At 47.2% G+C, this 1,153,433-nt stretch overlaps 8 protein-coding genes, 2 long non-coding RNA genes and 1 other non-coding gene across 16 annotated transcripts in view; 5 read left to right on the forward strand and 6 right to left on the reverse strand.

Annotated features, from left to right (window-relative positions):
• Positions 1-2,858: 2,858 nt before the first annotated feature.
• FNDC1 (fibronectin type III domain containing 1) lies at positions 2,859-81,160 on the reverse strand. The gene is made up of 20 exons (XM_064158260.1): positions 81,077-81,160; positions 70,018-70,227; positions 66,075-66,173; positions 64,273-64,387; positions 59,575-59,765; positions 58,884-58,991; positions 55,524-55,712; positions 51,858-54,209; positions 49,901-50,022; positions 46,797-46,908; positions 45,510-45,896; positions 36,630-36,695; positions 32,827-32,988; positions 30,717-30,947; positions 28,778-28,886; positions 15,969-16,048; positions 11,086-11,115; positions 7,140-7,301; positions 5,201-5,323; positions 2,859-3,761 (listed from the first exon to the last, which is right to left on the reverse strand). The coding sequence occupies exons 2-20, from the start codon at positions 70,217-70,219 to the stop codon at positions 3,646-3,648; spliced, it is 4,956 nt and encodes a 1,651-aa protein (XP_064014330.1). The 5' UTR covers positions 70,220-70,227; positions 81,077-81,160; the 3' UTR covers positions 2,859-3,645.
• Positions 81,161-121,754: 40,594 nt separating this feature from the next.
• Positions 121,755-122,557, reverse strand: SF3B5 (splicing factor 3b subunit 5). The gene has a single exon (XM_064158198.1). It carries the CDS (start codon positions 122,377-122,379, stop codon positions 122,119-122,121), a length of 261 nt encoding a protein of 86 aa, XP_064014268.1. The 5' UTR covers positions 122,380-122,557; the 3' UTR covers positions 121,755-122,118.
• Positions 122,558-156,189: 33,632 nt separating this feature from the next.
• On the forward strand, positions 156,190-157,617 carry STX11 (syntaxin 11). Its single transcript, XM_064158199.1, has one exon. It carries the CDS (start codon positions 156,190-156,192, stop codon positions 157,054-157,056), a length of 867 nt encoding a protein of 288 aa, XP_064014269.1. The 3' UTR covers positions 157,057-157,617.
• Positions 157,618-164,449: 6,832 nt separating this feature from the next.
• Positions 164,450-164,532, forward strand: TRNAL-UAA (transfer RNA leucine (anticodon UAA)). The gene has a single exon. It is a non-coding gene; the product is annotated as a tRNA-Leu (tRNA).
• A 9,061-nt stretch (positions 164,533-173,593) lies between these two features.
• LOC135183284 (uncharacterized) lies at positions 173,594-178,176 on the forward strand. 2 transcript variants are annotated; one of them, XR_010305480.1, is made up of 3 exons: positions 173,594-174,820; positions 176,098-176,185; positions 178,096-178,176. It is a non-coding gene; the product is annotated as an uncharacterized LOC135183284 (long non-coding RNA). The 2 variants fall into 2 exon arrangements; XR_010305479.1 differs by lacking the exon at positions 178,096-178,176 and having other exon boundaries at positions 176,098-176,646.
• A 25,987-nt stretch (positions 178,177-204,163) lies between these two features.
• Positions 204,164-686,065, forward strand: UTRN (utrophin). The gene is made up of 76 exons (XM_064158262.1): positions 204,164-204,405; positions 205,307-205,471; positions 288,038-288,099; positions 312,187-312,279; positions 314,659-314,736; positions 319,424-319,516; positions 320,256-320,428; positions 323,679-323,794; positions 330,170-330,333; positions 331,510-331,713; positions 333,306-333,487; positions 334,463-334,616; positions 337,141-337,260; positions 338,215-338,316; positions 345,452-345,559; positions 347,445-347,624; positions 349,982-350,148; positions 351,761-351,884; positions 353,252-353,339; positions 356,078-356,313; positions 356,566-356,746; positions 362,474-362,619; positions 364,937-365,149; positions 372,130-372,243; positions 374,391-374,546; positions 375,939-376,109; positions 380,909-381,088; positions 384,705-384,839; positions 386,258-386,407; positions 389,713-389,874; positions 390,674-390,802; positions 391,768-391,941; positions 393,571-393,726; positions 395,664-395,834; positions 398,645-398,824; positions 402,019-402,147; positions 402,307-402,477; positions 406,004-406,153; positions 408,133-408,270; positions 409,918-410,070; positions 416,529-416,717; positions 418,377-418,549; positions 430,646-430,796; positions 432,537-432,712; positions 435,428-435,563; positions 435,647-435,793; positions 438,979-439,063; positions 442,624-442,823; positions 445,408-445,525; positions 448,764-448,969; positions 451,051-451,205; positions 459,317-459,506; positions 550,036-550,208; positions 562,553-562,709; positions 582,343-582,472; positions 591,015-591,283; positions 595,454-595,600; positions 599,585-599,663; positions 605,007-605,067; positions 613,210-613,271; positions 616,300-616,374; positions 625,973-626,174; positions 630,690-630,775; positions 634,645-634,802; positions 639,767-639,933; positions 647,057-647,168; positions 652,155-652,291; positions 654,525-654,563; positions 655,377-655,442; positions 658,276-658,341; positions 665,829-665,987; positions 666,776-667,019; positions 672,953-673,061; positions 676,623-676,709; positions 679,003-679,025; positions 683,482-686,065. The coding sequence occupies exons 2-76, from the start codon at positions 205,393-205,395 to the stop codon at positions 683,488-683,490; spliced, it is 10,425 nt and encodes a 3,474-aa protein (XP_064014332.1). The 5' UTR covers positions 204,164-204,405; positions 205,307-205,392; the 3' UTR covers positions 683,491-686,065.
• A 77,051-nt stretch (positions 686,066-763,116) lies between these two features.
• LOC135183285 (uncharacterized) lies at positions 763,117-816,993 on the reverse strand. The gene is made up of 3 exons (XR_010305481.1): positions 816,886-816,993; positions 766,981-767,054; positions 763,117-763,149 (listed from the first exon to the last, which is right to left on the reverse strand). It is a non-coding gene; the product is annotated as an uncharacterized LOC135183285 (long non-coding RNA).
• A 64,973-nt stretch (positions 816,994-881,966) lies between these two features.
• EPM2A (EPM2A glucan phosphatase, laforin) lies at positions 881,967-925,141 on the reverse strand. The gene is made up of 4 exons (XM_064158200.1): positions 924,674-925,141; positions 905,550-905,724; positions 883,660-883,901; positions 881,967-882,366 (listed from the first exon to the last, which is right to left on the reverse strand). The coding sequence occupies exons 1-4, from the start codon at positions 924,933-924,935 to the stop codon at positions 882,086-882,088; spliced, it is 960 nt and encodes a 319-aa protein (XP_064014270.1). The 5' UTR covers positions 924,936-925,141; the 3' UTR covers positions 881,967-882,085.
• A 12,634-nt stretch (positions 925,142-937,775) lies between these two features.
• On the reverse strand, positions 937,776-961,306 carry FBXO30 (F-box protein 30). Its single transcript, XM_064158263.1, has 4 exons — positions 961,163-961,306; positions 955,131-955,226; positions 941,072-943,145; positions 937,776-938,480 (listed from the first exon to the last, which is right to left on the reverse strand). Exons 3-4 carry the CDS (start codon positions 943,127-943,129, stop codon positions 938,277-938,279), a joined length of 2,262 nt encoding a protein of 753 aa, XP_064014333.1. The 5' UTR covers positions 943,130-943,145; positions 955,131-955,226; positions 961,163-961,306; the 3' UTR covers positions 937,776-938,276.
• Positions 961,307-974,839: 13,533 nt separating this feature from the next.
• On the reverse strand, positions 974,840-1,048,826 carry SHPRH (SNF2 histone linker PHD RING helicase). Of its 2 annotated transcripts, none has more exons than XM_064158264.1 (30): positions 1,048,693-1,048,826; positions 1,043,812-1,044,481; positions 1,043,276-1,043,405; positions 1,035,141-1,035,359; positions 1,034,077-1,034,155; positions 1,030,645-1,030,795; positions 1,027,670-1,027,775; positions 1,026,335-1,026,591; positions 1,025,324-1,025,995; positions 1,024,183-1,024,434; positions 1,022,638-1,022,716; positions 1,019,364-1,019,527; positions 1,019,018-1,019,274; positions 1,016,703-1,016,824; positions 1,011,937-1,012,025; positions 1,008,842-1,008,934; positions 1,006,776-1,006,883; positions 1,005,115-1,005,257; positions 1,001,689-1,001,862; positions 1,001,325-1,001,387; positions 1,000,181-1,000,406; positions 997,248-997,391; positions 995,165-995,266; positions 993,681-993,752; positions 990,541-990,729; positions 983,849-983,941; positions 982,065-982,151; positions 980,626-980,804; positions 978,516-978,596; positions 974,840-975,599 (listed from the first exon to the last, which is right to left on the reverse strand). In XM_064158264.1, exons 2-30 carry the CDS (start codon positions 1,044,448-1,044,450, stop codon positions 975,503-975,505), a joined length of 5,067 nt encoding a protein of 1,688 aa, XP_064014334.1. In that variant the 5' UTR covers positions 1,044,451-1,044,481; positions 1,048,693-1,048,826; the 3' UTR covers positions 974,840-975,502. The 2 variants fall into 2 exon arrangements, with proteins under 2 accessions (XP_064014334.1, XP_064014335.1); XM_064158265.1 differs by lacking the exon at positions 1,048,693-1,048,826 and adding an exon at positions 1,045,096-1,045,125.
• A 26,691-nt stretch (positions 1,048,827-1,075,517) lies between these two features.
• GRM1 (glutamate metabotropic receptor 1) overlaps positions 1,075,518-1,153,433 on the forward strand; it is a 175,015-nt gene continuing 97,099 nt past the window's right edge. For all 4 annotated transcript variants that reach the window (XM_064158266.1, XM_064158267.1, XM_064158269.1 and 1 more), the window contains exons 1-3: positions 1,075,518-1,075,639; positions 1,077,020-1,077,917; positions 1,112,775-1,113,024. In XM_064158266.1, coding sequence (XP_064014336.1) covers positions 1,077,155-1,077,917; positions 1,112,775-1,113,024 — 1,013 coding nt within the window. In that variant the 5' untranslated portion in view covers positions 1,075,518-1,075,639; positions 1,077,020-1,077,154. The remainder of the gene's footprint in view (positions 1,075,640-1,077,019; positions 1,077,918-1,112,774; positions 1,113,025-1,153,433) is intronic.

Below are 1,153,433 nucleotides of genomic sequence, written 5' to 3' on the forward strand. Positions count from 1 at the left end.
GCTTTCTTCTCCTTCTCTTTTCCTGCTCTGCACAGTTCCCCACAGGGCAGGGCCCTAATGTCCCTCCATCCTCAAGAGACTTCGATCAGAGGCACAGTTGTGAAGTAGGCACAAGCGGTGTGGATTTTCTTTGTGGGGATCCTCCCTCTCCTCCATCATCCTCCCTCTCCTCCATCATGCTCCCTCGAGGATTGCTCAGACAAGAAGACAGGCTTGGTGCAACACCCCTCAGAGCCCCTGAAGAGACACAGCATTCTCCAAGCTGGTGCCAAGGACTCAAAGACCAGATGCAGATGTGGCTTTGCTAGCAAGAGGGGCACAGGAAGAGAGCTGACAGAGGGATGGACCCACCTCTCTCCCATTAGCACCATCCGGAGCCATACGATGCCCCCTGGTACGCAGCGCAGTTACAGAGCTGTGTGGCTCACCTGATGGAGAAGGGAGCTAGCTCCAAGCAGGCATGCAGATGTTCCTGTGGTGGCACAGCAGGACCAGTGTGTCATGGGGGCAGCAGAAAAGCTGGAGAGGAAAGCTGAGAGTAGCCCATTGGTCAGGGAACTGCCAAGGCCTTGGAGGGAGGACTTGGATGGGAAGTGGCTTTTCTGACCCGGGTGGCTTTAACTGCCTCTGTAAATATCACCACCTCTTAGATAAACAAAGAGCCAAAACATTATCCTCTACTCAGGACACTACTTACTGTCACAGCAATCTCTTACTTCGTGCATGGGGCAAAGGGTGCAAATGTGCCAATCAGATCATCTCATCCAGCACTGAGGACTTACCCAGATCACAGTGACCAGACTGCACAGTTGCATTTCGTGCATGTCCCTGCTGCGTTCCACTGCTGCCTCTGCCCTGGATACTGCAGCTTCAGAGAAGATTTACACTGGAGGGGAACAACATGCAGTGCCATCCCACACCTGGGCCTTCCACCTCCCTGGTTGAGGTTCCTGACAGCTCATAAAAGTCCCTCCATTTCCCCAGACTGTAGCAAACTCTCTGATGAGCAGTTCTGCCCTCCAGCACACCAGCCTCTCCCCACTCCCAGTTCAGTACCAGCCGCAAGCTTGCCGATGGTGCGCTCCATCCAGGCCCTCCTCTCCACCATCCAGGCCATGAGACAGTACTGCCCTCACTACCAGACCCTGGCAGTGGCACTTGCAAACAGCTCTCATTCAGACTTTGGGCTGCTTTTGATCACAATCCTTTGAGTCCCATGCTGCAGCCAGTTTTGGGTCCACCTTAAAGCACAACTATGCAAGTCATATCCCACCATCCTGGCTACAAGTACACAATAGCAGACCATGTCAATCACCTTACAAAAAACAAGGCAAACAACATGCTCTTTCCCCCTCTTCATTCACCTCAACAAAGAATATGATCAGGCAGATCAGGTATGATTCGCCCTTGAACCAGTAAGACCACGGAAGTTATAGAGAAAACCATGAATATTAGGTTGCCCAAAAGGACAAGTAAATGCCATGCTACAGCAAGCATCCAAATACCTACCAAATATGAAATTGTTATTATACCTTTCACCCATGTCAGCTTTTGTTTGCTGGGCTGGATGGAAGAGGAACCCAGGAAGTGTATCCCAATTTGTCCCCAGGATGGATCAAAGTCATTGCTGTCTACAATTACCTGAAGGGAGGCTGTATCCAGGTGGGGTTGGTCTCTTCTGCCAGGCACCCAGCAACAGAAGAAGGGGACACAGTCTCAAGTTGTGCCAGGGGAGGTCTAGGCTGGATGTTAGGAGGAAGTTGTTGGCAGAGAGAGTGATTGGCATTGGAATGGGCTGCCCAGGGAGGTGGTGGAGTCGCTGTCCCTGGAGGTGTTGAAGCAAAGCCTGGCTGAGGCACTTAGTGCCATGGTCTGGTTGATTGGCTAGGGCTGGGCTGGATGATCTTGGTTGGATAGGTTGGACTGGATGATCTTGGAGGTTTCTTCCAACCTGGTTGATTCTATGATTCTATGATACTAAGATTCTATGTTTCCTGCTAATTGATCCTTTTTATGGTGGCTTGGGCTTCTTTTTGGAAGGCAAGTAAGTTGAAAGCAATTTCCCATTGTGCTAGTTTGAGCCTAGCTGGGATATTTTAGTGAGAAGAATTAGATGATAGGCTGTGAAAAGGAAACAGTGGTGATGTCTGCTGCACTCATAGGCTTGCTGAGATGGATAAACACAAGAACACAAACACAGATAACACAGTTGCAGTGGCTCTCTGTTGCAGCTGGTGTCTGTACTTTTCTCCCTGGCCTGCTTTCTGTGTAACTAATCCATCTGCTTCCTAACCCCCCTGGCCGATCCTCCAAACTCACCTTGAATGTAAGGCAAAGCCTGGGGTAAGGTAGAGGGGTGGAAAGGAGGTGGAAGGGTGGTTGGGAGCCCCTCCTGGGGACTCTGGTTTCTGGGAGGGCTGCTGTGTTTCTGTATTGCTTTTAACTTGTCTATTTCTGTCTATAGCTGTATAGGTTGTAAATACCTGCTTGGATATTGTGCTAAGCTGTAAATATAAAGCTTCATTCCTTCATTTCCAGCTGGGCTGAGTCTAGTCTGTGTGACTCCATAAGAGTTGGGGGGGTGGGTAACACCCAAACCACCACACTAATTTTATTCACCCCACTTCCACTCTGCACAGTGGAAAAAAAAGGATACTGACAAAGAATAAACAACATCATGTATAAGGTGAGAAAGAACTGAAGAAAAGTTGCACTGAAACTGTTAAATAATAAAGGATAGAATGTTTAATTGGTGCTGGCAAAGTGCTGGATATGTGGTTTTGCTCGACTGTAGTGCCCCTCTAAAGATGGAAAGGGGCAGATGCCCACTGAAAATTCAGTACAGATGCTGCCAAGGGAGAAGGACACAGGACTTTAATTGATAACTCAAATGCTAACTCAACAGTACTCACAGGAAGAATACAGCTCTTTCCTTGGCTAATACACTGTGCATAGCAATACCTCAAAGAATTAACAGCACCTTTTACACAGAAAGTCCAAACATTTACCTAGTGAACAGGAAAATCTCAGCATCTCTAAGCAGTACTTTCAGCAGATGTACAGTACTGTATTTATATAGATATAGATATACACACATCTCAAAGTGAATTTACACTGTGACCTAGTGATTAGTCCAGCTGTGGGGGAACTCACAGGGTAAGTCTTCAGGAGAATATACTGCCTTTGGTGCGTGGCCAGTTGCATGACACAACTGCAGAGCAGAGCCCCAGCCAGCAGCAAAGGACAGTTTAGCATCCCATTGAGCAAGCACAGCATGCTTAGGTCGTTCCTGCAAGACACAAGAGAATTCCACATTTTCAAGGCTAATACAGTTTTAGTTTTGACAGGTTGCGCACACTGCAACCACCTCTCTGCGCCCTGAAGACCCAGAGGAGGAAGGCAGGATGCCAGACTTGATTCCTTTCCCTGCTTCCAAGCAGAAATCAAGCAGCACCACAGACGCAGGCTGGCCAAGGGGGGGCCCATATTTAGCTTCATGAGGATCTCTTGAGCGGCTGCTCTTCACTGCTTTGCCTCACTTCTCCCCTTTGCCTTTTTTCTGGTCTTTTCTAAATCTGTTGCTGAGAGTCCATTGGTAGAAGTCATTTCAAAAGCATGGTCTGCCTAAACCAGGAAAGCTGGCTGCTACCATTTCCCTGGGATGGGCACGCCACACTCGTACCAGCCCACGTAGTAGTAGGGTGTGGTGTGTCCAATACGGCCAAACGACACAGGCTCCTGGCGGTACTGGCGGTAATACCCTGTTGGGAGAGAAACAAAGGCACAGCAATTTAACACAAGCAACAGATGCAGTGAGAGTCGATCCCACAACTCAAATGAAAACTCAGAAGCTATCTGGAAGGGAGTTTTGTCAAAGGAGTGTTTGCTAGCCCTGCTATTTTGCCTAGCTCTGTCTGGGTCCTTCATACTTACAGTTTCACTTGGGTTTACTCTGCATAATCTCTTGAACTATTGTGTAATGCTGTGGTCTGCCAAAGAGCTGCTGCATTTGACTCCAAAAGGTGGCTCTATTTCAGTTGTTTATGAAGGTTCTAAGTCAGTTTACATATACAAAGGACTCTGGGGCAAAAATATCATTGGATTGTATTATCTCACAGGGCTCGAGAGACCATTAGCAACCAGCAGCATTTCACAGAACAAAAAGGTATCATTTCATGCAGTAAATATGGAGTTAAGCTCCTCTTCTTCATCTGCAGAAAGAATGTGACTGCTTAAAGCATTAGGAAAGGTGCAGCATTCTTCTCCACAGAGCTTGTGCACTGGAACATCTGAAACACTCGTATCTCGTGTCAGTAATATAACTTCTGTGTACTCTCCAGCTCTGTCTCCTACACCTAGCAACACACATCTGGATTAATCATCCCTCTTTTTCACTGAGAACTGCAGTGCTTCCCAGTGATATATATAGCTATCAGTGACTGGTTCAGTTTCTTCCTGGTTATGCCACCCTGAGAAGATTATCAACAAACAATTAACATGGAAACCCTGACAGTCGAGGGACTAATTTAAATAACAGACTGACTGAAAAGATTGGCTGACTTCCATGGCTGGGATCATCTGGTGCAGCAAGCCATCACACTCCTAGCTGTGTAAACTGAGCAGTTTACTCAGAGGAACTGCTCCCAACATGAGAAATTTCCCTCAGAGGGAGGCATCTGTCAGACCAGAATAAAGGTTCTGCAGTCCAGTCTCAAGTCACCAGACACACTGCTGTGTGAGTGTGAATGAACTGGTCAGAAACTCTTTGCAAAAGCCATATTTGCAGAGAGGTAGCTGGTCCTTTGTGGCACTCAATGAGGCAGGTCTTAGAGTTCAGAGAGTTTTCATAGACATATACAAGACTTTTCTTTCTGGCATTACATTTTATTTGCATGACAGGCCCCTCTCTTTCTGTCTCTTTCTCTCTCTCAGCACCTGCAAGTCACAGAATCACAGAATCAACCAGGTTGGAAGAGACAGTCACAGTATCGAGTCCTTCCAGTCACAGTATCACAGTATCAAGTCCTTCCAGTTTTGATCACCTTTTAAGTACAATGCCACCTCACTGCATACTGTACCAGCTGGACTACTCAGCTGGCAGCAGCCACAGGCAAAGACTGTGTGTTGTGCTCTCTACCCCTTTTCCCTATAGCTGGGATGACAGGCACTCAGCCAGCACCCCACTCACCCCTTGCCGTACCTTGGATGGTGGGCAGGGCTTCAACGTATGACTGAGGTCCCGTTCTTCCGTCTAAGTGTGAGTCCACAAACTGGCAGTGGTCCTCGCCCCTTCCCCAGCTATCCCCAATGCTGTAGAAGGTGTCTGAAGGGTAATACAGACAGGTTATTTGACTCAGCATTACTTTCATTTGGGATGCCCTTTGTCACCAGGAAAACAGACTGGGGAGGAAGCAGAAGTATTGCAGTGACAAATACAGTATCAGCAATGTACAAACAGAGGCTGGGAAGAGGGAGAATATTACCTCCACTGTATGAAAAGAGAAATAATGGAAAGGAGAAATGGGTTACAGCTCAGTAAGGAACACTCTCAGTTTTGCAAGTTCATGGATGCTGCACCGCAGGTGACAGGTAGAGAGAATTTCAATAGATCATGAGCAAGCAAAAAATGCTTTACAGGTTGATACCTTTACTTTGATTACAGTCTCAAATGAAAACTGAACACCAGGGAGCTCTGCTTCTCTAACAGGTGGGGGGCCCCTGTATCTTACTGCATATTCAAATACAGTCTTCAAACTACACAAATAGATTGCAATAACAGTGACACGTTAGCATAACCTCAAATGCCACTGGGATAATCCCAGAGGCCCAGATCAGTAACACCTGGGAAGTTTTCTTTGTTATCTCTCAGCAATTACACCTGTATAAGAGCTGCTGTTAGCTCGGGAATACTGCTCACCCAGTCACTGCAATACCAGCTTTTTCTGCACCATTTCTCACTTTGATTTGCCTTGGGGATCTCTGGGGTGTGCTGCTCTCTTACAGCATGCAGCTGGGACTTGCTCACCCACGAAGCAAGAGTCTTCCTCAGAGCTGTGCAGGGAGCAGCACTTCATAGAATCAATGATGTTGGAAGAGATCTCCAAGATCATCCAGTCCAACCTAGCACCCAACCACAAACAATCAACCAGACCATGGCACTAAGTGCCTCAGCCAAGCTCTTCTTGAGCACCTCCAGGGACGGTGACTCCACCACCTCCCTGGGCAGCCCATTCCAATGCCAATCACTCTCTCTGTCAACAACTTCCTAACAACATCCAGCCTAGACCTCCCCCACCACAAATTGAGACTGTGTCCCCTTGTTCTGTTGCTGCTTGTCTGGCAGAAGACACCAACCCCACCTGGCTACAGCCTCCCTGCAAGGAGTTGTAGACAGCAATGAGCTCTGCCCTGAGCCTCCTGTTCTGCAGGCTGCACACCCCCAGCTCCCTCAGCCTCTCCTCACAGGGCTGTGCTCCAGGACTCTCACCAGATTTGTTGCCCTCTCAACATCTCTCTTGAATTGAGGAGCCCAGAACTGGATGCAGCACTCAAGCTGTGGCCTGACCAGTGCTAAGTACAGGGGCACTACTGGCCACACTGTTCCTGAGCCAGGCCAGGATGCCATTGTCTCTCCTGGCCACCTGGGCACACTGTTGGCTCTTGTTCAGCTACTATTTAACAGCATCCCCAGGTCCCTTTCTTCCTGGCTGCTCTCAGCCACTCTGTCCCCAGCCTGTAGTGCTGCTTGGGGTTGTTGTGACCAAAGTGTAGAACCCTGCACTGGGCCTTGTGAAATCTCATCCCACTTCATTTTCACAATACCAAAGACATTGCTTTCTCAGGTGCAAACACACACAGACTTTTCAAGGGAAACCTCTGAAGAGGTCTGTTTGAAGCCCTAATGCCCAGGGCAGGTCAGCTACCACAATCAGACCTTAGTAAAACAGCCTGAATGCATTCCTGTGTGGCTTGCCCTAGGTGATCCTGTTTTGGCAGAGAGGTTGGACTAGATGATCTCCAGAGGTCCCATTCAACCCCTACCACGCTATGATTCTCGAGAGAAAGACATCCAGATTAAGAAAGTGAGGAGACAGAAATGACAAGTGATCAAATATCAGGAAATCAATCCTGGTGCCTACCTTTCAGGTCATCACTGAGGTAAATCTTGTACCTTAAGGAGTTGCAAAGAACCACTCCTACAAACTTGCGGTACCAAGTGCGCTTCACGTACTGCTTGCCACTGCAGTCTGAGTAAGTGGAGTCGTACTTAAACGTGAACGGGATCCAGATAGGCTCACCACCTTGGTGACAGAGAAAAGAAACCAACATTAAGGACTAACATTAGCATTTCAGCCTGAGTTTTGCTGAGGTTAACATCTGACACATCTGTTTTACAAGAGCTACTGCAGGAGTTTAATGTATGACCTCTCTATATACAGAAATCACAGTATCACAGTCTCACAGTATCATCAGGGTTGGAAGAGACCTCACAGATCATCAAGTCCAACCCTTTACCACAGAGCTCAAGGCCAGACCATGGCACCAAGTGCCACGTCCAATCCTGCCTTGAACAGCTCCAGGGACGGCGACTCCACCACCTCCCCGGGCAGCCCATTCCAGTGTCCAATGACTCTCTCAGGGAAGAACTTTCTCCTCACCTCCAGCCTAAATCTCCCCTGGTGCAGCCTGAGGCTGTGTCCTCTTGTTCTGGTGCTGGCCACCTGAGAGAAGAGAGCAACCTCCTCCTGGCCACAACCACCCCTCAGGTAGTTGCAGACAGCAATGAGGTCTCCCCTGAGCCTCCTCTTCTCCAGGCTAACCAATCCCAGCTCCCTCAGCCTCTCCTCGTAGGGCTGTGCTCAAGGCCTCTCCCCAGCCTCGTTGCCCTTCTCTGGACATGCTCAAGCATCTCAAAGTCCCTCCTAAACTGGGGGGCCCAGAACTGAACACAGCACTCAAGGTGTGGTCTAACCAGTGCAGAGTACAGGGGCAGAATGACCTCCCTGCTCCTGCTGACCACACCATTCCTGATGCAGGCCAGGATGCCACTGGCTCTCTTGGCCATCTGGGCACCTCAAGAACAAATACTTCACAAATTAAAATGCAAGGGACTTGATTAAATCCCTTTGAGGCAGTAGATAACCATTGATGATGATGATGATGATGATTATTTTATGTACTGAATCACAGTTCTAGCTAAACAGTCTCACTGCTTTTAGCAAAGCATCTCTCTCTAGTGATAGTTTCCTTTCTCAGGAGAGTGTGATCTTAAGCCTGACAGTCACCCTGCCTAAATACAGTAAAAACAGGTCTGACAGTGAACCCTGTCTAAAAACAGCAAAACCAGAAAGTACAAAACTTAACCCAAATGGTACGAATTCTGCAGTCAGTTAACAGCCTGTGACCTGAAGTCTACTTTTGCTACTTGTTTAAATAGATCAAATCAGAAAGGTACTCCTCTGTTTCAGTTTCCCACATTGCATCCATACATTGAGTTCCCAATAACAGCACAGACCCTGTGTGGGTAACTGTTCAGAGGGCTGCTTAACTGTGTATCAAAAGACTAAACATTCCTACTAGTGTACCTAAAGGTTTGCTTTAAACTAACCAAGACAATATAATTTCTTTTGCAACTGCTGTTGTAGTAATGCATGTAGAGTTACACAAAAAGCTTCCAGTGTGTTAAGTGTTATTTTAGTCCCAGCTATAGTGCAAAGACCTGATTTCACTGTGCTTTTTTGAGATGGTTTACAAGTGAGATTGAAAGTTTGTTCTGTTAAGTTGTTCTTGCTTCCCCTCACTAGGCACATAGACCAAATCCTGCAGATGCTTGCATCTGAGAACAGGACTCCTCAAAACTCCAGTGGTATGGAAAGTTTGCTCTGTTAAGTTGTTCTTGCTTCCCCTCACTAGGCACATAGACCAAATCCCGTAGATGCTTGCATGTGAGAACAGGACTCCTCAAAACTCCAGTGGTATGGAAAGTTTGCTCTGTTAAGTTGTTCTTGCTTCCCCTCACTAGGCACATAGACCAAATCCTGCAGATGCTTGCATATGAGAACAGGACTCCTCAAAACTCCAGTTGCATGGAAAGTTTGTTCTGTTAAGTTGTTCTTGCTTCCCCTCACTAGGCACATAGACCAAATCCTGCAGATGCTTGCATCTGAGAACAGGACTCCTCAAAACTCCAGTGGCATGGAAAGTTTGTTCTGTTAAGTTGTTCTTGCTTCCCCTCACTAGGCACATAGACTAAATGCTGCAGATGCTTGCATGTGAGAACAGGACTCCTCAAAACTCCAGTGGTATGGACACAAACATGACTGGATTGAATTTATGCAATAAGTCACCCAGTGAAAGGATTACAGGATTTTTGGCATAGATTTCTATCTGGGATAAGACAATAAACTATTTCTTGAATGGGGTCTTTGTGCTGTCAATAGCCTGCTTTTATCCATTACTTTTGCCAACCTCCCAGAATCCTGAAGGATAAACTTAATACACTCTGTAAGAGCTGCATTGGATGTTCACAAGCTCATTATTTCTGCAGGTTCCCAGAGCTCTGCCCCATCTTTTTGGTCCATCTTATGTCTACCTACTGAAACCACAGAGAAATATTTTCCCTTTGTTCAGCTGAACCAGAAACTGTAAGTGCAAAGCCATCACATTTGTGCTAACTGGAATATTTTAGTGAGAAAAAATAGATTATAGGCTGTGAAAAAGGAAACAATGGTGATGTCTGCTTCACTCATAGGCTTGCTGAGATGGACAAAACCAAGAACACAAAACATAGATAAGACAGAGTGGGAGAGTCAGTATGTGTGGGTCTCTGTCACAGTTGGTGCCCTGGGCTGCTTCTGTGTAACTAATCCTTCTGCTTTCTAACCCCCTTTGCCCATCCTCCAACCTCACCTTTCACATAAGGCAAACCGTGAGATAAGGTAGAGGAGTGGAAAGGAGGTGGAAGGGTGGTTGGGAGCCCCTCCTGGGGACTCTGGTTTCTGGGAGGGCTGCTGTGTTTCTGTGTTACCTTTTTAACTTGTCTATTTCTGTCTCTAGCTGTATAGATTGTAAATACCTGCTTGTGTATTGTGCTAAGCTGTGAATATAAAGCTTCATTCTTTGATTTCCAGCTTGGCTGACTCTAGTCTGGGTGATTTTCTTAAGCGTGGAGGGGCAGGTGACACCCAAACCATCACAATTACACTGAACAAATGACCCTGCATTCTGATGGAGGACTTTTCATCTAACTGCTAATCTTATTTAACTTTCTGTATATATAAAACCTGTCTTCCACAAACAGACCCACAAAATAACTGGCAGCAAAACACCTGAAGGTGACAGAGGACACGGTAAGCTCTCAGAGGCCTCTCACACTGACTGCCAGAGACACAGGGTGTTCCACAACATCATCAAAAAACTCTGAGAGGGCATGGGAAAACACAGACTAACAAGCCTAATAAAACACAGAAGGGATGGAGAGACTGGACATTGTTTTCATGAACAATGCAGTCAAAAAAACACAAACAGCCAACCCAAAACCAAAACCAAGAACCCCCCAGAAAGCCCAGAACCACCATTTCAGCTACTAAAGAAAGCTGACAGAGCACCGTAACTGTGAGGTCTTTCCTTTTGCATCTAGCACCAGGAGATCATCTCTTCTGGTGAGCAGCTGGACACTGGAATGGGCTGCCCGGGGAGGTGGTGGAGTCGCTGTCCCTGGAGCTGTTCAAGGCAGGACTGGACGTGGCACTTGGTGCCATGGTCTGGCCTTGAGCTCTGTGGTAAAGGGTTGGACTTGATGATCTGTGAGGTCTCTTCCAACCCTGATGATACTGTGATACTGTGAAATTTGGAAATAAAAGCAAGCCTGTAAAGTATAGACAGAGGACAGATCTCCACAAGATTTCTTTTCAAAGACTTAGAATCAGAGGTTCTAAGACAGAAAGTGTTGTGTGAATTAGTGCAGTGACTTAGCATCTGCTCCTGCTTAAAACTCTAACTTCAATGGCATTTTAAGATGCTTCTAACACCTGCATGGCACAGGGTTTATGCACTCCGTGTAAGAAAGAGCAGAGTAAGACTTACCAGGTGGTCTGACAACCAGGAGAGGATTATCTAGATGAAAGAAAAAGAATTATTAGTATTTAGTTCCAAACCTTGTTTTATAACATGAACCATACCATGTCACTCCAGAGTACATCAGTTACAGAGCAGCTGCTTTTAGCTGCATTGTTATGGTGGGATTTGCATGTCTCATCAGTTTCCAGAGCTAATAAGCCTGTGCTATTCCACTGCTTTTCTCAGATGGTGAGATTTATGACAGGACTGTAAAAAAAGCTACTGAGATTAGAAGCAAAGTTCAAAGCCAGCTTTGAAAGAGATATTTTTTTCTCCTCAGAAAGTCCTGATAGCAGGAGAGTTTCATCATGCTGCTGAATACACAGTGCAAGTGTCCTGGTCTGAGCTACAACAGAACTCAGTCTGTTCAGTGATTTTACTTTTCAGCTCAGCCTCATCTAAGTAACAGCACTTTCTGAAGTGAATGACTTATTTTGCAGACACTGCCTGCTTCTGGCAGTGATAATGCTTCATTTCCTGGTTAGCACCAGGGATTGGTATGCAGACCAAGGCCATTGCTGAACCTTGTGTACCATGACGAGGATGCCAAAAGTAAAAAAGAAGCCACATCTGCAGGGAGGAGCAGATAGAGCAGGTGATCCTAAACTGACCAGCAAGGGATTCCTTTACATATCTCATATTCAGTAGGAAGCTGAGGGATCATGAGAGTCAAGCTCTCTTCTTCAATGACTGGCATCTGAGGAGAACTCTGTCCATCCTTCTGCCTCCCATCCCAATCCATACGGTCCTGAATCCAGTTCCTATCTGCTGCTGGGACTTGCCCAGTGCATGCTACAGCATCAGTGGTGACTAGTTGACTGGATAGGGCTGGGTGATAGGTTGGACTGGATGATCTTGGAGGTCTCTTCCAACCTGGTTAATTCTATGATTCTATGATTCTATAATTGCCACCAAAGTGTTGGGTTCCTTATTGGGTTTGTATATGTTTGTATTTATTGTTTCACTGCACTGTTGTTATTAAAGCTGGTTTAATTTTCTTTTCCAATTCTTTTCTTTCTTTCTTTTAGAATCATAGAATCAATCAGGTTGGAAGAGACCTCCAAGATCATCCAGTCCAACCTAGCACCCAGCCCTGTCCAGTCAACTAGACCTGTGTCTCTCACCCTTATTCCTTTTCTCTTCCCCTTCTGGGTTGGAAGAGGGGTTAACAGAGAGTGTCTGTCAATTGTCTTGTGGCTGACCCAGCCCTAACCCTGGGCAGTAAGTTACATGTAAAAGTCTACCTTCCAAAGGGAAATGTAACCTACCTCTGTTATGCAAACCTCAGTCATCCATCACAATTATCACAGTTTCTAATGCTATTCATACACACATGGAATGTATCATTTTTCACTCTGTCACTAAGAGCCAAATCCATACAAATCCATACATCCTTTAAATACCTCCAGGGATGGTGACTCCATCACTTCCCTGGGCAGCCTATTCCAATGCTTGACATGCTTTCAGTGAAGAAATTTTTTTTCCCATGATCAGTCTAAAGCTTCCCTAGCACAACTTGTGGCCATTTTCTCTTGTGCTATCACTTGTTACCTGGGAGAAGAGACAGACATCCACCTTTGTAAAACCTCCTTTCAGGTAGTTGTAGAGAATGGCAAGATCATAGAATCATAGAATCAGCCAGGTTGGAAGAGACCTCCAAGCTCATCCAGTCCAACCTAGCACCCAGCCCTATCCAATCAACCAGACCATGGCACTAAGTGCCTCAGCCAGGCTTTGCTTGAACACCCCCAGGGACGGTGCCTCCACCACCTCCCTGGGCAGCCCATTCCAATGGGAAATCACTCTCTCTGTGAAGAACTTCTTCCTAACATCCAGCCTATACCTACCCTGGCACAACTTGAGACTGTGTCCCCTTGTTCTATTGCTGGTTACCTGGGAGAAGAGGCCACCCCCCACCTGGCTACAATGCCCCTTCAGGTAGTTGTAGACAGTAATAAGATCACCCCTGAGCCTCCTCTTCTCCAGGCTAAACAGGCCCAGCTCCCTCAGCCTCTCCTCATAGGATTTGTGCTCCAGGCCCCTCACCAGCTTCGTTGTCCTTCTCTGGACATGTTCCAGCACCTCAAATCTCTCTTGAATTGAGGAGCCCAGAACTGGACACAGCACTCAAGGTGTGGCCTGAGCAGTGCTGAGTACAGGGGCAGAATAACCTCCCTTGTCCTACAGGCCACACTGTTCCTCATGCAGGCCAGGGTGCCATTGGCTCTCTTGGCCACCTGGGCACACTGCTGGCTCATCTTCAGCTTACTGTCTAATAAGATGTGCCCTCAGTCTTCTTGTCTCCAGACTAAACAGTCACAGTTCCCCCAGCTGCTCCTTAGAGGACTTGTGCTCAAGAGCTATCACCAGTTCATAGCTCCTCTCTAGACACTCTCCAGCATCTCATTGCTTTTCTTGTAGTAAAGGGCTCAAAACTAAACACAGTATTCAAAGTGTGCCCTCACCAATGCCAAGTACAGGAGATAATCACTTCCCAAGTCCTGCTGGCCACACTTTTTGTGATACAGGCCAGGTTTCTACAGGCCTTCTTGGTCACCTGGGCACACTGTTATATTGTTCAATCTTAAATATTATGCTTGGATTTATAGTTGAGATTCTTATTCCTTAAAAAAAAGCCTAGTTTGCAGATGACACTAAGCTGGGGGCAGATGTGATTGAGCTGGAGGGCAGAAGGGCTCTGCAGCAGGACCTTGACTGCCTGCACAGATGGGCAGAGTCCAAGGGGATGGCTTCAATAGCTCCAAGTGCGGGGTGCTGCACTTTGGCCACAGCAACCCCATGCAGAGATACAGGCTGGGGTCAGAGTGGCTGGAGAGCAGCCAGACAGAGAGGGATCTGGGGGTGCTGATTGATACCCACCTGAACATGAGCCAGCAGTGTGCCCAGGTGGCCAAGAGAGCCAGTGGCATCCTGGCCTGCATCAGGAATGGTGTGGCCAGCAGGAGCAGGGAGGTCATTCTGCCCCTGTACTCTGCACTGCTTAGACCACACCTTGAGTGCTGTGTTCAGTTCTGGGCCCCCCAGTTTAGGAGGGACATTGAGATGCTTGAGCGTGTCCAGAGAAGGGCGACGAGGCTGGGGAGAGGCCTTGAGCACAGCCCTACGAGGAGAGGCTGAGGGAGCTGGGATTGGTTAGCCTGGAGAAGAGGAGGCTCAGGGGTGACCTTATTGCTGTCTACAACTACCTGAGGGGAGGTTGTGGCCAGGAGGAGGTTGCTCTCTTCTCTCAGGTGGCCAGCACCAGAACGAGAGGACACAGCCTCAGGCTGTGCCAGGGGAGATTTAGGCTGGAGGTGAGGAGAAAGTTCTTCCCTGAGAGAGTCATTGGACACTGGAATGGGCTGCCCGGGGAGGTGGTGGAGTCGCCGTCCCTGGAGCTGTTCAAGGCAGGACTGGACGTGGCACTTGGTGCCATGGTCTGGCCTTGAGCTCTGTGGTAAAGGGTTGGACTTGATGATCTGTGAGGTCTCTTCCAACCTTGGTGATACTGTGATACTGTGATACTGTGATACTTCTCTCACATTTTTGTCTGTCTTCTGTGCAGACTTATTTCCATGGCTCTGAATTGACTGCTACAGGGTGAAGTCAATGAGCTAATCCTGTACCATCAAATAAACCTTTCACTCAAGTAAAGAATGAAAAAAAAAGCCCTTTATTATTCAGTGGAGTCATTTGCCTCTGGCTCAGTGGAAAAAGAAATGGGCAAATATAGCTAATTTGAGTCTATTTTAGAAGGGGGTGTTGATCTTGAATGCACTATTAGCCCTGTGAAAAAGCAGCATGCCTTGTCAAAGAAAGAACAGAGAACTCTGCCAGTCTGATGGAACATTTTCTTCCAAAGGCAACCACTTGCAGCTGTTCACAATTAGAAAGCTAATTTCCAAATGTTTGGCGAATCTATCAAAGGCATTAAACGTCCCATGGCTTCTGTACTGGTGAACATTAGCAGTCTTTTCTGGTTTAAAGTCAAATTCCTGCTCCTGTGGAGCTCACCTTAATGTCACTTACATTTTCATGGTGGCATTAAAAATTGTGCCCAGGTGGCCAAGGAGGGCAACAGCATCCTGGCCTGTATCAGAAATGGTGTGGCCAGCAGGAGTAGGGAGGTGATCATGCCTCTGTACTCAGCATTCATGAGACCACACCTTGAGTACTGTGTCCAGTGTTGGTCACCACAGTACAGGAAGGACACTGAGGTGCTGGAGTGGGTGCACAGAAGGGCAACGAGGCTGAGGAGAGGTCTGGCAAACATGGCCTGTGAGGAGCAGCTGAGGGAACTGGGTTTTGTTTAGTCTGGAGAAGGGGAGGCTGAGAGGGGACCTTATTGCCCTCTACAGCTACCTAAAAGGAGGTTGTCTGTTCTCCCCAGTGACGAATGATAGGACACAAAACAGGGAGGTGGTGGAGTCACCATCCCTGGAGGTGTTTAAAAGGAGAGTGGATGTGGTGCTTGAGGCTATGGTCTGGTGATGAAGGATGTTGGGATGAAGGTTGGAGTGGATGACCCTGTTGGTCCTTTCCAGCCATAGTGATTCCCAGTGATTAGATGTTGTGCTGAGGGGTTTGGTTTGGTCAAGGACTTGTCAGTGTAAAACTATTGATTGGACTCAATGAGCTTGAAGGGCTTCTCCAATCTAAGAGATTCTGTGAAAAATGCAGATTGTTGTTCTAGCTTTACTGAAAACAAATCATTAACCTGACAAAAAGTAATGATCTCAAATAGGTAACTTCAGGATAACCAGCGTTATTACTGTGCTGGTTTGTCCCTGTCCAGCCACATCTGTTATTAGGAATTCAGCTTTGAGAGAAAACACAAAAGCAATACATACCAGATTCTGTGATAAATGAGACTGATGAGCTAACAGGTCCATAACCAAAGGGATTCTTCGCTTGGACTTTAAAATAATACCTGAAACAAAAAGGGAGGGGAAATTGAGATTCCACTGCAATGGCTAAGTTATAAATTCCTTTAAAGCAAACGGGCTCAAACCAGCAGAATTCCACTAGGTTCAGGTGTCTTTTGCATCCAATGGAGTTTGAGATGGAACCAGGGTACGAGCTGACTCTCACAGACAAAATTCTCCCTTTTTTCAGTTGCTCTTATGCGTGTCCCAGAATAATTTATTTACATCAAAATCCTTTCAAGAACCACATTCAACTACATCCACCTCTTTTGGTGCAACTTACACACAGTGCTCCTTGCTCCCTGGGATAGGACAAGGAGCAATGGGTGTAGGTTGCAGCAAAAGAGGTTCTGCCTCAACACAATGGGGAACTTCTTTACTGTGAGGGTCACAGAATCATAGGATCATAGAATCATAGAATCAACCAGGTTGGAAGAGACCTCCAAGATCATCCAGTCCAACCCAGCACCCAGCCCTAGACAATCAACCAGACCATGGCACTAAGTGCCTCATCCAGTCTTTTCCTGAAGACCCCCAGGGACGGTGCCTTCACCACCTCCCTGGGCAGCCCATTCCAATGCCAATCACTCTCTCTGGGAAGAACTTCTTCCTAATATCCAGCCTATACCTACCCTGGCACAACTTGAGAACATTGGAACAGGCTGCCCAGAGAGGCTGTCGAGTCTCCTTCCCTGGAGACTTTCAGGGCCTGTCTGGATGTGTTCCTCTGATCTGTATTAGATAGCATTGTCCTGCTCTGGCAGGAGGATTGGACTCGATCATCTCCTTGGGTCCCTCACAACCCCTAACATCCTGTGATCCTTTATACGAAACAACCAACAGCAACAGCATAGAAGTTGCAAGGAAATGAAACTCTGACCTCAGGAACAGCTTTAAACCAGATTAACTCCTACAGAAGCAGTGGTGTAAACTGCAAAGTAAGGCTGGGTCAGATTTCTATGAGATCAGAAGCTAAGCTTTTGACCTTTCTGTAGAAACCCCAGCATCGTTAAGATCACAATACTTAAGTAACATGACAAAGCTTCACATGCTGCCTTACTGATTCTCCCAAAGTATTTCCATCACACATCACAGGCTTAATTAATTCAAAGCACACGACTTACCACTAGAACTCCATTTTTACTCAACAGAAGCAAAATTATCCTCACCCTTAGAGGAGAATATGTGTAAGAGTACTTCAAATTCATTCCCAAATACAATGATTTTCAGTTGATAAATACCCTGACATTTTTTCCCCCTCAGATTGATGTTTTTCTTCTTTCCCTTTTATCTTTGTATCCAGTCCACCAGAAACCAATTAAAATGGAATATAGTTGTAAAAATTTCCAGCACAACATTTTCACATAGCAGCATCCTGCAAAGTGAGTTGAGTTTTCCTCTCTTGCCTGCCTGCTCAATTTTCTTCCTGCAACAGCCACACAGCGTTTAGATCCTGATTTAGCCTCTCATCCAAAAGCAGGCATTTCTAAAGCTCCACAGAGGACCTACATGAGAGGGCAAGCGATGACTCATGAGGATAGCTGTCTGGATTACCTCCCATGCCAATGTCCTATCAAAGTGGCAGTCCTGATGCCTCTCCACTGGTAAAAGTGAGCCTGCCCCATTAAAAACCAGGCTGCTCTTGCTCTCAAAGCTCTCCCTATCCTGCATGAAAACTTGCCCTTGCATGGCCAAAGCTGGGCTGAGACAGCATGTTTCACAGCAAAGGTGTTCCCTGGAAGCTATTGCCACCTGGGTCATGCACCAAGTGCAGATACCACCCACATTAAAAACTTCAACCCCCTCTCTTTGCTTTTGCCAATGAGCGGGGACAGAAGCTGTCGAAACACAAGAGTGTAATGGGATTTAATGCCACCTAAGATGCTGATGCTTTACAGCCTACCAGACAGCAGGAACACTTAACACAACCCCACTGCAGGACATTTGCTGCTAAGATGCTGATGCTTTGCAGCCTACCAGACAGCAGGAACACTTAACACAACCCCACTGCAGGACATTTGCTGCTAAGATGCTGATGCTTTACAGCCTACCAGACAGCAGGAACACTTAACACAACCCCACTGCAGGACATTTGCTGCTAAGATGCTGATGCTTTACAGCCTACCAGACAGCAGGAACACTTAACACAATCCCACTGCAGGACATTTGCTGCTAAGATGCTGATGCTTTACAGCCTACCAGACAGCAGGAACACTTAACACAATCCCACTGCAGGACATTTGCTGCTTTCAGTCTGCCACTGAACGTTCATCACGTGCACTTTCCTGTACCTGCTCCTGCCGGACTGCATCGCGGAGCAGGAGCTGGAGGCTGCCCCTGAAAGGACCTGCTCTGGCCCAAGTGCCAGCTAAGCGTGCACAAAGCAGTCACAAGATCATGAAACAGACCTTTGGCAAAGCTTAGCATCTGCTGCCAAAGTGAACTGCTTTGCCTCAAACTCAAACCAATAGCAATGAAAAGGCTGAGATGTGCAAATAACACCCAGTTCTTCAACAGTGAGCGTCACCACGAAGCAAGCCAGTTACCTCTAGGGTGTCTGCCAGGGCATAGCCCTGCTCTGTAGAACTCAGGGGTGGGAGCCTCTAGGTGAGATCAATGTGCAAGGTGCAGGAATTGAAATATTCTGGGCTTCATCTGTGGCATGACCTTTACCCTGTGGTTGTGCCAGATCTGGAGTATGTGCATGATCAGACGCTCTGTGGTAAGTGAAGAGGAGGCTCCCAGGTGACCTTCTTGTGGCCTTTCAGTATCTGAAGGGGGCCTACAAGAAAGCTGGGGAGGGACTTTTAAGGCTGTCAGGGAGTGACAGGACTGGGGGGAATGGAGCAAAGCTGGAGGTGGGGAGAGTGAGGCTGGAGGTGAGGAGGAAGTTGTTGAGCATGAGAGTGGTGAGAGGCTGGAATGGGTTGCCCAGGGAGGTGGTTGAGGCCCCATGGCTGGAGGTGTTTAAGGCCAGGCTGGCTGAGGCTGTGGCCAGCCTGATCTAGGGTAGAGTGTCCCTGCCCATGGCAGGGGGGTTAAAACTAGATGATCCTTGTGATCCCTTCCAACCCTGATTCTATGGTTCTATGACTCTACATGTGCCCACCCCTGCACAGAGTACATGCCCTAGGTCCCTGCTAGGTCCTGCAGCTCACATCAGAAACTGGCTCAGCTTCTGCTTTCTGCAGCTAGTTCTGCCTATAATTAATGTCTATGTGGTGCTCACAAATGACTTACAGCTTTCTTTTAAAAGCCACACACACTGCAGCAAAAACAAACCACACAAACCAGTCAAATTTAGCAAGGCTGTGATTTTTGCTTACGCTTAGCACAATCCTTTTGCTAGAAGACATATTTGCCCGTGGCTGTAACCACTGACCTTGATTTCTTGGACACAGCAACTGAGTGTTTAGCATGGCTGGAGAAAGACGAGGAGGGAGGCAAGAAGCCTTCTCTGGGCTCCTCTAACTCTGACCACCTGGGCAGAGCACTGAGTTAACCTCCTAAGGTGCAAATGCTCTGAGGAGACAGCTGCATCCATCCACATCCCTTTCACCTCCTCATACCTTCTTGACCCAGACTGGGGCAGGGACTGGCAGATTCATGTTGACCACAGGGATACATGGGACATAATTCCTTATGTTGGCTCCCAAAACAGACAGAACAAGGCACCAAGCAGGATTGGTTTAGCCCAGCACTTGGTGTAACTACTTCAGAAGAGCATAAGAAAAATGTTTTTCAGCTCACATCTTTTCTGTCATGTTTCAGAGCACAGCAAAAATATCTGTAGGGGTGCTTGATTTACCACTGCTTCCATATAGGTATAATTAGACACTACCTTTACAACACAGTGGCGCCTTCTGAGCAATGCACTTTGGATAACTTTAATGTTTTAACAAGCCAACCTCATGAGGTTCAACAAGACCAAGTGCAAGATCCTGCAGATATCTAGGTCGAGGCAATGCCAAGCAGAAATCCAGGCTGGGCAGTGAGTGGCTGGAGAGCAGCCCTGAGGAGAGGGACTTGGGGGTGCTGCTGGATGAGAAGCTCAACAGGAGCCAGCAGTGTGCACTTGCAGCCCAGAAAGCCAAGCAGAGCCTGGGCTGCAGCAGCAGAAGTGTGGCCAGCAGGGCCAGGGAGGTGATTCTCCCCCTCTATCTCTGCTCTGCTGAGACCTGGAGTTCTGCAGCCAGTTCTGGAGCCCCTGTTCACTGAGAGAGTCATTGGACACTGGAATGGGCTGCCCGGGGAGGTGGTGGAGTCGCCGTCCCTGGAGCTGTTCAAGGCAGCATTGGACGTGGCACTTGGTGCCATGGTCTGGCCTTGAGCTCTGTGGTAAAGGGTTGGACTTGATGATCTGTGAGGTCTCTTCCAACCCTGATGATACTGTGAAGAGGGAGGTGGAGATGCTGGAGTGTGTCCAGAGCAGGGCCAGGAGGATGCTCAGAGGGCTGCAGCAGCTCTGCTGTGAGCACAGACTGAAAGAGTTGGGGCTGTGCAGGCTGGAGAAGAGGAGGCTCCCAGGTGACCTTCTTGTGGCCTTCCAGGATCTGAAAGGGGCCTGCAAAAAAGCTGGGGAGGGACTTTTTAGGCTGTCAGGGAGTGACAGGACTGGGGGGAAAGGAGCAAAGTTGGAAGTGGGTACGTTCAGACAGGATGTGAGGAGGAAGTTGTTGAGCATGAGAGTGGTGAGAGGCTGGACTGGGTTTCCCAGGGAGGTGGTTGAGGCCCCATGGCTGGAGGTGTTTGAGGCCAGGCTGGCTGAGGCTGTGTGCAGCCTGTTCCAGGGTAGGGTGTCCCTGCCCATGGCAGCGGGGTGGAACTGGCTGATCCTTGTGGTCCCTTCCAACCCTGACTGATTCTGTGATCCGATGTGTGTAGGAATGCTGGTTACAAAATGTTATATGAGGTGATCCACATATGAAATAGAAGAGAGCAGCCTGAGAACCTCATGTACTTAAGTGGGGAAAACCATGCAATTTTCAGCCCAAGAGCATGCACCTATTTAAGTGGAGAAAAACATGCAGTTTTCTAACACATACATAATGCCAGAACTAATTATCTATGCAATCAGTGCAACCATGCATACATCAAAGCCTGTCTGGGACACATGTTCAAGTTGCTTGTCTGTTTGGAAAACACAGGGATGAAGTCATGAGTACATTTCCCTTTGCTAAATTGGAAAATGACTTCCTAAGCCTTTATATACACAAGAAGCCTGTAGTCATGCCAGAGAGAGAGCCAGGTCTCATGACTTACTGACCTGTGATTTAAACATAGACGATGCCATGATTGCTGTATTAAAAATGTCAATAAAATAATGTGGTCAGGATTTTATTTCTTTCCCAGACATGACAAATACAGAAATTGCCAAAGCCTTTCTAGTCCCAGGCATTTCATGTTTTCATTAGCTTGAATTCTTAAATCGATGAATTTGCCAGGAAAGCTCAAATCAGTATAATCTGACAGTTCTTCAGCACACAAATGTATGAAAAATAGTTGCAAACTCTAAGTTGATTGTGCTTTGCTTAGATTTTGTTTCTGCAGAGTTGCAATGAATTGTTAGCAACAGGCACGAAAGAACCACATAGAATCACACACTCAACCAGGTGGGAAGAGAACTCCAAGATCAGCCAGTCCAACCTAGCACCCAGCCCTAGACAATCAACCAGACCATGGCACTAAGTGCCTCAGCCAGGCTTTGCTTCAACACCTCCAGCAACAGCAACTCCACCACCTCCCTGGGCAGCCCATTCCAATGCCAATCACTCTCTCTGCCAACAACTTTCTCCTAACATCCAGCCTAGACCTCCCCCAGCACAACTTGAGACTGTGTCCCCTTATTCTGTTGCTGCTTGCCTGGCAGAAGAGACCAACCCCACCTGGCTACAGCCTCCCTCCAGGGAGTTGTAGACAGCAATGAGGTCAGCCCTGAGCCTCCTCTTCTGCAGGCTGCACACCCCCAGCTCCCTCAGCCTCTCCTCACAGGGCTGTGCTCCAGGCCCCTCACCAACTTAATGGTAACAAAGGCAATACTATTTGCTGTTCATTTTTAGATCAGATAGGAAAGAATCTTTTCCGTCTAAGACTAAACCTCCTTTGAGATTTTGTATCTCACTTCTATCAACATGTCAAGAAAGGACATATTAAACTGCAATGGGGCAATGGATATGTAAAGCTTTTATTCACTTTGAGTATATGACTAAACCTATCACCATACCTGTCACTCAGAGCAAAATGATTTTATGACTTAATTCAAGGTGTTTCCCTTCAGCTAGAAATAAACAGCTGGTATTCACAGCCACAAAGTGAGATAGTCACTCAGCATGCCAATTAGGAAAACAGCTGATTAAAAAAAGAAATAATTACTTCTAAAATCCTTTTTCCAGTCTCTCCAAAGGCATGGCTGCATGGAACCCCAGCCCAGCACCCCATCCAGGAGCAGGCTGAGATGGTGGCATGCCAGCGAGCCATAGGATGCACAGTGATTGTCCATAACTGCTACAGCCTCCCTTCAGGGAGTTGTAGACAGCAACGAGGTCACCTCTGAGCCTCCTCTTCTGCAGGCTGCACACCCCCAGCTCCCTCAGCCTCTCCTCACAGGGCTGTGCTCCAGGCCCCTCAGCAGCTTTGCTGCCCTTCTCTGGACACCTTCCAGCACCTCAACATCTCTCTTGAATTGAGGAGCCCAGAACTGGACACAGCACTCAAGGTGTGGCCTGAGCAGTGCTGAGCACAGGGGCAGAATAACCTCCCTTGTCCTGCTGGCCACACTGTTCCTGAGCCAGCCCAGGATGCCATTGGCTCTCTTGGCCACCTGGGCACACTGCTGGCTCATCCTCAGCTACTACCTACCAGCACCCCCAGGTCCCTCTCTGCCTGGCTGCTCTCAGCCACTCTGTCCCCAGCCTGCAGCACTGCTTGGGGTTGTTGTGACTGAAGTGTAGAACCCTGCACTTGGCCTCGTTCAGCCTCATCCCATTGGCCTCCGTGGTAAGGAATGGTGTTTTAAATCACGAACCTACCTAGCCACTCCCATCAGGCACTGACACAGGCAGAAAGGAAGGAAAAAAAAGTCTAACCATGCTCAAAGAGGAGACTGAAATGTTTGTGATGAGGAGTATAACGTTTGTGACTGAAGGAGACTGGATTTAGTGGTTGAGGGGATGCTGCCCAGCCCTTCACATTAGTCTTCTGTGATGGCTAAGAATTCAAGTCAGGGAAGGGATGCTGTCAAGGAAGGGATGCTGTCAGGGAAGGGATGCTTAAAACCAAGACTGCTGGTTTTAAGATTTACTAAGTTTCAAAATAAATTTAGCATTTATATCCACATCAGAAAGGAACATCTCCTGCACCCACTGAAGCTGACCAGAGTTTTGCCAATGGAAAAACTTTCACTTCTCAAATGGAGCTTAGGCCAAGCCTCGGAAGAAAATTGATGACATGTGTTAAACATAGACTTCCGTTTCATTTGTTAAACCTAAACACCAGGCAGATGTTTTCCAGAGTCTGTTGAGAGCTTCAAACCTTCCCTGCTGCTGCCAAGATGCCAACCTGTTTCCGATACGCTCGCAGGTGCTGCAAGACTGCAGCACTGCCAGCTGTCGTGGAGGGCCTGCAGGCCTGAAAAGAGGCTTGTTTATGCCTATGCCCTGCCTGGACATGTTTTTTCTGCCAGGACCCCTGGTTGTAAACAGTTTGTGTAAGCCCCACACACCCAGCTCGTGTCTCCCTGGTGTAAACCCATGTGATCCCCATATTTGGGAAATTCCAGGCAAGTGGCATTTGCCTATTATGGTAAGGTTTGGCTGACTGCCAACCTGATTGGTCATTCTAGTGGCCAAAGGAGTCATCAATCTCAGCCCACATTCAGTAAATAGGGGTGCACAGGTAAACAACGTGCTCAGACCCCATTGCAGCAGCTCAGATCCTCAGGCTCAGACCCTGCACAGCTCAGACCCCTGCTCGGACGCCATTGCTCACACTCGGAGCCCCACTTGCAGCTCAGACCCTGCATGGCTCAGACCCCCATGCTTGGACTCCATTGCATAGCTCTGATGCTCAGAGGCTCAGACCCTCATGCTCTGACCCACTTGCAGCGCACAGCTCCCTGCCTGCATACCTTAGTGGCAGAGCTCATTTAAGCCTGGCGATATATGTGCACACTTGCACACCACTGTGTTATCAGGACCAGATCCTGCATTGCCTTTACCTACGGAGCTCAGACTCCCAGCAGCCGCGCACACCCTGCATGCCTGCTGCCTCTCACTGCCTGGTAAGCGCCACTGCCGCTGAGATAACCAGGAAGCAGACTCTGCATTGTCTGCACACACATGCTATCGGCCTGCTAGCTGCATGAGAATCGTGCTGAGACTGCACAACATCCAACTCCTGCACCAGAGACCCTGCTAGAATTCCTGGCCAGAGCATCCAGAAGAAGCCAGCAGCACCAAGGCAGAGATTGCATCCTTCACCAGGAGAACCAGGTCAGAGACCAGTCATTTCCCAACAAGCTGGGAAGATTCATCCTTTCCCCTGAAGCCAGGAGGATTCCAGCCTCAAAGTCCATGGGCAGAGATCCCCTGAAGTTTGGACACTAGATACAGGCTGTGACATAGCCCCAGAGGGTGACTGATAATTAATAAGAGTTGTGAGCAAAAGCTTTAATGCCTCTGTAATATAAGTTGCCTCTGCCATAGAGCAGAATCAGTTCCCAGCTTGCTCTGCTGTGCAAATAGCATATAGACCCCAAACAGTATTTGCCATGGGGGAAAACTCCTCTCTCTGTTTATAGTTTGACTGTTTGCTAGTTAATTAATAAGTCACTGTACACATTTTATCCTAGAATGTTTTCATAACCGTGTAGGACATATTAATATTAATATACAGTGGGTGGGGGTGGTGAGAGTCCAGAATATTGAGTTTAATAAATATATATTTTTATAGAACATTATCTCACCCCAATTAATTTCTCCCCTCCGCCACGAATCGGTGTAGGCTGGCAGAATACCCCTCTGCCACACCAGCCCCTCACGGGATACTCAGCAGTCAACAGCATCTGCATGCAGTAAATCCAACTTAATCACAGGTTTCTCTCAACATGCACCAAGAATGCAAACTCCAAATAAATTTTTACTGTCATTTCAGATTTCACACCATATTTTCTTAGCCCTTTCTCAGTGGTTAGGCAGTTATTTTTAAGACAAAACCTATGCAACCAATTCAGACTGTGGGTTTGGAGAATGTAAATGAGATTGGCCAATATACACCACTTCTCTGTGGTAAAGAATCCTCCTTCTCCACCACAGACCCCACACGAAGCTATTATTGCCACCACAGAGCGTACAACAGACGCCAGTGGATTCTACCATTCTTTAGTAAGATGCTGAGGATCTAAGCCTAAGCCAAAGAGTACTGGCTCAAGCATCCTTATCTTGATTCTACCATTCTTTAGTAAGATGCTGAGGATCTAAGCCTAAGCCAAAGAGTACTGGCTCGAGCATCCTTATTCTACCATTCTTTAGTAAGATGCTGAGGATCTAAGCCTAAGCCAAAGAGTACTGGCTTGAGCATCCTTATTCTACCATTCTTTAGTAAGATGCTGAGGATCTAAGCCTAAGCCAAAGAGTACTGGCTTGAGCATCCTTATTCTACCATTCTTTAGTAAGATGCTGAGGATCTAAGCCTAAGCCAAAGAGTACTGGCTTGAGCATCCTTATTCTACCATTCTTTAGTAAGATGCTGAGGATCTAAGCCTAAGCCAAAGAGTACTGGCTTGAGCCTCCTGATTTTGATATAGTATTTTAATATTCAATATAAGAATTACCTAAGTTCATGATGATGTATGAACCTGTAACTTTGATCTTCCTACAAAACTCCACTCAAAAAAAGCCAAATTGTGACCTTCTGAAGCCTGGAGCTAATGTACATTGCAGTAGATCTCAGCTTCACAGGTTGGCAGCTCAGTTCCCACCAGGTCCTCTGCACTCAGTGTGGCCAGAACAGCAGCCACAGCATTCCTGGGTGCCTTTGCTGCAACTGCTTTTCTGATGACTTACAGTCCTTGAGGTGATGGGCATGAGAACAGAGAGCTATCACAGTCTTTCAACACTATCTTAGGAGCAGCAGAAAAGACAGTGAAGAGGTGAGGAGCTGCAGCTGGAAGTTGGAAGTGACAGAGGAGCAAGAGGCAGAGAAGCCCAGCCAGGGGAAGCCAGGGCATTCAAGCAATGCCGCCCTGGCCCACTGTGGGGTAGGGCCATGTGAGGAGCGGAGAAGGGAAAACTGCTGAAAAAGAAAAGGGCAAGGGATGTACTGGAATCCGGGATGCTAAAGCAGGAACTGTGACTAGCAGCAGAAAGAGAGAGGTTTAAGGAAAGACCATTGACAAGCCACAAGGACATGGACATACACAGGCAGAAGGTCTACACCCATTTTCCTCGCTATCAGGGGACCTCAGATCTCACAGTATCACAGTATCACCAGGGTTGGAAGAGACCTCACAGATCATCAAGTCCAACCCTTTACCACAGAGCTCAAGGCTAGACCATGGCACCAAGTGCCACGTCCAGTCCTGCCTTGAACAGCTCCAGGGACGGCGACTCCACCACCTCCCCGGGCAGCCCATTCCAGTGTCCAATGACTCTCTCAGGGAAGAACTTTCTCCTCACCTCCAGCCTAAATCTCCCCTGGCACAGCCTGAGGCTGTGTCCTCTCGTTCTGGTGCTGGCCACCTGAGAGAAGAGAGCAACCTCCTCCTGGCCACAACCTCCCCTCAGGTAGTTGTAGACAGCAATAAGGTCTCCCCTGAGCCTCCTCTTCTCCAGGCTAACCAATCCCAGCTCCCTCAGCCTCTCCTCGTAGGGCTGTGCTCAAGGCCTCTCCCCAGCCTCGTCGCCCTTCTCTGGGCACGCTCAAGCATCTCAATGTCCCTCCTAAACTGGGGGGCCCAGAACTGAACACAGCACTCAAGGTGTGGTCTAACCAGTGCAGAGTACAGGGGCAGAATGACCTCCCTGCTCCTGCTGGCCACACCATTCCTGATGCAGGCCAGGATGCCACTGGCTCTCTTGGCCACCTGGGCACACTGCTGGCTCATATTCCCTTAATCCTCTGCTCAGCCTGATTGCTAGTGGGGTAAAGCTGTGTTTATAACTCATCCTTTTCCATTTCCTGACTTCCTAAGTAGCTAAATTTATCTATAATATCCTTTTGGAAGAAATTCCCCAGCAAACTGAATCTGCTAATAAACTAAACTAAAACTGGATATAGTTTTGGAGGCAAGGTTCCAGGAAAATAAAATCATTCTATTTTTTATAGCTCCTGACTTGGCCACATTACTTTCCTGCCTCCACAACACCCACCACCCCTCAGATATAAAATCTTGGCCACAAAAGTACATGGGAACAGGTCCACCCCATCACAGCAAGGATAAATGCACACTTCTCAATATTTGATTTCATCAGGCATAAGACTAAAATCCACAGTTTTAAAGCAAGACTTTCTCTGCTACCAAAATTTGTTTTCATATGCATAATCATATATGCATGGGCAGACAGTCATCTGCTCCATGATTAGAATCATAGGATCAGCCAGGGTTGGAAGGGACCACAAGGATCATCTAGTTCCAAACCCCCAGCCATGGGCAGGCACACCCTACCTAGAGCAGGCTGCCCACAGCCTCAGCCAGCCTGGCCTCAACCACCTGCAGGTGTTAAAAGCCTCAACCACCTCCCTGGGCAACCCAGTCCAGCCTCTCACCACTCTCATGATGAAGAAATTCCTCCTCACGTCCAGTCTGACTCTCCCCACCTCCAGCTTTGCTCCATTCCCCCCCAGTCCTGTCACTCCCTGACAGCCTAAAAAGTCCCTCCCCAGCTTTTTTGGAGCCCACTTCAGATGCTGGAAGGCCACAAGAAGGTCACCTCGCAGTCTCCTCCAGACTGAACAGCCCCAACTCTTTCAGTCTGTGCTCACAGCAGAGCTGCTGCAGCCCTCTGAGCATCACAATGGCCCTTCTCTGGACACACTCCAGCATCTCCACAGCCCTCTTGTAATGGGGGCTCCAGGTGGGGTCTCAGCAGAGCAAAGAGGAGAGGGAGAATCACCTCCCTCCACCTGCTGGCCACACTTCTGCTGCTGCAGCCCAGGCTCTGCTTGGCTTTCTGGGCTGCAAGTGCACACTGCTGGCCTCTGTTGAGCTTCTCGTCCACCAGCACTCCTAAGTCCCTCTCCTCAGGGCTGCTCTCCAGTCACTCACTGCCCAGCCTGGATTTCTGCTTGCCATTGCCTCGACCTAGATGCAGGACCTTGCACTTGGTCTTGTTGAACCTCATGAGCTTGGCTTGTGCCCACCTCTCCAGCCTGTCCAGGTCTCTCTGGATGGATTCCTGCCCTCCAGCCTGTCTGCTGCACCACACAGCTTGGTGTGGTCAGCAAACCTGCTGAGGCTGCACTCAGTGCCACTGTTCATGTCACCCACAAAGATGTTGAGCAGGACTGGTGCCAGGACTAATCCCTGAGGGACTCCACTTGTCACTGGCCTCCAATTGGATGTGGTAAAGATATGGTGTAAGTAGTTGTGCAGTTTGTAAAACAGTTTACTGTCAAACAGAATGAGTATAATCAAGAAGAGATGTAAATATTCATACAAAGGGAGAGAAAAATGATTGGCAAATCTCAAACGTTTTACTACTCTAAGAGAGCTGAAAAAGAGTGGATGAAATCCTCACCTTGTGTTTGGTTTCAGGTTCTCAACTGGCAGATGAGTAGTCCCTGCAGTTCTGGTTGACCACTTGTTCTTTAAGAAGTCATCATAGGATGCACTGTAAACAAGATAGCCTGCACACAGGAAAGACACAGAGTTGTGACTGCTCTAAACATGTGTCAGATAAATGCTATCCCTAAATGCTGTGGTACATTTTATGGTTTAAAAACAGTGAAAGTATTTCTGAATGTGAAAGTGATTGAATGCCTAACTCTCCTGGAAAACTGGCTGAGAGAAGTTCCTGTCCTTAGCTAATAATGGTAGAGCATTATGTCAAAGGATGGTACCCAGGTATGAAGAGTGAAGGCCAAATGATGACAGAGGCAACCCATTCACTGCTTTAACTGTGGCTTTAGCTCCCACCCCTCTGCAAGGGTCACCTTCTCCTTTCCCAACCACCACTGCTGCTTTAGCTCCCACCCCTCTGCAAGGGTCACCTTCTCCTTTCCCAACCACCACTGCTGCTTTAGCTCCCACCCCTCTGCAAGGGTCACCTTCTCCCTTCCTGACCACTACTGCAGCTTTAGCTCCCACCCCTCTGCAAGGGTCACCTGCTCCTTTCCCAACCACTACTGCTGCTTTAGCTCCCACCCCTCTGCAAGGGTCACCTGCTCCTTTCCCAACCACTACTGCTGCTTTAGCTCCCACCCCTCTGCAAGGGTCACCTTCTCCCTTCCTGACCACTACTGTGGCTTTAGCTCCCACCCCTCTGCAAGGGTCATCTTCTCCTTTCCCAACCACTACTGCTGCTTTAGCTCCCACCCCTCTGCAAGGGTCATCTTCTCCCTTCCTGACCACTACTGCTGCTTTAGCTCCCACCCCTCTGCAAGGGTCACCTTCTCCCTTCCTGACCACTACTGCTGCTTTAGCTCCCACCCCTCTGCAAGGGTCACCTTCTCCCTTCCCAAACACTACTGTGGCTTTAGCTCCCACCCCTCTGCAAGGGTCACCTTCATCTTTCCCAACCACTACTGCTGCTTTAGCTCCCACCCCTCTGCAAGGGTCACCTTCTCCCTTCCCAACCACCACTGCTGCTTTACCTCCCACCCCTCTGCAAGGGTCACCTTCTCCTTTCTCAACCACCACTGCTGCTTTAGCTCCCACCCCTCTGCAATGGCTGTTGCTCACAGAGCTGGGTGAGGCAGGAGGTTAGCACCAAAGCAGAGGCCTTTTCCAGAGCTGACTTCAGATCTTTGAGGCTAACAAAAAGGGGTTGATTAACTCCTGAAATATTTTGGTTATTTACTGCAGTGTTTTGCCAATAACTTTTGAGATTCATTCTTGAAGTGAGTTGGGCTTCCCTCTGGTTCTTGGAAAGTCTAAAGGTGTTAAAGGATGTTAACATGTTTGTTTAACATATTCCCCACTTCTGAACCTCACTTGTCAGACTGATATTTGAGCAAAATTTCAGTTCAAGGAGGCAAACATAGCCTGGGCCACAGACTCCGCAGACTGCCAAACCAGAAGCCTCTCTACAGGCAGAGATTGCTCCACATTGACAACCAGGCAGGACTCAGAGTGGACTAAAGCACTGTGAAATTCTCCAGGGGTAGGTTTGGGAAGAGCCAGGAATGGAGTTGAGGGCACTACCTGGGGATAGAAGTGCTCAGCTAAGCAAAGTGCTATCCTAGCTACCATCCAGGCAAGAAGCCATGCCTTCAGAACCACTGGCATCAAGTCAGTGCCAAAAGCATATGACATCTGGACCAATATGGGCAGGTTTGTCTGGCACGGAGGGACAACAGAACAATCTTTTTCACTCCTCAGAAAGTAGCTCACCTCCCTCAGAAAACTGCAGTGAGAACTTCATGAGCTGCTGGCTCAGTTTAAAATAATAATGGCCATTTAAGAGAACCTTCCTGCTCCCCACTACCCGACCAGAACAGCAGCTCCCAGGAGGGTACCTGTTACCATGTCTCCTTGAGCAGGTTTGGCCCAGTCCACAATGACAAAGGAGTGACAGCCTTCAACTGCCACAACAGTGATGTTGTGGGGAGCTTTCAGTGGACGCATCTCTTTTTCTCTGAGGTCATTGGGAATGATTTCATCAAGGCTCTCCACTTGGAAGTGCTCCAGGGCCTCTGTCAAGGAGCAGGGGGCTGCTGGATCTTTATTGAGATAGGTCACGTAAGGAGCTGGAAGAGACAGGGGAGGAGGAATATTTAGTTAGCAGTTTTGTAGGTGCAGCAGGCGCAGGAGTTTGTAGGTAGCACACAGGCTGGAGACTTCTGGAGAGGAAGTTTTGTGAAGCATTTCAAAATTCCTCCCCTTCTAGCCCAGAGACAGTTCACTGCTGCCAACAAAGTGTGGCTCACGCTCAACTCGACTGATGAGCCAGAGGAATGAGATCCCATCTATGCAAAGGCAGAATGATCATCGTTGCTGCGGGAGGCAAGAGAGAGTGGTCTGACTGCAGGACCTCCAGCTGCTCTGGAAGGTGGAGTGAAAAAGTCACCCAAGCTTTCTGCCTTTCCACACATGGGAACAGATATCTGCCAGGGCCTTAGGTCATCCAAGACTTTACAAGTCAAAGTGCTTGGTTCTTAAATAAACATCCTGAAGCTGAATTGAAACAGAGGGAACAAGAAGAGTAATTCCAAGGTGAAGTCTGACCAGGTTAAACGAAAGCATTGTTGCTGTGATCCCCAGAGAACTAAGGGACCAGAAGTCATAAGACCTTACCTTCCAGGCATGAGTTCCCAACCTGTAACCTCTGTTTTCAAAAGCTTTACACTGACTGGAATTGCACTTCACTTCAGGAAAAGATTAAACCATCTTTTTATTGCCTTAAAAGTCACTGTAACATTCAAAGGCAGGACTATAAAACTTGCTTTGGAAATGTTTATTCAGTTGCAATAATACAATTCATTGAAATGGTAATATTACTTCCCTAGTGCCTTCAAATGTTCATAAACCAACAGTTCTTGGTTTATCTTATTGGATTTCATGCCCTAAAGGGATTTTTTCCAGATCTTGCAATGAAGTTAATTTTAGCCTCTCCAGCTAAATGAATCAGGAAGCACTGTCAGTGAGAGAGCTGAATAGAAACCTCATGGAATTCCTTGGACAGGGAAACTGAAGATGAACTGGAAAAAGTCTCAGTATATATAAAAACAAATCTTATATTCCAGCAGCAAAGCTCCAGTATAAGCCATGTGAAGCTTGGGGATATTTGAAGAGCAGGTAAAACATGAGTAAAAGCTGAGTGTCCATCCCCTGAGCTCCCATCTGAAGTGCTGGGTGAGCCAGCTTCATCACCCTTCTCTGGACACCTTCCAGCACCTCAACATCTCTCTTGAATTGAGGAGCCCAGAACTGGACACAGCACTCAAGGTGTGGCCTGACCAGTGCTGAGTACAGGGGCAGAATAACCTCCCTTGTCCTGCTGGCCACACTGCTCCTGATCCAGGCCAGGATGCCATTGGCTCTCCTGGCCACCTGGGCACACTGCTGGCTCATGTTCAGCTGCTATCTACCAGCACCCTCAGGTCCCTCTCTGCCTGGCTGCTCTCAGCCACTCTATCCCCAGCCTGTAGTACTGCTTGGGGTTGTTGTAACCAAAGTGTAGAACCCTGCATTTGACCTTGTTCAATCTCATCCCACTGGCCTCTGCCCACCCATCCAGCCTGGCAAGGTCCTTCTGCAGGACTCTCCTATCCTCCAACAGATGGACACCTGATGTTGCAGCTGAGCTAAGCTGAGTACCAGAACAGGCACTCTTGCTCTTGACTTCAGCTAAACAGAAAGCAGTGCAGAGTACCAAGCAGAGCACTTACTCTGAAAGAACACAAAGAGGTTTGCACTGCTTCAGCAAAATCAGTGTAGCTCTAACATGTATACATAGAAGCATCAAAGCTATGAGCAAAGCTCTAATGTTTGGGTTTCTCAAATGGCAGTTCTTACAAGGGCCACACAGTATTTGCACAATGGTCCCAGATTAAGGGCTGACCTTGCTAGAAGAAGAATTCCTCACAGTACAAGCAGTGAGCTACACAAACCAAAGCACATCCTTACCAGTGAATCGTTTCTTGCCAGCAATATCATACTCTGACACAGGACCTGTGCCAACAACACTGGTCTCTGGATAGACAACTTCAGATTCTGTCATTGCAGAAGCAGTGGTGGTGGTGACAGTGGTGGTGGTTGGTGGCAAAGTGCTCTCAAAGAACTCATAGTCTTCAGAGGAAACACAAAAGAAAAACGTTAGCTTTCTTCATGTTATTTGGGTTTAACTATGAGATGTGAAACATTTCTGTTACCAGCCACAGCCCTAAAAGAGCACCATGCACCCTGCACTAACTGCCACATGTTCCTTACAAGCTTTTAAGTCAGGATTGGGCACATCTCAGCCTTGCAAGCGTTTCTATCAAGCACATGAATAGCAAACACAAAGTCTTTGCCTAAGAATACTAATGTCACGCTGATTTAGACTCCACTCACACAGGTAACAGGATGACTATAACCTAATGTGTTCATACAGCAATATCCTGAATGTGCTTAGTCTTCCAACTCCTCTCACAATCCCCAAGAGAAGATGGAATAGCAATTGAATTCTTGATCAGAGCCCTCAGATGCCAAAGGGAGAGGAGATAAAGGAATGGGGGGAAAAAGGGTTTAAGAAAACTGTGTGATCTGGTATAGGTATCCTGCTGTGGTAGGGAGGTTGGCTCATTCAGGGTCCCTTCCAACCCCTAACATTTTGTGATTCTGTGATTACCCTAAAATACTAGAGCTGGTTCACACTGCTCTTAAAAACTTTCCTACAACTTAAGAGGTGTAGGGTCTTGTACTTGCCATTTGTGGTCCCATTATGGTCCTGAGGAAAAGGAAACTGGCCCACACGAATCTGCTGATATTCAGCCCTCCCTGATACTCACTCCTGTTAAAACCAGAGCTCTTTGCAGTGCAGATGATCTGCACCTAAGGGGAGGCCTGGGAGAAGATCTGTAATTTAATGGTATTACATTTTCACAGGGGTGTAAAGAACATGGGAGGTAGGACTTGTACAAGTTTTAGTCCATCCTGTCCTCTGTACACTCATAGAATCACAGAATCAACCAGGTTGGAAGAGACCTCCAAGATCATCCAGTCCAACCTAGCACTCAGCCCTGTCCAATCAACCAGACCATGGCACTAAGTGCCTCAGCCAGGCTTTGCTTCAACACCTCCAGGGATGGTGACTCCACCACCTCCCTGGGCAGCCCATTCCAATGCCAATCACTCTCTCTGACAACAACTTCCTAACAACATCCAGCCTAGACCTATCCTGGCACAACTTGAGACTGTGTCCCCTTGTTCTATTGCTGGTTGCCTGGGAGAAGAGGCCACCCCCCACCTGGCTACAGTGTCCCTTCAGGTAGTTGTAGACAGTTATAAGATCACCCCTGAGCCTCCTCTGCTGCAGGCTGCACACCCCCAGCTCCCTCAGCCTCTCCTCACAGGGCTGTGCTCCAGGCCCCTCACCAGCTTTGTTGCCCTTCTCTGGACACCTTCCAGCACCTCAACATCTCTCTGGAATTGAGGGGCCCAGAACTGGACACAATACTCAAGGTGTGGCCTGAGCAGTGCTGAGTCCAGGGGAAGAATAACCTCCCTTGTCCTGCTGGCCACACTGCTCCTGATCCAGGCCAGGACGCCATTGGCTCTCTTGGCCACCTGGGCACACTGCTGCCTCATCTTCAGCTTACTGTCTATCAGTACTCCCAGGTCCCTTTCGTCCTGGCTGCTCTCAGCCACTCAGTCCCCAGCCTATAGTGCTGCTTGGGGTTGTTGTGGCCAAAGTGCAGAACCCTGCACTTGGCCTTGTTCAATCTCATCCCATTGGCCTCTGCCCACCCATCCAGCCTGGCCAGGTCCCTCTGCAGGGCTCTCCTACCTTCCAACAGATCCACAGCTGCTCCCAGCTTGGTGTCATCTGCAAACTTACTGATGCTGGACTCAATCCCCTCGTCCAGGTCATCAATAAAGATATTGAACAGGACTGGGCCCAGCACTGATCCCTGGGGCACACCACTAGTGACAGCTGCCAGCTGGATGTGGCACCATTCACCACCACTCTCTGGGCTCTGCCATCCAGCCAGTTCTTGACCCAGCACAGAGTGAATCTGTCCAAACCATGAGCTGCCAGCTTGGCTAGGAGCTTCTTGTGGCAGACACTGTGAATGTCTGCATCAGTATGAAGTGATAGAAATAAAAACCACAAAAGTCTGTGACATAGAATCATAGAACCAAACAGCTTGGAAGAGACCTCCAAGATCATCCAGTCCAACCTAGCACCCAGCCCTAGCCAGTCAACCAGACCATGGCACTAAGTGCCTCAGCCAGGCTTTGCTTCAACACCTCCAGGGACAGCGACTCCACCACCTCCCTGGGCAGCCCATTCCAATGCCAATCACTCTCTCTGCCAACAACTTCCTCCTGACATTCGGCCTAGACCTCCTCTGGCACAACTTGAGACATCTTCCTCTCAGGCCTGCACTCTTTCTAAAACCCTTTTCTGCCTTTGCTGTTGGTGCTTTGATTTTAGATGCCAGTGCTACATTTACAAAGGAAAAAACTTTTATTGTTCTGGAGCCATAAATTCTACCAAAAAAAGGGCTCTGAGTGTGCTTATCTATTGTAATATGCAAGAGAAGCAGCAAGAGCCTGAGGAATAAAAGGAGTAGAACACCAGAAGTGAATGCTAGTTCCAGTTACTGAGAATTTGCATTCCCTGTGCAACCTTATAACTAAGTGCTGGGAGCTGAGGCTTCCTCTTCAGCTACACTTTGTGTCCTGGATTACAATACCAAAACTGCATGAAAATCTTTCCTTTGCCTCCTTTTATCTGATTTCAAATCTCTGTGATTTCAATTCCACATGAATTTATCAGGATAATTATTTTCTCTGTAGATGATCTCATTCAGCACGAGTATGTTTTATAGTCTAAATGCTCAGGACACGTTTTGAAAGTATATATTCACAGTGCTGCAGAGTGCTAAGGTAGTTCAAGTTTCCAAGGTTCAGATGTTATTTGTATTTTTCTGGTTTAAAAGAGTTCACTGACTTTGGACTGAAGTCAGAAGTTGTACTGGAGAAAGTAAATCTAGGATTGAAGCAGTGCCTGTATGACCCAGCTCTGAATGCAATGTATTCCTGCAATGTGCTCCTGTTATGTGTAAGACTGACACAAAAGGACTTACACATAGAATCACAGAATCAGTCAGGGTGGGAAGGGACCACAGGGATCATCTATTCCAACGTCCCTGCCATGCCCAGGGACACCCTACCCTAGAGCAGGCTGCCCACAGCCTCAGCCAGCCTGGCCTTAAACACCTCCAGCCATGGGGCCTCAACCACCTCCCTGGGCAACCCAGTCCAGCCTCTCACCACTCTCATGCTCAACAACTTCCTCCTCACATCCACTCTGACTCTCCCCACCTCCAGCTTTGCTCCATTCCCCCCAGTCCTGTCACTCCCTGACAGCCCAAAAAGTCCCTCCCCAGCTTTTTTGTAGCCCCCTTCAGATCCTGGCAGGCCACAAGAAGGTCACCTGGGAGCCTCCTCTTCTCCAGCCTGCACAGCCCCAACTCTTTCAGTCTGTGCTCACAGCAGAGCTGATGCAGCCCTCTGAGCATCCTCCTGGCCCTTCTCTGGACACACTCCAGCATCTAGAAAGTGCCTTTGCACTATTGCTCTTTGCATGTGATGCAGGACTCTGGAAAGCCTTTCCAGCTCACCACTATTTGCTTAAGCTGTCATTCACCACCCTGCCCCCTTAAGCCCCAGACCAGCTCCAAACATGCCACTTGCACCAGACTTTCACAGCTAACCATTACCATCATCATATATCACGTATGCCTCCGGAGTTGTTGTCACATCTGCATCCAGTCCTGAGAAGGTGTCTATTGAAAAAGAAAAGAAAAGAAAACATTGTAAGAAGTCAATGGTCTCATTCCTACTCTCCTAATAAAATAATTCTGAAGTACAGTTTAAAATAAAAATGTTTAGCCAGTTGATTTGTATAGAAATAAGATAACTGCCTGGTCTCCAGGTAAGAGTCAGAGGCAGTTCGTGCTGCATACCTGCACTGACAGATGACAGCTAACTAACAGTGGCCAGAAGTTTTACTGGGGGGAAATGGACTCAGGGCTGCTACTCAAAACTGAGGGTAATCACCTTCCAGGAGCATTGCCCCAGAGCCAAGCAGCTCTGGTGCAAAAGCTACCTGTCAGCAACTGGGTAATGCTCAGGTCAGGTTTTGACATTTCATAGTCTTGGGATCAAGAAATGTGAGACATTTATATGCAAAAAATCAACCAAGCAATCATAGAATCATAGAATCAGCCAGGTTGGAAGAGACCTCCAAGATCAGCCAGTCCAACCTAGCACCCAGCCCTAGACAGTCAACCAGACCATGGCACTAAGTGCCTCAGCCAGGCTTGGCTTCAACACCTCCAGGGACGGTGCCTCCACCACCTCCCTGGGCAGCCCATTCCAATGCCAATCACTCTCTCTGTGAAGAACTTCTTCCTAATATCCAGCCTATACCTACCCTGGCACAACTTGAGACTGTGTCCCCTTGTTCTATTGCTGGTTGCCTGGGATAAGAGGCCACCCCCCACCTGGCTACAATGCCCCTTCAGGTAGTTGTAGACAGTAATAAGATCACCCCTGAGCCTCCTCTTCTCCAGGCTGCACACCCCCAGCTCCCTCAATCTCTCCTCATAGGATTTGTGCTCCAGGCCCCTCACCAGCTTTGTTGCCCTTCTCTGGACATGTTCCAGCACCTCAACATCTCTCTTGAATTGAGGGGCCCAGGACTGGACACAGCCCTCAAGGTGTGGCCTGAGCAGTGCTGAGCACAGGGGCAGAATAACCTCCCTTGTCCTACTGGCCACACTGCTCCTGATGCAGGCCAGGATGCCATTGGCTCTCTTGCCCACCTGGGCACACTGCTGGCTCATCTTCAGCTACTATCTATCAGTACTCCCAGGTCCCTTTCTTCCTGGCTGCTCTCAGCCACTCAGTCCCCAGCCTGTAGTGCTGCTTGGGGTTGTTGTGGCCAAAGTGCAGAACCCTGCACTTGGCCTTGTTAAATCTCATCCCATTTGCCTCTGCCCACCCATCCAGCCTGGCCAGGTCCCTCTGCAGAGCTCTCCTACCTTCCAACAGCTCCACACCTGCTCCTAGCTTGGTGTCATCTGCAAACTTACTGATGCTGGACTCAATGCCCTCGCCCAGGTCATCAGTAAAAATATTGAACAGGACTGGGCCCAGCACTGATCCTTGGGGATCCCAATAAACTGAAAGTTTCTGTTTAACTACTACTGTAGAGGAATAACAATCAATCAACCCACAGAGCCATGGCACTTACAGACTGTGTCTGTGCTAGCAAGCCCAAAGGGAAAGGATTTGTAGAACGAAGTAACTGGCGCTGGAGCTCCTGGGGTTTTTCTTTGCATTAGCTCTAGTCTGACCCTGTGGACTGAATGCCTGTTACAGGCTGGGGCACACGTGTGTCACCCTGAAGCACTGCTTCTGCTTCAGTTGCACCCAACAGGACCTCAGCTTGTGCACACTAAGATTGCTCCACAATGTAAGTGAAAGCATAGCAAGAAGAGATGCTTGTGAGGTGCACATAAAAAGCAGCCTCCCGACCCACCCCAACTGTCAGTTGAAATACAGTCACAAACCTCTCAGATGCCAACCCCTGCCTATTCTCTCAATACCTCTGCACCAACCACATCAACCATCAAGGTGCCAACCCCCACCTATTCTCTCAATACCTCTGCACCAACCACATCAACCATCAAGGTGCCAACCCCTACCTATTCTCTCAATACCTCTGCACCAACCACATCAACCATCAAGGTGCCAACCCCTACCTATTCTCTCAATACCTCTGCACCAACCACATCAACCATCAAGGTGCCAACCCCTACCTATTCTCTCAATACCTCTGCACCAACCACATCAACCATCAAGGTGCCAACCCCTACCTATTCTCTCAATACCTCTGCACCAACCACATCAACCATCAAGGTGCCAACCCCTACCTATTCTCTCAATACCTCTGCACCAACCACATCAACCATCAAGGTGCCAACCCCTACCTATTCTCTCAATACCTCTGCACCAACCACATCAACCATCAAGGTGCCAACCCCTACCTATTCTCTCAATACCTCTGCACCAACCACATCAACCATCAAGGTGCCAACCTCTACCTATTCTCTCAATACCTCTGCACCAACCACATCAACCATCAAGGTGAATCCAGGAGGCTTCCCTGCAGGCTGTAGGAAATTCCTATCTCCATGTCACACAGAGAATCCACAGAGCACACAAAGATCATATTGGCCATGATAAGCAATGCAAACAATGCAATAGCACTATGCTGGAACTAACTTCAGGTGCAACCAGAAAACTTCAGTGAAGTGCTAGGGCTGAGGAGAGGCCAGTGCATGGACAAAGACAAGAGAGAGACAGCTCTGACCTCTGGATACTACACAGAAACCCACACTGCTCCTGCAACACTTTATATAAAAGCAACAATGCTATTATTAGAGACAGAAATAGAAGCAAAGCAAAATCTCCTCTGCTAATATCAAACAGTTCACAAACACTCATTCTGCATGTGTTTTGCTCTTAGAACCAATAGTGACTGTACAAGACCTGTGCTTTTTTCTAATACAGGAACTTTCCCTCAAATTTGCAGTAGTGGTGTTAATGCCAACAGAAGCTTTGGGAGCACAGGAAATAGATTATTTCTTCTCACATCTCCATACAATAAAACCTGACATCTCCTCATGGGAGATTTCTGCAGCCACTCCTCAGGAGATGATCCACTGGAAAGTCACTTGACTTCTCTAAGGGTATTCAGTGACAAGCAGATAGTTTGCTGAATCCTGCAGATCCTCTCATCACAACCAACAGCTATAATGTTGACTACACTGAATTAAACAAAAGGGTCAGATATGCAGAAATTTGAAGTCCTCCATGAACACATTCCAACTCATTCACATCTCTTAGCTAGTTAGCCTTTGGCCTGTGTACAACCCAGGAAAACATCATTTCTTTTCTATTTTTGTACTTGTTCTGTCACTTCTACATCGTTGTCTGTGCTTCTTTACCGTTAACTGTGGCATAGAATCATAGAATCAACCAGGCTGGAAGAGCCTTCCAAGCTCAGCCAGTCCAATCTAGCACCCAGCCCTAAACAATCAACCAGACCATGGCACTAAGTGCCTCAGCCAGGCTTTGCTTCAACACCTCCAGGGACAGCAACTCCACCACCTCCCTGGGCAGCCCATTCCAATGCCAATCACTCTCTCTGACAACAACTTCCTAACAACATCCAGCCTAGACCTCCCCTGGCACAACTTGAGACTGTGTCCCCTTCTGTTGCTGCTTGCCTGGCAGAAGAGCCCAACCCCACCTGGCTACAGCCTCCCTTCAGGGAGTTGTAGACAGCAATGAGGTCTGCCCTGAGCCTCCTCTTCTGCAGACTGCACACCCCCAGCTCCCTCAGCCTCTCCTCACAGGGCTGTGCTCCAGGCCCCTCACCAGCTTCATTGCCCTCTCAACATCTCTCTTGAATGGAGGAGCCCAGAACTGGACACAGCACTCAAGGTGTGGCCAGACCAGTGCTGAGTACAGGGGCAGAATAACCTCCCTTGTCCTGCTGGCCACACTGCTCCTGATACTGGCTAGGATGCCATTGGCTCTGCTGGCCACACTACTGGCTCATGTTCAGCTACTCTCTACCAGTACCCCCAGGTCCCTCTCTGCCTGGCTGCTCTCCAGCCACTCTGTCCCCAGCCTGTAGTGCTGCTTGGGGATGTTGTGTTTTAAGTGTAGAACCTTGCACTTGGCCTTGTTAAATCTCATGGTCATGATAGGGATAAAATATCTCTCATTTTATAATATTCTCTACATGCACCAATTTTTTCTCCAGCAGTTCTCCAGCTTGCTTCATCAGCCCTGCCTGCACCAAAGAAGACTAAATCATGCTATGCCCACTTGCCAGTCATGACCCTTTTGCAGTATTCTGGCACCTGTAAGGACAGCAGACCAAACAGCTATCACTTGATTTTATCACACGTGTTTATGACTTCAGCCTTTATTTCTCTGCCAGCTCATGAAAAAAGTTTAACTGATTTCACTGACAAATCAGGTGTGTGTGGCCAAACTCCTTCTTGAAAGATAAACACTGCTGAGCCCAGTGAAATGCTGACAATAAATTCTGATAGAGCAAGCAAAAATCTGGCAGAAAGGAAGTGAATTTGCCAAAGCTTAAATAGAACATTTGGCACTGGGTTTTGGCACTTGCAGCCCCCAGCTGTTTGTTAGTAAAGGACTTAGTAACAAATACCAAGCTTTGGCAGAAGTAGTATTTCATTACAGGGCTGAGAGTAATTTCCAGACTTAGAAGAAAGGGAAAGGCAGCATAAAAAATACAATTTGGAAATGATCAAGGAAAAACTGTATTAAATGTTTTGATAGTGTAAGTAGTAGTTGCTTATCCCTCCTGAAATAGACACTAGTTTAACAAAGAAAGCCATCAGTAAACAAATATCACAAAGATGCTGTCTTCTCAGGCAAGTCCCTCCGTGGAACAGGTAGGTCATTTTGCTCTATTTACCCAATGCTGCAGCAAGTTAACAGGATGAAAAGAAAAAGAAGAATCACAGAATCACAGAATCAACCAGGTTGGAAGAGACCTCCAAGATCAGCCAGTCCAGCCTAGCACCCAGCCCAAGACAACTAACCAGACCATGGCACTAAGTGCCTCAGCCAGGCTTTGCTTCAACACCTCCAGGGACAGCAACTCCACCACCTCCCTGGGCAGCCCATTCCAATGCCAATCACTCTCTCTGACAACAACTTCCTCCTAACATCCAGCCTAGACCTCCCTGGCACAACTTGAGACTGTGCCCCCTTGTTCTGTTGCTGCTTGCCTGGCAGAAGAGCCCAACCCCACCTGGCTACAGCCTCCCTTCAGGGAGCTGTAGACAGCAATGAGGTCTGCCCTGAGCCTCCTCTTCTGCAGGCTGCACACCCCCAGCTCCCTCAGCCTCTCCTCACAGGGCTGTGCTCCAGGCCCCTCACCAGCTTTGTTGCCCTTCTCTGGACACCTTCCAGCACCTCAACATCTCTCTTGAATCAAGGAGCCCAGAACTGGACACAGCACTCAAGGTGTGGCCTGACCAGTGCTGAGCACAGGGGCAGAATAACCTCCCTTGTCCTGCTGGCCACACTCTTCCTGATCCAGGCCAGGATGCCATTGGCTCTCTTGGCCACCTGGGCACACTGCTGGCTCATCTTCAGCTACTATCTATCAGGACCCCCAGGTCCCTTTCTTCCTGGCTGCTCTCAGCCACTCTGTCCCCAGCCTGTAGTGCTGCTTGGGGTTGTTGTGGCCAAAGTGCAGAACCCTGCACTTGGCCTTGTTCAATGTCATAAAGAGGACATTAAGAAAATATTAATTACTCTTCAAATAACTTTCCTAACTGCTGGGTAGGGACTAATATAGCTCAAGCTATACAATAGCTAGGAAGTAGAAATTCAGCACTATCTTGTCCTTTCAGTCTTCCACTCGGATGCACTTAGATACCACTGGGATGCATTTAGATACCACCAAAATGCCAGACAGCTCAGGAGTGGCTTCAGGGCAATTCTCATTCAAGACAGCCTGCATAAAACACCAGTTTGCATTCATGCCTCTAACCAAGTTCAAGTTTGCTGAAACTTGCAGAAGGCAAAAAAAAAAAAATCAAGCTGAAGGTTTTTAAGCAGTTGTAAAATCACATGAAAATTCCCCAGCCACAACTCAGCTAAAAATAATACTGCAAAGCTTTTCATTGTTCAGCTTCTGGAGCTTATGGGCAGGATAACTCCAGCCATACTTAACTCTAACTGTTCTTACGTATTCTCAGAAGAGGTCATAGTATCATAGAACCAACCAGGTGGGAAGAGACCTCCAAGATCATCCAGTCCAACCTATCACACAGCCCTGTCCAATCAAGTAGACCATGGTACTAAGTGCCTCAGCCAGGCTTTGCTTGAACCCTGACTGATTCTATAATTCTATAAGTGAAACCCTCCTCATCTTTCCCTCATACATTTGTATCTCTGAAGCCAAAGTAGATTTTCAAGTACATTGTGTAACCACAGCCTAGGAAGCTTTGAGGAGTGTAGATATATGCAAAGATGTGGCTTCAGCAACTTGCAGTGAATCTAAGGACCAAGCTAGGAGCAGCTGTGGATCTGCTGGAGGGTAGCAGAGCCCTGCTTCCTTGACAGGCTGGATGGGTGGACAGAGGGCAATGGGATGAGATTGAACAAAGCCAAGTGCAGTGTTCTACATTTTGGCCACAACAACCCCAAGCAGCACTACAGGCTGGGGACAGAGTGGCTGAGAGCAGCCAGGCAGAGAGGGATCTTGGGGTACTGGTAGATAATAGCTGAAGATGAGCCAGCAGTGTGCCCAGGTGGCCAGGAGAGCCAATGGCATCCTGGCCAGTATCAGGAAGAGTGTGGCCAGCAGGACAAGGGAGGTTATTCTGCCCCTGTGCTCAGCACTGGTCAGGCCACACCTTGAGTGCTGTGTCCAGTTCTGGGCTCCTCCAGTCAAGAGAGATGTTGAGGTGCTGGAAGGTGTCCAGAGAAGGGTGACAAAGCTGTTGAGGGGCCTGGAGCACAGCCCTGTGAGGAGAGGCTGAGGGAGCTGGGGGTGTGCAGCCTGCAGAAGAGAAGGCTCAGGGCAGACCTCATTGCTGTCTGCAGCTACCTGAAGGGAGGCTGTAGCCAGGTGGGGTTGGTCTCTTCTGCCAGGCAAGCAGCAACAGAAGAAGGGAACACAGTTTCATGTTATACCAGGGGAGGTCTAGGCTGGATTTTAGGAGGAAGTTGTTGGCAGAGAGAGTGATTGGCATTGGAATGGGCTGCCCAGGGAGGTGGTGGAGTTGCCATCCCTGGAGGTGTTGAAGCAAAGCCTGGCTGAGGCACTTAGTGCCATGGTCTGGTTGATTGTTTAGGGCTGGGTGCTAGGTTGGACTGGATGATCTTGGAGGTCTCTTCCAACCTGGTTGAGTCTATGATTCTACAACATGCACTGTTTCATGGCTTCAAATGAGAAGGAATTAGTGTATAACCCTCTGCCTCATTTGTGCAGAGGCAGTGTTGTCTTTCCTCAGCTTCACCTGTGTTGTGCTACACTCCTGCTAGACAATCTCTATATCCAACAGTTCACAAGGGAACACAAATCTCACTTTGCAAAAGACAATTCCACCACAGCTCAAGGCAGACTTTACAGAATTTATCATGAAAAATGAGCATGAAACAAAATGTTTAGTGCATTCAGATGCTTCCATGGCTGTAACCTGATTGAGAACTTCCCTTACATGTGAGTGCTCATATGCATGAGCTTACACAATAGGACTGGATCCAAAAGAAGGCAAAACTTCTGCTGAAATCAACATATCTCTATGAAAAACTTCACCTTTGGAGAAAATCAACATTTCTCAATGAAAAAAACTTCTAACACCCACACCCTTGCTCAGATGCTCTAAACTCATGGCGGTGAATGGTGCCACATCCAGCTGGCAGCTGTCACTAGTGGTGTTCCCCAAGGATCAGTGCTGGGACCAGCCCTGTTCAATATCTTTATTGATGATCTGGACGAGGGGATTGAGTCCAGCATCAGTAAGTTTGCAGATGACACCAAGCTAGGAGCAGGTGTTGATCTGTTGGAAGGTAGGAGAGCCCTGCAGAGGGACCTGGCCAGGCTGGATGGGTGGGCAGAGGCCAATGGGATGAGATTTAACAAGGCCAAGTGCAGGGTTCTGCACTTTGGCCACAACAACCCCAAGCAGCACTACAGGCTGGGGACTGAGTGGCTGGAGAGCAGTCAGGAGGAAAGGGACCTGGGGGTACTGATAGACAGTAAGCTGAAGATGAGCCAGCAGTGTGCCCAGGTGGGCAGGAGAGCCAATGGCATCCTGGCCTGCATCAGGAACAGTGTGGCCAGTAGGACAAGGGAGGTTATTCTGCCCCTGTGCTCAGCACTGGTCAGACCACACCTTGAGTGCTGTGTCCAGTTCTGGGCCCCTCAATTCAAGAGAGATGTTGAGGTGCTGGAACATGTCCAGAGAAGGGCAACGAAGCTGGTGAGGGGCCTGGAGCACAAATCCTATGAGGAGAGGCTGAGGGAGCTGGGGGTGTGCAGCCTGCAGAAGAGGAGGCTCAGGGGTGATCTTATTACTGTCTACAACTACCTGAAGGGGCATTGTAGCCAGGTGGGGGGTGGCCTCTTCTCCCAGGCAACCAGCAATAGAACAAGGGGACACAGTCTCAAGTTGTGCCAGGGTAGGTATAGGCTGGATTTTAGGAAGAAGTTCTTCACAGAGAGAGTGATTGGCATTGGAATGGGCTGCCCAGGGAGGTGGTGGAGTTGCCGTGCCTGGAGGTGTTGAAGCAAAGCCTGGCTGAGGCACTTAGTGCCATGGTCTGGTTGCTTTGGAAGGGCTGGGTGCTAGGTTGGACTGGATGATCTTGGAGGTCTCTTCCAACCAGGTTGATTCTATGATTCTATGATCTCCCCATCACATGGACCAAAGTCTTCAGAGGCAGGTTCTTTCCCACTTCACATTTGTGTAACTGCAGTGTGCAAACAGCACAACTAAAGAAGCTCAAAAAGCACAAAAGGAAGTTACCTTCTGCGTTGCACTCTGGTAGGCCATTGAACCCCATCAGCAAGTTGCCCTCATCATCATACTGCCCATAGGTGCCCGGAGGACAAGTTGGGGGTGGTTTCTCAGTCAGCAGTTCAGTGGTGGTTGGTTCAGGAGTGGTGGTGGTAGTTGTAGCAACAGTTGTAGTGGTTGTAGTTGTTGTGGTTGTAGTTGTTGTGGTAGTTGTTGGAGGTACTGTAGTAGTAGTTGTGGGAGTGGTTGTTTTCTTAATCATTTCAAGACCAATCAGAGGTTTCCCTCCAAGGCTTATTATTGGTTTATCTTGAGCACTCGCTACAGGTTTACTAAACCTGCTATGTCCAAACAGAGGTAATCCATCAGGACTCACTACTGGGGCACCCTTTTCATCTATAAGAGAAGGGGGGAAAGAAAGACCATCATTAATCTGCTTCAGGCTTAAAGCTGTGTTGTCATTACAGCTTCCTGTAACTAAGCTGACAGAGAAGGTTGTTATCTAGGGAAGAGCCATGGCTAAGGATGCTGCAAAAGGGTGCAAAAGAACATCAGATAAACCATAGCAGTTTGCACTTTTATCAGCTATTTGATAAACATTTTCTGGGAAAACCAGGGAGGTTTCATTGCAGAATTTCAATGTGAAGACACTGCCTGCATGTAGTCTAAGTCAGTCTTGAGATTGTTGATGAAAATTAAGATGAATCCATATTCTGTTTCCTAAAGTCAAGTATTGGCAATAGGTGCTCAGATGCTGTCACTGGGGACAAAAGGTTAAGCCAAATTCAGGATACAGCAAATATTCATGATAACAAGTTCATCAGCAGGCACTGAATTTACATTCAAAAGGTGGACCAATATACAAACAGCAGTGTTGTGCAGGTCACACAGAAGGTTTGTTACTATTTGTGGTCAGGTTTAGAACAAAAAGTAAAATCATCTCATAAATACGGCTGGTAGAGTGCTAGTGGTGGGGAATAATCATCTCTACGTATCTAAAGATATAAACAAGCACAATCCTTATCCTGGCTCAGTTCTGCAATCCTTTCTAATGCTGACATTCTTAATGCCTTGTACTCCAGAGCCCCACAGGATACCCTAATGTCTCGCCAGATCCTGCAGTGTGCTGACTGCTTGCTGGAGACCTGAGGTACAAGCACCTCTGAATAGCTTGCGTAGGACCTGAGGCACTCAACATATCAAAGGGACCTCAAGCACTCAGCATATCAAAGACTTGTACCACACGCACAAAAACTGTAACTTCCTCTCTTTTGCCAGGAGGAAGCTGTCACTTACCAACAATTGTGCGTCCATCCCCTCCTAATTTAACTCGGAGAGGTTTCCCTTGGGAATCTTGGAGGTATTTTCCTTCAACATTTAACACCAGCCCTCGGTCAAGATCTACAACCTAAAAGCAACAGATGGACTCAAGTTCAGCTCACACAAGATAAAGTCAAATTAAATTTCACAAGGGGAATCATAGAATCATAGAATCAGCCAGGTTGGAAGAGACCTCCAAGGTCATCCAGTCCAACCTAGCACCCAGCCCTATCCAGTCAACCAGACCATGGCACTAAGTGCCTCAGCCAGGCTTGGCTTCAACACCTCCAGGGACAGCAACTCCACCACCTCCCTGGGCAGCCCATTCCAATGCCAATCACTCTCTCTGGCAACAACCTTCTCCTAACATCCAGCCTAGACCTACCCTGGCACAGCTTGAGACTGTGTCCCCTTGTTCTGTTGCTGCTTGCCTGGCAGAAGAGACCAACCCCACCTGGCTACAGCCTCCCTGCAGGGAGTTGCAGACAGCAATGAGCTCTGCCCTGAGCCTCCTCTTCTGCAGGCTGCACACCCCCAGCTCCCTCAGCCTCTCCTCACAGGGCTGTGCTCCAGGCCCCTCACCAGCTTTGTTGCCCTTCTCTGGACACCTTCCAGCACCTCAACATCTCTCTTGAATTGAGGGGCCAAGAACTGGACACAGCACTCAAGGTGTAGCCTGACCAGTGCTGAGCAGAGGGGCAGAATAACCTCCCTCGTCCTACTGTCCACACTGCTCCTGATCCAGGCCAGGATGCCATTGGCATTGTGGAGAAATTTAGATGCCAAGTCTAATTATTGCAGAACAGCTACAAGATCCAGAGACCTTTAAAAGTGACTCACTAATTACACAGTAATCACTAAAAAATCATTGCTGGAGAAAGCAAATCTCTGGGAGCTGGGCTCCAGAGCTGCACAACCATACTCATATCACCCACTCTAGCTCCCACGTACGAAGTAGCAAGTCCTTTGATTTTCTTGGGCTGCAGAACTCCCAAGAAAGATTCCTGTAATATTGATTTGAGTATGAGCCTGAGTTCTCTAGAAGATGGGATTTTAAAGTATGTCTCCTGATCATAGAAAAAGGAGAAACTGACCTAGTTAAGTCAGATTGAAATGGCAGTGAAAACAAAGTAGCTAAGATTTTAATTGGGGTAGGAGACTGAAGAAAAGCCTCTGTCTCATAAAATAAATCTGTCTGAGAGCTTGGGTTGAATTAAAGAGATAATTTCAGATAAAATCCAGTCCACACTGCTGTTTCAACCCAAAATAGCTAAATGACATGCTTGTTTAACCTAGGTAACAGACACTGAGCCACAGCACACAAAAATGCAAAAGGTGGTGAAGGGAGGAAACTGGTAAAAGCATCTGAGTAGCAGTTCTGAGTCAGCAAAGCACACTTACATTTGGTGCTGTGGAAAATACACCAGCAGAAGAGACTGGGGATCACAAGATCTGTCCCTGAAGTTCTGCTTCCAGCAATGCCTACCTCTCGTAAGCTACAGAAGGACAGCTCATCCTCTGCCAAGGACCTTTCACAAGCCTTTGCCAGGTGATGGATGGGCACAAGGTGCTGGGGCTGTTCTGCCTGCAGAAGAGAAGGCTCCAGGGAGAACTTAGAGCAGCCTTCCAGGACCTAAAGGGGCTCCAGGAAAGCTGAGGAGGGACTTTTGACAAGTGTCTGTGATGACAGGACAAGGGGCAGTGGTTTTAAACTAGAGCAAAGCAGACTTAGATTGGACATCACTATCACACTTTCTAGTGCTTTTGGCATGTTTTTCAAAGTCCTCCCCTGAATGATGTACCTGATGCACCTTTTCATGTTCCTCTAATGCAAACTGTAGGACTGAAGTGTCCATAAAACAAATGCCTTTATTTGTCCTGTAGTGTGCAGCAGCACTAATGCCAGGGAGGCTGGTCACAGTTTCCTCCTGCTCAGCATTTGGGCAAATACAAAGGAAACACCAATTCCTTCCCTTTGGAAACTCAGCAGAAAGGCTCTTAGAAGACAAGGTCTGGGCATGTAGGCAGCCAGTGAGGCTTTCCTGCCAATCACACCTGAGCTCTTTTGAAAATAGGATTAGAGACATTCATCTCTACAAATGGCAAAATGCTTGAAGATCACAGAATCATAGAATCAGTCAGGGTTGGAAGGGACCACAAGGAGCAGCCAGTTCCAACCCCTCTGCCATGGGCAGGGACACCCTACCCTAGAGCAGGCTGCACACAGCCTCATCCAGCCTGGCCTCAAACACCTCCAGCCATGGGGCCTCAACCACCTCCCTGGGCAACCCAGTCCAGCCTCTCACCACTCTCATGATGAACAACTTCCTCCTCATGTCCAGTCTGAACCTACCCATCTCCAGCTTTGCTCCATTCCCCCCAGTCCTGTCACTCCCTGAGAGACTAAAAAGTCCCTCCACAGCTTTTTTGTAGCCCACTTCAGATCCTGGAAGGCCACAAGAAGGTCACCTGGGAGCCTCCTCTGCTCCAGAATGCACAGCCTCAACTCTTTCAGTCTGTGCTCACAGCAGAGCTGCTGCAGCCCTCTGAGCATCCCAGTGGCCCTTCTCTGGACATGCTCCAGCATCTCCACATCCCTCTTGTAGTGGAGGATCCAAGATGCCTATGCTTGTATATTTAAAGCACTGTTAACACTTAGAGAGTAACTTTACATTTTAATAGTCTTGCTCATGAGCTTCTCCCTGGAGTCTGCATTTGCAAGAAGCATTGCTAAACACATCCTTCAAAGCAGATGTCCTGGGCAGTCCCCACTCACATTGCATGGGAGACAAGCCCTGTGTCACTGGGGACTGTAAGTCTCACTGACTGAGAGGGTAAAAAAAGTCTCATTAAATTAATGCAGTAATGCTGTAGTTAAAAATTCAGGCCACCAGGCCTTAAAGCAAACATTTTAAATGCTGAAATAACAAAATGCAGGATTTGTCATTAGATTTCAATGGAACAGGTTATAACCATAACCTCACTTTACAGCTTCACAGACTGAAGGCACTGTTCTCTTTTCCTTTGGAAAATGTAAGTACATAAAAGATGAAAGCATCTTGAAGAGAAAGTCACCCTACCCACTTTGTTCCTTGAGGACCATTGATTACTCTCTGCCCACTTGGTTTTCCGTTATTACCAGGGATTATTTTTCCATTTCCATTGTCATTTTTTGTTGTAAGATTCGGTCTGCCACTGTAACCTGAAACAGAGAAGAAAACATGCTATTCTGAAGAAAGTTGTGCAATCTACATTTTAGAGTTTGCAGCAATGTATTTTCTGACTGACCTGGACACAAACATGGGCAGAAAAAGCCCTCACCATACTCAGCAAAACAGGCTCGTTTCTGCTTGGAGCATCTGCTGTGTCCAGGTGGGCAGCAGAGCCAATGGCATCCTGGCCTGCATCAGGAGCAGTGTGGCCAGCAGGACAAGGGAGGTTATTCTGTCCCTGTACTCAGCACTGGTCAGGCCACACCTTGAGTGCTGTGTCCAGTTCTGGGCTCCTCAATTCAAGAGAGATGTTGAGATACTGGAGGGTGTCCAGAGGAGGGCAATGAAGCTGGTGAGGGGCCTGGAGCACAGCCCTGTGAGGAGAGGCTGAGGGAGCTGGGGGTGTGCAGCCTGCAGAAGAGGAGGCTCAGGGCAGAGCTCATTGCTGTCTGCAACTACCTGAAGGGAGGCTGTAGCCAGGTGGGGTTGGTCTCTTCTGACAGGCAACCAGCAACAGAACAAGGGGATACAGTCTCAAGGTGTGCTGGGGAGGCTGGATGTTGTTAGGAAGTTGTTGGCAGAGAGAGTGATTGGCATTGGAATGGGCTGCCCAGGGAGGTGGTGGAGTCGCTGTCCCTGGAGGTGTTGAAGCAAAGCCTGGCTGAGGCACTTAGTGCCATGGTCTGGTTGACTGTCTAGGGCTGGGTGCTAGGTTGGACTGGGTGAGCTTGGAGGTCTCTTCCAACCTGGCTGATTCTATGACTCTCTGAAACACCTTACTACCTAGGCAGGGCAAGGCAGCACTATGTAAATGACAAAAGCCTTTCAGTAATTGAAACAATGAAGAGCAACTGATATACCTGGGAGTTTGCCCTATTCTGAGTACCAATGTGCTTTCTGTGAGCACCCAGTGAAGTCACTGCTCAATAAGCAACACAGCCCTTTTGTCCAATTTAGTACCTAACTCCACCATCTCCTCTGGGCATCATGGGATCCTGTGCTGATCAGAGCACAGAACCGAAGGTCTAGGGCACCACATCACACCAATCAGGCAATGTCCTCAAGAACTGGGCTACTTGAGAACCACACAAATAAAAAGTAATACATGATTGTGCTAGTTTGAGCCTAGCTGGGATATTTTAGTGAGAGGAATTAGATGATAGGCTGTGAAAAGGAAACAGTGGTGGTGTCTGCTGCACTCATAGGCTTGCTGAGATGGATAAAAACAAGAACATGAATATAGATAATGTTTACTCTCTGTCTTTGGGCTGCACTTCTCTCCTGGTCTAGTTGACTGGCTAGGGCTGAGTGATAGGTTGGACTGGCTGATCTTGAAGGTCTCTTCAAACCTGTTTGAGTCTATGATTCTAACCTACTGTCTGCCTGACTAATCCTTCCTCTTCCTAATCCTCCTGGCCAATCCTCCAAACTCACCTTGCATGGAAAGCGAAGTCTGGGGTAAGGTAGAGGGGTGGAAAGGAGGTGGAAGGGTGGTTGGGAGCCAATCCTGGGGACTCTGGTTTCTGGGAGGGCTGCTGTGTTTCTGTATTACCTTTTTAACTTGTCTATTTCTGTCTCTAGCTGTATAGATTGCAAATACCTGCTTGGACATTGTGCTAAGCTGTAAGTATAAAGCTTCATTCTTTAATTTCCAGCTTGGCAGACTCTGGTCTGGGTGATTTTCTTAAGGGGGGGGGGGGGGGGGGGCAGGTAACACCCAAACCATCACAATTATACTGAACAAATGACCCTGCATTGTGATGGAGAGCTGCTAATCTTGGGACCAGCACAGTTCAGTAAGATTGCTACAAGAGAGACAAAATACCTTGTCGATAGGCAGGCCTAGTGAACTGCCGCTGGGAAGAGCTCCGTAGCCTGGAGTTCAACAGCCGCTGGCGAGGGGACAAGGTGGAAGAAGAAACTGCTGGAGCAGCAGTGTGTGTGGTGGTAGAAGAACGTGGCCAGACAAAGCTCGGTTTAGATGGGATGTGTTTGTTAGAGGACTGAGTAATCCGTGATGCTATGGCAGAGCTTCCTGGTGACTCAGGAGAGTGCGTTTTTAATGGAGCTTTTTCTTCCTCCTCTTCTCCTTCAGAGGTTACTTTGTGAGGTAGAGGAGTGTCAAAGGATTTCCTTTTAGTGTTAGTACTGTCATCATATAAGTTTTTGTTACCTCTAGAAACAGAAGGGGACCATTTTGCTGCCAAAGATGTAGGTTTCTCTTCCAGTTCTTTCTGATCATATTCACTGTAATAATCATCCTCATCATTAGAAACTGACTGATGAGGTTTAGATGAAGAGGAGGAAGGCACATTTTGAGGAAGTTCAGCTTTGGACGTTTTGGAGGGCAACAGGCTGTATTTTTTCTCTGTTTGGGACACTGTTCTTGTAGCAGCCCTTGTGTGAGTAGGTAACGAAGGACGAGATTGCCTTGAAGAAGTAGATGACAACCTTGGGTTGTTCTGATTGTTTTTTGCTGTGTCACTGGCAGAACTGGAGTCTGGCTGAGGAAGCTTTGGGTTGTAGGAAGGCACCTGAGAACCTGGCTGCTTTGATAGAGGTGAACTTGAGCTTCCCTGAGAGAAAGATGCAGGTAATCCCCTAGAAGGGGACACGTCTTTTGGTAAGACAGTGTGGCTGCTTGCCCTGTCATTGCTTTCTGTTACATCTTCATCATCACCTTCCTGCAGTTCTTCATTACTCTGGGATGAGACAGGAGATGGAAGGCGGCGGCCCCTTGAATGCAGTAAGGACAGACTGGTTTGTGCCTTCTGTGGAGGCTCTGAGTGGGAGGTCTTCTCCAATGGAAGATGAGAGTGGAACATCTTTTTAGGCAAAGATAAACTTGGTTTTGATCGAGCAGGTGTTTCTTTCACCTCTTGTCTGTCCTGTTCTTCAGCCTTATGTTTGGAAAGAGAAGACTGCAAAAGAGAATTCTTTTCTGGAGCAGCTGCTTGGCTCTGCTGTTCTTCTGAGGCAGACTGGGGTGACTTTTCACTGGGTGTCTCTCTGAGATGAGAATCAGTATCTACCTGAGGATTCCTTCTCTTGGAGTAGATTGCTGAAGAAGACTGTCTGGAAGAGTGTAGAGAAGGAAATATGCTACCTGCATCTTGTGAGTTGTCCATATAACTCTTATTAACATCCTTTCCATCAGATTTGGCACTGGTGGAAGAGCGAGAGTGAGGTAAAACATGACTAGGAACAGCAGACCTCGATGACGCTGCCACCGCAGCCAGTTTTGAATCCTTCCATGCGCGAGAACTGGAGCCTGAAGGCAGCCTTGATTGCTGTGATCTAGAACTGGGATGTCCTGCTCTGTCCTCTGTTTCTTCACTGTCAAACTCATTATGAGAGTGGGAATCTGCTGGTTTGGAAGGGTGCTGATGTGAATGACTTAGAGAGCCAGACCTACTGGGATGGCTTGGGACAGCATCACGAGAGACAGCAGACTGTCGGTTTGATGGCAAAGCCAGGTGGCCAGGCTCTGAAGTTTTAGAAGACACTTTCACCAGTAAGGGGTCTGCCTTTCCTTCCACGTTACCTGCAAGACCCTTTTTTTTGGCAGGCAGACCATGGGAAGCAGTTTTAGAAGGTACATTAGTATTGCTTTGCCTCGGCTGCTTTGTTTCATTATCTGTGTACTTAGGAAGAGATGAGGCAGAAGAGTGCTGTGTTGATGACGGTAACAGTGCTGGTGGCTCACGTTTCTCTGTGTTTGCCTGCTGTGACCCCTCTGATGTGTGCGTTTGAACAGAGGTCCTCCCTGAGGCAAGGACAGGATGGACTGGCTGACTAGGTGACAAGGGTCTAACATTTCTCCTCTGATCCTGGGCTTTTGGTGGTGGCGTTGGAGCTTCTTGGGAGGAATCACCACCATCTGTCACCTCAGTGGACTGGAGACCAGATTCCAGTTCTCCCATTTTCCTAGAAGGTAACTGAGATTTACTTGGGACTCCTCCAGTCAAGATTTTATTCTTGTACTCAGAAAGAGGATTCTTTTTGTCACTAACGCCAGGTGAACGAACAGCAGGCTGCTTAGAGGAAAGTGATGGCTGGACTTTTGAAGCACCTGAAGAAGTCTGAGAAGAAGATGAGCCAGCATGCCCATTTTTTTTTGCCCCTGAATTATCTCGAGTATTTGTTTGCTGCTGAGCAGCTGAATCCTCAGGAGTGGCTGGGGAAAAAAAATTAAAAGGGAAAAAAAGAGAAGTATTTATTTATAACAACAGAAGAAACATAAAAACCTGACCAAGACTAAAAACCAGCCAGGCAGCAAGAATAAAACCACTTCTGGCAATAGGAGGCAATATTAATTCCCACATTAATTAGCCTGTGGAGTTGGGCTGAGTAAGTTTTGGGTTGTAGGAAGGTAATAACGTGGAATTATTTTAGCTTAGGTAAAACTGAAGAGGAATTAAAATGCAATTACAATTAAGTATCTAAAAGCAGCGACAAAAACATCAGTGGAGCCAAATCTTCAGCACAGCTTAGTCATATTAATTGTATGGTGCTGCATTATCCCATCTCACCCTGTGGTCCACAGTCTCAGTTAACTGAGAATATCTTTTGCCCCCACCATAGCACCTTCTTGTCAAGAAGCAAGCATGAGTAGTATCTGAGTAAGCCACTAAATGGACCTCAAGTGCAGGAGTTGTCAGGAATAGTACAATCAAAGACCCAAGGTATAGTAGGTATAGTATTCTTTGGATAACAGAAGCACATAGTGTTTTCAGTCAGGAAACAGTATTCAAGATATTGAAATGCCCTTCTGTGTGCTGCAGAGTGACAAATGTTTATCTATAAGCAGCCCCTCACAAATTGGAGAAGACCTTCAAGCTCATTGAGTCCAATCACTAGTTTCACACTGACAAGTCCTTGACTAAACCAAACCCCTTAGCATAATATCTAATCACTAAGAATTGCTATGGTTGCAAAGGACCACCAGGGTCATCCAGTCCAACCTTCATCCCAGCATCCTTCATCACCAGACCATAGCCTCAAGCACCACATCCACTCTCCTTTTAAACACCTCCAGGGATGGTGACTCCACCACCTCCCTGGGCAGCCTGTTCCAGTGCCTGACCACCTGCCCAGGAAAGAACTTCCTCCCAACAGTCAATCTAAACCTCCCCTGATGCAACTTGAGGCCTTTTCCTCTTCTCCTATCATTAGTAATTTGGGAGAAGAGACCAGCTCCAGCCTCACTACAACCTCCTTTTAGGCAGTTGTAGAGGGCAATAAGGTCCCCTCTCAGCCTCCTCTTCTCCAGACTAAACACCCCCAACTCCCTCAACCTCTCCTCATGGGTCATGTTTGCCAGATCTCAGGTAACAGAACGATGAAAAAAGCAACCAGAAACAGCATTAAGGAAGTAAAACCCCACAGGCTAAACGGAGTGCAGAGGAAGCTAAGTCAGCAAGAATTAACATAACCAGCATCAGGACAAGAATGGGCAGACCACATAATTGGTGCACAGCTTAGTGCTCACCTGCTGGGATGGCAACACTGAAGGCTTTTGACTGAGGGCCTGGTCCCCTCCTGTTTGCTGCCCGGATTTTGAAAACGTAGCGCTCCCCAGCCTGCAGACCATCTACGATGGCTGACGTTGTAGCTCCAGAGTAGCTGATGGACTTGGCTCCAAAGGGCTGCAGAGCCGGGGCGTATGAGAGAATGTATTCTGAAATGATTTGGCAGACGGTTGGAAGGAGGAAACTGAAAACAGTCCTGTTTCCAGCGGACAGACTGTATGGGTAGGATGAATTAGAACGTGCATTACTACGATTAATACACGAGCAATGCACACCGAGTCAACGGCTGGAGCGCAACGACACGGCAGAGGCAGAGAGAGACTCCCACAGGCAGGTCGGGTTGAACATGGTCATCTTAAACAAAACTAAACTGCATCCGTGAGCCAATGACAGAATTTGGTATCTGTATCCTTGTGAAAATACATAAGCAACAATGCCCATCAGTGAGAAGAACTTCATCAAGTGAGAAGATCTTCATCAAGTGAGAAGATCTTCATCAAGTGAGAAGAACTTCATCAAGTGAGAAGAACTTCATCAAGTGAGAACTTCATCAAGTGAGAACTTCATCAAGTGAGAACTTCATCCAGTGAGAAGCTCTTCATCAAGTGAGAACATCAAGTGAGAAGCTCTTCATCAAGTGAGAAGCTCTTCATCAAGTGAGAAGCTCTTCATCAAGTGAGAAGAACTTCATCAAGTGAGAAGAACTTCATCCAGTGAGAAAAACTTCATCCAGTGAGAAGCTCTTCATCACGTGAGAAGCTCTTCATCACGTGAGAAGCTCTTCATCACGTGAGAAGAACTTCATCACGTGAGAAGAACTTCATCCAGTGAGAAGCTCTTCATCAAGAAGAGCTGGACAACAGCCATGCACACATCCAGAGAAGGTGTGGGGAACATGAGAAAGTTACAACACTAATTACTTCATGGAAGCTACAGCACTTAATACTTGAGGAAAAAAATTATATATTTGTTGCCTCACTACCATGAGAAAGCAGTAATTACTGCATGGAAGCTACAGCACTTAATACTTGAGAAGAAAAATGATGTATTTGTTGTCTCACTAACAGGAGAAAGCAGTAAGTATCTCATGGAAGCTACAGCACTTAATATTTCAGAGAAACAAGGTGGTCTCTTCTCCCAGGCAACCAGCAATAGAACAAGGAGACACAGTCTCAAGTTGTGCCAGGGTAGGTATATGCTGGATGTTAGGAGAAAGTTCTTCACAGAGAGAGTGATTGGCATTGGAATGGGCTGCCCAGGGAGGTGGTGGAGGCACCGTCCCTGGAGGTGTTCAAGAAAAGACTGGATGAGGCACTTAGTGCCATGGTCTGCTTGACTGGCTAGGGCTGGGTGCTAGGTTGGAGTGGATGATCTTGGAGGTCTCTTCCAACCTGGTTGATTCTATGATTCTATGATATATTTGCTGTCTCACTAACATGAGACAACATTTGTTGTCTCACTACCATGAGAAAGCAGTAATTGCCACATGGAAGCTACAGCACTTAATACTTGAGAAGAAAAATGATGTATTTGTTGTCTCACTAACATGAGAAAGCAGTAATTACCTCATGGAAGCTACAGCACTTAATACTTGAGAAGAACAGTGATATATTTGACATATATAAGTGTTCAGCTCTTGATACCGTGTATCTTTAAAATCGCTAACTTGGATCATTATCTAAAGATCAGCAGATAAAAATGGACAAAAGGCTGCAGACTACTCAAAAGTTTGAAGATTTGAAATTTTGCCTCATGTCCCTGCATGAGTCTAAGAAACAATTTTTGGACACAATTGCAGCTCTGCTGAATCAGAGAATTATAGAATCAACCAGGTTGGAAGAGACCTCCAAGATCAGCCAGGCCAACCTAGCACCCAGCTCTAGACAATCAACTACCAATGCCATCCAGTCTTTTCTTGAACACCTCCAGGGACAACGACTCCACCACCTCCCTGGGCAGCCCATTCCAATGCCAATCACTCTCTCTGACAACAACTTCCTCCTAACATCCAGCCTAGACCTCCCCCAGCACAACTTGAGACTGTGTCCCCTTGTTCTGTTGCTGCTTGCCTGGCAGAAGACACCAACCCCACCTGGCTACAGCCTCCCTTCAGGGAGTTGTAGACAGCAATGAGCTCTGCCCTGAGCCTCCTCTTCTGCAGGCTGCACACCCCCAGCTCCCTCAGCCTCTCCTCACAGGGCTGTGCTCCAGGCCCCTCATCAGCTTTGTTGCCCTTCTCTGGACACCTTCCAGTATCTCAACATCTCTCTTGAATTGAGGAGCCCAGAACTGGACACAGCACTCAAGGTGTGGCCTGACCAGTGCTGAGTACAGGGGCAGAATAACCTCCCTTGTCCTGCTGGCCACACTGCTCCTGATGCAGGCCAGGATGCCATTGGCTCTGCTGCCCACCTGGGCACACTGCTGGCTCACATTCAGCTACTCTCTCTAGCATACTCAGGTCCCTTTCTTCCTGGCTGCCCTCCAGCTACTCTGTCCCCAGCCTGTAGTGCTGCTCAGGGCTGTTGTGGCCAAAGTGTAGAATCCTGCACTAGGCCTTGTTAAATCTCATCCCAAGGCTGTTACTGACTCCAAAGAGGAAGAAATCCCACTGCTGCCCTGAAGCACACATAAAGCTGACCTTGTATGCACACAGTATATTTCCTTCCAGGCAAAAGGGATTTTTTTTAAATCCTGAGGTACCACAGTGCTGACAAAGCACCTCCAGAAACTGGAGAACAGAAGTGGTCAACAAATCAGCCTTTCATTTTTAAGGAAAAGGTGGGGGAGGAACCCAGCAAAGCTTTATAAGTTTTATGCAAGCAAACAGCCACTGAGAAATGAGCTTTATGACCACACACAGTATAGAAGGTTTCTGTGTGAGATCTGTTAAAATCACTATTTGCACTTGTGTTTTAAGCTGAAGCTTTCCTTCCATGGTGAAGTAGAAATAGAGAGCAACACAAACCCACTCGCTTTCTTGGCAGATATCGAAACTTTCTTCTTTACCTAACTGTTACAAATCCTTTGGGAAACTTCCTTCCTGAGTTTCATTTCAACCTGCTTATCAAAAGAAGAGGTAGGCATGCATGTGTGACATCCCAGGAAGCTCTGACATCCCAGGCACATGGTGACGATGGCATCCCAGTGGCAGTGCAGAGACACTGGACTGGAAACAAGAAAATCTTGCTCAGATATAAGCTATTAGTAAGTGAAAAAAATCCTAGCACAGAGAGCAGTTCCAGCTTGCTGCAGAGTGGCAGCCTGGCTTTAGGAAAATCAGTTCCTTGAGGAGGATAAAACCAACAGTGATGCCTTACCTTTGACTTTTCCTTCACTTTCTGGGAGAACATCCCAGGATGCTGCTACAGAGGTTGGTTTCCCCTTTAGTGGCCAAACATCCAAGTTTTCAGGTGCACTGGAAGGAGCTGTGAAACAACCATATACAGAAGACACAAGTAAGAAAAGTTGTCCTGCCTGGAGAGGAGAAATGTTGCCTTATGAAAAAATGGAGACTTAAAAGTTTTATTCCCTTTCCTAGAGCAATAAAACAACAGGAGCAGCCCAACACCCTTGCCAGAGCACTGCTGCAGGGATGCAGGCAGCACCACCAAGGCTCTACCCATGTTGCCAAGCCTGTGCTGTTGCAGGCCATCACTTGTTCTGGCTTTCCCTCAAGTCAGTCCTATTCCACAGCTCAAATCTTAGCTCAAAGCAAGCAATAAGTGACAGAACAAGGGTACACAGTCTCAGGCTGTGACAGGGTAGGTTTAGGCTGGATGTTAGGAAGAAGTTCTTCATGGAAAGAGAGACTGGCATTGGAATGGGCTGCTCAGGAAGGTGGTGGAGTCATCACCCCTGGAGATGTGTAAAAGGAGATTGGATGAGGCACTTAGTGCCATGGGTTAGTTAATGTGAAGGTGTTAGGTGACAGGTTGGACTCGATGATCTCGAAGGTCTTTTCCAACCTGGTTAATTCTGTGATCAGCCCAAGGTGCTCTGAACACATACCTGCTTCTGGGGTCCGCTGGTAAACAGATGCACTCCATTTGCCCTCCTTATATCCCTCCAAGATTTGGACAGCAAACTCATACATGGTGTCTGGCAGCAGATTCTCCACCAGTGCCCGCCGGTTGGAGACCTGCTTGTAGTCCCACCTTGCCGACTCCCCCTTCTCCCGATAGCGAACGCTGTACTGCCTGCTGCCAGAAACACAGCAAGGTAAGCCTTCACATCTCTGCTACTTTGAAGCAGGGTAGAATGTTTTGGGGAGAAAAAAAGTAGATCACAGGCTGTGAAAGGAAAACAATGGTGATGTCTGCTTCCCTCAGAGTCTCGCTGAAGGAGAAATGAAAACATTAGATAACACTCTGGCCATTTTGTGTCACTCTCTGGCTGGGCTTTGACTGAGCTGCATCTCCCTAACCTCACCTGCCACTCACCTTTGCTTCTTAACCTCTTGGCTGAACCTCTGTTCCTCTTTAGGACTGGGGTAAGGTTGAGAGGGGCAGGGGCAAGGTGCAGGGGTGGTTGAGAGCCCCTCCTGGGGACTCAGGTTTCTGGGAGGGGAGTTGTGTTTCTGTATTACTTTTACCTTGTATATTTCTATATATATAACTGTATATACTGTAACTATCTGCTTGTATATTGTGCCAGCTGTAAATCAATGGCTTCATTTATATTCCCAGAGCTGGCTGAGACTAGGCTGGGTACCGTCTAAAGTGTGGGGGGGCAGGGAACACCCAAACCATCACATCTCACAACCTGCCATTGGCTACAGCCAGAGAGGGGCAGGGCTGCTTTCCCTCAGCTGGCCTCAGGGGGCTAACCAGAACGCAAACAATGCTCCAGTGGCGTCTGACTGCTTTCGCGATAAGGGGTGGGCTGCTCTTTCCTCTTACTCAAAACACCCTTTGTCCCGGAGGGAAGTGACCCCAGACCAAGCCAGGCATCCCAGAGGGCTCCACACCACCGTCTTGGTGCTCCATGACCAGATGAGTGGGACTTCCCTGCTCCCAGAACAGTGCCCAGATAACCAGAGATGCTCAGAGGGCTGCAGCAGCTCTGCTGTGAGCACAGACTGAAAGAGTTGGGGCTGTGCAGGCTGCAGAAGTGGAGGCTCCCAGGGGACCTTCTTGTGGCCTTCCAGGATCTGAAGGGGGCTACAAAAAATCTGGGGAGGGACTTTTTAGGCTGTCAGGGAGTGACAGGACTGGGGGGAATGGAGCAAAGATGCAGGTGGGGAGATTCAGACTGGAGGTGAGGAGGAAGTTGTTGAGCATGAGAGTGGTGAGAGGCTGGACTGGGTTGCCCAGGGAGGTGGTTGAGGCCCCATGGCTGGAGGTGTTTAAGGCCAGGCTGGCTGAGGCTGTGGGCAGCCTGCTCTAGGGTAGGGTGTCCCTGGGCATGGCAGGGGGTTGGAAGTGGATGATCTTCATGGTCCCTTCCAACCCTGACTGATTCTATGACAACAGTCTACTCAGATGCAGTAGTTTGAGGGATCCTAGGTCCCCCTGAAACAAAACCATAGGGATGGAGGCACATGCCAGGGGGATGGTCTGGCTCGTCCCAGGGTGCTGTAATATTGTCATTCTATTCCTCTGCCAGTATCACAGCTTGACCTCTCCCCCTTCTCTTCCTGCCTTTCTTGCTTCCACTTCTCCAAGCAGTGCACTCAAGCAGTTGTCAGGCAGGGAGCTGAGCCACACAGGCCTTGTAAGCCCAGCTCTGGAGAGCAGGTTTCAGCCTACCTTTAGAGCGACTGAGAGTGGGAGAGGTGGAGGGTTCTAGAAGGCCAGTTTGGGCTTACTGGATTTTGTATTTCTTCTGCCTGATTGCCTTCTGTGAATTTTCTCTTGTAAACAGCATTTCTCTTCAAAACTGCCCATCATAGAATCAACCAGGTTGGAAGAGACCTCCAAGATCATCCAGGCCAACCTAGCACCCAGCCCTGTCCAGTCAACCAGACCATGGCACTAAGTGCCTCAGCCAGGCTTGGATTGAACATGCCCAGGGATGGCAACTCCACCACCTCTCTGGGCAGCCCATTCCAATGCCAATCACTCTCTCTGACAACAACTTCCTCCTAACATCCAGCCTAGACCTCCCCTGGTATAACATGAAACTGTGTCCCCTTGTTCTGTTGCTGCCTGCCTGGCAGCAGAGCCCAACCCCACCTGGCTACAGCCTCCCTTCAGGGAGTTGCAGACAGCAATGAGGTCAGCCCTGAGCCTCCTCTTCTGCAGGCTGCACACCCCCAGCTCCCTCAGCCTCTCCTCACAGGGCTGTGCTCCAGGCCCCTCAACAGCTTCGTTGCCCTTCTCTGGACACCTTCCAGCATCTCAACATCTCTCTTGAATTGGGGGGCCCAGAACTGGACACATCAGTGTGCAGTATCCTCATTTGCACTCCTGAGAAGGGGTAAAAGTTGATTCTGCCCCCCAGAAGCGGGCAGGCTCATGGCCCACCCCAGGACACCAGATAAGCACTGCCACCAGGGAAAGGAGCCTATCTAAAATTGCAACTCCTCCTGCTGTGTCACTCAGAGTGATTCAGTTTGAGGCTTGCTGGAACATTTTAGTGAGAGAAATTCTAGGCTGTGAAAAGGAAACAGTGGTGATGTCTGCTGCACTCATAGGCTTGCTGAGATGGATAAAAATAAGAACACAAACACAGATAACAGAGTTGCTGTGTGTCTCTGGCTGCCTGCATTTTTCTCCCTAACCTGCTGCCTGTGTAGCTAACTCTTCTGCTTCCTAACCCCCCTGGCCGATCCTCCAAACACACCTTGAACATAAGGCAAAGTCTGGGGTAAGGTAGAGGGGTGGAAACGAGGTGGAAGGGTGGTTGGGAGCCCCTCCTGGGGGTCTAGTGATGAAACACGCTGGGATGAAGGTTGGAGTGGATGATGCTGGTGGTCCTTTCCAACCACAGTGATTCATAGGGATTAGATGCTGTGCTGAGAGATTTAAGTCAAGGAAATGTCAGTGTGAAACTAATGATTGGACTCAATGAGCTTGAAGGGCTTTCCAAGCTACAAAATCCTGTGATTCTGTGACTCTGGTTTCTGGGAGGGCTGCTGTGTTTCTGTATTACCTTCACCTTGTCTATTTCTGTCTGTACCTGTATAGATTGTAAATACCTGCTTGGATATTGTGCTGAGCTGTAAATATAAAGCTTCATTCTTAATTTCCTGCTCCGCTGAGTCTGGTCTGGGTGACTTTATAAGGGGGGGAGGGGGGGGGGCAGGTAACACCCAAACTGTCACAGTTGCACAGCCCTTTGGTGTTCCCAGGCTGAGAAACACAATCCAGCATTTCCAGGCCTCTGGCCATTTCCAGCCCATTTCTCTGTTAATTTTGGTCTCCAACTGCTGCAGCATGCCGCTGCAAGCCAAGCTGGCCTGCTCACAGGAGCCTCTGACCTGCTCAGCCTCAGCTGCACACAGTTTCTGGATTGGTGGGTGCAGGGAGCACTGCCAGGCATCTTTCCCATTGCAGCCATACTTGCTTCACCTGCTCTATGGCTGCAGCCTGTTTTGACTGTGCCAACTTAATCCCTCACCTCTGTGGCCTGCACCTTTCTTTCCCCATGCATGCATGAGGATTTGCTGACTGTGGTGCTCCACGTTGGCCACAACAACCCCAAGCAGAGATACAGGCTGGGGTCGGAGTGGCTGAGAGCAGCCAAACAGAGAGGGATCTGGGGGTGCTGATTGATACTCACCTGAACATGAGCCAGCAGTGTGCCCAGGTGGCCAAGAGAGCCAGTGGCATCCTGGCCTGCATCAGGAATGGTGTGGCCAGCAGGAGCAGGGAGGTCATTCTGCCCCTGTACTCTGCACTGGTTAGACCACACCTTGAGTGCTGTGTTCAGTTCTGGGCCCCCCAGTTTAGGAGGGACATTGAGATGCTTGAGCATGCCCAGAGAAGGGCAACGAGGCTGGGGAGAGGCCTTGAGCACAGCCCTACGAGGAGAGGCTGAGGGAGCTGGGATTGGTTAGCCTGGAGAAGAGGAGGCTCAGGGGAGACCTTATTGCTGTCTACAACTACCTGAGGGGTGGTTGTGGCCAGGAGGAGGTTGCTCTCTTCTCTCAGGTGGCCAGCACCAGAACAAGAGGACACAGCCTCAGGCTGCACCAGGGGAGATTTAGGCTGGAGGTGAGGAGAAAGTTCTTCCCTGAGAGAGTCATTGGGCACTGGAATGGGCTGCCCGGGGAGGTGGTGGAGTCGCCGTCCCTGGAGCTGTTCAAGGCAGGATTGGACGTGGCACTTGGTGCCATGGTCTGGCCTTGAGCTCTGTGGCAAAGGGCTGGACTTGATGATCTGTGAGGTCTCTTCCAACCCTGATGATACTGTGATATACCAACATTGGAATCCCAAAGCGTCACTATTTGGTGCTGATGACATTTCAGAAGAGTAACAACTACTCCTGCAGCACAGAATTTACACTAACCTCTAAATAAAAGGCACCAGGACACAGGCAAGGAAGCTGTAACACCCCATATGCACTCATTGGGCTTGTGACAGCTCCTCTGAAGTGTCACCTACCAGCCACTGCCATAATTAGGGATATGCAAATTCTTATGTCTTAAAATAAATTATTCTTATCACCAATTTGTAACTGAATAAGTGCAAAAGCAACCAGCAGTGCATGGGCAGCTGCTTGCCTTTCATATGCATGCAGAAAAGACAACACAGGGCTAACTACCTGTTTGCTCCAGGTTTCTGTTTTTCATACAGAGGGTCTGTCCAGGCAACAAGTACAGAGTGAGAGGACATCACTCGAACAGTTATATCTTTTGCCACCTCCACCTCTTCCTCCTCTGAAAGAGCAAAACAAAACAGCATATCAATAGTGACACTGAAGTACCCATAAAACACAGTGACTGTCTTCAGCTGACTGTAATACATGCACAGCACAGATGAGTAACAGACACAGTGGTGGTGGAAAAGCAACTGAATTGATTACTATTGGCACCCCATGGAAACACAATTTCTTCTGTGCCTTCTCTGCTCACATGACCAGTCTTGCATACTCTCCAGCACTTCAATGTTCTATCAGTCTTCAAACTGTTACTTGCAGCAAAGCTGGAGGTGGGGAGACTCAGGCTACACATGAGGAAGTTGTTGAGCATGAGAGTGGTGAGAGGCTGGAATGGGTTGCCCAGGGTGGTGGTTGAGGCCCCGTCCCTGGAGGTGTTTAAGGCCAGGCTGGCTGAGGCTGTGGGCAGCCTGCTCTAGGGTAGGGTGTCCCTGGGCATGGCAGGAGGGTTGGAACTCGATGATCCTTGTGGTCCCTTCCAACCCTGACTGATTCTGTGACAGAGCACTGGAACAGGATGCTCAGAGAGGTTGTGGAGTCTCCTTCCTGTGCAGCCTGCCCTAGGTGAGCCTGCTTTGGCAGGGAGATTAGACTTGGTGATCTCCAGAGGTTTTTTCCAACCCCTACCATTCTGCAATTGGGGAAAAAAAAAGATGTCACAGGAAGGAAAACAGGCCAGTAAACTCTAGAGTAGAAAGCCATTCTCTAGGGACCTTACTCATGTATGAATGAAATCCAGAGTAAGATTGCCCTTCTCTTCACTAGGTGACATGTTACTCTGGAACCCAGCACTACGCACACAGAAGGCAGGCAGCAGGGAAGCACATTTGACTTCTCCCAGTCAAGGTTCTAATGCAGAGAGTTCTCAAACAATTGCACATTTTCCAAGCCAAAAGGGTAATGCACAGAAGTGGTCAGGGAGAGCCTGCCTACAAGTCACAAGTGGCTTCAGGGGATCTATTCACAACGTCTTCCAACGGGGAGCACATGAAGAGAGAAAGTCAGTGTAAGTAGATGGCATCACCTCCCCAGAAAAGGTGTGAGGTAGGATTTCAGTACACTGTGGGTCTCAACTCTGACAAAGGTGTTCTCCATTACCATCAAAACACTGAAACACTCTGCCAAGCCTACAGCATTCTCATTGCATTGCAAGGGTGCAGCTCAGTATCTTGCTCTGCCTTTTTAACACTGGTAGAGCTATGTAATTAATGTCTTCTTTCCAAAACACAGTGAAAACTTTGGCTGAGCAGCTTTGGGCATCTGGAAATCAACCTTTCAGAACAGGAGGCAGCAATCTGATGAGACCCATTGTATGGATTGTATGTATGATGAGTGCATCACTAACAAATGTTCTGGCTTTGATTTAATTTAGTCTTCTCAGAAGACCATTGCAGTGCATAACATTTGTCAACAGCTAGAGAGATGATTTCAAATAAACCACACAAACGACAACAAAACCAACAAAAGTCAAACAACAGAAACCAAACCAATCATGCTGCAAAGCTCTATCATTTTATTAATCCTGCTGGATCTAGAGAAGCATTTGGAGACATCCATTAAGCTCTTTAACGCACAGAGGAACACTCAGCAGCTCCAGCACCAAAAGACTTGCAGTCTAAACATCACAAGACTATCTCACTGCTTTCAAACACCTCTGTGAACTGACAGTAGACGTGAAACAAACCTACCTGTCACTTTTCTTTTAGTTAAAGATGATCTATAGACAGGTTGGCTTCGTCTTTGAGAGCTCCGTGATGGCAGTGAAACCACATGAACTGACTCAGAGGCTGCAGGGGAAAAACAGAAGCATTCATAGAATCAACGAACCATAGAATCTACTGGGTTGGAAGAGACCTCCAAGCTCATCCAGGCCAACCTAGCACCCAGCCCTAGACAGTCAACCAGACCATGGCACTAAGTGCCTCAGCCAGGCTTGTATTGAACACGCCCAGGGATGGCAACTCAACCACCTCCTGGGCAGCCCATTCCAGTGCCAATCATTCTCTCTGCCAACAACTTCCTCCTAACATCCAGCCTAGACTTTCCCTGGCACAACTTGAGACTGTGTCCCCTTCTTCTGTTGCTGCTTGCCTGGCAGAAGACACCAACCCCACCTGGCTACAGCCTCCTTGCAGGTAGTTGTAGACAGCAATGAGGTCTGCCCTGAGCCTCCTCTTCTGCAGGCTGCACACCCCCAGCTCCCTCAGCCTCTCCTCACAGGGCTGTGCTCCAGGCCCCTCACCAGCTTCATCGCCCTTCTCTGGACACCTTCCAGCACCTCAACATCTCTCTTGAATTGAGGAGCCCAGAACTGGACACAGCACTCAAGGTGTGGCCTGACCAGTGCTGAGTACAGGGGCAGAATAACCTCCCTTGTCCTGCTGGCCACACTGCTCCTGATGCAGGCCAGGATGCCATTGGCTCTCTTGGCCACCTGGGCACACTGCTGGCTCATCTTCAGCTACTATCTATCAGTACCCCCAGGTCCATTTCCTTCTGGCTGCTCTCAGCCACTCAGTCCCCAGCCTGTAGCACTGCTTGGGGTTGTTGTGGCCGAAGTGTAGAACCCTGCACTTGGCGTTGTTCAGTCTCATCCCATTGGCCTCTGTCCACCCATCCAGCCTGTCCAGGTCCCTCTGCAGGGCTCTCCTACCTTCCAACAGATCCACAGCTGCTCCTAGCTTGGTGTCATCTGCAAACTTACTGATACTGGACTCAATCCCCCTCCAGGTCATCAATAAAGACATTGAACAGGACTGGGCCCAGCACTGATCCTTGGGGAACACCACTAGTGACAGCTGCCAACTGGATGTGGCACCATTCACCACCACTCTCTGGGCTCTGCCATCCAGCCAGTTCTTGACCCAGCACAGAGTGAATCTGTCCAAGCCAGGAGCTGCCAGCTTGGCCAGGAGCCTCCTGTGGCAGACAGTGTCAAAGGCTTTGCTGCAGTCCAGGTAGACTCCATCTACAGCCTGCCCCACATTCACCAGGCAGGAACCTGATCATAAAAGGAGATCAGGTTGGCGAGACAGGACCTGCCCTTCTTAAACCCATGCTGGCTGGGCCTGATCCCTTGGCCATCCTGTAGGTGCTTTCCTGTAACCTTTTTCACTAAAAAAAACCACTGTAGTCTTTTTCAGGCAGAACTCTGTTATACTCTTTAATGACATAAAAGAGAAGTTTACTGAAAGTTACTTCATTCAGAATCACAGCATTTATGCTGGAGGTTTCAAAACACATACATTAAGAACAGTAAAGTTGGTAATTTAGAAGCAGGGGGGAAAAAAGCAAATTATTAAGATGAAAATATCAATACAAGAGTCCTGTCTCCTAGGATTGTGTTCTTCTCTGTTTTTAAAACAGCATCGTATAAAAGCAATGAAACGAGAAGTAAAATCACAGAATCAGTCAGGGTTGGAAGGGACCAAAAGGATCAGCCAGTTCCAACTCACCTGCCATGGGCAGGGACACCCTACCCTAGGGCAGCCTGGCCAGAGCCCTATCCAGCCTGGCATTAAACACCTCCAGCCATGGGGCCTCAGCCACCTCCCTGGGCAACCCAGTCCAGCCTCTCACCACTCTCATGCTCAACAACTTCCTCCTCACGTCCACTCTGAATCTCCCCACCTCCAGCTTTGCTCCATACCCCCTAGTCCTGGCACTCCCTGACAGCCTAAAAAGTCCCTCCCCAGCTTTTTTGCAGGCCCCCTTCAGATCCTGGAAGGCCACAAGATGGTCACTTTGCAGCCTCCTCTTCTGCAGACTGCACAGCCCCAACTCTTTCAGGCTGTGCTCACAGCAGAGCTGCTGCAGCCCTCTGAGCATCCTCCTGGCCCTGCTCTGGACACACTCCAGCATCTCCACAGCCGTCTTGTAACAGGGGCTCCAGAACTGGCTGCAGTACTCCAGGTGGGGTCTCAGCAAAGCAGAGCAGAGAGGGAGAATCACCTCCCTCCACCTGCTGGCCACACTGCTCCTGCTGTAGCCCAGGCTCTGCTTGGCTTTCTGGGCTGCAAGTGCACACTGCTGGCTCCTGTTGAGCTTCTCACCCAGCAGCAGCCCCAAATCCCTCTGCTCAGGGCTGCTCTCCAGCCACTCACTGCCCAGCCTGGATTTGTGCTTGGCATTGCCTCGACCCAGCTTGGTGTCACTTGTGAATTTATTGAGGGTGCACTCAATCCCCTACATATTAGAGGTGAGAAATAAGTATGAAATTCCTGCTAGACAAAGAGGGAATAACTGATAAAAGCGACTGAGGAGTTCCTTCTCTTTGTAGAAATGGAGATGAAGATGTACAATTACAATACAAACCCCACAAAGCAGGAGCTAAAATAGACATTTACTCTGCTAAATCAGGAATTCTGGCAACCAGGTGTGATGATCCATTTCGTAACCTAAGACCAGACTATCTGTGGGATGGGATTCCTACAGAGAAAGAAGCCAGGCTTGAACAAACACCTGAACAGGGCAGGAGCAAAGTAAGACTTGTGAGTACAGACTTACTGCCTGCTCTAGGGAGAGGAACTCACACAGCAGGACAGAGAGAGGTCAGCCACAAGGCTGTCAAGTCTCACAAATACCACAAAGGGATATGCAAATCCCATTGATAACATTAGATGGGAAAGTCTTTACATTAAGAACAGGTGATCTAGGGCACAAATGTAAACCACCACACATCAGAGAGCACAGAAGAGGCCAACCTGACTGTCTCAGGAGCCCTTAGGGACCAGGACTTATGACAGAACTGCAGAGAACATAGACCCAGGAGTGTAACTCTAGTACAGAGTCTATGAAATAGTTTTAATATTAAGAGTAGAAACATTTAATTAAAGCATTCATTAAATGCTTTAATGGTGAGGGGCCTGGAGCACAGCCCTGTGAGGAGAGGCTGAGGGAGCTGGGGGTGTGCAGCCTGCAGAAGAGGAGGCTCAGGGCTGACCTCTTTGCTGTCTACAACTACCTGAAGGGAGGCTGTAGCCAGGTGGGGTTGGTCTCTTCTGCCAGGCAAGCAGCAACAGAAGAAGGGGACACAGTCTCAAGCTGTGCCAGGAGAGGTCTAGGCTGGATGTTGTTAGGAAGTTGTTGTCAGAGAGAGTGATTGGCATTGGAATGGGCTGCCCAGGGAGGTGGTGGAGTTGCTGTCCCTGGAGGTGTTGAAGCAAAGCCTGGATGAGACACTTAGTGCCATGGTCTGGTTGACTGGATAGACCTGGGTGCTAGGTTGGACTGGATGATCTTGGAGGTCTCTTTCAACCTGGTAGATTCTATGATTTTTTTCTCTCTACTTGTGTGAAATTTTATCAGGACACAAAGTGTAAGAAGAGGACAAGTAACAACAGATTTAATAGTGGTCCCACCACATTGAAGGAGACTCTGAGCTACAGCTCTTCTCCCCAGCCCTTCCCTCTGCTATTAACAGCAATAACTCAGAGACAGTGTCTCTTTAACACAGCCTCAAGTTCTGCTACACCTTCTACCCTGGTCTTTATCCTTTTCTGCTAAGAGTATGCTAGAGAACACAAACACAGTGAGCGTTTTCATTGAAGGAAGAAGTTATTTTGGTGGCTACAGCAACACATGAGCTGTGAGCACAGCTCAGCTGGATGCTGTCAGTGGCAGCAGACTTACCCAGCTTCCTGGCTTCCTGGTGTTGTCGCTCCTGCGGCAGCGGAGCATAACTCAGCCTTCGGCTGCTCTCTCCATACCCGCGGAGGGAACCTTGCGATCTGCTGCGGGGACCTCTGAAGCCTGCTCCATAAGGTGGCTTCCAACGAAAGGGTAACTTGCCTTCTGGAGACTGGCCACGCACTCGCAGAGGTCTGCTTGGCATGTCCTTCTCTTCAAAAGCAAGCACACACACACACAGTTCATCACTTATTACGAAGCATGTGACATATATAGGAGCTCACTTCTATGGTGTGATGGTTTGGGCTCTTACCCGCCCCCCCACACTTTTGACTTTGCCCCAGCTAACTCAGACGGCCTCTGGGAATATAAATGAAGCTATTTATTTTACAGCAGCAAATATACAAGCAGCTATTTACAGTATATACAGTTATAGACAGAAATATACAAAGGATAAACAATACAGAAGCACAACTCCCCTCCCAGAAACCTGAGTCCTCAGGAGGGGCTCTCAAACCACCCCAACATCTTCCCCGGCCCCTCTCAACTTTACCCCAATTCCTGAGAAAGAAGAGAGGTGCAGCCAAGAGGTTAGGGAGCAAGGTTAGTGGGAGCAAGGTTAATGAGATGTGACCAGGTCTGAAGGCAAAGGCAGGATGAAAGACAAAATGGAGAATGTTTTACTTCTTCCCAGAGCTCTCAGCATGACTGTGAGTGAAGAGACACAACCATGTTTACCTTTTCACTGCCCATTATCTAGTTCTTTTACCAAACATTCTAGCTTGCTTCAAACTAGCACATATGGCAAGCACATCTATTAATGTGATGGTTTGGGTGTTCCCCGCCCACCCCACACTTTAGAAGGTACCCAGCCTAGTCTCAGCCAGCTCTGGGAATATAAATGAAGCCATTGATTTACAGCTGGCACAATATACAAGCAGATAGTTACAGTACATACAGTTATAGATAGAAATAGACAAGGTAAAAGTAATACAGAAACACAACTCCCCTCCCAGAAACCTGAGTCCCCAGGAGGGGCTCTCAACCACCCCTGCACCTTGCCCCTGCCCCTCTCAACCTTACCCCAGTCCTAAAGAAGAACAGAGGTTCAGCCAAGAGGTTAATCAGCAAAGGTGGGTTAGTCCAAATGGAAGGTGAGGTTAAGGAGATGCAGCTCAGTCAAAGCCCAGCCAGAGAGTGACACAAAATGGCCAGAGTGCTATCTAATGTTTTTCATTTCTCCTTCAGCAAGACTCTGAGGGAAGCAGACATCACCATTGTTTTCCTTTCACAGCCTATGATCTACTTTTTTTCTCACCAAAACATTCTACCCTGCCTCAAACTAGCACAATTACATAATGTCAGAGCAAAAGGCATCATTTTACAGGTGTTAAATTCTGCTATCAAATCCAACTGCAGCTGTGGCAGTTTGGCTGTTGCCTGCCCCCCAGCTCTTATGAAATCACCCAGACTAGACCCAGCCATGCTGGAAATTAAGGAATGAAGCTTTATATTTACAGCTTAGCACCATATCCAAGCAGGTATTTACAATCTATACAGCTACAGACAGAAACAGACAAGTTAAAAAGGTAACACAGAAACACAGCAGCCCTCCCAGAAACCAGAGTCCCCAAGAGGGGCTCCCAGACACCCTTCCCCCTCCTTTCCACCCCTCTACCTTATCCTAGACTCTGCCTTACATTCAAGGTGAGTCTGGAGGATTGGCCAGTGGGGTTAGGAAGCAGAGGGACTAGTTACACAGATGGCAGGTTAGAGAGAGAGAAGTGCAGGCAGTCAGAGTCTGAGAGAGCAACTCTGTTATCTATATTCATGTTCTTGTTTTCATCCATCTCATCAAGCCCATGAGTGAAGCAGACATCACCACCACTGTTTCCTTTTTATAGTGCAGCCTATAATCTAATTCTCACCAAAATACTCTAGCTAGCTTCAAACTAGCACAGCAGTAACAAGAAGTTTCCCAAGCAGGATGCCCAATACTCAGCAATGACTCTTCTCAGCCTCTGCAGACAGACTGGTGCAGAACATCAGAAATGAAAACATATCATCATACAAGGACTCCACCAGAAACTGGGGATGTCTTGGAGCTTTATTTAATCCCCTTTCCCTAGTTCAGGCATAGCCAGTTAAAGGTCAGAAAATGTACAGAATCATTTGGCTACTGTTAAACTTTCTTTTAGGAAGCAATCTGCATTAAAAGCAGGTTCTCTTCTCCTACACCCATCAATAATGCATCTACCCTCTGAGTGCCTCATACTTAACAGGTCTGCTGCAGCAGCCTCTCCTTGTAGTCCACGTGTGGTAGGTAGCCACAACCACCTAGACCTCCACAACTCTTGAGCAGCCCAACCCTAGCCTACAACCAGCCATGCTTTCCCAGACCCCTATGGCTTGCCTAGCTGTGGTGCAAGCACACCATTCAGTTTTCCTCTTGGTGGTCTCTTATGCCACAAAGCACCAAGAGCACATTGGCCTAGCTGGGCTGGGAGGAATGCTGCAGCCCATCAGCTTTGCTCCCCTAGTCAAAGCCACATCTTCCAGCTAGAATTAAAATAGAGGGTTGCAAGGGACAAAGGATACAAAAAGAACTAACCCAGCCAGAGAGCCATATGGAAAGTATTCAATTTAGAACAGATGTGGCTTTGGGCAAAGAGAAGTTTATGAAGCCTAATACTGAATGAAAGGGATCAGCTGAGATTTTGAAATCAGGGTTAAGACTTAGATTTCTTTCCCTACAGTAGCATCCCACTTTACTGCCCACCATTCCATGTCACTAGCTAGCTCCAGTTTCTATTTCTCCTTCTTTGTTACAGCCCAACTAGCAGAAACTTGAAGGCATCCAGGATATAGCTATTAGAGAATGATTAAAATGATTCAGCTGCTGATCCATCAAATCCAGTAATTTTGTGTGAGGTCAGTGCCAGGCTTGAAAGGGATTTCCCACTGAAAACAAAAAGCAGCAGAAGGAAATTCCCCACCTCACTGCTGCCCACATCCTGTGAGCCATCAGCCTGGTCTGAGGTAAAGCTGAAGGCCCTGACCTCAGCCACACAAAGGAAGAAAATTAAGTTGGGCTCACACAAGCACCTGCAGGGCTACTGTCCCACCAAGCTCATCTGCACTGCAGAGTCATTGTTCACAGTCAGGAAATTTTCCATTCCTTTAGTCTCCCATAGGACAAGTCACTTCCTCCTGCTCTCACAGCCTTTGCACCTGAGCACTCTCCTTGCCCTGCTCTACTCCTCTAGTCTTGGGTCGAGGAAACATCCTATATTTCCACAGGGAGGATAACCCTGGGAGTATGGAGGCTGAGCAATAAGAAAAGCTCACTGTACCCTAAGAGTTTGGTCTTGCTGTCCAGGATCATTCATCACAAAAAAAGTGCAAAATATATATTTTTTAAAAAGAACAAAAAATGTTGTTCTAAACAAGCTACACTCAGCAGGGAAGAGGCTGGAGGAAGGACTAAATCTCATACATCATTTAAGTCATTTGATTCCCAAAGTAGCCCCTGGACTCCGAACAGAGTGCTCTCAGCCACTCTGTCCCCAGCCTGTAGCACTGCTTGGACCAAATGAAAACAGAAGCCACAGTATCCTGCTCACTACCAGGCAGAACATAACCCAGGCACCCAGCAACAGAACAAGGGGACACAGACTCAAGCTGTGCCAGGGTAGGTCTAGACTGGATGTTAAGAGGAAGTTGTTGTCAGAGAGAGCATTGGAATGGGCTGCCCAGGGAGGTGGTGGAGGTACCGTCCCTGGAGGTGTTCAAAAAAGGTCTAGTTGATTGGATAGGGCTGGGTGCTAGGTTGGGCTGGATGATCTTGGAGGTCTCTTCCAACCTGGTTGATTCTATGACTCTATGATCACACAGTGGGAACACTGCACTGCTGCTCGTTCAATACCACAGCTCCATCCAGGCCAGCCGAGTTCGTTCTGGGATAATGGTCACCCAGAAAAGGTCAAAGCCACCAGTTACTTTTAGAGGGAATGTTTCCATCGCCTCTCTGGGCTTCAGTCTGGTCCTCCTGAACCTGGGCAGGCTGCCTGAACCCTCAGCAGATGGCCTAACAAGTCTGAAGACATGACTTTGGATCAGCATGAAGGCTTCACAGCTGCCAGCTATTACAGTGCCTGTGACTTTTCCTACCACAGGCAGTGGATGTGACCTTTATGGAGGCCCATGGGATTGCAGATATATATGTCCATCATCTAACACATACTGTGGCCACTGGAGATAGACTTCTAGCTCAGACATAGTGGAGAGGTGAACATTCTAGAGATAGGCCATACAATAGCCCATGTGTGCTGGCAGAGTCTGATCCAGCACATCTACTGATACTGAGGCTGAGGGAGCTGGGATTGGTTAGCCTGGAGAAAAGGAGGCTCAGGGGAGACCTTATTGCTGTCTACAACTACCTGAGGGGAGGTTGTGGCCAGGAGGAGGTTGCTCTCTTCTCTCAGGTGGCCAGCACCAGAACAAGAGGACACAGCCTCAGGCTGCGCCAGGGGAGATTTAGGCTGGAGGTGAGGAGAAAGTTCTTCCCTGAGAGAGTCATTGGACACTGGAATGGGCTGCCCGGGGAGGTGGTGGAGTCGCCGTCCCTGGAGCTGTTCAAGGCAGGACTGGACGTGGCACTTGGTGCCATGGTCTGGCCTTGAGCTCTGTGGTAAAGGGTTGGACTTGATGATCTGTGAGGTCTCTTCCAACCTTGGTGATACTGTGATAGCAACAATGGCTAAGTTAATATTTCATTGGAGCATCAAGAGCTTTGTGTCTAGAAGCACAGCTTGGACCTTCCCCTTGCTGCTTCTGCTGTGCCCATTGCTGTTTTGGCTGCTGCTGCTTCGCTGCCACTTGACCCCTTCCCCATCTTCACTGAGGCTTTTGTATTTCTCTAGTAGTTTATTTCCCCTTCTATTGTTATATTTAAACTATAAGAAATACAACTTCATTTCTCCCTGACTTTCCAAAAAGATTCCACGTTGTGGTGAGTTTATCCTACTGGGGGAAGGATCCACCCTAACCTGGGACACACACCAAGAACTCAGATGGACTTCAGTAAACTCTGAAGGATGTCCTAAGTCTGTAGCCATTGAAAAGCTAAGCCTTCAGATGCAGTCACTCCCAACCTTTATTTTTTCCCTTTTTCTAACCAATTTTGGGAACTGCTACCAAGTTCTTGATTGAACTGAAAGCTGATTCTCCACCCTCTCCCCTTTATTTCCCCCTCTAAATAACACTAAGGATTTTTTCACTTTTGATTCCACAACTGACTTAATTCTCTGAATCTCTGCTTTGGCCAAACTAAGCCAACAAGCAAACATTTTCAGACCTCATTTAAAGAGCTACCTACATTTAAAATAAAATCAAAACATTTTCTGTGCTCTGGAAAGTGAAAAAGAGCCACTCCCTTGCACTCCCTTCAGTGTAGACATACACATTACATACAGCTGAAGGAATTTGCTTATAGCATCTTGGCCCAGAAATACAGGGCTGATTAAAGGTTCAGTATTGACTTTTCACAGTTGACACATCCATCAGCATTGCCAAAGTTTCTGTGCATGTCAGGACTGTGAAGAGAACATTTTATACATTATCTAAGTCCAGACCATGATGTCTCAGCTGAGGGTAAAACATCCTCTAAACAACTGCACAAGGAGGCAGCTTGCCCTTGCCAAATCACACATTCTTCAGAGTCTCATCAGTCACCTAGCAAAGGAAAATACAAGACAGCTCAAGAAAAAAAGGGAAATGGGGGGAAAAAAAGAAGAAAAAATGGTAAGAGAGCCCTGCAGAGGGACCTGGCCAGGCTGGATGGGTGGGCAGAGGCCAATGGGATGAGATTGAACAAGGCCAAGTGCAGGGCTCTGCACTTTGGCCACAATAACCCCAAGCAGCACTACAGGCTGGGGACAGAGTGGCTGAGAGCAGCCAGGCAGAGAGGGAGCTGGGGATGCTGGTAGAGAGTAGCTGAAGATGAGCCAGCAGTGTGCCCAGGTGGCCAAGAGAGCCAATGGCATCCTGGCCTGGATCAGGAGCAGTGTGGCCAGCAGGACAAGGGAGGTTATTCTGCCCCTGTGCTCAGCACTGCTCAGGCCACACCTTGAGTGCTGTGTCCAGTTCTGGGCTCCTCAATTCAAGAGAGATGTTGAGGTGCTGGAAGGTGTCCAGAGAAGGGCAACAAAGCTGGTGAGGGGCCTGGAGCACAGCCCTGTGAGGAGAGGCTGAGGGAGCTGGGGGTGTGCAGCCTGCAGAAGAGGAGGCTCAGGGCAGACCTCATTGCTGCCTACAACTCCCTGAAGGGAGGCTGTAGCCAGCTGGAGTTGGTCTCTTCTCCCAGGCAAGCAGCAACAGAACAAGGGGACACAGTCTCAAGTTGTGGTGGGGGAGGTCTAGGCTGGATGTTAGGAGGAAGTTGTTGGCAGAGAGAGTGATTGGCATTGGAATGGGCTGCCCAGGGAGGTGGTGGAGTCACCGTCCCTGGAGGTGTTCACAAAGAGACTGGATGAGGCATTTAGTGCCATGGTCTGGTTGGCTGGATGGGGCTGGGGGATAGGTTGGACTGGATGAGCTTGGAGGTTTCTTCCAACCTGGTTGATTCTATGATTCTCATGCATTCTTGTAAGTGACACATGCATTCTCATAAGTGTCAAAGCCTTACTACCTTGAGAATACAGAATCAACCAGGTTGAAAGTAACCTCAAAGATCATCCAGTCCAGCCTATCAACTGTACTTGCAGCAAAACAGGACAGTGAGAAAAGTAACAGGTAAAGAAAAAGGGGCACTACATTTTGATTCTTTAGCCAGCAACCATAAAATGAATTCCATTTGTGAGGTAACACCCTCTAAAATATCACACTCCTGAAAGCTATTGTATTCCATCAATCTCTCCTAAATGCATTGCTTAAGCAGTGATGCTCAAGTGGTACACTCAAGTGCGTGGTGGAGTGGTGATGCTCCAGTACATGCTCAAGTGGGGATGTTCAAGTTTACACTTGAGCATCCCAGTGTACATCTGTATTTGCTCTTGTTTGGCAACTTGCAAAACCAAGACAAGCATCTGTCCAGGAGACACAGAAAGACTGAGGGATGCCAGCCCTGCAGGGCAGACCAGGCAAGCCAGGACAGGGTGGAAAACCCTGCACTCAGGTGGCTATACCCTTTGTCAGGAAAAGGACTTTATAGTTTTAAAAGAGGCTTCACAACATGATCACTCATCCCTTCCTCATGCCCACAACAGGCATTGTTTTCCATAGGTACTTGCCCATTTTTAAGCAGGTAAATCACTTTGTGCACTGGCTTTAAGAGTTAGGACAATTCCAAGATACCATTTCATTTTTTCACCTCATTTGAAATAGATATAAACTGGAGTGTACTTTATGAAGGCAAAAGCACAGCTTTAATAGCAGAGGCAGGTGTCTGTCCTTTGTACAACACAAGGCTTTCTCATTTCAGCTGTGAAATGGGCATTTTACCATAACTGAGAGGTACAAAGAGGACATCTCACCTTTCTCAGCCAGCAATCCACACAGGTGCAGCTGCTTTGCTCCTCTCACCTTCACATACTCTCACTGCCATTTAACTCCACACAGATGTTCCAAAGCCACATCAGCAGAAAAGTAAAGGAGGTGGAGGACAGACAAAACAACACAAGAAGGTACCTGTTTTCCACCCAAAAAATGAAGGCACCATGTCACTTTGGCAAAGTAGTACTGGATTGTTTTTCTAGAACTGACAGCTTGATCCAAGTGCTGTTGAGAAAACCTTCAGTAAGGGCTGGACCAAGGCCATCCCAAGAAGAGTGCACTTTGCAAAGATATTTCCTGCAGTTGGTGAGCCAGCTCAAACAGTGCTGATGTGGCCCTCTGAAGGGAGATGTGCTGACTGCTCTCACTGTAGAACACTTTGGGCTCAGTGGTTTACTTCAGATCAGCTACAGCACAGAGCACAGCACTAGGGCTAGAGGGCATCCTCATAGCATTGCAGCAGTTAACACATGTAAAAGCTGACTGCTCTCCTGAGACCCCACCTTGAATACTGGGTGCAGCTCTGGAGCCCCCAGCACAAGAAGGACGTGGAGCTGTTGGAGCCAGTCCAGAGAGGGGGGTCACGAAGCTGCTCAGAGGGCTGCAGCAGCTCTGCTATGAGGGCAGGCTATGAGAGTTTGGGCTCTGCAGCCTGGAGAAGAGGTGGTTTAGAGGAGACCCTGTAGTAGCCTTCCACTATCTGAAGGGGGCCTACAGGAAGGCTAGGGAGGGACTATTGACAAGGTCTTGCAATGCCAGGACAAAGGGTAATGGGTTTAGACTGGAAGAGGGGAAATTTAGACTAGGTGTTAGAAGTTCTTTCCAGTGAGGGTGGTGAGACACTGGCACAGGTTGCCCAGGGAGGTTGTGGCTGCTCCCTCCCTGGAGCTGTTCAAGGCCAGGTTGGATGAGGCCTTGAGCAACCTGTTCCAATGGGAGGTGTCCCTGCCTATGGCAGGGGGTTGGAACTGGATGATCTTTGAGGTCCCTTCCAACCTAAACCATTCTATGATTCTATTCTATAAATACCTTCACTCTAAGACTCTGTGTTTAACAGAGAGAGTGACTGGCATTGGAATGGGCTACCCAAGGTGGTGGTGGAGTCGCTGTCCCTATGAGGTGCTCATGAAAAGGCTGGATGAGACACTTAGTGCCACAGATGGTCCTTGAGGTCCCTTCCAACCTAAACCAGTCTGTGATTCTATGATAATTCTAAACATAACATTAGAGAAGGTAGGACTGAAATGGGAGAAGGAACACATCCTCAGCCCATGGGTTGGTAGATCTAGCATTTTAAAGCACAATGTCAAACTTGCCCCTGTAGGGGCCAACCAACTTTTTAAATGCCATTAATTTATATGCTCAGCATCAGATCTCCTCCTGGAAATAAGTCAGAGAGGTAGAGGCAAACAACACAGAAATCCTTTGTTTCTCATAGACAAAAAAAATAATCACTCAGCACATTTCCACACACTTCTGACTGGCACAGAAAGCAAGGACTGGAACACTTAAGTTACTGTAAAGCACAACGGAAAGTGTGCCATAATTCACTGGGATACAGCCAGGAGTTTCAGGCAGAGAACCAGTAGACCATCGGATACTTCCAGTGGTAATGTCTGTTCTAAGCAAAGCAATTCATTACACATCTGTAAAGGAGTTACCTGGCATCTGGAGGACATTCCTTAAATTGACAGCAGCACAGAAGTTTCCAGGGCTGCCTTTGTAGAGCGCTCTGAATGCTAACAACAGTAGGAGCTGTGCATTCTCCAAACTCAACAGCCTATGCCAACATGATTAGTATGTATTGTCACTTAAGAACAACAGTGAGTTACTGAAGGCTTCACCTCCTCAGGCTGACATCCACACACAGGTGTCCTGCATCAGCACCCTCTGAAGAGAGCCCACCAATCCTGGGCTACTCTCCTCTCTCACACCCTCTGCCTTTGAATGCCACCTGTCCAGGTTTCCCCAGCCACCAAAGCACTGTGGTGTTAAAAAAGCCCAGCAACACTGAGGAGCACTCTGAAGCCACTGCCACGGTCTGCAAGCATCCACCCAGGGCACTGACCAACACTTGCCCCTTCACTGCATAAGAGGAATGGGTTGCCCAGGGAGGTGGTTGAGGCCCCATGCCTGAAGGTGTTTAAAGCCAGGCTGGAGGAGGCTGTGGGCAGCCTGCTCTAGGGTAGGGTGTCCCTGCCTATGGCAGGAGGGGTGGAACTGGCTGATCCTTGTGGTTCCTTCCAACCCTGATTGATTCTAGCAAAGATGGTACTGGAGCAACATCACTTTTGGGGACCTCTTTCAGGGACAGAGCAGATGAAAACTGGCAAAGGAGCAGGGATGCCCTGACCATGGCCAAACTGGGCAATTGAGAAGCACTTCAGCTAGAGGAGCAAGAGTGAAAAAGGGTCACAACCTACTGACCTCCAGTGAAAGCTTACTGCTGGAAGAGCTGTCCCCTGCAGGCAGTCACCATGTTTTAAGAAAGATATAGACCCACTAAGTCCAGAGCAGAGTTATAAACAGAGTAAGAGATGTAGAAAATATGATAGGAGAAACATGACAACACCCATGGACCCAGGGCTGTGGACTGCCTCTGAAAGCATGTCAAACAGGTGCCAGAATTTCCAGGAGGAGCACTGGCCAAACCTTTGCAAAGAGTACTTGCTGCTGACTTCACATACTTTCTGGGGACTTACCAGCAGTCTTCTACTCTATACAATGCACTGCCCTCCCTACACCTCCTAGGCAATGCAATCAATTCAGAAAGTTACAACACTAGCTTTGTTTTTCAGCTGCTGGTGGTTTGAGTCCATATTATTTACCAGCAGTAAGTTCCACAGATACCTTACATGCTGCAAAAAACCCTAACTCTTCTCATGGGTTGCAAAATAAATCCATTTTTCACTTCAAAGACTTGGTCCTCTCCATTGTATTGCACAGGAGTATTGGTGATTTTAGCCTCTTCATTTCTTTCCTTGGTGATTTTGGGGGACATTTATGCTTTTTCTTCTAGAAAATCTCTGCTTAAAGACTATAACTATCCGAGCTTGCCCAGATGAACATGTTTATCTCATGATTAACAATTAGTGCCTGTCTGAGCTAGCAGCTAGATTCCAAAGGACAAGCAGAGAAAGTGACAGATTGCTTTCCTATACTCTTCCCTACAAGGACCTGGAACTCATATGTGGTGACAGAGATGTTACTCTTTTCCATTGACTTATCATAAGTCTTGGTTCTAGTTTGAACTTCCCAGAGACTCAAATATAGTTAATAGAACAAATAGCAACTTTATGGGATGCTTTTCCCTCTTCCCCCTTCTTTCCCAAAGAAAAAGAATTAGATACAGAGAGAGGAAAGGTAAAGTACATCCCCAAAAATAATCTCACTTTGATTTGGAAGTTAAAAGAAGAAAGTTTTTAGCAATAAATAAAAAGTATTTTAGGTAGGGAAGTTACACAAGGTACAGGGATGGGAAAGCAAGATACAAAATAGATATAAACACAACCAGGCTGATGGCAATGGATTGTCTGCCTCGTGGGTTACGGCCATGTAGTAAAACAAAATGCAGCAGGAAACAGGAAGGTGATGGCTGTCAGGCAGGGAGGCAAGGCAAGAGAGAGCAAACCAGTACCTTCCTCTAGTTTTATATGGGGGGCTAGACAGGAAGTGGGGGGTAGGCTAACCACCACACCTGGCAGTGTTCAGACCCACCCTTGGGGAGGGGTCAGTACCACCTGGGGTCAGGATCAAGACCACTCCCCCAGGAGGGTTAACCTTTTACATCATAGAATTATAGAATCATAGAATCATAGAATCAACCAGGTTGGAAGAGACCTCCAAGATCATCCAGTCCAACCTAGCACCCAGCCCTAGCCAGTCAACCAGACCATGGCACTAAGTGCCTCAGCCAGGCTTGGCTTGAACACCTCCAGGGATGGCAACTCCACCACCTCCCTGGGCAGCCCATTCCAATGCCAATCACTCTCTCTGCCAACAACTTCCTCCTAACATCCAGCATAGACCTGCCCTGGCACAGCTTGAGACTGTGTCCCCTTCTTCTGTTGCTGCTAGCCTGGGAGAAGAGACCAACCCCACCTGGCTACAGTCTCCCTTTGGGTAGTTGTAGACAGCAATGAGGTCTGCCCTGAGCCTCCTCTTCTGCAGGCTGCACACCCCCAGCTCCCTCAGCCTCTCCTCACAGGGCTGTGCTCCAGGCCCCTCACCAGCTCCGTTGCCCTTCTCTGGACACCTTCCAGTACCTCAACATCTCTCTTGAATGGAGGAGCCCAGAACTGGACACAGCACTCAAGGTGTGGCCTGACCAGTGCTGAGTCCAGGGCCAGGATAACCTCCCTTGTCCTACTGGCCACACTGTTCCTGATCCAGGCCAGGATGCTATTGGCTCTGCTGGCCACTTGGGCACACTGCTGGCACAGGTTCAGCTGCCATCCATCAGTACCCCCAGGTCCTTCTCTGCCGGGTTGCTCTCAGCCACTCTGTTCCCAGCCTGTAGTGCTGCTTGGGGTTGTTGTGGCCAAAGTGCAGAACCATTAGGTGGCACCATTAGTTTTACAGGTATTGAGTTTTTGATAACAAATAGATGTTTCATCTATAATATTGGAGTAAGTTTCAGCTGTATATGCAGGTATTGTTTTAATCTTTGTTTACTAAATATAAGTCTGACCTTTTTGGGTCTTAAAATGGAAGGCCATAAGGAGGTATTAGACTTCTGTGGCACTCCAAGTTGAACCAAATCTCGCTGACTTCAGGACCTGGAGAAAAGGAGGAGGCTCAAGGGAGACCCTATCATTCTCTACAACTAGGAGTGGAGATTGTAGTGATGTGGGTGTAGTTATCTTCGCTCAAAGAACAACTGAACAAGAGGAAAATGTCTCATATTGTGACAGGGTAGGTTTATATTGGGTATTAGGAAAAAAATTCCTCACTGAAAGGGTCATCAAGCTCTAGAACAGGGCTTAGGGACCTGATCTAGTGGTGAACTTGACAGTGTTGTGTTAATAACTGGACTTCAGAATCTTAAAGGTTTTTTCCAGTCTAAAAAATTCTGTGATTCTAAGAAAGTTTTGGTCATTGTTTCCATCTCAGAACTGCAAGCACCATAAAAATGTCTTCACTGTAAAGGTCACAGAGCACTGGAACAGGCTCACCAGAGAGGTTGTGGAGTCTCCCTCTCTGGAGACTTTTAAGGCCTGTCTGGATGTGTTCCTCTGTGAGCTGTGCTAGATTATGGTCCTGCTCCATCAGGGGGGTTGGACTCGATGGTCTCCTTGGGTCCATTCCAACCCCTAACATCCTGTGAGCCTGTGATCCCTGTGACTTTTATCATACCTGCCACTGAAAATCTGTTTCAGAAGAATGGGGAGCTAATAATCAGCAAAGCTAATTTATTTCTACTGTACTTTCAATGCCCCAAACAACAGCATGAGCTGTCTGTCAATCAGACTGATAAAGCCACTGATTCCAACCAATTCCTTCATGCACATCCCTTCAGTCACTTGTCCTTGGGTAGAAGGGAATATTAATGCTTCTCCCTCAAAAAGCACCTGAGGTTTCCCAGTGCTGACACTGCAGCACCCCAGAGGACTGCTGGCTGCCCCAGAGGGTGCCTCACACGATACTCCAATCCTCCCTTGTGGGCAAAAGCCTCACATTCCTTGGCTTCACTTGATGTTCAATTGCACAAATAGCACAAATATCAACTTACAACATCTTGAGCTCTGTTTTTGTGATAATCCAGTGCCTAAGGGTGCTCCAAGGGGTGCAATACAAATTTAAACTGACTGCAATCACAAAAATGACAAAAACCCAGGACAAGGTTAACTGAGCTTCTTTTCCTCTAGAAAATCCTTCTATAGGCTGTTCCCTAGCCCCAGTCAGAAGCTGAGTGACAAGAAGGGAGCCTCCACGAGAATATCAGAATGTGAATCAACACCAAGCAACCCATGCCAGGGCAGGGCATTGTCTAGAATGAAATCACAGGATCATAAAACCACAGAATGTATTGAGTTGGAAGAGACTTTAAAGGTCATCTAGCCCAAACCCACTGCAGTAAGCAGCAACATCCCCGACTCGATCAGGTTGCTCATAGCCTTATCAAGCCTGACACTGAACGTCTTCAGGGATGGGATTTCCATCATCTCCCTAGACAATCTGTTCCAGTGTTCCACCACCCTCATAGCAAAGAACTTCTTCCTAATGTCTAGTCTAAGCCTACCCTTCTCTAGTTTACAAGCATTGCCCCTTGTCCTATCACCATGGGCCCCCATAAATAGTCCCTTCTCCAGCTTTTCTGTAGAACCCTTTGAATACTGGAAGGCTGCTGTAAGGTGTGCCCAGAGGCTTTTCTTCTCCAGGCTGGCCAATGCCAGCTGTCTCAGCCTATCTTCATAGGAGAGGTGCTCCAGCCCTCTGTTTATTTTTGTGGCCCTATGCACCCCTTTGGAGCTTCTGTCTTTCAACACTCTGTTCCCAACTGCAGTCTCCACATTATTTTCACCTACAATTTGTTCTTGTTTTGACATTCCTTATTTACATAAGCTGAAGATGAAGCAGCCACTTCTACACTGCTGTCTAAAACTACCTGAAGGGAGAATGTAGTCAGGTGGGGGGTGGCCTCTTCTCCCAGGCAAGCAGCAATAGAACAAGGGGACACAGTCTCAAGTTGTGTGTGGGAAGTATAGGCTGGATGTTAGGAGGAAGTTCTTCCCAGAGAGAGTGATTGGCATTGGAATGGGCTGCCCAGGGAGGTGGTGGAGTCACCGTCCCTGGAGGTCTTCAAGAAAAGCCTGGATGAGGCACTTAGTGCCATGGTCTGGTTGACTGGCTAGGGCTGGGTGCTAGGTTGGCCTGGATGAGCTTGGAGGTCTCTTCCAACCTGGTTGATTCTATGATTCTATTCTATAATGCTCATACAGATATAGCTGAATGGGAAGGGTGAACCAGTTGCACAGAATCACAAACCCACAGATGCCCTTCTTCTCAGCACTGACACCACATGGAAAGAGAGACGCATCTCTGCCCAGGCTGGACATGGGACCTGGGTCTGGAAATCACAGCACCACATTCTACTCACATTTATTCTCACCTTCATATGGGTAGCTTGCAGATGAACCAAGTCTATTCCCCTCTAGGTAGGCCTCAAAGAATGCCCACAGGTGAGGTAGTTAAAAAAGAGGGAGAATTGTTTCTAGGCTGTCATGCGTCCCCTCCACCCCTGCTCCCCCTTCTGCATCCCTGAGGTCTGAGCCAGCTTTGAAGTGGGTTGGCAGGGGACACAAGTCAGAGCCAGAGCATGAGCTCCTGTGAGCCAACCTCTGTACTGCTTCCTCCAGGTATGGTCATATATCTCCAGGGAGGAAAACACACCTACTAAAACTGAGCTACTCATTAGGAAACTAACTAAACCGTGACAGCATCTTTATACTGTGCACCTGGTTTACTTCTTATGAACCTAAATCTTCAATGCTCTGCTTCCACGGTACTGCAATGTCATTAAAATTGGTGGCATGTTACAGAGGTAGTCAGGTGAGGAACTGAGGCCTTTCTCATTAAGGACTGAAGAAAATGCTGTGCATTAAGTATCCTGATGTGAGACACTGTCTAGGCTTATGGAAAGTCACTGCAGGCAGAACAGTTCTCCTCCTGCACCAGCTTTCACTTCAACCTCATCAACTACTGGTTACCCACATCCTTAAAGCACAAAGCTTTACATGCTTAGGTGATACTATTCACTATATATGTGAATTGTATTTTCAGTTAAATACTCCTGTTCAAACATCTCATTTTGTTTTAAACCTCACTCAGCTCCTGGCTGCTGGGATATTTTATGGCAGATCCCCAATGTTAACCCTCCCTATATTGGTTTGGGTTGTGGGGGCAGAAGTGACAGTTCTCAGCTACCTGCACCACTACTCTAAAGAGTCCCTGAAAAAACTTGGACACTTTTAACACCCAGCAAATGGATTATATCAGTCATTTGTGGAAACCAACAAGCATTAACCAAGGCACAGCTAGCCAAAAACCCATAGTTGCAATTGTTCTTTAACTATCTGTGATTCTGAAAAGCCAAGAAAACTGTGATTTTTCACACACATAAAGGAAAAAAGGGGGGGAAAGGAATCTGTGAGACATTTCTGAAGCAAAGATTAGCCTTGAATCCCAAGTGCTGGCAATCTGTATAGTGTGTGGTGGCATCCTGCTTTTGGCTCATTCCTTTATGCATATCACAGACTTCACCAAATCATCCTCCCTAAGTGCTCTGGGTTACTTGCTTGTGTGGGGAGGTTGGTTTACACCTCCCTCCAAAACCTCTGCAATGTATCTAAATCTGATCCCTTACCCTTTAAAGTAGCACAGATTTTTTAATCTGGTGGATATTCAAATGTTTGTGTAAAGTCTTTCCATTCCATCTCTAGTTGAAGTGCACGTTCAACTTTCCACTAGGAACTGCCAAAAATGCCTCAGACTCTCAGAGAGGAGGAATTCAAGCCTTACCAGTCACTGAAAGGGGGGAAAAAAATAGGGGGGGGGGAGAAGTAAATACTCTCTATTTCTTATTTCACATTGCAAACCTTTCACAAATAAGAAAACTTTGAGAGTTTCCCAAGGTAAAGGTTTGCTAAGAACAAAACACAGGCTCAGTGTTAGTCTTTGCTCTTTCATTAGTGGCTCTCAGAGACTGGAAAAATCATACCCTAAAATAATACAGTCTTTTCTTCTTCCTCTTCATGAAAAATGCAAACGAAAAACCTCCAAAAACCCAACCACTAAGACTGTAATATCAAACTGCTCACAATTCCTGCCTTCAAATAACACCATCCCTGATTCTGCTCAATGACTCCAGTCCACATTAATTATTGTTAAAGGATGCTTCAAAAAGCACATCTGTAGCTTTGTACCCTGGAAAGGGAAGCTGGCAGCACACTTCCCAAGTCTCCCAAAGTGCAAAACTCACATACCACATAATATGCAGGCCAAAGAAATGGCCAGAGCAGTACTGTCACTGTTCTTAGGAGCTCTGCACAAGGTTGGGGTCAGATAAGAAGTAGACAGGCACATTACTAACATTCATTACTCATTTATTACTACATTACAATTCGTTACTAATAAATTCTCTTCTCGTTTCATTGCACTCTCAAGAGCAAACATCTGCAGCCAAATTCAAAGCAATGTCTTCATGCAAAGCCCTGTGCTGTATATTACACACAACACACACACAACCACAAAGTGCTAGGGGTTGGAAGGGACCTCAAAAGATCATCTAAGTCCAACCCCTCCTGCCAGAGCAGGATCATCTCAAGTAGGTCAAAGACCATCTAGTTCTAACCCTAGGGAATCAGGGACACCTTCCACCAGCCCAGGCTGCTCAAGGCTTCATCCAGCCTGAGGTTGAACACCTCCAGAGAGGAGTCATTAGATGAGAATCTTGCTGACTCTAATCTCTGACTCCTGCGGTGCCCCTGTTCAGGCTTCACACCTGGGCTGCGTTCACTGTCTAGATTCAGTCTGAAATAAAAGAGCATCCTCACAGCTTCTTACTGCAGGTTTTGCGACCCAAGTCCCTGCCAGAGCAGCTACAGAACACAGCTGGCTCAGGCTGAACTAGTCACATGCTTCCATTTGTTCAGTGGAACACGAGAGAAGACATTCAGCTGCTCAAGAGCACTGGCTGTAGAAAGAAGGCGGACAGAAAAGCTCTCCATTCAGCTACTGCAGTTCTCCTCCTCAGAACAAAAACCACTGCTCTGCATTCCAGATGTGATCTCAGTCATTACTGTTTACACTTCAATTAAAGATCACTGAATGGTTTGGGTTGGAAGGAGCCTCAGAGATCATCTACTCCAAATCTACACATTATAACTAATCCTTCCACATGACTGAGGCAAATGGTGGCAGCCACTTGCAGTCACCACATGAATTTATGCCATCATAGTCTGTTAGCTACTAGCTGGAATGATCAGCAAAGATTTTACCCAGTACACTGGAAAGACAGCTAAACATATCAAAAAAAAACACTCACAGTTCCACAGGTTTGTAAAAGAGGACAGGCTGGATGGGTGGGCAGAGGCCAATGGGATGAGATTGAACAAGGCCAAGTGCAGGGCTCTGCACTTTGGCCACAACAACCCCAAGCAGTGCTACAGGCTGGGGACAGAGTGACTGAAAAGCAGCCAGGCAGAAAGGGACCTGGGGGTGCTGGCAGATAGCAGCTGAAGATGAGCCAGCAGTGTGCCCAGGTGGCCAGGAGAGCCAATGGCATCCTGGCCTGCATCAGGAGCAGTGTGGCCAGCAGGACAAGGGAGGTTATTCTGCCTCTGTACTCAGCACTGCTCAGGCCACACCTTGAGTGCTGTGTCCAGTTCTGGGCTCCTCAATTCAAGAGAGATGTTGAGGTGCTGGAAGGTGTCCAGAGAAGGGCAACAAAGCTGGTGAGGGGCCTGGAGCACAGCCCTGTGAGGAGAGGCTGAGGGAGCTGGGGGTGTGCAGCCTGCAGAAGAGGAGGCTCAGGGCAGACCTCATTGCTGTCTGCAGCTCCCTGAAGGGAGGCTGTAGCCAGGTGGGGTTGGGCTCTTCTGCCAGGCAAGCAGCAACGGAAGAAGGGGACACAGCCTCAAGTTGTGCCAGGGGATGTCTAGGCTGGATGTTAGGAGGAAGTTGTTGTCAGAGGGAGTGATTGGCATTGGAATGGGCTGCCCAGGGAGGTGGTGGAGTCGCCGTCCCTGGAGGTGTTGAAGCCAAGCCTGGCTGAGGCACTTAGTGCCATGGTCTGGTTGACTGGCTAGGGCTGGGTGCTAGGTTGGCCTGGCTGATCTTGGAGGTCTCTTCCAACCTGGTTGATTCTATTCTATCCTATTCTATTCTATCAAAATAAATGCCATTTGATATTCCTCCTGCCAATTCCCAGTGTGTGAACAGTGATGTCTGGACATGACACACGACAATAAGATAAGGAGCAATGGCTACAAACTGGAACACAGAAGGTTTCACCTCAACATGAGGAGAAATTTCTTCACAGTGAGTGTGACAGAGCACTGGAGCAGGCTGCCCAGAGAGGTTGTGGAGTCTCCTTCTCTGGAGACTTTCAAAACCCACCTGGATGCATTCCTGTGTGAATTACCCTAGGAGATCCTGCCTTGGCAGAGAGGTTGGACTCGATGATCTCTGGAGGTCACTTCCAACCCCTAAGATTCTGTGATTCTATGACAGTAATGCCTACTGTCACAGGGCTTTGGCTAAACCTGCATGGCATGCAAAGACATGCTACTCAAAGGAAGTTATAGACAGCCTGGATTTGGGTGTTCTGCATGCCCAGCGCTGGGGAAGCAGCTTTGCAGTGACAGCACAAAGTCCCAGCTTTGATCCTTCAAGCCAAGGTTGGTTGGTACTAGCAGGGCAGAGACATTTGCACCACTTTACAGCTAGCTTAAGCCACTCGCTTCTGTCTTCTGGGTTGACCATCTGCTACTGTTCAGTAGAACAAACATTTTGTTGAAGTAATAAAGCTTCCTGAAACACAGTGATTTCCTTCCATACAAAGGGGCCCCAGATTGTCCAAAAACTCTTAAAGACACTTCAAAGTTTCACTCTTTGCTGTCTCAGTTTTTACAGGGACTGCTTGTAACCATAACAAAAGGGTTACTTTTAAAGTAGGTGTTTATGCAGCACAAGCAGCTTCACCTACAGATTTGCAAGAGGTCCCTCTTGCTGAAAAAGCCATTGCCAGAAGTCATGCAAAGTCTGCAGCTGATTCTACAGAAGCTCTTACGCTTGGATTCATCAAGTCTGTTTCTCTCACCCTTAATGCAGTTATTTGTAGCTTGTTCTGAAAGGCTTTGATCTTAAGAAAAAAATTGCTCCTCCCCAAGGAAAGCAAGGAGCAGAATGGTGGGAACACACAAAAACTGATCTCCTCTCTCTTCAGGCACACTACCTTCTTTCAGAAACATCCATCCTATCTTGTGAGCTACTCTGACACTAACCCAAATCAGCTGCTGAGGTCATAGAATCAGAGAATCAGTCAGGGTTGGAAGGGACCACAAAGATCATCCAGTTCCAACCCCCCTGCCATGCCCAGGGACACCCTACCCTAAAGCAGGCTGCCCACAGCCTCAGCCAGCCTGGCCTTAAACACCTCCAGCCATGGGGCCTCAACCACCTCCCTGGGCAACCCAGTCCAGCCTCTCACCACTCTCATGCTGAACTTCTTCCTCGTGTCCAGCCTGAACCTACTCGTCTCCAGCTTTACTCCACTCCCCTTAGTCCTGTCACTCCCTGACAGCCTAAAAAGTCCCTCCCCAGCTTTTTTGGAGGCCCCCTTCAGATCCTGGAAGGCCACAAGAAGGTCACCTGGGAGCCTCCTCCTCTCCAGACTGCACAGCCCCAACTCTTTCAGTCTGTGCTCACAGCAGAGCTGCTGCAGCCCTCTGAGCATCCCTGTGGCCCTGCTCTACACACACTCTGTCATTTATGTGAGCTCACCTCAGCTCCCTGCACTGGGCTGACAACCTTGCCCTCTCCCTGCTGGTGCTAGAAAAAAACCCTTTTGTTCATCTTGCATTTATTTCCTTTGTATTCTCCCTCTCCTCCACCATGGACAGTCCCTCCCCTCCGTTCCCAACAGCAAGTATGGAAACCAATCCTCTGCCAGACATGTTCCCACCGTACCCTTGTGCCAGCACAGCTGTGCCCGTGTCAGCCTCCTTGTGCAGCTACAGCTGCCCTGAGCACAAAGTGAGGCAGCTGGCCTGTCACCACCACAAAGAAAGACTTGATACAATACAAAGCCATTCATTAAAGTGGTGCTCTGAAATCCATTTCCACTCCTCCAAGGTTTCACATTCATTTCAATGTCACATTATCAGCTACAGGTTTCCAGCTTGCCCTGAACGATGTAGAACCAAATGCAACCATAGATGCTTGAGCGTGTCCAGAGAAGGGCGACGAGGCTGGGGAGAGGCCTTGAGCACAGCCCTACGAGGAGAGGCTGAGGGAGCTGGGATTGGTTAGCCTGGAGAAGAGGAGGCTCAGGGCAGACCTTATTGCTGTCTACAACTACCTGAGGGGAGGTTGTGGCCAGGAGGAGGTTGCTCTCTTCTCTCAGGTGGCCAGCACCAGAACAAGAGGACACAGCCTCAGGCTGCGCCAGGGGAAATTTAGGCTGGAGGTGAGGAGAAAGTTCTTCCCTGAGAGAGTCATTGGACACTGGAATGGGCTGCCCGGGGAGGTGGTGGAGTCGCCGTCCCTGGAGCTGTTCAAGGCAGGACTGGACGTGGCACTTGGTGCCATGGTCTGGCCTTGAGCTCTGTGGTAAAGGGTTGGACTTGATGATCTGTGAGGTCTCCTCCAGCCCTGATGATACTGTGATACTGTGACACTGTGATAACCCTGCGATGCCTCATACCGCTCATCAGCCCTCCCTGAGGGTCATCCAAACAGCTGCTGCAGTACAGGAAAGGCAATGTAACTGCGGAGGTGTCAGAGCATCAGCGGTCACTGCTGGCACATCCTACAGCAGGCAGTGGGGTGCTGGGTGGGCAGCTGAGGAGTACTCACAGTCTGAGACGCCTGGTGGCAATAAACAGCTGCCACCTTGTGCTCAGCTACCAGAACCCAGCAGGTCTGACCCTGAGTGGGGAGGGCTCTCATGAAGACTGCACACAGTGCCCACCGAGAAACTGGGCTGCTGACAGAACGTTTTAGCCTGCAGTCACATTTTCACAGGGCCAGCCTGACTTCAGGAGCCATTGAGGGAATCACAGAAGCACAGAATCTGACACAATCAGTCAGGGTTGGAAGGGACCACAAAGATCATCCAGTTCCAACCCCCCTGCCATGCCCAGGGACACCCTACTCTAGAGCAGGCTGCCCACAGCCTCAGCCAGCCTGGCCTTAAACACCTCCAGCCATGGGGCCTCAACCACCTCCCTGGGCAACCCAGTCCAGCCTCTCACCACTCTCATGCTCAACAACTTCCTCCTCACATCCACTCTGAACCTCCCCACCTCCAGCTTTGCTCCATTCCCCCCAGTCCTGTCACTCCCTGATATCCTAAAAAGTCCCTCCCCAGCTTTTTTGTAGCCCCCTTCAGATCCTGGAAGGCCACGAGAAGGTCACCTGGGAGCCTCCTCTGCTCCAGCCTGCACAGCCCCAACTCTATCAGTCTGTGCTCACAGCAGAGCTGCTGCAGCCCTCTGAGCATCCTCCTGGCCCTGCTCTGGACACACTCCAGCATCTCCATCTCCCTCTTGTAATGGGGGCTCCAGAACTGGATGCAGTGCTCCTGGTGGGGTCTCAGCAGAGCAGAGCAGAGAGGGAGAATCACCTTCCTGGCCCTGCTGGCCACACTTCTGCTGCTGCAGCCCAGGCTCTGCTTGGCTTTCTGGGCTGCAAGTGCACACTGCTGGCTCCTGTTGAGCTTCTCACCCAACAGCACCCCCAAGTCCCTCTCCTCAGAGCTGCTCTCCAGCCACTCACTGCCCAGCCTGGATTCGTGCTTGGCATTGCCCTGACCCAGCTGCAGGACCTTGCAGTTGGTCTTGTTGAACCTCCTGAGCTTGGCTTGTGCCCACCTCTGCAGCATGTCCAGGTGCCTCTGAATGGATCCCTGCCCTCCAGCCTGTCTGCTGCACCACACAGCTTGGTGTGGTCAGCAAACTTGCTGAGGCTGCACTCACTGCCTCTGCCCATGGCAGCCACAAAGATGTTGAACAAGACTGGTCCCAGGACTAATCCCTGAGGGACTCTGCTTGTCACTGGCCTCCACTTGGACATGGAGCCACTGACAGCCACTCTTTGGGTGCAGCCATCAAGCCAGTTCTTTATCCATCTCGTGGTCCACCCATCAAACCCATGTGTCACCAGCTTGGAGACCAGCATGTGGAGCAGGACAGAAGAGTGAAGAACAGAGCTCATCACCCTGGCACAGCAATCACCACACTGAAAACAAAAAGTGCATTATTACAGACATCTAACAAGAATTTTTGCTGCTTACGGTTTACTCTTTCCAGGTTTTCATTACTGTTGCTGAACCATCACAGAGCTTATTTTTCTGTCTAATTTCATTTTCTGTTGGCTTTGTTCCTTCAGGAAGAGAGCAATTTCTTCCATTTCATCAACTACTAGGTACTTCCAGGGATGGATGGATGTTATTCAGGACATTCTTAGTGAAATCATCGTTCATGTCTTCACAGTCACAGACTTGGAGTGCAACACTTCTCCTCTCCTCTGCTTACATACAGCTTTGACCAGGTGTAGGGCTCCAGCATCACCGAAGCTGCCCTAAGGTCCTACAACATAGCAAATATCTAGAGTGCTAGTCATCATCTGAATCCCAAAACAAACGAGTTAAGGAGTACAGAAGTCAGTAAAAAGCAGGGATTAAAAATCCATTTCAGTCCCAAGTAGACTTACAAATGAGATATACTACATTTTCAGAGCCCAAGCCTGATTTTACAGTCTCTTCCAACAGAGAAATGTAATCCAATCATCAAACTGAATTTATCCTCAAGCATCTCTCTGTGGTGCAGCTGGATTATAGAATCATAGAAGCATAGAATCAACCAGGTTGGAAGAGACCTGCAAGCTCATCCAGTCCAACCTAGCACCCAGCCCTGTCCAATCAACCAGACCATGGCACCGAGTGCCCCATCCAGGCTTTGCTTGAAGACTTCAAGGGATGGTGCCTCCACCACCTCCCTGGGCAGCCCATAATTGCCCCAGGTTGGCAACTATAGGGTTAAAAATCGTCTAGGGACTAGAAGGTTGTTATTCAATCCCATAATTCTGCTATCTCTTTATAAACTCAATGCAAGGCTTGCTCATTCTCCCTTCCTCCTCCTCCAGCCCTGTGTCAGGCAGGAGCTGCTTTATCAGGACATGTTCTGTTTTGGGGCTTCCAAGCCTTGTGTTTAGGCCTAAGGATGGCAGAGGTGTTGAGGAGAGGAGGATTGGAGCACTGGGGACTGTATAGAATCACAGAATCATAGAATCAACCAGGTTGGAAGAGACCTCCAAGCTCTCCAGTCCAACCTATCACCCTGCCCTATCCAATCAACCAGACCATGGCACTAAGTGCCTCAGCCAGGCTTTGCTTGAAGACCCCCAGTGACGGTGCCTCCACCACCTCCCTGGGCAGCCCATTCCAATGGGAGATTTAGTTTGGGGCTGGGGGAACATTCAAGGGGGTCAGCAGGGATGTTGGATCTGCTTTGTAATTTCTTTCTGTATCTCTCTTTCCAAATAGAATTCTGTTTTGTCTCCAATTCAAAAGCTTCATTCTGTCAGCTCTTTAGAAACCACGACAGAATGATTGGTGTCAGGACTGGGATGGTTGCTGGGGGTTTGCAGAGTTTGAATTGGAGAAAATACAAAATTGAAGCTTAGGGGAAAAAATTGTTGCCTTTCTTGTCCAGTTCTGGGCTCCTGAATTCAAGAGAGATGTTGAGGTGCTGGAAGGTGTCCAGAGAAGGGCAACAAAGCTGGTGAGGGGCCTGGAGCACAGCCCTGTGAGGAGAGGCTGAGGGAGCTGGGGGTGTGCAGCCTGCAGAAGAGGAGGCTCACACTAGATCGGGTTGCACAAAGCCCCATCCAGTCTTGCCTTTAAAACCTCCAGAAACGAGGCCTCCACCTGGGCAACCTGTTCCAGTGTCTCACCACCCTCAGGGTGAAGAGCTTTTTCCTAACATGCAATCTGAATCTACCCACTCCTGGTTTTGCTCCATTCCCCTTAGCCCTATCACCACCCAACATCTTAAAAGTCACAGTATCACAGTATCACAGTATCACCAAGGTTGGAAGAGACCTCACAGATCATCAAGTCCAACCCTTTACCACAGAGCTCAAGGCCAGACCATGGCACCAAGTGCCACGTCCAGTCCTGCCTTGAACAGCTCCAGGGACGGCGACTCCACCACCTCCCCGGGCAGCCCATTCCAGTGTCCAATGACTCTCTCAGGGAAGAACTTTCTCCTCACCTCCAGCCTAAATCTCCCCTGGCACAGCCTGAGGCTGTGTCCTCTTGTTCTGGTGCTGGCCACCTGAGAGAAGAGAGCAACCTCCTCCTGGCCACAACCTCCCCTCAGGTAGTTGTAGACAGCAATAAGGTCTCCCCTGAGCCTCCTCTTCTCCAGGCTAACCAATCCCAGCTCCCTCAGCCTCTCCTCGTAGGGCTGTGCTCAAGGCCTCTCCCCAGCCTTGTCGCCCTTCTCTGGACACACTCAAGCATCTCAATGTCCCTCCTAAACTGGGGGGCCCAGAACTGAACACAGCACTCGAGGTGTGGTCTAACCAGTGCAGAGTACAGGGGCAGAATGACCTCCCTGCTCCTGCTGGCCACACCATTCCTGATGCAGGCCAGGATGCCACTGGCTCTCTTGGCCACCTGGGCACACTGCTGGCTCATGTTCAGTCCCCCACCAGCTTTCCTGTAAGCCCCCTTACGATACCAGAAGGCCACAATAAGGTCACCTTAGAGATAGACTGAATAACCCCCAAATCTCTCAGTCTGCACAGCAGAGGTACTCCAGTCCTCAAGCACTGATTTAGAGATGATTTGATGACGACATCCCTGGAGATGTTTAAGTCCAGGCCACACACAGAGACAGACTTCAGAGGCACTGAAGTAACGTCAGCTCTTCAGGATAGGGATGTCACAGGGCCAGGGTATGCACCCCAACGTGGCACACAGGAACAGCCACCTGTGTCCCATGGCACAGATGGAATTTATGAGGAGGTTATGAGTTTGATGAGAGTGAGGGGCAGTGGCCGTTGCTCAGGAGATACAACCCACACAGGCTTTAACTCCCCTGAAAAAGCTGTGAATGGTCAAAACATGTAGCTTGAACATACATCTGCAAAAACCTGAGGGGCAGAGGGGCAGAGAAGACCTTACATTACATCCCAGAAAGCAGTCTCAGGGAACCAAGGAGGGGGAACTCATATCTGCAAAGCTACATGTATCAGAAACCCAGAAGCCATTTGCCTTAGGAGGACAGGACACAGGGTGAGAGAGGTGGATACTGAGATCTCCTTCAGGACAAAGGAGTCAGAGGAAGCTCAGCAGCCTGTGCAGAGCTTGCTGGGGACCAGAGGTATATCAGCTGTCAGCACAACCTCCCACCTCCCCAGGCAAGACACAACCGTGTGATGAACAAGCCACCGTGTAAATGCTGTTTGATGTTGCTTTTGTTAACTCTGTTGCCAGTATAGCAGTTAAGCACTCAACCATGTGGCCCACTGTAGGAAAAGCTCCTTTTCATTACAAGCTTGTCTAAAGTTTAAAGAGGAACCAGGGAAACCTGACACTTTCCAGGTGCTTGCTTTCCCCAGAGGAAATGAATACAACTAAGGAGGTGCTACAGGCAAGTGCTGCTGGTGCCTGCAAGAGTAAATGTGAGAGCTGGGACCAGAGTATCATCAGCCCATCTAACCAGGTACAGAGTCACTGCAAAATCACCTTGCTGGTATAAATGCCTCTTTGATAAGAGGCAGGCAGTGGAGACGCAGACTAAAGCATACCACCTCTCTAAATCTAGTGTGGCCAGCAGGGCCAGGGAGGTGACTCTCCCCCTCTACTCTGCTCTGCTGAGACCCCACCTGGAGTACTGCAGCCAGTTCTAGAGCCCCTATGACAAGAGGGATGTGAAGATGCTGGAGTGTGCCCAGAGCAGGGTCATGAGGATGCTCAGAGGGCTGCAGCAGCTCTGCTACGAAGACAGACTGAAAGAGTTGGGGCTGCTCAGTCTGGAGGAGGCTCCCAGGTGACGTTCTTGTGGCCTTCCAAAATCTTAAGGGGGCCTCCAAAAAAGCTGGGGACTTTTTAGGCTCTCAGGGGGACTGGGGGCATGGAGCAAAGCTGGAGGTGGGAAGATTCAGACTGGATGTGAGGAGGAAGTGGTGAGAGGCTGGACTGGGTTGCCCAGGGAGGTGGTTGAGGCCCCATCCCTGGAGATGTGTAAGGCCAGGCTGGAAGAGGCTCTGGCCAGGCTGCTCTAGGGTAGGGTGTCTCTGCCCACGGCAGGGGGGTTGGAACTGGCTGATCCTTGTGGTCCCTTCCAACCCTGACTGATTCCATGATTCTAATCCCTAGACACCCAGGGTGTGAAGGAAAACTTAGAAACCTGTGTCCCGAGGTTCAGAAAACACACAGCAATGCAAAAGACTTCAGCAGTTCTTGTTACTTAAATTTTGTGCTTTTTAAGCCACTGTCTTGATCTTGGCAGTGCTTATTTTGGCACTGCAGCTTGTGAACTTTCAACATGGGCTGTAGGCTTTGCAGCCAACAGCTGAATGGAATAAGCAGCAGTACAGCAAAGACATGTAAGAAAATGTAAACGTGACTTCAAAGGCTCGATGCTAGGTCACACGTAGCGAAGGCTCCTCCAGATGACCTCTCATTTGTCCAAGAGACTCACCACTCCTTTACTGCCCTGAAAATGTAAGCTATGCTCAGAGCCTACAGCATCAGTGCAAACATAGCCAAAATACAAGTTCCTAGCCCACATGGAAGCAAAACATTCAGGCTCCTTGTGAGGCAGAGGGAAAGAACTTCCCCAGCTTCAGGATCTGCTGCTTCCCTCTGGATTTTACTATCTCAGAACCTGTCAGTTTATCCCTCTCTCCTGTGCTGGGCAGGGGCAAGAGCTGCAGAGGTGAAGCTATCTCTTATCTCAGTTCAAGAGAGATGTTGAGATACTGGAATGTGCCCAGAGAAGGGCAACAAAGCTGGTGAGGGGCCTGGAGCACAGCCCTGTGAGGAGAGGCTGAGGGAGCTGGGGGTGTGCAGCCTGCAGAAGAGGAGGCTCAGGACAGAGCTCATTGCTGTCTACAATTACCTGAAGGGAGGCTGTAGCCAGGTGGGGTTGGGCTCTGCTGCCAGGCAAGCAGCAACAGAACAAGGGGACACAGTTTCATGTTATACCAGGGGAGGTCTAGGCTGGATGTTAGGAGGAAGTTGTTGTCAGAGAGAGTCATTGGACACTGGAATGGGCTGCCCGGGGAGGTGGTGGAGTCGCCGTCCCTGGAGCTGTTCAAGGCAGGACTGGACGTGGCACTTGGTGCCATGGTCTAGCCTTGAGCTCTGTGGTAAAGGGTTGGACTTGATGATCTGTGAGGTCTCTTCCAACCCTGATGATACTGTGAGACTGTGAATTCCAGTTTATGAAGACAAGTAACTCAACTCAACAAGGTTAAGTGAATCTTGACATTTCAAAACTAGAAAGAAGTGGGAGGGGGGAGAACAGGAGGGGGGAAGTGGTGGTTTGGCTTCAAGTTTTTGACTATTTGGGATCACACTCAGACTACTAAACACAGGCTCACTTCAGAGTAGCTTAGTTAGGAAAAGGTTCCAGTACCAGTTCTGAGTTGGAGCAGGGTAAATTTTAGAGATAAGACGCCTGATGCCAGCACATCCCAATGCCACCCCAGCCACCCTCCTGAATCCCTCGTGCAAAACTGTGTGATACAGCTAACAGCTGGAGAAACCATGGAACCTAGACATGTGCCAGAAATTGAATCTGCTGAAAATACTGTTCTGCTTTACTGATCTGAAGCCAACAGACCACCTGCAGACTGCCACACACGACTTGGAGTAGACATAAAGACCAGTCTCAGTTACCTTGAGACTCAGAAGCCACATTTCAGTGTCCTGTATGACAGATATCAATGTCAATTGAGCACTGAATGTGTCTGAGGAGGGAGTGACATGATTACTCAATGCACTGGATCACAGACAAGATCCCATTCCCTCTACAAGCATGCTTTGTCTTTGTTTTGCTGCACGTCCTACTCAGTCCTCCTCCTCTACTTTCTTTCTGTATACTTCAGCTTCTGAAAGCATCTTCTTAGCCACATGTCCAGCCAACTTTAGTTCATGTGCAGTCTGAAGAGCTGGAATTACAGTCTTGGACAGCATAAGGACTTTCATACCTCTGACACAGACAGAGGCTGGTACAAAGCTATACAGTTCAGACCATTACAGCATTGTCCTAAATAACTGAGAAGATACATTCCTTAGAACTAAATGAAGTGGAAAATTCCCTTGGACACCCTTCTGCTTTCTCAGTTTATGTCACACAGTCTAGACAAGGAGGGAAAATCAGAGTTAGTGCTGCTGTCAGAAAGCCTCTCACTCTCTGCAGCCTTTTCTTAATGTCCCTCCAAGTTTCTTGCACTAGCCACAGGTGGTACTTGAATATTGTTTGTGTGAAAGCAACTGAGAAGGGTTTATACTGAAGGACTGCCTGTCACCACTAGTATCCAACCTTGCACAGAAGGAGTCTGGCAGCAAGCAACAGAAGTCTCTCTTGGCAGTACACAAATGGGATCTGCCCCCTAAGCTGGCTCCAGCACAATGCCTTCCTCTTATGCTTCCTTTGCCTGAGAGCCTGCCCACAGCAATCCCAAGCACAGGCTCCATGTTGACGTTCCATTTTGAGAGACGAAAGCATAGTCAATGACAGCACCAGCCTCAACCAGACCCTCACTGAGGAAAAACCTCTTCTTTCTTTCCACAGACCAAATGAAGGGCTCTTTCATTTCCTTTGTCACAGTCCCTCCGCTGAGACAAGGCAGCATCCCTGCTTGCCAGACACAGCACTTGAGCAAAGGCTCCAAAGAGCAGAGTTTGTGACAGTTCACCTAAACAGAGCACATGCTGGAAAGGCAAAGAAAGGAGGACAAGAGGGACAGTTTCAAACATGTCTAGAAGATGAGAAAGCAGGGCCAAGGGCAGCAAAGGCTCTCAGCAATAGTTTCTATCCAAGGAAAGAACCCCAGCCACCCACCAGTCCTCCTGCCTGAGATTGCACTTATCCAGTGCATGGTCTTGGTTTGGTGGCTTATAGACAGGAGAAGGAAAGTGGTGTCCACTCAACATGGCCAGTATGCCATGGGGTCAAGGAGCACACGTGCAAGCCACATGAAGTCCTGCAGAGCTGCTCTGGGGTTAGCAGCACAGTGCTCCCACTCCAGCAGGTTCTGATGTGCTTCAGAGGTCCATAGCTGGGAAGCATGCAGAGCTCTGTGCAGTGCTACGCCAAGACATTTGGGTTTGTTCAGAAATTGGCTTGGGTTTATAACACATTGGTCTAGGACTGCAAACAAAGACTGTATGGATGTTACTTCCAAAATTTTCAGTGAAGTTTCACAGTCCCCTAAAATCACTTCAGACATTACACTGTCAGAGAAGCAAAAGCCTGCTTGTACTCAACAGTTAACACTTTCCCTCAGAGCTATGACATTTCCCATGGATTTGCTATCAGCACACAATCCCCCCTGCTCCCTTCCTTCCTCTCTTGCACCAGAAGGCAGTCCCAGGGACACGACATTCAGCTCTCTCTCCGATTCCCACTGCCATTGAGCAGTGATTCTACAAATCCACTTCCAGGAGAGTGATTCTAGGCTTCACTTGGATGGGCACAGCAAGTCTTGGAAAGAGAGACTGCAGTAGATAAACAGCACCTGACAGCAAAGCTGCTCTGTGCTCAGCCTCCTGCAAACGCACTCTGCCACACCCTGAGAGCCGCACACCTTCACCAGCCCATGATGCACAGGCTCTGTGAACCGGACTCAAAGGCCTTTCCCTCGTTTCAGGTAAAGCACATCTTTCCAGTCGGTTTAGTTGTACACCAAAACCCACCAGGAGCTATGGGTAACATTGGCTCCCAAGCTCTCCCTCCCAGCCTAGAGCTGCTGGATGATCAGATGCTTTAGTCTTTGGCAGCTCCCTCTGCAACAACAGCAGGGCTGGAGATGAGACGGTCACCACATCCAGAGCCAGGGAGCAGGTGTCTCCCTGTCGCCCTAACTGTTGTCGCCCCAGAAGTCAAAAAATGGTGCTGAAACGTCTTCCTCTCTGTCCCGCCCGCAGCCTGTGCCCTGGTGCAAAGACCTCGCGGGCACAAGTCGAGGCAGACACTTGGCTCAGCATCGCCTGCGGTGCAAACAGTGCCTCGGGGCAGCGGCTGATGCGGGAAAGGACGGGGGACATCTGCCACCGCACCCCACCTCCAGAGCAGTTTAAACCGGAGAGACCGGAGAGTCCCTGAGAGCAGGGAATGAAAAAAGAGGGGTCTCGCCTAAGCAGCCAGAGAGCTGTTCAGCGCGGGGCTCCGGCTGTCAGCGCCGGGAACCGGCGAACGGAGCTCCTCCGCAGGGGCCGAGGGGACGAAGCACCCGATGCCCCGGCAATAAGGCATCCACAGACTGAAGGCAAGAGGCAAGGGGACCTTCGTTGCTCTCAGCTCAGGTTTAGCCCGGTGCGTCCCTGCGGGCTGCAGGCGCTGCAGCCACCGGACCTCCAGCCCCGGTACCAGCGGAGGCACCAACAGAAACACTGGGAGCGGCAGGTGCCCCTGTCGCGGCGCCGGGGCATGAGAGGTGTCCCGGCTCAGCTCGGCCCGGCCGAGCTCGGCATGGGTGCCCCGCGATGCCGCCGTGCCGTCCGTGCCAGGTCGGGAGAGGGCAGGGAGCGGCGCTACTCCGCGCCACGGCGCCCCAGAGCACCCGGACTGTCACCGTAGCGCCACGAAAACGTCCCCTCCACGCAGCCCACGGAGGCAAGCCAGGCACGCCGGGCGAAGAGGCCAACAGACGCTCACCGCGGAGAGCGGAGCCACCCCCGGGCGGACGCCGGGGCGGCTGCCTACCTGGTGCAGCGGCGGGCAAGAGGACGGCGAGGAGCAGCAGGGCGGCCCAGGGCCGCGGCGGGGCTCGCGGGGTGGCCGGCCCCGCCATGGGGCCGGAGGTGACGGGGCGCGAACGGCGGGGCGCGGAGCTGCCGCCCGCCCGCCCTCCCGCCCGGCGTCCGTCTCCGCGGGGTACCCCGCTGCTGCTGCCCGCCCCGCCGTCTCCTCCTCCCGGGCTGCCGGGACACTGCAGCGGGGCGGCCTCGCCGAGGCGTGAGCCGGCCCTCCGCCCCCCGCGGCGCCTCGCCACCCCGACCCTGGCCCCCACTGTCCGCCTCGGCCCTCCCTTGTCCCGGCACAGCCGCTCCGCTCCGCCCCGCTGCGGCCCGGCCGTCGGTCCTAACGGCAGCCCCTGCCCCGTGTGCGCTCACCTGGCTCCGTCCGAAAAGCTTCTCTCTGGGCAGGTGGTGAGCGCTGAGCTTCTCCCTCGGCACCCAGAGGAGTTTCAGCAGGCTCCCCACCTGCCTCTTCCCAGACACCTGTCCTGGCATGCTGCTGCGCTGCCCCATGGCTGAGCACATCGGGAGGCCGGCACAGAGCTGGGTCCGGAATCTCAGGCTACACCTCTGCTGCTGAACACACTCCTTCTCAGGACTATGGTCCCGTCTACTCCTCAGCCCTCCTGGCCAGGCCGATCAGACGCACCCGTCCGCAGGAGCACACCGGTGGTGTCTCTAACAGCAGGCACATTGGGCGTTAGACGTCTGTGCTTTGGTCAGTTTACAACGGCCAAAATGAGGTAAAGACACTGCTAAGTGGTTAGCTGAGTAGTGCTTCCACAGCAAAGTGCTGTGTGCTGCACACCCTGGTGATGTTCCGGCGGGGATGATGTTGGAGAGCTCTGTAAGGCATGGTGAATTGTCCATACTAGGCATGGGGTGGCCCACTGCAGAACTGCACCTGAGCTTCTTTTCAGAGCAAGGTGATCACTGCACCACAGCCAGGAGCCTGGGAGCAGGCTGAGATTTAAGCAGCCGTGAACAAGGTGTGGACCACAGCTCAGAACTGAAGCAAAGTGCCAAACAGGGATGGCATAAGCACATTGGGTGATAGGTTGGAGTGGATGATCTTGGAGGTGTCTTCCAACCTGGTTGATTGATTTTATGATTCTATGATTCATGACAGGTCATGGGAAATGGTCCCAGCCCTTAGCTGTGAGGGTCTCCAGAAAACTGTCTTTCAATACCCCTGAAGCAATGCCTCCTAGAACCTGACAGCTACAGCCTGGGAGAGACTTTTCCAAACACAGCAGGATATTAAAAAGAAGGACTCTCAAGATGACAGGGTTTCAGAAAGGTCAAGATGAGGCACACATACAATACCACACAGTCAATATAGTGCTGCCTGATGCAGCCTGCCAGCTCTGCACTGAAATGCACAAAACTGATCCATTTTCACTGTTCCTTCATCACTCTGAATGCTGCTTCTGCATCACTGCATTGTTACCCTCCTTAAGCTTCGATTCTCCTCTTCCTGAGCAGGCTGGGGGATGTCAGCAGTGCAGTAGCAGCAGACATGCAGTGAGGTGCTGCACTTAACAGTCTCTGTACACTGAGCAGCATTTGCACCCTCAGAGAAAATTTGAAAAGCCTTCTCTGGATTACAACTCAAGGACTGACTTCAACACTCAGGAGGCTCAGGGGTGACCTTATTGCTGTCTATAACTACCTGAGGGGAGGTTGTGGCCAGGGGGAGGTTGCTGTCTTCTCTCAGGTGGCCAGCACCAGAACAAGAGGACACAGCCTCAGGCTACACCAGGGGAGATTTAGGCTGGAGGTGAGGAGAAAGTTCTTCCCTGAGAGAGTCATTGGACACTGGAATGGGCTGCCCGGGGAGGTGGTGGAGTCGCCGTCCCTGGAGCTGTTCAAGGCAGGACTGGACGTGGCACTTGGTGCCATGGTCTGGCCTTGAGCTCTGTGGTAAAGGGTTGGACTTGATGATAGGTGAGGTCTCTTCCAACCTTGATGATACTGTGATATTGTAACATGGCACAGCAGGCTCAGGGCTGTTTAAATAATAGCCCTGGAAAGGGAAAATCTATACGGTGACACTGTGCAGCCTTGAAGGAATTTCCTTTAGAAGGCACAATATTAATAACTCAGGAATCAGCCAAGACACCATGTTTTAATGACTATGCACCTGTCCCCAGAGTAAGGTGGAATTTGTATGCTTGCAGTAGTTAGCCTAGCTGACATTAGTATGGCAGCCAAGATAAAATTACAGCCCAAATCAAGGGAAGAGCTATTTGGCATCGCTGATACTTTCTCTCTATGCAGATGTCTCTCTTTTGAGTTCCATTAGGCCAGACAATCGCTGTATGCTAAGAGAATCCCACAGCAGAAAAGACACAGCACAGCAAAAACTTGCTTCCTGGATTTCTAGAGAATTCAGCGGAGCAGGTTCTCAGTTGGCACAACCTAGCAGAGCTTCTTGCCTCATCTCATTCATTCTCTTTTGAGCTCTGCTAGTTAGAATCATAGAATCATAGAATCAATCAGGTGGGAAGAGACCTCCAAGATCATCCAGTCCAACCTAGCACCCAGCCCTAGCCAGTCAACCAGACCATGGCACTAAGTGCCTCAGCCAGGCTTTGCTTGAAGACCCCCAGGGACGGTGCCTCCACCACCTCCCTGGGCAGCCCATTCCAATGCCAATCACTCTCTCTGTGAAGAACTTCTTCCTAACATCCAGCCTAGACCTACCCTGGCACAACTTGAGACTGTGTCCCCTTGTTCTATTGCTGGTTACCTGGGAGAAGAGGCCACCCCCCACCTGGCTACAATGCCCCTTCAGGTAGTTGTAGACAGTAATAAGATCACCCCTGAGCCTCCTCTTCTCCAGGCTGCACACCCCCAGCTCCCTCAGCCTCTCCTCATAGGATTTGTGCTCCAGGCCCCTCACCAGCTTTGTTGCCCTTCTCTGGACACCTTCCAGCACCTCAACATCCTTCTTGAATTGAGGTGCCCAGAACTGGACACAGCACTCAAGGTGTGGCCTGACCAGTGCTGAGTACAGGGGCAGAATAACCTCCCTTGTCCTACTGGCCACACTGTTCCTGATCCAGGCCAGGATGCCATTGGCTCTCTTGGCCACCTGGGCACACTGCTGCCTCATCTTCAGCTTACTATCTATCAGTACCCCCAGGTCCCTTTCCTTCTGGCTGCTCTCAGCCACTCTGTCCCCAGCCTGTAGCATTGCTTGGGGTTGTTGTGGCCAAAGTGCAGAACCCTGCACTTGGCCTTGGTCAATCTCATCCCATTGGCCTCTGCCCACCCATCCAGCCTGGCCAGGTCCCTCTGCAGGGCTCTCCTACCCTCCAACAGATCAACACCTGCTCCTAGCTTGGTGTCATCTGCAAACTTACTGATGCTGGACTCGATCCCCTCGTCCAGGTCATCAAATAGCTTTTTGTGTTTGGGAAACAAACTTATTTGCTCTTAACTTACAGAATGTTTTTAGAGGCAGGTTTATAAATAGTAGAGACAGATAGAGGCATGTAAGCCAAATTGCCAAGGTATTTATAGGCAACCTCTGTACAAAGAGTTTCTCTCTGCCATCTGGAGCCCTGTCTGCAGCTCACTTGGTCATAAGCAAGCAGGGTTTGGACTGGGCTTTAATATAGGTGTGGATGCAGCAGCATGGACTACAGCATGGTTCAGCATGGAGGTCTCTTCCAACCTGGTTGATTCTATGATTCTATGGAGTCACAAAATCTGAGCCAAACTTTGGGCTGACAACCCAGTGAAAAGCAAGGTAGGTAAATGAATCTAGCCCTCAACTCTGTCCAACCTGGATGCTGTTGACTGCCTGAGGCACTGTCCCCAGAGGTATGTGACCTTTGCCAGTGTCATGTCCAGACATCACACTTCACACACTGGGAATTGGCAGAAGAAATACCAAATGGCATTTATTTTGATAGAATAGAATAGGACAGAATAGAATCAACCAGGTTGGAAGAGACCTCCAAGCTCTCCAGTCCAACCTATCACCCAGTCCTGTCCAATCAACTAGACCATGGCACTAAGTGCCTCAGCCAGGCTTTGCTTCAACACCTCCAGGCACGGTGACTCCACCACCTCCCTGGGCAGCCCATTCCTATGCAAATCACTCTTTCTGGGAAGAACTTCCTCCTAACATCCAGCCTATACCTCCCCTGGCACAACTTGATGATGGGCATCATGAGAGAAGCAACACTGTCTGACCTGGTTCAATAGCATTTCAACTGCTGAAGCTCACAGTCAGCACAAAGAAATATTACTGAGTCCTGAAAGCTCTGTCTTGGCAAGCAGCAGTCTAGCAAAAGATGTGTCAGCTTGGCCAGTCTTACAATGGATTCTTCCAAATAAAACACAACTGAGGCTGCTGCTGCTAGAACAGGGAAGAAAAGGGGGAAAAAACCCTGCACTTACACCACCACCACCACCCCCAGTGGAAGATCACTGAACTGGAAAGGTATATAAAGTTCCAGAGCTGCAGTTCCTTCGTGGCTATTGTGTCCACAGGGCAGCTGATGGTAATGCCAAGATATGGCACCAGAAAAACCATCAAGCAGAAGTAGAGGTTGGGACTCTACACAAAACTGTGATCTATGCCACTTTGCCAGAAGAGATGGATTTTCATCACAGCTCCAAGGGGTAGGAGGCATCTCAATTGCATGTACAGGCCCTGTGGCACAGTCTGACTATTTAGGAGTCATTTTAGGACTTCTGGATTGCTATCTTCACCCTCCTCCACTTAACTTACAGTATCACAATATCACCAAGTCCAACCCTTTACCACAGAGCTCAAGGCCAGACCATGGCACCAAGTGCCACGTCCAATGCTGCCTTGAACAGCCCCAGGGACGGCGACTCCACCACCTCCCCAGGCAGCCCATTCCAGTGTCCAATGACTCTCTCAGGGAAGAACTTTCTCCTCACCTCAAGCCTAAACCTCCCCTGGCACAGGCTGAGGCCGTGTCCAGCAGAAACTACAATGTGGCCAGAAATGTGGGGAATTGACAAGAAAGGATGGGCTGTCCCTACTCACCACTCCTCTTCACCTGGTGACACCATAGCCACCAGCTCAGGGCAGCAATTGCAGGGAAGCTCCTGTGCTGCTTGGCCACACACAGTGGCCACACAGACCAGAATGGGAACAGCTACAAGGATGGAGGTAAGGAGCTCTGTGAGGAAAAGACTTTTGCCAGGCTCAGCACTTTGCAGGGATTGTGAAAGGATCAGGCATGCTTTGTGAAAATGAGAGCCTCAGGAGACTCATCTCCCAAATCTAATACATGTCTTCTGGACCCACACAAACTCTCCCTCACCAGAGACTAAGTGACAGCCTGTTCCAGAAAGGCACCTCCAAGGAACTCAGGTTCCTGTCAACTCAAGAGTGAGAAGACAACTCTGATATTCAGAGCAACAGAGCATATTCATTCTCTAAGGTCCTTTGGTTTACAGACCAAGCTATTGTTATGTCTCTGTTTGGCAAGAAAAAAAGCTAGGCTTGATCAATGGCTTGGGATTACATTTTCCTTAATGACTGTCCCTAGCCTGTGCAGCTGCTGTGCTTTCACAGTGTTTTTAGGGATATTGTTTACTCCAGCTTCAGCTCTGCTGAGAACACTTGGAATTGAAATAAAAGGCATGGCAGGCATCCAGTGCAATGAATTTCAGAGCAGTGTTTGATTTTGGCATCTATAAGGTTGAAAGGCATCTCACTAGTCAAGACTAATTGTTCCAGATACTACACAGCATGACCCCATCAATCTGCTGCCAGTCACTGTGATAAGGTCATGTTATCCCTCAGTAACAGTACCCCAAATGCATGGTAAAGCACAGACAGTGATCTACAGTTAGAAGACTTTGAACCTATGGTATTTAATACCTGGAATTAATTCTGAGTTTATCTACTGATAGTTGGAGGAAATATATTTGGATATACTGATGCTTGGAGGAAAGGTTTTCATTGCTTAGAGGGATTCTCAAAGACTTAAACTCTTTGGAGTTTGATGTGGTTGAACATCACAAACAGGTAATTGAAAAAGTGCTGACCTGACATGACTTTTTATTGTTTAGACAAGAACAAATGGACTTTTCTGAAGTCAAAAGAGCTGCCCAGAAATAGAATTACTACCCCACCCTCCAAAACACAAAAATCATAGAATCAGACAGGGTTGGAAGAGACCACAAGGATCATTGAGTTCCAACTCCCCTGCCATGGGCAAGGACACCCTACCCTAGAGCAGGCTGCCCACAGCCTCAGCCAGCCTGGCCTTAAACACCTCCAGGGATGGGGCCTCAGCCACCTCCCTGGGCAACCCAGTCCAGCCTCTCACCACTCTCATGCTCAACAACTTCTTCAAAACATGCAGACTGAATCTACCTATTTCTAGTTTTGTTCTATTCCTCCCAGTCCTGTCACTGCCTGACAGCCTCAAAAGTCCCTCCCCAGCTTTCTTGTAGCCATCTTAAGATACTGGAAGGCCACAAGAAGGTCATCTCAGAGCCTTCTCTCCAGCCTGCACAGCCCCAACTCTTTCAGTCTGTGCTCACAGCAGAGGTGCTGCAGCCTCTGAGCATCCTCCTGGCCCTGCTCTGGACACTCTCCAGCATCTCCACAGCCCTCTTGTAATGGGGGCTCCAGAACTGGATGCAGTACTCCAGGTGAGGTCTCAGCAGGGTGGAGTAGAGGGGGAGAATCACCTCCCTGGCCCTGCTGGCCACACTTCTGCTGCAGCCCAGGCTCTGGTTGGCTTTCTGGGCTGCAAGTGCACACTGCTGGCTCCTGTTGAGCTTCTTGTCCACCAGCACCCCCAAGTCCCTCTCCTCAGGGCTGCTCTCCTGCCTGTCACCGCCCAGCCTATGTTTGTCTCCATCCACATGCAGGACCTTGTTCTTCACTTGATCTTGTTGTATCTCATGAGGTTGGCTTGGGCCTGGCTCTGCAGCCTGTCTGGGTCTCATATATATGTTATATATATCTCCCAGTCAAGGTTTCCCAAAGAGCTTTAGAACATGCTAGGTGATTTGTTAAACACTCTGAGCCATACACAGTGCAGACTATTCATCACTAGCTTGAAATGAGGATCCTGGTCTCCTGCCTCCCATTAATTTTGCATACACAAACTAGCTAGAGCCCCTGTGGTTCCTCACACACTTTAAGCAAGTATCCTGCAGTCCTGAGATATTGGCCCTTTCTCTTCAGGAAGATCCCCCCTGCCAAGCAGATTGATTGCCCAAATCTTCATGTCATCCTGGAGACTGGGAACAATATTGCTGTTGCACAAACCAAGCCTTAAAACACTGAAGGCTTGTGCCTAATTTTTCCATGGATGGTCTTCCTGTCACCAGAGCCATAAGAAAGGTCACCCCAAGCCCTGGCTGTCACCCTACCAGGGCTGAGTAATTTTTTGCTACCGTAGACACTGCTGATACTTGGCTTTTTCAACTGGTCACCTGAATAAAGCTTCACTGAACATGAAGTGACCATGTCCATGAGACCCAGAGGCTCAGATGGCCACAGAGTAGCACAATGTTACCTGGCTGATTTCACAGTGGGCAGCTTGGAGGGCAGTGTGCAGCTCATAGAATCATAGAATCAAACAGGTTGGACGAGACCTCCAAGATCATCCAGGCCAACCTAGCACCCATCCTCAGCTACACCATGGCACTAAGTGCCTCAGCGAGACTTTGCTTCAACACCTCCAGGCATGGTGACTCCACCACCTCCCTGGGCAGCCCATTCCAATGCCAATCACTCTCTCTGCCAGGAACTTCCTCCTAACATCCAGCCTAGACCTCCCCTGGCACAACTTGAGACTGTGTCCCCTTGTTCTGTTGCTGCTTGCCTGGCAGAAGAGACCAACCCCACCTGGCTACAGCCTCCCTTCAGGTAGCTGTAGACAGCAGTGAGGTCACCCCTGAGCCTCTTCTTCTGCAGGCTGCACACTTTGTCACTTGAATTGTGTTTTCTGGAGTAGAATCATAGAATCAACCAGGTTGGAAGAGACCTCCAAGATCATCCAGGCCAACCTAGCACCCAGCCCTAGACAATCAACCAGACCATGGCACTAAGTGCCTCAGCCAGGCTTTGCTTCAACACCTCCAGGGATGATGACTCCACCACCTCCCTGGGCAGCCCATTCCAATGCCAATCACTCTCTCTGACAGGAACTTCCTCCTAACATCCAGCCTAGACCTCCCCTGGCACAACTTGAGACTGTGTCCCCTTGTTCTGTTGCTGCTTGCCTGCAAGAAGAGACCAACCCCACCTGGCCACAGCCTCCCTTCAGGTAGTTGTCCTACCCTTCCTTCCTCAATCTCCAGCTTGGAAAATGAAGTTGTACTATGGCCTGTCCATATTGAGACACTCAGAAATATTCACTGGAATTCATGGTAACTGTGAATTAGAACTGCTTTAGTGAAATCAACAAGTCACCTTCACTTTGGACAAGAGCACACAGATAGATGGAGATGAGATGTAACTAATTCTCTGCACGTTTATACTTCCAAGTAGATTACCTTCTGCAGGCACCCATCTTTGAAATCCTGTCACCACTCTGTGGCCATTTCTCAGCAGCCTCCTATGCCTAGCTGGTTTACAGCTTTCCTTTTTCTGCTTGTAGGCACTTCTTGGCAAGGTTCATTTCTTTTCCCTTGCTGTGTAACAGTCAGAAGAACAAGGCTTCAGCCTTCAATAGATTCTGGGGGGCCCAGAAATCATAGAATCATAAAATCAACCAGGTTGGAAGAGACCTCCAAGATCATCCAGTCCAACCTAGCACCCAGCCCTCTCCAGTCAACTAGACCATGGCACTAAGTGCCTCATCCAGGCTTTGCTTGAACACCTCCTGCTGTGCCTCAGAGTCAGGGCTGTGCTGGGTGGCAATGCCCCCATTCAATCTGTACTGTTAAGAACTGGCATCAATTTTCTGGCAGGAGGAGAGGCTGCCAGAAGGGAAACCACTGCTGCAAGTAGGATGCAGAACTCAGTATTTCCTCATAATTGGCATATTTGGCAGAGAGGTTATGAAAATAAAGGACAATCAACTCTTTTCTGTGGAAGTGGGTACAAAGATAATTGTGATGTAAATTCTTTTCAGCAACAAATTTTCCCCATGAGAATTCTGGCATTTAAATGTATTTTAAGAGCTCAGAAAAATGCTTAGCTTGTTCTGTGCTGCCAGACAGGAACACTGCATTTCAGATTTGTCTCAAGAACTTCCTGAGTGAGTGTGTTTGCCATGTTAACATCACTCTCAGTTGTGGTTAACTTCTGCTGAGTGCCAATATTACTTTGAGTCTATTGATTGCTTTTCAGGGTGCAAAAGAGAAGAGTGTTTGGAATAGGCAGTGGGACTTACAGTCACTGCTAATAAACCACACAGCAATTGAAATGGAGTTAATATTGTTGTTAAAAGAAATAAAAGGCAGAAAAGCATTGCTGGTTTTTTTTTGATGAGAGGACACTGAGCTACTCGTTATGATTCAGTAGGTTAATTGCTTTTGAGCACCTGTTTTGGGTTTGGTTGTCTTGAGCAAGGGGCTGATGAAGGGTGTAAAACTGAAAGAAATGGATGCTCACTAATCAGTGCTGCCAGAAACTAGATGGCTAACAAGAGGAATCTGCTCTGTTCAACGTCAAAGTGATTACCAACAACAACACTGCATTTGTTTGTGTTGGCCACAACAACCCCAAGCTGCACTACAGGCTAGGGACAGAGTGGCTGGAGAGCAGCCAGGCAGAAAGGGACCTGGGGGTACTGGTAGAGAGTAGCTGAGGATGAGCCAGCAGTGTGCCCAGGTGGCCAAGAGAGCCAATGGCATCCTGGCCTGGATCAGGAGCAGTGTGGCCAGCAGGACAAGGGAGGTTATTCTGCCCCTGTACTCAGCACTGGTCAGGCCACACCTTGAGTGCTGTGTCCAGTTCTGGGCCCCTCCATTCAAGAGAGATGTTGAGGTACTGGAAGGTGTCCAGAGAAGGGTGACAAAGCTGGTGAGGGGCCTGGAGCACAGCCTTATGAGGAGAGGCTGAGGGAGCTGGGGGTGTGCAGCCTGCAGAAGAGGAGGCTCAGGTATGACCTCATTGCTGTCTACAACTCCCTGAAGGGAGGCTGTAGCCAGGTGGGGTTGGGCTCTTCTGCCAGGCAAGCAGCAATAGAACAAGGGGACACAGTCTCAAGTTGTGCTGGGGGAGGTCTAGGCTGGACGTGAGGAGGAAGTTGTTGGCAGAGAGAGTGATTGGCATTGGAATGGGCTGCCCAGGGAGGTGGTGGAGTTGCTGCCTCTGGAGGTGTTGAAGCAAAGCCTGGCTGAGGCACTTAGTGCCATGGTCTGGTTGATTGGCTAGGGCTGGGTGCTAGGTTGGCCTGGATGATCTTGGAGGTCTCTTCCAACCTGGTTGATTCTGTGATTCTTCATGACCCACCACACAGGAATCAAACTGTCTGGCTTCTGGCCTGAAAGCATGCAGGGACTGCACTTGATGCCTGCTGGGACTGAGGCAGAAACACGAGGTAAGTACTCCTCTCTTTCCTATCCATCTGTTTCCCATAAACCTGAAGAAACTGAGTAGCACCTTCAGGGAAACAATTACTCTCACTCTTGGTACAAGGATTCTGGACTTTGATGTGTCTTAGGCTTCATTAGGTTATGCTGAGATCCAAGAAGGTGGGACCATGCAGAGTGTGAAGGTGTGGGGGCTGGGAAGCTGTCACGCTGATCCAGTAGGATCTCCCTGGCAGAAGAGGGAGGAGGGAAGACACATTTCAAGCCCTGGAATTCGAGGGACTGCCTGAAAGCCTGCCAAGTGCCTATGTATTTGCCGGACTCTTAGCTCCACCTTGTGGCCAAAGGCTAAACTGCAGGAAGAAGCAGCACTGCGCCAAGTGCAAACGTTTTTATTCGAGACAGTAATATTCAAACAGACTTTTTTTTTGCCTTAACCACACTTGAAATATTACAGAAGGCACCGATCTTCATAGACTCATAGAATCAACCAGCATGGAAGAGACCTCCAAGATCATCCAGTCCAACCTAGCACCCAGCCCTACACAATCAACCAGACCATGGCACTAAGTGCCTCAGCCAGGCTTTGCTTCAACACCTCCAGGGACAGCAACTCCACCACCTCCCTGGGCAGCCCATTCCAATGCCAATCACTCTCTGTCTGTGAAGAACTTCGTCCTAATATCCAGCCCACACCCTCCTCTTAAAAACTCTTTATACAACCTACCAAACACTTCCAGAACCAACCAGCAGAAAATGAGACATATAAAAAAGGAACTATTATTTTGTGATTGAGTGACCCTGGGTCCCTTAAACACTCTTCTCACCTGCCCACCAGGGAGAAATGGGAGTTGCCTGTAAGCAAGGACTGCCCTGCTGTCTTGACTGCCATCCCCTATGTCTTTAGGACCCAGTCACAGGCTTTGGTAACTTCTCTGCAGCCCTTTGTTTCTCCATCTGCCAAGGCACTCACACTCTTCAGCAGAATTACTGCTCTTGGTTTCCTAAATAGCTCACACCAAAGAAAGGAATCACAGCAAGGGAAACAGGGATATCAGGATTTGAACTTGCAGTACACTGCAGTTAACTACTTTGTGGTAGTTTCCTGAGGGAGGGTTTCTGCCTTTTGTTTTTTCTTGTAGAGCCCCGGTGATGAAAGGAAAGCACCTCCAAGGAAAGAGGCAGAAGATCTTGCATTTGACTCTAAAGTAAGGACATGCAACAGACAATAGCTACTGAGCAGCTGATGTGTCCTCACAGTTAATTTATCACAAGCAACTTGGTCCTGAGTCCTTATCTTCAGTTTAAGATATGCTTATTGCAGAAAAATAGCATCTCCACAGAGTGGTAGCCAGGAACAGGCATTTTACTTTGCATTCATATCTTTCCTTGTTCCCTTTGTGTAGATAAGGCCTAAAGTTCTGTGCTTGGATTTGCCAAGAAAAATGTTCTGTTCCTAGTTCATGACATCATCTTCTCTTAGAGAAGTCTAGTGGTGGGGAGGGAGAGTGGAGATAAGCTTTCACCAAAAGCCTCATAGCTAACTGCTGTAAGGCAGAATGAGAGATGAAATCTCTTTCTCTAAGAATGATTAAGCCCTGAAATCCCTCAAACCCAGTGCCTCTCACCTTCTCATTTCCTAGCAAACATAGATAATGCCCAGAAGATAGTCCCTTAGCACAGTGCTCATACACTGCTAACTCTAATCCACTTTCTCTTTGCCAGTGCTGGCAGCCTCACTGGTGAGAGTGATCCTTCAATTCATTTTCAGCGTTTAAAGACTGATTTTTTCATTGTCTCACCTGCACCAGGCTTCTTGTCTGATAAGGAAACAGCAGCTCAGAATGATATCCTTGGCAGGATGAGGGCCATGTTCTGGAGCTCCCAGCCACAAGACTTTTGCATGAAATTCACAGAAAGAGACATCCCTGTCAGCTTTCCTAGGGGATCCTCTTCCTCCCTGAGTTGCACACATACATTTCTTCTGAATTGATGTAGGCCCTATTGGGGCTTCTCTCCTGCTTGCAAAGCACCTAGCAGGTGCTCAGCAGCACAGATGAGAAGTCAGCTAAAGGCCTGATCTAGAGAAATGCTGAGTACTTGAAGCTATTTCTGTGATCCAATGGGAATATCTAGGTCTGTGTGACTAACAAAGTCAATATCTAAGTGCTCTGCTTGGGCTGGTAAATCTCAGCCTGCATGTGAGCAAACTTTTGCAGAGCTAGCCTGCATCCCTGCACTGCACCAAGCCTTGACCTTTCACCAGCACATGGTGCTTTCTACCAAGACATGATGCTGATGCTGCTGCTGAGATCTTACAGGTCCAGCTGCTTTCTGTGGCTTGCTTGGTGAGCATATGGATCATTAAAGCCTCATCATAAACAAGCAGTTAAAACACTGGGAATAATATCACAACACAGAGCATTGCAGGAGCTATCTGCCAAAACACTTGCTCACTCCAGCTTCCCAGGGTCATCCCAGGACAGCTGCTGTTAGCTTCACAGTGCAACAAGCTAAACTGCTCACACATTTTTTCTGCCAATAGCTGCTTCAGAACTGATCTCTTAGAAGGAAAGTGTTTTAACAAACACAGACAAGCAGCACAACAACACTGGTGTGAAGCCCCTTTTGCAGCTTCTTATTGAAGTCCCAAAGCTCTGGCATGGGAGCAAACCACTTCCCCACACTGTTAGATAGGTCTGTCACTCTCTCAGGACAGACCATGGAGGTGCTGCTCAACCAAGTCTGACCCAATGACAGCTTGCAGAGTGGTGGTGAATGATGCCACATCCACCTGGCAGCTGTCACTAGTGGTGTGCCCCAAGGATCAGTGCTGAGCCCAGTCCTGTTCAGTGTCTTTATTGATGATCTGGCCCAGGGGATTGAATCCAGCATCAATAAGTTTGCAGATGACACCAAGCTAGGAGCAGTTGTGGAGCTGTTGGAGGGTAGGAGAGCCCTGCAGAGAGGCCTGGACAGGCTGCATGGGTGGGCAGAGGCCAAGGGGATGAGATTGAACAAGTTTGTGAAAGCTAATGTTTAACATTTAAGCAGCAGTTTGTGCTGCAAGACTCTCCAGTTGTTGAACTGCTCTAAAACCTTTCCTAACTCATATAAGTTTAATCTGACTGTACAGATACATGCTGCAAAATCAGTTTTAGCAACCACATCACAGAGTCTGTGTTCACTGTAAGTTTGGGGGATATCTCTTTATATATTTAATAAACTATTTGGTAACTTTCATGTCAGCCTCATTACAATTCGTTTCTAACCCAGATTCAACCCCCTCCCTAACGACACAAAATACAGGTAACTGAGAAATGTAGGTGATCTTAAACACAAGACAAAATGGACCCCATGGTAAGTTACAGGCTTAGGGGTGTGTGCCTGGAAAGCTGCAACTTGGAGAGGTCCCTGGGGGTACTGGTTGATCAGCCAACTGAATATGAGTCAGCAGTGTGCCCAGGCAGTCAAGAGAGCCAGTAGCATCCTGACTTGTGCCAGAAACGCTGTGATCAGCAGGAACAGGAAGGAAATGAGCACTGGTGAGGGCACAGTTCTAGGTCCCTCACTACTGAAGACATCAACGTACTGGAGCATGTTCAGTGAAGGGAAAAGATGCTCAGGAATGGCCTGGAGCATGTGATCTACAAGGAAGCTGGGGTTGTTCAGGCTAGAGAAGAGGAAGGTCAGGGGAGATCTTACTGCTCTCTACAACTACCTGAGAGGAGGTTGGAGTCGGGAGGAGGCCAGCAACAGGACCAGAGGAAATGGTGTTGAGCTGTGCCGGGGGAGGTTTAGGCTGGATATGAGGAAATATTTCTTCACTGAAGAGGTTCTCAAACATTGGAATGGTCTGCCCAGGGCAGTGACAGAGTCTCCATCCCTGGAGCTGTTGAAGCAGCGTGTGGGTCTGGCACTTACAGACACGGTTTAGCGTTGACCTTTCAGTACTGGGTCAAACACTGGACTGGATGATCTTCAAGGTCTCCTCCAAAGAGACATATTCTGTGAAATTACCTATTCCAGTTCTGGGCCCCTTAATTCAGGAAAGATGCTGAGGTGCTGGAACATGTCCAGAGAAGGGCAACAAAGCTGGTGAGGGGCCTGGAGCACAAATCCTATGAGGAGAGGTTGAGGGAGCTGGGCCTGTTTAGCCTGGAGAAGAGGAGGCTCAGGGGTGATCTTATTGCTGTCTACAACTACCTGAAGGGGCATTGTAGCCAGGTGGGGGGTGGCCTCTTCTCCCAGGTAACCAGCAATAGAACAAGGGGACACAGTCTCAAGTTGTGCCAGGGGAGGTATAGGCTGGATGTTAGGAAGAAGTTCTTCACAGAGAGAGTGATTGGCATTGGAATGGGCTGCCCAGGGAGGTGGTGGAGGCACCGTCCCTGGGGGTCTTCAAGCAAAGCCTGGCTGAGGTACTTAGTGCCATGGTCTGGTTGATTGGTTAGGGCTGGGTGCTAGGTTGGACTGGATGATCTTGGAGGTCTCTTCCAACCTGGCTGATTCTATGATTCTATGATTCTATGATTCTATATTTGTGCTTATTTAAAAGTGTATCTTGAAGGCAGTGTGGCTGATGCTTATTTGCTGGCAGCCTTAATCGCAATCAAGAGTCAGGGTTTAAATGGGTTATCTCCTCTATTGCACATAAACAGTTCACACATCCACAGGCTACTGGAGAGAAAGCTGAGAACAGCCATAGAAATAGCAGTATTTTCCAGAGAGAAATGCACTCTTGATGCACTCTTCTAAATGCAGGTCAAGAACAGATGATGCAAAAGACTCAAAATGTATGAACAGTGTCGCTTTCACTTAAAAACTTGAAGTGGGACCTGCACAGGCTGGATGGGTGGGCAGATGCCAATGGGATGAGATTTAACAAGGCCAAGTGCAGGATTCTGCACTTTGGCCACAACAACCCCAAGCAGCGCTACAGGCTGAGGACAAAGAGGCTGGAAAGCAGCCAGGAGGAAAGGGACCTGGGGGTACTGCTAGAGAGTAGGTTAAAGATGAGGCAGCAGTGTGCCCAGGTGGCCAAGAGAGCCAATGGCATCCTGGCCTGCATCAGGAGCAGTGTGGCCAGCAGGACAAGGGAGGTTATTCTGCCCCTGTGCTCAGCACTGCTCAGGCCACACCTTGAGTACTGTGTCCAGTTCTGGGCTCCTCAATTCAAGAGAGATGTTGAGGTGCTGGAAGGTGTCCAGAGGAGGGCAACAAAGCTGGTGAGGGGCCTGGAACATAAACCCTATGAGGAGAGGCTGAGGGAGCTGGGGGTGTGCAGCCTGCAGAAGAGGAGGCTCAGGGCAGAGCTCATTGCTGTCTACAACTACCTGCAGGGAGGCTGTAGCCAGGTGGGGATGGCCTCTTCTCCCAGGCAAGCAGCAACAGAAGAAGGGGACACAGTCTCAAGTTGTGCCAGGGGAGGTCTAGGCTGGATGTTAGGAGGAAGTTGTTGCCAGAGAGAGTGATTGGCATTGGAATGGGCTGCCCAGGGAGGTGGTGGAGTCACCGTCCCTGGAGGTGTTGAAGCAAAGCCTGGCTGAGGCACTTAGTGCCATGGTCTGGTTGATTGGCTAGGGCTGGGTGCTAGGTTGGACTGGATGATCTTGGAGGTCTCTTCCAACCTGGCTGATTCTGTGACTCTGTGATTCATAAAATACTACAGTAAATGACACAGCAAACAGTGCTAAGTTTACAGTTAGGAGTAGTTTGTAATTGCTTAGAAATCACTTTCCCATTAACTCAACAAATTGGGCAGCCTTTTAGGTAAGCACAGTAGGATGTTTAATACCAATGCACTACATCAGGAACAGGTAACATTAATTAAGGGCAAATAATCATCCTGGAAACCACCATGATGGAATGGGCTGCCCAGGGAGGTGGTGGAGGCACCGACCCTTGAGGTCTTCAAGAAAAGGCTGGATGAGGCACTTAGTGCCATGGTCTAGCTAGGGCTGGGTGCTAGGTTGGACTGGATGAGCTTGGAGGTCTCTTCCAACCTGGCTGGTTCTGTGATTCTATGATGATTTTGAAGGTTTCACAGATCGCATTGGGTTGGAAGGGACCCTCAAAGGTCATCTTGTCCAACCTCCCTTGCAGTCAACAGGCACACATCCAACTAAACTAGACCAGGCTGCCCAGGACCACATCAAGTTTGATCATGAATGTTTCTAGGCATGAGGTCTCAACCATATCCCTAAGAAGTCTGCTCCAGTATTTTACCACTGTCATTGTAAAAAACAACTTCTTGGTGTGCAACCTAACACTACCCTGCTCCAGTTTCAAACCATTGTCCCTTGTCCTACCTTTACAGGCCCTTCTAACCAATCCTTCCCCCAGCCTTCCTGTAGGTCTGTTTCAGATATTGAAATGCAGCTCTGAGGTCTCCCCAGAGCCTTCACTTCTCCAAGCTGAACATTCCCAATTCTTTCATCCAGTCTTCATAGGAGAGATGCTTCATCCCTCTGATCATCTCAGTGGTTTTATTACTGAGGGACATTGTGAGGTGACTGCCATGAGGCTAAACCAGTAATGTATTCTTGAATGAGAGGAAAAGCATTTCCATACTACCTCTGGCACAGAAGCTGCCGTCCTGTTCCCACCCCTTCAGAACCAGCCCAGGCAAAAGGCCACTGCGATGAATGCTTTTCAAAGGTCACTGTGTTGATCAGAGGATACAATCTGTGTTTCTGTGGTTTGCATCAGTGCTTTAGCTGTCAAGTGTATCAGAAACTTTGTATTTAAAGAAAACGCAGCTCTCCTGAAAGCAGGCAACCATTTAGTGACAACAGAACATTGCAAGGGTCTCTCTAGAGCAGTAGGATCATAGAATCAACCAGGTTGGAAAAGACCTCCAAGCTCAGCCAGTCCAACCTAGCACCCAGCCCTATCCAGTCAACCAGACCATGGCACTAAGTGCCTCATCCAGGCTTTGCTTCAACACCTCCAGGGACAGTGACTCCACCACCTCCCTGGGCAGCCCATTCCAATGCCAATCACTCTCTCTGACAACAACTTCCTCCTAACATCCAGCCTAGACCTCCCCTGGCACAACTTGAGTCTGTGTCCCCTTGTTCTGTTGCTGGTTGCCTGGCAGAAGAGACCAACCCCACCTGGCTACAGCCTCCCTTCAGGGACTTGCAGACAGCAATGAGCTCTGCCCTGAGCCTCCTCTTCTGCAGGCTGCACACCCCCAGCTCCCTCAGCCTCTCCTCACAGGGCTGTGCTCCAGGCCCCTCACCAGCTTTGTCACCCTTCTCTGGACACCTTCCAGCACCTCAACATCTCTCTTGAATTAAGGAGCCCAGAACTGGACACAGCACTCAAGGTGTAGCCTGACCAGTGCTGAGTACAGGGGCAGAATAACCTCCCTTGTCCTGCTGGCCACACTGTTCCTGATCCAGGCCAGGATGCCATTGGCTCTCTTGGCCACCTGGGCACACTGCTGGCTCATGTTCAGCTATGCTCTATCAGTACTCCCAGAGCCCTTTCTGCCTGGCTGCTCTCAGCCACTCTGTCCCCATCCTGTAGTGCTGCTTGGGGCTGCTGTGGCCAAAGTGTAGAACCCTGCACTTGGCCTTGGTAAATGTTGTCCCATTGGCCTCTGCCCACCTGTGCAGGTCCCTCTGCAGGGCTCTCCTACCCTCCAACAGATCAACTCCTGCTCCTAGCTTGGTGTCATCTGCAAACTTTTTGATGCTGGATTCAATCCCCTGGGCCAGATCATCAATAAAGACATTGAACAGGACTGGGCTCAGCACTGATCGTTGGGGCACACCACTAGTGACAGCTGCCAGCTGGATGTGGCACCTTTCACCACCACTCTCTGGGCTCTGCCATCCAGCTCAGATCCCATGGTTGGATGAGATCCATGTAAGGTTGTTTGAAGACCACCTAAACCAGAACTTGCAGGCAATCCAAGAGCAGTACAGAAGCTCTAATTGTAAAGGAAAAGTTAGAATAACCCAGAGGCTGATTTCAGGAGAAATGTTTTACTCTCTTTTGTCAGAAACTGGGTTTTACCTCTTCTGAAATATCAGTGTTTACAGAGATCATACCCAGGTGAAGTAGTTCAGTATTGTAGGGCTAAGACAGCAACAGCAACAACATGAAGTCCTCCAGAGTTCCTAGATGCCACAATGGTAACAGAGGTGTGCTAGTTTGAGCCTAGTTGGGATATTTTGGTGAGAGGAATTAAGATTATAGGCTCTGAAAAGGAAACAGTGGTGATGTCTGCTGCACTCATAGGCTTGCTGAGATGGATAAGAACAAGAACATAAACACAGGTAACACAGAATCTCCCTCTGGCTTTTGGGCTGCACTTTTCTCTCCAACCTAACCTGCTGTCTAACTAATCCTTCTGCTTCCTAACCCCCCTAGCTGACCCTCCAAATTTACTCTGAACATAAGGCAAAGTCTGGGGTAAGGTAGAAGGGTGGAAAGGAGGTGGAAGGGTGGTTGGGAGCCCCTCCTGGGGACTCAGGTTTCGGGAGGGCTGTTGTGTTTCTGTATTGCTTTTAAACTTGTCTATTTCTGTCTATAGCTGTATAGATTGTAAATATCTGCTTGTACATTGTGCTGAGCAGCTGTAAATATAAAGCTTCATTCTTCCAATTTCCAGATCAACTGAGTCTAGTCTGGGTGATTTTCTTAAGTGTGGGGGAGCAGATAACACCCAAACCATCACAGGAGGCTACAGAATTCCTCATAGCAGCCAAGTTTGCTTTCACTTCTCACAAAATTCAGATTTTATGTAGAAGCAGTAATGAAGAAACCTGCCCCATTACCACCTTACCCACACTGCTCTTAGCATTAATTACCTTCATCACTGCAACCTTGTTCCAGATTGCATTTGCCTCCATTCAGAACGTGAGAAGTCAATCACTCAAAAGTTTTGAGAACATCAGTGTAAGAAAAGCTTAAGCTTGCATATAGTCTTAATAGGATCAGAAAACACTGAACTTTTCCTCTCTATGGTGAAAACAAATCCCAAACAGAAACAATCCTCCAATCCTCCCCTCCACCAGGGAAAGGATTCAACACCCAAATAAGCCTTAAGGACAGCTACAATGCTCCATATCAGAAACAAAAGCATCAGATTTCTCCAAGCAGCGTATCTCTTAGTCTGAGGTCTTCTCTTTCATTAAAAGTGTTTATTTTTACAACGACAAATGATGAAGAAAGCCTATTTTAAGTGACAAATAAGCACCAGAAGCGGGTTTCAGCCTAAGACTGAAGTAAAATGTCTTGAGGTGACAAAAAGTAGTACTAACACTTGTGTTCTTACTTCACACCAACAATGTCTTACTCCACATTAATATGTGTAGGAAAAAAATCACTAGATGACTATAAGGTCTTAGTGAAAGTACTGCTGGATCAGAGACAGTCAAGATGTTGCTATTGGAATGGGCTGCCCAGGGAGGTGGAGTCGTCACCATCCCTGGAGGTGCTCAAGCAAAGCCTGGATTAGGCACTTAGTGCCATGGTCTGGTTGATTGGCCAGGGCTGGGTGCTAGGTTGGCCTGGATGATCTTGGAGGTCTCTTCCAACCTGGTGGATTCTACGTGGAAGACTCAAAGAAAAAAAAAAACACTAAATGACTACAAAGCGTTAGTGAAAAGCAGCAGCTGTTAGATCAAAATCAAAGTGTGAACGATTCAAAGTACATGGAATACAGGATGACGTTAAAAAATTGCGGGGTTTGAAACACTAAAGCAACTGACTTGGTGCTGGTACCACCCATCACCCCCAGGTAATGAACGGCAATAACAAACCCAAACCACTGTGGGTCAGCAAGCTTCCTCCCTCCCCCCTCAAAGTAGTTTTGCTAACTGTACCCATCGGCAGCCCAGACAGGAAGATGTTATCTGTAAGGTATCCAAGGCTCGCCCATCAGATGGCTGCACGGCAAAGCTCGAACACTGAGCCATCAGCACTCCCTCTGGGACAAAGAGCTCTTACAGGCAGACTAACAGACAAAGCGTTGTAAATGCCCAGAAGGATTTATTATTTGTCATTAAAAAAAACCACGAACGATTGTAGAGTTACATGAGACGAAGCCGTTCAGAAGGAAGCATTTTATACGGCTAAGAAGTCCTAGAAAGAGTCTTTACGCGGGAGCACCACACTGCAGCAGAAGGGTCCCCCGGGCGGGCGGCCGCGGATACCAACGTTGGCCGTGCTGGGGCAGCTCCCCGGACTTGCCTGCGAGCGCCGGGGCGGTCCGGCGGTGCCAGGCTCGGCTTCGGCTGGCAGGCAGGCCCCCTCCGCGGAGCTCCAGCCAGCCCGGCCCTGCGGCACACCGCCCCTGCGGCACGCCGCCCCGGGAGCAGGAGCCGGGCGGGGGGCTAGGACTCGTCGGGCTTGTCGGCGGGCGGCCCGCAGGGCTGCAGCATCTTCTCCATCAGGTTGAAGCGGACGCGCGCCTTGCTCTCGTTCTCGGCGATGGCGAAGTAGTTGAGCAGGTCGAAGTGGCCCATGTAGGAGCAGTAGGAGTCGCGGTGCTGGTTCACCAGCCACTCCCACTTGGTGGTGTCGGCGTGGCCCGTGCCGATGTACTTGGACTGCAGGTGCTCCAGCTGGCTGTGGATGGTGTACCGGTCCGTCATGGCGGCGGCGAGCGGGCGGCACGGCGGCGGCGGAGGACAGGCGCGAAATGGCGAGCGGAAGTGACGCAACCCCGCGCCGGAGACCCTTTCCGACCGGGGCACAGCAGCTACTGGCTGCAGCCGCTCGAACGAAACCCCGGCCCCTGCTCCGTGCGGCGGCGCGCAACCGCGGGGGCTGGCGGGACGGGGACGGCGCGGGCACCGGCGCCCGCACGGACCCGGGAAGGGCGGGGCGGGGCGGGACGTGCAGCCCGCCCCCGGGCGCTGGAGCGCGGCGCGGAGGGGTCCGCCGCTGCGGGTCCGCTCAGAGGGCTGGAGCGCGGCGCTGAGGGATCCGCCGCTGCGGGTCCGCCCAGGGGGCTGGAGCGCGGCGCGGAGGGGTCCGCCGCTGCGGGTCCGCCCAGGGGGCTGGAGCGCGGCGCGGAGGGGTCCGCCGCTGCGGGTCCGCCCAGGGGGCTGGAGAACGGCGCGGAGGGGTCCGCCGCTGGGTGTCCGCCTCTGTGGGTGCCGTGGGTGCAGTCCTTGCCCGGGGGCGATGAGGGTGTGGGGCTGGGGCTGGCGTGTTTAACTGTCGTGGAGCAAAGCTGGAGGTGGGGAGATTCAGCCTGGGCATGAGGAAGGTGTTCATCACGAGTGGTGAGAGGCTGGAGTGCGCTACCCTGGGAGGTGGTTGAGGCCCCATGGCTGGAGGTGTTTAAGGCCAGGCTGGCTGAGGCTGTGGGCAGCCTGCTCTAGGGTAGGGTGTCCCTGGGCATGGCAGAGGGGTTTGAAGCAGATGATCCTTGTGGTCCCTTCCAACCCTGACTGATTCTGTGATTAATACGATCTGTAATAAAGTAGTTTACGACTGGTTTAATTACTTCAGTTGACTAATGCAGTAGTGAGCAGTCACAACTCCAGGCCAGCACACGTAAAGTGCCATTATTTCAAAGCACGTACTCAGGATTTAGCAGCAAGTTCAGGATCTCATATTCTCAGAACAAGTATGAGGCTAAGCCTCAAGTCTGGTGTTTAAGCCTCCAGCCTTGAGTTAATTTATAAAGCAAAGATAGAGCTTTGATAATTGTGGCTTCTGCTTAATTCACCTGAGAACCAATGGAGCATGCACTGTAGGATCTGGCTACATAAACGATGGCTCAAGGGGAGCAATACCAGAAAATTCCACTTTGCCAGGAGACTTCAGGAAACACAAAAGCAATGCCTTGAGGCTCATGGTTCTGGGTACAGCTTATCCGAGCTCTTGACACTGCCTTTGTATAACCTGTGTCTCAGTTTTGCTTCCTGAAGAAGCTGCAAAGGAAGCATAGAATCATAGAATCAACCAGGTTGGAAGAGACCTCCAAGCTCATCCAGTCCAACCTAGCACCCAGCCCTATCCAATCAACCAGACCATGGAACTAAGTGCCTCAGCCAGGCTTTTCTTGAAGACCCCCAGGGACGGTGCCTCCACCACCTCCCTGGGCAGCCCATTCCAGTGCCAATCACTCTCTCTGTGAAGAACTTCTTCCTAACATCCAGCCTAGACCTACCCTGGCACAACTTGAGACTGTGTCCCATTGTTCTGTTGCTGGCTGCCTGGGAGAAGAGGCCAACCCCACCTGGCTACAATGCCCCTTCAGGTAGTTGTAGACAGTAATAAGATCACCCCTGAGCCTCCTCCAGGCTAAACAGCCCCAGCTCCCTCAACCTCTCCTCATAGGATTTGTGCTCCAGGCCCCTCACCAGCTTTGTTGCCCTTCTCTGGACATGTTCCAGCACCTCAACATCTTTCTTGAATTGAGGGGCCCAGAACTGGACACAGTACTCAAGGTGTGGTCTGACCAGTGCTGAGTACAGGGGCAGAATAACCTCCCTTGTCCTACTGGCCACACTGTTCCTGATGCAGGCCAGGATGCCATTGGCTCTCTTGGCCACCTGGGCACACTGCTGGCTCATCTTCAGCTTACTGTCTATCAGTACCCCCAGGTCCCTTTCCTCCTGGCTGCTCTGAAGGAAGACAGAGGTGCCACAAAACTAGCTAGGAGGTGCTAAGAGTAATCCACTGCTCCCTTGCCATTAGTGCTTTGCTTGGTTTCTGGGCTGCACGGCACTTGCAAGTCTTCTCAAATTGCATTGTCTACCTTCTTTGGTCAAAGTGGAGCTTGGAATAAATTTTATCATTCAGCAGATAGGTAGGGATGCCTCTCAACTAGCTCAAGGTCACATCCAACCTAGCCTTAAGCACCCCCAGGGATAAGGCATCTACAGCCACCCTGGGGAACTATTCCAGAGTCTCATACTGAAGAACTGCTTCTTAAGATCCAGTCTAAACCTCTCCCTCACCTTAAGGGTGACCCTCAGCTAGACAACCTTATGAAAAGTTCCCTTCTAACCTTTCTATAGGACCCCTTCAGGTATTGGAAGGCAGCTGTAAGATCTTCCTGGAGTCTTTTCTGCTCTGATCCACAACGCCCTCAGCCTATCCTTACAGCAGAGGTGTTCCAGCCCTTGTATCATCCTTGCGGCTCTCCTCTGGACTCAGTCCAACATCACATCTCCGTGTCCTTCTTATGATGGGGACATCAGAACTGGATGCAGTGTTCAAAGTGTGGTCCCACACCACTCTAAACCTACTGGCCACACTCCTCTTCATGCAGCCTAGGGTACAATTTGCCTTCTGGCCTGCATGAGCACAGTGCCAGCTCATGTTGAGCATCTCATCAATCAACACCTCCAAGTCTCTTTCTTCAGACCTGCTCTCAGTCTGTTCTGCACCCAGCCTGTGTTTGTGCCTGGGATGCATTAAATGCATGAAACAACTCCCATTTTCATATGATAGTAGTTTGAATTACTTGTTTTGAAATACAAAAGGCACTTCAACAGAAATTTTCCAACAGGATGCTGAACTATTTCTTCCTCTCCATGTAAATGTCCTGTAGTCAAAATCCACAGAACCATTCTGTCAAAACCTGCATGATTCTAAGCCCTGTGTTTAAAAGACAGCATCTTAGAAAATGAAGGCTACAGAAAGCAATATCAAAACAATGTCCTGAAATGTCCTTACCCTTTAGTGCAAAGAAGTAAACTAAGACTATGATTTTTTTTTCTCCCCAATTGTTTTTTTTTTACAAGGATCTGTTAAGTCACTGATTTTGAGGCTGACTTAGTAAGAAGCAGTTTATGCAGCTGGATATAGTAGTGGTGTTATACTGGAATATGATTGTATATACTGGAATGTGTCCAGAGAAGGGCAGTGAAGCTGGTGAGGGGCCTGGAGCACAGCCCTGTGAGGAGAGGCTGAGGGAGCTGGGGGTGTGCAGCCTGCAGAAGAGGAGGCTCAGGGCAGAGCTCACTGCTGTCTACAACTACCTGAAGGGAGGCTGTAGCCAGGTGGGGTTGGTCTCTTCTCCCAGGCAACCAGCAACAGAACAAGGAGACACAGTCTCAAGTTGTGGCAGGGGAGATCTAGGCTGGATGTTAGGAGGAAGTTCCTGGCAGAGAGAGTGATTGGCATTGGAATGGGCTGCCCAGGGAGGTGGTGGAGTCACCATCCCTGGAGGTGTTGAAGCAAAGCCTGGCTGTGGCACTTAGTGCCATGGTCTGGTTGACTGGCTAGGGCTGGGTGCTAGGTTGGCCTGGATGATCTTGGAGGTCTCTTCCCACCTGGCTGGTTCTGTGATTCCGTCACATCAATTTGATATCTGCCACTGGGAGCATGCCATGAACCACACTGGCCACTGGGTGCCAGGGTTGGACCTGCATAAGTTACTCTTGCGTAACCTTGGAGTCGTCAGACTGCAGAGGAAGAACAGAGACTGAAGAGTAGGTCGTGAGACAGCAAACCCAGAGTGGCATTGGCCGTGTACAAGATATAACTGAGTTTTTCAATTTCCTACCGACTCTTTGGGTGGAAGAGTGAAGACATAAATCACAGAATCACAGGATCATCAATTCCAACCTATCACCTGAGCCTTCTAATTAACTCATGGCACTAAGCGCCTCATGCAGCCTCCTCTTAAATACCTCCACGGATGGTGACTCCACCACCTGCCCGGGCATCTCATTCCAATGCAAAGCACTCCTGCTGTGAAGAGCTTCTTCCTAACATCCAGTCTGGACCTGCCCTGGCACAGCTTGAGACAGTCCCCTTGTTCTGTTGCTGGTTGCCTGGCAGAGGAGCCCAACCCTACCTGGCTACAGCCTCCCTTCAGGTAGTTGTAGACAGCAATGAGCTCTGCCCTGAGCCTCCTCTTCTGCAGGCTGCACACCCCCAACTCAGTCTCTCCTCACAGGGCTGTGCTCCAGTCCCCCAAAAAGAAATGGACTCTATGATTACAAATTCTCCTCTGCCAGTTTAAACCCATTCCTCCTCGTCCTGTCACTACAAGACCTTGTCCATAGTTCCTCCCCAGCCCTCCTGTAGGCCCCCTTCAGATACTGGAAGGGCACTACAAGGTCTCCTCTAAGCCTTCTCTTCTCCAGGCTGGAGAATCCCAACTCTTGCAGCCTGTGCTCATAGCAGAGCTGCTGCTCTGAGTATCTTCGTGGCACTCCTCTGGGCTGGCTCCAACAGTTCATGTCCCTTCCTGTGTTGGGGGCTCCAGAGCTGCACACAGTAGTCCATGTGGGGTCTGAGGAGAGCAGAGCCAAGGGGCAGAATCCCCTCCCTTGCCCTGCTGCCCACACTGCTCTTGCTGCAGCCCAGCACAGGGTTGTGTCTGGGCTGCACTCACACTGCAGGCTCCTGCTGAGCTTTTCATCAGCCCAGACCCCCAGGGCCTGTTCCTCAGGGCTGCTCTCAGCCATTCCCCACCCAGCCTGGAGCTGTGCTTGGGATTGTGCTGACCCAGGTGCAGGACCTTACTCTTGGCCTTGTTGAATGTCATGAGATCAGCCTGGGCCCACCTCTCCAGCCTGTTCAGGTCCCCCTGGATGGATCCCTGCCCTCTAGCAAGTCGACTGTGCCACACAGCCTGGTGCCACCTGCAAACTTGCTGCGGGTGCACTGATCCCTCTGTCCATAAGATGTGGTCTGGTAGCTTCATGCTCTGTTACCTGCTTGTGAGTATCATCAGGATGCACAACACCTTCTTTTGTATACATCTGAATAATAGCTCTGTGTCTTAGGTGTGCACCACAGCTTAATCAGCTCGGTTTAGCTGACACCGAGAGTGTCCTACTGAGATGCAGGGGCACCCTAAAAGGAGAGCCACACTAGGGGTCACTAGCACAGTGCTCACAGAGGAGACTGAAATAATGCAGTGATGGCAGAAAGTGGTGCTGAGAGGGAAGATGGAGCAGCTCTACCAAGAGGACACCGGAGGCCTGGGAGAGGCCAGTTCTCACTTGCTGTTCAGAGGGAAGTTCCCCATTGCAGAGCCACCTCTTTGAAAATAAAAGCCCTCCCATTAATGTGATTAGTTACTGCTTCAGGCTAAAAATAGAGCTAACAGTAGCCTGCCAGGTGAATTGAAATTGCTTGTGCCCCTATACATCTTTGTAATGGGAAAGCTTTGTTCTTGTCATGCATTTTGAAAACAAGATGAAGTGATAATAGTAAATGCTACAGCCACAGCCATTCTGCACACACCTCTCTTTGCATGTCTTTCCTTCCTTCACCCCAGACAAACTGTTGCAGCTAATACATCTATTAATTGAGTTCAGTAAGGTATGTGAAAGTAGCAGTGATGAAATATACATCTTTGAATGGGCCTGAGAGAGCATAGGAGAAATGTACATAGCCTTAAAATAGAAGGAGTTGATTTCTCCATTGAGGAGCTCTGTGTGTCACATTCTGTCTTCTTCCTTTGTGCAACAAAGAGTAAGGACTGAAGAGGGGCTGGGTGGTAGGTTGGACTGGATGATCTTGGCACTCTCTTCCAACCTGATTAATTCTATGAGTTCATGATTCTAGATGACTTACTTTATTAAGTATGTCTCTTGAAACTGCTTAATGCAGCTTCTTTTTGGTTTGTGGTTTGGTGTTGGGTTTTCTTTAGGAGGCAGTGATCTTGTTTTCATAATACTGATTCCAGGAACTTAAAAACAATCCAGACCATGGCACTAAGTGCCTCAGCCAGGCTTTTCCTGAATACTCCCAGGGACAGGGGCTCCACCACCTCCCTGGGCAGCCCATTCCAATGCCAATCACTCTCTCTGCCAACAACTTCCTCCTAACATCCAGCCTAGACCTGCCCTGGCACAACTTGACACTGTATCCCCTTGTTCTGTTGCTGCTTGCCTGGCAGCAGAGACCAACCCCACCTGGCTACAGCCTCCCTTCAGGGAGTTGCAGACAGCAATGAGCTCTGCCCTGAGCCTCCTCTTCTGCAGGCTGCACACCCCCAGCTCCCTCAGCCTCTCCTCACAGAGCTGTGCTCCAGGCCCCTCACCAGCTTTGTTACCCTTCTCTGGACATGTTCCAGCACCTCAACATCTCTCTTGAGGAGCCCAGAACTGGACACAGCACTCAGTGCTGAGTGTGGGGGCAGAATAGCCTCCCTTGTCCTGCTGGCCACACTGTTCCTATCTGTAGCTTCCTAAGGAAGCCTATCTGTAACCAGACTTCCAGCCTACAAACATCTGCACAAGTATCTGTCATTTCACCTCCCACACTGCAGTAAGCATGGAGGACACTGGTGCCATCATACCTACCTCAACAAGAATCCACTCTGCACAAAGGTAAAATTCACCTGTCAGTGCACAGCAAGCCACATCATAGAAGTGGCAAACAATAGCATGGTGTTGTCAGCTCATCTGCTTGTTGTGCCTTGCATTAATTCATGTTATGAAATTTCAGGCTGTGGATTGCTCATAGGCAGACAGCAGAGCAGAGGGGGGCAGGAATGGATATTTAGGCTATTAGCATCATTTGAGAAGGAAGAATCTAACTGTTCCTTCTGTTCATCTCCAGAAAAAGGCAAACCAGTAACTGCCAGTTAACTGCTTGTTTCTCAACTTGGGATGGTGACTTCCTCATCTGAAATAACACACTCTGTAAGTAACCTGCATTTACTGTAAAAGTAAAGATTCAACTGATAAGGATATACAATGTTTCTCACTCTCAGCTTTATCAAAGTATTGGGGTTTTACCCTTAAAACAGATAGAACTTTTTTTTTTTTTCACAACTACTATACAGAAATTTCTATGTTCAAAGCATAGTTCTTGATAAATGTCTTCTTGCTTGCTGGTTTCATTCTTGGAGTGAGCAACTGATGTCATTTACCTGGACCTGAGCAAGGCCTTTGACACTGTCCTGCACCACGTCCTGGTCTCCAAGCTGGTGACACATGGGTTTGATGGGTGGAGCACAAGATGGATAAAGAGCTGGCTTGAAGGCTGCACACAAAGAGTGGCTGTCAATGGCTCCATGTCCAATTGGAGGCCAGTGACAACCAGAGTCCCTCAGGGATTAGTCCTGGGACCACTCTTGTTCAAAATCTTTGTGGGTGCCATGGACAGAAACACTGAGTGCAGCCTCAGCAAGTTTGCTGACCACACCAAGCTGTGTGGTGCAGCAGACAGGCTGGAGGGCAGGGATCCATCCAGAGGGACCTGGACAGGCTGCAGAGGTGGGCACAAGCCAAGCTCAGGAGGTTCAACAAGACCAAGTGCAAGATCCTGCATCTGACTGGAGACAATGCCAAGCAGAAATCCAGGCTGGGCAGTGAGTGGCTGGAGAGCAGCCCTGAGGAGAGGGACTTGGGGGTGCTGCTGGAGGAGAAGCTCAACAGGAGCCAGCAGTGTGCACTTGCAGCCCAGAAAGCCAAGCAGAGCCTGGGCTGCAGCAGAAGTGTGGCCAGCAGGTGGAGGGAGGTGATTCTCCCTCTCTACTCTGCTCTGCCGAGGATGCTCAGAGGGCTGGAGCAGCTCTGCTGTGAGGACAGACTGAAAGAGTTGGGGCTGTGCAGTCTGTTCAGGCTCCCAGGTGACCTTCTTGTGGACTTTCCATTTTTTACAACATTCGTAGCACAGGACTATCACTGCACCTCCACAGCATGCAGAATCAGAGAATCAGTCAGGGTTGGAAGGGACCACAAGGATCATCCAGTGTCAACCCCTCTGCCATGCCCAGGGACACCCTACCCTAGAGCAGGCTGCCCACAGCCTCAGCCAGCCTGGCCTTAAGCACCTCCAGGCATGGGGCCTCAACCACCTCCCTGGGTAACCCATTCCAGCCTCTCACCACTCTCATGCTCAACAACTTCCTCCTCACATCCACTCTGGATCTCTCCACGTCCAGCTTTGCTCCATTCCCCCTAGTCCTGTCACTCCCTGACAGCCTCAAAAGTCCCTCCACAGCTTTTTTTGGAGGCCCCCTTCAGATCCTGGAAGGCCACAAGAAGGTCACCTGGGAGCCTCCTCCATCCTGCACAGCCCCAACTCTTTCAGTCTGTGCTCACAGCAGAGCTGCTGCAGCCCTCTGAGCATCCTCCTGGCTCTGCTCTGGACACACTCCAGCATCTCCACATCCCTCTTGTAACAGGGGCTCCAGAACTGGATGTGGTATTCCAGGTGGGGTCTCAGCAGGGTGGAGTAAAGGGGGAGAATCACCTCCCTGGTCCTGCTGGCCACACTTCTCCTGATGCAGCCCAGGCTCTGGTTGGTTTTCTGGGCTGCAAGTGCACACTGCTGGTTATGTATTTCAAGTGCTAAGACTATTGACAACAGTGACTCGTACCTATCACCTCAAAAAGATCAAGCCTGAAGGCTAAGGTAGGATTATTGTTTGGTCCTGGGTGTGCTAGCAATACAAAAATGTAGTAATTGACATTCCAGGAATAGGATGGGACAGAGATCCCTATGCCAGCATGGCCATGAGTCTGTGACTGCCTGTAACTAGCATGACACCTCCACCTTTGTCACACTCCCAATTGCATGAAATCATTCACAACTCTTGAAAGAAGAGTCAAAGACAATTAAAGAAATTCATTCTGAGCTGCCACTGCAGTTCCAGCGACTCACCAGGTGGTTTTTTTATAGGCAAGGGATGAACACACAGCAGTAGGAGCAGAAAACAATGAGATTTGAAAATCTAATCTCTTTTAAAGGGCCATGAACACAGATGGGTGTAATCCCATGACAGCTTTTCTCTCTCCTATTTAATTAGTTCCCTGTGTAAAAGTGAGGTGAAGATTATTCTCCTCTGAAAAGCATTTACTCTATCTCACATATGGAACTGCACACAGAATAAAGGCTTCACAGTCTTTCCCATACCATGGCTGCCTGCTGAATTTATCACTGTGAAAAGGGCTGCTCTGACTGACTCAGATGCAGAACTGATTGTTCTTGTCAGTGGAGAACAGATGTGGAGATGTTGAGTCACAAACTTACTTGCGTAACTGGAAGGGTAAAACAAGCTCGTTGAGTGACTTGATGTGAGATCTGATGCTCATTCCCAAATGCACATACACTTGTATTTTGGAATAGGAGGAGAATGGTTACTTACAATTTGGATCATTCAGTGGTACCCATGGAATATCTCCTTCTGACACACTCAGCTGTTCTGTTCTCTGTCCCATAACACCTGAGATCTGGCCAAATGTTTCTTCTTTCAATAGAAGGAAAAAAAAAAACCCAAGCAATCTATGTTTTCCTTCACTACTAAACCCAGTCACTGTTATAGAATCATAGAATCAGTTAGGGACCACAAGGATCATCTAGTTTCAACCCCCTTGCCATGGGCAAGGACACGCAACCCTAGATCAGGCTGGCCAGAGCCCCATCCAAATATCAGGATATTACTAATCTAAACAGATCCTCACATGGAGTTTAAGTCAAAAAGCCAACATCACTGCTTCTCACCTTTTTAAGGGCCTTTACATTTAAAGGACTTATCAATAAATTGTTTTAAATGGTGCAGTAGGGCTAGGAAAAAAGGTGGATCCTTTGTGTATGTGTAGAATTCATATATTCATATACTGTGTGGGTAGAATTCAGTCTCAAGTTGTGCCAGGGCAGGTCTAGGCTGGATGTTAGGAGGAAGTTGTTGGCAGAGAGAGTGATTGGCATTGGAATGGGCTGCCCAGGGAGGTGGTGGAGTCACCATCCCTGGAGGTGTTGAAGCAAAGCCTGGCTGAGGCACTTAGTGCCATGGTCTGGTTGACTGGACAGGGCTGGGTGCTAGGTTGGACTGGATGAGCTTGGAGGTCTCTTCCAACCTTGTCGATTCTATGATTCTCTAGTTAAGATCTCTCCTGTCTGATAACAGAAGTTAGAATACACATCTTCATAAAGTGCAGGAATAGAGTTAGGTAATACTTCTGTTTTGGCCAGCTGATGGGACCTTGTCATATTATACATATGGGCTACACTCCTGCATCCAAAAGCGGTGACAGCAGCAGAGAAATCCAGGGCCTTGCTTACTAACTGACCAAGCTTCCAGCTCCCAGAAATGAGTATTGTTCCAGTTAACTATGCTTGTTTCCATCTGTTATAAGAAAGTATTCTTCACTTGTTCATTTTTGGTTACTAGCTTAATAAAACATGCTGGCACCTGCCATCATCTCCTGAATCAACGCAACTCCCAGGGCTCTTTCCCATCCATCCAATCCGGCATTTAATACAACTATAACTAGATTTGCAGCTCTTTAAGGACTGGGTAATGAACCTTCAAAGGCATGTATGGATGCCAAACTGTGGTTCACAGTGAATCAAGGGCATTACACCGAGGGCTGGCTTTGCATGCCTTTCAGGCATAATTAGAGAAGAATGTTAAATCCTTTCCTAAACAACCAAGAGAGAGGGCTTTAGAGCAGAGCATCCTCTGACTACAGCAATTACATCTTAGCAGCACTCAGCACTCCATCCTTTCCCAACAGCCTTCTTCCTAAAGGAGGAATGAAAGAGGAAAAACATCTGCAGGGCTCAATATGTAGAGCACTGTGTTACTCTTCATAAATCAAATTAACTCTTCAGAAAAGAATTAGCTAGCTGTGGAGAGACTTGGCTTCTGAATGACTTTCTGCAGCCTGTTTCCCACACAACCAACATGGACAGAAACACTGAGTGCAGCCTCAGCAAGTTTGCTGACCACACCAAGCTGTGTGGTGCAGCAGACAGGCTGGAGGGCAGGGATCCATCCAGAGGGAACTGGACAGGCTGGAGTGGTGGGCACAGGCCAAGCTCAGGAGGTTCAACAAGACCAAGTGCAAGGTCCTGCATCTGGATCAGGGCAATGCCAAGCAGAAATCCAGGCTGGGCAGTGAGTAGCTGGAGAGCAGCCCTGAGGAGAGGGACTTGGGGGTACTGGTGGGTGAGAAGCTCAAGAGGAGCCAGCAGTGTGCACTTGCAGCCCAGAAAGCCAAGCAGAGCCTGGGCTGCAGCAGGAGAAGTGTGGCCAGCAGGGCCAGGGAGATGATTCTCCCCTTCTATTCCCCTCTGCTGAGACGCCATCTGGAGTACTGCATCCAGTTTTGGAGCCCCCATTACAAGAGGGCTGTGGAGATGCTGGAGCATTTCCAGAGAAGGGCCAGGAGGATGCTCAGAGGGCTGCAGCAGCTCTGCTGTGAGCACAGACTGAAAGAGTTGGGGCTGTGCAGGCTGGAGCAGAGGAGGCTCCCAGGTGACCTTCTTGTGGCCTTCCAGGATCTGAAGGTGGCTACAAAAAAGCTGTGGAGGGACTTTTGAGGCTGTCAGGGAGTGACAGGACTAGGGGGAATGGAGCAAAGCTGGAGGTGGGGAGATTCAGAGTGGCCATGAGGAGGAAGTTGTTGAGCATGAGAGTGGTGAGAGGCTGGACTGGGTTGTCCAGGGAGGTGGTTGAGTCCCCATGGCTGGAGGTGTTTGAGGCCAGGCTGGCTGAGGCTGTGGGCAGCCTGCTCTAGGGTAGGGTGTCCCTTCCAGTCCTGACTGATTCTGTGATTCTATATCAGCAATATTTTTGAAGAAGCTGTTTTCTAATGTCAGTAGCTTTTGACAGAGGGTACCAAACCAAAACCCTATGTCTTTTCTTTGTATGTGAGGCTGCTTTAGGACTCAAGGGGAGGATGAAAATGACAAGACTGAAAATTCTAAACTTCTTTTATGGGCAAAACACTTTGTCTAATCACTTTCATTATCAGTCTACCCTGGTTGTGTTACTTCAGAAGTGACTGAAATGAGCATAATAACCCCAAACAAGTGTCTTTGGCATATGTGATGACACAACAATCTGTTTATATGATTCACTGCTTTTGTTTCTCCCAAGGCTGTGCAAATGGGCCCTTTGTGGGATCTAGCAACATGGTATGCTCAAGCACTTCAGGGTCCTTGTTTGGCAGTGATGAATTTGTGTTTTGCTACCTCTTCACGTAGCTTCATTAGCTAGCTGTCTCTGAAAGCTTTCCACCTGCTTTCATCTCCTTTAATACAAATAATAATAGTTATAGAAACGTAGTGTTCTTGCTCTCCATGGCCTTTCTTAGGTGGTTAATAATTTGACAATATTGCTACCTTGCCACTACTCAGGTACTGAAAATGTAACTTTCCTCCCAAAGCAGAGGAGAGTTTCTGCTCTCTGTTTGATCTTCCATATTGTTCCAGAGTACTCCAAATTCCTCTCTTCTTCCCCCCTCTGCTGTGGGTTTGAATGGGGAGAAGAAGGTGTGAAACTGCTTTCCCCCACACACCCTGCAGGCCTGAAGGGAGAACAGCAGGAGGCCTTTTTGCACGTGTCCTGGAGCCGGGCTGGGGCTTGGCTGGGTTTTCACACCCAGTATAAAATGGCAAATGGACACTGCCTGGAAAAGCATCAATAGAGCAAGGGAGAAGGGAAGGGGTTCCCATCTCGAGAGTTCCCATCTTGAAAGATTCCCACCTTGAAAGAGTTCCTGCCTTGACAGAGTGCCAAATCACACAGTATCACCAAGGATGGAAGAGACCTCACAGATCATCAAGTCCAACCCTTTACCACACAGCTCAAGGCCAGACCATGGCACCAAGTGCCACGTCCAATCCTGCCTTGAACAGCTCCAGGGACGGCGACTCCACCACCTCCCCGGGCAGCCCATTCCAGTGTCCAATGACTCTCTCAGGGAAGAACTTTCTCCTCACCTCCAGCCTAAATCTCCCCTGGTGCAGCCTGAGGCTGTGTCCTCTCGTTCTGGTGCTGGCCACCTGAGAGATGAGAGCAACCTCCTCCTGGCCACAACCTCCCCTCAGGTAGTTGTAGACAGCAATAAGGTCTCCCCTGAGCCTCCTCTTCTCCAGGCTAACCAATCCCAGCTCCCTCAGCCTCTCCTCGTAGGGCTGTGCTCAAGGCCTCTCCCCAGCCTCGTTGCCCTTCTCTGGACACGCTCAAGCATCTCAGTGTCCCTCCTAAACTGGGGGGCCCAGATGCACAGGATCCTGCTGTGACAGAATTCCTGTTTTAGACCATCCTTGCTTTTGGACAGCTCCTACCTTTTTCACAGCTCTCACTTTTACACCATCCCTGGTTTTGGGTGTTTCTCCCCACTTTTGCGCCATTCTGTGCAAACTTGCAGGCTTGGCAAGCCCTGGGGTCCTTTGAGAGAGCTGCCAGCGGCACCCAGACTGGCTACACTCAGACCATAGGAGCAGTCAATTTCCTGGCTGCCTCCGGAGCTGGGAAGACACTAACAGTTTGTCTCTCTCCTGCCACTGTTGAGGCAGCATCGTTCCACTACCATCCCACTTGTGGAAAAAGTGCTCGAGACACTTCCAAGTTTGATGACTCTGCCACTCGCCTTGGGATTCTGCCAGGTGGACATACACTCCTGGATATTGCCTGCAGCATCAGAAGGCTGCTCCTGCAGGGGAATCCAGCAAAGCATCACTGTTGAATGCCTGTCTCACCTCTGTGAGTAAGACCTGCTGTTTCCTTAGTTCTCTGCTCAGCCTGATAGACAGTGGGGTAAAGCTGTGTTTGTAGCTTAGCCTTTTACATTTCCTGACTTCCTACATCTCCAGATTTGTCCTTAACATCATTTTGAAGAAATTCCTGATCGAACTGAATCTATAAATAAACCTAAACTGGTTTTGTATATAGTCTGGGGGCTGCTCAGGCCACACCTTGAGTGCTGTGTCCAGTTCTGGGCTTCTCACTTCAAGAGAGATGTTGAGATATTGGAAGGTGTCCAGAGAAGGGCAACAAAGCTGGTGAGGGGCCTGGAGCAGAGCCCTGTGAGGAGAGGCTGAGGGAGCTGGGGGTGTGCAGCCTGCAGAAGAGGAGGCTCAGGGCAGACCTCGTTGCTGTCTACAGCTCCCTGAAGGGAGGCTGTAGGCAGGTGGGGTTGGTCTCTTCTGCCAGGCAAGCAGCAACAGAAGAAGGGGACGCAGTCTGAAGCTGTGCCAGGGGAGGTCTAGGCTGGATGTGAGGAGGAAGTTGTTGGCAGAGAGAGTGATTGGCATTGGAATGGGCTGCCCAGGGAGGTGGTGGAGTCGCCATCCCGGGAGGTGTTGAAGCAAAGCCTGGCTGAGGCACTTAGTGCCATCGTCTGGTTGATTGGCTAGGGCTGGGTGCTAGGTTGGACTGGGACAATCTTGGAGGTCTCTTCCAAACTGGTTGATCCTATGATTCTATGATAAAGAAAATCATTCTATTTTTATAACTCCTGCCTTGGCCACATTAATTCCCTGCCTCCACACCACATATCTTCCTCACAAATTATAGAGAAGGCTTCAGATGTTTCTAGATTAGCATTTTGCTCCTGAGTCACAGACACATCCATCAATGCACCCATAGTTTTCCTTGTGCTGCAAAACTGGCAGGTTCATTGGTAGTTGTTGTCCATGCCACACAAAGGGAAACATACCTCTAATTACCTGTGAAGCCAGACTAACATACAGTCTCATCTTCAGCTCTGCTTTATTAGCCACACTAGAGGTCTGTTTGCTTTCTGCAGGCTAATGGTCAAGAAAAGCCACCTGCCCTCGTGGTGGGGATGCTGCAGATGGCCTCACAAATGAGCAGCCTGGAAAAAAGATAAAACCCACTCATAATTCAACCCCTTTGGGGAGTTTTAGAGGACTGATGGGACTAAATTCAGCTCCAGCATCAGAGTTTAGCAGAAAAATTCCAGCAAGCACACCACATGGAAGAAACCTGCAGTAGAGTTTTAGCTCTTTCAAGGAAAAAGAGATCTGTCAGATACATAACTTATTGTTAACCACAAACCCTAAGTATTGTAACCAAATACCCTAAGTATTTACTTGCTGGTGGAGGGATTTCTCCTGACACAACAGCGAAGGGAGGACGAAGCTCCCTGTGTTTCTGCAACTGTCTCCATCGCGGCAGAAGTTTCTCTTGGCATGCACAGGATAGGATTGATCCAACGTGGGATAAATTCTGGAGCCTTGTTCTAAATGACAGCAGCTCAGGAAAGCACAGTTGCTCTTTCAGCTAGTACCTGGCTGAAGGAGTAAATGTTATCTTTTAAAATATGTAGTTTCAAATGATCTCAATTTTCTTTTGGTAGTGAAAGGGAGAAAAAACTACACCCAAACAAATGTTGAAGTTGTTCAAGAAAAGCAAAACCTTCATATCTCAGGAAGCTGTGAAAAACCTATGTAGCTACTAGTGTGGGTAATTTGTGTGTATTGTTATTGTGTATTTAAAAACTGCATGTGCTTTTTTAAAGTTAGCATGACGGGGAAGGTGTTGCTTTGCCAGGAGTGGTCAAGGTTATCGAAGTCACCACCCAAAAATGGGCTAAATTTGACCTTTAGCCTGAAGCACCACGCCAAGAGCACACTGTCTCTCGCCCAAGCTAAGCACCCTAAGCTGTTAGAATTACGTTGCCAGAAGCTCCTTTCACGTCCTGTATCATCAAGCCAAGGGGACGGGAGGGACGCTGCTGTATGAAACAGCGAGAAGAGGGGCAGGGAGGGAGGGGAGGGGGTGGTGTTTGGACCAGGACGACACTAGGGGATGTGCCGGGGACGTGCCCCTCCCTGCAGCGCTCCCGGCGGCGTTTGGCCCTCGCTCTCACATCAAGCTCCCGTACGCCCCTTCGGTTTTAGCTGCCTGTCCGTCCTAGGCCTCACCGCAGCCCCAAATCGCCCCTCACGCCGTTTCCAGCCAGGCGGCCGGGTGTCGGGGAGACTCCAGTAACTACGGACCGGCTGAGACGGCCCCGGGCACGGCGGCACATCGGCGGCACATCGGCCCGCGCCGCCTCCCGCGCCGCCTCCCGCCCCTCCTCCGGGCGCGCCCCGCGCGGGAAGGTGCTGCGGGCCGGAGGCGGGGATATGCAAACCAAGCCCCTCTCGCAGCCAATGGGCGGGTGAGCTGCTCGGCGGGGAGGGGCCATGCAAATCAAGCCCCTCTCGCAGCCAGTGGGCGGGTGAGCTGCTCGGCGGGGTGGGGCCATGCAAATCAAGCCCCTCTCGCAGCCAATGGGCGGGTGAGCTGCGCGGCGGGCTGGGGCGCTGCACGGCGTTCTCCCCGACGGCGCGGGCGCTGCGGCGGCAGCTCGGGAGCTGTGCGGGGTCGGGGAGCCGCCAACCGCCAGCAGCAGGGACCGGCCGAGCCAGGCTGCGCTGCCGGGGGTGAGTACCAGACAGGGCGAAATATTGGGACGTCAGGAGCTTGGCCCGACTGCGCTTCTCGCTGCCGGCTCCCGGGACGCAGGAAGCGCTGCCGTATCCCCTGGCCCCCGCTTAGAATCAGCCGCAGTGTCCAGGCTGCTTCGGGACAGATCTCATCCGGGCCGAGGTCTGGGCTCCGGTGGTGGCGGTCAGGCCCCCACTTCGCCCGCTGTTGAGGGGAGTCCCGGTGCGTCTCCGGTGCTCGACAGCCAACACATCCGGCAAGTCGGGAAGAGCCGGGGGCTTTCGGAGTGCTTTGCACATCGCCTTTTCCGTAAGAGTAAACGAAACTGACCCGTTCGAGTCGAGAGGGGAAGTCCGAAGCCCAGAACATAAGGGCTGACAGGGGATGGAGGCTGAGCTTTTGGCTACGAAGGAACCTTAGCTGCCTTTGTGTAGGGTCTAGTCCTTCAAAAAGGGGAAAAAGACGTGGCTGGGTTTTCCGTATGACGAGGGAAAAACAGAGGGACTTTCAAATGTGAGTCTCTTCGCCCAGCCCAAACGGGTGCCTGCACTTCTAGCTGCCTTGTTCGTCTGGCCTAACAAGTATTAACATTTCATTCATAGTGCTCATACATGGCTATGAATATGCTCATGGGTGGTTATGAATAGCTCCAGAGCAGCTTTTGTAGGAAATGTGAGATTATGTTCAAAATATAACAGCTTTTATGCTTTTTGTTGGGGGGAGGTGGTCATCATCATGGCCAGATCTGGGAGTGTGTGCAAAAGTGTTCTTTGATTGCTTCCTATAAATTGATACTCATTTCCTTCCCTACCAAGAAGAATTAGTACTCATGTACGTCTGTGATAACCGAACCCAACTGTGTGATACCGCAAAAGGAAATGACTAGAAGAATGCCAGGGGCCTAAAACGGACATTCACACTTCTTGTTCCTGTCCTTTCTTTGGTATTTTAAAGCTGTCAGGGATCAAAATGGCATTCTCTGCCTCTTTCAGATGCTAATACAATTTGAAGGGTTATTTGCTATTTAAGTAGTTTTGTGTGGGAGTGGTGAGCATATACGAGGTGAGCCTAACTTCTTTTTATATTCAAAACACACCAAAGATGAACAGATGATCATTCTTAAGAAAGGATGGTTTAGATGCCCAACACCACTGATGATCTTTTTCTCACCTCTTTTTTTCATTCTCACCTCTTTTCCCCCTCCCCACCTCCACTGACTGCCCTGTATGCCACTGCTCTAAAACTGAAATTGCAGTTAAGTTACATGGCAAATGTATCTGGTGTTTGACTGAGACTAAACCTGCATGTTGTCAATAGAGATCTTCATGAAGAAATGGGATGGTTTGGGACTTACCCATCCACCACAGACTTAAGAAAATCACCCAGACTAGACTCAGCCAGCTGGAAGTTAAAGAATGAAGCTATGTTTACAGCTTAGCACAATATATGAGCAGGTATGCACAAGTATATACAGTTATATACAAGTTATAAGTAATACAGAAACTACAGTAACACAACAGCCCTCCCAGAAACAGAGTCCCCAGGAGGACTCCAGACCCAATCCCCTCCTTCCCCCTCCCTCTTTCTCTCCCTTCAGAAATAACCAGATCAACCCACGTATATCTCACCTGATTAATCTGGAGATCTGAGGTGAGATGGCAAAAAAAAGACATCAAGGAAGTTAGAGGAAAAAGGGTTAGACTGGATTAGAGTTAAGGCAGAGGCAGCCACAGATAGCAGATTGCCAGAAAGAAGGCACAGCCCCACGTGAGAGCTGAGCAGTGCATGAGGAGTGTCTTATCTCTGTTTTGACCTGTTCTGTTTCTCAGCAGAAGAATGGGTGATAATAGGGTACATGCTGTTTTCCTCTTCTCACAGCTAAGGATTTCATTTCTCTCAGTAAAAATATTCCAATTAGGTTCAACCCAGCACAAGAAACTAAGCCTAGTACATATGGATAATGTCATAGCAGTATCTTCTGGGCACTGCAGATAATCATGGTGCTGCTATGGAACACAAGTCCAGAATTATAGCATAATCTGAGATATTTTGGGTGCTGTGAGGTTAGACAGAGTGGCTGGAGAGTAGCCAGGCAGAAAGGGACCTGGGGATACTGACAGATAGTAGCTGAACATGAGGCAGCAGTGTGCCCAGGTGGCCAAGGAACCAATGGCATCCTGGCCTGCATCAGGAGCAGTGTGGCCAGTAGGACAAGGGAGGTTATTCTGCCCCTGTGCTCAGTACTGGTCAGGCCACACCTTGAGTGCTGTGTCCAGTTCTGGGCTTCTCAATTCAAGAGAGATGTTGAGGTGCTGGAAGGTGTCCAGAGAAGGGTGACAAAGCTGCTGAGGGGCCTGGAGCAAAGCCCTGTGAGGAGAGGCTGAGGGAGCTGGGGGTGTGCAGCCTGCAGAAGAGGAGGCTCAGGGCAGAGCTCATTGCTGTCTACAACTACCTGAAGGGAGGCTGTAGCCAGGTGGGGTTGGGCTCTTCTGCCAGGCAAGCAGCAACAGAAGAAGGGGACGCAGTCTCAAGTTGTGGTGGGGAAAGTCTAGGCTGGATGTTAGGAGGAAGTTGTTGGCAGAGAGTGATTGGCATTGGAATGGGCTGCCCAGGGAGGTGGTGGAGTTGCCATCCCTGGAGGTGTTGAAGCAAAGCCTGGCTGAGGCACTTAGTGCCATGGTCTGGTTGACTGGATAGGGCTGGGTGCTAGGTTGGACTGGATGATCTTGGAGGTGTCTTCCAACCTGCTTGATTCTGTGATCTTCTTAGCAAGGCCTGTTGAGATTGGACAAGGGACAATGTTTTGAACTAAAAGAGGGTAGATTTAGACTAGAGAGATGGAAGATTTTTTTTCCCATGAAGGTGGTGAAACACAGGAACATGGCTGCTCAGAGGTGGTAGAAGCTCCATCACTTGAAATGTTTAAGGGCAGGCTGGATAGGTCTCTAAGCAGCCTCCCTTGCAGGGAGGTAGGAATAGATGACCTTTAAAGGTCTCTTCCAGCCTAAAGCACTCTGTATGTACTCTTTACTTTGAAAAATCCCTTTAAGGTTAAATACACAACGTTTTGATGGTATTTGTTCATGTGGGCCAGCACATATGGGGCTGAGTTCTGGATCCTATTGCAAAACCTGCACAACTGTAAGCCACTGGGTCTCCTGGTCACCTGGGCACACTGCTGGCTCATGTTCAGCTACTCTCTACCAGCACCCCCAGGTCCCTTTCTGCCTGGCTGCTCTCAGCCACTCTGTCCTCAGCCTGCAGTGCTGCTTGGGGTTGTTGTGGCCAAAGTGCAGAACTCTGGACTTGGCCTTGTTAAATCTCATCCCATTGGCCTCTGCCCACCCATCCAGCCTGTCAGGGTCCCTCTGCAGGGCTCTCCTACCCTCCAACAGATCCACAGCTGCTCCTAGCTTGGTGTCATCTTCAAACTTACTGATGCTGGACTCAATCCCCTCGTCCAGATCATCAATAAAGATATTGAACAGGGCTGGAACCAGCACTGAAGTTATGAAGTTATAGTCAGCCCAGCAAACATGCAGTGGACACAGTAAACAGGAAAGCAGTCCTCAAGAGCAGGACCTGAGCCTAAGCAAGAGGACATCCTATCTTCATATAACTTTGCCTTTTATACTGATCCTTGGGGCACACCACTAGTGCCAGCTGCCAACTGGATGTGGCACCATTCACCACCACTCTCTGGGCCCAGCCCCCCCAGCCAGTTCTTGACCCATATCAGAGTGAACCTGTCTCCATCTTTCTTACAGGCGCCCTTTAAATGCTGAAAGGCTGCAATAGGAACTTGATCTCAGACTGTAACATTCTATTAGAAGCCTTAAATGTATGTGTATTTTAAAAAGTAATGCTATTATGCCAGTTCAAAGCTGTCTCTGGGACATGTTGCTTCTGACTGATGATCACATGCAACCTCATATTTCTACCTGGATGCCAGCATAATGTCTACATCACTTATAAATACCAGTGTGTGGTAACAACAGGAGTTATATAAATGTGGCATGTACATAGCTACTTTGCTGAGCCAGCAAAGGGGAAGCTGAGGTGATTAATTAGCTAATGTATATAGTCATGGCTCTGTAGCAACAGCACTGCCTGTGCGTCCAGCTGCCTTGCACAGTGACTCATAGCAGCACAGGGCTGCAGTAATTGCCAAGAAATGCATGGATGGCTGAGTGTTTATGCCAGTGGTGTGCTTCTGTCTTGGCCATTTGCCAGCCCCATGGAGCTACAGTTCACACTCCTCCTGTCTCCATCCAGGCCAACCTCACCTGAAGACCTTAGAATCATAGAATCATAGAATCACAGAATCATAGAATCACAGAATCAATCAGGTTGGAAGAGACCTCCAAGCTCATCCAGTCCAACCTAGCACCCAGCCCTAGACAATCAACCAGACCATGGCACTAAGTGCCTCAGCCAGGCTTTTCTTGAACACCTCCTCCAGGGATGGCAACTCCACCACCTCCCTGGGCAGCCCATTCCAATGCCAATCACTCCTAACATCCAGCCTATGCTTTCCCTGGCACAACTTGAGACTGTGTCCCCTTGTTCTATTGCTGGTTGCCTGGCAGAAGAGACCAACCCCACCTGGCTACAATGTCCCTCCAGGTAGTTGTAGACAGCAATGAAGTCATCCCTGAGCCTCCTCTTCTGCAGGCTGCACACCCCCAGCTCCCTCAGCCTCTCCTTACAGGGTTTGTGCTCCAGGCCCCCTACCAGCTTTGTCTCCCTTCTCTGGACACATTCCAGGATCTCAACATCTCTCTTGAACTGAGGAGCCCAGAACTGGACACAGCACTCAAGGTATGGCCTGAGCAGTGCTGAGCACAGGGGCAGAATAACCTCCCTTGTCCTGCTGGCCACACTGCTCCTGATCCTGGCCAGGATGCCATTGGCTCTCTTGGACACCTGGGCACACTGCTGCCTCATCTTCAGCCCACTGTCCACCAGTACCCCCAGGTCCCTTTCCTCCAGGCTGCTTTCCAGCCACTCAGTCCCCAGTCTGTAGTGCTGCTTGGGGTTGTTGTGGTCAAAATGCAGAACCTTGCACTTGGCCTTGTTCAGTCTCATCCCCTTGGCCTCTGCCCACCCATCCAGCCTGGCCAGGTCCCTCTGCATTGCTCTCCTACCCTCCAACAGATCCACACTTGCTCCTAGCTTGGTGTCATCTGCAAACTTCCTGATGCTGGACTCAATCCCCTCGTCCAGATCATGAATAAAGATCATCAATAAAGATGAAGCACCTTAGTGGTGCTTCTGGCGGGAAGAACGGGTGTGCTGCAGTAGTCAGCCTGCGGTGTGCTGTGTGTACAGAAGGCACTGAACGGAGAGCAATGGGGGGATTTTATTCTCCCCTTTGGTAAAATACAATCATGTGCAAGTCATAGAATCATAGAATCAACCAGGGTATCTACTCTTTGCATTAGTGTTCTGTTTTCAGCAAGCTGTGTGTGGTACAAATGATGGGAGTCAGCTTGTGAGTCTCGAGGATGTAGCAGGTTTTCAGTGCCTGCAGTTGCTAATGATGAATTCTGTTTCTAGCATCCTTAGGAAAAGGAGGTGGCTAGCTTTGGGGTCTACATGAGCCTTAGAATCATAGAATCAGTCAGGGCTGGAAGGGACCACAAGGGTCAGCCAGTTCCAACCCCCCTGCCATGCCCAGGGAGACCCTACCCTGGATCAGGCTGCCCACAGCCACATCCAGCCTGGCCTTAAACACCTCCAGCCATGGGGCTTCAACCACCTCCCTGGGTATTTTAAGGGATTTGGCATGTCTAGATAAAAACATTTTGCATTCCATGCATGTTCAGTCTTCAAAGATAAGTAGGGAGGAATATGATAAAACCTGGATCCCAGGCTCACAGGATGTTAGGGGTTGGAAGGCACCCAAGGACATCGTTGAGTCCAATCCCCCTGCCAGAGTAGGACCACACAATCTAGCACAGATCACAGAGGAACACATCCAGACAGGCCTGGAAAGGCTCCATAGAAGGAGACTCCACAACCTCTCTGGGAAGCCTGTGCCAGTGCTCTGTGACCCTTACAGTAAAGAAGTTCCCCCTTGTGTTGAGGCAGAACCTCCTGTGCTGCAACTTACACCCATTGCTCCTTGTCCTATCTCAGGGAGCAGTGAGCAGAGCCTGTTCCCCTGCTCCTGACCCCCAGCCCTCAGATGTTTATAAATATTTATTAAATCATAAAATGACAGAATCAGTCAGGGTTGGAAGGCACCACAAGGATTATCCAGTTCCAAGGCCCCTGCCAAGCCCAGGGACTCCCTACCCTAGAGCAGGCTGCCCACAGCCTCATCCAGCCTGGCCTTAAACACCTTCAGGCATGAGGCCTGAACCACCTCCCTGGGCAGCCCATTCCAGCCTCTCACCACTCCCATGATGAACAACTTCCTCCTCATGTCCAGTCTGAATCTCCCCACCTCCAGCTTTGCTCCATTCCCCCCAGTCCTGTCACTCCCTGACAGCCTAAAAATTCCCTCCCCAGCTTTTCTGTAGCCCCCTTCAGATCCTGGCAGCCCACAAGAAGGTCACTTGGGAGCCTCCTCTTCTCCAGCCTGCACAGCCCCAACTCTTTCAGTCTGTGCTCCCAGCAGAGCTGCTGCAGCCCTCTGATGAACCCAGTGGCCTTTCTCTGGACACACTCCAGCACATCCAGCCTTTCCTGTCCGTAATTTCCATTTATATACAGAAGCATGACAGTTGCTGGAGAGAATTCCTAAGCGTGGGAGGGGGTTTAAGATATGCACATGAAGACTTAATGCTTTTCAATGGGCCATGTGGTAAAGATAGAGACACTTCTTTTCTTCTACAGCCTCCTCTTGGCCAAAGAACCAAATTCAGTTACAATTGCTCATTAGTATGACCTGTGAGAAAAATGTCAAGGGGAGATACTGAGAAATTTGTCAGTGGTGAGCCACAACCCTGGTGAAAATTTAGGCAACCCAGTAAGTAGCAGTATGTACAACAGGCTGTCCTCTCCAATGCAAGAATAGTTACTGTGTAGAAACAAGTTAAAGCTTCAGGTTGTTTGGTCATTCTAATCATAACGATGTGAAAAATTCATGTGTGCATTTAATGCATGACAGGGAATAAGAGACAGAGACTGGGAAAGAAAATGAAAGCTATTTTAATGAAAATAATGACAACAAAATGAAATATGTTCAAACACAATATCCAATCCCACCCCCTGACGGTAATTATGTCATGGTCACCACTGATGCTGTGGCAGAAATGCCAGACTGGACTCAGCAGCAAATAGGAATCAGATTCAGGAGCTGGATTCTGGAACTGGAGTCAGGAACACATGGATAGGGATTGAAGGCCGAATTGACAGAGTCTTCCTGAGGTGCCAGTCATTGAAGAAGAGAGCCTGACTCTTGTGATCCCTCAGCTTAGAATCATAGAATCAACCAGGTTGGAAGAGGCCTCCAAGATCATCCAGGCCAACCTAGCTCCCAGCCCTAGACGATCAACCAGACCATGGCACTAAGTGCCTCAGCCAGGCTTTGCTTCAACACCTCCAGGGATGGCAACACCACCACCTCCCTGGGCAGCCCATTCCAATGCCAATCACTCTCTCTGACAACAACTTCCTCCTAACATCCAGCCTAGACATCCCCTGGCACAACTTGAGACTCTGTCCCCTTCTTCTGTTGCTGGTTGCCTGGCAGAAGAGACCAACCCCACCTGGCTACAGCCTCCCTTCAGGTAGTTGCAGACAGCAATGAGCTCTGCCCTGAGCCTCCTCTTCTGCAGGCTGCACACCCCCAGCTCCCTCAGCCTCTCCCTCAGCTTTATACTGGGTATGATGGTCAGTTTAGGCTCACCTGAAGTGTCTGTTTGTCCCTGCAGGTGCAGCCTTTTATTCTGCACACAAGATTTAGCTGTGACCTTAGTCTGTTTACCAATCCTTGGCACTCATTAGAAGCACAGAGCAGTATCACTATGAGAGGCAGGCAGTGTCTGCAAAGCCATGCTGCTAACTTCAGAACGTGCCACTACTTAGATAAGACTGAGTGAAATGTAAAAACACTGAACAGAATGAGTTCAGTTCCAAATCAGACCAGGACAATTCATTATGAGTTAAAGGCAACAAACTCTTTGGTGGTTAGTTTGGGTTTTTTTTTTCCTTCTTTGGGCCTTTCTTAGCTTGTATAGTAGAAAAGGAACCAATGGAGACTGAGATTCCAGCAACTGCAGACACAGACTGCAAAGAATGGAACCATCTCTACTTCTCTGCATATATTGACTTGGAATATATAACTTATTTGGTAGAAAGGGAGAAGTTGCCACTTCATGCAAGCTTTGAGGGAATAAATGGCTTAAGATTTGTATTTTCAGTCATTTAGGTGACTGGAAATATAAAGGAGGTATTCTGCTGTACACAGGCTTTGACTACAAAGGGAAGTGGGCAGTGTCTAATGTGGCTGTCAATGGCTCCATGTCCAAGTGGGGGCCAGTGACTAGCAGAGTTCCTCAGGGATCAGCCCTGGGACCAGCCTTGTTCAGCATCTTTGTGGCTGCCATGGACAGAGGCATTTAGTGCAGCCTCAACAAGTTTGCTGACCACACCAAGCTGTGTGGTGCAGCAGACAGGCTGGAGGGCAGGGATCCATCAAGAGGGACCTGGACAGGCTGCAGAGGTGGGCACAAGCCAAGCTCAGGAGGTTCAACAAGACCAAGTGCAAGGTCCTGCAGCTGGGTCAAGGCAATGCCAAGCACAAATCCAGGCTGGGCAGTGAGTGGCTGGAGAGCAGCCCTGAGGAGAGGGACTTGGGGGTGCTGCTGGGTGAGAAGCTCAAGAGGAGCCAGCAGTGTGCACTTGCAGCCCAGAAAGCCAAGCAGAGCCTGGGCTGCAGCAGCAGAAGTGTGGCCAGCAGGGCCAGGGAGGTGATTCTCCCCCTCTGCTCTGCTGTGGTGAGACCCCACCTGGAGTACTGCATCCATTTCTGGAGCCCCTGTGACAAGAAGGAGGTGAAGATGCTGGAGAGTGTCCAGAGCAGGGCCAGAAGGATGCTCAGAGGCTGCAGCAGCTCTGCTGTGAGCACAGACTGAAAGAGTTGGGGCTGTGCAGGCTGCAGAAGAGGAGGCTCCCAGGTGACCTTCTTGTGGCCTTCCAGGATCTGAAGGGGGCTACAAAAAGCTGGGGAGGGACTTTTTAGGCTGTCAGGGAGTGACAGGACTGGGGGGAATGGAGCAAAGCTGGAGGTGGGGAGATTCAGAGTGGATGTGAGGAGGAAGTTGTTCATCATGGGAGTGGTGAGAGCCTGGAGGTGGTGGAGTCCCCATGGCTGGAGGTGTTTAAGGCCAGGCTGGCTGAGGCTGTGGGCAGCCTGCTCTAGGGTAGGGTGTCCCTGGGCATGGCAGGGGGGTTGGAACTGGCTGATCCTTGTGGTCCCTTCCAACCCTGACTCTTTCTGTGATTCTAATCATCTTCTGATACATTTGTGGCTTTTTGCTGGATTTCTGTGGCTCTGTAACTGGCATTCTGTGTTTCCTGATGCATTTTTGATATAAAATCTACTTTTTCTATATATCCACAAATTCCAGGAAACTCCAGAGAAAGTCACTTCCATTCAGAGAGGCCACAAAAAATTTTGAATTGCTGTCTCATAGTTGTTAATACTGGAGTTAATACACAGATATGATCTTAAAACAGCTCCAGAAAGCAAACTGTCCTAATTATTAGTTTATGATTTTTGGTCTTTTCTAGAGCCCCTCTAGATGAGAAACAAGAAAAAAAGAGAATTTTAAGCTTGATGTTCCATCAGTAACAGGCTTGTTTGGGGAGACTGTATTTGGTCTGAAAAGATGTCCAGCACTCTGCTATGCCACAGCACCCCCAAGCAGTGCTACAGGCTGGAGACAGAGTGGCTGAGAGCAGCCAGGCAGAGAGCGACCCGGGGGTAGTGGTAGAGAGTAGCTGAAGATGAGCCAGCAGTGTGCCCAGGTGGCCAGGAGAGCCAATGGCATCCTGGGCTGGATCAGGAGCAGTGTGGCCAGTAGGACAAGGGAGGTTATTCTACTTCTGTGCACAGCACTGGTCAGGCCACACCTTGAGTGCTGTGTCCAGTTCTGGGCTCCTCAGTTCAAGAGAGATGTTGAGGTGCTGGAAGGTGGCCAGAGAAGGGCAACAAAGCTGGTGAGGGGCCTGGAGCACAGCCCTGTGAGGAGAGGCTGAGGGAGCTGGGGGTGTGCAGCCTGCAGAAGAGGAGGCTCAGGGCAGAGCTCATTGCTGTCTACAACTACCTGAAGGGAGGCTGTAGCCAGGTGGGGTTGGTCTCTTCTGTCAGGCAAGCAGCAACAGAACAAGGGGACACAGTCTCAAGTTGTGCCAGGGGAGGTCTAGGCTGGATGTTAGGAGGAAGTTGTTGTCAGAGAGAGTGATTGGCATTGGAATGGGCTGCCCAGGGAGGTGGTGGAGTTGCCATGCCTGGAGGTGTTGAAGCAAAGCCTGGCTGAGGCACTTAGTGCCATGGTCTGGTTGATTGTCTAGGGCTGGGTGCTAGGTTGGACTGGATGATCTTGGAGGTCTCTTCCAACCTGATTGATTCTGTGATTCCATAAGTCAATTAGGAGCTGCTCCAGAAAAAGGAAAAGCTATTGTAAACTATTCTCTGTTTCCCAAGTTAGAATTACTACTGATAAATCTATTATTGGACAGCTGATACCAGGCAAAATGATCAAATCTGATCTAAGGCAGTCAAGTCCAACCCAGATATACTACAAAATCATGATTAAATCTGAGACTCCAACACTTAAATGACAGGCTTCAGCTACATTTAACATTTCTTTCACCTATACATGGCTTGCATTTTTGTGCAACCAGAGGACACTTTGCCTCATAATGGAGTGTGCTCCACTTAGCAAGTCCATCTGAGTGGATTTCCTTCAATGTTGCAATGTCTGGGAGGTTGCTGGAATGCAGACACTTCACCATGAAGTAATTCTGGCTAGAAGCACATTATTTCCTAATTGCTCAGCACCTGTTTCTTGGGTCACATCTCTGGTGTGTCAGGCACCCCCAAGCACATGGCAGTCAGAGGCAGGATGAACCACGTGTGTTTGTAGTGGAGCACAGACAGACCTGTGCCTTTTAAGAGAACAAAGAGATGCTGACAGAAATCATTTTAAGTGACTTCTTTTGAAACACCTGTTGTTCCTCAAGCAGGCCACTTCAGCTCAACTAAAAGCTTCATCATGTAAAGCCCTACTCAAGGCTGAGAAGATTACTGGCTCGCCTTTCAGTCGTTCAAAAGCTGGCATTAACTAACAGCTGCCTATTGTGAAGGCTGCAAAAAGATGTGGACTGGCTTCCTTTTCAGCAGCTGGTGATGAAATACGGATGCTGTGCTGAAACTGCTTTATTTCACCACTTGTCCTCACACTCACTGATGTGGGTATACAAATGTTAAAGCTGAACTGTGCACCTTGAGTGCTGTGTCCAGTTCTGGGCTCCTCAAGTCAAGAGAGATGTTGAGGTGCTGGAAGGTGTCCAGAGAAGGGTGACAAAGCTGGTGAGGGGCCTGGAGCACAGCCCTGTGAGGAGAGGCTGAGGCAGCTGGGGGTGTGCAGCCTGCAGAAGAGGAGGCTCAGGGCAGACCTCATTGATGTCTGCAGCTGCCTGCAGGGAGGTTGTAGCCAGGTGGGGGTGGTCTCTTCTGTCAGGCAAGCAGCAACAGAACAAGGGGACACAGTCTCAAGTTGTGCCAGGGGAGGTCTAGGCTGGATGTTGTTAGGAAGTTCCTGGCAGAGAGAGTGATTGGCATTGGAATGGGCTGCCCAGGGAGGTGGTGGAGTCGCTGTCCCTGGAGGTATTGAAGCAAAGCCTGGCTGAGGCACTTAGTGCCATGGTCTGGTTGATTGTCTAGGGCTGGGTGCTAGGTTGGCCTGGATGATCCTAGAGGTCTCCTCTGACCTGGCTGATTCTATGATTCTCTGAACTGACTTAATTCTATAGAAATAACTTTTCATCCTTAAGTCACTTCTATGCAGATAACAGCCTGCAGAACATTAGCCCAGCAATGTAAGTATGTTGTGCAGGACTCCTCTTTGTGAACATATGAGGCTAAAAGAAAATGGGTTCATGTGTATTTCATTTTTGGAATGGATTTGCATTCCTGTCTGCAATCTTATGTCATGTTGAGTTAATGTGGGGCTGCAGTCTTACTGCAGCAGGACTTGTGGCTTTCTCATGCACCATGGGAAAGGCAGTCATTGTGGTGATTAATACCAAGACATGGCATGCTAACATCCAGAGATGAGTACTGAACGTGCCCTCAGCTGACTACCTGGTGGGTGTCTGACTTCAAAGCTGAACCCTCTGCAGTCATTAGCTGGTCTGTATTTCCTGTGTGTGTGAGTTGATGCACTGCAGAAGAATTTGATTTTTACAGGGACACATTTGACTAGCCCAAAAATGTGAACATGGAAGCACATCTTTCAGTTTGAATATGCACAGTGTTTTAAAAGGAAACTGCACAGCTAATCATAGAGTCATAGAATCAACCAGCTCATCCAGGCCAACCTAGCACCCAGCCCGAGCCAATCAACCAGACCATGGCACCAAGTGCCTCATCCAGACTTGCTTCAACACCTCCAGGGACAGCAACTCCACCACCTCCCTGGGCAGCCCATTCCAATACCAATCACTCTCTCTGTTAAATACACAGTCTTAGAGTTAAGGTATTTATAGAATAGAATCATAGAATGGTTTACATTGGAAAGGGCCTCAAGGATCATCCAGTTCCAACCCCCTGCCAGGGACACCTCCCACTGGAACAGGTTGCTTGAGGCTTTATCCAGCCTGGCCTTGAACAGCTCCAGGGAGGGAGCAGCCACAACCTCCCGGGGCAACCTCTGCCAGTGTCTCACTGTAAAGAACCTGTTCTTAACATCTAGTTTGAATCTCCTCTCTTCTAGTTTAAAATCATTACCCCTCATCCTGTCATTACAAGACCTTGTCAATAGTCCCTCCTCAGCCTTCCTGTAGGTCCCCTTCAGATACTGGAAGGCCACATAAGGTTTCCTCAAAGCCTTCTCTTCTCCAGGCTGCAGAGCCCCAACTCTTGTAGCCAGTCCTCATAGCAGAGCTGCTGCAGCCCTTTGATTATCTTCATGGTCCTCCTCTGGACCCACTCCAGCAGTTCCATGTCCTTCTTGTGTTGGGGCCCCAGAACTGCACACAGGACTCCATGTAGGGTCTGACTCTGGAGTACAGAGCAGCTGGTGTCTTGATATTCTAAGTGTGTTAGATGTGCCTTAAATAAACCCGTGTGAGTAGTTTAATATATGTATCACTCCTGTTCAGAACAGCAAACTCGTGACCTAAGGCTGAGTGCTAGAACAATTTAGATTGGTCCTTTGAAGATCACCTAAGGCAGACTCACTGAAAACACACAGAGGTAGTTCAGGTTGCTAAGGGTCATGCCCAAGTCAGGTTTTGCTGTCTTCAAGCATGCAGATTGAGAACTACTCTGGGCACACTGCAGTGTTTCTGTTAGATGGAGGTTTCCCTTCCCCACCCCCCACTACTATCTGGCTGGCTTTTCCTGTGCTTCCACTTGAATCTGTTGCCTCTTGTGCTGTCGCTGTACATCTCCTGAGCTTCCTGTTCTCCAGGCCAATCATTCCCAGCTCTCTCTGCTGAGCACCTCGGCGGCCTCCTCTTAATGGGCAGATTCCAAGGGGATGGTGTTCAATAGCTCCAAGTGCTGGTGCTGCACTTTGGCCACAGCAAGCCCATGCGGAGATACAGGCTGGGGTCGGAGTGGCTGGAGCCAGACAGAGAGGGATCTGGGGGTGCTGATTGATACCTGCCTGAACATGAGCCAGCAGTGTGCCCAGGTGGCCAAGAGAGCCAGTGGCATCCTGGCCTGCATCAGGAATGGTGTGGCCAGCAGGAGCAGGGAGGTCATTCTGCCCCTGTACTCTGCACTGGTTAGACCACACCTTGAGTACTGTGTCCAGTTCTGGGCCCCCCAGTTTAGGAGGGACATTGAGATGCTTGAGCGTGTCCAGAGAAGGGCGACGAGGCTGGGGAGAGGCCTTGAGCACAGCCCTACGAGGAGAGGCTGAGGGAGCTGGGATTGGTTAGCCTGGAGAAGAGGAGGCTCAGGGGAGACCTTATTGCTGTCTACAACTACCTGAGGGGAGGTTGTGGCCAGGGGGAGGTTGCTTTCTTCTCTCAGGTGGCCAGCACCAGAACAAGAGGACACAGCCTCAGGCTGCGCCAGGGGAAATTTAGGCTGGAGGTGAGGAGAAAGTTCTTCCCTGAGAGAGTCATTGGACACTGGAATGGGCTGCCTGGGGAGGTGGTGGAGTCGCCGTCCCTGGAGCTGTTCAAGGCAGGATTGGATGTGGCACTTGGTGCCATGGTCTGGCCTTGAGCTGTGTGGTAAAGGGTTGGACTTGATGATCTGTGAGGTCTCTTCCAACCCTGATGATACTGTGACACTGTGATACTGTGATTCATCTCCGTGTGCTCGTGTCTCTAGTGCTGGGGAGTGCTACGGCGCTCCAGATGAGGAGGCTCAGGGGTCGGATGGAAGGGATCACTTCCCTCGACCGCTGCTGCTGTGCCAGCCCAGGCTGCCGTTGGGCTCCTGTGCCACAAGGGCGCGTTGCTAACTCACCTTCAGCTAAACGTCCACCAGCTCAGGGAGGTCCTTTTCTGCACAGCTGCTTTCCAGCTAGAGAGCTCAACGCCTACTGCTGCAGCAGGCTCTGTACTGAGGGGAAGAGTGCTGCTCATCATAAAGAATGAGTGCTGCGGCGATCCCCAACAGCTGCTGCTGTACTACATGTTGATGTCTTGCAGTTTTAATTACAAGCAATGCTAGCCATGTGTAAGTAGATGCAGAGTCACCAGTGGTGTCCCCCGGGGATCAGTGCTGGGACCAGCCCTGTTCAGTATCTTTACTGATGATCTGGACCAGGGGGTAGAGTCCAGCATCAGTCAGTTTGCAGATGACACCAAGCTAGGAGCAGGTGTTGATCTGTTGGAGGGTAGGAGAGCCTGCAGAGGGACCTGGACAGGCTGGACGGGTGGGCAGAGGCCAATGGGATGAGATTGAACAAGGGCAAGTGCAGGCTTCTGCACTTTGGCTGCTACAACCCCAAGCAGCGCTACAGGCTGGGGACAGAGTGGCTGAGAGCAGCCATGAAGAAAGGGACCTGGGGGTGCTGGTAGATAGCAGCTGAAGATGAGCCAGCAGTGTGCCCAGGTGGCCAAGAGAGCCAATGGCATCCTGGGCTGGATCAGGAGCAGTGTGGTCAGCAGGACAAGGGAGGTTATTCTGCCCCTGGACTCAGCACTGCTTAGGCCACAGCTTGAGTGCTGTGTCCAGTTCAAGAGAGATGTTGAGATACTGGAAGGTGTCCAGAGAAGGGCAGCAAAGCTGGTGAGGGGCCTGGGGCACAGCCCTGTGAGGAGAGGCTGAGGGAGCTGGGGGTGTGCAGCCTGGAGTTTCTATGAACCTTCCCTGAGCAACAATCATATCTGATAAAGGAGGTCAACTTTTCTAAATATTGATCTGTTAAGCAAAAACTTTTCAAGTGCTGTTCCCCCTGCTCTCCCATGCTTGTTTGGTCATTTGTTTTAGCTCTTTGGTGTCACTTCTGTCCCTGACACTCTCAAGGGAATTGGTGGGTGTTCCTGTCCTCTCTTGGGAAGGTTTGGTTCCCCTTTGTTTGAAATGTGAATTTGAAATGGGGAGAGACTTTGTGGTGGTGTTGTATTTGAGCCTTTTGGGGTTTTAGGTTAAAAAAAAAAGTGATTTTTTTTAAATGAAAAGAACCTTGAATCTAGTTGATTGGATAGGGCTAGGGGATAGGTTGGACTGGATGATCTTGGAGGTCTCTTCCAACCTGGTCGATTCTATGATCCTATGATTCTATGATTCAAATGAAAAGCACCTTGAATATGTGAAGATGCAGTGGGAAGCAGGTTAAGTAATTCACATTAGCAACAGAAAGAAAAAAAGCAGAACTCAGGGAGAATGAAAGAAGATGTCAAAAAGTCCCTGATCTTTAAGGACTCCAGTCAAGCTTGAAGAGATGCATCCATTTGTTAGGGCAGGAGCTGTGATCACTTTAGCTGTGGAGTCATTATCCTGACTGGTACAGGTCCTCAGAGCAGAGTTGAAAGATCCTGGTGTTACCTTCCTTGAATGTAAGTTTTGGTAGTTTCAAATAATGGAGTCTTTTCTAGCTAAGCACTTGGAGACTGGGAAACCCCAGGCTGCAGATTGTCAGTGCAACTGTAATTTGATCTTTCTCTGCACATTTAGAACTGGATTCTACTGGATATACTGGATCACAGAGATCGTGGGTGACGCTGTACATATCATTGGAGATGAGCTTCTCACAAGTGGCCTTGATCCACGTGTTCATTCACTGATGTCCATCTCGTTACTTTGTGAGCTTACTCAGCAAAGTACCTGAGGCTTGCAGCAGTTACTGAAGTCAGGAGGAATTGACTTCTGGATGTACCAGGTACAAAGAACCATGCTTCAGGTGTCTTACACTGGCATCATAACTCATCAAGAGTGATAATGTTGTCCTTAATCACTCCAGGCTGAAACCTCTGTCTGTCGATGGGGCTGCTAGATCTTCCCTTTCCCAAAAGACTGTTAACATAGAATAGAATCATAGAATCAACCAGGTTGGAAGAGATCTCTAAGATCATCCAGTCCAACCTAGCACCCAGCCCTGTCCAATCACATGGACATGATAGAACATGTCCAGAGAAGTGCAATGAAGCTGGTGATGGGCCTGGAGCACAGCCCTGTGAGGAAAGGCTGGGGGAGCTGGGGGTGTGCAGCCTGCAGAAGAGGAGGCTCAGGGCAGAGCTCATTGCTGTCTACAACTCCCTGAAGGGAGGCTGTAGCCAGGTGGGGTTGGTCTCTTCTGCCAGGCAAGCAGCAGCAGAAGAAGGGGACACAGTCTCAAGTTGTGCCAGGGGAGGTCTAGGCTGGATGTGAGGAGGAAGTTGTTGGCAGAGAGAGTGATTGGCATTGGAATGGGCTGCCTAGGGAGGTGGTGGAGTCACCGTCCCTGGAGGTGTTCAAGAGAAGACTGAATGAGGCACTTAGTGCCATGGTCTGGTTGACTGTCTAGGGCTGGGTGCTAGGTTGACCTGGATGCTCTTGGATATCTCTTCCAACCTGGTTGATTCTATGATTCTATGATCTTTGATGTAGTTATCTCTAGGATGTAGTTCCTAATTGTGAATGTTCAATCCTTGCAAACCATTCCTTTATTCCCTTTAAACACCTTCCCTGCCGTTCCTCTGTTTTACAGGCAGGATGAAAGACCGGCTAAGCGAGCTGCGTGAGTCTGCCAGGTTACACAACCAGCAGATTTCCGATGGCGAGGATGAGGAAAACTCACCCCGGGACATTCTCCTTTATGAGACTGATTATGCCCTGGAAATTCTTCATAAAGACATCCAGAACATCCGGACAGAAAATGACCACTTAAAGGAGGATGTCAAGCGGCTCAGAAAGCAGAACACCCGCTTCCTTACTTCCATGCGCCGCCTCAGCAGCATCAAACGAGACGCTAATTGTATCGCCAGAGACATCAAGGCCAGGGGAGAAAGCATCCACAGGAAACTCCAGATAATGAGAGACTTCTGTGAAGATGCAGTAACAAAATACGGGGCTATGTCTGTCATTGCTAGGGTGGCAAAGAACCACTATGTTGATCTCATGCATGCCTTTCAGGGAGCTATGTTTGAGTACAACGAAACAGAGATGAAGCAACGGGAGAACTGCAAGATTCGAATTCAGCGGCAGCTAGAGATCATGGGCAAGGATGTTTCTGGCAACCAGATTGAGGAGATGATTGAGCAAGGCAAGTGGGATGTTTTCTCTGAGAATCTCTTGTCGGATGTTAAGGGGGCTCGCTCAGCCTTGAACGAGTTGGAGACACGCCATAAGGAGCTGGTGAAGTTAGAAGGTCGCATTAAGGAAATTCATGAGCTTTTCCTGCAGGTGGCCCTGCTAGTGGAAGAACAGGCAGATACCTTTGATGTCATCGAGATAAATATGCAAAATGTTGAGGACTATGTAGGAGAAGCTAAAGAACAAGTGAAAAAAGCTTTGGAGTACAGAAGAAAACACCCCCTCAGAACAATCCTCTGCTGCTGCTTATCCTGTTGCAAAAGGTGATCCCCACTGAAGCTATCGCAGGTCAATTCTAACGTGTTAAAAATCAGGCATTCTTCCCAGTGACTGTTCTGTAATGACAACCCTTAGAAATGGAGAGCTGTTCTGCACTTGGTTTTTTTATCATTGCCATTTCCTAAACGTGCTGAGAGCTGTCCTGTTTGAGAGCTCCTAGACATGTTGATCAAATTATTTTGTTGTTGAAATGTACTCTGTGGCTGTAACTAGAGGTGAAAGATCTCTCTAGTGATACTGGTTTCAGATGGGCAAGAAAGAGAAATGAATGGGGGGGCTGATAGCCTAGAGAAGATTAGAAATTTCAAGAAGTAACTTTTTTGTCAAAGTGAGTCTGTAGGTGGTGCAGCCTTACCGCCTGGGGTGACACAATACCCCACTGAATCAGGCGCTTTCCCTTTGAATTAGTTTGGAGCCTGCTTGTGCAAATACTTGAACAGACTTCTGTGGTGCTGGTTTGACAAAATACTAAGTCTCTTAGCTGCCTCAGGACACAGAACTAGTTTCTGTTTCAACTTGATTCCCACCTGTCAGGAATCCTAACGAGCGTCACTGCCCCTTCAATAACAATATGCAGCTTTTACTCCAGTTGTGTGCAAATGATTGCTTTTCTCCATTTTGAGGACCCACAACGTTGTCAAGGTGGCTAGAAGCACTTCAGCAGCGAGGCAGTGCGACTGCTAGAAGCACTGCAACTCTGCCTTTCCACTTCAGCTGTTACCTGTACTCTCAGTTTCAAAACTGCCACGTTTTTTATGCTTCTAAAACCTTGTTCTGCCAATGAATGCTTCAGCCAAAAGGGATGCATGCAGTGGCCTTCTGCAGAACCCCCCCTGGAATGACAGCAGTTGGGTGGGGAAAGCATTTCAGTCTCCTGTGCTGGCACATACACACAAGCGGTTTTAGAGGAGGAATTATCTTGTCAAGAGACTTTTTTTAGTAAGCATTGACTGAGGATGGATTATTTTTACCTAATATCTATTTTAAATAACATGAAGGATTAAATTTATTAACATGCTGTTTTATTGCTGAACAAAACCTACAACTTTTCATCCATTATTAGGAAATCTGGGGGGGGGGGGAGAGGGGAAAAAGAGGACATTTCTTCAGAAAGAAAACATTTTTATGTCATTTCAGTGCTCTTCTCAAACTTAAAAGTAATCCTTTCTTTTGTGTACACTGAATCTGCTCACAGCAGGTTTGGAACGTGAGGAGGGAATAGAACATTTGCAGCCCTGGAAACCACTGAGTTCTTAATGAAACCTATTAATAATGTTTGGTGAGTGATTGTAACTCCTGCGTCTGGAGGTTTGCCAGCTGTAGTGTTTGTAGGTGGCTTCCTGATACACTGTGATCTGTTGCTATCCTTTGAATGAATGCAGGCCATTTTTTCAGAAGTTAGTGACTTTGTTTTTGAAGCACTGATCCTATTTGTACCTGTTTTAACAAGCATATTTAAACATTTCAAATACTTTGGGTAGTTTTCCTTTGGCAGATGTGCATAAGCCATCCTTCTTGCACTAGAATCACAGCAGAGGTTTTTTTTTTTCCCCTTCTGATCTTTGCACACTAATTTTGTATGTGAAAATAATCCCCAAACATTTCTTACTATTTATATTGATATAATAAAATGGGGGTGGGGGGGGAAGAGGTGCAAATGAAAACCAAACAAAAAAAAAACCAACCCACAAACGAAACCCCACCAACTTCCAAAAACAAAACCCACCAACTTCCAAGCTTTCATGTCCTACTGGGAAATGCTTCTTATCCAGACAGGCTTTTTTTATACAAGTAGAAGCTAAATGGATAACTCTCTCAGCAACTGAAAGTCTCTTCTTCTAAAGCACCTGGAAGAGTGGGAAACACCAATCTTCTAAAGTAGAAGATGTTTTGATACTTAGTGATGTACTGATGATATCAGTATTATGCTTGCCTGAGGACCTCACCAACAACCCAGCATTCAAACTTGAGGTGAGAGAAAGGAGGGTGTGGAGTGGGCACCACTACCAGCGGCTTTGGTGCCGCTGAGGAAGATGATGTGGTTAACTCCATAGGCACTGCCACTCAAGCAAAGGGGACTGTATGTTTGTAGAGAAATACCTTAAACCTCTGAAAGACAGCATGTGTGCATAAATCAATGAAAAAGAAAAGAGGTATTTCATTTTGTTTGCATATTCTTGGCACTTGCCAATGCTTTTGATACAGTGAGAGGGTTTTTTTGGTTTCTTTTTTGTACATCTGTATGTCTACAAATGGAATAAAAGGTTTCATAAGGAAAACTGAAACCATAGAGTGTTGTACATTGAATCAGCAGCTCTGGGTAGTTTCTTGCAGTTTAAAAGACACTGAACTGAGTTGGTGAAAGGAGATTAAGTAATGCCCTTAAAAAAGCCCTCCTAATATTGGTTGCCACAATAAATCAAATGTGTGGCATATTGATAGAGAATTCATAACTTTTCCTACACAAAAAAACCATGAGAAATGAGTTTGATACATTCTAGGAGGGTTCTTTACTGCAAGAAAAATCATAAATTTAGTCTGACAGTTCTGATGATTTCATTAGCATGAATCTTGATGATTTCATTAGCAGAGATGCAAAGCTTATGGTCAAGTCTTTCATCTGAATTGAGGCATGGGGAAAGAGCAAAAACACAAAGAGCAAAAATATGGGGAAGAGCAAAAACGTTCAAGTCTTTCATCTGAATTGAGGCATGGGGAAAGCAAAAACACAAAGAGCAAAAATATGGGGAAGAGCAAAAACATTCAAGTCTTTCATCTGAATTGAGGCATGAGGAAAGAGAAAAAAATCATGAAGAAAAAGGTTATTAGAAACCTTGTCTCTTGACCTAAGGCTGTTGCTGAAGCATGGAAGCTGAGAATCATTGAAACAACAGTTTACAATCATAGAATCACAGAATCAGTCAGGGTTAGAAGGGACCACAAGGATCATCTCGTTCCAACCCCCCTGCTGTGGGCAGGGACACCCTACCCTAGAGCAGGCTGCCCACAGCCTCAGCCAGCCTGGCCTTAAACACCTCCAGCCATGGGGCCTCAACCACCTCCCTGGGCAACCCAGTCCAGCCTCTCACCACTCTCATGCTCAACAACTTCCTCCTCACATCCAGTCTGACTCTCCCCACTTCCAGCTTTGCTCCATTCCCCCCAGTCCTGTCACTCCCTGACAGCCTTAAAAAGTCCCTCCCCAGCTTTTTTGGAGCCTCCTTCAGATCCTGGAAGGCCACAAGAAGGTCCCCTGGGAGCCTCCTCTGCTCCAGCCTGCACAGCCCCAACTCTTTCAGTCTGTGCTCACAGCAGAGCTGCTGCAGCCCTCTGAGCATCCTCGTGGCCCTTCTCTGGCCACACTCCAGCATCTCCACATCCCTCTAGTACCTTTAGTACCCTTTAAACCTGTAAGTTGCATTGTGACAAAGAGGCACTTTAAAAGTAACATCCAGTAACTGAAAAAAACCTTTTTTTTTTTGTTAGGTGTGAGTTTGTTGCTTAATACCATTTCTATTTCTGTCCTTCAGTTGTTAAGGAACTCAAATTGTGCCAGGCTGTGAACTTGCCTAGTCACAGTTAAACTGACTTTAGAAAACAACTCCTGGAGCTATGGTTGCAAAGACTCATGCCACACAGGATGCGTGGAAAAAGATGATAAAAGCAATTTGAGGGTATGTTAGCATAGTAGTAACACAAGGCACAGAATGGACACCTCATGCCTGTTAAGTTGCCTTTTGATTCTGAAAGTCAAGAGGACTCCTATGTGATATACAGGCATAATATATGCTATGGGTTGAGCGGGTCTTCAAGATGTGGCAAACTCTGTAGCTGGGTATGAAGAGGAGGTAGTTAAAATGTGAGAGGGGCTCCTTTAGCTTCCATTTGTTGATACTTTGGTTTTGTTTGCTACTTAAAGCATCAGAAACTTCACCCAAAAGAAAAAAACCCCACCCCTATGAATCAAAGCCCTTGCTGAGGAGCAGAAACGGCAACCAGGCACAACTTGCTGCTTCTTACAATGTGAAGGGGGAAAAAAAAAGCATAAATGTAAAAGGGGAAACCCCTCCTGCTACAAAACACTTCCAGTGTGGAATGCTGGGCATCCAGAATGTGTGTATGAGTCTCCAGTTATGCTGGGATTTGTTCTTTAAACAATATTTATGTCCCTTCCAAGCTAAACCATTCTATGATTTTAGAGAAATGACAGCTGAACCTCTGCTGTCTCAATGAGAAAGTCTCAGGCTATAGACACAACTAAGCAGACATGTGTCTTGGCAGGAACTTCTAGAAAATACAACTCTCTATTAGGTTAATGTCCATACATATACATACATAAATATACATACACATATATGTAGGTGCAGATATATGTCTTTTTAGAAGATAAATACTGAGGATAGACTGAGCAGCTAAGCTAAATTGCTGGTTTTCTAATCTGAGGACCACTTGCTTTAAGGATGTCCGGAACATGTCCAGAGAAGGGTGTGAAGCTGGTGAGGGGCCTGGAACACAGCCCTGTGAGGAGAGGCTGAGGGAGCTGGAGGTGTGCAGCCTGCAGAAGAGGAGGCTCAGGGCAGACTTCATTGCTGCCTACAACTCCCTGAAGGGAGGCTGTAGCCATGTGGGGTTGGTCTCTTCTGCCAGGCAACCAGCAATAGAACAAGGGGACACAGTTTCATGTTATACCAGGGGAGGTCTAGGCTGGATGTTGTTAGGAAGTTGTTGGCAGGGAGAGTGATTGGCATTGGAATGGGCTGCCCAGGGAGGTGGTGGAGTCGCCGTCCCTGGAGGTGTTCAAAAAGAGACTGGATGAGGCACTTAGTGCCATGGTCTGGTTGAGTGGAAAGGGCTGGGCACTAGGTTGGCCTGGATGAGCTTGGAGGTCTCTTCCATTCCAGCACCTCAACATCTCTCTTGAATTGAGGAGCCCAGAACTGGACACAGCACTCAAGGTGTGGCCTAAGCAGTGCTGAGTACAGGGGCAGAAGAACCTCCCTTGTCCTGCTGGCCACACTGCTCTTGATCCAGGCCAGGATGCCACTGGCTCTCCTGCCCACCTGGGCACACTGCTGCCTCATCTTCAGCCTACTATCCACCAGTACCCCCAGGTCCCTCTCCTCCTGGCTGCTTTCCAGCCACTCAGTCCCCAGCCTGTAGTGCTGCTTGGGCTTGTTGTGGCCAAAGTGCAGAACCCTGCACTTTGCCTTGTTCAATCTCATCCCACTGGCCTCTGCCCACCCATCCAGCCTGTCCAGGTCCCTCTGCAGGGCTCTCCTACCCTCCAACAGATCCAAAGCTGTTCCTAGCTTGGTGTCATCTGCAAACCTCCTGATGCTGGAGTCAATCCCCTCATCCAGATCACCAATAAAGATATTGGACAGGACTGGGCCGAGCACTGAAGTTATAAAGTTATAGTCAGCCCAGCAAACATGCAGTGGACACAATAAACAGGAAAGCAGTCCTCAAGAGCAGGACCTGAGCCTAAGCAAGAGGACATCCTATCTTCATATAACTTTGCCTTTTATACTGAGTGTGTCTTTTATGGTATGGGGTACTCCTACAAGAGAGTTTGGGTCAGTTTTGCTGGATGACTGGAAACTGCACATGGTCTCATGGCTGGCCTACGACTGTCCCAGCAAAACCAGGACATTTTCAGGTCTGATCCTCATATTTGTAAAGTGTTAGGAGTTGACTTTCAGTGTATGTGAGAAATATGTTTTCCTCCAGGAGCATAGCTGGTGTGCCAGCAATCTCTGAGCACTAACAGCTGAAGAGCTTAGGCACCGCCTGTAGCTTGCCAAGTTAAGGTCCCAACCTTAAGGCCATCTACAACCAGGGAGTCTTTAACAACCAAACAGGCTTTGTTCTGCTTATGGGGAAGCAGGTGGCCTCTGTGTGCCTCCTCCAGTTTGCTGTAATAGAATCATAGAATCATAGAATCAAGCAGGTTGGAAGAGACCTCCAAGATCATCCAGTCCAACCTAGCACCCAGCCCTAGCCAATCAACCAGACCATGGCACTAAGTGCCTCAGCCAGGCTTTGCTTGAAGACCCCCAGGGACGGTGCCTCCACCACCTCCCTGGGCAGCCCATTCCAATGCCAATCACTCTCTCTGGGAAGAACTTCTTCCTAATATCCAGTCTAGACCTACCCTGGCACAACTTGAGACTGTGTCCCCTTGTTCTATTGCTGGTTGCCTGGCAGAAGAGGCCACCCCCCACCTGGCTACAATGCCCCTTCAGGTAGTTGTAGACAGTAATAAGATCACTCCTGAGCCTCCTCTTCTCCAGGCTAAACAGGCCCAGCTCCCTCAGCCTCTCCTCATAGGATTTGTGCTCCAGGCCCCTCACCAGCCTCTGCTGTACAGAGCATCTGCCTCTCACCCCTTGGGAACAGGCTCAGTGGTGGCACAGCTTGACGGGCTAGAGGAGGTCCACCTTCTCCTCTGGAAAATGGGCAGCAAAGGTGGCGGAATGGGAGGCAGTGGGGGCAGGGCCAGCAACGGGGCCGTTCCCTTCTGCTTTCTGGTGCGACAGCAGAAGATCCCAGCGCAGAAGCTGTGTACAGTACTCACAAATACACGGCATGCACTGGTGGATGTCAAGAAATCTTTCCTCTGCAGTATGTTTCTGCTAGTAAAGCCTAACTGATCACGGTGTACTTTCTTCAGTTTATTTATTAGCAACGGAAGATAGGTTTCAGGTAACGACTGCAAGAAGTAAAACGGCAGTGCGCAGCAGTTCGTTCCAAGAGCGCCTGTCAATCGATATGTCACCAGGCAGCATCGCTGGAGGTGTGTGGGAGGGTATTAAACCAAACAGTTGCGCTGCTTTTACATGGTTTGAGCCTCATCACCACTTCTCCGCAGTTCTCTCAGCACCCTCGATGAACCGCGGCGGCGTTGCAGCCCTCTCCGGCAGTGCTGTTCGCTTCCAAACCCGCACCTGCTTGACCGCGGAGCAGCTTCCCGCCGCCCGCAACCCCTAACACCACTGTGCACGGTGCCCTCAGGGGCGGGCCCGCTCCGGGCCCGCACGCCCGCCCCCCCCGCCGCCACGGTGCCTTCCGCTCCGACGCTGGCGCCCACCAGAGGCAGGTCGTCGCGGTTGTGCCGCGTCCCGGTGCCTCAGGGCAGGGTTTCCTGCCGGGCCTGGCCGGCCTGCCCGCCCGCCCGCCTCTCGCTACTGCCGAGAGGGGCCGCTCTGGCGTGACACTCTAGGCGCTCTGTGTCCGCTTGCGCTGGAAATAAAGCCGAAATTCGCGGCGTGGCGGAGGGGGGGAGGTGTCCCGCACCGGCCCGAAGGTCGCGGGAGGGCGAGAGGCGGACAGGAGTGTAGCTTCGTATGTAGGAGCGGCTGAGAGGCATCCATGTATCTGCACCAGGATGGCCGAGTGGTTAAGGCGTTGGACTTAAGATCCAATGGACGCATGTCCGCGTGGGTTCGAACCCCACTCCTGGTAAGCGCTTGTTTTTTTTCCAGGGTCTTGTTACATTGCCGGGGAGGGTGCGGTGCCCGCGCAGGGTGCGGTGCCCGGGCAGAGTCGACCGCACGGAGCCGGGAGGAAACAGCGAGGGGCGGGGATCGGCGCAGGGGCGGTGGCCGGCGCCGGGCAGCCCCGTGGGTCTCGCGGGGTTTGGCGGCTTGTCGGTGGCGGCCGGCGGGAGCCGATTGCAGCTGGGGTGGGTTTGGTCACCCGTGCCTGGTCGACTGTGCTGGGCCGGCCGGCGCTACTCCGCACCGTAACTTCAGCTCCAAGTTGGTGTCACCAGTTTCAAGGGGTGTAAAACTAGTTTAATTGTGTTCCGTGCTTTTGGCGGGCTGCTCGGGCCTGGGCCCCGGCGGTCACTGCGGCTGTCAGGGCCGCCGCAGCGTGTGCTGTCATCGGCCGTGCGGCGGAGCCGAGGGCAGGGGCACGCTGGCGTCCGCGGGCACAGGACGCTTGGACCTTCCTGGGCCTGCTGCACAGTGTAGGCCCCCGGGCGCTTGGCCGGAGCCAACGGTGCCGACGCCCGGCAGTCGGTGGGTGCCGCCGGTGGGTGCCGCCGGTGTCGTGGCTTCTCTCGGCAGGACAAAGTGCAGCCCATCGGGTCTCGTTTCTGTAACTCACACTAGTTCTGCACAGAAGTGCCCGCCCAGGAAACGGCACTTGGGTAACGATACCTAACAGCCACATCACAGCCTTCCGAAGGTGTGCCCGCCCCGCTGGGTAGGACCGTGGCCATGGCTGCAGGCTTGCCCTCCCCTCGGCCGCCCCACGTGGTGACATCCTCGCTACTTAGTTTAAGTAACTTCTATGTAGATTCCCCCTCCACTTCCAAGAACTTTGAATACTTTGAAGGCTGCCTGACAACTGTCGCAGTGCTCTTATGACATCAAAGTGAGGGTAAGTACCTCGTGGGCTGGGGGTTTGGTCCCTAGTGCTGGCTGTGCCCTAAACTCTGCTAAAGGTTCAGCTAAAAGTTAAGTGGGCTGAGGGGGTAAGATTTTCAGACTCGCCTCTTGGCATCATTTTACTTATTGGAACAGGTGTAGCAGTTGCTGCACATCACAGTATCACAGTATCACCGAGGTTGAAAGAGAGCTCACAGATCATCAAGTCCAACCCTTTACCACAGAGCTCAAGGCCAGACCATGGCACCAAGTGCCACGTCCAATCCTGCCTTGAACAGCTCCAGGGACGGCGACTCCACCACCTCCCCGGGCAGCCCATTCCAGTGTCCAATGACTCTCTCAGGGAAGAACTTTCTCCTCACCTCCAGCCTAAATCTCCCCTGGCGCAGCCTGAGGCTGTGTCCTCTTGTTCTGGTGCTGGCCACCTGAGAGAAGAGAGCAACCTCCTCCTGGCCACAACCACCCCTCAGGTAGTTGTAGACAGCAATAAGGTCACCCCTGAGCCTCCTCTTCTCCAGGCTAACCAATCCCAGCTCCCTCAGCCTCTCCTCGTAGGGCTGTGCTCAAGGCCTCTCCCCAGCCTCGTCGCCCTTCTCTGGACACGCTCAAGCATTTCAATGTCCCTCCTAAACTGGGGGGCCCAGAACTGAACACAGCACTCAAGGTGAGGTCTAACCAGTGCAGAGTACAGGGGCAGAATGACCTCCCTGCTCCTTCTGGCCACACCATTCCTGATGCAGGCCAGGATGCCACTGGCTCTCTTGGCCACCTGGGCACACTGCTGGCTCATGTTCAGGTGGGTATCAATCAGCACCCCCAGATCCCTCTCTGTCTGGCTGCTCTCCAGCCACTCTGACCCCAGCCTGTATCTCTGCATGGGCTTGCTGTGGCCAAAGTGCAGCACCCTGCACTTGGAGCTGTTGAACGCCAGGGAGGCTGTTTTATTATGTGCTGCATAAAATGTTCAGGCACGTGGCATAAGCACAGAAATATGATAGTCAAGAGGGAATTAGGTAGAGAAGTGTGGTCTCGTGGTGCATTTCTCAGAAATGCAAGTACATACACTGGCTTTTTTGATTCGTTACCACAATTAAATTGTAAATGCAAAGCACAACATGCTTTCTAGAAGTGCTCATTACAAAGCAGTCCTGTCAGGTTCAAATGTTCTATTAAGTAAAAATTTCCTCCTATTCTTTATTAACCTATGAATGAGTAAAAATGCGTACGTCTTTGAACGTACATTTTACCTCTGATGTAATGGAGCAGTGCTGTCCTGGGAAACCCCTATCTTTGCATGCAGATTGCATCATTCTGCTTCTGTGCTTGTTTGCACATACATTGCATTACAGTAAGTGCCAGTGTAGTTTTCATGGACACTATGCTCATCTTTATGAAAACTTAGGCTCAGTTCTGTCAGTTACGGAATGAATTAGTGGCAGCTGTTCAGCGTTGTGAGAATCACCTCAGTGCATTACCTCTGTGTCAGATCTTAAGTGGAACAGAAGATCTTTGATCCTTTCTTGCTGTCAAGAAATAGCCATAAAATCTACTAGTAACAGGTATGTCCCAATCCCTACATTTTTCCGTAAGGAGAATCATAGAATCAGCCAGATGGGAAGAGACAATCAACCAGACCATGGCACTAAGTGCCTCAGCCAGGCTTTGCTTCAACACCTCCGGGCATGGCGACTCCACCCTCTCCCTGGGCAGCCCATTCCAATGCCAATCACTCTCTCTGCCAACAACTTCCTCCTCACATCCAGCCTAGACCTCCCCTGCCACAACTTGAGACTGTGTCCCCTTGTTCTGTTGCTGCTTGCCTGGCAGAAGAGCCCAACCCCACCTGGTTACAGCCTCCCTTTAGGTAATTGTAGACAGCAATGAGCTCTGCCCTGAGCCTCCTCTTCTGCAGGCTGCACACCCCCAGCTCCCTCAGCCTCTCCTCACAGGGCTGTGCTCCAGGCCCCTCACCAGCTTTGTTGCCATTCTCTGAACACTTTCCAGTACCTCAACATCTCTCTTGAGTTGAGGAGCCCAGACTGGACACAGTAGTCAAGGTGTGGCCTGAGCAGTGCTGAGTACAGGGGCAGAAGAACCTCCCTTGTCCTACTGGCCACACTGTTCTTAATACAGGCCAGGATGCCTTTGGCTCTCCTGCCCACCTGGGCACACTGCTGCCTCATGTTCAGCTACTATCTACCAGCACCCCCAGGCCCCTCTCTGCCTGGCTGCTCTCAGCCACTCTGTCCCCAGCCTGTAGCGCTGCTTGGGGTTGTTGTGGCCAAAGTGCAGAATTCTGCACTTGGCCTTGTTCAGTCTCATCCCATTGGCCTCTGCCCACCCATCCAGCCTGGCAAAGTCCCTCTGCAGGGCACTCCTACCCTCCAACAGATCAACACCCGCTCCTAGCTGCTCCTAGCTTGGTGTCATTAGGATAATTACCTGGTGTTACCAGTTCCTATTTTAAGTGAAGTGGCAGGGTGGTGGTGTGTGTTTCAGCTCTGGAGCTGACTTTGATTTTGGTTTAAGATTTTTATTTGATTAAGGAAGTTTGTTGTTTGTTTGTTTGTTTTTAATAGCTTTCTGCTTAAACCCTCATAAATTATTTGTGGTTGCCTTTGCAATTCATCTTTCTTACATGCACTCATACTCTGGCATTTAGTTCAAACAATACTACTTTCCTTTGGAATCCATTCTGTAGATCCGTTGCTCTTCTAAAAGAGTCATTATCTGTAGCATCCTTACCTCATTTTTGGAAGAAATTGGAAGAAGTATAGTAAAAATTGCTAGAATTAAAAAATAAAAAGCTTTGTATGCAGACAGTTGAATGCTGCCCCAGATGAACCAGAGATCTTGCTTTTGTAGCTGCATGGGTTTTATCTGATAAGGATCCAATTGGTTGAATTAGATTTTTTTCATAAGGAAAAGGAATCCTTTTAGCATTCTTTAGTTGTGTTATCTATCCTGAGAGCTTCAGTCTCATTTCCAGAAATGCAGAGGTTCTGCAAGCACAGGTGAAGTCAGTGTATCACCTGTATTTTAAGCAGAGTCTGGAAAAATATACCAAATCCATATTAAATGTCTCTGAGCAGTCAACTGGTAGAGATTTTTGATGTTAGTATTTCCATACTCTCATTTCCCATTGTTTAAAACAGAGGTGTCCTGGTAGGGCATAAATCCTGCCAGGCAGGATTTATCCTGGCTCTCGTCCTCCTGTTAAAGCAGAGTCCAGGAGTGAGTAGATGAGCAAACCGTAAGGTTTTGGCCCCAGCAAAGCCTTGAGGGCTAGGGGGGCTTAGCACCTCATGTCAGGTGTCTTGTGCTGCCCTCACCGTGCCTGCATGGTCAGAGGAGGCACCAAGCTTTGAATTCATTGGCCAGAACAATGGTGCTAGTGCCCACTGGCCAGTTTGATTTTCAAAGGACTGGTTGATCTTGGAGGTCTCTTCCAACCTGGTTGATTCTATGATTTCTGTGTTCTAGTTGATTGAACAGGGCTGGGTGCTAGGTTGGACTGGCTGATCTTGGAGGTCTCTTCCAACCTGGTTGATTCTGTGATTCTATATGAAGGGGGATGACTTAGAAACCGCAACTTTCTACATCCTGCCTTTCTACCGCTGTGCCTGCCTTTTTCTGCAAGGAGCCCTCTGCCTCTCCTCATTTGCAGCTCGTTAAAAGCAGCCACGTGTTGCAGCTAACACTTGTGGCTTAGCAGCATCTTCTTCCTTCTCCGTGAAGGACTTGTGTTTTACCCTGGGATCATTGTGAGTTTGAAAGCATCTTTCATACAGGAGACTTACTCAGGGACCAAAAGTGTCCCTTTGTGAGTCCATCTGCTGAAGTGAATGCCAAGACTCCATAAGCACAGTTAGAATTTCTCCTGGTTTTGTGTTGCTATTTGCCAAGTTCTGGTTGTTTAAACTTTTAAATTCTGTGCAATTGCTTCCTGTCGACTGAAAATCCAAAGAAAATATCAGGGAATATTCCCAATTTTTTAATAATAAAACTTAATATTCATACAAAAAGTTATAGTCATAATTAATAACGATTATTAATTTCGAGTACAAGAGGTAATAGAAATACATCACCTGCAAAATGGGTTGCAATGAATTAAACTCATTCTTGTTCATGAAGAATTCAGACAGACACTTGTGTAATCTGTCTGTTTTGACAAGCCTGTGAGTAGAATATCAATGCATTTGGAAAACAACATGAAATAAAAAAGGTACAGAGCTACCCTTTGAGCTCTGAAGACCTTGCAAAATCTTGAACAAGAGGTTAGCCAACAAACACTGCATGATCTGTGCTGAGCGAGGTGAGAGTCTTGTAGGAAAACAGTGAGCCATAGTTAAGCTCTAAATTATGCCTCACTTCATGAACAGGAGATAAAATCAAGAAAGCAACCTATTGGGGAGTAATTATTAAGGTGATAGGGTGGTTTAATACTTTTAAAAAACATTGAGCAGCTCTTTTTAGTTACATTTTAGTGTGTAGTAATTTGTGACTTCAGTTAAAGAAATTTTACATTGCTCCCAGTGACTAATATCACAGAATCAACCAGGTTGGAAGAGGCCTCCAAGATCATCCAGTCCAACCTAGCACCCAGCCCTACCCAGTCAACCAGACCATGGCACTAAGTGCCTCAGCCAGGCTTTGCTTGAACACCTCCAGGAACAGCAACTCCACCACCTCCCTGGGCAGCCATTCCAATGGCTCTCTCTATCAAGAACTTGCTCCTATATCTCATATTGAAGAAAAAGGCTGTGAATTTCTTGATTAGTTCTGTAATTATTAGTTCTATATTAGTTCTATGTTAGTTCTGTGTTCACAGAATTAACCAGATTGGAAGAGACTTCCAAGGTCATAGAATCATATAATCAACCAGGTTGGAAGAGACCTCCAAGACCATACAGTCCAACCTATCAGCCAGCCCTGTCCAGTCAACCAGACCATGGCACTAAATGCCTCATCCAGGCTTTTCTTGAGCACCTCCAGGGATGGTGACTCCACCACCTCCCTGGGCAGCCTATTCCAATGGCAAATCACTCTCTATGTTAGTTCTATGTTAGTTCAGTGTTCTATATTAGTTCTATAATACTGTATGTAGGATAATAATTAAACCCTCTGATTCTTAGAGCAGACTAATTTTCAAGTCTGTAGAATAGAACAGTCTGCTGTGTCAGCAGGAGTAACTGCATGTAAAGTGCCTGGTCATTCTTGAATTGCTCTCATTTTGGGGTCTGTGTTGTAAAAATGAGGGGTAGAATGTTTTCTGGATTTTTGTCATTCTTGGGACACTTGTCCCCAGGTGACTGCTATAGACAGTTTTGTATCAGTGTTTACACATGTCTTTGTATAGGTTAATTTTCACCTGCTGACTCTGTCTGATCTTAACTGCAGTTTCTTACAGTCATTTATGTTGGACTGCATAGCCACAGCAAGTAAGTGTCATTGGTAGCGTTGGCTAATTCTGCCCCCTTCTCTAGGGCATTACAACACATACTTCCAAACAGATCCTTGCAACATTTTACTGCTTAACTTTTTTTTTTTAAGTAAAACTATTTTTGCTAGATTGCTTTATTCCAAGCAGTAAGATAGGGGGAATTGCACTTTGGAAGAACAGGGAGCTTGTCTGTTTTAACCATTGAAAGAACAGAACAAGAGCCTGCACATCCTTTATTGTGCAAAGCCCTGCAACTTAGTTGAAGTGCTGATGGAGGCTGTAGAACTGACAGATGAGCCCTGCAAGTCTTGTCGTGGTCACTTCAGCATTACCTGGAGTGGTATATCCCAGAATGACACAACATGACCATCAGAAGAGGCCAGCTTCAGCTGTTCCAGTTAGCATTTTAGCTCAAAGCCACTTTTACTGGTAGAGCAAAGGGCAGTAGCTTTGCACTGGAATAAAGGGCTCTGGGCACTTGTTCCCCTTTGCCAGCTCTCATCAAGAGGAATATATGCAGGTGGTAACACTTCACATCAGCACAACATTGTTGCTGAAGGCTATTTTGGGAAGTGTTAAAAGACTGGGCTGTGCACTAGATCACCTCCAGTTTGGGAACATTTTCCCTTGTGTTGGCACTGCTGTGGTGGCAGTTAGGCTCTGGAAGGAGGACAGAGCAGACAAATCACTATTTACAGTATAGCAGCAAGGTTCACCTAAGCACCTTCTAGGTGAGGGGTTCCGAATGCCCTAAACTGAAGGCAGCATAATGCAGAATGCTGCAGCTAGGATTTCTGGGATCTTAGGGCATGAGCCTAACATGTTTTTTCCTGGGATTGTTTTGATTGTGTTAAACTTACATCAGTGAATTAATTTTGATTCTTTCTTCCTGCCAGGGAAGAACTTTAGTCTGAAGACCACAGAAAGCCTGCATACTCTTCTGGAGATGGTCCTCTTAAATATCACAGTATCACCAAGTTTGGAAGAGGCCTCACAGATCAAGTCCAACCCTTTACCACAGAGCTCAAGGCCAGACCATGGCACCAAGTGCCACGTCCAATCCTGCCTTGAACAGCTCCAGGGACGGCAACTCCACCACCTCCCCGGGCAGCCCATTCCAGTGTCCAATGACTCTCTCAGGGAAGAACTTTCTCCTCACCTCAAGCCTAAATTTCCCCTGGCGTAGCTTGAGGCTGTGTCCTCTTGTTCTGGTGCTGGCCACCTGAGAGAAGAGAGCAACCTCCTCCTGGCCACAACCTCCCCTCAGGTAGCTGTAGACAGCAATAAGGTCACCCCTGAGCCTCCTCTTCTCCAGGCTAACCAATCCCAGCTCCCTCAGCCTCTCCTCGTAGGGCTGTGCTCAAGGCCTCTCCCCAGCCTCGTTGCCCTTCCCTGGACACGCTCAAGCATCTCAATGTCCCTCCTAAACTGGGGGGCCCAGAACTGAACACAGTACTCAAGGTGCCCTCTTTCTGCTAATGCATTTAGGAGAAGAATGCACTTTCCAGATTCCTTCATTTTGCTTGATTGTTGCTTCTCCTTCACCCTCTGTCCAGCTGTGACCCTCTTTCTAGCTCAGAAGTGCCACAGGGTCTTTCTTTCTGACCTTATCTGCCTCTTTTTTATGTGGCTGAAATGGTATATGCAGTTCTTGGCAAGAGATCATTCCCTGAACGTGTGACTTGGTGCATTTGTGACCCCTGTCTCTTGCTATTCCATCATGTGTTGCAAAGTTTTTCATGTGAGAGGGGAATCACTGGTGGGAAGTACATACTGAATGAATGAGTTCTGTTTCACAGCAAGTCTGTATTTGGCTGACATGCATCTATATGTTTCAGCTTCACTTGTCCTATCTTGCATCTCTGTTGCTATTTTCTGTCACAGTCTCACCTTCTGATTTTTATGTGTGTACCAAGAAATGGATCCAACAGATCTCACAGTTAGCTGCTGCTAAAAGACTCAAAAGCACTGTCCTTTCTCTACCCTGGCTGTACTGTATGTTCCTACTGCTTTCTTCTGGCATCCCTCAGCCTTTGATTGTCAAGCAATATTTAACAAACAAACCAATTAATTTTGTTACTTAGATCTAGAGGTTATAGCATTATATTTTTTTTTCTGTGCAGAAATGAGGAATTGGAAACAATTTCTTATGTGTTCTTTGGCTCCTTAACATAGACAGTACAGATCCACCAACTGGTTTTATTAGTCACAGAATGTCTGAGGATGGAAGAGTCCTCTGGAGATTGCCTAGTCCACCTCCCAGCTCAGAGGAGGGTGAGCAAGAGCAGCTGAGTTTTGAATGTCTTCAAGGATGAAGACTCTGTAACCTCTCTGGGCAATTCGTACCAGTGTTTGACCACTCTTGGAGTAAAAAAGCTTTCTTTAATGACTTAAATGTAGGTGTTTTCATAGAATCAACCAGGTTGGGAGAGACCTGCAAGATCATCCAGTCCAACTTAGCACCCTGTCCTAGCCAATCAACTAGACCATGGCACTAAGTGCCTCAGCCAGGCTTTGCTTCAACACCTCCAGGGACAGCGACTCCACCACCTCCCTGGGCCGCCCATTCCAATGCCAATCACTCTCTCTGCCAACAACTTCCTCCTAACATCCAGCCTAGACCTCCCCCACCACAACATGAGACTGTGTCCCCTTGTTCTGTTGCTGCTTGCCTGGCAGAAGAGAACAACCCCACCTGGCTACAACCTCCCTTCAGGTAATTGTAGAGAGCAATGAGGTCAGCCCTGAGCCTCCTCTTCTGCAGGCTGCACACCCCCAGCTCCCTCAGCCTCTCCTCACAGGGCTGTGCTCCAGGCCCCTCACCAGCTTCGTCGCTCTTCTCTGGACACATTCCAGTATCTCAACATCTCTCTTGACTTGAGGAGCCCAGAACTGGACACAGCACTCAAGGTGTGACCTGACCAGTGTTGAGTACGGTGGAAGAATAACCTCCCTTGTCCTTGTGGCCACACTGTTCCTGATCCACGCCACGGTGCCACTGGCTCTCTTAGCCACCTGGGCACACTCCTGGCTCATGTTCACCTGCTGCCAACCAGCACCCCCAGGTCCCTCTCTGCCTGGCTGCTCTCAGTCACTTTGTTCCCAGCCTGTAGTGCTCCTTGGGGTTGGTTATGGCCAAAGTGTAGAACCTTGCACTTAGCCTTTATAACTCTCATCCCATTGGCCTCTGCCCATCCATCCAGCCTGTCAAGGTCCCTCTGCAGGGCTCTTTTTTATTATTTTTAAAGTGTTTTCTTTGTTTAAGCTTATCTCAAATATATAGATCAGTCTGCTTGTAAATCTTAAGTTATTTTCTTTTCCCTGTGCTCATTTTTTTGTTTCTAAACCTCCCAAAATAAAACGAAGGAGCTACAAATGCCACAACACCTGAGGACACCCACTGTATACACAGGTTTGCTGCCATGCACATTTCACTGGAGGTTCTATTGCAAGAGAAACAAACCCTCTGCAAAGATCAAAGCAGATGCTTGGTTTTAAACACTGATATATTTTTAATGCTTTTTTTGTCCAAATAAATATGATGTAGTGCAATATTTTGTTTGTAACAGGTACATTTAGTTTCCTATTGAAGACCTGTTGAACACCTGTATCTGTCCTTAGCTGATTGAAAGCCAGAGTCCTGTTAGAGCATTACTCATTGGAAGACTGGACAGGGCTGGGTGATAGACTGGACTGGATGATCTTGGAGGTCTCTTCCAGCCTGGTTGATTCTGTGATTCTATATATCACGATTAAAGCTCATGATCTGCAGGTTAATATTACTGTAATTTGATTCCAGTTTTCCTTTAAAATGGTCTAGGAGCTACAGCATTAACAAATGACATTGGTCTATTGAGTTGAGAGAAGCACTCACCTTCACCCAGTGCTTTTTCTGGCAGCCCAGTAACTACAGGTAAAAATTCTTACTCCTGTGTTTAGATAGGTGTTATCAGTCTTATTCCTCAGAAACCCTTGCTTACTTGTTGTGGCTAATTATTCCTTGTCCTAAAGAGGCTGCCTCTGAATAAGGAATTGGAAAGAGTCAACATAGTTCAGAAATACCTTTTATGGAATGCTTTCTAAATGAATTTGTTACTCTATTCAAGCCAGAGATAGTTTATTTCTGTAATTACAATGATTTTTAGCTTTTGTCATAGTAGTTTGGGATGCCTTCTTTACTGTTTTACAGAATGCTTTGCTGTCAGAATAAGTGATTCCTTGGGCAAGTGTAGTTTTCATTTTTATGTACCTAGCTTAGTAGCCATGGTTTCTACAATCTGTGGTTTGATAGCACTGTGACAGTGCAGGCAATATCTGTGCTAGTTAAGAAATCACTTAGTGCTCTCTGACTGAAAACAGAGTGAGACATGCCCAACCTGTTGTACTGCATTCATTTGGATGACTTGCCCCAAAACTGATTTGACACATCAGTAAAGAAGAAATATTGAAGAAACTGGATCTAGTTTTTGTGATGCCTCTGCCTGCCCAGCCCTGCTGAACAAAATGTTTCCATACAAAAATGATTTACTGGATAGGTTAATAATTGTGTGGTATGAATGCAAGAGTTAAATTTCATTAAGAGGAGAAAGCAGGTGATGCCATCCAATAGACAATATAGAGAGCTGTTGTGGATGAGGTAAGATTTCTTCTCTGTATGAAATATGAACTACTTTGAGAGTGTTAAGAAATAGGAGATAAGAGTGGAGAGGGATTGAGCATCTTGAAACCATCATTAAAATGCTCTACAGCCAGAAGTTGTGTTTGGAGATTCTTTTCCTATGCCTGTTCCTATTGCTTTTCTTGGTAATTGTCTCAAAGAAAGGATTTAGGTAGAGTTTCAGAGTGTTTCTGTTTTATATTGAACACTACAGAGAGTGTGTAAGGAGATACTAAGGTGCATGGTGGTACTCAGCCCTCAAAAGGAGTCTCTGGGTCCTTCAGGGCCAGGATTCGAAACAAAGCCTCATATTCACCTGGAAGGCATTAACAGATCTGTCCCTATACCCAGGAGTGAGTCTAGATGTACTGTTGCCTCTCTCAAAATGTTGTATATTTTTAACAATAATGTTAGCTCATCTTAACTGTACACTTTGCATTGTGCATTGTTTCCTTTCATTGATGCTCTTGGTGTGACTGCTTTCTGGCCAGTAAGTGGATGCCATCATTAAAGCAGTTATACTTCCTTTGCAGGCAAAACCTCAGAGAAATCTCTGCAAGGAGATGTTGGAACTGACCCAGAAGTTGCCTACTATTACATAACTGTTAGCCAGTACATCAGGTACCATCTTTCTGAATTGCCATCCCATACCACCTCTGAATTAATGTTTGCAGTGGCCTGTTCTGGTCAGCTTTGGCAGTTGTAACAATTTGAGTGATACCAAATGATTGTATTTTATTAATCTTATTTTTTCACTCTCTATAGGTGTTTATCTATAAGAAAAGAAGGGTCAGAGAAAGTAATTTTGACTTGTTTCATGTATGTGAAAATTCATGTAAAATCATATAACTTATGTAATCCTTAACAAGGTCTCTGACTTGGCAAGGTGTCCATAGGGGATGCTGTTCTGAGGGTATACCTAATTAGCTCTGCTGCAGCAGCAGCAAATGTTTATGGATATGAATTTATGGATCCTGTTGCTGCCACTGTATAAGCAGGTTGTGTATTACTCACTGAAGTTTTGGTCAAGCACAGAAGGCTGCTTGCATAATTAAAGTTGCAGCGTCTGCACAGTACTCGCACATCTAATATTGTGCCTGAGTATCTCTGTTGAGCTTCAAACCACCACAGAATGAAATTGAAAATACAAAGCAGTTCAAGCAAAAATTCCATTAAGGTCTGTGAAGAACACAGGATACTCTGAGGTTTCTGCTGCAAGGACATGATGACAGTGTTTTTCCTACTTAACATGAAAGTTGTAAGAGGCATGTTACAGTTGGGTGATGGAAAGGCACATAAATCTATATGGATAAAATATGAATAAGCAGTTAGCTTCTGCAGAAGAAAGGATGTAGGCTGTAAACTCCTTGGAAAGCTGTTCTCCCATGCCACCAAATTGTTTAGATCATGGAGTATTCTTTATGGGGTATAAGAGCTGGAAAAGCTAGCCCAGCCATATATTCATGTAAGGGAATAATTAAATTATAGAATCAGCCAGGTTGGAAGAGACCTCCAAGATCATCCAGTCCAACCTAGCACCCAGCCCTAGACAATCAACCAGGCCATGGCACTAAGTGCCTTATCCTCAAGCTACACCAGGGGAAATTTAGGCTTGAGGTGAGGAGAAAGTTCTTCCCTGAGAGAGTCATTGGACACTGGAATGGGCTGCCCGGGGAGGTGGTGGAGTTGCCGTCCCTGGAGCTGTTCAAGGCAGGATTGGACGTGGCACTTGGTGCCATGGTCTAGCCTTGAGCTCTGTGGTAAAGGGTTGGACTTGATGATCTGTGAGGTCTCTTCCAACCTTGGTGATACTGTGATACTGTGTGATACTGTGATCCAGGCTTTGCTTGAACACCTGCACAGACAGCGACTCCACCACCTCCCTGGGCAGCCCATTCCAATGCCAATCACTCTCTCTGACAACAACTTCCTCCTAGCATCCAGCCTAGACCTCCCCCAGCACAACTTGAGACTGTGTCCCCTTCTTCTGTTGCTGCTTGCCTGGCAGAAGAGCCCAACCCCACCTAGCTACAGCCTCCCTTCAGGGAGATGTAAACAGCAACGAGGTCTGCCCTGAGCCTCCTCTTCTGCAGGCTGCACACCCCCAGCTCCCTCAGCCTCTCCTTACAGGGCTGTGCTCCAGGCTCCTCACCAGCTTCATCACTCTTCTCTGGACACATTTCCGTATCTCAACATCTCTCTTGAATTGAGGAGTCCAGAACTGGGCACAGTACTGAAGGTGAGGCCTGACCAGTGCTGAGTAGAGTGGCAGAGTACCCTCTCTAGTCCTATGAACTCTTGGCTTTTTGGAAAATAAAGGCCTGGTTTGCATTAAGATGGTTCAGCTGCATAATTTCTTCCCCAAAAAAACCCTTTGGATCAATTTTTCTGCATCTTACAGGAAAAACAAAGTGTAATATTTCTGGTTGCTGATGCATTCTATATTTGAGTCTTTATTGGAGGGAAAAAAATAAGGTGGGGGAGATGACATTCTAGTACAAATATTTAGGGAATGCCTTGTTTATTTGCAGGACAAATATTATTAAACAGATTTGAAAGAGAACCATCCAAAGATGAATTTAGCAGTGACAGAAGAAGTTTCTGCAAAGGAGCCCCTCTCAGCAAGAAAAATCATACTGCCTAAACAGATGCTGTTCAGTGAGATGACTGATCTTGAATCTAGTAAGATCATATTCCTCAGTTATTTAGACTGTAGATTTAATTAGACTTATTTTAGTCAAGAGAAACTTGAGTACTGCAGTAGTCTTCTGTGCTGGATCCTTCTTGTGTGCTTTGTGCAAATGGCAGTGCTGGTTTACGAGTGGCTGTTGCAAATCTGTACCCAGCCTCCCACTTGGGGCTGTCTGTGGCAACACTGCATTGTCCCAGGGAAAAACTTTGTGTGGGTGAAAGCTGTGTGGCAGCAGTGAAACACCATGGCTGATAGGGGGAGAATCCAGGGCCACTTCTTGGAGCAAGAAGTCCTGAGGTGGCCCCCTAGGCTGTGAGGTCTAGGGGGTACCTACGCAAGCCACAGAGCCTAGAAAGAGTCCCCAGCCCCCTCCCCTAGAGTCTAGGGGACTCTTTCTAGTCCCCCAGAAAGAGTCATGGTGCTACTCTGATAGCACCATGGCAATTTTCATCGACCGCTTCTGCACAGCAGGGAGTTTAGTTCTGTGAACCCAATACAGGAGGAAGAAAATTCAGAGACTGGGGACAATCAGGATGGTGGTATCATGATACACAGGGGTCTCTGCTGCAGCAGACCCCAGCCCACTTTGAAAGTAGAAGGTGGGTGAGCAAGCGATACTTTAGGGTCCCACCAAGGGCAAGGTTCACTACTACTCTCTGGGCCTGAACGGAGCTCAGTGCAGGTGTACCAGTGATGGGAGAGGTCAAGCTCTGAGTGGGCTGTGAAGAGGGTAGCACTACAGAAGCAATTCCTGTACAAGAAGAAGGGTAGAACTGAGCAAGGATGGGCAGGCTGGATGATGTAACTGCATGCTTTAGGAGCTACACACCTCTATATGGTTCAATTACTCAATCATACCACTGTTTGTCTGGTAGGTAACAGAAATACATTGGTCAGGGATTTTCATCAGGAAACAAATACCATGGTTTAGCTGCCCTGTCTGTGGAAAGCTTTCCAGGCAGGCTTGAGAAAGGTAAGATTAAAACCCTAGTGTGCTTTCTGTCTGTTCCTCATTTCTTTCACCATAAGCAGTGCAAGAATTCACCCGTTTAAATGATGCTTTCATTGGCGTGGCTTGCATTCATTTGTGTTATGTTCTTTTGCCCTTCTCTGCTGAGAGGCCACCTAGCTGTTGGTTGTTGGACATCCTTAGGTGCAGGAAACAAACAGCACAGAAGTTTAAAGGAGCTTCTGACAGTCCATGTTGAGCAGTTTCATGGTCAGTCTGGGTGGCCCCAGAAAGCTGGGAAAGAAGGGCAGGCAGGGTCTGGTCATAAGCAGAAAACACTGTCAAGCTTCTAGGCTTGCTGAACAGTTTTACAGTTGGTTGGCTTGTTTGTTTGCTTGTTTGGGGGTTTATTGAGTTTGTTTGGGCTTTGGTTTTGGTTTGTTGGTTTGTTTTGTGGTGGTGTTTGGTTGTTTTAGTTACTTCACAGAATAAAGGGGCAGCGTGTGGGAAGGTGGGAAGATGATACTGGCAACATCACCTATAATTCAGGGTTGCATGGCCACACGACAGGGGGTCTGAAAGCTGCTTGGATGAAGACTGTTGGCACAAAGTCTGGGAATCGTGCAGAGCTTCAGGCATGTCTCATCTTATGCAGAGCCAGAGAGCAGCCTGAGGGCTACAGCAAACCAGTCAGACTCAACTAAATGTGAAACTATTTATGGGAGGTTGTTTTCTCTTGTGACTTGTGGATGTTGTCTCTTGTTCACCCTATCAGTTTGCACTTAAATATAGCTTTCCAAAGCTTTCAAATCTGCTGTGTTCCCAGAGGAATGTCTGTTCCTGGCATGTCCTCCTGCTCTTTTATCATACTGAAAATCATCTCGCCCATCGAGTGTTAGTAGTTTCTGGTAGATGACCTGCAGTTGATTGATAAATACCAGACCCCTCCTCTCTGCCTTCAGATTCAGGGCACTGTGGTTCATTTGATCCTGCCTTTTAAAATGCCTTGTGCCTCCAGAGCACTTACCATGATCTTGAAATGCATTGCAAGGTAGAGGATGTAGGACGTTTGCCTTTCTTGCAGCTTGAGGCAGGTGGTACTGGAATCACAGGAGCAAGTGCATGCAGAAGTGGTGGCATTGCAGCATGTGACACCTACATGTATCTAGTTCTCATGTGCCTACTTGTCATGGACAGTGCCTAAGAGAATGCACCAAAGCTGTCAAGATCAAATGCTGGTTTTGCATTTACTCTCCAACTTAGCCAAATACTGTACTTGCAGGGAAACTTTCTCAAGAGAATCTAAATAATTAGGCTAAATAGTGTCCCTAAGCAACATTTTAAATAGAGATGCACAACTCTTTGACTTCATAATTACTAACTGATCCAGGTACAATAAACAACAACTTTCTTGCCTTTTAAGTAGAAATTTGCCATCTTTAAAGAAACTTGATTCTGTATGATTTTGCTCTGTAACCAAGCCTCTCACCTGCATGATTCTTTTAATCATTCAGAACAGCAATACATTTATACGTTTGTTACTGCAAATGTGCCATGGCTAATAGCTAAGACTAATGGAGCTGTTATCTCTTAAGTTCTGTTACTGTCACTTCAGGTCAGAGAAGTCAAAGGTCTGGTATTTTAAGGGATTTGGCATGTCTAGATAAAAACATTTTGCATTCCATGCATGTTCAGTCTTCAAAGATAACTAGGGAGGAATATGATAAAACCCGGATCACAGGCTCACAGGATGTTAGGGGTTGGAAGGGACCCAAGGAGATCATCAAGTCCAACCCCCCTGCCAGAGCAGGACCACACAATCTAGCACAGATCACAGAGGAACACATCCAGACAGGCCTTGAAAGTCTCCAGGGAAGGAGACTCCAGAACCTCTCTGGGGAGCCTGTTCCAGTGCTCTGTGACCCTTACAGTAAAGAAGTTCCCCCTTGTGTTGAGCTGGAACCTTCTGTGCTGCAATTTCACAGTATCACAGTATCACCAAGGTTGGAAGAGACCTCACAGATCATCAAGTCCAACCCTTTACCACAGAGCTCAAGGCCAGACCATGGCACCAAGTGCCACGTCCAATCCTGCCTTGAACAGCTCCAGGGACGGCGACTCCACCACCTCCCCGGGCAGCCCATTCCAGTGTCCAATGACTCTCTCAGGGAAGAACTTTCTCCTCACCTCCAGCCTAAATCTCCCCTGGCACAGCCTGAGGCTGTGTCCTCTTGTTCTGGTGCTGGCCACCTGAGAGAAGAGAGCAACCTCCTCCTGGCCACAACCTCCCCTCAGGTAGTTGTAGACAGCAATAAGGTCTCCCCTGAGCCTCCTCTTCTCCAGGCTAACCAATCCCAGCTCCCTCAGCCTCTCCTCGTAGGGCTGTGCTCAAGGCCTCTCCCCAGCCTCGTCGCCCTTCTCTGGACACGCTCAAGCATCTCAATGTCCTTCCTAAACTGGGGGGCCCAGAACTGGACACAGTACTCAAGGTGTGGTCTAACCAGTGCAGAGTACAGGGGCAGAATGACCTCCCTGCTCCTGCTGGCCACACCATTCCTGATGCAGGCCAGGATGCCACTGGCTCTCTTGGCCACCTGGGCACACTGCTGGCTCATGTTCAGGTGGGTATCAATCAGCACCCCCAGATCCCTCTCTGTCTGGCTGCTCTCCAGCCACTCTGACCCCAGCCTGTATCTCTGCATGGGGTTGCTGTGGCCAAAGTGCAGCACCCTGCACTTGGAGCTATTGAACACCATCCCCTTGGACTCTGCCCATCTGTCCAGGGGGTCAAGGTCCTGCTGCAGAGCCCTTCTGCCCTCCAACCCAGCCACATCTGCCCCCAGCTTGGTGTCATCTGCACACTTGCTGATGACTGACTCGATGCTCTTTGCTCCTGTCCTATCCCAGGGAGCAAGTGAGCAGAGCCTGTCCCCGCTCTACTGCCCCCCAGCCCTCAGATGTTTATAAACATTTACTAAATCATAAAATCACAGAATCAGTCAGGGTTGGAAGGCACCACAAGGATCTTCTAGTTCCAACCCCCCTGCCATGCCTAGGGACACCCTACCCTAGAGCAGGCTGCACACAGCCTCAGCCAGCCTGGCCTTAAACACCTCCAGCCATGGGGCCTCAACCACCTCCCTGGGCAACCCAGTCCAGCCTCTCACCACTTTTATAGTGAAGAACTTCCTCCTCACATTCAGGCTGAATCTCCCCACCTCCATCTTTGCTCCATTCCCCCCAGTCCTCTCACTCCCTGACAGCCTAAAAAGTCTCTCCCCAGCTTTTTTGTAGGCCCCCTTCAGATCCTGGAAGGCCACAAGAAGTTGACCTCACAGCTCCTTCCTCTCCAGACTGAACATCCCCAACTCTTTCAGTCTGTCCTCATAGGAGAGGTGCTCCAGCAGATCCCTGTCCCTCTTAAACTGATACCTCTTTGGAAAAGAATGTAATTTGTGTCATTACTTTGCATGGCAGCTTACCTTTATTTTTGTTTTCTACTTGTTCTAAAGCCTTTTTCAATTACTGATCACAGAAACATTTGATAGCAGCAAATCATTGTTTTTCATTGATACAATTGCTTCCTGAGCACTGCAGTTTCTCAGGCAGAATTCTGTCAGTGATTTAAGTTTTGGGGGTTTAAAACTCAAGTTACTTTAACATACAGTAATGCTACTTGATAGTTTTCCTCTGGGAATCCCACCCACTGTGTTAGCTGCAAACAGCACATGAAGAATGCTGTTCTCATAGCTCCAACACTCGTAATGCTGTTCCACCCAAACTAACCTCAACGTGACAATAACTTCTAATCCACCAGTGGGGTAAGTAATGAAATGATGTTTCTGTGCCTCTGATTTTAAAGTGTTTCTTCCACATTTATCTTTATTTTACTCAGAACAGAAATAGTCATACAGAGATAAAAAAGACAGGTGTTCAGTCTGCAAAATGACTTCACTGCTGATTGGCTCTGAATGGGTGGTGTAAAATTCTGTTAGTGCTGTCAAGTGGAATGCAGAGTGCGAAGGGATCCATCCTCCTAAGCAAAGGAGAAAACTGGATGACATTAGGTTAAACATTAATGACAATGTCACTAAAATGAAATCTTTTTAGTGCTGCATGTCTTCTTAGGTGCATTGTAATTTTAAGCCAGAAACCATCCTAGAAATTCACCCTAGTGTGACAGCAGGATTGTTTTTAGACACTATCAATTTATTCATGCCTGTGCATGGATAGCAAAATTCTGCAAGTGTCCCAAGTGCTGGGCCCCATCCTCTTTAACATCTTCATAGATGATCTGGATGAGGGCATGGAGTCAGTCACCAGCAAGTTTGCAGATGACACCAAGCTGGGGGCAGATGTGGCTGGGTTGGAGGGCAGAAGGGCTCTGCAGCAGGACCTTGACCACCTGGACAGATGGGCAGAGTCCAAGGGGATGGTGTTCAATAGCTCCAAGTGCAAGGTGCTGCACTTTGGCCACAGCAACCCCATGCAGAGATACAGGCTGGGGTCAGAGTGGCTGGAGAGCAGCCAGACAGAGAGGGATCTGGGGGTGCTGATTGATACCTGCCTGAACATGAGCCAGCAGTGTGCCCAGGTGGCCAAGAGAGCCAGTGGCATCCTGGCCTGCATCAGGAATGGTGTGGCCAGCAGGAGCAGGGAGGTCATTCTGCCCCTGTACTCTGCACTGGTTAGACCACACCTTGAGTGCTGTGTTCAGTTCTGGGCCCCCCAGTTTAGGAGGGACATTGAGATGCTTGAGCATGTCCAGAGAAGGGCGATGAGGCTGGGGAGAGGCCTTGAGCACAGCCCTACGAGGAGAGGCTGAGGGAGCTGGGATTGGTTAGCCTGGAGAAGAGGAAGCTCAGGGGTGACCTTATTGCTGTCTACAACTACCTGAGGGGAGGTTGTGGCCAGGAGGAGGTTGCTCTCTTCTCTCAGGTGGCCAGCACCAGAACGAGAGGACGCAGCCTCAAGCTACACCAGGGGAGATTTAGGCTGGAGGTGAGGAGAAAGTTCTTCACTGGGAGAGTCATTGGACACTGGAATGGGCTGCCTGGGGAGGTGGTGGAGTCGCCGTCCCTGGAGCTGTTCAAGGCAGGATTGGACGTGGCACTTGGTGCCATGGTCTGGCCTTGAGCTCTGTGGTAAAGGGTTGGACTTGATGATCTGTGAGGTCTCTTCCAACCTTGGTGATACTGTGATACTGTGAAGTTGTGCCATCATGATACAGCAGGATTTTTTAATGTGCTGGGAATCTTTGGATAATTTCTTCCCTAATGTTCTTCTCTCTCATTTTCATACTGCAGCTGCTACTGTTTTGTACCAGCTGCTCAGATGTATACCAGGTTTATCAACTGCTTCCTGGGTTTTCTTTGTGCCTGAAAAGTTGCCTATCTTTCCTATGTGCATTTATTGGTCCAGTACAGTCCAATTTATGTTGCTTCAAATCCTTTTCTGTCATTCCACCAACATTACTATTATGGGTATCTTTATAAGCCCTGTGTTCCAAATACTTCATTATTCTTTGTCCTTATGTGTGCCAGGTGTAGTTAATTGAAATGTGTGGCATGGATTCAGTGTTGTCTCATTAATTTGGTATCTCCATGAATTGGTAGCCTGACTGCATTTATATTCCTGTGGAAACTCAAAAGGTAGGGTCAGGTATTACTGCTTCATGTAGCTGGCCCCATTGCCTACACATAGGTGAGTGGAGAGAGAAGTCCTGTCCCAGCATCAGCTGTTCCTCTCCTCCCGTAATAGGATGGAGGCAGAGACTCTTCCCCTGTTTGCAAGGGAAGTTTGCTCTATCCTGGGAAGTCCAGGTGTTTGACAGCTCTGGGTTGGTATCTACTGCTTCAGGTGGGATACAGCTGCCTGAACGTAGCCTTGTGGTGCCTCCTGAGAGTCATTGGGTGCCCACAGGTATCTCATCAGCTCCATATGTCACCTCTTCTTGGGTGCCTGGGTAGGAACAGCAATGTCAAAGAAACAGACCACGCAGGAACATACAAAGTGTCTGTTCATCTGCAGCTACCCTCTGCCTCAGCCCTGTCACAACCCTACCTGGTTAGATACTTGCATGACCCTGTGACTTCTCTTGTCTTTGGCTCTTGTGGTGGTCCAGCCCTGGCTGGACCAAAGCCACTCTATCACTGCCCTTCTTAGATGAAGAGGGACAATACAAGAAGCCCATGGATCAAGCTAAGAGCAGTAAAGTGAAAGCAAAGGGTGCACAGAAATGAGAGCAAACAAAGATATTACTCTCTACTCTTCATCAGTAGACAATATCCGTCAGTAACTCTGGGAAGCAGAGTTTCAATATGCTTAGCAAGGGCTCTGGAGGCCAGATGCCATCAGCTAATGCCCACACACACTTCCTTCTTTCACTTAGCTTTTGTGTCTGAGCTGATGTCATATGGCACAGAATACCCCTTTGGTCAGTTTGGGTCAGTTGGCCAGGCCCTGTTCCCTCCCAAGATCTTGTCCACCCCTCAGCCTGCTGTTGGCGGGGAGGGTGTTGAAAAAGTGCAGCCTCAGTTCTGTGTGAGCAGTGCTCAGCAGCAGCCAAAGCACTGGTGTGTTATCAACAGCCTTCCAGCTACTGCCAAACACAGCATTACAAAAGATGCTACGGGGAGAGCTAAGTCCATCTCCACCGAGCCCAGTGCAGCTCTATAAATCCAAAGTAATTGAGCTGTTCAAGAACAAAGTGGATCACAAAGGCTGTTAAAGGCAAATATTGTCTGAAGGTAAATCACTCATGGTCAGAGGAGCTGGGGCTGTGAAGTTTATTTTCCAGGGAAGATTTAATGACTCAGAAAGACCTTCTTGAGGATGCATTACAACAGAGGTTCTTTGACAAAATTCTCCTACAGCCTCCTGGCAATCTGCAACCTTCCTCGTACTAAACCAAGAGGATAAAGAAAGGACAGGCTGTAAATAAAGAAGGGACAGGCTCTTGAGGCAATCTGGACCTCTCTGAAAAGTCTCTTCACACAGGTTTCTGAGGGCTGGAAACTTCTTGGGCAGGAAAACCCCAACTGGTTTGGCTCTCTGCTGGCAGACTGGCTGGCTCTGCTGGTCTCTCTGAGACCCCATACCCAGCAGCTGAGGGGGACTGGCAAGTTACTGGGGCATTCGACAAGTGTAAGGCCTTACATAACATCTGGGGCTTGCACTCCCTAACTGCTTTCTGCCTTTCCTGGTGCAGGAAGATGGATGGCTTCCAGCTCAAGCAGCTGCTGGAAAATTCTTGCTAAGAAAGAAGAAGTAGAGACTTAAGTCTGATACAAACTCTAGTGATGGGCTGGAGCCAAATCACAGAATCAGTCAGGGTTGGAAGGGACCACAAGGATCATCTAGGTCCAACCCCCCTGCCATGCCCAGGGACACCCTACCCTAGAGCAGGCTGCCCACAGCCTCAGCCGGCCTGGCCTGGCCTTAAACACCTCCAGCCATGGGGCCTCAACCACCTCCCTGGGCAACCTCTCACCACTTTTATAGTGAAGAACTTCCTCCTCACATCCAGTGTGAATCTCCCCACCTCCAGCTTTGCTCCATTTCCCCTAGTCCTGTCACTCCTTGATAGCCTAAAAAGTCCCTCCCCAGCTTTTTTGTAGGCCCACTTCAGTCCTGGAAGGCCACTTCTAGAATCTAGAAAGGCCACTGTGCCTGTTGTCTGTGATGGATGCAGAGATGCTCCTGCTATTGCCAGGCCAGTGAGTGGTGATTCAGGAATCCTCAATGCTTTCCTTGATTGTTCCCTCTTCACTGTTCCCAGCAAAGCTCAGGGTAAAATCAGAGCTCAGCACCAAAGCCAAGTGAGCATGGTTAGTGTTAGGAGAGGAGGCCCTGTAAAGAGAATGGAGATAGCAGGTGCATCACTGCACCACCCATGGAAATACTCTTAATAAACTTGTTTAGGTATAAATTTCATGCTGGACTGGTGTAGTTTTGACTAAGAAGAACACACCCCACAATTAGTATTAGGTTGATTATTAGTGACAGCCTAGGTTGAATTTGAAAATGTATCCTAAAGGTGAAAAGCAGCCCTTGGATTATCAGCCTTTTCTGGATCAGCTCTAGGAGCTGTAGGCTTCTTCAAGCACTGTTCTGGGCTCCTCGATTCAAGAGAGGTGTTGAGATACTGGAGTGTGTCCAGAGAAGGGCAATGAAGCTGGTGAGGGGCCTGGAGCACAGCCCTGTGAGGAGAGGCTGAGGGAGCTGGGGGTGTGCAGCCTGCAGCAGAGGAGGCTCAGGGCAGACCTCATTGCTGTCTACAACTCCCTGAAGGGAGGCTGTAGCCAGGTGGGGTTGGTCTCTTCTGCCAGGCAAGCAGCAATAGAACAAGGGGACACAGTCTCAAGTTGTGCCAGGGCAGGTCTAGGCTGGATGTTAGGAGGAAGTTGTTGGCAGAGAGAGTGATTGGCATTGGAATGGGCTGCCCAGGGAGGTGGTGGAGTCGCCGTCCCTGGAGGTGTTGAAGCCAAGCCTGGCTGAGGCACTTAGTGCTGGGTGCTACTTTGGACTGGATGATCTTGGAGGTCTCTTCCCACCTGGTTGATTCTATGACTCTATGATTGTTGAAAAGGTTTTGTTTTCCTTCATTTCTCGTATTTGAATTTGGTAACTCCCCCATCACCACACACACCCCTTTGCTAGTGTTCCTATGTCTCTCTTTATTCGTTGCTATTCCTAAGGCTTAGATTTTCATGGGAAAAAGACTTGGAATGGGGAAACAGAAGAAGGCCCTTGGGAGGATTTGTGGTGTTTGATAATGTTACACCAGCTACTTTAAAAAGCTCTTCAAGTGGTTTATTTCTGGCAGAAATTGAGGAGTCGGAAGAAACCTTTACCCACTAAGGCTCGAGATGTTCTGCCTGGTCTGTTTCTCTCTCCACTGCATACTTTATCTTCTGCTGGTGTCAGTGGAAGGCTTCATCATGCACAGCTTATTTCACTCTCTCATTCTGAGATCTGGGTGTCACTTTGCATCTTTATAAATAAACCATCAGTTTTCACAAATGAATCATCTGTTGTTGGAGGTAGTCAGATTGTTTAAATGGCATCTCAGTTAAAAACTGCAATCTTTAAACTTCCATTTGTATTTTGGACCTGCTGTAGCTACAGTTTATGTCTAAGGAGGTGTTTTGGAGGTCTCTTCCAAGCTGGTTGATAGTCTGATTCTATGAAAAGAAGAAACAGGACCAAAAGCCTAACTGACCAGAAGTTCTAGCAGAGACACACATATTCTCATTGTTACTATTTGTGAGTCTTTGTGTAACTGCAGGGTGGAGGAGTCACATTTTTTGGCTGCTGGGATCTGGGCCCTGCTGAAACACAGAATTCAAGCAACCTAAACCTCCAGAGCCAACTGGTGAAGTGCAGGGAAACAGCAGAATGGTAGGCTATGAATTGCTGCTTGTGTGCCCACAACTCACCTGGTTTTCTGGCTGCACTGGTCATCTCAGAACTACTCTTGCTCTCTGCAGACCTTGCTATGAACCCTACTGAAGTCTGTCTCATTTCTGCCTATCTTGATATTTGTCAGTGTGGTAGGCTGTGGACATCTGATGACATACATCTCAGGGTCTGCTTTCAGAGCCATGCATCTCAGAGCCTACTTTTGCCTGTGATATTTTAATAGTTCTCCTTGTTGTATTAAGAGCACATAATAGAGGCTTTGCTGATCCTCTTTGGCAAAGGACACTCCTTTGGGCTCAGTACTGTGCTGGGAGACATCCAAGGTTTTGCTTCAGTCTCTTTCTTGGAGAGAGCCCTCCAGGAGCAGTCACACACCTCATTCCACACTCAAAATAGCAAAGTTCTTCCTGTGGAAAAGTAAACTCTCCCAGTTCCCAAGGAAAGAAATGCTACTGAATAGTAGCGTGTGGGCTTCAGTATCATGCCTATGACAGAGGAGGCAGACTTCAAAATACAAACCAAAGGATTTAAATATTGCTTAAGAAAAAGTTAACAAATGTGATAGGTTAAACAAGAGTAAAAGCATCTCCTGACCAGCACCACCAGTTTGGCTGAGGGTGGGTTAAGAGGCAGGATGGGCTGCTTTGAGAGAGCAGAAACGCAAGAGAGGCATAGACCATAGGGGTGCCTGGGGTTGCAGGGTGCCTGGCTCAAATGTGATGTCTTATGTCCTGTTGAATCCCACCCAGAGAGTCCATGGAATGTGTCTCAGAGAGTTTAATACAAAGGCTTTAAACAAACTCAGTGATAAAGAGAGAAGGGTAGAAGGTGCAGGGATCTTTACTGGAGACTGCACTCTTGCATTTAGTACCTCCAGCAAGACTTTGCTGTGAGCATTTGCTTCCCCAGTGTGCTGCATACTCGCTGAAACCAGTTTTCTACTGCACTCCCTTTCTTCACATCCCTTGTCAGAGCTGTTTCTGGACTGAGGCTGGCAAAATGCTACTAACTGGTGATTGCTACTTAAAGACAAGGACAGATGATTTGATATTTCATAACAAACATTTCAGAGGATTTGCTAAAATGAAGCTTCGCTCCCAGCCAGCTTTCCCAGTCACGCAGTTCAGTTTGCTCTTGCCTTTGCTTTCATGCTGACAGCATTGTATGACAGCCTAGGTTTAAACTCTGAATTTGCCAGAGCTTGGCTGCATTTCTATTTGAAATATCACAGTATCATCAGGGTTGGAAGAGACCTCACAGATCATCAAGTCCAACCCTTTACCACACAGCACAAGGCCAGACCATGGCACCAAGTGCCACGTCCAGTCCTGCCTTGAACAGCTCCAGGGACGGCGACTCCACCACCTCCCCGGGCAGCCCATTCCAGTGTCCAATGACTCTCTCAGGGAAGAACTTTCTCCTCACCTCCAGCCTAAATCTCCCCTGGCATAGCTTGAGGCTGTGTCCTCTTGTTCTGGTGCTGGCCACCTGAGAGAAGAGAGCAACCTCCTCCTGGCCACAACCTCCCCTCAGGTAGTTGTAGACAGCAATAAGGTCTCCCCTGAGCCTCCTCTTCTCCAGGCTAACCAATCCCAGCTCCCTCAGCCTCTCCTCGTAGGGCTGTGCTCAAGGCCTCTCCCCAGCCTCGTTGCCCTTCTCTGGACACACTCAAGCATCTCAATGTCCCTCCTAAACTGGGGGGCCCAGAACTGAACACAGCACTCAAGGCGTGGTCTAACCAGTGCAGAGTACAGGGGCAGAATGACCTCCCTGCTCCTGCTGGCCACACCATTCCTGATGCAGGCCAGGATGCCACTGGCTCTCTTGGCCACCTGGGCACACTGCTGGCTCATGTTCAGGCGGGTATCAATCAGCACCCCCAGATCCCTCTCTGTCTGGCTGCTCTCCAGCCACTCTGACCCCAGCCTGTATCTCTGCATGGGGTTGTTGTGGCCAAAATAGACATTGGTCCTTTTACCAGTAGTTACTGTACTTGTCAGGTTTTATTCAGAGTTTTAAAACATACCTTCTGCCCTGGGCCAGACACAGGCTGTATGGTTGAAGGGCTGTTGCTCTCTGTTTACATACTCTCAAGCTCAGTGGCACCAGATCCTGACAAAGCCAACCCTTTGGTACTTCTGTGCTATAACTAATGCTGCTGTCCTGTACATGGTAGCTGGTTTTAAGATGAATCTGAAAGACCTTGAAGCTAATTACTCAGCTATTATGTGGCATTTATGTTATCATGGCACAGTGCTCACGTGGTTGGAAATTTCTCTGGAAGTGCTAGCAAGGCTTTGTTTTCCAAAGTGCAAAGTCCACCTATGAGTTCTTTCCTGGTAGGGACAAGCTCCAGCACTGCTCTCTTTTCAAGTGCTTGGTGGTTGCAAGTCACCTCTAGTTAGATACATCAGTGATGTATTAAAGGGTTTTATTGCTCCCTCATTTTCTTCTGACAGTAACTCCATAAAAGGCTTTTTCAGAGTAGTAAAATGGTTCCAATCATCCTTTCATTCAGTTTTGCGGTCTCTTTCTTCATTTCAGTGATTAAGGACTTGGCAGGGCTAGACTACTTCTTTGATTTGGAAGACAGCTTGGTTTGGAACATCCCAAAATAAATTATGTCCAGAAGTCTCCTCTTTGTCTGTTGCGATTTCCAAGCAATTTTCATGGCTCAGTTCAGGACTGCCTAATAGAAGAAAATGGAGCAATAATGACTGCCCACAGAGCTTCTATCACAGCAGTTATTTAACCAGCTGCAAAATCATTTAAGCAACAGGCAAACTTTTCAGCAAATTCTGGGCACTTTGAGCCAGACACTCACCTTGAACTGAGCACTTCAGGCCTGCGGCAGTCAGGCAGCTGCCACGGCTTTCTCATGGGAGAAGCAAGGACATTGTTTGCAGCCCTACCTGTCTGAGGTGTGAAGCTTACCCCTGTCGGTGCTGCTTAGTGTGCTGGGTGTCATGGCTTCCCATCACTTCTGGGAATCTTAGCTGTGTGCTCCTTCCAGGGACTGAAAAAAGGAGATGACAGTACACATTCCTCTGAGAAACCCACTTCAGACCTCAGTCTTGGCCCTGGCTGTGCAAAGCAGGCTGATAGCTGCCCTGACAAAGCAACTGAGTGTGGTGGTTTGGCTGTAACCTGCCCCCCCACACTTTTGGCATTGCCCCAGCTAACTCAGACGGGCTCCAGGAATATAAATGAAGCTATTTATTTACAGCAGCACAATATACAAGCAGCTATTTACAATATATACAGTTATAGACAGAAATATACAAAGGATAAACAATACAGAAGCACAACTCCCCTCCCAGAAACCTGAGTCCCCAGGAGGGGTTCTCAACCACCCCTGCACCTCCCCCTGCCCCTCTCAACCTTACCCCAAATCCTGAGAAAGAATAGAGGTGCAGCCAAGAGGTTAAGAAGGAAGGTTAGTGGCAGTGAGGTTAAGGAGATGTGGCTTGGTCTGAAGGCAAAAGCAAAGTGAGAACAAAAATGGAGAATGTTATCTAATGTTTACTTCTTGTTCCCATACTTGTCAGCAGGACTGTGAGAGAAGAGACACAACCATGTTTTCCTTACATAGCCAATTATCTAGTTCTTTTCACCAAAACATTCTAGCCTGCTTCAAACTAGCACACTGAGATTTCCTACTCATGCAGGGGAAAGTTCGACAGAGGCACCCCAGCACATCTCCAGCCAGCTGCCAGCTGCCAGCACAGGGAGCGGGGTGGCTGGAAGAAGCAGCTGATCTCTGCCCTTCGCCTGGCTGGTGCAGCCCTGCTGGTGCCTGCTGCGGGAGGAACTTGGGAGGGGGCTGAGAGGCTTCCATCAAGATGATTTAAAACCATAGCTGAAATAGCTTTGACTCTGTATTGTGACAAGTGTCCTCCTTCAGTCTGAAGTTTTGTAAAACAGGAAAATGTGAGGCAGGGCAGAGTGAGATCTCCTTCTGTGATCAGGTGACTGCTTGGTGGATGTGGGGAGCCTGTGGATGTGGTCTATCTGGACTTCAGCAAGGCCTTTGACACTGTCCCCCACAGCAAACTGCTGGCTAAGCTGTCAGCCCGTGGCTTGGATGGCAACACTCTGTGCTGGGTTAGGAACTGGCTGGAGGGCCGGACCCAGAGAGTGGTGGTGAATGGTGCCACATCCAGCTGGCGGCTGTCACTAGTGGTGTCCCTCAGGGATCAGTGCTGGGCCCCATCCTCTTTAACATCTTCATAGATGATCTGGATGAGGGCATGGAGTCAGTCATCAGCAAGTGTGCAGATGACACCAAGCTGGGGGCAGATGTGACTGGGTTGGAGGGCAGAAGGGCTCTGCAGTGGGACCTTGACCCCCTGGACAGAAGGGCAGAGTCCAAGGGGATGGCATTCAATAGCTCCAAGTGCAGGGTGCTGCACTTTGGCCACAACAACCCCATGCAGAGATACAGGCTGGGGTCGGAGTGGCTGGAGAGCAGCCAAACAGAGAGGGATCTGGGGGTGCTGATTGATACCCACCTGAACATGAGCCAGCAGTGTGCCCAGGTGGCCAAGAGAGCCAGTGGCATCCTGGCCTGCATCAGGAATGGTGTGGTCAGCAGGAGCAGGGAGGTCATTCTGCCCCTGTACTCTGCACTGGTTAGACCACACCTTGAGTCCTGTGTTTAGTTCTGGGCCCCCCAGTTTAGGAGGGACATTGAGATGCTTGAGCGTGTCCAGAGAAGGGCAACGAGGCTGGGGAGAGGCCTTGAGCACAGCCCTACGAGGAGAGGCTGAGGGAGCTGGGATTGGTTAGCCTGGAGAAGAGGAGGCTCAGGGGAGACGTTATTGCTGTCTACAACTACCTGAGAGGAGGTTGTGGCCAGGAGGAGGTTGCTCTCTTCTCTCAGGTGGCCAGCACCAGAACAAGAGGACACAGCCTCAGGCTGCACCAGGGGAGATTTAGGCTGGAGGTGAGGAGAAAGTTCTTCCCTGAGAGAGTCATTGGACACTGGAATGGGCTGCCCGGGGAGGTGGTGGAGTCGCCGTCCCTGGAGCTGTTCAAGGCAGGATTGGACGTGGCACTTGGTGCCATGGTCTGGCCTTGAGCTGAGTGGTAAAGGGTTGGACTTGATGATCTGTGAGGTCTCTTCCAACCTTGGTGATACTGTGAGATTACCTAGGCAGAGTGGAGAGCTACAAATAGGGCATGTCAGACGCCACAGCCTGCAGAGCATCTCCTTCTGTTTTACAAGTATAGCCAGAGAAAACCAGATATTGCAAAACAAACTCATAACTACACTCTTTAGAGGGTGTAAAACTTTGAACAGTTTATTCTGTTGACTAAAAAAAGGCTATTGATTTGCTCAGAATTAAAAATGTATTATGTCTAGGTCTGATGTTATCACCATTTTAGTTAAAGTCTTTGTCATCTCAAGGCAAGACAAACTCACTTAGTGGTAGTTATTGAAAGTTACTTAGGCTTTCAGCAGATTGGCAAAACTCTGCATGGTTTGGAAATAGGAGGCTAATGGTAGTCTTGTAAGGCCAAATAGAGTTAGTTAAGAGTGGGACTTTGTGGAGAATGTGAGTGCACACTTGCCTGAAAAATATGCCCAAACCCAGTCAAGCCTTCTGGCCATAGGCTGCCCACGTTTGGAAGACAAAAGTGTAAAGGTTTGCTCAGGCTGTGCAGACTCTGAACTGCAGATGTCTTGCATGTGGAGGGGTCAATGCTGAAGCATTTCAAGCCTGGCTTCTGTCTTAGTCCTTGTAACCACCTATGTGGTTGTGTGATTTAGGAAGGCAAAAGTCACAGGCTGCCAAGTCTAGTCTATGGGAGAGTCTGAATAGTTGGGTAGTGTTTAGTAGCCAGGAAAGTGAAACACACCATCTATGGCACAGGGTTTTTTTTCTGGTACTTTTGTTGTCCTAGGAGGTGCCATTATGCCAGTAAAGATGGTAAAACATTAATGGTGTTTGCCAGAATAAAGAGGTTTTGTGCAGTCTTGTAGATAGAAACTTAAATTCTTCTTCTAATTAGAGAGCTTTGTAGAAGACAGGCTGAGGGAGCTGGGGTTGTTCAGCTAGGAAAAGAGGAGGCTCCAAGGAGAGTGAGTAGCAACTTCCAGTACCTGAAGGAGCCTACAAGAAGGATGGGGAGAGGCTGTTTACAAAGGCCTGTGGTGATAGGACAAGGGGCAATGGCTTCAAACTAGAGAAGAGTAGATTTAGATGGGATGTTAGGAACAGTGTCTTTACCATGAGGGTAGTGGAACACTGAAACGGGTTGCCCAGGGAAGTGGTTGGGACCCCATTCCTGGAGATACTCAAGGTGAGGCTCAGCAGGGCTCTGGGCAACCTGATCTAGTTGAGGATGCCCTGCTTACTGCAGAGGGGGTTGGACTAAATGACCTTTGGAGGTCCTTTCCAACCCAGACCATTCTGTGATTCCTGCATTGACATGTGTAGCCAATAAACAAACCCTATGCTGTTAGACAGCATAGGCCATTCAGTGAGAATGGAACAGCACTGGAAAAGTAGCCAGGAGTGAAAGAAACAGAAAGAGTGGATTAAAAAAAAGAAATCAACTTGTGTTAGGAGTAACTTTGCCTGACAACTCACGCCTGCCCTTGCAGAGGATTGCCTCACAACGTTGGCCAAAAGTTCCTGTCTTGCTCAAGCAATTCTGTGGTTTCTGGTTTTCTTTTTTTTTCCCTCCCAATCCCCTGATGCAGTTAAAAGAGTTATCTTGGGAGGCTAAAGTGATTAGTATAATTGTTTATTAATGCACTCTTATTTTAATGTACTTTTAGAGGTTATATGCTTCAGAATGATGATCAATTACAGTAGCTTCAATTAATGTCACTACAGCTAAAGGGATGTCAGCATTTCTATTAATACAGGGCAGTTTTCTGGGCTTTATAATTGAAACTGTAAAATAAGATGCTGAAGCTTAGAAGACAAGGGTCCAATCTATTTTCTGCAGTCAATATTCCCTTTACTCTGATCAAATTGATAGATATATTGAATGTAATGAGAGGAAAAGAAGAGAATCGTCTGAAGATACAGGTCCCAACTCACAGAAATGGAAGTATGCTAAGGTTAAGCAGAAAAAGAGGTACAGAGAACAGTGATGCAGAGACAGTCAGATGGACCTGACAGTAGTGCAGGCTATGGATAGCTTGCTAACTGGGCTCATACATTTATCATGTACAAGCAGGGCCTGCTGCTGTCTGTTTCAGCCCATCCCCCTTGTTTTCTGATGGCCTATGGCATATGGTTAACTGTGTATCAAAACAATCTTGATTTTCTTAAGACATCAGAGAATCACAGAATCAACCAGGTTGGAAGAGACCTCCAAGATCATCCAGTCCAACCTAGCACCCAGCCCTAGACAGTCAACCAGACCATGGCACTAAGTGACCAATCCAGGCTTTGCTTCAACACCTCCAGGGACAGCAACTCCACCACCTCCCTGGGCAGCCCATTCCAATGCCAATCACTCTCTCTGACAACAACTTCCTCCTAACATCCAGCCTAGACCTCCCCTGGCACAACTTGAGACTGTGTCCCCTTGTTCTGTTGCTGGTTGCACAGCAGAAGAGACCAACCCCACCTGGCTACAGCCTCCCTGCAGGTAGCTGCAGACAGCAATGAGGTCAGCCCTGAGCCTTCTCTTCTGCAGGCTGCACACCCCCAGCTCCCTCAGCCTCTCCTCACAAGGCTGTGCTCCAGGCTCCTCACCAGCTTCGTTGCCCTTCTCTGGACACCTTCCAGCACCTCAACATCTCTCTTGAATTGAGGAGCCCAGAACTGGACACAGCACTCAAGGTGTGGCCTGAGCAGTGCTGAGTACAGGGGCAGAATAACCTCCCTTGTCCTTGTGGCCACACTGTTCCTGATGCAGGCCAGGATGCCATTGGCTCTCTTGGCCACCTGGGCACACTGCTGACTCATATTCAGGTACTCTCTACCAGCACTCCCAGGTCCCTTTCTTCCTGGCTGCTCTCAGCCATTCTGTCCCCAGCCTGTAGTGTTGCTTGGGGTTGATGTGGCCAGAGTGCAGAAACCTGCACTTGGCCTTGTTCAACCTCATCCCATGTTACAGTGCCTACCACAACAGGGCTTTAATTCTTGGAGATGCTCAGAAGGTGCTTACACACAAAGGCAGATGAGCTTGTAATACAAATAAGCAATCTTAATATTAAAAATCAGATTCCCTACCTAAGGAGTTGAGGGTAGAAAATGCTGCCCCACTTTTAAAACCAGTGCTATGGCTGAATTTGAATCTTCGTGTCAGATAATTAGTTGAACATAATTCTGAAGCACTTAGGTAACAGCAAAAGAAAGGGAACAAGCTAACTATGCCTGCCTGGCATGCTGAAGTGTTTCAAAGGTACTGCCAAAGGACTTCTAGATGAAACCAGCCCAAGCTTTTAGAAAAACTTAGTAATTTCCCTCACAGGAGAAATATGCAGAGAGAATGATTATTTAATGTGTCTTCTTACCTATTTTTTTTCTCCTGAGCTTAGAAGTAATGAAAATAGTAACAGTTGGGGCTGTTCAGTCTGGAGAAGAGGATGCTCCCAGGTGACCTTCTTGTGGCCTTCCAGCATCTGAAGGGGGCCTACACAAAAGCTGGGGAGGGATTTTTTAGGCTTTCAGGGAGTGACAGGACTGGGGGGGATGGAGCAAAGCTGGAGATGGAGAGAGTCAGCCTGGACATGAGGAGGAAGTTGTTGAGCATGAGAGTGGTGAGAGGCTGGACTGGGTTGCCCAGGGAGGTGGTTGGGGCCCCATGGCTGGAGGTGTTTAAGGCCAGGCTGGTTGAGGCTGTGGGCAGCCTGCTCTAGGGTAGGGTGTCCCTGGGCATGGCAGGGGGCTTGGAACTGGCTGATCCTTGTGGTCCCTTCCAACCCTGATTGATTCTATGATTCTATGACTTGTACTAAGCGGTCAGTGAAATACATGGTCAGCAGTGAAGCATGAAGGGGCCCTTACTTCAAATCAGATGCAAGTTGGTCAGGAAAAACAAAGTCTGCTGAGTAACAGTCTGCCTGCTCTGTTAACTGAGAGTGGCAACATGATGGGCTATTCAGAAAGGGACAATCAAGATCCTCTACTTTCAAAGCAATCCATTGGGTGTCTCCTGTCTTGCTGAATATGGCATGGTGTTCTGAAATAATGACAAACCTTGATGAATGGGCACATGCATTATCATAGCAGTCAGTCTCACAGGAATGAGATGCATTAAATTCTTAGTTACATTGTAAGCCTATCTGCTGGTGCATTCTAAACATGGAAATCCTAGGAACAAAGAGAGGACAAGGACACAAGGTAAGAGGAGCTCAGGATCTCACAACAGCATTGTTTTTATGAAGTAAGGAATTAAGTATTTAACTGCTTTGGTCCAAAGTTCAAGGGTTTCATATCTCAACTTATTTCTTCCCTGTTTCTTTTTCTGTGTTCCCTTTGTCTTGCCTTCCTTAATGTTGTCTGAGGGCTTCATGGACTTTTTGCTCTTCCTTTTGCAATTTATTCTCCATCACATGGGAAGGTAGGCTGTGCCACATGGTATTAATAGTCTGAAGCAACCAAGATCATTGTAGATGAACGTAGGTTGTAAAAATACAGCCAGGTGGAGGCTTTGTTGTTTACCTTTAAAACTAATCAGCCAATCACAGCAATGCAAGATTAGAGAGACTTAAACCATACACACATACAGAATACTAAATATTCCCCCACAGCAAACTGCTGGCTAAGCTGTCAGCCCATGGCTTGGATGGCAACACTCTGTGCTGGGTTAGGAACTGGCTGGAGGGCTGAGCCCAGAGACTGGTGGTGAATGGTGCCACATCCAGCTGGCGGCTGTCACTAGTGGTGTCCCTCAGGGATCAGTGCTGGGCCCCATCCTCTTTAACATCTTCATAGATGATCTGGATGAGGGCATGGAGTCAGTCATCAGCAAGTGTGCAGATGACACCAAGCTGGGGGCAGATGTGACTAGGTTGGAGGGCAGAAGGGCTCTGCAGCGGGACCTTGACCACCTGGACAGATGGGCAGAGTCCAATGGGATGGGGTTCAATAGCTCCAAGTGCAGGGTGCTGCACTTTGGCCACAGCAACCCCATGCAGAGATACAGGCTGGGGTCGGAGTGGCTGGAGAGCAGCCAGACAGAGAGGGATCTGGGGGTGCTGATTGATACCCGCCTGAACATGAGCCAGCAGTGTGCCCAGGTGGCCAAGAGAGCCAGTGGCATCCTGGCCTGCATCAGGAATGGTGTGGCCAGCAGGAGCAGGGAGGTCATTCTGCCCCTGTACTCTGCACTGGTTAGACCACACCTTGAGTGCTGTGTTCAGTTCTGGGCCCCCCAGTTTAGGAGGGACATTGAGATGCTTGAGCGTGCCCAGAGAAGGGCGATGAGGCTGGGGAGAGGCCTTGAGCACAGCCCTACGAGGAGAGGCTGAGGGAGCTGGGATTGGTCAGCCTGGAGAAGAGGAGGCTCAGGGGAGACCTTATTGCTGTCTACAACTACCTGAGGGGTGGTTGTGGCCAGGAGGAGGTTGCTCTCTTCTCTCAGGTGGCCAGCACCAGAACAAGAGGACACAGCCTCAGGCTGTGCCAGGGGAGATTTAGGCTGGAGGTGAGGAGAAAGTTCTTCCCTGAGAGAGTCATTGGACACTGGAATGGGCTGCCCGGGGAGGTGGTGGAGTCGCCGTCCCTGGAGCTGTTCAAGGCAGGACTGGACGTGGCACTTGGTGCCATGGTCTGGCCTTGAGCTCTGTGGTAAAGGGTTGGACTTGATGATCTGTGAGGTCTCTTCCAACCCTGATGATACTGTGATACTGTGATATTAGTTTTTTTTGGGGGGCTTTTTTTTCCTGATGGACTTGTGTCTAAAGATGCAGATAGAAAAATTGTAGCCCTTGCATTGAGAAGCCTACTGCATAAATAACTAGCTTGGAAAATCCAGGCTTTGATCAGCAGCTGAGTGAAGATGGCACTGGAGAGAGGTATGTTTGAAGCACACCTCAGCTTCCCTGAGGTAGTGTGCAGTCTTGTTATTTTATTACTCTTCTGGTGGTGCTCTGCAGTTCAAAGAAGATAATGATGCTACTTCTGTCTAAACCAGGAAAAAAGAAAAAGGAAAAAAAGAGAGAAAAGGAAATGCTATTGAGTTAAACTGAAATATGTTTCTTCTTAAGCAGTAATTTGTAGGGGCTTTCAGAACAAGATTATAAAAGTCAGGATCCTGAGTTTACACGTGGAGAGTGGAGATGGGATATAAACCAGTTTTGTGCTTCCCCTTAGCAAGCTTGGCTGTAGCTTTTTGCAACCAAAGTTATTGCTGCCAGGTAATGGCCTTGGGTAGCCTCTGTGAAATGACTAATCCCCTTAGTGCAGCCTAAGAAAGAAAGACCTTTCATAAAATCATAGAATCAACCAGGTGGGAAGGGACCTCCAAGCTCAGCCAGTCCAACCTAGCACCCAGCCCTAGACAATCAACCAGACCATGGCACTAAGTGCCTCATCCAGGCTTTGCTTGAACAGCTCCAGGGACAGTGACTCCACCACCTCCCTGGGCAGCCCATTCCAATGCCAATCACTCTCTCTGGCAACAACTTCCTCCTAACATCCAGCCTAGACCTCCCCTGGCACAGCTTGAGACTGTGTCCCCTTCTTCTGTTGCTTCTTCCACTTAGTATTTCCTTGCATTAGGCAAGACAATGCAGTGCTTTGGAATCCTCATGCCCTGAGCTATTGCTAGATACTCAGCAATGAGAAATCTCAGTTTTCACTGCCTGTGCTGACTCTTGAGTGTGCACTAGCTTATACGGATCGGTGTATCTCCTTGTCCTGTGTGTGTAGCCCTCATCTGTGTCTCTAGAGTTGGAGCTTTCTTTATATTTTTTTAAAATCCAGCAGACAGTGAATGGGGCAGAGAAGTCACCTGTTTGGTCAAGAGCAGCAAGGCAGAAGGCGTGAAACAGTTGTCATTCATCTGCAAATGTTATGTGGGTTGTACAACGTGACGGTTTAGGTGTTACCTGCCCCCCCCTCCACTCTTATGAAATCACCCAGACTAGACTCAGTGTAGTGGTTTGGGTGTTACCCACCCCCCCACACTTAAAAAAATCATCCAGACTAGACTCATCCCAGCTGGAAATTTAAGTATGAAGCTTCATATTTACAGCTTAGCACAATATCCAAGCAGGTATTTACAATGTATACAGCTATAGACAGAAATAGACAAGTTAAAAAGTAATACAGAAACACAACAGCCCTCCCAGAAATCACAGTCCCCAGGAGGGGCTCCCAACCACCCTTCCACCTCCTTTCCATCCCTCTACCGTATCCCAGATTTTGCCTTACATTCAAGTTGAGTTTGGAGAATTGGCCCGGAAGCAGAAGGATTAGTTACACAGACAGCAGATTAGAGAGAGAAGTGCAAGCAGCCAGAGCCAGAGGGCAACTCTGTTACCTGTGTTTGTGTTCCTGTTTTTATCCATCTCAGCAAGCCTATGAGTGCAGCAGACATCACCACTGTTTCCTTTTCACAGCCTAGCATCTAATTCTTCTCAGCAAAATATTCCAGCTAGCTTCAAACTAGCACACTCAGCCAGCTGGAAATTCAGAAATGAAGTTTTATATTTACAGTTTAGCACAATATACAAGCAGATATTTACAATGTATACAGCCATATACAGGTTAAAAGTAATACAGAAACACAGTAACCCTCTCAGAAACAATCAGAGTCTCCAGGAGGACTCCTGACCAAATCCCCCCCTTCCCACTCCCTCTTTCCCTCCCTTCAGAAATAACCAGATCAACCCACGTGTATCTCACATACTAAATCTGGAGATCTGAGGTGAGATGTCAAAAAGATCATCATAGAATCATAGAATCATAGAATCAACCAGGTTGGAAGAGACCTCCAAGATCATCCAGTCCAACCTAGCACCCAGCCCTAACCAATCAACCAGACCATGGCACTAAGTGCCTCAGCCAGGCTTTTCTTGAAGACCCCCAGGGACGGTGCCTCCACCACCTCCCTGGGCAGCCCATTCCAATGCCAATCACTCTCTCTGCCAACAACTTCCTCCTAACATCCAGCCTAGACCTCCCCTGGCACAACTTGAGACTGTGTCCCCTTGTTCTGTTGCTGGTTGCACAGCAAAAGAGACCAACCCCACCTGGCTGCAGCCTCCCTTCAGGTAGTTGTAGAGAGCAATGTACTGTACAGATCAAAGACTGAAGGAAAAATGTTACATTCTGTTAGAATTATGATAATAGTGATCAAGTAACTTCCTTGTTTATATATTTTTTTCTTTCCTTTGAGAGAACTTATAGACTATGGGAAAGTATCACAGACCTTAGGCTAAAATACACATAGTCACCATGTGTTATTGTTACTGTAGTACACTCCTGAGCTGTATGCTGGTAAGAAAAAAAGACTTTGGAAAACAGAGCTTCCTCGTGTCATTGCTATCAATTCCTGTTCACCTGCAGATATTGAGTGGCCTGGTGCCAAACCTGTGCTCCCTCCTTTCTCCTAACTGACAAACACCACACCTCCTTTCAGGCAGGCTGCTGGCTGGTACTGGATTTTGTTACAAAGGCATCTGGGGAGGAATAATAAACTGCACCAGCACAGGCTGAGAGGTGATCTGCTGGAGAGCAGCCCTGTGAAGAGGACCTGGGAGTGCTGGTGGATAACAAGTTAGCCATGGCACAGCAATGTGCCCTTGTGGCCAAGAAGGCCAATGGGGTCCTGGGGTGTATTAGGAAGAGTGTGTCCAGCAGATCAAGGGAGGTTCTCCTCCCCCTCTACTCTGCCCTGGTGAGACCTCATCTTGAATAATGCCTTAGTTTTGGGCTCCCCAGTTGAAGAGGGAAAGGGATCTGCTGGAGAGGGTCCAGCCTGGAGAAGACTTAGAGAGGATTCGATAAATGTTTATAAGTATCTGAGGGCTGGGCAGGAGTGGGGGGACAGGCTCTGCTCACTGCTCCCTGGGATAGGTCAAGGAGCAACGGGTGTAAGTTGCAGCATAGGAGGTTCCACCTCAACACAAGGGGGAACTTCTTTACTGTGAGGGTCCCAGAGCACTGGAACAGGCTGCCCAGAGAGGCTGTGGAGTCTGCTTCCTTGGAGACTTTCCAGGCCTGTCTGGATGTGTTCCTCTGTGATGTGTGCTAGATTGTGTGGTCCTGCTCCGGCAGGGGGTTTGGACTTGATGATCTCCTTGGGTCCCTTCTAACCCTTAACATCCTGTGAGCCTGTGAGATACTCAGTAGTAGGAACGCATCTAACCTTGAAAACATTTGGGGCTGGGTGGCTGAGGCCTCGTAGGTGGCACTGAGGAACTACTCATCTACAGTGTCTTTCTGATATCCTGGAAACCACACTGAACACTTACCAAGATAAATAAAGGCCATGTGTTAGCAGCCCTACAGTACAGGTGAGTAAAGATCGTTTGCGTGGTCAAATAGGAGTATGTTCATTCCCGGATTGCAAATGTGGCAATAAACTAATTAGCATCAGCTAAATATACATACATAAAAAGCGACATCAGCACAGCACACTTTTACCCATTCTTTATTTCGTGCCTTTCTTGCCTAGCCAAAAACCACCCGGGACTTCCAGCTGCCAGGTGACTCCCTGGCTCGGAGACCGAGCCAAACCAGGAGACTTTCGGGACAGCTATTTCCTGCGCTTAAGTGTGGACATGTCCTAAACGCCCCTTCAATTTCGCCATGCTCGCCTGCCCTGTGGTTTTGGTGCTAACGGGGAGCGACGGAGAGAACGAGCAGCGCTGCCCGCCCTGCCCTGCCCGCTCCGCCCTGCTGTGTTCTCCCGGCCGGGCGCTTGGGTTCCGAAGCGCTGAGTGCCGCACGTAGTTGCGGGGGAAAGGGAAAAGAAAGACGAGGTGGGAAGGCACAGGTAAGGCCGGCACCGCCCCGAAGGGAGCACCCCGACAGCGTCACCGCCGTAGCCGCGGGGCTCCCGGGGTGCGTGGCCGGGCCGGCAGCCTCTCCGCCGGGGCCGCGGGGCTCTCGGGGTGCGTGGCCGGGCCGGCAGCCTCTCCGCCGGGGCCGCGGGGCTCTCGGGGTGCGTGGCCGGGCCGGCAGCCTCTCCGCCGGGGCCGCGGGGCTCTCGGGGTGCGTGGCCGGGCCGGCAGCCTCTACGCCGGAGCCGCGGGCTCCCGGGGTGCGTGGCCGGGCCGGCAGCCTCTCCGCCGGGGCCGCGGGGCTCTCGGGGTGCGTGGCCGGGCCGGCAGCCTCTCCGCCGGGGCCGCGGGGCTCTCGGGGTGCGTGGCCGGGCCGGCAGCCGCCCGCCGGCGAGGCGCGGGGCTCTCGCGGTGCGTGGCCGGGCCGGCAGCCTCTCCGCCGGGGCCGCGGGGCTCTCCGCCGGGGCCGCGGGGCTCTCGGGGTGCGTGGCCGGGCCGGCAGCCTCTCCGCCGGCGGGGCGCGGGGCGGGGCGGGGCTGCTCCTCGCTCCGCCCCGTCCCGCGGGGCCCGCGGCGCGCGCTGCCCCGCCCCTCCCGCCCCCTCGGCGAAGGGGCCGCGCGGCCGGGGCGGCTCTCCCGCAGCCGCGGCGCTGGGGCGGCTAACAAAGGAGGCGCCGGGGCCGAGGGTGGGGCCGCCTCGGGGTAGGAGTGGAGGAGGCGGCCGGGGACGACTCGCCAGAAAGTTGTGGCTCTGCCAGCGCAGCGGCACTCGCCGCCACCGCGGGACGGGGCGCGGGGAGGAGCCGGGCCTGGCCCTGGGGAAGCGGGACCGCCTCCCGCTGCCGTGGCCGAAGGGTGAGTGGCGGCGGCGGGTTGTTGTCGGTGGGCGCAGCTCTGGGAGCGGAGCTGCCCCTCGGGGAGGCGGTGCGTGCCGCGGTGCGTGCCGCGGCTCCGGGGTGCGCAGGGGGAGGAAAGTTTTCTTCCGCGACTCCGAGCCGGTAAAGAGAAGCGGGGGCGCGAGGGCGCAACAGCTGCGGCAGAGGGCACCTGCGGGCGGGACGGGACGGGACACCTACGGAGACTGAGGCGAGGGGCGGCCCCGCCGCGGGGGAGCTCGAGGGCCGACGGCCCGCTGCGCCGCATGCCCCGCGGGCAGGAATTGCCGGCACGCCTGGGCGCCCGGCGGCTGGAAGTCTCCGCCGGGAGAGCGGGGAAGGCGGTGGCTCGACAGGGCGGGGAGCTGCCCGGGGCCGTGTGAGAGACCCGTCCCGCGGAACTGCGCTCCCCCTGCCCGGGAGAGTGGCTTCGTGGCTTCTCCCACACGTGGCTCTCACGACCTCTGGTCGAGCGGAGGAGCACGCCTGCCCTTAGTTGGCAGCTGGAGCGGGGTTCCCTGGCTCTGTCACCTCCCCTTCAAGCTGGGGTGCCCCTTTTGGTGCCAGCTGGGTGACGGGTGGTGACCGTACCGCTACGAGGGCTGTGCCCTGCCCCTCCGGGGTGCGCGTGTGGGCGTGAGGCACCTTCTCGCCCCGGGACGGCTGAAGCCAATTGAAGTGTCCAGCAGCACCCTTCCGTGCTACCTCACGTGTTAGATCCCCTCAGGCGTCCCTCGGCAGGGTCCCACTGAGTGGCTGGTCGGCCGCCCTGTCACGCGTGGGTACGGCTGGCAAGACTGCCCCGGCCTGCGTTTTCCGTGTGAAGCCTTGTGCAGCTCGTGGAGTTCCTGTGCCTCCCTGATCGTGGTCCTGTGCTGTAGGTGCTGGTGCTGCCTTGGGGCTCTCCATGGGAACCCTCTCCGGACAGATTTAGGCTGCCTCCGCGGTGTACCCGCAGCCCGTGAGCATGGCCTGGGTCTCTGACCAGGAGGAAGGCCCTGGAGGAGGACACAATGAGTTCAGTGACATCATTAAGTCCAGATCAGGTAAGCTGTTGAGACTGTGTTTGCCTGTTTTGTTTGGGTTTTTTTTTCCTCTTTATGCGTGGCTTCTGACCTCAGCTTGGATTTTAAAGAAACATGTTTTCCCAGCTTTTTTGGGGGCAGTATCTTGATAGTACAGTGAGTAGCTGAGACTACTCTTGTAGCTGTCCTACAAGTAAGTAATAGTAAGCATAGATCTCTGTTTGGGTCTTTTTTTGTGTGTTAGGCAAGTCTGTTTGTTTGGGGTCCACCTTCTGCATTATAATTACCTCTGCTTTTGTAAATAACTGTGTGCTTATAGTGCTCTTATGCAACCTCGTGTTGGCAGCTTTTCTGTTTGTTCTCAGGTGCTTAAAATGGCAACTGTGGCTGCAATACTGTGCCTCCTAAAAGTGCGTCCCTGGTAGTACTCGTGCAGTAAATTTATGTGCTTCCTCCATAATGTAAACTGCCTGTCTAAGGCCACTTGCTCAGGCATTTCCTCTGGTGAAACATCCACATAGCAGATCTGAGTATTATTGGAAAAATATGTGGGCTGCTTTAGTTTATTTTATGTTTGAGTTTTCCGAGGTGCTGATGGATGCTGGGATGGGTAAGCAGGTACCCTGATTTTAGCAGAGGGAGAATGGAGGCTTTGTAGGTGCAGGAGTGAGTTATTTAAACCCTGAGAGGTTTTTGAGGAGAGGTTGAGGGAGCTGGGCCTGTTTAGCCTGGAGAAGAGGAGGCTCAGGGGTGATCTTATTACTGTCTTAACTACCTGAAGGGGCATTGTAGCCAGGTGGGGGTGGCCTCTTCTCCCAGGCAACCAGCAATAGAACAAGGGGACACAGTCTCAAGTTGTGCCAGGGTAGGTATAGGCTGGATATTAGGAAGAAGTTCTTCACAGAGAGAGTGATTGGCATTGGAGTGGGCTGCCCAGGGAGGTGGTGGAGGCACCGTCCCTGGGGGTCTTCAAGAAAAGCCTGGATGAGGCACTTAGTGCCATGGTCTGGTTGATTGGCTAGGGCTGGGTGCTAGGTTGGACTGGATGATCTTGGAGGTCTCTTCCAACCTGGTTGATTCTATGATTCTGAGAGCAATTTCTGATACTCAGAGACTGGGTGCTTGCTTCCCTAACCTCCAAGCCTCTCTTTTTCTCTCCTAAATTCAAAATGCTTTTATTGTCAAAAGGTTTCCTTCGCTATCCGAACCCTAAATGTGTTTTTAAAGTGTTCCATACAATTAAAACTGTAGCTCTTTGGTTGGCAGTGACTTGATATGTCAGGCTATGCAGGATGCTGGTTTGAATCTGGATCCTGTTGGTGTTTGACTAATTAGTCTCTCAGATTTCTTCTTCCTGAGGAATGACACCTTTGCTGGAGGCCAGTCTTCCTCTTGACTTCTGATAGTGTGGTTGATGAAACAGAAGTGCTTGTGGTTTTTTATCTCAGATTCTGGAGTGCTGGTTTACATTTTCTGCTGTTGCTTTGAGTCCTGTGGACATAACTTTATTTGATTACATGTGTAGTCAGTAGGTGTAAGGGCTCTGAGTTCAGGGATGGCTTGCAGACATGCTGGAGAAGGGCCACAAGGATGCTCAGAGGACTGCAGCAGCTCTCCTATGAGGACAGACTGAAAGAATTGAGGCTGTTCAGTCTGGAGAGGAGGAGACTGCGAGGTGGCCTTCCAGGATCTGAAGGGGGCCTCCCAAAAAGCTGGGGAGAGACTTTTTAGGCTGTTAGGGAGTGACAGGACTGGAGGGAATGGAGCAAAGCTGGAAGTGGGGAGAGTCAGAGTGGCTGTGAGGAGGAAGTTGTTGAGCATGAGAGTGGTGAGAGGCTGGACTGGGTTGCCCAGGGAGGTGGTTGAGGCCCCATGGCTGGAGGTGTTTAAGGCCAGGCTGTGGGCAGGCTGCTCTAGGGTAGGGTGTCCCTGCCCGCAGCAGGGTGGCTGGAACTAGATGATCCTTATGGTCCCTTCCAACCCTGACTGATTCTATGATCTTTATGCAAGCACTGCAGTTTTATAGGGTATCTGAGGAAGCACAAGTGTATTTCAGATTTTCCTTGGATAAGCAAACTGTACAGTGAGTTCTGTTAGGACTGACAATTGCAAATCTCCTTTTACAGCTGCTTTTAACTGTTGTCTTCTCTTATAACAAGAAAGTGATGTCTATTCTAATACAAGGCTGAAAGTCTTGTGCATTGAATTAAAATTAGTGACTGAAGATAGATATGAAATCATTATCTTCTCTAAATAATACTCTGGTTTGGATCTGGATATGCAGTTTCAAGTTAATTGCTCTATAGCTCAGCTCTGAACCATTCCCTACCAAGTAAACCTGTGGGAGGGACTTCCTAATGAAAGGGCTGAAGTTTGCTGAAGTATGTATGGCAGCAAATGAAGGGGTAGTTGTGAAGGCCGGGGAAAAATATTGCAAGCTGTAATTCCTTTTTTCCCAGCTATCTGGGAAAGCAAAGGTTAATTTTGATACTTAGTCAACAGAGTTGTTTTCTCCTGTGGAGAGTTCTCCAAGGTGGGATGTTCTTCACAGTGCAAGTGAAGTATACTCTAAGTGTTACCTTATAACTTAACTAATATTTGGGCTGCTTGAGGGTTTTGAGGCTACAGAGAGCAGAACCAGACAAGGTTAAGTATCTCCACTTTGTTATAAGAATGGGTTTTTTTGGTGCTCACCTGCTCATCACCTGTGTTATGGGAAGCATCTAACACTTGGATGACAGCATGCAAATTTCCATATAAAGTTTTATTCTTAAAAATGAAACTACAAGCCCTACTTTGAGTGGGTGAAAAATCTCCAAGTGACATGGCATAATATTTTTAGCACATATTAATCCTATCTATTTTTAAATAGGAAGAATGAAAACAGTTGACTTTATAAATCAGACTCTGTATAAGGATCGTTTTCTCTCTGTGGTGTCATGGCCAATTGTCTCTCTTCTTCTTGGGAACAGATCACCAAGCTCTCAGAATGTTGTGGCTTTTTGTGCTAGGTTGAGCCTAGCTGGGGTATTTTAGTGTGAGGAATTAGATGATAACCTGGGAAAAGGAAACAGTGGTGATGTCTGCTGCACTCGTAGGCTTGCTGAGATGGATAAAGATGTATAAAGACAAGAACACAAACATAGATAACAGAGTTGCTCTCTGGGTCTGGCTGTCTCCCTTCTCTCTCTAACCTGCTGTCTCTGTAACTAATCCTTCTGCTTCCTTAAACCCCCTGGCCAATTCGCCAAACTCAACTTGAACATAAGGCAAAGTCTGTGATAAGATAGAAGGGAGGTGGAAGGGTGGTTGGGAGCCCCTCCTGGGGACTCTGGTTTCTGAGAGAGATGTTGTGTTTCTGTGTTACCTTTTTACCTTGTCTATTTCTGTCTATAGCTGTTTAGATTGTAAATATCTGCTTGTATCTTGTGCTAAGCTGTAAATATAAAGTTTCAATCCTTAGTTTCCAGCTCAGCTGAGTCTAGTCTGGGTGATTTTCCTAAGTGTGTGGGGGGGCAGGTAACACCCAAACCATCACACTGTTTAAAACCAGTTAAGATACGTGGCTAAACCTTCTGCCTAGTAATAACGTGGAAGAAACTGATCATTTGGCATGCTAGAATATGTAAGAAGTCAGGCCTATACAAAGAGTGGCACTAGTAAAAGTGTTTCTAACTATATGAGCACAAATAGTCCAGAGAAGGGCCACGAGGATGCTCAGAGGGCTGGAGCTGTGACGACAGACTGAAAGAATTGAGGCTGTTCAGCCTGGAGAGGAGGAGACTGCGAGGTGACCTTCTTATGGCCTTCCAGGATCTGAAGGGGGCCTACAAAAAAGCTGGGGAGGGACTTTTCAGGATGTCAGGGAGTGACAGGACTGGGGGGAATGGAGCAAAGCTGGAGGTGGGGAGAGTCAGACTGGACATGAGAAGAAAGTTGTTCAGCATGAGAGTGGTGGACTGGGTTGCCCAGGGAGGTGGTTGAGGCCCCATGGCTGGAGGTGTTTAAGGCCAGGCTGGCTGAGGCTGTGGGCAGACTGATCTAGGGTAGGGTGTTCCTGCCCACAACAGGAGAGTTGGAACTAGATGATCCTTGTGGTCCCTTCCAGCCCTGCCTGATTATATGATCCTTGTGATCCAGCCCTGCCTGATTCTATGATCCTTGTGGTCCCTTCCAGCCCTGACTGATTTTATGATTCTATGACACAGATCTACTTGTAGCTAGAAGTTATTTTTGAAGACACATCTTCTGCACTTAGAATAGAGTATGATGGTGACCAAAACTGCCTTTAAAATAACTTTTGGCTGTGGTAATTATAAAGGAGGCTCCCTTGCATGTGTGGAAGAGCCAGGTGTCTTTTTGCTTCTGCTCCTCTTGCACTGGTGGTAGATGCTAGCAGCTCTGTCTGACACTTGAAGGATAGGATACTTGTTGCTGGATGGTTGTGTTTGTTTTGTGTATTTATAAACAGCATTTGCTTAGCCTGAGCAGCCTGTGCTGTGCCTCTGTGATTACTTGCTATGGAAAAGCAGTTTTCTCTTTTTTTACTTCGCTGTAGTACAAAGTAATGGAGCTGATTTATATCTTTGAAAGGCATCTTGTGCAGATAGGTGAGCTGTCCTCCTTGCAATAGCTCTGAGGAAGGAATGCTGTGGGATGATTGCCTTGCAGTGGTGAAAACAGCGCTGTCATCACCAGGCTTGGAGAACAGATGAGTCTTGGCTAGGATTAATTATGGGGAAAAAGACAAACTCACTTAAAATCTGTCATGATCACTTGGAGTGGTAATATATAATTAAACAGTAAGACATGACAGGAAAAACATTTCTGGGAGATTACTCTCTGCCTCTGGTGCATTTTAAGATATGAGTTCCTATCCAAATTGAGGGGAACTTAATTCTCCTCATCTACCTTTCTCTTTTAATTGCATTAGATCTATGTAACTAAAAGACTGCTATGAGAAACAGTAACATTTTTGGAGTTCCTGGACAAGTCTGAGAATGGCTGCTGTTTGTCTATGCCTATGAAGCAACACTTTCTTGGCTGGCAGCCCCTTTGCTCCAGGATCTCTGCCCTGCAGTGCCACATGTTGCCTTTGGAACCGGTTCCTTTGGTCGTGCCTCTCAGCACCAGATTGCTATGGGCCCAACATGCTGCTTCTCATTGTCATTTTGGCTCTGGTGGTGTGAAATGGCCAGGAGTTCTTAGAGTTGCAGGTGGACCCTTGGGATTCTGTCAAGTGGGTGCGTAGCTGACATAGCTGTTTCATATTGTGTGAACTCTTTAGGGACATTGGTGCAGAATGTCTGTGGATAAAGTGTTAAAGACAAGCAACACATTTGCTGCTTCGTATTTCTAGCCACTAAAATGACTATGTTTTAAAACTAGACCTTTAGTCTGTTGTAGCCTGGCTCCTTTCTGTCGTTTGTGTCGCTTTCTTTTCTTGCTCTGTCTACTAGGGACAGATTGGATGCTGAAAATGAAGACAGTTCTAGGGTATTGCCTAGCAGATATGTAAGTACCAGGCTGGTTTCTTCTACTCTGTTGATTGGTAGGTGAAGAAAGACCATATGTTGCTCTGTGTTTGAAGCACGATTTTGCCTTGGAATAGAAATTGAGGCTCTTTGGGTAGGGGGGTGGGGGAAAGGCAACCCAACAGAAAAACCTAAAGCATAAAAGCAGCCCAATGATGTGTGTGTGCTCTGCCAGGAAAGGAAGCTGTAACCCTGGGCAAGAGCTGCTATATGAGGCACTGTGTGTTAAGAGTTTCTAAAGAGGTCTAAAAGTCAGGGTGGAGAAAAGCAGCTGCTGGTGGTGTAATACACCCCACCCATGAGGATCCTGTGGAGAAAGTGCACAGGGAAAGGGCAGAACAGAAGCAATGTTAAGTTCCTGTCTCACCCCTAACAGCACTGTGAAGCTCTGACCACTCTTCTCCCATCATATCTAAGGGGAAAAACAAAGACTCTCATACAATATCTGGAAAATATTTTTATGTGCAGAGAAATTCTCCAAGTTCACAGCATTGGGCACCTTAGAAAAAGCTACCTGTGCTGTGTGAGTGCATTGCACAGGATGGTAGGGGTTGGAAGGGGCCCAAGGAGATCACTGAGTCCAAGCCCCCTGCCAGAGCAGGACCACACAATCTAGCACACAGGAACACATCCAGAGAGGCCTTGAAAGACTCCAGAGAAGGAGACTGCACAGCCTCTCTGGGGAGCCTGTTCCAGTGCTCTGTGACCCTTACAGTAAAGAAGTTCCCCCTTGTGTTGAGGTGGAACCCCCAGTGCTGCAACTTACACCCATTGCTCCTTGTCCTGTCCCAGGGAGCAAGTGAGCAGAGCCTGTCCCCCTCTCCTCACCCTCAGCCCTCAGATGTTTATAAACATTGATTAAATCCCCTCTCCGTCTTCTCCTCTCCAGACCAACCCCAGGTCCCTCAGCATCTTCTCGTAAGCCATGCCCTCCAGTCCCCTCATCATCCTTGTAGCCCTCTGCTGCACCCTCTCCAGCAGATCCCTGTCCCTCTTCAACTGGGGAGCCCAAAACTGAAGGCAGTACACAAGATGAGGTCTCAGCAGGGCAGAGTAGAGGGGGAGGAGAACCTCCCTTCATCTGCTGGACACACTCCTCCTAATACACCCCAGGATCCCATTGGCCTTCTTGTCCTCAAGGGCACATTGCTGTGCCATGGGTAACTTGTTCCCCACCAGCACTCCCAGGTCCCTCTCCACAGGGCTGCTCTCCAGCAGATCACCTCCCAGCCTGTAATGTCAGTAGCTGTACCTGGTTTTCTTCCTCGTCTCGAGTAGCTAGCAGGATCACTTGTCCATGGTGTGCATGTGGGGGCTGATTTGTGAGCCAGGAGGAGTAGAGCAGCATTGTGATGAATGTCTTTTGGATGCAAGTATGTGAGGAGAGGGACTGGAATATCAATGTGGGTGTGGAAGAGCATGGGGGCTCGAGCTGAAGGGGCTTCAGGACAGTATAACTGCTCTGCAGCATGGATTGCTGTGCTTGGAGCCTGCACAATCTGCTTTTCATGTGTTGTATGCTATCCCTCTTTCAAAGGAGAAGGCACACTTAGAACAATGTTAGCAGCTGTTTTCACCCATCCTGGGAGCTGAGATGCTCCTAGCATGAAGTTGGGGAGAACTCCATTTATTTGGCTGCCTTAATAATAGTCTGAGGAATGTATAACAGGGTTTAAACATTGTGAGGTGGAAGGGAGGAGCTGCATTTTCTGACTTTTTATTGTCTTGATGAAAGAATAAGTTCTAGCACTCTGTACTTTGCCAGAAGTCTATTTTATGTTTTCCTTCCCTCAGTGTGTTTCTGGAGTGAAATGGGGAAGCAAGCTGAGCTGTAATTTCAGCAAGTGACAGTGTATTCTCAGAAGGAAGCTGGGAGTTTTAAAGGTAGCAACACAAATAACAGGCTAAGGAAACAGAAGAGCCCTTTGGCACCTGTGAGCTTGACAGAAGACAATGATTTGGCTCTGTTGTAAGCCATAGTTTTGGGAATGAGGGAAGAAAATACTGGCTTGTAAATACACACAGCTGCAAAGTCAGCAAAACGTCTGCCACAAAGGCGGAGGAGGAGGCAGAAACTGCCCTTTATTTATTTATAAGGGTATGACATCTTTAAGACTTTCTTCTGAAAGGACATCCATACTACCTGCCTTTGGAGAAAGGAAAAAAGAAAAGATAACTTGGATTATTTGACATGGGTTGGACTCAGCCACAAGTAGAGCCCCCAAAACAGAACCAAGCTACAAACACTTGCAGTTATGCTTTGTAGCCTTTTTATCTGTTGGACCAGTCCTTTGCAGCTGGTACAGAGTCACTGGTCATGAATGGTGACTGCTGGGGCTGTGCTGGACTCAGTTTGTCAGTGGAGAGGCTGTTTGAAGATGGTTAACTGGAGCAGGTAGGGTGCAGGAGGGAAGGGTTGAGTCTGTCTGGGTATGTTATGGGGTTATGTCTTCCCTGTTACTGACCAACCATCTCTGAATGTGAATCACAGCTAAGCAGGAGAGGCTGGTTGTCAGCAGAGACTCATCTAGAATCATAGAATCAACCAGGCTGAAAGAGACCTCCAAGATCATCCAGGCCAACCTAGCACCCAGCCCTAGCCAATCAACCAGACCATGGCACTAAGTGCCTCAGCCAGGCTTTGCTTCAACACCTCCAGGGACGGCGACTCCACCACCTCCCTGGGCAGCCCATTCCAATGCCAATCACTCTCTCTGCCAACAACTTCGTCCTAACATCCAGCCTAGGCCTCCCCTGGCACAACTTGAGACTTTGTCTCTTTGTTCTGTTGCTGGTTGCCTGAGAGAACTGTGGCAGTGACCTTCTTGTGAATCACAGAATGTATCTGGCTGGAATATACCTCGAAGATCATCCAGTCCAACATTCAACCCCGTACTGAAGGGTCAACACTAAGCCATGTCCTTAAGTGCCAGGTCCACACACTGCTTGAGCACCTGCAGGGACGGTGACTCCATCACTGCCTTGGGCAGACCATTCCAATGTTTGATAACCCTTTCAGTGAAGAAGTATTTTCTCATACCCAGCCTAAACCTGCCCTGGCACAGCTTGCATCCATTTCCTCTAGTCCTGTCACTTGTCATGAAGGAGAAGTGGCTGTCCTCCTCCTTGCTCCAACCTCCCTTCAGGTAGTTGTAGAGAGCAGTGAGGTCTCTTCTCTAGACTGATGAAGGACAGCACTCTCAGATACTCCTTGCAGGACATGAGCTTTGTTGCCCTTCTCTGGACATGCTCCAATATCTCAATGACCTTCCTGTAGTGAGTGACCTGGAACTGAACACAATGCTTGAGTTGTGGCCTCACCAGTGCTGAGTGCAGGGGGAGGCGATGTGTTCACTCTTAACCTTCTCAATTATCACCATGAGAGTGGTGAGAGCCTGGAATGGGTTGCCCAGAGAGGTGGTTGAGGCTAGGCTGGATGAGGCTGTGGGCAGGCTGCTCTAGGGTAGGGTGTCCCTGCCCATGGCAGGGTGGTTGGAACTAGATGATCCTTGTGGTCCCTTCCAACCCTGATTCTATGAAATGAGTATCTAAAAATGCAGATGAATAATCTTTTGAGTGCATGGGACAGATACAATATCAACATGTTTAATGGCTAGCTTCATTGGTAGTTTCTCATGGAATGAGACAGCTCCTATGCCAGGGAAGCATTCTCAAGCAGCCCAGTCCCTTTGATGTGGGGATCTCCTGCTGCATGTGGAAGAAGTGGTGAAGGGCTGCCAAGTCTTTAGTCAGTGAGAGATAGGATACCAGTGTGTTTTAGCAAAATACCAAGTTCTGTATCAAAAAGCAATGGATATATGCTGGTAGGAGAGGGTCTGGCTACATGACAGAGATTGGCTAAGTGTTCTTAAGGTTATCGTAATGATCTACATAGGGAATGTGCATCAACACTTCTCATAAATTTAATGGTAATGAAAGTCCTTTCTGGTCTTCAATGTCTTTTTCCCTTGTGGAAATTTAGGAACACCCTCTGTGCTAGTTTGAGCCTAGCTGGGATATTTTAGTGAGAGGAATTAGATGATAGGCTGTGAAAAGGAAACAGTGGTGATGTCTGCTGCACTCATAGGCTTGCTGAGATGGATAAGAACAAGAACACAAACACAGATAACAGAGTTGCTGTGTGTCTCTGGCTGTCTCCCTTCTCTCCCTAACCTGTCTAACTAATCCTTCTGCTTCCTAACCTCCTTGGCTGATTATCCAAATTGACCTTGCAAGTAAGGCAAAGCTTGGGATAAGGTAGAGGGGTGGAAAGGAGGTGGAAGGGTGGTTGGGAGCCCCTCCTGGGGACTCTGGTTTCTGGGAGGGCTGTTGCATTTCTATATTTCTTTTAACTTGTCTATTTCTGTCTCTAGCTGTATAGATTGTAAATACCTGCTTGGATATTGTGCTAAGCTGTAAATATAAAGCTTCAATCCTCAATTTCCAACTGCTGAACCTAGCCTGGGTGATTTTCCTAAGTGTGAGGGGGCTGGTAACACCCAAACAATCACACCCACCATCCAAAAACTCATGAAAGATTTTGTAGAGGTATTAGAGAAACACACAAGGACAGTCACTGGTTTAGGCATTCAGCTGTGGAGAAGCATGCACTTAAGCCATGAAAGAACATACTTTGATGGGTCTGTTTAATTCATTTAATAAATAACTTGAGTTCCTTTGTACTCTGCTCTTATTGCCTGCCATCAAATGTGGTTTTTGCTCCCCTCCTAGTTTAAGTCATGGCAGAGGACCAAAGGTGGAATATGCTCCTAAAATGTTCTGATACAAATTACTGATCAGAGAAAAATGGTTCTGATAGCTAAGTTCTGAAGTGTTTTGCCAGCTTCTTTGTTGTTATTCATTTACCATGCTGTCCCAGATGAACAAGGAAGAGTAGTCTGTGCATGAGGAACCAATGAAAGAGATCTCTTGGAACATTCTGTAGCACCATGTAGGACCTCCCGAAGGGAGGCTGTAGCCAGGTGGGGTTGGTCTCTTCTGCCAGGCAAGCAGCAACAGAAGAAGGGGACTGTCGTGGAGCGCAGGTTTACGGGAGATTTATGGGGAAAACACGCGAGGCTGACTTGTAAAGATCAAGTGATTTATTGCTGAGTGCGGAGATCCCCCTCCCGAAACTGAATTACCCACGTCAATTCTTTGTGAGGTTAGAATCATAGAGTCAACCAGGTTGGAAGAGACCTCCAAGATCATCCAGTCCAACCTAGCACCCAGCCCTAGCCAGTCAACCAGACCATGGCACTAAGTGCCTCAGCCAGGCTTTTCTTGAAGACCCCCAGGGACAGTGACTCCACTACCTCCCTGGGCAGCCCATTCCAATGCCAATCACTCTCTCTGTGAAGAACTTCTTCCTAACATCCAGCCTATACCTCCCCTGGCACAACTTGAGACTGTGTCCCCTTGTTCTATTGCTGGTTGCCTGGCAGAAGAGACCACCCCCCACCTGGCTACAATGCCCCTTCAGGTAGTTGTAGACAGTAATAAGATCAGCCCTGAGCCTCCTCTTCTCCAGGCTAAACAGGCCCAGCTCCCTCAACCTCTCCTCATAGGATTTGTGCTCCAGGCCCCTCACCAGCTTTGTTGCCCTTCTCTGGACATGTTCCAGCACCTCAACATCCTTCTTGAATTGAGGGGCCCAGAACTGGACACAGCACTCAAGGTGTGGCCTGACCAGTGCTGAGTACAGGGGCAGAATAACCTCCCTTGTCCTACTGGCCACACTGCTCCTGATGCAGGCCAGGATGCCATTGGCTCTCTTGGCCACCTGGGCACACTGCTGGCTCATGTTCAGCTACTATCTATCAGTACCCCCAGGTCCCTTTCCTTCTGGCTGCTCTCAGCCACTCAGTCCCCAGCCTGTAGTGCTGCTTGGGGTTGTTGAGGCCAAAGTGCAGAACCCTGCACTTGGCCTTGTTCAATCTCATCCCATTGTCCTCTGCCCGCCTGTCCAGGTCCCTCTGCAGGGCTCTCCTACCTTTCCAACAGATCCACACCTGCTCCTAGCTTGGTGTCATCTGCAAACTTACTGATGCTGGACTCAATGCCCTCGTCCAGGTCATCAATAAAGACATTGAACAGGTTGCAGAATAACATTTCAGAAAATGGCAAATAAAAGAGTGTCTGTGATTTTAAGAGTTCTTTGAGTCTTGCCAAGTCGTTCAGTTTCTAGGTAAAAGAGGTTGTTGGTTACTCACTGTTAAGCAGCAGTTCAACAGAGTTTCGAAGTGTTTATGAAGTTCAGGGCATTGTCTGAACCTCTCCGCAGGATCGGGCCCAGGCAAGCCCTGGCTTAGAGGATGGGGCACCCACTGCTCTCGTGGCAAGCAGGGCGCAGCGTGAGAGATCGCAGCATCACAGTATCACAGTATCATCACAGATCATCAAGTCCAACCCTTTACCACAGAGCTCAAGGCCAGACCATGGCACCAAGTGCCACGTCCAGTCCTGCCTTGAACAGCTCCAGGGATGGCGACTCCACCACCTCCCCAGGCAGCCCATTCCAGTGTCCAATGACTCTCTCAGGGAAGAACTTTCTCCTCAGGCTGGAGCTGGAGCTGAAGCAAGCTCCCGATCAAGGCAGACACACCATTCTATAATGTTCTAAAGAGGTGTGCCCCACCAGTTCAGGCTAATTTTACATTATTCTTACAGATTGGTATAAAATTACAATGAACCTGCACAAATGGACAATCCTTACCATAACAACCTGTAAGACCCACTGACAGGTGGTCAGCGTAGATAGAACCAAGGTCCCCTCTCACCAAAACAGAGCCATTGTGTACCTTTTATCCTCACTAGGGAGGAATTTCTCATGGGTACCGGGAGATTGTTTTGAGTTCTGCGATGCTTTGGCCTTGCAATGTGAGACACTGCAATATGCACAGCAAAGGCCTGCTAGAAGGGGCTTTGCTACCCCCCATGACAGGGACACAGTCTCAAGTTGTGCCAGGGGAGGTCTAGGCTGGATGTTAGGAGGAAGTTGTTGGCGGAGAGTGATTGGCATTGGAATGGGCTGCCCAGGGAGGTGGTGGAGTCGTTGTCCCTGGAGGTGTTGAAGCAAAGCCTGGCTGAGGCACTTAGTGCCATGGTCTGGTTGACTGGCTAGGGCTGGGTGCTAGGTTGGACTGGATGATCTTGGAGGTCTCTTCCAACCTGCTTGATTCTATGAATAGAGTAAATCCTTTGGGCTATTTTAATTTTATTGTGTTATTTTAATACTTAAGTACTTTTAATATTTATAAAATATAATCATATTAAAAGAAGAGAGTAAAGTAATATTTAAGTGACAGCAATACTTTTCTATTCTCTCTTTCTAACCTTTCACTTCTGTTGCAGATTAACAATGATCAACAGCTACAGTCAGTATAAATCATTTCCAGAGAGGGTTCATTACTCTTTTTTTCTGGCTTCTATGTGTACATCTTGTTCTTGGATGAGGCTTCTCATGGAAATTGACAGGAAAATATTGTGTTAGTTCCATACCTCTTTCTTGAGAAAAGACTTTGTGGAAGCTGGAAGTTTTGTAGTGTCCCTCCAAAGAGAGTTTTGTTTTCTCTGGGACAGTGATGCATAATCTTTCTGTTCTGAATGCTTTTCCTCTGTACTCAGGAATTTTTCTCTTGGGCCTGAGTGTAGTGCCCAACTGCTGGCTTGATTTATTGAACTTAATAATTGAAATAACTTTTAAAGCTAATTTAACACATATTTATTTTTATTCCAAGTCCATTTAGATGCTTTATGGTCTGTACAGAGGCATAGTCTGGTTTGGCAGGGTGTCAGACTCATGCAGTGCCCCGGTGCTTGCAGAGGAGGATGCTGTTTCTCCCTGGCACATTAAGGATATGAACAAATACTTTATGCTGCTGCAGGTTTGTAGCTGTTTGTAGTCCATGAACTTTGTTACATCCTTGGGACTCTGTGCTCTTACCTCTTGACTGTTGCCTGGGTGCCTCAGGCAACTTCCATTCCTCCCTGCAACGCCCTCTCAAATCGAGCGTTTTTGTTTGAACATTGAGATGATAATTCAGGACAAAAAGACCTGACCAAAGGTGGCGTTGGCCTCTTCTGCCAGGCAAGCAGCAACAGAAGAAGGGGACACAGTCTCAAGTTGTGGCAGGGTGTTATTAGGAAGTTGTTGGTAGAGAGAGTGATTGGCATTGGAATGGGCTGCCCAGGGAGGTGGTGGAGTCGCTGTGCCTGGAGGTGTTGAAGCAAAGCCTGGCTGAGGCACTTAGTGCCATGGTCTGGTTGACTGGCTAGGGCTGGGTGCTAGGTTGGCCTGGCTGATCTTGGAGGTCTCTTCCAACCTGCTTGATTCTATGACTATACCAGTAGTGGGAAAGCTTTTTCTTTTGTTTATGGGTATTGGCAATCTGATGGCATCAGCTTGCAACATGTTTGCACATAGACATGTGCTTGATCCTTTCTGGTCTGAAGGTGACTATATCAGTCAAGACTTCCAGAACTATTGAGATACAGAAGTGTTTGCCACATGAGCTGTGATGGTATCTGTTATTTCTCAGTCCTCGAGCAGAGCCTGTCTATAAATGCCTTTTTATGCCAGAAGGACTGGTGTGCTGTTTGCATCTTTCTTACACAACCATGTCTGCGTGACAGAGGGCGGCATAAGAACCTGACACGAGGTCTCAGGACTGACTTCTTGGGGTCTTTATGTAAACTCTTTGAGGAAGTGAGGCATAGACCTGGGAAGAGCCAAGTTTGTGTTTGGTTTTTTTTTAATCTGAAGCAGCTGTGTAGAAATGTTCTCATTTAGCCTGTAATGAAATGGTTGCTAAAACTTGGGAAACATGAAATGAACAGATTCCATCTGAATTGTGTTTTGTTGCTCAGCTCTTTTTTAGGAGGGGAGGTAGTTTCTGTTCTAGCTGCTGAAGAGTAGTTGTCTTTGCAAAACTTTCTCAGCTAAGAATTTCCTGAGCTCTTTGAGGCCATCTCCTCTACCTGTAGTCTGCCAGAGTGGGTTTTCTGTCTCTGTGTGGTAAATAAACTTCTCTTCTCAGCAACCAGTGTTAAATATTTCATCATTGTTTAAGGATAGTAGTTACTTTGCACACGTAATGGATAACAGTGTTGGGTGTGCTCATCTCCAGGAAGAAATTGCAAGGACAGTGGGTCAAGACCTGGCTGCAGGGCTGAGCCCAGAGGGTGGTGGTGAATGGTGCCACATCTGTTTGGCAGCTGTCACTAGTGGTATGCCCCAAAGATCAGTGCTGGGCCCAGCCCTCTTCAATATCTTTATTGATGATCAGGACCAGGGGATTGAGTCCAGCATCAGTAAGTATGCAGATGAAACCAAGCTAGGAGCAGCTGTGGATCTGCTGGAGGGTAGGAGAGCCCTGCAGAGGGACCTTGACAGGCTGGATGGGTGGGCAAAGGCCAGTGGGATGAGATCAAATAAGGCCAAGTGCAGGGTTCTACACTTTGGCCACAACAACCCCAAGCAGCACTACAGGCTGGGGACAGAGTGGCTGAGAGCAGCCAGGTAGAGAGAGACCTGGGGCTACTGCTAGATAGCAGCTGAACATGAGCCAGCAGTGTGCCCAGGAGAGCCAGAGGTGTCCTGTCCTGGATCAGGAGCAGTGTGGCCAGTAGGACGAGGGAAATTATTCTGCCCCTGTACGCAGCACTGGGCAGGCCACACCTTGAGTGCTGTGTCCAGTTCTGGGCTCCTCAATTCAAGAGAGATGTTGAGGTGCTGGAAGGTGTCCAGAGAAGGGCAACAAAGCTGGTGAGGGGCCTGGAGCAGAGCCCTGTGAGGAGAGGCTGAGGGAGCTGGGGGTGTGCAGCCTGCAGAAGAGGAGGCTCAGGGCAGAGCTCATTGCTGTCTACAGCTACCTGGAGGGAGGCTGTAGCCAGGTGGGGTTGGTCTCTTCTGCCAGGCAAGCAGCAACAGAACAAGGGGACACAGTCTCAAGTTGTGTCAGGGGAGGTCTAGGCTGGATGTTAGGAGGAAGTTGTCGTCAGAGAGTGATTGGCATTGGAATGGGCTGCCCAAGGAAGTGGTGGAGTCACTGCCCTGCTGCTGCTTGATTCTATGATAAACTAAGCAGCCCTTCAAGCAGAGGGACCAAACTGAAAAACCAGATGCTGGACAGAAGCAAACTCTCTGCTCATTCATCTCCTCTTAACACTAATGCTGGTCTGCTCTCCCAGTTGTGAGACTGGAATATTTATGCTAATCAATTTGAGCCTCCACACCATAAACACAAACTATCTGACTCTCTACCTGAGTGTATATAAACTTTTCTCGCTGTACACAGCTGGTTGGAATGGCAAAATCTGGGATTGAAAGAACATGCTTTGATGTCACTGGAGTTACAAGGTGTGATCTTGAGTCCAATGAGATGCAGTCTGACAGAGGAGAGGTGTTGCGGCACCTATAAACCACAGCTCCATGTAAAACACAATGACAATATGAAATGGCTAACCAGGGTGATTTACAACTGGGCCAACTTTGTGGCATTGATTGTGATTAGAATTTGTCTTGTCTCTGGGGATAAGTTGTGAGTGAATTAATAATGCTTAAAAATAGATGTCCTGTTCAGTTCTCAGTAGAGTAATTTCTAAACATGTTATGCAGTTACTACCGAAAATAAACTAAGAGACTCTAAACTTTGCTCCTTGAAAAACATGTTTCTGTTTTTCCCAGCAGTTGCTCTCTTTACTGTTTTTCCCCTCCTGTTTTTGGTATGTGCACACACTGTGCTTCATCTGTCTTGTTCAGATTCATGCCTTTTACTTCAGTTGGAGGGAGACTGCTGGAGAGAGTCCAGCGGGGGGCTACCAGGATGAAGGGACTGCAGGGCTGCCTTATGAAGAGAGGCTGAGGGACTTGGGATTTTTAGTCTGGAAAAGAGAAGACTTAGAGGGGATTTCATAAATGTTTATAAACATCTGAGGGGTGGTCAGGAGCAGGGGGACAGGCTCTGCTCACTGCTCCCTGGGGATAGGACAAGGAGCAATGGGTGTAAGTTGCAGCATAGGAGGTTCCAGCTCAACACAAGGGGGAACTTCTTTACTGTAAGGGTCACAGAGCACTGGCACAGGCTGCCCAGAGAGGTTGTGGAGCCTCCTTCTCTGGAGACTTTCAAGGCCTGTCTGGATGTGTTCCTCTGTGATCTGTGCTAGATTGTGTGGCCCTGCTCTGGCAGGGGTTTGGACTCAATGATCTCCTTGGGTCCCTTTCAACCCCTACCATCCTGTGAGCCTGTGACTGCAGTGACTGCCTCGGTGTGCTGCACACCGTGTTGGGGGAAGAGCAAAAGAGCTGGAGAGGAATTTTTTCTTTCCTGCCATTATCCTGGTGTGAGGGAAGGGTGGGATGATGAATGTGGCAGTTTTGGCTTGTGTGTCCCAGCATGTGCTGGGGCGGTTTGCTGGCAACTGGGAACCCCCACACTGTTTTTCAGGCAGCATCTCTTCACGCTGTGAACAGAAGGCAGTTTGAGACAGTCTAGGAACCTCGTGAAAATGTTGGAAAATGTCACAATACTTTTTCCCTGATGAACTTTCCTTGTGGTCCCTTCTAGCCCTGACTGATTCTGGGAACCTTTTTGCCTCCCTCGTTTCATCTCCTTGGCCTGGAAGGGATATAAAGGAGAGGGAGGGAAAAGTGTTCCTCAAGGATTTAGCTGCTGCTGTAGGTCATCTTCACAGAAGCTAACTGGTTAAGACAAGGTTGTCTACAGGGATACCTGTATGAATATTTGTACAGAGAAGACTTAGTGGAAAATTAGCTGAGGACAGCAACAACTGATGAGAAATTCAAGAGCCTAATGCTATCAGAGCAGCTGAGCAGGGGAAGAATCATAGAATCAACCAGGTTGGAAAAGACCTCCAAAGATTATCCAGTCCAACCTAGCACCCAGCCGTAGCCAGGCAACCAGACCATGGCACTAAGTGCCTCAGCCAGGCTTTGCCTGAACTCCTCCAGGGACATCGACTCCACCACCTCCCTGGGCAGCCCATTCCAATGCCAATCACTCTCTCTGCCAACAACTTCCTCCTAACATCCAGCCTAGACCTCCCCCGGCACAACTTGAGGCTGTAGTAGCTATTTACAGAGAGCCTTGACGTTTTAAGGCATCTTTCTCAAAACTTAATTGAACAGCTACAATTTGCCACTGTAGCTGCTGAGCAGTTTGGAGGGATGCTACTAGAGAAATACTGTGTGTTTGGAGGGAACTGCTGGTCCTCTCTGCCAGCTGGAGTCTGTGCAGCACTGTTCCCCTGCCATGCCAGGTCCTCATCCACAGTCAACAACGTGCACAAGTCACTTCTTCCAAAAGACAGCTGTAATTGGAGAGGGTTTTGGGGGGGTGCCCATCTTTCCTGTAGTTGCTTCCTAATTGGTGCCAACTTGTCACTCTTTAAATGCTATTTCAGATTTTCAGAGGATTCAAGTCACTGAGCCATTACTCTAAGCACCAAGCTGTAGCATAGGGCAAGATGCAGCCCATTCTTGACACATCACACAGAGAAAACATGTGCCAGGAAGAGTGTGAAAGGCCAGAGAGCACTGAGGGCATTTTCAGTAGTAAATCAGTGAAACTCCAACACATGCTGGGGGAGAGAGCACTTGAATGCATTTCTGTGCTAGAGATGTCATGCTTGATGATTGTGTCTGTGCCTGGAGGCCAAGAAACAGGAGTTAAGAAGCTTCTTCATCTGCTGAAGCTGACACTGAGGCGTGAGTACCAAGACTTGGAGCTGAGAGATGCTTCTCTAGCAGACTTACTGTTGTTGTTTAACTGAGATGAGAGAATGATCCTCAATTTTGTTGTTGTCAGAGTCCATGTAATTGAGATGGTTAAAAAGAAGAGGAGCTTCGAGGGGAATATAGAGGGGAATTACATCACCAAATAGATAAGGCATTATGCTTTTGACAAGAAACTGGATGAAACACGGCAGATATCACATAGAATAATAGAATCAACCAGGTTGGAAGAGACCTCCAAGATCATCCAGTCCAACCTAGCACCCAGCCCTAGCCAATCAACCAGACCATGGCACTAAGTGCCTCAGCCAGGCTTTTCTTGAAGACCCCCAGGGATGGTGCCTCCACCACCTCCCTGGGCAGCCCATTCCAATGCCAATCACTCTCTCTGTGAAGAACTTCTTCCTAACATCCAGCCTAGACCTACCCTGGCACAACTTGAGACTGTGTCCCCTTGTTCTATTGCTGGTTGCCTGGGAGAAGAGGCCACCCCCCACCTGGCTACAATGTCCCTTCAGGTAGTTGTAGACAGTAATAAGATCACCCCTGAGCCTCCTCTTCTCCAGGCTAAACAGGCCCAGCTCCCTCAGCCTCTCCTCATAGGATTTGTGCTCCAGGCCCCTCACCAGCTTTGTTGCCCTTCTCTGGACACCTTCCAGCACCTCAACATCTCTCTTGAATTGAGGAGCCCAGAACTGGACACAGCACTCAAGGTGTGGCCTGAGCAGTGCTGAGTACAGGGGCAGAATAACCTCCCTTGTCCTACTGGCCACACTGTTCCTGATGCAGGCCAGGATGCCATTGGCTCTCTTGGCCACCTGGGCACACTGCTGGCTCATCTTCAGCTACTATCTATCAGTACCCCCAGGTCCCTTTCCTCCTGGCTGCTCTCAGCCACTCAGTCTCCAGCCTGTAGTGCTGCTTGGGGTTGTTGTGGCCAAAGTGCAGAACCCTGCACTTGGCCTTGTTCAATCTCATCCCATTGGCCTCTGCCCACCCATCCAGCCTGGCCAGGTCCCTCTGCAGGGCTCTCCTACCTTCCAACCTTCCAATATATTTGGAGAGCTGTTCCTTAGTTTGTCTGGTGCTGTCAGTGTGTGCTCAGTTCTGATGCAGGGCATGCACACTCCCTCCAGAGTGTGTTAGCTGGTGTGTGCTGGTGTTCTGGCACCGAGGTAACAGGTGTGCTTCTTAGTGGCATTGTGCAGGATTATCCTGCTCAAATGCCTCCTAGTTTTATGAGCTCTGCTTTGCATTCAAGTGACTGACTCCACCATATAAATGAATGTGAGGTATGCTGTGGTTGCTGTGGCTGAGGTCTGACTCTTGGTGGCTTCCTGAGTGAGGCTGCTGTAATTTGGGACTCCTGACTTCCCTAGGAATCAGGTGTGTTGTGTCAGTGAGTGCAGCTGAGAAAGGTACCTACCCGGCAGAGGAATGTAGGCGTGGTGAAGGGCACTTTCACATTGTAGTAGCTCCTTTAATGTTGCTCTTGAAGCTGTCACTGGTTCACTTGATACTACACTTAGGTTATGGGTTACTGGGTTAGGTCAGGGATACTCTAGCATGTCATGCCCACTCCTGAGGCAGAATAAATTTTCTTCAGCAGCAACTGGGGCAGAAGAGGAGGAGGACTATGTAATACCTGCTAGATCCCCTAGCTTATGGCTTTATAAACAGAGAACATAATTCAGTGCATAAGTATTTGTGGGTAAGATGTCAGGTGATGTAGAGGTTTCTTTGTGTATTAACTGGACAGGGTGATTTCAGCACTGAGAAGACTGGCATCAAAGCACTGAAGGGTCCCACAAACTGACCTGGTGTAGGCACTTAAAATTTGCTTTTACTTTTGTCTCCTTCCAATATAGAATCACAGAATCAACCAGGCTGGAAGAGACCTCCAAGCTCATCCAGTCCAACCTAGCAGCCAGCCCTAGCCAGTCAACCAGACCATGGCACTAAGTGCCTCAGCCAGGCTTTTATTAAACATCTCTAGAGATGGTGACTCCACCACCTCCCTGGGCAGCCCATTCCAATGCCAATCACTCTCTCTGCCAACAACTTCCTCCTAACATTCAGCCTAGACCTCCCCCTCCACAACTTGAGACTGTGTCCCCTTGTTCTGTTGCTGCTTGCCTGGCAGAAGAGCCCAACCTCACCTGGGTACAGCCTCCCTTCAGATGTCTAGGAAAGAATAATTCATGTTGGGTGATGTAATTGCATGCTTGCATGGAGGGTTTGGTTCTCCTGTGATTTGAGCAGTGGAAAAAAAAAACAAGATTTGAATTTGCTGTCATTTGTTGCCTTGGAAGTACTGATATGTACTTTTCTCTACAGCACTGCCCTGCTGCTGCTGGGCAGGGGGAGCTGGGATAGAGCAGAAACCATTAGCCAGATGGTGAAAATGGACTGTGCCTATATAATATTCAGTTAAATTGTCTGAGAGAAATGAAGACTGCTTAGAAATGTTCTGCTGATTAGTTGTCCATGCTACTTTTCACCATCATCTGTTACAGTCTCTAGCTTATACTGGGATTTATACTTGGAATCATACAATCAGTCAGGGTTGGAAGGCACCACAAGGATCAGCTAGGTCCAACCCCTCTGCCATGGGCAGGGACACCCTACCCTAGAGCAGGCTGCCCACAGCCTCAGCCAGCCTGGCCTTAAACACCTCCAGCCATGGGGCCTCAACCACCTCCCTGGGCAACCCAGTCCAGCCTCTCACCACTCTCATGCTCAAGAAATTATTCCTCACAGCCAGTCTGAACCTCCCCACCTGCAGCTTTGCTCCATTCCCCCTAGCCCGTCACTCACTGACAGCCTTAAAAAGTCCCTCCCCAGCTTTTGTGTAGGCCCCCTTCAGATCCTGGAATGCCACAAGAAGGTCACCTGGGAGCCTCCTCTTCTGCAGCCTGCACAGCCCCAACTCTTTCAGTCTGTGCTCACAGCAGAGCTGCTGCAGCCCTCTGAGCATCCTCGTGGCCCTTCTCTGGAAATGCTCCAGCATCTCCACCTCCCATCCTGTATTTGTGCTTGGCCTTGTCTCGACCCAGATGCAGGACCTTGCAGTTGGTCTTGTTGAACCTCATGAGGTTGGCTTGTGCTGGCTCAGGTTGAACTTTTTGTGTTCCTACATACTAAAAATACATGAGATGTGCAGCTGAGTTCCATTTTGTTGCCTGAGGGAAGAATGGAAAGGTTGAAGACCGTGAGTACTGTTGATGTCCTGCCCCACTGAAGGCTAATATGCCACAGTGGTCATCTGAAAGTAATTTACATGGCCTAGGACTGGTGCAACCTAATTATGAAAGCATTCTGTGTAATTTGTGTGGGCATGGGAAGGAAGAGAGAAATTATGGAATGAACTGTGACTCTTTATACTTGTTTCTTAGCGTCTGAAAAAGGTATCTCACACATTTGGGTTCTTATGTGCACTAAACTGATGCTGCTTTCATTTACAACAAAATTCTCACCATTGTTTTTTTTGGGAGGGAAGAAGGCAGAAAAAGGAGTCTTGTTCTTTCTCAGCTAGAATGTCTGCCTGGTATTCTCACTTGCAATAAGGCTCCTTTCAGACTCTTCTAGCACTCAAAAAGGGCCTTAACTTGCTCTCCTAGTAAGAACCTCTTGTGCTGCCAGAAAAAAATGTGAAGAGGCTGTAGACATTTGGGGCTCAACTCTCATCTACAGTACAATGAAGAAAAGGAAGTAATAAATTCTTGGCTCTAATGACTTTAATAGAGCCAGAAGGTTATCAGCTGACAGAGTAGATGAGTTGTAATTATGATAACTAATGTTTCTGGAAGTCTTTTGCAAAACAATTGAGTTACTTGTTTGATCTTGGTGAGAGGCTGTGGTGGCTGGGGTGAATTTTGATCTGGATCTATGAGCTGGGTTGCAGTGTGGTGTAAGTCAGGGGAAAAAATATGTATTTGAATTGTGTGGACCTTGCCTTTTTATCTGCTACCTATCTGTTTTGTGACCTACTTAGCAGACTAGATGTTAGGAAGAGGTTCTTTCCAGTGAGGGTGGTGAGACACTGGCACAGATTACCCAGGGAGGTTGTGGCTGCTCCCTCCCTGGAGGTGTTCAAGGCCAGGTTGGATGAGGCCTTGAGCAACCTGTTCTAGTGGGAGGTGTCCCTGCCTATGGCAGAGGGCTGGAACTGGATGGGCTTTGAGGTCCCTTCCAACCTAAACCATGCTATGATTCTATTCTATAAGTACCTTAACTCTAAGACTCTGGACACGCTCAAGCATCTCAGCGTCCCTTTTAAACTGGGGAGCCCAGAATTTCACTATGAAGAACAAGATTTGACAAATGAAGAAGAGTAATTGAGATCATAAAAGTCAGAACAACAGAGGCTGGCTGTTAGAAATGACTTAATTTACAGTAGCTGTGGTGTTACCAGATTAGAATATCATAGAATGAGCCAGGTTGGGAGGGACCTCCAAGATCATCCAGCCCAACCCAGCACCCAGACCGAGGCACTAAGTGCCTCATCCAGGCTTTGCTTCAACACCTCCAGGGATGGCAACTCCACCACCTCCCTGGGCAGCCCATTCCAATGCCAATCACTCTCTCTGCCAACAACTTCCTCCTAACAGCCAGCCTATACTTCCCCTGGCACAACTTGAGACAGTATTGGTGACTCTACCACCTCAAGATAGAGTTCTTGACTTGTGTAAGGGCAGAATAATTTCAGCTGAGCACTCACCTTGGCTCCTCTGTGTGTGTGTCACAGCTGACCCACTGCTCTACATCTGCCACTGCAGCATGCATAGCAAGTAACTCGCAGACCTCTCAGTGGGCTCAGTAAAACATCAGCTGTGCTAGGTATGGTTGAGGGAGAAATTAACTGTGCACATCTATTCAAGTGGGAAGGTAGGGCTAAGCTTAACCATCTGTAGGCAGTTAAAATTCATGACAAAGGGTCAGGATATTGTACCCTCCATCAGTCATTTCTTCATTAACCAGACCTATGCAAATGTAACCTGGTCTGTTAAAATTTAACCCCAAGAGATGACTTTGTGGCAGGCTTTCTAGCCCACGAGGGTCATTGTTGATGCATAGAAATGGGGAGTGGGTGGAAATGCTTGAAATGCCTTAGAAGCCTCTCTCAACTTAGTATAGAAACACAATGGCTGAGAAAAAATCAGGCAGCATAAGAAGTGTTCAGTAAGCAATTGTCTAGCAGTGTTTAGGGTGACAGAACAGGCTGACACAAACTGTGTGCCAGTAGTGTGAATGAATTTGCATCCACTTTGTTACTTAGGAATCACCTTGAATTGCTTTGTAGTTAAATCTAGGTACTGAACTTTAGTATGGCTATTTTTTTCTCTTGAATGTACTGTTCTTCCATCCTTCTACTTTCATAGAATCACAGAATCAGTCAGGGTTACAAGGTTGAATCTATGATTATATGATTCTGTGATCCCCCAGCATGGTGACTATAGAAGCCCAAAGGACTTTATTATAGAATCACAGAATGAGTCAAGCTTGGAGGGGACCACAAGGATCAGCCAGGTCCAACCCTTCTGCCAGTGGCAGGGACACCCTACCCCAGATCAGGCTGTGCCCACAGCCTCATCCAGCCTGGCCTTAAACACCTCCAGGGATGGGGCCTCAACCACTTCTCGAAGTGCAGGGTGCTGCACTTTGGCCACAACAACCCCATGCAGAGATACAGGCTGGGGTCGGAGTGGCTGGAGAGCAGCCAGAGAGAGAGGGATCTGGGGGTGCTGATTGATACCCACCTGAACATGAGCCAGCAGTGTGCCCAGGTGGCCAAGAGAGCCAGTGGCATCCTGGCCTGCATCAGGAATGGTGTGGCCAGCAGGAGCAGGGAGGTCATTCTGCCCCTGTACTCTGCACTGGTTAGACCACACCTTGAGTGCTGTGTTCAGTTCTGGGCCCCCCAGTTTAGGAGGGACATTGAGATGCTTGAGCGTGTCCAGAGAAGGGCAACGAGGCTGGGGAGAGGCCTTGAGCACAGCCCTACGAGGAGAGGCTGAGGGAGCTGGGATTGGTTAGCCTGGAGAAGAGGAGGCTCAGGGGTGACCTTATTGCTGTCTGCAACTACCTGAGGGGAGGTTGTGGCCAGGAGGAGGTTGCTCTCTTCTCTCAGGTGGCCAGCACCAGAACAAGAGGACACAGCCTCAGGCTGCACCAGGGGAAATTTAGGCTGGAGGTGAGGAGAAAGTTCTTCCCTGAGAGAGTCATTGGACACTGGAATGGGCTGCCCGGGGAGGTGGTGGAGTCGCCGTCCCTGGAGCTGTTCAAGGCAGGATTGGACGTGGCACTTGGTGCCATGGTCTGGCCTTGAGCTCTGTGGTAAAGGGTTGGACTTGATGATCTGTGAGGTCTCTTCCAACCCTGATAATACTGTGATACTTCCCTGGGCAACCTGTTCCAGGGTCTCACCACCCTTACGGTGAAGAACTTCTTCCTAACATCCAGCCTGAACCTACCCATCTTCAGCTTTGCACCATTCCCCCCAGTCCTGTCACTCCCTGACATCCTAAAAAGTCCCTCTCCAGCTTTCTTAAAACCCCCTTCAGATACTGGAAGGCCACAAGAAAGTCACTTCAGAGCCTTCTTCTCTCCATACTGAGCAGCTCCAACTCCCTCAGTCTCTCCTCATAGCAAAGGTGCTGCAGACCTCTGATGATCCTTGTGGCCCCTCTCTGGACACCTCCCAGCACATCCACATCCCTCCTGTATTGGATGCAGTACTTCATGTGGGGTCTCACCAGTGTGGAGCAGAGAGGGAGAATCACCTGCCTCACCGTGCTGGCCACACTTCTGATGCAGCTCAGTATCTGGTTGGCTTTCTGGGCTGCAACTGCACACTGATGGCTCATGTTGAGCTTCTTATCCATAGATTCATAGAATGGTTTGGGTTGGAAGGGACCTTAAAGATCATCAAGTTCCAGCCCTTTGCCATGGGCAGGGACACCTCCCACTAGACTTAAGGCGTCATCCAACCTAGCATTGAACACCCAGGGGAAGGGGACATCCACAGCATCCCCAGGCAACCCATTTCAGTGCCTCACCACCCTCACTTGACTCAAATTACAGCAAGGAATGCCCAGGAAACATTAAAATTACTTGAAGATATAATTTCAAAAAGCTGGAAAAGATCACCTCAAGCATGACCATCACCTCAAGCATCCACCAGCACCCCCAGGTGCCTCTCCTCAGAGCTGCTCTCAAGCCAGTCACTGTCCAGCCTGTATTGGTGCTTGGGATTGCCTCTTTGTTGTCTACCTCATCACCCTGTTGTGATTTCTTCAGTTATTTCTGCTGAGAGATGAAGAAGCAACTGTAACTTTCCATGTGTTTAGTTTTCCTGAATTTGGTTCCAGCTGATGGAATTTCTGAGGCCACTGAATCACTTCCAGAAGATCCTTATTTCACTTGGGTGCAGTCTGTTGGCAAAGCTTGCAGTAGTTCAGCTCTCCTGTTACTAGTCCTGTGTCTTGGCTTCCTTCAGTGACTGACTCTGTGTATTTCAAAGGTTTGATATTGGTTTTTATTGCATAGAATCAACCAGGTTGAAAGAGACCTCCAAGATAATCCAGTCCAACCTAGCACCTAGCCCTAGCCAATCAACCAGACCATGGCACTAAGTGCCTCAGCCAGGCTTTGCTTCAACACCTCCAGGGATGGCAACTCCACCACCTCCCTGGACAGCCCATTCCAATGCCAATCACTCTCTCTGCCAACAGCTTCCTCCTAACATCCAGCCTAGACCTCCCCCACCACAACTTGAGACTGGGTCCCTTTGTTCTGTTGCTGCTTGCCTGGCAGAAGAGACCAACCCCACCTGGCTACAGCCTCCCTTCAGGGAGCTGTTGACAACAATGACATCACCCCTGAGCCTCTTGGTAAGGTTTGCCTTTCCTGACATCTGTCAGTTTCTCTGTTATGTATGCAATGCCTGGACATTGGCATCTGTGTCCAGTTCTGGGCCCCTCAATTCAAGAGAGATTTTGAGATACTGGAACATGTCCAGAGAAGGGCAACGAAGCTGGTGAGGGGCCTGGAGCACAGCCCTGTGAGGAGAGGCTGAGGGAGCTGGGGGTGTGCAGCCTGCAGAAGAGGAGGCTCAGGGCAGAGCTCATTGCTGTCTACAACTCCCTGAAGGGAGGCTGTAGCCAGGTGGGGTTGGTCTCTTCTCCCAGGTAAGCAGCTACAGAAGAAAGGGGGACACAGTCTCAAGTTGTGGCAGGGGAGGTCTAGGCTGGATGTTGTTAGGAAGTTGTTGTCAGAGAGAGTGATTTGCATTGGAATGGGCTGCCCAAGGAGGTGGTGGAGTCGCCGTCCCTGGAGGTGTTGAAGCAAAGCCTGGCTGAGGCACTTAGTGCCATGGTCTGGTTGATTGGCCAGGGCTGGGTGCTAGGTTGGCCTGGCTGATCTTCGAGGTCTCTTCCAACCTGCTTGATTCAATGATTCTATGATCTGGACTCTGGAGGTGTGTGTGGATTCATTGCTTCCTTCCAACTCTGCTAGAGAAGAGGGTAACAGTTCACCTGTGTGGTCCAGATGCACTGTTCCTTCTGATGGCCACATCTGAACGTAGAAATACCTACTGTATTTTACTGCTCTTCTATAAGTTGGTCTCCTCCTTTGTGTACTTTCTTTCTTGTGTGTGTGAATATGAAAGGCATCTGAAGTGCTCAGCTGAGTGAGTATGGACAGTGGTGATTTCATGCAGTTGCTGGAAAATCTTAGTTTCACTCTCAGCAAGAGTTCCCCACCCAGCTGAGGAGCCTTCTGCAGTTCTGTGCTGGGCTTGCTCCTCTGAGCATGGCCTTGTGAAACCAAAGCTTCGAATGCCTTCTAAGCATCATGTCTATGACTTCCTTCTGGTTTCTGTTTGGCCTCTCTTTGCCATTTTCCCAGTTTTTATAATGGTTTTAGGATTTTTTCTTCTTCCATTTCCTGCATGGTTTGTTATAAGTCCTAGTCAGGTCTTGCAACAGCACTGGTTTCCTAATCTGCCTAGCTTCCACCTTGGTAATGGATTGTGTGTATAGACACAAAGGTTGTGTCTGTGTGATGAACCTTCCCTTTCCTTTCTTCCTTGTCTATCACTTGCTCCTGTTTGTGAAGTTAGTTCTTTCCAGTGCCAGAAAGGGAGGAGAGACAGAGAATTCTCTGCAGGGCTTATTGGAAGGTGCTTTGATGTTACAGTGATGCTGTCTAGAAAGTGTTTTGATGAAGGGGATCTTGGCAGTACATGTTTTCTGATTTGGGTTATGTTAAAATACTTGGCTTATTGCAAAAGAACTTTGGAGAAGTGCTCAGGTTGACAGTGCTGCACTTCTCTGAAGCTGTTGTGCATGAGAATGCTGTTTTGTACTTGCAATGTTTACCAAGCCTGTCTAACATGGTCCTAATGTATGTATTAAGGGCTTTTTGTTTTCTTTTTCATGTTTTTCTTTATTCTTTTTAGGATGATAGAGCAGTCCATAGAGTGGAATGAAATATCAGAGAATCAGTCAGGGTTGGAAGGGACCACAAGGCTCAGACAGTTACAACCCCCCTGCCATGGGCAGGGACCCTCTACCCTAGAGCAGGCTGCCCACAGCCTCAGCCAGCCTGGCCTTAAACATCTCCAGGGACAGGGCCTCAACCACCTCCCTGGGCAACCCAGTCCAGCCTCTCACCACTCTGATGGTGAAGAATTTCCTCCTCACATCCAGCCTGAACCTACCCATCCATAAGCATTGAATGTTTTGCGGATAGTGAAGAGAGCCTATTGTACCTGGCTGTGCTTACAGAATATTGCCAGCATGCTGGAATGGGAACTTCTGCAGCAGAATTGGTGAAGGAAATAAAACTAAAGCTTCCTTATTTTTATAGTAGTTGTGCTAGTTTGAGCCTAGCTGGGATATTTTGGTGAGAGGAATTAGATGACAGGCTGTGAAAAGGAAACAGTGGTGATGTCTGCTGCACTCAGGCTTGCTGAGATGAATAAGAACATAAATAGAGATAACAGAGTCTCTCTTTGGGCTTCTTCGGCTACATTTATCTCTCTAACCTGCTGTCTTGGGTTCAAATGCAAGTTCCCAGAGACTCTTATAAATTTGGTAGACCCAATGACAATTTATAGAATTTATAGAGTTTATAGAGTGCCCTCCCCTCCTCCCCCTCCTTTCCCCAAAAGACAGGGAGAGAGATAAGAGGTAGGGACACCCCAATAAATCAATCTCACTCGATTTGGAAGTTAAAAAGGAAAAGTTTAACAATAACTTAGAAAAAGGGATTGGAGGTAGGGGAGTTTACAAAGGATAAGGAAGGGAAAACAGCAAAATACAAAACAGGGATGGATACAACCCGAGTAGTGTGATGGTGTCTCTGCCTCGTGGCTGGTATGCAGTATCAGTGTGTGTGTGTGTTCGTGAACGCAGGTAGGGAGAAAGAGGGCGAAAAGAGGAAGAGACAGGAGAACTCCTGTCTTTTATACCACAGGAAGTGGGGGGAGTGGGCTAACCATCACCTGGAGTGTGGCCCACCCCTGAGGAGGGGCCAAAACCCCTAGGGTCAGGTTCAGGGTCACTCCCCCAGGAGTGTTAACCCTATACATTCCACCCCTTGGTTAGACCACTTCCACCTTCCTAAGAACAGTCTTCTTCTCCAAAGATGGGAAAAGTGTCCATGGGTTAAGAGTTCGTGAAGTCCTTCTTGGTCCCCGGCTGTATCCCAAGGCGATGTGTTCCTCTGGTCCGGTGCAGGTTGCTGAGATGTGAGCAGGGCAGGAACGGAAGAAAAGTCAGTGAATCAGGAACAGTTCTTGTTGGTACTCAGGAAAGTCTTTTTCCTCTGTGAAGAAAAACATCAGGAACAGTCTCTCTTGGTGTCTGGCATCAGGGGAACAGGTGTGGATGAGATGGCTGTAGACATCCTCTGGAGGGAAAATCAGGAACAGTCTCTCACTGCAGGGCATCAGTGACGAATCAGATGCAGGGTTCTGGTTGGACGCCGTGGTGTGATGCGATGCTGTAGGACTCTGGATAGCTGCTGCTGTGATGTAGGTTCTGTTGGACGCCATGTAGTGGTGAGAGTATAACTACAAAAACAACTTGTAACCCCTTATGAACTATAATACAAGTATTGCACAACTATGATACAAGTATTGCACAACTATGATACAACTATTATACAACTATAATACAAGATAACCTGAAAGTATCTGGAACACATGGAATCAACTCTGAGATTTCAAAACCTTTTCAGCTAAAGAGAGATTTCTCTGAGGGACACACTCGATAACACCAGTTTCCATCATCACCCAGTATGTGTGACCAGGACCCTCTGCAGATACCACCCCTTTGATAGGTTTTCCCCCACCAGAGGCAGGAGCAACCCACACAGTCTTTCCCAGTAGATTCCTTTCACAGACTACAGGAACTCAATCTCCCTCAACTGTGGGCAGTAGGGCAGACTGAGCAGGACCAGCTCTGTTAACTGATCCCCTGCTATTCACCAGCCAAGTGGCTTCTGCAAGGTGCTTCTCCCAGTTTCTGAGAGTTCCACCTCCCATAGCCTTCAGGGTGGTCTTCAGCAGACCATTGTGTCGCTCAATCTTTCCTGCAGCCTGTGGGTAGTATGGGATGTGATAAACCCATTCTATCCCATGCTCTTTTGCCCAGTTGCTTACAAGGTGGTTCTTGAAATGGGTCCCATTGTCTGACTCAATCCTCTCTGGGGTACCGTGTCTCCACAGGATGTGGCTCTGCAGGCCCAGAATGGTGTTACGGGCAGTAGCATGAGGTACTGGGTAGGTTTCCAGCCACCCCGTGCTTCCCTCCACCATGGTTAACACATACTGCTTGCCACTGCGAGACCGAGGCAGAGTGATGTAATCAATCTGCCAGGCCTCCCCATACCTGTACTTTGACCACCTTCCCCCGTACCACAAAGGCTTCATGCGCTTGGCTTGCTTTATGGTGGCACAGATGTCACATTCATGGATAACCTGAGTTATGGCCTCCATGGATATGTCCACGGATCTGTCTCGGGCCCATTGGTATGTGGCATCTCTTCCTTGGTGACCAGAAGAGTCATGTGCCCACCGAGCTAAGAACAGTTCACCTTTGTGCTTCCAGTCCAGGTCAATCTGGCAGATGTGGGCAGCCTGGTCAGCTTGGTGGTTATGCTGCTGTTCTTCAGTGGCTCTACTCTTTGGGATGTGAGCACTGATGTGTCGGATTTTAACTGGCAGTTTGTCCAGGCGTGCAGAAATGTCTTGCCAGAGATCAGCAGCCCAAATAGGCTTCCCTTTTCTCTGCCAATCATTTCTCTTCCACTCCTTCAGCCACCCCCATAAGGCATTTGCTACCATCCATGAGTCGGTGTAGATGTATAGCATTGGCCACTGCTCTCGTTCTGCAATGTCCAGGGCCAGCTGGATGGCTTTCACCTCAGCATACTGGCTGGATTCACCTTCTCCATCTCTTGCCTCTGCAACCCTGCGTGTGGGGTTCCAGACGGCAGCCTTCCATCTTCGCTTGCTGCCTACCAGGCGGCAGGATCCATCTGTGAAGAGAGCATATGCCTTTTCCTCCTCAGGAAGGTCACTGTATGGGGGGGCTTCCTCGGCACGGGTCACTGTCTTCTCTTCTGCTGGCTTTCCAAAGTCAGTGCCCTCTGGCCAGTTGGTGATGACCTCTACAATGCCTGGACGCTCGAGAGTCCCCATCCTAGCCCTCTGAGTTATCAGAGCCATCCACTTACTCCAAGTGGCATCTGTGGCATGGTGCGGAGTCGAACCCTTCCCTTTAAACATCCAAGTCAGGACTGGAAGCCTTGGAGCTAAAAGGAGTGGTGACTCCGTCCCAATCACCTCAGAGGCAGCTCTGACTCCCTCATAGGCAGCTAGGATTTCTTTCTCTGTGGGGGTATACTTGGTCTCTGAGCCTTTGTACGCCTTGCTCCAGAACCCGAGTGGGCGGCCTCTTGTCTCATCAGGAGCTTTCTGCCATAGGCTCCAGCTAGGACCATTCTCACCGGCTGCTGTATAGAGAATGTTCTTAATCTCTGGGCCGGTTCGAACTGGTCCCAAGGCCATGGCATGGACCACCTCTCGTTTGATCTGGTCAAATGCCACCTGCTGCTCAGGTCCCCACCCAAAGTTATTCCTCTTTCTTGTAACGTCAAAAAGGGGTTTCACAATTTGACTGTACCCGGGAATGTGCATCTTCCAAAAGCCCACAAACCCCAGGAAGGATTGTGTCTCCTTCCGGTTAGTGGGTTCCACCATAGTGGCCACTTTATTCACCACATCCATAGGGATGTGGCGTCGGCCATCCTGCCATCGAACTCCCAGGAACTGGATCTCTCTGGCAGGCCCTTTCACTTTGCTTCTCTTAATGGCAAAACCAGCATCCAACAGGATATTAATGATCTTCTCACCCTTCTGGAAGACCTCCTCTGCTGTCTCACCCCATACAATGATGTCATCGATGTACTGTAGATGTTCCGGAGCGCCACCCTTCTCCAGTGCAGTCTGGATGATGCTGTGGCAGATTGTAGGGCTGTGCTTCCACCCTTGAGGCAGTCTGTTCCAGTGGTACTGGACTCCTCTCCAGGTGAAGGCAAACTGCGGCCTACATTCTTCTGCAATGGGGATGGAGAAGAAAGCATTAGCAATGTCAATTGTGGCATACCATTTGGCCTCCTTTGTTTCCAGTTCATACTGCAGCTCCAACATATCAGGCACGGCTGCGCTGATTGGAGGAGTCACTTCGTTCAGGCCTCGGAAATCCACCGTGAGTCTCCACTCCCCTGTCTCCTTTCGCACTGGCCATATCGGGCTGTTGAAGGGCGAGTGGCTCTTGCTGATGACAAGCTGCTGCTCCAGGCGGCGAATCAGCTGCTGTATGGGTAGCAGGGAGTCTCTGTTGGTGCGGTATTGCCTGCGATGAACTACACGAGAAGCAATAGGTAACTTGACATCTTCCACCTTGTGGGTACCAACCACGGAAGGGTCATCTGACAAGCCAGGCATGATAGACAGCTGCTCTTTGTCTGCAGTCTCTACAGCTGCTATGCCAAAAGCCCACTTGTTCCCCTTCGGATCTTTAAAGTACCCTTCCCGGAGAAAGTCGATCCCCAGGATGCAAGGTGCATCAGGGCCAGTTACTATGGAGTGCTTCTCCCACACATTCCCGGTGAGGCTTATCTCAGCCTGCAGCACAGTCAACTCCTGAGACCCCCCTGTGACTCCTGCAATTGTAACAGTTTCTGTCCCCCTGTGGCTGGAGGGGATCAGAGTGCATTGGGCACCGGTGTCTACCAACGCTCTGTACTTCTCGGCTTCAGAAGTGCCAGGCCATTTCACAAACACGTCCCAATATACTCTGTTATCCCTGGCCTCCGCCTGGCTGGAGACAGGGCACCTCTAATTCTGAGCAATGTGACTGCATGAGGCACATGGACCTGAGTTACTGGCTTCACCACCCCTTGAGCGAGAGCGCTGCCTGCGGGACACTGGGGCAACCCCTCTTCTGGAGGAGTTATTCCCTGTGTTTGTCCCCTGCAGTTCCCTTACCCTGGCCCATAGAGCTGAGGTGGGCTGGCCATGCCATCTATCCATGTTTTCCCCATGGTCACACAGTGTTCTCCAGAGTGACCCCCTGTGTGTACCCTGTCTGCTCTGGGCTGGTCTCCTGCGGGGAGGAGGAGGAGCACGGCGGCGTGTGTTCCTTATAGCTGAGACTTGCACCCATTCTGAAGGTGAAGAGCAGTTATCCTCTGCCTTCTGCATTTCAGAGAAAGAGGCTTTTAGCTCGTTCATTTCTTGGGTGAGGGTCTCTACAGTGGCAATTAAGGTTTTCCTCGACAAACTGTCTTCAAACTGTCTTAGGTCATTCACAAACTCCCTGATTGTGGGAAGGTTGTTGGGGTCTCTGCCCAGCAGCAGTGCTCCCAATGTGGGGGCATATGTGGAAGGGGCACACTGAGTCAGTTTCTTTAAGAGGGCTGGCTTCATGCGGACATCATCAGGGTCCGAGGGCCTCTGGTCGGCTCCATAAATTATCTCTTGAACCGCCATTTGCCTCAGGTATGAGATCCCCTGTTCCATATCTGTCCATCTAAGGGGATGGAAAATCATGTCATCCTTAGTCGGGTACCTGTACCTCACAGCTATCAGAAGCCTGGCCCAAAGTGAGTGGGTACCATCGAGCCTTCCCAGCTCCTTATCCACACCTCCATCCCTCGACAAGGATCCCAGCTGCTTTGCCTCCCTGTGATCTAGGTTCACGGTTTCTGCTCCTGCATCCCAGCATTTCAAAAGCCAGGCTAAAAGGGACTGTCCGTTTGCCCTTGCATACTCCTGCCTTATGTGCCTGATTTCCTTTCTGGGCGTGGAGCTGATAAGGATCACTCCATTATCAGGTCCATTTCCAGCTGGTTGCTGTTGCTGGGGGGTGCTGGTTCCCGAAGAGGTCCCTTGCCCCGGATCGGTATCTGCGGGAGGATTTGGGTTTGATCTGGCTGGCCGCGTGGTGATGGGGGCAAGATGGATGGGGCTGGGCTGAGGGGGCAGGGTCCGGGGGGCTGCCCTGGGCGGGACCGGAGGCGGAGTTCGGGGCGGAGCCGCGCTAGGGGCGGTCTGCCCTGTCGCCCATCCCCCGCAGCTGCAGCTGGGGCAGTGAGGGCCACCCCTCCCCCTAAGCACCCTAATGGCGGCGCCCACTCGATATTTCCACGTGTCCCAGTTCACCGCTATCTTATTAATTCCCAAACCCAAATTTACACACAGTGAAATAACAGCTATCCAGTACCATTTCTCCCCCAAAATATCTGGAGCTTCTGTGCTCCAATGCATATACTCAGACTGATTCCATGTTCCAGAAACATTTCTAAACACAGTGATATTACTAACAGAATTCAGGAAATAGGCATAGACTCGGGCAGGCAAATGCTTAGAATATTCCCAGAGCATATCAATGACAATCCAGAAGACATGGTAACTTATAAACTTTAACAGCCAGCCCCACAACAGCCATGCAAAAGCGTTAATGATTAAGACTTTCAGAATATCCATTTTTTAACTTCCAAATCTTCTCTGAAAGAATTCTTTCTACCTAGCCCCACGTTGGGCGCCAAATAAATTGTCTTGGGTTCAAATGCAAGTTCCCAGAGACTCTTATAAATTTGGTAGACCCAATGACAATTTATAGAATTTATAGAGTTTATAGAGTGCCCTCCCCTCCTCCCCCTCCTTTCCCCAAAAGACAGGGAGAGAGATAAGAGGTAGGGACACCCCAATAAATCAATCTCACTCGATTTGGAAGTTAAAAAGGAAAAGTTTAACAATAACTTAGAAAAAGGGTATTGGAGGTAGGGGAGTTTACAAAGGATAAGGAAGGGAAAACAGCAAAATACAAAACAGGGATGGATACAACCCGAGTAGTGTGATGGTGTCTCTGCCTCGTGGCTGGTATGCAGTATCAGTGTGTGTGTGTGTTCGTGAACGCAGGTAGGGAGAAAGAGGGCGAAAAGAGGAAGAGACAGGAGAACTCCTGTCTTTTATACCACAGGAAGTGGGGGGAGTGGGCTAACCATCACCTGGAGTGTGGCCCACCCCTGAGGAGGGGCCAAGACCCCTAGGGTCAGGTTCAGGGTCACTCCCCCAGGAGTGTTAACCCTATACACCTGCCTGACTAATACATCTCCTTCCTAACCCTCTTGGCCGACCCTCCAAACTACCTTGAGCGTAAGGCAATGGAAGGGTGGTTGGGAGCCCCTCCTGGGGACTCAGGTTTCTGGGAGCGCTGCTGTGTTTCTGTATTACCTTTTACCTTGTCTATTTCTGTCTCTAGCTGTATAGATTGTGAATACCTGCTTGGATATTGTGCTAAGCTGCAAATATAAAGCTTCATTCTTTAATTTCCAGCTCAGCTGAGTCTAGTCTGGGTGATTTTTCTTAAGTGTGGGGGGCCAGGTAACACCCAAACCATCAGAGTAGTAGTAGCCATGAAGCCTAAGTATTAAATTGGACTTTTTTTTTCCCTAAAGGGAAAAAAGGCTGTGAAGCTTCTGATTCCCACAGGAGCCATGTAAAATCCCTGTAAGCACTGAACTGGTTTGGGAGTGCTCAGCTTTTCCTCCATTTGCACCTCCAAGCCCATCATCCTTGTTCAGATCTTCTTCATCCCCAGCAGCACCAAAGCTTCACCATGCCTTGTATCCTGCCTTGTATCCTCCTCATAAGTCTCTTGGCTGTTCTGTACAGAAGGTGAGATTTAGGAGAGGGGCAGAGGTACAAATAAGCTCTGTGATCTGCTCGCTTCCTGGTTGGAGCAGTGGTTTTAGTTTGGAACTAGGCTGTTTTCTGAAACAGTTGCAATCCAACCACATTATTAGAGTAGCCTTGATGTTTTTGGCTGGAATTGAGCATTGAGGGTGTGGGGAGTTGAATGAATGATCATGACAGTAACTGAGAAGAGCACTGGCCCTTCCTGTAGTAGTCACAGTTCTTGCCACCTGCATTTGGACCGATATTCTTGTGCTGTCCTACTCCTCCTCTATCAAATACAGAAATGCAGTCTGAAGTGCAGTGAAGCAATTCCATCCAGTGCTTAGGAGAGGCAGTGAGGGCTGTGGCTGGGCCTGGGCTTGTTTGTCAGATGGAGTTGGCAAAGCTGTGTGTGGCCGAGCTGGACTTAGCCAGAAACCTTGTGTCAGGGGTGACTATGAGTCATAGTCTGGCTGGCTGCTGAAATGCCATTGTAGGGTCATGTACAAGCTAGGTCTGTTGTGACTATGCTGCTCTCCCTCATGTTTGCCCATACCTGCTTTTGTGTGCCGGTGAAAGGAAGCCACACATGGTGCTGACCCTGGGCATGTCCTGTTCTCTACTGTTTCTCCATCCCAGGTGCCTGATTTCACATGCAAGGCACATACTGGGGGGACACACAGTATTTATTTGTGGTGTCAGTGGCAATTTATGCTCACTTCACTGAGATTGTGCTGGGATGCAATGAACTGCTCTGCCTCAGTGTGGTTTTTTCTGATCCTACCGAGGGAGGGTCAGAAATCTGATTACTGCTGTATATATCATGGTTAGAACAAGGCAAGGCAGATGAAGTTAATTATGGTGGAATAGGAGAAAGAGGATTGTTAGTGTGATAGCACCTGATGATCATGGGGGAGGGAGAAGATTGGATAAACTGTCTTGTGACTTGACTTTGAGAACCGACTGTTCTTTTCCTTTCTTTCCTTTGCAATAGTCAAGTTGTTCACAGGAGTCATCAATGCATGGAGGCAAGTGGGGAGAAAGATAGGTGGTAGAAAGCAGCAGAGCTGAGGGCAGTTAGCTGAATGTGAAGTATTTAGGGTCAAAGTAGATTTCTAAAATCTGATGAGTAATGCAGCTTCTTGACTGCTTATGAGGAGAGGCTGAGGGAGCTGGGGGTGTGCAGCCTGCAGAAGAGGAGGCTCAGGGCAGAGCTCATTGCTGTCTGCAGCTACCTGAAGGGAGGCTGTATCCAGGTGGGGTTGGTCTCTTCTGCCAGGCAAGCAGCAACAGAACAAGGGGACACAGTCTCAAGGTGTGCTGGAGGAGGTCTAGGGTGGATGTTAGGAGCAAGTTGTTGGCAGAGAGAGTGATTGGCATTGGAATGGGCTGCCCAGGGAGGTGGTGGAGTTGTTGTCCCTGGAGGTGTTGAAGCAAAGCCTGGCTGAGGCACTTGGTGCCATGGTCAGGTTGACTGTCTAGGGCTGGGTGCTAGGTTGGCCTGGCTGATCTTGGAGGTCTCTTCCAACCTGGCTGATCCTATGACTCTGTGTTATTTGACTGCATCTCCACTGGAGTTACTTTTCAATGACCCAGGGCACTGCATGCACTCAGTAGCACAAGTTTTACCAGTGGTAAAACAATGTTACTGGGTTTTATGTTAAGTAACATCACAAATAGTTGCATCTGCATAAAGTTCTGTTTCTCAATTTTGCCACTCTCCTCCTAAGCTGCCTTGCTCATTTTGCAGTCCAAGCTGTAAAAGTCTTTGTCATGAGTTTCTCCTTTTTTCTTCTAACACAATTATGAAGGCAATATGTAGTGGGAGTTTGCCCTTTTTTTGTGCCTGATCTGAAGTATGTTTGTGTTGGTGATTTTTGGTTTTGAGGCAGATGTTGTTTTGGGAAGTGGAATGTGTAATAGCTCAGTGGTCTTAGTCAAATGCAAACGCTTCTAAGCAGACTAAATAAACGAGAAGGATGACTTGTAACCTGGTTAGCATGTAACCCAATAGAAGGTAAAAAAAAACCCAAACAACCAACCCCCCAAACCAAAAAAAAAAGCAGCAGTGAGTTACATATGACTTCATTGATAGAAACATTTACCTAGCAGTCTGACTGTGGGAATATTACAGCCAGATGATAAATTGTTGGTAATGAACACAATCTGATGTCTGTTGGAGTACAGATGTTACAGAGAGCTGTTGAAATCTAGGGCAAGCTGAGGGCAGAGTGACAAAGAGCCTGCAGGCATCCTCGCCTGTATTTGAGTGAATTACAGTTGCCGTACAACTTGCTGCAGTGTTTTGCTGCTGTTCTACATTGTTCCTGTTGGCACACAGGAACACAGCCAGGCCTTGAAAGTCTCCAGAGAAGGAGACTGCACAGCCTCTCTGGGGAGCCTGTGCCAGTGCTCTGTGACCCTTACAGTAAAGAAGTTCCCCCTTGTGTTGAGGTGGAACCTTTTGTTGGTGTCATTTGCCTCTCTTGCTGCTAGAGTCAATGCAAAGGAAGTGTGAGATTGCTGAGGAGGGAAGCAAGGATGAAACCATCCCTTTGTGACCAGTGTGATCTTGTGGCCACTTGTGCCTTTTGTTATACTGCACTGTGCTTACTTTGGAAGGATGATATAGCCTGCTATTCTGACTCCTTGGCTTACAGCTTAGGCCACCAAATAGGAAGCTAGATTCATGCCAGCATGCAGATATGTCTTGGAACAGTGTGACTTCACTGGAGATGAGCAAAATGTATTTTGAGGCTTCTTTTGTTGAGTTTTTTCCTCTTCTTTCTATTTTTTCTTTTTATTTCTGTTGCTTTTGGTTTTTTTTTTAACTGAGAGAATGGCTAAAAAGATGACAACTGGGAATCACTTACTCTGTTTATAAGCCTATAGCAAATCCAAATTATCTCACTGAACCCTTCAAGATCATGAGTACAAGAAAAGCCTGGATGAAGCACTTAGTGCCATGGTCTGGTTGACTGGACAGGGCTGGGTGCTAGGTTGGACAGGATGATCTTGGAGGTCTCTCCCAACCTGGTTGATTCTATGATTCTATTCAAGCCTGCTCAATTCTATACCTCTAAACAAGCTTAATATAACTTGCCACAGTATCAGCTTTGTGAGTTAAAGTGGCCTTTGGCTGTATATGTTGGCAGGCTTGCAGAGAAAAATGATTCTCAGTAGCACCACATTGCTGCTCAAGAGCAAAGTTAGGCTACTGTGAAAATAACCTCATGAGAAGATTTTTGTCACTGCTTGATAGCAGGAGCAACAGCAAGCAGAGTAGTAGGAATGATGAAACAAAGTAAGAAACAGACCTGCAGATGTGCAGTGGGGAATGCCTCTTTAACATCTTCATAGATGATCTGGATGAGGGCATGGAGTCAGTCACCAGCAAGTTTGCAGATGACACCAAGCTGGGGGCAGATGTGGCTGGGTTGGAGGGCAGAAGGGCTCTGCAGCAGGACCTTGACCGCCTGGACAGATGGGCAGAGGCCAATGGGATGGGGTTCAATCACTCCAAGTGCAGGGTGCTGCACTTTGGCCACAGCAACCCCATGCAGAGATACAGGCTGGGGTCAGAGTGGCTGGAGAGCAGCCAGAGAGAGAGGGATCTGGGGGTGCTGATTGATACCCACCTGAACATGAGCCAGCAGTGTGCCCAGGTGGCCAAGAGAGCCAGTGGCATCCTGGCCTGCATCAGGAATGGTGTGGCCAGCAGGAGCAGGGAGGTCATTCTGCCCCTGTACTCTGCACTGCTTAGACCACACCTTGAGTGCTGTGTTCAGTTCTGGGCCCCCCAGTTTAGGAGGGACACTGAGATGCTTGAGCGTGTCCAGAGAAGGGCGACGAGGCTGGGGAGAGGCCTTGAGCACAGCCCTACGAGGAGAGGCTGAGGGAGCTGGGATTGGTTAGCCTGGAGAAGAGGAGGCTCAGGGGAGACCTTATTGCTGTCTACAACTACCTGAGGGGAGGTTGTGGCCAGGAGGAGGTTGCTCTCTTCTCTCAGGTGGCCAGCACCAGAACAAGAGGACACAGCCTCAGGCTGCACCAGGGGAGATTTAGGCTGGAGGTGAGGAGAAAGTTCTTCCCTGAGAGAGTCATTGGACACTGGAATGGGCTGCCCGGGGAGGTGGTGGAGTCGCCGTCCCTGGAGCTGTTCAAGGCAGGACTGGACGTGGCACTTGGTGCCATGGTCTGGCCTTGAGCTCTGTGGTAAAGGGTTGGACTTGATGACCTGTGAGGTCTCTTCCAACCCTGATAATACTGTGATACTGTGAAAGTCCCTCTGCTGAATGAGGCTAAGGCCCTAGACACACAGGATGTATCATGGTGTTCCAGGCTGGATGTTAGGAGGAAGTTGTTGGCAGAGAGAGTGATTGGCATTGGAATGGGCTGCCCAGGGAGGTGGTGGAGTTGCCGTCCCTGGAGATGTTCAAGCCTGGATGAGGCACTTAGTGTCATGGTCTAGCTGATTGGCGAGGGCTGGGTGCTAGGTTGGCCTGGATGATCTTGGAGGTCTCTTCTCACCTGGTTGATTCTATGATGTAAATACTTCAAAGAAAAGTTTCACTATCTACACATGTACTCACTGGATGCAGATTTTTTAAATACAATGAAAACAGTATTTTTTTTAGTCAACCAGGGGAGGGATAAGATGCTTAAACATTTGGGTTTTTTGCCCTTGAATTTAAAACCTTTTAAAATGGTTTTGTAGAAATAATGGATGTTAGGAGGAAGTTGTTGGCAGAGAGAGTGATTGGCATTGGAATGGGCTGCCCAGGGAGGTGGTGGAGGCACCGTCCCTGGAGGTGTTGAAGCAAAGCCTGGCTGAGGCACTTAGGGCCATGGTCTGGTTGATTGTCTAGGGCTGGGTGCTAGGTTGGACTGGATGATCTTGGAGGTCTCTTCCAACCTGGTTGATTCTATGATTCTAATGTGAAATTTGAGCCTGATGTTAATGGTAAATATCAGATGGCTTGATAACTTATAATACAAAACCAGAATGAATGAACTGCAGGTAAGCTGCTGTTCAGACTGGATGAGACTGGCTCCCACTTCAAGTTTAAGATGTATTGCTTCAGTAAGGTAACTAACAATGTCGTTAGGATAGCATCTCTTTGTAACCCTCAGGTGGCTTTAAAATAATCTAGTAAGCATATCATAGAATCAGCCAGGTTGGAAGAGACCTCCAGGATCATCCAGTCCAACCTATCTCCCAGCCCTGGCCAATCATATGTTGTTGGCATGAAATCTTTACGTGGGAATGGTGTGCTGCATGTGTTACATGGCAGTTGTGAAGCAGGAATTGTGTTTTGAGGTTTCATTTTTCTGGCTTGGGAATGTGTGATTTGCCTGTCAGCCTTGCACAGGAAGAATCTCTGGAACTTCACATGGCCTATATCTCTACTGTCACATGATTTAAGCTTTAAATTCAGCTAACAGTCAGTGATGTTGGTAACAAAAGCCTTACTGGTGGTGGCAGCAGTGTCAGAGGTCATCAGTGTGCTTTAAGACATAGGGCCATGAGGATGCTCAGAGGGCTGCAGCACCTCTCCTATGAGGACAGACTGAAAGAGTTGGGGCTGTGCAGTCTGCAGAAGAGGAGGCTCCCAGGTGACCTTCTTGTGGCCTTCCAGTATCTGAAGGGGGCTACAAAAAAGCTGGGGAGGGACTTTTTAGGCTCTCAGGTAGTGAGAGGACTGGGGGGAATGGTGCAAAGCTGGAGGTGGGGAGACTCAAAATGGACATGAGGAGGAAGTTGTTGAGCATGAGAGTGGGTTGCCCAGGGAGAGCTGGACTGGGTTGCCCAGGGAGGTGGCTGAGGCCCCATGGCTGGAGGTGTTTGAGGCCAGGTTGGGTGAGGCTGTGTGCAGCCTGCTCTAGGGTAGGGTATCCCTGCCCATGGCAGGGGAGTTGGAACTGGCTGATCCTTGTGGTCCCTTCCAACCCTGACTGATTCTGTGATTCTACACGCAGGTGGAACTTTTGGGATGGATGCTGTGTGATCGTAGGCTAACTTCTGTACTGTGAATGCTGGCTTTGCTTAGAAGGTTTCTGAGAGTGTTATTATGATATCTTAGTGGGTGGTGGCATTTGAAGAACAAAAGAATGCAATCCTTCTGTCCAGTGGAGCTTTGGTAATTACTCCTCCGCGCGCTTGAGCTTAAATAACTGAGCCCAGTGTTTTCCATTTGACCTGACAGAAGCCTGCAAAGAGTATCTGCAGCAAGCTTGCTGACCATTGCTTGAAAACAAGTTAGGATGTAAACATGTAACCTTTCAGTGGCTTGCAAAATAGAAACAGCATCTCATGGTTGCTTGCTGCGTCCTACTCCTGTTCCTACCACGTTTCAACTGCTAGTACACTCTGTTGGCTTAGGTGAGCTTTGCTGAGCTAGCGTGGAGCTGAGCGAACCACCTGCTAACCCAGCTGATAACCTCTTCAGCTGATGTGTGGACTGGGCTGATCCCTAGCCTCTGCTGAGGAGATTGGGCAGGTGGCTTCAGACGGTGTGCTTGGTTTGAGAAAGCTTGTGTGCTTGTCTCTTTGCTGCTGTCAAATCTGACTGTGTGTGTGCAGGTACTCCTAGAGAGGCTTGGGTTTTCTGGTGTTCAGCTGTGTGGATCTCTTCCTCCTCCTCTGTGTAGCAGTTCAGTTGTGCTGTGTGCTTTGTCTCTTTTCCACCCTCTTCTTCCCCGGTAGTTTTGATGGACAGAAAGGCTGTGGTAAATTAAAGAGCCCTTCCTCTGAGATATTTAATTCTGTTACTGTGGCTCTAAGGAAGCAGGTTGCTACTGTTTGTTGTTTTCCTTTATGTTCTTATCTGGCTCCTATTGCTGGCTGGCAGTGCGGTGTGGAGGCTCTGTGTTGCTGAAGCTGCTCTTCCATGGTTCTCTGTAAACTGAGCTCCATCTCAAGCTAGTTTAGTAATCATTGATTTTGCAGATTCCAGTAGGTTCAGTATGTAGAGAAGGTCATGGTTTTACCTAATAGTTTCTACTGTAAGGGAGGAGAAAAGTCCATCAGTGCTACAGGCTGGAGAGCAGCCAGGCAGAAAGAGACCTGGGGGTGCTGGTAGACAGTAGCTGAACATGAGCCAGCAGTGTGCCCAGGTGGCCAGCAGAGCCAATGGCATCCTGGCCTGCATCAGGAGCAGTGTGGCCAGCAGGACAAGGGAGGTTATTCTGCCTCTGTACTCAGCACTGCTCAGGCCATACCTTGAGTGCTGTGTCAAGTTCTGGGCTCCTCCATTCAAGAGATACTGGAAGGTGTCCAGAGAAGGGCAACAAAGCTGGTGAGGGGCCTGGAGCAGAGCCCTGTGAGGAGAGGCTGAGGGAGCTGGGGGTGTGCAGCCTGCAGAAGAGGAGGCTCAGGGCTGACCTCATTGCTGCCTACAACTCCCTGAAGGGAGGCTGTAGCCAGGTGGGGTTGGTCTCTTCTGCCAGGCAAGCAGCAACAGAAGAAGGGGACACAGTCTCAAGTTGTGCCAGGGGAGGTCTAGGCTGGATGTTAGGAGGAAGTTGTTGTCAGAGTGATTGGCATTGGAATGGGCTGTCCAGGGAGGTGGTGGAGTTGCTGTCCCTGGAGGTGTTCAGTCAAAGCCTGGCTGAGGCACTTAGTGCCATGGTCTGGTTGATTGGCTAGGGCTGGGTGCTAGGTTGGCCTGGATGAGCTTGGAGTCTCTTGCAACCTGTCTTATTGTGTGGTTCTGCAGCTAGTTGGAGACATTAGAGTACTGAACGTTTTGATTTCTTTGGGCAGCTGGGTCTGTCACGGCAGCAAAAGCCCATACTGTGGCTGCAGAGTGGGTAATTGGAAGGTGAGTTTTCTGTGGATTCCAAAGCACCGAGACATGCCTCTGGCACCCTGCAGGAGGAGGAGTGGTGCAGTCCCTGCTCTCGTCAGTGCGGGCAGCGTGCGGCCCCCCGGGGGCTGTGGTGCTGCGGCAGGCCCCCGGGCTGGCTGCGCCATGCGGGCTGGGTGCTGCGTGGCAGCGCTGGTCCCTGCCTGCCCGAGCCGGGCTCTGCAGGCGTGTGCCCTGGTGTTGTTTGCAGTTGGCTACTTTTCCCCCTGGCTCCCAATGTTGTTTTGGAAAGCAGGGTGCTTGCTTTGGGTCCTTGGCAGGAGACAGTTGTATCCTTTGAGGAACAGTGTTTAACGGGAGATGCATTTGTGTCGCAGGTGTAACTCTGCCCTGCCCTTTCTCTGTAATTGCTGTATGTAGTCTGAGGAGCCCAACTCTTGTCAGCACAAATGAGTCCAGCTTCTCACCTGTGCTTGTCAAAATGTGCTGGTGGACAAGAAGCTGCTTGCAGGAAGGTGCTGCCCAGGCTGCCTCCAGCCAGCTACCTAAACGTAACCAACAGAAGTTCTGGTTTTGCTCACTTATGTATTTGCTTATTTACTCTTAGAAGGCCTCTGACAATTTCTTACTGACCTCTACCTTTCTGGGCAAGGAAAAGACTTTGTTTAGCTTAAGAAGCTCTCTACACTGTTCTTTCTGTTCAAAAAAGGAATGGGGGGGATTGCAAGCTTTCTGCTGATCCCTTTTTTTCCTGATGAGCAAATCTCCACCCAAGGAGGTGGTGGAGTCACCAAGAAAAGGCTGGATGAGGCACTTAGTGCCATGGTCTGGTTGATTGTCTAGGGCTGGGTGCTAGGTTGGCCTGGATGATCTTGGAGGTCTCTTCCAACCTGGTTGATTCTATGATTCCCCAGCATGGTGTCTATAGAAAGCCCAAAGGACTTCATTATAGGATCATAGAATCAGTCAGGCTTGGAAGGTACCACAAGGATCATCCAGTTTGAACCCCTCTGTCATGGGCAGGGACACCCTACCCTAGAGCAGGCTGCCCACAGCCTCAGCCAGCCTGGCCTTAAACATCTCCAGCCATGGGGCCTCAACCACCTCCCTGGGCAACCCATTCCAGCCTCTCACCATTCTCATGCTCAACAACTTCCTCCTCACCTCCAGGCTGAATCTCCCCACCTCCAGCTTTGCTCCATTCCCCCTTACTAGCAGCTCCTGTAGAAGGCAGTGATCTGCACAATGCTGCACCTCCCTTTGCCCTGTGTGCCTTTTTGTTTTGGAAGAGAATGAATAAGATACATGGTGAGGGAAGGAGACTATCTGGGTGGGAGAAATGTAATGCTGATTTAAAAAAATAGTGTTAATGAATATGCATACTTGTGCTGCTCAGTAAGGACACAAGGAGTGTGCTCCAATGGTAGAGCTGAGGAGTTAATATCTTGGAGGGTGCTGTTGGTCATCCCTGCATCGTTGCTGGCCATAGAAAAAGAAAGCAAACTTCTAGACACTTGAAGCTGCAGTTGTTGGCACTTTTCTGGCCACTAATGCTGACTGTGCTGCTGTTGATGTGCCTGTGATAAATTTAACCGTGATGATTTCCCCTCCTTCTCCAGGGGTAGGAGGTGAGGGGTTTAGCTTTCAGGATGAAGGTCATGGCTGCAGCCCCTAGGTGTGACACAGACATTCTCGGTGAGCACCTGAAGCTTTGTCGAGCAGACGGCTGTGGACTTGGTCTAGAGCTGCTCTCCAGGCTTCCTTGTGTGCTGTCCTTCCCTGCTGCCCAGCCTGAGGCCAACTGTTATGGCCCTGCTCGGTCTGCATGGGGAGAGATGGGAAAATTGGCTGCTTTAGTCAGCTTAGTAAGATCCGTGCTGTTCAGAGTGTGTATATTTAGCATGCATCTGCATCTGGGTGGAGGCAATGCCAAGCAGAAATCCAGGCTGGGCAGTGACTTGGCTGGAGAGCAGCCCTGAGGAGAGGGACGTGGGGGTGCTGGTGGAGGAGAAGCTCAACAGGAGCCAGCAGTGTGCACTTGCATCCCAGAAAGCCAAGCAGAGCCTGGGCTGCAGCAGGAGAAATGTGGCCAGCAGGGCCAGGGAGGTGATTCTCCTACTTGACTCTGCTAAGACCCCATCTAGAGTATTGTATCCAGTTCTGGAGCCCCTGTTATAAGAGGGATGTGGAGATGCTGGAGTGTGTCCAGAGCAGGGCCACGAGGATGCTCAGAGGGCTGCAGCAGCTCTGCTGTGAGCACAGACTGAAAGAGTTGGGGCTGTGCAGTCTGCAGAAGAGGAGGCTCCCAGGTGGCCTTATTGTGGCCTTCCAGGATCTGAAGGGGGCTACAAAAAAGCTGGGGAGGGACTTTTTAGGCTGTCAGGGAGTGACAGGACTGGGGGGGATGGACAAGGCTGGAGGTGGGGAGATTCAGAGTGGCTGTGAGGAGGAAGTTGTTGAGCATGAGAGTGGTGAGAGGCTGGACTGGGCTGCCCAGGGAGGTAGTTGAGGCCCCATGGCTGGAGGTGTTTAAGGCCAGGCTGGCTGAGGCTGTGTGCAGCCTGCTCTAGGGTAGGGTGTCCCTGCCCATTGCAGGGGGGTTGGAAGGAGATGATCCTTGTGGTCCCTTTTAGCCCTGACTGATTCAATGTGTATAGGTTTATAGAGAGTGGGTAGGAGGGTTGCATCTAGGTGCCATTTTGTGGTACCTAGAGTTAGGAAGTGGTTAGTACTTTGCTGCTGTAGTTGGTGGAGAGGAAGGAGGGAGAGAGTCCTTCTCTGCAGATGTCTCCTACAGGGCTCTGAATATTTTCTGTACTGACAGAGTCTTTGGAGTGCTCTGCATTATCCTGCTGTTGATAGGGCTGTACTTACTACTTATTAGCATCTACCTGGCCAGAGTTTGGTAGCAGAAGTACACTCACTGGCTACCATAGGCCAGAATGGGTACCTATGGAGCTGTGCTCACAACTAAACTGACCTACATAGATGTAGTTCAGAATGAAATCCTACAGGTTTCTCATTCCTCCCACTTACATCTACGGGTTTGAGAAGAATGTGTCAGAAGAGACTTTGTAAGGAAAGAAAAAGTCCCTGTGCAATTGGGAAGGAAGCTTTCAGATGGTTCTTTTCTTGGAGGCACACACTGAGCTTTATGAAATGAGTGATGGGAAAAGGCACAAGTAAATCGCTACACGTGTCCTTCCCGAGGCTTGGATTGAAGCCCAGTACATGGAGGGCAAGGGAGTGAGATGTGTGGTGAAGGCAGGGCTGCCTTGATTTACTTATTTTCAGCAGTTCCTGGTGCTGCAGAATGTGCTGTGAGGACGGTTTGCTGTCCTGGGTGGGGCTGCCTACTAGCAGCGATCAAGCCACTGTGCTGCTGGGCCAAGCCCAGGCTCCCCTCTCTGTCTCACTGCAGCAGGGCAATGACTGCTGCTAGGGCAAGTGATTTTGAGAACAGTAAACCATGAGGATGGCAGCCTGGGAGGGGTCAATGTGGCAGAAGAGATGCCCCTTTCTTGTGCTTGGGTTTGCATGCTGTTGCTTGAGGCTCAGAGCAGGGTTCCTGCTGGAAAGGCATAATACCTCAGCACAAGAAGCACACAAACATGCAGCCATCTATAGGTATGCATCTACCCCGGGTTGATTTGGCTTTGGTTTATAAATGTACCCATTCATGGGCACAAACCTTATTTCAGAAGGAGGTCTCAGTATCTTAAATGAGAAATAAAATGCAGAAGACTCCTATACAGCCAGGCAGAAAGGGACCTGAGGGTGCTGGTAGAGAGTAGCTGAAGATGAGGCAGCAGTGTGCCCAGGTGGCCAGGAGAGCCAATGGCATCCTGGCCTGGATCAGGAACAGTGTGACAGCAGGACAAGGGAGGTTATTCTGCCCCAGGACTCAGCACTGGTCAGGCCACACCTTGATTGCTGTGTGCAGTTCTGGGCTCCTCAATTCAAGAGAGATGTTGAGATACTGGGAAGTATCCAGAGAAGGGCAACGAAGCTGGTGAGGGGCCTGGAGCACAGCCCTGTGAGGAGAGGCTGAGGAAGCTGGGGGTGTGCAGCCTGCAGCAGAGGAGGCTCAGGGCAGAGCTCATTGCTGTCTACAACTCCCTGAAGGGAGACTGTAGCCAGGTGGGGTTGGTCTCTTCTGCCAGGCAAGCAGCAACAGAAGAAGGGGACACAGTCTCAAGCTGTGCCAGGGGAGGTCTGGGCTGGATGTTGTTAGGAAGTTGTTGTCAGAGTGATTGGCATTGGAATGGGCTGCCCAGGGAGGTGGTGGAGTTGCTGTCCCTGGAGGTGTTGAAGCAAAGCCTGGCTGAGGCACTTAGTGCCATGGTCTGGTTGATTGGCTAGGGTGATAGGTTGGCCTGGATGAGCTTGCAGGTCTCTTCCAAAGGGGTTGATTCTATGTATCTATACCTCCTGTGGATCTGCTGTCACTGTTCAGGCCTGCTGGAAAGAGGTGGCTTAGGGCATTACTTCTGAAAGGAGGCTGCTGGTTGTGTGATTTGGGATTCATAGGTACAAGCATAATGTAAGCAACACTTCTGGAAGAATAATATGCTCCAAACAATTTTCTTCTTACTTGGTGCTCCCCCTCCCCCAAAGAGGGACTTAGAAAAAGTGTAATTAAACTGTGGCTTCTCAAAAGATGCCCCAGTTTGTTCTCTGCAGTTGCTGCAGTTCTTTCTTTTGCAGCATGAGTCAGTTGGTCAGAGCAGCAGCAGATACGCTGTTTAGCAAGAATGATATGTGTCAAGCACAGCATGACTGCAGTGCTGTGTGCTGGGAGGGTTTGGAGTTGGAGCTGCCTGTATGAGTGCTGAGAGTATGTCTGGGTGTTATCTGTACTGCAGTGCTTCAACATCTGCCATACTCAAAACTGTGGTTTTCCTTCTGCAGTACCAGGCAGTTACTGTACTGCTAAGTCCCTTTTCAGGAGAAAGCTTTATGCTGATGGAGGCTTCAGTGGAAGTTCTGAAAACTAAAGCTGCTGTTCGTAGAACCAACCAGGTTGGAAGAGATCTCCAAGATCATCCAGTCCAACCAAGCACCCAGCTCTGTCCAGTCAACCAGACCATGGCTCTAAGTGCCTCAGCCAGGCTTTGCTTCAACACCTCCAGGAATGGTGCCTCCACCACCTCCCTGGGCAGCCCATTCCAATGCCAGTCACTCTCTCTGCCAACAACTTCCTCCTAACATCCAGCCTAGACCTCCCCCAGCAGAACTTGAGACTGTGTCCCCTTCTTCTGTTGCTGGGTGCCTGGGAGAAGAGACCAACCCCACCTGGCTACAGCCTCCCTTCAGGGAGTTGTAGACAGCAATGAGGTCTGCCCTGAACCTCCTCTTCTGCAGGCTGCACAACCCCAGCTCCCTCAGCCTCTCCTCACAGTGCTGTGCTCCAGGCCCCTCACCATGTTCATCACCCTCCTGTGGATACTTTCCAGTATCTCAACATCTCTCTTGAATGGAGGAGCCCAGAACTGGACACAGCACTCAAAGGTGTTCCTCTCCTGGAAGTAGTTTCCACCAAAATGTTACAGGCCCTTGGAATAGCACTTTCTGTTAATGTTGCTGCTGTTGCCTTTTCAGCATCCTTGTTCTTAGCAGTGCTCTTGAAGTGATTGCTTGCTCAAGCAAGTGTTGTGTGGTCTGCTGATTCAAAACATGTCTGTTAGGCCAGCTAAGAAGCAAAAAAGGTTCTTGGCATGTGCGTGTTGCAAAAAGAAAGTGGCAGAAGAGCTCTGTACCTCCTGTTTGGCTCCCATAAGAAATCCTCAGGGTTGTGTGTTTTGCTCCTCCATAAAGCAAGTCCTTCTCCACCTATTGCTTGGAAGACTGGAAGTTCAGAACAGGCTTAACTAGGGGCTACTTAAAACTGAGCTAGAAAGGGGGAGGCTGTGAAAAAGAAGCCAGTTTCCTTTTCTCAGAGTCCAAGCATTCAAGGGTCTTGGAAGGCTCCCAGAAGGCAAACAAGAAATGGAAACCAATCTCACTTTAGCCTACCTTGCATGCAGGCAATTTTTATAATGAGAGGATGTTGCCCTCCACTCCCATTGTTGTTGGTCTCTGTGAACTTGAGTTTTCCTTTAAACCCAGTGCTGACTTCATCCGTGCTGGGGCTGCGATAGAGGAGTGTTCCGAAGCGGTTATCAGCTCACCTTCGAATGAACGGATGTGGTTCTCTGCTTTTGGCTTGGTATTTCCCCCTGGCTTTTTGCCTTTTCCCTCACCTCTAGGCTGAATTTTTTTACCCTCCACTTTTCTGTTCCTTGCTGGGGGCTGAGTTCTTGGTGGGTAGTGTTTCATATATAAATATATTCATATGTATTTCATGTATAGCCAGGAATAAAGGGACCTGGGGGTGCTGGTAGAGAGTAGCTGAACATGAGGCAGCAGTGTGCCCAGGTGGCCAAGAGAGCCAATGGCATCCTGGCCTGCATCAGGAACACTGTAGCCAGCAGGACAAGGGAGGTTATTCTGCCCCTGTACTCAGCACTGGTCAGGCCACACCTTGAGTGCTGTGTCCAGTTCTGGGCTCCTCAATTCAAGAGAGATGTTGAGGTGCTGGAAGGTGTCCAGAGAAGGGCGATGAAGCTGGTGCGGGGCCTGGAGCAGAGCCCTGTGAGGAGAGGCTGAGGGAGCTGGGGGTGTGCAGCCTGGAGAAGAGGAGGCTCAGGGCAGAGCTCGTTGCTGTCTACAACTCCCTGGAGGGAGGCTGTAGCCAGGTGGGGTTGGTCTCTTCTGCCATACAACCAGCAACAGAAGAAAGCTGTGCCAGGGGAGGTCTAGGCTGGATGTTAGGAGGAAGTTGTTGTCAGAGAGAGTGATTGGCATTGGAATGGGCTGCCCAGGGAGATGGTGGAGTCACTGTCCCTGGAGGTGTTGAAGCAAAGCCTGGCTGAGGCACGTAGTGCCATGGTCTGGTTGATTGTCTAGGTCTGGGTGCTAGGCTGGATTGGATGATCCTGGAGGTCTCTTCCAACTTGGTTGATTCTATCAAGGGTGGCATTCAGACCTTCCCTTCTATAAGGACTGAGTTGTTATCTAACCTCCAGTCCTTCTGTTGATTTGTCATGCCTTGAGCCCAGCCTTGTTCTTTCCCATGCTTTGTTATACATGGACAAGCATAAAACTCCATCATTGCTACTTTACTAGACTTGTACTCAGGGTTTACTCCGCTTCAGTCTTCCCATTGTAGTTTGAGCTGCTCTGTTTGCCTGGTCTTTTTTATCTTACATGATGATAAGAAGACTAGGCAGGCAGCCAGCTGCTGTTGAGCTATAATAGGGGCAGTGGTATGTACAAAATTTGATTACTGTTGTCAACACCAGAGTGAATAAAGGAGAACACATACTCCAGTCAGCTGCTAAATACATGGCCTCTTGAATTCAGTAGTAGCAGGAACAGGAACATCATCTGCTAATGAATGAAGTGGCTCATGAGCAGAGTGCTGGTTTGTTGAATTTGTTTCAAAAAGAGAAAAAGTAAATCTTCTTTTGCCTTCTTCAGAGATGACTTTCCCCCAGAGCTTCTTTTATCTCACTTGCATATCAGCTCTTGTGGTTAATACATGCATTTCACACCCAACACCTCCCATTTTGGCAGAGGCTGTAACTTCACTTACACAAATAACTGCAATATTCTGACTTTCCTAAAGCTTCTTTGCAGAGAGATTCTGCCATGAAACTGATGTTTATAATTCTGTCTCCATTTAGACAAGAGATGTGCTGTGTTTAAATTAAAACCAAACAACCTCCTCCTTGAAGTTTAGTAAATATTCTCAGTGTATAATCTTAATGAAATGTTGGATTTTCTAAGTAAAACTTGCTGTCAGATGAAAGTGGTTTCACTCAGGTATGTGATGTAGTTGCTGATGGAGGGCAGAGCTCAAGTGCTGAAGTTCTCCAGAAGCTCCCTGGTGAATGAGTGATTTCCTTCAGTCTAGAGTCTTCATGTTGAAGCTGCAGAGATTGATGGGGGCTCGCAGAGACTGGTGTTTCTCTGACTGCTTTCCATGCCTACACATCCTTTCTTTATTGAGGACTTGGAAACCCAGAGGTGTTGCTATACACTAGATAACTCCTGAAATTTGTTGTGTTCTTCAGCCTTGGTAAGTGTCTTATGAATCAAGTCTAAATTCATTTGTGCACAGGCCTTATTTTGGAGTGGCAGAGACCAAGGTGAGGTATAAGATCAACTGGAAAGCTCTTAGAAATGCAGGGCAATCTTGTCAAGACATGAAAAAATGAAGTTCAGGTGCTGTTGATAAGACTTCTGCTCTCTGTGCATGGCTGCGGGGGTAGTTGTCGTAATATGCTTGAATCACAGAATCAACCAGGTTGGAAGAGACCTCCAAGATCATCCAGTCCAACCTAGCACCCAGCCCTAGACAATCAACCAGACCATGGCACTAAGTGCCTCAGCCAGGCTTTGCTTCAACACCTCCAGGGACGGCGACTCCACCACCTCCCTGGGCAGCCCATTCCAATGTCAATCACTCTCTCTGACAACAACTTCCTCCTAACATCCAGCCTAGACCTCCCCCAGCACAACTTGAGACTGTGTCCCCTTGTTCTGTTGCTGGTTGCCTGGCAGAAGAGCCCAACCCCACCTGGCTACAGCCTCCCTTCAGGGAGTTGTAGACAGCAATGAGGTCTGCCCTGAGCCTCCTCTTCTGCAGGCTGCACACCCCCAGCTCCCTCAGCCTCTCCTCACAGGGCTGTGCTCCAGGCCCCTCACCAGCTTCATCACCCTTCTCTGGCCATCTGGCTTTCTCTTCCTGAAACCAGTTCTGTTTCAGCTCCTTTCTGGTCTCAGTGCCTTTGCTTCTGTGTTGCAGTTTGCCTCCTCGTTCATGGCTTTACTGTGGCTGCTGAAGTTCTGCACAGTGTGCTCTTTTAAAGCGTGCAGTCTGCAATTGCATGTCTTCCCTAACTGCAGCACTCTGAGCCCTCCCAATTCAATTATGAAATTGGCAACAGGATGTGAAGGCTGAGGGGCTGAATTTACCTTCCGTGGCAGTGGTAAATACTGTTTAAAGGCCTGCTTGTAAAAGAGCTCTGATGCTATCAGAGCCTTGCATTATTAACCTTCTGCTTTTCCGGCTCTGGTTGCTCTTGTTTGGAATTACTGCAGAGTGCAAAATACATGGCTAATCAGTTAGTGATTTCTGCCATGCAGGTGTATTTACAGAATGCCCTTTTATGCTGTAATCTTGTGTTAGGGTTTTTATTGTGTGCTTTCTAGAAGCCATTAAAGGATGTGTGGCAACCTTGTAGTGGTCGGTAGGATGAGGGAGGTTATTCTGCCTCTGTACTCAGCACTGGTCAGGCCGCACCTTCAGTGCTGTGTCCAGTTCTGGGCTCCTCAATTCAAGAGAGATGTTGAGGTGCTGGAAGGTGTCTAGAGAAGGACGACAAAGCTGTTGAGGGGCCTGGAGCACAGCCCTTTGAGGAGAGGCTGAGGGAGCTGGGGGTGTGCAGCCTGCAGAAGAGGAGGCTCAGGGCAGACCTCATTGCTGTCTACAACTCCCTGAAGGGAGGCTGTAGCCAGGTAGGGTTGGTGTCTTCTGCCAGGCAAGCAGCAACAGAAGAAGGGGACACAGTCTCAAGTTGTGTCAGGGGAGGTCTAGGCTGGATGTTGTTAGGAAGTTGTTGTTAGGAAGTTGTTGTCAGAGAGAGTGATTGGCATTGGAATGGGCTGCCCAGGGAGGTGGTGGAGTTTCCTATCCCTGAAGGTGTTGAAGCAAAGCTTGGCTGAGACACTTATTGCCATGGTCAGGTTTACTGGCTAGGGCTGGGTGCTAGGTTGGACTGGATGATCTTGGAGTTCTCTTCCAACCTGGTTGATTCTGTGATTCTTGCAGAGTTGTTCTGATTTCATGTTCTATTGAAGGCATGGGAAAAAATTGCTGGGGCAATACTGTAAGTTTTTTTCTAAGTAAACAGTAAAAATATTTATGATTTTAAAAAGCACGGAATCAGTCAGGGCTGGAAGGGACCACAAGGGTCATCTAGTTCCATCCCCCTGCCATGGGCAGGGACACCCTACCCTAGGGCAGCCTCAGCCAGCCTGGCCTGAAACACCTCCAGCCATGGGGCCTCAACCACCTCCCTGGCCAACCCAGTCCAGCCTCTCACCACTCTCATGATCAACAACTTCTCCTCACCTCCAGTCTGAATCTCCTCACCTCCAGCTTTGCTCCATTCCCCCTACTCCTATCTCTCCCTGAGAGCCTAAAAAGTCCCTTCCCAGCTTTTTTGCAGGCCCCCTTCAGATCCTGGAAGGCCACAAGAAGGTCACCTGGGAGCCTCCTCTTCTGCAGCCTGCACAGCCCCAACTCTTTCAGTCTGTGCTCACAGCAGAGCTGCTGCAGCCCTCTGAGCATGCTCGTGGCCCTTCTCTTCAATGGGTGTGTTGTATGGGCAGAGAGGCTGATTTGGCCAGAACAGGCAAATTATCACGTTCCCCTGTTTGTTCTGTACGTAGATTTTTAGGTGTCTGCTGCCTCGAAAGCTGGAGTGTCCTGTTTTCATAGGGAGTCACAACCCAGTCTGTTCATCTGTGTTTTAGCAAACAAACCAGAAACCCCCAAACGACCCCCAGCTGAAGTAGCTTGAGAGCTGCACGTTGTACAAGGTTTGTTTCCTGCAGGGTTTTATCAGTCATCCTGTGGCTGAAGGCATGCTGAGGAAAAGCAGCGCTTCCCTCCCCCTTGAGTCCCGGCATGCAGTTCTCGCATGGGCACTTGCGTGTACTTCCTCTGCATCTTCACTTTCCTGTTTTTCAAAGAGTGAGCTTGGTCAGGAGCCTTCAAACAGCCAAAAAAGTCATGTGGAAAAAGTACAAGGTGGCTGTGTCTCGGGACACTGACAGGCAGACCTCTTCCCCTGCGCTGGGTGAGTGCATGCTTGGCTACGCTTTCGAGACCGGGGGATGGAAGGATTCAGCCATGTGTGTCTGGTTTTATCTTCTACACCTGATGCAAGCTGCTTTTCTTAACTTTGTTCATATCAACTAACTCCAACAGGAGCAGGTTGTGGAAAGCATGGCAGGAAACAGTCCAGGGAAAGGCTGTTTTCTGGGGCGCTGCTGCAGGGTCATCTTGGTAATGCTCGTGGTGGGGCTTGCTTCCCTTTCACCTTGGCTTCTTCATTCTTTTTTCGTGGTGCAAGCCTTGTTGCTGTTCTGTCTGAAAGCTTTAATGCCCCCAGTTTTCCTAAACTCTGCATTAAGTTCTGATGATAGCAGTATTTAGTTGTGTTTTGGTTCTCTGGTTCTGCTTACTGTCTGTTCTGGGTCTTGTGAATGTACATACTTATAGCAGTGCCTTCACCCCTCACGTTTTCTCCCTAGTTGCAACCTTGGTACTCTCTCCAGAAAGCAAGATGTCTTGTCATTTGGAAAGAAAATGTTTTGTGGAAGGGTGGTTTGCAGAAGAAATTGGGACTGTTTAATTTTCTTTCTGCCATGCTTTCCTCCCCATCTCAACTGAAATACCCTGAGTGTGCTAGTTTGAGCCTAGCTGGGATATCCTAGTGAGAAGAATTAGATGCTAGGCTGTGAAAAGGAAACAGTGGTGATGTCTGCTGCACTCATAGGCTTGCTGAGATGGATAAAACCAAGAACACAAACATAGGTAGTAGAGTTTGCTCTCTGGCTTTGGGGCTGCACTTCTCTCTCTAAACTGAACCTCCTGTCTGTGTGACTAATCTGTCTGCTTCCTAACCCCCTCGTCTGACCATCCAAACTCACCTTGAACGTAAGGCAAAGTCTGGGATAAGGTAGAGGGATAAGATAGAGGGATAAGGCAGAGGGGTAGATAAGGTGGAAGGGTGGCTGGGAGCCCCTCCTGGGGACTCTGGTTTCTGGGAGGGCTGCTGTGTTTCTGTATTACTTTTTACCTTGTCTATGTCTGTCTCTAGCTGTATAGATTGTAAATAGCTGCTTGTACATTGTGCTAAGCTGTCAGCACAAAGCTTCATTCCTTAATTTCCAGCTCAGCTGAGTCTAGTCTGGGTGATTTTCTTAAGTGTGTGTGTGTGGGGTGGGTAACACCCAAACCATCACAGTGGGTCAGCTAAGTCTTTTTTGTGACCAGGATCAAAGAGTGTAAATGGGCATGGAAAATGCTTTTTGAGGATTTGTAGTACTTGTGAATGTGCTGCTTAGGTACAATAACAGATAGGAGCTAATGGCACTGTGGGTTGGTGTCAGAATTTCATCAGTGTGGAACCTGCTAATCAATAGAGTCCATTTGAATTGACTTTAGGATTTTTTTGGAGGGGTATAAAGCTAGAGTCTGAATTTTGGAAAGACAAAACCTCTTAAGATGTAGCAGTGTAATGGCTAACTTTAGAATAAAAGGATGGGCTGGGACTCTGCTCTCACGTATGTTTGCTTCTAGAACAATGAGGTGGATTTGGATATGTGCCAACTGAGCAGAGAGTAGAAAGTTTTCCTTTCTGGCCCAGTTGAAACTCTGCTAAAAGTGACAGAAGTGTTAAGAAGACTCTGAGTTGCTTTTCACTAATTCTGGAGGGCTTACTGCATTACAAGTGAGAGTTCTTTAAAATGTACTTGTGTTCAACCTGCCAGTGAGGCACAGCCGCAGTGGATCACATCTGGCAAGTTAGTAGGAGAAAAGTAGCTTGCTTGGTTTTTAGCCTGGACCTTTGTTTAGGGTAAATGTTTGTTCTGCCTCTTTTTGTATTGTGGAAGCTTTTTACAGCTACTTCTTGGATATTTTTTTTTCTTTTCATCTTTTATCATTGAATTTTTAGGAGAGGCATAAAGTTGAGGCAAGTATTATAATCAGCCATACAATTAGAGTCATAAAATCAGTCAGGGTTGGAAGGGACCACAAGGATCATCTCATTCCAACCCCCCTGCCACGGGCAGGGACACCCTACCCTAGAGCAGGCTGCCTACAGCCTCAGCCAGCCTGGCCTGAAACACCTCCAGCCATGGGGCCTCAGCCACCTCCCTGGGCAACCCATTCCAGCCTCTCACCACTCCCATGCTCAACAACTTCCTCCTCATGTCCATTGTGAATCTCTCCACCTCCAGCTTTGCTCCATTCCCCCCAGTCCTCTCACTCCCTGACAGCCTAAAAAGTCCCTCCCCAGCTTTTTTGTAGCCCCCTTCAGATCCTGGAAGGCCACAAGAAGGTCACCTGGGAGCCTCCTCTTCTGCAGCCTGCACAGCCCCAACTCTTTCAGTCTGTCCTCATAGCAGAGCTGCTGCAGCCCTCTGAGCATCCTTGTAGCCCTTCTCCAGACACACTCCAGCATCTCCACATCCCTTTTGTCCCAGGGGCTCCAGAAGTGGATGCAGTACTCCAGGTGATGCAATTAACTGATGAACACTGCAGTTGAGGAACTTCTATCATATTAATGTAAGGGATAATGGGGTGCAAGGTTGAGGGGGAGAGGACAGTCTGACTTTTTTTTGTCTCAGTCCTTCTGGTATTTTTAATGTGCAAACATCAGTGTATGCACACTGACAATATTTGGTGGTGATGTGTGTCTGAGGACAGTTTCTCTGACTTGCCTGCCTTAACTGTGTTTAGGCTAAGGTGTAAATCTCTCAGTTGAGTAGCAGTTACTTTGTTGCTTGAACCACAGGGATCTGGGACAGGTGTTTAAATTAAAATAATATTCCTTTTCCAGTTAGCATGAAAATAGTTCTTAACTCCTTCCTCACCCTGATTTGGTAGTGAAAAGAACCAACAGCTCATCAGCAGAGAGATGCAGAACTTCCCTCACAAGGAATCATAAAATCATAGAATCAACCAGGTTGGAAGAGACCTCCAGGATCATCCAGTCCAACCTATCCCCACCCCTAGCCAGTCAACCAGACCATGGCACTAAGTGCCTCATCCAGGCTTTTCTTGAAGACCCCCAGGGACGGTGACTCCACCACCTCCCTGGGCAGCCCATTCCAATGCCAGTCACTCTCTCTGACAAGAACTTCCTCCTAACATCCAGCCTACACCTACCCTGGCACAACTTGAGCCTGTGTCCCCTTCTTCTATTGCTGGTTGCCTGAGAGAAGACACCACAAGGTCCCTCTTTCCCCACCCTTTCTCCACATTTTTCTATAGAGGCTGTGTCATACCCTCTACAAAAACCCTGCTGTTTGAAATTTAAATAGCAAAAAATATTTGTTGTTACCTGCCACAAGGTTCACAGAGAACTAAATCTGCCTCGAGTGGTGATGTGTAGTCTGTCTGTGCATTGATTTTTGGTGTGGAACAGAGGAGACAATTATCAAGCTGCTGCCTGCTCTGGGGTAGGGTGTCCCTGCCCATGGCAGGGAGGTTGGAACTAGATGGTCCTTGTGGTCCTTTCCAACCCTGACTGTTTCTTAAGTGTTCTTATTTAACTCCATATGAGCTGAGAGTCCTTTTTTCTTGAGAGCACGTGTGTCATGCTGCAATTCTATATTGCAGGATTTTCTCAGCAGATTCCTTGAATTCTAATGGTGCTGACGCTTCATGAAGTGTAGGACTGTAGATCTGCTTTCAGGAGAGTGACAGTCTGAAATTCACTGTCATCTGCTTGCTTTCTTTCTGTCTAAAACACAGAAAAGAGAGCAAAAATAATTCTGAGAAAGGGCAGAAGGTGAGAGACATGGAAGGGAAACAAGAGAGAAAAACTGGGGAGGTAGGAGAATTTAAATCTGGGGGGGTGAGGGAGGATGGAAGGAAGCCTTTATATGAAAGGGTAGGATTTTCAATAATACAATACTACAAATAGCCAAGTAGGAAAAAACTGGGTGAAAACATTGGGAGGGGTGTATGTATCTAGTCTCAAGTTGTGCTGGGGGAGGTCTATGCTGGATGTTAGGAGGAAGTTGTTGGCAGAGAGAGTGATTGGCACTGGAATGGGCTGCCCAGGGAGTGGTGGAGTCGCTGTCCCTGGAGATGTTCAATCCAAGCCTGGATGAACCTGGTCTGGTTGACTGTCTAGGGCTGGGTGCTAGGTTGGTCTGGATGATCTTGGAGGTCTCTTCCAAAAAGGTTTATTCTATGATTCTGTTTTCTTCTTTGGGTGCTTTGATTTTCATGTGAATCTAGAAGTGTAAAAAAATCCCACGTTTGGGACTGTTCAGGGAGGATCTTGTGTGCAGCTGTCTGGTTAGACAGTTTAGTGGTGATTCTCAGCCTCTAAAGGTTGCAGTGTTGGCAGAAGTGTGGCTTTGGCTAGTTGCTGCTTGTGAGACTTGGTGTAGGGTGGAGGAAGGGAGGTTGAATCTCATGTCTGACAAACTAGGTGGATGTGAATGATTTAGTTTAGGTGAAGCCAAAATGGCTAAGACTCTTCTGTCATCTGAATGCTAAACAACTTGAGCCTGTTGAAGTTAGAGATTGGTTTATGACTTGAATCATATGTAAGAATAATTTTAGCTCATCTAGTGGGATATCCTCGTTTAGAAATGTCTACTCTCTTAAATAACCTTTTAAGCTCTCAAGTCAGTGATGGGTGCTGGGAGCACGGTAGCACCAGCAGGCTGAGTGGTGCCAAGCTGGAACCAAAGCTGGCTCTTAATCTGGAAGGGAGGGGAAAAGAGAAGAGCTTTTATGGTTCACTTCTTCAAACAAATGGGTTTATTGCTGTTCCATGTCCTGTGCATAACTGTATTTTTCTGGGAAACTTTGTTATCAAACTCTTCCAGGTAAACATTATGGGCTATTTTGTGTGTGTTAGGTGTATATACACACATATGTATCATACATATACATCATAGAATCAACCAGGTTGGAAGAGACCTCCAGGCTCATCCAGTCCAACCTAGCACCCAGCCCAGTCCAATCAACCAGACCAGGGGTCCTCACACTGTTAAAGAGGGGGCAGGCTCACTGTCCCTCAGAGAGTGTCGGGGGCCAGACTACGGTTTGGTTCCAGCCCAGTCCCGGCGGCTGCTTGGGGGCTGCGGAGGCGTCAAGCAGATTAAGTGGCAGGAAGTGGCTGCTTGGTTCCCCCCCCAGCCCCCAACGTGGGGGGGTTCTGTAAATACCAGTGGGCCAGATTGAGGACCCTGGGGCGCCGTATCTGGCCTGTGAGCCGTAGTTTGAGGGCCCCTGAACTAGATTATGGCACTAAGTGCCTCAGCCAGGCTTTGCTTCAACACCTCCAGGGACGGTGACTCCACCACCTCCCTGGGCAGCCCATTCCAATGCCAATCACTGTCTCTGGCAACAACTTCCTCCTAACATCCAGCCTAGACCTCCCCAGCACAACTTGAGACTGTGTCCCCTTCTTCTGTTGCTGCTTGCCTGGCAGAAGAGACCAACCCCACCTGGCTACAGCCTCCCTTCAGGGAGTTGTAGACATCAATGAGGTCTGCCCTGAGCCTCCTCTTCTGCAGGCTGCACACCCCCAGCTCCCTCAGCCTCTCCTCACAGGGCTGTGCTCCAGGCCCCTCACCAGCTTTGCTGCTCTTCTCTGAACACTTTTGAGTATCTCAACCTCTCTCTTGAACTGAGGAGCCCAGAACTGGACACAGCACTCAAGGTATGGCCTGACCGATGCAGTGTACTGACCACTGTTCCTGATCCAGGCCAGGATGCCATAGGCTTTCCTGGCCACCTGGGCACACTGCTGACTGACAGTTAAGCACATGAACATGGTGTATTTCCTTTTGGGAAGCAGATGCTGGAGGATGTGTTATGAAATACAGCATAGCTGTAGGTGAAATGCCGATGAGCAGATTACGTAGTAATGTGTGCTAGTTTGAGCCTAGCTGGGATGTTTTAGTGAGAGGAATTGGATGATAGGCTGTGAAAAGGAAACAGTGGTGATGTCTGCTGCACTCATAGGCTTGCTGAGATGGATAAGAACAAAACAAACACAGATAACAAAGCTGTTCTCTGGCTCTGGCTGCCTGCACTTCTCTCTCTAACCTGCTGCCAGTGTAACTATTCCTTCTGCTTCCTAACCCCCCTGGCTGATTCTCCAAGCTCACCTTGAACATAAGGCAAAGTCTGGGATAAGGTAGAGGGATGGAAGGGTGGTTGGGAGCCCCTCCTGGGGACTCTGGTTTCTGGGAGGGCTGTTGTGTTTCTGTATTACTTTTTAACTTGTCTATTTCTGTCTCTAGCTGTATAGATTGTAAATACCTGCTTGGATATTGTGCTGAGCTGTAAATACAAAGCTTCATTCCTTAGTTTCCAGCTCAGCTGAGTCTAGTCTGGGTGAGTTTTTGAAGTATGTGTCTGGGGACACACACACAGGCAACACCCAAACCATCACATTGTGTTACATCACATTGTGTTACGTGCTTGCTGTTTGGGTCTTCGTGTGAACTGGTTTTCAGGCTCTGAAGGACTGGTGGGTGGTTTTGCTCAAATTTTAGTTTTCGACTCTTCCTATATAAAACTCTTGAAGGCACATACCTACTGAGAAGCTAGGAAGTAATTTTCTGTTGTCTCAAAGTCCCTTTTGTGAACTGTAGGGCAGTGCTTTAGCACCAGTTGCAGTCCTTGCCCCTCTGTATGGCGTTGGACAGAGCGGTGCGGGTGACTCAGTTGGGTATGGAGGAGCTCTCTTCTCCCTGGGCGATGAATAATCTGCTGCTGGTTCACTCTTAGGTTTCCACTGAAATGTTCTGACCCTTAACTGGAGTCTGGCGTTGGTTAGCCTGGAGAAGAGGAGGCTCAGGGGAGATCTTATTGCTGTCTACAGCTACCTGAGGGGAGGTTGTGGCCAGGAGGAGGTTGCTCTCTTCTCTCAGGTGGCCAGCACCAGAACAAGAGGACACAGCCTCAGGCTGTGCCAGGGGAAATTTAGGCTTGAGGTGAGGAGAAAGTTCTTCACTGAGAGAGTCATTGGACACTGGAATGGGCTGCCCGGGGAGGTGGTGGAGTCACTGTCCCTGGAGCTGTTCAAGGCAGGATTGGACGTGGCACTTGGTGCCATGGTCTAGCCTTGAGCTGTGTGGTAAAGGGTTGGACTTGATGATCTATGAGGTCTCTTCTAACCCTGATGATACTGTGATACTTCCATATTCTTCCTACCCTGCTCCCTGATGAATAGAGCAGGAATTGGCAGCAGTAGGGTCTGCTATGTGACCTAATTTGTGTGGCGTCTGGGTGAGGCGCGCTGTAACCTTCGCTTAGCGGCTGGGAGCGAATTGCTCCAGCGCCTCTGCTCATCTGCCCTGCTGGGGAAGAGGGCACTTATGCCACAGGGCAGGAGGCACCACATACTGACACTTGTTACATGCTGAGGTGAATGTCTACCCCTTCAGGAAAGCACTGAATGAATGGTCCAAGCAGAAAGTTGGTGCTGTGGTGGCTGACTGCTGTGCCGTGCAGGGCGACTGTCGGCAGCTTCCCCCTTCACCTGTGCAGGGGGAAGCAGGACAGCTGCTCTGCCTGCTTAAATAGCCACACAGGCTGGGTCTCGTACTTAACTCGGGGAAAACTAATTCTTCAGGCTTGCTTAACTGTCCTGGGGCTGATTAACTGGAAGTGAAGGCTTGAGATATACCTGGCCTGCATCAGGAGCAGTGTGGCCAGCAGGACAAGGGAGGTTATTCTGCCCCTGTGCTCAGCACTGGTCAGACCACACCTTGAGTGCTGTGTCCAGTTCTGGGCTCCTCAATTCAAGAGAGATATTGAGGTACTGGAAGGTGTCCAGAGAAGGGCAACAAAGCTGGTGAGGGGCCTGGAACATAAACCCTATGAGGAGAGGCTGAGGGAGCTGGGGGTGTGCAGCCTGGAGAAGAGGAGGCTCAGGGCAGAGCTCATTGCTGTCTACAGCTACCTGAGGGGAGGCTGTAGCCAGGTGGGGTTGGTCTCTTCTGCCAGGCAAGCAGCAACAGAAGAAGGGGACACAGTCTCAAGTTGTGCTGGGGAGGTCTAGGCTGGATGTTGTTAGGAAGTTGTTGGCAGAGAGAGTGATTGGCATTGGAATGGGCTGCCCAGGGAGGTGGTGGAGTCACTGTCCCTGGAGGTGTTGAAGCAAAGCCTGGCTGAGGCACTTAGTGCCATGGTCTGGTTGACTGGATAGGGCTGGGTGCTAGGTTGGACTGGATGATCTTGGAGGTCTCTTCCAACCTGGTTGATTCTATGATTCTAACTTGCTGCTGTGTAGAGATGCATTCTTCAGATAGATGCCTGGTATGTAAAAGGAGACTGGGCAGGTAGGTGGGCCCGGGAGCCGTGGCCATGGGCAGGATCAGGTAATTCCCATTGTTCTGGTAAATTGCCTAAAAGGAGGAACGCAGCCAGCCAGTGGTTTAGCTTAAGTGCTAGCTTTTAAGTGAAATGGTATGTGATGTTGTGATGGTTTGGGTGTTACCTGCCCCCCAACCCTGGAAACACTTACAATCACCCAGACTAAATTCAGCTGATCTGGAAATTAGAATGTAACTGGAATGAAGGTATTTTGCTTTTCTAAGTGAATGTTCCTAATTTGTTATCTAGATCATAATGTCAGCCTCTGGGGGTTGGCTTTACAGACCCATAGGACAATTAATTGGAGGAATGAAATAATTTGTCCCTGTTGTGAACAAAGCATTTCAGTTACAAATTCATTCCCAAAGATTTATAGCAGAGAGCTTGACACAACCTTAGCTATAATGGTCAGTTCCAAAGGCTTTAGGAAGCAGAGATGAAAGCAGAGCCTGACTGGTGTGGTGGTTTGAGTGTTACCTGCCCCCCTACTCTTCTGAAATCACCCAGACTAGACTCAGTTGAGCTGGAAATTAGGATGGAGCTTCGTATTTACAGCTTAGCACAATATCCAAGCAGGTATCTACAATCTGTACAGCTGTAGACAGAAATAGACAAGTTAAAAAGGTAATACAGAAACAGAACAGCCCTCCCAGAAACCAGAGTCCCCAGGAGGGGCTCCCAACCACCCTTCCACCTCTTTTCCACTCCTCTACCTTATCCCAGACTTTGCCTTATGTGCAAGAAGTTTGGAGAATCGACCAGGGGGGTTAGGAAGCAGACAGGTTAGTTAGAGAGCAGGTTAGAGAGGGAAGGGCATGCAGCCAGAGCGCAACTCCCATTACTGTCTTAGAGGTATGTTCTTGTTCTTATCCATCTCAGCAAGCCTGTGAGTGCAGCACACATCACCATTGTTTCCTTTTCACAGCCTATCCTCTAATTCTTCTCACTAAAATATCCCAGCTAGGCTCAAACTAGCACAGATGTCCAAGCAAGTATTGTCACTGCCTGTCCCCCCTCTGCTGCTGCCTACTGTTTCCACCCCAGTGCATCTGTGGGGTTGTGGGGGGTGTCCTACAACAGCAAGGCTTTAGGTCTGTCTGCTTTGGCATGAAAAAGAGAGCATATTCCTGGGCTTCCTGAGCTGATAACGTGGAGTCAGCAGATTCAATTAGCTGAAACCATGACATTATCACTTCTTTTTCTCTTGGTTACACTTTTTGCCCGCTGAGTTGTACAGCTTGGTTATTTTAAGCTTCAGATTGTTTTAAAAGCCTGTTATCTGGTTTAATACCTTGTGATGCAAAACATGTTAAAAGCAATTCATTAAACACTCTGTGCCTATCATTGAAATTAACTTTTGCTCCCAGCTCAGCTATAGTAAAATCAATATTTCCCTTATATATAAAAAAGACTTAGGTCACACAGCCAAGAAAATATTGATTTCCACCATAAGTTTAAAGGTAACAGTGAGCTAGTAAAGTTGAGTCTGGAAGCAGAACAACTGCTTCACAGAGAGAGTGATTTGCCATTGGGATGGGCTGCCCAGGGAGGTGGTGGAGTCACTGTCCTTGGAGATGTTCAAGCAAAGCCTGGATTGAGGCACTTAGTGCCATGGTCTAGTTGATTGGATAGGGCTGGGTGCTAGGTGGGGCTGGATGATCTTGGAGGTCTCTTCCAACCTGGTTGATTCTATGATCTCCTCTAAAGTGATGTGTTTTTCTCTGATGTGTACAGTCCATACTCAGATCTTAGAATTGTAGAATCAGGGTTGGAAGGGACCACAAGGATCATCCAGTTCCAACCTGCCTGCCATGGGCAGGGACATCTCACACTGGGTTACACAGCCCACCTGCCTCATCCAGCCTGGCCTTAAACACCTCCAGCCATGGGGCCTCAACCACCTCCCTGGGCAACCCACTCCAGCCTCTCACCATCTAATGCTTAACAACTTCCTCCTCACCTCCAGTCTGACTCTCCCCACCTCCTGCTTTGCTCCATTCTCCCCAGTCCTGTCACTCCCTGACAGCCTAAAAAGTCCCTCCCCAGCATTTTTGTAGCCCTTCTTCAGAAACTGAAAGGCCACAAGAAGGTCACCTGGGAGCCTCCTCTTCTGCAGCCTGCACAGCCCCAACTCTTTCAGTCTTTGTCAGCTTTCTTGCAGACACACTTACTGTGCTCAAAATTATGATCATTTTAGTTGCTGAACTAATTGCAAACTTGAAATTTAATATTTGAAGACTAATTTGTATAACTAAATAGCATCTTTGTTCTTTTGTTTTCTATAATTTAAGTCTTGCATTTTTATATATATAACCATATAATTTGTTACTGGTTCTTATTTTCCTTTCAGTGAGTAAGATTTACATTTTGACTGGATGATAATTTGAGATTCTTAGCACTGTGTAAAAGCAAGGCAGAAAATACTGTCACCTGATGTCACACCCTCATTCCTCTATCTGTTGTCATGAAACCTCATGGGAGCATTCCTTATCTAATCTACAAGCAGTAACTCCAGCAGCTGAAGAGAAAGATTCCAAGTGTGGGTTACACAGATAACTTTCTTGTGGGGACATGCCTCAACTTTTTGTTTACTGGTCTTGAATATATGTAGTTTCCCACAATGATCAAGCTTATTTCTCAGTGTGATAGTTTGGGTGTTACCTGCCCCCCCCCTACACTTAGGAAAATCACCCAGGCTAGGTTCAGCTGAGCTGGAAGTTAGAGTGGAGCTTTTTGTTTACAGCTTAGCACAATATGCAAGCAGGTGTTTACAATCTATACAGCTAGAGACAGAAATAGACAAGTTGAAAAGTAATACAGAAGCACAGCAGCCCTCCCAGAAACCAGAGTCCCCAGGAGGGGAAAAGCCTGGCTGAGGCACTTAGTGCCATGGTGTGGTTGACTGGCTAGGGCTGGGTGCTAGGTTGGCCTGGATGATCTTGGAGGTCTCTTCCAACCTGGTTGATTCTATGATTTCCAGAAACCAGAGTCCCCAGGAGGGGCTCCCAACCACCCTTCCACCTCCTTTCCACCCCTCTACCTTATCCCAGGCTTTGCCTTACGTTCAAGGTGAGTTTGGAGAATTGGCCAGGGAGGTTAGGAAGCAGAAGGATTAGTTAGACAGCAGGTTAGAGAGAGAAGGGAGGCAGCCAGAGCCAGAGAGCAACTGTGTTATCTATGTTTGTGTTCTTGTTTTGATCCATCTCAGCAAGCCTATGAGTGCAGCAGACATCACCACTGTTTCCTTTTCACAGCCTGTCATCTAATTCCTCTCACTAAAACATTCCAGCTAGGCTCAAACTAGCACACTCAGTTTAATAAAAATGAAAGGAAATGTTGCTGATGAACTGGAATATCAAATTATGCCTTAGTGATAGTGTGTTTTGCTATAGTGAGCAAGCAGTGAATGTACTGGCAGATCAAATGGAAGCAAGTATTTTGTGCTTTTTGGTCTTGACCTGTGGACAGAACTGATTACACAAGTTAATGCTAGCAGCAAGAACTGCAAGTGCTAATGCACAGACAAGACTGTACCAATTGTGGTATGCTTTCTTGTGTTTAGTTAATCTTAATGTAGTTTAATTCCTGCCCTTCCTATATTCAAATGGTACAGTCTTGAAAAGAATTGCTCAGTCTGGTGTGCCAACTTCAATGCCTAGTGCCAGATGCTTTTGATTCTGAGTAATGTATTGGTGACCAAGGGGGAAAAAGTGCTTCTTTTCATTGAGTAACTTGAAAATCTTATGCAATCAGTCAGGGTTGGAAGGGACCACAAGGATCATCTCATTCCAATCCCCCTGCAATGGGCAGGGACACCCTACCCTAGAGCAGGCTGCCCACAGCCCCATCCAGCCTGGCCTTAAACACCTCCAGCCATGGGGCCTCAACCACCTCCCTGGGCAACCCACTCCAGCCTCTCACCACTCTCATGATCAGCAACTTCCTCCTCATGTCCAATCTAATAAATCTCCCCACCTCCAGCTTTGCTCCATTCCCCCCAGTCCTGTCACTCCCTGACAGCCTAAAAAGTCCCTCCCCAGCTTTTTTGTAGGCCCCCTTCAGATCCTGGAATGCTACAAGAAGGTCACCTGGGAGCCTCCATCTCTGCAGACTGAACAGCCCCAACTCTTTCAGTCTGTCCTCATAGCAGGAGAGCTGCTGCAGCCATCAGATCACCCTCATGGCCCTTCTCTGGACACACTCCAGAATTTCCACATTCTTCTTGCAGTAGGGGCTCCAGAACTGGATGCAGTACTCCAGGTGGGGTCTCAGCACAGCAGAGTAGGGCAGGAGAATCACTTCCCTGGCCCTGCTGGCCACACTTCTGCTGCTGCAGCCCAGGCTCTGCTTGGCTTTCTGGGCTGCAAGTGCACACTGCTGGCTCCTGTTGAGCTTCTCATCCAGCAGCACCCCCAAGTCCCTCTCCTCAGGGCTGATCAAGTCAACTTTATTGGTTCTGCTATTGAAAGAGAAAGCAAGATACTGTTGATAATGTAAGATCAGTTATCCTTCTGAGCTACTTCATTTTAGCAGTGGATTGAGACCAGAAAAAAAGTGTTGTTTAATTTTTAGAATCCAATGATTTATGGGTGATGGTGTGCACTACTGTAGCACATTTTTATGGTCTGTAGCACATTATTTTTTTCCCTTTTTAAATGCATTTCTGTTGTTTGTTGTGGGTGTTTAATTTTTTTTAATAGCAATAAAAACAGCTTCAGGAGTTTGCCCTGAGGAGTTGAGCTGGAGTTGCTTTATGGCCAAGTAAAACTAGTTTGCTATCTTATTTTATTCCTCCCTGAGCTGAGGGGAAAGATTTTTCTGTATACATTGCATTAAGTGTGCTTTGCTGCAGTTAATACTGTCTTTATGGACTACAGAGCAGATTTGCTGTTCAGCCTCTCTAGTGGGTTCATATTGGTGGCTGCCAGATGATCAGCTGACTGCTACTTCACTCTGTCTTTAATGGGACAAGTGGGATGGTTTGGGTGTTACCTGCCCCCCTCCACACTGAAGAAAGTCACCCAGCCTAGGCTCAGCCAGTTGGAAATTGAATGAAGCTTTATATTTACAGCTCAGCACAATATACAAACAGATATTTCCAATATATATACAGCTAGATACCAAAATAGACAAGTTAAAAAGGTAATTTCCTTATTCCCATATTCTTTCTCTTCTTTTGACCCTTCATCTCTGAGCAATTATATATTCATCCTGACCCTTGCAGCATGCTCAAATGTGTTGGAGCAATTCAGCTGTGCTATACTAGAGCTGGCTGATACCTGGGTTAATTTATGTAAGCAGATCTGAAGGGAATATGTGGTTGGTTGTTGAAAGAGCTGGAGAGGAGCAGATCAGGTGCTAACATCCAGCTTCAGACTGGGATGTCATACTGGACCCTGCCAGCTCTTGGTCTAGGTGTGCATACATCATTTATTTTGAGAGGTTTAGTTATATTTTTATGTAGCTTATAATAAGAAATATTATTTACTACCACTTGCAAATGATTTTTTTTCTTCCTGGGGTAGGGTGAGAATGTGGCTATTAAAGCCTTGAATTAAATTCCCATGTGTCTGGTGACCCAGCAATAGTGATCTTGTCCTGGCTTTTTCTGGGGTGAAGTTTCAGTTCTAATCTTCCTTTTAATCCAGAATGATACTGGAAAAGAAGTGAGCATTTTTATTGGTTAAACTATCTCAGGACAAATGCTCTCAGTTTCAAGGTAAACCTTTGAATTGAGGAAATGGTTGTTCTGTATGACATCAAACGCTGTTGTCAGCTGCCGATGTTGTACTTTGTATTTGACTTTGGCTCTGCTGGACAGCCTTCATTTCTGCTGGTGGGAAGAGCTGATCTGCCTTGTGGTTAGCCTCTGTTCTCAAAATATGTGAATGAAGCCAGCAGAAGTTCATCTTTTGACACAACTGTGGTCATGCCAGTGTGGGTGCTAGAATCACAGAATCAGCCAGGTTGATAAGAGACCTCCAAGCTCATCCAGTCCAACCTAGCACCCAGCCCTAGGCAATCAACCAGACCATGGCACTAAGTGCCTCAGCCAGGCTTTGCTTCAACACCTCCAGGGACGGTGACTCCACCACCTCCCTGGGCAGCCCATTCCAATGCCAATCACTCTCTCTGCCAACAACTTCCTCCTAACATCCAGCCTAGACCACCCCTGGCACTGCTTGAGACTGTGTCCCCTTGTTCTGTTGCTGGTTGCCTGGCAGAAGAGACCAACCCCACCTGGCTACAGCCTCCCTTCAGGCAGTTGTAGACAGCAATGAGGTCAGCCCTGAGCCTCCTCTTCTGCAGGCTGCACACCCCCTGCTCCCTCAGCCTCTGAAGATATCTCCAAAATGCAAACCACTGGGAAGCACCACTGTGCATGTGCTAATGACTGAAGTATAACAAACACATGGCACCTAGCTGTGGGCACCACCATAGCTACCACTCTGGGCTAAAGCAGGAACAGTCATGTATATATGTAGGGACTTAATTCCACTCTTTCATCTCTGCCCTTTAAGCCCACTTGTACTAGACTTCATTTGTCTTACTTCTGCTGGTGGTTGTCATCATTAATTTTGCTACTCGGGTTAGAAATACTTGGACTGTAAACTCCACCCTCACTGAGGCACAGGCACCACCTGCTCTGCTGCAAGGCCACTAACCTTTGCAGAGACCGAAACAAAGTTGAGGACTTAAAGCTCTTAAGCTGCTGCCTGCTGGGTGAGGACTTTGAATGTTGAGCCTGCGTAGTGCCTGACTCCTTGGCCCTGGGAAGGCATACAAGAACCTGGTCTGAAAATGCACCTGGGTCAGGATTATCCCTATGAGTATAAGTGGTCTACTGGAGTTGTTGCTAGAGGCAGCAGGAATAATGTGACTGGTAATTGCCTGCTTCCTTTAAGTGGTCTTACTTTTAGTACAGCCAGTTTCTGGGAAGGTAAAGGTGGTTGGTGTGTCTGGAATTTTACATGTACTCACAAAATGGATGACACTAAGCTAGGAGATTAGGATGAAGTTGTTGGCAGAGAGAGTGATTGGCATTGGAATGGGCTGCCCAGGGAGGTGGTGGAGTTGCTGTCCCTGGAGGTGTTGAAGCAAAGCCTGGCTGAGGCACTTAGTGCCATGGTCTGGTTGATTGGCTAGGGTTGGGTGCTAGGTTGGACTGGATGATCTTGGAGGTCTCTTCCAACCTGGCTGATTCTATGACCTAAAACCATTTGATGTGTTAGAATTGTAGCATTCAGTCTCCTCATTTATACAGATTCCATCCTCCTAAATGTTAGTCATTAATTAACAACATAAGGATTGGGGTGTGTATGTGTAATCCTTTGCCTAAACAAGAGTTTGATGAAATCCCTTGACTCAGGTTCTGTCAAAGGCTTGGCAAGCTTTCAGCTTTGATTGTTTTCCCTTTGACCTCTCTGTTCCCTTCTCTTCTCCAGTTCTGGTTGCACTGTTTGGATTGGTGTATCTTGGAGGACCTTTCTCTACTCAAGTGGGAATTCTTTTGTGGGCTCAAAGTGATAGTGATCAGTGCCTTGCTTAATTGCATAAATACCTATTTTAACTAATTCCAGGTGTTTATCTGGCAGTTGTCAAACAGAATTTATGTACTTTCAGAGCAGTTCATCAGCAAAGAGGTTTGACTTTGGGGCCTAATTAATGATTAAGCTGGGGAAGGAAGTGTGTTTAATGAGGACACAGCATTAGCAATGCTTTGACTTAGTGCTGCTCTAATCAAAGGACAAAAGAAAATTCTTATTCTTGCCAGAAGCAATAAGAAAGGACCATTCACAATACTTAACTCCAATTTATTTCTTATTCTTTCCTCGTTACGGTGTTTCACTAAATACCTGAATTGGTTAAGGCACTTTTATGACTGTGTTTCTTCCTGTCTCTAGAGAAAAATAGTAGTTGCTTCATAGAATCACTGTGCTTTGCATAGCATCACATTTTTTCTGCACAAAGGCCTAAAGAACAGATAATTTAAAAAATAAAAGCAATAGGTCTCTTCTCTGTTACCTGATGGATTGCCAGGCAGCATCTGCATGTGGTGTACAGCCTGTTGCATACCCAACTATGTTCATAGAATCAACCAGGTTGAAAGAGACCTCCAAGCTCATCCAGTCCAACCTAGCACCCAGCCCTAGCCAGTCAACCAGACCATGGCACTAAGTGCCTCAGCCAGGCTTTGCTTGAACACCTCCAGGGATGGTGACTCCACCACCTCCCTGGGCAGCCCATTCCAATGCCAATCACTCTCTCTGCCAACAACTTCCTAACAACATCCAGCCTAGACCTCCCCCAGCACAACTTGAGACTGTGTCCCCTTCTTCTGTTGCTGCTTGCCTGGCAGAAGAGCCCAACCCCACCTGGCTACAGCCTCCCTTCAGGGAGTTGCGGACAGCAATGAGGTCTGCCCTGAGCCTCCTCTTCTGCAGGCTGCACACCCCCAGCTCCCTCAGCCTCTCCTCACAGGGCTGTGCTCCAGGCCTCTTACCAGATTTGTCACCCTTCTTAAAGCTGGTAGGAGCTGGGTGCAATCTGATGTTGGGTACAGCCTGTTTCATACCCACCTGTATGTTGTGTGCTGGGAATTTCCAGTGATAGGCCAGAGGAATTGTAGGGAGGAGCTGGCACTGGTGGGGGCTTATGCTAATATACAGGATGGCAAGGATTATGGATTGGGAATTGCAGCCTCTGGGTATTTGGAAAAGGAAGATAGGGCCAGCCAGAGCCTGGGCTGCAGCAGGAGAAGTGTGGCCAGCAGGGCCAGGGAGGTGATTCTCCTGCTCTACTCTGCTCTGCTGAGACCCCACCTGTAGTACTGCATCCAGTTCTGCAGCCCCCATTACAAGAGGGATGTGGAGATTCTGGGGAGTGTCCAGAGCAGGGCCAGGAGGATGCTCAGAGGGCTGCAGCAGCTCTGCTATCAGCACAGACTGAAAGAGTTGGGCCTGTGCAGGATGGAGCAGAGGAGGCCCCCAGGTGACCTTCTTGTGGCCTGCCAGGATCTGAAGGGGGCCTTCAAAAAAGCTGGGGAGGGACTTTTGAGGATATCAGGGCGTGACAGGACTGGGGGGTATGGAGCAAAGCTGGACGTGGGGAGATTTATTAGTTTGGACATGAGGAGGAAGTTGTTGAGCATGAGAGTGGTGAGAGGCTGGAATGGGTTGCTCAGGGAGGTGGTTGAGTCCCCATGGCTGGAGGTGTTTAAGGCCAGGCTGGCTGAGGCTGTGGGCAGCCTGCTCTAGGGTAGGGTGTCCCTGGGCATGGCAGGGGGGTTGGCACTAGCTGATCCTGGTGGTCCCTTCCCACCCTGCCTGATTCTATGAACTTCTGGCTGAACAGATTTCGGATATAAGACTGGGTTATGTGGGACAGGAATTCAGTGTTGAGAACAGCAGCTTCACCAAGTGCATCTGTCTTTACTTGCCTGTCACAGAGTCTTTGGTACTGCAAACATGAGTTCCTGAAAATCTTCAAACAAGTTGTGCCAGGGGTGGTCTAGGCTGGATGTTAGGAGGAAGTTGTTGTCAGAGAGAGTGATTGGCATTGGAATGGGCTGCCCAGGGAGGTGGTGGAGTCACCGTCCCTGGAGGTGTTGAAGCAAAGCCTGGCTGAGGCACTTAGTGCCATGGTCTGGTTGACTGGATAGGGCTGGGTGCTAGGTTGGACTGGATGATCTTGGAGGTCTCTTCCAACCTGGTTGATTCTATGATTCTGTGAATGTTGGTTGTGATACCTTCCTGGTCTGATACTTTGCTGTAACTAGCAGAGACAGAGAGATTCCTGCACAGTTCATGCTTTGTTTCTTTCTGTGCCCAAGCAATAATACTTGCCTGGGCCTGTGCAGGCTCTTGAACATCTGTTGTGACTCTGTTCCCTTCTGGTATGCTGATGGCCTTTTTGTGGGGACATCTCCTGTGTTATACAGGAGATTACAGGAGATGATCACAATGATCTCTCTGACCTTATACCCAGTGAATCACCTCCACAAATGCAAGTGAGCCTAATAATAGTTCTCATTTGGGCAGAGGAAAAAGAGCAGATGGCTGACACCAGCTTGTGGAAAGCAATTCTGTTTTCTTTACAACTCTCTTTACAACTTCAAAAAGACCTGATTATATTAATAAAAAAAAAATGACCTGTAGTAAGTCTGTTTCCTATCTTTTAATCTGCCTGTAAATTTAGTCTACTTCTTAAGTGCTTTTCTGTTTATGTGCTTAGAAGCATCTCAATAGCCAGATACTGGGTGGGAGTTTTTCACTCTCTGTGTGTCTGTCATGCTGCTTGGGACCTCAGGGAGGTGGTGTAGGCATCTCCCTCTCCATGTTGGTGAACTTTGTGCTTAAAGATCTATGGCACATATATAATCCAATTCACTCTCTGACTCTACTGATGTTTCAATTTTAGGTATTTTTTTACCCCTCCAGTGCACTTGCTGATAGCCAAAACTTGTTGTGGTTCCCCTTCCTGGGAAGGAATAATAAATTGCACCAGCACAGGCTGGGAGGTGATCTGCTGGAGAGCAGCCCTGTGGAGAGGGACCTGGGGGTGCTGGTGGGGAACAAGTTACCCATGGCACAGCAATGTGCCCTTGAGGACAAGAAGGCCAATGGGAGCCTGGGGTGTATTAGGCAGAGTGTGTCCAGCAGATCAAGGGAGGTTCTCCTGCCCCTCTACTCTGCCCTGGTGAGACCTCATCTTGAATACTGCCTTCAGTTTTGGGCTCCCCAGTTGAAGAGGGAAAGGGACCTGCTGGAGAGGGTCCAGCGGAGGGCTACGAGGATGATGAGGGGACTGGAGGGCTGCCTTATGAGGAGAGGCTGAGGGCCCTGGGGCTGTTTGGTCTGAAGAGAAGACTGAGAGGGGATTTAATCAATGTTTATAAACATCTGAGGGCTGGGGGTCAGGAGCAGGAGGACAGGCTCTGCTCACTGCTCCCTGGGATAGGACAAGGAGCAGTGGGTGTAAGTTGCAGCACAGGAGGTTCCAGCTCAACACAAGGGGGAACTTCTTTACTGTAAGGGTCACAGAGCACTGGCACAGGCTCCCCAGAGAGGTTGTGGAGTCTCCTTCTCTGGCGACTTTCAAGGTCTGTCTGGATGTGTTCCTGTGTGATGTGTGTTAGATTGTGTGGTCCTGCTCTGGCGGAGGGGTTGGATTTGCTGATCTCCTTGGGTCCCTTCCAACCCCTGACATCCTGTGAGCCTGTGACCAAAGATTTTGGTAGAAACTTTTTCAGCCTCAAACCTTCTTGTGTGCTCACTGACAGTTTATGAAACCATTTTGTGGTACTGTGGTATTGCAAGAGAAGGGGATCTGCAGAACAGTTTTAACTTTTGCTTTCTGACATTAAAAAACTAAACAGCTTCTCTCATTTAAAAAGCCAAACCTAAAACTTCCTGGCTGCTGGTAAAGATTAGTCTGTGTTAGTGACACCCGGGGTGCTACAGCCCCAATTAGCATCAGAGCTTCTTCTGTGAGTTTGGTGGTCACAAATTCTGGAGCTTTGTGGCTTGCTCAGTTTTTTGCCCCTTGCTAGCATTGATAAAAATCATAGATCATAGAATCAGCCAGGTTGGAAGAGACCTGCAAGATCATCCAATCTAACCTAGCACCCAGCCCCATCCAATCAACCAGACCATGGCACTAAGTGCCTCAGCCAGGCTTTGCCTGAACACCTCCAGGGATGGCAACTCCTCCACCTCCCTGGGCAGCCCATTCCAATGCCAATCACTCTCTCTGACAACAGCTTCCTCCTAACATCCAGCCTAGACCTCTCCTGCCACAACTTGAGACTGTGTCCCCTTGTTCTGTTGCTGGTTCCCTGGCAGAAGAGACCAACCCCACCTGGCTAAAGGCTCTCTTCAGGTAGTTGTAGACAGCAATGAGCTCTGCCCTGAGCCTCCTCTTCTCCAGGCTAACTTTGTGGGGTTTTTTTTTTCATATGTGAATTACTCTGAGTGAATTTGACCAAAAGGTTGTTAATGTCAAATGTGCTTTTAATCCAGAAAATCCTGCACCCAAGAATACAAAACTTCTCTCTCCTTTTATGACTGTTGTCAGAATTTCAGCTGGTGCTAGTCCTGGGTGGGTCAGTATCTGTGACAGACACTCTTGTTTGCCTCAAGGCTTAAGCAAAGGGATGCTTCTAAATTTGTTACATTCCAAGTGTCTTAATTGAAACCCACAGGCTAATTCCTCCTCCTGTTGCTGAATTCCTTCCCTGAGAATTTAAATAAGAAAGTGGGTAAGGCAAATAGGTCTTAAAATGAGAGCTGACCTTTGGTAGCTTCTGCTGAGGTGGTTGAGCAATTTCCAACTTGATTTGCTGATGCAGGCTGCATGCTTTACCAGGACACTTTCATTACAGTGCTGCTCTTCCAGCTGTTTTGGGTGTAACAACCTTTGTCTTTCAGCAACGAAATTGCTCGGTTGTGGCATGCAAGCATGCAGTGTGTTTTGGGGAATAAGAAAGCTGGCTCTCAGTGTGAGCCAGAGGTTGAGTAAAGGACAAACTGCAGTATCTGGTGAGGGTTTTGGTTTTGCTCTATTTTTAGATCATATAGAGATCTTTTTCTTTTTTTTTTTTTTCTCTCCTGAATATAGAATCATAGAATCAACCAGGTTGGAAGAGACCTCCAAGCTCATCCAGGCCAACCTAGCACCCAGCCCTAGCCAGTCAACCAGATCATGGCACTAAGTGCCTCAGCCAGGCTTTGCTTCAATGCCTCTAGGGGTGGCGACTCCACCACCTCCCTGGGCAGCCCATTCCAATGCCAATCACTCTCTCTGTGAAGAACTTCTTCCTAATATCCAGCCTAGACCTCCCCTGGCACAACTTGAGACTGTGTCCCCTTGTTCTATTGCTGGTTGCCTGGGAGAAGAGGCCACCCCCCACCTGGCTACAGCCTCCCTTCAGGTAGTTGTAGACAGTAATAAGATCACCCCTGAGCCTTCTCTTCTCCAGGCTAAACAGGCCCAGCTCCCTCAACCTCTCCTCATAGGATTTGTGCTCCAGGCCCCTCACCAGCTTTGTTGCCCTTCTTTGGACACCTTCCAGCACCTCAACATCTTTCTTGAATTGAGAGGCCCAGAACTGGACACAGCACTCAAGGTGTGGTCTGACCAGTGCTGAGCACAGGGGCAGAATAACCTCCTTTGTCCTACTGGCACACTGTTCCTGATCCAGGCCAGGATGCCATTGGCTCTCTTGGCCACCTGGGCACACTGCTGCCTCATCTTCAGCTACTCTCTATCAGTACCCCCAGGTCCCTTTCCTCCTGGCTGCTCTCCAGCCACTCAGTCCCCAGCCTATAGTGCTGCTTGGGGTTGTTGTGGCCAAAGTGCAGAACCCTGCACTTGGCCTTGTTAAATCTCATCCCATTGGCCTCTGCCCACCCATCCAGCCTGTCCAGGTCCCTCTGCAGGGCTCTCCTACCCTCCAACAGATCAACACCTGCTCCGAGCTTGGTGTCATCTGCAAACATGATAATCACAAAGTAATAGACTGGACTTGAGCTGTGGTTTCAAGGTGCCCAAAATAAGGGACAGTAAGGATGGAGGAGGTACTTAAGCCTCTAAAAGTGGAGGAACTGAATGCCAGGGCACAGACTGGGCATCTGATGACAAGATCTAGCTGTTTTGAGCACACTCCAAGTGCATGGATATACATCATGTTGTATAATAGACCAAGTCTTTGGCAAACAAGCATCCGGGATAGGAAGCTTTTCTTCTCTTTGTCATCACAAGAGTTTAATTTTGTGTGTGTTTAGCTTTCCTTTTATTTCCTCCTCAAGGAACAAACTGTTCTGACATCAGCCATTATGAGTCCTTCAATGGACTGGAGGGCAGGCAGAGCCATGCTGGCCAGAGGAAACAGTTGGTGGGGGAGATGAGGCAGTGTTTGGCCCTGAGTCAGTGCTTGGCTTTTACTGTCAGGCTGTGGCTGTGTGAAAGGAAACACAAATGTTTTAGCAACGTGGTAAATTTGTTTCCTGCTAGGTTGTGATGGCTGAGACTTTTAGTGACTTCTGTGAGAGGATGACTGGCTGGAGCACCAAGGGCTTTGCTAAGTGGTAATGTTGGGGTGGTTTACTTCTCTAAGTGAATGTTCCTAATTTGTTATCTAGATCATAATGTCAGCCTCTGGGGGTTGGCTTTACAGACCCATAGGACAATTAATTGGAGGAATGAAATAATTTGTCCCTGTTGTGAACAAAGCATTTCAGTTACAAATTCATTCCCAAAGATTTATAGCAGAGAGCTTGACACAACCTTAGCTATAATGGTCAGTTCCAAAGGCTTTAGGAACCAGAGCCTGACTGGTTTGGGTGTTACCTGCCCCCCCACTCTTCTGAAATCACCCAGACTAGACTCAGCTGAGCTGTAAATTAGAATGGAGCTTTATATTTACAGCTTAGCACAATATCCAAGTAGGTATTTACAATCTATACAGCTACAGACAGCAATAGACAAGTTAAAAAGGTAATACAGAAACAGAACAGCCCTCCCAGAAACCAGAGTCCCCAGGAGCCACTCCCAGCTGCCCTTCCACCTCTGAGAAAAGCTGCTCTAGGAGCAAGGCCTGTGGACAGAGCCCTGGGAAGATGAAGTTGGTGTAATGCCGAGAAGAGCAGTCACTCCCTGCCATGTGTGTTCCTGTGATCCCCCAAGAGCAGGGTGTGCAGACTTGCTAGTACCCAGGATTAATAACTCCATAGCTGGTGTTACACTTCTACACAATCACAGTATCACAGTATCACCAAGGTTGGAAGAGACCTCACAGATCATCAAGTCCAACCCTTTACCACAGAGCTCAAGGCCAGACCATGGCACCAAGTGCCACGTCCAGTCCTGCCTTGAACAGCTCCAGGGACGGCGACTCCACCACCTCCCCGGGCAGCCCATTCCAGTGTCCAATGACTCTCTCAGGGAAGAACTTTCTCCTCACCTCCAGCCTAAATCTCCCCTGGCACAGCCTGAGGCTGTGTCCTCTTGTTCTGGTGCTGGCCACCTGAGAGAAGAGAGCAACCTCCTCCTGGCCACAACCTCCCCTCAGGTAGTTGTAGACAGCAATAAGGTCTGCCCTGAGCCTCCTCTTCTCCAGGCTAACCAATCCCAGCTCCCTCAGCCTCTCCTCGTAGGGCTGTGCTCAAGGCCTCTCCCCAGCCTCGTTGCCCTTCTCTGGACACGCTCAAGCATCTCAATGTCCCTCCTAAACTGGGGGGCCCAGAACTGAACACAGGACTCAAGGTGTGGTCTAACCAGTGCAGAGTACAGGGGCAGAATGACCTCCCTGCTTCTGCTGACCACACCATTCCTGATGCAGGCCAGGATGCCACTGGCTCTCTTGGCCACCTGGGCACACTGCTGGCTCATGTTCAGGTGGGTATCAATCAGCACCCCCAGATCTCTCTCTGTCTGGCTGCTCTCAGCCACTCTGACCCCAGCCTGTATCTCTGCATGGGGTTGTTGTGGCCAATCGATGCAATGGGTTTTGTTCTCTTGTCATGCTTTACTTTCACCATCTTAAGAATCACAGAATCAGCCAAGTTGGAAGAGACCTCCAATATCATCCAGTCCAACCTAGCACCCAGCCCTGTACAGTCAACCAGACCATGGCACTAAGTGCCTCATCCAGGCTTTGCTTCAACACCTCCAGGGACAGTGACTCCACCACCTCCCTGGGCAGCCCATTCCAATGCCAATCACTCTCTCTGCCAACAACTTCCTCCTCACATCCAGCCTAGACCTCCCCTTGAGTCTGTGTCCCCTTAAGGAGTAAGCAGGTTAGAAATACTAGACCTGGAACTTTCGGATTCATGTTGATTTCTGACAGCAGCTTATGGAAGGAAAAAGCAAACCAAGCCTTACTGAAACATTGTGCTACATTGGTATGTACTTGAGGGTGTTGGCAGAAGAGGTGTAAAGGTTACTGAATGATATTTAAAGAGAGAGGAGGGTGTTCAAATATCAATATATTCAATGCAGGTAGTATTTGCAATTAATGTAAATGCAAAATATTATCCAGAGTTGGATAGAGTCCAGGACTGACTTGTGCACACAGCTTCACCAGTTCTGGAGCCCTCATTACAAGAAGGATGTGGGCATGCTGGAGTGTGTCCAGAGAAGGGCTACAGGGGTGAGCAGAGGGCTGCAGCAGCTCTGCTATGAGGACAGACTGAAAGAGTTGGGGCTGTGCAGTCTGTAGAAGAGGAGGCTCTGAGGTAACCTCATTGTGGCCTTCCTGTATCTGAAGGGGGCCTCCAAAAAAGGGACTTTTTAGGCTGTCAGGGAATGACAGGACTAGGGGGAATGGAGCAAAGCTGCAGGTGGGGAGATTCAGCCTGGACATGAGGAGGAAGTTCTTCGCCATGGGAGTGGTGAGAGCCTGGAATGGGCTGCCCAGGGAGGTGGTGGAGTCCCTGTCTCTGGAGGTGTTCAAGAAGAGCCTGGATGAGGCACTTAGTGCCCCATCCCTGGAGGTGTTTAAGGCCAGGCTGAGTGAGACTTTGGGCAGCCTGCTCTAGGGTAGAGTGTCCCTGCCCTTGGCAGGCAGATTGGAACCAGCTGATCCTTGTGGTCCCTTCCCACCCTGACTGATTGTATGATTCTGTGATTGTAGCTAGCTTTTGGGTCCAAGAGTGGCAGTTAGTGATCTAGTCTGTTCCTGTCATCTAAAAAGCCCCTACAACTTGAAGGACCAAACTGAGCTAAATATATGTAGTATGTTGTTGTTTAAATCTTGACCTTGTCAGTTTGTTGTGAGATGAGTATTTGATGAAGATGAGTACCTGATGAAGTACCCTGCTGGTAGATCCTGCCTGCCTTTGATGGTGAGACACTGTTTTGCTGAAGGAAGAGAGAAGGGTTAAGGAGGTCCTTTAAGTATTCCTACTTCCGAGGTCAGTGTGAGTTGCAGTGAGCTGTTTTATGCACAGCCTGCCATGCATACACTGTACATCTCCTACAGAGTTTTCTGCATCAGGCTGGCTTTTTGCTTTCTGGTTGAGTTCAAAGTGTGACTGAGAATTAGGCTGTGTTGGTTCTGCTTTAGATGGCCAAGTGAAGGGTGAAACAATGGGTGTCACACTGCAGCAGATGCAACATTCTGTGGCATGCCCTAAGCAGGTTTTTCAGCTGTAGCCTAAAAGGAGGCTAGAACTGAGGTTTTATTTTTACATTCATAGGAATGTTTTCACAAAGCTTAAGTCTCTTTACAGTCATGTTATCTCATCTCTCACCAGTGCCACTTCTCTTGTCTGCACTGAGCCACAGTGCCTATTTCTTGTTCACATTTGTTAGGAGAAAAACACCTGGCCATTTCATGGAATCATAGAATCAACCAGGTTGGAAGAGACCTCCAAGCTCATCCAGTCCAGCCTATCCCCCAGCCCTATCTAGTCAACCAGACCATGGCACTAAGTGCCTCAGCCAGGCTTTGCTTGAATACCTCCAAGGACTGTGCCTCCACCACCTCCCTGGGCAGCCCATTCCAATGGAAAATCACTCTTTCTGTGAAGAGCTTCCTCCTAACATCCAGCCTAGACTTTCCCAGGCACAACTTGAGACTGTGTCCCCTTGTTCTGTTGCTGGTTGTCTGGGAGAAGAGACCAACCCCACCTGGCTACAATGTCCCTTCAGGTAGTTGTAGACTGCTCCACTAGCCTGTGTGTATTAGCTTTGTGCCTAGATAGAGTGGACAGGAATGACATCTGTTTCGGTTCCATGGTGGGCCAGAAGCAAGATGCTTTGAGGGTGACAAAGCTGGTGAGAGGCTTGGGACACAGCCCTGTGAGGAGAGGCTGAGGGAGCTGAGGGTGTGCAGCCTGGGAGTGTGCAGTCTCCAGGTGGGCAGGAGAGCCAATGGCATCCTGGCCTGCATCAGGAGCAGTGTGGCCAGTAGGACAAGGGAGGTTATTCTGACCCTATACTCAGCACTGGTCAGGCCACACCTTGAGTGCTGTCCAGTTCTGGGCTCCTCAATTCAAGAGAGATGTTGAGGTGCTGGAAGGTGTCCAGAGAAGGGCAACAAGGCTGGTGAGGGTCCTGGAGCAGAGCCCTATGAGGAGAGGCTGAGGGAGCTGGGGGTGTGCAGCCTGCAGAAGAGGAGGCTCAGGGCAGAGCTCATTGCTGCCTACAACTCCCTGAAGGGAGGCTGTAGCCAGGTGGGGTTGGTCTCTTCTGCCAGGCAAGCAACAACAGAACAAGGGGACACAGTCTCAAGCTGTGCCAGGGGAGGTCTAGGCTGGATGTTAGGAGGAAGTTGTTGTCAGAGAGAGTGATTGGCATTGGAATGGGCTGCCCAGGGAGGTGGTGGAGGCACCATCCCTGGAGTTGTTGAAACAAAGCCTGGCTGAGGCACTTAGTGCCATGGTCTGGTTGACTGGATGGGGCTGGGTGCTAGGTTGGACTGGGTGAGCTTGGAGGTCTCTTCCAACCTGGTTGATTGTATGACTAAATAAAGCAATCTTTCAGTACCATTCTGTGATTTTAATTTTACTTTTTTTATTTCTAATAAGCACCTGAGGGTTGTAGATAAAACTTCATTGGATAACTGCTGCTCTCTGAGGTGTGGCCTTTTAATCATAGGATCATAGATTCAGCCAGGTTGGAAGAGCCCTCCAAAATCATCTAGTCCAACCAGTTTTCATCATCCATCCAATTTTGAGTCTTTTCAGACTGTATAGTTTTTCCTTTTCATGATTTCAAGGAGGGGAAGGATAGACTTAAATCAGATTTTCTTTTTTGGTGTGGATTCAACCTAGTGCAGGACCAGATGGTCTGAGCACCATGGTGGTATGCTTATGCTGTGGTAAAATGCCTGGAAAAATTGGTGTCAGCTGCTACCAGGAGCATCCCCAGCCACAGTGTGCTGTGGTGGGTGCCTGAAGCACATCTTGGGGCTGGTCTGTCAAGAAGCTTTTGGAGTCCTGAAGGCCTCTTGGAGGCCTTTTATTCTTGGCTGCACCAAGCAGCTCTTGAAAATTCATGGTGAGTCAACTTCCTTCCCCTGGTCTGTTGTCAACAGGTAATTGATTGAGGTTTAAGTGTAGGTGATGAGGCACAGTCTTGTCCTTAATATTGCTCTGTGCATTTTACCAAAGAGGCATCCTGTGGCACAGGTGGAGCTGTGCTAGAGGTGACTCAGCCTGGGTTGGTGGCACAGTCCCTGCAAAATTGCAGGTGTCTCCCAGATGGCTTCCTTAACCTGCAAAGCTTTCTTCTCTCTGTGCAGCTGAGCGCTGCTGCTCCTCCCTCTGGTTTCATCTGTAGGTGCTTGCCTGTGTTTCCTGCTTGTCCTGCTGAGTCCTGCCTGTCTCCTGAACCCTAGGGTGGTGGTGCTTTGGTGCCACTCCAGGAAGGGTATCTAAAAGGAAATGCTGCTGAGCTCCTCCCACACTTTAGTTGAACTTAACTGTGACTTAATTGCTACCACTGTTTCTAATCCAGGCCCAGGTGTGAAACCAAGCTGAGAGAGGTTAAGGATGCAAGTGCTTTAAGAGTTATTCCAACATCTTAGTTACTGCAGTTGCTGTGCCATCTGCATTAGAAGCTTGAATAAAGACCTCAGCATAATTTGGAGTCCTGGGCAAAAAGGTGTTGGCAAAATCTTTTGAATAAAAGCCTGTGGTTTCCTAGGCTGCTTTTCAACAGATGGGAAGCCTGTCAGTGCATCATTATCCTGCTCAAGGGGCAGAGTATGGTGTAGAATCATAGAATCAGCCAGGTTGGAAGAGACCTCCAAGATCATCCAGTCCAACCTAGCACCCAGCCCTAACCAATCAACTAGACCATGGCACTGAGTGCCTCAGCCAGTCTTTTCTTGAAGACCCCCAGGGACGGTGCCAACATCTGTGTGACTGCAAGTGCCACAGGCTTGTAGAGGTTCACACAGCTTTACAGGCAGATTAGGCAAGAAATTCTCCTGTTGTGTCAGAACAGTGTTTACTGTCATCTGTTTTGAGCAACCTAGGATTAGAAAGAGCACAGTTTCACTCAGTTTTCTTCTCCCTTTCTTTTCTCAGATGAACACAATGATGTACAGAAGAAGACCTTTACAAAATGGATAAATGCTCGTTTTTCCAAGGTAATGTTGGGTTGAAACTAAAACTTTGCTTTGTTTGATTCACTGTTCAGAACAATGTTGGTTAAATATTATTGGGGGATAAGGAACTGGCTACATGGTCACACTCAGGGGTGTTATCAATGGCTCGACGGCCAGGGGAAGGCCAGTGACAAGTGGAGTTCCTCAGGGAACTGGGTCCAGTGCTGGTTAGCATCTTTATCAGTGGCATGGACAGTGGCATTGAGTGCATCTTCAGCAAAGTTTGCTGATGACACCAAGCTATGTGGTGCAGTGGACTCACTTGAAGGAAGGGATGCCAAACAGAAGGATCTTGACAGGCTTGAGAAGTTGGCCAGTGACAATTGCGTGAGGTTACACAAATCAAAGTGCAAGGTCCTGGATCTGGGTTGGGCCAACCCCAGGCACTAATCCAGGCTTGGTGCAGAGTGGTTTGATAGTAGCCCTAAAGAAAAAGACTTAAGAGATGTTGATTTATGAGGAGCTCAACATGAGCCAGCAGTGCCCTCATGCAGCTCAGAAGCCAAACTGTATCCTAGGTTGTATCAAGAGGAGTAAGGCTAGCAGGTCAAGATAGATGCTTCTTCCCCTTTACTCTGCTCTTGTGAGCCACCATCTTGAATACTGCTTCCAGTTCTGGTGTCCCTATAGTAAGAAGGACATAAAGCTGTTGGAGAGAGTCTGGAGGAGGGCTGCAAGGATGACCAAAGAGCTGGAGCACTTCTGCTATGAGAAAAGGCTGAGGGAGCTGGGGTTGTTCAGTCTGGAGTAGTCTCCAGGAGGACTTTATAACTGCTTTGCAGTACCTGAAAGGAGCTTTCATGAAAGATGGAGAGGGACATTTCATAAAGGTGGCAGGACTGCAGAGAATGGTTTTATGCTGAGAGAGGGTAGGTTTAGATGGGATCTTAGGAAGAAGAACTTCAGCACAAGGGTGATGAGACTCTGGTACTGGTTACCCAAAACGGTTGTGGATGCCCCCTTGTTTAAGGCCAGGTTGGATGAGGCCTTGGGCAACTGAGGCTGGATGAGAGGCATCCCTGCCTATGGTGGGAGGGTTGGACTAAATGATGTCTAAGCTTGTGAAATATACTTTACTCTGTGTCTTGTAGCAAAAATATGTCAAAATGTGTAGTGAAAAGAGATAAAAACACCATAATGTTTCCTCTGTTTCCCCCCACACCTAAACATCTGATACTATATCTCTCATTTAAAGGAAAATGGAAAGCTTCTATTTGTTAAGATGTTAAAATACAGTTATTTGCATGATGGTGTCTGTTTGGGTTTTGGTCTTTCTGACTTTATCCAGTTTATGCACTTTTCTGCATGCATTACAGTAGATTTTGAGCCTTAGTTGGTGTATTTTCACTCTCAGTGCTGCTGAGTTGGCTTTGCTTACTCAAAGCACTGTGCAAACTTCTAGTTGAAGCTACCTGGTGTTGCTCCTTGAGTCTTGGCTGTGACATTTTGTGTAATGACTTGCTCCTTTGGAATTTTAGAGTCATAGAATCTGTCAGGGTTGGAAGGGACCACAAGGATCATCTAGTGCCAACCCCTCTGCCATGGGCAGGGACACCCTACCCTAGAGCAGCCTGGCCTTAAACACCTCCAGCCATGGGGCCTCAACCACCTCCCTGGCCAACCCAGTCCAGCCTCTCACCACTCTCATGCTCAACAACTTCCTCATCAAGGCCACTCTGAATCTCCTCACCTCCAGCTCTGCTCCATTCCCCCAGTCCTGTCACTGCCTGACAGCCTAAAAAGTCCCTCCCCAACTTTTTTGTAGCCCCCTTCAGATCCTGGAAGGCCACAAGAAGGTCACCTGGGAGCCTCCTCTTCTCCTGACTGCACAGCCCCAACTCTTTCAGTCTGTGCTCACAGCAGAGCTGCTGCAGCCATCAGATCACCCTCATGGCCCTTCTCTGGGCACACTCCAGCATCTCCACATCCCTCATGTAATGGAGGCTCCAGAACTGGCTGCAGTACTCCAGATGGGGTCTCAGTAGAGCAGAGTAGAGAGGGAGAATCACTTCCCTGGCCCTGCTGGCCACACTTCTCCTGCTGCAGCCCAGGCTCTGATTGGCTTTCTGGGCTGCAAGTGTACACTGCTGGCTCCTGTTGAGCTTCTCATCCAGCAGCACCCCCAGGTCCCTCTGCTCAGGGCTGCCCTTCAGCCACTCACTGCCCAGCCTGGATTTGTGGTGCAGTACAGTGCCAAAAGCCTTGCTCAGGTCCAGGTAAATGACATCAGTTGCTCACCTCTCATCTATTCATGTTGTGACCTGTTCATAGAAAGCCACCAGGTTTGTCAGGCAACATTTGCCTTTGGTGAAGCCATGCTGGTTGTACCCAATCACCTCTGCACTATTCTACTGTCTCAGTAGTGCCTCCAGGAGGATCTGCTCCATGATCTTTACTGGGCACAGATATGAGACTGACTGGCCTGTAGTTCCCTGGCTCCTCCTTCCTACCCTGTTTGAAAATGGGAGTTATGTTTCCCCTTTCCCAGTCAGGGGGGACTGCACCAGACTGCCATGACTTTAGGAATAGAATAGAGAGGGGTTTAGCAACCTCATCCACCAGTTCTGTCAGTATGTGTGGGTGTATCCCATTGAGTCGCCCTCCCTGGAGGTGTTGAAGCAAAGCCTGGCTGATGCACTTAGTGCCATGGTCTGGTTGATTGTCTAGGGCTGGGCGCTAGGTTGGACTGGATGCTCTTGGAGGTCTCTTCCAACCTGGTTGTTCCTATGAGTTGAATGCTTTCAGGTTCTTCAGGTGATCACAAACCTGATCTTCACTCATGGTGATTTTCCTTGACTCTCGCACAGTATGTTGCTTCTTTTAATTCTCTGCTGACTTGAAACTTACAGAGGATCTACTCTTGGGATGAGAAAGGAAGTGGTGGTTGATGTGGAATCCTATTTAAAGCCTGCTTTTTGTGCTTTTCTGCTGATAGTCAAACTAGGCACTTTACCCAGGAGTGTAATGGTTTTGGGAAATTGGTCTATGGCTAGAATGTGTGAAGGAATCACACACGTGGGTTACCAATGGCATCCTGGCCTGGCTCAGGAGCAGTGTGGCCAGTAGGACAAGGGAGGTTATTCTGCCCCTGTGCTCAGCACTGGTCAGGCCACCCCTTGAGTGCTGTGTCCAGTTCTGGGCTCCTCAATTCAAGAGAGATGTTGAGGTGCTGGAACATGTCCAGAGAAGGGTGATGAAGCTGATGAGGGTCCTGGAGCACAGCCCTGTGAGGAGAGGCTGAGGGAGCTGGGGGTGTGCAGCCTGCAGAAGAGGAGGCTCAGGGCTGATCTCATTGCTGCCTACAGCTACCTGAAGGGAGGCTGTAGCCAGGTGGGGTTGGTCTCTTCTGCTAGGCAAGCAGCAACAGAAGAAGGGGACACAGTCTCAAGTTGTGTTGGGGGAGGTCTAGGCTGGATGTTAGGAGGAAGTTGTTGTCAGAGAGAGTGATTGGTATTGGAATGGGCTGCCCAGGGAGGTGGTGGAGTTGCTGTGCCTGGAGGTGTTCAAGCAAAGCCTGGCTGAGGCACGTAGTGCCATGGTCTGGTTGATTGTCTAGGGCTGGGTGCTAGGTTGGACTGGATGATCTTGGAGGTCTCTTCAACCTGGCTGATTCTATGATCAGAGAAAATTCATGGATTTTGTAGCCAATACAGTCCAACCAGTGGGATAACTATTACTTTGCACCCTGTTAATGAAAAGGGGAGTGGGTGTGAAATCCTGCAAGCAGACAGGAATGTAGAAAGAAGGGTTTGTGTGTCTGTGTTGGTTTGTCCTTAAATAAAGCAATGACAGTGCTGTAGCAATGAATGGTTGCCTCTAGAGCGCTCCCATTCCAAAGTTCTTGGTCAGCAACCAAAACAATGTTTACCTTCCTTCCCTTCCTGTGCAACAGGATACTGGGCAATGCAAATCTTACAGCCTTGGTGGATTCCTTTGGCTGAGGTTTGTTTTGGTGGACAGCTGATACCCTGCATCCAGTGCATTTGTGGCTAGCTTGCTCTTCAGGGGAGGAGTGTGTAAGCCTAACTGCTTGCGTTACGCTCTGCTTTCCACTGCTGCCAAGAGGAGAGGCAGTCCTGTGGGAGGAGGGTTAGGCAGAGCAGGATCGTGTAAGGAGTTGAAAATGTGTTGAGAAAGGAAGGTCTGTTCATAAAGACTTGCCTTGGCATACAGATGGCATGAATGCAGAGGTGGCAGTGGGACTGGCATGAGCCCTGTTTGTGCATGTCATGGATATCGCATTAGATACATGAGCGTGATTTAAGCTTTGGTACTTGTAGGCCCATGGATATAGTACATTAAGTGTCTTTTCCTTTTGTACACTGTCTTAAGACACAGTGTGTAGCTCCTGACTTTCTGTGCCACAGGAAATGGTTGAATGTGAAGTAGTTCTGTAGCTTCATGGCCCATGAAACCACCTGAAGCTATGAGAGCCGTGTTAATGATTGCATTCGTATGAAAGAACACAGCCCCATCTACTGCACATCCAATTCAGTCTTGGCCATGGCTGCTTTGTCGTGGCAAGGTACAGATTTATGAAGACTGGCATGGTCAAATTGCAAGGAAATTGCTGCTGAAGCTTTAATATTTACCAAATAATTGGTGTTGCTTACAATTCCTTTTCTGTGAACTAGACTGATTCAGCTGCATAGTAGAGTAGACAGAGCTCTAGAGGCTATGTAAATGTGATCTGATTTACACAGCAGAAAGCCAAATTGTGACTGAGGAATTCTGTATGGAACTGCAAAATTCACCAAAGGATTTGACTTCTCCTTTCACATTAATTGTGTTGTAGTTGCCCATCATTTAAACAGAGAAATAAAAAGTAAGCAGCTGAGCTTCCTTTGGCATACAAAGATCCTATAATTATGATTGCATAATGTACCCAAAATGACTGAACTTGGTTTAAAGCAGTGGAATAGGGTTTTACAAAGTGCCTAGAAAGAAAGCAGTGCATTTCTGTGGTCTAGAAGGAGAGCAATGCCTTTCCTTTTGGCTCATCAGAGAACAGGTAGGTGAGTGAAACAGTAAGTATCTAGGGTGTGCTGTGAGGTGCCCGTATCTGCTTTGGGCACCTGTTCAGTGAGTTACACCTTCTTGCTCTTGTCCACAGTCCAGTAACTTGTTTATGCTCTTCATTTGAACTGTGCAAGAGCAAAATGCATCTTATTTGCATTTTATTTTGAAAGGAAGGCACAAGCATCTTTAAAGTTCTTCATGTTTGTAAGTTCTTAAGGTAGTCAGCCAAGCCTCAGTGCTCGCTGCAGAGCTCCTCGGTTTAGCAGAGCGATATGGGCTACAGCTCACAAGCCTGTGATGGTTTTGTATGGTAAAGATACTTTGTTAAAGTTACAGAGAATAAAACCCATTAGAGGAATAGACTATTTTTCCAAACTTAAAATAATAGGGAATTTTGTGTTGACATAAACAGTGAAAAAGAGCATGTTAGCATGTGCTCAGTAATTGAGACATCTGCTCATGGAATCAGCCAGGTTGGAAGAGACCTCCAAGCTCATCCAGTCCAACCTAGCACCCAGCCCTAGCCAGTCAACCAGACCATGGCACTAAGTGCCTCAGCCAGGCTTTGCCTGAACACCTCCAGGGATGGTGACTCCACCACCTCCCTGGGCAGCCCATTCCAATGCCAATCACTCTCTCTGCCAACAACTTCCTCCTAACATCCAGCCTAGACCTCCTCTGCCACAACTTGAGACGGTGTGCCCTTGTTCTGCTGCTGGTTGCCTGGCAGAAGAGCCCAACCCCACCTGGCTACAGCCTCCCTTCAGGTAGCTGCAGACAGCAATGAGCTCTGCCCTGAGCCTCCTCTTCTGCAGGCTGCACACCCCCAGCTCCCTCAGCCTCTCCTCACAGGGCTGTGCTCCAGGCCTCTCATCAGCTTTGTTACCCTGTATGGACAGTAAATGTATGATCTTTAAAACCTATAAAACTGTGGGGCATTTAATCCTTTTTCCTATCTCTTTATCCCTTTCTATTCTTTTTTCATCAGTACTTAACAGTTCCTAAGGACCAACGTATGTGTTTTCAGAACACTTTTCTGCAATGCAGGAATCTTCTTTGTTTACAACCACTGCAAGTAAAGGCAAATTCCAGAAGTAGCTACTAATTTTGAGTGTCCAGCCTGAGATTTTTGATCATTCAGAGGATTTAACATGTCTGTAACATTTGCTTATAAACCAGAGCTGCTCCTGAGTTTTCTGACAAAGCTCAAAGAGTTAATCTCGTCTACAAACTCAAGCAAACTATCAAAAGCTGAGGTAAAAGAAAGGAATTATTTTACAATGAGAGTGGTTAAACTTTGGAACAGGTTGCTCAGAGAGGTGGCAAATGCCCCCCCCCCCCCCCATTCCTGGAAATGTTCAAGGCCATGTTGGATAGGACTCTGAGCAACCTGCTCTACTTAAAGATGTCCCTGAGCATGGTGGGAGGTTGAACTAGATGAACTTTAAAGGTGCCCTCCAACCCAAATTGATTTTCATAACTATATAAAATAGTAATTTGGTTTTCAGATGGAGCTTGATCAGTATAGAGAAGAGACTTGAAGATGTGAAGGGATTGTTTCACCTGGAGAAGAGGAGGCTCAGGGGTGACCTCATTGCTGATTAAAACCACCTGAAGGGAGGCTGTAGCCAGATGAGGGATTGGTCTTTTTTGCCAGGCACCCAGCAACAGAAGAAGGGGACACAGTCTCAAGTTGTGCCAGGGGAGGTCTAGGCTGGATGTTAGGAAGAAGTTATTCACAGAGAGAGTGATTGGCATTGGAATGGGCTGCCCAGGGAGGTGGTGGAGTCTCTGTCCCTGGAGGTGTTCAGGCAAAGCCTGGCTGAGGCACTTAGTGCCATGGTCTGGTTGATTGGCTAGGGCTGGGTTATCATGGAGGTCTCTTCCAACCTGGTTGATTCTGTGTGATGCCTGTGCCAGCAAGGACTGAGCTTGATGATATGAAGTCTCTTAACCTGGCACACAGCCAGTGATTGCCTGTAAATCTGTGCTTTAAATGCTTCTGATTAGTCACAGGGGAACTCTTGGCTGAAAGTTGAATTCAGGTCCACAGGACACCCTTCTGTGCCATTAACCATATGTTAGTTGTTGCAGGTAAAGGGGTAGTCAACAAAGATTTTTTTGATCAATGCTAGTTTTGACTCTTTCAAACTTCTAAGTAGTTTGCATCTGTATCTATTTGTAAGGCTTATCAGCAGGCCTGGGACTTCAACATCTGTTACACAGACCTGTGATGCTTCTGCTTTGTGGTGTCTGGATCCTCCTGCTTGCTACTCTAGAAGGTTTCTAGAGAACTTGATAGGTGTTGAGGGCTTCAAGAGTCTTGTGTCCCACTTTAGGCTGTGCAAGTACACTTTTTTTCCTGCCCTGCTTTCTTTACTTTTCCTTAGTGGTTCTTTCTGACCCTGTTTCCTCATCTCCCTCCTTACTATCACACCCTCTTGTTTCAGGAAGTTGTGTTCCTGTTTTCCAAGGTGGGACATTTCTAAGCTTGCTTTCAGGTTGGTTACTCTCCTGTTCTGCTATTCTTGAACTTGACTGTAGGACTTGGAGTCAGTGCAAGAAATCTGATGCCCTAACTCTTAATTTAAACCCACGGACTCAGATCTGTCACAGCCTGCCAGGGCTTAGTGCTGTCACTCTAGTGGGGGATGACAGATCCAGCATGGGCAAACCACAGCTTTTTCTCAGAGAATAGTCTCTTCATTACACTTGAATTTTTTTTCTCTTACAGAGCTGGTAAAAATGCTTTATTGCTGAGAAAGCTGTGCTCTGCCAAAAGAACATAAAGCCTCTGAAATATTTGTGGTATTAAGTGAAAAAGTACACCTCACTCCTGAGTCTTGGATATGGATGGCTGTTGAATGGAGCCAGCTGGGGACATTGTTCCAAGGTGTCATGAAGTGAATTCAAAGCCCTTGCATGCTTGAGAGCTGTGCTTCCCTTCTGTTTTTGTCAGGTACACCCAATTCTTTCAATCCAAGTTTTTGACTTCATTCTTCCTACATAGAAAAGCCTTTTGCAGCCTTATTTCTGCATTTGCAGAGAGCCAATGACATCCTGGCCTGGACCAGGAGCAGTGTGGCCAGCAGGACAAGGGAGGTTATTCTGCCCCTGTGCTCAGCACTGGTCAGGCCACACCTTGAGTGCTGTGTCCAGTTCTGGGCTCCTGAATTCAAGAGAGATGTTGAGGTGCTGGAACACGTCCAGAGAAGGGCAACAAAGCTGGTGAGGGTCCTGGAGCACAGCCCTGTGAGGAGAGGCTGAGGGAGCTGGGGGTGTGCAGCCTGCAGAAGAGGAGGCTCAGGGCAGAGCTCATTGCTGTCTACAACTCCCTGAAGGGAGGCTGTAGCCAGGTGGGGTTGGGCTCTTCTGCCAGGCAAGCATCAACAGAAGAAGGGGACACAGTCTCAAGTTGTGGTGGGGGAGGTCTAGGCTGGCTGTTAGGAGGAAGTTGTTGTCAGAGAGAGTGATTGGCATTGGAATGGGCTGCCCAGGGGGGTGGTGGAGTCGCCATCCCTGGAGGTGTTGAAGCAAAGCCTGGCTGAGGCACTCAGTGCCATGGTCTGGTTGATTGTCTAGGGCTGGGTGCTAGGTTGGACTGGATTAACTTTGAGCTCTCTTCCAACCTGGCTGATTCTATAATTCTATGATTCAGGGGAATACCCCTCAACTCTTACAGAAGTAACAGATGACAGTGGTAGGAAATATAGTCCCAGCTGTCCTTGCTGGTAATAACACCTAATGAAGCTTCATTGTGATTAGTACTGTTACATTAAACAATTTATAACACAAGCTTCTGTAAATACATTAATAGATGCATTAGAAGACCCATAGAGAGTTGCTGACGCCTACTGTTTGTTCTGCTGCTTTGCTATGTCTAATATTTGCTTCTGTGTCTTTCCCCTTTCTGTTGTGTTGTCAGTCAAGTATGTCAGGTATTCTGTGGATTGAGCTATCTTTAGCCTTTCAGCTTTGCTGCTCCTTCAACTTATGTCTGTCATCTAGTAGAATCAGAGTTTCCAGCATATCTTGGTCATGGGTCTTAACTTTTTTTCCCTTGTTAGTCTGGATTTTTAAATAGCAATTTAGTTGCTTGTGGTTATTTTAGTTTCAAACAGCAGTAGTGATACTTAGTTCAGTCTAGAAGTATTTCTTTCTCCTGTGGTTGTAACTTTTGTTTTGCACTTATCATGGAGCAGAGCTAACTCAAATAAAATGCATCTGTTACAGTATGGCTAGGATTTAGAATCATAGAATCAGTCAGGGTTGGAAGGGACCACAAGGATCATCCAGTTCCAGTCCCCCTGCCATGGGCAGGGACACCCTACCCTAGAGCAGGCTGCCCACAGCCTCAGCCAGCCTGGCCTTAAACACCTCCAGCCATGGGGCCTCAACCACCTCCCTGGGCAACCCATTCCAGCCTCTCACCACTCTCATGCTCAGCAACTTCCTCCTCATGTTCAGCCTGAATCTCCCCACCTCCAGCTTTGCTCCATTCCCCCCACTCCTGCCACTCCCTGGCAGCCTCAACAGTCCCTCCCCAGCTCTTTTGAAGGCCCCCTTCAGATCCTGGAAGGCCACAAGAAGGTCACCTGGGAGCCTCCTCTGCTCCAGCCTGCACAGCCCCAACTCTTTCAGTCTGTGCTCACAGCAGAGCTGCTGCAGCCCTCTGAGCATCCTCCTGGCCCTGCTCTGGACACACTCCAGAATTTCACATCCTTCTTGTCCCAGGGGCTCCAGAACTGGATGCAGTACTCCAGGTGGGGTCTCAGTAGAGCAGAGTAGAGGGGGAGAATCACCTCCCTGGCCCTGCTGGCCACACTTCTCCTGCTGCAGCCCAGGCTCTGGTTGGCTTTCTGGGCTGCAAGTGCACACTGCTGGCTCCTGTTGAGCTTCTCACCCAGCAGCACCCCCAGGTTCCTCTCCTCAGGCTGCCCTCCAGCCACTCACTGCCCAGCCTGGATTTATGTATGCTTTCCTCTAACTCCTGCATGTCAGTGGAAGGAGAATGGAAAAAGTAGATCACATTTTAATAAAAATACTTCTGTAAACAATGGCTGTGATCTTGAATTGGGAACTGGCAAGATTATTTGTTGACATAGTTGTTTACTTCTTGCAATGACCTTTTTGCTTTCTGAATTGTTTCCCACATTGAGTTCCCATGTACTGGCTTCATGATGGAGCATACTTGACATGCTTTTTGCTCTCTATTGCTCATGATAAAGTGTAGTTCTTACTCCTTGTGTTGTTTACAGTTCAGTTTAAGTACCAGGAGTTCCCTAGGAACATGATTGAACATTATGAATGGTTCCTGTTGTGGCTCAGGTGCCCAACTTGTTCAGTATTTCCTTCTTGTCAAGGAAGGAGAGTTTGCAACTGTACTGACCTGTTTACTGAGCATCTTAATGGATGTTAGCAACTGTACTGACCTGTTTACTGAGCATCTTAATGGGTGCTAGCATACTTGTCATGGTTTTTGCTCTCTATTGCTCATGATAAAGTGTAGTTTTTACTCCTTATGTTGTTTACAGTTCAATTTAAGTACCAGTTAAGTTCCCTAGGAACATAACTGAACATTATGAATGGTTCATGTTGTGGCTCAACTGCCCAACTTGTTCAGTATTCCCCCCTGGTCAAGAAAGGAGAATTTGCAACTGTACTGACCTGTTTACTGAGCATCTTAATAGATGTTAGCATACTTGTCATGTTTTTTGCTTTGTATTGCTCATGATAAAGTGTAGTTCCTACTGCTTGTGTTGTTTGCAGCTCACTTTAAGTAGCTGGTTACCACGAGTTCCCCAGGAACATACTTGAACAGTATGAGTGGTTCATATTCTGGCTCAAATGTCAAACCTGTTCAGTATTTCCCCCTTCTCAAGAAAGCAGAAATTGCAGCTGCATTGACCTCTTTACTGAGCATCTTATTAGATGTTAAAAATAGTAATCTATTGGGTAAAAAAAGAAATTTAGGAAAGCATCCCCTCTGACCTTTTGTTTAAGTGACACTGGAAGATCAGAAGTATCCGATGGAAAATCAAGATGTGCTGCTTCCTATATCCATTCAGGGTGTTTGGGTGTGTTTGAGGTGGCAGATGATCTAAATGGCAACCAGGCCTTCTCCCAGGACTGCCCTGAGTAGGCAGAAACTTGGCTGCAGCATTCCATCAGTGGCTGGTGAATTATACAATCAATCAGGTTGGAAGAGACCTCCAAGCTCATCCAGTCCAACCTAGCACCCAGCCCTAGCCAGTCAACCAGACCATGGCACTAAGTGCCTCAGCCAGGCTTTGCTTCAACACCTCCAGAGACAGTGACTCCACCACCTCCCTGGGCAGCCCATTCCAATGCCAATCACTCTCTCTGCCAACAACTTCCTCCTAACATCCAGCCTAGACCTCCCCTGGCACAGCTTGAGACTGTGTCCCCTTGTTCTGTTGCTGCTTGCCTGGCAGAAGAGCCCAACCCCACCTGGCTACAGCCTCCCTTCAGGGAGTTGTAGACAGCAATGAGGTCAGCCCTGAGCCTCCTCTTCTGCAGGCTGCACACCCCCAGCTCCCTCAGCCTCTCCTCACAGGGCTGTACTCCAGGCGTCTCACCAGCTTTGTCACCCTTCTCTGGACACTTTCCAGTATCTCAACATCTCTCTTGAACTGAGGAGCCCAGAACTGTGTTCTGAAGGTCATAGGAATGCTTTTACAGTGTGCATTACTTGCCTGGCGACAGGCAGCATGCTTTACTGTGAAACTGAGAGGACCTTTCATCCTGCTTGTAATGTCATCACTAGGAGGTCCAAATCATTATTACTGGGGAAGATGTGAAGTAGAAGTGGTTTATCTCTTTCTCTCAAATATCTTTGGCATTCACATTAGCTAGGTCTAATAATGCAACTTCAATAATTACTTATTTAATGAACATGTACATTCTCTGCTGCAGTAGCTATGATGACATAAGAGGAAAGTGTATGCTTCTAGGTAAACAAGTACATAAAACTGCTATAATGCTTAATTTTGTGTCATTTCATGTTTGAGGACAATAGAGCAAGCAGAAATAGCTGTGCTAAAATGATGATAAATTGTGTTTAAAGATGATTTTAAAAATGAGGCTGACTCTGAGACTGTCTTAAAGGGAATCCCATATTCTTACTGACTCTCTGTAACTTGGCTCAATTTAATACAGTCCCCCGTTGGTAATGAAGGGATAGTTAATCTCCTGTAAAATAAAACCAAGGGAGATTGCTGCCTTGTCTGTGGTGTCAGTAGAACAAGCTAAATCTCAATGGCTGGTCTGTTATGGCAGTAGCATTGAAAAGTCTGCTCTGGATTTTTGTTTGTTTTCCTCTATTTGCTGGGAATGCTTTCTGGCAAAGGAGGAGTGGTTTCTGTGCAGTCACATTGGCTGGCCTGGATGACCCTTCTTTGCAAGTAATCCTATATGCACACGAGGAAGTGTGAGTCACCCCCTTAAACCTGATCCAGGTAGCAGGGCTGAAAGACAGCCAACAGGGTTGTAAGGGTGACTGCTGCTGCTGCTGCAAAGAGATCAGTGTGCATGAGCTTTCCTTCCCAAATGGAGCTGGTATCCTGCTGAAAGATACAGAGCTGGTGCCCATAGTGATTGATCTTGCCACGTAAGCTAGCATCTGGTCTCCAGCTCAAAGATCATTCAGATACTGCTGCTGTCCTCTGAGAGATGAATTGAGGCTGAGAGAGCTAGGGTCGTTTAGCCTGCAGAAGAGGAGGCTCAGGGCTGAGCTCATTGCTATCTGCAGCTACCTGAAGGGAGGCTGTAGCCAGGTGGGGTTGGTCTCTTCTGCCAGGCACACAACAACAGAACAAGGACACAGTCTCAAGTTGTGGCCCGGGAGGTCTAGGCTGGATGTTAGGAGGAAGTTGTTGTCAGAGAGAGTGATTGGCATTGGAATGGGCTGCCCAGGGAGGTGGTGGAGTCGCTGTGCCTGGAGGTGTTGAAGCAAAGCCTGGATGGGGCACTCAGTGCCATGGTCTGGTTGATTCGCCAGGGCTGGGTGCTAGGTTGGCCTGGATGATCTCGAGGTCTCTTCCAACCTGGTTGATTCTATGTTTCTGCTGTTGCTAACTAGTAGAAGTTCTTCTTTAGCTCCTCTCTTTCCCTACTCATGATAGCACAAAGGCTGACATCAAACATTTGTGGGAATAAATGTAGGAGCCGGGTTGGATCTGGTTCTGATCCTTGTGCATGAGCCCTGTGGTGGATAGCAAACAGTGAGTAGCATGCAAAGTTTATAGGAGCACAAGCAGGCCTAGCCCAGCTTACATACTGTCCTTAGCTCTTCTCTCTCCTTTCCTTTGTCCTACTCTCCTTTCCCTGTCCTCTCTTTCTCATAAACCAGTCCCTGATGAAGTGTGTCAGCTGCCAGTTTAAAGCCCTGAGGAACCAACATGGTCTCTTTAACACTGCTAATGATGTGCTTTCATCTGTCTTAGCAAGCCCTTGTTTCTCCTATAGCAACTTTGCCTGTGCAGCTCTGCTGGCTGAGCCCTCTTGGGCAGGCTGAGGGAAAGAGATTTCTGCCTGTGCTTTTTTTGCTGTCACAGCAAACGTAAGTGAAGCTGAGGAAAAAAACTACCTTCTGTTGGCTTATGAAAGTGTTCAGTGAGGGGGATGTGACTGTTTTACACCCTGAACTGGCACAGTTCTGATACGTGGTGTGTCCCTGCCTGTCCTTTATACTATCTTTGTAGTATAAACTGGGCACTGCTTTGTCATTGAGAAAGGGCTCCTTATCTGCTTGGTATTTGTACAGTGCTTAGCACAATGTAGGGTGCTCCTTAAGTGCTAAACAACATAAGCACCGTTAGCCAATTGCCCTGGCTGAAGAGCTCAGTATGGTTTGTCATTGTCATTCTTAGAAGGCACAGTTTGTATTTTTTTTAACTCATAATGCTCAGTGGTAAACTACCCTCACAGGCTGCTGGCAGAGCATTTGATGGGGACACTGTTCAGTGCATAAGGAATTGCCTGAAGGGTCGCATCCTGGAGCAGGTGCAGAGAAGGGTGAGGAGGCTGGGGAGAGGTCTGGCAAACATGGCCTATGAGGAGCAGCTAAGGGAGCTGGGGGTGTTTAGTCTGGAGAAGAGAAGGCTGAGAGGGGACCCTATTGCCCTCTACAACTACCTAAAAGGAGGTTGCAGTGAGGCTGGAGCTGGTCTCTTCTCCCCAGTTACTAATGATAGGACAAGAGGAAATGGCCTCAAGTTGCATCAGAGGAGGTTGAGGTTGGCTGTTGGGAGGAAGTTCTTTCCTGAGCAGGTGGTCAGGCACTGGAACAGGCTGCCCAGGGAGGTGGTGGAGTCACCATCCCTGGAGGTGTTTAAAAGGAGAGTGGATGTGGTGCTTGAGGCTATGGTCTGGTGATGAAGGCTGCTGGGATGAAGGTTGGAGTGGCTGATGCTGGTGGTCCTTTCCAGCCATAGTGATTCACAGTGATTAGATGTTGTGCTGAGGGCTTTGGTTTAGTCAGGGACTTGTCAGTGTGAAACTAATGATTGGACTCAATGATCTGGAAGGGCTTTTCCAATCTAAGGAATTCTGTGATCCAGAGGGTGGTGTTCAATGGCTCGAAGTCTAAATGGAGAGCAGTGACAAGTGATGTCCCTCAGGGGTCCATACTGTGCTATTTAATGTTTTTATCAATGACATAGTGTGCTAGTTTGAGCCTTGCTGGGATATACTGTTGAGAAGAATTAGATGATAGGCTATGAAAAGGAAACAATGGTGATGTCTGCTGCACTCATAGGCTTGCTGAGATGGATAAAAACAAGAACAGAAACATAGGTAACACAGCTGCTGTGTGTCTCTGGCTGCCTGCACTTTTCTCCCTAGCCTGCTGTGTAACTAATTCTTCTGTTTTCTAACCCTCCTGGCCAATCTTCCAGACTCACCTTGAACATAGGGCAAGTCTGGGATAAGGTAGAGGGGTGGGAAGGAGGTGGAAGGGTGATTGGGAGTCCCTTCTGGGGACTCTGGTTTCTGGGAGGGCTGCTGTGTTTCTGTATTATTTTAACTTGTCTATTTCTGTCTATAGCTGTAGAGATTGTAAATAGCTGCTTGGATATTGTGCTAAGCTCTAAGTATAAAGCTTCATCTTATTTTTCAGCTCAATCTAGTCGGGGTGATTTTGTAAGAGTTGGGGGGCAGGTAACACCCAAACGGTCACACATAAACAGTGGGATTGAGAGCACCATCAGTAAGTTTGCAGATGGCACCAAACTGTGTAGTGCTGTTGACACACCAGAGTGATGGGAGGTCATGTAGAGGGACCTGGGCAAGCTGGAGAAGTCACCCAGGTGAACCTCATGAAGTTCAACAAGAGTAAGTGCAGAGTTCTGCACCTGGGATGGAAGAATCCTTACTATCAGTACAGTCTGGGGGATGAGATGTTAGAGAGCAGCCTCGTGGGAAGGGACTTGGGGGTGCTGATAGGTGAGAAGGTGAACATGAGCAGACAGTGAAGCACACACTGTGCAGCCCAGAAGGCAAATCATATCCTAGGCTGCAGCAGAAGAAGTGTGGCCAGCAGATCCAGAGAGGAGACTGTCACTTTGCTCTGGTGAGAACTCCCCTGGAGTACTGTGTCTCATTCTGGAGCTCTCATTATAGGAAGGACATGGACCTGATGGAGGAGGTCCAGAGGAAGGCCATGAAAATGATCAGAGGGTTGGAGCACCTCTGCTGCTTTGACAGGCTGAGGGAGCTGGGGTTGTTCAGCCTGGATAGGAGGACGATCTGGGGAGGCCTAATAGCAGCCTTCCAGTACCTGAAGGTACAGGAAGGATGGAGACAGCTGTTTACAAAGGCCTGCAGCTGACAGGATGAGGGGCAAAGGGTTCAAGCTTGAGAAGAGCAGATTTAGATTGGATGTTAGGAACAAGTTCTTTGCTATGAGGGTGATGAAGCACTGGAACTAGTTGCCCAGGAAGGTGGTTGAGGCCCCTTCCCTGGAGACATTCAAGGTGAAGCTTGATGTGGCCTTGGGTGACCTGGGCTGGTGGGGATGCCCCTGCTGACTGCAGGACTCTAGAGGTCATTCTGGATTCCATAGAAACCATTCTATGATTCTTTGTACTTGTGTGGTGTTTGAGTGCATAGAAAGTGAGTAAAATGCTGTCAGTCTCAAAAAAGAAGTGAGGTTCTGCTTGGCTCACTGCATGCTAGGCAAGGCTGGACAGAGATTGAGATGCTGCTGTCTGTATAATGCAGATGTGCTGCTTATGTGTGTGTAGATCTGTGGGCATGGGCTTTTTGTCAGAAGGCTGGATTGCTTTCTCTGGATGTTGGGAGTGAGTAGTGTGGCTTGGTGGGAGTGGCAGGGTGGTGTGGGACACAGCCTGCAGAGCCCAGTGCCTTACTCTGTAGGATGGGAGGTGACATCTGCCCTTGCCCAGGGCCCTGACTCTCACTGCAGTCCACCAGCCTGTCTCACTACAGAGTTGGTACCTGCTTCACCCTGGTGTGGCCCGGAGCAGTGCTGTCTACATGCACCTGTCAAGTGTCATGTATCACAGTATCACAGTATCACAAGGGTTGGAAGAGACCTCACAGATCATCAAGTCCAACCCTTTACCACAGAGCTCAAGGCCAGACCATGGCACCAAGTGCCACGTCCAGTCCTGCCTTGAACAGCTCCAGGGACGGCGACTCCACCACCTCCCCGGGCAGCCCATTCCAGTGTCCAATGACTCTCTCAGGGAAGAACTTTCTCCTCACCTCCAGCCTAAATTTCCCCTGGCATAGCCTGAGGCTGTGTCCTCTTGTTCTGGTGCTGGCCACCTGAGAGAAGAGAGCAACCTCCTCCTGGCCACAACCTCCCCTCAGGTAGTTGTAGACAGCAATAAGGTCTCCTCTGAGCCTCCTCTTCTCCAGGCTAACCAATCCCAGCTCCCTCAGCCTCTCCTCGTAGGGCTGTGCTCAAGGCCTCTCCCCAGCCTCGTTGCCCTTCTCTGGACACACTCAAGCATCTCAATGTAGTGGAAGCATCCATGTAGGAAGTTGGTGTGTCGGATCAGAGCTGAAGCTTGGAGTGTTTCTAGCCATGATGGAACTTGGTCAGGATTAGGCTTCGTAACTAGAAGCACAGGTCCAGCCTTAGTGGTCATGTATTGTGGTTTCCAGATTGCCTCTGTGCTGTCACAGCAGCCTCCCCCAGTAGGCTCAGTGATGCAAAGAGCTGAGATTCTACAGCTGTTTTCACGTAAGGTAATGGTGGTGATGGCAGCAGCCTGGCCTGGCTCGAGCCTAGCCTTTGCCTGGTGCAGGAGGGCATTCACAGCTGTTCTGCTAGCCCTGCCCAACTTATCCTTGTCTTCTCTAGAGAAATGGACCACCTGAACATGAGCCAGCAGTGTGCCCAGGTGGCCAAGAGAGCCAGTGGCATCCTGGCCTGCATCAGGAATGGTGTGGTCAGCAGGAGCAGGGAGGTCACTCTGCCCCTGTACTCTGCACTGGTTAGACCTCCCCTTGAGTACTGTGTTCAGTTCTGGGCCCCCCAGTTTAGGAGGGACACTGAGATGCTTGAGCATGTCCAGAGAAGGGCGACGAGGCTGGGGAGAGGCCTTGAGCACAGCCCTAGGAGGAGAGGCTGAGGGAGCTGGGATTGGTTAGCCTGGAGAAGAGGAGGCTCAGGGGAGACCTTATTGCTGTCTGCAACTACCTGAGGGGTGGTTGTGGCCAGGAGGAGGTTGCTCTCTTCTCTCAGGTGGCCAGCACCAGAACAAGAGGACACAGCCTCAGGCTGTGCCAGGGGAGATTTAGGCTGGAGGTGAGGAGAAAGTTCTTCCCTGAGAGAGTCATTGGACACTGGAATGGGCTGCCCGGGGAGGTGGTGGAGTCGCCGTCCCTGGAGCTGTTCAAGGCAGGACTGGACGTGGCACTTGGTGCCATGGTCTGGCCTTGAGCTCTGTGGTAAAGGGTTGGACTTGATGATCTGTGAGGTCTCTTCCAACCTTGATGATACTGTGTGATACCCCTTGGCCTGTCATTTCATACAATTATTTTCCCCATCCTTTCTAAGCTTAATAGACTTTACAAGTCAAAAAGTTGTCTGAATCTGGGATGTGTAGCTGTTTATTTGGAGAAGCAAAGTAAAAGCCTCTCTCAAGTACAGCAGTTGTTATCCAGGAAAACCGAGCAGCATCCAGCTGCGCTATGCTCGGAAGGACACAGCAGTGACACTCCTGATTGCAGGCTCTGTGGCTCAGGCAGCAAATCCTGCATGGTAATGTACGTCCAGGTGTGGGGAGAAAGCATGGTGGAAGGAGGCAGTGTATGCAGAGGAGGGTACAGTGCATGCGGTGCCTCTGCTCTCATTGTGACAGCAGTGCTGTGGGCTGTGCCCTGATGGGACAGATGGAGCTGCTTGGGTGGCTGCTGTCACCAGGTGCCTACATGTGCCTTGGGTGGGTGTGAGAAACTGGAGGAGCAGGTTTCTAGCCAACCTGATAGGTATGCTGCAATAGAGTGGGTGATGGGCTTGGCAGGATGGATGCTGCAGCATTTTCTTGTCCAACTTCAGTCATCCTGCAGTTGTAGAAGTGCTTCCTGTGAAATGACTGAGTTCCCACAGACAGTGCTCTGTTAGACTTCACTAAGTGCAGAGGCTTTGCGTGGTGCTGTGTCTGTTCCAAGGATACTGGATACTTGAATAAACCAGAAAGGAACAGCTTTGATTGCAGAAATAATTTAAGGCTCTTCTGCTGACACTTTAAACTGACAGCAAGCTGTGGTGCTCTGCTGGCCAGTGAAATGGGAGAAAAAACACTCTCCTGAGAAAGTGAATCTGAATTATCCTCCACAGTCACAGCAGGACACACTGTGTAGAGCTGGAACTTAACCATGGCCTCTCAAGTGACTGAAAGCAGGGAGTCATTCTACTCGTGTCTTGTTTTCACTTCTATGAAGCAAAGGGGTGGGAGGAGAAGATAGAAGGCTGGATGCTGTCTACAACTACCTGAAGGGACAGTGTAGCCAGGTGGGGTTGGTCTCTTCTCCCAGGCAACCAGCAACAGAACTAAGGAGACACAGGCTCAAGTTGTGCCTGGGAAAGTATAGGCTGGATGTTAGGAGGAAGTTGTTGTCAGAGAGAGTGATTGGCATTGGAATGGGCTGCCCAGGGAGGTGGTGGAGGCACCATCCCTGGAGGTGTTCAGGAGCAGACTGGCTGAGGCACTTAGTGCCATGGTCTGGTTGATTGGACAGGGCTGGGTGCTAGGTTGGACTGGATGAGCTTGGAGGTCTCTTCCAACCTGGGTGTTTCTATGATCCTATGCTCTTGACACTTCTGTTGTACTGTTTTAAATGAGACATCTTTCTGCTTGTTTGGTGTTTTTCTTCTAAAGCACAGGCAACAAATCCTTTGACAATATATAGCCATAGAATTCTCAGCATTAGTTTTATCTGTCTGTGTTATCCATGTGTGCATTGTTTCTGTAAGGCCATTGACACTGCCTCCCACAATGTCCTTGTCACTACAGGAGAGAAAAAAGTTTGATGAATCGGCTGTTAGATGGGTAGGAAATTATATGGCTGCATTCAAGCAGCTGAAGCCAACTGCTCAGTGTCCAAGTGGAGACAAACAGTGCCCCTCAGGGCAATGTACTGTGACCAATAGTGTTCAGTATCTTTAGGGGTGCTGGTAGAGAGTAGCTGAACATGAGCCAGCAGTGTGCCCAGGTGGGCAGGAGAGCCAATGGCATCCTGGCCTGGATCAGGAACAGTGTGGGCAGCAGGACAAGGGAGGTTATTCTGCCCCTGTGCTCAGCACTGCTCAGGTCACACATTGAGTAGTGGGCAGTGAGGCATTTAAGGTAGGGGAAAAAAGATTAAATTCACATCATATTGAAATATGTATGATATATACTGATGTATGATATATACTGATGATGGGTATGTATATTTCCAGTTCTGAACTTCTCAGTTCAAGAGAGATGTTGAGATACTGGAACACGTCCAGAGAAGGGCAACAGAGCTGGTGAGGGGCCTGGAGCACAGCCTTGTGAGAAGAGGCTGAGGGAGCTGGGGGTGTGCAGCCTGCAGAAGAGGAGGCTCAGGGCAGAGCTCATTGCTGTCTACAACTCCCTGAAGGGAGGCTGTAGCCAGGTGGGGTTGGTCTCTTCTGCCAGGCAAGCAGCAACAGAACAAGGGGACACAGTCTTAAATTGTGGCAGGGGAGGTCTAGGATGTATGTTAGGAGGAAGTTGTTGTCAGAGAGAGTGATTGGCATTGGAATGGGCTGCCCAGGGAGGTGGTGGAGTTGCTGTGCCTGGAGGTGTTGAAGCAAAGCCTGGCTGAGGCACTTAGTGCCATGGTCTGGTTGATTGTCAAGGGCTGGGTGCTAGGTTGGCCTGGATGATCTTGGAGGTCTCTTCCAACCTGGTTGATTCTGTGATTCAGCAAGACCTCTGTTAAGTGCTTTCTGCTCTTCAAGGCATGTGAACAATTTCCTTGTTCTTTACTTTGTGTATCCCCTGTATGGTGATTCAAACCAAATTCTACTGGCATCTGGGGTAATGTCCTTGTGGATCATCTCCTCCTGTTATGCACCATAAAATGTAAATGATGTTTGTCTGAAGTGTGGCCAGCAGGTGGAGGGAATTGATTCTCCCCCTCAACTGCACTCTAGTGAGACCCTACCTGGTGTACTGCATCCATTGAGCAGCTCTGGAGCCCCTGTTGCAAGAGGGATGTGGAGATGCTGGAGTGTGTCCAGAGAAGGGCCAGGAGGATGCTCAGAGGGCTGCAGCATCTCTGCTGTGAGCACAGACTGAAAGAGTTGGGGCTGTGCAGGCTGCAGAAGAGGAGGCTCCCAGGTGACCTTCTTGTGGCCTTCCAGGATCTGAAGGGGGCTACAGAAAAGCTGGGGAGGGAGTTTTTAGGCTGTGAGGGAGTGACAGGACTGGGGGGAATGGAGCAAAGCTGGAGGTGGAGATTCAGAGTGGCCTTGATGAGGAAGTTGTTCATCATGAGAGTGGTGAGAGGCTGGACTGGGTTGCCCAGGGAGGTGGTTGAGTCCCCATGGCTGGAGGAGTTTAAGGCCAGGCTGGCTGGTCTGACAGCTTTGTAGCTTTCTGCACCCTTTACCTAAGTATGTCCACTTTTAAAGCATGGCTTCTGAAAGTGACTGGAGAACAAATCTGTCAGCAAAACTCATTGCAAAACTTCTGCAGTATCAGACACTGGAGCTGGGATCCCTGGGGTTTGAGAAGTGACCTTACTTAGACGCCCGTTCTCGCTGCTGTCACTTCAACTGGCTGGCTCTGCTTAGTTGCAGTCAGCTACCTTTCTGTACAGGAGCTAATGGCTTTTCAGCTGTTGGAACTCTGGTTTCTTCTGAATACTTTTTAGTAGGATAAAAGTCTAATGAGAAGAGGAGGCTCAGGGGTGATCTTATTACTGTCTACAACTACCTGAAGGGGCATTGTAGCCAGGTGGGGGGGTGGCCTCTTCTCCCAGGCAATCAGCAATAGAACAAGGGGACACAGTCTCCAGTTGTGCCAGGGTAGGTATAGGCTGGATATTAGGAAGAAGTTCTTCACAGAGAGAGTGATTGGCATTGGAATGGGCTGCCCAGGGAGGTGGTGGAGGCACCGTCCCTGGGGGTCTTCAAGAAAAGACTGGATGAGGCACTTAGTGCCATGGTCTGGTTGACTGGTTAGGGCTGGGTGCTAGGTTGGCCTGGATGATCTTGGAGGTCTCTTCTAACCTGGTTGATTCTATGATTCTATGAAGTGGATTTTGAAAAAAAAAAATCTCATGAATGTTGGGAGTATCTCAGGTATTTGCCAGAAAATGAGGTTTGGTGAGCAGCTCAGCTCTCTTCTGATCTGTTCCCTAGCATTTGGCAATCACTTGTGGCTGTCAGGGCAGGAGGAGGGAAGTGAAGGCAGGGGAGATCTATGTCAGCTAATTCATGTCATGTGAGATGGGGCTTTGACAGGTTTCTTTCTGAAGAGCTGTATTATGAAGCCAAGGTGATAGAGAAAGACAGTAGTAGAGTTTTATGTGCATATATACTTCTTAAATGAGCACTTCCAAGAGGCACTGAAAGCAGTACCTGAATTGATCTCCTGGCAGCCAGCAGGTGAGCATTACAAAGCAAATGCACTTAGGTAGCTGCTGGCTGGCTGCATCCTCTCTTCCTGCCCTCTAACACTTTCCCGTGTTTACCTCCAAGAAGAAATGAGTAGGAGGAATGTGAGGAAGTTGAACATTTTCTACTCTTCTGTCATGCACTCCCATTTTTGTCAAGGCTTCCTCCACCCTCAAAAGCCATGAATATTAGATATGTATGTGTTAGAGGAACTCTGAGTTTCACTTTCTGCTGCTTTTTCCAGGATAGGGAAAGTGATTAATTTGCTTCAATGTGTATTGCACCTTTTGATCTACAAATCAGCATAGAGGAGTGGCAGCTTCTTAATGCAGGGCTCACTTCCAAGTTTTTTGCCTTTTTTAAATGTGAGAGAATGTGTTCCAATGGCTTCTTTCTCAAGAGCCCCACCTTATTCCTCTTGTAGATGCAGCCAGACCAAAGCTGTTTCTCAAATGACTCCTCAAGCTCGCCAAGTTTTGTTCTTTGCTTAACACATCTACTGTAATGTGAGCCAGGATGTGCTTATGCAGTTTCTTGCTACTATGCTGCTGGGACACAGAGCCATAGGGATGGGAAGGAAGGAAACCATGTGCTAAAGAAGGGAAAGATGCCTTTCTGACCAATGTCAGTGTAAAGGGTTAACCCTCCTGGGGGAGTGGATCTTGAACCTGACCCCAGGTGTAGTGCTTAGCCCACCCCCACTTCCTGCCTAGCCCCCTATATAAACAGATGAACTGCCTGTTTTGCTTTCTTGCCCTGCCTCCCTGCCTGCCAGCATCACCCTCCTGTTCCTGCTGCTTTGTTTTGCCACATGGCCATCAGTCCACGAGGTGGACAAACCCATTGCCATCAATCTGCTTGTATAGATATGTTTTGTGTCTTGTTTTCCCTTCCAAATCACACTCTACACATCCACCTTCAGCTTCTGGGAAACTGAAATTCCTGCCCTCACAGGCCATTTCAGTTGGAATCACAGTATCACCAAGGTTGGAAGAGACCTCACAGATCATCAAGTCCAACCCTTTACCACACAGCTCAAGGCCAGACCATGGCACCAAGTGCCACATCCAGTCCTGCCTTGAACAGCTCCAGGGACAGCGACTCCACCACCTCCCCGGGCAGCCCATTCCAGTGTCCAATGACTCTCTCAGTGAAGAACTTTCTCCTCACCTCCAGCCTAAATTTCCCCTGGTGTAGCTTGAGGCTGTGTCCCTATACCTCTTTGTAGCTCCCCTACCTCAAATAATTTTTATTTACTGTGAAAGTTTTCCTTTTTAACTTCCAAATTGAAGTGAGATTATTTATTGGGGTGTGGTTTACCTTTTCCTCTCTACATCTAATTCCTTTTCTTTGAAGAAAAAGGGGGAAGAGGGAAAGGCATCCTATAAATTGTTATTGGTTCTGTTAACTGTATTTGAGTCTCTGGGAAATCTAAACTAGAACAAGACAATTAATTGCTTGATCAGTCAGTAGAGCATGGGACTCTTGATCCCAGGCTTGTGGGTTTGAGTCCCAAATTAATTGTGTGTGTGTGTGTATATATATATCTCTATATATATAACCAAATTGGTGGCAATGGGTTTATCCACCTCGTGGACTGGTGACCACCTGGCAAAACAAAGCAGCAGGAACAGGAGGGTGATGCTGGCAGGCAGGGAGGCAGGGCAAGAGAGAAGGAAAAAGGCAGTTCCCCTGTTTTCCTAGGGGGCTAGGCAGGAAGTGGGGGTGGGCTAAGCACTACACCTGGGGTCAGGTTCAAGATCCACTCCCCCGAGAGGGTTAACCCTTTACAGTCAACTTCCCTAGCTTCTATTTGCTATGTTTAGTACTAAATAAGAGATAAAAAGTAAAAAATAACCTTTTTTTCAGAAATATTTTACTTAAACACTGTTTTATTACTGTCTCTTTCTCTTTTTTTTCTGCAGAGTGGGAAGCCCCCAGTTAAGGACATGTTCACAGATCTGAAAGATGGAAGGAAGCTTTTGGATCTTTTGGAAGGTCTGACAGGGAAAGCTCTGGTAAGGGGAATGTGTCTGAGTCGTGTTCCCATTTAACACACAACCCCCAAACTATGCCATGTGATGTTGGATTTTAATTTCTTTAAAGCCCTGGTTTACTCCTAACATGAACTTGGTCTCTCCAGTTGCAGTGACATTCCCATGAACTCTGCTCATGGGCTGTGGGGTCAGTCTGAAGATAGCTGTGTAACCCTTTCAAAGCATGTGAATCCAATGGTGTTACTCCCATGGCAGATGTCACTATGAGTGATGTTCTAAAGGTCTGCTTCTGGATGGTCTAGAAGAGCAGCATTTAGCTGGGGATAGCTGTGCACTTCTGCAAATAAGCTGATAAAAGATCCTTCAGGGAAAACAAAGATAAAATGATTAACAGTTAGTAAGTAATACAGAGATAGAATCATAAAATCAACCAGGTTGGAAGAGAGCTCCTAGCACCCAGCCCTGGCCAAGCAACCAGACCATGGCACTGAGTGCCCCAGCCAGGCTTTGCTTGAACACCTCCAGGCACAGTGACTCCACCACCTCCCTGGGCAGCCCATTCCAATGCCAATCACTCTCTCTGGGAAGAATTTCCTCCCAACTTCCAGCCTATATTTCCCCCACCACAACTTGAGACTGTGTCCCTCTTGTTCTCTGCTTGTTGCCTGGCAGAAGAGCCCAACCCCACCTGGCTACAGCCTCCCTTCAGGTAGTTGTAGGCAGCAATGAGGTCACCCCTGAGCCTCCTCCTCTCCAGGCTGCACACCCCCAGCTCCCTCAGCCTCTCCTCATAGGGTTTGTGTTCCAGGCCCTTCACCAGCTTTGTTGCCCTTCTCTGGACACCTTCCAGCACCTCTAATTCTCCTCTGAAAGATTCTTTGTGGTGTACCGATGGGAGAGGGCTAACAATTACCTTTATGAAGATGTGTGTTAGCTGAAAACCCATTGAACATTAATGCTTCTTCAGAAGGCTGCGTTGAAGTATGGTGAAGCCTGGGCCATTTCTTGGGGTTAAAATCTTGATTTTGTTGTTTATTGAGCTTATGGGACACTTCTTGGCTATTTTTAATTTCGCCTAACAAGTTTGCTTGGTATCCAAACAGATACATTTAATTGGTGCTTCTAATGAGTTGCAGTCCAATTTGAAGTACATAAAAGACAATGTAAGCTGCTTTTATTTCTGATTTTGTTAATCACTGTGTTCCAAGTTGAAGAACTCAAGGTGAGATCCCACCTGGAACACTGCATCCAGTTCTGGAGCCCCTACTGCAAAAGGGATGTGGAGATGCTGGAGCATGTCCAGAGAAGGGCCATGGGGATGATCTGAGGGCTGCAGCAGCTCTGCTGTGAGCACAGACTGAAAGAGTTGGGGCTGTGCAGGCTGCAGAAAGGGAGGCTCCCAGGTGACCTTCTTGTGGCCTTCCAGGATCTGAAGGGGGCCTCCAGAAAAGCTGGGGAGGGACTTTTTAGTCTCTCAGGGAGTGACAGGACTGGGGGATATGGACAAGGCTGGAGGTGGGGAGATTCAGACTGGATGTGAGAAGGAAGTTGTTGAGCATGAGAGTGGTGAGAGGCTGGAATGTGTTGCCCAGGGAGGTGGTTGAGTCCCCATGACTGGAGGTGTTTAATGCCAGGCTGGCTGAGACTGTGGGCAGCCTGCTCTAGGGTAGGTTGTCCCTGCTCATGTCAAGGGGGTTGGAACTGGATGATCCTTGTGGTCCCTTCCAACCCTGACTGATTCTATGATTCTAAAAATGTTCCATGCTCTCACAGTACAGTCATGTTCTGCCACACCATGGGAGTTAAATTGCAGTAATTAAATGCAAATTGAGCAACAGATATTGTCAAGAATTGCCATGGGATGTTTGTACCTGTATCCTATCTTTTCCCCCTGTCAACACTTTCCCATGTCATCCTGCCTCATCCACGTTGTCACCTCCCATCCCCCCCTGATATTAAAAGAAGGGGAAAGTCAGTCTTTCAGTGCCAGAAAAACAAATTGCTGCTTGTTCTCTCTTGGGAGCCAAACAATTTCAACTTCTCTGGCAAGGATTCAAAGCCCTCAGATTTTCCCTAGGAACTCCCACTTTGCTGTGGCGTTGCCAGTTTATATTTCTGCAGATGCTGTGAAAGGAATTCTGGCCCTATACCAAAGATGAATTGAAACTCATTTTGCCTCTAAGGCTGCCCCATGCCTTGAGTTGAGGAATACAGTTCTGACCATCTTCATTTGGTGTTAATTTGGAAGTTGTTGTAGATGAGCTTGTTTGGGTTTTGTTTCTATTAAAAGAGAAATGTAAGGAAATGAAGACACTTCTATTATTTGCTCTATCATTAATTTAGTTTGAGCTGTCAAGTTAATCCTGATGCCTACAGGTGGTATCTTTTGTTTCTTTTCAGCCTAAAGAACGAGGGTCCACACGAGTACATGCCTTAAATAATGTCAACCGAGTGCTGCAAGTCTTGCACCAGAACAATGTAAGCATCTTTTTTTCCACCACGTTTTGATAGAACCTTTTCATTATTCCCAGGGGTGAGTTTGAAATGTAGAGAATAAAGATTTTTGGTACTGAAAATGAGTAGCCCATGAGATGAGTAACTTGTTCTCAGCTTTCCTTTTCTGATGTAGGATTTCACTGCCTGACAAGTTTGTGGAATCTTAAAATGCTAACTGTGAACTAGAATATTGTGTTAATGTGTCCAGTTTCAAAAGCAAAGGTGAGTTCACACTACTGCACATCACTCAAGAACCTGTCAGGAGAAAAAAGCTAATTTCCAGTGAAGATATAACTTGTGCAAAACTTTATAAGCAAGTGATGGGTTTTGTATCTCTGTTTTTTCTCACGTCCTGCTCTCATAATCCACAAGAATGTTTCCTTTGACATCTGTTAGCTCTGTATCAGATCTACACTGACCATTGGTGGTTTGGAGCTTTTGTCTAACTCATCAAAAGAACAAACCAACCAACCTCTGTGCCTGATAAGATCATGAGGCAGTTCCTCTTGGAGGCACTACTGAGACAGCAGAGTAGTGCAGAGGTGACTGGGTACAACCAGCATGGCTTCACCAAGGGCAAATCCTGCCTGACAACCCTGGTGGCCTTCTATGAACAGGTCACAACATGGATAGATGAGAGGTGAGCAACTGATGTCATTTACCTGGACCTGAGCAAGGCCTTTGACACTGTCCCACACCACATGCTGGTCTCCAAGCTGGTGACACATGGGTTTGATGGGTGGACCACGAGATGGACAAAGAACTGGCTTGATGGCTGCACACAAAGAGTGGCTGTCAGTGGCTCCATGGCCAAGTGGAGGCCAGTGGCAAGTGGAGTCCCTCAGGGATTAGTCCTGGGACCAGTCTTGTTCAACATCTTTGTCAGTGCCATGGAGAGAGGCATTGAGTGCAGCCTCAGCAAGTTTGCTGATGACACCAAGCTGTGTGGTGCAGCAGACAGGCTGGAGGGCAGGGATCCATCCAGAGGGACCTGGGCAGGCTGGAGAGGTGAGCACAAGCCAAGCTCATGAGGTTCAACAAGTCCAAGTGCAAGGTCCTGCAGCTGAGTTGAGGCAATGCCAAGCACAAATCCAGGCTGGGCAGTGAGTGGCTGGAGAGCAGCCCTGAGGAGAGGGACTGACCTAGGGTAGGGTGTCCCTGCCCATGTCAGGGGAGGTTGAAACCAGATGATCCTTGTGGTCCCTTCCAACCTTGACTGATTCTGTGATTCTATAATTCTATAACCTCTATCTTTAAGAAAAAACAAACTGACATTGTTTGAGTTTTGTATTTTTCCTGCCTGGAAGCCAGTAGTGCTGAAGTGAAGTGGTTGTATTTTCCCCTCTGAGGGGCAATTTCTGCTAAGCATCCTCTCTAGAGGTAGAATTTTTATTCGTGAATGTCAGGGTACTAAAATAACTCTCTCCAGGACATTTTGGCAGTAAAACACACCTGATGCAGAAAGACACTGACATATTTGTGTGAACTGCTGATTGAAAAGCAACATGAACATAGGATCATAGAATCAATGCTGTATAATACCACAGTCTTGGTGGGTAAATGGCATTTCTAGCAAAATTAGCCAAAGTTAGTGGTTTTGTTGTTTGTTTTTTTTTTTTCTTCTTTATGATACTGCAAATGGTTCATTTTTTTTCTCCTCTAATGATAAGTAATGATTTTTTTCAAACTTGATTTTTCTTTTGTTTTTGAATATAGTAGTAAATGAAATATTACTGAATTATAACAATTAATTGGTTCTTCCTTAGGCTGGCAGAGTCTGGGTTACTGGAAGTAAACAGATGTTAGCTGAATCATAGAATGAGGGTTGGAAGGGACCACAAGGATCAGCCAGTTCCAACCTCCCCTGCCATGGGCAGGGACACCCTACCCTAGAGCAGGCTGCCCACAGCCTCAGCCAGCCTGGCCTTAAAAACCTTCAGGCATGGGGACTCAACCACCTCCCTGGGCAGTCCATTCCAGCCTCTCACCACTCTCATGCTCAACAACTTCCTCCTCATATCCAGTCTGAATCTCTCCATCTCCAGCCTTGGTCCATTCCCCCCAGTCCTGTCACTCCCTGACAGCCTAAAAAGTCCCTCCCCAGCGTTTTTGTAAGCCCCCTTCAGATGCTGGAAGGCCACAAGAAGGTCACCTGGGAGCCAACTCTTTCAGTCTGTGCTCACAGCAGAGCTGCTGCAGCCCTCTCAGCATCCTCGTGGCCCTTCTCTGGACACACTCCGGCATCTCCACATCCCTCTTGTAACAGAGGCTCCAGAGCTGGATGAAGTACTCCAAGGGGGGGGTCCCACCAGAGTGGAGTAGAGGGGGAGAGTCACCTCCCTGAAGGTTGCTAAGGTCATGCACATGGTTTATACCTATTGCTTAACTTTGTTAGCAAGTGTGTGTGTGTTAAGACGAAGGGAAAAGGCCATCCACTGAGGAGCAGTTGTGCTGCAGCTTGAGGGTTTATGGTCTAAACAATATTCCTAACTTATGGAATGTCAGATCTAGAATTCAGGTTCTTTCCATGGCTGTAAAACAGACTGGCTTTGTGGGAATATTTGCAGCTGTTGTAAGAACTGAAGGTGTACTTGCCTTTTGTTCTGGACTAAAGCCAACTATGATCTGTGCATTCCTGGCCAATGGGCCACTGTTCTTTGCCTATAAGTACCAGTTATGATGAAACAGATTCTTACTGATACCTTCTAAGCTACGGAGAACAAAAGATTAAGGATTGTTAGATAAAAATCAGAATCTTGCAGATCAAATCATGGTCTGAGCAGGGCCCAATTAGTGCCCTAATTTTAGAAACTTGAACTCCAGTTGAAGGGTTTTTTTGTCTTTTAAATTCAGATGATTTGATAGAGATGTGTGCATGCCTCTTGACTTGGATTAGCAGCACTATCTCCATCTTGCAGATTCTGGATGTTAGGAGGAAGTTGTTGCCAGAGAGAGTGATTGGCATTGGAATGGGCTGCCCAGGGAGGTAGTGGAGTCTCCATCCCTGGAGGTTTCACTATTTCAGCACAGATTCAATCGGGTTGGAAGAGACCTCCAAGATCATGCAGTCCAACCTAGCACCCAGCCCATGTCACTAAGTGTCTTATCCTGGCTTTTCTTGAACATCTCCATGTAGCATTGAATGAATTTCAGTTTTGCTTGGTTTTTAACACAGCACAAATACTTCTTAATGACTGCTCTGTTATAGCTATGAATAAGAAAATACATAGGCTCTATGGATGAAAGAACCATAGAATCCACCAGGTTGGAAGAAGTGTTGAAGAAAAGCCTGGGTGAGGCACTTAGTGCCATGGTCCAGTTGATTGTCTAGGGCTGGGTGCTAGGTTGGACTGGATGAGCTTGGAGGTCTCTTCCAACCTGGTTGTGCTCTAAGCATTGCTTCTTCTGAGGGCTGAATATCTGGTGCAGGAGTGAGTAGGTTCTCCTGCCCTCTTGTTTGCTAAAATAATCTTCTTGTCTCCCTTTCCATGATTCTGTCTTTTCAGTAATCTCATTTAGAGAGTCAGCAAGTCTGTGTGGAGTCCTACCCATACAGCATATCAGAAAAAAATGATTTTTCCCTTGAGCTTCTCATCTTGTATAAACATGTCCCATTTGGATACTGTTCATGCAGAGGACAAACCTGCAGAGTTTATATGATTCTGTAGTATGTCAGACTGTGTGTTGAGGAGCAGGTTGCAAGCACACTGTTAGCTCATGTGGAGGTACTGAGTCCTGGTCTATTGCCATGGTCTGCTTTCTCACATAGCATTGGAATTGGCTGCCTGGGAAGGTGGTGGAGTCGCCATCCCTGGCGGTGTTTAAAGGGAGACTGGATGAGGCACTTAGTGCCATGGTTTAGTTAATTAGAAGGTGTTAGGTGTTAGGTTGGACTGGGTGACCTCAATGCTCTTTTCCAGCCTGGTTAATTCTATGATCATAGAGTCAACCAGGTTGGAAGAGACCTCCAAGATCATCCAGTCCCACCTAGCACCCAGCCCTGGCCAATCAACTAGACCATGGCACTAAGTGCCCCAGCCAGGCTTTCCTTGAACATCTCCAGGGATAGCGACTCCACCACCTTCCCAGGGAGCCCATTCCAATGCCAATCACTCTCTCTGCCAACAGCTTCCTCCTAACATCCAGCCTAGACCTCCCCCACCACAACTTGAGAATGTGTCCCCTTGTTCTGTTGCTGCTTGCCTGGCAGAAGAGCCCAACCCCACCTGGCTACAGCCTCCCTTCAGGTAGTTGCAGACAGCAATGAGCTCTGCCCTGAGCCTCCTCTTCTGCAGGCTGCACACCCCCAGCTCCCTCAGCCTCTCCTCATAGGGTTTGTGTTCCCTATGAGGGATTCTGTGACTCTCTGTGACTGCTTAACTTCTTTTTACATCAGATTTCTGTTGGTCAGTGTTGCTTCCAGTACTGCATTTGTATATTAGGGGAGAGGGTAAAACTCTCAGTGGAGTATCTTCCGTGATGTATTTTCTCGTGTTAAGAAATTGTCATGACAAAATCAGATAGTGTTGTCTCATCTGTGGTCCTCTCTAACTGCTCTCTCTTGGAACACTTGATAATTTGTGGCTGGACAGCCAGAAATATGGGATGAGGTTGCAACCTTGAAACTGTGATGGCAGTGTTTGATACAGAATTGATCTCCCTTTTGCAGGTAGAGTTGGTGAATATTGGAGGAACTGACATTGTTGATGGAAATCACAAGCTGACGCTGGGGCTGCTGTGGAGCATTATCTTGCACTGGCAGGTGAGAGGCTGCCACAAGATCTCTTCCTTTCCAGGAACCCTGTGCATCAGTCTGCTGAGATTCTCACAAACCTTCCTGGGGCTTTGGTGGCAGAAAATATCACTTCTATTTTGGGCTGGTAAATAAAGGCAGGCCAGTGTTTGGTTTCTAATCTCTTGGCTATTGGCTGACTCCTGTGATACGTGTTCTTGCGTATGCTCAGTTGTACTCAGCCTCTGAGTTTAGTTCCTGCTGGTGGTCATCACAGAGAGGCTTTCCAGGCAGCTTTCAACCTAGGTAGCTCTGTTGGACTTGCATCTTGTATGCTACTCTGGAGGTTTGTTTCTCAGTCTCATAAAATTGAATTGCTCCTAGTTTATCCAGGTAAGGATCATTGAATTCACTTGGAGGGAGTTGAAAGTTGTGATTTTGGGATTAGTTTAACTGGTGGAACTGCAGCATGAGGCAGTGAGAAATGTGATATCTCTTGCTAACTGTAGGCAGCACTGAGAAGAGGAAGTGGATGTTAATTTTATGTTACAGCATCATTATTACTTGAATCACTACTGGTTCTTACAATCAGTAGAGTGCAGGGAGAGCCTAAAGACTCCTGCTCCCAAATTTCATGTGAGGAGTTCAATGTGTAGCTTTTCATGGGAAAGATTCTCTCATGATCTGTGAAATAGTTTTGTCCAAAGACTTTTGTAAGCCGGAAGAACATAGACTGTGTCTCTGAGGTGTGGTGGCTGCTGTCTTACAGGTGAAAGATGTCATGAAAAACATCATGTCAGATCTGCAGCAGACCAACAGCGAGAAGATCCTGCTGAGCTGGGTTCGGCAGTCCACGAGACCTTACAGTCAGGTCAATGTTCTCAACTTCACCACAAGCTGGGCGGATGGACTCGCCTTCAACGCTGTCATCCACAGGCACAAGTAAGTGGGAAACACCTTACCTTTAGGGAAGTAAGCAGCCCTTAGCCCACGTGTGCATGCTTAACCTCTTGGGCAGTTTGCAGCCTGTTTTGGTGATTCATTCTGGTGTTTGTGTTGGGTGGTAGGTTTGTTTCCCAGATGTTTCCTTGTTTGTAGTATTGTTGCGGTGACAATAACAGTGCAGGGATTCTGCCAGAGGCTTACAAAGGATGTCATTCTCTTGGCTCCTGCACATGCATGCATGCTGATTGAAGTGGAGAATATGCTGAACAGGTCTCTGCAGAGGGGGTTGACCACCTCTTGTATACTTAGAATCACAGAATCAAGCAGGTTGGAAGAGATCTCCAAGATCATCCAGTGCAACCTAGCACCCAGCCCTAGCCAGTCAACCAGACCATAGCACTAAGTGCCCCATCCAGGCATTGCTTGAACACCTCCAGGGATGGTGACTCCACCACCTCCCTGGGCAGCTCATTCCAATGCCAATCACTCTCTCTGTCAACAACTTCCTCCTAACATCCAGCCTAGACCTCCCCTGGCACAACTTGAGCCTGTGTCCCCTTTTTCCGTTGCTGGTTGCCTGGGAGAGATTTAGGCTGGAGGTGAGGAGAAAGTTCTTCACTGAGAGAGTCATTGGACACTGGAATGGGCTGCCCGGGGAGGTGGTGGAGTCGCCGTCCCTGGAGCTGTTCAAGGCAGGATTGGACGTGGCACTTGGTGCCATGGTCTGGCCTTGAGCTCTGTGGTAAAGGGTTGGACTTGATGATCTGTGAGGTCTCTTCCAACCTTGATGGTACTGTGATACTGTGATACTGTGTGATACAATATTCCACTGGCTTCTTTATGCATCTTTGCGTATCTGTGCCCTGCTCACCCTGCTGCTTTCTGCCTCTCAGACCTTGATGACTTATGCCTTTCTCCTTCAGAAAGTGTTACGACTCTGCAGATGTTAAAAGGATGCTCTCATGACCATTTGTATCTGAATTAAGTGCTAAAAGAATTAAAGACAAGCCCATCTCTCCCTCCATGCTATCTAAAACACAGAACAAATAGCAGTCTTTCAATGGGAATCCACCGGTGCCGAGGAATGAAAAGCATTTTTATGGCTCTGTAGCCTTGTACCTGTGCTGCTGCAGAACTAGGCTGATGATACACTGTTTGGTGTGGATGCTGCTAGGAGAGAGCTGTGTTTCCTGTTCTGTGCTTTATTCTTTCATCTTGAGACCTGCAGGAATGTTTGGAGTGCTCACCTGGACTAGAGATTTGGTTTGGTTAATACAAATGGGAGATGAAGGCTGCCAGCACTGTGAATGGATCAGCTCCTTGTGATTTGCATCGTGACTCTCATGGGCACTTAAAGTGGGATGCTTTTTTTGTTGGTGGTGTTTTGTGTGGTTTGGTTTTTTTTTTCATCAGTTCTCTTAATGGGGGAAAATGACCCTGGGGCAGGTTGAGTGAGTAGAGTTGGAGACTGCTGCTGCTTCTTGCTCTCATGGTCTGGAGTGATCACTGAGCCACAGCAGAATTTTGTAATGGCACTCTAGAAACAGAGTGCCTCTTGATTACCCAGCAGAGCCTGATGCAGATAATGTTATCAAAGAAACAGTTCAAGGAAGCTGTTTCTGGAATACATTCTAAACACAGAGTTTATTTTCTTGCAGTAGTATTTGATCTCCTCTTGGAGCCAGTGGGTATGTAGGTATAGGATTTGTGGAACGGGAAGTGGATGTTGCTGTGGACATGCAGTCAGTTAATCATAGAATCAACCAGGTTGGAAGAAACCTCCAAGATCATCCAGGCCAACCTAGCACCCAGCCCTGTCCAGTCAACCAGACCATGGCACTAAGTGCCTCAGCCAGGCTTTTCTTGAAGACCCCCAGGGACGGTGCCTCCACCACCTCCCTGGGCAGCCCATTCCAATGCCAATCACTCTCTCTGACAACAAATTCCTCCTAACATCCAGCCTATACCTACCCTGGCACAACTTGAGGCTGTGTCCCCTTGTTCTATTGCTGATTGCCTGGGAGAAGAGGCCACCCCCCCACCTGGCTACAATGTCCCTTCAGGTAGCTGTAGACAGCAATGAGATCTGCCCTGAGCCTCCTCTTCTGCAGGCTGCACACCCCCAGCTCCCTCAGCCTCTCCTCACAGGCTGTGCTCCAGGCCCCTCACCAGCTTTGTTGCCCTTCTCTGGACATCTTCCAGCACCTCAACATCTCTCTTGAATTGAGGGGCCCAGAACTGGACACAGCACTCAAGGTGTGGCCTTACCAGTGCTGAGTACAGGGGCAGAATAACCTCCCTTGTCCTGCTGGCCACACTGTTCCTGATGCAGGCCAGGATGCCATTGGCTCTCTTGGCCACCTGGACACACTGCTGCCTCATTTTCGGCCTACTATCCACCAGGACCCCCAGGTCCCTTTCCTCCTGGCTGCTTTCCAGCCACTCTGTCCCCAGACTGTAGTGCTGCTTGGGGTTGTTGTGGCCAAAGTGCAGAACCCTGCACTTGGCCTTGTTCAGTCTCATCCCATTGGCCCCTGCCCACCCATCCAGCCTGGCCTGGTCCCTCTGCAGGGCTCTCCTACCTTCCAACAGATCCACACCTGCTCCTAGCTTGGTGTCATCTGCAAACTTACTGATGCTGGACTCAATCCCCTTGTCCAGGTCATCAGTAAAGATATTGAACAGGACTGGGCCCAGCACTGATCCTTGGGGCACAGCACTAGTGACAGCTGCCAAGTGGATGTGGCACCATTCACCACCACTCTCTGGGCTCTGCCATCCAGCCAGTTCTTGATCCAGCACAGAGTGAATCTGTCCAAACCATGAGCTGCCAGCTGTGCCAGGAGCTTGTTGTGGCAGATGGTGTCAAAGGCTTTGCTGCAGTTCAGGCAGACTCCATCCACAGCCTGCCCCACATTCACCAGGCAGGAACCTGATCATAAAAGGAGATCAGGTTGGTGAGGCAGGACCTGCCCTTCCTAAACCCATGCTGGCTGGGCCTGATCGCTTGGCCACCCTGTAGGTGCTTTGTGATGGCACCCAAGATGACCTGCTCCATGCCCTCGCCTGGCACTGAGGTCAGGCTGACAGGTCTGTAAATTGATCTGTGGTATCAATCATGTGTTGATATGTATACATTTATGGGTATGCACTCATGCTTTTATTTTGTATGTGGTTTGGGTGCCTATCTTCATATTTCACATTTTAATTCAGGTGAAGCTTACTACTTTCTTTCCTCTTTTTTTAGACCTGAGCTTTTCAGCTGGGATAAAGTTCTTAAGATGTCCCCAGTTGAGAGACTGGAACATGCTTTCAGCACAGCCAAGAACCACTTGGGAATTGAGAAACTTTTGGATCCTGAAGGTGGGATATAGTTATTTTACTTGACTAAAAGCTTTTTTTTGGGGGGCTCTCTAAGAAGAAATTTCTTCTCTTGACGTTTGCTATGCATTATAATTCCAGCAGTTTTATGCAATGGTGTTTTGTTTCAAATCCTTAAACTTAGAGGAGAGCAGTTTGTAGGATAGAATCATAGAATCATAGAATCAACCAGGTTGGAAGAGACCTCCAAGATCATCCAGTCCAACCTAGCACCCAGCCCTAACCAATCAACCAGACCATGGCACTAAGTGCCTCAGCCAGTCTTTTCTTGAAGACCCCCAGGGACGGTGCCTCCACCACCTCCCTGGGCAGCCCATTCCGATGCCAATCACTCTCTTTGTGAAGAACTTCTTCCTAATATCCAGCCTATACCTACCCTGGCACAACTTGAGACTGTGTCCCCTTGTTCTATTGCTGGTTGCCTGGCAGAAGAGGCCACCCCCCACCTGGCTACAATGTCCCTTCAGGTAGTTGTAGACAGTAATAAGATCACCCCTGAGCCTCCTCTTCTCCAGGCTAAACAGGCCCAGCTCCCTCAGCCTCTCCTCATAGGATTTGTGTTCCAGGCCCCTCACCAGCTTTGTTGCCCTTCTCTGGACATGTTCCAACACCTCAACATCTTTCTTGAATTGAGGGGCCCAGAACTGGACACAGTACTCAAGCTGTGGTCTGACCAGTGCTGAGTACAGGGGAAGAATAACCTCCCTTGTCCTACTGGCCACACTGTTCCTGATGCAGGTCAGGATGCCATTGGCTCTCTTGGCCACCTGGGCACACTGCTGGCTCATCTTCAGCTTACTATCTATCAGTACCCCCAGGTCCCTTTCCTTCTGGCTGCTCTCCAGCCACTCAGTCCCCAGCCTGTAGTGCTGCTTGGGGTTGTTGTGGCCAAAGTGCAGAACCCTGCACTTGGCCTTGTTCAGTCTCATCCCATTGGCCTCTGCCCACCCATCCAGCCTGTCCAGGTCCCTCTGCAGGGCTTTCCTACCTTCCAACAGATCAACACCTGCTCCTAGCTTGGTGTCATCTGCATGTCTGTGCATGCGTGTGCTTCAACTTTGCAATGTCCTTCAGGCTGATGTACCATTCAGAGAGTATACTGAAGTTGATACTGTGACTTTGGTTTTTGTTAGGTAGGAAGTCTGTGACAGAGATCTGTGCTTTTCAGATGATGTAGAGCATGGTGTAGAATGGGATATCTTAGGAGGTCGTTGTCTTTAAACTGAGCAACATCAGCTGCTAATGCTGGTTAGGAGTGCTTCCCAGGGAGCTTTTATGGCTCCTTTTCAAGATCCTGAGCTGTTTCTCTACTTCGAAGTGAACCTCCTGTCAAGGTCCAGAGAACAGAAATTAACAATAGCTCTGTCCAGAGGAACAAGATCTGTTCTTATAGATTTGTCTGTGAAATTAAGGTGCAAGCAAGGCCATAGATTGCCACAAAACTATTTATTAAAGCATCAAGTTGAACAGAGGGAGAGAGAGAAGAGAACAAAGGAGAAAGAGAAGCAGCAGGGAAGGGAAAGAGCAGGGATTATATTACCATCAGCCGCAGATGGGGGGGAGAGAGAGAGAGAGACAGGTGGGTGGCCCAGGGATGTTCGGTGGAGTTCATCAGGAGTTCTTCTGGTGGATGTGCAACTTTGGTGGTGCTCTGGTGGAAGTGCAGCTCTGGTGGAGGTGCAGCTCTGGAGGCAGGCATTGCTGATGTCTTTTTATACAGTTTTATAGCTGGGTGTCCAGGTGCAGCTCCCCAGGAAATCTCCCTGTGTATTCCTGCATTTGCAGGGGGCCAGCAGCAGCACTGGGGAGGGTCTCTGCCCCCTCTCTGTGCTACTCACCTGTCCATACCCTGCGTACACAAAAGCCTTTTCTCTGCAGAGTAGCTGACATAAGATGTGCACATCCTGGGCATGCGAGCCTGGCTGAGCTCCAGGGATTGCCACAAAGGCACTGCCTTTTGGTTTGCATCCCTGAGCTTTTGGCCAAGCACCTGGTCTGAGCTGGGGAGGTTAACAAAGGCAATCTTCGTCTGTGTTGATTGGGGAGTGTCCTGGTTTTTTAAAAGCTAGCAACAGAAATTAAACTCTCAAATGAAATTGGAGAAAAAATATAGAATTCTATTTGGACAGAGATACAGAGAGAGACATTACAAAGCAACTGCTGCATCCCTGGAAACCCTCTTGAGTTTTCCTCCATCCCAAAAACTGAATCTAATACTCCCCAGTGCTCCAATCCTCCCCTGCCAATGCCTCTGCCATCTAAAGAGGCCTAAAGAAGCCTCTGGAGGCCTGCTGCTTACATGTTCTTCCCGATAAAGTGGCTCCTGCCACACACCCAGGGCAGGAGGAGGAGGAAGGGAGAGCGAGCTGACCTTGTTGTGAGTTTGAGGAGCAGAATTATGGAATTCAATAACAATCTTCTAGTCCCCAGGAGGTTTTTTAACCCCATAGTCTCATCCTGGGACAGGGAGCAATCTTTATCTTTGTTGATGAGCAAAGGAGAGGAGATTTAGACTCTCACACCTCCAAAGATTGATTCTGTAAGACAAGCTTTCAAACTTTACAGATTCAAGCACCACTTCCTTCTTTAAAAACCCCAACCAAGCCAAACACCCCCAAACAAACCCAAACCCAAGCTAACTGAAGGATCAGTACTCATAAACTGAGACATAAGGGAACTTGAGATAATGAAACTCTCTTCCCTGTGAAATGTGGGAATATGAGCTGGGAATGGGGATGGAGCCTAAGTAGAAATGTTTAAGTAGGATATGTCTCTGAACTGTATTTCTGCTTGGGAGATGCTCCAGAAGAATTTCCACTCAACAGTTCTTTTTATCTCCTGCTAACTTCAGCTTTGGACTCTTGCTTAAAAATATCATCATGCCTTTTAATGTGAATTCTTGTGATGGTTTGGGTGTTCCCCACCCCCCTTGCACTTTGGAAATCACCCAGACTAGACTCAGCCAGCTCTGGAGATTTGAATGAAGCTCATGGGCAGAGTCCAATGGGATGGGGTTCAATAGCTCCAAGTGCAGGGTGCTGCACTTTGGCCGCAGCAACCTCATGCAGAGATACAGGCTGGGGTCGGAGTGGCTGAGAGCAGCCAGACAGAGAGGGATCTGGGGGTGCTGATTGATACCTGCCTGAACATGAGCCAGCAGTGTGCCCAGGTGGCCAAGAGAGCCAGTGGCATCCTGGCCTGCATCAGGAATGGTGTGGTCAGCAGGAGCAGGGAGGTCACTCTGCCCCTCTACTCTGCACTGGTTAGACCACACCTTGAGTGCTGTGTTCAGTTCTAGGCCCCCCAGTTTAGGAGGGACATTGAGATGCTTGAGCGTGTCCAGAGAAGGGCAACGAGGCTGGGGAGAGGCCTTGAGCACAGCCCTGTGAGGAGAGGCTGAGGGAGCTGGGATTGGTTAGCCTGGAGAAGAGGAGGCTCAGGGCAGACCTTATTGCTGTCTACAACTACCTGAGGGGAGGTTGTGGCCAGGAGGAGGTTGCTCTCTTCTCTCAGGTGGCCAGCACCAGAACGAGAGGACACAGCCTCAAGCTGTGCCAGGGGAGATTTAGGCTGGAGGTGAGGAGAAAGTTCTTCACTGAGAGAGTCATTGAACACTGGAATGGGCTGCCTGGGGAGGTGGTGGAGTCGCCATCCCTGGAGCTGTTCAAGGCAGGATTGGACGTGGCACTTGGTGCCATGGTCTGGCCTTGAGCTGTGTGGTAAAGGGTTGGACTTGATCTGTGAGGTCTCTTCCAACCCCGATGATACTGTGATATACAAGCAGATAGTTACAGTATATGCAGTTATAGACAGAAATAGACGAGGGAAAAGGTAATACAGAAACACAACAGCCCTCACAGAAACCAGAGTCCCCAGGAGGGGCTCTCAACCACCCTTCTCCCACCCCTCTCAATCTTACCCCAGTCCCAAGGAAGAATGGAGGTTCAGCCAGGGGGTTAGAAAGCAAAGTGGATTAATCAGAGAGGCAGCAGAGAGGCTGGAGAGAAATGCAGCTCAGGCAATGCCCCAAGAAGTGCCTTATCTATGTTTGGATTCTTGGTCTCATTCCTCTCAGCAAGCCTATGAGTGAAGTAGACATCACCCTGTTTCCCTTTCACAGCCTGTAATCTAGTTCTTCTCCCCAAAACATTCTAGCTAGCTTCAAACTAGCACAATTCTCTTCTGAATGTAGAAAATCAGTTACATTTTTTTCTACTTCATGCTGCTTTCAGCTTATATTTATTTTATATGTATATATATATTCTAGTATTACATAATAATATACCTATAGTAATATTATATTTATATATGTCTCAGTTCTAATTTAAGTTTCTCAAAGACTCAAATATAGTTGATAGAACCAATAACAATTTATAGGATGCCCTTCCCTTTTTCCCCCTTCTTTCCCAAAGGAAAAGGAATTAGATGGAGAGAGAGAGAAAAAAGGTATGCAGACCCAAATAAATAATCTCACTGTGATTTGGAAGTTAAAAGAAGAAAAGTTTAACAATAAATAAAAGATATATGAGGTAGGGAAGTTAAAAAGATTTAGGGAGGGGAAAACAAGATACAAAACATGTAAATATACAACCAGATTTGATGGCAATGGGTTTTGTCCACCTCGTGGGTGATGGCCATGTGGTGAAACAAAGAGAACCAGGAATGGGATGGTGATGTCTGGTGAGCAAGAAGGCAGGGGAGAGAGAGAGACAAGCAGGAAGTCCTCCTGCTTTTATGGATCCTGGACAGGCAGGAGAAGTGAGCTAACCATCATTACTTGGTAGTGTTCAGACCCTTGGGGAGGGGTCAAGACCACCTGGGGTCAGGTTCAAGATCACTCCTCCAGGAGGGTTAACCCTGTACAATGTAATGTATTATAAATATCTTAAAGCTTACTAAAGGCTACTTAAGAGGAGAACCTGTGATCTACACTATATGTAGAATCATAGAATCAGCCAGGCTTGGACCTCCAAGATCATCCAGTCCAACCTAGCACCCAGCCCTAGCCAGTCAACCAGACCATGGCACTAAGTGCCTCAGCCAGGCTTGGCTTCAACACCTCCAGGGACGGTGCCTCCACCACCTCCCTGGGCAGCCCATTCCAATGCCAATCACTCTCTCTGGCAGGAACTTCCTCCTAACATCCAGCCTAGACCTCCCCTGGCACAACTTGAGACTGTGTCCCCTTGTTCTATTGCTGGTTGCCTGGGAGAAGAGGCCACCCCCCACCTGGCTACAATGTCCCTTCAGGGAGTTGTAGACAGTAATAAGATCACCCCTGAGCCTCCTCTTCTCCAGGCTAAACAGGCCCAGCTCCCTCAGCCTCTCCTCACAGGGCTGTGCTCCAGGCCCCTCACCAGCTTTGTTGCCCTTCTCTGGACATGTTCCAGCACCTCAACATCCTTCTTGAATTGAGGAGCCCAGAACTGGACACAGCACTCAAGGTGTGGTCTGACCAGTGCTGAGTACAGGGGCAGAATAACCTCCCTTATCCTACTGGCCACACTGTTCCTGATCCAGGCCAGGATGCCATTGGCTCTCTTGGCCACCTGGGAACATTGCTGGTTCATCTTCAGCTACTCTCTATCAGTACCCCCAGGTCCCTTTCCTCCTGGCTGCTCTCCAGCCACTCAGTCCCCAGCCTATAGTGCTGCTTGGGGTTGTTGTGGCCGAAGTGCAGAACCCTGCACTTGGCCTTGTTCAGTCTCATCCCATTGGCCTCTGCCCACCCATCCAGCCTGGCCAGGTCCCTCTGCAGGGCTCTCCTACCCTCCAACAGATCCACACCTGCTCCCAGCTTGGTGTCATCTGCAAACTTACTGATGCTGGACTCAATGCCCTCATCCAGATCATCAATAAAGATATTGAACAGGACTGGGCCCAGCACTGATCCTTGGGGAACACCACTAGTGACAGCTGCCAGCTGGATGTGGCACCATTCACCACCACTCTCTGGGCTCTGCCATCCAGCCAGTTCTTGACCCAGCACAGAGTGAATCTGTCCAAACCATGAGCTGCCAGCTTGGCCAGGAGCTTCTTGTGGCAGACAGTGTCAAAGGCTTTGCTGAAGTCCAGGTAGACTCCATCCACAGCCTGCCCCACATTCACCAGGCAGGAACCTGATCATAAAAGGAGATCAGGTTGGTGAGGCAGGACCTGCCCTTCCTAAACCCATGCTGGCTGGGCCTGATCCCTTGGCCACCCTGTAGGTGCTTTGTGATGGCACCCAAGATGACCTGTTCCATCTCCTTGCCTGGCACTGAGGTCAGGCTCACATGTTTGTAATTTAATGTTTGATGTAAATCCTTACCTGTATTCTTAATTTGCTTTCCCTCTTGTTTTATCTTTTCAATGCAGATGTTGCTGTACAGCTTCCAGACAAAAAGTCTATTATTATGTATTTGACCTCTTTATTTGAGGTCCTCCCTAAGCAAGTCACTATGGAAGATATCCGGGAGGTGGAGACCCTTCCAAGGAAATACAAACAGGAATGTGAGGATGAAGATTTCAGCATGCAGCAGGTGTGTTTGTCATCAATGTCTGCCTTGCTTTTCTTGAGTTGTAATTTTAGGTGATCTTCAAGCTTGTCCATTGCCTCTCAAACATGTTTTCCATCATGGAATCAGTCAGGGTTGGAAGGGACCACAAGGATCATCTAGTTCCAAGCTCCCTGCCCACACAATTTGTGCACATCTTGTGCAACACAGCTGCAAAATAGGGAAAGTCATAGCTGCTTTTTTAAAAAATAACTTTCATTTAATCTTCTTTTATCTTCTTTTCTGATTCAAGTACAAAATTTTGTGTATTGAGGTAGAAAGTTCCATCTGTGTTAGGCTGCTTCTGCTGCTTTCGTATTTGTCTCAGCGTGCTGCAACAGGGCACTCTTTGACTTTTCCACAGGACTCATTTTGGTAGTGATGGGGTTTTGGCACCCAGACTAGACTCAGCCCAGCTGGGAATTAAGGAATGAAGCTTTATATTCACAGCTTAGCACTATATCCAAGCAGGTATTTACAATCTATACAGCTAGAGACAGAAATAGACAAGTTAAAGGCAATACAGAAACACAACAGCCCTTCCAGAAACCAGAGTCCCCAGGAGGGGCTCCCAACCACCCTTCCACCTCCTTTCCACCCCTCTACCTTATCCCAGACTTTGCCTTATGTGCAAGGTCAGTTTGGAGGATTGGCCAGGGGGGTTAGGAAGCAGAAGGATTAGATGGACAGCAAGTTAGGTTAGCGAGGGAAGTGCAGCCCACAAGCCAGAGACCAAACTCTATTAGCTATGTTTGTGTTCTTGTTCTTATCCATCTCAGCAAGCCTATGAGTGCAGCAGACATCACCATTGTTTCCTTTTCACAGCCTGTCATCTAATTCTTCTCACCAAGACATTCTAGCTAGCTTCAAACTAGCATTTCTGGGTGTGAGATTCACTGTTAGAAAAGACAACTTTAATCTTGCTTATTTATCTGGGTTCTTTATTTTCAATGGAAAGTTCCTTACTTTCCTTACTGTGACCTTTCTCATTGAAGTGTACTGAATGATAACTTTCAATGTTATGTAAATGAATGTACTGAATGATAACTTTTAATGTTATATGAAGAATTAAAAGGGGTTTTGGTTGTTCTGGTTTTAGTATCATTTGGGGAGGCATCTTCTGTGCACTTCTAAGACATCACTTTTCTCTTGGCTTCCTAGGCTGTAGCAGTTGAAGAGGAACAAGGCAGTTCAAGAGCAGAAACACCCAGGACAGTGACAGAGGTGGATATGGACCTGGACAGCTACCAGGTTGCCCTGGAAGATGTTCTTACGTGGTTGCTGTCAGCTGAAGATGCATTTCGGGAACAGGAGGAAATATCCAGTGATGTTGAAGAGGTCAAGGAGCAATTTTCTACCCATGAAGTAAGATTCTCTTGAAAATGAATTAGTTGGTTTTGTGTGTGAGCTGCAGAACTTCAGTTTCCTAATCCTTACCTAAAACCTGCAATTCCATTTGTTTAGTCTTGATATTTCTAAGTTGAAGCACCTCTATCTGAACATGATGGTGGTTTTTTTTTGCTTCTCTTGTTTTGAATTCCTTTTGGTGAACTAAGAACTTCTTGAAGGAGGAGCTACATCTTTTTAGCAGAGTTTGTGGGAATATAGAAGCATAGAACTTTTGGCACTCTTTTGTGTGTGATGTATGTGTTGATTGTTTGTTTGGGGTTTTGTTTTGTTCTTAAATTAAGTGATGAAGGATGCTGGGATGAGGGTTGGAGTGGATGATCCTGGAGGTCCTTTCCAAGCAATTCATAGTGATTTATATGTTGTTCTGAGGGATTTGGTTTAGTCAAGGACTTGTCAGTGTGAAACTAATGATTGGACTCAATGAGCTTGAAGGGCTTTGCCAATCTAAGAAATTCTGTGATTCTGTAAGTCAGTTTTTGGTGGCTGTAACACAAACACAGTCTAGTCCAGGCTGATTCAGGCAGATTTGCTGTCAAATACTAAAAAACCCTGTTCATCTGTATGCCACCTGCTGTTAAATGAGCCCAATGATGAAATTGATAATCATGTCCATGTTCCCTGGCATGATTAGCAGAGTTTATTTCAGAAACGTGGTGGTGTTGCTTCCAAATTGTTGTTTCCAAATTACTTTTTGGTTCTGTTCTCAGCCTGAACAAATGTTCTAATGCTGCTAAAAGTTTTAAGTGTAATATTCACAGGATCACAAAGTGTAAGGGGTTGGAAGGGACCCAAGGAGATCATCGAGTCCAACCCCCTGCCAGAGCAGGACTGCACAATCTAGCACAGATCACAAGGAACACATCCAGACAGGCCTTGAAAGTCTCCAAGGAGGGAGACTCCAGAACCTCTCTGGGGAGCCTGTGCCAGTGCTCTGTGACCCTTACAGTAAAGAAGTTCTCCCTTGTGTTGAGGTGGAACCTCCTGTGCTGCATCTTCCACTTATTGCTCCCTGTCCACATTAGATGTTTTAGTTTTCTCCTGTGACAGCTTAGTGTAGACAATTCAATTTGAAATCTGTGAGGAACTTTTTTTTCCTCCCTGTGCTATAACTTTAAAACCATGAACCACAGGAAGAGGCATTCTGGATTTGTAGTAAATATGTGATTTTTAAAGGGTTATTAACTCATAGAGTTCTATGTGCTTTCCTGCAGGACATTTCAGATCCTGGTTTAAGTTTTCTTGGCCGTGGTTTCTGTTTTAGTTTCTTGGTACCTTTGTTCAAAGGCTCTCTTTTTGCAAAGAGCCTTTTGTCTGAGGTGGTCAGCCTTTTTCTGCCATTAGCTCTGTTTTACTGGCTCTGGAATCTTTATAGCTCATGGAGAATCTTCTATCATAGACAGCAACAGGTTTGCCATGTTTGTGTGTGTGAATGTGCCAGCTGGTTCTGCAGTGCTGTTTCAAATAGTGGCAGTTTAGCAGCACGTTTACATACTTGTGAACTGTAGGAGCTCACAGGTCAGTGTCATGGCTGGTTGTACCACTTCCAGGCTTTCATGATGGAACTGACTGCACATCAGAGCAGCGTGGGCAGTGTTCTGCAGGCTGGAAACCAACTGGTGGCCCAAGGAAATCTGTCACCTGAAGAGGAGTTTGAGATCCAGGAGCAAATGCTGCTGCTGAACTCTCGCTGGGAGGAGCTCAGAGTGGAGAGCATGGACAGGCAGTCCCGGTGAGTCATGTAGTGCAAACCCTCCTACAGCTGCAGATATAGGAGGTGCTTACTCTCTGGTGCTTACTGCATCCTGAAGAATGTGCTTTGCATCCAGCTGTGAGGGTTTTCCCAGAATTTAACTTTTCACTCTGTGACATGAACTCCATCTTGTTCCAACTTTCCAATATAGACCAAAAGTGACTATAATTAGGGTGGTTTTTTATTCTTATATGAAAGTCCTTTGTTATGATTTGTACATGTGCTGAACTACAGATGTGGTATTAGACCAAATAGTTACATAAATGTGTGCTTTACACTGTTTCATCCTCAATAAAGCACACTGTAGCTGTAGACAATTATGTGTTTATGCAACTAAAAAGCACTCAGAAGTTTTTCCTGCCCATGGGTCATCAAGCTGAGAGCTGCTCATCAAGGGAGATGCATTTTGTTGCAACTCTTAGCAGAGGCTCCATTCACAGATTCAGAGGTTGCATCAGGTTGGAAGGGGTCCTCAAAGGTCATCTTGTCCAGCCCCACTACGGTGATCAGGAACACCTCCAACTAGAACAGGCTGCCCAGGGACACATCTGACCTGATCCTGAGTGTGTCCAGGGATGGAGCCTCAACTTCTTCCAGTATTTTGCCACTCTCATTGTTAACAATTTCCTTCTTATGTCCAACCTAAGTCTACCCTGCTCCAGATTAAAAACAATGCCCCTCATCCTATCACTATAAGCCCTTCTAAACAGTCTCCTTATCAGTTACTGGCAAATCTTTGTTGCAAGAAATAATTTCTGATATAAATTGCCTAATTCAGTAGCTTTTTTACCTTGAGAAAGAAATCAGGTTATTTAACTGTCCCTTAACTTAATGGTGACAATCTTATTTGATGATAGCTAATTGCTTTATGAATGGCCTTACTTATTTTCTCCAGGAAGTAAAACTTAAGTTTCATTCCCTGGGAAACAACTCTACTTGTGCTTCTCCCTGCAGCCTGCATGACATGCTGATGGAGCTCCAGAAGCAGCAGCTGCAGCAGCTGTCTGACTGGCTGACAGTCACAGAAGAACGCATTAAGAAGCTGGAATCTCAGCATCCTTTAGCAGAAGATTTGGAGTCCCTTCAAAAACAGCTGGAGGAACATAAAGTAAACATTCTTCTCTTATGCAGTACCTATGGGAGAAATGTTTGAAAGATGAAATGGGCTGCCCAGGGAGGTGGTGAAATTGCCATCCTTGGAGGTGTTGAAGCAAAGCCTGGGTGAGGCACTTAGTGCCATGGTCTAGTTGATTGGCTAGGGCTGGGTGCTAGGTTGGCCTGGATGAGCTTGGAGGTCTCTTCTGTGATTCTACGTGTGTGTTGGTGAGAAACTTGACTGTGTCATATATGACACAGACATATATAGCTGCATGTCAAAGGGCTGCATTTGTCACTTGGAAAAAGGTGATGATGGAGTAGGAAGGAATTGCAAGTTTCTGGCACTGAAGACTTAAGCACTGATGATGACCATAGCAGGAAACAAAACTTAAAGGGGAAGTTGCATTCCCCTCACTTTGTGTGGAAAACAAGGCCTCTCCAGATAAATTGGAGAGCAGAATAGAAAGCAGTGCAGATGAACTTGCCTTTAATGACTGCGGGCGTTGTTAAAGCATGCTTGAGGACCTCAAGGTTTAAATAAGCAGGAGTTAAAACTATTGGGAAGGGCCTCTCGAGTCACTGATTTCTGCCCCTGCTTTTACATAGGCTGCATTCCAAAGGGATGCATAGACACTGCCCTCTGATGTGCACCGTGTTTTGGAAGTGCTTTGTCTCTTCATGAAGTTTCCAGATTAGAGGTCAGCCTTTCTAGCCTGCAGTCTTTTGGGTTTTTCTTTAAGAGCATGATGGCCTTCTGAGAGTTGTTGTGATTGCAGCTTTGGTTTTCATACTCAGTGCTGAGGTTGACACCTCACAGGGCAAGAACTGTGGAATGTTTTCAGTCTGTGTTATTCCATGTCCCACATTTGCATTCTTTCCTCTACCTTCAAAGCCCTGAGGAATTGGAAGTGTGTAGCTCACAGAGTTACTTAGAATGTTCTGGGATGAAAAGTGATATTTGCACTACTGTAAAGGCATAGAAAGGCATATTGATCTTGCAGAGTTATCTTGGAGGTAGGCTTTAAACATGGACTCTGTTCTTTTAGAAGTTGTCTGAAATTTGTTAGTTTGATCATACCAAACTGATCAGACCTGTATGTTTCCTGTGGTTTTCTACTACTGTCATTGAAGGTCATGATCAGTGCATAGCACTGTTGAAACTTGTGATGACTATGTTGTTAACTGTTAAAAGACAAATGCTTTTAGTGATTTTTCCCTCTTTGGTGTTCCCTAAGATATTTGCTTGTTAATAATAAGGGTGTTTTAAGGAAGCTCTTGAGCTCTGTTACCTGCAACAGCAGAAATCCTAGAAAGTCAGTGCAGTTGCCATAGAGTTTTCCCAGCCTGGCGTGGTGCATATAGCTTAAAGTACTCCATATTCTCCAGCATTTTAACAGAATGGTTTGGAGAAATGTATTACATTGAGCATTTATTGCATTTAAGTCTTGTTACATGTAGCCTTGTTCAACATCCTTGTCAGTGCCATGGACAGAGGCACTGAGTGCAGCCTCAGCAAGTTTGCTGCCCACACCAAGCTGTGTGGTGCAGCAGACAGGCTGGAGGGCAGGGATCCATGCAGAGGGACCTGGGCAGGCTGGAGAGGTGGGCACAAGCCAAGCTCAGGAGGTTCAACAAGACCAAGGGCAAGGTCCTGCAGCTGAGTTGAGGCAATGCCAAGCAGAAATCTAGGCTGGGCAGTGAGTGGCTGGAGAGCAGCCCTGAGGAGAGGGACTTGGGGGTGCTGGTGGATTAGAAGCTCAACAGGAACCAGCAGTGTGCACTTGCAGCCCGGAAAGCCAAGCAGAGCCTGGGCTGCATCAGGAGAAGTGTGGCCAGCAGGGCCAGGGAGGTGGTTCTTCCACTCTGCTCTAGTGAGACCCCACCTGGAGTCCTGCATCCAGTTCTGGAGCCCCTATTACAAGAGGGATGTGGAGATGCTGGAGTGTGTCCAGAGAAGGGCTATGAGGATGCTCAGAGGGCTGGAGCAGCTCTGCTGTGAGGACAGACTGAAAGAGTTGGAGTTGTTCGGTGTGGAGAAGAGGAGGCTCCCAGGTGACCTTCTTGTGGCCTTCCAGGATCTGAAGGTGGCCTCCAGAAAAGCTGGGGAGGGACTTTTTAGGCTGTCAGGGAGTGCCAGGACTGGTGGGAATGGAGCAAAGCTGGAGGTGGGGAAATTCAGAGTGGATGTGAGGAGGAAGTTGTTGAGCATGAGAGTGGTGAGAGGCTGGACTGGATTGCCCAGGGAGGTGGTTGAGGCCCCATGGCTGGAGGTGTTTAAGGCCAGGCTGGCTGAGGCTGTGGGCAGCCTGCTCTAGGGTAGGATGTCCCTGGGCATGGCAGGAGGGTTGGAACTGGCTGATCCTTGTGGTCCCTTATAACCCTAACTGATTCTGTGATTTATTTAAACTGTGGTTCTGTGTGCTTAATTGTTGAATCTGAAGTAGTTTGTCGCAGCAGTTGTTAGACACTGTGACCTAAATGGCAAATCAACAAAAATGCATTGACAGTTGGTGACCTCTGATTTGTTCTTCTAGATCCTGCAGAGTGACCTAGAGGCAGAACAGGTGAAGGTGAACTCCCTAACGCACATGGTTGTCATCGTTGATGAAAGCAGTGGGGAAAGTGCAACAGCTCTTCTGGAGGAACAGTTGCAGGTAGAATGTCAGAGCTCTCCTTGAACTGTACTACCAGGCACTTACAACCTCCAGATATAATTGCTAATGAGCAGTTTTCTGTTTAAAGACAACTGATAGTAGAAAGTGAAGTAGTGTACATTTTTAAGAAGTAATGTAAAGAGTTATTTAAATTTGCTCTGGGTGAAACCTGCAAAAGCACTTGGACTTTTAAACTTGATTCCTGATGAGTCCCAGGGGCCTACAAGAGAGCTGGGGAGGGATGTTTTAGGCTGTCAGGGAGTGACAGGATGTGATGGTTTGGGAGCAAAGCTGGAGGTGGGGAGGTTCAGGCTGGCTGTTAGGAAGAAGTTCTTCACCGTGAAGGTGGTGGGAGCCTGGAAAGGGTTGCCCAGGGAGGTGGTCAAAACCCCATCTCTGGATATGTTTAAGGCCAGGCTGGCTGAGGCTTTGGGCAGCCTGCTCTAGGGTAGGGTGTCCCTGCCCATGGCAGGAGGGTTGGAACTCGATGATCCTTGTGGTGCCTTCCAACCCTGACTGATTCTGTGATTCAATGATTCCCTGTGACCTAGGCACTTCTGCAGTGCATCCTCTCAACAGTTGAATTAAAAATGGAAGATACACAGTACAGCATTTATTTCACATAAATAATCTTCATGAGGAAGCTGATAACTAATGAGAAAAATATTTGAAGGTGTGAGCAGTCTTGTCAGAAGATTCTGTAACTTCAAGTATAGAGGGTGTGAAACAGTTTATTGAAGCAGAATCCATGCTACTGTAGAAGTCACTCACACAGCCCTCTGGCTGCAGCAGGAGCAGAGATAAGGCCATAGGTGAATGCTCTTCAGCGTTTTAACTTGGTGTAATTCAACAGTGATGATTACTGGCAAGGAAATAGCTGTGATGTAGGAAGAGCTGCCTGTGGGTTTCCTTGTGAGGCTCGTGGTTGTTCATGAGTGTGTCTTGCTTCTGCAGAGGCTTGGTGAGCGGTGGACAGCAGTTTGTCGTTGGACCGAGGAGCAGCGGGTCAAGTTGCAGGAAATTCAGCTTTTATGGCAGGAGCTGCTGGAAGAGCAGGTTAGTAGCCCCTTCAGATGTCCAAAGTGACTGGCTGACCTGAGGAGAATCAAAACCAGCCAAACAAAAAACCCACAAGCCTCTTAGAAGGACTTAACAACACTTGGTGACTTGAAAAACTAGATTTCCTGTTCTTGTTTGGGTTTTCTGTGTTTCTTGAGGAGCAGAGTAGCTTTGCTTAAGGAGAACAAGTATTTTTCCTTAAGGGGTTATTAACTTCCTTACTCATCAAATAATTTCCAAGGAAGCTTACAAAATGGTCAAGAACTGGGAATATCCATGAGAATAAAATACCAATGCATTGCTAAGCGTTTGGTAGTGTAACCACAGCAATGTTGATCACAGAAATCTTGCTAATTAAGGTCCCTGCAGAGGGACCTGGCCAGGCTGGATGGGTGGGCAGAGGCCAATGGGATGAGATTGAACAAGGCCAAGTGCAGGGTTCTGCACTTTGGCCACAACAACCCCAAGCAGCACTACAGGCTGGGGACTGAGTGGCTGAGAGCAGCCAGGAGGAAAGGGACCTGGGGGTACTGATAGATAGTAAGCTGAAGATGAGGCAGCAGTGTGCCCAGGTGGCCAAGAGAGCCAATGGCATCCTGGCCTGCATCAGGAACAGTGTGGCCAGCAGGGCAAGAGAGGTTATTCTGCCCCTGTACTCAGCACTGGTCAGACCACACCTTGAGTACTGTGTCCAGTTCTGGGCTCCTCAATTCAAGAAAGATGTTGAGGTGCTGGAAGGTGTCCAGAGAAGGGCAACAAAGCTGGTGAGGGGCCTGGAGCACAAATCCTATGAGGAGAGGCTGAGGGAGCTGGGCCTGTTTAGCCTGGAGAAGAGGAGGCTCAGGGGTGATCTTATTACTGTCTACAACTCCCTGAAGGGGCATTGTAGCCAGGTGGGGGGTGGCCTCTTCTGCCAGGCAAGCAGCAATAGAACAAGGGGACACAGTCTCAAGTTGTGCCAGGGTAGGTATAGGCTGGATGTTAGGAAGAAGTTCTTCACAGAGAGAGTGATTGGCATTGGAATGGGCTGCCCAGGGAGGTGGTGGAGGCACTGTCCCTGGGGGTCTTCAAGCAAAGCCTGGCTGAGGCACTTAGTGCCATGGTCTGGTTGATTGGTTAGGTGCTAGGTTGGACTGGATGATCTTGGAGGTCTCTTCCAACCTGGTTGATTCTATGATTCTATGTGTGTGTCCAACTTGGAAATGTGAACATGAGTGTGCAGTCAGCTAACCAATATAGAGTGTTTTAAAAATCAGCAACATAAAACATGGTCAATATAGTGAAGCAAGCAGCTTGTCTCATTTTGCTGGGTTTAGGTGAAGAGTTGGATTGTGAAGGTGATGGTGATGGGAGTTTTCCTTTGATGTCTTACATATTAAATAGAAATAGAATCATAGAATCAACCAGGTTGGAAGAGACCTCCAAGATCATCCAGTCCAACCTAGCACCCAGCCCTATCCAATCAACCAGACCATGGCACTAAGTGCCTCATCCAGTCTTTTCTTGAAGACCCCCAGGGACGGTGCCTCCACCACCTCCCTGGGCAGCCCATTCCAATGCCAATCACTCTCTCTGGGAAGAACTTCTTCCTAATATCCAGCCTATACCTACCCTGGCACAACTTGAGACTGTGCTCAAACACAGTACCTGATGCCATTGAAAGTATGGTAAGATAGATTGGTGTATCCAGTCCTAGAGTTTATTTTTGTGTCTCAGTGTGCTAGTTTGAGGCTAGCTGGAGTATTTTAGTGAGAAGAATTAGATTGTAGGCTGTGAAAAGGAAGCGGTGGAGATGTCTACTGCACTCATAGACTTGCTGAGATGGATAAAAACAAGAATGTAAACATAGATATCACAGTGGGTCTCTGTTGCAGCTTGTGATGGTTTGGGTGTTACCTGTCCTCCCCTCCTCCCTAAAGAAAATCACCCAGACTAGATTTAGCTGAGCTGGAAATTAGAATGAAGCTTTATATTCACAGCTTAGCACAATATCCAAGCAGGTATTTACAATCTATACAGCCACGGACAGAAAGAGACAAGTTAAAAAGGTAATAAAGAAACACAGCAGCCCTCCCAGGAGGGAGGAGGAGGAGGGACTCCCAACCACCCTTCCACCTCCTTTCCACCCCTCTGCCTTATCCCAGACTTTGCCTTGCGTTCAGGGTGAGTTTGGAGACTTGGCCAGAGGGGTTAGGAAGCAGAAGGATTAGTTAGGCATCAAGCTACAGAAGTGCATGCAGCCAGAGACACACAGCAACTCTGTTATCTATTTTTGTGTTCTTGTTCTTATCCATCTCAGCAAGCCTATGAGTGCAGCAGACATCACCACTGTTTCCTTTTCACAGCCTGGCATCTAATTCTTTGCACCAAAATATTCCAGCTAGCTTCAAACCAGCACACATCGCTATTCTCCCCTCTGTTCTGTGTAACTAATCCTGCTTTCTAACCTTCTGGCTGATCCTCCAAGCTCACCTTGCATGTAAGGTATACTCTGGGATATGGTAGAGGGGTGGAAAGGAGGTGGAAGGGTGGTTAGGAGCCCCTCCTGTGGACTCTGGTTTCTGGGAGGGCTGCTGTGTTTCTGTATTACTTTTTAACGTGTCTATTTCTGTCTGTAGCTGTATAGATTGTAAATATCTGCCTGTGTATTGTGCTAAGCTGTGAATATGAAGCTTCAATCCTTAGCTTCCAGTTGGGCTGAGTCTACTCTGGGTGATTTCATAAGAATTGGGGGATGGGTAACTCTTAAACCATCACACTCAGTTTTAAATATTTGATGGCTTTTCTCTTGAAGCTTTTAGTTAAATCATTTTGTTTTCTTAAATGATGGCATTTATTTCTGTAAACTTGTTAAAACTCTGCAGTATAAAGTCATAGAATCAGCCAGAGTTGGAAGGGACCACAAGGATCATCTAGTTCCAACCCCCCTGCCATGGGCAGGGACATCTCACACTGGGTTAGGCTGCCCACAGCTTCATCCAACCTGGCCTTCAACAGCTCCACACATGGGGCCTCAACAACCTCCCTGGGCAACCCAGTCCAGCCTCTCATCATCTAATGCTGAACAACTTCCTCCTCATGTCCAGTCTGAACCTCCCCACCTCCAGCTTTGCTCCCATCCACCTAGTCCTGTCACTTCCTGGGAGCCTAAAAAAGTCTCTCCCCAGCTTATTGTAGGCCCCCTTGACACAGTAGACACAATTTCTTTCTTTGTTTTCTAGACATTTAAAAGGAGTAGAGCAGTGCTGCTAAAGCTGTTGCTGTCTCTCATAGAGATGTTCTGTCTGCACTTCAGGGTGTTGCATGTGTGTGTTTCTCCCTGACCTCTTCTGTATAGGCAGTATATCAATAATCTGAATTTGTAGCTCTTGTGACCTGCTGTTACTAAGGAACCAAGGCTCAGATCCTGGTTTATCCAGTGCCAAGTATCTGTTTGTGTGTATCTCTTTAAGCTACTGTGTTGGCATACAGTGTGTATGTACATATCTAAGTTCTGTTGTAATGATTTTCTGTCAGCTCTTAGGCAAGACAAATTTCTGAGTTGAGAAATCAGGGTTTCTCAAAAGTCCTCATTCTCTATGTCAAAGTGCAGGCTTAAAATGCTCTCAGTTTTGATGACCCCATGTGAACACATTTCTGTCTGCTTCCACTGTTAATCTGTTTGAGGAAAAATGACCACTCATTGCAGTGCTGTGAAGAATGTCATTCTCTTCCATTGGGGTTGCTTTACATTCAGTTGTTCTTAATTTGTGTGTAATTGTGTTGTTTTGCAAAGGTGACCAAAAATAATTTGGTGTCTATTGAATGTAGAATTTCAGGCAGGAAGTAATGAGGAAGTAGAAGTTTACTTTTAAGTGGCTTAGATCAGCCTGTGTTTGCCTTGGCTGTTCAACTCCAAGCAAAAAATTTAGTGCTGACAGGTTTGAGTTACAATTCTCTGTCCTCAAGAATTATCATAGACTGGAATAGACCTCCAAGATCATCCAGGCCAACCTAGCACCCAGCCCTAGCCAGTCAACCAGACCATGGCACTAAGTGCCTCAGCCAGGCTTTGCTTGAACACCTCCAGGGATGGTGACTCCACCACCTCCCTGGGCAGCCCATTCCAATGCCAATCACTCTCTCTGCCAACAACTTCCTAACAACATCCTGCCTAGACCTCCCCTGGCACAACTTGAGACTGTGTCCCCTTGTTCTATTGCTGCTTGCCTGGCAGAAGAGCCCAACCCCACCTGGCTACAACCTCCCTTCAGGGAGTTGTAGTCACCAATGAGGTCTGCCCTGAGCCTCCTCTTCTGCAGGCTGCACACCCCCAGCTCCCTCAGCCTCTCCTCATAGAGTTTATGTTCCAGGCCCCTCACCAGCTTTGTTGCCCTTCTCTGGACCCGTTCCCAGCACCTCAACATCTCTCTTGAATTGAGTGGCCCAGAACTGGACACAGCACTCAAGGTGTGACCTGAGCAGTGTTGAGCACAGAGGCTGAATAACCTCCCTTGTCCTGCTGGCCACACTGCTCCTGATGCAGGCCAGGATGCCATTGGCTCTCTTGGCCACCTGGGCACACTGCTGGCTCACATTCAGCTACTATCTACCAGTACCCACAGGTCCCTTTCTTTTGAAACTCATTGAAAACTTCCATGTTAACAAAGTGTTCACATTAACTCAACCATTTAAGTGCTGTAGCTTTCCCTTTTGCCCAGCCAGATGGAGAGATGATCAATGTGATGCATCAGCCTTTTTGTGGCTGCCTAGAAAAGTTTTGGAAACTACATTGCTAAGTCAACACAAACCTTACCACTCAGGAAACAAATTCTTCAGTCAATGCCAGATATTTCCTAGCACTGTGATAATCATGTTCCAGTTTTCCATGGGGATGGATCACTGACTGCTGATTTAGCAGAAATTAATTGAGTACATTGAAGGGTTTTTAAGCTCACTTATGCATCAAACATGTTGGCTGGGATGCCAGCATGGTTTTTCCTCAGTGTGGTATTATAGTTTTCTTTTCTCACAGGCTTATGGCATCTCAGCACTGTTGTATTTGCTGTCTGCATGTTTTGTTTATTGGTGTACACTTGCAGTGTAGACCACCGTAACCCTTCAGCCTGAAATGTGGTGAAGTTAGTTCAGGGACAATGCCAGAACTGTACAAGTAGACTCTGAAGCCCAGTGGCTGTTGTGAGGTGTGTTTTTCAAAGAACAAAAAAGTCTGCTTTGCTGTATCATTTCATTTATGTGGTTGTTTTAAAACACTAGAGGAGTCACAGTGTTCCAGTGGTCGTCTGACTGAGCTTGTGAGAGAGCCCAGTGTCATCTAGCATAACATGTTAGCTATAATTATGTTACATCATAATATATTAGTTATAAAGTCCTTCCTAATCCTTTATGCCAGCTATACTGGAGTTTCTGTTCCACAGGACTGCTGTGTGACTGAAGAGATGCAAGACCCAGGGCACTTTTCCCAAAATGAAAAAAAAACAACCCTCCAGAAACCTAACCCAACCCACCCATCCAAAACCTAACCAGCAACCCAGCCCACCCATCCAAAACCTAACCAGCAACCCAGCCCACCCATCCAAAACCTAACCAGCAACCCAACCCACCCATCCAAAACCTAACCAAAAACCCAAACCACCTATCCAACAACCCAACCCACCCATCCAAAACCCAATGGACAACCCAGCCCACCCAACCAAAAACCCAACCAACCACCCATCCCACCCATCCAAAACCCAACCGACCAACAATCCATCCCACACCCAACCGACAACCCAACCCACCCATCCAAAACCCAACCCACCTATCCAACCACCCAACCCACCCATCCAAAACCCAACCAAAAACCCAACCCACCCATCCAAAACCCAATGGACAACCCAGCCCACCTAACCAAAAACCCAACCAACCACCCATCCGAAACCCACCCAACCAACAACCCATCCCACACCCAACCGACAACCCAACCCACCCATCCAAAACCCAACCAACCTATCCAACAACCTAACCCACCCATCCAAAACCCAACCAAAAACCCAACTCACCCATCCAAAACCCACCCAACCCAACCACCCAACCAACAACCCATCCCACCCATCCAAAACCCAACCAACCACCAAACCCAACCAACCACCCATCCCACCCATCCCAAACCCAACCAACCACCCAACCCACCTATCCAACAACGCAACTCACCCATCCAAAACCCAACCGACCACCCAACCCACCTATCCAACAACGCAGCCAACCCATCCAAAACCTAACCAACCACCCAACCAACCTATCCAACAACCCAACCCACCCATCCAAAACCCAACCAACCTATCCAACAACCCAACCCACCCATCCAAAACCCAACCGACAACCCAACCAACCTATCTAACAACCCAACCAATCCATCCAAGACCCAACTGACAACCCAACCAACCCATCCAACAACCCAACCAACCCCAGAAACCCCAAACCAACAACAAGCAGCACAAACCCCTCAAAAAAACCCAAAACAACCCAACAAAACAAAGTCCACCAGAAGCAAACATGAAAAGTAAAGGAAGAAAACTCACCACCACAAATACACCCTACAGACCTGTTCAAGACCCATGAGTTAGCACTTACCAGGGCAGACTGCCTCAGCATTCAGCAGTGAATGAAATGGTATTTGCTGAAGACAGTCTTGCAGTTGGAAGTAGATCCAGTAAACAGGGAGGCAGCTAGTTAGTAGCTGTGTCTTTGAATGTCAGGACTAAAAAAACTCTGTGGGAAAATGTTTATAAAGGTTGAGTTTTGAATCACAGAATAAGAAGGGTGGAGAACAAAAGAAGGAGTGAACCCCATTTTGTTGTATTTAATCCTCATATGGTTTCTAAGTCCAACATCAGCTTTATGGTGGATAGCTTGTTGCTATAAACAACTGTGAGGGGAGTGCTATATTGAGAAACAGATATGTTGAAATTGTTTTATTACTGAGTTTTCTGATGTGGTTTGGTTTTTTTTCCCTTTAATACCTGTTTTTGTTAATGCCTACTGAAATTCCTGCATATAAAGATTGTAGAAATGTGCTTTGAGTGCAAAGAGCCCCAAGAAGGAATTGTCAATAGCTGTTTAACAAGCTTGCTGTTTTTCCTATGATTTGCAGTGCTTGTTGAAAGCTTGGTTAACTGAGAAAGAAGAGGCTTTGAGTAAGGTCCAGACAAGCAACTTTAAAGATCAGACAGACCTGAGTGTAAATGTTCGAAAGCTAGCGGTGAGTATCCTTATCCTGCTCTGCCCTGTCAGATCTCCTAGGCTAAATGCATTACCATCATCAACCCAGTAGGAGCTGTGAATTACAGAATCATAGAATCAACCAGGTTGCTCCAAGATCAGCCAGTCCAGCTCTATCCAATCAACCAGACCATGGCACTAACTGCCTCATCCAGTCTTTTCTTGAAGACTTTTGGGGACAGTGACTCCGTCACCTCCCTGGGTAGCCCATTCCAATGCCAATCACTCTCTCTGTAAAGAACTTCCTCCCAATATCTTAGAATCAGTCAGGTTAGAAGGGATCTCCAAGATCATCCACTCCAACCTATCACCCAGCCCTAGCCAGTAAACTAGACCGTGGCACTAAGTGCCTCATTCAGTCTGCTCTTGAACATCTCCAGGGACAGTGACTCCACCACCTCCCTGGGCAGCCCATTCCAATGCCAATCACTCTCTCTGCCAACAACTTCCTCCTAACATCCAGCCTAGGCCTCCCTTGACACAACTTGAGACTCTGTCCCCTTCTTCTGTTGCTGCTTGCCTGGCAGAAGAGACCAACCCCACCTGGCTACAGCCTCCCTTCAGGTAGCTGTAGACAGCAATGAGGTCTGCCCTGAGCCTCCTCTTCTGCAGGCTGCACACCCCCAGCTCCCTCAGCCTCTCTTCATAGGGTTTGTGTTCCAGGCCCCTTTAGAAGCCAGACCAGATTCTTTCACTTGAATTTCTAGGTTGATGAGACAAACTTTGAAACAGCTCTCCTGGATTTTTATTGCAAGCCAGCAGTCCAGTTGTGCTGTTAGTTGTTTTTCTTGAGAGGATGTGTATGGTTCTGTGTTTGTTTCTTTTTTGCTTTTGGTGGTCATGTGTGGTTTGTTGTGTGTTTGAATTTGTTATTATTAGTATGCAGCTCCTGAACAAATCATGTGTAATTGTTACTCAGGAGATACTGCTGAGTGCTCTAGGAGCTGTTTCAGGGATGTGCTCTTTTTAAGGGTGTCTGGTAGTATCATAGTATCATCAAGGTTGGAGGAGACCTCATAGATCATCAAGTACTGATTGATACCCACCTGAACATGAGCCAGCAGTGTGCCCAGGTGGCCAAGAGAGCCAGTGGCATCCTGACCTGCATCAGGAATGGTGTGGTCAGCAGGAGCAGGGAGGTCATTCTGCCCCTGTACTCTGCACTGGTTAGACCACACCTTGAGTGCTGTGTCCAGTTCTGGGCCCCCCAGTTTAGGAGGGACATTGAGATGCTTGAGCGTGTCCAGAGAAGGGCAACGAGGCTGGGGAGAGGCCTTGAGCACAGCCCTACGAGGAGAGGCTGAGGGAGCTGGGATTGGTTAGCCTGGAGAAGAGGAGGCTCAGGGCAGACCTTATTGCTGTCTACAACTACCTGAGGGGTGGTTGTGGCCAGGAGGAGGTTGCTCTCTTCTCTCAGGTGGCCAGCACCAGAACGAGAGGACAGCCTCAGGCTGCGCCAGGGGAGATTTAGGCTGGAGGTGAGGAGAAAGTTCTTCCCTGAGAGAGTCATTGGACACTGGAATGGGCTGCCCGGGGAGGTGGTGGAGTCGCCGTCCCTGGGGCACTTCAAGGCAAGGTTGGACGTGGCACTTGGTGCCATGGTCTGGCCTTGAGCTCTGTGGTAAAGGGTTGGACTTGATGATCTGTGAGGTCTCTTCCAACCTTGATGATACTGTGATACTGTGAAGTCCAACCCTTTACCACAGAGCTCAAGTCTAGACCATGTGCTTTGTTACACAGTAGACTGTTGAAACCTGTGATGCATCTGGTTGGGCTTGTATGTTTTCCTTCCCTGCAATGGAATTAAGAGGCAGTGATTGGCAAAATACTTGATGTAATCTTGTACTGTTTCCTTTTACCTTCAGATTTTGAAAGAAGACATGGGTATGAAACGGCAAACACTAGACCAGCTGAATGAGCTAGGTCAGGATGTGGCCCAAATAATTGGGAATGACAGAGCATCCAGTAAAATTGATCAGGACCAAGAAGATCTAACTCAGAGGTGGGACAGTTTGGTTCAGAAGCTAGAGGATTATTCTAACCAGGTACTTAACAAGACTACATTACTTTTGAGCTGTTTCAACGTCTGTATGTATGCAAACCTTAGTGATGCTCTCAGCAAAATTGCCCAAGCAAGTTCTTGGCATCATGCTAGAGAGGTAGGTGAGTGCTCCTTCACATGAGGCTGATGTTTATCTGCTGGCAAAGCTGTTTACAGTTTTTGATCAGCAGAACTCTAAAATGTTAACCTCACAACTACTTTTACTCATTTCTTACACAGATTAAGCCTCATTTTTCAGTGAAGCTAAGCTGGCTTGCCACATATTATCAGTGCAAAGGTCTTTAAACATTGTAAAAGTGCTGGACCTAGGTAGAATCTGATAATAAAAGAAAACAAAGACAAAGCCCAAACTCCAGAATAGGTAAATAAATGAGAGTCACTCACAGACCATAAATGCTTGTGTTATGATCTCTCACCTGTTGAAAATAGAGTAGTTGTTTGTTTTAAAGTGATGACATTCAAGGCAGGTTGTTAGCTGTTGTCAAGGTCCGGAGGAACAGAGATGAACAGTGTCTCTGTCCAGAGGAGCTAGACCAGTTCTTATGGATTCTGTGTTGGGAAATTAAGGTGCAAACGAGACCATGGATCACCATGAAACTGTTTATATAAGGATAAGGTTGGGCAAAACGGAGGGAGAGAGGGAAGAAGGGGGAAAGAAAAAGATAAAGAGATCGATGGAGGAGAGAAGAAGGAGCAGGGAAGGGAAAAAGGCTGTGATCATATTACCCTCAGCTGCAGATGGAGGGGAGAGAGAGAGACGGGTGCGTGGCCCAGGGATGATCTTCTGTGGAGTTTGTCAGAGGTTCTCCAGGTGGTGTGCAGTTCTGGTGGTCTGGTGATGGTCTGCCCTCGGTGGTCCCATCACTTGTGGTCTGATGGAGATGCCACTGGTGGTCTGCTGGGAATGCCACGCTTGGTCTGGTAGGGATGCCACACTTTGGCCGGCATTTTTCCTGCCTTTTTATACAGTTTTCTGCTCAGTCTCCAGCTGCAGCCCCCCAGGGCATCTTCCTGTGCATTCTCATGCATTCGCAGGGGTCTGGCACCACCGGGGAGAGGGCCTCAGCCCCCTCCCTGGCCGCACCTGTCCACATCCTGAATGCCCATTTCCCCTGGGGATAGCTGAGATAAGATGTAGGCTTCCTGGGCAGTCCAGCCAGGGTGAGGTTCAAAGGTGTTGTCTGCTGATTTGCATCTCTGAGCTTTTGGGCAAGCCCTTGAGTCTGAGTCCCAGAAGTAACAAGATTAAGGAGAGATGATGCACTCTTCTTTAGCTTTGTTGATTAAGGAGGGACGATGCAATCTTTATCTTCGTTGATGAACGAGAGAGAGGGTTTAGACTCTCACAGCTGTTTAGTGCTCTAATGTTTTTATTTAGGTAGAACTCACATTGGCTTCTATGAGAATTTTGGTTGACTGTTTTGTGAGTCAAATGTCCTTTTTCTTATGATAATAAAATGCTATGATCGCTGATTTACAAATGATTTGGTGTGTAGTTGCTTAGCTGTGTCGTCTGTGTAGGTGTCCATTTCAGCCATGTGGCTTTTGATTCAAGGCAGTGGAGAGGGTGAAATCCTATCTTCACCTTTTTACTTTCCCTTCATGTCAAGCATGTAGTTAGAACATACATGTCCATTCCCATGAAACTTGTTAAAGAGTGTGGATGGTTTCTATTGACTTCAGTGAGTGAGTTTGGGTCAAATCCACTGTATATCAGCTCTGTCTGAGATGTAGGTTTGGGGTTTCTGGTTTCTATCGACTTCAGTGAGTGAGTTTGGGTCAAATCCACTGTATATCAGCTCTGTCTGAGATGTAGGTTTGGGGTTTCTGGTTTCTATCAACTTCAGTGAGTGAGTTTGGGTCAAATCCACTGTATATCAGCTCTGTCTGAGATGTAGGTTTGGGGTTTCTGGTTTCTGTCGACTTCAGTGAGTGAGTTTGGGTCAAATCCACTGTATATCAGCTCTGTCTGAGATGTAGGTTTGGGGTTTCTTTGGGTATGAGTGTAAATTCTACAGTAGTGTGCTGTTAAACCCAAAGGACCTTGGTTCTTTCTGTGAAACAAGTAATTAAGAAATAAACCAATCATTATATTAGTTTCTTTGCTTTTTGGTTTACTTGGGCTGGCATGAGATTCTAGTTGCACTGAGAATTTTGGTGTTTGAGAGTAAGGAAATTTTTCTCTGCACCTGTGTTAAAGATACTTCATGGCAGGTAGACGTCATTTATGGAAGTGAATAAATGAGTGATCTAGAGGGGAATTTATGATTGATGGAACTAAGCAAAAGCAATTTGTGTTAGAAATTACATTTCCCCCTTTTGTTAAATGGTTTTGTATAGGTAACTCAAGCTGTAGGAAGTATAGGGATGTCACAGCTCTCACAGAAGGCTGCATCAGAAACACTGCTGAAGGAAGAGGCAGTGGTTAAACAGTTCCGACAGGAGTTGCCCCCACCACCACCCCCAAAGAAAAGGCAAATCCCAGGGGACAGCGAAGCAAAGAAAAAGTGAGTATGATCCTGCCATTCTCCTTTGCTGTCTGCATAGTCTCACATCTCTTGGTCATGACTTCAATTCTTCTTCTAAGTGAGGAATGGTTAAACTGTGGTAGTAAAGTTGGGTTTGGGGATTGGGAAGAGAATGTTATGTACAAGCTCATTTTGAGAGCGAGAGAAAGCTTGCAAGATCCTTTACTTGGAAAGGGGAACAGGAGTATTTTGTCTCTCAAAACAACATGTCTTCACAGGCTCACAGGATGTTAGGGGTTGAAAGAGACCCATGGAGATCATTCAGTCCAACCCCCTGCCAGAGCAGGACAATACTATCTAACACAGATGACAGAGGAACACATCCAGACAGGCCTTAAAAGTCTCCAAGGAAGGAGACCCCACAAGCTCTGTGGGGAGCCTGTTCCAGTGCTCTGTGACCCTTACAGTAAAGAAGTTCCCCCTTGTGTTGAGGTGGAACCTCCTGTGCTGCAAGTCAAATTTTGCTTCCTTCTTCAGTCCTTTGTATCTCAGGTCCTTTGCTGAAAGATAAAATTGATTAATTTTATTTTATTTTTTAGTGCCTCCTTGACTTGGTTAAAGTGAAAGCACCAACACTTTGGTTGCTTCATTAATTTATTTATCTTCCTGTAATAAAACCAGTGTTACAGTGATGTCTCCTTTTACAAGAGCATTAGGAGCGGATGACTGATGGCATGTATAGAATCATAGAATGATTTGGATTGGGAGGGACCTTAAAGATCACTGAGTTCCAACCTTTCTGTTATGGACAGAGACACCTTCCACTAGACCAGTCTGCTCATAGAAGCTGGATGATCTTGGAAGAGATCTCTGAGATCATTCAGTCCAACCTAGCACCCAGCCCTAGCCAGTCAACCAGACCATGACACTAAGTGCCTCAGCCAGGCTTTGCTTCAACACCGCCAGGGGTGGTGACTCCACCACCTCCCTGGGCAGCCCATTCCAGTGCCTATCACTCTCTCTGCCAACAACTTCCTCCTCACATCCAGCCTAGACCTCCCCCAGCACAACTTGAGACTGTGTCCCCTTCTTCTGTTGCTGCTTGCCTGGCAGAAGAGACCAACCTCACCTGGCTGCAACCTCCCTTCAGGGAGTTGTAGACAGCAATGAGGTCAGCCCTGAGCCTCCTCTTCTGCAGGCTGCACACCCTCAGCTCCCTCAGGCTCTCCTCACAGGGCTGTGCTCCAGGCCCCTCACCAGCTTTGTTGCCCTTCTCTGGACACCTTCCAACACCTCAACATCTCTCTTGAATTGAGGAGCCCAGAACTGGACACAGCACTCAAAGTGTGTCCTGAGCAGTGTTGAGTACAGGGGCAGAGTAACCTCCCTTGTCCTACTGGCCACACTGTTCCTGATCCAGGCTAGGGTGCCTCACAGCCCTGTCCAACCTGGCCTTTAACACTCCCAGGGATGAGACATCCACAGCCTATCTGGGCAACCTGTTCCAGTGTCTCACCACCCCCACAATAAATAATTTCTTCCTAATGTATCATCTGAATCTACCTTCTTTTAGCTTACAGCTATTACTCCTCTTCCTGTCACAACACTCCTGTGACTGAAAATGACAAAATTGTTTGGCCTTTTAAACCAGGTTTGATGCTGAAAGTGCTGAGCTCTTAAACTGGATTTCAAAATCGAAGTCTGCAATTGAGGCCACAGACTTCAAAGAGTACAGGAAGATGAGAGAGACTTCAAACATGAAAGAAAAGTTGAAGGTAAAATGGGGAGGTAAAGGCTGTTCCCCTGAACAGTATATTTTGTCTCCAAACTGGCAGTCAGCTGAAGGTGTGGGCTGATGTGTGTGCTTTGTGGGGATTAAAGCCTTTAGCTTAGTGGTTTCAGAACGGGACATGAGTGGAAATTCTGGCAAGCTGGACACTCCTTTTGGCTGAGGTTGGGTTGCACAATCCACAGGAAATTAAAAAAGTGTTTCTGATGTCCCTTCTGCAGTTCTGAGAAATGTCTGTCTTGAGGGTTGTTAGCCTTTTCACTGAGCAACCTGTCTCACAGCTGGAGATGCATGTGACTGGTTTCACTGCTACAGTTTGATGGAATCAGCCAGGTTGGAATAGACCTCCAAGATCATCCAGTCCAACCTAGCACCCAGCCCTAAACAATCAACCAGACCATGGCACTAAGTGCCTCAGCCAGGCTTTGCTTCAACACCTCCAGGCACGGTGACTCCACCACTTCCCTGGGCAGCCCATTCCAATGCCAATCACTCTCTCTGCCAACAACTTCCTCCTCACATCCAGCCTAGACCTCCCCTGGCACAACTTGAGACTGTGTCCCTTTGTTCTGTTGCTGCTTGCCTGGCAGAAGAGACCAACCCCACCTGGCTACAGCCTCCCTTCAGGCAGTTGTAGAGAGCAATGAGGTCTGCCCTGAGCCTCCTCTTCTGCAGGCTGCACACCCCCAGCTGCCTCAGTCTCTCCTCACAGGGCTGTGCTCCAGGCCCCTCACCAGCTTTGTTGCCCTCTTCTGGACACATTCCAGTATCTCAACATCTCTCTTGAATTGAGGAGCCCAGAACTGGACACAGGACTCAAGGTGTGGCCTGACCAGTGCTGAGTCCAGGGCCAGAATAACCTCCCTTGTCCTACTGGCCACACTGTTCCTGATGCAGGCCAGGATGCCATTGGCTCTCTTACCCTTTCTTCTTTCCTTGGCTTTTTGGTATCTGTGGGCCAGTGGGCTACTCAAGGGCACCTTGATTCATGCTGTGGCATTCTGCACACACTGTACTTGTATTTTACCTGGTGTCCCAACACCTGATTCCATATAAATGGATCAACAACTCTTTCAACAGCATTTCATCCCTGGTGCTGCTGTACTAGTCTTTTGCTTGCCTGGGTTAGGGTTAGGGTTTGCCTGCCTGGTACTTGTGAGAGCTAACTCCTTTTGCATTTCTTTTCTGAACAAACTCAGCCAACAAGTGTGCATCTTAGAAGGTGCTGGATCTAAGAAAACTGGAATATGTTTTTGCTGGGAGTGAGGATATCCATGGGATGGAGGGATGGGGGAAAGCCAAGAAAAACATTATTCTCTTCAAACTGTCTTTGTTTTGGGGTTTGCTTTCTAGGTTATTGAAAAAGAAAGAATTGACAAGATCCCAAAGTTAGATGAACTGAAACAAAGTGGATATGTTCTTTTGGATCAAATGGGAAAGGGTAAGCAGCTTAAAAGTTCTGCTTTTTTAACTTAATGAGATGAGTTACTGGAAAAGTGACTCTGAAAGACACTAGCTCCAGTTAAGCATCACAATGGATTCCTTCCCCCTTCCTCCATTTCCTTTCCTTCAGAGCCACTGGTTATTATTGCTGTTACCAGTTACTGATGTCTCTGTGTTTGGTTTTGATGAAAAGCAATAGTGTGTATTCCTTTCATGTGTGTATGTTCAGTTGATTTGACTGGATGCTATTAGGAGCACAGAGAGCTTAGCTTAGTAATGTAGCTCAAAATGTCTCAGGCATCCTGGGCACCTGATTGGATTGGAAGATTTAAAACTTTTTAACAGTTATTTTTATTGAAATAGTTTTGAAATGGTGGCAATGTAGAATCAGAATCAGTTAGAGTTGGAAGGGACCACAAGGATCATCTAGTTGCAACCGCCTGCCATGGGCAGGAACACCCTACCCTAGAGCAGACTGCCCGGAGTCTCATCCAGCCTGGCCTTAAACACCTCCAGCCATGGGGCCTCAACCCTCTCCCTGGGCAACCCATTCCAGGCTCTCGCCACTCTGATGGTGAAGAACTTCCTCCTCATGTCCAGTCTGAACCTACTCATCTCCAGCTTCTCTTCATTCCCCCTAGTCCTGTCACTGCCTGACAGCCTAAAAAGTCCCTCCCCAGCTTTTTGTAGACCCGATTCAGATACTGAAAGGCCACAATGAGGTCACCTGGGAGCCTCCCCTTCTCCAGACTGAACAGAGAGGTCTCCAAGGTGCTTCTGGGGAATGGATCTGCCGTGATTGACCATTGAGTGCATTCTTCTCTTAAGTGGCTCGGTCCAGCTGCAGTGCTTCTGTGTTGTACATGTGCCAAGTGTATGGCCAATGTGTGAAGCACAGAGAGGATCTATAGAGTAGAGCCTTCAAATGTGTTTGTAGAAGCTAACTAGCTGCCCACTCTGACCAGAGTACTGGGCTCCACTTACACTCCAGTGGTGCAACAAAAAAACCCACTCCCTCTTACTCTCCTCGTACTTGCATCAAAGTGACACAGCTGTGAAGTTCAAATGACTCAATGTGCCCTGTATAAAAACAGTGACACTTTGAAGGTGAATCTGTGTTAAAAGGCTGCAATGGCAAGGATGCACTCTTGAATGCACATTGCACTGGAATCTCCTATGTAGCAACATTGTCAGTTACTACTTGCATTTGAGGAAATAGAGGGATGGGATGGGAGGTCTCTTCACTTAGGCTGCTCAGGTAATGCAAAGAGGTGGTGTAGCAAGTGCTTCACCTAGTCACTGTGAATGGCAAAGGACCTTGTGTTTTGTCATGTTGCTTTTGTTGCTGCTTCTATTACCTAGTTACTAATCTTGTCTGCAGACAACCACATATTCACAGAGTGGTGACCTCCAGAGATCATCTAGTCTAACCCCTCTGCTGAAGCAGGTTTGCCTAGATTAGGTTGCACAGGAACTTGTTCAGATGGTTTTTGAAAGCCTTCAGGCAAGGAGACTCCACAGCTTTTCTGGACAGCCTGTTCCAGTGTTTTGTCACTCTCAAAGTAAAGAACCTTTTCTTGGAGTTCAGGTGAAACCTCCTCTGTTGCCCAGTTTATGCCTGTTGCCCAGTTTATGCCTGTTGCCCAGTTTATGCCTGTTGCCCAGTTTATGCCTGTTGCCCAGTTTATGCCTGTTGCCCAGTTTATGCCTGTTGCCCCTTATCCTAGAACTGGGCACCAGTCAGAGATGGAGCCAATACTTTTGACACCTGTGCTTTAGATACTGTTAAGATCTCCTCTGTCTTCTCTTGCCCAGGCTGAACAGCCCAGGTCTCTAACCTTTCCTTTTAAGAGTGGTGCTGCAGTACCCTAATCATCTTCATGGTCCTCTGTTGAACTCTGGCCAACTGAACTGGACATAGTCCTCTGGATATGGTCTAACTAGAGCAGAGTAGAGGAGGAGAACCTCCCTTGATCTGCTGGTCAAACCAGGGTACCATTTGCCTTCTTGACCACAAGAACACACTGCTGGCTACTGGTTAACTTATCCACCAGGACTTCCAGGTCCTTCTGTGTAGAGCTGCTTTCCAGCAGGTCAGACAGTAACCTGTATTAGTCCATGGGGTTATTGCTCCCCAGGTGCAGGACTCTGCACTTGAACTTCATGAGGTTCCCCTGTGCCCAGCTCTCCAGCCCTGAAAGTCTTGCTGAACGGCAGTACAGCTTTCCAGTGTGTCAATCATTCCTTCCACATTGTGTGACATTGTGACACTATTATTAACCATTGCAACCTTTCTTTCCCAGGCTGACAGAATTCCATCCACCTTTTCATTAACTGCATTGCTACTTTCCAACTCACTGCTTCCCTTCTTCTCTGTGGGTTGTAGAATAACTTAACTGGAAGCTTATTTAAATCAAGCTTAAATGTGTTTGTATCAGAGACAGGAATCATGATGAAGAGAAATTATGGTGCTCAAGAGTCAGCTCATTGCTATAAACTCAAAAGTTATCAATGGCAAAGGATGGAAGTGAAATATCTCACTCATTGTTCATGTGGCAATAAAAAGGTGAAACACTGTTAGTATTAAGCACAGTTCTATGGATAGCAGAGTTGGAATCAAATCATTTTGCATGTTAATGCAAATGTGCCCCTCTGGTTGAAGAGAGGGAAGGTTAAATGTCTATTAATCAAAATGGGTTGTGGTTATTACAGCAATAATTATATGATCTTTTCTAGAAGGATTTTCTACAGTGGATATAAAAACTGTGATGGAGGAAATATTGTCAGAGTGGAAAGATGTAGTCCAACGTCTGGAAGAAGTGACTAGAAAAATAAAGTACCAGGAAGAGATAAATGCTTATTTTAAGGAGATGAGTGAGCTTGAGAAGACTGTAATTGAGAAGGATGCCTGGCTTAAGAGTGATGCTTCCTCAGTATCCCAGCCCTCAACAGCCCTGAAAGACTTATGTCAGGTAAGTCTGGCAAAAGCAGTTGATTTCGACTGGATGCTATTAGGAGCACAGAGGAGCTTAGCTTAGTAACATAGCTCAAAATGTCTCAGGCATCCAGGACACCTGATTGGATTGGAAGATTTTCCTTGTGTCACAGGAGTAATTCAGCATTATTGTTCTGATAATATGGAGGAGCTGCACTGCAGTAGCTTGCTAAAACCTTTTGTATTAACAAGGCAAATGTGAGATTTGGGTTTGGTTTGCATCTTTCAGAGAGAGTTAACTCATCTTGTAAGCCTGAGTCCATGGTTGGAACATCTGAAAGCCACCTGCAAGGCACTCAGCTCTCAGCCCATGGCTCCAAGCTTCATTCAGGAGAGCTTAAATGGCTGTCTTGATCGCTTCAGATTGACTTGTCAGAAGTTAGAAGAACGTCACCAGCAGCTGAAGAAAGGTAAACATATCTATACACACACCTTACTTATTTTAACTGAAGACACTTGTGTTATAGAACCATAGAATTGGAAGAGACCTCCAAGATCATCCAGTCCAACCTAGCACCCAGCCCTAGCCAATCAACCAGACCATGGCACCAAGTGCCTCATCCAGGCTTTGCTTGAACACCTCCAGGGATGGTGACTCCACTACCTCCCTGGGCAGCCCATTCCAATGCCAGTCACTTTCTCTGGCAACAACTTCCTCCTACCTCCTCCTCTGGCACAACTTGAGACTGTGTCCCCTTGTTCTGTTGCTGGTTGCCTGAGGAGGAGCTCCTGAACATGAGGAGGAACTTTAAACCTGAGAAGGAGCTCCTAAACATGTGGAGGAACTCTAAACACAAGGAGGAGCTCCTAAACACAAGGAGGGGCTCCAAATATGAAGAGGAATTCTAAGCATGAGGAGGAGCTCTAAACTTGAGGAGGAACACCTCATGTTGTTCTGACGTGTTCCAGAACTCACTGAATTTCAGTGGCGTTTTCCTGCTGATTCTTGGAACTCTTTGGGTCAGGCTGACTAAATCTTTTTGCCCACCTACCACTAGAAAATACATTGCCCCATAGTGTTAGAAGTGATTATGCAGAAAGTATGCAACATTCCTGAAACTGTATTTAAGGAATCAGCAAAACCTATTTGAAGTGTCTCATGTATTTTGAAAGCTGTGTCTCTCTGACACAGAAATAAATAACACCAGAAATGAGAAGTGGAAGATTAGAAGAACCTTGTGAAATGGAAGTGCATATGTGAAATGTACTCTGTTTCACAGCTTTGAGCACATTAGTCATACATGATTCCTTTTGGAGATTGTTGTCTTTGAAGTTAGTTGGAATCTGGCTTTCTTCTCAGGCACTTTCTACTTGGGATTTTGTTGCATTCAATTTTGGATTATGAATCTTCAAGCCAGTCATGCTGGCTTCTAAAGGAAGCTTCTAAATGTAGTACACAAAATATGTAGCTCTCTTCAGTATTTTAGAGCTGAATAGCAAGAGCACAGACCTATATGGAGGGTTTGTTTCCTTGGTTTTCATCTTGGTTCTGAGGAATTCAAGGAAGGTTTTTGCTAACAGCCCCAAGTGGAAGGCCTTTAACATTGCCTGTCTAATAGAAATTGGCTCAATTATGAAATTGTTGGGCAGTGCATATCCTGTGTTGCACCAGGCCTGCATGCTTCAGTTATCTTTGTGTGGGAAGCTGTATGGTTAATGTATGTGTCTGCCATTCTCAGCTGACAGGGCATGCTTTCATTCTTACTGTCAGGAATGAGTATTTTGTGCTTGTGCTGACTTTATGGGATTTTTAATGGTTTAATTGGTATTGGTGCTCTAAGCTAGGAGCAGCTGTGGATCTGTTGGAGGGTAGCAGAGCCCTGCAGAGGGACCTTGCCAGGCTGGATAGGTGGGCAGAGGCCAATAGGATGAGATTGAATAAGGCCAAGTGGAGAGTTCTACACCTTAGCCACAACAGCCCCAAGCAGCACTACAGGCTAGGGACAGAGTGGCTGAGAGCAGACAAGAAGAAAGGGACCTGGGGATACTGGTAGAGAGTAGCTGAACGTGAGCCAGCAGTGTGCCCAGGTGGGCAGGAGAGCCAATGGCATCCTGGCCTGGGTCAGTGTCCCGGGTTTGGGCTGATCCCTCCCCCGGGAAGAAATTCACAACACAGACCCCCCCCCCCCCCTTTTTTTTGAAAGTCAGGGAAAGATGAAATTGTATTTTCTTATAGTATCAGTATAACAATGTAAAGAGAGATAATAACTAGAGAAGGAAGGAAGAAAAAAACACTGATACAATAACCTTAAGGGAGATCAGGGAGGGGTCAAGCGGCGGCGAAGCAGCAGCAGCCAGCGGGAGAAAGGGGCAGAACAAGCTGTGCTTCTAGACATTAAGTTCTTGATGCTCCAATGAAATTATATTAATTTATCTATTGTTGCCATTATGTGGCCTATCCCTGGAGTGTTCATCTCTCCCCTATGTCTGAGCTAGAGGATCAGCTCAAATGGCCACAGTCAGGAGCAGTGTGGCCAGCAGGACAAGGGAGGTTACTCTGCCCCTGTACTCAGTGCTCGTCAGGCCACACCTTGAGTGCTGTGTCCAGTTCTGGGCTCCTCAGTTCAGTTCAGGAGAGATGTTGAGAGGTTGGAAGGTGTCCAGAGAAGGGCAGCAAAGCTGGTGAGGGGCCTGGAGCACAGCCCTGTGAGGAGAGGCTGAGGGAGCTGGGGGTGTGCAGCCTGCAGAAGAGGAGGCTCAGGGCAGACCTCATTGCTGTCTACAACTACCTGAAGGGAGGCTGTAGCCAGGTGGGGTTGGGCTCTTCTGCCAGGCAAGCAGCAACAGAAGAAGGGGACACAGTCTCCAGTTGTGCCGGGGAGGTCTAGGCTGGATGTGAGGAGGAAGTTCCTGGCAGTGTCATGGAGGGTAGCAGAAGCCCTTAGCAGGCCTCCCTGCTGTAAAAGTTGCAGTGTCTCACATTTTAAGCCAGAAGCATCGTAAACCAAAACAGTCCTTCAGCCCCATGAGAAAGTCTCTCCCTAGTCGAGATAAAGGTAAACAGTGGCCACTGTTTTGGCTAGGGGGAATGGCAGTTCTCATGCCCGCTCGACACCTGGTGTGGGCCGAGCTTGGGGTGGTCCTACAGGTTGTTTTGGTAAGAGCTGTCCAATTGTATAGGTTAATTGTAATTTTGTACCAATCTGTAAGAATAACGTAAAATAGCCTGGACTGGAGGGTCACACCTCTTTTGAACATGATAAAAATGGTGTGCCAGCCTGGATCGGGGCTTGCTGGCTTGAGCTTGCTGGTGCCTGCTCCTACCGCTCGCTCGCCTGCCTGCCTGCCTCGCTCCTGCCGCGGTGCCCTCTCGTTCCTGATCGGCCCTGCCCGACGAGGGGCCCGCAGAGGCCTGAAACCCACTTGGGCCCCATCCTGACGAACAAAGGGACACCGCCCAAACCTTGAACTGTGCTGAACTGAACTATGAACAGTGAGTAAATTGGAGAAAGAACTCTTTACCTAAAGACTGAATAACTTTAAAGACTCAAAAGAACTCTAAAGAAATCACAGACTCTCCTTTATCTGCTGTTTTCTGAACTGTTATTCTACAACTTCAATCCTAAAAGAACTCAGGTGGGGAATTTAGTTCAGGAGGGGATCTCTGTGTTTGAGCAATAAATCACTTGAAAATCCACAAGTGAGTCTCCACGTATTTTCCCCGCAGCCTCCCAAACTACCTTCCGTGACAGGCAGAGAGAGTGACTGGCATTGGAATGGGCTGCCCTGGGAGGTGGTGGAGTCACTGTGCCTGGAGGTGTTCAGGAGCAGACTGCCTGAGGCACTTAGTGCCATGGTCTGGTTGATTGTTTAGGGCTGGGTGCTAGGTTGGCCTGGATGATCTTGGAGGTCTCTTCCAACCTGGTGGGTTCTATGGTGTACTGTTTAATTATTGTATGATGTGACAAGTACCACTCTTGTTTTGGTGCCACCCATGACTGCAGGCATTATTAGTCCGTTTGAGCCGGTTATTACTTTGTAAACACAACTTGCATGTCATAATATGTTAAATTTCTATTTGTGTGTTTGGGGTTTCGTGTAACAATGATTTCTCTGCATATTGTGTGTTAAAGAAGAGAGGGAAGGCTAAGTTCATGGTTCCAGCTGTTCATTTACAGAGTAGTCTGAATTACTGGAAGTTAACAGAAATTCTAGAGTCCTATAACCGAGAGGTACAACTTCTGGTCACACACATTCAATTCACAGTATCACACAGTATCACAGTATCATCAGGGTTGGAAGAGACCTCACAGATCATCAAGTCCAACCCTTTACCACAGAGCTCAAGGCCAGACCATAGCACCAAGTGCCACGTCCAATCCTGCCTTGAACAGCTCCAGGGACGGCGACTCCACCACCTCCCCGGGCAGCCCATTCCAGTGTCCAATGACTCTCTCAGGGAAGAACTTTCTCATGACCTTGACAAACTTTGAGTGGTGAAGTTCAGCTCCTTTCATGGCTCTTTGAGCCTCTGAAAATTCCTTTGTAGAGATGGGACTAAGTAGTACTCCATGGCTATTTTTTGTGATGTTTCTTTCTGTCAGTGGGGCTCTACTTTAACCATTTTCATCTCCTTCAGGATTTGCTGTAGTTTAGTGGCAGTGCAACTGTTTACATCCTGGCCTGCATCAGGAACAGTGTGGCCAGCAGGACAAGGGAGGTTATTCTGCCCCTGTACTCAGCACTGCTCAGGCCACACCTTGAGTGCTGTGTCCAGTTCTGGGCCTCTCAATTCAAGAGAGATGTTGAGGTGCTGGAATGTGTCCAGAGAAGGGCAACAAAGCTGGTGAGGGGCCTGGAACATAAACCCTATGAGGAGAGGCTGAGGGAGCTGGGATTGTTTAGCCTGGAGAAGAGGAGGCTCAGGGCAGACCTCATTGCTGTCTACAACTGCCTGAAGGGAGGCTGTAGCCAGGTGGGGTTGGGCTCTTCTGTCAGGCAAGCAGCAATAGAAGAAGGGGACACAGTCTCAGGTTGTGCCAGGGGAGGTCTAGGCTGGATGTTAGGAGGAAGTTGTTGGCAGAGAGAGTGATTGGCATTGGAATGGGCTGCCCAGGGAGGTGGTGGAGTCACTCTCCCTGGAGGTCTTCAAGCAAAGCCTGGCTGAGGCACTTAGTGCCATGGTCTGGTTGACTGGCCAGGGCTGGGTGCTAGGTTGGACTGGATGAGCTTGGAGGTCTCTTCCAACCTGGCTGATTCTGTGATTCTACGATTTATCCTGTCTTACTGAAAAGAGGAAGCTAGAGAACTGATTCTCTCTAGAAACATTGACTCATTCCTCACTTTTAAATAATGTGAGAGTTCTGACAGCAAGCTGTTGAAGAGCTACCTGGTGAATCAGAGCAAGGCTTAGATTAATTTTCACTTGCAAAAGTAACAGAATTGCTTAGGAATGCAAGGCCTAAGAATGTGCACAGCACAATATGGATCTTAGAGTTGTAATCCTGTTCACTGCTGGAAGGTGTCCAGAGATGGGCAATGAAGCTGGTGAGGGGCCTGGAGCACAGCCCTGTGAGGAGAGGCTGAGGGAGCTGGGGGTGTGCAGCCTGCAGAAGAGGAGGCTCAGGGCAGAGCTCATTGCTGTCTACAACTACCTGAAGGGAGGCTGTAGCCAGGTGGGGTTGGTCTCTTCTGCCAGGCAAGCAGCAACAGAAGAAGGGGACACAGTCTCAAGTTGTGCTGGGGGAGGTCTAGGCTGGATGTGAGGAGGAAGTTGTTGGCAGAGAGAGTGATTGGCATTGGAATGGGCTGCCCAGGGAGGTGGTGGAGTCACTGTCCCTGGTGTTGTTGAAGCAAAGCCTGGCTGAGGCACTTAGTGCCATGGTCTGGTTGATTGTCTAGGGCTGGGTGCTAGGTTGGACTGGATGATCTTGGAGGTCTCTTCCAACCTGGATGATTCTATGGCTCTACATTCCATATAATATATGTTGGTCTGCTACCTCTATGTATTTCGTTGTTTTTTTGTTGTTTTTAATTCTTGGAAGGCATCAGCAGGATTCAGTGTACAAATGCATGTAATGTGACTTCTCCCTTCTAAATGATTCTGAGAGCTTTGTTGTCACATTTCTTGTAACTCAGGTGTGTTGTCTATTTCCTTACGTTTTGCTTCATTCCATTACCTTTTTTAATGACAGCAGAGGCTGAAAGCCAGCCCAGCCAGGATTATGTGGACTCCCTGCAGCAGCTGAAGGAGGTGCTGAGTGAGCTGGAGTGCAAACATCAATCCATTCTCTGTGAATTGAGTGAACCCAGTAAGGTTGAGATGGCCTTGCAGCAGGCAAAGGTAACTCTTAACCTTCATGCTGAGGCAAGAAAGTTGCTTATTGCGCTACTGTCATCCTCCTTTCTCCTGCCTTGTTTTCAGTGACATAACAGAAGTTCTGCAGAGAGTGGTCTGTGGAAGTTGCTTTCTGAAGGCTGAGTCATCACATGCTGCTGAAAGATGTCTGGGCAAGGGTTGGGTGTCTTTGAGCCTGTAGAGTTCACAACTGCTATTGCTGCCTGTGCCAGGAGACAGGACTGAGAGCTAAGGCTTATTGGAAAGAGGAGATTCTGAGGGATCATCTCTCAAGTGCTGAACCTCAGACTACCTCAGTGACCTCCCCAGTCATTCTTGTGCTGAGGAGCTCTAAAATAGATGTCAGGGCCCTGAGAGCATCCCACTCCCAGGAATTTGTTTGGAGCAGGTTGGTAACCTGATTCAAGGTCTGCTCCTTGACTGCTGAGCACAGTTGTGAGGAATGCCAGGAGGCAGGGTCTGCCTTGCCCTCCCTTGGGCTGTACCTGTCACCTGAGCACACTGCAGCTACCATACAGCCATGCCTGGCCTGCTTGTTTTTTTTGTCCTGGGGAGGTCATGTCTATGCCTTGTGCCAGTGCTCTTCCAGTGAGTTCTTTGGGAACCAGGGAATGCTCTCCCACATGGGTACTCTGCTCTGGGTACAGTTTCAACACTTCATTATAGCTGAAATACTAAAACCAGTAAGAGAAAGGTATACTGGAACCGCCAATGTTTACAGCTCAAATACTAAAATCAGAGAGAGAAAGGCATATGACAGGGAATGATGAGTTGATCAAAGAGCAGGTTACACTCACTCTGTCCAACTGACCAGCAAAACTCCTGACATGTGTAGATAGCAGGGCTGGCAGGCACTTTTCTCCTTAAGATAGGCATCCCCAGTGGGAACCACACTGTCACGGTGTTCGGTCTGGTGCTGCTCCACCCTAGCTCCCTGGGCTCTCGCTGGGGATGGGGTCACAATTCTGTGCTGTGTGGCCAGGACATCCCAGAAGGCTGAACAAAGGAGAACAGAGTGCCCAGGTGGCCAAGAGACCCTGTGGCATCCTGGCCTGCATCAGGAACAGTGTGGCCAGTGGGACAAGGGAGGTTATATTCTGCCCCTGTACTCAGCACTGCTCAGGCCACACCTTGAGTGCTGTGTCCAGTTCTGGGCTCCTCAATTCAAGAGAGATGCTGAGATACTGGAAGGTGTCCAGAGAAGGGCAACAAAACTGGTGAGCGGCCTGGAGCACAGCCCTGTGAGGAGAGGCTGAGGGAGCTGGGGGTGTGCAGCCTGCAGAAGAGGAGGCTCAGGGCAGAGCTCATTGCTGTCTACAGCTACCTGAAGGGACAATGTATCCAGGTCGGGGTTGGCCTCTTCTCCCAGGCACCCAGCAACAGAACAAGGGGACACAGTCTCAAGCTGTGCCAGGGGGAGGTCCAGGCTGGATGTTGTTAGGAAGTTGTTGTCAGAGAGAGTGATTGGCGTTGGAATGGGCTGCCCAGGGAGGTGGTGGAGTTGCTGTCCCTGGAGGTGTTGAAGCAAAGCCTGGCTGAGGCACTTAGTGCCATGGTCTGGTTGATTGTCTAGGGCTGGGTGCTAGGTTGGCCTGGATGATCTTGGAGGTCTCTTCTCACCTGATTGATTCTATGATTCCTTTGTTTTGGAATCTGTTCCACACCATCTTTCCCTACTGTTGGGGCAGCCACAGAGAGCAGGCCACCAGAAAGAAGGCAGAGCCAGAATGAGAGCTGAGCAGTGTGTGAGCAGGTGTCTTATCTATATTTTGACTCATTGTGTTTCTCAGCAGAAGAATGGCTGATATAGGGTGCATGTTGGTTTCTTTCTTCTCACAGCTAAGGATTTAATTTCTCTCAGTAAAATATTCCAATTAGTCTCAAACCAGCACAAACCCCCAAGCAAACTAAAAAACCCAACACCAAACTGTAGAGGGAATAAAAAAACTTAGATCCTAAGATGCCTACATTGCATTGCTGTTGTGTCTGCAGTGTTCTGTAGCCATCATTTTGCTAACTGGAGTGCCAGTGCAGCTCAGCACAGGAGAAATGTAGGTGCTTGGGTGTGTTTAGCTATATGGCTAAGCTTTATGGACCACTTGGTAATCTCTTCTAATGCAGCAGCAGAGCAGCTGAAGATTTTGCTGCTTGAAAGGCTGTTTGAATCCTCTGTGCTGCAGTAATTGGGCTCTTCACCAAATCTGTGCTCTGCACAACAAACCCATTCATCTCATTGCATCTAAGTCTGTACCTACTATATGGCTAATACTGAAACCAGACCTTTTTCTTTCTCTCCTTGTAGGCTGGTTGTGAGGCACTGGAAGCCCAGAAGCCCAGGCTGGATCAACTTGCTGAAGATACAAAGGCTTTTGAGAAACATGGTTCTTCTGTCACAAAAAAGACCTACACTCAAGAGTTCAAGCATGTACAGGGACACTGGGACAAGTTAAAGCTCAAGATTTCCAAAGATGTTAAACTACTGGAGGAAATTACATCCAAGCTGAGAATATTTGAGGTAAAATATATCTTGTTATAAAACTCAGTTATTTTAGAGCCTGTTCTTTTTCTGTGTTGTTGCAGGAGGTCCAGGTAATACTGACTGAAGAGTGAAATATTGATGGTCCCCTAGTCTGGCACTGACTGGAAACACATATGATGTGTTTGTATTAGGGTAACAGAGGACTTTTACCATGCCCAGGGTGTTATTCTATCTTACCCCTACAGGATGGGGGAGGAGTGGTCCTGCCTGGTGGAAAAGGACCTGGGGGTGTTGGTGGACTCCTGGCTGAACATGAGCTTGCAGTGTGCCCAGGTGGCCAAGAAGGCCAACAGCATCCTGACCTGTATAAAAAATGATTCTATGAAGTGTCAGACTGTTGAAGGGAAGAAACAAAAATGGAAAAGCAAACAATTGGAAAGTGTTGGAGAAAAGGAGGAGGGAAAAACAAAAGGAAGCAAATGCTAACCCTTGGAGAACTGATGGCTGTGTCCAGCTACACAAAGTGTTAGTTTGTTGTAATGTGTTTATTTTTTCCTAAGCCATCTTTTAAAAACCTGGCATTTCCCAAAACAGCATTCCCCACATTTAGATGTTTGGAAAAGAAACCATGTAAGCATTCCCATTTTAACAGTGAGCAGACAGGTGAATGGCATTTGACTGTTGTTACTGCAGATCATAGAATCAACCGGGTTGGAAGAGACCTCCAAGATCATCCAGTCCAACCTAGCACCCAGCCCTGGCCAATCAACCAGACCATGGCACTAAGTGCCTCAGCCAGGCTTTGCTTGAACACTGCTGCCTGCACCTGAAGTACCAAAACATCCCCAAACCACATAAGTATGCAAATGAGACTGTCCCATCTCAGCCACGAGGATGATCAGAGGGCAGCAGCAGCTCTCCTATGAGGACAGACTGAAAGAGTTGGGGCTGTTCAGTCTGGAGAAGAAGAGGCTCCCAGGTGACCTTCTTGTGGCCTTCCAGTATCTGAAGGGGGACAACAAAACACCTGGGGAGGGATTTTTAGGCTGTCAGGGAGTGACAGGACTGGGGGGAATGGAGCAAAGCTGGAGGTGGGGAGAGTCAGACTGGATGTGTTCAGCATGAGAGTGCTGAGAGCCTGGAATGGGTTGCCCAGGGAGGTGGTTGAGACCCCACTCCTGGAGGTGTTTAAGGCCAGGCTGGATGAGGCTCTGGGCAGCCTGCACTAGGGTAGGGTGTCTGTACCCATGGCAGGGGAGTTGGAACTAGCTGATCGTTGTGGTCCTTTCCAACCCTGACTGATTCTATGATCTTTAGGCTAAAGATGCAGTACTTCCAGGCATGGCAACTCCACCACCTCCCTGGGCAGCCCATTCCAATGCCAATCACTCTCTCTGACAACAACTTCCTCCTCACATCCAGCCCAGACCTCCCCCAGCACTACTTGAGACTGTGTCCCCTTCAGGTAGTTGTAGAGAGCAGTGAGGTCAGCCCTGAGCCTCCTCTTCTGCAGGCTAAAAATGGTGCTTAAAATGTCCTTGTTAGTCTGATGAGCAAGTCAATGGTAGGTCTGCCTGTGGGTTCTACTGTTCAGGTGGCCTGTTTGTGATGTGACAGAGGCTGCCCCAAGCTGAGAACACTAAGCTTCACTAATACCACACTAAGCTGGGTTAGTGATATGATCTGTGTTTTGCTGTGAGGTTATAATACTCAAGTGGCAGGAAAAGTAAACAGTGCTCATTTTATCAGATTTCCATCTTCTGTTTTATACTGTGTCTTGTATCATACCTCTAATAATTCATGGCTTGCTGTCTCTTTAATTATTCATTGCTCTCAGTTCTTTTAAAGCTGCTTCATAGCTGTATGTCATGAGTTTCTTTAGGAGTGAAGAAGCTAAAATTCAGCATACTTCATCTCTGTTCCTGCCTGTAATGAATTTTAGAAACTGACCCAGTGTTTTAGTCCATGTCTGAGAATTGTGAACTCTTGTGCATCAGCAACCTACAGTGAATGTTTCATGGAATCATACAATGGTTTAGGTTGGAAGGGACCTCAGGGATCATCCAGTTCCAACCCCCTGCCATAGGGACACCTCCCACTAGAACAGGTTGCTCAAGGACTCATCCAACCTGGCCCTGAACACCTCCATGGAGGGAGCAGCCACAGCCTCTCTGGGCAACCTGTGCCAGTGTCTCACCACCCTCACTGGAAAGAACTTCTTATAATCTGGTTCAAATCTCCCCTTTTCAAGTCTAAACCCATTATCCCTTGTGCTGTCATTACAAGACCTTGTCAATAGTCCCTCCCCAGCCTTCCTGCAGGTCCCCTTCAGATACTGTAAGGCCACTATAAGGTCTCCTGGAAGCCTTCTCTTCTCTAGGCTGAAGAGCCCCAACTTTTGTAGCCTGTCTTCATAGCAGAGCTGCTGCAGCCCTCTGAGCATCTTTGTGGCCTCCTCTGGACTGGTTCCAACAGTTCCATGTCCTTGTTGTGTTGAGGCTCCAGAACTGCACACAGGACTCCAGGTGAGGTCTGCCGAGAGCAGAGCCAAGGGGCAGAATCCCCTCCCTTGCCCTGCTGCCCACACTGCTGTTGCAGCCCAGCACAGGGTTGCTGTCTGGGCTGCACTCACACTGCAGGCTCCTGTTGAGCTTTGCATCAGCCCAGACCCCCAGGGGCCTGTTCCTCAGGGCTGCTCTCAGCCATTCCCCATGTGTCCAGTTCTGGGCCCCTCAATTCAAGAAGGATGTTGAGGTGCTGGAACATGTCCAGAGAAGGGCAACAAAGCTGGTGAGGGGCCTGGAGCACAAATCCTATGAGGAGAGGCTGAGGGAGCTGGGCCTGTTTAGCCTGGAGAAGAGGAGGCTCAGGGGTGATCTTATTACTGTCTACAACTACCTGAAGGGACATTGTAGCCAGGTGGGGGTGGCCTCTTCTCCCAGGTAACCAGCAATAGAACAAGGGGACACAGTCTCAAGTTGTGCCAGGGTAGGTATAGGCTGGATGTTAGGAGGAAGCTGTTGTCAGAGAGAGTGATTGGCATTGGAATGGGCTGCCCAGGGAGGTGGTGGAGGCACCGTCCCTGGGGGTCTTCAAGCAAAGCCTGGCTGAGGCACTTAGTGCCATGGTCTGGTTGACTGGTTAGGGCTGGGTGCTAGGTTGGACTGGATGATCTTGGAGGTCTCTTCCAACCTGGTTGATTCTATGATTCTATGATTCTATTTACTGCACAGTGCAGCTTCACTTTTTTGAAGACTCCTGTAGCTTTGGCTTGTAATTCAGCAAGTTATTTAAATGCCTGCCTGCCTTGGTGAGCAATCTTTTTCATTCCCTTCAGCCACTTACAGCAGTAAGTAAGCAAGCTAAATGAGAGATGTGCTGAGATGCCTTGTCAGATGGCAGCCTTTATACATATGTATTTTTTTTGCATTAAGCCATGGGACAGTTAAGCCTCCTGGGCTCTGTTTTCTGCAAATAATTTTGAGGCTAATCAGCTACAGGAAATGCCTTCAAAATGTAGCAGGAGTTAAGAAAATGTCATGGCTTTGACCTCTCATGGTAGCATTGGCTTAAAAATAAACATCATCTTAGTCTAATGAGTTGTCATTAGTGGGAAAAAAATGTGAGTTGGTTTCTTTTTTTTTTTGCTTTGGGTTTCTTTTCAGAAGCTGATGATCTTGAAAGAAGCTTGCAGAGTTTTAAGCTAAATCATAGAATCAACCAGGTTGGAAGAGACCTCCAAGATCATCCAGTCCAACTTAGCACCCAGCCCTATCCAGTCAACTAGACCATGGCACTAAGTGCCTCATCCAGTCTTTTCTTGAAGACTCCACCACCTCCCTGGGCAGCCCATTCCAATGCCAATCACTCTCTCTGTGAAGAACTTCCTTCTAACATCCAGCCTATACCTACCCTGGCACAACTTGAGACTGTGTCCCCTTGTTCTATTGCTGGTTGCCTGGGAGAAGAGGCCACCCCCCACCTGGCTGCAATGCCCCTTCAGGTAGTTGTAGACAGTAATAAGATCACCCCTGAGCCTCCTCTTCTCCAGGCTAAACAGGCCCAGCTCCTTCAACCTCTCCTCATAGGATTTGTGCTCCAGGCCCCTCACCAGCTTTGTTGCCCTTCTCTGGACGTGTTCCAGCACCTCAACATCTTTCTTGAATTGAGGGGCCCAGAACTGGACACAGTACTCAAGGTGTGAAATGAAATGTGTGCTTTCCTCTCTGGTGACATGGGGAATAGAAGGTGGAGCTGATGATCTTGAAGGAAACTTGCAGAGTTTTAAGCTAAATGAAATGTGTGCTTTCCTCTTTGACATGGGAACATAGAAGGTGAAGCTGATGGTCTTGAAGGAAGCTTGCAAAGTTTTAAGCTGAATGAAATGTGTGCTTTCCTCTTTGACATGGGAGCACAGAAGATGAAGCTGATGATCTTGAGGGGAGCTTGCAAAGTGTTAAGCTGAATGAGATGTGTGCTTTAATTTTTTGGCATGGGAACAAAGAAGGTGAAGCTGATGATCTTGAAGGAAGCTTGCAGAGTTTTACACTCAATGAAATGTGTGCTTTCCTCTCTGGTGACATGAGGAATAGAAGGTGGAGCTCTTGATCTTGAAGGAAGCTTGCAAAGTTTTAAGCTGGATGAAATGTGTGATTTACTCTCTGGTGACATGGGGAATTGAAAGGTGAAGCTGATGATCTTGAAGGGAGCTTGCAAAGGTTTAAGCCAAATTATATGTGTGCTTTCCTCTTTGACATGGGAACACAGAAGGTGAAGCTGATGGTCTTGAAGGAAGCTTGCAAAGTTTTAAGCTGAATGAAATGTGTGCTTTCCTCTCTGGTGACATGGGGAATAGAAGGTGGAGCTGATGATCTTGAAGGGAGCTTGCAGAGTTTTAAGCTGAATGAAATGTGTGCTTTCCTCTCTGGTGACATGGGGAATAGAAGGTGGAGCTGATGATCTTGAAGGGAGCTTGCAGAGTTTTAAGCTGAATGAAATGTGTGCTTTCCTCTCTGGTGACATGAGGAATAGAAGGTGAACTTTGACTCAGTTTCTCAGTAACAGTGATCTGTGATGGCAATTGTCAGAGTAAAAGGATGGCATTTATTAAACCTAACTGAACAGTCCAAAATACAGTCAGAAGTGTTGTTTTAAGAAGTGTGACTAGATTATTACAAAAAAGATAGCCACATAATTCAGCTGAACCAGAACAAGGGAAAACTCCTGCTCTGTTCAAAGGTTTTGACGTTTTTTGCCCCAACCTGTAACAGTAACTGAGAACATGCACAACTGTGTGGGAAGTAGATGTCCTTCTTGTCTCCTTTCCCACCTACCTCATTACAGAGTGTCAGGCAATTGCTAAATATTAGGTCAAGTAATTCTGAAATGGTTAAGGGAGGTTATTCTGCCCCTGTACTCAGCACTGGTCAGACCACACCTTGAGTGCTGTGTCCAGTTCTGGGCTCCGCAATTCCAGAGAGATGTTGAGGTACTGGAGCTTGTCCAGAGAAGGGTGATGAAGCTGGTGAGGGGCCTGGAGCACAGCCCTGTGAGGAGAGGCTGAGGGAGCTGGGGGTGTGCAGCCTGCAGAAGAGGAGGCTCAGGGCAGAGCTCATTGCTGTCTGCAGCTACCTGAAGGGAGGCTGTAGCCAGGTGGGGTTGGTCTCTTCTGCCAGGCAAGCAGCAACAGAACAAGGGGACACAGTCTCAAGTTGTGCCAGGGGAGGTCTAGGCTGGATGTGAGGAGGAAGTTGTTGGCAGAGAGAGTGATTGGCATTGGAATGGGCTGCCCAGGGAGGTGGTGGAGTTGCTGTCCCTGGAGGTGTTGAAGCAAAGCCTGGATGGGGCACTTAGTGCCATGGTCTGGTTGGCTGGATAGGGCTGGGTGCTAGGTTGGATTGGATGATGTTGGAGGTCTCTTCCAACCTGGTTGTTTCTATCATTCTATGATTCTATGTGTAACAGAGACTGGAACATACTGTTCTGCCTTCCAGGATGGAGGGCCTCCCATAGGGGGTGATGTATTTTTGCACTGTGAAGAAGCCCCAGAGAAGGTGCCTACTTTTGATCAAGGAGCCAGATGATTTTTTCCCCAGTAGTTAGCCTAATCCTCTGTAGTGTTTTCATTTTAAATCTATATTACTCTGCAGATGAACAGCTTCATACCTGTCCAGTGTGTTTAGCATTACTCCTTCCTCTTTTTCCCAAATAACCCTAACCTTCTCTTTTCCTTGGAGTGCAATATGACTTTTGAGTGAGTGTGGTGGAAGAAATTGTTTGCATGGTGAGAAAAATGGTGCTCCCTTCCTGTAATTCTTGAAGCCATGCTTGCCTCCTTACTTTATCCTGTATTTATGAGATAGCTTGGAGCAGCACAGTGTCAACTGAACCACCTATGGCATGGGTGGAAGAATACTGTTGTTGAGACCTTAATTTTCTTACAAGCTTGAGAATGGAGAAGTTTGGGGGGAAAAGTCTCACTGAACAACCAAACCCTGAAATTAAACCAAGAGTGGTGCCAGCAGCTTGTAGACCATAGAATCAACCAGGTTGGATGAGACTTCCAATCTTATCCAGTCCAACCTAGCACCCAGCCCTTAGACAATCAACCAGACCATGGCACTAAGTGCCTCAGCCAGTCTGCTCCTGAACACCCCCAGGGACAGTGCCTCCACCACCTCCCTGGGCAGCCCATTCCAATGCCAATCACTCTCTCTGCCAACAACTTTCTCCTAACATCCAGCCTAGACCTCCCCTGGCACAACTTGAGACTGTGTCCCCTTCTTCTGTTGCTGCTTGCCTGGCAGAAGAGCCCAACCCCACCTGGCTACAGCCTCCCTGCAGGTAGTTGTAGCCAGCAATGAGCTCTGCCCTGAGCCTCCTCTTCTGCAGGCTGCACAACTCAGTTCCAACCTGGTTGATTCTATGATTCTACACTGCTACAAGCTGAAATTTGACAGCAATGTGTTCTTCGTTGTGGCATTGTAACAACTCTTCATTACTTATGTTTGGTTTAGACTGATTCAAAAGTTGTTCAGAAGTGGATGGATGGTGTGAAAGACTTCTTAATGACGGAAAAGACTCTTCAAGTAGATGCTGAAGGACTTCAAAGACAACTGGACCAATGCACAGTGAGCTTTGTTCTTTTAACGATCTTTATTTTAAACTAAGCAATGGTTAACATCTCTTCCTTTGTATTTTGTTTGCATTAGTGACTGTTGTCTGTCACCTATTCTATAAAGCTTGCCAGAAAAGTGCTCTTGTCTCTTTTTCAGGGCACAATTTAATTGGTTCCTTGTGTGTAACCATAACACTTTGTACATTTCAAAGGTCTTCATATTTGCAAATGCTCAAGTGCATAGCTGACATTGTGATTCTGTGGTCTTGCAGAGAAAACAGAAACATTCAGGTTGGAGAAGATCACCAACCCTAATCGACGACGGTCACCCCTAAATCATATCTCCAAGCATCTTTAAACACATCCAGGGTTGGTGAATCAGCTACCTCCCTGAGCAGCCCATTCCAATACTTAACCATTCTTTCCATGAAAAAATATTTCCTGATCTCCAGTCTAAACCTGCCCAGCTGCAGCTTAATGCCATTCCCTAGTGATAGATTTTACTGAATGTTGTGATTAGGTAAGCACAAAATTATTCTTCCCTTGTACTCAGCACTGGTCAGGCCACACCTTGAGTGCTGTGTCCAGTTCTGGGCTCCTCAGTTCGAGAGAGATGTTGAGATACTGGAAGGTGTCCAGAGAAGGGCAGCAAGGCTGGTGAGGGGCCTGGAGCACAGCCCTGTGAGGAGAGGCTGAGGGAGCTGGGGGTGTGCAGCCTGCAGAAGAGGAGGCTCAGGGCAGACCTCATTGCTGTCTACAACCACCTGAAGGGAGGCTGTAGCCAGTTGGGGTTGGTCTCTTCTGCCAGGCAAGCAGCAACAGAAGAAGGGGACACAGTCTCAAGTTGTGGCAGGGGAGGTCTAGGCTGGATGTTAGGAGGAAGTTGTTTGCAGAGAGAGTGATTGGCATTGGAATGGGCTGCCCAGGGAGGTGGTGGAGTCACCATCCCTGGAGGTGTTGAAGCAAAGCCTGGCTGAGGCACTTAGTGCCATGGTTTGGTTGACTGGCTAGGGCTGGGTGCTAGGTTGGACTGGCTGATCTTGGAGGTCTCTTCCAACCTGGTTGGTTCTGTAATTCTAGTTGGGTGAAAAGTGCTTTCTGTATTTCACACCCAAGGGCAATAAAAATAATGACCAAATTACTGACAGACTCTTAGGTTTAGGAATTACATGTGCCTTACAAGTAAGATTCCTTTCTAGGTGGAGGCACATAATGTTCACAAACAGGTTTAGGTAATCTTGTAGTAAGTAGTTTAAGTGAACCTTCAAATGTTTGTTTTTGGGAGAGGAATGGGTGTCAGAGATAATGCCATAAACATGGGGGTGTTCAGTGCATGTAATCTTCAAGCTTGCATTGTTCTGGTGCTGATGTTTGTGATGTGAGATTTGTTGTGCTGTGTATTGCAAGCAGTGCTTTGGAGTTTTTGGTTAGTGTTTCTGATGTTCTGGGCACCTGAAGAGTTGCTTTAAAGAGAATGCTAAAGGAGAGAACACAAGGCACGGGGGCAGAGCCAGGGACACTTTTAGCCCCAGCGTCACACGCTGCAAGGACTCAGAGTTTCAAACCTCTGAGCATCCAGTGCTAAACCTCCTCCAAACCCTGCTCTGGTCTGACACCAGTCTTCAGACTGGGCACTGGGGTCCTGGCCACTGGTACTGGCACCCTGGTGCTGGGGAGGGGTGAGGCTGGTGGGGAAAGCCTTACCCATTCCTTGGCTGCCTGGATTCAGTTTGCTCCTCGGGAGGTGCTGAGCCTGCTGGTGACCCTGGCAGGTGGCAGTAGCTTGCAGGGCATCATCCCCAGGGGTGACATCTGCAGTGGCTCTGGGGGCTGGATGACCTTGCCCCGAAGTGAGGGGCTGGAGCCCTGCACCTAGCAGAAGGCTGCTGGGTGCTGGATTGGCAGGGTGCCTCCTGCACCCCACATCTCCCTTATTGTGTCCTGGCTGGGCTAGGGGGAGGCTAAACAAGCAGGGAAGGAGGGGAGAGGAGGAGAGCTGGGGTCCAGGGGGTCCTGCAGAAGGAGGAGGAGTAGGCATCAACCTGCTTTCACTTTAGAGTTTCTCTGAAGTAATTACCAGCTGCAAAATGCTTGCTATGTTAGCAGTTTCTGTGATGTCATGTCAAAGGGCAATGCTGATGTTCTCTGCTTTGTCCCCAGATGTTTGCCAATGAAATGGAGACAGTCGAACGGTCGTTGAAAGAGATGAAGGAAATAGAGCCTGCTTTCAGAGCTCAGCCTATTGCAAGCATAAATCCTTGGGCCAAGTCTAGGCTGGTAGACTGCCAGACCCAGTGGGAGAAACTGAGCAAACAGGTGAGTTCCCATGCATTGTTACTGCAGCTGCGTGGTTCTGTGGCATTGGGAGGATGATGGAGAGGTGAAGCAGAGAATCCGTGGCATGAGCATGCTCTACTTGTTCCACTGTCAGTGTCTGAAATCTAACTTGGCCCAGTGAAGCCTTCAGAAGTGCCAAAACACTGGGGGATAGCTGTGCAGCAGTAGTTTTGTTTGAAGGCCTGCACTTCTTGGTACCTGAGTGGAACAAGCACAGTGAGCTCTAATTGTTGGGTTTTGCTGCATGCTGCCGTTTCTCAGCTGTGTGGAAGGGAAGGAACTCTGGCCCTTTTGTCTTGTTGTTCCTGAAATCTGGAATATTCTGGCCCTGTGCAATTTTTCCCTGTTTCCAAGCAGCTTTAAAAAATAAATGGCTATAAATAGACCCCCACTTAAGTCAGATGTATTTGGCTGCTTCTTTTGGGTGAAGCTTTCTGCGCTCTGTAGAAGCATTGATGTAATTGCAAAGCCTGGCAAGGACCTGTGTTGCAGAATCTTGCTGTTGATACAGAGTTGAGATGGCCTGTGTAAAGAAGTGAGTCCTGAAGGCTGCTTTTGTGCTCTGTAGAAAGATATATCTACTGCATGAAAGCTGTGAGCAGAAGAGGTTTCATTTTCTCATCTGACATAGAATCATAGAATCAACCAGGTTGGAAGAGACCTCCAAGATCATCCAGTCCAACCTAGCACCCAGCCCTAGCCAGTCAACCAGACCATGGCACTAAGTGCCTCAGCCAGGCTTTGCTTGAAGACCCCCAGGGACGGTGCCTCCACCACCTCCCTGGGCAGCCCATTCCAATGCCAATCACTCTCTCTGTGAAGAACTTCTTCCTAACATCCAGCCTAGACCTGCCCTGGCACAACTTGAGACTGTGTCCCCTTGTTCTATTGCTGGTTGCCTGGGAGAAGAGGCCACCCCCCACCTGGCTACAATGCCCCTTCAGGTAGTTGTAGACAGCAATAAGGTCACCCCTGAGCCTCCTCTTCTCCAGGCTGCACACCCCCAGCTCCCTCAGCCTCTCCTCATAGGATTTGTGCTCCAGGCCCCTCACCAGCTTTGTTGCCCTTCTCTGGACATGTTCCAGCACCTCAACATCTCTCTTGAATCGAGGGGCCCAGAACTGGACACAGCACTCAAGGTGTGGCAGGAAAAAAAAAAGTTATTCTTTCTTCCTTCCCTCACCTCCACATTTTGTTGAGCTGCTAGAAGGGGATCATGAGTTCATGTGTGTAAAAGTAAAGTTTTTTGTTAGCTGAAGATCTGAAGATGTTGTGGCAGTAAAATATTTCACCAAATACTTGTGTGATTTCATGTGTACAAGGACATTGAAGTAACAAAACTCCTCTTTCCTTCTCTGTCTTGGATTCTAGCTCATTAGTCAGAAAAATCGCCTGTCTGAAAGCCAGGAAAAGGCTGTAAATCTGAAGAAGGATTTGGCAGAGATGCAAGAATGGATGACCCAAGCTGAAGAAGAATACTTGGAGAAAGATTTTGAATACAAGTCCCCTGAAGAGCTAGAGAATGCAGTAGAGGAAATGAAGGTCAGAAATACGGGGTCACTGTAGAGCTCTGATTAAAGAGAAACAAAACTTCCTGGCTTTGGGAACTGACCTTTCCTGGGATTATTATCTGTGTGGAAAGGAGCTCAGGTCATGACAAGATTTGTGGTGGTTTTTAGGTTTGCTTTGTGGATTTGTTTTTCTTTTAAAGCACAAACTGTGAAAGCAGATGTACTGATGGCCATAAGGGGTAGGGAGTTAGAGTCATAGAATAGAATCATAGAATGAGTCAGAGCTGGAAGGGACCACAAGGATCATCCAGTTCCAACCCCCCTGCCATAGGCAGGGATACCCTACCCTAGAGCAGGCTGCCCACAGCCTCAGCCAGCCTGTAGTTCATCATGAATAGCATCTTGACCAGCTTTTGAGTCAGGCTTGCTATGTGTAGTGTGTTAAACACTGAAAACATGGAAACTTATTTCAGGAGATGAAAATGAGAGAAACAATGAGATATGGTTTAGGGGTGAGCTTTATAGAGTAGGGTTAATGGTTGGACTTGGTCATCCCAAAGGTCTTTCCCAACCTGAATGATCATAGAGTCATAGAATCAACCAGGTTGGAAGGGACCTCCAAGATCATCCAGTCCAACCTAGCACCCAGCCCTAGCCAATCAACCAGACCATGGCACTAAGAGCCTCAGCCAGGCTTTGCTCCAGGGACAGCAACTCCTGGGCAGCCCATTCCAATGCCACTCACTCTCTCTGGCAACAGCTTCCTCCTAACATCCAGCCTAGACCTCCCCTGGCACAACTTGAGACTGTGTCCCCTTCTTCTGTTGCTGCTTGCCTGGCAGAAGAGACCAACCCCACCTGGCTACTGCCTCCCTTCAGGGAGTTGTAGACAGCAATGAGCTCTGCCCTGAGCCTCCTCTTCTGCAGGCTGCACACCCCCAGCTCCCTCAGCCTCTCCTCACAGGGCTGTGCTCCAGGCCCCTCATCAGCTTTGTTACCCTTCTCTGGACATGTTCCAGTACCTCATCATCTCTCTTGAATTGAGGAGCCCAGAACTGGACACAGCACTGAAGGAGTGGCCTGACCAGTGCTGAGCACAGGGGCAGAATAACCTCCCTTGTCCTACTGGCCACACTGCTCCTGATCCAGGCCAGGATTCTGCAATTCTATGAAATCAGCAGTTACAAAAACATCTTCCTTCAGCTTCAAACTGTTTGGCTTCAGTTTCTTGGCCTCTAGATACAGTAACTTCGTATTTAGCCAAGCAGTCTAAAGTTGTCCTAATAAAGGCTATCTTGTGTTCCTCATCTGTTGCAAACAGTCTTGCTGGTCAATGCTTCTCTCATTTTGGGACTAGTAGCCAAAAAAAACGAAGAGGAAGGGAGCTATTTTTGTCTCATTTATAAATGGCCAGTTCCTTAGATGTGTGCACAGAGTGCACAGTAATTCTTTCTGCTTTTTAATCTGTGAGTACAGGCATATCTTCACAGGTGTTTTGACCTGTATGCCTGTGATTAAACGAGGATCCACTGCACTGTTTTGAATGGAACAGAACAATTTTGTTCTCCCTGTGCTAGTTTGAGCCTAGCTGGGATATTTTGGTGAGAGGAATTAGATGCCAGGCTGTGAAAAGGAAACAGTGGTGATGTCTGCTGCACTCATAGGCTTGCTGAGATGGATATAAACAAGAACACAAACATAGATAACAGAGTTTGCTCTCTGGCTTTGGGGCTGCACTTCTCTCTCTCTAACTTACTAATCCTCCTGCTTCCTAACCCATCCTTGCTGACTCTCCAAACTAACCTTGCACATAAGCAAAGTCTGGGGTAAGGCAGAGGGGTGGAAGGAGGGTAGAAGGGTGGTTGGGAGCCCCTCCTGGGGACTCTGGTTTCTGGGAGGGCTGTTGTGTTTCTGTATTACCTTTTTATCTTGTCTGTTTCTGTCTCTAGCTGTATAGATTGTAAATACCTGCTTGGATATTGTGCTAAGCTGTGAATGTAGAGCTTCATTCTTTAATTTCCAGCTCAGCTGAGTCTAGTCTGGGTGATCTTTCTGAAGCGTGTGGGGGGCAGGTAACAACCAAAGCATCACACTCCCTTACAAGTGCTTTGACAAAGCTATGTGAAGTTATGAATTGTTCTTTTTGAAGAGACTTTGTGAAGCATTCTTTAATAAGTATTTTAATGTATTCATGTCCTTTGAGATGATTTAGGATTGCACAGCCTGCAGAACACAAACCTGAGAGACTTTGAGCACATTTACCTTTGTCAGATCTGTACTTCTAAATGTGGCAGATGTGTCCCTGAGCCATTAAGCTTTCTGGACCACTTGCATATCCTCTTTTCACTTGCAGTAAGGATATTATGGTGGGGCTATTTTTAGCACTGGGAAATGACATTCCTGTGTATTTGTCCAGGAGCATTTTTCCATAAGGTTTTGAAACATTTTTGAGCTTTCCTAATTCTACTCTGATTTGAAGAGGGTGAAACACCTGCTGAGATTTGAGGGAGTTGGTTTAGGATGAGGCTAGGTGGATTTCGATAGTCCTACCATAAAATGTTCATCCTATTTTCCATTCTTTGCCTTTCCTTTAACTGGCACTTCTTGGGGTTGCTTCAGCTGTAGAAGACGTAAGTGCAGCAGTGTTGCCATGTACTAAATCCTGCCACAAAGTGCAGTGTCTTAGCAGAGTTACTTCAACTTAGCAGGTCGAGGGAGGTGATTCTCCCCCTCTGCTCTGGTGAGACCCCACCTGGAGTACTGCAGCCAATTCTGGAGCCCCTGTTACAAGTGGGATGTGGAGATGCTGGAGTGTGTCCAGAGAAGGGCCATGAGGATACTCAGAGGGCTGGAGCAGCTCTGCTGTGAGCACAGACTGAAAGAGTTGGGGCTGTGCAGGCTGGAGCAGAGGAGGCTCCCAGGTGACCTTCTTGTGGCCTTCCAGGATCTGAAGGGGGCTACAGAAAAGCTGTTGAGGGACTTTTTTAGGCTGTGAGTGAGTGACAGGACTGGGGGAAATGGAGCAAAGCTGGAGATTGGTAGGGTTCAGGCTTGCCATGAGAAGGAAGTTGTTCAACATGAGAGTGGTGAGAGGCTGGACTGGGTTGCCCAGCGAGGCAGTTGAGGACCCATCCCTGGAGGTGTTTCAGGCCAGGCTGGCTGAGACTGTGGGCAGCCTACTCTAGGGTAGGGTGTCCCTGCCCATGGCAGGGGGGTTGGCACTTGATGATCCTTGTGGTCCCTTCCAAGCCTGACACATTCTATGGTTCTAACTTCCTAAACTGTCCTTGAAACCTGAAAAGAAAGATGATAAGTGAAAGTCTTTATTTCTGGAGCCTTCTAGTTATCTTAACAGTGACAGAATCAAGCTGGACTTTGTGATTTGCCTTCCAGCTATCCTGCTTCCTGAATTTTGGTTAGGGCAAAATTCAACAACTGCTCAGTTTTCTCAAGATCTTGATCTTGGGAGTTATCCTGTGCTTATTTAGTGTATTTATTACCAAGCTCCAAGTAGTGCAGATGTGTTGAAAGGTAACTTTTGGCTGTCTTTTTGCATGTTCTTCCAGTCCATCTAACAGCTGCAGTGTTGGGTGCAGCTGTTTGTCAGGTTCCAGCTTTGTAGTTGTTTGTATCCTGAGTAACTGTTGTCTTTTCTGGATCACTTTGGGGACATACTGAGTTTTGAGGCTCTTCTGTAAATTCACCCTGTGTTTTTTCTCCCAGCTCTGCTGGTTTCTTAACTAACCTCATTTCTCTTTTTCCTGCTTGGTTTCTCTTTCCCCTGTCTATATACAAGCTTATAAACAGGACTGAACTTGGGTATGTTTCTGCTGTTAGTCACAGATGGGTTTTTAATACACAAACTCCAAATGGTAAATCTGGCTGTGTGTTTAATAAAAGTTTCAGTGCTTACCAATAGTTCAACAAGGCCAAGTGCAGTGTCCTGCATCTGGGTTGGGGCAATCCCAAGCACAAATCCAGGCTGGGCAGGGACTGGATGGAAAGCAGGCCTGAGGAGAGGGACATGGGGGTGCTGGTGGATGAGAAGCTCAAGCGGAGCCAGCAGTGTGCACTTGCAGCCCAGAAAGCCAAGCAGAGCCTGGGCTGCATCAGGAGAAGTGTGGCCAGCAGGGCCAGGGAGGTGATTCTCCCTCTCTATTCTGCTCTGTTGAGACCCCACCTGGAGTACTGCAGCCAGTTCTGGAGGCCCCATTACAAAAGGGCTGTGGAGATGCTGGAGTGTGTCCAGAGCAGGGCCAGGAGGATGCTCAGAGGCTGCAGCAGCTCTGCTGTGAGGACAGACAGAAAGAGTTGGGGCTGTGCAGTCTGGAGAAGAGGAGGCTCTGAGGTGCCCTTCTTGTGGCCTTAAGGCCAGGCTGGCTGAGGCTGCGTGCAGCCTGCTCTAGGGTAGGGTGTCCCTGGGCATGGCAGGGGGGTTGGAACTGGCTGATCCTTGTGGTCCCTTCCAACCCTGACTGATTCTATGAATTTTTCAATGCTTATTAAACGCTGAAACTTAGTGCCATGGTCTGGTTGACTGGCTAGGGCTGGGGGATAGGTTGGACTGGATGATCTTGGAGGTCTCTTCCAACCTGGCTGATTCTATGATTCTAAACACTAAGCCCTAATTTCTCAATGCTTTCTAAGTTTTCAATGCTTACTAATACAACTTGAATTCCATGCCAGTTAGTGCCCTATTTTGTTGTGCTCAGAAACCAAGAGTACTCTGGCAGGAGTACTTCCAAGGTTAAACTGCTGATCTTAGGTTTGAGTGCAAAGCAGGCCATGTGGCAGTGCAGGGCTGATAGTGTTGTGTATTTCTTTGCACAGAGAGCAAAGGAGGATGTGCTGCAGAAGGAGGTGCGGGTGAAGATTCTAAAGGACAATATCAAGATGCTGGCTGCCAAAGTGCCCTCTAGCGGGCAGGACCTGGTGACTGAGTTGAACGTTGTGCTGGAGAACTACCAGCTCCTGTGCAATCGGATCCGGGGGAAATGCCATACCTTGGAGGTAAGAGTGGGTGCTTTCAGCACAGTGAAATAGAGGCAGGTGACATGAAGATTGTCCCCCTGGGATGGGGATACAGCCTCTGCTCACTGCTCCCTGGGATAGGACAAGGAGCAATGGGTGTAAGTTGCAGCACAGGAGGTTCCACCTCAACACAAGGGGGAACTTCTTTACTGTAAGGGTTCCAGAGCACTGGAACAGGCTCCACAGAGAGGTTGTGGAGTCTCCTTCTCTGGAGTCTTTCCAGGCCTGTCTGGATGTGTTCCTCTGTGATCTGTGTTAGATAGTATTGTCCTGCTCTGGCAGGGAGGTTGGACTCAATGATCTTGGGTCCCTTCCAACCCCTAAGATCCTGTGAGCCTGTGAAGAATAGAGAAGAACACTGAAAATGTTGCTTGGGTACTGAATTCAGTAGCTTCAGCATAAACATGTTTTGCCGTGGCTCCTCTTCAAGGATGTTATCTTGAGGGAAATAATCTTGTTGGTTGTGCTAGTGTGAGGCAAATTGGAATAATTTAATGAGAGAAATTAGGTTCTAGTCTGTGAAAAGGAAACAAAGGGGATGTGTACTTCACAAAACATAGATAAGACAGTGTGGGAGAGTCAGCATGTGTGGGTCTCTGTCACAGTTGGTACCCTGGGCTGCTTCTGTGTAACTAATCCTTCTGCTTTCTAACCCCCATCCCATTGCCCATCCTCCAACCTCACCTTGTGCTGGAGCATGTCCAGAGAAGGGCCACAAGGATGATCAGAGCACCTGTGCTATGAGGACAGACTGAAAGAGTTGGGGCTGTTCAGGCTGGAGAAGATGAGGCTCCCAGGTGACCTTCTTGTGGGCTGCCAGGATCTGAAGGAAACCTACAGAAAAGCTGGGGAGGGACTTTTCAGGATATCAGGGAGCAAAGCTGGAGGTGGGTAGGTTCAGACTGGATGTGAGGAGGAAGTTCTCCAGCAGAGTGGTGAGAGGCTGGACTGGGTTGCCCAGGGAGGTGGTTGAGGCCCCATGGCTGGAGGTGTTTAAGGCCAGGCTGGCTGAGGCTGTGGGCAGCCTGCTCTAGGGTAGGGTGTCCCTGCCCATGGCAGGGGAGTTGGAACTGGCTGATCCTTGTGGTCCCTTCCAACCCTGACTCATTCTATGATTTTACTTAGAAAGTCCTTCCAGTGAATATGAACTATTTAATATGAGGTTCCTTTCACAAACAGTTGGTAAGACAATACCAGCACAAATCAAAACTAGCAGCAATTAACATATCAATACTGAATGTTGTGCTAGTTTGAGCCTAGCTGGGCTATTTTAGTGAGAGGAATTAGATGACAGGCTGTGAAAAGGAATCAGTGGTGATGTCTGCTGCACTCATAGGCTTGCTGAGAGGGATAAAAATAAGAACATAAATATAGATAACAGAGTTGTGCTCTGGCTGCCTGCACTTCTCCCTCCAACCTGCTGTCTAATCCTTCTGCTTCCTAATACCCTTGACTGATTCTCCAAACTTACTTTGGATGTAAGGCAAAGTCTAGGATAAGGTAGAGGGGTGGAACAGAGGTGGAAGGGTGGTTGGGAGCCCCTCCTGGGGACTCTGGTTTCTGGGAGGGCTGCTGTGTTTGTGTGTTACTTTTAACTTGTGTATTTCTGTGTATAACTGTAGATATTGTAAATACCTGCTTGGATATTGTGCTAAGCTGCAAATATAAAGCTTCATTCCTTAATTTCCAGCTGGGCTGAGTCTAGTCTGGGTGACTCTGTAAGAGTCAGGAGGCAGGTAACAACCAAAGCATCATATTAGCGTCCACAAGGCACTACCTAACTTTGTTTTTGTAATCTATGTTGTAGACAACATTTGTGCAAATAAGTGACCTTACCTTACAGCTCTGCTTATCCTTCCACACTGCTTTCAAAATGACAAAGAAAGTTCCCAGAGATAAGAGTTTGAAATACAATGATAATTAGAACAGATCAATTATAGTTTGGGGTAGGCTGTGTATGTTATGTATTTCATACAATCAGTCAGGGTTGGAAGGGACCACAAGGATCATCCAGTTCCAACCCCCCTGCCATGGTCAGGGACACCCTACCCTAGAGCAGGCTGCCCACAGCCCCATCCAGCCTGGCCTGAAACACCTGCAGCCATGGGGCCTCAATCACCTCCCTGGGCAACCCAGTCCAGCCTCTCACCACTCTCATGTTCAACAACTCCCTCCTCACATCCAGCCTGAATCTACCCATCTCCAGCTTTGCTCCATTTCCCCTAGTCCTGCCATTCCCTGATATCCTAAAAAATCATTCCTCATGTTTTTTGGAGGCTCCCTTCAGAGCTTCTGGCTTCTCCAGACTCAGCAGCCCCAACTCTTTCTGTCTGTCCTTCTAGCAGAGCTGCTGCAGCCCTCTGAGCATCCCTGTGGCCCTTCTCTGGACATGCTCCAGCACATCCACAGCCTTCTTGTAATGGGGGCTCCAGAGTTTTCAAGTTTCCATATTTCAAAAGGAGTGGATGCATTTTGTTGCATTCTTAAATCCCTGTAGGAATCTGTATGTCAGTGATACTTTTATCATGAGTTTAGAGACTTCTGTATGTACTTTGCATCTTTTTATCTTGCTGCTATAGGTGCAGATTTTTCTGCCTAAAATTTAATGTGCCATGGCAAGAGGCTGAAGGGCTGGGCTGAGAGGGTGGTGGTGAATGGTGCCACATCCAGTTGGCAGCTGTCAGTAGTGCTGTGCCCCAAGGATCAGTGCTGGGCCCAGTCCTGTTCAGTATCTTTATTGATGATCTGGAGCAAGGGATTGAGTCCAGCATCAGTAAGTTTGCAGATGACACCAAGCTAGGAGCAGCTGTGGATCTGTTGGAGGGTAGGAGAACCCTGCAGAGGGACCTTGTGAGGCTGGATGGGTGGGCAGAGGCCAGTGGGATGAGATCGAATAAGGCTAAGTGCAGGGTTCTGCACTTTGGCCACAACAATATCAGGCAGCACTACAGGCTGGGGGAAGAGTGGCTGAGAGCAGCCAGGCAGAGAGGGACCTGGTAGTGCTGGTGGACAGTAGCTGAAGATGAGCCAGCAGTGTGCCCAGGTGACCAAGAGAGCCAATGGCATCGTGGCATGGATCAGGAGCAGTGTGGCCAGTAGGACAAGGGAGGTTATTCTGCCCCTGTGCTCAGCACTGGTCAGGCCACAGCTTGAGTGCTGTGTCCAGTTCTGGGCTCCTCAATTCAAGAGAGATGTTGAGGTGCTGGAACATGTCCAGAGAAGGGCAACAAAGCTGGTGAGGGGCCTGGAGCACAGCCCTGTGAGGAGAGGCTGAGGGAACTGGTGTTGGAATGGGCTGCCCAGATTGGTGGTGAAGTCATCGTCCCTGGAGGCGTTGAAGCCAAACCTGGCTGAGGCACTTAGTGCCATGGTCTGGTTGACTGGACAGGGCTGGGTGCTAGGTTGGCCTGGATGAGCTTGGAGGTCTCTTCCAGCCTGGTTGATTCTGTGATCCTGTAGAAAAGTTTTTAAACTGTTTTTCAACTCAGTGTTTGAAGTGTATGACTCAGAAACATAATCTCTTTAAGATGTTCATAGATTATATGAGCATGCCTGGCATTCCAGGTTAATCTACTCTTTTTCCTCTTGCTCCTAGGAGGTGTGGTCTTGTTGGATTGAGCTGCTTCAGTACCTTGATTTAGAAACAGCTTGGTTAAACAACCTGGAAGAAAGGGTGCAAATGACAGCAAATCTACCTGATAAATTGGATGCTATCAATGATGCTCTTGAGGTATTGACAACTTCTCAGATGGCTCATTTTGAAAAGCCACAAATAGAACTCTTTGGTAGAATCCTGGAATGTGTTGGATATTCTGACTCTTCAGGTTGAATGAACACATTACTCTACAAATGTCTTCTACAGAGTCAATGTCCTCCACCAAAAACTCAATTTTGCTATAAACAATTGTGCCATGCTTTGGTTCTGTGATGAAATTGTGTATTCAAATAGGGGTGCTGATTGATACCCACCTGAACATGAGCCAGCAGTGTGCCCAGGTGGCCAAGAGAGCCAGTGGCATCCTGGCCTGCATCAGGAATGGTGTGGCCAGCAGGAGCAGGGAGGTCATTCTGCCCCTCTACTCTGCACTGGTTAGACCACCCCTTGAGTGCTGTGTTCAGTTCTGGGCCCCCCAGTTTAGGAGGGACCTTGAGATGCTTGAGCGTGTCCAGAGAAGGGCGACGAGGCTGGGGAGAGGCCTTGAGCACAGCCCTACGAGGAGAGGCTGAGGGAGCTGGGATTGGTTAGCCTGGAGAAGAGGAGGCTCAGGGGAGACCTTATTGCTGTCTACAACTACCTGAGGGGAGGTTGTGGCCAGGAGGAGGTTGCTCTCTTCTCTCAGGTGGCCAGCACCAGAACGAGAGGACACAGCCTCAGGCTGTGCCAGGGGAGATTTAGGCTGGAGGTGAGGAGAAAGTTCTTCCCTGAGAGAGTCATTGGACACTGGAATGGGCTGCCCGGGGAGGTGGTGGAGTCGCTGTCCCTGGAGCTGTTCAAGGCAGGGCTGGACGTGGCACTTGGTGCCATGGTCTAGCCTTGAGCTGTGTGGTAAAGGGTTGGACTTGATGATCTGTGAGGTCTCTTCCAACCTTAGAATCACAGAGAGAGACCTCCAAGATCATTCAGTCCAAACTAGCACCCAGCTCTAGACAGTCAACCAGACCATGGCACTAAGTGCCTCTGCCAGGCTTTGCTTCGACACCTCCAGGGACGGTGCCTCCACCACCTCCCTGGGCAGCCCATTCCAATGCCAATCACTCTCTCTGCCAACATCTTCCTCCTAACATCCAGCCTAGACTTTCCGTGGCACAACCTGAGACTTTGTCCCCTTGTTCTATTGCTGGTTGCCTGAGAGAAGAGGCCAACTCCCACCTGTCTACAATGTCCCTTCAGGTAGGTGTAGACCTGGGTAATGCTGTGGGTGTGTGATAAAATGATGTGAGTAAATGAGAAGTGCTGTGAAGTGTAATGCAGAATGACCACTCTCTTTGCCTTGTGCCACCGTGGATTAAGGCATAACTGGTTCATGCTTTTAGAGTGCTCTGAAGACATTCCAAGTGTAAAACTTCTCTGCATGCAGACAGGTTTCTACCTCTAAAAATGTTGTAATATTCAGTGTCTTGACCTTTAAATCTTTCTGTTCTAATTAGTCCCTGGAATCGGTGCTGCGTCACCCAGCTGATAATCGCACCCAGATTCGGGAGCTGGGGCAGACCCTGATCGATGGAGGGATTCTGGATGATATCATCAGTGAGAAACTGGAGGCTTTCAATGCCCGCTACGAGGAATTGAGTCACTTGGTAAGAGTCTGAGGGCAGGGCTGGAACAGAGCAGGGGTTTTCATCTCAGTGGTCTGCACTAATTCCTGTTGCATAGCTGAATTCATAGATGCAGGATACAGTACAAAAAAACAGAGGAAGGACTTGCATAATTTTCCCAGCTGTTTTCACTTTGGAATGAAGCCTTAGGAGCAATATACTTGGTGTTTTTTCTCCTCTGACTCGGGACAGGTGTTGGTTTGTGATTTGGGGGTGGTTTTTTGTGGGGGTGGTTCTTGTAAGATTGTTTTTTTTCCAACTTGTACACCTTTGCACTGTGAAAATTCCTTGATATTTTTCCAAGCAATCCCAATCTGAGAGGGGACAATTCAATAACTACATTTATTTAATACTTCCTTCCCACTGCCATGACTAGTCCTGAGCTGCTCACAAGCTGTAATAATGAGGAACAGAAGAAATAGCTGTGAAGAAGTCATGCTGAAACAAGGAACAGAATGAAAACATTCCTCTCTCATTTCCCATCTGTTTTGTTGTTCCTCTTTTCCAAGTGTAATTTTTCCTAGATTTCACAAGCACAGGAAGAATAGCTGTGCATGAGGTTGCATGGAGAATAGCTGTGCATGAGGTTGCATGGAGAATAGCAGTGCTTGAGGTTGCATGGAGAATAGCTGTGCATGAGGTTGCATGGAGAATAGCTGTGCATGAGGTTGCATGAAGAATAGCAGTGCTTGAGGTTGCATGGAGAATAGCTGTGCATGAGGTTGCATGGAGAATAGCTGTGCATGAGGTTGCATGGAGAATAGCTGTGCTTGAGGTTGCGTGAAGAATAGCAATGCTTGAGGTTGCATGGAGAATAGCTGTACATGAGGTTGCATGAAGAATAGCTGTACATGAGGTTGCATGAAGAATAGCTGTACATGAGGTTGCATGGAGAATAGCTGTACATGAGGTTGCATGAAGAATAGCTGTGCTTGAGGTTGCATGGAGAATAGCTGTGCTTGAGGTTGCATGAAGAATAGCTGTGCTTGAGGTTGCATGGAGAATAGCTGTGCATGAGGTTGCATGGAGAATAGCTGTGCATGAGGTTGCATGGAGAATAGCTGTGCATGAGGTTGCATGGAGAATAGCTGTGCTTGAGGTTGCATGGAGAATAGCTGTGCATGAGGTTGCATGGAGAATAGCTGTGCTTGAGGTTGCATGGAGAATAGCTGTGCTTGAGGTTGCATGGAGAATAGCTGTGCATGAGGTTGCATGGAGAATAGCTGTGCATGAGGTTGCATGGAGAATAGCTGTGCATGAGGTTGCATGGAGAATAGCTGTGCATGAGGTTGCATGAAGAATAGCTGTGCTTGAGGTTGCATGAAGAATAGCTGTGCTTGAGGTTGCATGGAGAATAGCTGTGCATGAGGTTGCATGGAGAATAGCTGTGCATGAGGTTGCATGGAGAATAGCTGTGCATGAGGTTGCATGGAGAATAGCTGTGCATGAGGTTGCATGGAGAATAGCTGTGCCTGAGGTTCCATGGAGAATAGCTGTGCATGAGGTTGCATGGAGAATAGCTGTGCATGAGGTTGCATGAAGAATAGCTGTGCCTGAGGTTCCATGGAGAATAGCTGTGCCTGAGGTTGCATGGAGAATAGCTGTGCCTGAGGTTGCATGGAGAATAGCTGTGCATGAGGTTGCATGGAGAATAGCTGTGCATGAGGTTGCATGGAGAATAGCTGTGCATGAGGTTGCATGGAGAATAGCTGTGCATGAGGTTGCATGGAGAATAGCTGTGCATGAGGTTGCATGGAGAATAGCTGTGCATGAGGTTGCATGGAGAATAGCTGTGCATGAGGTTGCATGGAGAATAGCTGTGCATGAGGTTGCGTGGAGAATAGCTGTGCTTGAGGTTGCGTGGAGAGTAGCTGTGCGTGAGGGTGCATGAAGAATAGCTGTGCGTGAGGCTTCATGGAGAATAGCTGTGCCTGAAGTTGCATGGAGAATAGCTGTGCATGAGGTTGCATGGAGAATAGCAGTGCTTGAGGTTGCATGGAGAATAGCTGTGCATGAGGTTGCATGGAGAATAGCTGTGCATGAGGTTGCATGGAGAATAGCTGTGTTTGAGGTTGCATGAAGAATAGCTGTGCCTGAGGTTGCATGAAGAATAGCTGTGCCTGAGGTTGCATGAAGAATAGCAGTGCTTGCGGTTGCATGCATCTCTAACTTGTGTTCTGCATCCTGGTAATACAGACTCCTGCCAAATTGTAGGATAAGAGATTTTGCCTCTCCCTGCTAAAGTGTAGTCATAGAGGAGATTTCAGTTCATCTCCATTACAGTGAGCAGCATGAATGCAGTGCCCTCAGCTGGGGGATGTGTGCTCTCGTTTAAGTTAGCTGTTGTTTCTCCTGTTAGGACATCTCTTGATTGCCATATAAAAGCTGTCTGCTTTGGCAGCTGCAGCACTGACATAGAGGCCCATTAGACAGCTGTGCACATCTGCGTGCCTGTGCTGTGTGCAGTCATTGGTCTGTGCGTGTGCTGATAGTGGGCAGTTTGTGTTCCCATGCAAGCAGTGACATTTCAGCTGGACTTCGAAGTTTTGCTGTGAGCAGGAAGGAACTATGAACCTCTGTTTTCACACTGTAACAGAAGAGTTTATGGCATTGAGTGAAGATGCACCAGCTTGCACGTCAAAGACTGCTGACCTGTAGCGTAATACAGAGTCTGTGACTCCTACTGAGTAGCTGGGGTTTAGAACTGCCATATTTTTACACAATGCTTTCTTCCTCAGGTGACAGGAGACATCTGCTTTTACTGTACCTCTAGCAGAAAAAGTCTCCTTCTGTGTCACTGTTTGTCAGTTAAGGGTGTGAATCACAACAGGCTTCAAAAATTGTTGCCTTTTGCCCTTTTTCAGATGGTTCTCTTGGCAGAGGGGTTTTTTTTTGGCTTTCCCTCACCTTTCTTTGAGTAGAATCATAGAAGCAGTCAGGGTTGGAAGGGACCACAAGGATCAGCTAGTTCCAACCCCCCTGCCATGGGCAGGGACACCCTACCCTAGAGCAGGCTGCCCACAGCCTCAGCCAGCCTGGCCTTAAACACCTCCAGCCATGGGGTCTCAACCACCTCCCTGGGCAACCCATTCCAGCCTCTCACCACTCTCATGCTCAACAACTTCCTCCTCGTGTCCATTCTGAATCTGCCCAGCTCCAGCTTTGCTCCATTCCCCCTGCTCCTGTAACTCCCTGGCAGCCTAGAACATCCCTCCCCAGCTGTTTTGTAAGTTTGCTGTTTGTGTTAAGTCAGTCAGCCTCATGTCTTTCCTTTGTGTCCCACTCAGGCAGTGAGCCGACAGATCGCCTTGGAACAGCAGCTTCAGACCATGAGAGAAACTGACCACATGTTGCAGGTCTTGCAGGAGAACCTAGTGGAGCTCGACAGACAGCTGACATCTTACCTCACTGATAGAGTAGATGCTTTTCAGATGCCCCAGGAGGCTCAGGTATTCCAGTATAAATTTTCCTTCCTAAACATTTTGAAATGTCTCATGAAAGTGCTCAGCTTAGACTTGGTATTTCTGGAAGGTTTTGTTTCAGTGCTGTTGTTTTGCTGTTTTAAGAAGGTTGTATTGCATAACAATCTTAGCATCTTTCAGTATAACAAGTCTTCACCAGAGACAGAATATGTAAAATAAACCTCTTAGTGTTTGGCTTTTATGGAGTAGATTTACCTCTGGTGGGTACTAGGTAGCAAGTAAGTTTTTCTTCCCCTCTATGCAAGTAATCATAGAATGGTTTAGGTTGGAAGGGAACTCAAAGCTCATCCAGTTCCAACCCCCTGCCATAGACAGGGACACCTCCCACTACAGCAGGTCACTCAAGGCCTCATTGAACCTGGCCTTGAACAGCTCCAGGGAGGGAGCAGCCACAACCTCCCTGGGCAACCTGTGCCAGTGTCTCACCACCCTCACTGGAAAGAACTTCTTCCTAATATCTAGTTTAAATCTCTCCTCTGCCAGTTTAAACCCATTACTACTTGTCCTGTCATTACAGGACCTTGTCAGTAGTTCCTTCCCAGCCCTCATTTAGGTCCCCTTCAGATACTGGAAGGCTGCTATAAGGTCTCTTGGAAGACTTCTCCAGGCTGCAGAGCCTCAATTCTTGTAGCCTGTCCTCATAGCAGAGCTGCTGCAGCCCTCTGAGCATCTTCGTTGCCTCCTCTTGAGTCACTCTAACAGTTTGATGTTCTTCTGTTGGGAGCTCCAGAACTGTAACTTTTTTCTTGTTCCTGTGCCATGGCAGAAAATTCAAGCTGAGATTGCAGCTCATGAATCCACTTTGGAAGAGATCAAAAAAAGTGCTCGCTCTTTCCCTCCTGCTTCTCCTGAGTGCAGGTCTCCCCGTGGTGGAACTCAGCTGGATGCTTTGCAGGTAAAAATGAGTTGCACTAAGAATTCAGAAGTGAAGACCACCTGGTTTGCAATGACACTCTTCTGGTGTCAGCCTTGGTGCAGTCAGCTGAACCTCAGAAACAAACAGGGTAGGCTTTTACATGCTGTTGTTAGGAACAGGCAGCACTAGATGAATAAAGAAGTTTTAATTCCTGAAGTATCATGCACTAAATGCTGGAAATCAGGAAGTCTCTGCATTTGAGTAGAATGGATATTGTGAAGGTGCATGAAAATTACAGCCCTTGCACCTCAGCTGAACGGAAGAGGTGATGGAATTTGGCTTGGCAAATAGCGTTGCCATAGCTACGTGAGTCGGAATGGCTTGAGAGGTCAGCTAGGATCTAGGTGGTAAAAATGCCTTCAACGTGATTTTGATTTAAGACAATCTTTTGTATAGGGTTAACACTCCTGGGGGAGTGACCCTGAACCTGACCTTAGGGGTCTTGGCCCCTCCCCAGGGGTGGGCCACACTCCAGGTGATGGTTAGCCCACTCCCCCCACTTCCTGTGGTATAAAAGAGGAGCACTTCCTGCTCCTCATCCTCTTTCCTTGGCTCCCTCTTGACACACACACTCACACTGCATACCAGCACACCACGTGGCAGCCACGAGGCAGAGACACCATCATATTGCTCAGGTTGCATCCATCCTTTGTTGTATTTTGCTGTTTTTCCCTTCCTTATCCTTTGTAAACTTCCCTACCTCCAATACTTTTTCTAAGTTATTGTTAAACTTTTCCTTTTTAACTTCCAAATCGAGTGAGATTGATTTATTTGGGTGTCCCTACCTTTCTCTCTCTCCCTGTCTTTTGGGAGAAAGAGGGGGAAGAGGGGAGGGCACTCTATAAATCCTATAAATTGTCATTGGGTCTATTAAATTTATTAGAGTCTCTGGGAACCTGCATTTGAACCCAAGACATCTTTTAACCCAATTTTCATTGCCCCAGAGAAAACTCCGTGAGGTGTCTACAAAGTATCAGCTTTTCCAGAAACCAGCCAATTTCGAGCAGCGCATGTTGGATTGCAAGCGAGTGTTGGATGGTGTAAAAGCAGAACTTCATGTCTTGGATGTGAAGGATATTGACCCTGATGTCATTCAAGCTCATCTGGACAGCTGCATGGTAAGTGTACAGTGTCCTGACTCCTGCTTGGCAGTTTCTTTCTTGAGTGGTGGTTCTTACTTAAACTCTATCCTGAGGAAATTTCCATTAAATTCCTGATGGAACTGTATCAGCAGGGGTGTGGCCAGCAGGAGTTGGGAGGTGGTCATGCTCCTGCACTCAGCACTTGTGGGACCACATCTCTAGTACTGTGTCCAGTTTTGGTCACCACAGTATAGGAGGGACATGGAGGTGCTGGAGCAGCTGCAGAGAAGGGTGAGGAGGCTGGGGAGAGGTCTGGCAAACATGACCTATGGGGAGTGGCTGAGGGAGCTGGGGGTGTTTAGTCTGGAGAAGAGGAGGCTGAGAGGGGACCTTATTGCCCTCTACAGCTACCTAAAAGGAGGTTGTAGTGAGGCTGGAGCTGGTCTCTTCTCCCCAGTTACTAATGATAGGACAAGAGGAAATGGCCTCAAGCTGCATCAGGGCAGGTTTAGGTTGGCTGTTGGGAGGAAGTTCTTTCCTGAGCAGGTGGTCAGGCACTGGAACAGGCTGCCCAGGGAGGTGGTGGAGTCACCATCCCTGGAGGTGTTTAAAAGGAGAGTGGATGTGGTGCTTGGGCCTATGGTCTGGTGATGAAGGCTGCTGGGATGAAGGTTGGAGTGGCTGATGCTGGTGGTCCTTTCCAAGCATAGTGATTCATAGTGATTAGATGTTGTGCTGAGGGATTTGGTTTAGTCAGGGACTTGTCAGCGTGAAACTAATGATTGGACTCAATGATCTGGAAGGGCTTTTCCAGTCTAAGGAATTCTGTGATTCTGTTGCAACTCTTTGTAAAATGCCAGGACAACATTTGATTACAAAAACTCTCTAATTCTTCTGTGTGAGAGTGTGGACACAAAAGTAGTGGATCGTTGATCACAAATGTGGAGTTCTTAAAAACTCCCTTTCTTGGCTTATTTGTGTTCTCTAGAGACCACAGTCTGCTGTTTGCTTGTTTCTTTGTGTTTAGAATCATAGGATCAGTCAGGTTTGGAAGGGACCACAAGAATCATCCAGTTCCAGCCCCCCTGCCATGGGCAGGGACACCCTACCCTAGAGCAGGCTGCCCACAGCCTCAGCCAGCCTGGCCTTAAACACCTCCAGCCATGGGGCCTCAACCACCTCCCTGGGCAACCCATTCCTGCCTCTCACCACTCTCATGCTCAACAACTTCCTCCTGATGGCCAGGCTGACTCTCCCCACCTCCAGCTTTGCTCCATTCCCCCCAGTCCTGTCACTCCCTGACAGCCTAAAAAGTCCCTCCCCAGCATCTTTGGAGGCCCCCTTCAGATGCTGGAAGGTCACAAGAAGGTCACTTGCACTAAACCGATACTACATATAAGGTCGTACATTAGATCAAGTCCAGATGACAATGCTAACCTTGGCATGTGGTGATGTTATGTGTTAAACACTGATAAATTATTGGGATAGGTCTTTGTTTGAAGTGAAAACTAAAGTTGCAATAAATATGGAATGTCAGGAGTTTGAGATCTTGGTAGCCATTGTTCTTAGTTTGAATGCACTCTGATGGTCAAGGCCCCAAATGCAGCAAAATCTGAACATCTGCACTTCTGACTGCTTACCACTGCATGTATTTGTGATTTTTAGAAACTCTATAAAACCCTCAGCGAGGTGAAATTGGAGGTCGAAACTGTCATCAAGACAGGAAGGCAAATTGTACAGAAACAACAGACAGATAATCCTAAAGGGATGGATGAACAACTGACAGCATTGAAATTTCTTTACAATGACCTGGGGGCACAGGTAAGAAAAACAAATACATGAACATATCTGCATAGAAATTCTTTTCATGTGAGATGCTGTTTTAGCTTTGATTCTGAAGCCAATACTGTATAGGCTGGTTGCTAGGTCCAGGAGCAATCAATTGAGATATTAAAGAGTAAAGATAACAGTCCTGTGGTTGTGCAAAAATGTTTGTTCCCTGTTGTTCCTGTAGACTGAGGTAGCCTTGAAGTAAGGAAGGTTCACAGAGTTCCCTTCTCATGCCAGATCTGGCCTGCTCTTTGTTAGTAGCCTTTGAGTACTGTTGTAGCTTCTTTTGCCTGTAAGCAGCTGGCAAAATAGTTTGCTATCAGATTGTCCTGTGGGAAGTTTAAGTTGATGTAAGATGTGCCTTGCTTCATAGAATGTCATGGAATCAGTCAGGGTTGGAAGGGAGCACAAGGGTCATCTAGTTCCAACCCCTTTGCCATGGGCAGGGACACCCTACCCTAGATCAGGATGTTTGATGGCTTGGCCACCCTAGATGTTTGGTGGCTTGGTGTTTTTGTAGCTGGAGACAGGGAGTAGTTCTTTAAAATACCAGGTGATTCTGTCTGCTGTGGTTGGATTTAGTTTCATGGCTGCATAGAAATTCCCTTTCTTTTCATGTGAGATGCTATTTAACTTCGATTCTGAAGCCAATACTGTGTAGGATGGTTGCCAAGTCCAGGAGCAATCAATGGAGATAGTAGAGATCAAAGATCAATGCTGTGGTTGTGCAAGACTGTTTGTTCCCTGTGCTTACAGAGTGTTCCAGAGAAGGGCAAAGAAGCTGGTGAAAGGCCTGGAACACAAACCCTATGAGGAGAGGCTGAGGGAGCTGGGGTTGTTTGGCCTGGAAAAGAGGAGGCTCAGGGGTGACCTCATTGCCATTTAAAACTACCTGAAGGGAGGTTGTAGCCAGATGGGGTTGGTCTCTTCTCCCAGACAAACAGCAATAGAACAAGGGGACACAGTCTCCAATGGTGCTGGGGGGAGTATAGGCTGGATGTTAGGAGGAAGTTGTTGGCAGAGAGAGTGATTGGCATTGGAATGGGCTGCCCAGGGAGGTGGTGGAGTCACCATCCCTGGAGGTGTTGAAGCCAAGCCTGGCTGAGGCACTTAGTGCCATGGTCTGGTTGATTGTCTAGGGCTGGGAGCTAGGTTGGCCTGGATGATCTTGGAGGTCTGTTCCAACCTGGTTGATTCTATGATTCTATAGTGCAAAGCAGATGTTCATAAAGGATTTTTCTTGTCAGAGTCTTTCCCTCAAACAAGACTGTGTTAAGCTGCAAGGATTGGGGTTTTCTGTCTTTTCAAAATGACCTCTCTTCTCCTTGGTGTGGTCAGCAGGAGCAGGGAGGTCATTCTGCCCCTGTACTCTGCACTGGTTAGACCACACCTTGAGTCCTGTGTTCAGTTCTGGCCCCCCCAGTTTAGGAGGGACATTGAGATGCTTGAGCGTGTCCAGAGAAGGGCGACGAGGCTGGGGAGAGGCCTTGAGCACAGCCCTACGAGGAGAGGCTGAGGGAGCTGGGATTGGTTAGCCTGGAGAAGAGGAGGCTCAGGGGAGACCTTATTGCTGTCTGCAACTACCTGAGGGGAGGTTGTGGCCAGGAGGAGGTTGCTCTCTTCTCTCAGGTGGCCAGCACCAGAACGAGAGGACACAGCCTCAGGCTGTGCCAGGGGAGATTTAGGCTGGAGGTGAGGAGAAAGTTCTTCCCTGAGAGAGTCATTGGACACTGGAATGGGCTGCCTGGGGAGGTGGTGGAGTCGCCGTCCCTGGAGCTGTTCAAGGCAGGACTGGACGTGGCACTTGGTGCCATGGTCTGGCCTTGAGCTCTGTGGTAAAGGGTTGGACTTGATCTGTGAGGTCTCTTCCAACCTTGATGATACTGTGTGAAAATGTAACTTTGTTTTCTGTTCTTACATTTTCACAGGTGACTGAAGGGAAACAAGACCTTGAAAGGGCATCGCAGCTGGCACGCAAAATGAGGAAAGAAGCTGCCTCTTTGTCGGAGTGGCTGACGAGCACTGAGGCTGAGCTGGTGCAGAAGTCCACTTCGGAGGGCTTGCTTTCTGATCTAGATTCAGAAATTGGATGGGCCAAAGTAAGTATCTTCTAAACACCCAGAGATTCAATTTTTCACAGTATGGCAATGCTACATGGAATTAGCTGTGAAATCCAGTAACTTGTTCCTGAATCTCTTAGATCATGAATTTTAGTAGCCTACAACTATCTGAAGGGAGGTTGTAGCCAGGTGGGCATTGGTCTCATGCTGACTCAGCACTGGTCAGGCCATATCTTGAGTACTGTGCCCAGTTCTGGGCTCCTCAGTTCCAGAGAGATGTTGAGATACTGGAATGTGTCCAGAAGAGGGCAACAAAGCTGGTGAGGGGCCTGGAGCACAGCCCTGTGAGGAGAGGCTGAGGGAGCTGGGGGTGTGCAGCCTGCAGCAGAGGAGGCTCAGGGCAGACCTCATTGCTGTCTGCAGCTACCTGAAGGGAGGCTGTAGCCAGGTGGGGTTGGTCTCTTCTGCCAGGCAAGCAGCAACAGAAGAAGGGGACAGAGTCTCAAGCTGTGCCAGGGGAGGTCTAGGCTGGATGTTAGGTGGAAATTGTTGTCAGAGAGAGTGATTGGCATTGGAATGGGCTGCCCAGGGAGGTGGTGGAGTTACCATTCCTGGAGGTGTTCAAGCAAAGCCTGGCTGAGACACTTAGTGCCATGGTCTGGTTGATTGGCCAGGGCTGGGTGCTAGGTTGGACTGGATGATGTTGAAGGTCTCTTCCAACCTGGCTGATTCTATGATTCTATTAAGTACTTTACTGAGTCCAGTCTGTTCCATCTCTGGCAGCTTGCCTCAAAATTAAATGGCTAGAGAAATATTAATGATACAGCTTGATTTTAGGCATTAATAGGCAATTAAGTGACTTACTGTATCTCTGACAGTCCTTAGGTGTAGTAATTCTGAATTATCAGGAAATATAATACTAGGCTGGGTCAGCTATTTTACTTGTAGAGCAAACTGAATGTCAATTGACATTTTTAATGTGAAACATGATTTATAATTGTTCTGAAGCCAAGCATCATTCTTGTTTTTCACAGGGTAGGAACTTGTACATATAATTAGCAACAACTCTCAGTTGATATTGTTGAGCAATTCTGATCTTTGCAGTCATTATTTTCTGTCACCTTTAACTTTTGGAATAGATCTGCTTGCAACTTTAAAACTTGAAAGCTTATGAAGTTACAAAAAACATCTGGTTATGACCTGTTCTCAGAATTAGCAACTATTGGCATTGTAGTTTGCTAGGTAACTGTCCCTGAGGTTTCTTTCCAAACAAACCTGCAGATAATTACTGAAATACACTTAGAACAAAGTTGTAAGCTATTGTTCATGATTTCTTATGCTGCACCACCAGGAGGCCAAGCCCTTTATATTGGGTGCAAAATTGTCCTTCATGTCTGAAGATTTTCTAGAGGCAAAAAACATCAGAGCTCTAGATGATACAGATACATAAATATATGAGTAGGTAGATATGGATAGAATCATAGAATCAACCAGGGTGGAAGAGACCTCCAAGATCATCCAGGCCAACTGATCACCCAGCCCTATCCAATCAATTAGAGCAGGTGTTTAAGGCCAGGCTGGATGAGGCTGTGGGCAGCCAGCTGTAGGGTAGGGTGTCCCTGCCCATGGCAGGGAGGTTGGAACTAGATGATCCTTGTGGTGCCTTCCAACCCTGACTGATTCCGTGGTTGCATGGCACTAAGTGAAAATAGGGCTGCTGTAATATGTAGCAAGGGAATTACACATATGCAGTGATGAGTAGTGGTGGTTCTGAAAACAGTGTTTAGCTTTGGCCTACCACTTTTCTTGTTGTTGCCTACTGTAAAAGTAGTTTAATAGGAAAAGATACAGAGAAATCCAAAGTGTCTCTGCTTGCTCTGTGGTAGTTGACAAGGCAGAAAAGAACCTCTGAAAATTGGACCTATAGTGTGCTGTGGTGCATTTGCTTTACCTACATGGTGAAAAAGACCTTTAAAAATACAAAACTATAAAAGGGTACTGCAGTGTGCACTTGCAGCCTGGAGGGCCAGCCAGATCCTGGGCTGCATCAGAAGTGTGGACAGCAGGGCAAGAGAGGTGATTCTTCCCCTCTACTGTGCTCTGCTGAGACCCCACCTGGAGTACTGCATCCAGTTCTGGAGCCCCTGTTACAAGAAGGATGTGGAGATGCTGGAGTGTGTCCAGAGAAGGGCCAGGAGGATGCTCAGAGGGCTGCAGCAGCTCTGCTGTGAGGACAGACTGAAAGAGTTGGGGCTGTGCAGGCTGGAGAAGAGGAGGCTCCCAGGTGACCTTGTGACCTTCCAGGATCTGAAGGGACCTACAAAAAAGCTGGGGAGGGACTTTTTAGGCTGTCAGGGAGTGACAGGACTGGTGGGAATGGAGCAAAGCTGAAGGTGGGAAGGTTCAGACTGGACGTGAGGAGGAAGTTGTTGAGCGTGAGAGTGGTGAGAGGCTGGACTGGGTTGCCCAGGGAGGTGGTTGAGGCTCCATGGCTGGAGGTGTTTGAGGCCAGGCTGGCTGAGGCTGTGGGCAGCCTGCTCTAGGGTAGGGTGTCCCTGGGCATGGCATTGGAGCTAGATGATCCTTGTGGTCCCTTCCAACCCTGACTGATTCTATGATTCTATCAAGTTATTTAGGGCACTTGCATTGTGCTCCCTTTCAAAAAAGGGGACCATCCAGAGAGTAACTATAATATAAAACATATATACAGTAGGTGATGCTACTTGGTTTAACTTTTATCAAGTGAAGTTCATCTATGATAGTATTTGCTTCCTGTGGAGGTAAAACACTGACTCCCTTGCCATTGTGATTGGAGTACTGTGCAGTGTTAATGGCTCTTCTGATTTCAGAGTGTCCTGAGAGAGCTGGAAAGAAGGAAAGCTGATCTGAAGAGCATCACAGAAAGCTGCACTGCTCTCCAGGCTTTGGTGGAAGGGAGTGAGACCTCCCTGGAGGAGAAGCTGTGTGTTCTTAATGCGGGCTGGAGCAGAGTTCGAACCTGGACTGAGGACTGGTGTGACACCTTACTGGTAAGTTGCACATAAGAGAAACAGGGTGGTTCTTTCTCCACACTCCTGCAGCTGGTGTGTCACTTTGCTGTGGTGCAAAGCTTCAATGGTGCCTCACGGACTTAGAGGAATGTGGCATGGATATCTAGCTGTTATGTCATTGGAGAGTTGACTCATGAGGTGTATACAATGCGGAAGGTGGGGAGCTCTTCTGCAGGTGTTTTAGATGTGCTGCCGGACACTGGTGTCCTGCACTTGGCAGTAGTATTGTTCAGTGGGTAGGAGATGAAAATAAGTAAATATACTAGGCAGAGTGTTAACTTGACCTACTAGGAGTAACCTGATTAGCTGTAGATGATAAAGCTAGGTTTAAGGTTGGTTTGTTTCGTGGTCTAATTTGCTTTGTTTTGCCTCTTATTTTTCCCCCTCTTTTGCCTGTTTCTCCCTTCTGGCTTAGGGCCAGGACTTCATTTTCACTGCTGTCTGCAGATGGTCATTGGTGATCTCATTGCTGTCTACAACTACCTGAAAGGGAGATTGTAGTCAGGTGGGGCTCTTCTGCCAGGCAAGCAGCAACAGAACAAGGGGACACAGTCTCATGTTGTGCCAGGGGAGATCTAGGCTGGATGATAGGAAGAAGTTCTTGTCAGAGAGAGTGATTGGCATTGGAATGAGCTGCCCAGGGAGGTGGTGGAGTCACTGTCCCTGGAGGTGTTCAGGAAAAGCCTGGCTGAGGCACTTAGTGCCATGGTCTGGTTGACTGGCTAGGGCTGGGTGCTAGGTTGGCCTGGATGATCTTGGAGATCTCTTCTAACCTGGCTGACTCTATGACTTTATGATTCTATGATGTTCTTACTGCTTTATTGCACTTGGCATTTAGTATGTGATAAGAACATGAACTACTACAGATGGTGGAAATTTGGCTGAACAACACAAAAATCTGTCCAAAATGTATAAATATTTGCTATTGCCTAAAAGATTTCTGTTAACCTGGGAAACACAGAGTAAATGTCTCTTCCAACCTGGTTGATTCTGTGATTCTAAGTTCTCATTCTCTCTAAACTTTGTCATGTAGTTCCTCTTTCCAATAGAAAATCCTGCATACACTTTCACATATCTGTTGTTTTAATTTCTTTATCTCCCCTCCTTTCCTCCCATTATATGCTGTTACATTTTTAATCTTATGCCTTTATTTACAAGTTTATGTAGTTTTACCTCTTGCCTGTTGATGTTTTACCACTTTTTTGGTTTGCTACTTGAATAGTGCTAACCTTTTGCATCTGCTTATTATTTAACTCTCAGTAAAGTTCTTGCTAGATTTTTTTATGATAGTGCATAGAAATAACTTTCTAAACTATCCTTCAAGGGGGCATTTATCATCACAGAGTGGGTCAAGGGGCATGCAAGCATTTGTAAAACTGCCAGTGGGTTTTGGCAATAATTAATAGTACCTGATTCTGTCACATTAAAAGGAGAGGAAAAATCATAGAATCATAGAATCAACCAGGTTGGAAGAGACCTCCAAGATCATCCAGTCCAGCCTAACACCCAGCCCTAGCCAATCAACCAGACCATGGCACTAAGTGCCTCAGCCAGGCTTTTCTTGAACACCTCCAGGGACGGTGCCTCCACCACCTCCCTGGGCAGCCCTTCTAATGGGAAATCACTCTCTCTGCCAAGAACTTCCTCCTGTCCAGAGGAGGAATCCTCTGGACAATCCACCAGATTATGGAAGTGTTGTTTATTTACAAGCCATAAGTTGGATCCTGTGCATGTAATCTCATGGACTTATTAATGTGAGTAGAAACCAAAAGGAGCTAGCCTGAATGGATTGGTTTCCATGAGGCTCTTTTGCTCCTCATTCAGCCTGAAGGAAATCCTGTGCCAGGTCTGGCATGAATAGAGGGGTTTGTGTCAATAGATATTCTTCAGATGCATTGGCAGTTTAATGGATCATTTTCTTGAGGTTTTCAGCATTCAGGACCTTCTGTCAGCCTATTGCTCATGCAAGGCAGCCCATAACTGCAAGTATTTCAGACTCTGCCAGCTGAGACCAACAGCATGTTTGGATGAGTGAATGGAAGACTAAACATTTTATATAGCCTGAAGCAGCAAGTTTGGTGAAATGGTGCCCTGGGTTTGGGTGGATCCTCCCTCCCCTGGTAGAGTAAACTCACTACAACACTGATTTTTAGAAAGTCAGGAAAAATGAAATTGTATTTCTTATAGTTTAAGTATAACAGTGTAAGGAGAATAAACTAGGAGAGGAATAGGATAACCCTCAGAAAGATGGGCAAGGGATCATGTGGCAGTGAAGCAGCAGCAGCCAAAAGAGCAGTGGGGGAAGATAGCAGCAGGCACAGCAGAAGCATCAAGGGGGAGATCCAAGCTGTGCTTCCAGATGATGCTCTTGATGCTCCAATGAAATGATAGTAACTTACCCATCATATGGCATGTCCCTACAATGTTCACCTCTCTACTCAGAGCTTCCACTTCGAACTTTCTGTGTTCTGAATGTTTTTTTGTGTCTGAGCTAGAAGTCTAGCTCAAACAACCACAAATGGATGTGAAATGGTCTGTGCTTGATGCTGGTATCAGATTGATGTTTTCTGTGTTGTTCACAGAATCGTAGAGTCAACCAGGTTGAAAGAGACCTCCAAGGTCATCCAGCCCATGGCACTAAGTGCCTCATCCAGTCTTTCCTTGAACACCTCCAGGGACAGTGACTCCACCACCTCCCTGGGCAACCCATTCCAATGCCAATCACTCTGTCAATCAAATTTGCATAGTCTATTTTCCAAGGTCATCTCCTTTGTTAAGTTTTTTGTGGGGGCGTTCTTTGGTTTTTTTGTGCTAATTCCTTGGTGGATTTTTCTCATTGTTGTGTTTTTAGGTAGCCAGGTGGGGGGTGGCCTCTTCTCCCAGGCAACCAGCAATAGAACAAGGGGACACAGTCTCATGTTGTGTGTGGGAAGTATAGGCTGGATGTTAGGAGGAAGTTGTTGTCAGAGAGAGTGATTGGCATTGGAATGGGCTGCCCAGGGAGGTGGTGGAGGCACCGTCCCTGGAGGTGTTCAAGAAAGGACTGGATGGGGCACTTGCTGCCATGGTCTGGTTGACTGGATGGGTCTGGGTGATGGGTTGGACTTGGATGATCTTGGAGGTCTCTTCCAACTTGGTTGATTCTATGATACATTTTTGTCATCCTTTTTCAGAATCATCAGAGCCAGCTGGAAATTTTTGATGAAAACGTTGCCCACATAAGTACTTGGTTGTATCAGGCTGAAGCCTTGCTGGATGAGATTGAGAAGAAGTCAGCAAGCAAAAAGGAGGAAACTGTGTCGGTAGGAAAAGTCGCTTTCTAAATGAAGTCAAGGCAGGTTTGCTGCCTGTTCTGTGTTGTGATTTCCCTCCCACCCCCTCCCAGTGGTGTTAGTTTGTATTTGCTAAGGTGTTTTTCTCCTCTCCTGGGGTAACCATTTTGAATTTCTTTCACCTTGTAGCGCTTAGTGTCTGAATTAGATGATGTTAGCCTCCGCGTGGACAACGTGCGTGACCAGGCTCTCATCCTAATGAACGGGCGGGGGCTCTCCTGCCGCGAACTCGTTGAGCCCAAACTGGCAGAGCTAAACCGTAACTTTGATAAGGTCTCTCAGCACATCAAAAGTGCCAAGGTGAGCATGCATGAGCCCCAAAACGTGCTTGGGGGGGGTTTGTGCCAAAGTGATGGCAGATAGCTTTAAGGGGGTAGAGTATTCATGGGTTTAGGAAGGGCAGGTCCTGCCTCACCAACCTGATCTCCTTTTATGATCAGGTTACCCGCCTGGTGAATGTGGGGAAGGCTGTGGATGTAGTCTACTTGGACTTCAGCAAAGCCTTTGACACTGTCTGCCACAAGAAGCTCCTAGCCAAGCTGGCAGCTCATGGTTTGGACAGATTCACTCTGTGCTGGATCAAGAACTGGCTGGATGGCAGAGCTCAGAGAGTGGTGGTGAATGGTGCCACATCCAGTTGGCAGCCAGTCACAAGTGGTGTTCCCCAAGGATCAGTGCTGGGCCCAGTCCTGTTCAATATCTTTGTTGATGATCTGGACGAGGGGATTGAGTCCAGCATCAGTAAGTTTGCAGATGACACCAAGCTAGGAGCAGGTGTTGATCTGTTGGAAGGTAGGAGAGCCCTGCAGAGGGACCTGGACAGGCTGGATGGGTGGGCAGAGGCCAATGGGATGAGATTTAACAAGGCCAAGTGCAGGGTTCTGCACTTCGGCCACAATAACCCCAAGCAGTGCTACAGGCTGGGGACTGAGTGGCTGGAGAGCAGCCAGGAGGAAAGGGACCTGGGGGTACTGATAGATAGTAAGCTGAAGATGAGCCAGCAGTGTGCCCAGGTGGCCAAGAGAGCCAATGGCATCCTGGCCGGCATCAGGAACAGTGTGGCCAGTAGGACAAGGGAGGTTATTCTGCCCCTGTACTCAGCACTGCTCAGGCCACACCTTGAGTACTGTGTCCAGTTCTGGGCCCCTCAATTCAAGAAAGATGTTGAGGTGCTGGAGCACGTCCAGAGAAAGGCAACAAAGCTGGTGAGGGGCCTGGAACACAAATCCTATGAGGAGAGGCTGAGGGAGCTGGGCCTGTTTAGCCTGGAGAAGAGGAGGCTCAGGGGTGATCGTATTACTGTCTACAACTACCTGAAGGGGCATTGTAGCCAGGTGGGGGTTGGCCTCTTCTCCCAGGTAACCAGCAATAAAACAAGGGGACACAGTCTCAAGTTGTGCCAGGGTAGGTCTAGGCTGGATGTTAGGAAGAAGTTCTTCACAGAGAGAGTGATTGGCATTGGAATGGGCTGCCCAGGGAGGTGGTGGAGGCACCGTCCCTGGGGGTCTTCAAGAAAAGACTGGATGAGGCACTCAGTGCCATGGTCTAGTTGACTGGCTAGGGCTGGGTGATAGGTTGGACTCGATGATCTTGGAGGTCTCTTCCAACCTGGTTGATTCTATGATTCTATGATTCTATGATTCTATTGTGTTTCTGTGTTACCTTTAACTTGTATATAGGGAGGTGGTGGAGTCACCATCCCTTGGGCTGTTCAAGGCAAGAATGGACGTGGCACTTGGTGCCATGGTCTGGCCTTGAGCTCTGTGGTAAAGAGCTTGACTTGGACTTGATGATCTATGAGGTCTCTTCCAACCTAGATGATACTGTGGTGTCCAGAGAAGGGCGACAAGGCTGGTGAGAGGCCTTGAGCACAGCCCTACGAGGAGAGGCTGAGGGAGCTGGGATTGGTTAGCCTGGAGAAGAGGAGGCTCAGGGGAGACCTTATTGCTGTCTACAACTACCTGAGGGGAGGTTGTGGCCAGGAGGAGGTTGCTCTCTTCTCTCAGGTGGCCAGCACCAGAACAAGAGGACACAGCCTCAAGCTACACCAGGGGAAATTTAGGCTTGAGGTGAGGAGAAAGTTCTTCACTGAGAGAGTCATTGGACACTGGAATGGGCTGCCCGGGGAGGTGGTGGAGTCACCATCCCTGGGGCTGTTCAAGGCAGGACTGGACGTGGCACTTGGTGCCATGGTCTGGCCTTGAGCTGTGTGGTAAAGGGTTGGACTTGATGATCTATGAGGTCTCTTCCAACCTTGATGATACTGTGATACTGTGATATTTGTGTATATCTGCTTGCAAATTGTGCTAAGCTGTAAATATAGCTTCATTCTTTAACTTCCAGCAGGCTGAGTCTAGTCTGGGTGATCTCATAAGACTGGGGGGCTGGGTAACACCCAAACCATCACATATGTTCAGATAATCCTTGTGGTCCCTTCCAACTTTGCTGCTTTTGATTCCATCTCAAGTGTAGCTATTTATATGTGAAAAATGCACAGCCTGGTTTTATGCCAAGTACTTTTTGTAGCTGAGTAATGGATGATAAGTTGGACTGGATGATCTTGGAGGTCTGTTCCACCTTGGTTGATTCTATGATGAGTTTCAAGGAAAAAATTGCAAATAATTGTGTGTTATGAAGATTCAGAAAAATGTATATATTGCAGTGCATAGATGAATGTTCCTCTGAGTTCTCTGGGACCAGGGAAGGCTCTCACACTTGGGTCCCCCCCTCTGGGTACTGTTTCAGTACTTTGTTACAGCTTAAACACTAAAACCATCAGGAGAAAGGTATATACACAATACCTATGGCTCACCTGCTACAGCCATAGGGAGAAACTACAGTGCTGAACAAGACACGACAAACAATCCCAAGGAGCTCTGTTGATCCAAGGGCAGGCTACACTCACCCCATCCCACTGGCCAGCAGAGCTCCTGAGATGCACAGACAGCAGAGCTGGTCAGCTGCCGCCTCAGCAGGCAGGCGTCCCCCGCGGGAGCCACACATCGTGGTGGTCAGACTGGTGCCCTCCAGCTCCCCTGCTAATGGTTTAGATGTGTTCAGGATTCTGTGATGTGTGCCCAGTGCATCCCAGAATTCTGAACCAAGGAGAACCAAACTACTCCTTTACTTAGGAATCTGTTCCATACCATCTTTCTCTACTGCCCATGTGCACAGCTGCAAGCCCTGCTTCCCCCGGAGCTTATCTTTAGTAACCTGCTGATTATCGGCTGCTTGTAACTTCTGATCACACTCAAACCAGCTCTTCCCTCTTAAACTGAACTACAGAACAACACCATAAGCTAATGGAACTGGAAGCTTTTTGTTTGCTTTCAGACCAAAATGCTCAGACTGAAGTTTAAAATCAAAGCTTGGTGCCATGGTCTAGTTGACTGGATAGGGCTGGGGGATAGGTTGGACTGGATGATCTTAGAGGTCTCTTCCAACCTGGTTGATTCTATGATACTGTGTTCAAACTAACTCTCAGTATTAAATCACAGTATCACAGCATCACCAAGGCTGGAAGAGACCTCATAGATCATCAAGTCCAACCTGTTACCACAGAGCTCAAGGCTAGACCATGGCACCAAGTGCCATGCCCAATCCTGCCTTGAACAGCTCCAGGGACGGCGACTCCACCACCTCCCCGGGCAGCCCATTCCAGTGTCCAATGACTCTCTCAGCGAAGAACTCTTGCAGTGTTTGTATGCTGATATTTGATGGTCATGCAAACTGAGATGCCTGAAGAATTGGTTTTAAATCATTAAACTAACGTGTGATACCTCAGATGAAATTTTCAGCTTGAACACAGTTTTATTTTGCTTTGTAGATGCTTGTTGGTCAAGAACGACTTCCTGTCATGTCAGAGCCCCATGAGGTCAGAGGAGCTTTTCCAGACTTGGAAAAGTTTGAGAGTGACCTACAGAATATGTTAAAAATTGTGGACAAGCAACTGGAGTTGTGTGGGGAAGACGAAAAGGTTTGTGAGCAATGAAAGAATTAACTTAGTAACTTTCTGTTCTGTCTGCATGTTATGTTGTGCTGATTTGAGACTAATTGGAATATTTTACTGAGAGAAACTAAATGCTTAGCTGTGAAAAGAAAGAAAAGAAAACAACAGTACCCTGTATCAGCCATTCTCCTGCTGAGAAACACAACTAGTCAAAATATAGATGAGACACTCACTGCTCACACACTGCTCAGCTCTCACTTCTGGCTCTGCCTTCTTTCTGGCGGTCTGCTCTCTGTGGCTGTCTCTGTCTTAACTCTCTAATCCACCTAACCCTTTTTCCTCTGACCTCCCTGTCATCTTTTTGCCATCTCACCTCAGATCTCCACATATATCACGTGAGATATACGTGAGTTGATCTGGTTATTTCTGAAGGGAGGGACAGAGGAAGGGGGTTTGGGTCAGGAGTCCTCTTGGGCACTCTGATTTCTAGGAGGGGTATTGTGCTTCTGTATTACCTTTAACTTGTATATAACTGTGTGTATTTGTGTGTATCTGCTTGCAAATTGTGCTAAGCTGTAAATATAGCATCATTCTTTAACTTCCAGCTGGCTGAGTCTAGTCTGGGTGATCTCCTAAGAGTGGGGGGCTGGGTAACACCCAAACCATCACATATGTTCAGATAATCCTTGTGGTGCCTTCCAGCCCTGACCGATTCTGTGATAAGCTGAGTCGTAGTGGATTGGTGAGGTCAGTGGGTGCTTGTGATATGAGATGCACATGGAGGTGTTGCAGTATGGCTTGCAGCAAGTCCAAATAAGAACTTGGAGTAAAATTTGTATTTTTATAGATTCTTGTTTAGGCTCTGCAGTTCAGCTGTATAAAACTGTGATAATTTGTTTGTATCTTGCCCACTATAGCCTTGTTGGCTACACAATTGAGTAAAGACCTGCCAGGCTTCCTCATCTGCCTTCTGTTTAAGCACATGAAATGCTATAAACTGAGCTGGACAGTTGACTATTATATGCTATTTTCTATAGACTTATACTACAGAAAACAATATTAAAAGGCCTCTATGGGAGGACTTATTGTTCTAGAACATATGGTTCCCTTTCTGCTTTTTCATATGTATTATGTTTTCTTTCTGTTTTGCTCTAAGCTTGCTTTTTATTGTCAAAAAAATGTTTAAAACAGAATTGCAGCTGAAGTCATAACACACAAAATGAGTGAGGGTTGGAAGGGACCAAAAGGATCATCTAGTTCCAACCTCCCTGCCGTGGGCTGGGGCACCCTACCCTAGATCAGGCTGCCCACAGCCTCAGCCAGCCTGGCCTTAAAAGCCTCCAGAGATGGGGTTTCGACCAACACCAATCACTCTCTCTGTCAAGAACTTCCTCCTAACATCCAGCCTAGACCTCCCTTGGCACAGCTTGGGACTGTGTCTCCTTGTTCTGTTGCTGCTTGCCTGGCAGAAGAGACCAACCCCACCTGGCTACAGCCTCCCTTCAGGGAGTTGTAGACAGCAATGAGGCCACCACAAGGATCATCTGGTTCCAACTGTCCTGCCATGGGCAGGGCCACCCTACCCTAGAGCAGGCTGCCCACAGCCTCAGCCAGCCTGGCCTTAAACACTTCCAGCCATGGGGCCTCAACCACCTCCCTGGGTAACCCATGCCAGACTTTCACCACTCTCATGCTCAACAACTTTCTCCTCATGTCCAGTCTGAATCTCCCCACCTCCAGCTTTGCTCCATTCTCCCTAGTCCTCTCACTACCTGTTCCTCTTGCTGTGGCTACCTACAGTTGGCTTATTGAGTGAGCTTCCTGCTGGGCATCTCTTTATGAAGTTTGCGGGATGACCAAATTGGATTTTAGGATTCAGTACTTGTGGAGAAGAATCTCACCTTGAGTTTGTCTTATTTGGTACCATTACTGTTAATATGTGAGCAGTAGTAGATTAACTTTGTAAAGCAGCTTTCTATAGATAACGCAGACTTGTGTAATTTTAGCTGGATCAAGAAAGAGCTCAGATTGAAGAAGTTTTACAGAGGGGAGGACAGATGTTACAGCAGCCTATGGAAGACCACAAGAGGGAGAAGATCCGCATACAACTGTTGCTTCTGCAGAAGAAGTATAACAGTGTGCAGGTATGATCATGATAGTTACTACTGTTAAAGGTCATTTATACAAGCTCCTCTTTGGTGTTACACTTACAACCAGTGCCAGAACGAGAGGACACAGCCTCAGGCTGTGCCAGGGGAAATTTAGGCTGGAGGTGAGGAGAAAGTTCTTCCCTGAGAGAGTCATTGGACACTGGAATGGGCTGCCCGGGGAGGTGGTGGAGTCGCCGTCCCTGGAGCTGTTCAAGGCAGGATTGGACGTGGCACTTGGTGCCATGGTCTGGCCTTGAGCTCTGTGGTAAAGGGTTGGACTTGATGATCTATGAGGTCTCTTCCAACCTTGGTGATACTGTGATACTGTAACCTGGTAATGACTTCAATATTGTTAGTGTACAAGGTTCTCTGAGGAAGTGTTAAATGTGCATATGTGCAGCTGTGAAGCATTGTGCAAAATGAATAATTTGTATTAATTTTGCTATCCAGATGATGATTGTTAAGTACTATAAAACCCCCTTGTTTATTAACATTAAAACTCACCAGAAAACTTATTCACAGGTTCAAAAAACGCACAGGTTGGAAATTTATACAGGTAGGGCACAGGAAAACTTGAACACTTATTTCTTAAAGGGGCAAATGCAAATATGATACTGGAAGAGGCTTTTAAGCATTTACTTACAAAATTACAAATCAGACAATACCCAAAGCATGTGGAACTTTGTCTTGTTGGCTGCTGAGACTTCATTCTTCCCAGGATTGTGGGGAAAGGAGGCAGAAAATCTCTGACCTTGTCTCCTGGCTCCTGTGGATGATCTGTGTATCTCCAGGGCTTCTAGTCTTAGTAGGAGACTTCCAGGTGCAAGTAGGATGTCTTGCCATGTGCAGTCTCAGCACAATGTCACTCTGGCTATGCAGGCTGATCACGTGCAAGCATTTAGATCCTGTTCCTGGTAAGCTCTCCAGGCAAAATTCAGGATGCAAAAATGAGGCAGCAGCAGCCCTTGCTTATTCTGTTTATCAGTATCCAGCCCATGACTAGTGGGGCATTGCAGATAGATTAGCAAATCAGAAGGGTGCTTTGCCAGGCCTCACCATATTAGGTGAAGCCAGGGCTTTCACCCTCCCCTCCCACCGTTGCCTCCCCCAGCACAGGAGGAGCAGGGGAACTTGTCTGGTCAAGTCAACATGGATAAGCCCATGTTTGCCCCATCAAGCCTACCACCACAGCAGTCTGACTCCAAATCTTTGCAACTCCAAAGTACAAATTTTGCCATTCCAGAGTTTTGAGGGGAGTAACTTTGATTTTTAAAGTCTTTTCCTGAACTTCACAGAGGACCACTCTATATGTGTCTACACAGGTGAATGTGTGCAGATAATGGGGCATTTGCTTCACTTGTCTTTGGTCCTCCACTACCAGGGTTTGTGGAGTGACTACATAGACATGTGTGCACATTCACCGAGTCCTCAGCTGAAGAACTTTGTGTAGGTGTGAGTCTGCTCTTGAATTCCTCAGCTTCCTCTAGAGAGTAGCTGCAGCAATTGTGGACTCTACTATGTTGTCTAGTTTGGAATTTGCTGCTTCAGAACAATCCCTCGAGTAGTTTTGCTTTACAAGTAAGATCTACTCTGTTCACTTTCCTTCTTACACCATTTTCCCCCTAATACACCGGATCGTAGGAATGCAGGTCATTTCCAAGGAGGCAGGTGGTGGAACTATCTCCAGTGTTTTCCCAGTATAAGAAGGAACATGATAACCTAATGAAATGGCTGAATGAGGCTGAGCACCGTCTGCCAGGGCAACAAAGTGTGGAAGGTGAAGAAAAATTACAGGTGAATGAGCCTTTTTTTTTCTTACAGCAAACAGTGAATAGTGAATGAGCTTTAGAGGTGATACTAAGTTCTTTTAACACCTTCTTGGAAACAAATGTTTTCAAAATGGCATCATTCATTTATCCTTTGGAAATTACCTTTGTATACTACTTAGGTATTTGTCATCATAGGTCCAGACTAGCTCAGCTATCAGGCAGAGTGGGCTCTGGACAGTGGTTGAATTAGGACAGTTTCTCTTGTCAGCCTTGCTTATGGGCATTATGCTTAGCTTATTTTGGTGCCCTGGCTCAAATAATCTCATTCAATGTCTGGTTAGTGCAGGCATGATAAAATCTTCATCTGAGGCTCTGAATCCAGTGGTTAGGATGTTGTGACTACTCTGAGACTGCCTTTTGTGCTGATTCAAGTGCTTAGGGAGTGATAATGACTCCCTAAGCACAATGTGATTGATACCACTGTACACAATGAAGATTAATAACAATGACAAAAGTTGACATATATCTGATGAGAAGAGCTATGTGTTGTTACCTGTGTGTGCAGATCTTGATAACTTATTTAATAGGATGTCAGACTTTGATTAAAATATACTGCCCAGAAAGCTGTATGTCTTAGTTGATGAGAACAGAGATGCTCTCAGTGTTTGTTTTGGCTTTTGTTGTGGTTTGGTGGTTTTGTGGTGTGGTGTTTGTTGTTTTGGGTTTTTTTAATTGCTTTATTAAAAGTAAACCTTCATTTTCATCCTTCACAACCCTTTGGCTGCATGGTAATTATATTAATATTTTAGGCAATAACAGTGAGGAACCATGTAAAGCACCAAGTAATTTCTTGGGCAAGCTTGGGAGCTAGGCAATCTGTCAAGTACTACTTAGTTTCTGCATCTGAAGCTTCATAATTAAAGCAAATCAATCTCTGACTGCTCTGTAGTCTTTTTTTTTTAACCCAGCATCAATTAACTTGGAGGCAGGGGTGAAATGCACTGGCTCTGTGAGAGACACCACAAAATCACAACGTGCTCTTTATGCACAGCTGTGGTGCTGTGTCTCTTCAGCTGCCTGTGATAGCTGCAGGGCTGTGGCAGGCAGTCTGCTGTCCTTGGTCATACAGTATCAGTTCACCCTCTAAATCTGCTTCCCATTAGAGACACTTTTCAAGTTACTGACTAAATCTTCCACCCAGAGCTGGGCAGCAGAGATGGCCCCAGGGTCTGTTTAACTGCCTGATATCTAACTGCTCTGTTGGGTGTGCTGTGTGCTTTGCACATGAGCTCCTTGGGGCCTCACTGATGCTGGGGAGATAGAAGGAAATGGAGCCATAAGTAGTAAAAAGTGAAACAACATGATTCAGTTTTTGTGTTTGACCTGTCAGTCATGAGGCTGCAAAGAGGAGAAAGGTGCACTTGGAAGATTCCTTGCTACAGATAGTCTTTCTTCTCGCTGTTGGCTTCATTGCAGATTGACTGGTATTTTCTAAGCAAGACATTTTGCCTACTGGCAAGCCCATTTGTGACCCTTAGGATCTTTGAAACAACCTTGTCTCAAAAAGTCAATTCCCAGAATGCAAGGCACATCAGGACCCATACAATAATATGTTTCTTCCACTCTTTACCAGTTAAACTGTTCTCAGCCTGCAACTTAGTTAACTCCTGAGATCCACCAGTGATTCCAGAAATAGTGATAGACTGTCCCTTTGCAATTGGATGGCAATAAAGTACACTGAGCACCTGTGTCAACTAAAGCCCTGTATTGCCCAACTCTTGAACTGCCAGGCCACCTAATGAACACATTCCAATAGATTCAGTTCTCTCTACTATCCCTTTCCTCCTCCTGGCTGGAAGCAGGGCACCCCTAATGCTGAACATGGCATGTGGGGTGTACACAGTGATTGGTGGTGTTGTGAGAGGAATTGCAACTGTTGGAACAATTGCAGTTGCTCTGGGGAGCTGAAGAAGTGACAGCTACTTTTCGGGCATTACTGCCTCTGTTTCTGCCACTCTGCAGATCCCTGACTCTCTTTGAAAGAGCTGAAGTAGGTTTACCATCCCATTTGTTCATGTTCTCACCGTATGTGTCACGCAGAAGTATCCACAGTGACGCACGTGATTGCTGCTGTCTGGGTGGAATTTGTCTCCTCCTGGGCTGGAATTGCCTTGCAGGAGGTGGGCGTCTGTTCCTGACTGCAGAAACATGCACCCATTCAGATGATGCAGGAACGGTATCCTTTACCAGATGGGAAATGTTTCTAAGATACTCCTTCAGTTCTTACATGCCATCTTTGATGCCATCCTTAATGCTATCTTTCATCTCTGTACCTAGACTTTTTATGGCAGAGACTAGGGCAGAATGTGCCAAGCTGTCCTCTGCCTGCCTGAGCTGATCAGTGAACTCACCAACAGTGAAAGACCTTCCATTATCACTCCTTGCTAGGAATTTACTGGCCAAAATGTTAGTATAGGATGAAGGAGCAAGCTTAATCAGCTTCTTCATGAGACCTGTTCCAAGAGGAATGTCATCAGGCTCATGTGTGCCATGATCTCCATAAAGCACTTCCTTCACAGCAAACTCCTTCAGAAGCTTAATTCCCTGCTCAATGGTGTTCCACTTCTTGGCAGCCCATGGCAGATCATCTCGGGAAGGATATCTCATAGCCACAGCCAACAGAAGGCATGTCCACAAGCTAACCTTACCAAGAGGACTTGCTAGGTGTTTGTCCACTCCACTCTCCTTGGTGAGAGTCCTAGCTGCTTGGCAGACTTGTCTCCTACCTGCAGGGCACTGGCACCAATGCCATGGCATCTCACTAGCCACCTTAGGATTGGCTCTCCTGATTCTCTTGTGTATTCCTTTCTAACTTCCCTGACCTCTCTGAGGGGATCACTGGAATCCTGGATGTCATCCTCCTCCTCTCCCCCTTGTTGATCTGGTTGTCCCTGGCCTAGAAACAGAACTTTCCTTAAACTCCTCGGAACCATTCTCTTTCTTGGCAGCCAATCTCACAACGCTCCTCTGTCAGAGTACTGAGATCTGAGTATGTTGGCCAAATCTCAAAGACTATATGTTTCCTCTTCCTCCTCTTGTGCACCAGAGGTCCCCTCTCCTAAGTCCTCTTCTGAATCACTCTTTGTGAAATGTTTTGTCTTAACCTGGGCTTTGGCTGGGGCCAGAAAAAACTGGGCTGAGGTTTCCTCTAGTGGGTCTGAATTATTTGGGGTCTGACCTGAGGCCTGTGAGTTCAAATCTGGCTTAGGGTTAGGGGTTTCTGCTGCCTGAGGAGTCAAATTAGCTGAAGAAACATTTTGAGTCTGAGCAGTTATCTTTGTTCCTGAGCTTTGTGCCATGTTATTGTTATTACCCAGGACTTTGGCATCCTTCCCAGAATCTAGGGGAGGAGGAGTAGCAGTGGTCCCTCCTTCTCTAGAACTCTCTGAGCTAGAATCATTTACATTCAGACTGGTGCTTATCTGGGACACTGGCCTTTTCTCTTGGCTTCTTAAAGGCACCACATCTGAATTTCTCTTACATAATGCCAAAATTAATATGAAAATCAAAATTGCAAGACCTAAGATAACCCACGACAGAAATGCCACAGTCTTACATGAATGAAATTCAGAGCAAGAGTTAGGTAACTGGGTCTTAGGCAAAATCACTCTCGTTAAAGCTATTGATAAAGCAGTATCATTTCTTGTGTTGTTGCTGGAAAAGACCCTGTAATATTAAATCAAACATACCCAAGGATGTAATCTCCAAAATCAATTAAAAAAAATTTGATGTAACCTTTGATTTAATCTTCTTCAAACTTAGATTAAACCAAAGGTAACCAATTTGGGCCTTAATCCAGTTATAGACAAGAAAGCAGAAAATAGGTCCCACAATAGCCCCCACTAAGTAAAATAGCTTCATTAGCTTCATTCTGATTCCCAGAGTTAATTAACAATCACTCAAAATTCGTTTGCCCCATGTTGGTGCCAAAATAAATGATATGATGGTTTGGGTGCTACCTGCCCCCCCCCCCCCCCCCCACTTTAGAAATCACCCAGACTAGACTCAGCTGGCTCTGGAAATTGAATGAAGCTTTTATATTTACAGCTTAGCACAATATACAAGCAGATAGTTACAGTATATACAGTTATAGACAGAAACAGACAAGCTAAAAGGTAATACAGAAACACAACTCCCCTCCCAGAAACCTGAGTCCCCAGGAGAGGCTCCCAACCACCCTTCCACCTTCTGCCATCCCTCTCTACCTTACCCCAGATGTTGCCTTGTGCCCAAGGAAGAATGGAGGGTTGGCCAGGGGAGGTTAGGAAGCAGGTGGATTAATCAGGTTAGGTCAGAGAGAGAGAATGCAGCCCAAAGCCCAGGCAGTGATCAAATGTCCTAGCTATATTTACATTCTTGTTCTTATACCTCTCAGCAAGCCTATGAGTGAAGTAGACATCACCATAGTTTCCCTTTCACAGCCTGTAACCTAGTTCTTCTCAGCAAAACATTCCAGCTAGCTTCAAACTGGCACAGCTTGGAAATATCTGGAGGTGCTTGTCAACAGCCTTGTTACTGGGGCTTAATATTTTACTGTCTGTCAGTTAGGCTTTTGCAGACTGACTGTCAAATTAAACTCACTGTCTGAAATCACTGAAAACATGCATTTGTTCTTCATGCCCTTCAGGTTATTCTCTGCTATTAGTAAATCTTACAGTTGAGTGCCTCTGTCTTGTTTGACTCAAATTTATTGAGTAAAGGATGGTGGCTTAAATTTTGTTTGAATTTTTGAGTATTTGGAGGTCTCTTCCAACCTGGTTGATTCTATGACTTAATTGTGTATTGTTGATTTTAAGGAACCAGGCTATTTTCAGGTAACAGAATCCTGTTGCACAAGATACCTTTTTTGAAAGCAAAAACCTGCTTTTGTTTTTTGGAGTATTTGCTGTGTCTGTATCTGCTATCTTGGCCAAGCCCAGCAGAGTTTAGTGTCTTGCAGTTGGCTTTTTAAATGATGGCCTGGATCTGAATCGTTACGATCTAAGAAAAAGCTGCATTCAATTACTGTTCTTGCTTTTGGTTAATCTGACAGCGTGGTGTTTGGCTAGATAGCCTGATCTTACAGCCAGAACAGTATGGGCTTCTTGTTATCATAGAATCAACCAGGTTGGAAGAGACCTCCAAGAGCATCCAGGCCAACCTAGCACTCAGCCCTCGCCAATCAACCAGACCATGGCACTAAGTGCCTCAGCCAGGCTTTGCTTCAACACCTCCAGGGACGGTGCCTCCACCACCTCCCTGGGCAGCCCATTCCAATGCCAATCACTCTCTCTGCCAACAGCTTCCTCCTAACATCCAGCCTAGACCTCCCCTGGCACAATTTGAGACTGTGTCCCCTTGTTCTGTTGCTGCTTGCCTGGCAGAAGAGACCAACCCCACCTGGCTACAGCCTCCCTTCAGGTAGTTGTAGACAGCAATGAGGTCCCCCCTGAGCCTCCTGTTCTGCAGGCTGCACACCCCCAGCTCCCTCAGCCTCTCCTCACAGGGCTGTGCTCCAGGCTTCTCACCAATTATGAGGATGTTCTTGCCAGAGAGAGTGATTGGCATTGGAATGGGCTGCCCAGGGAAGTGGTGGAGTCACCATCCCTGGAGGTGTTCAAGCAAAGGCTGGATGAGGCACTTAGTGCTATGGTCTAGTTTATTGGCTAGGGCTGGGTGCTAGGTTGGGCTGGATGATCTTGGAAGTCTCTTCCAACCTGGTTGATTCTATGATTCTATGAAATGCTGAGCTCTTGAGGAGTTAGTGTCTTTTATTACAGAATCACAGAAACATTCTGGTTGGAAAAGACCCTCAGGATCATCAAGTCCAAATGAGATTGCTACGCTACAAGGTGCACCCTAAATCATATCCCCAAGTACCACACCCAAATGACTTTTAAATACCATCCAAATGACTTCTAAACAGATAGAGGATTGCTGCAAAAAGCCTATTCTAGTACTGCTGGAGCACAAATTTGGGAAATGTGAGGGATAATACTTACTGAAAAGAGTGGGGAGAGGAGCAATAACAATAAAAAAGCTGCTTCAGTAGATTAATGTTTGTCAATCCTGATGATGCAAGAAGCAGATGCTAGGTTGTAACTGTAACTAGATACAGGCTCTATCATAGAATCAAGAAGTGTAAGTTCCAGAAATGTTGTTTCTCTTACCTTAATCCTCACCAGTGTCCTTTCCACTACCAGAGTTCTAATAAGGAATGATATGAGGCCATTCTGACTCCTCCTATCTACAGTTTTCTACCTTGTAAATATAAATACAGGAGTAGTTTTCTGCAGGACTTTCAGCTTGATGTCATTTTGGTGGAGAGGGCTTTGCTTTGTCTTTTAATGTAGAAGTGTTTTTTTCTGAATATAGCTTACTGAGTTACTGTGTTATGCTTTGGGATTTTTAGCATGTAATTGTTTGTTCTTTGAAATGTTTTAGGCAATGCCTGTCCAGCAGAGGTTAAAAAGCCACTTTGCAGAAGTTAGGACCTTACCTTTTTCGGCTGAATACTTGGTTGAAATCAACAAAGTCTTGCTGGCCATGGCTGATGTTGAACTGCTGCTGAATGCACCTGAGCTAAATATTGGGATCTATGAAGATTTTTCAGCACAGGAAGATGCACTGAAGGTACTGAATCTCTAAGCATTGCAGTCTGAGGGAAGAAGGGAAGGTAGTGGCTGAAGTAAAAAAATCATTGCAGCCACTGTCTAGCTTTATTTGAATTTTTATTCAGTACATACTGGATCAATATGCATTGAAAATTAAACAAGAGTTTTATGACTGATTTTTCTTTCTATGCAGAGCCTGCACACAGAGTGGAACACAGGGTGGGAGGTTGATGGAGAAGAATTTAACTCCTTGTTAGGGAAATTGTTGTGTTTCTTATCATGTAGCATGCCTGAAATGTGCAGAAAGGATAAAGCAGATCTCCTATGTTCCTGCTTCAACTCTTTAACACTGCTGCTAATCTGTCATGTGAAAAAAATAATTACTTAAGAATAGGGAGAAAGGGAGACTTGACATTTGCTGTCTACAACTACCTGAGGGGTGGTTGTGGCCAGGAGGAGGTTGCTCTCTTCTCTCAGGTGGCCAGCACTAGAACAAGAGGACACAGCCTCAGGCTGCACCAGGGGAGATTTAGGCTTGAGGTGAGGAGAAAGTTCTTTACTGAGAGAGTCATTGGACACTGGAATGGGCTGCCCGAGGAGGTGGTGGAGTCGCCGTCCCTGGAGCTGTTCAGGGCAAGGTTGGACGTGGCACTTGGTGCCATGGTCTGGCCTTGAGCTCTGTGGTAAAGGGTTGGACTTGATGATCTGTGAGGTCTCTTCCAACCCTAATGATACTGTGATACTGTGAAGCTTGATGACACCAAGCTAGGAGCAGGTGTTGCTCTGTTGGAGGGGAGGAGAGCCTTGCAAAGGGACCTTGCCAGGCTGGATGGGTGGGCAGAGGCCAATGGCATGAGATTGAACAAGGCCAAGTGCAGGGTTCTACACTTTGGCTACAACAACCCCAAGCAGTATCACAGTATCACCAGTGCTACAGGCTGGGGAAAGAGTGGCTGAGAGCAGCCAGGCAGAGAGGGCCCTGGGGGTACTGGTAGACTGTAGATGAAGATGAGCCAGCAGTGTGCCCAGGTGGCCAATAGAGCCAATGACATCCTGGCCTGGATCAGGAAGAGTGTGGCCAGTAGGACAAGGGAGGTTATTCTGCCCCTGGACTCAGCACTGGTCAGGCCACCCCTTGAGTGCTGTGTCCAGTTCTGGGCCCCTCAATTCAAGAGAGATGTTGAGACACTGGAAGGTGTCCAGAGAAGGGCGACTTTGGTGACCTCTGATTTGTTCTGATTCTATGATTATTTCACCTCCTTCATGAAAAAGCTGAAAAGGACACATGCTTTAAAAGGTGTGATAGACTATTCAGTCAAGTTGTAAAAATTATTTAATCTGATGCTGATGGTCATGGTCTTGTTCTAGACACTGATTTTTGGAAACATGAGGAGCAATTTCTTTACACTAAGGGTGACGAAGCACTGGAACAGGCTGCCCAAAGAGGCTGTGGAGTCTCTATCTTTTGAGACATTCAAAAGTCATCCGGGTGTGCTCCTGTGCAGGCTGCCCTAGATGATCCTGCTTTGGCAGGAGGATTGGACTCGGTGATCTCTGGAGGTGCCTTCCATCCCCTAGCATTCTGTTCTTTTGAAGAAATAACATTCTGGTATTTTTATTGCAAATTTCTTTCTGGTGTTTCATGTTTTTTTTTTTTATGTCATTGCTGTGCTTGCAGAACATAAAAGATGTTTTGGATAAACTTGGAGATCAAATTGCAGTTATCCATGAGAAGCAGCCTGATGTGATATTAGAAGCATCTGGACACGAGGCCATGCAAATAGGAGATGCACTGACCCAGCTGAATGCAGAATGGGACAGAATTAACAGAATGTACAACGATCGTAAGTGGTAAGTCAAAGATGTTTGGTTTCTGTGACCGTGGGGTAAATATTACACTTGAAAAGAAGGTTTTGCAAGCATGCCTTAATGATGGTAATGAAACATTTGGGGTGTAATCAGCTTTAATATGTTAGTAGTTGTCGCGGAGGGGTATTCTGCCACCTACGCCTGTTGTGGCGGAGGGGAGAAATTAATTTGGGTGAGATAATGTTATGTAAAAATATACATTTATTAAACCAAATATTCTGAACTCTGCCACCCCCAACCACTGTATATTAATATTAATATTCAGGATAAAATATGTACAGTGACTTATTGATAACTAGCAAACAGTCAAACTATAAACAGAGAGAGGAGTTTTCCCCCGTGGCAAATACCGTTTTGGGGTCTATATGCTATTTGCACAGCAAAGCGAGCTGGGAACTGATTCTGCTCTGTGGCAGAGGCAACTTATATTACAGAGGTATTAAAGCTTTTGCTCACAACTCTTATTAATTATCAGTCACCCTCTGGGGCTATGTCACAGCCTATGCTAGTGTCCAGACTTCAGGGGAGCTTTGCCCATGGACTTTGAGGCTGGAATTCTCCTGGCTTCAGGGGGCAGGATGAATCTTCCCAGTTTCTGTGGAAGTGATGGTCTCTGACCTGATTCTTCTGGTGAGGGATGCAATCTCTGCCTTGGTGCTGCTGGCTTCTTCTGGATGCTCTGTCCAGGGGTTCTTAGCAGGCAGGATCTCAGGTGCAGGAGAAGGATGTCGTGCAGTCTCAGCATGATCTAAAGCTGGCCAGACAGGCCAATAGCATGCAGACAATGCAGAGTCTGCTTCCTGGTAACTCGGCGACCAGTGGCGCTTACCAGGCAGTGATAGGCAGCGGGCATGCAGGGTGTGCGCAGCTGCTGGGAGTCTGAGCTCTGTAGGTAAAGGCAATGCAGGATCTGGTCCTGATAACACAGTGGTGTGCAAGTGTGCACAGCTGTCTTGGGAGACTACAGACTCCACATTGCCTATATATATAGGCAGGCTTAAGTGAGCTTTGTGACTAAGGTACGCAGGCAGGCAGCTGCAGATGGGTCAGAGCATGAGGGTCTGAGCTGCAAGTGAGGCTCCGAGTGTGAGCAACGGCATCCGAGCCGGGGTCTGAGCACGTTGTTTACCTGTGCACCCCTATTTATTGAATGTGGGCTGAGATTGATGGCCCCTTGGCCATTAGAATGACCAATCAGGTTGGCAGCCAGCCAAACCTTACCATAATAGGCAAATGCCACTTGCCTGGACTTTCCCAAATATGGGGATCACATGGGCTTACACCAGGGAGACACGAGCTGGGTGTGTGGGGCTTACACAATCTGTTTACAACCAGGGGTCCTGGCAGAAAAACATGTCAGGGCAGGGCATAAACAAGCCTATTTTCAGGCCCACAGGTCCTCCATGACAGTATTACACCCCAGTCGCCAGAGTTATTGGATGTTAAAACACTTAATGTGCAAATCATAGCTTGAGTCCTTTTATGAAGCTGATTGCTTCTAGGTTAGGAAATGGAATAGTCTGTTTACAAAATCAATAAAAGGATGTTTGTAAAGGTATTGCAAAGCAAAGCTCTAGAAGAAAAATGTTGAGTATGTTATCTTTTATCATGGAATTCAAGGCTCCTTTTGAGTGACAGTAGAAGCTTGAAAGGATGGGGTCTTTATTGGCAACTATTGTACATGCTATACTTTAATCTTTGTAGGTAACTGAAGATGAGAGGTGGCCATATAACAAAAAAAGTTGTGGGTTGAGAGAACAAGAGAATAGTGAAATCAGTTCTCAAGGAAAATGTGTATCTCATTTTCTTTCCACAAGCATCAAATAACACTCTGTGCTGGGTTAGGAACTGGCTGGAGGGCCGAGTCCAGAGAGTGGTGGTGAATGGTGCCACATCCAGCTGGTGGCTGTCACTAGTGGTGTCCCTCAGGGATCTGTGCTGGGCCCCATCCTCTTTAACATCTTCATAGAGGACCTGGATGAGGGCATGGAGTCAGTCACCAGCAAGTTTGCAGATGGCACCAATTTGGGGGCAGATGTGGCTGGGTTGGAGGGCAGAAGGGCTCTGCAGCAGGACCTTGACCCCCTGGACAGATGGGCAGAGTCCAAGGGGATGGCTTCAATAGCTCCAAGTGCAGGGTGCTGCACTTTGGCCACAGCAACCCCATGCAGAGATACAGGCTGGGGTCAGAGTGGCTGGAGAGCAGCCAGACAGAGAGGGATCTGGGGGTGCTGATTGATACCCGCCTGAACATGAGCCAGCAGTGTGCCCATGTGGCCAAGAGAGCCAGTGGCATCCTGGCCTGCATCAGGAATGGTGTGGTCAGCAGGAGCAGGGAGGTCATTCTGCCCCTGTACTCTGCACTGGTTAGACCACACCTTGAGTGCTGTGTTCAGTTCTGGGCCCCCCAGTTTAGGAGGGACATTGAGATGCTTGAGCGTGTCCAGAGAAGGGCAACGAGGCTGGGGAGAGGCCTTGAGCACAGCCCTACGAGGAGAGGCTGAGGGAGCTGGGATTGGTTAGCCTGGAGAAGAGGAGGCTCAGGGGAGACCTTATTGCTGTCTACAACTACCTGAGGGGAGGTTGTGGCCAGGAGGAGGTTGCTCTCTTCTCTCAGGTGGCCAGCACCAGAACAAGGGGACACAGCCTCAGGCTGCACCAGGGGAAATTTAGGCTGGAGGTGAGGAGAAAGTTCTTCACTGAGAGAGTCATTGGGCACTGGAATGGGCTGCCCGGGGAGGTGGTGGAGTCGCCGTCCCTGGAGCTGTTCAAGGCAGGATTGGACGTGGCACTTGGTGCCATGGTCTGGCCTTGAGCTCTGTGGTAAAGGGTTGGACTTGATGATCTGTGAGGTCTCTTCCAACCTTGGTGATACTGTGAAAAAAAGTAGGAAACCTCCCCCCCCGCAAAAAAAAAACAAACCCTAAGATCTGATTTCTTCTCATCCCTTGCAGGACATGCTCTAAACTGATAATGTCTTCTATCTGAATAAACTTTAAATGTTTAAAACCAATCTCAGTACCACTTAGACACGGAAAGGTGTGTCAGAAAGGTGTTTCAAGTTAGAATTGGTTAAAGTGCATGTTCAGGAAGTCGCTGCTAAGCTGAAGGTGCTCACACTGCAAGCAACGTTAGACACTGAGGTTGCCACTAAGCAAAACGACCTTACTAATTAAAAATTTTTTTATCACACAGTATCACCGAGGTTGGAAGAGACCTCACAGATCATCAAGTCCAACCCTTTACCACAGAGCTCAAGGCCAGACCATGGCACCAAGTGCCATGTCCAGTCCTGCCTTGAACAGCTCCAGGGACGGCGACTCCACCACCTCCCCGGGCAGCCCATTCCAGTGTCCAATGACTCTCAGTGAAGAACTTTCTCCTCGCCTCCAGCCTAAATTTCCCCTGGTGCAGCCTGAGGCTGTGTCCTCTTGTTCTGGTGCTGGCCACCTGAGAGAAGAGAGCAACCTCCTCCTGGCCACAACCTCCCCTCAGGTAGTTGTAGACAGCAATGAGGTCTCCCCTGAGCCTCCTCTTCTCCAGGCTAACCAATCCCAGCTCCCTCAGCCTCTCCTCGTAGGGCTGTGCTCAAGGCCTCTCCCCAGCCTCGTTGCCCTTCTCTGGACACGCTCAAGCATCTCAATGTCCCTCCTAAACTGGGGGGCCCAGAACTGAACACAGCACTCAAGGTGTGGTCTAAGCAGTGCAGAGTACAGGGGCAGAATGACCTCCCTGCTCCTGCTGGCCACACCATTCCTGATGCAGGACAGGAAGATTATGCATTACACAAGCTTATGTATGTGTAGGACTATCAAAATCAGTTGGTGGTGTTGACAAAGCATAGACTCAAGGAAATTCTGGGCCACTGAGTCAGCAAAGCATCAATTTAACAACTCAGCAGGTGCTGTTATTTCCCTGTGGAAACAAATATTGAAGCACAAACACTGGTGCCAGCTAGGTACCACTTTCTGTGCTCTTGCTGGCTGCCTCTGGACACCTGCTGTATGTGATAACAGCTACTCCTGAATCTGATGTCTATTTATGTGCTGTTGTGGTAGGCCTGATAGGCCAAAATGGGCTTATCGGTGCCTTGGCTTTCTTGGGCATGTTTTTTGCTCTTCTTCCTTCTGCTGAAGGGAGAAACAACCTGAGGAAAGAGAATAAAAGACCTGGAGCCATTGAGTCTAAGGACTCTGGCTTATCCAGACATGTTCCTGTGCTCCCTCTCCTTCTGTGCTGTGAGAAGCAACTGCAGGAAGGGCAAACGAGAGCCCTGACTTTGCCTAACGTGGTGAAGCTTGGCAGAGTGCCACTCTGATTGGCTAATCTGTGTCCAAAGGCCCATTAGTCTCGGGTTGGTATTGATAAAAAGGGATGGACAGGTACCACAGCAGCTGCTGCTGCTGCCTCACTGCATCCTGAACTGCCTGGAGGTGCTGGAAGGTGTCCAGAGAAGGGTGACAAAGCCTGGTGAAAGGCCTGGAGCACAGCCCTGTGAGGAGAGGCTGAGGGGACTGGGGGTGTGCAGCCTGCAGAAGAGGAGGCTCAGGGCAGAGCTCATTGCTGTCTACAACTCCCTGAAGGGAGGCTGCAGCCAGGTGGGGTTGGTCTCTTCTGCCAGGCAAGCAGCAACAGAGCAAGGGAACACAGTCTCAAGTTGTGGTGGGGGAAGTCTAGGCTGGATGCTAGGAGGAAGTTGTTGTCAGAGAGAGTGATTGGCATTGGAATGGGCTGCTGTCACGGAAGGTAGTTTGGGAGGTTGTGGGGAAAATACGTGGAGACTCACTTGTGGATTTTCAAGTGATTTATTGCTCAAACACAGAGATCCCCTCCTAAACTAAATTCCCCACCTGAGTTCTTTTAGGATTGAAGTTGTAGAATAACAGTTCAGAAAACAGCAGATAAAGGAGAGTCTGTGATTTCTTTAGAGTTCTTTTGAGTCTTTAAAGTTATTCAGTCTTTAGGTAAAGAGTCTTTTCTCTGATTTACTCACTGTTCCGTAGTTCAGTTCAGCAAAGTTCGAGGTTTGGGCAGTGTCCCTTTGTTCGTCAGGATCGGGCCCAAGCGGGTTTCAGGCCTCTGCGGGCCCCTCGTCAGGCAGGGCCGATCAGGAACGAGAGGTCACCACGGCAGGAGCGAGGCAGGCAGGCAGGCAAGCTCAAGCTCAAGCAAGCAAGTAAGCTCCCAATCCAGGCAGGCACACCATTTTATAATGCTCAAAAGAGGTGTAACCCTCCAGTCCAGGCTATTCTACGTTATTCTTACAGATTGGCACAAAGTTATAATCAATCCATACAATTGGCTAATTCTCACCAAAACCAACTTATGGAACCACCCAGGGGTCAGCCCCCAGCAGTTGTTTGTCAGGTGGTCACCGTGTCTGAGAATTCAAACCTTTTTTCCAAAACATAGAATCATAGAATCAACCAGGTTGGAAGAGACCTCCAAGATCATCCAGGCCAACCTAGCACCCAGCCCTGTCCAATCAGCTAGTTCATGGCACTAAGTGCCTCAGCCAGGCTTTGCTTGAAGAACCTCAAGGACGGTGCCTCCACCACCTCCCTGGGCAGCCCATTCCAATGCCAATCACTCTCTCTGTGAAGAACTTCTTCCCAATATCCAGCCTATACCTCCCCTGGCACAACTTGAGACTGTGTCCCCTTGTTCTTTTGTTTCTCCGAGAGAGAGATGCTCCCAAGGCCTGCACGACTGCTGATACAGCAGCTGCGTCAGTGCAAGCAGATAGAAAAGATTATTTTGACTTTTTCGATGGAAGGCCTCCGAGCCACAATTTTGTGTATAAATGAAAATTCTGCAATAGGGCAAAAGGGCTCTGCTCCCTTCCATGACAGCTGCCCAGGGAGGTGGTGGAGTCGCCATCCCTGGAGGTGTTGAAGCAAAGCCTGGATGAGGCACTTAGTGCCATGGTCTGGTTGATTGGCCAGGGCTGGGTGCTAGGTTGGACTGGATGCTCTTGGAGGTCTCTTCCAACCTGGTTGATTCTCTGTTGATTCTATGAAGCTCCACTGCCTCGAGTTGACCACAGCAGGCTCTAGATGCCTGCACAGCCAGCATGACGCTGTGCCAAGCCTGCACATGGCATTGCATCCTGCCTGCCCCTTGGCAAGGCTGCTGCTGAGTCGGGAACCAGGAGGAACCAGGTCAGAGACTGTGCTATAGACTCCCAGCTTCTGAGAAAACAGCCTGGGAAACTCCAAAGCCCTTAATGGCTTTGAGGCCATCGACAGCAGCCCCTCCACGTGCTTTGGGTACTGTCCAATAAGAAGGGAGGTTATTCTGCCCCTGTACTCAGCACTGGTCAGGCCACACCTTGAGTGCTGTGTCCACTTCTGGTCCTCTCAATTCAAGAGAGATGTTGAGGTACCAGAAGGTGTCCACAGGAGGGCGACAAAGCTGTTGAGGGGCCTGGAGCACAGCCCTGTGAGGAGAGGCTGAGGGAGCTGGGGGTGTGCAGCCTGCAGAAGTGGCTTTTTTTTAAAGAGAGCTGACAGAAATTAAACTCTCAGATCAAATTGGAGAGAAAATACAGAGCTAGACATTACAAAGCAGTTATCCCATCCTTGGCAAACCCCCTTGAATTTTTTTCCCCATCCCAAAAACTGAATCTAATACTCCCCAGTGCTCCAGTCCTCCCCTGCCAATGCCTCTGCCATCCAAAGAGGCCTAAAGAAGCCCCTGGAGGCCTGCTGCTTACATGTTCTTCCTGATAAAGTGGCTCCTGCCACACACCCAGGGCAGGAGGAGGAGGAAGGGAGAGGGAGCTGACCTTGTTGTGAGTTTATAAAGAGATAGCAGGATGATGGGATTCAATAACAATCTTCTCGTCCCCAGAAAAACTTTTAACCCTATAGCCTCAGCCTGGGACACCTGGGGAAGAGGAGGCTCAGGGCAGACCTCCTATCTTTTATTATGAAACAGTACAACCAGCAACAGGCACTGGGGGCAGGATGCATGAGGCTCACCATGTCGGTGTACATCGAAGCTTTCACAGTGTTAGTCCACAATAGAGGCTGCTGAAGGTGAATTGCCTTAACTGAACTGAAATGATCTCATTGCTGCCTACAACCACCTGAGGGGAGGCTGTAGCCAGGTGGGGTTGGTCTCTTCTGCCAGGCAACCAGTCACAGAAGAAGGGGACACAGTCTCAAGTTGTGGCAGGGGAGGTCTAGGCTGGATGTTAGGAGGAATTTGTTGGCAGAGAGAGTGATTGGCATTGGAATGGGCTGCCCAGGGAGGTGGTGGAGTCACCGTCCGTGGAGGTGTTGAAGCAAAGCCTGGCTGAGGCACTTAGTGCCATGGTCTGGTTGACTGGACAGGGCTGGATGATCTTGGAGGTCTCTTCCAACCTGATTGATTGATTGATAGGAGAATTAATTGATTGAGACAATATTTGCATAATATTAACATGCTGTATTCTGGCATTAACATTTTTGTACTCTTTCTGTTATTAAGAACAACTTTGACCCAAGTATATTTTTGCCTTTCTTAGTGTTGCTCTAAGTATAAGCAAGAAAGCTAGAAGACTTCAGGTAGTCTACAACTACCTGAAGGGGCATTGTAGCCAGGTGGGGGGTGGCCTCTTCTCCCAGGCAACCAGCAATAGAACACGGGGACACAGTCTCAAGTTGTGCCAGGGTAGGTCTAGGCTGGATATTAGGAAGAAGTTCTTCCCAGAGAGAGTGATTGGCATTGGAATGGGCTGCCCAGGGAGGTGGTGGAGGCACCGTCCCTGGAGGTCTTCAAGAAAAGACTGGATGAGGCACTTAGTGCCATGGTCTGGTTGACTGGATAGGGCTGGGTGCTAGGTTGGACTGGATGATCTTGGAGGTCTCTTCCAACCTGGTTGATTGTATGATTCTAAGACTCTTTAATAATCTTTGACTTTTTTTTCTACCTCTGGAGTGGGTGGAGATTTTGTCAATATTAGGAGATATGGCATCTGAAGTCTGTGGTGAAAGATTGATTTAGTTTTCAGAGGCAGTAATGATTTTGTGATGGAGTGCCAGCTAAGTAGCTGAAACTTTGACAAAAGCTCTGATGTAGCCAAGCTTGACTGGAATTAAACTGCTTATCAAAGCTTCTAAGTGTTCCACTAAATCCAGTTGATGTTAGATTAATGTACACATCTTCAAGTCAAATAAGTGTGTCTGTGTGCTTTGTGTGTGTATGGGTTTAACCCTTTGTTGGACTGTTTGTAGCAGTGGTGGCTTTCTAGTTGGGCTTTCTGTCGTGGACTTTCTCCCCAGTGCTGAAAGTGTTGACTGTGATTTGGAAGCAAGTGGATTCCTGCAGAGGAGGCAGGTGGTAGCAAATTCTCAGTGCTGCAGTGGCAGAACTTTGGTACTTCTGTCCTCCAGGGCAGTCAGTCTGTATGGAAACAGCAGCATGTGCATCTTGCTCAAAATCAGAGTGAAGCTTTATTTCATGGTTGAAATTTCATGGTTGAAAGCCTCAGTGCTGGGCCCCATCCTCTTTAACAGGAGGAAGTTGTTGTCAGAGAGAGTGATTGGCATTGGAAGGAGCTGCCCAGGGAGGTGGTGGAGTTGCTGCCCCTGGAGGTGTTCAGGAAAAGCCTGGCTGAGGCACTTAGTGCCATGGTCTGTTTGATTGGCCAGGGCTGGGTGCTAGGTTGGTCTGGGTGATCTTGGAGGTCTCTTCCAACCTGCTTGATTCTATGATTCTTTGTTTCTTAAAATGCCCTTCTCTCAAGTTTTTAAATGCTGAATTCTGACAGAGTCACATCTTCAAAACTCCCCTAAAAACTGTTTAATTTTGAAGGAAGCCAACAAAATGTTCTGTTAAACTATTTTAAGGACTTAAAATGTCTTCACATTAAATGTGGAATGAGGTACTGCTGTGAAACAATATATCATTAGACTAAAATGTACTGGAGAAATAAAAGGAGTTTGAGATTTGGGCTCAGTCTGAAGGTTGGTCTGGTGCATTGAAATAGTGCAAACAAGAGGTCAAGCCAGGAAACAAAATGGTAACTTTGAAGGTTTTCTTCTTCATTGGAAGTGGCCCAGAAAGGCCCTGCCTGTGCCAACATATATGAGTGTCTGTAAAAGAACAAGGTTTATTTTTGACAAAAACAGTCTTACTGGGAACTCTGAGATGAATTTAATTGGTGAAGAAAATAGATGCAGTGGTGTAGCTTTTTAAAGTTTGCCTTTGGGTATCTCTGATGTCATGTTGCTAATTCCAGATCGCATCTGTCTATATGCAGCAGCCCTGGAGTCTTTGCTGTTGGAGTTAGCACAAAAACAAAGGGCTTCAGATGAGAGCTTTTGCTCTGTGACAGGTCTTCTGTGCACTGCTGCGCACTCAAAGGCTTGTGGAGATGAGCCAGGAGCTCCTGAGGGATTCAACATCAGTGAAACACCTGGATGAAATTGAGGGGTGTTTCTCTAGGAAGGTGCTGTGGCTGACAGCCCAGCTTGAAGTGCCTCTACATGAATGCAGGCAACATGGTTGGCAAACAGAAGGACTTCAAAGCTACCATGCTGCTGGAAGCTGTGACATAGTGGCCAGTGCTCAAACTTAGTGGGACAAATCCTTTGGGTGGAGTGTGGCTGTTGATGCTGCAGACTCTACAGAATGGACAGGAGAGGAGAAGGTGTTGCCTTCTACGCTAAGAAATGGATAGCATGTGAAGAGATGTCCCTGAAGAGTAGCCAAGAGGAAGTCAAAAGCTTATGGGTAGGAATTAGACACCAAGACAACAAATGGAACCTTGTGATTGATGTCTTCTACAGGGCACCTGATCAAGGGGAGCCTACTGACAAAGCCTTCTTATTCCAGCTGCAGAAGGCATTTTGCTTGCAGGCTGTCATCCTGCTGGGGGATTTCAACCAACCTGACATCTGCTGGAAAAGTAATACAGCAAGCAGGGGACAATCCAGGAGACTCCTGGAATGCCTCAATGGTAGCTTCTTAAGACAGGAAGTAGACAGTCCTACCTGAGGGGATGGGATTTCTGGAGCTAATGGTCACCAATACAGGCAAGCTCATCAGGGATGTCAAGATTGGAAGCAGCCTGGGTGCAGTGATCATGCACTGGTGGAGTTTACAGTCATAAGGAGCATAGTCAGGACCCTAAAGTTTAGGAAAGCAAACTTCCAGCTCTTCAGGGAGTTACTGATTGGGAGATGGTCAGGGACAAGGATGCACAATAGAGCCAGCAGACCTTTAAGGAGACTTTCAGTGGGAGTGCAGGAGCTGTTTAGAATTGAGTTTAGAATTGGATACTGCCCAGTCTGTTAGCATTGATAGAGATTTTGTCTTTGTTTCAATACCTGTATCCTTGGAGATACCTGTCCCATTTCCTTCCTAATGCTAATGTAGGAGTTAGCCATCAAAAAATAGAAAGCCTCCCTATGCCTTTTGATACAATTCTTTAATTCAAAATTAATGGACTGACTTTATTAGTTTGGTGACATAGCAGAACTCTCACTTCAGTTAAAAATAACCTTCTGGTTCATAATTCAGCTTCTTCCATGTTAGCAAATGTTGCCCTTTAAGGTGAGCTACACATTACAAATTTGCTGATGACACCAAGCTGTGTGGTGCAGCAGACAGGCTGGAGGGCAGGGATCCATCCAGAGGGACCTGGACAGGCAGGAGATGTGGGCACAAGCCAAGCTCATGAGGTTCAACAAGACCAAGTGCAAGGTCCTGCATCAGGGTGGAGGCAATGCCAAGCACAAATCCAGGCTGAGCAGTGGCTGGCTGCAGAGCAGCTCTGAGGAGAGGGACCTGGGGGTGCTGGTGGACAAGAAGCTCAAGAGGAGCCAGCAGTGTGCACTTGCAGCCCAGAAAGCCAAGCAGAGCCTGGGCTGCAGCAGGAGAATTGTGACCAGCAGGGCCAGGGAGGTGATTCTCCCCCTCTACTCTGCTCTGCTGAGACCCCACCTGGAGTACTGCATCCAGTTCTGGAGCCCCTGTTAAAAGAGGGATGTGGAGATGCTGGAGTGTGTCCAGAGCAGGGCCACGAGGATGCTCAGAGGGCTGCAGCAGCTCTGCTGTGAGCACAGACTGAAAGAGTTGGGGCTGTGCAGTCAGGAGAAGAGGAGGCTCCCAGGTGACCTCATTGTGGCCTTCCAGGATCTGAAGGGGGCAACAAAAAAGCTGGGGAGGGACTTTTTAGGCTATGAGGGAGTGACAGGACTGGGGGGAATGGAGCAAAGCTGAAGGTGAGAGATTCAGACTGGATGTGAGGAGAAAATTGTTCATCATGGGAGTGGTGAGAGGCTGGACTGGGTTGCCCAGGGAGGTGGTTGAGGCCCCATGGCTGGAGGTGTTTAAGGCCAGGCTGGCTGAGGCTGTGGGCAGCCTGCTCTAGGGTAGGGTATCCCTGCCCATGGCAGGGGAATTGGATCTTGATGATCCTTGTGGTCCCTTCCAACCCTGACTGATTTTATGGTTAATTAGAGGCTGCAAAGATGATAATAATAACAAAATGCCTGATAAATTATTGTGTGATGAAATTGTGTAAGACCTACTTATTCAGGCCCATCATAATGCAGTCATAGTCAGATTGTATGTAGAGTGAGCATCACTTTCACTTATTAAATCCAGGCACCAGTGACTCCTAGTTTATGAATTAAAGAAAACTCATGGTAATTTATCATATTTCATATTCCACACTGCCTGATATCTGAACTGTTTATAATAAAGAAAAAAGGGCTCTGCAGACCACTTCGATGCAGCTAATCAATCTTTATTTTTAAGTGATAGAAATAAAAGTTTGCTTAGGACTGACCTTTTTTTTTTTCCTCTTCATTTGGAAGTTAATGTCAGACTGCACTGTTGGCTTTTACCAGCTGCTGCTATGTCGGGAAGCAGTCAGTGCTGGGACTTAACCAGCTTGTATGTTATCCTCTCTTTTTAACGAGGAAAGGTTCTTTTCTTGCTGGAGTAGGAATTGCAGCCTTTTCACTAACACAATTAAGATGGTTTTTCAATGCTTTGTTAAGGTTCTTTTCTTGCTGGAGTAGGAATTGCAGCCTTTTCACTAACACAATTAAGATGTTTTTTCAATGCTTTGTTTTCAATCAGTTGCTTTGACAAAGCGATTGAGGTGTGGAGGCAGTTCCACTGTGATCTCAACGACTTCTCTCACTGGATAACGGAAGCTGAAGCGTTACTAGCCGATGCCCGTGGTCCAGATGGCAGCCTGGAGCTGCAGACAGCTGGGCTGCATCAGCAGGTATGTATGATTTGTGTGGAAAAGCAGCAAGCTGGAAAGTCTAGATTCTTACCTAAAACTCTATATAGATGATAAAGATTCGAAATGAGGCAGTGCAGTTGTGCTTTAAGAAGTGGTAACTCTTAAAATAGCTTTTTATTCTTTTAATTGCAATTTAAAGTGACCTTAGGGGGAAGAGCTGAATTCCTGATTGTAATATGGGGTTTTATGTTGATTCAGTATGGGTTGGGATAATTTGATAATTGAAACGTTGGCATCATTTTTGTTGGTTTGTATTTTGTTACACCTTTAAAACTGTTCATCACTGAAGGAACCACTTTTTTTCTCATCATTAGAAACAGTGGACCCTAGCAATGATCAGTTGTAACTTAGGAATTTTTAACCAGTGAGTGTGCAAGATCCTCCTTGTATAAGCAATCTAGAAGAGGCTTTTTTTTATTTAGAGATGTCTTAAGTTCAATTCTTTTAGACTTCAGTGCTGGAAGTTTATTCCCAGATGTCTTTCTAGCCTATCACAGTATCAACAGGGTTGGAAGAGACCTCACAGATCATCAAGTCCAACCCTTTACCACAGAGCTCAAGGCTAGACCATGGCACCAAGTGCCACGTCCAACCTTGCCTTGAACAGCTCCAGGGACGGCGACTCCACCACCTCCCCGGGCAGCCCATTCCAGTGTCCAATGACCCTCTCAGTGAAGAACTTTCTCCTCACCTCAAGAAGAATTTTCTGCTTAGCTAAACTGCTTTACTTGCTTTTAAATAAGGAGAAGAAAATATATCTTGAAGAATCAGATGTATTTATTTTTCTGATTCTCCTGGGAACAGAGGTTATCCTTGAGCTCTGTGGTAAAGGGTTGGACTTGATGATCTGTGAGGTCTCTTCCAACCCTGATGATACTGTGATACTGTGTTATCTAAGTTAGGTATTTGTTGTGAAAGAAATGTATATTGTACCTAACACACAGTTTGTATTTTATCTTTCTTGCTGCTTGGAGTTTTCTTCCAGGGCATTATCTTTCACTTTCTTAATTTAGCTTATTCCTGATCCAGTTGCAGAGAAATTTTTACTGCCTGTGTAAGGTTTTTGTAGTGGTTAGGTCACAGGATCACAGGATATCAGGGGTTGGAAGGGACCCAAGGAGATCATTGAGTCCAACCCCCCTGCAAGAGCAGGACAATCCTATCTAACACAGGTCACAGAGGAACACATCCAGACAGGCTTTGGAAGTCTCCAGAGAAGGAGACTCCACAGCCTCTCTGGACTATGGAGTAGGTGTATGTGAAGGTTTGATCCTGATGTCTTCTGACTTCCTTCTGTAATGTCTTGGGACTATGGCAGCATAGCCAATATTGCCCTAGCTGAAATAGTTGCAGAAATAGTCAGGCTTATAGATTATGAGAAGAAGTGGTTAAAGAAGTCACAGTATCTGTTAGCACTACTAGAAAGCGCTGTACATGAGGAGGAAAGGAATCTAACACTGATTGCTTGAATTCTTGTGATCCTGCCTTAGTGTTCAGTAGTCTAATCTGTCATCATTTGTTTTTATGATCTTCATTAGAAAATTCAACTAGTTTCAACAACAGGCTCTTAATAATTAGCAGCATCCAGTTTTATGTAAGATGGCTTTCAGTGCCTGTTTCAGTCATGTGCACCCGGGATTCATCCTGCATGTTTTGAGTCACAGGTCAGAGTCACTTTAGGTCAGTAATAAAACTGTGTGGCTTTTATGTTTCTGACAGGAACTTGAAGAGGGAGTCAGCAGCCATCAGAGCAGTGTTTCTGCATTGAACAGAACTGGGGAAGGGATCATACAGAAACTGTCTGCTACAGATGGGAGCTTCCTACAGGAGAAGCTGGCGGGATTGAACAGACGCTGGAAAGCAGTCACTGCGGAGGTCATGGATAGACAACAGAGGTATTAAGTTAATCAGGAATTTGGATGTCTGACCAGATCCAGGGAGGAAAATCTTGTTTGAAAGACTCAAGGAGACAGTGAGAATGATTGGCATTGGAATGGGCTGCCCAGGGAGGTGGTGGAGTCGCCAATCCCTGGAGGTGTTCACAAAAAGACTGGATGAGGCACTTAGTGCCATGGTCTGGTTGACTGAATAGGGCTGGGTACTAGGTTGGACTGGATGATCTTGGAGGTCTCTTCCAACCTGGCTGATTCTATGATTCTATGATTGATTCTATTGCATACTGTTGTTTATCTGCATTTTCCTGACTTTCAGACCTCTGTGCTTTGAATTGCCTTCTAGAACCAATTTCTTATAAATATACTTGTAACTGACTGCTTACTTGAGTCTCTATTCAGTGCAGCCTAACAAATGACAACAACAATTACAGTTTCCTTTGTTTTGAAAACCATGTCATTGCTGAGGAATACTCAGATACTTCCTCTGGCTGAAGCTAAGTGCCTTACATTGGTTTCTGGTTTTGCTTTGTCAAAGGTACACTAATTGAAGCACTTGCATTGTTCTATGAATTTCCAGTGCTATAGAATAAGATCTGTAGGTCTATGTTTGCAAATATTTAATCCAACTGACTAAATATTTTGTCAGCAAAAACAAAAATCTGTTTTGAAGTAGGCTTAAATGTACTGCAGAAATCATAGAATCATAGAATAGAATCAGCCAGGTTGGAAGAAACCTCCAGAATTGTCCAGTCCAACCTAGCACCCAGCCCTGTCCAATCAGCCAGAACATGGCACTAAGTGCCTCAGACAGGCTTTGCTTGAACACCTCCAGGGACGGCACAGGGCTGTGCTCCAGGCCCCTCACCAGCTTCGTTGCTCTTCTCTGAACACATTCCAATATCTCAACTTCTCTCTTGAATTGAAGAGCCCAGAACAGGACACAACACTGAAGGTGTGGCCTGAACAGTGCTAAGTACAGGGGCAGAATAACCTCCCTTGTCCTACTGGCCACACTGTTCCTGATGCAGGCCAGGATGCCATTGGCTTTCTTGGCCACCTGGGCACACTGCTGCCTCATCTTCAGCTACTATCTACCAGCACTCCCAAGTCCCTCTCTGTCTGGCTGCTCTCAGCCACTCTGTTTCAGGCCTGTTGTGCTACTTGGAGTTTTTGTGGCGGAAGTGTAGAACCCTGCACTTGTCCTTGTTCAGTCTCATCCCATTGGCATCTGCCCACCCATCCAGCCTGGCCAGGTCCCTCTACAGTCATGTGCTTTTCAGTACTTGACCATTTTAAAGGATTCATTTTGGCATTCAAAGGATTTGATTCTCATCATTAAAATACAAGATACTCACAAAGTAATACAACTATCTCAAAAACAGGTAAATCCCAGTGAAAAAGTCACACAATACACTTTTAAAAAGCCTGCAGGAAACATTAAACATAAGTCACAGTAATGACTATACCTTCAGGCCTAAAAATTTTAGAATTATAGTATCATAGAATCAGTCAGGGTTGGAAGGGACCACAAGGATCAGCCAGGTGCAACCCCTCTGCCATGGGCAGGGACACCCTACCCTAGAGCAGGCTGCACACAGCCTCAGCCAGCCTGGCCTTAAGCACCTCCAGCCATGGGGCCTCAACCACCTCCCTGGGCAACCCAGTCCAGGCTCTCACCACTCTCATGCTCAACAACTTCCTCCTCACATCCAGTCTGAATCTCCCCACCTCTAGCTTTGCTCCAGACGAAAATAAAAGGCCACTGATTGTGAAAGTATTTTCCAAGGGGAAAAAAATCCTGAAATCTCACAAAGCTTTAATAAAACTTTTGAAATTAAATCATTAGGACAAAAGATTTGACATTTCTAAATGTATCAAAAGATGTTAAAAGCATAATTATGTAAGTAGGCTCCAGAAATAACTTTCCATTCCAGGGATTTATCCTCATACATTTTTTAGCAGTAAGAACAGAAAGGGGACTTTCCAATCCCAGATACACTGAAATCTGGTATATTTGTCTCAGACAAGCCTCTCTTTGATCTTTTGTCCAGTTCTGGGCTCCTCAGTTCAAGAGAGATGTTGAGATACTGGAAGGTGTCCAGAGAAGGGCAACAAAGCTGGTGAGGGGCCTGGAGCACAGCCCTGTGAGGAGAGGCTGAGGGAACTGGGGGTGTGCAGCCTGCAGAAGAGGAGGCTCAGGGCAGACCTCATTGCTGTCTACAACTCCCTGAAGGGAGGCTGTAGCCAGGTGGGGTTGGTCTCTTCTGCCAGGCAAGCAGCAACAGAACAAGGGGACACAGTCTCAAGTTGTGCTGGGGGAGGTCTAGGCTGCATGTTAGGAGGAAGTTGTTGGCGGAGAGAGTGATTGGCATTGGAATGGGCTGCTGTCACGGAAGGTAGTTTGGGAGGCTGTGGGGAAAATACGTGGAGACTCACTTGTGGATTTTCAAGTGATTGGCATTGGAATGGGCTGCCCAGGGAGATGATGGAGTTGCTGTCCCTGGAGGTGTTGAAGCAAAGCCTGGCTGAGGCACTTAGTGCCATGGTCTGGTTGATTGTCTAGGGTTGGGTGCTAGGTTGGCCTGGATGATCTTGATGTTATCTTCTAACTTGGTTGATTCTATAGTTTTATGACACTTGCATCTGAAGTAATGTAGGACCAGTGTGCTGTGTTCACTACAGAGTTGCCTGTGGGTTTTTGTTTCCCTTTTTGAGGCTAAAAGGAGAGAATCAGCAGGTGATGGAGTACAAGAAGAAGCTTGATGAGCTGCGTCTCTGGCTGGAGAATGCAGAAAATGCCCTGGACACAAGATATGCATTCAACCATGAGAAAAACTTGCAAGAATTACAGGTAAGATTGCTTGACATGTATATGTGTAAACTCTCGCTTAAGTATGTATTGTACTTCACTCTAAAACTCTTCTTACCTCGTAGGTCCTAAGTGAAGAGATGGAGGTACAGAGAGACAAACTGGAATGCCTGAACAGAGCTGAACCTGAAGTACTGTTTAAAAACATTGATCTTCGTGAAAAAGACAAACTTTCCAGTTGCCTGCAGTCCCTCAATATGAGGTGGAATAAGGTGTGTGGTTCTTCAGCACTGGTTACCTGAAGTACAAAATATAGTGGTGTGCTCGAACTGGTTGTTTTCCCTTCCGTGTGTCTGTGACATGTACATAAATGTCTGTGATGGTTTGAGTGTTACACCCCCCACCCACCCACCCCCACCCCTTGCTTTGGAAATCACCCAGACTAGACTCAGCCAGCTCTGGAAATATGAATGAAGCTTATAGTTACAGCTAGCCCAATATACAAGCAGATAGTTGCAGTATATACAGTTATAGACAGAAATATGCAAGGTAAAAGGAAATACAGAAACACAGCTCCCCTTCCAGAAACCTGAGGCTCCAGGAGGGGCTCTCAACCACCCCTGCACCTTCCCCCTACCCCTCTCAACCTTACCCCAGTCCCAAGGAAGAACTGAGGTTCAGCCAGGGGGTTAGGAAGCAAAGTGGATTAGTCCAAAATGGAGAGTGAGGTTAGAGAGTAAGATGCAGCTCAGCCAGCAGCCCAAGTGAGAGTGATTATCTGTGTTTTTATTTCTTGTTCCTATACATCTCAGCAAGCCTACGAGCAAAGCAGACATCACCACTGTTTTCCTTTCACAGCCTGTAATTAGTTCTTCTCACCAAAACATTCTAGCTAGCCTCAAACTAGCACAATGTCCTGGACTGGTTACCTGAAGTACAAAATATAGTGGTGTACTTGAACTGGTTGTTTTCCATCCCATGTATCTGTGACATGCACATAAATGTCCTGGACTGGTTACCTGAAGTGGAAAATACAGTGGTGTACTTGAACTGGTTGTTTTCCCTTCCATGTATCTGTGACATGCACATAAATGTCCTGGATTGGTTACTTGAAGTGGAAAATACAGTGGTGTACTTGAACTGGTTGTTTTCCCTTCCATGTATCTGTGACATGTCCTGGATGTTCCTGTGTGTTTAGAAAATACACTCAAGTTCATGTCTGCATGAAAACAGTGGTGGATGTTTGTGATAGTTTAAGGTTTATTCAACTATTCCAATAAGAGAAATCAGAACTTTTCCTGCAGAATGTAGGTAAATTATAGCATTGCTTGTGAAAGAAGTAAGAATGGTAAAGTCTAATTGGTATAATTGCTAATTGGTATAAAAAACAATGCATGAGCAATATAATTTCACTGTCTTGGCTTTTGGGCCCTGCCTCTGTTGCTGTGCCTTTGCCTCTCTGACTCCTCCACACTAACCTTTTGCTGATAACACATGAGATTTGCTGGTTTTTTTTATCTGGGGGGAGAGAAGTAGATGGCATTGGCCCCTTCTGGGTTTTTTCTTTGTCTAGGGAGAGGGGAAGACTGGATTCCTATATTATCTCTAAATTGCATATAACTGTAATTACATATAAATATATATTTGTGAGTGTAGCTTTGCTATAAAATATAGCTTGAACTTACTTCCAAGCTGTCTGAGCTGGTCTGGTAATTTTTTTGGGGTGGGGGAGGAATTTTCCAACCCATCACAATGTCTTTTTCCAGCAGAGGGAGTTAGTTTAGCTTAGGTTTTGTACTGATTTTTCTTTCTTGTTGGCTTTCTTTTAAACAGCTGGGTCAAAAATGCTTCACTTGAGGCAAAACTGTAGAGTAGTCATTTGAAATTGTTAAATCTTGCTGTGTATGAAATAGAGGGACACATGAGCCTGTGGTAAAGCTTAGTGAGAGCATCTCATCAGATTCTAATTTAGAAGAGTTATACTCAAGAAGAAACTCTTGTGTTCAGTCACTTTGAGTATATGAAAAGAACAGAACTCATAGAATCATAGAATCAACCAGGTTGGAAGAGACCTCCAAGATCATCCAGTCCAACCTAGCACCCAGCCCTAGACAATCAACCAGACCATGGCACTAAGTGCCTCAGCCAGGCTTTGCTTCAACACCTCCAGGGATGGTGACTCCACCACCTCCCTGGGCAGCCCATTCCAATGCCAATCACTCTCTCTGGGAAGAACTTCCTCCTAACATCCAGCCTACTGGATTGAGTTAAAGCGAAGTCGGAATCAAGCAGATCCTGGACTTCCAAATGAAAAGCTAAGACAATTATTTGGATCAGGGAAGTAAGAATTTATTGAAGAAAGGATCTTTTGATAGGTCAGGGAAAGAAAAAATGTTGTGTTTTTACCTACACAGCTATAAAAATGAGGATTTCCCACCCACCATGTGTACATTACTTTTCCATCACTGCCTTTTAAAAAGCAAGATAGGCAAGTTTGTCTTCACTATAGTAGAGTTTGCTAGTAACATACTTTTCTTTTCAAATTAGCTTCCTATTTCTCTGGTTTGCTGTCACAGATGACTATAAGTCATGCTTTGTGTGATGCTTTGAGTGTTCCCCACCCCCCCACACCTTAGAGATTACCCAGACTAGACTCAGCCAGCTCTGGAAATATGAATGAAGCTATTTATTTACAGCTAGCACAATATACAAGCAGATAGTTACAGTATATACAGTTATAGATAGCAATATGCAAGGTAAAAGGTAATACAGAAGCACAACTCCCCTCCCAGAAACCTGAGTCCCCAGGAGGGGCTCTCAACCACCCCTGTACCTTCCCCCTGCCCCTCTCAACCTTACCCCAGTCCCAAGGAAGAATGGAGGTTCAGCCAAGAGGTTAAGAAGCAAAGGTGAGTGGAGAGTGTGTTAGAGAGATGCAGCTCAGTCAGAAGCCCAGGGCAGAGTGAGTGAAAAATGGCCAGAGTGTTATCTAATGTTTTCCTTTCTTCTTCAGCAAGACTGAGGGAAGCAGACATCACCATTGCTTTCCTTTCACAGCCTATGATCTAGTTCTTCTCACCAAAACATCCTACCCTGCTTCAAACTAGCACACTTTGTGTCATCTTTTGTTCAAAGTATGTGCTCAAATGATGAGTCATAGCTTCGATGTTAGGCAGTAAAAACCATATAAACAATGTGTCTGCAACAGTTCATTTTTCCACCCCCCCAGGTTTTAGGTAAGCCACAAGAATGTACAGCATTAACACTTAAAGATTCTCTCTTGGCATTTTTAGTGTTTTTAAATGATACCTTGAAAAATTTCATTGAAATATATATGTGGCATGCTGCTGTTGCAAGAATTGTGTAGAATATTTTGTCTCCTAATAAGTGATTACTTGTTTGCTGTTCATCTAAGCTTTCTTACAGTTGTAATTTCTCCCTCTCTGTTGGGCTGTAGGTGTTCAGAGAAGTGCCTGACAGAGTGAGAGAACTGGAGGCATTTGTGGGGCAGCCTCATTTTGTCACGCAGGCAAAGCCTTCTGGTGAGTTTCTGCTGTGCATTGAATTTAATCCAGTTTGTGGTCAAAAATAATCCAAAAAGGAAAACCCTGCCTGCACACTTAGACAAGTGGAAAGAAGTAATGTCCATAGCTGTGCTTGAAACTGCTTTCATGTTACTATGGGAGAGAATATTGGTAAGGGAAAAAGTCACTATGCAGGTCGGGACTAGGGGGGGGTCCTTAAATCATAGAATTCATAGAATCATAGAATCAAACAGGTTGATAGAGACCTCCAAGCTCATCCAGTCCAACCTAGCACCCAGCCTTGGCCAATCAACCAGACCATGGCACTAAGTGCCTCATCCAGACTTTGCTTGAACACCTCCAGGGACAGTGACTCCACCACCTCCCTGGGCAGCCCATTCCACTCTCTGCCAAAAACTTCCTCCTAACATCCAGCCTAGACCTCCCCCAGCACAACTTGAGACTGTGTCCCCTTGTTCTGTTGCTGCTTGCCTGGCAGAAGAGACCAACCCCACCTGGCTACAGCCTCCCTTCAGGGAGTTGTAGACAGCAATGAGCTCTGCCCTGAGCCTCCTCTTCTGCAGGCTGCACACCCCCAGTTCACAGGGCTGTGCTCCAGGCCCCTCACCAGCTTTGTTGCCCTTCTCTGGACACCTTCCAGCACCTCAACATCTCTCTTGAATTGAGGGGCCCAGAACTGGACACAGCACTGAAGGTGTGGCCTGAGCAGTGCTGAGTACAGGGGCAGAATAACCTCCCTTGTCCTGCTGGCCACACTGCTTCTGATCCACCCCAGGATGCCATTGGCTCACTTGCCCACCTGGGCACACTGCTGGCTCATGTTCAGCTACTCTCTACCAGTACCCCCAGGTCCCTTTCTGCCTGGCTGCTCTCAGCCACTCTGTCCCCAGCCTGTAGTGCTGCTTGGGGTTGTTGTGGCCAAAGCGTAGAACCCTGCACTTGGCCTTGTTCAGTCTCATCCTGTTGGCCTCTGCCCACCCATCCAGCCTGCCAAGGGCTCTCTTAAAATTTCCTTAAGAGCTTTAAAATGCAGGAATGTTTTAGTAAGGCTCAGGCTTCCTCCTCAGGAGCCAGTGTCCCAGATATTTGTGACAGCCTGGTTTCCTGTGCATTCATGCCTTGTGCTTGTGCCTTTTAGTAATTCAGATCCTTACAGTTAATTACTTGTGAAATTTCTCCTGCATGCAGGCTCTCTGCAGTGCTATAAATAAAGGTCATTCTGCATCTCTGTAGACACACAGGTTTTATCTTCTAGGTATTCATCTTCAGGAGTCTTGTGGGGGATGCTAGCTAAATATGAGATGTTCTTGTGTCAGATACTTAGAATCATAGAATCAACCAGGTTGGAAGAGACCTCCAAGATCATCCAGTCCAACCTATTTGCTGTCTTTTCTAGATCAGCAGGTAGTGTAAATGAGAGGCCCAGGTGTCTTTTTAAGAAAGCTAACTAGAAAAGACAGCCTTTTCCTGAAAGAATTTGTAGCTTGAACTTTATCCTATTAACTGTTTGCATTTATTTTTTTCCATTTCAGCAGCAGTAAACAAAATCCAAAGAAGGAAACCCAACTTCTGTTTAAGGCATTCAGAGCCTTGATACAACTTGTTTTTCTTTCATACAGGGTGTTTAAATAAAGCTGGAGGCAAGTGTCTCATATTCATGCCTCAGCTCGATTTAACTTAGTGTCTTCTTGGAAATAGAGCACAATCAAACACAGCTGCTAGAGCAAATCTTGAACAGCTCATTCCTCACTTTGTTGTTTAAAAGACATGAGGGCTGAACTAGCAGGCATCTGTCTCTTCCTACGATTGTTGTGTATTGCCAAGTCAGTTGAAGGATCATAGACACACAGAATCAGTCAGGGTTGGAAAGGACTACAAGGATCATCTAGTTCCAACCTCCCTGCCATAGGCAGGGACACCCTACCCTAGACCAGGTTGGCCAGAGCCTCATCCAGCCTGCCCTTAAACACCTGCATGATCTACTGCAATAGCTCAGCTTAATTGCGTTTAAGTGGATTATGAGCCAAGAGTGGGCAGCACTTTTCTGTCACTGTCTGCCACAAGAAACTCCTGGCCAAGCTGGCAACTCATGGTTTGGACAGGTTCAGTCTGTACTGGATCAAGAACTGGCTGGATGGCAGAGCCCAGAGAGTGGTGGTGAATGGTGCCACATCCAGTTGGCAGCTGTCACTAGTGCTGTGCCCCAAGGATCAGTGCTGGGCCCAGTCCTGTTCAATGTCTTTATTGATGATCTGAACCAGGAGATTGAGTCCAGCATCAGTAAGTTTGCAGATGACACCAAGCTAGGAGCAGGTGTTGATCTGTTGGAAGGTAGGAGAGCCCTGCAGAGGGACCTGGCCAGGCTGGATGGGTGGGCAGAGGCCAACGGGATGAGATTGACCAAGGCCAAGTGCAGGGTTCTGCATTTTGGCCACCACAACCCTAAGCAGCACTACAGGCTGGGGACTGAGTGGCTGGAAAGCAACCAAGAGGAAAGGGACCTGGGGGTACTGATAGACAGTAAGCTGAAGATGAGCCAGCAGTGTGCCCAGGTGGCCAAGAGAGCCAATGGCATCCTGGGCTGGATCAGGAGCAGTGTGGCCAGCAGGACAAGGGAGGTTATTCTGCCCCTGTGCTCAGCACTGGTCAGGCCACACCTTGAGTGCTGTGTCCAGTTCTGGGCTCCTCAATTCAAGAGAGATGTTGAGGTGCTGGAAGATGTCCAGAGAAGGGCAACAAAGCTGGTGAGGGGCCTGGAGCACAGCCCTGTGAGGAGAGGCTGAGAGACCTGGGGGTGTGCAGCCTGCAGCAGAGGAGGCTCAGGGCAGACCTCATTGCTGTCTACAACTCCCTGAAGGGAGGCTGTAGCCTGGTGGGGTTGGTCTCTTCTGCCAGGCAAGCAACAACAGAAGAAGGGGACACAGTCTCAAGTTGTGCCAGGGGAGGTCTAGGCTGGATGTTAGGAGGAAGTTGTTGGCAGAGAGAGTGATTGGCATTGGAATGGGCTGCCCAGGGAGGTGGTGGAGTCACTGTCCCTGGAGGTGTTGAAGCAAAGCCTGGCTGAGGCACTTAGTGCCATGGTCTGGTTGATTGTCTAGGGCTGGGTGCTGCTAGGTTGGACTGGGTGATCTTGGAGGTCTCTTCCAACCTGGTTGATTCTATGATTAACACCCAAGTGAGGAAGGCAGTTTTAGATACTCATCTCAAATGAAAGGATTTTTTTTATGCTTAACAAGACTCAATTCCCTTTCATTTCAGTTTTTAGCTTTGCCATGGGATTTGATATCATTTTACCACTGCAAGTTGTCTTTGGTTTTGTTTTGTATAGAGACTGAATCCTTTGGGTGAGGCTTTGGCACACATAACAGCCTTAAAGAAAAAAAAGGGGGTGGGGGGAAGCAAAAGGAATTTCTGGTTACTTAGATTCTCATGTTTAAAATGTCTTAAATACAGATTTTACCTATAGAATTACAGACCCCCCCACACCTTATCATTTCTGCAATTGCATGTGGCCAATGATTTTTCACTTTCATGAGACTCCCAAACTCTTGTTTCAGATGTCCAAAAGGTGGTGCTAGTATCTTCTGCATTGGAAATTCCTGTTCAGCAGGCTTTGGAACTTTCTGCACCTACTGATCTGGATAAAACTACGACTGAGCTGGCTGACTGGTTGGTATTGATTGACCAGATGCTCAAGTCAAACATCGTCACCGTGGGAAACAGCGAAGAGATCAATCGGACTCTTGCACAAATGAAAGTATGTGTTTTCTTTGAAGGCTAGGGGGCAGAAAACTGACTCACACTTCAGTAGTTTATATGTTCAGTTAAGAAATGTGCTTAAATAAACACCACCCCCCCCGCCCCCCAAACTGCCCAACTCCTCCCAACCACCTGACTACGTTAAATACATAACTTGAAAATTACACTTTCAGTTCTGTCATTTTGACACTTCTCTCCCCTCTGCCAATTGCTGTGTCCCTGTGTGAGCTAGGCACTGTGTGATAGTTTGAGTGTTGCCTGCCCCCTACACTTAAGAAAGTCACCCAGACTAGACTCAGCCTAGCTGGAAATTGGAAGAATGAAGCTATATTTACAGCTTAGCACAATATCCAAGCAGATATTTACAATCTATACAGCTATAGATGGAAATAGACAAGTTAAAAAGTAATACAGAACCACAGCAGCCCTCCCAGAAACCAGAGTCCTCAGGAGGAGCTCTCAACCACCCACCTTCTTCCCACCCCTCTACCTTAACCCCAGACTTTGCTTTATGTTCAAGGTGAGTTTGGAGGGTCGACTGGAGTGTTAGGAAGCAAAAGGATTAGTCACACAGATGGCAGGTTAGAGAGAGAGAGAAAAGTGCAGCCTCAAAGACAGAGAGCAAACTCTGTGTTATCTGTGTTTGTGTTCTTGTTCTTATCCATCTCAGCAAGCCTATGAGTGCAGCAGACATCACCATTGTTTCCTTTTCACAGCCTAGCATCTAATTGTTCTCACCAAAATATTCCAGCTAGCTTCAAACTATCACACACTGCTATTGTTTTTGTTTGATTGATTGATTGTTTTAAACAGAGCACATAGAGAAGACTTGCAGGAAATGACAACTTTTGGGGAATGTATATGCTAAAGACTTGGAGAAGCTTCGTATTGATTTGGAGCATGACCTTTACGATCCACTCTTTAGGGGGTTCTAATGAGTTTTGTTGTGGTGTAGTTTGACTACACTGATGTCCAAAGACATGCTAAGATGATTAAAAGTTCACAGTATCACAGTATCATCAGGGTTGGAAGAGACCTCATAGATCATCAAGTCCAACCCTTTACCACACAGCTCAAGGCCAGACCATGGCACCGAGTGCCACGTCCAGTCCTGCCTTGAACAGCTCCAGGGACGGCGACTCCACCACCTCCCCGGGCAGCCCATTCCAGTGTCCAATGACTCTCTCAGGGAAGAACTTTCTCCTCACCTCAAGCCTAAACTTCCCCCGGCACAGCCTGAGGCTGTGTCCTCTCGTTCTGGTGCTGGCCACCTGAGAGAAGAGAGCAACCTCCTCCTGGCCACAACCACCCCTCAGGTAGTTGCAGACAGCAATAAGGTCACCCCTGAGCCTCCTCTTCTCCAGGCTAACCAATCCCAGCTCCCTCAGCGTCTCCTTGTAGGGTTGTGCTCGAGGCCTCTCCCCAGCCTCGTTGCCCTTCTCTGGACATGCTCAAGCATCAAAATGTCCCTTCTAAACTGGGGGGCCCAGAACTGAACACAGCACTCAAGGTGTGGTCTAACCAGTGCAGAGTACAGGGGCAGAATGACCTCTCTGCTCCTGCTGACCACACCATTCCTGATGCAGGCCAGGATGCCATTGGCTCTCTTGGCCACCTGGGCACACTGCTGGCTCATGTTCAGGCAGGTACCAATCAGCACCCCCAGATCCCTCTCTGTCTGGCTGCTCTGCAGCCACTCCGACCCCAGCCTGTATCTCTGCATGGGGTTGCTGTGGCCAAAGTGCAGCACCCTGCACTTGGAGCTATTGAAGCCATCCCCTTGGACTCTGCCCATCTGTCCAGGCGGTCAAGGTCCTGCTGCAGAGCCCTTCTGCCCTCCAACCCAGCCACATCTGCCCCCAGCTTGGTGTCATCTGCAAACTTGCTGATGACTGACTCCATGCCCTCATCCAGATCATCTATGAAGATGTTAAAGAGGATGGGGCCCTACTGATCTGGATAAAACTACAACTGAGCTGGCTGACTGGTTGGTATTGATTGACCAGATGCTCAAGTCAAACATCGTCACTGTGGGAAACAGCGAAGAGATCAATCGGACTATTACACAAATGAAAGTTGTAACATAAATGCTTATGGTGTAAATGTTTGTTTCTGTTGATAGCTTATGCTGTGCTGAGCTGTGACTAGGGGCAGTGTTTTGGGATATGTGCTGTGAGTAAGGGTCATCGGGCTCGACTTGATAGCAATTAACATGAGTAACTGTAGAGTAAAAGCTGCAGGCTGGAAAAATAAGTGCTGAACTGTTTCTGTAGTTGTCTGATACAGTCTGGAATTGGAAGGAATAATGTGAAGTGTGAAAAATAGCTACTGGAAAATACTGTCCAATGTCTGTGTGTTGTGGTTTAACCATGACGCTGATAACTGTGCGGTTTGTACAGGTTAACCTCCACCCACAGATTTTCAGTAGCTGTAATTCAGAATGTTTTTGCTTTATAAAGAAGTGCTACCCTACTGTTACAATCCAAGGCCTACAATAATGACAGTAACAACCACGTACTTGTGGCAGCACTTGCTAAATTCTGCTTTTTGGCCTTAAAAATCATCGTCCTACTTCTCAACAGATAACGAAGGCGGATTTGGACCAACGGCACCCTCAGCTTGACTCTGTTTTTACACTGGCTCAGAATTTGAAGAACAAAACTTCCAGTTCAGACATTAGGACAGTGATCACAGAAAAATGTAAGTTTCTTCATTCTGTGTTTGCAAACTCAGTGTTTCTTGTGGCTTTTTTTGGTCAATTAAAACATCTCCATTGTCATCCTAAACTCTTGATTTTGACACTAGCTGAAGTCACCTTCCTTGACTACACTGAAAGCTTAGCAGTTAAGTGGCTCTCAGCCTAACAGCCTAATGAAAATTCCTGGAACCTAGGATTTTCTCTTGTTTTATATCTTGACTGGCCATTTTCTCAGCTGCAAAAGTAAATATTTTTTGCTGGGATTTCACTGAATGGTATAGATTGGAAGGGACCTCTGAAGATCATCTAGTCCAACCCCACTGCTAGAGCAGGTTCACCTGGAACATGTCCAGTGGGATTTAATGGCTCTGGAGATGGAGACTCCACAACTTGTCTGGGCAGCCTGTTCCAGTGCTCTTGTAGCCTCAAACTGAAGAACCTGGTTGATTCTATGATTCTATGAATTGGTTTATTCTCCTTGTTGTAACGTTCAGGTAAAACCCCTGATGTCCACCTGTTTTCTCAGAACCTCCTGTGTTTCAGTTTGTGCATTTTCCTTTGTCTTCTCACTGGAAAGAGTCTGGCTCCATCCTCCTGACACTTGCTGTTTAGATATTTATAAGCATTAATGGGGTTCCTCAGTCTCCTCCAGATTAAACAGACTCAGGTCTCTGAGCCTTTCCTCATAAGGTAGATACTCCAATCTCCTAATCACCTTAGTGGCTCTCAGCTGGACTTGATCTTCTTGTTCTTCTTGAACTAGGGAGACTGAAACTAGACACAGTGTTCCAGGTAAGGTCTCACCAGGGTGGTAAAGGGAAGGGAAAATATCCTTTGTCATGCTAGCCACACTCCTCTTAATGCATCTCTGGATGCCATTTGCCTTCCTGTCCATGAGGACACATTGTTGGCTCATGGTCAGCCTATCAGCCACCAGTAGTCCCAGGTCCTTTTCCCCAGAGCTGCTCTCCAGCAGGTCAGCCCCCAGCCTGTGCTGATACATGGGGTTGTTCTTCCTCAGATAGAATAATTTCAATTGGAAGACCTTTGACGCCACGGAGCTTAATCATTATCTAACTCTACCAAGTGTAGCGCTAAACCATGGCCCTTACCACCACATCTCTGCATCCTGTAAACATCTCCAGGGGTGAGGATTCAACCACCTCCCTGAGGTGGCTATTCCAGTGTTTGGTAACACTTTCAGTCAAGAACTTTCCTCTTTTGTTTACTGCTAAAAGGAGCTAATAGTATCTTTGGTTTTGTTGAGCTGTGGTGCATTGGGCAGTTAGTGAAAAGCATGAATGTGTTGACTTTGGATGATAACTTTGTGTATGTACTTCCAAAATTGTTGTCACCCTCCAGAAGAGGGTGACAAAACTGGTGAGGGGCCTGGAGCACAGCCCTGTGAGGAGAGGCTGAGGGAGCTGGGGGTGTGCAGCCTGCAGAAGAGAAGGCTCAGGGCAGACCTCATTGCTGTTTACAACTACCTGAAAGGGAGGCTGTAGCCAGGTGGGGTTGGTCTCTTCCGCCAGGCAAGCAGCAACAGAAGAAGGGGACACAGTCTGCAGTTGTGGCAGGGGAGGTCTAGGCTGGATGTTAGGAGGAAGTTGTTGGCAGAGAGAGTGATTGGCTTTGGAATGGGCTGCCCAGGGAGGTGGTGGAGGCGCGGTGCCTGAAGGTCTTCAGGAAAAGCCTGGCTGAGGCACTTAGTGCCATGGTCTGGTTGACTGCATAGGGCTGGGTGTTAGGTTGGCCTGGATGATCTTGGAGGTCTCTTCCAACCTGACTGATTCTATGATTCTGTTCATTTTCCTCTGAAAGCAGACTTAGTCATTTCCCTGACATGCTACTTTTTGTCCTAGGCTCTTGTCACGTTGTATTTTTCACCTGTTGTTTATTCTAGTTTAAAACCTTTTTACTCATCATCTGATGTTAACTCCATTTATTTGGAGAGGAATGGGATACTTGAAGGAAATAGGGTGTGATCAATAGCTTCTCTGCTGGGTGATCTACATAAGTATAGAAAAGTCTGTGGTAGAATGAAAGTGCTGAATTAGGTTGTTGCAGGAGTGTTTGATAGAATCAACCAGGTTGGAAGAGACCTCCAAGATCATCCAGTCCAACCTAGCACCCAGCCCTAGCCAACTAACCAGACCATGGCACGAAGTGCCTCAGCCAGGCTTTGCTTGAACACCTCCAGGGACGGTGACTCCACCACCTCCCTGGGCAGCCCATTCCAATGCCAATCACTCTCTCTGCCAACAACTTCCTCCTAACATCCAGCCTGTGCCAGCTTGGCACAACCTGAGACTGTGTCCAGGCTTTTCTTGAACACCTCCAGGGACCTACCAAGGTTTCTACCTTAGTCAAAATTTTAATACAGATGCCACTAGACTGCCCTCAATGCATAATGGTCTGGAAAACTTGGTTGTATGTGGATAGCTTATACAGAATTTAAGAGTGTTTATTTGTACTGGTTTAAGTCAGAGATGCACAAAGATTGCCTTGCTGTTATAGCTGTCCCCTTTAAATTGGAGCCCTGCTGTTGGCACATCTCTGTAATGCAGCTGCAGCAGACTTTCCTCCCACACGTCTGTGCTTCAAAATAACACCTCTGAAATATTCTAGAAATAATAATTGTTGCTGTATGCTGACCTGCTTAAACGAGGTAGCAAAACACTTGCATTGTTTACTTGCAAGAATGTGTGACTAAAATACTGAATATGGGAACCACAGTATTTGAGAATTAATTCTTATTGCTTTGCATGGAATTGTAAAATCAACCAGGTTGGAAGAGACCTCCAAGCTCAGCCAGTCCAACCTAGCACCCAGCCCTAGCCAGTCAACCAGACCATGGCACTAAGTGCCTCAGCCAGGCTTTGCTTCAACACCTCCAGGGACAGTGACTCCACCACCTCCCTGGGCAGCCCATTCCAATGCCAATCACTCTCTCTGCCAACAACTTCCTCCTAACATCCAGCCTAGACCTCCCCTGGCACAATTTAAGACTGTGTCCCCTTATTCTGCTGCTGCTTGCCTGGCAGAAGAGCCCAACCCCACCTGGCTACAGCCTCCCTTCAGGGAGTTGTAGACAGCAATGACCTCTGCCCTGAGCCTCCTCTTCTGCAGGCTGCACACCCCCAGCTCCCTCAGCCTCTCCTCATCCTGAGAATGAATTGATAGTTCTGACTACTCATTCGCTTGTGTTAAGTTTTAGCTGTTGTGTGTTTTCTTGGCTAGTGGAGAGGGTGAAGAACCAGTGGGACAGCACCCAGCACGGCGTGGCGCTGCGGCAGCAGCAGCTGAAGTACATGCTGACAGACAGCGTGCAGTGGGATGAGCAGAGGCAAGAGATGGAGCACCTGATGGAGCAGTGTGAGATCCGGCTGCGCATGCTCCAGCAAGCCCCAAAGGAGATGCTGACCAAACAGATTGCAGACAACAAGGTAAGCCCTTCTAGGGGGCCTTCTTTTGCCATAGCAGACTCAGTCTATGCAAGGCTACTAGATTTGACCGATAGGTGAATATACAATTTAGTTGTAAGGCTAAGTTGGTAGTTCTCTCCCTTTTAGGGTATGTCTCTTTTTAAATGTGTTAGACTTTCTGAGAATTGTGTTGTGGGAGGGAACCAGGGGATCTGTGCAAGGGTAGTTGAAGTTAATGTAGTGTAGCATCAAATGAATGATACCATGCAAAAAGCTTGAACCTCAGACCTGGATGTTAGGAGGAAGTTCTTCAGAGAGAGATTTGCCATTGGAATGGGCTGCCCAGGGAGGTGATGGAGTCACCATCCCTGGAGGTGTTCAAGAAAAGACTGGATGAGGCACTTAGTGCCATGGTCTGGTTGATTGGATGGGGCTGGGTGCTAGGTTGGACTGGATGATCTTGGAGGTCTCTTCCAACCTGGCTGATTCTATGATTCTACCAGTAAAAGCTTAGGCAAAAAGTCACAGAATGTAACACCTATTACTTCACAGAAACCTATTAGCAATAGCTGAGTAAATCCAGGAATAGACCAAGTTATTTCAAATTACCCTGAACTTCACTTTAGATGGGTGCTAGGTGTATTTAACACTTCTTTTTTTCTCCAATCCCATGCAGCCTTTACAGCTTTTCATATGACAGCAAACCTGCTGTGCTGTGACAAATCACTAGGTCTGATGTCGTTTGTTGTGGTGGCTGTCAGAAAAAAAGGCAAGCTGTAGGGAGCACAGGCTGAGAACTGAAGAGACATCAGCAAGAATGGACTGTTATTGGTTCAGTGTTTTAGAACAGGGCTACAACACACATATACAGCACACACACATGAAGGGAAAATGTAAGAGTGCAGCTGAGTGTGGGGAGGGTGATTGTGAGAAATCTTCACTGATCTGTTCCAGAAAAGCAGTAAAGTTGTGTGTTTTTTATAGTCTTTTGGTAGGGAAGCAGGGCATTAGAAATGGACTTTTGGGTCTGTCTTGCTTTCTTCACTGAAAGTAGGCCTGTGCCCAAGTACATAGTACAGAGATGGAATCATAGAATCAGTCAGGGTTGGAAGAGACCACAAGGATCATCCAGTTCCAACTCCCCTGCCATGGGCAGGGACACCCTACCCTAGAGCAGGCTGCCCACAGCCTCAGCCAGCCTGGCCTTAAACACCTCCAGCCATGGGGCCTCAAACACCTCCCTGAGCAACCCATTCCAGCCTCTCACCACTCTCCTGCTCAACAACTTCCTTCTCATGGCGAGCCTGAATCTCCCCACCTCCAGCTTTGCTCCATTCCCCCCAGTCCTGTCACTCCCTGAGAGCATAAAAAGTCCCTCCCCAGCTTTTTTGTAGCCCCCTTCGGATCCTGGAAGGCCACAAGAAGGTCACATGGGAGTCTCCTCTTCTCCTGACTGAGCAGCCCTAACTCTTTCAGTCTGTGCTCACAGCAGAGCTGCTGCAGCCCTCTGAGCATCCTCCTGGCCCTGCTCTGGACATGCTCCAGCATCTCCACATCCTTTGTGTAATAGGGGCTGCAGATTGTGAGACAGATTATATATATGTGTGTGTATGTATATATAAGCAGTTTTTTTCCTCTTTCTCATTTAGAAATCATCTTGAATTCAGGATTCTGTCGAGTTAAAGCACCTTATGAATAGCCAGCACAATAAGCAAAGACATGGAATGTTTTTTCTTCATTTACAAACCAAAAACCCTCCACAAAACAGGGAAACCAAATTCTCAAGCCGAGCATTTAATTTATGCAACTTCTAGCTGCTGCTTACATCCCAGTTACATAATTTAAACTTGCTTATGCCACTTAAAATATGCAAGGATTTTTTAGCATCTCTAATAACATTTTATCCTCATCCAATTGTGTTTTGCTTTGTTCATTGTCAGGGCACTTAGTGTCTGTCGATTTTCTTTTCAGGATTTTTCATTCTAGGTGATAAATGTGCAGTTAAAAAGAAAAAGAAAGGGGCAAAGGGGTTTAATAATAAAGCAGTAATGTGAAAAATATTCTTTATTTTACTGTATTTCATCCTGGAATGACTTTTTTAGCTGTTAATACAGGATTTGCATAGAGGAGACATCACAGTAGCTGCCTTCAATGATCTCTCTAATAAACTTCTTCGAGAGTATCGTAGTGACGACACAAGGAGAGTGAAGGAAACCACTGACCAAATGAATACTTGCTGGATTAATCTGAACCAAAGGTAATGACAAGATTTCATACCTATATCCTATACATACATGTGCACTGTTGGCTTTGTCCAGTTCTGGGCCCCTCAATTAAGGAGAGATGTTGAGGTGCTGGAGCATATCCAGAGAAGGGCAGCAAAGCTGGTGAGGGGCCTGGAGCACAGCCCTGTGGGGAGAGGCTGAGGGAGCTGGGGGTGTGCAGCCTACAGAAGAGGAGGCTCAGGGCAGACCTCATTGCTGTCTGCAACTACCTGAAGGGAGGCTGTAGCCAGGTAGGATTGGGCTCTTCTGCCAGGCAAGCAGCAACAGAAGAAGGGGATACAGTCTCAAGTTGTGCCGAGGTAGGTCTAGGCTGGATGTTAGGAGGAAGTTCTTCATAGAGAGAGTGATTGGCATTGGAATGGGCTGCCCAGGGAGGTGGTGGAGTTGCCATCCCTGGAGGTGTTGAAGCAAAGCCTGGCTGAGGCACTTAGTGCCATGGTCTGGTTGATTGTCTAGGGCTGGGTGCTAGGTTGGCCTGGATGATCATGGAGGTCTCTTCCAACCTGGTCGATTCTATGGAGGCCTACAACAAATAATGATCCAATTATAGTGAAGCCAGTTTGAGTTTTGACAATTGAAATTCTGACAGTTTATGGTGGTAGGCTTCCTAATTGTGTGGTGGATTTTTGTAAAGGAGAATCAGAACAGAAGAAGGGGACACAGTCTCAAGTTGTGTTGGTGGAGGTCTAGGCTGGATGTTAGGAGGAAGATGTTGACAGAGAGAGTGATTGGCATTGGAATGGGCTGCCCAAGTGCCTCAGCCAGGCTTTTCTTCAACATCTCCAGGGATGGTGACTCCACCACCTCCCTGGGCAGCCCATTCCAATGCCAATCACTCTCTCTGGCAACAGCTTCCTTCTAACATCCGGCATAGACCTGCCCCACCACAACTTGAGACTCTGTCCCCTTCTTCTGTTGCTGCTTGCCTGGCAGAAGAGACCAACCCCACCTGGCTACAGCCTCCCTTCAGGTAGTTGTAGACAGCAATGAGGTCTGCCCTGAGCCTCCTCTGCGGCAGGCTGCACACCCCCAGCTCCCTCAGCCTCTCCTCACAGGGTTTGTGTTCCAGAAATGCAGAGATTGTATGTGGAGCCCTTTGGCTTCTATAAGCATAGGTCTGTGTTGATAGTGTAATGCTTCAAAGTACCAATTTGTTCCATGCTTGAAGGCTGTGGAAGGTGTCCTTGGTAATATTACTTGGGAGGATCACAGTTCTGAATGGTCTAGTTGATTGGACAGGGCTGGGTGATAGGTTGGACTGAATGATTTTGGAGGTCTCTTCCAACCTGGTTGATTCTATTAATAGCACTAGAACACTACCAGGAAGATTGCAGCCATGGCTTATAAAGTTGGAGGAGCTTATATAAAAACCTTTGGCATTAAGAGATTGAAGCTACCCAGCTTGATACTGTGTAAATTGGATACTGTGCTCAGTGGTTGTTTATGTTCTGTCTTTATACTTTCAGTTGAAACTGTAGTAAATTGTGTGTGTTTTTGCTGCCTCACTAATGGATCATAATTGCTGTGTCTACTGTCTGAGGTGTTCCTTGTTTGCTTCCTTTTGATCATACACTTCCATGCCTGGTAGATTCCTTTAGTCAAAAAAAATTGGATGGAACAGAAACCTGAAACAGTGCCATGAAAACATGGAGTTAGAATTTTCTTTTGCTTAGGCATCTTTGCTTATAGAATCTGCTTAGAGCCTCTCCACTTTCACTGTAGTAAGTGATGTGAAGTAAGGATCCTCAAGGTTTTCTTTATGGTTAGTGCTTGCATTCTAGAAGGATCCTGTGCCTTGAGACCATTCTAATTGCACTAGAATTCTGTGGTAGTCTGAGTCATCTTTTTTATGGCATAGGGTAGTCATTAATCTGCAGTACAGAACTCTTCATCATTTTGTATTTTATGTTTGTGGCCCTTATTAGCAGCAAATGAAAGTCTTTTGTATGCTCTGTGTTGCTTGCTCCTGCAGTAAGGTCCTCTTCGAAAACACCCATGTCATCTTAGAACATGGGTTGTAAATCTGTTAATTTATGCTACTGTCTTCTGTATTTAGTGGAAGGAATGATTTTCAGCTTTAGTTCAAATACCACAGAGCAGTGGCACTGTGCCAGGGTTTCATCCTTTCCTTTAATTTCAACCAAGCAGAAGGTCTGAGAAATGAAAACTTTAGGCTGAAGATCACAGTGTTATTAGCTACAAAGTTCAGGTTGCCTCAACCTCCATCTAGTTCATCAGGAGTTAGGAGATCTGGGTCACTTAGAGTGTTTCATCCTTTGGGGCTTTGCTTTTTCTTTGAAAGTCACCTTTACTATCAGTGGATTCTTCCTGTTGTTCCTCTTGTTCTTTCACCTTTGGCCTTAACCCCCTGCTAAGGAAGAAAATCCCTGCAGAGGGAAAAGGTTTTGAAGTCAGAGCTCACAACTGCTTTTACCTTACCCTTTTTTTTTTTTCCCACAGTTTCTTGATGTGCTCTAATTTTTGAGCTGGTGCTTATTATCTTTGTCTAGGCAATAAAACCATTTATTATCCTTACAATGGTCTTTATTTTTCCTCAAGAGTAGGTGAAGCAATTCAAACCTTCTAGCAAGGAGCAAGAGTGAAGAGCTGCTTGCTCTGCTGGTCATTTACCAATAGCTAAAACCTGGGCAAGCATGAGGTCAAGAATGATTCACACAGTCTTATGTTGGATAAAGCAATTGTTAGCAAGTGACATAAGTCTGAAGCTCTTGAAGTGAAGGTTGCAGTGCTGTCTGGAAAATTTGGTTGGTTATGCTAGTACTGGGCATGTAAGCCTTGCAGGATTGAATTGCATGAGATTTTCTTGAAAGAAAAAAGCTTTTCCTTGCATCTGTTTGGGTTTTTTTTTTTTCTGATGTGCTAGCAAACCAGAATACCTGCTTTGAAATGTCATCCTGAGTGGTAGTGAACACCTGCAGCTTGCTTGCTGGGGAAAAAAAAAGCTTTAGCTGCTTTGAAATTTGTGATTCTAAGCACAATGATTCCCTAATACTGCTGAGCTGTCATAGAATCAGTCAGGGTTGGAAGGGACCACAAGGATCACCTAGTACGAATCCCCCTGCCATGGGCAGGGACACCCTACCCATAGAATAGTTTAGGTTGGAATGGATCTCAAAGGTTATCTAGCTCTAACCCCCCTGCCATGGGCAGGGACACCCTACTCATAGAATGGTTTAGGTTGGAATGGATCTCAAAGGTTATCTAGCTCTAACCCCCCTGCCATGGGCAGGGACACCCTACCCATAGAAACATAGAATGGTTTAGGTTGGAAGGGATCTCAAAGGTCATCTAGTTCCAACCCCCTTGCCATGGGTGGGGACACCCAACCTGTAGAATCATAGAATAGTTTAGGTTAGAAGGGACCTCAAAGCTCATCCAGTTCCACCCCCCTGCCATAGGCAGGGACACCTCCCACTAGAGCAGGTTGCTCAAGGCCTCGTCCAACCTGGCCTTGAACACCTCCAGGGAGGGAGCAGCCACAGCCTCCCTGGGCAACCTGTGCCAGTGTCTCACCACCCTCACTGAACTTCTTCCTAACATCTAGTTGAAATGTCCCTTCTGCCAGTTTAAACCCATTACTCCTCATCCTGTCATTACAAGACTTTGTCAATAGTCCCTCCCCAGCCTTTCTGTAGGTGCCCTTCAGATATTGGAAGGCTACTGAAGCCTTCTCTTCCCTAGGCTGAAGCACCCCAGCTCTTGCAGCCTGTAGTTGTGTTGCCACAATCTGGCAAGGAGGAAAGAAATCTTCAGTAGAACAGGAGGCAGAAGATACATTCTCTGATTCTATGGGCCTTGCTAGATAAATGTATTAAATTTGTAGATGGGTAGAGCCCAAGGGGATGGCATTCAATAGCTCCAAGTGCAGGGTACTGCACTTTGGCCACAACAACCCCATGCAGAGATACAGGCTGGGGTCGGAGTGGCTGGAGAGCAGCCAGACAGAGAGGGATCTGGGGGTGCTGATTGATACCCACCTGAACATGAGCCAGCAGTGTGCCCAGGTGGCCAAGAGAGCCAGTGGCATCCTGGCCTGCATCAGGAATGGTGTGGTCAGCAGGAGCAGGGAGGTCATTCTGCCCCTGTACTCTGCACTGGTTAGACCACACCTTGAGTGCTGTGTTCAGTTCTGGGCCCCCCAGTTTAGGAGGGACACTGAGATGCTTGAGCGTGTCCAGAGAAGGGCAACGAGGCTGGGGAGAGGCCTTGAGCACAGCCCTACGAGGAGAGGCTGAGGGAGCTGGGATTGGTTAGCCTGGAGAAGAGGAGGCTCAGGGCAGACCTTATTGCTGTCTACAACTACCTGAGGGGTGGTTGTGGCCAGGAGGAGGTTGCTCTCTTCTCTCAGGAGGCCAGCACCAGAATGAGAGGACACAGCCTCAGGCTGTGCCAGGGGAGATTTAGGCTGGAGGTGAGGAGAAAGTTCTTCACTGAGAGAGTCATTGGGCACTGGAATGGGCTGCCCGGGGAGGTGGTGGAGTCGCCGTCCCTGGAGCTGTTCAAGGCAGGATTGGACGTGGCACTTGGTGCCATGGTCTGGCCTTGAGCTCTGTGGTAAAGGGTTGGACTTGATGATCTGTGAGGTCTCTTCCAACCTTGGTGATACTGTGATACTATGATTTTGGCCTTGTCTGTCTTGAAATGAAATGCCACTTTGCTCTTGAAATATTACAATATGGTTAGTGCTTGATGTGAAAATAAAATTGAATGTTGTGCTAGTTTGAGCCCAGCTGGGATATTTTAGTGAGAGGAATTAGATGCTAGGCTGGGAAAAGGAAACAGTGGTGATGGCTGCTGCACTCATAGGCTTGCTGAGATGGATGAACACAAGAACACAAACACAGATAACAGAGTTGCTCTCTGGCTCTGGCTGCCTGCACTTCTCTCCCTTACCTGCTGTCTGTGTAACTAATCCTTCTGCTTCCTAACTCCCCTCGCTGATCCTCCAAACTCACCTTGAACGTAAGTCAAAGTCTGGGATAAGGTAGAGGGGTGGGAAGGAGGTGGAAGGGTGGTTGGGAGCCACTCCTGGAGACTCTGGTTTCTGAGAGGGCTGCTGTGTTTCTGTATTGCCTTTAACTTGTCTATTTCTGTCTCTAGCTGGATAGATTGTAAATACCTGCTTGGATATTGTGCTGAGCTGTAAATGTAAATCTTCATTCCTTAATTTCCAGCATGGCTTAGTCTAGTCTGGGTGATTTTCTTAAGTGTGGGGGACAGGTAACACCCAAACCATCACAACCTTCTTTCTTAGCAGCAGTATTCTAGGTGGTAGCCCTGTTAAGGATTTCTGTACAGTGTATTGGTTGGGACAGGTTGTTTCTTTTGTCCTGCTTTTGGAAAAAGGGATACTTCAGTGTACCAGACTGAAATGGATTTAATTTGGCTTGTCATGCTTTAATTAACATTGTTAATCAGGCCTTTTAAAAAAATGCTGACTATGGGAGTTTCACATGTGAGTTTCATTTCAATGAGAAGGAAACAGTTCTGTTATGCAGAAGTAAAATGTGATCTTTTTTTTCCTGGGATGTCTTCTGAAATTAATTACCAACAGTGCAAGCCCAAAGTTTTAAATGAGTTCCTTACATAGAGTCATAAAACCAACCAGGTTTGAAGAGACCTCCAAGCTCATCCAGTCCAACCTAGAACCCAGCCCTAGCCAGTCAACCAGACCATGGCACTAAGTGCCTCAGCCAGGTTTTGCTTGAAAGACCTTCAGGGATGGTGACTGCACCACCTCCTTGGGCAGCCCATTCCAATGCCAATCACTCTCTCTGCCAACAGCTTCCTCCTAACATCCAGCCCTCCTCTGGCACAACTTGAGACTGTGTCCCCTTCTTCTGTTGGTGCTTGCTTGGCAGAAGAGATCAACCCCACCTGGCTACAGCCTCCCTTCAGGTAGTTGTAGACAGCAATGAGCTCTGCCCTGAGCCTCCTCTTCTGCAGGCTGCACACCCCCAGCTCCCTCAGCCTCTCCTCATAGGGTTTGTGTTCCAGGCCCCTCACCAGCTTTGTTGCCCTTCTCTGGACACCTTCCAGCACCTCAACATCTCTCTTGAATTGAGGAGCCCAGAACTGGACAAAGCACTCAAGGTGTGGCCTGAGCAGTGCTGAGCAGAGGGGCAGAATAACCTCCCTTGTCCTGCTGGCCACACTGCTCCTGAGCCAGGCCAGGATGCCACTGGCTCTCCTGCCCACCTGAGCACACTGCTGGCTCGCGTTCAGGGAGGGTGCAGAGGCAGAGAGAGTACATGTTAAGAAGTACTCTTACAAACAGAAACTTCTGCATTGTACAAACCAGAGATCTTTTTGATTGATTGAAAATTTGGACTGAGCTCAGAGAGTGTCTTTTTTTCAGATGTAAGCATGTTGAGCGTGGCTTACCTGTTAGGCTGCTATGGCAGCAGTGCATTGTTCTGTCTGAGGGACAGTGTCAAAAGTCTTGGGTTTTAGCAGAGAGCAGGTATTAGACTTTTCATGCCTCAGGAGCTTTAATGGTATATACAACAGGAAGAAAAAAAAATCCCCAAGCTTTCAGCACCTCTGCTCCATGTATTTTTTTTGTTAAGTAAAAGCATTCATATGTAAAACTCTACAATCATGGAATTGTTTTGGTTGAAAAGACCTTTTAAGATCAAGTCCATCTATTGTCTAACTGTACTAAGTCCAGCATCAGTAAGTTTGCAGATGACGCCAAGCTAGGAGCAGCTGTGGATCTGTTGAAGGGTAGGAGAGCAATGCAGAGGGACCTTGCCAGGCTGGATGGGTGGGCAGAGGCCAATGGGATGGGACTGAACAAGGCCAAGTGCAGGGTTCTGCACTTTGGCCACAACAAGCATTCCCGTGTAGAGCAACCTGGGAGTGCTGGTGGAGAACAAGTTACCCATGGCACAGCAATGTGCTCTTGTGGCCAAGAAGGCAAATGAGATCCTGGGGTGTGTCCAGCAGATGGAGGTAGGTTCTCCTTCCCCTCTGCCCTGCTGAGACCTCATCTTCGGTATTGCCTTCAGTTTTGGGCTCCCCTGTTGAAGAGGGACAGGGATCTGTTGGAGATGGTGCAGTGAAGGGCTAAGAGGATGATGAGGGGACTGGAGTCCATGGCTTATGAGGAGAGGCTGAGGGACCTGGGGCTGTTTAGTCTGGAGAAAAGAAGACTTAGAGGGGATTTAATAAATGTTTATAGGTATCTAAAGGCTGGGCAGGATTGGGGGGACAGGCTCTGCTCACTTGCTCCCTGGACAAGGAGCAGCAAAAGAGGTTCCACCTCAACACAAGGGGGAACTTCTTTACTGTAAGGGTCCCAGAGCACTGGAACAGGCTCCCCAGAGAGGTTGTGGAGTCTCCTTCTCTGGAGACTTTCCAAGCCTGTCTGGATGTGTTCCTCTGTGATCTGTGTTAGGTAGTATTGTCCTGCTCTGGCAGGGAGGTTGGACTTGATGATCTCCTTGGGTCCCTTCCAACCCCTGGCATCCTGTGAGCCTGTGAACAACCCCAAGCAGTGCTCCTGGCTGGGGACAGAGTCACTGGAGAGCAGCCAGACAGAAATAGACCTGGAGGTGCTGGTATATAGTAGCTGAACATGAGCCAGCAGTGTGCCCAGGTGGCCAGGAGAGACAATGGTATCCTGGCCTGGATGAGGAATACTGTGGCCAGTAGGACAAGGGAGGTTATTCTGCCTCTATTCTCAGCACTGGTCCGGCCACACCTTGAGTGCTGTGTCTGATTCTGTGCTACTCAATTCAAGAGAGATGTTGAGGTGCTGGAAGGTGTCCAGAGAAGGGCACAAAGGCTGATGAGGGGCCTGTGAGGAGAGGCTGAGGGAGCTGGGGGTGTGCAGCCTGCAGAAGAGGAGGCTCAGGGCTGACCTCGTTGCTGTCTACAACTACCTGATGATCTTGGAGGTCTCTTCCAAGCTGGTAGAATCTATGATTGTATGCATAAGGATAAAGCAAGCTGTTTCTTAATGGAGATAATTTGTAGCTTTTCTTTTAGAAGCTGCATTGTGATGTGTGTAAAGTTGTGTGTTGTGGGACAGTAATGCTAATAGTTATCTTGTTTTCAGAGCCGTTGATAGGCAGAATTTCTTGGAGACAGAATTGAAGACAATACAGGCCTCACACAAGGATCTGGAGAGCTTCCTTAAGTGGCTTCAGGAGGCTGAGACAACAGTTAATGTCCTAGCAGATGCATCCCAGCGTGAGAACACAGCTCAGGACAGTGCCTGCATAAGGGAACTCAGGAAGCAGATGCAGGTAAGAGACTTACATAATGCTGCTGCTATTCATACTTTATCTCAGTAGCAAATGTTATAAAGGAAAGCTACTAACTAGAGTGGGGAAACCTGCAGCCTTTTGAAAGATGTTTAAGATCCAGTGTTTTGGAAGTGAAGGCTTTGAAGGAAGCAGATTTTTCTTTCTGAGGTTTAAAATGAGTATTCTGAGAACATTTGTGACACTGAGTGCTCCTAAATCCCCTCAGAGGGTGATAGCATTCAGGAAGCATGTACTTGATTAAGCCTAGTCACTCAAGATGTGTGATTGTCTAAGCAATTTAATCTGCTTTCCTCCAAGTAAAGCACTCCTGGTCTGTAATGCCTCCTGTCCTTGCCTGCTGCTGCCACCTTCCTCCTGCTTTTCCAGCAGTTCAAGAAACTTTCACGCTTGGATTATCTCTTCTCCCTTTCCTGCTGCTCAGCAGCTCCTAGCTGGCCTGCCTTTCTGTACAGGCCACAGACTGGAAACCTAAGAAATAGCTGACCCAGCTTACTGTAATTTTAATATATGGATACCTCAGCTTGCCTACAATCTAGAAGGGCCATTTCTTCTCCCTCTCTTAAGCAGCATGGGCCAGGTGAGTGACTTACAGAAAAGGAGACCTCACAAGACGCAGAGTGTTATCAGGTAAGGCATGTTTGGTCAGCTCTGGGTGACAAGGGGAGGTCATCCTCCAAAGCCCTTGCACTCTTTCACCTTCTTCAGGTGGAATGTTGATACTACAAAATCATACCTATTCACTACAAGGGTAGGCTTATTACAGTTAGTTCTGGGAAGAGGTGGAGTTATTGCAATCAGTTCCTGGAACTCATTTCCATAATGTCTCACCTCTTCACGCATGCTTATTGCCACCTGGTGGTTGCCTTTTGGGGTGTTTGGGAGGAAGGCCGACTTCTTCCTCACTCTGACCTCTCTACCTTTTGTCCACCTGGCAGCAGTTATGGGTCACATTTTTGACTGGAGTCTCCAATGTTTTCATCTTTGAATACAGTATTGTCCTTCTCCATGAGAGTGTTTCAAGACCCTCTCAAGCTGAACCCACCTCCTTTGTGTTTATCTGATTGATGCTGCTTTATATCAGTGCTCATGCAGTTAATGATTTAACTAGGCTGCTACACTCTGTCCTCTATCCCTTTTTCCCATATCATGAGTACCCTGGTGTCTGGCAGTTCCTGCCTTTGCTTAGCCCATGCCTCTCCTTTGGGGTGGCAGGAGAGAGGGAGAGGAGCTGGTTTTAGACTGCATTGAAGGTACAAAAACAGGAGATAAGTGTGTGAAGCCTTGACAGCTCTTTAAAAAATTGTATCCTTGGGTCTGTGGCAGCAAAAGCTCAGACATAACTATCCCAAAGGCTTTTTGTTTCTGTGATGTAAGCATTTCCTTTGTCCTGTTAACCTGACGTGAACACAGTTCCTGTGTCACCTTCCTCTAATGTTTTAATATAACTTTATATTAAATATTATATCTTTGTATTATCTTTATGTATCTTTATATATTTCCTTCAGTGAGGTTGCCTCATTTAGAGCAATTATTTTGATATGCACAGAACCAAGAGTTTAGATCAGCTAAGTCTCACACTGTGGGTTTGGAATAACATTGCCTGGGGTTGAAGTTTAAAGAGTTTGAAGAGCTTGCAATGGGGGGAGGGGGGAAGTGCTACTTTCAGTAGTGCTGTTGGTCTGAATTTATCTACAGTGAATGTAAATGAAACAAGGAAGTTTAAATGATCTGATAGCAAGCTGCTCAGTGGAATCATAAGAAAGATTTTGGATAACCTGTCACCACCAGTATTTCTGTGAGTCTATCAGTCAGGTAATTCATCTGCAGAGATGGAGTGTTTTGTGAAATGCTGAGACTAGTCTGTAACAGCAACACCTAGAAACATCTTGGTCATAGAAGATTTTTTTTGCCCTCCTTGATTATTCTGTGATCTGGTTAAAATTGCCAGTGTTGAGCTGTATGAGAGGAGAACTGTTGGGCAAAATGGCCTGCTGTGTGGAGGTCGTCTCTAATCAGCTCTTGACTATGCCCATTGTTCTGGCTGTATCCACTGGGAAGGCAGATGTAGGTGCTTGGGAATGACCTCCCCTTGTTCAGCATCTCATTACCTCATGTAGCTGTGGTCTAGTGATGAAGGACACTGGGATGAAGGCTGGAGTGGCTGATGCTGGTGGTCCTTTCCAAGCATAATGATTCACAGTCATTAGATGTTGTGCTGAGGGCTTTGGTTTAGTCAAGGACTTGTCAGTGTGAGACTAATGATTGGACTCAATGATCTTGAAGGGCTTCTTCAATCTGAGAAATTGTGTGATTCTGTGTTCTCCATGTTTTTCTATGACTCTATGCTGCCACACACTGTGCAAATGCACTTTGTTTACTTTGTTTATTATTGGAATTTTTTGGTGTTTATTTGGTGGTTTAGTTTTTTTGGGTTTTTTGTTGTTGTTGTGGGTTTTCATTTTTTTTTGTTTGGTTTTGTTCATTTTGGGGTTCCCTTTTTTTCTCCCAACTGCCAAAGGAAACTAAATAGAGCATATCAAAGACACTCAGCATAATGGCTTCTGAAATGGACTTTGTCCCCTACCATCTCTAGCTTTAAATATAATTCACGCCTTGTCAAGCAGTTGAAAATCAACATTTCTGTTTTCTAATCTTTGTTGAACTGACCTTCAGAAAACAAAATGATGGAGGTGGTGGAGTTGCCATCCCTGGAGGTGTTCAAGCAAAGCCTGGATGAGGCACTTAGTGCCATGGTCTAGTTGATTGGCTAGGGCTGGGTGCTAGGTTGGACTGGATGAGTTTGGAGGTCTCTTCCAATCTAGTTGATTGTATGATTCTGTGGTTCAAGTGAGAGGTGGAGATGAGGAAGTAAGGTGTGTCTGGCAAGTTGAGGAATATAAATGGTAAGAGTGATGTGAAGGCTCTGTTTTCTCAAAATGTTGTTGGTGTTGAACAGATCAGAAACAAAACAGAGGGTAAAAGGAGACTTTACCTGAGGACTGGCAGAAAAATAAGGATGAAAGGGTGGTATTAACAGAATTGAATGGGATGAGGTTTTGTATGTCATGTATGAGGGAAGTGGTGGAGTCGCCATCCCTGGAGGTGTTCAGGAAAAGCCTGGATGAGGCACTTAGTGCCATGGACTAGACAGGGCTGGGTGCTAGGTTGGACTGGATGATCTCAGAGGTCTCTTCCAACCTGGTTGATTCTATGATCTACATCTGGCATGCATTCCCACAGATGCATATCTGAAAGTACATGAGAAGAGGCAAGGCAACACATAATGCACTGGCATCTAAGCCACCGGTTATCTAGCATCACATGAACTTATCATGCTCCCTGTAGTGGGCATCACCGTGCTGTGCTGGTTGATGTGCCTGAAGCATGTAGGTACCTGTTCATGTTGCAGCATGCACAGTAAACACAACGATTACTTGTAATGTTGTCTGCCACTTGCAGTGGTGTTGATAATGGCCTCCCATAACCTTTGCTATGGCAGCTGCTCTAATACAGTTTTAAGTAGATTCATCATAGCAGCCTTGGAAGCATTAAGAAGTAGCTGTCTCTGGCTGTACTGCAGTATCACCACACTTGGGGGTATATTGGTTGTATTGCACTGGGAGTACCTTGCTGGTAGCAAAACATTTGCCTGTTCTAGTGCTATCCTTTGATGGCTGAAGTGATTCTGCTTTGTCATGGGGAAAAACATCCAAATGGTGCTAGCTGTTTGGATTCATGGCTAGAAAAAGGGGTGATGGCACAACTGTATACTTTTAATTTGCCAAAACCCCTAATCGTTCTTGTCATGAGAGGTTGTTTGGGAAAAGATTTTAATTGGAAGTGGCATCTGAAAAACACTGTTACTTTCTGGTGCAAGTCAGAGTCCTTTGAGATCCCTTTAACTAAATGAGCTTTAAGAGAGTTTTCATAGTAGAGAGGTTTACCCCCTGCGGTTTTTCCCTTTTCATTGGGTAATCTAGTTTTGAGAAGTGCCTGTGTGATTTATTAGCCTTTAACGTATGGCTGATATAATTAGGGCAGGTATCCCTCTGCTCCTCTCTAAAGATTTATAACACTGTCTGTTATTCACTCACTCTACAGCTCTGCCAGAGCTGCGTTCAGCCTGCGAGCGAGAGCATCCCTTCGCAGGGTGAGGAAGCAAATGCTCAGTCTGCTGGCAGAGAGCAGCTACGAGGGGAGAGCAACTGTTGTGATACGCTGGAGCTGTCTTCCTGAAGGAATCCCTTTTTCATTCTTGCAGCTTCAGGCTTAAATTAATAACCCTTCCTGGCTATTTAGTGCGCTCCTGTATGGTGGCAGCCGCTCTGCTGCTCAACAACTTCATTTCTCCTCTGCAAAAGCAGAGCTGAGTAGCACTGTTTAGAAGAATCCGTGAAGGCTCTTAGTCTTTTTATTTTTGCATTTGTTCTGTGGGCTTATTTTGGGAGAGAAACTTATGCTATATCAACCTCCTTTGCCTTTGAAACGTATAAAGCCTGTGGCTTGCAAAAGCAGTCCTGGAAGAGAGCATGCTCAGAATGCCGGCAAATCGTTGTCCAGTGACCGGGAGGAAATGATAGTTGCTCTTCATTTATAATGCAAATTCTGAGGCGTCTTCAGAAGTGTGGCAAACTTAAAATGATGGCTGTGGTGAGAACGTCTCTGCAGAAAGTTGTAGTGCTGTTGCATCGTTTACAGAGGATGGCAGTTTCTTCTCCCCGTTACCAGAAGCTTTGCAAGGTAAGAAATGTGCATCCTGAATCTTGAGAATGTCTAATGCAAGCTGAGATAAAAAGAGCAAAAACAAGAATGGGAAGAGTGTCAAAAGTCTCTAGGCTATCTAGGCTGTTTTTAAAGTCTGCCATGCTCTCCTGTGCATGTTATGTTAAAGAAGGCAGCACAAAAGCCCACGCTGCTTGTCAGTGATAATTCTTCTTTTAAGTGCTTTCTTGCCTACCATTGCAATGTCCAGGAGGAAACTGTTACTGTTCCATGATCTTCTGTAAAATGCTACCACATCTCCTCTTTCAAAGGAGTTGGATGATTCTTGGTAACTGCAGTACTTTAACTCCTGGTTCCCCATTCTGTTGTTCTCTGCCCACTGTTTATGGGTTTGAGCTTTATGGAACTTAATTAGGAATGACTTCAGCAGACTAATATGCAGCCATGGAATTTTGTCTTCGCTTGCCTGTGTTCACAGAGTTCTTTCAGAGACAAAAATTGAGGAAAAGTTGGAGGAAAAACATGTTGACATTGGTGGTCTTGCTGCTGCTTCTTTTGGTGGTTGATTATGTCTGCTGCTTCTGCCCAGTTTCAGTAGATCAGAACTTTAATATTGTGGTAATGTGATCTAAGCCAACTCAGGAAAAAAAAAACCTTTGTTTAATTTTTTTTAGGTGGGCTGATTGCTCATCAGGTTAAAACAAAACATAGCAATACAATTAAAACTGATCTGTAAAGCTCCTGAGTTAATGCTGCTGAGATGTTTAGTGCCTCTGTGGAATGGTCATACTGCACTTTAATATAAAGATCCTGCTTTGTAACTTTGGACAAATGTAAAATCAGAGAGGTGTGCAGCTGTGTCCTGACATGACCTTACAGAAGTGCTGTTTGGCTGCCTTAGAACTTACTTGGTGGTTTTTTTTCCCCCTTTCTTTTAAACTCTTGCTGCTTGTGATACTTGACAAATGCCAGTGTTTGCTCAAGCTGTGCCCGAGTTTTGCACCCAAGATGTGGGAAAGCCAAAGCACATGACCACCTCCTTTTGCTACTGATCAAGCAAAGCCACCGTGACTCGTGACACTTGATTCCATCTCCTGTGTCTTCTATCATGAGTAATTAAAGACAAGCTGTCAAGTAAAAGAGATTTCATCTTTACAGTAGAATTTGGATGTTAAAAAAAAGGGTGTAATGGGGTACCTGACTCATAATAGTGAGGCTTGTGGAAGAAGTTCTGGCACAAGGAGAAAATCACCTTGTTTTCACCTGCATGTTTCAGTATGCCTGTTTACAAAGCTGTGCCAAAAGGTGTCTCTTTATAATGAGCAACAACAGACAGTAGTTTGTGTAGCTGAAAAGTGTATCTCCCTTATCAACAATAATAGTAGGTTGTGTATGTGCAAGCTATTTTAACAAGCATGCTTTGGCTATTCTTGTCTTCATCAATTCTATCAGGAAACAGCTCTGGGTGCTTCTGTGAATAAGGCAAATCTCACTTCATTAATGTAAAGACAGTTTTTAATTGGCTTTTCATAAGCACTAGCAAATTAAAAGTCACATTTTGTGTATATCACAGTATCACAGTATTATCAGGGTTGGAAGAGACCTCACAGATCATCAAGTCCAACCCTTTACCACAGAGCTCAAGGCTAGACCATGGCACCAAGTGCCACGTCCAATCTTGCCTTGAACAGCCCCAGGGACGGTGACTCCACATCCGTGGCAGGTAGAGGAGTATGAGAGGAACACCAGGGAGGCTCTGGGAGAGGCACCTGCAGCAGCACATATAGACCTATGTGACAATGTTTGTGACACAAGAACTGTTTAGTGACTCTTGCAGTAATAATTATTATCTAATTAGCCTGAGAGACTAGGAAAAGGCTGGATACTTCATTTGTTGAGTTCAAATCTATCCAAGAGGTAGTTAAAAATCCTCAAAGATGGTTTTAAAGTATGTTTTCCGATAAAGCAACTGTGCAGGGATATCCTTGGGAATGTTTCCGTGGCTTAAAATTTCCCATTGGGTCTTTTACAGTGTGTTAGAAAGCCCTGTGACTTAGGGGGATTTGGGTGCCTGTGCTTAGTTCACTGCAAGCAGAAATATTGGTCTGCCTGTAGAGTTAAATCAGACACTTAGTGAGGAAAAAAGAAACACTTTACAATCCCAGTCGCTTCCAGCAGATGTCAATGTAAGGCAATGATATATAGGGGTCTGGTGATGGAAATGTTGGTGCTTGGATGAGAAAATGCTATGGAAATGACCACTTAGAAGCAGCTATGACAACATGTCAGGAAGAATCTGTTGTAGCACTCTGTGTACTTCTGTCTTTTGGATTTCACAAGTTGGTACATGTCTCGTGAACTCTATGGATACACTAGAATAGAATCATAGAATCAGCCAGGTTGGAAGAGACCTCCAAGATCATCCAGTCCAACCTAGCACCCAGCCCTAGACAATCAACCAGACCATGGCACTGAGTGCCCCATCCAGGCTTTGCTTGAACACCTCCAGGGACGGTGACTCCACCACCTCCCTGGGCAGCCCATTCCAATGCCAATCACTCTCTCTGCCAACAACTTCCTCCTAACATCCATCCTAGACCTCCCCTGGCACAACTTGAGACTGTGTCCCCTTGTTTTGTGGCTGCTTGCCTGGCAGAAGAGACCAACCCCACCTGGCTACAGCCTCCCTTCAGATAGTTGTCGATAGCAATGAGGTCTGCCCTGAGCCTCCTCTTCTGCAGGCTGCACACCAGTGAGTTATCGCATTGCGTACAGGGTGGGCGCTTCAGGAGGTACCAGCTAAATGTTTCATGTGGAGTGCCCTCTAAAGCATAACAGATTGCCAGTGACAAACATTTTCAGAAGTGCCACTGAAACATTGAAGAGAAATTCCTGAATTAGGTGTTTGGCTGTTGAAAACTTCAGTGTTTTGTAAAAGCAAACAAGGCTTTGTTATTGAACCGTGTTGGGAAAAGAAGTCGTAGTTGTTCCTCTTAATACAGCTTCGTGTAAGAGTAACACTCAGAGATCATAGCCTTGTTTAAAGAAAACTGTAGAAATGAAATTCAAACATTTTGGCTGAGTACTGTATTGCTGAAAACCAGGAAATGCCTTTGAAAGCTTCTTCTTTCCTAGTTTCTTCATACCCAAGATGTAACTTCTCATTAGTACTCCTGTTTGATTCTTGTACACCAGAATAAGTGCCATACCAGGGTGAAACATGTACCCTTAGCCTGTGTTATCAGGACAATGTCTGTTAAGCTGTGCTTTGTTGTTGCTGGCAGCGTGGTTTTGTAACACTCTTATACCATTTTGGGGCTCAAAAGGAACAACCAGGAAAAAAAACCCTTTTGTAGGGGTCATCATCTGCTCTGTGTTACAACTGGTATGTTTTTGTTCCTTAAAGAGTTTTATCTCTTAGGTATGACCAACTAGATCAGGTAGATGGAATGATTTGAGGATTTTCTTTGGAACAGAAAAAAGTAATGGTAAAGGTAGAAATTGATACACCTCTTTTGAGAGACCAGAGCTATAATATCACATATGAAAATAAAGTGGAAAATTGGGAAGCTTTCTCTCGCTTCCCTGACAGAGATGGAGAAGTGGTGCTTGTCTGTCAGGCAGGCAAATGAATATCCTGCTTGTGGAAATGCTGTGGTGTATTGGAAATGCAATTCTAGCATTCAGAGACTGGAACATTCATCCACTCGAGAACAGACTGAGGAACATAGCTTGTACCCAGGAGAGCATTTTCTCATTGCTTCTTGTGATGATTTCTTGAGAAGAACCTTCTTTAAAAAGAACCAATTCCCTCCAGTTGGATCTGAGACACTGAGGAGAGTGCAGTGCCTGGAGGCTGGAGCATGTAGCATAGGAGTAGAGGTGGAGGGAGATGACTTCATTTAATTTGGAGTGGAGAAGGTTCTAGGTGTTTCTGAATGCTGTCCCTGCATGCCTGCTGGGTTGTTAGTATGGAAAATGGATATGGACCCAGGCTCTTCTCAGGAGTCTTTATGAGGAGAGACTGAGGGAGCTGGGGGTGTGCAGCCTGCAGAAGAGGAGGCTCAGGGCAGACCTCATTGCTGTCTACAGCTACCTGAAGGGAGGCTGTAGCCAGGTGAGGGTTGGTCTCTTCTGCCAGGCAGCCAGCAACAGAACAGGAGGACACAGTCTCAAGTTGTGGTGGGGGAAGTGTAGGCTGGATGTTGTTAGGAAGTTGTTGGCAGAGAGAGTGATTGGCATTGGAATGGGCTGCCCAGGGAGGTGGTGGAGTCGCCGTCCCTGGAGGCATTCAAGAAAAGCCTGGCTGAGGCACTTAGTGCCATGGTCTGGTTGACTGGATAGGGCTGGGTGCTAAGTTGGACTGGATGAGTTTGGAGGTCTCTTGCAGCTTGGTTGATTCTATTCTATGAAAGAAGAGTCAGCTGAAACAAACTGCATCAGAGGAATTGGCTGTAAGGGCAGCGGTTCTGCACAGCAGTTGTAGCGGAGCGCTGGGATGAGCTGCCCCGAGAGGCTGTTGTGTTTAAAAATGTAGTGGATAAGGCCCTTAGCAGCCAGACTTCCCTTTGAAATTGGCTTCTGAAATTGGCAGGAGGTTTTGACTGTGTGACCTCTAAAGGTCTTCCAGCTTGGGATTTTCCATGATTCTCTGTGCTAGTGCTCTATTAGCTTATGAGTGAAGACTAAAATAGTACAAAAATACAGTGCAGCCTTTCCCAGCTGTAACTGCATTGCCTGCTTTCTATCAAAAGGAGTGTCATGTTTTCAAATGGTGTGAAATGCTTTTGCTGCTCTGAATTTTGATCTCAAACTGGGCCTTCTAGAGGTCTGTGTGATGGTTTGGGTGTTCCCTGCCCCCCCCCACTTTAGAAATCACCCAGCCTAGTCTCAGCCGGCTCTGGGAATATAAATGAAGCTATTTATTTACAGCTGGCACAATATACAAGCAGATAGTTACAGTATATACAGTTATAGATAGAAATATACAAGGTAAAAGTAATACAGAAACACAACTCCCCTCCCAGAAACCTGAGTCCCCAGGAAGGGCTCTCAACCACCCCTGCACCTTCCCCCTGCCCCTCTAAACCTTACCCCAGTCCCAAAGAAGAACAGAGGTTCAGCCAAGAGGTTAAGAAGCAAAGGTGAGTGGCAGGTGAGGTTAGGGAGATGCAGCTCAGTCAAAGCCCAGCCAGAAAGCGAGACAAAATGGCCAGAGTGTTATCTAATGTTTTCCTTTCTTCTTCAGCAAGACTCTGAGGGAAGCAGACATCACTCTTGTTTTCCTTTCACAGCCTATGATCTAATTCTTCTCACCAAAGCATCCTACCCTGCTTCAAACTAGCACAGTCTGCCATACAGCTGCTGCTCGTGTTCATTTGTGAAGCCTTCTGCTGTGCAGCGCGGCGCAGGCAGACATTTGGTGCTTTTCTGTTTGTTGTGGCTGTGATGAGAAGGCACTTTGGTCTAGCATAAAAATTCCTTGTCATCTACCCTCCCCCTGCCTTTTGCATTTTCAGATGATGTTTTCAGAACTCAGGGTGTGCCACTGCCTTCTGCCCGACAACGGTTGTGCGCATCTTGAAGGATGAGGCTGCCCTAATTGGAAACATTTGGGTTTGCCATTGGTCTAGTTATGGTCAGTGCCAAGTGCAGCAAATGGGTGGTTTCTTTTCAATTCAGTTTTACAGAAGGACTCTGCTGGCTAGTGCTGCCTGTATGGATTGTTTTTCAAGGAGAAATAAAGTGGGAGAAGACATAAAGGTTCATTAATTTGATATTTTTAACTGCTGTACCAATCTTTCCTCTTTGCAGGCAGGATGCAGCTTAGCAGGAAAGAGGGATCTAGGATGTGGTTTTTTGTTTTAGTAGCATTTCAGCAGTATTTTTGAAAGGAGGGAAGAAAAAGAAAGGAGATGAGTGAAATGAGTATGATCAGAGAGCTGGAGCACCTTGGCTATGAGGGCAAACTGAGAGAGTTGGGGCTGTGCAGTCAGGAGAAGAGAAGGCTCCCAGGTGACCTTCTTGTGGCCTTCCAGGATCTGAAGGGGGCTACAAAAATGCTGGGGAGGGACTTTTTAGGCTGTCAGGAAGTGACAGGACTGGGGGGAATGGAGCAAAGCTGGAGGTGGGGAGATTCAGACTGGATGTGAGGAGGACGTTGTTGAACATGAGAGTGGTGAGAGGCTGGACTGGGTTGCCCAGGGAGGTGGTTGAGGCCCCATGGCTGGAGGTGTTTAAGGCCAGGCTGGCTGAGGCTGTGGGCAGCCTGCTCTAGGGTAGGGGGTTTGGAACTAGATAATCCTTGTGGTCCCTTCCAACCCTGACTAATTCAATGATTCTATGAATTATTTCAGGATATGCTTTTAGATTCCCCTTATATCTAAAGGCAAGTCTGATTTTTGAGCTGAAAAAAAATTTGCTGTTGCAGGGAGAATGTAGAAGAACATAAAATATGTGGTAGTTATATTAAGGCATGAATGAAGGATTAATGGGAGAATTGACTTCTATGAACTTCATGTGTTTACAGGAGCTGGATCAATATTTGATGTATGAGACCATCTTACTGTAGTATTTTACCACAGTGATTTTTGATTGCTGCCATTTTTCAAGGAGCATTTTTTTTCCTCTTTCCCTTAAAGCTCAATTACCCTGCCCAAATTCATGAGGTCCTGAAGCATTAGGTGCCTAAAAGAGCGTTGTGCTTCAGCAGTTCTTATCTAGAGAAGTGGCCATCTTCTGCCTCATGCATGTGACTTGAGATTATTTTGAAGAATCCTGCACACACTATGGGAAAATGCAGCTGTCTGGTGCTGTCCTGTCACTGCTAGTCATCAGACACCTCCAGAGTTCTGCCCTCCCTTTTACCTTCCCTTTTGTTTGTCACAGAATGTCTTAGATTGGAGAAGCCCTTCAAGCTCATTGAATCCAGTCATTAGTTTCACACTGACAAGTCCATGACTAAACCAAATCCCATCCCTCAGCACAACATCTAATCACTGTGAATCACTATGGTTGGAAAGGACCACCAGCATCAGCCACTCCAACCTTCATCCCAGCAGCCTTCATCACCAGACCATAGCCTCAAGCACCACATCCACTCTCCTTTTAAACACCTCCAGGGATGGTGACTCCACCACCTCCCTGGGCAGCCTGTTCCAGTGCCTGACCACCTGCTCAGGAAAGAACTTCCTCCCAACAGCCAACCTCAACCTCCTCTGATGCAACTTGAGGCCATTTCCTCTTGTCCTATCATTAGTAATTTGGGAGAAGAGACCAGCTCCAGCCTCACTGCAACCTCCTTTTAGATAGTTGTAGAGGGCAATAAGGTCCCCTCTCAGCTTTCTCCTCTCCAGACTAACCAACCCCAGCTCCCTCAGCCTCTCCTCATAGGTCATGTTTGCCAGACCTCTCCCCAGCCTCAACATTTTAATCATGACTAACTACTATGAGAATTCATGTTCCAAAGTTGCCCTCCAAGCTTCCCATTTTATATCCACTGATTGCAGACCTGTGTGTTTCTCTGGGTGCCCTGTGGTATTTTTGTGCTGAACGCTCTTGATGTACTTTGCTGCAAAGCTGGGTAATTGAATGTGGTGGAAGATGGCAATGACATTCCTGATAATTGATGTCCAGTGCTGTGCTACAGAAAGCAATTCTTCACAGTAATACCAAACCTATATTTACTGCTGGATTCTGATGTTCAGTAAGCGTGGTAGGTGTTGCAAGAGAAGTAGTACATCAAGATGCTGCCGATGCTGAAGGTCCTCAGACGCTGTTGTGCCCCGCATGTATGGGGCCAGTGTAGTGGTCATAGGGGAGTTGCTGGCTTCTCTGCACTGGTGTTTAAAACCTGTGACAGGAAGAAAGCATTCTTGCTGGGGTGAGGCAGAGACTTGGGTTTTCAATGCTTTCTCAGTTCTTGGCATTTCTGAGACTGCTGACGAATTAGCGTTAATTGGGCTGGGTCTGGGACGTGGTCCTAGAACAGTCATCTGAGGTCGCTTTTTGTCACCTGTCATCTTTGGACTCAGTGTGGACTATGCTTTGTTTTTTAACTCTGAACTAACCAGTTTCCCTTCATGTTTGATTCTGAACGTTCCATGTCAAATACTATAACTCACTTGGATAGTGTTTTCTGTTGTTGCTCACTACAAAGAAGTATTCATCTGTCACAAGTTCCAACACGGCAAAATAGTTGCCATAAATGTCTTTCTCCTCCTTCTCCCCCCTTAATTTGCTTTGATGTTCTTCCCCCTTTCTCCCTTGCCCTTTTTTTTCCTTGCCCCTTTTTTTTCCTTGCCCTTTTTTTTCCTTGCCCTTTATTTTCCTTGCCCTTTATTTTCCTTGCCCTTTATTTTCCTTGCCCTTTATTTTCCTTGCCCTTTTATTTCCTTGCCCTTTTTTTTCTTGCCCCTTTTTTTTCCTTGCCCCTTTTTTTTCCTTGCCCCTTTTTTTTCCTTGCCCCTTTTTTTTCCTTGCCCCTTTTTTTTCCTTGCCCCTTTTTTTTCCTTGCCCCTTTTTTTTCCTTGCCCCTTTTTTTTCCTTGCCCCTTTTTTTTCCTTGCCCCTTTTTTTTCCTTGCCCCTTTTTTTTCCTTGCCCCTTTTTTTTCCTTGCCCCTTTTTTTTCCTTGCCCCTTTTTTTTCCTTGCCCCTTTTTTTTCCTTGCCCCTTTTTTTTCCTTGCCCCTTTTTTTTCCTTGCCCCTTTTTTTTCCTTGCCCCTTTTTTTCCTTGCCCCTTTTTTTTCCTTGCCCCTTTTTTTTCCTTGCCCCTTTTTTTTCCTTGCCCCTTTTTTTTCCTTGCCCCTTTTTTTTCCTTGCCCCTTTTTTTTCCTTGCCCCTTTTTTTTCCTTGCCCCTTTTTTTTCCTTGCCCCTTTTTTTTCCTTGCCCCTTTTTTTTCCTTGCCCCTTTTTTTTCCTTGCCCCTTTTTTTTCCTTGCCCCTTTTTTTTCCTTGCCCCTTTTTTTTCCTTGCCCCTTTTTTTTCCTTGCCCCTTTTTTTTCCTTGCCCCTTTTTTTTCCTTGCCCCTTTTTTTTCCTTGCCCCTTTTTTTTCCTTGCCCCTTTTTTTTCCTTGCCCCTTTTTTTTTCCTTGCCCCTTTTTTTTCCTTGCCCCTTTTTTTTCCTTGCCCCTTTTTTTTCCTTGCCCCTTTTTTTTCCTTGCCCCTTTTTTTTCCTTGCCCCTTTTTTTTCCTTGCCCCTTTTTTTTCCTTGCCCCTTTTTTTTCCTTGCCCCTTTTTTTTCCTTGCCCTTTTTTTTCCTTGCCCTTTTTTTTCTTGCCCTTTTTTTTCCTTGCCCTTTTTTTTCCTTGCCCTTTTTTTTCCTTGCCCTTTTTTTTCCTTGCCCTTTTTTTTCCTTGCCCTTTTTTTCCTTGCCCTTTTTTTTTCCTTGCCCTTTTTTTTTCCTTTCTCCTTTTTATTCTTTCTCCTTTTTATTCTTTCCCCTTTTTATTCTTTCCCCTTTTTATTCTTTCCCCTTTTTATTCTTTCCCCTTTTTATTCTTTCCCCTTTTTATTCTTTCCCCTTTTTATTCTTTCCCCTTTTTATTCTTTCCCCTTTTTATTCTTTCCCCTTTTTATTCTTTCCCCTTTTTATTCTTTCCCCTTTTTATTCTTTCCCCTTTTTATTCTTTCCCCTTTTTATTCTTTCCCCTTTTTATTCTTTCCCCTTTTTATTCTTTCCCCTTTTTATTCTTTCCCCTTTTTATTCTTTCCCCTTTTTATTCTTTCCCCTTTTTATTCTTTCCCCTTTTTATTCTTTCCCCTTTTCCTTCCCTTTCCCTTTTCCTTCCCTTTCCCTTTTCCTTCCCTTTCCCTTTTCCTTCCCTTTCCCTTTTCCTTCCCTTTCCCTTTTCCTTCCCTTTCCCTTTTCCTTCCCTTTCCCTTTTCCTTCCCTTTCCCTTTTCCTTCCCTTTCCCTTTTCCTTCCCTTTCCCTTTTCCTTCCCTTTCCCTTTTCCTTCCCTTTCCCTTTTCCTTCCCTTTCCCTTTTCCTTCCCTTTCCCTTTTCCTTCCCTTTCCCTTTTCCTTCCCTTTCCCTTTTCCTTCCCTTTCCCTTTTCCTTCCCTTTCCCTTTTCCTTCCCTTTCCCTTTTCCTTCCCTTTCCCTTTTCCTTTTCCTTCCCTTTCCCTTTTCCTTCCCTTTCCCTTTTCCTTCCCTTTCCCTTTTCCTTCCCTTTCTCTTTTCCTTCCCTTTCCCTGATTTGGGTTCCTCTGATTAGGATGGAGGCAAAAATGTTACAGGTTGGCTAAATAATACACCTGCCCACACACCCTTCCTGTTTAGTATTTCCTTCTTAGTAAGTACACCACTTTGTTTTTGGAAGAGGGGGAAAATGGGGCCAGAAAGAAAGAAAGCCTCTCAATGTAATTTCTCCTCTTTACTATGTGTTTGTATCAGGAGTTAACAGCAGCCCCTCAGCTGTTTCCACAGAAATAGATGTTTAGCTATTTGTAGGCCATTATCTTTCACTTTGTGTAGCCCATATGGTGCAGTGAAAAATTAGCTCTGGAGTTTCTTTCCATAGCTCTCAAGAAGAATACAGTCCTAAACAATTTCACTGTGCTCTGTGAGCACATCATTTAGCCAAACAGACAGGCTCATTACTTTGTTAGGCAGAAACAAAGCATTGTTTCCTCTATGCAACTGTACTTGTAAATAAAAATAAAGGAGATAACTGAGAGGTTTCAGAGAATCAAACAGGTTGGAAGAGACCTCCAAGATCATCCTGCCCGACCTAGCACCCAGCCCTGTCCAGTCAATCAGGTTTTTGGTGGTTAATTTGGTTTTGGATGTGACCTTCTGTAAGTCATGTCTCTCATCAAGCTGATGTGGTAAAGCCTTCACACAGCTTTGGTTAGAGTTGTTTAGAGTAAGAAAACAAGTGGAATATATGACTTTTGGACTCAGGGATTGTAAAAGATGTTAATTTCATCTGAACTCCCTTTCCTTTCTTGTCTTCTGTTGCAATGTTAAAGAGGCCTGAAACCTTAAAGTTTGATGTCACGGGATGGTGCAGAGGTATGATAATGACCCCTTTCATCAGGAGAAGATAGCACTCTTCCAGCAACACCTGAATGCACATTTTCAAAGTATCACAGCATCACCAAGGTTGGAAGAGACCTCACAGATCATCAAGTCCAACCCTTTACCACAGAGCTCAAGGCTAGACCATGGCACCAAGTGCCACGTCCAGTCCTGCCTTGAACAGCTCCAGGGACGGCGACTCCACCACCTCCCCGGGCAGCCCATTCCAGTGTCCAATGACTCTCTCAGGGAAGAACTTTCTCCTCACCTCCAGCCTAAATTTCCCCTGGTGTAGCTTGAGGCTGTGTCCTCTTGTTCTGGTGCTGGCCACCTGAGAGAAGAGAGCAACCTCCTCCTGGCCACAACCCCCCCCAGGTAGTTGTAGACAGCAATAAGGTCTCCCCTGAGCCTCCTCTTCTCCAGACTAACCAATCCCAGCTCCCTCAGCCTCTCCTCGTAGGGCTGTGCTCAAGGCCTCTCCCCAGCCTCGTTGCCCTTCTCTGGACACACTCAAGCATCTCAATGTCCCTCCTAAACTGGGGGGCCCAGAACTGAACACAGCACTCAAGGTGTGGTCTAACCAGTGCAGAGTACAGGGGCAGAATGACCTCCCTGCTCCTGCTGGCCACACCATTCCTGATGCAGGCCAGGATGCCACTGGCTCTCTTGGCCACCTGGGCGCACTGCTGGCTCATGTTCAGGCAGGTATCAATCAGCACCCCCAGATCCCTCTCTGTCTGGCTGCTCTCCAGCCACTCTGACCCCAGCCTGTATCTCTGCATGGGGTTGCTGTGGCCAAAGTGCAGCACCCTGCACTTGGAGCTATTGAACCCCATCCCCTTGGACTCTGCCCATCTGTCCAGGTGGTCAAGGTCCCACTGCAGAGCCCTTCTGCCCTCCAACCCAGCCACATCTGCCCCCAGCTTAGTGTCATCTGCAGACTTGCTGGTGACTGACTCCATGCCCTCATCCAGGTCCTCTATGAAGATGTTAAAGAGGATGGTGCCCAGCACTGATCCCTGAGGGACACCACTAGTGCCAGCCGCCAGCTGGATGTGGCCAGCTGGATTTTGCAAGTGTTCCTGGTGATTATGTGACTGAAGTGGGGTGTGGAGGAGCAGGATGTGTTTAGAAAGCATGATCAAATTGTGTGCCTGCCTTGAAGTTACACATTGTTTTAACTGGAAAAGAGTACAACAACCAACCAGCCAAAACTCACAAACCCCCAACACATCCCCCCCCCCAAACAACCCCAACAACAAGCCCAAAACAAAAAAAACAAACCAACCACTGAGTTTTGTGATTGTAGAGGAATTTTTGGAAGTCATAATCACATTCTGAGGCTTTAATCCTGTGGAGAAAAAACATCCTATTTAAACTTATTCAATAATACATTTGAGTGGAGAAGTCTAAAATACAGGTTAGCTTCAGGAGTCCTTTTCCTTTTCTAAAGCATCCTCTGAAACTGAAGGTATCAGCTAAAAGTATTTTCAGATATGGATTTAGAGTGACCTCAATGAAGAAGTGTCAGAAGGAATAGCATTGCTAGAACTTACAGCATGGTTTTATTTCAGCATTGCTGCTAAGTGACTGCAATAGAATAGGTGAAACTGGAGCCTGCTTATGTAATGTGCCAGCCAATTGAGCTTGTCTGTGGCTACTCACCTGTTCCTGTGGCATAAAAGACTCTTTTTCATTGGGGAACTTGAGTAGTTGTTGGAACACATGCCCAACTGCAAACAACTGCTGTGAAGTGCAGTGTGTTGTAGTGGAATGGCTTTGTGGTGTGGCTGAAGAGCAGCTAGTGTTTTCCCTGCATTCCTGATGAACCTCTGGCTTTAGGTTAACAAGCAATCTCTTCATACTAAAAGAAATAGTTGTTGTGCAGAGGTTCCATGCAACAAGCAAGCAATAGAAAATGTGAAAAATCAATGGCCAGGTAGCTTTGGCTAATCTGTGCTTAAATGCCAAGGTCCAGAGAGCAGAGATTAACAATATCTCTGTCCAGAGGAGCAAGATCTGTTCTTAGAGATTTCTGTGTTGTGAAATTAAGGTGCAAGCGAGGCCATAGATCACTGCAATACTATTTATTAAAGGATGAAGTTGAATAAAACAGAGGGTGAGAGAGAAGGGGAGAGAGGGAGAGAGAGAGAAAAAAAGAGAAGAAGCAGGGAAGGGAAAGAGCAGGGATTATATTACCATCAGCTGCAGATGAGGGAGAGAGAGAGAGAGAGAGGTGAGCGGCCCTGGGATGTTCTTCTGGTGGTGCTCTGGTGGAGGTGCTGCTTTGGTGGTGCTCTGGTGGAGGTCCACCCTTTGGCAGACATTGCTCATGCCTTTTTGTACAGTTTTATAGCTGGGTGTCCAGGTGCAGCTCCCCAGGAAATCTTCCTGTGTACTCCTGCATTTGCAGGGGGCCAGCGGCAACACTGGGGAGGGTCTCAGCCCCCTCCCTGTACTGCTCAGCTGTCCATACCGCGAATACACAAAAGCCTTTTCTCTTCGGAGTAGCTGATATAAGATGTGCACATCCTGGGCATGCGAGCCAGGCTGAGCTCCTGGGATTTCCTCCAAGGCATTGTCTGTTGATTTGCATCCCTGAGCTTTCAGCCAAGCACCTCTCTGAGCCCGGGAGGTTAACAAAGGCAATCTTCATCTGTGTTGATGAACAAGGAGAGAGGATTTAGACTCTCACAGGCGATTGAACTGAAGGTTATGCTTCAGTCTAAGAAGGCTATATCATGCACTAGGTTAAGTCTGTTAATCTTCCATATTCAAGGTTCCTGATGAAAACTAGAGGAGGCAAAATTTGAGCAGATTTTGTTAGTGAGCAATTACAAGCTTTAACATCATTGAGAAAGTTATTTGTTACCTGGAGATTCAAGCTGGTTGTGCTGGAGCTTAGTGAATATTATTGCAGGAAAAGAGAAGAATTGTAGGCTGAGTGAAAAATTAACAGCTGCAAAACTGAAGGAATGAAGCCCTCTAACTGTTTTACTTTTGCATCTTTAATAAACTTGGTTGTCAGCATGCTCACAGTTAAGTCCCTTGTGCCAGGCAGGAGCTGCTAGACATTATACCAGTCTGTGTATAAACAACCTATAGATAGTCTTTGAGGTGGTGCTTAAGGGCCAATTTGAAGGGTGCTTGAATGTTACACGAAGTTAAAGTTCCCCAAAAAGGGGAAATGTGATCACCAAAAGGATGGAAACAAGTAAAAAAAGGCACAGCCCAAAATAGCTACTTCTCTGCTGATGTGATAGGTACCTTGTAGAGCTATCATATATATGATTGTCTTCAATTTTAGTTTGAAACGAGACCATATAACAAAGTAGAATAGAATAGAATTAACCAGCTTGGAAGAGACCTCCAAGCTCATCCAGTCCAACCTAGCACCCAGCCCTGTCCAGTCAACCAGACCATGGCACTAAGTGCCTCAGCCAGGCTTTGCTTGAGTCCATAAGGGAGCCTGGAACTCTTACAGATAAGATGACCAGACTAAACAGATGCTCATCTGCCCAATTGCTGTGTAGCCTTGTCCATTTTGTTGTTGTGATGCAACATTTTGGCAGGTGCTCTAAGGTGAAAAACAATTGTGCTTTTATTCTGAGCAGAAGTGCATGAATAGAGTTGCTTTCTGCTGTAGGAATGCATTAGTGTCACTACATGAGAAGAGTGAGAGCCTGGGCTGGCTGAAGTAACTGCTCTGGAGAATTTCTGTGTTCAGAGAGCAAACCAGCTCTGCTCCCTAATCAAATGTTGGTGTTTGTGGTGGTTTGGGTGTTACCCCCCCCTCCCCCCAGATTGGGTTTGGGTTTGGAAAATCACCCAGACTAGACTCAGTGGCTCTGGAAATTGAATGAAGCTTTATATTTACAGCTTAGCACAATATCCAAGCAGGTATTTACAATCTATAAAGCTAGAGACAGAAATAGAGATGTTAAAAAGTAATGCAGAAACACAACAGCCCTCCCAGAAACCAGAGTCCCCAGGAGGGGCTCCCAACCAGCCCCTGCACCTTCCTCTCACTTCTCTACCTTACCCCAGACTTTGCCTTCTGTTTAAGGTAGTTTTGAGGGTCAGCCAGGGGGGTTAGGAAGCAGATGGATTAGTTACTCAGACAGCAGGTTAGGTTAGAGAGAAAGAGAAGTTCAGCCTAAAGCCCAGAGTGACACTCTGTTATTTATACTTCTATTCTTGTTCTTATCTATCTCAGCAAGCCTATGAGTGCAGCAGACATCACCAATAGTTCCTTTTCACAGCCTGTCATCTATTTCTTCTCACCAAAACATTCTAGCTGGGCTCAAACTAGCACAGCACTTGTGTTGATTGATTTATTAAAACATCTTTTAACCCTTCCTACCTCTTCCTTTCACTCCTAAAAATTCCACCAAAGGGGGGGGGTGGGGTGGGGTGGTGGGGAAGAAAACTTTTCAGAGTCCTTTTAATTTAATTTCTTTTAAATTCCTGTGTTTTGAGAGTTTCAAGCAGCAAAGCTGTCAGGGTTCCTACAAACTGCCAAGAGATAAAAGGTGCTACATCTCCTTTTTGTTCACTCTTGTGCTGTAAGTCTGTGCAGATCCAGAGGCCATCCTTGCCTGGGGCATTCTTTTGTAGAAGAAAGTAGACTTTAATTTCTCTGAGTGGAAGAAAGTAGAACAAAGGAAAGTAAATAAAGTGCCATTCCATTGGATTTTTCTCTGGCTAATTTTATTCTTTGTAATTTGATCACAGCCAGAATTGATCAGAAGTTTGAATGCTGATTTCCCCTGTAACTGTAACTGGTTCCTGGCAACTTCCTTTCTGTGATCATTTGCAATGAATTTTCAAACCTGCTCCAAGGGAAAATGGTGATGACTCCTTTCCTTCTCTCACCTTTTCCTTCCAGTGTCGCCTTTGTAATTATTGCCTGCCAAATGTTCCAGTTCCTTCTCTGTCAGCCTCTGCTTTTAGGCCTTCTGCCTTCATTGATATTACAGATTTCATTTATTTCTCAGTGTAAAAAGGAAACAGAGTGGCAAATAGAATCATAGAATAATCATAGAATCAACCAGGTTGGAAGAGACCTCCAAGCTCAGCCAGTCCAACCTAGCACCCAGCCCTAGCCAATCAACCATACCATGGCACTAAGTGCCTCAGCCAGGCTTTGCTGGAACACCTCCAGGGACAGCAACTCCAGCACCTCTCTGGGCAGCTCATTCCAATGCCAATCACTCTCTCTGTGAAGAACTTCCTCCTAACATCCAGCCTAGACCTACCCCAGCACAACTTGAGACTCTGTCCCCTTGTTCTATTGCTGGTTGCCTGGCAGAAGAGACCAATCCCACCTGGCTACAGCCTCCCTCCAGGTAGTTGTAGACAGCAATGAGATCTGCTCTGAGCCTCCTCTTCTGCAGGCTGCACACCCCCAGCTGCCTCAGCCTCTCCTCACAGGGCTGTGCTCCAGGCCCCTCACCAGTTTTGTTGCCCTTCTCTGGACACCTTCCAGTACCTCAGCATAGAATCATAGAATCATAGAATCAACCAGGTTGGAAGAGACCTCCAAGATCATCCAGTCCAACCTATCACCCAGCCCTAGCCAGTCAACTAGACCATGTCACTGAGTGCCTCATCCAGTCTTTTCTTGAAGACCCCCAGGGACGGTGCCTCCACCACCTCCCTGGGCAGCCCATTCCAATGGGAAATCACTCTCTCTGTGAAAAACTTCTTCCTAACATCCAGCCTATACCTACCCTGGCACAACTTGAGACTGTGTCCCCTTGTTCTATTGCTGGTTACCTGGGAGAAGAGGCCAACCCCCACCTGGCTACAATGTCCCTTCAGGTAGTTGTAGACAGTAATAAGATCACCCCTGAGCCTCCTCTTCTCCAGGCTAAACAGGCCCAGTTCCCTCAACCTCTCCTCATAGGATTTGTGCTCCAGGTCCCTCACCAGCTTCGTTGCCCTTCTCTGGACATGTTCCAGTACCTCAACATCTTTCTTGACTTGAGGAGCCCAGAACTGGACACAGCACTCAAGGTTAAGAATCAGGAAGAGGGGAGCATATAACATTTTTACATGCCATGATGCAAATAAAGTTGACTGGTTGCAGTGATGGTCTTTCAAAGACCACCTGTGACATGATATTTGGCATATGAAAACAAAAAAGCTGAAGTGATGCTGTAGTGCTTGCAGAAAGCTCCCATTTTGGGGAGGGGCATTGATACCTGCACACAGCTGTATTGCTCACAGTTGTTGATGTGAGGAAGGTTCTCTACATGGCAGCTGTGAGATGAGGTGCTGACAGATGTAATTATGAAGTACAGATCTGTACCCAGCAGCAGTCAAATCTGCAGGAAAAGTTCCCAGTTTATCCAGAATTAAAAAGGAAATGTAAATGTGAGGATTTTTGTGTCCTGTTTATCCATGAGCTTTTGCCTGAGAGACAATGAAAAAGGAAATGTAAATGTGAGGGTTTTGTGTTTTGTTTCTTCCTTTTTTTTTTCCTTGCTGCTTTCTTTAAGTGGAAATATTAGACACATATTCAAGAGCAACTGTTTGTTCAAGTATAAATGTAAAATTGAAGGGCAAACCAGTCTTGGAACACCACCTGTGTGGTTTTCACAGTGCTGAGGAAGTTCTTCACAAAGAGAGTGATTTGCCATTGGAATGGGCTGCCCAGGGAGGTGGTGGAGTTGCCATCCCTGGAGGTGTTCAAGTAAAGCCTGGCTGAGGCACTTAGTGCCATGGTCTGGTTGATTGGCTAGGGCTGGGTGCTAGGTTGGACTGGATGAGCTTGGAGGTCTCTTCCAACCTGGTTGATTCTATGATTCTGGCATGCTTGCCTGAACCCGCATCTACTGACTGCCTCAGACTTTTGGGCCTCTAACAGGAGAAAAGCTCCATGGATTCAGTTACAAATATGCCACATGGAGGAAAGAAAGGATGTGTTATGAAAGGGTGATTAATTAATTGCTAGATGATATTGTTTGTTAATTTTGATGTTCAAAACTCTCACCACCCCTAATTTTTTGCTAATAATGAGTTCTTTGCACAGTGATGGAAACATACAGAGGAGTAACTAGATCTAGGAACAACTCACAAAACTGTATAAGCAGTAGTTGAAGTGGAAGAGAAGGTTCCTGTGGTCAATGAACCGCTTGCTCACTAGGTGGACTCAAGGAGCTCCTTTCTGCTTATGGCAGAAGGCTATGGTGAATTACAAGAGGCTTTAAGTATTTACTCACAAAACTCTACTTCCCAACTTCCAGGGCTAGCTACAGCTTTCAGACAGTACCCCAAATGCTTTCAGGGCTTTCTGTCACTTGTCAGCCACTGAGGCTTCTGATTCTTCCCAGGCTTCATAGGCTGTGGGAAAGAAGCAGACACATTATCTCTGACCTTATCTCTTAGCTCCTCTGGATGATCTGTGTATCTCCAGGACTTCCCATCTTGGCAGGAGACTTTCAGGTGCAGGCAGGATGTCTTGCGGTGTGCAGTCTCAGCACGGTGTCACCCTGGCTATGCAGGCTCATTGCGTGGAGCCATTCAGAGCCTGTTCCTGGTAAACAAAGCACAGCTGTGAGCTGTGATATCAGGGAGTGACAGGAGCAGGGGGAATGGAGCAAAGCTGGAGGTGGGCAGATTCAGACTGGATGTGAGGAGGAAGTTCTCCAGCAGAGTGGTGAGAGGCTGGACTGGGTTGCCCAGGGAGGTGGTTGAGGCCCCATGGCTGGAGGTGTTTCAGGCCAGGCTGGCTGAGGCTGTGTGCAGCCTGCTCTAGGGTAGGGTGTCCCTGGGCATGGCAGGGGGGTTGGAACTGGCTGATCCTTGTGGTCCCTTCCAACCCTGCCTGATTCTATGATTCTACTCAATGTGGCAGAGTAGGATGTTTGTCTTTGATATATTTGATACATGCCTTATTTCTTACAGTCCTGGAAATTGCAAGCAATTGACTTCTTTTTCCTTCTTCTTTTTCTCCACCATTTATGTAGCTGCTTCCATCTTAGTTGTCTTTGTTAAAATCAGCAACCTAACTTTTTTCTGTTACATTTTTGTGGGTGAAAGTTTTCAAAAATACTGGACTTGAGACAATTCCCTCTGCAGTCTCTCTTTATATGAACCTTCACAGCAAAATGTTTACTAGCTAATATATTTTTTTCCAGCTAGGTATGCTGGCGTTTGGGACTGTCTTGGAAGGCTTTGACAAGTAGTAAAGTCAAGATAAATGACACTACCACTCCCATAATCCCAAGGCTTGTTATCCTGTCACTGAAGGAAATGAAGTTAGTCTGACATGATTGATTCCTGACAAATCATGCTGGCTGCTGCTAATTTTCTTGTTACAGTTAAGATATTTATGATGTGGTTATTATTTTTATTATAGGAATTGAAGTAAGTCATATGGATAATGAATTCTTTAGCTCTTCCTTTTTTATCTCACATTTATGGGGAAGACTTGCTGCCTGCAACTATCTAAAGGAGGCTGTAGCCAGGTGGAGTTGGTCTCTTCTACCAGGCAAGCAGCAATAGAACAAGGGGACAGAATCTCAAGTTGTGCCAAGGAAGGTCTAGGCTGGATGTGAGTAGGAAGTTGTTGGCAGAGAGAGTGATTGGCATTGGAATGGGCTGCCCAGGGAGGTGGTGGAGTCACCATCCCTGGAGGTGTTGAAGCAAAGCCTGGCTGAGGCACTTAGTGCCATGGTCTGGTTGATTGGGTCATAGGTTGGCCTGGATGATCTTGGAGGTCTCTTCCAACCTGGTTGATTCTATGATTCAATACTTTTGTTTTCTGCCATTGGTGTTCAGAGAAACCTGCTAATAGCTCTTAGACACTTCTAATCCTTTATTTAAGTATTCATTGGCAATTTTCTTAAGAACCATCCAATTTGAAAAAGTCAAACTTATCTAATTACCCTTTGGCCTCTTCTTGCTTGTTGAAGCTCAGGTTTTTGCTGCTTCATCTCTGTAGTTAAGTAATAATCTGAACCACAATATTCCTCCTTACTGAGGTTGGACACAAAGCAAAGTATTGAAAGTTCTTTCCTTCTCAGCATCATTTTTTAGTATCTTCTCTTTTCAGGCTTAATACTGATTTGAATGCAAAAGTTCTTTCTTTTTTCTTAAAAAAAAAAAGTGATTTCATAGCTAAATACAGGAGTTAAGCTCTTGTTTATTTGCTCTGTCTCTGCAGAGGAAATGCTGCGTTTCCATAGAGGGTTGTTACATTTAAAAAATGATGCTATCAGAATTTTCCTTTTTTAGGGTAATATGGGTCAAGAACTGGCTGTAGGGCCAGGCCCAAAGAGTGGTGGTGAATGGTGCCACATCCAGTTGGCAGCTGTCACTAGGGCTGTGCCCCAGGGCTCAGTGCTGGGCCCAGTCCTGTTTCAATATCTTTATTGATGATGCGGTCCAGGGAATTGAGTCCAGCATCAGTTAGTTTGCAGATGACACCAAGCTAGGAGCAGCTGTGGATCTGTTGGAGGGTAGGAGAGCCCTGCAGAGGGACCTGGCCAGGCCGAATGGGTGGGCAGAGGCCAATGGGATGAGATTGACCAAGGCCAAGTGCAGAGTTCTGCACTTTGGCCACAACAAGCCCAAGCAGCACTATAGGCTGGGGACAGAGTGGCTGAGAACAGCCAGGCAGAGAGGGCCCTGGTGGTGCTGGTAGAGAGTAGCTGAAGATGAGCCAGCAGTGTGCCCTGGTGGCCAGAAGAGCCAATGGCATCATGGCTGGGCTCAGGAAGAGTGTGGCCAGCAGGACAAGGGAGGTTATTCTGCCCCTGTACTCAGCACTGGTCTGAAACAGGTCACACCAGGCTGACCTGCCTTTATCTGGTAAATATAGCTAGTCTGGTATATTTCAATAGTGGTGTGTGTGTGAAGTTCCTAACCTATCACCTGTGCAGATGTTTGTGCTACACTTGCTAAAACCAGAAAAAACAGTTATTAAAAAGAGATGCTGTGGGAGAGAAGGCAAAGACTCCTGTCCCAGTTTAAACAACTGGAGAAAAAACAAACCACATCCTTACTCATTGGAACGGTGATTTCAAGAGCAGGTCTGGAGGCTGCTGCTTCTGTATTGCTATAAGGCTGTAACACAAATCAGCCATAATTCTAAATGTAGACTAAATTACACAAATAGTGGAATGTGTCCAGAGAAGACTGACAGAGCTGGTGAGGGGCCTGGAGCACAGCCCTGTGAGGAGAGGCTGAGGGAGCTGGGGGTGTGCAGCCTGCAGAAGAGGAGGCTCAGGGCAGACCTCATTGCTGTCTACAACTCCCTGAAGGGAGGCTGTAGCCAGGTGGGGTTGGTCTCTTCTGCCAGGCAAGCAGCAACAGAAGAAGGGGACACAGTCTCAAGCTGTGCCAGGGGAGGCCTAGGCTGGATGTTAAGAGGAAGTTGTTGGCAGAGAGAGTGATTGGCATTGGAATGGGCTGCCCAGGGAGGTGGTGGAGTCACTGTCCCTGGAGGTGTTGAAGCAAAGCCTGGCTGAGGCACTTAGTGCCATGGTCTGGTTGACTGGCTAGGGCTGGGTGCTAGGTTGGCCTGGATGATCTAACACAGTTAATTCTATGATTCCATGATTTTTCTGTTGGCAGTAGATTAATAGCTTTAGTTATCATTATGTAGCATTTATAGTGCATGATTAGCATGACACTTTTCAAAAACAGATATTAAAACCTTCAGCATTTGCAGTCTTAAAGCAAAGTGATAAGTGCAGTAAAACATAATGAGAGAATGGATTTTAAACAAGCTGTGTAGGATTCTTACAAGTAGGTTACAAATGCATTGTTGGCAGTTTTTTAAAAGTCATTGCTGTTTTCTTAGGAAAAGAACTAATGTAGATGCTAGTGGTAGCAATACAAGCTCTAAGTAGTAGAGCTTAGTAGTCTGGGTAGGAGAGCCCTGCAGAGGGACCTGGATAGGTGGGCAGAGGCCAATGGGATGAGATTTAACAAGGCCAAGTGCAGGGTTCTGCACTTTGGCCACAAAAACCCCAAGCAGCACTACAGGCTGGGGACTGAGTGGCTGAAAGCAGCCAGGAGGAAAGGGACCTGGGGGTACTGGTAGAGAGTAGCTGAAGATGAGTCAGCAGTGTGCCCAGGTGGCCAAGAGAGCCAATGGCATCCTGGCCTGGATCAGGAACAGTGTGGCCAGCAGGACAAGGGAGGCTATTCTGCCCCTGTGCTCAGCACTGGTCAGGCCACATCTTGAGTGCTGTGTCCAGTTCTGGGCTCCTCAATTCAAGAGAGATGTTGAGGTGCTGGAAGGTGTCCAGAGAAGGGCAACAAAGCTGGTGAGGGGCCTGGAGCACAGCCCTGTGAGGAGAGGCTGAGGGAGCTGGGGGTGTGCAGCCTGCAGGAGAGGAGGCTCAGGGCAGAGCTCATTGCTGTCTACAACTCCCTGCAGGGAGGCTGTAGCCAGGTGGGGTTGGGCTCTTCTGCCAGGCAAGCAGCAAGAGAACAAGGGGACACAGTCTCAAGTTGTGCCAGGGGAGGCCTAGGCTGGATGTTAGGAGGAAGTTGTTGTCAGAGAGAGTGATTGGCATTGGAATGGGCTGCTGGGGCTGGGTGCTAGGTTGGACTGGATGATCTTGGAGGTCTCTTCCAACCTGGTTGATTCTATGATTCCATGATCTTAATTATTGCTGTTTTCTTAGGAAGAGAACTGGAGTAGATGCTAGTGGTAGCAGCACAAGCTCTATGTAGGAAAGCCTAGTCATCTAGAAGAGGGCTCTTATCCAGGTATTCATGTGGCAGGTAATGCATAAATCTGAGATGGAAAAGAATCTCCAAAGAGTATTTGAGAGTGCATTGATAAGAAATTCAATGGTCATCTTAGTCTGAGCTCTAGAAGAAGCACTGTTTTCTCCAGATGTATTGGTTAGATTGAGTTGAAATAGGATGTCCAGAAATGAAGAGGTATTGCAGCTAAGATGAGAAGGAAGCATGATGTACGATTGTTTTCTAGCAGTATATGCAATTCAGAAGTAGCTTTGAGGGATAGAAGAATATTGATTTAAAATAAGGCATGGTATAGTCACAGATAAGAGGATAATAGGATTTTATAATAGATGTACTAGGTGGAAGCCACAAATCCAGGCTAGGCAGTGACTCGCTGGAGAGCAGCCCTGAGGAGAGGGACTTGGGGGTGCTGGTGGACGAGAAGCTCAACAGGAGCCAGCAGTGTGCACTTGCAGCCCAGAAAGCCAAGCAGAGCCTGGGCTGCAGCAGCAGAAGTGTGGCCAGCAGGGCCAGGGAGGTGATTCTCCCCTTATACTCTGCTCTGGTGACACCTCATCTGGAGTACTGCATCAAGTTCAGAAGCCCCTATTCCAAGAGGGATGTGGAGGTGGAGGTGCTGAAGCATGTCCAGAGAAGGGCCACAAGGACAATCAGAGGGCTGCTGCAGCAGCTCTGCTGTGAGCACAGACTGAAAGAGTTGGGACTGTGCAGCCTGGAGAAGAGGAGGCTCCCAGGTGACCTTCTTGTGGCCTTCCAGGATCTGAAGGGGCCTACAAAAAAGCTGGGGAGGGACTTTTTAGGCTGTCAGGGAGTGACAGGACTGGGGGGAATGGAGCAAAGCTGGAGGTTGGGAGATTCAGACTGGAGGTGAGGAGGAAGTTGTTGAGCATGAGAGTGGTGAGAGGCTGGACTGGGTTGCCCAGGGAGGTGGTTGAGGCCCCATGGCTGGAGGTGTTTAAGGCCAGGCTGGCTGAGGCTGTGGGCAGCCTGCTCTAGGGTAGGGTGTCCCTGGGCATGGCAGGGGGGTTGGAGCTGGCTGATCCTTGTGGTCCCTTCCAACCCTGACTGAGTCTGTGATTCTACGTTGTCAGTCTGTATAGCGAAACAGCTTTTAGCCGCAGTTGGGACCTCAGTGGTCACAAGAAAATACAAAAGAAATTGCCACTGAAACTATACCAATTGTTAGAGAATCAACATAGGTCTTACTGAGTACTGTTTGTCATGGAGTAGAGTTCTGAAGCCTTTTGTGCTTGAACACAAAAATTCAGCCTGCTGTTACTGGCTTTCTTAATCACACAGTGAGTATCATGCATCTTGCAGCTACATGTGGCACTGCTACTTCTCACTCATGGCAAATAATAATGACAGGCTCTTATACAGTATCCAAATAGTTCCGAATCATAGAATCAACCAGGTTGGAAGAGACCTCCAAGATCATCCAGTCCAACCTAGCACCCAGCCCTATCCAATCAACCAGACCATGGCACTAAGTGCCTCATCCAGTCTTTTCTTGAAGACCTCCAGGGAGAGTGCCTCCACCACCTCCCTGGGCAGCCCATTCCAATGCCAATCACTCTCTCTGCCAACAACTTCCTCCTAACATCCAGCCTAGACCTACCCCGGCACAACTTGAGACTGTGTCCCCTTCTTCTGTTGCTGCTTGCCTGGCAGAAGAGACCAACCCCACCTGGCTACAATCTCCCTTCAGGTAGCTGCAGACAGCAATGAGGTCTGCCCTGAGCCTCCTCTCCTGCAGGCTGCACACCCCCAGCTCCCTCAGCCTCTCCTCACAGGGCTGTGCTCCAGGCCCCTCACCAGCTTTGTTGCCCTTCTCTGGACATGTTCCAGTATCTCAACATGTCTCTTGAATTGAGGAGCCCAGAACTGGACACAGCACTCAAGGTGTGGCCTGAGCAGTGCTGAGTACAGGGGCAGAATAACCTCCCTTGTCCTGCTGGCCACACTGCTCCTGCTCTATGTACAAAGCAGTTATGGTGTACTACAAATTAATGCACTTTATTTATCTCTCTCAAAGCCTTTAGGAGTAATTACTTCCAGCCCTGGTCAGCTAAATGTTGGAGTCAGAGCTCTCTGGGAGTAAACAACTTCTTAAACCCTAGGACAGTGTAATTGCCATAGGAGTGAAACCTTTGCCCTTAAAATAGACCTGTGAAGTTAATCTCTCCATATTTGTTGCACCAAATGTTTATTTGTTCCTTTAGTTCCTACCTGTTTTTGTAAGTAAACATGCAACTCTTTTGACAAGCTGGGAGGCTCAGCTGCTGCAGCTGAAGGCTGTGCAGCCATGCAGAGAGACATGGGCAGACTGAGAGCTGGGCATAGAGGAACCAGATGAGGTTCAGTAAGGACAAGTGCAGAGTCCTGCACCTGGGGAGGAATAACAAACTGCAGTAGTATAGGCTGGGAGGTGATCTGCTGGAGAGCAGCCTTGTGGAGAGGGACCTGGGAGTGCTGGTGGCTAACAAGTTACCCATGGCACAGCAATGTGCCCTTGTGGCCAAGAAGGCCAATGGGGTCCTGAGGTGTATTAGGCAGAGTGTGTCCAGCAGATCAAGGGAGGTTCTCCTCCCCCTCTACTCTGCCCTGGTGAGACTTCATCTTGAATACTGTGTTCAGTTTTGTGCACCCCAGTTGAAGAGGGACAGGGATCTGCTGGAGAGGGTCCAGCGGAGGGCTGTGAGGATGTTAAGGAGACTGGAGGGCACTGCCTGATGAGGAGAGGCTGAGATACTTAGGACTTTTTAGTCTGGAAAAGAGAAGACTTAGAGGGGATTTGATAAATGTTTATAAATACCTGAGGGCTGCCAGGAGAGGGGGGACAGGCTCTGCTCACTGCTCCCTGGGATAGGACAAGGAACAATGGGTGTAAGTTGCAGCAAAAGGGGGAACTGAACACAAGGGGGAACTTCTTTACTGTAAGGGTCCCAGAGCACTGGAACAGGCTGCCCAGAGAGGCTGTGGAGCCTCCTTCCATAGAAGGACGTTCAAGGCCTGTCTGGATGTGTTCCTCTGTGATCTGTGTTAGATAGCATTGTCCTGCTCTGGCAGGGGGGCTGGACTCGATGATCTCCTTGGGTCCCTTCCAACCTCTAACACCCTGTGAGCCTGTGCCATTGTCTCAGGTTTTGTTTCCTTCTTTTCTCCTTTGTAACAAAGTGCCATCTCTACAGTCAGCAAAAAAGGCCAGTGTGAGCACTGCATATTAACATCCACAAGGAAACTGAGGATGTGGGCAGCTGTAAAGATAGCAAGAACTGTTGTTACTGTAATTCCAGTCATTATTAACTTAGTACTTTTTCCCTGCCATAAAAATGACTCTGGCATTCTGGCATTCAGATGGCTGATTTGACAAGTAATGCAACCCCCCTGTGAAAATTAATGACTTGGATATAATTGCTGCATATGCAAAGATGGGATGCAGGAGCCTTTTTTTTTCTATAGGTAATTGTACAGTGTTTAAATTCTGCAACATGAGATTAAGGAGATTCATCTTCTGTACAAAAATCCTTGGACTTCTCAAGGATTCTTCCTTGCTGCTGATAAAGCAGGTAAAGTAAAAAAAAAATAAAATAAAAGCAGGAAATTCAGTCCAGCATCAGTAAGTTTGCAGATGACACCAAGCTAGGAGCAGGTGTTGATCTGTTGGAGGGTAGGAGAGCTCTGCAAAGGGACCTTGCTACGCTGGATGGGTGAGCAGAGGTCAGTGGGATGAGACTGAACAAGGCCAAGTGCAAGGTTCTACACTTTGGCCACAACAAGCCCAAGCAGCACTACAGGCTGGGGACAGAGTGTCTGGAGAGCAGCCAGGCAGAGAGGGACCCTGGGGGTGCTGGTAGAGAGTAGCTGAAGATGAGCCAGCAGTGTGCCCAGGTGGGCAGCAGAGCCAATGGCATCCTGGGCTGGATCAGGAAGAGTGTGGCCAGCAGGACAAGGGAGGTTATTCTGCCCCTGGACTCAGCACTGGTCAGGCCACACCTTGAGTGCTGTGTCCAGTTCTGGGCTCCTCAATTCAAGAGAGATGTTGAGGTGCTGGAAGGTGTCCAGAGAAGTGCAACAAAGCTGGTGAGGGGCCTGGAGCACAGCCGTGTGAGGAGAGGCTGAGGGAGCTGGGGGTGTGCAGCCTGCAGAAGAGGAGGCTCAGGGTAGAGCTCATTGCTGTCTACAGCTACCTGAAGGGAGGCTGTAGCCAGATGATACATTGGTATATGGATAAATTTCATATAATCACAGAATCAACCAGGATGGACGAGACCTCCAAGCTCATCCAGTGCAACCTAGCATCCAGCCCTGGCCAATCAACCAGATCATGGCACTAAGTGCCTCAGCCAGGCTTTTCCTGAACACTCTCAGGGACAGTGACTCCACGAGCTCCCTGGGCAGCCCATTCCAATGCCAATCACCCTCTCTGACAACATCTTCCTCCTAACATCCAGCCTAGACCTGCCCTGGCACAACTTGAGACTGTGTCCCCTTGTTCTGTTGCAGCTTGCCTGGCAGAAGAGACCAACCCCACCTGGCTACAGCCTCCCTGCAGGTAGTTGTAGACAGCAATGAGGTCTGCCCTGAGCCTCCTCTTCTGCAGGCTGCACACCCCCAGCTCCCTCAGCCTCTCCTCACAGGGCTGTGCTCCAGGCCCCTCACCAGCCTTGCTGTGTCCTACTGGACACACCTTCCAGTGCCTCAACATCTCTCTTGAATTGAGGAGCCCAGAACTGGACACAGCACTCAAGGTGTGGCCTGAGCAGTGCTGAGCACAGGGGCAGAATAATTTCCATTGTGCATTAATTTTGTAGCCTGCAGTTTTAATCTGTGCATTCAGTTTCTCTGATCCCATGTTTTCTCTGAACGTGTACACTTTGAGCTGGACTAAAAAAGCTCTGTAAAATGCCCTTGTTGTTCTTTAAAATAAACTTTCCCCTTACTAGCATGTGATTTGACAGGCCATATTACTTCCCTGCTCCTTAATATTGCTTTCTACTTCATCAGCTCATTGGGTCTGCACTATAATGGACATTACTTTTTATTTGCAAGTAGCTGTGTGAAGGTAAATGACTAAATCAAGGATATATTATGATGACAGATGTCACTCTGTTATTTAAGTGGGTTTCTTTATTGTAGATTATAAAGTGCTATTTCTGCTTGCTTTTTAAGTGGCCACTTACTAAAAGGGGGATAAGAGAGCTTGGAGGTGATGCATTTGTGTTAGAGAGGAAAATGCATTGTTTTTCCCTATTATCTGAAGTGCTTTTGGGAGAGTATCTGATTACTAAGATGGAATCTGTTTAAAGCTTAAAGAAAATGCTTGTTGAATTTTGCCCATCACAAGCAGTCCTTTTTGTGTAGGTAATATACTGACACTCTTGTTACTGTAGAACTAGTTTTGATTACTGAGTTGTAGTTTTTATTTCACTTGAAGCATGGAGCCCTTCCATAGTCGTATGCTCCTGCTGCAAACATAATTCTGCTTGACCTCATCTTGCTAGATAAAAGTTGGAACAGTTGTTTTGGGTATGTCTTTTTAGAGCTGGAATTATAGCACACGTGTAAAAAAAGTGCCAAGAGAGCCAATGGCATCCTAGCCTGGGTTGGGAACAGTGTGGCCAGCAGGACAAGGGACATTATTCTGCCCCTGTGCTCAGCACTGGTCAGGCCACACCTTGAGTGCTGTGTCCAGTTCTGGGCTCCTCAATTCAAGAGAGATGTTGAGGTGCTGGAAGGTGTCCAGAGAAGGGCAACGAAACTGGTGAGGGAGCTGGGGGTGTGCAGCCTGCAGAAGAGGAGGCTCAGGGCAGAGCTCATTGCTGTCTACAACTGCCTGAAGGGAGGCTGTAGCCAGGTGGGGTTGGTCTCTTCTGCCAGGCAAGCAGCAACAGAAGAAGGGGACACAGTCTCAAGTTGTGGTGGGGGAGGTCTAGGCTGGATGTTAGGAGGAAGTTGTTGGCAGAGAGAGTGATTGGCATTGGAATGGGCTGCCCAGGGAGGTGGTGGAGTTGCCATCCCTGGAGGTGTTGAAGCAAAGCCTGGCTGAGGCACTTAGTGCCATGGTCTGGTTGACTGGCTAGGGCTGGGTGCTAGGCTGGACTGGCTGATCTTGGAGGTCTCTTCCAACTTGTTTGATTCTATGATTTTGTGATCTGGCCTTTGAAAGGAATTTCAGAGATTCATGGAATGGGTTGGAAGGGACCTTCAAGATCATCTAGTTCCAACCCCCCCCCTGCCATGGGTAGGGATACCTCCTGCTAGAACAGGTTGCTGAAAGTCTCATCCAGCCTGTCTTTGAACACCTCTTCCAGAGATGTTGTGGAACTCAGAATTCTGTGCTCCACAACTTCCCTGGGCAACCTGTAGCAGTTTCCTCTCTTAGAGGGCAGCCGAAGCAAAGTGCCTCAAGTTCTTTCTGCAGGAACCTGGAGAGATGTGTCCCTGTAGCACCTTCAGCTAGGTGATGGTGAGTGTGGGATCATAGCTCCCTGCTCACTTCCTGAATATACTCCTCCTTGGGGCACACCATGATTTTCTAAAAGGTATTAAAATCCTCTGGGTGATAGGTGGCAGCTACAGAATGTTTGAGCAAAGCCTGGGGGAGTTCTGCAAATGTGGTATAACCAGAGAGAACAATGGTACAAAGTTCTGCAGGGAGGGAGATAAGTTGGTGTCTTTTGGTATCTCAGACCTGCTGTTTCTACTGCAAGGTGCACCTGCAGCAAAGACCTCATAATCTACTTCTGCCATAGCTCAATTCTGGAGACCAGAAAAAATAAGTTTCCAATAAATATCATGCTTACACTGTAACAGAGCAAAGCATCAGGGCCACCAGGGTGCTCAGAGGGCTGACTGAAAGAGTTGGGGCTGTGCAGTCTGCAGAAGAGGAGGCTCCCAGGTGACCTTCTTGTGGCCTTCCAGGATCTGAAGGGAGCTACAAAAAAGCTGGGGAGGGACTTTTTAGGCTGTGAGGGCGTGACAGGACTGGGGGGAATGGAGCAAAGCTGGAGGTGAGGAGATTCAGAGTGGCCATGAGGAGGAAGTTGTTGAGCATGAGAGTGGTGAGAGGCTGGACTGGGTTGCCCAGGGAGGTGGTTGAGGCCCCATGGCTGGAGGTGTTTAAGGCCAGGCTGGCTGAGGCTGTGGGCAGCCTGCTCTAGGGTAGGGTGTCCCTGGGCATGGCAGGGGGGTTGGAGCTGGCTGATCCTTGTGGTCCCTTCCCACCCTGACTGATTTTAGGATTCTATGATCCTTAGTGCCATGGTGATTGGACAGGGCTAGGTGCTAGGTTGGACTGGATGAGCGTGGAGGTCTCCTCCATCCTGGTTGATTCTGATTCTCTGTTCTTAATTAGTTTTGCTGTTTTGCTGTAGGTTGTCAAACTTTATAAGGCAAAATGATGTTTTTTTGTTTAACTCAATTAGGCACACAGACATTTTTGGCCTCCTGTCATCATAGCTCTTCTTTTTTCATCCACTTAAGTACCATTCACTTAGCAATAATTCCCATAGCTCCTGCTCTAGTGGCAATTCACTGTCACAACTACTTCCAACAAGGAAATGCAAGAAGAGAACATGTGAGTCTGCCTTGCTAGCCACCAGGGCTTTTTTTCTACTGTAGCATATTATTTAATCCTCTTAGTATGCTTGAGACACAGGCATAGTCTAAGACCCTGTGTTAGAAAGTTTGAAGGAAAGTGGATCCTGCCCTTGTGCACTTAGAATCATAGAATGGTTTAGGTTGGAAGGGACCTCAAGGATCATCCAGTTCCAACCCCCTGCCGTAGGCAGGGACACCTCCCACTAGAGCAGGTTGCTCAAGGCCTCATCCAGTCTGATCTTGAACACCTCCAGGAGAAAGCATCCACAACCTCCCTGGGCAACCTGTGCCAGTGTCTCACCACCCTCACTGGAAAGAACTTCGTAACATCCAGTTTGAATCTCCCTTCTGCCAGTTTAAACCCATTCCCCCTTGTCCTGTCATTACAAGACCTTGTCAGTATTCCCTCCTCAGCCTTCCTGTAGGTCCCCTTCAGGTACTGGAAGGCCACTATAATATCTTTTTGAAGCCTTCTCTTCTCCAGGCTGAAGAACCCCAACTCTTGTAGCCTGTCCTCATAGCAGAGCTGCTGCAGCCCTCTGAGCATCTTTGAGGCCCTCCTCTGGACTTGCTCCAACAGTTCCACAGTTCCATGTCCTTCCTGTGCTGGGGGCTCCAGAACTGCACACAGGACTCTAGGTGGGGTCTGAGGAGAGCAGAGCCAAGGGGCAGAATCCCCTTCCTTGCCCTGCTGGCCACACTGCTCTGGCTGCAGCCCAGCACAGGGTTGCTGTCTGGGCTACACTCCCACTGCAGGCTCCTGTTGAGCTTTTCATCACCCCAGACCCCCAGGGCCTTTTCCTCAGGGCTGCTCTCAGCCATTCTCCACCCAGACTAGAGCTGTGCTTAGGAGGAAGTAATCAAGGGGCATCAGTACTGGAGGTCTGAGCTTGGAATGGACACAAGTGGAGCAAACCAATGTGACCTGCACTCTGAAAAGTCATCTAGAATAGTCTTGGTTCTGTTCTGAAGCAATACTCTGTGCTAGCAGTTTGGAATTGGTTTTTTAAAGACATTTTTTTTGGAGACATGAAATTATTTTGCAAGCACAAGAGGTGAAAAAGAAGTGAATATTACTCCTCTTGACACAGACACTTAAAAATCAACACTGCACTTACCTGATGGTCCATATTTCTGAAATATAAACTGATTTGCATTCAGTCTGACCTTACTGTAAGTCACTAATTAAGAGATTAATTCTGGTGCCTCTGACAGAGGGTACCTGGGCAAGGCTGCTGGCTGGGAAGGCATCCAAGAGCACAGTTATTTCAGAAGGCTGGGGAGCAGCAATCAAAGGAAGGATAGAGTCCTCCTTAGTTGCCACCTCTTGAAGTAAAGGTCTTAATCCTTCTGATCCCTCAGATTTACACTGAATATGATGATCTTGGAGGTCTCTTCCAACCTGGTTGATTCTATGATTCTATGATTCTATGACATAGAATGGAATACCTCACTGGTCAGTGTAGTGTCATCTGTCCTGCCCACTTCTACCTGCAGGTGTTACCTCTTGCCTCAGGCACCCCAAAATTTAGCAGTAGCCTTGATATCCATAGGAGCAAGTATAAGCAATCAAGCATATCAATCCTGGTAAAAACAATAAGCATCAAGCATTCTGGCCAGTAGGACAAGGGAGGTTATTCTACCCCTGTACTCAGCACTGGTCAGGCCACACCTTGAGTGCTGTGTCCAGTTCTGGGCTCCTCAATTCAAGAGAGATGCTGAGGTACTGGAAGGTGTCCAGAGAAGGGCAGCAAGGTTGGTGAAAGGCCTGGAGCACAGCCCTGTGAGGAGAGACTGAGGGAGCTGGGGGTGTGCAGCCTGCAGAAGAGGAGCTCAGGGCAGAGCTCATTGCTGTCTGCAGCTACCTGAAAGGAGGCTGTAGCCAGGTGGGGTTGGTCTCTTCTGCCAGGCAAGCAGCAACAGAAGAAGGGGACACAGTCTCAAGTTGTGGTGGGGGAGGTCTAGGCTGGATGTTAGGAGGAAGTTGTTGGCAGAGAGAGTGACTGGCATTGGAATGGGCTGCCCAGGGAGGTGGTGGAGGCACTGTCCCTGGAGGTGTTCAAGCCTGGCTGAGGCACTTAGTGCCATGGTCTGGTTGACTGGCTAGGGCTGGGTGCTAGGTTGGACTGGCTGATCTTGGAGATCTCTTCCAACCTGGCTGATTCTATGATCCTATGATTACCACCTCCAGAAGCAACCAGTGTCTGTGATAATATGCCATTCACTTCAGAAAGTGCTCTTAATTAGGTGAGAGTGTGTTGAAAAGTAAAATCCCTGAACAGGATTAGTTCTGTCCTAATTCAAACCAGAACAAATGCCACACAACAGAAATCTGAACAGAATTTGTTGAAGACTTAGAAGGCCACTCTGTAGTCATTCAGCCAGCACAGTCCATTGCAAGAGAGGGAAAGGAGGCCTCTGGGGTTGATGTTTTTATAGTTAACCCCCCCATAGCATACCTCCTTAAAGCTGCCATGGAGTAAGAAGGACTTTTCTTTTGGATTAGCTTTCCAGATGAACTTTTATGTTTCAAACTATTAGTAAATGATTTGTGAAAAGGGGATGAATAATGAGATGTTGAATTGTGCTGCTGGCACATAGGTCTTAAAGACAGCAAAGCCAAAAATGGACTGTGAAGGCTTGTAATGTCTTTTAAGGCAATTAAAATGGTATAGGAGAGATCTTCAGAAGAAACAGTTCTAATTGTACATGAACAGTGAGTTTTAATTGGATATGCTTGGAAAAAAATATCTCCAGGATAATTCAGAGTCTGAGTTTACTCAGAAATTCACTCTGGAAATTTACTCTTGAAATTCAAGACCTCAGAGTAATTAACAGAAGAGAGAACAAAATGGAAAGTGTTATTTATGCTGCTCCATGCTCTTGATAATCCTATTACTGGACACTCTGTGATTTTACTTCCCAGTTTATCCTCAGAAGGATAGAATTCAACTACAAAAGACTCTGGGAAAGGCAAGCACAGCAATGAAATGTCTTGGATAGTTTTGGAATTAGTTGAAAGTAAATTATGATTCTCAATATGGGAAAACCACATGCCCTTACTGATGTCTATAAAGCCTTTCAAGAGCAGGGAGAAGATGAAGAGAGAAATATTGTTAATTATGTCTCCTAACATGAGAATGAGGAGTTATCTCATGAGACAGCAAGTTATTCCAGTACCTCACTCTCTCTGACAACAACTTCCTCCTAACCTCCAGCCTAGACCTCCCTTGGCACAACTTGAAACTGTGTCCCCTTGTTCTGGTGCTGCTTGTCTGGCAGAAGAGCCCAACCCCACCTGGCTACAGCCTCCTTTCAGGGAGTTGTAGACAGCAATGAGCTCTGCCTTGAGCCTCCTCTTCTGCAGGCTGCACACCCCCAGCTCCCTCAGCCTCTCCTCACAGGGCTGTGCTCCAGGCCCCTCACCAGCTTCATTGCTCTTAGATGTTTAGATGCATAGAACTATGAAATGCTTTCAAAGGCACACACAAATAATGACTTGCCTGCTAGCTAGAGCTGCATCCTATTTTGTTGTTTTGTATACACTGACCTATACTCTTAAACAGAAAACTCTTACAAAGCTTGTCCAAACCTGTTCAATTGTTTGCTTTAGTTGGAAGTGGTTGGTTGCAGTTTTTTCTATCCCACTCTACCCCATATCAAGCAAAGACATACCTAAGGTCTTGTTTACTGGGTGGAAGTCAGCCTAGTGTCTGTAGATCTCAGAGGACCATTTGGCACAGAGAAGACTGTGTGAATGTGTGCATGTACAGATACTTTCAGTTAATCCCTTCCTAACTGCTTTACTGCTGAGCTCAGTTCTGCCAGCATCCTTGTGAGGTTTTGTGATGTTTGGGCTTTTCTTCTGGGAGCATCTTGTTAGATGTTGTCATGGAGGCAGGGAATTAACGTGGCCAAGTCAGGAAATACAGAAAACAGCATTATTTTATTTCCTGGAACCCTGCCTCCAAAACTAGATACAAAATCAGTTCAGTTTATTAGCAGATTCAGGTCGATTTGGATTATCTTACAAAAGGACATTAAGGATAACTTCAGAAATGTAGGAAGTCAGGAAATGGAAAGGGCTAAGCCACAAACACAGCTTTACCTCACTAGCAATCAGGCTGAGCAGAGGATTAAGAGAAAAACTTACTCAGAGAGGTGAGATAGGCACTTGGCAATCATCCCTTGCTGGATTCCTCTGCAGGAGCAGCCTTCTGACACTGCAGGCAATATCCAGTAATAGAGGTCCATGCTGCAGAATTCCGAGATGAGTCACAGAGCTGCCAAACTTGGAAATGTCTCCAGCACTTCTTCCCGAGTGGCATTGTCGAGGGATGGTCATGGGACGGTGCTGCCCTTGCAACGGCAGGGGAGAGCCAAACTGCTGGGGTCCCCCAGTCTGGGAGGCAGCCAGGAAGGGCAATGAAGCTGGTGAAGGGCCTGGAACACAAACCCTATGAGGAGAGGCTGAGGGAGCTGGGGTTGTTTAGCCTAGAGAAGAGGAGGCTCAGGGCAGAGCTCATTGCTGTCTACAGCTACCTGAAGGGAGGCTGTAGCCAGGTGGGGATTGGTCTCTTCTGCCAGGCAAGCAGCAACAGAAGAAGGGGACACAGCCTCAAGTTGTGCCAGGGTAGGTGTAGGCTGTATGTTAGGAGGAAGTTGTTGGCAGAGAGAGTGATTGGCATTGGAATGGGCTGCCCAGGGAGGTGGTGGAGGCACCATCCCTTGAGGTATTCAAGACAAACCTGGCTGAGACACTTGGTGCCATGGTCTGGTTGATTGTCTAGGGCTGGGTGCTAGGTTGGGCTGGATGATCTTGGAGGTCTCTTCCAACTTGGTTGATTCTATGATTCTGTACTGAGAGAGGGTGGTCCAGGAGCCTCTGTCTCTCTCTCTCAAAGGACCCCAGGGCTTGCCAAGCCTGACAGTTTGTACCAAAGGGTGCAAAAGTAGGGAGAACCATCCAAAAGCAGGGACGGGGTAAAACCAAGAGCCATACAAGAGGTAGGAGCCATCCAAAAGCAGGGATGGTCCAGTCACGACAGGAGCCTATCTGGCTGGGCACTCTATGAAGACAGAAGCTCTTTCAAGACTGGAACTATCAAGGCAGGATCCTTTGCTCTATTTATCTCTTTTCTAGGCAAAATGTCCCTTTACCATTTATACTGGGTGCAAAAACACAGCCAATCACCAGCCCAATGTCAGCACGGGCTTCTACACGGAGCAACCCACCTGCAACAAGGCAGCTTTGCTGCCTCCTTTCCAGCCTGCAAGGCAGGGGGTGGGGGGAAGCAGGTTTTTGTGCCTTTCTCCTCCCATGGAGTGAGAGGAAGAAGAGAGGAATTTGAGGTATCCCAGAACAGATATTAAATGTTAACATCTTGTTAGGTGTACAGATGTTAATAAAATAAATAAGTAAAGACAACAAAGTGCATTGTACAAAAGCCCTTTAAACAGAAGTCTATTCAACTTTTATGTCCAGCTCCTGGATTTTGAATCTTTGCAGGTACTTGACATTTGCAACCCATTAGAACAACCTCCTTCATTGAATTGATGGAAACCAAAACTGAAATTGTGGCTGGTAAAAAGGATATTTAAAATCGAGGTCTGTAAATGCCAGTGCTTCTTCAGGAATAATTTAGCTTTATGTGAATTAGATTCCATCTCTTTCATGTTTTCAGTGTGATGTCTCCTGTCTCCACTGAGAAAGCAAAACAGTGATTACCTGTGTGGCAATTTTCTAGCTATTGTTTTCTTCATCTCAGTAATTCAGACCCAGGAACTAATTCTTCATGAACAAAAACACTTCTGATAATCCCTCCATTAGAGTTCATTGCACAGAGCGTATAGATTTTTAAACTGCTCATTTTTCTAAGTGACAGCAGTTTAGAATTTGGCTCAGATAATGCATAGGAGATGAATAGTACAAATTAAGTAGATAATTTAAATAGAAATTTTACTCTGGCTAGTGTACCATAAAGCCAAAGTGTTGTTTTCATATACATGCTAGATGTTGAGGTGCTGGAAGGTGTCCAGACAAGGGTGACAAAGCTGGGAAGGAGCCTGGAACACAAACCCTATGAGGAGAGGCTGAGGGAGCTGGGGGTGTGCAGCCTGGAGAGGAGGAGGCTCAGGGCAGAGCTCATTGCTGTCTACAACTACCTGAAGGGAGGCTGTAGCCAGGTAGGGTTGGTCTCTTCTGCCAGGCAACCAGCAACAGAACAAGGGGACACAGTCTGCAGTTGTGCCAGGGGAGGTATAGGCTGGATGTTAGGAGGAAGTTGTTGTCAGAGAGAGTGATTGGCATTGGAATGGGCTGCCCAGGGAGGTGGTGGAGTTGCTGTCCCTGGAGGTGTTCAAGCCTGGATGAGGCACTTAGTGCCACTTAGTGCCATGGTCTGGTTGATTGGCTAGGGCTGGGTTCTAGGTTGGCCTGGATGATCTTGGAGGTCTCTTCCAACATGGTTGCTTCTATGACTCTATGACTAGCTAGAGTAAAACTTCTATTTAGATTATCTATTTAATGGTAGAAACAACAAAGGTAGAAGTAGGTAATCTACTTAATGGTAGAGACAGCAAGGGTAGAAGTAAGTTATCTACTTAATGGGTAGAAGTAAGTTATCTACTTAATGGTAGAGACAGCATGGGTAGAAGTAAGTTATCTACTTAATGGTGGAGACAGCATGGGTAGAAGTAAGTTATCTACTTAATGGTAGAGACAGCAAGGGTAGAAGTAAGTTATCTACTTAATGGTGGAGACAGCATGGGTAGAAGTAGGTTATCTACGTTAATGGTAGAAATAGCAAGGGTAGAAGTAAGTTATCTACTTAATGGTAGAGACAGCAAGGGTAGAAGTAAGTTATCTACTTAATGGTAGAGACAGCAAGGGTAGAAGTAAGTTATCTACTTAATGGTGGAGACAGCATGGGTAGAAGTAAGTTATCTACTTAATGGTAGAGACAGCAAGGGTAGAAGTAAGTTATCTACTTAATGGTAGATACAGCATGGGTAGAAGTAGGTTATCTACTTAATGGTAGAGACAGCAAGGGTAGAAGTAAGTTATCTACTTAATGGTAGATACAGCATGGGTAGAAGTAAGTTATCTACTTAATGGTAGAGACAGCAAGGGTAGAAGTAAGTTATCTACTTAATGGTAGAGACAGCAAGGGTAGAAGTAGGTTATCTACGTTAATGGTAGAGACAGCAAGGGTAGAAGTAGGTTATCTACGTTAATGGTAGAGACAGCAAGGGTAGAAGTAGGTTATCTACGTTAATGGTAGAGACAGCAAGGGTAGAAGTAGGTTATCTACGTTAATGGTAGAGACAGCAAGGGTAGAAGTAGGTTATCTACGTTAATGGTAGAGACAGCATGGGTAGAAGTAGGTTATCTACGTTAATGGTAGAGACAGCATGGGTAGAAGTAGGTTATCTGCTTAATGGTAGAAACAGGAATGGTTTTAATGCTGCCTCAGCTGCAGTCTGAAGTCAGAAGTTCACAATTCTGGAATCATAGAACCATTTTGATGGGAAATGACCTTAAAGATTGAGTCCATCTATTATCTAATGCTTCCCAGTCTGGTGCTAAACCATGTTCCCTAGCACCACAGGTTCTGTGTCACAAAAGAGAACTTTCCTGACTTGTGATATTTCCTTTAAATATGAATATTTGGTTGAGATTTGTTCTTATAGGCTGGATGTGAGGGGGAAGTTCTTGACAGAGGGAATGATTTGCCATTGGAATGGGCTGCCCAGGGAGGTGGTGGATTCGCCGTGCCTGGAGGTGTTGAAGCAAAGCCTGGCTGAGGCACTTAGTGCCATGGTCTGGTTGATTGGCTAGGGCTGGGTGCTAGGTTGGCCTGGATGAGCTTGGAGGTCTCTTTGACCTGGTCGATTCTGTGATTCTACATAAGCTACTAAGAAAGTACAGAGTATTCTGACATGTAGTGGAGGATTTCTTTTGGCATGCTTGGATAGCTTCTTGGTAAACAGTATCACTTTTTGTAACCCAGCTGGCTCAGTTGTTTATGCCTATCAGAAGACTCCACTAGAATCTCAATCCTCTCATGATCAGGAACCTGAAACCACAGTTTCTGTTATGTAGTTAATAAAGACGAGCAAGCACTAGAAGAACATAGAATCATAGAATCAACTAAGTTGGAAGAGACCTCCAAGATCATCCAGTCCAACCTAGCACCCAGCCCTATCCAGTCAACCAGACCATGGCACTAAGTGCCTCATCCAGGCTTGGCTTGAACACCTCAAGGGACGGTGCCTCCACCACCTCCCTGGGCAGCCCATTCCAATGCCAATCACTCTCTCTGTGAAGAACTTCCTCCTAACATCCAGCCTAGACCTACTCCGGCACAACTTGAGACTGTGTCCCCTTGTTCTATTGCTGCTTGCCTGGCAGAAGAGGCCACCCCCACCTGGCTAACATAAATCATTTAGGAGCCCAACGTAATTTTTCTGGGATGCCCTTTGAGTGAATATTTGTGTTTCCATTGGTACCTGTCTTTTCATTCCTAATAAACAGGTGGTGGAATTAGATGTTCGTTGTCATTGCTTTTCTTTGGGTCTAAATGTATTCACAGCTGGTTTTGTGGCATTATGGAAAGCAGGGTGGTTTGATCAGATAGGATTCTTTCTCTTTTTTATAGGAAGAAAACAAAAGGAAATAAAAATCAGGATTTCAACTTGGGATATATGACAGGTTTTCATCCACATAGACAAATAGAGCAGTGAAAATATTATAAGACACTGCTAATACTCATTCATTGTTTAATAAAATGCCTTCAGGCAGTAAGGTTTTAATCAAAAGTTAACAATGAGGAATTCTGACAAAGAGGAAATTGAATTGGTTGTTGACTGTAATTTGGGAGACTCATCCAGGGGACAGTATTTGGACAGTACGAGAGAATATTTGTATTCAGAACGTGGCCTGCAAAGGTGTCCACTGAATAAGTTTGCACCTGGACACACTGCTGGCTCATGTTCAGCTACTCTCTACCAGTACTCCCAGGTCCCTTTCTGCCTGGCTGCTCTCTAGCCATTCTGTCCCCAGCCTGTAGTGCTGCTTGGAGTTGTGTGGCCAGAGTGTAGAACCCTGCACTTGGCTTTGTTCAGTCTCATCCTGTTGGCCTCTGCCCACCCAGCCTGCCTGTCAAGGTCCCTCTGCAGGACTCTCCTACCCTCCAACAGATTGTTTTTTTCTGCCAGGCAAGCAGCAACAGAAGAAGGGGACACAGTCTCAAGTTGTGCTGGGACAGGTCTAGGCTGGATGTTAGGAGGAAGTTGTTGGCAGAGAGAGTGATTGGCATTGGAAAGCTGCCCAGGGAGGTGGTGGAGTCACTGTCCCTGGAGGTGTTCACAGAAAGCCTGGCTGAGGCACTTAGTGCCATGGTCTGGTTGATTGGATGGGGTTCGATGATAGGTTGGACTCTTCCAGTTTAAACCCATTCCCCCTTGTCCTGTTATTACAAGACCTTGTCCATAATCTCTCCCTAACTTTCCTGTAGGTCCCCTTCAGATACTGGAAGGCCACTGTAAGATCTTCTCAAAACCTTCTCTTCTCCAGGCTGCAGAGCCCTCCAGCTCTTTTAGCCTGTCCCCACAGCAGAGCTGCTGCAGCCCTCTGAGCATCTTTGGGGCCCTCCCCTGGACTTGCTCTACCAATTCCATGTCCTTCTTGTGTTGGGGACTCCAGAACTGCACCCAGGACTCCAGGTGTGGTCTGAGGAGAGCAGAGCAAAGGGGCAGAATCCCCTCCCTTGCCCTGCTGGCCACACTGCTCTGGCTGCAGCCCAGCACAGGGTGGGCTGTGATTTGGTGTTCAAGTCTAGATTCTGTCATGGTGCAAATCCAATTAAGAAAACAAAAAATTCTGTTGCATAAACTTGAGAGAAACCTGGGTATCTTTCATCTTTTGCTATGGTGTGAGTGCTTGAAATGTATTAGTGGTAACAGAAAATATTCTAATTGAGGGTTAATGTATGTAATATCCACGTGTTGTCAGAAACTGGATATGAAACATTCAAAAGGTTGTGAAATGAAATAAGGTATGGCTGGAGGGCTGAGCCCAGAGAGTGGTGGTGAATGGTGCCACATCCAGCTGGTGGCTGTCACTAGTGGTGTCCCTCAGGGATCAGTGCTGGGCCCCATCCTCTTTAACATCTTCATAGATGATCTGGATGAGGGCATGGAATCAGTCATCAGCAAGTTTGCAGATGACACCAAGCTGGGGGCAGATGTGGCTGGGTTGGAGGGCAGAAGGGCTCTGCAGCAGGACCTTGACCGCCTGGACAGATGGGCAGAGTCCAAGGGGATGGTGTTCAATAGCTCCAAGTGCAGGGTGCTGCACTTTGGCCACAGCAACCCCATGCAGAGATACAGCCTGGGGTTGGAGTGGCTGAGAGCAGCCAGACAGAGAGGGATCTGGGGGTGCTGATTGATACCTGCCTGAACATGAGCCAGCAGTGTGCCCAGGTGGCCAAGAGAGCCAGTGGCATCCTGGCCTGCATCAGGAATGGTGTGGCCAGCAGGAGCAGGGAGGTCATTCTGCCCCTGTACTCTGCACTGGTTAGACCACACCTTGAGTCCTGTGTTCAGTTCTGGGCCCCCCAGTTTAGGAGGGACATTGAGATGCTTGAGCGTGTCCAGAGAAGGGCAACGAGGCTGGGGAGAGGCCTTGAGCACAGCCCTAGGAGGAGAGGCTGAGGGAGCTGGGATTGGTTAGTCTGGAGAAGAGGAGGCTCAGGGGAGACCTTATTGCTGTCTACAACTACCTGAGGGGAGGTTGTGGCCAGGAGGAGGTTGCTCTGTTCTCTCAGGTGGCCAGCACCAGAACAAGAGGACACAGCCTCAGGCTGCGCCAGGGGAGATTTAGGCTGGAGGTGAGGAGAAAGTTCTTCCCTGAGAGAGTCATTGGACACTGGAATGGGCTGCCTGGGGAGGTGGTGGAGTCGCCGTCCCTGGAGCTGTTCAAGGCAGGACTGGACGTGGCACTTGGTGCCATGGTCTGGCCTTGAGCTCTGTGGTAAAGGGTTGGACTTGATGATCTGTGAGGTCTCTTCCAACCTTGGTGATACTGTGGTACTGTGAGAATTTGTTAGTCTCTTCATTTCATATTTACTTGGGAACATATATGCAGCACTTACATTATCACATTCCATTTTCTTTCTTAGAGACATGGATTTTATAAAACACAAATGCTTCTGCTATAAAATAGCTAGAAATTAGGGGGTTCTTTCATGTTTAGGGATTTTGGTGGGTTTTTTTGCCTTTTTTTTTTTCTGGACTACTTAACTGCTCTAGTCTAACTTCACATCAGCTTCCAAAAATTCCTCTAATGAAGTAAGTGCTTAATACTGTTGGGACACATAAGTACAGAAAAGATATTGCTGGAGGAATTAAGCACCTACGACTCCAGCAAAGTTCATTTGCTATATTTAGCAAGAAAAATATTAAGGTTACAAGACGAGGTACAGTGATAATAGTACTTCTGCTTGGCAGTGAAAGGAAGTTTTGTCCTTCAGACACTGCAAGGGAGTCACACAGACACAACAAAAAAGGAGTGGAATGCTTAATTACTTCTGTAAGAAATTGCACATCTCACACTGAAGACTGCCAAATTATTAAATTACTTCAGCTGACATTAATCATCCCTGCTAGAATGTGACAGTCATGGTAAGGAGGCTTTTGGTCCCTGTAGGGGTTTTCTCTAATTTCACTGCTGATGTGACCAGTGAGGGAAAGGCTGTCTGCTTCCCTGGGAATAGCAAAACCTTAATTTTCACTCATGGGCATGAATAGAGTCATAGAATCAACCTGCTTGGAAGAGACCTGCCAGATCATCCAGCCTAGCCCTGCTCAATCAACTAGACCATGGCACTAAGTGGCTTTGGCCAGCCTCATCTAGGGTAAGGTGTCCCTGCCCATGGCAGAGGGGTTGGAAGTAGGGGATCCTTGTGGTCCCTTCCTAGAAAGCTAATCCAAAAGAAAAGTCCTTCTTATTCCATGGCAGCTTTAGGAGGTATGCTATGGGGGGGTTAACTATAAAAACATCAACCCCAGAGGCCTCCTTTCCCTCTCTTGCAATGGACTGTGCTGGCTGAATGACTACAGAGTGGCCTTCTAAGTCTTCAACAAATTCTGTTCAGATTTCTGTTGTGTGGCATTTGTCCTGGTTTGAATTAGGACAGAACTAATCCTGTTCAGGGATTTTACTTTTCAACACACTCTCACCTAATTAAGAGCACTTTCTGAAGTGAATGGCATATTATCACAGACACTGGTTGCTTCTGGAGGTGGTAATCATAGGATCATAGAATCAGCCAGGTTGGAAGAGACCTCCAAGCTCATCCAGTCCAACCTAGAATCCAGCCCTGGCCAATCAACCAGACCATGGCACTAAGTGTCTCATCCACTCTTGAACACCTCCAGGGATGGTGCCTTCACCACCTCCCTGGGCAGCCCATTCCAATGCCAATCACTCTCTCTGGCAACAACTTCCTCCTAACATCCAGCCTAGACCTCCCCTGGCACAGGCTGAGACCCTGTCCCCTTGTTCTGTTGCTGCTTGCCTGGCAGACCAACCCCACCTGGCTACAGCCTCCCTGCAGGTAGCTGTAGACAGCAATGAGGTCTGGGAGGAACATGTATATATTTCTTTCATTCAGCTGTTGTTTTGAAAAATATGTTAAAATGTGCTGAGTTTCAAATGTTGTCATCCAGAATGGTATCTTTGAAATGGGAGCCTTTATAAAAAGGTCCCTGTAATACAATGCTACTGGGAAAGAATATCAAGGTTTGGGACATATAAAAGGGTGCTTTAGCTGTCTGGATGTTTTTTAAAGTAAAGAAAGGCTTTAAAGAGGATTAATTTCTCTGATAGAATCATAGGATCAACCAGCTTGGAAGAGACCTCCAAGCTCATCCAGTCCAACCTAGCACCCAGCCCTAGCCAACCAACCAGACCATGGCACTAAGTGCCTCAGCCAGGCTTTGCTTCAACACCTCCAGTAACGGTGACTTCACCACCTCCCTGGGCAGCCCATTCCTACATTCCTTTCTGCTGTCTTGTATGTAACAGAGCCCCACCATCTTTTCCCAGGCAACCAGCAACAGAACAACAGGAGAGGCTGAGGGAGCTGGGATTGTTTAGCCTGGAGAAGAGGAGGCTCAGGGGAGACCTTATTGCTGTCTACAACTACCTAAGGGGAGGTTGTGGCCAGGAGGAGGTTGCTCTCTTCTCTCAGGTGGCCAGCACCAGAACAAGAGGACACAGCCTCAGGCTGTGCCAGGGGAGATTTAGGCTGGAGGTGAGGAGAAAGTTCTTCCCTGAGAGAGTCATTGGACACTGGAATGGGCTGCCCGGGGAGGTGGTGGAGTCGCCGTCCCTGGAGCTGTTCAAGGCAGGACTGGACGTGGCACTTGGTGCCATGGTGTAGCCTTGAGCTCTGTGGTAAAGGGTTGGACTTGATGATCTGTGAGGTTTCTTCCAACCTTGGTGATACTGTGGTACTGTGAACAAGGGGACATCATCTCAAGTTGTGCCAGGGGAGGTGTAGGCTGCATGTTAGGAGGAAGTTGTTGGCAGAGAGAGTGTTGAAGAAAAGCCTGGCTTGGCACTGGAATGGGCTGCCCAGGGAGGTGGTGGAGTTAATATCTCAGTGAAAGCAAAGGTAGCATTAGGTAGGTGTCTGTGGGCTGACATTGTTAGAATTTCAAAGAAAATAACCACTTGTGCATTTCTTTCTATGCATCTAAATTGCAGTAGTCATGAGTAGGAAGTGCCAAGGAATTTAAGTCATCAGTGATAGATTGGGATGTTTATTTAAACCTAAATCTTTTGCCAAATTGAATTTACTTTGATGTGATGGTGAAGGCCAAATGAATCATGAAGGGTTGCACTGTGCATAGCAGTTTCATTACAGGAGCTCATGTAAATGGCTGAGTCTGTGGACAGTTATTAATGCTGCTGTGATCTAGAGGTCTGCACTGTGTGTTGAAACAGGTGCCTAATGGATGGTGTATTAATTGAAACTCTCCAAGTACTAGTTTGGATCTCAGTCTCATTTGTTTTTATTAGGAAGCTGATTGTACATATGTGTGTCAGCATTGGCAAACAGTGTTGTAAATCTCATGTGAGGGGGGAAAAAGCAAATACATGCTTTTAGGAAAGCAATGTGCAAAGAGAGGAACTTTGCTTTGTTGTAGAGTATTTTCCACCTCATGGAAACGGATCTTTATTTTTTGGAAGGGGGCACCATGGATCAGCCTAATTAAAGGAAAGAAAACTCCTCATATGACAGGAGAGAGTTCATGTTTATGTAGACCACCTTTGTAACAGCCTGAAGAAAATGAGAGGGAAATTAAGGTATCTGCTGATAAAATGGTGAGTCCATCATCAGTAAGTTTGCAAATGACACCAAGCTAGGAGCAGGTGTGGATCTGTTGGAGGGTAGGAGAGCCCTGCAGAGGGACCTTGACAGGCTGGACACCCAGACTAAACTCAGACATGCTGGAAATTAAGGATTGAAGCTTTATATTTAGAGTTTAGCACAATATCCAAGCAGGTATTTACAATCTATACAGCTACTACAGAAACACAGGAGCCCTCCCAGAAACCAGAGTCCCCAGGAGGGGCTCCCAACCACCCTTCCATCTCCTTTCCACCCCTATACATTATCCCAGACTTTGCTTTATGTTCAAGAATTAGCCAGGAGGGTTAGGAAGCAGAAGGATTAGTTACACTGGCAGCAGGTTAGGGAGAAAAGTGCAGGCAGCCAGAGTCAGAGAGCAACTCTGTTATCTGTGTTTGTGTTCTTGTTTGTGTTCTTGTTTTTATCCATCTCAGCAAGCCTAGGAGTGCAGCAGACATCACCACTGTTTCTTTTTCACAGCCTAGCATCTAATTCCTCTCACTAAAATAGCCCAGCTAGGCTCAAACTAGCACAACATTCAGTATTGATATGTTAATTGCTGCTAGTTTTGATTTGTGCTGGTATTGTCTTACCAACTGTTTGTGAAAGGAACCTCATATAAAATAGTTCATATTCACTGGAAGGACTTTCTAAGTAAAATCATAGAATGAGTCAGGGTTGGAAGTGAATGGTACCTAAGTGGATGAAAAAAGAAGAGCTATGATGACAGGAGGCCAAAAATGTCTGTGTGCCTAATTGAGTTAAACAAAAAAACATCATTTTGCCTTATAAAGTTTGACAACCTACAGCAAAACAGCAAAACTAATTAAGAACAGAGAATCAGAATCAACCAGGATGGAGGAGACCTCCATGCTCATCCAGTCCAACCTAGCACCCAGCCCTGTCCAATCACCATGGCACTAAGATCATAGAATCCTAAAATCAGTCAGGGTTGGAAGGGACCACAAGGATCAGCCAGCTCCAACCCCCCTGCCATGCCCAGGGACACCCTACCCTAGAGCAGGCTGCACACAACCTCAGCCAGCCTGGCCTTAAACACCTCCAGCCATGGGGCCTCAACCACCTCCCTGGGCAACCCATTCCAGCCTCTCACCACTCTGCTGGAGAACTTCCTCCTCACATCCAGTCTGAACCTACCCACCTCCAGCTTTGCTCCCTGATATCCTGAAAAGTCCCTCCCCAGCTTTTCTGTAGGTCTCCTTCAGATCCTGGAAGGCCACAAGAAGGTCACCTGGGAGCCTCCTCTTCTCCAGCCTGCACAGCCCCAACTCTTTCAGTCTGTCCTCATAGCAGAGGTGCTCTGATCATCCTTGTGGCCCTTCTCTGGACATGCTCCAGCACATCCACATCCTTCTTGTCACGGCGGCTTCAAAGCTCGATGCATTTGGGGTCTTACCAAAGCAGAGTAGAGGGGGAGAATCACCTCCTTTGATCTGCTGGCTGAAATACTCTGTCTACATACTCTGTTGTTCTGTGGAAATAAGAAACACCACTTAATTTAGAGCTGCTGAATGATTGTCTCCAAAAGCAAACTGTAATTACATATTTGATTAGTGAGCTGGCTCTTAATTCATTGGTAGTGCTAGAGTTTTGCAAATACAAGTTATTCACCAAATGAATGGTTGAAGTGGCAAGGCAGCTGATTTGCAGTCAGACCAGCTGCTGCTCTGTATTTTTGCAAAGCCCATTTTATATGGCTTGAAATTTCTTACCTTCGTATGCAACACTGATTTCACCAAACGATCCATTTCTCTTCCTGCCTTCATCATCCAAAGGTTGATGATCTTCATGCAGATTTGGCAAGATGTTGGTAATGTAATGTTCTTCCTTAATTACCTTATAGGATGCTACTGTGCAAAACTTCCTGTCTTTCAAATGGCATTTGCCATGGCATTTCGTTTGGTAATTGCTTTCATGTGCATGCTCACAGTCCTTAAAGCAATAAACAGTTCTACAGTAGCTAATGTGAATATATTGAAGAGAGGGGAAGATGACAGCACATGTCGTTAAAACTGCTCATCCCTGGGGGTGTTTAAGGCCAGGCTGGATGAGGCTGTGGGTAAGCTGCTCTAGGGTAAGGTGTCCCTGCCCGTGGCAGAGGGGTTGGAACTAGATGATCCTTGTGGTCCCTTCCAACACTGAGTGATTTTATCATTCAACCAGGTTGGAAAAGACCTCCAAGCTCATCCAGTCCAACCTAGCACCCAGTCCTAGCCAGTCAACTAGACCATGGCAGCTGGAGCAGCTCTGCTGTGAGGACAGACTGAAAGAGTTGGGGCTGTGCAGGCTGCAGAAGAGGAGGCTCCCAGGTGACCTTCTTGTGGCCTTCCAGGATCTGAAGGGGGCCTACAAAAAAGCTGGGGAGGTACACTTTAGGATATCAGGGCGTGACAGGACTATGGGGAATGGAGCAAAGCTGGAGGTGGAGAGATTCAGCCTGGATGTGAGGAGGAAGTTGTTGAGCATGAGAGTGGTGAGAGGCTGGAATGGGTTGCCCAGAGAGGTGGTTGAGGCCCCATGGCTGGAGGTGTTTAAGGTCAGGCTGGCTGAGGCTGTGTGCAGCCTGCTCTAGGGTAGAGTGTCCCTGTCCATGGGAGGGGGGCTGGAAATACATGATCCTTGTGGTCCCTTCCAACACTGACTGATTCAATGATTCTATACTCCTGCCTTTTTTTTTTTTTTTTAAATGCAAATTAAAAGTGGATCTCAAAGGGGAAAAAACCTGCACTCTGCATTGGTCTGAACAACCTAACCTAGCTTTGAAATCAGTCTGGATCTGAGCTGGTGAGCTGCAGAGCTCTTTAAGTGGTTGTGTTATTCTGTGAAAGCTGGAGTTGTGTTTGTTTCTCCCAAGCAATGTAAGTGCTAATCTCTGTTGTAACTGCTAATGAAGCTACTTGATCAAACTGCAGCAGACTGATTAGTATGTCAATAGTAATGGTCACCAGCTTAGGTTTTAACACTTATTAACTGAATTCTTTAGATGGTCAGTGCTGGCCAGGTCCTGTTCAATATCTCTATTGATGATCTGGAGCAGGGGATTGAGTCCAGCATCAGGAACTTTGCAGATGACACCAAGCTAGGAGCAGGTGTGGATATGTTAGAGGGTAGGAGAGCCCTGCAGAGCGACCTCGACAGGCTGGATGGGTGGGCAGAGGCCAATGGGATGAGATTGAACAAGGCTAAGCGCAGGGTTCTGCACTTTGGCCACAACAACCCCAAGCAGCACTACAGGCTGGGGACAGAGTGGCTGGAGAGCAGCCAGGCAGAAAGGGACCTGGGGGTACTGGTAGAGAGTAGCTGAAGATGAGCCAGCAGTGTGCCCAGGTGGGCAGGAGAGCCAATGGCATCCTGACCTGGCTCAGGAGCAGTGTGGCCAGCAGGACAAGGGAGGTTATTCTGCCCCTGTACTCAGCACTGGTCAGGCCACACCTTGAGTGCTGTGTCCAGTTCTGGGCTCCTAAATTCAAGAGAGATGTTGAGGTGCTGGAAGGTGTCCAGAGAAGGGCAACAAAGCTGTTGAGGGGCCTGGAGCACAGCCGTGTGAGGAGAGGCTGAGGGAGCTGGGGGTGTGCAGCCTGCAGAAGAGGAGGCTCAGGGCAGAGCTCATTGCTGTCTACAGCTACCTGAAGGGAGGCTGTAGCCAGGTGGGGTTGGGCTCTTCTGCCAGGCAAGCAGCAACAGAAGAAGGGGACACAGTCTCCAGTTGTGCCAGGGGAGGTCTATGCTGGATGTTAGGAGGAAGTTGTTGGCAGAGAGAGTGATTGGCATTGGAATGGGCTGCCCAGGGAGGTGGTGGAGTCTCTGTGCCTGGAGGTGTTGAAGCAAAGCCTGGATGAGGCACTTAGTGCCATGGTCTGGTTGATTGTCTAGGGCTGGGTGCTAGGTTGGACTGGATGATCTTGGAGGTCTCTTTCTCCAAGGTCATCCAGTCCAAACTATTGCTTAGCCCTGTCCAATCAACTAGACCATAGCACTAAGTGCCTCATCCAGGCTTTTATTTGAACACCTTTTTTTTGGATGTGATGATCTAAAAGAGACTTTCAAAAGCAAGTGAGGAAAGAAGCAGCAGAAGCAGGAAGCCTCGTGGCTAATAGATAAGGCTTCTTTCTTATCGATGCAGAGAAAACAGAACAATTCACACGCTTCATTTTGCTGCAGACTCACATCTGTGGAAGGTGAATTTTGAGGCAGGTGTATTGTAAGTAGCTTAGAAGCTGCAGAAGATGTGATTGCATTTCAAACAATGCTCATTCTGTTGCATAGTCCTCTCAAGCAGAAAATACCTTTTGTGCCACTGGTGGTGGAGGGTATTTTATGTTCTAAAAGAGGTCTTTGAAAAATGTATTCATGAGCTTGAAGATGGAGTTTCCACAGTGAAAATGGACAATTGTTTCTCTTCACTTTGTCCAGATTTATATTAAAGGCTCTAGGAGCACTCCCAAGTGTTCTTTTGTTGTTTTCAGCCTTATCTGCAGTGTTGGCTTTGTTTTGCAGGTGTTGTGTTTACAGAGTCACAGAAGGGTTAGAGGTTGGAAGCGACCTCTAGAGATCGTCAACTCCAACCTCTCTACCTAATTCAGGTTTCTCCTCAGGCTTTTGACTTTGAATCCTGGTATGTCTCTCTGGAGCTGCCTTTGCAGATACACACTGCCTCTATGCTACATCTTTCAATTTCTCCTCCTCACAACTGTTGTTATTTTTCCTGCCCTCCACTGGCATGTTACTGGAAGCAGAGGAAGAACAGGATAAGGTGTCTGGTGTAGGGCAAGGATGCTTCTGGGCTGGCAGTGGCCCACACTCTGGTGTGGAAATACCCAAGTGCTGTTGAGGGTGAGGACGGGGCCAAAACAGAATTCAGCCCTAGTTTGGTCATGTTCAAGGCAGGTAAAAAGGGAAGCTAATTTATTTATTTATTGTTTTTTTGGGATGCTGTAATTAACATTCCTTCTCTTTCCACATAAAGAACTGCCCAGGGAGGTGGTGGAGTCACCATCCCTGCAGGTGTTCAGGAAAAGACTGGATGAGGCACTCAGTGCCATGGTCTGATTGATTGGACAGGGCTGGCTGCTAGGTTGCACTGGATGAGCTTGGAGGTCTCTTCCAACCTGGTTGATTCTGTGATTCTATGATTCTCTATTTTTTCCAAAGTTAATGTTGTTTATTAATGTTGATATTCAGAACTCTTGCCTCCCCCAACCACTCATTTTAATAATATTCAGGTTCTTGCACAGTTATAGAAACATTTTACAGATAATAACTAGATCTAGTAACGACCAGCAAGATAGATAAACATTAATTGAACTGGAAGAGAAGGTTCCTGTGGCCAAATATTGCTTGCAGTCACTGTACCCCTTGCCCACTGGATGGACTCGAGGAGCTCTTTATGCTTATGGCAGAAGGCAATGGAGAATTACAAAGAGGCTTTTAAGCATTTACTCACAAAATTATTGTCTCCCAACTCGTGGGGCTAGCCACAGTCCCAGACAGTGCCCACACGCTTTCAGGGTACTCTGTTCTGTCGGCCGCTGAGACTTGATTCTTCCCAGGCTTCTGGGGAAAGGAGGCAGACAATCTCTGACCTTGCCTCCTGGCTCCTCTGGACGATCTGTCTATCTCCAGGGCTTCTTGTCTTGGCAGGAGCCTTTCAGGTGCAGGCAGGATGTCTTGCCATGTGCAGTCCAGCAGGATGTCACGCTGGCTATGCAGGCTGATCACATGGAGGCATTTAGAGTCTGTCCCTGGTAAATTTGTGACAGTGGAGTTTCCAGGCGAACAATAAGGCAGTAAGCAATGGCAGCAGGCAACAGCAGGCACAAATACAATGGCAGAGCACACTGCGTTTACCTGTGCATGTCTTTTATCAATGTGGGACGAGATTGATTGCCCTTTGGACACAGAGTAGCCAATCAGAATGGCAGTTAGCCAACCCTGACCATTTTAGGTGAAGCCATAGTGAGTTGTTCTTTTAGAAGATACCAAGAGCTAAACCAGGTCTGCAATCACAAAACATCCCTGTGTTTTCATGAAATAATTATGTCTGTCCTCCCTCCCTTCTTTCCTCCCTCCTTTCCTCCATCCCTTCTTTCCTCCCTCCCTCCATTTTTTCTGCCCGCCCTCCCTCCCTTCTTTCCTCCCTTCTTTCCTCCCTTCTTTCCTCCCTTCTTTCCTCCCTTCTTTCCTCCCTTCTTTCCTCCCTTCTTTCCTCCCTTCTTTCCTCCCTTCTTTCCTCCCTTCTTTCCTCCCTTCTTTCCTCCCTTCTTTCCTCCCTTCTTTCCTCCCTTCTTTCCTCCCTTCTTTCCTCCCTTCTTTCCTCCCTTCTTTCCTCCCTTCTTTCCTCCCTTCTTTCCTCCCTTCTTTCCTCCCTTCTTTCCTCCCTTCTTTCCTCCCTTCTTTCCTCCCTTCTTTCCTCCCTTCTTTCCTCCCTTCTTTCCTCCCTTCTTTCCTCCCTTCTTTCCTCCCTTCTTTCCTCCCTCCCTCCCTCCAAGCAATGCTGATTGTCCCTCCGTTCCTTCTGCTGGTTTCACCACTACTTACCTTAGGTAACAACAATTACAAACTGATTTTACACATGCCGGTACTTGACTTGGCCATTTTCTTGGCTATCAAAATGATGTTCTTAACGAGGAAGCAGTTCTGAACTTTGAGATCACAAAAGCAATTACTTGAAATCAATACACCCTTTCTTTTTTTTTCTTTCTTTCTTTTTTTTCTCTCTCTCCTTTAATGACTGCAGCCATTTATGGGAGCCTGACCTTTGCATGTGTCCCAGGCTAGGGTGGATCCCTCCCCCCCTAGAATAAACTCACTATGACAGGGATTTCTTTTGGGGGAAGTCAGGGGAAGATGAAGTTGTATTTCTTATAGTTTAAATATAACACTATAAGGAGAAATAAACTACTAGAGAAATAGAATAACCTTAACAAAGGTAGGAAAGGGTCAAATGGCAGCAAAGCAGCAAAAGCAGCAGCAGCCAAAACAGCAGCTGGGGAAGATAGCAGCAGGTGCAGCAGAAGCAGCAAGGGGAAGGTCCAGGCTGTGCTTCCAGACATAAAGCCCTTGATGCTCCAATGAAGTGATATTAACTTATCCATTGTTGCCATTCAGTGGCATATCCCTGGACTGTTCACCTCTCCACTCAGAGCTTCTACTTCTAAGTTTCTCTGTTCTGAATATTGTCAAGTCTGAGCTAAAGCTCTATCTCAAACAGCCACAGTATGTTTACTAAGAATCCCCCTGTCTAGAGTCTGGTGTAGGAAACTGTTTCAAAGTCTATTTTGTGTAAGCTTAAAGACCAGCTTCTCACTGTTACAAAACTTGAAATACCAGATCTGGTTGAAGAAAAGGTGGCTGGGAGTCTGTAAGTGCTAGAGCCAGCAGTGTGCCCAGGTGGCCAAGAGAGCCAGTGGCATCCTGGCCTGCCTCAGGAATGGTGTGGTCAGCAGGAGCAGGGAGGTCATTCTGCCCCTGTACTCTGCACTGGTTAGACCACACCTTGAGTGCTGTGTTCAGTTCTGGGCCCCCCAGTTTAGGAGGGACATTGAGATGCTTGAGCGTGTCCAGAGAAGGGCGACGAGGCTGGGGAGAGGCCTTGAGCACAGCCCTACGAGGAGAGGCTGAGGGAGCTGGGATTGGTTAGCCTGGAGAAGAGGAGGCTCAGGGGTGACCTTATTGCTGTCTGCAACTACCTGAGGGGAGGTTGTGGCTAGGGGGAGGTTGCTCTCTTCTCTCAGGTGGCCAGCACCAGAACAAGAGGACACAGCCTCAGGCTGTGCCAGGGGAAATTGAGGCTGGAGGTGAGGAGAAAGTTCTTCCCTGAGAGAGTCATTGGACACTGGAATGGGCTGCCCGGGGAGGTGGTGGAGTCGCCGTCCCTGGAGCTGTTCAAGGCAGGATTGGACGTGGCACTTGGTGCCATGGTCTGGCCTTGAGCTCTGTGGTAAAGGGATGGACTTGATGATCTGTGAGGTCTCTTCCAACCCTGATGATACTGTGATACTGTGTCTTGATAAAGAAGACTGCTGTTGGTTTGCTTTAATGGAGCTGGAGCAGTGGCAGTCCAGGATGAACTGGAGATGACTGATGGAAAAGGTCCAGTGCATACAGAATAGGTTAAAGAAAACTGGGCCCTTTGTAACTACCAAAGGCTACAAGAACATGAGATGAAAACTCCTGTCAGGGCTCAGGGAAGCCACCTGGAAGTTTAGCTTGAGAGGAATTTACTTGGAGCCACTGCTCACAGATCACCTTTGCTTCAAATGACCTCATCTGCAGGTTAAAGAAGACTTCATAAATTCCCTTTTTTTGGCAGAATGAAGAGCCCACTGACCCTGTCAGAGTATGGTATTTCAGAGTTACTGCTTACAGCACCAAACTGTTTTCCCCTGGTGCACTGAAAGACAACTGCATGGCTGCAGGTGACATTGTGAAATAGAGCTTAATGAAGGAGAAGGAACTGTCCAGGCTTGGCTTTCCTTCATCCTTTTACCTCTGCTCAAGGTGATCTTAAATGCCTTTTTGAGTACACTATGTAATGAGCAAGGCAGCAATTATTCCTTGTCAAATTTATAGTTACTTGATTATTTCTATCAGCTGAAAGAGGCCAAAATCAATGGGAGCCCTTTTGTGCTAAGAGTGGAACTTCATTTTATCCCTGTCAGACACCTAATTTGCCTCAGCAACTGCTACTGTCAAAGCAGGGCAGAACCTCTTTCCCTGAAGATCTTAGACCAAAACTGCTAACGCTGCACTCCTCTCTGCTGTCCCAAACAAACAGAAAACAGTCCTAGACAGAAAACTTAACTTTGAAAAGTGTACTGCTTAGGAGCGATGTCTGTTGGTTTTTGGTCTTCTGTAAGATAGCTCAGTCTCCATGTAAGTTTTCCCTTCTGAACCCCCATTCTGACAAACAAGTATTTTTCATCTTCTTTTTCTTTTTTTTTTTCTCCTGACACACTGTAGAAATTTTGCTGTATGGATTAGGCATTACAGACAAAAAGTCTGTCTTCTGTTCCTGAGGAAGCTGGTTTGTGCTTTGGTTGGTGAATGTTGTATGGAAACACTACTATCACAGTATCATCAGGGTTGGAAGAGACCTCACAGATCATCAAGTCCAACCCTTTACCACAGAGCTCAAGGCCAGACCATGGCACCAAGTGCCACGTCCAGTCCTGCCTTGAACAGCTCCAGGGACGGCGACTCCACCACCTCCCCGGGCAGCCCATTCCAGTGTCCAATGACTCTCTCAGGGAAGAACTTTCTCCTCACCTCCAGCCTAAATCTCCCCTGGCGCAGCTTGAGGCTGTGTCCTCTTGTTCTGGTGCTGGCCACCTGAGAGAAGAGAGCAACCTCCTCCTGGCCACAACCACCCCTCAGGTAGTTGTAGACAGCAATAAGGTCTGCCCTGAGCCTCCTCTTCTCCAGGCTAACCAATCCCAGCTCCCTCAGCCTCTCCTCGTAGGTCTAGAATATGAAAGTGGCAAGTTCCTCTGCCCTTCACAGCTGTTTACATCAGTGTGCTTGAAATGTGTGCACTCACCATGGATGCTGCCTGATGCATTTACTCTTGCTCTTCTGAGCTGACCTGCTGTAGAAATTTAATCTTGGCAGTTATTTATTCCATACAGAGACCAATATGCAGTGAATTCTCCCACTCCAGAACTTGGTAGAAATTCTGCTTGTGTTGTTTTCATTGTGTGTGCCTCCTCACCACTTTTTCCCCTCTCTGGGACTTTTAAGTCCAACAGGATTTGATCCTCCATGGATCAAACATCAGCACATGTATAATGGACTGCTATACATAGTCTTCAGTGACATGATTGCCAAGTCTATTTTTCCTTTCTTGTACCTACAGTTAAAGGTTTTTATCTGAATCCTCACTGAGTGCTAATCTTTAAGTTTTCAGAGTTCCAGATCATATATATTTTTTTAAATACCAAAGAAATGAATGTAAAACTCTGGGTAGTCTCTAAAATTATTTTTTTCCTCAAATTGTCCTAGTTTTAGATCAAAATTCCTCAGTGCCAGCTGATTTTTTTTTTTTTTTTACGAAGCTCCAAACTCCAAAACTACCTTCAAGAAGTTACTACCTAATTCAAAGCCAGGGTGGGTTTGAATTGGAAATACTATGAGGTGACCCAGGGCTCTTCTGTCCTTTTGACTCTAACCTGTATTCTTAGAATCACAGAATCAAGCAGGTTGGAACAGACCTGCAAGATCATCCAGTCCAACCTAGCACCCAGCCCTAGACAATCAACCAGACCATGGCACTAAGTGCCCCATCCAGTCTGCTCTTGAGCACCTCCAGGGATGGTGACTCCACCACCTCCCTGGGCAGCCCATTCCAATGCCAATCACTCTCTCTGACAACAACTTCCTCCTAACATCCAGCCTAGACCTGCCCTGGCACAGCTTGAGACTGTGTCCCCTTGTTCTGTTGCTGGTTGCCTGGCAGCAGAGCCCAACCCCACCTGGCTACAGCCTCCCTGCAGGCAGCTGCAGACAGCAATGAGGTCTGCCCTGAGCCTCCTCTTCTGCAGGCTGCACACCCCCAGCTCCCTCAGCCTCTCCTCACAGGGCTGTGCTCCAGGCCCCTCACCAGCTTCATTGCCCTTCTCTCAACATCTCTCTTGAATTGAGGAACCCAGAGCTGGGCACAGGACTCAAGATTTGGCCTAACCAGTGTTGAGTACAAGGGAAGAATAACCTCCCTTGTCCTGCTGGCTACACTGATACTATCCTGATTCTGTCCTTTTATGTCCAAATCTTCAGCTTTCTTCCTCCAGCCCAAACTCAGGTGCTTCTGAAAAATGAGTGGAAACCTTGACTTTAAAGGACAGTGAAATGAGAATAAAAGCACACAGTAATTCAGTGGAAATGGAGCTTCTGCCTGATGTTAAACACTTAAATAGTGCCTGAATAAATTTGGAAAAGCTATTTGTTTCTTGTAAAGTAACTGGTAATAAAATGGGGCTAGAGGAGCCTTAGGCACACTGTATTTAAATAAGCTTCTTGTTCAAGCCAGAGCTAAAGCTGCAGTTATGGGTAATGTAGCTTACTTCTTATTTCAAGAGAAAAGATTGTATTATCATAATTTCAATTGTAAATGCTCTTTTCTTTTGTCAACAGGCCACTGATAAGATCTCTATGTGAACCTCTTAGCTGAAAAAAAAGACACACAGCATACACAAAGATAATAAACCTTCCGTGAGGAAAGTTGGTTTGGTGCTTACTAACTTTAGTCAGGTGGGAGACTTCAAAAGAAAAGTCTGTTTGCAACAGTAAAACTGAGAAACCCAAGTTCTAAGTCCCTCTGTGTGAGCATGGGAAAACCCTTAGCAGCCTCCCATCCTGAATCCATGTTCCATTCCCCTAAGCACCTTATTTTTTGACTTGGCTTACCTCAGACTAAGGGGTGGTAGCGCTGCCTGAGAGCAAGGAAGTATCATTTGCTGCATGCATTGTTGTGTTGCACAGGGGCAGGCATTGAGGTAGGCAGAGAAGGTAGGCACAGCCCATTTTTATCTTTGCTCTTTGTTTTGGTTTTGGACCATTGTGATGTCACACAATGCACCCTGTGACGTCACACAATGCACCCTGTGATGTCACACACTACACTCTGTGACATCACACATTGCTCTCTATGACATCACACAACACACTCTGTGACTTCACCCAATCCTCTCTGTGATGTCACACAACGCACCCTGTGATGTCACACAACGCACCCTGTGACGTCACACAACGCACTCTGTGACGTCACACAACGCTCTTTGTGACGTCACACAATGCTCTTTGTGACGTCACACAACGCTCTCTGTGACGTCACACAACGCTCTCTCTGATGTCACACAATTCCCTCTGTGACATCACACAAAGCACTCTGACGTCACACAATGCTCTCTGTGACATCACACAACGCTCTTTGTGATGTCACTATATGTTCTCTGTGACATCACACAATGCACTTGGTGATGTCACACAGTCCACTCTGTGACGTCACACAATGCTCTCTGTGACGTCATACAATGCTCTCTGAGATGTCTCACAATTCACTCTGTGATGTCACACAATGTTCTCTGTGACGTCACACAATGCAATCTGATGTAACACGATGCTCTCTGAGACATCACACAATGCACTCTGTGACGTCGCACAATGTTCTCTCTGATGTCACACACTTCCCTCTGTGACTTCACACAATGCATTCTGTGAAGTCACCGAGTCAACTCTGTGACGTCACACAAAGCACTCTGTGATGTCACACAATACTCTCTGTGATGTCACACAAGAGGATCATTAAGGCTTTCCCATTCCCTCTGTTCCTTCTCTCTTCTCCTGAACTCTCCAGATTTTAAGCCTTCTGTGTGTATATCCTTTGAAACATCAATTGCTGCTGAACTGGGGAATGTATTGAGAGTATTCAGGGTAGTTCTTCATCCTGCAGTAGGTTTGGGATTCCTGGAACACAGCTGATCTCCTGCGGGTGACCACTACACACCCAGAGGAAACCTGGCCAGAACATTAGTCTGGTAAAGTGACTGTGATTATGGGAATAAGTTGTCAAATAGAAAGCATGATTATAAACCATGGATTAAGGCAGGCTGGGTTTTCCATCGCAGTCATCTCACTCTGCAGAGCAAAGAGTCATCTCAGGAGAATAACTGAGGGTGGAGTTTGGCCAAACAACCCCATGCAGAGATACAGGCTGGGGTCAGAGTGGCTGGAGAGCAGCCAAACAGAGAGGGATCTGGGGGTGCTGACTGATACCCGCCTGAACATGAGCCAGCAGTGTGCCCAGGTGGCCAAGAGAGCCAGTGGCATCCTGGCCTGCATCAGGAATGGTGTGGTCAGCAGGAGCAGGGAGGTCATTCTGCCCCTGTACTCTGCACTGGTTAGACCACACCTTGAGTGCTGTGTTCAGTTCTGGGCCCCCCAGTTTAGGAGGGACATTGAGATGCTTGAGCGTGTCCAGAGAAGGGCAACGAGGCTGGGGAGAGGCCTTGAGCACAGCCCTACGAGGAGAGGCTGAGGGAGCTGGGATTGGTTAGCCTGGAGAAGAGGAGGCTCAGGGGAGACCTTATTGCTGTCTACATCTACCTGAGGGGAGGTTGTGGCCAGGAGGAGGTTGCTCTCTTCTCTCAGGTGGCCAGCACCAGAACAAGAGGACACAGCCTCAAGCTGTGCCAGGGGAGATTTAGGCTGGAGGTGAGGAGAAAGTTCTTCCCTGAGAGAGTCATTGGACACTGGAATGGGCTGCCCGGGGAGGTGGTGGAGTCGCCGTCCCTGGAGCTGTTCAAGGCAGGACTGGACGTGGCACTTGGTGCCATGGTCTGGCCTTGAGCTGTGTGGTAAAGGGTTGGACTTGATGATCTGTGAGGTCTCTTCCAACCCTGATGATACTGTGCAAAGACTGATTGCAACTGTGCTGTTACTTAAGAGCATATGGTGTCCCCTTGGAAGCCCTTAGATAATGCTTGTTGGAAACATTACTGTGGAGATAAGATTTAAAATCCAACAACAAATAAACATACTGTGAGTCACCATCCCTGGAGGTGTTGAAGCAAAGCCTGGCTGGGGCACCTAGTGCCATGCTCTGGTTGATTGGACAGGGCTGGGTGCTAGGTTGGACTGGATGAGCTTGGAGGTCTCTTCCAACCTGGTTGATTCTGTGAATCTCTGGTTCCCTTGCTGTCTTCTGGAAAGTGAAGGTTTTTATATACTGTTCTTAAAGTTCAGATGAGGCTTTTCTCTGCTTTAATGCAGTGCTTTGTAACTGTCTTGGAAGCTTATTTTCAGTCAGAAACAAAGGCGTTTTTAATAGTGTGCAATTTGGACTTCATACTTCAACCTGAAGTGCTGCATTACATTTTTTCCCCCCCATTGTTGCCTCACTGATTAAAGCAGCATTAATGAATTTCTAATTTTATGTGTGTATAAAAAGATATGAATTGCAGAAGTATCACTCCTGCATGTTGTGGCTGTTTGAGCTGATTTTCTAGCTGAGACAGAGGGGAGAGGTGAACATTCCAGGGATAGGCCATATAATGGCAACAATGGATAAGTTAATATCATTTCACTGGAGCATCAAGAGCTTTATGCCTAGAAGCATAGCTTGTTCTTTCCCCTTGCTGGCTTCTGCTGCTTGAGCTGTGCCTGCCTGCTGTCTTCCCCAGCTGCTGTATTGGCCGCTGCTGCTTTTGCTGCTTCGCTGCCGCTTGACCCTTTCCCCTTCTTCCTTAAGGTCATTGTGTTTTTTTCTCTAGTAGTTTATTTCTCTTTACAGTGTTATACTTACACTATAAGAAATACAGTTTCATCTTTCCCTGATTTCAAAAACAAAATCTGTGTTGTGGTGAGATTATTCTCCTGGGGGAGGGATCCACCTTAACCTGGGACACATGTGGAGATCTGTCGTATTTCTTCTGTGGTTTTGAGTTCTGGACATTGAGCATGAGAATGATGCTTTTGTGTCAGCTACAAAATGGAATAGTTTCATCTGTTTATAGCATTGAGCATTTGTGATCCTTGATCAGAATTGCTCCTGTTCTCCCTTTCACACAGTATCACCAAGGCTGGAAGAGACCTCATAGTTCATCAAGTCCAACCCTTTACCACAGAGCTCAAGGCCAGACCATGGCACCAAGTGCCACGTCCAGTCCTGCCTTGAACAGCTCCAGGGACGGCGACTCCACCACCTCCCCGGGCAGCCCATTCCAGTGTCCAATGACTCTCTCAGGGAAGAACTTTCTCCTCACCTCCAGCCTAAATCTCCCCTGGCACAGCCTGAGGCTGTGTCCTCTTGTTCTGGTGCTGGCCACCTGAGAGAAGAGAGCAACCTCCTCCTGGCCACAACCTCCCCTCAGGTAGTTGCAGACAGCAATGAGGTCTCCCCTGAGCCTCCTCTTCTCCAGGCTAACCAATCCCAGCTCCCTCAGCCTCTCCTCGTAGGGCTGTGCTCAAGGCCTCTCCCCAGCCTCGTCGCCCTTCTCTGGACACGCTCAAGCATCTCAATGTCCCTCCTAAACTGGGGGGCCCAGAACTGGACACAGCACTCAAGGTGTGGTCTAACCAGTGCAGAGTACAGGGGCAGAATGACCTCCCTTGTCCTGCTGACCACACCATTCCTGATGCAGGCCAGGATGCCACTGGCTCTCTTGGCCACCTGGGCACACTGCTGGCTCATGTTCAGGTGGGTATCAATCAGCACCCCCAGATCCCTCTCTGTCTGGCTGCTCTGCAGCCACTCTGACCCCAGCCTGTATCTCTGCATGGGGTTGCTGTGGCCAAAGTGCAGCACCCACCCAGGATTGTTGTGAAGAAATGACTTAGTGTACCTGTCAGTGTCAGTGCTATCATTGCACATTAGATGTGGTTAAAAGGAGGCTCATTTAGTCATTTAAATTACATAACTGCAGACTTGGCTTAAGGGATCATTACACAGCGAGAAGGAGGAATGCTTATTCTGAGCTAACATATTTAAACCCCTATCTTGTGACAACATGAGGAGAAACTACTTTACAGGAAGAGTGACTGAGCTCTGGAGCAGGCTGCCCAGAGAGGCTGTGGAGTCTCCTTCTCTGGAGACTTTAAAAATCCATCTGGATGCATTCCTGTGTGAACTACCCTAGGGGGTCCTGCCTTGGGTCTTGGACTAGATGATCTCTAGAGGTCTCTTCCATCCTCCAAGGTTTTCTGATTCTGTGGCAATGTTTTTTGAATTTAATACCATGTTTTGAAAATTAATTTTGATGAAGACTAGTTTTCTTCTGGTATTAGTCCTAATGCTTGAAAAGTAACCTCTCTATCAGACAATGCCTTTCTTTATCCACTCCAACCAAAAAGTATACTTCAGTTTGGTTGGTGAGGCCCTGTGACCTCCTACTTTGATGTTAATGATGTTAATGGAATATCCCTTTAGTCCAGGGCCATTGATCTTTTTCAGTGACATTTGAAAACAAACAAAACCTCTGCCTTTTCTGGGTAAATCAGAGTGGTATACTTTGCTCTTTCTTGCTAGATTAGGAGATTGACCTTCTGTAGTTTGATAGAACTATCTAGTAGATATCCATTTGCTCTATTAACAAGAGTGGTTTTTTATAACTGCTCTGTTACGATGCATTAATATAAAAGTACATTTATTTGTGACTAAGGATTCTGATTTCATGGATAAAAAGTAACTTCAAATAATACAAGTTATATACATTACTGGTTTTTAAAAGCAGAAGATCCTCTGTACTCAGCATGGGTCAGGCCACACCTTCAGTGCTGTGTCCAGTTCTGGATTCCTCAATTCAAGAGAGATGTTGAGATGCTGGAACATGTCCAGAGAAGGGCGACGAAGCTGGTGAGGGGCCTGGAGCACAGCCCTGTGAGGAGAGGCTGAGGGAGCTGGGGGTGTGCAGCCTGCAGAAGAGGAGGCTCAGGGCAGAGCTCATTGCTGTCTGCAGCTACCTGAAGGGAGGTTGTAGCCAGGTGGGGTTGGTCTCTTCTACCAGGCAAGCAGCAAGAGAAGAAGGGGACACAGTCTCAAGTTCTGCTGGGGGAGGTCTAGGCTGGATGTTAGGAGGAAGTTGTTGTCAGAGAGAGTGATTGGCATTGGAATGGGCTGCCCAGGGAGGTGGTGGAGTCATCATCCCTGGAGATGTTGAAGCAAAGCCTGGCTGAGGCACTTAGTGCCATGGTCTGGTTGATTGTCTAGGGCTGGGTGCTAGGTTGGACTGGATGCTCTTGGAGGTCTCTTCCAACCTGGCTGATTCTATGATTTTGTGAGTGCTTATGTTACAAATTCAGAATGTGTTTGTTTTTATGTAGCAAATGCTTAGCCAGTGTTCCAATACAGAATCAGAAGCTCATGGCTGAAAAGCTTACAGCTGAAGTAACTTTTTTTTTATGGCTGAGATTAGAATTAACATTGGTTGGGGAAAGTCCAATTCCCAATGGCTGTTAAGGAAACCACAAACCCACAAAAAACCAAAACCACACAAAACCTTCTTGCACAATAAGGCCACATAGTTAGCTAAGAATATAATCCTAGATGTAAATAGAGCACACATAGACAGACTGAGACAATGTGTTCTGCTTGGGTACTTATCCTTGGATTGTGGCAAAATGATGAATTATGTAGTATAGCTGTAACAGTACCCCTGTAATTCCTGTTAGGTACTTGAGTCTAATGTGATTGCTTGGAAGTAAAGCAGGAAGTGACTGCAGTGTGTTACTTGTATGAGGTTCTAATCCACAGGTAGAATAGAATAGAATCAACCAGGTTGGAAGAGACCTCCAAGATCATCCAGTCCAACCTAGCACCCAGCCCTATCCAGTCAACCAGACCATGGCACTATGTGCCTCATCCAGGCTTTGCTTGAACACCTCCAGGGATGGTGACTCCACCACCTCCCTGGCTGCAGAATTAAATATATTCAAATATTTATGATAAACTCTGAAATTAAAATATTATTTTCATGGTCTTTCCACTATTTGGATTGAGTACTTGTCTAAAAGCTACTAAATTAGTCAGCTTTTCATTGGTCACATGGGTGTCCTTCACCAAGTAATAAATACATAAATAAAACCTTCCTCCTGTAACAAACAAGATTTGTTCTCAATTGTCCCATGTATTACCACAGAATCAACCAGGCTCAATCAATCTCCAAGCTCATCCAGTCCAACCTAGCACCCAGCCCTAGCCAATCAACCAGACCATGGCACTAAGTGCCTCAGCCAGGCTTTGCTTCAACACCTCCAGGGATGGTGACCTCCAGCACCTCCCTGGGCAGCCCATTCCAATGCCAATCACTCTCTCTGACAACAACTTCCTCCTAACATCCAGCCTAGACCTCCCCCGACACAGCTTGAGACTGTGTCCCCTTGTTCTGCTGCTGGTTGCCTGGCAGAAGAGACCAACCCCACCTGGCTACAGCCTCCCTTCAGGTAGTTGTAGACAGCAATGAGCTCTGCCCTGAGCCTCTTCTTCTGCAGGCTGCACACCCCCAGCTCCCTCAGCCTCTCCTCATAGGGTTTGTGTTCCAGGCCTCTCACCAGCTTTGTTGCCCTTCTCTGGACACCTTCCAGCACCTCAACATCTCTCTTGAATTTAGGAGCCCAGAACTGGACACAGCACTCAAGGTGTGGCCTGAGCAGTGCTGAGCACAGGGGCAGAATAACCTCCCTTGTCCTGCTGGCCACACTGTTCCTGATGCAGGTCAGGATGCCATTGGCTCACTTGGCCACCTGGGCACACTGCTGGCTCATCTTCAGCTACTGTTTACCAGCACTCCAGGTCCCTCTTTGCCTGGCTGCTCTCAGCCACTCTGTCCCCAGCCTGTAGTGCTGCTTGGGGTTGTTGTGGCCAAAGTGCAGAACCCTGCACTTGGCCTTGTTAATTCTCATCCCACTGGCCTCTGCCCACCCATCCAGCATGTCAAGGTCCCATGACCTGATGCATTAATTTAATGAGGCTTTTCTTGGTCTGAGCTGTCAGACAGCTGTAAAACTGTTCTCTTTGCAGTCAAGAAGATCTTAAGAAAAAGCTCCATTTTCTGGCTGGACTACAGTAGTAACAGCCCTGTGTTTTTAACTTGGGAAACTGGATGCCTACTTTGGGTGTTGGTTAATGCAATCTCTTGTATGTTTTCTTTGAATGTCCTTCTTTGGCAGCCTGCCTATCACCACTAGGCTGTTGCTGTTTTCAGTTTTGCCCTGTTTAATAAAAATGTTAATAAGTACATCAAAGGGAACTTGTTTCTTTTGTTCCTGTGCAAAGAGAACAGAGTTAAAGATGCTATTAAAGACAGGAAGACTGTAAGCTGCTTTGTGACTTACAGACTTCCAATGCAATTATTGCAAGCAGTTGCCCAAATCTCACACCTAAAGAGGGAAAACCGGGACAAAAAAGGCAGCTAATGGTCTTAAAAGGAGGCTTCCTCAATGCAGTCTTTATAGTCTGTCAATCGATAGGATCATTATATTTAGTCACCAGTAATAACTTGGAACAGCAACCTGATGATGAAATTCCTGCCCTGTATCAAAGCCAGATTTCATTCACGCTCCCTGCTGCTTCTCTCATTCTGTCATTTAGAGTCAGGATTGAAACCTTCATGTTCTGGCCAGTCCTGTAAGTAGAGTTGGTCCTATTCTCTTGTACATCAACTTTCTTAATGGTTCCATGTCTGAAATGGATGTTATGGAGGTACTTGTGTGCATACTTTCATTTAACATCTACTCTCTTTTACAGATTGAAATACGTCTTTGGGGGTTTGTGTTCTGACTATGTTTGAAATGTCCTGATTTTAAGGCTGGATGTTCTGGGAAGTTCAAAGGAATTAAAACACACAACTTATATTCAAAACATTAGAAAATCATGGTTGATTCATAAAGCTGAAACCAAACAAATTAAAAAATAAGAGGGGGGAGGGGAATCACTACAGATCCAACCCATCCTTTAGTAATCTTTTGTGCTGGTGCTGTATTGTCTCTTGCCAAGATTATGTTCTCTCATCAATTTTTGGGTATGACACAAAATGTCAGCTTTGTCTGTGCTTACCTAGTCAGCTTTGTCAGGTTTGTCTGTGCTTACCTAGTGCAGTATTTGGCAGATATTGCACAGGGCAGATCACCAAATGGCTTCTTGATCCATGTAAGAATAGTTTCTCATGGCAAAATGGTACCCTGTACTCTGAAAGAAAGAAATAAAGACTAAGTCAAAACAGGGCAGTGCCTTGGCTCTCTTCTAGAAACCTTGCAAGCCCTTATGTGCAATTCATAAGCTGCACTGCAGTCATCACTGTAATAGATAGCCAGTTGTTCATCTGGGCAAACATATTTATACCTCTTTTGTCTTGACCTGCTGCTTTTGACCTTTATTTTAGAAGCGTGGTTTGTCCATCTGTTGTCTTGATGAATTTTTGGTCTTTGGGGCACTACGTTGCTTGAGTGGTTTGGCATCTGGCAGAGGCTGTTAGCAATGCTGTGTTGGAAAAGCTCTGCTTAGTGAAGCCTTGGTGTTGAGTTCAACTGATAGCGAGCCTCATGTAGGACTGACCTTGCTGGATCTGCGTGTTGCTTCTTTATTGTAAATGCTGATACACGGATCAGACTGGCACAAGGTATTTTGCAAGGCAGGAGAAAATGCCACAGTGCTTTTGGCTTAAGTGCATTTTTTGTGTTCCTGTCTGAAGCAGCAGAAAGCAGGATGTATTGATTTGCTGTGACCACCTATTGACCTCTGAGTCACATAAGGGAGCACTGTTCTTCTTTTCTTTGTGTTGTTGCTCACTGCTGTGAGTCCTGTAAGATATATGTATGTCCTGTGTATAAACAGCCTGGTTCATTTAAGGTTCTTGCTATTGTTTCTTTCTCTTCTAGAAAAAAAAGCTCTTACTTTCTCTTTTGTTTAGTTTGTATCCCAACGTCAAATTTTGCTTAGTATAACACTTGTGTTTGTACAGATCAAGTATGAAGCAAATTCTATATAGGGTTCTGGGGGGGGGTGGGGTTGGTCTCTTCTGCCAGGCAAGCAGCAACAGAACAAGGAGACACAGTCTCAAGTTGTGCCAGGAGAAGAATAGGCTGGATGTTAGGAGGAAGCTATTTACTTTCTTACTTACTTGGAATGGGCTGCCCACGGAGGTGGTGGAGTTGCTGTCCCTGAAGGGCACTTAGTACCATCATCTAGTTGATTGGCTAGGGCTGGGTAATAGGTTGGACTGGATGAGGTTGGAGGTCTCTTCCAACCTGGCTGATTCTGTGATTCTATGATTCTTAGCACATATAAATGTCTTTCTACAGACTTGTGCTAATTTGAAACTAGCTGGAATACTTTGGTGACAAGAATCAGGTTCTAGGCTGTGTCCAGAGAAGGGCGACGAGGCTGGGGAGAGGCCTTGAGCACAGCCCTACGAGGAGAGGCTGAGGGAGCTGGGATTGGTTAGCCTGGAGAAGAGGAGGCTCAGGGCAGACCTTATTGCTGTCTACAACTACCTGAGGGGAGGCTGTGGCCAGGAGGAGGTTGCTCTCTTCTCTCAGGTGGCCAGCACCAGAACAAGAGGACACAGCCTCAGGCTGCGCCAGGGGAGATTTAGGCTGGAGGTGAGGAGAAAGTTCTTCCCTGAGAGAGTCATTGGACACTGGAATGGGCTGCCCGGGGAGGTGGTGGAGTCGCCGTCCCTGGAGCTGTTCAAGGCAGGATTGGACGTGGCACTTGGTGCCATGGTCTGGCCTTGAGCTCTGTGGTAAAGGGTTGGACTTGATGATCTATGAGGTCTCTTCCAACCTTGGTGATACTGTGACACTGTGAAAGGAAACAATGGCGATGTCTGCTGCATTCCTAAGCTTGCTGAGATGGATAAAAACAGGAACATAAGTATAGACAACAGAGTTGCTCTCTCTGGCTCTGAATGCCTCCCTTCTCTCCCTAACCTGCTCTCTGTGTAACTAATCCTTCTGCTTCCTGACCGCCCTGACCAATTCTCCAAACTCACCTTGAACATAAGGCAAAGCCTGGGATAAGGTTGAGGTGAAAGAGTGATTAAGAGCCCCTCCTGGGGACTCTGGTTTCTGGGAGGGCTGTTGGGAGGAGGAATTCAAGAGAGATGTTGAGGTGCTGGAACGTGTCCAGAGACGGGCAACAAGGCTGTTGAGGGGCCTGGAACACAAACCCTATGAGGAGAGGCTGAGGGAGCTGGGTGTGTGCAGCCTGCAGAAGAGGAGGCTCAGAGGTGACCTTATTGCTGTCTACAACTACCTGAAGGGAGGTTGTAGCCAGGTGGGGTTGGTCTCTTCTGCCAGGCAACCACCAACAGAAGAAGGGGACACAGTCTCAAGTTGTGGTGGGGGAGGTCTAGGCTGGATGTTAGGAGGAAGTTGTTGGCAGAGAGAGTGATTGGCATTGGAATGGGCTGCCCAGGGAGGTGGTGGAGTTGCCATCCCTGGAGGTGTTGAAGCAAAGCCTGGCTGAGGCACTTAGTGCCATGGTCTGGTTGATTGGCTAGGGCTGGGTGCTAGGTTAGACTGGATGATCTTGGAGCTCTCTTCCAACCTGCTTGATTCTATGATTTACATTTACATCTACTAGTACTGAAAGAGCTAGAAGGTGTGAGTTTTATGGGTTTGGTTTTTTTTTTGATGACAACAAAAAATTGTGAAGCAAGTTACTTAAATATGAAGTCTGACAATAAACATAGAATTAATGTCTGTTTCATAAATCTCATCCCATTGGCCTCTGCCCACCCATCCAGCCTCTGCAGGGCTCTCCTACCCTCCAACAGATCCACAGCTGCTCCTAGGTTGGTGTCATCTGCAAACTTACTGATGCTGGACTCAATCCCCTCATCCAAATCCAGCCTCACACCATTTTTCATTTTATATGCACTAGCACCTCTGAAGTGGATTTAAATGCAGTTTTCTCCCTGTTAATGCAGAGGTTCTGGGGTTTTTTTGCAAGAGCAGCAGAAAAGATGACTTAATGTATATGGGAAACAGGATTCAAACTTTGTGCCTGTCTTGCAGATGAGAAACGTTCCCATATAGGGATTGCAGTTAAAGCTCTTGCAAGATAGGTTTACTTTTTCAGTCTAATATGTAATATTCCTTCTGTAAGTGGTGAATTTAGAAAAGCACAGGTTCTGAACATGCTTTTAAATACCACTGCACTGATAATTGGGCTTTTCACTTTGAGCAGCAGAGTAAATTCAGACAGTTTGTGCTTACCTGTCAGTAAATGTAGCAAAGCTGATGTAGTTCTCCCTACTTGCTTTGGAAACTTTTCTGTGCAGACACTTCTACATTTTATGTGATATGCTCTCATGAAGCATACATTTGGTAAAGCACAACTGAAATAACCAGATACAGTTTTTTTTTTATTATTAGTCCTCTCCAGAGTTTCCTCTTAAAAGTCACAGAATCACAGAATCAGGCAGGGTTGGAAGGGACCACGAGGATCAGCCTGCTCCAACCCCCCTGCCATGCCCAGGGACACCCTACCCTAGAGCAGGCTGCCCACAGCCTCATCCAGCCTGGCCTTAAACACCTCCAGCCATGGGGCCTCAGCCACCTCCCTGGGCAACCCAGTCCAGCCTCTCACCACTCTCATGCTCAACAACTTCCTCCTCACATCCTGCCTGCACCTATGCATCTCCAGCTTTGCTCCATTCCCCCCGGTCCTGTCACTCCCTGATGGCCTAAAAAGTCCCTCCCCAGCTTTTTTGTAGCCCACTTCAGATGCTGGAAGGCCACAAGAAGGTCACCTGGGAGCCTCCTCTGCTCCAGCCTGCACAGCCCCAACTCTTTCAGTCTGTGCTCACAGCAGAGCTGCTGCAGCCCTCTGAGCACCCTCCTGGCCCTGCTCTGGACATGCTCCAGCATCTCCACATCCCTCTTGGAACAGGGGCTCCAGAACTGGCTGCAGTACCGCAGGTGGGGTCTCAGCGGAGCGGCGCAGAGCCCTGTCCCATGCTGACTGTATCAGCAGCAGCCATTAGCAGCACCTAGTTTTTAAGGTAGCGTTGTTCTTTGTGACTTCGTTGGTCCTTCCGACGCTGCTGGGTGAATTAAATAGCAAACAAAAGCATGAGATTCGCAGCCTGGCCGTAGGAATCATCTGCAAGCGACAGATCGTTGGTTTTAATTACGTGGTTGCTTGTTTTCACTTGGCAGGCAACTGTTGCTTGAACTTTTTTTCTCCTCTCTCTTTGCCAGTGAGTGAGGTGTGGTTGTAGGGAGAGCATCAAGCGTGGCTGCAGGAGTGCCCTGTTTCTGCAGCGAGAACGGCCTGGGGGCGGGCGGTGTCCCGCAGCAGCCCGGCGGTGTCGGGTTTGGGGCGGGCGGTGTCCCGCAGCAGCCCGGCGGTGTCGGGTTTGGGGCGGGCGGTGTCGGGTGTGGGGCGGGCGGTGTCCCGCAGCAGCCCGGCGGTGTGGGGTTTGGGGCGGGCGGTGTCCCGCAGCAGCCCAGCGGTGTCGGGTTTGGGGCGGGCGGTGTCCCGCAGCTGCCCGGGGGTGTCGGGTTTGGGGCGGGCGGTGTCCCGCAGCTGCCCGGCGGTGTCGGGTTTGGGGCGGGCGGTGTCCCGCAGCTGCCCGGCGGTGTCGGGTTTGGGGCGGGCGGTGTCCCGCAGCTGCCCGGCGGTGTCGGGTTTGGGGCGGGCGGTGTCCCGCAGCAGCCCGGCGGTGTCGGGTTTGGGGCGGGCGGTGTCCCGCAGCAGCCCAGCGGTGTCGGGTTTGGGGCGGGCGGTGTCCCGCAGCTGCCCGGGGGTGTCGGGTTTGGGGCGGGCGGTGCCCCGCAGCAGCCCGGCGGTGTCGGGTTTGGGGCGGGCGGTGCCCCGCAGCAGCCCGGCGGTGTCGGGTGTGGGGCGGGCGGTGCCCCGCAGCAGCCCGGCGGTGTCGGGTTTGGGGCGGGCGGTGTCCCGCAGCTGCCCGGCGGTGTCGGGTTTGGGGCGGGCGGTGTCCCGCAGCAGCCCGGCGGTGTCGGGTTTGGGGCGGGCGGTGTCGGGTGTGGGGCGGGCGGTGTCCCGCAGCAGCCCGGCGGTGTGGGGTTTGGGGCGGGCGGTGTCCCGCAGCAGCCCAGCGGTGTCGGGTTTGGGGCGGGCGGTGCCCCGCAGCAGCCCGGCGGTGTCGGGTGTGGGGCGGGCGGTGCCCCGCAGCAGCCCGGCGGTGTCGGGTTTGGGGCGGGCGGTGTCCCGCAGCTGCCCGGCGGTGTCGGGTTGGGGGCGGGCGGTGTCCCGCAGCAGCCCGGCGGTGTCGGGTTTGGGGCGGGCGGTGTCGGGTGTGGGGCGGGCGGTGTCCCGCAGCAGCCCGGCGGTGTGGGGTTTGGGGCGGGCGGTGTCCCGCAGCAGCCCAGCGGTGTCGGGTTTGGGGCGGGCGGTGTCCCGCAGCTGCCCGGGGGTGTCGGGTTTGGGGCGGGCGGTGTCCCGCAGCTGCCCGGCGGTGTCGGGTTTGGGGCGGGCGGTGTCCCGCAGCTGCCCGGCGGTGTCGGGTGTGGGGCGGGCGGTGCCCCGCAGCAGCCCGGCGGTGTCGGGTGTGGGGCGGGCGGTGCCCCGCAGCAGCCCGGCGGTGTCGGGTTTGGGGCGGGCGGTGTCCCGCAGCTGCCCGGCGGTGTCGGGTTTGGGGCGGGCGGTGTCCCGCAGCTGCCCGGCGGTGTCGGGTTTGGGGCGGGCGGTGCCCCGCAGCTGCCCGGCGGTGTCGGGTTTCCTGCGGGCGGGCCGAGGCTCACATGAAAGCGAGCTGCCTGCGCCGCCGCTGCCCCCCGGGAGCGGGTTTGGGGTGGGCGCTGGGGAGCACTGGTGGCTGTCCCAGCTCCAGAACCCCTTCAGTAACTCAGTCCCCCCGTTCCTTCTGAGGGGCAGGAAGGGGAGCGACTCAGGGCTTTGGCTTCGGGGTTGCTGAAGCCTTAGAAATGGCGGTGGCTTTCCAGCGGGGAGGCCTCCGGGAAGGGGGAGTGTGCTTGGCGGCGGAGCAGCGCCGGCAGGGCTGCTGGCAGGGAGGATGCTGATCGCAATAGTAAACAAACGCTGGGCATAGGTTGCCTCCCGGCTGTCAGAACTGACAGGACCAGAGGAGGAGATCCCCAGCGAAGCCTTTGGCGGCTGCAGCAGGATTCTTCGCTGGACTTTCTGTTTTCTTTTTTCCTGAAGCAAAGGGACTTTTTCTTTTAGCGGGCCCTGGCTGTTCTGTGGTGCAGCATCCTCTGGGCGAAGCTGGAAGTGGTTTGGTTGCTGGTACAGCAACATCAGCCCACTGGTGACTGGCTTCGAGGCAGGCAGGGAGAGAAGAAGTGACCTCTTGTCTGGCCATGCTGCTGTGTTTCCCAGGCTGAAGCATGTTTCATCCCACTTGGACTTACCTGAAAAGCTGACTTTTGGTGCTTTTGATAAACAGAAGTTTCTGTGGGGATTTTTCCCCCCTCTTTTTCCCCTCCCTTTTCCTTTGTCTTGAATGAAGCAACATGGAAGGACAGGTTCCTTCTCCCCACCCTCTGCAGCCATCATTTAGCAGCGGAGCGTAGCTTTTCTTCTTTGGGATCGTTGAGACCAAACATTGAGCTTGAGGTGCTTGGAGCCTGCAGGCCATTGTTGAGGTGAGCTGGAGGCAGTCCTGGCCAGGCCCTGCAGAGGAGGAGATGCCCACAACAGCGTGGGGCCCAGCTAACCCCGCGAGGAGCATCGCCGGGTGTCAGCGGCGCACGCCCAGGTACCCAGCAGGTGGGAGAGAGCAAGGACAGGGAGGCTTCGGCAATGGTGCTGCGTGAACTGCCCCTGGGGGAGCACAGCGCAGGAGAGGGACACATGCAGGAGCTCCCAGGGAGTGTTGAGACAGTATAGGTGCACAAAAAGAAACTTTCGAAGGTGATAGACCTGTCTTGGAGGACGTACCAGGAGCATGTAGGCTTCGAGGGATGCTTAAGGATGATTGGCCTGAACTTCAGCTTACGTGAGTTGCTGACAAAGTTTGAACAGGTATGACAGCACAGTTTCATGTACTTATGCCTATGCAGGTGGTTATGCCTCTGAGAAATAGACATTTAAAAGAGCAGGTTCCTGTTAAACTTAGGGGGGTTCTGTGTTGCTTTAAGGGTCCTTATGTGGCCCTTGATTGACTCTTGTATAAGGAAATCCAATGAATTCTTCTCATCAACATTTCTGGTCCACAAAGGTTAATTTTAGACTATTTGTTCAGATTGTTGTCATGTATTATTAAAGGAAGGAGAGGTCTAGGCTGGATATTAGGCAGAAGTTGTTGGCAGAGAGAGTGATTGACATAGGAATGGGCTGCCCAGGGAGGTGGTGGAGTCGCTGTTGCTGGGGGTGTTGAAGCAAAGCCTGGCTGAGGCACTTAGTGCCATGGTCTGGTTGATTGGACAGGGCTGGGTGCTAGGTTGAACTGCATGAGCTTGGAGGTTTCTTCAACCTGGTTGTGATTCTATGAAATGAAAGAAAAGTTTGGGTCAAGATTATTAGGGGATTTTTCAGAATGGTCATGACCTCACTTTACTGTGAGTCTGAAGGAAGTGCCTCGTAGTTTGCTGTTAAATTTAGAGGAATGTTTTCTTAGTCAAGTCAGAGGATCTCATGATGGCTTTTAAAGTAAAATTACTTCCCATGCCACTTTTCCCACCATTTGGTCTGTTGTTCTTCTGTTGGAAGTACTTTCTTTTTTTCCTCTTACTAGAATATTTGGTGACAGTAATGCTGAGAGGCTGGAGGTTAGGTTGGCTTTGCAGTGATTGTGTTGATTAGCATAGGAAACAAGACTCTTATAAACCAGGTTGTTTTCATCTGGTTGTCAGCACTTCCACTGAAACCTGAAACTTACATTTTTAACCATCTTCAGCTTGACTCTGTTTTGTTTTATATAATCATAGAATAGAACCATAGAATCAACCAGGTTGGAAGAGACCTCCAAGAGCATCCAGTCCAACCTAGCACCCAGCCCTAGACAATCAACCAAAGCATGGCACTAAGTGCCCCAGCCAGTGGCACTTGGTGCCATGGTCTAGCCTTGGGCTCTGTGGTAAAGGGTTGGACTTGATGATCTGTGAGGTCTCTTCCAACCTTGGTGATACTCTGATACTGTGATATCTCCAGGGATGGCGACTCCACCACCTCCCTGGGCAGCCCATTCCAATGCCAATCACTCTCTCTGCCAACAACTTCCTCCTCACATCCATCCTAGATCTCCCCCGGCACAACTTGAGACTGTGTCCCCTTGTTTTGTTGCTGCTTGCCTGGCAGAAGAGACCAACCCCGCCTGGCTACAGCCTCCCTTCAGATAGTTGTAGACAGCACAATCTATACTGTCTAGACTGTATAGACTACAACTGTATAGACAGTTGCAGTCTATACAACTTTCTTCTGACCTGCAAGCCCAGAGTGTGTAAAATCCCATAACAGGAGAGCAGATTGTAAAGCCTAATTTTATGGTCTCCTCTCCTCAGTCTCTGAACTTCAATGGGTTTGGTTGTTTGGTGTTTTTATTACAAATTAGTATTGGTCACCTGAACAGTGGTATAATGGGGTTATTAAATGAACTTAAAATCTCATTAAAACTAAGCTGGTTTGCTTTGTTTCTCTAATGATTTTGGTTAATTTCAAAATCACAAGAAGTCTTCAGCAGACTGTTGTGAATTGGGTTGAATCTGTCATGTTTTTTGAACTCTATTTTTGCTTTCCTACACCAGCAGACTTTGGAGCTATCCCACCAGCTTGAATTTTCAAAAGTAGCTAATAGTAACAGATGAAAACATTTGTGACATAATTTCTTCACTGTGTAGATGAGTTTACTTCCTCTTGTCCCAGTCTGCCAGCTGAGATTCACTTTTCTCTTGTAACTGCTTCTAGTAGCCTGCAATTGCTTCAGTAGTAGTGAAAGAGGACATGTGCTGGAGTCTTTAAGATGCTTCATGATGTGGTTAAGACAGAGTTTTTGAAGGTATTATTTCTCATGTTTGTACTTTACAGCGTGTGGGATTTGCAGGTTCTGTGCACTCCCCTGTGATTTTGAATATGCCGCTGTCATTTCATCTCAGATTCATCAGAGTCCTCAGCAAAAGCAAAACTCACAGTTCTGCCATACTTTTTAGCTTGAAGCTTGCTGTTTCAATTCGTGGTCTGTTGTGCTGGATTGTGTAGATTTGTATCACTCTGTTGGAGAAAGCTATGAGGCTGAAGAAGAAAGTGAATAATTCAGTTGGTGAATTTTCCCCTTCTGCTCTGCTTCGTCTCTCCCCCTCAAAATTCCCCACGCCCATGATGTCTTTCTCCTGGCTGCATACTCCTCAGGTAGAGTTGTGACAGTGGCTTGCAAGCTTCTTTCAGCTTTCTTTATTCATAGAATCATAGAATCAACCAAGTTGGAAGAGACTTCTGAGATCATCCAGGCCAACCTAGTGCCCAGCCCTAGACAATCAACCAGACCATGGCACTAAGTGCCTCAGCCAGGATTTTATTGAACACCTCCAGGCACAGTGACTCCATCACCTCCCTGGGCAGCCCATTCCAATGCCAATCACTCTCTCTGCCAACAACTTCCTCCTAACATCCAGCCTAGGCCTTCCCTGACACAACTTGAGACTGTGTCCCCTTGTTGTGGTGGTTTCCTGGCTTGCATTTATAAGGCAAGAACTCTGAATAGTGTTACTGTGGTTGTAATGCAGAAGGCAGATGGCATTTCAGAAGCTTGCAGGGTGTTCCCTTCCTATGCAAGCCTGGAGTCAGATTACACTGGAGTGGGCAAGGCCACTTTGGCTTTGTTCAGTCACAATTAATGTGACTGTTGGAATTAGTATTAATGGATTTATGATGCCACACAGATGTTGAATGAATGCCATGCGATTGAGCCACCGAGGTTATTGAAGGCAGTCTGGCGTTCTCAGCCTCCCTAAGTGCATCATCTGTCTTGTGATGTATCCTTACCCATGCCATATGTCACCTGTTAAGGCTGTTAAGGTACTATCCATTATGTTTAAGTGCAAGTCAAGACAGCTCGTTTTGGTGGTGTGGTTTTCTTATGTGTGGGATCTGTGTGTGTGTGTTCTGTTGCTTGTTTACTTGTTTTGGTTTGGTGCTTTTGTAAACTTGAAGTGTCCATGCAAGACTTTTGGTAGTGAAGGCATTTGAAAATTAGATGTGAAAAGTATCTCATTGTTTTTCTCCAAAAATATGGGGGTTTTGTCTTGGAATATCTGAAAGATTTGTAATCAGAATTTCTGTGATACCTAAAGCAAATTGCTTTTACAAATGGCTTTGATCTTACCCAGCAGTCACAGTGGCTGTAGTGATACCCAGGGTGGTCTGTGTAAAACACTGTAGAGAGGTTTAGTGCCTGTCTTTATGCGTACTAGTGTCACTTGTGGATTTACAATAGCAATTCTGCCCAAGGGTTCTGCATATGTACTGCTCTTCTGAGCTCGTTCATTATGAACTCATTGCTTAACTGCAACTGCAGCGCAGGCCTCTGAAACAGCAGATGGGATGAGCCGTTCTAAAGTGAAGTGTCCTCTGACACCAGAGAGCCTCCCTAGATGAGATGAGTACCTGGATTCTCCAGAACCTTTTATTTCAACTGTCATAGAATCATAGAACCAACCAGGTTGGAAGAGACCTCCAAGCTCATCCAGTCCAACCTAGCACCCAGCCCTAACCAATCAACCAGACCATGGCACTAAGTGCCTCAGCCAGTCTTTTCTTGAAGACCCCCAGGGACGGTGCCTCCACCACCTCCCTGGGCAGCCCATTCCAATGCCAATCACTCTCTCTGTGAAGAACTTCTTCCTAATATCCAGCCTAGACCTACCCTGGCACAACTTGAGACTGTGTCTTTTTGCAACAGCATTCCTCTCTCAGTGACCACCAGCCTTTGGGAAGGGAGAGAGCAATAGAAGTTCCATTTCCCTTTCACGATGGCCATGTTCATATCCTTGCATCATGCCCTAATTCTTACTCCCTCAGGAGTCATCATAAAGTTAAAAGCTCTGAGTGAAGCAGGAGCTAAAGGGAACATCTGACACAGCAGTGCTCTCAGAGGCAGTTTGCAGCAGCAGGTGAAATGTATCTGGTTCAATACTGACTAAACAATTTGCTAGTAAGGAAAAAAAATAGAGTCCTGTGCTAGTTTGAAGCAGGCTAGAATGTTTTGATGAGAGAAAGTAGATCATTGGCTATGAAAGGAAAACAGGGAAAACCCTTGCTACTTTCTGTGAGACCTCGAAGAAAGATGTTCTGGCTGATATCTGTGGCATGCAGTCATGTCCCTTGTTTGGCACTGATGTTTTTGTCCCAGCTATTCCAACTGGAAGAGTTTTCTGCAGATACTGTGACCAGTCATCACCTTTCTTCCTGACCTCTAAAAGAGGCAAGTGCAGCATTTCTGTACCTATGTCTTTACTGACGTGAACATTGTCAATGAAAGGCAAAGGGCAATCGTTTCTGTGGGTCTTGCAATTTCCCTGTACCTGAACCCAGCTTGCTGTCCTATTCCTGTCATAGATGTGATTGGTACTTGTGGTGGATGGGGATTCCCAGTACCTGAGCCAATTTGGCAGAGGGGAGAAATTAATTAGTGCAAGAGGATATTTAGAAAAATAAGTACTTGTTAACTTCCAATATTTCAACTCTCACCACCCCCAACCACTTGTGAAGGTTTGGGGGTTACCCCGCCCCCCCACACTTTGTATTTGCCCCAGCTAACTCAGCCAGACCCTGGGAATATAGATGAAGCAATTTATTTACAGCTAGCAGAATTTACAAGCAGCTATTTACAATATATACAGTTATATACAATTATAGACAGAAATATACAAAGGATAAACAATACAAAAGCACAACTCCCCTCCCAGAAACCTGAGTCCCCAGGAGGGGCTCTCAAACCACCCCAACACCTCCCCTTGCCCTCTCAACCTTACCCCAGTTCTCAGGAAGAAGAGAGGTGCAGCCAAGAGGTTAGGGAGCAAGGTTAGTAGGAGCAAGGTTAATGAGATGTGACCAGGTCTGAAGGCAAAGGCAGAAGAGAAAGACAAAATGGAGAAAGTTTACTTCTTCTTCCCAGAGTTCTCAGTGTAACTGTGAGAGAAGTTGACATCAATTGTTTTTCATTCCACTGCCTGTTCTTCTACCAAAACATTCCAGCTTGCTTCTAACTAGCACACCACTGAACTTTAATATTACAGGGTTCTTTACACTGTTATGGAGACATTCTAGGACACAGCCTCAGGCTGTGCCAGGGGAGATTTAGGCTGGAGGTGAGGAGAAAGTTCTTCCCTGAGAGAGTCATTGGACACTGGAATGGGCTGCCCGGGGAGGTGGTGGAGTCGCCGTCCCTGGAGCTGTTCAAGGCAGGATTGGACGTGGCACTTGGTGCCATGGTCTGGCCTTGAGCTCTGTGGTAAAGGGTTGGACTTGGTGGTCTGTGAGGTCTCTTCCAACCCTGATAATACTGTGATCCTGTGATATATATCATCTACAGAACTTACTAATAACTCGCAAACATTCAAACAGCCAAACTGTTAACAGAGAGAGAGTTTCCCCGTGGCTCAATGCCGCCTGAGGTCTTGTACTGTTTGCCCAGCAAAGCTGAGCTGAAAACTGCTCTCTGCTTTATGGCAGAGGTTATAGAAATTACAGAGGCATCTACTCACAATTCTTATCAATTATTAATCGCCCTCTGGGGCTGTGTCAGCCTATTGCAAGTGTCCAATTCTTCAGGGTCTCTGCCTGTGGACTTTAAGGCTGGAATCCTCCAGTGTCAGGGGAAGTGGCAGGCTCTGGCCTTGCTGCTGCTGGCTCCTGCTGGCTGCTCTCTCCAGAGGTAAGCAGGCAGGATCTCAGGTGCAGAGGCAGGACTCTGTACAGTCTGAGCAGGGGTCCAACGCTTGCTCCTCAGGCCGATCGAACGCAGACAAGTGGCTCTGCTCCCGGCAACCCACGGCAGTGTGCACCCCAGGCACTCATACAAAGGCAGGCATACAGCTGCAAGGAAGTACACACGTGAGCAGGCAAGCAAGCATGTGGCAGAGCTGCAAGTATCACAGTATCACCAAGGTTGGAAGAGACCTCACAGATCATCAAGTCCAACCCTTTACCACAGAGCTCAAGGCCAGACCATGGCACCAAGTGCCACGTCCAGTCCTGCCTTGAACAGCTCCAGGGACGGCGACTCCACCACCTCCCCGGGCAGCCCATTCCAGTGTCCAATGACTCTCTCAGGGAAGAACTTTCTCCTCACCTCCAGCCTAAATCTCCCCTGGTGCAGCCTGAGGCTGTGTCCTCTTGTTCTGGTGCTGGCCACCTGAGAGAAGAGAGCAACCTCCTCCTGGCCACAACCACCCCTCAGGTAGTTGTAGACAGCAATAAGGTCTCCCCTGAGCCTCCTCTTCTCCAGGCTAACCAATCCCAGCTCCCTCAGCCTCTCCTCGTAGGGCTGTGCTCAAGGCCTCTCCCCAGCCTCGTTGCCCTTCTCTGGACACACTCAAGCATCTCAATGTCCCTCCTAAACTGGGGGGCCCAGAACTGAACACAGCACTCAAGGTGTGGTCTAACCAGTGCAGAGTACAGGGGCAGAATGACCTCCCTGCTCCTGCTGGCCACACCATTCCTGATGCAGGCCAGGATGCCACTGGCTCTCTTGGCCACCTGAAGGCTACATGTGAGCCTGTGCCCCCCTATTTATCAACTGTGGGCCGAGAGTCAATGGTCTCATTAGCCACTCGAATGACCAATCAGGTTGGCAGTCAGCCCAACCCTGCTGCACTGGCTAAACCCACAGGCCTGGACTGCAGGTGTGGGAATCAGGTGGGCCCAGCACCAGGCAGGCCCGAGCTGGGCCTGTGGGCACTTACACAATCAGGTGTCCCTTTGTGCTCGTTTCCCCCTGGTGCAGGCAGAGACATGTCCCGTCAGAGCAGGCATAAATAACCCTGCTTTCGGCCCTACAGGCCCTCTCGACAGTAGAGAGCTTGGTGCATACTTCAGCCTCTCTAGTTTTGCTGCCTTAGCTGAAGTTTTTGGCCCAAATGCAAGCTCTTCCAGTAGGTGAAGGGTAGCTACTAGAAAGCTTGGGAGGGAATGTTTATAATGGCTTCTTGTGACAGGACAAGGGTCAATGGTTTAAAACTAGAGTGAGTAGATTTCAACTGGAAATTAGGAAGCAGTTTTTTCCTATGAGGGTAGTGAGACAGTGGAAGAGGTCGCTCAGAGAAGTTGTGCACACCTCTGCCCTGGAAATGGTTAAGAACAGGCCAGATAAGGCTTTGAGGAAGCTGGTTTAGTGGAGGGTGTCTGTGCCCATGGCAGGGAGGTTGGAACTAGATGATCTCCAAGATCCCTTCCAATTCAAGCCATTCTACAATTCTGTGGTTATGGTTCTATGTGAAATAGGTTGGACTGGATGATCTTGGAGGTCTTTTCCAACCTGGTTGATTCTATGATTCTATGATTCTACTTCTACCTGAAGCTGGCAACTTTTGCTGGGGAAACTGCAGTTTTATTAAGCTGTTGTTCACTGATGAGGAGTTGACCTCAACTCCTTACTCATTTTGAGGTCTTCATGTTGTCCTAAAGCCAGAGTAGTTTGCTTGTTCTGTGGCTTGTACCTGGGCTGAAAATCAGGTAGCCATCTGTGTTCTAATGCAGAGCACTGCCAGTCTTGTGTTACAGCATCAGCATTGGACATGTATGTCTGTCTCTTGCAAGCCACACACGTGTGGGTCACATGCCATAATTTGCCATCTCTGCTCTGTGGACAGATGTTCCTAAAACAGCAATGTCATTCTCTTAATAAACCTAAAAATACTTGAAAATTGAGATTTAATCATAGAATCAACCAGGTTGGAAGAGACCTCCAAGAGCATCCAGTCCAACCTAGCACCCAGCCCTATCCAGTCAACTAGACCATGGCACTAAGTGCCTCAGACAGGCTTTTCTTCAACACCTCCAGGAAGAGTGACTCCACCCTGGGCACCCTCCACTCCCCAGGCAGCCCATTCCAATGCCAATCACTCTCTCTGCCAACAACTTCCTCCTAACATCCAGCCTAGACCTGCCCTGGCACAACTTGAGACTGTGTCCCCTTGTTCTGTTGCTGGGTGCCTGGCAGAAGAGCCCAACCCCACCTGGCTACAGCCTCCCTTCAGGTAGTTGTAGACATCAATGAGCTCTGCCCTGAGCCTCCTCTCCTGCAGGCTGCACACCCCCAGCTCCCTCAGCCTCTCCTCACAGGCCTGTGCTCCAGGCCCCTCACCAGCTTTGTTGCCCTTCTCTGGACACCTTCCAGCACCTCAACATCTCTCTTGAATTGAGGAGCCCAGAACTGGACACAGCACTCAAGGTGTGGCCTGACCAGTGCTGAGTTCAGGGGCAGAATAACCTCCCTTGTCCTGCTGGCCACACTGCTCATGCCTGATCCAGGCCAGGATGCCATTGGCTCACCTGGGCACACTGCTGGCTCATGTTCAGCTACTATCTACCAGTACTCCTAGGTCCTTTCTTCCTGGATTCTCTTCAACCACATCCACTAATAAATATTTTTGCTGTGTATGGTGGATTTAAAAACATTGGAGTAAAATGTTACGAAGAGCAATGTGAAACTTGTGTTTTTGAAGACCACTTGAAGTTATGATTTGGTATAGAATGCTATTGACATCTTTTGCAAGAGACAAATTTGGGGTTTATGTCATGTCATAAAGAGTGGAAGCTTGATGCAAGTGCCTTGAGAATAGACCCTGTAATGTTACAGGAACATCTGTTTCTTTATTTTACACTATAAAACTCAAATTAGTTCTCTCTGTGATAAGAAAGGAAGAGAGTAACATTCTCTGTATTACACAAGGTGTTATTTCTTCAGCTGTAGCTCTAGCATGGAAATGTGGAGTTTTCATCTTCCAGTCATGTTTTTGCCTTCAACAGACGGGTTCAGGAGCTTCAAAAAGAAAAATATTTTGCTTGTCTTAGTGGCAATGTACCAATGACTACAGTATAAACAAACAGAACCTGAAAAAACATGAGTGGAGGTGATTATGGTGATGGTTTTGGGGGTTGCAGGCTGACCTGGGCTCAGCTTTCAGAAAAAGGCAGTAGAATGCCCATTGTCAGGGGAATGCTGTTGATTTGGTTTGAGGGGTTTTGTTTTCCTCTTTTAAAAGGTGTTATGCTTTATTATTCTTTTATAAAGGAATAATAGTGTCCAAAGGACAGTTAGAGCTGCTCTTGTAGCTGTTTAAAATATTCTTGCAGCCTGTAAGAAGGAAAAAAGATAGCTGGATGACCTTGGAATCACAGAGTTTTCTGTTCACATTTTTGACAGATAAATTCTTTTACCCTGGGCAAGTCACTGTAGACTGCTTTTGAGCTGTTCTGTCAGCAGCTCCAGATGGAGTCTGCTCAGTCTTTGGGTCCTCTTCAGAATTGCCATCTATACCATTACTGAGTGTCACTATGTTTATACACTATTTAAAGACGTGCTGTTCAGTTGTCATTGTGTGATGATGCAGTACTTCACTGGGTCCAGTTCTGGGCTCTTCAGTTCAAGAGAGATGTTGAGATACTGGAATGTGTCCAGAGAAGGGTGACAAAGCTGGTGAGGGGCCTGGAGCACAGCCCTGTGAGGAGAGGCTGAGGGAGCTGGGGGTGTGCAGCCTGCAGCAGAGGAGGCTCAGGGCTGACCTCATTGCTGTCTGCAGCTGCCTGCAGGGAGGCTGTAGCCAGGTGGGGTTGGGCTCTTCTACCAGGCAAGCAGCAACAGAACAAGGGGATACAGTCTCAAGTTGTGGTGGGGGAGGTCTGTGCTGGATGTTAGGAGAATATTCTCCACAGAGAGAGTGATTGGCATTGGAATGGGCTGCCCAGGGAGGTGGTGGAGTTGCTGTCCCTGGAGGTGTTCAAGAGCAGGCTGTCTGAGGCACTTAGTGCCATGGTCTGGTTGACTGGCTAGGGCTGGGTGCTAGGTTGGCCTGGATGGTCTTGGAGGTCTCTTCTAACCTGCTTGGTTCTATGATTCTGTTTGATTGAATTTAAAGCCAAGAAGGAGACATCTTATTAACAAGAAAAGCCTTAAAATAATTTCCAAGCAAAAAGTGAAAGCTTGAATTCTGTAGATAGATTAGGCATCATGAGAGGAGGAAAGAGGGAGAGAAGCAAAGAAATATGAGGTTCAGAACAGAGATAAGGGGACTTGGAAATCACCTGACCTGAGTGGAAAAGACAGGCAGCACTTTGATCTTAATGCTTAAAAGGAATTTAAGGAAAGTGACAGTCTTTTAATAGCCTGGCTAGGCTGAAGTAGATCTATAATGTCAATCTATTTTTTTCTTTCTATATGTCAAAACTTTAGAAACTTAACACCTTGATTAATATATAGGATTAATTATCTCCTCTAAGAACTTTCTTTTAATTTAGGACCTTAAGCCTGCAGGCACTTGAGCATGTAAGCAGGTGCACAGACCTTGGACCAATAAGCTATCAATCCGATTTAAGACATATATGCACAGAGATGTTTGTAAACTATTTGCAAGGTCTTGCAATGCCAGGATGAGGGCTAATGGGTTTAAACTGGCAGAGGGGACATTCAGACTAGATGTTAGGAACAAGTTCTTTCCAGTGAGGGTGGTGAGACACTGGCACAGATTGCCCAGAAAGGTTGTGACTGCTCCCTCCCGTGAGTTCAGAGCCAGGCTGGATGAGGCCTTGAGCAACCTGTTCTAGTGAGAGGTGTCCCTACCTATAGCAGGGGGGTGGAACTGGATGATCCTTGAGGTCCCTTCCAACCTGAACCATTTTATGATTTTATCTCTCTGGGAATACTTCTAAACTCAAAGTTGACAAAAACTATGTAAGTACAGTTTTTAAGGTCTATGTTTTTTTCCTAGCAAGAACTCCTTCTCCATTTGCATTGTATTTCTTTTGTTGTTGTTGTTGTTCTTCTTCTTCTTCTTTTTCCTTCTTCTTCTTCCTTCTTCTTCCTTCTTCTTCCTTCTTCTTCCTTCTTCTTATTCCTTCTTCTTTCCCTTTTCTTTATTGTGCATGTACTGAAGAGTACTTTGATGCAGATCATCTTTGCATTATGCTAAGAATGATGATGGTTCATAGTTTTGTCCCCCCCATTATGTGACAAAAGCAGCAGAATACTTTGTCTATCTCTTCTGCATCCTCCAGTGTGCAGCTTCTGTACCTCTGGATGTGGGAGCATCCATGTGATAATAGGGAAGTCTTTATAAATGCTTTTAAAGTACTGAAAAATAGGCCATGAGCAAGAGAGTCAATGACCAAGAAAGGCAGGAGGAAAAGAAATGAAATACCAGGATGAGCATGAATTGTATACAGAATAGATAGATTTCTTTTCCCCACTTTGAAATAAGGACAACTACAACATGTTTAAAAAGGTGTGAGAATTGAAAGATTGTGATGACACAGTGAGTGAAGGAGGTTACTACTAATCTGAGGGCAAGATGGGAGTCTACTATCCTTCCACCAGAGGACAATACCCAATTAAGAATCTCAGAGATCATTTTACATTGTTACTGAGGGATGAGCAATTTACTGTGTCTCTTTATTACCATTAGCTATCTTTTACATCTCGCCTTCCTGCTGTACTCTCTTCCTTTTTTTGAGAGCTGTGGTGCACTGTAATTCATTATTTAGTATCAGTTCTGTTGATTTAGCCATCAGCTGGGAGTACTTTTTTCCCCCTGGAAAATGGAAATCAGAAAAGAGAAGTTAATTAGCAAAGGTGATTCTTTGAACTTAGCCATCACAACATGACCATCACAGGTGGAACTTGAGAATGCGAGCAGCAGATTTACTGTGCCTTAATTGATGTAACATGATCATAGAATCATAGATTCAATGAGGTTGGAAGAGACCTCCAAGCTCATCCAGTCCAACCTATCCCCAGCCCTATCCAGTCTTCTAGACCATGGCACTAAGTGCCTCATCCAGTCTTTTCTTGAACACCTCCAGGCACAGTGCCTCCACCACCTCCCTGGGCAGCCCATTCCAATGCCAATCACTCTCTCTGTGAAGAACTTCCTCCTAACATCCAGCCTATACTTCCCCTGGCACAACTTGAGACTGTGTCCCCTTGTTCTGTTGCTGGTTGCCTGGGAGAAGAGGCCAATCCCCACCTGGCTACAGCCTCTCTTCAGGTAGTTGTAGACAGGTAAATGATGACTGAATCAAATCCATTCTGAATGAGCCCTTTTTAAGCATGCATGCTTAAGTGTCTTCTCAAGTGTACTAAAAAATACAGAGTTTTATGAAGGTTCTCAGAAGCTTTAGGATGAGTATTGTAGAGTGGAAGATGAAAGACCAGTTTGCTTTCATTGGAGTTTTCTTTTGTAACTTTAAAGAGACAGAAATGGATTTGGCCTGATTAGACTTCTTTATCACAGATTAGTCTGTAATTAAAGCTGTCACTGCTGTACGTGGTTATGTCTCCTGCTGTGTGGACTTGAGCTGGTTTCCACTGGGTCCACTTGCATGCTGAAGGAACAAGGGCAGGAGCTGCAGATGTGTTCAGATAAGCATCTAATTTGTTTCTTTGGGTTAGTTACCAGACACTTCCATTTTGCTCTTTTGTTTTAAATGCCATTGCTTGTATCTGTTTTCAGAAGGGTGGCTTCGGTCAGGGTGGTCTAAAGACAGCAGGCTTTGTACAGTGGTGATCTGAGTAGTGAAACTCAGATCAAAGAATGGACAACTTTTGGATCAAAGTTGTCCAAAGTCACATAATAGCTCAGTTGGAGACCCAGAGCTTCACTGATGCCTGTGTCTCTCCCTATTTCTTCTCCGCACTTCTCCAGCTGTATGCTTTTTTTGGTTTGTTTTGGGGTTAATTTGGTTTTTTGTTTGTTTTCATTCTTCCCTAACTAAAGAAAGCTTTGATGCCATCTTAGACTCATAGCTACTTTTCCACTATGTCCAACTGTCAACTGTAGATGTGCCAGCAATCATTCTAAGATGTAAGGGTGGGGAGGTATAAGATCCCACTTTTCCTGCTTCTGATAACAGGGGGAGATTACTGAAGAGTTGTCTGGAAGAATAAAGAACTTTAAGGCACTTTAGTTACTGAGTTACTGCCTTTGCAAAAGAAGTTTGGTTACATCTGCATGAAGACTGGATGAGGCACTTAGTGCCATGGTCTAGTTGATTGGACAGGGCTGGGTGCTAGGTTGGACTGGATAAGCTTGGAGGTCTCTTCCAACCTGCTTGATTCCATGATTTTAAGTTCAGTGGTGAATCCTATTGAGACAGCCAGTACACATCTTGGCTCTTCACATCTTTACATTGCTCTGTTGGAGTACACAGAGATATATAGATGCTAGAAAAGCTTTGGCAATGATACAGGAAGTTTTCTTTGCTCCTAAGTCTTTTTAAAATGATGCTGTGCTCATTGAGGTGAAGACAACATCTGTAATGGGTTTTTTGAGGCAGGTGGTAGATCAGAGAATAAAATGTTTAATTTCTAAGTGGAGAAGAAATGGGTAAGATGAATTGAAATCACAAACACTTGTCTTCCTTTTCAGTATTTACTGTGATGCTCAGATTATAACAAATCCTGCTCTTTTATGCATACCTTTCCATAGATTACAGGCTGTAGTACACAGTAGTTGAATTGTGAAAACAGGCTTGTTCTAACTGTAGTAGTCATTTAGATACAGTTTAAGGACTTAAGTTTCAGTTAAAAGCTTTCATTGCATTACAGAAAAGCTGGGGAGGGAGTTTTTAGGCTATCAGAGAGTGATAGAGCAAAGCTGGAGGTGGGGAGATTCAGAGTGGCTGTGAGGAGGAAATTGTTGAGCATGAGAGTGGTGAAAGCCTGGAATGGGTTGCCCAGGGAGGTGGTTTGAGGTCACATCCCTGGAGGTGTTTAAGGCCAGGCTAGAAGGGGCTGTGGGCAGCCTGATGTAGGGTAGGGTGTCCCTGCCCATGGCAAGGGGGTTTGAACTAGATGATCCTTGTGGTCCCTTCCAACCCTGACTGATTCTAGTATTCTATATGACCTCAAGCACTGGAGATTTTGAATTTCATTGGGATATGTAAAGTTTCTGTAAGGTTTTATTTCTAAAGAGGAAAAAGACCACATAACTGAGGCTGACTCTGTAGTTTCTGAGCAGGAAATTATTTCTAGTGCATTTGCAAGTTCTGCACTGTGTGAAATGAGTGGGAGAACAGTAGACAAGTAGCTACCTACAGCGTTACAAAAGCATACTGAGAACTCAGTGTTTATAGATTTAAGTTCTGTTTCACCATCAAGAATGACTTCTGAACTCTATTTCTCATGATTAAAGACAGACTTTTTATCATGATGTCAGTAGAGTTTCAGGTTTTCTCATGCTTAAAACCAGACTTTTTGTCATGATGTCATTAGAGTTTCAGGTTTTTTCTGCATCCCTTCAGAGTCAGACAGGGAAGTCAAACTATGTGCTCTGTCCTAGCACATAGAAATTGTAATGAGAATAAATTCCCCTTTCATTTAGCTCTAGAGCTAAGCTGTTTGGACTTCTGCTATTATTTCAGGATATCCAAGCTGAGATTGATGCCCACAATGACATCTTTAAAAGCATTGATGGAAACAGACAGAAGATGGTGAGAGCCTTGGGAAACTCTGAAGAAGCAGCTCTGCTCCAACACCGGCTTGATGACATGAACCAGCGCTGGAATGACCTGAAGGCAAAGTCAGCTAACATCAGGTAATTAATGCAAATGACAAGATTTGAATAGGGCACAGCTGCTGTATTCCAACAGGCTTCAGAAACGTGACCATGGCATTGAAGTGAAACCTCCCTTCTCTTCCATAAAGGGTCCCTGGCTGGGCCCAGAGAGAGTGGTGGTGAATGGTGCCACATCCAATTGGCAGCCATTCTCAAGTCTCTCTTGTGACAGTCTCACATTGTGCCAGAGGAGGTCTAGGCTGGATGTTAGGAGGAAGTTGTTGGCAGAGAGAGTGATTGGCATTGGAATGGGCTGCCCAAGGAGGTGGTGGAGTCCCTGTCCCTGGAGGTGTTCAAGAGCAGGCTGGCTGAAGCACTTAGTGCCATGGTCTGGTTGATTGGCTAGGGCTGGGTGCTAGGTTGGACTGGATGATCTTGGAGGTCTCTTCCAACCTGGTTGATTCTGTGATTCTATGAAATATGTAAAGTTGGCACACTTGCTCACCAGGCAGACTTAACTACTTATCCCTCTTTCTCCATAACTCTGCAATTGTTACTTGCCAATCTGTGCTAAATTTTCCAAGCAGTTTGTTGAATCTTTCCTTATTGTAGATTGGTAGTAATGTGAATGAAATAATGGAGTCTACAATTTATTGTGAAGAGAAATGAGAGGTTTGTTACTTTTGGGGTTTTAACTGCTGAAATGAATGCTTTGATAAGATTTGCATCTTAAATGCCCTGATCCATATTGGTAGTATTCTTTTTTTGTTGCTGATATTCTCTCTGTTGATATTCTGTTCTTCCCAGAGAGGAGTTTGAGGCCTCATCCCTGGAGGTGTTTAAGGCCAGGCTGGCTGAGGCTGTGTGCAGCCTGCTCTAGGGTAGGGTGTCCCTGGGCATGGCAGGGGGGTTGGAACTGGCTGATCCTTGTGGTCCCTTCCAACCCTGACTGATTTTATGAAGAAATATTTTAAGATAAATGTTAACCAAGGAATGTATTTCACTGTTATTTTAGCCTACAAGTGCCAAGCTCCCTGGCTGCCCGAGTGCAGTCATTAAGATCTTTGTGATGCTGCTTTAGATGTAGATATTACCATATTCATTAATGTGAATAAAATTCCACATTAAAATTAATGGCATAGAAAAGAATTTCCCTCGCTTTTAATTGCAACTGATTTTCTTGTTGATTAAAGGAAACTGTTAAGCATTCATAGAGGCTTTTTCCCAAGGCCAGAAAAATATGTTGAGCTTGGAATTCAGGCACAAGAATTTGAAGTAGTGAGACAGAAGGGTAAATGTAGCATCCACCTCTCATCTCTGCTTACCGCATCACCAAACTGGTAGAGGCAGAGCTTGAATCAGAAGAACCAAGCAATCTGGGGTGAGAGCTTGCAGAATCTACCCTCTCCCCCCCACCCCAGGAGTGCTTTATTGAAAGAGCTATTAAACTTGGCATTGTTACCTGCTCTACTCACAAGTAAGTCAGCATGAAAGACAAACGTGATCATAAGATTGTGACTTAGCAACTGTGGAGTTGTCCCAAGAGGAGTAGCTAAGGGAACAGAGATTGTTTAGTCTGGAGAAAAGGAGGCTGAGGGCAAGACCGTTTTGCTCTCTACAACTACCCAAAAGAAGGTTGTAGTGAGCTGAGTATTGGTTTCTTCTACCTAGAGTGAAAGATGGTTAGGGGCTGGAAGGGACCTTGGAAAATCATCCAGTCCAACCACCCTGCCAGAGCAGGATCTCCTATATTAGCTCACACAGGAGCGCATCCAGGCAGGTTTTGAATAGCTCCAGAGAGGGAGACTCCACAACCCCCAGAGCAGGCTGTTCCAGTGTTCCCTCACCCTCACAGGGGAAAAAAAGATCCTCATGTTTACATGGAACTTCCTGTGCCTCAACTTCTACCCACTGCACCTTGTCCTGTCATTTGGCATCACCCAGCAGAGCCTGGCTCCAGCCTCTTGGCACCCACCCTTTACATCTTTATAAACATTAATGAGGTCACACTTCAGTCTCCTCTTCTCCAAACTAAAGAGCCCCAGCTCCCTCAGGCTCTCCATGTAAGGAAGGTGTTCCACTCCCTTAATCATTTTTGTGGCTCTGCATTGGACTCTTTCAAGAAGTTCCACAAGGTCCTTCTTGAACTGAGGGGCTCAGAACTGGACACGATATTCCAGACGTGGCTTCACTGGGGCAGAGTAGAAGGGGAGGAGAACATCTCTTGACTTACTAGCCACAGCCCCTTTAATACACCCCAGAGTGGCATTGGCCTTCTTGGCCACAAGAGCACATTGCTGGCTTATGGTCAACCTTCCGTCCACCAGGACCCCCAGGTCCTTTTCGCCTTCACTGCTCTCTAGCAGGTCAGCCCCCAGCCTGTACTGATACCTGAGATTGTTCTTTCTCAGCGGCAAGACTCTACATTTGCTCTTGTTGTACTTCATTAAATTTCTCCCTGCCCAACTGTCCATCCTGACTAAGTCTTGCTGAATGGCAGCACAACCTTCTGGTGTGGCAGCCACTCCACCCAGTTTGATGACACCAGCAAACTTGCTGACGGTGCACTTTGTGTCCTCATCCAGGTCGTTGATGAATATATTGAATGGTACTGGTCCCAGTACTGACACCTGTGGCACTCCACTAGATGCAGCCCTCCAGCTAGACCTCGTCCCATTGAGCACTCTCTAACTGTCCTATCAAGTGATAGGACAAGAGGAAATGGCTGCAAGTTGTGCAAGGGGAGGTTTAGATAGGATTTTAGGAACAAATTCTTTCCTGAAAGGGTGTAAAAGCATTGGAAGGCTGCTCAGGGAAATGGCAAAGTCATCATCCCTGGAGGCATTCAAAAATGAAAAATAGATGTGGCACTTTGGGACGTGGTCATAGTAATATTAGGTTGGTGATTTGAATCACAGAATTTCCTAGATTGGAAAAGCCCTTCAAGCTCATTGAGTCCAATCATTAGTTTCACACTGACAAGTCCTTGACTAAACCAAATCCCTCAGCACAACATCTTGACTTAGTGATCTGGGAGTTCTTTTCCAACCTTAGTGGTTCTGTGAGTTCTAGCAAGAATAATTCAGTTGCTTAGCCCTTCCTGGGACTGGTTGTAATTTGGAAGAAATTGATGGATAAAAAAAAACCCATAAATTAAAAATCTTCAAGCCATTTACCTGGGCCAGTTCTCCATTTCAGGTCAGTAATACAGAAACAGCAATTGTGCAGTGGATGCTGAGATACAGGCTGGGGTCGGAGTGGCTGGAGAGCAGCCAGACAGAGAGGGATCTGGGGGTGCTGATTGATACCTGCCTGAACATGAGCCAGCAGTGTGCCCAGGTGGCCAAGAGAGCCAGTGGCATCCTGGCCTGCATCAGGAATGGTGTGGTCAGCAGGAGCAGGGAGGTCATTCTGCCCCTGTACTCTGCACTGGTTAGACCACACCTTGAGTGCTGTGTTCAGTTCTGGGCCCCCCAGTTTAGGAGGGACATTGAGATGCTTGAGCGTGTCCAGAGAAGGGCAACGAGGCTGGGGAGAGGCCTTGAGCACAGCCCTACGAGGAGAGGCTGAGGGAGCTGGGATTGGTTAGCCTGGAGAAGAGGAGGCTCAGGGGAGACCTTATTGCTGTCTACAACTACCTGAGGGGAGGTTGTGGCCAGGAGGAGGTTGCTCTCTTCTCTCAGGTGGCCAGCACCAGAACGAGAGGACACAGCCTCAGGCTGTGCCAGGGGAGATTAAGGCTGGAGGTGAGGAGAAAGTTCTTCCCTGAGAGAGTCATTGGACACTGGAATGGGCTGCCCGGGGAGGTGGTGGAGTCGCCGTCCCTGGAGCTGTTCAAGGCAGGATTGGACGTGGCACTTGGTGCCATGGTCTGGCCTTGAGCTCTGTGGTAAAGGGTTGGACTTGATGATCTGTGAGCTCTCTTCCAACCCTGATGATACTGTGATACTGTGACACTGTGATACTGTGTGATACTGCTACCCACAGTACTGCAAAGCCGCGTGTCGCTGAGCTGCAAGCAGAAGGTAGGCAGGCACAAGAATACTAGAACAAATATAAGACAGCTGTGATGGTTTGGGTGTTCCCTGCCCCCCCCCACTTTAGAAATCACCCAGACTAGGCTCTGGGAATATAAATGAAGCTATTTATTTGCAGCTGGCACAATATACAAGCAGATATGTATATACAGAAATATACAAGGTAAAAAGTAATACAGAAGCACAACTCCCCTCCCAGAAACCTGAGTCCCCAGGAGGGGCTCTCAACCACCCCTGCACCTTCCCCCTGCCCCTCTCAACCTTACCCCAGTCCTAAGGAAGAATGGAGGTTCAGCCAAGAGGTTAAGAAGCAAAAGTGAGTGACAGGTGAGGTTAGGGAGATGCAGCTCAGCCAGAAGCCCAAAGCAGAGTGAGTGAAAAATGGCCAGAGTGTTAGCTAATGTTTTCCTTTCTTCTTCAGCAAGACTGAGGGAAGCAGACATCACTGTTTTCCTTTCACAGCCTATGAGCTAGTTCTTCTCACCAAAACATTCTACCCTGCTTCAAACTAGCACAACAGCTAAGTTAACCTTACAGAGCTCAGTCACTGCTAAAAGAATGTAGCATTTCTGTATTCATCTGGTTTGCTGGTTTTTAATTGCAGCTCACTTTTGTAGCTTGTGCAAGAGCACTGAAATCCTTCACAGAGAAACAGCAGGGCTTTAGAGCCCATAGAAATCAGTATGTTGACCTGGCTATTTACCTTCAGGTTTTGCTTTCATAGAATCCACCAGGTTGGAAAAGACCTCCAAGCTCATCCAGTCCAACCTAGCACTCAGCTCTGGCCAATCAACCAGACCATGGCACTAAGTGCCTCAGCCAGGCTTTGCTTGAACACTTCCAGGAATGGCATCTCCACCACCTCCCTGGGCAGCCCTTTTTTAAGGATGAACTGGAAAGGGGAACTATGGATGAGTCTTGTGAAAACATCATACAACTGTATGAGATGCTAGGACTGATTGAAAAATCTGATTGTTTTGTTACGGGTTTGGGCTTCGGGTACTGTGTCCAGTCCTGGGCTCCTCAAGAGAGGTGTTGAGATACTGGAATGCGTCCAGAGAAGGGCAACAAAGCTGGTGAGGGGCCTGGAGCACAGCCCTGTGAGGAGAGGCTGAGGGAGCTGGGGGTGTGCAGCCTGCAGAAGAGGAGGCTCAGGGCAGACCTCATTGCTATCTATAGCTCCCTGAAGGGAGGCTGTAGCCAGGTGGGGTTGGTCTCTTCTGCCAGGCAAGCAGCAACAGAAGGAGGGGACACAGTCTCAAGTTGTGCCAGGGCAGGTCTAGGCTGGATGTTAGGAGGAAGTTCCTGGCAGAGAGAGTGATTGGCATTGGAATGGGCTGCCCAGGGAGGTGGTGGAGTCGCCGTGCCTGGAGGTGTTCAATCAAAGCCTGGCTGAGGCACTTGGTGCCATGGTCTGGTTGATTGGCTAGGGCTGGGTGCTAGGTTGGACTGGATGATCTTGGAGGTCTCTTCCAACCTGGCTGATTCTATGATTCTAAATAAAGATTTCTCCAATTTCTTTTTAGAATGTTTTCAGCTATGTGTACATTCTGATTATGTTGCTTTTATTTTTGTTTTAATTACTGGAAGTACTGCTCTGCCACAGGGATGAGTTTTTCTTCATCACATGAGTCCTCAGAGCTGAGGGTCACTGTGGTGACTGCACTTCTTTGCTGCTGCAAATAATGGAAGTTCCAAATGGGAAGAGCAGCAGTTTTGTGGCATGTTTTTAAATGCATGGGAACTATATAGACCTATGACACCACCTGAAAGGGCTATACATAGTCTCCTTGAAATTACTTAAAGACTTAGTCACAGTTCATTGTTTTTTTCTATGTCTTATTATTATCTTATTCCCAGAAAGAGAGCAAAGCAGCAGATTTTCTGTGGGCCTGCATTTTAAATCCACATGTTTAAGAGAGATTCTTTTCTCCTGGGACAGTAGGTGCCAAGGGTATTAGTGTTTGTGAGAAGGTAGAAGTAAAACTGTGGGGGAAAGAAGGAAGGATTCTCTACATTTAGGCCACCCACTGATATTTTTATTCCATATGTTCCCTTGGCACTCAGCAGGGAAAGTGTTATTACCTCCATAGCAGAAACAAAAGCTGAAGAGGTCTCCAGCTGTGAAGAGAGCCTCTCAGGGTCAACAGAGGGAAGCTGTGTCAGAGTTGCTGCTCTTCTTGATGATTTTATTCAGTCTGAGTAGAAGAGAGCTGTCTGGTCAGCTGGGTGGGAGCATCTGTGTTTCTTCAGGCTCATCCAGGACTCCCATAGAAGTGCTTCTGAATACCAGGTGGCTGATGCTGAGGAGTGTTGTTCCAGCCAGTGAACAGACCCCAACAGTTATCTGTAACTGACCTGAAGTTTTATTAGTGCTGGTTTTTAAGCCACCACTTTGACTGGCAAATCACTGGAGATTGCAAGGTCACTTGTCACATGAGCACAAACACCTGAAGCTTTGTTTGCAGGTAGTGTACCAGTAGGTAGGACCAGTTCCAAAACAAAGGCCAGAAATCTTGTCTTTGAAAGCAAGGGAAACCAAGAAACACTTCCAGAACTTTGCCAGGGTTTATCAGCTCTCTTTGAGAAAATCTGCACAGCAAATATAAAGGTGATGCTAACATATCACATTGGAATGCAAATTAGAGTATGTCTTGGTTCTGTTGCTCCTGTGCAGCATTTGCTTTGAAAGGGGCTTACTTGAATGCATGTCTCCCTTCTCCCTGCTGCCCAGGGGAGCTTGTGCCACTTCTTCAGCTGCTGCTGCATCTGGCTTTGATTTTTCAGTGTTGCTTCTGGTAAGATTATAAGGGTAACAGCCAGGAAAAACGCAGGGTACTGTGGTATGTTTTCTCCTGTGTGTCTTTACCCTTTTACACATTTCTGACCTTTCAAGAGAGAGTAGCTCACTTTGTGTTCAGAGGCGAATTTTCACAGCTCCTTTAGTGTAGTCCATTTCCTTCCCAACCCTTAACTGCCCTACTCTGAGCTGGCCAAGCCACTCTCCATCATAGATCTGTTAGAGGGTAGGAGAACCCTGCAGAGGGACCTGGACAGACTGGATGGGTGGGCAGAGGCCAATAGGATGAGATTTAACAAGGCTAAGTGCAGGGTTCTACACTTTGGCCACAACAACCCTAAGCAGCACTACAGGCTGGGACAGAGTGGCTGAGAGCAGCCAGGCACAGAGGGACCTGGTGGTGCTGGTAGATAGGAGCTGAAGATGAGCCAGCAGTGTGCCCAGGTGGCCAAGAGAGCCAATGGCATATCCTGGCCTGGATCAGGAACAGTGTGGTCAGCAGGACAAGGGAGGTTATTCTGCCCCTGTGCTCCTCAATTCAAGAGAGATGTTGAGATACTGGAACATGTCCAGAGAAGGGCAATGAAGCTGGTGAGGGGCCTGGAGCACAGCCCTGTGAGGAGAGGCTGAGGGAGCTGGGGGTGTGCAGCCTGCAGAAGAGGAGGCTCAGGGCTGACCTCTTTGCTGTCTACAACTTCCTGAAGGGAGGCTGTAGCCAGGTGGGGTTGGTCTCTTCTGCCAGGCAAGCAGCAACAGAAGAAGGGGACACAGTCTCAAGTTGTGCTGGGACAGGTCTAGGCTGGATGTTGTTAGGAAGTTGTTGTCAGAGAGAGTGATTGGCATTGGAATGGGCTGCCCAGGGAGGTGGTGGAGTTGCTGTCCCTAGAGGTGTTGAAGCAAAGCCTGGCTGGGGCACTTAGTGCCATGGTCTGGTTGATTGGCTAGGGCTGGGTGCTAGGTTGGACTGGATGCTCTTGGAGGTCTCTCTCAACCTGGTTGATTCTATGATTCTACACTCCCATGACTTTTGCTTGCTCTCAACCTTGAAACCATGTGCTAGTGATATTCTGTTCCTGTTACTGATCTGACATGCACTCATTAGTTTACTCATTACAGTGCCTTTATTCTAGTATCATATGCCAGATAATTAACCTTAACAGCAATTTGTTTTTTTCACTATTAATATTACTGCACTGTGTGTCAACAGTAAATTGTGTTTAAATTGCCCTTTAACTACTTGCAGGTTCCACCCCCCCCCGCCTTAGAAATCTCCATTTCATTTAGTGTACAAGAATTCTGTGAAATAATTAGAGTGGAATCTTGAAGGCTCAGAGTGCCAGGTTTTATAAAACAGAGCTGCTTTAATGTGCTGGATATAGTAGTAAATCACCATGAATAGAGATTCTACTGTCAAATATATGGAAAGGTAAAGATACAAACGTTCTAATTTTGTTTGCTTCTAGAAATGTGTAAAGATGTTTTACTTTTGTGACTGTCTAACAGCAGAACTCTAAATTCAAGCATGAGCTGTCTTGGCTTTAGATAAGAGGGCAACATCTGTGTTTTACCTGATTATAGAATCACAGAATCAGTCAGGGTTGGAAGGGACCACAAGCATCATTTAGTTCCAAACCCCTAGCTGCAGGCAAGGACATCCCACCCTAGATCAGGCTGGCCAGAGCCTCATCCAGCCTGGCCTTAAACACCTCCAGGTATGTGGCCTCAACCTCCTCTCTAGGCAACCCATTCCAGGGTCTCATCACTTCATGGTGAAGAAGTGATTACTCTGTTCTCTTATCCAGAAGTGATTATTCTCTTATCCAGAAGGGAGAACTCTTTTGGAGTACCTAGCAGCTGAAGGTAACATGTGCCATGCAAGGGCATTCATTTTTGATGGAACATGCAGCTAGTTGTGAAAAGAAGGTAGACATTGTACCTGGGCTACCCTGTGCTGCTGAGAGTGTGCATTTGTGCTGGCTGGTGACTTCAGAGGCCAGCTATGGTGAATGCTTCAGCTGTGAAGCTGCTGTCTTGTGCACTGACTTGTACTGGGTTAATCACAGAATCAGCTAGGTTGGAAGAGACCTCCAAGCTCATCCAGTCCAACCTAACACCCAGCCCTATCCAGTCATCTAGACCATGGCACTAAGTGCCTCATCCAGGCTTTGCTTCAACACTGAGAGAGTCATTGGACACTGGAATGGGCTGCCCGGGGAGGCGGTGGAGTCGCCGTCCCTGGAGCTGTTCAAGGCAAGGTTGGACGTGGCACTTGGTGCCATGGTCTGGCCTTGAGCTCTGTGGTGAAGGGTTGGACTTGATGATCTGTGAGGTCTCTTCCAATCCTAATAATACTGTGATACTGTTTGTGTGATACCTCCATGTGGCAGTGACTCCACCACCTCCCTGGGCAGCCCATTCCAATGCCAATCACTCTCTCTGCCAACAACTTCCTCCTAACATCCAGCCTAGACCTCCCCTGGCACAACTTGAGACTGTGTCCCCTTCTTCTGTTGCTGCTTGCCTGGCAGAAGAGACCAACCCCCACCTGGGTGTTTGCCTTGTAAGTAGCTCTTGTTAGTGACTATTAAAGAACTGAAAAGAGGCTGAAAGAGCTGAGACAGTACATTTCACTCAAGTAGCTGCTGATCTGCAAACCAAGGCCTGCAGAATGCTGCTTGTCTGTACAGGTGTAACTGCAAGTGCAGCAGCTCACTTGTAATTCACTGTAGAGCAGGATGCTGTCTCAGCTGTTTAGACCCAAACTATGAGCAGCTGGCTTCAATTCAGTGTTGAGAGAAAGGTATCAGAGCAATAAGGGATGACAGAAATAGCAGTGCACAAAACTGTAGGCAGTAAAGTGTCACTTCTAGCAAGTACTTAACTTCCCCCCCCCCCCCCCCCAAAGTGGTTATCTAATTGCTTTCCTGAATGGAGTAAAGGAGAACAGGTTCCTCTGCTAGTTTATCCTTTTAAGAAATGTGATTTTTTTTTGCTGTGTGATTATTCTTCTTCCTTTGTACCTTTTTTCTTCCCATGCACTCTTACTGAATGTGGTTGTTTTGGTTAATCTATCCTAGCTTGCCTTGAAATTAACCTTTGCAGCCTATCACCCTTGCTGTATCTGTCCCAGACATTCACTCAAATACCATTTAAGGTGATGATACAAGAGAAACAAGGTGGAAGTTTCAAGATGCAAATTACAGTGAATGAGGAAAAAAAAAGATAGCAAAATATGCAAAATGGGAAAGGGACAAGGTAGGAGATATTAATACAGCTCAGTTCAGTCCAGTCATAGAATCATAGAATCCAACCAGGTTGGAAGAGACCTCCAAGATCATCCAGTCAACCTAGCACCCAACCCTATCCAATCAACCAGACCATGGCACTAAGTGCCTCATCCAGGCTTTTCTTGAAGACCCCCAGGGACAGTGCCTCCACCACCTCCCTGGGCAGCCCATTCCAATGCCAATCACTCTCTCTGTGAAGAACTTCTTCCTAACATCCAGCCTATACCTACCCTGGCACAACTTGAGACTGTGTCCCCTTGTTCTATTGCTGGTTACCTGGGAGAAGAGGCCACCCCCCACCTGGCTAAAATGTCCCTTCAGGTAGTTGTAGACAGTAATAAGATCACCCCTGAGCCTCCTCTTCTCCAGGCTAAACAGGCCCAGCTCCCTCAGCCTCTCCTCATAGGATTTGTGCTCCAGGCCCCTCACCAGCTTTGTTGCCCTTCTCTGGACATGTTCCAGCACCTCAACATCCTTCTTGAATTGAGGAGCCCAGAACTGGACACAGCACTCAAGGTGTGGCCTGACCAGTGCTGAGTACAGGGGAAGAATAACCTCCCTTGTCCAGCTGGCCACGCTGTTCCTGATGCAGGCCAGGATGCCACTGGCTCTCTTGGCCACCTGGGCACACTGCTGGCTCATCTTCAGCTTACTCTCTATCAGTACCCCCAGGTCCCTTTCCTCCTGGCTGCTCTCAGCCACTCTGTCCCCAGCCTGTAGTGCTGCTTGGGGTTGTTGTGGCCAAAGTGTAGAACCCTGCACTTGGCCTTGTTCAGTCTCATCCCATTGGCCTCTGCCCACCCATGCAGCCTGTCCAGGTCCCTCTGCAGGGCTCTCCTACCTTCCAACAGATCAACACCTGCTCCTAGCTTGGTGTCATCTGCAAACTTACTGATGCTGGACTCAATGCCCTTGTCATTTGTCAAGCAGCACAGAAAGAGCCAGAGTTAGTGTTAGTCTACACTGAAAAGGACCTAGTTCTACTTCATCACCTGTGCAAGGAAAGAAATTGGTTACTGGTATAAACTTAAATACATGATGGTCTTGAATCCATATCATAAAAGGACTGGAGTAAAATAGGCTTAGGTGGTCCCTGCTGAAGATTTCTCTTCTGATGTTTAGGCATTGCAGAGAGAAGATTTTTTTAAAATTAGAGGGGAAAGAAAAAGGAATTATTCTTCCCCTGTACTCAGCACTGCTCAGGCCACTCCCTGAGGCCAGTTCTGGACTCCAAAATTCAAGAGAGATGTTGAGGTACTGAAATGTGTCCAGAGAAGGGCAACAAAGCTGGTGAGGGGCCTGGAGCACAGCCCTGTGAGGAGAGGCTGAGGGAGCTGGGGGTGTGCAGCCTGCAGAAGAGGAGGCTCAGGGCAGACCTCATTGCTGTCTGCAACTCCCTGAAGGGAGGCTGTAGCCAGGTGAGGTTGGTCTCTTTTGCCAGGCAAGCAGCAATAGAACAAGGGGACACAGTCTCAAGTTGTGGTGGGGCAGGTCTAGGCTGGATGTTGTTAGGAAGTTGTTGGCAGAGAGAGTGATTGGCATTGGAATGGGCTGCCCAGGGAGGTGGTGGAGTCGCCGTGCCTGGAGGTGTTCAAGCAAAGCCTGGCTGAGGCACTTAGTGCCATGGTCTGGTTGATTGGCTAGGGCTGGGTGCTAGGTTGGACTGGATGCTCTTGGACATCTTTTCCAACCTGTTTGATTCCATGATTCTATGAAAGATGTGGAATCCAGAGTTTTTGTCAGTTAAACTGAGGGCCAGATTCACTTTAAGTCTGCAGTAGCTAGCCATCACCTAAAGATGATGTATTACATCACCTATGTGATTGATATGTGCAGCAGCACAGGCAGTTCACTGTTGATCACTGCTAGGAGAGAGCTTGGTACTCTTGCTGCTGAAGAGTCAAGGTCCTTGCATGAAAGAGTCCAGTTTTGCTGTGCTCTGGCTCACAAAATGATGCTTGTACTTGGTGCTCTGCAGTGGTGGAGTGACAACAAAACACAGCATTTCTTTGTTGCTTTGACATGCAGTATTCAAGAGTTTAGTTAATTTGAAATGTCAGATTTGTCTTCATTTTTTTCCTGCTTATTTTGGTTTGCTGTTAAAAATGTTTTATAGCAGATTTTTTGTAACACAAAGTTGCTTTGTGTTGCAAAAACTTGAAACCTTCCAATCTTAATAATGGTGCAGTTATTTTCATTGCTTTCCCAGGATGATTTTGCCATTCAAGGCTTTTAAATTGCTTTAATGTTGTTTTGCAGGGCTCACTTGGAGGCCAGTGCAGAGAAATGGAACAGATTACTGACATCCCTGGAAGAGTTAATCAAGTGGCTGAATGCAAAAGATGAAGAGCTGAAAAAGCAAATGCCAGTTGGAGGGGATGTGCCAACCTTACAGCAACAGTATGACCACTGCAAAGTAAGATGATAACATTTTGTAGCTAAGTATACAGCTATGAATAATAGAGTGAAGCAAATTTGAATATAGCAGAACCACATCCCCGGGCAACCTGTGTCAGTATTTCACCACTCTCATTGTAGATAAGTTCCTCTTTATGTCTAATCTAAGTCCACCCTGATCCAGTTTACAGCCATTGCCCCCCTTCATTTATTGCTACAAACCCTTCTAAGCAGTTCTTTCCCAGCCTTTCTCTAGGTCCCCTTCACATACTGAAATGTAGTCAAGGTCCCCCCAGAGCCTTCTCTTCTACAGCACTAACCCTTTGAACAGCCCTCTGATTGTCTTCATGGCCCTGATGTCTTTTCTGCTGTGGTGTTTAGTGAGAGTGAAAACTGGCTTTGGGAAAACATTCACAGAGAAGTGCTCAGAATACTGTGAGGAACTAGAGAAAAAGTAGCCTTATATGAGCAGCACTTTTGCAACTTAACCCCAGAATAAAAGATCTTAAGGAAATCTGTATGTTTCTCCTTAATTTACTGTCTCAAAATAAAATTATTAGCATAAAGTCAGGATCTGTACTTCTTGAGAGCTTGTAACATCCTGCTCTAAGGCACTTAAATCATCATGCTGTGTTTGGAGGCATATCAGCTGTGACTGTTTATAATGATCACATGGTGGATTACTAGTGCTAAAGAGCAGTAAAGGATTGTGTTTTGAAGGAGGTCAGTGGGAGCAGTAAAGGATTGTGTTTTGAAGGAGGTCAGTGGGAGCAATAAAGGGCTGTGTTTTGAAGGAGGTCAGTGGGAGCAATAAAGGGCTGTGTTTTGAAGGAGGTCAGTGGGAGCAATAAAGGGCTGTGTTTTGAAGGAGGTCAGTGCTTGCAATAAAGGATTGTGTTTTGAAGGAGGTCAGTGCTTGCAATAAAGGATTGTGTTTTGAAGGAGGTCAGTGGGAGGTGCTGGATCCCTATAGGTCATTTTGAAGGGCTTCTGTCTCATGCTATTACATGCATGGTAAAAATTCTAAAGTAGAAAAACCAGGAGCAATGAAGCTGGCTGGCTGGCTCGTTTGGGTCACTAGAGCACTACAGCAGTGTGATGTAGAGGATACTTCTGGATTGTTTAATCTTTGACTTTATGTTTAAAAAATAGCAGATAATTTGTTATATAGAATCATAGAATCAACCAGGTTAGAAGGGACCTCCAAGCTCATCCAGTCCAACCTAGCACCCAGCCCTGGCCAGTCAACCAGACCATGGCACTAAGTGCCTCAGCCAGGCTTTGTTTCAACACCACGAAGCACGGCAACTGCACCACCTCCCTGGGCAGCCCATTCCAATGCCAATCCCTCTCTCTGCCAACAACTTCCTCCTAACATCCAGCCTAGACCTCCCCCACCACAACTTGAGACTGTGTCCCCTTGTTCTGTTGCTGCTTGCCTGGCAGAAGAGACCAACCCCACCTGGCTACAGCCTCCCTTCAGGGAGTTGTAGACAGCAATGAGGTCTGCCCTGAGCCTCCTCTTCTGCAGGCTGCACACCCCCAGCTCCCTCAGCCTCTCTTCATAAGGCTGTACTTTAGGCCCCTCACCAGCTTTGTCGCCCTCTTCTGGACATGTCTCAGTATCTCAACATCTCTCTTGAGTTGAGGAGCCCAGAACTGGTCACAGCACTCAAGGTGTGTCCTGACCAGTGCTGAGTCCAGGGGCAGAATAACCTCTCTTGTCCTACTGGCATTCTAATGTGTATTCAAAAGCTTTTACAGGCTATTCTGTCATTTTTCAAAGAAGCAATATTCCTGCAGTGCCACAGTAAGTATTGGGTATAGATGTCACAGCCCAGTATTCATTATGAGCTGCGTTAATCCTCTGCAGTGGCCCAAAGTGCATGAGAGTGGGTTTTCACCTTTGTGAGAATAAGCAGAGTAATTTTAGTTGGAACCAATAGATTGCTGTGTATCATATGATGATCACAGAGTGTTTGAGGCTGAAAGGGACCTTTAAAGGTCATCCAGTCCAACCCTTCTGCTAGAGCAGGATCATCTATACCAGATCACATGGGAATTCATCCAGGCAGGTCTTGAATATCTCCAGAGAGGGGTACTCCTCAAACCCCCTGGGCAGCCTGTTCCACTGTTCTGTCACTCTCACAGTGAAAAAATATTTCCTCATGTTTCCATGGAACTTCCTATGGCTCAGGTTCCACCCATTGCCCCTTGTCCTGTCATTGGGCATCACCCAGCAGTGCCTGGCTCCAGCCTCCTGGCACTCACCTTTTTGCCTTTATAAACATTAATGAGGTCACCCCCAAGCCTCCTGCCTTTTAAAATAGTTTCTTTTCCTACACTTCTTCAAATGTTAAACCTTCTAAGTATTACAAGTTATTGGAAAGATTTAATTTGAATGGATTATATTTGTAATAAATCCCTGTTAGACACGATGTTGGCTGGCCTTGAAAAGATTCTCAACAGACCTCACTGAGCAACAGGCTTCCCCTCTCCTCTTTCCTTCAGTTTCACTTCTCAGTCTTGCTTTGAAGCTGTTCTCATGCAAATTGAGCAGTTCAGTACCTCACTTTATCTCCACTTCTCTGTGATCTCTTTGTTCTTATTCCCAGCCTGCTTACCTGTTCTTGTCCCTGTTGGTGCTTCAGACTGAAGTGGTGAGGTGTGTACCCATGATAGTCTCCTCTTCTGCTCTTTATTTTTCTAGGTCCTCAATTCTTCTTGTATTAACATTGTTTTTTTTGCCTTTTAAACTCATACTTCTTCTTACCCTACTTTTCCTCCCTCAGACACACGAAATTTTTTACCATAGCTCAGTGGCTCTGATTTTATTGGTCTTTCCCTCTGTTAGTATCTCCCCCATTCAGTGCTTGACTTCAGCAGTGCTGGATAAGTCAGTACAGTATTACATGACTGTTCAAGTTAGCTCACATTGTTTGTGTGCTGCTGAGGTCTGTTTGGACAGGAGGAAAGAAGAGGTTTGCAATTTGATTATCCAACTTGTTTTAAATATCAATCATTTGCCTGTCCTTTAAAAGCAAATATTACTTACAGCAGTCTGAGGCACTCGATGAGGCACTTAGTGCCATGGTCTGGTTGACTGGCTAGGGCTGGGGGACAGATTGGTCTGGATGATCTTGGAGGTCTCTTCCAACCTGGTTGATTCTATGATTCTATGAATTAGGGCTATACATTTACTCTGTGTTTCCCAGGTTAACAGAAATCTTTTAGGCAATAGTAAATATTTATACATTTTGGACAGATTTTTGTGTTGTTCAGCCAAATTTCCACCATCTGTAGTAGTTCATGTTCTTATCACATACTAAATGCCAAGTGCAATAAAGCAGTAAGCACATCATAGAATCATAAAGTCATAGAATCAGCCAGGCTGGAAGAGATCTCCAAGCTCATCCAGTCCAACCTAGCACCCAGCCCTATCCAATCAACCAGACCATGGCACTAAGTGCCTCAGCCAGGCTTTGCTTCAACACCTCCAGGGTGTTTTAAAGTGCTCCTAAATACTGTGGGTTTGCTGATCTGCAGTGAAGTGTTATTAGTCAAATGAGCCATTTCCCATGTTCTAGGAATAATTGTAATATTTTGAGATACAAATTGCACCTTTCATTTTGTGTAGGCATTGTACCTGAGTAACCTGGAAAGGCCATACCTCCCACTGCCATGGGAAGAAATGTTGTGGATTATTTTCACATCTCAGGCACAGCATTTTGTGGATGTGTGCTCTTTGGTTGCTCTTTTTTCCTCTCTTGTCTTTCAGTCTATGACTTTCAGTTAGGTCAAAGGAAAGCTTTGGCAAAAGGCTGCCTCTTTGTAACTGGAGCTAAAGGCTTTTGATTCACATCTGAAGGAGAAGTCATTGTTAACATGGTACAACAAAATATTTGTACAGTCGATATTTTCTGGTGGCTTGGTTCTGTTTTACATTTCCCAGAGACTCAAAATATAGCTAACAGAACCTATACAATAGAATCATAGAATCAAGCAGGTTGGAAGAAACCTCCAAACTCATCCAGTCCAACCTAGCACCCAGCCCTGTCCAATCAACCAGACCATGGCACTAAGTGCCTCAGCCAGGCTTTACTTGAACACCTCCAGAGACAACTACTCCGCCACCTCCCTGGGCAGCCCATTCCAATGCCAATCACTCTCTCTGCCAGGAACTTCCTCCTAACATCCAGCCTAGACCTCCCCTGGCATAACTGGAGACTGTGTCCCCTTGTTCTGTTGCTGGGTGCCTGGTAGAAGAGACCAACCCCACCTGGCTACAGCCTCCCTTCAGGGAGTTTTAGACAGCAATGAGGTCTGCCCTGAGCCTCCTCTTCTGCAGGCTGCACACCCCCAGCTCCCTCAGCCTCTCCTCAGAGAGTTTGTGTTCAAGTCCTCTCACCAGCTTTGATGCCCTTCTCTCATCCTGTCTGGATGTTGAGTTCTGGTCCATCTTGCAGCAGGCAGGGCAAGAGGAAGTTTAAATAAGGAAGCATGAATTTCCTATTTCCATTACTCCCCAGATATTTTTGTCTTTGAGAGTGGGCTGTGCTGGCAGTTGCAAGAATATTGCAAAGTTCATAAATGCTTTGGGATGCTGAGGGGAATTTTAGAAGTAACTGAGTTAAGGTCATCTCTACATCTCTATAGGTCAAGGTATCAATAGCTGAGTCTATGTAAACACACCTAAAGTGTAGAAAACTCTGAAGGCAGTGAACAGGGAATGTGAAGGCAGCTACCTTTGCAGAATTTATTGTCAGTGGGTTTTGTGTCATTCCAGTTTCTCACTCTTGCCTGTCCTTACCAGCTCAGGTTTTCCCTTTTCATTCTGTTCCTTCTCAATCTTCTTTATGAATGTTCATTTGGGAATTTAAAGTGTGATGTGAGCTTTAATCAGCTGCATACACCATGCAAAACCCCCACAACCCTTAAAAAACCCACCACATCCAAAATTCTCCCCCCCTTCAAAATGCCAGACCTATGCTTCTGTGGGTATTCCATTATGCAAAACAAGAAAATCATCAAATGTACCATGATGGGCTGCTTTTGTGTGTGTGGAAATGCCTAGAGTCACACCTGGGTGCAAGAGGAGGTGATGCAGATGGTGACACCTTGTTCTCTGGGGCTGTGCTCGTAGCTATATCTCACTTTTCCTTCTGGAAGAGTTCCTGACTGTCTCTTCTGCTGAATTACTAATGATAGGACAAGAGGAAATGGCCTCAAGTTGCATCAGAGGAGGTTTAGGTTGGATGTTGGGAGGAAGTTCTTTCCTGAGCAGGTGGTCAGGCACTGGAACAGGCTGCCCAGGGAGGTGGTGGAGTCACCATCCCTGGAGGTGTTTAAAAGGAGAGTGGATGTGGTGCTTGAGGCTATGGTCTAGTGATGAAGGCTGCTGGGATGAAGGTTGGAGCATAGTGATTCACAGTGATTAGATGTTGTGCTGAGGGCTTTGGTTTAGCCAAGGACTTGTCAGTGTGAAACTAATGATTGGACTCGATGAGCTTGAAGCTCAATGAGCTTCTCCAATCTGAGAAATTCTGTGCTTGTGTGATTTTTTGGAAAGTGTGCTTTTACTAAAATGCAAAGAGTGCCTAAATGATATAAATCCCAGTGGTTTTGCTTTCAGAGAGAGAACAGGACATCTCAAGTTAAGCAGAATTGGGTACTCTCTCACAAAGATCCTCCTGGCATCTGTCTAAGTGAACAAATGTCTAGCTAATGCTCAATAATACATGTCTTAGATCACAGAGGTGCTTAACTTGGCTTCATTTGAGCTCAGAATGGATTGGCCCAAAACCTGTGAATGCTTGGTAATTTTATATCTGTAAATGGGTCATTAATATTTCAGATACTCTTAAAACTTTGTGAGGTTGTTTCACTTAGCTGTTGCCTCTTTATCAAAAGCATTAGCATAGCCAACAGGAAATTGCTTTCTGCTTGTTAGCCCCTTCAGAGTGCCTGTGATTCCATTGTTTGCTGAACCAGCAGGAGAAGTCTCAATTAAAAAAACCAAACAATTTTCTAGCCTTGGCTTCACTGTGCTCTTTCATAGAATCACAGAATCAGCCAGGTTGGAAGAGACCTCCAAGCTCATCCAGTCCAACCTAGCACCCAGCCCTGGCCAATCAACCAGACCATGGCACTAAGTGCCTCAGCCAGGCTTTGCTTGAACACCTCCAGGGATGGTGCCTCCACCACCTCCCTGGGCAGCCCATTCCAATGGCAGTTTCAGTGTGCTTGCCTGACTTTGGGCAATGGGCTTAGTCTTAAATTAATTCCTACTTAATTATTCCAGATTTGTTTTTTTTTTTTTTTTTGTTTGGTTTGGTTTGTTTTTTTCTGGGATATTTTCTCTATTAAATCTGTTTCCATGTTAGGAATTATTAACTACAAGAATAAAAAGATTAGTTTTAAAGTATCAGTGCTGCCCTAGTCTATGTTTTTGATTTTTCTATGATTCTGTGAAAGTAGTCGAGACACCTGTAAATGAAGCTCCCAGCACCCCTGTTTCATTTTAATTTCTCTTTCCTCTTTTCTTTTTTCCTTTCTTTTTGCCTTTTTTCTCTTTTCTATTTTTTCTTTGTCTTCTTTTTTTTTTCTTTTACCTTTTCCCCTTTTTTCTTTTTCCTTTTTCCTTTTTCTTTCTTTCTTTTTCCATATTTTTTTTCTTTTCCCTTTCTTTCTCTTTCCTTTCTTTCTCTTTCCTTTCCCTCTCTTTCCTTTCTTTCCCTCTCTTTCCTTTCTTTCCCTCTCTTTCCTTTCTTTCCCTCTCTTTCCTTTCTTTCCCTCTCTTTCCTTTCTTTCCCTCTCTTTCCTTTCCCTCTCTTTCTTTTCTTTCCCTGTCCTTTCTTTCCCTGTCCTTTCTTTCCCTGTCCTTTCTTTCCCTGTCTTTTCTTTCCCTGTCCTTTCTTTCCCTGTCTTTTCTTTCTCTTTCCTTTCTTTCCCTCTCTTTCCTTTCTTTCCCTCTCTTTCCTTTCCCTCTCTTTCCTTTCTTTCTCTTTCCTTTCTTTCTCTTTCCTTTCTTTCTCTTTCCTTTCTTTCTCTTTCCTTCTTTCCCTTTCCTTTCTTTCTTTCCCTCTCTTTCCTTTCCCTCTCTTTCCTTTCCCTCTCTTTCCTTTCCCTCTCTTTCCTTTCCCTCTCTTTCCTTTATTTCTCATTCCTTTATTTCTCTTTCCTTTATTTCTCATTCCTTTATTTCTCATTCCTTTATTTCTCTTTCCTTTATTTCTCATTCCTTTCTTTCTCTTTCCTTTCTTTCTCTTTCCTTTCTTTCTCTTTCCTTTCTTCCCCTCTCTTTCCTTTCTTCCCCTCTCTTTCCTTTCTTCCCCTCTCTTTTCTTTCTTTCTCTTTCGTTTTTTTTCTTTTTTCCTTTTTTTCTCCTTCCTTTTTTCTTTTTCCATTTTCCTTTTTCCTTTCTTCTGTCCTAAGCTGTAACTGGATTGCAGTCTGCTGTATGCCTTTTTAAGATCAGGTGGTATTTTAACTCTGTTAAAAGATATTGAGTATTACCTGCAACCTAAGGACAATACACCAGCAGATGAGTTGCCACAGTGGATTACAGAGATGGACTGGTACAAAGAAACAAGGCAGGACATTTCTCAGAATACAAATATATTTTTGCTGAGGTCTGTTTTTCCCAAAGGCAGAGAGCCAGGAAAAATCCCACCAGCACAGCAGTGAATCTGTTTTTCCAACTCCAGAGAACTGCTAGAGAGCCATGATGATACACTGGTCGTTGCCATGGTTGATTTTTTCAGGAGCTTTCATATCCTGTACCAGGTTGAGATGAAAACTGTTTGTCCTCTTCTTACCTTTCTAATTCTGAAACCAGTTTGAGATATTATTTATATAGTCATTGATTACAAGATGGGGAAAGAGTGGTTGGAGAGCAGTCAGGCATAAAGGAACCTGGGGGTGCTGGTAGAGAGTAGCTGAACATGAGCCAGCAGTGTGCCCAGGGGGGCAGGAGAGTCAATGGCATCCTGGCCTGCATCAGGAACAGTGTGGCCAGCAGGACAAGGGAGGTTATTTTGGCCCTGGACTCAGCAAAGATCAGGCCAAACCTTGAGTGCTGTGTCCACTTCTGGGCTCCTGAATTCAAGAGAGATGTTGAGATACTGGGACATGTCCAGAGAAGGGCAGTGAAGCTGTTGGGGGGCCTGGAGCACAGCCCTGTGAGGAGAGGCTGAGGGAACTGGAGGTGTGCAGCCTGTTTTGCCATCTAATCAGTTGTTTAGGAGAAAGCCTTATTAAAGTAGACTGTATGACCCGCTCAGGCAATTGGGATAGGAGAGGTGGTAAATCAGTATTGCTCCAGGTCTGGTTCTCTCAGCTCACTGTGAAGATATTTGAACAGTATCACAGTATCACCAAGGTTGGAAGAGACCTCACAGATCATCAAGTCCAACCCTTTACCACAGAGCTCAAGGCCAGACCATGGCACCAAGTGCCACGTCCAGTCCTGCCTTGAACAGCTCCAGGGACGGCGACTCCACCACCTCCCCGGGCAGCCCATTCCAGTGTCCAATGACTCTCTCAGGGAAGAACTTTCTCCTCACCTCCAGCCTAAATTTCCCCTGGTGTAGCCTGAGGCTGTGTCCTCTTGTTCTGGTGCTGGCCACCTGAGAGAAGAGAGCAACCTCCTCCTGGCCACAACCTCCCCTCAGGTAGTTGTAGACAGCAATAAGGTCTGCCCTGAGCCTCCTCTTCTCCAGGCTAACCAATCCCAGCTCCCTCAGCCTCTCCTCGTAGAGCTGTGCTCAAGGCCTCTCCCCAGCCTCGTTGTCCTTCTCTGGACACGCTCAAGCATCTCAATGTCCCTCCTAAACTGGGGGGCCCATAACTGAACACAGCACTCAAGGTGTGGTCTAACCTCTAATTGTGATGTGGTTACCACGTCACAACCTGTCATCTTTCCAATCTGCTGATTTTAGTTAATGTCTGGAAGGGATGACTGGAAATACATTATTTGTTAAGCTGTCAGCTGTTAAATGTTGGGTTCTCAAGGGAATACTTCTCAGCAGCACTTCTAAAGCCAGTACTGAAGTCAATACTGAGACAGAAAGTTTCAAGTTGCCATTTGGTTTTGCTTGTCTGTGCCTGTGCTCAGGTGTTCAGGCTCTTGAAGTAAGGAGCACCTCAGTACTGCATAACTTGATCATTCATCAGGGATGCAGAGCACTTGCTGGCTGTCTGGCATGAAATGTGTTTGCAGAGTGGTAAGCATAGGACAAAAGTGACTTCACTGGGCACATTACTGCTTTGTGAATCACTGGGGCAGGGTGAACTATTTTAGTCTGTCATGTATGTCTGTTTCTGTCATAAAAAAACCCCATGGACTGCATAGATGATATGTAGATGGCATTTTCTTCTGCAGTTTATTTTGAACCTTGGCCTACTGTTCAAGGTTATTTCACTTTTCAAGTGCTGTTATTTGGATCTGATATGAAATGGAGAGTTCAATCATCTCTAATTGTTAAATGCAAGCATTGCCAGTTAATTCTTTTAGTGTGAGCTGTGGAATCTCCTTAGGGAAAAATCCAAACAAAAAAAAGCCTGGATGAGGCACTTAGTGCCATGGTCTAGTTGGCTGGACAGGGCTGGGTGATAGGGTGGACTTGGATGAGCTTGCAGGTCTCTTCCAACCTGGTTGATTCTCTGATTCTCTTTATGCCCTGCAAACCTACTCATGACTTTCCTTAAGAGTACAATTTTGGTTTGTTGGGGTTTTTTTCTGGTTTTATGTTTTGGGGTTTTGGTTTTGTTTTTTTGTTAATAACAAACCCCTAGTTTTCAGTGTTGCTGCAAGATGGTTGTCACCAAAAGCACATTGTAGTCCTTCAATTTAAAACTGAGTTACAGGATATTAGGGTTGGAAGGGACCCAAGGAGATCATCGAGTCCAATCCCCCTGCCAGAGCAGGACCACACAATCCAGCACAGATCACAGAGGAACACATCCAGACAGGCCTTGAAAGTCTCCAGAGAAGGAGACTCCACAACCTCCCTGGGGAGCCTGTTCCAGTACTCTGGGACCCTTACAGTAAAGAAATTCTCCCTTGTGTTGAGGTGGAACCTCCTGTGCTGCAACTTACACCCATTGCTCCTTGTCTTATCCCAGGGAGCAGTGAGCAGAGCCTGTGTGTCCATCCCCCACCCTGACCCCCAGCCCTCAGATGTTTATAAGCATTTATCAAATCCCCTCTCAGTCTTCTCTTCTCCAGACTAAGCAGCCCCAGGTCTCTCAGCCTCTCCTCATCAGGCAGCCCTCCAGTCCCCTCATCATCCTTATAGCTCTCTGCTGGACCCTCTCCAGCAGATCCCTGTCCCTCTTCAACTGGGGACCCGAAAACTGAAGGCAGTATTCAAGATGAGGTCTCAGCAGGGCAGAGTAGAGGAGGAGGAGGAGAACCTCCCTTGATCTGCTGGACACACTCTTCCTAATGCACCCCAGGATCCCATGGGCCTTCTTGGCCACAAGGGCACATTGCTGTGCCATGGGTAACTTGTTCCCCACCAGGATCCCCAGGTCCCTCTGCACAGGGCTGCTCTCCAGCAGATCACCTCCCAGCCTGTACTGGTGCAGGTTATTATTCCTGCCCAGGTGCAGGACTCTGCACTTGTCCTTGTTGAACCTCCTTTGGCTCCTCTGTGCCAAGCTCTGTCTGTGCAGGTCTCTCTGGATGGCTACACAGCCTGCAGCTGTCTCAGCCAAGCCTCCCAGCTTGGTGTGATCAGCAAACTTGCTGAGCAGACTCTGTGCCTTCATCAATGTCATTGCTGAAGATGTCGAACAGGACTGCACCTGAGACTGATCCCTGGGAGACTCCACTGGTTACAGCTCTCCATCTGGACCTGGCACCATTGATCACCACTCTTTGAACTCTATCTTGTAACCAGTTCCTAATCCAGCTCCCTGCCTGTTCTTCCATCCCACACTTCCTGAGCTTGCTCACTAGAATATCCTGGGAGGAAGTGTCAAAGGCCTGGCTAAGGTCAAGGTAGACTACATCCACAGCTCTCCCTGAATCTACCCATTCAGTTATGCCATCATAGAATGCTGTCAGGCTAGTTAAGCATGACTTCCCCATGGTAAATCCATGCTGACTACTCCTGATAAACTTATTCTCTTCTAAGTGCCTTGAGCTGCCCTCCAGAAGGAGCTGCTCCATCATTTTTCCAGGGATGGAGGGAATGTGTATTTCCACGCTGTTTGGCAGTCAATATTTGCTTCCACTGCCAGCAGAAAGATTAGCCATCATTGTATTAAAAGAAATACTTCTTTCCATCATCCAAAGATTGGAATGCTTCAAGAACCTTCCTCTCAGATTCCACACTTTGTGAGTCAGGCATTGTCTGTCTCTGGAAAACATCCTGCATGAATTCTTATATTAACTCCTGATTAGATATGTTAAACAGAGTTTCTTTTTGTTCTTTTTTTCCTGAAAGCAATATTAAAAACATTATTTCCCCTTCCCCCTAGGGAAAACAGTGTAAACCAAGCCTAAACCAAGCCTTCTTTAGGGTTTTCTTATTGTAGTTTTATTCAAAACACCAAATGTAATGTCTCCTGTCTCCTGTAGTTGTCATATTGCAATGGCTTTGGACCAAAATATACTCAATTAGCTTAGAAACTGGCTGGATGAGCAAAAGTGCTGTTGTATCCTTGCAGGGTTTGTTCTGTTGTTTAAAGGATACCTTTTTGGCTTCCATTAAAAAAACCTGGGCACAGAAACACCACTCCACCACCACCCTAAAATCCAGACTGCTGTCCCTTTAGCAGTCCTGGTCCTACTGCAATGGCTTTGGACCAAAGTATACTCAATTAGCTTAGAAACTGCCTGGATGAGCAAAAGTAGTGTTGTATTCTAGCAGGGTTTGTTCTGTTGTTTAAACAATACTTTCTTGGTTCCCATTAAGCAAACTCAGGCATAGAAACACTGCTCCACGACCACACCAAAATCCAGACTGCTGTCCCTTCAGCAGTCCTGGGCCTATTGCAATGGCTTTGGACCAAAATATACTCAGTTAGCTTAGAAACTGGCTGGATGAGCAAAAGTAGTGTTGTTTTCTAGCAGGGTTTGTTCTGTTGTTTAAACAATACTTTCTTGGTCCTCATTAAACAAACTCAGGCACAGAAACACTACTCCACCACCATCCCAAAATCCAGATTACTGTTCCTTTAGCAGTCCTGGTCAGTATTGCTTTTTATAAGAGAGAAAACTCGAGCATAGAAATGAGAGGCCTCTTTTAGTACAGCAAAATGCAGAGCTGAGTCTTCAAAAATTGGCTTGCTTGCAGAAGGGGAAAAGGCCCAGCAGAGCCAGTTCAGTGGGTATGTGCTAAGGCTGTAGCAAACCCATCACAACAGGGTTCCACTTAACCCTTTAGGAGAAAACCAGAATGGCTACAATCCTGGTGATTTCAGTAGTTCTTTCAGTGGGGAAGAGGATTTTGTGTTGGTTTTGGTGAAGCAACAGCTCAGGGATGTTGTTTTTTTCCCCCAACATAGTTCTAAATCATGTGGAAAAAACCCAACCAAACCAAGCAAAACCCAAAAGAAACACCTGTAACCATTCCATGCTTTCCAGTGCCCAAAGACTCTGCTCTGTCAAGCCTTCCAGACTTCTCAGGGCAACTGAGACTTGGGTTGTCATTGACCTAGAAACACAAATAACAAAATCTCATTTCAGTGGGCTAGGACATAAAAAAATCCAGTTCCATAAAATTATTGGTGCAGGGAAATGTATTAATGAGCATCATTATGCCTGGATTTTGTACCCTTTGCTCAATTAAGCAGTGTCTCTCTTGATCCCTAGTTCAATTTAGATCCTTTAACACCTCTAGGGAATGCAGGGCTTGCAGCAGTTCTCCAGAGAAAACTAGAGAGGTTCTTTCTTGGCAATTCATTAACTGGGGGAAAAACAGTTTGAGTTTTTAAGAGAAATGTAGCCTTGTACTATTTAATTCAAGAGTAGCTTTTTAATGTCTTTTTTGCATACAATCTGGGTGAAAATTAAGCTTACCTCTGCTGCTAGAGGAATATTGGACTCTAGAGTTGAAAGTGAGCCCTTTCAAAGTCTCTGCAAAGTTATTTCAAGTGAAAACTTTCCAAACATCCTTCAAAACATCTTTTTGTTTTCTGAGTTTTTGTAAATGCAGTTAGAAGAAAACGACCTTACTGTTTTTTTAACTACTTTAACAAGTTTAGAAGGAAGTAAATTATGCTATCTTAATTAAGGTGTCACCACATAGCATAAATCATAGAATCAGCTAGATTGGAAGAGACCTCCAAGATCATCTGGATGATGATCTGGTCTCTTCCAACCTGGTTGATTCTATGATTCTATGATCCAGTCCAACCTAGCACCCAGCCCTGTCCAATCAACCAGACCATGGCACTGAGTGCCTCAGCCAGGCTTTGCTTCAACACCTCCAGGGATGGTGACTCCACCACCTCCCTGGGCAGCCCATTCCAATGCCAATCACTCTCTCTGGCCAACTTCCTCCTAACATCCAGCATATGATTGTCAGTTTGCTATTTTTTAAAGTATTAACAACAGCTTCATATTAAATGTTTTGAAGTCCAAACAGTAGATGGTAAATGTAGAATCATAGAATCAGCCAGGTTGGAAGAGACCTGCAAGATCATCCAGTCCAACCTAGCACCCAGCCCTGTCCAATCAACTAGCATAGTTTCTATTCTCACATCTGTTTGACTGTATTACTACTGAAAGACTTTGATGATTAGTTACATATGCTTATTTCATGTAGTGTTTATTTATTGGTGCATATACAAGTTATCCTGACAGGGCATAAATCCTGCCAGGCAGGTTTAACCCTGGCTCTCCTCCTGCTGTTGTGTGTGAGTTAGATGAGCAAACAATAAGAGTTTGGCCCCAGCAAAGCCTTGAGGGCTAGGGGGGCTTAGCACCTCATGTCAGGTGTCTTGTGCTGCCCTCACCATGCCTGCATGGTCAGAGAAGGCACCAAGCTTTGAATTCATTGGCCAGAAAAATGATGCTAGTGCCCACTGGCCAGTTGGATTTCAAACCAAAGTATATAAAGGGGGATGATTCAGAAACCACCTTTCTGCAGTCAGCCTTTCTACATTAGCCTTTCTATATCAGCCTTTCTACACCTGTCTTTGTCTGCACGGAGCCTTCCTGCCTCTCCTCGTTTGCAGCTCATTAAGGGCAGCCACATGTTGCGGCTAACATTAGCAGCTCAGCAGCATCCTCTTCCCTCTGCCTGAAATATTTTGTATTTTACTCTGGGGTCATCATTGCGACTTTGAAAGCATCTTTGATACAGGAGACTTACTCAGGGACCAAAAGAGCTGTGAGTACATCTGCTGGAGTCAGTTCCAAGACTCCATCCTCTTCCCTCTGCCTGAAATATTTTGTATTTTACTCTGGGATCATCATCATGAATTTGAAAGCATCTTTGGTACAGGAGACTTACTCAGAGACCGAAAGAGCTGTGAGTACATCTGCTGGAGTCAATGCCAGGACTCCACAGGCATAGTTAGAATTCTTCCTGTTCTCCCCTTCCTATTTTCCAAGTTCTGGTTGTTTGAACTGTTTAATTCTGTGCAGTTGCTTCCTGTCGACTGAAAATCCAAAGAACCTCAGGGAATTCAGATTTTTTAGTATTAATAATAAAAATATACAGAATTTAATATTCATAATTCATAATAACCATTAATTTCTGAGACCCAAGGTTGGTGATACATTCAGTGAATAACCGTCAGGATGTGCACTCATCCATTGAACAGAGTAGGAAGGGAAACTGCCTGAAGGGAGGCTGTAGCCAGGTGGGGTTGGTCTCTTCTGCCAGGCAAGCAGCAACAGAACAAGGGGACACAGTCTCAAGCATCAAGAATGGTGTGGCCAGCAGGAGCAGGGAGGTCATTCTGCCCCTGTACTCTGCACTGGTTAGACCACACCTTGAGTGCTGTGTTCAGTTCTGGGCCCCCCAGTTTAGGAGGGACATTGAGATGCTTGAGCGTGTCCAGAGAAGGGCGACGAGGCTGGGGAGAGGCCTTGAGCACAGCCCTACGAGGAGAGGCTGAGGGAGCTGGGATTGGTTAGCCTGGAGAAGAGGAGGCTCAGGGGTGACCTTATTGCTGTCTACAACTACCTGAGGGGAGGTTGTGGCCAGGAGGAGGTTGCTCTCTTCTCTCAGGTGGCCAGCACCAGAACAAGAGGACACAGCCTCAGGCTGCGCCAGGGGAGATTTAGGCTGGAGGTGAGGAGAAAGTTCTTCCCTGAGAGAGTCATTGGACACTGGAATGGGCTGCCCGGGGAGGTGGTGGAGTCGCCGTCCCTGGAGCTGTTCAAGGCAGGATTGGACGTGGCACTTGGTTCCATGGTCTGGCCTTGAGCTCTGTGGTAAAGGGTTGGACTTGATGATCTGTGAGGTCTCTTCCAACCCTGATGATACTGTGATACTGTGAAGTTGTGCCAGGGGAGGTCTGGGCTGGATGTTAGGAGGAAGTTGCTGGCAGAGAGAGTGATTGGCATTGGAATGGGCTGCCCAGGGAGGTGGTGGAGTTGCTGTCCCTGGAAGTGTTCAAGAGCAGGCTGGCTGAGGCACTTAGTGCCATGGTCTGGTTGATTGTCTAGGGCTGGGTGCTAGGTTGGACTGGCTGATCTTGGAGGTCTCTTCCAACCTGGTTGATTCTCTGATTCTCTCAAGAGGCAAAGAGTGTTAGTGACCAAATAGCCCTATTTATGCTCTGAAGGTTTTTTTTCCCTTTTTTTACTTTTTCCTTTGATAAATCAAAGGGAATAGTTTAAGGAATCTAACATTAAAATGGCTTCTGTGCATGGTCCAGTTCTCTCTTTTACCTGGACCTGTGTTTTCACATGCCTCTCAGATGAGTTTCCCCATGCATGCAGGCAAAAAGGGAATTTGTTGGGGCTGTGACTTCTGGGTCTGTTCTCGTGTCAGATGCTGGCAGTTGCCACCCTCTTTGGTGGACACTCTCATGTTGCCACTGTGGCAGCACAGGCATCAAGTGGGAAGTGGTAAACTGAGAGTAGTTAGAAAAATGCAGCTTTTGCCACCTACTTGGTTTTAGTCTTCTTTAAGAAGGCTTTTGCAAGGCATGTGAGGTAGACATCCAAAATTGAACTTCTGTTGAGATGTCTCTGTTTATAAAAAGTGAGTCTGAAATCATTCACAGACTCACACATAGAACTTTAGAGGTCTGAAGGGACCTCCAGGGATCATAGAATCACAGAATCAGGCAGGGTTTGAAGGGACCACAAGGATCATCTCGTTCCAACCCCCCTGCCATGGGCAGGGACACCCTCCCCTAGAGCAGGCTGCCCACAGCCTCAGCCAGCCTGGCCTTAAACACCTCCAGCCATGGGGCCTCAACCACCTCCCAGGGCAACCCATTCCAGCCTCTCACCACTCTCATGCTCAACAACATCCTCCTCACATCCACTCTGAATTTCCCCACCTCCAGCTTTGCTCCATTCCCCCCAGTCCTGTCACACCCTGAGAGTCTTAAAAGTCCCTCCCCAGCTTTTTTGTAGCCCCCTTCAGATTCTGGAAGGCCACAAGAAGGTCACCTGGGAGCCTCCTCTTCTCCAGACTGAACAGCCCCAACTCTTTCAGGCTGTCCTCACAGCAGAGCTGCTGCAGCCCTCTGAGCATCCTCCTGGCCCTTCTCTGGACACACTCCAGCACCTCCACATCCTTCTTTTAGCAGAGGCTTCAGAACGGGCTGTAGTACTCCAGGTGGGGTCTCAGCAGAGGGGAGCAGAGGGGGAGAATCACCTCCCTGGCCCTGCTGGCCACACTTCTCCTGACACAGCCCAGGCTCTGGTTGGCTTTCTGGGGTGCAAGTGCACACTGCTGGCTCATGTTGAGCTTCTCACCCAGCAGCACCCCCAAGTCCCTCTCCTCAGGGCTGCTCTCCAGCCACTCACTGCCCAGCCTGGAGTTGTGCTTGGGATTTCCTTGACCCATCGAGTCCAACCTCCCTGCTGATACAGGAGTCAGTTTACCACTTGCCCTCCAGGGGGACTCTGTAAAGCAGGGGTAATTAATTAATGTGAGATGATATTTCCCCAAAAAAATTTGTTATTGTTAATTAATTATTCATTTCCAAGATGAAGGTTGTTTATTAATTTTGCTATTCAGACCTCTGGCCACCCCCAACTGTGTGCTCAGCATTCATAATCTCATTTTGTGTTCGTGTCTGCATGTCCATCAGAACTCAGCAATACTTGCACCCAGACCTTTACCTTGTTAGTGAACAGGGTCAGTGACAGCCTTTGAGATGCCTCTCAAGAATTTTACTATACCTCCCCTTGCTATTTATTTCATTTATACTAAAAGTCTAGCATTCACTTTCCTCTCATTTTCTCCCTGAAAAGTACAGCTGGCAATAGGAGAAAGAATTCTCCCTCTGCTAAAGTCCTAGTAGCTTTCTTTTAGGTGTGATTTTCTTTTTCTCCCCCATGAAATCTTTCTTCAGTCCACTCATGACAGATTAGATTAGATTTATAAGTAGGCTTCTCTTTTGTTCTGTTGCAGACAGATTTGCTTAGAAGGACAAGAAGCCATTATTGATTCATTTGGGTATTCTTGCATCATGTATTGTCATTACTGTTCTTGTTTAGTAGCTGAAAAAGAGACACAGAAATACTTTGGGTATTGCTAAGAAGCAAGGAATAAAGTTCATAGAATCGTAGAATCAGCCAGGTTGGAAGAGACTCCCAAGATCATCCAGGCCAACCTAGCACCCAGCCTTAACCAATCAACCAGGCCATGGCACTAAGTGCCTCAGCCAGGCTTGGCTGGAACACCTCCAGGGACAATGACTCCACCACCTCCCTGGGCAGCCCATTCCAATGCCAATCACTCTCTCTGCCAACAACTTCCTCCTAACATCCAGCCTAGACCTCCCCTGGCACAACTGGAGACTGTGTCCCCTTCTTCTGTTGCTGCTTGCCTGGCAGAAGAGCCCAACCCCACCTGGCTACAGCCTCCCTTCAGGGAGTTGTAGACAGTAATAAGATCACCCCTGAGCCTCCTCTTCTGCAGGCTGCACACCCCCAGCTCCCTCAGCCTCTCCTCACAGGGCTGTGCTCCAGGCCCCTCACCAGCTTCATTGCCCTTCTCTGGACATGTTCCAGCACCTGAACACCTCTCTTGAATTGAGGAGTCCAGAACTGGACACAGAAGTCAAGGTGTGGCCTGACCAGTGCTGAGTCCAGGGGCAGAATAACCTCCCTTGTCTTACTGGCCACACTGTTCCTGAGCCAGGCCAGGATGCCCTTGGGCACACTGCTGGCTCATGTTCAGCCTGCTATCTACTGGTACCCACAGACCCTTTTCTTCCTGGCTGCTCCCAGCCACTCTGTCCCCAGCCTGTAGCGCTGCTTAGGGTTGTTGTGACCAAAGTGCAGAACCTTTCACTTGGCCTTTTTAAATCTCATCCCATTAAAGTTATGCAACTCTGACTAGCTTTAACAAAAAATCTTGTGTATAACATAAAGGAAAGATAGGTTGGACTGGATGATCTTGGAGGTCTCCTCCAACCTGGTTGTTTCTATGATTCTATAAATTATAATGTAAGAAGTCTATGGTGTGCTCAAGATGCTCTTCTTGAGTAGTTTTGATGCTCTTCCTGAGTAGTTTTTCAGTTCTTTTCATCAATTATAAATTATCTTCTGGCGTTTCAGTAGGTATTTTTTTCTGTTAGCCCAGCTAACAAAAAAGGGGAAAAAAGAGTTGGCTGTAGTAATCTGCTATGCATCATCAGTCACAGCAATACCAATAAACTCTTTACTTCTCTGTTTCAGAAGTTGAATGTAGTAGTTTCAGTTTCTGGGAAGTGTAAAGACTACAGTCATCCTTCCTATGCTAAATTCTGCAAGTCAGTTTCCTAAAGTCTACTTTTCTAGCCTTAATTAATGTATTGCCATTTATGTTTTGTAAGCTTGACTCCTTGTATAGGGTTAACACTCCTGGGGGACTAACCCTGAACCTGACCCTAGGGGTCTTGGCCCCTCCCCAGGGGTGGGCCACACTCCAGGTGATGGTTAGCCCACTCCCTCCACTTCCTGTGGTATAAAAGAGGAGCACTTCCTGCTCCTCATCCTCTTTCCTTGGCTCCCTCTGGACACACACACTCATACTGCATACCAGCACACCACGTGGCAGCCACGAGGCAGAGACACCATCACACTGCTCGGGTTGTATCCATCCCTTGTTGTATTTTGCTGTTTTCCCTTCCTTATCCTTTGTAAACTCCCCTACCTCCAACACCTTTTCTTAGTTATTGTTAAACTCTTCCTTTTTAACTTCCAAATCGAGTGAGATTGATTTATTTGGGTGTCCCTACCTGTATCTCTCTCCCTGTCTTTTGGGAAAAGGAGGGGGAAGAGGGGAGGGCACTCTATAAATTCTATAAATTGTCATTGGGTCTGTTAAATTTATTAGAGTCTCTGGGAACCTGCATTTGAACCCAAGACACTCCTCTTTATCTTGTAGTCTGTAAACCATGTTGGCTATTACTCACTCACTACACAGGTCTAGGCAGAGAGGTGAGAAGGGGCAGTGGCCTAATCTCTGTCGTTCACAAGATCAAGTTACAAACAGCACTTTTCTTTCCCTTTCCAAAAGGCACTGAGGCGTGAACTGAAGGATAAAGAGCAAACCATTCTCAATGCTGTTGACCAGGCACGCATTTTCCTTGCTGACCAGCCAATTGAGGGGCCTGAGGAACCAAGAAGAAGCTTGCATTCAAAAACAGGTCAGAAAATACTGTCTTCTGGGAAGGGTGAAAAAGAAAGAGGAAGAATGTTTATGTTTCCAGTGCATATTTTATCCCAGTTAGTTGATTGGACTTCAGAACTTTCCCAATCACATCTTGATTGCCTTTCTTTCAGTGATTCAGCCTCAAGGTACTCCTCTTTGTAAGTACTCATATTTTAATGATAGAAGTAGAAAAATCTACTTCCAGTTTTAGATTGAAAACATTGAGGTCATAAGTTCTGATGTTGTATTTTTTGTTGGGTTTTTGTTCTTGTGGGTTTGTGGTTGCTTTGATGTGGGATTTTTTTGTTGTTGTGGGTTTGTGGTTTTTTTTTATGTGGGTTTGGGGTCTTTTTTTTGCTTGGTTGGGTTTTTTTGGTAGTGGTGGGTTTTTCTGGGGGGGGAGCATGTGTGTGTATGGGGAGGTTTGTGGCTTTGGGTTTTTTTCTTACCTTGCTAACAAATACACTTTCTGTGTACCTCTCATTGCTGTCTACAACTACGTGAATGGATATTGTAGCCAGGTGGGGTTGGTTTCTTCTGCCAGGCAACCAGCAACAGAAGGGGACACAGTCTCAAGTTGTGCTGGGGGATGTCTAGGCTGGATGTTAGGAGGAAGTTGTTGCCAGAGAGAGTGATTGGCATTGGAATGGGCTGCCCAGGGAGGTGGTGGAGGCACCATCCCTGGAGGTGTTGAAGCAAAGCCTGGCTGGGGCACTTAGTGCCATGGTCTGGTTGATTGTCTAGGGCTGGGTGCTAGGTTGGATTGGATGATCTTGGAGGTCTCTTCCAACTTGTTTGATTCTATGATTCCATGAAAGGATTGGTTGAGGCACTTAGTGCCATGGTCTAGTTGATTGTCTAGGGCTGGGTACTAGGTTGGACTGGATGGGCTTGGAGGTCATGGAATCAAGCAGGTTGGAAGAGACCTCCAATATCATCCAGCCCAACCTAGCACCCAGTCCTATCCAGTCAACCAGACCATGGCACTAAGTGGACATATCAATCACACAGGTGATGTAATATACCATCTTCAGGTGATGGCTAGCTACTACAGACTTAACAAAGTGAATCTGGCCCTCAGTTTAACTGACAAAAACTCTGGATTCCACATCTTTCATAGAATCAGCCAGGTTAGAAGGGACCTCCAAGCTCATGCAGTCCAACCTAGCACCAAGCCCTGTCCAATCAACCAGACCATGGCACTAAGTGCCTGGTTTTTTCCTGATATAATCCAGAGCATTATAAATTGTTTTAGTCCTGCAAGAGATGTTCTTGGAAAAGATAGAAATCTACTTTCACAGAAATACCATTTGTTGTAAAATGGGAATGATTCCCTGTCCTCTTACAAAATTACAGTATAGCTCTTTGTATCAGGAGTGGTTTGGGTTTTTTTCTTCCAATATTTCTTCTCTAAAGCAAACTTCTGAAGTTTTTTTCAGTGGAAACTGCTAATGCTTCCTGCATCCATGTTTTGTATTACTTCTCTGCAATTTTTTATGTGGAAAAATATTGAACTTTATCATAAAGGTATGAATAGCTGGTGATTAAAGCCAGTGAACCATTTTTCCTTGTCTACAAGAATGTAAAAGAAGGTTATGAGCAAGCCTTGATTTCTTCTTTCTCACTTTGACTTTAAGCTTTTTGTGTTAGCCTTTTGCTGAGCGTGCAGTAACTGGGAGCATTCAAACACTCTTCTTCAGCTTCCAAGAAACATCCTTCTCAGTTAATTTTATTCCACATATGTCTTCTTGGTCTGTTTGCCATGTTTCTGTAGGGAGGATCTGTCACAAAACCAGCAAGCTTCACACTTTCTTTGCCTTTGAGCCGTTTCAGCATCTGAGTGGAGCCAGTTGATAAATCGTAGAATCAGCCAGGTTGGAAGAGACCTCCAAGATCAGCCAGTCCAACCTAGCACCCAGCCCTAGCCAATCAACCAGACCATGGCACTAAGTGCCTCAGCCAGGCTTTGCTTCAACACCTCCAGGGATGGTGACTCCACCACCTCCCTGGGCAGCCCATTCCAATGCCAATCACTCTCTCTGTGTAGAACTTCCTCCTAACATCCAGCCTAGACCTCCCCCAGCACAACTTGAGACTGTGTCCCCTTCTTCTGTTGCTGGTTGCCTGGCAGAAGAGACCAACCCCACCTGGCTACAGCCTCCCTTCAGGTAGTTGTAAGCAGCAATGAGGTCAACCTTGAGCCTCTTCTTCTGCAGGCTAAACAAGGGTCCCTGTCTTTTGTTCTGCCAGATGTGTCTTTATTTTCTGGCATTGTATTGTCTTGGAATAAAATAGAAACCTTTGTTTTGTTTTGAAATGCTGTTAGGGGGGATGTGTATTTGTGTCCTGTAGCCTTGCCAAGGAGATACTTGCTATATGTGCTGTGCCAAAGTATAATTTATTGATCCTTGGCCTTGTTGCAATTTGCAGTTGCAGTGCTTTGGAAAGAAGCATAGAATTAATTGCCTGCTTGTCTAGAGGAAGAGGGATGCAGTGGTTATAGCCATCTCTCCATTATTACTGTCCTTCAGAAAGAATTGGAAGAAGGAATAGTAGCTTGGTGATGCTGTTATCAGCACTGCTGTATATGATTTTTTCTAGTTTTGTGGCAGGAGCAGACTAAAACTGACTTCATCCCTGCTTTATGTTCTTGGAGCAACACAAACTGTGGCCTTCTGTGCTAGGTTGAAGCAGGCTAGAATGTTTTGGTGAGAAGAACTGGATTGCAGGCTGTAAAAAGAAAACATTGATGATGTCTACTTTGCTCACAGCCTTGCTGAGATGTATTGGAACGAGAAACAAAAACATTACATAACCACTCTCCCTGGGGCTGCTGGCTGAGCTGCATCTCTCTAACCTCACCCTCCATTTTGGGCTAATCCACTTTGCTTCCTAACTCCCTGGCCAAACCTCCATTCTTCCTTAGGACTGGGGTAAGGTTGAAAGGAGTAGAGGGAAGGTGTAGGGGTGGTTGAGAGCCCCTCCTGGGGACTCAGGTTTCTGGGGAGTTGTGTTTCTGTATTACCTTTCACCTTGTCTATTTCTGGCTATAACTGTATATACTGTAACTATCTGCTTGTATACTGTGCCAGCTGTAAATATAAGCTTCATTCATATTTCCAGAGCTGGCTGAGTCTAGTCTGGGTGATTTCTAAAGTGTGGGGGGGCAGGGAACACCCAAACCATCACACCTTCCACTGTGGGAGTCCTTTGGATCACAGCATTTATTACAAAAGGGTGCTTTTAGTGAAGGGTATGATATGTTTGGATTCTCTCATCAAACTCCAGAGGTTATTCTGGATAAAGGCATGGTTCTCAGGATTGTTGTCATCTGCTTTCATTTCATGGAAAGAGATGCTATGAGATGACTTAATTATCTCTTAACTACAAACTGTTTCATCTTTCTGCATCTTCCCCACCAGCAGCCCATGGGAAATATCAACAGGCATTATAAGATATATCTATTTACTAGCATTAATCTCTTTTGCCTTTATTTGGAATCTATACTCCAGGCCCTTTCCAGAAGCTCATTATATATGAGGTTAACAGCTTTCATTTGCTCTGCTTTCACTGTTCTGTCCTTTGCAGAACAAAGGTTACTTGTCTTTAATCCCGCAGAGACTTTCTGCCTTCACTCTCATTATTTCAGTTTCTCTGATTTGAAGAACTCTCAGGTTTAATAGAAGAAAACCTAAACAGACAAAGAAGGTTCTGATGAGATCTTACAGCAGCCTTTCAGTATGTGAAAGGTGCCTGCAAGAAAACAGGGAAGGGACTTCTTTTACAAGGGCTTGCAGTGATGAGATGAGAAAGAATGGACAGGTGGCAGTGCGTTAAGGAGGGGTTTGAATCTGGGTTAAGAAGTGAATCATGATGAGGCTGATATTAAAATTATTAAATAGTTTATTAAGTTAGTTCTGGAGCCCCTATTACAAAAGGGATGTGGGGATGCTGGAGCATTTCCAGAGAAGGGCCATGAGGATGCTCAGAGAGCTGCAGCAGCTCTCCTATAAGGACAGACTGAAAGAGTTGGGGCTGTGCAGGCTGCAGAAGAGGAGGCTCCCAGGTGACCTTCTTGTGGCCTTCCAGGATCTGAAGGGGGCTACAAAAATGCTGGGGAGGGACTTTTTAGGCTGTCAGGGAGTGACAGGACTGGGGGGAATGGAGCAAAGCTGGAGATGCATAGGTGCAGGCTGGATGTGAGGAGGAAGTTGTTGAGCATGAGAGTGGTGAGAGGCTGGACTGGGTTGCCCAGGGAGGTGGTTGAGGCCCCATGGCTGGAGGTGTTTAAGGCCAGGCTGGCTGAGGCTGTGTGCAGCCTGCTCTAGGGTAGGGTGTCCCTGCCCATGGCAGGGGGGTTGGAGTTGGCTGATCCTTGTGGTCCCTTCCAACTCTGACTGATTCTATGATTCTATGAAATATTTAAAGAAAATTTCCCCAAACTTCTTTACAATTAACAGATTCTATTATGCAGTTGGTAACACTAATTTAGCAGAATGTATCTATACAGTCAGAATGATTTAAATGATCTAGGAAAGGGTTTAGAAAGTGTTTACAGCTGGAGAGTGCACAAACTGCCACCTCAAGGTTAACCATAGACTTTCACAGAGTTCAGAAAGGAGAGTTAGTGTGCTGACTGGTCAGATGTTCTGTTTCCCTCTGGTAGATACAAATGCATGTTTGGATGAAAATGGCAGATTACAGCTTTGCATGCCTGTAGCTAACACTGGTTGTAATGTTCCCTGTATTTACCTGTTTAAGGAGCCTTCCTCCACTGGCTCTGCAATTCTTGGTCAGTAATTCCATCATTGCTTTGTGATGGTTTGGGTGTTACCCACCCACACACACACTTTGGAAATCATCCAGACTAGACTCAGCCAGCTCTGGAAATTTGAATGAAGCTTATATTTACAGCTCAGCTCAATATACAAGCAGATAGTTACAGTAGATGCAGTTATAGACAGAGATATACAAGGGAAAAGGTAATACAGTGTGCTAGTTTGAGGCTAGCTAGAATGTTTTGGTGAGAAGAACTCAATTACAGGCTGTGAAAGGGAAACAGTGGTGATGTCTGCTTCCCTCACAGTCTTGCTGAGATGTATGGGAACAAGAAAGGAAAACATTAGATAACACTCTCGCCATTTGCTCTCACTCTCACTGGGGCTGCTGGCTGAGCAACATCTTACTCTCTAACCTCACCCTCCGTTTTGGGCTAATCCACTTTGCTTTCTTAACCTCTGGCTGAGCCTCAATTCTTCCTTGGGACTGGGGTAAGGTTGAGAGGGGCAGGGGGAAGGTGCAGGGGTGGTTGAGAGCCGCTCCTGGGGACTCAGGTTTCTGGGAGGGGAGTTGTGTTTCTGTATTACCTTTTCCCTTGTCTATCTCTGTCTATAACTGTACACACTGTAAATATCTGCTTGTATATTGTACTAGCTGTAAATATAAGCTTCATTCATATTTCCAGAGCTGGCTGAGACTAGTCTGGGTGATTTCTAAAGTGTGGAGGGGGCAGGGAACACCCAAACCATCACATACAGAAACAGAACAGCCCTCCCAGAAACCTCAGTCCCCAGGAGGGGCTCCCAACCACCTTTCCACCTTCTCCCACCCCTCTGAACCTTACTCCAGTGTCAAATTCAGCCTTGCATTTCATTCCCCAAAACCCAGACAAACTCCTCTCCACAGCACCCAGTCCCAAAGAAGAACAGAGGTTTGGCCAGGGGCTTAGGAAGCAAAGTGGATTAATCAGAGATATGGCAGAGAGGCTGGAGAGAAATGCAGCTCAGGCAATACCCCAAGAAGTGCCTTATCTATGTTTGGATTCTTGTTCTCATACTTCTCAGCAAGCCTAAGACTGAGGTAGACATCACCCTGTTTCCCTTTCACAGCCTGTAATCGAGTTCTTCTCACCAAAACATTCTAGCTAGTTTCATACTAGCACATGCTTTCAGTAACAACTACTTTATTGTTTTTATGTAAGCAAATTGTAGCTGTTGTTTTGTTGGGTTTTTTTGTTGTTCAAAACAACAGTTTCTATCTTGAAGGAATTTATGCTTAGAACTTTAGCTTTTAGATTTTCAAAAATCTGCTGCAAAGTTTGAGGTTAAGATCATCCCAGGATTCATAGAATCAACCAGGTTGGAAGAGACCTCCAAGATCATCCAGTCCAATCTATCACCCAGTCCTATCCAATCAACTAGACCATGGAACTAAGTCCTGTTCAATATCTTTATTGACTTGTAATGTCCTATGCTTAGTTTATTCTACTGTGATTTGCTGGAATTCCAGAGACAAAACACAACTTACTACAGCATGTCTTTGGTCTACAGCTTTATTCTGATCTCTCAGTGTTGCAAATTATGGGTTGCTCTTGTGTTTCTAAATCCCACAGCTACACACATAATTTATATCCCCTCACATCTAGTTAAGCATTGCAGGCTTTTGTCACAACTGTTCTACCTCAGATTCCTCCTCTGGAGCACCCTCTTGCCCTTGTATTTTGCCTAAGACTAGCTCTCCAGCCCCTGCTTTGCAGGGAGGGTGCACGTGAGCAGTGCCTTCCTGTAGTAGCTTATGACATGCAGTAAGTGTCAAGATGGATCAAGAACCAGATTGGAAGAGACCTCCAAGATCATCCAGTCCAACCTATCACCCAGCCCTATCCAATCAACTAGACCATGGAACTAAGTCCTGTTCAATATCTTTATTGATGATCTGGATGAGGGGATTGAGTCCAGCATCAGTAAGGTTGCAGATGACACCAAGCTGGGAGCAAGTGTGGATCTGTTGGAGGGTAGGAGAGGCCTGCAGAAGGAATTTGGCAGGGCGAATGGGTGGGCAGAGGCCAATGGGATGAGGTTTAACAAGACCAAGTGCAGGGTTCTACACCTTGGCCACAGCAACCCCAAGCAGCACTACAGGCTGGGGACAGAGTGCCTGAGAGCAGCCAGGAAGAAAGGAAGCTGGGGGTACTGGTAGAGAGTAGCTGAACATGAGCCAGCAGTGTGCCCAGGTGGCCAGGAGAGCCAGTGGCATCCTGGCCTGCATCAGGAACAGTGTGGCCAGCAGGACAAGGGAGGTTATTCTGCCCCTGTACTCAGCACTGCTCAGGCCACTCCTTAAGTGCTGTGTCCACTTCTGGGCTCCTCAATTCAAGAGAGATGTTGAGGTGCTGGAACATGTCCAGAGAAGGGCAACAAAGCTGGTGAGGGGCCTGGAGCACAAATCCTATGAGGAGAGGTTGAGGGAGCTGGGCCTGTTTAGCCTGGAGAAGAGGAGGCTCAGGGGTGATCTTATTACTGTCTACAGCTACCTGAAGGGGCATTGTAGCCAGGTGGGGGGTGGCCTCTTCTCCCAGGCAACCAGCAATAGAACAAGGGGAGACAGTCTCAAGTTGTGCCGGGGTAGGTCTAGGCTGGATATTAGGAGGAAGTTCTTCCCAGAGAGAGTGATTGGCATTGGAATGGGCTGCCCAGGGAGGTGTGGTGGAGTCACCGTCCCTGGGGGTCTTCAAGAAAAGCCTGGATGAGGCACTTAGTACCATGGTCTGGTTGATTGGTTAGGGCTGGGTGCTAGGTTGGCCTGGATGATCTTGGAGGTCTCTTCCAACCTGTTTGATTCTATGGTTGGTTCTAAGACTCTGAAATACCTTGGTAAGCTCAGTTTCTTTTGCCCCTCCACCCAACCTCACACTCTCTTAACACGACCAGTTTCTAGAAGATCTTTTCTGCTTGTGGAGCTCAAAACATGCTCTGCATCCTACAGTCTAGGTATTTGTCTCCCTCCCTTTGGTGATTTTGACTTGTTTTGATTGTCCTTACCTCTTCTTCTCCTTTGGTTACTGTTGGTCATACTTTTTCCCCCTGCATAAACCACTTCTTAGAATGACACCATGTGCTTTTGACAATGTTCTCTCCCCCCTGTGCCGCCAATTAAAATGCAAGACATGTTTTATGGGTTAGCTGGCTGAGGGTTTGGTTTGGTTTGGTTTGGTTGTTTTTCTTGGATGACATCTGTATTGTGTTGCTGAACATTCTTCTAGTATTTTTAGTTTAACATGTGTCAGAACTAATACAGGCTAACCAGATTTGAAAGAAATGAACAAGTGGAATTGGTGGGCTAGACCTCTTGGGTTTGATCCAAACAACTCCTCATTCCTTATACATCTGGGACAAATGTACCTTCCCTTCTCAGCAGCAAATTGAATGTGCTCTAATGGTTTCATTACTTGCAATGTGCTTTGCTATTTTGGGTGCTAAGAAACAATAGTTGCATCACTGGAGGCTTTGCAAGAAAACTTTTGTAACCATAGCAGTGCATTTACTTTGGCATTCATCAAGCCTCTGAAAAGCAAAAAAGCTTCCTCCCTCCTTTCATGTGTTGTCACCTTGTCCACCATCCTTCAATTGGTGCTGGACTTAGTGTCTTCAAGTGTGTATCTCAGGAGCACTGTCTGAGTAGATAAAGTAATAGCAGATAAAGAAATCTGAGTAGATAATAAAAGAAGTAAACAATGTCATTTTACTTTGTCTCTGCAGAGTTGACCCCTGAGGAGAAGGCCTTGAGGATTGCCAAAGCTATGCGTAAGCAGTCATCGGAGGTAAAAGAGAGATGGGAGAACCTAAATGCCAGTGCCAGCATCTGGCAGAAGCAAGTGGACAAAGCATTAGAAAAACTGAAAGACCTGCAGTGTGCTATGGATGACCTTGATGCTGATTTGAAGGAGGCAGAGAATGTGAGAAACGGATGGAAACCTGTGGGAGACTTACTCATAGATTCATTACCAGAGCACATTGAGAAAACCACAGTAAGTGTGGGCTCCTCTGTGAGTCATCCCCTTCCATTCTATTACCCCGAGTCATATTAGATATGTATGCACTGTATACTTAAGCTCTCATCCACATTTTATAGAGCTCTTTGAAGATAAATCTGAGTTCTCAAAGAAGGTGCAGTGCTTTGCCATACTGTGGTTGCATAAGCATATGATCAGCAGGCTACAGATGTGTACAGAATGGGGGTGGGGAAAGTGTTCTAGGATTTAATTACTTTCCTCTTACAAATATCCCTGGAGATGTTTAAATCCAGGCTGGATGAGGCTCTGGCTAGCCAAATCTAGGGCAGGGTGTCCCTGCCCACGGTAGAGGGGTTGAAACTGGATGATCCTTGTGGACCCTGATTCTATGATGCTAATATTATCTAATGCAGAGTTAGGACATGGATGTGTGCGGAGCTTTGCCCAGGCACTGGAGTATGAGTGAGCTGAGCCAGTTTTCATCCTGGCAGTTGACAGCAGGCTCCCCTGCTTTTTGTCTTGGTGAGCTGTCAGATCTGTTTGGCTATTAGGTACAGCTTTCCTCTTAGAAAAAACATTTAGAGCCCTTTCAGTCATAGAGTACACATAGTTTTAACGTCTGTTCCTTAACTTTCACATGCTTCAAAAATCTATTATCTGTTTTAGCTACCCTTCAGGGAGTTGTAGAGGAGGCTCAGGAGAGAACTTACTGCTCTCTACAACTACCTGAAGGGGGGTTGTGGCCAGGTGGGGTTCAGTCTCTTCTCCCAGACAGTCAGTGGCAGGACAAGAGGACACAGTCTCAAGCTGTGCCAGTGCGGATCTAGGCTGGCCGTTAGGAAGAAGTTCTTGGCAGAAAGAGTGATTTGCATTGGAATGGGCTGCCCAGGGAGGTGCTGGAGTCACCGTCCCGGGATTGTTTAAAAGGAGACTGAATGAGGCACTTAATGCCATGGGTTAGCTAATTAGAAGGTATTAGGTGATAGGTTGGACTCGAAGGTCTTTTCCAACCTGGTTAATTCTGTGACTCTGTGAAAGTTCATATTTGCTTTTACTTTAGCCTGGCTTCTTTAGCATTGTTTGAAAGTTAAGAACAACTACTTCCATGTAATGTTCTAATGGGCATATCAGTTCTCACAGCCAGAGTTCCAGGTCACCCATGCAGTGCTTAGCACCACAAGGCATGGTTAATCATGATGAGTAGTAGTCATCCTCTGCTTAGCTGCATGGCTCAGGTGGGCACCCAGTAACCCAGAGTTTCCCAAAGAAGCAGTACTGTCTAATAGCTAATGTTCTGCAGGAAGACTGACTGAAAGTGCTTGGGTATCATGGAATCCAGGAGATCCCCAAGCATCAATGCTGGGCCTACTCCTGTTCAATATCTTCATTGATGATGCCTGGAGGTGTTCAAAAAAGGACTGGATTAGGCACTTAGTGCCATGGTCTAGTTGATTGGCTAGGGCTAGATGATAGGTTGGTCTGGATGATAAAATCATAGAATCAGGCAGAGTTGGAAGGGACCACAAGGCTCAGCCAGTTCCAATGCCCCTGCCATGGAGAGGGACACCCTACCTTAGAGCAGGCTGCCCACAGCCTCATCCAGCCTGGCCTGAAACACCTCCAGTCATGGGGCCACAACCACCTCCCTGGGCAACCCAGTCCAGCCTCTCACCACTCTCATGCTGAACAACTTCCTCCTCCTGTCAGCTTGCTTCAGGGTTAGTATCAAGGTCAGAGACATTCCAGTCATGCTCAACAACTTCCTCCTTACGTCCAGGCTGAATCTCCTCACCTCCAGCTTTGCTCCATTCCCCCCAGTCCTTTCACTCCCTGAGAGACTGAAAAGTCCCTCCCCAGCTTTTTTGTAGGCCCCCTTCAGATCCTGGAAGGCCACAAGAAGGTCACCTGGGAGCCTCCTCTTCTGCAGACTGAACATAGAATCATAGAATCAACCAGCCCCAACTCTTTCAGTCTGTCCTCACAGCAGAGCTGCTGCAGCCCTCTGAGCATCCTCATGGTCCTTCTCTGGACACCAGCATCTCCACATCCTTCTTGTAATGGTGGCTCCAGAACTGGCTGCTGTACTCCAGGTGGGGTCTCACCAGAGCAGAGTAGAGGGGGGGAATCACCTAACTCCACCTCAATTTGTCATATCCTGATGGCTTTTTCAGTAAAGACAAGAAAAATGTTCAGATTTTCATTGCTGTGAAAAAAAATGAAACATCTGCTGAAGCAATAGAGGCTTGCTGGCTGTCCAGAAGCCAAACACTTCTTTTATTGCCAGTAGGTTCCTTCTATTCCTGGGCCTAATGAGAGAGACTTTGAAGAGAGGCAAATAATTGATTTGTCCATAGAAAATCTTTTTTTTTCCAGTTGTGTTTTTTGGGCTTGTTTCACGTTGTTTAATCAAGCTGCTTTTAGGATTGAACAATTAACTGCTCACAGCAAGAAAGACATTTGGATGCATCTTTTCAACTGTAACTAAAACTTGAGTGAGTTTTGCCTTAATACCATATTTAGATCCATTTGGTCCAATAAATCTTTTTTCCTTCTTTTTGTTCTTTGTAATAGTTTCACTCTCCAGTTGTAGTCAGGTAAAACATTACACTCCTTTTTCTTACAAATGCATCCCTTCATGCATTGCTAATTCAATAATAGCTTTTAAATTGATTTTTTTGTCAGCTGCTTAATGTTGGAAAGCTGTAGTTACTGAAAGCATTTGTTTTTCTTAAGAGTGCTTGACAGGCTGTATGCTGCTAAAGCTCCTCAGAGAGCATTGCAAATTCCTTTTTGGGGAGAAAAACCTCCTAAGCCATATGGCAACACTGGAAATCTTAACTGAAGTTGCTTTAAGAGCACCAGTTTGAAGAGAGTAAACTTGCTTTGCAGGTGAGCTGAGTTGCATTCAGTTGTTTAGCATAATGTAGAACTTAGGCTGGCTACTGCTATTGAGGAGAATATGTTGATGGCAAAAGAAGGGGCAAGGACAATCTCCACTCCTTATTAGATGGAAAGGGGAATATAGTGACAAAGGATGAGGAGAAGGCAGAGGTGCTTAACACCTTCTTTGCCTCGATCTTCAATAGTGGGACAGGTTGTCTCCAGGACATCTGGCCTCCTGAGCTGGCAAATGCAGTCATGGACCAGTATAGTCTCCCTGTAATCCATGAAGAGGAAGTAAGGGACCTACTGAGCCACTTGGATCCTCACAAGTCCATGGAACCAGATGGGATCCATCCTAGGGTGCTGAGACATCTGGCAGCTGAGCTGGCCAAGCCACTCTCCATCATTTATCAGCACTCCTGCCTCACTGGAGAGGTCCCTGAAAGACTAGAATCTGCCAATGTGATCCTATCCACAAGAAGGGCTGGAGGGAGGAACCAGGAGATTCCAGACCTGTCAGCCTGACCTCAGTGCCTCAGCGCCAGGCAAGGGCGTGGAACAGGTCGTCTTGAGTGCCATCACAAAGCACCTACAGGGTGGCCAAGGGATCAGGCCCAGCCAGCATGGGTTTAGGAAGGGCAGGTCCTGTCTCACCAACCTGATCTCCTTTTATTATCAGGTTACCTGCCTGGTGAATGTGGGGAAGGCTGTGGATGGAGTCTACCTGGATTTTGATGCTGTCTGCCACAACAAACTCCTGGCACAGCTGGCAGCTCATGGCTTGGACAGATTCACTGTGATATGGGTCTAGTTGATTGGCTAGGGCTGGGTGCTAGGTTGGACTGGATGGTCTTGGAGGTCTCTTCCAACCTGGTTGATTGCATGATAAGTTACCATCACAGTATCACAGTATCATCAGGGTTGGAAGAGACCTCACAGATCATCAAGTCCAACCCTTTACCACAGAGCTCAAGGCCAGACCATGGCACCAAGTGCCACGTCCAATCCTGCCTTGAACAGCTCCAGGGACGGCGACTCCACCACCTCCCCGGGCAGCCCATTCCAGTGTCCAATGACTCTCTCAGTGACTAACTTTCTCCTCACCTCCAGCCTAAATTTCCCCTGGCGCAGCCTGAGGCTGTGTCCTCTCATTCTGGTACCATGTAGGGCAAGTCAGCACCGTGTTGAGTTTACAGCGGCTTCTGTGCAGCTCAAATGTCCATTGAATATCTGTGAGGTCTTTTCCAACCTTGGTGATACTGTGATACTGTGAATATAAATGTCTGTTTCTTGCTCTTTTAGGCTTTTAGAGAAGAAATTGCTCCTATCAATTTGAAAGTTAAAACAGTGAACGATTTGTCAAGTCAGCTGTCTCCACTTGACCTTTATCCATCATTAAAGATGTCTCGCCAGCTGGATGATCTCAATATGCGCTGGAAACTTCTACAGGTATTCTTTTGACTGCATGCATGTCGTGGAGGGGGTTCTTGGTGCCTACACCTATTTGGTGAAGGAGAGAAATTAATTTGAGGCAATATAAATTTTATATAAGAATATCACAGTATCATCAGGGTTGGAAGAGACCTCACAGATCATCAAGTCCAACCCTTTACCACAGAGCTCAAGGCCAGACCATGGCACCAAGTGCCACGTCCAGTCCTGCCTTGAACAGCTCCAGGGACGGCGACTCCACCACCTCCCCGGGCAGGCCATTCCAGTGTCCAATGACTCTCTCAGGGAAGAACTTTCTCCTCACCTCCAGCCTAAATTTCCCCTGGCCACCCCCAGCCACTGTATATTAATATAAAATATTCAGTACACAATTATGAAAACAATTTAGGACAAGATATGTACAGGGATTTGGTTATTTAACTAGCAAACATTCAAACTATAAACAGAGGGAGGAGTTTCCCCTTTGGCTTAATGCTGCTTGGGATCCTTATGCTATTTGCCCAGCAGGGTGGGCTGAAACTCTTTCTGCTCTATGGCAGAGGTAACTCATAGTACAGAGGTATTAAAGCTTTTACTCACAAGTGTTATTAATTATTAATCACCCCCTGGGGCTATGTCACAGCCTGTGCCTAGTGTCCAGACTGCAGGGAATCTGCCTGTGGACACTTTGAGGCTGGAACCTTCCTGGCTTAAGGGGAGGTGATAAATCTTCCCAGTCTCTGGGGAAATATTTCTGACCTTTGTTCTCCTGGTGAGGGATGATCTCTGCCTTTGATGCTGCTGTCTTCTTCTGGATGCTGTGTCCAGGGATATCAGCTTGGCAGGTTTTCAGGAGCAGGAGAAGAATATCCGTGCTGTCTCTGGCACGGGTCCCCACACAGGTAGCAGGCCGTGTGTGTGTGTGCAGACAATCCAAAGTCTGCTTCCTGGTTCTCAGCGGCAATGGCTTTTACCAGGCAATAAGCAGTGAGCATGCAAAGTGTGTGCAGCTGCTGGGAGTCTGAGCTCCGTAGGTAAATCAGTGCAGGATCAGGTCCTGATAGCAATACAGCTTGCAGATGTGCACAGCTGGCTTAGGAGGCTATAGGCTCCTTATATATAAATGTGCAGGCTTAAATGAGCTCTGCATCTAAGGTAGGCAGGCAGGTGAGCTGCGATTGAATCAAAGCATGAGGTCTGAGCCTCTGAGCATCGGAGCTAGGCAATGGCATCCGAGCATGCGGGTCTGAGCGGCTGAGTGCTGCAGTGTGGTCCGAGCTGAGCTGAGGATAGGGTCAAAGAGCACATGTTGTTTTCCTCTGCACCCCCATTTATTGACTGTGGGCCGAGATTAATGGCCTCTTTGGCCACTAGAATGACCAATCAGGTTGGCAGTTAGCCAAACCTTACCACAATGGGCATAAGGCTCTTGCCTGGACTTTCCCAAATATGGGGATCACATGGATTTCACAGTCTCACAGTATCATCAGGGTTGGAAGAGACCTCACAGATCATCAAGTCCAACCCTTTACCACAGAGCTCAAGGCCAGACCATGGCACCAAGTGCCACGTCCAATCCTGCCTTGAACAGCTCCAGGGACGGCGACTCCACCACCTCCCCGGGCAGCCCATTCCAGTGTCCAATGACTCTCTCAGTGAAGAACTTTCTCCTCACCTCCAGCCTAAATTTCCCCTGGCACAGCCTGAGGCTGTGTCCTCTTGTTCTGGTGCTGGCCACCTGAGAGAAGAGAGCAACCTCCTCCTGGCCACAACCTCCCCTCAGGTAGTTGTAGACAGCAATAAGGTCTCCCCTGAGCCTCCTCTTCTCCAGGCTAACCAATCCCAGCTCCCTCAGCCTCTCCTCGTAGGGCTGTGCTCAAGGCCTCTCCCCAGCCTCGTCGCCCTTCTCTGGACACGCTCAAGCATCTCAATGTCCCTCCTAAACTGGGGGGCCCAGAACTGAACACAGCACTCAAGGTGTGGTCTAACCAGTGCAGAGTACAGGGGCAGAATGACCTCCCTGCTCCTGCTGGCCACACCATTCCTGATGCAGGCCAGGATGCCACTGGCTCTCTTGGCCACCTGGGAACACTGCTGGCTCACTGCTGGCTCCAGGGAGACGCAGGCTGGGGTGTGTGTGGCTTACACAGCCTGTTTACAATCAGGGGTCCTGGCAGAAAAGCACGTCCAGGCATGTAGAGGCATAAACAAGCCTCTGTTTGGGCCTACAGGCCTTCCACCACAATGCAGTAGGGGAAAAGGGATGCTTCATAATTTCTTCTGCTCGCATAAGATGTGTTATCACCATTGGTTCATCATTTCTTAATGTAAGGTGTTACCTCAGTGGTACCAAAGCAGCAAAAGAAGCTGTCTTGCCTTGTGTGGCTTAAACAAAAGCTTTTTCTTCCAAGCTGTCTCAGCAGTTTAGTGACTCAGGAGACTGCATTAACCTCTGGACACCAGTGGGAACTACTGCTACATCCATTTGTTTAGTATGTCTGACAGCAGCATACTTGCTGCATAAGTAGCTGGTACTGAAAACCAGTGCACATCCCTCTGTTGTGTTTCCAACTCCTGTGAAAGCTGTTTTGATTCTGAATGTGCAGTTTTCTGCACGGAATTTCCCTTGAAGTCACTTAAGCATTAGTAGGACTGTAGTAAGGTGTGAGCAACAGAATGTTTAGATTTAGGAAACAGGAGATTATTGTGCTTAAATGGCCTGAGAAAAGCAAATCAATGAGCCTGATTGCAGTTTAAACTCGTGCACAGTTTCACAGAGAATAATTTAGTGCAGTTTCTTACATCAGTTAAAGTTACTTTATAAGTTTTTGCACTTTCTCACTGTTGCTTTTAGTAGGAGATATTTGCTGTGATTCAGCAGCTATTTATTTCTTTGCCTGGCTTCTGGCAGTGATATTAAGTGTTTTAAAGACCTGAGAAAGACACAGGGTCCATTGCCTCTCTAGCTGGGGAGTAGTGGGACTTGAATTTTCAGAACCTGGTCTAGGCCTTTTGTGAGAGGCAAAATGTGTCAGTCACAGTATCACAGTATCACCAAGGTTGGAAGAGACCTCACAGATCATCAAGTCCAACCCTTTACCACAGAGCTCAAGGCCAGACCATGGCACCAAGTGCCACGTCCAGTCCTGCCTTGAACAGCTCCAGGGACGGCGACTCCACCACCTCCCCGGGCAGCCCATTCCAGTGTCCAATGACTCTCTCAGGGAAGAACTTTCTCCTCACCTCCAGCCTAAATTTCCCCTGGTGCAGCCTGAGGCTGTGTCCTCTTGTTCTGGTGCTGGCCACCTGAGAGAAGAGAGCAACCTCCTCCTGGCCACAACCACCCCTCAGGTAGTTGTAGACAGCAATAAGGTCTCCCCTGAGCCTCCTCTTCTCCAGGCTAACCAATCCCAGCTCCCTCAGCCTCTCCTCATAGGGCTGTGCTCAAGGCCTTCCCTTTCCTAATGTAATTTGGCAGTAATTTTTTGTTCATTTTTTATTTCTTAGTTGTTTGTTTTGGGGGTTGTTTTGTGGTTGTTTTTTGTTTGTATACCCTCTCAACTGAGCAGCCAAACTGCTGCTGGTTGTGCCTATGTAGTTTCAGTTAACTAACCAGAGGAGCATCAGGTCAACCAGCGAAGTGGTATCTTCTGAATGGTTCTCTGATGGAAAAGCAGCTATGACATCAGTAGAGTCAGACTAAGACCTGCTGACTATGGAACAACAGAAGGGGTGGGAGGAGGCTGGAAACATCACTGGTTGGCTATAGTCATTGTGAAACAACTATTGCTTGTTATTCATCTACACTACTCAACGGGAGAACACTGCAAGATATGAATGTGACTTTTAGCAAGCAAATAAGATAGCTTTGAGTATCTGGATGACAAATAAGTGTTATGACACACAGACCAATTTAACTAAAAATGAATGCAAGTGAGTGTTTTTATTATCATGGCCCTGGTGTTACAAAATAAATGCAATGTAAATCTTGTTTATGTGCAGGTGTCGGTAGAGGACCGCCTTAAACAGTTACACGAGGCACACCGAGATTTTGGACCTGCATCACAGCACTTTCTTTCCAGTAAGTTTTAATAGATGCATATGAGCTGTAACAGCTTGTTAAAACAGTGACTGCTCTTTATTCCAGGCTTCCTGTGGCTTGAGGTACAGGAAATTCCTTTTCCATGCTGCTATCTATCTCCCTGGTTTTGTAGGAGTGTTTTGTCTTCATAACTCTACTGACATTCTGCCTTTGGAAATCGTTGCAGTATCTCTCAAGTTGTGGTTGCCCCCCTGGATGCTTTATTCTTTGTCCTCCCTTTGCTACAAGGTTTGACCTGTGGGGTTGGTCTCTTCTGCCAGGCAAGCAGCAACAGAACAAGGGGACACAGTCTCAAGCTGTGCCAGGGGAGGTCTAGGCTGGATGTTAGGAGGAAGTTGGCCAGAGAGGGTGATTGGCATTGGAATGGGCTGCCCAGGGGGGTGGTGCAGTGGCCATCCCAGGAGGTGTTGAAGCAAAGCCTGACTGAGGCACTTAGTGCCATGGTCTAGTTGATTGGAGAGGGCTGGGTGCTAGGTTGGACTGGATGATGTTGAAGGTCTTTTCCAACCTGGCTGATTCTATGATTCTATGCTGATAAGGCAGTGCAGCCTCTTTGAATTGAAGAGAGCCTCCGGGAAAGTTGGGGAGGGATTGCTTACAAAGACATGTAGCAATAGGACAAGGAGCAATGGTTTTAAACTACAGAAGGGAAGATTTAGACTGGGCATTAGAAAGAAGGTATTTATATTTCTCCCTAACTCTAGCACAGAATCATAGAATCAACCAGGTTGGAAGAGACCTCTAAGATCATCCAGTCCAACCTAGCACCCAGCCCTCTCCAACCAACTAGACCATGGCACTAAGTGCCTCATCCAGGCTTTGACTGAACACCTCCAGGGACAGTGACTCCACCACCTCCCTGGGCAGCCCATTCCAATGCCAATCACTCTCTCTGACAACAACTTCCTCCTCACATCCAGCCTAGACCTCCCCTGGCACAACTTGAGACTGTGTCCCCTTCTTCTGTTGCTGCTTGCCTGGCACAAGAGCCCAACCCCCACCTGGCTACAGCCTCCCTTCAGGGAGTTGTAGACAGCAATGAGGTCTGCCCTGAGCCTCCTCTTCTGCAGGCTGCACACCCCCAGCTCCCTCAGCCTTTCCTCACAGGGCTGTGCTCCAGGCCCCCCACCAGCTTTGTTGCCCTTCTCTGGACATGTTCCAGTATCTCAACATCTCTCTTGAGGAGCATGCTGCAGCCTTGCTTAGGCCATGTTCTGCAGTTTTATGGGGGCATTGCTTTTTGTGTTATATATGAAAGTCAAGAAGGGAAAATTTCCAGAAAGCATGTTGGTAGATACCACAAACAGCCATAGCCAAATTATCAGTCCTGCAGAACTAAGTAGTATGCAGTATACCATTTAAATTAGTGGTTAAAAACAAAGAACCTTCTTGCCCACTCAAAAAAAGCTTTGAAAAAAACCAAACCAAGAACAACAGAAAACAACCAACCAAACCTTTTTAAAAGCTCGAGCTAGACAATGATAGAACTTAATACCTACAACATCATGTAAGGTCCATAAAATGAAAGTCAGAGACAGGAACTTCAAAAAGAAAGTAATAAAAGATACTAAATCTGGAAAAATGAAGGTTTCATCACGACATGTTGAATGAGTGTGCATTCTAAATCAGATTTTTCAAACCTTCTTAGAATGAGTTTTTATTGTGAGGAACAAGTAATGTAGTGGTCTTGAATGAAATAATCTCAAACTCCTAAAACTGAGATTATGATGGATATGTTTCCCTCAAATCTTTATTTCTAAAGCTGCACTCCAGAATTAGAGGGGAGGTTTTTATCTGTTTTCATTTTGCAGTGGATATTTTTAATTTACCTCACCTACCTGTTACTATTCCTCCAAATTGTATGAGTCTGCAGCTTGCCATTCCACCCTTGTTAAATGACCAGCTCACAGTTGTCATTTATAGAATCAGCCAGGTTGGAAGAGACCTCCAAGCTCATCCAATCTAGCCTAGCACCCAGCCTCAGCCAATCAACCAGACCATGGCACTAAGTGCCTCATTCACTCTTCTCTTGAACATCTCCAGGGACAGCACCTCCACCACCTCCCTGGGCAGCCCAGTTAATATTAAACTTGAATCCTAAAAGTTGTAACTAATAAAAACAAGGTTGATATTTCTACCTTGTTTTTTGCTATTAAATCTTGAATCTAACTTGAATCCCTCATAGTTAATATTAAACTTGAATCCTAAAAGTTGTAACTAATAAGGTTGATATTTCTACTTTTTTTTCCCCTATTGCATCTTGACTCTAACTTGAATCCTTAATAGTTAATATTAAACTTGAATCCTTAAAGTTGTAACTAATAAGGTTGATATTTCTACTTTTTTTTCCCCTATTGCATCTTGACTCTAACTTAAATCCTTAATAGTTAATATTAAACTTGAATCTTAAAAGTTGTAACTAATAAAAATAAGGTTGATATTTCTCACATGAATCCTAAAAGTTGTAACTTAACAAAAATAAGGTTGATATTTCTACCTATTTTTTCTCTATTGAATCTTGAATCTAACTTGAATCCCTAATAGTTAATCTTTAACTTGAATCCTAAAAGTTGTAACTAATAAAAACAAGGTTGATATTTCTACCTTTCTTTTTCCTATTGAGTCTTGAATCTAACTTCAATCCCTAATAGTTCATATTAAACTTGAATCCTATAAGTTGGAACTAATAAAAACAAGGTTGATATTTCTACCTTTCTTTTTCCTATTGAGTCTTGAATCTAACTTCAATCTCTAATAGTTCATATTTAACTTGAATCCTAGAAGTTGTCACTAATAAAAATAAGGTTGATATTTCTACCTTTCTTTTTCTTATTGAGTCTTGAATCTAATTTCAATCCCTAATAGTTAATATTAAACTTGAATCCTAAAAGTTGTAACTAACAAAAATAAAGTTGATATTTCTACCTTGATTTTTTTGCTAATGCATCTTGAATCTAACTTGAATCCCTAATAGTTAATATTAAACTTGAATCCTAAAGGTTGTAACTAACAAAAAAGAAGTTGATATTTCTAGCTTGTTTTTTTTTCTCTATTGCATCTTGAATCTAACTTGAATCCCTAATAGATAATATTAAACTTGAATCCTAAAAGTTATAACTAACAAAAATAAAGTTGATATTTCTACCTTGTTTTTATTGCTATTGCATCTTGAATCTAACTTGAATCCCTAATACATAATATTAAACTTGAATCCTAAAGGTTGTAACTAATAAAAATAAGGTTGATATTTCTAACTTGAATCCTAGAAGTTGTCACTAATAAAAATAAGGTTGATATTTCTACCTTTCTTATTCCTATTGAGTCTTGAATCTAACTTCAATCCCTAATAGTTAATATTAAACTTGAATCCTAAAGGTTGTGACTAACAAAAATAAAGTTGATATTTCTACCTTGGTTTTTTTGCTATTGCATCTTGAATCTAACTTGAATCCCTAATAGTTAATATTAAACTTGAATCCTAAAGGTTGTGACTAACAAAAATAAGGTTGATATTTCTACCTTGTTTTTATTGCTATTGCATCTTGAATCGAGCTTGAATCCCTAATAGTTAATATTAAACTTGAATCCTAAAGGTTGTAACTAACAAAAATGAAGTTGATATTTCTAGCTTGTTTTTTTTCTCTATTGCATCTTGAATCTAACTTGAATCCCTAATAGATAATATTAAACTTGAATCCTAAAAGTTGTAACTAACAAAAATAAAGTTGATATTTCTACCTTGTTTTTATTGCTATTGCATCTTGAATCTAACTTGAATCCCTAATACATAATATTAAACTTGAATCCTAAAGGTTGTAACTAATAAAAATAAGGTTGATATTTCTAACTTGAATCCTAGAAGTTGTCACTAATAAAAACAAGGTTGATATTTCTACCTTTCTTTTTCCTATTGAGTCTTGAATCTAACTTCAATCCCTAATAGTTAATATTAAACTTGAATCCTAAAGGTTGTAACTAACAAAAATAAGGTTGATATTTCTACCTTGGTTTTATTGCTAATGCATCTTGAATCTAACTTGAATCCCTAATAGTTAATATTAAACTTGAATCCTAAAGGTTGTAACTAACAAAAAAGAAGTTGATATTTCTAGCTTTTTTTCTCTATTGCATCTTGAATCTAACTTGAATCCCTAATAGATAATATTAAACTTGAATCCTAAAGGTTGTAACTAACAAAAAAGAAGTTGATATTTCTAGCTTGTTTTTTTTCTCTATTGCATCTTGAATCTAACTTGAATCCCTAATAGTTAATATTAAACTTGAATCCTAAAGGTTGTAACTAACAAAAATGAAGTTGATATTTCTAGCTTGTTTTTTTTCTCTATTGCATCTTGAATCTAACTTGAATCCCTAATAGATAATATTAAACTTGAATCCTAAAAGTTATAACTAACAAAAATAAAGTTGATATTTCTACCTTGTTTTTATTGCTATTGCATCTTGAATCTAACTTGAATCCCTAATACATAATATTAAACTTGAATCCTAAAGGTTGTAACTAATAAAAATAAGGTTGATATTTCTAACTTGAATCCTAGAAGTTGTCACTAATAAAAATAAGGTTGATATTTCTACCTTTCTTTTTCCTATTGAGTCTTGAATCTAACTTGAATCCCTAATAGTTAATATTAAACTTGAATCCTAAAGGTTGTAACTAACAAAAATAAGGTTGATATTTCTACCTTGGTTTTATTGCTGTTGCATCTTGAATCGAGCTTGAATCCCTAATAGTTAATATTAAACTTGAATCCTAAAGGTTGTAACTAATGAAAACAAGGTTGATATTTCTACCTTTCTTTTTCCTATTGAATCTTGACTCTAACTTGAATCCTTAATAGTTAATATTAAACTTGAATCCTAAAAGTTGTAAGTAATAACAATAAGGATGATATTTCTGCTTTTTATTGTTTCCCCCTATTGCAGAGCTGTAACTGTAGTAGTGGAAGCATTTCTTTTCAAAGCTTAAATTGATAATAATTCTTCAGAAGTAGGAAAACCTATTTTCCTCAGTGTCTCTATTTTCTCTGGGTGGTTAGCTCAGTCAGAATTTACTGTCCTTTGTTGCAGTTGAATCACCTCATTTGTTCCATTTCCATCTTAGCATCAAATATATGCCTAGAATCACCCTGATACATTGCCAGATGATTTTCCAATTACTGAAAGTTGTCTGGGAAGTTTCAGTTGTTCCCCTTTAATGTATTGTAACTGTTTTGATTGTGAAATAAATATGGTTGGATGATGATGATTGTTATTATTATTGACAGATGCTTTCTGATAAATGCCTTTTCTTTATTTCCTCAGCTTCAGTACAGTTTCCATGGCAAAGATCTGTTTCACATAACAAAGTGCCCTACTATATCAAGTAAGTTTGCTCTGTCTTTTTCCTTAAGCATAACTGCTATCACCATAATCAGACAGAGAAGTGTAGGTACTAAATAGTGACTAGAACTGCCATCAGTATTTCTCTGCACATTGGTATGCTGTGTGTGCTATATATTTTCATGTTTATTGCTTTGCATGCTGTAAAAATAAATCAGTGACAAACTCTAAGTAGAAATTACCCTCAAACAGATAGGTGATGGCAGAGATCACACAACAGTCACAGAACCATTTTGGTTGGAAGAGACCTCTGAGATCATTTGTAGAATCACAGAATCACCCAGGTTGGAAGAGACCTCCAAGCTCAGCCAGTCCAACCTATCCCCTAGCCCTATCCAGTCAACCAGACCATGACACTAAGTGCCTCAGCCAGTCCTTTCTTGAAGACCTTCAGGGACGGTGCCTCCACCACCTCCCTGGGCAGCCCATTCCAATGCCAATCACTCTCTCTGCCAACAACTTCCTCCTAAAATCCAGCCTAGACCTCACCCAGCACAGCTTGAGACTGTGTCCCCTTCTTCTGTTGCTGCTTGCCTGGCAGAAGAGCCCAACCCCACCTGGCTACTATGTCCCTTCAGGTAGTTGTAGACAGCAATGAGCTCTGCCCTGAGCCTCCTCTTCTGCAGGCTGCACACCCCCCAGCTCCCTCAACCTCTCCTCATAGGATTTGTGCTCCAGGCCCCTCACCAGCTTTGTCAGCCTCCTCTGGACACCTTCCAGCACCTCAACATCTCTCTTGAATTGAGGAGCCCAGAGCTGGGCACAGCACTCAAGGTGTGGCCTGAGCAGTGCTGAGTACAGGGGCAGAATAACCTCCCTTGTCCTGCTGGCCACACTGCTCCTGATGCAGGCCAGGATGCCATTGGCTCTCTTGGCCACCTGGGCACATTGCTGGCTCATCTTCAGCCTACTCTCTATCAGCACCCCCAGGTCCCTTTCCTCCTGGCTGCTTTCCAGCCACTCAGTCCCCAGCCTATAGCGCTGCTTGGGGTTGTTGTGGCCAAAGTGCAGAATCCTGCACTTGGCCTTGTTAAATAGAATCACAGAATCATAGAATCAACCAGTTTGGAAGAAACTGTTCCTGATGCAGGCCAGGATGCCTTTGGCTCTCTTGGCCACCTGGACACACTGCTGCCTCATCTGTCATTTTTTATGTGTTCTACTTGGAGCAGTTCTTAACCTGGGTTCTCTCACTGCATCAGCATTTATGTACTATTTGCCAATGCTTTATAGTAAGACATAGCAACTGAGAGCATAAACTTTTTACAAGAGAGAGAAAAATTTGAGAAGGTACAGTGTATAGTAAGTCAGACCCAGAGCAGTTCATTTTAGGCTGAAAAGAAATGAGTGCTAAAATGTTGTCAGTATGAATCTGAGAAAAAAAGAGAGAGTCTTTAAATCTATAGGATGACTGTGAATTGAACCCACAGATAATTCATTCTGAAAGCACATCAGTGAGGACTTTGTGCCATTGCCTATTTCTCTGTCAGAAATCTGAGGGCCACATTTTGTGCTTCAAATGATTTATGAGTCCTTGAGAGCTTTGAAAAGCAGGCAACAGTAAATCTGTGTTGATCAAACATCCTGTCATCATTCCTGAGGTGTGACAGTTGTTCTGGAGCTGTGAGAAGATCCTGGAGTTCTCTATACAAACATTTGTGCCTCTAATGAGAAGTTTTGCAGGAGATAACAGAAAGCTGTGACACACTGGAAGAGAGGTTCTCCTCTCAGCCCCAAGTGGAAGAGGAGAGGGCAGAGGTTGGCTGTGGAGGCACACTGACTGCCTAGGCTCAGCAGTGCAGTTAAAATGATCACACTTACACCAGTAATTAAGAATAAATACAGAGAGCAAGTGGGAAAACTACCCAAACCAGATAAGGGTAGGCTTAGATTAGGCATTCGGAAGAAGTTCTTTACTATGAGGGTGATGATACACTGGAACAGGTTGCCCAGAGAAGTTGTGCATGCCTCATCCCTTGAAGTGTTTAAGACCAGGCTAGATAAGAAATCTGGTCTAGTGGGAGCTGTCTCTCCCCATGGCAGAGGAGTTGGAACTAGATATTTTAAGGTCTCTTCCAACTCAAACCATTCCATGAATCTATACTCAAAACAGTCTTTTTTTTCTTATGGCAATTCACCTTCCTACTCAACCTGACTGGATCTGGTAGATGAAGTTGGGAGTATTTATCAGGTGTCTTGTGGGGAGAAATCTGTGGAGCTCAAAGGTATATTCAGAGTTGGAGGATAGAGAACAGAGTCAACAAATATTTTTCACATGGACATTTAATGTGCATTTCTCTTCTTCATAGTAATTCTCTTTTTTAGTTTCTGGAGGCTTCCCTTGCCCCACTTCAGCCAGATTCAAGTTTTGAGAAATGTCTTTTTTATCATGAAAGTCTCTTTCCAGTGTGTGCACTAGGTGTAATCCTGCAAGAATCAGAGAATCATAGAATCAGCCAGGTTGGAAGAGACCTCCAAGATCAGCCAGTCCAACCTAGCACCCAGCCCTAGACAATCAACCAGACCATGGCACTAAGTGCCTCAGCCAGGCTTTGCTTAAACACCTCCAGGGACGGTGCCTCCACCACCTCCCTGGGCAGCCCATTCCAATGCCAATCACTCTCTCTGACAACAACTTCCTCCTAACATCCAGCCCAGACCTCCCCTGGCACAACTTGAGGCTGTGTCCCCTTGTTCTGTTGCTGGATGCCTGTCAGAAGAGACCAACTCCACCTCACTACATCCTGCCTTTAGGTAGTTGTAGACAGCAATGAGCTCTGTCCTGAGCCTCTTCTCAGGCTGCTCCCTCAGCCTCTCCTCACAGGGCTGTGCTCCAGGCCCCTCACCAGCTTTGTTGCCCTTCTCTGGACACCTTCCAGTATCTCAACATCTCTCTTGAATTTTGGACCCCCAGAACTGGACACAGGTGCGGTACTCAAGAAGTTGTTCATTTTGAGGAATAAGGAAGAAAAACAGGAGAATGAGAAGAAGAAAAGTATGATTCAATGATTAGTGGCTGAAAAATGAGATGTAAAAAAAAAAAAAAAAAGGAATTCTGAAAGGGAAATAAATGCCAATAGGAATCAGACTCTTTGAATCCTGAAAAGAAAGAAAACCTCATAAACTTCTCTTAGGCAGCTATAAATTCATATCTTTGTTGTGATTGCTTTTTTGGTGAGTGTTCTTGAATGAGAAATGTAAAATATTCAGCAAGTGGCATCACTGCAGAGGATGATGTAGTTGTACCTCTAAGATGAGTATTTAAGAAAAATTACTACACTGCAGTTTTATTGCAGCACAAGAAAGGAGTTTAATAGGGAACCGCAGCTGTGAAGGCAGGAGGGAGCACTTTAGGTAGCAATGAGTCTGTAGGGAGAATGTCAAACTGATGCAAGAGTTCTGTATTTTCAGATGAACAGCATTTGTTCTGGTTGTTTTTTTTTTCCCTGATGCCAGAGGTAACTTACACCTCTATGTGTGTGTAAATGTGTCTCAGCAGAAGAGATCCTCCCATTAGAATGGGCTGCCCAGGGAGGTGGTGGAGGCACCATCCCTGGAGGTGTTCAAGAGAAGTCTGGCTGAGGCACTTAGTGCCATGGTCTGGTTGATTGGCTAGGGCTGGGTGCTAGGTTGGATTGGATGATCTTGGAGGTCTCTTCCAACCTGGTTGATTCTATGATACTATGATATGATCTAGTTGACTGGATAGGGCTGGGTGCTAGGTTGGATTGGATGATCTTGGAGGTCTCTTCCAACCTGGTTGATTCTATGATACTATGATATGATCTAGTTGAGTGTATAGGGCTGAATGCTAGGTTGGACTGGATGATCTTGGAGGTCTCTTCCAACCTGGTTGATTCTATGATACTATGATATGATCTAGTTGAGTGGATAGGGCTGGATGCTAGGTTGGACTGGATGATCTTGGAGGTCTCTTCAACCTGGTTGATTCTATGATTCTAATTAGTGTGCTGACACACCGTGGTGGCTTTAGAGCCCTTTGTTATTTCACTCCTCAATCTGTTTACTAAAGATTGGCATGACCACACTTTCTGAGGTTTATTTAATCAGGTAACAGAAGCATGGGAAGGTTGAGGAAACAGTGCCCCAATTCCTCTGCTCTGGGAGCTCAGAGGCAGTCTGGGTTTGGGTATTTTGGAAGGGAGTCGCTGTTCTGCTTGGCTGAAAGAAAGAATCATAGAATCAACCATGTTGGAAGAGACCTCCAAGCTCATCCAGTCCAACCTGTCCCCCAGCCCTAGCCAGTCAACCCAACCATGGCACTAAGTGCCTCATCCAGTCATTTCTTCATGGAGCCTGGGTTTACCAAGGTGTGTGCACCTTGAGCTGATGGCAGATATTTGGTTGAACTGAACTTACTTAGACAATTTAGCTTGTCTCTTTTCTCCTCTTGAATTGTTTTACTGTGCAAATCAAATTTGGTAAATGGCATTGCCTCTGTTGATGTGATTTTTAGTTCTTTCTGCCATCTGTTTGGGTTTGGGTTTTTTCTTAACAACAATTCATAGGAGGTTTTCTGTAGTTTGAGTCTTCCCTGTCAGGAACAGTGTGGCCAGCAGGACAAGGGAGGTTATTCTGCCCCTGGACTCAGCACTGGTCAGGTCCCACCTTAAGTGCTGTGTCCAGTTCTGGGCTCCTCAATTCAAGAGTTGAAGTACTGGAAGGTGTCCAGAGAAGGGCAATGAAACTGGTGAGGGGCCTGGAGCACAGCCCTGTGAGGAGAGGCTGAGGGAGCTGGGGGTTTGTTTAGCCTGGAGAAGAGGAGGGTCAGGGGTGACCTGATTGCTGTCTACGACTACCTGAAGGGAGGCTGTAGCCAGGTGCAGGTTGGTTTCCTCTGCCAGGCAAGCAGCAACAGAACAAGGGAACACAGTCGCAAGTTGTGAGATCTAGGCTGGATGTTAGGAGGAAGTTGTTGGCAGAGAGAGTGATTGGCATTGGAATGGGCTGCCCAGGGAGGTGGTGGAGTCACTGTGCCTGGAGGTGTTCAAGCAAAGCCTGGCTGAGGCACTCAGTGCTGTGGTCTGGTTGGTTGGACAGGGCTGGGTGCTGGGTTGGAGTGGATGATCTTGGAGATCTCTTCCAACCTGGTTGGTTCTATGATTCTGTCATAATAGAATTTAACCGATGAAAACCTCAAACTGTAAGATCTTGATGGTGGCATTTCTGACTGCTGTTCTTTCAGATCTAGTGTAAGTGCTCTTTAGCTGTGTACCTTTCAATGCTGTGAGTTATTAGGTATTTGTACTGTGCAGAAGAAACAAAAGGGGAATACAAAAGGGGTCACAGTGAGTTTAATGTCATGCAGGGCATATCTTGGTGTAATCATTAAACTGATCAATATCAAACTCCATAGTCACCCTGGTTACGTTTCACAACGTCTTTATAAACTGCAGATGTTGTTATGCCATTCAAGATTTGGCAAGGGCAGAGAGAGTTCTGCCTGCTGCTAATGCCTTAGTGATCAGTAAAGGTCCTGATTTCAGGTAATGTTTTGTGCAAATGGCTACAGCAGCAGAATCCAGTTTAGCATAGTACAAAGTGCTGTTTCAGTGTCCAGTGTCCATGATGATAAATTATTGAAGAGAATGATGAAACTATCTCTATTTTTTTCTTATACACAACAAGATGGAAGTGAAATAATTGATTTTTTTTCCCCCCACTACTCCATGGACAGGTTGAGGCTCCTGGAGATATACAAAGAAGTTCATTTCACAGAAAGACAGAGTGATAGGGGTTGGAAGGAACCTTTGGAGATTATCACAGTATCACAGTATCATCAGGGTTGGAAGAGACCTCATAGATCATCAAGTCCAACCCTTTACCACACAGCTCAAGGCCAGACCATGGCACCAAGTGCCACGTCCAGTCCTGCCTTGAACAGCTCCAGGGACAGCGACTCCACCACCTCCCCGGGCAGCCCATTCCAGTGTCCAATGACTCTCTCAGTGAAGAACTTTCTCCTCACCTCCAGCCTAAATCTCCCCTGGTGCAGCCTGAGGCTGTGTCCTCTTGTTCTGGTGCTGGCCACCTGAGAGAAGAGAGCAACCTCCTCCTGGCCACAACCTCCCCTCAGGTAGTTGTAGACAGCAATAAGGTCTCCCCTGACCCTCCTCAGGCAGGAGCAGGGAGGTCATTCTGCCCCTGTACTCTGCACTGGTTAGACCACACCTTGAGTGCTGTGTTCAGTTCTGGGCCCCCCAGTTTAGGAGGGACATTGAGATGCTTGAATGTGTCCAGAGAACGACGACGAGGCTGGGGAGAGGCCTTGAGCACAGCCCTACGAGGAGAGGCTGAGGGAGCTGGGATTGGTTAGCCTGGAGAAGAGGAGGCTCAGGGGAGACCTTATTGCTGTCTACAGCTACCTGAGGGGAGGTTGTGGCCAGGAGGAGGTTGCTCTCTTCTCTCAGGTGGCCAGCACCAGAACAAGAGGACACAGCCTCAGGCTGTGCCAGGGGAGATTTAGGCTGGAGGTGAGGAGAAAGTTCTTCCCTGAGAGAGTCATTGGACACTGGAATGGGCTGCCCGGGGAGGTGGTGGAGTCGCCGTCCCTGGAGCTGTTCAAGGCAGGACTGGACGTGGCACTTGGTGCCATGGTCTGGCCTTGAGCTCTGTGGTAAAGGGTTGGACTTGATGATCTGTGAGGTCTCTTCCAACCCTGATGATACTGTGATACTGTGATGTGGCCTCACCAGTGCTAAGGCCAGGGGGACAATCATTTCCTTGATCCTGCTGGTAGCACTGTTCCTGATATGGGCAGGATGCTGTTAATCTTGGCCATTGGTGCATACCACTGGCTCATGTTCAGCCAGCTATTGATCAACACTGTGATACTGTAACACCCTCAGATCATTCTCTACGAGGCAGCTTTCCAAACACTCCTCCCCAAATCTGTAGCCCTGTCGGGGGTTATTGTAGCCAAAGTGCAGAACCTGGCATTTAGCCTTATTGCAATGCACACAGTTGCCTTTGGCCCATTGATTAGTCTGTCTAGAACCCTCTGCAGAGCCTCCCTGCTCTCAAGTAGAACAATATTTCCACCCAGCTTGGTGTCATCAGCAAACTTAGAGAATCATAAAATCAGTCAAGGGTTGGAAGGGACCACAAGGATCATCTTGTTCCAAGCCTCCTGCTTGGAAGTGACATCCACAGCTTTTCCCTCATTGGCTAAGAAGGTGACTGCATTGTAAAGGGTAATCAGGTTGATCAAACCTGCCTTTCCTAAACCCTTGCTGGCTGCTGCAGCTGATAATCTGGTTGACCTGCAGGTACTACATGATGGTACTCAGGATTATCTGCTCTGTCAGCTGTCCCAGCATTGAAGTCAAGCTGACAGTCCTGTAGTTTCCCAGATCCTCCTTGCAGCCATTCTTGTGGCTGGGTGTCACACTGGCTAATTTCCAGTCTTTCTGGACCACCCTGTCCCACCAGGACTGAGAAGTGATGGAAAGTGACTTGCTGAGCACTTCTGCCAGATCTCTGAGAACTCCACTGGATTCCATCCAGTCCCGTAGACTTGTGTTACCTCTGTGGGGTGTAGCAGGTCATTAACCATCTCTTCCTGGATTATGGGGGGGATCACTCTGCTCCCAGCCTCTATCTTTTGTCTCAAGCAGCTGGATTCCCAGAGCACAACTGGCCCATTGGAATGGGCTGCCCAGAGAGGTGATGGAGTCACTGTCCCTGGAGGTGTTGAAGCAAAGCCTGGCTGAGGCACTTAGTGCCATGGTCTAGATGACTGGCTAGGGCTGGGTGCTAGGTTGGACTGGATGATCTTGGAGGTCTTTTCCAACCTGGTTGATTCTATGATTCTATGAATTGGAGATTTCAGCAAACCTGATGTGCTTTGACTTTCATAGTGGCATACTTGAAACTTCAGTGAATTGAAACAGCAGTGCTGAGCAGTAGGTTAAGCAATGCTGCCTATTGAATCTGTTCTGTCAGCATCAATAAGCATTGTTAAATATGATTGTCTAATTTTGGCTTAGAGTGCTGAAACTTTTCTTGTCACTTAAACACAGAAAAACAGAATGTCTTTGGCTTTTTGTTCTTTGAAGTGTCTATGCATGTGGCCTCAAACTTAGATTACCTCATTCCTTTGTAGTCATGAGACACAGACAACCTGTTGGGATCATCCTAAGATGACTGACCTCTTCCAGTCCTTAGGTGAGTACATTTCTTAAAATAAACCATGATGTGATGTTAACTCCATGAATAAAAGTTGCATGGGTGTATGCTTACCACATCAGAGTTGCCATGAATGGTCACAGAGTATTTCCCCTTTATGAGGAGACACAATTTGCATGAAACCACTGGCTTGATTACGTGATGTGTATTGCCTTTCAGTAACATTAATTCTGACCCACATGCTCTAATGCATTGCTTGATTGATTTCTTTTAAGGATACAAGGGATTGTCCAATGATGCAGTGTCTGCATGTCTTGGGGGCAGGGAACTAACTAATGTGGCCAAGTCAGGAATTATACAAATAGAATGATTTTATTTTCTTGAAGACCCCAGCCCCAAACTAGATACAGAGCCAGTGTAGGTTTATTTACAGATTCTAATTATCAAAGGATGTTATGGACAAGTTTAGAGCTTTAGGAAGTCAGGAAGTGGAAAAGGCTAAGCTATAAACACAGCTTTACCCCACTATCAATCAGGCTGAGCAGAGAGTTAAGGGAACAGCAGGCTTTACTCACAGAGGTGAGAGAGGTATTCAATGGTGATCCCTTGCTGGACTCCTCTGCTCTCAGCTGCCTCCTGATGCTGCAAGCAATATCCAACAGTCTGGATCCAGGCAGCAGCAACCTAAGGCGAGTGGCAAAGCTGCCAAACTCAGAAGTGTCTCTGGACACGACTGCCACAAGACAGGGATTCATGGAAGTGATGCTGCCTCAGCAGCAGAAGGGGAGAGCCAAACTGTTAGGGACTCCCCAGCTCAGAATGGCAGCCAGGAAGGTGGCTGCTGTGTGGTCTGAGAGTAGTCGAGTCCAGGTCCCACCAGCAACTCTCTGAAATGGACCCCAGAACTTGCCAAGCTTGCAAGTTTGCACAGAATGGTGCAAAAGTGGGGAGAACCACCCAAAGGCAGGGATTGTGTAAAACTGAGAGCCATGTGAATGGTAGGAGCTGTCCAAAAGCATGGATGGTGTAAAACTGAGAGCCAGGTGAAAGGTAGGAGCTGTCCAAAAGCAGGGACACTGTAAAACTGAGAGCCATGTGAAAGGCAGGAGCTGTCCAAAAGCAGGGATGCTGTAAAACTGAGAGCCAGGTGAAAGGTAGGAGCTGTCCAAAAGCAGGGACACTGTAAAACTGAGAGCCATGTGAAAGGCAGGAGCTGTCCAAAAGCAGGGATGCTGTAAAACTGAGAGCCAGGTGAAAGGTAGGAGCTGTCCAAAAGCAGGGACACTGTAAAACTGAGAGCCATGTGAAAGGCAGGAGCTGTCCAAAAGCAGGGATGCTGTAAAACTGAGAGCCAGGTGAAAGGTAGGAGCTGTCCAAAAGCAGGGACACTGTAAAACTGAGAGCCATGTGAAAGGCAGGAGCTGTCCAAAAGCAGGGATGCTGTAAAACTGAGAGCCAGGTGAAAGGTAGGAGCTGTCCAAAAGCAGAGATGGTGTAAAACTGAGAGCCAGGTGAAAGGTTCCTACACCATCCAAAAGTAGGGATGGTGTAAAACTGAGAGCCATGTGAAAGGCAGGAGCTGTCCAAAAGGGGTATTTTCTCATGGCAGGAACTTCTCCTGTCGGGAGCTCTGTCAAGGTGGGAACCCCTTCACACCTCCTCCCCTGCTCTATTGATGCTTTTCTAGACAAAGTGTCCATTTGCCATTTTATACTGGGCTCAAAAACCCAGCCAAGCACCAGCCTGATTCCAGCACAGGCTTCCACATGGGTCAGCACACCTGTGGAAAGGTCTCCTGCTGTTCCCCCTTCAAGCCTGCAGGGCAGAGACAGAAAGTCTTCTCCTCCCCATTGAAATCCGTGGCGGGGGGTGGGGAAGAAAGGAATTTGGAGTGCTCTGCATGTTTAAAGCAGGGTGCCTGGTCTGCAGGGAAGTAGTTTCTGTAATAAATCAGAGCAGTTCTGCTTTCAGTAAAGGCTAGACCATATTATGGCACACTTAACTTTCTAACATCCTCGTTTACTGAGGGATCTCCCTTAAGGGTGCAATATTAAGTGAGAGAAAATGTTACTGCTCTTCACAATACCTAAAACAGAGCTTAGAGCTGCCTGCCTGTCTCTTTCAAAGCACTGTTTAGAAAGTCATGGCATAGAAATCATAGCTTAAGAGCCCATTCTTTGTGACTTTTCCTGCTTTCTGTTTCCTCTTTGTTCACAGAATCAGTCAGGGTTGGAAGGGACCACAAGGATCAGCCAGTTCCAACTCCCCTGCCATGGGCAGGGGCACCCTACCCTAGAGCAGGCTGCACACAGCCTCAGCCAGCCTGGCCTTAAACACCTCCAGCCATGGGGCCTCAACCACCTCTCTGAGCAACCCAGTCCAGGCTCTCACCACTCTCATGCTCAACAACTTCCTCCTCACATCCTGCCTGCACCTATGCATCTCCAGCTTTGCTCCATTCCCCCTAGTCCAGTCATTCCCTGAGAGCCTAAGAAGTCCCTCCCCAGCTTTTTTGTAGGCCCCCTTCAGATCCTGGAAAGCCACAAGAAGGTCACCTTGGAGCCTCCTCTTCTGCAGACTGAACAGCCTTAACTCCTTCAGTCTGTCCTTATAGGAAAGCTGCTCCAGCCCTCTGAGCATCCTCCTGGCCCTTCTCTGGACACACTCCAGCATCTCCACATCCCTCTTGTAACAGGGGCTCCAGAACTGGATGCAGTACTCCAGAACTGCAGTACTTGTTTCTGGCGGAGTTAGACAAAATTTGAGAAGTACACTGAATTTAAGCACTTGCCTGGAAAACACCTAATGCTGGACAATATCTCTGTAAAAACTATTGTATGTTTCTTGGTTACATGTGCTAAGATAGTGCCAGGATTTCCTTTGTGCTAGTCCCTGAAGGCCTTAGACTGTGGGAGTCGGGAGGCTTTCGCTGCAGGTGGATTGGGCTGAGGTCCAAACTTTTTGGTTTGTTTATTTTTTCTAATAAAAGCTTGTCATTAAGTGCAGAGAGAGGAGGGATAGCAGAGTTGTTTTCAGGGCTACTGATGTTTCTCTTCTGCTGTTTCAGCTGACCTGAACAACGTGCGCTTCTCCGCCTACCGAACGGCCATCAAAATACGACGACTGCAGAAAGCACTGTGCTGTGAGTTTGGCCTTTCAGACAAACTGTTTCTCTGCAGGGCTTGGAGAAGAAAGGGTCAGCTAAAGTCTAACAGCATCAGTGTTTGACAAGGGACCAGATAAGCCCTTGAGATATTGTCAGAGAACATAATGGCAGGAAGAATTGCAAGCAATAGGGCATTATTGCAAACAAACAAAATGGGTTAGTGGAAAATGGGGTGCAGCAGGTAAGGAGGAATGATAGCTCCACTAAGAATGTTGTGAGAAGTGATAGGAAAGTAAATATTGGACCTCTTGACTATTGCATTCTACTCCTGAAAAAAGCTGCAAAATGTCAACTAAAAATCACAGGATATTAGGGGTTGGAAGGGACCCAAGGAGATCAAGTCCAACACTCAGGCCATGTGCAGGGACACCCTACCCTAGAGCAGGCTGCCCACAGCCTCAGCCAGCCTGGCCTTAAACACCTCCAGCCATGGGGCCTCAATCACCTCCCTGGGCAACCCACTCCAGCCTCTCACCACTCTCATACTCAACAACTTCCTCCTCATGTCCAGTCTGACCCTCCCCACCTCCAGCTTTGCTCCATTCCTCCTAGTCCTGTCACTTCCTGAGAGCCTAAGAAGTCCCTCCCCAGCTTTTTTGTAGCCCCCTTCAGATCCTGGAAGGCCACAAGAAGGTCACCTGGGAGCCTTCTTTTCTGCAGACTGAACAGTCCCAACTCTTTCAGTCTGTCACAGAATCACAGAATCTACCAGGTTGGAAGAGACTTCCAAGCTCATCCAGTCCAACCTAGCACCCAGCCCTAGCCAATCAACCAGACCATGGCACTAAGTGCCTCAGCCAGTCTTGTCTTGAACACCTCCAGGGATGGCAACTCCACCACCTGCCTGGGCAGCCCATTCCAATGCCAATCACTCTCTCTGCCAACAACTTCCTCCTAACATCCAGCCTAGACCTCCTCTGGCACAACTTGTCCTCATAGAAGAGCTGCTTCAGCCCCCTGATCATCTTCATGGCCCCTCTCTGGACACACTCCAGCATCTCCATATCCCTATTGTAATGTGGGCTCCAGAACTGGACGCAGTACTCCAGGTGGAGTCTCACCAGAGCACAGTAGAGGGGGAGAATCATCTTCCTCACCTTGCTGGCCACACTTCTCCTGATGCAGCCCAGGATCTGGTTGGCTTTCTGGGCTGCAAGTGCACTCTGCTGGGTCATGTTGAGCTTCTTGTCCACCAGCACCCCTAAATACCTCTTTTCAGGGCTGCTCTCCAGCCACTCACTGCCCAGCCTGGATTTATGCTTGGAATTGTCTTGAACTAGATGCAGGACCTTGCACTTGGCCTTGTTGAACCTCATGAGCTTGGCTTGTGCCCATCTCTCCAGCCTGTCCAGGTCCCTCTGGATGGATCCCTTCTCTCCAGCCTGTCTGCTGCACCACACAGCTTGGTGTGGTCAGCAAACTTGCTGAGGGTGCACTCAATGCCTCTGTCCATGGCACCCACAAAGATGTTGAACAAGACTGGTCCCAGGACTGATCCCTGAGGGAATGTTTAACTGTATTTTAGGGAGTTCTACTCTTTTTATAAGCACTTAACTGCTGCTGGGTATAACTTAAAACACTCCTTCCTCTTAAAGTGTCTGTTTTGCTGAGTTAATTCATGTTAAAATGGAGTTCAGAATACTCAGGGTGTGACTGGAAAGGGTAGTTGATAATGGATGGTATTTTAATCACAAAACACCTCCCCTACTAATGTTAGCAATATTAGTGTGTGTTTATATCTTGGGAATGTAGGTTAAGATCTGAAATTTAGATAGGAAATAACAACTCATTTAATAATGCACATTGAATGTTCTGTCCAGACCTGCCTTGGCATTTGGCCCTGCTCTTAATCTAGTAATTCAGCCATAGTCTACTTGGAGGAGCACATAGCTGGTGTTAGCAGAAAAGGACAGGTATTGACTGAATGGACTCAGCTGCCTAAACTGCTTCATTTCCAAGGTCATTATTTTTTATTTATTTATCCAATCTTCTGTTCTGTAATTCCTAGGTATTTTTAAAAGCTTTTCATATTGTATCACAATTATGATTTAATTGAGCAGCAAGTTGCAGGACTACCATATGTTTATGGTAAACCATGAAGTTTACCAGCTTCAGAAGTGTTTTGTTAAGGCATCTTGTCCTGACCTTCAGACTTGAAACTTCTCTGAGTCACAAAAGAAGCACCACATTGGGGTTCTGGGCACTTTCTGGAGTCTCCTGTGCAAAGCAAACACAGAGTATTTGTTTGAGTCATTCTGCCACTGATATTTCTGCATTGACTTTGAGAATGGGGATGAAAAAAAGAAAGATGGTACTTTCTTGGAGGAGCTGAGGTAGCTCAGTTACTCCAGATTGAACTGTTTGATGTTACTGGATGATCATGGAGGTCTCTTCCAACCTGGTTGATTCTATGATTCTATGCAGAAGTGGTTTACATTATAGAGAAAGGCAAGAGGTGAAAACAAGGAAGGTAAGTGAGGGCTATGGGGACTGGAGGGCTTTTGAGGAGAGGCTGAGGGACCTGGGGCTTGTTAGTATGCAGAAGAGAAGACTGAGAGGGGATTTGATAAATGTTTATAAGTATCTGAGGGCTGGCCAGGAGTGGGGGAACAGGCTCTGCTCACTGCTCCCTGGGAAAGGACAAGGAGCAGTGGGTGTAAGTTGCAGCACAGGAGGTTCCACCTCAACACAAGGGGGAACTTCTTTACTGTGAGGGTCACAGAGCACTGGAACAGGCTTCCCAGAGAGGTTGTGGAGTCTCCTTCCTTGGAGACTTTCAAGGCCTGTCTGGATGTGTTTCTCTGTGATCTCTGTTAGATAGTACTGTCCTGCTCTGGCAGGGGGGTTCACTCGATGGTCTCTTTGTGTCCCTTCCAACTCCTCACATCCTGTGAGCCTGTGAAAGAGCAAAATAAAGAGATTGCATGAGAAAGCAGAGAACAGGGAGTGTGTGAAAGAGAAATAGCTGAAACACAGAACCGAGGAGATCATGATGTACAAAAGGAAAGGAGTGCAAAGAATTATCTGGAAGAGATGATGAGAATATGAATTAAACAAATCTCTAGGGCTACAAATGGAAAAGAAAATGCATGAAGACACAAAGCAACCTGAAAGAAAATAGGGTGTAGTAGAGGCAAGGGAAAAAAAGGAAGCTGGACAATTTTCCCCTCCAAGTGGTTAGTTTTCCTCCTGGCCTAGAAGCCAGCAGATTGATCTTGGCAGCAGCTTCTTGGCTGGGTATCAGATAACATCAAACCAAGCTGTGGCTGTGATGGTAGCCAGCTGCTAGAAAGCTAGAGTGCTTCTCTGCAAGAGCATGGAGTATCTCCCACCACTTCTTCATGTGCCAGGCTGGCTTCTCACAGAATTGCAAATCGATCTTGGGGTCAAGGTCTTACATTTGGGGAAAAACAGAACCTGTCCTTTGAAATACTGCCTGAGGGTGTTGAAAAGAAAACCATATTTCTTTGGCATAGCCTGGAGAAGACCATACCTCTTGTACAGCCACTGGAGCCACTTAAGGCAATGGTTTCTTCTCCCAGCAAGACTGTAGAGCTGTATGAGCTTTCTACTTGAAAACAGAAGCAAAGCAAGAAACTGCAAAGCACAGTAAAATTGTCCTTGTGCATGCTGCTGCCCAGGGAATGGTGAAAAAAAGAGATTGCACATGATGGATGTTGGTCATGCTGCCTATTTATGACAGGGATACAAATTGTCTGGTGACCTGTATAGAATGAACCTCACTTTCATTGCTTCTGATAAGCTTTGAGGAGGATCATGCTTCCAGCTCTTACTTTTACTTCAAAAGATATCAATTTCTGTGATAACTGCAATGGTTAGCTCTCCTCATTTGCAGATTTATCATAGAATCAGCTGGGTTGGAAGAGACCTCTAAGATCATCCAGTCCAACCTAGCACCCAGCCCTAGCCAGTCAACCAGACCATGGCACTAAGTGTCTCAGCCAGGCTTTGCTTCAACACCTCCAGGGGCGGCGACTCCACCACCTCCCTGGGCAGCCCATTCCAATGCCAATCACTCTCTCTGCCAACAACTTCCTCCTAACATCCAGCCTAGACCTCCCCCACCACAACTTGAGACTGTGTCCCCTTCTTCTGCTGCTTGCCTGGCAGAAGAGACCAACCCCACCTGGCTACAGCCTGCCTTCAGGCAGTTGTAGACAGCAATGAGGTCAGCCCTGAGCCTCCTCTTCTGCAGGCTGCACACCCCCAGCTCCCTCAGCCTCTCCTCACAGGGCTGTGCTCCAGGCCCCTCACCAGCTTTGTTGCCCTTCTCTGGACATGTTCCAGTATCTCAGCATCTCTCTTGACTTGAGGAGCCCAGAACTGTACACAGCACTCAAGGTGTGGCCTGAGCAGTGCTGAGCACAGGGGCAGAATAACCTCCCTTGTCACAATTGCTTTCCTATCAAAGTGAATATTAGCATTGTCTCCAGTTTCAGAGGAGAGAAGAGGAAGGAGTACAGAGGGAAGTACTAAGAAGAGAATATTCCACTTGGAAAGAGCCAGGAGTAGGACTGTCATCTCTACAGATCCAATCTGCCTCATTATTTATGAACCTCTTTGCTTGCTCTGCCTCTTAGCCTCATGGGAACAGACAACAGCCAAAAGAGTCTTTGTCTTTATTAGGTTCCCATATTTGACCAAGGATTGGTCTTTGTTTTGTGGGAAAGTGACATTACAGGGTTACAAGAAAGATGTTTCTGATCACCTGCAAAGCGAATTGCTACAAGAATTTTCTGTCTCTGAAAAGGATCATTATGATCTGGTACAATTTTGAGATGACCTTCAGAAATATCATCAGCATTGTTCCTTTTGTCATGGTTTGCTTAGTTGATTATTTCTTGCCAGTGAACAGGTCAAATCCACTTTGACTATGGTGATTCTTGGCCTGATTCTATCCAATGAATGCCTTCTGGGATAGCCAAAACACAGCACGTGCTAATGCTTCCTCTCTGAAGAAGGGGAGAAAGGTTAGCACCTGGCTAGTGTTTTTCTTTTACATGTTTGTTTGTTCAAGATTTGTTTAAAGGCTGGGGTTGGAGTGGCTGGAGAGCAGCCAGACAGAAAGGGATCTGGGGGTGCTGATTGATACCTGCCTGAACATGAGCCAGCAGTGTGCCCAGGTGGCCAAGAGAGCCAGTAGCATCCTGGTCTGCATCAGGAATGGTGTGGCCAGCAGGAGCAGGGAGGTCATTCTGCCCCTGTACTCTGCACTGGTTAGACCACACCTTGAGTGCTGTGTTCAGTTCTGGGCCCCCCAGTTTAGGAGGGACATTGAGATGCTTGAGCGTGTCCAGAGAAGGGCAACGAGGCTGGGGAGAGGCCTTGAGCACAGCCCTACGAGGAGAGGCTGAGGGAGCTGGGATTGGTTAGCCTGGAGAAGAGGAGGCTCAGGGGAGACCTTATTGCTGTCTACAACTACCTGAGGGGTGGTTGTGGCCAGGAGGAGGTTGCTCTCTTCTCTCAGGTGGCCAGCACCAGAACAAGAGGACACAGCCTCAGGCTGTGCCAGGGGAGATTTAGGCTGGAGGTGAGGAGAAAGTTCTTCCCTGAGAGAGTCATTGGACACTGGAATGGGCTGCCCGGGGAGGTGGTGGAGTCGCCGTCCCTGGAGCTGTTCAAGGCACGATTGGACGTGGCACTTGGTGCCATGGTCTGGCCTTGAGCTCTGTGGTAAAGGGTTGGACTTGATGATCTATGAGGTCTCTTCCAACCTTGGTGACACTGTGATACTGTGATACTGTGTGTGGTACTGTGATTTTTCTCTTACATTTTTTTTTGTTCATGATTTGTTTAAAGGTGGGGAAAGAGTCATCTTCTGTGCTTCTCCCACTCATTCTCTGCTGTGACTTCCATTACTCTGCCATTGGATTTCCTGTAATTTTAGCTGTGGATGGGTTTTAAAAGGTGTTTGGGTACAGAATGCTTCAGAAAGCTCATCTGCTAAGGCAAAGAGAATGTCCAAACAAATCACTAGAAAACGAGCTCCTTGTCAGCTGGAAGATGTGACAAATTGCTGTCAGAGCCTCAGCGTGTATGTATCTGCAGAGGTCTTTTTGGCTACAAGTCCAAGGGCACAGCTGGAGCAGGATGCACAGTCCCACTTGCATTGGGTAGATTTTGACTTTGCAGTGGGGACTGGTAACAGCAATAGTGCTGCACAAACAGATTTGGGAGTCTGTCATTTGAGAGCCGTACTGTGGAAAGCAGAACTGGTGCCAAATCTCTCTTCTCAGTCTCTGCCCTCAGGAAGTGTCAAAAATGCATGGTTCTGGGGAAGTTGTTCTGTTCCACTCCTCCCACTCTGTTTGTGAAGCTGGAAAGTAGAGTCATATTGCATCTTGTTCTGGTTTTTGAAGGTAGATTCCTGCAGAGACTAATGTGTGTGTGTACCTATAGGTACCTGTTTTACAGGAAGCTGAGAATGAAAGAGCAAATTCTTAGCTTCTCTGAGGTTATGTGAGGCAGACATACTGAGAGCACTTTCCAGCAGAAGGGAGCAGAAGAATGGGGCCAGAGGGAGTATCCTGTGTTTCAGCTGTACTGGGCTGCTATGCCGTACCAACCCTGTCAATAATATTTCATTCACAGGCTCACAGGATGTTAGGGGTTGGAAGGAACCCAAGGAGATCATCGAGTCCAGCTCCCCTGCCAGAGCAGGACCATGCTATCTCACACAGATCATTCCTATGCAGCATACTTCAGCTTACTTTGAAGGAATGATACTGCCCCAGATACTAAAGTAGAGTGGTGGAACCCACCAGACATATTCAGAATTCTCTCATTGAGCCTCTCTAGGTGATACCCAATTTAAGAATGCTGGTAGGAATATCACAGTATCACAGTATCATCAGGGTTGGAAGAGACCTCACAGATCATCAAGTCCAACCCTTTACCACAGAGCTCAAGGCCAGACCATGGCACCAAGTGCCACGTCCAGTCCTGCCTTGAACAGCTCCAGGGACGGCGACTCCACCACCTCCCCGGGCAGCCCATTCCAGTGCCCAATGACTCTCTCAGGGAAGAACTTTCTCCTCACCTCCAGCCTAAATTTCCCCTGGCACAGCCTGAGGCTGTGTCCTCTATATGAACTGCACAAGGCTGAGGAACAAACATTAAGGCACAGCAGACTAACAGTGAGACCATCATAGATTTCTCTCATCCATGCAGTCTTTTACAGGATTTGCTGTCATTCACAAGGTCTCTCTGACACAAAAGCTCCATAGCAATGCCTGCCTATTTTCTGTGGGGTTACAGCAGCCTCCAATTTGCCATTAACAGCTGCGTGTCATTACTTACTACTGAGTCAGTAACTCACATCTGCTTAAACCATGCTGAATGATGTGGCTTCTTTTTATAGTTTTCCTTTGGGAAAGTCTCCTTGCTGCAGAAAAGAAAGAAATGACCCTTGTGGTCTGTTTGTTGGTTAACAGCAGGGTTGGTTGTTCAGAACACTTGAGCAGATGTAGAATGGTGCAGCAGAATTGCACAGAAAGCTGTATACGGTAGGCATCGTGCCAGCAATGACACCTGAGCCCCAGGTTAGATGAAGAATTTCCTTCAAACACCAGGTATTTCAGAACTTTCAGAAATGGAACTGTAATGAGACAGTGTTCTCTTTTTATATCAGCCCAAACAGGGGCACTGCTAGTGGGTAGGCAAGATAACTGCCTGTATGTAAAGTTCAGCTGCTGGAGAGCAGCCAGGAAGAAAGAGACCTGGGAGTGCTGGTAGAGAGTAGCTGAAGATGAGCCAGCAGTGTGCCCAGGTGGCCAGCAGAACCAATGGCATCCTGGCCTGGATCAGGAGCAGTGTGGCCAGTAGGACAAGGGAGGTTATTCTGCCCCTGTGCTCAGCACTGGTCAGGCCACACCTTGAGTGCTGTGTCCAGTTCTGGGCTCCTCAATTCAAGAGAGATGTTGAGGTGCTGGAACATGTCCAGAGGAGGGTGATAAAGATGGTAAGAGGCCTGGAGCACAGCCCTGTGAGGAGAGGCTGAGGGAGCTGGGGGTGTGCAGTCTGCAGAAGAGGAGGCTCAAGGGTGACCTCATTGCTGTCTACAACTCCCTGAAGGGAGGCTGTAGCCAGGTGGGGTTGGTCTCTTCTGCTAGGCAAGCAGCAACAGAAGAAGGGGACACAGTCTCAAGTTGTGGCAGGGCAGGTCTAGGCTGGATGTTAGGAGGAAGTTCTTCCCAGAGAGAGTGATTGGCATTGGAGTGGGCTGCCCAGGGAGGCAGTGGAGTTGCTGTCCCTGAAGGTGTTCAGTCAAAGCCTGGCTGAGGCACTTAGTGCCATGGTCTGGTTGATTGGCCAGGGCTGGGTGCAAGGTTGGACTGGCTGATCTTGGAGGTTTCTTCCAACCTGATTGATTCTATGATTCTATGTTTCTATGATTCTATGATTCATTCAGCCTAGACAAGTGCTGAAGTAAGCAGAGATGGAATTCATTCCCTCTGGTTATTTTCTATGCATGGTGTCATGTGAAAGCAATAGTTTTGCTTCATTTGCATTAGTACAGCACCAGAGTTTCCTTCTAATATGGAGATTCTGGAAGTGCCTCTACAAGTCCTTTGGCAGGAGTGCCAGTGCAAGATCTTAGAGCCAGCAGACTAAGATGGGAAGGTAGCAGGTTTGCTCCGGTGACAGCCCAAGTTCTGTTTTCAGTGCAAAGATGAATATGTTAAGCTACACCCAAAGACCACAGCTTTCTGGCATTGCAAAGCTTTCCAAGTTTTCACTCCTTTAAGAAGGGCAGGTCTTGGGAGTTACTGATTTGATAAATCCCTGTCTGGCATTTGATTGCAGGCCCAAGAGATGGGCTTTAAATTACACAGAAAAAAGAAGAAAGGGAAGAAATGTAAAGCCCCTGCATAGCAGATGCTAAACAGTTAGAATAGAATGTGCCAGTGGCAGTAAGAGAGGGGAAACCAAGGGCTATGAGCTACTGTTTCCTATTTTTACAGTAATGTCAGGATCTGGCATATTCAAGGTCCCACTGCAGAGCCCTTCTGCCCTCCAACCCAGCCACATCTGCCCCCAGTTTGGTGTCATCTGCAAACTTGCTGATGACTGACTCGATGCCCTCATCCAGATCATCTGTGAAGATGTTAAAGAGGATGGGGCCCAGCACTGGACTCTGTCAAGCAGTTCTTTGTCCTTCTTGACCTGGGGGTCCAGAACTGGACACAGTACTCTTAAGTGTGGCTTCCCAGGGCAGAGTAGAGGAGCAGGAGAATTTCTTGACCACTGCCACAGCCCTTCTAGTACACCCCAGAATGTCATTGCCCCTCCTGGCCACAGGAACACACTGCTGGCTCTTCTTAGTTTTTTCCTGTGTTTTTAATTATGTAGTAACAAAATGCTCTCAGCTTCTCATAAAAGCCCAGTTTTTTCACTATCATGGTACTAAATGAAAGCTGCTTCTTGACTGAATGCCTGCAGTGTTTGCTGTGGTAGACACATGGACAGGGATTGTGAATGCTGTGCTTGGGCCACCTATAATCACATTTTACTCCTTTCTTGTTTCCCTTTCTTTCTGTTACTCACCTCTTAGTGGACCTTTTGGACTTGAACACCACAAGTGAAGTTTTCAAACAGCACAAGTTGGGTCAAAATGACCAGCTGATTGGTGTCCAGGATGTGATTAGCTGTCTCACTACCATCTACAGTGGACTTGAAGAGAAGCACAAAGATATGGTGAACGTTCCTCTCTGCATAGACATGTGTCTTAACTGGCTACTCAATGTATATGACAGGTAAGTGGCAAGTCTTTTTATCTTTGTTGGTTAGGGAGAGGCAATGGTGATTCTTCCAGCTGATGGAAGACTTCAGTCTTGAGCCAGACTTTGAAACATAGAGGATGAAGTTTTTCTGAGGTAAAATTGTTTTGGACAGTGTATTTCCCTGCCCCTCTTTCATATCTGTTCCAAGAAAACAATAATTTGAAAAGCTGAAAAACAGGCACCAATTTTAAGCTCTTCTTTGAGGGTTGTTTTTTAAATTGACCCTTAAGAAAGAACTGATTTGTGCCTTGGCATTTCCATTGCTTATTGCATTGGTGCTGTACATTTATGGTGTTTCAAGTCTTTCAGCTGCCTAGGAGGAGCATGTTACCCAGGTGCTATTAACCAGAGATGTAATTACTGATTCACAGAGAGATGGCAAATCACATAGTTCTTCAGATTTACCTACAGATGTCTTTAGCCCTTACAAAGAAGAGATTTATTTTTAGGTGAAGTTCTGGTGTTTTCTGACACATCAGGAATGAATCATTCTTCAAACTAAATATCACAAACAGAATCACAGAATCAGCCAGGTTGGAAGAGACCTCCAAGATCATCCAGGCCAACCTATCATCCAGACCTATCCAATCAACTAGACCATGGCACTAAGTGCCTCAGCCAGGCTTTTATTGAACACCTGCAGGGATGGTGACTCCACCACCTCCCTGGGCAGCCCATTCCAATGCCAATCACTCTCTCTGCCAACAACTTCCTCCTAACATCCAGCCTAGACCTACACCACCACAACTTGAGAATGTGTCCCCTTGTGCTGTTGCTGCTTGCCTGGGAGAGGATATCCTAAAAAGTCCCTCCCTAGCTGTCTTGTAGCCCCCTTCAAGTTGTGCCAGGGTAGGTATAGGCTGGATATTAGGAAGAAGTTCTTCACAGAGAGAGTGATTGGCATTGGAATGGGCTGCCCAGGGAGGTGGTGGAGGCAACGTGACTGGGAGTCTTCAAGAAAAGCCTGGCTGAGGCACTTAGTGCCATGGTCTGGTTGATTGGTTAGGGCTGGGTGTTAGGTTGGACTGGATGATCTTGGAGGTCTCTTCCAACCTGGTTGATTCTATGTGGATTCAGATACTGAAAAGCCACAATAAGGTCACCTGGAAGCCCTCTCTCCAGACTGAACAGCCCCAACTCCCTCAGGCTCTCCTCAGCAGAGCAGCTCCAGCCCTCTGCTCATCCTTGTGGCCCTTCTCTGGATGGCTTCCAGCACCTCCATATCCCTCTTGTCCCAGGGGCTCCAGAACTGGATGCAGTACTACAGGTGGGGTCTCAGGGGCAGGAGAGTGGATAAAACCTGTTACGTTTACTGGATGACATTTTCTACTTCAGGGTTGTTCTGGGTGGCCTTTAAACATTTTCCAAACTTCAACTTCTGTGTTTTGGTTGAGTTTGGGGTTTTTTTTGTTGCTGTTGCTTTGTTGTTTGTTTTGTTTTAATAACATTCAAAATAAACACATTGCAGTTTTCAGTGCTGTGCTCTCACAGTGAGAGCTGTGAAGAAACTTGTTTGCTCTATGAAATCATTTGGCCAAGCCTGTGTTTAAATCATCTAAAAGCAGTAGCCAGTGGTTACTGTTCTGGACTGGAGTGGACCAAGTTTCCTAAAGTCACCAAGTGTCTGTTGTATGAAATAGGCTGATAGCTTCCTGTGCTGATGGAATAGCTTAATGCTCCTTAAAATGAGTTGCTTCAGATATTTTAGAGTCTGCCATACATAATACATGTACTGACTCTGGGTGATGACTTCTTATTTCAGTTAGAAATACCCTCCAGAAAACTTTTAAAGGCATTTTAAATGTTTTGCAATGTTCATCTGAGTTCCTGTATTTCAACTTGTCAAGGTCCAGAGAACAGAGATTTACAACAGCTCTGCCCAGAGGAGCAAGATCTGTTCTTAGAGATTTCTGTGTTGTGAAATTAAGGTGCAAGTGAGGCCATAGATCACCACAAAGCTATTTATTAAAGGATGAAGTGGAACAAAACAGAGGGACAGAGAGAAGAGGAGAGAGAGAACAACAGAGAATAAGTGAAGAAGCAGGGAAGGGAAAGAGCAGGGTTATATTACCATCAGCAGCAGATGGGGGGCAGAGAGAGAGAGGTCTGTGGCCCAGGGATGATCTACTGTGGAGTTTGTCAGGAGTTCTTCTGGTGGATGTGCAGCTCTGGTGGAGGTGCAGCTTTGGAGGTGCAGCTCTGGAGGCAGGCATTGCTGATGTCTTTTTATACAGTTTTATAGCTGGGTGTCCAGGTGCAGCTCCCCAGGAAACCTTCCTGTGTATTCCTGCATTCGCAGGGGTCCAAAGGCAGTACCGGGGGAGGGTCTCTGCCCCCTCCCTGCACTGCTCACCTGTCCATACCCCACATACACAAAAGCCTTTTCTCTGCAGAGTAGCTGACATAATATGTGCACATCCTGGGCATGCGAGCCAGGCTGAGCTCCTGGGATTGCCACAAAGGCACTGCCTGTTGGTTTGCATCCCTGAGCTTTTGGCCAAGCACCTGGTCTGAGCTGGGGAGGTTAACAAAGGCAATCTTCATCTGTGTTGATTTACAAGGGAGAGATCATATCTTTGTTGATTAAGGAGAGGCAATGACAATCTTTGTTGATGAACAGGGAGAGAGATGACCTAGACTCTTACACAACTTTTCACATTTTCTTGGGTTTTATTCATGTCAGGATGCTTTGTTTTGAAAGTGCCTTCTTCCAAAGTGAATTTCTTTGGTGGATTAGTCTACAAAGCATGTGGCGCTTAGCTAACATTTCACGTATGAGCAGAGCTATCTTTCATGATAGGTGGCCACACCTTGAGTACTGTGTCCAGTTCTGGGCCCCTCAATTCAAGAGGGCACACTGCTGGCTCATCTTCAGCTACTATCTATCAGCACCCCCAGGTCTCTCTCTGCCTGGCTGCTCTCAGCCACTCAGTCCCCAGCCTGTAGTGCTGCTTGGAGTTGTTGTGGCCAAAGTGCAGAACCCTGCACTTGGCCTCGTTAAATCTCATCCCAATCTGGAGAAGTTTTAAACCAGCACAGATATGCCCTGACCTCTTAGCTGCAATGTTTTTTTCTGAGTTTCTGCCTTTAATAAACAAATATTGTAGTCAGTCCTGAGTTAAACCCAATCCAGTGTTCAGCTTTGCTTTTCAGTTGAACACAAAGCTAAAACACAGACAACCCTGAGCTGGGGAGGATGGCACAGAACTTTATCAAGGTTACAAAATGAGCCATTCACACGTTAAGGTATGGCAGAATGATGCATTGTCTGTGACTGAAAGAGGTAATTTGAAGCTAAGCTTGAATATATAAAATAGGTGGCACTTTTATAACATTCTGGAAAATTGGGTTCTGATTTTCAAACTAGGCAGTAAAAGTAATGAGTGTTTTGATTAATTTGGCAATAATTCCTCTGTACCTCTGTGCCAGCCTGTGAAATGAAGATCATGCTTTCTAGTCTCACTAGATGATGGCTGTGAAGACAAATGCATTAATATTTTTAAGGTGATTAGCTAATTTAAGGAGATCCCAGGAGGAAATGAATAATTTTGTCTTCTGCACAACACTTGTAAATAAATTAGACAACAGACCATATGGTTAATGGATAGGACAGAAAGAGTTATCTAATAACCACTCCAGAAGTGGTTATATCACTTCAGTGTACAAAAGGGACCAAGGAAATGTTTGGGTTGATATTAGTTTTATTATTGTTTTGCATATGGGCAAAGGATCCAGTTAACCTTAAATGTAGAGGGTGTTTATAATCATAGAATCAACCAGGTTGGAAGAGGCCTCCAAGATCATACAGTCCAACCTAGCACCCAGCCCTGGCCAATCAACCAGACCATGGCACTAAGTGTCTCATCCAGGCTTAGCTTCAACACCTCCAGCAACAGCAACTCCACCACCTCCCTGGGCAGCCCATTCCAATGCCAATCACTCTCTCTGCCAACAACTTCCTCCTAACATCCAGCCTATTTTAAACATAAAAGAAAAAGAATGAAGTGGAAAAAAAAATGCTGTGATATTAAACCTTGGTTTTATTTTACAGTCCTTGTGTTTCACACTGAGCATCAGGCTTTGCTGCTGTGTGCTTAGGTACTTTTCCTGTGTGCATGACAATATTAAGTCAACTGCTGTGGTCTAGTTGACTGGTAGGGCTGGGTGCTAGGTTGGACTGGATGATCTTGGAGGTCTCTACCAACCTGGTTGATTCTATGATTCTATGAAGTCCCATTGGGAGCTTTACACAGCTAAATGTCTGCCCTTTTGGAGGCACATGAACTGTTATGACACCTAAACCACGTACTGAGCTTTTGAGAGGGAAGCACTCCTGATGTGATTTGTGGTGTTAATTTCATTTTGAGATTTGAAGTGTACTGAAAGTAGATTGCACCATTGCCTTTGCTTTTATTTTTTTTAAGAGACCTTTAGTTGAAATGAAATCAAATTAAGCTGCATTAATTTGTCTTATCTTTGTCATTTCAGTGGCCGAAGTGGAAAAATTCGAGTGCAGTCCCTGAAAATTGGCTTGATGTCTCTTTCTAAGGGCCTTCTGGAGGAGAAGTACAGATGTAAGAAAGAATGTCTTGTATAAAATGCTTACTTGAAATAATTAAGCCATGCACAATAGCAGCACATCTTGTAGCACAACATTTCTCATGCCTGTAGCAAGACAGTTTTCCTGTGAGCAAGATTGTTATTTTCTTCATCATCTGCTGGAGAAAGCAGGGTTTATATTCTCACTAGGAAATGTTGATGCCAATTGTGCATTATCATAATGCACACTTTGCACTCTACCAAAACAAAGGAGAGTGTAGAGGATGGAAGCTAGGTAAGTATTCTGTTTGAATGGCACCATGCTAGGAGCAGCTGTGGATCTGCTGGAGGGTAGGGAAGCCCTGCAGACAGGCTGGATGGGTGGGCAGAAGCCAATGGGATGAGATTGAACAAGGCCAAGTGCAGGGTTCTGCACTTTGGCCACAACAACCCCAAGCAGCACTACAGGCTGGGGACTGTGTGGCTGAGAGCAGCCAGGCAGAGAGGGACCTGGGGATGCTGGTAGAAAGGAGCTGAACATGAGGCAGAAGTGTGCCCAGGTGGGCAGGAGAGCCAATGGTAACCTGGCCTGGATCAGGAACAGTGTGGCCAGTAGGACAAGGGAGGTTATTCTGCCCCTGTGCTCAGCACTGGTCAGGCCACACCTTGAGTGCTGTGTCCAGTTCTGGGCTCCTCAATTCAAGAGAGATGTTGAGGTGCTGGAAGGTGTCCAGAGAAGGGCAACGAAGCTGGTGAGGGGCCTGGAGCAGAGCCCTGTGAGGAGAGGCTGAGGGAGCTGGGGGTGTGCAGCCTGCAGAAGAGGAGGCTCAGGGCAGAGCTCTTTGCTGTCTACAACTCCCTGAAGGGAGGCTGTAGCCAGGTGGGGTTGGTCTCTTCTGCCAGGCAAGCAGCAACAGAACAAGCGGACACAGTCTCAAGCTGTGGTGGGGTAGGTCTAGGCTGGATGTTAGGAGGAAGTTGTTGTCAGAGAGAGTGATTGGCATTGGAATGGGCTGCCCAGGGAGGTGGTGGAGTCACTGTCCCTGGAGGTGTTCAACAAAGCCTGGCTGAGGCACTTAGTGCCATGGTCTGGTTGATTGGGCAGGGCTGGGTGCTAGGTTGGACTGAATGCTCTTGGAGGTCTCCTCTGACCTGGCTGATTCTATGATACTTCATTTGTCCACTGCAGACTGATGTAAGCAGAAATAATCAAATGAGGCATTGATTTGCTGTCAGGTTTCTTTTAAACTGACTCTTAGAATGTGGAAAACTCTCTCAAGCACAGCCAAAGAAGCTAGCCAGGATCTGGGATCACCAAGATGATCTAGTGTAGGGTGTCCCTGACCGTGGCAGGGGGGTTGGAACTAGATGATCCTTGTGGTCCCTTCCAACCCTTACTGATTCTATGATTCTAAGATGAGCCTGCAGCCATGCAGTACTAGTTCCAGTTGTCTGTAGAGATCTTTTTCTCACCACCAAGCGCTGAAGATGTTGTAGCATTTGTTTGCAAGGCAAGGAAGAGGTGAGAAAAGTACAAGGAACACTCCAAATTAATTCAATCATCTGGATTTCTATTTTGTGAAATGGAAGTCTTTCTTCTGCCTCCACCTCCTTTGACAAGAAAAAAGCATCACCAGCCTTTCTGTTCTGTTTCTTAATCAAAAATGCAGTCTTGAGTTCTCAAACTTCATTCATTTCTCATCTGTTAATGGTTGTGCTGGTGAGAAACGTGAAAAGTAAGGGAATAGTATAAATGGATTTCTTTTTTTCCTCTTTTAAGATTACTTGGAGCTTTAATCCAGGCTGTCCACTGATTGCAGAAAGAGAATGTAAAAGCCAGCTGGAATGAACACAAAGAATTCAATTCTCCTGTAATTTGTACTAGTTGTGGAATTGAAATGCACTTATGAGATGATGTCAGTGCTTAAAGATATTGTGGTGGTTTGGGTGTTACCTGCCCCCCACTCTGATGAAATCACCCAGGCTGGACTCAGCTAGCTGGAAATTAAGGAATGAAACTTTATATTTACAGCTTAGCACAATGTACAAGCAGATTTTTACAATATAGAATCATAGAATCAAACAGGTTGAAAGTGACCTCCAAGATCAGGTGCTCCAACCTATCATCCAGCCTTGTCCAATCAACTAGACCATAATACTAAGTGCCTCATCCAGGCTTTTCTTGAACACCTCCAAGAATGACAACTCCACCACCTCTCTGGGCAGCCCATTCCAATGCCAATCACTCTCTCTGCCAACAACTTCCTCCTAACATCCAGCCTAGCCCTCCTCCAGCATATATACAGCTCTATACAGAAATATGCAAGTTAAAGGTGATACAAAAACACAGCAGCCCACCCAGAAACCAGAGTCCCCAGGAGGGCCTTCCAACCACCCTTCCACCTCCTTTCCACCCCTCTACCTTATCCCAGACTTTGTCTTATGTGCAAGGTGACTCTGGAGATTCAGCAAGGGGGGGTCAGAAAGCAGAAGGATTAGTTACACAGGGAGCAAGTTAGGGAGAAAAGTACAGGCAGTGGCTGCAACTGAGAGCCACTCTGTTATCTGTGTTTGTGTTCTTGGTGTTATCCATCTCAGCAAGCCTATGAGTGCAGCAGACATCACCACTGTTTCTTTCACTAGCCTCAGACTAGCTTTTCAGCTAGCCCTGAACTAGCACAGATATTTTAAGGAGACATTCATCTTGTGACTTAATATTAATGTGCAGTGATGCTGAGTTCATAAATCAAGGATTGATAGCAGAAACGATAAAGATTTTAGCCAAAAGTTTTAACACTTCAAAGTATGAAAAAAAATGTGTTAAGAAATATCATCTCTACTGCAGACCAGCCTATTAATTCAATGCTTTCCTGTAGCTCTTAGAATCATAGAATCAACCAGGCTGGAAGAGACCTCCAAGATCATCCAGTCCAACCTGGCACCCCAGCCCTATCCAGTCATCTAGACCATGGCACTAAGTGCCTCATCCAGTCTTAAGCAAGTGCAAGCAGTATCTTTCTTCCCATTGTCTGCATCTTGGACCCTTTCAGCCTTGATTTTTTTTCCTCCATCATTAGTTGTCCCAGAAGGTCCACTTCAGACTGCAGAGCTTGGCTCCTACCTTAGGAAAAGGGAATCAGTAAAGGGAAGGTAAATGGATGCAGACATAGTTATCCAAGAAACAAATAAGTTAAAGTTGTCTTGCTGGCTGCTTCTCTTGCTTTAAGCTATTTTATGTGGGCAGCTGTGAGTTGTGTTAATTTCTTGCCTTAGTTCAGAGCAGTTATGCTTCTGTCCCCCACCAACCAAAGCAGGCATGGATTTTAGCACAAGATACAGATTGCTGAAATACTGTTTCCTTCACTGTAAAATCACAGAGTAGTTTGTGTTGGAAGGGGCATTTAAAGATCATCTAGTCCAAGGCCCTCCTCTGGACCTTCTTCATCAGGTCTGTGTCATTCTTGGGCTGAAGACTCCAGAGCTGGAGGCAGTTCTCCAGATGATGTGTCTCTGGAGTGGAGGAGAGGGACAGACTCGCCTCCCTTGGCCTGCTAGGCATGCTTCTTTTGATGCATCCCAGGATGTGATTTGCTTTCTAGGGCATGAATGCACACTGCTGGCTCATGTTCAGCTTGTCATCCACCAGTCCTTCTCCACCAGGCTGCTCTCAATCACCTCATCCCCCACCCTCTGATATCAGAGATTGCCCCGACTCAGGTACAGGTCACCATCCCCGGTGGTGTTGAAGCCAAGCCTGAATGGGGCACTTAGTGCCATGGTCTGGTTGATTGGACAGGGCTGGGTGCTAGGCTGGACTGGATGAGCTTGGAGGTCTTTTCCAACCTGCTTGATTCTGTGAGATCTCTTCCAACCGGCTTGATTCTGTGACTCTTGGATGTTGCAGATCTCTTCAAGGAGGTGGCAGGCCCCACAGAAATGTGTGACCAGAGGCAGCTGGGCCTGCTGCTTCACGATGCCATCCAGATCCCACGGCAGCTTGGGGAAGTAGCAGCCTTTGGTGGCAGCAACATTGAACCCAGTGTGCGTAGTTGCTTCCAACAGGTAAGATAATAAAGACCTTCATGTGGGGAAAAAAAACCTTCTGTGAAGTCCTGTTCAATATCTTTATTGATGATCTGGACAAGGGGATTGAGTCCAGCATCAGTAAGTTTGCAGATGACACCAAGCTAGGAGCAGCTGTGGAGCTGTTGGAAAGTAGGAGAACCCTGCAGAGGGACCTTGTGAGGCTGGATAGGTGGACAGAGGCCAATGGGATGAGATTAAACAAGACCAAGTGCAGGATTCTACACTTTGGACACCACAACCCCAAGCAGCGCTACAGGCTGGGGACTGTGTGGCTGAGAGCAGCCAGGCAGAGAGGGAGCTGGGGGTGCTGGTAGAAAGGAGCTGAACATGAGGCAGCAGTGTGCCCAGGTGGGCAGGAGAGCCAGTGGTAACCTGGCCTGGATCAGGAACAGTGTGGCCAGCAGGACAAGGGAGGTTATTCTTCCCCTGTGCTCAGCACTGGTCAGGCCACACCTTGAGTGCTGTGTCCAGTTCTGGGCCCCTCAATTCAAGAGAGATGTTGAGATACTGAAAGGTGTTTAGAGAAGGGCAACGAAGCTGGTGAGGGGCCTGGAGCACAGCCCTGTGAGGAGAGGCTGAGGGAGCTGGGGGTGTGCAGCCTGCAGAAGAGGGGGCTCAGGGCAGACCTCATTGCTGTCTACAGCTCCCTGAAGGGAGGCTGTAGCCAGGTGGGGTTGGTCTCTTCTGCCAGGCAATCAGCAACAGAACAAGGGGACACAGTCTCAAGTTGTGCCAGGGCAGGTCTAGGCTGCATGTTGTTAGGAAGTTGTTGGCAGAGAGAGTGATTGGCATTGGAATGGGCTGCCCAGGGAGGTGGTGGAGGCACCATCCCTGGAGGTGTTGAAGCCAAGCCTGGATGAGGCACTTAGTGCCATGGTCTGGTTGACTGGATAGGGCTGGGAGATAGGTTGGGCTGGATGAGCTTGGGGGTCTCTTTCAATCTGGTTGATTCCATGATTCTATGAGCTTATGATTTGCTTTAACAGAGTGCAAGAAAAGGGAGAGAAACATAAAACCATCTGCTTTTGAGTAGAAATTAATACAGTCCTGAAGCTGTGGGATGTTACTGTGAAAATGCAGCTGTAAAGGGTGGTTTGTGTTTTAGGAGAGGATCAAACAAGTTAGGTGTAGCAAAGAGAATATGTAGGTCTGTGTGGGTTTGACAATATTGGCTGCTTTAAAAGATGTTTAAAAAAGAGCTGTAGCAGCCAATGATGCTTCTTTGAATTGTTCAGAGCAACCTGATACTGTGAAAACATTGTGCTTTTCCCTGCTGGAACAAGGTATGATCTAAACAGAACAAGAGAACAGTGTTGATAGTCGGTTTTGACCTTGTGCATCAGGAAATTATTCAGTGTTATTTTACTGAGAGAGGACTCTGGAGTTGCATGAAACTTTTCAAGCAGACTCATTTATATATTGTGAGCCTTTGTGCAGCAGATCAGGATATGGAATAAAGCTGTGTTGCAGCCTGCTGTTCTGTTCCAGAATAGATGCAGAGGATTAATGAGGCTGCAAGGCATGTCTGTCTGTTTAAAGAAGGTGAGAGTTAAAAAGAGGCTGTTGTAATGGAACAAACCTAGCTAAGACTTTGTCATAGAATCGTAGAATCAGGCAGGGTTGGAAGGGACCAAAAGGATCATCTAGTTCCAACCCCCTGCCATGGGCAGGGACACCCTACCCTAGAGCAGGCTGCACACAGCCTCAACCAGCCTGGCCTTGAACACCTCCACCCATGGGGCCTCAACCACCTCCCTGGGCAACCCAGTCCAGCCTCTCACCACTCTCATGGTCAACAACTTCCTCCTCATGTCCACTCTGACTCTCCCCACCTCCAGCTTTGCTCCATTCCCCCCAGTCCTGTCACTCCTGATACCCTGAAAAGTCCTTCCCCAGCTTTTTTCTAGGCCCCCTTCACACACTGGAAGGCCACAATGAGGTCACCTGGGAGCCTCCTCTTCTCCAGAAGATTCTGTCAAGAATGCTAAAGGCTCTGACTGTTCGCTTGTGATGACTGTGCTTGCTTGAGTGTGGTATTTGTCAAAGTGGCTACTTTGGGCACTGTCAGAAATTATGTATGGATTAAAAATTGACTATAGGATTTATAGAACTACTACTACTATTTCTGATTGTATTGAATTGGACATGAAACTTAGTGCAATTTTAGAGTCTTTTTGGTTTGCCAGTCTTTTACAGACTTTTCCACAATTTCCTCCAGTGCTTTGAGAAAATCAGTTTTGCTACAGAACAATTAGATTAATTTCAGGGATTATTTGAGTTGGAAGAGTGTCCATGTCATGCATATGCACTGAGTGCAGCCTCAGCAAGTTTGCTGATGGCACCAAGCTGTGTGGTGCAGCAGCCAGGCTGGAGGGCAGGGATCCATGCAGAGGGACCTGGACAGGCTGGAGAGGTGGGCACAAGCCAAGCTCATGACATTCCACACGACCAAGTGCAAGGTCTTGCGTGTGGGTGGAGGCAACGTCAAGCACAAATCCAGGCTGGGCAATGAGTGGCTGGAGAGCAGCCCTGAGAAGAGGAATTTGCGTGTGCTGGTGGAGGAGAAGCTCAACAGGAGCCAGCAGTGTGCACTGGCAGCCCAGAAAGCCAACCAGAGCCTGGGCTGCATTAGGAGAAGTGTGGCCAGCAGGGCCAGGGAGGTGATTCTCCCTCTCTACTCTGCTCTGCTGAGACCCCACCTGGAGTACTGCAGCCATTTCTGGAGCCTCCATTACAAGAGGGCTGTGGAGATGCTGGAGTGTGTCCAGAGAAGGGCCACGAGGATGCTCAGAGGGGTGCAGCAGCTCTGCTGTGAGCACAGACTGAAAGAGTTGGGGCTGTGCAGTCTGCAGAAGAGGAGGCTCCCAGGTGACCTTCTTGTGGCCTTCCAGGATCTGAAGGGGGCTACAAAAAAGCTGGGGAGGGACTTTTCAGAATATCAGGGAGTGACAGGACTGGGGGGAATGGAGCAAAGCTGGAGGTGGGTAGGTTCAGGCTGGATATGAGGAGGAAGTTGTTGACCATGAGAGTGGTGAGAGGCTGGACTGGGTTGCCCAGGGAGGTGGCTGAGGCCCCATGGCTGGAGGTGTTTAAGGCCAGGCTGGATGAGGCTTTGTGCAGCCTGCTCTAGGGTAGGGTGTCCCTGGGCATGGCAGGGGGGTTGGAATTAGATGATCCTTGTGCTCCCTTCCAACCCTGACTGATTCAAGGCAGGACTGGACGTGGCACTTGGTGCCATGGTCTATCCTTGAGCTCTGTGGTAAAGGGTTGGACTTGATGATCTGTGAGGTCTCTTCCAACCCTGATGATACTGTGATACTGTGATTCCATGATTCTATGAATAATTGGGCAGATCTTTGAGGGAGTTAATTTGACCAATTAACCATGTAAAAGGTCCTCTGAGGTTTTAGCATTGAATGGCTTCAGACTAAGGAATGCTGATTGACAAACCAATCCCTGACCTGAAGCGGTTTAACTCATACTAAAATAAATGATTCATTTGTTGGTGGCGGATGTTTTCTGTCACAGAGGAATCATCATTATGCCTCTCAAGGATTTGCCTCATCTCCCATAGTGTCCAGTTATGGGTGAGGAGTACTAGAAAGGAAGTGTTTCAACACTTCTGTGATATTTTGATTGCACTCTTGATGAGATTTCATGTGAGAAGACGGATGCAGTCCTCAAATTGAGTCCCTGGTTGGTAAGAGAGCATAAAGAAAGGCACTTAGTGCCATGGTCTAGTTGATTGGATAGGGCAGGGTGATAGGTTGGACTGGATGATCTTGGAGGTCTCTTCCAACCTGGTTGATTCTATGATTCTAAGAAGTTGTGCTATTTATTTCAGCCTAGTACAAGCAGGTATTTTGCTGGTGGGAAAAGCACATTATTCTGGCTTTTTTCATGCTGCTCCCTCCCACTGACAAAAATTGACTTGGACTATGACTAGGTTAAGAAATCTGGTGTTACTTGCAATCATGCTTTGCAATTTAAGAACAGCTTCTATTTTAAGTGGTCTTCTGGTAGTTCCAGTGAGCTCAGAAAGATGACCTGTGTTCTTACTGCTGACAAGGGTGGTGAATGTAATACCTTTATAAAGTGAGTTTCTCTGGCTGTTACAGCTTAGAATGTAGAAACATGTTTGTTCACTTCTTAAAACTGTCATGTTAATGCTTTATCTCTGCTGTCTTCTTGCAGTGATTGCCTGTAAGTGGCATTTTTTTTGTTTTTATTTACCTCTTTGTTATTTTTCCTGCTTGTTTAATGAGCTAACTTGAAAACATGAGCCAGCAGTGTGCCCAGGTGGCCAAGAGAGCCAGTGGCATCCTGGCCTGCACCAGGAATGGTGTGGTCAGCAGGAGCAGGGAGGTCATTCTGCCCCTGTACTCTGCACTGGTTAGACCACACCTTGAGTACTGTGTTCAGTTCTGGGCCCCCCCAGTTTAGGAGGGACATTGAGATGCTTGAGCATGTCCAGAGAAGGGCAACGAGGCTGGGGAGAGGCCTTGAGCACAGCCCTACGAGGAGAGGCTGAGGGAGCTGGGATTGGTTAGCCTGGAGAAGAGGAGGCTCAGGGGAAACCTCATTGCTGTCTACAACTACCTGAAGGGAGGCTGTAGCCAGGTGGGGTTGGTCTCTTCTGCCAGGCAACCAGCAACAGAACAAGAGGACACAGTCTCAAATTGTGACAGGGCAGGTCTAGGCTGGATGTTAGGAGGAAGTTGTTGGCAGAGAGAGTGATTGGCATTGGAATGGGCTGCCCAGGGAGGTGGTGGAGGCACCATCCCTGGAGGTGTTGAAGCAAAGCCTGGCTGAGGCACTTAGTGCCATGGTCTGGTTGACTGGCTAGGGCTGGGTGCTAGGTTGGACTGGATGATCTTGGAGGTCTCTTCCAACCTGGTTGATTCTATGATTCTAATTTGGGTTTTCTTCTCTCTCCACAGAACCACAATAAGCCAGAAATCACTGTAAAGCAATTTATAGATTGGATGCGCTTAGAGCCACAGTCTATGGTATGGCTCCCAGTTCTACACCGTGTGGCTGCAGCAGAAACAGCAAAGCATCAGGCCAAGTGCAACATCTGCAAGGAGTGTCCAATCATTGGCTTTAGGTAAGAGGGAGAGACTTGGGTGCAAGGTTTCTGTCAAGGTCCAGAGGAGCAGAGATTAAGAGTATCTCTGTCCGGAGGAGCTAGACCAGTTCTTATAGATTTCCGTGTTGTGAAATTAAGGTGCAAACGAGACCATGGATCACCACAAAGCTATTTCTTAAAGGATAAGGTTGGGAAAACAGAGGGAGAGAGGGGAGAAGGGAGAGAGAGAGATAAAGAGAACGATGGAGAAGAGAAGAAGCAGCAGGGAAGGAAAAAAGCTGTGATCATATTATCCTCAGTCACAGAGAGATGAGTGCAATGGCCCAGGGATGATATTCTGTGGAGTTTGTCAGAGTTTCTTCGGGTGGTGTGCAGTTCTGGTGGTCTGGTGGTGGTCCACCCTCAGTGGTCTGGTGGAGGTGCCACTGGTGGTCTGTTGGGAGTGCCACTGGTGGTCTGCTGGGAGTGCCACTGGTGGTCTGCTGGGAGTGCCACTGGTGGTCCGGTGGGAGTGCCACTGGTTGTCTGCTGGGAGTGCCACTGGTGGTCTGCTGGGAGTGCCACTGGTGGTCCGGTGGAAGTGCACTGGTGGTCCCGTGGGAGTGCCACTGGTGGTCTGCTGGGAGTGCCACTGGTTGTCTGCTGGGAGTGCCACTGGTGGTCCGGTGGAAGTGCACTGGTGGTCCACTGGGAATGCCACTGGTGGTCTGCTGGGAATGCCACACTTTGGCAGGCATCCTCCTGCCTTTTTATACAGTTTTCTGCTCAGTGTCCAGCTGCAGCTCCCAGGGAATCTTCCTGTGTATTCTCATGTATTCGCAGGGGTCTGGCGCCACCAGGGGATGGCCTCCACCCCCTCCCTGGCTGCACCTGTCCATACCCTGAATGCACACAAACCTTTTCCCTTGGGGGTAGCTGAGATAAGATGTAGGCCTCCTGGGCATTCCAGGAGTTTCAAAGGTGTTGTCTGTTGATTTGAATCCTTGAGCTTTAGGCCAAGCACTGAGTCTGAGTCCCAGAAGTTAACAGAGGCAATCTTGATCTTTGTTGATTAGGGAGAGACGATGCAATCTTTATCTTTGTTGATGAACCAGAGAGAGAATTTGGACTCTCACAGTTTCTCAGAAAATATCCACACTTTTAAGCCTTCCAATGAATACAATTCTTTGTTTCCCCACTCTTTCCCTTCTTTAAGATGGATTATGCCACCCGTGATGAGGCCACAGTGTTGGCCTGAGCTGTGCCTTGTTGGCTCTCGCGGTACTGCTGTTAGACACTCAGTGGTCCTATGACTGGCAAGTGTGCAGGGCAGGCTGTCATGAGAGTGTTGTGGCATGGGTAAATCCAAGAGATAGCAAATGCTGCCTAAGTGCAGTCCACGTGTTCTCTAAGGATAAGACCACAATGAGCTGATGAGTGTGATGGTTTCGGTGTTACCTGCCCCCCACACTTAAGAAAATCACCCAGACTAGACTCAGCCAAGCTGGAAATTAAGGAATGAAGCTTTTTATTTACAGCTTAGCACAATGTACAAGCAGGTATTTACAATCTATACAGCTAGAGACAGAAATAGACAAGGTAAAAAGGTAGTACAGAAACACAGCATTCCTCCCAGAAACCAGAGTCCCCAGGAGGGGCTCCCAACCACCCTTCCACCTCCTTTCCACCCCTCTACCTTATCCCAGACTTTGCCTTATGTTCAAGGTGAGTTTGGAGGTTTGGCCAGGGGGGTTAGGAAGTAGATGGATTATTCACACAGACAGCAGGTTAGGTTAGAGAGAGAGAAGTGCAGCCCCAAAGCCAGAGAGCAAACTCTATAATCTATGTTTGTGTTCTTGTTTTTATCCATCTCAGCAAGCCTATGAGTGCAGCAGACATCACCACAGTTTCCTTTTCACAGCCTATAATCCAATTCCTCTCACTAAAATATCCCAGCTAGGCTCAAACTAGCACAATCAGGAGGACAAAATGTGGGCTTCCTGTCTCCTTTCCTCCTTAAGGCCTAGCAAGCTAACTCATGCCTGGCAGTATTAAACACCTTTCAATGGCAATCCTCCCTTGCTTAGCAGATGTTGATATGTTATGGTGATGAGACGTGCACAGTCCCCATCTGCAGCACTGAATGCAATCTTAGCTTGTCTGGTCAAAGTGAGCTAGGAATTCTAAAAGGTTAATCTGCACCAGGGACATTCTCCATGTTACTCTTCTAAGCTCTGTGTTTTTACTGTGAATTACCATCCTGGGGCATGAGATACATGGTGCTCTTAGTGAGTACTGTTACAGCTAACATGCCTGTGAATTGTCATCACGAAGTTGAGTGTATTATTTAGGAGTGGTATAAAGCAGTCTTTCTTGTAAATGATTCTAAGACTTTTATTTAAGGATCTAGGCAGATTAGTAATTTTTCTTCCCTATGCTTCCTGTTTCTCCTTTCTATTGTCTTAAAGGATAATGCTATGAATGCTGAGGTTATAGAATCATAGAATCAAGCAGGTTGGAAGAGACCTCCAAGATCAGCCAGTCCAACCTAGCACCCAGCCCTAGACAATCAACCAGACCATGGCACTAAGTGCCTCATCCAGGCTTTGCTTGAACACCTCAAGGGGTGGCAACTCCACCACCTCCCTGGGCAGCCCATTCCAATGCCAATCACTCTCTCTGCCAACAACTTCCTCCTAACATCCAGCCTAGACCTACCCCGGCACAACTTGAGACTGTGTCCCCTTCTTCTGTTGCTGCTTGCCTGGGAGAAGAGGCCACCCCCTACCTGGCTACAATGTCCCTTCAGGTAGTTGTAGACAGTAATAAGATCACCCCTGAGCCTCCTCTTCTGCAGGCTGCACACCCCCAGGTCCCTCAACCTCTCCTCATAGGGTTTGTGTTCCAGACCCTTCACTAGCTTTGTTGCCCTTCTCTAAACACCTTCCAGCACCTCAACATCTTTCTTGAATTGAGGAGGCCAGAACTGGACACAGCACTCAAGGTGTGGCCTTACCAGTGCTGAGTACAGGGGCAGAATAACCTCCCTTGTCCTGCTGGCCACACTGTTCCTGATGCAGGCCAGGATGCCATTGGCTCTCTTGGCCACCTGGGCACGCTGCTGGCTCATCTTCAGCATACTATCTATCAGTACCCCCCGGTCCCTTTCCTTCTGGCTGCTCTTCAGCCACTCAGTCCCCAGCCTGCAGTGCTGCTTGGGGTTGTTGTGGCCAAAGTGCAGAATCCTGCACTTGGCCTTGTTCAATCTCATCCCATATCCCACTGGCCTCTGCCCACCCATCCAGCCTGTCCAGGTCCCTCTGCAGGGCTCTACTACCTTCCAACAGATCAACACCTGCTCCCAGCTTGGTCAGATTCATTCTTCCTAGCTTAAGTCATAGCCTGGCTTAAATCGGTGTTAGAGAATTGAGCTAGCGACCCTCTTTTTATAATATACATATGCAAGTACTTCCAAAAGTAGTTTCTTACTGATCAAACTTTGTTGCCTGTCTTAAGAGGAGATGAAATTCCTCTGAATGCTCCTCGTTTTCTTCATTAATGCTGGAGGGAGCATAGGGTGGCAAAGCGTCAGCTCAGTGTGCAGTTCTGGAGTCCCCAGCACAAGAAGGACATGGAACTGTTAGAACGAGTCTAGAGAAGGGCCACGAAGATGCTCAGAGAGCTGCAGCAGCTCTACTAGGAGGACAGGCTACAAGAGTTGAGGCTTTTCAACATGGAGGAGAGAAGGCTTCCAGGAGACCTTGGAGTGGCCTTCCGTATCTGAAGGGGACCTACAGGAAGGCTGGGGAGGGACTATTGACAAGGTCTTGTAATGACAGGATGAGGGGGAATAGGTTTAGACTGGAAGAGAGGAGATTTAAACAAGATGTTAGGAAGAAGTTCTTCCCAGTTAGGGTGGTGAGACACTGGCACAGGTTGCCCAGGGAGGCTGTGGCTGCTCCCTCCCTGGAGGTGTTCAAGGCCAGGTTGAATGAGGCCTTGAGCAACCTGTTCTAGTGAGAGGTGTCCCTGCCTATGGCAGGGGAGTGGAACTGAATGGTCCTTGGTGTCCCTTCTTGTGATGGTTTGGGTGTTCTCTGCCCCCCCACACTTTATAAATCACCCAGACTAGTTTCAGCCAGCTCTGGGAATATAAATGAAGCTATTTATTTACAGCAAGCAGATATTTACAGTATATACAGTTATAGACAGAGACATACAAGGTAAAAGGGAAACTTCTCATGGGACTGGAAGATTGTTTTGGTTTTACGATGCTTTTGGCTTAAAATGTGAGACACTGTAACTTACATGACATGGGGACCTTTCAGGGGCTTTGCCACCCTCCATGACATACTGAAACACAACAGCCCTCCCAGAAACCTGAGTCCCCAGGAGGGGCTCTCAACCACCCCTGCACCTTCCCCCTGCCCCTCTCAACCTTACCCCGGTCCTAAGGAAGAACGGAGGTTCAGCCAAGAGGTTAAGAAGCAAAGGTGGGTTAGGCCAAATGGAAGGTGAGGTTAGGGAGTAACCTCAGTCAGCAGCCCAAGCCAGGGTGAGACAAAATGGCCAGAGTGTTATCTAATGTTTTCATTTCTTCTTCCCAAACTCCTCAGCGAGACTTCTGAGGGAAGCAGACATCACCATTGTTTCCCTTTCACAGCCTGTAAGCTAGTTCTTCTCACCCAAACATTCTAGCCTGCTTCCAACTAGCACACTTCCAACCTAAACCATTCTATGATTCTGTATCTCTGAAATACCAAATTTGCACTGATGACTCTTGTCTGTACTGAAATACTCTGCGTAAAGAAGGAAAGGACAGAGATAGAAGAGAGGAGGAGTGGCTCATTCTAAATGTTTTCTACAATGAAGATAAAGATCTGCAGCAACAAACATCTCACATCTTCACAGAAGGTAGATGTGTCCATTTAATAGACAGGCTTTGAGTAAAGATTATAAACAGTTGCATCAGCATTCTTCAAAGTGAATCTTTACATTTATAGCTACATTCTCTTGCAAAACAAAACATAAAACTCAGCAGGGGAATCATGTGGATTGGTGCTGAAAACTACTCTCCAGAAGCAATTTAATTTAAACTTCTACCTATTCAGTAGCTATTCAATTTGATTCAGTTAGGTTGTTTTAGTTTCATACAAATGATACAAACTCATCCAGTCAGAACAGCCATACTATAAAAAACAGTGGGCAGAGATTCTGGAATTGAATTCTTGCTTTAGTCAGTGTCATGGAGGCAGAGAATTAATGTGGCCAAGTCAGGAATTATAGAAATAGAATCATTTTATTTTCTTGCAATCCTGCCCCCAAACTATATACAAAAACTAGTTTAGGTTTATTTACAGAATCAGTTCCGTTGGGAATTTCTTCAAAAAAGGATATTATAGACAAATTTAGGGATTTAGGAAGTCAGGAAATGGGAAAGGCTAAGCTATAAACACAGCTTTACCCCACTATCAATCAGGCTGAGCAGAAGATTAAGGGAACAGCAGGTCTTACAGAGGTGAGATAGGTATTCAGCACTGATCCCTTGCTGGATTCCTCTGCAGGAGCAGCCTTCTGACATTGCAGGCAATATTCAGTAGTGTATGTCCATGCAGCCTGATCCCAGGCGAGTGGCAGAGCTGCCAAACTCAGAAATGTCTCGAGCACTTTTTCCACGAGTGGGATGGTCGTGGAACGATGCTGCCTTCACAGCAGCAGGGGAGAGCCAAGCTGCTAAGCGTCCCCCAGTCCAGGAGGCAGCCAGGAAGTTGGCTGCTGGGATGGTCTCAGAGTGGCTGGCCCAGGTACTGCTGTCTCTCTCTCAAAGGACCCCAGGGCTTACCAAGCCTGCAGGTTTGCAGAAGGGTGCAAAAGTGGAGAGAAGCATCCAAAAGCAGGGACAGGATAAAACCAAAAGCCGTGCAAAAGGTAGGAGCTGTCCAAAAGCAGGGACAGTCCAGTCAAAGCAGGAACCTGTCCTGTTGGGCACTCTTTTAAGATAGGGACCCCTCAAGGCAGGATCTCTCAATGCAGGAACCTTTTCCCATTCCCCTTGCTCTATTTATGCTTTTCTAGCCAAAGTGTCCATTTACCATTTTATACTGGGCACTAAACCCAGCCAAGCGTCAGCCTGGGCTCCCACATGGGTCAGCCCACCTATGAAAAGTTGCCTTTTGTTGTTTCCCCTTCAAGCCTGCAGGGCAGGGCAGGGAGAGCAGTTTTTGTGCCTCTTCTCCCATTCAAACCCACAGAAGGAGAGGGAGAAGAAATGAATTTGAGTTATCCCAGGACAGTGAGCTTTAACTGAAAAAAAACCCTGAGTTCTCAGTGAATAGATTGAATGCAAAGGCTAATGTTTAAGTTTGTTGCCTCTTAAGAAAAAGAATGCTAAGTTTTAAATTTAGTCTTATTTTTATAATGCATGAATCTTCAAGGGTTTTGTTTGTAAATGTTATCCCTGAGATACCATCTGACTACAAAAGAGAGGAAAAAGAAAAACCATAATAATATGGGTTTCAGTAAATTCAGTATGGTTTTAAGTGTTTAAGGTGTTGAAGAAAAGCCTGGATGAGGCACTTAGTGCCATGGTCTGGTTGATTGGACAGGGCTGGGTGCTAGGTTGGACTGGATGAGCTTGGAGGTCTCTTCCAACCTGCTTGATTCTATGAAGTCAGTTTGAACTTTAAAATGATGAACTTTTTACATACCATCTATGAAGCTGATGCCTGCAAGATTTTCTGCTTCGTATCACCTTGGCAACAGATGATTTGCATTGGTGTTCACTATGGCTGAAAGAGGCAGGAATTTACTTCAGTTGCTCAGTGAGGTAGCCCGTGTAGTGTAGGAAGGTAATGTGAAGTGAACTGAGAGGCTGCAGGTTTCCTGTGTGCAGCTAGTGCAGTGGCACCAGTGCCCTTAGGTCTGCAGCCAGAGTGGGTGTTGGCTGTGCCATGTTCTGGTTGCACACACCCACGCACTTCAAGGTGCTTTCTGAGCTGATTTCAGCAAATCACTGATGCTCTTGTGTTGCTGCTGCTCCTGCTGCTCAGAAATGTATGACAGCAGTTCAGCAAATTATTTGCCTCCTGAGTCTGAAGAAGAGGTAAATATTAGAACTCAACTTTGGAAGCTCTAATCACTTTGTTTAACATCTCCTCCATAGGTACCGCAGCTTAAAACATTTCAACTATGACGTCTGTCAGAGCTGTTTCTTCTCTGGACGTACAGCAAAGGGGCATAAATTGCATTACCCAATGGTGGAATATTGTATTCCTGTGAGTACCAATTGCCTGCAAGTTCCTAAGGGGTTGTGTTTCTGTTATTTGTGGTCAACAATCTTTTCATAGTTGTTTATCACTCAGATATTTTGCCAGGATTTCTTTGTCATGTGTTGAGTAGGCTTCTTGCCTTTCTCTCTGGAGGTCATCAGGGGCTGTGGTAGTGCTGCTGATTTTATATGGGCCACCTTTGCATTCTGTATAAATGAGTACAAATCACTTCTGTAAAAGCAAATCTGGAGTATTAGAAGTATTTGCACTTGGTGCCATGGCCTAGCCTTGAGCTCTGTGGTAAAGGGTTGGACTTGATCATCTATGAGGTCTCTTCCAACCTTGGTGATACTGTGATATTTTTATACTTGCACGTGCACACTCTGTGAGGGTGAGAACATGCCATTTTCACTGTTCTGTTGCATTAGTAACTGCAGTGTTGTCTTTAATCATAGAATCATAGAATCAACCAGGTTGGAAGAGACCTCCAAGATCATCCAGTCCAACCTAGCACCCAGCCCTAGCCAGTCAACTAGACCATGGCACCAAGTGCCCCATCTAGTTCCTTCTTCAAGACTTCAAGGGACGGTGCCCCCACCACCTCCCTGGGCAGCCCATTCCAATGCCAATCACTCTCTCTGTGAAGAACTTCCTCCTAACATCCAGCCCAGACCTCCCCTGGCACAACTTGAGACTGTGTCCCCTTGTTCTATTGCTGGTTGCCTGGCACAAGAGACCAACCCCACCTGGCTACAGCCTCCCTTCAGGTAGTTGCAGACAGCAATGAGCTCTGCCCTGAGCCTCCTCTTCTGCAGGCTGCACACCCCCAGCCCCCTCAGCCTCTCCTCACAGGGCTCTGCTTCAGGCCCCTCACCAGCTTCGTTGCCCTTCTCTGGACACCTTCCAGCACCTCAACATCTCTCTTGAATTGAGGAGCCCAGAACTGGACACAGTACTCAAGGTGTGGCCTGAGCAGTGCTGAGCACAGGGGCACAATAACCTCCCTTGCCCTACTGCCCACACTGTTCCTGATCCAGGCCAGGATGCTATTGGGTCTCTTGGTCAGGTGTCCTGGGTTAGGCTGGATCCCTCCCCCGGTGGAGTAAACTCACTGCAACATGGATTTCTTGGAAAGTCAGGGAGAATGAAATTGTGTTTCTTAGAGTTTAAACTAAATACTATAAGGAGAATAAACCACTACAGAAATATAATAACCTTAAAGAAGTTGGGGAAGGGATCAAGCAGCAGTGAAGCAGCAAAAGCAGCAGCAGCCGAAACAGCAGTGGGGGAAGACAGCAGCAGGTGCAGCAGCAAGAGGAAGGTCCAAGCTGTGCTTCCAGACATAAAGCTCTTGATGCTCCAACGAGATGATAGTAACTTACCCATTGTTACCATTCAGTGGCCTATCCCTGCAGTGTTTATTTCTCCACTCAGCGCTTCCACTTCTAAGTTTCTTTGTTCTGAATACTTTTTATGTCTGAGCTAGCAATGTAGCTCCAAAGGCTGTATCAGCATAGTCTTTGAGACTTAGCAGCTGAGCAATGTGCTTCCCTCTAGCCCTCACCCCTTCAGTTTCTCAGCTGATTTATGTGATCTGTTACCCATTTGCAACTCGTTACACTCTGAGCTGAGTTGGTTAGTCTTGAAATTGCAGCTTGACTTCACTGCAGCAAACTGAAGTACACACATGGTTTAGGATCAGTCTCTCCTTTTGGTGAGAAGTTGATGTGAAATGCCTCTATTTGAGGTCAGAAAAGGGTAACACAATGTTACACAGTGCAAACACAGATTCATAGAATCAGTCAGGGTTGGAAGAGACCCACAAGGATCATCTAGTTCCAACTCCCCTGCCATGCCCAGGGACACCCTACCCTAGAGCAGGCTGCCCACAGCCTCAGCCAGCCTGGCCATAAACACCATCAGGGATGGGGTCTCAACCATCTCCCTGGGCAATCCATTCCAGGCTCTCACCACTTTCATGGTGATGTAGCAGTCATAAATAGAATTATTATACATTTGATAATCTAATTTTTGTGGTCTCCTGTCTAGTGCCTGTATCAAGGGATGTGAGATGCTTTTTAGAAGTGTTTTGAGTTGCTGGTTAACTGCATTCTAAAGTGTCAATTTAAACAGTAATTAGAGGGATAAAACACCTGCCTCTTTACACTGAATCCTGTGCCTCCCTAATGGTACCTAGCTAGCAGCTGCTTTAAAATGCAGCTAACATCATACCTGCATATGTATAGTCCATGTCTCTTCTCCCAGGCAACCAGCAACAGAACTAGGGGACACAGGCTCAAGTTGTTAGGAGGAAGTTGTTGCCAGAGAGAGTGATTGGCATTGAAATGGGCTGCCCAGTTGTGCCAGGGGAGATACAGGCTGGATGTTAGGAGGAAGTTCTTCTATGGTTAATGTTTGTGCTGTTGATGTGTGGAAATAGTCAAGATACCATGATGTAAAGAAGGATACAAGCTCTCTCTTGGTTTTAATTTAGTAAATAGATTCTACACAATGATGGCTGGCTAGTCTGTTTCAAAAGTGAAATGTTACAGTGCATTTAGTGCCATGGTCGAGTTGACTGGATTGGGGTGGGTGCTAGGTTGGACTGGATGATCTTGGAGGTCTCTTCCAACCTGCTTGATTCTGTGCTGTGATTCTATGATATGATATCTCTCTTGACATGATTTTGGACTGGATTGTGCAGTGTGGTTGTATGTAAAAAAAACACAGAAGAAGTAGCTGTAAGAGTTGCATCTTAGTTGAATGCAAATTAAAATAGATCTTCCAAAACTGCTCAGATTTCAGCAGTGTTTACTGTCCTCAGTCAGTGTGCAGTCATGTTGGTCTTTCCAAGGAACTAGGTCAGGCTGTCATAGCAAATAAAGAATAGAGCAGAGGAGATGTCTAGCAGCTCAGGAGACATTTATTTCTGCAGTGTGTGGGCACTAAAACTTTCATTCCTTGGCCTTGGGATGGAGTTCCATCTGCTGAAGTTACTGTAGCATGAGGACAAGTAGCCCTTTGGGATTCCTCAGGTTTCTTGTTTGGATGATGCAGTCAGTGGAGCAGACACTTTGAGAGAATGAATTTGTGAGCTTGCCCTAAATTTAGCTGTGTTACAATTCAGGTAGTAAGGAGGTGACTGAGTCAGTGCATCTGACCAGTACCTGTACAGTGGCCACCACTTCAGTGGTTGGTGGTTTTGACTCTGGAATAATACAGATAGTGACAGAATGCTGTGGGAAGAGATCTAGTTACTTGAGAAAATGCATGTGAGAAGCTGGGACATTGTTATTCTGCACCTGAACTCAGCACTGGTCAGACCACCTTGAGTACTGTGTCTACTTCTGGGCTCCTCAGGAGAGATGTTGAGATGCTGGAATGTGTCCAGAGAAGGGCAACAAAGCTGGTGAGGGGCCTGGAGCACAGCCCTGTGAGGAGAGGCTGAGGGAGCTGGGGGTGTGCAGCCTGCAGAAGAGGAGGCTCAGGGCAGAGCTCATTGCTGTCTACAACTCCCTGAAGAGAGGCTGTAGCCAGGTGGGATTGGTCTCTTGTGCCAGGCAACCAGCAATAGAACAAGGGGACACAGTCTCAAGTTGTGCCAGGGCAGGTCTAGGCTGGATGTTAGGAGGAAGTTGTTGGCAGAGAGAGTGATTGGCATTGGAATGGGCTGCCCAGGGAGGTGGTGGAGTTGCTGTCCCTGGAGGTGTTCAAGAGCAGCCTGGATGAGGCACTTAGTGCCATGGTCTGGTTGATTGTCAAGGGCTGGGTGCTAGGTTGGCCTGGATGATCTTGGAGGTCTCTTCCAACCTGTTTGACTCTATGATTCTATGTGCTGCTCCAATCTCATGATAAAGTTTCCAGTTTAGGTATAGAATGGGAGACAACGAGTCTTTTGTGGCACTTTGTAAATACAGACCTCTATGTTAGATACTTTCTGGGGTTTTATTGTTACTGTTTTGATTTGGTTTTTAAACAAAGCCATTACTGTTAGCAATAATTTTTTTTTCAGCAGAGCCATTACAAGGTTTTTTCCCTCTGTGGAGTGAAGTCACAAGCTTCGTGTGTTTAAATGCACTGTAAAGATTGCTTTCAGTGGCTAGGGGTATCCCTCTTGTATCTGGCAAACTGATTTAGCATTGTTAGTTTTCTGAAAATCTTAATTTGTGTGTTTTGTTCAGCTTAAGAATCATAGAATCAGTCAGGGTTGCAAGGGACCACAAGGATCAGCCAGTTCCAACCCCCCTGCCATAGGCAGGGACACTCTACCCTAGAGCAGGCTGCCCACAGCCTCAGCCAGCCTGGCCTTAAACACCTCCAGCCCTTGGGCCTCAACCACCTCCCTGGGCAACCCATTCCAGCCTCTCACCACTCTCATGCTCAACAACTTCCTCCTAACCTCCAGTCTGATTCTCCCCACCTCCAACTTTGCTCCATTCCCCCCAGTCCTGTCACTCCCTTGAGAGCTGAAATCTCCCTCCCCAGCTTTTTTGTAGGCCCCCTTCAGATCCTGGTAGGTCACAAGAAGGTCACCTGGGAGCCTCCTCTTCTCCAGCCTGCACAGCCCCAACTCTTTCAGTCTGTGCTCACAGCAGAGCTGCCGCAGCCCTCTCAGCATCCTTGTGGCCCATCTCTGGACACGCTCCAGCACATCCACATCCTTCTTGGAATGGGGGCTCCAGAAGACTTGAACCTGTTTCATTTTTCCTCTGATTTAGAAAGTAATTGATAAGTCTGATGCATTTATTGCTGAGAATTTGAAGTCTTGCTGTTCTTTCCAGCAGAAGAGAATTTGTGTCTGCATTATTGTTATTGTACTCTATTTCAGGACAGTAACCCAGCAATTTTAACATCATTAACATTTCAGAGCTCTTCCTTTGTTGGAGGTCTCCGACCTCCAACATTCCTTGTCTTCCTTTTGAGGACAGCAGCAGCACTGTTCTCTCACTGCCATTAAGCAATGTTCACTTTGATTTCTTTTGACTTTTTAAGACCACATCTGGGGAGGATGTTCGAGACTTCACCAAGGTGCTGAAGAACAAATTCCGGTCCAAGAAGTATTTTGCGAAGCACCCCCGGCTCGGCTACCTGCCTGTGCAAACCGTACTGGAGGGGGACAACCTGGAGACGTAAGCTGGGTTCTAGAGTAGTGGCTCCTAGGCTCACTGCCTTGTTCCTTTGAAAGCAGAGAACTCAGCAGCAGCAGCTGTAGAGCCTTGCACTGCATTCTTTTCTCTGAGTCGTTTTGTGTTCTTTGCCAAGGTTCAAGGGGGTTGAAAAAGTAACACATTTTGTGCTTGGGTTTTTTTTTTTGGTTGAGTGTTTTGGGACTTTAGCAGATAATGTTGGAGGGGGCTCTTTGCAGAGCACACTTTGATAGGCTTGAGGATACTAGACTTTGGAACTGCACTGCCTATTTGGTTATTTCAGAGTCCCTGGAATTAGAAATCTCTGAGATAATTATGTTCCTACCAGCTTCAGAAGTAATTGGTGGCCTGATAAAAGAGAGCACTCTCAGTGTCTCCAGTGTTACTTGTGGTGCTAGCAGAAATACATCTTTTGCTCACTTGGTAGTTGTCAGCAAAGGATACTGTTGAAAGAGCAAAATTAAGATGTGTTGACAGGGTGCTAGAAGTAGTTTCATGGATGGACTCTTCTTGACATCCTGGAGTCTGCAGTACTCCTGTATTGTCTGAACACAGCACCGCTTGGCTTGCAGCAGCAAGTACGAACCTTCAACACTCATGCTCCCCTTGCACAAACAGCTCAGTCCCATTGTCCATGTTCTGGTTTTGTGACTGAAGGACTGTGCATTTCTTTACAATGAGCAAACAAAACCTGCTTATGAGTGGTTTAAGAGACAGGAGGAACAAATCTGAAAACTGGCATTGTTGGTCACCTGGATTCTAAGAAAGCAACACAGCTCCCAGTGTTAAATTGCTGCTCACCAGGGCACTCTTAGCTAAATTGTTACTCACCAGGGCACTCTTAGCTGCCACCAACACAGGAAAGCAGAGCTGCTTTGATGTGATGAGAGGTTGTCAGTGGTGCCAGAAATTGAAATGTTAAAGCTGTTATTACAGGCCAAGGTAAAACTTTCTTTGTCCGGTCAAGTGGCAAATACACAGATAAATTGCCAGCATGATGCTGAGGGAAATGCTAGTATTGGTTCTTTCCCATTTGTGTGTCATTCCTTTAAATCAGAAAAGTAAGAAGTATTTAAAGAAACTAAAAAAGATACTCCAGTGTCAGAATGCAATACAGTATGTATTCACAGGCTCACAGGGTGTCAGGGGTTGGAAGGGACCCCAAGAGATCATCGAGTCCAGTCCCCTGCCAGAGCAGGACAATGCTATCTAACACAGATCACAGAGGAACACAGCCAGACAGGCCTTGAAATTTCATCTCCAGAGAAGGAGACTGCACAGCCTCTCTGGGCAGCCTGTTCCAGTGCCCTGTGACCCCTACAGTAAAGAAGTTCCCCCTTGTGTTGAGGTGGAACCTCCTGTGCTGCAGCTTACACCCATTGCTCCTTGTCCTGTCCCAGGGAGCAAGTGAGCAGAGCCTGTCTCTCCTCCTCAGGAGAGACCCCCAGCCCTCAGATGTTTATAAACATTTAATAAATCCCCTCTCAGTCTTCTCTGCTCTAAACTGAAAAGTCTCAGGTCCCTCAGCTTCTCATCAGGCAGTGCTCTCCAGTCCCCTCATCATCCTCACAGCTCTCTGCTGAACTGTATTAAGCAGATCCCTGTCCCTCTTCAACTGGGGAGCCCAAAACTAAATGCAGTATTCAAGATGAGGTCTCACCAGGGCAGAGGAGAGGGGAAGGAGAACCTCCCTTGATCTACTGGACACACTCTTCTTAATCCACCCCAGGATCTGATTGTTTTTATGCAGAAGGAAGATAAGCATTGATAACTTTGACTTATGGTAGGTTTTTTTGGTTGTCAGTGGTGTTTATCCCCCCCCAATTTATTTTGGTAGATATATTTTCTAGTTAGCTAACAGTGAAAGCTCCAGTATTTGAGCAGAATGAAAATGAACTGACTATGGTTTACAAACTGCAATTCAATCAATAACACTCATTTGATTTTTCTGGGGGGGGTTTAATTTGATTTGATTGATTTTTACTTAACAAAATGAAGTATGTAAGTCGGTCTCCAGTCTCTCCCTGCTACATGGCAATGGCTGTTGCTCTCCTCTCTACATCAATTGTTACTGATTTCAATAATCCAGGAAGGATGCTGATTAAAGTATTTCCTCTTTCTCCAGTTTTCTTTTGCTTAAATGGCACCAAAGATTTTGTTTCATAGATTTTTTCTTTCTGTCTCTCTCTCTTTCTTGTTTTTATCTTCCTTACAGTCCTATCACTCTCATCAGTATGTGGCCAGAGCAATATGAGTGAGTATGCACAACAGCTTTGTGTATTGTTTGGTTTTGTTTAGCTCAGTTGGGACTAATGTGATGTGCATGAGCTGTGGGATGTGGCTGTCCAAAGGAGTAGCCCCATTGGCAGTCTTTTTATTTAACTGCTATCAGTCTAACTGTGATGTGACAGTTTGGGTATTACTCCCCCCCACCTCTTATCACCCAGACTAGACTCACCTGAGCTGGAAGTTAAAGAAGGAAGCTGTATTTACAGCTTAGCATAATATACAAGCAGATATACATAAATATATCCAGTTACATACAAATTAAAAGTAACACAGGAATACAGTACCCCTCCCAGAATCAGTCAAAGTCCCCAGGAGGTCTCCCTACCCAAACCCCACTTACTCCTCCCTCTTGCCCTGCCTTCAGGAATAACCAGATCCACCCACCTATATCTCACATGATAAAACTAGAGATCTGAGGTGAGATGGCAAAAGAAGGATGACAAGGAGGTTAGAGGTAAAAAGGGTTGGGTGGATTAGAGAGTTAAAGGCAGAGTCAGCCACAGAGAGCAGACCACCAGGAAGAAGTCACAGCCCCAAGTGAGAGCTGAGCAGTGTGTGAGCAGTGAATGTCTTACCTATACTTTGACAAGTTGTGTTTCTCAGCAGAAAAACTGAGAGATAGAGATTGCTGTTGTTTTTTTTCTTTCTTCTCACAGCTAAGGATTTAATTGCACTCAGTAAAAATTAGCCTCAAAGCAGCTTTTACTAAATACTTCCAACATAAAGTTGCTGAATTGCTTTAGACACCACTAATTTCATTGTATTTGTTTTTAACCAGTCCTTCCCAGTCTCCACAGCTCTTTCATGATGACACACACTCCAGGATAGAGCAGTATGCTACTAGGTAAGAGGTGCATTTTTTCTCACTAGTACACTGCATTTTCTCATTGTTTCCTGCAGATTTTAACATGCTCTATTGGCCTTTATTTATTAAAAAGAACTAATGCTCTGTGCTCAGATGTAAGTCCAGTGTTTTGAAATAATAGCTTCCCATTACAGTCATATTAAATGCAAAATAGAGGCAATAAATCAATGGCCTGCCATACAGAATGGGAGCTATAGCAGAATGACTGTGTGTTCTTTCTGAAGTGTGCAGTTTCCTTTTGTCCCTTCAGTCAAGAACTGGCTGCAGGGCTAGGCCTAGAGAGTGGTGGTGAATGGTGCCACATCCACTTGGCAGCTGGCACTAGCAGTGTGCCCCCAGGGATCAGTGCTGGGCCCAGTCCTGTTCAATATCTTTGTTGATGATATATGGACCAGAGGATTGAGTCCAGCATCAGTAAGTTTGCAGGTGACACCGAGCTGGGAGCAGGTGGGGATCTGTGGGGAGGATAGGAGAGCTCTGCAGAGGGACCATGGCAGGCTGCATGGGTGGGAAGAAGCTAATGGGATGAGATTGAACAAGGCCAAGGGCAGGGTTCTACACTTTGGCCACAACAACCCCAAGCAGTGCTACAGGTTGGGGACAGAGTGGCTGAGAGCAGCCAGACCTGGGGGTGCTGGTAGAGAGCAGCTGAACATGAGCCAGCAGTGTGCCCAGGTGGCCAAGAGAGCCAATGGCATCCTGGCCTGGGTCAGGAACAGTGTGGCCAGCAGGAGCAGGGAGTTTACTCTGCCCCTGTACTCAGCACTGGTCAGGCCACACCTTGAGTACTGTGTCCAGTTCTGGGCTCCTCAACTCAAGAGAGATGTTGAGATACTGGAATGTGTCCAGAGAAAGGCAACGAAGCTGGTGAGGGGCCTGGAGCACAGCCCTGTGAGGAGATGCTGAGGGAGTTGGGGGTGTGCAGCCTGCAGAAGAGGAGGCTCAGGGCAGACCTCATTGCTGTCTACAACTACCTGAAGGGAGGTTGTAGCCAGGTTGGGTTGGGCTCTTCTGCCAGGCAAGCAGCAACAGAAGAAGGGGACACAGTCTCAAGTTGTGGTGGGGGAGGTCTAGGCTGGATGTTAGGAGGAAGTTGCTGGCAGAGAGAGTGATTGGCATTGGAATGGGCTGCCCAGGGAGGTGGAGGTGGTGGAGTCGCTGTCCCTGGAGGTGTTGAAGCAAAGCCTGGATGAGGCACTTAGTGCCATGGTCTGGTTGATTGGCTAGGGCTGAGTGCTAGGTTGGCCTGGATGATCTTGGAGGTCTCTTCCAACCTGCTTGATTCTATGATTAACAAATGTATAGTTGGCAGTCTTGCTCTTAAAAGGAAGCACCAGAGTTCCTGCTTCTTTATGGCCTTGTATATTGATTTAAAGAAGAACTTTTATGTCTATAATAATGCATAAAAGAGTTGCCAAAATGTGTGTGATGTTAAGATACCTTTAAAAAGATATCTTAAGATATCTTTCTGATAGACATCATAATGTATTTGGTGCAGTGCAATAGATGTGCACATCACTGAGTGTTTCTGAATTGTATCACAGTATCATCAGGGTTGGAAGAGACCTCACAGATCATCAAGTCCAACCCTTTACCACACAGCTCAAGGCCAGACCATGGCACCAAGTGCCACGTCCAGTCCTGCCTTGAACAGCTCCAGGGACGGCGACTCCACCACCTCCCTGGGCAGCCCATTCCAATGTCCAATGACTCTCTCAGTGAAGAACTTTCTCCTCACCTCCAGCCTAAATCTCCCTTGGTGTAGCTTGAGGCTGTGTCCTCTTGTTCTGGTGCTGGCCACCTGAGAGAAGAGAGCAACCTCCTCCTGGCCACAACCACCCCTCAGGTAGTTGTAGACAGCAATAAGGTCACCCCTGAGCCTCCTCTTCTCCAGGCTAACCAATCCCAGCTCCCTCAGCCTCTCCTCGTAGGGCTGTGCTCAAGGCCTCTCCCCAGCCTCGTTGCCCTTCTCTGGACACGCTCAAGCATCTCAATGTCCCTCCTAAACTGGGGGGCCCAGAACTGAACACAGCACTCAAGGTGTGGTCTAACCAGTGCAGAGTACAGGGGCAGAATGACCTCCCTGCTCCTGCTGACCACACCATTCCTGATGCAGGCCAGGATGCCACTGGCTCTCTTGGCCACCTGGGCACACTGCTGGCTCATGTTCAGGCGGGTATCAATCAGCACCCCCAGATCCCTCTCTTGTTATGTGTGTCTTGCAGACAGAAGTTTGTCTTCCCCAGCAACTTGAATAGATGATTTCTGCTGCAGTTTTTAAAGGCTGTGTTACCTTATATAGAGTATAATAATCCAGTCCTTGTAGATTGATGCCTTCCAAAACAAGGAACTGCATGCAATGAGTCCCTGTAATTACACTGGGGTTTGTGGTGGTGTTCACCGCTTGTCTGTTCGCAGTGTGCTGTTATTTGCCAAGCATAATTTCAGAGGTTCCATGTGCTAGATTTCAAGGGTATTTATTCTCTTTCATTAGTCTAGTGTTACAAAGTTCAGAAAGAAAACTCTCTGCAAAATATCTCTCTTTAATTATACCATGAGGATTGTGGAGCTGCTAATGATAATTGTACTAGAGACAGAAAATGTGCTTGTTCTTTGTTAATCATAGCACAACTTGCTCAGAAATGCCCTCAGGATTGCAGGTCTTTGTCACAAAATCTGGGCATATATTCCTAGTTGTATATACTAAGATTGCTTTATCTGATCTGGTTTTAAGTCGTACTCATGTTCACATTGCTTTTATACTGTGCAGGGGGTTGTTCTTTGAAACTCATAATCTTTCTGTGCCTTCCAGGCTTGCACAGATGGAAAGGACCAATGGCTCCTTCCTCACAGACAGTAGCTCCACCACTGGAAGTGTGTAAGTAACTCATACTCGTTCAGGCTGCCAGAAGCTTTGGATGTGTGATGTAGTCTTCATAAGTTGTGTGATGGTTTGGGTGTTCCCTGCCCTCCCCACACTTCAGAAATATCCAACTAGACTCAGCCATCTCTGGGAATATAAATGAAGCTATTTATTTACAGCTAGCACAATATACAAGCAGACAGTTACAGTACATACAGTTATAGACAGAGATATGCAAGGTAAAAGGCAATACAGAAACACAACTCCCCTTCCAGAGTCCCAGGAGGGGCTCTCAACCACCCCTGCACCTTCCCTCTGCCCCTCTCAACCTTCCCCCAGTCCTAAGGAAGAACAGAGGTTCAGCCAAGAGGTTAAGAAGCAAAGTGGGTTAGGCCAAATGGAAGGTGAGGTTAGGGAGTAAGATGTTGCTCAGTCAGCAGCCCAAGTGAGAGTGAGAGAAAAAATGGCCAGAGTGTTATCTAATGTTTTCATTTCTTGTTCAGCAAGCCTCCTGAGGGAAGTAGACATCACCATTGCTTTCCTTTCACAGCCTATGATCTAGTTCCTCTCACCAAAACATTCTACCCTGCTTCAAACTAGCACACAATAGCTGCTTTCACTGGCACTAAGTCTTAAGCATGACACCGAGGATGCTTAAGCACCAGGAATTGGTGATGCTATAAAGGGATCTCTGTATTTGTCAGCTATTCTGCTTCAGAACTGAGGATATTTCATGCACCTGGAATGGGCTGCTCAAGGGGGTGGTGGAGTCGCTGACCCTGGAGCTGTTCAAAGACTGGACTATGGCACTTAGTGCCATGGTCTAGCTGATTGTATAGGGCTGGGTGCTAGGTTGGATTGGATGATCTTGGAGGTCTCTTCCAACCTGGCTGATTCTATGATTCTATTCTGTGATTCTAAAAAGTCACAGCTCTGTAGGTTCTAATTTGTAATCCATTTCTCCTTTTATTATTGTATAAAAGAAAATAAATCCTATGTCAAAGTGGACAGTGGAGTGGGCAAAAAGCTTGTGCTAACCCACAGGACAATTTTCTCACTGAAAAAATAACCCCAAAAGGGGATATCTCAAAGGGAAAGAACACCCCAATAAGGAAACCCAGGGAAAATGGCATTTCAACTATCCTATTCTCTTTGTGGATCTGTGTTTGCAAGAGGTCTATTCCAAAACATGCATTATGCATGAAAGAAGCAAGAGGCAAATAATGTTGCATATAACTTCTCTGGTATCAAGACTCCACTGTGGAAAGAAAAAATCAGATTTCCTGACAGTGACTTTTCATCTGTGCTTTATTTTATCTGATTAAAAAAAACTGTTAAATTGTAGATTTCAGCTAGTAAGATGAGGGTGTTCATGGAACTTCCTTCACAGAGTCACAGAATTTCTTAGAGTGCAAAAGCCCTTCAGGCTCACTGAGTCCAGTCATTAGTCTCACACTGACAAGTCCTTGGCTAAACCAAATCCCTCAGCACAGCATCTAATCACTATGAATCACTATGCTTGGAAAGGACCACCAGCATCATCCACTCCAGCCTTCATCCCAGCAGCCTTCATCACCAGACCATAGCCTCAAGCACCACACCCACTCTCCTTTTAAACACCTCCAGGGATGGTGACTCCACCACCTCCCTGGGCAGCCTGTTCCAGTGCCTGACCACCTGCTCAGGAAAGAACTTCCTCCCAACATCCAACCTAAACCTGCCCTGATGCAACTTGAGGCCATTTCCTCTTGTCCTATCATTAGTAATTTGGGAGAAGAGACCAGCTCCAGCCTCACTACAGCCTCCTTTTAGGTAGTTATAGAGGGCAATAAGGTCCCCTCTCAGCCTCCTGCTCTCCATACTAAACACCCCCAGCTCCCTCAGCCACTTCATTAATCATTTTCATTTTCCTGTGCCTCTCATACTAAGCACTATGCATTCTGGTCCAGATAAAGTGTTCCTTGACCTACTGGTGTTATAAGAAATACCAGAGTAAGGTTCAAGAAGGTACTCCAAGATACTTTAACTTGCTTGTTCTTTTACCATCATGGGAAACTAATTTTTCACTGTGACAAGATACCTTTTAGCCACATACGTCAGGTACCATATACTGAAGCTGCAGTTTGACTTATGACACACTTACTGGCAGTGCCAGCTTAAAAGTACCTTCACTGCTTGTTTCTACTCTTGCACTTGAGTGCACAGCTCCCTAAGAAACAGAATTTCTGGAATGTTCCAAATCTGCCTTCAGGCAAGTGTGAAGTGGCATGAGCAGTGAGTTGTGAGTGAGGCGTTAATCAGAAAACAGCTATTAAATACTGTGATGGTTTGGGTGTTCCCTGCCCCCCCTGCACTTTGGAAATCACCCAGACTAGTCTCAGCCAGCTCTGGAAATATGAATGAAGCTTATATTTACAGCTAGCACAATACACAAGCAGATATTTACAGTGTATACAGTTATAGACAGAGATATGCAAGGTAAAAGGTAATACAGAAACACAACTCCCCTCCCAGAAACCTGAGTCCCCAGGAGGGGCTCCCAACCACCCCTTCACCTTCCCCCTACCCCTCTCAACCTTACCCCAGTCCTAAGGAAGAATGGAGGTTCAGCCAGGGGGTTAGGAAGCAAAGTGGATTAGCCCAAAATGGAGAGTAAGATGCAGCTCAGCCAGCAGCCCCAGCGAGAGTGGTTATCTATGTTTTTATTTCTTGTTCTTATACATCTCAGCAAGCCTATGAGTGAAGTAGACATCACCATTGCTTTCCTTTCACAGCCTGTAATCTAGTTCTTCTCACCAAAACATTCTAGCCTGCTTCAAACTAGCACAAATACTCACATTCTGGGCCCCCCAGTTTAGGAGGGACACTGAGATGCTTGAGCGTGTCCAGAGAAGGGCAACGAGGCTGGGGAGAGGCCTTGAGCACAGCCCTACGAGGAGAGGCTGAGGGAGCTGGGATTGGTTAGCCTGGAGAAGAGGAGGCTCAGGGGAGACCTTATTGCTGTCTACAACTACCTGAGGGGTGGTTGTGGCCAGGAGGAGGTTGCTCTCTTCTCTCAGGTGGCCAGCACCAGAACAAGAGGACACAGCCTCAGGCTGCGCCAGGGGAGATTTAGGCTGGAGGTGAGGAGAAAGTTCTTCCCTGAGAGAGTCATTGGACACTGGAATGGGCTGCCCGGGGAGGTGGTGGAGTCGTCATCCCTGGGGCAGTTCAAGGCAAGGTTGGATGTGGCACTTGGTGCCATGGTCTAGCCTTGGGCACTGTGGTAAAGGGTTGGACTTGATGATCTGTGAGGTCTCTTCCAACCTTGGTGATACTGTGATACTGTGATTTATAAAGCAAGTATCTATATTATGTCCTGTGCAATTAACTTCGCTGTGGGCTAGATAGGATTGTTCATACATTACAGCAATAAGAGAGCCACATCCTTGTTCTGCTTCCCTAACAATTTGGTTTGCCTTTTTATTCTCCTATGCCCTTGTTTATCAAATTATGGGCACAGCTTTCTTTCAGGGACACTATTTATCATTTGTAGTTGCACAGACTTCACTTGTGAGGGAAAAACATACTTCTTCACTGTATTTATAGCAGAAGACTCATGCATGAGAGCATTAGAATGTCTGTCAGGAAGCTGGCAATATTACAGGAGAAACTATGGGAGGTTTTTTCTTTGATTTTTTCTACCTACAAATATTTTTCCAATTGAGGAAAAGGTGACTTTTTTTTTTAATGGAATTTATGTATCCTTAGGGAAGGGGAAGGTTAGAAAACAAAGAGACACAGGCTCGAGTTGTGCCAGGGGAGGTCTAGGCTGGATGTTAGGAGGAAGTTGTTGGCAGAGAGAGTGATTGGCATTGGAATGGGCTGCCCAGGGAGGTGGTGGAGTCACCGTCCCTGGAGGTGTTGAAGCAAAGCCTGGCTGAGGCACTTGGGGCCATGGTCTGGTTGACTGGATGGGGCTGAGTGCTAGGTTAGAGTGGCTGATCTTGGAGGTCTCTTCCAACCTGATTGATTCTGTGATTCTGTGCAAAGCTTATTTAGGGAGATAGGACAAATTTCCTTGGTATTTTCTTAGTCAAATGGCATATTGCAAAACATGTCTGCAAAAAAAAAAACCCTTATGATGTTGTGATGGTTTGGGTGTTACCTGCCCACACACACTTCATAAAATCACCCAGACTAGACTCAGCCACTGGAACTTAAAGAATGAAGCTTTATATTTGCAGCTTAGCACAATATGCAAGCAGATATTTACAATCTATACAGCTACAGACAGAAATAGACAAGTTAAAAATGTAGTACAGAAACACAGCAGCCCTCCCAGAAACCAGAGTGCCCAGGAGGGGCTCCCAACCACCCTTACACCTCCTTCCCACCCCTCTACCTTACTCCAGGCTTTGCCTTATGTTCAAGGTGAATTTGGAGGATCAGACAGGGGAGTAGGGAAGCAGAAGGTTAGCCAGGCAGGTTAGAGAAGTGCATGCAGCCCAAAAGCCAGAGAGCAACTCTCTTATCTATGTTTGTGTTCTTGTTTTTTATCCATCTCAGCAAGCCTATGAGTGCAGCAGACATCACCACTGTTTCCTTTTCACAGCTTATAACCTAATTCTTCTCACTCAAACTATCACAGATGTTAACTAACAGAAGTTCTTTTGTTGTCATTCAAATGTAGAAGACCCCTTACATGTACTCTTTGGAGTATGAAGTGTGTTAAAAGTACTGATGATGAACTTGTGAAGCTGACAAAACCAAAGCAGTAACTTTCCAATACTAAGTACAAATATGTCTCTGTTCTAGGATCACAGTAAACTGAAGTACTCTTGAGGACTGATAAAAATAAGATCACAGAACAGAACTCCAATTATGAGAAGCAGAGAATTTGATTTCAAAACCAGTAATCACTTCCTGACTGTTCAAAAGAATACCACAAGAAAATGAGATTTCTCTGACAGGTTTACATCAGGGGCAACTGAACTGAAAAAAAATGTGCATCTGAATTTCAAATTGCTCCTTCAGATTTAATCTATACAGGAAGATTACATCATGTTAATTTCCACATCAAACAATAACCATCAAGTTGAACTATAACCCTAAATTCCTAATGTCCCAGCTGTAGGCAGCTTGTGATCCAAACTTCATAGCTCTGCAAATGCCTAGAAAAATTGCTCCCAGTGTTACTAAGCATTGGAACAGGCTTCTCGGGGAGGTGGTTGAGCAGATAAGTAGATGTGGCACTCAGAGATGTGGTTTAGTGGCAGATTTGGCAATGCCTGGGTTATAGTTGGACTTGCTCATAGAATCACAGAATCAATTATTAGAATTAATCAATCAGAAGAGACCTCCAAGCTCATCCAGTCCAACCTAGCACCCAGCCTCAGCCAATCAACCAGACCATGGCACTAAGTGCCTCATTCACTTTTCTCTTGAACATCTCCAGGGACAGCAACTCCACCACCTCCCTGGGCAGCCCATTCCAATGCCAATCACTCTCTGACAACAGCTTCCTCCTAACATCCAGCCTAGACCTCCCCTGGCACAATTTGAGACTGTGTCCCCTTGTTCTGTTGCTGGTTGCCTGGCAGAAGAGACCAACCCCACCTGGCTACAGCCTCCCTTCAGGGAGTTGAAGACAGCAATGAGCTCTGCTCTGAGCCTCCTCTTCTGCAGGCTGCACACCCCCAGCTCCCTCAGCCTCTCCTCACAGGGCTGTGCTCCAGGCCCCTCACCAGCTTTGTTGCCCTTCTCTGGACACCTTCCAGCACCTCAACATCTCTCTTGAATTGAGGAGCCCAGAACTGGACACAGGACTCAAGATGTGGCCTGAGCAGAGCTGAGCACAGGGGCAGAATAACCTCCCTTGTCTTGCTGGCCACACTGTTCCTGATGCAGGCCAGGATGCCATTGGCTCTCTTGGCCACCTGGGCACACTGCTGGCTCATATTCAGCTACTCTCTACCAGCACCCCCAGGTCCCTTTCTGCCTGGCTGCTCTCAGCCACTCTGTCCCCAGCCTGTAGTGCTGCTTGGGGTTGTTGTGTCCAAAGTGCAGAACCCTGCACTTGGCCTTGTTCTGTCTCATCCCATTGGCCTCTGCCCACCCATCCAGCCTCACAAGGTCCCTCTGCAGGGCTCTCCTACCCTCCAACAGATCCACAGCTGCTCCTAGCTTGGTGTCATCTGCAAACTTACTGATGCTGGACTCAATCCCCTAGTCCAGATCATCAATGAAGATATTGAACAGGACTGGGCCCAGCACTGATCCTTGGGGGGACACCACTAGTGACAGCTGCCAACTGGGTGTGACACCATTCCCCAACACTCTCCAGCCCCAGCCTTCCAGCCATTTCTTGACCCATTTCAGAGTGAATCTGTCCAAGCCATGAGCTGCTGATCTTATATATAAACCTGTTTCCAGTCTCAATAACTTTAGATAGTAGCTTAACTTCAAACGACAGCTGTTGAGAATTGCATAAGCACTTCTGTGTTTAGCGTAGTTAAAGCATCCATTGTTGTTTGTAAATGAAAGAGCAGGTACCAGCAGGTACAGTGCTGCTGTCTTGTCCTCCTTGTCCTCTAAATCTCTACATACACTGTTTGCATAACAGTCCCCTTTTGACAAAGGAGCTGAGACCTGAATTCAGAGGTTATTCTCACAGGCTGCTACACAAGCTCGCTGTGATAATTCTTTGTCTTCAAATAAAGGTTATTTTTGTAGAGGAGCAAAGAAGCTCATTCAAATCAACAGTTAATTTGCCAGTAACACTGAACTAAGCACATCCTCATTTACCACTAGGATGGATGGTTGGTTGGTCTTTGTATACAAGCTGACTCATTAATTGCAAAGCAAACAACTCAGTCAAGTTTATGAGCATTTAGCTGCCTTTGGCTTTTCAGCTTTCCTGACAAATGACAGTATGTTCCTCTGGGTTTGGGGTTTTTTTTTGGAAGGGAACACAAAAGGGAATCTATTGACTGCATTTCTCTCACTGCTGTGCTAGTTTGAGGCTAGCTGGAATATTTTAGTGAGAGAAATTAGATTATAGGCTGGGAAAGGGAAACGGTGGCAACGTCTGTCATCGAGTCAGTCATCAGCAAGTTTGCAGATGACGCCCAGCTGGGGGCAGATGTGGCTCCTTCTTAAATTGAGGGACCCAGAACTGGACACAGTACTCAAGGTGTGGTCTAAGCAGTGCAGAGTACAGGGGCAGAATGACCTCCCTGCTCCTGCTGACCACACCATTCCTGATGCAGGCCAGGATGCCACTGGCTCTCTTGGCCACCTGGGCACACTGCTGGCTCATGTTCAGGCAGGTATTTATCAGTACCCCGAGATCCCTCTCTGTCTGGCTGCTCTCCAGCCACTCTGACCCCTGGTCACCTGACTGACAGGAAACTCTGAAGTCACTTTAAAAACTTCATTACACTTTTAGTTGGAAAGTAACTGCTTTGCATATGATGAACTTCCTGGGTTTTGTCTTTCTCTCTCTTGTTTTGTTGCTCTAGGGAGGATGAGCATGCCCTTATCCAGCAGTACTGTCAGACCCTGGGAGGAGAGTCACCTGTGAGCCAGCCACAAAGTCCCGCTCAGATACTCAAGTCAGTCGAAAAAGAAGAGCGAGGAGAGTTGGAGCGCATCATTGCCGACCTTGAGGAGGAGCAAAGGTCTCACAATCAGCCTATCTGATGTCTGAATTCTAACTATAGATTTTGAGCTGTGCATGTGCTGTGTGTAGATGTTGGAGATGAGAAGAGATAGAACTCAGAGTCATGATTTTAGCCAAATTAAAATCAATCAAGGCATGTGTCCAGCACAGCCTGAGTGTTGGGTGGAAAAGGGTGGGTCTGGGATAAAATACTTTAGTTTTGCCTCTACTTTATTGTCTTCTCTTTTTTTCTCCTAAGCCACAAGTCAAGACATTGTATGAGCTACTTGTGTTCGTAGTTGGAGGTGATAAAAGCTAAGCTTCGAGTCTTCTTAGGCAGCCTTTTCCAGTGTCTCAGTGCCACAGCTTCTTGCTAGCACCAAGTAAAGTTTGAGTGAATGACTTCTTCAGAAAGGGAATCTCTCCCACCCTAAATTACCAAGAAGTAGCCAGGTGAGGGGTGGCCTCTTCTCCCAGGCAACCACCAATAGAACAAGGGGACACAGTCTCAAGTTGTGCCGGGGAAAGTATAGGCTGGATGTTAGGAGGAAGTTCTTCCCAGAGAGAGTGATTGGCATTGGAGTGGGCTGCCCAGGGAGGTGGCGGTCTTCAAGAAAAGCCTGGCTGAGGCACTTAGTGCCGTGGTCTAGTTGACTGGATAAGGCTGGGAGATAGGTTGGGCTGGATGATCTTGGAGGTCTCTTCCAACCTGGTTGATTCTGTGATTCTCTGGTTTGATCTAAAGAAGTTTTATTACTTTAATTTGCTTGATAAGACAGAATTCATCTCCTCTTTTTGATATTCCAGGAACCTGAAGCTAGAGTATGAGCAACTAAAGGAGCAGCATCTTCGGAGAGGAATAAACCCTCTTGCATCACCTCCTGACTCTATTGTGTCACCTCATCATGCTTCTGAAGATGCCGAGCTCATTGCTGAAGCTAAACTCCTGAGACAACACAAAGGTCGCCTGGAAGCGAGAATGCAAATATTGGAAGACCACAATAAACAACTGGAGTCTCAGCTTCACCGTCTGCGACAGCTGCTTGACCAGGTACGTGTACAGTGGTGTCTTTCTCCTATCTTGTTTCTTCACAGTGGATTTCTTGGTGGAACAAAGACATTGGAATTTTATTCCAGGTGTTTTCACCACACTTGCTTGGTCTGCTGCTCTCTGTCATTTCTAGCATGAAGATACATTTTTCCTATTGCCATTGGAATGGGCTGCCCAGGGAAGTGGTGGAGTCATCATCCCTGGAGGTGCTCAAGCAAAGCCTGGCTGAGGCACTTAGTGCCATGGTCTGGTTGACTGGAGAGGGCTGGGTGCTAGGTTGGACTGGATGATCTTGGAGGTCTCTTCCAACCTGGTTGATTCTATGATTCTATGATCTCAACATCTTTTACTCTTTCGCTGCCTAGGGAGGGACTCTATCAGCAGCCAGATGAGGAGCTAAGGATATTTACTGCTGTTGTTTTTGTTAGCTATCTCGACTATTTTTCAGTGCATACAAGGCATACTCTTTCTCATTAATGAGATGGATGATTTGCTTGGAAGATTTTCATGAATCCCAATGTCAAAATATGTAACAACTCAGTAATTGCTATAATAATAATTGCTACTATTAAAGGACACAACTGTCTTACAGCCATTTCTTCTCTATGGCAGGCATTACACATCATCTGTTTTTCTCTTCTGTCAGCAGCAAGTCTTTTCCTTTCCTTTCTCCACACAGCCTCCTGGCTGTTGTTTGGGTTAATAACTTAGAATCATAGAATCAACCAGGTTGGAAGAGACCTCCAAGATCATCCAGGCCAACCTAGCACCCAGCCCTAGCCAATCAACCAGACCATGGCACTAAGTGCCTCAGCCAGGCTTGGCTTGAACACTTCGAGAAACGGCGACTCCACCACCTCCCTGGGCAGCCCATTCCAATGCCAATCACTCTCTCTGCAAACAACTTCCTCCTAACATCCAGCCTAGACCTCCCCCACCACAACTTGAGACTGTGTCCCCTTGTTCTATTGGTGGTTGCCTGGCAGAAGAGACCAACCCCACCTGGCTACAGCCTCCCTTCAGGGAGCTTCAGATAGCAATGACGTCATCCCTGAGCCTCCTCTTCTGCAGGCTGCACACCCCCAGCTCCCTCAGCCTCTCCTCACAGGGCTGTGCTCCAGGCCCCTCACCAGCTTCGTTGCCCTTCTCTGGACACCTTCCAGCACTTCCACATCTCTCTTGAACTGAGGAGCCCAGAGCTGGACACAGCACTCAAGGTGTGGCCTGGCCAGTGCTGAGTACAGGGGCAGAATAACCTCCCTTGTCCTGCTGGGAGGACACTAAATCTAAAATACTCTGACTTTATTCTCTCAAAGAACTTCCCTCTAGTAACTTTTTAATCTAGATGAGAGCGTTGTAGGGCATTCTTTAGAAAGCACCTTCAGCAGAAATACAAGAGTGTCCTCACTTTGCCTGCTTCAGGTCACAATTCTAAGGTTGCCATACTATTTATATTTCAGCAAGCCCAGAGGATTGGTAGCTGTCACACACTTCTGTCATTTTGGTCTGTCCAATTGATTGCAGTGCCAAAGAGAAAGGTGAAACAGAACTGGCATGTGACAAATTTGATACCAACATGTTAATCATACAGGGAAAAAAGAATTCATTTTCATCTCCTTCCTCAGGCTTAGATGCTGCATGTGCAAGGCAGACTTATGAAGGGCATTTAAAGCCTGTTTGGGTTTTTCTCTATTTGTCTGAGGTACTGAATAGAGGTTTTATATTGGATTTGATATTGAACTTAATGGGAGCTAAAATCATCTGGCTTCTATGGCTATATGGTCAGACTAAAATAGTATGGAGGCACTGCATCTGTCCCTCTGTCTGCAGGCAGAAGAGCTTTGTGAAAAGTGCTGTGTCCAGTTCTGGGCTCCTCAATTCAAGAGAGATGTTGAGGTGCTGGAAGGTGTCCAGAGAAGGGCGACAAAGCTGGTGAGGGGCCTGGAGCAGAGCCCTGTGAGGAGAGGCTGAGGCAGCTGGGGATGTGCAGCCTGCAGAAGAGGAGGCTCAGGGCAGAGCTCATTGCTGTCTGCAACTACCTGAAGGGAGGCTGTAGTCAGGTGGGGTTGGTCTCTTCTGCCAGGCAACTAACAGCAGAAGAAGGGGACACAGTCTCAAGGTGTGCCAGGGGAGATCTAGGCTGGATGTTGTTAGGAAGTTGTTGGCAGAGAGAGTGATTGGCATTGGAATGGGCTGCCCAGGGAGGTGGTGGAGTTGCTGTTGCTGGAGGTGTTGAAGCAAAGCCTGGCTGAGGCACCTGGGGCTATGGTCTGGTTGACTGGATGGGGCTGGGTGCTAGGTTGGACTGGATGTTCTTGGAGGTCACAGTATCACAGTATCACCAAGGTTGGAAGAGACCTCACAGATCATCAAGTCCAACCCTTTACCACAGAGCTCAAGGCCAGACCATGGCACCAAGTGCCACGTCCAATCCTGCCTTGAACAGCTCCAGGGACGGCGACTCCACCACCTCCCCGGGCAGCCCATTCCAGTGTCCAATGACTCTCTCAGGGAAGAACTTTCTCCTCACCTCCAGCCTAAATCTCCCCTGGCACAGCCTGAGGCTGTGTCCTCTCGTTCTGGTGCTGGCCACCTGAGAGAAGAGAGCAACCTCCTCCTGGCCACAACCTCCCCTCAGGTAGTTCCTCAGGTAGTTGTAGACAGCAATAAGGTCTCCCCTGAGCCTCCTCTTCTCCAGGCTAACCAATCCCAGCTCCCTCAGCCTCTCCTCGTAGGGCTGTGCTCAAGGCCTCTCCCCAGCCTCGTCGCCCTTCTCTGGACACGCTCAAGCATCTCAATGTCCCTCCTAAACTGGGAGGCCCAGAACTGAACACAGCACTCAAGGTGTGGTCTAACCAGTGCAGAGTAGAGGGGCAGAATGACCTCCCTGCTCCTGCTGACCACACCTCTCTTCCAACCTGGTTGATTCTTTGAAAAGAACAGACAAAACTGCTTCTTTTATAGCTGGGAAAGTAAGTCTGGAACACAACTTGTTTTCATTTGGTTTTTTTTCACCAAAAAGCAACAGAAGCCAAGGGCAGAGTAGGTCTGGGTATGTCTTATCTATCTGTTAAGCCACAGGACACTTCAGGCTTTTCTTTGGGAAAGACACCAGCAGGAGAGGTACAAAGAAATGAAGCACTGTAGACCAAAACTGGCTAAAATAAATGTCTCCTTTGAAATGTTTTTAAAAGCTACTGTAACATACAAAAATACCTCAACTTCAGAGTTTTCTGGAGTAGAACTTACCTGCCCCTTTGTGTCTTTGTTTGGTTTTGCACAAAAGGAGTTTGAAAACTCATAGCAACTGGAGTTGAAAACATTCCCCTTATCCCTAGAGAGTTGTGCTTTGTATCCCTGGGGTTTTTTTATTGTGGAAGAAGGAAGCTGGCACATGGTAATATTTTGGTCTGGTTTGTTCTGATTGCTGCTTAAGGAACGTCTGCTGTGTGGGTTTGATAAAGAATACACAAACTTCATGGTGCTTGTAGGTGGCTGATGATGGAGGTGATCAGGTTTTGTAGGTGTTGTGCAACTGTGGTCTAGTAAAGCGTTATTTTTATCCACTCTTAATGTCCTCACGTGCTGTGGGGCTGTTTTGTCTGTTCTGTCATTTGCAATAGCACACCTAAGTGGCACAAAGTAACCTTCACTACTAACTCATCATTTTGGTTTGTAGGCATCTCCTTTCTGTCCTAATTAATCTTGACTTTGCAATGCCTCACTACCCTTGATCTAAGCTTGCGTGTGCTGAACTGCAGTTTTGTGTCGAGTCCAGCAACAGTTTTCCTTCCTCATCCACCCTCAATCATCTCTGCACATCTACTGCTTGAAAAGGGACAGAGGTCTAGTCCAGCTGCATATTTGCATTTTGAATGATTGAAATTGTCTCTGTTCATGGGGTGAGTGAGCAGTCTCTCTGCTGCCAGAGTTTGCCTTGCTCTGTGTGGAAGTGACTTTTGACCTTTAAACTTGGAGAGTTTGCTTCACCTCTTCAGCATTACAGGTGTAACATCTTGAACAGAGGTTCCTGGCTCTGCAGAATTACCTGGGGTTGGTTGCCCCAGACTTGGCCTATTTAAAATCATCACAATCTCAAGACTGTAGCTGGAGGTGAGAGGCCTCGAGCACAGCCCTACGAGGAGAGGCTGAGGGAGCTAGGATTGGTTAGCTTGGAGAAGAGGAGGCTCAGGGGTGACCTTATTGCTGTCTACAACTACCTGAGGGGAGGTTGTGGCCAGGAGGAGGTTGCTCTCTTCTCTCAGGTGGCCAGCACCAGAACGAGAGGACACAGCCTCAGGCTGCGCCAGGGGAGATTTAGGCTGGAGGTGAGGAGAAAGTTCTTCCCTGAGAGAGTCATTGGACACTGGAATGGGCTGCCCGGGGAGGTGGTGGAGTCGCCGTCCCTGGAGCTGTTCAAGGCAGGATTGGACGTGGCACTTGGTGCCATGGTCTGGCCTTGAGCTCTGTGGTAAAGGGTTGGACTTGATGATCTATGAGGTCTCTTCCAGCCTTGGTGATACTGTGATACTGTGGATTACCAGGACTGTAGCTGGATTGAAGCCTGCTACTGAATAGAATGTTACATAACTACTTGCTGCTCATAGCAATGTCTTGGAGGTTAAGTCCTTCACTTTCTTGAAAATACTTCCATTATCCTTTGTTTTCTCTATGCAAGGCAATATTTACTGATTTATAACACAGGAGGTTTCACTTAAACTTAGGAAAAAACTTCTTTACCTTGAGGGTGATGGAGCACTGAAGCAGGCTGCCTAGAGAAGTATCAAGTCTCCTTCTCTGGAGACTTTCAAAACCCACCTGGATGTGATTCTTTGCAACCTAATCTAGGTGAAACTTAGCTTTAATGGGGGAGTTGGACTAGGTGATCTCCAGAGGTTCCTTCCAAACCCTACCACTCTGTGATTGTGTGAACTTTGGCTGAATATTCTTTGTGTATATGTATACCCATACATGTAATGCAACCCCAGTAATGCCACTGTATGATCTTTATGTGTAGCTGGACTAAGGGCCTCACCAAACTGTTTAAGTTGTATATAATATTATGTCTCTATAGTGTGTGCTTGCAGTAGAGTGTTGTTTTTAATAGTACCATCAGCTGGACTCTAAGCAGAGCTACACTTAAGTATAAATTTTCTTCTAAGAGGCTTGTTTGCTTGTCATCCCAACCTTGCAACAGCACCATAGACCTAAGCCAATTTTCATTAGTTTGGCGAGCAAAGAAGGAACACAGTGTACAGTTCTGGAGCCTCCAGCACAAGAAGGTCATTGAACTGTTGGAGCCAGTCCAGAGGAGTGCCACAAGGATGATCAGAGGGCTGGAGCAGCTCTGCTATGAGGACAGGCTACAGGAGTTGGGGCTCTTCAGCCTGGAAAAGAGAAGGGTTTGAGGAGACCTTGTGGTAGCCTTCCAGTATCTGAAGGAGGCCTGCAGAAGGGCTGGGGAGAGACTATTTAGAAGGTCTTGTAATGACAGGTCAAGGGGTAATGGGTTTAAACTGGAAGAGGGGAGATTTAAACTAGATGTTAGGAAGAAGTTCACTCCAGTGAGAGGGGTGAGACACTGGCACAAGTTGCCATGGGAGGTTGCAGCTGCTCCCTCCCTGGAGATGTTGAAGGCCAGATTGGATGAGGCCTTGAGCGACCTGTGGTGGGGGATTGGAACAAGATGTTCAAAAAACCCCAAAAAGGTGTTCAAAAAAAGGCTGGATGAGGCAGTTAGTGCCATGGTTGGCACTTAGTTGATTGGACAGGACTGGGCGATAGGTTGGACTGGATGATCTTTGAGGTCCCTTCCAACCTGAACTATTCCATGACAAAAAAAGGAAAGGAACAGGATGGCTGCATAGAAACCCCACCCTTACATTCTGTAGTTAGAGTTTGTCTAAATGTGGGTATTTCTGTCTTTGATGCAGCCTGAGTCAGACTCCCGTGTCAATGGCGCTTCACCCTGTGCCTCGCCCCAGCATTCTGCCCTTGGCTACCCGCTCGATCAAGAGACAGAGTCACAGTTGCAGCAGACAGGTAAGTGTTTTGGTCAGATGATGTGCTGGGTGAGTCTCTATCTGACTACTGAGGGGATTTGTTGGCCTCATTCTGAAAAGATTTCTAAATCCAAAGGAACTTTGTGATGCTGTTGAAAACAAGACTTAACTGCAGCCAGAGCTGTTGCTTCTCCACGCTCACAAACAGCTTAGGTGTCACAGGAATCCATGGGGCTGGATTAAGGATTTCTGCCAAGAGGTTCTTTGGTCCCATCTACTTGCAGCAAGTGAATTTACTGGGCAGATCCATTCTCATTGAAGGGTAGGAGGGCCCTGCAGAGGGATTTGGACAGGCTGGAGCGATGGACTGAGGCTGCATGATGTTTAGCAAGGCCAAATGATGGGTCATGCACTTTGGCCACAACAACCCCCAGCAGCCCTACAGGCTGGAGGAGAAGTGGCTGGAGAGATGCCTGGTGAAAAGGGACCTGGGGGTGTTGGTGGCCAGCTGGCTGAACATGAGCCAGCAGTGTGCCCAGGTGGCCAAGAAGGCCAACAGTACCCTGGCCTGTATCAGAAATGGTGTGACCAGTTGGAGTAGGGAGGAGATCATGCCTCTGTACTTGGCACTCTTGAAACCACACCTTGAGTACTGTGTCCAATTTTGGTCACCACAGTATAGGAGGGACATTGAGGTGCTGGAGTGGGTGCAGAGAAGGGCATTGAGGCTGGGGAGAGATCTGGAAAACATGACCTCTGAGGGAGCTGGGGGTGTTTAGTCTGGAGGAGGCTGAGAGGGGACCTTATTGCCCTCTACAACTGCCTAAAAGGAGGTTGCAGTGAGGCTGAAGCTGGTCTCTTCTCCTCAATTACTAATGATAGGACAGAGGAAATGGCCTCAAGTTGCATCAGAGGAGGTTTAGGTTGGCTATTGGGAGGAAGTTCTTTCCTGAGCAGGTGGTCAGGCACTGGAACAGGCTGCCCAGGGAGGTGGTGGAGTCACCATCCCTGGAGGTGTTTAAAAGGAGAATGGATGTGGTGCTTGAGGCTATGGTCTGGTGATGAAGGCTGCTGGGATGAAGGTTGGAATGGATGATGCTGGCGGTCCTTTCCAACCACAGTGATTAGATGTTGTGCTGAGGGATTTGGTTTAGTCAGGGACTTGTCAGTGTGAAACTAATGATTGGACTCAATGAGCTTAAAGGGCTTCTCCAATCTGAGAAATTCTGTGATTCTGTGAAGAGAGAACCAGATTTCACTGGACTACAATGGCCAACAGCTGTTTGTCTTACAGTACACACACACACCACCCCCCAAGCAATCTATCAGATACAGGAACAAATGTCCAAAACAGATAATTGAAGCTTCCTGATGGATGCTTCAACAATTCTTGTGTGTCCCCTGCTTATCCTGCTATTTTGATGACCTCACACTCAAAGGCTTAACATCTTTAGGAATAATTGAGTATTTAAGTGTACATGAGGGTATTCCTTGAAAGCTTATTTTCCAAATTTCCAATATCAGAACTTATTACTTTGAGAATCAGCAGAAATAACTACACACCACCAAATGCTCAACATTGGGGGGGGGAAATAGAAGGTTTCTCACAAATCATCTAAAGTGCAGTTTCTTCTCAGGTTTTGTTTCCAAGCCTTTGCATTTCAGATTAAGAAGTCATCTTATTTCTGTGGAAAACAGGCCATATATTCTCTTGCATCCTGGAAATCTTTCATTCAGCATTGGTGTGTGTCTCTCTCACAGAGAGTGATTGGCATTGGAATGGGCTGCCCAGGGAGGTGGTGGAGTCACCGTCCCTGGAAGTCTTCAGGAAAAGACTGGCTGAGGCACTTAGTGCCACGGTCTCATTGATTGGCTAGGGTTGGGTGCTAGGTTGGACTGGATGATCTTAGAGGTCTCTTCCAACCTGGTTGATTCTATGAGTCCATGTGCAAAAGCTTGCTGTCAGTTACAAGGCATGATGCCTTGGCAATACTCAGTCCTGTACTGTTTCTAAATCTATAAACTGGTGGGAGAGGGACAAAATGAAATTTTCTCCAATCTGAATAACTGGGAGTCCAAAACACAAAATTATCTATTTGGCTGTGTTGGACCACAGATGGACCACAACACAGTCAAAAATACCTAAGCATTGACTGTGTAAACTCTAAGGGAAAAAACCTGGTCCAAACTCCATTAACTACACTATCCTTTGTTTTAGTTTTAACTAGACTAATGCAAAATAACAAAGCTAGCTAGTCATTATGAATTGCTCTGAAATGGGCAACTGGCTGAGGCACTTAATGCCATGGTCTGGTTGATTGGCTAGGGCTGGGTGCTAGGTTGGACTGGATGAGCTTGGAGGTCTCTTCCAACCTGGTTGATTCTATGATTCTAAGTATTATAGCCTGTGGCTACATGGCTCTATCCACTCTTGAAGCTCATGGCATTCTATTCTACATAAGTTCATTTATGATATAAAAGTTAAAACCAGTGAAACATTAAGACAGCCTTTCACAGAGCTCAGGTTGATGAGCTTGAAGGTCTCTTCCAACCTTCTTGATTCTATGGTTTTTAATTTATTTGGGTAAACATAGAACTTCTTCGAGTCTGATTTAATGCAATAGATTTATTAGGGATTCCGTCTAATAACACTGCCAGGAGCAGAGCCAGTTGCATTCCCTAACTCTTCCCTTGGATAATTTTAAACAGTATTTAAAACAAAACAAAAAAAATCCAATTGGAGGGAGGATGTTAACACTGTTGAAGTTACAGGTGTACATTGTAAAGACTGGACTGCGACAGCTGCTTGACCAGGTGTATGTACAGTGGTGTCTTTCTCCTATCTTGTTTCTTCACAGTGGATTTCTTGGTGGAACAAAGACATTGGAATTTTATTCCAGGTGTTTTCACCACACTTGCTTGGTGTGCTGCACTCTGTCATTTCTAGCACAGATATATATATTCTTCCTACTGCCATTGGAATGGGCTGCCCAGGGAGGTGGTGGAGTCGTCATCCCTGGAGGTGCTCAAGCAAAGCCTGGCTGAGGCACTTAGTGCCATGGTCTGGTTGACTGGAGAGGGCTGGGTGCTAGGTTGGACTGGATGAGCTTGGAGGTCTCTTCCAACCTGGTTGACTCTATTCTATGAATAAAGACCACCTAAAAGATAAATGAGTTTTTTTTTCAGAACAAGAATAACCTGATGGCTCTGAAAGTTAGATAACAAATCATGGGAAAATGGAACAGAATCTTTACTGAGCAGCTACTGAGTACAATTTCCTCACCTTGTAAACCTTTGATTGATTTTAACTGTAAATTCTTATGTACTGCACCTTCTGGGCAATTTCTTAACCATTGCACCCAAGATTTAACTTGAAGCTTTAATAAAAGAAATTACATTACAATGAGTCAATAATGTAACTTTCACCTCTCCCACAGCTGACATTCTCAATGCACACTAACTTACAAAGGATTCACCTAGTGGTTTCCCTTGAAATACCAGCAAGGTTGGGTGAAAATGCCTTTCAGAACCTTCTAATTGTTTTTATTCTCGTTGGTTTTTCCCTTTCATTGCTAACCTAATTGCTCTTTTTTGTTGTCAGATGACTTGTTAGTTCCGCCTCATGATACCAGCACAGACCTAACAGATGTTATGGAGCAAATCAACAGCACGTTTCCAGCTAGCTGCTGTAAGTGGAACAAAATATGCCTCTTAGAATGAGGTTGAACTTGAGGTGATCTTTTGAAGAAAAAAGTTACTCTTGTGGTATTCATTGGTAAAAAAAACTTCTCTCTCAATCTTCTTGTCAAGATATACAAGGAAGAAGTTCTTCACAGAGAGATTGGCATTGGAATGGGCTGCCCAGGGAGGTGGTGGAGTCACTGTCCCTGGAGGTGTTCATGAAAAGACTGGATGAGGCACTTAGTGCCGTGGTCTAGATGATTGGGCTGGAGGAAGAAAGCTGAAGATATGGACATAAAAGGACAGAATCAGGATAGTATCAGTGTGGCCAGCAGGAAAAGGGAGGTTATTCTTCCCTTGTGCTCAACACTGGTTAGGCCAAATTTTGAGTCCTATGCCCAGTTCTGGGCTCCTCAATTCAAGAGAGATGTTGAGAGAAGGGCAACGAAGCTGCTGAGAGGCCTGGAGCACAGCCCTGTGAGGAGAGGCTGAGGGAGCTGGGGGTATGCAGCCTGGAGAAGAGGAGGCTCAGGGCAGACCTCATTGCTGTCTACAACTACCTGAAGGGAGGTTGTAGCCAGGTGGGGGTTGGTCTCTTCTACCATGCAATCAGCAACAGAACAAGGGGACACAGTCTCTAGTTGTGGTGGGGGAGGTGTAGGTTGGATGTTAGGAGGAAGTTGTTGTCAGAGAGAGTGATTGGCATTGGAATGGGCTGCCCAGGGAGGTGGTGGAGTCACTGTCCCTGGAAGTGTTGAAGAAAAGCTTGGATGAGGCACTTAGTGCCATGGTCTGGATGATTGGCTAGGGCTGGGTGCTAGGTTGGACTGGGTGATCTTGGAGGTATCTTCCAACCCGATTCTGTGATTCTAAACTGTATAATCCTGTATTTTGATGTTCCATAATTAGAGACACTCTTTGGGAAGATAAACAAACTAACTCTATGGATTTCTTAAGGGGACTTGGGTCAAACTACCTCACATTGTTTCAAGTGGAAGTGATTCACTGTAAGAAAAGCTTATAGCTCCATATGGGATTTTTCATCTGTGCCCACATAAGGAAAAAAAAGAGTCTAAATCCTATTAGAGGCTATTATAAATGTGAACTTAAGTGAAGGTAAGATTCAGAAATTCTGGATGCTAGTTTTCTAATAAAACTTGGGAAAAAAAGGGCTTAGGCAATAGGAGGGACCATAGCCAAATCTTGAACTAATTATTAAAGTAGTCATTGAACTAATTGACCAGAGGAAATAACTGTTAACACAGCACATAACACCTTTCTCTGCTTAAATGCATTGAAAGTTCCTATTTTATTCACTGTCTGTTAAAAAGAGATCAAAAGTGTTGCTGGTTGCCTGGGAGAAGAGATTAACACCTACCTGGCTACAGCCTCCCTTCAGGTAGTTGAAGACAGCAATGAGCTCTGCCCTGAGCCTCCTCTTCTGCAGGCTGCACACCCCCAGCTCCCTCAGCCTCTCCTCACAGGGCTGTGCTCCAGGCCCCTCACCAGCTTTGTTGTCCTTCTCTGGACACCTTCCAGCATCTCAACATCTCTCTTGAATTGAGGAGCCCAGAACTGGACACAGCACTCAAGGTGCGGCCTGAGCAGTGCTGAGCACAGGGGCAGAATAACCTCCCTTGTCCTACTGGCCACACTGCTCCTGATCCAGGCCAGGATGCCATTGGCTCTGCTGGCCACACTGTTTGTGATCCAGGCCATGATGCTGTTGGCTCTCCTGTGCACACTGCTGGCTCATGTTCAGCTACTCTCTAGCAGTATCCTCAGGTCCCTCTCTGCCTGGCTGCTCTCACCCGCTCTGTCCTCACCCCATAGCACTGCTTGAGGTTGTTGTGGCCAAAGTGCAGAACCCTGCACTTGGCCTTGTTCAATCTCATCCCATTGGCCTCTGCCCACCCATCCAGCCTGTCCAGTTCCCTCTGCAGGGCTCTCCTACCCTCCAGCAGATCCACACCTGCTCCTAGCTTGGTGCATCTGATTTCCAGAACAGGGCATTTTGAACAGATGATTTCATAATAAACCACTCCTAGATCTGTATGGTTGCAAGAGGTGAAAAGATGAAGAGTGATATCCACTACATATTCATAATGCTGTAAGTTTGTCAAAAGCAAATTTAGGGATACAGTTATGCATAGACATACTTGTAGTTAAATTGTTATTTTTAAGCTAAGTTCAGTTCTTCTGTGCTACTTGTTTTCCTGGATCCTGTTTGTGTTTTTAAACTGCCAAGATGCAGAGTTGTGTACATTTCTAAACTGTTGGTTTTTTCCTTCTCTTTGCAGCAAGCTTCACTGGCAGACCACAGGTATGAGACATGTTTACATGCTTGCATCATTGAAAGCAAAGTGGAAAAGTTCTGTTAAGCAAAGTGGTCAGGTTTTATCCTCTATGTTTTTTTCCTCACAGGAAATGTAACTGGAAATGTAAATTCTGAAATAGCTCAGTTAATAGAAAATCTCTGCTAGCTCAGGCATTAACAAGGGTACTGTGATGTGCAGTTGTAGGATGCTGAGCAGATGAAATCTGCTTGAATCGATCAGGGCAGGTTAGTTTCAAGACAGCATCAGCTTGCAAGATCAAAGCTGGTTCTTGAAAAGACATCTGTACATCTTTGTGCCCTGGTGTCCAGAGCTCCTGAAACCGGGTTCAAGACCCACACAGCATCATCTTAGGCACTAAACTGCCTGCTCCCACTAGTCAACCACATAGCAAACCCAAACCAGATATTTGGTTGCTTGGTTGTTCTTGAAAGACATCTGTACATCTTTGTGCCCTGGTGTCCAGAGCTCCTGAAACCGAGTTCAAGACCCACACAGCATCATCTTAGGCACTAAACTGCCTGCCCCCAGTAGTCAACCACATAGCAAACCCAAACCAGACATTTGGTTGCTTGGTTGTTCTTGAAAGACATCTGTACATCTTTGTGCCCTGGTGTCCAGAGCTCCTGAAACCGAGTTCAAGACCCACACAGCATCATCTTAGGCACTAAACTGCCTGCCCCCCAGTAGTCAACCACATAGCAAACCCAAACCAGACATTTGGTTGCTTGGTTGTTCTTGAAAGACATCTGTACATCTTTGTGCCCTGGTGTCCAGAGCTCCTGAAACCGAGTTCAAGACCCACACAGCATCATCTTAGGCACTAAACTGCCTGCCCCCAGTAGTCAACCACATAGCAAACCCAAACCAGACATTTGGTTGCTTGGATGTTCTTGAAAGACATCTGTACATCTTTGTGCCCTGGTGTCCAGAGCTCCTGAAACCGAGTTCAAGACCCACACAGCATCATCTTAGGCACTAAACTGCCTGCCCCCCAGTAGTCAACCACATAGCAAACCCAAACCAGACATTTGGTTGCTTGGTTGTTCTTGAAAGACATCTGTACATCTTTGTGCCCTGGTGTCCAGAGCTCCTGAAACCGGGTTCAAGACCCACACAGCATCATCTTAGGCACTAAACTGCCTGCTCCCAGTAGTCAACCACATAGCAAACCCAAACCAGATATTTGGTTGCTTGGTTGTTCTTGAAAGACATCTGTACATCTTTGTGCCCTGGTGTCCAGAGCTCCTGAAACCGAGTTCAAGACCCACACAGCATCATCTTAGGCACTAAACTGCCTGCCCCCAGTAGTCAACCACATAGCAAACCCAAACCAGATATTTGTTTGCTTGATTGTTCTTGGAAAGACATCTGTACATCTTTGTGCCCTGGTGTCCAGAGCTCCTGAAACCGAGTTCAAGACCCACACAGCATCATCTTAGGCACTAAACTGCCTGCCCCCAGTAGTCAACCACATAGCAAACCCAAACCAGACATTTGGTTGCTTGGTTGTTCTTGAAAGACATCTGTACATCTTTGTGCCCTGGTGTCCAGAGCTCCTGAAACCGAGTTCAAGACCCACACAGCATCATCTTAGGCACTAAACTGCCTGCCCCCAGTAGTCAACCACATAGCAAACCCAAACCAGACATTTGGTTGCTTGGTTGTTCTTGAAAGACATCTGTACATCTTTGTGCCCTGGTGTCCAGAGCTCCTGAAACCGAGTTCAAGACCCACACAGCATCATCTTAGGCACTAAACTGCCTGCCCCCAGTAGTCAACCACATAGCAAACCCAAACCAGACATTTGGTTGCTTGGTTGTTCTTGAAAGACATCTGTACATCTTTGTGCCCTGGTGTCCAGAGCTCCTGAAACCGAGTTCAAGACCCACACAGCATCGTCTTAGGCACTAAACTGCCTGCTCCCAGTAGTCAACCACATAGCAAACCCAAACCAGACATTTGGTTGCTTGGTTGTTCTTGAAAGACATCTGTACATCTTTGTGCCCTGGTGTCCAGAGCTCCTGAAACTGAGTTCAAGACCCACACAGCATCGTCTTAGGCACTAAACTGCCTGCTCCCAGTAGTCAACCACATAGCAAACCCAAACCAGACATTTGGTTACTTTCAGAGTTCACAAAAATGTTGAAAACAATCTGGTTTTCAAAATCCACCTGAACATGTTCCTGTGTGGTCTGCTCTAGGTGATCCTGCTCTGGTAGGGGGGCTGGACTAGATGATCCTTCGAGGTCCCTTCAAGCCCCTGACATTCTATGATTCTGTGAGAGTTGATCTGGAAAATCTCACTGATGTGAAGGATCAGTAGAACTATAGGTAACACAAGTAGGAAAAACTCTTACTGTAGGTTTAGGTTGATATATATGACATATATATGTATATGACATATAAATGTATATGAAGTATTTACATGTGACAAATAAGGAATGACATCATGCTATGTCATTACAGAGTCCTTTAAAAACAGATTAGAATCATAGAATCAGTCAGGGTTGGAAGGGACCATAAGGACCATCCAGTTCCAATCCCCCTGCCATGGGCAGGGACACCCTACCCTAGAGCAGGCTGCCCACAGCCTCAGCCAGCCTGGCCTTAAACACCTCCAGGAATGGGTACTCAACCACCTCCCTGGGCAACCCAGTCCAGCCTCTCACCACTCTCATGCTCAGCAACTTCCTCCTCATGTCCAGTCTGAATCTCCCCACCTCCAGCTTTCTCCATTCCCCCCAGTCCTGTCACTCCCTGACAGCCTAAAAAGTCCCTCCCCAGCTTTTTTGTAGGCCCCCTTCAGATAGTGAAAGGCCACAATGAGGTCACCTGGGAGCCTCCTCTTCTCCAGACTGCACAGCCCCAACTCTTTCAGTCTGTGCTCACAGCAGAGCTGCTGCAGCCTCTGAGCATCCTCCTGGCCCTGCTCTGGACATGCTCCAGAATGTCCACGTCCTTCTTGTAATGGGGCTCTGGAACTCAATGCCATACTCCAGGTGCTGTCTGAGACTTTAGAACAAGATAATTCATAGGAAAAGAGTCTCTTTGGCCCCTAAAATCGCTTCACCTTGTCCATTAATCCACACTTTGCAATGTCAGGCCTCCACAGAATGAATACTTCAGCATTCAGAAATACTAGTCTATATATAAACATTTTCTTCAACTGTGATATCTGGGCTTGATATCTTGGGTTTGGGTGTTACCTGCCACCCCCCCACCCTCCACCCCCCCCTTAAAATCACCCAGACTAGACTCAGCAAATTTGGAAATTAAGGAATGAGCTTTAGATTTGCAGCTTAGCACAATGTATAAGCAGGTATTTACAATCTATACAGCTAGAGACAGAAATAGACAAGTTAAAAAGTAATTCAGAAACACAGCAGCCCTCCCAGAAACCTGAGTCCCCAGGAGGGGCTCCCAACCACCCTTCCACCTTCTTTCCACCCCTCTACCTTACCCCAGACTTTGCCTTACGTTCAAGGTGAGTTTGGAGAGTCAGCCAGGGGGGTTAGGAAGCAGGTGGATTAGTCACACAAACAGCAGGTTAGAGAGAGAGAAGTGCAGCCCCAAAGACAGAGAGAGACTCTGTTCTATCTGTGTTTGTGCTCTTGTTCTTATCCATCTCAGCAAGCCTATGAGTGCAGCAGACATCACCACTGTTTCCTTTTCACAGCCTAGCATCTAATTCTTCTCACCAAAACATCCCAGCTAGGCTCAAACTAGTACACTTGCTGAAATGTTTGGGTTTTTTTGCTGGATGTGCAGAACATGGAGAGTCTGTAAGTCAGATTTACTGCTCTGGAGACTTAACATCCTCTGGGCCTTACTCAACAAGAATTTTAAACGCTGCAGATAGTAAAATGAGGTTTCTCTGACCTGCATGCCTCAGTGATTTGCTGAGGTTTGTAAAATGACATCAGAGTCCTTAACTGAGTGCTAGGATCAGAGGGCTGGAGCAGCTCTCCTGTAAGGACAGACTGAGGGAGTTGAGGCTGTTCAGTCTGGATTGGAGAAGGCTCCAAAGTGATATTCTTGTATCAGTATCTGAGAGGAGCCTACAGGGATGCTGCAGAGGTACTTTTTAGGCTGTCAGGGAGTGACAGGACTAGGGGGAATGGAGCAAAGATGCAGGTGGGGAGATTCAGCCTGGACGTGAGGAGGAAGTTGTTGAGCATGAGAGTGGTGAGAGCCTGGAATGAGTTGCCCAGGGAGGTGGTTGAGGCCCCATGGCTGGAGGTGTTTAAGGCCAGGCTGGCTGAGGCTGCTCTAGGGTAGGGTGTCCCTGGGCATGGCAGGGAGGTTGGAACTGGATGATCCTTGTGGTGCATTCCTACCCTGCCTGATTCTATGATTCTATTGCATGAATAAACCCAGAGCAGCTAGAGCTTTCTCTGCAACTTACTGTGGTACTGACAGGGTTATGTCTCCTCATGACAGGCAATGTGAAGCTCATTTGGACACCGGCCAGTACTTCCTGATGTGCAGTAGAGTCCTTTTCTACCAACCACCACTCACGAGTTCCACTTCATCAGAAGGCTGCATGGGACCCCGGGACATGCCGTTCGCTCTGACCGCATGTTCTACTTGAAACAGTAAAACACTGAATACCCAAAGACCAGGATGTTGTTTTTATAGTACCAGGTTTTCTTCTTCTTCTTCTTCTTCTTCTTCCCTTTCTATGCAAGTGTAAATTACCGAGCAGTGGAGTTCTTTGTCACTGATTTGTATAAATATACAGCCGCGGGAAAAGGGGCAGGGGCTTTCTATACCCTCTTTTTGATAGTCCTAAAGAGAACTGCCTAAAGAGTTTGGAGCAAAATGTTACATGGACACATTCCTGTCAGCTCTTTGCTTTTACCTTGTAAAGTACACTGAGTTATGTTCTCACCCATTCAATATTCTGTACTGATTATTTATCTGCTGACCACCTGATCACACCTATTTCAGACTGTCCTTGATTTGTTTCAGTTATCGGCTTAGGAAGTTCCCATCCTCTGCATCCTTGTTGCTGGTTTAACAAAAGTTGCTGTTGGGTGCAAGCTGCAGTATTTTAACTCCATTAAAGAAGGTAAACTATGATTTAATTTTTTTTTTGAGTCATCCTCATGCACAAAAATGAAATATTAAACTTCCTTTTAGTTCTTTCCAGCCAACACACTCCATGTGGAGGGTTGTTTTTTAAGCCTTACTTTCAGTTGAAATGGAAGATAGCTAAAAAGAGGACTTAGAGGATAGCTTAAGTTGTTTTTAATAAGGTCTAAGTTAGTGTAATCTTTCCCAACTTTGTTCAGAGACAAAGCTGCACTGTTCCCTGCTGTGCCAAACTTGCTTCGAGTTTCCAAACTTACAGTCTGTAAAGCAAAGCTCATTTCTGTGAGATCTCAGCCTTTTGTCTGCCTCTTAGAAATGAAGAGAAAATTAGAAAGCCCTTTCCAATACTATGAGTGATGGAACATTTCCTTCAAACCTGCAGTGCATTCAGATGCTGTCTGTGGGCATGGTAATCCTGAAACTCATCTTTACTGCTGAAATCATCTCTTTATCTACTTTAAGTAGAGGTAATTACACAGAAGTTGTGTAACTGATCTGCTGGTCTCTAGTTTTAAGGTGATCATAAGATGTTATAATGCCTTCACAGAATTTACAGGACTGCATGGATGCTTGCTTTAATTTCAGGACATGCCTTTAACTGGTACAGTTGCATGCAATACATTTCATGTATGGTGGAGAGAAACCAAACTCTGTTAATTCATAGATTCATAGAATGGCTTGAGTTGGAAGGGACCTTAAAGATCATCTGGTTCCCTGACATGGGCAGGAACCTCTTCCACTAGACCAGGTTGCTGAAGGCCTTATCTAATCTGGCCTTGGACACCTCCAGGGAGGACATCCACAGTCTCCCTGGACAGCCTGTTCCAGTGTCTTCCACTGGTTTTCCACTAGACCAGGTTGCTGAAGGCCTTATCCAGTCTGGCCTTGGACACCTCCAGGGAGGACATCCATGGTCTCCCTGGACAACCTGTTCCAGTGTCTCACCACCCTAGCTGTAAGTGGTATCTTTCTAATACCCAATCTAAATCTGCCCTCCCAGCTTGCCTGGATGGATTTCCTAATGATCATAATTATTCTGAAGACAGAAAAAAAAAAAAGAAAATAATCTCAGAATGGCTTTGGAAGAGTTGTAAATTCTCTACTGCTACCAAAAAATACTAAGAACATTAAGACAGGCAGGCCAGGAATCTCTAGTTCTTCTGAAGTGGCACCAACTGGCCTGTCCTGCATCCACAGTGTTCACTCCTGGACTGCTGCTGCTCAAGAAGTGATTTGGGCACAGCATTGACCACATTCTAGTGTTGGCTCTGGTGCCAGTCCTTGCTAAAACTCTTTGGCAAATTATTTAACCACTCTGCCTCTGTTTTCCCATCTGTAAAATGGGGATGATAGTGCTTACCTCTCAAAGGTGTCGTAGGGCTTGCTTAGTTAGCACCTGGGAAACTCTGTATACAAACTGCTAAGTGTTACTCCTGAGCGGAACAAAATTGGCCAGCTGGGAAGAGAAGATGCTGGCTCCTATAACTGCTTCATCAGCTGAAAAAAAAAAAAGTAGTGTAGATACTTTGAGAAGAGAGAAAAAAATTCCCCCACCCACATTTTGCAGAAGAGGAAAGCCATGACCACCTTTCTACCTCAGACCTATCTTCATGAGTAGTATTGGAAACAGCTTTATATTCTGTTCTCTGCAAAATACTTTGCTGTTATTAAGCTACTTCATTCTCTAGACAAAGACTCTTTAAAAGTAACCCCCTACATAAGTCAAACCCAAGTCTCAATAGTGAATTTGGTGGCTTTTATTTTTGTTCTCAGAATGAGGTTATGTATAAAGTTGTTTTTCGGCTTGTGTTCGTATGCAACCTTTGTCCTCTGCTGCCAAGCAAATGCTGCTTCAAACACTACATTGTAACATTCTTCCTCTGAGACAATAATAAATAAAAGGAATATATTGCAGTAACATGAACAAAAATCACTGTGTTCCTTAAAGGTTTGTGCTCTTCAAGGACACACTTCTCATTGCTAAATGCTGAAAATTAGTCTTAAGGCAGAAGGGTTGCAATAGTCCATTTCAGAGTGTTGGCATGTTTGGAGTGTGGGTTGCATCTGTACAAATGTTTCTTCCTTAGAAATCTCTGTGTAACTTCTCCACTTATCTATCTCCAGTGGTTTGGTCTGGAATCCTTCTCAGTTTCATGACAGGTAGTAAAGTTGATCACTGAGATGCATACTGCTTTTCTTTGAAATATGTTTTTTATATATATATATATATATATACATATATATATGTGTTCAAGAGAGATGTTGAGATACTGGAAGGTGTCCAGAGAAGGGCAACAAAGCTGGTGAGGGGCCTGGAGCACAGCCCTGTGAGGAGAGGCTGAGGGAGCTGGGGGTGTGCAGCCTGCAGGAGAGGAGGCTCAGGGCAGAGCTCATTGCTGTCTACAGCTACCTGAAGGGAGGCTGTAGCCAGGTTGAGGTTGGGTTCTTCTGCCAGGCAAGCAGCAGGAGAACAAGGGGACACAGTCTGTAGTTGTGGTGGGGGAGGTCTAGGCTGGATGTTAGGAGGAAGTTGTTGGCAGAGAGAGTGATTGGCATTGGAATGGGCTGCCCAGGGAGGAGGTGGAGTTGCCATCCCTAGGTGCCAACTCCACCACTCCCAAGAAAAGCCTGGCTGAGGCACTTAGTGCCATGGACTGGTTGACTGGCTAGAGCTGGGAGCTAGCTTGGACTGGATGAACTTGGAGCCAATCACTCTCTCTGGCAGCAACTTCCTCCTAACATCCAGCCTAGACCTCCCCTGGCACAACTTGAGACTGTGTCCCCTGCTTCTGTGGCTGCTTGCCTGGCAGAAGAGACCAACCCCACCTGGCTACAGCCTCCCTTTAGGTAGTTGTAGACAGCAATGAGGTCTGCCCTGAGCCTCCTCTTCTGCAGGCTGCACACCCCCAGCTCCCTCAGCCTCTCCTCACAGGGCTGTGCTCCAGACCTCTCACCAGCTTTGTCACCAGTGTGCTTAAAGAGGGGAAGTGTTCACATACCTAAGAGTTGTGTTTCCTTACAGTAATAGTTGGCACTGTTTCCATTTTCAGTCTATCAAAATATTACTTCTTTTTTAAACTCTAGCAAATGTGAAATGTGTCAGAGTACTAAGTTTTCCCCCAGTTTGAAAGGGTGCTTAATCAATCAGTTTTAGGGAAGAATCTGCTTTTTCACATGGCATGGAAGTGATTCAGAAGTTAGCAAGGGGTTTAATCATAGAGACAGCAATATAGTCAGCCAAATGAAGTTCTATATTTAGAATAATCAGTGTGTCAAAGAGGAGGAGAGTGGTAGATTAAAGAATTTATTAAAGCACAACATCTGTCTTTTTAAGAAGTAAACATTTTAATTATGCTTGTAGAGTTGAAGGCAGCAGAAGAGAGCAATGGATCAGTACGAGGGCCTGACTTTCAGTACAGGCTATGAGGTGCCCAGATGTACAACTCACACCTTCCATCACTCACTAATGGAGCAGATGCCTGGCCTGTGTAATGCTGTCACCTGTGAAGAAGGTACTCTCAGCTTAAAGTCTTCTTGGGCACTGTGCCACAGGTTGCTCCTGGCTCTTGTCAGGAGAACACCCACCTCTCACCAGCTTGTTGTGGGGCTTTTCTCATGGGAGTTGGGTGAGGCCCATGGCAGGGCATAGCCATTTCTGGTCCTCAGTGAACAATGCAGTAGAATCATAGAATCAAGCAGGTTGGAAGAGACCTCCAAGATCTTCCAGTCCAACCTAGCACCCAGCCCTAGCCAATCAACCAGACCATGGCACTAAGTGCCTCAGCCAGGCTTTGCTTCAACACCTCCAGGGATGGCAACTCCACCACCTCTCTACGTTCTTCCTGGTCCCTGATCAGGCTGAAGTCTGGTGTACAGAAGCCCAGGGATGTGACCTTGCTTTTTTCCTTGCTTCTTTTTTTATGGGATCCTGACCTTTGCAATCTCATGATTGCTACAGCTATGGCATCTCCCAATGTTCACATCCCTACACATTCACATTCCTTCTGTATAAGTAGGAGAGGAGGTCCAACAGGGTCCCTCCCCTCACCAGATCCTCAGCCTTCTATATTATGGAATTGTTAGAGTATACTCCAAGAAATTTTCCCTCCTCAGTTAGCATAGCACTGAACCAATGTATTACCTTGCATAGTGCCCTGAAAAAATCCTTTTGCCAAGAGGAGTATGCCAGAAGAATAGGGAGGGACCTTTGAAACACATATACTTTGGCTGATTTTGTTTAGTATCTCTGGAAATATTTTGGTGAGCAGTTGTGAGGAGTCTAATCATAGAATCATAGAATCAACCAGGTTGGAAGAGACCTCCAAGATCATCCAGGCCAACCTAGCACCCAGCCCTGGCCGATCAACCAGACCATGGCACTAAGTGCCTCATCTTGTGCTGCCCTTGGCCATCCCTGAGCAGAGCCTGTCTCCATCATCTCAGCACTGCCCTGCACATCTTTATTACCAGGAAAGAAGTCATCCCTCAGGCTCCTCTGCTCTCAGTTCCCTCAACCTGTCCTCACAGGTAGATGTTCCACTGCCTTCAGCAGCTCAGTGCCTCTGCACTGGAGTCTTCCAAGCAGTTCCCTGATGAATGACTATGATGCACAGACAGGCACACAGGAAGATAAACTGTCCAGATGTATTCTGCCTTTCCATTCCCAGCAGCCCTGCTGGAGCAGAAAGTGCAGCTCTGACCTACTTGCTTTCAGCAGGCTGTAATTACAGTGCCTATCCATTTTCTATATAAATACAGATGTGAGCAAATGGAAAACCCAAGTGCCTGAAACGTGAGCAGAATAAGAATGTCATTCCAGCCCCTAAATCTCAGCTCCTGTAAAGATGATGCTTGCAGGCTGAACAGTAAAACTAGTTCAAATGGCAGCAAGCCATCCAAATAGCAGTTGAGTCTATGATGAGATAGGAGCCGGGGTACACAAACAAGATATACCATGGGAGCCATCTGTCTGCTGCCCACACTCACATTTGCCCTTCACAAAATATCTGCTTGCTTGCTGAGGAAGGAAAATTAATTATTGCTTTGGTCAAAGACAATTGTTTTTGATTCTGAGCACCCATTTGCTTTCTCTCAGTGCAGTTTGTGCTAGCCAGTTGGTGGCAAGATGTTGAGGCAGGTGTCCAAAGCTGCGCACATCACCCAGTGATGAGTCAGTCCTAGCAGCAGGTGATAGATGAGACTGCTGCCTTCCCAGTTAGCCCACTGAATATAGACCTTAGTAGCATTTGCAATGAAGTTGTTGTGGTAAGTGTTGATACTACAACTACCTGAGGGGTGGTTGTGGCCAGGAGGAGGTTGCTCTCTTCTCTCAGGTGGCCAGCGCCAGAACGAGAGGACACAGCCTCAGGCTGCACCAGGGGAGATTTAGGCTGGAGGTGAGGAGAAAGTTCTTCACTGAGAGAGTCATTGGACACTGGAATGGGCTGCCCGGGGAGGTGGTGGAGTCGCCATCCCTGGGGCACTTCAAGGCAAGGTTGGACGTGGCACTTGGTGCCATGGTCTAGCCTTGAGCTCTGTGTTGAAGGGTTGGACTTGATGATCTGTGAGGTCTCTTCCAACCCTGATGATACTGTGATACTGTGATATTCTGGCAAACACTTTGCTTCTATTTTCCTACAGCTCACAGTACTTGTAACACACTTAAGAAAAATAGGATTATCAGAATCATAAAATCAACCAGGTTGGAATAGGTGTCAGGAACCTGTCTTGTCAGGCATTCTGTCAAGGCAGGAGCTCTTTCAAGGTGGGAAACTCTTCCAGAGCAGGAACCCTTTCACCTTCTCTCTTGCTCTATTTCTCCTTTTCTAGACAAAGTGTCCATTTGCCATTCTATACTGGGCACGAAAACCCAGCCAAGCACCAGCCCGACTCCAGCACGGGCTTCCACAGGGGTCAGCATGCGTGCAGAAAGGAGCCTCCTGCAGGGGATGGGGAAGCAGTTTCTGCACCTTCTTCTCCCCATTCAAATCCGAGGGAGGGGGAAGAAGAAAGGAAATTGGAGTACTCTGAAACAACCTTTCAAAGGTATAGGAAAACTCCAGCAGGATATAGGCTGCAGCTTAAGCCTACTGGTGTTCTGCAGTTGTTGCATTCGTTTCTTAGTTCTTAACCCAGCAGCAAGGGAAAAAAAAACAAGTGATAAATTAAGATTATAGCACATCTGTTTGTGCAGAGATCAAATAAAATATGGCAGTTAAAGCAGTAAACAGCTTAAATTATAACAGTGGTTTTATTGATCTGTTTTGTCTGAGTAGCTGATCTAGACAGACGCTTAAGAAAATTAGGTTTTGGGCTTTCTCTTTCTAGTTTCCAATAAGAGTATGCCTTTCTCAGACAATATACATAGCAAAACAATTAGATTGAATCATAGAATCAGTTTCAAGCTACTTGGAATAGGAGTAATTATCTGTAATGAAATCCTGTTCTTCTCATACCAGTATGTGGAAGTTTAAACGCATTCCCAGAGCATCAGTAAATTCCTACCCTGCTGGGTTTATCCACTGCTGTCAACCTGTCCATAGTCTTACACCTGATTCTTCTACAGTCTTTATAATTGCAAATAATTTCCTACTCTGTAATTATCAAACTGTTTTCCTTTTGGTTTTAAATAGATATGATTAATGACGTAATTCTTGATTGTCCCCTGTAGTAAAATACTACCTTAGTAAAGGAAAAAGTTAGTCTCATAGAATCAGTCAAGGTTGGAAGGGACCACAAGGATCATCCAGTTCCAACCCCTCTGCCATGGGCAGGGACACCCTACCCTAGAGCAGGCTGCCCACAGCTTCATCCAGCCTGGCCTTAAACACCTCCAGGGATGGGGCCTCTCACCAGCTTCATTGCCCTTCTCTGGACACGTTCTTCACTCTGGACTCTGTTTCTGGACTCTGCTGCAGAAATCCAGGACCACTTAATATTCTTTTTCAGCAACACTTAAAAAGAAAACCTACATTTATCTGGTGGGTGTTAGCACCATAATGTTAAGTAATAACAACCTTAGAAATGCCCTTGTCTTTGAGCAGGAGAAAGAACAGAGGCCGGAGGTTGTGGCAATTATCTCATCCATTAACTCCAGGGAGCTAAGCACTAAGTAAGCTTTATATTAAAGTCAGTAAATAAGTTGGCCAATTACTTATTCTCACATCCCCCTTGAAGTTCCCTGATTGAAGATTGCAGACGTTTATGTTTAGCCTTCAGCTTTGTGTTTACAATGCTGCTTCAAAAAATCATCTGTGAGTTACTACTTAATGTCAGTGTATTCATGTCTGTATTCACAGTATCACAGTATCACCAAGGCTGGAAGAGACCTCATAGATCATCAAGTCCAACCCTTTACCACAGAGCTCAAGGCCAGACCATGGCACCAAGTGCCACGTCCAATCCTGCCTTGAACAGCTCCAGGGACGGCGACTCCACCACCTCCCCGGGCAGCCCATTCCAGTGTCCAATGACTCTCTCAGTATATTCATGGCCCTGTGAGAGCTAGAGTGTGTAAGAAAGACTTTTTCAGTCATCCTAAACCATGTGTGTGTATATATATGTATATATAAGCACAGGGTCTGTCACAGACTGGAATCACTCCTTTGGTTCTCGCAGTCTGTTTGCTTTGACAAGATTGAGTAGGTAAATTTAATAGACAAGTTAGTTTAGCATCCTACTAAACTGCTCACTTCAGGAATTCCAGGAAGGCGTTTTAATGTGCTCTGAAGAAGTGAGTTTTGCTAGGAGTTTCCTTATGGCAATCTGTCTTCCAGCTCCTTCAAGAATCCCTACTGATGGTGGAAGAGACAAACTTAGAATCATAGAATCAGTCAGGCTTGGAAGGGACCACAAGGATCAGCCAGGTCCAACCCCCCTGCTATGGGCAGGGACACCCTACCCTAGAGCAGGCTGCCCACAGCCTCAGCCAGTCTGGCCTTAAACACCTCCAGCCATGGGGCCTCAACCACCTCCCTGGGCAACCCAGTCCAGCCTCTCACCACTCTCATGCTCAACAACTTCCTTCTCACAGCCAGACTGAGTCTCCCCACCTCCAGCTTTGCTCCATTCCCCCTAGGCCAGTCAAGAAAAGCTTCTTAGACACGGAAACTTCTTAGACAAGAGGCACCCTTGGGGGACCACTCCCAAAAGTGCCCCCGAGGTGAAGTGGTCACAGTTACTTACACAGAAGCTTTCACAAAGTCAGGCCTATCTAATGCAATTATTCCTCCTACTATTGCATCTTCATGGAGTATGACTCAACAAGGTATGTGGGCACCTGTGCCTGTGCAAATAGTTGGGACCCCTGTCCCAAGGTCACTTTCACATGCTTAAGAGCATAGCTCCCTTTCTCACTTTCTCCCAGGCAACCAGCAAGAGAACAAGGGGACACAGTCTCAAGTTGTGCCAGGGAAAGTATAGGCTGGATGTCAGGAGGAAGCTCTTGCCAGAGAGAGTGATTGGCATTGGAATGGGCTGCCCAGGGAGGTGGTGGAGGCACCGTCCCTGGAGGTGCTCAGGAAAAGCCTGGCTGAGGCACTTAGTGCCATGGTCTGGTTGATTGGCTAGGGCTGGGTGCTAGGTTGGACTGGATGAGCTTGGAGGTCTCTTCCGACCTGCCTGATTCTGTGATTCTATGATTCTACGAAGAAAAAGTTTGAAGCCCTACACCAATGTAGTCTGGGATATTCTTACCTATTCCACATCAGGCAGAGAAACTAAAGGTGAGAATCCATCTGGTATGTCCAGAGCTTTTGAAAAAAACAAAGGAAAGGGGAGGAGAAAGCCCCAAAGCCTTTGAAATGCAAACCTAAGGAATGCAAGCTGGGAATAACACAATAGGCTTAGGGTCTGTTTTTTAAGGTGACATGAGTGCTTTGGGAATAGGGGGCACCTTCTTGCTCCCACAGACACAAGAAAACATTATAATCACTTCTGCTCCTGCTGCAGCAGGGGGCTTGGACCCAGTGATCTCCTTAGGTCACTTCCAACCCTTACCGTCCTGTGACCTCTAAATTAAATCTGGTTTAATTTGAAGTAAATCAGACACCTTTGACATGGCATCAAGGCACACTTTTCAGAGGTGGTCTTTTCCCAAGGACTCTAAAGAAACAGAGCTACACTCTTGTGGGTCCTGGCTGTTTGCTTGTAGGCATTAGGAACTCTCTGGCTGGCAACTTCCTTTAACCTTCTGACCTAAAGGCACTGGACTTAGAACCACAGAATCAACCAGGTTGGAAGAGACCTCCAAGATCATCCAGACTTAATTATGGGCTGATTCCTGAAGTATTCTGAGCTACGAATCTTTATATAGAAGTATTTTTTCACAGCTCTGACATGATTCCTGCGTGTCCTGGCAGGCTAACAGGTCTATTAGATGTCCTGGCTTGCCCCAGCCTTCTGCTGATGGGGGGAGCAACAGGTGGGAGGAAAACAAAGGCTTGGGCCATGATGTCCCCTCCCAAAGTAATAAACAGCTACCCACAGGTGTTTAGGGGTCTTGCCCAAATAAGGGTGAGCAAGCCCTGGGCTCACCTAATATGGTCAGTTTGGCAATGCCCTCTGATTGGTGAAGCTCTGTGAACCTTTGCACTCGGGCAGAGCAGAAATTAAGCTAAATTGCAAGCAGCTGAGCTGCCTCTGCCTCAGTGTGAGCTGCCTCTGCCTCGCTGCTCTTGGACAATGTGTTCTGCTCAGCCTCGTACTTCAGATCAGCTTAGCCCTGATGTTTTATGCTTGAACTACTGGAAACTTAAGCACCTCAAGTTTCCCGGGAGAAGGCATTGAAGTGCCTCACGCTGTGGCAAGAAGTGCCACCGACATGGTGCTCTCTGCACACCTGCAAGAGATCCTGCCTGCACCTCTGCAAACCTCCATGCCAAGAGGAAACGGGCTCAGGGCAGACATCCTCTGCCTCTTTCCCAGCGTCCTGGGAAGATCTGGAAGCCTCTCAACGTCTGAGCAGTTCCAACACTGCCACAAAGGAGCCAGGGACTATCTTGACATTCCTCCTCCACCACGGTGAGTAGAATCAAGGAAGAGATTATTCTGTTTCATTCAGAGAACAGGTCTTAGAGCAATCCATGTGTCAGGTGCACAGTCTGAAGAGCCCAGACACTCTTTAATAAGGAATTAATCCTAGTTTAGCGAAGACACTACTACTGTCCACAGCACAGTCACTCCTGCCTGTGTTTATTTAACCTCTGTGCATGCTAGAAGCTCTCTTTGATAGTCTGTCTCATACATAACCTGGACCAGATGTTTGTGTTGCCATCCATGCTAGTTTTTATAGCCAGACTACTGAGGAACATGAAGATGGTTCTAGAACTGTGTTGCAGGCAGCTGCAGAGATGTGTGACCAGTGCCTGATTCTCTGGCCAGTGAATCAGACACTGCAAAGAGCAAAGCAAAAGCATTGCCAGCCCTCCTGCCACGCTGGCACCTTTGGTTGGGAGCATGCTTTGGTTTATACATGTAGTTGCATTTTACTGGTTGGATGTAAGATAAGAAAGTATATAAGAATCAGGTACTGCAGGCAATAGATACTTCTTTGAACACTGCTACTGTCCACAGCACAGTCACTTCTTGCCTGCATTTATTTAACCTCTGTGCACGTTAGAAGCTCTTTGATAGTCTGTCTCACATACACAACCTGGACCAGATGTTTGTGTTGCCATCCATGCTAGTTTTTATAGCCAGACTACTGAGGAACATGAAGATGGTTCTAGAACTGTGTTGCAGGCAGTGTTTTATAAAGCAGGCAGCTGCAGAGATGTGTGACCAGTGCCTGATTCTCTGGCCAGTGAATCAGACACTGCAAAGAGCAAAGCAAAAGCATTGCCAGCCCTCCTGCCACACTGGCACCTTTGGTTGGGAGCATGCTTTGGTTTATGCATGTAGTTGGATTTTACTGGTTGGATGTAAGATAAGAAAGTATATAAAAATCAGATACTGCAGGCAATAGATACTTCTTTGAACACTGCTACTGTCCACAGCACAGTCACTCCTGCCTGTGTTTATTTAACCTCTGTGTATGTTAGAAGCTCTTTGATAGTCTGTCTCATACATAACCTGGACCAGATGTTTGTGTTGCCATCCATGCTCGTTTTTATAGCCAGACTACTGAGGAACATGAAGATGGTTCTAGAACTGTGTTGCAGGCAGCTGCAGAGATGTGTGACCAGTGCCTGATTCTCTGGCCAGTGAATCAGACACTGCAAAGAGCAAAGCAAAAGCATTGCCAGCCCTCCTGCCACGCTGACACCTTTGGTTGGGAGCATGCTTTGGTTTATACATGTAGTTGCATTTTACTGGTTGGGTGTAAGATAACAAAGCATAGAACAAAATCAGATACTGCAGGCAGTGGCTACTTCTTTGGTTAGGGATTTTGGCTAGGGCTTCCACGTAGGGATGCTGCTCCTTGATTGTCAGTAGAGATTTAAGACCAGTCAGACCTGATTGGTACAGTACTGTAGGTTAGATTCGGAGACAATCTTCTGGCTTGCATGCCATCAAGAGTTTCTACCTATGTGTGCTCTCAGGTGGCTTCAGTTTGGAGTGGGAGCTATTCTTAGCAGCTCTTCATTTCAAGCCAGAGGGGTTTTCTTGAGGAAAAATGCAATATTCCTAAGATACAATTTGTTTCCAAATAGCAGCCTCTACCTATAAACCCAACATTATTTGATCTTAGCACAGTCTATTTATTTTGTGTTTGTTACTGGGAAAGCCTGAAGGGAATCAGTTTTTGCACAGCAGCAGTAGATAATCTCAGGAAGCCCCAGCGGTGCCTTGTCTGCCTCTGTAACTTCATCCTCTAAGAGGCCAGGCAGCTGCCAAGAACAAAGCATCTTAGCCCTGTTTGTGAGACTTACAAATCATTAGCACTGCCATCTGAAGCTATGAAGTACCCAAAACTATGGTGACAAGTAACATGAATTGAAGCAGATTATTTTCAGCTTTGACTTGAGTGTTTTAGATAAGGAACATATCAGGAGAGGACACTTCCTTGCCTCCTCTTTCCTGAAGATAAGGGGAAGGATAATCCACACATAGGCAACTAATCTTATAGCCATTGCCCTCCCCTCCTGATCCCTTTCCCTTCGCAGTTCAGGATGCTCTCTTCTGCCTTGCTAAACCCCTCATGCCCAGAGGCTATCATTCTTCCCAGAGCTACCTGCATACCGACAACGCCAAACTTGAGAGAAAGATAAAAGGAGAGAGGGAGGAGCTAGTTTCTGTCTCTGGCACAGTGAGGAGGTGTCTGAGGCCAGCTGCTGTCCTTCTGGGGCAGCCCCATGCAGGGCTTGCATGAACTGCTGTGCTGTTTTCTGTTTGCAGTACTGATCTTTATTCTTCCCTACCAAATATTTGTCTCCTGTGTATTGCTGGGACAACTTCACTGTCTTTTGGGAGAAGTGAGAAGCTAGTGACAGAGCTATAGAATCAACCAGGTTGGAAGAGACCTCCAAACTCATCCAGTCCAACCTAGCACCCAGCCCTAGACAATCAACCAGACCATGGCACTAAGTGCCTCAGCCAGGCTTTGCTTGCACACCTCCAGGAGTAGCGACTCCACCATCTCCCTGGGCAGCCCATTCCAATGCCAATCACTCTCTCTGCCAACAACTTCCTCCTAACATCCAGCCTAGATCTCTCCAAGCACAACTTGAAACTTTGAGATCCCTGCAGTGACTAAAGCAGGTGGGAGGTGTATGATGCAGCCCAGTTTTAACATCTGAAACCTTACCTTGCTTCAAAAGCCACATTAGATCATACCTCAGAGAAAGCAAGCCACCTTCTGCCTTTCTCAGCAAGTATCAGATGACTTTTCTACCGTGCTGGCACTGCAGTGTCCCTGATCTGCATGTCAAGGGTTCCTCCTGGCCAGTGATGCTCATCCTAATGCTGCTTCAGCTTGTCAAAGCTGACCATTACTTTTCAGAAGTTTGGTGCTGGAATTGATGATCTTGCATCTTATCTGTGGTCTTTATTCTCCCATGGCTCGCTTAAACCTGGTTCTGGTGATGAAGGTAAAAGTTAGCACTGAAGACAAAGTGATTGTCTCTCATGGATTATAAATTTGCTTTAGCAAGTCTGAATTCTCTATGTTTAGATTCATTCTGTGTAGTCTAATCAAGTCAAAATTGTTTCCCTGGGGGTATGAATGGCAAACACATAATAGAAAGATACCATTTCATTACCAGTTGAAGTCTAGAAATGCAAATTGTATATTTATGTTTGCAAAGAGATCAGGAGCAGTGTGGCCAGCAGGACAAGGGAGGTTATTCTGCCCCTGTGCTCAGCACTGCTCAGGCCACACCTTGAGTCCTGTGTCCAGTTCTGGGCTCCTCTGCAGGAGGTCACCTGGGAGCCTCCTCTTCTGCAGCCTGCACAGCCCCAACTCTTTCAGTCTGTTCTCATAGCAGAGCTGCTCCAGCCCTCTGAGCATCCTCCTGGCCCTTCTCTGGACACACTCCAGCATCCCTTTTGTAACAGGGGCTCCAAAACTGGACACAGTTAGTCACATTCCAGTCTAACGATCTCAGAGGTCCCAGCATCATTGCTCCTTGCATTCACAGGGCCTACTGTGCCCAGCCATGTACTACTACTCTGCCAGGCTCTGTGAAGTGGGAGGAAGGTCACCTCTTGTATTCCCTTAACTCAGCAGTGAAAAAATGCCAGACAGCAGCAATTAGTCACACTGCCAGGAAAAGTCATCTGGGTTTCAATGCTTAATGCATTGCATTTTAAGTTTTAATTATTTTTTTTTAGCATTATGAATACAGGCAAGGACCCCAGGGCAATGTTGGAAAAGATTTTGGAGTCTGCAAGCCTTACCCATCCCCTTCTGCATGGCTTGACCCTGCTAGGATGTATCAGAAAAATGGTACATGCCCAAGTTAAAGTAACAGGCAAAGCAGTAGCTGCATGGTACCCAGAGTTCTCAGCCATATAATCAACCAGGTTGGAAGAGACCTCCAAGCTCATCCAGTCCAACCTAGCACCCAGCCCTAGACAATCAACCAGACCATGGCACTAAGTGCCTCAGCCAGGCTTTGCTTCAACACCTCCAGGGATGGCAACTCCACCACCTCCCTGGGCAGCCCATTCCAATGACAAGTACTTAGTACTTCTAACAGTGTCTTCACTGGGAAGCCAGATGTGATACTTCCTGATGCAGCCCAAACATTAGCTAGACATCCCATGGGGTTTGATGGTTTCATGACACATGTGAATAAATGGTTGTGACTCTCTGCCTAGTCCTGGCTTGTAATGGGTTAACCCTGCTGGGGGAGTGGTCTGGACCCTGAACCCAGGTCCTTGCGACTCCTCCTCAGGGGTGGGTCTGACTCTTACTCCAGGTGTAGTGCTTAGCCCACCCCCACTTCCTACCTAGCCCCCTAGAAAAACAGAGGAACTGCCTGTTCCCTTCTCTCTTGCCCTGCCTCCCTGCCTGCCAGCATCACCCTCCTGTTCCTGCTGCTTTGTTTTACCATGTGGCCATCAGTCCACGAGATGGACAAACCCATTGCCATCAATCTGCTTGTGTGTATATGTTTTGTGTCTTGTTTTCCCTTCCCTATGCCTCTTTGTAATTCCCTTACCTGAAATGCCTTCTATTTATTGTTCAAATTTTCCCTTTGAACTTCCAAATTTGGGATTTATTTATTGGGGTGTGGTTTGCTTTTTCCTCTCTACATCTAATTCCTTTTCTTTGAAAAAAAAAAAAAGGGGGAAATGGAAAGGCATCCTATAAATTGTTATTGGTTCTGTTAACTGTATTTGAGTCTCTGGGAAATCTAAACTAGAACCGAGACGTGGCTCTACTTAGTGATTGAAGTACCAGGACCAGTTGCTGGCATTGTTTAAAATAAGAGTCATGCTTGCTCACTGAGCATCAGAGCTAAGCCAATATCCTGCTTGGAGAAGCTATGTCTTCATTTGGCTCCATATTTACCCAAGAGGCTTGCCAACACATACCAATAAGCTGTTGTAAATAGGGTAAGAGTTAATGCAGTGAAACGATTAATGGAGCCAATATTTGCCTGCAGTGGCTACAGAGGGACAAGTCCCTTTGCTTCTGGTGTTGAGTGTACAGATACTGTGGTTAGGAAGTGGAGAGTTTTCAGCTCTCCTTTGTAAGAAGCCTGTGAAGCTGTACAAGTATTTGTGTGTCAGCAGCAGCTCTGCATCCAAGTCACTTCCCTCTTGTATAAATAGGTTATTTTTTTTTTCCTACTGCTGGGAATGCAAAATGTAGGAAAAATAAATGGTGTCTGTCTTTGGCTGTCCCAACCAGTGACAGGGCAAGTACAGAGAGCTGAGAGAAAATTCCTTTAAAGCTAAGTGCAGCTGAAGGTTATCTTGGTTGTCAGCTGCTTAATTAACACCAAGCTAGGAGCAGGTGTGGATCTGTTGGAGGGTAGGAGGGCCCTGCAGAGGGACCTTGACAGGGTGGATAAGTGGGCAGAGGCCAATGGGATGAGATTGAACAAAGCCAAATGCAGGGTTTTACACTTGGGCTACAACAACCCCAAGCATCACTACAGGCTGGGGACAGAGTGGCTGGAGAGTGGCCAGAAAGAAAGCAAACTGGGGGTGATGGTAGATAGTAGCTGAAGATGAGGCAGCAGTGTGCCCAGGTGGGCAGGAGAGCCAATGGCATCCTGGCCTGGCTCAGGATCAGTGTGGCCAGTAGGACAAGGGAGGTTATTCTGCCCCTGTGCTCAGCACTGGTCAGGCCACACCTTGAGTGCTGTGTCCAGTTCTGGGCTCCTTGATTCAAGAGAGATGTTGAGATACTGGAAGGTGTCCCTTTCATTCCCTGTGACACTTCCAAGGCAGATGTTGCCAGCACTCTAGAAGTCAAACTTGTGAAAAATATCCACTGTAAGTTTAGTTTCAGTAACTTTTGTTCCAATTACTGGTATATATTTAGCAAATATCTCCTTAAACTAGAATTGCTTTAGCCTCTCAGTCCAACTCTAAAACACTTCCCATGATAGTGTCTTTTCATATTTTAATTGATTGGGAAATTAACACAAACTGTAACTGAGATAACAGTGCAAAGTGATGAAAGCAGGAGAAATAAAACCTTAGAGTGAACGTGTTAAGCTTACTGAATTTTGAGGCTTAGGTTATTCCAGTTAGCATGCCTGGCATCAAAGATTGACTGTGTCCTTATCTCATGAAGGATTTTAAGGGCAGATCTGAGACAGAATCCTTGAGGCTCCATCACAGAGCACAGCTAAATTTGCAACACAGAGGTACAGGCCACGTTGAGCTGTGTCCCAAGGAACCCCACAACTGCTGCCTGGTAGACACAAGAAGCGTGGCTTCGTGACAGTTCCCCAATGTGTGTCTGCTGCTCCTGCACTTCATCCTTCTGTGCCACCACTCTCAGTGCACAGCCTGAGGAGAGGCAGTGAGGGACACAGCTGCAGCTTGGGCTGCTGCAAGGTGACAAGAGGGTTTATGCTCTGTGTGTGGAAGCATATGGGGCAATGTGTTTTCCCATGTCATGTCTGCTCTCTGCCCAATGAGATGCTGCCCTGAAAAGCAGCTGAGATGAGCAGGGCTGTTGCCCCTTTGTCATATTGCATCAAATTTTGGGCTCCCCAGTTCAAGAGAGGCAGGGACCTGCTGGAGAGAGGCCAGCAGAGAGCCAGAGGGATGACTGGGAGGCTTGAGCATGGGGAGAGACTGAGAGACTTGGGACTGCTTAGTCTGGAGAAGATGGAGAGGAGATCTCATTGATGTGTAGAGATACCTGAGGGGTGGGTGTCAAGTGCAGGGAGCCAATCCCTTTTTGGTGGTCAGCAGCAATAAGACAAGGAGCAATGGCTACAAACTGGAACACAGATTTCACCTCAACGTGAGGAGGAAGCCCTTTACAGTGAGGGTGACAGAGCACTGGAATGCTAGCAAGGGATGACATGGACTCCACGTGATCCCATGTGAATGCACCAGAGACCTTTATTGTTAGCTAAGACTCTGTTTCTATAGTCCAGAGCACACAGCACACACCTACACGTTAGCACGATCTAGGTGAGTACAGCTCAGACTTTTACGTACATCACAACTTGTTTTTCTCATTAACCAGGAGTCCAACTATCTTTTCTGTCCCGTGGGAAGCATCCTGAAGCTGGAAATGAAGGTCAAAATGCTCACACACTGCTTGTTATGATTCCCTCTCACATTGCATTCTCACACTGGAACAGGCTGCCCAGAGAGGTTGTGGTGACTTTCAGAACCTGACTGGATGCATTCCTGTGTGAACTGCCTTAGGTGATCCTGCCTTGGCAGGGGGGTTGGACTCAGTGATTTCTGGAGGTCCCTTCCAACCTCTAGTGTTCTGTGGCTCTCCTAAATGTGCAGAGGGAGCACCTCTCCAAGGTATGAATATACTTACTTGATGAACCAGGTTAACTCAGTAATTTGGGGTAGCTAGGTTAATGTGTACTGCAATGCCTGACTGAGAAACAAGGAAGGGTAGGTAGCATTGCTGTTCTTTTGTGATTTCTTCTATCATTGACATTCATATCACAGAATCACAGAATTAACAAGGTTGAAAAAGACCTTCAAGATCATCAAGTCCAACCTATCACCCAGCCCCACCTAATCAATTAAACCATGGCACTAAGTGCCTCAATCCAGTCTCCTTTTAAACACCTCCAGGGACGGAACTCCATCACTTCCCTGGGCAGCCCATTCCAATGCCAATCACTCTTGCTGTGAAGAACTTCTTCCTAACATCCAGCCCGAACCTGCCTTGGAGCAGCTTAAGGCTGTGTCCTCTTGTTCTGTCACTGCTTGCCTGGGAGAAGAGACCAACCCCACTTGGCTACAGCCTCCCTTCAGGTAGCTGCATAGGGCAATAAGGTCTGCCCTGGGCCTCCTTTTCTCCAGGCTAAACAACCCCAGGTCCCTCAGTTGCTCTGTCTGGCACTAGGACCAGAGCAGGGAGTGCTCTGCACCTGAGGCAGGATTGCTTTGAAGCAGAGAACTCTGTGGTTGTCTCCACAGCTGCTTGTACCTGGCTTTGCCTTCAGAGCACACCAGCATTGCCAATTACAGGAACAGCATTTGAAATGTGAATATAGGTGCTCTGAAAACTAGACTGAGACCAATAATTCATCTTGCAGGCCTCTAGCTAGTTATTTAGATGTTAATGGTCTTCAGCCACTACAGTCAAGACTGAATTTAAACCAGTGCCCTATGAGAGAATAACACTGTTCCCTCACTCCCTATCTCATCAGCCATCTGATGCTTCCCAAAGCACTAAACATTTCCCACTGCAAATATTGCTATACCTTCAACTGTTGCTATGGGCTGCTGTGGCTTGGTATTAACTCTTGTGACATTGCCTCACATTACTGATTGTTTCTGTAACTTTCAGATCATACATAGTACTAATTATTACATAATAATACTAATATAATAATACCTATCACAGTATCAGCAAGGTTGGAAGAGACCTCATAGATGGTCAAGTCCAACCCTTTAGCACAGAGCTCAAGGCCAGACCATGGCACCAAGTGCCACGTCCAGTCCTGCCTTGAACAGCTCCAGGGACGGCGACTCCACCACCTCCCCGGGCAGCCCATTCCAGTGTCCAATGACTCTCTCAGGGAAGAACTTTCTCCTCACCTCCAGCCTAAATTTCCCCTGGCATAGCTTGAGGCTGTGTCCTCTTGTTCTGGTGCTGGCCACCTGAGAGAGTCTAATAAACTTATATAATAGTAGGAAGTATAGAATAAATACACTTCCTACTGCAGTATAATCTTGCTTCAATAGATAAATCAGACATGAAACTTCTGACAGTGGTGTTTAACTTTTATTCACTTAGCACTACATGTGTCAGAGGTGTGTAGGAGCAGCTCCTCTCACTTTTACTCCACGTGGCAATGTCGCTACCACAGTGCTGGGGATGAAGTCCAAGTTCAGGGTCTTGCTCTGGCTCCACAGTTTAATACAACCAGTCCAAGCTGCAAAGCCTCTTCTCACCTTTGTCACCTCTGTAACTGGGATTTAGGCCATAATTAAATTTGACTTTTTCAAAGGCAGAGAAGTAAATGAGGGAGGTTCATTGCAACAAAAGTGATTGGTCATTAATTTGGGTTTGGACACCCTAATTTTTGCAGCTGCACTGAGCAGATGATGAGATGATTAAACATATAAATATCAGAGCAGCAGTTTATGGTCTTTAGAGTCTCATTAGAACTACCCATTAAAAATTCCTGCAAACCTGGTCTGAAAGCTGCTTGCCTGTAAAAGAACCATAAATGATGTCTCAATATGTCTTTGTAGCAGCAGCACACACAAACACAAAGTGTTTGCTTGCTAAAACTGAGCAAGCTGTCAGAAGTAAGTCTTGGAGAAACAGATAAGCTTGGATTGTGTTCCCAGAAAATAGTCATTAATCTTTTCTTACCATGCTACTGTTTCCTGAACAACAAAAGCAAACTCCAAGCTTTAGCACCAAATCCTGCTTCTATTTTCTTTCTGTTTTCTCATAAAAGAAGGCTGAGCAAGGACATGCCTACTTGTTGGTTTGGTTTTGATAGAGCTTTGACTGACTCAATCCCAACCTTGCACATAACAAAAGTATGCCTGTGCCTTGACTTGTAACCCACCACGTTGCTGTCTACAACTCCCTGAAGAGAGGCTGTAGCCAGGTGGGGTTGGTCTCTTCTGCTAGGCAAGCAGCAACAGAAGCAGGGGACACAGTCTCAAGGTGTGCTGGGGGAGGTCTAGGCTGGATGTTAGGAGGAAGTTGTTGTCAGAGAGAGTGATTGGCACTGGAATGGGCTGCCCAGGGAGGTGGTGGAGTCACCATCCCTAGAGGTGTTGAAGCAAAGCCTGGCTGAGGCACTTAGTGCCATGGTCTGGTTGATTGGATAGGGCTGGGAGCTAGGTTGGACTGGATGCTCTTGGAGGTCTCTTCCAGCCTGGTTGATTCTCTGATTCTGAATTTCAAAAAGCCCATTCTAGAGCATGGGTGAAAAATACATTTAGAGGACAGCAGAGAGAAAAGGTCAACAGCTAAAGCTAGTGAGGAGATGCTTAGTGCAATGTGCAGAGAATAAGTCCTTAGCCAATCTATGTGTGAGGAAAGAGAAAAGGATGGAGTTCTGGCTGGGTGGAAACTGGTTGCTTTTACTAAAAAGGCCCCTGGACTTCTGAGCCAGGCCTGATGATGATGAATGTGCTTGGTAAAACCCAGAACTTGGTAAACATCATGAATAGAGTCACAGTATACACATAAGCTGCTCCCCAGTAATAGTATCTCAATGACACTCACAAAAACAGGGGGACTTGGACAGGCTTGAGAGGTGTGCCCAGGCCAACCTTATGGCAATCAACAAGGCCAAGTGCAAGGTCCTGCACCTGGGTTGGTGCAATCCCAAGCACAAATCCAGGCTGGGTGGGGAATTGCTGAGAGCAGCCCTGAGGAAAAGGGCCTGGGGTGATGAAAAGCTCAACATGAGCCTGCAGTGTAAGTGCAGCCCAGACAGCAACCCTGTGCTGGGCTGTAGCCAGAGCAGTGTGGGCAGCAGGGCAAGGGAGGGGATTCTGCCCCTTGGCTCTGTTCTCCTCAGACCCCACCTGGTGTCCTGTGTGCAGTTCTGGAGCCCCCAACACAAGAAGGACATGGAACTGTTGGAGTGAGTCCAGAGGTGGGCCATGAAAATGCTCAGAAGGCTGCAGCAGCTCTGCTGTGAGGACAGGGTAAGAGAGTTTGGGCTCTGAGAGTTGCCATTGGAATGGGCTGTCCGGGGAGGTGGTGGAGTTGCCATCCCTGGAGGTATTCAAAAAAAGACTGGATGAGGCACTTAGTGCCATGGTCTGGTTGATTGGCTAGGGCTGGGTGCCAGGTTGGACTGGATGATATTGGATATCTCTTCCAACCTGGTTGATTGTATGATTCTCTGCAGCCTGGAGAAGAGAAGCCTTCCAGAAGCCCTTGGAGTGGCCTTGCAGTATTTGAAGGGGACCTACAGGAAGGCTGGGGAGGGACTATTGACAAGGTCTTGTAATGACAGGACAAGGGGGAATGGGTTTAAACTGGCAGAGGGGAGATTGAAACTAGATGTTAGGAAGAAGTTCTTTCCAGTGAGGGCGGTGAGACACTGGCACAGGTTACCCAGGGAGGTTGTGGATGCTCCCTCCCTAGAGGTGTTCAAGGCCAGGTTGAATGAGTCCTTGAGCAGCCTGTTCTAGTGGGAGGTGTCCCTGCCTATGGCAGGGGTTGGAACTGGATGATCCATAAGGTCCCTTCCAACCTAAACCATTCTGTGTTGTGAGTCTTGTACACTCAGCACCCAGTGATTTACTTTCTTGTCTTTGTGCAAGAAATGTGCATCTCTGGGACCCTTTCAAAACTGAAATGGAGAAGTTTTTCACTTCCCAACTGCACATTTTGTGCAAGGAGAGGGAACTCCTTTGTATGTGCTCAGGGTGTTCCTGTAGGCATCAATTTGAGCAGAAACAAGGATCTTTTCATGCCAAATTGAGAGCATTGCTCATCTCCCGTGAGATGCGGGGATGGACCATTCTGTCAATCCTCTTTTGCAATGCAGCCAGCTTCTTCCCACACCACCATCTCACTGCACTGCCAACACATAGGACATCTGAAATACCACAGTCGAGTCTCATGAGTCAAAATGCATCATTAATAATACAGAACTCTCTTAGAAGAGGCCTAATCCACTGCAACAGTGGGAGGGAATAAGAAGCAGGAATGCAGATCTAAGGCAATCAAATATCCTTGCATCTTTATAACAAGGATAGTGTGATGGGGGGGGAGAGGGGGGAAACTAACATTTGTGGTAATCAAAACAGGCACCACAAATGTTTACAGTGAATTGTTCATCACTGTTGCATGGTCTCACAGCAGGCTTTTTTTCAGGCAGGCATTGTTTCCCGTTTGTCTGTTAATGGCCCAGGTTTCCAGAAGGCTGCCCTTCTGAACTGCCTGAAATGACAGCTCTTTCCTTAGCTTCTGAATTCATTCTGATCAGTAACTGGCCTGGTTTTGCTGGGAGAGGGTCCTAGGCCAGCCATAGTCTGCAGGTCATTAGCAGTTTCCAGTCAGCCTGGCCAGCTGACCCAAGCTGTCTCACAGGCAAAGCTCATGCCGTGAGCATCAGGCTTAGTACAAAGGGGGAAGGTAGCTGAGTAGAGATGTTTCTGCTTGAGCTCCTGCTGTCTCCTGATCCTTCTCCTCCAAATGTCTAGAAGGACTTGCTTACTGTTCTACTCCCCACACTGCCTCCCCACTTATGTGCCTGCTATACCTTTGCTGGGGTGAGTATAACTATACACCCTATGTTGATGCTGGCATTGGTTTTGCTGTTCCCATTGCAGCCCGTGGGACTTGTCTCCTTTTCCTGATTGCCCTCCTCTGCTGTGGAGATAGAGCAACTGGGACTGTTAAACACTAGATACAAGCTAAACATAGAAACATAGAATCAGGCAGGTTGGAAGAGACCTCCAAGATCATCCAGGCCAACCTAGAACCCAGCCCTAGACAATCAACCAGACCATGGCACTAAGTGCCTCAGCCAGGCTTGGCTTGAACACCTCCAGGGATGGTGACTCCACCACCTCCCTGGGCAGCCCATTCCAATGCCAATCACTCTCTCTGCCAACAACTTCCTCCTAACATCCAGCCTAGACCTCACCTGGCACAACTTCACACTGTGTCCCCTTGTTCTGTTGCTGCTTGCCTGGCAGAAGAGACCAACCCCCACCTGGCTACAGCCTCCCTTCAGGGAGTTGTAGACAGCAATGAGGTCTGCCTTGAGCCTCTTCTTCTGCAGGCTGCACACCCCCAGCTCCCTCAGCCTCTCCTCACAGGGCTGTGCTCCAGGCCCCTCACCAGCTCCGTTGCCCTTCTCTGGACATGCTCCAATACCTCAACATCTCTCTTGAATTGAGGAGCCCAGAACTGGACACAGCACTCAAGGTGTGGCCTGAGCAGTGCTGAGTCCAGGGGCAGAATAACCTCCCTTGTCCTGCTGGCCACACTGTTCCTGATGCAGCCCAGGATGGCATTGGCTCTCTTGGCCACCTGGGCACACTGCTGCCTCATCTTCAGCTACTCTCTACCAGCACCCCAAAGTCCCTTTCTTCCTGGCTGCTCTCAGCCACTCTGTCCCCATCCTGTAGTGCTGCTTGGGGTTGTTGTGACCAAAGTGTAGAACCCTGCACTTGGCCTTGTTCAATTTCACCCAATTTGCCTCTGCCCACCCCTCCACCCTGTCTGCAGGTCCCTCTGCAGGGCTCTCCTACCCTCCAACAGCTCCATACCTGCTCCTAGCTTGGTGTCATCTGCAAACTTACTGACACTGGACTCAATCTCCTTGTCCAGATCATCAGTAGAGATATTGAACAGGACTGGGCCCAGCACTGATCCCTGAGGGACAGAATGGATAATTAATCACTGAAACAAACTGCATCAGCAGACTGTCTGTTGTCTTAAGTCCCTAAATGAAAAATGGTAATATGCATGGAATAGAGTTGCATGGTCTAGAAGCCCTGCTTAGTATTAACCCTCTCTGTAACAGCCCTGTGCTATTCACCCCTTGGAGCTGTCTAAGAGCAATGCACTGTTGGAGCTCGCGGTTGACCTTCGTTCCCCTGAGGAGATTTAGCAGCCAGCAAGCCATGACTTATGTGCTGAGAAACCAAACCCAAAATCATCTGAGTGCAGGCACCTCAGTTCTGTGTAATACCTCCACTAAAACACACAGAAGTGCTTGGGAAGCATGAGATTAGCTCAGGCTGAGACTGCAAGTGGAGAAATTTCAGGGGAGTTTCAAAAGTCATTTGACCTGATGCTGCTCAGCAACTGATCTAAATTACCTTTAATGATTCACTGTTAATCTACTCTGGCCAGAAGCAAGTTTTGCTCCAAAGGCATACAGAGTTGAGGAGGCATTTTTGTGATAGTAGGCTGAAGATGAGCCAGCAGTGTGCCCAGGTGGCCAAGAGAGCCAATGGCATCCTGGCCTGGATCAGGAGCAGCATGGCCAGCAGGACAAGGGAGGTTATTCTGCCCCTGTACTCAGCACTGCTCAGGCCACAGCTTGAGTGCTGTGTCCAGTTCTGGGCCACTCAATTCAAGAGAGATGTTGAGGTGCTGGAAGGTGTCCAGAGAAGGGCAACAAAGCTGGTGAGGGGCCTGGAACACAGCCCTGTGAGGAGAGGCTGAGGGAGCTGGGGGTGTGCAGCCTGCAGAAGAGGAGGCTCAGGGCAGAGCTCATTGCTGTCTACAGCTACCTGAAGGGAGGTTGTAACCAGGTGGGGTTGGGCTCTTCTGCCAGGCAACCAGCAACAGAACAAGGGGACACAGTCTCAAGTTGTGCCAGGAGAGGTCTAGGCTGGATGTTAGGAGGAAGCTCTTCCCAGAGAGAGTGATTGGCATTGGAATGGGCTGCCCAGGGAGGTGGTGGAGTCACTGTCCCTGGAGGTGTTGAAGCAAAGCCTGGCTGAGGCACTTAGTGCCATGGTCTGGTTGATTGTCTAGGACTGGGTGCTGGGTTGGACTGGCTGAGCTTGGAGGTCTCTTCCAACCTGGTTGATTCTATGATTCTATGATGTTCCTTCACCATTCTGCAGGACAGATGTAGACTTTTCTAAATGACTACTCTTCTTGTATTTTTAGCCCACACCTCAAAATATTTAAGAGTTATGCATTTTACATTTTGCTGAAGGAATTTCTAATGAGGCTGGCATGACAGCAATATGGAGCTGCTGCTGATTAATTAAGATCATTAGCAGAGGGACTCATGATATCCTGACAACATCAACAGACTCCGTGCTCGGTCCCAGGTGAATGCTGCCTCTCAGCTTCCTTCTTGGAAGACTGTAGAGGAAAATCCTATGCAGCTCTAACTGAACTTTCCTTTCTCTCTGGTGTCTGGGGCATTAATATTTGATCGTGGATATGCTACCAATAAGAAAAGAGGAAGATTGTTGATGGAAAAGTTGACAGCTGTTTACAGAGGTTCCTTGTGGTGTGTCCTAGATTAGCAGAAAGGCTTGGCACACTGATAGTTCAGTCTCTTCTCATCAATATTTTACCACTAGCAGCAAGAAGGCTTTGCACATCAGTAATTTTCTACCAATCCCTCCAATTTGCGTCCAAATCAAGTCACATCCTCACTTGCACTATCAGTGAAATGCACAAAGCCATTTAGACACACCTGTGCTGTCACACCATCAGCTTCTAAAGTGACCAGGTTCTGCAGCAGAGCTCATGATTACATGCTAGATGAATTTGCTCCAGCAAAGAGAGACAGGCACTGGGAAGGAGTAGACAGCAGCTGATGTGATGAGCGTAGTGGCTCTAAAAAAAGTCATATAGGGACTGTTGCCTGTAAGTTATAGAAGGGGGAAAAGGCAAACAAAGTGAAGCTTTGGCATTTGAGGCTCCCTGAAGCTAACAATATGTGTATCTTTTCACCAACAAATCTCTGAGCAGAAGCTCAGAGGAAAATTCCAGGTGAGGAATCTTCTACATTAACAGCCATATGTTCAGAAATGCCTTCATTCTCAACAGACTGGTTAGAGGGACCAGAACAAGCTGGAGTTGCAGTAGTAATACAGCTCTCTCCCTAGAGTGATATGAGAGCCCTGCAGAGGGACCTGGACAGGCTGGATGGGTGGGCAGAGGCCAATGGGATGAGATTTAACAAGGCCAAGTGCAGAGTTCTGCACTTTGGCCACAACAACCCCAAGCAGCACTACAGGCTGGGGACAGAGTGGCTGGAGAGCAGCCAGGAGGAAAGGGACCTGAGGGTACTGATAGATAGTAGCTGAAGATTAGGCAGCAGTGTGCCCAGGTGGCCAAGAGAGCCAATGGCATCCTGGCCTGGCTCAGGAACAGTGTGGCCAGTAGGACAAGGGAGGTTATTCTGCCCCTGTGCTCAGCACTGGTCAGACCACACCTTGAGTACTGTGTCCAGTTCTGGGCCCCTCAATTCAAGAAGGATGTTGAGGTGCTGGAAGGTGTCCAGAGAAGGGCAGTGAAGCTGGTGAGGGGCCTGGAGCACAAATCCTATGAGGAGAGGCTGAGGGAGCTGGGCCTGTTTAGCCTGGAGAAGAGGAGGCTCAGGGGTGACCTTATTACTGTCTACAACTACCTGAAGGGGCATTGTAGCCAGGTGGGGGGTGGCCTCTTCTCCCAGGTAACCAGCAATAGAACAAGGGGACACAGTCTCAAGTTGTGCCAGGGTAGGTATAGGCTGGATATTAGGAAGAAGTTCTTCCCAGAGAGAGTGATTGGCATTGGAATGGGCTGCCCAGGGAGGTGGTGGAGGCACCGTCCCTGGGGGTCTTCAAGAAAAGACTGATCTTGGAGGTCTCTTCCAACCTGGTTGATTCTATGATTCTAGCACTCCTCCGTCAGAAAACAGTTGCTCTTGCTGTAGGAAGCTGTTCTCACCTTTGCACAGCACACAAGCCATGGTCTAGTTGATTGGCTAGAGCTGGGTGCTAGGTTGGACTGGATGAGCTTGGAGATCTCTTCCTACCTGGTTGATTCTGTGTAGAAGAGGCACATGTGGCTGAGGACCTGTTGGGTTACCTGACTCTCAGGTGTGTATTGATGCCAGCCTGGCATCCAGAGTTCAGGTCTCTTTTACCCTGGAAGCTGGCATTCTCTCTTTGTTGGCACAAAACTACGCTATGTATTGAGATGCAGTGAGGGCTGGCTGGGGAACATATATTCTCTTGGGGGCACCCTTTGCAGCCCTCCTGGCTGAGGGCTTACACCTCATAGTGGAGGATACAGGACAGACAAAAGACCATGCCTGTTCCCTGGTGAAGTTTCAGGCTGTCCATCATGCTCCAGGAAGTCATTGATGAAATAGAATCATAGAATCAATCAGGTTGGAAGAGACCTCCAAGCTCAGCCAGTCCAACCTAGCACCCAGCCCTGTCCAGTTAACCAGACCATGGCACTAAGTGCCTCAGCCAGGCTTTGCTTGAAGACCTCCAGGGACAGTGACTCTGCCACCTCCCTGGGCAGCCCATTCCATTGGCAATTCGCTCTCTCTGTGAAGAGCTTCCTCCTAACACCCAGCCTATACATAGCATGTTCAGAGATTGAAGCTCTACCTGCCTTAAAACCACTTGTAAAGTTTCTTTGCTGACTTTGAAACGATACTGCTTTTCCCTTGGCAGCACCACTTCTGTAGCAGGGGAGAGGAGCCTTTCTCCACACACTTACCATGTTGTTTTCCATGGCAGTGCATGCAACTTAAGGTATCAGACCCAGTGTATTGCAGCTGGGTCCATAACCAGATGCAAATGACAGAGAGTACTAAACAAAGAAAGATGTTGAGGAAGGCAAAATCTTAAAGCAAACCAAAATGCCACCTAGAATCAGGTGTAATTTTCCCCCCAGTGATTTCTGTTCAGATTTTGCAATTTAGCTCTTAAATCTTCAGGTTAGGTATCATGGCCTCCATTTTCTATGAGGAAACCTTTTGACTACTCCAAACAGGATAAAAAGACCAAGACTGTGTTCAGTTTTGGGCTCCCCGGTTTAAGTGGGACAGGGATCTGCTGGAGAGGGTCCAGCAGAGGGCTATGAGGACGATTAGGGGACAGGAGGGCACTGCCTTATGAGGAGAGGATGAGAGACCTGGGACTGCTTAGTCTGGGGAAGAGAAGACTGAGAGAGGATTTGATGAATGCTTATAAGTTCCTGAAGGTTGCCCAGGAGGGCAGGGACAGGCTTTGCTCACTGCTCCCTGGGACAGGACAAGGAGCAATGGGTGTAAGTTGCAGCACAGGAGGTTCCACCTCAACACAAGGGGGAACTTCTTTACTGTAAGGGTCACAGAGCACTGGCACAGGCTTCCCAGGGAGGTTGTGGAGTCTCCTTCTCTGGAGCCTTTCCAGGCCTGTCTGGATGTGTTCCTCTGTGATCTGTGTTAGATTGTGTGGTCCTGCTCTGGCAGGGGGGTTGGACTCAATGATCCCCTTGGGTCCCTTCCAACCCCTAACATTCTATGATCCTATGACCAAGGCATCAACTGGCAAAGTGCAAATCTTACTTCCTTTGCTGTAAAATAAATTCCTTCTCTGTCCTGTTCTTGTGGATGTAGGAGTTCACTGGTAAAACTAGAGACAACAAATAGGGAAGTGTTTACCCTGAAGACTGAAACCCATCATGGGACTTAGTATGTGAACCAAAGCAGCAGCAGATAGGTCAGTGCACTTTCATTCAACAGTTTGGGCTTTGCAAATGATATTTAAAAGAAACTCAGTTGGAGCTTTAATTGTAACCTACTGTCCTCCTTGAGTGTTTTAATCATTAATTTCTTCTTTTCAGTATCATAGTTTCCTTTTCTCACTCTGAGTTTTTATCAGCTAGTGTACACTTTCAGGTAACTAAGCTGTCCTGTAGCTACAGGTCACCTTGTGGATTTGTTAGGGATGAATCAGTTAATTGTGTCTTTAGGGGGAAAATTGTCATAGAAATGAGGTAAGAGTGAATAGCACACTGAAGAAATTTGTCTCTTTCCTCTTAAAATCATAGAGTTTGGAGAATTGTCCAGGGATGCTAGGAAGCAGAAGGATTAGTTACACAGACAGCAGGTTAGAGAGAGAAGTGCAGGCAGCCACAGCCAGAGAGCAACTCTGTTATCTGTGTTCCTGTGTTTATCCATCTCAGCAAGCCTATGAGTGCAGCAGACATCAGCATTGTTTCCTTTTCACAGCCTGTCATCTAATTCTTCTCACCAAAATATCCCAGCTAGCCTCAAACTAGCACAACTGTAAACACATTTGGAAAATGGAGAGGCAAGCAATTATTTTGCCATTGGAATGGGCTGCCCAGGGAGGTGGTGGAGTTGCTGTCCCTGGAGGTGTTGAAGCAAAGCCTGGATGAGGCACTTAGTGCCATGGTCTGGTTGACTGGATAGGGCTGGGTGCTAGGTTGGACTGGCTGAGCTTGGAGGTCTCTTCCAACCTGTTTGATTCTGTGATTCTATTAATTAACATTTACAAGGCATTGATCAAGAGTGTGATGTGGGAATCCAATGCAAGAAAGAATAAAATGATGAGCAGTGTATGTACAAATATTTCACATGACATTTGAGATGCTTCTCTATTGGTTAAACTCAACTTCTTTAGTACTTAACTCAACTTGTAATAACCATAGGGCACAATAAACATGCACATCTTCTACCTGGAAACAGTTTGTGACTGATATGCATCAATGTAGCACAAAAGTCACCATAACATAAGCATTAGCAGAGGATGAGCCAGCAGTGTGCCTAGGTAGCCAAGAGAGCCAGTGGCATCCTGGCCTGGGTCAGGAGCAGTGTGGCCAGTAGGACAAGGGAGGTTATTCTGCCCCTGTGCTCAGCACTGCTCAGGCCACACCTTGAGTGCTGTGTCCAGTTCTGGGCTCCTCAATTCAAGAGAGATGTTGAGGTGCTGGAAGGTGTCCAGAGGAGGGGGACAACGCTGGTGAGAGGCCTGGAGCACAGCCCTGTGAGGAGAGGCTGAGGGAGCTGGGGGTGTGCAGCCTGCAGCAGAGGAGGCTCAGGGCAGACCTCATTGCTGTCTACAACTCCCTGAAGGGAGGCTGTAGCCAGGTGGGGTTGGGCTCTTCTGCCAGGCAAGCAGCAACAGAAGAAGGGGACACAGTGTGAAGTTGTGCCAGGGGAGGTCTAGGCTGGATGTTAGGAGGAAGTTGTTGCCAGAGAGAGTGATTGGCATTGGAATGGGCTGCCCAGGGAGGTGGTGGAGTCGCTGTTGCTGGAGTTGTTGAAGCAAAGCCTGGCTGAGGCACTTAGTGCCATGGTCTGGTTAACTGGACAGGGCTGGGTGCTAGGTTGGACAGGACAATCTTGGAGGTCGCTTCCAACCTGGCTGATTCTATGAATTCTATGGTTCTGCAGTGTTGTGCATGTTAATAATGGTGAGCTTTTTGGGACACTTAAGAAAGAGCTGTTTGTGATCTTGATTGTTCATGGCTTAAAGGCAAACAGAGCAGTTTATGAGGGAGAATAAAGCCTTAAAGAGCTGTTGTGTGGCTTCTCAAACAGGTTGCCCTTTCCCTTAAATATTCTTGTGACATGCTATGATTTTTTCTCCCAATTCTCATTCTTATTAATTTTATTCATTATTTTATGTAATTTTTTTTTTAAAGAAGCAAGCAGCACACAGGTGGCTGAGGACATCTTTTCTCAGTGTTCATAACAGTGTGTCTTGAGATATTTCTCAGTTCAAGCATCAGACCATAATATAGGAGACAGTGATAGGAACTTGTGCAGCTGATCAGAATAAAAACCCCTACTCATCTGAGCACTGATGACATTGCTGCTACCACACAGCTCTAGAAACATTTGTCTTCTGAATTGCAAATGAAACTTGTAACACACTCTCAGCAGCTAATCAGTGTGAAGTGTTCCCAAGCAGTGTTTCCATACATCTGATGTTTACTTACTGCAGTGATGCTTCAGAACGAAGATGAGCTTTGGATTTTAAGCACAAGTTGCTCCCTGAGAGAGGGTGCATGGCAGTAGCTCTGAATCCTTGAGGGAACTTATTGCTGATGCACAGAAGTGTCAGATCAAAACCCTGAAAGTCTTTTAAGTTATCACTGGGTGCATAAGTTCTATCTCCTCTATGAGTAAAACATTAAACAGGGGCAGATGAGCTCTGATGTCTCCCTGGCCTGCTCTTTTTCAGAGTTGTGAAGGGTTTTTTTTCTTCTTAATGTTGAAAATATGCCATGGATTTGCCAGTGAATGAGAGGGAGTTTGGGAGCTGTTGGTGACACACTCCAATCACAAGGGATGCAAGTAGGGCATGAAGATTGTCACTACATACACCACTCACAGTATATGTCACAATCTTACAAGAGATAGGATTAAGGTGGGTAGTGTCTTTTCAAATGAGGAGTCAACTAGGAGGGAGGTGAAATAAAAAAGGACCAACCAGGCAGTTCATCTTGTGGGGAAAAAAAGACCTGGAGAGTGTTAGCAAGGACCTTATGAATCATAGAATCATTTTATGTTATTTGGAGGAAAGTGAGAATTGAGCAGTAGTTCCTGAATTCAAATTTCACCTCTCAGAAACTCCTACTCTGACCCTGTTTGATTCTCCTGAATATCATAGAGTCGACCAGGTTGGAAGAGACCTCCAAGATCATCCAGCCCAACCTAGCACCCAGCCCTATCCAATCAACCAGACCATGGCACTAAGTGCCTCAGCCAGGCTTTGCTTCAACATCTCCAGGGACGGTGCCTCCACCACCTCCCTGGGCAGCCCATTCCAATGCCAATCACTCTCTCTGACAACAACTTCCTCCTAACATCCAGCCTAGATCTCCCCCGGCACAACTTGAGACTGTGTCCCCTTGTTCTGTTGCTGCTTGCCTGGCAGAAGAGCCCAACCCCACCTGGCTAGAACAGAACAAGAGGACACAGTCTCAAGTTGTGCCAGGGGAGGTCTAGGCTGGATGTTAGGAGGAAGTTGTTGGCAGAGAGAGTGATTGGCATTGGAATGGGCTGCCCTTGGAGGTGGTGGAGGCTCTGTCCCTTGAGGTCTTCAAGCAAAGCCTGGGTGAGGCACTTAGTGCCATGGTTGATTGTCTAGGGCTGGGTGCTAGGTTGGACTGGATGATCTTGGAGGTCTCTCCCAACCTGGTTGAGTCTGTGATTCTTTCTGTCAGTCTGGTCTCTGTGGCTGCCTCTGCCTTAACTGTAATCCAACCTAACTCTTTTTCCTCTATCCTCCTTGCCATCTTTTTGCCATCTCTCCTTGGTTCTCCAGATTTATCAGGTGGGATATACATGGCTTGATCAGGTTATTTCTCAAGAGAGGGAAAGAGGGAAGTGGGAGGAAGTTTGGGTTGGGAGCCCTCCTGGCAGTCTGATTGTTCTGGGAGGTGTGTTGTGTTTCTGCATTACTTTTAACTTGCATATAACTGTATATATTTGTGTATATATCTGCTTGTAAATTGTGCTGAGCTGTAAATATAGCTTCATTCCTTAAGTTTTAGCTGGCTGAGTCTAGTCTGGGTGATTTTCAAATGAGTAGGAGGGGTGGGTAACTCCGAAATCATCAGAGCCCCTTTCTTCCCTCTCCTCCATGAGTTACAGCAGGCACAAATGTAGGGAAAATAATGCCAAGCCACATCCTGCATTCACTCATTGCCTTCTTATGCAGTCTGGTTGGAAAATACTAAACATAAATGACTACTAAAATGCAGGGCAGCAGCTAAGTAGACAATGGTTGTTCCAGCTGTTCTGTGGAAGATTTGCCACTGGAATGGGCTGCCCAGGGAGGTGGTGGAGTTGCCATCCCTGGAGGTGTTCAAGAAAAGCCTGGATGAGGCACTTAGTGCCATGGTCTGGTTGACTGGATAGGGCTGGGTGCTAGGTTGGACTGGATGATCTTGGAGGTCTCTTCCAACCTGGTTGATTCTATGATTCTAAGATAGGACTGCAGAAGACAGTACCAAAGAATGACTGCCTAAGGATGCAGAGATGCCCTACCATGAATGACAGCATCTTTTCTCTGGTGTGAAAAATGACCATGCCTAGTTGATAGGACAGGGCTGGTTGCTAGGTTGGACTGGATGATCTTGGAGGTCTCTTCCAACCTGGTTGATTCTATGAATGTAAACAGTGAAGAGCAACTGGAAAAAAAAAAAAACCACATTTTTCAGAGCTCAGGGGTTTCTGTTTTCCATTTTCTCTGTTTTCCTTGTAGATTAGAAGTTTCAGATGTACATCAAAGGTAACATAGTTGGTGCCATGGTCTAGCCTTGAGCTCTGTGGTAAAGGGTTGGACTTGATGATCTGTGAGGTCTCTTCCAACCCTGATGATACTGTGTGATACTGTGTGATAACAGATGACCTCTGCCTGCAGCAGTTCTTGTTTTCCTCTCTTTGATCTCAGTCCTCCTAGCATTTTATGCTGAGAGAGACTGTGTTGCTGTCTTGCAATTTCCAGTAATTATAGTGCAGAGGTGTGCTAGTTTGAGGCCAACTGGAATAATTTAATGAGAGAAATTAGATGGTAGGACGAGGAAACAGTGGTGATGTCTGTTTCACTCATAGGCTTGCTGAGGTGTATAAAACCAAGAACATAGATAATTCACAGTGCCTGAGTCTGTGTCTGTCTCCCTGGGCTGCTTCTGTGTAACTAATCCTTCTGATTTCTAACCCCCCTCGCCGATGCTCGCGGCTCACCTTGCACCTAGGGCACAGTCTGGGATAATACACAGTCTGCAGTTTTCAAGTTCAGGGTAGTGAGCTTGCTGCCCACTTTCCCTGCTGCTCAAAAGATCCTGAACTCCACTATTTCATGGCCACTGCAGCCAAGGCTGCCTTGAAATGTCACATTCCTCACCACCCTTTACTTATTGATGAGAACAAGGTCCAGCACAGCACCTTTCCTCCTTGGCTCTTCAATCATTGGGAACCATACAGAGCTGTCAGCCTGACCTCAGTGCCAGGTGAGGGCATGGAACAGGTCATCTTGAGTGCCATCACAGAGCACCTACAGGATGGCCAAGGGATCAGGCCCAGCCAGCATGGGTTTAGAAAGGGCAGGTCCTGCCTGACCAACCTGATCTCCTTTTATGATCAGGTTACCTGCCTGGTGACTGTGGGGCAGGCTGTGGATGGAGTCTGCCTGAACTGCAGCAAAGCCTTTGACACCATCTGCCACAACAAGCTCCTGGCACAGCTGGCAGCTTGTGGCTTGGACAGATTCACTCTGAAATGGGTCAGGAACTGGCTGGAGGGCTGGGCCCAGAGAGTGGTGGTGAATGGTGCCACATCCACTTGGCAGCTGGCACTAGTGGTGTGCCCCAGGGATCAGTGCTGGGCTCAGTCCTGTTCAATATCTCTATTGATGATCTGGACGAGGGGATTGAGTCCAGCATCAGGAAGTTTGCAGATGACACCAAGCTAGGAGCAGCTGTGGATCTGTTGGAGGGTAGCAGAGCCCTGCAGAGGGACCTGCACAGGCTGGATGGGTGGGCAGAGGCCGACGGGATGAGATTGACCAAGGCCAAGTGCAGGGTTCTGCACTTTGGCCACAACAGCCCCAAGCAGCACTACAGGCTGGGGACAGATTGGCTGAGAGCAGCCAGGCAGAGAGGGACCTGGAGGTCCCTGTGAAGTTTGTAGCTGTCAGAGGCCATTGTTAACATCTTCAAAGTGAACAGCGAGCTCCACTCAAGTGGGAACTGAGGTTTTGGACCCATTTTTCTTGATTTCCACCAAATCCAAAGCTGCCATTTGAGGAATGATGTTGACCAATACAGTGTTTAGTTGATTTATTGTTTCTGAGAACAACACAACTATTGGCACTCAATAGAAGAGATAGAATACATCAGCTACCATCACTAATGTCTTTTTAGGGCCATTAGTGCTTATTTTCATCTAGTTTTAAAGGGCATTATTCTCATCTGAGTGGCAGGTTTGTCCTTGAACTGTTCTCTTCCTGCTCCCAGTTTTTCCTGGTCACAGATAAACCTATTCTTCAAAAAGCAGAGATATGTCTGGGGCCATTAGCTTGAAAACAGGAAGTGTTGCAGCCCTTAAGAGCAATTTCACTTCCAAATAATCATGTCCATTTTCAAGTCAGCTCTTGAATGGTCTTGCAGAAATGGAATGGAACTATTTCATGGTAGAAGTCTAAAGGCATTGTATTCAGAGTAATTTGTGCTTCAAGTGGAGATGAAAATCCTCTTCTTGGCAGCACTTTGACTGCAGAACTGTCTTACGAGTACTGTCTTGCACAGACCACTGAAAAGGCAAGTAAGAGTGACTGCTGAAGATGCAGAATCACAGAATGGTAGGGACTGGAAGGGACCCTGAAAGGTCATTCAGTCCAGCCCAGCCCCCCTGCCAGAGCAGGACCAGATCACACTGGGTCGCCGCCTATACCAGATCACGCTGGGTCACCATGGCTGCCCCTTTTCCACCCTGTGCACCCCACTTGGCCCATTTTCCCCCTCCAAACCCAGAGCACCTGGGCTCTGTCAAAGTCTCTTCCTATTCCAGGTGTGGCCACTTTGCCCTCCCTGCCCATTCCCCTTTTTAATCATAGAATCAACCAGGTTGGAAGAGACCTCCAAGATAATCCAGTCCAACCTAGCACCCAGCCCTAGACAATCAACCAGACCATGGCACTAAGTGCCTCAGCCAGGCTTTGCTTCAACACCTCCAGCAACAGCAACTCCACCACCTCCCTGGGCAGCCCATTCCAATGCCAATCGCTCCCTCTGGGAAGAGCTTCCTCCTAACATCCAGCCTAGACTTTCCCCAGCACAACTTGAGACTGTGTCCCCTTCTTCTGTTGCTGCTTGCCTGGCAGAAGAGACCAACCCCACCTGGCTACAGCCTCCCTTCAGGTAGTTGCAGACAGCAATGAGCTCTGCCCTGAGCCTCCTGTTCTGCAGGCTGCACACCCCCAGCTCCCTCAGCCTCTCCTCATAGGGTTTGTGTTCCAGCCCCCTCACCAGCTTTGTCGCCCTTCTAATGCCCCCAGGAAAGGCAGGAGCTTGCCCAACTGGGCAGAGGGATCTTCCTCCTGCCATCACTGGTGAGTCCCCATGGTGCACACTGGGTGAATGGTGGAGGGGATCAAAGGCCAAGGCAACCAGTACTTACATTAGGCAAAAGTCAAGCAGGCATGTCCTCCATTTGACAAATAATTCTTGAAGATAACTTCTCCAGTAGAAATATTCCTGAAAGATTTTATTTTTTCCAAGAGATTTCTTTTTCTGTACTTCCTGAGGTGTGATGGAAGAATTGGTTTGTTTTTGCAGTTGCCCTTCAGAAGTAAAGTTGTGAAGCTGTGGTATCTCATGGCCTTGGAGACTTACTAGATTCTCATTGTCCATTGGGTTTTTCTCATAGAATCACTCAGGTTGGAAGAGACCTCCAAGCTCATCCAGCCCAACCTATTACCCAGTCCTACCTAATCAACTAGACCATGGCACTAAGTGCCCCAGGAGGGGCTCCCAACCACCCTCCCACCTTCTTTCTGCCCCTCTACCTTATCCCAAAGTCTGCCTTACATGCTAAGTGAGTTTGGAGGATCAGCCAGAGGGGGTAGATGCAGAATGATTAGTTGGATTTACACAGCAGCAGAAGCCCAAGGAGAAGATAGAGACATTGTCTTACCTATATTTGTGTTCTTGTTCTTATCCATCTCAGCAAGCCTATGAGTGCAGCAGACATCACCATTGTTTCCTTTTCACAGCCTATCACCTAATTTTTCTTCATTAGAATGTTACAATTAGGCTCAAAGTAGCACTAAAGGCATCATAACTCTCCAGCAGGTGGATGAAAAACTACCCCAAGCAAAATAAAGAGCTGCATTACTCACAAACTGCTGCTTGCAAATATGCTAGCAAAAGGGAGGGGTATAAAAACAGTAAACAGATAGGAAAATGTCACCAAACTCTTGGGGAAATAAAAATAGTGAACAGATATGGAAATTTCACCAAACAGTTAGTAGATTCTATTTGGAAACTGGCATGACCATTCTCCACAGGATGACTGTGACAGTTTGGGAGTTATTTGCCCCCCTCCCCCCCTTATGAAATGACCCAGACAAGACTCAGCCAGCTGGAAATTAAGGAATGAAGCTTTATATTCACAGCTTAGCACAATATCCAAGCAGGTATTTGCAATCTATACAGCTACAGACAGAAATAGACAAGTTAAAGGCAATACAGAAACACAACAGCCCTGCCAGAAACCAGAGTCCCCAGGAGGGGCTCCCAACCACCCTGCCACCTCCTTTCCACCCTTCTACCTTATCCCAGACTTTGCCTTACATGCAAGGTGAGTTTGGAGAATGGGCAAGGGGGGTTAGAAGGTAGAAGGATTAGTTACACAGAAGCAGCCCAGGGCACCAACTGTGACAGAGATTTCCCCCCTCCACGGACTCTCCTGCTTTGTCTTATCTATGTTTTGTGTTCTTGTCTTTATCCATCTCAGCAAGTCTGTGAGTGCAGCAACCATCACCATTGTTTCCTTTTCACAGTTTGTAATCTAATTTCTCTCATTTATTCCAATTTGCCTCAAACTAGCACAATGCAGAAAGGGACCTGGGGGTACTGATAGAGAGTAGCTGAAGATGAGGCAGCAGTGTGCCCAGGTGGCCAAGAGAGCCAATGGCATCCTGGCCTGCATCAGGAGCAGTGTGGACAGTAGGACAAGGGAGGTTATTCTGCCCCTGTGCTCAGCTCTGCTCAGGCCACACCTTGAGTGCTGTGTCCAGTTCTGGGCACCTCAACTCAAGAGAGATGTTGAGGTGCTGGAAGGTGTCCAGAGAAGGGCAATGAAGCTGGTGAGGGGCCTGGAGCACAGCCCTGTGAGGAGAGGCTGAGGGAGCTGGGGGTGTGCAGCCTGCAGAAGAGGAGGCTCAGGGCAGAGCTCATTGCTGTCTACAACTCCCTGAAGGGAGGCTGTAGCCAGGTGGGGTTGGTCTCTTCTGCCAGGCAACCAGCAACAGAAGAAGGGGACACAGTCTCAAGTTGTGGTGGAGGAAGTCTAGGCTGGATGTTAGGAGAAAGTTGTTGTCAGAGAGAGTGATTGGCATTGGAATGGGCTGCCCAGGGAGGTGGTGGAGTTGCCATCCCTGGAGGTGCTGAAGCAAAGCCTGGGTGAGGCACTTAGTGCCATGGTCTGGTTTTTTGGCCAGGACTGGGTGCTAGATTGGACTGGCTGATCTTGGAGGTCTCTTCCAACCTGGTTGACTCTGTGATTCTATGAATGCCCTTTGGTACATTCTGTACAGTTTTGGAAGGTCCTGTGTTGTTTACAGAAGTGCAGGGGAGCCAGACACCAAAAAAGAGAGCAGGGCAGACTTAGGAAGTCTTTTCACAGCTGAAGTAGCTCTTCTTGCAGTTGCCTGTTAGAAAGACAAAGCAGTTGTTACTAGAGTGAGTTAACTTTTTTTATTGTGGTGGTTTTTGTTAATTCAGTCTCTTATGTTATTTTTTTTGGATGCCCATTGACCTTACTTAATTTCATCATGGGATAAAAATACTTCTGCAGATAGGCAATGATACTGGAATGCAGACCCCAAGTCACTGTTTTGCTTTCTGAGTCATAGGACCTCTTGACCTTTTTTTTCTTCACCCTTTCACGACAGAGCACTGAGTGTAAGTCAGAGGGAACAGCTCTTTGTAATGTGGTTTACAGAGACCTTCATTCCTCCAAGCATTTTTAGTGGTTAACGATAACATTATGTGGCATTTCAGAACCTTTGTGTATTTATAGCTTTCCTCTTTCCCATTATGTCCCTGTGTATTAATTAAATGTACATTAACTCCAAGAGATTTTCCTCCATGTTGCTATTGCAATGTACTGATTTCAACCAGCTCCTAGCATTGAAAAAAAACCCAAGAGCCTGAATATCTTTTTTTCCTAAGGTCTAATTTAATTTCTGATTTTAATTGTCCATGGAAATAAAGCTGAGCATAAGAAACTCTGAAATGAAAATCAGGACAATAACACAGTCTAGAAGGAGAAGCAGGTCTCTGGTAGGGTAGGTAAAAGCTGTTATCCTTCTCATCTCTTTTCTGAATGCTGAAAACCTTTGTCTTCCCAAATTATTCCACCTGTTTCTGTAGAAGATGCTTCCCACAAGTTCCCTTACAAGTCTGACTTGTTTTATGTATCAGAAGACCACTGTTACTAACTTTGAGGGACAACATGGCATCATTAAATACAGAAATAGTTCTGGAGCCCCCATTGCAGGAAGGCTGTGGATGTGCTGGAGCATGTCCAGAGAAGGGCCAGGAGGATGCTCAGAGGGCTGCAGCAGCTCTGCTGTGAGCACAGACTGAAAGAGTTGGGGCTGTGCAGGCTGGAGCAGAGGAGGCTCCCAGGTGACCTTCTTGTGGCCTTCCAGGATCTGAAGGGGGCTACAAAAAAGCTGGGGAGGGACTTTTTAGGCTGTGAGGGAGTGAGAGGACTGGGGGGAATGGAGCAAAGCTGGAGGTGGGGAGAGTCAGAGTGGCCATGAGGAGGAAGTTGTTGAGCATGAGAGTGGTGAGAGGCTGGACTGGGTTGCCCAGGGAGGTGGTTGAGGCCCCAAGGCTGGAGGTGTTTGAGGCCAGGCTGGCTGAGGCTGTGGGCAGCCTGCTCTAGGGTAGGGTGTCCCTGGGCATGGCAGGGGGGTTGGAACTGGATGTTCCTTATGGTCCCTTCCAACCCTGACTGATTCTATATAAAAATAAATTGCAAACAAGAATATGTTTGGACTGGATGGATAGGTTGGAGTGGGTGATCTCTGAGGTCTCTTCTAACATGGTTCTATGTGCATTCTTATTGTTCTATGAATTCTGATCTTTGATGTTGTTTTACTTTCTTTTAGATACAGCATTCACATAAGTGTTAATTAACTTAATTTTTCATTTCTTCCTTCCTTCCTTTAGCTATTTGGTGGTTTCCAAATTAATTCTTTTAAAAGATAAGGAAAAAATACATGATGAATGTAGCAATACTCTTAATGTCAAGCTTTCCCTTCCATCAGGTGTTTAAGCATGTAACAGAGTTTATTTCTAAGAGCTGTGGATTCTGTTGCTGTTAGTTACTTCTGTCCATCTGTCAGATTGTGACTTAAATGCAGACAGTAGTACTTCTAGAAGCTCAACATGAGCTTGCAGTGGGAGTGCAGCCCAGACAGCAACCATGTGCTGGGCTGCAGCAAGAGCAGTGTGGGCAGCAGGGCAAGGGAGGGGATTCTGCCCCTTGGCTCTGCTCTCCCCAGACCCCACTGGAGTCCTGTGTGCAGTTCTGGAGCTACTCCTTTTCCTCAGTCTCCTACTCAGAGGGGTTCTGGTCTTCCATAGGTCCCACCTGTGACATTCTCAGAACTATTTTTCAGTTAACCTCAAAGTGATTTTCTTTTGTTGCTGACTTACCCAAAATGGAGATGTAAAGAAATGACAGTACTACTTGCCTGGTTTCTCTCAGACTTAGCCTTGGGGTGCGCTAGCTTTGCTCTGTGTGTTGTGCTTTAAAACCAAACAAGTGAGCATCAGAAGGTTGGTACTCTTCTGTAGAAACACAAGCCATCCTTAGAAGAGCCATCAGTGTCCCAGCAACAGCCTCATATGCTCTGTTCTTGGACCTCTTACTCTTTAGTAGCTGAAACTATTCAAACAATGACACAAATGGAAGAGTGTAAATCCCCTGAAAAGTGGGGACATGGTGGAGGTGGAGCTTACAGTGTGGAGGTCAGGGAGCCTATGACTAAACACACCTAGGGCAGTAATGCTGGCTCTCACAGTCTATCACAGTATCATCAGGGTTGGAAGAGACCTCACAGATCATCAAGTCCAACCCTTTACCACAGAGCTCAAGGCCAGACCATGGCACCAAGTGCCACGTCCAGTCCTGCCTTGAACAGCTCCAGGGACGGCGACTCCACCACCTCCCCGGGCAGCCCATTCCAGTGTCCAATGACTCTCTCAGGGAAGAACTTTCTCCTCACCTCCAGCCTAAATTTCCCCTGGCACAGCCTGAGGCTGTGTCCTCTCGTTCTGGTGTGTCACGGACGGGAAAGTTTGTTTGGGGGGGGGGGGTAGGTTTGAAGTAATGATATGCAAGGCCGATGTTTTGTAAAAAGGTATAAATGATTTAATATTATAAGCACCAGAAATCCCTTCCCCAAACTGATTTGTAATTATCCCACGTAGATTCTTGGTTCGTAGTTGAGATTTAATATACAGAATGACTAAAATGAAGAGAGTCTATGATATGAGAGAGTTCATTGAAGTCTTGAGAAGTTATTCAGTTTCAAATAGAAGTTTATCAATTACTCACTGTCCCAAATGCAGTTCAGAGAAGTTTCAAAGTCTTTATGGATTTTAAGGCGCGTTGTCCGAGGCTCCACGGGTCCGGTCGAGCTGCATGCTGACTCCCGGGGCTCATAAGGATCGGGCCCTTGTCTGGAACGGTGCCGTCTGGAGCTGGTTGGTTGCGATGCGAATGCCGCGGGTGTGTGCGTGTGTGATCAGCGATCAGGGTATCGAGCAAAAGAGGCGCAGGGTAGAGAGCGAGGGACCAGCTAAGTTAAGGTAAGGAGCCAGAGGTGCAAGTGGGTACATTTTTTATAGTATCTCAGAAGAGGTGTGTTCAACCAACTCAGTCAGACTCACGTTAACTTTACAGATTGGTACAAAGCTGTAATCAACCTATACAATTGGCTAATTCTTACCAAAAACAACGTATGGAACCAGCCAGGGGTCAGCCCCCAGCAGATGTTTGTCGAGTGGTCACAATGTCTGAGAATTTGAACCCCTTTTCCAAAACATAGCCATGTTTATGTCTTTGCTTCCCTGAGAGAGAGATGCTCTCAAGGCCTGTGCGCCTGCTGGTACAGCAGCTGCGGCAGTGCAAGCAGATAGGAAATATTGGTTTGACTTTTTCGATGGAAGGCCTCTGAGCCACAGTTTTGTGTATAAATGAAAATTCTGCAATAAGGCAAAAGGGCTCTGATCCCTTCCACGACATGGTGCTGGCCCCCTGAGAGAAGAGAGCAACCTCCTCCTGGCCACAACCTCCCCTCAGGTAGTTGTAGACAACAATAAGGTCTCCCCTGAGCCTCCTCTTCTCCAGGCTAACCAATCCCAGCTCCCTCAGCCTCTCCTCATAGGGCTTGTGCTAGCATCGACTGTGACATTAGCAAGATAGCTGCATTAAAACATCTTGTATCCAGAGATAAATGATCACAGCAGCGCCTGAGGATAGGTTCTGGGAGCTTCTGGTAATCCATTCTAGTAGAGATTGTGAAAGGCTTGCAGATACTCAGATACCTGTGCACAAAGGCAGAGCTAAGGAGATCTGTCAGCCTCTTGGCAGAGTAGAGTGCCCTGAGAGCTTTCTTATCCAGTGCCTGCTTCGTACAGTGAAGATCCACCTGAGCTGCTGTCCCTGTGCTGCATAGCATTCATCTGAAGTGTCAGGCTTTCAAGCACAGTCACTTTGTGATGATCTCACCCTTCCTGGCTAAAATCTGTTGCCTAATTAATGCAGAGATGAGCATGGCTTTTTTTTAGGAACACGAACAGTGCTGTATCAATGTTCAACCTTCAGATCATAGAATCAACCAGGTTGGAAGAGACCTCCAAGATCAGCCAGCCCAACCTAGCACCCAGCCCTATCCAGTCAACCAGACCATGGCACTAAGTGCCTCAGCCAGGCTTTGCTTCAACAACTCCAGCAACAGCGACTGCACCACCTCCCTGGGCAGCCCATTCCAATGCCAATCACTCTCTCTGCCAACAACTTCCTCCTAACATCCAGCCTAGACCTCCCCAGGCACAGCTTGAGACTGTGTCCCCTTGTTCTGTTGCTGCTTGCCTGGCAGAAGAGACCAACCCCACCTGGCTACAGCCTCCCTTCAGGGAGTTGTAGACAGCAATGAGCTCTGCCCTGAGCCTCCTCTTCTGCAGGCTGCACACCCCCAGCTCCCTCAGCCTCTCCTCACAGGGCTGTGCTCCAGGCCCCTCACCAGCTTTGTTGCCCTTCTCTGGACACCTTCCAGCATCTCAACATCTCAGAATACATGTAAGGAAAAAGGCATTCTGGAAAATTCACCATCTAGTCTCAAGCTGTGCCAGGGGAGGTCTAGGCTGGATGTTAGGAGGAAGTTGTTGTCAGAGAGAGTGATTGGCATTGGAATGGGCTGCCCATGGAGGTGGTGGAGTTGCTGTTGCTGGAGGTGTTGAAGCAAAGCCTGGCTGAGGCACTTAGTGCCATGGTCTGGTTGATTGGCTAGGGCTGGCTGCTAGGTTGGACTGGATGATCTTGGAGGTCTCTTCCAACTTGGTCAATTCTATATCTTAGCCTGATTACTTCCATACCATAGCCACCTTTGGAAATGTTTTTTTTCACTGTTTTTTTTTTGGGGGGGGGTGGGAAGGAGGTGTGTGGGATTTAAATCCTCTTGAAGGTTTAAAAAAAGAAACCCTCATGCAGGCAAATGATTTCACAGTTCACACTGACATTTAATTTCCTGCCCCTTCATCCAGCCTCGGGAGAGGCAGTGGCTGTTCTCTCTTCCCATGGCATCGTGCACCATGGCGAAGCATCCTCATTCATGTGGCACAATACAGTAATCAGAAGTAAATTGCACCCTTTAAAATTGCCACCCCCCCAATCACAATACCTAGAACAATATGATAATTACTGCCACAGGAACATGAGGGAGACACAAGAGTAGTCATTAAACATATATTACAGTCATTAATAACAAGTGCCACCTGAAATGCCAATTTTCTGTTAATCACTATCCTAGAGCTGTACTACAAACTGCAGATTCTCTTTCATTAAGTGGTTTTATGTAGCTAGGAGAAAAAAAAAAAGGCATAAACTTGCCAAAATATTTTGTTCATTGATAGGTTTTGTGTTGTGGTTTGTGCATTGTGTGTTCCTCCATGTCACTGTGGGTTTCTGTATGCAGCACTTAACTTGAATATCTCCCTGGGCTTATGGCCTCGAGGAAATCATCAGACTCAGGCTGCTGGGGTTTATAATACTATCCTTACATCTGAGTATCTTTGTGTCTGGTTTGGTGCTTCACCTCTAATACTGTTCTTACATCTCTCTATCTTTGTGTCTGGTTTGGTGCTTCACCTCTAATACTATCCTTACATCTGAGTATCTTTGTGTCTGGTTTGGTGCTTCACCTCTAATGCTATCCTTACATCTCTCTATCTTTGTGTCTGGTTTGGTGCTTCACCTCTAATACTGTTCTTACATCTCTCTATCTTTGTGTCTGGTTTGGTGCTTCACCTCTAATGCTATCCTTACATCTCTCTATCTTTGTGTCTGGTTTGGTGCTTCACCTCTAATGCTATCCTTACATCTGAGTAGCTTTGTGTCTGGTTTGGTGCTTCACCTCTAATGCTATCCTTACATCTCTCTATCTTTGTGTCTGGTTTGGTGCTTCACCTCTAATGCTATCCTTACATCTGAGTAGCTTTGTGTCTGGTTTGGTGCTTCACCTCTAATGCTATCCTTACATCTCAGTGTCTTTGTGTCTGGTTTGGTGCTTCACCTCTAATGCTATCCTTACATCTCAGTGTCTTTGTGTCTGGTTTGGTGCTTCGCCTCTAATGCTATCCTTACATCTCAGTATCTTTGTGTCTGGTTTGGTGCTTCGCCTCTAATGCTATCCTTACATCTCAGTAGCTTTGTGTCTGGTTTGCTGCTTCGCCTCTAATGCTATCCTTACATCTCAGTAGCTTTGTGTCTGGTTTGGTGCTTCGCCTCTAATGCTATCCTTACATCTCAGTAGCTTTGTGTCTGGTTTGGTGCTTCACCTCTAATACTGTTCTTATACCTCTGTAGCTTTGTGTCTGGTTTGGTGCTTCACCTCTAATGCTATCCTTACATCTCAGTAGCTTTGTGTCTGGTTTGGTGCTTCACCTCTAATACTGTTCTTATACCTCTGTAGCCTTGTGTCTGGTTTGGTGCTTCACCTCTAATACTATTCTTACACCTCTGTAGCTTTGTGTCTGGTTTGGTATTTCACCTCTAATACTATTCTTACATCTCTGTAGCTTTGTGTCTGGTTTGGTATTTCACCTCTAATACTATTCTTACATCTCTGTAGCTTTGTGTCTGGTTTGGTATTTCACCTTTTACCACCTCTCATGGTTGAGCTGCACTGCAGTGTAAGCCCTGGTCAGATGAGTGTTCTTGTTTCAATTACACAGTGAGCTGTGAGCTGTCATCTCCACCTAAACTGGGACATTTCTTAAGGTAGATCATAGAATCATAGAATCAACCAGGTTGGAAGAGACCTCCAATATCAGCCAGCCCAACCTAGCACCCAGCCCTAGCCAAACAACCAGACCATGGCACTAAGTGCCTCAGTCAGGCTTTGCTTCAACACCTCCAGGGACGGTGACTCCACCACCTCCCTGGGCAGCCCATTCCAATGCCAATCACTCTCTCTGACAACAACTTCCTCCTAACATCCAGCCTATACTTTCCCCAGCACCACTTGAGACTGTGTCCCCTTGTTCTATTGCTGTTTGCCTGGGAGAAGAGGCCACCCCACACCTGGCTACAACCTCCCTGAATTTTCCTTTCTGTTTAAGTGCTGCCTAGGCAGAAAACCCACTCAAAAGGTAGGTGTGGTGGTCAGACAAGGTGTATCTCCCAGAGATACAAGTTAGGTTTTATGAACATACGATGCCTCTGCCAGGGGTGGCATCAGTGCCTCCTGCAGATTCTTGACTTGCTTTTAACCTGTGTCTTGATAGGAATATGGAGTTAGTGATGTAATTGTTTTCTTTTTTCTAAGGAAAGGTGAAGCCATTCCAAAGGAAGGCTTTTCCAAACAGGTGATAATCACTTTCAAAGCTATCATAGAATCAACCAGGTTGGAAGAGATCTCCAAGATCATCCAGTCCAACATATCTTTCTTTTATGCCATATGCAGGATTTTTTTGGTAGTAGCTACTCAGAGTTCCATAACTTTAATGGGATGAGGTTTAACAAGGCCAAGTTCAGGGTTCTGCACTTTGGCCACAATGACCCCAAGCAGAGCTACAGGCTGGGAAAAGAGTGACTGCAGAGCAGCCAGGCAGAAAAGGACCTGGGGTTGCTGGTAGAGAGTAGCTGAAGATGAGCCAGCAGTGTGCCCAGGTGGCCAAGAGAGCCAGTGGCATCCTGGCCTGGATCAGGAACAGTGTGGCCAGCAGGACAAGGGAGGTTATTCAGCCCCTGTATTCCACACTGGTCAGGCCACAGCTTAAATGCTGTGTCCAGTTCTGGGCTCCTCAATTCAAGAGAGATGTTGAGGTGCTGGAACATGTCCAGAGAAGGGCAACAAAGCTGGTGAGGGGCCTGGAGCACAGCCCTGTCCAATCAACTAGACCATGGCACTAAGTGCCTCATCCAGCCTGGCCTGAAACACCTCCAGCCATGGGGCCTCAACCACCTCCCTGGGCAACCCAGTCCAGCCTCTCACCACTCTCATGCTCATCAACTTCCTCTTCACGTCCAGGCTGACTCTCCCCACCTCCAGCTTTGCTCCATTCCCCTCAGTCCTGTCACTCCCTGACAGCCTAAAAAGTCCCTCCCCAGCTTTTTTGGAGCCCCCTTCAGATCCTGGAAGGCCACAAGAAGGTCCCCTGGGAGCCTCCTCTTCTGCAGCCTGCACAGCCCCAACTCTTTCAGTCTGTGCTCACAGCAGAGCTACTCCAGCCCTCTGAGCATCCTCCTGGCCCTTCTCTGGACACACTCCAGCATCTCCAAATCCCTCTTGTCATAGGGGCTCCAGAACTGGATGCAGTACTCCAGGTGGGGTCTCACCAGTCTGGAGTAGAGGGGAAGAATCACCTCTCTGGCCCTGCTGGCCACACTTCTCCTCCTGCAGCCCAGGCTCTGCTTGGCTTTCAGGGCTGCAAGTGTACACTGCTGGCTCCTGTTGAGCTTCTCGTCCACTAGCACCCCCAGGTCCCTCTCCTCAGGGCTGCTCTCCAGCCACTCACTGCCCAGCCTGGAGTTGTGCTTGGGATTGCCCAAATCCAGATGCAGGATCTTGCCCTTGGTTTTGTTGAACCTCCTGAGCTTGGCTTGTGCCCACCTCTCCTGCCTGTCCAGGTCCCTCTGGGTGGATCCTGCCCTCCAGCCTGCTTGCTCCACCACACAGCTTGGTGTGGTCAGCAAACTTGCTGAGGCTGCACTCAGTGCCTCTGTCCATGGCACCCACAAAGATGTTGAACAAGACTGGTCCCAGGACTGACTCCTGAGGGACTCTGCTTGTCACTGGCCTCCCCTGGGACATGGAGCCATTGGCAGGCACTCACTGGCTGTCATGCAGATCTCTTGTTCAAATCTCCTAAACACTAACCCCTGATGTTTTTTTATTTAGCTCTATCAAAACAAACAAACAAACAGGCAAGTGAAAAAGGCTTACAAAAATGCTCATTAACCTGTTGCAGAAAGCATCCATGCAAGTTATATACATCCAACCAATCTTCTGTTCTATGAACGTTAGCTTCCAGTTATTCCTACTTCTTCTTTTTAATGGTGGTTTCCCAAGTTTAAAACAAACCTTATAGCTACCTCTATTCTTTATAGCAAACTGGGTAATTTATATTTAATGATCTGTGGCTCTGAAACCATTCAGGCAATGTTTTACACACTGCAGAAAGATTCTCCTTGGTCCTCAGAGCAAACTTGCTCCCTTTCCACATTATCACATTATCACCAAGGTTGGAAGAGACCTCACAGATCATCAAGTCCAGCCCTTTACCACAGAGCTCAAGGGCAGACCATGGCACCAAGTGCCACGTCCAAGCCTGCCTTGAACAGCTCCAGGGACGGCGACTCCACCACCTCCCCGGGCAGCCCATTCCAGTGTCCAATGACTCTCTCAGGGAAGAACTTTCTCCTCACCTCCAGCCTAAATCTCCCCTGGCACAGCCTGAGGCTGTGTCCTCTCGTTCTGGTGCTGGCCACCTGAGAGAAGAGAGCAACCTCCTCCTGGCCACAACCACCCCTCAGGTAGTTGTAGACAGCAATAAGGTCTCCCCTGAGCCTCCTCTTCTCCAGGCTAACCAATCCCAGCTCCCTCAGCCTCTCCTCGTAGGGCTGTGCTCAAGGCCTCTCCCCAGCCTCGTCGCCCTTCTCTGGACACGCTCAAGCATCTCAATGTCCTTCCTGAACTGGGGGGCTCAGAACTGAAGACAGGACTCAAGGTGTGGTCTAACCAGTGCAGAGTCCAGAGGCAGAATGACCTCCCTGCTCCTGCTGGCCACACCATTCCTGATGCAGGCCAGGATGCCACTGGCTCTCTTGGCCACCTGGGCACACTGCTGGCTCATATTCCCTGCCCCCCCCCCCCCTCAGGCAAAGCCAATTTTAACAACCAAAATGTTGATTAAAAAGAGAGGGGTGGAAAGAAGAACTGCTGCTTTAAAGCAGGGACTGGAGAGGTCTCTGTTGACGTATTAAAACAGAATATTGGGATGAATTTTTAATTGCTTTGAAACCCCTCATAGGAACTGGTCTTAAACAATAATTTTCTCCATAAGTCCCACAAATTGGTGCTTTAGCACACTGCAACTTGCAAATGAGGTACTTGGAAAGAAAGCTGTTTGAGAACTTGCCTGGTGGAAAGGGACCTGGGGGTGTTGGTGGCCAGCAGCTGAACACGAGCCTGCAGTGTGCCCAGGTGGCCAAGAAGGCCAACAGCATTCTGGCCTGGATCAGCAATGGTGTGACCAGCTCGAGTACTGTGTCCAGTGTTGGTCACCACAGTACAGGAGGGACACTGAGGTGCTGGAGTGGGTGCAGAGAACGGTGTGGAGGCTGGGGAGAGGTCTGACAAACATGACCTATGAGGAGAGGCTGAGGGAGTAGGGAGCTGGGATTGTTTAGTCTGGAGAAGAGGAGGCTGAGAGGGGACCTTATTGCCCTCTACAGTTACCTAAAAGGATGCTGTAGTGAGGCTGGAGCTGGTCTCTTCACCCAGACTACTAATGATAGGACAAGAGGAAGTGGCCTCAAGTTGCATCAGGGGAGATTTAGGTTGGATGATGGGAGGAAGTTCTTTCCTGAGCAGGTGGAACAGGCTGCCCAGGGAGGTGGTGGAGTCAAGCATCCCTGGAGGTGTTTAAATGCATAGTGGATGTGGTGCTTGAGGCTGTGGTCTGGTGATGAAGGATGCTGGGATGAAGGTTGGAGTGGCTGATGCTGGTGGTCCTTTCCAGCCATAGTGATTCACAGTGATTAGATGTTGTGCTGAGGGCTTTGGTTTAGTCAGGGACTTGTCAGTGTGAGACTAATGATTGGACTCAATGAGCTTGAAGGGCTTCTCCAATCTAAGACATTCTGTGGAGGTGGGGACATTCAGCCTGGATGTTAAGAGGAAGTTCTCCAGCATGAGAGTGGTGAGAGGCTGGAATGCGTTGCCCAGGGAGGTGGTTGAGGCCCCATGGCTGGAGGTGTTTAAGGCCAGGCTGGATGAGGCTCTGTGCAGCCTGCTCTAGGGTAGGGTGTCCCTGCCCATGGCAGGGGGGCTGCAAATACATGATCCTTCTGGTCCCTTCCGACACTGACTGAATCTGTGATTTTGTGAACTAGACCTCTAAGATAGAGACTATTGTTAAGTGTATTTTAACATATAGAAATCCCTATTCTAAAAGAGATTGCACCCTTGATATGACACCTTCCATAAAGAACTTAGAGTAAGGAGTTAAATGAGAGACTCAAGTGTCAAAGCAGTTTTGGATGGCTCAATAAGATGTAAGTAACATCCCTTGGGAAAGGCAATTACTGATTAGCAAGACTCTGAGCAGAGACCTGTTTAGGTTGTCTCCAGAAAATCCCCAAAGTCCTGCAGTTTCCTGGTTTATGCTGTTTATATATTCCTCACCTCAGCCACTGAAACAGAACACTGCACTTCAGCCTTGACACCTCTACCTAGTTCCTATTAACTGCAAGCACTGCCTTACATGCTTATGGTTTGCATGTCAGATCAAGATGTTTTACACAGTGTTTCTGTTCCTGAACATCATCCTGCTCTCCCTTAGTTGCTTGGTTACAGGTCTTTGCCCTCATCACAGTTTTGGGAGTGGAGGTAGCTGTTGGTTGTGCATTGCTCTGTTTCTGTCTTTACTGAAGGATTACAGTTACTGATTTTAAACATGTCCTAATCATAGAATCAACCAGGTTGGAAGAGACTTCCAAGATCACCCAGTCCAACCTAGCACCCAGCCCTAGCCAGTCAACCAGACCATGGCACTAAGTGCCTCATTCAGGCTTTGCTTGAAGACCTCCAGGGACAGTGCCTCCACCACCTCACTGGGCAGCCCATTCTGTGATGGTTTGGGTGTTTCCTGTCCCCCCACACTTTGGAAATCACCCAGACTAGACTCAGCCAGCTCTGGAAATTGAATGAAGCTTATATTTACAGCTTAGCTCAATATACAAGCAGATATTTACAGTAGATACAGTTCTATACAGAAATACACAATGTAAAAGGCAATACAGAAACACAGCAGCCCTCCCAGAAACCTGAGTCCCCAGGAGAGGCTCCCAACAACTCCTTCACCTTCCCCCTACCCCTCTCAACTGTACCCCAGTCCCAAGGAAGAATGGAGGTTCGGCCAGGGGGTTAGGAAGCAAAGTGGATTCATCAGAGATGGCAGAGAGGCCAGAGAGAGAGAGAGAAAAATGCAGCACCGAGGACCCCAAAAGAAGTAGACTTCCTTATCTATGTTTGGATTCTTGTTCTTATACCTCTCAGCAAGCCTATGAGTGAATCAGACATCACTCTTGTTCTCCTTTCACAGCCTGTGATCTAGTTCTTCTCACCAAAACATTCTAGCAGGCTCAAACTAGCACACCTTCCTTACCTGCAGCCTGGATCTGCAAAGACTCTTTCAATATTCTCAATATTAATTCCATAATCAGTGCTGATTGAGTCCTTAAGACATGTTGAATTTGGTATATTACTGATTCTATATCATTTTTTATCCTGCTGTCACAGTTTGCTGTTGCAGCATCAAGTTTGATACTGCTTGCCACTGATTTGGACCTCCATAGGGATTGTTAAACTCTGTGTCCATCTCCAGCAGATAAATTGCATTTTGTGCAGTTGGTTGTGGTGAACTGTCATTCTTTCTTTAGACTGGAAGAGACTTTCAAAACAGCAGGAGGAGGTCTAGGCTGGATGTTAGGAGGAAGTTCTTGCCAGAGAAGAGAGTGATTGGTGTTGGAATGGGCTGCCCAGGGAGGTGGTGGAGTCACTGTCCTGGGAGGTGTTGAAGCAAAGCCTGGCTGAGGCACTTAGTGCCATGGTCTGGTTGACTGGACAGGGCTGGGTGCTAGGTTGGGCTGGATGAATTTGGAGGTATCTTCCAACCTGCTTGATTCTGTGATTCTGCTCACTTTGGAAAATAAGCATGATGGGCACTGGGCAGCCTGCTCTAGGGTAGGGTGTCCCTGCCCATGGCAGGGAGATTGGAACTGGATGAACCTGTGGTCCCTTCCAACCCTGACTGATTCTATGATACTTCTTTCAGTCAGACTGAAACACCTTACTGCTCCTACCAGAGCAAAACTGGCCTTGGGGAAGCTGTGCTCTGCTCCCTTTGTTCCTTTACAGCAGTCTAACAAGCCAGAGAAAATGGCCCAAATTACCAAACCTCAGCAGAGTGGCAATAGGATAGGACTACACAGGTAAATGCACTTTCTGACCATCCAATCACAGGCTCACAGGATATTAGGGTTTGGAAGGGACCCAAGGAGATTGAGTCCACTCTCCCTGCCAGAGCAGGACCACACAATCTAGCACAGATCACGCAGGAATGCATCCAGATAGGTTTTGAAAGCCTCCCCACAACCTCCCTGGGGAGCCTGTTCCAGTGCTCTGGGACCCTTACACTCAAGAAGCTCCCTCTTGTGTTGAGGCAGAACCTCCTGTGCTGCAACTTACACCCATTGCTCCTTGACCTATCCCAGGGAGCAGTGAGCAGAGCCTGTCCCCCCCTGCCCAGCCCTCAGGTGTTTATAAACATTTGCTAAATCCCCTCTCAGTCTTCTCTTCTCCACACTAAACAGCCCCAGGTCTCTCAGTCTCTCCTCATAAGCCATGCCCTCCAGTCCCCTACTCATCCTTGTAGCCCTCTGCTGGACTCTCTCCAGCAGATCCCTGTCCCTCATAAACTGGGGAGCCCAAAACTGAAGGCAGTATGCAAGATGAGGTCTTACTGGGGCAGGGTATAGGGGAAGGAGAACCTCCCTTGGTCTGCTGGACACACCCTTCTTACTACACCCTAGGATCCCCTTGGCTGCCTTGGCCCCAGGGGCACCTTGCTGCCCCATGACAGCAATCCAGACTTACCATGCAAGACTCCTGAAGCACAGGCACAGAATTTCTCAGCATGTGCAATCCTGGAAGCCATCTCAGAAGCAAGAGAAGTGCTAAAGGATTTTTCACTCTATTTCTCTGCTACATTAAGTTTCCCATCTCCAGCAGTTTTGGTACCCACACCCTGCAGATTGTGAATAGAAATGCTGTGTGGTAAGATTGAATTTACTCCAAGTGACAAGAAGCACCCAGGGGAAAAAAAAATCAGGGCTTGAACTATTTAGATAAATTCAATTAAAAGAAAGGACTTGCTGTATCTCACCACCTGTTTGGCTCTTCAAACTCTTCTTCATTTCAAGATGCACAGAGATAGTAATGGAGGGTATTCATCAACTGAATAAGAAATTAAGCCCCAGCAGTGCAAAAGCATTCACATAAAGGTTGTAGGAAACCAGCTGACTCTTTTAATGTGGAGATCACAGCAAGAATGGGTGTGTGAAACAAATGGAAAGTGACTCAACAAATCTCCATGTCAGTTTTGATGAGTTCATACTTTTGAGAAACAGCTCAAAGGAAACCAGAACAAGAATTCCAAACTTAATTAAAGATTGCTCAACAATTTCAAGATGAAGTTGCTGATGGGTTGGTTTTTTGGGGGAGGGGGATTGAAAAGCTTTCTGAGAAAGTGCCTTTCAGATGCAGACTGGTGTTTGAAGTTTAAATTTCAGGTGGTTGTAGACAGCAATGAGGTCTGCCCTGAGCCTCCTCTTCTGCAGGCTGCACACCCCCAGCTCCCTCAGCCTCTCCTCACAGGGCTGTGCTCCAGGCCCCTCACCAGCTTTGTTGCCCTTCTCTGGACACCTTCCAGCACCTCAACATCTCCTCACAGGCCTGTGTGAAATTTATTTGAATATTTCAAGCCCTGTTTTTCTGAGATCTGCAACTCCCTGAAGGGAGGCTGTAGCCAGGTGGGTTGGGCTCTTCTGCCAGGCACCCAGCAACAGAACAGGGGGACACAGCGTCAAGTTGTGCCAGGGGAGGTCTAGGCTGGATGTGAGGAGGAAGTTGTTGGCAGAGAAAGTGATTGGCATTGGAATGGGCTGCCCAGGGAGGTGGTGGAGTCACTGTGCCTGGAGGTGTTGAAGCAAAGCCTGGCTGAGGCACTTAGTGCCATGGTCTGGTTGATTGGCTTGGGCTGGGTGCAAGGTTGGGGTGGATGATCTTGGAGGTCTCTTCCAACCTGGTTGGTTCTATGAAATACACCTCCAGATTGCCCTAGCAATGGAGGGAAGGCTTACTGAGTGACTGCAGCATAATAGGGACATTTGCTGGCCACATGCTGGAGTCACATATTTGTACATACCATGTTTTGCTGATGCTTATCTGTTGCAGCATGCAGATGCTGTGCATAGAGGCTGTGTTTCTATTTTATGTCAGTGTTTTTACCAAACATAATAACAGTGTATGTACTTCTCTCAGAATTAATCACTGAGTAATTACCCAAGTTTAAAAGCTTATCATATCGAAGCAGACATCACTTCAAATGGATAGTTGCTGTTAGAAATGGCAGGATTTAGCAAATAATGTTGACACAAGCAAAGAGGAGTTAGGTGGTAAAAGGCCTTTTTATCAGTGAGCAGTAAAATCACAGTAGTGAAATGAATCTGACCCTCAGGTGACCACTTCAGACATTAGCATCTACATGGCAGACATCTAAGACTGAGTGGAAGGAGGGGATTACTGTAGGCAAGCTGATGCAGCTGACACTGAGCTATGGTCCTGATTACTTAAGCAATTAAGATCATACTTCTGAACATGAGCCAGCAGTGCAGCCAGGAGAGCCAATGGCATCCTGGCCTGCATCAGGAACAGTGTGGCCAGCAGGACAAGGGAGGTTATTCTGCCCCTGTGCTCAGCACTGGTCAGGCCACAACTTGAGTGCTGTGTCCAGTTCTGGGCTCCTCAATTCAAGAGAGATGTTGAGGTGCTGGAAGGTGTCCAGAGAAGGGCAGCAAGGCTGATGAGGGGCCTGGAGCACATTCCTGTGAGGAGAGGCTGAGGGAGCTGGGGGTGTGCAGCCTGCAGAAGAGGAGGCTCAGGGCAGAGCTCATTGCTGTCTGCAACTACCTGAAGGGAGGCTGTAGCCAGGTGGGGTTGGGCTCTTCTGCCAGGTAAGCAGCAACAGAACAAGGGGACACAGTCTCAAGTTGTGGTGGGGGAGGTCTAGGCTGGATGCTAGGAGGAAGTTGTTGCCAGAGAGAGTGATTGGCATTGGAATGGGCTGCCCAGGGAGGTGGTGGAGTCGCTGTCCCTGGAGGTGTTCAAGCAAAGCCTGGCTGAGGCACTTAGTGCCATGGTCTGGTTGACTGGATAGGGCTGGGTGCTAGGTTGGACTGGATGAGCTTGGAAGTCTCTTCCAACCAGCTTGATTCTATGATTCTAAGGTGTTAGTGTGAGAGTATTTCAGATATCTTGTGCTTATTTAAGAGTAAAAGTAGCATTCACGGTGATAAAGTATGATCACATAAAGTTGAAGTTAGGTATTGTGCTAGTTTGAAGTTAGCTAGAATGTTTTGATGAGAACAACTAGATTACAGGCTGTGAAAGATAAAACAATGGTGATGTCTGCTTCACTCATGGGCTTGCTGAGATGGAGAAGAATAAGAACCCAACTATAGATAAGGCACTACATCTTCTTGGGAGCTCCAAGGTGCATTTTTCTCCAGCCTCCCTGCTGTGTCTCTGATTAATCCACTTTGCTTCCTAGCCCCCTGGCCAAACCTCCATTCTTCCTTGGGACTGGGGTAAGGTTGAGAGGGGTGGGAGAAGGTAGAAGGGTGGTTGGGGAGCCCCTCCTGGGGACTCAGGTTTCTGGGAGGGCTGTTGTGTTTCTGTATTACCTTTTGCCTTGTATATTTCTATCTATAACTGCATATACTGTAAATATCTTTTTGTATATTGTGCTAGCTGTAAATCTAAGCTTCATTCAAATTCCCAGAGCTGGCTGAGTCTAGTCTGGGTGATTTCCAAAGGTGGGGGCGGGCAGCAAACACCCAAACCATCACACAAACTAAACAAAACTTTTCATTGAGGTGTCTTAAGGTGTTAGGGTGAGAATATTTCAGATACCTCATGCTTAATTAGAAGTCAAATTCATGGTGATAAAGTATGCTCACACAAATTTGAAGCCAGGTACTCCTATAAAATCTGCAGAGTATGACTAATGATAAACATTATTTGTAGTACAGGATGAAAGAAAGAGCTCAATTTGTTAAAAATGATCCCCAAGGGCCTGAGATGTGTTCAGCCTATTTATAACTCTTTCTCCTCCTCTTAAAAAAAAAAAATTGAATCTCTTCTGGAAAGATAATGTAATGAAATTCAGCCTGCTGTGGAGAGGTCACTTCCAGGGACTCTTCTCCCTGCTAGTGAGCGACTCAGATGATAAATTGCCAGACAAATCATCAGACTGATGCCTGGCAAGAGTTGAAGCTGGCCTCGTTCAGTGCTTTTTAATTAGAATGAAGAAATAGGACTTTATTTTTTTTAGTGCAAGAGTGTTGCAGAAGGTAGAGGGCTCAAGGAAAAGGGGGGAAATGCTCAAAATGATTCCTGTGCAGCTCAGCCAAAACAAAGAGTCCTGATAGTAATGAGGGATAGAAAAGAAGAGAATGATCCTGCTCATTCATCAACCTGATCACTTTGATCCAAGCTTCCAGTAGCTTTCTCAGATCTTCATGTAGTTGTAACCATAAGGAGTGACTCTACAGGGGAGATTTAGGCTTGAGGTGAGGAGAAAGTTCTTCACTGAGAGAGTCATTGGACACTGGAATGGGCTGCCCGGGGAGGTGGTGGAGTCGCCGTCCCTGGAGCTGTTCAAGGCAGGACTGGACGTGGCACTTGGTGCCATGGTCTGGCCTTGAGCTCTGTGGTAAAGGGTTGGACTTGATGATCTGTGAGGTCTCTTCCAACCTTGGTGATACTGTGATGCTGCCTCTTGTTAGAGAAGGGTCAAGGACACCGTCTTTGAAAGGGGGACATCTTTAGCTCTCTTGAGACAAGCAAATCGCTATTCAAGAATATTGTTCCAGTGAAGTTAATATTTAGTTCAGCTGCTTCCTTGTTTTACCTTCTGGAGTGCATAAACTGTTAGATACTAGGCTATACCTCACCATTTTCTTTGCCTATAAAAGTGACAGTAAAAACACAATTCTTTGGAAGTGTTTTTCCAATATCTTCAGGCATTAGGTGACACTTTGGCCACAACAACCCCAAGCAGCACAACAGGCTGGGGACAGAGTGGCTGGAGAGTGGCCAGAAAGAAAGCAAACTGGGGATGATGGTAGATTGTAGCTGAAGATGAGCCAGCAGTGTGCCCAGGTGGGCAGTAGAGCTAATGGCATCCTGGCCTGGATCAGGAACAGTGTGGCCAGCAGGACAAGGGAGGTTATTCTGCCCCTGTGCTCAGCACTGCTCAGGCCACACCTTGAGTGCTGTGTCCAGTTCTGGGCTCCTCAATTCAAGAGAGATGTTGAGGTGCTGGAAGGTGTCCAGAGAAGGGCAACGAAGCTGGTGAGGGGCCTGGAGCACAGCCCTGTGAGGAGAGGCTGAGGGAGCTGGGGGTGTGCAGCCTGCAGGAGAGGAGGCTCAGGGCAGAGCTCATTGCTGTCTACAACCACCTGAAGGGAGGCTGTAGCCAGGTGGGGTTGGTCTCTTCTGCTAGGCACCCAGCAACAGAACAAGGGGACACAGTCTCAGGTTGTGCCAGGGGAGGTATAGGCTTGTACCCACCTCTGCAGCCTATCCAGGTCCCTCTGGATGGACCCCTGCCCTCCAGCCTGTCTGCTGCACCACAGAGCTTGGTGTGGTCAGCAACCTTGCAGAGACTGCACTCAGTGCCTCTGGTTCTTGCAGCAAAGCTTGCTATGTTTAGCAGTTGTGTCTAATACATCGCATATCGATTCCGCTCCTTGTTTTATGGTGAGGCCACCCTGAGATGTTTATTTGCTTCTTGTCAGATGTTAGGAGGGAGCAGAGGGACTGTTGTAGTATCACAGTATCATCAGGGTTGGAAGAGACCTCACAGATCATCAAGTCCAACCCTTTACCATAGAGCTCAAGGCCAGACCATGGCACCAAGTGCCACGTCCAGTCCTGCCTTGAACAGCTCCAGGGACGGCGACTCCACCACCTCCCCGGGCAGCCCATTCCAGTGTCCAATGACTCTCCCAGTGAAGAACTGAGTAGCAGAGGATGTCTCTTTTCTCCAGTTCCTGGAAACAGTCTCATCCCAGAGGTGATGATTCTCTGTCTCCATTGCATTTTTCACTTGGACTCTAACTGCAGTCCATGCTCTTGCCCATGGTTTATCTCAGCAGAGCCAAGTGAGAGCGAACAGCAGTCCGAATGATTTTCTGTGCAGTAATCATTCATAGCCACTAACCTGTCACTAAATTTCCCAAGTGGAACAGTTCTGACAGCAGCCCTATCAACCTCACACTAGTTCCTAGGTCTTGATAGGCAAGTGATTAAATTATATCTAGCTTCTTTAGCCGTCACACTGTAAGCAGCCTTTGCAGTCCTGTTGGCAGGAATCGTGTTTGTCTGGAACTCGTATCTCACTTTGTCAGCTGAGGACAGCTGAGGTGTTATTTCAATATTTAACCTTTGCATTTGAAAATAACTCTGGCCCAGCTCTAGTCAAAATGATTCCTCATAGGCCACTCAGATGTGCCACTGTGCTTTTGATTGACGTGCTGCAGGAAAAACAGTATACTCAGGGAGAATATCAGTAGGTTGTGAGTTTTCCAGAAGGACTTTTTCCTTACCTGTATTCTGAGATGCTGAGAGACTGGAAGGTGTCCAGAGAAGGGTAATGAAGCTGGTGAGAGGCCAAGAACACAGCCCTATGAGGAGAGGCTGGGGGTGTGCAGTCTGGAGAAGAGGAGGCTCAGGGCTGACCTCATTGCTGTCTACAACTCCCTGAAGGGAGGCTGTAGCCAGGTGGGGTTGGGCTCTTCTGCCAGGCAAGCAGCAACAGAACAAGGAGAGACAGTCGCAACTTGTTAGGAGGAGGTTGTTGCCAGAGAGCATGATTGGCTTTGGAATGGGCTGCCCAGGGAGGTGGTGGAGTCACTGTGCCTGGAGGTGTTCAAGCAAAGCCTGGCTGAGACACTTAGTGCCATGGTCTGGTTGATTGTCTAGGGCTGGGTGCTAGGTTGGACTGGCTGAGCTTGGAGGTCTCTTCCAACCTGATTGATTCTATGTTTCTATGAATATGTATTTGAGGAACAACTCCTGCAGAACAACTCCAGAAAAAGAACTCTTGCTGAACTCCCCAGAAGAACATCCCTCGGCGATGCACATGTCTCTCTCCCCATCCCATGCCAGGAAGCAGGCAAAGTATGCCCTTAATGATGTAATGCTAAAAACACCACTGTGCTTGGAAGATAAGAGAAAGGTAGTCTCATAGCTTTGGTATTTACCAAATATGATGGTCATTAGTACATTCTCCCTCCCTCCTCTTTGTCACATATTAACTTTGTTCATCACTTAGGCAGTGGCTTTCCTTCCATCCTCCAAGGTTCCAGTGACTCACAGCCCAGTTTTGTGGCTAGGGATTCATTTTGCTACTTGCTTCCCTTAGCTTTCAGTCCTTACATTGCCTTGTCCAGCAGTCCCATCCATAGATAGTTACAGTACAATGGAGCTGCTGTCCAGCTCTTGCATCTACAGACCTAGGAAGTTTCCCCATTACTAACAAATGGAATTTTCCCATCACTGGATGGAACACTTCAGTTAAAATGTCTAACTGAAAGGCTTGCATACATCTAATAATTGTTAACCCTTCTCAGGCTTGTAGGAGGATTTGCGTGCATGGATAGCAATGTGATTCACGTGTCTTTTGCATGATAGCATATATCACCAAGCTAGGAGCAGGTGTGGAGCTGTTGGAGGGTAGGAGAGCCCTGCAGAGGGACCTGGACAGGCTGCATGGGTGGGCAGAGGCCAATGGGATGAGATTTAACAAGGCCAAGTGCAAGGTTCTGCACTTTGGCCACAACAACCCCAAGCAGCACTACAGGCTGGGGACTGAGTGGATGGAAAACAGCCAGGAGGAAAGGGACCTGGGGGTACTGATAGACAGTAAGCTGAAGATGAGCCAGCAGTGTGCCCAGGTGGGCAGGAGAGCCAATGGCATCCTGGCCTGCATCAGGAACAGTGTGGCCAGCAGGACAAGGGAGGTGATTCTGTCCCTGTACTCAGCACTGGTCAGGCCACACCTTGAGTACTGTGTCCAGTTCTGGGCTCCTCAATTCAAGAGAGATGTTGAGGTGCTGGAATGTGTCCAGAGAAGGGCAGCAAGGCTGATGAGGGTCCTGGAGTACAGCCCTGTGAGGAGAGGCTGAGGGAGCTGGGGGTGTGCAGCCTGCAGAAGAGGAGGCTCAGGGCAGACCTCATTGCTGTCTACAACTGCCTGAAGGGAGGCTGTAGCCAGGTGGGGTTGGTCTCTTCTGCCAGGCAAGCAGCAACAGAAGAAGGGGACACAGTCTCAAGTTGTGCTGGGGAAAGTCTAGACTGGATGTTAGGAGGAAGTTGTTGTCAGAGAGAGTGATTGGCATTGGAATGGGCTGCCCAGGGAGGTGGTGGAGTCATCGTCCCTGGAGGTGTTGAAGCAAAGCCTGGCTGAGGCACTTAGTGCCATGGTCTGGTTGATTGGTTAGGGCTGGGTGCTAAGTTGGACTGGATGATCTTGGAGGTCTCTTCCAACCTGGTTGATTCTATGATTCTATGATTCCATATTTTTCTCTGAGATGAATCTCCTTATCAGAGTGTTTCTTGTGCTCATTTCTTTAGGATGAGTTAATTCACACCTGTCCCTGTCACTGTGATGGTTTGGCTGTTCCCCTGCCCTCCCACACTTTAGAAATCACTCACACTAGACTCACTTGGCTCTGGAAATATGGATGAAGCTTATATTTACAGCTGGTACAGTATAAAAGCAGATATTTACAGTATATACAGTTATAGACAGAAATAGACATGGTAAAAGATAATACAGAAACACAGCAGCCCTCCCAGAAACCTGAGTCCCCAGGAGGGGCTCCCAACTGCCCCTGCACCTTCTCCCTACCCCTCTCAACCTTGCCCCAGTCCCAAGGAAGAATGGAGGTTCAGCCAGGGCATTAGGAAGCAAAGTGGGGTTTGCAAGGTGAGGTTAGAGAGATGCAGCTCATCCAACAGCCCCAGTGAGAGTGGTGCCCAGTGAGTTATCTATGTTTTGACTTGTTTTTATCCATCTCAGCAAGCCTATGAGGGAAGTAGATATCACCATTGTTTTCTTTTCACAGCCTGTGATCTAGTTCTTCTCACCAAAGCATTCTAGCCTGCTTCTAACTAGCACAGTCACTGACATTACTCAGTTCTGAGCATGCAGGAGACCACATAGAACCATAGAATCAACCAGGTTGGAAGAGACCTCCAAGATCATCCAGTCCAACCTAGCACCCAGCCCTAGCCAGTCAACTAGACCACGGCACCAAGTGCTCCATCCAGTCTTTTCCTGAGCACCTCCAGTTCCAACCTTGTTCAAGGACAGAAGTTATTAGAACATTCCCCATCCTATAAATCATTTGAAAAGAGTGACTTAGCTTCCCAGGTGCTGCAGAAATAGCTGAATGCTTTCTGTATGTGTTGCGACAGTTCTGTGCTATAGTCTCCCACAAAGCTTCCTCTTTCAATGGCTTTCAGTTGCAGTGTGCCATTAGCATTCACCCTATGGCAACATCTAGCAGGTTGTTTAATAACATCTAAGCTGTATTAAAAGGACATCTTCTGCAGATTGTGATCCTCCTGTGCCAAGCACAATAAAAGGCAGATGCTGAGGACATAAACAGGCCTTCAGACAAAAGTTGGCAACTCTCTCTCTATTTGTACCAGACAGGTAGTTATTAGTTCTGTGGGAGTCATCTTTATGAAGGCTGCATAATTACTCCTTCTAGCTGTTTCTGGTTTATTTTGCAGTTAATATCTTTTCATCCCTACTACCTCTTTTGTATTATCACAGTATCACAGTATCATCAGGGTTGGAAGAGACCTCACAGATCATCAAGTCCAACCCTTTACCACAGTGCTCAAGGCCAGACCATGGCACCAAGTGCCACGTCCAGTCCTGCCTTGAACAGCTCCAGGGACGGCGACTCCACCACCTCCCCGGGCAGCCCATTCCAGTGTCCAATGACTCTCTCAGGGAAGAACTTATGTAAAGTTTGTTTTCTTATCATATAATCTGTGCTCTGTGTTGCAAATTCTGGATAGATTTCAGGTAACTGATGTCTTTCGTATCCTAATTTGGACATTCTTAACTGGCACTCAGGTTTTCATTTCTATCTGTGCAGCCATAAATGTTTGGCTGGGTTTTTTTGCAGGCACTCTGTTTATCAACCAGTAGCTCATTGTTGCTTTGAAGAAGTTCATAAAGTTGTTTTTTTTTGTCTGATCAGAGTCATGCTGTCTCAAAAATAACCATCTTAATTATCTCTATCTATCTAGGCTGTATATATACACACACACACATATATATATATATGTATATGCTGTGTGTATATATACACTCTGTACTCAGCACTGGTCAGGCTGAGTACACCTTGAGTGCTGTGTCCAGTTCTGGGCTCCTTGATTCAAGAGAGATGTTGAGATGATGGAACATGTCCAGAGAAGGATGATGAAGCTGATGAGGGGCCTGGAGCACAGCCCTGTGAGGAGAGGCTGAGGGAGCTGGGGGTGTGCAGCCTGCAGAAGAGGAGGCTCAGGGCAGAGCTCATTGCTGTCTACAGCTACCTGAAGGGAGGCTGTAGCCAGGTGGGGTTGGTCTCTTCTGCCAGGCAAGCAGCAACAGAACAATGGGATGGAGTCTCAAGTTGGCTACTGGAATGGGCTGCCCGGGGAGGTGGTGGAGTCGCCGTCCCTGGGGCTGTTCAAGGCAGGTTTGGACGTGGCACTTGGTGCCATGGTCTAGCCTTGAGCTCTGTGGTAAAGGGTTGGACTTGATGATCTGTGAGGTCTCTTCCAACCTTGGTGATATTGTGATACTGTGTTGTGCCAGGGGAGGTCTAGGCTGGATGTTAGGAGGAAGTTGTTGTCAGAGAGAGTGATTGGCATTGGAATGGGCTGCCCAGGGAGGTGGTGGAGTCGCTGTCCCTGGAGGTGTTGAAGCAAAGCCTGGCTGAGGCACTTAGTGCCATGGTCTGGTTGACTGGCTAGGGCTGGGTGCAAGGTTGGGGTGGATGATCTTGGAGGTCTCTTCCAACCTGGTTGATTCTATGATGATTTTTCTCACACAAAGACAGAAGACACAGCAAAGAATCAGGTTGAGTTATTTTCTGATGAATCATAGCTGCAGCCTGACTTGGAATTAAGCAATAGTTTCAGTAAAAGAGAGTTGTATACTAAATGGAGCAAATAATGAACAGCCTTAAGAAATTTATCTGTGCAGAGTGGGGCACGCCCTCTCCATTAAGCATCATTATATGAAAGCAAATGCTCATAATGCTTTAATTATAGCCATGCAGTTTCAAAACATCATGAAGAATAAACCTCCTTCGAGGTGAACCAACTGCGTCAGTCTCCCAGGCTGCATATACATCAATACCCTGTCTACTGCCTCCTGGCATGCTCTGCACTTTGCAGCCTGGGAGGCACCTTACCACGTTCTGACACAGTTCTGCTCATCTGGGAGATGAGACCAGAGGTGTAATTAATTACCAAAAGGGGGAACAGCCTAAAGATTAATTACTAGGAGTACTGAAATGCAGTGCTGTGTTTGCCACTGCAAGGATGACTTTGAAAATCAAGATGCTAGAACAGTGATGTCTTTACAACAGAAATGTAAATATCTTTGACTTGATTTACCTGGAGAACTGCAAACACTTCATGCATCTATTGGACATTATATGCTGCACGTAACTCCAACCTAGTGTAGGCTACAACATGCATCTTAGGCTACAGATCTCCTTAAGACAGCTTAACAACCCTCTTCTGGTGCAACTTAAGCACATTTCCTTCAGTTCTATCTCTTATTACTAAGGAGAAGAGACCAGCACTCATCTTGCTACAATCTTATTTCAGGTGGTTGCAGGTAACCTGAGAAACATTCATAGAATCAACCAGGTTGGAAGAGACCTCCAAGATCATCCAGTCCAACCTAGCACCCAGCCCTAGCCAAACAACCAGACCATGGCACTAAGTGCCTAATTTTACGTCTTTCTTTGCATCTTATATAAATTATAACATTTGGTTGCCTTCCCAAGATGGAAATTTCTATGCAAATATTACTTCCAATGTTTTTTACCTGTTTACTTTACATAATTGTGGGGCAGAAATTTGCCCTTTAAAAAACCTTCCATGTATACAAGTGAAGGCCACCAAAAGAGCCTTTTATCAGAGAATGTTTAGTTAGGAGTCCTGTAGACTAATAATTAGTAAAACAGACAATTAAGAGACTGTAGTTTTAATTGAGAGTGTAGGGGAAATAAAATACCCTAAATAAACCAAAGCTAAAACCAACCAATCAAAAGAAAACCCAAAACCAACAACACAAAAAAACCCCAAACAAACAAAAAACAAGACAAGACTCAAGCCATAAACTCTAGGGAGAGAGAATCTTGATGATCTGGATGAGGGGATTGAGTCCAGCATCAGTAAGTTTGCAGATGACACCAAGCTAGAAGCAGCTGTGGATCTGCTGGAGGGTAGCAGAGCCCTGCAGAGGGACCTGGACAGGCTGGATGGGTGGGCAGAGGCCAATGGGATGAGATTGACCAAGGCCAAGTGCAAGGTTCTGCACTTTGTCCACAACATGCCCAAGCAGCACTATAGGCTGGGGACTGAGTGGCTGAGAGCAGCCAGGAGGAAAGGGACCTGGGGGTACTGGTACATAGTAGGCTGAAGATGAGGCAGCAGTGTGCCCAGGTGGCCAAGAGAGCCAATGGCATCCTGGCCTGCATCAGGAACAGTGTGGCCAGCAGGACAAGGGAGGTTATTCTGCCCCTGTGCTCAGCACTGCTCAGGCCACATCTTGAGTGCTGTGTCCAGTTCTGGGCCACTCAATTCAAGAGAGATGTTGAGATGCTGGAAGGTGTCCAGAGGAGGGCAATGAAGCTGGTGAAGGGCCTGGAGCACAGCCCTGTGAGGAGAGGCTGAGGGAGCTGGGGGTGTGCAGCCTGCAGAAGAGGAGGCTCAGGGCAGACCTCATTGCTGTCTACAACTCCCTGAAGGGAGGCTGTAGCCAGGTGGGGTTGGGCTCTTCTGCTAGGCACCCAGCAACAGAACAAGGGGACACAGTCTCAAGTTGTGCCGGGAAAAGTATAGGCTGGATGTTAGGAGGAAGTTCTTCACAGAGAGAGTGATTGGCATTGGAATGGGCTGCCCAGGGAGGTGGTGGAGTTGCCATCTCTGGAGGTGTTGAAGCAAAGCCTGGCTGAGGCACTTAGTGCCATGGTCTGGTTGATTGGCTAGGGCTGGGTGCTAGGTTGGACTGGGTGATGTTGGAGGTCTCTTCCAACTTGGCTGATTCTATGATTCAAAGATATTAAAACATCAATCACAAGAGGCTCAGGGATGATTGATCATGCAATATAAAGCTGCTGGTTTTGTTTCTTTTGAGTCATTGCACAAAGCAGTCACTGGTTTCTTCATCAGCATTTTAAAATGCCTGATCAACCTGAAGAGCTAGGGGACACAGTGTTTTGTTGGCATTCAGTTGTGGTGGTGCTGTGTCAGGCTGCAAAACATCCTAGCAGTTTCTTCCCAAGCCTGTCTGCCCAAATAGCACTCTGCAATTCCAGCAATTCAGAATGTACCATTTCAAGGAGGGTATGAATATTTGCTGTGAATATATTATCTACAGACCACCTTCTGCATGCAGCAGGGAAAAATCATTATTTGAATACACAAGCAAGAATTTTCAACCAGGAGAAGGGGAGCAGGCAAGAAAAGTGTGAGAGGAAGCAAATTTTTTTCTACTGATGTATGATGCAATAATTTCTCCACAAAAGACAAACAACTTTCTGTAACACACTGACTCCACGTGATACAACTGCAGAGTCCTGTACCTGGGCAGGAATAATAACCTGCACCAGTACAGGCTGGGAGGTGATCTGCTGGAGAGCAGCCCTGTGCAGAGGGACCTGGGGGTGCTGGTGGGGAACAAGTTACCCATGGCACAGCAATGTGCCCTTGGGGCCAAGAAGGCCAATGGGGTCCTGGGGTGTATAAGGAAGAGTGTGTCCAGCAGATCAAGGGAGGTTCTCCTTCCCCTATACTCTGCCCTGGGGAGACCTCATCTTGAATACTGCCTTCAGTTTTGGGCTCCCCGGTTGAAGAAGGACAGGGATCTGCTGGAGAGGGTCCAGCAGAGGGCTACAAGGATGATGAGGGGACTGGAGGGCTGCTTTATGATAGGCTGAGAGATTTGGGACTTTCAAGTCTGGAGAAGACTGAGAGGGAGTTTGGTAAATGCTTATAAGTACCTGAAGGTTGGCCAGGAGCAGGGGGACAGGCTCTGCTCACTGCTCCCTGCTCCCTGGGATAGGACAAGGAGCAAGGGGTGTAAGTTGCAGCAAAAGAGGTTCTGCCACAACACAAGGGGGAATTCCTTTACTGTGAGGGTCACTGGAACAGGCTTCCACAGAGTTTGTGGAGTCTCCTTCTCTGGAAACTTTCAAGGCCTGTCTGGATGTGTTCCTCTGTGATCTGTATTAGATAGCATTGTCCTGCTCTGGCAGGGGGTTGGACTCGATCTCCTTGGGTCCCTTCCAACCTCTAAGATCCTGTGAGCCTGTGAATCCACTGGGGACCATTATTGTTCATTCTGACTGTTTATTTGCTCTTGAGCATAGGCCACACACCTACACAGTAGCATAATGTAGGCAAGCACAATGCAGTCATTTACATACATCACACCTTGTTTTTCTCATGAACCAGGTGTCCACTATCTTTCCTCCCCCGTGGGAGGGCATCCTGAAGCTGTGGGAACCAAGGTTGAAGTGCTCAGTCTGCTTGTTATTATTCCCTCTCACGCTGCATCCCCACGCTTTGACACTTAATTCTCTATTCATGCCTTCATTATAAGATGAAAATGATTAAAAGCAAGATGAGGTCTAGGCTGGATGTTAGGAGGAAGTTGTTGGCAGGGAATGTGATTGGCATTGGAATGGGCTGCCCAGGGAGGTGGTGGAGTCCTGTCCCTGGAGGTGTTCAAGCAAAGCCTGGCTGAAGCACTTAGTGCCATGATCTAGTTGATGGGACAAGGCTGGGTGCTAGGTTGGACTGGATGAGCTTGGAGATCTCTTCTGTGCTAGTTTGAAGCAAGCTAGAATGTTTTGGCAAAAGAACTAGATAAAGGGCAGTGGAATGAAAAACAATTGTGTCTCTTCGCTCACAGTCACACTGAGAGCTCTGGGAAGAAGAAGTAAACATTCTCCATACTGGTTTTTCATTCTGCCTTTGCCTTCAGACCTAGTCACATCTCATTAACCTTGCTCCCTAACCTCTTGGCTGCACCTCTCTTCTTCCTGAGAACTGGGGTAAGGTTGAGAGGGCAAGGGGAGGTGTTGGGGTGGTTTGAGAGCCCCTCCTGGGGACTCAGGTTTCTGGGAGGGGAGTTGTGCTTCTGTATTGTTTATCCTTTGTATATTTCTGTACATAGCTGTATATAATGTAAATAGCTGCCTGTATATTTGCTGCTGTAAAATAAATAGCTTCATTTATATTCCCAGAGGCAGTCTGAGTTAGCTGGGGCAATTCCAAAAGTGTGGGGGGGGTAGGTAAGAGCCCAAACCATCACATCTTCCAAACTGGTTAATTCTATGATTCAATGAAAAAAATGTATATCCAGGCAAAAAGTAATTCCCTGTCCCAAATATATTAATTAACACCTGTGAGAGTGAGACCAATTTTTATACATGTACACAGGCACAATGATTGAGATATATATATCAGTATCTCAATCTGTCTCTCTCTCTCTAGATATATGAAATGTAGGTGTGCATTTCTCTATAGTAGAAGTGCTCATGGTTTCTAAGACATTTCAGATTCCATCAGTGGAGTGGGCCACATCTAGGAAGACATCACTGAAAATGATTTAAGCAGTATAATGGTGAAGCAATCCAACCTGAGTCCTTGTCCAGAGCTGTGGAAAAGGCAAATGAGAGCCTTGGTCATGTAAAGAGATGAACAATGAACAGCAGGAGCTAGGCAGTTTTATTTTGGCAAGAGTCATCAGCAGGAGTGGACACTGCATTGATTTTCAAAGCCTATACTCAAGAAGGTGTTTTGAAAAATCTGAGATGAGAAATATGAGGTCAGGCTATGAGAGTTGGGGCTCTTCAGTCTGGAGAAGAAAAGGATTCGAGGAGACCTTACAGTGGCCTTCCAGTATCTGAAGGGGTCCTACAGGAAGGCTGAGGAGGGACTATTGACAAGGTCTTGTAATGACAGGATGAGAGGTAGGGAGTTTAAACTGGAAAAGAGGAGGTTTAGACTAGATGTTAGGAGGAAGTTCTTTGCAGTGAGGGTGGTGAGACACTGGCACAGGTTGCCCAGGGAGATTGTAGAGCACAGAATCACCCAATGTGATCAAAGATCTTTGATCACATTGGGTGATTCTGTGCTCCACAACCTCCCTTGAGGTGTTCAAGGCCAAGTTGGATCAAGCCTTGAGCAACCTGTTCTAGTGGGAGGTGTCACTGCCTACGGCAGGGGGTTGGAGCTGGATGATCCTTGAGGTCCCTTCCAACCTAAACCATTCTCTGATTCTATGAGGGGAAAATGAAAGGTGAGCTGACCAGAGTGCCTTATCTCACAAATGCACAAGCACATGAAGTTGGCATAAATCAAAGCACTGGCTGAAAAAGGTGAGCCTACTCTTTCCATGTCTGTAGTCTTTGTACTGTTTCTTCATGTGATTCTTCTCTTTGCTTTGCACCAAGCTATTTTTGGACTGATTCAACATCCAGCTGTGCAAATACCATGTAGACAGAAAAGAGAAGGCAGCTGAGGGACAGAAAGTGACCAGAACAGTTGCTGTTGTTTCTTGTCTAGACTTTGCATTCTTGGGGAGCTAAAGAAGGAGAAGGAAAGGGCCAGAGACTTGAGTTTGCTTAGTTTATAACTAGGACTGAAGTAATCTGATTAAATGTCAGTAAGTGGAGTCTGTGCATCAAAAGGTTATTCATTGTCTACACTGAATACTCTCTATCCCCAGCTCCCTCAGCCTCTCCTCACAGGGCTGTGCTCCAGGCCCCTCACCAGCTTTGTTGCCCTTCTCTGGACACCTTCCAGCACCTCAACATCTCTCCTGAATTGAGGAGCCCAGAACTGGACACAGCACTCAAGGTGTGGCCTGAGCAGTGCTGAGCACAGAGGCAGAATAACCTCCCTTGTCCTGCTGGCCACACTGCTCCTGATCCAGGCCAGGATGCCATTGGCTCTCCTGGCCACCTGGGCACTGCTGCCTCATGTTCAGCTACTCTGTACCACTGCCCCCAGGTCCCTTTCCACCTGGCTGCTCTCAGCCACTCTGTTCCTAGCTTGGAGCATTGCTTGGGGTTGTTGTGGGCAAAGTGCAGAACCCTGCACTTGTCCTTGTTCAGTCTCATCCCATTGGCCTCTGCCCACCCATCCAGCCTGGCCAGGTCCCTCTGCAGGGCTCTCCTACCCTCCAACAGATCCACAGCTGCTCCTAGCTTGGTGTCATCTGCAAACTTACTGATGCTGGACTCAATCCCCGGCCCAGGTCATCAACAAAGATATTGAACAGGACCAAGTTTATGTCAATGATAGTTTGTTACTCTTTCCTCTCTCTAATATGGGGTGCCTTGGTATTCCATTGTTTAGCATGTAGGAAGTCTTACTGATGCAGGGGTTCTTTTAAAATAATTCATGTCTTATCTTTACTCAGAATAAAGCACAAACCAACTTGCCCATGGCAATAATCAAAGTTTTATTACCTACTGCATTAGCAGGGAAGCTGAGGACCTGCCAGACTTAGAGTGTGACTCATGAGCTTGGTGGCCATTCTACAAAATAAGCTGAACAAGTTTGAAAGGGCAGATTCCAAAACTCACTTTAAAAAAAAATCCCTCTGTGCTTTTACTGAGGGTTTATCCTCTAAAGTGTGAGCCATCAGTCAGCCTCCACTACTGGCATACACCTGAACAAGTGTCTGTGTCTGTATTTGTCATGTGTCCATAAGCTAGAAGTGAAGGTGCTTCTCTTAAACATCATATCCCTCTGTTTCCTTCAGTGGATAGAGAGTTTTGTGGCAGGGAGAAAGGAACACACATTTTTCAAAATGGGCCAAGTTCTTTTCTGAATGAAACCTTTTTTCCCCCTCAAAACTCAAAAGTTATGCCTTTTATCACTCAGGTTCAATGGATGTTTGCCATTGGCTTGGGTTGAGTCAAAGTGTAACATCAGTGAGAATCATAGAATCAACCAGGTTAGAAGAGACCTTCAAGCTCATCCAGTCCAGCCTAGCATCCAGCCCTAGCCAACCAACCAGACCATGGCACCAAGTGCCCCAGCCAGGCTTTGCTTGAACACCTCAAGGGACAGTGCCTCATCATGTACACTGCCTTCATGATATAGAGATTAATTTAGTGTAACTTACTGGTCAGGCACTTTCTAGTCAATAGAGAGACAAACAGCTCTGGAAGTCCATTTATCCTTTCCAGACATAAAAGATACATGAGTCAATGACTGGAGATGCTTTTTTCCCTCTCTCTTGCCTTTAAAGACAGGCTGATGACATCACTTAAATATTGTATGTTTGAAGAAGTCCCCAGGAAGAACCCCACTTAAAACACTTGTTTGATGCACAAGACACAGAATAATGCAGAGACTCCCACTGGCCTCCAGATTACCCCTCAGCACAAGTGACGTGTCATGGTCATAGAATCATAGAAGGTGCAGGGGCAGTTGGGAGCCCCTCCTGGGGACTCAGGTTTCTGGGAGGGCTGTTGTGTTTCTGTATTACCTTTTACCATGTCTATTTCTGTCTATAACTGTATATACTGTAAATATCTGCTTTTATACTGTACCAGCTGTAAATATAAGCTTCATCCATATTTCTAGAGCCAAGTGAGTCTAGTGTGAGTGATTTCTAAAGTGTGGGAGGGCAGGGGAACACCCAAACCCTCACAGTGACAGGGACAGGTGTGAATTAACTCATCCTAAAGAAATGGGCACAAGAAACACTCTGATAAGGAGATTCATCTCAGAGAAAAATATGGAATCACAGAATCATAGAATCAACCAGGTTGGAAGAGACCTCCAAGATCATCCAGTCCAACCTAGCACCCAGCCCTAGACAATCAACCAGACCATGGCACTAAGTGCCTCATCCAGGCTTTGCTTCAACACCTCCAGGGACAGCAACTCCACCACCTCCCTGGGCAGCCCATTCCAATGCCAATCACTCTCTCTGCCAACAACTTCCTCCTAACATCCAGCCTAGACCTCCCCTGCCACACCTTGAGACTGTGTCCCCTTGTTCTGTTGCTGCTTGCTTGGCAGAAGAGACCAACCCCACCTGGCTACAGCCTCCCTTCAGGGAGCTGCAGACAGCAATGAGGTCTGCCCTGAGCCTCCTCTTCTGCAGGCTGCACACCCCCAGCTCCCTCAGCCTCTCCTCACAGGGCTGTGCTCCAGGCTTTTACATTGCTTGTAAAAACTAGCAAATGAAAGTGCAGTTGCCCCTTGTAGTTTCTCAGCTGTGCAGCAAACTGAATGATGTAACCATTCTCTTTCCTTGATGCAGCCTATAAAGCTGCTTTTCATATTTATGATTCTTACACAGTAGAGAGAAAATCTAAATCCACAATCCTGCCAGTTCTTTGTTTTGGTAACTTCTAGAGTGGGGGCAGTTTTTTTTCACCAGAGAATTCTCTTGCTGTTCAATTAAACTCTGGGAATCAATACTCAGAATCACCCAGAGGCAACAAATCAGGGACATGGATAGTAGCAGGTGATGGAAGAGCAGAAATGTGCCATTTGTAGCAGTAGTATTGAGCTAAGCAGATGTGAAGATTTGATTTGGGTTCAGAATCTATAATGTTCTCATCAGCATTTGTTTTTCCTCTCTCTCTCTCTCTCTGTTACATGTTGCTTGTTCCCTGTGACAAGTAAGTTTTGACTAATGATGTATTCTTTCTGTCATTCTCCAGGGGAAGCTTTCTCAGCAATAAGCAGGTTCTTAGCATGGTTGAATTTTGCCTCTGGTCCTGAGGAGCTAATTCTTTGGACTTCCTTAAATAGCACCAGTCATTTGGCTCAGCAGAGACTCCTTTGTGTTTCTTTTTCCATCCCTGCATCTTCCAGGCTGCCAATATTCACCATGGGAACTTGATGGCACTGAGTTTCTCCAGCACAATTGTATTTAGCTGAGTATGAGGAAGTATCATGTGGTGCTTTTGGCAGTGCCAGACCTGCTACCTTTGAATCTTTAGTGGATCAGTAGACTCATGTAGTGGAATAAAACAACCTGAGAGCCATGGGAGTCATCTATGGTACAAAATGGCATCTTAAGGTAGGTGGGAATTAACTTCATGAGGATGGATGGTTGTTACTGGAGAGCTTAATTCTTATCAGACCCATTTCACTGTATTTTCTTTGTTGATGTTCCTAACAAAGGGGGGAAAAAACAGATATTTAATGGAAGTTGTAACTTCTCAGTGTTTAGCACAGTGCTGAAAAACAAGTCTCAAACTTTCTTGCAGTGTGGGTCGCTTAGCTAGGGAAATTGTCTTCTTGACCTTCACCTTTCCTCATTTGCAATACATGGGCTGCTTTTTTGACCTGTTCATGTTTGTGAGGGCAGCTCTTTCCACCCATTGGAACATCTCACAGATGCTATAGGATCATCCACCTGTCTGGAAAACTAACAAATACTGATGCTCACTTTGCATGTCTTCTGTTAATGTATAGACCTTGGCTTCTCTAGTTTGGAGAAGAGAAGACTGAGAGGGGATCTTATCAAGGTGTAAAGTATCTAAGTCATGTGGGTTAAGAGGATGGGAGCAAGCCTGTTTCAGTGTTGCTCTGTGATAGGAAAAGGGGCAACAGACACAAACTGGAACACAGGAGGATCACTTAAACATAAGAAAAAGTCTTTGCTGTGAGGATGAGGGAGCCCTGGAACAGAGATGTTGTGGAGTCTCCTGCTCTGGAGACTTTCAACACCTGGTCAGATGTCCTCTTGTGAATCCTCAACAAACCTGCTTTAGCAGAGGAGGTGGACTAGTTGTTCCCTAGAGGTCTATTCCACCTTCTAACCATTGTGATTCTGTGATCCAAACCTAGCAGAAGCTAACACTATATGATGTGAGGAATAATGGTGGATGTGGGGAACCTGTGGATGTGGCCTGTCTGGACTTCAGCAAGGCCTTTGACACTGTCCCCCACAGCAAACTGCCGGCTGAGCTGTCAGCCCATGGCTTGGATGGCAGCACTCTGTGCTGGGTTAGGAACTGGCTGGAGGGCTGGACCCAGAGAGTGGTGGTGAATGGTGCCACATCCAGCTGGCAGCTGTCACTAGTGGTGTCCCTCAGGGATCAGTGCTGGGCCCCATCCTCTTTAACATCTTCATAGATGACCTGGATGAGGGCATGGAGTCAGTCATCAGCAAGTGTGCAGATGACACCAAGCTGGGGGCAGATGTGGCTGGGTTGGAGGGCAGAAGGGCTCTGCAGCAGGACCTTGACCCCCTGGACAGATGGGCAGAGTCCAATGGGATGGTGTTCAGTAGCTCCAAGTGCAGGGTGCTGCACTTTGGCCACAGCAACCCCATGCAGAGATACAGGCTGGGGTCGGAGTGGCTGGAGAGCAGCCAGACAGAGAGGGATCTGGGGGTGCTGATTGATACCCACCTGAACATGAGCCAGCAGTGTGCCCAGGTGGCCAAGAGAGCCAGTGGCATCCTGGCCTGCATCAGGAATGGTGTGGTCAGCAGGAGCAGGGAGGTCATTCTGCCCCTGTACTCTGCACTGGTTAGACCACACCTTGAGTCCTGTGTTCAGTTCTGGGCCCCCCAGTTTAGGAGGGACACTGAGATGCTTGAGTGTGTCCAGAGAAGGGCAACGAGGCTGGGGAGAGGCCTTGAGCACAGCCCTACGAGGAGAGGCTGAGGGAGCTGGGATTGGTTAGCCTGGAGAAGAGGAGGCTCAGGGCAGACCTTATTGCTGTCTACAACTACCTGAGGGGAGGTTGTGGCCAGGAGGAGGTTGCTCTCTTCTCTCAGGTGGCCAGCACCAGAACAAGAGGACACAGCCTCAGGCTATGCCAGGGGAAATTTAGGCTGGAGGTGAGGAGAAAGTTCTTCCCTGAGAGAGTCATTGGACACTGGAATGGGCTGCCCGGGGAGGTGGTGGAGTCGCCGTCCCTGGAGCTGTTCAAGGCAGGACTGGACGTGGCACTTGGTGCCATGGTCTGGCCTTGAGCTCTGTGGTAAAGGGTTGGACTTGATGATCTGTGAGGTCTCTTCCAACCCTGATAATACTGTGATACTGTGATAATTTCTTCCCTATCCTCTAGTGAAATGCCTCCTGCAAACAGAACTACTGTAGGAATGTCACTGCAGTAATGACCATCTCTCTAGACCATCTCTACTGAGCCATCTCATAGTTTTTCTTTATGTTGGTAAATGCCCACCAGGGCTGGAAGAATGACTTTGCTCTGTTAATAACCATAAAGTTATTTAATGTGGGAACAGAGAGTAATTTACTGAACTAGAAGCACAGTCATGTAAACATGTAGTTGGAAGGGTTTTGTTTTTTTTGCCTTAACTCCTGAGAGTCCAATTTAAAATTGTATTTAGGTGCCAAAATATTAGAGATGTTCTTAAAACTGAATTTGAAGTGCTTATGTGCCTAAATCACATTGTAATCCATGGGGATTAGAAACTGAGGCATCTTTGAATAACCCTGAAAGATATCAGCCCAAATCATAGAATCAGCCAGGTTGGAAGAAGCCTCCAAGAGCATCCAGTCCAACCTAGCACCCAGTCCTAGCCAACCAACCAGACCATGGCACTAAGTGCCTCAGCCAGGCTTCTTTTTTAGCCACTTCTCATTTCCTCCCTAATATCCTAATTATATTTTGGAAAACTCCTCAAACACAACTTGTGAGACTATCTCTCCTGATAGCATGGGCATTCTGATCAAAAAGAGTAGGTTATCTGCCTTTGCAGTGCTTTTCTCCTCTGAAAGCCTCAGAGAACCAATGCTTTAGCATATGAGCTCTGTGGTAAAGGGTTGGACTTGATGATCTGTGAGGTCTCTTCCAACCCTGATGATACTGTGATAAGAACAAGGGTTCTGATACACCAGAAAGAAAATGGCTTTTGATTTCCTTTCAATCTGAGCAAGATGAGCAGACACATTTCAGTTCTACAAGTTTGTCCATTATGCATTCTTTAACTCTGTTTTGTTGTAGCATAGAATTAACCAGGTTGAAAGAGACCTCCAAGATCATCCAGTCCAACCTAGCACCCAGCCCTGGCCAATCAACCAGACCATGGCACTAAGTGCCTCAGCCAGGCTTTGCTTGAAGACCTCCAGGGACAGTGACTCTGCCACCTCCCTGGGCAGCCCATTCCAATGCCAATCACTCTCTCTGGCAAGAACTTTCTCCTAACATCCAGCTTATACCTCCTTTGGCACAACTTGAGACTGTGTCCCCTTGTTTTGTGGCTGGTTACCTGGCAGAAGAGCAGAATGTGCTTTCTCTGAGTTTAGAGTGGAAAAAAAAAGGTGATTTTTTTTCAAGCAGGTAGCCTTGGATGAAGCCTGTAAGACTGAGTGCAGAACAAATTTCCTGCATGGATTTCACTGTGTAACAGTCTTTGTCCTTTTTTGTACCCCTTTGACACTGAATGTTACATCTTGCATTTTCACATGCCCTTTTGTGTTCTTATTCCAATGAGTGCCTACTGTGGTGAATCATGGATAGGGAAAAGATTATGGATGTAGCTGTGCTTGACCTATTGATACCTTCTCATTAATGCCTAACTGGTCTTCAAATGGTGACCCTCGTGAGGAGAGAGATGGATGGTGAGTATCCTTGAAAGATGTAAAGCCAGCAATTCTTCAACACTTATCTGCAGTCAGAATGGGTTACACAAGGGCAAAGGAGGTATAAGTAGCCATCTAACAGGTTTCAACTACAATCCTTGGAGTTCAGTTATCTGAAACCTCTGCAGCTCACTATTAATCACCCTGTGATAGTCTCTGAACCTCCTGACAAAGATTAATAAACCTGTATGATCATACAGGATGCCAGAAACTATAGACATAATCAGACATTTCAGCTCCTTTTCTCTACTGCCTTGTGCCCGAAATAATAAGTTTTAGCTGTGAAGTGTCACCAAATTAACAGTTAGTAAATATTTCATCAAGGTGTAATGTAAGGACCCAACCTTCTACTTATTTCATAGAATCAATCAGTCAGGGTTGGAAGGCACCACAAGGATCATCCAGTTCCAACCCCCCTGCCATGGGCAGGGACACCCTACCCTAGAGCAGGCTGCCACAGCCTCAGCCAGCCTGGCCTTAAACACCTCCTGGGATGGGGCTTCAACTGCCTCCCAGGGCAACCCAGTCCAGCCTCTCACCACTCTCATGCTCAACAACTTCCTCCTCACATTCAGTCTGAATCTCCCACCTCCAGCTTTGCTCCATATTTACTTATAGGCTGGATGTTAGGAGGAAGTTCTTCACAGAGAGAGTGACTGGCATTGGAATGGGCTGCCCAGGGAGGTGGTGGAGTCGCTGTCCTTGTAAGTGTTGAAGCAAAGCCTGGATGAGGCACTTAGTGCCATGGTCTGGTTGATTGGATAGGGCTGGGTGCTAGGTTGGACTGGATGATCTTGGAGGTCTCTTCCAACCTGGTTGATTCTATGATTCTATGACTCTCTGAAAATAATTGATGGGCAATGCTTATAGAAAACAGACAGATAAGACTGCAGAAAGCTTTCAAAATTCTTCTTCAGCCTGTTTATGCAAGAGAAAGAGAGGCAAGAGCCAGGAAAGTTCACCTTTCCAGGCAACAAAATGCTTCTTCCTCTAGGCAGGAACTTACAAGAGTGTCTTATGAAGCTGAGAGCTCTTTTCTTTCCACATCCTGACTGCTGAAATGACCAACGTCCATCCCATCTTCTTGGGTTATTCTCTTCCTCCTCTCCACTTTGCAATGACATGTTTTAGATTATCCTTTCTGATTACAGAGGTCCTGCTTTGCTCCACTGAGCACCCAATTTCCTGGCTTCATCTATGGACAATAAGTGGTGCAATTTATGATTCAGTCTTAGTGTTCTCATTAATGTACTCTCTCAGCAAGTGCTGCCTGCTCCTGTCTGCTTCCCTTTTCATCCCTGGCTATGTTTTGGGTTTTTTTTCTCTGTATTTTACACTTCATACTGAACAGCATCCTGGATGGCAGCTTACCTTCTTCACTCTTTGCCTTCTCCTGTCTGCTTTCCTTTTCAACACTGGATATGTTTTGGGTTTTTTTTTTTTTTCTCTGTACATTACACCTCACTATACATTACACTACCTGAAGGGAGGCTGTAGCCAGGTGGGGTTGGGCTCTTCTGCCAGGCAACCAGCAATAGAACAAGGGGACACAATCTCAAGTTGTGCCAGGGTAGGTCTAGGCTGGATGTTAGGAGGAAGTTGTTGTCAGAGAGAGTGATTGGCATTGGAATGGGCTGCCCAGGGAGGTGGTGGAGTCACCATCCCTGGAGGTGTTGAAGCAAAGCCTGGCTGAGGCACTTAGTGCCATGGTCTGGTTGACTGGATAGGGCTGGGTGCTAGGTTGGACTGGGTGAGCTTGGAGCTCTCTTCCAACCTGGTTGATTCTATGATTCATACCGAACAGCATCCTGGGTGACAGCTTCTCCACTCTTTAGTTTCCTTAGGAGGGATATCTAAACTACAAAAAAACCTACTTAAATCTTTCTCCTAAAGAGGTAAAACATATGCCATCATGCTCTCCATTCCAAAATATGCCTTGAACCCAAACCTCATAAACCTATTGCCACACTGATTTGACTACAAATGGCCAATCTTTGACCAGTCTCAAAAAGATCTCTTAAAATTGCATGCATTGACACAGAGAGAGAGAGAAAGAGGAATGTCTATGTGTCCTCAGTGTATGAAGATACCAGTGCATCCAAAGAGGTGATGTGGCTGTAGGAAATTAGACTTGATTACTTCAGTTCTTCATGAGAGTTTGTTTTGAATGTGTTGGGAGGTTAGCTACAAATATGGTATGTTCTGTATCATTCAGGCTCCATGCCAGTGTTTTGCAAATGAAGTTAAAGGACTCAGAATGAGATGGGACACCCAATCCAACAACTGCAAAGCTGGAATAAGAAAGAGCCTTGGTCAGGAAGAAGGAGGTAGACACCTGCAACCCATAGGAATGCAATGTGAGAAGCAATAATAATGGCCAGTCTGGGACCATTCAGCCTTGGTTCCCACACCTTCAAGATGTCTCTCATGGGAGAGAAGAGATAGTGGACACCTGGTTAATGAGAAAAAACAAGGTGTGATGTATGTGAAAGACTGGGTTGTGCTTGCCTACAATATGCTAATGTGTAGGTGTGTGGTCTATGCTCAAGACTATATAAATGGAGTCAGAATGACCAGTGAAGGTCTCTGGTGGGGTAACATTGAATTGTGTGGAGTCTGTGTGGCATCCCTCACTAACATTCTTCTCCCAGGCAACCAGCAATAGAACAAGAGGACACAGTCTCAAGTTGTGCCAGGGCAGGTCTAGGCTGGATGTTAGGAAGAAGTTCTGGCCAGAGAGATTGATTGACATTGGAATGGGCTGCCCAGGGAGGTGGTGGAGTTGACATCCCTGGAGGTGTTCAAGACTGGCTGGGGCACTTAGTGCCATAGTCTGGTTGATTGGCTAGGGCTGGGTGCTAGGTTGGACTTGGAGGTCTCTTCCAACCTGGTTGATTCTATGATTCTCTTCTGGTTTTACTGGGGCAAAATCCCACACCAGCCATGGGCAGCAGGATATCAGTGTGTTTGAGTCAGTCAGGACAGCTGACTCAGTGGACTCGCAGGGCATTCCCATTCCATGCTCATCACATTCAGTATAAAGGTGGTAGTTTGGTGAGAAGGGATCCTCCTGCTTGGACTCCCTACTTTGGCTGCTAATTGTATTCCTCCTGAGTGTGCTCATCCTCCTTCTCTTGAGGACTGCCACCCTGTTCAGAGTGGTCTACCTTTGCTGGGTTAAGTATAACTTTATCTACTTCATATTTGCATTGGTATCGGTTTTGCTGTGTCATTAAACTTGTTTTCATTTCAAGACTTGTGCCTCCTCACCTTTTCCCAGTCATCCTTTTCCACTGGGTGAGGGGGGTCATTGGGTGGTAGATCAACTGTCATAGTTTAGACCCAGATTTGGATTAAATGTAAGCACCAGCCAACGCTTGGTGAGGTGAGAGAAGGCAAACTGCTGCATGAACTACTGTGCAAATGGTACTGCAGTTGCTGGGACTGGCACAGTTGCCTCATGAGCAATTACAGTCAGTAAATGCCATTTTCCTGTGCCAGGGAATGAAAGGCCACACTAGCATTTTGGCTACTCATTTTTTTTTCTGCCATTTCCTTCTAATCCTTTTGCATAAATCACTTAGGCTGGGATTAAACATGCTAGGCAAGCAAAGCAACAAGCTACAATAAAAACACTAGTGGTGACTAATCCAGGAAGAGACAGGAAACCTGTAGACAGAAGACTTTTTGCTGTCTCAAATGATGGCCCACAGTGGTATTGGCTGTAGAAGCAAAAAGAACCACAGTGATTTTTCCCTGTTATTAGCACTGTACACCCAAGTGTCACTGTTGCTAGTATTTTGGTGATCCATGAGGTCAAGTGATTCTTTATTTGATGCTTTCAGCTGCTTGTAAGCTTTGGATTGCAAAGAAGTATATAGAAGACCATAGGTGAGAGATGGGAATAGCTCTAGTTTGTTTCTGCCCTTCTTACAAAGCAGGAGGAAGAGCAGCATTAACAGTCTGCCAACAGCCATCCAAAAGGGAACACTGAAGGGGAAAGACAAGGACTAAAGTGTCTTCATTTTGATACCTGGAGGCACAAGAAGACAACATGCTGAAGGTGCTATTCAGGTAGCCAGAGCTAGAAGACAGGCCTAAAAGAAAGAGGAAAGCCAAACTGCCTGGTAGCAAACCCCCAAAAGAAGACAGTTGCTTTTGCATAAATCCAGTCTTCAAACCAGCTGCTAGTGACATCTTTAGTCAAGCTGGAGTTGTTACTGGGTTTGAGTAAAAAAGGCTTATATCATTCCTAGGTAAACATGTGGAAAGTGCTATGTAAAGTGCTTTAAATCTTTTATGCTTACAATTCAGACATCCAGATGGGAGATGTTGAATGTAATGCCTTTATTTAAGAGCTAACACATCTTGTGAATATGGTGTGATTTCAGTTTCCTCCTGTTAGCTCACAGTACTCCCTCTACAGACTTGGCTCAAACGCATTCTGCTATCACATCACTTTGCGTTGCAACATCAGCACCAGGCGTTGAGTATGTCTGTATTTGGCATTCTCAGAAGTTATCTTTTGATACATTTTATCGAGTACCTCTCCATCCAAAATCAGGCTTAATTAACTACTGGCATCCTTAGTTTGGGTGTAAAAATAAATCTGCCATTTTAAGCAATTGTTTGAATAGATAATCTGCATATAGAGTGCTCGCTACGAGAAAAACATGCAGTGGAAAGTTCCTGCACACATGGTTGATGCCAGGGTTTAGGTCAAGTGACTTGTCCTTAGTGTGGTCAGTAGGACAAGAGAGGATATTCTACTCCTGTACTCAGCACTGGTCAGGCCACCGCTTGAGTGCTGTGTCCAGTTCTGGGCTCCTCAATTCAAGAGAGATGTTGAGGTACTGGAAGGTGTCCAGAGAAGGGCAATGAAGCTGGTGAGGGGCCTGGAGCACAGCCCTGTGAGGAGAGGCTGAGGGAGCTGGGGGTGTGCAGCCTGCAGAAGAGGAGGCTCAGGGCAGAGCTCATTGCTGTCTACAACTCCCTGAAGGGAGGCTGTAGCCAGGTGGGGTTGGGCTCTTCTGCCAGGCAAGCAGCAACAGAACAAGGGGACACAGTGTGAAGTTGTGTCAGGGGAGGTCTATGCTGGATGTTAGGAGGAAGTTGTTGCCAGAGAGAGTGATTGGCATTGGAATGGGCTGCCCAGGGAGGTGGTGGAGTTGCTGTCCCCGGAGGTGCTGAAGCAAAGCCTGGCTGAGGCACTTAGTGCCATGGTCTGGTTGATTGGCTAGGGCTGGGTGCTAGGTTGGCCTGGCTGATCTTGGAGCTCTCTTCCAACCTGATTGATTCTATGATTCTGTGATTCTAGGATTCTATTTCAACAGATGATTTTGTAGCTGAAGGATCTGCCAAACACAGTAGCACCTTCCAAGCTGTGAGCCTAAACCAGAATGTGCATATGTATGCATATTTGCATATGGATGTGCACATCAAAAGACAATAATGAAGACTTCAATCGGAGGTCTCTTAATCCTAAATCAATAAGAAGGTTCTACCTGCTATGGCTCAAGTTTATAGTCTTGATTAGTTTTTACTGCCTGTGGTCCTTTGTCAATCTGACACCTTGGTGTAAAGACACCAATCCTGAATTGATGTCAGATGTTACTACTTCAGAGCAGTAACATTTTTCTTTCTTGGAAATGACTACATGAGGACAAGAGCAAGGGCAAATTGGTCCTAGGGACTGGCAGCACTGGAAAATAAAAGCTACTTGGAAGCATTCCAACATTATTTTTGACTGTTTCCTCTTTAAAAAACCACCATGGAAACAGCTGGATGGCATTTAGAAAATTGCCATCTAGAGACTGCTTCTAGTTGGATGAATAAGACAATACAGGAAATGGAATAGAATAAAGGGAAGGAAAGTTGTAGGTTAAGGGAAATTGGGAGTTAATTGATGCAACCAGAAAGTCCTCTGGAGACTAGAGTCTCAGTGGTAGGGGCAGCCTGTCCCAGAGAGAGGCCCAGGATATTCATAGCATCATAGAATCAACCAGGTTGGAAGAGACCTCTAAGCTCATACAGTGCAACCTAGCACCCAGCCCCAGCCAATGAACCAGACCATGGCACTAAGTGCCTCAACCAGGCTTTGCTTCAACACCTCCAGGGACAGTGACTTCACCACCTCCCTGGGCAGCCCATTCCAATGCCAATCACTCTCTCTGACAACAACTTCCTCCTAACATCCAGCCTAGACCTCCCCTAGCACAACTTGAGACTCAGTCCAGACTCAGTGGCTCCAGGTTCTTGTGTCTTCTTTCCCGCAGTTGCTTCTGCCCAAAATACAAGGAGGGAGAGCTGAAAAACATGTCTGGGCAAGCCAGGACTTGTATAAGCCCAATTTTTGCCTATAAGGTGTACCACAAGCAGCTTTTTTTCTTCACTGTGATAGTGGTGAGAGCCTGGACTGGGTTGCCCAGGGAGGTGGTTGAGGCCCCATGGCTGGAGGTGTTTAAGCCAGGCTGGCTGAGGCTGTGTGCAGCCTGCTCTAGGGTAGGGTGTCCCTGCCCATGGCAGGGGGGTTGGAACTGGCTGATCCTTGTGGTCCCTTTCAATTCTGATTCTATGATTTCTTATTTTACTCATTTTATTTCCTTTGGAATTACCAAAGCAGAGCTATATTTCTGAGGATTTTAACATGTTTAGGTGCTTTGACTCATTTAAATATGCAGGTGGTGTTTTTTTCTGGGAACATAGCATTGGTTTAAAGCTTCCATGCTGTTCAATTTGCTGCCTGTGATGCTGCAAAAAAAAAATGCTGCCTCTAACTCTCTGCAGACATTTATCTCAGTAAAGCTAGCTGAGGGCTTTATGTTGAACTTCTTTTTCTCTCTTAGGGTATTCATTTTTAAGGTGACTGTTTTCCATTTGAATGGTCTTGAAACTCATCTGTTTGGGAAAGTTCAGCATGAAACCATTAAGTGTCCCTTAAACTTATTATGAAAAAGTACCTGGCACATTGACTTTGTGCTGGCCTTTGGCAGATGGGTAGGTTTTACCTTCTGCTCCAGCTCTTTGAATCATAGAATCCACCAGTTGGAAGACACCTCCAAGATCATCCAGTCCAACCCAACACCCAGCCAGAGCCCGTCAACCAGACCATGGCACTAAGTGCCTCAGCCAGGCTTTGCTTGAACACCTCCAGGCATGGTGACTCCACCACCTCCCTGGGCAGCCCATTCCAATGCCAATCACTCTCTCTGCCAACAACTTCCTCCTAACATCCAGCATAGACCTACCCTGGCACAGCTTGAGACTGTGTCCCCTTGTTCTCCTGCTGGTTGCCTGGCAGAAGAGCCCAACCCCACCTGGCTACAGCCTCTCTTCAGGGAGTTGTAGACAGCAATGAGGTCTGCCCTGAGCCTCCTCTTCTGCAGGCTGCACACCCCCAGCTCCCTCAGCCTCTCCTCACAGGGCTGTGCTCCAGGCCCCTCACCAGCTTCGTTGCCCTTCTCTGGACATCCTCCAGCACCTCAACATCTCTCTTGAATTGAGGAGCCCAGAACTGGACACAGCACTCAAGGTGTGGCCTGAGCAGTGCTGAGCACAGGGGCAGAATAACCTCCCTTGTCCTGCTGGCCACGCTGCTCCTGATGCAGGCCAGGATGCCACTGGCTCTCTTGGCCACCTGGGCACACTGCTGCCTCATCTCCAGCCTACTATCTATTCCTGTATCTCAACATCTCTCTTGAACATACAAAGCTTTATTCTTTGACTTCCAGGTGGCTGAGTTTAGTCTGGGTGACTCCTTCAGGGGCTGGGGGACTCTGATAACCACCACACTTCCTAAGCAGTTTGTTAAATCTAGAACACAGTTAACTGCCCTATCAGATTTGACATTAGAGAGAGAAATCACCTGGAACTGCAGCTCACAGGGACCTTGTTACAAGCCAGCTCCATCTTGCTGTGAAGATGGTGTCATCTTCAATACTGGGGAGGAGGAAAAGGAATGAAAATAAAAGGGCTGGGGGAAAAAAAGAAGTAACCCACAAAAACATTCATTGTGTTTTAATCCTCTTGAATTTCAGTTTGTAGTGATGTACATGGGGACCTGTGCTCACAAATCCTGTTAGCAAACAACAGGATTTATGTATGCAGCTCCCAAGGCACCGCTTTCAAAGTCATCCTCCTTCATGATTTCACTGCAGCAGAATCAGTTCACAGCTCATAAAATTACTCATAGAAAAAAAATATCTTCTGGGAGTATCAGTAGTGCTTTCCCACTTTACAGTCTTCTTCAAAGAGCTGTACCAGAAAAGAGTTCTCCAACTCCTAATGCTATGGAACTTGCATTCATTTTCTGAGTAAGCAATCACTCAGCCAATGCAATTCTCTGTGTCCATGTGCTGGTTTCTGAAACTAGCTTGCCTCTCTTTATTCCTTTGTATAAAATCATAGAATCAGCCAGGTTGGAAGAGACCTCCAAGATCATCCAGTCCAACCTAGCACCCAGCCCTAGCCAATCAACCAGACCATGGCACTAAGTGCCCCAGCCAGGCTTTGCTTCAACACCTCCAGCAACAGCAAGTCCACCACCTCCCTGGGCAGCCCATTCCAATGCCAATCACTCTCCCTGGCAACAACTTCCTCCTAACATCCGGCCTAGACCTGCCCTGGCACAGCTTGAGACTGTGTCCCCTTGTTCTGTTGCTGCTTGCTTGGCAGAAGAGACCAACCCCACCTGGCTACAGCCTCCCTTCAGGCAGTTGTAGACAGCAATGAGGTCTGCCCTGAGCCTCCTCTTCTGCAGGCTGCACACCCCCAGCTCCCTCAGCCTCTCCTCACAGGGCTGTGCTTCAGGCCTCTCACCAGCTTCACTGCCCTGCTCTGGACAAGTTCCAGTATCTCAACATCTCTCTTGAATTGAGGAGCCCAGAGCTGGACACAGATTACCTTATATTCATTACTAATTTCATTATTGTGGTGAGACCTTCTTGTGGTCTTCCAGTATCTGAATGGAGCAGAGCTGGAGATAGGTAAGTTCAGCCTGGACATGAGGAGGAAGTTCTTCATCATGAGAGTGGTGAGACTCTGGAATGGGTTGCCCTAGGAAGTGGTTGCATCCCCAAGCCTGGAGGTGTTTAAGGCCAGGCTGATCGAGGGTAGGGTGTCCCTGCCTGTGGCAGGGGGTTGGAACTAGATGATCGTTGTGGTTCCTTCCAACCTTGACTGATTCTATGGTACTAAAGTTTCACAGAATAGAACATTTTTTAGCCCAAACTGTCTCTGGCTAATGCATCTTGCAGAGTGATAGCATGGAGCTCCTAACACCACCTTGGGACAGCATAATTGCAGTGTGATGCTTGAAGCTGGGGATAAAGTTTATTACTATCCCTTCCAATTAAACATACTAGAGGTTGCTTGTAGGAAAGTAAGTGTAAATATTTAAGCAACTGAGTGCATTGCTGAATCTATTTAGAGACTTGTTATGAAAACCAGGATATATTTATCAGCTGTTCTACCACTGATCGTAGCCTCTAAGCTCACAGCTACCTGAATTTGACTGAGCCTGAGCCCTTAAACAATGTTAAGGCAGATGAAGTGTGGTTTATTGTCAAAAATCCATTAAATATTTAAGTTTTTGGTCAGGTGGATTTACAAAGACTTCCCTGGGCTGATGAAACCCCTCTGATAAAGAGAGACAGCATTGAAGGAGGCAGAATTTGACCATCAGACAGACTATTTGATTCATATTGGAGCTGATGGCCTTGAATGATGAAGAGAGTTATACTAAGAAGTAGAGCATTCCCACTGTTAATTGTTTCCATGGGCAAGTAAAAGCCAACTCATTCATGAGCAGCAGTATGCCACTTAAAGTGTAAATGAAAAGGCTTAAAAGGAGGAACTTGGAAGGAAGGGAATTCCCTTCCAAACACTGGATCTGTATTTAGCACTTATTCACTTTGCTCTCATGGATTCATATCTATCTGATTCCTTCTCTAGCTTCCTCAGAACTGTTTCCTTTATATATCAGAACTGCTTAGCCTGGAGAAGAGGAGGCTCAGGGGAGACCTTATTGCTGGCTACAACTACCTGAAGGGTGGCTGTGGCCAGGAGGAGGTTGCTCTCTTCTCTCAAGTGGCCAGCACCAGAACAAGAGGACACAGCCTCAGGCTGCACCAGGGGAAATTTAGGCTGGAGGTGAGGAGAAAGTTCTTCCCTGAGAGAGTCATTGGACACTGGAATGGGCTGCCCGGGGAGGTGGTGGAGTCGCCGTCCCTGGGGCTGTTCAAGGCAGGACTGGACGTGGCACTTGGTGCCATGGTCTGGCCTTGAGCTCTGTGGTAAAGGGTTGGACTTGATGATCTGTGAGGTCTCTTCCAACCTTGGTGATCCTGTGATACTGTGAGGAAAAGCTCTGATATGCCAAAAATGCCCCCAAAGGCCTCAGAAACTGTCTCTGTATGTGCAGTCCTTCTCAACACCTCTTCCTTTCCAGGCAACTTGTTTCCAGCATGGATTTTGTTTTCCCTTCAGAAATATATGAAGACACTTTAAGTCATGAAGATGCTTTAGACCTTGCTTTAAGTTCTCAGGAGCAAATACCAACACATCTCCTATTTGAGGATGCTTTGGTTGGTTAATGATCCTCTGAGAGGGCTCCTGCAAGACACTCCATGCCTTTCATTCCCTGGCATCCTAGGTCTGGCTGAAATGTGAATACCTTAATCCATCCTCAAGCCACAGAGCAGAATAACTTATTCTGCTGTGGCCAAACTCTTCAAGTTCCTATTTAACAAGAGGGAGGACTCCTCGTGCTGAGATTTTCCTCACTGGTTGCTTGAATTATTAGCTTGGCCTGAACTCCAGTATATCTGAAAGTCCTTAAGAAGAAAAGGTAGGTCACACCTTAAAAAACAATGTATGGGTCAGTGACTCCACTGTCAGGGGGCTCAATGATTTGGACATATCTACAACTTTTAAAACTCCATTATTGAAAGTAGCCAGTCCTCTCCTAACCTCTGACCCAGGCACGCTGAAAAGACCTGGCCCTTTGGAAACCAGGGGCATAGAATCAACCACATTGGAAGAGACCTCCAAGATAAGCCAGACCAACCTAGCACCCAGGCCTGGCCAATCAACCAGACCATGGCACTAAGTGCCTCAGCCAGGCTTTGCTTGAACAGCTCCAGGGACAGCAACTCCACCACCTCCCTGGGCAGCCCATTCCAATGCCAATCACTCTCTCTGCCAGGAACTTCCTCCTCACATCCAGCCTAGACCTACCCTGGCACAGCTTGAGACTGTGTCCCCTTCTTCTGTTGCTGCTTGCCTGGCAGAAGAGACCAACCCCACCTGGCTACAGCCTCCCTTCAGGTAGTTGTAGACAGCAGTGAGGTCTGCCCTGAGCCTCCTCCAGACTGCACACCCCCAGCTCCCTCAGCCTCTCCTTGCAGGGCTTGTGAAAAGCTCAAAGCAAGGCATCCAAACATCAGATTTTGTTGAAAAGCCTCAAGCCATGAATTCTCTGCTGAAAAAGCTATTCATTTTGGAAAATATTTGACACTTTGTCCCATTTCTTTTGTATCTGTAGTAAGGATTAGGGGGGGATTGACTATAATTTGCCAATTATGAGCTTCACATGGCAAAAGTCATTGACAGTTTTTCAGGGGAGTGGGATTACTTTGTTTGTTTGGGGGTTGTTGCTTCAGTGGGGGTTACAGAATCACAGAATCTCTTAGATTGGAGAAGCCCTTCAAGCTCATTGAGTCCAATCATTAGTCTCACACTGACAAGTCCATGACTCACCCAAATCCCTCAGCACAACATCTAATCACTGTGAATCACTATGCTTGGAAAGGACCACCAGCATCAGCCACTCCAACCTTCATCCCAGCAGCCTTCATCACCAGACCATAGCCTCAAGCACCACCTCCACTCTCCTTTTAAACACCTCCAGGGATGGTGACTCCACCACCTCCCTGAGCAGCCTGTTCCAGTGCCTGACCACCTGCTTAGGCAAGAACTTCCTCCCAACAGCCAACCTCAACCTCCCCGATGCAACTTGAGGCCATTTCCTCTTGTCCTATCATTAGTAACTGGGGAGAAGAGACCAGCTCCAGCCTCACTGCAACCTCCTTTTAGGTAGTTGTAGAGGGCAATAAGGTCCCCTCTCAGCCTCCTCTTCTCCAGCCTAATCACCCCCAGCTCCCTCAGCCGCTCCTCATAGCATTTTGTTTGTTTGCTTTTTGTGGTTTGGGGAGTTTTGTTTGGTTGTTTTTTCCTTGCCATTTCTCTTGCCAAGGAGAAAGTACTTTTGAATGTGGGGACCAGCTGGGACTGGGTATTGGATTGAACTCAGTAAAGTGTGAGACTGTGTACCTAGAGGAATGCTGTTGAGGGCTAGGGCCAGGAGGTATGAAGATTAGAGTTATTATTATACACCAAAATTAAAAACTCCACTAGGGATTGAGTGTTTTCCATTCTTGTGCATTGTTTCAGAGCATAATTAATGCCACTGAGATCTCAGGAAGCCTTTAATCTGCATTTCTGTACAAAATGGCATCAGCAAATAGCTCAGACTGAGTTATTCAGGGCTTTATCCTGTCGAGCTTTGAAAATCTAAGAATGAAGACTAGGATAAGAAGGAGGATTTGTGTTTGAAGTAAGTCATGGTCAGATTTGTATCTTCTTGGTCTGAACAGAGACTTAACTTTTGATACGCATATATATATCATAGTATCATAGTATCATCAGGGTTGGAAGAGACCTCACAGATCATCAAGTCCAACCCTTTACCACAGAGCTCAAGGCCAGACCATGGCACCAAGTGCCACGTCCAGTCCTGCCTTGAACAGCTCCAGGGACGGCGACTCCACCACCTCCCCGGGCAGCCCATTCCAGTGTCCAATGACTCTCTCAGGGAAGAACTTTCTCCTCACCTCCAGCCTAAATCTCCCCTGGCGCAGCCTGAGGCTGTGTCCTCTTGTTCTGGTGCTGGCCACCTGAGAGAAGAGAGCAACCTCCTCCTGGCCACAACCTCCCCTCAGGTAGTTGCAGACAGCAATAAGGTCTCCCCTGAGCCTCCTCTTCTCCAGGCTGACCAATCCCAGCTCCCTCAGCCTCTCCTCGTAGGGCTGTGCTCAAGGCCTCTCCCCAGCCTCGTCGCCCTTCTCTGGACACGCTCAAGCATCTCAGTGTCCCTCCTAAACTGGGGGGCCCAGAACTGAACACAGCACTCAAGGTGTGGTCTAACCAGTGCAGAGTACAGGGGCAGAATGACCTCCCTGCTCCTGCTGACCACACCATTCCTGATGCAGGCCAGGATGCCACTGGCTCTCTTGGCCACCTGGGCACACTGCTGGCTCATGTTCAGGTGGGTATCAATCAGCACCCCCAGATCCCTCTCTGTCTGGCTGCTCTCCAGCCACTCCAACCCTAGCCTGTATCTCTCCATGGGGTATACATATGTGTGTCTGTTATGGGATCACTGCTTCCTTGTCAGAAGCCAAATGCTTATTTGAGGATGCATTTTGTCTTCTGAAGAATGTTAGCATCCTGTCTACAGGGATTTTGAGATAAGACTTGATTTGTTTGCCCGCAGTTCCTGAGTGAAAAGAATGTTAATGACAGAAAAAAATGACACTTTGATAGGTCTGGACTGGAAGGCTCTTGAGAACAGATAAAGCCACACATGTGATGGATTGATTTAAAACCATTCAGAGTTTCTAGATGTTAGAAAAGAACCTGGGATGTTATAAGAATGTTAGTGACAAAAAAACAATGACACTTTGATAGGTCTGGACTGGAAGGCTCTTAAAAGCAGATAAAGCCACACACGTGATGGATTGATTCAAAACCATTCATATTGTCTAGATGTTGGAAAGAGCCTGGGACACTAAGAATCACCCCCCCTACACACAGACCTTCTTATACCACAGCTGACTATTCTGTTTTAATACTTTTGCCTCTGTATTAGCTAGTTTACTGTGGGAATGTCAGCCCCAGAATCATGGTAATGAGAGTCCACTCCTGTTCGGAGTGGATCTGAATCACTCTGCCCAATCAGGCATTATCAAGGGAATGAAATAAAATAAAATAAATCTAAGTCTAAGGGATCACAGAATCAACCAGGTTGGAAGAGATCTCCAAGATCATCCACTCCAACCTAGCACCCAGCCCTAGCCAATCAAACACACCATGGCACTAAGTGCCTCATCCAGGCTTTTCTTCAACACCTCCAGGGACAGTGACTCCACCACCTCCCTGGGCAGCCCATTCCAATGCCAATCACTCTCTCTGCCAACAACTTCCTCCTAACATCCAGCCTAGACCTCCCCTGGCACAACTTGAGACTGTGTCCCCTTGTTCTGTTGCTGCTTGCCTGGCAGAAGAGACCAACCTCACCTGGCTACAGCCTCCCTTCAGGTAGCAATGAGGTCTGCCCTGAGCCTCCTCTTCTGCAGGCTGCACACCCCCAGCTCGCTCAGCCTCTCCTCACAGGGTTTGTGTCCCAGGCCATTTTCCTAAAGGTAAGATCCTAGCTAACTCTAATTTCTACCTAAAGGATGCTTGCTGGACAGTCTGCTTACTGGAGAAATTTTCATCTCAGTAGGACCCTCAGAGAATCTTGTGTATGGAAGTGCAATAGGCTTACAAGCTGCCATGGTTTTCTCTAAGGGCAGACTGCAAGATGCAAGAGTCCTGTCTATAGAAGTGCAATAGGCTTACAAGCTGCCATAGTCTTCTCTAAGGGCAAACTGCAAGATGCAGGGCCTGCAGAAGAACTAGATTCCCAAGGAAACAGCTGAGAAATCTTCTTGACAGATTAACTGCATCCTGGCCTGCATGAGGAATGGTGTGGCCAGCAGGAGCAGGGAGGTCACTCTGCCCCTCTACTCTGCACTGGTTAGACCTCACCTTGAGTGCTGTGTTCAGTTCTGGGCCCCCCAGTTTAGGAGGGACATTGAGATGCTTGAGCGTGTCCAGAGAAGGGCAACGAGGCTGGGGAGAGGCCTTGAGCACAGCCCTACGAGGAGAGGCTGAGGGAGCTGGGATTGGTTAGCCTGGAGAAGAGGAGGCTCAGGGGAGACCTTATTGCTGTCTACAACTACCTGAGGGGAGGTTGTGGCCAGGAGGAGGTTGCTCTCTTCTCTCAGGTGGCCAGCACCAGAACAAGAGGACACAGCCTCAGGCTGTGCCAGGGGAGATTTAGGCTGGAGGTGAGGAGAAAGTTCTTCCCTGAGAGAGTCATTGGACACTGGAATGGGCTGCCCGGGGAGGTGGTGGAGTCGCCGTCCCTGGAGCTGTTCAAGGCAGGATTGGACGTGGCACTTGGTGCCATGGTCTGGCCTTGAGCTCTGTGGTAAAGGGTTGGACTTGATGATCTGTGAGGTCTCTTCCAACCCTGATGGTACTGTGATAGCTGAACGATGAATAAGAAATTGCTTAGACTTCATTCAGGGTAACAGCAGCTAACCAGAAGTTATTTTATATTTCTCTTTGTGAGGCACAGAAAAAGTTTCTTTGTGAACAATTTGTGTCAGGATGGCACTAATAGGTTGTTATTTTACTTGTAGCTGTGCTTGTACTAATAGGACATCTAACTAACCCTACAGCATTCTGCTGCACACAAATAGGTTCTGCAGTGTCCTCGCAGTATGTACTGCCGTAACACAGTGCCACCAAATTGCTTGCACCAGTTGGTAGCTGGCAGTGCACAGTATGTGTAATGTTTCCTAAGGAGGTGTATGGTCATAGAATCAAACAGGTTGGAAGAGACCTCCAAGATCATCCAGGCCAACCTAGCACCCAGCCCTGTCTCATCAGCTAGACCATGACACTAAGTGCCTCATCCAGGCTTTGCTTGAATACTTCCCTAGGTGACCCCACCACCTCCCTTGTCCTTGGCAAGCACCAGGACCATGGACACACTGTCTGAGACGTCTCTCTATGAGCACAGACATTGCCTGGCAAAATCGTGACACAGAACTGAGGGGAGACTTCTTATCAAAGCTGTATAAGCTGTAATGTGGTGGATCAGGAATGCCCCCTGATTAAAATTTACCTGACCAGATCATGGCATGGTAGAATCACAGGGCTGTGCTCCAGGCCCCTCACCAGCTTCATCTCCCTTCTCTGGACACCTTCCAGCACCTCAACATCTCTCTTGAATCGAGGAGCCCAGAACTGGACACAGCACTCAAGGTGTGGCCTGAGCAGTGCTGAGCACAGGGGCAGAATAACCTCCCTTGTCCTGCTGGCCACACTGTTCCTGATCCAGGCCAGGATGCCACTGGCTCTCTTGGCCACCTGGGCACACTGCTGGCTCATCTTCAGCTACTATCTATCAGCACCCCCAGTCCCTTTCCTCCTGGCTGCTCTCAGCAACTCTGACCCTAGCCTGTATCTCTGCATGGGGTTGTTGTGGCCAAAGTGCAGCACCCTGCACTTGGAGCTATTGAAGCCATCCCCTTGGACTCTGCCCATCTGTCCAGGCGGTCAAGGTCCTGCTGCAGAGCCTTTCTGCCCTCCAACCCAGCCACATCTGCCCCCAGCTTGGTGGATGAGAGCCTTGAGGCTGGAAGAATATGAAACACTGATGTTTTCCCTGGAAAACTAGCTGATGGACCTAACTGATACTTAGTCATTTCCTTTCATCTAATGAATGACTTAAAGGAACTCTATATTTTGTGATAGGGAGGAAAAAACAAACCACCCTACATTAATCTATTTAGGTCATTAAGAGTTTTAAAACTAATGTACTGTGCTTCTGTAAGGGTGAAAAAAATGAGCATTTAAAGCCTATTAGCAACAAGAATTCTTCCACTTAGCAGCCTGTTCTCACAGCCTGAGATTTCTGATCTCATTTAGTCTGTTCTTTTATAGAAAGCATCAATTTAGAGAATGCTTTACCTGATTCCAAAACCTAAGAGTTATAATTCCTTCCTCTCTTTAAGGTGTTATTATCCTCGTAACCATTTCTCTTCTTGTGTTTTAATCTCTTTTGTCTTGAAAGGACATTTGATTTCTCCCCTGTATAGACTACCTGTTCTGGGAAACTGCCAAAGTCGTAGGACACACATCCTGACTTGCAACCTCATTAAAGCACTGATGGTCAAAAACTGATTGCATGGCTGAACAGTAAATTGCTTTGTGTTGGTTCTGTGTGTTCCCTGCACACAGTGACATCAGTGCTAGACCCCCACATTGATGGCTGCACGTTGCACTTGAGGGCTGCATTGGCTTTGCTGTGAAGAGGAAGACGCCACATTCATCTGTATGATAAGGATGATGTCTTTGGAAGCATGCACACACAAGTGCAGGTCTCCTCTGTCTCTGGAATGTACAACTTTGGCAGAGCACTGCAGCCAGTTCTGGAGTGCCTATTACAACAGGGCTGTGGAGATGCTGGAGCGTGTCCAGAGAAGTGCCCCAAGGATGCTCAGAGGGCTGCAGCAGCTCTGCTGTGAGCACAGACTGAAAGAGTTGGGGCTGTGCAGTCTGGAGCAGAGGAGGCTCCCAGGTGACCTTCTTGTGGCCTTCCAGGATCTGAAGGGGGCCTACAGAAAAGCTGGGGAGGAACTTTTTAGGCTGTCAGGGAGTGACAGGACTAGGAGGAATGCAGCAAAGCTGGAGGTGGGGAGGTTTGGACTGGACATGAAGAGGAAGTTGTTGAGCAGGAGAGTGGTGAGAGGCTGGAATGGGTTGCCCAGGGAGGTGGCTGAGGCCCCATGGCTGGAGGTGTTTCAGGCCAGGCTGGATGAGGCTGTGGGCAGCCTGCTCTAGGGTAGGGTGTCCCTGCCCATGGCAGGTGGAATTGGACCTAGGTGATCCTTTTGGTCCCTTCCAACCCTGACTGCTTCTATGATTTTGGTTCTTCTGGTATCTTTATTTCAAGGCACTAGATATCCCAAGGCTATGTCTAAGGAGCAGAGAGAGTCTGCTGCATGCAAGCTCTGCTAGAGCATGACAGCCTAGATGGGCAGAGACAGGCTCTGGTATGCACAGTGCTGTAACAGAGTAACTCCCTTCTGGTTTGACCTTGCAAACATTGCTTATATCCCTGGGCCTACCTTCCTCTGTCTGCAGCATGCATGCAGTGATAGGCAATTTTTCAGCTCAATGGCTGCCAAACCTTACAGAAAGAGCTCTTCTCTTCCCAGGTTAAGCACACTTTGCTGTAAAGGAGAAACATGCTGAGTGCTTTACAGTCTCCTGCCCCTGCACGTTTTGAACTTGGCTGTGCCACTCGATGAGAATGGTTCCAGTTCTAAGAACATTAACTAAGAAGCACTGGGAAGTAATTGGTGACCCTTGGGAATAGTTTCCTTCTGAACAGCATTTCTGTGAGTGAGAGCCAAAGGATCTAGTCTCAAGCCTTCTGAAACCCTGGATCTGACTTGGCACTTAGCTGGTGTACTGTTGCCTGAGCAGAGTGTAGTTGCAAGCAAAGCCTTTCTGGGACCATTTGACTTTCCAGAGTGAGAAGAACAGCCAGGCTTGTCTCCCTGAGAGCAGAATGATAGCCTTTGGAGATTACCAAACTACAGAATCTTTCTGATGTCCAGCATTTCACTCTTTCATCTAGCTAAGAAGCAACAACAACAGAAAATTAAGGTGAAAGCAGGGAAAGATTTTTCATAAGGGACTGAAGAGGGTTTTTTTTTTGCTACTCACAGCTCCTGGTTTTGCATAGTGATCTCCATGGCAAACTGCTTGATTCTGTGCTCATTGGTATCAGTGACAAAACTCCCCCAGATTTCAGCTGGGATGGCATCAAACTCCATTTTGCTGGTGGTTTGAAAGAAAAACTGTGTTTTCTGATAAGGTTCATATGTAATTCCTTGGCCCCTTTCCTTCACTGCCTCTGTCTAGAGGCACAAAGACCCCGTGGGAGCTTAACTTGTGCCATCTCTGTTACCAACAAGGCAACAAACGACAATGTCAACGTCCTGAGGATGGTATTACAGTATCACAGTATCACCAAGGTTGGAAGAGACCTCACAGATCATCAAGTCCAACCCTTTACCACAGAGCTCAAGGCCAGACCATGGCACCAAGTGCCACGTCCAGTCCTGCCTTGAACAGCCCCAGGGACGACGACTCCACCACCTCCCCGGGCAGCCCATTCCAGTATTGTTACAACTTACAAGCTCTGCTGCTGAATTTCACTGAAGGCATATGATAGATCAGGAAGAAAGAACATGTGTGAATCTCTGCATGTTTTTTTCTACTCCACCCTTATCCATTCAAGCCACTGCTGGTCTCCAGAAACTGTTAAATCATTCCCTCTAGGAAAGCGTGCCCAAATCTGGCACAGCTCATTTGTTCACTGCACTGATGTAGTGGATCTGTTTAAAACACCACCAGAACCAGCTCTAAGTGCTCCATCACTGTGTCCAGTTCTGGGCCCCCCAGTTTAGGAGGGACATTGAGATGCTTGAGCGTGTCCAGAGAGGGGTGACGAGGCTGGGGAGAGGCCGGGGAGAGGCCTTGAGCACAGCCCTACGAGGAGAGGCTGAGGGAGCTGGGATTGGTTAGCCTGGAGAAGAGGAGGCTCAGGGGTGACCTTATTGCTGTCTACAACTACCTGAGGGGAGGTTGTGGCCAGGAGGAGGTTGCTCTCTTCTCTCAGGTGGCCAGCACCAGAACAAGAGGACGCAGCCTCAAGCTATGCCAGGGGAGATTTAGGCTGGAGGTGAGGAGAAAGTTCTTCCCTGAGAGAGTCATTGGGCACTGGAATGGGCTGCCCGGGGAGGTGGTGGAGTCGCCGTCCCTGGAGCTGTTCAAGGCAGGATTGGACGTGGCACTTGGTGCCATGGTCTGGCCTTGAGCTGTGTGGTAAAGGGTTGGACTTGATGATCTATGAGGTCTCTTCCCACCCTGATGATACTGTGATACTGTGATCACAGAAACAGCCACTAGTCTGTAACACACATTTGTAAGGCAAACTGTAACCAGAAAGATCCTCAAGCCCACTGCTCTGTGGATTGTACTTCAAAAGTTCTTGTGTAGCTGAAGAGAAGGACATGAAATCATATATGCACTGTGTTTGAGTTACAGTATCACAAAGTCAACCAGGTTGGAAGAGACCTCCAAGCTCATCCAGGCCAACTTAGCACCCAGCCCTGGCCAATCAACCAGACCATGGCACTAAGTGCCTCAGCCAGGCTTTGCTTCAACACCTCCAGCAACAGCGACTCCATCACCTCCCTGGGCAGCCCACTCCAATGCCAGTCACTCTCTCTGACAACAACTTCCTCCTAACATCCAGCCTAGACCTCCCCTGCCACAACTTGAGACTGTGTCCCTTTATTCTGTTGCTGCTTGCCTGGCAGAAGAGACCAACCCCACCTGGCTACAGCCTCCCTTCAAGTAGCTGTAGACAGCAATGAGGTAAGCCCTGAGCCTACACCATCAGTGAACACTGAGTGGCTGTAGCAAGTCAGCTCTGCAGTCACAGACATGCACACATCTTTACACTTATTCTGCTGCAAGATGAAAAACATTATCTTTGCTCCTGGTAAAGTTGATATAAGGTCACCTGTCTGTTCTTCAGTCAGGCTATCAGGGAGATTGTGAGATGCACACATTGTCTGATAATGTGATCTGACTGAGGATCAGCTCAGCTCTAGTAACAATCTCTAGATTGTCTGGCCACCAAGCTGGCATCTGCAATGCTATTACATTAACTGTATTTGCCTTCATTCTCCTCTGAACTGAAAGGAACTCTATAGGAAGGAACAGCAGCTCAGAAGGTAGCCTTTGAAATGAGTTGATTGAATTTAAACTGGTGTTCTCCAGACTTGCCACTGAAGAAGTAATTTCTGGGGATTTTTGTAACTTAGAGTAGTCCTCAAATCATTGGAGAAAAGGTACCTTGGATGAAATTGTTAGACAGCAGACAGTCTTCCTCCTGTTCCTTTTCCTGACCTCTGAAGACAAAGGTCAAAGCATTTACCAGACTTTTTGCCCCCAAAAATGTGTGATAGACAAAGAAAAGCAAAAAAAAAAAAAGGGCAACTAAACAAAATGAAGCTTAACTTGTTCACAATTCTCATGGCCTTACATTCTGAGTGAGAACTGCAGCAGTTAGGCTGAAGGGCTGAGCAAACCAAAACCTCAGCACAACCCACTGCTATTTAGCAAGAGATTTCAATTAATAGGGACAATCACCAGCAGTTAACTTTTCATTTAAAGGTGGTTTCTAAGTTAGCTGGTTTCAAAATCATTCCCCTCTTTACATCATTCAGAATACTTGGAGAAAACAGATTCAAAGACAAGGGTTAAGTAAATAAGAAGAGCAAAGGCAAATGGAGATGCATTACCTTACTGAAGAGTTATTGACAAAGGCTGTATGCTATATGCTTGAACACCTCGTGGTGTTCAAGACTGGATGAGGCACTCAGTATCATGGTCTGATTGATTGGCTAGGGCTGGGTGCTAGGTTGGACTAGATGATCATAGAATCATAGAATCAACCAGGTTGGAAGAGACCTCCAAGCTCATCCAGTCCAACCTAGCACCCAGCCCTTGACAACCAACCAGACCATGGCACTAAGTGCCTCAGCCAGGCTTTGCTTCAACACCTCCAGAGAGGGTAACTCCACCACCTCCCTGGGCAGCCCATTCCAATGCCAATCACTCTCTCTGCCAACAACTTCCTCCTAACATCCAGCCTAGACCTCCCCTGGCACAACTTGAGACTGTGTCCCCTTCTTCTGTTGCTGCTTGCCTGGCAGAAGAGGCCAACCCAACCTGGCTACAACCTCCCTTCAGGGAGTTGTAGACAGCAATGAGGTCACCCTGAGCCTCCTCTTCTGCAGGCTAAACAACCTCAGCTCCCTCAGCCTCTCCTCATAGGGTTTGTGTTCCAGGCCTTTCACCAGCTTTGTCCCCCTCCTCTGGACACCTTCCAGCACCTCAACATCTCTCTTGAACTGAGGACCCCAGAACTGGACACAGCACTCAAGATGTGGCCTGACCAATGCTGAGTACAGGGGCAGAATAACCTCCCTTGTCCTACTGGCCACACTGCTCCTGATCCACCCCAGGATGCCATTGGCTCTCTTGGCCACCTGGGCACACTGCTGGCTCATCTTCAGCTACCATCTATCAGTATCCCCAGGTCCCTTTCCTCCTGGCTGGTGTCAGCCACTCAGTCCCCAGCCTGTAGTGCTGCTTGGGGTTGTTGTGGCCAAAGTGCAGAACCCTGCACCTTGGAGGTCTCTTCCAACCTGGTTGATTCTGTGATTCTCCTAAGGATCCCCATACATTCAATGTGTAGTAATCTACCACAAAGGTAGGTGAATCAAAGCAGCTAACTTATCCTTTGCCTGACATTTACCCTCTTGAAGCATCTCCACTTACTGTATTCATCCCCTGCTGCCTTATCATGGCTTTTTTATTCCATACCTGGGAGTCACCTGTTATATTTTTTAAGCTATGACACACTTCTTTGTACACAAAGTCAGCACAGTCCCTGCAGTACAGAGTTCAGCAGATGATGAGAAATGGAGAAGGTGGAGAACATGAAGAGGATCCTGCAAAAATCATCTTTGTACTAGCTGAGGAATTGATTGTGATGGAATGAAAATGTGGAATTGTCTTCTAGCACATCTTCTTTGGCAGCAGAATTGCAGAAGGACTTCAGAGTTTAGTTACAGGCTGCAGTACAGTAACATTGAAAGACAACCACAATAGTCATGGGGCTAAAACCAGAGCAGTTCAAGTGAAGTGGTGCTGTCCTCAGGCTAAATTAAACTGGTAAGAAAATAATGAGCCCTGGTGGAACTCCATGCTAATGTAGCTATGCTTCCCTGAGGCTGGAGCTGGTATCTGTTGGTAGCACTTCACTGAACATACTTTTATTAATCTCTAGGAGATCCTTAAGTGTGGAGTTTGCTCAATGAATTGGATTTATTAGGAGAGCAGATAAGAAGAAAGTGAACTTCTTTTGCTCTACAAAAGAGCACGATTGGCTGATGCTGCAGTTAAGTCCACCTTAAAGCTTTTCATAAGTGCATAACCAGCAAGAGAACAAGGGGACACAGTCTCAAGTTGTGCCAGGGGAGGTCTAGGCTGGATGTTAGGAAGAAGTTCTTGCCAGAGAGAGTGATTGGCATTGGAATGGGCTGCCCAGGGAGGTGGTGGAGTCAACGTCCCTGGAGGTGTTCAAGAAAAAACTGGATGAGGCTCTTAGTGCCATGGTCTGGTTGATTGTCTAGGGCTGAGTGATAGGTTGAGCTGGATGATCTTGGAGGTCTTTTCCAACCAGGTTGATTCTATGAACTCACCAAAAACCCACCATAAATCATTCCTTGGAGTGCTGTCTGATGATTGCATACTGGCTCTTCTGGTACAGCTCCCACATCCATATTTCTCTTCTGCTACCTGATTAAACCCTTTGGGATTGCTTTTATGGATAACCATCCAATATCTATTAGATGAAGTGAGATGAGAAATGTGGAATGGAAGGAGATACATATAATAAAGCACAGACAGGGAATGGGTGTTTTAAAGCATCCTGGAGCTTCCACAGTGAGATCAGCAAATACAAGCCTTAGAATAGTAGCAGTCTGCAGATCATTGAATTATGTTGCTCAGATTCAAGCTTGGTTTAAAGTTCTCTGGTATAATTAAAGGTAATGAGAAGATAAGGCCTTTGAATCAGAAAATTAGGAGAGGTTTGGAAGAAAAAAAATGGGTAAGGCTGCAGTGAAGATTTGTCTTAGAATTTGGGACAGAGTCTGTATGATTGCAGAGCAAGGATTTGCATTAGAATTTATCTCTTCCCTGCTGAAAGTGCCACTCCTGCAATTACTCATTCCTCTAAGCCTCCATTAAATGAGACATTTCATGTGAATTGTTTCCTTTGCAACAAAGGGGAAAAAAATGCTTGAGGTTTGAAAGAAATTGGTTTTCAAACGTAGCTGGACTGAAAGGTAGCTTGAAAATGCAATTTTTAATTACAAGTAAATTGCCACCTGAAAAGATGAGTTCCTGCACCTGCCACCAGCAGGAAGAGAAAGAGTAACTGTGTGTTGGCAAGTGAGATGGAGCATGGGCAACACTTCTGCCTACTCTGAAGGGAAAGGTCAGAGAGCTGCTTGAGTCACAGATTCAGCCAGGTTGGAAGAGACCTCCAAGCTCATCCAGTCCAACCTAGCACCCAGCCCTGGCCAATCAACCAGACCATGGCACTAAGTGCCTCAGCCAGGCTTTGCTTCAACACCTCCAGGGACAGCGACTCCACCACCTCCCTGGGCAGCCCATTCCAATATAAGGTAGGGATCTTTTAAAACCATGACTGGAATATTCTCTAACCTAAATTTCAGCAGTAACAGCAATGTTGTTATACCTGGAGAAGGGAAGGCTCTGCTATTTTGACATAGTTGTTAATGTTACATGAAGCTTACGCAGAAGGAATAAAACATGTGATCATGAAAACTCTAGTTTTGGTCAGGTTTTCAGGTAAATTTTTCTGCTGTGTAAACATAAGCTAAGCTTCAGAGTGCAAGGGAGGACAAAAAAATCCAGCAGGAAGAGTGTAACATTTCTATATGAATTTTAATGCTACTATGATATAAACTACCTCTTCATTCTTTTGTCTTGCAGTAGCAACGTCATGCCCCATAAATCACACTTGCTGGCTCATGAATTAGGAAGTCTCCCAGCATATAGTGACAGGGCAATTATATGGTCCAGAGAAAACTACTTTCAGCCCTACTCCAGCAGAGAAGGGTAGGGATAAAGAGAATTTATGATTCCTCTGAAGAATGTCTGATTGACTCAAGGCACCTTCTACCAATACTTAGTAACAGCTTTGCATCCTATGATGGAGGCTATCACTTTCTGCCTTTAGAGTTATGACCCTTGTTTAACATATCATAGAATCCACCAGGTTGGAAGAGACCTCCAAGATCATCCAGGCCAACCTAGCACCCAGCCCTAGCCAGTCAACCAGACCATGGCACTAAGTGCCTCATCCAGGCTTTGCTTCAACAACTCCAGCAACAGTGACTCCACCACCTCCCTGGGCAGCCCATTCCAATGCCAATCACTCTCTCTGACAACAACTTCCTCCTCACATCCAGCCTAGACCTGCCCTGGCACAGCTTAGAGACTGTGTCCCCTTCTTCTGTTGCTGGTTGCCTGGCAGAAGAGCCCAACCCCACCTGGCTACAGCCTCCCTTCAGGGAGTTGTAGACAGCAATGAGGTCTGCCCTGAGCCTCCTCTTCTGCAGGCTGCACACCCCCAGCTCCCTCAGCCTCTCCTCACAGGGCTGTGCTCCAGGCCCCTCACCAGCTTTGCCACCCTTCTCTGGACACATTCCAGCATCCTGGATGTGTTAAGCAGGCTCAGAACCAGAAGGTTAGAGCTGTAATTTCTGAGGTGTGCCAGTGTTCACCCCAGATTTCACTTTAGTCAGGTACTGTGTATTAGTGCTGTCTGGATTTTCTGTGGTTCCTAATAAATAATCACAGATGTAGGCTCTACCTTTTATCTCAAATTTCCCTTATCCATCAGGTATGAAGGAATTTTATTTTGCCATTATTGACCACATTTTGAAGAGTGTATTGTGGCTGAAGCCAAGAAAGTTGTTTCAATTACCTCTGACTTCCTGGGGTTTCATGAAGATCCTGCTGAAACTAGGTTGCAAATAACCACACTGCTTGAAGCATGAGAGGCTTTAAAATAGGGTGCTGCCAAGGATTTTCATGCAACAGACTGCTTGCCACGTTGCCCCCATTACTGTGTCACAGAGAAGAGGAATGCAGATCTAACCATGCATAGCAGAGCCAGATTTAAAAATGCCAAAACCCAGAGCATGAGTAAAGAGTAAATATTAAAAGACAGCTGCATAAAAGGACAAGAAAAGGCAAAATGAGAGCCACACCACTGCCTTAAAGCTGGCAGCTGCACTGGCTGAGCATTCATGCAATTGCTTCTATTTAGACACCTTTAGTGAAAATCTTTCTTTTATGTATTAATTAATCCTTAATTATTCCTGCCAGTGTCTGGAGATGTTTAAGGCCAGGCTGGATGAAGCTTTGGGCAGCCTGCTCTAGGGTAGGGTGTCCCTGCCCATGGCAGGGGGGTTGGAACTGGATAATCCTTGTGGTGCCTTCCAACCCTGACTGATTCTCTGATTCCTAAAGAAAACACAGGGTTGTAACAGTAAGTCTCTTGATGGAAGAAAAGCAAAGGAAACACTTTGCCTATTTAACTATGGACAAAACTGAAGTTAATGCAGCTAGGAGTGATCACCAAGTGAGTATCTCTTTTAATGCCCAAGGTCTCTGGTTTTCAATATCCCTAGCTAGCTACTCCCATTGAAAGTCAAAGATGTTCTGATTATTAGGTTTAACAAACTGTTTTACCATTTCAGTGGTTAAAATGATCTTCTATCCATTCTGAGGCTTTGCCTCACAGCAAAACTCCCTGGTAATTACATCTTCAGCAAAGCATGTTCAATTCTGTTGCTTATAATTCCCCTATGCTTATTATGTTCCTGCTGTCCCTGCAGCCTGTAGTCTCTCTGGCTCAGGGCACACACATTGCTCCCTAGCAAGAGCATGGGCACATTGGCCACCCAGTGCTACAGAGAGATGAGGGGAAAGGTCTGCTCAGAAGAGTATGGCTTTTTTGTTCACTGTCCCCATCCCACTGGAGCAATGGTTGCTAAACTGCTAAAACTGGTCAGCAGAGCAGCCCTGAGAAAAAAAGCCATCCAGTTGCAATCACAAAGATCATAGAATCATACAAAGACCAGAGAACCATACAATCAACAAGATTGGAAGAGACCTCCAAGATCAGCCAGTGCAACCTAGCACCCAGCTCTGTCCAATCAACCAGACCATGGCACTAAGTGCCTCAGCCAGGCTTTGCTTCAACACCTCCAGGGATGGTGCCTACACCACCTCCCTGGGCAGCCCATTCCAATGCCAATCACTCTCTCTGTGCCAACAACTTCCTCCTAACATCCAGCCTAGACCTCCCCCGGCACAACTTGAGACTGTGTCCCCTTGTTCTATTGCTGCTTGCCTGGCAGAAGAGACCAACCCCACCTGGCTACAGCCTCCCTCCAGGCAGTTGTAGACAGCAATGAGGTCTGCCCTGAGCCTCCTCTTCTGCAGGCTGCACACCCCCAGCTCCCTCAGCCTCTCCTCACAGGGCTGTGCTCCAGGCCCCTCACCAGCTTTGTTGCCCTTCTCTGGACACCTTCCAGCACCTCAACATCTCTCTTGAATTGAGGGGCCCAGAACTGGACACAGCACTCAAGGTGTGGCCTGAGCAGTGCTGAGTCCAGGGGCAGAATAAGCTCCCTTGTCCTACTGGCCACACTGCTCCTGCTCCAGGTCAGGATGACCATTTATTCCTAATACCTGTTGCACTTGGTGAGCAGGAAGGGAAGATCTATGTTCCCAGCAAACTTGAGCTGTGTCTGGAAATGACATTGAAAAAAATTATAGATCTGCAGTGACACTTCACAAGCCAGGCAAAGGATGCAGTATAATAAATACCTGCATTCAACCTTCCACTGAAGCTGTTATTCATTTTGATTAGTGATTTTTAAAGGCTCCTTTTTCAGTTTTCTCTTTTATCTCAAGAAGGATTTCCCATTATATAGCTCCTATAAGTACATGAAAACAGACATCACAACAAACTAATATATTTACTGAGGTCAGAAGTTCCTTTTTTCTCAAGTGGGTTGATGCTGGTGCTATAAACAGATGAAAATATTTTACTGAGGTGCTAAAAGCCTTGGGAACTGTATTAATGACAGGCTTGCTAGAGTGTGAAATGCCTCCTGGGTTTCCTCCAGGGTGTTTAGACTAATCAGCTGCTAAGAATGAGGGAATAATTTTTCCTTTCACTCTCACTTTGAGAATTTCAACTTTTCGTTGGCATTGCTGATATCCATCCTGCTGGAGTGAGAGAATCATCAAGTTTGAAGTCCACATGTTTCAAGAATGTGCTGGAAGTAGAATTATTACTATGGCCACAATGATCCCAAGCAGCACTACAGGCTGGGGACAGAGTGGCTGAGAGCAGCCAGGAAAAAAGAGACCTGGGGGTACTGATAGAGAGTCGCTGAACGTGAGCCAGCAGTGTGCCCAGGTGGCCAAGAGAGCCAATGGCATCCTGGGGTGGATCAGGAACAGTGTGGCCAGCAGGACAAGGGAGGTTCTTCTGCCCCTGTACTCAGCACTGGTCAGGCCACACCTTGAGTGCTGTGTCCAGTTCTGGGCTCCTCGATTCAAGAGAGATGTTGAGGTGCTGGAAGGTGTCCAGAGAAGGGCAACAAAGCTGGGGAGGGGCCTGGAGCACAGCCCTGTGAGGAGACACTGAGGGAGCTGGGGGTGTGCAGCCTGCAGAAGAGGAGGCTCAGGGCAGACCTCATTGCTGTCTACAACTACCTGAAGGGAGGCTGTAGCCAGGTGGGGGGTGGCCTCTTCTCCTAGGCAACTAGCAACAGAACAAGGGGACACAGGCTCAAGTTGTGCCAGGGGAGGTCTAGGCTGGATGTTAGGAGGAAGTTCTTGCCAGAGAGAGTGATTGGCATTGGAATGGGCTGCCCAGGGAGGTGGTGGAGGCACCGTCCCTGGAGGTGTTGAAGCAAAGCCTGGCTGAGGCACTCAGTGCCATGGTCTGGTTGACAGGACAGGGCTGGGTGCTAGGTTGGACTGAATGATCTTGGAGGTCTCTTCAACCTGGTTGATTCTATAATGATTCTAATCATCTTGATTAATCCCTTGCTCTAATCAGGGAAAATTTAAATCAGGGCTGGATTTTCTTTCTTCTCCAACAGTTTGGCTCAGCATTTTGTGACTGTCTTTGCTGCTTGCCCTTTCTGCCAAGTCACTCTGTAACACAGATTGTGTATTTGTGAAATGGATGCTGGCCATGTCTGCAAGGCAAAGGCATAGACCTGAAACAGTCTTAAACATAAACTCTTCGTGTGCCTTTTTGTGTGAAGGAGGCTGATTAGAGACACCTATTGACAGATCACAGATGTGAAAGACTGGGGAAGGAGGATTCTGGATTGTTATAAAGCTCAGGACCGAGCTAGGAACCAGCATCCTGTGCTGTAGCATCCCAGCCAAGATAATACTCTGAGGACTAACAGTGCCCTCATAAGCAGTGCACTGCAGTTGTTGCCAAGCTTTGTGAGCCAAGTACAACATCACAGAAAAAGAAGGGGTCCAAACATCTTTCACCTGCAACACCTAAATGCACTGGGAGATTAAAAATGAGCAGAGATGGGAGGAAACTCTGTATGGCATAAAGTGAACACATGAACAGACTAGAGAATAATGGGGAAATAACAGAAAATAATGATCTCAGCATACCAAACCTTCTGAGCTTCCAGCTTCTCATTCACTTGGCATCTTCAATGGCATTGCCCCATCTACAGTGTGACCCATATTGTAAATACTCTGGAATCACAGAGCATTACCTAACTCTGTGTCCTGGTAGGGCATAAATCCTGCCAGGCCACTTTAGCCCTTGCTCTCCTCCTGCTGTTGCAGCTCTGGGAGGTTGAGTCAGATGAGCAAAGCCTTGAGAGCTAGGGGGGCTTAGCACCGTGTGTCAGCTGCCTTTCAATGTGGTCCAACAAGGCACGAAGCTTTGAATTCATTGGCCAGAACAATGGTGCTAGTGCCTACTGGCCAGTTTGATTTTCAAACTGAAGTATTTAAAAGGGGGTGATTTAGAAACCACCTTTCTGCACTCAGCCTTTCTACACTCAGCCTTTCCCCATTTGAGGCTGAGAATCAAGGCAGCCAGGTGGATGCAACTTGCCCTAGCAGCTCAGCAGCATGTATTGGAAATGAATCATTGCTGTGAATTAAGACTATTAATTTCTGTGTGACTATTATTTTTTCGTTATTAATATTCAAGTTCTCTGGATTTTCAGGAAGCAATTGCACAGAACAGTTCAAACAATCAGAAGTTGGAAAAATAGGAAGGGGAGAACAGGAAGAACTTTAACTATGCCTATGGAGTCCTGGCATTGACTCCAGCAGCTGTACTCACAGCTCTTTTGGTCCCTGAGTAAGTCTCCTGTACCAAAGATGCTTTCAAACTTGCAATGATGATCCCAGGGTAAAATACAAGATATTCCAGGCAGAGGGAAGAGGATGGAGTCTTGGCACTGACTCCAGCAGCTGTACTCACAGCTCTTTTGGTCCCTGAGTAAGTCTCCTGTACCAAAGATGCTTTCCAACTCATGATGATGATCCCAGGGTAAAATACAAGATATTCCAGGCAGAGGGGAAGAGCTGCTGCTAAGCTGCTAGTGTTAGCTGCAATATGTGGCTGCCTTTAATGAGCTGCAAATGAGGAGAGGCAGGAAAACTCCCTGCAGACAGAAAGGCTAATGCAGAAAGGTGGTTTCTAAATCATCTCCCTTTAAATACTTCAGTTTGAAAACCCAACTGGCCAGTGGGCACTAGCACCATTGTTCTGGCCAATGAATTCAAAGCTTGGTGCCTCCTTTGACCAGGCAGGCACCGTGAGGGCAGCACAAGACACCTGGCAAGTGGTGCTAACCCCCCCTAGCCCTCAAAGCTTTGCTGAGGACAAACCCTTATTGTTTGCTCATCTGACTCACTCCTGGACCCCAGCACAACAGTATGCACAAAACAGTGCAGGGAGAGAGCACAGACTCTGACAGACACCCCCCACACACTGTCTTATCTATGTTTATGTTCTTGCTATTATACATCTCAGCAAGCCTATGAGTGAAGTAGACATCACCATTGAATCAGAGTCAACCAGGTTGGATGAGACCTCCAAGCTCATCCAGTCCAACCTAGCACCCAGCCCTATCCAATCAACCAGACCATGGCACTAAGTGCCTCATCCAGGCTTTGCTTCAACACCTCCAGCAATGGTGACTCCACCACCTCCCTGGGCAGCCCATTGTTTCATTTTCACAGCCTACAATCCAATTCTTCCCACTAAAACATCCTAGTTAGGCTCACACTAGCACATACAGCTTAGCAGGATGCAGCTGTTAGGCTTAAATGAAACTAAACCACGACACAGGGGATTGTGCAGAAGTACTGAAGGCAAAGAAGCAATAGCACTGAGGTATTATGAAAAATGGATGTACACAGAGAGTAAGGATTAACTTCTGCCATCCTTCATCCACTAGATGCAAATACATGCAAACACAGAAGTGCCAATGACATTTGCCATTCTACAAAGCTAGTCTACAAATTACTTGGTAGAATAACAATGTAGACTTGGAATGATAGTGAAAGAGCAAATGCATGCAATGGCTTAGGATGAACTTAAGAAAGCTGAGATATATCCAAGTGACTGGAAAGGCAAAGATGGCATTTCCTGAGACATACAATCAGTCAGGGTTGGAAGGGATCACAAGGATCAGCCAGGTCCAACCCCCCTGCCATGGGCAGGGACACCCTACCCTAGAGCAGGCTGCCCACAGCCTCAGCCAGCCTGGCCTTAAACACCTCCAGCCATGGGGCCTCAACCACCTCCCTGGGCAACCCATGCCAGGCTCTCACCACTCTCATGCTCAACAACTTCCTCCTCACAGCCAGTCTGAACCTACCCATCTCCAGCTTTGCTCCATTCCCCCCAGTCCTGTCACTCCCTGATATCCTCAAAAGTCTCTCCCCAGCTTTTTTGTGGCCCACTTCAGATCCTGGAAGGCCACAAGAAGGTCACCTGGGAGCCTCCTCTTCTGCAGACTGCACAGCCCCAACTCTTTCAGTCTGTGCTCACAGCAGAGCTGCTGCAGCCCTCTGAGCATCCTCGTGGCCCTTCTCTGGACACACTCCAGCATCTCCACATCCCTCTTGTAATGGAGGCTCCAGAACTGGATGCAGTACTCCAGGTGGGGTCTCACCAGAGCAGAGTAGAGGGGGAGAATCACCTCCCTGGCCCTGCTGGCCACAGTTCTCCTGATGCAGCCCAGGCTCTGCTTGGCTTTTTGGGCTGCAGGTGCACACTGCTGGCTCCTGTTGAGCTTCTTGTCCACTAGCACCCCTAAGTCCCTCTCCTCAGGGCTGCTCTCCAGCCACTCACTGCCCAGCCTGGATTTGTGCTTGGGATTGCAAGCTTGGGACTGGGAGACATGGAATTTAACTGGAGATACAAGACAGCCTAAGTAAGAGAAAGTCTTTTTTGTACTACTGGAAATCTCCTTAGGCTATGATATAGTACTGGGGCAGGGGGGTGTGTGGAAAATGAGGAGTAAGAATGGCAAATTGAGAGGTTTTCCCTTTACAGGGTAGTAAATGGAAAACTGAAGAGGAGAATGGAAGAATTTGGACTACATTATGCCTTTAAAACACAAGGAGGAGGATGGCTTAGAGGCAGTAGAAATAAAGGATGCAAATGGAGATTCTACATCAGAGCTTGTAAAGGAAGAACACTTCAGGGTAATTTTTGCTGTGGGAAGAAGGTGACATGAGATAGGTGAGTTTCATTTCTTCCAGGTCCATGTGCACAGCAACTGTGTCCAGAGAAGGGCCACGAGGATGCTCAGAGGGCTGCAGCAGCTCTGCTGTGAGCACAGACTGAAAGAGTTGGGGCTGTGCAGGATGGAGCAGAGGAGGCTCCCAGGTGACCTTCTTGTGGCCTTCCAGGATCTGAAGGAGGCCTACAAAAAAACTGGGGAGGGACTTTTTAGGCTCTCAGGCAGTGACAGGACTGGGGGGATGGAGCAAAGCTGGAGGTGGGGAGGTTCAGACTGGCTGTGAGGAGGAAGTTGTTGAGCCTGAGAGTGGTGAGAGGCTGGAATGGGTTGCCCAGGGAGGTGCTTGAGTCCCCATGGCTGGAGGTGTTTAAGGCCAGGCTGGCTGAGGCTGTGGGCAGCCTGCTCTGGGTAGGATTGGAACTAGATGGCAGGGGAGGGTGGAACTGGCTGATCCTTGTGGTCTCTTCCAACCCTGACTGATTCTGTGAACTGGAAGGGCTGACTGCAGGCAGTGAAACACCTGTGCTCAGGAAAAGACAAAAAGCATCACAGATTTTCATATGCATTTTCCATGAGTCATGCTGGTGAAACTAGCAAGCTTCACTCTCCAGAAACCACCCTCAGTAATGCTCCTGACCGAACTGAGAGAGGCATTTGTGAGCAAGAGACATTTGCTCCTCTCCCAGAGATTTTTCCATTCATTTCTGCCTTCCTCTGGAAGGCTCCATCCACCTAAACTCATGCCATGAAAGGAATTTTCAACAGCAGCCTCCCCTCCTAGCATCATGGTGAAGGCTCTACCATCCATTAATAGCTGGACTTACCACATTTTTGACTGCTTTCTTACCTAGGGTACTTAACCCTTGCAAACTCTCCCTGTTCCTGGTAGAAGGCTCTTCTTGTTGTTTCAAGAGTTTTCTCTTCACCAAAACATTTCTGTGCAGCTTCATGCTGTCTGCTGCTCTGACTCTAGATATACTTTTTTTAAGCCCTCTTGTTACTCCTGTGCTTGTTCTCCATTCTGCTCAGCAGGAAAGTCCTCAAGTAGGCAGAGGACAACAGGATGAGATTGAACAAGGCACTTTGGCCACAATGACCCCAAGCAGAGCTACAGGCTGGGGACTGAGTGGCTGGAAAGCAGCCAGGAGGAAAGGGACCTGGGGGCACTGATAGATAGTAGGCTGAAGATGAGGCAGCAGTGTGCCCAGGTGGCCAAGAGAGCCAATGGCATCCTGGCCTGGATCAGGAGCAGTGTGGCCAGCAGGACAAGGGAGGTTATTCTGCCCCTGTGCTCAGCACTGGTCAGGCCACACCTTGAGTGCTGTGTCCAGTTCTGGGCTCCTCAAGTCAAGAGAGATGTTGAGGTGCTGGAAGGTGTCCAGAGAAGGGCAACAAAGCTGGTGAGGGGCCTGGAGCACAGCCCTGTGAGGAGAGGCTGAGGGAGCTGGGAGTGTGCAGCCTGCAGAAGAGGAGGCTCAGGGCAGAGCTCATTGCTGTCTACAGCTACCTGAAGGGAGGCTGTAGCCAGGTGGGGTTGGGCTCTTCTGCCAGGCAAGCAGCAATAGAACAAGGGGACACAGTCTCAAGTTGTGCCAGGGGAGGTCTAGGCTGGATGTGAGGAGGAAGTTGTTGGCAGAGAGAGTGATTGGCATTGGAATGGGCTGCCCAGGGAGGTGGTGGAGTCGCCGTCCCTGGAGGTGTTCAAGCAAAGCCTGGCTGAGGCACTTAGTGCCATGGTCTGGTTGATTGGATAGAGCTGGGTGCTAGGTTGGGCTGCATGATCTTGGAGGTCTCTTCCAACCTGGTTGATTCTATGATTCCTTCACTCACATTCCCACTTCTATCTTTTAGCTTCAGTCCTCTGCACCCTATCTCTTCCTGCCCTTCCTTCAGCTGCGCCTGGAGATAATGAGTCCCTAACAGGGCTGATTGCTTTTGTACAGATCTCTTGATGACCTAAGTTGCAAAACACAGGAGTGTCTTTGCCAACACTAGAGGACAATACCAAAGGCTGCACAATGTCCAGCTTCGTCTCTCTTCTCTGGACACCTTCCAGCACCTCAACATCTCTCTTTAACTGAGGGGCCCAGAACAGGACACAGTACTCAAGGGGTGGCCTGAGCAGTGCTGAGTACAGGGGCAGAATAACCTCCCTTGTCCTGCTGGCCACACTGCTCCTGATCCAGGCCAAGATGCCATTGGCTCTCCTGGCCACCTGGGCACACTGCTGCCTCATCTTCAGCTACTGTCTACCCCTAGGTCCCTCTCTGCCTGGCTGCTCTCAGACACTCTGTCCCCAACCTGTAGTGCTTGGGGTTGTTGTGGCCAAAGTGTAGAACCCTGCACTTAGCCTTGTCCAATCTCACCCCACCCATCCTCAATGTGTTCTCTTCTGAACACATCAAAGGTTTTGAAGGACCCTGGCACTACATCTGTGCAGCACTCTCAATGCCTAAGAAATAAAAATCAGTTTATTACTCTTTTCCAAAATGCCTAACAGCTTTCTAGTGACATTAAGGAGACACATTTTTAATAGCTTTGTTCTTTCACACAACAGCTGGGTGGTTTTTTTTTTACATATTCCCTATGCAAAATTACAGAAATATGCTACAATGTCTGACAGGAAGCAAAAAGCCCAATGAAGGTCATTAGAATCATTTAAATTTCTTCTGGCTTTAAATAGGGTTGTCAGTTCTATAGGTAAGAAGAACAAGTTGCTAACAATTTGTATTCCAAATGAGTAGGCATATTATGGTTTTGAATCTACTGGTTTTCTTTCCTCTCCAAAAAATGTGGAGAGTGTGACATTCAGAAAAACACCTTGGGCATCACTCCAACTACTTGCATTCTTTATAAGAATATTCATTTTTGCAACACCTACTGCGACTTCACATAGCTAAAGAGGCTTCAGGGCAATGGCATCCTGGCCTGGATCAGGAGCAGTGTGGGCAGTAGGGCAAGGGAGGTTATTCTGCCCCTGGACTCAACACTGCTCAGGCCACACCTTGAGTACTGTGTCCAGTTCTGGGCTCCTCATCCTCAAGAGAGATGTTGAGGTGCTGGAAGGTGTCCAGAGAAGGGCAACAAAACTGCTGAGGGGCCTGGAGCACAGCCCTGTGAGGAGAGGCTGAGGGAGCTGGGGGTGTGCAGCCTGCAGAAGAGGAGGCTCAGGGCAGAGCTCATTGCTGTCTACAACTACCTGAAGGGAGGCTGTAGCCAGGTGGGGGATGGGCTATTCTCCCAAGCAACCGGCAGCAGAAGAAGGGGACACAGTCTCCAGTTGTGCCAGGGGAGGTCTAGGCTGGATGTTAGGAGGAAGTTGTTGGCAGAGAGAGTGATTGGCATTGGAATGGGCTGCCCAGGGAGGTTGCTGTTGCTGGAGTTGTTGAAGCAAAGCCTGGCTGAGGCACTTAGTGCCATGGTCTGGTTGATTGTCTAGGGCTGGGTGCTAGGTTGGACTGGATGATATTGGAGCTCTCTTTTAACCTGGTTGATTGTATGATTTTGGCAACATCATCTTGTAACCGTTCATAAAGGGCTGTTTGCCTTAGCTCAGTATCTTGATTAAGAGACTTCTCATTTGACTTCACAATATGATGAGGGCTAAATTGCTCTCACAGGAAGGATCAGACCAAGCTAAGAACAGGTTCTCTTTGCATTATTTCTGAAGGCTCAAAAGCTAACCCAAATACAGTTTAAAGCCTTGCTCTAACCTGTAGAACTATGTATATTTTCCCCCTCAATTTATAAATGGAAGGACCTCATGAAAACTTTGACAGTGACTTAATTCACTGTGAGAGGCTGCTATAAATTGCTACAAATTTGATTGCTCAAGGTGCCAGACACTCATTTGGTGTACAGAAGTGGTTAGATATTGCACAAGCCAGAAGCACTAAAAACCTGTTTTGCATAGGATATCTGACAACAAAAGCAGCAATGTACTCCATGTCACAAACAAAAATCCTTGCATGTCCCCTTTTCTCAGTGCAGGAATGTTGAATTTATTCTAAAAATTAAGACAGAAGATAAGATCTGCACTTTCCCAAAATTTTATGGGTTTTTTTTCTGTTTATCCTAATTTTTCCCTGATGATCATAGAATTAACCAGGTTGGAAGAGACTTCTGAGATCAGCCAGTCCAACCTAGCACCCAGTCCTCTCCAATCAACCAGACCATGGCACTAAGTGCCCCGTTCAGGCTTTGCTTCAACACCTCCAGGCATGGCGACTCCACCACCTCCCTGGGCAGCCCATTCCAATGCCAATCACTCTCTCTGCCGACAACTTCCCCCTAACATCCAGCCTAGACCCCCCCCAGCACAACATGAGACTCTGTCCCCTTGTTCTGTTGCTGCTTGCCTGGCAGAAGAGCCCAACCCCACCTGGCTCTAGCCTCCCTTCAGGTAGCTGTAGATTAGGATATGTACAGTTTGATATTATAAATGGTAGTGGAATGAGGCAGAAATACCTTTCTGCCTTCTGCCTTCCCTTTTCTTTTATTTGACAGCTGAGCCTGGGAGCAGGCAGTTTATGCTCCAGGCTTTATGCCCTTTAAGTTTGGCTCAGCTCCTAGCAGAAGCTACTACATCTGGACGCTACCCTGCTGCCTGCTCTTTGTTGCCTTTGATTGGACTCAGACACCAAGATGTGGCAGCAGCTGGAAAGTGTTCAAGGTAGGTATAAGGAACAAGTTTGGCAAAAGTCTGGGGAGCAAAACAAATCTCCCTGGCTCCTACTGCTCAAACAACCCATGCAGCTATCCAAGCTCAACCAAGCACCTCAGCCAGTCACAGAAGCAGCACTCTCCTTTATTCCCTCACGCCCATCAGCTAAGCACATAAATCATCACAGTCCTGCATACCTGCTATTATAACAAACCCAGCAACATGCACCCATGTGCACCAATCTTACTCCCCCCACCCAGCTCACACACTCTAGCAGCTCTAGGCACCCTCTCCGACGTGCTCACCACTGGCAAAGGATGCGCTGATCTGCGTCTTTCTGTAGCGCTGCTATGGAAGGGCAGATGAACCATAAAGGGAAATTAATTGGCATGTATAATTATTCTGAAAATGCAAACTGCTCCATTAAATCATTTCAGAAGTCATGCACAGTGCAGCACAAAATCTGGCAGGGAGAAGGAGTGATTATCACAGGTAGACAAGCCAGCAGATGGCTGAGGGCTTGGGAACACTGGCTGTGAGAAAAGGATGCTGTTCATAGCTCCTAGACTGCCACTTTCCATGTTAATAAACAACTACCAGCACCACAGCACTGGAAATGCCTATCCACAACTTCTGTTGTACTGTGGAGCCTGTTAACATAACACTGATATTTGCATAGCCACAACACTTACCTCTGTTGGGTAAATTTAAACTTAATGTCTCCAAGGCTGGCAAACAGAGGCTGGTAAAGTGAATTGTGTTTCTAGTGGGAGAGTAATGATGCCCATTTAATTTCCACATATAAACTCCTCTGCTGTTTTGCACAAATCATAGAATCAGCCAGGTTGGAAGAGACATCCAAGAGCATCCAGGCCAACCTAGCACCCAGCTCTGTCCAATCAACCAGACCATGGCACTAAGTGCCTCAGCCAGGTTTTGCTTCAACACCTCCGGGGACAGCAACTCCACCACCTCCCTGGGCAGCCCATTCCAATGCCAATCACTCTCTCTGACAACAACTTCCTCCTAACATCCAACCTAGACCTCCCCTGGCACAACTTGAGACTGTGTCCCCTTCTTCTCTTGCTGCTTGCCTGGCAGAAGAGACCAACCCCACCTGGCTACAGCCTCCCTTCAGGGAGCTGTAGACAGCAATGAGCTCTGCCCTGAGCCTCCCCTTCTGCAGGCTGCACACCCCCAGCTCCCTCAGCCTCTCCTCACAGGGCTGTGTTCCAGGCCCCTCACCAGCTTTCTTGCCCTTCTCTGGACACCTTCCAGCACCTCAACATCTCTCTTGACTTGAGGAACCCAGAACTGGACACAGCACTGAACATGTGTGGCCTGACCAGTGCTGAGTACAGGGGCAGAATAACCTCCCTTGTCCTGCTGGCCACACTGCTCCTGAGCCAGGCCAGGATGCCATTGGCTCTCTTGCCCACCTGGGCACACTACTGGCTCATCTTCAGCTACTCTCTACCACCACCCCCAGGTCCCTCTCTGCCTGGCTGTTCTCAGCCACTCTGTCCCCAGCCTGTAGTGCTGCTTGGGGTTGCTGTCACCAAAGTGCAGAACCCTGCACTTGGCCTTGTTCAATCTCACCCCACTGGCCTCAGCCCACCCATCCAGCCTGGCAAGGTTCCTCTGCAATGCCCTCCTACCATCCAACAGTTTGTGATAGTTAGGACTGGAGCAGAATCCTGCTCTTGTTGAGCCTCATGAGTGCCAGGGTCAGCACGATATTCCCACAGCACAGATTTATGACATCATATATTTAAAATTAGCCATCTCCATGTCTGCCTAATTGAAAGTACCAGTTCTGCCACCAAGTGCTCTACTAGAACATAAATTGCTTTCCATGGCACGGAGCACATCATCTATAAAGCTCATTTCTGAGACTCAAACCTCGGATCAAAGCAAATACATAAACTTCCTGATTTAGTCTCTTTCTCACTGAGCAGGAGAATATTGTAGAATGTGCTATCAGATGAAAAGCTTGAGATATCAGGATTGTTCTAATCAGTATCTCTTCTTAAACAAGAATACACTGTCAAAAGTACAGCAGAGTATGGAGCTAGTGGAAGAAAAGTTGTCAGAGTCTAAATCCTGCCTCCCTTGTTCATCAGAAGTGAAGACTGCCATCCTATCTCCCTAATCAGCAAAGATGAAGATTGCTTTTGTTAACCTCCTGGGCCCAGAGAGCTACTTGGCCAAAAGCTCAGGGATGCAAACTGACAGACAGTGCCTTTAATGGAAATCCCAGGAGCTCAGCCTGGCTAGAATGCCCAGGATGTGCACATCTTATGTCAGCTACCCCACAGAGAAAAGGCTGATGTGTATGTGGGGTATGGACAGGTGAGCAGCACAGAGAGGGGGCAGAGACCCTCCCCAGTGCTGCTGCTGCCCCCTGCAAATGCAGGAATACACAGGGAGATTTCCTGGGGAGCTGCACCTGGACACCCAGCTATAAAACTGTATAAAAAGACATCAGCAATGCCTGCCTCCAGAGCTGCGCCTCCAGAGCTGCACATCCACCAGAGCACCACCAAAGCTGCACATCCACCAGAGCTGCACCTCCAGAGCTGTACATGCACCACAAGAACGCCTGATGAACTCCATGGAAGAACAACGCACACATCTCTCCCTCATCTGCAGCTGATGGTAATATAATCCCTGCTCTTCCCCTTCCCTGCTTCTTCCCTTTCTCCATTGTTCTCTCTCCTTCTGTTTGGTTCAACTTTGTCCTTTAATAAATAGTATTGTGGTGGTCTTTGGCCTCACTTGCACCTTATTTTCACAACAGGGACATCTGTAAGAACAGATCTTGCTCCTCTGGACAGAGACACTGTTAATCTCTGTTCCCTGGACCTTGACAAATGTCAATATAAGTTTAATACTTAACATTAAAAATATCTATACTTAGGCTTTATCCTTTTGCTGTGGAACATGCAATTGATACTTCTCTTTCTCCCAGCAACTTTATCACAGGCTCACAGGACATTATGGGTCGGAAAGGACCCAAAGAGACCATCGAGTTCAACCTCCCTGCCACAGCAGGACAATGCTAACACAGATCACAGAGGAACACATCCAGACAGGCCTTGAAAGTCCCCAGAGAAGGAGACTCCACAACCTCTCTGGGCAGCCTGTGTCAGTGCTCTGTGACCCTCACAATAAAGAAGTTCCCCCTTGTGTTGAGGCGGAACCTCTTTTGCTTCAATTTACACCCATTGCTCCTTGTCCTATCCCAGGGAGCAGTAAGCAGAGCCTGTCCCCCCACTCCTGGCAGCCCTCAGATACTTAGAAACATTTATCAAATCCCTTTTAAGTCTTCTCTTCTCCAGACTAAACAGCCCCAGGTCCCTCAGCCTCTCCTCATAAGGCAGTGCCCTCCTGTCCCCTAATCATCCCTGCAGCCCTCCTCTGGACACTCTCCAGCAAATCCCTGTCCCTCTTCAACTGAGGAGCCCAAAACTGAACACAATATTCAAGATAAGATGTGTGATATTCATCATCACTGAAGTGAAAGCAACCTAAGACAGCCTATACAGAAGTTTATGCATTGCTACACTTGCATTTCTTTTCAACTGGTGTCTAATTTAGAAGTCTACCTTGCTTCACAGCCCTTCCACAAGTGAGCATAGCTTTAGCTATCCATACAAACAACAAGGGATGCTGCACTACTGCATTTTTTTTCCAAGTAAGTGACATAGAAACATAGAATCACAGAATCAACCAGGTTGGAAGAGACCTCCAAGATCATCCAGTCCAACCTAGCACCCAGCCCTATCCAATCAACCAGACCACGGCACTAAGTGCCTCAGCCAGGCTTTGCTTGAAGACCCCCAGGGACGGTGCCTCCACCACCTCCCTGGGCAGCCCATTCCAATGGGAAATCACTCTCTCTGTGAAGAACTTCTTCCTAATATCCAGCCTAGACCTACCCTGGCACAACTTGAGACTGTGTCCCCTTGTTCTATTGCTGGTTGCCTGGGAGAAGAGGCCACCCCCCACCTGGCTACAATGCCCCTTCAGGTAGTTGTAGACAGTAATAAGATCACCTCTGAGCCTCCTCTTCTCCAGGCTGCACACCCCCAGCTCCCTCAGCCTCTCCTCATAGGATTTGTGCTCCAGGCCCCTCACCAGCTTTGTTGCCCTTCTCTGGACATGTTCCAGCACCTCAACATCTTTCTTGAATTGAGGGGCCCAGAACTGGACACAGCACTCAAGGTGTGGCCTGACCAGTGCTGAGTCCAGGGGCAGAATAACCTCCCTTGTCCTACTGGCCACACTGTTCCTGATCCAGCCCAGGATGCCATTGGCTTTCTTGGCCACCTGGGCACACTGCTGCCTCATCTTCAGCTACTATCTATCAGTACTCCCAGGTCCCTCTCTGCCTGGCTGCTCTCAGCCACTCTGTTCCCAGCCTGGAGCATTGCTTGGGGTTGTTGTGGCCAAAGTGCAGAACCCTGCACTTGGCCTTGTTCAATCTCATCCCATTGGCCTCTGCCCACCCATCCAGCCTGTCCAGGTCCCTCTGCAGGGCTCTCCTACTTTCCAACAGCTCCACAGCTGCTCCTAGCTTGGTGTCATCTGCAAACTTACTGATGCTGGACTCAATGCCCTCGTCCAGGTCATCAATAAAAATATTGAACAGGACTGGACCCAGCACTGATCCCTGGGGCACACCATCCAGCTGGATGTGGCACCATTTACCACCACTCTCTGGGATCTGCCATCCAGCCAGTTCTTGATCCAGCACAAAGTGAATCTGTCCAAACCAAACATTACATGAGACAAAAGCCAATCTGATGACTAACAATGTCAAAGCTTTCTGCATGAAGTTAGGCTTAGAAATCTTTGCGTAACCTATCTTTGTGCTATCAACTATCGAACACCCTCTGGCTCTTTCAAAAACACTTCATACAGAAGCACCAGAGGACTGGTTTTCAGATAACCTGAGCTTTGTTTCCCTGTGAAAAATTCGTTTTAAAATCTCAAACAAATACAGATAAGTACAGCCCTGTGAGGAGAGGTGACCAAAGATTGTTGTACAGTCTGAAGGCTGCCAGGCGTGCGGCGCTTTTGTTGCCTAGCTGCCACGATAGAGGACTACAGAATAAGTGATAATAGTAATGAATATAATGTAGTCTGTGTCCAGTTCTGGGCTCCTCAAGTCAAGAGAGATGTTGAGATATTGGAGCATGCTCAGAGAAGGGCACCAAGGCTGGTGAGGGGCCTGGAGCACAGCCCTGTGAGGAGAGGCTGAGGGAGCTGGGGGTGTGCAGCCTGCAGAAGAAGAGGCTCAGGGCAGAGCTCATTGCTGTCTACAACTCCCTGAAGGGAGGCTGTAGCCAGGTGGGGTTGGGCTCTTCTGCCAGGCAAGCAGCAACAGAAGAAGGGGACACAGTCTCCAGTTGTGCCAGGGGAGGTCTAGGCTGGATGTTAGGAGGAAGTTGTTGGCAGAGAGAGTGATTGGCATTGGAATGGGCTGCCCAGGGAGGTGGAGGAGTCACCACCCCTGGAGGTGTTGAAGCAAAGCCTGGCTGAGGCACTTAGTGCCATGGTCTGGTTGACTGGCTAGGGCTGGGTGCTAGGTTGGACTGGATGAGCGTGGAGGTCTCTTCCAACCTGGCTGATTCTGTGATTGTTTGATAAGCAGTAAATACAAAGGAGGAGGGGAATTATCTGATGCAGCTCTCAAGTCTCATGGCATAGCAAGTTTCTTTCTTGCAGTTGACAACATCAATTATCATGACTGCTTAACCCTGAGACTCAATCAAGGTTTTCAAGGTACTTTTAAATTATTGATTGAACAGCAGCAATGAGGAACCCATGGTTGAATATGAGTTTATGCTTCAAAAGTAACAGTCATTTAAACTGCAACCCACAAACAAAAAGAGCACTTTACTGAGCAAGGGCTTTCAAATCAGGCAGCCTTCAGCCCTGCAGAGCATTGATTTTTCCTCTCCTTTTCAGCACTACTTGTCCCCATTGTTCAAAATGACATAAATGATCACTGCTGTCAGTACTAGCAAAGTTTCTGTTCAGGACATTCACTGACAAGAGAAAGTCAGTGCAAAAGCATTCGAGAAAAGAATATCAAATGCTACGAAATCCTCCAAGGCAGTATTTGACTCCTGCTCAGGCCACACCTTGAGTGCTGTGTCCAGTGCTGGGCTCCTCAATTCCAGAGAGATGTGGAGGTGCTGGAACATGTCCAGAGAAGGGCAGCAGGGCTGGGGAGGGGCCTGGAGCACAGTCCTGTGAGGAGAGGCTGAGGGAGCTGGGGGTGTGCAGCCTGCAGAAGAGGAGGCTCAGGGCAGAGCTCATTGCTGTCTACAGCTGCCTGAAGGGAGGCTGTAGCCAGGTGGGGTTGGACTCTTCTGCCAGGCAAGCAGCAACAGAAGAAAGGGACAGAGTCTCAAGCTGTGCCAGGGGAGGTCTAGGTTGGATGTTAGGAAGTTGTTGGCAGAGAGAGTGATTGGCATTGGAATGGGCTGCCCAGAGAGGTGGTGGAGTCCCCAGCCCTGGAAGTATTTAAGAGAGAGTTGCATGAGGCACTTAGTGCCATGGGTTAGTTAGTTAGAAGGGTTAGGTGATAGGTTGGACTTGGTGATCTCTCAGGTCTTTTCCAACCTGGTTAATTGTGTGTGTGTGTAACCTGGTCTAAAGTCCAGTGAAGAGCAAGGGGTAATGTGTACACAAGCTTGAAGAGCAACACTACCTACTCTGTGTCTGACTGTAGCCAGTATGATTTTGGGATTAAGGTTAGGGAATTGAGACCACTGGGATCTCTGCTTATTTCTGAATCCTGCAAGACCTCTAACAAGAAGAAGGCAGTTTGTGCATATCCAGGACATTCAGCTGTATTCTCCTCTAAAATGTGATCTCATTCACAGATTGATTCTCCATTGTCCTTTTAGACAGAAGCAGTGTTTGTTAGCAGACCCTACCTGCTGTTAATTCTTATTGTGGGATTGGAGCTAACACATAATTAAGATGAGGACCACAGGCTAAGACCTGATACTCCCTTTTAACATCCGTGTCCACACATTGCTTGTAACAAACCTTAAGTGTGCAGGTTAAAGGTAGGAGATCTAAAGCCTGAAAATTCTAGGGAAGAGAAACGAGATACAGAATAGATATATACAAACCCAGAGGGATGGCAATGGATGGAAGTAGACTCAGGAGGAGGTCGTCCCACCGTGTGGTAAGGCGGCAAAGCAGGAGCAGCAGGAACCAGGGTGCTGCTGGCAGGCAGGCAGGACAGAGAGAAAGAAGTTCCTCTGTTTGTATAGGAGGTCTGGATAGAAAGTGGGAGTGAGCTAACCATTGCACCTGGGCTCAGGTTCAGACCATCCCCAGGGAGGAGTCAGGAGGACCTGGGGTCCGGTCCAGACCACCCCCAGGATCATAGAATCATAGAATCAACCAAGTTGGAAGAGACCTCCAAGATCATCCAGTCCAACCTAGCACCCAGCCCTGGCCAATCAACCAGACCATGGCACTAAGTGCCTCAGCCAGGCTTTGCTTCAACACCGCCAGGCACTCCACCACCTTCCTGGGCAGCCCATTCCAATGCCAATCACTCTCTGCCAACAACTTCCTCCTAACATCCAGCCTAGACCTCACAAAGGCTTCATGCACTTAGCCTGCTCTATGGCAGCACAGATGTCACAGTCATGGATAACCTGGGCTATGGCAGCCATGGGTATATCCACTGACCTGACCCGGGCCCATTGGTAAGTGGCATCTCTTCCTTGATGGCTGGAAGAGTCATGAGCCTACCAAGTTAAGAGCAGTTTACCTTTGTGCTTCCAGTCCAGGTCTGTGTGAGAGATTTGGGCAGCCAGGTTCCTACCAAGTTAAGGACAGTTCACCTTTGGGCTTCCAGTCCAGGTCTGTGTGGGAGATTTGGGCAGCCAGGTTGCCTTGGTGGTTGTGTTATTGTTCTTCAGTGACTCTGCTCTTGGAGATGTGAGCACTGAAAATGTCTGATCTTAACCTGGTCAGGTTCAGACTACCCCCAGGGAGGAGTCAGGAAGACCTGAAGTCAGGTTCAGACTACCCCTAGGAGGGTTGGCCCTTTTTAGCATCCTTGATCACTACTAAATAAAAGGCAGCAAGAGAGTGAACTCAAAAATTGGTCCCTGAAACATGCCTAGAGCTTATCAGCAGCTTGGTAGCTCTTTTCTCACCTGCTCCAAATAACACTCTTCAAGACAAATTTAATGTGTGGTTATCACCCACCAGAGCTGGACTGGATGATCTTGGAGGTCTCTTCCAACCTGGCTGATTCTATGATCCAGAGATAGATTACTCCATGGGCAACCTCCCAAAGGGCAGAAGGTACAGGACTGCAGAAGGCAGCAAGTCTGTCTCTTTCTGCCCTACACTGCCTTCCAAAACCATCTCCTTAGCACTTGCACCCACTCATTCTTGAGCACACTTGACCTTGTTGTCATATATACACCAGTTCTAAACTTTTCTATTGCTAGCCTAGAGAACAATGGTTCTCAAATGGAAGGCACACAGCTACATGTAATTTAACACTGCAACTTTGCTAGTAAAATTAGGTCCTCTGCTTTAAACTTCATCTGAGACATTGAATTGGATTTTGAAAGGAGAATACTGGGGGAAAGTTCCTGAAAAGTCAGACAAATGAATGTGCTGGTAAAAGCTGTGTGAGGGTATGATAGCTAAGAGTAATTCAATGGAAAACATGCCCTTAGAGGAAGGATGTGACTGCTTAAATTACTTTCTTGGTTTAATAGCCTAGAGCTCCTCAGAAATGCCCCAAAAACTCAATTTCAGAAAGATCTCTCTTTGCCCCAACAAATTTATGTTGAGATGTCCTGGAGGGCTGAGAGAGTAAAGAGAGATCTGCACTGAGCTAATGTAAAAAGAAAAAGAACAAGACCTGAACTCATACCTCCAATGCTTAATATCAATGTAAGACCTGGAGGTTACTCGGAAAAAGGCTAAACCCAAAATGTGACCTTCATAAATGCCCTCACTTGAGGAAATAACCCTGGCATGTGCAACATCAAAGTCACCAAAAACCAGAGAAATTCAGGTGAATGCCTGAGGTATTTTTCAGCCTGTGAGCCTCTTTCTGCTTTTTACAGCTGAAGGAGATACTGAAATCACAGAGGTAGAGCTGCAGCAAAGCTCCCTCAGTAACACTGGCTGCAGAAACACCCCCTCCAATGGCATCCTGGGCTGGCTCAGGAGCAGTGTGGCCAGTAGGACAAGGGAGGTTATTCTGCCCCTGGACTCAGCACTGGTCAGGCCACACCTGGAGTGCTGTGTCCAGTTCTGGGCTCCTTGATTCAAGAGAGATGTTGAGATACTGGAATGTGTCCAGAGAAGGGCAACAAAGCTGGTGAGGGGCCTGGAGCACAGCCCTGTGAGGAGAGGCTGAGGCAGCTGGGGGTGTGCAGCCTGCAGAAGAGGAGGCTCAGGGCAGAGCTCATTGCTGTCTACAACTCCCTGAAGGGAGGCTGTAGCCAGGTGGGGTTGGGCTCTTCTGCCAGGCAAGCAGCAACAGAACAAGGGGACACAGTGTGAAGTTGTGCCAGGGGAGGTCTAGGCTGGATGTTATGAGGAAGTTCCTGGCAGAGAGAGTGATTGGCATTGGAATGGGCTGCCCAGGGAGGTGGTGGCATTGCCATCCATGGAGGTGTTTATCAAAGCCTGGCTGAGGCACTTAGTGCCATGGTCTGGCTGGTTGGCTAGGGCTGGGTGCTAGGATGCACTGGCTGATCTCAGAAGTCTCTTCCAACCTGGTTGATTCTCTGATCCTATGATTCATTATCCATACACGTGGCTAGATTGCTACCTATCTTCCATTCTGAACAAGCAAAATAAGCACATTTGTATGGTTTAGTAGCAGGCTGAGCAGTCAGTTTTGTACTCCTCTGAAACCCTCAAGAATGCTGAGCAAGATGTCTAGCACTCTAGACCATTTTATGCATTATGACAGGAGCAAAACCCCCACCTGCTTGCTGCTGTCTGCATGTCACTGCTGCAAGTCCACTTCTGTTGAAGAATCAATAAAGGCTTCAGGCACCCAGCTCAATATTTTTGAGATACATTGAGATCAAATAATGAAATATATTTTTTTACTACTTTTTTTCCTAAATCATCGAATCAACCCCTCCACTCTTATGACATCACCCAGAGATGGAAATTAAGGAATGAAGCTTTATATTCACAGCTAAGCACAATATCCAAGCAGGTATTTACAATCTATACAGCTAGAGACAGAAATAGACAAGATAAAGGCAATACAGAAACACAGCAGCCCTCCCAGAAACCAGAGTCCCCAGGAGGGGCTCCCAACCACCCTTCCACCTCCTGTCCACCCTTCCATGTAATCCCACAGTTTGCCTTACATGAAAGGTGAGCTGTGAGGATTGGCCAGGAGGGTTAGGAAGCAGAAGGATTAGTCAGACAGCAGGTTAGGGAGAAAAGTGCAGGCAGCCAGAGACACACAGCAGCTCTGATATCTATGTTTGTGTTCCTGACTTTTTACATCTCAGCAAGCCTATGAGTGCAGCAGACCTTGGAATTTTCCCATTGGAATGGGCTGCCCAGGGAGGTAGTGGAGGCACCATCCCTGGAGATGTTGAAGCAAAGCCTGGCTGAGGCACTTAGTGCCATGGTCTGGTTGACTGGCTAGGGCTGGGTGCTAGGTTGGAGTGGATGATCTTGGAGGTCTCTTCCAACCTGGTTGGTTCTATGACATCACCAGTGTTTCCTTTTCACAGCCTATCATCTAATTATTCCCATTAAAGTATTCAAATTAGCCTCAAACTAACACAAGGAATCACAGTATCAACCAGGCTGGAAGAGACCTCCAACATCAGCCAGTCCAACCTAGCACCCAGCCCTAAACAATCAACCAGACCATGGCACTAAGTGCCTCAGCCAGGCTTTTCTTCAACACCTCCAGGGACAGTGCCTCCACCACCTCCCTGGGCAGCCCATTCCAATGCCAATCACTCTCTCTGCCAACAACTCCCTTGTTCTATTGCTGGTTGCCTGGCAGAAGAGGCCATTATCAAAAGGAAACTAATGGCATGGGGTTTGGTGGGCATCACTTACATACACCAGCTTCCAGCACATGCTTTGCCAGTATCCAAACATCTGAACAGTCAGCTTTATAAACTGTATGTTTGTGGCAACAAATGTATGGATTTTGTTCAAGTAATCGTGTCCATAGCCTTCAGAATCTGTTTTGCACTCATGTGCCATTAATAAGCTATGTCTGGAAGTGCATTGTTTGGTTTCATGCCATTCAGCCAGGCTAAGACATGCTCCACTAGCACACAGATGCTAGCAATTTGGGTCTTAATGCTTAATTACTTCACAGTCATGGGACATCGACTGAAGTAACTGGATAAAACTGTTGTCAAGATCTTGACTCATCAACATGAGGTTAATTAGGTAGGACTATGAAAGGAATGAGCATCATAAATAAATAAGATAGTTTAGATGCACACAAGTGGCAGTTCAACGTGTGTCAGAGACTGAGACAAGCAGTCTGTGCCAACAGCTCAGAAAAAGACTTAGTTTGAGCTCAGTTTCTGGCAAGTGCTAAGCAAGCATCCTGTTTGTACTCACTGTCCTCTTGCATGAGCTCAAACCCTTCAGGAGCTCCCCAGTGTGCAACAACTGCACAAATAAAACCAGCTGGAAATGCAGAGTGAGTCTGTGCATGCTAACATGGGACCATCTGCCTCACTGCTCAGCTTGCATGGACTGACAGACCACCATTCGGGACCACCACATCTGGGACTGAGCTCCTGTCACCTAACACATATAGAATCATAGAATCAACCAGGTTGGAAGAGACCTCCAAGATCAGCCAGTCCAACCTAGCACCCAGCCCTAGCCAATCAACCAGACCATGGCACTAAGTGCCTCAGCCAGGCTTTGCTTCAACACCTCCAGGGATGGCAACTCCACCACCTCCCTGGGCAGCCCATTCCAATGCCAATCACTCTCCCTGGCAACAACTTCCTCCTCACATCCAGCCTAGACCTCCCCTGGCACAGCTTAGAGACTGTGTCCCCTTGTTCTATTGTTGATTGCCTGGGAGAAGAGACCACCCCCCACCTGGCTAAAACTTCCCTTCAGGTAGTTGTAGACAGCAATGAGGTCTGCCCTGAGCCTCTTCTCTAGGCTAAACAACCTCAGCTCCCTCTCCTCATAGGCTTTGTGTTCCAGGCCTTTCACCAGCTTTGTTGCCCTTCTCTGGACATGTTCCAGCACCTCAACATCTCTCTTGAATTGAGGAGCCCAGAACTGGACACAGTACTCAAGGTGTGGCAAACTATAGAACTTCATAGAATTTCACAGAATCAGCCAGGTTGGAAGAGACCTCCAAGCTCATCCAGGCCAACCTAGCACCCAGCCCTAACCAATCAACCAGACCATGGCACTAAGTGCCTCAGCCAGGCTTTTCTTGAAGACCTCCAGGCATGGTGACTCCACCACCTCCCTGGGCAGCCCATTCCAATGCCAATCACTCTCTCTGACAACAACTTCCTCCTCACATCCAGCCTAGACCTCCCCCAGCACACCTTGAGACTATGTCCCCTTGTTCTGTTGCTGGCTGCCTGGCAGAAGAGAACAACCTTTAGTCCTGAAGCATAGCAGGTCCCATTACAACAATACTATAATATGGAAGACTGAAGTATTTCTTTTTCAGTTATTGGTATAGATACATGCAAAGTGCCTATGACTTGTTCACATCTAAGCTCTGGAAGGGCAGGCTGTAGTTATTCTGCAAGGCTGACTTGCTGTGCTGGATTCATACAGTGAACTAATATTAGAGTTAAGCACATCTCTATTTCTTTCACTAAACAGTATCAGTGAAGTATTAATTCCATATAATCTCAGCCATGCCAGGAAGTCTGATTTGCTTTCAAATAAGACTTCCTCACCTTTCAGAAATGCAAATGTCACCTTATAAAGTAATATTTTTTCCCCAGTCATGTCTTAAATAACGAGATGAGAGTTGCTCTGGGTGAGTTTTTTCTCAAGTAACACATTCTTATATTCCAGTATCCTGAAATGGTGAAATATTACATGCCAGCATTCATCTCTTGTCTGGGTTCCATTGCATTTATTTTAAATAAGAACCATGGGACTCACTTGACTTTTTCTTCCTGTCATACAGGCTTTGTACTCTTCAAGCATTTGGTACTACTCCCTTCCTGAATAGAGCGGTTAGTAGGACAAGGGAGGTTATTCTGCCCCTGGACTCAGCACTGGTCAGGCCACACCTTGAGTCCTGTGTCCAGTTCTGGGCTCCTCAATTCAAGAGAGATGTTGAGGTGCTGGAAGGTGTCCAGAGAAGGGCAACAAAGCTGGTGAGGGGCCTGGAGCACAGCCCTGTGAGGAGAGGCTGAGGGAGCTGGGGGTGTGCAGCCTGCAGAAGAGGAGGCTCAGGGCAGAGCTCATTGCTGTCTACAGCTGCCTGAAGGGAGGCTGTAGCCAGGTGGGGTTGGGCTCTTCTGCCAGGCAAGCAGCAAGAGAACAAGGGGACACAGTCTCAAGTTGTGCCAGGGGAGGTTTAGGCTGGATGTGAGGAGGAAGTTGTTGGCAGAGAGAGTGATTGGCATTGGAATGGGCTGCCCAGGGAGGTGGTGGAGTTGCCATCCCTGGAGGTGTTCAAGCAAAGCCTGGCTGAGGCACTTAGTGCCATGGTCTGGTTGACTGGCTAGGGCTGGGTGCTAGGTTCTTCCCTGGGACTGGGGTAAGGTTGAGAGGGGTAGGGGGAAGGTTGAGAGGTGTAGAGGGAAGGTGTAGGGGCAGATGAGAGCCCCTCCTGGGGACTCAAGTGTCTGGGAGGGGAGTTGTGTTTCTGTATTACCTTTTACCTTGTACATCTCTGTCTATAACTGTATCTACTGTAACTATCTGCTTGTATATTGTGCTAGCTGTAAATATAAGCAAGTTGTGCCAGGGAAAGTACAGGCTGGATGTTAGGAGGAAGCTGTTGGCAGAGAGAGTGATTGGCATTGGAATGGGCTGCCCAGGGAGGTGGGGGAGTCACCAGCTCTGGAGGTGTTGAAGCAAAGCCTGGCTGAGGCACTTAGTGCCATGGTCTGGTTGACTGGACAGGGCTGGGTGCTAGGTTGGACTGGATGATCTTGGAGGTCTCTTCCAACCTGGTTGATTCCATAATTCATATATCCAGAGCTGGCTGAGTCTAGTCTGGGTGATCTCTAAAGAGTGGGGGGGTGGGGAACACCCAAACCATCACACAGATTTATTACTTAAAATGTAAATATGATTAATAAAGCCTTATGCCCAGAAGTTCAAAACCTAAGAAAGGACAGTAATCAACATCTTCCACACCAAACCACTAAATTAAACATGACATTAATGGGAACCATTTAGTGCAGTTCAGCTCTGCTTTGATGGCTGTTCTAATGAGGTTGCTGCTGTGCTGACCTGAAAAGCTGCTGACAGCAGAAGAAAACCATGGATTGCAATACAGAACTTCATAAGGTGTTTCTGTATCCCAATTTGCATGTATAATTGATGAGATGTGTCTCTCTCTGGGCACCTTTTAGAGGAGTGTAATCTGATTCAGGTGTCAGGCAAACACACAGGTGTTCACCAGCAACTCTCTGGCCTCTGATCTGGATTGTAAGGGCCTTTTGCTCTGATGATTCTCAGCAGTGTGTCTTAGGGCACTCCAAAACTCCCTTCCCCCCACTCCATCTGCAGACATTTGACTGGGGGGGAAGACAAAGGTGTGAAATTCCCCCCTCCAGTGGCTGAAGTCCTGCATGTGTATTCCCTCATGGAAAAGCCCAAGCTGGGATTTACCTTTGCAATTGGCTGGGTTATTCAAAGACAGTATATATCATAGAATCAACCAGGTTGGAAGAGACCTCCAAGATCATCCAGCCCAACCTAGCACCCAGCCCTGAGCAGCACCACAGACAAGTTCATCTAGAAAATTCTGCTGAAGATGTCTCTGTCCTGTGTTTGTCTGGGCTGCAGAATCACAGAATCGACCACCTTGGAAGAGACCTCCAAGCTCATCCAGTCCAACCTAGCACCCAGCCCTAGCCAATCAACCAGACCATGGCACTAAGTGCCCCAGGATCAGCTCAGAGATCCTCTTCCTCTTTCCCAGCACCCTGGGAAGATCTGGAAGCCTCTCAATGGCTGAGCAGCTCCAATACTGCCACAAAGGTGACAGGGACTAGCTTGACATTCCTACTGCACCTCAATGAGTAGCACAGACTTTTCCTAGGGCTCCAGGCTGCCTTTCATTTGTGAGTGAGGCAAAGCCATTGTGTGGCTAAACTTACCCAATGTTCTGATTCTCCTATGCATGGATTGCCCAGAAGCATCCTTGTGAAGATTTTCCCCACCGAATTAGCACCCAAATGTAACTCATTTGTATAGAGTTGAGGGCAGGGCTTGCCAGAAATAAAATTAACTACAAGTTTTATAATTCCTGCCTTGTTAATTGCCACATCTAAATCAGCATGATGAAAGAAGGGCCTTGCAGAGTAGATGTCAATGAGGGCCAGTGAGATGAACTGCTTGGCAAACTGTGGGCAGCTATAGTTACAGTGATTTAAGAGAAATAAATATCTTTTGAAGATACATTAGCACAGGAGGAGAGGCTGAGGGAGCTGGGATTGGTTAGCCTGGAGAAGAGGAGGCTCAGGGGAGACCTTATTGCTGTCTACAACTACCTGAGGGGTGGTTGTGGCCAGGAGGAGGTTGCTCTCTTCTCTCAGGTGGCCAGCACCAGAACAAGAGGACACAGCCTCAGGCTGTGCCAGGGGAGATTTAGGCTGGAGGTGAGGAGAAAGTTCTTCACTGAGAGAGTCATTGGACACTGGAATGGGCTGCCCGGGGAGGTGGTGGAGTCGCCGTCCCTGGAGCTGTTCAAGGCAGGACTGGACGTGGCACTTGGTGCCATGGTCTAGCCTTGAGCTCTGTGGTGAAGGGTTGGACTTGATGATCTGTGAGGTCTCTTCCAACCTTGGTGATAGTGTGATACTGTGAAGGAGCTTCTGATTTCACACAGCCCACAACAAAGATCTTGTTTATAAAAGGCAAACTGTCACCTTGCTAGCAACTTCCCAGGAACCACAAATCTGCTTATTTAGTCTGCTGGCTCCTCTCATCACAGGTTTTTCTTCTCTTTCCCCATTCATAACCTTTCTTCTTGTTCATTTGCATGGCCAGAAGCCTCCCTGCTGTGATTCAGCAGAGGATACAGAAATGAAGGAAATATTGATGTATACAGACCACTACAACGTGACCCTCAGAATGAAATGGAAGTTGTTCTTCATTTAAAGCAGGTAGCAGTAATGATTGTGCTGTGAGAAAAGCAACCTGTGAGTAAAGGCTTGAATTGTCTTGTAACCACTGAGAGAAAAGAATTTTTGCACAGCAGTTGCAATTTTCCTAAGATAAAATCCTAGATCCTTCATTTATTTGTTTTTGCTTTATCTCTTCATCTTTCTAAATCCTTCCCATTTGAATTCTCCTAACTTGGAGTCTGTTGGATTAATAAAGCATCTAAAGGAAGAGCATTACAAATCCAACCAAATATCACCTGGATTACTGAAAGGAGTTAAATGCATGTGATCATCAGACTAGCTGCTGAAAGCAGCACTCATCTAAACCCTGTGTACATTGCACTACTGATGTCATTTATTTGAACACTTAGAATCACATTTTGACCCCATCTCAGCCTGGAGGGATTGCTAAAAGAGATCATAGAATCAACCAGGTTGGAAGAGACCTCCAAGAGCATCCAGGCCAACCTAGCTCCCAGCCCTAGACAATCAACCAGACCATGGCACTAAGTGCCTCAGCCAGGCTTTGCTTCAACACCTCCAGCAACAGCAAGTCCACCACCTCCCTGGGCAGCCCATTCCAATGCCAATCACTCTCTCTGACAACAACTTCCTCCTCACATCCAGCCTAGACCTCCCCTGGCACAACCTGAGACTCTGTCCCCTTCTTCTGTTGCTGCTTGCCTGGCAGAAGAGACCAACCCCACCTGGCTACAGCCTTCCTTCAGGTAGCTGCACACAGCAATGAGCTCTGCCCTGAGCCTCCTCTTCTGCAGGCTGCACACCCCCAGCTCCCTCAGCCTCTCCTCACAGGGCTGTGCTCCAGGCCCCTCACCAGCTTCAGTGCCCTTTTCTGGACATATTCCAGCACCTCAACATCTCTCTCGAATTGAGGAGCCCAGAACTGGACACAGTTTTCTGTTCTTGCATAACCAATGAGTAACCTGAAGGACAGAGAGAAGTTTTGTCCAAGGTCAGAAAATGAGACACACTGATGAGATTAGAAATAGGTCTCAGCAATCATGGTATGAGCCTTGTTTAAATACACTGCCTCTCAAGAGCTAGAGTGCAATCATGGCTCACATTCCCCAAAGCTTTGCTATATGAAATATTCTACAACAACTGACAGCATACAGAAGAAAATGTGCAGTTTAATGCAGAGGTATGAGACTGTGAGAGAGTTTCCAACCTGGTTGGTTTTATTCCTTTTAAATAAGAGGGAAAGATGAACAAAACAGAAATAAAAGAAAACAAAACTAACCAAAACAGAATTAAGAACAATCAAGAAGTTCTATTCCAGCTAATAAATGACTGCAAGAACTGGAAGAGGAGAAAGGACATGGCACTTCACAGTATCACAGTATCACCAAGGTTGGAAGAGACCTCACAGATCATCAAGTCCAACCCTTTACCACAGAGCTCAAGGCCAGACCATGGCACCAAGTGCCACGTCCAGTCCTGCCTTGAACAGCTCCAGGGACGGCGACTCCACCACCTCCCCGGGCAGCCCATTCCAGTGTCCAATGACTCTCTCAGGGAAGAACTTTCTCCTCACCTCCAGCCTAAATCTCCCCTGGCACAGCCTGAGGCTGTGTCCTCTTGTTCTGGTGCTGGCCACCTGAGAGAAGAGAGCAACCTCCTCCTGGCCACAACCTCCCCTCAGGTAGTTGTAGACAGCAATGAGGTCTCCCCTGAGCCTCCTCTTCTCCAGGCTAACCAATCCCAGCTCCCTCAGCCTCTCCTCGTAGGGCTGTGCTCAAGGCCTCTCCCCAGCCTCGTTGCCCTTCTCTGGACATGCTCAAGCATCTCAATGTCCCTCCTAAACTGGGGGCCCCAGAACTGGACACAGGACTCAAGGTGTGGTCTAACCAGTGCAGAGTACAGGGGCAGAATGACCTCCCTGCTCCTGCTGGCCACACCATTCCTGATGCAGGCCAGGATGCCACTGGCTCTCTTGGCCACCTGGGCACACTGCTGGCTCATGTTCAGGCGGGTATCAATCAGCACCCCCAGATCCCTCTCTGTCTGGCTGCTCTCCAGCCACTCCGACCCCAGCCTGTATCTCTGCATGGGGTTGTTGTAGCCAAAGTGCAGCACCCTGCACTTGGAGCTATTGAACACCATCCCCTTGGACTCTGCCCATCTGTCCAGGTGGTCAAGGTCCTGCTGCAGAGCCCTTCTGCCCTCCAACCCAGCCCCATCTGCCCCCAGCTTGGTGTCATCTGCAAACTTGCTGATGACTGACTCCATGCCCTCATCCAGATCACTTCCATCTACCAAGCATCATACCAAGGGAAAGGTGAATGATATGAGGTTATCTATCTTCCTGTTGAAGATAGAATTACCTTAGACAATTACCAGATAAGCTGATAGACCTGGTTTAAGAGTTTCAGACAAAGGAATTAAAATGGTTGCAGAATGTTTTTATGCTTGTATATATCAAGTGGATATACTTGGCTTTCTTCCTCCTCTCTTCCCTTTCTATCTGCAAGTTGAGTGGGAGAATGTGATGGTTTGGGTGTTCCCTGCCCTCCCATCATTTGGAAATCACCCAGACTAGACTCAGCTGGCTCTGGATATTGAATGAAGCTTATATTTACAGCTTAGCTCAATATACAAGCAGATATCTACAGTATATACAGTTATATACAGAAACAGACAAGGTAAAAGGTAATACAGAAACACAGCAGCCCTCCCAGAAACCTGAGTCCCAGGAGCAGCTCTCAACAGCCCTTCCATCTTCTCCCCTGCTCCCCTCAACCTTACCCCAGTCCCAAGGAAGGATGGAGGTTCAGCCAGGGAGTTAGGAAGCAGAGTGGATTAATCAGAGAGATGGCAGAGAGGCTAGAGAGAGAAACACAGCTTGGAGCTCCACAGCAGAAGTGACTTATTGATGTTTGGATTCTTGTTCTTGTATATTTCAGCAAGCCTATGAGTGAGGTAGACAACACCATTGTTTTCCTTTCACAGACTGTAATCTAATCCTTCTCACCAAAACATTCTAGCTTCAAACTAGCACAGAGAAGATAAAAAAGATGAAGAAAATGAGAAAAAAATAAAACTGAAGCGAAGAAGGCATTCAGCAACTCTTCCTTCTCAGTTCTCAGGGCTGCCTCCTCATTCAGCAGTGACCCCACACCTTCCCTGTTCTTCCATTTCCTACTGATAGATTTCATAGAATCACAGAATCAACCAGGTTGGAAGAGACCTCCAAGCTCATCCAGTCCAACCTAGCACCCAGCCCTAGCCAGTCAAACAGACCATGGCACTAAGTGCCTCAGCCAGGCTTTGCTTCAACACCTCCAGGGACAGTGATTCCACCACTTCCCTGGGCAGCCCATTCCAATGGCAAAATAATTGCTTGTCTCTCCATTTTCCAAATGTGAAGTCTTTCTTGTCCTCCTTTACTGCCTCTGCCAGTTTCAGTTCCAAGAGGGCTTTGGCCTTCCTTGTTGCCTTCTTATTTTTCAACTTCCTTCCTGCTTAAACCTGGCAAAACCTGTCAGGCTATCTTAATCCCAAGCCAAAACACGTAAATCACAGAATGTCTTAGATTGGAGAAGCCCTTCTAGCTCATTGAGTCCAATCATTGGTTTCACACTGACAAGTCCATGACCAAACCAAATCCCTCAGCACAACAACTAATCACTATGAATCACTATGCTTGGAAAGGACCACCAGCATCATCCACTCCAGCCTTCATCCCAGCAGCCTTCATCACCAGACCACAGCCTCAAGCACCACATCCACCCTCCTTTTAAACACCTCCAGGGATGGTGACTCCACCACCTCCCTGGGCAGCCTGTTCCAGTGCCTGACCACCTGCTCAGGAAAGAACTTCCTCCCAACAGCCAACCTAAACCTCCTCTGAGGCAATGCTGTAGATTTTCTTGCCACACAACACTTCCAGAAAAACACCATTCTGATAACATAACAGCAGAGTGCTCATTTTGTTATTATCCCATTCCTTATGATTATTTGGTGTTATTCTTATCCTAAAACACACAAAACAAAATCTCGTTCGTTGCAAGAAGTTTGATCAATACTTCCAAATGTTTGCACATGATAACTTATATTCAGCACTCTGTTAAACCTTGTAGTGGAAATTAATAATGGGTTATGAGTTATGAATATTAATTTTGGTGTGAATATTATTTTTTCTTATTCATATGCAAACATTCTCAAAAATGCCTTGAGATTCTTTGGATTTTTTTGGGTCAACAGGAAGTAGTTGCACAGAATTAAACAGTTTAAACAATCAGAACTTGGAAAATAGTAACACAAAAGAGGAAGAATTCTAACTGTGCTTATGGAGTCTTGGCACTGACTCCAGCAAATGTACTCACAATGCTTTTTGGTCCCTGAGTAAGTCTCCTGTACCAAAGATGCTTTCAAACTCATGATAATGATCCCAGAGTAAAATACAAGATATTCCAGGCAGAGGGAAGAGCTGCTGCTGAGCTGCTGGTGGGAACTGCATCCACGTGGCCACCTTGATTCCTGATTAACAAGCTGCAAAATAGGAACAGCAGAGAGGCTCGGTGTAGAAAGGCTGAGTGCAGAAAGGTGGTTTCTAAAACATCCCCCTTTAAATACTTCAGTTTGAAAATCCAACTGGCCAGTGGGCACTAGCACCATTGTTCTGGCCAATGAATTCAAGGCTTAGTGCCTCCTTTGACCACACAGGTACATTGAAGCACAGCACAAAACACCTGACACGTGGTGCTTAGCCCCTAGCCCTCAAGGCTTTGCTCATCTGACTCAACTTCCTGGAGCCACAAGAAGGAGAAGGAGAGCAAGGGCTAAAGCAGCCTGGCAGGATTTATGCCCTACCAGGACAAACCTCCTGAGTGATCAACCAGGTGCAGTGTTTTAAATAAAGCACCTGTCTGGAAACAGCAAGCAACTTTGCTGTCTACAACTCCCTGAAGGGAGGCTGGAGCCAGGTGGGGTTGGTCTCTTCTACCAGGCAAGCAACAAAAGAACAAGGGGACACAGTCTCAAGTTGTGGCAGGGGAGGTCTAGGCTGGATGTTAGGAGGAAGCTGTTGTCAGAGAGAGTGATTGGCATTGGAATGGGCTGCCCAGGGAGGTGGTGGAGTTGCCATTCCTGGAGGTGTTGAAGCAAAGCCTGGCTGAGGCACTTAGTGCCATGGTCTGGTTGACTGGCTAGGGCTGGGTGCTAGGTTGGACTGGATGATCTTGGAGTTCTCTTCTGACCTGGTTGATTCTGTGATTCTATTCTGCAGATTTCACTCTATGTAAGTCCAGTGAGTGATTTCCACCAGTTTAAGGACAGTTGAGCCTGCAGCCTCACATGGAGGTGGATGTTGCTTTAATGAGGGACTGAATCCTGCTGGCATCATGTTGCAGAACCTTTCGCCAAGCAGCAGCTAGAATCACTGCTCCACATCCTCTGTTGCTCTCCAGCTGTGTTTGGGGATATTCCAGTACAGCAAGCCGCAACAAACCTGCACTGCAGATGCACTGTTTTCATATATACTCAGGGACACTGCAGAGGAAAAGGACTTAAAGGCCAGTGGGATACAGTGGCACTTGTCATTCCTCCTATGTTTGTATTCCTGTGTCCAGTTCCATTATTTGTATTACTTTCTATGCCAGTTTGCACTAAACCACTGCAAAAGCAATTGCCTCTTTATTTGAATCCAACTAGAGTAAAGAAATCCTTCTTCACATTACTCAGGCTACTTGCAAAAAGAGAAAAAATACCTCTGAATTATTTATTTGTTGCATCAGCTTTGATAAAGTTGTGACCACCAAGAAGAAGAATAGAGATTGCAACATATTATGTCAGATGAAAGACTCAGGCAGGTGGATTTGCTTATCTTGAAGAAGAGAAGGCTAAGCAAGATGGAGCTACTAACCTCAGCTCCTTTAAAGAAGGCAGTTATGGAGAATCAGATTCCTCCCAGAAGTGCACCATAGAAAGGCAAGAGATGAAAGTCGTAAGTGGCAGGGAAATTTCAATAGGATACAAGGGAAAAAAGTTACAGTGAGAATGGTTCAGTGTGGGAACAGTCAGGGTACCTCCATCCTTGGAGGTGTTCAGAGCTTGACTGTGAATCACAGAATCAGAGAGTTTCTTAGATTGGAAAAGCCCTTCAAGCTCATTGAGTCCAATCATTAGTTTCACACTGACAAGTCCTTGACTAAACCAAATCCCTCAGCACAACATCTAATCACTGTGAATCGCTGTGCTGGGCCCCATCCTCTTTAACATCTTCATAGATGATCTGGATGAGGGCATGGAGTCAGTCATCAGCAAGTTTGCAGATGACACTAAGCTGGGGGCAGATGTGGCTGGGTTGGAGGGCAGAAGGGCTCTGCAGCAGGACCTTGACCACCTGGACAGACGGGCAGAGTCCAAGGGGATGGTGTTCAATAGCTCCAAGTGCAGGGTGCTGCACTTTGGCCACAGCAACCCCATGCAGAGATACAGGCTGGGGTCGGAGTGGCTGGAGAGCAGCCAGACAGAGAGGGATCTGGGGGTGCTGATTGATACCCGCCTGAACATGAGCCAGCAGTGTGCCCAGGTGGCCAAGAGAGCCAGTGGCATCCTGGCCTGCATCAGGAATGGTGTGGTCAGCAGGAGCAGGGAGGTCATTCTGCCCCTGTACTCTGCACTGGTTAGACCACACCTTGAGTACTGTGTCCAGTTCTGGGCTCCCCAGTTTAGGAGGGACATTGAGATGCTTGAGCGTGTCCAGAGAAGGGCAACGAGGCTGGGGAGAGGCCTTGAGCACAGCCCTACGAGGAGAGGCTGAGGGAGCTGGGATTGGTTAGCCTGGAGAAGAGGAGGCTCAGGGGAGACCTTACTGCTGTCTACAACTACCTGAGGGGAGGCTGTGGCCAGGAGGAGGTTGCTCTCTTCTCTCAGGTGGCCAGCACCAGAACAAGAGGACACAGCCTCAGGCTGTGCCAGGGGAGATTTAGGCTGGAGGTGAGGAGAAAGTTCTTCCCTGAGAGAGTCATTGGACACTGGAATGGGCTGCCCGGGGAGGTGGTGGAGTCGCCGTCCCTGGAGCTGTTCAAGGCAGGACTGGACGTGGCACTTGGTGCCATGGTCTGGCCTTGGGCTCTGTGGTAAAGGGTTGGACTTGATGATCTGTGAGGTCTCTTCCAACCCTGATGATACTGTGATAGTGTGAAAGGACCACCAGGATCGTCCACTCCAGCCTTCATCCCAGCATCCTTCATCATGGGTCTGTCCAACCTGTTCTGACATTGAAGTTAGCCCTATTGTGAGCAGGGCCTGGACAGAATGACCTTGAGAGAGTTTCTTCTATGTAGATTATTCTATGGGAGTGCACCTGAGCATCACTCTGATCCTAAAAGCAGGTAAAGAGTCCCCTGTCTTTTCCACTTATGTCATGAATATTATTTTTTGCAAAGAGCACAGTAGTAAGAGAAGTTATTTTATTATGTGTTAGAAGGAGCAAAGATGGTTTATAACTTCTGTCTTTACTAAGCTCAAGTACTGCCTGCATGGCTTTCAAAATAGAAACCCACAAAGCAAAACCACTGACACCGAAATCTCCCTTGGCTGCCATCTCCTTTTAGTTCTAATCAACATAAGAAGCTTATAAAGGCTTATAAGGAAAACAGGTAGTGAATCCCTATGTAATGTATAATGCAAGCAGGGGTTAATTAGAAAAGGAAAAGGTGAACTTGAGAAGATATCCGTATGGAAATTCACATCCCTGACTCTGTAAATGAGGGTTTCAGAAGCATCACCTGCAGCTTTGGCTACCAGCTAAGCTGTACATTGCTTTTCAATTACTGCAAAAGCTGCAGTCAGAAAGGTTTGGAAGGCAGTGCTCAGCAAGGCATCCTGGAAAAAAACACAACAGAATATTCTGGAACTATGGAGTGCAGGAGGAAAATTGGGATTTGGATAAGCGAGCACCCATCTGTCCCAGGCTGTTAAAAATGTGCCCCTCGGGGCTTGCACCACAGGTTTTATCTGGAAGTACACACAGGGAAGGATTTATTCCTCTCAGGGACTTTCACTGCCATTGCTGGTATCCTTTCTGTAGCCAGGAGGTGGCAGGAGATACAGGACATGGACAAGAAACAAGGGGAACACAAAGAAACCCGAGGAAATACAAGGTGAGATGCAGGTGGGTAATGAGAATCAGAGAACCCAAAATCTTTGGCAGGGATCTCTGGCAGAACTGTGACTTGATATTATTCCTTATCTCCAGTAACTTCCAAATGACAGCCACTGCACTACAAACTATCCCTCCTTCACATGACATGCTCCTAGGCTCTAAATGCATGAGAGAAAGATTTGGTAAGTAATTTGGGGGCTCTAACTGGAGGATTCAGACACCTCTTTCCTTCATTTTGTTTTGTCATGCTCCTATGCTATACTTGCTAGGAACAGACAGAAATGTTTAGCCTAGGTCAGGCTTTTATGTAAAATGAAGCATAGGGCAGAACTGGTTGGGACTATTAGCAGCAGAAATCTCAGAGACCTGCTCAGTCGTAGAACCATAGAAATGGTTTACTTTGGAAGGGACCACAAAGCTCATCCAGTTCCAACCTCCTGCCATAGGCAGGGACACCTCCCACTAGAACAGATTGCTCAAGGCTTCATCCAACCTGGACTTCAACACCTCCAGGGAGGGAGCAGCCACAGCCTCCCTGGGCAACCTGTGCCAATGTCTCACCACCCTCACTGGGAAGAACTTCTTCCTAACATCTGGTTTAAATCTCTCCTCTTCCAGTTTAAACCCATTCCCCCTTGTCCTGTCAATACAAGACCTTGTCAATAGTGCCTCCCCAGCCTTCCTGTAGGTCCAGATACTGGAAAGCCACTATAAAGTCTCCTGGAAGCCTTCTCTTCTCCAGGGTGAAAAGCCTCAACTCTTGTAGCCTGTCCTCATAGCAGAGCTGCTGCAGCCCTCTGAGCATCCTCATGGCCTCCTCTGGACTCGCTCCAACAGTTCCATGTCCTTCTTGTGTTGAGACCTCCAGAACTGCACACAGCACTCCACGTGGGGTCTGGCTAGAAGGAGCAAAGGGGCAGAACCCCCTCCCTTTCCCTGCTAGCCACACTGTGCCCTTGATCACCACTCTGTATGCCACTATCCAGCCAATTCCTTATCCAGCAGTGCTCCACCCATCAAGTCTGTGTGTTTGGCGACTAGGACATCATGTGGGACAGAGTCAAACACCTTACTCACATCCAGTTAAGATGATGTCAGTTGCCCTTCCCTTGTCCACTGTTGCTGTGACTTCATCATAAAAAGCCACTAAATTTGTCAGGCAGGATTTGACTTTGGTGCAGCCATTGCCGGGTACCACCAATCACCTCTGCTTTGTTTTCCATGTGCCTTAGCAGAGCCTTCTTTCCACTTAGACTGCTAGTCTATTAAACACAAACCAAACCACCCCCAATAAAAACCCCAACAAACCACAAACCAAACTCACTAAAAACCCAACCCAACCCAACAGCATGCCTGCACAAGACAAAGAAATGTTGTCTTTTTTTCCTCCCCCCTGCTTTGTCCTTCCTCAACTCCTTTTTGTTTCAGTTACCTTGCAGTTCTTCCTTTACCTCTTAGAATCATAGAATCATAGAATCAACCAGGTTGGAAGAGATCTCCAAGATCATCCAGGCCAACCTAGCACCCAGCCCTAACCAATCAACCAGACCATGGCACTAAGTGCCTCATCCAGGCTTTGCTTGAAGAGCCCCAAGGACGGTGCCTCCACCACCTCCCTGGGCAGCCCATTCCAATGGGAAATCACTCTCTCTGTGAAGAAATTCTTCCTAATATCCAGCCTATACCTACCCTGGCACAACTTGAGACTGTGTCCCCTTGTTCTATTTCTCCCCACAACCCCATTAAGCTGGTGTTCAGCATGTGGCAAGCGTCACCCTGGAAATCTCAAACGCTCACACACCTGCAGTCAGGTGAAAATAAATCAGAGCAGGCAAGAGAAATAATGAACAGTTCAGACTGTGAATCTTATGGGGATGTTGCAGAGGCCTGAATACATTCAGCTTGAAGACAAGATTAAAAAGAAAGCATAGAGTTTGCAAACAAGCAAAGGGAGGTTGTGAAGGGAAGGGAAATTCATTAATGTGCCACACCACAGAACTGAAGCTAAGAACTACATCATCACAATGAAAACAGGTGTTAATAGTTCCACAAAAGGCAGAACATATTTGGGAAGATCGTATTCAGAGCAAATCACCTGGCAGAAACTGCCTCATGAATTACTTCTAAGGTAGCAAATGACTGAAGTTTTAAGTGGACAGAATACATGTTTGTATTTCAGACTGGTGATGCTGGTAAGAAAGCAGCTGCCTTTTTCTACAGTGGGAGATGCTGTCAAGTTTTTACAGTCTTTTGAAGCATTTCCACTTAAAATATGTTCTTGGTCTTCAAGGGACATAGGAAATTGCCACCAGGCTTTTGAGCTATGCTGCTGCTCTTCTGAACTATACTGCTGCTCGCCCGTGTGATCATAGAGTCAACCAAACAGGTTGGAAGAGACCTCCAAGATCATCCAGTCCAACCTAGCACCCAGCCCTAGCCAATCAACCAGACCATGGCACTAAGTGCCTCAGCCAGTCTTTGCTTCAACACCTCCAGGGACAGTGACTCCACCATCTCCCTGGGCAGCCCATTCCAATGCCAATCACTCTCTCTGACAACAACTTCCTCCTAACATCCAGCCTAGACCTCCCCTGGCACAGCTTGAGACTGTGTCCCCTTCTTCTGTTGCTGGTTGCCTGGGAAAAGAGACCAACCCCACCTAGCTACAAACTCCCTTCAGGTAGGGCTGGGTGCTAGGTTGACTGGATGATATTGGAGGTCTCTTCCAACCTGGTTGATTCTATGATGCACTGTGCTGAGAACTTTGACAAGAGCATTCTTGGGATGACAGCTGAGGGCCACAGCTCCTGGTATAGCAGATCTTGGCATAAAAGGACAAGGTGAGAGCATGGCCACAGACAGAGGTGAGAGGTCAGGAGGACCAACTGTGCCCAGGAATACCTAGACTCCTGGATGGGTCATGCTCAGTCCTGGGCATGACTGGGGCCCCACTTCTGCTGGGGACGCAGCCAGTAGCCATGGGCAAGCTGTTTTCCTTTTCAATGCCACTGCTGGGTAGAAAGGGGAAAAGAGCTTAAGGTACCAGCATAAGGACAGGAACCATGGTCTGAATTGTATTGTGCTGCCTTCAGAAAGCCATTCCTCAGTATCCTGACCTGCAGTGATACTGCTTATCTTACTCATTGGAGCACTGCAAAGCTCTATTCATTAGTGTTTGTAGCCTACTTTAAAACTCTTAACTGAAACACACTGAAGAACTGAAACACATTAGGTAAAAGCATGCAGATAATATTGATGCTCAAACAAAGTATGTTTCAATAAAAGCTTAATAGCTTACCAAGAGGCAATAAGCCTGAGTGTTACCTCAAATGCACTACATATGGCTAATTTACAATTCCTGGCATGATTCTACTTTATAGAGACAATCAACAGATGCTGTTTCAGAAAAGGGCTTTACAGGCAAGCAAAATTAACATCAGCCAGCAGAAGTCAGCATCGCTCCTGTGAGTGCTGAGCCAGTTACAGTCATAGGATCAGGCAGGGTTGGAAGGAACCACAAGGATCATCAAGCTCCAGCCCCTCTGCCATGGGCAGGGACACCCTACCTTAGATCAAGGTGGCCAGAGCCCCATCCAGCCTGGCCTTAAACACGAGGCTGGTGAGAGGCCTTGAGCATAAGCTCTACAAGGAGATGCTGAGGGAGCTGGGATTGGTTAGCTTGGAGAAGGGGAGGCTCAGGGCAGAGCTCATTGCTGTCTACAACTACCTGAGGGGAGGTTGTAGCCAGGTGGGGTTGGGCTCTTCTGCCAGGCAAGCAGCAACAGAAGAAAGGGACACAGTCTCAAGTTGTGCCAGGGCAGGTCTAGGCTGGAGGTGAGGAGGAAGTTGTTGGCAGAGAGAGTGATTGGCATTGGAATGGGCTGCCCGGGGAGGTGGTGGAGTCGCCATCCCTGGAGCTGTTCAAGGCAGGACTGGACGTGGCACTTGGTGCCATGGTCTGGCCTTGAGCTCTGTGGTAAAGGGTTGGACTTGATGATCTGTGAGGTCTCTTCCAACCTTGGTGATACTGTGATACTGTGTGATACCTCCAGGGATGGGGCCTCAACCATCTCCCTGGGCAACCCACTCCAGGCTCTCACCACTCTCATGTTCAAGAACTTCCTCCTCACAGCCAGCCTGAACCTACCTACCTCCAGCTTTGCTCCATTCCCCCTAGTCCTGTCACTCCCAGATATCCTGAGAAGTCCTTCCCCAGCTTTTTTGTAGCTGCCTGTGCTAGTTAGAAGCAGGCTGGAATGTTTTGGTGAGAAGAACTAGATTATAGGCTGCAAAAGGAAAACAGTGGTGATGTCTGCTTCCCTCAGAAGTCTCACTGAGGAGTTTGGGAAGAAGAAATGAAAACATTAGATAACACTCTGGCCATTTTCTCTCACTCTGGCTTGGGCTGCTGACGGAGGTTACTCCCTAACCTCACCATCCATTTGGACTAACTGTCCTGGAGTCCTGTACCCCTAAATTCCTCTCCTGCCCGGACTTCGGGGGGAAAGGGGAAAAGCCGCCTGGTTTCCCCCCCCCTCGCCTGCCCTGCAGCCGAGAAGGGGGCGGCGACTGCCCCGTGAGTTCCCGCGCTGGAGCCAGGCTGGGATTGGCCGTGCGCTTTCGCGCCTAAAGTGTGGTAACTCTGCCCTTTGTCTAGCGAAGGGTATAAATATTGGGGGTCTTCCCGCCTTTGGGTTTTCCGCTTTTGGATTTTGCCTGTGCCTGGACGAGTTCGCTCACTCTCCTGTGCCTGGACTGCAGAGAGACCTAAGGACTTGCCTTGGTGTTAGGCACACTTTTGTCTGCCTAACGATCCTTAACGACTCTTAACGACTCCTGTAGCCGCTGGAGGAGGAAGACAGACCGCACGAGCCAGCCTGAGTGAGTTATTTGGCTTAGCTTAATTTAGTAAGAAACCGCTATTAATTAATAGCTAAAGCCTTTTCCAAAAACTGACTTCCAAATATATATAGTCAGATTATTAATGGTATCCTCGTAGAATTCTCATGCAACTTAACCTGTTTATCAAACGAAATTAATCTTTATATATATAGTTGTGGGGGCGGGTTTGTAAAAATAAAAAAATATCTATTTTTGATAAAATTTTCTTCTCGGCCACGTATTTCTGCCCTCCGCAACATTATGGCGCAGTGTATGCTGGGTAGTTCAATCATAGAATTTCTACAAGAAAAGGGATGCCTAATCACAGGTCTTGATTTAATTTGGGCTCAGAAAAATTGTAAAAATCCGGAGAAAATCCTGGAGAAATTAGCTGAGCGCTCAGACCCTGTGATTTCTGAGTCTCCAACGGAGCATTTCTCTGTTGTTCTGGGGTCAGTCGTGACCCAGACTCTGGCCGAATTTGAAAATTATGAAAAAAGAATTCAGGCCTTGGAAAAGGATTTATTAGCCGAAAAAGCTAAATGCCAAAGTATCTGGGAAAGCATGCTGGCGCAGACAAAGAGCCTGACCGCGGCACTGACTGCCCGGATGAAAGAAAGGCTTGTAACGCCTGCAGACACCACCTCTTCGGTCTCCGTGTCTGAATTTGAATGGAGCGATTCGCGGGAATCGGGGAGAAAGGCAGAGAATGCCCCGAGGGGCTCTTCGGGGGAGAGAAGTTCCCCGAAACCAGGCACAAAAGACTCTGCCAGAGACTCAGAGAATTCCTCTGCACATGCCTCTGCGCGGCAGAAAGCCTCAAAGCCACGCAGAAAGCGCAGGGCCCGACCGGACTCTCCCGTAGCTAGCGGAGAAGAGAGCTCCGGTGAGGAGGGCGCCGCGGTGCACAGGCACGTGTTGCCTGTTATAAGAACTGAGTCCGTGAAGGGCAGGAAAGGCGCTGCAGGGACCACCGTGATCAAAAAACAGTTTACAGATGCACAGCTCAGTGACTTACAAGTCAAATATGCGAGAGATCCTGGGGACTCAGTCGCTGACTATGTGTATCGAGTGTCCCGAGCCGGTGGGGACCGGGTCCTTCTAGACTCGCAGGAAGCTGCTGGAGACTGGGGGGACGATGTGTTCCTGACACGTGAACCCGAGGGGACACACAGCCTCACCGCCCGGATAGCTTACTGGGCAAGCAGTGTCCGCCCAGCCTACCGGGGGGAGCCGACGGAACTACGGGTCACCAGCTCCTCTGAGCTCATCACTGCTCTCCGCAGACTTGCCTGTGTCCAGGCTATCTATGATAAGGGTCATTATGATTGCCCATTTTATGCCCCTGTGGACCCGGAGAGACTGCACCCTATTATGAAGGGTTTGCCAGCAACTCTGCAAATCCAACTAATGAAGAATGTTGAGAAAATTGAACGTGTGCTTGGAGAAAATGCAGAGAACGATGGTGCTAAAGAGCACGTAATGACTTGGGCTGAACTGTTAACTGACTTGAATGCCCACGGGCTGCAGTTTGGGTTTGGGTCTCCTGAAGGAAAAGGGGCTGGGGAGAGACAGTCTCGTGCTTCTCCCCCAGAAAATCCCAGGACTCTGCGCAGGCAGGTCCGGCCAGTGCAGGACTGCCCCCCAAGGGGGACCGGTCCTTCAGGCTTCTCCCCGAGGGGAAGGGGCAGAGACCAACAGAGTGACTGGAGACCCAGAGAAAAGAACAGCTGGTATAGACAAGCCCTGACTTTAGGGGTACCAAAAACTGTTTTAAGGCAGCTGGCAGACTGGCAACTGAAGGATCTAGTGCGGTGCCTTCAGAAATCGGCTGCAAAATCCAGAGGCAGCCGCGAGAAGCTCAGGGCCAGCAAAAGCGGCTCGCCCAGCGGTGGCTCCCGTAGCGGCTCGCCCAGAAGCGGCAGCCCCCCCGCTGGGAACTGCAGCTCGTCCCCAGACAGAAAGGTTAACCCTTTCTCGTCTCCCATACGGGAGGCAAAACACTGAATTAGTGTAATGGTGGCTCGGCAGCTTTTAATGGTCAGCAGTCACGGGGAGAGCTACAGAAGCCCCCAGAATAAAGACCTGCTGCCTAGGTGAGCCACGTGGTCACTGACCACCTGCCCCAGTACAAAAGGCCACCGGATCAGTGCACGGTGGATCGTCCCCAACTATTAATTGCTAAGCCTGGCCTTTATAGGCCGAGGCAGATTTTGTCTCCTTACAGGTTAAGGTCGAGGCAGAGGACCAGTTCCTGACCACCTGACCAGCACCTGGGAAAGGAGAACCAGCTACACGAGAGATGGAGTCATATCACCGGGGTGGCCAGTGGATGATGGCATCCGGACCCACGGACTGTGACCTCCAGCCATGGACTCAGAGCATCTAAGGCTCTGCCATGAACTTGGTTGCTCTACCAGGAACAGAGCAATCTTCAAATTGACTGTGTAGCTTTATTTAATACTGTTTGGGCTATTGTTAAGCCTTGTTAAGTATTGTTAAATATTGTTGGGGCGATTAATGTATTACCTATTGTTAATGTTGGAAAAGGCTAAGCCATATATATATATTAATAGGTTCCTAAATTGAAGGGGGATCACCTCTCACTCAGGTTCTAGACAAAGATGCTCATTACCACCGGGGTGGGATGTCCTGGAGTCCTGTACCCCTAAATTCCTCTCCTGCCCGGACTTCGGGGGGAAAGGGGAAAAGCCGCCTGGTTTCCCCCCCCCTCGCCTGCCCTGCAGCCGAGAAGGGGGCGGCGACTGCCCCGTGAGTTCCCGCGCTGGAGCCAGGCTGGGATTGGCCGTGCGCTTTCGCGCCTAAAGTGTGGTAACTCTGCCCTTTGTCTAGCGAAGGGTATAAATATTGGGGGTCTTCCCGCCTTTGGGTTTTCCGCTTTTGGATTTTGCCTGTGCCTGGACGAGTTCGCTCACTCTCCTGTGCCTGGACTGCAGAGAGACCTAAGGACTTGCCTTGGTGTTAGGCACACTTTTGTCTGCCTAACGATCCTTAACGACTCTTAACGACTCCTGTAGCCGCTGGAGGAGGAAGACCGACCGCACGAGCCAGCCTGAGTGAGTTATTTGGCTTAGCTTAATTTAGTAAGAAACCGCTATTAATTAATAGCTAAAGCCTTTTCCAAAAACTGACTTCCAAATATATATAGTCAGATTATTAATGGTATCCTCGTAGAATTCTCATGCAACTTAACCTGTTTATCAAACGAAATTAATCTTTATATATATAGTTGTGGGGGCGGGTTTGTAAAAATAAAAAAATATCTATTTTTGATAAATTTTCGACTCGGCCACGAATTATTACTGCCCTCCGCAACACTAACCCACCTTTGTTTCTTAACCTCTTGGCTGAACCTCTATCCTTCCTTAGGATAAGGTTGAGAGGGGCAGGGGGAAGGTGCAGGGGTGGTTGGGAGCCCCTCCTGGGGACTCAGGTTTCTGGGAGGGGAGTTGTGTTTCTGTATTACCTTTTCCCTTGTATATTTCTGTCTATAACTGTATCTACTGTAAATATCTGCTTGTATATTGTGCCAGCTGCAAATAAATAGCTTCATTTATATTCCCAGAGCCCAGCTAAGACTAGTCTGGGTGATTTCTAAAGTGTGGGGGGGCAGGGAACACCCAAACCATCACCCTCCCCCCCTTCAGATACTGAAAGGCCACAAGAAGGTCACCTCAGAACCCATGCTAGGTGTGTAGCTGGACTAGTTTGCTTGGTGAGACCAAAGTGAGTGGGGTTATTTTTCCTCACCTACTAGAATCTTTTGACATCAAGGCTCAGAGAGGGAGTTCCTGGAGGGCTGCAGTTCCTCAGGGAAATGTGCATACTCTGTTTCAGTCAGGAAGATTATGTCATGTTTGTAATCTTGTTCTAAATGAAAAGAAATTCCTTGAAAGAGCCCTTGGGAATTGCAGGCATGGTGCTATTGTGGTCGTTTGGAAAACTGCCATAATTACCTTCTCTATAAAAAGCTTCTCAATATCATAGACTGTGGAGCATAGAATATTGGCAGAGATGAGAAAAAACTGGCCTGAGTGGATTAAAGCTGAGGTGCAGACTTTTAATGGAATGAGGCAGAACTGGATAAAGTGGGTTTCTTCTTTGTTGTGCTGAAATACTCATTGTAGGCAGGTCTTGTTCTTGCACTGAGTTGAAAAATCCAAGTCCTGCTTGTATAAGGTAGTTCCCTGGTGTCTAAATAATGCTTAACAGACATAAATAGCAGAAACATTTCTCAGCAGGTTCTTGCATGTGAGAGATCACAAATAATTAGATCACAGAATCAGTCAGGGTTGGAAGGGACCACAAGGATCATCTAGTTCCAACCCCCCTGTCATGGGCAGAGACACCCTACCCTAGAGCAGGCTGCCCACAGCCTCAGCCAGCCTGACCTTAAACACCTCCAGGGCAGAAGTGAGGCCAAGCCCCTGCTGTTCCCTCTGAACAGTTGCTGCCCTACTGGGGACAGGTTTAAACAAGCTTGGTTGCAAACTTGACTCTAAATGCTTGAAGTACACTGACATCTCAGTATCACAGTACCACCAAGGTTGGAAGAGACCTCACAGATCATCAAGTCCAACCCTTTACCACAGAGCTCAAGGCCAGACCATGGCACCAAGTGCCACGTCCAGTCCTGCCTTGAACAGCTCCAGGGACGGCGACTCCACCACCTCCCCAGGCAGCCCATTCCAGTGTCCAATGACTCTCTCAGGGAAGAACTTTCTCCTCACCTCCAGCCTAAATTTCCCCTGGTGCAGCCTGAGGCTGTGTCCTCTCGTTCTGGTGCTGGCCACCTGAGAGAAGAGAGCAACCTCCTCCTGGCCACAACCTCCCCTCAGGTAGTTGTAGACAGCAATAAGGTCTGCCCTGAGCCTCCTCTTCTCCAGGCTAACCAATCCCAGCTCCCTCAGCCTCTCCTCGTAGGGCTGTGCTCAAGGCCTCTCCCCAGCCTCGTTGCCCTTCTCTGGACATGCTCAAGCATCTCAATGTCCCTCCTAAACTGAACACATTCCAGGCTTCCCTGCCTGCTACACTATTCTGAGCCTGGATGTTTTGACTCTAGTTTAGCTGTCCTCTCTAATACATTTTAAAGCAACACTTTTATTGTTGTTGTCATTATTTCAAAGGCTTCATTTGATCACAGCTCTCCCTTAAATTTTCACATCACGCAATCTTTGAACTCTTTTTGGCAGGGAAATTGCCTTTGATGCTTTGTTTTGTGTTCTTCTTGAGCAAATGAGCTCTGCTCTTTTTGGTTTTGTTGATAAGGACATTCCACATATCACCAGTGATTCAGGCCCAAAGTCTTGATCCAGCACAGACAAATGGTTTTGTTCTTTCATGCAAGATAAGACTTTGGGTTAAGGAACAGGGTAGGTGTAGGCTGGATATTAGGAAGAAGTTCTTCACAGAGAGAGTGATTGGCATTGGAATGGGCTGCCCAGGGAGGTGGTGGAGTTGCTGTCCCTGGAGGTCTTCAAGAAAAGACTGGATGAGGCACTTAGTGCCATAGTCTGGTTGACTGGACAGAGCTGGGTGCTAGGTTGGACTGGATGATCCTGGAGGTCTCTTCCAACCTGGTTGATTCTATGATTCTATGAACACTCCACCAAATCAAAGGCAGATCAGTAAAACTGCTTTTTCTGTGATTTTACTGCAATGAAATCATTTTCTGCCATTAAAAAAAAAAAGAAACCACCACCAACCAAACAACTATGATAAATGAACAATTTGGGTTTCACCCTGCATTGCATTTTATGTGAGGAATTCATCAGCAAAGAAGGATCCAAGAGTTTCAATACTTAAAGCCAGTAGGAATCATTAGATCCTCTCATCAGGCTTCTGAAACCTCACAGGCCATTAACTTTCATGCTAATATCTTACATTTAATCCAGAGGCTTTAGAAAAACCAAAGAATTTCAGGTGCTTACATCTTTTGAGTAGGAAAAAAACCAAAGAATTTCAGGTGCTTACAGCTTTTGAGGAGATTAAACTGCAAGTTGCAGGCAGAATACCAGAGAGACCAAGTCAATGCCAGAAGAGTCAGGAACAACAGAGAACTGATTAGCTGAAACACCCTCATCACTGAGGAAAGTAAAGAACATCTGTCAACCTTCCCCAGGAGAAAAGCTACACTTCTGGCTCCCAGCCTGAGCATCTTGTGGGTGAAACAAGCAATCTATGTCAGCAAAACAAGGGTTAACATGGCAACCTGGTGCCACTGACCTGAGGATCATGGTAGACCCCATTACAAGCAGTCTAACTGTCCCACAGAGTCTGTAGCATTCCTCAAACACAGCATTAAAAGTCTTTTTCTGATAGGAAATCTCTCTTGAGAAAAGAAGACTTAGTGGTGATTTGATAAACATTTGTAAGTATCTGAAGGCTGGCCAGGAGGGGGGGGACAGGCTCTGCTCACTGCTCCCTGGGACAAGACAAGGAGCAATGGGTGTAAGTTGCAGCACAGGAGGTTCTGCCTCAACACAAGGGGGAACTTCTTGGCTGTAAGGGTCACAGTAAGAGCACTGGAACAGGCTCCCCAGAGAGGTTGTGGAGACTCCTTCTCTGGAGCCTTTCAAGGCCTGTCTGGATGTGTTTCTCTGTGATCTCTGCCAGCAGTGTTCCCAGGTGGGCAGGAGAGCCAATGGCATCCTGGCCTGCATCAGGAGCAGTGTGGCCAGTAGGACAAGGGAGGTTATTCTGACCCTGTACTCAGCACTGCTCAGGCCACACCTTGAGTGCTGTGTCCAGTTCTGGGCCCCTCAATTCAAGAAAGATGTTGAGGTGCTGGAACATGTCCAGAGAAGGGCAACAAAGCTGGTGAGGGGCCTGGAACACAAATCCTGTGAGGAGAGGCTGAGGGAGCTGGGCCTGTTTAGCCTGGAGAAGAGGAGGCTCAGGGGTGATCTTATTACTGTCTACAACTACCTGAAGGGACATTGTAGCCAGGTGGGGTTGGTCTCTTCTCCCAGGTAACCAGCAACAGAACAAGGGGACACAGTCTCAAGTTGTGCCAGGGTAGGTCTAGGCTGGATGTTAGGAGGAAGTTGTTGTCAGAGAGAGTGATTGGCATTGGAATGGGCTGCCCAGGGAGGTGGTGGAGGCACCGTCCCTGGGAGGTGTTGAAGCAAAGCCTGGCTGAGGCACTTAGTGCCATGGTCTGGTTGACTGGCTAGGGCTGGGTGCTAGGTTGGACTGGATGAGCTTGGAGGTCTCTTCCAACCTGGCTGATTCTATGATTCTATGAACAGACCTGGCGCCATACAGTCTGTCCTGCCCAGGGCCCAGGCTGTGTACCGTGGTTGTGTAAGCTCACACATCTAGCTCATGGCTTACTGGGTACAAGGCCCATGCTCTCCCCATATTTGGGGGGCCAGGCCTGTGGCCCTTGCCTATTATGGTATGCTTTGGTTAACTGCCAAGCTGATTGGTCACTCTGGTGGCCAAGGGGCCATTAATCTTGGCCTACATCTGATAAATAGGAGGTACTGTGGTGGTTTGGCTGTAACCTGCCCCCCCCCCCCACCACCACCACTTTTGGCATTGCCCCAGCTAACTCAGACGGGCTCCAGGAATATAAATGAAGCTATTTATTTACAGCAGCAAATATACAGGCAGCTATTTACAGTATATACAGTTATGTACAGAAATATACAAAGGATAAACAATACAAAAGCACAACTCCCCTCCCAGAAATCTGAGTCCCCAGGAGGGGTTCTCAAACCACCCCAACACCTCCCCCTGCCCCTCTCAACCTTACCCCAATTCCTGAGAAAGAATAGAGGTGCAGCCAAGAGGTTAAGAAGGCAGGTTAGTGGCAGTGAGGTTAAGGAGATGTGGCTCGGTCTAAGGCAAAAGCAGAGTGAGAAAATGGCAAATGTTATCTAATGCTTTACCCTTCTTGTTCCCAGAGCTCTCAGTGAGACTGATGAGGGAAGGAGACACAACCATTGTTTTCCTTTTTCAGCCAATTATCTAGTTCTTTTCACCAAAACATTCTAGCCTGCTTCAAACTAGCACAGGCAAACAAAGTGCCTGCTTGCATGCTTGCTTGCTTTTGCTTCACTGCTTGCTGCTATTCGCTTGCATTGCCTGCCTTTCTCTACAGCGCCCAGTCTCCCGTGCAGCTGTGCACCCTTCTGCACACCCACTGCCTTAGCACTGCCTGGTGAACTCCACCACTGCAAGTTACCAGGAGCAGACCCTGGATTGTCTGCATGTGACTGGCCTGTGTGGTCAGTGTGACGTCGTGCTGAGACTGTACAACATCCTCCCTGCCTGCCCCTGAAAGCCTTCTTGCTACGGCTAAGTCCTGGCGATCATCCAGAGGAGCCAGGGACAAGGTCAGTGTGCTCATTTGAAGAAGGCTAGAATGTTTGGGTGAGAAGAACTAGATCACAGGCTGTAAAAGGAAAACAATGGTGATGTCCACTTCCCTCAGAGTCTTGCAAAGGAGTCTGGGAAGGAGAAATGAAAACATTAGATAACACTCTGGCCACTTTCACTCACTCTGCCCTGGGCTGCTGACTGAGCAACATCTTACTCCCTAACCTCACCTTCCATTTGGCCTAACCCACCTTTGCTTCTTAACCTCTTGGCTGAACCTCCATTCTTCCTTAGGACTGGGGTAAGGTTGAGAGGGGCAGGGAGAAGATGCAGGGGTGGTTGAGAGCCCCTGCTGCGGACTCAGGTTTCTGGGAGGGGAGTTGTGTTTCTGTATTACCTTTTACCTTGTCTATTTCTGTCTATAACTGTATGTACTGTACATATCCGCTTGTATATTGTGCTAGCTGTAAATAAATAGCTTCATTTATAGTCTCAGAGCCCAGCTGAGACTAGTCTGGGTGATTTCTAAAGTGTGGAGGGGGCAGGGAACATCCAAACCATCAGAGTCAGGGATTGTTTGCCTCCTTTCAACAGTAGCCTGGGAGAAATCAAGTCTCAGCGGCCAATCTGATGGACTTCCACCTGCTTTGGGTACTGCCTGAGTAATGACAATATATGAGTAAATGCTCAATGCCTCTTTGTAATTCTCTACTGCCTTCTGCCATAGAGCAGAAAGAGCTTGGGCCCATCTACTGGGCAAATGGCGCATTGACCCCAGGTGGCATACTGACCACGGGATTCTCTCTCTCTCTGTTTAGTGTTTGAATGTTTGCTAGATAATAATAGATCTGTTTGGTGTTATTCCTAGAATGCCTTCCATAGATAGTAGCTGAATAGGAGCCAGCAGTGTGCCCAGGTGGCCAAGAAAAGCCTGGATGAGGCAGTGCCATGGTCTAGTTGACTGGCTAGGGCTGGGTGCTAGGTTGGAGTGGATGATCTTGGAGGTCTCTTCCAACCTGGTTGATTCTATGAGGCACTTGGTGCCATGGTCTAGTTGATTGGCTAGGGCTGGGTGCTAGGTTGAAGTGGATGACCTTGGAGGTCTCTTCCAACCTGGTTGATTCTATGATTTGTTCCCCTCCTTCATAACTGTGTAAGAATAAATATTAGTATTAAAATTCAGTGGCTGGGGGTGGTGAGAGCTCAGAATATAAAAATGAATAAATTATACATTTGTATAAAATATCCTTTCACACCAATTAATTTCCCCTCCACAACATCCTTGTAGCTTTCCACTGGACTCTCTCCAGCAGGCTCCTGTCTCTCTTGAGCTGGGGAGCGCAAAACTGGACACACCTCAACCAGGACAGAGTACAGGGGGAGGTGAATCTCCTTAGACCTGTTCATATTCACAGCTTTTTTCCCTCTCTGGAATTTCTAAGTTTCAAGAAATGTGAATATATTTAACAGCCAGTGACCAGAGGAATAGCATAAATGGAGCAGGGAAACATAAAGGAGAATCATTCCCCAGGCAGGAAAGGAATTAGCATCTTGTTGAAGCCTCCAAACAGCTACCAATTAGGGGTACACATTTATGAAATATTAATTGGCTTTATCCTGCTCTAAGTTTCAAATATTTAACATGAAACTGTGGCCTACCTTTTAGGGGATTCCAGAAGAGTGGAAAAATCCTCCAAATCCAAACACCAGATAAGACATCAGAAAGGCAAATGCTAGCCAGGTAGAGATGGGAAAGCTTTCCTTATAATCACTTCACAGTGAAGTAGCTGCATTCAAGGGAATTGTTCAAGGGAGGAACTGTGAAGAGCTGCTTTGTCATCTCAATGCATCAAGACCCATTTTCTTTGATTACAGCTAAAATCTATATGCTTGGCTGATCCAGGGACTCTCAGAGCATCTCTTAAGTGCTACTTTTTGATTATTGAACAAAGATAAAGTCTGAATGTTCTTGGAGTACCAAAGACATCCTTCCAGATTTTAAGTACGCAGGAGTCTCCAAAGCCTGGCAGGAACCCATGGTGTACATAAAATGCAATATTCTATATTCAGTTGAATATCACAGTATCACAGGATCACCAAGGTTGGAAGAGACCTCATAGATCATCAAGTCCAACCCTTTACCACAGAGCTCAAGGCCAGACCATGGCACCAAGTGCCACGTCCAACCTTGCCTTGAACAGCTCCAGGGACGGCGACTCCACCACCTCCCCGGGCAGCCCATTCCAGTGTCCAATGACTCTCTCAGGGAAGAACTTTCTCCTCACCTCCAGCCTAAATTTCCCCTGGCATAGCTTGAGGCTGTGTCCTCTTGTTCTGGTGCTGGCCACCTGAGAGAAGAGAGCAACCTCCTCCTGGCCACAACCTCCCCTCAGGTAGTTGTAGACAGCAATAAGGTCACCCCTGAGCCTCCTCTGCTCCAGGCTAACCAATCCCAGCTCCCTCAGCCTCTCCTCGTAGGGCTGTGCTCAAGGCCTCTCCCCAGCCTCGTTGCCCTTCTCTGGACACGCTCAAGCATCTCAATGTCCCTCCTAAACTGGGGGGCCCAGAACTGAACACAGCACTCAAGGTGTGGCCTAACCTCCCTACTCCTGCTGGCCACACCATTCCTGATGCAGGCCAGGATGCCACTGGCTCTCTTGGCCACCTGGGCACACTGCTAGCTCATGTTCAGGCAGGTATCAATCAGCACCCCCAGATCCCTCTCTGTCTGGCTGCTCTCCAGCCACTCTGACCCCAGCCTGTATCTCTGCATGGGGTTGCTGTGGCCAAAGTGCAGCACCCTGCACTTGGAGCTATTGAAGCCATCCCCTTGGGATCTGCCCATCTGTCCAGAGAGTCAAGGTCCCGCTGCAGAGCCCTTCTGCCCTCCAACCCAGCCACATCTGCCCCCAGCTTGGTGTCGTCTGCAAACTTGCTGATGACTGACTCCATGCCCTCATCCAGATCATCTATGAAGATGTTAAAGAGGATGGGGCCCAGCACTGATCCCTGAGGGACACCACTAGCGACAGCTGCCAGCTGGATCCATACAAAATCGAGCAGAGTTCAAATCCCTGGAAGAACAGATACTACTTAATACATTGAATAGCCTAAGTCACAGGCTCACAGAATGTCAGAGGTTGGAAGTGACCTAAAGAGATCGAGTCCAAAGCCCCTGCCAGAGCAGGACCATACAATCTAGCTCAGAGTTTTCACTCTGGGTCTTTATTCAGTCAATTTTTCAGAGTCAGCAGGGTGTAGTTTATTGCAGGGGGGAAGTGACCTTAACATCTCTTGTCAATGTCTCTGCAGACACAAGCTCACGGTTTGAACCTTTGGCTTGTTTGTAAGCTCTGTGCTCGCTAAAGGAAACAACTCTGGGCTGTGGTATCATGTGAATTCAGTTGCCAAGCTCCCTGAGCAACCACACAGTGCACTGAAATAAGGACACGACTGCTATCCAGCTCAGCATATAAATGAATAAAAGCAAAATGTCATCCAGTGCTTCAGAATGAAAGAAAATAATTCCTTGGGACAGACTGATCTATTTTTATCAGCATTGACTCAAGTGGCAGGCCAGGGTCTTTGGAAATTTCTGTGTTGGAGCAGGAGAGATCTGCCAATCCACACAGAAATAAACTCTCCCCAGGATTTATCTTCTCTGACAGATAATTAGGCAGTGGAATTCAGAGGTGAAAGTTGTGCCAGGGTAGGTCTAGGCTGGATATTAGGAAGAAGTTCTTCACAGAGAGAGTGATTGGCATTGGAATGGGCTGCCCAGGGAGGTGGTGGAGGCACTGTCCCTGGGGGTCTTCAAGAAAAGCCTGGATGAGGCACTTAGTGCTGTGGTCTGGTTGACTGGATAGGGCTAGGTGCTAGGTTGAACTGGATGATCTTGGAGATCTCTTCCAGTCTGGTTGATTCTATGATTCTATGCCTTGTGGTATCCAGAAGGTCAGGTTAGATGATGACAATGGTCTCTTCTAAACCAAAAAATCATCCATGACTGTTGTCACTGAGAAGGGGGTATTTGAAATCTGAGTTTTAAAACTGGTGAATTGAGTGGAGGAAAGGATATCACAGAACAAGTGGAACAGCTAATTTCATCTTTCTTAGTTCTCTACTTTTGCCAGATTGTCTCTGCTTTGCAAATTGTGATGGTTTGGGTGTTACCTGCCCCCCCCCCCCCCCCCCCCTTTGGAAAATCACCCAGACTGGACTCAACCTAGCTGGAAATTAAAGAATGAAGCTTTATATAGGCTGGATGTTAGGAGTTGTTGACAGAGAGAGTGATTGGCATTGGAATGGGCTGCCCAGGGAGGTAGTGGAGTTGCCATCCCTGGAGGTGTTCAATCAAGGCCTGGCTGAGGCACTTAGTGCTATGGTCTAATTGATTGGCCAGGGCTGTGTGCTAGGTTGGAGTGGCTGATCTTGGAGCTCTCTTCCAGCCTGTTGATTCTATGATTGCTTAACAGAGCTGCTGAAAATCATGGGTTTCTGCAAATAAACTACTTTCATACTAACTTTTAAAGAGTTTCTATGTTATTAGCAAGGTACTTGAAAATCAGCTTTTTTTTTTGTGTCAAGAAGAAAATACTGTTTCAGAGATCCATTTTTCTTGTTACCAGATGGCACTAAAACCCAGCATAGCTTGGACTCAAAGACTGTTTGTGCAAAGAGAGGTATTAAGAACATAAGATCAACTCTGTATCATTCCAGGCAAGGGCAGGAGAGATTTCCATCTTACAATGGTCCACAGCATCTCTCTCCCACATTCATCACCCTAGGCATCGAGACAAATGTCACTGAATTTTGGATTTGTGGGAAGAGATCAGAAGCTTATAGAAGAGTCACTGGAAATCAAATCACCTTTCCTACTTTCATCTGTAAAAACAAGCTATGCATCAAAGCACTCCTCCTCACTCCCTACAGGTGACCTGCAGAAGCCCTGAAGCAATGGCAAGGCAGTGGCAGTTGTAACGGGACAGACATCCTCAGAGCAGGGTTTGATCCAGCTAGAGACTGAGGAGCTCAAAGACAATTTTGTGAGCACAGCTCAGAAATGCCTGCAGTGAACATGATGAGAGGCTTTTCTTGATGAAAATTGGCAGCTGGTGACAAGCTCAGTGATTCTGAAGGGATGTGTTTTGAAGGAATATGCAAACAGCATTAACAAGGACCTACTCTGTTTTTATGCACGTCTCTGTCTACACAACAACCCTGATTAGATAAAGATAATAATAGCTCTCTGTCTTTGAAGGTACACACCTTAGCTGGGAGCTTTACATCCTTGCATCAGGACAGAGTAATTTCTTGTAAGAAGGTTAAGCATCAATGCTTCCAAAACTGGAAGAGACAGTTAGCTATTTACTCTGGTGTCACTAAAAGCCACGTGAAGAATTGATGACAGGTTCTGGCTTTTAAAAGGCCTGGAAGACACAGCACTGATATACAGCCTTGGGCTCCCAGCCATTTCAAAGGATGTGCAGACTTCTGTGCTAGTTTGAGCCTAGCTGGGTGTGATGGTTTGGGCATTAACCTGCCCCCCCACACTTTTGGAATTGCCCCAGCCAACTCAGATGGCCTCTGGGAATATAAATGAAGCTATTTATTTACAGCAGCAAATATACAAGCAGCTATTTACAGTATATACAATTATATACAGAAATATACAAAGGATAAACAATACAGAAGCACAACAGCCCTCCCAGAAACCTGAATCCCCAGGAGGGGCTCTCAAACCACCCCAACACCTCCCCCGGCCCTCTCAACCTTACCCCAGTTCTCAGGAAGAAGAGAGGTGCAGCCAAGAGGTTAGGGAGCAGGGTTAGTGGCAGCAAGGTTAATGAGATGTGACCAGGTCTGAAGGCAAAGGCAGAATGAAAGACAAAATGGAGAAAGTTTACTTCTTCTTCCCAGAACTCTCAGGGTGTTGAGAATTGACATCAATTGTTTTCATTTCACTGCCCATTATCTAGTTCTTTCACCAAAACATTCTAGCTTGCTTCAAACTAGCACACTGGGATATTTTGGTAAGAGGAATTAGACTGTAGGCTGTGAAAAGGAAACAATGATTATGTCTGCTGCACTCATAGGCTTGCTGAGATGGATAAAAACAAGATAATAAATACAGATAACAGAGTTGCTCTCTGGCTCTGGCTGCCTGCACTACTCTCTCTAACCTGCTAACTAATCCTTCTGCTTCCTAACCCTCCTGGTTGACCCTCCAAACTCACCTTGAACATAAGGCAAAGTCTGGGATAAGGTAGAGGGGTGGGAAAAAGGTGGAAGGGTGTCTGGGAGCCCCTCCTGGCACTCTGGTTTCTGGGAGGGCTGCTGTGTTTCTGTATTACCTTTAACTTGTCTATTTTTGTCTCTAGCTGGATAGATTGTAAATACCTGCTTGGATCTTGTGCTAAGCTGTAAATATGAACCTCCATTCTAATTACCAGCTCAGCTGAGTCTAGTCTGGGTGATTTCATAAGGGGGGAGGGGGGGGGGGGGGGGGGGGGGGGGGTGGGGGCAGGTAAACACCCAAACCATCACAATACCACCAGTTATTGCAGTCAGCAATAAGTCACTGATGGAAACTTTTAGATTTAATTGCAGTCAATAACTCCTCTTCTTTCTGTATTTTTAATTTCCTTCCAGGAATTATTTGAAACACAGATCACATAACTCACAGAATCACAGAATTTCTTAGATTGGAGAAGCCCTTCAAGCTCACTGAGTCCAATCATTAGTTTCACACTGACAAGTCCCTAACTAAACCAAAGCCCTCAGCACAACACCTGATCACTGTGAATCACTATGCTTGGAAGGGACCACCAGCATCATCCAGTTCAACCTTCATCCCAGCATCCTTCAGCCTCAAGCACCACATCCACTCTCCTTTTAAACACCTCCAGGATTTTGTGCTATAACCAATATCTGACTCCACAGAAAGGCACAACTGGAGAAAGCTGAAGACTTATTTCCCTCTCTTTATTTTTCTTCTGAGAAATGCAACCCTTAGGCAATTAGGGGCTGGCTCTCACATGAAATTCACCTACCAGATTTGGGTGTGAATGCTTTCACACAGTTTCTGCTCATGGACAACAACCATCCCATTATTCAAGCTAGTCCTAGTCAGGATTACAAACTCAATGGCCTTTCCTACCATTTTAAAACAGTTTTTAAGGAGAAATCCAGATAGATACCCAACATCACAGAAAGTTTTAAGAATACAGAAACGAATAAAAGGAGCAACAGGGACTTTTCAGATAGAACTGGAAGCTCTTGGTGTGGCCAAGTGATTAAAACTGACATTTCCTTAGGGAGACATGCCCTTCAGCCAGACAAATCCAAAACTTCACACTCCTTAAGAGCTGCAGATGCCTATGAGGTTTGTTTTTCTGAATAGAAATGGGGTTTCTTTGCAGCCATGGCATACACAGTTCGTTAGCACTCCCAGTGAGAAATGACAGATTAGATAAGGTCCTGTTTGATAAGGCTGTTGCCATCTTTGGGAAAAGGTTTTGAAGCACCCCAGTGTTGTGACAACAGCTGCCTGAGTATTTACAGAAACGTCTGTGGCTGTACAGAGGGCAACAAGGGACAGTAATGGGTTGAAACAGACCTCACCCAACAACAGTAGAAGGTTTGTGGTCCAGATGAACGCAGCATGGGACACTGTGCAGACAGAGCCTGTAGCTAAGTTTAACCATGAACCGACTCATGCTTTGAACAGGATGCTCCTGTGCCAGAGGACCACAGGGGCACTGCTGAACTAACAGTGTCAGTCATCTTCAGTGGATTTAAGGATGGGGAGGAGAAAAGGGAGGTAATTCTGCCCCTAATACTCAGCACAGCTCAGGCCAAACCTGGAGTGCTGTGTCCAGTTCTGGGCTCCTCAATTCAAGAGAGATGTTGAGATACTGGAAGGTGTCCAGAGAAGGGCAACAAAGCTGGTGAGGGGCTTGGAGCACAGCCCTGTGAGGAGAGGCTGAGGGAGCTGGGGGTGTGCAGCCTGCAGAAGAGGAGGCTCAGGGCAGACCTCATTGCTGTCTACAACTACCTGAAGGGAGGCTGTAGCCAGGTGGGGTTGGTCTCTGCTGCCAGGCAAGCAGCACCAGAAGAAGGGGACACAGTGTGAAGTTGTGCCAGGGGAGGTCTAGGCTGGATGTTAGGAGGAAGTTGTTGGCAGAGAGAGTGATTGGCATTGGAATGGGCTGCCCAGGGAGGTGGTGGAGTCGCTGGAGGTGTTCAAGCAAAGCCTGGCTGAGGCACTTGGTGCCATGGTCTGGTTGATTGGCCAGGGCTGGGTGCTAGGTTGGACTGGATGATCTTGGAGGTCTCTTCCAACCTGGCTGATTCTATGATTCTTTAAAAATGCATCATTTTTTTCCTATGGGACCACAGTCTGCCAACTGCATGACCAAGCACTCTTCATTTAGAAGATGAACACAGAAATGCTGATTTCTGCATCCCTCTTAAGCTTCTGCAGTCATCAGCCTCCTGTCCTGCCCTTTATAGTAAAAATACACTTTTTCTAATCTTTTTGAAGTGGCTTTCTGGCATATTGCAGAGCAAGCAAGCATAATGCTGCCAGTACAGGTGTAAACCAGAGTGGAATGGTAGCAAATGGACCCATAATCTCTCTTCAGCTCTTTGCTTCCTTTTACTTAAGTGGTGCTTTGTACATATTAAGTGTGAAAATGATGGATTGCAGATATCCTCTTTCAATTTTATTTAGTATTAAGTATGTATTTAAGGCAAGCCTTTGGGCTGTTAAGAGATCTTCAGACAGAGACCCTTTAAAAAGTGAGGACAGGTTTGAACAAGCCACTCAATGACTGAACTGAAATTTGAATGATAAAGAGGAAAAAGACAGAGAAATATTTCTAACTTTAATGAAATCACAGTGCTTCCCACGGCTCTCTTTAAGCCTGAAAAGGCAACCTTTTCTTCCTAAGCATCTTGTTTGTGCCATCAAAATGTGACCCCAGCTTTATGTCATAGAATCACAGGATCAACCAGGTTGGAAGAGACCTCCAAGCTCATCCAGTCCAACCTAGCACCCAGCCCTGTCCAATCGACTAGACAAGGGGACACAGTCTCAAGTTGTGGCAGGGGAGGTCTAGGCTGGATGTGAGGAGGAAGTTGTTGGCAGAGAGAGTGATTGGCATTGGAATGGGCTGCCCAGGGAGGTGGTGGAGTCACCGTCCCTGGAGGTGTTCAAGACAAGCCTGGCTGAGGCACTTAGTGCCATGGTCTGGTTGACTGGATAGGGCTGAGTGCTAGGTTGGCCTGGATGAGCTTGGAGGTCTCTTCCAACCTTCTTGATTATATGATTCTTCCACAATCTCCTCTAAAGCAGTTTCCACCAAATCAGGTCTAGCATTCCCTGGGTTTGAGATATAGCCAGATGATTATTTCCTAGAGTGAAAAATATTTCTCCAGCTTTGAATAATACCAAGAGATATGACTACCTTTCTGCCAGCTCCACAGCCAGTTTAACAACTCTGGTAACGATGCATTGCCACGTGCCAGAGGCTGATGTTGACAATGGATGGTTAATCTTAGCCTGCAAAGGGAAACACAAGCTACCCTGTTTTGCATCCAGCAGAAAACTGCTGAGAGAGTTACTCAGGCTTCTGTCTGGAGCAGGAGTACACCCCAGGGTAGTTAAGGCAGGAGAATGACCTAGAAACACTCAGACTTGAAACCTGAACAGTTTCAAGACTATGCTGGTCTGAGGCTAGCTGGACTATTTTACTGAGAGAAATTAAATCCTTAGCTATGAGAACAGAAAACAGCAGAGCCTGTATCAGCCTTTCTTCTGCTGGGAAATGCAACTGGTCATATTATAGATAAGAGACTGACTGCTCACACACTGCTCAGCCCTCACTTCTGGCTCTGCCTTCTTTCTGGTGGTCTGCTCCCTGTGGCTGTCATTGCCTTAACTCTCTAAGCACAAGCCCTACAAGGAGAGGCTGAGGGAGCTGGGATTGGTTAGCCTGGAGAAGAGGAGGCTCAGGGGAGACCTTATTGCTGTCTACAACTACCTGAGGGGAGGTTGTGGCCAGGAGGAGGTTGCTCTCTTCTCTCAGGTGGCCAGCACCAGAACAAGAGGACACAGCCTCAGGCTGCACCAGGGGAAATTTAGGCTGGAGGTGAGGAGAAAGTTCTTCCCTGAGAGAGTCATTGGGCACTGGAATGGGCTGCCCGGGGAGGTGGTGGAGTCGCCGTCCCTGGAGCTGTTCAAGGCAGGATTGGACGTGGCACTTGGTGCCATGGTCTGGCCTTGAGCTCTGTGGTAAAGGGTTGGACTTGATGATCTGTGAGGTCTCTTCCCACCTTGGTGATGCTGTGTGATAATCCACCTAACCCACCTAACCCATTTTTAACCTCCTTGTTGTCTTTTTGCCACCTCACCTCCAGATTTATCATGTGAGATACATGTGGGTTGATGTGGTTATTTTGGAAGGGAGGGAAAGAAGAAAGGGGGGATTGGGTCAGTGGCCCTCCTGGGGACTCTGATTGTTTCTGGGAGGGGTACTGTGGGGTTTTTTATTACTTTTAACTTGTCTCTAGCTGTAGATATTGTAAATATCTGCTTGCATATTGTGCTAAGCTGTAAATATAGCTTCATTTCTTAATTTCCAGCCAGCTGAGTCTAGTCTGGGTGATTTTGTAAGGGTAACACCCAAACTAACACAATGACAACCTACTATACCCTATAAAGACTGAGAGCAGTTCCGCTATATGTTCTCTTCAGGCAGTACTACTTCATACAACAACCCTTCTTCACCTTCTCCTTCTCTTATTTCCTCCTGCTAATTGCTTTTCTTCTTTCCTGGATGCCACAGAAGTTTTGCTCTCCTCTGAATGCTGATTGTTTACCCACCTACAGCTGGCTTACAAAAAGGAGAACTGCTGTATTTGAACTGAGTGTGAAGTCACAGGCTTGGATTGCATACAGCACTCTGAATTTTACATGGGCATTAAAAATTAAAACACTAAGCCTTTTTTGGAGTTGCAATTCTGGAAATGAAAAGCTGGGACTCCTACCTCACCAGAGCTCTTAAAATGTAGCCAAACCAAGTTTCTTATAGGGCTGCCTGCCTAGAAAGCAACAACAGGCAAAACATGTTCACCTACAACTGAGATATCTGAGATGTTGGCATGCTACTGAAAAGTTTAAAAGGAGAAATCCTCCCCATCCTGCAGTGCAGCACATCAGAGTAGATGGATATTCAATACAGAATTGCTGAAATGTCTCAATTACTTTAAAGCTTCAGATGATGAGGTTAATCTATTGCTAACTTCTACAAAATGGATATATCTGCAATATCTCCAGTAACTTTCTGCTCCAAGCTCTTCAGTTACTGAAAGTATATCTCTGTCAATAGTTCATTGTGGCACAAAGATGAAAATCTTATAGAATCACAGAATTGTCAGGGCTGGAAGGGACCTCAAGGATCATCCAGTTCCAACCTCCCTACCACAGGCAGGGACACCTCACACTAGATCAGGGTGCCTGGAGCCACAGCCAACCTGGTCTTAAAAACCTCCAGGCATGAGGCTTCTACCACCTCCCTGGACAACCTGTTCCAGTGTCTCATTACCCTCACGGTGAAGAACTTCTTCCTAACAACCAATCTGAATCTCTCCACTTCTAGTCCTATCACTACTTGACATCCTAAAAATTCCCTTGTCAGCTCTCTTCTAGGCCCCCTTCAGATACTGGAAGGACACAATGAAGTCTTCTTGGAGCGTTCTCTTCTCTAGACTGAACAGCCTCAACTCTCCCAGTCTGTCTCCACAGCAGAGCTGCTCCAGCCCTCTGATCATCCTCATGGCCCTTCTCTGGACACACTCCAGCACATCCATATCTTTCTTGTAATGGAGGTTCCAGAACTGGCCACAGTACTTCAGGTGGGGTCTCACCAGAGAGGAATAAACTTCAGAATCTTTATTTCAAAGCCAGTTTGGACAAATCTTTGGGCAGCCTGATCTAAGAGAAGATGTCCCTGACCAAGGCAGATGATCTTTAAGGTCCCTTCCAACCCAAACCATTTTATAGTTCTAGATGTCATAGATCTGGAAGGAACATAAGAGAGTAGATGTTCCATTCCTGGAAATATTCCAGGTTAGGTTGTTTAGGGCTCTGAGGAGTGGGTGCCAAGAAGAAGAAGACAGGCTATTTTCAATGGCACAGGGTGATAGGACAAGGAATAATGGATATAAGCTAGAACACAAGAAAGTCCACCTCAACATGAGGAAGAACTTTACTGTGAGGATAAAGGAGTACTGGAACAGGCTGCCCAGAGAGGTTGTGGAGTCTCCTTCTCTGAAGACCTTGAAAGCCAACCTGGCTATGTTCCTGTGGGACCTGACCTAGGTGATCCTGCTTTGGCAGAGGGGTTGGACACGATGATCTCTAGAGGTCCCTTCCAATCCCTAACATTCTATGATTCTATGAATTTTGTCTTGATCACTGCAGTCATTAAACCAGAGTTGGCCATGAAAAAAATCTGTGTCTCGAAGCATGACACAGACATTTCCTATTAAATATCAGCTCAATCATGCAAGTCTGGAGGGAAGCAAAATCCTTGTTGTTGTTTGAGGACACTGCAGCATGCAGCTCTGCCATTACCTTGGCAATGCCTTTTCACACTTGTCAAAAGGTCTAACACTGGAATCAAGTAGTTTCAGTTAAATACTTAGAACTTCAGCTACAAGGGATATGGAAACTCTAACTTTTGCTTTATTATTTTTAACTTAGTTGTACAATGATTCAAAGAGCTTTCGAGTTTAGGAAGGGATAAAAATAAGACACTGACCCCACCTTTTCCCTAATACATTATGTGATAAAGAGTCCATTTAGAATCATAGAATCGACCAGGCTGGAAGAGACCTCCAAGATGCCAACCTAGCACCCAGCCCTAGACAATTAACCAGACCACGGCACTAAGTGCCTCAGCCAGGCTTTGCTTCAACACCTCTTCCAGGGATGGTGACTCCACCACCTCCCTGGGCAGCCCATTCCAATGCCAATCACTCTCTCTGACAACAACTTCCTCCTAACATTCAACCTAGACCTGCCCTGGCACAACTTGAGACTGTGTCCCCTTCTTCTGCTGCTGCTTGCCTGGCAGAAGAGACCAACCCCACCTGGCTGCAGCCTCCCTTCAGGTAGCTGTAGAGAGTGCACTACCCCAGCTCTTGCAGTGAGAAAGGCTTAGGGAGGATTCAGAAAAAGTAGGTCACATGAGACACAGACCTGCCTCTTGCAGCTACCTCAAGTTTCTGTTGCAGAGTTCGTATCCATTTTTTCATTTCAGACAGAGCCAGTCAAACAAGACACCAAAGTTTTCTGCTCTTGAGGTGTCACATCCAAATAGCAGAGCAACCAAGCTTCATGAGGCTCCTCTTTGTGAATCATTCCCTCATTGTCCACTCATGCAAATACCTAACAAAACCAAATAATTCTGGCACCAAGAAATGCTTCATTTTTTGCAGAACTTGTGGATGTCTGTATCAGGAGCAGTGTGGCCAGCAGGACAAGGGAGGTTATTCTGCCCCTGGACTCAGCACTGCTCAGGGCACACCTTGAGTGCTGTGCCCAGTTCTGGGATCCTCAATTCAAGAGAGATGTTGAGGTACTGGAAGGTTTCCAGATAAGAGCAACAGAGCTGGTGAGGGGCCTGGAGCACAGCCCTGTGAGGAGAGGATGAGGGAGCTGGGGGTGTGCAGCCTGCAGAAGAGGAGGCTCAGGGCAGACCTCATTGCTGTCTACAGCTCCCTGAAGGGAGGCTGTAGCCAGGTGGGGTTGGTCTCTTCTGCCAGGCAAGCAGCAACAGAAGAAGGGGACAGAGTCTCAAGTTGTGCCAGGGTAGGTCTAGGCTGGATGTTAGGAGGAAGTTGTTGGCAGAGAGAGTGATTGGCATTGGAATGGGCTGCCCAGGGAGGTGGTGGAGTCACTGTCCCTGGGGGTGTTGAAGAAAACCCTGGCTGAGGCACTTAGTGCCATGGCCTGGTTGACTGGATAGGGCTGGGTGCTAGGTTGGACTGGATGAGCTTGGAGGTCTCTTCCAGCCTGGTTGAGTCTATGATTCTGTAATTCTATGATTTCATGCAACAGCAAGCTCTGAGGCTGCACAATCATCCTGTTTTCTTGATACAGTAACACACAGTTCTTCGCTTCCTGCCTTGATTTATTGCCTGCAAATATGAGTCTGTGTGCAGGTCTCATTGTCTGATATATTTGTTTCAATAGTCAGTGTATTATGAATTGACTACTAGAAAATGCATAGTTGTTTTCACAGCCAAGCTGCAATACCAAATGTATTTCTGAACCCTTCATTTACTGCGCTAGCTTGAGGCTACCTGAAGTATTTTAGTGAGAGAAATTAGATTTCAGGCTGTGAAAAGGAAACAGTAGTGAGTTCTGCTTTAGTCATAGGCTTGCTGAGATCATAGAATCAATGAGGTTGGAAGAGACCTCCAAGATCATCCACTCCAACCTAGCACCCAGCCCTAGACAGTAAACTAAACCATGGCACTAAGTGCCTCATCCAGGCTTTGCTTCAACACCTCCAGGGACGGTGACTCCACCACCTCCCTGGGCAGCCCATTCCAATGCCAATCACTCTCTCTGCCAACAACTTCCTCTAACATCCAGCCTAGACCTCCCCTGGCACAACTTGAGACTGTTCTGTTGCTGCTTGCCTGGCAGAAGAGACCAACCCCACCTGGCTACAGCCTCCCTTCAGGTAGTTGTAGACAGCAATGAGGTCAGCCCTGAGCCTCCTCTTCTCCAGGCTAAACAACCCCAACTCCTTCAGCCTCTCCTCATAGGGTTTGTGTTCCAGGCCCCTCACCATCTATAAGAACAAGAACATAAACACAGACAACACAGTGTGGCTCTGTCACAGCTGTTGCCTGCACTTCTCTCCCTAACCTGCTTTCTGTGTAACTAATCCTTCTGCTTCCTAACTTCCCCTGGCTGATCCTCCAAGCTCACCTTGAACATAAGGCAAAGTCTGGGTTAAGGTAGAGGGGTGGAAAGGAGGTGGAAGGGTGGTTGGGAGCCCCTCCTGGGGACTCTGGTTTCTGGGAGGGCTGCTGTGTTTCTGTGTTACCTTTAACTTGTCTATTTGTGTCTATAGCTGTATAGATTGTAAATACCTGCTTGGATCCTGTGCTAAGCTGTGAATATAAAGCTTCATTCCTTAATTTCCAGCCAGCTGAGTCACCCCAGTCTGGGTGATTTCATGGGGGGGGGTAACACCCAAACCATCACACCTCAGTATCCAGGTTGTAAATGGAGGATGACAACAGCAGTCAATCCCACCCAGTTGTTATGAACATAAGTACATGATCCACACAAACAGTAAGGTGAGCAACTCAAGAAAAATTATCAATCTGTATTTCATCCACGGCTCAAGCAGGATGCAGGGAAGAGGGAACATACTGATTATGAGCTTTCCTTTGGAAAAGAGAGTTGGAGATTACAAAAGCAGACCATCAGAAATACATCTTGACATATATATCCCCCCTCAGGGTGTCTTAAATTATTGGTGCATTGTTCCTGAATTTCGTGTACACCTCTGGGCAAAATATGCAACTGCACTTCCACTGCTTCACAGAGATTGGGTGTGGGCTAGTTTGAGCCTAGCTAGAGTGTTTTGGTGGAAAGAATTAGATGACAGGCTGTGGAAAGGAAACAATGGTGATGTCTGCTGCGCTCATAGGCTTGCTGAGATGGATAACAAGAGCACAAACATAGATAAGGGAGTCTCTGTCTGGGCTTTGGGCTGAACTTCTCTCTCTAATCTAACCTGCTGTCTGTGTGACTAATCCACCTGCTTCCTTCCCTATAGGCTGGGGACAGAGTGGCTGGAGAGCAGCCAGGAGGAAAGGGACCTGGGGGTACTGATAGATAGTAAGCTGAAGATGAGCCAGCAGTGTGCCCGGGTGGCCAAGAGAGCCAATGGCATCCTGGCCTGCATCAGGAACAGTGTGGCCAGTAGGACAAGGGAGGTTATTCTGCCCCTGGACTCAGCACTGGTCAGGCCACACCTTGAGTGCTGTGTCCAGTTCTGGCCCCCTCAATTCAAGAGAGATGTTGAGGTGCTGGAACATGTCCAGAGAAGGGCAACAAAGCTGGTGAGGGGCCTGGAGCACAAATCCTATGAGGAGAGGCTGAGGGAGCTGGGCCTGTTTAGCCTGGAGAAGAGGAGGCTCAGGAGTGATCTTATTACTGTCTACAACTACCTGAAGGGGCATTGTAGCCAGGTGGGGGGTGGCCTCTTCTGCCAGGCAACCAGCAATAGAACAAGGGGACACAGTCTCAAGTTGTGCCAGGGTAGGTATAGGCTGGATGTTAGGAAGAAGTTCTTCACAGAGAGAGTGATTGGCATTGGAATGGGCTGCCCAGGGAGGTGGTGGAGGCACTGTCCCTGGGGGTCTTCAAGCAAAGCCTGGATGAGGCACTTAATGCCATGGTCTGGTTGATTGGCTAGGGCTGGGTGCTAGGTTGGACTGGATGAGCTTGGAGATCTCTTCCAACCTGGTTGATTCTATGATTCTACCCCCCCCAGCTGAGTCTCCAAACTCACCTTGAAGCATAAGGCAAAGTCTGGGGTAATTTAGAGGGGTGGAAAGGAGGTGGAAGGGTGGTTGGGAGCCCCTCCTGGAGACTCTGGTTTCTGGGAGGGCTGCTGTGTTTCTGTGTTACCTTTTTAACTTGCATATTTCTGTACATATTGTAAATACCTGCTTGTATATTGTGTTGAGCTGCAAGTATAAAGCTTCATTCCATTTTCCAACTGGCTGAGTCTAGTCTGGGTGATTTTCCCAAGTGTGGGGGGGCAGGGAACACTCAAACCATCACAGTGGATTATATACAGAATGTGCATTCTCAGGGAAACCACCCTTCAAAGGAACCAACACACTGTGGCCTTCAGAGAAGATCTCAAGTATAACATTAAGGCTCCTCAGACTTTGGGAACTGTCACCTTTTGCACACTGGTGTCTGGGGTGACAGCATGGCCAGGCTATTTGGCAAGGCCAAATGCACATTTAAATTGAGCTGAAATTAAAGGTGTGATGAGAGCAAGGAGAACCTTCTAATGGCATGCCTGCTTTGGCATGGGGAATTCCTGCTGCTGACACTTGGTAGTACTTGGACTGAGTCCTTAATGCGGAGGAGAGACGGGAAATGGGGAGGCAAACTGGCTGCCCACCTGGGGAAAGCAGAGGCATTCCAGTGGCTGAGTGCACCAACGCCAAAGAGACCTCCGGGAACTTTGGCATGTAAAAGGGACCTCTGTTTCATGAATTTTGGCATGTAAGAGACACCTTCACTGCAAGAACGCTGTCATGTAAGAGACACCTTCACTGCAAGACCTTTGGCATGTAAGAGACACCTTCACTGCAAGACCTTTGGCATGTAAGAGACACCTTCACTGCAAGACCTTTGGCATGTAAAAGGGACCTTCACTGCAAGACCTTTGGCATGTAAGAGACATCTTCACTGCAAGACCTTTGGCATGTAAGAGACATCTTCACTGCAAGACCTTTGGCATGTAAGAGACATCTTCACTGCAAGACCTTTGGCATGTAAGAGACACCTTCACTGCAAGACCTTTGGCATGTAAAAGGGACCTTCACTGCAAGACCTTTGGCATGTAAAAGGGACCTTCACAGCAAGACCTTTGGCACGTAAAAGGGACCTTCACTGCAAGAACTCTGGCATGTAAAAGGGACCTTCACAGCAAGACCTTTGGCACGTAAAAGGGACCTTCACAGCAAGACCTTTGGCACGTAAAAGGGACCTTCACTGCAAGAACTCTGGCACGTAAAAGGGACCTTCACTGCAAGAACTCTGGCATGTAAAAGGGACCTTCACTGCAAGAACTCTGGCATGTAAAAGGGACCTTCACTGCAAGACCTTTGCAATGTAAAAGGGACCTTCACTGCAAGAACTCTGGCACGTAAAAGGGACCTTCACTGCAAGAACTCTGGCACGTAAAAGGGACCTTCACTGCAAGAACTTTGGCATGTAAAAGGGACCTTTGGCACATAAAAGGGACCTTTGTTTCAAGACCTTTGGCACATAAAAGGGACCTTCATTGCAAGACCTTTGACATGTAAAAGGGACCTTTGCTCACTAGGAAAGACCTTGCTGCAGCCATTGACAGGGAAATGTGTGCTGAATTAATGGCTTGTCCTTTGAAAAACTTCAGTGAATCCAAAATAATAGGAAGAAGGGAACCTTTTCAAGACAATATTAATTTTCTAATTTACCTGTTTACTTCTCTAATTCATCTGTTTAACTTCCACCAACAGTGCTAGTTTGAGCCTAGGTGGGATATTTTGGCGAGGAGAATTAGATGACAGGCTGTGAAAAGGAAACAATGGTGATGTCTGCTGCACTCATAGGCTTGCTGAGATGGATTAAAAACAAGAACATAAATATAGATAACAGAGTCTCTCTCTGGGCCTTGGGCTGCACCTTTCTCTATAACTTGCTGCCTGACTAATCCATCTGTGTCCTAACCCCCCTGGATGATTCTCCAAACTCACCTTGAACATAAGGCAAAGTCTGGGGTAAGGCAGAGGGGTGGGGAGAAAGTGGAAGGGTGGTTGGGAGCCCCTCCTGGGGACTCTGGTTTCTGGAAGGGCTTCTGTGTTTCTGTATTACTTTTTAACTTGCCTATTTCTGTCTGTATATTGTAAACACCTGCTCGTGTGTTGTGCTAAGCTCTAAATAGAAAGCTCCATTCAATTTTCCAGAGGGGATGAGTCTAGTCTGGGTGATCTTCTTAAGTGTAGGGGGGCAGGTAACACCCAAACCATCACACCAACATATGAAAAAGACTCCAACAGCAGAGGAAGGTGAGAGCTGGTTTTCATCCCTGCAGCAGAAAGCCCTGGTAACAGGGTGTGCTATGCAATGAGCAACTTCAGATCTGATCTTGCATTGATCAAGCTGATCTCTTGAAGAAAGAGAAGAGGATTTCCTTATTTTCTGGAGTAATGAGCATCATCTAATCCTTTCAAACTTCTTTCTAAGTATAGTGTACTGATCTATGGCATTGTATAATACCTGTTTACACCGTGTGGTTTCAGTTCAATACAATGCTTAAGTGTTTAACTGCTTTCCCAGTCAGCAGAACCTTAATATGCTTATAGCCAAGCACTTACATTAGAACTTCCTTCAGTGAACACCATCAGCCACATTGGCCAACAGAGAAAAGTAATGTTTGTAGTTAGGCAATAAAGTGCTTTTTCATCATGCTATTAAAATACAACTAAAAGGCAGTAGCAAAGAGTCATAGAGTCAGCCAGGTTGGAAGAGACCTCCAAAATCACGTATCTGACCTAGCACCCAGCCCTATCCAGTCAGCCAGACCATGGCACTAAGTACCTCAGCCAGGCTTTGCTTGAAAGACTTCCAGGGACAGCAACTCCACCACCTCCCTGGGCAGCCCATTCTAGCAAAGGCCACGCTTAGCCCTTTTTAGACATGAGATGGAAATGATGATGATCCCTTTCCTGACAGGTAACAACTTGGAATGGGCTGCCCAGGGAGGTGGTGGAGTAACCATCCCTAGAGTTGTTCAAGAATAGACTAGATGGGGCACTTAGTGCTATGGTCTAGTCGATTGGACAGGGTTGGGTGATAGATTGGACTGGATGAGCTTGGAGGTTGGTCAATTCTATGATGCTATGAAATTCTCAATTTTCTGGGGAGGACTTCAGTTAAAAGTTTATCTCCTTCTGTATAATGACAAAACACCTAAAAGCACAGAGAATATGAAGCCCTGAGTCCTCTTAGTGATGAGATACATGGTTTGTAGTTTTGTCAGCACCAATGACCTGGAGTCAGTTAAAGATGGTGATCAACTAAATACTTTTATCTACTTGGTGTTGGAGGGATTTAGAATGTGGAAATCAGAATGCAGCAGAAATTTAGGACCATGGCAAAAGCAAACCCAGACAAATCTTAACAGTTCTGCAGCTCAAACTCCCAACCTCACATAGTAAGAAAAGTGTCCAAAGGGAAATCACACATCAGCCACGTTATCTTGGTTCAGTTCAGTGACACTGAGCAGAACAAGAGCTCTCTGTCCACAGCACACTTCCTCTCTTTCAAAATTGTCCCTTCTTTAGTCAGTATCTCTCACTGCCTTCCCCCCAAATAACATCCTTCATTTCTTTGGCAGCTTGCTTCACAGAATAAAACCAGCTCATGGTGAAACACTCAGCTAAATAGTGCTTAAAGTCTTCTGAGCCACACAGAGGACAGGAAATGGCTTCTCTCCCTGCTATGAGTGATGTGTAAGAAGCTGACAGCACTCCAACATAACAATTTACATACCATGATGGCACAGATAAAGTGTTCCCCCTTATCCTGTTCATGCTCTTCATCAGTTAGGGCAACCAGGCTGGGGAAGAGTCAGGAGAGCGGGGCTGGGTGGGGAGCAGCTGAGGGAGTTGGGGAGGTTTAGTGTGGATAAGAGGAGGCTGAGGGCAGAGCTCGTTGCTCTCTACAGCTGCCTGAGAGAAGGCTGCAGTGAGGTGGGAGGTGGGCTCTGCTCCCTAGGATCAGGTGATGGAAGGAGAGGAAATATCCTGGAATTGTGCCAGAGGAGGGTTAGGTTGGAGAAATATCTTTGGTGCAAGAGTGGTCAGGGATTGGCAGAGCCTGTTCAAGGAAGTGATGGAGTCCCCATGCCTGGAGGTGGTGCAAAAAGGTGTGGCCATGGCACGTGGGGACAGGTTTTCGTGGCCATGGTGGGGTTGGGTTGAAGGTTGGACTGGATGTTGTCAGAAGGCTTTTCCAACTGAATCTATTCTAAGGTATATGCACACACCACCCCCAAATTCCTGCATTCCTCTCAAGAAAGACATCATCTAAAGTCAAGTCTTTCTTGAGAAGTCTTGCCAGCTCTGCTTCAAAAGACTTGCCAAAGAGATGGACATTTGGGTAGTTCTCCTTCAATTTATTAAGAAGCAAGAACTTGAACTATTTCCTTACCCTGACCTTTCTTTGAAGCATCCAAAAGCATCTGCTCTCGTTTGGTCTCTTCTCCAAGCGCAGCAGGTGAACGCACTCACAGCCCACTTGAAGCAACACGCTAGGTTATTTCCATAGCTCTTTATCTTGTTTTAAAGCCAATTGTTTCCTTCTGCCAACTCGTAATTGCACAGCAAGGCTGATGTCTGTGAGGGTGAAAGGGAGTTTTCTATCATTGTGTCTAATGGCTGTCCTGCTCCGCTGGTGATTATTCATTTGCCGCTGATGTTTGTGGCTCCTGACAGCCCCTGCCAGAAGACTCACAGGAGCTCAGCACTATTTGCTCTGCATCTTTCACAGAATCGTTTGTTTTCTGTTCCAGGAAAACATCAACATCATAATGCAATTTATTCCTCTGATGAATGAGAGTAGTAAACCCGCCCATGTTTCTCATTTACACAGCTGCAGGTACTCAAGAATGTCTGAACTGATAACCCACCTTGATATTTTAATCCTCAAGCATTTTCACTTGATTAGTCTCACTTTTTCTCACAGTATCACCAAGGTTGGAAGAGACCTCATAGATCATCAAGTCCAACCCTTTACCACAGAGCTCAAGGCTAGACCATGGCACCAAGTGCCACATCCAGTCCTGCCTTGAACAGCTCCAGGGACGGTGACTCCACCACCTCCCCAGGCAGCCCATTCCAGTGCCCAATGACTCTCTCAGGGAAGAACTTTCTCCTCACCTCCAGCCTAAATCTCCCCTGGCACAGCTTGAGGCTGTGTCCTCTCATTCTGGTGCTGGCCACCTGAGAGAAGAGAGCAACCTCCTCCTGGCCACAACCTCCCCTCAGGTAGTTGCAAACAGCAATAAGGTCTGCCCTGAGCCTCCTCTTCTCCAGGCTAACCAATCCCAGCTCCCTCAGCCTCTCCTCGTAGGGCTGTGCTCAAGGCCTCTCCCCAGCCTTGTTGCCCTTCTCTGGACACACTCAAGCATCTCAATGTCCCTCCTAAGCTGGAGGGCCCAGAACTGAACACTTGCTCTGGGAAAATAGAGGTATTAGGGGAAAAGAATTTTGCAATAATCAAAGATGGAGTCACCGTCCCTGGAGGTGTTCAAGAAAAGACTGGATGGGACACTTAGTGCCATGGTCTGGTTGATTGGATAGGGCTGGGTGCTAGGTTGGACTGGTTGAGCTTGGAGGTCTCTTTCAACCTGGTCTATTCTATTCTAACATCTTTCTTAAGATATTATGTGTTGTTGGTGTTTGGGCAGCGCTGAGTGATTTGAAATAAGAGAGCAAGAGGGGGAACATTAGCACACTGAGAAGGATGTGAGATAAGGAGTGCAGCTTCAGGGAAAACAACCTTGAAAGGCTGGCAGAGAAGCTGCAAAGTTAGCTGTGCAAAGGGACTAAGGGGGGGCCAATCAGTCAGATTTGCTCCTAGGGCATGTGGACAGCCCATATTTCGCTATGTAACTTATCAGAATTATACACATTGTATGAGCTCTCTATACAAGCATTGCATTTAGCTGCAATAAAAGTACGACTTATGCATCACAGTGGTGTCTTGTTCTGGCCCCTGCATGACGTAGGCAACCCCAGCAATGTGTAGTATAGAATCATATCATAGAATCAACCAGGTTGGAAGAGACCTCCAAGATCAGCCACTCCAACCTAGCACCCAGCCCTGTCCAATCAACCAGACCATGGCACTAAGTTTCTTGAACACCTCCAGGGACGGTGCCTCCACCACCTCCCTGGGCAGCCCATTCCAATGCCAATCACTCTCTCTGCCAACAACTTCCTCCTAACATCCAGCCTAGACCTCCCCTGGCACAACATGAGACTGTGTCCCCTTGTTCTATTGCTGCCTGCCTGGCAGAAGAGACCAACCCCACCTGGCTACAGCCTCCCTTCAGGTAGTTGTAGACAGCAATGAGGTCACCTCTGAGCCTCCTCTTCTCTAGGCTAAACAACTCCAGCTCCCTCAGCCTCTCCTCATAGTACCAGAAAGAGGTCTCGCCACTTTTGAGCAGAACTGAATCACAGAATTATTGAATCACAGAATCATAGAACTACAGAATCAAAGATTGGTCTGGATTGGAAAGGACCTGAGACAGTCATTTAGTCCAAGATGGTTGATTCTATGATAAATCTGTTTGGCAAAGTGATATTTTAACCTTTGTGTGCTCCCTGTGAACCACGAGGAGGCAGATGGCTTTTGTCTGCTGTGAGCAATAGGTCCATCATTGAAGAATACACATCTCCTTGAAACCCAAGACTGTGCCCAAAACATCACTGCCCACTTCATAGACTAAAATTCACACTCTCCAATCAGTCCATTTTTAAAGTCCATTTCTTTAAATAGTCCCTTTGTTGGTGGTGGTTTTTTTATATATATAAAGGCTATAAAATTAAATCATAGAATCATAGAATCAACCAGGTTGGAAGAGACCTCCAAGATCATCCAGTCCAACCTAGCACCCAGCCCTAGACAATCAACCAGACCATGGCACTAAGTGCCTCAGCCAGGCTTTTCTTGAAGACCCCCAGGGACGGTGCCTCCACCACCTCCCTGGGCAGCCCATTCCAATGCCAATCACTCTCTCTGTGAAGAACTTCTTCCTAATATCCAGCCTAGACCTACCCTGGCACAACTTGAGACTGTGTCCCTTTGTTCTATTGCTGGTTGCCTGGGAGAAGAGGCCACCCCCCACCTGGCTACAATGCCCCTTCAGGTAGTTGCAGACAGTAATAAGATCAGCCCTGAGCCTCCTCTTCTCCAGGCTAAACAGGCCCAGCTCCCTCAGCCTCTCCTCATAGGATTTGTGCTCCAGGCCCCTCACCAGCTTTGTTGCCCTTCTCTGGACATGTTCCAATGATTTGTTAGGAAATGTGAAACAAACTGAAATAAAGATTTTTCTGGTAGCACAGGGAAATAAATAGCAGAACAATTAGTTCTTAAAGATTTTTTAATAATAATTATCCTATTCCTCTTGCAGACAGCAGGGAAGAGAGGTTTTGGCTAGGAAGAACACACCACTCTGAATACCAGCACTGTTGGAAATGATGAAGCATGGATAATCCTGTCCTTCTCATCAAACTCCCTTGGGTTGCTTTTGGATGAAAGTTAAATGTTAATCTGTAGAGAAGTCTGGGTTTTTTGGAAGGCTTTCTTTTTTTTTGCTAAGGTGCCCAAGAGCCACGAGGATGCTCAAAGGGCTGCAGCAGCTCTGCTGTGAGCACAGACTGAAAGAGTTGAGGCTGTTCAGACTGGAGAAGAGAAGGCTCCAAGATGACCTTCTTGTGGCCTTTCAGGATCTGAAGGGGGCCTACAGAAAAGCTGGGGAGGGATTTCTTAGGCTGTCAGGGAATGACAGGACTAGAGGGAATGGAGCAAAGCTGGAGGTAGGGAGTTTCAGACTGGCCATGAGGAGGAAGTTGTTGAGCCTGAGAGTGGTGAGAGGCTGGAATGGGTTGCCCAGGGAGGTGGTTCATAGAATCAACCAGAGCTCCAAGCTCATCCAGTCCAACCTAGCACCCAACCCTATCCAGTCAACTAGACCATGGCACTAAGTGCCTCAGCCAGGCTTTTTTTGAACACCTCCAGGGATGGTGACTCCACCAACTCCCTGAGCATAAGGGAGGGTTGAGGCCCCAGGCTGGATGAGGCTGTGGCCAGGCTGCTCTAGGGTAGGGTGTCCCTGCCCATGGCAGGGGGCTTGGAACTAGATGATCCTTGAGGTCCCTTCCAGCCCTGACATGATTGTAAGTCAGTTGAAGCTAGGAGGAATGGTGACTTTCCTTCTGATGGAGTGCCGGTGGAAGCATCTCCCAGCAAGGCTAAGGGTTGGTTACCCAGGAGAGGGAAATACAGTGGTGCCTAGAAAGCAGGCCAAATGGGAGGGAGGGAACGAGGTCTGTCTGGTGAATTTATTATTACAGCAGTGAAATTGTGACCCTGAAAACACAAAAATACATAAATTCTAGTGGTATTACTTACAAGGTCTTGTAATGACAGGACAAGGGGAATGGGTTTAAACTGGCAGAGGGGAGATTGAAACTAGATGTTAGGAAGAAGTTCTTTCCAGTGAGGGAAAAAGTTCTTTCCAGTGAGCATGGGAAAAAGAACTTCAGATGGATAATGCTATGATCTGCATGGCCACAAGGGCAAGGGAGGGGATTCTGTCCTTTTGCTCTGCTCTCATCAGACCCCACCTGGACTACTGTGTGCAGTTCTGGAGCCCCTAAGACAAGCAGGACATGGAACTATTGGAGTGAGTTCAGAGGAGGCCACCAATATGCTCAGAGGGCTGCAGCAGCTCTGCTATGAGGACAGGCTGAGAGAGTTGGGGCTCTTCAGCCTGTAGAGAAGGCTTCAAGGAAACCTTATAGTGGCCTTTCAATATCTAAAGGGGACCTACAGGAAGGCTGTGGAGGGACTATTGACAAGGTCTTGTAATGACAGGACAAGGGACAATGAGTCTAAACTGGAAGAGGGGAGATTTAGACTAGATGTTAGGAAGAAGTTCTTTGCAGTGAGGGTGGTGAGACACTGGCACAGGTTGCCCAGGGAGGTTGTGGCTGCTCCCTCCCTGGAGGTGTTCAAGGTTAGGTTAGATGAGGCCTTGAGTGACCTGTTTTAGTGAGAGATGTCTCTGTCTATGGCAGAGAACTGGATGAGCTTCGAGGCCCCTTCCAAGCTGAACTATCCCACGATTCTATGACAAAGGGGCAGTGCCATGGACATCAGTGGAGAGATATTTGCAGACTGTGAATCTGATTCAATCAATACTGGTACAAGTTATGAAACTGCATTTTAACTGACACCCTAATGCTCTAACAGCTTGGACAACCTGCAGTCATAAGAGGCACCCATCCCTCCACCCTTTAGTTTTAGCAGACAGTTTTACACTTGAAAGGAAGTTAATTTCTTTAAGCCTCAAAGATAAAGCCTTTCGCTCGAATTTTTAGCAGGAAGAACTTAACAACTTCTCACTGAATAAGTAATGACTCAATACATCTTAATCAGAGTATATGTCCTTCAGAGACTGAAGGCTGTGTGAAATATCACCTGCAGCCCATTTGTAATGTGAGCTTGACGAAGTTCAACACTTGTTTGGTACCATCAAAAATGCAGACTCATCTCCCTTAGACTTTCTCTGAAGGGCATAAAGTTTTCAGCCCAGATATCTGTCTGGTTTAGATAGTGTGCTGGTTTGAGGCTAATTGAGACATTAAATCCTTAGAAGAAAGAAAAAGACAAACCAAGAGTAGCCTGTATCAGCCATTCTTCTGCTGAGAAATGCAACCAGTCAAAACACAGGTGGGACATTCCCTGCTCACACACAGCTCAGTTAGCTCTCACTTCTGTTCCATTCCTTCTCTCTGGCAGTGTGGTTTGTGTGGTTGCCTCTGCCTTAACTCTAAACTGACCTCACCTTTTATTTCCCCTAACCTCCTATCACAGTATCACCAAGGTTGGAAGAGACCTCACAGATCATCAAGTCCAACCCTTTACCACAGAGCTCAAGGCCAGACCATGGCACCAAGTGCCACGTCCAGTCCTGCCTTGAACAGCTCCAGGGACGGCGACTCCACCACCTCCCCGGGCAGCCCATTCCAGTGTCCAATGACTCTCTCAGGGAAGAACTTTCTCCTCACCTCCAGCCTAAATCTCCCCTGGTGCAGCCTGAGGCTGTGTCCTCTTGTTCTGGTGCTGGCCACCTGAGAGAAGAGACCAACCTCCTCCTGGCCACAACCTCCCCTCAGGTAGTTGCAGACAGCAATAAGGTCTCCCCTGAGCCTCCTCTTCTGCAGGCTAACCAATCCCAGCTCCCTCAGCCTCTCCTCGTAGGGCTGTGCTCAAGGCCTCTCCCCAGCCTTGTCGCCCTTCTCTGGACATGCTCAAGCATCTCAATGTCCCTCCTAAACTAGGGGGCCCAGAACTGAACACAGCACTCAAGGTGTGGTCTAACCAGTGCAGAGTACAGGGGCAGAATGACCTCCCTGCTCCTGCTGGCCACACCATGCCTGATGCAGGTCAGGATGCCACTGGCTCTCTTGGCCACCTGGGCACACTGCTGGCTCTTGTTCAGGCGGGTATCAATCAGCACCCCCAGATCCCTCTCTGTCTGGCTGCTCTCCAGCCACTCCGACCCCAGCCTGTACCTCTGCATGGGGTTGCTGTGGCCAAAGTGCAGCACCCTGCACTTGGAGCTATTGAAGCCATCCCCTTGGACTCTGCCCATCTGTCCAGGGGGTCAAGGTCCTGCTGCAGAGCCCTTCTGCCCTCCAACCCAGCCACATCTGCCCCCAGCTTGGTGTCATCTGCAAACTTGCTGATGACTGACTCCATGCCCTCATCCAGGTCATCCTTGTCATCTTTTTGCCATCTCACCTCAGATCTGCACATTTATCCTGGGAGATATACATGAATTGATCTAGTTATTTCTTAAGGGGGGGAAAGAGGGAGAGGGGAAGGGGGTTTGGGTCGGGAGCCCTCTTGGGCACTCTGATTTTTGGGAGGAGAATTGTATTTGTGCAACACTTTTAACTTGTATATAACTGTATATATTTGTGTATATCTGCTTGCATATTGTGCTAAACTGTAAATATAGCTTCATTCTCTAACTTTCAGCCAGATTAGTCTAGTCTGGGTGATTTTCTTAAGCATGTGTGTGTGGGGGGGGGTGGTAAAACCCAAACCATCACAGAGGGGTATCCCCCTCCATGGATGGCAAATCCACCACCTCCTTGGGCAGCCCATTCCAATGCCAATCACACTCTCTGGGAAGAACTTCCTCCTAACATCCAGTGTAGACCTTCCCTGGCACAACTTGAGACTTGTTCTATTGCCATTGCCTGGGAGAAAAGACCAACCCACACCTGGCTACAGCTGCTCTATTAATATAAACAAGAAGCTCAAAGAGACAGATTTTGCTAGGCAAAGGAATTTGCCACCTTCCCTCAGTTTTACTGCTGCTGGTGGCCCTCATATGGGTTTTGGTGGCATACAAGCTATGGTTCTGGTAGCTTTGAGTAGATACTTTAAAAAACCTGGATAATTTCATGCAATTATTAACCACCTCTTGCAGCCTGGAGTGCTGAAATAATAACCATAATTAAATATCATGCTTCTGGGTGTAAGCTAATTGCCTGCAGGGCTCTGGAAGGATGCTTCTCCCCTGCACACCACATAGCATAATTGAATAGATAATGGGCATTATGGAAGCCTTCCAAATTCTTCAAGAACATCAGTGCAAAAGGCAAAACATCATGTTAGAATGAACAAATTCTTTAATCCAGCATGGCAAGCCCTCTGCTCCCATGGTGAGCGCTCAAGTTGGGCTGCAGGATGTGCTCCTGCTGTTGTGTGCTGAGGTCCTGAACAATCCCAGTCGTTATTTTTAACCTGAAATGCCAGCTAAAACCCCCAAACTTCTCAAAATGCTCATCTCTATGACAACCTCTATAATAAAGTATGGTTCTGTTGTGAATTGTTATGTATTGATGCCTAAATGTGAACCAGGAGTGACTATTCCTGGTGTTCCAAGTGCACCATCCCCTGAATCTCTTTAATCTTCTCTATGTCAGGTAATGGAGAGGCACAGTGTGAGCTCAATTAGTTTAAAATCTTATCAGTGTAATTGGGCAGGATGAGCTGTATTAGCTTGCCAAATAGGACTCAACACTCTGAAGTTATTTACTCAATTTTATATTCCTCCAAATGCAATTAATTGCATAACCACTAGCAACTAATATTAATTAATTAATGGGTTTCCAACAGGACTGCATGCGATAGACATCACCAAATGAGTCCTTTAAGATGACTGGAAGGTAGGGAAGCAAAGTGCTACCATGAATACCAAACCATTGCAGCAGAGCCATTCACCTACAAATCATGTTCAGGAACCATTAGAAAGATAGGCAATGCTAAAGACCTCTCTGGAGCACACACTGCCACACGTGTCCTCAGCATGGAGATGTGGCATCTTATCAAATCAGGATAACCTTGGGGATAGGCTATTTGCAACAATAATCTTGCTGCTCTCACTTGCCTCAAACAACATTTCAGTAACTTCAGATTCCTGAGCTTTGAATTGTTTTTTACTATCTAAACATTCTTCCCTACAATTTCAGCTAATTGAGGCTGAAGTCTTTCCATGTAACAAGCCATTTGCTCTGAGGGTTATTTGCTAAGTGTGCCTGTCAACACATCACTGCCCTGTTTTATTCCCTCCACCACAACAATAGAATCATAGAATCAAACAGGCTGGAAGAGACCTCCAAGATCACCCAGTCCAACCTAGCACCCAGCCCTAGCCAGTCAACCAGACCATGGCACTAAGTGCCTCAGCCAGTCTCTTCTTGAACACCTCCAGGGATGGTGCCTCCACCACCTCCCTGGGCAGCCCATTCCAATGCCAATCACTCTCTCTGCCAACAACTTCCTCCTAACATCCAGCCTATTCCTCCTCTGGCACAACTTGAGACTGTGTCCCCTTGTTCTGGTGCTGCATGCCTGGCAGAAGAGACCAACCCCACCTGGCTACAGCCCAAGAAAAATGAATGCATCAAAAGCGTGCTCTGGGCTCCAATGCTTGCTGCTGTGTTTTCCTGCAGACAGCAATGCAGAAGCTGCACAGAATTGCATCACTGACCATCTAGTTGCTGAATTAAAGTTCCAGAATACTGTTGCTATTATGCTATTACAAGTGTCTGTGGTTATCACAGAATGGTGTTTGGGTTGTGTGGCCATTTGAGCTAGATTTCTAGTGCAGGCATAAAAAAATTAGGAGCAAAGAAACTTAGACACTGATTGTAAAGTGGAAAAGTACTGGAGTCTCTGAGTCAATCATAGAATCAAGGAGGTTGGAAGAGACCTCCAAGATCATCTACTCCAACCTATCATCCAGCTCTGTCCAATCAACCAGACCCAAACCATCACAGGCAGAAGCACAATAAGGCAGTGCACTGGCATAAGCAAGGGCAGAGCATGCTGTCTTTACCTGCCCATCTCTTTTCATCAATGCATCCTGAGACTAGTAGCCTTTTGGACACATTAGCCAATCAGCACAGCAGTTAATCAAGCTAAACCATATTGGGTGAAGCCAGGGCTTACTTTTGCCTTTTAGGGCAGAACACAAACAAGTGCATAAATGCATGCAGGGACCCTGTAAACAAGTTCAGAAGGAGAGAAGGAGACTGGAAATCACCAGGGCCTTTTGTCCTCCTTTACTGTGGTGCTTCCCCCATCAGCAGAAGGAAGGAGAGGAAGGAAACATGTCTGGGCAAGCTGGGACATGTTTAGGCCTATTTTGGCCTTCCATGACAACCAGATACCTTCCACATGATAATCTGCAATATAAATCAGCTTAAAATAGGTAAGGAGGTGAAGTGAGATTTATTTTAATCAAATTATATTGGCTGAATATTAATATTGAGCTACAATTTTATCTGTAGGTCTTCTGCTGGCTTCTACTTTGCTTCTGCCCTTCACTGTGGGCCAGTATCACACAGTCTCACAGTATCATCAGGGTTGGAAGAGACCTCACAGATCATCAAGTCCAACCCTTTACCACAGAGCTCAAGGCCAGACCATGGCACCAAGTGCCACGTCCAATCCTGCCTTGAACAGCTCCAGGGACGACGACTCCACCACCTCCCCGGGCAGCCCATTCCAGTGTCCAATGACTCTCTCAGGGAAGAACTTTCTCCTCACCTCCAGCCTAAATCTCCCCTGGTGCAGCCTGAGGCTGTGTCCTCTTGTTCTGGTGCTGGCCACCTGAGAGAAGAGAGCAACCTCCTCCTGGCCACAACCACCCCTCAGGTAGTTGTAGACAGCAATAAGGTCTCCCCTGAGTCTCCTCTTCTCCAGGCTAACCAATCCCAGCTCCCTCAGCCTCTCCTCGTAGGGCTGTGCTCAAGGCCTCTCCCCAGCCTCGTTGCCCTTCTCTGGACACGCTCAAGCATCTCAATGTCCCTCCTAAACTGGGGGGCCCAGAACTGAACACAGCACTCAAGGTGAGGTCTAACCAGTGCAGAGTACAGGGGCAGAATGACCTCCCTGCTCCTGCTGGCCACACCATTCCTGATGCAGGCCAGGATGCCACTGGCTCTCTTGGCCACCTGGGCACACAGCTGGCTCATGTTCAGGCAGGTATCAATCAGCACCCCCAGATCCCTCTCTGTCTGGCTGCTCTCCAGCCACTCTGACCCCAGCCTGTATCTCTCCATGGGGTTGTTGTGGCCAAAGTGCAGCACCCTGCACTTGGAGCTATTGAACACCATCCCCTTGGACTCTGCCCATCTGTCCAGGCGGTCAAGGTCCCGTTGCAGAGCCCTTCTGCCCTGCAACCCAGCCACATCTGCCCCCAGCTTGGTGTGTTGTTATACACAATGAAACACCTTTCCAATTTGTGCTCCTGAGACTGTGGCAGCTGCACTTCAATAGAGGGTGAAGACAGAGCAGATGGATAGAAGGTGAAGTGCTGTCAGTTCTTTGGGATTGAAGATGCCACAGAAATGCAAGCAGAACCTATACTTTATAAGGGAAAATAATGTCCTGACAGTCTGATAAAAGACACTCAAAAACTCCTTGTCCTCCCAGAAATTAAGATCTGGGAAGATTGATACGGGTGCACTGTCAAGTACTTCATCTTTTTTATCCTTTTTTAGTGTGTTGGGGGTTATTTTTAAGAGAAACTGTACCAATCTGATCTGAATGAGGAAAGTCACCTTCCTGGGTGCTCAGTTTTATTTTCCCCAAGCAATAGAAATGAAAATGAAAATTCATTTTTAAAACATGAAAACAGCAACAGTCTCAGGAAGGTGAAGGAAACAAGGAAAAAAAACTTCAACAGCCCCACAAATAAAACTCTTTACAACTGTCACATCCTTTAAAAATGAAGCCCTTATGAGTCAGGCTCATGTGTGGATGAAGCATATTTTTTCTCTTCTCAAAGGCCAATAGAAACTGCAGTGTGACTTAAAAATTCAGTAAACACATAGCAAGGGAACACTTGAGAAGTGAAGGAGAAAGGGGAGACAGAGAGGAAGTCAAGTGAACTTGGAGGATGCTTTAAGAGAAGAATACAGATGTTGTTATTACAGTACTGATACAACAGCCTCACAATCACACACCTTGGCTCTCATGGGGGATTTTAGCTATCCAGGTATTTGCTGGAAGAGCTACTCAGCCACCCACAGTCCAGGAGGTTCCTCCAGTTGTTGTGGTAGGCCTGATAGGCCCAAAATAGGCTTAGACATGTCCTGCCTTGCCTAGGGATGGGTTTTTTTGCTCTATGAGAGAGGCAGGCATGGGAAAAGGACACAAAAGAACCTGTAGCCACTGAGTCTGGCCTGCCCAGGGTCCTGTGCTAAACAAGGTGCACACCCTTAGCTTGTGCCTGCCTAGTGCAAAGCCTGTGTTTTTCCCAAATTTGGGAAAAGTGAGCCTATGGCTTTGCCTAATATGGTAAGGTTTGGCTAACTGCCATCCTGATTGGCTATTCCTGTGTCCAAAGGGCAATGAATCTCAGCCCACACTGATAAAAGGAGATATGCAGGTAAACAACCTGCTTTGCTCCCCTGCTCTCTGCTGTGCTCAGCAGTGCTCTGCATTGCCTGCTGCACTTGCCTACAGCCTTATTGTTTGCTGGTAAACTCCACTGTGGCGAGTTGCCAGGAGCAGAGCCTGGATGCCTGCGCGGTCAGCGTGACATCGCGCACACCGCACGACAGCCTGCCTCTACACCTGAAAATCCTGCACATAACAGATCGCCCAGAAAAGCCAGGAGACAAGCTCAGAGATCGTCTTCATCCTTTCCCCAGAAGCTGGGAAGAATTAAGTCTCAACATCCAACAAGACACAGGCCCCTGGAAGCATATGGACACTGTCTGGACTGTGGCCAGCCCCTGCGAGTCAGGTAATAACAACAACTTGTGAGTAAATCACAGTACCACAGTATCATCAGGGTTGGAAGAGACCTCACAGATCATCAAGTCCAACCCTTTACCACCTTTAAAGCCTCTTTGTAATTCTGCATTGCCTTCTGCCACGAGCAGAAAGAGCTCCTTGAGTCCATCTAGTGGACAAGCAGCACACTGACTGCAAGTGGCAGTTGACATTAATTAAGGTTTGTGTATTTTGCAGGTTATTACTAGATGTAGATACTATCCATAGGATGTTTCCATGACCACTTAAGAACCAAAACATTATTAAAATTAGTGTTTGGGGGTGGTGAGAGTTCTGAATGCTGTGTCCAGTTCTGGGCCCCTCAATTCAAGAAGGATGTTGAGGTGCTGGAACATGTCCAGAGAAGGGCAACAAAGCTGGTGAGGGGCCTGGAGCACAAATCCTATGAGGAGAGGTTGAGGGAGCTGGGCCTGTTTAGCCTGGAGAAGAGGAGGCTCAGGGGTGATCTTATTACTGTCTACAACTACCTGAAGGGACATTGTAGCCAGGTGGGGGGTGGCCTCTTCTCCCAGGCAACCAGCAATAGAACAAGGGGACACAGTCTCAAGTTGTGCCAGGGTAGGTCTAGGCTGGATGTTAGGAAGAAGTTCTTCACAGAGAGAGTGATTGGCATTGGAATGGGCTGCCCAGGGAGGTGGTGGAGGCACCGTCCCTGGGGGTCTTCAAGAAAAGACTGGATGAGGCACTTAGTGCCATGGTCTAGTTGACTGGATAGGGCTGGGTGCTAGGTTGGACTGGATGATCTTGGAGGTCTCTTCCAACCTGGTTGATTCTATGATTCTATGAATAAGCAATCTTAATTTTGGAACAATATCATCTCGCATCAATTAATTTCCCCTCTGCAACACCAGCGCATTGATGATAACATCTTGATGCTAGTGGTGGAGGAGCCAGCTAGGAGAGGAGCACTGCTAGATCTTATCCTTACCAACAATGAGGGGCTGGTCAAAGCAGTGAAGGTTGAGGGTAACCTTGGATTTTAGCGAGCATGGAGTTCAAGATCTTGTCTGGTAGGAACAGGATATCAAGCAGAACTATAATCCTGGATTTCAGGAGGGTTTCCTCCAAGATCATCCAATCCAGGTGTGCCCAGGTGGCCAAGAGAGCCAGTGGCATCCTGGCCTGCATCAGGAGTGGTGTGGTCAGCAGGAGCAGGGAGGTCATTCTGCCCCTGTACTCTGCACTGGTCAGACCACACCTCGAGTACTGTGTTCAGTTCTGGGCCCCCCAGTTTAGGAGGGACATTGAGATGCTTGAGCGTGTCCAGAGAAGGGCGACGAGGCTGGGGAGAGGCCTTGAGCACAGCCCTACGAGGAGAGGCTGAGGGAGCTGGGATTGGTTAGCCTGGAGAAGAGGAGGCTCAGGGGTGACCTTATTGCTGTCTACAACTACCTGAAGGGAGGATGTGGCCAGGAGGAGGTTGCTCTCTTCTCTCAGGTGGCCAGCACCAGAACAAGAGGACACAGCCTCAGGCTGTGCCAGGGGAGATTTAGGCTGGAGGTGAGGAGAAAGTTCTTCCCTGAGAGAGTCATTGGACACTGGAATGGGCTGCCCGGGGAGGTGGTGGAGTCGCCGTCCCTGGGGCAGTTCAAGGCAAGGTTGGATGTGGCACTTGGTGCCATGGTCTAGCCTTGGGCACTGTGGTTAAGGGTTGGACTTGATGATCTGTGAGGTTTCTTCCAACCTTGGTGATACTGTGATACTGTGATCTGGAGCAATCATTTAAGTATATTTTGAGACCTGCTCTTCACATTAGTTCAGTGAATCAACCAGGTTGGAAGAGACTTCCAAGAACAGCCACTCCAACCTAGCACCCAGCCCTAGCCATGACCAGACCATGGCACTAAGTGCCTCAGCCAGGCTTTGCTTGAACACCTCTGGGATGGTGACTCCACCACCTCCCTGGGCAGCCCACTGCAATGGCAAATCACTCATATATATATATATAGTCACAGAACAAAAAAGGAATGGCCTCAAGCTGTGACTGGGTAGGTTTAGACTGGACATTAGGAATTTTGTTTTCACAGAAGGATCAGTCAGGCATTGGAATGAGCTGCCCAGGGAGGTGGTCGAGTCACCAAACCACTCTGTCCCCAGCCTGTAGCACTGCTTGGGGTTGTTGTGGCCAAAGTGTAAAACCCTCTCCCAGACTGGAATGAACTCGCACAGCAGCCAAAAAAACATCCCTCACCTTGACATCCACTTTCAGGTCATGATTTGTATGACCTGTTTTCATTAATGTATTTCCTGAGGGTTCTTCAACCTACTTGAGAATTCCCCCACCGTGGCACAAGCTGTTTGAGGGCAGAAGATGTAGTGTGGGAATGACTGCAGTGGCACGTGCCCTTCCTCTTTCCTTTTCTTCTTTTCTCAGTAGCAAACATTGTCTGAAAACCACCATTAAGGTGGCATTTTCTATAACTGCTCCACAGCTAGAGATACAGTTTGCCCCTTTAGATTTGGGCAAAAGATGGGAAAAAAACACACACACAACAGATAAATTCTTTACATTATAAACCTAAGATTTCCACACCCCCCCCCCCCCCCCCCCCCCCCGAACTGTAATTCAGAATAATTGAGACTCTTGTATGGATTAAGAACAGGAAGAAAGGAAGCTAGCAGCAGGTGCTGATCAGTTGGAGGATAGCAGAGCCCTGCAGGGGGACCCTGCCAGGCTGGGTGGGCAGAGGCCAATGGGATGAGATTTAACATGACCAAGTGCAGGGTTCTACACTTTGGCCACAACAACCCCAAGCAGCACTACAAGCTGGGGACAGAGTGGCTGAGAGCAGCCAGGCAGAGAGGGACCTGGGGGTCCAAATATCCAGCCTAGATCTCCCCTGGCACAACTTGAGACTGTGTCCCCTTGTTCTGTTGCTGCTTGCCTGGCAGAAGAGACCAACCCCACCTGGCTACAGCCTCCCTTCAGGGAGTTGTAGACAGCAATGAGGTCTGCCCTGAGCCTCCTCTTCTGCAGGCTGCACACCCCCAGCTCCCTCAGTCTCTCCTCATAGGGTTTGTGTTCCAGGCCCCTCACCAGCCTTGCTGCCCTTCTCTGGACAACTTCCAGCACCTCAACATCTCTCTTGAATTGAGGAGCCCAGAACTGGACACAGCATTCAAGGTGTGGCCTGAGCAGTGCTGAGCACAGGGGCAGAATAACCTCCCTTGTCCTGCTGGCCACACTGCTCCTGATGCAGGCCAGGATGCCATTGGCTCTCCTGCCCACCTGGACACACTGCTGGCTCCTGTTCAGCTACTCTCTACCAGCACCCCCAGGACCCTTTCTGTCTGGCTGCTCTCCAGAACCCTGGATCTTCACAGCATACAAACCCATAACCATTTCATAAACTTTCAAACCTAACTATTCTTTTCTCCACTACCCAATCACATATTTCAGTCTGGAATACAAGTCAGCAGTTGAGTCAAAAGAAGATAACTGCACATTCTAAGCTCAGTAATACCCCAATAAACCACGAGGATCATCATTAAAAGCAGAGAAAACACCTGAGACACATACAGCAATTACACTAATTTCTGCAACTCTCCTTTGAGGGTTTGGGGGTTGTGTTGCTAAATCAGGGTGCCACTGAAAGACACCTTGAAATTGCTGCTATTCAGGAAAGCAAAATAAAACCACGTTTGCAGCTAAAATTAAGTTATTGATTTCAGTTCCATAAGCAGAAATACACAAATGGCAGAGCTCAGCATTTCCCAAAGTGCACTCGAGTCATGTTCCCAGCAATCAAGTGACACCTAATCAAATTTTTTCCTCTCAAATATAATGATCTTGGCAGATTTTGCTAATTAGCTTGCCAGGCTTTGCTGTCCCTGTGGATATTCTGTGCTTCTGGTGATTGCTGGGTGCTGAGAGGTACTTTTGTCTCATTGTTGCATTTCCTCAGCACCAATGCTTGTGTCTGCAACCTGCTATTTTTAAGTGCACTCAATTAAGAGTGACAGTGTGACTGTGGCAGTCACACTGCTGCCCTTAGGGAGCAAGTCCTGCTTACTTCACAGGGTCTTTGCCTCAGTTTCCCACTTGCTCTTAGTTCATACAGCTCTGCCTGGACTGCTGCTTCTTTCTGTCTTCAGCCAGCATTGTTAGCCCTCACTTTCTCCTCTGCTTCTGTGTCACATCAGAACACTGTAAGGAAGGTCACTTGGCCAGTTGATTTGCCTCAACTCATGAGGCTTCCAATTGCTGTTTCTAAGTCTTTCTCTGTTAGTCCAGTATATTCAATTAATGGTTTGTGACATTTTGTGTAGTCTTTTGCATGAGAACTGCTGCAGAACCATGATGGTTTGGGTGTTACCCACCCACACACTCCTATGAAATCACCCAGACTAGATGCAGCTGAGCTGGAAACTAAGGAATGAAGCTTTGTATTTACAGCTTAGCACAATACACAAGCAGGTTCTTACAATCTATACAGCTCTAGGCAGACATAGACAAGTCAAAAAGTAATACAGAAACACAGCAGCCCTCCCAGAAACCAGAATCCCCAGGAGGGGCTCCCAACCACCCTTCCACCTCCTTTCTATCCCTTTACTTTATCCCAGACTTTGCCTTGCATTCAAGGTGAGTTTGGAGGATCGGCCAGGGGGGTTAGGAAGCAGAAGGATTAGTTACACAGACAGCAGGTTAGAGAGAGAAGTGCAGGCAGCCAGAGCCAGAGAGCAACTCTGTTATCTATGTTTATTATCTTGTTTTTATCCATCTCAGCAAGCCTATGAGAGCAGCAGACATCACCATTGTTTCCTTTTCACAGCCTATCATCTAGTTCTTCTCACTACAATATCCCAGCTAGGCTCAAACTAGCACACATTACATCTAGTTCTTCTCACCAAAATATTCCAGCTAACTTCAAACTAGCACAAGAATAATACATTTAGGAAGAGTGCTAAGTGCTAAGAAGATGCAAAAACCTCAGAGTAGCATTTCTATTCTAGTTGTCCAAGGTTAGGTATCTGAATTAAGTCAAGTTAAAACCAACCAACCAAACAAAACCCCTACCAATCAAAACTCAACCAAACCTACAAATATAAACCCCAAACACACAAAATTAACAAACAACTTCCACCCCCACACACCAAACAAATGAAAAACCAGCCCAAAGCTTGAGCCATCACCACACTTGGATGGAAAGTAACAATGAAAACTACAACAATTTTGACTGCTTTTTGCAGGTGAGTAAGGTGTCTGAGTTAGGAAGGCTGAGATCAGAGTCCTGGTTCTTAGACTCTATAACCCCTTTGAGCGTCATCACACTGGAATAATCACACATGTGCCATGGAGGAACAGTGGGAACATGGATAAGTAACTCCCAATGAAAATTAAGCCATTCACTTAGATTATATTAAAATGGAGTTGCAAAGTACTTACCAACAGCATCTGAGCTCATAGGCACCCACACTGTAGGCAGAGGCACTGAAAACAGTAGCTGTCTCATCTAGCTTCTGGGAGGAGACTGAGGTTAAGCAGTTTTTGGTGTCAAGAAACAGAACAGCTCATTTTAGATTAATGTGCTTCACCTGCAGAGCCTAACAGGTGTCAGGGGCACTGCTACCCACCCTGGTGCTCTAACTATAGACACCTGTGTGTTGTGGGGCAAAAGACCATTAAGAAGCTTTACTTTTTAAGCAAGACACATGTGAAGAGAAAGACTCTATGAAGATATGTTTGTTTAGGCTTCCATCTGGAGCAATCATTTAAGTATATTTTGAGACCTGCCCTTCACATTATTTCATAGAATCAACCAGGTTGGAAGAGACCTCCAAGATCATCCAGTCCAACCTAGCACCCAGCCCTAGACAATCAACCAGACCATGGCACTAAGTGCCTCAGCCAGGCTTTGCTTCAACACCTCCAGGGACAGTGACTCCACCACCTCCCTGGGCAGCCCATTCCAATGCCAATCACTCTCTCTGCCAACAACTTCCTCCTAACATCCAGCCTATACTTCCCCTGGCACAACTTGAGACTGTGTCCCCTTGTTCTGTTGCTGCTTGCCTGGCAGAAGAGTCCAACCCCACCTGGCTACAGCCTGCCTTCAGGGAGTTGTAGACAGCAATGAGATCACCCCTGTGGTGATCCCTGGAGGTGGCCTAAATATTTTGGCAGTACCAGTTTAACTGATTCCTGAACTTTAAATACCAGCTATATTTCAATCTAACATACTGGTTCTCTTTTAAAGTGAGCTGTGCTGTTTGTTAGCCCACTACAAAACTTGACATTAGCTAGGACTGTACTTAATATATTTTGGCCTTTCCCCACATACAATCTTTACATTCATTTATTAACCTTTATGCTTATGTATTTGATTGCATTTTTTAAAGACTGGATTCACTTTCAGCATTTGATTTGTTCTTGTGACTTTGGGCTGACTGCCAGGCTTAACCACGGCTGCTACCTTTGGATGATGGCCTGACTTAATTATTTCCCTGCTGAAACTGCATTACCCCAAACCAGATTCTATTATAATGACATTAAGTAAAGACCAGCATTGGAAATTTTCCCTTGGCAGCTGTTTTAGCCTTCTTTCTCACATCACCTAAATCAAGAATGAGGTATCTTCTAATATTTCACAAGCTCATGAATAAACAGACCTTCCAGTTATTTCATCTAACAACATCAGCACTGAAGTCATTATCAAATCACAATTGTTACCCTCTATTCTTTATAAGTTCAGTCCCCCAAATAAGACATGTTTAAGCACAGAAAGCTTTAACTATATAGAGCTAAGTGTCACCATCCTTGGTTTACAGAGAAGCCTTAGTATGTTTGAAAGGTTTAATAATATACTTACTCCTCATCTTTACAAATATGGGAAGTTTTAGCCACAAAACCATTTCAAAACCAGTAAAGGATGCAATGAGGTATCTTGAGGTGAAAATCATAGAATCATAGAATCAATGAGGTTGGAAGAGACTTCCAAGATCATCCAGTCCAACCTAGCACCCAGCCGTCTCCAGCCAACTAGACCATGGCATCAAGTGCCTCATCCAATATGGCTAAGTGTGATGGTTTGGGTGTTCCCACACACACACACTTTAGAAATCACCCAGACTAGACTCAGCAGGCTCTGGAAATAAGAATGAAGCTTATATTCACAGCTGGCACAATACACAATTTACAGTATATACAGTTACAGACAGAGATATACAAGGTAAAAGGTAATACAGAAACACAACTCCCCTTCCAGACACCTGAGTCTCCAGGAGGGGCTCTCAACTGCCCCTACACCTTCCTCTTACCCCTCTCAACCTTACCCCAGTCCCAAGGAAGAACGGAGTTTCGGCCAGGGGGGTTAGGAAGCAAAGTGGATTAGAAAAGAAAGGGAGGGTGAGGTTAGAAATGCAGCTCAGCCAGTTCCCCAGCAGCAGCGAGAGTGGTTTATCACACCTTGAGTGCTGTGTTCAGTTCTGGGCCCCCCAGTTTAGGAGGGACATTGAGATGCTTGAGTGTGTCCAGAGAAGGGCGACGAGGCTGGGGAGAGGCCTTGAGCACAGCCCTACGAGGAGAGGCTGAGGGAGCTGGGATGGTTTAGCCTGGAGAAGAGGAGGCTCAGGGGTGACCTTATTGCTGTCTACAACTACCTGAGGGGAGGTTGTGGCCAGGAGGAGGTTGCTCTCTTCTCTCAGGTGGCCAGCACCAGAACAAGAGGACACAGCCTCAGGCTGCACCAGGGGAAATTTAGGCTGGAGGTGAGGAGAAAGTTCTTCCCTGAGAGAGTCATTGGACACTGGAATGGGCTGCCCGGGGAGGTGGTGGAGTCGCCGTCCCTGGAGCTGTTCAAGGCAAGGTTGGACGTGGCACTTGGTGCCATGGTCTGGCCTTGAGCTCTGTGGTAAAGGGTTGGACTTGATGATCTGTGAGGTCTCTTCCAACCCTGATGATACTGTGATACTGTGATCTATGTTTTGATTCTTGTTCTTATACATCTCAGAAGGCTATGAGTGAAGTAGACATCACCACTGCTTTCCTTTCACAGCCTGTAACCTAGTCGTTCTCACCAAAACATTCTAGCTAGCTTCAACCTAGCATGCTAAGTAAGAATGAATACCCTATTAGAAACATAGAATCAACCAGGTTGGAAGAGACCTCCAAGATCATCCAGGCCAACCTAGCACCAAGCCCTAGACAATCAACCAGACCATGGCACCAAGTGCCTCAGCCAGGCTTTGCTTCAACACCTCCAGGGACAGTGACTCCACCACCTCCCTGGGCAGCCCATTCCAATGCCAATCACTCTCTCTGCCAACAACTTCCTCCTAACATCCAGCCTAGACCTGCCCTGGTACAACTTGAGACTGTGTCCCCTTGTTCTATTGCTGGCGGCCTGGCAGAGGAGACCAACCCCACCTGGCTACAGCCTCCCTTCAGGTATCTGTAGACAGCAATGATGTGAGATGATACTTTGCAAAATTAATATTGCTTATTAATGTTGCTATCCAGAACTCTCACCACCCCCCACCACTGATTTTGATAATATTTGGGTTCTTACACAGTCATGGAAGCATTCTATGGATAATATCTACAGCAAATATAACCAGCAAAATACAGAAACATGAATTGAACTGGAAGAGAAGATTCCTGAGGTCAAATGCTGCTTGCCCACTAGCTGGGCCCAAGCTCTTTCTGCTCTATGGCAGAGGGCAGTAGAGAATTACAAAGAGGCATTGGGGCATTTACTCACTTGGTGCCATGGTCTAGCCTTGAGCTCTGTGGTAAAGGGTTGGACTTGATGATCTGTGAGGTCTCTTCCAACCCTGATAATACTGTGATACTGTGATAGATTAATATAATTACCCACTCGTGGGGGCATGCCACAGTCCAGACAGTGCCCAAATGCTTTCAGGGGACTGTGCCTTGTTGGATGTTGAGGCTTGAATCTTCCCAGCTCCTGGGGACAGGACGCAGCCAATCTCTGCTCTTGTCTCCTGGCTTCTTCTGGATGATCTGTGTATGTGTCCAGGGACTCAGGCAGGACCTTCAGGTGCAGAGGCAGATGTGGTGCAGTCTCAGCAGGATGTCAGCTGGCCATGCAGGCTGATCGCATGCAGACATCCAGGGTCTGCTCCTGGTAACTGGCGGCAGTGGAGTTTAGTAGGCAGCAGTAAGGCAGTGTGCAAGAGCAGCAGGGCTGGGCACAGCAGAGAGAGCAGGCAGAGAGCAGGGGAGCAAAGCAGGGAAGCAAAAGCAGGTTGCTCCACCTGTATATGTCCTTTTATCAATGTGGGCAGAGATTCATTGCCCTTTGGACACAGAATGGCCAATCAGGATGGCAGTTAGCCAAACCAGATCATATTAGGCAAAGGCACAGGCTCACTTTTCCCTAACTGGGGAAAAGCACAGGCCTTGCACTAGGCAGGCACAAGCTAAGTGTGTGCACCCTGCACCACAGGACCCTGGGCAGGCCAGACTCTATGGCTCCAGGTTTTGTGTCCATTTCCTGCACTTGCCTCTCTGGTGGAGCAGCAAAACATGCCTAGGCAAGGCAGGACATGTCTAAGCCTATTTTGGGCCTATCAGGCCTACCACAACAGCTGGAAGAGACCTCCAAGATCATCCACTCTCTCTATGCACTTTGTAGAGCAGGGATTATTGTCTGGGCTTGGTGATCCTGAGGCTCCTTTTCAACCAGAATGCTTCTGTCATCTGTGAGACTTAGAATCATAGAATCATAGAATCATAGAATCAACCAGGTTGGAAGAGACCTCCAAGATCATCCAGTCCAACCTAGCACCCAGCCCTAACCTATCAACCAGACCATGGCACTAAGTGCCTCAGCCAGTCTTTTCTTGAAGACCCCCAGGGACGGTGCCTCCACCACCTCCCTGGGCAGCCCATTCCAATGGGAAATCACTCTCTCTGTGAAGAACTTCTTCCTAATATCCAGCCTATACTTTCCCTGGCACAACTTGAGACTGTGTCCCCTTGTTCTATTGCTGGTTGCCTGGGAGAAGAGGCCACCCCCCACTTGGCTACAATGCCCCTTCAGGTAGTTGTAGACAGTAATAAGATCACCCCTGAGCCTCCTCTTCTCCAGGCTAAACTTTCCTCTTGTAGTATGTTGGAGGGGATTCCACCCCTCAGCTCTGGTCACAGAGCTGGGTCCAACTCTGGAGTCCTCAGCACAGGACAGACCTGTTGGAGGGAAGCCAGAGGAGGGCACAGAAACAATTAGAGTGCTGGAAGGGCTCTGTTGGGTTTGTCCAGAGGGATGACTGGGGTCCTTAAGAGGGGCCTTGTGTTGGCTCTACTTTTTAAATACATATAAATGCATTTTGTACATATACATTGTATTTTATGCTTTTAAATCTTAGCTTGCTGTAAATATATATTTAGCTTCATTTTGCTTCCAAACCTTCTGAGCTAGTCAGGCAATTTTATTTTGGGGCTAATTTTAACCCTTCCACAGTTACAGAACACTGGAACAGTCTGCCCAGGGAGGTTTTGGAGTCTCCTTCTCTGGAAACATTCAAAACCCACCTGGATGTGTTCTTGTGTGACCTGCTCTAGGTGATCCTGCTTTGGCATGGGAGTTAGACTAGAAGATCTTTCTAGGTCCCTTGCAACACCTAACATTCGGTGGTTCTGTGCTGCTGAGCAACAGAAAAATCATAGAATCATAAAATGGTTTAGGTTGGAAGAGACCTCAAGGATCATCCAGTTCCAACCCCCTGCCATAGGCAGGGACAGCTCCCACTAGAACAGGTTGCTCAAGGCCTCATCCAACCTGACTTTGAACACTCCCAGGGAGGTTGTGGAGCACAGAATCACCCAATGTGATCAGAGATCACATTGGGTGATTCTGTGCTCCACAACCTCCCTGGGCAACCTGAGCCAGTGTCTCACCACCCTCACTGGAAAGAACTTCTTCCTAACATCTAGTTTAAATCTCCTATCTTCCAGTTTCAACCCATTCCCCCTTGTCCTGTCATTACAAGACCTTGTCAATAGTCCCTCCCCAGCCTTGCTGTATGTCCCTTTCAGATACTGGAAGGCCACTATAAGGTCTCCTGGAAGCCTTCTCTTCTCCAGGCTGCAGAGTCCCAGCTCCCATAGCTTGATGATGAATGGCTCTATACTTCCAACGTTCCAAAGTCTGCTCCCTCAGAACATCCCCTTTCCCTTTGAGCTATATACATGTGGAAAACGAACCATGACTGTTTCTAGCAGTATATTTAAAACAAATAACTGCAGAGGTGTTGATTTACCACTGAGAATGCAAACAGTTGGTGCTGGAGACAGTCATCTGTATGCCGTCCTCTGCTACATTAATCCAATTCCATTTCAGCTAAGGGCAATCTGATGTTCATTATCCTTCAAGAAGCTAGGGCTTGCTTGCCAAAGATAGGCTTTTATTATGCTTCTCAATATTGCTTCATAGTTTACTGTTGCACAGCCCCAGTGTATTTTTTTAAATAACTTTTTTTTCCCCTTTGTTTTTAAACTTTATCATTGGTTTAATACCTCACACTGCAATTTAATGCTGAAGGATAAAATAAGCAACTGAGTAACACAGTTAGGGCTAATGTCTTTGCCTACTTCAAACCAAATTTCTTCTTCCCAATTACTGAGCAGTAAAGTCGGTGAGTTTTTAAAATCAGAGCTTAAAAAGGCCATCACAGGAGGTAATGGAGTCAGTCTGACTTGCTGCATTCTTCTTCTGAATAAAGATTGTACTATAGAATCATAGCATCAGTCAGGGTTGGAAGGCACCACAAGGATCATCCAGTGCCAACCCCCTGCCATGGGCAGGGACACCCTACCCTAGAACAGGCTGCCCACAGCCTCAGCCAGCCTGGCCTTAAACATCTCCAGCCATGGGGCCTCAATCACCTCTTTGGGCAACCCAGTCCAGGCTCTCACCACTCTCATGCTCAACAACTTCTTCCTGAAGTTTATGAAAAGGCTATGCTTAATGCTTAGCAGTGCTTGTGTGATGACAACAGAATCACAGAATGGTTTAGGTTGGAAGGGACCTCAAGGATCATCCAGTTCCAACTGCCTGCCATAGGCATGAACACCTCCCACTACAACAGGTTGCATCTGACTGCCTGTTGGGAATACTTGGAAATACATTCTAAGCTTGAACTTTCAAACACATCTTGCAATGTGAAACTACAGTGGCTTCTACTCTGTTTCTTATTCCATTCTTCTCCTTTCAGTGCCTGATTCTGAAAGGCACACAGTAGCAAAAGCACTCAGTTTTTACATTAAAGACAGTCAAAACAAGGTACCTCCTGGCAGACAGCTCTAACTCTGCACATTTTCACCAGACCCAACAGCTACACATCAGCACACATTCCTGCTGCTCTGTACATCAGGCTAGGAGAGTATTCTATCTATTTTTTTTTCTTTAGAGGTACCAGAGGTGCCACACCATCCCTACATCTTTGCTGTGCCCTTTTTTTTTTGAGATGTCCTCCCTCAAAAGCCCCCCAAAACAGACACAGGGTAGCATACAAGAAGTGAGTTGTTACCATTAGAATGGCTGGTCCCACTCTTATCTAGATATAGCTGGGGGTGTGCAGCCTGGAGGAGAGGAGGCTCAGGGAAGACCTCATTGCTGTCTACAACTACCTGAAAGGAGGCTATAGCCAGGTGGGGTTGGTCTCTTCAGCCAGGCAACCAGCAGCAGAACAAAGAGACACAGTCTCAAGTTGTGGCAGAGCATGTCTAGGCTGGATACTAGGAGGAAGTTGTTGGCAGAGAGTGCTTGGCATTGGAATGGGCTGCCCAGGGAGGTGGTGGAGGCACCGCCCCTGGAGGTGTTCAAGGAAAGCCTGGATGAGGCACTTAGTGCCATGGTCTGGTTGATTGGACAGGGCTGGGTGCTAGGTTGGACTGGATGAGCTTGGAGGCCTCTTCCAACCTGGTTGATTCTATGATTAATCTATGATTACTCTGGACACTCTCCATAAACAGTTCATATCTCATAGCTTCTACATTAAGTATTCAGATACTCAATATTCACCAGATAAAGCAATCTGGCACTGACTGAGTCTTTAGAGGAACAAACTGTCTGGGAAAAAAAAGAGATCTCTGAACAATAAATCTATAGAAATTAGCTTTCTTAATGTTTATGCATCCTTAATCCCCTATACCTTAGAAATGCTTTCTTTCCCTCCTCTCTTGGACATAACCTAGAGCAAGTTGGTTTTACCTGAGAAAGGCTGGAAGCTGCTGGTTCCACTGCTTATTTTAAGCAAAAGGGAGCAAGAAACACTTGAAAGCATTAGGAGTCATTCATAAAGCCGACATTTACCTACTGAGTCTAAGATCCTGAGAAATCCTTCTCAGAACTGGTCTTTGCTCCTAGAGAGGAATGAATTCAGTTCCTATAGAGGAACAAATTCAGTTTCTTCACCCCAGATATAGACAGGCATTAGTTTCAGTTGGCTAAATTCAGGGTCTGTGTAGATCCAGACACTACTTGCACAAGGACAGACTCTTGCTAGAGTGAAGAATTTAATCTAGGTCAACAACACAGAGGCTGTGGTGTCAATCATGTGCAGAAGCTTACCACACAGTTGCTGTTTTAGGTCAATGGTTGCTGCTTAGACTGACCTGGCATCTAGGGAGCACACTATACAGCACTGCACAGACCAGAAGAGCAAAACATATATTTGACTCACAGCCTAGGATAATGTAATAAATACTTGAGTAATACTGAAGTAATTAGAGCTGCTGCTTCTCTTCAAGCCACATACCAGAAGAGAATCAACCAGGTTGGAAGAGACCTCCAAGATCATCCAGGCCAACCTAGCACCCAGCCCTAGCCAATCAACCAGACCATGGCACTAAGTGCCTCAGCCAGGCTTTGCTTCAACACCTCCAGGGATGGCAACTCCACCACCTCCCTGGGCAGCCCATTCCAATGCCAATCACTCTCTCTGCCAAGAACGTCCCCCTTACACAGATGTAACTCATACTATTTAATATTAACTAGATAGGTGGAGTAAATTTTAGTTCATTGCATTAGACATTAGATTTTAAGAAACTGAAATGAAACACAATTTTCTTTCTGTAATCTCTCTCATTAACACCATTTGTTCATAATATCACTTCAATAATGTACATTCCATCTAAAATAACTAAGCAGCTTTTCATGTACACCCCATCTAAATAGCATACACTCCATATAAAATAACTGAGCAGCTTTTCATGTACACCCCATCTAAATAGCATACACTCCATATAAAATAACTGAGCAGCTTTTCATGTACACCCCAACTAAATAACATACACTCCATCTAAAATAACTGAGCAGCTTTTCATGTACACCCCAACTAAATAACATACACTCCAATAAAATAACTGAGCAGCTTTTCATGTACACTCCATCTAAATAACATACACTCCATCTAAAATAACTAAGCAGCTTTTCATGTACACCCCATCTAAATAGCATACACTCCATCTAAAATAACTGAGCAGCTTTTCATGTACACCCCAACTAAATAACATACACTCCAATAAAATAACTGAGCAGCTTTTCATGTACACCCCAACTAAATAACATACACTCCAATAAAATAACTGAGCAGCTTTTCATGTACACCCCAACTAAATAACATACACTCCAATAAAATAACTGAGCAGCTTTTCATGTACACTCCATCTAAATAACATACACTCCATCTAAAATAACTAAGCAGCTTTTCATGTACATCCCATCTAAATAACATACACTCCGTCTAAAATAACTGAGCAGCTTTTCATGTACACTCCACCTAAGTAATGTACACTCCATCTCCAATAACTAAACAGACAATGATCAGCTCCATCCTAACCTGAACCTTAATCCAGTCAGCCTTGGTATCTGCTTTTGGGAGAACACCTTTTCTTTCTCATCACTGAAATATTGCCAACCTCAGGTGTTGCTGTCTACCCTAAAACCTCACTTCCTGTAGGCAACTAGAAGTAAAGGAAAATCTTAGTTTCCCATTTCACAGTTTCTAGGTCTCCTACTTACAGGAAAAGGCTTGAAATCACAAGATCAGTTCAAAGAAAGCAAATCAAACCCCTCAAAGGCACTTTTAAAACAAAACACTCATTATTTTTATGCCAAGCTTTATAATCTGAAGAGAAAAAGTTGTCTGACTCATGATTTCCAAGTCCTTGGGGTGCAAACGTAAGGATTCGTTTTCAACTTTGTTCTCCTCTTCTACTTTTCTACTCCTGTATTTTGTATGAGGAACGAAGGTGCCCAAACTTCTGGTAGAAATCATCTTCTGCACGGTTCAGTGCATCTTCGTCTATGTAGACAGCTGGTCTCCTGGAAGCCAAGAAGTACTGCACTTTCCTCAGGCTCCATCCCAGCACGTACATCAACCAGCCACTGACAGCAGCTGTAGACCTGCCAACACCAGCATTGCAGTGAACGTAGACAGTGTGTCCATTCTCCAGAAGCCCGTGCAAGAGGCAAACGGCTTGTGGCAACATCTGTATTCTTCCTAAGGTTAAAAACAAAGAACGTTCATTTGCGTTTCAGAAAGCTCAGTTCCTGGTTGAGATCCCGCAGGGCCAACCAGAGCCTGGGCTGCAGCAGGAGAAGTGTGGCCAGCAGGGTGAGGGAGGTGATTCGCCTCCTCTACTCCACCCTGCTGAGACCCCACTTGCAGTACTGCATCCAGTTCTGGAGCCCCTATTACAAGAGGTGTCCCAGTACCTGGGGAGGGACTTTTTAGGCTATCAGGGAGTGACAGGACTAGGGGGAATGGAGCAAAGTTGAAGGTGGGGAAATTCAGACTGGACACAAAGAGAAAGCTGTTCAGCATGAGAGTGGTGAGAGCAAGAAACTTCAGGGTAATTTTTGCTGTGGGAAGAAGGTGACATGAGATAGGTGAGTTTCATTTCTTCCAGGTCCATGTGCACAGCAACTGAGTCCAGAGAAAGGCCACGAGGATGCTCAGAGGGCTGGAGGACCTCTGCTGTGACAGACTGAAAAGAGTTGGGACTGTTCAGTCTGGAGAAGAGAAGGCTCCCAGGTGACCTTCTTGTGGCCTTCCAGGATCTGAAGGGGGCCTACAAAAAAGCTGGGGAGAGACTTCTGAGGCTGTCAGGGAGTGACAGGACTAGGAGGAATGGAGCAAAGCTGGAGGTGGGGAGATACAGCCTGGCCGTAAGGAGGAAGTTGTTGAGCATGAGAGTGGTGAGAGGCTGGAGTGGGTTGCCCAGGGAGGTGGTTGAGGCCCCATAGCTGGAGGTGTTTAAGGCCAGGCTGGATGAGGCTGTGGGCAGCCTGCTCTAGGGTAGGGTGTCCCTGCCCATGGCAAAGGGGTTGGAACTGGCTGATCCTTGTGGTCCCTTCCAACCCTGCCTGATTCAAGAGTCAAAGAAAAACTATTTGCTGTGGGAAAGAAAGAGCAGAGAGAGACAAACACAGAGCACTCCCTCTCCACGTTAGCCAGCAAGGACAGCAAGCTGTCCTACTGCCCAGGCTTACAGGCTTCCACCTACACAATGTATTTTCATCATACAGGCTGAACTCAAGCTGAAAGCAAAAAAGCTGGCAAGCAGTTATCAGCATTAGATGGCTTGAAATTCAAATGCACATAGAGTGCCAGACAAAGTAGTGTAGACACCTATAAGATACAAATAATTTGTTAGTGATAACACAGAGAGAAATGATACCCAAGTGTTAACTATATTTTTACACAGTAAAAAGCCTGTTTGTGAACATAACAGATTAGTAACTCAGAGGGTTTGTTACTATTAATTTACTGCAAGAGCAGCCTGACCATTACCTTCAGTGCTCATATCTGTGGTTGGCATCCAGACATAGGAAATGCCTTCCTCTTTGTACAGCCTCATGAGGATGTCAGGGCTCATGGGTTCTGGGTAGCGGTTGCACCCCCAGGAATTCTGAACGATGTCCCATTCGGTCTGGAAGTTCATCACAGCTGTAACACCCAACTCATGCTTCAGCTTGACAGTCACATGCTCCAGCTGCCGAGGGCAACTTCCCAGCCAGAGGTTTGGCAGAATTCTAGCATCAAGAAAACATATTGCAGTGGGATTGGGTTAAATATTTGAACACAGAAAGTGTTTAGTTCAGTGGAGTTCCAGCTGCAAACCTGCTTATTAAAGCTTATTAAAAGGATGACTGCAGGAACTACAGAGCTGCTAGTCTCACCTCTGGGCCTGGCAAGATCATGGAGAAGATCCTCCTGAAGGCTCTGCTAAGGCAAGTGTAAATCAAGGCAGAGGTGCAGAGGCTGCATCAAGGGTAAATCCTGCCTGACCAATGTAGTGGCTTTTTATGATGAAGTCACAGCAACAGTGGACAAAGGAAGGGCAACTGACATCATCTACCTGGACCTGAGTAAGGCATTTGACTCTGTCATACATGACATCCTGGTCACCAAACTGGAAACACACAGACTGGATGGGTGGAGCACTGCTGGGTAAGGAATTGGCTGGATGATGGCACACAGAGAGTGGCGATCAAGGGCACAATGTCCACCTGGAGACCACTGCCAAGTGGTGTCCCTCAGGGGTCAGTGCTGGCACCAGTGCTGTTTGACATCAAAAATTCTTTCATTTAGGAGAGCAGAGGAACAGTTTCAGAGAACAGAGGACAGAGGAATCAGTGCACCCTCAGCAGGCATGCAGATGGCACCAAGCTGTGTGGCACAGTTGACTTGCTAGAGGGCAGGGATCCATCCAGAGGAACCTGGACAGGATGCAGAGGTGTGTCCAGGTCAACCTCCTGACATTCAACAAGGCCAAGTGTAAGGTCCTGCACCTGGGTGGATGCAATCCCAAGCACAGCTCCAGGCTGGGTGGGGAATGGCTGAGTGCAGCCCTGAAGAAAAGGACCCGAGGGTCTGTTGTGATGCAAAGCTCAACATGAGCCTGCAGTGTAAGTGCAGCCGAGGCAGCAACCCTGTGCTAGGCTGCAGCCAGAGCAGTGTGGGCAGCAGGGCAGGGGAGGGGATTCTGACCCTTTACTCAGCTCTCCTCAGACCCCACCTGGACTACTGTGTGCAGTTCTGGAGCCCCTAAGACAAGCAGGACATGGAACTGTTGGAGTGAGTTCAGAGGAGGCCACCAAGATGCTCAGAGGGCTGCAGCAGCTCTGCTAAGAGGACAGGCTACAAGAGTTGGGGCTCTTCAGCCTTGAGAAGAGAAGGCTTCCAGGAGACCTTATAGTGGCCTTTCAATATCTAAAGGGGACCTACAGGAAGGCTGTGGAGGGACTATTGACAAGGTCTTGTAATGACAGGACAAAGGGTAATGGGTTTAGACTGGCAGAGAGGAGAAAATGGATGTTAGGAAGAAGTTCTTTCCAGTGAGGGTGGTGAGACACTGGCACAGGTTGCCCAGGGAGGTTGTGGCTGCTCCCTCCCTGGAGGTGTTCAAGGCCAAACTTGATGATGCCATGACCAACCTATTCTAGTGGGAGGTGTCCCTGCCTATGGCAGGGGGTTGGAACTGGATGAGCTTTGAAGTCCTAAACCATTCACAGTATCACAGTATCACCAAGGTTGGAAGAGACCTCACAGATCATCAAGTCCAACCCTTTACCACAGAGCTCAAGGCCAGACCATGGCACCAAGTGCCACGTCCAGTCCTGCCTTGAACAGCTCCAGGGACGGCGACTCCACCACCTCCCCGGGCAGCCCATTCCAGTGTCCAATGACTCTCTCAGGGAAGAACTTTCTCCTCACCTCCAGCCTAAATTTCCCGTGGCACAGCCTGAGGCTGTGTCCTCTTGTTCTGGCGCTGGCCACCTGAGAGAAGAGAGCAACCTCCTCCTGGCCACAACCTCCCCTCAGGTAGTTGTAGACAGCAATAAGGTCTCCCCTGAGCCTCCTCTTCTCCAGGCTAACCAATCCCAGCTCCCTCAGCCTCTCCTCGTAGGGCTGTGCTCAAGGCCTCTCCCCAGCCTCGTTGCCCTTCTCTGGACATGCTCAAGCATCTCAACATCCCTCCTAAACTGGGGGGCCCAGAACTGAACACAGTACTCAAGGTGTGGTCTAACCAGTGCAGAGTACAGGGGCAGAATGACCTCCCTGCTCCTGCTGGCCACACCATTCCTGATGCAGGCCAGGATGCCACTGGCTCTCTTGGCCACCTGGGCACACTGCTGGCTCATGTTCAGGCAGGTATCAACCAGCACCCCCAGATCCCTCTCTGTCTGGCTGCTCTCCAGCCACTCCGACCCCAGCCTGTATCTCTGCATGGGGTTGCTGTGGCCAAAGTGCAGCACCCTGCACTTGGAGCTATTGAACCCCATCCCCTTGGACTCTGCCCATCTGTCCAGGCAGAGCACTTTAGCTGAAACTACAAACAAAATAATTATTAAATCACCATGTCCTGCCTTAAAGCTTCCATTTCCTAAAGGTGTAGAATGCCACAACAGCTACATGTAACTTGCAGCAAAACTCACTCTACGTTCCCAGAAGAATATACAGGATCCAATTAACCCCCAGCATTTTGTGAGGCTTGCATGCACATGGAGTGGATTTTGTACTGATATATTGCAATTACCCTGACACCAACTACAAGCTCAAGGAGAATGTAGGCCTGAAGTGCAACCCAGAGACCATTTTTGCAGCACTGTGACTACTGGAGACTGCTTCCAATTACAGTGCATTCCTATTTCTTTCCCTGATAGTACTGGAGTAGGAACTGGTTCAGAATTGTTTTATAAGGTGAATTTTTAATGGAAAACAAACTCATGATCTCTCTGAACCAAAAGTTTGCACTGTAACTTTCTACTTTTAACCACATTTAAACTGCAAATGTCTGGTGTGAAATAAAGGGAGAATGAAGAATGGCAACAACAACAAAAATGCCACCTCTCTTTCCCTCTCATTTGGCATAAAAGATACTTCCAAAAGTAATGGTGGAGGTGGAAGTGGTGGAGTTGTCCCTGGAGGTGTTGAAGAAAAGCCTGGCTGAGGCACTTAGTGCCATGGTCTGGTTGACTGGCTAGGGCTGGGTGCTAGGTTGGACTGGATGATCTTGGAGGTCTCTTTCAACCTGGTTGATTCTATTCTATTCTAACATCTTTCTTAAAATATTATGTGTAGTACTAGAAAGAGGTCTCCCCGCTTCTGAGCAGAGCTGAATCACAGAATAATCGAAGCACAGAATCACAGAACCATAGAATCAAAGACTCACAGAATGGTCTGAGTTGGAAGTCACCCCAGAAGGTCATTTAGTCCTACTCCCTCTGCCGTAAGCAGTGGCATCCTCAACTAGATCAGGCTGCCCAGAGCCCTGCTGAGCCTCACTTTGAATATCTCCAAGGATGGGGCCTTGACCACCCCCAAGATTAGTTACTTCTTATATTCTTGTTTCTAGTTCCCTGATTGCCCTTTTACAGCATGATGCTGTTAACCTATACTCAACACGGAATTCTGTTTGCAGCAGCCAGGCTGGAGGGCAGGATCCATCCAGAGGGACCTGGACAGGCTGCAGAGGTGGGCACAAGCCAAGCTCAGGAGGTTCAACAAGACCAAGTGCAAGGTCCTGAAGCTGGGTCGAGACAATGCCAAGCACAAATCCAGGCTGGGCAGTGAGTGGCTGGAGAGCAGCCCTGAGGAGAGGGACTTGGGGGTGCTGGTGGAGGAGAAGCTCAACAGGAGCCAGCAGTGTGCACTTGCAGACCAGAAAGCCAAGCAGAGCCTGGGCTGCAGCAGGAGAAGTGTGGCCAGCAGGGCCAGGGAGGTGATTCTCCTCCTCTGCTCCACTCTGCTGAGACCCTACCTGAAGTACTGCATCCAGTTCTGGAGCCCCTATTACAAGAGGTGTTTCAGTACCTGAAGGGGGCTACAAAAAGGCTGAGGAGGGACTTTTTAGGCTATCAGGGAGTGACAGGACTGGGGGGAATGGAGCAAAGGTGGAAGTGGGGAGAGTCAGACTGGCCATGAGGAGGAAGTTGTTGAGCATGAGAGTGGTGAGAGGCTGGAGTGGGTTGCCCAGGGAGGTGGTGGAGGCCCCATGGCTGGAGGTGTTTAAGGCCAGGCTGGCTGAGGCTGTGGGAAGCCTGCTCTAGGGTAGGATGTCCCTGCCTGTGGCAGAGGGGGTTGGAACTAGAAGATCTTTGTGGTCCCTTCCAACCCTGCTTGATTCTATGGTTCTACATCTCACAAGACATGAGCCTGCCTAAGGAGGGAATAAATAACCTCAGCCACTCACACACATTGCTGTAATCAATTAGAAAGGGAAACACTACAGTCTTGCAGTGATGCTTGATACTGCTTTTCAATGAGGGGAAAGTGGCAATGTTATCCTGTACATAAAAGTGAACTAAAAATCATAGAAAACTCAGAATAACCTTCTAAAAATCAATAATCCACTTACATTAACTATTTTATTACAGAAAAATGAAAACACTAAAAATACAGGAGACATCAGCCTATTTCCTATGAAAACACTTTCATTAGTGGGAACTGAATGACAAAATATATAGGAGGAGCAAATCAACTGGCTCTATCTACATAAAAGAGGTAAATAATCTCAAGTTCCATATAGTTTTACCTATAAAGCAGCCAATAAGATGTGAGAAAACTGGCTTTTTTTTTTTTTTCATCCTTTTTTTATTCTTACTTCTTCCTCCAAAACACTGAAAACACAGGTGGATGTCAAAACAGAGGACTCAGTGGTTTGATCTTCTACAAAGACTCTGGTTATATTACATTATCTTTAAATAAAGGACAAGGAGATTCTCAGCAGAATACCTCCTCATCAAAGAACTAATAATGTAGAACGGAGGGGGTTTGACACTGTCATTTCATTGTAGACAGCATAGGGCATGTAGATAGATGAATTATAGAATCAGTCAGGGTTGGAAGGGACCACAAGGATCAGCCAGTTCCAACCCCCTGCCATGGGCAGGGACATCCTACCCTAGAGCAGGCTGCCCACAGCCTCAGCCAGCCTGGCCTTAAACACCTCCAGCCATGGGGACTCAACCATCTCCCTGGGCAACCCATTCCAGCCTCTCACCACTCTCATGCTCAACAACTTCCTCCTCACCTCCAGTCTGACTCTCCCCACTTCCAGCTTTGCTCCATTCCCCTCAGTCCTGTCGCTCCCTGACATCCTGAAAAGTCTCTCCCCAGCTTTTTTGAAGGCCCCCTTCAGATCCTGGAAGGCCACAAGAAGGTCACCTGGGATCCTCCTCTTCTCCAGACTGAACAGCCCCAACTCTTTCAGTGTGTGCTCATAGCAGAGCTGCTGCAGCCCTCTGAGCATCCTCGTGGTCCTTCTCTGGACAAATGGCTGTGGTCTTAATAATTTCTCTTGCTGACTTACTGAAAAAGTCTCCTTGCAGAAGCCAAGTTGGCAGACCCTTTGTGATAAGGTGCTTGACTTAAGAAGGGCTGAGCGAACACAGTCCGATGCACTCAATGGCCCAGCACACAGACAAGCCAGCCAGAGCATGACAGCAAGGCTTGATGATGCTATGGTCTAATTCACAGAACACCAAGATCTAACAGGCAGGTTTAATAAGATCATGCTTATCAATAAAAATAGATTAAATGGGCATGACCTTAGCAGAAGTCATCAGAGAAAAGTGGTGATTAATGATAAAACAACATCCTACTGAAACAACACAGCTGCAGACCTTGTGAAAGCTACTCACATTTTTGAACAAGAAAATATTTTAACCTAAATGCCAAATGTAGAAGGAGCAGAAGTCATCACTTACAAATTTGCTCCTCCATACTGCTGAAAGAGCACAGTTTATTGTGAAGTTAAGAATTCTAGCTCAGGGCTTTACATGAAGAGAATTAAACAGACAACAATGTTCTTCCAAGGTGGGGTTTCTTTTTCCTTATTATTATTTGGCACTGTGATGAAAAGTAATTAAGCTCTGGCAAATTTTCTTCTTAGATGCAATTTGGACTACTTATCTAGCCTCTCACATGAGAGCAGACTTGGCAACTGAGAAGAAACACCTGCCTTTATCACTTTGGAACAACACTTTGTCAGCTTACCAATATGTGAAGCTTCTTGAGCCCTTGAATTCTGAGTGTTAGGCTTAACAGCATTCTGTTTATTCTGTGTTCACAAACTTAGGCATGAATGTGGCATCAAACTACCTCATTTGCTAATATGCAGAGCAAATAAGCCATTAAGACTTGGCCTCAAACACAAACCAGGTAAGAAGAGGAGGCTCAGGGCAGACCTCATTGCTGTCTACAACTACCTGAAGGGAGGCTGTAGCCAGGTGGGATTGGGCTCTTCTGCCAGGCAAGCAGCAACAGAAGAAGGGGACACAGTCTCAAGTTGTGGCAGGGCAGGTCTAGGCTGGATGTTAGGAGGAAGTTCTTCACAGAGAGAGTGATTGGCATTGGAATGGGCTGCCCAGGGAGGTGGTGGAGGCACCGTCCCTGGAGGTGTTCAAGCAAAGCCTGGATGAGGCACTTAGTGCCATGGTCTGGTTGATTGGCCAGGGCTGGGTGCTAGGTTGGACTGGATGAGCTTTGAGTTCTCTTCCAACCTGGTCGATTTTATGATTCTATGATTCCAATAATATCAAACTGATAACTGAAATACAAAGTTACCCAAACATTCAGCTACAAAGCAGTTGCAGTGGTACATTGCTCTCAAGTTCTGCTGTCTTAGGAGGAGGTACAGTAACATCAGCTTGATGGCACACAAGGGTTGAGACAAAAACTCTTCAGCCACCAATCTGTACTTACAGCAGGTAGTATGCTGCACTGTGCTAGTTTGAGGCTAGCTGGAATATTTTAGTGAGAGACATTAGATGACAGGCTGTGAAAAGGAAACAGCGGTGATGTCTGCTGCACTCATAGGCTTGCTGAGATGGATAAAAACAAGACCACGAAACACAGATAACTCAGTGGGTCTCTGTGCTGTTTCCCTGGGCTGCCTCTGTGCAACTAATTCTTCTGCTTTCTAACCCCCCTGGCCAATCCTCCAAACTCACCTTGCACATAAGGCAAACTCTGGGGTAAGGTAGAGGAGTGGAAAGGAGGTGGCAGGGTGGTTGGGAGCCCCTCCTGGGGACTCTGGTTTTTGGGAGGGCTGCTGTGTTTCTGTATTACTTTTATCTTGTCTATTTCTGTCTCTAGCTGTATAGATTGTAAATACCTGCTTGGATATTGTGCTAAGCTGTAAATATAAAGCTTCAATCTTTAATTTCCAGCTTGGCTGAGTCTAGTCTGGGTGATTTCATAAGAGTGGGGGGGCAAGCAACACTCAAACCATGACATGCACTTTTCAGGTTATAAGACAAGGGGTGACCATGCCAACAATGCCTGAGCACAGCACAACTCTCCTGCTCATTCATAATCTTCTGGTGAATTCTGACTCTGGGGAGGCCTACAGGCTATGATTGCTTTAGAGATTGTCCTATCTTTGAACACACCAGGGACATGACTTGTGTGAATAGAATTAAATTAATTCAGTCATGTAAGAGGTGCTTAATCTAGGTGAATCCACAACACTTTCTGTTTATGGCCCATTTTCTCTTCCACAGCAACTCCAAACATTGCCTTACAAGGAGCACAGGAGAGTTATTAGAAGAAACTCACAAAAGCATCACATAAGGACAGCTGCAGAGATCAAGGGCATTGCTAACATGCCATATCCTGCCACAGCAGGGAATGCATCTGATGAAAACACCTAGTTAACTGGGAAGTAGCTCACATCCCACGTTGCAAAAATGGCATTAGTACTTGGATAAATAAGCAGTAGCACTATATCTAAGTTGCAAAAAAATCACAGAATCATAGAATCAACCAGGTTGGAAGACACCTCCAAGATCATCCAGGCCAACCCAGCACCCAGCCCTAGCCAATCAACCAGACCATGGCACTAAGTGCCTCAGCCAGGCTTTGCTTCAACACCTCCAGGGACAGCAACTCCACCACCTCCCTGGGCAGCCCATTCCAATGCCAATCACTCTCTCTGCCAACAACTTCCTCCTAACATCCAGCCTAGACCTCCCCTGCCACAACTTGAGACTGTGTCCCCTTGTTCTGTTGCTGCTTGCCTGGCAGAAGAGACCAACCCCACCTGACTACAGCCTCCCTTCAGGTAGATGTAGACAGCAATGAGGTCTGCCCTGAGCCTCCACTTCTCCAGGCTAAACAACCATGCTAAACCCTACTAACCCAGGCTAAACAATCCTTCTGCCCTACTCTGTACTAGAAGACTGTCACTAGAAAGAATGGGGAGAAGGAAGAGAAACATCTGGAGAGCCTAGCAGAGAATACCAGCACAGTCAGAGATCTAGAAGACAAGGTTTCAGGGAGAAGACGGAAAGAATCAAGGGTTAATATCAAAATGAAAACAGAGAGATGTGCTAGCCTTGACTGCTCTGTGATTCTGGGTAAAAGGATGGGAGTTTTCAAGCACATAAGAGTGCCATAAAGGTGCAGGATACTAATTTTATCTCCAAATCTACTACATATTTAAGATCAGGCTGGATAAACCTGGAATGACGTAAATGTAACTGAGACTAAGAGCAAGAAAATGGACTAGATGCTTTTTGATGTCTCTTTGAACCTATGATCTATGATACTATAATCACTAACTTTAATTTCCATCTCTGGGATCTCTACCTATATTAATTTATCAAGCTCTTGAAATAATTTAGGTTCCTTGTCCTCCCTGCCCTATTTGAAAGGTCATGTCAGAATTCAGACACCATTCCTTTGATGTCAGAAACCTTGCTCTAACTTACTCTCTAAGTTAATGCAGAAGCAATTAATATCCATTTGATCTTAAAGCAGGTTCGATTTCAAGGATTTTCCTTCCTCCTTTGTACTAATTCCTGAATGTCTTTTACAAGTAGTAATAGATCCTCTTTTTCAGGCTTCATTTAACTGGTGTCTGTATCAGACACCAGAAGCAGTCAAGCTGTGGTAGAAAGCAGTTCCTTTCAAACCAATTATTTTGCTCAAACTTCAGTGTCATAAAAGCTACAGTGCCTGCAGAAAATGCCCTCAGTCATTCCCAGTTAGCCCAAGTATCACAGAATCATAGAAGCACAGAATCATAGAATCAACCAGTTTGGAAGGGGCCTCCAAGCTCATCTAGTCCAACCTAGCATACAGACCTGTTCAATTAACCAGACCATGGCACTAAGTGCCTCATCCAGGCTTTGCTTCAACACCTCCAGGCACAGCGACTCCACCACCTCCCTGAGCAGCCCATTCCAATGCCAATCACTCTCTCTGGCAACAACTTCCTCCTAACATGGCCAGCAGGACAAGGGAGGTTATTCTGCCCCTGTGCTCAACACTGGTCAGGCCACACCTTGAGTACTGTGTCCAGTTCTGGGCTCCTCAATTCAAGAGAGATGTTGAGATACTGGAAAGTGTCCAGAAAAGGGTGACAAAGCTGGTGAGGGGCCTGGAGCACAGCCCTGTGAGGAGAGGCTGAGGGAGCTGGGGGTGTGCAGCCTGCAGAAGAGGAGGCTCAGGGCAGAGCTCATTGCTGTCTACAACTACCTGAAGGGAGGCTGTAGCCAGGTGGGGTTGGTCTCTTCTGCAAGGCAAGCAGCAACAGAAGAAGGGGACACAGTCTCAAGTTGTGCCAGGGGAGGTCTAAGATGAATGTGATACAGCTGATTTCTTCCATGCTAGGACTAGACCATGTTCCAAACTTGTCCTGCCTTGGGAAATGGAAGTGCAAAAAGGATTGTAAATCATCTTTGTTCTTCTGACACTATAATAGATCAAATTGATCTAATGTCTCTAGGATAAGTATGCATGCTCCAACAAATTCAGCGGAATTGCTCTTTTTATGTTTGCAGTACATTTGTGTCTACACAGGGGAAAAAAAAACATGCTATAAACTCTTCTCTCTCAGTTACCTCATTCCATTAAAAAGCTTAACAGCAATTAAGTTCTATCTTAAGTATTTTGTATAAACTAACTTATCTCTCCTGTAGACAATCTAATTAAAATAACTGAAATAGCTTGGCCATGCAAGACTTTATATACTTTATCTTCCCTGTGTTCAAAATCAAACATCTTATTTCATATTTCACTATGTCATTCTGCTGTGAAGATAAGAAAGTAATCACTCATAAGCACACCAGTGCTTCATAGGACAGGGTGTCCAGATCAAGCCTTGCAGGATTTAGTCAAACTTTCTTTTCAAACATACAGCCAAGGCTCCTGTTGATGCCTAAGGAGCACAATGCATGCAGCAGAAAACAGTATTTGCCTTTGCAAGGGATGACTCTTCCCATGCTGCCACTCATCTAAGCATTATCTGAAGCAAACAATGTGCCAGTTACAAAAATACAGTCCGAGAAGAGGTTCAGGTTCCAAAACTTGTACTGAGCAATCTGGGAAAGGCTTCTCCATTGGCTTGTGAAGATTAAACACTCCAATTATAGAATCTTGTCTCATGCAGCCACAGTTGCCAATGGTTACTTCCTCCACATCTCCCATAGGTTGCCAACATTCCCATTTGTTTTGAATTAGAACAAATACTTGGAAACACAAGAATAACAGGCTGCTAAACTAAGCCAGATTGTAATGAGACATGAATCTCTTGGCATTAGGAATGAGAACTTCTAATATCAATGCTTAGCAATGGGAATGATGCCACTGTTGGCACCTCTAAGATAAAGAATCTTAACTAAATTCACTTAAACCACTACAGATTAACTTAGTGCTCCAGACATTTCATTTACACGTTGGTAAAAAACATCTTTAGTTTTCTTAAGGAGTTTACATTTTAGCAACTGTGTAGAAATCTAACAGTGAAAATAACAAATTCTGAACCCACTGTTCAAAATGCATCTTTTCAGATCCAATGGAAAAGCTTTCCAAGGCTTCAGAAGCAAGCACATAATCACTGAAATTACATGACTGCAAAAGACAGCTTATTGAAAGGTGGTCTTGGAGCCACATGGCAGCATACACACATGTACAGAATGCTGGAGTCTCCTCAGAACTGCAACAGTCAGAGGAAAAATCACATTTATTCAGCCCTTATGGTAGCAGCAAATGCAATGCTCCTCACAGTATCACAGTATCACAGTATCACAGTATCACCAAGGTTGGAAGAGACCTCACAGATCATCAAGTCCAACCCTTCACCACAGAGCTCAAGGCCAGACCATGGCACCAAGTGCCACGTCCAGTCCTGCCTTGAACAGCTCCAGGGACAGTGACTCCACCACCTCCCCGGGCAGCCCATTCCAGTGTCCAATGACTCTCTCAGGGAAGAACTTTCTCCTCACCTCCAGCCTAAATTTCCCCTGGCGTAGCCTGAGGCTGTGTCCTCTTGTTCTGGTGCTGGCCACCTGAGAGAAGACAGCAACCTCCTCCTGGCCACAACCTCCCCTCAGGTAGTTGTAGACAGCAATAAGGTCACCCCTGAGCCTCCTCTTCTCCAGGCTAACCAATCCCAGCTCCCTCAGCCTCTCCTCGTCCATTTTCATTCCAGTTAAGATATTTATCTAGAATTTCTAAACTCAGATCAGTTAATTTATTTTAAAGAAGGAAAGAGACAGCATCACAGTATCACCAAGGTTGGAAGAGACCTCATAGATCATCAAGTCCAACCCTTTACCACAGAGCTCAAGGCTAGACCATGGCACCAAGTGCCACGTCCAATCCTGCCTTGAACAGCCCCAGGGACAGCGACTCCACCACCTCCCCGGGCAGCCCATTAGGCATTCCAGAGTACACAGGCTGGGCAACAACATCTTAGAAACACTGACAAAAACTGAATCAATGCCTCACCACAGCCAGCCATGTGAATATCTCGAGGAATGTGCTCACACAACCAACCCAAATCAAAGAGACAACAGCTGCATAGTGCTGCCATAAGAAAACTGCCAGAAAATACTATTTTAGCTAACACTATAATTATAATATATATCTATTAAGTATAAACATAAAGTTCATCAACTTGGTGGTATAGTTCTAAAAATAACTAGTTTTTTTTTTTTAGGAAATAGGCTTTACAAAATCTTGTTCAAAAGTAAAAAGATAAAAAAGCAAACAAATCAACAAAATCCAACCAAGCAAGCATCTATCTATTATTACAGGTTCACAGGATGTTAGGGGTTGGAAGGGACCCAAGGAGATCATCGAGTCCAACCCCCCTGACAGAGCAGGACCACACAATCTAGCACAGATCACAGAGGAACACATCCAGACAGGCCTGGAAAGGCTCCAGAGAAGGAGACTCCACAACTTCTCTGGGGAGCCTGTTCCAGTGCTCTGGGACCCTTACAGTAAAGAACTTCCCCCTTGTGTTGAGGTGGAACCTCCTGTGCTGCAACTTACACCCATTGCTCCTTGTCCTATCTCAGGGAGCAAGTGAGCAGAGCCTGCCCCCACCCTCTCCTGACCCCCAGCTCTCAGATGCTTATAAACATTTATTAAATCCTCTCTAAGCCATCTCTTCTTCAGACTAAAAAGCCCCAGGTCCCTCAGCCTCTCATCAGGCAGTGCCCTCCAGTCCCCTAATCATCCTTGTAACCCTCTGCTGGACCCTCTCCAGCACATCCCTGTCTCTCTTCTACTGGGGAGCCCAAAACTGAAGGCAGTATTCAAGATGAGGTCTCACCAGGGCAGAGTAGAGGGGAAGGAGTATCTCCCTTAATCTGTTGGACACACTCTTCTTAATACACTCCAGGATCCCACTGACCTTCTTGGCCACAAGAGCACATTGCTGTGCCATGGGTAACTTGTTCTTCACCAGCACTCCCATGTCCCTCCCCACAGGACTGCTCTCCAGCAGATCACCTCCCAGCCTGTACTGGTGCAGTTTATTATTCCTTCCCAGATGCAGGACTCTGCTCTTATCCTTGTTGAACCTCATTTGGTTTCTCTGTAAGTTGGCAATCTTAAAGGCTGGGGCTGAGACTGTAACAGAGCTACTGAGAAGCCCTACAAGGACCTGCAAAGTGTAGTGGGATCTCTAGATGTCAAAAGGGAAAAGAACTCAAACAAATTGACTTAAATTTTATGAACAAGGAATGCTGCAGGTTTGATTAGAGCCCAAAGATTTGCAGGAATCACCAGGGGTTGTCTATAATTTAAACTGCCTTTCTTTTTCTCAGATTTTTTTTTCTGAAGATGGAAGCAAAACACTGTTAGAGGATCTGAGCAAGAGCCTTCTGCAGTGCAAGCAGTAGTTAGCGCAGCAGTTAGGAATGGTGTTCACATGGCCAAGCCTTCGTGCTGGCAGCAAGACCACGGCAATTAGTTTTTCAGGGAAGCTGCTTATCAGAGCTTCACTTTGGGAAAGCAAAGGCACCAAATATAACTACTCTGAAGACATTTGAAAAGGTAACCCTGGAGAACATAGACAATGGGCTGCCCAGGGAGGTGGCAGAGTCACTGTTCCTGGAGGTGTTCAAAAATAGCCTGTTTGAGGCACTTAGTGCCATGGTCTAGTTGATTGGACAGGTTTGGGTGCTAGGTTGGACTGGATGATCTTGGAGGTCTCTTCCAACCTGGTTAATTCTATGATTCGATGGTCTTAAAACAAAAAGGGTTCTAGAAGCCCACCAACATGCATATGCGTACATGTAGCATCTAGCATCCAGCCACTGAACTAAAAGACAGAGCCAGAGAGAGTCTTGCTGCTGGCCCACGGTGGGTGAATGGAACTTCTGCATGAATGCTGTCCTGATAGCGCATAAATCCTGCCAGGTAGGTTTAACCCTTGCTCTCCTCCTCCTGTTGTGGGTCTGGCAGTTGAGTTAGATGAGCAAACAATAAAGGTTTGGCCCCAGCAAAGCCTTGAGGGCTAGGGTGGCTTACCACCACGTGTCAGGTGCCTGTGTGGTCAAAAGAGGCATGAAGCTTTGAATTCATTGGCCACAACAATGGTGCTAGTGCCCACTGGCCAGTTGGATTTCAAAATGAAGTATTTAGAGGGAGATGATTTAGAAACCACCTTTCAGCATTCAGCCTTTCTGCACGGAGCCTTTCTCTTCATTCAGTCTTTTTCTGCATTCAGCACGGAGCCTTCCTGCCTCTCATCATCTGCAGCTCATGAAAGGTGGCCACGTGTTGCAGCTAACACTAGCAGCTTAGCAGCAATTCCTTCCCCTCTGCCTGGAATATTTTGTATGTTACTTCAGGATGACTATTGCAAGTTTGAAAGTGCCTTTGATACAGCAGACTAACTCAGAGAGCAAAAAGCGTTGTGAGTACATCTGCTGGAGTCAGTGTCAAGACTCCCCAAGCACAGACAGAATTCTTCCTGTTTTCATGTTACTGTTTTCCAGGTTCTGATTGTTTAAACTGTTTAATTCTGTGCAGTCACTTCCTGTCAACCAAAAATTCAAAGAATCTCAGGGAATTTTCCTGAATTTTGAATACTAATAATTGAAATTAATAGTCATACAGGAATCAATATTAATTATTATTACTAATAATTTCCAGTACAAATGCCACCTGTGGCTCTTCACAGAATTGGTTTATAGGTAGAGAGAAAAGTATCTATTATTTTATTACTAAAGACAGTAATTATTTTATAGGTAAATAGGAAGAAGGAAAGGGAAAGGAAGAAAAAAGGGAAAAATGAAAAGAAGAGGGGAAAGGAGGGAAAGGAAAGCTTCTATTTCATTATTGATTATATTTATATTTTACACTTTCTTGTCTCTGTATGAAAACAGAAATGCATCTTCCCCCTTTTCCCTCTTCTTGCATGCTTAAAATAATCTTTTCTATGATTAAGTTTTTGATATCAAAGAAAAAAAAAAAAGAAGAGGCTTCATTTAAACTTTACAAACCACAGTGTCTTGAAGCAATCACAAGGAAATCCATATTGCTTATAACTTGGCAATGGCTCTCTCAAAATGTATTTCCCAAAGTACAATCATTACAGGAGGGAACAAGAATTTTTCAGTTCAGCCTCTTCATACTTTCCCTGGGAAGACACAGTTAATTTCTTTGCTTTTTTGTTTGTGGGTTTTTTTTCCTTGCAGACAGAAAATTACATATGGGGAAATATACTGTTGATTTGATAATCTCTGTTTACTCTTGGGAAATAAAATACTTCTGCTTCTGAGACAAACTCTAAGGAAATTAGAGCTACATTCAACTTTCCTTTCTGATAGATCAATTTTTTCCATTTCAAATAGAATTCTCTACACTTTTATATGAAGGAGCTTTGGTTTTTTCAATTATCTTGTTGATATCTGGAGCATTTAACCATGTGTGGGAATGCAATGTGAGAAGGAATAGTAGCAGCCAGTCTGAGCATTTCAACATTGGTTCCCACAGCTTTAGGATGCCTCCTATGGGGGAGAAGAGATAGTGGACACTTGGTTAATGAGAAAAATAAGGTGATGTATGTAAATGACTGGGTTGTGCTTGCCTACATTATGATAATGTGTAGGTGTGTGGTCTATGCTCAAGACTATATAAATGGAATCAAAATGAACAATAAAGGTCTCTGGTGGGCTTCACATTGAATCGTGTGGAGTCCGTGTGGTACCCCTCGCTAACAGGTGGTGACCTACACTGTGTTCCTCAAGGAAGATCTGCAGCTAACAACCATGAGTATTTGCATTTCTATCTCTTAGCAATTATAAAAATTGATTTGAGACTGAGGTAGAATTCATAGAATCACAGAATCAACCAGGTTGGAAGAGACCTCCAAGCTCAGCCAGTCCAACCTAGCACCCAGCCCTAGCCAATCAAAGAGACCATGGCACTAAGTGCCATAAGTTAATAGCTTCAGTTTGCTGCTGTTTTAAATTGAGTATAGTTCTACATGCTTCCCATTTCATTTGAGTTGAAACAATCAAGTAGTTGTTTATCTCAGATGTTTCTGCTTTACAGCTTACCAAATTCAGAAATGCAGCACACACTGAGAAAGCAAACACCAAACCAGCTAGTGATACTAAGCTATATGATGGTGTCACCTTTCACACTTGAGGACTGCAAACTCTTTCATATTGAGGCTTTTTTTTCACAGTATCACAGCATCACAGTATCACCAAGGCTCAAAGAGACCTCATAGATCATCAAGTCCAACCCTTTACCACAGAGCTCAAGGCCAGACCATGGCACCAAGTGCCACGTCCAATCCTGCCTTGAACAGCTCCAGGGATGGCGACTCCACCACCTCCCCGGGCAGCCCATTCCAGTGCCCAATGACTCTCTCAGGGAAGAACTTTCTCCTCACCTCCAGCCCAAATCTCCCCTGGCGCAGCCTGAGGCTGTGTCCTCTTGTTCTGGTGCTGGCCACCTGAGAGAAGAGAGCAACCTCCTCCTGGCCACAACCTCCCCTCAGGTAGTTGTAGACAGCAATAAGGTCTGCCCTGAGCCTCCTCTTCTCCAGGCTAACCAATCCCAGCTCCCTCAGCCTCTCCTCGTAGGGCTGTGCTCAAGGCCTCTCCCCAGCCTCGTCGCCCTTCTCTGGACACGCTCAAGCATCTCAATGTCCCTCCTAAACTGGGGGGCCCAGAACTGAACACAGCACTCAAGGTGTGGTCTAACCAGTGCAGAGTACAGGGGCAGAATGACCTCCCTGCTCCTGCTGACCACACCATTCCTGATGCAGGCCAGGATGCCACTGGCTCTCTTGGCCACCTGGGCACACTGCTGGCTCATGTTCAGGCAGGTATCAATCAGCACCCCCAGATCCCTCTCTGTCTGGCTGCTCTCCAGCCACTCCGACCCCAGCCTGTATCTCTGCATGGGGTTGTTGTGGCCAAAGTGCCTCACCCTGCACTTGGAGCTATTGAAGCCATCCCCTTGGACTCTGCCCATCTGTCCAGGGTTCAAGGTCCCGCTGCAGAGCCCTTCTGCCCTCCAACCCAGCTACATCTGCCCCCAGCTTGGTGTCATCTGCAAACTTGCTAATGACTGACTCCATGCCCTCATCCAGATCATCTATGAAGTTGTTAAAGAGGATGGAGCCCAGCACTGATCCCTGAGAGACACCACTAGTGACAGCCGCCAGCTGGATGTGGCACCATTCACCACCACTCTCTGGGTCCAGCCTTCCAGCCAGTTCCTAACCCAGCACAGAGTGCTGCCATCCAAGCCATGGGCTGACAGCTTAGCCAGCAGTTTGCTGTGGGGGACAGTGTCAAAGGCCTTGCTGAAGTCCAGATAGACTACATCCACAGGCTCCCCACATCCAGCAAGCAGTTTTTTCTTCTGTAAGAATCACCTGCAGGCTGGTTGGGTTAACTAACCCTAGGAGCTGTGCCTGGGAAAAAAAAAGCCATGGGAAGGGCAGGCAAAGGTGGGCCTGCACTTGAAACATAAGTCCCTGGTTTGGCAGTTTCAGCGGCTGTAAACTTTGGAGCTCTCTTAGTGAAATTCTTCCAAGAACAACCAAATACCTGACTTTGTTCTCTACTGGTAAACAAAACAGCAGTAAGGCTGAGTACTTAATCTCTGCTTTTAAAACGAAGCTTCTGCTATGTTCAGATAAACTATATTAAGAAATGCCAGTAATGAGAAGGCAGCTAACAAATGCAGTAAAAAGCTATGAGGAAATAAGTATCTGAGAGACAACTGAAGCAGCATCTTTGGTGATAGAACGATGCTGCCCCTTCCCTGTCACCCTGGCTGTGAGCTAAATTGCCCAGGATTTCACAATCTCAGTCAATTTCGCTCACAGCCGGTAACACCTGCAAATTGCTTTCCAGTGGAGACAGAACTTTACTCCCTCGCTGACAGCCTGAATGTTAAAGAGCAAAGAGGCAGGAAAATGGGCTGAAGGCCTCCAAAAGAAATAAAGCCAAGGGACAGGAAGGCACAGTAGAATAGAAAGAGACACGAAAAACAATAGATTTTGCTCCCTAACAGTGCCCCATGTAAAATTCGTACTACACTATTGACATTTGCCTTTTTGTAATGGTTTGGGTGTTACCTGTCCCCCCCCCCCCCCTTTAAATCACCCATACTAGACTCAGCCCAGCAGGAAATTAAGGAATGAAGCTTTATATTTACAGCTTAGCACAATACACAAGCAGGTATTTATAATTTATACAGCTAGAGACAGCAATATGTAAGTTGAAAGTAACACAGAAACACAGCAGCCCTCCCAGAAACCAGAGTCCCCAGGAGTGGCTCCCAACCATCCTTCCACTTCCTTTCCACCCCTCTACCTTATCCCAGACTTTGCCTTACGTTCAAGGTGAATTTGGGGACTCAGCCAGGGGGGTTAGAAAGCTGAAGGATTAGTTACACAGACAGCAGGTTAGAGAGAGAAGGGAGACAGCCCAAAATCTAGACAGCAACTCTGTTATCTACGTTTGTGCTCTTGTTCTTATCCGTCTCAGCAAGCCTATGAGTGCAGCAGACATCACCACTGTTTCCTTTTCACAGCCTATCATCTAATTCTTCTCACCAAAACATCCCAGCTAGGCTCAAATTAGCACACTTATATCTCAAAGAAGAACAGAGGACTTACCCTTAAGGTAAAGAAGTTCCCTCTTGTGTTCATAGAATCCTAGAATCAAGCAGGTTGGAAGAGACCTCCAAGATCAGCCACTCCAACCTATCCCCCAGCTCTAGCCAGTCAACCAGACCATGGCACTAAGTGCCTCATCCAAGCTTTTCTTGAACACCTCCAGGGATGGCGACTCCACCACCTCCCTGGGCAGCCCATTCCAATGCCAATCACTCTCTCTGACAACAACTTCCTCCTAACATCCAGCCTATACTTCCGCTGGCACAACTTGAGACTGTGTCCCCGTGTTCTATTGCTGGAGAAGAGTCTGACCCCCACCTGGCTACAATATCCCTTCAGAGAGTTGTCTTTTCCCAAACAATTAAAATGACTGCAGAAGGAAGACAATGATTGTTCTCCTGGTGATTATTTCTCCTTGCCTTCATATCTTCCTCTGGAAAGGAATTTACTCACCTCTGCCATAATTCTTATTCTTGAACATGCACTGTGCAAACACCTCCAAACCCCCAGTAGCATATGTGACCTACTGCATCTAAGGTGGATATTTTGTGATAGTTTGGGGGAAAAAAAGGTGGGAAAGAGTGTGCCTAACGCCCAAAGCAAGTGAGCACTAACACCACAGAGGTATCACTGTTGCAGTTAAGCTCCATCTCACATCTGAAAAAAACGAAACCCAAATCTTGGTCTGCCTGAAAAACACATCATAAACTCACCAATCTGGAGGACCCAAAGAAAGTGAGTTCTCTAGCTACAAGTTTAAACATAAATTCACTGATTTAGGAGTGAATACATCTACAACAAACAAGAAAAATCTGATTCCTCAGAGCATTGTCATCAGCCTCCACATTACTCAGAATGATTTTTGGCCACAGCAGGTAGCAGACTCATTTCATCCTGCTGCAGCCCATTTAAAGTTGAAGCACACAGGAAGAAGCAAGGTGGGAGTGAACCTCAGAGCAGCTGTTTCTAATTGTAGTGATTAGATAAAGGACAAATAAAATCAGTCTAGTGCTCAGGTAGGAGGCCATTTTGACAGAGATAAACTTTCTCTCTAGCTAATTTGTGCATGGCAATCCTATTAACTGGAGCAATGTGGAGGACAGGCTCACTTTCAAATTTTCATTGCTAAAATACCTCTTTCTAGCTGCCACCACTCTGTAAACATCCTACAGATGGCGTCAGAACTCAGAATTTGTGCTCATAAAGAACCCTACAGTACTGCTGCCCCTGATACAGCATGGGAAAAAGAACTTCAGATGGATAATGCTATGATCTGCATGGCCACAAGGGCAAGGGAGGGGATTCTGCCCCTTTGCTCTGCTCTCCTCAGACCCCACCTGGACTACTGTGCGCAGTTCTGGAGCCCCTAAGACAAGCAGGACATGGAACTATTGAAGTGAATCCAGAGGAGGCCACCAAGATGCTCAGAGGGCTGCAGCAGCTCTGCTATGAGGACAGGCTGAGAGAGTTGGGGCTCTTCAGCCTGTAGAGAAGGCTTCAAGGAAACCTTATAGTGGCCTTTCAATATCTAAAGGGGACCTACAGGAATGCTGTGGAGGGACTATTGACAAGGTCTTGTAATGACAGGACAAGGGACAATGAGTCTAAACTGGAAGAGGGGAGATTTAAACTAGATGTTAGGAAGAAGTTAATTATAGTGAGAGCAGTGAGACACTGGCACAGGTTGCCCAGGGAGGTTGTGGCTGCTCCTTCCCTGGAGATGTTCAAGACCAGGTTGGAAGAGGCCTTGAGCAACCTGTTCTAGTGGGAGGTGTCCCTGCCTAAGACCCTTCCAACCCAACCCGTTCTGTGATCACACACTGGGTTTTCAGCTGTACAGGCAAAGGGACTTGCTCTTTGCTTCTGTTTTGGACAGAGTGGGTTATTTTTGGGTTGATTTCTTATAGTCAGCAGAATGGTGACTCTGGTCCTAACTGTTAAAACTTCAGAAGACACTTAAGGCTGCAGATCCTCAAAGTACCAAAAATGGTTATGTGACAGGACTGTTACAAGGTATGCTCACTTACTAGAGTTCAAAGAAACAAACACAAGGGTAGGGTGTCCCTGCTCCCCATGGCACAGGGGTTGGAACTAGATGGCCCTTGTGGTCCCTTCCAATCCTGATTCTATGATTCCAAGAATTACTTACTGAAGATGTACATATAAGGTTGCCTTGCAATGAAAGCATGTATGTGTGTGAGGAGAACAGAGGAGGAGATTCTCACCTGGAAAAGACTACACAACTCAGAAGATGTTCTCCCTTAGCTTTTGGCCTGATTTTTGGATACATGAAGTCATGTAGATAAGGCAGCATTAAACAGATTGCTGCAGCCTCTGGAAAGGAAGATACGTTAGCCTTTGGTACTTAGACATTCACTTTCTGACAGCTGTTCTTTCTCACAAACTTTCACTGCCAAGAAACATTAGTTGAGAATGACAAATCTATGCCTTGGAATAAACAAGATCTTTTCACTGATAGGGTGCTGGAAATGGATGCTTAAGATACAGATAACAGTAGAGTCTGCCAGGAGTATTACAGAGCTTGAGGAAGTCCCAAGGAAAATGCACCAAGCCACGCAAATACCTGCATACATCTAACAGTGTTTATCACAGAATCATAGAATCAACCAGGCTGGAAGAGACCTCCAAGATCAGCCACTCCAACCTAGCACCCATCCCTAGCCAGTCGACTAGACCATGGCACTAAGTGCCTCAGCCAGGCTTTGCTTCAACACCTCCAGGGATGGCAACTCCACCACCTCCCTGGGCAGCCCATTCCAATGCCAATCACTCTCTCTGCCAACAACTTCCTCCTAACATCCAGCCTAGACCTGCCCCGGCACAACTTGAGACTGTGTCCCCTTCTTCTGTTGCTGGTTGCCTGGCAGAAGAGACCAACCCCCACTTGGCTACAACCTCTCTTCAGGTAGATGTAGACAGCAATGAGGTCACCCCTGAGCCTTCTCTTCTCCAGGCTAAACAACTCAGCTTGGAGTTCGAAGGTCTCTTCCAACCTGGTTGATTCTATGATAACATAAGTAATTTTCAGATGTGGTGCAACTTAACATATCTGTAGAGGCAGCAGACATCCTTGAACTCAGAATCTCTCCCTTTTAGTGCCAAAAGTGACATTTAATTGCAAAGAAGTGTTGAATCTTTGTTAAACTTTACTGTTATATACAAACTGTCACCCACCACTTCAAAGGCAAAGTTTGCTGACATTATGTCAAAACAGGTTTGCTGTTTGGGTACTTGACACCAGCCAAGCTCTGCACATTTCTTTTACCTGGAGTAATGGATAGCCTGATGTCCTGCAATATTAAAGTAGAAGTCAGTTGTATGTTTCATCTCATCGGTATGTCCAGAGACTTCAATCCAGTGTGCTATTGGGAGGCAGTAAACTCCATCTACTACGTTGCTCTGGTTGTAAACACAAACACGATCATAGTGGGGCCCATTACCTAGAACAGAAGAAAGGAAAACTGCAGACTGCATCTGGAAATACACAATCATAGAATCAAACAGGTTGGAAGAGACCTCCAAGATATCCAGTCCAACCTAGCACCCAGCCCTAGACAATCAACCAGACCATGGCACTAAGTGCCTCAGCCAGGCTTTGCTTCAACACATCCAGGCACGGCGACTCCACCACCTCCCTGGGCAGCCCATTCCAATAGCAAATCACTCTCTCTGCCAACAACTTCCTCCTAACATCCAGCCTAGAACTCCCATGGCACAACATGGGACTGTGTCCCCTTGTTCTGTTGATGCTTGCCTGGCACAAGAGACCAACCCCACCTGGCTACAGCCTCCCTTCAGGCAGTTGTAGACAGCAATGAGGTCTGCCCTGAGCCTCCTCTTCTGCAGGCTGCACACCCCCAGCTCCCTCAGCCTCTCCTCACAGGGCTGTGCTCCAGGCCCCTCACCACCTTTGTTGCCCTTCTCTGGACACCTTGAAGCACCTCAACACCTCTCTTGAATTGAGGAGCCCAGAACTGGGCACAGGACTCAAGGTGTGTCCTGACTAGGGATGAGTACAGGGGCAGAATAACCTCTCTTGTCCTGCTGGCCACACTGTTCCTAATACTTAGAATCACAGAATTGTAGAATGAACCAGGTTGGAAGAGACCTCCAAGCTCATCCAGTCCAACCTAGCACCCAGCCCTAGCCAGTCAACTAGACCATATTTGCAGATGTGAATTCAAAGTCAGGAGTGGTGTTTGCTGCACGTTCAAACTGCATTTCTCCTAACATATTATTATCATTTCAAAGAGCTCTAACAGAAATGCTGTCAGAAAGCAAAAGTTCAGTGTTGAAATATTTTTTAACAAGTTATTAAAGAAAAAAAGAAGCTTTATAATACTCCCAAATCATCAACTGTGGCACTTACAATTAATTTCATTTACACGACCACAGCATTTAATGCTTCTGCTGTATGACCTCCCTCTTGGGGGTCCAGCTTTCTGTGGCCTAAGGTCTAGCTCTCACATGGCACAGCAGAATCACCCTGTCTCAGGTTTATTTCTAAGGAAGCTGATAATTACACAAAAGACCCTAGAGAAAACAAGGAGTATGGCCATGCAAGACCAGGGAGGCAAAAATGCAAAGCTAGGACTGGTGATGCTGGATCTGTTACCAGCTTAAGGATTTAAGAGAGAAAACACTGACATGGAAAGGCAGCAAATCCCAAAGAAGAAAAGCCAGCAGGTGGCAAACACCAATCCAGCAGCAACAAAGACCTATTTCAGCAGGCAGAGAAAGGTGGTCTTCCTCCACCTCACTCACAGCTGTTTGGCCAGAAAGACTCTTCATGAGTCCTGCCAGGGACAGGATGCGTATCGGAGGCTCACAAGATGCCAGAGGTTGGAAGGGACCCAAAGAGATCATCAAGTCCAACCACCCTGCCAGGGCAGGAGCATAACCTAGCTCAGGTCACAAAGAAATACATCCAGACAGGCCTTGAAAGTCTCAAGAAGGAGACTCCACAACCTCACTGAGGAACCTGTTCCAGTGCTCTGGGGCCCCTACAGTAAAGAAGTTCCCCCTTGTGTTGAGGTGGAACCTCCTTTGCTGCAACTTATACACATTGCTCCTTGTCCTATCCCAGGGAGCAAGAGAGCAGAGCCTGTCCCCCCCCTCCTGCCTGGCCTTCAGATACTTAGAAATGTTTACCAAATCCCCTCTCAGTCTTCTCTTCTGCAGACTAAAAAACCTGAGGTCCCTCAGCCTCTCCTCCTAAGCCATGCCCTCCAGTCCCCTAATCATCCCATTCCAATGGCAAATTGCTCTACCTGTGAAGAACTTCTTCCTAACATCCAGCCTACACTTGCTGTAATACTAATGACCACATAGGGACTTTCTGAGCAGATTAGAAGTGACTGAGTATAAGGTTGCTTTTAATGTAAGCCTGTTGGACTTATACAGTATGAATGATGTTAGAACATTTCTGAAGTAAATATATACCCAAAGGAATACCTTCAATTTCACACTGCTTGTAAATGCATCACCAGCTTCCAAGCACCACATTTAGGGAAATTGGCTATAGAAAGAGTATTTTGGGAGATGCATTTATGCAATGATTAGAGAAGAAGACTAACATTTAATACTAAAGCACAAACATTCACCTTATTTTCAGATAACATGCAGGATGGCTTTATCACAGCTGTGAAATGTGATTCACCAAAAAGAAAATACTAGACAGAAAATTATTTTCTCCTTTTATATTGCTGAGCCATTCTGCATAATATGCTAAGGTAGGGCACAGCCTTTGATAAATAAGGTGACCAGGATCAGTGTGCATCTCCTGAAGGTATGTATCTTACAACTATATTTTTATCTCACATTTCATAGAATCATAGAATCAACCTGTTTATCTTTGCAGAAAAGAAGAGAGATGTTGAGATACTGGAAGGTGTCCAGAGAAGAGCAATGAAGCTGGTGAGGGGCCTGGAACACAGCCCTGTGAGGAGAGGCTGAGGGAGCTGGGGGTGTGCAGTCTGGAGGAGGGAGGCTCAGGGGTGACCTCATTGCTGTCTACAACTACCTGAAGGGAGGCTGTAGCCAGGTGGGGTTGGGCTCTTCTGTCAGGCAAGCAGCAACAGAAGAAGGAGACACAGTCTCAGGTTGTGCCAGGGCAGGTCTAGGCTGGATGTTAGGAGGAAGTTCTTCACAGAGAGAGTGATTGGCATTGGAATGGGCTGCCCAGGGAGGTGGTGGAGTCGCTGTGCCTGGAGGTGTTGAAGCAAAGCCTGGCTGAGGCACTTAGTGCCATGGTCTGGTTGATTGGCCAGGCCTGGGTGCTAGGTTGGACTGGATAATCTTGGAGATCTCTTCCAACCTGGCTAATTCTATGATTCTATGAAATTGCCCTTTGAAAAAGGGCAATACACAATAGCAAACATGGGTTTTTTTGCAGGCCAAAACCACTTCTAAAATAGTATTTGTCTTAATCTTATTATTCTTTGTACTGTTCCAAGTGGCATTTTTTATTTCGGGGAGACAAATAGAGTTATTTGGAAACATTACAAAATTCAACCACAAAAAGGGTAAACTCAATATCTTGAACAGTCCTGATCCTCCTGTTAATTGACCACGTGGACTTCCCAATTAAAGAACAAAAGGAATGTGAAAGGGTTTGCTAGGTGATACAGGTCCTATTTTGAGCTATAAGGTAGTGCTCCTTTTTCTTTAATGAGGCCCAGAACATTTTTCTCCAAATCCTGTCTTTGGGAGTTCTCACAGTAAAAATCCTGTCCAAAAAGAGAAATTAAAGAACAAGTTTTAGGTATTGAATGATAAAGTTTCCTACTGCTTTTGTGACCCATGACACAGCTGATCCTCTCTCTACTGCAGACAGCCACACAGTGGAATCCACTAAGGCAGGTGGGGAACTGCTGGAGAACAAAGCAACCACCAGCTTCACTTTAAGTCGCATAGAAAGCTCTTTCAGAACCTTCATGATTGCATATATGGCTCTTGGTTTAATGTATAGGAAGGACATCAAACTGCATGACCTCATATATGTCTCTTGGTTTAATTTATATAGGTCTCTTCCAAACTGGTTAATTCTATGATTCTATGACATCAAACTGCACGACTACATATATGGCTCTTGGTTTAATGTATAGGAAGGACATCAAACTACATGACTACATTTATGGCTCTTGGTTTAATGTATAGGAAGGACATCAAACTGCATGACTACATATATGTCTCTTGGTTTAATGTATATAGCTCTCTTCCAACCTGGTTAATTCTATGATTCTATGACATCAAACTGCATGACTACATATATGGCTCTTGGTTTAATGTATAGGAAGGACATCAAACTGCATGACTACATCTATGGCTCTGGGTTTAGTGTATGTAGGTCTCTTCCAACCTGCTTCATTTTATGATTCTATGACATCAAACTGCATGACTACATATATGGCTCTTGGTTTAATGTATAGGAAGGACATCAAACTGCATGACCACATATATGTCTCTTGGTTTAATGTATATAGGTCTCTTCCAACCTGGTTAATTCTATGATTCTATGACACCAAACTGCATGACTACATTTATGGCTCTTGGTTTAATGTATAGGAAGAACAACAAACTGCATGACTACATCTATGGCTCTTGGTTTAATGTATAGGAAGGACATCAAACTGCATGACCACATATATGTCTCTTGGTTTAATGTATATAGGTCTCTTCCAACCTCGTTAATTCTATGATTCTATGACATCAAACTGCATGACTACATTTATGGCTCTTGGTTTAATGTATAGGAAGAACATCAAACTGCATGACTACATCTATGGCTCTTGGTTTAATGTATAGGAAGGACATCGAAGTGGAACATGAAGGAACAAACACCAAACAAAAGATTAAACTCCAAGATCTCCATGTAACTAATAAATGTTACCAGTAAAAGATGGAAATAAGAGCAAAACAAAGGAAAACCAAATGAAGATACAGTAAGTAAAAACAAAAAGATGTCTGAAGAGCAAGGACTGGAAGAAGTGGAGACCAGAAGAGGATCTTCTGAAATTTGATCAAGTCACATGCAGTAATGATGCAAAGAAAAAAAATTTGTTACTATTTTAATTCAATTCTACAGCAAGGATGAAAAAAGTATAATCCAACAACCTGCCACTAGTACAGACTTATCTTCAGGCACAAGACAACTGCACATAGAATCACAGAATTAACCAGGCTGGAAAGGACCTTCGAGATCACTGAGTCCAACCTATCACCTAATACCTCCTAATTAACTAAACCACGGCACTAAGTGCCTTATCCAGTCTCCTTTTAAACACCTCCAGGGTCAGGGACTCCACCACTTCCCCAGGCAGCCCATTCCAATGCCAATCACTCTCTCTGTCAAGAACTTCCTTCTAACACCCAGCCTATATAAAGCTTCATTCTTTAATTTCCAGCTAGGCTGAGTCCAGTCTGGGACCCAACCTAAACCTGCCCTGGTGCAGCTTGAGACTGTGTCCTCTTGTTCTCTCACTGATTCATAAAATCAGTCAGGGTAGGAAGAGTCCACAAGAATCCCCCTGCCATGGGCAAGGACAACCTACCTTACATCAGGCTGGCCACAGCCTCATCCAGCCTGGCCTTAAACACCTCCAGCTATGGGGCCTCAACCACCTCCCTGGGCAACCCATTCCAGCCTCTCACCACTCGCATGCTGAAGAACTTCCTCCTCATGTCCAGTCTGAATCTCCCCACCTCCAGCTTTGCTCCATTCCCCCTAGTCCTGTCACTCCCTGACAGCCTCAAAAGTCCCTCCCCATCTTTTTTGTAGGCCCTGATTGCCTGAGAGAAGAGACCAACCCCACCTGGCTATGACCTCTCTTCAGGTCCTTGTAGAGAGCAATAAGGTCTGCCCTGAGCCTCCTCTTCTCCAGGCTGAACACTCCCAGCCCCCTCAGCTGCTCCTCATAGGGCTGTGCTCTGGCCCCCTCACCAGCCTTGCTGCCCTTCCCTGGACACATTTAAGCACCTCAATATCTTTCTTAAATGGAGGAGAACTCAAGGTGTGGCCTAACCAGTGCTGCACACAGGGGCAAAAGGACTTCCCTAGTCCTACTGGCCACACTGTTCCTGATCCAGGCCAGGATGCCATTGACCTTTTTGGCTACCTGGGCACACTGCTGGCTTATGTTAGATTGCATAACGTTCTGGAAGCGTCACACTGCTGAAATTATCAGCTTGGTCTTAAAAGATAACAAACACAATCTCAGTCAATGAAATGTCTGAGCACAATTAAGCATAGTGAGCAAAACAAAACCCAGGAATGAATGGAAAAAGATGATTGTCATTTCCACTGTCCCCAGAGAGCTTCCTTGCAGCAAAGCTGCTTAGGTTACTGCTTAGGCACAGCTCTCCCAGCTGCTTGCTGGAAGTGTTCATTTTCTATTACCTTCTCCTGTGTGAGGGAAGATAGGCAGAAACTCCAGGGCACAGCAGCAGCTGCGGAGGTGCTGCGCATCTCATCCTTTGACGTAGTCAGACCCTGCACAGGTGCAGGACTTCCAAACCAACAAACCCCAGTGAGGTTAGCACATTTCCCATTTCACTGCTACCTTTGAAAAACCACAGGTGTACTTACACGACCTTAGATAAGCACATAAGGTTCAATGACAACGAATAAATACAAACAGCAAGCAGCCAGGCAATTTTCAGCTCACCTACTTACAAATCAGTAAGAGTAAAGACATACTTTGTCAATCTTCATCCTCAGTTTTTCATGAGCCAGCAGGCTTTGAATGTCAAGTAAAAACCTATGTCTAAATACTGTTAGTAATTACATTTGCAGTATTAAATGAGGTACTTTAACAAGGTAAATTAGCATCTTGAGTTGATGGTTAGAAATTCCCTTGCATGAGTTTTAACAACATCCTAAGGACTAACAACACTCTGGGGAGCAAAGATATGGGAAGGGGCTGAGGAATTGAGTAAAACAAATAACCCCCCCCCCAAAAAAAAAAAAAAAAAAACCCAAAGCAGTAATGGAACAACAAGAACTACAGGAAACACATAAAAACAACTCCAAAATGCAGAAGTTAGAAGTATTTGCTAGCTTCCTTGCATTTCATGTCAACGTTGCAACAAAGAAAAGCCTCAGGTGCTGTTTTGGACACAGCTCTCAGTTATCTGACTGTGCAACAGCATGGTGCCTGTATCAGACATTACTCTAAGTGAACTTCCTTCTCTACACTTACAATATTCAAATTTATTGAGCTAGTTTGAGCCTAGTGAGAGGAATTAGATGCTAGGCTGCGAAAAGGAAACAATGGTGATGTCTGCTGCACTCAGGCTTGCTGAGGTGGATAAAAACAAGAACACAAACATAGATAAAGGAGTTGCTCTCTGGCTCTGGCTCCCTCTCTTCTCTCTCTAACCTGCTGTCTAACTAATCTTTCTGCTTCCTAACCCCCTTGGCCAATTTTACAGACTCACCTTGAACATAAGGCAAAGTCTGGGGTAAGGTAGAGGGGAGGAAAGGAGGTGGAAGGGTGGTTGGGAGCCCCTCCTGGGACTCTGGTTTCTGAGAGGGCTGTTGTGTTTCTGTATTACCTTTTTAACTTGTCTATTGCTGTCTCTAGCTGTATAGATTGTAAATACCTGCTTGGATATTGTGCTAAGCTGTAAAATATAAAGCTTCATTCCTTAATTTCCAGCTTCGCTGAGTCTAGTCTGGATGATTTCATAAGAGTGGGGGGAGCAGGTAACACCTAAACCATCACATTTAGCTACCCATTACTCCATATTCTGTCACGAAAGTCTCTCTGTTGCCTGTCTGAACAAAATTCAGTCGCTGATGTCTTGAAATGGGATCTGTCTCAAACTCCCCAAGGTTGAGTTATTGTTGATTGCTAAAAAGCAGATGTAGGGGAGGCTGAATTCCCTTCAGAGGAACTGAGTGAGGTCAGGTATTTTGACAGTTTGAGTCTGCAACAGGCCCTTAGACTGGAGTCCCCCTTCCTGAAGTCTCAGCAAGCCCTGAACAGCTACATCTCTGACAAATAACACATATTAATTCTGTATATTATTATAGAATCAACCAGGTTGGAAGAGACCTCCAAGATCATCCAGCCCAACTTATTACCCAGCCAATATGTTAACACAGAATCATAGAATCAACCAGGTTGGAAAAGACCTCCAAGATTATCCAGCCCAACCTATTACCCAGCCAATATGTTATCACAGAATCATAGAATCAACCAGGTTGGAAAAACCTCCAAGATCATCCATCCCAACCTATTACCCAGACAATATGTTATCATAGAATCAAGCTGGTTGGAAAAGACCTCCAAGATTATCCAGCCCAACTTATTACCCAGACAATATGTTAGCACAGAATCATAGAATCAACCAGGTTGGAAGAGACCTCCAAGATCATCCAGCCCAACCTATTACCCAGCCAATATGTTATCATAGAATCAAGCAGGTTGGAAAAGACCTCCAAGATCATCCAGCCCAACCTATTACCCAGCCAACGAATACCTATCCAATCAATGAGACCATGGCGCTAAGTGCCTCATCCAGTCCTTTCTTGAACACCTCCAGGGACAGTGACTCCACCACCATCTGGTACATCATTATGTACTAATCCTTACCCCTATGATTAACAAAAGTATACTTCCTTTGTCTTTTTAATGTTGCATTTTCTGCTGCCAATTGACTGTCTTCACTTTAGATTCCGAAAGCAGTACGTTAATTGACTTTATTACTTAAATACACAATGCTACAGTGAGTCAAAATTGTTGATTTGCCGCACCTACTTCACTAACTCCTTCATGACTGGTTTGATTTTCAGAAATATTTCCTTGCATTTCCCAGCCCAGATGAGGTATTAAAAAAGCAGATAATTTGTGTCATGTACATGCATTTTCTACCAGACTTAAAGCAGATTGCTTCGATTCTCATCTGGTGTTTCTCAATGTTAACTGCTACCACACTGAGAGTTTTTAACCAAATACCCCATCTAACAACGTAGATTAAGCTTGAGAAAAGCAACTAAAAGGGAATTCAACTCATGTGAAAATAAGGTTTCCAAGCAGATGGTGGAAACCATAAAGGAGATATAATAATGGCTGCTAGCAACAAAATGTGTAATGTAATACAATCTTCCTAACTGCTTCAAAACTCTCTATGGCATTCTACTGCAAATTACTGATAGTTACTTTCTACCACACCAGAAGACTACCAAACTATAGGCAGGAAACATGTTGCAGCAGAACAGTAACCATGGCAAAAAACTTTATCAAAGGTTATCATCCCAGTTAGTTATCAATTCTCAGTGCTTCTCGCCACTGAAAACAAATCATTGTCATGCATATTGACAGTGTGTTGATGTATCTTGGAAGTGAAAGCAGAGTGAAGTGGGAGATGGGGAAAATAGTATCTAAAGAATTTGCATAAACAATGTGCTTGTTATAACTTTACTGATCTAACCACAAACGCTTTCATTAGGTTCTCACAGCAGTCAGAGATGGCCCCTGATTATTAGCAGGGAGGTGGGGAGAGGAAGATACAAGCCTGCTAAATTCAAAGGAATGCATGTCTACATACTTATTTTCACTCTCCTGATTTTGCAGATGCATGGGCAACGCACCACCGCTTTATTGATCTCCAGCAGCCTGCTCACATATGCTCAGTATCATAAATTGGTTAGTGCTGACACACATATAGGAAGCAATGAAAAACCTGCTACCAGTTACTTACATTGTAACCCATATGAAGCATACTTGTTGAGGGGGCTGAAGAACAAATCACCAGGAGCTATCATGCTTTGTAAACAAAAGTTTCTCACCATTCATTAAAGAAGCATCGAGCAGTAGAATTAAAAGTCATCATCTTTCAATGGATCTGAAAGACTGGTCAGGCCACACCTTGAGTACTGTGTCCAGTTCTGGGCTTCTCAATTCAAGAGAGATGTTGAGATACTGGAATGTGTCCAGAAGAGGGCAACAAAGCTGGTGAGGGGCCTGGAGCACAGCCCTGTGAGGAGAGGCTGAGGGAGCTTGGGGTGTGCAGCCTGCAGAAGAGGAGGCTCAGGGCAGAGCTCATTGCTGTCTACAACTACCTGAAGGGAGGCTGAAGCCAGGTGGGGTTGGTCTCTTGTGCCAGGCAAGCAGCAACAAAACAAGGGGACACAGTCTCAAGTTATGCTGGGCATAAGTACAGACTGGATGTTAGGAGGAAGTTGTTGGCAGAGAGGGTGATTAGCATTGGAATAGGCTGCCCAGGGAGGTGGTGGAGTCACTGTCCCTGAAGGTGTTCAAGCCAAGCTTGGATGAGGCACTTAGTGCCATGGTCTGTTTGACTGGCTAGGGCTGGGTGCTAGGTTGGACTGGATGACCTTGGAGGTCTCTTCCAACCTGGTTGATGCTATGATTCAATGTTCTAGCACTGCCCAGACAGGAATAGCTTCTCATGAACCACAGAATCATAGCATCAACCAGGTTGGAAGAGACCTCCAAGATCATCCAGTCAACACCCCCAGGGATGGTGCCTCCACCACCTCTCTGAGCAGCCCATTCCAATGGCAAATCACTCTCTCTGTGAAGAACTTCCTTCAAATGCATATTAAGCACAATCAGTCAACAACCAACATCTAGTTCCTTCCTAGCCACTCTCCATGTCATGAGCCAGGCTGGGGGAAGCAAGAGAAGCCCTGTGTGTGTTTCAGAGGCAGAACAGAACACACGGCTGATGGAATGCCCAGGCAAAGCCCTGTGTGTGTTCCAGAGGCAGAACAGAACACATGGCTGATGGAATGCCCAAGCGAAGCCCTGTGTGTGTTCCAGAGGCAGAACAGAACAGAACACACGGCTGATGGAATGCCCAGGCAAAGCCCTGTGTGTGTTCCAGAGGCAGAACACAACACACGGCTGATGGAATGCCCAGGCGAAGCCCTGTGTGTGTTCCAGAGGCAGAACAGAACAGAACACTCGGCTGATGGAATGCCCAGGTGAAGCCCTGTGTGTGTTCCAGAGGCAGAACACAACACTCGGCTGATGGAATGCCCAGGCGAAGCCCTGTGTGTGTTCCAGAGGCAGAACAGAACACTCGGCTGATGGAATGCCCAGGCGAAGCCCTGTGTGTGTTCCAGAGGCAGAACAGAACACACGGCTGATGGAATGCCCAGGCGAAGCCCTGTGTGTGTTCCAGAGGCAGAACAGAACACTCGGCTGATGGAATGCCCAGGCAAAGCCCTGTGTGTGTTCCAGAGGCAGAACAGAACACACGGCTGATGGAATGCCCAAGCGAAGCCCTGTGTGTGTTCCAGAGGCAGAACAGAACACTCGGCTGATGGAATGCCCAGGCGAAGCCCTGTGTGTGTTCCAGAGGCAGAACAGAACACACGGCTGATGGAATGCCCAGGCGAAGCCCTGTGTGTGTTCCAGAGGCAGAACACAACACACGGCTGATGGAATGCCCAGGCAAAGCCCTGTGTGTGTTCCAGAGGCTGAACAGAACACAACACACGGCTGATGGAATGCCCAAGCGAAGCCCTGTGTGTGTTCCAGAGGCTGAACAGAACACAACACACGGCTGATGGAATGCCCAGGCGAAGCCCTGTGTGTGTTCCAGAGGCAGAACAGAACACTCGGCTGATGGAATGCCCAGGCGAAGCCCTGTGTGTGTTCCAGAGGCACACGGCTGATGGAATGCCCAGGCGAAGCCCTGTGTGTGTTCCAGAGGCACACGGCTGATGGAATGCCCAGGCGAAGCCCTGTGTGTGTTCCAGAGGCAGAACACAACACACGGCTGATGGAATGCCCAGGCGAAGCCCTGTGTGTGTTCCAGAGGCACACGGCTGATGGAATGCCCAGGCAAAGCCCTGTGTGTGTTCCAGAGGCTGAACAGAACACAACACACGGCTGATGGAATGCCCAAGCGAAGCCCTGTGTGTGTTCCAGAGGCAGAACAGAACACTCGGCTGATGGAATGCCCAGGCGAAGCCCTGTGTGTGTTCCAGAGGCACACGGCTGATGGAATGCCCAGGCGAAGCCCTGTGTGTGTTCCAGAGGCACACGGCTGATGGAATGCCCAGGCGAAGCCCTGTGTGTGTTCCAGAGGCAGAACACAACACACGGCTGATGGAATGCCCAGGCAAAGCCCTGTGTGTGTTCCAGAGGCTGAACAGAACACAACACACGGCTGATGGAATGCCCAAGCGAAGCCCTGTGTGTGTTCCAGAGGCAGAACAGAACACTCGGCTGATGGAATGCCCAGGCGAAGCCCTGTGTGTGTTCCAGAGGCAGAACACAACACACGGCTGATGGAATGCCCAAGCGAAGCCCTGTGTGTGTTCCAGAGGCAGAACAGAACACAACACACGGCTGATGGAATGCCCAAGCGAAGCCCTGTGTGTGTTCCAGAGGCAGAACAGAACAGAACACACGGCTGATGGAATGCCCAGGCGAAGCCCTGTGTGTGTTCCAGAGGCAGAACAGAACAGAACACACGGCTGATGGAATGCCCAGGCGAAGCCCTGTGTGTGTTCCAGAGGCAGAACAGAACACACGGCTGATGGAATGCCCAAGCGAAGCCCTGTGTGTGTTCCAGAGGCAGAACAGAACAGAACACACGGCTGATGGAATGCCCAAGCGAAGCCCTGTGTGTGTTCCAGAGGCAGAACAGAACGCACGGCTGATGGAATGCCCAAGCGAAGCCCTGTGTGTGTTCCAGAGGCAGAACAGAACACAACACACAGCTGATGGAATGCCCAAGCGAAGCCCTGTGTGTGTTCCAGAGGCAGAACAGAACACAACACACAGCTGATGGAATGCCCAGGCGAAGCCCTGTGTGTGTTCCAGAGGCAGAACAGAACACAACACACGGCTGATGGAATGCCCAGGCGAAGCCCTGTGTGTGTTCCAGAGGCAGAACAGAACGCACGGCTGATGGAATGCCCAAGCGAAGCCCTGTGTGTGTTCCAGAGGCAGAACACAACACACGGCTGATGGAATGCCCAAGCGAAGCCCTGTGTGTGTTCCAGAGGCAGAACAGAACACTCGGCTGATGGAATGCCCAGGCGAAGCCCTGTGTGTGTTCCAGAGGCAGAACAGAACACACGGCTGATGGAATGCCCAAGCGAAGCCCTGTGTGTGTTCCAGAGGCAGAACAGAACACTCGGCTGATGGAATGCCCAGGCAAAGCCCTGTGTGTGTTCCAGAGGCAGAACAGAACACAACACACGGCTGATGGAATGCCCAGGCGAAGCCCTGTGTGTGTTCCAGAGGCACACGGCTGATGGAATGCCCAGGCGAAGCCCTGTGTGTGTTCCAGAGGCAGAACACAACACACGGCTGATGGAATGCCCAGGCGAAGCCCTGTGTGTGTTCCAGAGGCACACGGCTGATGGAATGCCCAGGCGAAGCCCTGTGTGTGTTCCAGAGGCAGAACAGAACACACGGCTGATGGAATGCCCAGGCGAAGCCCTGTGTGTGTTCCAGAGGCAGAACACAACACACGGCTGATGGAATGCCCAGGCAAAGCCCTGTGTGTGTTCCAGAGGCAGAACACAACACACGGCTGATGGAATGCCCAGGCGAAGCCCTGTGTGTGTTCCAGAGGCACACGGCTGATGGAATGCCCAGGCGAAGCCCTGTGTGTGTTCCAGAGGCAGAACAGAACAGAACACACGGCTGATGGAATGCCCAGGCGAAGCCCTGTGTGTGTTCCAGAGGCACACGGCTGATGGAATGCCCAGGCAAAGTCCTGTGTGTGTTCCAGAGGCACACGGCTGATGGAATGCCCAGGCGAAGCCCTGTGTGTGTTCCAGAGGCACACGGCTGATGGAATGCCCAGGCAGCGGCGGGTTATACACAGGTAAAGCAGCGACACCCAGTGGCCACAGCGCCACAGCAGCACTCAAAGAGGCCTCTCCAGCACCGGGCGGTTTCGTTTTTAATACCAGAACTGCTACCTAACCTGGCGATCTCTAGCTTAGCTTTGAAAAAGAAAGGAAAGAGAGACGTTTTGCAGTTACAGAAAAATAACGCTGTAAAAAAAAATGCACTCCTCCAGAACGGCCTGAAATCATTTTCTTTGCTTTACCCTGCTATGGCTTAGCCCCAAGTATGTTTCGTTCTGTTGCAGCCTCTCCAACACAAACGGCAAGCAGGTGTTACCTTGCCATGCAGACTTCAAAGGATCCCCTTTAAAATAAGAACTAATAACTGCATAGTTTCATGGAACAAAGTCAGCTTTCAAGCCTCAACTGCCACTCTAACAATGAAATGTTATTGTGCCATTCTACCATGGTTCTCAGCCCATCAGGTGCTCTACTTTAGAAAGCTCTCTGCAAGTTTTACTTCTGCTATTGTCTCTCGTTACAGTACAATATTCTGAAAAGCTTTACTGCTCCCTAAATTTACCAGCCTTTTTGAACTGTCATAAGCATGTCCAGAGAAGGGCAACAAAGCTGGTGAGGGGCCTGGAGCACAAATCCTATGAGGAGAGGCTGAGGGAGCTGGGGCTGTTTAGCCTGGAGAAGAGGAGGCTCAGGGGTGATCTTATTACTGTCTACAACTACCTGAAGGGGCATTGTAGCCAGGTGGGGGGTGGCCTCTTCTGCCAGGCAACCAGCAAGAGAACAAGGGGACACAGTCTCAAGTTGTGCCAGGGAAAGTATAGGCTGGATATTAGGAAGAAGTTCTTCACAGAGAGAGTGATTTCCCATTGGAATGGGCTGCCCAGGGAGGTGGTGGAGGCACCGTCCCTGGGGGTCTTCAAGAAAAGCCTGGCTGAGGCACTTAGTGCCATGGTCTGGTTGATTGGCTAGGGCTGGGTGATAGGTTGGACTGGATGATCTTGGAGGTCTCTTCCAACCTGGTTGATTCTATGATTCTATGATTCTATGAACAGGAGAAGGGGCAAGAGGTGGAAGTTGAGGCATAGGAGGTTCCACGTGAACCTGAGGACGCATTTTTCACTGTGAGGGTGAGAGAGCACTGGCACAGGCTCCCCAGAGAGGTTATGGAGTCTCCCTCTCTGGAGGCTTTCAAGGCCTGTTTGGATGCATTCCTCTGTGCTAGATTGTGTGGTTCTGCTCTGGCAGTGGGGGTGGACTCGATGATCTCCTTGGGTCCCTTCCAACTCCTACTATCCTGTGAGCCTCTGATAGATGTGATTTAATACAGATTAACCAGACAAATCTACTAGATTACACTGTAACTAACAAACAGGACAATGAGTTTAGCTAGAAGTCACTGCACCCTATAGAGAAAGATTTGGTACTCCGTGGGAAATCTGGCAGCTAAAACATTTACTAGGTAGAACCTTACAGTGACTTTCAAGGGCAGCTCTGTGTAAAGCCATGAGCTGCAGGAATCCAGCTTGGTACCATAGTACACTGGTAACACCTACATGAGGAAAGGAAGTCCTTGCCATGGAGCTGAGGGACTCCCTCCTGGCATTTCAGTCTTTAGGCTGGAGCTCTGGGTCTGGTCTTCAAAAACCACCTGAATGTGTTCCAGCGTGATCTGGTATAGGTGATCCTGCCCTGTCAGGGGGGCTGGACCAGATGATCTTTCAAGGTCCCTTCCAGACCCTGACATTCTATGATTCTATGAAATGTACATCATCCACCAGATGGTTTATACTGTAACTGCCAAACTCACAGTGGAATGAACTGGAAACATTGGACAGCCAACATACTAAGCCACAGGCTGTGTAACCTCACCATTTCTAAATAAAACTATGTTGTATTGTTTCAAGCCCACAAGAGACCATGAAGCACAACAACGGCAGGTAAGTGCAAACAAGACAACTTTTCTCTCTTGAAAAAAACCAGACATGGCTTTTTTGGAGGGAATCTGCTGACCTGCACAAACTACTACAATGCAGGTTGATTGCACTTTTCAGCTTTAACTGGCAATACTGTATCTGCCAAGCTTCAAGCCAGGATAAACTACATCAAACTGTGTGAAAATGAAACAAGGTTAAAAAATCATAAAATGAACCAGGTTGGAAGAGACCTGCAAGATCATCCAGTTCAACCTATCACTTAGCCCTAGCCAAGCAACCAGACCATGGCACTAAGTGCCTCAGCCAGGCTTTGCTTGAACACCTCCAGCGATGACTCCACCACCTCTCTGGGCAGCCCATTCCAATGCCAATCACTCTCTCTGACAACAACTTCCTCCTAACATCCAGCCTAGACCTCCCCCAGCAGAACTTGAGACTGTGTCTCCTTTTTCTGTTGCTGCTTGCCTGTCAGAAGAGACCAACCCCACCTGGCTTCAGCCTCCCTTCAGGTAGTAGTAGACAGCAATGACCTCTGCCCTGAGCCTCCCTCCTCTTCTGCAGGCTGCACACCCCCAGCTCCCTCAGCCTCTCCTCATAGGGTTTGTGCTCCAGGCCCCTCACCAGCTTCATCTCCCTTCTCTGGACACCTTCCAGTATGTCAACATCTCTCTTGAATTGAGGGGCCCACAACTAGACACAGCACTCAAGGTGTGGCCTGACCAGTGCTGAGTCCAGGGGCAGAATAACCTCCCTTGTCCTCCTGGCCACAGTGTTCCTGAACCAGGTCAGGATGCCATATATATATATATGTGGCATATATATATATACACATGCCATATATATATATATATTTACACTATTTGCTTGTTTCTGCGCCACTCCAAAACATAAGGTGTTAGACTGAATGCTACCATCTCAAGACACAATTTGGGGCATACCCTTTGTAACTCCTCTGTCCTTTTACAGGACATTCATCTTGTCTAGTATCTATAGCTTAGATAGACCAGAATAAAGGGGATAAATGCATAGACATGTATAAATTAAACAAGTATATGTATAAACAAGTATGAACTAAAACCAAACAAAAAACAAATTCAAGTTACATCTTGTATTTATTTAGTTCTGACAGCAGGTACAACACACTTTTACTTTCAAAGCTTGAAGAGAAGAATAATCTCAGTTCTGAAGAATCTACATCAAAAACAAATTACACAGACACACACATAGGATGCAGTTATTAAAGAAAAAGCAAACAAACATACCAAAACCAAACAAAAAAAAACCACTCAAGTAGATAGAAGCCAAACAGCTTTTAGTGACAGGCCCTGCATAGATAAGACACTCACTTCTCACATACTTCTTAGCTCTCACTTCTGGCTGTGCCTTCTTTCTGGTGGCCTGGTCTCTGCGGCTGCCTCTGCCTTAATTCTCTAATTCACCTAACCTTTTTTTTTCCTCTAACCTCCTTGTTGTCTTTTTGACATCTCACCTCAGACCTCCAGATTTAGCATGTGAGATATACATGGGTTGATCTGGTTACTTCTGAAGGGAGGGCAAGGGGGTTTGGATTGGGAGCCCTCCTGGAGATTTTACTTGTTTCTGGGAAGGGTATTGTGTTTCTGTGTTACTTCTAATTTGTATATAACTGCATATATTTATGTATATACACTTGTATATTGTGCTAAGCTGTAAATAAAGCTTCATTCTTAATTCCCAGCTTGGCTGAGTCTAGTCTGGGTGATTTCATAAGAGTGGGGGAGCAGGTAATACCCAAACCATCACGGCTTTCTATCACTGTAGATAAGCAGTAAATCAAACTGCTGAGCATTCAAAATTACAAGAACAAAATCCCACACAGGTTAATCCGAAAACTTTATCAGCAGCATTACTGTCAAAACTGAAGATCTTTATTGCTCAGAGTACATCTGCACTCCCAGTATGGATAGAAACCTTCAGACTGGATGAGGCACTTAGTGCCATGGTCTAGTTGACTGGATAGGGCTAGGGGATAGGTTGGACTGGATGATCTTGGAGGTCTCTTCCAACCTGGTTGATTCTGTGATTCTATGATTCTATGACAGCATTACTTCCAAACTGGGCAGTATGCACCAGCTTAGAAGTGCAGATTCTCCATAGACCTGAACACTATTATTATGTTCTGTGTGGTGAGGACCTCTTTATATACTGATGTCACTGGTATACTATGTACAGCTTGACACCTTCAAAAGAGATCCAATTCTGCTTCTTTGGACAGCTGCAATGATTTTTTTTTTGGTTCCCTGCATTTCTGCAAAACAAAACCACGGTTAAAACAGGCAAATTATACTCCTCAGATGCCAAATAATAAAACAAAAAGTGTAAAAAGCACTTCATGATGCAAACTTCTGTGAATGTACCTATCAGCATGAACTCTTTCATTAGTGTAAAGAACCCTACAAAGTGCAATAGTTATGATGACATGCATGGTTTGGCCTGTGTGACAGAATGGCTGATTAAAAGTGTGAGATGTATTCTTAAAACGGGCAATGAGCAACTGCTCTGCAATGTGCTATTTCAGTATATGGATTATAAAAGTATTTTATAAGTGAAAAAAAACAAACCCTAACCAAACCACCACAAATTACCTAACCATCTGTCATCCTTTCACCAAGTCCAATCCATTCCTCAGAGACAAGAAGTGTATTTAGAGCTTCACTTGACTCAGCAGACAATTGTACAAGTGTTTGCTTTAAGATGCTTAAATACGCCGGAGCAGGACAGGTTAAAAATGACGGCGCAAGTACTACTGGAAGAAGCAAGAAGCCTGGAAAAGCTATGATGGATCTTCTGCCAATTTTTAACCAAAATTACCAGCCTGAAAATGCCATCGTGACACTTCATTCCATCATGACTGAAACAAAGCAACAAATCGCACTTTAACGCCTAAGTAGGAAATTCTGAGTTCCTTACAACTGGGAAAAGAAACACATCAGGATAGTGGATGGGAAAAGACACACACAGCCCTTCCCTAAAAAACCCAACAACTCTTTCAAAGAACTTTCAGCAACTTTTAGCCTACTTTCAGCCCAGTTCAGCAACTTTCAGCCTAGCAGGGCAGCTTCCTTCTGCATTTACTCTCCTCCATCACGGTTAAATATACCCTCGTTAGCGAGCGCCTATGTCATGTCACCACCGCCTAGGAGGTTCTATCTCGCAAGCGTGACTCAGGCTCCCTGTATAGAAGGCGGCTGACGCCCGGCAGCATCAAATTCAGGCCACAGCTCCTTTGACGGGGATTCCCCGCTCGGTCCGGTGTACCGGGCAAGAGATGAAGCTATTAGAGCCGGCCGCCAGGCAAGCGATGCCTCAAGAAACCTCCCAGCTCTGTCCTGCCGCCGCAGAGCTGCCCCTCAGCGCCCACCGGCCCCACTGCCGCCCACCGCCGGACCGCTCCCGCCTGCACAACCACAACCACGGCCCCAGCTCCGCAGCGCCACGACAGCGACCGCCCGCAGCAGCCCCCAGCGCCTCGCCGGCTGTCGCTCCCCTCAGCCATGGGGGGCGGAGAGAAAGGCAGAGCCCTGCCCAGCGGCCGCGGTGCGGTGCGGCCCGGCCCAGCACGTCTGAGGGCCAGGGGAGTGTCCTTCCGCGCGTCCTTGCGTCTGTTACCTTCCCAGAGTAGGTCGCCTCCCTGTCGCCGGAGGAATTTGTACCAGAAGGGGCTGGCGGTGTCCTCGTCTGATAGCACAACCTCCGCCAACCACAGCGCAGGCTCCTGGGCCGGCAGCGGGGCTGTCGGCCGCGCTGGCTTCATGGGCACAGCACGCTGCGTGTCCCACTGGCCCAGCTCCGGCCGCGAACCGGCCAGCAGGAGCTCGCCGCCGCCCTCCGTCATGCGGGCAGGCAGCACTATGCCGAAGCGGAAGAGCATAGCGAGAAGCGGCCGGGGACTCGGGGGGCCACCAGCGTCCTCCCGAGGGGAGCCTCGCCCGTTAGGTCGCGCCGCTAATCGAGGTCCCCTCCTGGCCAACACTTCCGGGCGGGGCCAGGGAAGGGAGCCGCGCACAGGCCACTGCCCCCGCCCGGCGGGCACCGGCTGCCGGCAGGCTGCTGCGCGCCGGTAGCGGCGGGGGCCGCGCAGCGCCGCCTTCCGCCGGGGCTTTGCCCACGGGCATTGTTTTCGGTGCTTGCCTGCCTGCGCGCACGTAGCTGGGAGGACTTCCCCTGCGAGAGTTTCCGCTGGGAGTTGAAACAATACCTACCCGAGACAGCCTCTACAGTTAGGGCTGGCGCGGAGTAGTGTCTCCGCCGGTAACCAGTGCGTGCCCAGGTTGCGAAAGGCGGCACCTTACGTGACTTCAGCAAATGGCATTACTTCGTTGGAGGAAACGACTGCAGTTCCTTCTGAGGACGGGCTTAGTTTAGCGTGGCAAACACATCGTTAAGTAGCTGCTGTCCATGCAGCATTACAAACAAGGGTTAGCATCCAGTAACCCTCGAGCGGCCGTGATGTGTGCGGCTTCCCAGCGGACAGGCAGGCATCGAGTCAGTCATCAGCAAGTTTGCAGATGACACCAAGCTGGGGGCAGATGTGACTGAGCTGGAGGGCAGAAGGGCTCTGCAGCGGGACCTTGACCGCCTGCACAGATGGGCAGAGTCCAAGGGGATGGTGTTCAATAGCTCCAAGTGCAGGGTGCTGCACTTTGGCCACAGCAACCCCATGCAGAGATACAGGCTGGGGTCGGAGTGGCTGGAGAGCAGCCAGACAGAGAGGGATCTGGGGGTGCTGATCGATACCCGCCTGAACATGAGCCAGCAGTGTGCCCAGGTGGCCAAGAGAGCCAGTGGCATCCTGGCCTGCATCAGGAATGGTGTGGCCAGCAGGAGCAGGGAGGTCATTCTGCCCCTGTACTCTGCACTGGTTAGACCACACCTTGAGTGCTGTGTTCAGTTCTGGGCCCCCCAGTTTAGGAGGGACATTGAGATGCTTGAGCGTGTCCAGAGAAGGGCGACGAGGCTGGGGAGAGGCCTTGAGCACAGCCCTACGAGGAGAGGCTGAGGGAGCTGGGATTGGTTAGCCTGGAAAAGAGGAGGCTCAGGGGTGACCTTATTGCTGTCTACAACTACCTGAGGGGTGGTTGTGGCCAGGAGGAGGTTGCTTTCTTCTCTCAGGTGGCCAGCACCAGAACGAGAGGACACAGCCTCAGGCTGTGCCAGGGGAAATTTAGGCTGGAGGTGAGGAGAAAGTTCTTCCCTGAGAGAGTCATTGGACACTGGAATGGGCTGCCCGGGGAGGTGGTGGAGTCGCCGTCCCTGGAGCTGTTCAAGGCAGGACTGGACGTGGCACTTGGTGCCATGGTCTGGCCTTGAGCTCTGTGGTAAAGGGTTGGACTTGATGATCTGTGAGGTCTCTTCCAACCCTGATGATACTGTGATACTGTGATACTTTTCAAAACTTAGGTGGGCCCCCGCTGGAGGCTTTCTGTTTTGCCCTTCTGGATGCAGTTTGGCAGCTCCTATGTAGCAACATTCATGGCTACAAGAGGCAGAGGATGCAATGCGGCGATTCGTGAGGCTACCCTTGTGTGAGTACGCCCATTCCAGAAGCGTTTAAAGACAAACAGGGAAGTGGTGGCTTTATTTAGGTCAAGTTCTGGGAATGGGATAAAGGCCTTTCCATGAGACAAAAGAAATCCTGCCTCAAAAGATGTCTGCTTGTCTCCTGCTTTCAGGGGTGATGACACACTGAAGTGTATCGACTGCCAGATTTATCTTTAAGAGTGCTTTAGCTGATCCTTACTGAGCTTGTATAAACAATATGCCACCACTTAGTGCCACGGTCTGGCTGATTGGACAGGGCTGGGTGCTAGGTTGGACAGGATGATCTTGGAGGTGTCTTCCAACCTGGTTGATTCTGTGATTCTATGATATAAGCAAAGCTAAGGGAATTTTGGCTGTCTTCCATGCATTTCTACTGGCATTGGTCCCCACTGTAGCATTGCTGCCATTGTAGAGCAGAGCTCAAGACTCAGAAGTGGGAATAGAAGAACAATTTTTATTGATGAAATTGTGGCCTGAGTGAGGGCAATGAAACAGATAAAATTGTTGGATCTGAGACTGGTGAGCTATAGATACCGTAAGGTTTGGCTTTGAGCTCAGAAGCAAAGGTAAATGCATGGTTTTGTCATTGCTAGAGGTTGGAATGAGGTGGGGGTTGGGCTCTTCTCTCTATTACCCTGAGACAGAAGGAGAGGAAATGGCCTGAAATGGTGCCAGGGGAGGGTCAGGTTGGAGATTAGGAAGAATTTGTTTGCTACAAGAGTGGTCAGGGATTGGCACAGGCTGCCCAGGTAGGCGGTGGAGTCCCCATCCCTGGAGGTGTTCAGGAAACCTGTGACCGTGGCACCTGGGGACACGGTCGGGTGGCTGTGGCAGGGTTGGGTTGGTGAGTTGGGCTCAATGATCTTGGAGGTCTCTTCTAATCAAAACAATTCTATGGCTCTGATTCTATGGCATAGTCTGTGCTGGCTTTGAGGCTGATTGGAATCTTTTACTGAGAGAAACTAAGTCCTTAGCTGTGAGAAGAAAGAAAAAAAACCCTATTCACTACCCTATTTCACTCCTTTTTTCTGCTGAGAAACACAACTGTCAAAATACAGATGAGACACTGCTCAGCTCTCACGGCTGCTGCTTCTGTCCGGCGGTCTGGGTCTGCGCGGTTGCCTTCGCCTTAACTCTTCAGTCTGACCTAACCCTTTTTCCTCTAGCCTCCTTGTCGTCTTTTTGACATCTCACATCTCTCCAGATTTAGCATGTGAGCTATGTGGAGACTGAGCAGGTTATTTCTGAAGGGAGGGAAAGAAGGAGAGGGGAGGAGGATTGGGTTGGGAGCCCTCCTGGGCAGTCTGATTTCTGGGAGAGGTGTTTCTGTATTACTTCTAACTCGTATATAACTGTAAATATGGTGTATATATATGCTCATAAATTGTGCTAAGCTGTAAATATAGCTTCATTCCTTAACTTTCAGACAGATGAGTCTAGTCTGGGTGATTTCATTTTTGGGGGGGGGGGGAGGGGGTAACTCTCAAACCATCACAATAGTGTATGGATTTGTCATCTCCTAAACTGCAATTTTAGCTAAAGGCAGTGAGGGGGATGTTATCTTTACTGTTATTGTTTGGGATTGCAGGAGTTGATGAAGTACTTCTGCTACTGGGCTGTCTGTGTAACTAATCCTTCTGCTTCCTAACTCCCCTGGCTGATCCTCCAAACTCACCTTGAACGTAAGGCAGAGTCTGGGATAAGGTAGAGGGGTGGAAAGGAGGTGGAAGGGTGGTTGGGAACCCCTCCTGGGGACTCTGGTTTCTGGCAGGGCTGTTGTGTTTCTGTATTACTTTTAACTTGTATCTTACTGTCTCTAGCTCTATAGATTGTAAATACCTGCTTGGATATTGTGCTAAGCTGCAAATATAAAGCTTCATTCCTTAATTTCCATCTGGGCTGAGTCTAGTCTGGGTGATTTTCTTAAGTGTGAGAGGGCAAATAATACTCAAAACATCACAGCTAGTTTTCTGCTTAGCACAGCTTTATCTGTTGTTGCTGTACACTGGTCTCAACGGTAATATTTCCTAGTAGGGAAATCTGTAGTGAAGACAGAGTTTGAAAAACAAAAACAAACCCTGGAAGGATCTAGTTGGAGGAGGGAGGGGGATGTCCCTGATTGTAAGTTGTGGGTGATGTTTATATTAGTTGTGCTCCTTCCTCAACTTAGCCTTTCTTCTTCCCTTTTTAGGTCATTTTCTTTCTTGTAAAGATAGACAGTGCTATTGCAATTCTCAGATGTTTGTGCTAATTATAGAAAAGAGAAAGGCAGCAGACTGTATGGCCTTGTTTGTAAAAAGGAAAACTTTTCTGTGATAAGCTCATTTAGATGTGTCAGTGATTTGGGTAAAATGATCACTGCTGAAAAACTTAGCCTATGTTTCTTCAGAGAGATTGAATTAAACATAAAAACAACTAGGCTAATGCAAATAACCTCCCTGGTCCTGCTGGCCACACTCTTCCTGATAGAGGCCAGGATGCCATTGGCTCCCCTGCCCACCTGGGCACACTACTGGCTCATGTTCAGCTACTGTCTATCAGCACCCTCAGGTCCCTTTCTGCCTGGCTGCTCTCCAGCCCCTCTGTCCCCAGCCTGTAGTGCTGCTTGGGGCTGTTGTGGTCAAAGTGCAGAACCCTGCACTTGGCCTTGTTCAGTCTCATCCCATTGGCCTCTGCCCACCCATCCAGCCTGTCCAGGTCCCTCTGCAGGGCTCTCCTACTGTATCACCTCCATTTCCTTCTTTCCTTGTATTAATATGTTGTAGTATCACTGTGTCAATGAAATATATCGCTGCTTCCTCATCCTCTTGGTTTCATGTATTTACCAGATTTTCAACTGTACATTTCTTGTTTGTTTTTCAAAGAAACTTTATTTCAGCTGATTTGGCAAGCTTCACTGACTTCACTTGCCTGGCACAAATAATCATTGCTGAGGAACAGACCCTGCTTTCATGCAGCCATAAAGAAACCCTTGAAAATAGGAACTGCTGCCTCGAACGAGCCTGTCAACAGCCTGCAACTTAGCAACCTTCCACAGGTCATAGCAACAGCTTGCAGCCAACAGACAGAAGATGTGTATGGCATACTTTGGAGACTAGATCATAGGCAGGGGGCTCCTACTGCTTAATTTGGTGTGTGTATGTTGCTGTGTACCATAGTGACCTTTTTCCACTTGAGCTCCAGTTCTCCCACAGATGCCTTCCCATTAGCACAGCCAGTCCCTCCCTTGGTTACACAAACCCGCAGCTGGCTACTCCAGAGCTGTACCTGGCTCTGCAGTCATTGGCTGACCACTTCTTTGACCACTCCTTTCTGTTTTGAAGGAAGAATGGAGTTTGGAGGCCAACAATTGGTCAGACATGTTAATGAAAAATATTACAGTGGCCTCTGCAGTACAGTGTGTACTTCAGAGTCTCCTTGCAGAGCTACACTTCAGCTGTTCCACTCAGCTGAATCCACTCATTCCCCACAGACCCCTCTTTAATGTCAATTTAGCACTAATGTGCCAGAACACAGATACCTACAAGTATATCCCTCTAGCTAACTTGTCTACTGAGACCAAAACCACCCCAAAATACGTTACAATCTGCATTCATATTACAAATCCAGCTGGCATAACTTTGAACTCAGGTATTTCTAAGTCAGGTAAACAAACAGCTGTCACTCTTGTTGCAGGAAACAAGCTCTTAGTAAACAAGCAGTGACAAGTGGTGTCCCTCAGGGGTCCATACTGGGACCTGTGCTCTTTGATATATCAGTGACATAGACTGTGGGATTGAGTGCACCCTCAGCAAGTTTGCAGATGACACCAAGCTGAGTGGTGCTGTCCATGCACCAGAGAGATGGGAGGGACCTGGGCCCAAGGTGAACCTCATGAGGTTCAACAAGAGCAAGCACAAGGCTCTGCACCTGGGCCTGAACAATCCTCACAATACAGAGTGGGAGATGAGGTGATAGAAAGCAGCCCTGTGGAAAGGGATTTGGAGATGCTGATGGTTGAGAAGCTGGACATGAGCAGACAGTGTGCACTATGCAGCCCAGAAGGCAAATCATATCCTAGGCTGCATCAAAAGGTGCACTGCCAGCAGATCCAGAGAGGGAATTCTGCCACTTTGCTCTGGTGAGACCTCACCTGGAATACTGCATCCAGCTCTGGAACCCTCATTACAGTAAGGACACAAAGTTGATGGAGCAGGTCTAGAGGAAGGCCATGAAAATGGTCAGGGGGTTGGAGCACCTCTACTACAAGGATAGGCTGAGGGAGCTGGGGTTGTTCAGCCAGGAAAAGAGGAGGATGTGGGGAGGCCAAATTGCAACCTTCCAGTACCTGAAGGGGGCCTGCGAGAAGGGTGGAGACTGTTTACAAAGGCCTGTGGTGACAGGATGAGGGGCAGTGGCTCCAAACTAGAGAGGAGCAGATTTAGACTGGATGTTAGAAACAGTGTCTTTACCGTGAGGGTGGTGGAACACTGGAACAAGTTGCCCAGGGAGGCGGTTGGGACCCCATCCCTGGAGATATTCAAAGTGAGGCTCAGCAGGGCTCTGGGCAACCTGATCTAGTGGAGAATGCCCTGCTGACTGCAGAGGGGGTTGGACTAGATGACCTTCAGAGGTCATTTCCAGCCCAGCCCATTCTATGATTCTGTTAAGGTTTCTGTCCACATTGCTGAGAAGGAGAGGTTTTGTATTGCACTGAAGATTCTTTACTTAGCTGTTTTGCTGTAGACTATCTTCATTCAAATATCACTACCCACATAAATTCAAGGAAATAGAAAGCAATGTTTTATAGATTGATCCAACTAAGCATAAAGTTACTCTGCATGAATTTCACAAACCTGCTGTAGCCATAGCTTTAGCATCTTACTTCATTTCAGTATGATTGCATCTATATGATCCATAGGGAGCAATACATAAAAAGCCTTACTTTTTGCTTCCCTCAGCTGAATTGCATTAGGAATCAGTTTGTCAGATCATAGAATCGACCAGGTTGGAAGAGACCTCCAACAACATCCACTCCAACCTATCACCCAGCCCTGTCCAGTCAACTAGACCATGGCACTAAGTGCCTCCCAGGCACACTGCTGGCTCAAGTTCAGCTACTCTCTACCAGCACCCCCAGGTGCCTCTCTGCCTGGCTGCTCTCAGCCACTCTGTCCCCAGTCTGTAGCGCTGCTTGGGGTTGTTGTGGCCAAAGTGTAGAACCCTGCACTTGGCCTTATACAACTCTTCCTGCTCACAAGTAAAGCCACCTTGCTTATGCAACAAGGCATCCACTCCTCCCTTACTCTTGAAACACACAATGACACAAAACTTCACACAGCTGTTGCTCATGAACAGCTGCCAAAGTTCATAGCAGTTGTATTTTACCTTAGCCAAGGTTCAAATCTCATTAAGTGGCACATTTCCTGTTTGCTGCAAAGGCTTCCAGAATTGCCTGTGGAACACAAGTATGTAATTATAACACTAAGGAGTACACAATATTCACATTACACAACACGTAACAATCAGACATTAACGCTGCTGAACAAAGTCCAACATACCTCCATGCCAGGTTGCTGATTGTTCATTTGCTAACCAGTCACATAATCAGCTTAGTTTAATTCTGCAGCCTACCCCTTCATTGGCACATTCACATGAAATTACTATTTCAACCCAACTTTTCATCTGGCCAGCAGAACTCTCCCCATTTAAATTGCAATAGGCTCGAAGACAGCTCTTTCGTTACGCACTTGATACCTTTCCCTTAGGGGGCAGAAATGCAAATCTCACATGCAAAGCATGTATTACAATCTAGTTCTTGGATTCTGTGTTTTTATATTGTAAAGTTCTGTTTGGTAACTACATTATGACATTTTTGAGGTCACTTTTTGGCTTCTCCAGCTGATGATTTTCTGCAGATCACTCAATGTATTATTATAAGTAGATAAATGTTGGCAGAGCTTCAGGTGACACTAAGCACCAGAACACTGAAATACCTTCAAGGCAGAAATCACATTTTTCTGATTGATTCTACAACTCTGGCCCTATGGGGATTCACACTTCATGAAATTCTAGTTTGTACATCCTGTATTTTGCTGTTAAAATCATACAGGCTTGTTTTACATGCATTTTCCTACTACTATGATAACCAATCTACATACCAACTGTAGAATCATAGAATCAATCAGGTTGGAAGAGACCTCCAAGCTCAGCCACTCCAACCTAGCACCCAGCCCTAGCCAATCAACCAGACCATGGCACTAAGTGCCTCAGCCAGGCTTTGCCTGAACACCTCCAAGGACGATGACTCCACCACCTCCCTGGGCAGCCCATTCCAATGCCAATCACTCTCTCTGACAACAACTTCCTCCTAACATCCAGCCTAGACCTCCCCTGGCACAACCTGAGACTGTGTCCCCTTGTTCTGGTCCTGGTTGCCTGGCAGAAGAGACCAACCCCACCTGGCTACAGCCTCCTTGGTTTGTCAAAATGTCATAGGTGTGGACTTTTGCTGTCACATAATGTATCTAAAGATGATTAATAATGTTTTGTCAACTACCAAACCATTAGCAAGCTATAATAAATGCTATCACTCTTCTTATTTTGTTCCTTGTGTTCCCTACACATTTTTCTTCTCTTTGTTTCTGACAAGTACTGATGGAGACCAAGTAGGTGAATCCTCTATATGCAAAGGAGATTATTTTTCTATTATTCTTACCAAATACTGCCTGTGACACTATCAGCAGGCAGAACTTACACTGAAGAGATAACCTGCATTCAGTACAGAGCACTGCGTTCAGCTTAACCAGGACTTGATTCAGGAATGCAGGCAACACCCAGCGGCAGTTTACAATTACAGTATATTAGAGCTGAAGCAGCAGCAAGGTAACTCCTAGCACCATATAAAGACTGACAAATCATCAGTAGAACACGGCTGCAGCATGCACAAGTCAGAACCTCCCTGCACTCTCACACACAGTCCCCTCAGCTGAGCCTCTGTGCTGGGGCTGGAGACCTTTGTTATTTTAAGCCTACCTCTCCATTGAGTTATCCTCTCCAGTTTGCATTACTACTACAATATTCACCACATGAGAATCTCATTCTTCAAACTGTTTCTGCTTTACATGCCATAACTTTTTATAAGCAGTATCTGAATGCTATTTTTTCCATCACTGCAGTAAACAACCACAGTATTTTGCACATCTGCAGATGATTAAAAATGCCTGGACAGCCTGAAATTGAAATCAGCTTTCTGATATTACAGCAAGCATCAAGTTCTTTAACAAACTTAAATCTCATTTTAGCAAAGCACAGAGGTTGAAAGCCAATGAAATAAAGCTTTACAGTAGTACTCAAAGAAAAACAAACTAAATGATACAGAGAAATCCTCTAGAACATTTAATGCCTTAACAAATCTGAAGTGAGGCAAAGACTACTTTCTTACACAGCAGAGTATCTCACCCAGTTATGGAGACACAAAACCAAAAATGGATGTTTAAAAAGTGAAATAGACACAAGTTAGTAATGGCTGGAATTAAACCATAGACCACACCACCTTATTCAACACATTTATTATCAGATCTATGCAGCATAGGTACTTTTTTATTTCTAAAGACTTCTCATATTAGCAAATGGTCAGGCCATACCTTGAGGACTGTGTCCAGTTCTGGGCTCCTCAATCCAAGAGAGATGTTGAGGTACTGGAAGGTGTCCAGAGAAGGCAGTGAAGATGGTGAGGGGCCTGGAGCACAGCCCTGTGAGTAGACGCTGAGGGAGCTGGGGGTGTTTAGCCTGGAGGAGGCTCAGGGGTGACCTCATTGCTGTCTGCAACTACCTGAAGGGAGGCTGTAGCCAGGTGAGGTTGGGCTCTTCTGCCAGGCAACCAACAACAGAACGAGGGCACACAGTCTCAAGCTGTGCCAGGGGAGGTCTAGGCTGGATGTTAGGAGGAAGTTGTTGTCAGAGAGAGTGATTGCCATTGGAATGGGCTGCCCAAGGAGGTGGTGGAGTCGCCGTGCCTGGAGGTGTTCAAGCAAAGCCTGGATGAGGCTCTTAGTGCCATGGTCTGGTTGATTGGCTAGGGCTGGGTGCTAGGTTGGACTGAATGATCTTGGAGGTCTCTTCCAACCTGGCTGATTCTATGAAACTTACAAGGTGCAATATGAGCCTTCAGTGTTGTGTGGTTAAATAACCGTGGAAGGAAATCTATGCTGCATAATAGACCAAAGCAATGTTGATTCTACCATTGTATGAAATGGGCGTAGGCATATGTTGAGCCCAGTGTTTGAACACAAGGAGGCTTGTTATTAGCTTTAAAAAGAAAGTACACTCACACTCAAATGAAACTCCAAAAGTTTTATTTAAGATTTCAACAGACATTGCAAAAAAATCTTGCATAATGATTGAAAACAGAGTATCTTGTTAAACAAAGTAGCAATGTGGTATCGAGTAAAAGAAAGCCTGGAACAGCTGGCTATATATGCTGTAAGGAAAATGTACTGGGAGTGGGATAGGACATGTTCAATACTCAAGGGCAGATGTGAACAAGTCACATTTTGACAGACTTGACTCTACACCACAGATGTTTTACAAACTGCATGGCAGTGTGGGACAAAATAAACCAGAAAAGTTTGACCCTAACTCTTTTGTACTCCTGCGTTTGGAGCAGTTTAGAAGGCAGAGATTTTGTTTACAACATGGACATTTTAATAGCTCTGGATTCTCATTAAAAAAAACAAACACCTGATTTAACCCAAACAAACAAAACAAAAAGGCTGTATCTACATTTGAAAAGAAAAGTGCATGTTTCCAGAAGTAGTGTTATTTCTTAACAGGAACACTGTGTGTTGGAAGTTCGTTTGAATAGATCGACAACTAACTGTACTTTAGATCTGCACTGTGCTGCAAGCCAAATTCTACCAACGCCAGCTCCTCAAGACGAACACCTTCCTCTTCTCCCAGGCAACTGAGAATTGTGCCTGCCTGCCTACCATAGTTATCAGGGGTCTGGGTAGCTAATGAAGAATGCTCAGTACCAAACCCATCACCACACTGCTGCCTTAAAAATACCAGTAACCCAAGACAAATGTTATAAACTAGATGGAGCTGTAAAGTTCTCAGCTTTCAGGGTCCTTCCAATCACATAACTACTTTTAAACATGGGACAGCAGCAGAAAGGAGCCATTAGAGCTTAAAGACAAAAACCTGATGAAAGTCTGTGTCCAGCCTGCCTTGTACTGAAGAAACAGTATGGCCAGTAGGACAAGGGAGGTTATTCTGCCCCTGTACTCAACACTGATCAGGCCACACCTTGAGTACTGCATCCAGTTCTGGGCTCCTCAATTCAAGAGAGATGTTGAGGTGCTGGAAGGTGTCCAGAAAAGGGCGACAGAGGTGGTGAGGGGCCTGGAACACAGCCCTGTGAGGAGAGGCTGAGGGAGCTGGGGTTGTGCAGCCTGCAGAAGAGGAGGCTCAGGGCAGAGCTCATTGCTGTCTACAACTCCCTGAAGGGAGGCTGTAGCCAGGTGGGGTTGGTCTCTTCTGCCAGGCAACCAGCACCAGAACAAGGGGACACAGTCTCAAATTGTGCTGGGGAAGGTCTAGGCTGGATGCTAGGAGGAGGTTCTTGCTAGAGTGATTGGCATTGAAATGGGCTGCCCAGGGAGGTGGTGGAATCACCCTCCCTGGAGGTGTTCAGGCAAAGCCTGGATGAGGCACTTAGTGCCCATGGTCTGGTTGACTGGAAAGGGCTGGGTGCTAGGTTGGACTAGCTGATCTTGGAGGTCTCTTCCAGCTTGGCTGATTCTATGACTTTGTGGGTAATGAGCATTTCAATGCATTTAGAGAATGGAGGTGGGGGAGGGTTAAAATCCCTCCCAAAACCAGTTGGTACAGTCATATTTGTGCATGAATCCAGATTCTCCTTTCCATATAACTGTGGTGACAGCTAAGAATTACTACAAAGATTGCTAACTTCTGCTGAGGGTTTTACATCTTTCTTCTCTCAAAGCAAACAAACAAAACAAAAAAAAAAGTGAAAAGTGTGGAAAGGGACAATGCAGTTTGAAAATCCAGGCAGAACTTCTGTTACAGTTCTTGTCATTTCAACTCATGGCACTGAAGAACTAGATTTAATTGTTTTCTGGGCACCTGTAGCAACCTGGACAGAAAAAGGCAGTGAGTGTTTAGCTGGACTGGACCCAGAATGGGAAATGCACAGAGACTGAAACTGTGAACTGCAGCCATAAACAAGTGTCCAGTACAGAAATGATGAGTAATTAATTTAGCCATTTTTGTAAACATCTCCTTCTTAATAATCTCTTCTTTTTTTTCCCCTATAATGGAAATACATAGTGTATTTCTTTGTTCCAAGATCTGGTCTGTTTCTGTTTTAGCTTAGTGGCACAGTTGCTAAGTGCAACAGGCTTAGAGACACCAACATTAATACAAACAAGTTGGAAAGCGAGTTCAAGTTGTTAAGAGTTTTGCTATCCCAGGTTGTTCTTCATAGCATGTCTTCTCTGTTCACAAATGCTTTGTATGAGCTTTTCTTATGGAAGACTGGAAGCAAACTGGAGCTGTTCTTGAACGTACATTTCTGATATGCCTTATGCAATTAACAGACCATGTCTCATCTTATGAAGATGAACCATTTGCCATACATACCAGTAATTGAAAATGCTCCTCAGAAAAAGTAGCATTTCTGTAGACAAGTTAACAGTAAAGGAGACAATACATCTCACAAGACCACAGAACAAGTAAAGCCCTTTCATTAGCTGCATTATAAATTCCCAACTGTTCATCACATACTTTGAATTTCTGACTGCTCAAGCAATTTAACCCTCAGCCAACTGCGGGACAAGGCAAAAAACACTTTTGAATGTTTTAGATCGATGTTGTTATTGTAGGTGTGAGAGTAAAAAACAGCATCCCATGGTTTTAGCTCTAAACCTTTTGCTCCCAAAAGTGAAGTAACTAATAGTTCCTAAGAAAATTAATCATTGTTGACGTGTCAAAAGGAAGCTGTACTTAGTATTAGCTGCTGTGTATTTGAGGGTCTTTAGGCATTACCTAAGTGAAAAAACAATTTCAATAAAAAGCTGATCCTAGATCACCTGTTAACTAGGAACAGCACTAGAATACTGATTTCATGAGACAGGATGTGCTTAAAAGCTACACTGGAGACATCCACTCTAAAGTATTTCAATTCTTTATTGTCCTAATATTTGGGATTATAATTTGGTTAAAAAAAAAACAACCCAACAAACAAAACAGACAAAGTATATTTGGTCAGGATTTTTGTCTCGCTACAATTCATCACTTCCTATCTAGATGTGCATACCATTTAGAGACCATTTCTTACATGTTATCAGTCAACAGCAACATGGGCACCAGTGAATCAGAAAAAAAAAACACACCACACTCCTCCTAGGATTTTGTTCTTAAATTATATAAGTTAAGATAAAACTACCCTGTCCAACAAGTTCCGAATGTTTCAAACGTTAAGGCAACTTTCATTACTTTCCAGCTAAAGAGTATTATAAAAAATAGATGTCACTTCAAACCTTATATACACAGTGACAGAGCAGATTTAGCTAGAAAGTATCTTTAGTACATTAATAAAGTGTCACGTAATATTACCGAGGTTATATCAGGTGCTTGAGTGTATGTGCAATTGGAGTGGCTGCAGTATTTAAAGTACTGGTTTCAAAACGGAGCGCAGTGAACGTCCTTCTTTAGTGAGTTCTCGTGTTACACACATGCACGGCAGCGGAACAGCCTCCTCTCTTCTCTCCACAGCGTTGTAGCTGCACTTCTTCAAGTGGTCAGCCATGCTTACGATGTCAGCAAACTTCCACTCCTTCACCGTACAGAAGGCTGTACTGAAGCGCCACACCTAGAAAATAAGCTGCACTTAGGCTCAAAATGTTCTAAGAGATAACCTGAACTCGGAGTGGGATGTTAAATGTTTGGCCTGCAGTACTTTGAGGTAATATTTTGCCTGCACCACCAAGCATACTAAAAAAATCAACGTGACAAAAAACACCGTCCTGGGTTAGGGCAGATCCCTCCCCCAGGGAGAAATAAACTCACCACAACACAGATTTGTTGTTGAAAGTCAGGGAAAGATGAAATTGTATTTCTGATAGTATAACAATGTAAAGAGAGTGTCTTGGGTTCAAATGCAGGTTCCCAGAGACTCTAATAAATTTAATAGACCCAATGACAATTTATAGAATTTATAGAGTGCCCTCCCCTCTTCCCCCTCTCCTTTTCCCAAAGACAGGGAGAGAGAGAGAGGTAGGGACACCCAAATAAATCAATCTCACTCGATTTGGAAGTTAAAAAGGAAAAGTTTAACAATAACTTAGAAAAGGTATTGGAGGTAGGGGAGTTTACAAAGGATAAGGAAGGGAAAACAGCAAAATACAAAAAGGGATGGATACAACCCGAGCAATATGATGGGATGTCTGCCTCGTGGCGTGCTGGTATGCAGTGTGAGTGTGTGTGTCAAGAGGGAGCCAAGGAAAGAGGAAGAGGAGCAGGAAGCTCCTCTGTTTTGTAGGACAGGAAGTGGGGGGAGTGGGCTAACCATCACCTGGAGTGTGGCCCACCCCTGGGGAGGGGACAAGACCCCTAGGGTCAGGTTCAGGGTTACGCCCCCCTGGAGTGTTAACCCTATACAGAGAGATAATAACTAGAGAAGGAAGAAAAAAAAAACCACCAATACAATAACCTTAAGGGAGATGGGGGAGGGGTCAAGCAGCAGCGAAGCGGAAGAAGCAGCAGCAGCCAAAACAGCAGCCGGGGAAGATAGGCGCAGCTGCAGCAGCAGCAGAAGAGCGAGAACAAGCTGTGCTTCTAGACATTAAGCTCTTGAAGCTCCAATGAAATTATATTTATCTATTGTTGCCATTATATAGAATCATAGAATCAACCACGTTGGAAGAGACCTCCAAGATCATCCAGTCCAACCTAGCACCCAGATGACTTAGCTCCTGGGCCAGACTCAAGAGACCTTAGGAGATGTTCAGATACAGAAGTACCTCCTCCCAACTTTAGGAACTGTCCACTAACCTCCCTGGAATGAAAATTTACTTGTCTCTTTGGAATGGGCTTGGCTGCCCAGATGAAATCCCATCTACCATGTGATTGGGAATGATTTTCCCCATCACTTCCCTGTCTACTCAAATGTTTGCATGGCATGGCCATGTAAAACTAAAACTGTGTGAGCATGAAAGCAACCACATCCAGCTGAAGATGCATTTTTGTGGTGGAGTTTGCCTTTCTATCTGACTCTGTTTCAGGCCCTTCCCCTCAGAGCCTGTATCACTCTGCAGAGTCCCTCCAAGCCCCTTCTTGACCTCTAAATTCAGCCACCCACTCATCCCATCCATTCTTTCCCCAGCCTGCTCCACCTACAAGGATATGGCCTATCCCTGGAGCGTTCATCTTTCCCCCATGTCTGAGCTAGAAAATCAGCTCAAACAGCCACAGCCACACAATACTAAGTTTTGTATAGTTTGCCCCAGGCTGATTCTGATTCCAAGTCAACTCTGGGAATCACTTCAAGTAGCAACTATGCTATCAAAGGCAGGTGATCAAATACTAGAATCCAAAGAGGAAACCTCTGCCAGGCTGATTCAGATTTCAAGTCAACTCTGAAGTCTGGGAATTTCTCGAGCATGAGAATGGTGAGAGGCTGGACTGGGTTGCCCAGGGAGGTGGTTGGGGCCCCGTGCCTGGAGGTGTTTAAGGCCAGGCTGGATGAGGCTGTGGGCAGCCTGATGTAGGGTGTCCCTGCCCATGGCAGAGAGGTTGGAACTAGACGATCCTTGTGCTTCCTTCCAACCCTGACTGATTCTATGAAAGACAGGCAATAATTTTTGCATCTACAAAGTAAATGCAATCAGAAGTTTAACAATGAAGTATTGTATGACCAGTCACAACAATCCATTGCTGCAATGCCCAGCTTTGGCAATTTCAAAGGATTGCTGCAAACATTCTGCAGTTCTGGGGTGGGAAAAAATGATGAAAACTGTATTATACCTAGGTCACTCAAAAGCTGGAAGAATTATTTACATACTTAAGACACTCAGGCTCTCAACAGGCTAGCAAACATTACAACTGCTGTAAACAGTATAAAGGCAAGAAAAGCAAACTTCACAGACAACTTTTCCACTTGTGGGAAATACTGGTATTACAGAAAATCATTAAGTAATCATTTTGTATCTTAAAATCGTGGGGAAATCATAGATTCATTTGTTTACATCAAGCAAAAACTAGAGAGCCAGTACTTCAATTTCTGCTTCAAACGTGGCTAACACTGAGCTGACCTGCGAGCAATTTTCACTCTTGTTTTACATAGCAGTTTCTTTCCTGAAGTGATATTGTATCAAACAGCAGTAACAGTGAGCACGGAAAACAGAAAGAAGCAGAGACATGACTAGTTTAATATTTGCCCTTTAAAATAAAAAAATCACTTACCTTTTCTTTTATCTGCCAAGAAGAACCTCCATCTGAGCACCTTCTCTTCTCCCAGAGCAGTATCACCATTCCGCGTGCTTGAAGCAAGCTCCCACACACATCTCTCATTAAACGTGACACTCTGGAGAGCTGACACAAACTAAAGCCATCAAGGAAACTAGCAATGTGCTGTAGAACCTCAAAAGGCAGACTACTCAGATGGTCATTGTGCAGTCCAATCAAGCAGCTTTTTGCTGGTTCAACTAATACTGTGGATATAGAAGGCTGAACTCCGAATGACCGTAAGTGGCGGTCATGAATAATTTTTGCCCCTTGGGTCGAAGGACAAAACCTTCGTTGAGAGTATGTGCACCCATAATATGCTAAAGGGCACCTCTGCTCCATCCAGCCATTAAGGCCAGCATGGATGTCACCGTGCACGTTCTTAAAGTGTGATGAAAATTCGTTTCTCCTAAACAACTGTCCACAAACAAATGTAAACATCGAACGTTGTTTTGTTTGGTATCTAGCCACATATTCCAATACCAAATCCAGTCCAAGAGTCTGGAACGGACTTGGATTTGAGAGCTGTGGGTTGGCATGATCACATGCAGATGCTGAAGCTATTTCCCCCACCATTGTATTTGTGGCCAATATAGCAGATGGAAGAGAAAACGTTTGGGTCCCAATGTCGATGCGATACACATCAACAGCACGACTTTCTGATATACCTCTACCTCCCGGAGAGTCTCCTAGGCAAAACAACAGAGCTGCAGTGATTAAATCAATCCCCTGAAGACCCATAGGATCTTCTGTTATCTCCAGGTCTGATGTATCCACAGCTTTGTCTTCTTTTGGTATAGACCAATAGTCATCAACAAGGAATCGGTACGATCGGTATCGTAAAAGTGCAGCTATGTTTCTCAATCTTTCTTGCTCCACTTGTCTCTCTAACATTTCCTCTTCGTTAGCATTATGGGGAAGTAGCACGTGGTTAACGTTGCCATTAACTAGGTGATCAGCTGATACCACTTCTTTAAGTTGTGCTGTAACAGGGAAGGAGCTGCAAGACTGTAACGCTTCATCATCACGAGTAGCAGCACAGTCACCATTTGCTACACTGGACGGCTTTGAATTACATACAGGAAGATCTTCGTTCTGGTCCAGCACCTTTGAACTTTCATTTTCTACGTGAAAGCCATTACATAAAGGTGAGGAGTTACCAAGGTTCAGATTTAAGTCATCATGACAAATGTCACTAGAACCATTCTGCTCCATTTGTGAATTCTGATCCAGGCTGTCCAAGTTAACACCCCCAGCTGCTCCCCTGTTAGCTTCATCTGGACGCTCCTGGTCAGACTTGTTATCCTGAATAACACCATTAGAAGCTTGCTCTTTGATCTCGGTATCTTCTTTCATTTCCTGTGGCGAAATGCAAAGTGTTGAACTTAACATGTTAATGTCCCTTGTTGCAGTGTTCAGGATATCCAGGGCAGCAGCCAAACTCCGTGTTGTTTCTACAGTAGCTTGATAAAGTGCACCATAGGACTCTTCATCCACAGGCATCAAGCCGTTTGAATGCACTGCATCTGGGGCACTTGAGCTGGCAGAGGTTTCCTCTCTGGATTCTGGTATTTGATCACCTGCCTTTGATATCATAGTTGCTACTTTAAGTGACTCCAGTAACATGCGCTGGTCTTGAAGGGCCAAAGCCATATCTAGCTGCTCCACTTCATCCACGTCTTTGCTCAGGTTCTCGTATGATTTCCGGTCTGCGTAGCTGACTGGCCACCTGTTCCACTCCATGGTACAACACACCACGCTGGCAGGACAGACTTCCAGGTGATCAGCAATTTTATTTCGGGCTACTACGAAGGGACATCCAAAGCCACTATTCAAACAAGGCACTCTTTCAAGTGGACATAACATGCGATGTTCTTCAGCTTTACAGGAGTGAAAAACTGCTCCACAAACTAAGGGGCAGCCAATCAGATCACAGGAAACGCCAGGCTCTGGTCTGGTCATACAACGACGGCTGACACAATTCACACAGTGTAAGTGTTGCTGATGTTCCTCCATGACTGCAAATCCAATTCTGAGTGAAGAGAAAGGAGACAAAAGCACAGAATATTAACTCAGTATTGTTAATATTGACTATGATGTGCAGTTTTGCATCCTCTGTGTGCACAGAAAGATGTATGTTAACACAGAATCACAGAATTTCCTAGATTGGAAAAGACTTTCAAGATCATTGAGTCCAATCATTAGTTTCACATTGACAAGTCCTTGACTAAATCAAATCTCTCAGCACATCTAATCACTATGAATTGCTATGGTTGGGAAGGACCACCAAGATCATCCAGTCCAACCTTCATCCCAGCATCCTTCATCACTAGACCATAGCCTCAAGTGTTACATCCACACCTTCAGGGATGGCAACTCCACCACTTCCCTGGGCAGCCTGTTCCAGTGCATGACCACCTGCTCAGGAAAGAACTTCCTCCCAACAGCCAACCTAAACCTCCCCTGATGCAACTTGAGGCCATTTCCTCCTATCCTATCATTAGGAATGTGGGAGAAGAGACCAGCTCCAGCCTCTCTACAACCTCTTTTTAGGCAGTTATAGAGGGCAATAAGGTCTCCTCTCAGCCTCCTCCAGACTAAACAATGTGAACTGATCCGTATTCATTTTAAGAGAATAAGTATGTGACATTTTATCTCAAAGAAATGGTGTTTCATAGTCTGCTTGAAAATTTAAGCTATGCATTTGTATCAGAGTTCAAGACCGTCCTGCCATTTATTCACAAGGTATAACATATGCAACTGAGGTTAAAAATGATGTGTAATCCTCTCTGGAATGGCTCCATTCCCCTGCCAATTGCAAATTAGTGATTGGATGAAAAAGCAAGCATGACCACTGACTATGGTCTGCTACCTAAAACCATTAAACATACAGTTCTACAGAAATAAAGGGAATCAGATTTATCTTCATCTCCAGTTCTCTAAGTTAAACAGGGTCAGTTTATTCCCTGGGCTGCTCTCTACTACCTCAGCTTCTGACACTCTTTTTATTAATAGAATCACAGAATTAACCAGGTTGGAAGAGACCTCCAAGCTCATCCAGTCCAACCTAGCACCCAGCCCTAGCCAACCAACCAGACCATGGCACTAAGTGCCTCATCCAGGCTTTGATGAACACCTCCATGGATGGCAATGCCACCACCTCCCTGGGCAGCCCATTCCAATGCCAACCACTCTCTCTGCAGTTCTGTTTAAGGCAATTTACAGCCATCAGAGTGTGTCTATCCCCTGTCATGTCCCATTCTCCCACTCTCCCTTTTTCTGGCAGCCATCAGTCCTTCACAATAGCTCAGCACTCTTCTTTTCTTTACCTGTAGCTCCTCCCTTACTTTCACAGAAGTTGATGAACTAAGGTAGCAACGTAATTAAATTGCTATACATTAAGTCAGTCCTTTGATTTCACTGAAAACTTTAACATAAAACTTTCACTACCCAACGTGGTCATATCCATACTTCCAGTTCAACTGAAAAAAGGTCATTTTTTAACACATCCTACATCCTGCCTGATGAAAACACCAACAGTTCCAAAGTGCAACACCAACACAGCAACTTCACATAAGGCAAACAGCAATAGAAGCCTAAATAAAATTATTTGCACAATCTCTTCTAAAACATTGACTGAAACAAAAAAAATGCAGTTCCTTCTTGTGGTATTGTGCTAGTTTGAGCCTAGTTGGGATGTTTTAGTGAGAAGAATTAGATGACAGGCTGTGAAAAAGAAACAATGGTGATGTCTGCTGCGCTCATAGGTTTGCAGAGATGGGTAAGAACAAGAACACAAGCATGGATAAGGGAGTTCTCTCTCTGGCTTTGGGGCTGCACTTCTCTCTAACTTGCCGGCTGGGTGACTAATCCTTCTGCTTCCAAATTCACCTTGAACGTAAGGCAAAGCCTAGGATAAGGCAGAGGGGCAGAGAGAAGGTGGAAGGGTGGTTGGGAGCCCCTCCTGGGGACTCTGGTTTCTGGGAGGGCTGCTGTGTTTCTGTATTACCTTTTTAACTTGTCTATTTCTGTCTGTAGCTGTATAGATTGTAAATACCTGCTTGGATATTGTGCTAAGCTGTAAATACAAAGCTTCATTCCTTAATTTCCAGCTCAACTAGTCTGGGTGATTTTCTTAAGTGTGGGGGGCAGGGAACACCCAAACCATCACAGGTATAGAAGGAATAAAAAAGAGAGAATAAACTTTATAGCTCTCTCCCTGTGATGGTTTGAGTGTTCCCTGCCCCCCCACACTTTTAGAAATCACCCAGGCTAGTCTCAGCTGGGCTCTGGGACTATAAATGAAGCTATTTATTTACAGCAGCACAATACACAAGCAGATAGTTACAGTATATAGAGTTATAGACAGAAATATACAAGGTAAAGGTAATACAGAAACACAACTCCCCTCCCAGAAACCTGAGTCCCCAGGAGGGGCTCTCAACCACCCCTGCACCTTCCCCCTGCCCCTCTCAACCTTACCCCAGTCCTAAGGAAGAACAGAGGTTCAGCCAAGAGGTTAAAAAGCAAAGGTGAGTGGCAGGTGAGGTTAGGGAGATGCAGCTCAGCCAGTGCCCAGCCAGAGAGTGCAGCAGAATGGTGAAAGTGTTATCTAATGTTTTCATTTCTTCTCCAGCAAGACTCTGAGGGAAGCAGACATCACCACTGTTTTCCTTTCACAGGCTATGATCTAGTTTTTCTCACCAAAACATTCTACCCTGCTTCAAACTAGCACGCTCCCATACTTTGAGAAACTCTAGAACTACTCACTATCTGCACTGAAGGCATAGGCAAATGACCAAATTCTCCCCTACACTGTAATAAAGTCCCTCTCAGAAATGGCACCACTAGGCATTATGACTCAGAGGTAAAGAGAATGACTTGCACAGAGCCAAATCTGAAAGTACTGTATCAAAATTTCACTGCACAGTTCCATCTTTTCCTCATCCCATGGCTTCCAGCAATTTGAGATTAATGTAAGTGGTTCCTCATCTTATTCTACTAGCTAAAGGATGTGATGGTTTGGGTGTTACCCACCCCCACACTTAAGAAAATCACCCAGACTAGACTCAGCCAAGCTGGAAATTAAGGAATGAAGCTTTGTATTTGCAGCTTAGCACAATAGACAAGAAGATATTTACAATCTATACAGCTACAGACAGTAAGATATAAGTTAAAAGTAACACAGAAACACAGCAGCCCTCCCAGAAACCAGTCCCCAGGAGGGGCTCCCCACCCTTCTTCCTTACCCCAGACTTTGCCTTAAGCTCAAGCTAGTTTGGAGACTCAATCAGGGGGGTTAGGAAGGAGGTGGATCAGTCAGTCAGGTGAGAGAGAGAAGTGCAGCCCCAAAAAGCCCAGAGAGCAACTCCGTTATCTGTATTTATGTTCTTGTTTTTACATATCTCAGCAAGCCTATGAGTGCAGCAGACATCACAACTGTTTCCTTTTCACAGCCTGTCATTTAATTCTTCTCACCAAAATATCCCAGCTAGGCTCAAACTAGCACAAATGCTTCCAGGCATTGTCTTCAGACTAAACACTTCCGTTTCATAGGATCGTGGAATGCCAGGTTGGAAGGGACCCCAAAGATGATCTGGCCCAATGCACTAAAACTTCAAGTTAAAAATACTCTAAACAGCAAAAATGAAACAGCATAGTAGTGTTCCTTGTGTTCAAACCAGAGGCAAAAGGAAACAGAAGTGTCATTTAGACAGCCAATCTTAAATAAAGCATTGCAATAGAAATCTATGGGCTGCTTCACTCACTTTATTCTTTTAATGCTTTGAAATTCATGCCAACTCCAAGTAGCAGTCAGTCCTCAGTCCCCCATCCGTCCTAATTTGGATAACTCAAATATTTCAGCCACCCACTCTCCTGAACACTTCAAACAGAGAAGCATATGTGCTACACTTAGCAGGCAAAACATAGCTGAGTTTTTCCCACCATACCTTAGTATTATGTACTGAGTAGCAAGTAAGTTCTGAATAAATTGTCAAGTGCATCAGTTCAATACTGAACTCAGTGACTGAATGAATCACAGAATCAGTCAGGGTTGGAAGGGACCACAAGGATCATCTAGTTCCATCTCCTCTGCCACGGGCAGGGACACCCTACCCTAGATCAGGATGACCTGCTAAACATTTTAGGAGCTCTTTCTGGCACACAACCTGCTTTCAGCTTGCACGTTTTGCAGTAGATGCTACCTGACTTAGAGCTGAAGCATATTCAGTGAAGAATGAAAAAGAGAAAATGATTTGATTTCTCTATGTTTAGCTCCTCCAGCAAACTCCTCTCTAATTAATTCTTGACAAATACAGAAGCCTGCCTGTTGCTAGACCAAAGACCATTTCTGGTTTTTCTCAGGTCAACAAGTGGGCAGCGATCAAAAGGAAGCTCTCACCTTATGTCTGCATTTTAAAGCGCTTAACGTGAAATGGAGCAGCCTTGGAAAAGGTAATTGCTGGTTTACAATCCAAGAGCCTTCACAGAGCCCAGCTATTGCTTCATGTATCTAAACACAGTCCTGCACCCATACAACAAGCAGTCTGGTAGCAGTAAGGCTAAAATCAGTTTCCTGCAATTATGTTTTCAAATTGTAACTCTTTACCTCCTTTGCAAAAGGCTATGCAGCACTTCTAGAGCAGAAGGCAGGTGTGTCAGTGCATGCTGCTGTGCTCTGTTCTACTGCTTCTAGGCCAAAGCTGGTCCACATGCAAACAGCTCAGAACACAGTCAAACTGAGCTTGTGTTTGCCTGAACTCTTTGTGTAGACATACCCTAAATTAGTCAACCATTATTAAATGCTACCTTTAAATAGCCTATCTGAGCTTACACAGAAGAACATTCTATTAAGACAGCAAAACATCCTCCTCCCTAGCACACTGTCTTGGTCTTTACAAGTCAGATTGTGAAACCAGAGCAGCATGATTGATACTGGGTTTTGTTAAGTTTGATGGACTCCTTGCACACATAGGCTAATATTCATCAGAAGTGAATGATTTCACACAAGCATAAAATACAAAAGATGAAAAAAACTGGTAAAAACATCAAATATTACTAACAGACAGCATATGAAAGCCAGAGCAGACATTAAAATACCATGTTTTACAAGGAGAAAGATGACAATTTAGGTCTGTAACAGATGCTTGCAACTGTTTTTATGCCATCATTTAAACAGCTGAAATAACCTATTCTCTCTCCAAGTAAGAACTGTATTGATATCAGCTGCAACTTCTCTTTGAAAATCAAGTCACTTGTCTCCTTAAGTAAATACATAACTTAAAATCTCTTTGGACATCAACAGATCATCAGAAGTACGTTCACTAAAATTCTCTGTCCTGCTTACAAGCCTCAATTTCACAGTACCTGCTGCAGATCTTCAACTTAGTCAGCATGTCATATTTTGTTTAAAGTATACTCCAAGTCCTTTTATTTATGTGTGTATATATACACAAAATATATCCTTTCCTCCATTTTTAACTGTAATACTTGGGCTTCAAACTCAACAGCTGTTTCAGGAAGTCCTGAGTTCCTGCACTACTTTTATCAAAAGCCTTTACCTAGTTTAATTCAGTTGTCAAAGTACAAATTAAATCCAAAGGCAAAAAACCAAACTGGTGAAATACATGGGTAAAAGCTCAAGAATGAGCACTTTTGTTGATAAACAAATGGTCATGACTCACTCCATTTAACAAGGTAACTTCGTGACCTACAGAACTTAGCACCTCTGATTCACCAATTAAGGGCATCCACATATGAATCATTTTCCTTTGAAGAACCAGAACAATCTATCACTAGCACTACATGGGGAACAAGAACCACCTTCTTCTGAAACAGTGCCCTGTAAAGGAAGTATCCTTCAGTAAAGGGGAGATAAAAAAATACATAGATTGCTGAAGGTAACAAAGTGCTTTCATTTTCTGACACAGAAAACTGAAAGAGCTACCTGTGATGGTTTGGGGGTCACCCACCTCCCCACACTTTGGAAAAATCAACCAGACTAGGCTCAGTTGATCTGGAAATTGAAGAATGAAGCTATATTTACAGCTTAGCACAATATACAAGCAGATATTTACATTGTCTACAGCTATAGACAAAAATATACAAGTTAAAAAGTAGTACAGAAACACAACAGCCCTCCCAGAAACCAGGAGGGCTCCCAACCACCCTTCCACCTTCTCCCCAACCCTCTACCTTACCCCAGACTTTGCCTTATGCTTAAGGTAGTTTGGAGGGATGGCCAGAGAGGTTAGGAAGCAGGTGGATTAGTCAGGCAGGTTGGAGAGAGAAGTGCAGTCCAAAAAGCCCAGAGAGACTTTGTTACCTCTATTTATGTTCTTGTTTTTACATATCTCAGCAAGCCTATGAGTGCAGCAGACATCACCATTGTTTCCTTTTCACAGCCTATCACCTAATTCCTCTCACCAAACTATTCTAGCTAGCTTCAAACTAGCACACTACCAAAGAGCATCATTGCTGACCCGAAGGAAAACACCTGTCATATATATGTACATATATACGTATAATATTTACAGTGTTTATATCCTGGTTTGTTTCTTGCCACAATTTAGTGTCAGATCAATGACTACAGCAAGAATGAACAGCTGTCCTTTTCTGATAGTGTAGTGTCAGCAGCTAGCTTCAGCTCATATGAGATGCTTAAGTAGACACACTTGACTGTTACTAGCAGAGAAACCTAAAAATACATCCCGTTCCAGTGAGGTGACCACTGCTCTCAGAATCTGTGCAATCACTTGATGTTATTCTACATACTATACAGTCAGCTGACCAAATCAGCCAGAACATGCTTTGAAAATCTGTCATAATTAAAAGGATTAACATTCCAGCTGGTACAGCCACATGATTTTCGGTTGCTGTTGTAATACAAGCATGAAAATAGAATAATAAGAGTTTCAGTCACCACACAATGCTTCATCTCCAAGGGACAGCTCTCACTTTCTTTCATGGCACAAAGCATAAGGAGCTGTACCTAATGTTATCAAACCCAAAGTCTGCTTACTTACTGTCCCCATGAATTCTTTGGTACCAGTAAGACAGGAAAGCACAGCAATTATTACTGTTATTGGAACCTTCTGTTAGTCAGCCACCTTTTATTCACCGAAACTATAAAGCTCAACCACAATTGAGACTCTTCCTCTATCAAATGTGACTAAATAGGCCAACAAGTTCTTAAATTACTGGTTCAAAGAAGTAAAAGAAAAGAGAGGCACAAGTAGCACTACAAGTTTAAGCCCACAGGAGAATCCAAATCCACCCACAAGCAGGCAAATAAATGCAAAGCAGCCTAAAAAATAGAGTCATACAATCAACCAGGTTGGAGGAGACCTCCAAGCTCATCCAGTCCAACCTAGCACCCAGCCCTGTCCAAACAACCAGACCATGGCACTAAGTGCCTCAGCCAGGCTTTGCCTGAACACCTCCAGGGACAACTACTCCACCATCTCCCTGGGCAGCCCATTCCAAAGCTAATCACTCTATCTGGCAACAACTTCCTCTTAACATCCAGCCTAGACCTGCCCTGGCACAACTTGAGACTGTGTCCCCTTGTTCTGTTGCTGGTTGCCTGGCAGAAGAGCCCAACCCCACCTGGCTACAGCCTCCCTTCAGGTAGTTGTAGACAGCAATGAGCTCTGCCCTGAGCCTCCTCCAGGCTGCACACCCCCAGCTCCAGCTCCCTCAGCCTCTCCTCACAGGGCTGTGCTCCAGGCCCCTCACCAGCTTTGTTGCCCTTCTCTGGACACCTTCCAACACCTCAGCATCTCCCTTGAATTGAGGAGCCCAGAACTGGACACAGCACTCAAGGTGTGGCCTGACCAGTGCTGAGCACAGGGGAAGAATAACCTCCCTTGTCCTACTGGCCACACTGCTCCTGATGCAGGCCAGGATGCCAGTGGCTCTCTTTGCCACCTGGGCATACAAGAGTGGTTAACAGGTGTCTGGTACGATGAAGAAACTTTCAGTGAGAAAATGACCAAGTGAGAGATTTGAGTGATAGGTTGTTTTAAAGAAATAAAGTGTAAGGAAAACCAGGGCTAGAATTAGAAAGCAGTATTATAAAAATATAGTATATTCTTCAAAAATGGAATCAGCAGTACTGAATCATTACTGAACAAGCTGTTTTATTTTTCTCTATCCTACCATGTACAGGTCACTCACTATCATTCAGGTCTGACTATCAAATGCTTTAAAGGAGCTTTGCAGACTTCTAGAAGGTAAGCTTTTATTGTCTTGTCATCACTATCCTGCACACAAAGTAGAACAATTTGTCTACCTAAAACTCAGCAGCTCAATCACTACAACAGCACAGTCAAATTAACTTCCTAAGCTATGCAAGTTCTGCTTCCCTTTTTAAACTTGAGGGCAGTGGTGTTCAGGTTGCTCGGTTTGAGATCCTTTTTGATTCATCAGTTTTCAAATAACCAATGAAAAACATGAACTGGAGGTTCAGCAAGATGTCTTTAACACCATTTCAACCTCTAGTTGCCATCCCTGCTTAACTCTAGTCCTTAAGACTATGAGGAGAGGCTGAAGGAGTTGGTTGTTTTTTAACCTGAAGAGGAGGCTCAGGGATGACTTCATTGCTGTCTATAGCTGTAGGGAGGCTGTAGCCAGGTGGGGTTGGTCTCTGCTGCCAGGCAAGCAGCAACAGAACAAGGGGACACAGTCTCAAGTTGTGCCAGAGGAGGTCTAGGCTGGATGTTAGGAGGAAGTTGTTGGCAGAGAGAGTGATTTGCATTGGAATGGGCTGCCCAGGGAGGTGGTGGAGTCACTGTCCCTGGAAGTGTTCAAGAAGAGCCTGGATGGGGCACTTAGTGCCATGGTCTAGTTGACTGGATAGGGCTGGGTGATAGGTTGGGATATTGGAGGTCTCTTCCAACCTGGTTGATTCTGTTTGAGGTTAAATAGCCCCATCCTGAAGCTTCTTCAAAGCCACTGTAGCCATTATCCTAATATTAGGGAGTTGGGCACCTCAAATCCTGCTTAAATGTCTTTCTGTAGCATTGGGGAGGCAGGAAACAGGGACACATGGCAAAGTTCATGAGAAGGTAGGAAACAGAGGCACATGGCAAAGTTAATTCAATGCTCCAGCCACTCTTTAAAATGGTAAATTCAATAGAGTAAACAACATTAAAAATGGCTAGCTAATAACATGGAGTAACATGACTAAGAGGTGACAAATATAACTTCCACAAGTAATAATGTAGCACATGTGGCCATATTTTAATATCTTATATAGTAGATGATCATTCTTTTTTATACAGTTTTTGTGAAGCTTTCTATTTCGTCAAACTAGTTCACATCAGAGATACTTTTAGGCAGTAGAATGCCTTTATAATAGACAGATGAATAGAATCATAGAATCAACCAGGTTGGAAGAGACCTCCAAGAGCATCCAGTCCAACCTAATTTCCAGACCTGTCCAATCAACCAGACCATGGCACTAAGTACCCCATCCAGTGTCTTTTTGAACTCCTCCAGGGACAGCAACTCCACCACCTCCCTGGGCAGCCCATTCCAATGCCAATCACTCTCTCTGCCAACAACTTCTTCCTAACATCCAGCCTATACCTTCGCCAGCACAACTTGAGACTGTGTCCCCTTGTTCTGTTGCTGCTTGCCTGGCAGAAGAGACTGACCCCCACCTGGCTACAGCCTCCCTTCAGGTAGCTGTAGAGAGCAATGAGGTCAGCCCTGAGCCTTCTCTTCTCCAGGCTAAACAACCCCAGCTCCCTCAGCCTCTATAGGTGAATAACCTGTAGACATAAAGGACAGTTCTTGACACATCCTGACAAAGATACATATAAAAGCCATGTCAAATCAAGGCTATCAATGCATTTGATTACTCAGTTTGACAACTTTTACTTGTTGGTTTGGGTTTTTTTAATGTGTGTCCTGGGAAGCTTGGCATTTTCTCTTGTAGTTTAAAACTAACACTCTAGCCTAGCTCTTAACTATAAACCTCCAGATACCACTCTTAAAATCTCAGCCCTGTGAGGTACAGATTCAAGCTCCTCACCCCCACCTTCATCAGGACAACCCTAGATTCTCTTACAACTAGGCAGATCAGAGAAATTAAAAGTGTATTCAAAACACTTGGAGAGATGAGTTTTCACTCCATTCTCAAGCATAAATTCATCCACAACAAAGAGAACATCTTCCCTGCCTGCACCTATTGGAATGAACCTAGGTGTTTTTATTATTTCTTTTGGTAATCACTGAACACATGAGAAGGAGCTTCATTTATTAAAGCCCAAACAGCATGCTACTTCTAGCATTGTCATCAGTCTACAGCAATTTACATGCATTACACAAAAGAGGCAGAAGGTCAGGCTCAAAACACAGCTTCTTAGAGCAGGAAAAGGCTTCAGGGCAATCCACACTCTCAGAAAGTTTCTGGTTTTATGAGTGATCTAGTACTGAAGGAGTATATTGAAGCATAAATGAAATTTATCCATCTACCTCAAAAACAAATCACAGCAAGAAACTTCTAACTACATAAAACTAGAAAGCATAAGAATTACAATGAAGTGCAACTTTTTTATGTCACCCTATGAGGAGAGGTTTTTCTGTGTCTAATCCCTGCCTCAAACATCCTGTTAAAGGAGCCAACCTGTATTTTGCATTCTTTTGAGTAGTGCTTCAGAAGCATCTTTCATAGGATCAACCAGGTTGGAAGAGACCTCCAAGATCATCCAGTCCAACCTAGCACCCAGCCCTGTCCATTCAACCAGACCATGGCACTAAGTGCCTCAGCCAGCTTTTTCTTCAACACCTCCAGGGATGGCAACTCCACCACCTCCCTGGGCAGCCCATTCCAATGCCAATCACTCTCTCTAGGAAGAACTTCCTCCTAACATCCAGCCTAGACCTTCCCCTGGCACAACTTGAGACTGTATCCCCTTATTCTGTTGCTGGTTGCCTGGCAGAATGTCTTGGGTTCTAATTTAATTCCCAGAGACTCTAATAAATTTGACAGACCCAATAACAATTTGTAGAGTGCCCTCCCCTCTTCCCCTTCTTTCCTCAAGGAAGGGATTAGATATAGGGAGAGAGAGAGGTAAACACACCCAAATAAATCAATCTCACTCGATTTGGAAGTTAAAAGGAAGAGTTTAACAATAACTTAGAAGAGGTATCTGAGGTAGCAAGGTTTACAAAGAATAGGGAAGGTGAAAAATAGCATAAATACAAAAGGTATAAATACAACCCGAGTTTGTGATGGTGGCTTTGTCTGCCTCGTGTCTGCCACGTGGTGTGCTGGTTCAGGGTTACTCCCCCTGGAGTGTTAACCCTATACACAGAAGAGACCAACCCCACCTGGCTACAGCCTCCCTTCAGGTAGTTGTAGACAGCAATGAGCTCTGCCCTGAGCCTCCTCTTCTGCAGGCTGCACACCCCCAGCTCCCTCAGCCTCTCCTCACAGGGCTGTGCTCCAGGCCCCTCACCAGCTTCATTGCCCTTCTCTGGACACCTTCCAGTATCTCAACATCTCTCTTGAATTGAGTAGCCCAGAACTGGACACAGTACTCAAGGTGTGTCCTGACCAGTGCTGAGTACAGGGGCAGAATAACCTCCCTTGTCCTACCTAGTGGCAAACCATTTTCCTCCCATTCAGAGAATTCAGCAACATATCTCCTCCCAAATCACTGCAGCCTAAAGATAATGGTAGAATTCAAGGGGAAAACGACCCAAAGCAAAACTCTTAACTAAAGTGGACCCTGTGCTGATCACCTGGCCCTCTTCCATTTCACAACAGAAGCTCTGATGGAATACTTTCTATTATTGCTATTAGTCCAACAAATGCTAAAAATCAAAAGCCACCAAGTTTTTCCTTAGAGTGTATATATATATACCATGCATCCTTGTCTCCTTGACACATCCCCCAATGATGAAACCCAAAGGCGTGTGGTGCCTTTGGCCACACACTGACACAGGACAACCTCATGAGGAACTGCTACACTTGCTGCATGGCTCAGGCACAAAAGCACTCTACCTTTTGAGACGGTGATAGGGCAGAATCAGCCAGAGAGCCAGTAGAGTTCATGTGTAAAGCACTTCTGAACTTGAACTCAGCACGACTCCTTGATTGCTGCAAGAAATGAGATCAGAAATAAGGTTTCATTTCAGGTGCACAGATTGCTTTCCATATGTACAATCCTCTGTAAAGGTCATGTGCTTACAGTATCTGGAACTACAAATGTTGAAGTATTTTGCAGGTTTAATGGAAAAATAAACAAGTTTTTAACAGACTTTGCAGGTGCAACTAAGATCTGTCATTACAGCTTAATGCTAGCTATTAGTCACAGTAGATGGTTAACTACTTATAGTTAAGGCTTGAAGAGATTATTCAAAGTTATTATTCTGACCTACTTCAATCTTTGGTTTGGCTCACGAGTAAACACTCAAGAAAAATAATAAACAAGCCAGACTTGAATTAAAGACTGCAACAGCTAAAACATATAAATAACTGCACATATTAAAACATATCAAAATAACATAAATAACTAAAACATATCAATAAAACTTGATTCTTTCACAAACTGCATTTCTGTCATTAGAATTTGCTTAGCCTGTATCTTCACACAAGGGAACTGAGTAGCAAGCAGTTGCTTAGCATTAAAAAAGCTCTTTACTCTACCAAGCTGCTTCTTCCATGTGTTCATATTCATGGATTATCACTAAAACTTAACACAGGTGGATATTTAACACAGGTGGATATACCCAAAGGAATAATGATAGCCTTAATCCCAGATACCATCTCTTAAATCCTTCAAAAAAAAAAAAAAAGACCAAACCAGAAAATAAAAGAAGCCATTTCTTAGAAATCATACTAAGAAATCCTGGGGGGGGGGGGGGGGGGGGGGGGGGGGGGGAATGATGGATTCTCTCTATTACTGTAGGTAGCTTTAGCCAAAATAAAATCATTTTTCCTAAATATTTTAATTAATAAACACTGCCACAGAATTCTTGACCTCTGCATATTGACAGAGGTCAGGCCAGAAGTCTTGTTAATGTGCTGTTTCAGGTCTCACTACACAAGTTTAACCAGTTCCCATAGCAAAGCAAGAAAACAACTTTAAAGTTAATGGAAAATGAACACAGTTCCTAAGATCCCAGACTGAAACGTGGGTGACATATCCTCTGTACCTAAAAGGTTCTCTCTTCTATGAAAAACATGCCATCATTAGTAGACAGGGAGCTGACCACTGCACAGCAAAAGCACAGTACCCACAAAAAAGTTAACAGACCCCCTCTGACCACAGTGCACCAAATAATTCTAAAGCAGCAAAGATAAAGCTTATCCTAAAATGTTTTGAAAGATTTGAAGTAGAATAAAAAGAATTGAACAGAGGTGGTGTTAACAACTTTAACTTACTCTATTTTTACTTGCTTATCAAGTGAAAGTGACTTTTTGCAGCACCTGTTATGCTTTTCCCCCTTCCAAGCTGCTTGGGTTCATAACCAATGGAAATAGTAAAAAATCTCATCTATCTCCTAAGTAAAAACATCTCTACCTCAAATAGTTGAGAATAAAAAGCTGGGAATATATTCATATTGAGCATGCTATACCAGCCCTTTCAATGTCTTTTTGACTTGAATGAAGAACTGGGAAACACTGTACTTCAAGTATGTTCAGGGCTTTAGGATGCACAATGAGTCATCAACTTCTGATATCTAATATCATTTAGCCTGCCTTTCCCAAATGTCAGCAGGCTTAATGCTATACTTCTCCCCAAAGACTCCAGCTGAACATTTCCATCCAGACACATTCCAACAGCCGATGACAATAGTGACTCAGCTAAAACAAGGTTTTGTCAGATCCTCACAGCTATGTCAATAAAGCACATTCCTTAAAAAAGTTCTATTTCCAATTAATCTGTCACTCCAACAAATTCCTGGGTTGCACAGGACCTTTGGAAAGCTACTTTCTACTAGAGATGCTTCTAAAAAAACTACAAAACTTTAAACTTCAACATCTTTCAACGTCTATGTAACCATGTCTGAAAAGAGGATCACTATTCAAAACTCAGCCTGAAACACTCCCTTAAGTTTTGTATGAAGAGCTTTAACTACATCCACAAGAATTTCACCTCACCGTGCCTCTCAATCCCACGCCTTAAGTTCAAACCCCTTTCAGGTTTGAAGAGCTTAGATCAATGCCTTTGGTGAGCAACAGCACAATCTAGTGAACTAGACAGTCCACAGGCTGCAAGGGTTTGCTTCAAGTATCTTTATTGATGATCTGGACAAGGGGATTGAGTCCAGCATCAGTAAGTTTGCAGATGACACCAAGCTAGGAGCAGGTGTTGATCTGTTGGAAGGTAGGAGAGCCCTGCAGAGGGACCTGGACAGGCTGGATAGGTGGGCAGAGGCCAACAGGACAACATTTAACAAGGCCAAGTGCAGAGTTCTGCACTTTGGCCACAACAACCCCAAGCAGCACTACAGGCTGGGGACAGAGTGGCTGGAGAGCAGCCAGAAGGAAAGGGACCTGGGGCTACTGGTAGAGAGTAGCTGAAGATGAGGCAGCAGTGTGCCCAGGTAGCCAAGAGAGCCAATGGCATCCTGGCCTGCATCAGGAAGAGTGTGGCCAGTAGGACAAGGGAGGTTATTCTGCCCCTGTACTCAGCACTGGTCAGGCCACACCTTGAGTGCTGTGTCCAGTTCTGGGCCCCTCAATTCAAGAGAGATGTTGAGATACTGGAAGGTGTCCAGAGAAGGGCAATGAAGCTGGTGAGGGGCCTGGAGCACAGCCCTGTGAGGAGAGGCTGAGGGAGCTGGGGGTGTGCAGCCTGCAGAAGAGGAGGCTCAGGGCAGAGCTCATTGCTGTCTACAACTACCTGAAGGGACATTGTAGCTAGGTGGGGGGTGGCCTCTTCTCCCAGGAAGCAGCAACAGAAGAAGGGGACACAGTCTCAAGTTGTGGCAGGGGAGGTCTAGGCTGGATGTTAGGAGGAAGTTGTTTGCAGGGAGAGTGATTGGCATTGGAATGGGCTGCCCAGGGAGGTGATGGAGGCACCGTCCCTGGAGGTGTTGAAGCAAAGCCTGGATGAGGCACTTAGTGCCATGGTCTGGTTGATTGGATAGGGCTGGGTGCTAGGTTGGACTGGCTGAGCTGGGAGGTCTCTTCCAACCTGGCTGATTCTATGATCATTAACAGATTACAACAAAATTAAAACAAGACATGAAGTGTAAACTGAGAAACTCTTAAACGGAAGTCAGAGTCTAGAACCTCCCTGCATTAACTCTCTTGGACTGTTCTAGACTAATTTATAATAAAAGATTCTTCAGTGTTTTTTTTTTTCTCATTTGATATGGTGCCCAGACATTTAGGTCAGCTTACACAGGGTTTCTCTGTAGCCCTCAATAATGTAGCTACTTGTTTAGCCATGGTCTGTTCAGGAATACTTACTCCTTCCACAACCTAACCACCTCACCAACAAACACCCCGGTTCTCTTTATCCTTATTTTACAGATAAGGAAACTGAAAAAGAACTGTCACCAGCACAAGGACTTCCTGCTCTCATCTCTGTTCTCCTGGACCTCACTGCCAGAGGCAAACAGCCTTTGTGGCAGAGCTCACCAAAGAAACAGACCTATCAACGTGAAAGAAATTTTGTTATTTTTAGTTCAGCTGGACTGAATACAAAGCCTGGGTTTGTTACCAAGCTGAAATACACAGCAGCTACAAGAGCCCACTTGAAGACTAACAGCATATGTCTTCTTCTTCACAAGGTATTCCTAGACACTCTTTAGGGCCTAGGAAAAAGATTTGTTGTCCAAAAATGTGTTGAAAGGAAACTTCAGTAAAGTTTGCAATCAAATATTGATGGTTAAACTCGGCACTTATTCTGCCCATCACACTTCTAGCATTGAAGCAGAAGGCAAGAGAAACACAATCCAAAATTAAGAAGCTAAATTAGGAGAGGAACTTAGTGGGGAAGGAAAAAAAAACAACCCAACAACAAAAAAAGCAAGCAAAAAAACCCCAAAACAACCAAAACACCCACACTGACGAAGTGAAACAAAAACAGTGCCTTTGCATAACCTCTGCTCATGTTGATAGGTTACACTGTTCTCTTTGGAACAGAGTAAGACACAGACCCCACAATAAAGTCTCAGCCTTTGAATCTATTTCTTCTCTGGATGACACCTGACCACCATGGAGAAAATACTCACAGATATTTACATGAGTAGAGTGCAAGATGGATTAAAGATGTGTGTTATTTTTAGTCTTCCAGACACTTAAATTGCTTACCAGCCACAGTTCCCTTAATAGTATTTTTGCACTTTATGGAAAAGAAAAGGTCATATATAAGCATCACTAACAGCATTATAGAATCAACCAGGTTGGAAGAGACCTCCAAAATCATCCAGTCCAACCCATCCCCAGCCCCATCCAGTCAACCAGACCAGGGCACTAAGCTTCCTGGCTTAATACTCTGAAAATCAGGTTCTTCTTTGCCTCTTGTTCTCCTGCCCGTATGCCTGATACATTCTTGGAGACAACACAACAAAGAGGTATAGGATGTCCCTACCTGGAATAAAGGCTGCTCTTATTGAACAGTGGCTGACTGCTCTTGTAGTGTTGTTGACTATGGGAGCCTGTGCTAGCTGACTCCCCTTAAGCAGCAAGGTAGGACTAAAGAATCTCACTGTAGAGGTCACTTCTAGCTTCAAGGGTTCTGTGACTGAGTGGTCATTTGAGTAGTCATTTTCTAAGCAACTACAGATGAACTGCTTCCTGGAGAAATGCTCTAAGCAGTATCAGAAAGGATGTATAAACCTGGAGCCTCTACACCACAGCACAAGTTAAGGTGTATGACATTAACATGCAGCAGAAGGCAGCAACTATTCAGGGAAAGGACTTAACCATCAAATGCTACACAGCAATTCTAGCAATCCTCTAGAAGGATTGCCTAAAGTGCCAGCACAAGCAAGGTGATGTCGCTGCTACAGCAGCACAGGCCCTGTTTTGGATGAGTCTGCTAACACACTTTTTTTTTGGCACATTAACAACATCATCAGCAAAAGGGAAGCAGGGTTATGAAAACCTCCTCAGCCAAAACCTAGCAGAACTTCAGAGAACAAAAGAAAGCCCTCTCTGTTTTTTGTCCCCCAGAGAATTCAGAAGAGCTGCTGCAAACAGCAGCGGTGCTGGGACTTTCAGAGGCGAGGGCACAGCACTGCTTCAGCGTGCTGCTGTCACCTCACTACACGCTTCCTCCATAACATGAGGTTACAGGAGGTACGGCCTAACAAACCTCCTCTACCTTCATGAAGCCAGGAGGTGCTTTTGCTGAGCGTCAGTAACGGCCATCGAAAACCCAAACTGAGAGCTGAAACCTCTTCCACGATCTGAGCACAGCTACTCCAAAGACACCCGAGGGATTCGGGAAGGGCTTCAGCAGTACCTCTGGATGATGTGCTCTGCCTTTCCCTTCTCCTTCCATACAGAAAGGAGACTCTCAGAGCAGTCTCGGCAGAAGCAGGCAGACCCCGGGGCCCTACCCCTTCCCACGTGCTACCGCGACCCGCGGCTAACTCTGGCAGCGCTGCGGACTAACGGGAAGCGGCAGCGGCTCGGCTCCATGCGACGCCGCCAGCCGCGGGCCTGCAGGGGGCCAGGCGCGGGGGCGCGATGGCTACCACACACCGCACGTTACCACCAGCACACATGCAGCACTTTGTCCCCTGCGGGAGTCGGGGAGATGGCCAGGGAGACGGGGACACCGGCGAAGCACGCACAGCCAAGCTCCCGAGGCCTCCTCCGGCGACTACGAGCAGCACTGCCCCCGCCTCCCGGTCGGGACCTGTCAGAGACGGCAGGCAGCGGCGACCGAACCGGCGCTGGGCCTTGGCCGCTCCCGCCCCGCCACAAAGCCAGGCGCTCAGCCCGGCCGGGGCCGCCATTTGTTTACCACCCGGCTGCCAGGCAGCCGCAGCTGGCCCGGAGCGGGACGCAGTCCCACCAGGCTCGCAGGCCTCGCTTCACCCCGCCAGGCGCGGACAGCAGCGGCTCACCCGTCCCAGTCGCTCGGCAGGCAGGAGGGCGCGGAAGACGTGCGGGAGACTGCACTGCGCCTTGCCCTCTCCCCCGCCGGGCTCTCGCCACCGCGGCGCCGCTCAGCCGCACCGCTCCCGGCCAGGCCTGCCCCGCGCCGCCACCCGCCGGGCCCCGCGCGGCCCCGCTGCACCGCGCCCCCCGCGCCCGCGCGCACCAAGGCGGGCGCTGTGACGCGCGGGGCGGGGCGGGGGGCGGGGCGGGGGGCGGGGCCCCTGGCGCTGCCAAGGGGCGGGGCGGGGCGGGGCGCAGCGGGCGGAAGGCAGCGGCGCTGGGCGCGGCGCCGGCGCAGCTCTGCCTCAGCTCTGCCTCCGCGGGGTGCGCGGGTACCTCCTTCGCCACGGTTATGTTGTCGCACATGCGTGGCGGTGCCGAGTGGGGTGGTGTTGCTGGGGCACGGCCATGGAATGCTGCGGGTCTGAGTTGGCGCTCGCCAGCGTGAGCAGGTGGTTGCTGGGCCGGTCTATTGCTGTCGGGTGGGGGGGCCTGGTGTCCGACACGGCCCTGCCCGCCCAGCGCAGCCCTGCCCTGCCCCGCCGGAAGAAGTGCTCGCCGAGGGGGCAGACGCTGGTGCGCTGCCTACCCTGTTCTACGCTGCCTAACCGGCCTGCGAGCTAGCGCGGCTCGGCACTGGGTTATCTTGCGTGAAGCCTGCCTGAGCCCGGGTGGATTGTAGAGGGATGGGCCGGAGTGAAGGGCCTAGCGAGCACAGCTGCTACTTCGCATCTGAACAACCCTTTTGGCTCACTTAGTGGCCTGGCAGACGCCAGGGCACTGGGCCTTAGTACAGCTATCACATCAGTACTTCAAAACACTCTTTATGGTGCTGCTGGCAATGCCTGGTTAACGCTTGTCTTTGGGCGTGCTTGGCTTGCGGTCACCCTGCAGGCTTCTGCAGTACTGAGCACAACGTGGGACTCGTGCTTGGGGACCTGCCTTTGCAGGTCCTCTTGGTCAGACTCCGGGAGCTAACGAGGGGGCTGTAGCTAGGCAGGAGTTCTTCAGTCTGTTCCAGTTTCAAAGGAAGGACATGGTCCAGAGGAAGAGCAATTTTACTTAAACTCTACCCTTCTTTTCAGAAGGAACTTAGGAATGTAAACCTGTTACGGCCACAGAAGATAGAGCCCGGGCAGATGAGTTCTGCCCACTCACTTTAAACTTCTGGTTGAAAACTCTGCACCCAGTTTCCAAAGACCTTAATTCCCTACTGTCTGAGCCCTGTTTCAGATTGTGTATGTTTAAGGGCAAGCCAAATGAAATTTCTTGGCACCTAACCCACATTAGGTGGGAAGCAAGTAAAAGATGTGATTGTTGTAAATTTGGATACTTAGCATCTCAGAAGGTCCTTACAATTTCTTACATCTTTCTTTCATGTCCTCTTATTTTTAGAGTGAGCCATCATTTTCATGTTAGGTGTGCAAAACAAAGCATGAGATGACCTTAACATGAGGCATTGTTGCCAGCTCTTCCTATAATAAGTGCTCTCAGTTTTGCTCCACCTTTTTACTATGGCTTTGAACATCCTTGATCCTTCATAGATCTGATTATAGGATTAGGACATAAGATGGTAGAGATTGTCTTGGTGACTCAGAGAAGCCAAACAAAATAATTTCATCTGCGTGGCAGGCAATTAGACAGATTGCCAGGGGGAATCCATATAGACACTGGGTTTTGCAGCTGTCTCTTACTGGCTGTGTCTTCTGTGAGACAGGTGAAATTTCTTGTTCGGCTTATTAACACAACAGTGGAATATACTCTGGCTCACTGAGGTCAGTGTGCTGCAGAAGTATTAATTATAGAGAATGTTACAGTGCTTTTGTTTCTGCCTGCCTGCCTGCTGGAACTGGGCTGCTGTGACAGAGGTGAGGCTTTTTAACTGCTTGAGTATGGATAATTAATTTTTGTGGCTTGGACTTCTTTTCACATACCTTAGATGAGACTCTTCTGGTCATTTGGTCATCCAGGGGAGAGTCTGTTGCTTGTCTGATGCATAGACTTGCTCACAGTCCCGGAGCTGTTCCCTTCTACCCCACCTGACAATCATCACCATTCTCACAAACTGCTATTTAAGGTAATCAGGCAAGTTGTAATTATATAATTTGGCTTAGTACCATTGACCTACAAGCCAGAACGTCTTTGAGGATTCACTGGGTGAACAACTGGAGAGGCTATTTTCTACTGGCTTAAATCCAAAATAAATGAAACTTCATTCTGGTTGCTCAAATGGAAAATGAGTATCCATGTCTGTTCCTGTATTGTTCTGTACATGACACTGTCACTGAAGTCAACAGAAGAGAGAAGTGTGAATTGATTCTTGAGGCCGTGTAATTTGGGTCTTTCCCTTTGTCTGATGCAAATGCTGAGGCAGTTGCTGGGGTGTCTGGACAGCCTCCTGTAAGCCAGTAACTATATGTGAGAGGGAACACATTTCATCCTAAGGCTGTAGAATGTGCAACATATTTGCTGTCACTTTGTAGTAAGTGTAAATTATTTAAGTGCTTCCTAGTCTCAAACCAATTTTTCACTTAAATGCATTTGTCTGGAAATTCTTTCAGCATGGAGATAGAGAGGGAAGAAATTACAGATGCTTTCAAAATTCATTTGCAAGTGGTTTTACTGAGGCATTCATATTGAAGTGTGTAAAAAATAAACAGCTGAGATCTCTCCACAAGGCTGCATATGCAGCTTGCACTACAGAGCTACAAGACCAGGATGTTTCCAAACAACAGAGGCCTCAAAAGAGTTTTTTCCACCTCCTGGGTTTGTGTTTTTCACCCTAGACCTATCAAGGGATTTGATACTTAATTTCATGCCCTTACACTTAAACCTTTCCATGCAAAGCCTTTCCTCTTTGATGAGGTACCTCTTCTGCCATTAGAAAAGCCTGTAAATAGCACTGAGACCTGGAGTAGCATAGCAATCATACTGTCTTTCATAGAGCTTTTTGACAGCAACATATGATCTTTTAGAGCACCTGGAACATGGATTAGAAAAGGAGGTGCTAGAGAAGGTTATGTAAATGTGCTGTTTTGGGGGTGTTTTGTCATATTGCATCTTTAATGTGAGAAGGGGATTTTGGTAGGAAAACCTACCCTAAGATCAGGTCCAATGTCTCAGTGCCAGCATAATTGCCTGCCTACCTACTTACAGCTGTGCAAGCCATGGTGGTTGGATGCCACACTTGTTTTTTTGGTGCTCTGACCCAGGTACTGGGCTATAAGTACCTTCAAGTCAATAATAAAGTTTCAATCTTGCCAAACTGGACTCCCTTGGAGTCTTGTTTATTTGTGATGATTCCACCAGTTAATATAACTTTAGTAAAAGAAATGGTAAATTGTCAGCCCTCTGTATGCTTCTCTTAAAATCATGAATCAATCCATTTCCAAAACTGCTTGCTTATAAATACACTCAGCAGAGGAAGGAGCCTGCTGACCAGCTCTGTGGAACACTATATTCTTTCAAGAGGGGGCTCTGACAGATACATGTACAAACTAATACACTCTGTACTCTAGAGGCACAAGACACAGCTTATCCTGCAGCCAAAGCAGGACTATCTGCTACTCAGCAGATCAGTAGTGCAACACTAACCATTTTTTGTAGACACCTTCGTTCAAAGTCATCTGAGGTCAACAGTGGCTTGAACGTGCAGACAAAGACCTGCAGCTACAGACAACCTGGGGCAGTTTGAACAAGTCCAACTATGACAGAGTTCACTTTCTGCACTTCATTTCAATATAGTTCTTACCAAAGGTGTGGGCTTTGTCAGGAGTCTCATTCACAAACAGGTACTAGCAGTTTGTCTGAGAATTAATTCTTCATTGCACGTCCTTTTAGTTATACAGGGGATATGGTTAGAGACAAAAACAATGAAAGTAAGTCAATGGGGTTTGAACTTTCTGCACTGTGGGGTTTTTGCTGACTTCTCTAACTCTACTTGTCTCAGGGCTGTCACCAGCAGTGTCTAAAATGGAAGAGGTTACTTCATAGAGTTGGAAGAGACCTCCAAGATCATCCAGTCCAACCTAGCACCCAGCCCTATCCAGTCAACCAGACCATGGCACCAAGTGCCTCATCCAGCCTTTTCCTGAACACTCCCAGGGACGGTGCCTCCACCACCTCCCTGGGCAGCCCATTCCAATGCCAATCACTCTCTCTGTGAAGAACTTCCTCCTAACATCCAGCCTATACTTCCCCTGGCACAACTTGAGACTGTGTCCCCTTGTTCTATTGCTGGGTGCCTGGCAGAAGAGGCCACCCCCTACCTGGCTACAACGATGTACAGTGACAGTGTATTTGTAAACTTGGCCTTCTAGTGTAATTTTGTTGTTTCCACTCTTTCTTTCCAAGCAGGCTAATTCAACCAAGACTCTCTGCAAAGGGAAGATAGGGCCACTCCTTCACACTAACTGCTTCTGCCTGCAATTGCAGGACAAATCTGCCATCCTGCACATTCCCTTTTCTGAGGACGAAGCCTTCCTTCTCTCCCAGCCCTGTATGTAGTGATCAAGTTCTTGCACGTGGTGTTGGGGAACTCCACTGAGCAATGCTAGTGAACCTCTGAGCATCTTCTTTGGAACAGGGAAGAGAAATCCCAAAGTGCTCAGTCATCTGGGGCAAGATCTTGATATGCATAGCATTCTCCTGGTCCAGTTTTCCAAAACCAGTAAATTTCAAAACCAGGACTGAGGATTAAGAAAGAACTTTCACCATCCATAATAAAACAGATCAGGATTCAGAAATTCTACCCCTTTCACACCCTTGCAACATACCCAGAACTAAACATCCAGGTCAGCTGCAGAGACGAAAATAAAACCTTGCTTCACTGATTGGGCTCCCAGCCCATAATTCTTCCCAGTCACAGCTGTGCAGGGAAGTTACTAGGGCTTTAGATGTCCCTTCTCCTTCATAAACACATGTGCTGGAGGTTTGGGAATGTCCCAGTTAAAGACATTGTGCAATACCAAAGAAAGCGGCAGGCCTTCATTTGTAGCAGCAACGTTTTGTTAATGCAGCACATTTCCTTGCCTGAAAGCAGGGGACCTGAACCTCTCAAAGACTTGAGGTATTGCAAGGCCAATGCCTATATGTTAGACTAAGAACTCAATGTGTGGTAGAGATCTAACTTAGTCCATGAAAACGGAGTCAGCTAACAGCAAATAGAAGCTGATGGTATTAGGCTCCAGGGTTTGAAGAACTAAGGTTGACCATACATTTGTTATACTCCCCTCCATTAGTTTTATTCCTATGGATGATTAAATGCAGTGGAATCATCATTTATACTAAGACACCAAAAAAAGGAGATACAAGGGAGGTTATTCTTCCCCTGTACTCAGCACTGGTCAGGCCCACACCTGCAGTACTGTGTGCAGTTCTGGGCTCCTCAATTCAAGAGAGATGTTGAGACATTGGAACGTGTCCAGTTCTGGGTGATGAAGCTGGTGAGGGGCCTGGACATCTGGTTTTGAGTCCATTTCCAAAATGTCATGCTGCTTTATTCTCTGATGTCTTCCCTTGTTTAACACCAGCATGGTGGTATTTCATAGAATCAGTCAGGGTTGGAGAGGAGCACAAGGATCAGTCAGTTCCAACCCCCCTGCCATGGGCAGGGACACTCTACCCTAGAGCAGGCTGCCCACAGCCTCAGCCAGCCTGACCTTAAACACCTCCAGCCATGGGGCCTCAGCCACCTCCCTGGGCAACCCAGTCCAGCCTCTCACCACTCTCATGATGAACAATTTCCTCCTCACATCCACTCTGAATCTCCCCACCTGCAGCTTTGCTCCATTCCCCCTAGTTCTGTCACTCCCTGACAGCCTAAAAAGTCCATTCCCAGCTTTTTTGTAGGCCCCCTTCAGATCCTGAAAGGCCACAAGAAGGTCACCTGGGAGCCTCCTCTTCTCCAGCCTGCACAGCCCCAACTCTTTCAGTCTGTGCTCACAGCAGAGCTGCTCCAGCCCTCTGAGCATCCCTGTGGTCCTTCTCTGGACACACTCCGGCATCTCCACATCCTTCTTGTAATGAGAGCTCCAGAATTGGACTTTGGATGCATCATTAAAGAAGCAAACTGGTTCATAGAACCCTGTTGTCATGAGATAGCTGCCATAAATATCCTCCTGCAACCCATCAAGTAGATACTGTATTTTGTATCATAACATCTCATAAGCACTGAGAATATGATACAGTATTTTCTGATCTACAGAATGTTTCCTCTCTGGGCTTTGAATAATAAATCTTCTTGCTGTTATAATGCTATAGGATTCCACAGCATGACAGAATCTCTTCTGGATGGACTATTACAGTGTTTCCATTAGAAAACTCTTCTTTCAGGAGTTCATAATTCATTAGATGAATGCTTGTAAATGTCACCTAGTTTTAACTCCTCTAGGAACAAGTAACATCGCTTGCTCTCTGGCACCTCATTACACTGATCAGAAAGAGACAAAATCTTTGCTATTCATTTTCCTTCAGAACTAGAAGTGTGTAATTTAAACTGACTGGATGATCTTGGAGGTCTCTTCCACGCTGGTTGATTCTCTGATTCTACTATGCTGTGATCACTACAGCTCTTTTTATCTATGCACAGCACTGAATAGGCTGCTCTAGAAAGCACACAAAGTATCAGTTCAAGAACTGAAGGAAAAACACAAACGAATTTTGGTGGGACTTTTGCCTCTTTAATCATGGTTACATAGTTTGGTATCTAGCTGTAAGTGTAAGGCTAAAATAAGAAGCTTTGTTGATTGCTCCTTGGTTTAATTTCTGCTGAGTCATTGCACAGGCTTGCAGTAAGAATCATTCCTGTAAATGGGGATACTGAAGCCCTGTGGCTGAACACTTAGCTTAGAGCTAAGCACCAGCTAAAATGATGGCAGCTGGGATTCAGAAACTCCCATGCTAAGGAGTCTTTGTCCTCACATCACATGCAGAACTTAGGGGCTTGCAGAGAGCTGCAGTGTTGTAACAAATCTGAATTTTGCAGTGTAGAAAAGTGTATCTGTAAGAGACACCAACTCCTGTGAACATGTGGATCCTAACCTTGGCTTCTGCTCCTTCTCCTTTCACCAATACAGACAGGGTTTCATCTTTGGCAATTTGAGGGCAACTATGTAAAATAAGATACAATGCAGTTAGATCCAAAGATCACAAAACGTAGGCTGTGGAACTGATTGTATCAGACACTGAATAGATTGAACTAAGCAGCAGGATCCAGTAGCTAGATTCAATATTCATGCATCCTACAAATTAATTGAAACTGGAACTAAAGGACAGGCTGGATGGGTGGGCAGAGGCCAATAGGATGAGATTTAACAAGGCCAAGTGCAGGGTTCTACACTTTGGCCACAGCAACCCCAAGCAGCACCACAGGTTGGGGACATAGTGGGTGAGAGCAGCCAGGCAGAGAGGGAGCTGGGGGTACTGGTAGAGAGTAGCTGAAGATGAGGCAGCAGTGTGCCCGGGTGGCCAGGAGAGCCAATGGCATCCTGGCCTGTATCAGGAGCAGTGTGGCCAGCAGGAAAGGGAGGTTATTCTGCCCCTGTCCTCAGCACTGGTCAGGTCACTCCTTGAGTGCTGTTGTCCAGTTCTGGGCTCCTCAATTCAAGAGAGATGTGTCCAGAAGAGGGCGACAAAGCTGGTGAGGGGCCTGGAACACCCTGTGAGGAGAGGCTGAGGGAGCTGGGGGTGTGCAGCCTGCAGTAGAGGAGGCTCAGGGCAGACCTCATTGCTGTCTACAACTACCTGAAGGGAGGCTGTAGCCAGGTGGGGTTGGTCTCTTCTGCCAGGCGAGCAGCAACAGAAGAAGGGGACACAGTCTCAAGTTGCACTGGGGATGGTCTAGGCTGGATGTTAGGAGAAAGCTGTTGCCAGAGTGAGTGGCATTGGAATGGGCTGTGAAAGGGAAACCTGGTTTACTCTATGATCATCCAGTCCAGCCTATCACCCAGCCCTATCCAGTTAACTAGACCATAGCACTAAGTCATTCCTTGAAGTGGAAGACATGATGGTAATGTTATTGAAAGCTTTAACAATAGTATTGCAAGACAGGCCACCCTAAAATTACTGGCATGCCTGTTTCTGGACTTACTCCAGAAAGTATCTGAATGCTTCCACCAAAAATTCCATGAAGGGTGTCATGTCTCCAGCTGCAAGCTCTAAGGGGAGTGGAATACCTTGTGAAGAATCCTAATGAGGCAGGGGTCAGCTTTGGTAACTTCCCCGAATAGCTCATTAGTCAGTAACCTCCTTCTCCACAGCGGTCCAAGTGAGAACCTATTGTTATGTAAAATGCTGTGTAACCCAGAGCTCTCAGCTAAGCTGACAAACCAGCAGAGATGGTGATTTGAAGAGACAAGGGTGACAAGCAGGTAGGAGTTAGCAATTCAGCAACATTTGAACCTGGATCAAGAGCAGCTGATAGTTCATCAGACAGCAGCCTGTGTCCCTGTCTCTGACACCTGCAGCACTGGCTACTGCTCATCCCTGGCTTCTCATTCCATCCATTAGCAGCAGATGAACACATCAGCTTGGTGTTTCCACTGATATTATCACCAGTGAAAAGGTAATCTATTTAAATTATTATAACTTTTCATGTTAATAATTCACAGAGATGAACTGCAAGCTCCTTGCAGAAGTATGTGTTTTGTGCAAGCTACACAGAGCTATCACAATGCAAAGCTACATTTACTTAACATGCATAATGTTTTCTTTCCTACCTGCAAACACCTCATCCAGCCTGGCCTTAAACACCTCCAGGGATGGGGCCTCGGCCACCTCCCTGGGCACAGCCAGAAATTAAAACTCAAGTCCTACTCAAGTGAACTGAAAGCATTAACTCCAGCAAGAGCTCAGTGCTGTGCTGAATCAGGATCTGTGGTGTGAATGGCTACACTGAACTCACAGAAACATGAAAGCTGGTACAGCCCTGCCCACACTTGGATCAAATGTGATGCAGCCACTGTGTCCTGGGTAACTGCTCTGTAAGGTGCTTGCATTTGTTGCTCTACAACTACCTGAAGGGAGGCTGTAGCCAGGTGGGGTTCTCTTCTGCCAGTCACCCAGCAACAGAAGAAGGGGACACAGTCTCAAGTTGTGCCAGGGGAGGTCTGGGCTGGATGTTAGGAGGAAGTTGTTGGCAGAGAGAGTGATTGGCATTGGAACGGGCTGCCCAGGGAGGTGGTGGAGTCACTGTCCCTGGATGTGTTGAAGCAAAGCCTGGATGAGGCACTTAGTGCCATGGTCTAGATGACTGGACAGGGCTGGGTGCTAGGTTGGACTGGATGAGCTTGGAGGTCTCTTCCAGCCTGGTTGATTCTATGAACTCCCAGGGATGGTGACTTCACTATCTTCCTGAGCAGTCCATTCCAGGTCCCTTTTAGGTACTGGAAGGCTGCTATAAGGTCTCCCTGGAGTTTTCTCTTCTTCAGGATAAACAAATCCAGCCCTCAGCCTGTTCTCATAGGGGAAATGCTGCAGCTCTCTCATCATCTTTGTGATCATTCTCTGGACCAGCTTGAGCTGATCCATGTCTTTCTTACACTGGAGTCCTCAGAGCTGAATCAGCTAGCCAGTATTTGTGCTTGGGATCGCCCTGACCCAGCTGCATGACTTTGCCCTTAGCCTTAGGTGCTCTCAGGCATTCATTCCCTTCAGCATATCTACCACACCACACAGCTTGACGTTGTCAGCAGACTTGCTGAGGGTGCACAATGACTAAAGCAGGTTCTAGCTTCAGTTCTGGCCTCTCTGCAGGCCATGCAGCCCTACAAATTTTCAGTACATTTACTGGCATACTCTACATCAAAGTCTTGCAGTCAGAAAGCTCTTGAGCTAATGCCTTAATTCACTGCAGGGATTGTGACAAACACCTACAAGCAGCTGGTCAGAGATGTGCCCCTGGGGAGGGATTGCCAAGCCCCACAGCCAAAAGCCTCCCTCACATCCTCAGCGTGGCTTCTGCTGAAATGCACACAAGCACTGCCTGCTTCTGGGTCATAAGCACTAGCTGGCCTGGGTAGGGCATTTCAGCCAGAGAGACTGACTCACAGGCTCATGGCACCATGCACTTCTCATTTTTGAGGTAATATAGTGTCCTGTGGTTGTGAGTGGGGGATTTCTGGGTCACATGCTGGACAAATGGCCACCAAATGTGCAGGAAGTGTCTGTACAGCCCATGCATGGTGCAGCAGGGGCACCTGGCTCTGTCAATCCCACCCTGCATCTACCATGTTGAGAGAATGTGTGCTTGTGTGGACCAAGAGCTTTGTGCATAGTCATAGAATCAACCAGGTCGGAAGGTTATCTCCTAGCATCCAGCCTAGACCTCTCCCGGCACAACTTGAGACTGTGTCCCCTTGCTCTGGTGCAGCTTGCCTGGGAGAAGAGCCCAACCCCACCTGGCTACAGCCTCCCTTCAGGTAGTTGTAGACAGCAATGAGCTCTGCCCTGAGCCTCCTCTTCTGCAGGCTGCACACCCCCAGCTCCCTCAACCTCTCCTCACAGGGCTGTGCTCCAGGCCCCTCACCAGCTTTGTTGCCCTTCTCTGGATACATTCTTAGTTCTCAACATCTCTCTTGAATTGAGTAGGCCAGAACTGGACACAGCACTCACGGTGTGGCCTGATCAGTGCTGAGCACAGGGGCAGAATAACCTCCCTTGTCCTACTGGCCACACTATTCCTGATACAGGCCAGGATGCCATTGGCTCTCCTGGCACACTGCTGGCTCTTGTTCAGCTACTCTTTACCAGTACCCCCAGGTCCCTCTCTGCCTGGCTGCTCTCAGCCACTCTATCCCCAGCTTGTAGTGCTGCTTGGGGTTGCTGTGGCCAAAGTGTAGAACCCTGCACTTGGCCTTGTTAAATCTCATCCTATTGGCCTCTGCCCACCCATGCAGCCTGGCCAGGTCCCTCTGCAGGGCTCTCTTACCCTCCAACAGATCCACACCTGCTCTTAGTTTGGTGTCATCTGCAAACTTACTGATGCTGGACTCAATCCCCTTGTTCAGATCATCAATAAAGATACTGAGCAGGACTGGGCCCAGCACTGATCCTTGAGGCACACCAGTAGTGACAGCTGCCAACTGGATGTGGCACCATTCACCACCGCCAAACTAATGATTTATATTAAAGAATGGATCTAACTGAGGAGCAGAAATGCAACCACATACTGTATTTAACTCAGAAACTGTCTCCAGAATTCAGATGCTGGTAGAAAGCAAGAGTAACTAAAAGACAGCTCTTGTTTTCTAAATATTCATCCTCTTCCTCTCCCATTTTCACGGTAGCTCACTTACTGTTGACTTGGAACAGAGGCTGAGCATTTAATTACAAAATGATGCATGCCCTGGCTCGGGGTAGACTGAGGCTGGAACTTCCAAGGGAAGTGAGAGGGCTGCTAGGCACACACTGGTCTACTGACACTTCAGGGGACTAATGCAATTAGAAACTACAAGACAGATTTGATTCTCAAGCTGGTTCTTTTATACAGGAATCCAGGGAAGTTAATCTTCCCAAATGTAGGTTTTCCTGCAGAAGAGAATACTGGGAGCAGATGCTGCCCTGAAGTGCTCGGGTATTTTTCTTGGGAGAAACTCTACGCTGCTATGAAATGGTTAACAGTGCTCTGATTTGTCTCATTTCTGTAAGCATTTCAGTGTTCACAGCAACACCTCAATATTAAGTATTGCTGTACCAAATCCAGATGTCTCAACTTAGGAATAGCTTTATGGAGTCAATAGGAATTCTTCTGTGGACAAGGCAAGCTGCAGCTTGCTCTAGATGGATGTAACCAGAGCCAAAGCTTACTCTCAGTTGCACTGGCAAGAGCACACACAACTCTGTAAAGCTCCAGAGTCCAGCAGTGGACTGACTGACAGCAAAACATGTCCCCAGATACTGATACCCACCCAAAGACACCAACTTCTTTAAACATCTTGTTGAAAATACATGTTGGCACACCTTCACTTTTGACTTTTCCCTCATGCTGTGACTTCTATTTAGCTTTTAGCTCTGCCACAAGGCCACATTTTCCCTTTTCCCTCACTGCATGATCAACTAACAACTTTTGTTCTATTAACACAACATCTTCCTTAATCAGGATACCATGGATAACTACACAAAGGGAAATCATATGTACCAATAAATTCTGTGTGTGTATGTTAGGAGGAAGAAGTTGCCATCCATAGTATGACCCATGCACTCCCACTTTTCTCACTGTTGTCCTACTCCATAAATGCCTGTTCTCTGCCTGCCTTGAATGAGGATTACAGCTCCCAGTCATCACCAGCAATGCACTCCCATGGCCTCAAACCAACAGCTCCTTACTGTGGGCTGTGAAACTGGCATCTGCAGCCAGGAGGGGTCCACTGACCAGGTTCCTTCTTAGTCTTCAATCATATGCATACGAATAATGCATCTCCATTTGTCTGAAGTCTGGCCAGCAAGGCTCCAACAGCCAGAAGGCTCTTCTGACTCCTTTGCATTAAAACCTTTCCATAGGAAATAAGCATTTTCAGGGTGATTCTACTGAAACCCTGAATTTTGCTTCTTACCGTAGAATCAACCAGGTTGGAAGAGACCTCCAAGATCATCCAGTCCAACCTAGCACCCAGCCCTAGCCAATCAACCAGACCATGGCACTAAGTGCCTCATCCAGGCTTTTCTGAACCTCTCCAAGGACAGCGACTCCATCACCTCCCTGGGCAGCCCATTCCAATGCCAATCACTCTCTCTGCTAACAACTTCCTCCTAATTCCAGGACCCCAATAATTTGACTGTCTACCTAAATTTAATCTGTTTTGAATCTTTAAGGGGGGAACCTAGAAAAAAAACAAACTGGAAAAATGTATACAAGCACCAAATTATTATAGAATCACAGAATCAGTCAGGGTTGGAAGGGACCACAAGGATCAGCCAGTTCCAACTCCCCTACCATGGGCAGGAACACCCTACCCTACATCAGGCTGCCCACAGCCTCATCCAGCCTGGCCTTAAACACCTCCAGCCATGGGGCCTCAACCACCTCCCTGTGCAACCCAGTCCAGGCTCTCACCACTCTCATGCTCAAAAACTTCCTCCTTATGTCCAGGCTAAATCTCCCCTCACCTCCAGCTTTGCTCCATTCCCTCCAGCCCTGTCACTCCCTTGTAGCCTAAAAAGTCCCTTCCCAGCGTTTTTGCAGGCCCCCTTCAGGTACTGGAAGGCCACAAGGAGGTCACCTGGGAGCCTCCTGTTTTCTAGACTGAACAGCCCCAATTCTTTCAGTCTGTCCTCACAGCAGAGCTGCTGCTGCCTTCTGAGCATCCTCGTGGCCCTTCTCTGCACACACTCCAGCATCTCTCCCTCTTGTAATGGGGGCTCCAGAACTGGCTGCAGTACTCCATGTGGGGTCTCACCAGAGCGGAGTAAAGGGAGAAAATCACCTTCCTCGACCTGCTGGCCACACTTCTGCTGCTGCAGCCCAGGCTCTGGTTGGCTTTCTGGGCTGTAAATAAATATACAGCAATCAGCAACTTAACCAATTAATTAAAACCCCCCCAAACCTCTGTAACAAATGAGTTACTAAATTAATTATGGCTTCAAAAGCAAGTGAAAATGTATACAGTAAGTTCAAGCATGTAACTGATTACCAGACCAACACCATGTACAAAAAGCATAATTTAATTATCATTGCTTTGCAGTGAGTAAGCATTAACAATATTTTTGTCACAACTCTTTATGTGTACAGTGTATCTAAAAGCCTAATACAAATATCCAACTAGTAAAGATTAGACATTTAAAATGCTATCATGATATAAGATGTTCAGTAACTCTGCATTAAGTGCTAACAAGCCCTTTCTAGAAGAATATTAATTTAGAGTCCTTTCTAACAATTCTTTGTACAGTAAAAAAAAATTATATTAGTAGTTAGTGTTTCTTTTATTTTCTGCTTCCCTTTCCCACCCAGCCACCCACATAATTTTGCTCTGGGACTGAGCTACTACCCGATCAAATCTGATGGTGAAAATCCTCTGAGCCAAGGGTCCAAGAGCTCAGCTTTAGCACATAGCTCAAATGCTCTTTGGGAATGAAATCCATCGGTTTGTAGGTTGTGCAAAGTGCAAGTTTCCTCCAGTGCTATCAGAAGTGTGTGCTCTAAAGAACTTACCACAGAATGAAACAGTAACAGTTAAGACTTTTCCATTTCCAATAGCTCTGTTATGGACAAACGTTAGATGATGTTTACAGGAATGACTGATCAAGTGGATTATATACAGGTACTTATTAAGTCAGGTGCTTTCTGATTTCATTAGGCCAAACCAGGGAGTTTACTCAAGCTCTTCAGTTTCTTCTGTAAAAAGGTCAGCCAAATCTGCCACTGTCAGAACTGAGGCTTCTGACTGCTTCATGGAAGAGCTCGTGTGGCTGTGGGAAAGAGGTGGATGCAGACATCAGAGACCAGACAAACTTACTTAACAAGCTGTGTGCACTGAAGACACACCACACTGTTCATTCCAATAAGTGTTCAGCTTGGAAGCTCAGCAGGAAAACAGACTTTCTGTCACAGAACATGCACACACTGATTAGCTATTTGTCTTACACATTCAGAGCAAGATGCAAAGTCCATCCAGTATTACTAACAACTGGCCAATGCCAAACACTGCAGAGACAGCAGAATGAGGGATAATTTGCTTTGCCCTCTTAACATTTAAAGGCTTGAGGTCAGCTTCGAAGCAGAAGGCTTGACATTGCTTCATAGAATCAACCAGGTTGGAAAAGACCTCCAAGATCATCCAGGCCAACCTAGCACCCAGCCCTATCCAGTCAACTAGACCATGGCACTAAGTGCCTCAGCCAGGCTTTTCTTGAGCACCTCCAGGCACAGCGACTCCACCACCTCCCTCGGCAGCCCATTCCAATGCCAATCACTCTCTCTGCCAACAACTTCCTCCTAATATCCAGCCTAGACCTCCCCTGGCACAATTTGAGACTGTGTCCCCTTGCTCTGGTGCTGGTTGCCTGGCAGAAGAGCCCAACCCCACCTGGCTACAGCCTCCCTTCAGGGAGTTGTAGGCAGCAATGAGGTCTGCCCTGAGCCTCCTCTTCTGCAGGCTGCACACCCCCAGCTCCCTCAGCCTCTCCTCATAGGGTTTGTGTTCCAGGCCCTTCACCAGCTTTGTTGCCCTTCTCTGGGCATGTTCCAGCACCTCAACATCTCTCTTGAATTGAGGGGCACAGAATTGGACACAGTACTCAAGGTGTGGCCTGACCAGTGTTGAGTACAGGAGAAGAATAACCTCCCTTGTCCTACTGGCCTCACTGCTCCTGATACAGGCCAGGATGCCATTGGCTCTCCTGCCCACCTGGGCACACTGCTGGCTCATCTTTAGCCTACTATCTATCAGTACCCCCAGGTCCCTTTCCTCCTGGCTGCTTTCCACCCACTCAGTCCCCAGCCAGAACACTTGGCCTTCCTTGGATCACATTCAACCACTATGTTGACCTGAATTGTATAGGTGAAAGCAGTACTGTTTACAGGTATGGAAACTCACTGAATCATTCTTTCAAAGCTGAACCTGAACTATTTTGTAACTACAATCAAACACAGCCATGCAAATTTTTAGTCTTGTCATTTGCAACAGCCAAAACATAAAGGAAGAATAACTCATTTTCTTAAACTTCTTATGGGTTCCTTCTAGATGAGTTATGTGTAAACAATATGGTTAAGAAGGTACAAACCTCTTATACTTTCTGTATAAAAAATGTAAATACTACTTTTGTTCCATTCCCAGTGCATCATTGCTTCGCCATCCAGAGAGACCTGGACAGACTGGAGAGCTGGGCACAGAGGAACCAGGTGAAGCTCAACAAGGGCAAGTGCAGACTCCTGCATTAAGTGCAGACTTCTGCACATGGGGAGGAATAATAAACTGCACCAGGACAGGTTGGGAGGTGATCTGCTGGAGAGCAGTCCTGTGGAGAGGGACCAGGGGGTCCGGGTGGATAACAAGTTAACCATGACACAGCAATGCACCCTTGTGGCCAAGAAGGCCAATGGGATCCTGGGGTGTATTAGGCAGAGTGTGTCCAGCAGATCAAGGGAGGTTCTCCTCCCCCTCTACTCTGCCCTGCTGAGACCTCATCTTGAATACTGCCTTCAGTTTTGGGCTCCCCAGTTTCAGAGGGACAGGGATCTGCTGGAGAGGGTCCAGCAGAGAACTATGAGGATGATGAGGGAACTGGAGAGCATGGCTTATGTGGAGAGGCTGAGAGACTTGGGACTTTTAAGTCTGGAAAAGAGAAGACTTTGAGGGGATTTGATAAATGTTTATAAGTATCTGAGGGCTGCCAGGAGGCGGGGGACAGGCTCTGCTCACTTGCTCCCTGTGACAGGACAAGGAGCAATGGATATAAGTTGCAGCAAAAGAGGTTCCACCACAACACAAGGGGGAACTTCTTTACTATGAGGGTCCCAGAGCACTGGAACAGGCTTCCCAGAGAGGTTGTGGAGTCTCCTCTGAAGAATTTCAAGGCCTGTCTGAACGTGTTCCTCTGTGATCTGTGCTAGGTAGTACTGTCCTGCTCTGGCAGGGCAGTTGGACTTGATGATCTCCTTGGCTCTCCCTTCTTACCCCTAACATCCTGTGAGCCTGTGATTGCTTATGGACTCTAAAAAGAAAAATGCAGTGAAAACTGCTTCCTGTATCTGCACATGAGACTAACTCATGGGCTAAGCACTCTGGACAACTCTTGCACTGACTGCAAAATCAACCAAAACCTTCACTGACTGACCAGGTTTGTAGAATTTAAAAATAATGACAGACAATTAATGCCCTGTGGTAGAATTTCTAACACCTGCTGTTCTTGCAGTGGCAGGCTTAGTGTTACCCATTGCAATGCTTGCATAAAAAGGGAAAATAAAAAGATAAACCCACCTAATTTATTATAATAGTCATAGTATTATAATAGCAATGATAATACAATGCCCATTATAATATTATAATACCACTTATAACATTACAATCTCTATTATAACATTATAATCCCTATTATAACATTATAATAATTTATTAATTGGGTATTTATGAAATGTAATGTACAAAAACATAAGCAAAACATTCTCCAGAGCGTGAGAATAAGCTTCAAATTACTGCCATCAAGCTAAAAGACCTATTTTCTTAAGCATTAACATTTGTTTTATCACTCAAAACAACTTCAAGGAGAACATTTTATGTGTAAGTTATGCATAGCCATCTGCATAGCCAACTGCAGTAGAGCTGAGAAGCACCTTTGCACCTTTTCAATTTCAGAGCAATTAATGATGTTTCATCCCACACATACCTTCTATCTACAGTTTTCAGCATAGTCTGCATTCTCTCTTCTATTGTTGCTTTTATCAGGAACCTGTGAACGATGGTAGATCTGAAAGTGTTTAAAGAAAGAAAACAGGAGCAGAAGTAAGCAGAAATTTCACTGTTACTGGCAAAGTTCAAGACCACATTTCTGTCTCATACTAATTACTGAAGACCGCTGGGAAAAATGCTTTTATCTTCACAAAGAAGACTTACAAGGTTGTTAACAACTTCCACTGATGTTTAAAGGTCTTCACTGCCTCCCAAAACACATGCTTCCCACTTGGCTAAGTTATATACTAAATGGATATAAACTGTATTAATTAAAATCCTAAAGCAGAAGTTGGGATAAATTTTGCTTTCTCTGGCCCTACTAGAAGCAAAGAGTCCTTGAGTGCTTACTCTGATTAAAGAAATTAATTTGGCAGTCTAAGAGGCAGAGCTCACTGTGATGGATAATTAAAGTTCATTGGATTGAGTCCAGCATCAGTAAGTTTGCAGATGACACCAAGCTAGGAGCAGGTGTGGATCTGTTGGAGGGTAGGAGAGCCCTGCAGAGGGACCTGGACAGGCTGCATGGGTGGGCAGAGGCCAATGGGATGAGACTGAACAAGGCTAAGTTCTACACTTTGGCCACAACAACCCCAAGCAGCACTACAGGCTGGGGACAGAGTGGCTGGAGAGCAGCCAGGCAGAGAGGGACTTAGGGGTGCTGGTAGATAGTAGCTGAACAAGAGCCAGCAGTGTGCCCAAGTGGGCAAGAGAGTCAATGGCATCCTGGCCTGGATCAGGAACAGTGTGACCAGTAGGACAAGGGAGGCTATTCTGCCCCTGTACTCAACACTGCTCAGGCCACACCTTGAGTCCTGTGTTCAGTTCTGGGCTCCTCAATTCAAGACAGATGTTGAGATACTGGAAGGTGTCCAGAGAAGGGCAATGAAGCTGGTGAGAGGCCTGGAGCACAGCCCTGTGAGGAGAGACTGAGGGAGCTGGGGGTGTGCAGCCTGCAAAAGAGGAGGCTCAGGGCAGAGCTCATTGCTGTCTACAACTCCCTGAAGGGAGGCTGTAGCCAGGTGGGGTTGGTCTCCTCTGCCAGGCAAGCAGCAACAGAACAAGTCTCAAGTTATGCCAGGGGAGGTCTAGGCTGGATGTTAGGAGGAAGTTCTTCACAGAGAGAGTGATTGGCATTGGAATGGGCTGCCCAGGGAGGTGGTGGAGTCACTGTCCCTGGAGATGTTCAAGAAAAGACTGGATGGGGCATTTAGTGCCATGGTCTGGTTGATTGGCTAGGGCTGGGTGCTAGGTTGGACTGGATGAGCTTGGAGGTCTCTTCCAACCTGGTTGATTCTATGATTTGCAAAGTTCTAAAAATACTGTTCTTGAGCATGGCAAAAATATATTTAAGTCAGTAACCACAGCTAGTAAACAAAACATTGCTAGCTCTAGTAAAGCATAAATGCCAAAACGTCACAGAATCAGTCAGGGTTGGAAGGCACCACAAGGATCATCTAGTTCCAACCCCCCTGCCATGGGCAGGGACACCCTACCCTAGAGCAGGCTGCCCACAGCCTCAGCCAGCCTGGCCTTAAACACCTCCCAGCCATGGGGCCTCAACCACCTCCCTGGGCAACCCAGTCCAGCCTCTCACCACTCTCATGCTCAACAACTTCCTCCTCACCTCCAGTCTGACTCTCCCCACCTCCAGCTTTGCTCCATTCCCCCCAGTCCTGTCACTCCCTGACAGGCTAAAAAGTCCTTCCCCAGATTTTTTGTAGGCCCCCTTCAGATACTAGAAGGCCACAAGAAGGTCACCAGACTCATGAGCCTATATTCTTTCTAAATGCCTAAATACAATTTGCTTCTGCATCTTACCCTTGCAGCAAAAAAGAATTCCATAAAATAAACCTTTTGTATTTTCAGCAACCTTTCAAAACAAAGAAAATTAAACTTTCTGATGCTGATATCACCATCTTTAAAAATCAGCTTCCTATGAACACTCTCACAATTGAGAATTTCAGTAAACTTGGTTGATTCTGATTACAATACAGAGTTTTATTCTGGACCACATCTAAACCACTCAAGACAGTTTGAACTCTTACTTTGTTTGGCCAATACGATGAACTCTGCCAATAGCCTGTAGCTCATGTGCAGGATTCAGAATGGGTTCCACAAGCAGAACATGAGTTGCTTCGATGATGTTCAGTCCATTGGAACCAGTGTGAAGAGGCAGCAGCAAAATGTTAATGTTTGGATCATATTTAAATGCAGAGAGATTTTCCTGAAAGGTAAAAACGGCAGCAGTATGATCAAAGTTCCTCAGTAAAGACATGGGGGGACCCTTCTACAGTGCTTTCTTAATTCAGTGAATCAAGTGTTGGTCGCCTGTAGGCTTTGTGCACAGTGTAAAAACACAGCACCTCAGCTATGCATTCTTCCTGTCCACTCATTTGCTGCTAATCAAGTTTCAAGAATCACCTTGTGGGTTAAAATGAATAATCTAGACATGAAATGTACACAAATGAGGGGATTAGTGGTTCCATGAAGACCCTGCTCTCATACCCAACCTCAGTTAGCATGCATCAGTCTGCATAATTGTGCTAGTTTGAGACTAGCTGGAATATTTTGTTGAGAATTAGATGACAGGCTGTGAAAAGGAAACAGTGGTGATGTCTGCTGCACTCATAGGCTTGCTGAGATGGATAAGAAGAAGAATATAAATAACAAGAAAAAGAATATAAATATAGATAACAAGAAGAAGAATATAAATATAGATTACAGAGTCTCTACCTGGGCTTTGGGCTGAACTTCTCTCTCTCTAATGTAACTTGCTGTCAGTGTGACTCATCTGTCTGCTTCCTAACCCCCCTGGCTGACCCTCAAAACTACATTAAACATAAGGCAAGCTTTGAGGTAAGGTAGAGGAGTGGGAAGAAGGTGGAAGGGTGGTTGGGAGCCCCTCCTGGGGACTCTGGTTTCTGGGAGGGCTGCTGTGTTTCTGTATTACCTTGAACTTGTCTGTTTCTGTCTACAGCTGTATAGATTGTAAATACCTGCTTGGATATTGTGCTAAGCTGTAAATATAAAGCTTCATTCTTTAGTTTCCAAAGCCACTGAGCCTAGCCTGGGTAATTTTCTGAAGTATGGGTGGGGCAGGTAGCACTCAAAACATCACATACATTTTCAAGAGATTATAACTTTTACTACAGGCCCCCAAAGTGGAAATCTTGCAGCATGACTGGTCCAAGACCTGTCAATCCCAGAACAGATACCTGGCAGGTGTCAGGAAGGCAAGAAGGCTCATCCTTAGCAGCCACATCAACACTTCTTTTGCTAAAGTGAATATTCTGTTTACCTCCAAAGGCTTTAGATAGTAGTTTTCTGTGATTGTGATTTCTAGAATTAGAGATCAAAGCTTCTGCCAAACAAATTTGCTGCATTTCCAGTTTCACAAATGAAGCAATGAAAGGATCAAATTAAGTTCTATGAACTGTCATTTTCCCCACTGAAAACAAGGCTAAGAAAAATATCCTTTATCTACCTGAAATTTACTGATTCCGTTGATCTGAGAAAAAATCATGTTGTTGTCATACAAAGCTTTTGAAATGATATCCAACACATCTTGCCACTGTAAGAGGAAAAGCAACAAAAGAGCACACAGTACAATAAAAAAACAACTCAATATTACCAGCATGAGCGACAACTTCCTAAGAAAGAGTAGCTAAAAAGGTCTTCTAAATTGCAAGTACTATTAATTTGGAAGGGGAGAGAGGAAAAAAGACAAGAACAAAGCTTGAGAGAAAAAACACCACCAAAACCCCCCCAAAAACCCCACACCAACCCCCAGAAACACCCATCAAAAAAATCCCAACAAAAACACAACAAGAAAGCAAAAAACACCACAGCCCAACAAACAAGGGGGGAAAAACACCCAGCCCCCAGCAAACAAGGAGGGAAAAACACCCAGCCCCCAGCAAACAAGGGGGGAAAAACACCCAGCCCCCAGCAAACAAGGGGGGAAAAACACCCAGCCCCCAGCAAACAAGGGGGGAAAAACACCCAGCCCCCAGCAAACAAGGAGGGAAGAACACCCAGCCCCCAGCAAACAAGGAGGGAAAAACACCCAGCCCCAGCAAACAAGAGGGGGAAAACACCCAGCCCCCAGCAAACAAGGAGGGAAAAACACCCAGCCCCCAGCAAACAAGGGGGGAAAAACACCCAGCCCCCAGCAAACAAGGGGGGAAAAACACCCAGCCCCCAGCAAACAAGGGGGGGAAAACACCCAGCCCCCAGCAAACAAGAGGGGAAAACCACCCAGCCCCCAGCAAACAAGGAGGGAAAAACACCCAGCCCCCAGCAAACAAGGGGGAAAAACACCCAGCCCCCAGCAAACAAGGGGGGAAAAACACCCAGCCCCCAGCAAACAAGGGGGGAAAAACACCCAGCCCCCAGCAAACAAGGGGGAAAAACACCCAGCCCCCAGCAAACAAGGAAAGAAAAACACCCAGCCCCCAGCAAACAAGGGGGAGAAAAACACCCAGCCCCCAGCAAACAAGGAGGGAAAAACACCCAGCCCCAGCAAACAAGGAAGGAAAAACCCCCAGCCCCAGAAAACAAGGGGAAAAAACACCCAGCCCCCAGCAAACAAGAGGGGAAAAACACCCAGCCCCAGCAAACAAGGAAGGAAAAACCCCCAGCCCCAGCAAACAAGGGGAAAAAACACCCAGCCCCCAGCAAACAAGGAAGGAAAAACACCCAGCCCCAGCAAACAAGGAAGGAAAAACCCCCAGCCCCAGCAAACAAGGGGAAAAAACACCCAGCCCCCAGCAAACAAGAGGGGAAAAACCCCCAGCCCCCAGCAAACGAGGGGGAGAAAAACCCCCAGCCCCCAGCAAACGAGGTGGGGAAAACCCAACCCCAAACAATAAATAAGAAGAAAAGCATTAAAAAATATTTGTGTATCAAGAACCAAATCTTTCACCTGAGAAACACAATGAAAAAGATCCCCAGAATAAAAAAAAACAGTATCCCACACAAGGGCAGTTTTATCATGCACCAAAAACATCTGCACATTCTGGTTTGAACTCTCTAGGCTCCGTAATGCTCCCATATAAATCTGATTTCCCTTTAAAGAACCAAGCTTTTACATCTCTTGACTCCAGTCATTGTTCATGTCCCAGTTACAAGAATCACCCTACAAATTCTCACAGCAGTAAATGGCTGTACAGAGTGAATCATTTTGGTGTTAAGCTAATTCCCAAAAGTATTCTGACTGCTTTAAGCTCACACACAGACAAAGACAAGAGAGAGAATGAGGATTAATACCGTTGAGAAAACTAAGGATTTAGCCCCTGGATCTTTACATTGAATTTTCTTCAGTGTCCGGACCACTGCTTCCACTTTGGTGGAGTGACTTCCCTTTGAAAAGTCAAAGAGGAGAATTAGTAAAGTAGGAGATGAAACTGCTCCTTCCACATTCACTGCTCTACCAACTGATGTTCGATTAAGACTTTGACATACCTACACAAACTGAAGAATCAGCAGGCTAGAGAAAGTGCGAGTTAAGTAGCACTGGACTGCTTTTTTACCTGCCTTTGCATAGGATCAGCAGTTTATTACAGCAAATAGAGCATCATAGGACAGAATCGTAGAATCAGAGTGGGAAGGGACCACAAGGATCATCTAGTTCCATTCCCCCTGCCATGGGCAGGGACAGTCTACCCTAGATGAGGCTGGCCAAAGCCTCATCAAGCCTGGCCTTAAACACTGAATTGAGGAGCCCAGAACTGGACACAGGACTCAAGGTGTTGAGTACAGGGGCAGAATAACCTCCCTTGTCTTACTGGCCACACTGTTCCTGATCCAGGCCAGGATGCCATTGGCTCTCTTGCCCACCTGGGCACACTGCTGGCTCTTGTTCAGCTACTATCTACCAGCACCTCCAGGTCCCTCTCTGCCTGGTTGCTCTCAGCCACTCTGTCTCCAGCCTGTAGTGCTGCTTGGGGTTGTTGTGGCCAAAGTGCAGAACCCTGCACTTGGCCTTGTTCAGTCTCATCCCCTTGGCCTCTGCCCACCCATCCAGCCTGTCAACGTCCCTTTGCAGGGCTCTCTTACCCTCCATGATCTAGCTGACTGGATTGGGCTGGGTGATAGGTTGGACTGGATGATCTTGGAGGCCTCTTCCAATCTGGTTGATTCTATGATCTCCAGGGATGGGGCCTGAACCCATTCCTGGGTCTCACCACTCTCATGCTCAAGAACTTCCTCCTCACTTTCACTCTGGATCTCCCCACCTCCAGCTTTGCTCCAGTCCCCCTAGTGATGTCACTACCTGAGAGCCTAAAAAGTCTACCTGATACCCTAAAATTTCACTCTTTGCTTGTGCTGTGTGGCAGAATGGATAGCCCAACCAACGTAGCTGCACCAAACATACCAGCCAGGCCTCCAGAGCTTTAACTTAGTGGAGCAATCATGAAAGAATCTTCCAAAAACATAATTAACTTTCCTGCACAGTCCTTGAAAACTGGCAGTGAAAAAAACCTACATGAACACTATTTTTGTTGCTCTTGTTTCTTACACCACCAAACATGCTCAGTACTATGAGGATTGTTAAATATATTTTAAATCATAAGAAAAGCCTGGATGAGGCACTTAGTGCCATGGTCTAGTTGATTGGATAGGGCTGGGGGATAGGTTGGACTGGATGATCTTTGAGTTCTCATCCAACCTGGTTGGTTGATTCTTGATTCTACATAGGTAAATATAATTAAGTTTTTGAGGGATTGGGGCACTGCAGTGAAAATATCTTCCTACTCTGCATTCAGAGGTATTGCAGTGCTTAGTGACTTCAATACTGCATTCTACTTCTTGTCCACTTAGATTTCTGTACTTCTCTCATTCTCCTTAAATCATGAAAAGGATTCTGAGAAATATTTAGAATCATAGAATCAACCAGGTTGGAAGAGACCTCCAAGATCATCCAGTCCAACCTAGCACCCAGCCCTAGCCAATCAACCAGACCATGGCACTAAGTGCCCCAGCCAGGCTTTGCTTGAACACTTCCAGGGACAGTGACTCCACCACCTCCCTGGGCAGCCCATTCCAATGCCAATCACTCTCTCTGACAACAACTTCCTCCTAACATCCAGTCCAGATCTCCCCTGCCACAACTTGAGACTGTGTCCCCTTGTTCTGTTGCTGGGTGCCTGGCAGAAGAGAACAACCCCACCTGGCTACAGCCTCCCTTCAGGTAGCTGTAGACAGCAATGAGCTCTGCCCTGAGCCTCCTCTTCTGCAGGCTACACACCCCCAGCTCCCTCAGCCTCTCCTCACAGGGCTGTGCTCCAGGCCCCTCACCAGCTTCGTTGCCCTTCTCTGGACATGTTCTTTCTTTAGTATCTCCCTCTATTTGCTTCAGTATGTATTATGTATTAAAGCAATTGCTTTTAAGAAGCCCTTATTTAATTTCTTACTTGTTCTTACATGCATGGCAATTTCAAGCTGTGCCAGATCCAGCTGGACAAATATTGTTTTATTTCTGTCTGCACCTGTCCTCTGAACATTGAATTAACTATGTTGGCTTGCTACAATGACAGATCAGATTTACTGAAGTTATGCTGCTTACAGAATTGGTGTGCAAGGATGTCAGCAGTCGAAGTACAGTTTGGGAGCCAATGCTGGGCTGCCTGATCATTCACATATTATGCAGCTAAATGAATGCTCCAGAAACACATGATGCAAAAAAACTTGTGCAGACAGCAAACGTAGCTCTAAGTATTTCCCTGGGTCTTCGACAGTGATTCACAATCTGTGTCATAGTCATAGAAATAAATCAGCTTTTTCTCATGTCATCTCTGTTGCACCTGGTAGACATTAACAGTTTCCAAAGTCAGATGGACAACTAAAAATGCGTATGTCAGGAGGTCACAGAATCATAGAATCAACCATGTTAGAAGAGACCTACAAGATCCAACCTAGCACCCAGCCCTATCCAGTCAACCAGACCATGGCACTAAGTACCTCATTCAGGCTTTGCTTGAGCACCTCCAGGGACGGCGACCACCACCTCCCTGGGCAACCCATGCCAATGCCAATCACTCTCTCTGGCAAGAACTTCCTCCTAACATCCATCTTAGACCTCCCCAGAACAACTTGAAACTTCCAAAACAACCTGCTGTTGAAACAGACCTCAGCCACACCACTGCCCTGACTCTGCTACCAGGCTGCTGGCACCATGCACAGACCTGCAGGGCTGACCTCACTTGAGGCTGTACCCTCACACCTACAGCCACACCACCGCCCCGCCTCTGCAACCAGGCTGCTGGCACCATGCACAGACCTGCAGGGCTGACCTCACTTGAGGCTGTACCCTCACACCTACAGCCACACCACTGCCCTGCCTCTGCTACCAGGCTGCTGGCACCATGCACAGACCTGCAGAGCTGACCCCACTTGAGGCTGTACCCTCACACCTACAGCCACACCACTGCCCTGCCTCTGCAACCAGGCTGCTGGCACCATGCACAGACCTGCAGAGCTGACCCCACTTGAGGCTGTACCCTCACACCTACAGCCACACCACTGCCCTGCCTCTGCAACCAGGCTGCTGGCACCATGCACAGACCTGCAGAGCTGACCCCACTTGAGGCTGTACCCTCACACCTACAGCCACACCACCGCCCCGCCTCTGCAACCAGGCTGCTGGCACCATGCACAGACCTGCAGAGCTGACCCCACTTGAGGCTGTACCCTCACACCTACAGCCACACCACTGCCCTGCCTCTGCTACCAGGCTGCTGGCACCATGCACAGACCTGCAGAGCTGACCCCACTTGAGGCTGTACCCTCACACCTACAGCCACACCACTGCCCTGCCTCTGCAACCAGGCTGCTGGCACCATGCACAGACCTGCAGAGCTGACCCCACTTGAGGCTGTACCCTCACACCTACAGCCACACCACTGCCCTGCCTCTGCAACCAGGCTGCTGGCACCATGCACAGACCTGCAGAGCTGACCCCACTTGAGGCTGTACCCTCACACCTACAGCCACACCACTGCCCTGCCTCTGCTACCAGGCTGCTGGCACCATGCACAGACCTGCAGAGCTGACCCCACTTGAGGCTGTACCCTCACACCTACAGCCACACCACTGCCCTGCCTCTGCTACCAGGCTGCTGGCACCATGCACAGACCTGCAGGGCTGACCTCACTTGAGGCTGTACCCTCACACCTACAGCCACCTCCTTCTGTGTTTTATTTATGAAATTTAGTTATCCCATTTATTTTTTAACTGTCATTTATGAACCACAGTTGAAAATATCCTCTTAGGAACAGGTGATACCTCTAAACCCTGAAGCAACACAGTTTTTAACACATCAGCTAGGTCCTAATAGAGGCTCTATTTTTGAAGCAGCTATTTACCCCCCCTGGTGCCTCATGCTGTGAACTACTTCAGATCCACTGAGTCAGGAAGCATCTACTCATAAAATGAGTATTACAACTAATGTGAACATGGTAACATTACCTTCACTGCAGGCTGCCCACCCTACTTCACTCCACAATGCTTAATGACATTTGCACAGATACATCTATCAGTATATTTCATTATTACTTTTAACTGTTCTGTGACTGGTAGGTCCAGCTCTATTATAAGATTTTAATTAAAAATAGAAGCATCACCTAAAAATACTACCAATATTAGCCTTTTACCTTTGCTTTTTAGTCCAGAATCCTCTATTTTTTTCCACAGCTGCAAAATTCTTTGGTTTAACACTGTACTGCAACAGAGGTTAAGGTGTCCCTGCCCATGGAAGAGGGGGTTGGGACTAGATAATCCTTGTGGTCCCTTCCAACCCTGACTGATTCTTTGATTTGTGCAAAGCAAAAAATGCACCAAAAATGTGCCAGTATTGCTGAAAACCTTGTGGAGATGCTGTCTCTTCCTCCACCCCTGCTTTCAACCCTCTCAAAGCCCTGTTAACCAGAAAAATACAGTGTAGATTTCACAGGCTCACAGGATGTTAGGGGTTAGAAGCGACTCAAGGAGATCATCGAGTCCAACCCCCTGCCAGAGCAGGACAACACAATCCAGCACAGATCACAGAGGAACACATCCAGACAGGTCTTGAAAGTCTCCAGAGAAGGAGACTCCACAACCTCTCTGGGAAGCCTGTGCCAGTGCTCTGGGACCCTTACAGTAAAGAAGTTCCCCCTTGTGTTGAGGCAGAACCTCTTTTACTGCCACTTAGACCCATTGCTCTGTGTCCTATTCCAGGGAGCAGTGAGCAGAGCCTGTCCCCCCCCTCCTGGCAGCCTTCAGATACTTATAAACATTTATCAAATCCCCTCAAAGTCTTCTCTTCTCCAGAATAAAAAGCCCTGGGTCCCTAAGCCTCTCCTCATAAGGCAGTGCCCTCCAGTCCTCTCATCATCCTCCTAGCCCTCCGCTGGACCCTCTCCAGCAGATCCCTGTCCCTCTTAAACTGGGAAGCCCAAAACTGAAGGCAGTATTCAAGATGAGGTCTCACCAGGGCAGAGCAGGGGGGGAGGAGAACGGCCCTTGATTTGCTGGACACTCTTCCTAATACACCCCAGGACCCCATTGGCCTTCTTGGCCACAAGGGCACATTGCTGTGCCATGGTTAATATTTCCTAGACGATTGTGTCTAGAGGTTCATTAACTTTTGTCATTAGAAAAGCACACAAGTTGCAAACAAATTTTCCCTCACAGACTTGAATTTTACATACCATAAAATCAATCAGGGTGGAAGAGACGTCCAAGATCATCCACTCCAACCTAGCACCCAGCCCCATCCAATCAACTAGATGATGGCACTAAGTGCCTCAGCCAGGCTTTGCTTCAACACCTCCAGGGAGGGTGACTCCACCACCTCCCTGGGCAGCCCATTCCAATGGCAAATCACTGTCTCTGTGGAGAACTTCCTCCTAATAGCTTTTGTAGTCAGGGGAAAGTCAATCTCCAGTATTTTGCTATGTAGAATACTTTATATGTATGGCTGTTTGACTTGCAGAAAGTTAATTACTTTTGAAATTCAGACTGTCAGGCTGCCTGAATTTACCTAAAGAGTTGCTAAATTAAGGGAAAAGTTTAAGACAGTACAAAGAGAAGACTTTGTCTCTTCAGAAAATCAGGCTAAAAGGAATAAATGCAGCAAGTTACAGTGGAAAACACAGCTCCTAGACTTCAACAGAGCTGTCAGTGGAAAACTCTGAGAAAGAAATTGTCCAAGCAAAGAGCTGTATCAAGAATGAAAAATTGCTCTTCACTAATCAATCATCTTTTTGTAAGGTGTAAGTATCCCATCAGTGAGGCTTTAACTAAATGCCAGCATGTACTTGGCCAGCAGGACAAAGGAGTTTACTCTGCCCCTGTACTCAGCACTGCTCAGGGCACACCTTGAGTGCTGTGTCCAGTTCTGGGCTCCTCAATTCAAGAGAGATGTTGAGATACTGGAAGGTGTCCAGAGAAGGGCGACGAAGCTGGTGAGGGGCCTGGAGCACAGCCCTGTGAGGAGAGGCTGAGGGAGCTGGGGGTGTGCAGCCTGCAGAAGAGGAGGCTCAGGGCAGACCTCATTGCTGTCTGCAACTACCTGAAGGGAGGCTGTAGCCAGGTGGGGCTGGTCTCTTCTCCCAGGCAAGCAGCAACAGAAGAAGGGGACACAGTCTCAAGTTGTACCAGGGGAGGTCTAGGCTGGATGTTAGGAGGAAGTTCCTGCCAGAGAGAGTGATTGGCATTGGAATGGGCTGCCCAGGGAAGTGGTGGAGTCACTGTCCCTGGAGGTGTTGAAGCAAAGCCTGGCTGAGGCACTTAGTGCCATGGTCTGGTTGACTGGACAGGGCTGGGTGCTAGGTTGGACTGGATGAGCTTGGAGGTCTCTTCCGACCTGGTCGATTCTATGTTTCTATGATTTGTCTGCCTAAATGCAGTAGGCAACAAACCACAACAAATATTCAGTACTGAAAGTTTGGGCCACAAAACTTATACAAACAACATACCTTTACAGGAATATCATCCTCCTGATTTGCAGACTCTGCAGTGAAGACATAGGATATTTCCTTATGAGAAGTTGTCTGCCTGCAAATGGCACATTTAATGGAGCTCCGGCGGGTGCCAACGCTGTACTGTTCTATGATGATTGCTATGCACTCGTTACAAAAACAATGCCCACAGGTCAGCACTGCCCACTATGGAGAGAGTTAAAAACACAAAAAAAACCCAACCAAACAAACAAAAATAAAAGACCAGCATCAGTTTTGGATCAATGCAAAAGAAAAGCAGAATAATAATACACTGTAAAATAAATTTCCATAGAAATATTATTGTCATGAAACTCATCAGATCAACATTTTAAAAGCTTTACCACTCCAGCTGCTAAAAAAACAGGTTTTGGAAGTTTTCCAGCACAGAAAGATTGATGAACTACAGAAGTTCTCTGTATTTATTGGTTGTTCATTGTTGCCTTGTTTTATTCTCATTTTTCCAGTTTAAAAACTGAGGAAGGACATTACAGTCCTTCATTTCTATGAATCATCACAGTATCACAGTATCATCAGGGTTGGAAGAGACCTCACAGATCATCAAGTCCAACCCTTTACCACAGAGCTCAAGGCTAGATCATGGCACCAATACATAGATTAATGCACACAGATGAAGTATTTGCAGACAAATATTTATATTTGCCTTCGTTATCTATACTATTATCATACTAGTATACTATTATCTGTGCTGGGTCAGGAACTGGCTGGATGTCAGAGCCCAGAGAGCAGTGGTGAATGGTGTCAAATCCAGTTGGCAGCTGTCACTAGTGGTGTGCTCCAGAGATCAGTGCTGGGCCCAGTCCTGCTCAAAATCATTACTGATGATCAGGACAATGGGACTGAGTCCAGCATCAGTAAGTTTGCAGATGACACCAAGCTAGGAGCAGCTGTGGATCTGCTGGAGGGTAGGAGAGCCCTGCAGAGGGACCTGGCCAGGCTGTATGGGTAGGCAGAGGCCAATGGGATGAGACTGAACAGGGCCAAGTGAAGGGTTCTGCACTTTGGCCATAACAACCCCATGCAGCGCTACAGGTTGAGGACACAGTGGCTGAGAGCAGCCAGGAAGAAAGGAACCTGGTGTTACTAGTAGATAGTAGTTGAACATGAGCCAGCAGTGTGCCCAGGTGGCTAAGAGTGCCAATGGCATCCTGGGCTGGATCAGGAACAGTGTGGCCAACAGGACAAGGGAGGTTACTCTGCCCCTGTGCTCAGCACTGGTCAGGCCACACCTTGAGTGCTGTGTCCAGTTCTGGGCTCCTCAATTCAAGAGAGATGTTGAGGTGCTGGAAGGTGTCGAGAGAAGGGCAACAAAGCTGGTGAGGGGCCTGGAGCACAGCCCTGTGAGGAGAGGTTGAGAGAGCTGGGGGTGTGCAGCCTGCAGAAGAGGAGGCTCAGGGCGGACCTCATTGCTGTCTACAACTCCCTGAAGGGAGGCTGTAGCCAGGTGGGGTTGGTCTCTTCTCCCAGGCAAGCAGCAACAGAACAAGGGGACACAGTCTCAAGTTGTGCTGGTGGAAGTCTAGGCTGGATGTTAGGAGGAAGCTGTTGTCAGAGAGAGTGATTGGCATTGGAATGGGCTGCCCAGGGAGGTGGTGGAGTCACTGTCCCTGGAGGTGTTCAAGAAAAGACTGGATGAGGCACTTAGTTCCATGGTCTGCTTGATTGGATAGGGCTGGGGGATATGTTGGACTGGATGATCTTGGAGGTCTTTTCCAACCTGTTTGATTCTATGATATTCTATGATACTATATCATACTAGTATACTATTATCATACTAGTATGCTATTATCATAGTAGTGTATCATACTAGCATGTCAACATCTAGTATTTATCATACTAGATTGGTCTCTATAGAAAAAGTCTTGAAGAAAGTGCTGTAAATTTTGCCTATTGTTAAGTCCTAGACAATGTCTTTGGATTTAAGAAAGAAGATTTTAGACCGAAAAGTGGTTTTGTTGGGTTTTTTTTTTGACAGAATGTATTAGGAACAAAAGATTGCATTGCTGAAGCTTTTCTTTTGCAGGCCTTGGACATCTGTCTGAGCTGGGATACTCTGTAACAGGGCAGCAGTTTGTACAACAGTGTTACTGCACCTAGAAATAGTGTCTTCCTCTGCACTAGTCTGTTCCATCGGCCATTCTAAGAGGAAAAAAATGAAGCAGTTGTCATGGGTCTGAGTAGCAGAAGGAATTGGCTAAATTACCACACCGAAGATCTTTTAGGCTCTGCAAGGTTCTTTAAACCATGCAGAAATAGCATGCCAAACATTTTACAAGTTCTTTGCAACATGATGATTACTATCACCTACAGTGGCAGTCCAGGCATAATAGTAAAGATTATTTTTCCTCTCAGTGAGCTCCTCGAGGTCAGACTTGAAGTCTAATAGCAGTTAACAGGGCAAACAAGCATTGTCTGTTAACATCAGTATCACTCAGAAGATGAGGGCAAAGAAGACTGTAAAAACATAGCAGGACATCAATTCATGCTTATGCATGTCCAGAGAGCTAACACACTTGAAAAAGCAACCAGTTTAGTTTGAGGAGTCCTTTCATATCTTCATCTAATGCCTGCTATGTTTATATATAACTATGGCATCATATGTTATGACGCAGCTCAGTTTTGATTAAGGCCTGCTTAAAATTTCAACTCCTGCAGTTCAGTGGCTGAAGTGGTGAGGAAAGAAATCCTGATTGCTGGTCTTTATTCTACTGTTTTAGTAGCTAACATCAACTTCTTTTATTTCTTTTTTACTTTAAGTAATACTATTAATAAGAGCAGTTACCGTAAAATACAAAGCTTATTTGTTTCTTCATTCTATTGTATTATAAATGGCCTAGAAAAATGGTGGAAGCATGAAAGAAAAACTTCAAAGTTATAAACAATTAGCAACACTTGAAACATTTCCATGGAAACACCTAAACATTAACACCTAAAGGCATTAGAGTTGCTTGCCTTTAAACAAGGTATTATTTCAGGGGAGAGACTGGTTGGTACATTACAGGAAAGGTCTCATTTAGATGTTAAAAGTCTGACATAGAAATGCTTCAGATTTAGGTAAAGGTGTTCTAAAATCAAAAGATGATGACTAAATACCTTACCTGCTTTCCTAGTTGACGTGCACATATTGGACATGGTTCTGGGTTAATCCCTCCAGTAGTTTTATCCTGAGACTACAAAGTAGGACAAAAAGACCTTTGTGTTTCAATAAATAATTACTCTATCTTTATAATAAGCTTCTAGAAAAACTGAATAATCAAGTCCTTAAAAAAGAATCCTGTATTGGCAAATAAAAAAAATATCATTCATGAACAAATATCTTAAGGAGTTAAATAAATATGTAATTTATAGTAAGTAAAGGGAGTGCTGCTCATACTTCAATCCTTCAGATAAGATCTGCAGTTGTACTACAGCTTTGAAAACTCCTGGCAAAAGACAAGCTTCCAACAAGAAACTCCTCCTGTTTTCTACCAGCTTCATACTGCTATACACTTAAACATACTTCAACATACTTAATCATGCTTAACAATGCTTTCTTAAGCATTATTGTATTTACTTGAATGCTGTTACTAGAATAATGCAGCATGCAAGAGATTTGTCTTTTATACCTTTTTAACTTATAGGCTTGTTTATCCTCCTAAGAGTGTAAGGTCTTTGTACATGAGAGGCATATAATTTTACAAGACCTCTACTAGACACAGTCCAGTTAGTTTTAATAAAAATGTTAACCATCTAAAACCAGTCAATAGTTTCATTAACAGTGTGATTAAAGAAACAGTCAAAAAATATAATGTAATATAGAATTTTATGGCTAGGCAGGAACACAAAGAAAAACACACTGAATTTCAGCATGTAATGAATCTAAAAAAGGCCAATTTTTAAGCTTAAAAGAAGGGGCGGCAAGCAGAAGGGGCGGCAAGCAGAAGGGGCGGCAAGCAGAAGGGGCGGCAAGCAGAAGGGGCGGCAAGCAGAAGGGGCGGCAAGCAGAAGGGGCGGCAAGCAGAAGGGGCGGCAAGCAGAAGGGGCGGCAAGCAGAAGGGGCGGCAAGCAGAAGGGGCGGCAAGCAGAAGGGGCGGCAAGCAGAAGGGGCGGCAAGCAGAAGGGGCGGCAAGCAGAAGGGGCGGCAAGCAGAAGGGGCGGCAAGCAGAAGGGGCGGCAAGCAGAAGGGGCGGCAAGCAGAAGGGGCGGCAAGCAGAAGGGGCGGCAAGCAGAAGGGGCGGCAAGCAGAAGGGGCGGCAAGCAGAAGGGGCGGCAAGCAGAAGGGGCGGCAAGCAGAAGGGGCGGCAAGCAGAAGGGGCGGCAAGCAGAAGGGGCGGCAAGCAGAAGGGGCGGCAAGCAGAAGGGGCGGCAAGCAGAAGGGGCGGCAAGCAGAAGGGGCGGCAAGCAGAAGGGGCGGCAAGCAGAAGGGGCGGCAAGCAGAAGGGGCGGCAAGCAGAAGGGGCGGCAAGCAGAAGGGGCGGCAAGCAGAAGGGGCGGCAAGCAGAAGGGGCGGCAAGCAGAAGGGGCGGCAAGCAAACGGTTAGTTTCTTCCACTAGGTAAATGGAGTGCATCACTGGTAAAGACCAAGGAATTGTAAAAACTTACTTTCTCCAGATTAGTGAGATACAGAAGTTGTCCTAGTTTCTTCTGAAGCTGCGATTTGGCAACTGCCTTGTCATTCAAAAGCTTCACTCGATTTTGCTCTACCTGTGGAAACAGTATTAAACACATATAAAAACAAATGTAAGTTCATGTTTTGGTAATATTAAACTGAATAATTCACAGGAGACAGAAAGAAGAATGGCTCATGCAGTGATTTTTGGAGATGCTTCTCTCCAAACTAAACTGATTATCTGTTCCTTTCTTGTGCAGAACGCTGTAAATGGGTTGAGGTTATACAAAATTGTTTGCATTATTGTTTTTTTCCAGAGACCAAACAACAATTTAAAATAGCTGAATAAAATTTGAAAGAAACTTCTAATTAAATGTATCATTTATCTTCTTACAGCTATATAGATCCTAAACTCTAAAGCTGGTTCCAAAAACTGTGTTTAAGAAATAATTAATTACTTTCTTTATAGAATCAAAGAACCAACCAGGTTGGAAGAGACCTCCAAGCTCATCCAGTCCAACCTAGCACCCAGCCCTATCCAATCAACCAGACCATGGCACTAAGTGCCTCAGCCAGGCTTTGCTTCAACACCTCCAGGGATGGCAACTCCACCACCTCCCTGGGCAGCCCATTCCAATGGCAAACCACTCTCAGAGTGATCTCATATACTATTTAGAAGCTTCCATGTTTCATCTAACATACCCAAAGGCAGAAACGTAGAGCTGACTTCTTTCTAGTTGGTACTGATGCAGTTATTAATACTGCAGAAGAAGCAACCACCTGAAGGATGAGGGTTGAAACAATGGGCACTTCTTTTATGCCTATAAATCCATCCACAAATCTTAGATTTTGCAAACAATTGTTAAGCCAAGTACTTCCTTTTAATGACTGTACCCTGGCCTGTACAAGGAACAGTGTGGCCAGTAGGACTAAGGGAGGTTATTCTTCCCTCGTACTCAGCACTAGTCAAGTCACATCTTGAGTGCTGTGTCCAGTTCTGGGCCCCTCAAGTCAAGAGAGATGTTGAGATACTGGAAGGTGTCCAGAAGAGGGCACCAAGGCTGGTGAGGGGTCTGGAGCACAGCCCTGTGAGGAGAGGCTGAGGGAGCTGGGGGTGTGCAGCCTGCAAAAGAGGAGGCTCAGGGCAGAGCTCATTTCTGTCTACAACTACCTGAAGGGAGGCTGTAGCCAGGTGGGATTGATCTCTTCTGCCAGGCAAGCAGCAACAGAACAAGGGGACACAGTCTCAAGTTGTGCCAGGGGAGGTCTAGGCTGTATGTCAGGAGGAAGTTCCTGCTAGAGAGAGTGATTGGCATTGGAATGGGCTGCCCAGGGAGGTAGTGGAGTCACCCTCCCTGGAGGTGTTGAAGAAAAGCCTGGATGAGGCACTTAGTGCCATGGTCTGGTTGACTGGACAGGGCTGGGTGCTAGGTTGGACTGGATGATCTTGGGTTGATTGTTGATTCTATGATGCTATTTTCCCTATAGAAAGAAAATAAGTACTTTAACACTGAAACTCACTGGAGAAAAAAAAGGCACAAAACGTTTACACTGAAAACATTTCCTATTTGTAGTGGTGTAAAAAGAAAGGAAAAGATAAAGACATTAGAGCAGCATTCTTCTGTGTTCATGGACAGGAAGCATCTCAGACGTGGCTCAGAAATTTCAAGAGAACTGAAAAAAAATATCTGTCTTTTAGGTTTTTGCCACTGTTTTCCAGGTCCTTGTAAGAAGTAGCAATATGAGTGAGAAATCAGGTCAAGTTAATTTTCCACCAGCTTGCAGAGAAAGTTCCCAGAGGCATTCACCTGCTCTTGGAAAGACAGCATTCTTTTGGAAACATGCCACTCAGAGCCAGAAGGCTGACAAAAATATGTAAGAGTTACAAGCTCAAAAAGGCACACACATTAAATGCAGCAATGGACAGGAATTCTCTATTCCATACAAGGCTTACTGCAATGGAAACAGAGGCGTATTAGAGACTTCACAGGGAGGCCTACATACAAACTTTATCTTGTAGGACACAGGTTTTCCTGCAAAGAAGAACACAGCTTTTTTTCTTGCCAAGTAGTTTACCTCATGTGGTTCTATGATGTGGAGAACTGGTGGGTTTGGTTTTGGCTCATCGGGATGACGCACTCTCAGCCGTTCTGTAGCCATTGCCAGCTCGTCAATAGCAGAAACATGATCCCTAAGCACCATCCAATATTCATGAAGCAACTGTAAGAAAAGCCCAAACAAATCTGAAGCAAAACTGAGCTGAGTTTTCTTTAGATGACTCTGCCACACAATGTATAATGAGAAAATTATACATTTTTATGTGGCTGGAGAGCAGCCCTGAGGAGAGGGACTTGGGGATGCTGCTGGATGAGAAGTTCAGCAGGAGCCAGCAGTGTGCACTTGCAGCCCAAAAAGTCAACCAGAGCCTGCGCTGCAGCAGGAGAAGTATGGCCAGCAGGGCCAGGGAGGTGATTCTCCCCCTCTACTGAGCTCTGCTGAGACCCCACCTGGAGCACTGCATCCAGTTCTGGAGCCCCTGGGACAAGAAGGATGTGGAGATGCTGGAGTGTGTCCAGAGAAGGGCCACGAGGATGCTCAGAGGGCTGCAACAGCTCTGCTGTGAGCACAGACTGAAAGAGTTGGGGTTGTTCAGTGTGCATAAGAGGAGACTCTCAGGTGACCTTCTTGTGGCCTTCCAGGATCTGAAGGGGGCCTACATAAAATCTGGGGAGGGACTTTTTAGGATCTCAGGGAGTGCCAGGACTGGGGGGAATGGAGCAAAGCTGGAGGTGAGGAGATTCAGCCTGGCTGTGAGGAGGAAGTTGTTCGGCACGAGAGTGGCGAGAGCCTGGAATGCGTTGCCCAGGGAGGTGGTTGAGGCCCCATCCCAGGAGGTGTTTAAGGCCAGGCTGGCTGAGGCCGTGGGCAGCCTGCTCTAGGGTAGGGTGCCCCTGCCCATGGCAGGGGGGTTGAGACTAGATGATCCTTGTGGTCCCTTCCAACCCTGACTGATTCTGTGAACATCTTTTAGAGTAAGAGATAATATTTCCTCACAATTAATTCAGCCACAACAAATTACAAACAAAACGCACCAGTATAGAGATCATCTTGCCCCATTTCTCTTCCAGCCTCTCTTTATGCACAACTAGAAACAGCTGTGTCTTGTTCCTTCTGTTACTATTACAATAACTAACACAACTATAACTTCAGAAATGAAGCATCTTACCCAGTATAAGCAAATTCTGAATAAAATAAGGAAAAATGATTAAGGAATTTTAAGCAGTTACCTATTATACTAGTAAGGCTGCTCTAAAAAATGAAGAGTGTTTTAGAGACATGCTAACAGTTCCACTCGTCTTGATAAGGGCACAGACAAGCACAAGGTGAAGATAAAAACCAAACTCAGGTCTTGCTAGAAATAAAGGCTTGCTTTCTATGAAACAAATGGCTACAACTGGAAATGTGACAGGGCAAGGAGCAATGAATGCAAGTTGCAGCACAAGAGGTTCCAGCTCAACACAAGGGTGAGCTTCTTTACTGTAAGGGTCCCAGAGCACTGGAACAGGCTCCCCAGAGAGGTTGTGGAGTCTCCTTCTCTGGAGACTTTCAAGACCTGTTCCTCTGTGATCTGTGCTAGATTGTGCGGTCCTGCTCTGGCAGGGGGGTTGGACTCGATCTCCTTGGGTCCCTTCCAACCTCTAACATCCTGTGATCTTCAAAATCTCCTAGGAAAACGTATTTCAAGTGACAGTTTCCTAGAACCATTAAACTGATGGCCTTGGATAAAGATCACAGGGGCAAAAACTCCTCAAGAAACAGACATTTCCTCTGATGTCAGGCCATTAGGAAAAAAAGAAGTACAAATGAGTCAATAAACCTGGTACTAGTTTGTACTGAATGGGTTCTACTGAAACTGAAGTCTGTTTAATTAAAAATAGGAAGGAGAATCATTCAAGTGGAAAACAATTCTGATGACACCTAAGCTGTAAAACAAGGCAACAGCTCTTCATCCTTCTCCATCATTGAAAAGAAACACAGACACAAAGATGTATAAAGGGAACCACAGTACACTGCTGTAGTTCTCTCTGTGATCCAAACAACAGAAGATTAATTATTTCAAGTTACATTACAAAGTAAACAAAATCCAGGAAAGAAAGCAATAGTAGCTAGCACAAGACTGAAGGTAAACTGAACTGCAGGATGGACCAAGGATCAATTTGCTGAGTCTTGATACATTCTGAATTAATAGACAATAATATTTATTGTATTTCCATACAGTCTTAACAGATACAATTACATCATTTACTGATTTTTTTAGTGTGCTAGTTTGAAGCTAGCTAGAATGTTTTGGCAGAAGGATAACAGTGCTGATGTCTACTTCACTCCCATGGTTGCTGAGAGGTACGAGAACAAGAATCTGAACACACATAGGGCACTTACTGAGGCATTGCCTGAGCTGCAGTTCTCTCTAGCCTCTTTGCCATCTCTCTGATTAATCCACTTTGATCCTAACCTCCTGGCCGAACCTCCATTCTTCCTTGGGACTGGGGAAAGGTTGAGAGGGGTGGGAGAAGGTGGAAGGGTGGTTGGGAGCCCCTCCTGGGGACTCATGTTTCTGGGAGGGCTGTTGTGTTTCTGTATTACCTTTTATCTTGTATATTTCTGTATAGAACTGTATATACTGTAAATATCTCCTTGTATATTGAACTAAACTGTAAATATAAGCTTCATTCAAATTTCTAAAGCCAGCTGAGTCTAGTCTAAGTGGTTTCCAAAGTGTGGGGGGGCAAGTAACACCCAAATCATCACATTTAGCAGCCAGTATCACTTTCAGAAACTTTTAAAGCATACATATACACCACTTAAAACCCAATCCTGTAACAAGCACTGTTAGAGCTTTATGTAGACAAACCCTAATTCCAGGAATACAATGTGAACAAATCTAAACTCATTTACATTATATTGAATGGACTACATCACTGTTCCCACCTCCATCTCTTTTACCATACCTTATATTCCTTTTTCCATGCTTCAAACAGTTCCAGAAATGCGCTGCCTTCTTCAGTTAGCTTAGCATCCATTCGGTGAGCTTTGGCAAAGGAGAGAATAGCTTTCAAGGCACGTTCAGTTTCACTGGTGGCCCACAGCCCTCTGCTTGTGGTTGGCAAACGGTCATCAACGAGCCCTTCTTCATCTTCTATCATCTCTTCAAATATTGCCATTTGGCCTTTAACACTTAAAAACAAACCCCAAGGGACATTTAGCATTGATTTTGTACTTCCACATCCTTTTCTACTTAAGCATTATGTATTTCAGCCTTGTAATATTTCATTAAAAGATAAAGCAAATCTAATAAATCACAGGATCAACCAGGTTGGAAGAGACCTCCAAGACCAGCCAGGCCAACCTAGCACCCAGCCCTAGCCAATCAAACAGACCATGGCACTAAGTGCCTCAGCCAGGCTTTGCTTCAACACCTCCAGGGATGGCAACTCCACCACCTCCCTGGGCAGCCCATTCCAATGCCAATCACTCTCTTGGGCAACAACTTCCTCCTAACATCCAGCCTAGACCTACCCCAGCACAACTTGAGACTGTGTCTCCTTCTTCTCTTGCTGGTTGCCTGGCAGAAGAGACCAACCCCACCTGGCTACAACCTCCCTTCAGGTAGTTGTGTATAGCAATGAGGTCTGCCCTGAGCCTCCTCTGCTGCAGGCTGCACACCCCCAGCTCCCTCAGCCTCTCCTCACAGGGCTGTGCTCCAGGCCCCTCACCAGCTTCGTTGCCCTTCTCTGAACATGTTCCAGCATCTCAACATCTCTCTTGAGCTTGGTTCATCCAGTTGATTGGCTAGGGTTGGGTGCTAGGTTGGACTGGATGATCTTGGAGATCTCTTCCAACCTGGCTGATTCTATGAAAAGTAGTTACATTACAGCAGCTTGGGAAAAGTGGCATCTACTCATTCCTTGTGTACAACTTCTTTAAATCAAATTTATAAAGCAAATTAAACCTAATAAAATTGCTGAAGGCCACCAGCAAGAAGTTGCTGTAATTTTTCCATAATGTTACTTCAGAAAACTTGAAATAGAAAATACAAACCAGTCTAATTTTATGTTTTTTGTAGTGAGACATTCAGAAAAGCTGGGAACTTACGTGTGAGAAAAGAGCTTGGACTCGTATTCTGTGAACAACTCATCAGCCTTACAAAAGACACAGCTGCAATACAGAATAGTGGAAAGAGAAGCACTCAGAATTTCATCCCAAACCAAAGTAAATCCTGTAATTGCCTACTCTAACATCTAAAACTCACAAAGGCCTTAAAAAAGGACAATTTAACAGTCTTATATACATCCACTCTAGCAGCTGACAGGAAAAAAACTGTATAAAACAAAGCAAGGTCACAGTTCTAACACATGGATCTGTGTTATCTATGTGTACAAAAATCCTGAGTAGAGAATAAATGAATAAAAATAGAGCAATGTACTTCTGAAGTGTATTTTCTACTTTCAAGACCTACTTGTTAAGTGGAAGTCTAACAGGTCGCAAATGGCAGATAGTGGCAGCCTCGATAACCTGCTTCGAGGGAGGGCCTTCTAAGTTCTTCACTGCTTCTCTTACAATCTTCTGGAACTTCTTCACTTCCTCCAGCTGCACCGTGAGCAGGTACTGAAGGCCTCTGCAGTCACGGAATCTGATTTAAAGGAAAAGGGAACTCAATTCAAGCCTCATTCAGTATTTTGAAGTAGAAGAGAAATAGCGAACAATTTAGGGCAACAACTGAAGGTCATCTTGCAAGCAAATGCTTCTTGTGACCACATGTAATGCTGCTGGAAATTATTCCACTGTATTCCCTGAGAGGATGCCCAGTAATTGCAGGCTAGAAGGATTGGAATGGGAATACAAACACCAGTTAAGCACTTCCTATTCTGATTTTCCTGTGAGCAGGAGCCCCTGTTAAAAGAAAGATGTGAGGATGCTGGAGCGTGTCCAGAGAAGGGCCACAAGGATGATCAGAGGGCTGGAGCAGCTCTGCTATGAGGACAGACTGAAAGAGTTGGGGCTGCTCAGTCTGGAGAAGAGGAGGCTCCCAGGTGACCTTCTTGTGGCCTTCCAGGATCTGAAGGGGGCCTACAAAAAAGCCCCCCCCCCAGGGAGGGACTTTTCAGGATATCAGGGAGTGGCAGGACTAGGGGGAATGGAGCAAAGCTGGAGGTGGGGAGATTCATGCTGAAGAACTTTCTCCTCAAGTCTCATCAGAGTTGAGGCCCCATCCCTGGAGATGTCTAAGGCCAGGTTGGACGAGGCTGTGGGCAGCCTGCTCTAGGGTAGGGTGTTCCTGCCCATGGCAGGGGGCTTGGAACTAGAGGATCCTTGTGGTCCCTTCCAACCCTGACTGATTCTACGAGCAAATGCTGAGAACAAACCATTCATATAAGGTCTGAAATTAATGTACCAGAATTACATGACTGTGATTCCACCCCATAACGAAATCATGATCCAAAACATCCCTTTAGTAGAGTGTGGAGAGAAAAGACAGGCTTAACCACACTATAAAAGTTTGCCCATTTAATATCACCTAGTTAAGCAATATGTATTTTAAAGTAAACCAGACAAGTTTGTCTACCCAGGCAGTCTGAAAACACATGTCAATTCCAAATCACAAGTCTGTTGTTAGTAACGTTGGTTGCCCAATACTCCAGCTTTATAAGAATCTCCCACATCATACCCTGCATTAACCACCTCTGATACTCAGCTAGAGATCAGCACTTGTTGCTTCCATAACACCAGATGCTGGGGTTTAAGATTCTATTGCAAAAATTTTAAAGGAAATAAATGTTATTTTATTAGGAACCTGTTGAGACAGATTTTTCCAAAGTTACAAATCCTGTAAGCAAGTGTAATTAAAAAAGCAACAAACCAACCACTAAACCTCATCAACTGTTGATTTCCAGTGATTAAACAAAGAAGACAACTGCAGTATGTCATGGGCAAGCATGTAGACAGATGCATGAGCTCAGCACAAACATGCCAACAATCCTTCCCTCAAATTTCATTTGATCAAAATGAGATGCTACCATTCTCAAATAACATTGAACCATGAAACGTTCATATTCATACTCAAAGACTGGTTGAGGTTGGAAGCAGCTTTTGGAGGTTGTCTTGTCCAACCCCTCTTCTCAATCAGCATCACCTAGAACTGATTGTCTAGGACCATGCCTAGATGGCTTTTGAGTAGATCATAGAATCAGTCAGGGTTGGAAGGGACCACAAGGATCATCTACTTCCACCCCCCTGCCATGGGCAAGGACACCCTACCCTAGATCAAGCTGGCCAGAGCCATGGGTGGACACTCCACAACCTCTTTGGGCAACCTGTGCTTGGTCAGTCCCAAAACACAAAAAGTGTTTCCTGATTGTCTTGGATAAGGTAAGTTTTTTCACAAGAAGCTAAGAGGAGCCACAGTGATGACAGCCATCTGAACCAGCCAGTGCAGACACCATATGGACATTATGCCCACTATAGAGGAGGAGGGCTGGGCCTTGCAGGGGCAACTGCAGGGACAGCTGCAGTGGGGCAGGATTAAGCAGATGCTTTACATACTATTCCATTACTAATATTGTTATTCTTGTTTGTTTCTTTCCTCCTTATGCTGTTCTGTTAACTGCCTGGGTTGAGATAAGGAGAGTTTTTGCCTTTTTATTCTCATTTTTCCTTCCCATTTTACCATGGGGTGAGAGACCAGTGTGTGAGCAGCTGTACGGAACTCAGCTGCTGGCTGGGTCTAAATTACGACACTGATGTTCAGAAGCAACCTCCTGTGCTCCAGTTCGTGCCCACTGTCTCTTGTACTGTCATTAAGTGTGCTAGTTTGAGCCTAGCTGAGATATTTTAGTGAAAAGAATTAGATAATAGGCTGTGAAAACAAAACAATAGTGATGTCTGCTTCACTCACAGGTTTGCTGAGATGGACAAAAACAAGAACACAAACAGCTCTGGCTGCCTGCACTTCTCTAACTTGCTATCTGTGTAACTAATCCTTCTGCTTCCTAACCCCCCTGGTCAATTCTCCAAACTCACCTTGAAGGTAAGGCAAAGTCTGGGATAAGGTAAGGGGGTGGAAGGGAGGTGGAAAGGTGGTGGGGACAGAAGTTTCTGGGAGGACTGTTGTGTTACTGTATTAACTTTTTACATTGTCTACAAGTCCCCATGAACCTGATCAGGTTGATTCTCTGCCCAGGGAGGTGGTGGAGTCGCTGTCCCTGGAGGTGTTCAAGCAAAGCCTGGATGAGGCACTTAGTGACATGGTCTGGTTGATTGGACAGGGCTGGGTAATAGGTTTGACTGGATGACCTTGAAGGTCTCTTCCAACCTGGTTGATTCTATGATTCTGAGAGTGGGTCTGGATCTGTAAGCTGGGGGTTGGTCTCAGTGACCTTCAAATACCCTTTCCAATCCGTTTTTCTGTGATTGCACACTTTAACAGTTGTACTGTTTTCTCTAACATGAAACCAAACCACAATTCTTTGCTCAGAAAAATGGTGATTCTATTTTACAGTGTTACACAAGGATGTTCTGATATTGTCTGTTTGCTCTAAGTAAGTCTGTTTCTTTTAGAGGCCACTCAATTTCAATGCACTGAACTTTGACTCTTTCTCGCTCAGCAGCTCCATGAGTAGAGAAAACAGTAAAACCACACTACATAAAATACAAAGGAACATTCAAAGGAATGCTTGGCAAGGAGAACATTGTAACTGTCCTGTTTTTCTCTCCAACTCTTCTATCTATTTACACTTTGTAGGAGGCTGTTTTTGAAACTTAATTGCAGCCCAGACGCTTGGAAGCCAAAATGCCTGCTATTTAATTGCAACTGTTAGCATAAACTGATAAAAGGACTTGAGCAGACTTAACTGTATTCATTAGCTTATTTTAGCTATTCTCTTACTTCTCTGCCATGGAGAGTTTATTAGTCTGCTGTTTATAGTTGCAGGTTATTTCGTTTTGCACACGCTGAACAAGTTCTTCATCAATAGCATACTGTATTGCTGTCTGGATGACATCCAACCACCAAGGAGAACCTGAATGGATCTGTATGCAAAAGAACAGATTTAGCCATGAACATTCAACAAACAACTCATTTACTCATTACAGCAGGGGATGATGTGGCTTTTCAGGACACACTAAAACACAGACTAGTGAATTCCTTGGAAAGTGAAAGATAAGAGTATGCTTGAAAAATACTCCCTTTCCTGTTTAAGGGAATACACAATTGAAGTTTTTTCTACATCCCCACCTAATTCCACACCTTCAAATTGCTTCTGGGGAGTTAGATTCACCTAGGCCACCTACATAGAATAACCACATACAGATACTGCAATCTCAGTTTCCTCTTTCTCTCCCTCAAAAAAAAATGAAAGGATCATTTGATCAGGGAATCACAGGCTCACAGGATGTTAGGGGTAAGAAGGGAGAGCCAAGGAGATCATAGAGTCCAACCCCCCTGCCAGAGGAGGACCACACAATCTAGCACAGATCACAGAGGAACACATCCAGACAGGCCTTGAAAGTCTCCAGAGAAGGAGACTCCACAACCTCTCTGGGCAGCCTGTTCCAGTGCTCTGTGACCCTTACAGTCAAGAAGTTCCCCCTTGTGTTGAGGTGGAACCTCCTGTGCTGCAACTTACACCCATTGCTCCTTGTCCTATCCCAAGGAGCAGTGAGCAGAGCCTGTCCCCACCCTCCTGACCCCCAGTCCTCAGATTTTTCCTAACATTTACTAAATCCTCTCACAGTCTTCTCTTCTCCAGACTAAAAAGTCCCAGGTCCCTCAGGCTCTCCTCATAAGCCATGCCCTCCAGACCCCTCATCATCCTTGTAGCCCTACGCTGGATTCCCTCCAGCAGATCCCTCTCCCTCTTCAACTGGGGAGCCCAAAATTGAAGGCAGTATTCAAGATGAGGTCTCACCAGGGTAAGTTCTCTGTAAAATTAATGGAACTGAAGTGACCTTATTGATTTTAGAAGGTGAAAGGAGATGTGGAAGTTTATTTCTTCATGTGCCTTCCACATAACAGTAAAGAAATGGGGCCAAGTGACAAGCAGTATTTCAACTTGGGCATCATCAAGAGTTTGCAGGCTTACATGAAACATGAACTTTACATTGACTGAACATAATTCAGACTTAAGCACCATAACTAAACATATGTCAAAGAAGAGTTCCTTTGAAGGTAATTGAAATACTATCTGATATAGCATGGAAATGTTTCAAGCCCAAAACTTATTTACCTAAAATTACAGGTGAAACACAGTTAATGTAGATTTCTATGATGGTGTTAAACTTTACTAACATCACCACACCAGGTAATAATTCTGCTTTCAATCATCTTTTCATCTAGTACTGTGTGCCTCTTTATGCAGGGAAGACAGAACACACTTTGGGATTCTGTGTGTGTGATTCCAAACAGGCCTTTAAAGAACTGTCAGATACAATAAAAAGCTGGAGTCCTGACTAAACAGATAAAAATTACCTTTAAAAAAAGCCAAAACTCACCCAAAAAAACCAAACAAACCTCAAAATTCAGACACTAAGTATGTAGGTGGTACCTGCCTTTCTCTGGAGCTCCCGAATGGTCTGAAGAACTGGCTGCAAAGCCTGATGGGCTTCTGCAACTTCTGCGTTGGATTTACTCATATAGTGTTGTCGAAGTTGTTCTGCCTGTATGGAAATAAGCACTTAAATTATACACAGATCATATTTATGAGGACTACTGGATAATGTGAAAACTCTCCAGCTACCATAATGTTTTCAAAGCTTTCGTGGCCCAGTTGGATAAAGCCCTGAGATACCTGGTCACAAAGCAGTGTTGGCTCTGCTCTGAGGTGGAGGTTCACTCAGGTAGATACTTCCCAAGGTGCTTTACAACCCAGATAATGCCACAATAATGATGGTCTTTTGCAGATGTGGTTTATATGTCCACTATGAGAAACCAGTGAGGAATCATGATCCCAGATACCTTAACAGATAGTTCCCTTCCTAAGGATACAGTTCAACAGGCTTAGGCACAGTGTAAGTCACACAGTGACATGTCTGTTTGGAGGCACAGTGTAAGTCACACAGTGACATGTCTGTTTGGTCAACCTCTCTAAATGTTTAGGCAGTACAAGAGTGGCAGGGATGAATCAGTTACGACAGGACATGTGAGTACAATATAAGTAACACAGGGACAGCCTGGACAGATGCCACTGGCTAAATTCAGACTGTGAAGAAAACTGTAAATCCGGACCTTCTCAAGAAGGTATCAAAGAATATATTATTGGCACCACACACAGGACCAATAGAAGTGGCAAGGAAAAAAAGAAGGAAAAAAAAGAAGGAAAAAAAAAGAAGGAAAAAAAAGAAGGAAAAAAAAGAAGGAAAAAAAAGAAGGAAAAAGAAGGAAAAAGAAGGAAAAAGAAGGAAAAAGAAGGAAAAAGAAGGAAAAAGAAGGAAAAAGAAGGAAAAAGAAGGAAAAAGAAGGAAAAAGAAGGAAAAAGAAGGAAAAAGAAGGAAAAAGAAGGAAAAAGAAGGAAAAAGAAGGAAAAAGAAGGAAAAAGAAGGAAAAAGAAGGAAAAAGAAGGAAAAAGAAGGAAAAAGAAGGAAAAAGAAGGAAAAAGAAGGAAAAAGAAGGAAAAAGAAGGAAAAAGAAGGAAAAAGAAGGAAAAAGAAGGAAAAAGAAGGAAAAAGAAGGAAAAAGAAGGAAAAAGAAGGAAAAAGAAGGAAAAAGAAGGAAAAAGAAGGAAAAAGAAGGAAAAAGAAGGAAAAAGAAGGAAAAAGAAGGAAAAAGAAGGAAAAAGAAGGAAAAAGAAGGAAAAAGAAGGAAAAAGAAGGAAAAAGAAGGAAAAAGAAGGAAAAAGAAGGAAAAAGAAGGAAAAAGAAGGAAAAAGAAGGAAAAAGAAGGAAAAAGAAGGAAAAAGAAGGAAAAAGAAGGAAAAAGAAGGAAAAAGAAGGAAAAAGAAGGAAAATGAAGGAAAATGAAGGAAAATGAAGGAAAATGAAGGAAAAAGAAGGAAAAAGAAGGAAAAAGAAGGAAAAAGAAGGAAAAAGAAGGAAAAAGAAGGAAAAAGAAGGAAAAAGAAGGAAAAAGAAGGAAAAAGAAGGAAAAAGAAGGAAAAAGAAGGAAAAAGAAGGAAAAAGAAGGAAAAAGAAGGAAAAAGAAGGAAAAAGAAGGAAAAAGAAGGAAAAAGAAGGAAAAAGAAGGAAAAAGAAGGAAAAAAAGAAAAAAAAGAAGAAAAAGAGGCGAAAAAAAAGGAAGAAAAAGAGAAGAAAAAAAAGAAGAAAAAAAGAAGAGAAGTAAAAAAAAAAGAAGTAGCAAAAAAGTAGTAGAAAAAAAAGAAATAGAGATGTAGAAAAAGCTTCAAGGCATAACTGAGAAGACTGAGTATAGAGTAGTAGCTTACTCATAACAGACATCACCAAGCATTCAGAACAGTACCACTACACTGGACATATCTGCTTTCATCTCACACACTGAACAACTCTTGGATTTACGAGCCTGAAAGGAAATCTACATATGTGTGTAGTCAACTTGGAAGTTATTTAATGATTCTTCTTTTTGTTACAGGCAAAAATTGAAGGCTGAAAAATACAAAGGCATTGCTCAAGATGTATTTATATGAGAACTGAACAATGTTTACCTCTTCTGCAAGCCTGCTATCACGCAGAGTCGGGGGAATTCCTGGGTGCTTTGCCAACAACAATTCCATCAAATTGTGTGTAGAGTGAAGTCTCTAAATTACAAAGCCAACAGCAACCATGAAATAAAAAAAATATTGCAATATCTGTGACAGGAAAAAAAAACTTAAAAAACTTACAGTAAGAAATTAGTGTTTCTTTAAGATTAGTTTTGTCTCTGCTACATCTGGAAGCATCTTCTATAGAAAACAAACATTCTTTTCCCCGTTTTACTGAGGTAGCAAACACAACATTACAAAGAGGAGTGTGCCTGGAGAGGGGCCATGGGGATGCTCAGAGGGCCAGAGCAGCTCTGCTGTGGGGACAGACTGGGGCAGTTGGGGCTGTCCAGTCTGGAGAGGAGAAGGCTTCCAGGTGATATTGTGGCCTTCCAGCGTCTGAGGGGGGGCTGGGGAGGACTTTTTAGGCTCTCAAGGAGTGACAGGACTGGGAAGAGTAGAGCAGAGATGGAGGTGGGTGGGTTTGGATTGGATGTGAGGAGGAGGTTCTTCACCATGGGAGTGACAGGAGGCTGGAGTGGGTTGCCAGGGGAGGTGGTTAGGACCCTGTCCCTGGAGGTGTTTGGGGCCAGGCTGGATGGGGCTCTGGCTGGCCTGGTCTGGGGTGTCCCTGCCCATGGCGGGGAAGTTTGAGCTGGATGATTCTTGTGGTCCCTTTCAACCCTGACTAACTCTATGATTCTAAAGGCCTTTTTCAATACCTCAAAGCAAATGGGCAGGCAAATTTCATACCAAGTCATAAGGCTCTGTCCCAAACTCACTATCAAAACAGCCCTTGAACATTGCAGAAAACAGATTTGTTATCTCAAAGCACACTCTTTTGTAAATATCTCTCAGGATATTATAAGGAGACCTTTCACTTAGCCTATTTAAAGGAAAAATAAAGTATAAGAAGAAAAACAGCTCCCAAGAGCTTCAATTTTTTAATAGTTTTTAACTTTTCCTGAAATAGAAGCTTATTGAAAAACACAATTGTGCTTATTTTTAGGGAAAATAAACTTGACTGTTAATACAAGGCAAGTCTATTCCTCTTTCCTAGGTTCACCCTACCTATTTGAAACTGGACCCCTAATCACACACACACACACACAGAGTATCATTAGGGTTGGAAGAGACCTCACAGATGTTATGCTTCCTGCTTATCTTCCATAAGCTTACATTCATACAGCCTCCAGTATCACAAACTTGTGCCTTTCGCACCTTCAGCATTCACCTTTGCCCCTACTATTATCTCAGCCACTGAAAAGCATTGGTTTGCCATTGTCTTAAAAGAACCAAGCCTTTACAGCTAGGAAATACCCATCAGAAACTGAGTTCATTCACAAGGCAGTATCAGACAGTGCATAATTTCAGGGGAAAAAAAAAACAATAATGCAACTCTTCATTTGATTCCTTAATGCAGCAAACAGTTTAACAATGTTGTTATGAGCAGTTGAACAAATTGATGCTAATATGGCTATGCTAAGTGAAGAATGCCTCTGGGAATCCACAAGAGAGAAGTGCAACAGAGCCATAAGATGACCACAAGATAATCAAATAGTAACCTACTTAATGAAGCAAGCAAAGTAAATAGACGACTGACTGTTTCTTATTTACTTCTGACATTCAGAATATTCTATTACGCTAAAAAGGACTTTGGTTAATTTAGAACTAATGTCTCTTGAAGAAAAAGAACAATATAAAGATGTTACTTAGAGAAGCATTGCTTTTTTAATAAAAAAAAAATTACATTAATATTTTTAATGAAGTACTCAAAATGTATTAATATATTGCCAAAAAAGAAAAGTGACTTTGATTCTTCATAAAATCACAGAATCAAGCAGGTTGGAAGAGACCTCCAAGATCATCCAGTCCAACCTAGCACCCAGCCCTGTCCAATCAACTAGACCATGGCACTAAGTGCCTCATCCAGTCTTTTCTTGAATACCTGGCCTGCATCAGGAATGGTGTGGCCAGCAGGAGCAGGGAGGTCATTCTGCCCCTGTACTCTGCACTGGTTAGACCACACCTTGAGTACTGTGTTCAGTTCTGGGCCCCCCAGTTTAGGAGGGACATTGAGATGCTTGAGTGTGTCCAGAGAAGGGCGACGAGGCTGGGGAGAGGCCTTGAGCACAGCCCTATGAGGAGAGGCTGAGGGAGCTGGGATTGGTTAGCCTGGAGAAGAGGAGGCTCAGGGCAGACCTTATTGCTGTCTACAACTACCTGAGGGGAGGTTGTGGCCAGGAGGAGGTTGCTCTCTTCTCTCAGGTGGCCAGCACCAGAACAAGAGGACACAGCCTCAAGCTGCACCAGGGGAAATTTAGGCTGGAGGTGAGGAGAAAGTTCTTCACTGAGAGAGTCATTGGACACTGGAATGGGCTGCCCGGGGAGGTGGTGGAGTTGCCATCCCTGGAGCTGTTCAAGGCAGGACTGGACGTGGCACTTGGTGCCATGGTCTGGCCTTGAGCTCTGTGGTAAAGGGTTGGACTTGATGATCTATGAGGTCTCTTCCAACCTTGGTGATACTGTGATACTGTGTGTGATACCTCCAGAGACGGCGACTCCACCACCTCCCTGGGCAGCCCATTCCAATGGCAAATCACTTTCTCCAATGTTTTGAATTCCCTTCAGAGAACATCTTACACAGTGCAAGAATTTCATTATCCTTTATCATTTAGCAGATGAGTATCATTCCCAATTGATAACCCAGCGTTCTGTACTTGTGGGATGTAGCACCATTAATGAGGGCAGTCACACAGACAAGTCTAGGAATTCAGCTTGTTATCTTTGTTGCAGAACAGTAGGTGGAGTTCACTCACAACTTAAAATGAGAAACACAGTCGTTTTTTTAAGAAAGGTCACCAGACAGATTCCTCTCCAAAGGCTGTGATAAGCACAGCAAGCTGAAAGAGTCATTCAGCACACTGCTGGGAGAAAGAAAAGACTGATCTATTGAACTAAATAGATCAGTATTCTTGGAGGTTTCTTCCAACCTGGTTGATTCTATGATTCTATTCTAGTTCTTTACTATGTTTCTTTATATTTGAATGGTCACTCACTTGCAATGAATCTGTTTTGAGCTTTTCTTTGTGCTCTTCAGACGATCGTAACACTTCTCTGTACAGCTCAGCAGCCGACGCATATTCTCCTTAAAATAAAGAGTAACAAAAACATATTGTGTTGGGTTTTAAGTACACAAGCAGCCATGACTGGCCAGAATAACACACTAAAATGTTTTAAGAGAGGCTGCATATCTGCTTGTCTTCAAGCAAATTCATGTCAGGCCAACCCCTTACTGCCAAAAAGTCCCAAACTGGAAAAAGACAGAAAGTAGTTGTTATATTTTACCAATTAAGTATCTTTCATGACTGCAAGACCTGTAGGCTTCTTGATCTTAAAAGATGTATTCAGAGATGATTGAGTCCAAAAATTCTCAAGTTATACTTAAAAAAAAACAAACAATCTACAATTCACTGCAGTGATGCACTACTAGAGCTGCACTGCAAGTGTGGTACTTGATCTGTAGGCTTCTTGATCTTAAAAGACATATTCAGAGATGATCGAGTCCAAAAACTCTCTAGTTACACAAAATCTACAATTCACTGCAGTGATGCATTACTAGAGCTGCTCTGCAAATGTCGTACTTGATCTGTAGGCTTCTTGGTCTTAAAAGATGCATTCACACACGATTGAGTCCCAAAATGCTCAAGTTACACTAAAAAAACACAAACAATCTACAATTCACTGCAGTGATGCATTACTAGAGCTGCACTGCAAATGTGGTACTCGATCTGTAGGCTTCTTGATCCTAAAAGATGTATTCAGAGATGATTAAGCCCAAACAGTCCCAAATTACTCTAAAACCCTCAAACAATCTCCAGTTCACTGCAGTGACGCATTACTAGAGCTGCACTGCAAACCTGTTACTCTGTAGGCTTCTTGATCTTAAAAGATGTACTCACAGATGCTTAAGTTAAACAACCCCAACAACCTACAATTCACTGCAGTGATGCATTACTAAATTTGCACCGCAAATTTGTTTCTTGTTCTTTCAGTGAAGACAGTGAAAGCTGTGTCATACTTCAGAAAAGCAGGCATGACTAAATACATGCACAGAGCATAAATACTGAAGTAAGCTGCTAATATCACAACCACTTCTCAGAAAATAGACTGTAGAAATGAAAATCAATGAATGATTTAAAAGTGAAATTGCAGATGGAAAAGCAGCAAAAAAAATAATAAAATCTCTTTCCCCAACTGACAAAAATTTACTCACTCTTAAAACATGGAGAAGACATGGGCATGAAATGTATAAAGACAGATAACAGAGTAAAACAATCTTCTTACATATCTGGAATTATAGCAACCCTATTTCAACAAGATTCACTACTTCTTGCACTAAAACAGTTGCCAGTTGTAGTCCTACAATGTAGTCTCACTATTACTAGCAACAGGCCAAAAGCTATGTGCTGGAACTTCAAGGCCTCAAGCTTGAGGCATGTCACATTCACTAAGTCCAAGTGCAGGGTGTTGCACTTTGGCCACAACAACCCCATGCAGAGATACAGGCTGGGGTCGGAGTGGCTGGAGAGCAGCCAAACAGAGAGGGATCTTGGAGTGTTGATTGATACCCACCTGAACATGAGCCAGCAGAGTGCCCAGGTGGCCAAGAGAGCCAGTGGCATCCTGGCCTGCATCAGGAATGGTGTGGCCAGCAGGAGCAGGGAGGTCATTCTGCCCCTGTACTCTGCACTGGTTAGACCACACCTTGAGTACTGTGTTCAGTTCTGGGCCCCCCAGTTTAAAAGGGACATTGAGATGCTTGAGCATGCCCAGAGAAGGGCAACGAGGCTGGGGAGAGGCCTTGAGCACAGCCCTACGAGGAGAGGCTGAGGGAGCTGGGATTGGTTAGCCTGGAGAAGAGGAGACTCAGGGCAGACCTTATTGCTGTCTACAACTACCTGAGGGGTGGTTGTGGCCAGGGGGAGGTTGCTCTCTTCTCTCAGGTGGCCAGCACCAGAACAAGAGGACACAGCCTCAGGCTGCACCAGGGGAAATTTAGGCTGGAGGTGAGGAGAAAGTTCTTCACTGAGAGAGTCATTGGACACTGGAATGGGCTGCCCGGGGAGGTGGTGGAGTCGCCGTCCCTGGAGCTGTTCAAGGCAGGATTGGATGTGGCACTTGGTGCCATGGTCTAGCCTTGAGCTCTGTGGTAAAGGGTTGGACTTGATGATCTATGAGGTCTCTTCCAACCTTGGTAATACTGTGATCTCCTTTGCATTCTTCTTGACCTGCCTGGACCTTTTACTTGGATTCGCTGTAACAACAATTTAATTCATTAAATGTGTATGAATAATTGTTTTACTTTTTTTTTTTTAACTTTTGTTTATCCCTGTGTATTACAAACAGAGTTTTCTGTAGATAGCTGTAACAAGCAGTTATTCCATGTAGGAGGAGATATTTACAACTAAACACAATGATGTAGAGAAATACAAGCCCAGTAACAATAGTAGAGGCCTGGAAAAGTAAAGCTATAGGATGTGGTGTACAGTACAGCCATGGGATGCTAAAGAATGGTGCACAGGCTTGGCAGTGAATAAGGAAGTCATGGCCACAAACGACTCACCCACAGAAATGCAGACCTACAGCTGGACAAAACTGGCTTTAGGGGCAACAAAGAGAACAAAGAAATAGTATGTTACACTTGTAAAAGGCATCATGTCCACTAAATTTGGTGTTAACATGGAGTGCAAACAAATGAAGAAAAACTGTGACAGTGTGCCAACAAACATAAAAATGACCCTAAATGGATCCTTGAGTGGGAAAGAAGAGACCATCACCACAAACACCTTCTTCCTCCTGAGGAAGAACTCCAGGTGGTATACAACCACTGATAGCACTAACACCACTGGCATGAAACCATTGACCTCAGGAACCAAAAGGACAGTGGAAAGCAGGATAAGCAGTACAAACAAGTAAATGTGATTATTACTCTTTTTTCCTCACTGTGATGGTTTGGAGTTACCTGTCCCCCCACACACTTAAGAAAATCACCCAGACTAGACTCAGTTAGCTGGAAACTGAAGAATGAAGCTATATTTACAGCTTAGCACAATATACAAGCAGATATACACAAATATATACAGTTACATACAAGTTAAAAGTAATACAGAAAAGCAATGACTCAGAAACAATCAAGATCCCCAGGAGGGCTCCCAACCCAACTCCCTCCCTGCTCCCTCTTTCCCTCCCTTCAGAAATAACCAGATCAACTCATGCCTATCTCATGTGATAAAACTGGAGATCTGAAGTGAGATGTCAAAAAGATGACAAGGAGGTTAGAGGAAAAAGGGGTTAAGTGGATTAGAGAGTTAAGGCAGAGACAGCCACAGAGACCAGATCATCAGAAAAAAGGCATAGCCAGCAGTGAGAGCTGAGCAGTGAGTGAGCAGTCAGTGTCTTATCTGTATTTTGACCAGTTGTGTTACTTATCAAAAGAATGGCTGATAAAGGCTACTGTTGTTTTCTTTTCTTCTTTCTCACAGCTAAGGATTTAATTACTCTCAGTAAAATACTTCAATTAGCCTCAAACCAGCACACCCACTGGTAACAATAATACCTGTAAGACCTCAATTATAAACCCATTCAGTTACTGTTAGTACATACATAAAGTGTGCTTCCTCCTTGCTGATAATAGAGAGTGAGTGCAACAGTAAGGCTAGGGAAGCTGGAATTATTGACCAGAACTCTGCCTCAAATGTGAGTGGTTTTTTCCTCATCAGATGCAATTTTCACCAATTTGCTTTTCAAGAAAGGCCAGACATAATTTTATGGTAGTGTATTTTATAAGTATTTAATCTGTACAGAAACCTTTTTAAGCACTTAGTGTCATGGTCTAGTTGATTGGATAGGGCTGAGTGACAAGTTGGTCTAGATGATCTTGGAGCTTTCTTCCAACCTGGTTGATTGTACAAAAAACTAGAGCTCCATCTGTCAGTGAGAACAATGTATTTCATACTAACTACAGACTAGTCTTTCTACAGGCAAGTAACAACAGAACTGCCAGTTTGCTTTTTCTCTGCTTTGGCAAAAGACTTCAATATGAGCTGGAAAAAGTCAAGCAGCTTTCATTTATTATTTTGTTTTAAGTGGGACATTCAAGACTAAAATCATTATTTTTATTTGCCATTTAAAGCTTTCTCCCCTCCTAAATGAGACAAAAACTACACTGACAGAACTGTATAGCAGGCAGCAGCACAAGGATTCCACTCAAAACAGCAGTTTGCACAGCAAGGGCCTCAAATGAAGCCCAGAAGGTAGAACTGGTAAAGCAAAACCAGGTTTAAGTACAGTTACATAAAAATGACTTATTTTATCCTCCTAGTAGAATCACAGAATCAATCAGGTTGGAAGAGACCTCTGAGATCATCCAGTCCAACCTAGCACCTAACCCTAGCCAATCAACCAGACCACAGCACTAAGTGTCTCATCCAGGCTTTTCTTGAACACCTCCAGGGACAACAACTCCACCACCTCCCTGGGCAGCCCATTCCGATGGCAAAATAGATGGTAGAATGAAGAAAGAATACAAACCAAAATAGCCAGAAATACTCTGATACACATCAAAGACACATTAAACTACACCAATTATTTTCCTCCCTCACCCAGAATGAATGCTTTTTGTTACAAACCTCTGTTGTATCTAGGACTTCAACTACAGATTTTCCCTTGAATTGAAAAAAATCAAGTTTTATATGGTGTCATCTAAATCCTAATTGCCCTACCAAAAAGAAGTAAAGGCAATGCTACAGCCATCAAGTCTTACCTTTAATGATATGGATACCAGCTAAGCCATTAAGAGCACACACCAACTGTCTGTGAGCTTCCTCACACTCAGTTCGACATTTTTTCTGCAGAGAGGTTAACAGTTCCTCCATGGTCATGGTGCTGAAATGGTGATCAAATGGCTCAGATTAGAAGCAAAACCACGTACTAGAGAACTAAAACTGTTCTGCTGAGCAATGCAGAAGGTTGTTATGTACATCCAACATACTGTGCAAAAGTTTCACTGAGATTTATTTAGTTGCTAAATACACTCCAGGCAGGATTCCTCCCAGCTAGAGCTTTACCCTGGCTCAAGTATGTCAAGTGGTTAACATCTTCTAAAAGTAAAAAGAAATACAAAGCAAGAGGAAAATGAAGTAAAAGAATCTTTCACAGAGCAAAATATTTTGTTCTGTCTGTTACAGTGGTGAACTGGAAACAGGCAAAAATAGACCTCGTTTTGATACAAGCTGTTAAAATTAACATTTCTCCCCTTTGCTACCAGTTTAAACGTTGAAAATGCATGAGCTGTCAAGGTAAGGATGAAAATGTGTGAATTTAGAACAGTAAAGATTAGCAAGTACCATTTTAGACTTAGTTCTCTACATCTGTAATTCATGAAAGGAATTTAGTCAGAAGAAAATCAGCTTAATAGAAAAATAAAATTGAGAGGTTAAGAGGAAGAAGCAAGATGAGAAAGAAGACAGAAAAAAGCATGAAAGATAGCTTGGAGTAAGGCCAAAGGGTGAAGAATCCAGGCAAGAGCTGCAACAACAGTCTACAATACCCGATTAGAGGCTGCTTCTATGACTAGTTGTGAAACCAGACCTATCCTCTTCCTGAAACTCTGTTCCTGAGCCTTACTCACCTTCAGGAAAAGCATTTACTATCTCATATTTAATGCTATAGACTAGAGGTGAAATAACTTCTGAGCAGTCTAAGCCCAAGGGATGCTGGTAGGGTATCCTTGACCAGGCCCTTTATTTTATCCTCCTTGCAACAGTCCCATTTGCATAAACTGTTCCTTGAGTATACAGTGCATACTAGAGCAGGCTTTAAATGAATACAATCATTATTTACAATCAGCTGAACTCTGCAAAGAACTGCCAAATACATAGAGTACCTGCTGCTCACACTGATACTTCTACTATTACTACTTGCCTTTCATTTTCAAAACTTTTAGCAGTTAAGGAAAAAAAAACAAACACCAAACAACAATATAAAAGCAAAGTCTGTACACATAAAGCATTCAATTTGAGACATAGCCTGAGACTACCAATTTAGACCAAAACCAGAGGAGATTTAACAAGTCTAACTAGAAGAGCCTAAGAAACTCCCTGATAGGGCCATATTTTTCCTGAGTAGATGTTCTCCTTTACTGCCTTCACTACACAGGGTGTTGGGGGGAGGGAAATAATCTAACACAGAACATGGTTCAAACTTATCCTTGCTTCAGGTCAATTTCTCTTGACCATATGCTCCAGCATCAACTTTGCTTCAGTAAATTACTCTTATTCATAAAAGTTCCTAGCACTGAATTTCTTCATTACTCTCCTGCATAGGACCAAACACAGATGCCAGAAGCTACCATAGCTACTCTGCAACTATTCCATGACAACCAACTCAGTACTAAGCTGTCCCCAGCACACTCAGCTCCGTTTACATGTTTCATTGGTATTCCACTGGGCCATTTTAATGCAAATAACCTTGTATGGGCCATTGAGAATATTGATTTCTTCCCTGTTTGAGCCCTTGCTTTCACACCAGCAGACTTAGAAAGCCGCTGCAGCACAGCGCCTGCCATTGGTTCCTGCTCAAGTAGGCGCAAAATCAGTTACAGATGCTTAGGAAATAAGAAAGGGGAAAGAGTAGGATAAAAAACTTCATAAAAGGAGAGAAACAGACTGAATAGAATGGATGCACAGCACCAGGGAACTGGTAGTGTTAAAAATTTAAGTTCTTCCCTGCCTGCAGTTTAAGAAAACCAACACAGAAAGTGTTGAGTCTGGAATGGAAATTGCACGCTCTTCCATGTGCTCTCTGTTAGAATAGACTCATAGAATCAGTCAGGGTTGGAAGGCACCACAAGGATCACCCAGCTCCAATCGCCCTGTCACGAGCAGGGACACCCTACCCTAGAGCAGGCTGGCCAGAGCCTTATCCAGCCTGGCCTTAAACACCTCCAGGGATGGGGCCTCAATCACCTCCCTGGGCAACCCTGCCTCCAGGACAACTGTACAAGACCTTGCATTGTTAGGAACAGTTGGAGTTTTGCTTTGAATAAAGCAAGCCATTTAGAAAGTGCCAGAAATTCACCTTTTCTGTAATGGCAAGAACTCTCCTCGAACAGCCTGTGGATGACAGCAGGCCTGCCTCAGCCGCAGCAAAGGGTACAGAATAGAAGTCACAGTCCTTCTATCCAGGCTACTAAGCTTAAGAGTCCAGTCTGAAATCTTCCTGAGTTTTGCCAACGCATCTTGGCAGCACACTTCATGCTGGCGATGATAGAAGTGTCTCTCCACAGGAGAAAAGTGAAGCCAGTGTACATTTTCTGTCTGAGGGGGGATCTGAATCTGCAATTAAAAAAAAGAGAGAATAATTTGCAAATAAATCTATCGATAAATGCTGTTCAGGGATTTTAAAACCCAAACCTTTTATTTACTTGGTCAAGCACATCCTTCTTGGCTGATCTCCACATTATCTTGGCAATTAGACTGTAGAGAGGATGAGGATTTTTCCTACAGTAAGGTTGATATAAAAGCTGGTCCCACCAATGTTTGACCCAGTAAGGATCAACTCCAAGAAAAAGGACTAATCCATAGAGATCTGTAAAGACAAAAAAGTTGATCAGTACAATGTCTGTAGAATCACAGAATAAACCAGGTTGGAAGAGACCTCCAAGAGCATCCAGTCCAAACTAGCACCCAGCCCTGTCCAATCAACCAGACCATGGCACTAAGTGCCTCAGCCAGGCTTTGCTTCAACACTTCCAGGGACGGTGACTCCACCACCTCCCTGGGGAGCCCATTCCAATGCCAGTTGCTCTCTCTGGCAAGAACTTTCTAACATCCAGCCCATACTTCCCCTGGCATAACTTCAGACTGCGTCCCTTGCTCTGTTGCTGCTTGCCTGACAGAAGAGACTAACCCCACCTGGTTACAACCTCCCTTCAAGTAGTTGTAGACAGCAATGAGGTCAGCCCTGAGCATCTTCTTCTCCAGGCTGCACACCCCCAGCTCCCTCAGCCTCTCCTCACAGGGCTGTGCTCCCGGCCCCTCATCAGCTTTGTCACCCTCTTCTGAACATGTTCCAGTATCTCAACATCTCTCTTAAATTGAGGAGCCCAGAACTAGACACAGCACTCAAGGTGTGGCCTGACCAGTGTTGTGAACAGGGGAAGAATACTTATGAGACACTCACTGCAAGCTTATCATGGGGGATTAATTTAAACCTACTCAGAGCAGAAGGTGAGAGGCAAAACCCACATGACTGCACATGCTTACCTGGGTTTGCCAGGTTTTGTAACACAGTATTGCTCAATATCAGTATCTCACAGCCTGCTGTGTACCAACTACCTGTTGCCCACTAGCCTTAAAGGTGCTGTAATTCAGAAGACCTTCACATTCTACTACAGCAGAAGAACTTAACAGAACACATTTTTGTTGTTTTCTTGCTAATTGAAAGACTAGAGATTGCTAATTCCACCCAATTCAGAAACCCATTCTTTTGGGGGTTGAATTTTAAGGATCTATTTGCTTCCAGCTTGCATCAGATCTTACTGGAGAAATACAGAACCACATTTAAATACTGCATGTGGACAATGTAGAAACAGAAACACATGGCAAAATCTTATGGCCAGTTCTTCAAGATTTAGTGGCTACATTCTTTATTCTGCTATTCCATTCTTCATGGTAACTTGAGTATTCAGCTGAAAGCCCTAAGATGTTCTCCAAATACAGGTCAAAGTAAGAAAAATCCTAGGAATCATTTCTATGCAGCAAGCAATTGTTTACCCAGAGGTTCTATGCCACTTTCTTACATCAGCACATACTCAGATTGATAAGCAGTTTTTCTCACTACAGCCTGTTTGGCCAGCAGGTATTATGGACAATACAACATTCCAGATTTGTATTAAACCAACATTCTCACACCAAAACTTGAACAAATTAATCATGCTGGTCAAATCAATCACTTTCTTCTGTAGTGCTTACTTTATTAACTGTGTATTCTCACAACCAGTATGTGTATTTATAAATTTAATCAGCAGACTTGCTGAGGGGACAGAGTGTCTGCTCAGCAAGTTTGCTGATGACACCAAAATGGGAGGCTTGCTTGAGACAGTTGCAGGCATTCAGTAAGACCTGGACAGACTGAGAGCTGGGCAGAGAGAAACCAAATGAGGTTCAACAAGGACAAGAGCAGAGTCCTGCACCTGGGGAGGAATAATAAACTGCACCAGTACAGGCTGGAAGGTAATCTGCTGGAGAGCAGCCCTGTGGAGAGGGACCTGGGGGTCCTGGTGGGTAACAGGTGAGTCATGGCACAGCAATGTGCCCTTGTGGCCAAGAAGGTCAATGGGATCTTGGGGTGTATCAGGAAGAGTGTGTCCAGCAGATCAAGGGAGGTTCTCCTTCCCCTCTACTCTACCCTAGTAAGACCTCATCTTGAATACTGCCTTCAGTTTTGGACTCCCCAGTTTAAGAGGGTCAGGGATCTGCTGGAGAAAGGGTCCAGCAGAGTGCTATGAAGATGATCAGGGGACTAGAGGGCTGCCTGATGAGGAGAGGCTGAGGGACCTGGGGCTGCTTAGTACAGAGAAGAGAAGACTGAGAGGGGATTTAATCAATGTCTATAAACATCGGAGGGCTGGGAGTCAGGAGGTGGGGGACAGGCTCTGCTCACTGCTCCCTGGGATAGGACAAGGACCAATGGGTGTAAGTTGCAGCACAGGAGGTTCCACCTCAACACAAGGGGGAATTTCTTTACTGTAAGGGTCCCAGAGCACTGGAACAGGCTTCCCAGAGAGGTTGTGGAGTCTCCTTCTTTGGAGACTTTCAAGGCCTGTCTGAATGCGTTCTTCTGTGATCTGTGCTAGATTGTGTGGTCCTGCTCTGGCAGGGGGGTTGGACTCAACGATTTCCTTGGGTCCCTTCCAACCTCTAATATCCTGTAATTACATAATGAATTAATCTACAATACTGAATAATAATTTGTTATTTGAGCAAACTTCACAAATACACACAAACACACAGATTAATCCACTTTCAAACTTATTGCTTCAATGTGTAGCACACAATTCTAAATCAATTAAAGAATGTAGGGAGAGAAAAGAAGTCAGTTCCTTTTCTTTTTGCCTTTGTCTCAAACCTGCCTACAGAACCTGAGCACTTCAAAGAAAAGACAAGATAAGTGACACCTGCTAACATACAGCTCCCTACGCCATGCATCTCAATTCCTTAAGTACTTATGTAAGGAGTTAACATGAGTTTGGTAAGCTTTAGTAGCATTTTTAGAATTTATAATCATGGCAGTTGATACCCACAGTAATCCACACAGGGCTATGCACAAAGCAAACACAGCTTTGATTGCTGTATTTGACAATTAGATGGATGCTGTAGCCAGAATAGACCATCTTTAGATGCAGTAGAGAAGGGTCAATATTTTCACTCAACTAAGTGAAAACTGAAGAGCAGACTTGGAGTCAATCTTTGGGCATAGAGCTTCTCTACTTCCTAAAGTGTTTAATCTAACTAGAGGAGATAAGATTTCAGTTCTGTGACTTTTACACTGATAAATTCATTGATGGCTTAACTACACAGTTGAAGTTTACAGCTCACATAGTCAGATATTTTAACTATTTCAAACCACTACCTGACTATCAAAGAAAAACTACAGCAATGCTACAGAAAAAGAACCAACACCCTCTAAAACCTCACCTTCTAATCCTCGTTGCACAGGAGTGCCGCTGACACACCAGCGATTGATTCCACTTAAACGGAGTGCCATTTCAGCAGCCTAACAAGTGGAGACAGAATCAATGGTAGGAAAGGAAAAACAAAGACAGGGTGAAACACAGTCTGAAAACACAAGGACCCTACTTCTACCAATTCTGAACACCCTTTTCAATTTGTAAGATTATCCAATCTATTAGTCAACCAAGTGCAAGGTCCTGCAACTGGGTCAAGGCAATCACAAGCACAAATCCAGGCTGGCAGTGAGTGGCTGAAGAGCAGCCCTGAGGAGAGGGACTTGAGAGTGCTGGTGGACAAGAAGCTCAAAATGAGTCAGCAGTGTGCACTTGCAGCCCAGAAAGCCAACCAGGGCCTGGGCTGCACAAGGAGAAGTGTGGCAAGCAGGGCACTGCTGAGACCCCACCTGAAGTACTGCATCCAGTTCTGGAGCCCCCACTACAAGAAGGATGTGGAGATGCTGGAGTGTGTCCAGAGAAGGGCCATGAGGATGCTCAGAGGGCTGCAGCAGCTCTGCTATGAGAACAGACTGAAAGAGTTGGGGCTGTGCAGTCTGGAGAACAGGAGGCTCCCAGGCGACCGTCTTGTGGCCTTTCAGGATCTGAAGGGGGCCTTCAAAAATGCTGGGGAGAGACTTTTTAGTCTCTCAGGGAGTGACAGGACTGGGGGGAATGGAGCAAAGCTGGAGGTGGAGAGATTCAGACTGGCCATGAGGAGTTGTTGTTGAGCATGAGAGTGGTGAGATCCTGGCATGAGTTGCCCAGGGAGGTGGTTGAGGCCCCATGGCTGGAGGTGTTTAAGGGCAGGCTGGCTGAGGCTGCTCTAGGGTAGGGCGTCCCTTCCCATGGCAGGGGGTTTGGAACTGGCTGATCCTTGTGGTGCCTTCCAACCCTGACTGACTCTATAAGCAGCACTGATACAATATATTCTAAAAATCTGTAAGAAGTTAGTGAGCATTCTGAAGGTAACTGAAAGCTGGTAAGAGCCACATCCACTTCCAGCTAATCAACTGCATTAAGGGTTCACAAAAGGCAAGTGCTTAGCAATAGAAAATTGTATGTAAGGTATTAAAAGCCTAGAAGTCATTATGTAAGTAGCACTTTTGTCTTGGGAAAAAAAAATCTGGATAAATACTAATTAAAATAATCTTCCTCTGCAGACTAGAGCCCTAGAGTCTACAGGCAGGTTGATGACTGTTTTAGCTTCTAGACCCAAAGGACATATCTATGCCTCTGAACAGACTACTGTCTTGTTAGAAACTATGAAACACCATATACAACATGGTGACCCAGTTCTTTAGACTGTTGGTGTCAACTATGTTAAGTATTTTTTGAGCTGGATATACTTCACAGTCTGTCAAAATAGTAAATACCTCCATCAGAAAATTCCCTTCTAAGGAACAAATCACTGTCCTTAACATTAAGAGAGGGAGCAGGGAGCCTACTATATTATTTACAACAAGATTGCTAAAACCTCTTCAAGCTAAATAATGCATGACTGGGAATGTCATACCTTTGCAGTAGTGCACTCAACCATCTGTGCTTCATCAAGGCAGATCCTCCACCATTCCACTGCTACCAAGGGGCTTGGGATGGCCATGTACCTCTTCTGGTTCCTGAAACGCCGTCCGTCCTTGCTGTTACTGTGGGGTATATCTACGTAGTTCAGCTCGGTGCGGAGGACATCGTATGTGGTAATGACCACATCCTGCTCTGCCAACATGTGTGGCTGCAGAAAGCCATGCTTCTTCACACCCTGATACACCTACATGGATTTGAATTCCAAGCACAATAGGAAAGAATGCTAGTAAGAGACACCACAAAAATACCAGTACAGCCTCATGTGTGCATATGCAGAACAGTTGTAAAAGTATACTAGGAAATAACCTGCAAAACCTGTATTCATATAGTAGCAATAGTAGAGTAGGAAATCCATATGAGTAACAGAGGTAAGAAATGCAATATACTGATGATTTGGAACAGGAGATTGAGTCCAGCATCAGTAAGTTTGCAGATGACACCAAGCTAGGAGCAGCTGTGGATCTGCTGGAGGGTAGGAGAGCCCTGCAGAGGGACACTGACAGGCTGGATGGGTGGACAGAGACCAATGGGATGAGATTGATCAAGGCCAAATGCAGGGTTCTACACTTTGGCCACAACAGCCCCAAGCAGTGCTACAGGTTGAGGACAGAGTGGCTGAGAGCAGCCAGGCATAGAGGGAGCTGGGGGTACTGGTAGAGAGTAGCTGAAGATGAGCCAGCAGTGTGCCCAGGTGGCCAAGAGAGCCAATGGCATCCTGGTCTGGATCAGGAACAGTGTGGCCAGTAGAACAAGGGAAGTTATTCTTGCCCTGTACTCAGCGCTGGTTAGGCCACCCCTTGAGTGCTGTGTCCAATTCTGGGCTCCTCAATTCAAGAGAGATGTTAGGGGTTAGAAGGGATGTCTGGAGAACTTCACACAGAATCACAGCAATGTTCAGGTTGGAAAAAGTCCTCAGGGTCACCAAATCCAACTAATAAACCTACTCTATAAGGAGCATCCTAAACCACATCCCCAAGCACCACATTCAAATGACCTTTAAGCACATCCAAGGTTGGTGACTCCACCACCTCCCTGGGCAGCTCATTCCAGAATACGAAGCCATATAACCTTACCAGCACTCGAAGAGAGGATGATCTTACATGTCTGTTGATTTCATCTACCCACTGATGACAAATAGAACTTGGAGAAATTATCAGAGTTGCTCCTGTAGGAACTGGTTTCATTGCCACGAGGCAATGGGGACAGTAGAAGGGCTTGATCTTCAGGTTTTCCTCCTTGTAGTTTACACATTCTGCATGCTGCCATAAGTAACATTTCAGGCACTGCACACGAGCTTTATAGTCAGCCAATCCAAGCTCCCCACAGATGCATTCAAAACGATACTCAGAGGTGTTAAACGGAAATACAGAACTGGTATGTTGTACGCTGCTGCTGGCATGTCCTTGGGAACGTGAGGACTGGTCACTCAGGACATCAGCTGTAGTTTTAGGAACACCAAAACTGGGGTGACTGCCTGTGTCACTGGAGACACACAAATCAGGAGACTTTGAGCCCACAGCTTCCTGCTGAACGCTATTATCTTTCACAGAATTCTCAGGATCCACTTCAGGTTTCCTGTTACTTTTGCTAGTTGTACAATAATCATGTTCTTCCATGGTGACATCCACCCCTAATGGGGTTTTAAAGACATTTTCAGGAGTGACATCATTATTTCCTGATTCCTTGGTTTGAGTTTTAGCATCCTTGACCTGCTTCTGCTGAATGCTTTCTGAAGTCCTTGCTATCTACAAAGTAAAATTAAACAATGTCAGACTTGCTCTTCACTTTTTTTAGTTTGAATGCATAAACATAGCAAGATTTTGTTACTGTTTACCAGTGTTTAAAAGGCAACTTCAGATCTGTCAGCTGCCACATTATTTTAAAAGATCTATGACATGGTTAATATGTAGTTAATATTTTAACCCCAAATGTGATGTTTATGCTTTAGCTTCTGTGTTCAAAGCAAATGCTGCAGTTTTTGTCCTTTTTATCACTGAACTAGTGCACACAGACAGCACAGCGGAGAGTATCATGCAACTGCTAAAAATAAGGTCTGTCTTTGCAACATTTTGGAAGTGTTTTACCTTCTCTTTGATCTTTTCTCGCCTCTTCTGCTCCTTGTAATTCTTCCCCAGCTTGAAAGATCCAGCCAGACCATGGCCTCTGACTTGCTCTACTACTTGTTCTGCAATTAGTTTCTCTAAAGTTCTTTTGAGAAGTCGTCTATTTCTCTGTATGTCATACCTATAGATAGCACTGATGTACTTAAATATTGCAACAATAGATGCTCCTTTCTTCACATTCATTTCCTTCACGGCTGCTAATATCATTACTCGTAAACCTATGCACAGAATCAAAGCAAAAAATGGAAGTTACCTCAGAGACCACATAGCAAAGGAACTCTAAAACACTGCCTTCATCTAAACAAATGCATTTAAAAAGCCCAGGCAGCAGTTTTGACAATGCTTTACTGGAGGCACCCTTAAAATCATTATTTTTCACTGATTGTAAGACACTATTAAGTGGCAGTAAGTCACTCGATTTTCCTCCTGAGCTTGAAAACAGGCAGTGTATTTCAGCTGAATGCATAAACTGACTTACAATGACCTCTAGTTATGTGTAGCACAGAGTGCTGAGTTGGTAGTTTTAAAACGTGGATCACCTCTTTGCGGCATACAATTCCACATCGCAGTGCTCAGCAAAATCACTTCATTCTGCTGAAGTGAAAAGTAACCTTGTGTGCTGGTTTGAGGCTAATTGCAATATTTTACTGAGAGAAATTCAGTCCTTAGCTGTGAGAAGAAAGAAAAAAATCCAGTAGCCTATATCACTCATTCTTCTGCTGAGAAATATGACAAGTCAAAGTACAGGTAAGACACTCACTGCTCACACACTGCTCAGCTCTCTGTTCCGTTCCTTCTCTCTCTGGCAGTCTGTGTCTGTGTGGTTACCTCTGCTTTAACTCCTTAATCCAATCTAACATTTTTAACTCTAACCTCTTTGTTGTCTTTTTGACATCTCACCTCAGATCTCTCCAGATTTAGCATGTGATATATACAGGGACTGATCTGCTTATTTCTGAAGGGAGGGAAAGAGGGAGTAGGGAGGAGGTTTGAGTCAGCAGCCTCCTGGGGACTCTGATTTTCTGGGAGGGATGCTGTGTTTCTGTATTACTTTTAACTTGTATATAACTGTAAATATTGTGTATATATGTGCTTGTAAATTGTGCTAAGCTGTAAATATAGCTTCATTCCTTAGCTTCCAGCTTGCTCAGTCTAGTCTGGGTGATTTCACTGGGCGGGGGGGGGAAGGGATGTGAGTAAGACCCAAACCATCACACCTTGAAGTCACGATCAGTGGCCAAAATAAGATGTATGAGCAAATCAAAATGTATTTAAAAAGTTACCAGAAATACTTACTAGGATATTGTATTTTTTCCTTCAATTTAAGCTCCATTTCCCTTGGCATTTTCTTTTTATTTCCTTCTAAAGGTTGAGGTGGAACAAAGAAGTTTACAAGCTTACCCTAGTGGAGACAACATTTAATAGTTATTAGCTCCTGTCTCTTCACAGTAATTCTGAACTCCATTTATCTCTTCACATTTGAAAATCAGCATCAATTGCTAGAGATGAGTGCTCAGATCTCACTAGTTTGCTCACATAGCTCTTTTTTACTGTACAAAGCAACATCCCGTTGAGTTTGGCTTCTTGGCAAACTGCACTGAGCACCCTACGGTGCTAACAGAAAGAGCAGCCCCTGCAAGCTGCTTGGTTCCTCTTCTGCAATGTAATTTGGAAATAGTAATACAAGTGTTCTTGTGTGCTAGATCTAAGGAGAAGGAAAATCCCTCTTTTATATATAGCTAGAAACACAAATGGAAGTAAGCAGTTGAATGAAAACTCTAGTTAGTTGTATTACAAGCAAGTCTCTCTTTCAAGGGATTGCCTACCAAAGACGTATTATCAGTGATTCAGGAACATTGATTTAATTCAAGGAGATGTCAACTCAAGAACCAAGATATAGAAAAGAAACCCAAAGCTGAGCAAATGTAGTGCAAATATTTCTATGGTTACCTGCTTTATAGCTATATGCATTGACACTTCCCTCTACTCTGTCCAATTAGGTACTTTGCGGAGTTAACATTAACTGCAATGAAACTCCAGACAACGTTTTTGAGCCTTACAAGTGAGGTGAAATACTTGCAGTACCTCTGACATTGTCTCACACATGCCAGGAGTCATTCAGAAAGCCTCTATAGGAATAAAGCATTTTTGTTTGGTGGTTTTTTCAGCACAAACAGACATTTTATATTTGAAGATGAGACAAATAGAGATGACAAGGTGCCTTCTGGATGACTGGAATAGAGCCTTTTAAGTACAGGCAAATGTCATATAATTCTGTTCATAAAGCTCTTACAATATTATCTAAGGTGTCTATCCCAGCTGTTTACATCTGAAAAATTCTTAACTTCAGCTCTCAAAAAAATCTTTGGCTGCTATAGTCCAAAACCTGCTTTGCCAATTGATGTCCAGGTGCTTTAGTGCTAACAATTTTCTCTTACACTTCTTGTGCTGACCCTCTGATATATTCAAGAAGAACCTTTGTCTCTCATTGACAACAGGGTCTTTTTAACTGATAAAATGACAAGCAGGCAGGAGATCGTTATGTATAGATATACAATGAAACTGGTTGGCATGAATTCAAAAAGGATGGAACCCATAGAAGCAGTATAAGTTCACTTCAAGATAAAAGTTCTTTCCCTTCAGAGAAAATGTTTGGTTTCAATTAAGGTGCTAAGTTTTCAGAGGATACATGATAAAAGAAGTAAAGATAGAAAACTGCTGCTAAGTCGTCTCATTTATTATACGAAACAGAGGTGAAGCAGAGTCTGCATTCAGTCATTCCATTTAAATCATCCCTGGTTTAGCAGTGACTGCATCTCTAATGGATGTTTGATACTCATCAGTACAATGAAGTGGAGAATGATTTCCAACACAGTACCACTAAATTATATATTTGTAAACTGTTGCAGTGCATGTCCTGGTCACCAAACTGGAAAAACATGGACTTGATGGGTGGACCACTCGCTGGATAAAGAATTGGTTGGATGATCATACAAGGAGAGTGGTGATCAGCAGCACAATGTCCATCTGGAGACCAGTGCCAAGTGGCATCTCCCAGGGGTCGGTGCTGGCACCAGTGCCGTTTAACGTCTTTGTCAGTGACACAGAGGAATCAGTGCACCATCAGCAAGTTTGCAGACAACACCAAGCTGTTGGGCACAGTCGACTTGCTAGAGGGCAGGGATCCATCCAGAGGGACCAGGACAGGCTGCAGAGGTGTGCCTAGGCCAACCTCGTGACATTCAACAAGGCCAAGTGTAAGCTTTTGCACCTAGGTGGGCTCAATCCCAAGCACGAACCCAGGCTGAGTGGGGAATGGCTGACAGCAGTCTTGAGGAAAAGGACCTGGGAGTCTGGGGTGATGAAAAGCTCAACATGAGCCTGCAGTATGAGTGTAGCCCAGACAGCAACTGTGTGCTGGGCTGCAGCAAGAGTAGCATGGCCAGCAAGGTAAGGGAGGGGATTCTGCCCCTTTGCTCTGCTCTCCTCAGACCCCACCTGGAGTACTGTGTGCAGTTCTGAAGCCCCCAACACAAGGACATGGAACTGTTGGAGTGAGTCCAGAGAAGGGCCACAAAAATGCTCAGAGAGCTGCAGCAGCTCTGCTGTGAGGACAGGCTACAAGAGCTGGAGCTCTGCATCCTGGAGAAGAGAAGGCTTCCAGGAGACCTTGGAGTGGCCTTCCAGTATCTGAAGGGGACATACAGGAAGGCTGAGGAGGGACTATTGACAAGGTTTTGTAATGACAGGACAAGGGGTAATGGGTTTTGACTTGAAGAGGGGACATTTAAAACAGATGTTAGGAAAGGGTTCTTTACAGTGAGGGTGGTGAAATACTAGCACAGGTTGTCCAGGGAGATTGTGGCTGCTGCCTCCCTGGAGGCGTTCAAGGCCAGCTTGGATAGGGCCTCCTTGCAAGAACAGCAACCTGTTCTAGTGGGAAGTCTCCCTGCCTATGACAGGGGCTTGGAACTGGATGATCCTTGAGGTCCTTTCCAACCTAAACCATTCTATGATTCTAACTACCAAAGGCCTATTAACAGCAGGGTTGCTCCAACAATGACAAACTATCAGTTAACTTCTCATGTAAACTACTCCATTATCTATACTACCAAGTATCACACAGAGCAAAAACTTGCACTGTACTTTAATCCATCTTTAAATCTGGACTTCTACCAGACAGAAAGCAATAAACTCAAGAGATGAAGTACATTTCCATTCACTCTGAAAAAGTATTTTCCTTGTACTAAATCTTATTCTGGTTTTCTTACCTCAGGTAACATCAGATCATCTTGTTTAATGTCTGGTCGGGTATGAGTCAGAATGAGAGCCAAGACTTCCACTGTTTTTCCAAGACCCATCTCATCTGCCAAAATACCTCCAGGCCACTGAGGTCCAGCACTCGGATATTCACGGATAACACTAAAATCCAAGTACATTGCCAAATGAAAGTCAGTAACTACAGAAGGGTGTGACAAAGAAGCACACGTTCAGAGACAGAGACCAGCTTCAGCAAGCAGAAGCCTGTAAGGTGAGACAGTATCTTCTATTAGCTAAACTAAGATGGATAAAAGCTAGCAAGCTTTTTGGGCATACAAAACCTAACAAATGAGTATGTATGACAGATGGTTTTTGCATTTCTTTCCTTCCTAACAGGCTTTGCCTTGCTGACTTAGCATATCAGAACCTTAGAGTCAAGAAGAGAAAGAAAAGTATTTATACTTACATGTTAAAGGTCTGAAAGCTATACAGAATAATTAAAAGAACCCAGCAAACTCCCTGTCAAAAAGTTCTATTCTAACCAAATTAATCACGGAATGTCAGAGGCTGAAAGGGACCTGGAAAGATCATCCACTCCTGACAGAGTAGGATCTTCTAAACCAGATCACACAAGAAAGAGTTGAAGTGGATTTTGAATATCTCCAGAGAGATTCCACAATCCCCCTGGGCAGCCTGTTCTAGTGTTCTATCACCCTCACAGGGAAAAACATTCCTCCTCATGTTTACTCGAGCCTTCCTATGCCTCAGCCTCCACCCATTGCCCCTTGTCCTGGCATAGGGAACCAAAGAGCAGAGCCTGGCTCCAGCCTTCTAGCACTCACCCTTTACGTATTTATAAACACTGATGTGGTCACCTCTCGGTCTCCTCTTCTCCAAGCTAAAGGGCAGAATAGAGAGGCAGAAGAATCTCTCTCAACCTACTAGCTGCAGCCCTTTTAATACACTCCCGAATGGCACTGGCCCTCCTGGCCACAAGAGCACATTGCTGCCTCATGCTCATCCTCCCATCTACCAGGATCCCCAGATCCTTTTCCCCTTCACTGCCTTCCAACAGATCAGTCCCCAGCCTATACTGATGCCTGGGGTTGTTCTTTCCCAGGTACAAGACTCTACGCTTGCCCTTGTTGAGTTTCATTCAGTGTCTCCCTGCCCAACTCTCCGAATGGCAACACAGCCTTCTGATGTGGCAGCCACTCCACCCAGCCTGGTGTCATCAGCAAACCTGCTGACAGTGTACTCTGTGCCTTCATCCATGTCATGGATGAATATATTGAACAGAACTGGTCCCAGGACTGACCTCTGTGGGAATCCACTAGAGGCCTCCAAATGGACTCCATCCCATTGACCACAACTCCCTGGCTTCTTTCCTTCAAACAGTTCCAAATTCACCTCACTACCTAATCACTCAGACCACACTGCTTCAGGTTAGCCAGAAGGATGCTGTGGGACCTGTATCAAAGCTGTTGACACCATCTGCCACAAGCGCTCCCAGCAAAGCTGGCAGCTCATGGCTTGGACAGATTCACTCTGAAATGGGTCAAGAACTGGCTGGAGGGCTGGGCCCAGAGTGGTGGTGAATGGTGCAACTTCCAGTTGGCAGTTGGCACTAGTGGTGCACCCCAGAGATCAGTGCTGGGCCCAGTCCTGTTCAATATCTTTATTGATGACCTGGACGAGGGGATTGAGTCCAGCATCAGTAAGTTTGCAGATGACACCAAGCTAGAAGCAGGTATGGATCTGCTGGAGGGTAGGAGAGCCCTGCAGAAGGACACTGCCAGGCTGGAGGAGTGGGCAGAGGCCAATGAGATGAGATTGAACAAGGCCAAGTGCAGGGTTCTACACTTTGGCCACAACAACCCCAAGAAGTGCTACAGGCTGGGGACAGATTGGCTGAGAGCAGCCAGGAGGAAAGGCACCTGGAGGTACTGGTAGAGAGTAGATGAGCATGAGGCAGCAGTGTGCCCAGGTGGCCAACAGAGTCAATGGCATCCTGGCCTGGATCAGGAACAGTGTGGCCAGCAGGAGAAGGGAGGTTATTCTGCCCCTGTGCTCAGCACTGCTCTGGCCACACCTTGAGTGCTGTGTCCAGTTCTGAGCTCCTCGATTCAGGAGAGATGCTGAGGTACTGGAATGTGTCCAGAGAAGGGAAACAGAGTTGGTGAGGGGCCTGGAGCACAGCCCAGTGAGCAGAGGCCGAGGGAGCTGGGGGTGTGCAGCCTGCAGAAGAGGAGGCTCAGGGCTGACCTCATTGCTGTCTACAACTCCCTGAAGGGAGGCTGTAGCCAGGTGGGGTTGGTCTCTTCTGCCAGGCAAGCAGCAACAGAACAAGGGGACACAGTCTCAAGTTGTGCCAGGGGAGGTACAGGCTGGATGTCAGGAGGAAGCTCTTCACAGAGGGAGTGACTGGCATTGGAATGGACTGCTCCTAATGACTCCCTTGTCCTTGATATCAATCACGACACATGGACTTGTGCATGTCCAGATTACATAACTGTTCCTTAACCCAGACCTTGTCAACCAAGGAAGTCATATTTGTCAGGCTCTCCTCTGGTGCCTCAGGTGTCAAGGGCTCCTGACGACAGTCTCCAGTGGCATAGATGGAGACAAAGAAGGCATTTAGTAATTCTGACTTCTTAGCGTCCTCTGTCACCAGGGCACCCTCCTCATTCAGCAGAGAGCCTACACTGCCTCTAACAGCTTTTCCTGCAATGGATTTGAAGAAGCCCTTTCTGTCAGCTTTGACTCCCCTTGCAAGGCTGAGTTCCAACAAGACCTTAGCCTTCCTAGTTGCCTCCCTCCATCCTCTGACAACAGTCCTATATTCCTCCCAGGTAGCCAGCCCCTCCTTCCATGATCTGTAGACTCTCTTCTACCACTTAAGTTTGCTTAGCAGTTTCTTACTTAATCATAAGGGTCTCCTGGCTCCCCTTCCCAATTTCCTACTTTCTGGGATGCATTGATCTTGAGCTTGGAAGAAGAGGTCCTTAAATGTTAACCAACTATCATGGTTAACATTTAAGTGCAACATAGCTACTAAAGCAACACCAAGCATTAATAAAATACATTATTCTGCCTCCTTCCTTTAGATTTTAAAAACATTGAAGACTTCAACCTTCTGGTCCAGTGCTCTCATTTTTTAACATGTTCATCTTAAATGCACAAATCTGCACTGAATTTTTAAGAACACAACAAAATCTTTAAGATATATTCCAGATAACTGGAATATACAATACCTGTGTATTGTATATTCCAGTTTGCCTTTTTCTTCCTTTCCTCCCTCCCTTAATTTTAAGAGAACACTGTTTTAACTCTTTAGTTGCTATCAGAAAAGTGACAGTTATGGACTATTTTCTATCCTTCAGGTAAAAAAGCTTTCAAAAAGTACAACTTGCTCTTGGAAAGAGGTAACTATAAAAACATACCAGCCAGTAAATGGATTATAGTAGATTTTTACTCCATCCAGAGTGATGACCTCCCGCCATAAGAAGTGCAATGCATTTTCTATGGAGAAAGAGGTGATGTTACTGTTGAGAGGTTTCTCTACAAACAGCACATTACTTACAACTGCATTATTGTGACATTCAGAGACAAAAAGCAGTGCTTCATGAACAGCAAGATACACCAACTGTTGCTTGGCAAAGTTTAGTTCATCACTTGCTGTACTACCCTGTAAAGGGTTAATCCTCCTGGGGGTGGTCTGAACCTGACCCCAGGTCCTGCTGTCTCCTGCCTGTGGGTGGTCTGAACCTGATCCCAGGTGTAATGGTTAGCCCACACCTACTTCCTGTCTATACCCCCTATAAAAACAGAGGAATTCCCTGTTGCTCTTTCTCTTTGCCCTCCCACCCTGCCTGCCTGGTAGCACCACCTTTGTTCCAGCTGCTCCTGTTTTTGCCATGTGGCCACCCCATGACATGGTGCACAACACCTTCCTGAATCCATCCATTGCCATCGATCTGGTTGTATAAATATTTTGTACCTTGTTTCACACAATCAACCAGGTTGGAAGAGACCTCCAAGATCATCCAGTTCAACCTATCACCCAGCCCTGTCCAATCAACTAGACCATGGCACTAAGTGCCTCAGCCAGTCAACACCTCCAGGGATGGTGTTTCCCTTCCCTATACTTATTTTTGTAACTCCCCTATCTTAAATACCTTTTATTTATTGTTAAAGTTTTTCTTTTAACTTCCAAATCAAAGCAAGACTCTTCTTAGAGTGTTTTACCCTTTTTCCTCTCTCTACATCTAACTCCTTTCTTTCCAAAAGGGGGAGTGGAAAAAGCAATCTATTAATGTATTGCTCTGTTAGGTATTTTGAGTCTCTGGGAAGGTTAAATCAGATCAATACATACCCAAATAGCTTTTATAAACATGGTAATGCAATGATTAACAAAGCTGCTAATCAAACAGCAAGAAAACATTACTGCTGACAATATAATATCACACTCCTCAATTATGCAAGTGTTCCAGACCCGTATACTTGCCATCACTTGGAGTGTTTGTGTGGTTCTCTTGGTGAAGCATCCAGTTCACAGCCTCACTTTGGTATGGCCTCAGAATAGGAATTAATGCAGGATGCTGCACGTCCTCTCTCAGTAACTGGATGTCCTGCTGATGGGTGTGCCTCACAAAGTCATAAAGCTCTTCGATATTTTGTCGCTCTAGTTCTATGTCAGATTCTTCCTCATCTTCTTCCAGCTCATCTGCATATACCAAGTCATCCAAGATACACAGTATCAGTAAACTTTGGTCAACATTTCAGTCTATTTTGCTGCAACAAATGTAGTTAATAAATGGAAGCAAGCAAAGCAAAACACCATTGAAATGCATGTCATGACTGCATCTGATTCACCTAACAGTAGGAAACAATGAGCATCACTGTCCTAAACGTTGAGACTAACACACTATGGCAATCACAGAGGTATACACAACCAGCAAAGCTCTTCCTTTATAGTATAGAGATAGAATAATCAGACTTTATTTAATAAAGACCTTCCACTAAACATTTCCACTGATACAGAACCACAAATAACTCACGTTTCAGATTTAATGTTAACATGGCTCAATGGTCTTATAGAAAGGGAAAAAAACCCACAGTGAGTTGTCAAGGATTTCCACAGTTTTCATTAAACAAAGCTCTTCTTGATGAAAAGGAACCTAGGAGATTCTCTTCAGTGAGCTTTCATGTTAATTATCCATCTGGATAGGAAAATGGTAGCAGTAGGACAAGGCTAAGTTCTCATCACTTGCACTGTTGCCAAAGTCAGACAAGGCAGACTTAAGCAATTAAAATCCCTGCTTAGATATGTATGCACTAGGACAGAAGGCCTAATCTTCTTTTCTACCCTCTAGAAAAGAAAGCCTTCTGCTTGCACAGACTTCAAGCAGTGTGAAACAAAAAAAACCCATGAAACATTCAAGGGTAAGCATTTTAGGAAACTGACATAAGATGAGGAAAAATATTTACAGGTCTACAACTGGAAACACTGGCACCAATAAACCAGATGTACAATTCTGTAATTCAAAGAAAGATACTAGCCCTAGGTAGCAGTGGAGATGAAGTCCTCTTGGGAGAGTTATTCTTTAAAAACAAAAAACACCAAAACAATCAAACAAAAAACAAGACAACATAGCAACCCAAATTTAGAAGCAAGGCAAGACAAGCATTTTCAGCACAAAGTGACCTTAAGGTATATGCAAAAGTCTAATACACTGATAAAGAAAAAAGCTAATGGCAGGCACAGTTAAATCAAATTATCATTATGATGCCTCCTGCTAACACTTGGCACAAACATCAGAGAACTCCATCTCAAAATAAGGGTTAGAGGCTGCTATTAGGCTTCTATTCATAGAACGGTTTAGGTTGGAAGTGACCTCAAAGCTCATCCAGTTCCAAGCCCCTGCCACAGGCAGGGACACCTCCCTTTAGAACAGGCTGCTTAAGGCCACATCCAATCTGGCCTCGAACACTTCCAGGAAGGGAGCAGCCACAACCTCCCTGGGCAATCTACTCCAGTGTTTCACCACCCTCACTGGAAAGAGCTTCTTCCTAACATGTAGTTTAAATGTCCCCTCTTCAAGTCTAAACCCATTACCCCTTGTCCTCTCATTACAAGACCTTGTCAATAGTCCCTCCCCAGCCTTCCTGTAGGTCCCCTTCAGATACAGGAAGGCCACTCCAAGGTCTCCTGGAAGCGTTCTCTTCTCCAGGATGCAAAGCCCCAACTTTTGTAGCATGTCCTCACAGCAGAGCTGCTGCAGCCCTCTGAGCATGTTTGTGGCCCTCCTCTGGACTCACTAACAGTTCCATGTCCTTCTTGTGTTGGGGGCTCCAGAACAGAAAACAAAAGCTTCCTTTCATTCAAATGAATGGTGAAGGCAAAGATTGGTTTCCAACACAAACAGCAGGAAAGTGTGTGCCTTCTGTATGACAGTCATCAGTGCCCTTCCCTAATCCTTTCAAGTCCAGTGCTTCAGAAGTGAAAATTCTATAAGACATTAAGTTTCTACAAATTCCTAAGAACTGTACATGTAAAGAGAGCAACCAGAGTGCACATATGGGATTAGCAAAAAGCACCAAGCAGAGCATGCAGCTTTATACACTACAGAAACTGTTCCAAGGAATCTTCTCATATACATTCCTCACTTCACAGCAAGACCTGAGAAATTAAGAGTAATTACAGCGTATATTTAAGTCCCAGTTTGAGAGCAACCCTTGGCAATCTATGACACTTACCATACTTGTTAAAGTAACAGATGTTAAATTTCACATTTCAAAGCATAATAAATGGAGTTCTCTATTAGAAATGTATCCAGAATTTTACAAGACAGCAAAGACTACAACATCAAAATAAAGTAATTTTCACAGAATTGGGTATGTTTTGTCCATATTTTTCTTGGGTTTTTCCATTTTCTTTTTTTTTTTCCTTATTAAATGGTTCTATGCACCATTGGGATATTTGAAAAGATTCTAAGAAAGTTTAACTATTAAACAGTGATGGATTGAGTTCAAGGAAGTTAGATCTAGACCAAATATTAGAACTTCTCTACAGTGCATGTGGTGAGACATTGGAACAAGTTGCCCAGGAAGGTCATGGATGCCCCCTCCCCAGAGGTGTTCAAGGCCAGGTTGGAGGAAGCCTTGAGCAAACTAGTCTAGTGGAAGGTGTCCCTACTGACACCACAGAGGTTGGAGTTAGATGACCTTTAAGGTCTCTTCCAACCCAAACCATTCTATGAATATTTCATTATGCTTTCAGACATTTAAAATTGTAATTCAACTAACAAGCTTTCATCTTAGTACTGCTTAACTCTGAGAAACAGATGCTACTGTACTATGTTTTATAGCCAAGGATTCTACTTAATTCCTTCTGTGACTTAAGTTCTACTACTGCATCTGCAGTAGGATCTTTCCATATTTCCATCTGTAGTGCAGTTTCAAGGCTATAGTATGAGAATACCTACATCTGCTGGTTTGAGGCTAGCTGAAATACTCTAGTGAAAGAAATCAGATGATAGGCTGTGAAAAGAAAACAATGGTCATGTCTGCTTCACTCAAAGGCTTGCTGAGATGGATTAAAAACAAGAACACAAAAACAGATAACACAGTTGAAATGGCTCTCTGTTGCAGCTCGTGTCTGTACTTTTCTCCCTGGCCTGCTTTCTATGTAACTAATCCTTCTGCTTTCTAATGCCCCTGGCCAATTCTCCAAACTCACCTTGAAGGTAAGGCAAAGTCTGAGATAAGGTAGAGGGGTGGAAAGGAGGTGGAAGGGTGGTTGGGAGCCCCTGCTGAGGACTCTAGTTTCTGGGAGGGCTACTGTGTTTCTGTATTACCTTTAACTTGTCTATTTCTGTCTACAGATGTAAATTTGTAAACACCTGCTTCTACATTGTGCTAAGCTGTAAATATAAAGCTTCATTTCTTAATTTCAAGCTGGCTGAGTCTAGCCTGGGTGATTTCATAAGAGTGGGGGGATGGGTAATATCCAAACTGTCACCCTACGTCACTGAAAATTAATCTCCCTCACTTTATTCTAGACCAGTGGAAAAGTGGTTGCCTTACATTCAGCATTAAAAGTACCATAGAAAACCCAAAACCTTTTCTTTGAGCAAAAAATTGTTCTTCTCAAAAAAACAGAATGAAAATGATGCATGGTATACGTTCTTGACATGCCACTAGTATGCCATATGCTTCATGCCATGTGGTGTCATACAGCAAGACAGCACAGGAAAACAAGCTCCAAAACACTGTGAACTCACCATTCACTGAAAAAAAAAAAAAACCAACACAGCCGTTAAACAAACATTTTACTCCTTTTTTTTGTTTTTCAATTTCCTTCCAAAAAAAGTGTAAATACTATGGAGTTTTCTCATACTGAGAAAGCAGCTAGCTGGCTCTACAAGCAATTGATGCCTGTGTTCCCTGAAGCAAGAAGAAGCTACATGTAGTCATAGAATCAACCAGGTTGGAAGAGACCCCCAAGATCATCCAGTCCAACCTAGCACCCAGCCCTAGACTATCAACCAGACCATGGCACTAAGTGCCTCAGCCAGGCTTTTCTTGAACACCTCCAGGGACGACGACTCCACCACCTCCCTGGGCAGCCCATTCCAATGCCAATCACTCTCTCTGCCAAGAACTTCCTCCTAACATCCAGCCTAGACCTTCCCAACCACAACTTGAGACTGTGTCCCCTTGTTCTGTTGCTGCTTGCCTGGCAGAGGAGACCAACCCCCACCTGGCTACAGCCCCCCTTCAGGGAGTTGTAGACATCAATGAGATCATCCCTGAGCCTCCAAATAAAAAAATACAATCTATTATAAAACTATTTATTAAAACAAACAAAAAAATCAACCTCTATAAATAAATGTCTGAAAAAATTCCTTAGCTCTCCAATTAATGTTTCAAAGGAGAGGTTGTAGCCAGGAGGAGGTTGCTCTCTTCTCTCAGGTGGCCAGCACCAGAACAAGAGGACACAGCCTCAAGCTACGCCAGGGGAGATTTAGGCTGGAGGTGAGGAGAAAGTTCTTCACTGAGAGAGTCATTGGACACTGGAATGGGCTGCCCAGGGAGGTGGTGGAGTCGCCATCCCTGGAGCTGTTCAAGGCAGGATTGGACGTGGCACTTGGTGCCATTGTCTGGCCTTGAGCTCTGTGGTAAAGGGTTGGACTTGATGATCTACGAGGTCTTTTCCAACCTTGGTGATACTATGAAACTCATGAAGCTTCTGCATATTAAATATTCTGTCACTCTTTTGCATCTATCTTATACTTAGTTTAACTTCCGATGGAATTCTTGCCACAATGTCTAAAAACTATCTACAATGACATTAATGGTACATTAAGGAAAATAAATATCTACAGAATTAATGTAGGGATAGAGAGCTCATGTCCTTTATTTGTGTAAATTCTTGTGTGCAAATCCATTGACAAGAATTTGCTCATCAATGGGGAAAACAAGAAGCCTCAACTTGGAGGGCTGTTTTGTAGAGTTCACTTGAGTTGGATATTGACAAGTTTAAAACATATTGCATGCAGTTTCACAAAATTTCAATTAATTCTTTCTGTATTCAGATGAAACTAAAAGACAAACTAAGTTGTTAGACATGGAAATCAATTTGCATTTTTTAAGAAGAATGCAGTCATTGGGATAGAATCAGTGTTACAGTATTTAATGCTTAAAAACTGTTAGAAAATGTAACTAGCTCCATAGCATGTAACCATCACACATTAACAATGGTTTATTTCTAATCCCACAGCTTCTGTTTTACTTGGCCATTTAGATGGCATTCCTTCGCATAAACTCAAGCCTATATTATTGTTTTATGCCACATCAAAATGTACACTATAAAAAAGAGTCAGAAAAAAAAGTAGCAGTTAGCCACAAAGCTCTTTTATGAACTTGAGATGGCCACATGGATTCTGAAAAGGTCACTCAGGTCCACATTCCTGCCCCAGTAACTGAGGGGAATGTGAGGAGGAAGGTCTTCACCATGAGAGTAGTGAGACTTTGGAATGGGTTGCCCGGAGAGATGGTTGAGGCCCCATCCCTGCAGGTGTTTAAGGCCACACTGGAAGAGGCTCAGGCCAGCCTGATCTAGGGCAGGGTGTCCCTGCCCATGGCAGGGGGGTTGAAACTAGATGATCCTTGTAGTCCCTTCCAACCCTGACTGATTCTATTCTATGATCCTAGTGTCTCCCTTTTCAGAAGCTGTATTTCCTCTTTACTTGTAAGACACACTGAACCATGTAGTCCATAAAAAGCTATCCCTTCATGTACTCAGAACAAATGCTCCACATTCTAGCAGAAAATGATTATGGATCACAAAAAAACCCAAAAACCACACTGTTCACTTGGTCCCTAAATTATCACTTTCCCCAACTAGAAGATACACAGAGAATAAAACTGTGCTTCCTGCTGCAGCATCCTTTTATGTTTCAGTAATCTCATGTCTACAAATTCTCAGGCAAGTATTCTGTTTCCAATGCACTTATGGCAATATATGTTTCCTAACGCATTAAAAAAATATTACTATTCATTTCTATATCCTAAACTTCTTACTCTTCAGATTTCCCTTTTGGATCTGCTTTATTGTGTTTTTAAACCTAAACTGACAAATTTACTTCAAATTACTTCAGTGTTTTGAAGTATGACCTCTTATATCTTCCCTTCCTCACACACTTGTCCCTTTTTTTTGTATACTTCAAGTCTTTTCTAGCAGTTGCACACTTGTTCTTTGCAGAAAGCACAAATGTACACAATTCAGTCTGTCAGCTTTTCCTTTTAGGCCCTCTTCAGCAGGTTGCCTAATTTCTAATTAACTATGCCTTTTGAATTTTAGTACAGTTATACAGGAGGTGCTAGCCTTCTCCTGCTTCTGCAAAACCACTGAAACCCAGTATACGATGGTGATCCAATTCAAGAGAGAAATGGGGAAAGTTACTTAATGTTACCTTGAAAGTTGCTCTAGATGGCAGGAATAACTTCTTATTCTCCCTTTGTGGTGGAGGGCTACATAGGCCCAAATAGGCTTACATAAGCCTGTGCTTGCCTGGACATGTTTTCCTGCCCAAACCAGAGGCAAACACATTGAACGGACAAAAGGAGCACAATAAACCCTGGAGCAAAGTAGTCTGGCCTGCCCTGGTTACATAATGTGGATGTAAACAGGTTGCATAAGCCCACGCGCTTAGCGTGTGGCCCACCTGTGCTCTCCCCATATTTGGGGGTACTCGGCTTCTGGACCCTTCCTTATTTGGTGTGTTTTGGCCTGCTGCCAGATGCTTATTGGACAATACTGTGGCCAAAGGACCATCAATCTCGGCCCACATCCGACAAATAGGGCGATTCATGTAAACATCTGAATCCTGCCACCTGCTCCTGCCACTTCCTCCACTCACCTCTCCCAGCCCAGCCTGGGACCACTACCTCCATTCGCTATACATGACCCTTTGTTCCATGGCACTCTGCACTGATCCAGCGGCCGATCGTCCAAGGCGTCCCCGGCTGGCCGCCGCCCCAGCTCACCGTGGCTCCAGCTCGCCGCATCAGCTTGATCCTACCCGTGGAATCTTCTCAGACAGCACGCCCCAAGATCTGAAGTGAACTATTAGCTCCACGAGGATCTACTATGTGGCTTTTGCTATACATATATTTTGGGACCACAGATACTGAGACTTCCAATTAGTGAGTATTTGAACTCTCTTGATTCAAGTAGCTGTGAGAAATATATGTTTGATTTGATCAATTCGTGGCAAGAGGCCAGAGAGAGGGAGGAAGGTGGGTTTTGAATGGAGCTGCACCCCTCCTTGCACAACCATACAAGAGTATACATTTGGCTTAAGATAACAGCAATAAATAATTAGAAACTAGAAAGGTTGGTGGAGGAGGGAGGCAGGTGGAAGAGACAGCCTTTGCGCATGAGCAGAGTCATACAAAGGACACTACTAGTTTGGAGTTCATGAAAAGGACACTTGAGGAAGACCTCTTACTTCATCACTGAAGACCACCAGGATAAAAAAAGACATGCATGGAAGAGACATCTCCCATTCTTGGAACTGATAAGGCAAACCCAACCTTTTCTTAGAATTAGTAATGAATATGTAATAGAATAGGATATAAAAAGAGACAACTGAAAACAAAGGCTGTGCGTTAGGGTAGAACGGAGCCTCCCCGCGCACCCAGGCCGCAACATTGCTTGATTCCTGCAACTCTATTAAAGCCTTATTTTGTATGAACGCAAGTTTATGCCTGTTATTTATGACATAGCTAAGGAATTTCATTGACTTTATCAGTGGCACTTTATGCCACAGGACTCTCTAACCAGAATCTTGCCAAACCTCTACCAAATTGCTTAATCCTGCTGTAAATAGACATTCTGTAAAAATAGTTTCACCAACCGTGTACAAAGAATTTGTGTGGGTTAGCTGTACATAAGTTTGGGGGAAATTCTCTTTGTATATATTATTAAATTACTTAAAACTTTCAAATCGGCCCTCATATCTCACCCCAAACAAAGACAAAACCCCCTCCATAACACTCTTACATTTAAAACTACTAAAACAAACATTAGTTAAAAAAAAACATATTCAGAAGCATTAAACTAAATTACTTTACCTGGAATTAAAAAACTATAGAACTTTTCCATGAGCTTCTGAATCAGCTGATTAGCTTTTTTTGGCCTTCCACCTCCATCACTAAGAAACTCTGGTTTACTTAGCCCAGCTTCCAGAAGGTATATGCCAACCTGTGAAATAGTCAGACAGTAAATCATGACAAAAATATTATAAACAGAAAGAATATGAAGGAAAAAAAAAACACAAAACCAACAATGCTTTTTAAATTAGCAAATGTAAACAAGTACAAAAAAAAAATATATTAAACTCACCACATGGAGAATATTTTACAATGCAGCTAAAAGCTTCTGTGATTCATTGGGTAGTGCATTATTAACAGTAAAACATTCAAAAGTGTTTGTTTGGGTTTGTTATTTTTTAAATCACAATGAAAACATTTACAAAAAGCATGTGGAAACTATTTGTTGTCATCACATTATAAAAATATATGGTAGCTGACAGACTTCATTGTTCAGACTCTTACATGACTAATGAAAAGTAACTTTTAAAAAGCAGAACAAATATATGAATACATACCTTTAAAGCCTGAGCCTCTCTAGGCCTTTGATAAAGTCCAATTATCTTTTTCTTTTGCAGCCACCTCAAGCCTTCCAGTATTTCACCACCTAAAGTTGGTTCCACCAAAATACATTGCTCATAAGCACCCATGTATTCTTTTGTTTCGTTACTGTACTCTTCTTCACTTTTTTCATGAACACAGATCTGCAGCTGATCATCAGAGTCTCCTCTCATTAGAGTAAAGCCCCTTTCATGGAATCCATCAGTTAGAATTTGCTCAGAAGGAAGATGAAGAGCAAATTCTCCCAACAAGGCTTTCCAGGCCCCATCTGCACGGTATGGCAAGACTATAATATTTAGTTGTACTGATACAGGAGTCAAGATGGAGTAAGAGTCCTCTTCGTCATTAACTGTCAAAAACTTGACAGATTTTAAACCACTGCCTTCTTTTTGAATGAGATCTTCATCAGTGCTGTCATCATTTATAACAATGAAGGGTGCAGAAGAAGAGCTTGGACCTGCAACGTGGTCCTCATTACTCAAATCATCATCTAATGTTATGTCATTTCTCCTGTCTTGATGCATATCCCAGCAGAGCTTTTTCTTCTTCTCCTCATCCAATTTTGATGGAGGTGCACGTTTTCGACGGCTACTCATTTTGTGGGTTTCTCAACACTATTTCCAGTCTCTGAGAGATGGAAGAAAATAAGTCAGGAACAAGTACTACAAAATCGAATACCCATACCAAAATTTCACTGCAAAAGGTTTGGACACAGACATACAAATTAAGAAAATTAACTGTTCCAAAGAGATATAGTTTTACAGAGCCTCTCCTGTCCTGGTGCTGTTTCACAAAGCTGGATATGAAGCATCTGCCTTGTACTACATCGTATCATTTCACCAGGCAGGCACAGCCAGAGATCAATAACAGTGCTACATTTCACAGTTATTACTCAGAATCTTGTGGGACACCTATAAAAAGAGAAGCAGCAGAATCTCTGAAAGTGGAGGTGGAAATAAACTCCACAAACCAAAGTGCAGGAAGTACAGGAGATGTGGGGAAAAGAAACACACAACACTCTCCTTTCCTTTCAAAGTCCACACAGAGATGAACTTCTCAGTAAATGTGACAGAGGGCTAGTCGGAGTCTGCTGATATATGAAACATGGTGTGCTAGTTTGAGGCTAGCTGGAATAACTTAGTGAGAGAAATTAGATGACAGGCTGTGAAAAAGAAACAATGGTGATGCCTGCTGCACTCATAGGCTTGCTGAGATGGATAAAAACAAGAACACAGACATACCCAACAGTGTTGGACTCTGTCACAGCTGGTGCCTGTACTTTTCTCCCTATCCTGCCTTCTGTGTAACTAATCCTTCTGCTTTCTAACCCACTTGGCCAGTTCTCCAAACTAATCTTGCATGTAAGGCAAAGTCTGGGATAAGGTAGAGGGATGGGAAGGAGGTGAAAAGGTGGTTGGGAACCCCTCCTGAGGACTCTGGTTTCTGGGAGGGCTGCTGTGTTTCTGTATTACTTTTTAACTTGCGTATTTCTGTCTATAGAATCATTGAATCAACCAGGTTGGAAGAGACCTCCAAGATCATCCAGGCCAACCTAGCACCCAGCCCTAGCCAGTCAACTAGACCATTGCACTAAGTGCCTCATCCAGTCTTCTCCTGAACACCTCCAGGGATGGTGATTCCACTGCCTCCCTGGGCAGCCCATTCCAATGGCAAATCACTCTCTATGGGAAGGACTTCCTCCTAACATCCAGCCTGAACCTTGCCTGGCACAAATTGACACTGTGTCTCCTCATTCTATTCCTGGTTGTCTGGGAAAAGAGACCAACCCCACCTGCCTACAACCTCCCTTCAGGTAGTTGTAGACAGCAATGAGGTCACCCCTGAGCCTCCTTTTCTCCAGGCTAAACACCCCCAGCTCCCTCAGCCTCTCCTCATAGGATTTGTGTTCCAGGCCCTTCACCAGCTTTGTTGCCCTTCTCTGGACACATTCCAGCACCTCAACACCTCTCTTGAATTGAGAGGCTCAGAACTGGACACAGTACTCAAGGTGTGGCCTGACCAGTGCTGAGGACAGGGGAAGAATAACCTCCCTTGTCCTGCTGGCCACACTGTTCCTGATCTAGGCCAGGATGCCATTGGCTCTCTTAGCTACCTGGGCACACTGCTGGCTCATCTTCAGCCTACTATCCACCAGTACCCCCAGGTCCTTTTCTTCCTGGCTGCTCTCCAGCCACTCTGTCCCCAGCCTGTAGCATTGCTTGGGGTTGTTGAAGTTTTCCTGACCTTTATTAACTTTAAAGCTAAGTCAAGATACACCGAACCTAGGCAGTGAACAGATTTTGGGCATAAAATGTTAGAAAATAAAGTACACTTGTAATACATATGAAGAATCGGATTACAAAATGTTAAACCCATCTGGGAAACTAACAGCTACAAATGTAAAACTACATGCTCACACTTAAATATCCAAACAAGTAGCAAACCTTTTTTTTTTCCCCAAAAAATACTGGTTTTATAAGGAGCTTGAACACTGACTTCACATTACAGACCTGTCTTTGTTAGTGAAAGGAGAAAAATAGTCACATATCCATGTCTATCCAGTTTATGGATATGTATTTTTAAGAAAAGCAGGAAGATGAGATGCAAATATTCTAAGCTACTAAACGCAGTATCCTGCAAAGTGGTTTATGTTGGGATGGGGCAAAATTCCTAGAACGCTGAATAATTACAAAGAGTCTTGTGAAAAACAAACCAACCAACCAATCGCCAAATAGTAACAAGCAAACAAAAAAACCCCAATGCAAACAAACAAATCCTGCAGAATTCTTAGAATGCTGAATAATTTTCAAGGGTCTTGTGACAAACAAACCAAACCAATCAAACAATCACCAAACAGTAACACATAAACAAAAAACCCCAATGCAAACAAATCCTGCAGAATGCCTAGAACCCTGAATAACTTTAAAGAGTCCTGTGAAAAACAAACCAAAGCAATCAAACAATCACCAAACAATAACACACAAACAAAAAACCCCAATGCAAACAAATCCTGCAGAATGCCTAGAACCCTGAATAACTTTAAAGAGTCCTGTGAAAAACAAACCAAAGCAATCAAACAATCACCAAACAATAACACATAAACAAAAAACCCCAATGCAAACAAATCCTGCAGAATGCCTAGAACCCTGAATACCTTTAAAGAGTCCTGTGAAAAACAAACCAAACCAATCAAACAATCACCAAACAGTAACACACAAACAAAAAACCCCAAAGCAAACAAATCCTGCAGAATGCCTAGAACCCTGAATACCTTTAAAGAGTCCTGTGAAAAACAAACCAAACCAATCAAACAATCACCAAACAGTAACACACAAACAAAAAACCCCAATGCAACCAAACAAATCCTGCAGAATGCCTAGAACCCTGAATACCTTTAAAGAGTCCTGTGAAAAACAAACCAAACCAATCAAACAATCACCAAACAGTAACACACAAACAAAAAACCCCAAAGCAAACAAATCCTGCAGAATGCCTAGAACCCTGAATACCTTTAAAGAGTCCTGTGAAAAACAAACCAAACCAATCAAACAATCACCAAACAGTAACACACAAACAAAAAACCCCAATGCAACCAAACAAATCCTGCAGAATGCCTAGAACGCTGAATAACTTTAAAAAGTCCTGTGAAAAACAAACCAAAGCAATCAAACAATCCCCAAACAGTAACACACAAACAAAAAACCCCAATGCAACCAAACAAATCCTGCAGAATGCCTAGAACGCTGAATACCTTTAAAGAGTCCTGTGAAAAACAAACCAAACCAATCAAACAATCACCAAACAGTAACAAATAGACAAAAAAAACCCAACGCAAACAAATAACTCCCGCATGAAAACATCCCAAAACAACAAAAAGAGATTTTTTTTCCATTAGTGAAAAGTCAAAAGAAACATTCGGGAATACACAAATCTTGTTGTGTCTCAGTTTCAGACACAACAGAATTAGGAAATGAAACCAGAGTTCTTTGAAATTATGCTCAGGCAGTGTTACTGACAGTAAACGAAGCAACTTCCCACGGCAAGTGTGAGGACACTGAGCTTAAACCTAAGAACGAAGGATTCCTCCACCACCAACTCTGCATGTGGCACATCAAGTTCAGCATCGCCCTCCAACACACAAAGCTACAGAGAACTGCTCTGAATAGAACCGTTTATAACTCTTGCGGCTACGAAAGGACTGCATCTACAACTGGACATAACAGACCTGCAAACAGAAGCACGGAAAGCAACCTGTGGAGGTATGGAGAGGTGCCAGGGCTACCCACGCGGCCTGTGTAGCAGCCGTGCACAAGCACCACACCAAGAGGCCTGCGGCTGTAAGCCCCGGCCGACTGCCCCCCGTTCGCCCCCTTGCCAAGACATGGGCAGGTCTCCCTGTCCCTAACGAAGAAAGTTACTAGAAACTCGGAAATGAGGCGTCAGCAGTGCAGGAGCGTACTCAGCTACCACCAACACCTGCTACCGGAGAGGTTCGAAGAGGCTGCGGTTAGCCTGCCCACCACCGCAACTCTCCCCGTTACTGTGCGGCTCTTGACCAGGCGGCAAACAAGCAGACAGCCGGGCCAGAGCACCCATCACTGGCCTGGGGCACTTGTCCAGGCCCCTGGGCCGCCCAGCCCTGCCGCAGCCACCATGCCATCCCGCAGCCGGCCCTGCAAGGCCGTCCCCCACCCCGTGCCATGGCCGGCAGGCCACCGGGCGCACACGGCGAGCCGGCAGGCAGGCTGACCGACCACCGCCCTCCTGAGCCCGGCGGACAGTCCCCCACTGCGGCCCCGGGAGCCACAGGGGCGAGCAGTCAGCGGTCAACAACGTACCGAAGGGGTAAAGCCGCTGCGGTATGCCCTCCCGGCGCGGATCCTGCTCCACTCGGGGTGAGCCCTCCCCCGACGGTACGGGGCGAGGGGGCCGGGAGCTGGCGACCCCTGCCGCTCCTGACAACGTCGGCAGGGCCCCGCGGCGCCGAGGGGAGGGCGGAGCGGGCGCGGGGGGTGCGCGCGCACCCAGCCGGTCCCGTCCGGCGGCCAATGGCGCGTGAGGGAGCTGACAGCGCGCCCCGCCCCGCGGCCCGAGGGAGCAGCCGCCAGGGGGCGCGGAACGGCGCAGGCGCGTCCGGTACCCGGCAAGGAGGCGGGCAAGGAGGCGGGCAAGGAGGCGGGCCCGGGCTGCGCGCCCGGAGCGGGGCGGAGCCGGGAGAGCGGAGTGACAGCTCCTGGGGTAGCTGCGGTGTGCGGCGGCGTTGAAGCAGTTGTGGTCTCCTGGGTTAGTCCTTCCACCCTGTTCTGGTGTAGTGCGACAGATACGGAGCGGAACGGGCTGGGTTATGCCCGTGAAGGATGACGCTGGAGAAGATTGGGTTAGGTTTAGCCTGGAGAAGAGGAGGCTCGGGGGTGACCTCGTTGTTATCTACAACTACCTGAAGGGAGGCTGTAGCCAGGTGGATGGCGACTCCACCACCTCCATGGGCAGCCCATTCCAATGCCAATCACTCTCTGCCAACAACTTCCTCCTAACATCCAGCCTAGACCTCCCCTGGCACAACTTGAGACTGTGTCCCCTTGTTCTGTTGCTGCTTGCCTGGCAGAAGAGACCAACCCCACCTGGCTACAACCTCCCTTCAGGTAGTTGTAGACAGCAATGAGGTCTGCCCTGAGCCTCCTCTTCTGCAGGCTGCACACCCCCAGCTCCCTCAGCCTCTCCTCACAGGGCTGTGCTCCAGGCCCCTCACCAGCTTTGTCGCCCTCCTGTGGACACCTTCACAGTATCACAGTATCACAGTATCACCAAGGTTGGAAGAGACCTCACAGATCATCAAGTCCAACCCTTTACCACAGTGCCCAAGGCTAGACCATGGCACCAAGTGCCACATCCAACCTTGCCTTGAACTGCCCCAGGGACGACGACTCCACCACCTCACCAGGCAGCCCATTCCAGTGCCCAATGACTCTCTCAGTGAAGAACTTTCTCCTCACCTCGAGCCGAAATTTCCCCTGGCGCAGCCTGAGGCTGTGTCCTCTTGTTCTGGAGCTGGCCACCTGAGAGAAGAGAGCAACCTCCTCCTGGCCACAACCACCCTTCAGGTAGTTGTAGACAGCAATAAGGTCACCCCTGAGCCTCCTCTTCTCCAGGCTAACCAATCCCAGCTCCCTCAGCCTCTCCTCGTAGGGCTGTGCTCAAGGCCTCTCACCAGCCTCGTCGCCCTTCTCTGGACACGCTCAAGCATCTCAATGTCCTTCCTAAACTGGGGGGCCCAGAACTGAACGCAGTACTCAAGGTGTGGTCTGACCAGTGCAGAGTACAGGGGCAGAATGACCTCCCTGCTCCTGCTGACCACACCACTCCTGATGCAGGCCAGGATGCCACTGGCTCTCTTGGCCACCTGGGCACACTGCTGGCTCATGTTCAGGTGGGTATCAATCAGCACCCCCAGATCCCTCTCTGTCTGGCTGCTCTCCAGCCACTCCGACCCCAGCCTGTATCTCTGCATGGGGTTGTTGTGGCCAAAGTGCAGCACCCTGCACTTTGAGCTATTGAACCCCATCCCATTGGCCTCTGCCCATCTGTACAGGCGGTCAAGGTCCCGCTGCAGAGCCCTTCTGCCCTCCAGCTCAGTCACATCTGCCCCCAGCTTAGTGTCATCTGCAAACTTGCTGATGACTGACTCGATGCCCTCATCCAGATCATCTATGAAGATGTTAAAGAGGATGGGGCCCAGCACTGATCCCTGAGGGACACCACTAGTGACTGGCCGCCAGCTGGATGTGGCACCATTCACCACCACTCTCTGGGTCCGGCCCTCCAGCCAGTTCCTAACCCAGCACAGAGTGTTACCATCCAAGCCGCGGGCTGACAGCTTAGCCAGCAGTTTGCTGTGGGGGACAGTGTCAAAGGCCTTGCTGAAGTCCAGATAGAGCACATCCACAGGCTCCCCACATCCACCAAGCGGGTCACCTGATCATAGAAGGAGATCAGGTTAGAAAGGCAGGATCTGCCCTTCCTAAACCCATGCTGGCTGGACCTGAGATCCTTGCCATCCCTCAGGTGCGCAGTTATTGGCCCCAAGAGAACCTGCTCCATCAGTTTCCCTGGCACTGAGGTCAGGCTGACGGGTCTGTAGTTCCCAGGTTCCTCCATCCGACCCTTTTTGTGGATGGGGACCACGTTGGCCATTTTCCAGTCTCCTGGGACCTCTCCGGTGAGCCAGGACTGCTGGAAAATGATGGAGAGTGGCTTGGCCAGCTCAGCTGCCAGCTCTCTCAGCACCCTGGGATGGATCCCATCTGGTCCCATGGACTTGTGGGTGTCCAGGTGGCTCAGCAGGTCCTGAACTAATTCCTCATGAATTTCCAGGGGAACACACTGCTCCCCGACCCCATCCCCCAGTTTAAGAGGCCATTTGCCTCCTCCTCCTCTCTCCTTACTGTTGAAAACTGAGGCGAAGAAGGCATTCAGGACCTCTGCCTTTGCTTCATCATCAGTTATAGTGTTCCCCTCCCGGTCCAGTAAGGAGTGGAGGCTCTTCTTGCCCTTCCTTTTAGCGTTGAGGTACCTTCTGGTACCTCAACATCTCTCTTAAATTGAGGAGCCCAGAACAGGTCATCTTTACAGCTATAACAAATCAGAGGTTTTGAAAAGGCCGTGGGTTTTCTGGAGCATTTTATTGTCGCTCTTGTTTGCATTTTACAGGTATGGAAAAGATCAATTCACTCCCGAGTTAACAGAAAAATTAACAAAATGCCTGAATTCCTCAGTCTTGGATGGTTTAGTATCACAGTATCACAGTATTATCACCAAGGTTGGAAGAGACCTCACAGATCATCAAGTCCAACCCTTTACCACAGAGCTCAAGGCCAGACCATGGCACCAAGTGCCACGTCCAGTCCTGCCTTGAACAGCTCCAGGGACGGCGACTCCACCACCTCCCCGGGCAGCCCATTCCAGTGCCCAATGACTCTCTCAGGGAAGAACTTTCTCCTCACCTCCAGCCTAAATTTCCCCTGGCACAGCTTGAGGCTGTGTCCTCTTGTTCTGGTGCTGGCCACCTGAGAGAAGAGAGCAACCTCCTCCTGGCCACAACCTCCCCTCAGGTAGTTGTAGACAGCAATAAGGTCTCCCCTGAGCCTCCTCTTCTCCAGGCTAACCAATCCCAGCTCCCTCAGCCTCTCCTCGTAGGGCTGTGCTCAAGGCCTCTCCCCAGCCTCGTTGCCCTTCTCTGGATGTTGTTCACTTTGTTTACAAAGAATGTGCATTTGAAGGATGAGAGTGGAATGGAGGGAACCAGGTATACCATGCATAGTTTACCTGGGAACTGGTGGTCATCAAAACACTACTCCCTTCCTACTAAAAGCCTAAAGAGCACTTCTTTGAGACTCAGACTTCTCCAATACAAATGTATGGCAGGATGAAAAAGAACAGGCAAAAGTGACTGAACTCAAACATTACATCACAAACTCTCCTGCAGAAAAAGAATGGAAGCAAAAGACATGACAACTGATAGTCCTATCACTCACCCATTATTAGGAAATTGCTCCAACAGCATCCACTTCAAGAATTCATATTAAAAAAGCAGACAGCAATCCATTTCTCAGCAATCTCTGTTCAGAGGCTGAAGGCTGTGAATCTCTTAATAGGTTCTTGTCTTTTAGTTAACTTTTGTGCTTTTGTAATGTACATGGTTTGTATTTAAAGACTTCCTCTCCAGGGTTGGGATTTGTACATTCTTTGATAGTGATGTTGTGGCTTTAGGACTTATAATGTAAAACGTTGGTGAAAGTGAACTTTATTTTATTATCTGGATGTCATAAAAATTAATAAGCAAGAAAGGAACCTTTCTGCTTTCAGAAGAGGATAAAATACAATAGCACCATGAGGGTGTCTGTTCTGCATAATGAGCCTCTCTTTTTCTCTCATCCTCATTCTGTAGAAAATACCTTCCTTAGTTCCCAGGATAAATGAGCTGTGTTTTGAAATAAGGGTCAAGAGCAGGTGGAAGCAAGCCCACTTCTATTCATCATCTAATGACTAGGGATCCTAGTGGTTAGTACCTAGTAATTTCCCTCCTGTTCTAAAGGGCTTGAATGTATGAAAGAATATAATTGCCATTTAATTCAACCAAATAGAAAGGAACGGTATAAAAAGAAGAGAATATGACATAAAATGAGATAGTGTGGGGTTTTTTGACCACGTTTGAAAACAGCCTCTCTTGCCTATGGATGAAATTTTTCCTTTGATCTCAGTAGCAATTCTTAAATCCCAGGAAGAGTAACCAAATTAAAGCAGGAGACATGCTCCTTTGCAAAGTGTTTCTTTTGTGAGGGAGGATGGAGATGAGAAACAGCATGTCAACCAGTGCAATATTTTAGAGTCCTTTCTACTGATATTTTAGATGCAAAGGTAAATAGGAGAAAGAAAATTAACATTTTATTTGCCTACAGATTGGTTCTGGGGGCAGGAAGTGCAAGCAGTTGTAGCAGAAGAGTAAAACTGATGGTGGATAGGCTACATGCCCTGCGCTGCAATGGCTGTATGCTATGCTGAAGAGCTCACTGGGGATCCGTGTACCTCCACAAATGAGGTAGCAAACTGCTCCTGTGTTAATCAGTTAACTAGCAGGAAAAATCTTTGGAGTTCTGTGTATGAAAGTCACCATCTGATAGCAATGAAAAGATGGATCCCAGTGGAGACGTAACATAGAATCATAGAATCAGCCAGGTTGGAAGAGACCTCCAAGATCATCCAGACCAACCTAGCACTCAGCCCTAGACAATCAACCAGACCATGGCACTAAGTGCCTCAGCCAGGCTTTGCTCCAACATCTCCAGGGATGGCAACTCCACCACCTCCCTGGGCAGCCCATTCCAATGCCAATCACTCTCTCTGACAACAACTTCCTCCTAACATCCAGCCTAGACCTCCCCTGACACAACTTGAGACTGTGTCCCCTTGTTCTGTTGCTGGTTGCCTGGCAGAAGAGCCCAACCCCACCTGGCTACAGCCTCCCTTCAGGGAGTTGTAGACAGCAATGAGGTCTGCCCTGAGCCTCCTCTTCTGCAGGCTGCACACCCCCAGCTCCCTCAGCCTCTCCTCACAGGCCCGCCACCAGCTTCTGTTGCCCTTCTCTGGGCATGTTCCAGCATCTCAACATCTCTCTTGCATTGAGGAGCCCAGAACTGGACACAGCACTCCAGGTGTGGCCTGGCCAGTGCTGAGTACATGGCTTCAGTCTTTCCCAAATATTAATAAACTAGTCATTATTCTGTGCTGTGATAGGAAATTATGTTCATAGGTTCAGTGCTACCAAACTTCCTCAGTGTTTGGTTTTTAAAATACCATGGAGTCATGGCTTGGCAAGCCTCTCTTTTTTTTACTTTTTCAGGGCTTCAGTTCTATTTCTTCAAAATAGCAAAGTTCAGTGTAGCACTTGTACCCTTCTGCCTCTTTACACAGCAGCTCCTGGAGGAATCTATCTGCACCCCATGGAATCACACTCTTCAGGCCATCTGTCTCAGCTCACGTGTATGCACAATTCTTATACACCCGTGTCCATCTGCTGCTCAGCTGAGCTACGTGCTGGTTTTGTGGAAACCAGGTGGTACACCTGACCTCAAGACTGACAGTAGCAGCTGATCAGTCACTGGTGAGAGTTAAGCCCATCTTCCTTTTTCCAAGAGAACAGGGCAGTTAAAAAGACTCTCTAAATATAGAGCAGGGGAAAAAAAATAACCATGTCATTGCATCTAGGACAGTGCCTAGAGTTGCTATGTAGGATTTGGAATCCAGTTCTTCAAGTTCTTTAAATATACACCTAAATAAGGTGTTTTCATTGCTTTTTACTACTACTTTTATAACCCACTTATTTCTTTTGCTTCACAAAACTGCGTCAAGGAGATGTTTTCTGAGGAAAAGCAAACTCACTGATAAAGCTGAAATGAAGTAAATAAAATGTTTGTTATAAAGTCAGTAACAGCATTTGAAGAAATTAGGCTGAGAACAGATGTTTATAGTATAACATGTGGCATGGTGGTTTGGAGGAGAGCTGAAAGACACTTGCAACAAAGATATTTCAGATGGTATCTATTAGAAATACCTGTCCTGGCAGTGAAAAATCTTCATTTTCACACTCTGGCAAGAGAAAAGTTGAATTCATAGCTGACTCGAAAATAAAAATTAAGACAGTCAAAACTTCATGCAAATGTTTTATCTCTGGTCTGCACTGTGAATAAAAAAGGCAACTGAAATTGAAACAAAAATGTGCAGTCACTGGGAATAATTTTCTCTTGGCTATTTCCCTTCTGAAGAAATGAGAAGTGGCCTTTGTATTTTCTGTCAAAGAAAATATGAACTTCATCAGGGCTGTCATTTCCTTGATTTATAAAATTGGAAGTGCAGAAAGATATGCAGCACTCAAGGCAGAAACTGATGTATTCGTTTAGCACAGATGAAAATCTGCCTTCAAAGATGCTTTTGTCAAGTTTAACAAGGGCTGGTGCTAAAATTAGTTCACAAAGATGGATGTAGCTTCATGGCAGATTAATAATCATTCTCTTTAGAGAAGTATTATATTTAATTATCTCTCCAAAATCTACATTCAATCCCACTTGGACCATCACACTGACTCAGAGAAAGCACCTGGTCTAGCACAGGGTGGAATGTGCACTCCCTACTGCCCAGCATTTGTTCTGGCTCTGAGGTGAGGGAACAGGCAGTGCTGGATCATGGACTGCACGAGTCACAAAACAACCAAGGGCTTACTGCACAGCTGTCAGCTAACTACAGGATGCTTCAGGGTACTTACACTTCATCTGGATGTTGTTAATGCCAGTCAGCATTTGTGGTAGAAGACATAAAGATCTTCCTGTCTGCAGTATATGAAGTAGTTAGGTACTGAGCAGCACTGTGCCACAAGGGAAGTACAGCAAGGCAGTTCTCAGCTGGGCAGCAGCAATGTCTGCTTTGTGCTGCTAATGCAATGGGATCTGGTCCTTCCTAGCTTTTCTCTGAAAGGCTATGAAGGAGGGGTTTGAATCTGGGTTAAAAGTGAATTGTAATGAGGATGATATAAAAATTATTAAATAATTTATTAAATATATAAAGACATTTTCCCCAAACTTACTTGCAATTAACACAGACAGATTCTATTATGCTGAGATGGTTTCGGTGTTACCCTCCCCCCTACTCTTATCAAATCACCCAGACTAGACTCAGCTGAGCTGGAAATGAAAGAATGGACCTTTATATTTACAGCTTAGCACAATACACAAGCAGATATTTACAATCTATACAGCTAGAGACAGAAATAAGCGAGTTAAAAAGGTAATACAGAAACACAGCAGCCCTCCCAGAAACCAGAGTCCCAGAAAGGGCTCCCAACCACCCTTTCATCTCCTCTCCACCCCTCTACCTTATCCCAGATTTGCCTTACATTCAAGGTGAGTTTGGAGAATCGGCATGGGGGGTTAGGATGCAGACAGATTAGTTACACAGACAGCAGGTTAAAGAGAGAAGGGAGACAGCCAGAGCCAGAGAGCAACTCTGTTATCTATGTTTGTGTTCTCGTTTTTAATCCATCTCAGCAAGCCTAGGAGTGCAGCAAGACATCACCATTGTTTCCTTTTCACCATCTATAATCTAATTGCTCTCACTAAAATATGCCAGCTAGGCTCAAACTAGCACATGACTGTACACTACTGAACACAATCTTGGGGAAAAACAAGCAAACATCCTTGTCACACACTAGAACAACATTGCATCTCACAACCCTACTTGAGCAAAAATAAACTTTTTTAACTGAGGAGGTAAATGGGAGTTGCAAACAGAAAGGAGAAGAGGCTTTCATTTGAAAAATTCTTGTGAGAGAAAGTAACAAGGTAACAGAAAAAGAAATCTTTTCCCTTTTGTTCAGTGAAGTATTACTTTGCTTATGAGGAGAGGTTGAGGGAGCTGGGGTTGTTTAACCTGAAGGCTCAGGGGTGACCTCATTGCTGTCTACAGCTCCCTGAAGGGAGGTTGTAGCCAGGTGTGGGTTGGTCTCTTCTGCCAGGCAAGCAGCAACAGAAGAAGGGGACACAGTCTCAAGTTGTGCTGGGAGAGATATGGCCTGGATATTAGGAGGAAGTTGTTGTCAGAGAGAGTGGTTGGCATTGGAATGGGCTGCCCAGGGAGGTGGTAGTCACTGGCCCTTGGAGGTGTTGAAGCAAAGCCTGGCTGAGGCACTTAGTGCCATGGTCTGGTTGATTGTCTAGGGCTGGGTGCTAGGTTGGACTGGCTGAGCTTGGAGGTCTCTTCCAAACGGGTTGATACTATGATTCTGTGATTTGCATTAGCTTCAGGTTGTTTCTCTAGGTAATAGGATCAGAATACAAAACCATTGCAAAAATTAGTCTCCTAGGATACTTATGGACCTGCAGATGTTTCTAATAGATGAAGTGCTGGGTTTGCTGCACAGATGGAAAGTGATAAATGATTAAGATGCTATGGGATATAAATAACAGTACTATTATGTTGTGTATAGAGATACCAGCAAAACAAGGAATCATCTGTCTTGATAAGCATCTTGTTTATGGTTCATAACAAACTGCAATAGTTCTGGCTCCTGCCCAAAACAGAAGTCCTATTGTTTCTGGACAGGTCCTGGGGTCACTACCAGTTCTGACCGCTCCTGCCTGGACATCCTGCTTGGATCTCTACTTCCATCTGCCTTGCCCCTGGCGGGGGTGATGGAATGGGCTCTGTCTGCCACGACCTGCTGTGACAGCCCCCCATGTGGATCCCTAGTTGTCACTGTCCCCTAGGCAGCTCTACAACATCAGTTTCACAAGGGGAGCAGTGAGGATGCTTCTAGCACAGGCCAGGGATAATTTTACATTACTCCTGCACTTGGAACCATGATTTGTCAAGAATTCTTCCAGAAAAGATTAACACAAATCTCCACACAAATATCCACAAAAGGTTAACACAAATATCCACAAAATCCCAACTTTTGACCCAAATTATTTGAAATGTGTAGAGTTGCTGGTGGGGTCCAATGAGAAGAGAAGGATCAGGTGAGATTCCTGTGCTGGATATTGCCCCACAGGTCAGTGCATTATTAATGAAGACTTGAGAAGAAGACCTGAAGACAGCCATTGCTATTAACACAAGGGAGGCTAGGTTATTTTCAGGGAACCAACCACATGCTGCATGTTTCTAAGTGATCCATTGGAAGCTATTTAACCCTGGATGCTGGATTTTATTCTGTTTTGCTACCCTACTAACACTGGAAACATTATCTGCAGCTAATAATGTTGTTTCAGAGTTTTACTCCATGTTCTTAAGCCAAATATACACCCTTGTTTGAGGTGGGAAAAAAGGGGTAGCATTCACACCAAACCCTCACAGAGGTTTTCTCCCAGTTTCTTTCAACATGAGAGGTTTCCTAGGAGGATCTTGCCCAAGCAGTCACATTTTCCACTTCTGCCTGATTTGGCCCCACCAAAGTAGTTCAAGCTCAAGTGTTTTATTGGCCCAGTGGTAGTTTGGTGTGGTTTGACTTTTTGGTGCCACTTTTCCCAGGCAACACACACCTTCCACGTCTGCTTCTGCACAACCAGCTGATTTTCTGAAGAATTAAGTGGTTTCGTCCCTTTGTACCTTGCATTCCTGAGGGATTTTGATGAAGTTTATGTTGTTTGGAGAAAGAGAGCTTTAAGTGATCATTAAGGTATGTGTAATGTAAAGTAACACAAAAACCAGATTGCTCTAAAGTGGTCTGTATTGTTTATTCTTCAAATGCAGACACTCCCCTGTTATGCTAGTTTGAGCCTAGCTGGGATATTTTAGTGAGAGGAATTAGATTATAGATGGTGAAAAGGAAACAATGGTCATGTCTTGCTGCACTCCTAGGCTTGCTGAGATGGATTAAAAACAAGAACACAAACATAGATAACAGAGTTGCTCTCTGGCTTTGGCTGTCTCCTTTCTCTCTCTAACCTGCTGTCTGTGTAACTAATCTGTCTGCATCCTAACCCCCCATGCCGATTCTCCAAACTCACTTTGAGTGTAAGGCGAACTCTGGGATAAGGTAGAGGGGTGGAGAGGTGTTTAGGGGTCCCTCCTGGGGACTCTGGTTTCTGGGAGGGTTGTTGTGTTTCTGTATTACTTTTTAACTTGTATGTAGAATCAGGGTTGGAAGGGACCACAAGCATCATCCAGTTCCAACCCCCTTGCCATGGGCAGGGACACCCTACCCCAGAGCAGGCTGCCCACAGCCTCAGCCAGCCTGGCCATAAACACCTCCAGCCATGGGGCCTCAACCACCTCCCTGGGCAACCCACTCCAGGCTATCACCACTCTCACGCTGAACAGCTTCCTTCTCACATCCAGTCTGAATCCCCCTGCCTCCAACTTTGCTCCATTCCCTCATTCACTCCCTGAGAGCCTGAAAAGTCCCTCCCCATCTTTTTCACAGGCCCTCTTCAGATCCTGGAAGGCCACAAGAAGGTCACCTGGGAGGGAGCCTGCTCTTCTGCAGACTGCACAGCCCCAACTCTTTCAGTCTGTCCTCATCACTGTATATATTGTAAATATCTGCCTGTATATTGAGCTGAGCTGTAAATATAAAGCTCCATCCTAATTTCCAGCTCAGCTGATTCTAGTCTGGGTGATTTCTGAAGTGGGGGGGGAGGGGGCAGGTAACATCCAAACCATCACACCTGTCTTAAAGCCCTGAAGTATTGTATGCTAAACAAATAGTTTTCTCCTGCATATCAATTTCTGATATACAATTATGATAATTATCATAGCTATTATGCACTCCCATCCAGAGTAAGAACTGTATCTAATCAAAATGATTCCCTAAACTATATAAAGATGTGATACTCTTTAATAGCACTGAATGCAGATTGCCTTCAAAGGTTTCTGAATACATTATCTGCACTATGAAATTAAAAATAGCATCAAGCTGAAAAACAACTTCCTCTCACACACATTTCATTTCCCCAACCAAGACAGTTAAAATGGGCAAAGAGATAAGACAGTTTCATCTCAGCATCCTAAAAGGTACAGTTTACAACCATGAAATGTTAAAAGACTCTTTTCTGACACCCCTTGAGAGCTCTTCAGCATTCACACAACCTCAAGGAACCAATGTTAACTCTATTCTTTCAACACCAAGTCTTCCTTGCAGCAACAAATAAGCCAGGATGTCTCTCTCCTCAACTGTGGGGAGCTTGAACTAGAAAATGTATGTGTATGTGGTTGAAAAGATAACTGTGATGCATGGAAAAGGTGTATGGTGCTCCCTTCATAGAATAGTAGCTCCTCTCAATGTTTTCAGGGCAGACCTTATTTATTTATTCATTTGTAAGCCTTTTACTGCATTAAGAATGAACAAACAAAATGAAAAATGAAGTAGACATCTGAAGCTGAAGGCAATCATCTCCCCACATATCCCTGAATTCCTCTGCTTACCTCTTCCATTCTTAACAAGAAAACTCTAAAGGCACAATTGTAGAATCTCTGTTAAACTGGAGTGGAGGTAAACACATACCCAAATAGTGTTTGAGATTGTTTTGTGCACATGTGTTACCAGTTTAATTTTATGTATCCACAAATGAAAGCAAACTGGGAAGACCTTTTATGCAGCTCTAGGCTGAGCATTCAATCATCAAGATAATTTAGCAAATAGGCTGCAAGTGTTGTATATACTACTCCAATGGCACATGTTAAATTATCACACAGTATCACAGTATCACAGTATCACCAAGGTTGGAAGAGACCTCACAGATCATCAAGTCCACCTCTTTACCACAGAGCTCAAGGCCAGACCATGGCACCAAGTGCCACGTCCAATCCTGCCTTGAACAGCTCCAGGGACGGCGACTCCACCACCTCCCCGGGCAGCCCATTCCAGTGTCCAATGACTCTCTCAGGGAAGAACTTTCTCCTCACCTCCAGCCTAAATTTCCCCTGGCACAGCCTGAGGCTGTGTCCTCTTGTTCTGGTGCTGGCCACCTGAGAGAAGAGAGCAACCTCCTCCTGGCCACAACCACCCCTCAGGTAGTTGCAGACAGCAATAAGGTCACCCCTGAGCCTCCTCTTCTCCAGGCTAACCAATCCCAGCTCCCTCAGCCTCTCCTCGTAGGGCTGCGCTCAAGGCCTCTCCCCAGCCTCATCGCCGTTCTCTGGACACACTCAAGCATCTCAATGTCCCTCCTAAATTGAGGGGCCCAGAACTGAACACAGTACATTGTCTAGTAAATGAGTAAATGAGAGTAAGAAGAAAGAACAATGTGCAAGTTTGCTTCCTCTCTCAACAGTGGTTGGAATCTAGGAAAGAAATAAAAGCCATCTAGGACAGAAGATGTGTCTGTAGCCAGGTGGGGGGTGGCCTCTTCTGCCAGGCAACCAGCAACAGAAGAAGGGGACACAGTCTCAAGTTGCGGCAGGGGAGGTCTAGGCTGGATGTTAGGAGGAAGTTGTTGGCAGAGAGAGTGATTGGCATTGGAATGGGCTGCCCAGGGAGGTGGTGGAGTCGCTGTTGCTGGAGGTGTTGAAGCAAAGCCTGGGTGAGGCACTTAGTGCCATGGTCTGGTTGATTGGATTTGGTTGGGTGCTAGGTTGGACTGGATTTCCTTGGAGATCTCTTCCAACCTGGTTGATTTTATGAGTCTATGTTCAATTAGGCTTAGAGATGTAATAATAAATTTGGAAAAAGAAGCTTCCTGGGATTTAAACACCAGAGGGGAAAATAAATCCTGAGGGCAGGTACCATTTAGAACTCAGAAACACAATAGGAATTAAAATGCTGATATGCAGCACTAGGAAATGTCTGTTGAATTTAAATAAAGGCATGGAAATCAATAGCTGTCTATTGCTGTAGTGACAGCAACTGTCAAATCAACTGAGATGGTTTGGTGTAATTTAGTGGGGCCTTAGATTTTACAGCAAAAGAGACAGTGCAGTGATGATGGAAAAGTCTTTTTAAAAGCTGTTGCCAAGAAAAAGGAAAACAAACCAAACATATGGTAGAAAAAGAAGCACAAGCTATGGTCATCAAGAAAATGTCACAGAATCATAGAAACATCCAGGTTGCAAAAAAGACCCTCAGGATCATCAAGTCAAACCCTACTCTACATGATTATGTCTATTCACTCTTTGTCAAATCTACCCAGATGTCTTCTGTATCAGGTAAAGGGACTGAGATTCCCATTGCTTTCTGGATTCCATAGGTACTAGCAATATCACCTGGAGTCCCTTGTTGTGCAAGCTCTGTAAGGTTACTGGTTACTCTCTCTGCCAAATGCAGCTCTCTGCAAGATGGACTCGGAAGGCAAATCATATTAGGTGGTGGTTTGGGACTGAGTCTTTCATATTGAGCATCCTGGAGCTCTCTAAGAAGCTTTGTTGTTTCATCAAGTTTCCTCTGTAAGATTTCAGCCTCCTTGGAATTAAACTCTTCTACAGGCATGCCAAAGTTTGTAACTGCTTTGAGTGCTGTCTGTCATTGCTAGCAGCATCTATCCTGGCAGCAATATCAGTTTCTGTAATCTTCACATCTTTTATTCTATCCTGTTCAATATCTTTATTGATGATCTGGATGAGGGGATTGAGTCCAGCATCAGTAAGTTTGCAGATGACACCAAGCTAGGAGCAGGTGTTGATCTGTTGGAAGGTAGGAGAGCCCTGCAGAGGGACCTGGCCAGGCTGGATGGGTGGGCAGAGGCCAATGGGATGAGATTGAACAAGGCCAAGTGCAGGGTTCTGCACTTTGGCCACAACAACCCCAAGCAGCACTATAGGCTGGGGACTGAGTGGCTGGAGAGCAGCCAGGAGGAAAGGGACGTGGGGGTACTGATAGATAGTAAGCTGAAGATGAGGCAGCAGTGTGCCCAGGTGGCCAAGAGAGCCAATGTCATCCTGGCCTGCATCAGGAACAGTGTGGCCAGTAGGACAAGGGAGGTTATTCTGCCCCTGTACTCAGCACTGGTCAGGCCACACCTTGAGTGCTGTGTCCAGTTCTGGGCCCCTCAATTCAAGAGAGATGTTGAGGTGCTGGAAGATGTCCAGAGAAGGGCAACAAAGCTGGTGAGGGGCCTGGAGCACAAATCCTATGAGGAGAGGTTGAGGGAGCTGGGCCTGTTTAGCCTGGAGAAGAGGAGGCTCAGGGGGGATCTTATTACTGTCTACAACTACCTGAAGGGGCATTGTAGCCAGGTGGGGGGTGGCCTCTTCTCCCAGGCAACCAGCAATAGAACAAGGGGACACAGTCTCAAGCTGTGCCAGGGTAGATATAGGCTGGATGTTAGGAGGAAGTTCTTCACAGAGAGAGTGATTGGCATTGGAATGGGCTGCCCAGGGAGGTGGTGGAGGCACCGTCCCTGGGGGTCTTCAAGCAAAGCCTGGCTGAGGCACTTAGTGCCATGGTCTGGTTGACTGGATAGGGCTGGGTGATAGGTTGGACTGGATGAGCTTGGAGGTCTCTTCCAACCTCGTTGATTCTATGATTCTATGATTCTATGATTTATTTCATGTGGCACTTCAGCTTCCTCCAGTGGTGCTTCTAGTTCTCTGAGAGCTCTGGAATGTCTTCCTTTAGTTAGAACATCAAGCAAACTATCAGCCATTAAGAAAGGATAGTCTTGTGATTTCATCAGAAAATCATGAATGCTGAAAAGATCCTTGATTAGAGTCCTCTAGAATAAAACCCAAAGGCTATACCACTAAATGAGTGTGCTTGTGCAGTCTTATACAGATCATTTCAAAACCAGGAAGGCACTTTAATCTTGTCATTGTGGATATGTGGATATTCTCTGAAGAATATAACTGGCTGGTATTTAGAATCTTTCCCTTAAGTAAGTTTCCTTAGGTCAGTGAATCAAGTGTTGGTTGCCTGTAGGCTTTGTGCACAGTGTGAAAACACAGCACCTCAGCTATGCATTCTTCCTGTCCACTCATTTGCTGCTAATCAAGTTTCAAGAATCACCTTGTGAGTTACAACGAATAATGTACACAAATGAGGGGATTAGTGGTTCCATGGAGACCCTGCTCTCATACCCAACCTCAGTTAGCATGCATCAGTCTGCATAGTTGTGCTAGTTTGAGCCTGGATGGACTATTTTTGGTGAGAATTAGATGACAGGCTGTGAAAAGGAAACAGTGGTGATGTCTGCTGCACTCATAGGCTTGCTGAGATGTCTGAAAACAAGAACACAAAACAGATAACACAGTGGATCTCTATTGCAGCTGATGTCTGTACTTTTCTCCCTCACCTGCTTTCTGTGTAACTAATCATTCTGCTTTCTAACTCCCCTGGCTGATCCTCCAAGCTCACCTTACACATAATGCAAAGTCTGGGATAAGGTAGAGGGGTGGAAAGGAAGTGGAAGAGCAGTTGGGAGCCCCTCCTGGGGACTCTGTTTTTTGGGAGGGCTGTTGTGTTTCTGTATTGCTTTTATCTTGTGTATTTGTGTCTGTAGCTGTATAGATTGTAAATACCTGCTTGTATATTGTGCTAAGCTGTAAATATAAAGCTTCATTCCTTAGCATCCAGACAGCTGAGTCTAGTCTGGGTAATTTCCTAAGTGTGGGGAGGCAGGCAACACCCAAACCATCACAATAATGATCACTTCATCCTCCACCTTTGAATACCATCTCTCCTCAGCATTCAGCTTTACCTTCCCAGGACAGAGGTACTCCACTCCCATGCTGGCCCAGAGCTGTATTGTCTGGGCACTTGATTGCCACTGCTGGTTTCTCCACCTGCCTCTCTCCCAGTGCAGGTGTTTCCATAGGTATAATACTTCTAGTCGACTACTGACCTTCAAAAACTTGAATGCTTTTATTTTTAAGACTTTTTCAACTTTCAGTCATTTTTTTTCTCCAGTTGCAAACCGAATAGGTTTTGTTGCTTTGCTGAGTGGGCAGTGGAGGCAGTAGGCAGAGTAAACACAGTGATTTTGTTTCCTTAGACAACCAAGATAAAAGTGTTCTTTAATTAGGACTACATGCAGTTCTTCTCTTTGGGTTTTGTTCACTGCTTCTGGTCTTTCCTTTTGATCATTTTCAGTTCCACAACGTGGCTACAGGTAGTAAGATTTTTTAGAGAAACTAATGGGTTTTAGTGCATGTTTTTTCATAGAATCATAGAATCAGCCAGGTTGGAAGAGACCTCCAAGACCATCCAGACCAACCTAGCACCCAGCCCTGTCCAATCAACTAGACCATGGCACTAAGTGCCCCATCCAGGCTTTGCTTCAACACCTCCAGGCACAGCGACTCCACCACCTCCCTGGGCAGCCCATTCCAATGCCAATCACTCTCTCTGACAACAACTTCCTCCGAATATCCAGGCCATATCTCCCCCAGCACAACTTGAGACTGTGTCCCCTTCTTCTGTTGCTGGTTGCTGGGCAGAAGAGACCAACCCCACCTGGCTACAGCCTCCCTTCAGGGAGTTTTCTTAATGTTCAATTCAAAGCATATGACAGGACCTGGCATTTCAGAACATTCTTACTGTAATGTTCATAGCATATGAAGACCTATTAGTGTCTTATTGTGATGATTTTCTCAGCAAAAGCAAATATATGTATACATAACAGTGTATAAAGAAGATACATAGGAGAGCAAACATGCAAGTACAATGTTTGAAGCTCTGTGCTCTAATGCCAAACATGAGCCACTAAGCATAACTGGACTGGAGATATAAATGAAGCATTGCATAGCTAAAGTGCACAAGTCAACTAGCTGATGGAAACACAAGACAAAAAAACATTTGAATACACTTACTGAGGATCATAGAATCATAGAATCAAGCAGGTTGGAAGAGACCTCCAAGGTCATCCAGTCCAACCTATCACCCAGCCCTATCCAATCAACCAGACCATGGCAATAAGTGCCTCGTCCAGTAATGCCTCATCAGCATTCATAGTGAAAGAATTCAACCTGCTGGGTCAGCTGGACCATTTCATCATCAGTGACTGTGTTATGCTTGATGATTGTTTTCCTGTCTTAATGAAGGCAATTTTTGTAATGAATCCAGTGTAAAGTAGAGCTGCATAGCTGGACAAGAGTAAGAATGTCTGATTCTGGAGAAACTGGAATTTGACACACCACTTAGAGGTAGTGGCTGAGAAACTAGGCATATCCCTGAAATGACAGTGAGACCCACTTCACCAGAAGGGAATTGGAGAAAAAAAGCAATTAATATGTCACCAAAACCACACAGCTACTGTCGAGCAAGTGAGAGGAAAAGGAGATAAAACAATGATTTTGATAGGTCCTGAAGTAATTAAATGCTTTACCTGGTTAAAAAGTCAAAATGATAAAGTCTTTGTTCAAATTCTGTTCTAGAGGCAGTTCTTCATGAGGACTATAATAAGTACTTAAAAAAAAAATGTATGTGCTCAAATATTGTTCTTGTTTTTATCACAGTACAGAAGATGTCAGACCACATATAAAGTCTTAGTGAGAATTAATTGTTTATTTAATGCTCTGAACTGGCCTCCAGTTTTGTAAGTGTGGTGCTTTTTTGTAGCAAATAACAAATGCATCAAACTGTTGGCAAAGAGTTGAAGGAGCAATGTTTCTATGCCATATCCTCATGCCATTTGGAGTACCAAATTCTGATGCCATATGTCTTGCTTGTAGAGTAGTAACTCCATGTTGCAAATAATTACCTAGTATTTCACGTCATGTTTCCTTCACTGAACCACAGAGTGCTTTTGTGCCTGAGCCATGCAGCAAGTGTAGCAGTTCCTGGTGAGGTTGTCCTGTGTCAGTGTGTGGCCAAAGGCACCATAGTCCTTTGGGTTTCATCTTTGGGGCATGTGTCAAGGAGACAAAGATGCATGGTGCATCTGTCACAAAAATACTCCAAGGAAAAACTTGGTGGCTTTTGATTTTTAGCATTTGTTGGATTAATAGCAATAATAGAAAGTGTTCCATCATTCCATCAGAGCTTCTGTTGTGAAATGGAAGAGGGCCAGGTGATCAGCACAGGGTCCACTTCGGTTAAGAGTTTTGCTTTAGGTCGTTTTCCCCTTGAATTCTTAAAGCTGCAGTGATTTGGGAGGAGATATCTCACTGAATTCTCTGAATGGGGGGAAAATGGTTCGCCACTAGGTAGAACAAGGGAGGTTATTCTGCCCCTGTACTCAGCACTGGTCAGGCCACACCTTGAGTGCTGTGTCCAGTTCTGGGCTCCTCAATTCAAGAGAGGTGTTGAGGTGCTGGAACATGTCCAGAGAAAAGTGATGAAGCTGCTGAGGGGCCTGGAGCACAGCCCTGTGAGGAGAGGCTGAGGCAGCTGGGGGTGTGCAGCCTGCAGCAGAGGAGGCTCAGGGCAGAGCTCATTGCTGTCTGCAACTCCCTGAAGGGAGGCTGTAGCCAGGTGGGGTTGGTCTCTTCTGCCAGGCAAGCAGCAACAGAAGAAGGGGACACAGTCTCAAGTTGTGGCAGGGGAGGTTCAAGCTGGATGTTAGGAGGAAGTTGTTGTCAGAGAGAGTGATTGGCATTGGAATGGGCTGCCCAGGGAGGTGGTGGAGTCACCATGCCTGGAGTTGTTCAAGCAAAGCCTGGATGAGGCACTTAGTGCCATTGTGTGGTTGCTTGGCCAGGGCTGAGTGATAGGTTGGACTGGATGATCTTGGAGGTCTCTTTCAGCCTGCTTGATTCTATGGTTCTATGAAAGATAGGGTTCAGAACCAAAGCATGAGAAGACCGCGAACTGCCCAGCTGTAATAATTGGTGTTGTAAAAATACATTGCTGCTCTCTTTTTTCCTGTGGTGTATTTTTCTACAGCTATTTAGAAGATGCAGGAATTACCAATACCAATGCCAGTACCTTTTTGTATCCTGAGACAGTGATTGGCATTAGAATGGGCTGCCCAGGGAGGTGGTGGAGTTGCTGTTCCTGGAGTTGATCGAGACAAGACTAGATGAGGCACTTAGTGCCATGGTCTAGTTGATTGTCTAGGGCTGGGTGCTAGGTTGGAGTGGATGAGCTTGGAAGTCTCCATCATTTGGGATTGCTAATATGATGTTTTTCTTCCTCTTCTTTTTGTTTTACAAAATAATCAAGAAAGGTCATATGTGGTCAAGCAAAGGATACAAGTAATGGCCAGGAAATACAGAGCTGTTTTCTTCAGTGCTAACTGTAGTCATTTGGAAAGTTTCAGAAGAGAATACAGGCTCTCAGGTTTTCCTTGAACAGGTGCACATATGTGTTCCTTTGTAGTATGGTCCTTTTACCTTCCTGATTATTTGTTGAAATTGATAGTGTAAGAGTCAACAGACCCGGAGCTCCATCCTGAAGACTAACATGTCGGGACAGAGTCCCTCCCTCAGCTCCATGGCAAGGACTTCCTTTCCACATGTAGGTGTTACCAGTGTACTATGGTACCAAGCTGGATTCCTGCAGCTCATGGCTTTACACAGAGCTGCCCTTGAAAGTCACTGTAAGATTCTACCTAGTAAATGTTTTAGCTGCCAGATTTCCCACAGAGTACCAAATCTTTCTCTATAGGGTGCAGTGACTTCTAGCTAAACTCATTGTCCTGTTTGTTAGTTACAGTGTAATCTAGTAGATTTGTCTGGTTAATCTGTATTAAATCACATATATCACAGGCTCACAGGATATTAGGGGTTGGAAGGGACCCAAGGAGATCATTGAGTCCAACCCCACTGCCAGAGCAGAACCACACAATCTAGCACAGATCACAGAGGAACACATCCAGACAGGCCTTGAAAGGCTCCAAAGAAGGAGACTCCACAACCTGTCTGGGGAGCCTGTTCCAGTGCTCTGGGACCCTTACAGTAAAGAAGTTCCCCCTTGTGTTGAGGTGAAAGCTCCTGTGCTGCAACTTACACCCATTGCTCCTTGTTCTATCCCAGGGAACAAGTGAGCAGAGCCTGTCTCCTCTCTCCTGGTCCCCAGTCCTCAGATGTTTATAAACATTGATTAAATCCCCTCTCAGTCTTCTCTTCTCCAGACTAAAAAGATGTGGGTCATTCATCCTCTCCTCATCAGGCAGCCCCCAGTCCCCTCATCATCCTCTTAGCCCTCTGCTGGACCCTCTCCAGCAGATCCCTGTCCCTCTTCAACTGGGGAGCCCAAAACTAAAGGCAATATTCAAGATGAAATCACACCAGGGCAGAGTAGAGGGAAAGGAGAATCTCCCTTGATCTGCTGGACACACTCTTCCTAATACACCTCAGGACCCCATTGGCCTTCTTGGCCACAGGGGCACATTGCTGTGCCATGGATGTTATCCACCAGCACTCCCAGGTCCCTCTCCACAGGGCTGCTCTCCAGCAGATCACCTCCCAGCCTGTACTGCTGCAGTTTATTATTCCTCCCCAGGTGCAGGACTCTGCACTTGTCCTTGTTGAACCTCCTTTGGTTCCTCTGTGCCCAGCTCTGTCTGTCCAGGTCTGTCTGGATGGCAGCACAGCCTGCAGCTGTCTCAGCCAAGCCTCCCAGCTTGGTGTGATCAGCAAACTTGCTGAGCAGACTCTGTCTGTCTGTCTGTGCCCTCATCAATGTCATTGCTGAATATGTTGAACAGGACTGGACCCAGCCCTGATCCCTGGGGGACTCCACTGGTTAGAGCTCTCCAGATGGATCTGGCACCATTGATCACCACTCTTTGAACTCTGACTTGTAACCAGTTCCTAGTCCAGCTCCCTGCCTGCTCTTCCATCCCACACTTCCTGAGCTTGCTCATTAGAATATCCTGGGAGATGATGTCAAAGGCCTTGCTAAGGTCAAGGTAGACTACATCCACTGCTCTCCCTGAATCTTCAGTTATGTCATCATAGAATGCTATCAGGTTAGTCAAGATACTGTTTCTTCTTTTCACACTTACGTAAGTCCCTGTCTTACAGGCAAGTCCAGAGTGATTCAGACTGACATTTCCAAATTAAATTAGAAGTCTGTTGTTAAATTGAGTCTGAAGCTTGGAAATCCTGGACCTTTGACTTTGATATACACTTTTCTCTTTGGCCTGATGTAGCATAAGCTTGTTAGTATGCAAGCCTCAACACGGATTTATCTGTTTGCTCAGGCTGTTTGTTAGCAGATGATTTCAGGGAAATCAGGCAAATTCAGGGCAAGGCAGCTTCATAAAAATTAATCGAGCTGGATAGGATTGGTGTGTGTGAGAGCATGCTGGAGTTATTCTGTAGCATTTTGGCCTAGAGGGCACCCTAAGTACATTTTTTTTTGCAGTTAATAAATAAATAAACACAGCAATGTTTTGACCAAACAGTCACATTGTTCAGCAAAGGAGACATGTGGTTGACTTTAGTTTAGAAGGGACGTTGAGATGCTTGAGCGTGTCCAGAGAAGGGCGACGAGGCTGGGGAGAGGCCTTGAGCACAGCCCTACGAGGAGAGGCTGAGGGAGCTGGGATTGGTTAGCCTGGAGAAGAGGAGGCTCAGGGGAGACCTTATTGCTGTCTACAGCTACCTGAGGGGTGGTTGTGGCCAGGAGGAGGTTGCTCTCTTCTCTCAGGTGGCCAGCACCAGAACAAGAGGACACAGCCTCAGGCTGTGCCAGGGGAGATTTAGGGTGGAGGTGAGGAGAAAGTTCTTCACTGAGAGAGTCACTGGACACTGGAATGGGCTGCCCGGGGAGGTGGTGGAGTCGCCGTCCCTGGAGCTGTTCAAGGCAGGACTGGACGTGGCACTTGGTGCCATGGTCTGGCCTTGAGCTCTGTGGTAAAGGGTTGGACTTGATGATCTATGAGGTCACCAAACCCTGATGATACTGTGATACTGTGATACTGTGACTTCTTTTTCACTGTTTGGGAGAGTCTCTGTAGTCCTTAGAGCACCAACATTTGTCATTACACTGTGGCAAAGGGTTGGACTTGATGATCTGTGAGGTCTCTTCCAACCTTGGTGATACTGTGATACTGTGATAAGAGCAGATGCCAAGGAAATGTCCACGATTTGAGATGTGTTCTTTTGTGTTGAAGAGAAACCAGGTGCTTTTAGATATTATAGTCATTGCTTGGACAGGAAGAATTTGTGTTAAAGAAGCTATTTGTGTGGTAAGTTTCCCTTGAAGAGAGGCCAGACCCGGGAGCAATCTCTTCTTGTCTCTCTCCTTCACAGCTGTCACGAAGCAATTCTGCTGAGAGCTTTTTAATGTGTTATAAAAGTAATCAGTTACTTCTTTTAAACTGCAGAAAGAATTAGTCTCAGTTTATTAGCAGATCTGCTAGCCAGAGATGGAAGCTGCTGGCTGTCTGAATAAATCTAGTCTATTCACCACTCTGTGGAGTCTGTAATCCTTAGAGAGTGTAAAAAATTTACCAGACATCCCTGAATGCTGAATTTTGCATTGATTCATATCTCACACTTGTTTGAAAGACATTTCAGATCGTAACCAAACAAACAGTTCCCTCTTGTCTAAATCTCTGAGGAGAGATTTTGGTGGCTTTAAAAGGATGTAAAATTTCCTAAGCCAGTAAAAAAGGCTTGAGATACTGTAACCTGAGGCAGTGGATGAGAGACTTTTTGATCATTGGAACTGAAAGCTTTCAAATTTCAGGGGATCCTTGTGGTCAAGAGGTGCCTATGCCTGTCAGAAAAAGAGCAGAGTAACTCCATGTGATCATATGTCTGTGTGGAAGCCATTGCTGGTTTCTAAGTGAACCCAAATTTCATGGGTTAGTCCTATTTAGTTTTAATGGCTCTACTAATACAAGGCACAGCTGAGCAATCAGACCTTTATGAAGCTCCATATATACTGACATTGATCCATGAAATGTTCATTTCCTAGAAGTAGCAGCATTTAAGTGCAAGTAGTCAAAACTGTTACAAAAGCTGTTTCTTTGTTTATAAACAGATAGGGTGACTTAAGAGCTTAAATACAAGAAAGGAGGGGGGGAATGTACTGTACTCAGCACTGGTCAGGCCACACCTGGAGTGCTGTGTCTAGTTCTGGACCCCTCAATTCAAGAGAGATGTTGAGATACTGGAATGTGTCCAGAGAAGGGCAACAAAGCTGGTGAGGGGCCTGGAGCACAGCCCTGTGAGGAGAGGCTGAGGGAGCTGGGGGTGTGCAGCCTGCAGAAGAGGAGGCTCAGGGCAGAGCTCATTGCTGTCTACAACTCCCTGAAGGGAGGCTGTAGCCAGGTGGGGTTGGTCTCTTCTGCCAGGCAAGCAGCAACAGAAGAAAGGGACACAGTTTCAAGTTGTGCCAGGGGAGGTCTAGGCTGGATGTTAGGAGGAAGTTCCTGGCAGAGAGAGTGATTGGCATTGGAATGGGCTGCCCAGGGAGGTGCTGGCGTCACCATCCTTGGAGGTGTTGAAGCAAAGCCTGGCTGAGGCACTTAGTGCTATGGTCTGGTTGCTTGGCCAGGGCTGGGTGCTAGGTTGGACTGGATGATCTTGGAGGTCTCTTCCAGCCTGTTTGATTCTATGAATCTGTGATTTTTAAGGGCCAGGTAAGATTGTCACTGCTAGAACATTACATCTGTAATGTGTTTTTCAGTTTGAAGGCAACTGGGGAAGTCTCTTTAGATGATTCCTCAGCTTCTGCATTCAGAATTGGGTAAAGCATGTGCTGAAAGTTTAGTGCTCCTTCAGAAATTCAGAATATTCTCTCCCACAAAGAGATTTTGGGGGCCTCACAATTCTGAACTGGAAAAACGGAATGATGATGCAGCTGGCACATGTTTTAGTTGAAAACCTATCAGAACCATTTGTTTTGCTAAGAGAAAATGAGAAAATATATTGAATCTATTAGGAAGATTAACCCTTGTTCTGATTGAGTGAGCCTGCTAGAGGATGAGATGACTCTAAATCCTAGTTCATGAGCAAACATGAACCTACTACAGAGGGCTACCTACGCATGCACTGCATGCACACTGCTTTTGTACAGTAATTATCTTCTGTAAACCATGAGAGGAAAGCATCTGAGTGAACAAAATGGAAAGGACTACTGACAATTTGTAGAACAGCTGGCCTCTGTTGTATCTGGCTTCAGACAGGAACACATGAGGCTTCTACTTGTTTCCAAAGCAGAATAAACTGGTATCATTTTAGCAGCATTCATCCAGGCAGATTTTAGGTTTAAGTTGAGAGTTTGCACAACCAGACAGCAAATATGACTTTTCTGTCTTGGTAGGAAGTAGAAGAGGGAGTAGCTCCAAACTCCCCATGATGGGAAAACAAAATTGGGATCTCAGTAAAAGAGATTTCCAAGCTTGGATCTTTGCTACTCCAAAGCATCCCTGGCTTCCAATTGTTTTCTGCAGTACACTGGCCTCTCTTATTAAAGCAGAGCAGAACTGCAGCAGTTGAAGGTTTTCTGTCAAAAGAGGCAGTTTTTGATAAAATTGAAATGCTTAACTGGAGTATGCCTGGAAGGAAAAAAAAAAATCTTTTGAAGAAATAGTGGAACAAAAGCTGATGATTGATTTCATCTGAAGTAAAAATGGTACTGTGCTACGCTGTATAAAGTGTATAAATGGAAAATAGAACAAAACACTTTTGATGCCATCGAAACAGAATATTTTGAGCAACCTCCAAGTGACTTTTAAATTGTGTTTCATTGGATACTGAGAATTGTTCACTTTTCCTCCATTCCTGGAAGGAAAAAAATGTTTAACATGAGGTAGTTTCACATGGAATGCAAACATTGCTTACAAGCCATCCCCAGTCTCTGCTCTGTTCTTGTTCTGGTCCTCTGCTTGGCTGATGAAGGCTCATGTATCTGCAAAAATTGCAGTCATGGAATCTTTCTGAGAGAAGAAATGTTAGATCTGTGGTGAGGGCAGAATCATGATGTAGAAGGCAGGGACAGAAGGCAGGAGAAAGGTTCTGGCTTATTTATGGCCAAGAATAGTGAGGCTACACGGTGCTATTTCCCTATGGGGGAAGTCTTTGTTTCCACTGTGATCACTGGGGAAGATTGAAGCCCTTGTGGTCCCATTGCTCTTTCCCTTGCCCTTCCTTCAAAAACGTTCTGACATCCTGGGTGTCTTTTCAAGAGTCTGAGACCTTTGCCAGCTCTCACTTTCTCCCACCTGCTGCAGCAGGGATTGGAGATGCAGTTGAAGTCATGGGTAGACATCACAACCTGGAGACCTGCTCTCCAGTCCCAGCAGAGCTCAGACCATCACAGGAGGAAGAACAGCTCTGTATGATAGCCATGTATGAGCCTCAGCAGAAAGACTTGCTGTCTGTGGGTGCCAGGTTGGAGGGGATGAAAGCTACAGGGAGTTAAATACTGGGAGGAAGCAATGTGAGCATTTTTAAATACTTTACCTGCCAGAATCAGTGTAACAAACTTTTCCCTTTGACATGAGATAATTTGCTGGCGTGTTGCAGTTTTGTTGTGTCAAGGGTAGACACTAAAGTTTAATTATTGAAGCATGGATGAAGAGGAATTTCTTCTCCCCTTAGAGAGAGAGGAAAGGGACTTTTTAGGATATCAGGGAGTGACAGGACTAGGGGGAATGGAGCAAAGCTGGAGGTGGGGAGGTTCAGACTGGACGTGAGGAAGAAGTTGTTGAGCATGACAGTGGTGGGAGGCTGGAATGGGTTGCCCAGGGAGGTGATTGAGGCCCCATCCCTGGAGGTGTTTAAAGGCAGGCTGGCTGAGGCTGTGGGCAGCCTGCTCTAGGGTAGGGTGTCCCTGCCCATGGCAGGGGGATTGGAACTGGCTGATCCTTGTGGTCCCTTCCAACCCTGACTGATTCTATGACTCTGTGATTCTAGATGCACATCTGGATGCCCCCCCAGGTCTGCTGCTTGGCAGTACTGCTGTGAACTGTGTCTGCAGGGCTCTGGGAGAGCTTCATGGCCAGCATCAGAGGACAGGCACTCCCTCCACTCCCACCTCCCTTTCTGGGAAGCTGGGCACTGGCAAAGCCCTGGGCTGAGTGTTCCACGAGGATAAACAACACAACACAGTTAAAGAACTAGCTGTATGAGAGTGAAAAAAAAAAAAAAGCATAAATATTGGCACAGGGCAGAGGCACCCTTGAGGCAGCATTCACTGCAAACCCTTCACTGAATGAGCAATAGTTAAATGCTTGTCCTTGCCTCTTTCTTTCAGAAGTAGGGCAAATATCTATAGAGTTCCCAGTGGGGAGGTAATCTAACTTTAACTTTCATATAGCCAAGTAAAACACCCGAGACCCGTGTTAGGAATGCAAGCAGGTCGTCTGAATTATGATTATTCAATCTGGATTTATTTTAATCTGACATGCCTCTCACGTGCTTCATTTAGATTCGTCTTGACCTGAAAACTGTAATCTCGATGCCTTTACCCTTACAGGTGATTTATCTTGTTGCAGCATTTTGTATTTTACTTTAAAAAGACACTCATGTAATATTTTGACAGCGAAATAGGCACATTTCACTGTCTCAGATCTCACGAGCATGGTCTGGGTCCCCTTCCAGCAGTAATCTCTTTTGCTCTCCCTCCTGTTAATTGGGGCAAGAAGATAATGAATTAAGAACCGCGGGAGGTGAGAGCAAACACCTCCCTGCAGCCGCAGCGTGCTCCGGGTGATGATTGCTTGCTCGCTTACAAGACAATAGCCGAAGAAATTAAGGAGGGGGAGAAAATGACTGATCCTTCAGTATGAGATAATGGATGAGCCCGGGATGACCTGTTTTTTTCCTTGCGGTGAAGCGGTGCTGAAGACAGAGGGCACCAGCGCCCAGCCCACAGCCGTCGCCCCGCCGCCAGCGAGCCAGCTTGGGGCGGCCGATGAGCCGCCAATGCCTGCTCCGAGCAGGCTGAGAGCTGCTGCCGCGCCTGGCCAGGTACGTTTCGGGGGCAGCCCTCCAAATGGACTGCGGGGATCAGCCGTGGGGCTGCCTGTGGGGCAGGCGGTGCAGACAAAACGCCCTCGGGAGACTGGCTCCGTGGCTGCACGGGAGAGTCTTCTGCCTGCATGTGCGGAGACAGAGCCAGGACGGCAGCGCTGCTCGTAGCATCGCCGTCCTCTTGACTGGCTCCAGCTCACTGCACCGCTCGGCGGCCAGCCCCGCCGCGTCCCCAGCCGCCTTGCCCTGCGCCGGGGAGGGACTGGGGATGGCGGCCAGTCTGGGGCGGTGTGTGCCGCCGCTGGTCTCCGTGCGTCGGTGTGTGTCTTGAGTGTGAGTGAGCGTGTGCGAGTGCGAGCCTGGGTGCGAGTGTGCATGCGGAAACCGCCGCAGCGGCGCCGGGCTGAAGGCAGAAGTTTAGGGGGAAGCGCCCAGCGGTGCCCGCGGGCAGCCGAACCAGCAGTAACGAGGCCGGGACAGCGGGGCTGGGGGTCACGGCCACAGCGAGTCGCCAGGACAGCGGGGCCCGACGGAGCGCGGGGGCAATGCGCCGGGATTGAGGCGGCGTGCGGGAGCTGTCCCCGGTACTGACGGTGCCTCGGTGCAACAGGGACCGGACCGGCCTCGCCACGCTGCTGGGTCCCCGGCGACGATGCAGCCGCGCCGCCTACCCTCTTTCTAGCACGGCGTTTCTAGCCTTCAAGGCCAGTCTCACCGTCGTTCGCCGCCCGAAGCCTGTGTGCAAGGCAGGCGTGCCGGCAAGGCACATCAAGGACTTCGCCCGCGGTTGCCTTAGTAACTAATATGTATGTTCACCCCGTTGCATGTGTGTGACCCTGGCTGAACTACAGTTTTGCCCCCTACACATGGAAAAGTTAATGTGAACTGTAAAGCAGTTCCTTTCTGCCTCCCTTTGCTGACCTTTAAATGACATTTCCTGCCGCTGGCAGGACAGGTAGCTCGCCCGCTCTTCTCACCCTCATTTTCTGTATTGCCAAAGGAAATTCCTGAGCTGAGAAAGATGCCTTCGGGGCTGGGCCCGGTGGGGCCAAGCTAGGATGCTTCTCCCAGAGCAAAGCACCTCGCGAAACTTTCAGAACTTCCCAGAGGTGGAGGGAAAGGTGGCTGCCCGCTGAAGGTGAGGGCAACAGCCCCCTTGACTTGAAAGGTGGACAGGAGAAGAATCGTATCTGAGTATGCGTTACCTTATGTCAATGCAAATAAAGACATATTTAAACCCCCCTTGGAACTCCCTTTTAAGAGGCTCGTGAAGCAAATTGCCCTGAGCATTTGTGAAAGAATTTGTTTCCTTGAACTATACTGGACTGCTTTGTTGACCTCTGGTTTGATATCTATTTCCTATTTCTATTCCACCAGGTTAAAAGCCACTAATACGATGGCTGCCTTGTCACCTTCGAGAGCAATGCTGTAAGACTTCGCTGTGATGGTATTTGGAGCAACTTGGGCGTTAGAGGGAAGAAGTGGATGTCATTTCCTTTATGCCCTTAAACCATGTGCAGGCAAGAGGAGCCCATGAAATTCGTAACCTGGGTCTGGATGACATCGTGCAACAAAATGATTGGCGTGCTGCTGGTCTTTTTCCCTGCTCTGCTCATGGAGATGGACGTGCTGCCCAGGAGTGCCGGGAGGAAGGTGCTCCTCTCCGCAGGCTCCTCGCAGCGGTCAGTGGCTCGGATGGACGGGGATGTCATTATCGGTGCCCTCTTCTCTGTCCATCACCAGCCCCCGGCTGAGAAAGTGCCTGAGAGGAAGTGCGGGGAAATCCGGGAGCAATACGGCATCCAGAGAGTCGAAGCCATGTTTCACACTTTGGATAAAATTAACGCCGACCCTGTCCTGCTACCTAACATTACCCTGGGCAGTGAGATCCGAGATTCCTGCTGGCACTCCTCTGTGGCCCTGGAGCAGAGCATCGAGTTCATACGGGACTCCCTTATCTCCATCAGGGACGACAGGGACGGGGGTACGCGCTGCATCTCCGACTCTCAGCCCCAGCCCCAGAGCAGAGTGAAAAAGCCCATCGCAGGGGTCATCGGCCCTGGCTCCAGCTCGGTTGCTATCCAAGTCCAAAACCTGCTGCAGCTCTTCGACATCCCCCAGATCGCTTACTCCGCCACCAGCATCGACCTGAGCGACAAAACGCTGTACAAATACTTCCTCAGGGTGGTCCCCTCCGACACCCTGCAAGCCAGGGCCATGCTCGACATCGTTAAGCGATACAACTGGACCTACGTCTCCGCCGTCCACACGGAAGGTAGGTACAGGGCAGTCCACAACCTTCCCCGGGACCCCTCCCAGCCGCCCTAGCCCTCTGCGCTCTCGGCGGGGGCTCCGCAGAAACGCACCGGTGCTGGATTACCCGCTGGCACCCCGGGGGCCGGCTGAAGCGCCGAGAGAGCACCGGCCGCTGCCCCCGGGGGTTCCGTCCGTCAGGTGAAGGGAGGAAAGTGCTGGAGGTGGGCAATGAGGTTTCCACGGCGCACAGGAGCACGCCCCGGCGCCGCCGCGGCTGCAGGCAACGGGAGGGGTTTCAATAGCGCAAGGGAACCCGCAAGAAACCGGGCATCTTCCCGGTGGTCTCGTCCCTCGTCCTCGTTCTCATACAGAGTGGTTCGTGCGTTTCCAAATGAAAGTTACCAGACAGAGCATCTAGACGCGGAGCTGGCAGCGGCGCTGGCCGCGCAGTGGTGGAGTCCAGAGCCTGCCCGTGGTGGGCTGGTGCGCAGGTCTTACACGCACGGTCGCTACTACCACGAGAGGCTGGCAAAACAATCACGGCTCGGCAAAGACTCCGAGATTAGCTGCTGGCTTTGCTGCTGGCTTCGCTGCCTAGGGATGCGCTTTCTGGGACTGCGAACACAGAGGAAAGGAACCTGAAAATGCCTCTGCAGTCTGAGTAGCATCTGCAAAGCCACGTCCCGTGGGAAAGAAAGGGTGTTGGCTAGTTTGTCGGTAGGTCGGGGCAAGCAGGGGTTTGTGCAGCTTGAGCATTAGTGAAAAATAAGATTTCTCTGTACAATCTGTTCATAGTCAACAGGTTCTATCAATTTCAAATATCGAAAAATATCAAAAGTAAAGGCATTTTAGGAAGGAGACCTTGATTTATGGCCTGGCTAGGTAGACCAACATAAATTGTGGAAGTAATTGTGTTTGAGAGAAACCAAACTATAGTGATATATTCATGTGACATTCCTATAGTCCAGTTATGGTCTTCAAAATGGGATTTTTAAGCACAAGGTTGTCAACCTGAGCACCTTCTTGATGTAATTTTGCATCTATTCTGTTTATCTGACTGTCTCTCTTGTAAGGATGTGATTTATGATTCCTTCCAGTTACTGAGCTGACTCCACATCTCTCATTCTGATAGAGATGACTAAGTAAAAATAGTTAAGAACATATATTATGATGAATAAATAAAATAATCTCCAGGGAGAGCTGAATATACAAAATTCAAAGGTGAACTGAATTAAACTGGACACATAAAAGACAAAAGTGTGGCAGTTTCATGGTGGGGTGGTGGTTAATAAAAGCAGAATGCAATGACCTGACATTTGCAGTTGATTTATGGATGAGAAAACAAACTGCTAGCAAGAGCTGGACATGAGCCATTAAGATTCTCTGTTTCTGACAGACATGGTTAGATCTTGTGGAAAAACAAACATGAAAAGGGCTGATATAAATCCCCATCAATCCCTTCATGGCACTTCAGAGAGCTCTGCTAACTCACAGTGCCTGAGAAGCTTCCTCAAGGGACCTGGGCCCTCAGTCCTGCAGACTCACTCATTAATATGAGTGAGACTTAACCTCTTTTGCCAAAGACATCAGCCTGTGAAGGTTGTTTGTTCATTTGTCTTAAAATGATCATTAAAAGGAGTAATTCCAGTCATTGCTTGTGAGAAATTTTAAATAGATACCTGTTTTTATGAATATGTTACTGGCTGATGAGAAATGTTTGTTGCAAGGTGTTTTTATAGGCCTTGACGTGGTACTTTTGAAAACAGTGGCTCAGTTCTACCCCACAAGGCTCTTCTCTTAGAAGGTGTCACAAAGTTTGCAGATTATGCAGCTTGAAATGCATGTTTTCTTCTAAAAATTGGTATTATTATCTATGTTCCATAACTGTATTGTTAGATTCAAGCTACAAATTCCGCTGCAAATATGTAGCAAGCTTCCAAATACTCCCTCCTTCCCCCTCCCCCCCCCCCTTTTTAATTTAAAGTGAAATTAGTATTGATGAAAATTGGCATAAATTGTTACATTTCCATCATTTAGAACCACATGCATTCACTGTAAGAGATCTGCTTGCTGGTTTGTTACAAGGTGGGAGCATTCTTTGCAGACAACACAAAGCCACTCTGAATAATAGTCTGTGTGAACAGGAGCTGCTCCATCCATGCTATGTTTGGAAATATGGGGATAAAATGTAGTTAGAAACATTCCTCCTACACACTTACTCATAGGCCTCTACACTGCCTTTACAGTGGGCTGCAAAATGTGCTGGAAGAAATTCTAGGGCATCATGGGTTGGAGAATCAGTTTGGCAGGGACTGTGAGAAATGGGCATATGTCTAGGAAACCACACAGGTTGACACTGTGAAGAAGCGAATTGTTTCACTTCCCAAGTTCTCCAGAGTCAGTCCAATCGCCTCTTTAGACCAGAAAAGCTGCTTAGTTCCTACCTAATCCCATGTTCTCGAGTTCCTACCTAATTCCATGTTCCCATGAGGGTGGACAATCCTCAGATCTTGCATCCATCTAACCACAAGGGGATGCAATGAGACCACTGAGCTGCTTGATTACCTTTGACAGCTAATCATGTTCCTCAGTCTACATTGGCTCATGGTAGGGTCTCACAGGAAAAGTTCAGAGGTGATGAACCCTTTCTCAGGCTGTCTAAACCACCCAACTGCTCTGTTTACACTTCCTCTACTCCTACGCTATATTTGGAGCTATTTGAATGTCCAAACCAATGCTGGTCTACATAACTATACCTTTAAAGAAAATCAGAAACAAATCCACTGTTTGGTGCTCACCTTTCTTAACATAAAGCCTACACATCATGAGAATGAAGATGATAAAATCACCCAATCTGTAGCATGATGTCTTTAAGTAGTCCCCAATGCACTTGACATCAAAGTTTCTTCTTATAATAATGTTACTTAGCAGTGGGGACATTTAACTGCATACAGTCTCTACCCACTAGTATATAAAGTTACATGGAGGTGTAATTTCCAGGGGAAATTTAGGCTGGAGGTGAGGAGAAAGTTCTTCCCTGAGAGAGTCATTGGACACTGGAATGGGCTGCCCGGGGAGGTGGTGGAGTCGCCGTCCCTGGAGCTGTTCAAGGCAGGATTGGACGTGGCACTTGGTGCCATGGTCTAGCCTTGAGCTCTGTGGTGAAGGGTTGGACTTGATGATCTGTGAGGTCTCTTCCAACCTTGGTGATACTGTGATACTGTGTGCCACACTTCTTTTGGGGTGGGGCATTATTTACACTATCATTTATTAAGATGTATAAACATTGCACTTGGGTAGAAAATCTGTTTTCAGAGGCCCACTTAGCATGCTGCTCATTTTTAGATGAAAACTGACACATACAGCTTCACATGGAAGAACAAAGAGAAGGGAGTTACTATGTTTGGTTATTTTGCTGTGTGTTTCAGTTGAGCATAGTTGCACATCGTGAGAGTGCTTTTTTATTCTGGAGTGGGCAGCAGTCATTAAGCAACGTGAGAAATCTGTGCATCTGCCAGTGGAAGGCTGTGTGACTCTGTACTAGCTGCAGAGCATTTCCAAGGCTATGATGTTTTTAAGAATTCTTCAGAGGTAGTTCAGTGTTGGAATTCTTGGCTTGGATGTAATTCATAGCTGGAAATGCACACAAGCCCTGTGAGGAGAGGCTGAGGGAGCTGGGGGTGTGCAGCCTGCAGAAGAGGAGGCTCAGGGCAGACCTCATTGCTGTCTACAACTCCCTGAAGGGAGGCTGTAGCCAGGTGGGGTTGGTCTCTTCTGCCAGGCAAGCAGCAACAGAACAAGGGGACACAGTCTCAAGTTGTGGTGGGGGAGGTCTAGGCTGGATGTTGTTAGGAAGTTGTTGTCAGAGAGAGTGATTGGCATTGGAATGGGCTGCCCAGGGAGGTGGTGGAGTCACTGTCCCTGGAGGTGTTCAACCAAAGCTGGATGAGGCACTTAGTGCCATGGTCTGGTTGATTGTCTAGGGCTGGGTGCTAGGTTGGACTGGCTGAGCTTGGAGGTCTCTTCCAGCCTGGTTGATTCTATGATTCTATTGATTCAGGCTGACAGCAGTGTTGTGGGTGACAAACACCATAGAGGTCAAGACAAATTCCTTCTTGAAAAGTTATTGCTTTGCAGTACTCCTAAATTCACAAATAACCTGGCTGTTCAGCTATGTGACTGCCAGCTGTGTGAGTTACATCAACTCAGAAGGCTCATCCTATTTCTGTACCTACCTTCTCAGCAATACTGCTGGAGTTTATATTTATCAGTCAATACCATGGAGTAGCTTGAGCTTTATGTCCATGCTTTTCTACATGATGCCCCTTGCTTTCAGATTTGTGTGAGCCATGATCCTTGTAAGCTCCTGCAGGAGTTTTGAGTCATTGAGTGAGTTTGGCTTTCTCAAAAAGCTGTGTTAAAATGAGTGTAATATATTCTCTTGAACATATGGTTCATAATTTGAAGTTGCTTATTCTTAGGTTTCTCAAACAGAGAAGCAAAAGTTATGTGAAGTGAAATCACATAACTAGAGAATTAGTGTCTCTAATTGAGAAAGATCTGTCAGGGGTCTGATGCTTCAGTGAGCTGGTAAGGGTAGTGGGAGACCAGAAGCATTGCACCTGCCACATGCAAGCCAGAAAAGTACTGATCAAAGCCATGCCTAACTGGTGATCATTGACCCATGTGAAACAAAGCAGGGCTTTCAGTGTATTTTCTGGGTGGCAGGTGTTCACAGCATAAGCCATTGACACAGATGGTGGTAATTAACACCCGAGCTGCAGGGTCAGAAACCAACTGGACACAAACTGCAATAGCGTTTCACCTAAAGAAATCATTCCTTCACCTGTAGACATCTGCATGCTAAGGGATAGCAGCCAGAGACGGGTAGAGAGAGGTGAGAAGTGAGCAAATGCCATCCAGTGGGTAATCAGCTTGGTTTTGCTGGCTAAGTCTTTACACTAGAACTTATTCCACACAGTAATATTGCTATTATTATTATTATTGCTGTCAGTATGCAGCTTGAAAAGCAATTTCTAGATCTGGTTTACCTATCAGTGCAGCACAAAGTTGGCTGTTGAGGGTGGTGATGGGAGGCTTTTCATCTTTGAAGTCATCGTAGCCATTGCTACCTGCTGGACTGTGGCCCCATTGCCTGTCCAGGACAAAGGCTCACCTATGAACAGGATGTTCATGGACTCTAGTGGGGCATAAAGATGTTTAATAAACTAAGGTATGTTTTTTTCTCTGCAAAAGCTGTTTGTTCTTCCCTAATACAGCATTTTTTTTCTGTGCATGAGTACTGGTTTTATTAGAGAACTATAAAATGGTTTGGGTTGGAAGGGACCTCAAGGATCATGCAGTTCTAACCCCCTGCCATAGCCAGGGACACCTCCCACTAGAACAGGTTGCTCAAGGTCTCATCCAACCTGGCCTTGAACAACTCCAGAGAGGGAGCAGCCACAACCTCCCTGAGCAACCTGTGCCAGTGTCTCACCACCCTCACTGGAAAGAACTTCTTCCTCACATCTAGTTTAAATCTCTCCTCTTCCAGTTTAAACCCATTCCCCCTTGTCCTGTCATTACAAGACCTTGTCAATAGTGCCTCCCCAGCCTTCCTGTAGATCCCCTTCAGATACTAGAAGGCTACTCCAAGGTCTCCTCGAAGCCTTCTCTTCTCCAGGCTGGTTCCTGCCAATTAGTTTTGTGCAGAAATACCTTAAATCTGCAGAAATGTCATATCTGTTGTTCATGGGATTACCCACTCTGCCTTGTAGACGCTATAAATTCATTTTTAAAAAAATGAACCCAGTATTTGCAAATACAGAATTAGCTTTTCCTCTTTGCTGCTTCCATCTGTTTTGGTACTAGGGTCAGTTGAAATGGTAGCAACAAACCACAACAGAAAATTAACTGGTATGGGCAATGTGTTAAATTCTGTCCTATGGATTTGCTCTAAAGCATATTCTGCTGACACTGAGACAATGGTTCAGGCTTATCCTATATAAAGAATGACCTTTTTTTGTGAGAGCCATCTCTTCCACCTTCCCAGGCAGTGCAGACTGAGAGAATTAATATAACTTTGCTGTTATGGTTTTGTCTTTCTCCAGTGCTCTTTTTATATAACTGGGTAGCACAGAATGTCAGATGGCACTGTGGCATAACTGAAGGGGTAGATTCAGGGAGAGCTGTGGATGTAGTCTATCTTGACCTTAGCAAGGCCTTTGACACTGCCTCCCAGGCTCAGGGGTGATCTTATTACTGTCTACAACTACCTGAAGGGGCATTGTAGCCAGGTGGGGGGTGGCCTCTTCTCCCAGGCAAGCAGCAATAGAACAAGGGGACACAGTCTCAAGTTGTGCCAGGGTAGGTATAGGCTGGATGTTAGGAGGAAGTTTTTGTCAGAGACAGTGATTGGCATTGGAATGGGCTGCCCAGGGAGGTGGTGGAGGCACCGTCCCTGGGGGTCTTCAAGAAAAGACTGGATGAGGCACTTAGTGCCATGGTCTAGTTGACTGGATAGGGCTGGGTGCTAGGTTGGACTGGATGATCTTGGAGGTCTCTTCCAACCTGGTTGATTCTATGATTCTATATTCTAGTGAGCAAGCTCAGGAAGTGTGGGATGGAAGAGCAGGCAGGGAGCTGGATTAGGAACTGGTTACAAGTCAGAGTTCAAAGAGTGGTGATCAGTGGTGCCAGGTCCATCTGGAGAGCTCTAACCAGTGGAGTCCCCCAGGGATCAGTGCTGGGTCCAGTCCTGTTCAACATATTCAGCAATGACATTGATGAGAGCACAGACAGACAGACAGAGTCTGCTCAGCCAGTTTGCTGATCACACCAAGCTGGGAGGCTTGGCTGAGACAGCTGCAGGCTGTGCTGCCATCCAGACAGACCTGGACAGACAGAGCTGAGCACAGAGGAACCAAAGGAGGTTCAACAAGGACAAGTGCAGAGTCCTGCACCTGGGGAGGAATAATAAACTGCAGCAGTACAGGCTGGGAGGTGATCTGCTGGAGAGCAGCCCTGTGGAGAGGGACCTGGGAGTGCTGGTGGGTAAGAAGTTACCCATGGCACGGCAATGTGCCCTTGTGGCCAAGAAGGCAAATGGGATCCTGGGGTGTATAAGGAAGAGTGTGTCCAGCAGATCAAGGGAGATTCTCCTTTCCCTCTACTCTGCCCTGGTGAGATCTCATCTTGAATATTGCCTTCAGTTTTGGGCTCCCCAGTTGAAGAGGGACAGGGATCTGCTGGAGAGGGTCCAACTGAGGGCTAAGAGGATGATGAGGGGACTGGGGGCTGCCTGATGAGGAGAGGCTGAATGACCTACATCTTTTTAGTCTGGAGAAGGGAAGACTGAGAGGGGATTGAATCAATGTTTATAAACATCTAAGGGCTGGGAGTCAGGAGGTGGGGGACAGGCTCTGCTCACTTGTTCCCTGGGATAGAACAAGGAGCAATGGGTGTAAGTTGCAGCACAGGAGGTTCCACCTCAACACAAGGGGGATCTTCTTTACTGTAAGGGTCACAGAGCACTGGAACAGGCTCCCCAGAGAGGTTGTGGAGTCTCCTTCTTTGGAGACTTTCAAGGCCTGTGTGGATGTGTTCCTCTGTGATCTGTGCTAGATTGTGTGGTCCTGCTCTGGCAGGGGGGTTGGACTCGATGATCTCCTTGGGTCCCTTTTAACCTCTAATATCCTTTGAGCCTGTGATCAGACAAGTTTCCCATTTCTGATATTTTCAGGTATAGTGGTTTATTAGATTCTGTGTCTTTATGTCTCAAAATGGTTTCATCTTAGTTTATTGTGGTTTTGTATTTGATTTGTTGTTATACTTTGCTCTATTTCACTGTCTAGGACATAATTTTTAAGAGTGTTTGGGGATTTTATTTTAATAGCCTTAGGAAATGCACTTTTTTCCCCTGCTTTATCATGCTGTCTTTTTTTTGCTCCTTTTGCAGGTTTGTCTTTCATCCTTTCATACATTTTTAAGTGGTCCCCATGTAATTTGCTGGAATTTCACTCTTTTGGCTGCTCCTTTTCATGTCCTTGAAAATGGTTTTGTCATTCTTGTACAATTTATTCTGGCTCAAATATTATTGCTACAGATTTTTATTTCACACCCAATTTCTTCTGCCCAAACATGACTAAAGTACAGTCAGGATTACAGACTGTTTCTCAGCTAGCTAGGTGTTAGAAAGGCCTTGTTCTGAAGACTAAATTGAGTTGCTGCCTCTTTCTTAAGTTCAGTGAGCAGATGAATAACACATATGAAAAATAAATCACAGCCTGTAAGATTTGCCTTCATCTCCATTATCTAACCTCCAATCTGGCAGCACTACCTGCAGACCCCAGGTGTGTTAGTGGTGCTTTGTGACACGTGGGGTGCTCTTTAATGAAAAGCCCTGTGCATCACAAGCTGTCCATTTCTCTTGTGATGTGCCACCACCTGGATGGCTTTTATCTATCAAATCCCAGCGTGGCAGATGCCTCATTTTACTGAAGAGTCATAGTGTTTGTTACAGAATATTGTGATACTCCACTCAAACAATTTCCACTGCCTTAAAGGTTTCTAAACAAATTAATTTCTGAAATTACATTTGAATTATATTACACCAAGTTGGGGCAGATGTGGCTGGGATGGAGGGCAGAAGGGCTCTGCAGCAGGACCTTGACCGCCTGGACAGATGGGCAGAGTCCAATGGGATGGCTTCAATAGCTCCAAGTGCAGGGTGCTGCACTTTGGCCACAGCAACCCCATGCAGAGATACAGGCTGGGGTCGGAGTGGCTGAGAGCAGCCAGACAGAGAGGGATCTGGGGGTGCTGATTGATACCCACCTGAACATGAGCCAGCAGTGTGCCCAGGTGGCCAAGAGAGCCAGTGGCATCCTGGCCTGCATCAGGAATGGTGTGGCCAGCAGGAGCAGGGAGGTCATTCTGCCCCTGTACTCTGCACTGGTTAGACCACACCTTGAGTGCTGTGTTCAGTTCTGGGCCCCCCAGTTTAGGAGGGACATTGAGATGCTTGAGTGTGTCCAGAGAAGGGCGACGAGGCTGGGGAGAGGCCTTGAGCACAGCCCTACGAGGAGAGGCTGAGGGAGCTGGGGGTCTTTAGTCTGGAGAGGAGAAGGCTGAGAGGGGACCTTATTGCCCTCTACAGCTACCTAAAAGGAGGTTGTAGTGAGGCTGGAGCTGGTCTCTTCTCCCCAGTTACTAATGATAGGACAAGAGGAAATGGCCTCAGGCTGCATCAGGGGAGGTTTAGGTTGGCTGTTGGGAGGAAGTTCTTTCCTGAGCAGGTGGTCAGGCACTGGAACAGGCTGCCCAGGGAGGTGGTGGAGTCACCATCCCTGGAGGTGTTTAAAAGGAGAGTGGATGTGGTGCTTGAGGCTATGGTCTGGTGATGAAGGCTGCTGGGATGAAGGTTGGAGTGGATGATGCTGGTGGTCCTCTCCAAGCATAGATATTGGAGGATGTTTATATATATATATATATATATATATATGTATATAAAATAAGCAAGTAGAAAAAGGCTGAATCATAGAATCATAGAATCAACCAGGTTGGAAGAGACCTCCAAGACCATTCAGTCCAACCTAGCACCCAGCCCTATCCAGTCAACCAGACTATGGCACTAAGTGCCTCATCCAGGCTTTGCTTGAAGACCTCCAGGGACAGCAACTCCACCACCTCCCTGGGCAGCCCATTCCAATGCCAATCACTGTCTCTGACAAAAACTTCCTTCTAACATCCAGCCTAGACCTCCCCTGGCACAGCTTGAGACTGTGTCCCCTTGTTCTATTGCTGCTTGCCTGGCAGAAGAGGCCACCCCCTACCTGGCTACAATATCCCTTCAGGTAGCTGTAGACAGCAATGAAGTCTGCCCTGAGCCTCCTCTTCTCCAGGCTGCACACCCCCAGCTCCCTCAGCCTCTGCTCATAGGATTTGTGTTCCAGGCCCCTCACCAGCTTTATAGTTCACTTCTCCCCATACAAATTCCCCAGTGAATTTAACTCTTGTTTCTCTTTGCAAATTGTTTGACGGGCAAACTCTCATTTTTTTCTTCTTAAAAGCAGCCACAATATGTAGTTCTCTGACCAGTAACTTTCAACCTTATCCATCTGTGGTTGCAGGTGGATTTGTACAGGCTAGGAAGTTCCCAAACATTCATTTAAACAGTGAGAAGCAGACATGAATATTGCTTAGGCGACAGCGATTTGAGATCAGAGTAAGCATTCATAAATGCTTTCTTTAAAGTGTCTGGCCAGGTTCCATCCATCACTGAATGTCTTTCTCCTGTATGGAGCAGAATATAAAAGCTAAATTTGTAGCTAATTGTCAGGCAATGAGAAAACCTTTCATGCTTATTTATATAAGTCTTTCTTACCTGCAGGGTGCTGTGGAGAGGCTGTAGTAAGTGGAAGTTTGGCACGTAGATGATCATGTTGGGTACTGAAAGCAGATGATCCTCCTAGCAAGAGCATTGTTTCTCTGACTGTTTGCAGTCTCAGTGTCTTGCCTGAGCAGCCAATATGTGAAACTGAGTATTGGCAGTAGGCTGTGTTATGAGCATTGCTAAAGCTGATAGGATGAGTTGAGAAACTGGAAAGTTAAAATCCTCTGCTACGTAACTGCTCAGAAAGATGTAGAGCAGTGGACCTAAGGCTTTCTCATGGAGGATGTCTTTATTTGCCAAGTCATATTGGGCTGTGTTATAAATGATCTCAGGCACAAACCAGTCAGTACCAAAGACAATATAAAATATATTTGTTAAACAAATGTGAGCCAGCAGTGTGCCCAGGTGGCCAACAGAGCCAATGGCATCCTGGCCTGGCTCAGGAACAGTGTGGCCAGTAGGACAAGGGAGGTTATTCTGCCCCTGTACTCAGCACTGGTCAGGCCTGAACCTTGAGTGCTGTGTCCAGTTCTGGGCCCCTCAATTCAAGAGAGATGTTGAGATACTGGAATGTGTTCAGAAGAGGGTGACAAAGCTGGTGAGGGGCCTGGAGCACAGCCCTGTGAGGATAGGCTGAGGGAGCTGGGGGTGTGCAGCCTGCAGAAGAGGAGGCTCAGGGCAGAGCTCATTGCTGTCTACAACTCCCTGAAGGGAGGCTGTAGCCAGGTTGGGTTGGTCTCTGCTGCCAGGTAAGCAGCAACAGAACAAGGGGACACAGTCTCAAGCTGTGCCATGGCAGGTCTAGGCTGGATGTTAGGAGGAAGTTGTTGGCAGAGAGAGTGATTGGCATTGGAATGGGCTGCCCAGGGAGGTGGTGGAGGCACCGTCCCTGGGGGTGTTCAAGAGAAGCCTGGCTGAGGCACTTAGTGCCATGGTCTGGTTGATTGGCTAGGGCTGGGTGCTAGGTTGGACTGGATGATCTTGGAGGTCTCTTCCAACCTGGCTGATTCTATGATTCTATGATGACAGCTTTATTTAAAAAGCAGTGTGCAATGTCAGGGAAACAGATGTTGCATACTTTAAAACCCAGCACCTTGACCTCAGCAAGTAAAGGGTGGCCATGAAATGAGATGATGTCTGCTGGATTGCACAGAGCTTGACAAATGCCTCACTGCCTTCACCAGTGATACACAGTCAATGATATCTGCTGGCAAGGTATGCAGATTTGTGAAATGGCAGTTAATAGGGAGAAAAGGGAAGTTAAACTAGGCTATATCTGAAAGAGGCATGCTAATACAGCCAAATGTCAACCATAAGTACAGAAGTAAAGCATGTGTGCAGTTTACATAGGAGGACAAAGTCCTGAATATGCTGTATGGCTAGAGAGGAGCTGCCTAAAAACCACCCAAACACCCCAGAATACCACAAGCTGATGTTCTCCTTGAGACACTGTGAAATTTATCGAAAAGAGATAGGAATAAATCTCACAGTATCACAGTCTCACAGTATCACCAAGGTTGGAAGAGACCTCACAGATCATCAAGTTCATCCCTTTACCACAGAGCTCAAGGCCAGACCATGGCACCAAGTGCCACGTCCAATCCTGCCTTGAACAGCTCCAGGGACGGCGACTCCACCACCTCCCCGGGCAGCCCATTCCAGTGTCCAATGACTCTCTCAGGGAAGAACTTTCTCCTCACCTCCAGCCTAAATCTCCCCTGGCACAGCCTGAGGCTGTGTCCTCTTGTTCTGGTGCTGGCCACCTGAGAGAAGAGAGCAACCTCCTCCTGGCCACAACCTCCCCTCAGGTAGTTGTAGACAGCAATAAGGTCTCCCCTGAGCCTCCTCTTCTCCAGGCTAACCAATCCCAGCTCCCTCAGCCTCTCCTCGTAGGGCTGTGCTCAAGGCCTCTCCCCAGCCTCGTTGCCCTTCTCTGGACATGCTCAAGCATCTCAATGTCCCTTCTAAGTTGGGGGGCCCAGAACTGAACACAGGACTCAAGGTGTGGTCTAACCCAGCCTGTATCTCTGCATGGGGTTGCTGTGGCCAAAGTGCAGCACCCTGCACTTGGAGCTACTGAACACCATCCCCTTGGACTCTGCCCATCTGTGCAGGCGGTCAAGGTCCCGCTGCAGAGCCCTTCTGCCCTCCAACCCAGCCACATCTGCCCCCAGCTTAGTGTCATCTGCAAACTTGCTGATGACTGACTCCATGCCCTCGTCCAGATCATCTATGAAGATGTTAAAGAGGATGGGGCCCAGCACAGATCCCTGAGGGACACCACTAGTGACAGCTGCCAGCTGGATGTGGCACCATTCACCACCACTCTCTGGGCTTGGCCCTCCAGCCAGTTCCTAACTCGTCTGAGGGCTGAAAAAGAAAGCAAGTCTTATAGCAGGAATCTAAAGAAGCTTAATCTGTCTAGTTTGTCAAAAAGAGATACAGCTTGTTTTGTCAGGAAACGTTTCATTTCCTCCAAGCACACACAAAACAATAGGCCACATCTCTGCATCTTAATGTTTCAATGTACGACAAGTGCCAGTTGCTGGTAAGCCAACAAATCCCAATTAGAATCACTGATTCAGAATCCTAGAATCAGTCAGAGCTGGAAGGGACCACAAGGAGCATCCAGTTCCAAACCCCCGCCATGGGCAAGGACACCCTGCTCTAGATCAGGTTGCCCACAGCCTCATCCAGCCTGGCCTTAAACACCTCCAGGGACGATGCCTGCACTGCCTCCCTGGGCAACCCACTCCAGCCTCTCACCACTCTCATGCTCAACAACTTCCTCCTCACATCCAGGCTGACTCTCCCCACCTCCAGCTTTGCTCCATTCCCCCCAGTCCTGTCACTCCCTGACAGCCTAAGAAGTCCCTCCCCAGTTGTTCTGTGGGCCCCAAAAGAAAAGAAAAGGGAGGCTAACATGTTTGCTTGTGAGGGTGATTAACCAGTGGGACAAATGGCTGAGGAAAGAGATGCATTTCCAGACTTGACACTGTTTAATCAGATTTTACTGCAGATGTTCCAGTTCAGTTTTGTTCAAAATTCAAGGCACTGGGCCCAGTCCAGTGGGGGATCTGGAGTGAATATATGGATTGGCATCGCACAGGTGGTCAAATATGAAGAGCTGGCAGCTGTTTCTCGCGTTAAATCTTGTTAATTTATGGACAGTTTTGATTATATAATCAGGCAGGCCTGGGAAAAAAAAGTTCAGCTTGAGCAGTAGCTTAACTTCATGGGTTCACACATCTGCTCAGCTGCTTCAGAAAATTCATAGCATCCTGTGGTGTAGATGCTGATTGGAAAGGAAGAGAAATTCAGGGCAGAATAATTCTCTCCATCAAATTCTGTCCACCATGGCAGTTTACATGCATTATTTTAAGTCGGTGTTTGTTCCCTTATCAGAAGCTGCTTCTTATGAATTTTAGCACTAGACTGCAGATGGCATCAAGCTAGGAGCAGGTGTGGATCTGTTGGAGGGTAGGAGAGCCCTGCAGAGGGACCTGGACAGGCTGGATGGGTGGGCAGAGGCCAATGGGATGAGACTGAACAAGGCCAAGTGCAGGGTTCTGCACCTTGGTCATAACAACCCCAAGCAGCACTACAGGCGGGGGACAGAGTGGCTGAGAGCAGCCAGGCAAGAGGGATCTGGAGGTGCTGATAGATAGTAGCTGAAGATGAGCCAGCAGTGTGCCAGGAGAGCCAATGGCATCCTGGCCTGGATCAGGAGCAGTGTGGCCAGCAGGACAAGGGAGGTTATTCTCTCCCTGTACTCAGCACTGGTCAGGCCTATTCTGGAGTGCTGTGTCCAGTTCTGGGCTTCTCAATTCAAGAGAGATGTTGAGATACTGGAAGGTGTCCAGAGAAGGGTGACAAAGCTGGAGAGAGGCCTGGAGCACAGCCCTGTGAGGAGAGGCTGAGGGAGCTGGGGGTGTGCAGCCTGCAGAAGAGGAGGCTCAGGGCAGACCTCATTGCTGTTTACAACTCCCTGAAGGGAGGCTGTAGCCAGGTGGGGTTGGTCCATTCTGCCAGGCACCCAGCAACAGAACAAGGGGACAGAGTGTCAAGTTGTGGCAGGGTAGGTCTAGGCTGGATGTTAGGAGGAAGTTGTTGGCAGAGAGAGTGATTGGCATTGGAATGGGCTGCCCAGGGAGGTGGTGGAGTCACCATCCCTGGAGGTGTTCAAGGAAAGCCTGGATGAGGCACTTAGTGCCATGGTCTAGTTGACTGGCTAGGGCTGGGTGCTAGGTTGGCCTGGCTGATCTTGGAGGTCTCTTCCAACCTGCTTGATTGTATGATTCCATGATTTTATGATACTCTGGTCTCATTAATTACAGTACTACTTTGTACCTAAAGTGACACAATTCATCTGACAGAAACAAGCAAGCAAGCAAACAAATCCCCAACCCAACAACGAACCCTACCGCACCTGGAAACAAGATGTCAGTATCTAGGACAATATTTTTTAACCTATGCTTATTCTAGAAAGGAATTCAGTGGTGAATTTTGTGAACACTTCTTTTCATTTTAACAGAGAAAATCCAGACACTGGTATCTTCTGGCAGCATCTAGTTATAGATGCTGTCCCTTCATGCAATGAACATCTTAATGTTCTCTTACAAGGCAATTTACAGTATAATCATATTTGAAAACTCAATTGTTCTTGTCACACCTACTTAAGCCTTTCCTACTTAGTCCAAATATATGTGAAATAATGTGTTTTACTTCTGTCATTAATGTGGTGCAGCCTGTGAAGTGTGGAGCAGAAATGTGCTGGTACCACAGATATCCAAAGTCACATCACTGTTTTTTATAGCTCATATCCTGAGGATGTATGAATAATGAAATGTTCTTTAAAATGAGAGCAATATATCTATATTTACACTCAGAACTGTGACCCAGCTTTAATAAAGTCACTGGGAGCTATGAAATTTAGCCATCTATCTGACTCTATGGAAAGATTCTTTGAGCTGCAGAATATTCTTGCTTAATAATAAAAGACATGTGAACACCAGCTTAACTTTAAGCACTTGAATTATAGAGGGCAGGAATCAACCATACATTCAATTCATCTCAATTCAAGAGAGATGTTCAGATACTGGAAGGTGTCCAGAGAAGAGCAACAAAGCTGGTGAGGGGCCTGGAGCACAGCCCTGTGAGGAGAGGCTGAGGGAGCTGGGAGGGTGCAGCCTGCAGAAGAGGAGGCTCAGGGCTGACCTCATTGCTGTCTACAACTACCTGAAGGGAGGCTGTAGCCAGGTGGGGTTGGTCTCTTCTGCCAGACACCCAGCAACAGAACAAGGGGACACAGTGTCAAGTTGTGCCAGGGGAGGTCTAGGTTGGATGTCAGGAGGAAGTTCCTGGCAGAGAGAGTGATTGGCATTGGAATGGGCTGCCCAGGGAGGTGGTGGAGTCACCATCCCTGGAGGTGTTCAAGCAAAGCCTGGCTGAGGCACTTAGTGCCATGGTCTGGTTGATTAGCTAGGGCTGAGTGCTAGGTTGGGCTGGGTGATTTTGGAGGTCTCTTCCAACCTGGTTGTTTCTATGATTCTATGATCCTGTGTCACTTACCCTAGGTCATCCTGCTCTGGCAGGGGGATTGGACTAGCTGATTTTTTGAGGTCCCTTTCAAGACCTAATGTTCTGTACTTCTGCGATACTGTAATTCCTCTCCCAGTCTCTATCTTAGAAGAGTTTCTGTGGAGCTCAGTCATCTCTGTATTATTTTCAGGAAGCATTGCATTCTGGCACAGCATCCCCCTGATTGCCAAGTCACTTTTCTTCAGTACTGACCTTTTTATACTTTTACTGTAAGCCACCACGTGTCAGCAATTTGAACAAGCAGGTATAAGCATCTCTGGACCACACAGAAGTGATGATCAAGCACTCAGCCCCTGGGAAAACTAATACATCTATCTGAGATGATCTACAAGCTTAGTTTTCAGACAGGCAATGAATTTGGGCAAGGCTTTGTAGACATTCCAATTAGGTAATAATTAGTCATTCATTAGTGTGAGCTATTTTAGTCTTAAAGAAGAATCAGCTTTCAACTCGATTCCATTGATGTCAGTGGAAGATTTGTCACTGATTTCTGTAGGAAGAAGTTTGGGCTATAATTATTACACAATTTCAATGCAAGTGTATCACAGTATCACAGTATTATCAGGGTTGGAAGAGACCTCACAGATCATCAAGTCCAACCCTTTACCACACAGCTCAAGGCCAGACCATGGCACCAAGTGCCACGTCCAACCTTGCCTTGAACAGCTCCAGGGACGGCGACTCCACCACCTCCCCGGGCAGCCCATTCCAGTGTCCAATGACTCTCTCAGTGTAGAACTTTCTCCTCACCTCCAGCCTAAATTTCCCCTGGTGTAGCTTGAGGCTGTGTCCTCTCGTTTTGGTGCTGGCCACCTGAGAGAAGAGAGCAACCTCCTCCTGGCCACAACCACCCTTCATAGGAGCGAAATATACATGTTTCTGAGGAAAGAGGCTTATAAAGCAGGGGAGTGATGAAAGCCTGCACACCTTACTAACAGAAACAGCAATTCTTCAGTTTGCATAATGCTGTGAAATAGAATTAAGGTAGTATGAGCTCTCTGTTATACTACAATATCATGCTGACTTTCATAAATAGAATCCAATACTATTCTTATTTTCACCATAGCATTACCTTCAGTGCAGATCTATTACAGTCCCTAAGCCATGGAATCCCTGATGGAATCCAAAATCCTGTCTGTTCAGCATTCTTAGTTCCTTAAATCATAGAATCAGACAATCATAGAATCAACCAGGTTGGAAGAGACCTCCAAGATCATCCAGGCCAACCTAGCACCCAGCCCTAGCCAACCAACCAGACCATGGCACTAAGTGCCCCAGCCAGGCTTTGCTTGAACACCTCCAGGGATGGTGACTCCACCACCTCCCTGGGCAGCCCATTCCAATGCCAATCACTCTCTCTGTCAACAACTTCCTCCTCACATCCAGCTTGAACCTCCCCTGCCACAACTTGACACTGTGTCCCCTTGTTCTGTTGCTGCTTGCCTGGCAGAAGAGACCAACCCCACCTGGCTACAGCTTCAGATGTGTTTTTTTTTTTGCTACTGTGGATATCCACTCCAAACATTACTTATAAGGGAAGAAAAAAAACCAGCTCACCCACTCAGATTAAGTTATCAAGACAAAAGTAGCTCACAGAGATCTCAAGAAATGTAAAGAAAACAAGAGAGCAAAAGAAAAAAGCCTGGCTGAGGCACTTAGTGCCATGGTCTGGTTGATTGGCTAGGGCTGGGTGCTAGGTTGGGCTGGGTGAGCTTGGAGGTCTCTGCCTACCTGATGGATTCTATGATTCTATGATTCTGTCTTTGACTTTCTTTAGGTATGGTAGAGTCCAGGCATCATGTCAGCTGAGCAGCAGGGCTTGCAGGAGAGTATTTACCAAGTGTAACAAGAGCTTGAAGGAAACTTGAAACTCACTACGACCCTATTTGTCATGAGAAGCAAAGTAGTGCATTTACCACTAATTTGTTTTGATGGATGATATTCTATCAGAGTTGATGTGTGTGACAAAATGAGACTAAAGTGGAAGGAATTCAGGAAGTAATGCTTCCATTTCTCCCCCTGCCCCCCAGCATGACAGTGTCAGTGTAACAGATAATGCAGCTTTGGGTTTTGTTGGGTTTTGGTTTTTAATTACTCTATTTATCTTTGACCATCAGTAATCTCTGTTAGAGGCAGATATCTGCCTACAAAGATGTTAAAACCATTAGCTTCCTAGCAGTAATCTGATTAACACTGCCAAGGAAATCTGTAGTGTGTCTAACCTCTTTTCAGTGTGTGAGGTGACATTTAATAGCCTGACTTTGTTAATCACAGAATCAGTCAGGGTTGGAAGGGACCACAAGGATCAACCACTTCCAACCCCCCTGTCATGGGCAGGGACACCCTACCCTAGAGCAGGCTGCCCACAGCCTCAGCCAGCCTGGCACTCATCCACTGGGAAGTACCTTTTTTCTTTAGACTGAAAACTAATACATCTATCTCAGCTGATCTACAAGCTTAGTTTTCAGACAGGCAATGAATTTGGGCAAGGCTTTGTAGACATTCCAATTAGGTAATAATTAGTTATTCATTAGTGTGAGTTATTTTAATCTTAAAGCAGAATCCACTTTCAACTCGATTCCATTGATGTCAGTGGAAGATTTGTCACTGATTTCTGTAGGAAGAAGTTTGGGCTATAATTATTACACAGTTTCAGTGCAAGTGTAGATGCATAGGAGGGAGTGATGAAAGCCTGCACACCTTACTAACAGAAACAGTAACTCTTCAGTTTGCATAATGCTGTGAAATAGAGTCATAGAATCAGTCAGAGTTGGAAGGGACCACAAGGATCAGCCAGTTCCAACCCCCCTGCCATGGGCAGGGACACTCTACCCTAGAGCAGGCTGCACACAGCCTCAGCCAGCCTGGCCTTAAACACCTCCAGCCATGGGGCCTCAACCACCTCCCTGGGCAACCCATGTCAGGCTCTCACCACTCTCATGCTCAACAACTTCCTCCTCACCTCCAGCTTTGCTCCATTCCCCCCAGTTCTGTCACTCCCTGACAACCTAAAAAGTCCCTCCCCAGCTTTTTTGTAGCCCCCTTCAGATCCTGGAAGGCCACAAGAAGGTCACCTGGGAGCCTCCTCTTCTGCAGCCTGCACAGCCCCAACTCTTTCAGTCTGTGCTCACAGCAGAGCTGCTGCAGCCATCTGAGCATCCTCGTGGCCCTTCTCTGAACACACTCCAGCATCTCCTCATCCTTCTGGATGCAGTACTGGATGCAGTACTCCAGATGGGGTCTCAGCAGAGCAGAGAGGGAAAATCACCTCCCTGGCCCTGCTGGCCACACTTCTCTTGATGCAGCCCAGGCTCTGGTTGGCTTTCTGGGCCTCAAGTGCACACTGCTGGCTCATGTTGAGCTTCTTGTCCAGCAGCACCCCCAGGTCCCTCTCCTCAGGGCTGCTCTCCAGCCACTCACTGCCCAGCCTGGATTTGTGCTTGGCATTGCCTCGACCCAGATGCAGGATGCTGTTAACAGCCTTTTCTGTCTCAAGTTGGATTCTTTTCATTGGAAATGCAACCATCCATTACTTTATTGAAACTGTTGATGAGATTTGACAGAAGATAGAATGATTTGGACTTATTTGTGTATGAACTTAGGGAAAGTAATGCAAGTTACTTTGTTATAACATTTCATTTACAGTTGTGTTTGGGGTATAGGGCTGGAAGGAAGGCTGGCAGTTGCAGTAGTATTTCAGCAATGTATTTCAGCTATTATAAGTGGTTGTGTTTTTATTAGTTACTAGTTATTGAGAGGGACTCTTAAGTTGTGGCTGAGAAGTGCCAAGTGAAATTCCTCACACCGAGTTTTAAGTCCTGGTAAAGGTCCTGCAATTCCTGAGGGTTTTTTTTTTAGGTGTTATAATGTGTCTCTTGCACTCACTGAGTGAAAGTGAATCCAAGGGAAGCATCAACCACAACTGCTTCTGGCAAGCAGTACAGAGCAAAAAGCCACAAAGCCACCATGCTAGTTAAGAGTCCAGTGAATGCTTCCCTGAAGAGAGATGATCCTCCTCCAGCACTACAGGCTGGGGACAGAGTGGCTGAGAGCAGCCAGGAGGAAAGGGACCTGGGGGTACTGATAGATAGTAGCTGAACATGAGGCAGCAGTGTGCCCAGGTGGCCAAGAGAGCCAATGGCATCCTGGCCTGGATCAGGAGCAGTGTGGCCAGCAGGACAAGGGAGGTTATTCTGCCCCTGTGCTCAGCACTGGTCAGGCCACACCTTGAGTGCTGTGTCCAGTTCTGGGCCCCTCAATTCAAGAGAGATGTTGAGGTGCTGGAAGGTGTCCAGAGAAAGGCACCAAGGCTGGTGAGAGGCCCTTTATGGAGACACTCATCAAAACTCTGGGCACATGGGAGGACTGTGCTGTCTCCCACCACTGGAGCAAGCACAGAGACTGGCTGAGGAGTCAGGCATGATGTTTTTATGCAGAAGGTCATGTCTGTATGGCTTCAGAGGGATTTTTACTGGCTCCCACTGCTGTGATATCAGAACCAGCCATATTAATACCACCCTTTGGCTGCTGTTGAGATTGAAAGTCTTGCTTCTATGCTGCCAGCAAAATGCCAAAGCCAATTCTGGTAGGCCACCCCAGTCTTCCTCACAGTCTGCCATCTGACAGACTGCTTTGACAATGACTAGTTGCGATGTTCCTGGAGTGCTTGTGTGCAGCAGAGTGATTAAGCATACTGGTCTTGCTCTCAGCAGCTGCTGTATTTGAATGTACTCAGTATGTGCACAGCCTTGGCCTTTCTCCTCTCATTTTTCACATCCCACCCTGCCATCTGGAGTCATCTACCTCCCTCTCCTCACCTTGTTCTCTCAACCTGAGTTCCCATGCCAATAAATCAGACAAGGTCTAGCAGAGATGCCTGACTTGCCACCAGTCACCTCTGGGACCTAGGGCAGCCCTATCTGTTAGGGCACAATTTCCTGTCTTGTGATGCCTCCACCCCTGCTCTGCCTTGTCTCCAGGGCCTGCCACCAGTGTCTTCTTCCTTTGCCTGCTTCACTGGTGCGCAGTTTCTTGGGATGCTTTGGCCCTCACAGGTTCAATTTGGGAGAAGACAAGGTGGGATTAAGTAGGCTGTGCCCATCTTTCCTGGTGCTTGCAGGGGGCTGTGGTTATTTTGTATGCCTTCTGCAGAGGGATGTTCCCTTCCACCAGCACATCTTTCAAAGAGTATTCAATTGAGGACCATCCCGTGTTGGGATGACATGCTTGAGTTCAGATCATTTTGAGCTGGGGACAGGAGAGTGCTGAGCCCCTTGGAATAACCATAGAACTTTTGAGCACCCAATGTCATTCCTCAAGAGCTATCTGTAAGCCACAAGGCTGTGGATGTGGACAATGAAAAATTGCTATGTCTGGGGACATAAAAAGAGATTAGTTCTGTCTTTCTTCATGAACTGTGCTCGTCTGCTTCTCAGTCCAGCAGTGTGTCCTTCTCTTCTGCCTCCAGTCTGTCATTTTACATGTCTGCCTAGCAGTGTTGCATAAATTTCACATACATGATGCATGGACCTGCAAGGGCCTCTTGCCCCTAAAGCCTCCCTGATCTCAGTGCAGACCTCATTGCTCTCTGCAGCTACCTGATGGGAGGTTGTAGCCAGGTGGGGTTGGGCTCTGCTCCCAGGTACCCAGGGACAGAACAAGAGGACACAGCCTCGAGCTGTGCCAGAGCAGGTTCAGGCTGGGCATTAGGAAGAAGTTCTTCACAGCAGGAGTGATTGGCACTGGAATGGGCTGCCTGGGGAGGTGGTGGAGTCACCATCCCTTGAGGTGCTTAAGAGGAGGCTGCATGGGGCACTTGGTGCCAGGGGTTAGGTAGTCAGAAGGGTTAGGTGACAGTTGGACTCGATGATCCTAGAGGTCTTTTCCAACCTGCTTAATTCTGTGATTCTGTGATCTGATCCAGAGAGGTGATCTGGAAGTGCTCTTGGGCACAGGTGCAGGAGGACTCAGGCTGTCCAAGGCATTGCCTCTGGGATGCAGCCTGGCAAAGCCATGTAGATGCAGAACCACCACGCTTCTCATCTGGCTTGCAGTGCACTGAAGGTTGGATTTGTTCACACCTGGTTTATGAGGTCAGATAATGGCTATTATCTGTTTTGTGATAGTTGTTCTCTTGGGGCTTGTCTAACTCAGTGCCTATGCTCAGTCTCAGTTTGCCATTCTGTAGCTTGATGGCAGTTCAGAGAGAAGATGAACTCTTCATCTTGTTGTTAATTCACAAGCAGCGTTTTATTGCACTCTGTAACATCCTATCACTTTGTCCTATTTGCATTCAGCCAGGCTTTTATATCTCATGAGTGCCATTCTGAAGTTCCTTCTTTTATATTACCTCAGCTAGGCAAAGTACACTAATAATGTGTTCTTTGCTTCTGGTGATCCAGCTTCTACATTAATTTCCTGTACTAGCTCTGCCTGCATTCTAAGCTTTAAGTCATCTTCTTCATAGAATCATAGAATCATAGAACCAACCAGGTTGGAAGAGACCTCCAAGATCATCCAGGCCAACCTAGCACCCAGCCCTAGCCAACCAACCAGACCATGGTACTAAGTGCCTCAGCTAGGCTTTGCTTGAACACCTCCAGGGACAGTGACTCCACCACCTCCCTGGGCAGCCCATTCCAATGCCAATCACTCTCTCTGTCAACAACTTCCTCCTCACATCCAGCTTGAACCTCCCCTGGCACAACTTGAGACTGTGTCCCCTTGTTCTGTTGCTGCTTGCCTGGCAGAAGAGACCAACCCCACCTGGCTACAGCCTCCCTTCAGGGAGTTGTAAACAGCAATGAGGTCAGCCCTGAGCCTCCTCTTCTGCAGGCTGCACACCCCCAGCTCCCTCAGCCTCTCCTCACAGGGCTGTGCTCCAGGCCCCTCACCAGCTTTGTTGCTCTTCTCTGGACACCTTCCAGCACCTCAACATCTCTCTTGAATTGAGAAACCCAGAACTGGACACAGCACTCAAGGTGTGGCCTGACCAGTGCTGAGTACAGGGGCAGAATAACCTCCCTTGTCCTGCTGGCCACACTGCTCCTGATCCAGGCCAGGATGCCATTGGCTCTCTTGCCCACCTGGGCACACTGCTGCCTCATGTTCAGCTACTATCTATCAGTACCCCCAGGTCCCTTTCCTCCTGGCTGCTCTCAGCCACTCTGTCCCCAGCCTGTAGTGCTGCTTGGGGTTGTTGTGGCCAAAGTGCAGAACCCTGCACTTGGCCTTGTTCAATCTCATCCCATTGGCCTCTGCCCACCTATCTTATCTGCAGATACTACAGTAGCCTATGAGGAAAGGTCTTTCAAATGTTTCACCAATGGTTGTGTAATTCAATCATTTCCACTGTGCTAATCCTCGAGGTTATGAACTCAACTAGAAATACCAGCATGAGTATCTCACCTCAACTTTATTGTTGAGAGAACCACTCAAAATCAGTTTGGTTTGTTTGGGGTCTTTGTTGGTGGTGGTGGTGTGTTTGGTTGTTTTTATGTGTGTGGTTTGTTTTGAATTTATTCCTGTTAGTCTGAAATCCTATGAACATATGTGCTGTGCATGTAAGTTTTCTGCTGCAATTATTCTGCAGCATCTCTAGGGGTATTCAAGTCACCATAGCTGAGTTCATCTGTAAGGTGATTTGTCTGAATGCTTTTACTGAGAAAATAGTTATAAATTTCATAGAATCATAGAATCAACCTGGTTAGAAGAGATCTCCAAGCTCATCTAGTCCAACCTGGCACCCAGCCCTGTCCAATCAACCAGACCATGGCACTAAGTGTCTCAGCCAGGCTTTGCTTCAACACCTCCCTGGGCAGCCCATTCCAATGCCAATCTGCCAACAACTTCCTCCTAACATGCAGAAGATGTTCTCTGCAGCACAAATGTGAAAGGTTCATAGAATCATAGAATGGTTTAGGTTGGAAGGGTCCTCAAGGATCACCCAGTTCCAATACCTTGCCATAGGCAGGGACATCTCCCACTAAAACAGGTTGCTCAAGGTCTCATCCAACCTGACTTTGAACACTTTCAGAGAGAGAGCAGCCACAACCTCCCTGGGCAACCTGTGCCAGTGTCTCACCACCCTCACTGGAAAGAACCCTTTTCTAACATCTAGTTTGCATCTCCCCTCTGCCAGTTTAAATCCATTCCCCCTTGCCCTGTCATTACAAGACCTTGTAAATGGTCCCTCCTCAGCCTTCTTGTAGGTCCCCTTCAGATGCTGCAAGGCTACTATAAGGTCTCCTCAAAGCCTTCTCTTCTCCAGGCTGCAGAGCCTCAACTCTTGTAGCCTGTCCTCATAGCAGAGCTGATACAGCCCTCTGATGATCTTCGTGGCCCTCCTCTGGACTCACTCCAACAATTCCATGTTCTTCTTGTGTTTGTATTTCCAAATAGTGTCCCACAAGTAATCTCCATCACTGAATGAAATCAAGCACTGATTTTGTATGGGACACAGTGTTTTGGTTATAAACTCTATGAGAACACAGAATGTGCCTTGGGAAGACCCACACAGCCACTCTGAGCATCCCATAAGAAGACAATCTCTAGGATACTCATAAGCATCTTGTTGCTGAGACTACATTTCTGCTGTGTTTCATCAGTGAGAAGTAAATAGTTCTCTTGGTGAAGAACATGGGGGTAAGTTTGCCAAACAATTGCAATGAAGCATATAAGCCTTTTAGATGGAGCTCGTGGGTTTGGCTCTATGCACTGCTCAAGCATTAACACAAGCAAGTACTGATGCTTCCTTTGATACAGCTGCAGCAGAAATGCAATCCTACTGTCTCAGAGGAGTCATTTGAGAGATTAAATTTTTACTACTTTTATCTGTCTTCAGTTGATTGAGATGACATCTTTGGTGTTTACTACAGCATCTCAATGCTTTTGTTAAGATATTAAATGCATTGAATCCAACGAATGAGAATAATTCCCACAGCAACATCTCCAGATGCTTGGGTGCCTTTAAGGAAGAGCCTTATCTAAGATTGTTATACTGGTGAAGCAAAGCTGTCTGTGGCACTGAGAAGAGTCTCATTAAAATCCTGATAGTCAAAGTGCAGCCATGGAGGGGTTAGAGTTTACTCTTGTACTGTTGTACAGACTCCCCTTGAAGCATAGGAGGAAAATATAGAATAGAATAGAACAGAATTAACCAGGCTGGAAGAGACCTCCAAGATCATCCAGCCCAACCTAGCCAATCAACCAGACCATGGTACTAAGTGCCTCAGTCAGGCTTTGCTTGGATACTTCCAGGGACAGCAACTCCACCACCTCCCTGGGCAGCCCATTCCAATGCCAATCACTCTCTGCCAGGAACTTCCTCCTAACATCCAGCCCAGACATCCTCCACCACAACTTGAGACTGTGTCCCCTTCTTCTGTTGTTGCTTGCCTGGCAGAAGAGACCAACCCCACCTGGCTACAGCCTCCCTTCAGGGAGTTGTAGACAGCAATGAGCTCTGCCCTGAGCCTCCTCTTCTGCAGGCTGCACACCCCCAGCTCCCTCAGCCTCTCCTCACAGGGCTGTGCTCCAGGCCCCTCACCAGCCTTGGTGCCCTCCTCCGGAAACCTTCCAGCACCTCAACATCTCTCCTGAATTGAGGAGCCCAGAACTGGACACAGCACTCAAGGTGTGGTCTGACCAGTGCTGAGTACAGGGAGAGAATAACCTCCCTTGTCCTGCTGGCCACACTGTTCCTGATCCAGGCCAGGATGCCATTGGCTCTCCTGGCCACCTGGGCACACTGCTGGCTCATGTTCAGCTACTATCTACCAGCACCCCCAGGTCTATTTCTGTCTTTCTGAATAAGGTACAAGTTAAATAGGGTTAAACAAACAAAACCTGTAAAAAAAATAACAAAGTGTTGTGGGGCTTAAGCTATGTTACTGACTCAGTTTTGACATTACATTAGAAAGAAAACCAGTTGTTTGGAGCTTCACAGCAATAAATACAGTTGCTTTTCACAGCTGATGCTAGTAAGAAAGTGCAGATGCAGATAAGATTGAATCTTTCTTCAGTGCCTCTTTCGAGGGAAAAATGTCAGAATCATAGAATCAGTCAGGGTTGGAAGGCACCACAAGGATCAGCCAGTTCCAATCCCCCTGCCATGGGCAGGGACACCCTACCCTAGAGCAGGCTGCCCACAGCCTCAGCCAGCCTGGCCTTAAACACCTCCAGCCATGGGGCCTCAACCACCTCCCTGGGCAACCCATTCCAGCCTCTCACCACTCTCATGCTCAACAACTTCCTCCTCATGTCCATTCTAAACCTCCCCACCTCCAGCTTTGCTCCATTACCCCCAGTCCTGTCACTCCCTGACAGCCTACAAAGTCCCTCCCCAGCTTTTTTGTTGCCCCCTTCAGATCCTGGAAGGCCACAAGAAGGTCACCTGGGAGCCTCCTCTTCTGCAGCCTGCACAGCCCCAACTCTTTCAGTCTGTGCTCACAGCAGAGCTGCTGCAGCCCTCTGAGCATCCTCCTGGCCCTGCTCTGGACACTCTCCAGCATCTCCTCATCCTTCTGGTAATAGATGCTCCAGAACTGGATGCAGTAATGTCCTCAGCCCACAGCCCTGTTGCAATTCTTCATAGCCTACCATCTTGCACAGATTTCTTCTATTGCACATTTCCCCTCTCAGCTGTTGCATGCTGAATGTTGGATTGAAATGAATGCACCTACTGGGCTGCTACAAATGGATATGTTCTTGGCAGTTGCACAGAAAGAATTGGTTCTTTTTTTTCCTGTTCCATACATTCCCTTACTTTGTGCATACCCTGGCAGCCCAGTGCACTGAACAATGTATCTAACATCTGTCACATGTTTATTTTCTCCTTCATCCTTTCCCAGGCAGTGGGAAAATGCACAACATGCTGCCTTGCTTTAGGAGCGCAGCAAACAGGCTTCGAGAGGACCTCCTAGGTCCTCAAGTCTTGTCTCTGGCTGTTACAGATACCTACATTACATAATGCCCTTGTGAGCCAAGCAAGCTCCAGTTTCACAGCAGCTTGCTTTCTTTGTGCTGCTACTGAAAAGCTGTTCCACTCCTGTTATGTAAGGGCTTGAAAGCTTTTATTTCCAGCTGCACATTGCTTCTACTTGGGTTTTTTATTGTTTCATCTCATCTGGAGGTTCTTTATCTTAGTTTTCTTCCCTTCTATGCTCTTTTTCATATGCCATAGTGCCATGGTCTGGTTGATTGGACAGGGCTGGATGCTAGGTTGGACTGGAGGAGCTTGGAGGTCTCTTCCAACCTGGTTGATTCTGTGATTCTATGATCATCTTTGCCTGCACACCTGCAAACCTTCCTGTCAAGTCTGGAACCCTGGGAGGACATCGTCCTCCTGAGAAGGAACCAAGACCAAGTGAGAGACTGTGCCAGCCCCAGCACCCTGCCAGAATCACAGGCAGAATCACAGGTCAGCCATAGGATGCAGATCATCAGCAGTTTCCAGTCTGCCAGGACAGATGACGTGAGTTGGATCACAGAGGTATCCCATACCTTGGGCAATCATACTCAATGCAAAAGAGGATATTTGCTAAGGAGAGAAGAGTTTATTGCTAGAGTCTCCTGCTCTGCTTCCTGCTCTTGAAGACTGCCTTCCTGGATATTGGTACTGCTGCTCTTTTGCTAGGCTGAGTATAACTTGTGTTGATCATAGAATCATAGAATCAACCAGATTGGGAGAGACTTCCAAGCTCATCCAGCCCAACCTAGCACCCAGCCCTGTCCAATCAACTAGACCATGGCACTAAGTGCCCCATCCAGGCTTTGCTTGAACACCTCTAGAGACAGCAACTCCACCACCTCCTGGGCAGCCCATTCCAATGCCAATCACTCTCTCTGACAACAGCTTCCTCCTAACATCCAGCCTAGACCTCCCCTGCCACAACTTGACACTGTGTCCCTTTGTTCTGTTGCTGCTTGCCTGGCAGAAGAGACTGATCCCTGCCTGGCTCCAACCTCCTTTCAGGTAGTTGTAGACAGCAGTGAGCTCTGCCCTGAGCCTCCTCTTCTGCAGGCTGCACACCCCCAGCTCCCTCAGCCTCTCCTCACAGGGCTGTGCTCCAGACCTGTTGGTATTCACTTGGTTATCTCATTAAATTTGTTCTCATTTCAAGCTGGGCCTCTTCTCTCCTTTTCCTCTTCCCCTGGGCAGGGGCTACTGAGTGATAACATAACTGATACAGTTTATTCCCAGATATGGGGACAATGAGAAAATCTCATCCTACCTTAATATAGCAGTAGGAAGCCTGTGGGAAGCTTCCTCCCGCAGCGGAGCATGAAAGGTAAACATCAGACCCTGTGATGAGAAGTGTCCTTGGAGCCTTGAGGCTCCCAGGGGCCTGAGCCTGCGACTATGAGCAACCCACGCACAGCTGTCAGGGGGTGGAATCTGCCCGCCTCTGAGGTGGGCACGGCCCAGGGGGCTGACTCTGGCCACCCCCCCTGGGTGGGATCCTTAAGGTGTTTACTGTAAGTTAACCTATCTCTGCCTTACACTTAACCTGGAGCCAATCTGTATCCTCCACTTGTACCAATCTTGAACTAAGTCAGTTGTCTACACCCCCTTTGGGGGCTATAAAGGTCACTGTATCGCCCTAATAAATTGCACTGCTGCGCAGAAGCCACAGAGTCGACTCTCAGTGCCCCGATCTCTCGCCGCACCGGTCTCCGACCTCCAACAGAAGCCCACTGATTTTATTTGCTACTATACACTGTCTAAACATCTAAGAGCACATTTAGGAACAATTCTACTGATTTGCATTAAGTCCCACATGGAATTTGGAAGTACAGTCTCATGTATTGCCAAAGCATAGAGTGGTTGCTAATGGCAAGTTGGCAGTGAGGCTGTCCTTCCTCAGTTTGGGACCTGAGGCAAGTCATGGAACCAGTATGGCTGAAACTGCTCAGTCTCAGGTCCTGGGGTAAATGCCTTGGTGACTGCAGCTTGTGACCTGTGAATATCCCCAGGCAGCCCATTCCAGTGTCCAATGACTCTCTCAGTGAAGAACTTTCTCCTCACCTCCAGCCTAAATCTCCCCTGGCACAGCCTGAGGCTGTGTCCTCTCGTTCTGGTGCTGGCCACCTGAGAGAAGAGAGCAACCTCCTCCTGGCCACAACCACCCCTCAGGTAGTTGTAGACAGCAATAAGGTCTCCCCTGAGCCTCCTCTTCTCCAGGCTAACCAATCCCAGCTCCCTCAGCCTCTCCTCGTAGGGCTGTGCTCAAGGCCTCTCCCCAGCCTCGTTGCCCTTCTCTGGACACACTCAAGCATCTCAATGTCCCTCCTAAACTGGGGGGCCCAGAACTGAACACAGTACTCAAGGTGAGGTCTAACCAGTGCAGAGTACAGGGGCAGAATGACCTCCCTGCTCCTGCTGACCACACCATTCCTGATGCAGGCCAGGATGCCACTGGCTCTCTTGGCCACCTGGGCACACTGCTGGCTCATGTTCAGGTGGGTATCAATCAGCACCCCCAGATCCCTCTCTGTCTGGCTGCTCTCCAGCCACTCCGACCCCAGCCTGTATCTCTGCATGGGGTTGCTGTGGCCAAAGTGCAGCACCCTACACTTGGAGCTATCGAATACCATCCCCTTGGACTCTGCCCATCTGTCCAGGTGGTGAAGGTCCCACTGCAGAGCCCTTCTGCCCTCCAACCCAGCCACATCTGCCCCCAGCTTAGTGTCATCTGCAAACTTGCTGATGACTGACTCCATGCCCTCATCCAGGTCATCTATGAAGATGTTAAAGAGGATGGGGCCCAGCACTGATCCCTGGTGTTCAAGGCAGGACTGGACGTGGCACTTGGTGCCATGGTCTAGCCTTGAGCTCTGTGGTAAAGGGTTGGACTTGATGATCTGTGAGGTCTCTTCCAGCCCTGATGATACTGTGATAATATGGGAAAACATCTCCACCCGTGTCCTTCTCAACACAAGAAGAGTCCCTTATGAGGCCACTTTACTAGTTTAAGAGCAGAGTCACAGGACTGGGCTGCAAGGCTATGACCACAGTGGGGGCTGTTTGTTAATGTGTTCCCACTAAGCACAACTCTTCCTTTCTTCTCTGCCTTCTGCAGCCATGCAGGAGCATGGTGTTGCTCCTGCTTTGGACTATGTCTGGCTCAGAGACAAAGCTGGTGTTGAGTTGTAGTGGAAGAGAGACCATTTGGCTCTGCTGTGAACTTGTGAGAAGCAAGAGCAGTTGAGTGAAAAAGACTGGGGAACTCAAATTTGGGGTTTGACACTCCAGACCTAAAATTTCTGGCTACATCCTAGTATAACTGTGCCATTATAATGTGTCTGTATTGTGTGCTGTCTTAGAAGGCTAACAGGCCTATTAGATGTCCTGGCTTGCCCCAGCCTTCTGCTGATGGGGCAGGCAACAGGTGGGAGGAAAACAAAGGCTTGGGCCATTATGTCTCCTCCCAAAGTGATAAACAGCTACCCACAGGTGTTAAGGCTGAGCAAGCCCTGGGCTCACCTAATATGGTCAGATTGGCAATGCCCTCTGATTGGTGAAGCTCTGTGAACAAAGGAACCTTTGCACTCGGGCAGGGAATAGAAATTGAGCTAAATCGCAAGCAGCTGAGTTGCATTTGCCTCACTCTTCTTGCCTCAGTTTGTGCTGCCTCTGCCACACTGCTCTTGGACACTGTGTTCTGCTCTGCCTCGTGCTTCAGACTAGCTTAGCCCTGATGTTTTGGTCTTGAACTACTGGAAACTGAAGTGCCTCAGTTTTCCCAGGAGAAGGCATTTAAGTGCTTCACGAGGTGGCAAAAAGTGCCACTGCCATGGTGCTCTTTGCACACCTGCAAGAGATCCTGCCTGCAGCTCTGCAAACCTCCATGCCAAGAGGAACCAGGATCAGGTCTGCCTCTCTCTTAGCGTCCTGGGAAGATCTGGAAGACTCTCAACAGATGAGCAGTTCCAAGACTGCCCTATAAGAGACAGGGACTACCTTGGAATTCCTACTCCACCACAGTGAGTAACACAGACTTGCCCTAGGGCTGTAGTTTGACTTTTATTTGTAAGTGAGGCAAAGCCATTTTGTGGCTAAACTTTTCCAGTTCTTCTGATGCTCCTAAAAGCATGAATTGCCCAGAAGCATCCTTGTGAAGATTTTCTTGACCAAGCTAGAACCCAAATGTAACTCATTTGCATAGAGTTGTGGGCAGGGCTTGCCAGAAATAAAGTTAACTATATCTTTTATAATTCCTGCCTCATTAATTGCCCCATTTAATCATCTGCTTGATCTGCAGCAGACAGCCCTGAGCATGCAGTTCTGTATGTGTAAAGAGTGGCTGAGCTGTCATCTGCTGAGGTTTCTTTCTGGTGGTTACACCTTTTGTTGTTATATTTTTTTTAGCAAGTTAGGCTGATTCAGTAAATCTTACTCTTTAAAGTTTGCTTCTTCAAACTATTCTTGCAGAGCAGGAAGATGGACTTTGTCAGTCAGCCTTTGCTTGGAAAGGTTTGAGTCTAGAAGTGATCAGCACAGCTGGTGTTATGATCTGAAATTAAGCAAGTGTGGATGATGATAGCCTAAAATTAATGCTTTTTGGTTTGAACCTTTATTGCAACTGTTAGTAGGTTATTAATTTCTTAATCCATCTGCTCCTCTTGCCTGATTGATGTTCATCATAAATCCTTTGCTCTTGGCTGGCATAAAACATTCAAAAAGAAGTAGATATTTCACCTCTTTTCATACCTAAAGGCAGTTTAAGTTTCATAAGGTGTGTGATGGTTTGGGAGTTACTTGCCCACCCCCCACCCCGAACTCTTATGAAATCACTCAGATTAGACTCAGCTGAGCTGAAAATGAAGGAATGAAGCTTTATATTTACAGCTTAGCACAATATACAAGCAGGAATTTATAATATATGCAGCCTTAAAAGAGAAATATGCAAGTTAAAAAGCAATACAGAAACACAGCAGCCCTCCCAGAAACCAGAGTCCCCAGGAGGGGCTCCCAACCACCCTTCCACCTCCTTTCCACTCCTCTACCTTATCCCAGACTTTGCATTATGTGCAAGGTGAGCTTGGAGGATCAGCCAGGGGAGTTAGAAAGCAGAATGATTAGTTACACAGAAAGCAGGTGAGGGAGAAAAGTACAGACATCAGCTGCAATAGAGACCCACTGTGTTATCTGTTCTGTGTTCTTGTTTTCAGACATCTCAGCCTATGAGTGCAGCAGACATCACTACTGCTTCCTTTTCACAGCCTGTAATCTAATTCTCACCAAAAATAGTCCATCCAGGCTCAAACTAGCACAATTGTGCAGACTGATGCATGCTAACTGAGGTTGGGTATGAGAGCAGGGTCTTCATGGAACCACTAATCCCCTCATTTGTGTAAATTATTCATGGTAACTCAGAAGGTGATTCTTGAAACTTGATTAGCAGCAAATGAGTGGACAGGAAGAATGCATAGCTGAGGTGCTGTGGTTTTATACTGTGCACAAAGCCTACAGGCAACCAACACTTGATTCACTGACCTAAGGAAACTTACTTAAGGGAAAGATTCTAAATACCAGCCAGTTATATTCTTCAGAGAATATCCACAATGACAAGATTAAAGTGCCTTCCTGGTTTTGAAAGGATAAGTTAGACAGCAGATTAGGGAGAAAAGTGCATACAGGCAGAGCCAGAGAACAACTCTGTTATCTGTGCTTGTGTTCTTGTTATTACCCATCTCAGCAAGCCTATGAGTGCAGCAGGCATCACCATTGTTTCTTCCTCACAGCCTATAATCCAGTTCTTTTCCCTAAAACTAGGGAGAAACACAAACTGTTAATTTGTCTTTCTACAATGTATGAGCAGAAAAGCAATGGGAATTTGCAAATCAGCTTTGATATTGTCTGGACCACGTAGTGCAGGTATCTCTCTGTTAGAAGTTATTTCTGAGGTTCTTGCAGATAGAAAGTCTCCTGCCCCAACAGAAACATCAAGCCTAAATTTCAGTCTGTCAGATTAGCTGAAGTGGCTTGCAAAATGCTACCAGATCAGTGTGTTTTAAATTTACATCTGTCTTTGGTTCACTTTTACAAGCATGGACTGCATGTGGCACAGAAAGCATTGGAATGAAATCCTTTTTCCTCCTTGCTGTGATTGCTTTCCAGGAATAGCACAGTCCTGATTGGTGTGAATCTTTATTTTTCACCACAGAAATGTTAATAAAACTTTATTCTTGCTGGAGAGGCTGAGGGAGCTGGGAATGTTTAGCCTGGAAAAGAGGAGGCTCAGGGGTGACCTCATTGCTGTCTACAACTACCTGAGGGGTGGTTGTGGCCAGAAGGAGGTTGCTCTCTTCTCTCAGGTGGCCAGCACCAGAACGAGAGGACACAGCCTCAAGCTACGCCAGGGGAGATTTAGGCTGGAGGTGAGGAGAAAGTTCTTCCCTGAGAGAGTCATTGGACACTGGAATGGGCTGCCCGGGGAGGTGGTGGAGTCGCCGTCCCTGGAGCTGTTCAAGGCAGGACTGGACGTGGCACTTGGTGCCATGGTCTGGCCTTGAGCTCTGTGGTAAAGGGTTGGACTTGATGATCTGTGAGGTCTCTTCCAGCCTTGGTGATACTGTGATACTGTTGTTCCCCTTTCCTCCTACCTACATATACATTTTTTCTTTAATATCCTCTCTATATCATTTAGGGGCTATTGATAAATTAATATCTTGTTACTCTGCTTAACATCTTCACTTGGAATCTCCTTTGCTCTTCCTTCTGCTGAAGCTAGGTTTTTTTCAGGAAAACATTTTTCCTTCACAGTCCCCCTTTATCTGATTACCTGTCTGGTGAATGTGGGTGTAGTCTAGCTGGACTGCAGCAAAGCCTTTGACACTGCCACAACAAGCTCCTGGCACAGCTGGCAGCTCCTGGCTTGGACAGATTGACTCTGATATGGGTCAAGAATTGGCTGGATGGCCAGGCCCAGAGAGTGGTGGTGAATGGTGCCACATCCAGTTGGCAGCTGTCACTAGTGGTGTGCCCCAAGGATCAGTGCTGGGCCCAGGCCTGCTCAATATCTTTATTGATGATCTGGATGAGGGGATTGAGTCCAGCATCAGCAAGTTTGCAAATAACGCCAAGCTAGGAGCAGGTGTGGATCTGCTGGAGGGTAGGAGAGCCCTGCAGAGGGACCTGGACAGGCTGGATGGGTGGGCAGAGGCCAATGGGATGAGATTGAACAAGGCCAAGTGCAGGGTTCTGCACTTTGGCCACAACAACCTCAAGCAGCACTACAGGCTGAATTCAGAGTGGCTGGAAAGCAGCCAGGCAGAGAGGGACCTGGGGCTACTGATAGATATTAGGCTGAAGATGAGGCAGCAGTGTGCCCAGGTGGCCAAGAGAGCCAATGGCATCCTGGCCTGGATCAGGAACAATGTGACCAGCAGGACAAGGGAGGTCATTCTGCCCCTGTACTCAGCACTGGTCAGGCTACACCTGACCAAAAGGAGGCTCAGGGCAGACCTCATTGCTGTCTACAACTCCCTGAAGAGAGGCTGTAGCCAAGTGGGGTTGGTCTCTTCTCCCAGGCAACCAGCAACAGAAGAAGGAGACACAGTCTCAAGTTGCACTGGGGAAGGTTCAGGCTGGCTGTTAGGAGGAAGTTGTTGGCAGAGAGAGTGATTGGCATTGGAATGGGCTGCCCAGGGAGGTGGTGGAGTCGCTGTGCCTGGAGGTGTTGAAGCAAAGCCTGGCTGAGGCACTTAGTGCCATGGTCTGGTTGACTGGCTAGGGCTGGGTGCTAGGTTGGCCTGGATGATCTTGGAGGTCTCTTCCAATCTGCTTGATTCTATGGTTCTAACTGGTTAAATTTGTGATAGGTTATTCTGTGAAAAGTTTATTCTTTTATTCTTTCCTTTTTTTTTTTCCTTTAACAGGAAATTATGGGGAAAGTGGCATGGAGGCCTTCAAAGAGCTGGCTGCCCAGGAGGGTCTCTGCATTGCTCACTCTGACAAGATCTACAGCAATGCTGGGGAAAAGAGCTTTGATCGCCTGCTCCGCAAGCTGCGAGAGAGGTTACCCAAGGCTCGAGTGGTGGTTTGCTTCTGCGAGGGGATGACAGTCAGGGGGATACTCATCGCCATGAGGCGCCTGGGAGTGCTTGGGGAGTTCCTGCTCATTGGAAGGTAAGGCTGAGTGTGATCTTTGTGCCTGTCTTCTCCTTCTTGTCCCACACGTAGTCATTTCATTATTTACTTGTCTGGGAATTAGAAGCAGTGGAAAGGTGGTAGAGAGAATATCAGGAAGGGCGTCTGAAGTTGCATGTCAATTTCATTGATGGTGTTAACCTTTGCTGAAGTGAATGTTAATTGCTAAATCTTTATGGATATGACATTGGTGGATTTGTGCTTTTGTATGCTCCAGGGGGACATTTCTTATATAGGTCTTGGAGCCAAGTAGGGAGTGAGGAACTCTGAATTCAGAATGCGATCTGTGTGATGTGCCATGGGCTAGTTGATTAGCTAGGGCTGGTGGATAGGTTGGAGTGGATGATCTTCGAAGTCTCTTCCATCCTGGTTGGTTCTATGATTCTATGTGTTTCACTAAAGATGCCTCCTGATAATTTGAAACTCAGTTACTGAGTGGTTGGGATTTATTCTTCACTGAGAGAGTCATTGGACACTGGAATGGGCTGCCCGGGGAGGTGGTGGAGTCGCTGTCCCTGGAGCTGTTCAAGGCAAGATTGGACGTGGCACTTGGTGCCATGGTCTAGCCTTGATCTCTGTGGTAAAGGGTTGGACTTGATGATCTGTGAGGTCTCTTCCAACCTTGGTGATACTGTGATATTGTTTCCAGTCTTAGGATTACAACCCAGCATCCTCAGTTGTTTCTGACCTTTCTTGTTGACTACTTGAGCGCTGCTGTTATGCAGACTTGCTTTTAAAGCATCAGACTTGCTGATGGCCAAGCTGGTATGTCTGTGTGATTTATACCACCAGAGTAACTGCAGCTGTGCATTGGACAGGCAAAGGCTGTCTTTATCAAAAGGAGAATTATTACTTTTTTGTTCTAGTTGAAGTCTTGTTCTGAACCTTGTTCAAGTGGTGAAGACTGATGTTTTCTGTCTTTAGTAGGCTGATAATGTCTTTAATCTTCCCATTTACTCTTATATGGTGTTTAACCACTGTTCCTTCAACACTCATGGTACTTGTCTCCATACCTGTGTAACTTCTGTTGCTTTGCTATTGAGCTGTTTTTCTGATCCAGCCAACATCTTTTTGTCCTTCACTTTCTTGAGTCATTATGTCTGTCATTGTCACAACTGGGATGCTCTTCAGCTGTTGCATGCCATAATACTCACCTTTCCCTGATTGTATTGCTCTTCAAACCCCATAATTATTATTTCTTCGAAGTCAGATAGTTTTCAGATGATTACTTAGGCCAGATTAGCCATCAGTGTTCCTTCTTTCATCCTTTTTTCCTTCTCTTTTGTTTTGTTGTTGCAGTCTCTGATTGCAATCTATTTGAAGCAGAGACTGCCTCAAGGAGGTTGTGTAGCTATAGCACATGTGAAAACCCATCTGCATTAAAATGAACCAGTAAGACACTATGGGAGATGGCATTATAATCTAGATTTCTGCAGAAGCTTTTAATCTGCATCACTGGAAATGAATAATGATACATTTCAGCATTGGTATGCTTTTTTTCCCAGTGAATAGGAGAAACTAACTCTAATTAGACTGGGCGTCTCTGCAGTTTTATGCAGTACTGGTTTTATTCATCTCACTCTGCAGAGGCTTTTGATTGTTCACCTGTTTTTTGGTGCACCCTCTTTATGCTGTCTGTACTGAGAGACAGGAAATCAGTGTCCTGTATTAAGCACCCAAACTAGGTACTGTGGAACAAACCTTAGTTTCCTATTAGGCCTTTTAGCTGATCTCCTGCTCTATGGATATGTGGAATATTTCTGCTTGGAATTTTTACTGCAAGCCTTGAACAAGCATTATGCTACTCTGTTTAGTTCAATAGTTTGTCTCAGAATATGCTCAGCAGTGTTGCTCTGAGATTTTGTCACAAATTCTTGCTTAATTCTCTCACACGAGGCTGGGGAGAGGTCTGGCAAACATGACCTATGAGGAGTGGCTGAGGGAGCTGGGGTTGGTTAGTCTGGAGAAGAGGAGGCTGAGAGGGGACCTTATTGCCCTCTACAGCTACCTAAAAGGAGGTTGTAGTGAGGCTGGAGCTGGTCTCTTCTCCCACATTGCTAATGATAGGACAAGAAGAAATGGCCTCAAGTTGCATCAGAGGAGGTTGAGGTTGGCTGTTGGGAGGAAGTTCTTTCCTGAGCAGGTGGTCAGGCACTGGAACAGGCTGCCCAGGGAGGTGGTGGAGTCACCATCCCTGGAGGTGTTTAAAAGGAGAGTGGATGTGGTGCTTGAGGCTATGGTCTGGTGATGAAGGCTGCTGGGATGAAGGTTGGAGTGGCTGATGCTGGTGGTCCTTTCCAGCCATAGTGATTCACAGTGATTAGATGTTGTGCTGAGGGCTTTGGTTTAGTCAAGGACTTGTCAGTGTGAAACTAATGATTGGACTAAATGAGCCTGAAGAGCATTTCCAATCTAAGAAATTCTGTGATTCTGTAATTAAATGCTATCAATGGAATTTCACTGCACATCACAACGTGGGTTTGAGGCAGGTTGTCACATCTCCTTTTGTGCTGGTAGTTGAGTGTGAGAGTGTTACAAAGGGGAAATTAATTAATGCAAGATGACATTTTCCCCAGAATTAATGTTGTTTATTAATGTTGATCTTCAGAACTCTGATTATTAGTTTTGATATTCAGAACAGTGGTCAGCACCACTAATTTCAATAATATAATAATGAAAATATCTTGCAGATAATAAAGTAGATGAAGTAATAACCAGCAAAATATAGAAGCATTAATTGAACTGGAAGAGAAGGTTCCTGTGGCCAAATGCTGCTTGCGGTCAATGTGCCACTTGCCCACTAGATGGACACAAGGAGCTCTTTCTGCTTATGGCAGAAGGCAATGGAGAATTACAAAGAGCCTTTTAAGTGTTTACTCACAAAATTATTATTACTGGACTCGTGGGGCTAGCTACAGTCCCAGACAGTACCCAAATGCTCTTGGGAACCCTGAGAGAGAGGTGTCATCAGCAAACTTGCTGAGCAGACTCTGTCTGTCCTCTCATCAATGTCAGTGATGAAGACCCAGTTCAAACGAAGTAACCCTGGGGTGTATTAGGAAGAGTGTGTCCAGTAGATCAAGGGAGGTTCTCCTTTCCCTCTGCTCTGCCCTGCTGAGACCTCATCTTGAATGCTGTGTTCAGTTTTGCGCTACCCATTTGAAGAGAGAGAGGGATCTGCCAGAGAGGGTCTGGTGGAGGGCTATGAGGATGATCACAGTATCACCAAGGTTGGAAGAGACCTCACAGATCATCAAGTCCAACCCTTTACCACAGAGCTCAAGGCCAGACCATGGCACCAAGTGCCACGTCCAATCCTGCCTTGAACAGCTCCAGGGACGGCGACTCCACCACCTCCCCGGGCAGCCCATTCCAGTGTCCAATGACTCTCTCAGGGAAGAACTTTCTCCTCACCTCCAGCCTAAATCTCCCCTGGCGCAGCCTGAGGCTGTGTCCTCTTGTTCTGGTGCTGGCCACCTGAGAGAAGAGAGCAACCTCCTCCTGGCCACAACCACCCCTCAGGTAGTTGTAGACTGGAGGGCACTGCCTTATGAGGAGAGGCTGAGGGACCTGGAGCTTTTTAGTCTGGAGAAGAGAAGACTGAGAGGGCATTTGATAAATGTTTATAAGTATCTGAAGGCTGCCAGAAAGGTGGTGAGGGGGAGGGAGGACAGGCTCTGCTCATCTGCTCCCTGTGACAGGACAAGGAGCAATGAATGTAAGTGGCATCAAAAGAGGTTCTGCCTCAACACAAGGAGGAACTTTTTTACTGTAAGGGCCCCAGAGCACTGGCACAGGCTGCCCAGAGAGGCTTTGGAGTCTCCTTCTCTGGGCACTTTCAAGGCTTGTTTGGATGTGTTCCTCTGTGATCTGTGTTAGATAGCATTGTCCTGCTGTGGCAGGGAGCTTGGACTCGATGTTCTCCTTGGGTCCCTTCCAGACCCTAAAATCCTGTGAGCCTGTGAAGCTGTTGAACAGGACTGGACTCAGCACTGATCCGTGTGGAACTCCACTAGTGACAGCTCTCCAGCTGGACCTACCAGCAGTCATTTTAATTTTGACCCATGAGTTTTTTTTTTTCACCTAATTTCTACTCTTGTTCCATTAGGTAGGGCCAGTCAGCAAGTGGTGGGCATTTGGCTACTGACCAAGGCTAACACTACAGATGACACAGGTTTCTCTTTCAGTCCTGTCTTCACAAATATAAATGAGAGTATCACATACCTGACTAAAAAGTCTGCCTGCCTTTTCTTCCCAGACCAGTCCCTAGTGCCAGTGGCTCGTGCATTAGTTACAACTGACTGAGAATATTCTGCTGCTAGTTTGAGATGTTTTCCACAAACAAGATGACCTTTGAAGGATGTTACTGTGCTCTTAAATCAGACTAGCTGAAAGGAAGAAAAGATGCTGCATGCTGCCTCCACTGCACAGCATTTTGGTTTCCCACAGGGCCTGCCCCATCTTTGAGGAATCAATAAGAAATGTCCACCTTCTCTCAAAGTAGCTGAAGTGCTTTGCAGCCTCACTCTGTTTAACTAACTTGATTTACCCCAAAATGTGATTAGCTATTTCCAATTAAGTACATAAGGGTTTACAAAGGAATCGATAAGAGACACAGTATGTTGCCAGTAAAGGGGGGAAAAAAAACCTCTCTTGTGCTGGTCTAGGTTAGCTAGGATAGGTTTAGGCTGGAGGTGAGGAGAAAGTTCTTCCCTGAGAGAGTCATTGGACACTGGAATGGGCTGCCCGGGGAGGTGGTGGAGTCGCTATCCCTGGAGCTGTTCAAGGCAGGACTGGACGTGGCACTTGGTGCCATGGTCTGGCCTTGAGCTCTGTGGTAAAGGGTTGGACTTGATGATCTGTGAGGTCTCTTCCAACCTTGGTGATACTGTGATACTGTGTGTGATACTGTTATGCTGGCTTGCTATGGCTGGAAATGTGGTGTTAAGAAAACTGGTGGTGCCCTCTACAGCTACCTAAAAGGAGGTTGTAGTGAGGCTGGAGCTGGTCTCTTCTCTCAAATTGCTAATGATAGGACAAGAGGAAATGGCCTCAAGTTGCATCAGGGGAGATTTAGATTGTCTCTTGGGAGGAAGTTCTTTCCTGAGCAGGTGGTCAGGCACTGGAACAGGCTGCCCTGGGAGATGGTGGAGTCACCATCCCTGGAGGTGTTTAAAAGGAGAGTGGATGTGGTGCTTGATGAAGGCTGCTGGGATGAAGGTTGGAGTGGCTGATGCTGGTGGTCCTTTCCAAGCACAGCGATTCACAGTGATTAGATGTTGTGCTGAGGGCTTTGGTTTGGTCAAGGACTTGTCAGTGTGAAACTAATGAATGGACTTGATGATCTGGAAAGGCTTTTCCAATCTGAGAAATTCTCTGATATGAAAGAACCCAAAGGGCTAGCACAATATACTGCAGAGGAAGGCAATTAGCCAACAAGAAGTTTACTTTTCCTGCTGTAAACAGCAGGAAGAGGACTATTTTCTCTGTCTGCTACCTCAATGGCCAAAGATGCACAGAATGACTGAGCCTGGTGCTGTTGATACTCTACGTCAATGTTTAGATGTAATCAGAGCTGTAGCTGGTTTTGGATTCAAATTGGTGGGTTAGAATTTGAGTAAATTCCATGAAATGCCAAAATCATTCACGATCAATGTTCAAATACTTCCAAGCTCCAACTGAAATTAGCAATCAAGCAAAATATTATCAGTGAAAAAGCCAGGCAGAGATTGGTCTCTTCTGCCAGGCAAACAGCAACAGAACAGGGGGACACAGTCTCAAGTTGTGGTGGGGGACGTCTAGGCTGGATGTTAGGAGGAAATTGTTGTCAAAGAGAGTGATTGGCATTGGAATGGGCTGCCCAGGGAGGTGGTGGAGTCACCATCCCTGGAGGTGTTGAAGCAAAGCCTGGCTGAGGCACTTAGTGCCATGGTCTGGTTGATTGGCTAGGGCTGGGTGCTAGGTTGGACTGGATGATCTTGGAGGTCTTTTTCAACCCGGTTGATTCTATGAACTTGGCAACAGCAACCATTTCCTGAGCATTATCAAGGTTGATAATGGGTTCTGTTGCTTATTTAACTGTCTGAAACCTTAACATGTCAGTCTCTACAAATTTATATTGCTTACTCATTCATGGTGCTTTTTGTAGTTGCAGTTTGGCACCCATTAAATGTGATGAGAATTCATAATCAGCGTGGATGCAAAGGGCATTATGTGATGCAAGAAGGCAGGCTTTGTTTTCTCCTCTAACCTAAAACACCATCAACCCATGTTAAAATGGGATTCCATGTCAAGTGCCCATTAAATAGGCATATAGTAAATCACAGAATCAACCAGGTTGGAAGATACCTCCAAGATCATCCACTCCAACCTAGCACCCAGCCCTATCCAGTCAATCAGACCATGGCACTAAGTGCCTCAGCCAGGCTTTGCTTCAACACCTCCAGGGACAGCAACTCCACCACCTCCCTGGGCAGCCCAATCCAATGCCAATCACTCTCTCTGCCAACAACTTCCTCCTAACATCCAGCCTAGACCTACCCCGGCAGAACTGGAGACTCTGTCCCCTTCTTCTGTTGCTGGTTGCCTGGCAGAAGAGACCAACCCCACCTGGCTACAGCCTCCCTTTAGGTAGTTGTAGACAGCAATGAGGTCTGCCCTGAGCCTCCTCTGCTGCAGGCTGCACCCCCCCAGCTCCCTCAGCCTCTCCTCACAGGGCTGTGTTCCAAGCCCCTCACCAGCCTTGGTGCCCTTCTCTGGACACCTTCCAGCACCTCAACATCTCTTGAATTGATGGGCCCAGAACTGGACGCAGTACTCCAGCAGAACTGCCTTTCATCTGGATTTCTCTGTAGTTTGCATTTGCTGTTCATTACTAGCCATTCCATGCCTTGGGCTTCTTGATAGCAATGATGAATTAGATTCTAGAGTAAGGTTCGCTTAGCTGGGATTTTAGAGAACACTTCCATGCTGATCTTAACAGCAGGACAATGTTTATTCAGAGAGAGACAAGAAAATTCAAGAAATATACTCCTCATTTGCTTTTTGGTGGCTCAATGAGATTTCACAGTATCACCAAGGTTGGAAGAGACCTCATAGATCGTCAAGTCCAACCCTTTACTACAGAGCTCAAGGCCAGACCATGGCACCAAGTGCCACATCCAGTCCTGCCTTGAACAGCTCCAGGGGCAGCGACTCCACCACCTCCCCGGGCAGCCCATTCCAGTGTCCAATGACTCTCTCAGGGAAGAACTTTCTCCTCACCTCCAGCCTAAATCTCCCCTGGCGTAGCTTGAGGCTGTGTGGAGTAGCTTGAGGCTGTGTGGAGTAGCTTGAGGCTGTGTGGAGTAGCTTGAGGCTGTGTGGAGTAGCTTGAGGCTGTGTGGAGTAGCTTGAGGCTGTGTGGAGTAGCTTGAGGCTGTGTGGAGTAGCTTGAGGCTGTGTGGAGTAGCTTGAGGCTGTGTGGAGTAGCTTGAGGCTGTGTCCACTCGTTCTGGTGCTGGCCACCTGAGAGAAGAGAGCAACCTCCTCCTGGCCACAACCTCCCCTCAGGTAGTTGTAGACAGCAATAAGGTCTCCCCTGAGCCTCCTCTTCTCCAGGCTAAATAATCCCAGCTCCCTCAGCCTCTCCTCTTAGTGAGGTGGTCAATATTTTTATTCACTTTTCTCTTTCATGATACATGACCTAAACTAGGTTTTGATTATGTGCTAGTTTGAAGCTAGCTAGAATGTTTTGGTGAGAAGAAGTAGATTACAGGCTGTGAAAGAGAAACAATGGTGATGTCTACTTCCTTCATAGGATTGCTGAGATATATAAAAATAAGAATCAAAACACAGATAAAGGCTCTCTGCTTCTGCTGGCAAGCTCTGAGCTGCATCTCTCTCTCTAGCCTGACTAATCCACTTTGCTTCCTAACCCCCTGGCCGAACCTCTGTTCTTCCTTGGGACTGGGGTAAGGTTGAGAGGGGTAGGGGGAAGGTGAAGGGGCAGTTGGGAGCCCCTCCTGGGTACTCAGGTTTCTGGGAGGGCTGTTGTGTTTCTGTATTACCTTTTACCTTGTCTATTTCTATATGTAGCTGTAAATATCTGCTTGTATATTGTGCTAAGCTGTAAATATAAGCTTCATTCAATTTCCAGAGCTGGCTGAGTCTAGTTTGGGTCATTTACAAAGTGTGGGGGGGGAAGCACCCAAACCATCAGAGATTATAATCAAACCTCTCTCTTTGATCTTGTTTCAAAACCATAAAATTAGCCTTTAGGTTTTTCCAGTGAGAGTGACATTTTCAAAAGGTTGCAGGTGAGATATTGATGCTTTTCTAAATATTATTCAATTTTATTAAAACTCTCTTGGAACTCACACTGGAACATGTCCAGAGAAGGATGACAAAGCTGGTGAGGAGCCTGGAGCACAGCCCTGTGAGGAGAGGTTGGAGTGCAGCCTGCAGAAGAGGAGGCTCAGGGCAGAGCTCATTGCTGTCTACAGCTACCTGAAGAAAGGCTGTAGCCAGGTGGGGTTGGTCTCTTCTGCTAGGCAAGAAGCAACAGAACAAGGGGACACAGTCTCAAGTTGTGGCAGGGGAGGTCTAGTCTGGATGTTAGGAGGAAGTTGTTGGCAGAGAGAGTGATTGGCATTGGAATGGGCTGCCCAGGGAGGTGATGGAGTCACCATCATTGGAGGTATTCAAGCAAAGCCTGGCTGAGGCACTTAGTGCCATGGTCTGGTTGATTGTCTAGGGCTGGGTGCTAGGTTGGCCTGGATGATCTTGGAGGTCTCTTCCAACATAGTTGGAACCCTGCACTTAGCCTTGCTAAATCTTATCCCTAAAGATAAAAATATAAAATATAAACCTCCCTATATATATATATTTAGTTTAATTTCTTAATTCTAATGAGCCAATTAATCACTTTTTTCCTCTCCAAGGATGACAAACTGAAGTGAAAACTTTTCTTGAACACTTATTTAGTCATTTAAGAATTAAAAAAAACCCAAACATTTTTATATTTGCTGTCAAGTCTTGCTATACAAATTGTTTTCCCTGCTCCAGCATAGAAATATGTCATCGCTGTTATTATCAGTTCCAGTCCTTGGATTATTAGGAAACACTGCCTTTAGGGGTGTGTTATTGACTAAAAGTTATCACAATTGCCTGAGCTGTGTTTGCAGAAACAATAAATGTTTTGACAATCACATCAGGGTAAAAATACCTCAGGTTGCAATTTAAACACCTTTCTTTTTAGTCCTGGGAAGCAGTGACTGAAGAGCTTTATAGCTGCTGTGAATAACCAGCTGGCTCTTGTACTGCAAGTGCAATGTGATGCCTGTTTGAGTCTTTGACTCACTGAACAGAGAAGTGCAGAGTACAGTGTTGTGGGGAAAGAGCATCTGTTGCCATAGACTACCTGATTTTCATTCGTTGTGCCCTTTTCTTTTGTAGAGGCCTTGCTGGAGAATCCCTGGTACCTTTCCAAGGCTGGAAAACGCACTCAGTGTTCGGCAATCTGGGGAGGTGAAGGCAGCTTAGGCAGTGGAGGTGGTGAGAGGTCTGAAATGGAGCTCTGTGAGGAAAGGCTGAGGGAGCTGGGGGTGTGCAGCCTGGAGGAGGCTCAGGGCAGAGCTTATTGCTGTCTACAGCTACCCAAAGGGAGGCTGTAGCCAGGTGGGGTTGGGCTCTTCTGCCAGGCAACCAGCAACAGAACAAGGGGGCACATTCTTGAGTTGTGCCAGGGGAGGTCTAGGCTGGATGTTAGGAGGAAGTTGCTGCCAGAGAGAGTGATTGGCATTGGAATGGGCTGCCCAGGGAGGTGCTGGAGTCACCATCATTGGAGGTATTCAAGCAAAGCCTGGCTGAGGCACTTGGTACCATGGTCTGATTGATTGGCTAGGGCTGGGTGCTAGCTTGGAGTGGATGATCTTGGAGGTCTCTTCCAACCTGGTTGATTCTGTGACCATGCAAAGATTGTAATCTGACAGCTCAATGTGTAATATTTCTCAAGTTGAACTTACACTGAAATCATGGCAACTGGTGGCAGATCCTTTCAAAAGTCAAAACTCTCTCTTTCACCTTACTAATGCTTCCTCAGCAACACTCGACTGGAAGGACTGCTGAACTGGCCACATTTTACTCACATTTCACTTCAGTCACTACCAGCTGAACCTTAGCCTGGTTATTTATGTAGGAGAATAAGAAGAAAAAAAACCCCCAACCCCCAAAATTGCTCCCAAGCTTGATAACTAACCTGGTACTTATCTTTACTGAGTTTAAACTGTACAAATTATCCACTGTGAGCTATTTGTGGGTAAGCCTTGGTACCTAGGGCTCATGCAGTTATTTTTCATGCTGGTGATTTGGCTGTATTGATGCTTTCTGTGGGGAGTAAGTTTCAGGTTCTTTGCTTCTGGCCCTGTTTTGCTCTACAGCTGAGGTACAAAGGAGAAAAGTACCCTACTGCTGTTTAGTGTAGTAGAAAGGGACTGTGTCCTCCTTCTGCTTTAGTGAATAAGACTAAATTATTTGGTTTCAATCTAAAGAATCTATTGCTGAATGTCAACTCTTGCATGTTAACATAAGGATTGGGAAAACTGAGTAATAAGTGAGATTTAAGCACTTCTGCATGCAGAAATAACAACCTGGATGTGACTCCAATGCTGGGTTCTGTTGATTTCTCACAACAGGCTCAATTTCAAATGAGCAATCACTAGATTTTCTATACTTTTCCTCTAATACACCTCTGAATAGATTACCTTTACCCTCTCATCATGTAGTATTTGCATTTTTTCAGTTGCTCCTTGCATGCTGCTTTTTATTCCTTGCCTTTTCATTGATCCTTTCTTGATCTCCCTGTCCACATTTACCTGAGGCTCAAGACTTTCTTGCCAGTTGACATACTGAACTCTTCAGCACCTGAGGCTGTTGTAAGCCTGTGCTGTTGCTGTAATTGCTTTTCTGTGAAGTCAGAAGGAGCTTTAGCATTTCCTTAATCAGAAGTGGAGATAAGAGAATTACTGACTTGAGAGTCCTACTCATATTACAGAGATACTGGAAACAGGTTAATCTCACAGCTCTTCTACCCTATCTATTTGGTCCTGTTAAGTAAGGCAGATTGAGTCTCTCTGCCCTTTTTGGGAAGTCTCATCCAAATCTGGTCTCCTCCAGCCTGGCTGACTCTGTGATGACAAATGCACTGTTTTCAAGGCTTTGCAGATTACAAATGGCTTGAAGGGACAGTCTTTTAGATCTCTGCAGTGCTCAATAGCTCCAAGTGCAGGGTGCTGCACTTTGGCCACAGCAACCCCATGCAGAGATACAGGCTGGGGTCGGAGTGGCTGGAGAGCAGCCAGACAGAGAGGGATCTGGGGGTGCTGATTGATACCCACCTGAACATGAGCCAGCAGTGTGCCCAGGTGGCCAAGAGAGCCAGTGGCATCCTGGCCTGCATCAGGAATGGTGTGGTCAGCAGGAGCAGGGAGGTCATTCTGCCCCTGTACTCTGCACTGGTTAGACCACACCTTGAGTGCTGTGTTCAGTTCTGGGCCCCCCAGTTTAGGAGGGACATTGAGATGCTTGAGCGTGTCCAGAGAAGGGCAACGAGGCTGGGGAGAGGCCTTGAGCACAGCCCTATGAGGAGAGGCTGAGGGAGCTGGGATTGGTTAGCCTGGAGAAGAGGAGGCTCAGGGGAGACCTTATTGCTGTCTACAACTACCTGAGGGGTGGTTGTGGCCAGGAGGAGGTTGCTCTCTTCTCTCAGGTGGCCAGCACCAGAACAAGAGGACACAGCCTCAGGCTGTGCCAGGGGAAATTTAGGCTGGAGGTGAGGAGAAAGTTCTTCACTGAGAGAGTCATTGGACACTGGAATGGGCTGCCCGGGGAGGTGGTGGAGTCGTCGTCCCTGGAGCTGTTCAAGGCAGGACTGGACGTGGCACTTGGTGCCATGGTCTGGCCTTGAGCTCTGTGGTAAAGGGTTGGACTTGATGATCTGTGAGGTCTCTTCCAGCCTTGGTGATACTGTGAAACTGTGTGAATACACAGAGAGGGGGCCTTTGCTCACAACTCAGTTTGCTGGACACTGGTGAATAGTAATAACATCTTAAAACTGAACAAAAATGACAAGGAAATGTACAGCAAATATCAAATACCAAGCACAAGAGGATAAATGTTTATTCTTTGTGGTTTTAGAAAGAGACTTGCTGCTATGTTACAATTAACTAGGCATACTCACTAAATATGCATTGTGGCATCTTATGGAGGCTGTGACCACACTGCTTAAGTGGAGATGTTGAGCACCAACACAAGCAGCTGTGCCACTTGTCCTGATGACCACGGAAGAGGTTGGCTGGGAGCTTGGAAAGGAATGTTTCTGTATGAAAGTGCTGTGGTTCTTTCAGACTGTATGAGCATGCTGAGTAAAGCTTCAGTTTCTCTGACACTGCTCCAAAACCTGCTACTGCAAGTGAGAGCTACCTCCAAGTTGCATTCCTTTTCCTGCCTTGAACCAATGAAAGCTGTAGTACAGAATCCAGCCCTACATCTTTTCTAAATGGGAATTTTCCTTAAGACAGAGTCCTTGGATTAGAAAAATACTTTCCTGATCCACTTTTAGTATTCAGTGCTCCATGTACTATCTGGATTGCGTGGCTTACAGACTGCAGCTCCCACCATAGAACTAGGCTTTACAGTCAGGTTCTGTTCATTGCCAGGGCAGGGAAAACTTCATGTACCTGCCCCTGACCTCTCCAGGTCCCTCAGCCTCTCCTCATAAGGCAGCCCTCCAGTCTCCTAATCATCTTTGTAGCCCTCTGCTGGACCCTCTCCAGCAAATCCCTGTCTCTCTTATTTAAACATGATTGGAATAAAGCAAGAAGCCTTTTGTTAGAGAGCTCTAGTTAAGGAATTAGCTAAATGGCAGATGCTTGTGGCATGTAGCTTTGGCTAAATACTTAAAGAGGGAAACTTAACTGGAACACCTAGATGGGGCCAGACACCCTGCTGTGCTGAGCTTATACAAGGATTGGAATCCAATTCCTTCCAGCTAATGCATTCTGGAAGTGGTGAAATGCCTGTTGATTTGTTTTCTCTGAAGATGAGTTGCCTTCACACACTGCCTTATCTTGCCAACTACCACAAACCTATGTTTTTTTGTCAGGTTTCTCTATGTTTCCATTACTAGAGGAGGCTATGAAACAAATTTACCTTGACTACTTGATCTAATCTGCTTTAGTAATGTGTCAGTGAGGTAAGACATCTTTCTGTTGAATTAAAATGAGCTGAACAGTGTGGTGAAGTATCTGTGAGGTTAGCTTTCATGGCACTGATAATGCTCTCAGTAAGAGCTTGATTAGTGTATGCTAAAAGCAACACCAGGGTGTTTGCTCCTATGAGAGGGTAGATGACAATTTTAGAGTCACAGAATCAACCCAGCTGGAAGAGACCTCCAAGGTCATCCAGTCCAACCTAGCACCCAGCCCTTCTACTATCACAAGGCAGAATGTTTGATGGCCACAGCCCAGAGCCAAGCAGGGGAAGCTGCAGGGGATCAGCTTTTGGGATCTCCTTTTTTTTCCCCCAGTATACAAGGACATGATAGATGCACCTCACAGATTTAATTCTGGCCACGCTCCCTCTCAGTAGAATTTGGATGCTGGATTTTGTATTTTGTGCTTGCAATCACTCTCATGCACTGAGAAGAAATGATAATGACCTAGATGGCACCAGCCTTTTAGACTGTCTTGTAAATTGCACAGTACAGTTTCAGCTAAACAGTGCTGGGTGCCCTCTGCTCAGGACTGCTGGGTATTGTCTAAGAGCATGGGGACACAGTCTCAAGTTGTGCCAGGGGAGGTATAGGCTGGATGTTAGGAGGAAATTGTTGATGGGACAGAGCTGAGTGATAGGTTGGACTGGATGAGTTTGGGGGTCTCTTCCAACCTGTTTTTTTCTATGATAAGTTCTGCACAGAGAGTGTGATTGGCATTGGAATGGGCTGCCCAGGGAGGTGGTGGAGTTGGTGTCCCTGGAGGTGTTCAAGAAAAGCCTGGCTGAGGCACTTAGTGCCATGGTCTGGTTGATTGTCTAGGGCTGGGTGCTAGGTTGGGCTGGGTGATCTTGGAGGTCTCTTCCAACCTGATTGATTCTATGAAAAGGATTTTACATGTAGGGCTATAGTGATGTTACTTTCAGCTGAGGACTGCTTTTCATATCATCCTTCTTTGATACACGAGGTTGTGTATCTGTACCTACAAGGTGCTGTGTTGGTGTAGCATCTATTAGTTTGTTACTTCAATGGCCAAATCCCCTGCAGTGCCATTTCAGAGAGTGCCAAATAGAGGCTCCAAAACAATACAGGAATTCTCTTCACTGACATGAGCAACTTGAATTAGGTCAGAAAACTGTGATTTTCTTACTGCTTTTAGAGGAGTGGTGATCACTTAGAATCATTTATTGGAAGAATTTTATTTGGTCTGTTTGCCTTGGAAAATACACACCAAGAAGCATCTGCCTCTCTTTGAACTATGGATGCATTTTGTTGCCATATGTCCTTGGCTGAGCTAGAACAGGCTGAATTCTGTTCAGTGACTGTACATTCCAGCTCAGTCTCTCCTAAGAAACTGCACTTTCTGAAGTGAGTGTGATGTTTTGGCAGACACTGTCCTCTAGTAAAAATGATAGCACTTGATGTTTATAGATCCTACCAAGAATGGGGATGCAGAAAAGCTCTTGCTTATACTTGCTTCTGTAATCACTGCATGACACAGCACCTGTGAGGAGAAGCAGACAGAGCAGGTGAGCCTACACTCAGCAGTGGGTTTTTCCTTTCTATGTATGTTATATCCAGTGTACAGCTGAGGCATCACAAAGGTCAGGCTCTCTTCTTTAGAGGCTGGTGTCCAAACAGGACTCTGTCCATTTGTTCTTGGATCACCATGTGCACTTTCCCAGGAGCAGGGAGGTCATTCTGCCCCTGTACTCTGCACTGCTTAGACCACACCTTGAGTACTGTGTTCAGTTCTGGGCCCCCCAGTTTAGGAGGGACATTGAGATGCTTGAGCGTGTCCAGAGAAGGGCAACGAGGCTGGGGAGAGGCCTTGAGCACAGCCCTACAAGGAGAGGCTGAGGGAGCTGGGATTGGTTAGCCTGGAGAAGAGGAGGCTCAGGGGAGACCTTATTGCTGTCTACAACTACCTGAGGGGAGGTTGTGGCCAGGAGGAGGTTGCTCTCTTCTCTCAGGTGGCCAGCACCAGAACGAGAGGACACAGCCTCAGGCTGTGCCAGGGGAAATTTAGGCTGGAGGTGAGGAGAAAGTTCTTCCCTGAGAGAGTCATTGGACACTGGAATGGGCTGCCCGGGGAGGTGGTGGAGTCGCCGTCCCTGGGGCTGTTCAAGGCAGGACTGGACGTGGCACTTGGTGCCATGGTCTGGCCTTGAGCTCTGTGCTAAAGGGTTGGACTTGATGATCTGTGAGGTCTCTTCCAACCTTGGTGATACTGTGAGACTGTGAAATCCAGTTCCCACCTGCTGCTGAGTCCAGTCTGGGGTTTCCCCAGGGCCTGCACATGGCATTAGTGGTGACAGTGACATAGCTGCCATCAGGGCGGGTTGGTATTGATTGTGGTGTCTATGTATATTGCTTCCTTGGTACTGCTTCATTAAAGAAGTTTTAGTTTACTTTTCTAATTCATAAGTCTCTCTTCTTTTCCCTTCCTGGAGGTGTTGAAGCAAAGACTGGATGAGGCACTTAGTGCCATGGTCTAGTTGATTGGACAGGGCTGGGTGACAGGTTGGACTGGGTGAGTTTGGAGATCTCTTCCAACCTGGTTGATTCTATGATTAATAGAGCATCTTTCAAACATCTAATGGCCAGCCCAGCCCCTACTGTGACACCATAACAACAGTGTCCTGGAAAGTTCAAATATGCTAGACATGACTGTCTTGAATGTGAAGGACTTTTCCTTTCAACGTTTTTGGCTTCCTATTCACTTTTGGTAAGATCCATTTCTGTGAAGTACTACTGAATTATAAAGGGCAATACTGAGATGTGCTTCAGATTGCCTTGGCCTGGATGCAGGACCTTGCACTTGGTCTTGAACTTCATGAGCTTGGCTTGTGCCCACCTCTCCACCCTGCCCAGGTCCCTCTGGATGGATCCCTTCCCTCCAGCCTGTCTGCTGCACTACACAGCTTGGTGTGGTCAGCAAACTTGCTGAGGCTGCACTCAATGCCTCTTGTCCATGGCACTGACAAAGATATTGAACAAGAGTGGTCCCAGGACTGATCCCTGAGGGACTCTGCTTGTCACTGGCCTCCACTTGGCCGTGGAGCCATTGACAGCCACTCTTTGGGTGCAGCCATCAAGCCTGCTCTTTGTCCATCTCATGGTCCACCCATCAAACCCATGTGTCACCAGCTTGGAGATCAGCATGTGGTGTGTGACAGTGCCAAAAGCCTTGCTCAGGTCCAGGTAGATGACATCAGTTGCTCACCTCTCATCTATCCATGTTGTGACCTGTTCATAGAAGGCCACCAGGGTTGTCAGGCAGGATTTGCCCTTGGGGAAGCCATGCTGGTTGTACCCTATCACCTCTGCACTACTCTGCTGTCTCAGTAGTGCCTCCAGGAGGATCTGCTCTGTGATCTTACCAGGCACAGAGGTCAGAGGGACTGGCCTGGAGTTCCCCAGCTCTTCCTTCCTACCTTCTTTGAAAATAGGAGTTATGTTTCCCCTTCTCCAGTCAGTGGGGACTGCACCACATTCAAGTACTTGTTCACTGGTGCAAGAATAACACATTCTAACCAGCAGGATATAGGATCATTTTATTTTCATTTGTTTCAATTAAAAATCATGTATAATCTCCTGAAGCAAGGGAAATAATTAGCTGATGTATTTTGCTGAATGGCTGAAAGCTTTGCAGTACTTACTAAACCATTAAGCACTAACACAAATGCATGCAAATCACACTGTAATACATTTGGTCCATTTTAAAAGGCTGATAAGCTGATTTCCAGTAATTCAGCAATTGAAGAAATGTGATGCTGCTTGTTCAATGTAAAATTCAAGTGTTTGAACCTCATCGTACACAGTGAAATGAAGCCTTTCCTTTTGACAGTTACAGTATCACAGTATCACCAAGGTTGGAAGAGACCTCACAGATCATCAAGTCCAACCCTTTACCACAGAGCTCAAGGCCAGACCATGGCACCAAGTGCCACGTCCAGTCCTGCCTTGAACAGCTCCAGGGACGGCGACTCCACCACCTCCCCGGGCAGCCCATTCCAGTGTCCAATGACTCTCTCAGGGAAGAACTTTCTCCTCACCTCCAGCCTAAATCTCCCCTGGCGCAGCCTGAGGCTGTGTCCTCTTGTTCTGGTGCTGGCCACCTGAGAGAAGAGAGCAACCTCCTCCTGGCCACAACCACCCCTCAGGTAGTTGTAGACAGCAATAAGGTCTCCCCTGAGCCTCCTCTTCTCCAGGCTAACCAATCCCAGCTCCCTCAGCCTCTCCTCGTAGGGCTGTGCTCAAGGCCTCTCCCCAGCCTCGTTGCCCTTCTCTGGACACTCTCAAGCATCTCAATGTCCCTCCTAAACTGGGGGGCCCAGAACTGGACATAGCACTCAAAGTGTGGTCTAACCAGTGCAGAGTACAAGGAGAGAATAACCTCCCTGCTCCTGCTGGCCACACTGTTCCCAGTCCAGGCCAGGATGCCATTTCTCTTGGCCACCTGGGCACACTGCTGGCTCATCTTCAGCCTACTACATACCAGTACCCCCAGGTCCCTTTCCTCCTGGCTGCCCTTTTAGGGTGCAGATAACAGACTCATCAATACTTTTCCGGAGAGTCAAAAGTGTTGGGGATTTTCACTCTGGCAAGCCATTCACCCAAACTAGAACAAGCAGATCTCTAAAGCTTTTCAGTTGCCTGGCCTGTGGAAGAACCCAGCTGTTTCTATAGCAACTGTAATGGGCTAGCAATGATGTAATTATTCAACAACCAGCTGAAATGCATATCACCTTATTGCAAATACTGGATACAAGTAAACATTGAGTCATCTAATTGCAGGTATGAATAATGTTCCCACCTTCCTTAACAAGTTACTACAAAGAAGAAAAGGACTCATACCTGGCTGGTCAAAATAATAACCACATGCAATAATTGGGAAGAGGAGGAGATGTCTTTGTTGCCAAACTCTGTTCTTTTCAAGCATTGGAGGTCTCTTCCAACCTGGTTGATTCTATGTACAGTGTAGATAATGACTGAAAATAGGTTTTTGTGTTGTTAGCCAACTTGAAAAACTTTCAGCTGTGCTAACCATACAGTCTGGTGCTAGGTGTACTTCTTTTGCTGACAATAATGTGCCAGTGACTCAAACTGAGTCATTGTCACACCAGCACCTAGCTGGTTCTTTAGAGTGGAGCAAGCCCAATGCTGGATACACCAGCTGCTGCTGATTACTTTTCTCTGTTGGCTGCCCTTGAAAGAAAAGACCTGTGATGGTTTGGGTGTTGCCTGCCCCCCCATACTTAAGAAAAATCACCCAGGCTAGACTCAGACAAGCTGGAAGTTAAGGAATGAAGCTATATTTACAGCTCAGCACCATTTACAACCAGACATATATATATATATACACAAACAGTTATATACAAGTTAAAAGTAATACAGAAACACAGTACCCCTCCCAGAAATCAGAGTCCCCAGGATGCTCCCAACCCAAGCCCTCTTCCTCCTCCCTTCAGAAATGACCAGATCAGTCCCTGTATATCTCACATGATGAATCTGGAGATCTGAGGTGAGATGTCCAAAAGATGACACGGAGGTCAGAGGAAAAAGGGTTATGTCAGATTAGTGTGAAGGCAGAAACAGCCACAGAGACCAGACCACCAGACAGAAGGCACAGCCAGAAGTGAGAGCTGAGCAGCAAGTGCCTTAGCTGTGTTTTGACCAGTTGCATTTCTCAGCAGAAGAATGGCTGATACAGGCTGCTGTTGTTTTCTTGTCTTACCTGTCACAGCTAAGGATTTAATTCCTCCCAGTAAAATAGTCCAATTAGCCTCAAACCAGCACAGGACCTAAATTATTTTTAAACATTAGAGGTAGCTGTTGTCTTCTGTGGCTTGGAACTTTATCTTCCATAGATCAGTTGACAAGTGCAAATAGAACAAGGGGACATAGTCTTAAGTTGTGCCAGAGAAGGTCTAGGCTGGATATGAGGAGGAAGTTGTTGGCAGAGAGAGTGATTGGCATTGGAATGGGCTGCCCAGGGAGGTGGTGGAGTCGCTGTCCCTGGAGGTGTTGAAGCAAAGCCTGGCTGGGGCACTTGGTGCCATGGTCCGGTTGATTGTCTAGGGCTGGGTGCTAGGTTGGACTGGATGATCTTGGAGGTCTCTTCCAACCTGGTTGATTCTATGTTTCTATATGAAGAAGCCTTTCTTGTTCTGTTTTACTTCCTACTATTCATTTGCATAGGCATTTCTGGAAAATTAATTTGCAATTAATCAGCAATCTTAGTCTGAGTGATGACTGTGTTTGACTAGATCTGTGGCTCCTGTCTGGGCAGGCTTTCTTTGCATCATTCAGAGAACTTTGGCTTCTTTCACGGTGTGGAAGGACAAATGTCAACTGTGCAGCTGCCTTTTGTACTTCTGTGCTTTCTTCCAGAGAAGGAACTGTCTGCAAGCTGTGATGCAAGTTGATACATTGGCTTTTCTCTGGCAACTGTAAGGCCTTTGCTTACCCTGCCTTCTTCTTTGCTTCTGCTTTTGGCCTTGACTCCCTTGCTTTTCCTGCCTTCAGTCCTTGCTTTTCATTTCCCTTATCTCCATAGCTTTGTGCTTCTGTTCTAGTGATCAAAGTCAGCAGTTTTCTCCAGCAGGCTTTTCATTGTCTCTTTGTCCCTGCCTTGACTCCTAACTGCCTGATCTAATCCTGCTTTGGCTCCTTTTAATACTGAATGCAATAATTACCATCCTCAAAACTCTCAGGTTTTCACTCAGAACTTCTTCTTTATGGTTGCCTCAACATTGCATTACTCTGGGGAAGAGAATGGAAGCAGGAATGGCAAAGTGCAAATACAGTGACATCATTTTTGCTATTAAATGAAGAAGAATGTGCTGCAATATAGAAGGTAACCAGAAGAATCAAGATGACACAGAGAGACAGTGTGGTAGCTGTAAAATTACAGCTTGCTTATCAAGGCCATAGCATAGTAAGAGAGCCATCTTCTTCCCCCTGTATCCTGTATATATGATTAGTTCTGTGCACTTGTCAAGCTGTAGATGGGTCAGCTTACATTATAGGATCACAGGATCACCAGCACCACCAGGTCCCTCTGCACAGGGCTGCTCTCCAGCAGATCACCTCCCAGCCTGTACTGATGCAGATTATTATTCCTCCCCAGGTGCAGGACTCTGCACTTGTCCTTGTTGAACCTCCTTTGGCTCCTCTGTGCCCAGCTCTGTCAGTCCAGGTCTTGCTGGATGGCAGCACAGCCTGCAACTGTCTCAGCCAAGCCTCCCAGCTTGGTGTCACCAGCAAACTTGCTGAGCAGACTCTGTCTGCCTGTGCCTTCATCAGTGTCTTTAAGATGTTGACCAGCACTGGACCCAGCACTTATCCCTGGGGGCCTCCACTGATTCTAATCAACTGGACTTGGCACCATTGATCACCACTCTTTGAACTCTATCTTGTAACCAGTTCCTAATCCACCTCACTGCCTGATCTTCCATCCCACACTTTCTGAGGTAGAATATAATGGAAACGGTGTCAAAGCAATATCTTTTCAAAGGAACAGCAAATAATGAGCCATGGACAAACAAACAGAGCAGGCAAACAAAAAACAGGTGAAAAAAAACACCCTGCTCACTTCAAGTAGGATGATCTGTTGGAGAGTAGGAGAGCCCTGCAGAGGGACCTGGCCAGGCTGAATGGGTGGGCAGAGACCAATGGGATGAGATTGAACAAGGCCAAGGGCAGGGTTCTACACTTTGGCCACAACAACCCCAAGCAGCACTACAGGCTGGGGACAAAGTGGCTGAGAGTAGCCAGGCAGAGAGGGACCTGGGGGTGCTGTTAGAGAGTAGCTGAAGATGAGCCAGCAGTGTGCCCAGGTGGCCAGGAGAGCCAATGGCATCCTGGCCTGGATGTCCTACTGGTGTGGCCAGCAGGACAAGGGAGGTTATTCTGCCCCTGTACTCAGCACTGGTCAGGCCTCTTCTGGAGTGCTGTGTCCAGTTCTGGGCTCCTCAATTCAAGAGAGATGTTGAGATACTGGAATGTGTCCAGAGAAGGGCAACAAAGCTGGTGAGGGGCCTGGAGCACAGCCCTGTGAGGAGAGGCTGAGGGAGCTGGGGGTGTGCAGCCTGCAGAAGAGGAGGCTCAGGGCAGAGCTCATTGCTGTCTACAACAGAACAAGGAGATACAGTCTCTGTGCCATGGTCTGGTTGATTGGCTAGGGCTGGGTGCTAGGTTGGACAGGATGAGTTTGGAAGTCTCTTCCAACCTGGTTGATTCTATGGTTCTATGAATCCTGAAAAGGCAACAGACCCAGTTAAGAAAAACCAGAGCAGTCCTTTTGCTGTATCACCCAACAGTGTTTCCATCAGGTTAGCTTTACTACAGACATCTGAGAAAGAAGAAATTCTGTTTCTCTGGGCACTTCAATCACTTCTGGTCCAGGAAAGAATAGAAAATGAGCAGCAGCAGTGAAAGATGCTTCAGGTTCCTCCAAGGCCTGTGCTTTGCCAAGTATTTAATTTTCATTTAAATTTAAAGTAGCCTTTAAAGACACTTTAGTTATCTGGATGCTTTCACTCCATCATGCTGCTGTTCACTTCACTATGGGGAGGCTGGAGAGGATCCACATAGCTTGTTTTGTGCTAGAAAACTGGCAAGAGTTTCTGATCTGGAAAGGACTGCAGACAAGATCAGACATCCAAAGAGACAGTAACAAGGGAAACTTACTTTCATGGGTGTTACCCAGTCTGATCCATCAGTTAGAAGGTCCCCCTCTGGATTGGAGTCTGGGAACAGCTTCCTTTGGCTTATATTTCCAGGGCACACACAAGTGGGGCTGGATCAAAGTCAAAGGATCTGATTAGTTGAGGTTTCAGTCAGGCTTCTCCTCATTTGGCTACTGGAATGGGCTGCCCGGGGAGGTGGTGGAGTCGCCGTCCCTGGAGCTGTTCAAGGCAAGATTGGACGTGGCACTTGGTGCCATGGTCTGGCCTTGAGCTCTGTGGTAAAGGGTTGGACTTGATGATCTGTGAGGTCTCTTCCAACCTTGGTGATACTGTGATACTGTGATTTATCCCTTAAATCAAGATACTTCTGTATCAGCAGAAAATGATTATCAGTCCTTTGACACCATGCCTACTCCAGACCACAACTTACACATTGTTACACTGAAGCATCTTTCTCAATACATTTATTTTCCCATTGTGAACAGATAATGCTTGTTATTAGCTGAAGTACAAATTATAGAATCAAGAAGGTTGGAAGAGACCTCCAAGCTCATCCAGTCCAACCTAGCACCCAGTCCTGTCCAATCAACCAGACCATGGCACTAAGTGCCTCAGACAGGCTTTGCTTGAACACCTCCAGGAGTGTTGACTCTACCACCTCCCTGGGCAGCCCATTCCAATGCCAATCACTCTCTCTGGCAGGAACTTCCTCCTAACATCCAGCCTAGACCTCCCCTGTCACAACTTGAGACTGTGTCCCCTTATTCTGGTGCTGCTTGCCTGGCAGAAGAGACCAATCCTACCTGGCTACAACCTCCCTTCAGGTAGTTGTAGAGATGAAGGTAATTGTTGCCATGAGACATTTTTTCTGTAGGGGGATCTTTATTTTGACTTGTCCTTCAGAAATGATTTTCTAAAGAAGCATCTCACCCCTCTGGAGTAAAATGATGTGGTGGACATTATGTTCTCTTTGGTAGAGGTCTTGGCCATTCTTCACACATGGAGGCAACTCTCAAAGGCCACTTATTTAAGAACTGCTTTAATGTGTATCAGAAAACATGTTCTTTTCTTTTACTTTGGAACAAGCCCAAAAGAGACATCTCACATAATCTTTTTTCTGAGGTAAGTGCTTCTTGGTTCCCATCTGCAGAAGCAAGTTTTATTCTAAAATGCCATCTCAAAACGTGGTTTGAGAATATAATATATGGCAATCAGCAGCTGTGTTGGTGTTTGTCAAGGAACCTGCAAGATGTTTAAGGCATTATACTTAGAATTGCTTTCTCACACAGTAAAAGCAAGGCTTTTTTGTTAAAAAAGGGTAAATCCATATGCAAAGTGACCTGTGCTGCAGTGGCTCAGCTTTGAACTTCAAACATAGGCAGGCTCATCACTTGAATGCAGAATCTCTCTGGTGCAATGCAACTGGCATACTTGATGAGGCAGAGTATTCAGGCAGGTCTAATTAATGAGTCTTGGCCTCCCTACACTGGACTTACACATACCTATGTCTCTACGACTATTTGTCCTGATGACACCAAGCTAGGAGCATGTATGGATCTGTTGGAAGGTAGGAGAGCCCTGCAGAGGGACCTGGACAGGCTGCATGTGTGGGCAGAGGCCAATGGGATGAGATTTAGCATGGCCAAGTGCAGGGTTCTGCACTTTGGCCACAACAACCCCAAGCAGCACTACAGGCTGGGGACAGAGTGGCTGAGAGCAGCCAGGCAGAGAGGGCCCTGGGAGTACTGGTAGAGAGTAGCTGAAGATGAGCCAGCAGTGTGCCCAGGAGGGTCAATGCCATTCAGGGGTGTATTAGGAGGGATGTGTCTAGTAAGTTCAGAGAGGTTCTCCTGCCCCTCTAATCTGCTCTGGTGAGGCCACATCTGCAGTACTGTGTCCAGTTCTGGGGTCCCCAGTTCAAGAGGGATGTGGAACTACTTGAGAGAGTCCAGCACACAGCCACAAAGATGATGAAGGGAATGGAACTCCTCTCTTACAAGGAGAGCCTGAGGGAGCTGAGGCTCTTTAGCTTGGAGGAGACTGAGAGGTGACCTCATCAATGTTTATAAAGATGTAAAAGGTGAGTGCCAGGAGGCTGGAGCCAGGCTCTGCTGGGTGATGCCCAATGCCAGGACAAGGGGCAATGGGTGGAAGCTGAGGCATAGGAAATTTCATGTAAACATGAGGAGGAATTTTTTCCCAGTGAGGGTGACTGAACACTGGAACAGGCTGCCTAGGGGGGTTGTGGAGTCTCCCTCTCTGGTGCTATTCAAAACCTGCCTGGATGTGTTCCTGTGTGATTTGCTCTAGGAGAAGCTGCTCTGGCAGAGGGGCTAGACTGGATGAGCTTTTGAGCTTGTGTCCAGCCCCTGACATTCTGTGATTGTGTGATGCTGCTTGTGTCTATTGCAGCAAGGTTAGGGCCATCACCAGAGAAATGCTTCAAAGAGGAAAGGAGGAAAATAAAAAGAATACTCTGCTATCACTTGAGATGTTTCTACTGTGTAGAAGTAGCTGTATAAACAAGGAGTGGATATAAAGCAAGTGTGAGAAGGTGTGAAGGTTTTCCAGGTATGAGGCACTCTCTTTAGGGAGACTTAAAAATCTGTGTCTTGTAGTGCTCTTGTAGAGTCTTGCCCATGCCAGGTGGGAGTGCTGGGAGGCACATGGAATTGAAATGCACTGTGAGGTCTGTGTGCTGGGTGTTTGAGTGCTGCTGACCACACAGCCTCTCCACAGTCTCTTCTGAACTGGGAATTTGCAGTCTACAACTCCCTGAAGGGAGGCTGGAGCCAGGTGGGGGTTGGTCTCTTCTGCCAGGCAACCAGCAACAGAACAAGGGGACACAGTCTCAAGTTGTGGTTGGGGAGGTCTGGGCTGAATGTTAGGGGAAGTTGTTGCCAATTGTTGGCATTGGAATGGGCTGCCCAGGGAGATGGAGTCGCCATCCCTGGAGGTGTTCAAGCAAAGCCTGGATGAGGCACTTAGTGCCATGGTGTGGTTGACTGGGCAGGGCTGGGTGCTAGGTTGAGCTGGCTGATCTTGGAGGTCTCTTCCAACCTGTCTGATTGTGTGATTCTATGGTTTGGGTGGCAGTGTGCAGCTGGGAAGTTAAAGGGTTTTCCTGAAGAAGCTGCTGGTAAGCACTTCTAGAAAATAAAATGTCCAGCTGTTTTGAGCTTGGTCTGCAATTTCTTCTTCTCTCCCCCTCCAGGATATATTCCCTTGCATGTATTTTTATTTTTCTGAGTTGGTATGAGATGTCCATTCCACTTGATTGCATTCCTTGTAGAAAGACTGCTTATTTGGTGCAGGCTCTCTGTCAGAAATGGTATCTTGGTAAGATACTGGCTAGTGCTGGGGGATAGGTTGGACTGGATGATCTTGAAGGTCTCTTCCATCCTGGTTGATTCTAAGGAAGACCTTGGATATTACCACTGTGTGCATGTGAAGAAGCCCTTTACACTATGTTAGCTGCTCAGGTAATTGTCGCCTTCATCATCTTCTTCTTTGCTTATTCCCTTTACCTTTCTTTTCATTATTATTGCTTTATAGCTTTGTTTTAAAAGGCAAGAAATAACAGGTTGTCTCTTTGAAGGAAATAACTATTTAAAAGCAGTTGCCAAGCAACCTATGTTTACAGTATAGAAGGGCTGGTCCATTTCACTAAGCTCTGAACAGCAAGGAACCCTTTATTTTTCAGCCCCAAAATACAATAAAGTTGGAACAACAGATATGGAGACCAACTGTTTTAGTGAGCAACATCTTTTTGTTACCACAGAATGTCTCTTTTGCAGTGATATTGATTTATTTATTAGTGATATATTTATTCATCATCTGGACCAGGGGATTGAGTCCAGCATCAGTAAGTTTGCAGATGACACCAAGCTAGGTGCAGGTCTGGATCTTTTAGAGGGTAGGAGAGCCCTGCAGAGGGGCCTTGCCAGGCTGGATGGGTGGGCAGAGGCCAATGGGATGAGACTGAACAAGGCCAAGTGCAGGGTTCTACTCTTTGGCCACAACAACCCCAAGCAATGCATAGGATGGGGACAGAGTGGCTGAGAGCAGCCAGGCAGAAAGGGACCTGGGGGTGCTGGTAGAGAGTAGCTGAATGTGAGCCAGCAGTGTGCCCAGGTGGCTAAGAGAGCCAATGGCATCCTGTCCTACTGGTGTGGCCAGCAGGACAAGGGAGGTTACTGTTTCCCTGTACTCAGCACTGGTCAGGCCATACCTTGAGTGCTGTGTCCAGTTCTGGGCTCTTCAATTCAAGAGAGATGTTGAGGTGCTGGAAGGTGTCCAGAAGAGAGTGACAAAGCTGGTGAGGGGCCTGGAGCACAGCCCTGTGAGGAGAGGCTGAGGGAGCTGGGGGTGTGCAGCCTGCAGAAGAGGAGGCTCAGGGCAGAGCTCATTGCTGTCTGCAAATACCTGAAGGGAGGCTGTAGCCAGGTGGGGTTGGTCTCTTCTGCCAGGCAACCAGCAACAGAAGAAGGGGACACAGTCTCAAGATGTGGTTGGGGAGGTCTAGGCTGGATGTTAGGATGTTGTTGGCAGAGAGAGTGATTGGCATTGGAATGGGCTGCCCAGGGGGGTGGTGGAGTTGCTGTCCCTGGAGGTGTTCAAAAAGGGACTGGCTGAGGCACTTAGTGCCATGGTCTGGTTGTTAGGTTGGACTGGATGATGTGGGAGTTTTCCTCCAACCTGGTTGAGTCTATGATTTATCAGTTGTAATTTCCTGTTGGTTCCCTCCTTAAATATCCTTTTATTGATGAAAGTAGCTGGAATTTGATTTTCTTCTCACAATATTAATATGACTCAAGCTCAGCAGCTTTGTGTTTGTGCTATGGAGGTGGAGGAACATAGAACAGAAGTCAGGAAAGCAGCCTGTGGCAGTCAACACAGAGAACTGACAAATATTTCCAGACATCAATACTTACTAATCTTTTGATACAAGTTTGCAACATTATCTTTCAGATTTGTCAGCCTAGGGATAATACCTACTACCTACTTAGCAGTCCTTTATTAAAGCAATCATTTTAATCATTCAGGGGGAAAAAAAACCTGCACAGTAAGGACAAACAAAGCAGCAGGAAATACTGGCAAGGCACCAGCAGATGCTGTGTAGCAAAATCTGAAAGCACATTTCCCAACCTCTTGGATTGTTTTGATGCATGTGTCCTATTAAAGAGAAGAATCTGCTCATTATCACCCCTGGGAGTCAGAATGAGACAGACCCCCCATTACTTTATCCACTCTGTGTTGATGAGAACGACTATAACCTACACAAAGGACTCAAAGGTTGCTTCTTTGCCCAGGTGGCCAAGAGAGCCAGTGGCATCCTGGCCTGCATCAGGAACAGTGTGGCCAGTAGGACAAGGGAGGTTATTCTGCCCCTGTGCTCAGCACTGGTCAGACCACACCTTGAGTGCTGTGTCCAGTTCTGGGCCCCTCAATTCAAGAGAGATGTTGAGGTGCTGGAACATGTCCAGAGAAGGGCAACAAAGCTGGTGAGGGGCCTGGAGCACAAACCCTATGAGGAGAGGTTGAGGGAGCTGGGGGTGTGCAGCCTGCAGAAGAGGAGGCTCAGGGGTGATCTTATTACTGTCTACAACTACCTGAAGGGGCATTGTAGCCAGGTGGGGGGTGGCCTCTTCTCCCAGGCAACCAGCAATAGAACAAGGGGACACAGTCTCAAGTTGTGCCAGGGTAGGTCTAGGCTGGATGTTAGGAAGAAGTTCTTCACAGAGAGAGTGATTGGCATTGGAATGGGCTGCCCAGGGAGGTGGTGGAGTCACCGTCCCTGGGGGTCTTCAAGCAAAGCCTGGCTGAGACACTTAGTGCCATGGTCTGGTTGATTGGTTAGGGCTGGGTGCTAGGTTGGACTGGGTGATCTTGGAGGTCTCTTCCAACCTGGTTGATTCTATGATGATGACCATTCTATGATGATGAGAGTGATTGGCATTGGAAAGGGCTGCCCAGGGAGGTGATGGAGGCACCATCCCTGGGGGTCTTCAAGCAAAGCCTGGCTGAGGCACTTAGTGCCATGGTCTGGTTGATTGGATAGAGGTGGGTGCTAGGTTGGACTGGCTGATCTTGGAGGTCTCTTCCAACCTGGTTGATTCTATGATTCTATGATTTTTCTTTGTCCCTTGCTGCACTTTGAAGGAAATTGTTGTTTGCTCTCTAATTGAGAATCAAAATTCAAGGATGGAAAAGAAGCTGAAAGAAGAAAATGAGCAAAACCTGACACTGTTGCCCTAACAGTTACATCCAAAGCAATACTTCCTTCCCTCTGCTTCTCACATGGGTAATTAAAACAAACATTTTCTTAAACTGAGCAGATTTTCAGGAAGAAAAAAAAAAAGACAAAACAAACAAACAATTCACAAAAAAAAAACCCAAACAATCCAACAACCAAGCTTCCTTGAGAATAGAATCATAGAATCAGGGTTGGAAGGGTTGAATGGAAGGATGCAACATTTTCAGAGCAGGAGGAAAACTGAAAAGTATTCTGGTTTGGCTCTCTCATCTCCCTATATAGAATAATGGAATCAGAGTTGGAAGAGACCACAAGGATCATCTAGATCCAACCCCCCTGCCATGGGCAGGGACACCCTACCCTAGAGCAGGCTGCACACAGCCTCAGCCAGCCTGGCCTTAAACACCTCCAGCCATGGGGCCTCAACCACCTCCCTGGGCAACCCAGTCCAGCCTCTCACCACTCTCATGCTCAACAACTTCCTCCTCGTGTCTAGTCCAAATTTCCCCACCTCCAGCTTTGCTCCATTCCCCCCAGTCCTGTCACTTGTGGACAGCCTAAAATGTCCCTGCCCAGCTTTTTTGTAGCCCCCTTCAGATCCTGGAAGGCCACAAGAAGGTCACCTGGGAGCCTCCTCTTCTCCAGCCTGCACAGCCCCAACTCTTTCAGTCTGTGCTCACAGCAGAGCTGCTGCAGCCCTCTGAGCATCCTCCTGGCCCTGCTCCGGACACACTCCAGCATCTCCACATCCCTCTTGTCATAAGGGCTCAAGAACTGAATGCAGTACTCCAAGTGGGGTCTCACCAGAGTGCAGTAGAGGGAGATGTTAATGTTTGTCTCATAACATGAAAATAAATCTCCCTTTTCCATTTCCCCCTTTCATTTCATTTATGTTTTCCCTTTTCATTTCACATATATTTTCCCCCTTTCATTTGACTTATATTTTCCAAGCTTACTTTTTCTTCTTATCTGTGGCTGTCAGAACTGAACTTTTCTTAAAGCTTTCTGCTGTTGAGAGTTTTGAAGATGTGTTGTGGTATAAACAGAGAAATAAAAAAGGCAAATAGAGATAAGAATAGTGGAAGGCCTCAGATAACAAGGAGCTATAAACACTTCCTAATGGCAGATAAGAGGTTTGATTTCAGGGATGCTAAGTATAGAGAGCACTGTTAGACACCAAGAAAACCCACATTTGGGTAACATCTCTCTTCTCCTAGGGAACATATGACTGTAGACAGGCAATGTATTCAAGGATGGAAGGGATCTTTAGGAGGTAACATTTGACAGTGTCATGCAAGACCAAATTAATGACAGTTAATGTTAATCACAGTATCACCAGGGTTGGAAGAGACCTCACAGATCATCAAGTCCAACCCTTTACCACAGAGCTCAAGGCCAGACCATGGCACCAAGTGCCACGTCCAATCCTGCCTTGAACAGCCCCAGGGATGGCAACTCCACCACCTCCCCGGGCAGCCCATTCCAGTGTCCAATGACTCTCTCAGGGAAGAACTTTCTCCTCACCTCCAGCCTAAATCTCCCCTGGCACAGCCTGGGGCTGTGTCCTCTTGTTCTGGTGCTGGCCACCTGAGAGAAGAGAGCAACCTCCTCCTGGCCGCAACCACCCCTCAGGTAGTTGCAGACAGCAATAAGGTCACCCCTGAGCCTCCTCTTCTCCAGGCTAACCAATCCCAGCTCCCTCAGCCTCTCCTCGTAGGGCTGTGCTCAAGGCCTCTCCCCAGCCTCGTCGCCCTTCTCTGGACATGCTCAAGCATCTCAATGTCCCTCCTAAACTGGGGGGCAGAAGAGGAGGCTCAGAGCAGACCTCATTCCTGTCTACAACTACCTAAAGGGAGGCTGTAGCCAGGTGGGGTTGGTCTCTTCTGCCAGGCAAGCAGCAACAGAACAAGGGGACACAGTCTCAAGTTGTGCCAGGGGAGGTCTAGGCTGGATGTTAGGAGGAAGTTGTTGCCAGAGAGAGAGATTGGCATTGGAATGGGCTGCCCAGGGAGGTGGTGGAGTCACCATCCCTGGAGATATTAAAAAAGGGGCTGGCTGAGGCACTTAGTGCCATGGTCTGGTTGATTGTCAGGGCTGGGTGCTATTTTGGCCCGGATGCTCTTGAAGGTCTCTTCCGACCTGGTTGATTCTATGATTCTGTTTGCATCCTTTGTGTTTCCTGTGCTTGAAGTTGGTTGGATGCATCTCAGCTTCTGAGGTCCCTGCTCTACTCTGCAGCTTGCTGGGAAGGTTGCCTTCTGGTATGGCATTTTCCTGCATGATGCTATCAGATTCAGCTAGGCAGCATTAAAAATAACATTAATGTCACAACTGCTTTGGCTCTGTCACATCAAGATTGCATTGTGATGGATTTGGGTGGCAAGGTTTCGTTGTGTTGAGTTATGAGTGCCCCACAGTTTTATAAGATTAAAACAGAAATAGCATCACTCATCCCTAAAGATATAGAAAGCTTTTCCTCTAGCACTTTTCTTCTGTGCATGATTTCCTCTTCTCATGCTACTCAGCTAACTGCATTTTTCTAAGCTTAAAGCTACAAATTGTTTTGCTGTTCTCTATGATACAAGGAGGGGCAAAGCAAGATCCCTTGTGGTTAAAAATTATGCTGTGAGTCAGTTTAACACCTCTGGGCTTCTTAAAGGTCAGATCTTGGCAATTTTGTCTTTAAGCAGCTTCTGTGATCACGCTATGTACAATACCCTGCTTATACAAAGTAATCCTGGGGTGTATTAGGAAGAGTGTATCCAGCAGATCAAGGGAGGTTCTCCTTCCCCTCTACTCTGCTCTGGTGAGACCTCATCTTGAATACTGCCTTCAGTTTTGGGCTGCCCAGTTCAAGAGGGACAGGGATGTGCTAGAGGGCCCAGCGGAGGATGATGAGGGGACTGGAGGGCACTGCCTTATGAGGAGAGGCTGGGGGACTTAGGACTTCTTTTGTCTGGAGAAGAGAAGACTGAGAAGGTCTCAGTCACCCCAGGATCACAGATCACAGTATCATCAGGGTTGGAAGAGACCTCACAGATCATCAAGTCCAACCCTCTACCACAGAGCTCAAGGTCCCACTGGCCTTCTTGGCCACAATGGCACATTGCTGTGCCATGGGTAACTTGTTCTCCACCAGGAAGCTGTAGATGGGTCAGCTTACATTACAGGATCACAGGATCACCAGCACCCCCAGGTCCCTCTCCACAGGGCTGCTCTCCAGCAGATCACCTCCCAACCTGTACTGGTGCAGTTTATTATTCCTCTCCAGGTGCAGAACTCTGCACTTGTCCTTGTTGGACTTCATCTGGCCCCTCTGTGCCCAGCTCTCAGTCTGTCCAAGTCCCACTGGATGACTGCACAGCCTTCAGCTGCCACAGCCAAGCCTCCCAGCTTGGTGTCATCAGCAAACTTGCTGAGCAGACACTCTGTCCCCTCATGAATGTCAGTCACTGATAGTAATTTCCTTCATCACTTAGCAAAGCAGCTACTACAGATTTTCAGGAAAGGGTCTGGTGTAAGAGCATATCCTGGAATAAACGAAGAGAGGGAGTAGAAAGAACACTGAAGCTGTCTCTAACAAGATCTCACACCTTTGCTTTCTGGGAACTGGGTTCCATTTAAAGAAGAATAAATGAATAATCATATGGTGTCCCAGCATCTTGGAAATCTCTGTGTGGGTGCTCTGTGCATTTTCAATTCATTTAGCTCAGCATACAACTGGTAGCATGCACATGTTCAGTGCTTACTCCAGAATGTTTTAGTGTGTCTGTCAAGTGACTAAATTGAGTAGATCATTTGGGGAGGGACTGTTGCCAAGGTCTTGGAATGACAGGACAAGGGGGAATGGGTTGAAACTGGAAGAGGGAAGATTTAAACTAGATGTGAGGAAGATGTTCTTGACAGTGAGGGTGGTGAGACACTGGCACAGGTTGCCCAGGGAGGTTGTGGAGCACAGAATCACCCAATGTGATCAAAGATCACATTGGGTGATTCTGTGCTCCACAACCTCCCTGGAGGTGTTCAAGGCCACAATGGATGAGTCCTTGAGCAACCTGTTCTAGTGGGAGGTGTCCCTGCCTATGGCAGGGGGTTGGAACTGGATGATCCTTGAGGTCCCTTCCAACCTACACCATTCTATGATTGTATTTTTCTGTGACACTTACATCCAACTGCCCCTCAGTGACTCTAGCCTTGGTAAGGTCACTCAGTTTACATGCTGGATACAGAGTTAAAATGGTTGCACAGATCATGGAACTTGTTTATCTCCTGGCACATGTCTTTAAATTAGAACTCATTGCATAGTTATTGAAGAATTGTTTGAACCCAGCCAGTGTCACATTCCCACAGCTGCCTGATCCCTGCCAAAGTGTTGTGTAGCTTGGCTACCAAATCAAGCTTTGCTGCGTGCACTGATGCTGAGGAGATATCATATATGTCATATCATAGAATCAGCCAGGTTGGAAGAGACCTCCAAAATCATCCAGGCCAACCTAGCACCCAGCCCTGTCAGATCAACCAGACCATGGCACTAAGTGCCTCATTCAGTCTTGTCTTGCACATCTTTTAGCCTGGAGAAGAGGAGGCTCAGGGGAGACCTTATTGCTGTCTACAACTACCTGAGGGGAGGTTGTGGCCAGGAGGAGGTTGCTCTCTTCTCTCAGGTGGCCAGCACCAGAACAAGAGGACACAGCCTCAGGCTATGCCAGGGTAGATTTAGGCTGGAGGTGAGGAGAAAGTTCTTCCCTGAGAGAGTCATTGGACACTGGAATGGGCTGCCCGGGGAGGTGGTGGAGTCGCCGTCCCTGGAGCTGTTCAGGGCAGGACTGGACGTGGCACTTGGTGCCATGGTCTGGCCTTGAGCTGTGTGGTAAAGGGTTGGACTTGATGATCTGTGAGGTCTCTTCCAACCTTGGTGATACTGTGATACTGTGATCTCCAGGGACAGCGACTCCACCACCTCCCTGGGCAGCCCATTCCAATGCCAATCACTCTCTCTGCCAACAACTTCCTCCTAACATCCAGCCTAGACCTCCTCTGCCACAACTAGACACTTGTTCTGTTGCTGCTTGCCTGGCAGAAGAGCCCAACCCCACCTGGCCACAGCCTCCCTTCAGGAAGTTGTAGACAGCAACGAGGTCAGCCCTGAACCTCCTCTTCTGCAGGCTGCACACCCCCAGCTCCCTCAGCCTCTCCTCACAGGGCTGTGCTCCAGGCCCCTCACCAGCTTTGTCACCCTTCTCTGGACACCTTCCAGCACTTCAACATCTCTGTTGAATTGAGCAGGTTTAACTGATTAAATCTTACCATTTTCTTCCTGAGTCATATTAGTACCCAAGTCCTGCCCACATTTGACAGGCTCTTCAATCTGCAGTCTGTGGCAGGATTCTACCCCACATTGCCATAGAAGCATTGTGTGAATTATGAGTCTAAAGTCAGTAATTTAGAGCCAAAAAGCCTCCATATATAGAATCATAAAATGGTTTAGGTTGGAAGGGACCTCAAGAATCATCCAGTTCCAACCCCCTGCCATAGGCAGGGACACCTCCCATTAGAACAGGTTGCTCAAGGACTCATCTGTTGTGGTCTTGAACACCTCCAGGGAGGTTGTGGAGCACAGAATCACCCAATGTGATCAAAGATCACATTGGGTGATTCTGTGCTCCACAACCTCCCTGGGCAACCTGTGCCAGTGTCTCACCACCCTCACTGTCAAGAACATCTTCCTCACATCTAGTTTAAATCTTCCCTCTTCCAGTTTCAACCCATTCCCCCTTGTCCTGTCATTCCAAGACCTTGTCAATAGTCCCTTCCCAGCCCTCCTGTAGGTCCCCTTCAGATACTGGAAGGCCACTATAAGGTCTCCTTGAAGCCTTCTCTTCTCCAGCCCCTGGAGGAGTTTCAGTGTGCAGATCTGGTGATGCTTTCCACTGATTTGGGTCAGAACTGACCTGTGAAGGTCAACAGCTATAGGAAATCTAAAGGCTGGAGCTGAAGCATATTTTTGCCCAGCAGAGTCTGTGGGGTAAGAAAAGAGGTACAAATCTCACAGGACCTTATATTGCCTGCTACGAAGGACAAGCAGCTTGGCAAGGTGATGACTCTTCCCCACCTCCTCTTATGCCTGCAGGAGCCAAAACCATTGGCCTAGAAACCCCCTTTCCTTTTTGTCAGCTAACAGGATTTAGTGAATTCGATTCTTTTGCTGTTAAGGAGATCAGTCAGTGCTCAGCAAGCCTCAGGTTACAGCATGAAAACAAACAACCTCTCAGCCCAGTCTTGCCAGCAGTGAGGTACAGGCTCATCCATCTGTAGCCATGGAACTAATCTGCTGAGATTGCCAGCACTTGTCACACAGGTGGAAGTAAAACTCTGCCTTTTAAGGATGAATGTTTTGGCAGCTGAGGAGAGCTCTCCCACCTTTGGAGGCAAGTATGTAGTAGTGATGTGTTAGCAGAATTAATGAGTGTAAAAATGCCCTTTTTTGTCCTCATGCTCATTAACAGTCACGGTCAGCACCTTTCAGCTGACGTTGGTGACCACTGGGCTTGACTGATAAAACATGAATCTGAGGGGGAAAGTCACTTTGTGTGGTGCTGACTTGTGAGTATTGGACAGTTTCAGTTCTGTTTAGATGGCATCTTTCTGAGGCAGCTGTTACACAGACCGTATCTATCTCAGCTGTTACAGGAGCCTACCAGGGGTGCAGCCCTGCTTGGCCATATGCTTGGGCATTCGGTGGGGACACTACTGCCAGCATCATCTCCCAGCCCCCTAATCCCTCTCTGGCAAAGGCTTTCCTGTGAATCCATCCCTGCCTCCTCCTAACTCCACCTAGATTTTTGCAGGTCCCTGTGGTTACTCCAGGCTGAGTTTGCATTCTCTTAGTGGATGCTGTGGCACGTTTTGCGTGGGTAGCAGAGATCAGGTGATCATAGGATGTGAGAAGCAGGAAGGGACCCAAAGAGATCATCCTGCCAGAGCAGGACCATACAGTCTAGCACAGATCACAGAGAAACACAGCCAGACAGGCCTTGAAAGTCTCCAGAGAAGGAGACTCCATAAACTCTGAGGAGCCTGTGCCAGTGCTCTGTGACCCTTACAGAAAAGAAGTTCCCTTTGTGTTGAGATGGAACCTCCTGTGCTGCAGCTTCATGAATAGAGAGGGGCTGGTGGGAGATGTGGTGGCCAGAGGCTGTCTGGTGTCCAGTGACCATGAAATGATAGAGTTTTCAATATCTGGTGAAATCAGGGGTGGCAGTAACAAAACCTCCACATCAGGGAGGTGGTGGAGTCACTGTGCCTGGAGGTGTTCAAAAAAAGACTTGTTGAGGCACTTAGTGCCATGCTCTAGTTGATTGGCTAGGGCTGGGTGCTAGGTTGGACTGGATGATCTTGGAGGTCTCTTCCAACCTGGTTGATTCTATGACACAGGAGATTGTAGATAGATAGATTGATTGATTGATTGATTTGCTAGATAGCTAGGCTGGAGAGGCATGCCCAGGCCAACCTTATCATATCCAACAAGGCCAAGTGCAAGGTCCTGCACCTGGGTGGGTGCAATCCCAAGCACAAATCCAGGCTGGGTGGGGAATGGCTGAGAGCAGCCCTGAGGAACAAGACCTGGGAGTCTGGAGTGATGCAAAGCTCAACATGAGCCTGCAGTGGGAGTGCAGCCCAGACAGCAACCCTGTGCTGGGCTGCAGCAAGAGCAGTGTGGGCAGCAGGGCAAGGGAGGGGATTCTGCCCCTTGGCTCTGCTCTCCTCAGACCCCACCTGGACTACTGTGTGCAGTTCTGGAGCCCCAACACAAGAAGGACATGGAACTGTTGGAGTGAGTCCAGAGAAGTGACAGAAAAATGCTCAGAGGGCTGCAGCAGCTCTGCTATGAGGACAGGCTGAGAGAGTTGTGGCTCTGCAGCCTGGAGAAGAGAAGGCTTCGAGGAGACCTTGGAGTGGCCTTCCAGTATCTGAAGGGGACCTACAGAAAGGCTGTGGAGGGACTATTGACAAGGTCTTGTAATGACAGGACAAGGGGTAATGGGTTTAGACTGGCAGAGAGGAGATTGAAACTGGATGTTAGGAAGAAGTTTTTTTCAGTGAGGGTGGTGAGACACTGGCACAGGTTGCCCAGGGAGGTTGTGGAGCACAGAATCACCCAATGTGATCAAAGATGAAAGATCACATTGGGTGATTCTGTGCTCCACAACCTCCCTGGAGGTGTTCAAGGCCAGGTTGGATGAAGCCTTGAGCAACCTGTTCTAGTGGGAGGTGTCCCTGCCTATGGCAGGAGGTTGGAACTGGACAATCCTTGAGGTCCCTTCCAACCTAAACCATACTTATTTTCCTCTTGACAGATAAGCTAATTATGTATTTTCTTGACAGCAGATGAGAGTGGTGTAATAAAGGTTTTTTTTGTTTGTTTTTGAAGTTTACTTCAAGATGAGAATAACCAAGCAGCCAGGTAGAGTACTTGCAAATTTTGCTGAGCCTTGTTCTGTCTCCTGTGCTCATATCAAGTAGCAACACTGAATTTTTTTGTGTGTGGTGGAGCTGCACATGAAATGATTCCCCCCTCTACACTGCCTCAGAAGAGAGGGTGTCAAAGCACTGGTATTGGTGCTGTCTAGAATAACACATCACTTTGTTTGAAGCAGAAGAGAACCTGAACTCCAACAGCAGTCTAGAGGCAGTTAGCTTGGGAAATGGGGTGCTGCCAGCAGTACTGTTAATGTAACTCAGCCTTTAGGTCATGTTCCCCATAGCTGTAAATCTCCTGGTGCTGGGTCATGCTTTCTGGGTTGGCCTTCTGCTGAGCTTTGAGTTTCTCTCTTGTTCTGTCCCGAGAGCAGGCAGGAGGCTGCCACAGTTGTATAGCTCCTGCATGCAGGCAAGACAGTCCATGCTGGGTTTTCCAGTGGGTGCTGTCAGAAAAGACCTTCTTAAAAGGAGAAGATTGGATTTGGAGGCTTCACCACCTCTGGAAACACTCTGGGAACACATTGGATTTGCAGGCTTCACCACCTCTGGAAACACTCTGGGAACACATTGGATTTGCAGGCTTCTCCATCTCTGGAAACACTCTGGGAACACATTGGAGTTGCAGGCTTCTCCATCTCTGGAAACACTCTGGGAACACATTGGATTTGCAGGCTTCTCCATCTCTGGAAACACTCTGGGAACACATTGGATTTGCAGGCTTCTCCATCTCTGGAAACACTCTGGGAACACATTGGAGTTGCAGGCTTCTCCATCTCTGGAAACACTCTGGGAACACATTGGATTTGCAGGCTTCTCCATCTCTGGAAACACTCTGGGAACACATTGGATTTGCAGGCTTCTCCATCTCTGGAAACACTCTGGGAACACATTGGAGTTGCAGGCTTCTCCATCTCTGGAAACACTCTGGGAACACATTGGATTTGCAGGCTTCTCCATCTCTGGGAACACTCTGGGAACACATTGGATTTGCAGGCTTCTGCACCTCTGGAAACACTCTGGGAACACATTGGATTTGCAGGCTTCTCCATCTCTGGAAACACTCTGGGAACACATTGGATTTGCAGGCTTCTCCATCTCTGGAAACACTCTGGGAACACATTGGATTTGCAGGCTTCTCCATCTCTGGAAACACTCTGGGAACACATTGGAGTTGCAGGCTTCTCCATCTCTGGATACACTCTGGGAACACATTGGATCTGCAGGCTTCACCTCTGGAAACACTCTGGGAACACATTGGATTTGCAGGCTTCACCTCTGGAAACACTCTGGGAACACATTGGATTTGCAGGCTTCTGCACCTCTGGAAACACTCTGGGAACACATTGGATTTGCAGGCTTCTCCATCTCTGGGAACACTCTGGGAACACATTGGATTTGCAGGCTTCTCCACCTCTGGAAACACTCTGGGAACACATTGGATTTGCAGGCTTCTCCATCTCTGGGAACACTCTGGGAACACATTGGATTTGCAGGCTTCTCCATCTCTGGAAACACTCTGGGAACACATTGGATTTGCAGGCTTCTCCATCTCTGGGAACACTCTGGGAACACATTGGATTTGCAGGCTTCACCTCTGGGAACACTCTGGGAACACATTGGATTTGCAGGCTTCACCTCTGGGAACACTCTGGGAACACATTGGATTTGCAGGCTTCTCCATCTCTGGGAACACTCTGGGAACACATTGGATTTGCAGGCTTCACCTCTGGGAACACTCTGGGAACACATTGGATTTGCAGGCTTCTCCAGCTCTGGACACACAGAGTGTTGGCATTTATCAGGACCAAACACCAGACTGCTCACACTGCACTTAGCACTACTTAGGGGCTCGTAGCATTTTGAACTGCCTCTAAATAACCAGTGCCTGAGCCTCTCAATAAGCAGTGTGAGCACCACAGAAACAAGTGGTTTTAGCAAGAAGCACTTTTCCAAGTGAAATATTTAGCCTTTTATTTGTATAATCAGGCATAAAGCAATTTTCCTTCAAATTAAAGCTGTTGGCAGTGCATTGCAAAATGCTGTGGCCCTTCATTGAACATGGAGCTCTTGGAGTGCCACTGCCCTCAGATTTAAACCCACTATAAATTTAGCATAACTACAGGCCACTCACAGCCTTGAGAGCAGTAGTAAGAAGGCACTTAGAAGCACACTCTGCAGGGGTGTATGTTGATCTGACAAGTGAGGTAGACTGACACAGGCTTTAGGTTTGTGGAAACAAGGGAGAAGCAAGAATATAGACTCTGATCTCTTTTGTGTGACAGTGGTGGCCACCTGTGGCCCTGGTACCCTAACTGAGTGGGATCATAGAATCAACCAGGTTGGAAGAGACCTCCAAGCTCAGCCAGTCCAACCTAGCACCCAGCCTTGTGTGATCAACCAGACCATGGCACTAAGTGCCTCATTCAGGCTTGGCTTCAACACCTCCAGGGACAGAGACTCCACCACCTCCCTGGGCAGCCCATTCCAATGCCAATCACTCTCTCTGACAACAACTTCCTCCTAATATCCAGCCTAGACCTCCCCTGACACAACTTGAGACTGTGTCCCCTTGTTTTGTTGCTGCTTGCCTGGAAGAAGAGCCCAACCCCACCTGGCTACAGCCTCCCTGCAGGGAGTTGTAGACAGCAATGAGGTCAGCCCTGAGCCTCCTCTTCTCCAGACTGCACACCCCCAGCTCCCTCAGCCTCTCCTCATAGGATTTGTGCTCCAGGCCCCTTTCCACCTTTGTTGCCCTTCTCTGGACACATTCCAGCACCTCAACATCTCTCTTGAATTGAGGAGCCCAGAACTGGACACAGCACTCAAGGTGTGGCCTGAGCAGTGCTGAGTACAGGGAAACAATAACCTCCCTTGTCCTGCTGGCCACACCAGTAGGACATCCAGGCCAGGATGCCATTGGCTCTCTTGGCCACCTGGGCACACTGCTGCCTCATCTTCAGCTACTCTCTACCAGTAACCCCAGGTCCCTTTCTGCCTGGCTGCTCTCAGCCACTCTGTTCCCATCCTGTGCATTGCTTGGGGTTGTTGTGGCCAAAGTGCAGAACCCTGCACTTGGCCTTGTTCAGTCTCATCCCATTGGCCTCTGCCCACCCATCCAGCCTGGCAAGGTCCCTCTGCAGGGCTCTCCCACCCTCCAACAGATCCACACCTGCTCAGGGATTCTCTGTGAATTCTGAGAGTTTGGAATTTTACATAGGTAGATGTAATGTTGTTTTCAATGTGGATAAAAATATCCACTAGCACAGGAGCAGAGCCTGGGGGGGGAGGGGGGGAGAAACTATTTAACTATTATTGATCTATTTGGATTTATAATGACATGAACATCTATCAGTAGCCTGAAGGATTCCTCCAAAAATAATCCATTTAGCATTTTTTAAAGGCTTTTTGCCCTTTATTTATTTTATATATTTTATGACTTGGCCAATACAGAATAAAAATAACCTTATCATGAATGCAAACTTCTTAAGAAAACATTAGCTAAGGTGATGTAAAGGGAGTAGACAAAGCTGTCAGTGATGTCAGTGTGTCCAGGGAAGGGCCAGGAGGATGCTCAGAGGGCTGCAGCAGCTCTGCTGTGAGCACAGACTGAAAGAGTTGGGGCTGTGCAGTCTGCAGAAGAGGAGGATCCCAGGTGACCTTCTTGTGACCTTCCAGGATCTGAAGGGGGCTACAAAAATGCTGGGGA

This window comes from Pogoniulus pusillus, chromosome 18 (assembly GCF_015220805.1).
Source record: "Pogoniulus pusillus isolate bPogPus1 chromosome 18, bPogPus1.pri, whole genome shotgun sequence".
NCBI lineage: Eukaryota > Metazoa > Chordata > Aves > Piciformes > Lybiidae > Pogoniulus > Pogoniulus pusillus.

Bases quoted from the DNA above. Each gene is read 5' to 3' on its own strand.
- FNDC1 (XM_064158260.1), bottom strand. From the start codon at position 70,219: ATGCCAAGCAGACCTCTGCGAGTGCGTGGCCAGTCTCCAGAAGGCAAG. The intron at 59,766-64,272 runs GTAGTTAGCCCT...TGTTTCTGGCAG, and splicing joins CAGAAACCTGGAGCAAACAG to CAGGCAGTACAGCGTTCGCT. The intron at 45,897-46,796 runs GTAAGTGACAGC...CTTCTCTTATAG, and splicing joins GGATGGACGCACAATTGTTG to ATGAAAAGGGTGCCCCAGTA.
- SF3B5 (XM_064158198.1), bottom strand. From the start codon at position 122,379: ATGACGGACCGGTACACCATCCACAGCCAGCTGGAGCACCTGCAGTCC.
- STX11 (XM_064158199.1), top strand. From the start codon at position 156,190: ATGAAAGACCGGCTAAGCGAGCTGCGTGAGTCTGCCAGGTTACACAAC.
- UTRN (XM_064158262.1), top strand. From the start codon at position 205,393: ATGGCCTGGGTCTCTGACCAGGAGGAAGGCCCTGGAGGAGGACACAAT. The intron at 347,625-349,981 runs GTACTTAACAAG...GGTTTTGTATAG, and splicing joins TAGAGGATTATTCTAACCAG to GTAACTCAAGCTGTAGGAAG. The intron at 459,507-550,035 runs GTAAGAGACTTA...CTATTATTTCAG, and splicing joins AACTCAGGAAGCAGATGCAG to GATATCCAAGCTGAGATTGA.
- EPM2A (XM_064158200.1), bottom strand. From the start codon at position 924,935: ATGCTCTTCCGCTTCGGCATAGTGCTGCCTGCCCGCATGACGGAGGGC. The intron at 905,725-924,673 runs GTAACAGACGCA...CTTCTGTTCTAG, and splicing joins AGGCGACCTACTCTGGGAAG to GTAATGGGCCCCACTATGAT. The intron at 883,902-905,549 runs GTAAAAGAAATG...TCTTGATGCTAG, and splicing joins CAGGCTATCCATTACTCCAG to AATTCTGCCAAACCTCTGGC.
- FBXO30 (XM_064158263.1), bottom strand. From the start codon at position 943,129: ATGGAGGAACATCAGCAACACTTACACTGTGTGAATTGTGTCAGCCGT. The intron at 938,481-941,071 runs GTAAGTGATTTT...CTTATTTTCTAG, and splicing joins CTTGGCAGATAAAAGAAAAG to GTGTGGCGCTTCAGTACAGC.
- SHPRH (XM_064158264.1), bottom strand. From the start codon at position 1,044,450: ATGAGTAGCCGTCGAAAACGTGCACCTCCATCAAAATTGGATGAGGAG. The intron at 1,034,156-1,035,140 runs GCAAGTATACGG...CTTTCTCCATAG, and splicing joins CACAAACACTCCAAGTGATG to AAAATGCATTGCACTTCTTA. The intron at 1,012,026-1,016,702 runs GTAAGACTTGAT...CTTTATTTTAAG, and splicing joins TGGTATCCATATCATTAAAG to GAGAATATGCGTCGGCTGCT.